This window comes from Triturus cristatus, chromosome 2_2 (assembly GCF_964204655.1).
Source record: "Triturus cristatus chromosome 2_2, aTriCri1.1, whole genome shotgun sequence".
NCBI classification, from domain to species: Eukaryota; Metazoa; Chordata; class Amphibia; order Caudata; family Salamandridae; genus Triturus; species Triturus cristatus.
In genome coordinates, this window is record NC_140582.1 from 316,363,393 (window position 1) to 317,516,825 (window position 1,153,433).

Sequence of the window (1,153,433 nt, forward strand, 5' to 3'; positions counted from 1 at the left end):
TTGTCTTTATGTTGTTTAAAGTATTGGTTTTATTAGTATTAGAATTGTCGATATATTTTAAAAAAACGATATTATTGATGTCTATATTTTGGTTATCGATATTTGTGACATGTGTCATATTTATTTACTCATGTCGATATTTAGTATTGCGATATTTATGTGTGCGATTTTTGTGTGATCGATATAATTGTATTACGATATTGTAGTGTCGATATTAGTGTCGTTTTTTAAATAAGTATACAATGTCGATATTTTTGATGTCGATATATTTGATGCGATATTTGTGTAGTTCGATAATGTGTCTGTCGATAATATGTCAGAGATCCCTTTGCTTGGTTATGGACTGCGGCTGCGGCCGGCTGAGTTGATTAGCACTCCAGTAGCTCTCTTATTGCTTCATCGATGTGATTGTTAAGCTGTGTCTAGGTTTACACTGTGCATTAGCGGCCGGCCTGTTGGTTGTAGGCCCATACTTGTATGTCTCTGAAACTGTAATAAAGGTTTTTAAAAAAAAAAATAAATAAATAAAAAAAAAAAACCTGAGTGGTGGCTAAAGACCGCGTAAGAGACCAAACAAACACCAGCCACTGATTTTGTCTGTGCCTGACAGGTTAGAGTACAGACACCCAGATTTTTTATGATTTCCTTAGATGCTGGGGGGACTCCCAGTGCTGCGGGCCACCAGCAATCACTCCATAAATGTGTGTCTCTTCCCTGGAGAAGAATCTCAAATTTGTTGGCATTCAGCTGCAAGCAGTTGGCTTCCATCCAGTCCGCGATAGCCGTCATATCATTCTGGAACTTGACCATGTTTTGGTCTGAGTTGTTAGACAGAGAGATCACAAGCTGAGTATCATCAGCATAGGAGACCAGGGAGAGGCCCCTGCTGCTTGCAACTCCCGCTAGGGACAGTTGTTTATTAAGCACCAGCTGATATATGAACTGCCGTGGCTGTATTCCATTTGGTGTTTATTTCAAATATGATGCATGGGACAGCTGTCATGAGCAAATAAATTTTGCCTGATTTATAAGAAATGTTCGTTACACCAGCATTTATTGTGATGTCCCTGATGCATTCTGGAACTTATATGCACTACGGTCATGTGATCAGAAATACACCTATAAAATGCCTGCACGTATGCACTTTTTGTTTTCAGCTTCCTAATCCGTGATCAAGGCAGTCGCCGAAACTAGTTGGATATTTGGGAGCAAATGTGCTGCATTGTCCTGAAATAAAGCGTCTTGTCTTCAGAGATGGGCCTCTGTTTGTTCTCTCATGTGGCATGAAGTTACGGGCCTCTCCGTGCCTGCCAGAGGCCGCCCTGAAGGGTTGGAGGTTCCTTTTTCGGAGGTTTCTTTGTGGATTTAAATTAAGGAACATGACCCACTCGCTGTATTTCGCAACCTAACAAGGTAAAAGCCATTTATGCAAAAAGATTACAGCACTGCAAGGGATTTGGTGCAGATGATTTCTGACACCAATCGCTCTGGGGACGGAAGCTTTTGACCGGGACAGTTGTTTATTAAGCACCAGCTGATATATGAACTGCCGTGACTGTATTCCATTTGGTGTTTATTTCAAATATGATGCATGGGACAGCTGTCATGAGCAAATAACTTTTGTCTGATTTATAAGAAATGTTCGTTACACCAGCATTTATTGTGATGTCCCTGATGCATTCTGGAACTTATATACACTACGGTCATGTGATCAGAAATACACCTATAAAATGCCTGCACGTATGCACTTTGTTTTCAGCTTCCTAATCCGTGATCAAGGCAGTCGCCGAAACTAGTTGGATATTTGGGAGCAAATGTGCTGCATTGTCCTGAAATAAAGCGTCTTGTCTTCAGAGATGGGCCTCTGTTTGTTCTCTCATGTGGCATGAAGTTACGGGCCTCTCCGTGCCTGCCAGAGGCCGCCCTGAAGGGTTGGAGGTTCCTTTTTCGGAGGTTTCTTTGTGGATATTTATATATATATATATATATATATATATATATATATATATATATATATATATATATATATATATATATGTATATATATATATAGATATATTCACTTAAAAAACCATAGGTTTCACACATGTTATAGTTAGCTGGACATTTCACTCGTAAAAAACCAATGAAATTCCCCCGTTATAGTTAGTGCAGGCAACTATAACTCACGCGACCGCAATCCTCTGCTGATGACGTCAGATATTACATCACTGTATTTAGACACTTATTTACCCATGTCTTCTTCCATTAATCTTTAGCTATACATATATTACAAATATTTATTTTTCATAAAGACACATATGTCATCAGTGATGTAATATCTGACGTCATCAGCAGAGGATTGCGGTCGCGTGAGTTATAGTTGCCTGCACTAACTATAACGGGGGAATTTCATTGGTTTTTTACGAGTGAAATGTCCAGCTAACTATAACATGTGTGAAACCTATGGTTTTTTAAGTGAATTTGCAAGGTTTTTTAAATGTTAATTCGTAACTATAACGAGTGTGAAACCTATGGTTTTTTCAGTGAATTTGTACGGTTTTTTAAATGCTAAGTTATGTATTTATTATTTTATTTTTTTTCCAGGTTTTTCACCGTGCGCGCACCGTGCGATCGCTGTAGGCGCTCGGTGCGCTTAGCGCACCGAGCTCCCACGGTTCGCCGTGCGCGCACTGTGCGCGCACCGCGCGATTTTAAAAAAAAATTAATAAAAAATTCGCCCTTGGGGGTTCTTCTGTGACCCCCTGACCAAGGCTAGGGGGTCAGGAACTGTCCACTCTGCCCCCTTTTCACGTTCTCCACCTTTTTTTTTCACCCCCTCAGACTGCGAGAGACAAAATGGCGGCCGACACTTCCTGGTTTCGACCGATTCGAATGTTTACCGACATCTAACAACCAATCAGAATTGCGCTCACGCACGGCAGGGTGCGCGCACAGTGCACGCACGGTGCGCGCGTATAGATATTGATATGCTTTTAAATGCTATTTTCTCAGGAAATACTGAACAGATTTACACCAGACCTGCAAAAGGCATTTCCTTGACCTTATGGCTACCTCTCTGCCAAATTTCACGTAATTCTGTTCAGCCGTTCGGGCTGTAGCTGCGACTAAAGGTCCTATAGAAAAATGCATGGGGAAAACGCGTTTTGGGACCCCCCATTTTTCTCGGCCCCCGCTTGACGAATCACCCCGAGACTTTCAGGGTAGGAGCTGAACGGAGCGCATCATTAGTTTTGAAAATTTCGCGAGGATTCGTCAACCGGCACCAAAGTTATTGAAAATAGAATTTTGACATTTCCTATGGAAACTAGGTTGTAACTATAACTATCTACTGGCGACCGCCAGTAGATAATATATATATATATATATATATATATATACACACACATATATTTATATTCACTGAAAAAACCATAGGTTTCACACATGTTATAGTTAGCTGTACATTTTACTGATAAAAAGCCAATGAAATTCCCCCGTTATAGTTACTGTAGGCAACTATAACTCACGCGACCGCAATCCTCTGCTGATGCTAATACTGTATTTAGACACTTATTTGCCCATGTCTTCTTCCATTAAATTTTAGCTATACATATATTACAAATATTTTTTTTTCATAAAGACACATATGTCATCAGCAGAGGATTACGGTCGCGTGAGTTATAGTTGCCTACAGTAACTATAACGGGGGAATTTCATTGTTTTTTTATCAGTAAAATGTACAGCTAACTATAACATGTGTGAAACCTATGGTTTTTTCAGTGAATTTGTACGGTTTTTTAAATGCTAACTTACTTTACGCCATTCGTGGCGTGCGCGCCCAGTTAACGCAGTTCGTTCCGTGCGCGCACGGTGCGCTTCGCGCACCGTGCGCGCACAGTGAGCACGCGGTGCGCGAAGCGACCGCAATCCTCTGCTGATGACGTCAGATATTACATCACTGTATTTAGACACTTATTTACCCATGTCTTCTTCCATTAATCTTTAGCTATACATATATTACAAATATTTATTTTTCATAAAGACACATATGTCATCAGTGATGTAATATCTGACGTCATCAGCAGAGGATTGCGGTCGCGTGAGTTATAGTTGCCTGCACTAACTATAACGGGGGAATTTCATTGGTTTTTTACGAGTGAAATGTCCAGCTAACTATAACATGTGTGAAACCTATGGTTTTTTAAGTGAATTTGCAAGGTTTTTTAAATGTTAATTCGTAACTATAACGAGTGTGAAACCTATGGTTTTTTCAGTGAATTTGTACGGTTTTTTAAATGCTAAGTTATGTATTTATTATTTTATTTTTTTTCCAGGTTTTTCACCGTGCGCGCACCGTGCGATCGCTGTAGGCGCTCGGTGCGCTTAGCGCACCGAGCTCCCACGGTTCGCCGTGCGCGCACTGTGCGCGCACCGCGCGATTTTAAAAAAAAATAAAAAAAATTTCGCCCTTGGGGGTTCTTCTGTGACCCCCTGACCAAGGCTAGGGGGTCAGGAACTGTCCACTCTGCCCCCTTTTCACGTTCTCCACCTTTTTTTTTCACCCCCTCAGACTGCGAGAGACAAAATGGCGGCCGACACTTCCTGGTTTCGACCGATTCGAATGTTTACCGACATCTAACAACCAATCAGAATTGCGCTCACGCACGGCAGGGTGCGCGCACAGTGCACGCACGGTGCGCGCGTATAGATATTGATATGCTTTTAAATGCCATTTTCTCAGGAAATACTGAACAGATTTACACCAGACTTGCAAAAGGCATTTCCTTGACCTTATGGCTACCTCTCTGCCAAATTTCACGTAATTCTGTTCAGCCGTTCGGGCTGTAGCTGCGACTAAAGGTCCTATAGAAAAATGCATGGGGAAAACGCGTTTTGGGACCCCCCATTTTTCTCGGCCCCCGCTTGACGAATCACCCCGAGACTTTCAGGGTAGGAGCTGAACGGAGCGCATCATTAGTTTTGAAAATTTCGCGAGGATTCGTCAACCGGCACCAAAGTTATTGAAAATAGAATTTTGACATTTCCTATGGAAACTAGGTTGTAACTATAACTATCTACTGGCGACCGCCAGTAGATAATATATATATATATATATATATATATATATATATATATATATATATACACACACATATATATATATTCACTGAAAAAACCATAGGTTTCACACATGTTATAGTTAGCTGTACATTTTACTGATAAAAAACCAATGAAATTCCCCCGTTATAGTGACTGTAGGCAACTATAACTCACGCGACCGCAATCCTCTGCTGATGCTAATACTGTATTTAGACACTTATTTGCCCATGTCTTCTTCCATTAAATTTTAGCTATACATATATTACAAATATTTTTTTTTCATAAAGACACATATGTCATCAGCAGAGGATTACGGTCGCGTGAGTTATAGTTGCCTACAGTAACTATAACGGGGGAATTTCATTGGTTTTTTATCAGTAAAATGTACAGCTAACTATAACATGTGTGAAACCTATGGTTTTTTCAGTGAATTTGCAAGGTTTTTTAAATGCTAATTCCTAACTATAACGTGTGTGAAACCTATGGTTTTTTCAGTGAATTTGTACGTTTTTTTAAATGCTAACTTACTTTACGCCATTCGTGGCGTGCGCGCCCAGTTAACGCAGTTCGTTCCGTGCGCGCACGGTGCGCTTCGCGCACCGTGCGCGCACAGTGAGCACGCGGTGCGCTTCGCGCACCGCGCGCCCACTTTACGCAGTTACTGGCCCACATTATGCGAGATGGGCCATGTACGCACGATGCGCTTCGCGCACCGTGCGCACATGGGGGACATATTATGCGCATCGTTGTGAAATGTTTTGTTTATTGTTTTCATTTATTTCATAAGCCATGCACAAATGGCATACGGTAAGCGTAATCGGCGATTTTTCGAAAAAAAAAAAAATTTTTTTTTGGCCTTCTGGGTTGTTTGGGGGCCCGTATATCATTGCTGGGTGAATATTATCTCAATATACTGGCCCTTTACACATTTTTGGGCTCCATTTATGCAGCCCCACTCAGAGTGCGAGAGAGAAAATGGCGGCCGCCGCTTCCTGGTTTCGGCCGATTCGAATGTTTACTAAGATCTAAGAGCCAATCAGAATCGCGCTCGCGCACGTCACCGTACGCGTACGGTAAGCACACCGTAAGCGCACCGTAAGCTGGCTCAGATATATATATTGATTTAAAGGCTATTTTCTCAGAATCTACTGAACAGATTTACACCAAACCTACAAAAGGCACTTCCTTGACCTGAGGACTACCTCTCTGCCAAATTTCAAGTAATTCTGTTCAGCCGTTCGGGCTGTAGCTGTGTCTAAAGGTCCTATGGAAAAATGCATGGGAAAAACGCGTTTTGGGACCCCCCTTTTATCTCAGCCCCCGCTTGACGAATCCCCCCCGAGACTTTCAGGGTAGGAGCGGAGCGTAGCACCCCACCTATTTTGAAAAATTCGCGAGGATTCGTCGACCGGCGCAAAAGTTATTCAAAATAGAATGTTGCGGATTTCCTATGGAAACGTGGTCCTAACTATAACTACCTACTGGCGACCGCCAGTAGGTAATATATATATATATATATTAAATAGTGTAGGGCTCAAAGCTGAACCCTGTGGGACCCCGTGACATACAGTGTGTACTTAAGAGCCATAGGGAGGAGAAATCCCTTGAAAGGATCTAGCTGATAGAAATGATGCAAACCAATTTAGTGTAAAAACAACAATTGATGGACAGAATGCAGAACAATGTCATACATTCACCCCAGTACAGAGATCTGGGCCTAAATCCATCGTTTTTTTGCTCACCATGCCATTCCAGTTTGAACCCAGCCATATGCAAATCAGTCTTGACCCTGTGCCTCATGGGAACAGTCCAGCCCGAACTGCCAAGCCAGGTCCTCCCTGGACTGGAAACAAGCATCCTAGGACCGGTTTCGGGGTTTCACCCCTCTTCAGCCAGGATAGCTTGATTCCAGTGGCATGGAGAGCACGGGACTCACGTCTGAGCATACCCGTCCCACTCGGGGTAACAAATGCAAAAACAACAATTGTTGGACAGAATGCAGAACAATGTCATACATTCACCCCAGTACAGAGATCTGGGCCTAAATCCATCGTTTTTTTGCTCACCATGCCATTCCAGTTTGAACCCAGCCCTATGCAAATCAGTCTTGACCCTCTGCCTCATGGGAACAGTCCAGCCCGAACTGCCAAGCCAGGTCCTCCCTGGACTGGAAACAAGCATCCTAGGACCGGTTTCGGGGTTTCACCCCTCTTCAGCCAGGATAGCTTGATTCCAGTGGCATGGAGAGCACGGGACTCACGTCTGAGCATACCCGTCCCACTCGGGGTGACAAATGCAAAAACAACAATTGATGGACAGAATGCAGAACAATGTCATAAATTCACCCCAGTACAGAGATCTGGGCCTAAATCCATCGTTTTTTTGCTCACCATGCCATTCCAGTTTGAACCCAGCCATATGCAAATCAGTCTTGACCCTGTGCCTCATTGGAACAGTCCAGCCCGAACTGCCAAGCCAGGTCCTCCCTGGACTGGAAACAAGCATCCTAGGACCGGTTTCCGGGTTTCACCCCTCTTCAGCCAGGATAGCTTGATTCCAGTTTTCGCCCTAAGTGGGATGGGTGTTCCCAGACGTGGGACCCGTGCTCACTACGCCACTGGAGTCAAGCTATCCTGGCTGATGACGGCTGATAGCCAGAAACCGGTCCTAGGATGCTTGATTCCGGTCCAGGGAAGACATGGCTTGGCAGTTCGGGCTGGACTGTTCCCATGAGGCACAGGGTCAAGACTGATTTGCATATGGCCATGTCTAAACTGGGGTGGTGTAGTGGGCAAAATAACGATGGATTTAACCCAGATCTCTTGACTGGGGGAGAATGTCTGCATTGTCAGCATTCCGTCCATCATTTGTTTGTTGTAACGCTTTTCGCCCTAAGTGGGATGGGTATTCCCAGACGTGGGACCCGTGCTCACTACGCCACTGGAGTCAAGCTATCCTGGCTGATGACGGCTGATAGCCAGAAACCGGTCCTAGGATGCTTGATTCCGGTCCAGGGAAGACATGGCTTGGCAGTTCGGGCTGGACTGTTCCCATGAGGCACAGGGTCAAGACTGATTTGCATATGGCCATGTCTAAACTGGGGTGGTGTAGTGGGCAAAAGAACGATGGATTTAACCCAGATCTCTTGACTGGGGGAGAATGTCTGCATTGTCAGCATTCCGTCCATCATTTGTTTGTTGTAACGCTTTTCGCCCTAAGTGGGATGGGTATTCCCAGACGTGGGACCCGTGCTCACTACGCCACTGGAGTCAAGCTATCCTGGCTGATGACGGCTGATAGCCAGAAACCGGTCCTAGGATGCTTGATTCCGGTCCAGGGAAGACATGGCTTGGCAGTTCGGGCTGGACTGTTCCCATGAGGCACAGGGTCAAGACTGATTTGCATATGGCCATGTCTAAACTGGGGTGGTGTAGTGGGCAAAAGAACGATGGATTTAACCCAGATCTCTTGACTGGGGGAGAATGTCTGCATTGTCAGCATTCCGTCCATCATTTGTTTGTTGTAAAACCAATTTAGTGTGGCATCTCCAAATGCCTATCTCTTGTAGACGTTGCAGCAAATCTTATGCGATACAGTGTCGAATGTGGCACTGAGGTCAAGAAGGATCAGGTATAGCAATATCATCCAAGGGGAGGCGTGTTTTACCAAACAAGGGCCGGCGTCATGATGAGGGCATCCGGGACTTGTGGTAAACGAATCCAAAGGGAAGTAACTAGAAAAAAGAAAAATAATTAACTAGAAGGAGAGGGGAGAGGGAAGGAGAAGCGCGTGGAGGTGTAGGGCTTGAATAGGGTTATGCTCACCCCTGTAATACAGCTTCTGAGAGTTTGGAGGCTATCCAATGAATGGGAGTGTACTCTTGGTTGAAACGTCAATGTGCATTTGTGTCGCACAGAGATTGAGGCAGTTACGGCGGGGATAAAATTGAAAGAGCCAGGTGAAAACACTAGAGCAAACAGTTGAGTAAGGAGGGGGCATACCAAAAAGTACCATGGGGAACAGCCCAAGATCAAGAGGATATTACACAGATATTTGTTTACATGTTGTAAACCAAAGTGGTGCCCATGAGATGTATTGTAGCATGATCAGCACATATTCAATTACATGACAATATAAAAATGATGAAATGAATGAATACATATAAGCATTTGGGGAAGACAAAAATTGTTGCAAAAATAAATAATTAATTAACAAATTTTGATTGTCCAAGCCGCAGAAAGTAATGACATGCTGGGTAGTGGTGTAATCCTCATATGTATGAACTGAAAAAACAGACAAATAGATATACACATGAAGTACAATACTTGATCAATTGTCAAATGTCGTTTGGTAAAATGTCTTAACAAACTGTAAGGTGGAATAGTCCAACTAAGTATGGAAAACATATACAAACAGACAGATATACATATACAAAAGATTGAAGAAGCACTCTCTGGTGACAGTGTGGGTAGGGGACATCCACAGTGCAACATTCAATGTATAGACCACAAGAATGAAAATAAATAAACAGAAGATCGCCTCAAACGGGTATCAAAGCGGAGTCAGTCTGAGGCCAAACGGGGTAGGAGCCTTTAGATATGGATGGTGTTAATCCATTCAACTAAGGTGTTTAATCTGTGATTGACTGAGTCACAGCATGTTCTCCACCTACATTCACATCTATTAAGGAGTGGTTGTAGATCTCCTCCGCATTGAGGCAATGTAGGCTGATCAAATACTTGCCACACAATGTCTGTTTAGGAGTGATTTTTTCTTAATGTACTTTGAGACAAGGGGAGCATTTTCTACTCTGCATCGGATGCGACTCTTGTGTTGAATGATGTGTTGTTTCACCATCTGTGTGGTCTGAGCTATATATAATAGGTCACATGGACAATGTATAGCGTAAATCACATTCATGGTGCAGCAATTAGTAAAATGCTTCAATTAGTAAGAGTGATCCCTCACTTTAAATTCCTTTGTATTAAATGTGAGTGGGCACACGACACAGCTCTGGCATCTGAAGTGTCCAAATATTGGGGGGAAGACCCCATGCTGAGGTGATGGAATCAGTGTTGTCAGACTTATTGGGCCATGTGATTGCATGTACCAAATGGTCTGCCAAATTGATACCCCTTTTGAAAGAAAACAGGAGGTTGTTGGAAAGAGGTATGTGTATACAATATGTACCAATTTTTCCTGATGATTTTGTTAACTTTATTGCTTGATGGGCTAAAAATCGATACAAATGGAATACGTCTATTTTCTCGTTTCTGTCTGGGTGTCAAAAGAATATCTCTGTGGTTATATCACGCCCTTTTGCATGCCTGAGACATCAGGCAGCGTGGGTAGGCATGTTGATTGAGTTTTTCAGAAAGAATTGATGTTTCCCAGAAATAATAGTTTTTTCACTTGCAGTTCCTCCGAATTCGGAGGAACTGACCATAGGGGAGACTGTCACGGACACCACGAGGATGGCAACTGGAGTATAGTAAAATTGTGTTCCGTTCTGTGGGTTTTCGGAATAGTGAGGTACCGATCTTTCCATTCTCTAAGTGAAGAGTAAGGTCCAAGAAAGGTAGATAATTATTTTTGGAATCTGAAGTGAATTTCAAATGGGGTCGACAGTTATTGAGCCCTTCCATAAAGGTAATCAAGATGTCATTGCTTCCCTGCCAAAGGAGGAGAATGTCATCAATATACCTCCGCCAGAATGTTATTAGATTAAAAAAAGAGTTAAGTGGTGTAAGAATACAAGTCATTTCTAGATTGTGTAGACACAGGATGGCAAAGTTGGGTGCAAAACATGCGCCCATGGAAACATCTTTGATCTGCAGGTAAAAGGTGTCTTTGTAGAGGAAGTAGTTATTGGTGAGAGCAATCTTAAGTAAGTCAATTACAAATTCAGTCGGGATACAAGTGGGTTTAGTTTGGGCATTTAACAGATTTTGAATAATCAGTAGGGCATCATCATGTGGAATTTTTGTGTATAGGGACTCAATTTTCAAGCCTACCATGAAGTCCGTATTGGTGTTGAACATTCTGCCCTCTATGAGATTAATGAGATTGATGCCATCTCGTCGTATCCGTAGATGGAACAAATTTCTTGATGATGTTATCCATGTATTTGCCTAGTGGCTCAAGAATGGAGCCACAACCTGAGACTATAGGTCGGCCTGGGGGTTGGTGTCATCCTAATGTATTTTGGGTAATACATAGATAACTGGGGTCTGAGGACCGGGGTTATTGAGGAAAGCATGTTCTTTTTCTGTTATTACATTCTGAAGTCTGGCCTGGTTTGTTACTATTTGTTTTTTGGAGTGAATGTCGGGTAAAGAATCAGAGGATAGAGTGCGGTAGTGAGCATTGATTGGTAGTTGTCTCATTATTGCCATGTCATATTTGTCCATATCCATGATTATAATCCTGACACCTTATCAGCTGGTTTAATCACAATACTCGAATTCTCCTTAAGATTGTGTAATGCCTGTTTTTCTGCAGGAGTAAGATTGTAAGGCACAAACTCAAATTGGTTTTTAATTTCAATGATTTCATGGAGAACTAGTCTTTCAAATGTCAACACTTCCGGGGCCATGGTTGCGGCTGGTGGGATGAACGTTGAAGGAGGATGAAAAGGGAATTGGAGCAATTGGTCCCTAGGTGCTCCATCAGAAAATAATTGCTTTAATCTAATGCGTCAGAAGAACTGAAGTAAGTTTTCCTGAAGGTCAAAACAATTACATCAATCCATAGGGAGGAATGATAAACCCTAACTTAAAAGAGAAATTTCTTGAGAGGACAAATTATGTCTGGAAAGATTGAAAATGGGGATCATTTTAGTGTTAGGTTCTGGTGTAGTTTTAGGTGTAGTTATTGGGGTGGTTCCCATTGGTGAAACTTGTGTTGGGTCCGGTGTTCCCCTGAGTATTGGTACTGATATTTGGGTCTGGCACTGCCTCTGCCACGTCTGCGGTTCCCGCCTAAAAAACGAGTGGATAGCAGTGGTGGTGTTCTACTCTGATTTCTGTCTGTGCTCGATCCCTCGCCTGGCTCGGAGTCCTCAACCGATGTGTTGGAGGAATCTCAGAATGGTATTGCTTGATTATTCCTATATCCACCACAATTTCGTGTTCTTAGTGGTTGATATGGTAAAGAATTTGTCTCATAGATAAGGATAAGTCTTTTCTTTGTTGTAGTTCTTAATATCCTTTTGTATTTTAGTAGTAGTAGGCGTTCCCGAGCAAAAAGCCACGACAACACCACACCTCAACATTCTCAACGACCAGCCAGATCGGCAATGAGAAGACAAAACATGCGATAAGGCGCGTTAGCAGCAGGAAATTAACACCTGCTCTGACCTGGTGTAAAGTCGGACGACAACCTGACCATCAAAGGTAGCCCAGTCCTGAAGCCACACATGAAGAACAACATATGCCATGGAGCCACTGACCATGCATCCCGGAGCCCAAGAGGGCAACAACACCCACCGCCACCACCCCCAGGACCACACCACCCCCCTCCGCCCCCGGGGCCACACTCCGGGCCCCCCCACCCACTCCCGGACAAAGATATGACACATCAACGTTACGAAATCATGAACAAAACAATGTGCCTGATGACACACAATTACAACACCTAACATACATGTGTGGTCAGAAAAATGAGAATCATACATTCATCTCAGAAGTTCCAAATAATTTGTTTCATACAGAATAAACACAAAACAACTATTTAGAAGAGTCATGGCAGGTCCTCACAGGACAATCTGTAAGTCACAGCCTGCAAAACAAAAGTCCAGATAAGAAGGTGTGTCATGCGCTCATCAAAGGACAGAGAGCGCGAGCGAAAGAGAGAGGGAGAGAGAGATAGAGATAGAGAGAGTGAGAGAAAGAGAGGGAGAGGGAGAGGGAGAGAGAGAGAAAGAGAGAGATTGTACAAGGAGTGCAAGGCCAATCAGGCTCTTGGCTCATACATGCCAACTGTTGTGTGTGTATCGCTATTGGTGCACACTAAGTCAAAGACCTGGCATCAATTACAACGCAAAGGCCACATCACATTTAAAAAATGCAAGTAGTAGCCTGACTAACATTAGGTATAAAAGCTCCTTTGTCTCAATACACAAGGCGGAAGGACATCTGAACCCCCGACCTTGGTCTTGAATGTGGCTGGCACTCCCTGCGAGAGATACCATACCAGATCTTGATGACTCCCACACCACGAACTGCGCAAATGAAAGATCAACATGTCCACACCCCACACACACTTGTTCCTGCTTGAGGTACACCTGCATGGCATGCCCCTGACACATAATTAAAAAACAACCCATTCATCCAAACGTTGCACACAAATACGACTCATTGCACCGAGCAGTGGCATATCATCAAAATAACTGCCGCCTGTCAGAAGAGTGCCAATGCTGCGAGGCCAACAAAGGCAATGGCTGGCAATCCCAGGCACATGCACAACCCCTGTCACTTGGAACTGTACCCTGCACGAATGCTGCATCTGTTGGGATCACTGCCACTGGCAGTGTTGCGCACCAGTTGCCGTCTGAGTTTCCGACTTGCGTATGTCACCTGCGTCCAGCCCTGGTTCCACTGTCGATCATGCACATTCGAGTGGCCCATGGATGTCTGCCTATAAAACACAACGGTAGCTGAACTGGATTATGATTTGTGTGTGCGCCCCTTGTTGGCCCACGAACAGGAGTGTAACGGGGATACCCGTGCATGGGATGCCTTGATATTTGGCGTATGTGCAGGCAGTTGGGCATGGGAGATTGCACAACTTCTCGTGTGCAGTGACCACATCGAGGCGGTCCCCTATTGGGCTGTGTTGTGGATTGGTGAAACGGTGTGGATGGAGCACAGCTGCCCGGACCAGTTAATGGATTGGCTCGTTCTCGTGTTCCTTGAACTCGACAACGATGTACTCTTGGAACAGATTGCCCATGAAGCTGCGCTCGCATTCATGGACGAGTAACTACGTTCCTGCAGCCACAACTGCTTGTCACCCACTGCACAGATCCCCACACCTTGTAGCATCTTGGAGGAATGGTCACATATCCGACCACAACAGTGGACATGTCTGCCATTGCCTGGACTCAGAATGCATGTGCGTGGACCGATGCATGTGTACACACACCTGTGCAAGGTGATGCAGTCCAAAGGGCGGAGCTGCACAGCGTCGTTTGGCAACGTTCCAAAATCGGAGAAACTGCTGGGGGGAGAGTAAACACATGGCAATGTAGTACGATATGTGACCCTATAGGACCCTTTCACCAGCACACTGTCAGCAGAGCACACAGTTGGCGCAGTCCGGTGGTACAGCACTATACAAATCTTTTGGGCTGTGAGTCGTGTCCCCTGACACGGGGCAATGAGCAGACGCCAAACATCACATGACTCGTCCAGCAAGGCAAGGTGGGCTGAGACTGTTGACATCCGGAATGATTTGTGTTCATTTTTCGCAGCCCATTTCTTGCAACTCAATATGTTCCTAAGCTGCCTGTAAGTGTCTTAAACATTGGTCTGTATGTTGTGGCCCGTGCCTTGCCCGTACTGACACGCACATGCTAATAAAGTCTACGCAACTTCACTAGTGTACAACTGTGATGTGTGTTGATTAAAATGACAAATCGTGTGCCTCCATGAGCATTGTCCGTACACAGGGAGGGATTGACTGACGCTTGTAAATTGGGGGTGAGTCCCTAATGACAGCTCCACCTCTGTGAGCCAGACATTGTGGTTGGGATACTTGCTGGCAGACTTGTGCTCTTACGTATCTCCAGCAATGTGAGTATGGTGTCCAACTTATTTGCATGTAGATCAAGGTTATCCATCGAAACAGACTGTGTCCACACAGATGTGTGTGAGTGGGTATGCGAAGAGACATTCTGTTGTCACATGTGATGGGTGACACCACTTCAGGACTGCTACCGAATTTGACATTTCTACACACAGCCCTATTTAATACATGGATGTGGGGCTACATTGGGGGGAACAAGACTGTTGGTCATGTGCAATGAGGCCACAGCTACTTCACACCTTCACAGTCATCTAATTGGCCATGTAGGTCAGGGTCAAACATGCGCATAGTTGACATTCACCAGGGTGTACCTTTTAGTGCAATCAATGTCCCTATATTCATCCATACTTTTATACATGAGTGAGCATAGACATGACACATCTGTGTGATTTGGAATGTTTTATTCACATTCTGGGGAGTGTCGGCGCTGGAGCACTACATGGCCATTTCAAGCCCACATGACATGGTTGCCCAGTGGTGGGCCAGCCAGAGTCCTTGGGGGAATGCAAAGTTAATCTGTAGAGGAAGAGTTCAGTCTGCAGCCGGATTGCTGTGTCATTGGTACCAGAGCAGATATGGCAGTCCATGTCGGGGTCCCGGGTGAATGTCACAGAGTGTTTTGGGGGACATTGGGAGGTGTTGTTTCAGGCATGATGCATAGGGCTGAACCAGGCCGGGACAGGCCATATGTCGGGGACGGATGCTACTACCTCCTTCCTCACACAGTCATTACCCTCCACATCTTGCTCCTCTGAGACGTCTTCTGTGTCCGGTGTGTCAGGTGTGTGTGGTGGTGTTATGGCTGCATCACTGTGTGCCACTGACACATCATGGTGCGAAGGTGATAGGACTGCATCACTGTGTGCCAAAGACACATCAGGGGCGGAAATGTGTGTGTCGAAGTTCCTTCAACAGTTATCTGTGACAGGCTCAGTGGCAGCAATGGCAAGATGAGGAACTGCAAGGCATGGAAGATCCCAGCTACATTTCGCTGGTGTTCAGCTGTGGCAGCCATACTTCCAGCCTGCCTCGACTCCATGGTCTCCATGTCCTCCACATCTGTGCCAACTCTGTGCTGTCATTGCTGGAGCCTGTCTGACTAGACAGTTCTTGTATCCGAGTAATGGTCCCAGCGATGTCAGCCAAGGATTGTTAGAGAGCATGGTGCGGACAGTGGGTGTCCGTTAGGGACTCTAAGTGGTCCCTGATGGGACTCAGATACTCACGTGTGGCATCAAGTTTGGCTGCCACGAGGTCGAACCCCACCCGCAGCTGATCAGCCATCTTCTCCTGGCACCCTAACACACGGCATTGGAATTCCATGTGTTGTTCGTGGGGATCCTGTGAGCCAGCCGTGGTGGTGTGTGCTTCCTGCTGTGTGGTCTGTGCAGGTGGTGGGGTCACCGCAATGCAGCTGGGCTGCCCTGCTCCTTGGGGTGGGGTGTGGAGGCTGTCCATTACTCGTTGGAGGGTGTCTGAGCAAATGGGCATGGTGTCCTCTTCATCATCACTGAATAGATGTGTGATCTGCTCAGCATGAGGTGTTGATTGTCCCTCTGCAATATAAAGGGGAGATGCAGGTTAACAGTGTGGCCCATGTATGTTGATGCATTGTAGATGTTTACATACAGACTGCATGACAATATACATTGTGAATGTTTTGGTGAAGCTGGCTATTTGATGGGAGACAGTGGACATTTCAACTACATGACGGATGTGTGATTGTACTCGCACATTATCATCTCACAGTATCATGCAATGTGATCCCCCCCCCGACCACCCCGGATCAACGGAGGACACAAACAACCCATAGGAAAGACAACATACCCAGCAGCGAAGGCATGTGCAGACCCGGTCCCCCGGCTGGGCGTTAAATGGCAATCCGACCACCCGCCCCCTCCCTTCCCCCCTGGGGAGCCTTCAAGCACACCACACACACCTACCACCAACCCGTACATACTGTGTCATAGGAGCACCTCGCCCGCCGGCCTCACATCCCCCCTCCCCCCCTTCCACACTTCACGCACCTCCTCCCTTCCTCCCATAACATACCCAGTTTCGGGGGCCCCCCCCCTACCCCAGGGCCCTTTCCAAACAGCCTCACAGGCGTAGATGATCCCAGTTGGCGGTTTACATTCTGTTGTTCTAGTTACACGACATGCTAGGGAATGTGAGACAAGAGGAGACGCTAGATAGACCGAGATAGGAAGATAAATTCACCCCTGATCGAGACGGCAGATATAGACACGACCAGGGCATTAGACAGGGAGACCAGATGACACCAGCACAGGGGAGGACAGATCTCTCGAACCATCGGGGAAGACCCGATGGCTAATGGACTACAGCTTCCACACACTATGTCTTTCCCAATGACCCAGAATGTTACAATACAGCGATTCAGACTCATATCTGTGAATGTTTCATATGATGTAATATATGCAAAACCCTAATAAAAACATGTCAAAAAAAAAAAAAAATCATGCAATGTGATTGGCCAGTTTCTACGCACAAGCGACACCAGTTGTGTCCTCTGTCCTGTGGTGTGAGTGTTGCACTTTGTACCACATTGTCGTCAATGTTGATGTGCTGTGATTGCTATGTGTGTGTGCTGCATTGTGGGAGAGTCGCCCCTGCAGCTCTGACTTATCGGCCCCTTATCCCTTTGAGGCGGTGTGCCTTTGACTTGTGTGCTTTTCGGGTGCTGGGATGTTTGCGACTTGGGTAATTTGTGCTCTTGGACTGATGTTGTACTCTTGTGCATTGTTTGTCTGCAGATGTATCTTTGACGTCATGGATTGTAGGTGCACGTGGATGTGTCAGAGTGTGACCTGCTCCTTTTCAGATGTGGTCCACACTCAGCCACCTCAATGTCGTCTCGCGCACCATGTCATGTATTTTGACTGCAGCCGTGCTATCGGTCATGCAGTGTCACTTGCATTGTCAGTGTGGCTCACAGGGCATCTGCTTTACTGGATAGAACACATGTGCATGGGTAGGTTGTGTGATTGGTGATTTGGAGGGGGGCCATTTGTGCACACGGTGGACGGGGGCCTACTTGGTGTTTCTATGTGTGCTGCAGTGTGCCAAGGGTATCAGGAACATGTTCCACACTCATTGTGCGTGTGCAGTGTGCTACACATGATTGTACATGTGTGCCATTGTGCCCATCTCCCTCCGTCCCCCCAGTCCCTGGTCGTTACTCACCCTGTTGCTGTTGTGTCAGATCATATCGAGCTGTGTCCAGACCCCCACTCCTGCCACCGTCTCCACACTGATGACTGTGGCCACCATTTCCTCCAGCTCATCCAGCTCCTCCTGTGGCGCAGGACTCCCACCTCCAGTCGCATTTGCTGCCTTCCTGTTGGCAGCGAGTTTATGTTTGGTTTGGCTTTGCACATCATGCCAGCGCCTCTTGACCTCCTCTATTGACCTCCTCGACACTTCAACTGCATTCACGTTGTTGACGATGGACTGCCATATTTCAGTTTGTGTTGCCAATGACGCAGTGGAGGTGACGAACAGTTGTTGGTGGTGTTCTATCACCTCTGTGACGATGATCCTGTCTTCCTGCGGACTGAACCCCGTCTTCCTCTTCCTTGTCTTCTTGCCCTTCCCCGAGCACGGTGTTCCTGGCTGGTCCTCCGTTGGGCTTGTGGTGTTCGGGTTGTCCTCTGCACTCGGTCCAGGTTTTGCTTTTATAGTGCATTTTCCCGCATTATGCGTGGGAATTGCAGGCCTGGAGCTGGTTGTCGCTGACTTTTGTATCGCAACTTTTTTCGCGATCGTGTTTCGCATTTTTGCAGCGTCGCATTGGTTTTAACGCGGTCATTTGATGCGTTATCGTGGGACTATCGCTTGGTGCCGACGGCTTGAGAATACCACGTTAACACAGAGTTATTTTCCCGCGATAGACTGCGATGTGTAGAGTTGAGTTAACCTAATTTTGCAATGGTTATCACACGTTCTTGAGAATATGCCCCTCAGTGTATAGACCAAAAAAATAAAAATAAATAAACTGAAGATCACCTCAAACGGATATCAGAGCTGTGTCAGTCAGAGGCCAAATGGGGTAAGAGCCTTTAGATATGGATGATGTTCATCCATTCAACTAAGGTGTTTTATCTGTGATTGACTGAGTCACAGCGTGTAGTCCACCCACATTCACATCTATTAAGGAGATGTTGTAGATCTCCTCCACTTTGAGGCAATGTAGGCTGATAAATTACTTGCCACACAATGTCTGTTTCGGAGTGATTTTTCTCATTTTAGTGTGAGACAAGGGGAACATTTTCTACTTTGCCTTAGATGCGACTCTTGTGTTGAATGATGCGTTGTTACACCATCTGTGTGGTCTGACTTATATATAATAGGTCACATAGAATATATAGCGTAATTCAAATATATGGTGCAGCAATTAGTAAAATGCTTTAATTGCTATGACCCACACGCCCTCACTCTTCCCCCTTTTTTATCTTTCAGAATTTTCTCATTATGCACTGCTAACGTCCATCCACTTGGATTTCTCTGCACACCACACCTTGGTTGTAGTCCCTGATGTACCGTACCTTGGACCTTCTCCTTGCTCCATAATAGGTACAGTGTACATTTACATCCCATTCCCACATCATTTTCATTGATTTGTCTGGTGATTTACATTATTCTTTTTTATCCCCTTTTTCACTCTTCCCATGTACAGCACTGACCGACTCTTTTGCAAGCCTGTCCTGAAGATGACCTGAACTAATCACAGGTTTAAACGCCGTTGACCACTAAGTGTAACTCTTGGCATTTATTGGTTCTCTAACTTGCTGACAATTCTGTGTTCTCACAATAACTTTGAAGTTTTGCAACCATTTAAGTAATTGTATTTCTTTTGTGCCGCTCTTTTGCTGTTTCCTTTCTCTCACGTGTCACTTGTGCCGTTCACCATTCTGCACGAGCACTGATGTGCACATGATTGTATGGGTTACACCCACATATAATGTAAATAGTACTGATACTCTATCTGTATTCATTTTTTCATAAATAGAGACCGCTCTATAAATGTTGTCTCTAACCATTGACGTCTCCTTGTTTCCTTTTTTCTGCAATTGCTGTGCTTGCTATACACAATTGCCTATTATAATTACCTGTTGAGATGTTGATGAACATTTTAGAAGAGTCTTTAGAAATTTCAAAGGTTTCAATATCTTCCCAACCAAATTCACACATATATTTCTCTAAATATGAATGATTCAAAACATTTACACATCTTCTGATCAAGCAGAACACTCTTTTGACGTCTATGATGTTGGTGGAAGGTCACTTAGGGGGACTGATCTCTTGAACTCACTGTACCGAAGATAGTCAAATGTGTGACTGTCAGAACTTGTTTTCCACACGCCCACAAGGAATGTTTTTACGTCTTTAAAGTCACATTCTTCTTCTGTCTCAGCAAATCCATTTTAGAAACTTTACAGGTTCAGCAGTTAAAGCTCCAAGCTTTGTTCCAGTTTTGCCCATAGTGTCATCACCCATAAGAATATGTGCCTTGATAAGTTTGTTCTACAGAATATGAAGCAGGATTAAGTGTCTTTTCTTGCCTGTTCCATAAAGTATCCAGTATAAAGTAACAAATCTAAGTAGCAAAATAATGACATCTGTGTCATTGGACAGTACAATGACTTGATTGGAACCATTTCAAACAGGCAGCTTTGTCTAAAATGCTGTTAAGTTCTTGAACAATATGGCCTGTACCTTTTGATTAGATATTTGCAGGCACCAACTCCTCACTGACAATCATTCCACTTGCAATAATTGGAAATTCAGTATCAGCAATGGTTTGGCAAGTTAACAGCCCAGTTTCATCTTGTTCGATGTTGATGATCAGAATGTATCAAGTTGCACAAGTATAGGTGTTGAATGTTTGTTGCAGGCAAGGGCAATTGTCCCACTTGTAGATATTCATCTGATTCTCTCACATTCTTTGACAGATGGTTCAAGATAACAGTCAAAGACAATGTGCAGTTCTTGCATGGTGCATGCTGACTTTCATATCTGTAGAACAGTCTGAACGGCCTCTCTGAGGTTTTCATGGATGAAATCTTCACAGCAGTTTTCAATGAAGACACATTTCCAAATTGAAATTCATCAGGTGAAAGTTTTTAGGGGAGTTCTTGTATGAGTTTATGCTTCACTGGTTTGGTTGCAGCATCTCCATCAAATAACGCTTGATAAATTCACCCCTTTCTTTTGCTACAAATTCTCCATGTGCTTGCGAAAGTTATTTTTTTGTAACTAGCTTTGTAGTGGCTGGTTAGACAAAACTCTTACTATGGCACTTAAAGCATGGAAGTTTAGCTTTAGTCATTATGTCAAACAGCTTTTTCTCTTTCAATTCAAATCTCTCCTGCTTTAGTTCTGCGTATAGTTTTGAACCATGTTCCAGGACATCTAGTAGACATGTCTTTATATCATTATCCACATAATGTTTGGTCACAAAGTTGTGTAGTTGCACAGGCTCAGTAATTTCAAAGGGGTTTCCTTGCTGCTACATTAAATGAAGAAAGCTATCAAAGTGTTTATTAAAACGTTACCCTCTCTTTCCCACAAGTTCGTGATGAGGAACAGTTTCACGATGGTCCATTAATTTTAAATTTGTCATCCCTCTGAAAACAATGCAAATAGAAAGGACTTCATGGTAAACTAGTTGCTATTAAGCAACATATTCACTTTTACATGTCTGACTAACAATTCCTCTGGAGCTTTTCTGTGATCTCTGGATCGTCTGTTCCAGTTTCATATCTGGAGCCACAGCATTGAACCTTCCCTCTCTGTCTTCCACCACAAAATGTCTTTGGATACATTTTCTGCAGAGGTGAGGTGTTTCCACCTTTAGCTTCTTCCCTCTTTCCAAATACCAGGACCCATATCTTAGGTAGTTTATGCAATCAATTTGGGAAACGCAGTAGTCAGTGACTCCACAGTCTTCACATACAGCTCCCAATCACCTTCCTAATCAACATGTACCAAGTTTTTCACTAGAGCTATCATGTGTACAACATTTCCATAGTACTTGCAAAGTTCAGGTTTTTCTTCACATTCTTTGACAAACTCTATGAACTTGGTTTTTTGGTTTTGAATTGCCTGGCTTTGCATTATGGTGCCGATCACGATCCGGCAAAAACCGGGTACGAACCGTCGGACGGAGCACAATCTCCGCCCAACGCGTACCCGGTCGTCAATTTTTACAAACAAGGAATTACGATTCGCACGTGTACACCATTACCGTACGAATCGTAAAAAAGCCCGACCGAACAAAAAAACACCTACCAATGCGATCCGGGAAAGCGCCGACCTGACGTCGGGACGCTCGCAGCCAGCCATTCACGACCCAGGAATCACGATTCGCACCGACGTCACCCCGCACGGTGAATATTTTGCGGCAGCCAAAAACTGCCGGGAAATCAGGACGACGCGAACAAGGACCACCAGTACGCGACGGACAGACGACGACGCGAACAAGGAGGACCAGTACGTGACGGACACACAGGACCACGCCACCAAGGAGGACCCGTACGCGACAGGACGACGCGATCAAGGAGGACCCGTACGCGACAGGACGACGCGATCAAGGAGTACCAGTACGCGACGGACAGACATGGACCCGAACCTACGAGTCATCCCTGCCCTCATAGCAGTACACCTCCTCTACAGGTTACGACGCAGACGCCGCAGAAGGTCAGAATAACTAAGGGAGGGGGGAAAGTGGGGTGGGGTGGGGTGGGGGTGGCACGACCAGGGCAGGCCACAAAACAACCACATAAGTCACACACCACACATGGCCTGGACATACCTGACTCCCATGCCCTGGTCACCACGAGGGGGTGGGGGCGTGTCCTGATAAGCCAGCGACCGCCACAACGGAAGTCCGTCACCACGCGAACCGGCAACACAACTAGACAGGTACGTCCCGTACCCACGCCTGAAGAGCGTGGGTACGATTCGTACCACGCCCACACACACGTCACCCCAACAATGGCGGGACGGATCGTACCCACGTGGCAAAGGCCTGGGTACGGGCCGCACAAGCATCACATAGCGTGGGGACGGATATGTACGGACCCTACCCCCACCCCGTATGCAAGGAGCGTACCCCCCACCCCCACCCGCGTATGCATGGAGCGTACCCCCACCCCAACAGTGTAAGTACGACCCGTACCCCCACCCGCGTATGCATGGAGCGTACCCCCCATGCCAACAGTGTAAGTACGACTCGAACCCTCACCCGCGGACGTACGGACCGTACCCCCACCCCCACCAGTGTAAGTACGACTCCTACCCCCACCCGCGGACTCACGGACCGTACCCCCACCACACCAGTGTAAGTACGACTCGAACCCTCACCCGCGTATGCAAGGAGCGTACCCCCCACCCCAACAGTGTAAGTACGACCCGTACCCCCACCCGCGTATGCAAGGAGCGTACCCCCCACCCCAACAGTGTAAGTACGACCCGTACCCCCAACCGCGTATGCAAGGAGCGTACCCCCCACCCCAACAGTGTAAGTACGACCCGTACCCTCACCCGCGTATGCAAGGAGCGTACCCTCCACCCCAACAGTGTAAGTACGACCCGTACCCTCACCCGCGTATGCAAGGAGCGTACCCCCCACCCCAACAGTGTAAGTACGACCCGTACCCCCACCCGCGTATGCAAGGAGCGTACCCCCCACCCCAACAGTGTAAGTACGACCCGTACCCTCACCCGCGTATGCAAGGAGCGTACCCCCCACCCCAACAGTGTAAGTACGACCCGTACCCCCACCCGCGTATGCAAGGAGCGTACCCCCCACCCCAACAGTGTAAGTACGACCCGTACCCCCACCCGCGTATGCAAGGAGCGTACCCCCCACCCCAACAGTGTAAGTACGACCCGTACCCTCAACCGCGGACTCACGCACCGTACCCCCACCACACCAGTGTAACTAGACCCGTACCCTCACCTCGAATGCATGGAGCGCACCCACACCGTGTATGTTCCAAGCGTACATATCCAGAAATAGGAGGTGTGTGTGCAGAGTCCACCCAGCAGTGCCCAGAGACAGGAGGGGTGGGGCCCAATCACTCACAGCAGTGCCCTGAGACAGGAGGGGTGGGGGCCCATCACTAACAGCAGTGCCCTGAGACAGGAGGGGTGGGTGTGGAGTCCACCCAGCAGTGCCCAGAGACAGGAGGGGTGTGTGCAGAGTCCTCCCAGCAGTGCCCTGAGACAGGAGGGGTGGGTGTGGAGTCCTCCCAGCAGTGCCCTGAGACAGGAGGGGTGGGGCCCTATCACTCACAGCAGTGCCCTGAGACAGGAGGGGTGGGGGCCCATCACCAACAGCAGTGCCCAGAGACAGGAGGGGTGGGGCCCTATCACTCACAGCAGTGCCCTGAGACAGGAGGGGTGGGGGCCCATCACCAACAGCAGTGCCCTGAGACAGGAGGGGTGGGTGTGGAGTCCTCCCAGCAGTGCCCTGAGACAGGAGGGGTGGGGCCCTATCACTCACAGCAGTGCCCTGAGACAGGAGGGGTGGGGGCCCATCACTAACAGCAGTGCCCTGAGACAGGAGGGGTGGGGGCCCATCACCAACAGCAGTGCCCTGAGACAGGAGGGGTGGGTGTGGAGTCCTCCCAGCAGTGCCCTGAGACAGGAGGGGTGGGGCCCTATCACTCACAGCAGTGCCCTGAGACAGGAGGGGTGGGGGCCCATCACTAACAGCAGTGCCCTGAGACAGGAGGGGTGGGTGCGGAGTCCTCCCAGCAGTGCCCTGAGACAGGAGGGGTGGGTGCGGAGTCCTCCCAGCAGTGCCCAGAGACAGGAGGGGTGGGGGCCCATCACCAACAGCAGTGCCCAGAGACAGGAGGGGTGTAACACATGTGTGTGAGGCCGGAATTACCCACATCCATACTGCCTACAAGGGAACATGTCCCCATGAACTCATGTCAACAGACTCCACACACAAGTACAGTGATCACCAAGGATGCCACGATTGTTGCAGGTGGAGACATGGCCATGCATGCATGGCCAAAGTAGAAGGGCTCCGTCTCACACACACAGCTCATGTAGACACAGCTCTGCGCTAAACATTGTGAACACCCTGCAGGGAAGAAATCTGGGTACACAGAGGAAGGAATACACCCTGGGACAATTGAACCATGCAGTAACTGCTGACATGACCTAAGGAAGTTAGCCAACACCTTGTGATGGCACACAGATCCCAGGGTCGCCCCAATGGGCAGAACACTACTACAAATCCCACACACCCAAAGCCTTAAACACCACCAAAAACAATGTAGCAGCCCCACCAACACCAATACCACCATAGCAGGAGTGTGATAATGAAAACAAAATTAAGCTTTATTCAGCATGAGCACAATGTCCGTGGATCGCAGGCAGTTCAATTTTAACAAAGGCCATAGGGCAGTCAATGATTCCCAGCTGGATGGGGGACACAGTGGGATGTGTGTCCCCTACCTTGCCTGCACAGTCAAATGGCATCGTCTTCCATACTGGTGAGGGCATCAGGGGGGGGGAAGCAACAGGCACCGCAGGGACATCAGGGCAAAGGGGCGGCATTGTGGGTGCAGGGATGGAGGACTCAACCACAGGGGGTGTGTCATGGCCAAAGGCGGAGGCCAGGATGGAACTACACACCTTAGCAAGGTCCTCCAGGGAGTCCCCTGCACCCGAAGTGACCTCAGGCCCCAAGGAGGGGGGGGGTCAGAGGGATGGGTTGCAGCGCCACCGGGGGAGGGTGGAGACAGGGGGGGAGACTCAACCACCCTGACCGAGGACTTCCTTGACCGCTTGCGTGGTGGTGGAACTGTGGGGCTCAGGGACAGAGCGGCCATGAAGGAGTCCTTGGGGGAGATGTGGCCAGGAGAGCTGAGGGGAGGGGATTTGGAGGGAGTGGATTGTGTGGAATGCGGACTCCCACTCTGGCTGCGTGTCACACGTTTGCCCCCCCGACCCAGTGGGTGTGCCTATCTCACCCTGTGTGTGCGTGTCAGGAGGAGTGCGGTGGACCTTCCCTGCTGGTGTGGTGCCTGTGTCTGTTGTGGTGGGTGCATGCCGACGTCTGGGTGTACGTGGGACAGGCATGGAAGTGGGAAGTGTGGATGGGGCAGGGGTAGGTGGGGGGAGGTCGCGCTGCAGGAGACCCACTGCTGCAGTCAGTGTGGAGTCTATGGACCTCAGCAAGTTGCGTTGGTCAGCCTGCGAAGAATGAATGCCCTCCAAGAATGCCTCGATGTTGGTGAGGGTTTCCCGTGGGCATGGAGGACATTAAGGATTGCAGCCTGACCAACCTGCAGTTGCCGCTGGATGTCCACAGACTCAGCATTGGCGGCAGCAGTGGAGACAGGGGCAGGGGGTGCGGTGCCTGGCCGGAAGGAGACATGCGGTGACCGGGCACGCTGGGAAGGGACACGAGCAAGTGGGAGGCGGCTGATGGGAACTGAGGGGGCGGTGCAAGGTGTTGTTCCGCTGTCAGCTGCTGGTGCAGCCACCGCCCACTCGGAGAACTCCTCCTCGGACCTGTCAGCTTCGTATTCTGACGTGCCAGTCGACAGGTCCTCGGCAGCACTATCCTCCACCTCTGTCCCACTCGATGTACCAGCCCCGATGTCACGGCTGGCACTGGTGCTCGGTCCCTCCGCCTTGCCTGTGTCCATGTCTCCCTCTGTGTCCCCCGACGATGCTGTGGGCAGGGTGGAGAGACATTAATCAGACAGCTGTACACATCAGTCACATGAGTCCAATCGACATAGGTAACATTGCATAGCCTGAAAAGGAAGATCCCTAACATCTTCAAAACAAGGTACCGATGTAGGGCATGAAACACACAGTTGGTTGAGCCACCATGCCACTGAAATACCATGGAGAGCATGAGACAATAGCTAAAGACAGGAAACGGAGTCTGACATAGCACCCAAGCCCTGGGGACAATCCAGCACTGCATCTGCACCACACAGCATTGGCGAAAATACCGATGACCAGGGACCATATCCATGAACTTGAGACACATGCTGCATAGGTAATGCTGCAAACATGCCCAACATGACTCGGTCACTGCACCTTGCGTGTGTGTCCAGTAACATCACACACTGGCCAGACCCAGCAAGTAGAAATCCGGATTTGACACATAGGCATTGCCCGCCCCAACAAACCCCCACACGAGGCAAATTGTTGAGACACAGGTGGCACCAACATCTCATAGTCTGGGTGATAAACACAGGGGCAGGCAAAAAGCAAGATTGGACGCCAAACAGCCAAGGTGCGCCTGTACAAATAATGAGGTACCAGTGCCCATCCTCAGATGAGTATAACAAGACACACAGGCACTGCCAACTGTGAGTATGAAGAAGGACAATCAGGTCAGGCTGCACAGTGGACACCTGTACATAATAGCACGTCTATATACATGGTGACAGGGGACAATGGCACAGAGCACAACCTACGCTGTAGACAGTGAGAGTGTCCACGTTGATGATGACACATACAACACTGAGGATAAGGTGCCCCAGGGGACAGTAGTGGGCACGCAACTACATGCTACTGAATGGTAATGACTGCAACACACGTCACCATCCCTGCACTATGCGTATCGCACACTCATGCACATCATGTCACAGGCCACTACATAGGACATGCGCGCTGTGAGGCATGACACATGAGAGACCAACTCCCATGTCTGGAGTCAGCATCAGTGCCAACTGACATGGAACCCACATGCAGTGAACTTGACAGTGCACAGCCAAGGTCCCACAACCTGTTACACACCACCCCCAGACATGATGCTACAGTCATTGTTCTCGTGGACAAAGCGCCAGCCTACATTACCTTGTGAAGGAGTGACTACACACAGACCAGGGAACACAATGCAAGGAGGGGAAGGGTGGCAGGGGCGCAGCGCTATACTGGGGCAAACTGGATCTGCACAGCACCTTTAAACCCTGCCAGTGAATTCATGCCACTGTGCCCTTACAAATGCCGGTGACACACAACAAACGCACATGTACCTACCCCCTTCCGGCTGCTGCATCGCCTGTAAGCGCCTCTCCAGGTCTGGAAAGACCACCGGCAGCACACGCCTGTGGAGGTGGCTCAGACGGCGGCGGCCGCGGTTCTTGTGGCTCTCAGGTGAGTCCCCCAGCAGGAGCCGTGCAATCCTCCGCGTCCAGCACCGGATATCCTGCCAGCGTTTCCTCACCTGGGACAGGCTCCGCCTCCGACCATCCACACCCCTCACGGCACTGACGGCGGTCAGCCAGATCTGCTCCTTGGCAGTGGCGCCTACCTGTGAGGAAGAACAAGTGACACCACATCAATACACCAGCCACATGTCACAGAAAGACATATGAGAACAAATTAGCTGGTTACAACAAGGCATGTCATGCAGCCAACGCATTGCACCTTGTCATAGGGACATCATCCTCTGGTGAGGGAAAAGGCAGTACGTGCAATAGTGGGTACACAGGTGGAATGATGGCAATGTCACAATCAATGATCAAGGCTCACACTGTGCATCACACCCACCCCTCCTGTCTTAGGGCACTGCTGTTAGTGATAGGCACACACCCCTCCTGTCTCAGGGCACTGCTGGTAGTGATAGGCACACACCCCTCCTGTCTCAGGGCACTGCTGGGAGGACTCCACACCCACCCCTCCTGTCTCAGGGCACTGCTGGTAGTGATAGGCACACACCCCTCCTGTCTCAGGGCACTGCTGGTAGTGATAGGCACACACCCCTCCTGTCTCAGGGCACTGCTGTGAGGACTCCACACCCACCCCTCCTGTCTCAGGGCACTGCTGGGAGGACTCCACACCCACCCCTCCTGTCTCAGGGCACTGCTGGGAGGACTCCACACCCACCCCTCCTGTCTCAGGGCACTGCTGTGAGGACTCCACACCCACCCCTCCTGTCTCAGGGCACTGCTGGGAGGACTCCACACCCACCCCTCCTGTCTCAGGGCACTGCTGGGAGGACTCCACACCCACCCCTCCTGTCTCAGGGCACTGCTGGGAGGACTCCACACCCACCCCTCCTGTCTCAGGGCACTGCTGGTAGTGATAGGCACACACCCCTCCTGTCTCAGGGCACTGCTGGTAGTGATAGGCACACACCCCTCCTGTATCAGGGCACTGCTGGGAGACATCAGGCATCCCCCCCCTGGGACCCCCCTACAGTACATGGCATGTGTGTCACACCAGGACACAATGCCTGAAGTCACAGTCACAACATAGGGACAGTCTGTGGCAGTGGCCTATGCACTCACCTGATACCCTGGTCGCCCATACAGCATGGAGTACTGTGGGAGGATCACATCCAGCAGAGCCATGTTCTCCTCCAGGGTGAATGGCTGTGTCCTCTCCACAGCCCTTGACATGGTTCCAGGGAATCAGTAGCAGCAGCTTGGTCGACAAATGCAAAGATGTGCAGGCAAGCACTCCCCCATGGGACCTGGCTGCCTTATATGTGCCCTTCTGCCCAGTCTCATGCACAGGAGTACAGAGTGATTGGTCACTCACATTTGCATCCTATGTTTCCACCAATCCCTTCAAACCTAGCAGTCTGTGGGTTCTCTATCGGTTTCATTCTCCTGCATGATGTCAGCCCCACAAACACATTGCAACAAAGTAGAAGAATTCCAACTGACTTCTGCTGTGCACCTTCCAGAACAATTTCGAAATTTGAACTTGGTCTCCATGACAACCAGCATGCATGTAGGCCTTAATACTTGTCCCCTATGTAATTTGGAGAATCACACACAGGTACGGTGCGTTTCGGGGCCCTAGGGCACCCCAAATGCATGGCAACGGCCCGTACCTGCATGCCTACGTTCACTATCACTATGGGTCTGCACGCGTATGCGTACCCGTAGTGGTACGGACCGTACACACGCATGTACGCTCACTATCACTATGGGTCTGCACGCGTATGCGTACCCGTAGTGGTACGGACCGTACACACGCATGTACGCTCACTATCACTATGGGTCTGCAGGCGTATGCGTACCCGTAGTGGTACGGACCGTACACTCGCATGTACGCTCACTATCACTACGAGTACGCATACGCGTGCAGACCCATAGTGATAGTGAGCGTACATGCGTGTGTACGGTCCGTACCACTACGGGTACGCATACGCGTGCAGACCCATAGTGATAGTGAGCGTACATGCGTGTGTACGGCCCTATCACTATGGGTCTGCACGCGTATGCGTACTCGTAGTGGTACGGACCGTACAAATGCCTGTACGCTCGCCATCACGATGGGTACACATACGGCAGCACTCCCACAGTGATTTGGGAACATACACAGCCCCTCTTAGCAGCAGTACGGCGGTTTTTACACATCACTGTGGTGATAGGCGACACACAAGTAGGAATAGGGCAGACATACTTGTCCATGGATGGACATACTTGTCCAGGAATGGACATCAAGGCATCGTCTGTGCATTACTACATGTGTCAGGCACAGGTGTGACAGGCTGTGATGTGGAACATGCCTCCTGAGTGGAGAAGGCACCAGATGTATGATGAGATGTGTACAGGTGTACTGTGTGAGGGTGCAATGTGTGCCAGGCATGCCCTTGACTCCTTTGACATGTGTGCATGTCGGACTGCGCACTTGGGGTGAGCGTCACTGGCATGGCACGGACACCAACACACGGAAGTGTCCCATGATGCCCGGTACAGGGGTCATGACACATGACTTGTCACTACCCACAGTGCACAATGTGACTATGTCATTTATGTGTCCGGGATTTACATCAGGTTGATGTTGTAGCACCCTCAAAAGCTGCAGCCGTTGCAGCAACCAACATGTGTCTGTGTGTAGATTGTCATTGCACACTGTTCCGCACACCATGCCACATGTGTTATCGGATGTGAGGTGCACATGTATGCATGGGACACGGAGTACCGTGACAAGGCCATGTCAGCATCCTCACAAGGAATGTGTGGTGAGTCATGACATGTGCACCTTCATGGCAAGGTGTGTGGGCTGGACTAGTGTAATGTCATGTGACCTGTGGCTCCAGTGTTCCGCTACCAGTCTCTGCAATCGGCATCCCACTTCTGCTGATGTGTGGGTGTATGTCACTCCTGTCTTGCGTCGGGCTGTTCACTTGCACTGGGACACAGCTATTCCCATGGCGTGGCATGGGGAGGTTCTAGATCACCGTGTGTAGCTGGGTCTTGGAAGGAGTGTCACCTTGCATCCATACGTGTCCTGGGCATGTAGCACATACCTGACTCCATATGTAGCATATGTGTATTGACAGATTAACATGTGCTCAGTACATATGAATTGTTGTCGTAGTGCACTCACTCTTCCTTGTCACTTCCTCATTACTGCAGAGCACCGCCTCTTGCCCGGATAATTCCAGACTTGGCTGCCATGCAGGAGAATGACAGCATCAGGCTCTACCGCTTCACCCAACCGTTGATTCTGGAGTTGACGGCGAGACTGACACCACACCTGCAACCGCTGCACAGGTATCCCACGGCACTGACACCCCAGCTGAAGGTAATGGCTGCCCTACATTTCCTTGCCACGGGTACCTTTCAATATACCATAGCTCATGTTGGTGGCATGTCCCAGAGCATGTTCAGCGGTGTGCTGCATGATTTCTTAGAGGCCATGTTGATTCACCTGGATGACTTCATCAAGTTCCCAACCCCTGAACAGATGACAGAGGTCAAGCGTGGATTCTATGCCCTGGGAGGGATGCCCCATGTCATTGGGTCCATAGATGGGACACATGTAGCTTTGGTACCACCACACGCACGGGAGGTGGCGTACCGAAATCGGAAGCACTACCACTCCATCAATGCCCTTGTGGTGTGTCTGTCCAACATGGTGATTTCACATGTCTGTGCTCGTTTCCCAGGATCAGCACACGATGCCTACATCATGAGGCGTAGCGGGATGCCTGATATGATGATGCAGCTGCGCAACGAACGGGCATGTGTTGTTGGTGGGTACAGTCTGTCTGTCCTGTATTCTGTTTGGCCGAGCAGCACGACCGCTTCGCCAGTTCTAACGATATCCATGTGCTTTCCATGTAGGGGACGCTGGCTATCCCAACATGCCTTGGCTGCTGACACCTCTCCGCAACCCCATCACGCCGGCCCAGCTCCGCTACAACACCGCCCATGGCCGGACAAGGCGAGTGATAGAGAGGACGTTTGGCATGCTGAAGAGCCGATTCCGGTGCCTCCACAAGACCGGCGGCGCACTCCCATATGCCCCGGCGAAGGTTTGCAAGATCTTCATGGTCTGCTGCATGCTGCACAACATGGCAGTTGAAAGAGCTGTGCCACTCATCCTGAATCAACATGACGAGGACCATCCACCCGTGGAGGACGAAGGGCTTGGCAATGGGGCTAGTGATGTGGAGGATGTGGAGCCGCAAGAGGACATCCGGACTCGGCTCATACGCGACTTCTTTGCTTAGTGGTGAGTACCAGTGTCTGAGTGTGCACGCCTCGGTCCCCGTGTGGCATGTGTTGTGATGTGTGTCTCCACCTGCATGTATGGCACGTGAGTCAGAGGTGTGTGTGGGTGTGTCACTGGAGTGATGGTGTCAGTGATGGTAGTATTTCCCCACTCATAATTGTGTCCTAGCATGTTGTCATCCATACATGTGTCGAGTCAATGCACATGCAAGTGGCTGTGCTTTTTGTGGCTGACTTCTTGTGTGTCTCTCTTCCCCAGGTACCTGCGCATGCCATCTTCTGGTTGCATTGTTGTGGCACTGCTATTCCTCATGGACATGGCATCGTGGGCTGACTCAGCGTTACAGGCACGGACACGTTTGGAAGTCTCCATGGGGTAAGGGATGCATCTGGGGTGTATTGGGTGTGGCAGTTGTTCACGATGTGTGCACACTGCCCCGGTCGGGGTTTGGTTCCTCTGCAGACATGTGGCATCCCCATGGGACACGACATGCAGCTGGGTACACCTGGATAGATGGGCTGCCTGGTTGTCAGTCATCAGTGATGGGATAGTGGATTGTGATGATGGCATCAATGTGTGTGACACTGCCCTCGGACACATACGGTTAACATTGGCTTGACATGGCGTGGGACTTCCACATCAGCGGATCTATGGTGTATGGCAGGCTCTCCGTGTGCAGCTGTGGGTATTTAGCTGTTAGCCGACGCTTGTGTGCCAGTACCATGGCTATCACGCATTTGTGCTGCAGAAGGGGGGTGCCAGTGTTGGACCCACATGTTACTCCACATGATGTGTTCATGTGTACTTCAAGTTGCCTCTGCAATCCCAAAAACATGACTAATAAAGGTGTCCCTATGCCTCCAAGGTGCCTCTTCTCAGTCAATGCTGGTGTGTTGGCACGGTGCATCCTGCATGTCTGGCATGGTATTCCCTGATTGTGGCTATGTGTCAATGTGTCGAGTGGCAAGATGCAAGCTGTGTGTGTGTGCTGAGACTGTGTATTGGGCATGATGTCCATGACTGTGTGGGTATTGTGACATGTGCCATCCCCATGCATCCAACGTTGTCCATGACCCCATTCTCTGCATCCACCGGACTCAAGCTTGCAGGACATGGTTCTGCCACCTGTCTACACATACCTGGGTGCCCCCCAGGACACTGGCCAGGATCCCTGACCTCTGCGCATGACTGTTGCTGTACTCAATGTGTCTGTCAGCACGGTTGTTCGGCCACCCCCTCAGCTGGTTGTGCCCATCACGGGTGTGTATGGTGCTCCATGTCTGTCTTGCCTAATAAACTGTGACCCATGTGTCCTGTGCCAGACTCAGGCCCCAGGGTGTGGATGGTTGAAGAGAACAGATGACTCAGGCACTGTACAAGACACATGTTAGGTAATAATGCTACCAGCAGGCATCTACTCTTAATAGTGTGATTTATTATTGGGGGGGAAGGGGGACAAAGTGAGGGGCTTTCCGGGATTAGGGAATCCAAAGTTCAGTAGGGGAGTTGGTGTCCTTGCCATTGGAAATCCTCAGAGTCCATGCCACAGTCTTTGTCAACATTGGTCAGCCAGTGACCAGCAGGGCCATGTGGCAGAGAATGTCTCTTGATGCTGTGATGCTGTTGCTCCAGTGGGCCAGGTGCCAGGCCAGGTGTCCTGGGAGATGGTGATGTAGCAGCCACCCTCACGGTCCTTTCCGTGGACGACCCGGCTTCCTGCGGGGAACCTCAGCAGCAGGCCGTGACGACGTCTGGGATGCTCCGTCGGATGTTTCCTCCTCCTCCTCCTGATCCCTCCCTGTGGGTGGTGATGTTCTCCGCCTTCTGGCACAGGGAGGGTCGGCCATGGTGTCGGCCATCCGACGGAGTGTAGCGTGAATCCCCTGGAACGCCGTCACTTGCTCAGCATGTTGCTGGGCCTGCTGGACCTTGATCCCCTCGAGGACGGACACAACCTGGGCCATGCCCGTGGTGTCCTGCCGGTATGAGTCCAGGATGTTACGGACATGGGAAAATACCGGATCCCCAGCCAACTGGTCAGGCTCGCGCCTCCGCCGTCCTCCACTCCCACCACCCCTGCCCACTTGCGCCTGGCCTGCACTTGTGGGCACATCGGGTCTCCGGGACCCCTGAGGGGTGGCATTGGCGTTGTCGCCTGCCTCCTCCTGGGTGCCCGGGACACCGTGTCCCTCCTGGCGAGCCTGGCTGCATTGTGGTGTTGGGGCAGGGATCCTGGGTGTCTCCTGGGATGTGGCAGGAGTGGGGGTGGTGGTTGGCACGGTTGTACCTGACGCAGGTGCTGCAGGTGGTTGGACACCAGAGGGGCCAGGTCGGTCGGGGTCGTCCGCAGAGTGGTGAGAGTGGTCGCTGCCGGTGGGATCGGTCTCCTGCAGATCCGGGTCCTGTGAGTGTTCCCCCCCAGTGTTGGGGGGTGCAGCACGACGTTGACCTGTGTGTGAGAGAGACAATGTTAATTTTGGTCCATGCAACATCCATGTTTCATCCGTTTCAAAGTTGGCACATTTCCTCTTGGAATTAGGATCTGTCTTGCATTCCACTCACAGTGCACTTGTGCATGGGTGTGTCCCTTGGGCACCAATTTTGCCCCTTTAACTATGTGTGGCACAGTCTTACTTGCTGCGTCAAGTGTGACTGCAGTCAGCAGTGGAGTGTGCAGGTGTGGCGAGCCATGCATTTGCGCCTTCCTTGTAGCACTGTACATGTGCACATGGAGTGGATCCACACACTTATATGATGCAGGTAGCTGTCCTTGTGCTCGTGTACAGGTTGTGACATGGCCCTGCGTTTTGCCATGATGAAGAGGGGGGGTTCTGGCACTGGCCACCCTTGTCTATATGCACGCAGTCCACCTGCTGACGAGCAGACATTCCCACACACCAAAGGACTGATTTGCTCTCCCTGTGTCTCCCTCCTTCTCTGTCCCCCTCTCCCTCCCTCTCTGTCCCCCTCTCCCTCCCTCTCTGTCCCCCTCTCCCTCCCTCTGTGTGTCAGCCTCCTCCCTCTGTCCGTCTTCCTGTGTCTCCCTCCCTCTCTGTCCCCCTCTCCCTCCCTCTCTGTCCCCCTCTCCCTCCCTCTGTGTGTCAGCCTCCTCCCTCTGTCCGTCTTCCTGTGTCTCCCTCCCTCTCTGTCCCCCTCTCCCTCCCTCTCTGTCCCCCTCTCCCTCCCTCTGTGTGTCAGCCTCCTCCCTCTGTCCGTCTTCCTGAGTCTCCCTCCCTCTCTGTCCCCCTCTCCCTCCCTCTCTGTCTCCCTCTCCCTCCCTCTGTGTCCCCCTCTCCCTCCCTCCGTGTGTCAGCCTCCTCCCTCTGTCCGTCTCCCTCCCTCTCAGTCCCCCTCTCCCTCCCTCTGTGTCCCCCTCTCCCTCCCTCCGTGTGTCAGCCTCCTCCCTCTGTCCGTCTCCCTCCCTCTCAGTCCCCCTCTCCCTCCCTCTGTGTCCCCCTCTCCCTCCCTCCGTGTGTCACCCTCTGTCACCTTGGCCCAGCTTCCTGGGCACACACTGTTAGCAGATCTTTGAGTGGCCCTTGGCCTGTTGATGTGAGTTTGTTTCTGATCTCCAGGCACCCATTTGGTGTGATGTGTGTCTGTGCGCTGCTGCTGTGGTGGTGTGTGCTGCCACTCTTTCACAATGTTGGCTGTTCATTAGCTGCTGTCATGTGCAAAACAGTGCCTTCACCCCATGTGTTGATGCAAGGCGTCCGCCATTTGCTGGCAAGTCATTCCTGTGTTGGGACACACTGTTTGTCTGGCTGTGACCTAGGCCATATGGGCAGAGGGCATTGTTGTCTGCTTTGGAGTCGCACTATGTGATTTTTGGTGCCCAGCCTCCCGCCATCCGGGTTACCGTGGCATGTGTTGTTGTCTTCTGTGGCCTGTGACTTGACATTGTCCAGCTGGGTGCATGGGGCATGGTGGCAGCAGTGGCATGTGCCTGCTCATGGAGTGTGGTTGAGTCATGCGATGGCTTGTGGTGGTTGCGTGCCTGTTAGTTATTTTGGTTGTGGTTGCAGTTCCCCCCATGTGAGGTGCGTTGTTTGTGGACTCACCCGGGTCTCGGAGTCCTTCTAATCCTTCAACTGTCTCCACCGGCAGTATGGCCATCACCCTCTCCTCCCAGGGATGGTACTGTACGGCTCTGCGGGAGGGCCCTCCTCCGGTGGCGTTGGCCTGGTCGTGTTCCTCCTGCCTCTTGGCTCTGACCCTCCTCCGCAGATCGTACCACCTGTTCTGGCAATCCTGCTTGGTCCTCCTGGTGTCCGCAACGGCATTCACAGCATCGACGATGGTCTGCCACATGGCTGTTTTGGCTGCCTGGCTGGTGCTTCTGACCAATGTTCCAAAGATCTGTGGCTCGACTCTGAGGATTTGATCAACAAGGACCTCCAACTCTCGGTGACTGAACTTTGGATTCTTGGCAGTGGGCATGGTGAGGGGTGTGGGTGGGGATGGTGTGGGTGTGGGGGGTGTGTGGATGTTGGGGGGGGGTGTGGATGGTTGTGTGTGTGTGTGAATGTGATGAGAGGGTGTTTGTGAGGGTGGTCGTGTGAAGGTGTGCAGGTGTAAGGTGTGGTGTAGCTTGTAGTCTGGTTCTGTGGTGTCTGGCAGCAGTGAGTCTGTTGCAAAGGCTCATGGTTTGTGTGTGTGGGCCCTTTTTATTGGTCCATGGGTGGGTGTGGCAGTGTTTGAAGTTTGGGTGGGTGTGTTATAAGGAGTGGTGGTGTATTGGGCCTCTGTTTGTTTTTGGCAGTTGCAGGTCAGTGATTGTGTTATTTTAGTGGTTGTTGGCCATGTTTAGTGGCTTTCTGCCTTTCGAATGGTGTATTCTTGTGTTGTTTTGTCCTGGTTGTGTACGTGCGTTTTGAGCGTGTGTACGGTGTGTACATGGGCCATTTGGTTGTACGATGATGTCCTTGTGTGTGGCTTTGTACGACTCGTACATGCGGTTGTGATGTTGGGGCATGGGGTGCGCTCCGTACTTAGGAGGTTGTGTTGGGGGTGCGCCAGGAACTACTGGGGTGTACATAGACGGTGGTACGACACGTACTGGGGTGTGGGTACGACTGGAACGTACTGGGGTGTAGGTAGACGGGGCTATGACACGTACTGGGGTGGGGGTACGACTGGAACGTACTGGGGTGTAGGTAGACGGGGCTATGACACGTACTGGGGTGGGGGTACGACTGCAACGTACTGGGGTGTAGGTACACGGGGCTATGACACGTACTGGGGTGGGGGTGGGGCTCGAACGTACTCGGGTGTACATAGACGGTGGTACGACACGTACAGGGGTGGGGGGGTGTACATTGACGGTGGTACGACACGTACTGTGGTGGGGGGGTGTACATTGACGGTGGTACGACACGTACTGGGGTGGGGGTACGACTGGAACGTACTGGGGTGTAGGTACACGGGGCTATGACACGTACTGGGGTGGGGGTGGGGCTCGAACGTACTGGGGTGTACATAGACGGTGGTACGACACGTACAGGGGTGGGTGGGTGTACATTGACGGTGGTACGACACGTACTGGGGTGGGGGTACGACTGCAACGTACTGGGGTGTAGGTACACGGGGCTATGACACGTACTGGGGTGGGGGTGGGGCTCGAACGTACTGGGGTGTACATAGACGGTGGTACGACACGTACTGGGGTGGGGGTACGACTGGAAGGTACTGGGGTGTAGGTACACGGGGGTACGACACGTACTGGGGTGGGGGTACGACTGGAAGGTACTGGGGTGTAGGTACACGGGGGGTACGACACGTACTGGGGTGGGGGTACGACTGGAACGTACTGGGGTGTAGGTACACGGGGGGTACGACACGTACTGGGGTGGGGGTACGACTGGAACGTACTGGGGTGTAGGTACACGGGGGGTATGACACGTACTGGGGTGGGGGTGGGGCTCGAACGTACTGGGGTGTACATTGACGGTGGTACGACACGTACTGGGGTGGGGGTACGACTTGAACGTACTGGGGTGTACCTAGACGGGTGGGGGTATACATACACGGGGGTGCGTGTCGGACGTACGGGGGCTGGGGGGAGTGTTGGGCGCGTATGCGGGCACATGTCTCCATGGTTGCTATAGGAGTTCGGTGCGGACGGTGTTTTTTCCATACGGTTGTACGCTCGGACGCACGGGTTGGATCGTGATTCCTCGGTCGGACTTGGCTTTTCACGTTTGTAAGGTAAATCGTCCGAGGACGTGTCGGACACATTTTCCGACCCGAGGACGTGTGGGGAATGATTCCCAGTGCGGTTCGTATGGACTTTTTACCATGCGAATCGTGATTGCCAGTTCGTACGGCACTTGTACGATTCGTACGGTAAAAAGACCCGATACGAGTCGTACGGGGACATTTTTTACCGGATCGTGATCGGCACCTATGTCTTTTGAATAAAGTGCACCCTGTGCCTTGTTCACTTCTGAGATAAGATATGCAAAACCTAATTTGTCATTCTTGTTCCAGAAAGCATTACAACACAATGTTTCTATAGCCTCAGATATGATGAGCATACCTTTTAATGAAAAAAACATAATGAGTTCCGCTGAATACTGACTGGAGATTTTTGCTTCCAAAGATTTCAGCCACAATAAGTGCATCGTACGCCGCCGGACGAAGCCCGGACAAAGGGCGGACAGTCTGTGACAGTCCGGGACTGTCCGTGGCTGGGCTGGGCCCTACCCTGTATGTCGACCTTAGCAGCTACAGAACACTGAAGACTTCCAAGCTGGTAATTTCGTCAAAGGGTTGACTGTACAGTCGAACTATTAACTGGTGTCAATTGCTCTGGCTATTGTCTTTTGTCTTTTTGTTTGCCTTGACCATGCCTAAAAGCTTAAGGGATCCAGGGCTAACGGGGACCGGCCCTCTTGATAACTATTTAGTTAAAAAGGTCAATAAAATTAACAGTGACCGACGGGCTTCCCTGGGGAAGGATTGCCTCCAGGTGAGCCCCCAAAACCCTTTAACTAATGAGAGTTCGCTTTTGGACAAAGTTATTTGTGTTTCCCCTCCCCTTATTCAAGCAAGCGCTACGATTACGGCCACTGCCCAGGTTCACAAGGGCCCTTTAGATCAGGATTTGGATGTGAACTCTGCAAGTGATGAGACAGTTGAGGATACATATGTTCCCAGACCAGTTAGGACCTGCAGAAGGAAACAAAGGAATAAGGGGGGGGCTTCTACCAGAGGGAAAAAAAGGGAGAAAATTGGAGAAAAATCTCATGTCGAGCCAGACGAGCCTTTAAACAGCAGTCCTGGTGCAACAACTACTTTACTCCCTGACCATTTTTCAAAATTGTTCAGCTCCTTTGAGGTTTTACTCGATACAAAGCTAGATCTACTTTTTCAACCTCTGGTAAGGAAACTCGATATGGTCGCTGACGAGGTAAAAAGGTTGGGAGGATTATTAACAAAACATCTTGATTGGGTTGACTGTAACAAAAAGAAGGGGCAGTGTGTAGCTGGGCACGACAATCTGGGTAGAGTAGAAAACCCACAAACTTCTTCTCAGCCCGTTAGCTTTAATGCTAGTGTCACGCCATCATCACCTATGATTACTATAGCCTCAAACACAGCTTGCCCAATAGAAAAGGAGCGGGTTTCAGTGTCTAAAGGTGAGGCGGTAACGAAAGCTAGACCTATTAACCTACCCCCGGCTTGCTCTCCTTACGTTGTGATCTTAGCCAATGTTCCTCCCCAGGATAGGTCGGCAGTTCCCCTGCAAGAGGAATCGCACGACTCACTTAAGCAAAAGACAGTGTCGTGGTTACATAGGAAGTGTGGGTTCCCTTTTAATATGGCGAACGATATCTTAAGTACTCGCAGGGTAAACTGGATTGGGCCTTCCAAAAAAACATCAAATGGAGATTGTGTTATAGTAAATTTTAAACACACACAACATGTGGCTACTGTTTTACTGAGAGCAGCTTCACTGCCATTAGATATTAATAGTATTCAAGTACGCCCCCTTGGATTCTTCTACTCTCAATTTCCACGGAGAGATAGTTTCCATCTGATTAGACAGAGAAACTTCATCCCAGCATCAAATTCGTTGCCTCTTTTTCACCAGGGGGCAGGTGCTCCCCACCAGGTTATGGGTGGGCTAAATATACCCACATCTAATCGCTTTGAGGCACTCTCCCTGTTAGATACGTGCGACTGACAGGAGGTTGGTATACAGGGGGGGGACGAGTCATCCTCGGTTAAGGCCCTTCACGTAGAGGATCAGCCCCCCGCATTACCTACAGAGATTGTTGTTAGTCATCTGCCTGCCGATGACCGCAAGGGGGGTTCACCCAAAAACTTGATCAAACTGTTAACATGGAACATTGCCGGTTTACGTGCTAAGAGTGATAATTTATTTTGGTTAAGCTTCTTGAAGGACTTCGATATCTTGGCATTTCAAGAGACCTGGGAAACAGAAAGTAATTTTTGGCTAGATGGTTTTACTTCTCATTTTGTTCCAGCTTCTAAATCAGTTTCCGGAAGGGCCTCAGGAGGCTTAGTGGTTTTGCTCTCGGTGAAATGAAAAGGAACCGTTAGCAGGATAACTTGTACATGTAACAACTTTCTTATTCTGGAATTTAAACTCCCCAATGATAGGAAGTTGTTACTGATAAATTGTTATAATTCTCAACAAGAGGTCGTGCCGAATGAACACTTGCTATGGTTGGCGAATTTTTTAAAAATGTATTCTTTGAAGCAAACCACTTTTTGTTATTATATTTTGCTTGGTGATTTTAACGTACATTTATGTAGTCATAACTGTTGTTTAACTGATATTGATGGACCTGATCTGACTTCACCCCAACATTTTGAGCACTCAAGTAAGGGCGAAGCTCTGGAAAATCTTCTTATTGAAAACCAGCTGTATCAACCAGGCTTCCACGAACAAACCGTACGGGTGCCCACCTTTATTGGAAGGGACAGTAACACCATTATTGACTACATATTTCTTTCATCTGGACTTTTACAATTTGTATGTTTTTATAACGCGATTCCATCTATTTTTAGTGACCACAATCCGGTGGTAATCGAAATGTTAGATGGCCTCTCTCTCTTAAATTCCCTTGCCTCACCCATGTTGGACAATAATCTTAGGGCAAAGGATCAGGGTAGAAGGTTAAACTGGTCTAAGGTAGTTCCAGAGGATTTTTTTAACTCAATAAAGCTAGAGGCGGCCCTAGACTTGGAAATCTGTGGGGACCAACTTTCTACAGGGAAGGAAGTAATCTCCTCGTTTGAAGCCGTATGTTCCCTAGTGTCAAAGGACCTAACTAGTAAAAGTAGACCAGTACAAACTAAAGTAGTCTCCGGCTGGTTTGACCATAACTGCACTAAAGCTCATAATAATCTCAAAATTGCACTTCAGGCCAGCCCGAGGAATAAAATTTTAGTGTCGCAGTTAAGGTGCGACTATAAAGAAGCACTGTTGGTCCGGAAAAAAGAAATTAAACTTAACGCCTGGGCCGATCTTATGGATAAGGCAACTCTAAAAGACAGTGCGAAATTTTGGTCTATTATCAACACTCCTTTATTCTCTGATGTTAAAAATGGAGTGTTGGATACTAATATAACAGAGAAGGACTGGTTAAGCCACTTTAAAATTATATATGGTAGCGACTTAGATTTAGAACCCATAAACAGGCAAGATTCGGCTTCTACTTTAATTCCAGTTAATTTTCATTTAACTGAAGTTTTAAAAGCAATTGAAGACTCTGCGGGTAAGAAGGCTCCCGGACCGGATGGGGTCCCCACCGACCTGTATAAGGCAAATCCGGTTTTTTGGGCCAATATATTAACCAATGTATTTAACTCCTCGGTTATCGCAGGTTTTCCTAAATCCTGGTCCCATTCTACCATAATACCGGTGTTCAAGAAAGGCCAAAGGGCAGACCCTAAGTGCTATAGGCCCATATCCTTGATAGACTCCTCTATAAAAATCCTGGGGAAAGTCATACTTGCTAGGATAACCAATTGGGCCTCGGACAATAACATCTTGTCCGATGCTCAATATGGCTTCAGAGCTGGCCGGAGCACGGAGGATCAATGTCTGAACCTCCTATTAGTAATAGATAAATATACTAGGGTGGCCGGGGGCTCTTTTTACTTGGGCTTTATGGATCTGTCCACGGCCTTTGATCTTGTTAATAGGTCAAAGCTGTGGACAATGCTTTTGGATTTGGGACTCGACCCCCCACTTGTGTATTTTCTTTCAGAGCTCCACCAAGATTTGAATGCATCGATAAGGATGACGACGGATGGGAAGTGTACGGCCAGCTTTAAGTCTAGCAGAGGGGTACGACAGGGATGCATTCTTGCGCCCATGTTGTTCACCCTATACATAAACTCCCTGGAACAAAATCTGCTGGCCGCAACGCAGGACATCCCGCGCATGGGAGGTATCCCGATACCGGTCCTCCTATACGCGGACGATGCTGTCCTGCTGGCTAGGACTCCCCTGGCGCTGCAAAGATTGCTGGACTCGTTCGGGGACTTTATGCATAGCCTGGATTTGGTGGTTAATAACGGCAAATCTCACGCTATGTCGTTAGGCCTTGCGAAAAATAAGGTAAAGCCTTTTTATTGTAGGGGAGCCGTAATCTCAAGAGTAAAGACTTTCACTTACTTGGGAGTAGTCTTTGACGACAAGGGCTCATGGTCCCCCCAGCTCTCTATAAAGATAAACTCAATAAAAACCTCAACTGCGGCTGTACTTGGCTTTGCAAAAAGGCTGGGGGGTAAACCGACAGAGGCAATACTGACAATCTACAAAGCCAAAACAGTTTCCATTGTAAGGTACGGGGCGCCAATCTGGGGTTACATTAAACACGATGCGATCCAAACGGAAGAAAATAAATTTCTTCGCACCCTCCTCGGCCTCCCACAATCTACTGCTTCTTTCTCAGTCCATTTGGAACTCGGGTTAGGATACATAGCAGACATGATTAAATTAGCCCCTTTATTGCTATGGATTAAAATTTGGCTAAACCCGAAACTTACTCTAAACCATAAAATACTAAAGGACTGTACTCGACTTGACAACATGAATAAAATTCCATGGCTGTCAAATATCGAGAGGTTATCTGCCTACATTGGGAGACCGGAAATTTTTTCTAGCCCTGAAACTCTCTGTAAGGCAGACCTTGACTGGGTAAAATCCAATTTCACGAAGTTAAGGGAGGCCGAGCGGGAAGAAGTTGAACTACGTAAACCTTCCGTCAGGGGACACGTCCTGGTATCTCAATCCTCAGGGTTGTCTTTATATCTTACAGTGGTAACCCATCCCTTTCACAAATGGTTGTTGACCAAATTCCGGTTCAACCAATTACATCTTGTACTTTGGGATGTGGCTGGTTGGCATAAGCCTGAAGATGCTGCACCTTGCAAGTGCGATGATATTTCTCCACAAGACACCACGCACTTTATGTTATTCTGCCCCTTTTTCAAACATGCCAGGAAGAGGTTTATTATTCCCTTGCTAAAGAGTAGGAATTTTACTCAGTATAAACCAGCTTTATTGTTCCTAAGCATGCTTGATTGTCCATTAATTATGTTCTGTGTCGCTAGTTTTCTGGTGGCAGCTGTTAGAGAAAGGAGGGTCAGACTAAAACCTATACAGGATGTGGAGCCTATCTGATATATGGAATTTGATTCTGTATTATTGATTGCACGTTGTTTATGGTCTTTTATGAATTTTTATTAGGACCTACTTTTAACTGTAGATTTGTGAATCGCATGATTTTATGTATTTATTTGTGTAGTATACTTTTATGATTTTAAGTAATCGAATAAAGTGGTTTTGACTTGACTTGACTTGAAGTGCATCGTATGTGCCACATCCACTGAGATAACTTCCTGCACACTGCAACACAACTTTTGTAATGTAGAAAATGCCCATCATTGGATAAAGATCATCAAATGCTACTGGATTGCTCATTAAAATGTCAGCTACAATACGGACCTTCATTGCAGAAAATTGTCAGGATAGGCTGGTCTTCAAGGTGAGCTGCGTATACTGTTGTGTACTTTGTGACTTGAGATGGTATTAGTGGTAAAACCCTAACCTTCTTCAGTAGGACAGTATTCTGGGAGTTCAGATAATAAATTCCAGCCCGTGGAGGAACTGGCTTTTCTTCGTCCTTCAGTCTGCACCGAATAAGCAATATGGTAAATTCAGTTAAATCAGCTTTGCGGACCGCAGAATCAGGTAGAAGAAGATCCATGTCCTCAGCCACTTTCAAATTTTCAGGTAGACTGGGACGTGTTAATGGCTTGTAGTGATATTGCACACGTTGGCGAGTCAGTTGTGTTAGAAGTTTGCAGCTTCGTTTGTTTATACCTAGAGCTGACACAGCTTGTTGGTATAGTCTTGAAAAAGTATCACTGCGGTATTATGTGTGCTGGATGTTCCAGACAAAGAAGAGCTGTCTTCAAAATAAAAATTATCAAGAGCAGCAATTGTAAATCCTTTCCTGGTAAAGTGACTTGGAAGTGGTGTGCTGTCGGATTCACAAGATATTAGTGCATGAGCTGCTAACAAGTTCCTGCTCCTTACTATGTCATTATAACTTGTTGATACACCAATCCTATTCATTGAAGTGACTAGCTCTCTACTTTTGTACTTGTCATAGATTGCATGAACAGTCATCATGTGTATAGGAGTTTTCTTTTGGCCGTGATGTAATTAATAAAACATGATTTGGAAAAGACAGTACATTTGCACAGTATAAGCCTGTCAGTTTATGGGACTGTCTTCCACTTCTTCCCTTACGTCTTCAAAGTCATATTCAATGTTGTCGGCTTCTGTTCCGAACTCAAGAACTTTAGTTCGTAACAGTTTTGCTTTGCTGATATAAAAAATTATGTAATAAATGTTAAGACAACATCAGGCATTCTTGTTGACCCCCATGATTTGTGGAGCTCTGGGGCATCACAAAATTTGTCATTAAATCCAAAATCTAAATCTTTAAGGATGTTTCTTAAAATGATTCCTGCTGATTTTATTGCATTCTGTGATCTAATTTTGGCAGCAAGAACTTCAGGAGTCAAATCACTGAGAACATCATAAGTGGCTAATTCTTTTTGTCAGACTGCCAAAAACGAATTCAGTTGTTGTACAATCTCACCAGAAAAATCTTAACTTCATTATTATGGATCAATATAGTTTCATCAATTTTGACCATTATTTTTCTGATCTCACAGTGTGAAACTGTAGCCAACACTCAAGAGAAGCTTTAAAACTTAATTTGCTATTTCAAAGAGCACAAACTTAACTGAAGGCTGGTGGTTACGCTGCTGCTGGGAGCTCTTCATTCATATTTTCGAATGTTTGCACACATGCAGTTCAGGTGGGCATACAAATCTGCTGAAACTACATTAACCTCGCTGTTTAGATCGGCTACTCAGCTGAAAACTGCATCTTGGAAGAAACTAGCTGCAGATAAAAACATGTTTGCCCTTTGAGATTTCCATACTCTGGACTTTGTTTTTTCGTCAATCCATTTGGTCATTGTTCTGGCTAAACCACAGATAACACATTAAAGATCCTCTGCTTTCTGATCAGTTAGAAGTGAAAAAGGGGTAGCCATCGATTTTCTAAGTGGATGGGCATTGGGTTTGGTTGTCAGAAGACTAGGATTCTTGTTGTGATTCACTGGTTTCTGATATTTTTTGATGATTTTCCTCTAGGCTTTTTTCCATTATATACGACTTGTAACACTTGTTGTTACAATGATCAAATATTTGATCCTCCTCACCCATCAGTTTCAATCTTTTGTATTTCTACAGCATCTCGAACTCTATTCGGTCTAGCCGCAGTTGTTGTAAGCCTTAGAGGGCTCATGCGCAGTTCAGTGTGCCCACCACCTGAGAGCAGAGCAGCCCGACCCACCGATCGCAAAGCAGCTGGAAAAAATAAAATGATAATAACATTTAGTTATTATCATTTTATTTTTCCTTTAGTCACACTGCTTAGAAGCAGTAGGGCAATGCTTCTCCACCTTAGCTGAGGAGCTGCAACTGGTGCTGGACCAAACAACAAATTTGTCCTAACGACAGGCGTATAAAGTTTTCAGCGAGGGATGACTGGCTGCCAAGATGATATCAACCACCTTCTGTGGAAAGTTGAAGGTGTTCAATTGTCGCTGGTAAATCTCCAAACATGGAGGAGAAGAATGCGATGGCTCTGGTGCAGCACCCTGCCCTATTGCTGTTATAGCAGGTTCTCCCAGAGGGACAGCCTGTTAGGAGGACAGATGCTCAAACCCAGTGCCTGGATGCCAAACTCTCCAAGCTCAATCCGGATCTACTGGGATGAGCTGGTCCCGGTTGTCTCTGATCTTCTTAAGAACTCAGGGCAGGAACAGTATCAGTGGAAAGGCATGGAGAAGTCTTGAGTTCCACTGAAAGCAGAATGTGCCTCCAAGAAAGATGTCACACTCCGTGATCGCCGGCACCGCCACGAAGATCCCGGAAGAACTACATGTCCCAGAGGCGCCGCGGCCGCCCGATCACGTGACCTCCCATCAGCGATTAAAAGACCACAGCCACCCCGGGGGCGTTGCTTATGATTCTTGCAATCTTCCTAACGGCTCCCCGACTGCCAGCTTCGCGGTTTCCAGCCCGCCAACCTCTGCAGCATCTCGGAACTTCCAGCGGCCCTCCGAGCCATCGAGACTCCGCCCTCCTGTTCCGGTGTGGTAACAGACGCCGTCACAGCGAGGTGAGTGACTCTGGGCTTGCCGCTCTCCTAGCTTCGCCGCCCTCACCCTTCTGCGAGAAGAACCTCAGCTTCGTAGAGTCTGGTGTACCAGGTACCAGGGTCTTTTCCACTCGACGAAAGTTATAGGGAGGGGTACAGGTGTCCTCGCTCCTCTTCTCACCCTGTGCTTCTTTTCTTCCAGGTCTCTCTCTTCCGGCAGTTCCCATCCCGTTTTCCCTCGCTCACCCGTCTCCCTAGTCCGCGTGTATACTGCATTCTCCGGGCTGGGGACGGATGGGAGGGGGATCCACACACAGCATCAGTGCCATCCCGAGGAGAAGATCGTAGATCGCCGTGACAGAATCATAGGCCCACGACATACCTCTCCTCTTGATCGCACTGATCGCTCGCCATGGCCACGTTGGACGACGTTTTAGCAGCGTTGGCCCAAGTCCAGCTGGAGTTAGCAACATCACGAGCAGAAACAGCAGCCCTACACACACGCCTGGACCGCCTCCAGCGAAACCCGTTTGATGACGGGCTCGTGCTCCCGTCCTCGACCCCGCAAGTAGTGGTGGAAATGCCTTCTCATGTTCCGTTGGCCCCTCCGGAACGATTTCACGGGGATATCCAGAAAGTCCAAGTCTTCATGACCCAGGTGCTCTTGCACTTCCACTGCAAACCGAAACTTTTCCTTACGAACCAGGCCAGGGTGGCATTTCTGATTTCCTATTTGACGGGGGAAGCGGCGCAATGGGCTGTCCCCATCGTTCGCAGAGACGACGCACTCCTGTACGATTGGGACACCTTCCGACAGGAGTTCGAGAAGACCTTCGATCGGAGGGCGGACACCTTCTCTGCGGATCGAGACCTCCTTGAACTACGCCAAAACAGTTCGGATTTCTTAGGGTACATCAATAGCTTTCGGCGACTAGTGGCTGAAACGGATTGGCCCGAAACGAAACAGACCGCTATCTTCTACCGGGGACTCACCGAGGACCTGAAGGACGTGATCGCGCAGATAGACCCACAACCCAGCACCTGCGCGGCCATGATAGAACTGGCCTCCCGATTAGAATATCGGCTGAGAGAGAGAAAAGGGGAACATAAGCGCAAGGATAAGACTCCCGTGTCCTTTGAACACCCTCGTCTGCAGGAACCAGCATCGCAGAGACCAGTTCCCATGGAAATCGGAGCGGTGAGAGCCTCCCTCACCCTCAGCGAAAGGGACCACCGGCGCACACAGGGGCTCTGTTTGTATTGTGGCAAGAAAGGCCACTTCCTGAGGGAATGCCCCGTCCGCCCAAAGAACAGCCGACCCCGGGTGGGGCAAGCCGCCACCGTAGCCAGCGATGGACCGGTGGGAAACCTGAACGCTTGAATGAGCAAGGAGGGGCTCCTTCAAGCTGTCATCACATCCCTTCTCTAGAAGCAGACACCTCCCATGAGCCCGACCACTTCTACCTGACCGTGCAACTTGCCATCGGCCCCGAAATCCACCTAGTACGGGCTATGATTGACTCGGGAGCAACGGGCTGCTTCATGGATATCCGCGAAGCCCACCGGTTGGGAATTCCGCTAGTGGCGAAAGACACCCCTGAACTCGTCTACGCCGTGGACGGCAAGGAGCTGGAATCAGGTCCCATAAGGTATACCACCCCTACCCTGAAGGTGTCCATAGGAGAGGAGCACAGCACTGTGAGGTCACTCCGGACCCAGACAAACCAACCGCACACCACGTAGCCAAAGCTGCGCAGAAGGACGTGACGCTTCCTACCTGTTACTCCCACTACAAAGGAGTGTTTGATCAGCAGAAGGCCGAGGTCCTCCCTCCACACCGCGACTACGACTGCAGGATCGACCTAACCCCCGGAGCCACCGTCCCATGTAGCCGGGTGTACGCTCTCACAGATCCGGAAACCCGTCATCTCCGTGAATATCTGGATACCTACCTGCGGTTAGGATTCATTCGCCCTTCCAGATCACCTGCAGCATCTCCCCTCTTCTTCGTCCCGAAGGCCAACGGGGAGCTACGCTGCTGCATAGACTATCGCGCTCTCAACGCCATGACCATCAAGAACCAATACCCACTGCCACTGATCCCCGTGTTGTTGGAACAGGTGCGAGGAGCTCGATTATACACCAAATTGGACCTCCGGGGGGCGTACCACCTGGTGCGAATACGAGAGGGGGACGAGTGGAAGATGGCGTTCAAAACAAGATTCGGCCTGTTCGAATATTTGGTGATGCCGTTCGGGCTCTGCAATGCCCCGGCCGCCTTTCAGTTCTTTTTGAACGAAGTATTAAGGGACTTTCTGGACATCTATGTAGTGGTATACATAGATGACATTTTAATCTTTTCATCCTCGGAAGAAGAACACGTGGGACATGTGACATCGGTGTTGCAGGCCTTAGAGAAACACCACCTGTTTTGTAAACTCACCAAATGTGAATTCCATGTCACCACGGTGGAGTTCCTGGGTGTCCTGCTTACCCCCGATGGACAAGTCATGTCTGATCGCAAGGTCCAGGCGGTGACCCAATGGCCCCAGCCGAAATCAGTGAAGGAGGTCCAAAGCTTTCTTGGCTTCTCAAACTTTTATCGGCGATTCATCCACCACTTCTCACAAATGGTGACACCTCTCACCAAATTAACACGAAAAGGAATACCCTTCCTCTGGTCGCCTAAGGCCCAAACAGCATTTGAACAGCTCAAGAATGCCTTCACCACCGCTCCCATCTTGCGCCACGCGCAACCTGATCTTCCGTTTATAGTGGAAGCCGACGCCTCAGATGAAGCAGTGGGAGCCATTCTTTCCCAACGCCACCCTGACACGGGCCAACTCCAACCGGTGGCCTTTATGTCCAGGAAGTTGAATCCAGCGGAACGTAACTATACCGTCTCCGAGAAGGAGCTACTTGCCATCAAAGAAGCGTTCATGGAATGGCGTCATTTGCTAATGGGGGCCCGCCATCGGGTGACGGTGTTCACGGACCACCGCAACCTCCAGTTCCTGCGGTCAGCCCGACACCTCTCTCCCCGGCAGAAGCGATGGGTGCTCTTTTTTGCGGAATACCACTTCTTGGTCACCTACCGGCCAGGAACGCAAAACAAGAAAGCCGATGCCCTCTCAAGACAAACCCTCCCACACCTCCCGTGTGAGACACCTGACCAGCCCATCCTCTCACCTGAACAAGTTATCGGTAGCATGCACACCGAATCCTTCCTGCAAGGGGTGAAGCGAGGAATACGAACAGGGGCTTGGTCCTCATGGTTAAAAAGGCACAGGGAATGGCGCGTACAACAAGGCCTCCCGTTACACGGATCCCGGATACTGGTTCCTACTCTCAAACTCCGTAAACTCGTCTTTACCTGGTGTCACGACCTCCCTTGTGCAGGGCATACGGGAGGCGCCAAGACCCTGGAGAAAGTGATGTGGCAGTTCTGGTGGCCCTCCGTTCGACCCGACGTATTGCGGTGGGTGAAAGAATGTGCCATCTGCGCCCAAATGAAAAGCGACCATCAAAAGACCCAGGGCCTCCTAATGCCACTACCCACGCCTCAGAACCCCTGGGAACGCATTTCCATTGACTTTGTGGTGGGGCTACCGAAAGATCAAGGGTGCACAGCGATAGTTGTGGTCATCGACTATCTCACCAAGATGGGACATTTTATTGCCTGCAAACAGGTGCCCACAGCGGGCGCATTGGCAAAACTCCTCTTGCAACATGTGGTGAGGCTTCACGGACTACCGACGGGAATTGTGTCCGACAGAGGGGCACAGTTCACTGCTAGGTTTTGGAAGGTGTGGTGTGAAGCGCTGGGCATACACTCCTCCCTCTCTACAAGCTTCCACCCGCAGACAGACGGGCAAACGGAGAGGCTAAATCAGACACTCAAACAGTACCTGCGGTGCTACGCAGACCAAGCTGCGGGCACCTGGGTGGACTTGCTATGGGTGGCTGAGGTGGCATACAACAACTCTCAACACTCCTCCACCCGGCAGTCTCCGTTCTTTCTCGCCACGGGGTTCCATCCCCGCTTCGTCCCCTTCCTTCTCCCTTGCCGAAACATCGGCCTTCCCGATCTCAAAAGCCGGCTTCAAACCATCCACTCATCCCTGAAACAGGCCCGTGCTCACCTTCGGGTTGCTAAAGCCAGATACAAAGCGCAGGCTGACAAACATCGCAGGCCCCCGTCGGTTTATCGCAAGGGTGACAGAGTGTGGCTGTCCACGAGGAACCTCCGTTTTCGGAAGCCCAGTGTTTTCAACCCCAAGTTCATAGGGCCCTACCCAGTGGTCAAACACATAAACCCCGTAGCAGTGCAATTGCGTCTTCCGCCACACATGCACATCCATCCTGTTTTCCACGTCTCTCTCCTCAAACCCTCGCACTGTCCAGTACGGAGGGCTCCTGCTCCGGTGTGGATCAACCAAGACCGGGAGTATGTGGTTCGCCGCGTGCTGGATTCCAAACTGGTGAGGGGGAAATTGTGGTACCTCTTGTCCTGGAAGGGGTACGGCCCGGAGGAAGACTCCTGGGAACCCGCATCTGCGGTGCACGCCCGCCGCCTGGTGGTGGACTTTCACCGTCGCTGTCCGGCCAAGCCCGGGGGCACCTGTGGCGGCGGTGGCGGGTGAAGGGGGATGTGCTGTCACACTCCGTGATCGCCGGCACCGCCACGAAGATCCCGGAAGAACTACATGTCCCAGAGGCGCCGCGGCCGCCCGATCACGTGACCTCCCATCAGCGATTAAAAGACCACAGCCACCCCGGGGGCGTTGCCTATGATTCTTGCAATCTTCCTAACGGCTCCCCGACTGCCAGCTTTGCGGTTTCCAGCCCGCCAACCTCTGCAGCATCTCGGAACTTCCAGCGGCCCTCCGAGCCATCGAGACTCCGCCCTCCTGTTCCGGTGTGGTAACAGACGCCGTCACAGCGAGGTGAGTGACTCTGGGCTTGCCGCTCTCCTAGCTTCGCCGCAAGTCGAGACCCCCGGCCCGTCGACAACTCAACGGGCATCTCCACTCCAGACCCCCGACACTCCCACAGCCCTTGGATTTCCGGGCGCGCAACACCGCGGAGTGCGCTCCTCTGCTCACGGAGGAGCCGTGAGCATCGAGTAGAAGCGCGGACATCTCCGACGGGTTTCCCGCAACCCCTCTACAGCTTGCTGCTCGTTTCTCCCCAGACAATGGCTAAGCTTGTCCATCCAGACCGTCAAAGATCCTGCCAGGTGATTCATCAGCAGGAAATTTCCTTGGTAGTTCAGCCACTTCCAGAGGTGTATGGCCTCCTGGCACAGGGTCTGTGGCCCCACCCTGCCCTGATTTTTGCTGTAGCATATGTTAGTGGTGTTGTCTGTGAGCACCTGCACTGCCTCCCCTTGATGGATGGAAGGAATGCTTGAAGCGTCAAGCGTATGGCCTTGAGCTCCAGAAGGTTGATATGGAGTAGGGACTATGCCGGAGAGCAGAGGTCCCTGATCGCCATCACTCGCAGGTGGCTACCCCAACCCAGAAGAGATGCATCAGTTACCACTGTCAGATTTGAGTGAGGAAAGGATTGGGGTCTGCCTCAGGCCCATTCGACATCCAGCAGCCACCACTACAGATGCTTTGCAGTCTGCTCTTAAATTTGAACGTGATCAGAAAGGTCCTCTCAATGTTGAACACACTGAGACTTCAGATCCCACTGCAGAGCCCGCATGTGGCAGCTGGCGAGCTCGACCAGCAGGATGCAGGAGGCCATCTGACTCAGCAGCCACAGAATCCACCTCTCTGAAACCCAGGACTGAGTCTGAAAGATCAGGATTCTAGCCTGAATGTCCTGGAATCTCTTTCCCTGGAGAAAAGCACAAAACTGAACGATGTCCAGAATGGCTCTGATTAAGGAGAATGTCTGAGAAGGAGTCAGGTATGACTTTGGCATGTAGATACGGAACACCATAGATGAGAGTAGGGTCGGCGTAGTCTGGAGGTGGCTGATGGCTGCCTGAGGTAAGCTCGCCTTCAACAGCCAGTCGTTGATGTAGGAGCACCCCTGGCCCCCAAAGATGTGCTGCCACCACTGCCATCACTTTCGTGAACCCCCGAGGGGCATTTGTGAGACCAGAAGTAAGCACAGCAAACAAAAAATGCTCCTGTCTCACCATGAACTGCAGGTAAAGCCGGTGGGTAGGCAGGATGCGGATATGGAAATAGGCATTCTGTAGGTCCAATGCTACCATTAAGTCTCCAGGCTGGAGGGAAAACAAGACCTGGGCCAATGTGAGCATTTAAAATGTTTCCTTCCGGATGAAGGCCTTAGGAAGGCACAGGTCTAAAATAGGCAACAGGTCTGCATCTTTCTTGGACACTAGGAAGTAGTGTAAATAGCAATCGTGACCTAATTCTGGCACAGGCATGCTCTTGATAGCCCCTTTGCCAAAAGGGCTTGCACTTCCTGCAGAAAATTGGAGGAATGGTCCCCTGTCAGACACTGGGGGGACAGTAGGAGGGGCATCAGGAAAGAAAGGAAGGTTGATGCATCACCCCTTCGTCTTATCTAAAAACCTCAACAGTTTGAAGTTATACCTGTCAGCCTGGATAGACGGATAGAATGGATGAATTCTGCTTCCATTGGGTGACCGTGCTCCTATAATCAAATAGTGTCATGCTAAAAAGGCTTGGTAGGTGGGGCTACAGGGGTGCGAGGCATCGGACTGGAGCTGCTCATTGACCTTGTTCATGGGGCAATGCACCATGCCCTTAACTGCAAAACTGCTGGGTTCCCTGTAGAGCCGGGTCAGGCTGGAGGTAGGGGACACTGCGGGAAAACCAAGAAAGGAGCGGTGGAAATGTTGTGGGTGGAGATGTTGCGGGTTGAGATGTGGAGCAGAAAGGGCCTAAAGATCATGTAGCAGCCCACCACTCCTTAAAATGCTCTAAAGAGAAATCAGCCTTGTCCCTGAACAGGTGAATCCCATCGAAGTGCATCTCCATCAGGGAGGACTGGACATTGCTTGAGAACCCAGTCGATCCCAGCCATGAATGGTACCTATAGATCACCCAGTTACATAAGTGGTGTCCAGGTCACACAAATCACGAACTTCCAGCCATCTTGAATTGCCTGAGTGAAAACAGGCCGAAAGTCTTTGGGTATGTCAGGGAGGATTTGCATCACCGAATCCCAAAGGGCATGGGACTAACAGCCCAACAAGCAGCCGACTTTAACGGATATGAGGGCCAGGCTGGCAGAAAAAAAACACACATTTGGCAAATGTTTCTACCACTTTAAATTCCCTGTCAGGGGCAGTGGTAGGAAAGGTGTTAGGAATTGAATGACTCGTGGAAATTTGTGCCACCAGGTTGTCTGGCGAAGGGTGCTGGGAAAAAATAGCAGGGTAGCTTGAAGCAAGGCGATGGCGCCTGGCAATTTGTGGATTGACTAGGAGCGGGAACAAAGTTTCGGCCCACGATCCCAATAAGGTATCTGTCAGTGCCTTGGTAAACAGAGAGAAGGGCTCAGAAGATTTGTGTCCCAGTTGGAGGACTGCTGTCAAGACATTAGTCTTAACCTCCATGGTGGAGAGTTGGAGATCAAGGACTCCAGCTGCCCTACGCATCACCATTTTATTTTTGCAGTTTTATATAGCACGAAGGCAACCCAAAGATATTGGAGCGCTTTAAATGAGCACTAGTTATATTACACAAGGACACATTAATTTTGGGTGGGCACGAGGAGATTAAGTGATTTGCCCAGAATTGCAGGATGTTGATGACGAGACTCAAACCTGGTTCAGCAGCTCTGGCCGTAGGAAGCAGATTCCTCTGTGGCAGGTTCAGGGGGCAAGAGGAGACCCTTATCAGAGGAAGGATTGAGAACACTAGTCTTCTGTAGATCCTAGTACCAATTGATATCCTGGTAAGGTTAAGTGATCTCATCACCTGGGTCATAGTCATTGTCCAAGTCAGTCCCTAAAAGGGAATGTCAAGTGTGTTATTTCCCTTGTGGGGGTGGCAAATCAAGTGGGGGAAGAGGAGTCTTTAGTGAAATCGGGTGTTAAACCAGATTGGTCGCACACTGCTACACCTACCAGGCGTGTTCCCCCAATGAAAATGGTCCCTGAAGGTCAGCGTCGGCGGATACACCTATGCTAGAGTGTGAATGCAAGTATGCGTGGCGTGTGCCATCCCTGGACACGTGTTTCGAGGTAGTTGCCTCTCGTCAGCAGGGAGTAGGAAAATGTGTGGGGTTGCTGTGTAAGCTGCTAAAATCGTTATCAGGTCTAGTACCTCTCGTAGCGCGCAGGTGCGTAACCATGAGTCCGTCGACTCCACCGGCTCAAGGGAGCCTGAATATAAAGTTAAACCAGATTGGTCGCACACTGCTACACCTACCAGGCGTGTTCCCCCAATGAAAATGGTCCCTGAAGGTCAGCGTCGGCGGATACACCTATGCTAGAGTGTGAATGCAAGTATGCGTGGCGTGTGCCATCCCTGGACACGTGTTTCGAGGTAGTTGCCTCTCGTCAGCAGGGAGTAGGAAAATGTGTGGGGTTGCTGTGTAAGCTGCTAAAATCGTTATCAGGTCTAGTACCTCTCGTAGCGCGCAGGTGCGTAACCATGAGTCCGTCGACTCCACCGGCTCAAGGGAGCCTGAATATAAAGTTAAACCAGATTGGTCGCACACTGCTACACCTACCAGGCGTGTTCCCCCAATGAAAATGGTCCCTGAAGGTCAGCGTCGGCGGATACACCTATGCTAGAGTGTGAATGCAAGTATGCGTGGCGTGTGCCATCCCTGGACACGTGTTTCGAGGTAGTTGCCTCTCGTCAGCAGGGAGTAGGAAAATGTGTGGGGTTGCTGTGTAAGCTGCTAAAATCGTTATCAGGTCTAGTACCTCTCGTAGCGCGCAGGTGCGTAACCATGAGTCCGTCGACTCCACCGGCTCAAGGGAGCCTGAATATAAAGTTAAACCAGATTGGTCGCACACTGCTACACCTACCAGGCGTGTTCCCCCAATGAAAATGGTCCCTGAAGGTCAGCGTCGGCGGATACACCTATGCTAGAGTGTGAATGCAAGTATGCGTGGCGTGTGCCATCCCTGGACACGTGTTTCGAGGTAGTTGCCTCTCGTCAGCAGGGAGTAGGAAAATGTGTGGGGTTGCTGTGTAAGCTGCTAAAATCGTTATCAGGTCTAGTACCTCTCGTAGCGCGCAGGTGCGTAACCATGAGTCCGTCGACTCCACCGGCTCAAGGGAGCCTGAATATAAAGTTAAACCAGATTGGTCGCACACTGCTACACCTACCAGGCGTGTTCCCCCAATGAAAATGGTCCCTGAAGGTCAGCGTCGGCGGATACACCTATGCTAGAGTGTGAATGCAAGTATGCGTGGCGTGTGCCATCCCTGGACACGTGTTTCGAGGTAGTTGCCTCTCGTCAGCAGGGAGTAGGAAAATGTGTGGGGTTGCTGTGTAAGCTGCTAAAATCGTTATCAGGTCTAGTACCTCTCGTAGCGCGCAGGTGCGTAACCATGAGTCCGTCGACTCCACCGGCTCAAGGGAGCCTGAATATAAAGTTAAACCAGATTGGTCGCACACTGCTACACCTACCAGGCGTGTTCCCCCAATGAAAATGGTCCCTGAAGGTCAGCGTCGGCGGATACACCTATGCTAGAGTGTGAATGCAAGTATGCGTGGCGTGTGCCATCCCTGGACACGTGTTTCGAGGTAGTTGCCTCTCGTCAGCAGGGAGTAGGAAAATGTGTGGGGTTGCTGTGTAAGCTGCTAAAATCGTTATCAGGTCTAGTACCTCTCGTAGCGCGCAGGTGCGTAACCATGAGTCCGTCGACTCCACCGGCTCAAGGGAGCCTGAATATAAAGTTAAACCAGATTGGTCGCACACTGCTACACCTACCAGGCGTGTTCCCCCAATGAAAATGGTCCCTGAAGGTCAGCGTCGGCGGATACACCTATGCTAGAGTGTGAATGCAAGTATGCGTGGCGTGTGCCATCCCTGGACACGTGTTTCGAGGTAGTTGCCTCTCGTCAGCAGGGAGTAGGAAAATGTGTGGGGTTGCTGTGTAAGCTGCTAAAATCGTTATCAGGTCTAGTACCTCTCGTAGCGCGCAGGTGCGTAACCATGAGTCCGTCGACTCCACCGGCTCAAGGGAGCCTGAATATAAAGTTAAACCAGATTGGTCGCACACTGCTACACCTACCAGGCGTGTTCCCCCAATGAAAATGGTCCCTGAAGGTCAGCGTCGGCGGATACACCTATGCTAGAGTGTGAATGCAAGTATGCGTGGCGTGTGCCATCCCTGGACACGTGTTTCGAGGTAGTTGCCTCTCGTCAGCAGGGAGTAGGAAAATGTGTGGGGTTGCTGTGTAAGCTGCTAAAATCGTTATCAGGTCTAGTACCTCTCGTAGCGCGCAGGTGCGTAACCATGAGTCCGTCGACTCCACCGGCTCAAGGGAGCCTGAATATAAAGTTAAACCAGATTGGTCGCACACTGCTACACCTACCAGGCGTGTTCCCCCAATGAAAATGGTCCCTGAAGGTCAGCGTCGGCGGATACACCTATGCTAGAGTGTGAATGCAAGTATGCGTGGCGTGTGCCATCCCTGGACACGTGTTTCGAGGTAGTTGCCTCTCGTCAGCAGGGAGTAGGAAAATGTGTGGGGTTGCTGTGTAAGCTGCTAAAATCGTTATCAGGTCTAGTACCTCTCGTAGCGCGCAGGTGCGTAACCATGAGTCCGTCGACTCCACCGGCTCAAGGGAGCCTGAATATAAAGTTAAACCAGATTGGTCGCACACTGCTACACCTACCAGGCGTGTTCCCCCAATGAAAATGGTCCCTGAAGGTCAGCGTCGGCGGATACACCTATGCTAGAGTGTGAATGCAAGTATGCGTGGCGTGTGCCATCCCTGGACACGTGTTTCGAGGTAGTTGCCTCTCGTCAGCAGGGAGTAGGAAAATGTGTGGGGTTGCTGTGTAAGCTGCTAAAATCGTTATCAGGTCTAGTACCTCTCGTAGCGCGCAGGTGCGTAACCATGAGTCCGTCGACTCCACCGGCTCAAGGGAGCCTGAATATAAAGTTAAACCAGATTGGTCGCACACTGCTACACCTACCAGGCGTGTTCCCCCAATGAAAATGGTCCCTGAAGGTCAGCGTCGGCGGATACACCTATGCTAGAGTGTGAATGCAAGTATGCGTGGCGTGTGCCATCCCTGGACACGTGTTTCGAGGTAGTTGCCTCTCGTCAGCAGGGAGTAGGAAAATGTGTGGGGTTGCTGTGTAAGCTGCTAAAATCGTTATCAGGTCTAGTACCTCTCGTAGCGCGCAGGTGCGTAACCATGAGTCCGTCGACTCCACCGGCTCAAGGGAGCCTGAATATAAAGTTAAACCAGATTGGTCGCACACTGCTACACCTACCAGGCGTGTTCCCCCAATGAAAATGGTCCCTGAAGGTCAGCGTCGGCGGATACACCTATGCTAGAGTGTGAATGCAAGTATGCGTGGCGTGTGCCATCCCTGGACACGTGTTTCGAGGTAGTTGCCTCTCGTCAGCAGGGAGTAGGAAAATGTGTGGGGTTGCTGTGTAAGCTGCTAAAATCGTTATCAGGTCTAGTACCTCTCGTAGCGCGCAGGTGCGTAACCATGAGTCCGTCGACTCCACCGGCTCAAGGGAGCCTGAATATAAAGTTAAACCAGATTGGTCGCACACTGCTACACCTACCAGGCGTGTTCCCCCAATGAAAATGGTCCCTGAAGGTCAGCGTCGGCGGATACACCTATGCTAGAGTGTGAATGCAAGTATGCGTGGCGTGTGCCATCCCTGGACACGTGTTTCGAGGTAGTTGCCTCTCGTCAGCAGGGAGTAGGAAAATGTGTGGGGTTGCTGTGTAAGCTGCTAAAATCGTTATCAGGTCTAGTACCTCTCGTAGCGCGCAGGTGCGTAACCATGAGTCCGTCGACTCCACCGGCTCAAGGGAGCCTGAATATAAAGTTAAACCAGATTGGTCGCACACTGCTACACCTACCAGGCGTGTTCCCCCAATGAAAATGGTCCCTGAAGGTCAGCGTCGGCGGATACACCTATGCTAGAGTGTGAATGCAAGTATGCGTGGCGTGTGCCATCCCTGGACACGTGTTTCGAGGTAGTTGCCTCTCGTCAGCAGGGAGTAGGAAAATGTGTGGGGTTGCTGTGTAAGCTGCTAAAATCGTTATCAGGTCTAGTACCTCTCGTAGCGCGCAGGTGCGTAACCATGAGTCCGTCGACTCCACCGGCTCAAGGGAGCCTGAATATAAAGTTAAACCAGATTGGTCGCACACTGCTACACCTACCAGGCGTGTTCCCCCAATGAAAATGGTCCCTGAAGGTCAGCGTCGGCGGATACACCTATGCTAGAGTGTGAATGCAAGTATGCGTGGCGTGTGCCATCCCTGGACACGTGTTTCGAGGTAGTTGCCTCTCGTCAGCAGGGAGTAGGAAAATGTGTGGGGTTGCTGTGTAAGCTGCTAAAATCGTTATCAGGTCTAGTACCTCTCGTAGCGCGCAGGTGCGTAACCATGAGTCCGTCGACTCCACCGGCTCAAGGGAGCCTGAATATAAAGTTAAACCAGATTGGTCGCACACTGCTACACCTACCAGGCGTGTTCCCCCAATGAAAATGGTCCCTGAAGGTCAGCGTCGGCGGATACACCTATGCTAGAGTGTGAATGCAAGTATGCGTGGCGTGTGCCATCTCTGGCCGTAGGAAGCAGATTCCTCTGTGGCAGGTTCAGGGGGCAAGAGGAGACCCTTATCAGAGGAAGGATTGAGAACACTAGTCTTCTGTAGATCCTAGTACCAATTGATATCCTGGTAAGGTTAAGTGATCTCATCACCTGGGTCATAGTCATTGTCCAAGTCAGTCCCTAAAAGGGAATGTCAAGTGTGTTATTTCCCTTGTGGGGGTGGCAAATCAAGTGGGGGAAGAGGAGTCTTTAGTGAAATCGGGTGTTACTTCGATTGGGGTCAGACAAGTGTTGACTTGGCATCGCAAAGAACAATCTGCATCCCCTCTTCTGGCACCAATGGAGTTGGCATCAGCATCGAAGAGCCCATGGCTGGCGTAGGTTGTGTTGCCGAAAGCAGGGTTGGAATTGGAGCCGAAGGCAAAGGGGACTCCGAGGGTCCAACTGACGTCAGAAGTGAGCCCGGTGGGGGTATTCTAGGTGGAAGGCCTCTCGACTCCTTGGAACCCCAGGATGTGCCAGAGGAAGTCAGTAAGGATCCGGAGAGCATGGCAGCATGGAACTATGCAATCTGTTGCGATGTGGATGAAAGTCCCAGAAACTCTGGTTGTGCTGGATTCAATCGTGGGTTCGGCTCTGGAGTAAGCTGATTTTGGGAGCGAGATGTGTGGTGCCACTATCGTGCATGCTCTGGTGAATGCGAGAGGCTCGAGGGAGCGGAATCCTGATTCAATTTCTTGTGCTTCTTCTAGACTTACCTAATGATTTTGACAACGAGGAAGATCAACCTCTCGAGCAACTTTGAGAACTCTGGGAGTCGGAATGGGTCAGAGACCAAACTTTGGACGGAGACCACGACTTGGAGCGGTTCCGTCGAGGAGCGTTTTTGTGCTTGGCGATGTTGAGCTTTGCTTCAGCGGTTCCTTAAGGCATTCAAGTTCATTGACGTACAGCTGATACACGCCTTGGAGTTCTGGCCCGATCTCAGATACCACAGGCATACCTGGTGGGGATCTGTCACACACATTTGTTTGTGACAGTGATTGCGACTCGTGTTGTGCTCATGCCACTGCTCGTGCCACTGTGTCGTATTATTATTTGTAATGCGTTCTGGTTCTAGGGTGTTATGTGGGGAGGCAGGGACGGCAGTTGAATACTGGACAGGTTGCTGTACGGACCGCGTCCTCTTTGCTCTGTACTTTGGCAATAAGGTACTTATACCTTAAACTGAGTCAAGCACTTACTACAATTTGGCGACGAGCGCCAAGGTACAGCAACAGACCCATGGCATGAGGAGGTTGTTGTCCTAGATATTGGGAGCGGCATCATTGAGGTGGCCGGAGGCGTGTTGTTGCTTGTGGGGACGCGTTGTTCAGTGCGGAGGTCAAGTACTTACTACTAAATATGTCCTTTTGGGGGTGACATTCTTTGCACACTGGAGAACTATTTCGAGGGAATGTCTCACAGAGAAACAAAGGGAGTTCCAGATGCGCATCTGATGGTGCAGAAAGAAAGGAACTGACATTAGTGTGCAGTCGTGGTGCCTATATGGGCCCTGCACGTCATTTCTGGATCGAATTTGCATTAGTGCAGATGTGCACAGCGCAACTTAACGCCGCTCTGAGGTACTACTGGAAAGGTTCCAGATCAGTCTGATGCCTGGGGAATATACAAAAGGTGAGGAATCTGCAGCTAAAAGCCTCTTTCAGATAGTCCAATTTGCGAATACGGGGTAATATCCCTAATCCTGATCCCCCACCACCCTGTGGGTGCTACAATCGCCCCCTCTCCTTTCCTTCCTCTCTATGCTCTATTCGCCAGCACAAGGTGTAGGTTTGAAATGACGATAATGATTTAAATCCTAACTTGCACATGTTGTGTGATCTGTGGCAAATCGCTTAGGTCTGCTATGCTCAATTGCATTCATTGCTTGTTTAAAATGTTAGTCCACAGAGGCCAGTCAGTGTGTAATGTGTGTTAAGCAGGTACATTCATTCATTTGGATAACAGCCAATCCGCTACATGCCAGGATGGTCATCTTCAGCTTCCCTTATATTTTTAACAGCCTCCCGCATGAAGCAAAACTACAAGTCCATGAATCCATTTTTTTGGCTGAAGACAGGGAGACGAACACTTATCTGCTGGGAGATCTAGGTATCTTTTTCCTTTCCTTATCCCGCCCACTTCCTAACAAATTCTCAGCCATAATATGACTGCAAATATACTTGGAAAGTACAGAATGTGAAAATAATAGGACATTAAAGATAGAAAAGATGTTTCATATTGTGTGGAAAATGATAGACCTTGTCAAGATGCAATCTTTCTTGTGGAGTCTTTCGAATGCTTCGTAAAGGGCGATTTTCTGCATTTATCGGTATGATTCCCCAGATGTCATTTTACAAGAATTGGCTGCAGGTGGTATGGTGAAATTGTTTAGAATGGAACTGTGTGCCTAACTTGGGGTTTGAGAGACTGGCATCTAAGTGTCTGCCACAATAGGCCATTCTGATGCTGGCATTTGGAAACTGAAAGGTTGGCACTTTAATCTGTCTGTGATGCTGATATTGTTTCACATCCAAAGTGTTGTCATCTGGAACTTTTAAGAAGGACCATTTTCTTCTGTGGGTGAAAGAAAGACTACCCTAAGTGGGTCCAGCCTATAGCAGGCGCAGGCATAAAGGGTTGCACTGGTACTGCCAGGTCTGTGTCAGCTTTATGTGATGAGGGGCGTTTGAACGGCTGCTACCTTTCCTGGATATTCTATGAATATGATTGAAGCCTGCACTGCTGCAGCAGTTGATGCAATTCCTGATCTCTGTACACCTTCCACAGTTGTGTCTTTTCATATTGGGCAGTAATTGCACCATGGGTAGCACAGCGTCGACATCTGGCAAACGATGGTTAACTTAGGGTGTGGGCTGGTTTCATCTCTGACATGATAGCAACCCTGTTGGTATATATTTATTTATAGGCTTGTAACTCCTCTCCTCTAGCAACTTTTTGTTATTTTATTAATCCTGAACACATTGTTTAATTTTGCACTTATTGTACTTTTTTATTATTTTTGTGATGTCACTTCCTTTTATGGCATGGCGTCAAATGTCACATTATATCACTTCCTTTTATGCCACCAGGATTGAGGTTCTGTGATATCATTTCCTGGAAAAAGGGTGTGTGGCGTCACTTCTGGTCCCCTGACATTTTGGTGAATCGTTCATGCCAGGGAGATTACCACTTACCTATTCAATTCAAATAACATTATTTCGGCTTAAGCCATAATAGTGAGCAGAGTAAATAATCAATTATCATGTGATCAAAAAATTATTTTGGAGAGACTTGGGATAGACTCTGAAGCCTACATAGTGCACTTTAGAAAAGAATAATTGGTTGCAAGAGAGACTTCAAGAGTTTTATACCATTGACATGTGCAAGTCAACTTGCTGCAGAGGGCCGAACCCGAGTTATAGGCCCGAGCTGCAGGCCAGGGCCTATAACGAGGGAGAGGGCCTTTTACAACTGATATAGTCTGAGGCAGAAGGGCTATACGCCTATTAGAATATTCCACTCAATAAGGGTAGAATGTCTTCATGTTTCTCCCTTTATAATTTTGAACAAACATTGGGATGTTAGAGCTCCCGGCTTATATCAGGCATTAACAGCCCAGAACTGTCTTTAATGGAGCTCTCAACATTCCAAAGTTCTCTTTTATATTCTTATCTTTTGGTGGTTTTTCCCCTCTGTATACCAGCTTGCATTGGCATATGATTACGTAGATCACATGTTTTAATTGCAATTCGTAAACTCCTTATAACGCATTTGAACGCCATTGCATGAAAAACAAGTCCCTTCAGTTGTTTGTCGCCACACATTTGTGCTGCTCCTCTGGTGCTGAATTACTTCAAGGGTGTTGATCTGTTTCTAGCAGGATTTCAGGTCTCTTATCACAAGTAGGATTTTTAGGTTTTATTTTGTGCATAAAACAAACATTGCTTTTTTTATTTGTGGTCCACATTGTCAAGAATGCATAATTTTTTCTCCATTAATTTCTGAAACGTGCTGGCATAATCACAGAAGGTAGTGGCAAAAACTATTCAGTCAGGTTTGTCTTTTTATCTTCACTAAAGAGAATATTCATGGGGAGTATACCAGGCTTTTTGGTACTTGTGAGTAGAACCTGTGATGAAGCATGATTTTTGCGAAATAATCCTCCTTGATCAAATCTGCTCATATTTATGTTATGAAAACAAATGACTAATGCTGTGAAATTAGCATGGGTGACTTTTCACAAATTTACATGAAAATGTGCAAGACAAAGCACAACATATCTAGTAATAAATGTAGTATTAGACATGTAGAAAGCATGAATGATATAAAGTCGTTTTTTTTATGGACTAAAACATTATGAGAGAGTCTTGAATAAAATGTTACATTATAAAGTTTTCACGTAGAAATATGAAATAATAATAACAAGAACGTTTTATGGAAAATGTTTTGTGAAGTGCTTATTTCCTTTCTTTATAACACGAGAGAGACATAATTATTATTAATGAGCTTAATTAGACTGCGCTTATGAATTTAATCAGAATAATTAATCTTTTGCCATAACAATTTCCTTATGTATTTTCTTTATATATGTCTTTTATAATGAAAATGTGCTTTATTCCTTAGAAAAACCGTTGGATTTGCAGTTCTGATTTTCCTATGAAGGCCTAAAACTCTGCTGGAGAGATTTTCTTTCTTAAAATGTAGGCCGAAAAAGAAATGTATTTTGTCCTTCACTAGTTCTGAAATGCGGTTTAGTTTGTTTAGTTGTGCACAAAGTAATCTCTGGGAATTTCCTCTCCGTGCTAATTATTTATTCTTTTATAAATGATTTGGTCGACAAATGTTGCAAGCTGAGGTGGAGCGTGCACGAGGACGTGGATAAAGTTGCAAGATTCTTTTCCTGCTTCGGCGGAAGGATGACAGCTTTCGAATTAACAATGGACTGTCTAAGGAACCTGGATGAACTGAATGGGATGTTGATCACCTCATTTTTGAAAGCCAATGAAATCGTGAAGAATTTGTGAATTTAACTTTAGGGAGTTGGGGGGGGGCAGACCTAGCCTTGCCCGAAGGTGGCCACGCTCTAGGCGAGCTCCTTCAGCCGCTACCAAATAAACAGCATTATCCTGCGCCCAGAGTAATATTGAGGAATTAAAAGACACTGACCTGAACTCCGTAGGAGGTCGAGCACACAAAACCGGCTCCAGGCGCCGATGACTCCCCGGATCGCCTCTGTAAGTGTGCAGCGGGCGGGGTCCTGTGGTCTGGATGGGGAGCACGCGGCCTGCGGACCTGTGGAGGCGAGAGTCACTCTGCAGATGCTGTTGTAGACCGCTGGCTGTGAGCTGCTCCTGTGCTGGCGGGCGCTCTGTGGTGTGGTTTGGCGTCCACAGGGCTGATGACTGCGGCCGAGGGGCCGACGGAGCCGGGGGGCTGCTGCCATCCTGCGAGGACGACTGGCGGGGTCTGTGTGTCTGCGGCGGCGGCCCGATAGGTGTACATGACTTGCGGTGGACTGCCTGGTGGTCTTGCTGTGGGCTGCGGTTGCAGGGCCGAGGGTGCAGCCGCAGTGCTGCAGACTGGATGCTGGGCTACGCCGGCCTCGGAATACACTGCGGGGGGCATCCGCTGCGGGATCAATACAGGCTGCGCCATTCCCCAGCCATGAAAAGTACGAGCAGCCTGCCTGAGCTCCAGAGAGCCTCGTGATGTGTGGGGCAAAGCGGAGCAGATAAAGGAACTCTATCTGTGTGCCTGATGGCATGGGGCAAAGGACACTTGTGTCACAGTGAGCCAGTTATACCGCAGAGCTAAGCACTGGAGCGTACCAAGGCACTGTATCCCTGCTCTAAAACTCCCAAATAAAATACTGTACATAACATGTAAGCCTGGGTACCTAGAGGACTACAGGAAGAGTCTGATCCTGCGGAGTGAGGCCCCACTGTGCTAAAGCATTATTTGCTACTGCCAGCCACCACGCTTGCGTGACAGCGGCACGGCTGAGCGAAAAGTCGGCGCTGGGTGTGGGAGAGGTGCTGCCCACGCCTCACTGTACTGCGTCGGTCCATTACCACCATAGGAAAGGTGGATAAGATGCAGTTGAAGCTTAAGTTTGATTGCCAAGGGGCCAGGGGTAGCTGTACAGCAGAGCACGAGGGCCCAGAGAGGCCGGCCTTGGCTCCAGAGACACAGAAGACACTCAGAGCAGCATGATGGAGGCCCAGCACAAGCTGGAAATGGCCTTGGCGGGGCAGCAGACTAAGGCAGAGGACCTTGAGGTGCGATCGAGGTGCAACAACATTCGGGTACTTGGCGTTGCAGAGACCACGAATACCGGAAATATGGAGCGCTTTGTCAAAAAGCTGCTAGTTGAACTGATGGGTGCTGAGAGCTTCTCTAATATATTTTTAGTAGAAAGAGCACACAGATCAGTAGCGCCACAGCCACCGCCAGGAGCAAGACCTTGACCCATCATTGCAAGCCTCCTGACCTATAGAGATAGAGTCGCCACGCATTGTCGGGCCAGATAGCTGCGAAATCTCCGATACGAAGGTATGACAGTCTCTATCCATCCAGACTTCATGTCGCAGGTCCAGGAAGCACTAAAGAAGTTCTTACCAATAAAAAAAAAACGACATGATATGAAAGTGGAATACGGAATGCTATACCCCGCCAGGCTCACACCCACCCTTGAAGGCACTCTCAAGATCTTCAGGGATCCCAAGGATGCGCAGCAGTTCCTGCTGCACAGGACCAAGGCAAGCAGCCAGCGGAAAACACCCAGGTGCATCGAGGATGAATCAGGCCACACCTCGGGTCTGGATGATCCAGGCTAAGACAGTGAGCCGTGGTGTGGCCTACCTAATTGCCCGCTTCTCCTAGCGAGGAACTGTAACAACAAGTTTATATGTACTTTATAAAGAGGAGGGCGTGTGTCTGTATTCAACGCATGGGGACATGTGCAGTGGGTGCATTAAAGATGTTAATTAAGCGGCCCCCCACAGAGTAACAACGCGGGAGTGAACAGCAGGCCGCTATCGCCACTAGGTATGCGTCACAACCTATAATTAAAAGTGTGGGGTGGGTGGGGGGAGTTCTGGGTATTGAGTTAAGGGAGGGCTATGTCTCTGATGCATTTGGGGTTGGAAATGGGTATGGTTTGTGTTTGCACCAATCATTATGTCGCAGTTGAGGAGCCGTTCACCTATAATATGCAAGCCTTCACATGCCAAAAGAGCAGCACAGTAGGACTCTATTATGGCACAAGTTAGTAGGCCCCTAACCTTGCTCACCTGTAACGTCAGAGGTCTGAATAATACGCAGAAAATTTGAAAGGTAATGGCTTACTTGGACAGGCATGGTGTGTAGGTAGCCTGCTTGCAGGAGACCCACCTGGCGACGCATACGGAATTGAAGGTGGGGGCTCGCTGGGCATCCACACGTATTGCATCATCATACTCGTCATATGCCAGGGGGGTGTTGTTGATGGTCAGAAAAAACATCCCATTCGCACTGCTCCACTCCATTACTGACACATGTGGTCGTTATATTATTGTGCAGGGCATTTTCAGCGGAACGACACTGACACTTGTCAATGTTTACGGTCCCAATTCCGACAATCCAACCTTTTTTGCACAAATATGGGCGCGATTGCACAAATTACCCCCAGCGGCAGTAGTATAGGGGGACTTTAACACTTGTATAGATCCAGCGCTTGACAGGTCAACTAATATAGATAGATATGGTAAACAAGCAGCAAGGGTTCTTAAAACAGGAATGGAGGAGCAAACTTTAATTGACATCTGGAGGCTACTGCATCCGGGGAGACGGGAAGGCATGTGCACCTCTGCCACCCACAACACATGGCCCAGAATAGACTTCTGGTTGACGTCACAGGAGGTCAGCACATGGACGCGCAATGTCGAACACCTGCGTAGAACCCTCTCAGTTCACGCCCCTGTCCCCTTGGTTCTGTACCTCCCCACACACACGCACCTAAACAAGTCACATGGCGCTTCCCAGCGCCGGCATTGCTAGAACAGGTTTTTAAAGTTGAGCCACGGCTAGCCGATACAGAATATTTTGAACATAATATGGGATCAGTCACTAGCGAGTCCACATTATGGGAAGCTTTCAAGGTGACGGTGTGGGGAGTATGTGTTGGAAAACAAAATGGTGTATTACAAGACATTCACCAGCAACTTACTAAATTAGAAGTGCCGCCCAGGGCACACGCATGCAGCACGGTTACAAAATATTTGCACTCCAACACACTTAGTCAAACTAGTGGACGCCCAGGGCGGTGAGCACTATGACACATCAATGATAGCGGGGGTGCTCACAGACTACTACACACAGCTTTAGGACTCAAGCCAGCCTGCCCCGGATGTTGAAACTATAGAATATCTGGAGGAGGTGGCTCTGACGTGGCTGTCGAATGCGCAAAGGGAATACTTTATGAGGTCAAGGAAGTGATAAGGTCCCTGCCTAATGGGAAATCCCCGGGCACTGATGGCCTGACAGGCAAATTCTATAAAGAATACAGCGATATCCTGGTACCCTATCTTCTCATGATGTGCACGGAGGCCTACGAGCAAGGAGTGCTCCCGCCGACCCTCAGGGAGGCCTTATTAATAACGCACCTTAAACCAGACAAAAAACCTTACCAGTGTGACTCATATAGGCCTTGCTCTCTCATCAACACTGACGATAAAATCTTAGCTAAGATCTTGGCCACCAGAATGCAGCCATTAATGCAGCATTTAATCCTACCAGATCAATCAGGATTCATTCCCTCGCGCTCCACTACTCATAGTTTGCTCTTCTCCACCAACTGGATCCCGAGTTGCCTGCTGCGGCGGCGTTACTTGATGCTGCCAAAGCATTCAACTCTGTTGAATGGGCATACATGTTTATGGCTCTTAGACAAATGCGGTTCCCGCAGAGCTATCTCCGATTAATTAAATTATTATATAGTAGGCCGGTTGTGAGAAAACGGGTGAATGGCATTACAACGGATACCCTGGCCATCCGTAGAGGTACTCGGCAGGGTTGTCCATTGTCACAGCTGCTATTTACGCTGGCTTTAGACTAGAGCCTCTGCCGTGCAAGATACGGCAGTGTCACATGGCTGTGGCACCTCAGTTCAGGACACAACTTATAGGAATATCGCTATATGCCGACGAAATGGTTTTATACGTTTGCAATCCGAAGGAAAATCTGATTCCCTTACTAAGGGAATACATTCAGTTTGAACGATACTCCAGATTATGTATAAATTGGTCCAAGTCGACGGTCATCCCGCTAACGCCCTGTACCATACAATTCCCATTGGACTTTCCTTTGCTTTGGCAGTCGAATCTGGTTAAATACTTAGGAATCTGGGTGCATAAGGATCTTGAGCTGGTGATCTGGGAAAATTATGGAAGAGCCCTTACCAAGCTAGAGCACCAGGTGACCCGCTGGATCCGGCTGCCATTGTCACTGGTGGACCGCACTGCGATCCAGAAAATGATAATTCAACCGCTTTTTTTGTATCCATTCCTCAATATCCCCATCCCACTAACGCAGCAATTTTTTCGGGAAGTACAATCTCAGCTCAACACACTCACATGGGCAGGCCGCCAAGCGCATGTTAACTGGAAAGAAGTGACACGCCCATGTGCCCAGGGGGTGTTCGGAGCTCCGGATCTACAATTATATTACCTATGCGATTAGGCACACTATGCACATTATTGGATGCATCCACATAACTACCTTACACAGTGCGGTGGGAAATTATATTGCTCACCCTGTACCACCGGCCACCCTTATTCCACAGGTAGCTACTGGGTGGGGCACCGCATGCAGGGATCAATCCAGTCCTGAGCACTATAGTGGCTTGGTGGGCGCTGGGGAGGGGAGCCCCAAAGCTCCCACTCTATGCTCCAGCCCTCCCATTAACACAAACCTCAAACATATCCGTTACGCACAAGCAGGGGGCGAGGACAATTTTGTCTGAAAATGGCTGGCGTACTATGGGTGACTTGTTTCATGAAGAACTCTTCATTACTTCTCCAGTTACTGCCCAGGACACTAGGACCTCACATCTGACTGTCTTCACTTACCTAAGACTGCGTTTGGCAATAAAACAGATATATTCATCATTCCCCCGGGAACCACCAACTCTCCATACCCTGCAGTTACTGCTGCAAGCACCCACACGTGTTCGCCTTGTCACAAAACTCTATGCTGCAGCACAGCAAGAGCAACACAGGCAGGCTGAAAAGGCTTTGGATAAGTGGAGTGCTATGTTGGGCATACCACTATCAACTGCAGAGTGGACATTCTGCTGCTCCTTAACTGAAATGCTCACACCTAACTGTAATTTGCGCATTATCCATATAAAATTTCTGCAGCAAACACACTACACCCCAATGCAACTGAACAGATATGGCCTCCGTTACCATGATACATGCAAGCGATGTGCAGCTGCGCAGGCAGATTTTTTACACATAGCATGGGCATGCCCTATCATAAAGGAATATTGGGATAAGGTGCTAAGGGTCCTACTCAATATGGTATCGGAACCATTAACCAACACCCCACAACCCTGCTTACTAGGGCTGTTAAGGGTTAAGTCAGTGTTAAATTGCAGATTGGTATCCGTCGCTCTTTTGCTGTCCAAACGATGGGTTGCGATGAAGTGGGGTGGCAGGAAAGCTCCCAGTATTTAAGACTGGATAACAGGCTTAGTCTATTGCAAAAAACTAACAACGTATGCAGAAGAACTGCCATCAGCCTCAAGAGCAAAAGACATTTGGGGACCACTGGGTCAATATCTGCAGGCACAAGTTGTGGATTAGGGTGGACGGGGCCTGATTGCATGCTGCTTGCTGGTGGGATATGTATTGCATATGTGTATAGGCTCAATATGGAAATTGCTGTCAACGGCTCTTGAATTATACCAAACTGTACTGTACATGTGGTGGTGGTGCAAAGATATACATAATTGAACAGTGTTTATTATCTGTAAAATCATTAAATAAAATATAAAAATTAAAATTAAAAAAAACTTTAGGGGTTTGGACATTTGACATTTAGGGTATGATTATTACTGGGAAAAAGATTTAGGTAGTAGCTGTTTCTATGAGAGGAGAGCCTTGCTGCTATTTCCCTGCGCTACTCTGGCTGGCCGCTGTCTTAGCAATGTCTGACTGAGGCTGTCCTGATTACTTTGCACTTCATCGGCTGATGATGTTGCCTTAAGCTATACCTGTTCGGCCGAAGGATTAGCTCTTCCTAACTATTGCATGTTGTGCATTAGTTCTCATTGATCTAGGTTTGTATGAAAATCAAAATTGCATATTGATATTTGCAATGAACTGTTTCCTTTTGTCTCTCTTTCTCTCCACTCACACCTGTTATTGATATTGAAATGAATTCATTATAAGCTGTATTTCTCTTATTTGTGATTTTACCTGAAACATTGAACTAATAAAGGGGCATATTATCAAGGGCAGGCAATAACATTATCGCAGCTTTAGCGTCCGTTTTCGGGCGAAAAGCGGCGATAATGTTATCGCCTTATTAACAAGGACACGCTAGCGCGTGTTTCCTTGTCTTAGCACCCGGTTTCCTATCGCCTCGCCTCGCCTCGCTAATGAGATGCAAGGTTGACGTGCCCCTTACAACTACATTATGAAATATGGCTAACGGTGCTTCGCTGTATTTACAGCAAAGCCCCGTCCGGTTTAGCGCTGATTTTTTTCGCGCTAACTGGGCCTTAATGCTGGAATTTACTGTCTGTTTCCTTTTATATTTGTGTATTGACAATCCATATTCAGAAATATTAGATAAAAGTGATTTGATAAGTAATCAGAGTTTGTCATTATTGACAGAATTGGATTATTGTGACAATGTTTGTTAGTTAGGCATTTCCTTCATTTAGGTCCTCATGAAGGGAATTTTATTTGTCTTTTCATTATCGAATCCCTATTAGCTCTACAAAAAGGTTCATCGGAGGAACTGGTTTTGTAAGAGATTATTGAGTTCTTATGGGCCCGAACTCCTAGTTATTAAAGATCCAGTATAATGAAAATAGGGTTATTATAAATGGTTATAAAAATTTTACACTGCTTCCGCTGCATCAGTTTCTGGTAGTTGCATCGGATGGTTAGTTTAGGCTAATCATACTGGATAATAAAGAATACGGGATTTGTAGGGACAGACGTTTATTGACTACGTACCTTTATGTTATATGTTGTGGTCCGTTGTTGACCTTAAGGGAAGTAAACATCCGTTGTTGGCCTAAGATCCCAGGATTAGCCTAAGGGCAGTCTTAGTGTGGCATACACTAAATGAAGTGCGTTGTCTGCTGTTGATGCAGTACTGAGCAATGGTCGTATTGCACAGGGAATCTTGAAGTAAGAATAGTGGAGATTTATTTGGGTACCTTCGGAAAGCACATCTGGAGTAGTCCCAAGAGGTTTCACTTGAGTGAGGGTAAAACCGCACTGGCCGAGATTTTGCTGAAAGCAAAAGGAAATCTCAGAGTATATGTTTCTATCAATGTATTTCTTTTAGTAAGCAGACAAGCTAGTTTTCATGTAGTCTGTTTTATTAAAAAGACTTTGAAAAGACGCTGATGCTGATTTTGTAAAGGGAGGGTCTGTCGCAGGAGTTATACTGATGTCACAAAGTGGTGTGCTGGTATTGGTCAGCTGATGTGAAATCATCACAGAAAGTGCCACGCTGGTATTGGTTGGTTGGTGTGAACAGTGCTGGGGTTGGACAGAGAAATTGATTCTGATTGGTAGTAGAGAATCATAATATGGAAGAAGAATAGTTGAAGAATTACTTATATAGTTTAGTGTTAGTGTCTAATAATCATGAAGTTACTAAAAATGTTGAAGACTTTATTTAGTACAGATGAGTCTATACCCATTAGAGAAGGAACACCAGCTTCTTTTATGTCATTAGAAAGGGGAAAACCATACGTGTACTTGGTTAGATAATTGGATAAAATATGCTGAGAAAGATGGTATTTTAGCATTTCCAGAGAATGGTACTTTTAATACTAGAATTTTAGTGTATTTAAGGAGACAAATGAATGATTTGAGACCTAATCCTAGACCTATGCTGTATGATGCTCTTGAAGAATGGGAAAATGAAGCATACAAAAGAGAAAGATATAGGTACCAAAATAAATACAAGAATACTTTGGGTAGATATTCAGAAGCAAAATGGGATGCTCAAATGAAAATGTGGAGAGATGTAGCAGAAGGGGCAGGAATGTTTCCGGTTATGGTAGTGGAGACTAAAGAAGGAGAAAAATGTAAGGAGGAAAAGAAAAATGTTGAGGAACAAAAATCTAAAAATACTGATTCTTTTGAAGGTAATGATGATATAGATGATGAATTTTTAAATGAATTATTAATTAATAGATCACCCCCATATCAAGAAGAACAGGACAGGATAGAGATACATTCTTTACCAAGTGGTCCATTGATTCAGATAGAAGTCCCCCCAAGAGAAAAATTCTGTAAATGTGAGTCAGAAGGAAAATTCAGTTAGAGAAGATTTGGTAAGAAAAATAACACAAATTAATCTGAATCCTGATGTTTTGTCAGTTCCAGTAACTATTGCTCCGATAGTTCCATGGTACAATGATGGACAAGGTATTTCTCAAGTGCATGCTTTAACAGTACCCGATAGAAGCATGAATGGAGTTCCTACAGTTTACAGAAAAATTAATGAGACTTATTAAGGGTTAAATAATATTAGTGGAACAAATGTTAGTGTAATTACGGGAGAATCAGAATCATTAATAATAATTTCAGAAAGATCAGTGGAAACTCCAAAACGAGCTATACATCTAGATCCAAAAAGATTATTGCTAAGTGGGAAAAAATGACACGACATGAGGGTTAAGAAGTGAATCGACTGAAAATACTCAGAAATCATTAGGTCCTATGCCAGAAGAATTAGATGAATGGATAAGAGAAATAGCATCTGGCGGTAGTGTACAGAATAATAATAATTCAGGTGTAGCTGTGAGTACATTCAAAAAAATATATATTTTATTAGATTTTTTCATACCCAAAAAAACATAAGACTCAGTTATAGCATGTGGACACATTCTATCATATGACAACTTGTTGGCTGTTCCCGCCACCCTCCTCCCCCAGTGCCAGCCCACCATTTATGGACCTATTACCAGTTATGTAATGAGAGTACGCAACAGGGGAACCATCCGTAACTACCGACAATGGCACCCTGGGCCTTGTACCAGCACCAGACTTGTTTAAGAGAACTATACATCCAATCCAGTCTCACTTGGTGCCTGTGGTATAACAACAGTGGAATTATCGTCACCATTTCTAGTTATGCGGTATGCGGCATTTAAACCCCAGAAAGTTTTAGGTCTACTGCGCGGGGGCAGTACGTCACTATAATTCTCCGTTTGGGTGCAGCAATATAGCATATCTTTCTCCCATTGGGCTATCGTAGGGGTGGGTCCTCTAGACCAACAAATCGCAACCCTGCGTTTGGCCAGAAACAGTCCCATATCTATCAACCTGCGCACACCTATAGGTACTGGCTTGGAGTATCCCAGCAGCGCTAGCGCCAGATCCGGCGCGAGCACCACCTCAGTTATATCTCCCAACTTCTGAAAAACCAGTTCCCAAAACTTAGATACCCCCGGGAAAGTCCAGGCCAGATGTAAGAAATCAGCTAGCTGCGCGCCACATCTTTCACAGCTCGCTTCGTCTCTAAGGCCGCAATGGTGCAGTCTTTCCGGTGTGTAGTAGACTCTGTTTAAATACTTAAAGTGAATCAGGCGATGTCTACCGTTTAGTGAAATGCGTTTTATACTGGTGCATCAATACGTCCACATGACGTCATCAATGTCTCTATCTAAATCTCTCTGCCAAGCATAACTCGCGTTAGTGTAGTGGTGCTCCCTATAGGACATGGACAATTTATATATTTTGGACACAATCCGCACCGGTGACTCAGTTTTTATGACATGGGTCAAGGCAGGGAGCTCCGGTGGTTCCATCAAGTCTCGTCCCAGGATATTCAGCAATGCCTGTCTGGTTCTGTGAAATTGAAATCTAGTAAGTGGCGATACTGTAGTTTTGTTTGTCTCCATGTCCTCCCAGTGTCGTGCCGTGCCCCCTTCAAATAGTTCCCTATGACCCATACTACTATCGAGTTAAGGGCTCGTGTGACCCCTCCTTCTATACACGGGGGTAACCAGTGACACCAATTCAGCAGAGTGAGCGGCGAATACAGGATGGCTCCCGCCTGTAGCTTCAGAAGGTAGTGCCAAGCATGTGGTGTGGCGTTCACTGAGTCTAATATCCCCATCCTGCGGTCCGCAGGAAGGAACATCAAAGCTGGTAATGAAAGTGGAGCAGCCACAATGCTCTCTATACGTAAGTGGGGGGATCCGGGGCACCATGCATCTAGTGATAAGCATGTGCACTTTGTGCTCCCCTGTAGTATAAATCCCCCCATGTGATACGGAAGGGTAAGTATTTGCCATCGGACCCATGACTGCTTGCCCGCCCAAGCTAACTTAACCATCAATGTCGTGAGTCGCCTAAAAAAAGAGCATGGGAGCACCAATGGAATGTTAGTGAAAAGAAACAAAAATCGGGGTAGTACTACCATCTTCATGATGGAAACCCTGCCCATCAATGACAACGTCAGCCGGATCCAGCGCTCAACTTCGTCTTGTAATTTGCTAATAGCCACTCCGTAGCTTTCTCTGAAAACAACCTCAGAATCAGTGTGTACTTTGATCCCTAGGTATCTGATCGTGTAAGTCGACCATTGCAACGGGTACTCAGGTTCAAACGGGACTGTAGCTGGAGTAAGAGGAAATATGATAGACTTAGGACAGTTAACACAGAGTCCTGAAACCGCACCAAAATGCACCACTTCACGGAGCACAGAGGAAAGGTTCCGCTCAGGCTCTTGGACATACAGGAGCGTGTCATCTGCATAGGTGGAGTCAATCAATTCATAACCCGGGAACCATATACCCTTGTACCTGTGGTGTTCTCAGAGTGCGCAGGCCAACGGTTCTGCCACCAGCGCATACAAGTTCGAGAATAGCGGACAGCCCTGTCGTGTGCCCCTAGAAATAAATATAGGATCTGTCACTAGATTACCAATTTTGATCCTGGCAGTGGGTGTATTGTACAAAACTCCCATCAACTGTAAGAAAACTTCCCCTAAACCCATTCTCGTTAAAACCTGTCGCATAAAAGGCCATTCAACATAGTCAAAGGCTTTCTCCTTGTTGAGAAAGACTGCGACCACCTGGATCTCTGGACTAGTGTGTTGTACCGCGCCAAACACCGTGCGCAAATTATAGGTTAGGTTCCGGTCTAAGACGAACCCCGCTTGTTCCGGTCGACCAGGAGTGGGATCAGTGGGGTCAACCTGTTTGCCAGGATCTTTGCTTAAATGTTCGTGTCTACATTAAGCAAGGAAAGCAGGCGATAGGATGCGCACTCATCTGGAGGTTTGCCTGGTTTCAAAATGGTGACAATAATAGCCTCTCTCATTGAGGGCGGCATAGTACCTGATACACAAATTTCGTCAAATAGCGTGGCCAAATGCGTGACCAACAGGTCCATGAACGCCTTATAAAAGGTAACTGTTAGGCCATCCACTCCCGGGGCGCTACCCACTTTCATGCCTGCTAAAGCCATGGTTATTTTGTCTTTCTCTATGGGTCGCATTAGGAATTCGCGATGCGTGTTTGGAGACGTGGAGACGCTCCTCCAAACCAGCCAAAGTTTTCTCCAAGTCCGCGAGCTGTCCCCGTATTGCTCAAAGAATACAAGAGTGCTTAGACATAGTGATACCTCGGATTTGAACCTTGAACGCCTCCAACACCACCTGAAAGCTATCCACCGACCCCACATTCGTTGCGAAGAACGTTTCAACCGCATCCGCTAATTTCTCTTTAAAAACCGCATCTAATAGAGAGTAAGGTGGGAACCTCCATGTAAAGGGAGGAATATTTTTCCGGGGAGTGTCGAGCACTATTAATACCGGGGAGTGGTCCGAGAAAGTGCGGGCAGAACCTCGCAAACCCGGATTCTCTCCTGTAACGGCCTGGCCGCCAGCCAATAATCTATTCGTGTATGCAGATCGTGATACGATGAATAATGTGTGTATCTCCCTTTCTTCGGGTACCTCTGTTTCCACACATTGCACAAATCATATTGTAACATTACGTCCATCACCGATCGGGCTGCAACCGAGGTATTTTTAACCGGTCCTCTGGATCTGTCCTTCTGTGGGTTCAGAACCAAATTAAGGTCTCCACCCCAGAGTTGGTGCCCTTCCCAAAGTGTGCAGACCCTTGCCGACAAAGCAGTGTAAAATGAGGGATTGTCAAAATTCGGACCGTATGTATTAACAATGAGCAATTCCATACCCATACCCTTGTACCTAGTGACTGCAAATCGTCCGTCTGCATCTGTATCTAACGGTTCAAGCTTGAGAGCCGCCCTAGGATTCGCCCAGGTAATCACGCCCCCCACATGTGTGGTTAAACCAGCCGCGTGTATATTACCTAACAGTCCCTTTCTTTGTAACATAGGACTATTTAGGGGGAGGTGTGTCTCTTGCAGTAGGGCAAGGTCAATGTCGTGTCGCGTCAGGTAGGCTAGAACTTTACGAAGCTTCCTAAAGTCATTTAGGCCTCTAACGTTCCAAGTAAGTGCTTGAAGTTTACAACAGGTTGTCACATTAGAGGGTGTGCTAAGGACTGCCATGGAAATGTGTATCGTCTGTCGCCCGCGCCTGTAACTAAAGCACATAGATTGTGCAGAAGTCTTACTTGGAAATGTACTGCTTAGTAAAAATGACATGCTACTGAGTCTCCAACTTTTCCCTCCCCCCACCCACGCCAGGCGAGCCCCAACTGTGCCTGAGCGATATACCTGCAGATCTACCCCTTCTCCCATCTGAAACATCAGCAAATCAACTCAGCATAACCTTGAATTAAGATACCCCTCCCTCTTCCCCCTTGAAGAACTTTCCCCAAGGTGTGTTTCACTCGTGGGTGGATGTTGCTCCCCTAGCAGGGTAAAAGAGACCCTAACTAGATGTCCACCCCTGTTGCCATCTAACAAATATTGTGCATCTGCTATAAAAAGAAAAAGTAACATCCCTGTCTCACATTTATACATAATAGCTAGGTTCCCAATCATCGCAATCAAATCTCTCACCCAGAACAAAGCCCCCCGCAGCTAACGCCATGACCCCATCAGTGTCTGAACAATCCCCAACTTCTCGCTTCACATACAGTAAAAGAAAAAAACATCCTCACAATCCCACAAGACATCAAGCGTGGCCTCCCCGGCCCACCCCACCAATATCTTTCTTATCCGTGTTACATGTAGAGCAGTGGTCAGTCCTGGTCGTCTAAACGTCCGCCTTCCGCTCCCACCGAGGGCTCTCGATCCGGGCTGCCGCGTCGCTCTTTAGACCAGTCCTTCAGTGCTTTCTGTAGAGCTTGTGGATCAGTGAAGATTCACGAGTGTCCCTGTAGATTGACACAAAGTCTAGCCGGGAACAGCATGGCATAGTCTATATTCTGGTCTCTAAGTTGCCGCGTCAGCAGGGCGAACTGTCTGCGCGCTTCCTGAACACGCATCGTAAAATCCGGGTATAGAGATATATTAGAACCCTCATACTGCAATGTTTGTTTCTCCCTGGCAACTTTGAGTGCGGAATCACGATAATTCAACAACTTCGCAATTATAACCTCGGGGGAGCACCAGGGGAAGGGTGAGGGCCCAGGGAGCGGTGTGTCCTTTCCACCACAAAAATAGGGGAGAAGGTTTCACTTTCGAGTAATGTTATCAGTAATTTCTCCACAAACTTTTCCATTTTGCCAGTCTGTGTTGACTCCGGAAGGCCTGTAATCCGTAAGTTGTTGCTATGGTAGCGCGCCTAAAGGTCTTCGGTCTTGTCTTGTAGCACCTGCAGCACCCTACCCATTTGCTTGTGCTCAGTGTCCATCGTGGCCTGTGCCTCTTCCACCTCTGTAACCCGTCGTTCTGTCATGTCCAACCTTGCTGCTTGTCTAACCTTTCAGACATTCTATCCATCTGTGTCCATCTTGGTGCCTAGCACGGAGAGACTACTCTGCAACCCTTTTTCCATGGCTGTCAGCATAGTGCGGTTATCATCATCTGCTTCCTTCTGAGGGGGATCTTGCGTGTTATCCCCTTCATCTACAGTATTGTCTCGCATCCTGGCTTTCCTTTGGTCGAATGTTATTTTGGGCTGTGATTTGAGTACTTTGCCCATCTTGACAAGACCGCTATGGCCACCAAGCTCTGCACACTTCGACCACCAAGATAGTCGGCCACAGTCACACAAATTTGTCCCGGGTGTAGTCAGTGCTTCTCAACCTAGTCCACAATGCTGTGCACTTACAGGGTGATCCTGGAGTGTGGAGAGCTCGCAGACGTACCTCTTCATCAAGTAGCAATAACAATGCACCAGATCCCATACGACAATCAAGCGCCTCGTCTACTGCTGCTGTTCTGGAAAGTAAGCCAGCCTCAGTATACTATGTGTTGAGGAGATGTTGAGGTGAGCACCTGTAGCAGCCAGGGGGACCCCACTGCCACCCAGCCCAGGTTTTATGCTTTTTATGTGCCACCCTGCGCAGCAGAACGCTTCAGGAAGTGTTGAATAACACTCAGTGTGAGACCAACTAGCTCCAATGTCATGGGGCCGTCTGTGTCTCTAGGGCTCTAGGCTATGTGCCCGTCACCTCCGGCCCACAGCGTGAAGTGCAAAATGGTGTTGTTACCGTCGAAGCGTCCCCGCAAGCTCCGTCCAGGCAGCAGGGCACTTCCAGCCACACACTCTCGGCAATCAGCCTCCGGTGACCTCAGGATCAGTAGATCCACGGTGCAGTCTCCACCGTTAAAGACCGCACACATCCAGTGGTCATCTCTACCAGGGCCCGCAGAGGTTATACAGCATTTCACTCAGTGGGTCTCCGAGTTTCAAAATGGCCGGCCCCCCCGGCCTCGCTCTTCCCTGGGGTCATATACACCTCACCGTGTTTGTGGCTCTCAGGGAGCTCTAGCCGCTTTCCCTTTGCATTTGTGCGCCCATGGCGCCTCTACGACCAGTCAGCACACCTCGTCGTGCCCCCAGGGAACCTCCTCCAGCACCCGCTCCCGGCAATGGAATCTCACCTGCGCCGCGGCGCCGAGCACTAGGGCAATGTCCGTTTCTTCGACGTCGTACGACCCAGAGTCCCCCAGGCACACGACACGCCAGGTCTCAGGGCACTTCGCCACCCCCGCATTCAGCAGGCGAGCGCTGTTCTTCCTCTACGGCTCCGGGTTCACAAACCACATGGCAGCCGTCGGATATCGGGCCGCACCGCCTCCATTACGTTCGCTCGGGAATCACAGCCCCGTGCTGGGGCGCCACTAGCAGGGTCCGTACACTCACTCGTTTGGGGGATTTGAGGGATCGGAGCTGGTTCCCCACACTCAGCTCTTCCAAGAAGGGGATCAGCCAAAATCGTGCCGCATTCAACACTCAGATGCCGGATATTTTAAGGATTGTGCAATGACGACGCGGAGCTCTTTGCTCAGGCGGCCAGAATCGTTGTGAGCAAGCTCCGCCCCCCCAGATGTGAGTAAATTAAAAGCAGATTTGGAAGAAATGATTCTTGGTACGATCAGCCCAGATAAATTAAGTAAATATCTGGATGAAGAATTACTGTTTACGTGTAAAAACATTACAAAGAAAGTGAGGAATCTTCATGAAACGTTTGCTGAAACATATGGAGTTGACATAGAGAAATCTAAAGCTCTACAAAAGACATGTAGATTAGATTTCAGTGATAAAGATTTGGAGAGTTTGAATGCTTCAGGGAAACGTTTACAAATTAAGGAGTTAATTAGTACACTAAAACAATAGGGAGAGTTAGATCGTTGGAAAGGAAGATGGGCTAAAAGGAAGGAAGATACAACAGTGACTACAGTAGCTTTGCTATTGTATCTGGTGAGGGAGACAGGAGCAAAAACAGTTGATGTAAAGATATATCCTATGAGAGAAGTACCAGGAGGTGGGTATGTTCATGTCCTATGGTCAAGGCAGGATATATTATTATTTGCAAATGATTTCCCATGGTTGATTGAAAAACCAGTGGAATGGTCCAAACAAGTGGAAAGGTTTGTGAAAGTTTCTAAAGTTTTGTGGAAGGATTTGGATGGCCTGTTTGATATTGTAGTTCCAGCTGATTTGTGGGTTGGGTGTACAATTTTCAGTGGATTGGCCAAAAGAAGAATATCCAAGAGATTCAAAAACAGGAGCACCACCTGAAGAGGTTCTGAAACAATATAATTAGGTTACTACCTATTTGAAGGAAAAGATTTCACCAAAAGAAACGGATTGGGTGAGAAAATATAGAACTACCTAAGAATTGGAAGAGTCAGTGCATGCTTATTATGAAAGGCTTCTACAGGTGTTTAAACAGTACAGTGGTATTGAAAACGTTACTGAAAAAGATATGGGACATTTTGTATATAGGTTTGTGTGTGGATTGAGAGCAGAAATTAGTGTTATGATTCAGCAGCATTTTTATTTGTTGGCAGAGTAAGACAATTGATTAAATTCTTCGTTATGCGAAATATTGTAGTGATGATATGATACAAGACACAAAAAATTAAAAGAAAAACTAATGTTAGCTCAAATGAAAGCGGCGAAGAAAGGAGGATATGTGAATACAGATTATGAAGAAGGTGACCAAGGAATTGGTCAGAGTACTACAAGTATGAGAGGTGTAGTATCGAATGGAAATACTGTGACACAAATGATACCGATTCCACAAGGGAGAGGTAGAGGTAATAGAGATGAATAGAAGAAGAAATTTCCTTGTCATGCGTGCGGCAAGTTGGGGCACTTGAAGCGCAAGTGTAGAAGTCTATTGATAAACAATGTTGTTATAGGAGTAAATTAAATGAATCCGATGCAGATGAATCAAAGGAATCAGAATCTGCAAATGTCATTTGGAAGAGGACAGGGTCAGCAGATACCTCAAGCTCCTATGCAAAATCAAAATGTGAATGGTCAAGTACAGAAATACAGTGCAAATATGGGTTTCCAGACAGATGATCAAGTAAATGTGCAGGTGGTTTCACAGTATTTGATGCAGTGGCCACAAAATGATTCAGATACATCTCAGTGAAGGTGCCTGAGGGGGGAGGAGGAGTGCGTGCTTGGCGCATCCTTAGAGGTTGATCAGAACTGCTGGCATGGCAACTTGGCCCTCGAAGGATAAGCACAGCCAATAAATATAATTACCTGAGCACACAATTCTCAGACACAGGCAAACCAACCCTGCAGGCCAAGGCATTGCTAGTCAAGGCGGCTAAGAGCACATACGCACTATGTAAATTACATTACAAGCTTCAAAGTCACTCTGCAGAGGGAATCCGACGAGTCCTAAAGGCAAATTAATACCAACAATAAGTTATGGACATCTTGCCCTCCCTGGCCTTCTCTCGGAAACCATGGAGCATCATCACACAGCTGCATTCAGAAAGATATTTAAACTCAGCGCACATTAATCCGGCTTGACTTCAACGATGGACATCGAATGTAAAAAGACTTGGTCTTTGGTGTTTGTTTTTTGTTCAGAGACGTAAAATTACGATGGAATGTAAACAGATATTCAGACAGGTTTATGCAATAAATAGATATGGAAATAATTAATTCAGATTAGCTGTACATTCCAGTGGAAATTAATCATTTCATTGAGGTTCAATGGTGTTGTATGGATTTGTCCCTACGGTACAACAATTTATTTTTAGTTTTGAATATGTCACTGCCCAGGTGATGTGGGGTGAAATGGGCAAACCCCCTTTTGTCCTTTTCACACAGTTCTAAACTCAGCAGGGGGAAAGCAATAACTTGCCAAAATAGCAGGCACTAAAGCATTGACAACTGACCACTGCCAACACAGCAGAGATCGGTGCTGCAACAACAGTTTCCACAATCAGAACCTGCCAGGTGCCACGATAGACAGCGCCTCAGCAGCAAAATCTGCTGGAGAAACAACAGCTGCAAGCACAACCAGACCACAGCAGACAAAATAGGATGCCATAATAGCCACCACCTCAGCAACAACAGCTGCCAGAAAACAACAGCTGCAAGAACAGCAGGGAGCACATCAGCGACCGCAGTTGTAATTCTATCAGGGCCCACAGCATACCACAGTATGGATTACAGTAGTGAGCACAGCTGCAACAGCAAGGACAGCAGTAGTGATTTCAGCAACTGCAGAGCCATTAGAAGCAAAAATAGCTATAACCACAACAGTTGTGACAGCTGCCATTACAACAGTGACCACATCTTACGACTAACAAGAGCATCAACCACAGCTGCCACCACAGCAGCAACAACAGTATTGACAAGGTTTCTACTAGAGCAGGGATCACAGCATAAACAACAGTAGCCACAAAAAAGCGACAACAGTAGCCAACACCGATAGAAGAGCAACAAGAACTGCAGCAATAGTTGCAAACACAGTATGGACTCCAGCAAAGATGACAGCTTTAATGACAGCTGTAACAACAGCAGGGACTTCTGTAGAGCTAGCCTTCACAACATAGACAACGGCACAAAAGCTTCCAGCAAGGCAGGGCCAAAAGCACTAAGAAAAGAAACAAGCATTTGTATTGCAATAGGTCTCGCATTTACGCGGGTTTGAGCTATTGGCATTGTAAGTGACAATGCCTTTTATTTATGTTTTGGTTTTTAAAACATTAAAAAAGGCATTGTCATTTACGATGCTAATAGCTTAAACTCAAACACGAGAAGGCCTGGCTTCCATTGTTCTGCCGCTGCCTCAGCGCCCGGGAGCAGTCCCTGCCTGGCAGCTCCTTCTTTCAGCCCGTTCTGCTGCTGCTAATGCCCGCTGCTGCCCTCTGAGATTTCATCCAAAGCAAACAGTCGGCAGCATCGCTCCCATCTTAAAACAAGCATTTGCAATGCAATAGGTCGCGCATTCACACGATTTTGAGCTTTTGGTATCATAAATGGCAATGCCTTTTATTTACGAGTTGGTTTTTAAAACATAAAATTCATTGTCATTTACAATGCCAATAGGTTAAACTGTTGCAAATGCAACTTAAAGAATGCCCGCTTCATTTCCTTCTTCTGTGAATCTTGTATCGTAATGGTACTACTGGGCGTGAAGCCCATTGCCAAGCGGGGGCTACACCAGGTAGCCCCCATGCCAGTGGTGTAAAATAAAACGGTGCCTCCCTCTGCAAAAATTTGATGAGCCCCCCCCTTCCCCCCGAGTCTCCCATATCTTACGGATATTCCTTGGGCTTAATAGGGGCACCCTTTAAGGGTTGAGGGGCTCCTGCCTCAAGCTTCGCCAGTGGGTAGTGAAAGAATGAATGGTTTAACCAGAGAGAGAGGAGTACTCTGGTTGCTCACCTTTAGAGATCAGAGTAGTAATTAGTCTCTAGGATGCGTAAGATGCCCTCTAGCCTCCACTTGAAAACAGGGGTGTATAGTTTGCGGGGGGTGGGGAGGCATGCAATACTTTAACACGGGTAACTGTTGTATGTTCTTCCTTGGATGAAGTGGGATGACGGTTACTGGGTTTTAGCCAGACTCTTCAACACTTCGTCACAGCTCCTTTCCTGATGGACCACTTTGCAGCAGCACTGCTCTATGAGAAGGTATGTGCTAAGACGGTTTGCGGTCTACAAAAGCAGGTCTATTAACCTTCCACTTCTCAAGGCTCCTACCTTGGGGTCTTTCTCATAGTAGTACTGCTGGGCGCGGATCCACCTCCCTACCAGGTGATCGCGCACAGTGTGGGCTAGGGCGAAGTAGTAGTCGCGGGGGTGGCTACATTGCAGTCCTTCACCAAGGTGAAATGTAGGTGCTGATTGAAGTTCTTCTTCAGGTCTGTCACGTTCTCCACACCTGCCAGGCCGCGCACGCTGATTTGCTTGTGCTTCTCTTGGTCAGTCAGAGGCTATGACATGGTGCTGGAGGGTGGAGGACACGGAGGCAGAGGAAAACCGACTGCGGCGGTGGAGCTAAAAGCTGACAACCGAGAGAGGGAGCGAAGGGGGTCTAAAGAATACCCCCGGCCCAGCAAGCCTTGTCCAATTACAGCACAGGCTGCTGCAGGGCAGGAAACACTAGCCAACCAGTACTAAGCCCCGCCTATAACCACCCAGGTCAGACACAGCCCTGCGAGCAGCAAGTCCAGACAAATAACAGCCGTTCCCTGCACATTGCCCCACCAATCATGGTCTAGCTTTAACGTAGGACTCCCTGACCAATGACAGCCCTGTGTGAGTCCTACTAAAGACCAATGGAGGCTTCGCACGGAAAAAAGTCAGGATATCCACAACGGAATACACATACAATACTGATCAGCACGACATTACAACTGGCCATATCTGGCTGCTCACATATCTGCTGCATCCAGAGGGGGAAGCAATAATCAATAACAGTCATGGTTATTAAGTGATATCAGCAAATACTCGCCGTAAAGCGCTCCGACTTCTCGCCAGGGGTAGTAAGCGCTGTATAAATCCAATTACAATTCAGTAGAGGTCGCCCCTGCACTAAAACACACATGCACTCTTGTCCGATAGAAATAATTTCTTCAGTCCATGCACACTTATAGCCAGTTTTCACTTTTTCCAACGCTTCACTATCAAAACCATGCCGTTTCCGAACATTTTTGCTGCTGTCGATATTAAATAAAGCTGCTTGGGCAAAAGGGAAGCTTTTTCAATTTAACCACGTATTGCTCTTTTTCTACAAAGAAAGACATTAATCTCACTAAAACGTATTAGGCATAGCTATGACCAGCCCAGGGTGACAGTCAGAAAATTAAATATGCCAGTTAACAACCTCTGCGGATATTTGACAGGTTAGCTAAACAGAACAAGCTGTCGCCACGCAATGGAATTATAAAGTGAAAGCGCGCCATGCACGTTGTGCCTGCCTGCAGCCCTGCCTCCTTTTGGGACGGCCCATCCGGACTGGATCACGGCTTGTTTATATAACACTCCTCGTGAAGATAAGAAAGTGCTTCACGACTGCCGTAAACCAACCATCCAGTCTGGAGGGGACGTACCAAAAGGCGGCAACCAAAAAAGCTCATTTCCAATGGCAGGCCACCGTTTAGCATAAAAGGTGACGCCAGCCAATGGAAATGAGGGACAGGGCTTAAAGTCCCCTTCTGAAAGTCCTCATCCACAATATATCTCGCTGGCGAGCAACACATGCGCGCTGCAACGCTAGGCGAGACCTAAAAACATCACATGGTTATTTTACGATGTTGCTGGGAGCGATGCTGCAGACACTTTGGTTTGGTTGAAATCATGGATGGGAGAAAGGTATGCGACTGCCCTGATTTTATGTTAAAAAACAGAAACAACGAGTTGGGCGAGTTGCGCACTACAAAACGTGCAGGCGCTATTATTAGTGTAAAAATATATAAAAATCAACAAGTTAAGTGAGCTGCGTGCCCGTCCTTCGAGTGGTGGGCATGTCCCCATTGAGTAAGTGAAAGCGCGAGTGCGTTGCAAATACAAACAACAAAAAACGGTCCCCATTGCTAAAGCGCGTGTCCCACCAGTGGTGTTTCCATTAATTAAGCAAAGAGTTCTTGCTGAGGGCTAATCCAAGCTATACAGTAAGGACACCAAGATCCAAGACAAGGCGAAACTAAGGAGAGACTAACAAGCCTATTAACGAATCAGAAGCCCACGTTTAAGAAGGACAATGACATAAGCCAATGAAAAACATGGGCTGAAAAACATGGACGGAGAGTAGGCGGGGTTTAAAATCCATACTCCAATACAGCATGCCTCGCAGAGAAGCGCATGCGCTGTCCAGGCTCGCAGTAGAGGCTCACATAGGGCATGCTGCAGGGTGGTGGGGTGTGGTGGGGTAGCAAACACAGACATACGACAGACCGGAGGAACGTAATAATTACTTTCCTCTGTTCCGTCGTATGTCCTTGTTTGCTACCCCCCCCCACCCTGCCCCTCCCGCACCCTGCTCCTCTGCCCCGCAGCACGCCGTATGTGAGACGCTACTGCAGGCTCGACCTAAAGAACTGATGAGTTGAATTAGTCGCAGCGAAAGGGGATTACTCGGGCCGAATTTCTGTCATTTTTAGGTCTCGCCTGAGCCAGCGCTTTAGCGTTGCTCTGGCGAGAGTTTTAGTAAGCGGGTTTTGGAAGTGCAAACTAGTGGCTTTTCAGGCCGCCACCTACAGTGCATGTACGCTGGGCGCGCACACCATTTGGCAGCCTGCGTGATCACTTTCGCGGCCGCTTTAATGTTCCCAGTGAGCCGCGCGGCTACTGAGAACATCAAAGCGGCAGCGAAAGTGCACACCATTTGCTTAGGGTAGCAAGACAGACCTGATGGCGTGCTAGATCTAGGGACTTCCTGTTAGGATTAGGTGAAACACTGCCTGCCAGAACAAACCTTTCTGTAAGGAAACCTCACGACCTCCGTGTGGTTTACTTTTCCTCTACCTTATATTAAAATTTAATGCACCTTCTATCGAAACATAAATATTACACTTCAATATGTGACATCATTTTCTGCCGACTACCATGCACTCTTTCAGACTCTAATTTGTGAATCCTACACACTACTGGGGCTCCTTTATAGTTCTCTCAGATCTCAAGCCAAAACACTTCCTTTCTTTCGTCAGCCGACCGTCTTCGGTAGAGGCCAGACTAGTCCTACATGGTGGTCTGTGACATGGCGCCCCTAGAAGCGTTATTGATGTATTGACCAGCTATATGCCTGCTACTTAATAAAGACATGTCCAAAAATACCTACTGGTTGACACACTGGATGGTGCAGCAAGGTCAGGAACCAGCACGAGGAGACAGGAAACAGTAAGAGTCCGAAAAAAATGCATGTGCAGAGGGAACTATTCATTGGTCGAAAATGACACTGAAATGTCCCAGCAGCTGACAACTGACTCCAGGAACTCCAGTCATTTTGTAGACTTGATTTTCTGAAGGACCAACAATTTCGAGCACGTGGCAGAATGTACTACACATGACATGGCGCTTGTTTACAGATGGGCATTCCCAGCAGACTTCGATTATTGCCGGTGTTGACAATTAGGTGCCGGTGCCGAGCACCGAAAACCACTGGCTCAAATTAAGCGCCCTCCCTCTGACCCTCAAATTAACAAGACATGACAAGTTCTTACGAGCGCGGATCAACTTTTCAATAGAATACCAGCTAGTTTGGAAAAAGTCCCAAATATATAACACTTCATTATTATAAAAATAATGTAAGAAAACGTGTAAAGCAAACAGAGAAGCTGAATCCATCTGTATCTGACCCAAAACTGATCTTTATAATTTATCTGATTGGCCAGCTCACTTGCCATTGGACTTGAACTGACAAAGAAGCTCGTGCATTAGTATTACCTTGAACGTCTAAAGAGAGAAGTTTTTAAAGAATTAAACATCTCAACATTATATGCGTTGGGCCGGCTTGGCAGTCGCATCGTGAAAACATCAGACGTTACCTAGCTCGTTTCAGCACCCGGTTTTTCGGAGGACGACGAACACTTTTTCAGTTTCGTTTGCTTTTTATAACAAGCATTGGCATAGCCAATAGGTCTCGCCTTTGAGACCTTATAAGTGTTTAGCCATGCAACAGTTGCATAACTAAATACTTATAAGGTCCCAAAAGCGAGACCTATTGGCTATGCTAATGCTTGTGTTACTGTCTGTGCATGTACACACAGAGGCTACCCAAGTTGCCTTGGACCTACTCCAATAGGAACAGTCCCTGAAACTGCTTAGCACGTCCCCTTCCACTTCCCCTTCAAGCAACCCCAGATTGGTTTCAGCTATGCTGAACCTCTTCACTGATATCTATAGCTTTAATCCTATAGCAAAGTGAGCATCGGACCCATATTTAGGCATATCATTTTCACGTAGGGCACTTCACTGAGAAAAACAAATCAGAAATGGCAAATCAAATCAATCCAGCTTTATTGTACTAACTCATATAAACACAGGCACAGACGAATATGCACATTATTTGCGCCATGTCTCTTTTCAACCGACCTCTTTCTCTGGTGCTATGCCCGATTTTCATTCTCCAAGTATGCAGGTTGCACAGTGATTCAGCACAAACAGACTGTGCTCATTTGAGAGTGCCTGGTTTTGCTTCATGTTAGAACATAACAGCCAGCCAGGCCTATTGGTGAAAATCTGCTATGAAGAGGCTTTCAAATAATCAAGTTGAGGTGATTTTTTTTTCTTTTTTACCTTCACATGAAGTGAAAGGGAAATAAAGTTGATTTGTTCCCTGCATACGGAGAAGCTCGTTTTATGGAATAAATGGTCTTAATGACCAAGACATGCAGATGTGAACATCTCAGAGAGATTTTTTAAGAAAAACCTTTAATCACTAAAACCCTCTTTGGCAATGTATGCATGATCTGCTCAGTCATCGGGTCTGGCAGGCAGGTTAAAGGACGTTGCTGATTGCAGTCAGACACCGTCACACCAAAAGTCATGTGAAAGCAGGGCGGCTGCACCCACAAAACTGACGGCCAGCCCCAGAGCAAATGCAATTGCAAACTGGACAAAACTCTGCAAATACAGAAAAAGAAAAGTTGGCGTTTCTCAGTTGTTACTTAGATACTCGTGCCTGATTTTTTTTTAAGCAAATACCTGTATTGAACTTTTAGCCAGACTATGGTGGAATTACAAAGGAACACAGATACTGAAAACATAAAACATTAAAATAAGCAAGACAATGTATTGCAGAAAACAAGATCGTGATCTTTTAAAATGACCATTCTCAGAGGTCCTAAAAGTACCAATGGGGGGTACACAGACCTTTTATAACATCCAAAGCCACTTAAAGAAATACTTCAGAGATTTTCTTTTTCTTAAGAATGATGACAAAAAGGATGGACATTTTTCATTTGTAAAATAATTTCTTATCGACATTTTGTATTTTTATTTAATAACTTCTGAATTTTTCTATTTATTTTCTCTTTTCTTTTTTTGGAAACCTGCAAACAAAAGACGGTGGTGTAGGTCTTCCTAATGTAAAAACCCTCCCAGCTGGAATAAGATACAAAGGGTAGGGCATTGTTGCTTATCCCAAAATTCAAGATCAGAGATGGCACAGCCTTTGTGATCCTACATAAGGGGCTGTCCTGCACCTGAGTGATAGATGGTAACAAGAGAACTACAAATGCACAAATCAGAAAGTTCCGCCTTGCTCCTTACATAAAAATCAAAAAAGCTTTAAGGACAAAAGTCTGTGAATTAATGTACTACGGTCTCACCTCTATCTTTCAGACTTCCTTGCATTTTTCACTTTTTGGCTCGTCTTCACGGGGCCATTAATAACAAAACATGCTATCCAGGCACCTCGTTCATTCACTCTTAGATGGAGAGGCCCAAGCTCAGTCTCCTTATGCAGTAGCCTTGAGGCTCCTTCATTGAGGTCCTGCCTTGAGCCTGCATTACTCTAGTTTCAGGTGCTGTAGCTGCACCTAGGTTGGATCTCTACAGCCTTTACCATGTAAATTAGGTCCACTGAACTCAGGTCGTCAAGGCCGTTTTGCTTTTTATTTGTTTGAAATGAATCTGAATGTTTACACACATTATCTAAATTACACTAACCAGTGTAGAAGGCTGACTGATCTCGATCACCTTTGGTACACCTCTGTTATGTTATGTGAATATGTAGAGTGCAGGGTATCCAGGTGCTGTAGGGCAGGCGTGAGGGAGAAAGGAGGAGGGGAGATCATGCCAGTTTCATCTGGAAGAGCCATATTTTGAGTTCCCCCCGGAAGTCCATGAGGGAGGGGGAGGTTCTGAGGTGTTTCAGGAGGCTGTTGCAGGTCATAGCTGTGATGTATGAGAAAGAGCATCCTCCGCATCTGGTCTTCTTGATCCAAGGGAGGTGTGCTCTTGCCAGGGCCTGTGTCTGCTGGGTTGGTAGACGTTGAGGTAGTGGTTGAGGTAAGCTGGACTGGTGTTGTGGAGAGCTTTGTAGGCGTGGGTGCGTAGCTTGAACTTATATCTTTCCTGGACTGGGAGCTAGTGGAGAATTTTTAAGGTGTGGGGAGATGTGGTTATTATGGGGGATGTTCAGGAGCCTGGCGGTGGCGTTCTGGGTGGTTTGGAGGTGGCCTAGGAAATGGGCTGACATTCCGATGTAGACGGTTTTTCCATAATCAAGTCTACTTGTGATAAGGGCCATGGGAACCGTTTGTCTGATGTTCAGTAGGATCCACTTGAACATCTTGCTTATCATTTGCAGGATGTGGAAGCATGAAGAGGGGACAGTGTTGATCTGTCTGCTCATTGAGAGGTTGGTGTTAGACCTGTCATCTTTAGGGTGGCCTTCCCTCAAACCTTTTGCCTGCTTATCTCCTCTTATTGCTGATTCTTTCTGTTGGCCTTAGGACTCTGAGCACTTTATCACTGCTCACCCATGTTAAAGTGCATGTGCTTCTCCCCTAAACATGGTAACATTGGTATACACAACTGGTATATTTAAAATTTACTGGGAAATCCCTTGTAAAGTGGTATATCATATAGACAGGGCCTGTAAAATAAATTATACTAGTGGGGTTGCAGCACTAATTGTGCCACACCCTCAAGTAGCCCTTTAAACATGTCTTAGGACTGCCACTGCAGAGCCTATGTGTACAGTTTTCCTGCCACTTCGACTTGGCATTTGAAACCCTTTGCCAAGCCTTAAACTCCCCCTTTATTACACATACGTCACCCCTAAGGTAGGACCTAGGTAGCCAATAGGTCAGGGTGTTGTGTAAGTGAAAGGTGAGACATGTACTTTTAAGTTCTGCATGTCCTGATAGTGAAAAAAACTCAAATTCGTTTTTCACTACTGTGAGGCTTACTCCTCTCATATTGTAACTTTGGGAATTCCTTATTCAACTTTTAAGCTGCAATTCCTGATTGGAAAGAAGTAGCTGTGTCATGTTTTATATCTTTGGAATGGTAATGATAAATCCTCTTTACTGGTAAAGTTGAATTTAATGTTTATATTTTAGAAATGCCACCTTTAGAAGGTAGACATTTCTCTGCTCTTACAGCTCTTTGTGCCTGCAGCCTGTCTTCAATACATTTCTGGGGAGGCTTCACTTTGTGCATCCCTCTAGACAGCCGGCTCAAACACAGGAAGGTTAGGTGTGTCTGAGTGCCCATCCAAATTCTGATGACTCTTCCTGGGTGGGAAGAGCTGACACTTACATTTGAATAGGCAATGTCCTGTCCCCACATAAAAGGCTGATTACCCCCTACTGATAGTCTGGAGCTAGGACTGGGAAGAAAAGGACATCTGTGCACTTCAAAGATCCTTTTTTGAAGTCACCCCCACTTCAAAGAGACACAGAATACAGGAATACCCCGTTACCCCAGTTGAGACCGGGTAGACTGTATAACAACAATAACAATATCTCAACCAGTATTTCATTCGCGAAGGACTGTTTGAACAAAGGTGTCGTAATCACACAGGAAGGGGAAGAAAGGGGGAGGGAGACCAAGGTAGAGTGGAAAGGTTGTTATTTGCATATAGTTATAACAGCACTATGATACAATTAGATTTCAGTAACCATAACAACCAAATGTGTACTGAAAGTGTTGGTGTAAGTGAACGGCGCAGTGACACAAGTGATTAGAAAACAAAGTGAGGCGGCGAAAGACAATAAAAACAATCAATTATGAGGGTCACACATATGACTTAAACAAATGCAGGTACAGTTTCATATTATGCAAATGATCCTCTGGTAGCCGCGAATAGCGTTGTAGAGTCAACGCTGTTTCGACCTATTCAATTAAAGGTCATCATCAGGACGATGGGTACTAATTTGGGGTAGTGCTGCATAGGATAAGAAAGGAAATGGAGCAAAAATCAGATTAAGTTGGCCCTAAATAAACATGTCAAAGGTAAGAAAGGCGCCAGGTAGGTGAATAGAGGATACCTGGTGGCACAATGATAAAGGAAGAATCCAGGAAAGTAGAAATTCGGTAGAAAAGACCGCTGTGGAAACAAAAAGGAAAGGGGCATGCAGTCAGGGTTAAAGATTCACGGGTTGCCGGCATATGTGGATGACAAGTGTCGGCATAGAAAATTCCAGGGGAACGTCAATTGAATGGAGGCCAGGAGAAGTTAGAGGTCTGTAAGAAAGGAAAGGAACAAGGAATGTAATTGTTATAATTGGTGGGCGACCGGAGAGTAGAGAGGGTTAGAACAGAAGTAGATCAAATCAGACCTACCTTGGTGTGTAGAAATAGCTGCCAGGAAAGAATCGAATTCAAGGGGCTGAGTAATCAGGTCCACATAGTAGGGCATGTTGGGAGTCGGAAGAGTGCGAGCCAGCGCGACATGTCAGGCTTCAGTTCAATGGGCTGAGGAATCAGGTCCGGATAGTAGGACAGGGAGTGTGCGGTGTAAGAGCCAGCGCGACCCATCAGGCTCGTTGTAAATTCAGGGGCAAGTGAATCGGGCAAGACAAATAAAGCGTCTGACATGCTGGTATATGTGTCCGGGGAACCGATCACATGGGACTGGAAATGATTTGGGAGCTAATATGGGTAGAAAGCCGTAATGCGTGCCCCGGGGGACCAGGAAAAGAAAGATGGCAGGAGGAAGATGGCCTTCGAAATACAGGCACCGAAGCAGTGTGACATTCAGATTTACAAATTTTACATGGCGATGATGAGGACAATATACCATAAATGGTCCACATCTAATTGGATTAGGATACAACTGTAATTGTATTAATTAAGAAAAGGAGCACAGGGGGATGTTTAAAGCTTTCAGATCTATTTCACAATTACGACATACTAACGTTTGACAGCTGCAAAAGAGAATTTGGGATCCCCCACAGCGAACATTACCATTATCTCCAGCTTAAACATTGGGCCATTCTCCCACACGTAAGAGAGGCTGCCACCAGAGAGTTAACGGCTATGGAGAGGTTGGCACTTCACAAGGCAGGCATCATGAGGGGGGCCATTTCCTCACTCTACACCATGCTATTGACTACACTGCATACACCCCAGGCACGCTATATGTCTTTCTGGGAACAGGTTGTGGGGCGGGACATCACCGAAAAGGGATGGAAACACGTGTGGGGCGATATCTCCAGACACACCAAATCGGTGGCCCTGAGGGAAGCCCATTACAAGACGCTGCTAGATTGGTATCTCTACCCTACTAAACTTTGATGGATCTTCCCTGACACCTCCGATCTTTGCTGGCGGGGATGTGTTCTTCAGGGGGACTTTCGCCACATCTGGTGGGACTGCACAGGCATTCGACCCTTCTGGGAAGAAATCCTCTCACACCTCAAGGACATGCTGGGTTACCCAATTCCGGTCACCATCGAGGGGGCTTTACTGGGCACCAGGGACCTGATGTTGGAACACCAAACGAACGCGGACAAGGCGATCATGTGGCATGTCAGGGGGCGGCGAAACTCACAATAGCGGCTGCATGGAAAAAGAAAGACACACCGGCAACATCGCTATGGCATGCCCGCTTGTGGAGAATCCTTTCCATGCAACGCCTGACAGACATCTTTAGAGACGATTGCACGGCTTTTTTTTTTTTTTTTTTGCGAAAACCTTTATTGTACATAAAAATCAATACAAACATGGACCTACAACCACCAGGGCCGGCCGCTAATATGTACATGATCAACAACATCAGGGCAGCAACAGGCCCTCTGGGGCCCAGCCGAATTAAGGATTACTGAGTACACCTCAGAAATTATCAGATTTTAGAAATACAAACAAAGAAAAAGAAAATAACACCAAAAAGCAAGGCGGAAACCATCGAAAAAGGGGGCGTCTAACCACATCCGGGGAACTACACAATACATACTCCACCCTCAGGTGGACAATGAGGATGAGCAAGAGGGAGGTGGGGGCGACGGGAGAGCCACAACCGTCTACAGGTAAAATGTAATAGTCCGGCAACCTCAGGATCAGGGGGACAAGGCAGCATCAGATGTGTCCACGAGGGGGGGCGTGCAGATGTTCCCTCGGTACGCGTTCCACTGACCCCAGATTCTACCCCACGCCCCCGGCTTACCCCGAGACACATACACAGTCTTCTCTCTGTACATGCACCAATCCATGTTCTCCTTCCATACTGACACGGTGGGAGGCCGTCGGGAACCCCAACGCTGTGCGATGTCCCTCTTAGCAATCATGTTCCCAAGGGCCGCCCACCGAGCCTGAGCCGCATTATAGTCATTAGGCTCCCACACGTTCAACAAACATCGGCGAGCCTCGGGCAACAAAGCGACCCCAGTGACGCATTCCATGACAGCATGCACCCGGCGCCAATACTCCGCTACCTCACAGCACTCCCAGAGAACATGGAGAAAAGTGGCGCTGAGCCCACAGCCGCGCCTACAGAGCCCGTCTTCAGAGAAACCCATCAAAACTAAACGAGGGCCCGTCACGTAGACACGGTGGAGAATTTTAAGCTGGACAAGACGGAGACGCGCGGGTATGGCCACTTCCTTAGGGGAGGACAGCGCAGACTGCCAGTCCTCATCGTCCAGTTCCACACCATCCCCGGTCCACGCCTCCCGAAGGTGCATGAGGAGATCCGCCCGCACGTTTATTAGTTTTTTATAGATAAGGGAAATAGTACTGTCGGGCAAGTGACCGTCAAGTATGCGGTCCTCGAGTGGCGAAGACACAGGGACTGCAGTCCCAGCCCCGAAGGCCGAGAGCAAGGCGTGCCGAACCTGGACGTACCGAAAGAACTCCCGTTCACTCAATTCGTACTCACTCTGCAACGCAGCAAAGGATTTAACCGCACCCTTCACCCAAAGGTCACCTACTCTACTGATGCCAATCGTGTCCCAACGCTCGAAGCCCTTCGTCGTCCAGAGGCTTCCCAATCTTTCAGACGCAAACAAAGGGGTCGCACCCGTCAAACGCTCATTCCAGCCCATGGCCACATTCGCAGCCCTCCACACGCGCACAGCAATCTTAGTGGGACCGGTTAAGTTCCTCCCAGCCGATCGAGAGTAAAGCGCTCTGTTAAAGTTGCCGCCAGGCAACAAAAATCTATCCATTTCGAAAGCCGGATTCGGACCAGGTGCGTACGTTGCATGGTTAATAGCAGATAGCTGGGAGGCCCAATAGTACCTCCTGATGTCCGGGAGCGCAATGCCCCCGTCATACCAGGGGAGAGTCAGTTTTGCAAGAGCAATACGTGCACGACCATCCCAAACAAGCCTCCTCTGTAAGCTCTCCACCTTCCGGAAGTAGGCCGCCGGAATAATATCAAAGGAGTTCTGAAGTTCGTAAAGGAATCGGGGAAGAGACATCATTTTAAAAAGCGCCGCACGACCGAGGGGAGACAAGGGAAGCTTACACCAACGGGCCACATCTAACCTCAATCTCCGAAGTGGAGAGAGGAGATTATGCTCGTAGCGGACCGCCGGGTCCAATGAGACGTACACCCCCAGGTACGTAAAGCCGGAGTGGGACGCCTTAATAGGAAAAAGAGAAGGCAAGAGAGGAAAGTCACCGGATATAGCATAGACACAAGATTTGGACCAGTTAATAATCAAACCAGAGTTCTTACCGAAGGAAGTAAGGATGTCAAAGAACACATTGAGTGACTGACGTGGTGAGGTACAAAAGAATGTCATCCGCGTACAACGAAACTCGATCCTCGAAGCCAGGGGCCCACTGGATCCCTCTTATCGACGGTTCCCAACGAAGCCAAGCAGCGAGCGGCTCTAAAGCCAGAGCGAAGAGCAGGGGAGAAAACGGACACCCCTGCCTAGTGCCTCTCCCAAGAACGAAGGGCCGGGAAACCCTCCCATTAACGACAACCTGAGCCAACGGAGCAGCGTATAAGAGTTTAACCCAACTAATAAATCCCGCCCCAAGTCCAAACTTTGCCAGGGCGGCCCAAAGATACGGCCATGCTGTCGTATCAAAGGCCATCGTGGCGTCTAAGGAAACCAAGATGGCCGGCTCTGAGAGATATTCCGCCCTTGCAAGTACGCCATGTAGGCGCCGCAAGTTAAGGGCCGTATTCCGGTGCGGGATAAAACCGGATTGATCCGGATGCACCAGGTCACAGATAACAGTAAGCAGGCGATTAGCAAGAACCTTGGCAAGGATTTTCGGCTCAGCGTTCAACAGAGAAATAGGCCTGTACGAGGTGCAACGGTCCCGAGGCTTACCGTCCTTGGGAATCACGACTATAGTGGCCAAACGCTGGTCAGCAGGGAGTGAACCAAGTTCAAGTGACTCCGAAAACATACGACGGAGAAATGGCGCAATTTTATCCGGTTGCAGTTTGTAAAGTTCAATAGGGAGTCAGTTGGGGCCCATAGCCTTGCCTGAGCGAAGGGAACGAATCGCGGTAGCAATCTCGTCGACCAACAACGGGGCATCTAACTGCTCACGCTCATCCACCGACAGGCAGGGCAAAGCAATATCCTTCAACAAGTGACGGGAGTCAGCCTCATCCCTATCAGACACCGGGGAGTACACAGCACGGAAGTAATCAGCGAAACACTCCACAATCTCACCAGGGTCAGTCACACTCACTCCCTCCGACGTCTGAAGCACGGGGACCACTCGATTCACTCTCTCCTTCTTATCAAGCCAAGCAATCAATTTACCCGCCTTATCCCCAGCATCATACAGTCTGCCCTGCTGTTCCCTATACATTGTTCGAGCAGCCTCCGTAACAAGGGATTTATATTCGAATTGCTTCAGGCTGAGAGCGTGGAGCCTGTCCTGAGTGACAGCCGTCTCCAAGGCAGCCTCCAACCCCGATATCTCGGCCTCCAACGCAACCACCTCCCCGTTCTTAGCTTTCTTGGCCTCCACGATCAGGGATAGGGCGTGTCCTCGGAGAACCGTTTTGAAAGCCTCCCACAAGGACACAGAGGACAAGACGGACCCCTCATTCTCAAGAAAATACTGGTCAAGCGACTTAATGAGACCCTTGCGGATCTTGGGGTCACGCAGGTACCAGGGGTTAATGGGGTCGACCCGCCCAGCGGATCGCATCCCGGTATCGAAGAGGAGCCACAATGGGGAATGATCGGAAATGCCCGGGCCAGGTGCTTAACCTCCCGGACCCGGGTGGTCTGGGCCGCTGGCATAAGAAAGTAATCTAGTCTGGAGAGACTCCCATGAGCCCCGGAGTGAAATGTGTACTGACTCTGTGTCGGATGTATCAACCTCCAGCAGTCCACTAGGCCAAAAGTGTCCAAGAACCCGCCGAGCCACGCCTGGGCGGCAGAGAGGGCTCTGGGAGGGTAACGATCTAACTCGCCAGAAATCACAGAATTAAAAATTAAAATCCCCACCCACAAGCAAGAGACTATCAGGAAGTTCAAGTAACATACGACCCACATCAGAGAAAGTGGAGGTCTGGAGGCCCGGGGGAACATAGACCGAGACCAATGAGAGAGTCTGACCCTCCCACCGTCCAGTCAAGGACGCATAGCGCCCTCTATCATCAAGAGTAACTTTGTCAATCTCAAGCGGGAGGGAAGATCGCAGTAAGATGCCCACCCCTCTGGATCCAGTGGTGAAGCCAGAATGCGCGACCAATCGGTAGCCCCCCCTGTTCATGGCATGACATACATTACCCACCAAGTGCGTCTCTTGAAGAAATACCACATCAGGGGCCAATTGGCGCAAAAATTGCAACACCACCCCACGTTTGATACGATCCCCCAATCCGTTGACGTTCCAAGACATGAGTTTCAACCCGCCCCCCCCCATCCCAACACAAGAAGCTGGAGTCCCCGGGCACGCAGCCAGACACCTAAAACTGAATGGAAACAAACACACCGCCTTGAAAAGAAAAAACACACAGCCCAACAACCACTGTCCCCCTCCCACCCCCACGACATTACAACTCCCCCACCCTGCACCCCTGCGGACTATACAGCCCCCCCAACTTGCAGTGTGCCTGTCGCCCTAACAATCCCATGCTACAAAAAGACCCTAGAGGAGGGAAGGGACCCGTCCCCGCCCGCATCCAAACAGCACATTAATAGACAAAATATACAATTGAAGTAGAACCTGGCTGGGCGCAGAAGGAAATGTCAAAGTAGAGGACCAAGAATCATTCCTGCGGAGGCCCTCCGCCCTCAGCACCGCCAGTACGCCCAGATCGTTCGCCCCGGTCCGGCAGGGAGTCTAACCAGTCACTCACAATATCAGGGCGTTCAAAAAAGATAGTCCGATCTTCATATTCCACACGAAGCCTGGCAGGGAAAAGCATAGAGTATTTAAGTTCCAAATCTCGAAGACGGCGCTTCACCCCCTGAAAGCCCATTCTCTGTTTCTGAACGAGTTGGGTGAAGTCCGGAAAGAAGTTAACGGAGGCATTCTCATAGTTAACTGGGCCGTGTACCCTCGAGGCCTGCAGGATCGCATCCCGGTCTCTGTAGTGAAAAAGTTTAGCAATAATAGGCCTCGGTGGAGCTCCTGGTCGAGGCCTACCGCCCGGGACACGATGAGCACGCTCCACGGCAAAGAACTTGCTCAGGCCTGAAGGAGCAAGATGATTGAGGACTAGATCTTCGACCATGAGGTCCACTGGACGATTGTCGAGAGTCTCCGGCACACCTATGACGCGGATATTATTGCGTCGTGCCCGACCCTCGAAATCCTCCAGCCAGCGGGACATCGTGTCGTTCGCCGACTTTAGATCGCCAAGAGTTGCCTGGAGGTCTGATACATCCGTGACAAGAGTGGATGTCCTCAAGTCCAGCGATTGAACCCTCTCGTTAGTCTTAGAGAGATCCGCCCGAATTAGCGTGACATCAATGGCAACCGTGTCAATTTTACGGGCCAGAGCCTCGTACTGCAGGGCGATGGTCTCCCTTATGCCGTTGATGGCACCCATAACGTCTTGCAGCGACAATTCCGTGGGCACGGACGGGCCACCACCAGAGTCCTCCACGGCGGCACTTGCTGGCCCGGGGGATCCTTTACCCTGGGTATAACGATCCATGATGTTACTCTGGACTGGTCCCCCATGGTGGGATGTCTTGGTCCTCCGTTTCTCGGGATCCCCCTTGCCCGCCATGTTAAGCGATGCTCACCGGAGGGGTCCGCCAGGACCGATAGCAAAGGGGTGCCAGCAGATCAGACTCAGACTGTCCGAGAGCCCGCTCGGAAAAGTGGAGAAAAAGGCACAAATCAGTCCAGTACAAAGGCCGGAGGACGCCCCAGTCGCGCGAAGCAGCTCCTCAATCAGGCCATGCAGAAGTGCAAAAGTGAAACCGAAAGTGGGGGCGCGGTCATTGGCAAGGCTCCGATGCCGTTGTTGTTCAACTACTCCCCGGCCCCACAGTTCACCAAAGCACCGGGCACAGCTTCCAGGTGGGCCTCCAAAATGCAAGACGCTATATTTCAGGTCTCCCAGGTCCGATTGTCGTTCTGAAAAGAGTTATGGATTCAGCCAAGGCTCATCTTCCAGAATCCGTTCACAAATCCAGGATAATGTCAGGATAAGTTGCGAGGAGCGGCAAGGGTCCGGGGAGCCCTGTGCCTACGCGTCCATCTTGGTTGCGCGCTAGGCTCCTCTCGATTGCACGGCTTTTGAACATAAATGGGGCCCTCTAGTTAGCTACTTATCCCTAGGCTTACCTTCCGCAGTGTGTGCATCCTCCGTGAGGGCCATGTACCTTTGCCAGATCTAACCTATCCGGGGTGGGTGGATGACCGGGGTGTCCCCGGCCCCCTGATAGGAGGGGGACCCGCCACTGTTAGTCTGTACATCATCGCTCCTGCATAAGATTATTTTATTACACACCATCACCACCACCAGGGACGAGGAGGGAGGGGGGGGGGTGTTGGGGAGGGTAGTTTGTTTTTGTTCTCTTTGAATTTATGCTCCGATCTGAGGACTTAGCTCATGGGTTATTTCAAATTTGGCATCTTCAACTTTAATTGTGGGGGGGGGGTTATATGGACCTATAGATGATTGCAACTGTGCTCCAACTAGATGAATGTTTTGCGACCCTGGACCCTGCACGCCCTACTCTATCTCTGCTGATACTTTGGCTTTTGATGCTCAATAAAAATAATTTTGAAAAAAAAAGAAAAAGAGCACAATATACAATTTCAAATGATGTCAATAAAAGTAACATAAATTTAAAAACAAATTTAACCGACATGCAAATAGCGGCCTGGGCAAGTGTGACCAGTGAGTTTAAAGCCATACGTGCATTAATGTCGGGGCTCTAATGGGGGCCGAAATAATACATACGGTATGGACAAACTCAAGGGGGTCTTAAATTGTGATACAGGAAAGTTCAAGTTACGTACATGAAAGTTCATGTTAAGTATACAGTGCATAAAAACAACAAGAAATTGGCATTTAAAGATGAGATTAGTAGATTTAAGACAATGGGTACAATTACAATGGGTATAATTACATCAAGGTTCTGAATAATAAAACCAGAATAATTACTTCTAAGATGTTGTGATAACTGTGTTCCACTCATCGAGAGAGTTGAGCCCATGGGTAACAGAGTCGCAGCGTGAGATCCATCTACATTCACATTTATTCAGTAGCAGTTGGAGATTGCCTCCGCGGACTGGTAGTACAGGGCGATCTATGACCTGCCATGTCAGATCTGTGTCAGAGTGGTTATGTTCTTTGAAGTGAGTAACTAATGGTGCTGTGGTGACATTGCATCTGATGTTGGGCAATGCGTTGCTTCACCATTTGGGTGGTTTGACCAATATAAAGTAAATTACAAGGGCAACGGATCGCATAGATAACATTGGTCGAGCGACAGAGAATTGTTTGAGCTGATAGGTATGCGCAGTAGTGACAAATACTTTGGTGTCACTGGTGAGGTCACATACGCTGCATGTCTGGCATTTGAAATGGCCTAAAATGAGGGGATGCCCCCATAGTGATGTCACTGATAGACTGTTGTTTTCTTTTTTTTGGCCTTGTGATGGCATAGACAAGTTTGTCTGAGAGGTTGTTGCCTCTTTTGTATGAGAGCAAGGGAGGTTCCTTAAAGCATGGAAAAGTACGGAGCAAGGTCCAGTTTTTAAAAATTATCTTACGACCTTGTTGCTGGACGGACTGTAGGTAGAGACAAAAGGGATGCATAGGTTGTTGCGTTTTACTAATGGTGTTAGGAGTATTTCCCTATGGCTGTACCATGCACGTTTGAGGGCCCTTCTGACAAGATGTTTTGGGTGCCCCCTGCTGGTCAATTTTTCAGACAACATTGCTGCCTCACGGAAATAATCTTTACGCCATTTACAATTCTTGCTGATACGGAGGAATTGTTCATATGGCAAGCCCTCACGTAAATCCCGGGGATGATAACTAGAGTACAGTAACAAAGTTTTGCGCTCTGTGGGTTTGCAGTAAAATGTGGTGCCAATAGTACCGTCTTCTACGTGGAGTGTCAAATCAAGGAAGGGTAAGTCATTTTTCCTATTGTCAGAGGTAAAGGTTAGGTGGGGTTGGTTGTCATTGAGCCAGGAGACAAAGGAAGATAGGTCTTCCTGTTGGCCGTGCCACAAGAGAAGAATGTCGTCAATATAATGACGTCATAGTGCAATGTTATTTAAAAAGGGGTTTTGGATAGACAAAACGAGTGTGGTTTCTAAATGATGGACATAGAGAACAGCAAAATTTGGGGTGAAACAGGCGCCCATCGAGACTTCTTTTATCTGGAGATAAAAAGGTGTCTTTATACAGGAAAGTAGTTGTTAGTCAAAGCAATGTGAAGGAGGTCGATTATAAAGTCAGTGGGAATATGCATGGGACTGGGTCGGGTATCCAAAAGGTGTTTAATTACTGCAAGGCCTTCAATCTGGGGAATGTTGGTATACAACAATTCTATGTCAAGACCAGCCATGAGATCAGTATCAATATTGAATGGAAAATCTTCGATGATGTTAATCAAGTGGGTACTATCCTTGACAAAAGTGTTGGTGAGTGGGACAAAATCCTTCAGGATCGCTTCGATGTACTTGCCAACTGGTTCCAGGATTGAACCACACCCGGATACTATCGGGCGGCCCGGTGGTTCGGAAGGATTTTTGTGGACTTTGGGTAGTATATAGATAACAGGTGTTCTGGGATGTAGGTTGTTGAGGAAAGCATGTTCCTTTTTTGAGATGATGGCAGAGTGGAGTGCTTGGGTAGTGACTGTAGATATTGTGTCCTGAATATTTGTAAGAGGATCTGATGTCAAAACACGGTAGTGTGTAGTGTTATTTAATTGACATAGAATTTCGCCGTCATATTTTTCTTGATCCATGACAACTATGCCACCGCCTTTGTCGGCGGGTTTTATGACTATATTTTTATTCTCGCTTAAGCTGTTTATAGCCTGTTTCTCTGTGAGTGGCAGATTGTAGGGAACAAATTCGGACTGATGTTGTAATTCTTTTATCTCGTGTAAAACAAGTTTCTCAAAAGTCAGGATTTCAGGTGGCATCATGGAAGTAGGTGGTAAGAAGGTAAAGGCTGGTTGAAATTGTTTCTCATAGGGCCTGTTAGTGTCAGGTTTATCGGAGAAAATTTGTTTGAGACGAATATGTCTAAAAAACAAAAGTAGATCTTGTAATTTGAAAAAGTTACTGCGTTCAGTTATGACAAAGGAAAGTCCTTTACTGAGCAGAGAAATTTCATCAGAAGATAGAAAATGAGTAGTAGATAAATTGAAAATGGGTATGTTGGTACTGGGGCATGATATCGTATTTTGTACTAACAAGTTGTTCATTCCGGGTCGTGAAGGCCCTGTGGTAGTTGCTATGTTTTGAGTATTCTCAATGGTGGGCGTGGTAATCATGGCGGTGTCTATAGGTGCGGCTTGTAAGGGTACAACTAGACGAGTGTCAGTTCTCTTTTTTTTTTTATTAGACTTTTATCTTTTCAAGCACAGCAGCATAATGAAATAAATATACATAAATCATCTGAGATATATACATAATATCATGATAACTGGAGGAAAACACAGAAATTATACCGAAACATCAAAAGAAAAAGCAACAGAATTTCCACCTATAAATTCATCAACCATATTGATCATACAAAAATAGGAATAAATCCCCAGTGTGTACAGATATTAATCATTACTTCTTCTTCTTCCAGTTGTAAATAGGTTCTCATATGCGCTTCCCAAGTGCTCTCCCCCTTTTGCCCTTCCTCGCATAAATTCCTTTCTCAAGATTATAGGCTGAGAGCAACCTGGGGAGCCATTGTTGAAATGTTGGTGACAGTTTATCCAACCATGCCGATGCAATACAAATACAAAGTACCGACATAGCCACGAATACAAAGTAATGTGACGGACATTGATTATCTTCGCCATTTATCCCTAGTATTATTATAGCTGGTGTGAGAGAGATCTTAATCCCTAGCATTCTATCAAAAAAGGATTCTATAGTGCTCCTCAAACCCTGAAGGTGAGGGCAGGGTGCAAACATATGCACTATTTCAGCATCCAAGCTATCACACCGTGGACATGTAATACCCGTGGCGACCCCCCATTGTGCTATCCTTGCAGGCGTGTAATACAAGGAGTAGATTGTTTTATACTGCTGGGCTTGAAGCCCTGCGGAGCATAAAATGGTCTGACCTAAATCCAATGAATCTTGAAAACAGTCTTGATCTATCCCAAGTTTATCTGCCCACTTATTTCCATATTTTCCAAGATCGTCATTTTTCAAAGCAGATAGCTCGGCATAGAACCTTCGTATGGTGCAATCTACACCAGCCTTAATACCATCCATTATTTTGTTTTTACCAAAACCAGAGGGCTCAGTTCTCATTGTTGGGGCCCCCATTGGTAAAATTTGCGACAAGTTTGTCTCTCGCCTGCGTATTGGTATTGGTAGTTTTGTCTTTGACGACCACGACCGCGTCCGCAGTCTACTCCTAAAAAACCAGTAGGTAGTAGTGGTGGTAGATGAGGACGGTTATGTGAGCCTGAGCTCGGGCCTTCACCTCCATCCGAGTCCTCGATGGATGTGTTTGAGGAGTCTGAGAAAGTAATGAGCTGATTGTTACGGTATCTGCCCCAATTCTTATTTCTAGGTGGCTAATAAGGGGTATTGTAGAATGTGTCGGCTAAGTATGGGTAGGTCGATCCTTGTTGAAATTTTTAATACCTCTTTGGATTTTTATTTATTTTCTTGTTTTCTTCAAATGTATGAAAAGTTGCGATAGTGGCGTTGACCTTATCTAGGAGAGTTCTCACATCCGCGATGGTTGTGTCAGCTAGGATGAGTTTATCTAGTTCTGCTATCTCCTCCAGTTCTTTTTTACTGTGTTCTATCGCTGTGTCAATGCCAAGTACCATCCAGTGCCTGGAGCAGGTTGTGGCTAGATGACTAAAGCCATTACGAAATTATGGATCCTAAGGGAAAATTGCAGGAACGTTACGTATTTGTAGCCCTAAAGGTATAGTATTGGATTTAAGATATTCTGTTAGCATGTGAGCATGCGAGCATGCAGATCAGTTAGAATCTGTTTTTTCTTGAGATTTTCTAGTCTCTCTAGTAACACCCTGGAGGTACTCGGTGCTGAGGGAAGAGGGGTAGAGGAATAAGAAAGTATAGAGGGGCCACTAAGAATGCGTTGGATGTAATCATCCGAGTAAGAGGGGGTCTCCCTGGAGGACATGTTATGCAGATTAGTTGCACATCATATGACACGGTAAAGTGTACAGTATATATAAAAAATATATACTCGCGCAATCCAGCGATTGCTCAATAACAAGACACAAAATATGGGAGTACACCCTTTACCCCAGTTGAGACCGGGTAGACTGTATAACAACAATAACAATGTCCCAACCAGTATTTTATTCGCAAAGGACTGTTTGAAAAAAGGTGTCATAATCACTCAGGAAGGGGAAGAAAGGGCGGAGGGAGACCAAGGTAGAGTGGACCAATGCCTATGCAGCACTACCCCAAATTAGTAACCATCGTCCTGATGACCTTTAATTAAATATGTCGAAATGCCGTCGACTCTACAACGCTATTCGCGGCTACCAGAGGATCATTTGCATAATATGAAACTGTACCTGCATTTGTTTAAGTCATATGTGTGACCCTCATAATTGATTGTTTTTATTGTCTTCCGTCACCTCACGTTGTTTTCTAATCACTTGTGTCACTGCACCGTTCACTTACACCAACACCTTCAGTACACATTTGGTTGTTATGGTGTTGGACTTGGCCCTTTTTTCAGGGTCATCCCTGAAATTGTTACCTTCCTCCTGTATTTTTTCTGACCTGTTGTTGGCTATTCTATGACTCTGGGCACTTTACCACTGCTGCTCAGTGCTAAAGTGCATATGCTCTCCCTATGTAAAATGTATATGTTGGTTGGATTCCATGATTGGCTTATTTGGTTTACTGTCAGACCCCAGTAAAGTGCACCAGGAGTGCCCAGGGCTTGTAAATACAAATGCTGCTGGTGGGCTTGCAGCACTGGTTGTGCCAACCACAAAAGCGGCCTGGTAAAATGTATCTAAGGTCTGCCATTGCAGAACCTGCGTGCAGTCTGGTACTGTCATGCTGACTGGGCAAGTGCACCCACTTCCCAGTCCCTAAACCTTCCCTTAACTTCATATTAGTCACCCCTATGGGCAGTTAGAATTGTTACATCCTATGATCCTAACAGACCCAGGGAACATGGTAGAAAAGCGAGTTTAGTATGCCTGAACTCAGAATAATAAAATACATCTTTTAGTAAAGTTTATTTTAATATTCTGTGTTTGCAAATCCCACTTTTAGAAAGTTGGTATTTGCTTGCCTAACCATTTCAGCCCGCCTCTGCTATGATGTGTATCTGCCTGTCTGGTTTGTGTGAGTGACAGGGCTGGGGAAACTCAGAGGGGCAGGGCTAGGTAGCCTGGTGGTGAATAGAGAGATTGACATCCAGATGGGTGGGAGGAGTGCACCTGGACTCTGAATAGGTCTGTGCTCTGCCACCACAATGCTGGCTCCACCTCCTGTGGAGCGGCTGATGTCTCTGCCCTGCACCCTGAATAGAAAGGCAGAGTCATGTCAACAAAGTGCTCAAGAACTGGTTTGGACTACCCCAGAGGAACAAAGGAATTAGGGGTATAAGTATTGGGACCTTGCTCCCAAGAAATTAGATCCTGCTTAACAAGAAGAACCTCTGCCTGAGGAGAAGGAACTGGGAAAGCTGTAAGGAGGAGTACTGTCCCTGACCTGGGGGATTGGCCTGCAGTGGTTGCCTTGCTGCTGAAAGGAGAGGAGAAAAGACTACAAAGACTTTATTTCAATTTGTGCTTAAAAGATCTCCAAGGGCTTGAGCTGAGCTTGCCCCCTGAACGAAGTCCCAGGACCAGTGGACTTCACCCTCCAACTCCCCAGAGTCTTTTGGAAGTGCCTACTGCTGTTGTTGGGCCTTCTGAGGGACTGCGTGTCGCAAGGAGCTGGAAGCGCGACTTGAGAAGGAGAAGCGTGCCGCCGTCGGAGCTGTTGTCGTCGCATCTCGCAAAGGGTGTCGCCGCTGCAGCATCGCATCGAGCGGAAGCGTCTCGCATCATTCCGGAAGTGTCTCGCAACGCCGAAGAAGCGTGTCGCCATCGCAGCCATCGTAGCTGACGCATTGCACCGCATCAAGAGAAGAGTCTCGCATCGGCGGAGAGGCGTGCCGCCGTCGGAGCTGCTGTCGTCGCATCGCGTAAAGGGGTGACGCCGCTGCAGCATCGCATCGAGCGGAAGCGTCTCGCAAACGTCGGAGAAGAGTGCCGCTGCCAAGGCCGCTGTCGTCGCATCGCGTAAAGGGGTGACGCCGCTGTAGCTGACGCATCGAGTCGAGTCTTCTTGCAACATCGGAGAAGCGTAACACATCTGGAAGATCTTCACGTCTTTATTTCTTTGCACCAAAAACTTCATCGCATCAGCGTCGTTGCAACACTTTCGTTGCCCTGCGTGTCGCATCTAAGGTACATTGACGTAAAGTGTCGCATTTAAGAACTGAAGAGAACTAAGCAAACTTCTACCATCTAAAGTAACAGTATTGTGTATTTTTGTCGTTTAATGGTCTTGTGGTAACTCTATATAAAGAATCCTTATTTTTAATATAAAAACCTGTGTGTGGTGTCCATCTGTAATGTTGTCACTTGGTTACTGTATGTGTTCACAAATGCTTAACCTATAACGCTCTGAGATAAGCCTTGTCTGCTCGTGCCAAGCTACCTAGAGGGTGAGCAGGGGTTATTTTAGGAGTGTAACCCCTTACCCTGAGTGGAGGAAAGGTTCCCTGCTTGTCACAAGTACCTACCTGTGCCAACCAGAGAACCCGGATTCTAACATATGGTTACTGCAATCTAATTGTATCATAGTGCTGTTATAACTATATGCAAATAACAACCTTTTTTCAAACAGTCCTTTGCGAATGAAATACTGGTTGAGACATTGTTATTGTTGTTACCCACACTTCAAAAGCACAATTGGATATAAGTACTGGGTCTCTGACCCTTCCAAATCAGATGGACCTGTAACCACACTCTGTCAAAAGGACTGCTGTGCTGCTTCAAGGACTGTCACTCTACTGGACTGCTGATCTGGAAGACCTGCTTTTCTGCTGAGTTGCCCTGCTGCTCTCTGACCCTGCTGAGGGAGAGCTGGGCACAGCCTTGCAACCAAAGGATCTCTAAGGGCTTGTTGGATTGCCTCCTGTTGCTTGAGACTCAGGGAAGTCAAAGTCTCTCCCCCTGGTCCTGTGCCTGGTTCACTGGAAGTGGAAACAGATGCTTGCACCAGAGAAATCAACCCATCTCCAGTCTGCTTGGAACAGAACTGGCACATCAACCCTATTGCGGGACTAGAATTGGTGCATCGCACTCAGAACCATGCATTGCTTTCGGAAGCTGATGCATCAGACCTGAGAATTCCTGCCACAGCAGGGTGGAGGGATCGATGCATCCCCTCGACTGTGTGGAGAAACCCAGTGTATCGCATCGGAACCAAAGCCTCTCTGCTACAGTGGCTCGTCTTCGGAACTGCTGCCTCACCACCATTGTGGGATCGACATTGACGCATCGCTCGACTGTACCCTACATCTCGCTGTTGCGACCAGGATCGAGGTACTCTGTTCCATGGGCCTGCATGGCTCTTGTATCCAGCCCGTACACCATCATGGTTGACCTGAACTGTTGCCAAGATAACCCCTGTTGGCGCTTATTGATTCTAAGTGCTAGAACTCTTTTTATTCTTTAAAAATTCACACTCGACTTATACTTATTGGATTTTTGTTGTTTTGGTCTTGATTTATTTATAAAGTTATTGGCTATTTTTCTAAACCAGTGTGGAGTCTTTTTGTTGTGTTTTCATTGTGCTACTGTGTGTTGTGTTACACAAATACTTTACACATTGCCTCTTTAGATAAGCCTGACTGCTCTTCACCAAGCTACCAGAGGGGGGCACAGGTTATCTTTTAGTGTGTATCTGACTTACCCTAACTAGGAGTGTGTTTCCTGTTTGGACAGGGTTCATATTTCTGCCAACCAAAAACCCAATTTTTAAAAGTTGGTGTCCAGGATGATCCCGAGGTTCATGGCATGGTCCACATGGGTGGGTAGGAGGCCAAGTTTGGAGGGCCACCATCAGGCATCCCAGGGGGAGTGGTTGTTGCCAAAGATTAGGACTATGGTTTAGCCTGTGTTGAGCTGGAGGCAGTTATTTTTCATCCAAGCAGAGACATTGCTCATGCAGTTGACGAATTTTGTTTGCCAGTGCTGGTTGTGTCGGTAACAAAGAGAATGAGCTGTGTGTCAGCGGCGTAGGAATAATTGTTTTTTTGTTATATCAGTATATTGCCCTTTCAGATCTTAGCAAGTCAATTATACAAGACATATAACATTCGCACAATTGTCGCATCTCCGCAGAAACGGATAGCAAATGATTACAACAAATTGTGTTAAAAAGCACAGAGCATTACTCATTAGACAGGTCTTCACACCCATACTTAGCCACTGGTCAAGCTGCAAGCAATGACACAAGAGATGAGAATTGATTCTTACAGTCATATCAACTGGGGTGTACAATATCATACGAAGCGAGAAATAAACATATGATTCTGATTTTTTTTTAAACAAGTGAGGAAACCCAGACCCACTCTCCCTCAACATAATAACATGTTGTGTGAGTTAGCAGGAGAGCACATGAGTACGCAAGGCAAAATACCGTATCAATGTCATGGAATATGCGATAAGGGGGGGTGGCAGCATGCCTCGTTAACCCATGCAGCTAAAGGGTCCCCTATTTGTTTGTTACCCATACCCCGGCCTCCAATCAATGTACCTGAGGGTTATTCACTTGCTGTATGGCAGCCTGAAAATCAGTCAGGATAGTGTCCCAATTGGCCGCAATGGGGTATTTGTGCAGCCCCAGTCTGTCTTTCCTATCCAGGGCGACACTCTCTGCTTGGGCCCATGTGGTAACAGATTGTGTCAAGGCTGCAAGTGCTGGAGAATCATGTGACTTCTATTTCCGAGTGATTAAGGGTTTGGCCAACAATTAACCCAAGTCAAGGAAGCGGGATATGGCCCCATGTCTATTATTCCTGTGGTGTAGGTCTAAGAGACATGTTTTTCACCTATGCAACGAGGGGCGCCATGTGCAGGTGGATAGGTGTAGTTTAACCCCCTGCCATTTCTGATGAAGAGACAGGCAGGCCCACAACATATGAAGCAAATTCACATCGACCTGATGGCATTGGGGGCAGGCAATATCAGTGTGGCGGAAATAGCAGTTAATCTTAGCAGGGGTGAGGTAGGCTCTGTGTATAATGTAAAATAGGATGAGTCTGAAATGAGTGTTGCATGGAATCTGGATGGGGCTTTCCAGGTAGGCAGACCATTCAGAGTGCCAGTGAGCCAGGTGTCTGCCCATTCTGATCACAAGAAGATGCTGTATAGTAAGATGCGTCTGGTGTTCTTGTGCAATGTCACCCCACACCTTCCCCCATGCCCCAATCAGGGAGAGCCCCTTTTTGGTGTAGATCCCCTAGGGTGTGAAGATCTACCTCCAAGCAGCCAGCTAGTTGTCTCAAAGCTTCATGGTAGTTGTTGTTTCTATGTTCTCTTGACTTCTGGTATTTAAATAAATGCAAGATTAGAGAAGCATAATACTCGCCTCTGTGTCTTTAATAAAATTAAGACTTTCCTACATAAATGATTAGGAAAATCTACATTTTACTGCAAGGCCAGAGGCTCCCTCCTATTATGCTTGTTCAAAGCATGTTATTTACAACAGAAGAGGCAGTAGATACAGCTGTACAATAAAATGTGCAAAAAACATAAGCACTAGACCAATCAGTTGATTTTAAAATGCCCTCGAGACGGCTTTAGATTCCAAAGCTCCTCTAGAAGAGTTAGCACCAAAAATGGAGGTATCAATCTCAGCAGGAAACATCACCCACTTAACCCAGAGGGCGAGAGTAGGGGAGGATACAGCCTTGTGAGTTTTTCTGAAGAAAATGAGAAGTTGGGTATCTGAGGACGTTCTGAGATGCTTCGTGTTTTGTGCATAAACCTTAAGACATTTCCCAACACAAAGTTTTGGCTGATATGGAAAAAAAGGACAGAACACAGCAGTTAGGTTTGTTTTCGTGCACTTGCTTATAGAAAAAATAACACTTGTGGGATTAAATTGGCGAGTTGAAACTTCCAACGCTTTAACATCATACAGATGTTTTATTGATATCAAACACAATAACATTGTAAGTTTTGCAAAATAACATTTTGAGTGAAATATGATTATTAACTGACCAGGAAATGAACAATTTGAAAACAACATATACATCCCCCAGTTGACTGTGTTTTCAGAATAGGAGGGTTACAAAATGGCGGCAAACAAGCGGATGTTCACCCACAGGTTTTCCATTGATGTAGGGATGGTTCACAGAAAGGCTGTCCTGTAAAGTTTTATAGTTTGATAAGTTATTCCTCTGCTAGCTTCGCCTGCCAAGAAGTTGACAATGAAAGTTATGTCTGCTCAAACGGGACTAATAGATTTTCCCAAACACCAGCTTGACCATAAAGACCAGGCTGATTTGTAAACCTTGGTGGTACACAGAGCCGCAGATTTATTGATGTCCTCAGTTCCCGCTATCTTCCAGGTAGAGAGAGTGAGGGAGTTGTCTAGAACTAGGTTGTGAGGAGGCCCTGCGAGTCCAGCAGGAGATTGGGGAAGGAAGTTAGAAAGATCAGAAAATCGATTGCCAGTTTGCAGAGAGGAGGGAACCATACCTGTGATTACCAAAACGGAACTACCATGACTAAGGTTGCTTGTTGTCAACTGACTTGGGCCAAACCTCTGTTGATCATAAGAAAAGGAAGGAAGGCATGGTCGATTGCTGAGGACGAGTTTTTTAAAAAGGCATCTGAAGCTAACACTAAAGCATCTGGGTGCCAGCTGAAGAATTGTGGAAGATGAGAATTAAGTCTGGACGCGAACAGATATATTTGGAAAGGATAGGATAGAATAAAATGTATAAGGAGAGGATAAAATGAATGAATCGCACTAATACCCGAAGGTGTCAAGGCGCTAGTGCGGAACAAAGGAGTCAGCAGAAGCGAGATGGCCAAGAGAAGGGGCACTAAGATGTGAAGAGCCAAGTTTTCAATGTTTTTTTAAAGACCAAAGAGAGTCCGCATCTGAAATATACGTAGGTAGGTCTTTCCATAGTCTGGTGGCTGCTACCGAGAAAGAGCGACCATCCCGTCTATTCTTACAGAATCTAGGGATCCTAAGCTTTTTGCAAGAAAAGGATCTCATGTCCTCCCCAGAACGTAACATTAAAAGAGCGTATTCAAATGTGAGGAGCCTTTGTGTTGCAGAGCCTTAAAAACCAGACATAATGCCTTAAAACCAATGCGTTTTTGGACAGGAAGCCTGTGAAGGGAACAAATCCCCTCCCTAGAGGAGTGTCACCTGGGAGTGTTCAGAATGAGACGAGCTTCCGCATTCTGAACAACCTAAAGTTTATTCAGGGAAGAACTATTAATGTACAGATACAACACGTTGCAGAAGTTCAGCCGTGAGGTAACCAAGGCAATGATGACTGCCTGGTGCAGTTCCGGGTGGATCTAAGGGATGACATTTTTCAGGGTCCTATAATGTAGAAGCAAGTGCTGACAGTGCGACTGACCTAAGCATCAAAACTTAGAGAATCATCAATGATGACCCCCATGTTTTTAGCTGACCTGACAGGGGAGGGGAGAGGTCTGCACGTAGCTGGCCACCAAGTGTTTGACCAGATGGAGTTTGGAGAACTGAACACAAGCACTTCAGTCTTGCCTGCATTAATCTTCCGGTAGTTCACCTTCGTCCAGCAAATGATGCTGGACATACTCTGATTGAAATTCCCCGTCACCTCCTGCAGGTCATTAGAGACGGAGATGATGATTTGCATGTCATCAGCCAATGACATCACTTGAAAACTGAAAGAACAAATCAGGTCAGCCAAAGGAGCCACATAAAAGATTGAAAAGGGTAGGACTCAGAGATGAACCCCATGGAACCCTACAGGGAAGACAACTGATGATTAAGAGCTCTGTTGGACAGAAATGAGTGGAGTTGCTGCAAGGCTCTGCCACTGACCTCTGCTTGCTGCCGACACTGAACCATCCATGCCAGTGAGATGGTATCCACTGCTGCCGAATGATCAAGCATTATCAAGATAGCTGCTCCCACCCTGATCAACCTGGGTGTGGATGCTATCAGTGGCCACAATGAGGTCAGTTTCCGTGCTGTGACCAGCACAAAACCCATAGTGAGAGAGATCAAAAATCCCCTGTGTATCAATAAATTTCATCAGCTCCTGATTGATACATTTTTCACGATTTTAGCAGGAGCTGGCGGTAGGGAAATGGGGCAGAGATTTTACATGTTGGCGGGACTGGCGTTAGCTCTCTTAAGGAGCGCCGTGATAATCGCTTCCTTCCACATGCCAGGATAAGTCTCAGATTGGTGCAGACAGTTAAACACCTTCCACAGAAATTTGGCAATTGGATCCGGCGCAAGTTGAAGTATGGAATGCATACATGGGTCTGAGGGGGCTCTTGATTTTAAACTCAGCAATAAGTTCTCAGTTTGCCAGTTAGAAATCTGGTGGAAAACACAAAGGAGATTCTCAGTAGGACAGTGAGCAGGCCCATCAAAGGAGATTTCCTCAACCATAGGGAGGTCGAGATCTCGAATGATGTTGAGAAAGTTTTGGGGAAATTCACTGCACCATTGTCGCAAATGTTTGGGAGGTGTTAAGCGCCTTTTGCGTCGGAGGCTCTGATAACTTTTTATTGCTTAAACAGCTGATTAGAGGAGTTATTAGTCGATCTACTCTTCTCTGTAAAGAAACAAGCTTTGGTCTGTATTATGGCCTGTTTACAATTCCGGAGAAGTTATTTTTGTTTCTCTTTTTCGCTGGAGAATGGGTTACCCCTCCACTTCTGTTCTTGTCTGTGGCATTCCTGCCTAAGGGACTTGAGTTCAGTAAAAGACCAAGGGACAAAGGGTTTACTTCTTATGGCAGCCTTGTTTTTATAAGGAGCAGCGATGTCCAGGGCAGCATAGACCCTGTCACGAAAGCGTTCCGCAGAAGGGGAATGTGAACTGTCCCTTGCAGCTAATGAAGATTCCAGGGCTGCCTCCCATCCTTCTGCTGTAATCTTCCTACAGCGTAGTAGCCTAGGGAGGGATGAGCTCGAAACCAATAGTGGGAAGAGGACACACTAGCTTGAACAGAATCAGCCAGTGATCAACCCAGCTAAGGGGTTGGACCTCCTCAATGACCAGATTGTTGTGATTTGTAAAAATCCCATCTAAGGTATGCGTGGGGGATCGCACCAGTTGATCAAATCCAAAGTTGGACATAAGTTCCAAGAGGAGGGCTGAATTCTTGCTTAGGTAGTCATCAAAATGAAAGTTAAAGTCCCCTAAAATAGTACATTGGGCGGCAGTCAAGTATGGTTCCAGGGTCTGGCACCAAACCTCAGTGAAATTGCCTCATGAGCCTGAAGGGCGATATACCAGGAGACCCGCAAACGTATAATTAGCTGAAACCTTCATACCTTCATTTTTTTTCATGGTCATTTCTTATTTACTATGTTTTGCACACATGTATGCCACATTCAAGCATTTTTAAGATTTGTACATTTGAACCCCTTTTTATTGTTTTATTTTTAATGTCTATTGCATGTTTACAAGAAAAGAAACGACTAAAACATGGCTGGCTTGCCAAGGCCAGAACTTTTGGCTTTCTTTTGAGATTAGCATTGAAGATGTTTCTTAGTATATTAGTTATTGAACACAAAGAAGTTACTCCTAGAATTTACGCTTGCAACAGTGCAGATTAGTTCAGTACTATCAGGTTATAGTCACATTTCTTAGGGAAAGGTTGCCCACTGGATGAGTCCAACCTAACTCCCATAATTATTCATTATATGAATATTGTGAGAGAGTATGAGCATGATTCACAAAGGTAACTTGCACATTTGAGGAAGTTTACACTTTTGAGTAACAGTACTACGTTTCAGTATTCACGAACTCCGGTCCTGATTTACAAAGGTAATTTGCACGTTTGAGTAAATTTAAATTTTTGATTAAGTTTACTACTTTTCAGCATTCACAAACTACGAGTGTAAGTTACTACTAAAAAAAACCCAGTAGTAAACCTAGCACTTCACACGGCCAACGATTGGTACATCAACACCTTTCTATGGAAAATAATGGAGGTGGGACTTAAAATAAAACCAATAGGAAATGATGTTAAATTAAATTACTTAAATAATTCCCAATATAAATAAATATAAATCAATGTTAAAAACAAAACTAGTACATACTTATTACTTAAGTACAAAATAATGTAATAACCTATTTTGAATTAAAAGAAATTATTTAACAATATATTTTATTAAAAATACCTAAATTAATTTTAATTCTATACATCACTTTTAATTATTAATGCACATTAAAAAGAAAATTTCCATTATTTAAAGTTTCAATTCAAAATTAATGTAATATTGCTGTAGTATTTGTATGTAATTCTACATTTAAAGTAAATAAACAAAATGAATTCATATCAATATTTAACATTAAAATATTTATATTAATGATATTTTGAGTTAAATAAACATATTTATTTTCCCATGAACTTTACCATGCGGAGATCTCTGCTCCAACTGTGGAGTCTACCTATGGGAAGGTATAGAGAACATTTTAAAAAGAAAATGAAGAACCTAAAAATGTAAAACTGAGTTAGATTTAAAAGATTGGGGACCTAATAAGTTAAATGCCACAAATTTGATAAAGCGATCAAAGGTTATGGCAAAAACGAATTTGGGATAAGGGGTGCTGGAGAGCTAAATGGCTGCCCATTAGTGTGTCTCCTTAGGTCAGGCTCCCAATGTGTAAACATGAAACGTGAAATCCTGTCAGTGAGCCTCCTGCATTGCAAAATGGTAAATACAAGATGACCCTGCCTCATGTAGAGTAATTCTTCTAGCGTACTGATGCAGGCAAAATGGAGAATTTGAGTTTGAATTAGTACACCTTCCCCGTGGTGACCTGCTTCATGGATGTCTGACAGCAAACAGAGCTCCTGATGAGCCTGTGTGTGGGTACCATCCCAGTCCCTGAGTGATGCGTAAAAGAAAGGAGTCCACCACTGCCACCTAGCAGTGCTATACCAGCAAACAGAGAGCTGGCCGTATGAGGCAAATGGTCAGCGTGTGGCAATGAGGGCCTGATGGATTGTGAAGAATTATGTGGAGACATCACAAGAGTGGAGGACCAGCTCGGATGAGTTAACCATAGATGCTGCTGAGCAGCCTTGCACCACAGCCTTTGGCAGGGAGTTTAATACAGACACTGGGGAAGCAATGTACTGAGGCCTATAATTTCTCCAGAATGCAGATAGCCTTACAGTGGACTGGTGATGAAGAAATCATTGGAGGTCATGGGCGTGAGGAGTGAGGAGCAGAGAGTAAGCCTTGGTGATGGGTTATTGTTGGTTGAACATCCCAATTGATTATGTGCAGACTATGAGGTGGTGGACACATGGGTGTAGAGCCGACTCATCTGGGACAAAAATCATATAAATATTTCTGGCACTTCCTATCTCTTGGAAGATTGTTGGTGTTGTGCTATATCTGGGTGCGTCTTCCAGATCAAGGCCTGGGGTGGGCTTCAGGACTAATTGCCCTTTGAGATTTGGTATATTATGCAGAGATGACTTTAAGGCCACCGGGATTGAGTTGAATGACCCTCTTTTGGCGTGAGTTATGATGGGAGTATTGCAGATGGGTCAGTCCTGGTGCCTTGGCCCCTAGGCAGGCAGCTACAGAAGTGTTTAAGGAAAACATGAGCTGCTGGGTATACACTGCTGAGCGATCTGCCCTAATCACACTAGAGGCATCTTGTCCTGCTTCAGAGCTTGGCATTTTCTCCCTCAGAAGCTCTACTTAATGCAGTTTTTAGTCCAGTGTTTCAGTATGAGATTGAGGACTATTTCTGGTTGAATGGTGTGGAAGCCTTTAAAGCCTACATTGGCGAAGTATGACAGCCAAACAAATGGTCATCTTAAAATCAATAACAGACATACTAAACATGCTGGAATCCCGTCTTCATGCCCTGGAGAGGCGTCATGCACATACCAAGGACAAAACCATGCTCTCGGGGAATCACACAGAGTTGAACAAGTTACTTCCCTCTACTAATGCCTTACCTGGTAGAGACTCTATCTAGCCACAAATTCCTTACCTCAGAATATTACCCAGACGTCAGACTGGATTCGGAAGCTTTTCGAACAGTACCTCTGTGCACCGGTAGGTAGTGTCATTCTGCTCTACGTCAGCCGTGCCAAAAAGATACATACGCAGTGCATATATAGGAGCCACCCCTGCACGCTGAATTCCATTTCTTTTCTCAACCTTTCAGCGCCAGAAGTGCAGAGCCATGAAGTATGCTGATATGCTGGTTTGCAGGCACTAAGGGCCTCAGAAGGGTTTACCCTATGCAGAAAAATCATTTGCAAAGTGGCGTGGGTGGGAGGGTCAATAAATAATCTGCAGCTAGATAGAGTCTCTGCCAGATGAGGCGTTACCGAAGGTGAGTAATTTGTTCATCTGATAGAGACTTCAAGCTGCAGATTATTTACCTTAGAATAGATATCCAAGCAATCTCTCCCGGGAGGTGGGTGGACCAACAGACTAGACTAAGAAGTTGTGCAGAACCGTGCAGGAAAAGTACCCATCATGATGGACCCGAATGTCCAGCCTTTTGGATTCTCTATCTGGTGGAGTAGTAGGGAACAGGCCAGTTTTGACTCTGGAGGTGGAGGTTTGGACCACTAATCTCTCAGTGTGGAGTGCTAGGTGAGGACACTGGGGTTACCATGAGTGGGCGATTGCGGCAGACAATTGTCCTATGCACAGGAGCCCCTGTGCAGGGCTTGGACCAGACCCCAATAGGATATCCGTAAGGGCTTCATTAAATGGGAGGAGAGGTTCAGAAGGGGGCAACTCCTGGCTTCAGCACCTCTGTCAAGTTGTGCGCTTGACTGCCACCAACAGCAGCTGAAGGTCCAGGACCTCAGCCACCCTCCGCTCCACCATGGCAAAGGAAGCCCCTTCCTTCATAGCCACATTAGGAGGAGAGACCAAGCCAGTGTCTGGTGAGGTATCCAATCCACTGACATCCACCAGCTCCTCGTTTCAGTTGTCCTCAGGTTCATCAAGGGGGTGAGAGTAACCATAGGGGTCCTGAGACCCCTGCAAACCATCTCCCTCTCAAGGTTTGTCAAAAGAAAAAGGCACTTGCTCCGACTCGGAGGGCAGGGTGCCAAAATCAGGCCACACCCATCCGGTTCCGTATCGGAGTCGGGAATGACGATGGGGCCGGTGCCGCCATGGGTCATCGATGGTGCGGAGAATTATGTCACTGGAACAGACTCTGATGAAGGCCACGGTCTCGCAGGCAGAGTTGCTCCGGACCCAGCACTTGATCAATGGGGCTCAACTGGCTCTGAGGGCGAACTCGCTATTGGGAATCCAGTGGGGACCCCCTCCAAATCCATGGGGCCTGAAGGTGCTCTAGAGGGCCTGGGCCACCCAAATATGAGGTGCAGGCCTCATAAAACTCTTTGAGTTGAGCGGGGGTCACTCTAAGAAACTCTGAGAGGTACAGTGCGGACCCCTGCACAGGTTCCACAGTGAACCTGTGTGAGCGAGGCCCCGATTTGTGTCATTCTCCCCACACCTCGTCCAAAGACTTGGACTGGCACTGTGCAGTCGAAGAATGCTTTGACGTCTTGCACTTTTGCTTTTTGTGGGACTTACCCGATGACTTTAACTGAAATGAGGAATGTCCAGAGCGGCTTTGCGAGTGATCCTGGGACCTTCCACATGACTGGGATTTGGATCGTCATGGGGTCAACGGACATCGGGCTGCAAGGAGCTCCAAAGAGTGCTCCTGTAATGTCATCGGGTGTATGGCACAACAGTCCTCACAGGTCTTGGAGTCTTAGTTCTGCTACAAGCAGCAAAGTCAAAGCAGGTGTGGAGATCTGTTACAGACATCTGCCTGTGACAGGCACCACAGGATTTAAAACCCGCTGGCTTTTTAGGAAACATCTCTATCACACCAGGGGCCAAAATCTAAAAAAAAGCTTGACAAAGGATGAAAAGTCAGCCAAAAATTGACTAGAGGTAGCTCTCCCAGGGTCTGTGCTGGTTGGCGTGGAAAGAAAAGAACTGTCAGCATGCTGGGGTGGCGCCTATAGAGGCACTGCACATGTCTCTTACGGCACCGACGTCAGATACATTCATTTTGTGATACCAATATTAGTGAACTCATACATTTGGGAAAATATGCCAAAGCCAGATCTTATGGAGAAGTTAATGTTACATTAATTTATAAATTAAAAAAAGGTTGTTAAAATATTTTATAATTAAATATTACTTTTTAAAAATATTTTGTTAATTTAAATAATTGAATTTAACATTATTTTCTAAGGGGTTTTATTGTAATTCCCTACTGCTAGTATTTTCTATGGGAGGCTGTTGCAGTATCATTGATTGGCAATGTGTGGTGCTGGACTTACTCCAGCAAGACCTGAAGTCATTTACTACTGTTTTGGGTCCCTTTTTGGCTGTAGTAACTAGTTGTGCCACTCCCAGACCTACGCTTAAAACTTAGTTGTGAATGACAACAGACCGGCTGGAATGTGATTTTTTTTAGTTAAACACTGTAGATGTGCTTCTATAGAGTACATTCCATATTTCCAAATGAATAAAGCACTACAGTTAAAAGACAAAGTAATACGATGATCTTCATTCAGGAATACTTCCACACTGTGATACCCTGTAGGTAGCAGTGGGAAACGTTTATCCTTCGCTTCAGCACCCCATATCTACACGGTGTACAAACCCTCTACGCATATAAAGTCGAATTGTTACAGAAGCAGGTATAGCAACTTTAGCCTAAAAATGGTTGTCTATTTACACAGAGCACGTGCAGCCGTGGCATTAACAGCATACGTCAGCCTCTGCATAGTTTAAAAATGTGTGAAGAAAATAGAGGACCACATGGCAAAAAGATTAACTTCTTTAAGCATCTTTTTTTATACCAAACAACAAGGAAACTTCCTATATTCCTGAAATAAAGTTTCTGGTCTTCCTGTGGTTAGAAGCAGTAACCCTCCACAGATGCATCAGACAAATCTGGTCTCTGCACCTCAGTATGGAGGAGAAGAAATATATATAGAGTTAATGTCTACCCATTAGGCAGTTTTCCTCCAGTGATCCTTGCTTCATCTTTTCTATGGAGAATGGTTAATAGGTACCATGGGCCAGAAGTACAAAGCATTTCACAGAAACGGGTCATTTCCAATGGCAAAAATGCTTTTTCAGATGTACAAAAGGCAAAATGTAATTCTGTAACTTGTTACTGAATCGCAATTTGCATTTGATATTCGGCATTTAGAAGAGGCATGTTTAGGGCATCCCTTCCAAATACCAAATCGGCATGGTATGTTTCCTGATTTGCAGCCCAATTCCATCGCAAAACAGGAATACTTTATCACCAGTTTAAAACTGGTGCTAACCCATTCACAAAAGGGTCTTTGATAATGTAAAAAAAAGCATATTTTTTAAGGACAAGCAGTGGTGGCACAGACCACTGCCTACTTTTAAAAATTAAACTGAAAAGTTTCATTTTTTATTTTTCATCGCAGCCTGCTTTCCTTTAAGGCAAATGGGCTGCATTTAAAAAAAAATATAGTTTTATTAAAAAGCAACCGTGGACATGGTGATCTGCTGACCTCAGCAGCCCACCATCCCTGTGATGGCTGCAATTTCTAGTGGGTCACAAATGGCAACCTACCTCATTAATATTCATGTGGTAGGTCGATTTTCAACCCACTAGGAATCGTTATTTAACAGATGTAGGTTTTCTTACATCAGGAATTGCAATTTCCTAAATGTGATTCAGTAAGAATCTCTTTTACAAATTCAGAATTCTAGATTTTTGTACATCTGGACCCATGTCTTGGTTGTTGAGAGCACAGAAACAGAGCAGAAGACCCCTCAAGACTCCTCAAAGATACAGATGTATGTATGGCAGCAGATAGAAGCCCTGAAAACAAAGCAAGCGAGCTGCAGGCAGAAAGAAGACAAGCATAGTCTGGAAAGAATGAAACTAAGCAGATGCTGTGTTTGCTTGCTGCCCAGCTGTGAGGAAATAGAAGGATGTTACAGAGCAGGAAAACATGCAAATGTGAGCCGAAGAAGGATACAGGTCATTCAATAAAAAGGATGGTAAAGAAGCTATGCTCCAGGGAAGACAAACATTAGAAAATAAAGGAAAGCCATAGAATAAGACACAAGCAAATCCATTGAGAAGAACACCAACCAATGACAAGCACTGTGCTGGCCCAAAGCCCACTCTAAGTATTGATACTGTTCCCAATAGGTCTGCGACAACAAAAGATGTCTGTAGGCGAGACCTAAAAAGCGCCTGCACTGTGTAGTAATCCTAAGTGAAAATTCAATTTCCGCTGCTTTTTGAGGATTGAACCTTACCACTCATCTCTAAATCAAACCCTAAGTACTAATTTGCAGAGGATTCCATTCCACACTATGCAATCTTGCTCTGTAATTATGGAAGCCATAATAAAGTTAATATAATTTCATTTTGTTCATTTGGAATTACAATGCTCCTCAAATGAACTGTGTGGAAATGCGTGCATTGTCAAATGCTGCCTTACCGCAGGACATGATCTCCATCCACTGTGCATGTTAATTTAAAAGATGATGGGGGCATATTATCAAGCACTGCGTTAAAATTATCGCCGCTTTAGCGGCAGAAAACTGCAGCTCAAGCGACGATAATGGGCTTGATAATATGCTGCAGAGAATTCCCATAGAAGCCCATGTTCACACCAGAACATGGGCTTCTATGGGAATTCTCATAATTTTTACGCCGTTTCTTGATAATATGCCCCGATATCTTCTGCAATTCCGGTGTTCTGCTTCTCAGCTCACTGGATTGAGTGAGGCAGTGGGTGAACATGAATCACCTGCGGCTGAAGAGTGCTGGGTTTACTTGGATGCTTTGCATCCCAGACTGCTAATCTAGGGGCATATTATCAAGAAACGGCGTTAAAATTATCGCCGCTTTAGCGGCAGAAAACTGCCGCCAAAGCGGCGATAATGGGATTGATAATATGCCCTTGAGAATTCCCATAGAAGCCCATGTTCTGGTGTCAACATGGGCTTCTATTGGAATTCTCAAGGGCATATTATCAAGCCCAATATCGCCGCTTTAGCGGCAGTTTTCTTCCGCTAAAGCGGCGATAATTTTAACGCGGTGCTTGATAATATGCCCCACAATGTTCTTAGCAGCGATGTGTCTGCTTTCTCTGGTGGAGATTTCATGCAGGGTAAAACCTATTTGTGGTTTATTTCCAAGAAAGCGATTCTTACAATCGTGGGGATAGTAACGTTTCATTATGCCTTCCATGACCAATGAACCACATAACGCAGCAGGTCTTAACCATTTGAGTTCTGTGGGCTCCCAGTAAATCATTACTGGAGCTGGGGCTCTTGGCTTCAAACATTTCTACGATTTGAACTTCAAATAAATACACAAAACTACAGAAACAAATATAGATCAAACAAATACAAAACCTTTTCTTATATTTATAAAACATAAAGGGATATGCTAGACTTTAGCATATCACTTTGTCTTTTTTGCTCATAATGCATCTTCTCTTAGTCAGTGCACACAAGTGCTTCAATTGAGGCCACCAATCATCCATATTACTGAGTTGCTGTACGTGCTTTTTACCCACGAATCAAGCTAAGGATAGCAACTTCATTTTTATCCCCAAATTTTTAATTACAACACATTTACTGAGTGTTTCCAAATGTTCAGTTTTATATTTTGCTTTTTTTTATGTGTTCTGCTGTCACAATCACTCTCGTCTGTCTTGCATGGTTGACTGGCTGCACCTGCACCCCGTCTGTGTTTTTTACATTTTATTTACAGAACTCGAGTCCTGTAATGAAGGCCGCACCATTTCTCCTTATGTTGCAGCCAACCAATCACATTGTTCAGTCCCATGGGACTAGACAATCTGAACGCTTTATTTCCCAGTGGGAGTCCAGTAGCACTAGATATTGCTATTTTTTACCCTTCATTTCTCTAAAAGAGGTGACCATATTTACAACAAATTACAAAAAGCATGCTTTCTGACAAGTATGGTGTATTTCTGTTCAGCTGTTTTCTCAGCCCCCACTTAATGGATCACACCAAAACTTTCCAGGAAGGGGCTGAGGTGGATAAACTTAAATTTTTTGGAAAGTTTCGTCAAAATCCATCACATGGCACCAACGTTATTAGCAAAACAAAACAAGCATTAAAAATGCAATAGGTCTCGCCTTTCATTAAGTTAAAGCCATTTGCTATACTATACAATACCATTAGCAAAGCAAATGGCTTTAACTTAATCAAAGGCGAGACCTATTTCATTTTCAATTCGTGTAACTCTCCCATGTCCTCTCCCCCTACAATCCTTGCCAAACATCCCTTCTACCTGCACCTGCGACTATCCTTAGTGAGGGCCGAGCAGCCTTAATCTGCTTTGTAAAGCCTCGTCCACCCGGTAGCACCCCTTGTCGTCCATCTGCACTACGGAGCTAGTTGTTTCTTTACATCAGAGCTCTTGCCTCCCCTACGCCACTTCTTTTAGTTGCACCCACCTTCTTATCGCCTGCCCACGTAACTCTGCTTTGGGATCAAATGGATTTCGTCCTGGTCTTTCATGCACCTGTCTAATGTTCCTCCTATCGTAGCTGTGCTGGCAGCTTTTTGCACCCTCCTCCTTGTCCTGACTCCTTCAGATGACGTGGGTCTGTCCTGTGCATGCCTACCTCTTCCAAATTAGGCTGCATTGAATTCTGCCTTCCTCACTGGGCCGCACAGCTGCGGAGTGTGAGCAGTGGAGTGTGAGCAGTGGAGTGTGAGCAGTGGAGTGTCAGCAGTGGAGTGTCAGCAGCAGTGGAGTGTCAGCAGCAGTGGAGTGTCAGCAGCAGTGGTGCGTCAGCAGCAGTGGCGTGTCAGCGGCGGCGTGTCAGCGGCGGCGTGTCAGCAGTGGTGTGTCAGCAGCGGCGTGTCAGCAATGTGTCAGTAGCGGCGTGTCAGTAGCGGCATGTCAGCAGCGGTGTGTCAGCAGCGGTGTTTCAGCAATGGTGTGTCAGCGGTGGTGTGTCAGCAGTGGTGTGTCAGCAGCGGTCTGTCAGCAGCGGTCTGTCTGCAGCGGTCTGTCTGCAGCGGTCTGTCAGCAGACAAGGATGCAGGAAGGACACAGCCTGAGGAACATGCAGCAAAGATATTAGGAACAACAGGGTGCTTCCGATGGGTTCTGTGGTAATTGGAGCAGCAGCAGTGACCAGAGGAAGAACAGGACTGGGCACGTGGGTCTCACAGTAATAAGCTTCTAAAGTCCATACGTCTTGTTCATGTCATGTTAGGTAGGGGGTGGCCTCCCCCAACCAAGCGAGCTGGGTTAGTCCTCGAGCTGGAATAAACGCCACACATCCTACTGTTGCCAAAAGATGGCGTTTCTCTATCTCGTATCTTTCTCAATTACAATTTCACCGTCTCTCTCAAAAAAAGAAAAAAGTACTGATCAGTGTCGTCAGGGCCGCTGAAAAAAAAAAATTCTACCATAAACACTGAGAATAACCTCCTTTTCAACTCTTGGGTGAAGTTTTCTCTCAAATGAATATTCCATTAGATTTCGACAAACTTGTCATTAATACTGCAGCCGATGAAACCTGAAATGCACTAAACGGTATGCTAGCACCTTCAGAGCTGAAGCTAAACTACTATGTTGTATTCGAGATAGTTTGGCAAGACTTCAAGTGAAGAGTGGCCTTCAAAAATGTGTTTTCTCGGCAACCAAGGGTAAGAGACGTGCTAAACCACATGCATGACGTGTTGCGACAACCTAACTGGTCACATGTTGTTACACTAATTGTATCCCAATTACTTACATTTTGCCATTGGATGGAAATCACGTGCTGGACTTCTGCAATCGGTGCCGTCAATTCAACCATCACCCTGGGAACCTGGTCGCATTCTGCACTATAAGGATGCTTTACTTCTAAAGTTATGAAATCAGATAACATATTTCACGATTTGTGTATCTGTTTGATGTATACCCATTTCAGCATTTTGGTGCATTGATTTCAGGTTCAAAGAGAAATGCTTAGGCTGAGTCCCCAGGCTTACAGTAGTGATTCGGGAAGGGGGGGGGGGACAACATAAGTCAAAAGATTAAGAACCGCGGGTGTTCTGTATTACTCGGGCTGTGCATCAAACAGCACTCACAGTCTAAACTTCCTCTTTAGCACATACCAACAGCTTACCAGAGGCGCCTCGTTACTCTGTTCCACAATGCTCATATTAATTAAGAGAACATAGGCACTGCAGCAACTGAGCGGACCCAAATCAACTTTAGGGAAAGGAGCAACCAAGTGACCTGGCTGTGAAACTAAAAACCTACAAGGGGCAGGAAGGATTACAAGTAGAAAGTACAGAAAACAAGCATCAACCTCTTGTCTTTAAAGGGCCATGTGTTTCTAATTAGAAAACACATGGCCCATAAAGATAAGAAACTGCTTTGACGCAAAGCAGGCCACTGAGTCCGGCTCGGAGGCCAAAGGGCGTCCACCAAAAACCCTAATTTCGAATGGCAGGCCACTGTTTACCATAAACGGTGATGCCAGACAATGGAAATAAGGGGCAGGGCTTAAAGCCCTTTTCTAAAACTACTCATTAACAGAAAATCTCGCCGAGCGTGCTACGCATGTGCACAGCAACGCTAGGCGAGACCTAAAAACGCTCTTCCAATGGAAACTTTGACTAATATGTAACTGCACTGTGGCAAACGTCAATGTGTTTTTGTGTGTGTATAAGTGGGATGTGTATAATTATATATATATATATATATATATATATATATATATATATACATATATATATATATATTTTCCAGAAAAAACCATAGGTTTCAGGGGCGTTATAGTTAGCGGGACTTTTCACTCATACAAAACCATTGAAATTCCCCCGCTATAGTTAGTTCAGCTAACTATAACTCGCGCGCCCGCAATGCACTGCTAATGACGTCACATATTACATCACTCTTGACATGGTCAGTGACATCACTGATGACATCTCAAATGACATCACTGATGACATCATCCAGTGAATGTGTGTTTTTCTGAAAATTACATAAGGTCGATGGAAGAATAAATGGGTATATAAGTGTCTAAATGGATGATTTGTTTTTAAAAAATTCTTTGTATAACTGACTGATTAAGTGTATCTTAGTGAATACATGGCTTAGTGAGTAATGTTTAAATATCTGTATCAGTCTCTCACTTTGTGTATAAGTGGCTGCATGGGTTGGTGAGTAGCTACATGAGTGTCTATATAGGTTATTAGTTGTTTTTTTTAGTATCAGTATGAGTGTCTGAGTGTATGTATGGTTCGGCGGGGGGTATTACGTAGTGCATAGGTGCATGAATGAGTGACTCACTGTTTGTATGTGTTGAAGACAGCATGTGTGCAGGACTGTATGGGTGGATGAGTGTGTGCATGGGTGTGTTAGTGAGTGAATGACTGTCTCAATAGTGTCTTTATGAGTAACTACATATGTTTTAAACTAGTATATGTGACTATTGGTGTATATAAGTGAGTATATGTGAGAGTGAGAGATTGGAAAAGTTCCTGTATGAATAAGTATGTGTTTCTATAAGTGATTGTTTAAAAGACTAAGTATGTGTAAGTTTCTATAGAAGTAAGTGTGGTGGTGTGTGTATAACTGTATATGCAAGTAAATGGATGTTTGATTCTTTATTAGCATGAGTGACTTTGTGTGTGAGTAACTCTATGGATGAGTAGCGTTGTGTAACAGGATGTATAGGTGTATGAGTACATATGATGAGTGAGTACATGTATGAGTGACTGTATAGGACTGTTGGTGAATGAGTGGATGTGTATGTGGATCTTAGAATTACTGAATAGGATGTTGTAACTGGTATTGGTATGTACATTGTTTTGAAAATTTTAGTTTCTATTTTTGAATGTGTGTATTAAAGGTTATATTAGGGGGAGAGGAGGTCTGCCACTCTATCACAAGGATGATGTCATCAGCGATGTCATGAGTGATGTCATTTGAGATGTCATCAGTGATATCATGAGTGATGTCACTGACCATGTCATGAGTGATGTAATATGTGACGTCATCAGCAGTACATTGCGGGCGCGCGAGTTATAGTTAGCTGAACTAACTATAACGGGGGAATTTCAATGGTTTTGTATGAGTGAAAAGTCCAGCTAACTATAACGCCCCTGAAACCTATGGTTTTTTCAGTAAATTTTTAAGGTTTTTTAAATGCTAATTCCTAACTATAACATGCCTGAAACCTATGATTTTTTCAGTGAATTTCAAAGGTTTTTTAAATGCTAATTTCTAACTATGCCTACAGAGATAGGACATGTGAAGAAAGAAGAAAAAACGCACAGAAAGAAAAAAAAGAAATGCAGAAAGAAGCAACAGAAGTCCTCAAAGACGAAGAAAAGTGCAGGAAGAAGGATAACGTGCAGAAAGAACAAACAGAAGAGCAGAAAGAAGCCTTGTTGCAAAATCATCCTGTACCCTCAACTTTTTCAGACGGATACTGGCGGTAACTGAGTCTGACTAACCAGTCCTAGAGCCAGTGCTATGTTAAAAGACACTCAGAATACAGTGAAAACACCTACATACACTAGGGAACACTATGCGTTGGGGTCCCCCTGTGATCAGCATGACCTCCTCTGTAAGCCCCTAGTATATAATAGGGCAGGGGATTAAAACTACCTCTTAAAACGCGCCACAGGGCGTGTTTGCACACGTCACCTCAGGCCCCGTCCCCTCCCTTCCCCACTGTGTAAACACGCCCTGTGGCCGTTTTAAATTGGGAGATTAAGTCCCCTTGAATCCTGAGGGTGCCTAGGGTCCAACTAGACCACTAGGTACCTCCAGTAAGCGCCACAGAGCTGCATTGCAGAGAGGTGTAAAAAGTGGTACGGCCTGGACCACCTCTCTGCAACGCAGCTCAGTGGCGCTTACTGGAAGCACCTGGTGGGCTAGTTAGCCCCCTGGGGCCCTCAGGATTGAAAGGGGAATTATTTCCCCAACTTAAAACACGCCATAGGGCGTGTTTGCACACGTCACCTCAGGCCCCGTCCCCTCCCTTTCCCACTGTGTAAACACGCCCTGTGGCCGTTTTAAGTTGGGAGATTAAGTCCCCTTGAATCCTGAGGGTCCCTAGGGGCAAAATAGCCCACTAGGTACGTCCAGTAAGCGCCATTGCAGAGAGGTGTAAAAAAGGGAAACGGCCTGCACCACCTCTCTGCAACGCAGAGCAGTGGCGCTTACTGGAAGCACCTGGTGGGCTAGTTGGCCCCCAGGGTCCCTCAGGATTGAAAGTGAATTATTTCCCCAACTTAAAACGTGCCACAGGGCGTGTTTGCACACGTCACCTCAGGCCCCGTCCCCTCCCTTCACCACTGTGTAAACGCACCCTGTGGCCGTTCTAAGTTTAGAGATTAAGTCCCCTTGAATCCTAAGGGTCCCTAGGGTCAAGCTAGCCCACTAGGTACCTCCAGTAAGCACCACAGAGCTGCGTTGCATAGAGGTGTAAAAAGGGGCGTGGCCTCAGAACACCTCTTTGCAACGCAGCTCCCTGGCGCATACTGGAGATACCTGTTGGGCTAGTTGGCCCTCAGGGACCCTCAGTATTGAAGGGGAATTAATTCCCCAACTCTGGCCAGGGGCGTGTTTGTAGAGTGCTGCAAGGAGGGGGCGTGGCCTCCAGCGCAATGCCTGTCTTTTATTTATTTTAATTTTTAAGAAGGAGGGCTGCGTGGCCCCCCTTCTTTTTCTAATTTATTGGCCCTGGGTACCTCATCCCCCAGGGCCTGCACCCAAATTTTTTTTGTCGAAAAAAATTAATTTGGAATGGGGCCGCGTGGCCCCCCTCCCAAGGCTTTAATCGGCCCTGGGGACCCCAACCCTCGGGTCATGGCCTTTTGTTTTTTTAATTCTTTAAGAGGGGGGCTGCGTTGCCCCCCTCCTCAGGCCACTTATGGCCCCAGGGACCCCATCCCCTGGGGCCGGCCTTTGTTTTTTATTATTTTTCAAAAATATATATTTATAGAAACACCTAGGACATGCTGGACAAACCGTATGTACCTATCACCGTGATGATTTGCGTGATATTCATTAAAAGGCGACTATGCATACAATGAATCCACGTGGAATGTATTTACACCGCTAGTGAAGCTCTGACGTGTCTGATGCCCTACCGTGCCTAATCCCGGCGCCCCCGCCGGTGGGTACTCTCCAAGTAGACACCCTTGTTGTTTATTTATACAAACATGGGTAGCTATTGACGGGCACATTTAATACACACGCACACCAAGCCATTCAAAGGGGATTCGACAAAAATTTTGCCAAACTATGCAAGAAACCCTCCTCACGGTTAATAAAGCACACATCCACCGCCGAATGTGTAATACTTTTTATTTTACACTCTGGAAAGGAGAAAAACCTCACTTGAGAGTCACAGCGTGCTCCTGGCTGAGCCCAATGCTGTGTTACACCCACCAGTGCCCGCTGAGTGCCACACACCTCTGTGTTGTATTCCACCAGCTAGTGCGTATGCTATGACAGTCTCTAGCCCATGTGCACTGTAACACCACCCCGTGAATATGTCATGCCACACTTGCCTCCGCACGGGTTATATTGCCCCATCTAACGTGCCTTCCTCGATGCCTATGTTATAACGCACAGCGCTATGCCATACATATTACAATGTGGGATCCATATCTTTGTCACAGTGCATATGCAACGTTACACTCCCCAGCACATATTTTATATTACAACTTTAGAGACTAGTTAGGTTACACAACACTGCCCTGTGCATATTACACTTCAAGGTGCATATCGCATAGCACGCGCTAGTGCCTGTGCTATCTCGCGCTCTCCAATGAATCTGTTATTGCGCACAATGTATTGCATATTATATTTCATGCCCCGGTTCATCTTATATCACACTTTTTGGTGCATAGTTTATACCATATACTATATCTGGTTTTCATTTTCAATCGTGCTCTCAGGACTATGTTCTATATAACACTGCGTCCACCTACCCTTTTCACAAGCATTACATTTTACGATGGGGGGTGGAGGGTCAGGGGGTGTTTCTGCCAAGTGAGCCCGGAGTCACAGTCACAAACGTCCTCTTCTTCCTGAATAAAAGTGAGATTATGCTGCATGCTTGTTCATATTTTAAGTAGTTCGCACAGACACACATTTTAAAAACAATAAAGTTCCTAATACCCACCTTCTCTGAACAGTTAGCTTGCTACCCCATCCACCTCCTCCCTATCCTCGGTTGTCTGAATCCATGGACTAGCCTCCTCCCTCCTGCCATGCATGGTCTGATGTGCTGCCACTGCCCTCCATTTAGCATGATGTACCAGTCCACTCCTCCTGCCCTCCATTGCCCAATTCTATGGCCCATCATTGACCTCCTGCTTAGCCTCTGTGCTTAGCTTGCTGCCCCTATTCTCCTTCCCCCTGCCCTCCGATGTCTTTGTGCATGCCCCTGCTCCATCCTTTTTGCCCACCATGTTCCATGGACCTGCCACTCCTATCTACTCTGAGTGTTCTGTTGAGCTGCCACTCCCCTCCCACCTGCCTAGCATTGTCAGATGACTGTAACCTGTCCCTGCCACCTCCACCCTGCCTGTCCACATGCCATGCCCCTATCCCCTTCCTCCTGTCCTCCATGGTCCATTTTACTGCCACACCATTCTGCCCTCCCTGGTCTGTTGTGCTGCAACTGCTCCTCCTGCCTGCCCCGTGCGGTCTGTTGTGAGGCCCCTTCCCCTGAACTCTCTTGTCTGTGCCCAGGTCCTGACCCTCCCTTCTATCCTCCATGGTCCTTTGTGCATGCCCCTGCACCCTCCTTCTTGCCCATCATAGCCATTGTGCTGCCACTAACCCTCCCGCTTGCCATGCATGGTCTTCTGTGCTGCCATGGCCCCTCCCACCTTCCCTGTGTGGTCAGCTAGCTGTCCCTGACCCCCTCCCACCTTCCCTCCATGGTCTGTGTGTATGCCATCATAGTCTCACTGTTGCTCTCCATGGTGTGTCTTGTTTCTAGTGCCCATCCTGCCTGACCTCCATGGTCATCTTGCTGCTCCTGCCCTGCCCCCTTGCCCCCAGCCCTCTGTTTCCATGTGCAGACCCCTATTCCCTCTCTCCTGGCTTGTCTGTTCCATTGTAATGCCCCTGATCCGTTCCTCCTGCCCTTTATGGTCTGTTATGCTGCAGCATTCTCTCCTGTCTGTCCATTATGGTCAGCTAGCTACCATTGCCTCTTTCCCCTCTGTTCTCTGTTGTCCATGTGCATGGTACTGTCCCCTCCCTATTGCTTTCTATGGATTGTTGTGCTGCACTCCCGTCCCGCATGCTCTGTGTGGTGTATTGTGCTGCTGCAAACCCTGATGTCTGCCCTGTAGGGTCAGTTTAGTGCACCTCTCCATGTCCCTCCTGTCCTCTGTTATCAAAGTCCATGTCCCTACCCCAATTCCTCCTGCCTACCACGATCCAATGTACCATACTTGCGAACATTTTGAACTTGGTAAGAGGGAGATGTTGAAAAGTAAACTGGGGTATTGATTTCCCCCTTTGAGTTACATTGAAAAAGAGGAGATTGTAGACAGGAGACAGATCAAATAAAGCCCATTTGAGCTCAAAAACATTGGACGTTTCCTGGCTGAAACGGGTCTGTTGGCATGTATCGTTGTACTACCACTGCCTCTTCCTTCTGCCCACAATGGTCTATTATATTGCCACAGCCTCTCTTGCCAGTCCTGTATTGTTTTTTTTTTTTTTTTATTTTTTTTTTTTAAAACCTTTATTTGTGCATATGAAAAGAACAAATACGGGCCTACAACCGTCAGGCCGGCCACGGTACGGTTAAGCACTGGTACAAACATTACATCCCCTGCGCATCCACGGTCAAGATTAGCAACGAGTCATGAGGTATACACTGGAGAGATCCTTGACACCAGGGGAAGGAGAAGTGAAGGTTAATTTTAAGGTTTTCAAAATAATTTTATCAGGGAAAAAATCAGTAAAGAATAAGAACCAAGGAGATTCGAGTCCGCAAGATAGCTTCACCACACGGGAGAGCAGCAGCATCATTAAAACGGTCATGGAAGGAAAATCTCAGGCAGTGAGGCGATGCAGTTATATAACAGGATAGTCACATGAGTAAATATGCACCCCTCCAGAGCCGCCCCCACTCAATCCACCCCACACCCGGACCCCGAATCGAAACAAGTATAGCGCAGAAACATAAAAGAAAAAGGCCCATAGAACTAAGTAGAAACAGTGAATTACCCCCCCACCCTACACCAATGCGGAGGCTACGGCCTGCCCCCCCCCCAGCATAGTGCCTGTCGCCCAATGAACCCGAAATATAGACAAGAGAGAAAGTAGGAATAGAGTAAAGAAAAATAAGAGAACAGAGAGGTAAGTGGGGAGGAGCCTACGTTACCCCAGAGCGCCCGAAACCATCGGCCAGCTATGGCCTCCACACACTGAGAACCCACTACGCCAAAAGCGGTCGTGTGAAGATAACGTGTCACAACAATTTAAATGAAGGCGGACAAACCGCGACGAGTGCGCACAACATATGCAAACAGTTCCAGTCCCAGTCCAGCCCAACCGTGAAACCATGGCGATATAAATCAGTTCAGCCCTGGCCCGATCGCGGGCTTAAGATTACACCAGCCCCTACATGAAGGCCCCGCACCCCGTGCAGACAAAGACAATATGGCTGCTTGGGAGAAGATGGTGAAGTAGAGTCACAAAATGGCCGCCGACCATCTATTGAGGTCCCCTTGTGCACCACATAAAGTCCAGACCTGGCATGTAAAGTACAGGAGTTCCACAGAAAAGAAGCAGTAGGCCACCATGAACGGTTCCTCGAGGACGTCAGGTGTCGCTCTGCTGGATACTCCTGCGGGCACGGTGAGGCAGGCAACAACGAAGCAGGCAGCAATGAACGGGGAGACAAAGTATCCGCAATTGAGCTGGAGAGCGATTGATCCTGGGTGCCGGTAAAGCCAGATGCAGGCACCAGTGTAGCACGATCATAAACAGCCATTGCGTCCCCGCAAGAGGACAAAAGCACTGGCAGACCCACGCCTCGTTGATGACAAACGGGGTGCTCACGACCCGCAGCCGACAGTATGGAGTCAAACCGCTCACTCAGCGCTTGCAAGCCAAGAAACATTTGTAGACGAAAGTCCCGCAGGGCAGCCAGAACGGAGCCGCATGTCAGCGGAGGCTGCGCCCCCACATCGGTAGCAATCCGGGACGGCACTGTGGAGCTGGTGTCTGGTAGAGGGAGGGCGAAGCGGGCAGCGGGCGAGACCGGAGTAGCATCCCCCAGTCGCGAGCAGGCAATCAACGCCATGTTTTACCGCAGAACGGTACAGTGGCCAGGGGGGGGGTCGTAGCAAGGAGGCAATTCCCCTCAGGTCTGCGCCGCAACAGGGAAAAGCCAACAGTCGCTGCCCTTCCCTCGGGTTCTCTTTGCAGCCGACTAGGCAATAGAAGAAGGGGGTCTGCAGCCTCCCACAGCGCGGTCCACAGAACGGGGCAGGAGACCCGCCGCACCGGGGCTTACCCTATAGCTCCAGCCCATCAGGTGCGGGGTGCAGGAGGTGTCCGGGCGTCCCTCCCCCGGCTCATCCGGCGACAGTCCGTGGTGTGAGGTGGGACCGGGACCTCGGGGCTCAGGTTTACGCTAGCGGGTCCGGTAACTGCGGAGCTTCCAGGGGGCCGGCCAAGGCCACAATAGAGCAGGGGTCCAGTGCGGAGAACAAAAGCACCAAGAACTCCGGCGTCCGGGCGGGCTAAGACTCCGGGAAAGCGGCGGCGCGGTCAGCGCGTCGTCGCACACGTTGCACCTCGAAAATCGGCGAGGATAGGAGTCAGGATGATAGTCCGAGGCCAAGGGCCGACGGAGCCGGGCGCTCAAGCGTCTGCTCCGGTCGCCATCTTGGCTCCACCCAGTCCTGTATTGTTGGTTTGTTGCCTCTGCCCCCCTTTTTCACTGTCCTCCATAGTCTGTTGTGCTGCCACTGCCCTTCCTGCCTGCCCAGTGTGGTCAAATTGTTGCCTCTGCACTCTCCTACCTGCCTTCAATTTTCAGAGTCCGTGCCCCTGGCCTCTGCCTCTCAACAGTATCCCAATGAACAACTAGATTGCTAACATTCTATATTTATTACAAAAGTGTGGAACGCCTGACGCCATCTTGATGTAATCAAAACTGTAATACCTAGAGCATTTCCTTTAGAAATTACATATATGAGAGGGTCTTATTTGCATCAAAATTATGGTTAGTGCTCTAAAAAACTAAAATGAGGACATATTTTCTGAGTTTTCAAATAGCGACAAAGAACTTTTTAAATTATTGGTAATCTTTATGGTTTTTTTATCCAGTTGACCACTTGATTAAATGTTGAACTTAGGGGAGAGGATGTGGTGTTACTTCCTGAGCTGCAGACCTTGCAACTGGGGAACCAGGTTGGAGTTTCTGCTTCAGCTCAACATTCTGTGATTCTGGTCAAATCACTTAATCTCCCCATGTCTACAACCAAAATGAATTTGATCTTGTGTGATGTAACCAATGCTCATGTAAATCACTCCAATACCTGACAAGTCTGCACTATATAAAACTTCAAATACATAAAAAATAAGTGTTTTGCACACTTCTGTCATTGGGCTACATGTGGGCTACATCTGGGTGATATTTGTGCTGCATTTGGGCTCTTTTGTCTCTGGTGGCCATCTTGGGAGATTTATTTGTTATGAAGTTTCCTAATTTCCTCATTTACTGCAGTCTCCTCAGTAGGAAATGCTTTCAGTTTCTTACTTTGATTCCATCAAGAAGGTATTCAGATATGTCACACATTTGCCATAAATTCTGAATGTTAGCACTCTAGTTGCTCATTAGATCACTGTAGTAAAGCTACTGCTCACCACGGAAGTCTGCTGCTGGTATTAAAAGTGCATGTTTCAGTCTGCATATCAGAATTTTTTAAAGAAATAGAAGAGGATTTGAGAAATCACTCAAAATGTGCCCTAATTTTTCTTTCTTCAGCACTAATCATAATTTCTGTGCCAAAATGAACCCCCTCCTTGTGTTCCTTTTTAAATTAAATGTTTTAAGTGTTACCAGTTTATTCCAATCAAGATGGCTTCAAGTGTGCCCTCTCGTTTGTCATAAGTAAGACAGTAAGCGCTCTAGTTGTTCTTAAGAACACTCTGGGACATTCTGTCATTGGGCTATACTTGGGCTACATCTGGGTGATATTTGGGCTACATTTGGGCTCTTTTGTCTCTGGTGGCCATCTTGGGAGATTTATTTGTTATGAAGTTTCCTAATTTCCTCATTTACTGCAGTCTCCTCAGTAGGAAATACTTTCAGTTTTTAACTTTGGTTCCATCAAGAAGGCATTCAGATGTGTCACACACTTGCCATAAATTCTGAAAGTTATCACTCTAGTTGCTCATTAGATCACTGTAGTAAAGCTACTGCTCACCAGGGAAGTCTGCTGGTGTTATTCAAAGTGCATGTTTCAGTCTGCATGTCAGAATTTTTTTTATGAAACAGAAGAGGATTTGAGAAGTCAAAATGTGCCCTAATTTTTCTTCCTGCAGCACTAATCATAATTTCTATGGCAAAATGAACCCCCTCATTTTGTTCCTTTGTAAATTAAATGTTTTAAGTGTTACCACTTTATTCCAATGAAGATGGCTTCAGGTGTGCCATACTTTTGTCATAAGTAGGACTGTTAGCGCTCTAGTTGTTCTTTAGAACACTCTGGGAAGCTGCAGTAGAACACAAAGGAATCAACTGACAGTCTCTGCCCTTGTTGGATGTACATGTTTTACTGAGAATGTCAGACTTCATTCTCACATGACTGAGAAAGGTAATGTGAATTTACAGAAAATATGCTCTCAGTTTAGCTTATAGATCAACTTCCAATCCTCAGTGGGAAAGGCATGAGAAAATAGTTTTCTCTCAAACATGATTCATGATATCACAGCAGAAGGCTTTTTCACATGGTAAAATCACCTTAGAACACACCACAATTCCTAAAATGAGTATGGCACCATCAACAAATGATTTATAATGTAACTAAAGTCTTAAAACCTTCTATTAACTGCAATACTTTTTAATGAGGTGCTATCATGTATATTGGTCCCAAGATGGCTGCCAACACTTCTTGGATGAAATACTGACAGCCAATCAGATCTCACGATGAGATGTGTGGTTAGGCTCCGCCCAGATATATCTATCTTTTTAACTATAATTTTCTCAGGAACTACTGAACGGATTTACACCATTTAAGCAAAAGGCATGAGTCTGAACTGAGGACTACCTCTTTGCCAAATTTGGTGTAATTCCGTTCAGCAGTTCGGGTTGTAGCTGCGTCAACAGGTCCTATGGGAAAATGCATAGGGAAAACGTGTTTTGGGACCCCTCTTTTTTCTCGGCGACCGCTTGACAAATCACCGTGAAATTTTCAGGATAGGAGCGGACCGGAGCTGGCCAAAAGTTTGGAAAATTTCACGAAGATTCGTCAATCGGCGCCAACGTTTTTCCAAATAGAATGTTGCGGATTTCCTATCGAAAATAGGTCCTAACTAGAACTACCTACTGGCGACTGCCAGTAGGTAATATATATTACCTACTGGAGTCCTAACGCGTTGGGTGCACGATTTCTCTCAAGGTAGGGTGCGCGGTTCCTAACGCGTTGGGTGCGCGACTCCAAGGGAAAAAAACTGCAATTTTTAGGAGATAAACATCACGCATATGACGTATCGTGGAAGAGCGCAAGCGTCACGTAACGTGCTTTGTACGTGTCGCGTATAGGCTTGGAGTCACGTACAGGTCACATAGCAATCGCGCACGAAAATAGGTACACAAAGCACACCGTACGCGGATGCTTTCGCGCAGGGATCGAGAACGGTGCGCATAGGGTGCGCGAATCCAAAAAAATATATAAAATAAAGTTTTGAAAATATAGTTTAAAAAATTTGAGAAAATATTTAAAAATATTTTAATTTGTTTTTACCATTAGCCGAGGCGCTAGGCAGGGATGTCCACTGTCGCCTCTTCTTTTCACCCTGGTTCTCGAGCCATTGGCGGTTTGGAAACGGGGAGATCCGGGGATCAGAGGCATGAGATGGACGGAAGAACATGAAGATCGAATATCATTATATGCCGATGATATTTTACTATACCTTGCCTCCCCAGCGCAATCATTACGCCGGGTACTCCATATCTTTCATATCTTTGGGGCGCACTCTGGGTATCAAATCAACTGGTCTAAATCCCAGATGTATTCCCTCTGGGGAGAACCTCCTCGAAGTCCTCGAGGATACACTATCCCGGTGGCTAGCCAGGGTTTCCTCTACCTGGGGATATTTATCACCACCAATACCACATTGTTTTTTGAAAGGAATCTACAGGGGTTGTTGCGGCGGTTTCGTACAGATGTCGTACATTGGAAAACTCTTCCATTAACATTACTGGGCCGTGCGTCCTTATACAAGATGCTAGCTCTGCCACGTTTCCTTTATGCATTACATAATACGCCCAATCCGGTCCCCAATTCCTATTTTTCACAGATTGAGGCCGTATTGCGAGATTTACTGTGGGACAATAAACCGCCCGCAGAGCTATGACTAAGTTAACAATGGGATGGTATGATGGGGGCATAGGATTGCCGGACCTGCGCCTTTACTACCAAGTCTCACAACTGACGGCCATTAACAATTGGGTGTTCGGGAGACATGATGATCCGAGCTTCCGCGCGGACCGTTGGTTGTTGGGGAAAGGGGTCTATAATAGAGCTCTGTACACAAATCATAAGAAATTGGGACTGACCGGCCTGACGGCGCGCACGGTGGAGGTGTGGCATGGGGCGCAGAGACGGATGGGATGGTGGGGACGACTAACAAAGGCTACCCCACTATGGGAGCCGGATATTCTTGGGAGGCTAAGCGCATATGCGGGGTTCGATAAGTGGGAGATGATCGGAATCTCCAAGGTGGGCGATCTATGGGTCAAGGGCAAAACGGCATCATTCCCGGAACTTCAGGCCAAATATCAATTCGCTCCATCGGAGAGGTTTCGATACCTGCAGATAAGCCATGCCATAGAATCGGCCCGACCTAAAAACACACCCCTTCCGGACTCCTCTCCCCTGGAGGATAGGCTCTTGTTGGACCCCATGCATCGTAAGGCCATATCATTCACATACAAGAAACTGATCAATAACAGGGTGGATCCGATGTCAAAGCTCAGGGTGGCCTGGGAAAAAGAACTAGGGGACTTGGCCGATGAGGACTGGCGGGAGGCATTGTCCTCACCCAGAGAGGTGGCTATCCCGATGCGTCTTCGCCTGGTGCAGCTTAAAATCCTGCATCATGTGTAGTTTGATGCCATTCTGCTGCACATGCTTAATAGGCGACCAGACACACTCTGCCTCTGGCATTGCGCTCAGACGGGAACATTCTTGCATATTTTATGGTGCTGCCCCCACATACAGAGATACTGGGCTAATGTTACCAGGCAATTGGCTAGGACATGTGGTAAGACAATTTGCCCGACACCCACGCTATGTCTCCTTCATATCTGGGATGCGACGGACCTCACGCAGACTGAGCAAGAGTGGGCCACAGTGGGGTGGTGTGTAGCTAAGCGGAACATTGCCCGACGGTGGGGAGTGGACACCATACCATTGATGACAGATTGGGCAAACGACATGGATCACGCCATGCTCGCCGAAAAAACAGTATTTAAAGGGAGGGGGTGTCCGCGCAAATGGGACCACAAGTGGGGGAAATGGAATAAGTATAGAGGAGAAATATGTATCTCTTCGACGATAGAACTCAGAAGGGAGAGGCCGCTGGAAAATGAGGGGTGAGCGAAGGATTGGCTGGCACATAGGGTGAAGGGTCATGAATAGACGGAGTGATAAGCAGTCTCCTGACCCATGGGCATGCAATGGGCTTATTAAGGGGCGCGACTGGCGACGTCTGAATTTAGATAACCTGGACTCCAGCGAGGTAGAGGGTCGCTGAGGTTGATTTGTAATGGTATGGACTGGCTCATCTACATTGTCAAGGTAATTGTCACTGCTGCTGTCTTGGTTTCTAATAAAAATTGTTTATACTTTTTTTTTTTTACAATTGTTTTAATAAAAACAAAAAATATTTTTAAATTTTTAAATGCATTAATTGAAAAAATAAGTTAAAAAAATGGTGAAAAAAAAGTATTTTAAAAAAACATAATTAAAGGAACTGACAGACTGAAATAGAAAAATTTAGAAATCCAATGAAAATCATTAAACATCATAGCTTTAGAGATAAATTATAGATAGGAATTAGCATTTAAAAAAAAGTTTGAAATTCACAGAAAAAACCATAGGTTTCATGCACGTTATAGTTAGAAATTGGCATTTAAAAAACCTTAGAAATTCACTGAAAAAAACATAGGTTTCAGGGGCGTTATAGTTAGCTGGACATTTCCCTCGTACAAAACCCTAGAAATTCCCCAGTTATAGTTAGTTCAGCTAACTATAACTCGCGCCCCCGTAATGCACTGCTGATGACATCACATATTACATCTCTCTTGTAAAGCGCTCTGATGCCTATGGGACATGCCCGTGCTACATCAAATCCGCAAGAATTTTTTTTAAAAATAATTGTCCCTGTCCCTGTCCAGGAGAAAGAGACGGAAGGAAGACCAAGGCCTTTGGACAATGCCTAACTCAGGGGAACTGCCCCTTCTCTCGGGCCTATTATCAGATTGTGACCTACTTTCTCCATCTCACAGTAAGGCTCCCAGACCTGGCACCTCTGCACAGAGCAACCATGCCCCAGCCACACCAAATCAAAATATTTGAGAAAGTGCCTTCTAAAAGTTTTGTACACTGAATATTATTGTTGTATACTTTCCACCATGCTATATCCTAACTTGCTATGGCGGCAAAGGTTGGAAGTGTACAGTCTCAGCATGTTTTGCCCACCTTGCTTCTAGCAATGGGTAGGCAGAACACTGCTAGGCGATGCTGGCTGTGCTGGAAACAGCAGGTGCTGTGTGTCCGCACTGCTAGAGATCCATTCCAAGCACTGAATACAAGATGCCCTCCAGTCCATCTCTTGTAGCTCTACCTTTCGGAGACTTTGTAAGAAGTGTGTGGCAAGAATTACAAAGGAGGTAAAGCCAATAGGTCTCGCCTATGAGATGTATTGGCTTTGTCAATGTTAGTTTGGACATGTTGTGCAGCAGTGCGGCTGCTGTACAACGGGGCTGAAAGTTACATTAAAAAAATTATTTTAAAAAGCAGAGGGCTGCGGTGTCATAGAGCTTTTTGTTACATTTTGAGTCACGTTGCACAGTGGTGGCAGTGTCTGTACAAAATGAGCAAAAAACATTCACAAAGCCAATAACTCTTGTAGACGAGACCTATTGGCTTTGCCAATGCTTGTTAGACATTGGGGCCAGGTTTGTCAATAGTTTGATGGCCCGAACCTGCGGGACAATAAAACCTATAAATGACCCTTCCCAGCTATATGGCCGTGGCCCGCGGGTAGGGCCCATAACTGCAGAGATAGGGAATTAAACTCACTGAGCCCTTCTACCAGCCTGAGGGACAGACAGTCACCCGGCAACGCATAAGTAAATCTTACTTTCAGACATAGCAAAAAGCAGCTGTACTGTCTGTATAGACGAGGCCCACAAGATCAGAGAGCAAGGATGCCTGAACCAGGTGGGCCATTTTTTCTTTAGCAGAACTTTGATGCTTTTACGGAAGGATGCATACAACAAGGAGATTCACAAAGCATAGTGACCAGATGGACTAGGGTTAACATTTTTTTTTTCTTTTTAAATTTATTTTTATTTTCCAGTTGAACAAATAGCACAATACAATTCTTGCAGTGAGCATCGCCAGTGAACAATCCCGTGTAGATGAAATACATGGTCATCATGAAGAGGGCCACTTCCTCCCCCATTAGATTGACTCAAGTTTGTATTCTCCAATCGTGACAACTCATTGTGTTTGTATGGATTCAATCGGAATCAGGGAACAACCATAGATGAGCACCAGGGACGCTGCCTAGGGTAGAATTCTGTTGGGTCCCCTTGTGGAAGTCTCCTGTGTCGTTTGCGTTGTGGACTATTGTGTGTCACCTCTCATGTCCAGCCCAAAATGTCTTCTCCATGGGTCCCATATCTTGTGAAATTTCTTAGGGCACCCCCTGCTACGATATGTGGTTTGCTCCGCCGCCATATATATGGCCATTCCTCTCGTCCAGTCCTGTATAGTGGGCTTATCAGCCACCTCCCATCGCCTAGCAATATCCTTCTTTTTTTTTTTTTATTCTTTTTATTAAACCAATTCAACAGTCATTCCACAAATGTTGAGTTACATGCGAGAGCAAGGTACAAATGGCCACATAATACACATAGCAAGACATTTGAACAGCAATTTTCCCTAGCGGTCAGGGGGATGCACGAGCCTCGTCTACCGTCTGTCTGCTCGGTGGGGAACATATATCGCCTCTATAGTGGTTCCAAGCCCCCCATACCTTGACCCACTTTCTGGGGCAGCCCCTGGCAACAAACACCGACTTCTCCCTCCACATGCACCAATCGAGATCCTCTCTCCACTTCCCAAGCCCGGGTGACTGTGCCGCGCCCCACAACTGCGCGATGTTCCTCTTCGCTACCATAAACGCCAGCGTAGCCCACTGCTGAGTGTACGCGTTGAGGTTAGTTGGTTCCCAGACATTTAGCAGGCACATTCGCGCCTCTGGGTGGATGTCTACGCCCAGCACGGTCCGCATAACCCGGTGCACATCTCTCCAATATGCTTCTATCCGCCGACAACTCCAAAGGGTATGAAAGAAAGTCCCAGTTTCACCACACCCCCTCCTACACAACTCGCTATCCGCCCGCCCCATGCGGACCAGCCCAGGACCCGTTACATACAAAGTCTGGCCTGAGTCGCCACCACCCTGAGGGAGGAGACCGCCTCCTGCCAGTCCTCATCATCGAGCTCTAGACCTTCACTGTTCCAGTTGCCCCCAAGGCGCACCAACGGATCCTCCATGTTATTGATCAATTTCTTATAGATGAGAGAGATAGTTTTCTCGGGAATATAGCCATCTAATATTCTGGCTTCCAGCGGCGAGGCCTCCGGCAGCGATATCCCCCCCAGGGACCCGCGCCCGCAACGCATGTCGGACCTAGCAATATCCTTCTTGACGACCACCAGCCCCAGAGATGCAAAAATTAATTGTGTTCTAGTGACGTCTACCTCGTTTGGAATCCCTTATAGCACAAAGCGTGGTTCCATCAGCAGCGTCTCTCAGAGGACGGGTACCCAGCAGCTCAATCACCTGTGCCCAGTATGTCTGAAGCTCAGGACAGGCCCAAACAGTGTGAAAGAAGTCACTACGTGCCGTAGTACAAGTGAGGCAAAATGGTGAATCTGACCTCCCCATTTTATGTAGCCTATCCCTGTCGTAATAAGTACAGTGTAATATCTTGAACTGAATGAGCTGAAGCCTTGCTTTTATGGCAACCTCTCTGGGGTGCATCAATGCAGCTTCCCAATCAATGTCCTCCATGGAACCCACCTCCCCCTTCCACCGTGCCTGGAGCCCAACCAGTCCATCCAGGATGTTGTTATTGATCGTTTTATAGGTAAAGGAGACCGCTTTGTGGATCAGTTCCTCTTGCAGAAGCCGCCCTTCTAAGGGTGCGCACTCCGGGAGGTGCTCACTGGGGATATTCTCTTTCTGCCATGCATGACGTAGTTGCGCGTATTTAAGAAATTGGGAGTTGTTCATATCGTATTACCGTTTAATTGTCGCCCATGTTTTTAGTTCCCCTTTTATGATTAAGTCCCCTATTGTGGAGATCCCCAGGAGATCCCATGTCCTACTAAGGTCAACATTGTGCATTTGAGGAAGTGACATAGGTTGTAGAGTTCCAGCGTGGGTTGGGAGACATCTTGAGAGTAAAATCCCTTTCCTTACCACTTCTCAGGGAGAAATGGTATAGCGCCCCGATGTCCTTGAATCCCTTAGCAAGTACGAGGAGTCCTTTAGAGATGGTCACAGGTATGTAAAGGGGAAGCGGGCAGAGGGACGGAGCCGTCCATCTCGATGATGCCCAGGACTACTAAATCCTGGGGGTAGGTATTCATTGATGGAATTGTCATGTCCTGTCCTCAAGGCTAGTCCTGTCTTGTATACACCTTTTTACATACATCTGTCCCATCCACACGACAATAACGATTCTAAACAGGTGACCTTTACCTAGTAGCTTGCTCCTGCGCCCCAGAAGCCTATGCTCCCTCCATTGTCAGCAATCACCGAGACACTGCCATGAACGAGACATCAGGTAATTGCTTGGGGAAAAGAAAGGCTTAGAGCTGTTTACAGAATGGCATCTTTTATGGGTTTGAATCTAGTTGCCTCCTGACCTTTTGGCTTCAACCTACAAGGATGCTATTAGGGATTCGTAAGAGGACCTAAAGACTTAACAGTCACCTTCACGATGGTAACAGACCGCCCTCCTTGAACAGGGGCTGAGAGCACAACCTAAATAAGTAGCATTATCGCCAATTTACCCCATTAGCCACGTCAGCAGCCAAGCTAGAATGCGCCACAAGGTCACAGGATACCCTGGAGTCGCACTGAGACTGGAAATCCACAGCCGACGCTCGCCTGCTGAAAATGTAGGCACCCAGGCATTTGAAAAGATATACGGCACGTCCGCAAGAAAAAAAGATGTCCCCTGGGGTAGGCAAGTCATTTCGGGGAGAAAACGTACTGTAAAAATGCTTGAGCAATGCCTCTCAGTTTGCAGCTCTTTTAAGTTGGTTACAAGTTAAAGTGGAAATGTGCTAAGCACATGTGCTGCGTGATGCAAGTATTTTGATGACTACTGCATGCTTTTCTTTTCCTGAAAACAAATTCCAATAAATGCATTTAAAAAAAGTAAAAACCTTCACCTTACATAGTTTAAGTACCTTAGTGTTTATAAGAATATTGTGTAGCCATTAAATAAAAATACATTGATTATATATTTAGAAGGCGCGTGGCAACTAAGAACCATGGGACCAAGACTGTCTCAGAGTCACTGCACTGGGTTCACTGTGTGTGAGGCCCTGGGCACTATTGAACACTTCTGTGCATTCTGAGAAAACATTTCTCTTCTATGAGTGATTAGGGGGAAAGTTTTTCTGTTTCCACCTCATCCTACACCGAAAGATGGTAGCGGTCACCAACTGCTGCTATCATTTTGGTAAAATATCGGGTTTTGTGCCGCATAGGCTTTGGATTCCTCCTCTGACAAGGCGACGTGGCGATGCTAGGTCTTTGTCCAACACAATCACACCTAATATGAAAAAAGGTTTCTCCCTGGCTTTCTGCATTTCAGATAAACAAGTTATTTACCTTCGATAATGCATATTCTGGTGGGTACTCTAATCCTAGATCCCCCACCTTAGAATAACCCAAAGTGCCAGTCTAGATCTGGACATTTTTTTCGTGGCAGTGCTCACGCGTGCCAAAAAGTGGAGTCGAGGAGCTCCACACTGCCACAGATGTGATAGAGCGAAGCATCATAAGCACCACCCCTGCAAGCCTTTTCCCTTTCTGTGCCCCCACACAAGGCACAAACTATTGTTGGTAACAGTTTGCTGAATACTAACTTGGGACCCTTTTACATGTTAAAAGGAGGCCACTGCACAGAACGGAAAGGAGGGAGGCTAGTTGGGAATCTGCAGTTAGACAGAGTATCCACCATCTTCTGATGCATACTTCCAACTGCAGATGCCTCACCGTAGAATAGATACTAAAGCAGATTTCTTCCATAGGTGGAGGGTCTGTGGAGTGGGCTTAGACCAAAATGTCTGGAATGACCAAGTAGGCAAAATGCCCTTTCCACCAAACATCGCTGTCAAGGCAGTAGTGCTTTGTGAAGGTAGGCATTGACACACGGCACAGCCTGGCAGATATCAAGGTCATACAACCCTTGTGCCAATACAGTTGTAATGGCCTTGGCCCTCGTGGAATGGGCTCTCAGACTCACTTGGGGCTGTTTCTTGACCTGTGCATAGCGGATCTTAGTGCAGATAGTCTATTCATCTCAACATGGTTCTCTTCTGCAGTTTTCCATTTTGACGCTTTCAGAGAATCCCACAAAATGTTGATTGTCAACACATCGATCCTTGGTACGATATATATTAAAGCCTTTTTAGATCCAAGCAATGGTGCCTCTCCTCTTCTTTTGAGGGGTGATGGGAGCCAAAACCACTGGCAGAGTGATGGATTGCCCAACATGGAAGAAATATATGCCTTCTAGCACCAATTTGTCTAGGTAAAACATGGTGGAGACAGTTGAGCTGATGATGCCTGCAGTTCACACACACTCACAATGAGCTGACATGATCGCACTGAAAGCAGCCTTCAAGTTTCGGCCGCGATGGAGCATGTTTTAGATACAAAGACCAGGTAGGTCCCAGTCAAAGAGCTACCTTCAAACTTGGAAAATTTCAGAGAAGTTACAGTCCTCAGTGGGGCAAGGCTGCAGGTTTGTTGAAGATGGATTGACGAAGGGCAAAGTCTGTGTGAAGCCATCGACGAAGGCTGGAAATACATACAGCAGGAAATGCCCGAAGTTCACACTCAGGAATTCATCGACATTGATCGATTTTGGTCAGTGTTGGGCCCAGAGAAGATTTCTACCTCTAGACTTGGGGCCCAATTTAGATTTGGGGGATCAGGCAATCCTCTGACAGGGCGACGGAGCATTTTACTGGCAGAGGTCTCAATTGTTACATTTAGACATGTGTCGGGCCGATGAACAATTCTAGCATTCTCAAGAAATGTTTTTGAAAATAAAAATAAAATACCAATGCCCCCCCTCGCTATGATTGATATCTCCCATGGTGAGGGGGGCATTAGACAGTTTTCACAGCCCCTTACTGCCAGGGTTTTCCTGGTGGTGGGCGAACACAGGTTTCAACCTCTGGCAGCCCTTACTTCTTCATCTGTTGGGCCATCAGTTGGTGCAACGATGGCAGAGACAGAGTAGTCTCTGCTGTGGTTACATCAAAGATTTGCCGCATTTAAATCTCAACAAAAACAAATAAAGCTGCCCCTTAGCCTCTTCTAGAAGTCGGATTTCCTCAGTGAGCAAGGCTGCAGGTTGTAGCCAGAGAGAGTTTGACATTGTCAAATGCTGGTCAGAGTCAGGCCTGTTCAATCGTATTTGCTGCTGTTGACAAGAATGTAACGGGTGCAACAGCAAAGTCAGGCCCAACAGCGAAGCACCCTCAGCGGATCGGTTTGACAGGTTGATCCTGGTCTTCTTGAGGTTCACCAGGCATAAAGTATTGAGAAAGTTTCTAAGTTCCAGGTTTTTAGTGTGGGTAGGAGGAGTACACTCTGACAAGCCAAGGTTTCCAGAACCTCAGAAACAGCAATTAGGGGTGAGGTATCCTTCCTACCAGCAGGAAATAGGGAAGGTCCAGTTGAAACTGGTCAGCTAAGCGCCTCCAGAAAAGTGGGTTTCTTGCAGCTTTTGTATCCCTGTAGCTTAGCTTAACAGGAGATCAGCCAACTGACTCTTGGAGTCAACTTCTTTGTCATTGGTACAAGTGGGAGAAGGTCCAGCTCTTGCGGTTTGCCTCAAAAGAACAAGTTACTTACCTTCGGTAACGCTTTTTCTGGTGGATACAGTATCTGCCTGTGGATTCCTCACCTTATGAATATCCCCTGCGCCAGCATCCACGGAAACTTTTTCTTAGCTCTACACGCCAAGGTTGTCACAATGCTATGGCTCCGCATGACATCACTGGAGCCATAAGAGGGCCACGTCGGCGTGATCACGTCAGTTCCACCCATTTTTTCCGTGCCACCGAGGTGAAACGGGCGGACCGACCATATAGACAATGCATACATAGTACTCACACAAATACACATAGTGTAAAGTGAAAAAGGAAAGCAAAATAAATCAAGCATTTACTATAAGCCTACACAAAGGCAAATAGAGGCAGTACATAATGACAATATGAAATAACATATTAACAAATACCTCTTTTAAGGTATAAAAGAATGGACAACGGGGAGGCGGGTGGGTCAGTGAGGAATCCACAGGCAGATACTGTAAGTAACTTGTTCTTCTGATGGATACATCTGCCTGTGGATTCCTCACCTTATGAATAGAATCCCACAGCAGTCCCACTCCCGGAGAAGAGCGTCCACCCTTCTATACCAAAAAGTCCTGCAAAACAGAGCGCGCAAAATGGCCGTTTCTCCTCACTTCAGAATTTAAGCAGTAATGCTTTGCGAAAGTGTGGAGGGAGGCCCAAGTTGCGGCCTTACAGATGTCTAGCCCAGGAACACCTCTGGACAAGGCAGAAGTAGACGATTTAGCCCTGGTGGAATGAGCTCTAATGCCATCAGGAGGCTCCTTACCAGCCAGAGCGTAGCAGATCTTGATGCACAAGATGATCCACCTGGATAGTGCGCTTGTGCACCGCCTTGCCCTTCAAGCGCCCAACGAAGCCCACAAAGAGCTGAACGTCCTGTCGCAAGTCCTTCGTTCTATCCAGATGGAAACTAACCGCCCTCTTAGGATCCAGGCAGTGAAGCCGCTCCTCCTCCTTGGAAGGGTGAGGGGGAAGATAGAAAGTAGGGAAGCTAATGGACTGCCCCAGATGGAAGGGAGTTACCACCATAGGTAGAAAAGCAGCCCTGGTCCTGAGAACCATCCTTTCAGCATGAATGGTCAGAAACGGAGGCTTAGAACTCAAAGCCTGAAGCTCACTCACCCTCCTAGCTGAGGTGATAGCAACAAGGAAGACCGTTTTATATGACAGCAGCCTCAAAGGACAACTATGCATAGGTTCGAATGGGGAACCCATTAAGAAAGTTAAAACTAGATTTAAATCCCACTGGGGCATAATGAAGGGAGTAGGCGGAAACATATTAGTAAGGCCCTTAATAAACCTTAAAACAACCGGAGATTTGAAAAGAGACAGCTGATCAGGCAAACAAAGAAATGCAGATAAAGCCGACAAATAACCTTTAACAGTAGCCAAAGCACAACCCTGCTGGGCCAAATGCAGCGAAAAACAGAGAACATCAGAAAGATGAGCCTTTAAGGGATCAATATACCTATCTCCACACCATTTAACACATTTTCACCACCTGTAGGAGTAAATGGACTTATTGGAGTGTCGCCTGGCTGATAAGATAACATCCACCACGTCAGGAGGGAAAGAGAAGGAACTCAGGTTGCCCCGTTCAATCTCCAGGCATGAAGGTGCAGGCTCTGGAGGTGGGGGTGAAGAACCTGCCCCTGCGACTGCAAGAGGAGGTCTACCCTGAGAGGGAGACGGAGCGGAGGGTGCGATGAGAGGTGAAGTAGATCTGTGTACCACACCCTTCTTGGCCAATCCGGGGCGATCAATATGACTTGTGCCCGGTCTTGGCGAATCTTCCTCAGAACCCGAGGAATCAAGCGTATGGGAGGAAACGCGTAAAGGAGTTGACAGCTCCAACTAAACTGAAACGCGTCCCCCAACGCCCCCTGCATCGGCAACTGGAGACTGCAGAATGACGTGCAATGCGCGTTCTCGAGAGTGGCAAACAGGTCCACCGGAGGAGCCCCCCACGTCCGGAAGATGTGCCGAACTACCTCCAGATGAAGCCTCCACTCATGGTCGACGGAGAACTGCCGACTGAGACTGTCCGCACGCATGTTCAACATCCCGGCCAGATAATTTGCCAACCAGCAAATCTGATTGTCCTGAGCCCAGGACCAAAGTCGCAAAGCCTCCCTGCAGAGACGGTACGACCCTACTCCTCCCTGCTTGTTCACATACCACATCGCGGCAGTGTTGTCCGTCAGGACTTGAACCGACTGACCGCGAAAGGAAGGGTGAAAGGCCTTGAGCGCCAAACGTATCGCCCGCAATTCCAGAAGACTGATATGAGACAATCTTTCCTCTGGAGACCAAAGACCCTTGATCTCCAGATCCCCCAGTTGAGCATCCCACCCTAGGGTAGAGGCATCCGTTATCACTGTGGCCACCGATGGAGGAAGATGAAAGGGCTTTCCTTGAGACAGATTGCCCTCCACACTCCACCAAGACAGATCCGCTGCAGCATTTCTGGAGATCCTGACAGACTCCCTGAGATCTCCGTTGTGCTGATACCACTGCCTGCGGAGGCACCACTGGAGCACCCTCATGTGCCAGCGTGCATGGTTGACCAACAGAATGCAGGAGGCGAGCAGGCGTAGGACCTTCAGAACTGGAACAACCGCTCCATTGTGGCACAAAGGGATCATTTCCTGAATGGCGAGAATCCTTTGCAGTGGAGGAAAAGCTTGACACACAGTGGTATCCAGTACTGCACCTATGAACAGGTTGCGCTGAGAGGGCACCAGGTGAGACTTGGGCACATTTATCAAAAAACCCACTCTGAACAACAACTGAGTTGTTACCTGCAGATGACGACGTACCATCTCTGGCGACTCTGCCTTCAGAAGCCAGTCGTCCAGGTAGGGGAATACCGGGATCCCCGGCTTCCTGAGATGGGCAGCCACCACCGCCATCACCTTGGTGAAGACTCGAGGAGCAGTAGTAAGACCAAACGGAAGGACCACAAACTGGTAATGTTGCGAACCAACCGTAAACCGGAGATACTTCCTGTGCGACTCCAGGATTGGGATGTGAAAATACGCATCCTGCAAGTCGATGGACACCATCCAGTTCTCTTGTTGCAGCGCCTGAAGAACCTGCACTAGGGTGAGCATCTTGAACCTCTCCTGCTTGAGAAACAGATTCAAAATTCTGAGATCCAGGATAGGACGTAACCTGCCATCCTTTTTGGGAACCAGGAAATACCGGGAGTAGCATACCTGACCCCTTTCCTGCTCCAGAACCAACTCTATCGCACCTTTTTGTAACAAGGCAAGAACCTCCTTTTGAAGGAGAAGTAAATGAGCCTCCGTACAAAACCCTTGGCAAGGAGGGTAAGGAGGAGGGAATTCCCTGAAGGGAAGGGCATACCCATTTTCTACCAGATTTAGAACCCAAAGGTCCAAAGTGATCAATTTCCAATCTTGTAGGAAATGAGTAAGCCGACCTCCCACAGGACCTACATGAGCCAGGATGGCGGATCTAGGGCTGCTTTCCTGCGTTACCAGGAGGGGCTGGGGAGGTAGAGGAGGAGGAGGAAGAAGGCTGACGCCCGGCTCCACGAAGGCGACCTCTGCCCTTACCCCTATAGGACTTGCACAAGGGGTTTTGTTGCTGTTGCTACTGTTGTGGCCATCTGTAACCACAAAAGGAAGACTTTCCAAAGCCACGGTATTGTCTATAGCCATAACTTTTCATCTGAGACTGCAGGCCCAAAGATTTCGCCGTGGCCTTACTGTCCTCAAATCTTTGTAGAGCAGAATCAGCTTTCTCTCCAAAAAGTCTACAGCCATCAAAAGGCAGATCAAGAATGGCAATGCATGTCTTCTTGTTGCAATGGATGAACCCATTACCCTGGCAACCCGAATCCTGAGTGTTCAGGCCAGACTGGATGACCTGGCGAGCCGCAGCCTGAGAGTCGGCCAGCACCTCACTCAGATTACCCCTATCCTCCTCAGACAATTTAGGAAGAAGTTGTTTGGCAGAGTCCATAAGAGCATGAATGTATCTACCCAAAAGACAAGTGGCATTGGTAGACTTCAGAGCCATGCTAGCCAATGAAAAGACCTTCTTTGCAGACTGTTCCAACTTCTTGGAGTCCCTGTCAGCAGGAGCCTGCGGATAAGCACCTGTGGACTGCTTGGAACAAGAAGCCTGCACCACTGAACTCTCAGGAGAGGGGTGGGATGAAAGGAACACCGGATCCCCTGGAGCAGGTCTATATCTTCTGGTCAAAGTCCTTGAAACTGCAGGAGCAGAACGTGGGTTGCGCCATACATCCAGGATTGGCTCAGTCAATGCTTCGTTGAAAGGCAAAAGTGGTTCAACCACAGAGGAAGGCGAATTAAGCACCTATGTAAGTAAATTAGGCTTATACTCAGCCATAGGAAGCTGCAAATCCAAAAGTTCAGCAGCCTTCCTTATCACAATATGGTAAGGTGCAACTTCTTTCGTGGGGGAAGCCTTCTGAGAAGCAAAGTCCCACTCTGGGGAAGTATCAAGTCCACTTGCCTCACACAACCCCTCAAACAAATCCTCCGTATTATAAACTTCCCTTTCCTCCTTCTCCTCACCCTGTTACTGTTCCTCATCTAACAACCTCTGCGCTTCTCTCCTCGAGCGTATCTTCGGTTGCGGCGTGGGCGGCGCCACACGCGACATCGATGGCTCCGGGAGCGGCGTCGAAGGAGGATCCGCTGTAGCAACCGGATCGAATCTGAGAAGGTTCACAGGATGGTGCCGGGGAATGCCCATACTGCGTTGACATCCTCGGAGCCGAAAACTGCCAGAACGGCGTCGTCGGCATAAATGGCACAAAGGGGGCCTGAGGATACTGGTGAGGCACACCCAAACTAAAAGCCATAGGACCCATGGGACCCGAAGGTGCTCCAGAGGGGTACGAGGCCCTGGCGAACACGCCCTACATCGCATAAAAAAATGCGATGGATCCGAACCCGGCACCGGAAATTGTGGGTACTGCGCCGGTTCAGGATCCAAACGAGGCACCTCTGGAGTCGGTGCCGCCGGAGCCACAGGCGTAGCCGCAGGAGCCGAAGGAACCTCATCACCAGCCGGATTCGACCCATCCTCTGGAGTCAGAGAAAATCTCGGCATCGGTGACTGCTCCGGAATCCCTTTGTAAGATGGAGAATGAACCGGAGTCACCTGAGGACACACTGAAGGAGGAGAGACAAAGTCCTTTACTCAACGTCGCTGGGCTGGAGAAGGCGACCTCGAAGCCACAGCCTTCGACGATCGGCGCCGAGATGCATGTCTCTTTTTCTTATTATGCTTTCTCTTGGAGCCACGCGACGTCGCAGATCTTGAGTTCGACCCCTTTTTTCTTTTCTTGCCTTAGCCATATACAGCTTTGCCTCCCGCTCCTTCGGAGCCTTCGGATTCATATTCCTGCAAGAAGAACAGCCCTCGACGTCGTGGTCAGACGACAAGCACCAAAGACAGTCTTCATGCGGGTCAGTAATCGACATATGTCCCCCGCATTCTTTACAGGGCTTAAAGCTTGACTTCCTCGGGGCCGACATGCCAAAACAGAGAAAGATACAATGCAAAACACAATGTATCCAGAAAAAAGTATGGAGAGTCCCAGAAAAAAACGTTAGCGTCGACAGCGTGGAAAAAGGGAACTGACGTCATCACGCTGATGTGGTCCTCTTATGGCTCCAGTGACATCACGCGGAGCCGCGTGCGGAGCCATAGCATTGTGACGACCTCGTCGGCGTGGAGAGCTGGGAAAAGGTTTCCGTGGAATGCTGGCGCAGGGGATATTCATAAGGTGAGGAATCCACAGGCAGATGTATCCATCAGAAGTCTCAACTGCAGGTGCTGTCCTTCTGTCTTCCACAGGTTCAGTAGTGTCCAGTAGTGTTCTAATGAAGGGAACTAGGAGGCCACACTTATGCCAGGCACAAGCTTATAGGTGTGGGTGACACCCCTAGTCCCACCCTAACCAATAGGGAGAAAAGTTCCTACGGATAACCCTGCACACTTTCAGCAGTTCCTATGTGCTCTACTGCAAACAATCCCAAAGTGCCCCTCTTTATCTAAATCCAACCTGCAGAGCTCCCGTGTCCACCCTAGAGGTGTGGCCAGGCAAGTGAGGAAGTCCTCCCCTGCGGTCAATGAAAACTGGTCCTGGAGCAGCTCTTCTGCTACTTTAATTTATGCCTGGCTGACTAGAAGAGCAGTAGAGGGGGCAGGCCCAGGTGTGAGCTACATTTGCTTGTAACAGAGCAGGCTCCTTTGAAGATAATTAAGCTCCTGGGCACTGTCCAGATGGAAATCTCGCCAGAGGAACACCTTACCACACCCAAGCCCTTTGTCTCAGCTCTGGGAGCCAACTCAAAATTCCTCAATGAGCTATTTTGCTCCTAGGTGATTTATGCAAAGCTAGCAACTACTTCTTGCAATCGGTGACATACAACTTTACCTCTTGGACCCGGATCACCTTCAGGTGCATAATGGCGCAAATATCACATAACTGAAGGGTTGTCCCCAAAGTCCATGCACCAAAGACTCCCCTTGTGTGTTTCTGTGACCGACATATGCTTCCTATAGTCGTGGCATGGCTTGAAACCTCTTGTTTTCCATGTGAAAATCATTCCCTAGCACACTGTGGAAAAGTTTGGAAGTAATAAAACTGATCTATTCAGGAGCGGAACTCCAGATCTGCACCAGAAGGCACCAAAACCAATAAACTCATGTCAGCAAATAGTTGTAGATTTTATATGTAGTTCCACTCCAACACTTTGGGGGCGGTATGGAGCTGCAAGAAACCACAAGGACCAATGTTCTAACCAGGTCCTCTAGTAGTTTCAGAATTCTGTTAAATAAAACTGGGCATACCTTGAGGAATTGTTAATGAAGAGGGATTGTGCACTAAGTGTCCTATCTTTATTATTTTCCATCTGTCTTCTAGAAATGATATGAACGGTTGTGTCCATTACCACAGCCACCCAAGTTAAGCTGAACACTAATTTGTCATTCTATAAAACTCAATGGAATGACAAATCGAGTAAGTTCCAGACAGAACTGTCTCTTACCTTCAGAGTAACGTGTTGTCTAATGTTCAGGCTGGTGGTTTACATGACCCTTTTTGGCGTCAATCTTGATAGAGACTAATTTTGCAGGTTTGGCATCTGATAGGTACTGGAGGCTTCTTCACTACTTGCCTTACAAGGCAAGGCAGCTTCCAAGGAAAATAACCAACATATTCCCAGGGTCATTCACGAGAACCGTTCCCTTCTTGGATGCAGAAGATGGTGTGGCTCCAGAGGGAACATTTAACCCTGCTAGGCACTGCATGATAAAAGAAGTGATGATCTTAGAAAATTGTAGATTGAAATAATTTCCTGCTTTTCTTTAGAAAACAAAGATTTTAAAAAAATCGTTCATTTTCTGGCCAGCAATTGTTCAGTTGTAACTTCTGTCTATTGGCAATTACTTTTACTGTGAAAGAGCTGTCCGGTTCATAACTTTTATTTTACACATTTGCACCTTGTCAATCATTTTAGGATTTTCTCGAATGCACTCCTCATGCTCAACACTTTTCTTTCTTTGGCTTACTTGCCTCTAGGCTTACAGTAAGGAGTTAGATAGGTGGATGGAAGAAACAGAGCCACCCCTGAATCGAACCGCAACCCAGAATCAACACCCTGTTAAAGGGGCATTTGAAACAAGGACCACCAAGGCTGGGGAAAGGGAACCCATAAATGCGAACATTTCAAGGTGGAACGAGCATACATACCCTTCACATACAGGTTTGGGAAACCCTTACAGGGGTGGTGTCGAGAAGCCTGCTTTACTGTAAAATAATGGTTGGTAGATTTGGGAAAACAGATAGCGTGTGCACTGTAGAACGCTGAGAATGCCGTTGCCGGGCCACAGAAGTAGGGGACAGGGCATACAGTTTTGTCAGAGGTGTGGCTACAGATGTGAAGGACCAATAGTGAAGGGAGATTCAAGAATGTTATGGGACGAGAAGGCAAAGGAAAGAGGGGAGTGCCGGTATAAACAAGCATTTGCAATGCAATCGGTCGCGCGTTTGGGACCTTATATGTATTTAGCTATGCAGCACATTATCCTGGGTGCTGAAACATCTACTGTTCTTTAGCATAAAGAGAAAGTAAGCACCAAACTGCGCGACACGCCAGGTATGGAAACACATGGAGAGAAATATTGCCTTTCAGCGGGAAATGGTATAGTCCAAAGCTCTGTTTTTAATATAAAATCAGGGCCTTCAGTGGTCATATCACTGAAAATACAAGATTTGAAAAAAAATATTGTTGTCTACGGGTGCTCGTGGTAGACAATTTCTATGGACTGGAATCTAGAGATTCTGGTATTTTACTGACCTCGGCTGGTCGTTTTCTATCAAGTAAATTAAATGGAGGCAGTTGCCAGAAAAATTAAAAAAAGAAAGTCCCTCAGCAGAAAGCAATTCTGGTATTTTACTGACCTCTACTGGTCGTTTTCAATCAAGACAGTTAAATAGAGACAGTTGAATAGAAAAAAAGTCCCTAAGCGGAAGCTGACAAGTCCTAGGGCTGATCTCCAGAGCCCACAAAGTAAATACACATAAGTATTTACAAGAGGTCTCAAATGCTCGACCTAAAAATCAGGATTTCACGTGGGAAGATGCACATCTACACAGCTTTCTTTAATTAGCACACATTAAGGATGTCACGTGAGGGAGGTGCACAGCAAGGTTATCTGACCTTGTTCGTCGTAGGGGTTCGATCCTCTAGAGCAGAAAGAGGATAAAGAATATAATTTAGAAAAGGACGTGCCTACTTTGAATAAAATTAACACGTGTCTTACTTTATGTAACGTTCTTTCTAATGGATTATTCCGCTCCTACAGAGTTCTTAAATGAACCTTCTTCTGAGGCACAGACAGGAGCCAACATTTTTTCTAGATATAGAAAATTAACGGCGCCACATGGCACTGTGTTGTCTGTGGAACTAGGAGGCCACTGGAAGTGACGTCTGCAGAGTACATAAGCCACCATATGAAAACTGATCTCAGTTTCATCTCTTGATTCCATGACCCTATGGGGGCCGAGACTCTAAGGACGAAGCTAATTTGTAATAGCAACTTAAAAAAAAAAATGTTTGTTATCCTCAAAGGGGCTGGCGAGAGGTGGTAGGTATCTGTGGAAACAATTATAAATCAGAAAGAATAGTATCAGACTGTACAGAAGGAGATTCCTTATATATACCGCCACTAAACCACTCCGAAAGGAAGGAGGATGGGTACATTCCTAACTAAATTCAAACCAGAGAGCACCGTCCTATGAAACAGAGCATGGGCCCTCCCAGCACTTTTCAAACAGTAATGCTTGGCAAGAGTGCACAGAAACCCAAATAGCGGTCTCACACATTTTATGAAGTTGAACACCGTTAAGTAAATTCGATATTGCTGCCCCAGCCATTGTTTAGTGGGAATGCAATCCTTCTGGTGGGGTTTGCTTATCAAATGATAAGAATGTATTACTGTGAGTTTTACATCTAGAAATATTTTGTTTCTGACATTTTTGCTTAGTGCATGCTTCAAAGGTCCACAAACACGCTATTACCAATCCTGCATTTTAAAGTCAATAGAAATGCCACCTTCCAAGTGAGAAACCTGAAAGGGCAAGAATGTATCCCATGAGTGGAATATCTATCAAGGACGTTAGAAGTAGGTTTTGTATTTACCTTTTTGCATTTTTTTTTGCTTGCAGACTTTAATCTTCACTCTTCTGTTGAGACTTTTATGCTTCCTCTTTACATTCTCACAGAACCTTGAAATCTCACTTTCTTGCCTTCATCTCCCACTTATCTCTCAGGTACTACACTACATATTAATTATTTCCATCTTCATTTAAGTCTACCTCTTCGTCCTCTCTCTGACCATGTTCTTGTCTAGTCAAATTTTACGGTTTAACTTTGTTCTATTCCTGTGCTCGCCACATCTCCTTATGACTTTTCTTCGCAAGCTATGTTATATCACACCAGGTCAGGTTGCCTCTGATGCTCCTACTCTACTTCATCCAACAGAACGTTTTCAACATTTTCTCTTCACTCTGCTGCTTCATGTCTCCCTAACTCCTTGGCTTCACATCTGGAGTCAGTCACTTCTCTCAAGGCTTTTAAATCCACTTTCAAACCACAGCAGCCCTGGCTTCCATCAGAACTATAAGCTTATGTACTGCAGTCTGCCACTTTAAACATCTTTGGAGCAGGCAAATGTCCTCTACTCACCTGCCTACATTCTTGTCGGGCTCATGGAAAATACACATTACAAATTAAAGATGCTAAAAGGAGTCATGATTCACGTCACCTATTTGCTACACTTAATCTGCTATCTACTCAGGATCCTGCTCAGCTGAAGACGGTCTACTTTATATCCACCAAAATATGAGACACTGATGCCCCTTTCGTCTTCTTCAACCTCTCAACTTTACACTATTATAATGAGGAATTTCCTGGGTCCTTATCAGACCATGGTCCAATCCTCAATTGCTTTCAGACTTTTTTTCCAATAACGGAAGCTGAAGTCTTGGCTACTCTTTAAGATGCTAAGACCAAAGCATCCCCTGCTTACCCTTTACTGTGAGGGCTGAATAAACCGGTATTTTCACTCTTCTGTCTGTCTCTCTCTTCAGGGGTCTTCTGCCTTCATCAAAACCACTACAATACTTTTTGTTACAAAAAAAAAAAAATCTTCTTTGAACTGTAATGAGCTTTCGAGCTATGTCACTTTGCTCCATTTCTGGCTAAAATCACAGAATATCGTCTCAGCTCTCACTCTTCCTTTACCCCTTTAATCTCTTTTCATCAGTCCAATCTGGCTTCTCTACTGAAACTGCTCTTCTCTCCATTTCTAATTCTCTTTTTCACAATTAGCATAATTTACAATCTATCTTAATTGTACTTGAGCTTTCTGCTGCTTTTGGCATGGTTGATCATGCTAATCGTCTTTTTTTGTTTGGTGTTGGGGGTTTTCTGTTCCCTCTTCGTTCTCTTCTTAACGAACAAGTTACTTACCTTCGGTAACGATATATCTGTAAGAAACATTAGTTAGTTAGATTCCTCACCGTAGAATATCCCCAGGCGTCAGGCTGGATCCGGAAAGATTTTTCGTCAGCAATACCCTTTGCGCGTCGCTAGGCGTCGTCTGCGGTTCCCCGTCCGTCGTCGGGTGCCGGAATGACGTCGGAGTACTTAGACGCCGCCCTCGCGCGCTGACGTCAGTTCTTGTACATAGCTTTCCGCGCCAGGAACGCAGAGCCATGCAAGAGACCGACACTGGTGCCAAAAAAGTCTAGGGCCCTGAAAAGGATAACCTTAACCCTAGATGTCGGTTCACAGAACGGGGAGGATGGGTGGGTCGGTGAGGAATCTAACTAACTAATGTTTCTTACAGATATATCGTTACCGAAGGTAAGTAACTTGTTCATCTGAAAGAAACATGTTAGTTAGATTCCTCACCTTAGAATAGATACCCCAGCAATACCAACCCCGGTGGTGGGTCTGCGAACCAAGTTCACACCAGAAAGTCCTGGAGAACAGAACGGCCAAAGAACCCGTCTCTCTGGACTTGGATGTCCAGGCAATAATGCTTGGCAAACATGTGCAGCGAGGCCCACGTTGCTGCCTGACAGATGTCCTGCAAGCGGACTCCCCGACCCAGGGCAGTTGTCGCCGCCGTGGCCCGAGTGGAATGGGCCCTCAGTTGTACACGAGGTTCCTTTTTAGCCAAGGAATAACAAGCTTTGATACACAATACGACCCACCGAGAGATAGTTCGCTTGTGTACCGCCCTCCCCTTCTTAGCGCCCACGTAGCCCACAAAGAGCTGGTCATCCACCCGGAACTGCTTGGTGCGTTCCAAATAAAAGGACAGCGCCCGTTTTGGGTCCAGACAGTGGAGCCTCTCTTCCTCTTTCAAAGGAGGCGGAAAGAAGGTGGGCAACGTGACAGACTGCCCAATGTGGAAGGCAGTCACCACCTTAGGAAGAAAGGAAGGACGAGTCCGGAGCTCAACTTTGTACGGATGGACAAAAAGAAAAGGAGGCTTAGAAGATAGAGCCTGGAGCTGACTCACCCTTCTAGCAGAGGTGATGGCAACCAGGAAAGCAGTCTTAAGAGTGAGAAGACGAAGGGGGCAATTATGAAGTGGCTCAAAGGGAGCACACATCAGATATGGCACTACCAGGTTCAAATCCCACTGAGGCATTACGAAAGGGACAGGAGGAAACATGTGAGTAATGCCCTTGAAGAAGCGAGAAACAACAGGGGATTTGAAAAGAGAAGGCTGATCAGGAAGGCGTAAGAAAGCAGAGATAGCTGAAAGATAACCTTTAAGAGTGCCCAGAGCAGAGCCCTGCTGGGCCACGGAAAGGAGAAAGAGGAGAACCTCAGAAAGAGGGGCGGAAAGGGGATCCACAGCCTTTGCTGTGCACCATTGCACAAATTTGTTCCACCTGCAGGCGTATACCGATTTTGTGGAGGGACGCCTGGCTGCCAGAATCACATCTCAGACTTCAGGAGGCAAGTCAAATGGCATCAACTGTCGCCGATCAATCTCCACGCGTGGAGACTGGACAGGTTCGGGTGGAGGACCGTCCCCCGCTGCTGCGACAGAAGGTCCTCCCGAAGAGGCAGTCGTATCGGGGATCGATCGACAGACTGAGTAGCTCGGGATACCAGTACCTTCGTGCCCAATCCGGAGCCACCAAGATGACTTGGGCCCGGTCGCGCCTGATCTTCTTCAGCACTCTGGGCAGAAGTGGTATAGGCGGAAAGGCGTACAACAGAGCGAGTGCCGCCTTGGAAACTCCAATGAGCAGAACTGCTGACATTGCGCGTTCTCTTCGGTGGCGAATAGATCTAACCAAACCTCTCCCCACTGCCGAAAGAGGCCTTGCGCCACATCCGAGTTGAGACGCCATTCGTGATCCATCATGCACCGGCGGCTGAGTTCGTCTGCTCTGGCGTTCAGAGAGCCCGCCAGATGTTGAACCACCAGGGTGATGCCCTGATGTTCCAGCCATGTTCAGAGACGCAGACAAAGGGTCCACGACCCCACCCCGCCCTGTTTGTTGCAATACCACATGGCGGTGGTGTTGTCCGTGAACACCTGCACTACACTTCCCCGGACAACGGGAAGGAACGCCTTCAGTGCAAGTCGGATCGCTCTCAGCTCCAAAAGGTTGATATGGAGCCGAGACTCCGCCAGAGACCAGAGTCCTCTGATCTCCGCCTCCCCCATGTGGCCCCCCATCCCAGGAGGGACGCATCCGTCACTACTACGTGCTCCGGTTGGGGTAGGGAGAGGGATCTGCCACTGACCCAATCGCGGTCCGTGAGCCACCACTGCAACTGTCTTGCAGTGCCCTCCAAGACCAAGACATGGTCGGACAGGTTTCCCCGATGCTGGGCCCACTGAAACTTCAGGTCCCACTGCAGAGCCCGCATTCGCCACCTGGCGTGATGCACTAACAGGATGCATGAGGCCATCAGCCCCAGAAGCCGCAGCACCAACCTGACCGAAACCCGGGATAGAGGCCGAAAGATGGGAAGCAGAGCCTGAATATCCCGAACTCGCTGTTCTGGAGGATAAGCCCGGAACTGCGCCGAGTCCAGAACTGCCCCGATAAAGAGGAGCGTTTGGGAGGGACTCAGATGCGACTTCGGCACATTGATGGAGAACCCCAGCAAATGCAGGAGGTCGGCCGTAGTCTGGAGGTGGGAGACGACTTGCTTGGGCGAGCCCGCCTTCAACAACCAGTTGTCGAGATAAGGGAAGACTGGAACCCCTGATCTGCGCAGATGAGCTACGACCACCGCCATCACTTTCGTGAACACCCGAGGGGCACGGGTGAGGCCGAAGGGGAGCACGGTAAACTGAAAATGCTCCTGACCCACCGTGAACCGCAGGTAACGCCGGTGGGTCGGCAGGACGGGGATGTGGAAATAAGCGTCCTGCAAGTCCAACGCTACCATCCAGTCTCCAGGGTCTAGGGCAGCCAGAACCTGAGCTAAGGTGAGCATCTTGAATCTCTCCTTCCGTAGGAAGGCGTTGACGCTCCTGAGGTCCAAGATAGGGCGTAGGCCCCCTTTGTCCTTCTTGGGAACCAGAAAGTAGTGGGAATAACAACCACGGCCTACTTCTGGACCAGGAACGTGCTCGACGGCCCCTTTGGCCAAGAGGGCCGCACCTTCCTCCTGTAGAAGATTCAAGTGATCCCCCGACATGTGGTGGCACTGCGGTGGCATGGCTGGAGGGGTCGTCTCGAAGGGGAGGGAGTAGCCCCTTCGGACGATTTGCCGCACCCACCTGTCCGAAGTGATGGAACGCCAGTGGAGCAGGTGATGTCGAACTCTGCCTCCAACTGGCGTGGAATGGGCCTGAAAGCGCGGACTAGGAGGGCTTTGAGGCGGATGCTGCTGGGGTGGATGTGGATGGACCGGCACGTTGTCCCCCTGTACCGCCTCGGCGGAATCCATGTCCGCGACCGCGTGGAGATTGGTTCTGCGGCCTGTGGCTAGGTGGATGTGAGGGGGCGCCCCTTCCTTGGCCACGAAAGGGGGGAAAAGCTGAAGTTTGTGGATGCGGGCCGAGAAACCCAAGGACTTGGCCGATAGCCCTGGAGTCCTTAAAGTGATGCAGTGCACTGTCCGCTTTGTGGCCAAAGAGGCGACTGCCATCAAAGGGCATGTCCATGAGGGTGCTCTGGACATCCCCGGAAAAAGTCGTGGACCGCAGCCAGGCGTGACGACGAAGCGCCACTGTGGACGACATTGCCCTGCCTAGCGAGTCCGTCGTGTCCAAACCACATCGGATAGCATACCGCGCTGCATCCCGCCCCTCGGCAAGAGCCTGGGCGAGCCGCGTCCGGGCCTCCTCCGGACACAGGGGCAGCACGTCCTCCACCGTATCCCACAGAGAGTGGGAGTAACGTTCCAAGAGACAAGCGGTGTTAATAGACTGCAGCCCTAAACTAAGGGAGGAGAACAGCTTTTTACCAAACTGCTCCAGTCTCTTGGATTCCCGATCCGGGGGAGCAGACGGGAAGGAGGTCTGGGAAGTAGAGGCCTGGATAACCAGGCTCTCAGGCGTGGGGTGTTGAGACAGGAAACTGGGGTCGTCCGGTGCAGGGCGGTGGCGCCGGGCCACGTTCCGGTCCACAGGAGGTACTGTGGAGGGCTTGGACCAGGTGCCCTTCAGAACGTCCATCAGTGCTTCGCTAAATGGCAGCAGAGGCTCCGAGGAGCTTGCTGACGGTTGGAGCACTTCAGTGAGGAGGTTAGTCCTCACGGCCACAGTAGGGAGCTCTAGCCCAAGGGCTTCGGCCGCCTTACGCAACGCCACAGAAAAGGTAGCACCTTCCTCCGAAGCCACAGTCGGAGGAGAGATGAAGCCAGTGTCAGGGGAGGTGTCAAGGCCACTGGCATCCCCCAGCTCATCTGCCCAGTCCTGTGATAACTGACCCTGGCGGGTCAGAGGGTCATCAGACCCCTCCCAGTCGCCACCGTCATCCGATTCCTGGTAAACAGGTGGAATGATCGGAGCCGGACGGCGCCGCACCGGCCCCGGACCGGGACTGAACCGGGGAACGGCGTCATCCGGAGACGGTGCGAGGGTGGCACCGGTGTCGGCGGAGGAGGGGTCGCGAGGTCGACCGGCACTGAACGAGATCCAGGCCTGGATTCCGCGGGGACCTGCGGTGTCGGGATCGAAGTCGACGGCGCCGGAGCGCTAGGCCTCCCAGTCGAGCCCGAGGGGCCTGAAGGCGTGCCGGCAGGCGTCGACGGCAGAGCCAGGCCCCTCATGGCCGAGAGGAAGGCACTGATCTCCGCCGGAGTCTCGTAAGTCCCAGGGACCGGCGGGTATGGGGACGGACGCGGCTCCTGCGGCTCTAACGGAACCGCGGGGTGGTACCACCCGGACCCTCGACCGAGTCGCACGACCGGCGAGGGGAGTCCGAAGAGCGATGTCGTCTCTTGGACTTCTTACTATGCTTCGACTCACCCGAAGACTTGGAACCCGACGAGCGGTGATGATGGCTGCGGCTCCGCGACCGGTCCCTCGACCTCCTCCTCGACTGGGACCGTGAACGGCGTGGAGCAGAGTGCCGGAGCTCGAGAAGCTTGCGGGACCGCTCCCGCCTAGCCTTCGAGGTCAAGGTCCGGCAGTTGAGGCACGACTCCACATCGTGGTCGCCCCAAGGCAGTAAAGGCACCGGTGGTGGTCCGTTACCAACATCAGTCGGTGGCAGGAGTCATAGGCTTTGAAACCAGGTATCCTACCGGCACTAGTATCGAGTCGACAAGAGTAGACAAAAGAGTCCAAAAAGTTTAGTCTAAAAGTGACTAAAAGGGTAAGCTCTTCCCGGATCGGCGCAGTCTGGCGCGGAAAAAAGGACGGACGTCAGCGCGCGAGGGCGGCGTCTAAGTACTCCGACGACGTCATTCCGGCTCACGACGCAGACGACGGACGCGGAGCCGCAGACGACGCCTAGCGACGCGCAAAGGGTATTGCTGACGAAAAATCTTTCCGAATCCAGCCTGACGCCTGGGGATATTCTAAGGTGAGAAATCTAACTAACGTGTTTCTTTCAGATGTGCCATGCACACATTTCCTGTGTCCTTGAAAGGTCAGGTCTTGGCCAAGTCATTTGGTGCAATACAGCGTTCATCAAGGCACAGTTCTCTGTCCCGTGTTATTTTAATAATACACCGTTTTGATATATTTATTGTCTCAGCCTATAGACTTCTTTCTCATTTCAATATCAATTATATTCACATTTTCTTTTCCTCTTTTTGTACCACTCTCCAGGATCAGATGTCAGCTTGTTTAGTGGCCGTCGAATACTGGATGTCTGTTCACGATGTAAATCTTAACCCCAGTAAAACGGATATCCTCTGTTTTTCTGCCTTTTCATCTTGTCCTGCTCCTCCTCTGGTTCATTTTACCCCCAATACCTTGCCCTACTCTAAAACTGCGGAAACTTGGATTTCATATCTAATTCGGCTCTGGACGTCTCACTCCAACTTGCTTCACTTGTCAAATCGTGCCGGATCTTGCTCATTAACATGTGCAAAATCATACTTTTTATTGCTTTAATCACCTATTCGAAAAACTTTGATTCTCTTGCGTCTTAATTATTGGTCCCCCTTGATGTTGGATTGCTAAACTATCTACTAATTCTGCTTCACGTAATCAGACATTCTTGTGTACATCTACTTTTTTCTCTTGAACTTCATTCTCCCATTTCTCCTTATCTGTAACTCCTTTGATGTCTTAACTCCTTAGCTATGCTGCACCTATGTACTTTAATGTTGATTTATGTTCCTAATGCACAAGTTGTGAGAAGTTGGCCTGATGTATGATGTCACTAGTTCTAGTGTACACCTTATATCAGTCCAAACAACCCTTATGGTGATTGGTTGTAAAGTCAACCTTATAGACCAGCTATCCTAGTGGTAGCATGGACAAGAGCAGTCTTAGGCTAAACTCTGAATGGCATGTGAAGCCAGCTGTGATACCATATATAATCCCTTGAATACCAAATGAAAGGACACCACAACAGATATATATATATATATATATATATAAAATAAAGTGTATTTATTCTAGTCAAACCCTCAGCACTCTTTATGAGATTCGAGGTAAGTACAACACAGTCTTAATTAAGCATACATTAAGTCACACAGGTAAGTAATACAGTTAGGCCCTAGGGGCCACGCAAACCATATACTAAAGAAGTGGTATAAGGACCACTGTTACAGAAATAGGATAGGCCTAGGCCTAGGGAATCGCTGGGGCTACACTACACTACCAACAGTTAGGAAGTGGGAGGCCCACGGGATTCAGGTGCAGAGTGGAAACACTCACGCGTAATGCGTATAATCGATAGAAATAGTACAGTTCTGAAATAAGCAGTTTTAGGACCCTTCTGGAGTAGCTAGAAAGTCGACACTCGGAAACTAGACCCTAGGATAGTCACTACCCTTGTGAGCACCGAAGTACCCAAGTTACCTAGCCCACAGGCTGCGGGTGCATAGGTGTGAACTTGCGTCGGGTTTCGTCGTGGACTTCTATGGATGCCTGAAGGAAAGTTGCTGACAGGCAGTCAGTGCAGAGTGTCCGGTGGATCCCAAGGCCGGGATCAAGAAGGAAGGGTACCTGCAAGCAGAAGGGACAGAGTCAAGGTCACTAGCCAGTGACCACGTGGAACCAGGAAGGAACCAGGTGATGTCGTGAAGATTGCAGGCGAAGAGGTGACGCTTGTCGCGGCAGCCACGGGTACCAGGAGACGTCGAGGACGACCAGGACCAGGAGGCGAGCTGTCCCACGAAGGGGACAAAAGGGTAAACTCTTCCCGGATCTGCGCAGTCTAGCGCGGAAAAAAGGACGGACGTCAGCGCGCGAGGGCGGCGTCTAAGTACTCCGACGACGTCATTCCGGCTCACGACGCAGACGACGGACGCGGAGCCGCAGACGACGCCTAGCGACGCGCAAAGGGTATTGCTGACGAAAAATCTTTCCGAATCCAGCCTGACGCCTGGGGATATTCTAAGGTGAGAAATCTAACTAACGTGTTTCTTTCAGATGTGCCATACACACATTTCCTGTGTCCTTGAAAGGTCAGGTCTTGGCCAAGTCATTTGGTGCAATACAGCGTTCATCAAGGCACAGTTCTCTGTCCCGTGTTATTTTAATAATACACCGTTTTGATATATTTATTGTCTCAGCCTATGGACTTCTTTCTCATTTCAATATCAATTATATTCACATTTTCTTTTCCTCTTTTTGTACCACTCTCCAGGATCAGATGTCAGCTTGTTTAGTGGCCGTCGAATTCTGGATGTCTGTTCACGATGTAAATCTTAACCCCAGTAAAACTGATATCATCTGTTTTTCTGCCTTTTCATCTTGTCCTGCTCCTCCTCCGGTTCATTTTACCCCCAATACCTTGCCCTACTCTAAAACTGCGGAAACTTGGATTTCATATCTAATTCGGCTCTGGACGTCTCACTCCAACTTGCTTCACTTGTCAAATCGTGCCGGATCTTGCTCATTAACATGTGCAAAATCATACTTTTTATTCCTTTAATCACCTATTCGAAAAACTTTGATTCTCTTGCGTCTTAATTATTGGTCCCCCTTGATGTTGGATTGCTAAACTATCTACTAATTCTGCTTCACGTAATCAGACATTCTTGTGTACATCTACTTTTTTCTCTTGAACTTCATTCTCCCATTTCTCCTTATCTGTAACTCCTTCGATGTCTTAACTCCTTAGCTATGCTGCACCTATGTACTTTAATGTTGATTTATGTTCCTAATGCACAAGTTGTGAGAAGTTGGCCTGATGTATGATGTCACTAGTTCTAGTGTACACCTTATATCAGTCCAAGCAACCCTTATGGTGATTGGTTGTAAAGTCAACCTTATAGACCAGCTATCCTAGTGGTAGCATGGACAAGAGCAGTCTTAGGCTAAACTCTGAATGGCATGTGAAGCCAGCTGTGATACCATATATAATCCCTTGAATACCAAATGAAAGGACACCACAACAGATATATATATAAAATAAAGTGTATTTATTCTAGTCAAACCCTCAGCACTCTTTATGAGATTTGAGGTAAGTACAACACAGTCTTAATTAAGCATACATTAAGTCACACAGGTAAGTAATACAGTTAGGCCCTAGGGGCCACGCAAACCATATACTAAAGAAGTGGTATAAGGACCACTGTTACAGAAATAGGATAGGCCTAGGCCTAGGGAATCGCTGGGGCTACACTACACTACCAACAGTTAGGAAATGGGAGGCCCACGGGATTCAGGTGCAGAGTGGAAACACTCACGCGTAATGCGTATAATCGATAGAAATAGTACAGTTCTGAAATGAGCAGTTTTAGGACCCTTCTGGAGTAGCTAGAAAGTCGAGACTCGGAAACTAGACCCTAGGATAGTCACTACCCTTGTGAGCACCGAAGTACCCAAGTTACCTAGCCCACAGGCTGCGGGTGCATAGGTGTGAACTTGCGTCGGGTTTCGTCGTGGACTTCTATGGATGCCTGAAGAAAAGTTGCTGACAGGCAGTCAGTGCAGAGTGTCCGGTGGATCCCAAGGCCGGGATCAAGAAGGAAGGGTACCTGCAAGCAGAAGGGACAGAGTCAAGGTCACTAGCCAGTGACCACGTGGAACCAGGAAGGAACCAGGTGATGTCGTGAAGATTGCAGGCGAAGAGGTGAAGCTTGTCGCGGCAGCCACGGGTACCAGGAGACGTCGAGGACGACCAGGACCAGGAGGCGAGCTGTCCCACGAAGGCTCTTGCTGTCGGCGGCGTCGAAGTCGAACTAGGACTCACCAAGCCTTGGCAAGCAGAACCCACGAAGAATGGAGGACTTGCTTCTGGTGCAGACCAGGAAGGTCTGGGGTGCTTCTCTTTTGCAAAGAAGCGGGAACCAGTCTGGAGGAGCCAAACCAGCAGTGAAGATTTAAAGGTGTGTCGTCACAGAGGCCGCTAGCCAACGGGCAAGCAACCGGACAGACGCGGCAAGCAGGAAAATGCAGAAGGGCCCCACGCAGGACTCGTGGAGTGTGAGGGGCTGATCTTCGGTGCAGATGGTGCTTGGGGTTGGGGCTTCTCAATCCCCGGTGCACAACTTCGAGGGTGCCTCAGAAGCTGCGCTGGAAGATACTCGCCACTTTTCCCAGGTAGCCGGTCCCACGTCTCTCGTCGCCTCCACGGATCTCAGCTCGGCTGAGGATGTGGATCAGGGTCGGAGAAGTCTGGAAGTCAAGGCTCTGGTCGGGCTCTGCAGTCGGTCCCTCGTAGAACTTCAGCAAAGCAAAGGGTAAGTCTCTTGATGGTGCCTGTTTGCGCAGGGTAGCCACTCCTTGGCTACAAGGGAGATTCTTCAGTCTTTTTCTTTCGTTGAATGTCGAAGGTCCAGAGTTTCTGTTCAAGATGCAGGTTCAGGATAATCTAATCTCCTGGGGCCCAGCTACCACTCTTATACTAATCTGGGGGGCTGGGTTGCCTGCTAGGTCACGCCTTATGGGTGGGACCTGGGAGGGGGGTGGTTACACCCCCTTCCCTTTGTCCAGTTTCGCGCCAGGACTGGGGCTGGTGTGCCCCAGCACCGGTTTGAACTGGACTATGCATGGGACACCTTGTGTGCCCCAGGCAGTGTCTCGTTTCATTCATCCCTCCCTGCCCCAATACACTAAGGCCTGTCTGGAGTGGTGCTCGCACCTCCCAAGGCAGGAAACCTATTGTCCAAGCCTCCCGTGCCGGGATCACTCCCAGCAGCAGGAGGTCAGACTTGTGTCGTGGCAGCAGCATCCATCTTGTGACGCTGGGGCTCTGGTTAACTTTAACCGGGTAAGTAGGTTTCCACATGTCTTCTCCCTCTAGAAGGGAGGGATAATATCCTCATCCCCAGAAATGGGATGGGGGTATTATTCCAAAGTGTTAGATACCTTACACGACATGTTTTGATAAAGCCAAACCATAGTTAACATAACCGTTTAAGATTATAAGGCACTTTAAGAGTATATGGTAGGCTATATCATAGACCAGCTATAAGGACATGGTTCCGAAAGTTGCAGACAGGCTCAGCTCATGCTAGAGCACCATCTCACATGTTACCAAGCACTCTGCCTCCAGGATTGTTAAGGCCTGCCATAGGAGTGGCTGATAGGTACACATGTGTCTATATATAAGGTAGGTATCGGAATACTACACCTAAGCAAGGGGTGATTACACGACCTTGCCCCAGCTGAGGGATCAGCCAGTTGCGTCATAATGGAAGGCCAGGCCAGGGGTGGCATAATACATGCGGCAGCCCCTGGTAGGCCTAGGGTACACCTATGCCCTGGGTACCTAAGGTACACTGTACAGGGGCCAATAAGGTGACCCTATCCAAATGGGTTATGCACCTAAAGTACATAGTATTAATTTAGAGAGAGAACAGCAGGGCTGTGGGTCTGATTAGCAGGCCCACAGCCACATCTAAGTCGAAAACCAGTAAAGCAAAAGCAAAAAGTGGGGGTGAACATAGAAAGCAGACCCTACTCTCCTACACAACCCCCCCCCCCCCCCAACTTAGGGACATTAAACTAACCTTGACCAGTTGAGTCTTCATGTTCTAAGTGGAAATATCTGGAGAGTCCATCTGCATTGGCATGGTCAGTCCCAGGTCTATGTTCCACTGTGAAGTCCATCCCCTGTAGGGAAATGGACCACCTAAGAAGTTTGGGATTTTCACCCTTCATCTGATTTAGCCACAAGAGGGGCTTATGGTCTGTCTGAATCTTGAAGTGAGTGCCAAACAAGTATGGCCTCAGCTTCTTCAGGGCCCAAACCACAGCAAAGGCCTCCCTCTCAATAGCTGACCAACGTTTCTCTCTGGGGGCCAGCCTTCTACTTATAAAAGCAATGGGCTGGTCTTGACCATCTACATTAAGTTGTGAAAGAACAGCTCCCACACCCAACTCAGAAGCATCTGTCTGGACAATGAATTCTTTGGAGTAGTCTGGACTTTTCAGAATAGGTGCACTGCACATGGCCTGCTTCAGGTCATCAAATGCTTTTTGACAGCTTACTGTCCACTGAACTTTCTTTGGCATTTTCTTGGAGGTCAAGTCATTAAGTGGTGTCACAATGGACCCATAGTTCTTAACAAACTTTCTGTAGTACCCAGTCAGGCCCAAGAAAGCTCTGACCTGAGTCTGGGTAGTTGGAGGAGTCCAGTCCTTTATGGTCTGGATCTTGCTCTCCAGTGGTTGAACCTGACCCCCACCAACTAGGTGGCCCAGGTATACAACCTTGCTCTGCCCTATCGGGCACTTAGTGGCCTTGATAGTGAGGCCTGCCTTTTGCAGGGCCTCTAAAACATTCCTCAGGTGGACCAGGTGATCCTCCCAGGTGGAGCTAAAGACAGCAATATCATCAAGATAAGCTGCACAGTAATCATCCAACCCAGTAAGGACTTGATTCACCAACCTTTGGAAAGTGGCAGGTGCATTCTTCAAACCAAAGGGCATTACCACAAATTGATAATGTCCTCCTGGGGTCGAGAAAGCAGTTTTGGCCTTTGCATTCTCAGCTAGTCTGATTTGCCAGTAGCCTGCGGTCAGGTCAAATGTGCTCAAAAACTTAGCAGCTGCCAGTCTGTCAATGAGCTCATCTGCCCTAGGTATTGGGTGGGCATCTGTCCTAGTGACAGCATTGAGACCTCTGTAGTCCACGCAAAACCTCATCTCTCTCTTACCATCTTGGGTGTGAGGTTTTAGCACAAGAACTACAGGACTAGCCCAAGGGCTCTCTGAAGGTTCAATGACTCCCAGCTCCAACATCTTTTGTACCTCAACTTTTATGCAGTCCCTGACATGGTCAGGTTGCCTGTAGATTTTACTCTTCACAGGCAGACTGTCACCAGTGTCCACCTCATGGGTGCACCAGTTTGTCTGACTTGGGGTCAGAGAGAACATATGTCTGTAGGATTGCAGAACCTGTCTGCAGTCCTGTTGCTGATGGACAGTGAGGCTGTCAGAAAAGACCACATCATCAAATGAACCATCATCAGGGTTCTGAGTCAACAGGTCTGGGAGAGGGTCACTCTCTTCCTCCTGCCCCTCATCTGTAGCCATGAGTAAGCCCATGTCTGCCCTGTCAACATATGCCTTCAATCTGTTGACATGAAGCACCCTGTGGGGGCTTCTGGGAGTCCCAAGGTCCACCAAGTAGGTGACTTCTCCCTTTTTCTCAACAATAGTGTGGGGTCCAGACCATTTGTCTTGGAGTGCTGCTGGGGCCACTGGCTCCAACACCCACACTTTCTGCCCTGGCTGGTAAACAGTCAGCACAGCCTTTTGGTCATGCCAAGCTTTTTGGAGTTCTTGGCTTGCCTCAAGGTTTTTAGAAGCCTTCTTCATATACTCTGCGATCCTGGAGCGGAGACCAAGTACACAATCCACTATGTCAAGTTTGGGTTGTCTGAGAGGTCTCTCCCATCCTTCCCTTACCAAACACAGGGGTCCTCTTACAGGATGCCCAAACAAAAGCTCAAAAGGGCTGTAGCCAACCCCCTTTTGTGGGACCTCTCTGTAAGCAAACAGAAGGCAGGGTAAAAGGATGTCCCATCTTCGCCTAAGCTTATCTGGTAAACCTTTTATCATCCCTTTTAGGGTCTTGTTGAATCTCTCCACAAGCCCATTGCACTGTGGGTGATAGGGTGTGGTGAACTTGTAGTTCACACCACACTCCTTCCACATTGCAGTCAAGTATCCTGACATGAAGTTGGCACCTCTGTCAGAAATGACCTCCTTTGGAAAGCCCACTCTGGAGAACACTCCAAGTAGGGCCCTTGCCACAACAGGAGCTGTTGTGGTCCTCGGGGAAATAGCTTCTGGATACCTGGTGGCATGGTACTCTATCACCAGTATGAATCTGTGCCCAGATGCAGTTTGTGGGTCCATTGGTCCTGCAATATCTATGCCAACTCTCTCAAAGGGAACCCCCACCACAGGTAGTGGTATGAGGGGGGCCTTTGTGGTGCCACCTGATTTGCCACTGGCTTGGCAGGTGACACAGGGGCGACAAAACTCCTTGGTATCTTCTGACATGTGAGGCCAGTGAAAGTGAGGGACAAGCCTGTCCCAAGTCTTGGTCTGGCCTAAGTGTCCTGCAAGGGGAATATCATGGGCCAAGGTAAGAAGGAAGCCTCTGAACTTCAGTGGTATGACCAACCTCCTGGATGCACCAGGCTTGGGGTCTCTAGCCTCTGAATACAGCAGCCCTTCATCCCAATACACTCTATGGGTACCTTGAGCATTCCCTGCAGCCTCAGCAGCAGCCTGCTGTCTGAGGGGTTCAAGAGAGGGGCAGTCTAGTTGTGCCTGCCTCAGATCTGCCCTTGAAGGTCCCCCGTCCCAAGAAACTCAACCTGATCAGGTTCAAGTTCTTCTAGGACAGTTCCTTCAGGGCTCTCAGAATCATCCTCCTGTGAGGGCTGATCCAGGGCCTGAGGCAGGGGGGAAGGCACAGCCTTTACCCTACTGCGCCTTCTTTTATTTTGTGACTGTTCCATTGTCCCAGGATCCAGCACTTGTTCAGTGGTGCACTTTTTGGCCTGTGACCTGGTCACAGCAAGGACATGTGCATCTATCCCCAGCATCTCTGCATGGGTCCTATACTCCACTTCAGACCAAACTGAAGTTTCAAGATCATTGTCCAGTAAACACTCTACCGGAAGGTCTGAACTAACAACAACTTTCTTGAGGCCAGTTACCCCTCCCCAGGAGAAGTTAACAATAGCCACACTATGGGAGGTAGTGGCATTGCTAGCGTTGGTCACTAGGTAATTCTCACCTAGTATGATCTGTCCAGGGTCCACAAAGGCAGGTGTCACCATTGTGACACTAGCCCCAGTGTCCCTGTAGGCCTGAGCCATTCTTTGGTTAATAAAAGGAGTCTGTCTGTACTTGCCCAGGTTACTGGGGCCTACAGTAGAGGACAAAGCTATGTCCCCATCACAGATCAGAACAGCCTAGTAGGTATCCTGACTAGGCCAGAATCCTCCTCAGTTCCCAGGGTTAACCCTACTACACCCTTTTGCTGGGGACCACCACTTACAGCTGTACTAGGGGGTACAGTTGCCTTAGGGGCAATGGTGGCTGGGGGCTTATCCTTTTTGGTGCACTCACTAAACCAATGTGAGTTGGACTTACAATAGTTGCACCATGGTTTCTTTTGGCCATCTTTCTTCTTATCCTTTTTGGGACCACCCTCCCCCTGAACCTTTTGGGGGCCTGGTGAAGACTTCTGGTCTTTTTGTTTCTGATCATTACCCTTCTGGTCTGCCTTTTTCTGATCACCGCCCTGGTTCTGGTTTTTCTGCTTAACTCTAGTCCTGACCCATCTATCTGCCTTCTTTCCCAATTCTTGGGGAGAAGTCAGATCAGAATCAATCAGGTGTTGATGCAGTAGCTGGTTTTGACAGTTGTTAAGGATTTGTTCTCTCATGATCAAATTATACAATCCTGTATAGTCCTTAACCTTACTTCCCACTAGCCAGCCTTCCAGAGCCTTAGTGGCACAATCTACAAAGTCAGTCCAGTCCTGCGCCTGTGTCTTCTGGGTATCGCTGAACAACAATCTGTATTGTTCAGTGGTTAGGCCAAACCCATCAATTAGAGCACTCTTCAGGACAGTGTAATTGTCTGCATCCTCATCACTAACTGTGAGGAGCTTGTCTCTACCTTTCTCAGAGAAGGAGAGCCACAAGATAGCTGCCCACTGACTCTGGGGTACCTGCTGTACTTTGCAAGCCCTCTCCAAAGCAGTTATCCATTTGTGGATGTCATCCCCACACTTGTAGGGAGGGACAATCTTGCTCAGGTTTCTATTATCATAGTGCCTGTCTCTATCCTTAGGGATATTGCTGCCACCAGTGGGTTCTAACCCTCTTAACTTTTGCTCTCTAGCCAGAGCAAGCGTCTCCTTGGCAAGGGCAAGTTCTTCCCTCTCAATCCTCAGATTAGCTTCCCTCATTCTGGCTTCATGTTCTTTTCTCTGGGGGGGGGGGGAGTCATTCCCCTGTGAGAAGAGGCATTAGAGATGCTAGAGACATGGGAGTGGATGGATTCCCTTGAAGGGGATCTGTCTCTACTGTTTCTCTGGTTAAGCCCACTTGGGGGTCTGTATGGGGGGACCCCATGCAAACTCCCATGTAAGCTTAGGTTAGCCTGGCTAAGTCTTCCTACTTGGCCCAGGCTATCTACCTCTTCATCTGAAGTCCCATCTGACTCATCTGTAGCGGGTAGACCCTCCCCTGTACTTAGGGTACCAGCCTCTGAGGCCCTAAGAGCATCATATTCCTCTAGGATCTGCACTAGCTGAAGGAGGGTAGGGTTTGAACCCTGTTTTAACTTTCTGGAGGTACACAATTGTCTCATCTCCTGAAAAGTTAGGGTATCATATCTAGAGGCGATCTTTCTCAGACCTACCCCTCCTGAGAGAGAATCTACTTGATCTCCTCCCAGAGACATGATCTAGTGAGGGTGTGGTGTGTGCACCTACCTACACTAGTTGTTTCTACTAAACCTCTCTAGTAGTTGTAGTCAGGGTGTGTTACTCTCTTCAACCTACAACCACTAAGTCCAGTAGGACTTAACCCCTTCCATGCTCATGACGGAACGGTTCCGTCATGAGCGTCGGTTGAGCTGTGCTCATGACGGAACCGTTCCGTCATGAGCCCGCCCGCGCAAGAAACGGTCAGCACCGCGGCGGAATTTGCGCCGCATGGAAGGGGTTAAGTATTATAATCTATGTTATATGTACCTAAACAATATCTGTGTGATCTTTCAATTTAGTATCTCAAGATTACAATGGTATTACAACAGCAAGCTCAGATCCCAACTGCTGCTCACCAATGTGAGAAGTTGGCCTGATGTATGATGTCACTAGTTCTAGTGTACACCTTATATCAGTCCAAACAACCCTTATGGTGATTGGTTGTAAAGTCAACCTTATAGCCCAGCTATCCTAGTGGTAGCATGGACAAGAGCAGTCTTAGGCTAAACTCTGAATGGCATGTGAAGCCAGCTGTGATACCATATATAATCCCTTGAATACCAAATGAAAGGACACCACAACAGATATATATATAAAATAAAGTGTATTTATTTTAGTCAAACCCTCAGCACTCTTTGAGATTCGAGGTAAGTACAACACAGTCTTAATTAAGCATACATTAAGTCACACAGGTAAGTAATACAGTTAGGCCCTAGGGGCCACGCAAACCATATACTAAAGAAGTGGTATAAGGACCACTGTTACGGAAATAGGATAGGCCTAGGGAATCGCTGGGGCTACACTACACTACCAACAGTTAGGAAGTGGGAGGCCCATGGGATTCAGGTGCAGAGTGGAAACACTCACGCGTAATGTGTATAATCGATAGAAATAGTACAGTTCTGAAATAAGCAGTTTTAGGACACTTCTGGAGTAGCTAGAAAGTCGAGACTCGGAAACTAGACCCTAGGATAGTCACTACCCTTGTGAGGACCGAAGTACCCAAGTTACCTAGCCCACAGGCTGCGGGTGCATAGGTGTGAACTTGCATCGGGTTTCGTCGTGGACTTCTATGGATGCCTGAAGGAAAGTTGCTGACAGGCAGTCAGTGCAGAGTGTCCGGTGGATCCCAAGGCCGGGATCAAGAAGGAAGGGTACCTGCAAGCAGAAGGGACAGAGTCAAGGTCACTAGCCAGTGACCACGTGGAACCAGGAAGGTACCAGGTGATGTCGTGAAGATTGCAGGCGAAGAGGTGAAGCTTGTCGCGGCAGCCACGGGTACCAGGAGACGTCGAGGACCGCTCAGCCCTCCACAGGGCTTGGTCGCCCCACTCACTGCTGCCGCTCCTGCCTGCCTTTGCCGCCTCCTGCCTGCAGATTCCTTCGCTCGCTGCCCGCTGCTTCTTGGAATTTCCCGCCGCTGCCTCCCTGCGGCCCCGCCCCCCTGTGATTCCATTCGCCGCCCGCTCCCGCCACCCAGCTGCTCCTCCCTCCCGGCTCCTTACTTATGACGCCCCCAGAGCGACCGCGCAGCGGACGCGCGTAGCGGGAGCGCTGATTGAGCGCCGAAGGTGCGCCAAAGGTAAGCCCGTCTGCGCCCGTCCGCGCCTGGACCGCGCCCAGCGCCAGACCCCCTGGTCCTCACCAGCACACCCTGCACATCTACGACGCCAAAACCATCCACGCACTCAACGCCGGCCGAAACACCGCCTGCTTCCGAGCCACCCCGAGACACACCCACGGACCCTTCACCTGCCTGACCTGCAGCTTCACCGGCCTCCGACCCAACACCGCACCTGCTAAACCGAGCCCCAGCAACAAACACCTGATGTGCATCCTGCTCAACACCCGCTCCGTTCACAGGCATGCCGTCGAACTCTGGAAACTCCTCGACTCGACAGCACCAGACATCGCCTTCCTGACGGAAACCTGGATGAACGCCTCCTCAGCGCCCGCCGTCGCCGTCCCAGAAGGCTACAAAATCACCAGGAAGGACCGCGTCAACCAGACAGGAGGAGGCATCGCCATCATCCACAAGAACACCATCCGCATCACGACCAACTCCGATGACACCTTCACCTCCGCCGAACACCTCCATTTCCAGATACACACCGACCCCAAGACCACGCTCAGAGGCACCCTCGTCTACAGACCACCGGGACCACGCACACAGTTCAGCGAAGACATCACAGACTTCGTCAGCCCGCACGCCATCAATTCCACCGACTACATCCTCCTGGGGGACCTCAACGTCCACCTGGAGGACAACAAGGACCGCAACACCACTGCTCTGCTGGCCAACCTGGCCAACCTCGGACTCAAGCAACTGGTTACCACCCCCACCCACTACGCCGGCCACACGCTTGACCCAGTCTTCTCATCCAGCAAATACGTCACCTTCAGCCACTCCACCAATCTCCAGTGGACTGACCACAGCAGCGTCCACTTCAGCTTCAGTAAAACGACGACCCACCACCACCCTCAACAAGCCCCCCGCAGGAGCTGGAACAAGATCACCGGCGACCAGCTCACCACCATCCTCAGCCAGAACCCCCCCACCAGCTCAACGGACCCCAACGAAGCCGCCAACAACCTCACACAGTGGATCACCAACTGCGCAGATGCCCTCGCACCACTGAAGAAGAACCCCCCCAGCAGACGCGGCAGCAAGAAAGCCTCCTGGTTCACCGACGAGCTCATCACCTCCAAGAAGAACTGCCGCTCCCTGGAGAACACCTGGCGCACCAACCAGACCACAGACAACATGACGGCCCTCAAACACGCCACCCGCAAACACCACCAACTGATCCGCGCCACAAAGAAGACAGCCTTCAAGGAACGACTGGACAACAACACCCACAACAGCAAGGAACTCTTCAGCATCGTCAAAGAGCTCTCCAACCCAGACGCCGGAAACAATGACACCACTCCCTCGCAAGACCTCTGCGACTCCCTCGCAGCCTTCTTCCATGACAAGATCGCCAACATTCACAACAGCTTCGGCCCACCAACCACGAACCCCTCCACCGAACCGATGCCCCCCACCGCCACCCTCCGCACCTGGACCCCAGTCAGCACCGAAGACACAACACGCACAATGAACACCATCCACTCCGGATCCCCTACGGACCCCTGCCCACACCACATCTTCAACACGGCCGACCACATCATCGCACCCCACCTCCGCGACATCATCAACGCCTCCTTCAACACCGCAACCTTCCCGGAGTGCTGGAAACACGCCGAGATCAGTGCCCTGCTGAAGAAACCAACTGCAGACCCCTCCGACCTCAAGAACTACTGCCCCATCTCGCTCCTCCTGTTTCCTGCCAAAGTCATCGAGAAGACCGTCAACAGACAGCTAGCCGCCTTCCTCGAGACCAACGGATCCCTCGACCACTCGCAATCCGGCTTCCGAGCCAACCACAGCACGGAGACTGCCCTCATCGCAGCCACAGACGACATCAGATCCCTAATGGACAACGGGGAAACAGCGGCCCTCATCCTCCTGGACCTCTCCGCAGCGTTCGACACGGTCTGCCACCGCACCCTGGTACAGCGCCTGAACAACACCGGCATCCAGGAGAAGGCCCTGGAGTGGATCACCTCATTCCTCGCCGGAAGAACCCAGAGAGTCTGCCTCCCCCCGTTCCGGTCAGCGGCCACCGAAGTTATCTGCGGCGTTCCACAAGGGTAATCGCTCAGCCCCACCCTCTTCAACGTCTACATGAGCCCCCTCGCATCCATCGCACGTCAACACAACCTCAAGATCATCACCTACGCCGACGACACCCAGCTGATCCTCTCCCTCACCAGCGACCCGGACGCCGCCAGAGCCAGCCTACACGAAGGGATGAAAGACGTCGCCGAATGGATGAAGAACAGCCGCCTGAAACTGAACTCAGACAAGACGGAGGTCCTCATCCTGGGATCATCACCCTCCGCCTGGGACGACTCCTGGTGGCCCCCCGCCTTGGGAGCCACCCCCAAGCCAACGGACCACGCACGCAACCTAGGCTTCATCCTGGACTCCTCCCTCTCGATGACCAGACAAGTCAACGCCGTCTCGTCTTCATGCTTCAACACCCTGCGCATGCTTCGAAAGATCTTCCGGTGGATCCCCACCGAGACCAGGAAGACGGTCACCCAGGCCCTCGTCACCAGTCGGCTGGACCACGGGAACGCCCTCTACGCCGGCACCGCCGCCAAACTCCAGAAGAAACTCCAACGGATCCAGAACGCCTCAGCACGACTCATCCTGGACATCCCCCGACACAGCCACATCTCCGGACACCCGAGAGACCTGCACTGGCTCCCCGTCAACAAAAGAATCACGTTCCGACTCCTCACCCACGCACACAAGGCCCTCCACGACCTGGGCCCCAAGTTCCTCAACAGCCCCCTGACCTTCCACAAGCCCACCCGCCAGCTCCGCTCCGCCAGCCTCGCTCTCGCCACCGTCCCCCGCATCCGCAGAGCCACCGCCGGAGGAAGATCCTTCTCCTACCTGGCAGCCAAGACATGGAACTCCCACCCCATCCACCTCCGGACAACGCAAGACCATCCCGCCTTCAGGAAGCAACTCAAGACCTGGCTGTTCGAGCAGTAGCGTGGATCAGGGTCGGAGAAGTCTGGAAGTCAAGGCTCTGGTCGGGCTCTGCAGTCGGTCCCTCGTAGAACTTCAGCAAAGCAAAGGGTAAGTCTCTTGATGGTGCCTGTTTGCACAGGGTAGCCACTCCTTGGCTACAAGGGAGATTCTTCAGTCTTCTTCTTTCGTTGAATGTCGAAGGTCCAGAGTTTCTGTTCAAGATGCAGGTTCAGGATAATCTAATCTCCTGGGGCCCAGCTACCACTCTTATACTAATCTGGGGGGCTGAGTTGCCTGCTAGGTCACGCCTTATGGGTGGGACCTGGGAGGGGGGTGGTTACACCCCCTTCCCTTTGTCCAGTTTCGCGCCAGGACTGGGGCTGGTGTGCCCCAGCACCGGTTTGAACTGGACTATGCATGGGACACCTTGTGTGCCCCAGGCAGTGTCTCGTTTCATTCATCCCTCCCTGCCCCAATACACTAAGGCCTGTCTGGGGTGGTGCTCGCACCTCCCAAGGCAGGAAACCTATTGTCCAAGCCTCCCGTGCCGGGATCACTCCCAGCAGCAGGAGGTCAGACTTGTGTCGTGGCAGCAGCATCCATCTTGTGACGCTGGGGCTCTGGTTAACTTTAACCGGGTAAGTAGGTTTCCACATGTCTTCTCCCTCTAGAAGGGAGGGATAATATCCTCATCCCCAGAAGTGGGATGGGGGTATTATTCCAAAGTGTTAGATACCTTACGCGACATGTTTTGATAAAGCCAAACCATAGTTACCATAACCGTTTAAGATTATAAGGCACTTTAAGAGTATATGGTAGGCTATATCATAGATCAGCTATAAGGACATGGTTCCGAAAGCTGCAGACAGGCTCAGCTCATGCTAGAGCACCATCTCACATGTTACCAAGCACTCTGCCTCCAGGATTGTTAAGGCCTGCCATAGGAGTGGCTGATAGGTACACATGTGTCTATATATAAGGTAGGTATAGCAATACTACACCTAAGCAAGGGGTGATTACACGACCTTGCCCCAGCTGAGGGATCAGCCAGTTGCGTCATAATGGAAGGCCAGGCCAGGGGTGGCATAATACATGCTGCAGCCCCTGGTAGGCCTAGGGTACACCTATGCCCTGGGCACCTAAGGTACACTGTACAGGGGCCAATAAGGTGACCCTATCCAAATGGGCTATGCACCTAAAGTACATAGTATTAATTTAGAGAGAGAACAGCAGGGCTGTGGGTCTGATTAGCAGGCCCACAGCCACATCTAAGTCGAAAACCAGTAAAGCAAAAGCAAAAAGTGGGGGTGAACATAGAAAGCAGACCCTACTCTCCTACACAAGTTACTACTTGTGTAATGATACATCTGTAAGAGACATTAGTTAGTGATAGATTCCTTACCTTAGAATATCCCCAGGCGTCAGACTGGATCAGTAAAGTCGGCAGTACCCCTGCGCGTCGGAAGGTGGCGTCGTGCGGTTCCGCGTCCATTGCTGGCGTCGTAAGCGCCGAGATGACGTCACGGAGACTACTTAAGCTCCACCCATGCGTGCTGACATCAGTTCTGTACACGACTTTCCGCGCCAGGAGCACAGAGCCATGCAAGAAACTGACCACTGGTGCCATGAAACTAGGGCCCTGAAAAGGATGACCTTTACCCTAGAAAGCAGTTCCCAGAGCGGGGAGTATGGGTGGGGCGGTAAGGAATCTATCACTAACTCATGTCTCTTACAGATATATCATTACACAAGTAGTAACTTGTGCATCTGAAAGAGACACGTTAGTGATAGATTCCTTACCTTAGAATAGATACCCTAGTAATACCTACCCCGGAGGTGGGTCTGCGAACCAAAATCACACCAGAAAGTCGCGGAGAATCGAACGGCCAAAGAAGCCGTCTCTCCGGACTTGGCTGTCCAGGCAGTAGTGCTTCGCAAAAGTGTGCAGCGAGGCCCACTTAGCTGCCTGACAGATGTCCTGCAAGGGAACGCTGCGTCCCAAAAGCAGTAGTGGCTGTCGTTGCCCTGGTAGAATGGGCACGTAGCCCCACAGGAGGCTCCTTCTCAGCCAACGACTAACAGGCTTTGATGCAGAGAACGACCCACCGAGAGATTGTCCGTTTGTGCACGGCCATAGCCAACAAAAAGTTGGTCATCCACCCGTAACTGTTGTGTACGCTCCAGATAGAATGAGAGCACACGTTTTGGGTCCAGACGATGGAGCCTCTCTTCTTCTTTTGAAGGATGCGGAGGCGGAAAGAAGGTGGGCAAAGTGATGGTCTGCCCGATGTGGAAGGGCGGGACAACCTTTGGCAAGAAACAAGGACGAGTCCTTAAAACCACTTTGTCCGGATGAACAGAAAGAAAAGGAGGTTTAGAAGAAAGAGCCTGGAGCTAACTTACTCTTCTGGCAGAGGTGATAGCTACCAGGAAAGCCCCCTTTAGAGTGAGAAGACGTAAAGGACAGTTATGAAGTGGCTCAAAGGGCACACACATAAGATAAGTCAAGACAAGATTTAAGTCCCATTGAGGCATTATGAAGGGCATGGGAGGAAACGTGTGTGTAATGCCTTTCAGGAAGCGATTAAAAATTGGGGACTTAAAAAGAGAAGGCTGATCTGGAAGCCGTAGAAAGCCGGTAATGGCCAAGAGATAACCTTTGATAGTGCCCGAGCAGAGCCCTGCTGGGCCAAAGAGAGAAGGAACAGAAGGACCTCAGAAAGAGGGGCAGCAAGGGGATCCACAGCCTTTGCTGTGCACCATGCCACAAATTTGTTCCACCTGCAGATGTATACGGTCTTAGTGGAGGGACGCCTGGCTGCCAGAATAATGTCACAGACTTCGGAAGGAAGGTCGAAAGCTGTCAACTGCCGCCGTTCAATCTCCACGCATGGAGGTGGAGGCTGGGCAGGTTCGGGTGGAGGACCGTCCCCTGTTGCTGCGACAGAAGATCCTCCCGAAGAGGAAGTCAGATCGGGGGAGCGATCGTCGTGCTGAGTAGCTCGGGATACCAGGATCTTTGTGCCCAATCCGGAGCCACAAGGATGACTTGGGCCCGGTCGCGCGGAATCTTCTTCAGCCCTCTGGGCAGAAGTGGTATAGGCGGAAAGGCGTACAACAGACCGCAGCTCCACTCGTGACGAAAAGCGAGAGTGCCGCCTTGGAAATTCCAACACGCAGAATTTATGACATTGCGCGTTCTCTTTGGTGGTGAATAGATCTAACCAAGGATCTCCCCACTGCAGAAAGAGACCTTGCGCCACCTCCGAGTGAAGACGCCATTCGTAATCCATCATGCACCGATGACTGAGTTAGTCTGCTCTGGCGTTCAGAGAACCTGCAAGGGTTGAACCACCAAGGTAATGCCTTGATGTTTCAGCCATGTCCAGAGGCGGAGAGCCTCCTGACATAGGGTCCATGACCCCACCCCACCCTGTTTGTTGCAATACCACATGGCGGTGGTGGTGTCCGTGAATACCTGCACTACACTTCCCCGGACAGAGGGAAGGAATGCTTTCAGTGCAAGTTGGATCACCCGAAGCTCCAAAAGGTTGATATGGAGCCGGGACTCCGCCAGAGACCAGAGACCCCTGATCTCCGCCTCACCCATGTGGCTGCCCCATCCCAGAAGGGACGGATCTGTCTCCACTGTGTGCTCCGGTTGGGGAAGGGAGAGGGATCTGCCCTTGACCCAATCGCAATTCGTGAGCCACCACTGCAAGTTGTGTGCAGTGCCCTCCGAGATCTGGACGTGATCGGACAGGTAGCCCTGATGCTGCTCCCACTGGAACTTCAGGTCCCACTGCAGAGCCTGCATATGCCATCTGGCATGTTGCACTAGCAGGATGCAGGAGGCCCACGAGCCGGAGGGTCATCCTGACTGAAACCCGGGATCGGAATCATAGCCTGAATATCCCGGACTCGCTGCTCCGGAGGCAAGGGAGGGCCCTCAACTGGGACCCCGGGGAGCGATGACGATGGCACCACGAGCGATTCCTCGAGTGACCCCAGGACCTCGAATGGCGCTGAGACGACTGCCGGGCCTCCAATAGCTTACGGGACCGCTCCCACAAGGCCTTCGGAGCCATGGCCAGACAGTCGGAACATGACCGGGAGTCATGGTCGCGCTCCAGACAGTAGAGACAGACGCCATGCGGGTCGGCCACCGTACGGCGACAGGCCCTGCAGGATTTAAATCCAGGCATCCCTACATGGTACCAGGAGTTAAAGCCTCAAAAATGGAAGACAAAAAGTCTCAAAAGTTTAGTTCAAAAGTGACTAGGGTACGTGCTCTAACCAGATCTGCGCTTGCTGGCGTGGAAAAAGAAAGAACTGATGTCAGCGCGCATGGGTGGGGCCTAAGTAGTCTCCATGACGACATCTCGGCGCTTACGACGCCAGCGACGGAAGCGGAGCCGCACAACGCCACCTTCCGACGCGCAGTGGTACTGCTGACGAAAATTTTGCGGATCCAGTCTGACGCCTGGGGATATTCTAAGGTAAGGAATCTATCACTAAAGTGTCTCTTTCAGATGGAACCTTCTGTTACGCCTTTGAGTTTAGTAACGGTTCCTTATCCTCTCTGCTTCTTCTTGCTTCCGTTCTTTTCAGCAGGTAGTCTCCTGACTACAGAAAAACTCCCTGCCCTCATTAGATTGCCTAAAATCTTTCGAACTTTAAGAAACTATTGAAAGAGAGCATGTTATTTCCTCATAATTTACCTTGTCAGTTGTCACGTTCTTGATTTACTTTTGATTGTAGAGACTAATGTTGGTATGTAACGCTTTGGATAAAGCCGAAACTAAAACAGGAGAGAATTGGCCGTGAAAACAACAAGCAGCTTAAACAACAAGCTTTGGTCAGGCAAACAGATGCCAGCAGATATAGCTGCCATTTTCAGGCATTGATGCTACATGTTTGCAAGGCTTGAAGTTCGAGTGCTTGGGAGAAAACATTGTTAGCAAAATTGGTAAAAAAAAAAAAAGGGTCAATTCCTTCGAGAAAAAGACTCAGAACCCTCAGTGGCTATGAACCCACATCCAATAGCGCCTTATGTACTCCACATTGAAGTGGGTTTGCGGCTCTACATAGACTAAACGCTGTGCCACCTTATGCCTGGGATTTACTATAGCTGGAAAATTTTCAGATGCTGTCTGGCACTTTGGGAGCAACTTCACTTAAACAATCTGCAGTAACAAGCATGCATTAGAATCTGCTGGTTTTAAAATACATTAACGAATTCAATTTGCACAGCTCTGCGCTGTGACTTGACGCTGATTTAGGAACTGTGTGAACTGTTGTCGACGCAAATACTGATTCAGTCGCATCTCAGTTTATGTACATCTGTCTGCAACAGTGAACATGATGAAATAAAAGACAAGTATAGAATTTGATATTTGCAAATAGTTAAATGGACCCTCGTTGAACAAATCGGCGTTGATAGGAAGTGATACACAGAGTCACTTGGAATTTTGATATGATGTTATTTACTCTTGGTAGCCAGTAAAATAAAAAAAACTTAATTACATATCTTATATATTCAACAGTGGATCTGGGTTTCAGCACTATAGACTAGGTTATTAAAATCCATTACTTGCATAAATAAGAAAACACATGATCGAAAAAAGTATTTTTTAATTAGTAAGCCAGTCATAAATAAATTCATCTAAAGGATAGAACTGAGTTACTAAGTGAAATTGGATTGTGTTTCTAAGGAGGACTCCCAACTTTAGTAAACACATTCTAGAACAGGGACAGAATGATTCATCATTCAGTTTCCAACACTGTGTCAGGCTCAATGCAATTCTTCTTCTGTAGTTACATTTTTACATATTGTTACAAATGTAATACTGCTATGTACAATATATATTATATTTCTACAATTCATCTTTTGATATTGTACTCAAGTTAAACGTCAAAATTAATTACTGATGAATCAGTGCTTTAAAAAGTTATTTTTATAAACACAGATACATTAAAATTGCTGCCCTTTGGCATCTCTGTTTCTAGAGTAATTATCAAACGTAAGAAATACAAGCTGTATTTAAATTTACATCTTATTAACACATATCGCATACAGCGATATAATCATCTATGTTGATACAAACAATGCTTTAGTGCATAAAAAAGGTTTAAACTAGTTTAGGTTCTAGCTTATGAGACAGCATTGAACTTTGACAACAGTACTGCAGGCCAGTCTGCAACGATAAATTTTTCCATGTAAAAGAGCAGTGTTAATGGTGAGACCTTAGACATCACTTGCATCAGGCGGAAAAGCAGGTTTTTAGAAACGAGTCACGTATTTAGGTTCCAGTTGTGTGGGGAGCAGCCGCGGGTTATTTTTCTTCATTTACTAATCTGCTGCTGAATGTGGAGTAAAAAATCATGGTAAGAGAATGACGTGCCCGTCTTGTCTTCGATTAAATTCTGTAAAAAATCAGTTGTGGCAGCACACTCCTCCCTGAAAAGTGAAGGGAAAACAATGTATAAGAAGCAACCTACACAATCAGTAAAGGTGAGCATGCTGGGGAAGACACAATAGGCGTGTTTGCACTGGTCACCTAATGCATGAAATACGTAAAAATAGTATACTCGACATCTGCTTATTACATGTAGGGGTGGGCGGAATTTGCGTAATCGCGTTACGCAAATCTCCGCGAAACGGTAAAAAATCTCCGCGAACATGCAGAAATTCCGCGAACACGCGGGATTGCTTGTTCGCGATGCTTTTTTCCTGTTTACAGTTGCTGTTTGCGTGCTCGGGGAGAAATATCTCGCGAACACGCATTTTGAGAACGCGAACAAGAAAAAATTTCGCAAAGTCGCGGAAAGCAGAATTTTTGGCAATTTCGCGTTCTCCGCGGAACGCGAAATTACCGAAATTCCGCAAATTCCGCGAGCGGAACGGAATTTACCACCCTGGCCTAATTACATGTCACAGAGGTTAAAAGCATACAAATCGTTATAAACGGTAACCACCATCTTAAGTACTATGAAAAGAGCAACATCCCGAATTCTTTCAGTGAAAATTAAGGACTCCCAAAAAAACAGTTATTTCCTTTTGGCACGTGTTTCTGTCACTCCCTGTAAACTGCTCCTTTAAATGTTACTACAACAAGGGGAATTGGTACCCTAGAAACTCTTGTACTAGTATTTACGACCCCCTCCAAATTCATGAGACTGTTGGACAAGTTACTTACCTTCGGTAACGCCTTATCTGGTAGACACAATCTAGCCGCATATTTCTTACCATAGAATATCCTAGGTGTCACGCTGGATCCGGAAGACGTCATTGACATCGTCCGCGCCGGAAGTAACACAAGCAACACCAATATAAGCGCCACCTCGGCACACTGAGGTCAATTACTTTTCAAAACTTTCCACGCCAGGAGCACGGAGCCATGAAGTGCATTGACAGTGATGTGTTAAGAATAACTAGGGCCCTAAAAGGGATCAGTCCTGACCCTAAAACATCTCTGCAGTGGGGGTAAGGAATCTGAGGCTCGATTATGTCTCTACCAGATAAGGCGTTACTGAAGGTAAGTAACCTGTCCATCTGCTAGAGACATCTAGCCGCAGAATCCTTACCTTGGAATAGATACTTAAGTAATACCAACCCAGGGGAGGGACTGAGGACAAGTTTAGACCAGGAAGTCCTGCAGGACACAGTGGCCAAAAAGGCCTTCCATGTGGACTTGAATATTCAGGAAGTAGTGCTTAGTGTGCATGCAGTGATGCCCACGTTGCTGCCTGACAAATGTCAAGGACTGGAACACGAGGTTGCAGCACTGTGGTCACAGCCTTAGCTCCAGTGGAACGAGCTCTTAAGCCTTCAGGAGGCTGTTTCTTGGCCAGAGTGTAGCAAATTTTGATTCACAGGACGACCCATCATGAGATAGTCCCCTTCTGTACTGCACAATCTTTCTTTGAGCCAACGTACCCCACGAACAGTTGGTCGTCCACCCGGAACTCTTTAGTGCTGTCAAGGTGGGACGGCAAAGCTCTTTTTGGGTGAAGTTGCTCCTCTTTAGAGGGGTGCAGAGGAGCATAGAATGTTGGCAAGGTGACTGATTGCCCCACATGGAATGGTGTTACCACTTTCGGCAAGAAAGAGGTCCTAGTACAAAGCACCAACTTATAAGGAAAGATGGTCAGGTAAGGAGGCTTGAATCACAGAGTCTGCAATTTGTTCACCCTTCTGGCAGAAGTCATTGCCACTAAAAAGGCAGTTTTAAAGGAAAGCAGCTGGAGGGGGCAGTTGTGCAGAGGCTAGAAACAGAGCACACATCAGAAAGGTGAGAACCAAATGAAGGTCCCACTGAAGCATGATGAATGAGGCAGGTAGAAACATATGTACAAGCCCCTTAAGAAATCACTTTACAGTAGGGGATTTAAAGAAAGAGGGTTGATCTGGCTGCCTCAAGAAGGCAGACAAGGCCAAAAGGTACCCGTTAATAGTGCCCAAAGCAGAGCCCTGCTGGGCAAGAGTCAAAATAAAGAGAAGGACTTGAGAGAGGGAAGCAGAAAGATGATCAATAGACCTTTCTTTACAATGGTTTAGAGTGGCAGACATACATGGTCTTGATTGAGGGACGGGTGGCTGCCAAAATCACATTACAGACTTCAGGAGGAAGGCTGAATGCTGCCAACTGCCGCCGCTCAATCTCCATGCAAGAAGGCTTAGTGTTGACAGGTGTGGGTGGAGGACCCTCCCCTGCTGCTGTGACAGAAGATCCTCCTGAAGGGGCAGCCTGATCGGAGTATCGATGTTCATGTGGAGAAGCTTGGGATAACAAACTCTCTGTGCCTAGTCCTGAGGCACAAGAATGATTTGGGTCAGGTCGCTCCTGTTCTTCTTAAGCACTTGGACAGGAGTGATATTGGTGGAAAGGCGTTCAGGAGGTCAGAGATCCACTCGAGACAAAAAGCGTCACTGAGCATGTACTGTCTTGGAAACTTCAGTACACAAAACTGCTGACATTGCTCGTTCTCGGCAGAGACGTATACATCTCCCCACTTCTGAAAGAGACCTTGCGCCACCTCCGGATGGAGACGCCATTCGCAGCCCGCCCTGGCATTCAGGAAACCTGCCAGGTGTTGAACCACCAGGGAAAGGATCTGCTATTCTAGCCATGTCCAGAGACACAGGGCCTCTTGGGAAAGAATCCAGGCACCACACGCCCTGTTTGTTGCAGTACCGCATGGTGGTACTGTCCGTGAACACCTGAACCAGCTTTCCCTTGAAGGAAGAGAGAAAAGCTTTCAATGCCAAGCAAATCGCTCGGAGTTCCAGCCTGTTGATTTGGAGTCTGGATTCTGCAGTAGACTAGTCCTCTGATCTCCACCTCTTGCAGATGGCTGCCTCATCCCAGGAGTGACAAATCTGTCACTACTGTGGGATCTTGTTGGGGAAGGGAGAGGCTCTTCCTCTGACTCAATTGCGGTTTGTCATCCACCACTGCAGATCCTGTGCAGTTCCCTCCGAGATCCGGACAATGCCGGAAAGATTCCCCTGATGCTGTGCCTACTGGAACTTCAGAGCCCGCATATGCAATCTGGCATGAGTCACTAGCAGGATGCAGGAGGCCATGAGGCCCAGCAGCCTCGGAGTCCGCATCACTGAGACCCAGTATAGAAGCTGAAACATCAGTATCATAGCCTGAATATCCTGGACTCGCCAATCGTGAAGATAGGCACGAAACTGCACTGTATCCAGAACAGTTCCGATGAAAGGAAGTGTCAGAGGGAGTCAGGTGTGACTGTCGAGTTGATAGTGAACCTCAGCAAAAGAAGGAGATTTGTTGTAGTTTGGAGGTGAGAGAGGACAGTCTGGGGGAGCTTGCCTTCAACAGCCAATCGTCGAGATAGGGGAAGACTGGCACCCCTGATCTGCACTGATGAGCTCCAACCACCGTCATCACCGTGGAGAACACCCGGGGGGCACCGGTAAGCCCAAAAGGGAGCACTGTGAACTGAAAGTGGTTATGGCTTACCTTGAACTGGTCCCGCCAATAGGCAGGCAGGGCAGGAATGTGAAAATAGGCGTCCTGCAAGTCCAGCGCTTTTTTCCAGTCTCTGGGGTCTAGGGTAGACCAGACCTGAGCCAGAGTGAGCTCAGATCTTGTGTTTTTCCTTTTTGAGGAATTAGTGCGGCTGGTCCCGGACGCAGCAGTAGGGTGGGGAGGGGAGGAACAGGGTGGGGGACAACAAGGGGAGGAGGGGCTATAAAAAAACCACTTACCTGCTGGCCAGCCGGCTGGCTGGCCACCGCCTCTTCTCCGTCCTCTTCCTGGTTTCTTCTCTTTAAACAGGAAGCACCTGTGCTCTCCATAGTCAATCACAACGCTGCAATGCAGCGTTGAGATTGATCTGAGCGCTGTGGTACGGCGCTCAGCCAGGGAATGGGAGCCTGGGCATGTTCTCCACCCAGGCTGTAATGCAGCCTGGGTGAAGAACACGCAAAGTGCGCATGAATGTTTGGCCGGCCCAAGAGGGACGGCCAAACATTCATGCGCACATACACAGCGCCCACCACTTCTTCCCCTGCTCTGAGAGTAGAGCAGATTAGCCCCGCCAAGATGTTGCAGCAGGAACAAATAAAATAATAACGTTGAGTTATTAATATTTTAGTTTTCCTTTTTTTTTTCACTGCGAAGAGCAGTGGGGAGACGCTTCTCTGCCTTAGCGGAGGAGTCGCCACTGGGGCTTGCAGATCTAGAATACAACAAAGGCCTTTATCCTTTTTCAGGACCAGAAAGTAGCGGAAATAGTAACCACATCTTACTTCAGGCCCCGGAACCCTCTCTATGGCTCTCTTGGCCAAGAGAGTCCTGACTTCCTCCTCAAACAAGTTCAGGTGGTCCTCTGGCAGCAGGTCGTAAGTCAGAGGCATGGAGGAAGAGGTAGTCTGGAAGGGGAGGGAAAAGCCCCTTCGGACTATCTGAAGAACCCACTTGACCGATGTCATGTTTTACCAGTGGTGGAGGTGATGGCTGATCCTGCCACCAACCGGCTACTCCTGATATTGAATGCCTGGACTAAGAAGGTTTAGAGGCTGCAGGTGGAAGAGGGGACTGAGGACCTCTGGCCGCGTGACCACGGAGTCAAAAGGAGCCGAGCCCACGGCCGTGCAGAGGTTGCAGTACTTGCACAGTCTTGTGGTTCAGTGGCCATGAAAGGGGCGAAAAGCAGACATGGGACGGGTGGTCACCGAAAGGCCCAAGGACTTAGCCATAGCCAGAGAGTCCTTAAAGCACTCCAGGGTCATGTGCGCTTGGTCTCTGAAGAGACGGGTGCCATCAAAGGGCATGCCCATAAAGGAAGTCTGGACATCCCCAGAAAAGCCAGAAGTTCTCAGACTGGCATGGCGTCCATTAGCCACTGTCGAGGACATAGCTCTGCCAAGCAAATCGGTTGCGTCAAGCCCACAACGGATGGTGAACCTTGCTGCATCTCTCCCGGCTGATACCGCTTGGGAGAAAATGGCCCAGGCCTCCTTCGGAACCTGTGGCAGCACTTGAGCAGCAGTTTCCCACATGGAGTGGGCATAACAGCTCAATAAGCATACAGTGCTCACTGACCACAAAGCAAGGCAGGTGGAAGAAAAAATCTTCTTGACCCAACTATCCAGCCTCTTGGATTCCCTGTCTGGGGGTGCGAAGGGAATGCGCCTTGTGAGTTAGAGGCCTGGACCACCAAACTCTCGTGGGTAGAGTGGTTGGTGAGGAATTTTGGGTCGCCTGCGGCAGGGCGATGGCGGCGGGTGACTGTCCTAGTCACAGGAGCCACTGTGCTGGGTTTGGACCAGGTTCCCAGAAGGACATCAGTCAAGGCCTTGTTGAAAGGCAGAAGCGGTTCCAAGGAGGAGACATCTGACTGCAGGACCACTGTCAACATGTTCCCCTTGACTTCCACCGAAGTGAGCTGAAGGTCCAGGACCTCAGCGGCCCTTCTCACCACCATAGCATTTGAAACTTTCTCCTCTGTAGCCAGGGTAGTGGGAGAAAGCAGGCGACAATCTGGAGAGGTATCCAGTCCAGTGGCCTCACCCAATTCCTCATAGCAGTCCATTTCGAGCTCAGGCTGGTCTTGTAAAGGGACCAGCGACCCCCACTCAATCGATCTCCATTCCTAGCCCCTCAAAATAAGGCTGAGGAACTGACCTAGGATGGCCAATCCGTGTAGTCCTTGATAAGAATGGAGCGGTCGTCGGTGGCCTAGGGAGTTGCAGCATGGGGGCCGGTGCCAGAGAAGGTTGCAGGGGTATGAACGTGCTGATCTGGATCCACCACCGGATCCATTGGCGTCAGCGCCACAGGTGATGAACCTGATTGAGCCCCCTCTGAGCCTCTTTGGCCTGAAGATGCACCGGGGGGGTCAGGTTGCCCCAATATGAAGCATGTGGCGTCATAGAATTCTTTAACTGGGCAGGGTTCGCTCCGGCTCCTGGAAAGGCAGGTAAACGCTGAGCTGGCCCAAGCGCAGGTTCAGCAGAACAAGGCCTAGAGTGTTGAGACTCCTCCTTCACGTACAGACTGATTTATTTTATTTATTTATTTACTTCATTTGTAAAGCGCTCTGTCACCTAACAGGAATCCTGGCACTAGCAATCTCAGAGTACAGTGTAAAAATGTACCAGAAAAAAACATACAACTTACTAGACTTTGGGGAACAACCAGGTTTTTAGTCTCCTTCTAAAAAGAAGGAGATCGCTGATTTGTCTCAATTCCAATGGGAGTCCATTCCAAAGTCTAGCACCTGCTACACCAAAGGTTCTACCACCCGATTTAACTTTCTTGAACCTTGAAGTCTTAACCAGTCTCGCCGATGAAGAGCGAAGGCTTCTAACTGGAACATACCACTCAAACTTCCTCTGCATAGAGATAGGTTGCAGCCCATGCAGGGCCTTAAACACTAAACAGAGGGACTTAAACTGAATTCTCTGTCCTAACGGGAACCAATGGAATTCTGCCAGGGCCAAAGCGGAAGAGGACCTTCTGGGCCAGCCAAAGACTAGCTTGGCTGCCGTTGACTGAACCCTCAAAAGTCTGTCCAGAAGAGATTTCGGAGACTCTAACAAAAGGGCATTGCAGTAATCTAATCTGCTTAGGATGGTGCTTCGTGCCACTAGCACACGCACATGGGGAGGCAGCAGTGGAAAGATTTTCCGCAAAGATCTAATAGCCAAACAGCTACCCACTGTTCTAGTAACCTGAGCCTCCATTGTAAGTTTATTGTTGAACATAACGCCCAGGTTACGGACCGTTTCAACTGGTCTAACTACGGTCAAAGTTTCGCTGGGCCAAACGTTGCTGGGCAACACAGAGGGAACCCTGTCAGCCGAACAGTAAAGCACCTCGGTCTTACCCGCATTAAACTGCAACAAGTTTCCCTTCAGCCACAGAGCCGTGTCACACAGGCAGCAGTGAAACACTTCCAATGAGGTCGACTGATCTCCCTCCAAGGAGAGAATCAGCTGTGTTTCATCTGCATAATTTACAATGTTAATATTATGCTCTTTGATGACCGCAATCAGGGGTTTCATATAGATATTAAATAAAATAGGGCTGATTGCCAAGCCCTGTGGCACGCCATGCGAGATGTTAATAAAGGCAGATTGGTAAGGGGGAGGGACACTGCTTGCTTTCTGTCCGAAAGAAAAGACTGAAACCACTTAAGAGCACAGCAGATCACCCCCACCTCGCTCAACCTACTCAGCAGAGTCCCATGGTTGACCGTGTCGAAGGCGGCAGACAGGTCAAGCAAAATAAGAATAGCTGCCTGACCCCTGTCTTGCACGGAAGGGGAGAAGTTGAAGCACACTTTGACTTCTTGTGTTTCCTATGCGTCTTACCAGAGGGACTCAAAGACTTGAAGTGGGAGGATGAGGACGTAGGAATCCTGGAGCGGTGCCCGGAACTTCAGCTCGACAGGAACCGGGAACAAGATCTCCAGGGAGAACGGCGTGGAGGCGAATGCCGAGCTGCAAGCAGCTTTAGGGACCGCTCCCTCACAGCCTTCGGAGCCATGGCCAAGCAGTCTGAGCATGACCTTGAGTTGTGGTCACAATCCAGGCACCAGAGACAAATTAAATGTGGGTCCGTCATCGACACGGCAGGAAGGCAGGTGCCGCACGGTTTGAATCCAGAATTCTTCTTTGACATTGAGGAAAAAACCTACACACCAAAAACGGGCAACAAAACGTCGACAAAAAGCCTGTCAAAAAGTAAAAGAGGGTATCTCTCTTCACGGATCTGCGCCAGCAGGCACGGAAAGAAAAGAACTAACAGCAACCCAGCCACGAGCACAAGTAGTAAGGAGTGTTGTTCGTTCTGAGTTGTCTGGACTATGGCAATGCGTTGCTGCTGCAGTCCCCAAGGTATCTGATTGGGAGACTCCAAAGAATCCAGACTGTGGCGGCAAAGTTTGCCCTATCGAGACCACGACGATCATCCACATATCTGGCACTGGCGGAGCTGAATTGGCTCTCTGTATTCCAGAGGATACAATTTAAATCACTCTCTATCATCTTTAAGGCGCTGCACGGGACTGGGCATAAACCACTGAAGAAAAAGTTTAGTTGACATGTCCTCACCTGCAGTCTTCGCTGATCCTCGGCTAACCTGGTAAAAGTACCCAGGATTAAAAGAGTAAAATCGGGGTGGAAGAGCTTTCAGTTTTGCAGCAGCGCGGCTCTGGAATGGTCTCCTAACTGATCTGAGACAGATGCAGGATTTGTTGAAGTTTAAAAGGAAATAAAAACCTGGTGATTGCCCAGAGCATAATCTTTTTTATCGTAACATGTTCCTTGTAGCACCATGGTGGCAGTGCACATGTATCTCTGCGCCAGGATGCCCGTAGGGTGACAAAGCGCTTTACAAATCTGGATAACAATAACAGTGCACCAAGGTGGCTCCTATATAGGTGATGCGACATCACTTCAAGCGCAGATGACGTCACCCGAGACTGACTGACGACGCCTACTGGTACGCAAGGGTATTGCTCGGGCAAAAGTCTTCCGAATCCAGCCTGACGCTTGGGATATTCTAAGGTAAGGAATCTGGGGCAAGATGTCTCTATTAGATAAAGCAGACAGTCTACAGTACATTTAAGCCCAGCACAAAATAGTTTTTAAAAAACTCATCTAGTCTGAACACATGCCTCACTCGTATGATTTTCTGCCTTCTGGTCTCTCATGGTTACTGGACAGTACCCACAGTGGATACTGCCGTTTAACACTAGCATCTCAGGGTACTACTAGGCTCCCATTAGATAACCACGTAACTCCCTTTGTACACTTGACCCTCCCAAGCATAAGTTGTCGAGCTATCTCGGCTTACTTTTAGGAGAAGGAGGAATGGCTGCAATGGAGATACGGTATGACACAAAGACAGACACTCACCGTTTAGTTACATCTAGCGGTTTGAAATTGCCTTGTCTGCATATAGAAAAAGTAAAAGCAGTTGAAAAAATAATGACAAAATCTCCAAGCACCTTCCAGGTCAGGAACTGCCTATTCCCCTACAAATAGCTAGATGTGTCCTTCTATCCCCTGTGACGCTATTAGAAGTGATACTAAAATGACACGGTGTTAGTCAATGGGGAAGCATTGGGTATTCTGTAAAGTTTAGTTTACTATAGTTTTTGTTTACAAACAGAATGGTAGTGATGCCGCACAGATTGTATGAGTCATTGTAGGAAAGTAGGATCTGCTTTATGGTTACACCCACATTTTGCTTGGTGCTATGCTGTTTCTGACTCGTCTGACTGGGATCCTGCTAATCAGGACCCCAGTGTCTGTGCTTCCGACCCTTAATTTGTATGGTAAATACTTAGGTACATCCCAGATTGGACACTGATGTACCTTTATCAGTCCCTAGTATATGGTACCCAAGACATAGGTACACTAGAGGTCCCCATGGGCTGAAGCATGCATTATGCCATCCATGGTAGCATGCATTATGCCATCCATGGTAGACCACTCAAACTGTAACTTCAGGCCTGCTATTGCAGCCAGTGTAAGCTAGCTTGCTTGAATCCAGTGGCAAAGTGAGCAAGGGACTCACGTCTGAGCATACCCTGCCAACTTATGGCGAACAAAGAACGGTGATGGATTAAACCCAGATCAGTTGACTGGGGGTGAGTGCTTGCAATGTTCAAAACTCCGTCCATCATTTCCTTTGGTTTTTGCTTTGTTCGCCATAAGTTGGCAGGGTATGCTCAGACGTGAGTCCCTTGCTCACTTTGCCACTGGATTCAAGCAAGCCTGGCTGAAGACGGCTGAAATGCCAGAAACTGGTCCTAGGAAGCTTGTTTCCGGTCCAGGGAAGACATGGCTTGGCAGTTCGGGCTGGACTGTTCCCATGAGGCACAGGGTCAGACTGATTTGCATATGGCCATGTCTGAACTGGGGTGGCAGAGTGGGCTAAAGAACGGTGATGGATTAAACCCAGATCAGTTGACTAGGGGTGAGTGCTTGCAATGTTCAACACTCCGACCATCATTTCCTTTGGTTTTTGCTTTGTTCGCCATAAGTTGGCAGGGTATGCTCAGACGTGAGTCCCTTGCTCACTTTGCCACTGGATTAAAGCAAGCCTGGCTGAAGACGGCTGAAATGCCAGAAACCGGTCCTAGGAAGCTTGTTTCCGGTCCAGGGAAGACATGGCTTGGCAGTTCGGGCTGGACTGTTCCCATGAGGCACAGGGTCAGACTGATTTGCATATGGCCATGTCTGAACTGGGGTGGCAGAGTGGGCTAAAGAACGGTGATGGATTAAACCCAGATCAGATGACTGGGGTGAGTGCTTGCAATATTCAACACTCCGTCCTTCATTTCCTTTGGTTTTTGCTTTGTTCGCCATAAGTTGGCAGGGTATGCTCAGACGTGAGTCCCTTGCTTACTTTGCCACTGGATTCAAGCAAGCCTGGCTGAAGACGGCTGAAATGCCAGAAACCGGTCCTAGGAAGCTTGTTTCCGGTCCAGGGAACACATGGCTTGGCAGTTCGGGCTGGACTGTTCCCATGAGGCACAGGGTCAGACTGATTTGCATATGGCCATGTCTGAACTGGGGTGGCAGAGTGGGCTAAAGAACGGTGATGGATTAAACCCAGATCAGTTGACTGGGGGTGAGTGCTTGCAATGTTCAACACTCCGTCCATCATTTCCTTTGGTTTTTAATTCTGAAACAACCAGAACCTTTAATTGTGGAGAACATTGTAGGAAAGTAGGATCTACTTTTATGGTTACCCCCACTTTTTGCTTGATGTAATGAGGTTTCCGACTAGTCTGACTGCTAACCAGAACCTCAGTCACTGTGCTTTCTCCCCTAAATTGGTTTGGTGAGTACTTAGGTTCATCCCACATTAGACACTGGTGTAACCTGATCAGTCCCTAGTATATGGGAATGAGGGCCTGTACCATGAGCTTTCTTGCCAGGAAAGGGAGAAGTGGAAGCACTTTGCAAAACATTCTTAGGAAGCCATAACAGGAAGCCGCAACCCTCCGGGCCTGGGCCGTGAAGCTGAGCTCTTGATCAAGCCAAATACCCAGACTCATTATCTGGGTCTAAAGGACAGGGGCAGGTACTAGCCTTCTAGTCCCGGGCAGCCCAAAATGGCTGCTGCCGACCAGAGAAATATTTCTGCCCTCCTGCTGCTGAGCCAAGCTCGAGGTGGGGAGGCAGAACAATAGTCATCCTGTTGCACACCTCCCAGACAGGATTTAGTGCATTAGGGCTGGGTGGGTGCGCTTGCCAGTGACCGAAAATCTGCATGAGGGGCACATTTGGTGTCCCTGTGCATAGTCAAGTTCAAACCAGTCCTGGGAGCCGTTGGCTCCTACTCTGGCATAAAACTAGACAAAGGACATGGGAGTAACCTCCCGACTGTCCAGACCCTCCCCTGGAGGATCTCCTGAATCTGTCCAAACCTCTCCTGTGGGTACAAAATTTCTAACCTGGCTATAGGACCCTAGATTCGACGTGGACAAGATTCTGAACTAGAAACCACTAAGCTTCGACCGTCAGGAGTTTGCTTGGGCCGACTTCATCTCCCTCTCAGTATGAAGCATCCCCTGTGCCTGTGAACCATACAGACTACGTGCAGGACCTGTGGAGCATCAAGGACATCCGGAGATCTCTCCCTTGGAGTGAAGGAGTCACTCCCTTGCATTCGCAACAGTGCTGTCTGGCCTGCTGACCCTGAGCTCCTACGGACTTCGAAGGCTTCAAGAAACACAGGAGGTGGGTTTCTACGTCCCTCGAGGTCCGACCTGCTCTCTCACCAAGTTTGAGGTCAGAATCCCATGTGCGGGGCTGCAATACCCGAACCTCTGTGCACCGCGTACATTTGCAAGTGCATATGGTTGTTGGAGTTTCCCGAACAAGTGTATGTGGCTCTGAGTAGCCCCGACCTATGGCACCATTTCCTACTAAGAACTTTGGCCTCTTGGCACCGAGTGCTCCGTGGGCTGCTGTTTGGTGAAATCGCTCTAGGTCATCTTGCGAATCCTGTGCCTCCGGCCTGTGGGTCTATTTGAGGGTCAACTTTGCTTTTCTTGGGCTTCCCTGGTTGCTCCAGGCTTGCCCTGACTCCCCTTGCTGTGGTGAGTCTTCTGGACCTTGCTGGTCTGAACCGTACCTGCAGAATCAACGCACCTGAAGCACCCGACATCGGTGGGCAGTCGTCTACAGAGCCCCTGGTCACTCCTAAGTGACCCAGACTCTGTCCCCTCTGCTTTCAGGTACTCTTGAACAAGAATCCACCTTTGGATTCCAATGGACTCTTTTTTTCCTTCCAGCAATGGCTCTTCTTCAAAGTCCTCCATTGGGTTCGACTGTGGTTTCCGATGCCACTTCAGACCTATGCACCCGGCCTCCCTGGGATAGGTAACTTGGGTACCTCAGTAGCCACAGGTGGGGTGGCTCTCCAACCTCCTTACTTCCACTGGGTTTCTTCGAAGTCCACTGGGAAGGGTCCTTAAACTCTAAAACTTCAACTGCGACTTTCCTATAGAATTGTACTGAGCATCCAGTCGTGTTCCCACACTGCACCCGCCCTCCGTGGGGTCCCTACTTACTCACCTTGGGCGGTTCCTTGGGGTCCCAGCGATTCTATGTCCTCTAGACACTGTCTTGACTTGAGTCACAGGTGTTTTTTATTTTATTTTTATTTGTTTATTGAGCTTTTTTTAGAAGGTAGACAGTACATTACAGCAATAACAAGGGTCACATAGCTAGAACACAGGAGAATTACATACACACCATATCATGGTTCAATACATTAAGGCCATCAAACAGGAATTGAGGACAATTACATGGACAATTCCTCATTTACGGAGAATCAACCGGGTGACAATGTAAAGCGAGACGATTGTTACAGCAACACATTCCCAATGCATAATCACACACTGCAGCAGTTTTTGTGGACGTCAGGGGGGATTTTCTATTGCAAGACTGTCTATTGCAGAAGTCAGCCTCATAACAAGTATGTTCTCCATGTGGCAGAGTCATAGCATGCACATAAAAATATCGAAAACTGGAAACCCCGAAAATCAGAAACACAGGAGAATTACCCACGCTCCATAGCATGATACGGTACAGTGAGGCCATCAAACAGGAATCTAGCGCAGTTACATGGACAATTACACAATTATGGAGAAGTAACCATGAGTCAATGTAAAGCAAGAAGAATTTTTCCGTTGTCACATTCCCAGTGCATAATCACAACCTGCAACATTTTTTCTTGGTTTGAGGGTGGATATCAGGGGGGACATTCTATTGCGGGACATTCTATTGCGGAAGTCAGCCGCAGCCCAGTATGTTCTCCATGTGGCAGAGTTACAGCATGCCCAGCGAAATACCGAACATGGGAAGCCAGTAGAATTCCTACAGTGAGTGTGCATCACTAATGGAATGTTCTAATAAGTATGCCTGCAGCGGGCCCCAGATGTCGCGTGGGCGGGAAGAGCGTGGGAGCAGTTCAGCATAAGTGCAAAGTTGATCCTGCTAAAATATCATATCTGACAGCCAGTCCTTAAATTTGGGCGCTCTACCCCTTCTCCACCTACAGGGTATTCGCCGCTTAGCAATAGCCAGGCTGAAGGAGACAATTTTACGGCTTTGAGCTGGCATGTGCTCAGTATACCCCAGCAGGGCCACAAGGGGGGGATCTGGGGATGGGTAGTGGGATCATGGCATCTAGAGCCGTGGAAACATGGCTCCAATTAGTGTGGACATCTGAGCATTCCCAAGCCAGGTGCAGGAAGTCAGCATTTTCCATCCCACACCTATCACACCTAGTTGTGTCCCGCAACCCAAATTTATAGAGCTTAACCGGGGTGTGGTAGCTACGGTGCAAGAACCTATAATGAATCAGTCGAAGCCTGCTATTAGAGGAGATGGGCTCTGTCTGTTTGCAGCAAAACAGCCATTGATCGTCAGTGATGTCTTATTCCAGTTGCAGTGCCCATTTTGCTCGCGCTGCACTTGGAGGATACTCAACATCACTATACAGTGTATGGTAAAGAGTGGACACAAGGTGCGACGCAGAGGGTGCCCGTAGAATATGATGTAAAGGGGCCAGTGTTGCAGGCTCAGAAGGGTAGGAAGTGGTACTAGCCTGAATACCATGACGAAGGCGAGCATACAAAAATGTTTCCATGGTGGACGGCGGTGGATCAGGGCATATCTGTGGGAGTGTGCGAAATTTACCATTGATGTACAGGTCTCCCCAGCAATGGAGCTTCCTTGCGCGTGCTACCTTTCTAAAGATGCCCTCCTGTAGCAGGGATATATCCGGATGATACATGAGCGGAAGGAGAGGGGAGTATAAGCAAGGGGCATGCATATGGTCACGGATACGGGACCAGGTCATAATCATGCAGTTCACTGAGGAGGGGCATTGTGCCCGAGGGGAAATGTTGGTGAGGAGAACACCATCAAGCGGGGTGGGATCAGCCAGCCAATGTTCTGTGGCTACATGGGGGGTATATAGAGGCTGATGGAACCAAAAATGAGAAAAGTGGGCCTGAGCGCAAACATAGTACAATTCGAAGTAGGGTATGTCAAAGCCCCCTTGGGAATAGGGCCTCATGAGTGTATTCCATTGTATACGTGGTTGCTTGCCACCCCAGACCAAGTGTATCAGTTCCGAACGCAACAAGGCGAAAAAATTACGTCCAGGATCGTAAGGAATGTTAATGAAAAGGTATAAAAATTTAGGGAGATCACCATTTTTAGAAGGGACACCCATCCGGCCATAGACAATTTGAGGGCAATCCACCGAGTAATGCAGCTCGTGATGTGCTCCATTGCGCACCCATAGTTTGTTCTCATTAACTCATCCCGATCTGCCAACACACGGATACCTAAATATTTGACATCAGTATCACACCATTTGAGTGGATAGTCCGTATCAAAGGGGAGAACAGCGTTAGTCAAGGGGAATATCTGTGACCTGGTCTAGTTTATATGAATCCCTGAGTAACCACTGAATTTGATAAATTCCCGCAGTAAGGAGTTAAGATTGTGTTGCGGGTCTTTCACATACAAAGTAACATCATCCGCGTATAACGAAATAAGGATCGGGCGTAATAAGCACCTAAGGCCTTCATGATTATAATGCTGTCTAATCTTCGCTGCAAGGGGTTCCATGATTAAGGCGAACAGGAGGGGAGACAGCGGACATCCCTGGCGTGTGCTACGGGATAAAGAAAAGGAAGAGGAGCTTTGGCCATTAATTAAAACCCTCGCTTTGGGGGCGGTGTATAGTAACCGAATCCACAAAATAAAGCCCACAGGTAGGCCCATATTCTGCAAAATGGTGAAAAGATAGTCCCATTCCACAGAATCAAAGGCCTTGGAGGCATCCAGGAACACTGCTGCCAAGTGCAATCTAGGGTCAACCGCCTGTAAAATGGAAAACAGCATTCTAAGATTATGGGATGTGGCCCTACCTGGGATAAACCCAGACTGGTCTGGAAGCACCAGCTTATCCATAAGTAGACAAAGACAGTTTGCCACTAGTTTGGTCAGAATTTTTGTATCCGTATTGATAAGGTATAGTGGCCATTAAGATTCGCATTGATCTGCAGGCTTGCTGGGTTACAGCAATGACGTGATCAGCGCTTCTCTCATCGTTGTGGGTAGGGTCTGGCCCTCCTGGGCCTCTAGGAAAACCTCCTTAAGCACGGGGAGTAACTGATCTATATATGCTTTGTAAAAATGAATGGGCAGGCCGTCTGGAGCCTTTCCTTTTTTTTTTTTTTTTTTTTTGAAACCGTTTATTACATTTTAAAAAAGGGGTTACAAGTATGGGCCTACAACCATCCGGCCGGCCGCTAGAGTGGCAGAAGTATATGACATACATACAGTAAGAATCTTGTGGCGGTGCAGATCGGTAAATCAGGAGATATCAATAGCGCAGGCCACATAACTCCAAGCCCACAATACGGTTTCCTTTCTTCAAAACATAACAACACAAAAAACCACACCCGCAAGGCAACCCGCCATCCAAAGTGACAGCACGTGCTCCTTAAGTGGGGGATCCCAACCAGCAGCCAAACTCTGAAGAGGGGAATGGGAATAGATCAGGGACTGGGGAACCACATGCCCGTGGCTGAGGGAGGGGGTCGGCTAGGGGGACGGAGCTGGTGAGGCGGCCGGCAGCAGTGGCGGCTCACAAATACCCCCGCGATAGGCGTTCCAGGGGCCCCAGATTTTCACCCACGCCCCAGGCTTACCCCTCGCCACATACACTACCTTTTCACGAAACATACACCAATCCATATGTTCTTTCCAGGCCAACACCGCTGGGGGCCTCTGGGATCCCCACAATTGAGCAATGTCACGCTTAGCTATCATATATCCCAGAGTCACCCACCGCGTCTGCGGGACCGAATAGTCATTTGGTTCCCACACATTCAGCAAGCATCTCCTCGCTTCAGGCAACAGCGCAACACGCGTCACCACACGCAGGACCTCATGCACACCACGCCAGAATCGCTCCACCTGTGGGCATTCCCACAGAATATGCATGAAAGTTGCCAAGGCACCACAGCCACGCTTACACAATCCGTCACCAACAAAGCCCATACGTAGAAGCCTTGGCCCCGTCACGTAAACCCGGTGGAGGATCTTAAGCTGGACGAAGCGAAGGCGAGCCGGGATGGCCACCTCCTTCGGAGAGGCCACCGCGGAAATCCAGTCCTCGTCGTCCAGTTCCAGCCCGTCGGCCACCCAGGCCTCGCGGAGACTAGTCAGCAGGCACGATCTGTCGTTGATCAGTTTTTTATATATAAGGGAGATCGTGCTGTCTGGGACATGGCCATCCAGCACTCTGTCCTCCAGGGGGGAAGACTCCGGAATGGACGCGACATCAGGGAAGACGGAGCCCAGCGCATGGCGGACTTGTAAGTACCGAAAGTACTCACTGCCTTGCAGCTGAAATTCCGTCTGCAGCGTCTCAAAAGTTTTGAATCCACCCCTCGTCCAGAGGTCTCCCACTGTGCTGATTCCGATCGTGTCCCACTTCTCGAAGCCCTTCGATGTCCACAGGGAGCCCAACCTCTCAGACGCATATAGCGGCGTCGCCCGGGTCAAACGGTCCTTCCACCCCATAGCTGCATTAGCCGCGTGCCAGACACGCACCATGACACGCGTCGGTCCCGTCAGACGGGAGTCGGGCGCGCCAGAGTAGAGCGCTCGATTGTAGTCGCCACCGGGCAGGAGCATCTTGTCCATTTCAAATGCCGGGTTCAGGGCGGGCCCGTAAAGGCCATGATTAATCGCAGCTAGCTGGGAGGCCCAGTAATACCGTTTAATGTCCGGGAGGGCAACTCCCCCATCGTACCACGGGAGCGTCAATTTAGCCAGAGCAATACGCGGCCTCCCGTCCCAGAACAGGCGCCGCTGCAGGCTCTCCACCTCACGGAAGTAGCGCGCCGGAACCAAGTCCATAGTGTTCTGAAGCGCATACAGAAAGCGCGGCAAGGACATCATCTTAAACAAGGCCGCTCGGCCAAGCGGCGAAAGCGGAAGACGCCGCCAACGCGCAACGTCCTCCCGCAAGCGCTGGAGGGGGGGTAGCAAGTTCCGCTCGTAGCGGGCCTCCGGGTCTAGAGTAATATATATACCCAGGTACCGGAACCCCTGGGAGGCAATCTGGATCGGGCAGTCCCGTGGTAGGGCCGGAGCCTCCCCGGAAAGCACATACACGCAGGATTTCGCCCAGTTGATGACAAGGCCTGAGTTACGACCGAAGGAGCGCAGAACATCAACCAGGACAATCAGCGAGTTACGCGGGGAGGCGAGATACAAAAGGATATCATCGGCGTAGAGGGACACGCGGTCCTCATGCTCGGGGGTCCAGCGGAGACCACGGATAGAGGGGTGCCACCGCAGCCACCCCGCCAAGGGCTCCAAGGCCAATGCAAACAAGAGCGGTGACAAGGGGCAAACCTGACGCGTGCCCCGCCCCAGCGCGAAGGGGGCCGAGACTCGCCCATTCACCACCACCTGCGCCAATGGGCCCGAATACAACAATTTGACCCAGCTAATGAATCCCGGTCCAAATCCAAATTTCGCCAGCATCGCCCAGATGTATGGCCATTCAAGCGTGTCAAACGCCATAGTGGCGTCTAAGGACGCCAAGATGGCCGGCTCCCGCACAAACGGGACACGCGCGAGCACCCCGTGCAAGCGTCGCAGATTAAGAGCCGTGTTACGATGGGGTATAAAGCCAGATTGGTCTTGGTGGACCAAATCGCCCACCACGCCAACCAGTCGGTTGGCCAGCACCTTGGCGAGGATTTTGGGCTCCGCGTTCAAGAGCGAGATAGGCCTATAGGATGTAACCCGCTCACGGGGTCTCCCCTCCTTGTGGATCACCACGATTGTGGCCAGACGCTGGTCCGGCGGGAGGGAACCCTGCGAGTGGGCCGCCAGGAACATCGCGCGCAGGTGGGGCGCCAGTACATCCGGTCGCAGCTTGTAAAGCTCGATGGGGATACCATTGGGGCCCATGGCCTTGCCGGATGCGACCGAGCGAATAGCCAGGGCAATTTCGTCCGAGGTGGGAGGAGCGTCCAGCAAATCCCTGTCCTCCACCGTAAGGGAGGGCAGCGCGATATCCCGAAGCAGGGCATGAGAATCTTCCTCCGAGCAGGGAGAGACCGGGGAGTACACCTCGCGGAAGTAATCCGCGAAGCAGGAGACAATGGCTTCCGGCTCGGTGACAGGCACACCATCCATCCCCTCAAGCAAAGGAACCACACGACTCGCTCTCTCCCTCTTGTCCAACCACGCAATCAATTTACCAGCCTTATCACCCACATCATACAGTCGCCCCTGTTGCTCTCTACTGAGGCCCCTGGCCGCCTCCGTGACGAGGGCCCTATAGGCCGCCTGCTTGAGGTGCAGAACATGCAACTTGGCGTCTGTGACCCCGCTCCCCAGGTCCCCCTCTAGTTCCACAATTTCGGCCTCCACCCGGGTTACCTCCTCCCGCTCGCGCCTCCGGGCATGGGAGATAAAGGAGAGGGCCTCCCCTCTGAGAACTACCTTAAAAGCCTCCCACAGGGAGATGGCCGAAGGGACAGACCCCACATTCTCATCAAAGTATCGCTGTAAGGATTTGATCAAGTCGGCACGAATAGTGGGGTCACGCAAGTACCAAGCATTGATTGGAGCCACCCTGCCCTCCCCCCTAGGGAAGACATCGAAATGGAACAGCAATGGGGAGTGATCTGAAATGTGCCCCGCGCCAGATGGCACACCTCTCCCACCCTCCCAGCATAGGCCGCCGGGACAAGGATGTAATCAAGCCGCGAGAGGCTACCATGGGCACCCGAGTGGAAGGTGTATTGCCGCTGTGCGGGATGCTTTAGTCGCCAGCAATCCACCAGGCCCAGTGTATCTAAAAGGCCGGACAGCCAAGCCTGTGCCCGGGGGAGGTCCCTAGGGGATGGCGGTCCATAGACCCAGAAACTACCGCATTAAAGTCCCCCCCAACCACCAGCAGGCCACCCGGGAGGTCCAGGAGGAGGCGCCCCAAGTCCGCAAATGTAGTAGATTGTAACCCAGGCGGGACGTACACTGATATAAAAACAAACACTCTACCCTCCATTCTACCCACCAGAACAGTGTAGCGTCCCCTCTCATCATGGCGCACCTCATCAATCTCCAACGGGAGCGAGTTCTTAATCATGATACCCACCCCCCGCGAGCCCGAGGTGAAGCCCGAGTGGGCCACCAATCGATAGCCTCGCCGATTCATGGCATGAAAGGAGTTACCTATAAGGTGTGTCTCCTGCAGGAAGATAACATCTGGTGAGATACGTTTCAGGTACTGCAGGACCACACCACGCTTAATCCTGTCCCCCAGGCCGTTAACATTCCATGACAACACAGTCAAATCCCTACCCCCCATCATACGTAGAAGCAATCAGTCGTCCCCCACAGAGCATCCCGAGAGCAACAATACAATAAAGGGCTTGCCTTGCGGTGCAAACAAACAACACATCCCCCCCACCCCCCCATCCCAACAGAACTCCCCCCTCCCTGCACCCCTGCATGAGCCCAGACAGCCCCCCCAAAGTGCAGTGTGCCTGTCGCCCCATAGATGAAAAACTAACTAGTCCCCCAGAGGAGGAGGGAAGCCCCCAACAGACCCCACACGACCTCCATAGGAGGGGAACATAAACGATCCGTAAATGGTAAAGGAATGTTGTCCAGAGCCAGGCCTATTCGTAACCCCTCAGTTCTGATCCGGCGGGCCCTCCCCGCCAACCGCACCCCCCCCACCCCCTCGGCCCCGATCTCCAGGCAGAGCGTCCAACCAGTCCCCAGCCGCCTCGGGTCGGTCAAAAAAGTGCGTGCGCCCATCCACCTCCACCCTTAGCTTAGCTGGAAAAAGCATTGAGTACTTAAGGTTCAGGTCCCGTAGGCGACGTTTAACTCCGAGAAAACTCAATCTCTGTTTTTGGACCGCCGGAGTAAAGTCTGGGTAGAAATGCACATCCATGTTATCAAGCTTGACCGGTCCCTGTTGCCTGGAGGTCTGCAGGATAGCGTCTCTGTCCCGAAAATTAAAAATCCGGGCAATGAGAGGCCGCGGAGGGGCACCGGCCTTAGGTCTGCCCCCAGGGACCCGGTGAGCACGTTCCACCGCAAAAAGCTTGCTCAGCCCCCGGGGCTGGAGATGGGTAAGGATCAATTCTTCCACAAAAAGATCTGCCGCCTCCGCCTCTCGTCCCTCCGGCACCCCCACAATGCGAACGTTATTCCTCCGGGCCCGACCCTCGGAATCCTCCAGTCGCCGGTCCATCAGGGCGCTCGCCTGGCCAAGCCGGCGCACCTCCTTTTGGAGGGCCACCACGTCCGTCGTGAGGCTCGTTGTGGTGTGGGCCAGGGAATCGACCCGGTCGTTGGTTTTGGACAAGTCAGCCCTCACGAGGCTAACATCCACCAGGACCGAGTCTATCTTTTGCGCTAGGGTGTCGAAGCGCTGGTCCACCGAGGCCTTCATCTCTGCGATGGCGCCCATGACGTCCCGGAGGGTCAGATCCACCGGTTGAGCAGATGCCTCCGTCGGGCCCGCCGGGGATGTGCGCAATGTCTCCGGAGATCCCTTCTGGAGGGTGTAGCGGTCCATACTGTTGGATTGAGGCGCCGGGCCGCGGCGGGTCGTCTTCACCTTCGCCCGGTCGCCATCTTGTTTGGTGGACATGCCTGCTCTCCCACCGTCGTGCCAATCTCCTCGAAAGGGCCGATAAACCAGTTCACGGGTTCCGGGGGGGGGAGGGCGACCACTGGGCCGCAGGACGACTCACGGCCGGCGGGTCAGCCGGGCACCTGGACAAGGCCACACCACCGCACCCCGCTCCGCAACCCTACCTCGCTTGAGGGCAAGGAGAGCGCAAAAGCGAAAGTGAAAGCACGGGGTACGCGAGTCGCCCAGCCCTGCCCGCCGCTGTTGTTGTTCGCTTTGTCCCCGGATCGCCCCACTACTCCAATCCGGGGGGCCAGCGCGGAGAAGGCCGCAACCTTCAATCGGTGCTCCCACCGGTGTCCGGGGTCTGATTCGAAAAAGAAAAACGGATGGCGCCTCAGCTCGGGTTCACCGATGCAGTCCCCTCAACAAGGACAGGATCTAGGCAGGATTAATTCAGGAGGTCGTGGTGGTCCTCGGGAGCCTCGCACCTACGCGGCCATCTTGTTTGCGCGCTAGGCTCCTCCCCCCCTGGAGCCTTTCCTGACGCCATTTGCATTATGGCTTTGCATAGTTCGTCGTCCTCAAAGGGTGCCGCTAGGAATTCACGCTGGGAGTCTCCCAGCCAACCAAGAGCTATGTCCTGCAAGTAGGGAGTGAAATCCGGAGGGGAGGAGTGTTGCGAGCTGTACAAGTCCTTATAATATTTAACAAAGACATTAAGTATGTTGAGACCGTCTCTGTGCCTATTTCCGTCACCGTCCACCACGTCCAACACATAATTAGAGAACCTAGGCTTCCTGATGGTATTCGCCAAGGCCCGTCCAGGCCTCGAACCCTCCCCATATCTACGGGCAGAAAAGTATTTACCTCAAAACTTCACCTCTCTAGACGCAATGTCAATGTAGTCAGTGAGTTTTCCGCGGAGGGTAGCACGCGGAGTGTTAGAGTTAGCCTCCCACATATTGGTTTCCAGTTGCTTTATCTCTAGTTCAAGGCTGCGCAGTCTATTCCTAATGTCACGGAGCACTCCAAAACTCTTTGATATGCAAACGCCCCTGACCGTGACCTTGAAGGCCTCCCAGAATATACCCATGTCGTCGACAGTACCCTTATTTCTAGCAAAGAAATCCTCGGTCTCCTCCCCCAGCTCAGCATGAAACACCGTATCCAGTAATGCCTCGGGTATGAGTCTCCAGCAGGGGTCGAGGGACAATAGAGGTAGGGGGTAGCAGTTCAAGGTATACCGGTGCATGGTCAGAGTGTGTACGAGCTAAGTGCGCTACACTGCGAATCCAGGGTGTCACTCCTCGGGAACAAACCCAGTAGTCCAGCCGGGCCCAAGTAGAGTGGCCCGCCGTATAAAAGGTGCCTTCCTTATTAGCGGGATGTACATACCGACACGCATCAACAAGTCCATGTTCGTCGAATAAACCTGATAGGGTCTCTCTAGTATTGGTATAGTGATGTGGGAGGGGATTAGAGCGATCCATGGAGGGGCAAAGAGCAGTGTTGAAATCCCCACCCCATATGACATGCATGGAGCCTATTTTTAGTATTTGACCCCAGAGGGCGGTGAAGTAACCTGGATCGTCCATGTTAGGACCATAACTGCAAGCAAGTGTGACAGACTGCGTAGCCAGCGTACCCCAGAGTATACAGCTGCGGCCAGAGGAGTCAATATATGTTTCCCCCCACAATGAACGGCGTGTTTTTCTTTATTAGGATAAGTGTGCCATGGGAGTAGGTGGAATATGACGCATAGACACATGTTGAGGCCCATTTGGTACCGAAAAAGGGAGGGTGCCTAGGGTCCATGTGCGTTTCCAGAAGGATGGCTATTTGGATGCGATGCCTGTCTAGATATGCTAATACCTGTCTGCGTTTGTGAGGGTCTCGGAGTCCCCTGACATTCCACGTGAGCAATTTGAGGCATGGGGAATCAGTGTGCGTCATCTATGCGGGTGTGTCGGTGATGTATATTGAAGCTGCCAGTGTCGCAGAAACATGTGTCCAATTACGTATAAAGACCCTGTCTAGCTGTATATGTCCAATATGCACAGGAGCAATTAAGAAAAGTCCCAACCCATACCCCCCCTCCCTACCACGAAACATTGAAACAAACAGTCCCCGCAGAAACTCAGTACAACCCTTCCCACCCCCTCCCACAACAGCACCCCAAACGTGCCGTCATAGCGTAGCCCAATGTTCTGCTCGATTTTCCCGGCCTTCTTGTGAGGAAAGGTGATTGAATGTGACTTCAGTCTCTTACCATTCAAGTCTAAGAGTTAGAGTAGTGAATGGAGCCTATTTACTAGGCACTTCGACATGATCCTGTGCTCTTCCCCATAGATCAGGGCTTGCACACATAGCCTAGGGGATAGATTTGTTAGTATTAGGGATAACCTGTCCTATAGTGAGGGTATTTCATGGAGCCGTGCTGAATTCAGGCCTGGTAGGCCTCAAACGGGAGAGACTCCATCTTTCTTTCTGCTCCGGCAGCTTGGGATGCTTCTAGGTCAAATGTAATGTTTTAGTTATGAGGTGTTATTCGCTTGGAGAGAACCGGTTCAGGCCGGCCCTTATCGAAGGATTGTATTTTTCTTCATGCCGAAGACACTACATCAGGCCGGCCGGCTGGGAACGTGTCCTTGGTATGGGGAGGTACAAGAATTTGGTGGGCGGCAGGTTACGGGCCGGAATTTTCCATGAGGAAACGTACCTCTATATTAGTGAAAGTCTGAGGCAGTGACAGGTTCAGTCCGTAGGCGGCATCTAGCCGTTAGCAGTAAAGCTACTACTTATTCCAGGGAAGACAGACGCCATCTTGAGGGCGGAGAAAAACCGAGAGACAGATACTCTCCTAGCAGAATAGCCAGAGAGGAGAGAGTAGCCGATAAGGAAGAGGTCCCAGTGACTCGGAGAAGGGTGAAGGGAACAGCGCCATGACTGCGGAGGTGTGACTTCCAGGCGAGCCGAGGCACAGACGAGAAGGGAACCTAGATGACCACTGAGTGCAGGCTACACACTACTAAGGTGATGTCGACCCTTTCTTATTAGAGTGTACAACTTAATCTTTCACTTTTCTTTGCAGGTTATGCGTTATATTGTAATGTTATGTGATTGCGTATGTAATGAGTAATAAAGTACCCAGTTTGTAGTGAACCAACATGTGCTGCGTGTTCTTGTATGGGAGGGTAGCCTATTCTTCTAGTCAGCTGCGGCTACATGCAGGTAAGTGGTAACTGAATAAGGGAGAGAGGAGCCCCTCGAACCGGAGAACAGGCTATGCTCGAACTAGCAGTTCTTGTGTGATCTGATGAATAGTGAGACTGATTTCCTTCTTGTATGTTATGGTGATCATAGGATGAACTGCCGTCTGGGTAGAGAGTTCTGGATCCGTATGGGATCGCGAGGCCGCCACTTGTGCTGAGACTGCCGTCTGGGTAGAGAGTTCTGGATCCGTATGGGATCGCGAGGCCGCCACTTGTGCTGAGACTGCCGTCTGGGTAGAGAGTTCTGGATCCGTATGGGATCGCGAGGCCGCCACTTGTGCTGAGACTGCCGTCTGGGTAGAGAGTTCTGGATCCGTATGGGATCGCGAGGCCGCCACTTGTGCTGAGACTGCCGTCTGGGTAGAGAGTTCTGGATCCGTATGGGATCGCGAGGCCGCCACTTGTGCTGAGACTGCCGTCTGGGTAGAGAGTTCTGGATCCGTATGGGATCGCGAGGCCGCCACTTGTGCTGAGACTGCCGTCTGGGTAGAGAGTTCTGGATCCGTATGGGATCGCGAGGCCGCCACTTGTGCTGAGACTGCCGTCTGGGTAGAGAGTTCTGGATCCGTATGGGATCGCGAGGCCGCCACTTGTGCTGAGACTGCCGTCTGGGTAGAGAGTTCTGGATCCGTATGGGATCGCGAGGCCGCCACTTGTGCTGAGACTGCCGTCTGGGTAGAGAGTTCTGGATCCGTATGGGATCGCGAGGCCGCCACTTGTGCTGAGACTGCCGTCTGGGTAGAGAGTTCTGGATCCGTATGGGATCGCGAGGCCGCCACTTGTGCTGAGACTGCCGTCTGGGTAGAGAGTTCTGGATCCGTATGGGATCGCGAGGCCGCCACTTGTGCTGAGACTGCCGTCTGGGTAGAGAGGTCTGGATCCGTATGGGATCGCGAGGCCGCCGATTATAAGAGGTCTTGGTATGTATAGTAGGAATTCCCTGTCCTTAGGTGGTAGATATATGTGGTTACCTATTGTAAATAGGCCCTAGGGAGAGGGAGGGGGTAACGTTCTGGCTGGGTTAGTGAGGCCCTGATGAGCGGGTTCTATCTGATCCGAAAACCCAAGCAGAACACCCGCCAAAAAAGGTAAACAAAGACAGTCGATCTTGTACAACCAACTGCGGCCAGCATGAGGATGGCTTTACGTAGGAAAAATAAATACTAAGAAAGCACCAGCAATATAGGGGAACTCCCATAGGGGGGCGCCAGGGGACAGTACTCCCTTCCAGGGCCTAACTCTAACTGCAGTGCAGTCCCTGGGTGTCAACCCATGGTGGGAAAGAGTGAGGCATTTGGGAAGGGTGCTTGGCAAAGTGGCTTTTGGTTCATCTACATAGCATGCGGCAGGCAATATAAACATGCAAACTGGGTATCAATCAATAGAAGAGCGTCTTAGGGCACTTATCTGTTCAAGTGACTGTTCAGAGGCAGCGAGCCGCCAGAAGGCACAGTGGTGGGCAGACAAACGTTACCAAAGTGATAATATAGCTATTGATATTATTCCACCCCACATTGAACACTAAGTGTATAGTGCGGAGCAGTGCATGTTAGGAGGCAATCCAGCGCAGAATTAGCCAAGTGGATGGGAAGAAGATCTGGAAGCACTGCCCTGACGTGGAGAGAGTCTCAAGATGGTTTTCAGCAAGTCCTCTACCTGCTGTGGGTTGGTACAGAAGACATGTTTCCCATCGTGTGTAATTCGGAGCCGTGCAGGGTATAAGAGAGCATATTCGATCTGAGCCTTCCCAAGTTTCTGCTTGACAGCGAGGAATTTCCGACGTGGCTCCTGCACTGCCAGGGTAAAGTCTGGATAAATTGTGAATGCATTACCTTTAAACTGCAACGGTTTCAAGTCACGTGCCTTCTGTAATGCCACATCGCGATTTCGGTAGTTGAGAAGATGAGCAATGATGGGCCGCGGGGCTTCCCTGGGGTGGGGGTGGGGTCGCGGGCCCAAGGAACGATGCGCACGTTCAACCACCAGGTGCTGCAAGAAGGATTCCTCACCAAAGGAGCTTTTCAGAAGACGGTCAATGTATACCTCCATACGTCCTGTATTTGTGCTCTCAGGAATGCCTAGGATGCGAATGTTGTTGCAGCGGCTCCTAGCTTCAATGTCCTCATTCTTAGCCGCAATAACTTTGAGAAGTTTATCCATCTGAGCGACCTGAGACTGCATCCGAGTAGTGACGTCTTCATTCTCCGATACGCGTCGTTTCGCCTCTTTTAAGTGCCCATCATGCTTGGCGACCTTGTGCACCAAGAAGTCAAGCCGAGTGTTGATAGTATCCATCTTTCTCAATAGGTCCGACAGGCTATGTTGAACCGCTAGGAGCAATGTTTTAACATCATCCTCAGAGGATTGCGGAGTATATTGTGTGCGGTCCATAGTTTCAGAGTCTGCACCAGCAGAGGTGGACCGCGTCGCAGTTTTTTTTTATTCGGAAAATAAGCGAGACTGACGTCCATCAGGCTTCCCCATCCCAGCCGTCCGCTGCGCTGGCAACTCCACAGCGCGAAGGTAGCTGCAGGGAGGCACAGGTTAAAGGGGCTATAGGGCTGCACATTGGGGCGACAGCTGGGGCCGGCTGCGGAGTGTAGAAGGGTATCTAGCGTGACAGGGTCAGGATTGAGGTGTCCGCAATGTGCCGCTGCGCACAGTCGCCCGTCAATACAGGCCACCACCCTAGCGAGTCATGATGGAGGCTCACCAATGGTATGCAAACAGGCCCTGGGCTCTGTAAAGGGCGGAGGGCCCCTCCGAGTGCAGCGTAATGATGAGAAGGTGCAATCAAGAAGTTTCTGTCCCTGTGCGTCAGGATATAAACGCCGATCAGTGTCCCAGAGTGATGCGCGTCAGGGGGGCGTCGGCAGTGCAGCCGGCAGGAGCTTAGCGACATAGGACCGCGAAGGCCCTAGCACAATGCGCAGCAGTCGCCGCAGGGGCCCCCGCGGAGGACGCAGGAGCCGCGCCGGTAGAGTCCAGGGAACCAGCGCAGTGCGTAAAGCGCCACTGATAAAGCGGGCCACAGGAGTTGTAGTGCGTAGCGTGCTGCGGGTAGTGTCCTATGCCCACGGTTATAGCGCTATCTGTATAAGGAAGCACACCCAAGTCTGCGCCCACGCGGCCGCCACTGCCCCGGACCGCGTGCAAGGGTCACACCACGCAGAGCAGCCAGTGCCTCGAGAACTTCATGCGCCGCTCCCCCGAAGCGGGGAAGGCATCGGCCGATTCAGCAGGGAGCCAGCAGGGTCGAGTCAAGGTGTAGTGCCAGAGCCGCAAGTAGGTGTGCAGCGGCAGCCTCAGGAGCAGCAGCGACCGGCAGGGATCCGGTGCAAGGTCGCAGGGCTGCGGCACAGGCCGGCCGATGGTGATGAGGCCCACCTCCAGCGCCAGATCCGCAAGCAGGTATGGAGCATAGCGGGGAAAGAGGGTGCGCTGCTATTTATCGCCCTCCCGCCGCTCCGATGTCCGGGACAGATACAGGTCTCCGCAGGTGGGTGGAGCAGCGGCAGCCTCAAGAGCAGTAGTGACCGGTAGGGATCTGAAGCAAGACCACGGCACAGGACCGCTGATGGTGGTGAGGCCTACCTCCTCGTGGCAAGCCGCGGTCCTCGCGTAGACATTACAGCAGAATCAGGGCTCCAGCAGGCAGATCTGAGGTAACCCCCGCTGTCCACACCACCGCATAACCGGAGCAAGACCGCCCCGGAATCCGCAATTTCTGGCTCAGTGGTAGCGGAGCAGTCAAGGAACAGCCATTACGCCGCAGCAGTATAGATTAGGATAAATTGCGGATGCATTCACCAAGCTTCCCGAGCCTCACAGGTGTGCGGCCATCTTGGATGCGCGCCACCTAGCGCCGACTTGAGTCATGGTTCTTATACCACTATTTTAGTATATGGTTTGGTCCCTCCCCGGGCCCACTGTGTATTAGTGCTATTTACTGTCATTTCTGTGATTAAGTATTGTGTGCTTTGTGATTATCTCCATGTAGGAGATACGGTGTCGTACTAGATAGTGTTATATTACTAAATACATATTTTTATAACTATTGTGTGGTTCTCCTTTCATTTAACCAATACTGTACGGTTGCATTCTGGTAAAACAAGCTGCTTAACATTCCTTCAAGCCTAAGCCTGAAGGCTGCTCTCCACAGCTACCACGTGGATAGCTTCTAAGGTTATCTTAAATCACCATATGGGTTGTTTGGACTGGTGTAGGGTGCCCACTTGAATTAGAAGACAGAAAACACCATCTCTTCTGATCGGTGCAACGAAATTGCAGACTACTTTCAAGGAAAAATTCAAACTATCTATAACACTTTCCCCACCTCACCATTGCCTAGTGACATCTCTGCTCAAACTCCTCTTACTGACTCGGATGAGATTAATAGAGTCCCAAACAATAAAGGGCACACCTTGGAGAATTTCCCTCTCTTAGATCTGGCAACGCTTACAAAAATCTTTTGTCGGATAAAATCGGGCTCACCTTGTGACCTGGCAACCCCCCCATCAGATGGATAAGGTCAAAGAGGTGGCGTTATCACCAATAATGGGAGTGCTAAATCTCTCCTTTACTAATGCCCAGGTTCCAGGTTCCACTCGCAATGGTAAGAGCGCTTCTTAAGAAACCAACCCTAAATCCAGATGTTCTGAGTAACTACAGACCCATATCTCTATTACCCATGGTCAGCAAGATTGTGGAAAAACATGTCAACGCCAGTCTTTCAACTTTACTAGAACCCCATAATCTCTTACACTAGTCTCAGACCGAGTTCCGACCCCAGTTGGGCACGGAGCCAGCTCTGATTCCGGTGGTGGAGGAAGCTGAGAAGATCATGGATCAGGAAGGTGCAGTTGCCATTATCCTCCTCGATCTAAGTGCTGAGTACAACACTGTCAATTTTGACATCCTTCTGAACCAGCTGGGGAACGTAGGAGTAGCAGGGGATGCCATAGCATGGATCCAATCATATCTCAGTGGTAGAACCTTTCAAGTCTTTTCAGGAGAAGCTACCTCAAGATGTTGATCTCTTGGGTATGGAGTGCCTCCGGGATCATCCCTGAGTCCTACCCTATTTAACGTTGACATTAGGCCATTAGCGGACATTGTCCTTCCTTTTGGGATAAAAATCATCACCTACGCCGATGACACCCACTTAGTGGTTTCATTAAAGCACCCGCATAATGCCCCCTCCGACCTAGAATCATGCTTGGAGAAGGTGGCTTTATGGATGCAAAACTCATGCCTTAGGCTCAACGGCGAAAAATTGGAAATCATGTATCTGGGCAATCTACCCAACACTGACTTTAAACTACAATGGCGTACATGCCTAGGACAAGCGCCCATCCCAAAACCTAAGATCAAATGTTTGGGAGTGTGGCTTGACAAATCACTTAAATTTGAACAGCAAGCGGTTGAAGTGGCAGGTATGTGTTATGGCATTATAAGAATGCTGAGGAAAATTCTCCCCCTTCTTCCCAGTGGGGCAAGGAGAACGGTGGTCCAGGCCCTGGTCCTATCGCGCCTGGGCTATAGTAACTCCTTGTACCTGGGAGCACCCAAAGCCAACATTAGGAAATTCCAAGTTGCCCAGAACTGTGTGGCAAGGATGCTGCTAGGAGTGCCAAGAACGCAACCTGAGAAGCCATGCCTGAAAGACCTTCACTGGCTACCGATTCTGGAAAGAGTCAAATTTAACGTACTTTGAATAGCCCACAAAGCCTTGATGGGAAAAGGCCCCACCATCTTTAACTCTCTATCACATTTTACCAACCCAGGAGATCGCTCCGCTCTGCCAGTATGAGCTTGGCCGTGGTGCTGAAAATCCAGAGAACTCGTAGCGGGGGCAGCTCCTTCTCTTATAGCATAGCCAGGTTGTGGAACGCCCTACCCTTGAAGCTACGCTCGGAGATTAATCTTCTCACCTTCCAGAAACATCTGAAAACGTGGCTATTTCAAAACATTAGTCTGTGGACCCTCCCTCCATTTTACTTCTATTCCGCCAGCGCTGGGATGCCTCTGGGTAGCTACGCGCTCTAGAAATTTTAAGTAGTAATAATAATAATAATATACCAGGTCAACTTCTCACACCATCTCTAAAGTGGCTGTAACGAACCCTTTGGGAGGTATTGGTACACCACAGGGAAGGGTGAAAGATGTAGATCTGTGACCGTTACATTCCACGTACTGCGTTCTGTCAGTGAGAAATGAGCTGAGGAGCTTAAGAGCAGTACCTCTAACTCCTATCTCGAATACCTGATTGATAAGGAGTTGATGGCTAACAGTATCTAATGCTGCCGAGATCTAACAAAATTAGGGCAGCGTTGCCTCCTTTGTCTAAAGTTGTTCTGACATATTCTGCGTCTGAGATCAATGCTGTCTCAGTGCTCTGTTGGCTTCTAAAGCCAAACTAAGAAGAATCAAGTATGGAAAATGCTACTTACCAGTATGCATCTGTTCTTGGCATGTAGAGCTGTAGATTTGTATACTTGTGCATAGATCACCATCTGGTGATGGGCTCGGATGTTTGCACTTTGTTTTTGTCTTGGAAGAAGTCATTTGTAGTCACAAGGTAGGTGACTCCTCTTTAGGACGATAGTGCGCATGGGCATCACTACATCTCCAGATTGTTTTGCCATGGAGGGTCACGATGGAGTTAGTAAGAAATAGAAAAGGATGTCCATGTGTAATGTATCTAAGTAAGATAGTACTGGAACAGATAGAGGTATCCGGGGAGGCGGGTGGGCGTATACGAATCTACAGCTCTACATGCCAAGAACAGATGTATACTGGTAAGTAGCAATTTCTGTTCGAGGCATACGAGGTGTAGATCATATACTTGTGCATAGACTATATAGCAGTTACCTCCTTAGCGGTGGCTACCTGTATCTGTTGCAGTGGTTTGAAAAAGTGTTCGTAATACAGCCTGGCCCACACTAGCTTGTTGTTTTGCTTATACGTCTACACAATAGTGTTTTTTGGACGTGTGTGGTGTAGACCAAGTTGCTGCTTTGCAGATGTCATCTAGGGGAATGTTCCCTAAGAATGCCATAGATGCCCCTAGTTTACGTGTGGCGTGAGCCCTAGGGGGAATGGTTAAGGTGCGTTTGACTTTAGCAAAACATATTTGGATGCATTTAACAATCGACCTTGCAATCCATGTTTTAGAGATAGGATTGCTTTTATGAGATGGGGAGAAAGCCACAAAAAGTTGTTTAGTCTTTCTAAAGGATTTTGTTCTTTCAATGTAGTAAAGTATCGCTCTTTTTACGTCTAGCGTGTGAAGAGCACCATTCTGCTACTGAGTCTGGTAGAGGAAAAAACACTGGGAGTTCTACAGACTGGTTAAGGTGGAAACCAGAGACGACTTTAGGTAGAAATTTTGGGTTAGTCCTAAGAACCACTTTGTTATGATGGATTTGGAGAAATGGTTCTTGTTTGGTTAATGCCTAGAGTTCACTGACTCTTCTGAGAGATGTGATTGCAACCAGAAAAGCTACTTTCCAGGTGAGAAATTGTAATTCGCATTTATGCATAGGTTCAAATGGGGGACCCATGAGCCTGGTAAGTACCACATTTAGGTTCCATACTGGAGAGGGTGGAACTCTAGGTGGAATTATTCTTTTAAGTCCTTCCATAAATGCCTTGATAGCCGGTACCGTAAACAAAGACAAGTGTTGTCTGTTTTGGAGATAGGCTATTATCGCGAGATGTAGTCTAATGGATGTATAGGCTAGGTTACATTGTTGTAGATGCAAAAGGTAACAGATAATGTCTTGAATAGAAGCATCTAGTGGGTTGATTTTGTAATTTGTACAGTAAATTACAAATCTTTTCAGATTTGTGGCATAGCAAGCTCTAGTGGTAGGACGTCTAGCCTCTTTAATGATGTTCATGCAGTCTGGCGGGAGATTAAGGTAGCCAAACTCTAAGACTTCAGGTGCCAGATAGCAAGGTTGAGTTGAGTGGGATCTGGATGCCTTATCTCTCCATGGTTCTCAGTGAGAAGCTTGGGTGAGAGGTGTAACTTTTGATGAAGAACTACTGATAGTTCCAAGAGGGTTGTGAACCATGGCTTTCGGGCCCATGTTGGAGCAACCAGGATCATTGTGAGGGAATGCTGTTTGAGTTTCCGAACCACTAGGACAATGAGTGGGAGAGGCAGAAAAGAGTAAGCAAATTTGCCTGACCAGTTCATCCATAGAGCATTGCCTTTGGACAATGGGTGTGGATACCTGGAGGCGAAGCTTGGGCATTTTGCGTTTTGGTGTGTGGCGAACATGTCTATTTCTGAGTGGCTCCACATTTGAAAGAATGGAAGCAGAACTTGAGGTCCCATTCGTGGATCTGCTGTGTTTGGCGACTGAGCAGATCCGCAATTTGATTGTGTACTCCTGGGAGGTGTTCTGCAAGGAGATATATATTTTGGGGAAGGCCCCATCTCCATATGCTTTGAGCTAGGTGCGAAAGCTGCAGAGTGTGCCCCCCCTGTTTTTGTATGTAATACATTGCTGTCATGTTGTCTGTACGGACCAGGACAGCTTTGTTTTCGAGGTGGAGTTGAAAAGATTTCAACGCTAGGAAGATCGCCAACAATTCCAGGTAATTTATGTGGAATTGTTTTTGTTGAGGGGTCCATATGCCCTGAAAGGTATGGGTTTGAAGATGAGCTCCCCAGCTGGTGAGCGATGCGTCCGCTGTTAGCACTACCTGTGGAACCGGGTCGAGGAACGGCCGCCCTTTGTAAAGGTTTTGTGTTTCCACCACTGCAGAGAGCGATGGGTGCGGTCGTCTACCAACACCAGATCTATTAGCAGACCTTGAGCCTGGTTCCACTGACGTGCAAACACTCCTGTAAGGGACGCATTTGGAGTCGTGCATACGGGATGTTGAGGATGCAAGAGGCCATCATCCATATTAGCTGCATGAACACTTGCGCTGGTAGTGAGTGAGGAGGGTGAAAGTTTGCTATTAGAGCTTGTATGGTGCTTATCCTGTTTGGGTTGGGGTATGCTAGAGCTTTTTAAGTGTCTATTGTAGCCCCCAGATATTGTTGTTTGTTGGATGGTTGGAGATGAAATTTGGTGAGGTTTACCGTGTATCCCATGTCGTGAAGCAGTTGAATTGTTTTGTGTGTGTGTTACACACAGTGGCTTTGTGAGTTGGCTTTAACCATATTGGATAATTTGTCTTACCCACCTGTCTGTTGTGATTGAATTCCAGACAGGTAGAAACTGTGAGAAACGTCCCCAGACATGAGTGGGATTATCGGGGGGGAAGTGCAGGGAAGTCACTGTTTGGTGGTAGGGGAGGTGCGGTTATTGTTGCAGCGATCTCTTCCCTTACCATTGTTGCCTCTGCAGCCTCCGGGAAAGTATCCTTTGGAGGACGTTTGAGTGGGGCTCTTTTAGGACAAAGAGGGGTGTTCTGAGCCAATGGTTTTGGAGCCAGCTCTGTAAAAGGAGCAGCGAAAGGAGCCTCTAGGGGAAGGGAATTGTAAGGCCCCCATGGATTTAGCAGTTTCCGTATCTTTTTTCATCTTTTCTAAAGATGCGTCCACTGAGGGGCCGAAAAGAAGCTCTTGATCAAAAGGCTGATTTAGAATAGCAGATTGTACCTCCTGTTTGAATCCGGAGACCCGGAGCCAAGCATGTCTGCGAAACAAAACTCTAGTGTTAATAGCGCGAGATGCGGTATCCGCCGCTTCAAGCACACATTTAATTGAGGTGTTTGTGATCAATTTCCCCTTTTGTATAAGGTTGTTGGCTTTTTGTTTGTACTGGTCAGGAAGGTGTTCCATGAGCTTCTCCAGCTCGTCATAGTGAGCCCTGTCGTACCTGGCCAATAAAGCTTGGGCATTGGCAATCCGCCAATGATTTGCAGCCTGTGACGCAATACGTTTACCAGATGCGTCTATTAGCTTGGACTCCTTATCAGGAGGGAGGGGGGGTGTCGCCTGTACTCTGCGAGTTTGCCCTCTTGCGTGCATTAGACACCACAAGAGAATCCAAAGTGACCTCACCTTTAATGTAAATTGGGTCATTGGGAGCTGCCTTATACTTTTTATCTATCCTGATGTTTAGAATCCTGGCTCTGACAGGGTCCTTAAAACTTCGGGGGCATGTTTGAGCATGCCTTTTAACATTGGCAAGGTGTGAGTGGAATTTTGCGAGGGTGCAAAGGTTTCGAGTAAAAAATCATCCTCTAAGGGATCAGAATGTAACTGTACCCCGTGGTATTGGGCAGCCCTATTGATAAGTTGAGCAAACCCAATACTGTCAACCGGTGGTGATGGCCTAGATGGATAGAGGTCCGGGTCATTATGTGGGTCGGGATCTGTGTTGTAGTCATCCCAAGAGTCTACATCGTGTGGGATGGTATATGCATCATCATCCCCATGTGGATCTATATTCCCACCCCCATCGGTATGATCATCCTCAGTATCGGACGTTTGAGGTGAAACAATATGTGGGGAGAGTGGTGGAGAATTGAGAAGATTTTAATCAGGAGGTGGTGGGGAGGTGTTAGTACTCTTCTCCTTTCTTTTTAAGGGTATTGCAGGTTCCTCTGAAGTGTCCATTTTCCTCTTTTTTGGAGGCTTGGCGACGACTTTGCCAGTCTCTGGATCAGTAGAAAGAGTTTTTTGTTTGGGATCCATAAAATCAGGTTAAGGTTGTATGGGTAAAATGTCTTTTTTCGGTGCCGAAGATTTTGGGTCAAAATGTTCTTTGGACTGAGTCTCTGTGGTTTTTTGTGGGGTCTTGGCCTCCTTAGGTTTGTTCTAGGTGTTTGTGACTCCACACTTTTTTCGGTTGCGACGATTTTTTCAGCTCCGAAGATTTTTTCGGTTCCAAATGTTTGTCTTTGGTATGTTTCGACGCCAAGGCTGTCTTCGGTGTCGACGAAGAAGGGTGTGGCACATCTGTGGTTTTGTACTTCGGTGCCGAAGGTGACTTTTCAGCACCGGAATGGGGTTGGCTCGAGCCCAAGCCGGAAGGCTTATGTTTAGGTCTCATAGCCGGGTCCGAGGGAGGGGCGTCTGAGACATGTTGTCGGTGTCGACCTGCGGGCGAGGGTGTTACCGGAGCCTTAGGTGTGGTTTTGGCTGGGAGAGGGGTTTCGGTACTCACGGACCGCTGAGCCGGGGTGACTGTTTCGTCGTCAACGCCGGAATCGGAGATGGAGATGTCTTCTTCATCACCGTGTTGCTCCGGCTGGACATTGGGATCTGCTCTGAAGATGTCTGGAATTGAGCTGCTTCCGCGAGACATTTCGAGACGTCGAGCCCGATGATCACTGATGGTTTTCTTTTACCTGAAAGATGAACAGGCCTCGCAGTTCTTGTCTTCGTGATCCGGGGAGAGGCAGAGGTTACAGACCTCGTGCAAGTTCGTGTGTGGGAACTTAGCACCACACCCGGGGCATGTTTTGAACGGAGTCCTTTCCATTGACTGCAGGCGTGGTCGGCGCGGACAGGCCCAACGGTTTTTAAAGATGCGTGTTGAAAAGGAAACGCGATCGAGACAATACTGTCCAGTGGAGAGGGATTGCGCGTCGAAGGGAGATTCAGAACTGATATTGACCCGGAGCACAGCAAGTCACATCCGAACCTGATGGCGGAAACAAACAATCTGGAGATGGAGTTGATGCCCATGCGCACTATCATCCAAAGGAGGAGTCACCTACCTCTTGACTACAAAAGACTTCTTCCAAGACAAAAACAAAGTGCAAACATGCAAGCCCAATACCAGATGGCGATCTATGCACAAGTATACGATCTACAGCTCATATGCCTCGAACATCGTGTTCCTGGATATAAAGAGAGAACTCGGTGTTTATAGCTTTCTCTATCAGTTTGGCCAGAAAGGGAAGTCGAGATATTGGCCTGTAGAATTTCAGCCCCCAGATTAGGTTTTTTTAAAAGAGGAAGAACTGATGCGACTTTCCAACTTTTTGGGAAGTAACCAGACAGGAGCATTTGATTAAAAATCCCCAGAAGATGTCCAGGCACTATGACTGATCCCAGCTGCAGAACTCTAGGAGGGCATGGGTCGAGAGGTGAACCTGACTTAATTTGCCTGAACAAGTTGGTTACTTGGTCTATTGTAAGGGTGGAGAAAGCCAAAAGAGTGGGATTCCAGATCCGGACAGCAAGCCGGGGCTGCTGCCGGCCAGAGACACGTTTCGGCCCTCCTGCTGCTGAGCCAAGCTCGGGCAGGGGAAAGCAGAACTATAGGTATCCTGTCACAGGAGGGTTTAGTGTATTGGGACAGGATGGAGGCGCTTGCCAGCGCCACATAGTCTGCGTGCAGGGCTCACTTGGTGACCTCCATGCATAGTCCAGTTCAAACCAGTTAAGGGAGCCATTGGCTCCCGCTGTGGTGCGCAACTGGACAAAGGACAGAGAAGTATCCTCCCCCTTGTACAGCCCCTCCTTAGGGAGGGACCCCTGAATCGTCCGAACCCTTTCCTTAGGGTATTTAAGGGCTTACCTGAGGGTGGGTCCCTAGATTAGTCATGGGACAAGATTAATTTCAGTCACCACTTCTGCTTCAACCATCTGTGCACTCTGGACTGTGGGTCCTCTGGAGGGTCCTCTTTGAATCCTTTGGACTCCCCTGATTGCTCGGGTGTGCCCCGACTCCCATGCTTGTGGTGAATCACCTGGACCTTGCTGGTCCCGACACTGCACCTTCTTCGATTTCTACGTTGTTTGCAGTTGCCAAGGCTTGTTGGTGTTCCCGCCGCACACAGACCCCATAACTCTCGACATCCGACGTGGAACTGCTCATGATCGGCTCCTGGTCTTCCACAGCGTTGCTTGCACCTCACAGCTGCAGCTCCAAGGTCACTGTCAACTCTCCTTCAACACCTAACCGGTGGGCATTCGTCTTCCACACCCAAGTGGCATAGACTCTGTCCCCTCTGCTTGCAGGTACTTTTCGACTTGAATCCACCTTACGGTTCCACCGGACACTTTCACCTTCCACAGCAGCGGCATTTTCCTGAAGTCCTCCAATGGGCTAGACAGCGGTTTCTGATGTCACTTCACACTTATGCACCTGGCTTCCCTGGTGCAGGTATCCTGGTTCCAATGGTATACATGGGTGGGGTGGCTCTCCAACATTCTGTCTTCCACAGAGTTTCTTCAGGGTCCACTGGAAATTGTGACCGCGACTTACCTATCGACTTGCATTGCTCCCGCAAGTGCTCCCACTCGGCACACAGCCTCTGTGCTTCTCATGGTTACTTACCTTGGGTGGTTCTGTGGGTCCCCGACACTTCTACATCTTCTGGGTATAGTCTTGACTCGAGTCGTGGTCCGCATACTGCTATTTTAGTATATAGTTTGGTCTTCCCCTTGGGACCACTGTTTTACGTTCCACTTACATGTTTCTATTGAAAAGTATTGTGTGCATTGTGTACATCTCTGGCTAGGAGATATCTGTATGTGTTAGTGAGTGTCTTATAATAAATAAAAAAAAAATTAATAACCGCATTATAAGATTATGTTCCGGTAAAACAAGCCGTTTTACACTCCTTCTGGACTAAGCCTGAAGGCTGCTCTTCACAGATATCACTTAGAGAGCTTTCTAAGGTTGTCTAAGACCACTAAAATCACCATAAGGATTGTCTGGATTGGTGTAAGGTGCCCACTTACATAAGTGTGCACCATATACCAAGCCAGTTTCTCACAACGATTATCCCCATTTGGATAATTTAGTCCAGGAGATGTGGAAAGACCGTACCAACTAGTGGTCCTCTACACCTTTTGCTCAGGACTATCATCACGAATGCCCCCCACCCTTAAAGCCTAGGAAAATCATATGACAGAATAGAGAAGAACACCCCGACCCGTGTGTCTTACGTATGCTGATGGATAGATATGGGACACAGATAGAAACTTCAGGTCGGCCCAACACGAAGACCCCACCTTCAAAGAAGAATGGAATAATGCTACCGATCAAGTCAACCATTTAAAAGGAGGTCCCCAATTTTTCGTAAAAGGAAGGGTTTCTATATCATAAGGGAAGGAGAGGAGAACCATCCCAGCTGTTGGTACCGGACCCTTTCAAAAGAAGATGTTATTTCTAGCAAACATTCACCTGCTTGAAGGTCACTCTAGGACAGAGAAAACAGAAAAATCTATATTAGGTAAGGTTTTATTGGGCAGGCATTTACCGGTAGGCAAAGCAATACTGTATGGAATGCCTTATCTGTCAAAAAATAAATAAACGTAGACACAGACCAGCTAAAGACCCCTTAATGCCCTTGCCAATAATAGAAGAACCTTTCACTAGGGTAGGTATGGTTATCATGGGCCCTCTTCCCTCCGGTTGTGGGTGTCATAATGTATTAGTCCTTGTTGATATGCCACGAGATTCCCTGAGGGCGTAGCCCTGCGACACCCTAACAAGACCAATGTAGCCAAAGCAACGATTAACATATTTTTCAGGGTAGGATTCCCTAAAGAAATCCTGACAGACCAAGGGACAACTTTTGTGTCCAAATTGATGAGAGAAGTGTGTCAACAGCTATGGATTACGCAAATCTGGATAGCAGCCTACTACCCTCAAACGAATGCTATGGGAGAATGTTAGAACTCCACTCTAAAAACTACCCTAAAGAAACTACTTGACGTAGAGACATGGAAGTGGAACGACATGTTACCCCTTGCGTTATTTGCTATCCGATGTAAAGTACAAAGCAGCACAGGTTATTCCCCCTGAAATGACTTTTTGGAAGACAACCCCGGTCCCTCTTAGATATGGCCAGGAAAGGTTGGGAAGAGGAAAAGGATGGACCCCAAACCCCTACTAGAATATGTGACAAGACACACTTAGGACAAATCAGGGAAATAGTAAAAAAAAAAAAAAAACCTTGAATAGGCACAGATGGCCCAAAAAGTACAATACGGTAAAAAAGCGAAAGAAAGGTCCTTCCAAACAGGAGACTACACATTACTTATGTTAGCTCCATCCAACCCTAAGCTCCTGAGCCAGTAGCAAGGCCCCTATCATGTATTGGAGAAGGTCACACCAGTTACTTACCATATTGAGTTGGACTCAAACAAAAAGACAAATTAGATTTACCATATCAGTCTTTAAAAAACAATGGGAGGCTCCAGAGCAAGTACTTGTGGGAATCCCTAATGACATAAAACCATGTTCCTGCAAAGCATCGATCCTGATCTTCCATGGACCCTTAATCAGGAATTACTGCTACAACTCCATACCTGTCAGGAGGTGTAATGGATTCGAACCGGTAAAACTACTATAACAGAACACCCATCAATACCCTACCTGGAAGAAATGTGTAGACTACGACCTTACCGTATACCAGAAGCAAGGGGAACTGCGGCACTGGTGTTACTTGACCTTAGTGCCGCGTTTGACACGGTCTCACACGCGATACTATTGCAGCGACTGGGTGAAGCAGGTGTTTCTGGCGTGGCACTGAAATGGTTTCGGTCATTTTTAGCAGGTCGTTCATTCCGGGTCGCTACACCTCCATTTGATTCTAAACCCTATTTCATCGAGCAGGGAGTGCCCCAGGGGTCGGCTCTTAGCCCCACGTTGTTCAATCTTTACGTGCAGCCGCTGGCTGCGGTCGCCAAGCAATGGGGCCTGACTATGGTTTCCTATGCGGACGACACGAAGCTGGCGGTTGCACTTAATGGGGTTTCCGACTCTGAGGCACTAAGGTTTAGGGAGGGTTTGTCAGCAGTGGCTGGCTGGTTGACGGCCAATTGTTTACAACTTAATGCCAAGAAAACGGAGGTCCTTATTGTCGGTAAGCTGAGCAACCTCTGGGGTACTCAGTGGTGGCCCCCAGAGTTGGGTTCAGCCCCTATCCCGGTTCCCGAGGTTAAAAATTTGGGTATCTGGCTAGACCCCGCCCTCCGCTTCTGTGGACACACTAAAAAAGTGGCGGCTACTTGCTTTGGTATCCTGCGTGGGCCAGCCCTTAAATTTTTGACGCCCCCACTAGACAGCTGATAAATCAGGCCACTATACTCTCCCGGCTCGATTATGCGAGTTCGCTTCTGCTGGGGGCCAATCAGGCGGAAGTTACCCGGATGCAGCGCATACAGAACGCGGCGGCCAGAGCATTGGTGGGTTTACCTAGGTTTTGCTCTGCTAAGGAAACCATCCGGAAACTTCATTGGCTGCCCATGGCTCAAAGGATTGAGTTTGAATATGCTACTTACCAGTATGCATCTGTTCTTGGCATGTAGGGCTGCTGACATTCATATCTGTGCATAGATCGCCGCCTAGTGTTGGGTCCGGATGTTTGCACGTTGTTGTCCTGGAAGAGTCTTCGAAGTATCCTTGGATAGGTGACTCCTCCCCTGGACTACAGTGCGCATGGGCATCCTCAGATTGTTTTTCGCCATTGTGGCAGTGATGGAGTAGATACAGAAAGTGATGACCATGCTTGCAGTAATTCTGAGAGCTGCAGCTGCGACAGGCGCCGGGGAGGAGGGAGGGCGATATGAATGTCAGCAGCCCTACATGCCAAGAACAGATGCATACTGGTAAGTAGCATATTCAGTTCGAGGCATGTGGGCTGCTGAATTCATATCTGTGCATAGAATACATAGCAGTGCCCTCTATTGGCGGCGGCTACCCGTGCCAGCTGCAGCGGTCTGAAAAAGTGTTTTGAGAACAGCCTGTCCTACAGCTGCCTGCTGTTTTGACTGCACATCTACGCAATAGTGTTTTGTAAATGTGTGTGTAGTGGACCATGTGGCTGCTCTGCATATATCATGCAGGGGAATATTTCCTAGGAAGGCCATGGAAGCCCCTAACTTACGTGTTGAGTGGGCTCGTGGTGGAATAGTTAATGTGCGTTTTGCTTTTTGATAACAGATTTGAATACACTTAACTATCTATCTGGCTATCCCTGCTTTGGAGATGGCGTTACCTTTGTGGTGTGGGGCAAAGGCAACGAACAGTTGTTTTGTCTTCCTGAAGGGTTTAGTCCTATTGATGTAGTACATGAGGGCCCTCCGCACATCTAGTGTATGTAGTGCCCTTTCTGCAACAGTTTGTGGGTTTTGGAAGAAAACTGGCAGTTCAATAGTCTGATTCATGTGGAACTGCGATATTACTTTGGGCATGAATTTGGGGTTGGTACGTAGTAAGACCCTGTTGGTGTGAACCTGTATAAATGGCTCTTGAACGGTTAGTGCCTGGAGTTCACTAACTCTTCTCAGGGAAGTGATCGCTACAAGGAAGGCCACTTTCCAGGTAAGGAATTGAATCTTGCATGAGTGTAGAGGTTCAAAGGGTGGACCCATCAGGCGTGTGAGGACCAAGTTGAGGTTCCACATTGGAGCCGGTGGGTGGCTTGGTGGAATGACTCGTTTGAGTCCTTCCAAGAATGCTTTGATGGCAGGCACTCTGAATAGAGAGAGGTGCTGCCTGGTTTGCAGATAGGCTGAGATTGCGGTCAAATGGACACGTATAGAGGTGTACGCCAGATTGCATCGATATAGGTGTAAGAGATAACAGATGATGTTTTGGATGGATGCGTCCAGCGGGTTGATGTCATTATTACCGCAATAAATGACGAACCTTTTCCATTTGGCTGCATAGCAAGCTCTGGTAGTGGGTCTCCTGGCCTCCTTGATGATGTCCATACAGTCAGGTGGCAGGTTGAGATAGCCAAACTCTAGGACTTCAGGAGCCAGATCGCCAGATTCAGCTGTTGCGGATCTGGGTGCTGAACCTCTCCATGGTTCTGCGTCAAATGCGCGGGTTTGATCCGCAGCCTTTGATGCGGCACCACGGAAAGTTCGAGGAAGGTGGTGTACCACGGCTGGCGTGCCCACGTGGGAGCAACTAGGACGAGTGTCAGGGAGTGTTGTCGGAGTTTGCGGGCCACTAGCGGTATCAATGGCGCTGGGGGAAAAGCGTACGCAAATCTGCCGGACCAGTTCATCCATATCGCATTGCCCTGCGACTGCGGATGTGGGAATCTGGCGGCGAAGCTTTGGCATTTTGCGTTTTCACTTGTCGCGAATAGGTCTATCTCCGGATGACCCCACTGCTGGAAGTACGGTTGGAGTACTGATGGGTGTAACTCCCACTCGTGCATCTGGTGGCTGTGTCTGCTGAGCAGATCCGCCATCTGGTTGTCCTTGCCAGGGAGGTGTTCCGCCATGAGGAACATGTTCCTTTGAATGGCCCACTTCCACATGCTCTGAGCCAGATGAGACAACTGTGGAGAGTGTGTTCCTCCCTGTTTCTGTATGTAGTACATTGCGGTCATGTTGTCCGTCCGGATCAACACGACCTTGTTGCATAGATGTACTTTGAATGCCTTCATGGCTAGGAAGATTGCCATCAATTCCAGAAGGTTGATGTGCAACTTCTTTTGTTGTGTTGTCCATAGTCCTTGCACTGTGTAGTGGAGTACATGAGCTCCCCATCCCTGGAGAGACGCGTCCGCTGTCAGTACTATCTGTGGGACAGGCTCTTGGAATGGTCGGCCCTTGCAAAGGTTTTGTGGATTCCACCAATGCAGAGAGTTGTATGCCCGACCGCTCACCAACACTAGGTCCTTTAACTGTCCTTGAGCCTGATTCCACTGACGTGCTAGGCACTCCTGAAGTGGGCGCATATGTAATCTCGCGTGCGGGACTATGAAGATGCAGGAGGCCATCATGCCTATCAACTGCATAAACACTCGTGCTGGAAGTGAGTGATTGGGTTTGAACTTGGAGATCAGCAGTTGTATGCTGTTGATCCTCACTAAATTTGGCTGAGCTGTGGCCGCCAGAGTGTCTATAATCGCACCTAGGTACTGTTGTACGTGTGCGGGCTGGAGATGGGACTTTGGATAATTTAGTGAGAACCCCAGACTGTGAAGAAGGTGAATGGTGCGGGACATGTGGCTTGCACATTGCTGGGCTGACTTCGCTTGAACGAGCCAGTCGTCTAGGTAGGGGTAGACGTGTATATGCTGCCTCCGTAGATGTGCTGCCACCGTAGCTAGGCACTTCGTGAAAACCCTGGGCGCTGTTGTCACGCCGAAGGGAAGGACTTTGAACTGATAGTGCTGCCCCTGAACAGTGAACCTGAGGTATTTTTTGTGTGAGGGGTGGATGGGTATGTGAAAGTACGCATCCTTGAGGTCCAGTGTGGCTAGGAAGTCTCCCTGCTTGAGAAGCGGAAGGACTTGCTGTAGAGTGAGCATGTGAAAGTGCTCTGAAAGAATTTACTGGTTCAGGGGTCTCAGGTCTAATATAGGTCTGAGCGACCCGTCCTTTTTTGGAATTAAGAAGTAGAGGGAGTACACTCCCGCACCCTGCTCGTGGATGGGTACGACCTCTATAGCGCCTTTTAGAAGCATACTTTGCACTTCTTGCTGTAAGAGCGTTAAGTGCTCTGAGGACATAGGACGGCTTCTTGGTGGTATTGTGGGTGGAGTGGAGGTTAACTCCAGACAGTAACCGTATTTTACAATATCTTTGACCCACCTGTCCGTGGTGATGGAATTCCACGTGGACAGGAACCTTTGTAGCCTTCCCCCGACAGGTGTTATGTGGTCGGGAGGAAGGGAGAGGGCGTCACTGCTTGTTCTTGGGGGAGGACCTGGTGTTGCCGTAGCCGCGTCCTCTGCCCTTTGTGCTGGAGCCACGATATCCACCTCGGGTGTTTTTATCATAGGTGGTCTGTGTATTGCCTTTGTTATATGTTTGTTGTGACCCCTGTCCTCTACCTGCTCCCTTGTTTCCGGGGCGACGAAAGGAGCCGCTCCGAAAGGACTGAGTTTGTAGGGCGCCCATGGACTTTGCAGTGTCCGTGTCCTTTTTTATCTTTTCGAGGGTGGTGTCAACCTCTGGCCCGAATAAATAGTCGGGGTTGACGGGCTGGTTCAGTATATTGTTTTGTACCTCAGGCTTGAATCCTGAGATCCGCAGCCAGGCATGTCGGCGCAGCATGACGCTTGTGTTTATGGCTCTGGCAGCCGTGTCTGCAGCATCTAGTGCGCATTTGATGGAAGCGTTCGTTAGTAGCTGTCCTTCTCTGATGAGCATTTCTGCGCCTTCCTTGAACTGGTCAGGGAGATGTTGGAATATTTGCTCCAGTGTGTCATAGTGCGCTCTATCATAGCGAGCAAGGAGCGCTTGAGTGTTGGCTATGCGCCATATGTTGGCAGCTTGGGCGGCAACTCGCTTGCCAGAGGTTTCTAACACCTTGGACTCTTTGTCCGGGGGAGGAGCGTCACCTGTCGTTTGCGAGTGTGCCCTCTTGCGTGCATTCGCTACGACGATGGAGTCGAGTGGTAATTGTCCTCTGATGTAAGTAGGATCCCCAGGTGCTGATCTGTATTTTTTATCAATCCTGGGGTTTATCACTCGTGCCCTGGTGGGTTCTTTGAAAATGTCCTTGGCTGGTTTGAGGACCCCCTTCAACATTGGCAGAGTCTTTACATGTCTTTCTGAGGATGCAAAGGTGTCCATTAGAAAGTCATCTTCGATGGTATCAGAGTGAAGCTGTACCCCATGGTTATTTGCAGCACGTTCAATAAGAGCGTTGAACGCCGCAGTATCCTCCGTAGGAGATGTTTTTGCCCCATAGAGTTGTTGGTCCTGTGCATCGAGAGGTGCACTGGGGTCTGCAGGGTCGCCCCAAGTTTGATCAGGGTCCTGCTGGTCATCAGGGTCCGTGTCTACATGGTAGGGGACTTGGTCATCCATGTAGTCCTCCAATGCATCCGTATCGGAGCGTGTGGGGGAGAACCGGTGTGGATCCTGGTAGGGTGAATGGAAGGGTTCATAAAGGAGAGGTTCCGATTCTGCAGGCAACTTCCTTTTTAGTGGGATCCTGAAAGGGTCCAAAGGCGGCTCCGAAGTTATCCTTCGGTCGTGGAGAATCATCCTGCCAGTGTCGGCGTCGATGATACGTGCCGGAGACGTCTCAGCAGGTGTGACCGTAGGTTGGGTGACACGTGTCCTGAGTTGGAACATTTTTGGGATTGTCGACGGAGGCAAGCTGAAGGTAATGTTGGCCGGCACCGAAGGGGCTGCTGGAGCTCCGATCGAACCGGAACCCGACGTGTCCTGGAGGACAGCTGTGGTTTTGCTGCCTTGCGTCGCACCAGGTCGTACTTGGGGCGCCTTCGAGGCTTTGGCACCGGCCAGGCTCGTAGAGGCGGCCGTGGATTTTTTCGGCGCCGGCGGTTCATCGAGTCGAGGTGCAGAGAGCACCGTCGAAGTCTTCGATACCTGAGGCTTAGGTGTCGTCGAGGGAGCGATGCGAGACACAGCAGGCGGTACGGCCCTTGGTGTCGTTGGTGCCGGTAGCCGAACAGGTTTGTCGGTGCCGATGGCTTTTTTCCGTTTGTCGACTCCAACGTCGCCCGCTTCAAGTTCGGCACCGAAGTCCCTCTTGGTGCGGTCGGTGCCGACGCGGTGCGCTGGCGTCGAAGGCCTCGATCCGACCAGCGCCACTTTCAGTTTCGGTTTCGGTGGAACCGGAGCAGCTTTCGGTTTCGGTTTTGTGGTAGGGAAACCAGCCTGTTTATGTAGTAATGGCTGCCGCTGAACGTCCGAGGCCGGGCCCGAGGGCGGGGCCGAAGAACTGCGGGATGGGTCTCGGGTAAGGCCCGAAGGCGATCCCTCGACCGGAGCCATAGGCTGTGGCACTGGTGTTTCAACGGTTTGAACAGGTAGGCCTTGTTCATCATTGGAGCTACTCTCTTCGGCCCCTAAGGCCTCCTCGTCGTCTCCTACCTCTGTGTCGTCTTCACCTCTGTGGAAGAGTGACTCGTCTACCTCGTCCGATCCGGGTTCGTGTTCGGAAACGGGACTGGAGGGCAAGACTTCTAATTCCTCGACGTCTTCGGCCTCGTCGAAGATGTCTGTTGGGGCCGGTGCCGCGTGCTGCGCCTCGAGTCTCGCCGCTCGTCGATTCCGCAGAGTCTTCTTGGAACGGAACCGGGCACAGGCCATGCATGTCGATTCGTCGTGGTCCGGCGAAAGGCATTTGTTGCACACCGGATGGACGTCGATGTGTGGGTACTTCGCATTGCATACCGGACACCTTTTGAATGGCGTCCTCGATTCCATCGTCGAAGTAGTCGATGGACAGGTAAATGCGAAAAAAGTCGGTGCTGAAAGTTAGTAAACTAACAGGATTGTATCGAAACCCGATCGATAAACAGTACCGACGCAAACTAAAGGCCTTTTGGCCTCGAAAAAATATTTTCCTAACTTGAGCTAAGATAGCACATCCGAACCCAATGGCGGAAAAAAACAATCTGAGGATGGAGAGGATGCCCATGCGCACTGTAGTCCAGGGGAGGAGTCACCTATCCAAGGATACTTCGAAGACTCTTCCAGGACAACAACGTGCAAACATCCGGACCCAACACTAGGCGGCGATCTATGCACAGATATGAATTCAGCAGCCCACATGCCTCGAACTAAGACATTATGTCTTTCCTTCAAGATTCTTAAGTTGTCCTTTCCCCCGATTTTAGAGCATCTTCTTACCCCCTATGTCCCCTCCTGGCCTCTGAGGTCATTGGGTCAAAATCTAGCAGTAGTTCCACGGTTCAAACGCTGCAGAGCGGGAGGGCGCTCCTTCCGCTACTTGGCGGCTAGGCTCTGGAACTCATTACCTGCACACATTCGTGCCTTGGATGATCTGCTTACGTTCAGGAGGGCTATTAAAACCCATCTTTTCCCCTCTGGATCGTAATTTCTGTTTTGGACTGCTTATCCTGCCCGTTGCTTCCTCTTTCTTTCTGATTTTCTTCTTCTTTTTCTGTCCTATGTATCCTTTTCTGCTAGTCAAAGCGCCGGGACGCCCCTTTGCTGGGGCAGCTGTGCGCTCTAGAAGCATGATTAACATAACATAACTGTTACAGCACAAGAGGTGAATCAAATGCTGCAAATGGGTGTTACTGAGCCGCACTATAGTGAATGGAACTCCCCAATTGTATTGGTACCTAAACTGGACGGATTCATCTGGTTCTGTATTGATTTCCGTGAGGTCAATAACATTTCCCAGTTTGATGCTTATTTACTCCGAGTGGATGAGATGGTGGAGCGATTAGTCGAACCCCAATATATTAGTACCCTAGATTTATGCAAATGGTACTGGCAGGGTCCCCTAAGAAAATGTGACAAAGAAATACGGTATTCTCAACCCCTGGTGGACTATACCAGTTCAAAATCCTACCTTTCGGACCTTAATGGGGCTCCAGTGACATTTCCGCGCATGATGAATTCTATACTACAGTCTGATGAACAATACACAGTGGCCTATTAAGATGATGATATCTTCTATAGCTCCTCCTAGGAACAGCATTTACAACACCTACAAGTAGTCACAGAAGACTTAGGCGAGTGCGACTTTAAAATCAATCCTACAAAAAGCCATTTACTCGCAAGCAAAGTTAAATACTTGGGACTCCTCTTGGGTGAGGGGTATATTAAACCCCAGGTTGTAAAAGAGGCCACCATTTCTAGAGTTCCTTTTCCTTAAACAAGAAAAGAGCTCAGGGTCTTCTTAGGACTCCTTGGGTATTATAAACGGTTTATACCACGGTTTTCTCTGATAGTGAACCCCTTGACTGATTTGTTACAGAAAAATGTAGAGACAGAACTTGTGCGAAAAGCTCCTACCTCAGAAATATTAGATGACTTGCATACGCTAAAGCAGGCCCTGGAACTCAGAACCTGTGCTAATCGGTCCTGATTACTAAAAACCCTTCATAGTCCAGACTGCTGCCTCAGACATAGGTCTTGGGGGCCATCCTCTCCCAGAATGGTAACAAAGGGACGGAAAGACCCTTTGTGTTCATTAGTCAAAAACTCTTCCCTAGAGAAAAACATTATGCTGTTATCGAAAAGGAGGCCCTTGGCATTAAATGACTCACTCCTTTATTATCAGGAAGGAAGGAAGGAAATTCACACTTTACAGATCATGCTCCCTTAGAGTGGATGGCCCGGAACAAGAGTAACGCATTTTTCACTATCTAAAGTACCACCTCCGTGCGTCAAGCGATTCATTAGCAACGCCGTCCACTGGATGTGCCATCAACAGACATCAGTTTCTTCCTTTCCATGCTTCCAAGTGTATCCAGAGAGCGGTACCTCTGGCCCTTTTTGGCCTATCTCGATGTTAGTCGACAACACAGTGTGCCTTCTTCTCGATTTTTATTGCTGTAGAGAAATTCTCTGGATCCAGTCTGGCACATGGGGATAATTGAAAGGTAAGGAATCTGCGGCTAGCTGTCTCTATCAGATTTATGGGTGTAATCTTTCTAATAAAATGTCTTAAATTAATATACAAGCCAATTAAGGTGTTATGTTTTTTTTTTTTACGACCTGTATACCTAGCTCACTATTAATGTAGTTTACTAGTTATTTAAGGTAGCAATTCAAAAACAATGCTTTAAAAGAAGAAGTTACTTACCTAGGGTAACGCATTATCTGGTAGAAACTTTGATCTAGCTGCAGATTCCTTACCTTTGAATTTCCCAGGCATCAGGCTGGATTCGGAAACTTTTGCTGGGCAATATCCCTTGAGCACGCCATATGGCGTACCCATTTGGCTCCGCTTGACGATGTCGGCATCGGTTATGATGTTGCGGTTCCTATATAGGCGCCACCCAAGCATGTGGATGACGGTTTTTACATGCCAGAAGTGCAGAGCCATGAAGATGCTGACAGACGTGTGCAAATCTAGGGCCCTGAAAACGGGTGAGTAATCCTAGCCCTACAACATCAGTCCGCGAGGCGGGGAGGCATGGGTGGGGCTGTAAGGAATCTGCAGCTAGATAGAGTCTCTACCAGATAATGCGTTACCAAAGGTAAGTAACTTATTCATCTGATAGAGACTTCTAGCTGCAGATTCCTTACCTTTGAATCGGATACCCAAGTCATACTATGCCGGCGGTGGGTTGCGCCCAATACTTAAAACTAGGAAGTCCTGCAGGACCAAACGGGTAAAACGACCTGCCGAACAAGTTACTTACCTTCGGTAACGCATTATCTGGTAGAGACTCTATCTAGTTGCAGATTCCTTACCTTTGAATAAGATACCCGAGCCATTCCTTCCCGGCGGTGGGTTGGGGACTCGCATCCTATACTAAAAAGTCTTGCAGGACCGAACGGGCAAAATGCCCGTCCCTGCACACCTGACCATCCAGGCAGCAATGTTTTGCAACCGTGTGCAAAGATGCCCACGTTGCTGCCTGACAGATTTCCTGGACTTGGACACCCCGAGCCAAGGCAGTAGTCACAGCCTTTTCCCTGGTGGAAGGGCCCTTAATCCCTCTGGGGGCTGCTTCTTTGCCAGGGCATAACCTATCTTGTCGCAGAGAACAACCCAGCGAAAGATGGCCCTTTTCTGCACTGCCCTTCCCTTCTTTTTCCCACGTACCCCACAAAGAGATGGTCAACCACCCGGAACACTTTTGTGCGGTAAAGGTAGAACGACAAAGCTCTTTTGGGTCCAGCCAGTGGAGACGCTCCTCTTCCTTAGAGGGATGTGGGGGAGCAAAGAAGGTGGGCAAAGTGATGGACTGACCCAGATGGAATGGGGTTACAAACTTTGGCAAAAAAGATGACCTGGTGCAAAGCACCACATTGTACGGAAAGGACAAAAGATAAGGAGGCAAGCAAGATAACGCCTGCAACTCACTCATCCTCCAGGCAGATGTAATCGCCACTAAGAAGGCTGTTTTGATAGTCAACAGCCGGAGGGGACACTTGTGCCGAGGCTGAAAAGGAGCATGCATCAGATGGGTAAGGACCAAATTAAGGTCCCACTGTGGCATCACAAGGGCGTAGGTAAAAATAGGTGAGCCAGCCCTTTATTGAAATCTATGCATAATGGGAGATTTGAAGAGGGAAGGTTGGTCTGGCAGGTACATAAAAGCAGACAGAGCAGAAAGGTAACTCTTAAGAGAATGTCCAAGGCAGAGCCCTGCTGGGCAAGGGTCAGGCTGAACAAGAGGACAGTAGAAAGGGAAGCAGATAGAGGGTCAATAGACCTCTAAGTGCAGTACAATACATATTTCTGCCAACAGCAGGTGAATACTGTCTTGGTGGAGGGACCCTGGCTGCCAGAATAATGTTACAGGCTTCAGGAGGAAAGTCAAAAGCTAGCAAATGTTGCCACTCAAGAACCCTCCTCTGCTGCTGCAACAGAAGATCCTCCCAAAGGGGCAGCCAGATCAGAGGATCGATACTCATTATCCAAAGCTCTGGATACTAGACTCTCCTTACCCAGTCCGGAGCCAGAAGAATGACTTGGGCCCAGTCGCTCCTTATCTTCTACAGAACCCTGGGCAGGAGTGGTATAGGCAGAAAGGTGTACAACACGCCTGAGCAAGGCGCCGCTTTGGAAACTCCAGCACGCAATACTGCTGACACTGCACGTTGTCTTCAGAGGCGAACAAATCTAACCAAGGTTTTCCCCACTGCTGAGACCATGCGCCACCTCTACCATGCGCCACCTCCGACTGGAGATGCCATTCGTGATCCTCTAGGCATAAACAGCTGAGTTAGTCCGCACTGACGTTCAGAGAACCTGCCAGGTACTGAAACATCAGACCTACGCTCTGCTGTTCCAGCCATGTCCAGAGACGCAGAGCCTTTCTATGAAGCGTCCATGACCTCCACCCTGCCCTGTTTGTTGCAGTTCCACAAGGCGGTGGTGTTGTCTGTGAACACCTGCACTAACTTCCCCTTGACAAAGGGAAGAAATGCTTTCAATGCCAACCAAATAGATCGGAGTGCCAATAAATGTATGTGGAGCCCCGTCTTTGCCAGAGACCAATGTTCCCTAATCTCCACCTCTCCCAGGTGGCCTGCCACATCCCAGAAGTGACGCATCTGTTATGACTGTGAGATCTGGTTTGGGAAGGGAGAGAGGTCTGCTGTTGATCCAATAGCGGTTCATTAGCTACCACTGCAGATCATTTGCAGTTCCTTCCCAGATCTAAACCACATCAGTGACATTTCTCCGATGCTGTGCCCATTGGAACTTCAAGTCTCACTGCAGAGCCCGCATACGCCACCTGGCGTGTCTTACCAACAGGAGGCCCAACAGCCTCAAAGTCAGTCTCACCGAAATTCAGGACAGAGGTTAAAATATTGGAATCATAGCCTGAATATCTTAGACTCGCTGCTCGGGAGGATAGGCCAGAAACTGCACTATGTCCAGAACTGCTCCAATGAAAGGAAGCGTTTGAGAAGAATTCAGGTGTGACTTTGGCATGTTTATAGAGAACCCCAGCGAATGCAGGAAGTTCGCTGTAGTCTGAAGGTGGACGACGACTGCCTGGGGTGAGGATAGCCAGTCGTTGAGGTAGGGGACAACCCTAACCTGTGCACATGAGCTGCGACCACCACAATCACCTTGGTGAACACCCGGAGGGCACTGGTAAGGCCGAGGAGGAGCATGGTAAACTGAAAGTGCTCATGGCCTACTTTGACCCGCAGTTAACGCCTGCGGCCCTGCAGGATGTGAATATTCGCATCTTGCAGGTCCAACGCTACCATGCAATCTTTTTTTTTTTAACAACAAATTTTATTTGGTCATTTTGCAATATATCGGGCAAAAGCCCCACAATGGCATACAAAATCAGTTGGAATGCATATGCGATGACCCCTATTTCCACCAAAATATACAGCCCCTGCCAAACATGCAGGTAAACCAAAAATACAAGCAACATAAGCAATATACAGACAGTGGTCAGATCCCAAAATATAGTACGTAATACACCAGAGTCCCAATATTCAGTCCGATAAGGCGGTGATATAGGCAAACAACATAGTTGGGGGTATTGGAGGGCGGTGGGTTAGGGGTAGCTTTTACGAATCTTCCTCTGGGAGAGGGGGCAAGTCAATTCCCCGAAACGTCACCCATCGTGCCCAAATCTTGCGGTGTTTCCGGGGGCAGCCCCGAGCCACAAAGACAGCAATCTCAGCACCCATACACCGATCCAGTGCAGCCTTCCATTTACCCATGGTCGGAGGAGAGGATGCCCTCCAACACTGCGCTATGTCCCTCTTGGCAATAGTAGGGGCAAGAAACAGTAGATGCTTTTTATAGCGATTCCCCCCAATGTCGTCTGTGGAATGTTGTAGAAACAACCGGGGATCTAATGGGAGCACCCACCCCAACACCTCGCTGAGACATGACCGGACTCTATTCCAAAAGGGCTGCAGGGCTGTGCAAGTCCACACGGTATGGAAGAAGGACCCCTCCTCACAGACGCACCGCAAGCATACAGGGGGCTGAATGACCCCCATCCGCCACAGACGAACCAGAGTATAATACACTCTATGCAGATATTTGAACTGGATGAGCCTATGGCGTGTGGAGACAGCTGCGCCCCTGGGGCTGGCTATCGCCTCAGCCCAGTCGTCAGGCCTGTCAGGTCTTGTCTAAAGTAGTGGGGGTGTGTGTCGTCAGTGTCTGATAAATCTGTCTAATTTTATGCAATCCGAGGTCCCCCATTAATAAACGGCCCTCCAAAGGCTGGAACTCAGGGAGGGTTTCCAAATGGTGGATCTGTGGGGAGAGCGCATGTCGGAGCTGCAGATAATTGTAAAATTGGGACTTGTGGAGGCTGAAATCTGATTGTAATAGTTGAAAAGATTTTAGTGTGACACCTTTCGTTACATCCCCTAGATTCGAGATCTCCACCAGGTCCCATCCTCGAAATCCCTTCAATGCAGTAGCAGACTTGAGGCTTGTACCCCGCCACAGGGGGGTCTGTCGAGTCAGTCGCCCCTTCCATCCCATCTGCCTGGTCTTAGCCTGCCACAGCAGTATAGCTGTAGATGATCTAGTTTTGTATAACTGTATAATAAATGGAGAAGGGGAACCTGCTCCATGCAGGCATGTTCAATAGCATACGCCGGGTCTGTGGGGGAATTGTACCATAGCTCATTAATCGCAAGGATGTGAGATGCAACATAGTAGGAGTAGATGTCAGCTGCCGCGATCCCTCCACAGTACGATGACTGTGAGCAGGTACGAAGCGCCACCCGAACAGCCCCGCCTCCCCATAGGAAGTTATTTTGAATTGTGTTCACCTGCGCGAGGGATACGGTATGGGAAATTTTGGAGGCGATTCAATATCCGAGGCAAAGACACCATCTTAAAAATGGCTGATCGCCCATAGAGGGACCGCGGGAGAGCAGACCACACCGCCGTTTCGTTTTTGAGGCTAACCATTAACGGGGAAATATTATGTGCCCACGAGATTTTGGGGCATGGGGAAATGTAGATCCCCAGATATTTGAATCCATCCGTGGCCCTGGACAGCTGCGCAGCCCACGATTCACGGCCCTGGTGCCCACACACCGGGAAGAGAATGGACTTAGCGGGATTCGTGTGGAGGCCGGTGGTGCTGCCAAACACTCGGAGGATCTCCAGGATACGGGGCCCTGAGTACCAAGGGTCAGTCATAAAAAATAGGGCATCGTCAGCGTATAACGCTATACGATCTGACCGCGAGCGGGACCAATCGAACCCCCGGAACACCGGATCGCCCCTCACCCAGGCCGCCAGGGGCTCAACCGCCAGAGCGAACAACAATGGAGAGAGCGGGCAGCCCTGGCGGGTACCTCTCCAGATCGGAAATGGGCGGGAGCGGTGTCCGGCAATACGAACGGACGCTGTCAAATTCGTATACAGCAAGCGAACATAGGTCAGGAATCGAGGACCGAGATTTACAGCTTCAAGTAGTTGGAAAAGATAGACCCCAGCTTAAGGAGTCGAATGCCTTGTCAATATCGGCCAATAATAGGGCGGCGGGGCAGCCCAACGTAGGGGCCGCAGCAACAGCATTATGAACGCGCCTGATGTTATGTCTTATAGCCCTCTGTGGCATAAAGCCCGACTGGTCGGGGTGGATCAGGTCGGTGATGCACCCGCGAAGGCGATCGGCCAAGACCTTCCCCAACAATTTGGGTTCGAAATTAATAAGAGAGATGGGGCGATAGGAAGACGGGTCTTCAGGGGGGTCTGCCAGGTTTAGGAAATAGCACTATGTCCGTGTGCCGCCAGTCCTCCGGCAGACTCCACCGGTCGGTTGCATCCCCGATAGTTGCCAACAAGTGAGGCCCCCAGAAGGGTCATCTGGGACCGAAGGAATTCCATGGGGAACCCATTGGGACCCGGGGCGCGACACGGCTGGATCGCACCAAGGGCAGTAGGCAACTCCATTGTAATGGGTGCCTCCAGGTTCTCTCGCACTGAATCGGGGAGCCGACGAGGCGAAATGTCTCGGAGAAACTCCGCAATGAGCTCGGCAGATATCTGCTCTTTGCGGGCATACAAGGTGGTGAAGTGCCGCGCAAATTCGTCCGCCACCTCTGCCGGCGACGTGTATATCGACCCGTCTAAGCCCTGAATCGCAGGCGTGACGGCCGGGGCACCATCTGCCTGGCACAGTCTATGCAGCATTTTGCTTGACTTGTCCCCCCCACTGATATATTCGATGTTGAGATGTCTCCCAAATCTCCTTGGCTTCATCCAGGAGGTGTTGACGTAGTTCTTGCTGCGCTAGAAGCAAGTTCGGCGAAGGATGGGGCAGGGATTAGCATTGAGTTGGGCAGATAAGGACATCTGGCGCTCTTCTAGGGTGGCGAGTTGCTCACGCCGCTTCCGTTTCTCCTGTGTGCAGTAGCTAATGTCGGAACCCCTCACGGTCGGTTTAGGAGCCTCCCAAAGGGTAGTGTTCGAGGGGGCGGATGGGCCATTATCGGTGAGATATGTAGTGATCGCTGTGTTGAGCATGTCCTGATAAGCCGGACAACGGAGGTGCCATGGAGACATGCACCAGCGGAATGGGGGTCTGCGTGAGCACGTGTGGAAGCGCAATGTGACTGGGGAGTGGTACAAAAAAATTGTTGAGTCGAGACTGTGATCCGTGGGCCGCAGACATATGTGTAATCATGTTCCGTAGGGTGGAGTTCGTGCCATATGACTGCCCAGTCTAGCGTCGATGCTAAGGTATGCAGCTTAGTTGGACCCTGAGGTATAGGGGTATCTAAGGTGCGCTGTCTATCGGAGGGTCCCATCGTGTCATTCCAATCGCCCCCCATCAGGGTCAAGCCAGTCGGAAGGGATCCCCAGACCCCCAATAAATTGTCTATGAAGGTGGCGCCTAGAGGCGGAGGGGCATAGATACTCCCTATGGTGACCTGCTCGCCATGTACCTTGCCAGTGACGAAAAGGAACCGGCCCCCAGGGACTGCTCTATGTGCTATATATTGAAACTGGACTCTGCGGTGTATAACGACAGCCACCCCTCTGGAACCCGCATGGTAGATGTAATAGAAGCCAAACCGAGCAAGGCACGGAACTTTCGTGCCCAGCATGTGGGTCTCTTGCAGAAGAGGATATCTGCCCCATATCTCTTTGCCTGTCACAAGACAGCCCCCCGTTTCACCTTATTTAGTAATCCTCGAACATTCCAGGAGACCACCGTTAAGTCCCCAAGGAGATATGCCTCACCGGACGCCATTGGGTTTTGGAAAGATGTTGAATAAAGCAAGGGATCTGTATAAGAGACCATATGTAACATAACGCACTGCCTGTATGCATGAGCCGAACATAAACAAAATAAATCAAACTTTCAAAAAAGAGAAAACCAGACCCCCCACCCGACACTACCAGAAACAAGGAGCATCTGTCGCGGTGTAGAGGACGAAGGACCCCAACTGGGGACCCTCCGGTACCACACCAAAGGTACCCAACCCACCCACTCAACCTAAGAAACCGGGAGGTGCAGAACAGTCATGGCCTAGCAGCCCGCGAAGCAGGCCCCACGCCCCCTCGAAAGATGACATCTCTTATGCAAATTTTCAGAAAACACATTGCCTTATGAAGCACCGTTGGGGAAGTGGAGTAGACGGAAGCCATCAGGGAGGTCGCCCGGGGCTCGGCGAAGCCCTCTCTTACGCCGGGCCCCGCCGCTTCTGGGACTTGTTGCGTCGCGGCCGCTGAGATCTAGAGCTGCGAGAGGAGTCCGAATCCAAGGCCGATGGGGAACCCACACGGATCCGTGGGCGCTCATCGGCCCATGCAAAGACCGCCTCCGGGGTGTCGAAGAAATAGGACTTGGAATTATAGATTACATGCATGCGAGCCGGATACAGCAGCATATATTGTACATTCAGTTCTCGTAGTCTACGCTTCGCGGCCTTAAAGGATTGGCATTGTTGCTGGACTAAGCGCGTGTAGTCCGGGAAGACCAAGATAGACCTAGATTCATATACGAAGCTGTCTTTATGTGTCCTCGTGAATCGCAGGATAGCATCCCTGTCGGCGTAGTTCATGATTTTGGCGATAACTGTCCTCGGGGCCTCACCCGGCGGTGGCCTCTGTGTCAGGGCCCTGTGCGCCCGTTCCACGATGAAGGCAGAGGACAGGAGATCAGGGGGCAGGATATCCTTAAGCCATTTAGTTATAGAGTCCGTCATAGATGCCCCTTCGCAACCTTCGGCCAGGCCCACAAAGTTCAGGTTGTTCATCCGGGCCCACCCCTCCGCATCCTCCACCCTAGAAGCCAATTCCTGTGTGACGACAGTCAGCTTATTGACTTTCTTTTGGAGTGAGGTTACAGAATCCTCCACCGTTGAGACCCTCATTTCCGCCTCTGTGATCCGCTCTACTGCTTTGCTGAGATCGGAGAAAGGAAACCTCTGACCCCACTGCGCCAATTTTTGCATCCAGCACATCTCGGGCATTGTTGATGGCAGCCAGCAGGGCAGCGTTATCCGGAGCAGAGCTGCTCCCACCCCCACCCGTAGCGCCCCCGGTAGCCGTAGTAAATTGGTCCATGGTGCCCTGCTTTGGACCGGCACCGCCGCCCCCCCCCATGCCCATCTGGATATACAGCCGTAGGCTGTGCAAAGGACTGGGGAACGAGGAGCACGCCCCGCTGGGCAGGAGGCTGCCACGCCAGATGGGACCAGAATGCCAAAGGCCAGGGGGATAAAGTCACGGAGTGTGCAGCATAACCAACCAAGGTAGCAAATCAGGGGGGAAAAGGAGACCACGAGCAGGGAGGCGCCCACCTCCAACCAGCGCACAAAACAAGCACCCCGGCAAGTTGACGTTCACAGGGCTCTTTGGGCTGATGGCGGAGGACCGCACCCCTTTGCCCCACGCACAGTCAAAGTCCACTCAAGGCCCTCGTGTTCCAGTCCAGGTCCGTCTTCGCCTGAGGAATCTGCCAGTGAAATGGCATAGGTACGGCCCTAAATCACTGCGATGGTAGCATAGGCGCCCCACAGCATGCAGGAAAAGGCCCCCGAGCACAGAGGCCGCCAGCGCCGGGAGGTAGTGAAAGGACGGCAGGCCACTCACCGTCGGGAGACTCCTGTCAGTGCCCCATCTATTTACAGTTCCCCCAGGGCACCCACACGTCCGCTCCAGGCGCCTCAGCAGAAAATCCGGGCAATCTTCTTAGGAGCGTCGCCCACAGCAGGAGAAACAGGCAGTAAAGTTGCAGGCACCCCACAGTAGCGCGACTCCGCCGGCCTCACCAGAACACCCAGGAGCGCCGCGATGAGCCAGGCCGCGCCGATCCGCCGGTGTGGACGTGCCCCAGACCCCGCCGGCAAGATGGCGGCCGCGAGGTCGATGGGGGCGCGTCAGGATCCGCGCGCGTCCGCACAGCTCCGCACCTCGGGCCGCACACCAAAAGCGCTGGGCTCCTCCGCTCCAGGCCCTAGGACGTCAGGATGACCCCGGCCGCGAGGACCACAGCCGCCGTCCCTTCCATCCGGCCCGAGCGGGCCGCGGTGCAGGAGCAGCGGTCGACACTAGCCAGAGGAGCGGGCGAGGGAGAGCTCCGCAACCCCCACGCCGGGAGCCCAGCCGATGACACCGTCACGCTCCCGGTCTTCTCCGGGAGGCAACGAGGCAAGGTAAGTCGTCTACGAGCCAGGATACTGTAGGATATGCGGCGGATAATGGCGTGGGGACCGGAGCTCTAATAAGCTGCGTCCGCCACGATGGCCGATCAAGCCACCCCATGCAGTCTTTTTGATCTAGGGCAGACAAGACCTAAGCCAGAGTAAGCATTTTGAATTTCTGCTTCTTGAGGAACAGATTGATGGTCCGAAGATCCAAAATGGGCCGTTGCGGGAATAACAGCCAATGTCTACTTCTGAAACTGGGACCCTTTCTGTAGCTCCCTTAGCCAAGAGAGCTGTAACTTCCTCTTGGAGCAACTTCAAATGATCCTCCATCAGCCATTCCTGATTTGGCTGCATAGCAGGAGGAAAACGTAGAGAATAGCCCTCCTGGACGATCTGCAAGACCCACTTGTCCGATGTTATGGATCTCCAGTGAGGAAGATGAACTGGAGTTGTGTGGCCCTGCATAATCAGCCTAGGAGTGCTTGGAGGCTACAGCTGCTGGGGTCAGTGTGGTTGATGACTTCTGGCCTCCATTGGGGGATCAGAATGCACTGCGACCACGTCCTTGCATGACTTGGGCAGTCTGTGTAGGATGGTGGCTGTGATAGGGCTGACAAGGCTGGAAACCCATTCCGTTTGTCAAAAAAGAGGGGCGAAAAGAAGACTGGCTCCGGGAGGGGGTGTCGAAGAGGCCCAAGGATCTGCCCGTGGCTCGAGAGTCCTTGCACCTGACCAGGGTCGAGTCTTCCTTTTCCCCAAAAAGATGGGTTCTATCGCCCGAGAAGTCAGTTGTTCAAAGCCAGGCATGGCGCCACATGGCCACTGCCGCTGAAATCGATCTGCTCAGTGAATCGGTTGTATCTAGGCCACACCATATGGTGAATTTTGCTGCATTTCTCCCATCCTTGACAGCTTGGGGAAGCACAGCCCGGTCCTCCCCTGGGACTTGTAGCAGCACTTGCGCATCTGTCTCCCAAAGGGAATATGAGAAATGACCCAATTAGCATGCGGTATTCACCGACCACAATGCCAGGCTGGAGGAAGAAATTATCTTCCTCCCAAATGTATCCAGCCTCTTGGATTCCCTATCCGGAGGAGTAGAAGGGAACGTGCCCTGTGACGTAGAGGCCTGCACCACCAAACTTTCTGGGGTGGGGTGTTGGATGATGAACTTTGGGTTGCCTGGAGCTTGGCGATGGCGGAGCGCAACTGTCCTATTCACAGGAGCCCCTGTGCTCGGCTTGGACCATTTGCCTAGAAGGATATCAGTGAGTGCTTCATTAAAGGGCAAAAGGGGTTCTGAGGTGAAAGCCATAGGCTGAAGCACTTCAGTCAGGAGAGGAGTCCACTGGACTGAAGCTGACCCCCACTGAGCGCAGCTCCAGTCAAGGACCTTGGACGCCCTCTAAACTACCATGGCATAAGATGCCCCCCTCCTCCCTAGCCACAATTAGCGGAGAGAGCATGCCAGTATCTGGAGAAGTATCCTGTCCACTGGCTTCCACAAGTTCCCCATACCCGTCAAACTGCTCTTCAGAGTCACCCTGATGTTCCAGAGGGCCCACAGACCCCTCCCATCCTTCTCCCTAGCTTAACACATCCACAAAGTATTCAAGCGACAACACAGAACCCCTGGGTTCAATCGATGTCGGAATCAGCATCGAGCGACTTCGTTCTGAGTCTGTGTCATCGGGGATAAGGATGGGGATGGAACAGACAATGGGCTCCGGCTGCCCCCGAAGGCACCGACTTTGGGTCCGACGCCAGGTGAGGTTGCGGTGGCATGACTAGCATCGACCCAGATCAGATGTCTGAGGGGGCCGTGGCTGGAGCTCGTGGCGTCTAATCCGACGGGCCCCTTACCACCCCAAGGCTCACCAGAGGGGTCAGCCCGCTCAAATATGCGGTGCATATCTGAGCTGTGGGTCGCTCGGCTCCTGGAAAAGCAGGGAGGCGCGAAGTCGACCCCGGCTCTGGCTCCGTAGGACAGTGCCTAGAGCAGCGGCGCTCCTTACCTACTTAGTCGACGGATGACAGTTGAGGTGAAGATAAGGTCCACTTGGACTTCTTCTTCTTGTGCCTCATCCCACAGTGTCCCGACGACCTCAAGTGGGACGAGGAGGACTTTGGGCTCCGAGAGCAGTCCCGCAACCTCCTCTTCTTCGACCGGGACCTCCACGAATTCTCGCTGGACGATGTCTGCTGTCGGGCCGCAAGGAGCTTCAAAGCCTGCTCCCTTAAATTCTTAGGAGCCATGGCCCGACAGTCCGAGCAGGACTTCGGATCGTGGTCCTGCTCGAGACACCAGAGGCAGACAAGGTGGGGATTGGTGACAGATATTGTTGGGGGCTTAAACCCCGTCATCCTCATAGACATCGTCGCACATGATGGAAAAAAAAAAAATCAGGAAGTCGACAAAAAGTTGAGAAAAAGCCTGTCAAAATGCTGCAGAGCGGTAGCTCTTCCTGGATCGACGCTTTTACTGGTGTGGCAAGTAAAGAACTGACATCCGTGATCGTGGGTGGTGTCTATATAGGTACAGCCAGACAGCAACACAAATAGCTTGGAAGAGCAAAAGATAACGGAATGCAAGACATCCCAAAAGTGCCAGAATGGTGCTACACCATATCAGTATAAGCATGAAAGATAGAAACGGTACCAGCCATATACCATAACAAAAGAAAGAGCGAGAGGACAGAGGACGGAGGACCCTTCTCAGTGTAATGGCGCACTATGTGAATACTGACCAAATGAAGAGAGGCAACCAGAGCCTACAAGGCTAGCCCACGGAAGGAAGGCCGGAGAGGCTACGGCCAAAGGCTAATAGGTAGAAACCAGCAACGTTTCTAGAATTGCAGGCAGGGACAAGAACCCTGTTAATTGCACACCCAGCCCAAAATGGGGGAAAAACAGGGTGAACAGTGACAATGTGTAGCACGCAGATGCAGACCACCATAGAAACAGGCACAGAGCAAAAATAAGCACAAGGCTGCTCGACCAGGCAGCTGGAGGGCCAAAATGATAGCCAGCACATGAAATACCGATACGCATGGCGTAGACCTAGAGACGACTGACAGTAGAAGTGTTGTTCTGTATGCCCAGCTGATATCAAATCGATATCAAATAGGGTGAACTGCAAGAAAGAGGCACCTCCGAAGGAAGGAGCAGGAGAGCCACCAAAGTACGAAGGCGTAGAGATGCAGAATTGCAGACCACACCCTTCGAAGGGAAGGAAAGCAACCTCTATCCAGAAAAAGATTGTCTAGGAACTGGAAACAACTCCAGTAAGAGGAACACAAAAGAGTGCTTTGCAAAAATGCCGTATGCATGACCGAATAGCTCCCTGAAACATGGAGACTTTTGATCATACGTCGCCACCTCGAAGAGAGGGGAAGAGGTAGGAACAAGAGTACTTATGGAACTTGCATGTATACAGAAGTAAACCATGCACAACCATGGAACATAGTTGTAGAGGAACACATCCAGTACATGAATGGCAGACAGAAGCTGCCATCAAGCGTGAAAATCCTCCTAAAAGCTCCCAAGGAGGAGAAGGAAGCAGTAAGTAAAAGGATCTATGATGTACATATGATGACGCCAAGGCCCAACAGTGAGTGCCGTACAATTGGCAGACAAGAGTACCAGAGGAAGCATAGAGGCCAAGGATTCTCCTAGGCCCAGTTGACCCAAACGGAGCTATATAATAGCAAACAAGTACCCCACAGCGAGTATGCACACCCCAACAACGGGGAACACCCATCAGGACAAGACACAGACCGAGGAACAATCTGTGGAACACTGCCACGGCTGGAAAATTGTCAGTTTAAAACGCATAATGCACCCAAAGGATGCCAAGGAAGGGGTAATCACCCCTGACCATACAAAAGAAAGACCTGAGGCTTACCACCAGCTAAAAACACATAACACATCAATTGGATGCTGAACGAAAGGGTACAACTCCAAGAAAAATGCCTGAGAAACACAGGTCTAAGGTGGGGGGCGAAATCCCGCAAGAAGACGCCAAACATCTGAGTCGGCGTGTGCGTCAAACAATAAAACCCCATCAAAGGGCAAATCGACAAGTCTTTCCCGGATATTTTCCGGAAAGACGCTATCCCACAACCAAGCATGGCGCCGCAAGGCGACTGAAGCAGCCATAGCCCGGCCCAAGGAATCTACAGTATCCAAGGCGGAGCGAATGGTGAACTCTGCAAGGTCCCGGCCGTCCCGGTGAAGGAGGTCAACACGGGAGCATTCAGTGCTGGCGGAGAGCAAAGACTCTGCAGAGTCCCAAAGTGCAGAAGTAGCCCGAGCCAAGACACACACCGTATTTAGTGACCGTAGTGGGACACTAGTGGAGGCAAAGATGTTCCGACTCCATCATGAATCAAGCCATCTGGCCTCCCGGGAGGGAGGAAGGATCAGCAGTGGCAGGGAAGGCAGTTTGCACAACAAACCCTTGCACGTCCGGCTGCACAAATAAGCAGACCAGATCATGTGGAGCAGGACGGTGGCGGTGCAAGACCGAACGAGCCACCGGGTCACCAGGAGCTGGCCGAACACAGGTACCCAAAAAGGTCATCATAAAGAGAGGCTTCAAAGGGCAGAAACGGCTCCACATTCCCTGACCCACGGTGAAAGACACCAAGTAAAGGGTCCACAGAGAGGGGTACCGAAGGGGGTTGCATGTTCAGAATCAGAGTGGCCAAAGAGACCACTCGCAGAAAGGCTGCACCAGCCTTGTTAGTTCTCCGAGGAGGAGACAATAGCTCATCATTAGGTGAGGGCTGTAGGCTAACCCTCCCAAGACAGTGAGGGTGCGACCAGTGCTCCACTGAGGGGTGCCCCATTGAGGAATGGAGGTCCTGAGGAGGCTCCTGAAGAGGCGAGGAGTCAGTCAGTTGTGGATCCTCTTGAGGAGCCGGGGATCCTGTTGGCTCCACATATTCTAAAGGAGGCACAGGCAAGAATACCACCGGCGTTGACGGGGGTGAGTCTGTCGCCACGCTTTCTACAGCTTACGTCGATGCGGCGCCAAAACAACCGCAGCCGGCGTGAACTGCACTGCGTCCAGCGCCGACCCGACTCCATCCGTCGCTGAATCTGCTCCGTCCGCGCCGAGGAGGCTCAGTCCGTCGCCGAGGAGGCTCAGTCTGGCGCCTAATCTACGACCAGCCCCCCTTCCGAAGAAGAGGAAGGAGCTGGATCCGGGGAGGCAAGCCTTCGGCACCGGCGCCAACTCGGTCTCGACCAAAGAAGGCCCTGACTCCGGAGAAAGAAGCGGAGGCAGAGCCGGGGAGACGAGTCTACGGCGCTGGGCCAGGGCTGGCCCCGGCGTCCGCCTGTCCGGAAGGCTGAGGCGTGCACAAAGCGAGGCTTTGGGCACTAGCAACCGCCTGTGATGTCACAGGGAGCCTTGTGGGACTATGTGGTGCGGCAGGGGTGCAGGGGGTCGCAGAGGGGGACCGGGCCGCACTGTGACGACGCCCTAGGGATCGTACAGGGGGACCCAGCCGCGCCGCGCCCTGACGATACCACATCTTCGACGTCCCTGGAGGGCAAGAGCTCGTGCGACGCCAGGGGCGAACCACCCCGCCAGTCCATCGGGGACCCCACGGATAGCGGAGGCCCCGAGGACGCCCCAGGAACGGGAGAGGATCCATGTGAGGCCTGCAAGGCTGTGGCATAGGCCTCCATTTGGGCCCGAGTCGCCCTCGCACCCGAATAGGGCGGGTAGGGCGAGGGTGACTTGTTGGGGCACGGGACCGGAATGTCCCAGGAACCAGCGCCCCTGAAGGATGTGGAGGTAGAGGACCTCTGCGACATACGTCGCAACTTACCAAGAAGTGGTGAACGACGGCCTTGGGTCCCAGAGTGCGAAAGACGGCGGAACCGCGTTGAAGAGGTCAGAAGAAGAGACAACTCCGACCGGGACAGCCGTGCCGAAAGAAGCTTCATCCGGTGCTCCCACCGGGACTTCGGTTTGAGTTGTTGGCAGACGTCGCAGTCCGTGGAGTTGTGGTGCTCGCCGAGACACCACATACCAATAAGATGCGGGTCCATCGCGGACATTTGCCGCGAACAGGAAGTACAGGATTTAAAGACCGAGGGCATCGCACACTGTTCCAGATGCAAAGTGTCGATGAAGGGCCTGAAAACAGGAAAAGGAACCGCTCACTCCGGATCCGCGTTGCACGCGGAAAAGAAGGAAACTGATGTCAGCGTGCAGAGGTGCTGCTGCAAAACAATTTCAGGATCCAGTCTGACCCCTGGGGATATTCTAAGTTAAGGAATCTGCGGCTAGATGTCTCTATCAGATTCTATAACTAATATATGTCTCTTACAGATACATCATTACCGAAGGCAAGTAACTTGTTAATCTGAAAGAGACTATTAGTTATAGATTCCTTACCTTAGAATAGATACCCCAGCAATACCAACCAAGGAGGTCGATCTGTGAACCAAGTTTACACCAGGAAATTCTGGAGAACTCAACGGCCAAAGAAGCCTTCTCTTCGGACTTGAGTATCTAGGCAATAACGTCTAGTGAGCGTGTGCAGCGATGCCCACGTGGCTGCCGGGCAGATGTCAGTGAGAGAGACTCCGCGTCCCAAAGCAATAGTGGCTGCAGTCGCCCTGGTCGAATGTGAGCGGAACCCTTTTTCGACCAGGAATTACAGACATTAATGCAACGACCCATTGAGCGATGGTTCGCTTTTGCACGGCCCGACTTTTCTTGGCACCCACATAGCCAAAGAGTTGATTGTCCAACCAGAATTGCTTTGTATGATCCAAATAAAATGATAGCGCACGCTTTGGATCCAGACGGTGGAGCGTTTCTTCCTCTTTAGAAGGATGCGGGGGCGGGAAGAGGGTGGGCAATGTGATAGTCTGTCCCATGTGGAAAGAGGTAACCACTTTGGGGAGAAAAGAAGGCCGAGTTCTGAGGACATCTTTGTCCGGATGAACAGCAAGGAAAGGAGGCTTAGAAGAAAGAGCCTAAAGCTCACTTACCCTGCGAGCAGAGGTGATGGCAATCAGAAAGGCAGTCTTCAGAGTTAAAAGTGTGAGAGGGCAATTATGTAATGGCTCAAAGGGAGCACACAGCAGATAAGTCAGAACCAAATTCAAGTCCCACTGGAGCATTAAGAAAGGAATAGGAGGGGAGGAGCCTAGCGCGCAACCAAGATGGCCGCGTAGGTGCGAGGCTCCCGAGGACCTCCGCGACCTCCTGAATTAATCATGGCTATATCCTGTCCTTGTTGAGGGGACTGTGTCGGTGAACCCGAGCTGAGGCGCCACCCGTTTTTCGTTTTCGAATTGGACCCCGGACACCGGTGGGAGCACCGATCAAAGGTTGCGGCCTTCTCCGCGCCGGCCCCCCGGATTGGAGTAGTGGGGCGATCCGGGGACAAAGCGAACAACAGCGGCGGGCAGGGCTGGACGACTCGCGTACCCCGCGCTTTCACTTTCGCTTTTGCGCCCTCCTTGCCCTCAAGCGAGGTAGGGTCGCGGAGCGGGGTGCGGTGGTGTGGCCTTGTCCAGGTGCCCGGCTGACCCGCCGGCTGTGAGTCGTCCTGCGGTCCAGTGGTCGCCCTCCCCCCCCGGAACCCGTGAACTGGTTTATCGGCCCTTTTGAGGAGATTGGCACGACGGTGGGAGAGCAGGCATGTCCACCAAACAAGATGGCGACCGGGCGAAGGTGAAGACGACCCGCCGTGGCCCGGCGCATCAATCCAACAGTATGGACCGCTACACTCTCCAGAAGGGATCTCCGGAGACATCGCGCACATCCCCGGCGGGCCCGACGGAGGCGTCTGCTCAGCCGGTGGATTTGACCCTCCGGGACGTCATGGGCGCCATCGCAGAGATGAAGGCCTCGGTGGACCAGCGCTTCGACACACTAGCGCAAAAGATAGACTCGGTCCTTGTGGATGTGAGCCTTGTGAGGGCTGACTTGTCCAAAACCAACGACCGGGTCGATTCCCTGGCCCACACTACAACGAGCCTCACGACGGACGTGGTGGCCCTCCAAAAGGAGGTGCGCCGGCTTGGCCAGGCGAGCGCCCTGATGGACCGGCGACTGGAGGATTCCGAGGGTCGGGCCCGGAGGAATAACGTTCGCATCGTGGGGGTGCCGGAGGGACGAGAGGCGGAGGCGGCAGATCTTTTTGTGGAAGAATTGATCCTTACCCATCTCCAGCCCCGGGGGCTGAGTAAGCTTTTTGCGGTGGAACGTGCTCACCGGGTCCCTGGGGGCAGACCTAAGGCCGGTGCCCCGCCGCGGCCTCTCATTGCCCGGATTTTTAACTTTCGGGACAGAGACGCTATCCTGCAGACCTCCAGGCAACAGGGACCGGTCAAGCTTGATAACATGAATGTGCATTTCTACCCAGACTTTACTCCGGCGGTCCAAAAGCAGAGACTGAGTTTTCTCGGAGTTAAACGTCGCCTACGGGACCTGAACCTTAAGTACTCAATGCTTTTTCCAGCTAAGCTAAGGGTGGAGGTGGATGGTCGCACGCACTTTTTTGACCGACCCGAGGCGGCTGGGGACTGGTTGGACACTCTGCCTGGAGATCGGGACCGAGGGGGTGGGGGGGGTGCGGTTGGCGGGGAGGGCCCGCCGGATCAGAACTGAGGGGTGAATAATAAGCCTTGCTCTGGACAACATTCCTTTACCATTTACTGATCGTGTATGTTCCCCTCCTATGGAGATCGTACGGGGTCTGTTGGGGGCTTCCCTCCTCCTCTGGGGGACTAGTAAGTTTTTCATCTATGGGGCGACAGGCACACTGCACTTTGGGGGGGCTGTCTGGGCTCATGCAGGGGTGCAGGGAGGGGGGAGTTCTGTTGGGTTGGGGGGGTGGGGGGGGGGTGTGTTGTTTGTTTGCACCGCAAGGCAAGCCCTTTACTGTATTGTTGCTCTCGAGATGCTCTGTGGGGGACGACTGATTGCTTCTACGTATGACGGGGGGTAGGGATTTGACTGTGTTGTCATGGAATGTTAACGGCCTGGGGGACAGGATTAAGCGTGGTGTGGTCCTGCAGTACCTGAAACGTATTTCACCAGATGTTATCTTCCTGCAGGAGACACACCTTATAGGTAACTCCTTTCATGCCATGAATCGGCGGGGCTATCGTTTGGTGGCCCACTCGGGCTTCACCTCGGGCTCGCGGGGGGTGGGTATTATGATCAAGAACTCGCTCCCGTTGGAGATTGATGAGGTGCGCCATGATGAGAGGGGACGCTACACTGTTCTGGTGGGTAGAATGGAGGGTAGAGTGTTTGTTTTTATATCAGTGTACGTCCCGCCTGGGCTACAATCTACTACATTTGCGGATTTGGGGCGCCTCCTCCTAGACCTTCCGGGTGGCCTGCTGGTGGTTGGGGGGGACTTCAATGCGGTAGCTTCTGGGTCTATGGATCGTCATCCCCCTAGGGACCTTCCCCGGGCACAGGCGTGGCTGTCCGGCCTTTTAGATACATTGGGCCTGGTGGATTGCTGGCGATTAAAGCATCCCGCGCAGCGGCAATACACCTTCCACTCGGGTGCCCATGGTAGCCTCTCGCGGCTTGATTACATCCTTGTCCCGGCGGCCTATGCTGGGAGAGTGGGAGAGGTGTGCCATCTGGCGCGGGGTATCTCAGATCACTCCCCATTACTGTTACATTTCGATGTCTTCCCGAGGGGGGAGGGCAGGGTGGCTCCAATCAATGCTTGGTACTTGCGCGACCCCACTATTCGTGCCGACTTGATCAAATCCTTGCAGCGATATTTTGATGAGAATGTGGGGTCTGTCCCTTCGGCCATCTCCCTGTGGGAGGCTTTTAAGGTAGTTCTCAGAGGGGAGGCCCTCTCCTTTATCTCCCATGCCCGGAGGCGCGAGCGGGAGGAAGTCACCCGGGTGGAGGCCGAAATTGCGGAACTAGAGGGTGACCTGGGGAGCGGGGTAACGGATGCCAAGTTGCATGTTCTGCACCTCAAGCAGGCGGCCTATAGGGCCCTCGTCACGGAGGCGGCCAGGGGCCTCAGTAGAGAGCAACAGGGGCGATTGTATGATGTTGGTGATAAGGCTGGTAAATTGATTGCGTGGTTGGACAAGAGGGAGAGAGCGAGTCGTGTGGTTCCTTTGATTGAGGGGATGGATGGTGTGCGTGTCACCGAGCCGGAAGCCATTGTCTCCTGCTTCGCGGATTACTTCCGCGAGGTGTACTCCCCGGTTTCTCCCTGCTCGGAGGAAGATTCCCATGCACTGCTTCGGGACATCGCGCTGCCCTCCCTTACGGTGGAGGACAGGGACTTGCGGGACGCTCCTCCCACCTCGGACGAAATTGCCTTGGCTATTCGCTCGGTCGCATCCGGCAAGGCCATGGGCCCCAATGGTATCCCCATCGAGCTCTACAAGCTGCGACCGGATGTACTGGCGCCCCACCTGCGTGCGATGTTCCTGGCGGCCCACTCGCAGGGTTCCCTCCCGCCGGACCAGCGTTTGGCCACAATCGTGGTGATCCACAAGGAGGGGAGACCCCGTGAGCGGGTTACATCCTATAGGCCTATCTCGCTCTTGAACGCGGAGCCCAAAATCCTCGCCAAGGTGCTGGCCAACCGGCTGGTCGGCGTGGTGGGCGATTTGGTCCACCAGGACCAATCTGGCTTTATACCCCATCGCAACACGGCTCTTAATCTGCGACGCTTGCACGGGGTGCTCGCGCGTGTCCCGTTTGTGCGGGAGCCGGCCATCTTGGCGTCCTTAGACGCCACCATGGCGTTTGATACGCTTGAATGGCCATACATCTGGGCGATGCTGGCGAAATTTGGATTTGGACCGGGATTCATTAGCTGGGTCAAATTGTTGTATTCGGGCCCACTGGCGCAGGTGGTGGTGAATGGGCGGGTCTCGGCCCCATTCGCGCTGGGGCGGGGCACGCGTCAGGGTTGCCCCTTGTCGCCGCTCCTGTTTGCACTGGCCTTGGAGCCCTTGGCGGAGTGGCTGCGGTGGCACCCCTCTATCCGTGGTCTCCGCTGGACCCCCGAGCATGAGGACCGCGTGTCCCTCTACGCCGATGATATCCTATTGTATCTCGCCTCCCCGCGTAACTCGCTGATTGTCCTGGTTGATGTTTTGCGCTCCTTCGGTCGTAACTCAGGCCTTGTCATCAACTGGGCGAAATCCTGCGTATATGTGCTTTCCGGGGAGGCCCCGGCCCTACCACGGGACTGCCCGATCCAGATTGCCTCCCAGGGGTTCCGGTACCTGGGTATATATATTACTCTAGACCCGGAGGCCCGCTACGAGCGGAACTTGCTACCCCCCCTCCAGCGCTTGAAGGAGGATGTTGCGCGTTGGCGGCGTCTTCCGCTTTCGCCGCTTGGCCGAGCGGCCTTGTTTAAGATGATGTCCTTGCCGCGCTTTCTGTACGCGCTCCAGAATACTATGGACTTGGTTCCGGCGCGCTACTTCCGTGAGGTGGAGAGCCTGCAGCGGCGCCTGTTCTGGGACGGGAGGCCGCGTATTGCTCTGGCTAAATTGACGCTTCCGTGGTACGATGGGGGGGTTGCCCTCCCGGACATTAAACGGTATTACTGGGCCTCCCAGCTAGCTGCAATTAATCATGGCCTTTACGGGCCCGCCTTGAACCCGGCATTTGAAATGGACAAGATGCTCCTGCCCGGTGGCGATTACAATCGAGCGCTCTACTCTGGCGCGCCCGACTCCCGTTTGACGGGACCGACGCGTGTCATGGTGCGTGTATGGCACGCGGCTAATGCAGCTATGGGGTGGAAGGACCGTTTGACCCGGGCGACACCGCTATATGCGTCTGAGAGGTTGGGCTCCCTGTGGACATTAAGGGCTTCGAGAAGTGGGACACGATCGGAATCAGCACAGTGGGAGATCTCTGGACGAGGGGGGGATTCAAAACTTTTGAGACGCTGCAGACGGAGTTTCAGCTGCAAGGCAGTGAGTACTTTCGGTACTTACAAGTCCGCCACGCGCTGGGCTCCGTCTTCCCGGATGTCGCGTCCATTCCGGAGTCTTCCCCCCTGGAGGACAGAGTGCTGGATGGCCATGTCCCAGACAGCACGATCTCCCTTATATATAAAAAACTGATCAACGACAGATCGTGCCTGCTGACTAGTCTCCGCGAGGCCTGGGTTGCCGACGGGCTGGAACTGGACGACGAGGACTGGATTTCCGCGGTGGCCTCTCCGAAGGAGGTGGCCATCCCGGCTCGCCTTCGCTTCGTCCAGCTTAAGATCCTCCACCGGGTTTACGTGACGGGGCCAAGGCTTCTACGTATGGGCTTTGCTGGTGACGGATTGTGTAAGCGTGGCTGTGGTGCCTTGGCAACTTTCATGCATATTCTGTGGGAGTGCCCAAAGGTGGAGCGATTCTGGCGTGGTGTGCATGAGGTCCTGCGTGTGGTGACGCGTGTCGCGCTGCTGCCTGAAGCGAGGAGATGCTTGCTGAATGTGTGGGAACCAAATGACTATTCGGTCCCGCAGACGCGGTGGGTGACTCTGGGATACATGATAGCTAAGCGCGACATTGCTCAATTGTGGGGATCCCAGAGGCCCCCGGCGGTGTTGGCCTGGAAAGAACATATGGATTGGTGTATGTTTCGTGAAAAGGTAGTGTATGTGGCGAGGGGTAAGCCTGGGGCGTGGGTGAAAATCTGGGGCCCCTGGAACGCCTATCGCGGGGGTATTTGTGAGCCGCCACTGCTGCCGGCTGCCTCACCAGCTCCGTCCCCCTAGCCGACCCCCTCCCTCAGCCGTGGGCATGTGGTTCCCCAGTCCCTGATCTATTCCCATTCCCCTCTTCAGAGTTTGGCTGCTGGTTGGGATCCCCCACTTAAGAAGCACGTGCTGTCACTTTGGATGGCGGGTTGCCTTGCGGGTGTGGTTTTTTGTGTTGTTCTGTTTTGAAAAAAGGAAACCGTATTGTGGGCTTAGAGTTATGTGGCCTGCGCTATTGATATCTCCTGATTTACCAATCTGCACCGCCAAGAGTCTCTTACTGTAGGTATGTCATATGCTTCTGCCACTCTAGCGGCCGGCCGGATGGTTGTAGGCCCATACTTGTAACTTTTTTAAAATGTAATAAACGGTTTCAAAAAAAAAAAAAAAAAAGAAAGGAATAGGAGGATAGAGATGAGTAATGCCCTTGAGAAACCTATTTACAATAGGGAACTTGAGAAGAGAAAGTTAATCTGGAAGGCAAAGGAAGGCCGAAACAGCCGAAAGATAGCCTTTAAGGGTGCCCAGAGCAGATCCCTGCTGGGCCAAAGAAAGAAGGAAGAGGAGACCTCTGAAAGAGGGGCAGAAAGGGGATCCACAGCCTTTGCTGTGCACCATGTCACAAATGTGATCCATCTGCAGGCGTATACTGATTTATTGGAGGGACGCCCGTCTGCCAAGATGACATTACAGACTTCGGGAGGAAGGTTGAAAGCAGTCAACTGTCACCGCTCAATCTCCACGCAAGAAGGTGGAGGCTGGACAGGTTCGGGTGGCGGACCGTTCCCTGCTGCTGCGACAGAAGATCCTCCCAAAGAGGCAGTCTGATCGAAGGACCGATGGCCATGTGCAAGAGCTCGGGATACCAGACTCTTCGTGCCCAATCCGGAGCCACAAGAATGACTTGGGCCCGATCTCGCTTGATGAGCTTTAGCACTTTGGGCAGAAGTGGTATAGGCGGAAGGGCGTATAGAAGACCGCAACTGTACTCGCGAAGAAAAGCGTGGCTGAGCGAGTGCTGCCTTGGAAATTCCAACACGCAGAACTGCTGACATTGCGCGTTCTCTTCGGTGGCGAATAGATCAAACCAAGGCTCTCCCCATTGCACCACCTCCAAATGCAGAAGCCATTCGTGATCCATCATGAACAGGCGGCTAAGTTCGGCCGCCCAGGCGTTCAGAGAACCCGCCAGGTGTTGAACCACCAGGGACATGCCTTGATGTTCCAGCGACGAAGGGCCTCCTGACAGAGGGTTCAAGACTCCACCCCGCCTTGTCTGTGGTAATACCACATGGCGGTGGTGTTGCCTGAGAACACCTGCACTACTCTCCCTTTGACAGAAGGAAGGGATGCTTTCAGTGCAAAACAAATTGCCCGGAGCTCCAGAAGGTTGATGTGGAGCCCAGACTCTGCTGGAGACCAAAGGCCTCTGATCTCTGCCTCCCCCATGTGGCTGCCCCACCCCAGAAGTGAGGCATCTGTCACCACTGTGAACTCTGGGTGGGGAATGAGAGGGACCTGCTGTTGACCCAATCTTGGTCCGTTAGACACCCCTGCAGCTGGTGTGCAGTGCCCTCCGAGATGTTGACGCAATCGGAAAGATTCCACTGATGCTGTGCCCACTGAAACTTCAAGTCCCACTGCAGAGCCCGCATGTGCCACCTGGCATGCTCCACCAGCAGGATGCAGGAGGACATGAGGCCCAGCAGCCTCAGAGTCCTTCTGACTGAAACCCAGGATAGAGGCTGAAAGATAGCAATCATAGTCGGAATATCCCGGTCTCGTTGCTCGGGAGGATAGGCCTGAAACTGCGCTGTGTCCAGAACCGCAGGATGAAAAGGAGCTTCTGAGAGGGACTCAGGTGTGACTTTGGCACGTTGACAGTGAACCCCAGCAATGGCAGGAGGTCTGCCATACTCTTGAGGAGCGAGACAACAGAATGGGGCGAGCTCGCCTTCAAAAAGCCAGTCGTCGAGATAGGGAAAGACTGGAACCCCTGATCTGCACAGATGAGCTGCTACCACTGCCATCACTTTCTGAACACCCGAAGGGCGCTGGTAAGGCCAAAGGGGAGCACGGTAAACTGAAAATGCTCATGGCCTACTGTGAACACTAGGTAACGCCGGTGGGCAGGCAGGACGGGGATGTGAAAATAGGCGTCCTGCAACTCCAACGCTACCATCCAGGGTTGAGGGCAGACAGAACCTGAGCCAAAGTCAACATTTTGAACTTCTTCCGGAGGAAGCGGTTGACGTTCCTGAGATCCAAGATAGGATGCAGGTCTTTGTCCTTCTTGGGCACCAGAAAGTAGTGAGAATAACAACCACGACCTACTTCTGGGGTAGGAACTCGCTCAATGGCTCCCTTGGCTGAGAGAGCCATAACTTCCTGGAGGAGAAGGGCCAAGTGATCCTCCGACATGCGATGGAATTGCGGTGGTATGGATGGAGGGGTAGTTGCGGTGGCATGGATGGAGGGGTAGCCCCTTCGGATTATCTGCAAAACCCACCTGACCGACGTCATGGTTTGCCAGGGGGAGGTGATGGTGGATCCTGCCGCACACTGGCAATTGGTGGCCCAGAAAAGTCGGACTAGGAGGGTTTGGAGGCTGCTGCAGAGGGGGCACTGGTGGACTGGCCCGCCCGCTGGCCCCCAGACCCACGAAGCTGGGTCCCTCGTCCCCGACCGCGCAGTCTGAGCAGCCTGTGGCTCTGGGAGGAACGTGGCAGGGCACCCCTTCCATAGCAACGAAAAGGGCGAAAGGCAGGTTGCATGGGGTGATATGCAGTCGCGAGGCCCAAGGACCTGGCCGTAGCCCTACAATCCTTGAAGCGCTCAAGCGAGTGGTCTGCCTTGTCGCCAAACAAGCAACGGCCATCGAAGGGCATGTCCAAAAGTGTAGACTGCACATCAGCCAAGAAGCCAGCGGATCTCAGCTAGGCATAGCGTCTCAGGGCTACCGACGTTGAACTAGTCCTGCCTAGCGAGTCGGGGTTGTCCAGTCCGCAGTGAATGGCGTACTTTGCTGCATCCGTCCCTCTGGCAACCGCATGGGAGAGTGCGGACCGGGCCTCCTCCGGGCACTGTGGCAGCACCTGCTCAGCTGTATCCCACACAGAGTGGGTGTAACAGCACAATAGACATGCGGTGTTCACCGATCGCAGTCCCAAGCTGGCGGAAGAAAAGATCTTCCCAAGGTGTTCCAGCTGATTCCCTATCTGGGGGAATAGTAGGGAACGCGCCTTTGGGGGTAGAGGCTTGGACAACCAATCTCTCAGGGGTAGGGTGTTGGGAGAGGAAAATAGGGTTGCCCGGAGCAGGCGGTGGTGTTGGGCAATCATCCTATCCACAGGAGCCTCTGTGCTGGGCTTGGACCAAGTACCCAGAAGGATGTCCATGCGAGCCTCATCAAACGGCAGCAGGGGCTCCGAAGAGACCGCTGCTGATTGAAGCACCTCAGTCAGGAGACAGTTGGTCCGGACTGACACCATAGGAATCTCAAGGCCCAGGGCCTCAGCCGCCCTATGCAACACCACAGCGTAGGAGACTCCCTCCTCCGTAGCCACGGTAGGGGGAGAAAGCATACCAAGGCTGGGGAGGTATCCAGACCACTGGCATCACCCAACTTCTCTCTCCAGTCTGGATCTTCAAGTTGGTCTGCAAGAGGGTCAACAGAGCCCTCCCAGTCCTCCTCCCCCATCGCCCTGAGTGGCAGGCAGTAAAGGGTAACACCAGGATAGAAAATTGGCTCAAAAGTGCCGGTCGGCGCCAGTACCGGCATCAGTCGACGCAGGTCTGGCTCCGTATCTAGGTCGAGGTGGAGGCCGAGGTCGACGCCCGCTGGGGATTCAACCAGTGTAGGAGGAGGCGGTGTCGTCACTGGATTTGACACCGGAGTAGGTGTCGTGAGGTCGACTGGCACCGATCCGGATCCAGGCTTGGATCCTTGGGGGCCCTGCGGTGCCAGAGAAGCCGGCAGCAAAGGCCTGGAACCCCCAACCGAATCCACGGGGCCTGAAGGCGCGCCGGCAGAGTCGGGCTGCCCAAAGATGGGGTGGAGAGCTTTGTAAAATGTACAAAGTTGGGCAGGGGTCGCAGAAAGGGCTCCCGGAAAGGAGGGGGGGGGGGAGGGGGGGAGGGGAACTCAGAGCCGAGCCAGCAGGCTCCGTGGGCAGAGCCGAAGGACGACAACCGTCCACATCCCGCGTCTCGCCGGCCGACAGACGGGGAGAAAGCGAAGAGCGGCGGTGCATCTTCGCCTTCTTGTGCTTCGACTTACCCGAAGATGAAGACTTCAACGAGGTGTGATGGTGGTGGCTCCGCGACCGGTCCCGCTACCTCTCGACCGGGATCTCGAGCGGCGCGGAGCCAACTGCCGGGCCTCCAGAAGCTTTTGAGACTGTTCCTGCAAAGACTACAGGGACTTCAGGTCCTGGTCGCGCTCCAGACATCAGAGGCACACGAGATGTGGGTCCATCACCGACATCAGGTTGTGGCAGGAGCCACAAGGCTTGAAGCTGGTCCGCGGATGTGACATCCCTATGCACAAGGGGTCAAACGACTCGAAAAGAAGTCGACAAAAAGTCGAAAAACTGTTAGCCAAAAATGGACTAGGGTACCGCTCTCTTCGGATCTGTGCTGGCTGGCGTGGGGAAAAAAAAAAAGAGCTTAAGTCAGTGCGCAGGGGCGGCGATTAAGTAGATACTGCGACGTCATTCGGGCGACCACGACGCCAACGGCGAACGCGGAGTCAACCGATGCCATCTACCGACGTGCAAGGGTACTACTACGAAAAAAGTTCTCCGGATCCAGTCTGAGGCCTGGGGGTAATTATAAGGTAAGGAATCTATCTTTCAGATATAACTGACACTAATGACGCCAAAGACGTCACGTGTAGCCGAATGGAGCCACCTGACGACACGCGCAAGGTGCATTGCTTAGGAAAATTTTCTGGATCCAGCCGCGTCTCATGATGTGCATCAGAACATTTCCTCATTCATAAATATAGATCATCCCAATGCATTTTGGGTTGGAGTTGCCCTTCGTCAGGGATAACAAATCTACAAAGAAACAGGAGTGTTGTGAAAACAAGTGTTATCCAAGGGTGTAGGTAAGAGAAGGTAAACTAAATTTGTACAGTCACAACTGGTGGTAACTTTGAGTTGGTTTGCCAAGGTAAGGAATCTGCAGCTAGAAGTCTCCATCAGATTCCTTTTTTTGATCTAGCATTAGCTGATGTCTCATGTATTTAGAAATGTAAATTATGTATTTCATAACTTTACAGTCCACTTCAATTGTTTATTTTCAAACAATCAAAGCCACGCAATCCATTCACAAATGAATCACCAAATAGTTACCTAAAAGAAAACTTACTTAACAACATGAAGGACTGGACTTGAAGGTCTGCTGTCTCGAAGCCATGCTAAAAAAGATCTTGTTCTCTCAGATAAGAGGTTGTCCAACTCTGGAATCTGCATCTGTTTTTAGGAAAAATAATTACTTGACAATTTACTTAATACATTTGAATACTAGCATGTTTCCTTTTGATTACACATGCAAATCTTGAGAAACTATAAAAAAATTAGTAATACAAAAACAATAGCAGAATTCACAAAGAATTGACAGCAAATAAAGTACACTATACAATAAGCTTAGAATCAGGTTTGAGAGTCCAAAACACATGATTGCACCTTGATGCATTCAAGATTTAAAAAGGAAATTACACATTGATAGAAAGAGGCTTCCAACTATGGTATTGCACCTATACAATGCATCCACTACGATGATTCACCATTACAATGGATTTATACAAACAGATTTACCACAACTAAGAAATCAGTAGCAACACATCTCATTTACAGCGCATTGGGTTTGAAGTACTTAGGGATGGGTGGTTTATAGGGGTTGGGGTTTTTACAGTTCATGCATGACTACTGATAAGGGGTTGTAAGGGTCTTTTAGGGTTCTTGGATTGGTAGCTGCAATGGGTACTAAGGGGTTTTTAGGGTTGAAGGAAGTATAGCGTTAAGGTGTACCAATGAGTTTTTAGGGATTGGTAGTTTCAAGAGGTACTAGGGGATTTAGGTTTCAGATAAGGGTAGATTTCAGTGATAGTGAATAGGGGTATAAGAGGCTTTTATAGTTCAGGGAAAGTTAGCGTTAATGGATATTAAGGAGCTTCTACAGTTCAACGGATGCTAGGGTTAAGGTTTAGTAAGGAATGTTTAGGGTTCAGGGATGGGTAGTGCTGGTGGGTTGTAAGAAAGGGTAGTTGAAAGAAAATGGACTATTTGCAGTGGGGGGGGGGGGCTACTCACCTCAAGGAATTATCATAACCCTTGACAGGGTGGACCTTCAAAGTAACAATTAATCCGAGCTCAACCCCCTGGTTGCTAAGGCACAGAGCAGTCAGGGGTATTTAGGACAACTTGTCAATACTTTATGCAGTATCAAAAACAGTAATAAAGTCATAATGTCAAACAATGAAAACCCCAAATCGATTTAGAAAAAATATTGTAAAATTTTCAACAAAATAACAAAAATTAACAAGGGGAATAGGAGATATAAGTTCCTAAATATTTAAGGGAAAATATCACCCGAAAGCACAAAGCGGCAATGATAGTCTATGGTCGTGGTAGACCGGGACCTAGGCGCAATTTCAGGCTGACCGCAACGGAGCTTGGGCCATATAAACCAACCAGGTTTGTAATATCAAAGAATCTACCTTCTTACTTAGTCTTTCAAGTCCCAATCTACCACAGAAGTACACTTCTAAGGCCCTAGGAACTCAGGAGAGCTCTTCAGAGACTCACAGATTATCAGGCAGAGACCAACAACAGGGTCTGGACCAGGTGCAGGTGCCAAAGGTCAGATGAGCTGGATGCTTCTAGGAAAAGTTCTCCTACAGCTTGTTCTCTCCCTGTAATCACACAGGAGATCAGCTAACTGATCTTTGGAGTCCACTGCTTTGTTCTGGGTACAAGAAGAGGGCACAGGTTCAATACTTCAGGGCTCTTCTCTGGGGCACAGGCAGCAGGCCCAATCACCTTCTGTATGCCCAGAAAGTGTCCTGAAGTTGGTGCCTGGAGGTGCACATATTTGCCTGCCACAAGCTAGTGGGAGGTGGGGCGGGGGGGGGTACGGGACTAATGACCCCTCCCCAACAAACAGGCTAAAAGCTCCCAGGCACTGACCTACCCACTTTTACAGCAGTTCTGGTTTGTCTTACTGCAAACACGCCTAACATTCCATGTGTCAGGATATTTTCAGATGGCAAAAAGCCTTCGGCCACACTAAGCTTGGGTTTTGAGAGTTGGGGGTGTGTGGGAGGAGTGTACTATGGGAATCATAGTGTCCTTCCACATCGAACATAAAAATTTGATTTGAACCACGCACTGTGCCCACAACAAACCCAGAGAAAGAATTCTGGTAGGACACAATCATGATCCTTCAGCAAACAGACAATGGAAATACAAGAATTGTCTTGGCACCCTCTTCTCTCTCTTTCAAGTATGGTTCAAATGTTACATGTGGCTCAACAGACTTATCAAGCAGGATTTGACACTATGCTATCATCCCTACCCTAAATATTCAGTGGCGATCGGAAGTCTCCTCGCTGCCCCTTCATGTCAGACTATTGTTTGCTCCTGGGAGGTATTTCACACCCGTTTCACATCTATTTAAGGCTGACAGCTCATTCGCTATGATGAGTCCGTTTTTATCATGGCGTGCTATTTTAAGGGCCTATTTGCCCGTTCTGGTGAGAAAGCTCAAGCTGGCAAAATACAGGTGTTCTGTTCATTCCAAAAGTGAATGAGGAATAAAGATATCTTTAAATTATGTTTCTATCTTGCCACATTTGCTACACATTCAGAGACAGAGGTCAAGTGTCAGCTCATGTCTTCTTACAAACTGCAGCTCATTTTATCTCCGAGATCCTCCGACTGCAAAGTTTACCAATTCTGTCATGTGAACTGTCTGTCAATCGTGCTCGGGTACAGGTAGAGGGAAATGAAAGGCAGTAGGTTGTCAGTTTCTTTTTCTACAACACAACATTTAAATATCTTGTAAATGAACTGTACAAATATTACATAATATGTTAGCAATTAGGCAAGCACATTTTTTAAAATTCTGAAATGTAATGGACACAAAGATTTTATTAGGATTAAAACATATCAGAACACTCTACTTTGTGATGTGCAAATGATAAATATTTGCTGAAACCGATGTATACTCACTATCGTTTGTAGGCTATCAGTAAAACTGCATCTCAGTGGACTAGTTTGAAGCCATTTCAATGGAGAATGTGCTGCCTGTAAATGACAGTGTGCTACAACATCATGCTTTAATACTATATGTATTAAAAGTGAGAATTTTTAAACATGAACTTAGGAACGTTCCTTCCACTGCTCTGATGAGCGCTTTTAGTGAACAAAGAGTTAAGTCATGGGTCATGTGTACCCTATATGTGGGCTAGTTTCGTTATATACAATAAGCAGAAGTTTACTCTATTAAATCAAACAAAATAGTTTTACTACAGCAGATATGCCAAACTCACATATTTAAGTGCTCTCATATGTGATAATGAAGAAAAATGCGGCTCAGTTAAAAAATATTTCTCTAGGATCACATAATTTGAGACCAGTTTATTAATCAAGTGCATTACAGTTAGGTTGAGTAGATTACTCCAGTCACTAGACCTGCAGGTCTGGAACATTTTTATGATTTTTCGAGACCTGAGAGGTGTATGCTAATTAGCCTTCTGACAGGTCAGACATAAAAAGTACATTTTTAAAAGTTACTTTTCCTTAATAGTTATTACATGGTAATATGGTCATGTTAGATAACAGGCTGCTTGTCTCAACAAACTAATGTACAAGATGACTGTTGGAAAGTGCTCTTCACCACCTCCGATGTAGCTGCCGTTTTTGGTCCGCCAGACACTATCTGCTGAGCTCGTCTGTTCCTGCATTCAACGACCTTGCCAGGTGGTTCATAATAAGAGCCTCTTGGTATAGGGCCCAACACATATTACACTCTGCTTGCTGCAATACCACATGGTGCTTGTGTTGTCTGTGAGAACCTGAACCAGCCTCCTTTTGATGTACGATAGGAGCTCCAACAAACTGATATGGAGTTGGGCTTCCAGAGTGCCCTGATCTCCACCTCTCTCAAATGACTTCATCAACCTAGCAGTGACATGCCTGTCACCACAATCAGCTCTGGGTGAGGAAGGGAGAAAGGCCTGCTGCTGGTACAACTGTGGTCCAGTAGTCACCACTGCTGACCATGTGCATTCTCCACTGAGATATGAAGGACCTCAAATAGGTTTCCTTGATGCTGGTCCCACTGAAACTTTAAATAACATTGCAGAGTCTGCATATGCCAGAGGATACAGGAAGCTAAAGGGCCAAGAAGCCACAGAGTTACTCTCATGGAAACTCAGAACTAATGCTGATATATCCTGATCATAGCCCCAATGTCTTGAAATTGGATCAATGGAGGGTAGGGCCTGAACGTTACAGTATCCAAGATAGCCCAAATGTAACAAAGCCTCTGCAAAGGGGTCAGGCATAACTTTGTTTCCTTGATCGTGATCCCCATCGATGTTAGGGGGTTCACCGTCATCGAGAAGTGGTCTTTGACTGACTGCCGTAAGCTTGCCTAACAACAGCAACTCATCGAGGTTAGGGAAAACTGGTACCCCTACCTCCGAAGATGGGCAGCCACTACCACCATCATTTTTATTAACGAGTAAGGGACACTAGCAAGGCGAAAGGAGAGCATGGAAACTTTAAATGCTCCTCGCCTTCCTTGAAACACAGGTAACATCAGACTGCAGGATGGGAATATGAAAATACACGTCCAGCAAGTCCAAGGAAGTCATCAATTTACTCAGGCCCAGGACCGATAGATCTGGGCCAGCGTGAGTCTTTTGAATTTGTCCGTTCACAGGAAGGCATTCAAAGGAAGAAGGTCCTTCTCCAGCACAAGAAAAAAGCTAGAGTAGCAACCCTCCTGTATTTCAGAGCTAGGAACACTCTAGAAATATCCTTTGAAAAAAAACCCTCTACCAACAGATTGGATAGGTGTTTCCCCAGCGATTCGTCCTGATGTAAGGGGAAGTGTTGGCAGAGCAGACATAAAAGGTAGGGCATATCAATGCTCAACGATTTGAAGAACCTATTGTCAGATGTGATGAATCGCACCTTAGGAGAAAATTCTGGATCCTGCCTTTGACAGGGTGGCGGATTGCGACAAATGGCAAGCAAAAGCGACTTGGTGACTCTTGCCGCAGGAAGGAGGCAGGGAGGACTGATCCTTATGGTGCGCCAGTGGGGTAGGTGATGGCAGATCCTAAACCCCCCACTGGCGTTTGGTGGCCCTGAAAGATCAGACTAGGAGGGTTTGGAGGCTGCTGCAGAGGGGCTGTGGTGGACTGGCCCGCCCGCTGGCCCCCAGAACCACGCCGGTGGTTCCCACGATTCCAGCCGCGCTGGGGCTCAACAGGTTGCACTGGCCTGTTGCTCTGGGCAGGACGTAGTGGGGCACCCCTTCGGCGAAATGCAGGCTGCGCAGGGCAGGTGGTGGAGAGGCCCAAGGACCTGGCTGTAGCCCTAGAGTCCATAAAGCGCTCTAGCGCGTAGTCTGCCTTGTCGCCGAAAAAGCGACGGCCATCAAAGGCCATGTCTACAAGGGTGGATTGGACATCCCCGGAAATACCAGTTGAACGCAACCAGGCGTAGCGTCGAAGGGCTACTGACGTGGAAATCATCCTGCCAAGTCCGTCGGCGGAATCCGGCCCACAGTGGATGGTAAACTTTGCTGTGTCTAACCCCTCGGCAACTGCACAGGAGAGTATGGCCCAGGTCTCCTCCGGGCACCTAGGCTGCACCTGCGCCACCATATCCCACACAGAGTGGGTGTAACGGCCCAACAGACATGGGGTGTTTACCAACCGCAGTCCAAAGCTGGCGGTGCAAAACATTCTTTTCCCCAAGGTGGTCCAGCTTTTTGGATTCTCTATCCGGTGGTGCAGTACGGAAGGGGAGGCTTGGACCATCAAGCTCTCAGGGGTGGGGGTTTGGGAGAGGAAAGTGGGGTCGCCCAGGCCGGGCGGAGACGTCAGCCAATCTTTCTGTCCACAAGAGCCCCTGTGTTGGGCCAGGACCACGTGCCCAAAAGGATGTCCGTGAGGGCTTCATTAAACGGCAGCAGGGGCTCCAAAGAGCTTGCTGCCGGTTGAAGGACCTCGGTCAGGAGGGTAGTCCTGACTGCCACCGTAGGTAACTCGAGGTGGAGCGCCTCGGCCGCCCTACGCAACACCAGTGTGTATGGCGCTCCCTCTTCCATAGCCACGGTAGGAGGAGACAATATGCCAAGGTCTGGTGAGGTATCCAGACCACTGGCTTCCCCCAGTTTGTCTCGCTAGTCCTGCTCGTACACCAACTGTTCAGTTAAAGTGTCCCCAGACCCCTCCCAGTCCTCCTCACCCTCCTCTGGCTGCCAATCTGGTCTCAAAGAGCCAGGGTAGAACAGGGGCACAAATGTACCCGCCGGTATCGGATCCGGCGCCGGTCGACGTCGGTCCAGCTCCGTGTCTACCTTGAGGTGGAGGCTGGGGTCGACGTCAGCTGGGGATTGCCGACGCCGGTGGCAGACGTAGTGCTGATGGAATCGGTGCCGGGGGAGGCATAACGAGGTCGACGAACGCCGATCCGGATCCAGGCCTGGATCCAAGGGGACCCTGCAGTGCAGAGGCCGAAGCCGCTGACGCCGAATGCCCAGGGCCCCCAACCAAGTCTGCTGGGCCTGAAGGAGCGGAGTTGGCTGCCCAAAGATGGCGTGTATCGCTTCGTAGAACTGATAAAGCTGGGCAGAGGTCACTTCTGGTCCCGGGAAAGGGGGGGGGGGGGGGAAGGGAACCTGGCGCCGACCCTACAGGCTCCGCATGCGAAGCCGCGGGAGGTGCACCACCCGCATCCCTTGGCACGTCGGCTGATGGACAGGGAGAAGTCGAAGAGCAACGATGCTTCTTCGACTTCTTTTTGTGCTTTGACTTACCTGACCCGAGTGCGAAGACTTGGAGGAAGAATGGTGTTGGATCCGCGACCGGTCCCTCGACCTCCTCCGCGACCGGAACCTCGAACGACACGGAGCTGACTGCCTCGAGTAGCTTTCGGGACGCTCCCGCAAAGACTTTGTGCCCATGGTCCAGCAGTCGGAGCACGACTTGGGGTCATGGCCGTGCTCTAGATAGTAGAGGCACACGCTGTGCAGATCTGTTACCGACATCAGTCAGTTACAGGGACCGCAAGCCTTAAAGCCAGGCACCCCTTGTGCACAAGAAGTCGTATGGACTCAAAAAACGACAAAGTCGACAAAAGTCGAGAAAAAAGCTACGTCAAAAAAATGACTGCGGGTACCTCTCTCTACGGATCTGCGCTTGCTGGTGCGGAAAAGGAAATAACTGGCGTAGGCGTGTGAGGGCGACGTCTATGTAGCTACCGACGCCAAACGCGGAGTCGCCCGAAGCCACCTTCTGACGCGCAGGGGTACTGCTGACGAAACACTTTCCGGATCCAGTCTGACGCCTGGGGGTAATTCTAAGGTAAGGAATCTATAACTAACTGTTTCTTTCAGATTGTCCACCCGGCGTTCTCTGGCGCAATCAACGTAGAAGCCTGCATTAGATCCAGCTGATGGATTCTCTCCTCCTGCTTAGAAGGATAAGGCAGAGTAAAGAACATCGGCAGGGTGATGTTTTGCCAGACGTAAAAAGAATTCACTACCTTCGGAGAAAAATAGGCTTGAGTTCCTAGAACCATTTTATCTTTATAGAAAGTGGTGTATGGTGGGTTCACGGAAAAGAATTTCAGCTTGCTCACCTGCCACGCCAATGTTAATGTAACAAGAAAGTCTGTTTTGATGGTAAGGAGCTGTAGAGGACAGCAGAGCAGAGATTCAAAAAGAAATTTAAGGGTGTAGAACAGCCGAATGAGCGGCAGGACCCAATTGTTTGAAGGTATAGCCTGCAACCCTAGCACAACGTGACGGATCTTCCCTCCGAAAGGCTAGCTATATGTAAGCGGGATGTGCTGCATGCTGCAGCTGTTGCCCACAGAGACTGTGGGTACCGTGGCCAAGAAAGGACAGAGGGCATTGCTATAGTGGCTGCAGCTTCTGATCGTACTGATAGCCACTGCCAGAACCACAGAGGCAGCAAAACTGTTGGTGAGTAGGAGAATTAAGGACCACTGAGTGGACCTTGACCATACTATCCTTAAAGCGCTAGAGGGCAGAATCTGCCTTATCTCCAAAACGTCTGGCAAAGTCAAACACATGTCCATCAGGTTGGCTTGGACGTCAACAGAAAGCCAGTGGGCCTCATCCAGAAATGCCTGCGGAGGGCCACATTGGTACCAATAGCTCTACCAAGTTAGTTGGTGGTTTTCAGCCGACTGAAAGGAAAATTTGGCCGCATTACAACCGTACTGTATTGCCTGGGAAAGTATACCATGGAGTTCCTGAGGGACAACAGGCATTCATGTGCCACTGAGTCCCACACTCCATGGCTGCAGGAGCCTAAAAGACGGCGTTCACTAAACACAGGGCAAAGCTGATGGACAAAAACACTTGTTTGATAAATGTTGCAATTCTTTGAACACTCTAATAGGCAGGATGATGGGGCATTAGTAAGGGTTAACTTTACTAGTTGAAGCCTGCACCATCAGGTTTTCAGGGGTGAGATGTTGGGTGAGTGTAGGAAAGTAGGATCTGCTTTTATGGTTACCCCCACTTTTTGCTTGATGTAATGCTGTTTCTGACTAGTCTGACCGGGATCCTGCTAATCAGGACCCCAGTCTCTGTGCTGTCTCTCTTAATTGGTATGGTAAGTACTTAGGTACATCCCAGATTGGACACTGGTGTAATCCTGTCAGTCCATAGTATATATAACATATAGAGGGGCGCGATGACCATCTCTAAACGGGCTGTAACAAATCCTGTCATGTTTGGTATCAAATATGTTTTAATTATACCCACACATCAAAAAATGGTGTAGGAGGTATGATTCCATGCACCGTAAAGCTACTTTGGGAGACCCTTGATGCTCCCGGTACAAGTCTTCCAGATCCGGACAGCAAAATAGGGCTGCTGCCGGCCAGAGACACGTTTCTGCCCTCCTGCTGAGCCAAGCTTGGGCAGGGAAAGGCAGAACAATAGGTATCCTGTCACAGGGAGGTGTGGCCACCTCCCAGACAGGGTTCAGTGTATTGGGGCACGGTAGAGGCTCTTGCCAGAGCCACACAGTCTGCGTGCAGGGCACACTTGGTGTCCCCCATGCATAGTCCAGTTCAAACCAGTTCAGAGAGCCGTTAGCTCCCGCTTTGGCGCAAAACTGGACAAAGGACAGGGGAGTATCCCCCCCTGTCTAGCTCCTCCATAGCGAGGGACCCATTAATCGCTCCAACCCTTTCCTTAGGGTACTTAAGGGCTTACCTGTGGGTGGGTCCCTAGATTCCTCATGGGACAAGATTCATTTCAGACACCACATCTTCAACCGTCTGGGCACTCTGGACTTCGCTCCGGGCATCAAGGCTGCAACCGGGAAGACTCCTGCTGCTCCTGATCTCATTGCCCTGTTTGTCTGCTGCAACCTCCGTGCCTGTGCACCATAGAACCTTCCAAGGCCTGTGGGCATCCAAGATACCTGAAGGAATCTCCCTTGAAGTGAAGAAGTCACTTCATTGCATCTGCAGGCACCGCAACTAAGCCGACCAGTCTGCTGATCGTGGGCTACCACAGACTCCGAAAAGCACAGCAACACAGATGGTGGTTCTTCACATCCCTCGAGACCTGCCCTGTCCTCTCACAAAGTTTGAGGCCAGTATCCCTCGTCAGAGCTGCAAAAACCGAACTCCTATGCACCGCGTCGACTTGCAGTTGCAAAGGCTTGTTGGCTTCCTTCCATCAAGATCTTCGGGCTAAAAGTAGCTCCCACCTCGAGTATCTCTGGTGACCAAGATCTTCGTCTCCACCGTATCACTTGCATCATGTACTTGCATCTTTGGTGAGCTGCTTGAGGTCCTCTTGCGACTCCAATGCCACCGGCCTGTGGGTCCTCTTGAGGGTCATCTTTGAATTCTTTGGGCTCCCGTGATTGCTCGGGCCTGCCCTGATTCCCCTGTTTATGGTGAGTCTCCTGGACCTTGCTGGTCCTGAAATTGCATCTTCTTTAAATTCCACGTTGGTTGCAGTTGCCAAGGCTTGTTGGTGCTCGCGCCGGACACCGACCCCTCAACTCGACACATCCAACGTGGGACAGCTCGTGTACGGCTCCTGGTCTTCCACAACGTCGCCTGGTCCACACAGCTGCAGTTTCAAGGTCACCGTCAGCTCTCCTGCAACACTCTACATCAGTGGACATTTGTCTTCCGTGCCTCCTGGTCACTCCTGATGGCATAGACCCGGTCCCCTCTGATTGCAGGTTCTTCACATCTTGAATCCAACCTCGAGCTCCATCGGACACTTTCACCTTCTCCAGCAGCGGCATTTTCCTGAAGTCCTCCATTGAGTTCCACGGCGATTTCCCACGCCACTTCACACCTATGCACCTGGCTTCCCTGGGGCAGGTATCCTGGTCCTTAAGGTATTCACAGGTGGGGTGGCTCTCCAACCTTTTGTCTTCCACTGGGTTTCTTCAGGGTCCAGTGGGAAGGGCCTTCTTTAAAATTGCAACTGCGACTTCCCAATTGACTTGCATTGATCCCGCGGTCGTGTTCCCATTCTGCACATGGCCTTCGTGGTCCTGGTTACTTACCTCGGGTGGTTCCTTGGGTCCCCGGCACTTCTACGTCTTCTGGGTATAGTCTGGGCTTGAGTTGTGGTTCGCATACCACTATTTTAGTATATGGTTTGGTCTCCCCCGGTGACCACTGTGTATTGTGTGCTACTTACCTGTTTCTATTGAAAAGTATTGTGTGCATTGTGTATATCTCCGGCTAGGAGATACCTTAATGTGTTAGTGAGTATATTGTAATAAATACACATTTTTATAAATATACTGTGTGGTTCATTTTAACTTAATCTATACCTATACGATTACATTCTGGTAGAACAAGCTGCTCTACACTCCTTCTGGACTAAGCCTGAAGGTTGCTCTCGCCAGCTACCACTTAGAAAGCTTCCTAAGGTTGGTGCAAGGTGCCCACTTACATAAGTGTACAACATATACCAAGCCAGCTTCTCACAGTGAGGAAGGCAGGGTCACATGAGGCTGGACGATGACATACGATGACCTGTATGTTGTCTGGGGCCCCAGCAAGGTTTAGCGCAAATACACAGAAGAGTGTTGGTTAAGGCCTCGTTAAAAGGGAGAAAGGGCTTCATATAAGTCTAGTCAAGCTGGAGCACTTCAGTCAATACATTATTCTTGGTCTTTTGTGTGGGAAGATGCAGACCAAATTCTTCAGCTGCTCTTCTCTGGCACTGGTGGCGGCGTTACCACCACCAACGAGGGAGAGACTGCTGCAGATTGTCGAGCCGGGGTGGATGCCTCTACTGGAGTTGCTAGGGAGCCTGTAATTGGTCCAAGGGTTCAGATGGTGTTGAAGATGAATCCGCCAGTGCTAACCGGAATGAGGGCCCGGGTGGATCCTTGGGGCCTGAAAACATGCAAGAGAGAGCCAGAACCCCAAATATTTGCCGCATGGTCTCCTTAAAGATGTCAATTTGCTGTAAGGTTGCAGATGGCCTGGGGAATTCGGGGTGGACCAGGACCAGGACCAACTGTGGAATAGGCTCCATAACCAGAGATCTGGAAGGAGGCCAACAAACATTGTGATGTCCTTGCACTATCTCTTTGGATAGAGAGTGGTGGGACGGGGTCGACCCCCGCTTTGGTTTCTTGTGATTTAGTTTGACTTACTGGAGGACTCAACTACAAAGCTTACTTCTTGCAGGAGCAACCTCAGGAGCAAATCATCTTACTCAACTTGGAGTGGGACTTCTGTGAGGCCTGCAACTTCTTCTGTTTTGCATTGTACAGCTTTATTTTTCGGTCCTGGATCATCTTTGGGTGCATGAGGGCACACTTGTCATATGACTGAGTCATGTTCTGAGCCCGAACACCAGAGACAAACCTCCTGCTGGTCCGTGAGCAACATCTGGTTTCTACAGTTGCAGAACATCCCTGTTATCTTCAGGCGGAGACATCATTCCTTAGCCACTGGATTCCATTCTGGTTTAGGACTCATCAGAATGTTGAAAAATTGGGAGAAGAGCTCTGGATTCGTGTCAAAAGGCGTGGAAACAAAATAATTGATGTTAGTGCGCAAGACACCTATATGCGCTCCGCTTGGTCACTTCCAGGGTTATATCAGGCCTCATCTATTCGCTCACTTGCTATTGCGAGTAAAATTTAATCAGGTCGAGCAGTAAACTCAGGCTGGAAGGAGACAGGTTTTCTCTTCATTCAGAAAGTGAATGAGCAATAAAGATGTCATTCAATCTTGTTTTTATCTCGACACATTTGCTGTCTGTTCAACGAAAGAGGTCAAATGTCAGTTTTACTTAACTAATTGCTGCTTGAAAAATGAGGTTAGTTTTCTCTTTTACTAGAGTTAAAGGTTTTTGTCAAGTGCGCTGTCTTAAGATGTTAGTTATTTGTCACCAACAAATAACATTTAAATAAACAGCCTTTTTTGTCATTAAGTGTGATGCAAACAAAGAGTTAAATAGGAGAAAAGCTAATCAGAACACTTTACTTGGTGATGTGCAAGTGACATATTTGCAGAAAATCTATTTCCAAACATTATTGTTTGTACACTATATAGCTTTACAGTAAAGCTGCATGTCAGCGGAAAAGTTTGTGGTCATTTTAATGTAAAATCTGCTGACTACAAATGACAGTGTGCTACCACTTTATTCTTGAGTTATGTATTTATGAATAATGATAGTTTTTTTTATGAGAAACATTCCTGTCCCTGCCATGATGAAAATGCTGTGAATGAACTAAGAGGCAAGTCAGGGGTCATGTGTATCCTATATGTGGACATATTTGAATTATATGTGGACATATTTGTATTCTATATGGAAATTTTAGTCTATTAATTCAAACAATAGTGTATTTTGTACAGCAGACATGCTGAACTCGCACATTTGAAGGTGCTCTCATATGCGATAATGAAGACAATAGCGGCTCAATGAGTTAAATTATTTGCCCAGGATCACATCATTTCAAACCAGTTTATGGGTCAAGAGCATTACAAATAGGTCGAGTAGATTATTTAAGTCACTAGATCTGCAGGTCTAGTAACATTTTTATTAATTCTCAAGGCCTGTGTATGAAGTCCATATGAGGTGGCACTACACACCAACTAGGGGTGCATGGGGGCATTGCTGTTGAAATCTTTCTGGATCCTGTCTAGTGCCTAGGGAATATTCGAAGGTAAGGAATTTGTGGTTAAAAAGTTTCCATCAGAAAGTGGAAATGTTTAAATAGTGGCATTTGAGTACAAGAGCTATGTTTCCATTTAGCAGGTAAAAAAATAAAATAAAAAATAAAAATTTAAAATACACTTTTGTGTTGGAGCAATACCCACTTTTGTCTGTGCTCTTTAATACATTACTCCTATGATTAGTGCAGCAACTGGCAACAAGCCTCATCAAAGTAGAATATATTGTACCCAACAAGCATTCGCAAAGCAAATCGATCAGTCTCATAACTGAACAGAACGTGCCTACATATTGACATCCATCCATCAGTCTGTACAGGCATTCTTTCTGTCGTCCATTGGTGTGCATTCAGTAACTAATCATACAACGCACGATCACTTACTGCATTTACTAACTAACACATTTCTTAATATCACACGCCGATGATATATATATATATATATATATATATATATCCACTATTTGTCATCTTATGCTGTTCTGGCCCTGCTGCTGGCATACATATTATGAAGCGCTTTTGTTGTTTGGTGGTGACTGGCACTGCAGCTGTTGGAGCAGGCTATACCACAGCAAGGGAAGATGGACAGTAGAACGGGTACATTTCTTCTCAGACAGGGAGCAATAACAATACACCGCCAGAGCAAATCATGTAGAAATATGGTAACTTATTTAGAGGGTGTGGGTCTGAAGGAAGTCAGAAGATACTAGGCTCCTGTTGTGACAAATTGAGTTTTTCACCTTTCGTATCCTGGGACCATCTTAATAATGGACCAAAAGGGAGCATTAAAATACACCCCTTATCAATTGACGACTTAAACCCACGTGACCAAAGGTTGATTCACTGGAAGAATCTACTGACAGGAACTCTGGCATGAAGTGTGGCAGTGGCCACCGCTCCCTTTGCAGAATGAGCTGACACCGCAGCAGGTAGGGGACAACCAGCCTTAAAGAGACAGATTACATTAGCATGTTGCTATTCCTTGTTTTGAGAGCTGACACTATTTATGGGTTGTCAAAAGCCATGAAGAAGAGGTCCGACTGAGAAAAGGACTTGGTTGGTCAATGTAGAATTTAAAGCATGCAAGCAAGGAATGCAAAGGTGAGTCTGCACTTGTGGGGGGCTCTGGATTAATACTTTGAGCCTAAGTGGTTCATTTAAATGAAAGTAAATAGCCACTTTTGGAAGGAATTCTTGAATGGTGCACAGGACAGTATTGTCTTCATGGTAGTGCACAGCAGTAGGTTTGACTGTGAAAGTGCAAAATTCACTTAATCGTCTAAAAGACTAGACCTAAAACGACAACTGCTGAGCGGTTTTCCATGGCACACATGAATGGCTTTGAATGGTGTTTTCATCAGTTGATCAAGAACAGTATTATGTTCCTAGGGAGGAGCTGGGGGTGCAAAGATAAGAATACCCGAACAGTCCTCTAAAGAACTCCTAATTCATCCATGCTGGCAGTAGAGATGAGGATTCAGAAGACTGTTGCAATCTAGAGATAGCTGGCAAGTGGAAACTAAATGGAGAGATACTTGAGACCACATCTGCCAGTTATAGCAGACAGAATAATATTTGATGCCACTTCACTGCCTGCCGGCAAAGTACCAGCACTCCATGGTGTTGTACACAGGCCTAATGCAGGACAACTCAACTGCCGGAAGATCATGGCAGCCAGATCCTGGTGTAGTTCCTATTCATGGGATTTTTTCATTGTCTAGCTGAGAGCATCTGCCAATTTGGTCATGACTCCTGGGAGCTGTTCCACCCTTAGTGAGATTCGGTATTCTACTGCCCAATTACAAAGGAACTATGCTTCCTCCAACAGTCAGGGAGACTTTGTGCCCCACTCATAGTGGATGTAAAACATGGCAGGGATGCAGTGGCTGGTGTTGAAGTGGTAAGTCACAGGTGTAAAAAGAACTCAAAATTGGTAATCTCCAGAAAATACCCCAAACTGATACAGACTGTCTTAGCAGAGGGCTTTCATCAGGCTGCAACTCCAGTTTCTCCATGAACATGGATCACAACTTTTCAAGATGCACATGCCAAGAAAGGAAATCACAGTTAGCTATCTAATCTCATCTGCCACACAAGCCTGAATTGAAGAATCTTTAGGAGTTTGCAAGGATCGCGTAGCACACTTCAGCTGTTATCTTGCGCCGAGAAGTGTCTTTGTGGTGCGCTTGCTCTTTCTTGTAGAAATCCAAAGCCATCCCTCAGTTTAAATCTAGGGAACTTCTGTTTTGGTGTGCACACGATGGGGAATTCCCTATTAATTATACTTCACATTCAAATTTGATCTGTCTTAATCTGTCTGGTAGAAAATAAAATCAGTCAAGAAATTCTATCTGGATATGGGACATAATCTATATTCCTGGAGTTTGAAGAGATTTTTTTAAAGAACAGACAACAACTACAAAGGAAAAATCATCAGATGAATTGAAATGATCTTTAACATCTTACCAAAAATTGTTGGTGTAAACAGACTAGCTAAGGCCTCACAGTCTATAGGTAAAAAAATAATATTCTGAGAATTACAGATGCATATTATTTTTAATGTATTTATATGTATTATAGAATAAGAACAGAAAGAATTATAGAGATTGACAGATATTGGTTATGCTTTTATATTTTAGTCAGTGGGTGCAGAACTAGTTTCCATAATCAAGTACTCAGATTCCATTGATGATCCAATGAAGGGTAATGAGAGCAAAACACAGAACTTACAAGGGCTATATACCACAGACATCAGAGGCAGTCTTTTCACTTACCACTCGCCTTTTCCTCTGCTTCTGCATCGCTGCTAATGTGGGCATTGGGAGTTACTTTTCTGCTCCTGTGGAATCCCTTGGCACTAAGGTTAGTTCGGTCAGTGCTAATATGGATATCAATGCATTTACAGATGAAAATGAACTATTGTCCTAATGAACGAGTTACTTACCTTCGGTAACGATGTATCTGGTAAAGACACAGTCTAACCACAGATTCCTTAACTTAGAAGATCCCCAGGCAACAGACTGGATTCGGTAAAATCTTCAGCAGTACCTCAGCGCAGGGGGGGGGGGGGGGGGGGGGGGGCGTCGGCGTCGCAAGGCTCCTTCCTTACGTCGTCCATGGATATGACGTCAATGGATGGAGCCATATATGTCCCTCCCGGTGCGCTGACGTCAGTTCTCTACTGTGAAACTTTTCCGGGCGACACCGCGGAGCCACTTTTAAAACTGTGAGAGTGCGGGAACAGTGTGCCAAAAAAGATCAAAGATCATTGAAACAATGCCAACAAACAACAGAAATGGTGAAAAACAACACCATGCATGACAGTTAAAGAGCACCTCATAGTGTAAGGGATTGAAGGGAGAGAGCAGAGCATCCGCTCTTCGAAACAGTCTCGCAGAAGCAGGGAACCATGCCCTCCCATGAGGCAAAACGGCATTGGAATAAAATGCCATGGTAAATGATAGGCAGTCTGCAACCACAGGATGTATCTGTAAGGGGCAACAAGACTGGAACAATATGACCACATTTCTGCAACAACAGAGAATGTGCAACCATACACCTTATAAAGGACCTATTGACCTTAACATAGGCAAATAGACCCCCATCAATTGACTGCAGCACAGTCAAAGAGAGACCAAGTAACGGATACAAAAAAAAGATGAGGGTGGAAGGGAGGGAAAAAGAACATGATTAATCCCCACACTGGAAGAACCAGGGTGTAGGAGCATGAAAGGATATAGGAACCCACAACCCAATACCAGAATGGGTGGAGAAGCAACGGATAAATACAGAATGAGCCATTCTGACTAGGCGGGTGGTGAAGCAGACAACCCTACAGGAAGACAAAGGCCACCCATAAGGAGGCAAGTGGGTAGAACCCAACCTGAAAAGGTCCTCGCAGAATGGGGGGGATGGGTGGGTGTTAAGGAATCTGCGGCTAGACTGTGTCTCTACCAGATACATAGTTACTGAAGGTAAGTAACTTATTCACATGATAGAGACATCTAGCTGCAGATTCCTTAACTTAGAATAAATACCATACCATACCCCATTGGAGGAGGGTCTGCCACTTAAAACCCACCAAGTTCCAAAGAGAACTAAGCTGTCAATAACATTGACTAAAACACGATGGGGACAGCAAATGCCAGCGTGGCTGACACCATACCAATAAAGCTCTGTAAGGGAGCTATAAGAAGGGGAGGCAAAGGCACCACAGCCCATCAGAGGAAGGCCGAGACCTCCCTCGTCCAGGCAGGAACGAAAGGAAGACGCAAAACCAACAAGGTCAGTGCATAATGGGAGAAAGTATAATAACTTCTGCATAAAGAAGCTCAACTGAGAACCAGGTCCCATGGATCCGCAATAGACACAGTCCCAGAGAAGGGACAAGAAATTATGACAGCATCAGAGCATACAAACTAAGCATACATTACAGTGGATACCAAAAAGGAAAGGTGAGGGGACAGACATCACCATGCCGAGATATAAAGAACCATGACTACCAGGAGATACATGTATGTGGATGACAGGATACACACACTGAGACAGTGTGTACCACGAGAACTACACCACACCTATGGAAAAGGCCAAAGAATTGTAGCATCAGCAGCACACATGAGGCGGCAAAGAAAGATGGGCGTAGCATCAGGTAGTCAAACAGCCAACCGTACCCAGAGGTACAAAAGGCAAAGAAAAACCAGCAAAACCAGGGAGACACAGAGGGCTCGCTCCCATAAGAGAGGGGGAGAGAGAGAGAGAGATCTAGAGTTAAAAAAACCCGATACTAGGGCAAGAGAAACTAGTATGCCTGCACTCGCGCTGTGGGTATAGCTCAAGACAAATATCTATATTTATGTATGTATATATATATATATTTATATTTTACCTACTGGCAGTCGCCAGTAGGTAGTTATAGTTAGGACCTATTTTCCATAGGAAGTCCGCAACATTCTATTTGGAATAACGTTGGCGCCGATTGACGAATCTTCGTGAAATTTTCCAAACTTTTGGCCAGCTCCGGTCCGCTCCTATCCTGAAAATTTCACGGTGATTCGTCAAGCGGGGGCTGAGAAAAAAGGGGGGTCCCAAAATACGTTTTCCCCATAGGACCTGTTGACGCAGCTACAGCCCGAACTGCTGAACGGAATTTCACCAAATTTGGCAAAGAGGTAGTCCTCAGTTCAGACTCGTGCCTTTTGCTTAAATGGTGTAAATCCCTTCAGTAGTTCCTAAGAAAATTAGAGTTAAAAAGATAGATATATCTGGGCGGAGCCTTACCACACATCTCATCGTGAGATCTGATTGGCTGTCAGTACTTCATCCAAGAAGTGTTGGCAGCCATCTTGGGACCAATATACATGATAGCACCTCATTAAAAAGCATTGCAGTTAATAGAAGGTTTTAAGACTTTAGTTACATTATAAATCATTTGTTGATGGTACCATATTCATTTTAGGAATTGTGGTGTGTTCTAAGGTGATTTTACCACGTGAAAAAGCCTTCTGCTGTGATATCATGAATCATGTTTGAGAGAAAACTTTTTTCTCATGCTTTTCTCACAGAAGTTTGGAAAGTGATCTATAAGCTAAACTGAGAGCATATTTTATGTAAATTCACATTATCTTTCTCAGTCATGTGAGAATGAAGTCTGACATTCTCAGTAAAACATGTACATCCAACAAGGGCACAGACTGTCAGTTGATTCCTTTGTGTTCTACTGCAGCTTCCCAGAGTGTTCTAAAGAACAACTAGAGCGCTAACAGTCCTACTTATGACAAACATATTGCACACCTGAAGACATCTTGATTGGAATAGAGTGGTAACTCTTAAAACATTTAATTTAAAAAGGAACAACATGAGGGGGTTCATTTTGCCATAGAAAGTATGATTAGTGCTGCAGAAAGAAAAATTAGGGCACATTTTGAGTGACTTCTCAAATCCTCTTCTATTTCATTAAAAAATTCTGACATGCAGACTGAAACATGCACTTTCAATACCAGCAGCAGACTTCCCTGGTGAGCAGTAGCTTTACTACAGTGATCTAATGAGCAACTAGAGTGCTAACATTCTGAATTTATGGCAAATGTGTGACACATCTGAATGCCTTCTTGATGGAATCAAAGTAAAAAACCTGAAAGTATTTCCTACTGAGGAGACTGTAGTAAATGAAGAAATTAGGAAACTTCATAACAAATAAGTCTCCCAAAATGGCCACCAGAGACAAAAGAGCCCTAAATGTAGCACAAATATCACCCAGATGTAGCCCAAGTATAGCCCGATGACCGAATGTCCCAGAGTGTTCTAACGAACAACTAGAGCGCTAACAGTCTTACTTATGACAAAAGTATGGAACACCTGAAGCCATCTTGATTGGAATAAAGTGGTAACACTTAAAACATTTAATTTAAAAAGGAACACAATGAGGGGGTTCATTTTGCCACAGAAATTATGATTAGTGCTGAAGAAAGAAAAATTAGGGCACATTTTGAGTGACTTCTCAAATCCGCTTCTATTTTATTAAAAAATTCTGATATGCAGACTGAAACATGCACTTTTAATAGCAGCAGCAGATTTCTGTGGTGAGCAGTAGCTTTACTACAGTGATCTAATGAGCAACTAGAGTGCTAACATTCAGAATTTATGGCAAATGAGTGACATATCTGAATACCTTCTTGATGGAATCAAAGTATACAACTGAAAGCATTTCCTACTGAGGAGACTGCAGTAAATGAGGAAACTTCATAACAAATAAATCTCCCAAGATGGCCACCAGAGACAAAGGAGCCCAAATCCAGCACACATATCACCCAGATGTAGCCCACATGTAGCCCAATGACAGAAGTGTGCAAAACACTTATTTTTTGTGTATTTGCAGTTTTATATAGTGCAGACTTGTCAGGTATTGGAGTGCTTTACATGAGCATTGGTTACATCACAAAAGATCAAATTTATTTTGGTTGTAGACATGGGGAGATTAAGTGATTCGACCAGAATCACAGAATGTTGAGCTGAAGCAGAAACTCCAACCTGGTTCCTCAGTTGCAAAGTCTTCAGCTCTGGAAGTAACCCCACATCATCTCCCCTAAGTGCAACATTTAATCAAGTGGTTAACTGGATAATAACACATATAGATTACAAATAATTTAAAAGTTCTTTGCCGCTATTTGAAAACTCAGAAAATATGTCCTCATTTTAGTTTTTTAGAGCACTAACCATAATTTTGATGCAAATAAGACCCTCTCATATATGTAATTTCTAAAGGAAATGCTCTAGGTATTACAGTTTTGATTACATCAAGATGACGTCAGGCGTTCCACACTTTTGTAATAAATATAGAATTTTAGCAATCTAGTTGTTCATTGGGATACTGTTTGAGAGGCAGAGGCCAGGGGAACGGACTCTGAAAATTGAAGGCAGGTAGGAGAGTGCAGAGGCAACAATTTGACCACACTGGGCAGGCAGGAAGGGCAGTGGCAGCACAACAGACTATGGAGGGCAGTGGAAAGGGGGCAGGGGCAACAAACCAACAATACAGGACTGGCAAGAGAGGCTGTGGCAATATAATCGACCATTGTGGGCAGAAGGAAGAGGCAGCGGCAGTACAACCATACATGTCAACAGACCCGTTTCAGCCAGGAAACGTCCAATGTTTTTAAGCTCAAATGGGCTTTATTTGATCTGTCACCTGTCTACAATCTCCTCTTTTTCAATGTAACTCAAAGGGGAAAATCAATACCCCAGTTTTTTTTCAAAATCTCCCTCTTACCAAGTTCAAAATGTTCGCAAGTATAGTACATTGGATCATGGTAGGCAGGAGGAATTGGGGTAGGGACATGGACTCGGATAACAGAGGACAGGAGGGACATGGAGAGGTGCACCAAACTGACCCTACAGGGTAGGCATCAGGGTTTGCAGCAGCACAATACACCACACAGGGCATGCGGGACGGGAGTGTAGCACAACAATCCATAGAAAGCAATAGGGAGGGGACAGGACCATGCACATGAACAACAGAGAACAGGGGGGAAAGAGGCAATGGTAGCTAGCTGACCATAATGGACAGACAGGAAAGAAAGCTGCAGCATAACAGACCATAAAGGGCAGAAGGTACGGATCAGGGGCATTACAATGGAACAGACAAGTCAGGAGGGAGGGAATAAGGGTCTGCACATGGAAACAGAGGGCTGGGGGCAACGGGGCAGGGCAGGAGCAGCAAGATGACCATGGAGGTCTGGCAGGATGGGCACTAGAAACAAGACACACCATGGAGAGCAACAGTGAGACTATAATGTCATACACACAGACCATGGAGGGAAGGTGGGAGGGGGTCAGGGGCAGCTAGCTGACCACACAGGGAAGGTGGGAGGGGCCATGGCAGCACAGAAGACCATGCATGGCAAGCGGGAGGGTTAGTGGCAGTACAATCGCTATGATGGGCAAGAAGGAGGGTGCAGGGGCATGCACAAAGGACCAAGGAGGATAGAAGGGAGGGTCAGGACCTGGGCACAGACAAGTGAGTTCAGGGGAAGGGGCCTCACAAAAGACCACGCGAGGCAGGCAGGAGGAGCAGTTGCAGCACAACAGACCAGGGAGGGCAGAAGGGTGTGGCAGTAAAATGGACCATGGAGGACAGGAGGAAGGGGATAGGGGCATGGCATGTGGACAGGCAGGGTGGAGGTGGCAGGGACAGGTTACAGTCATCTGACAATGCTAGGCAGGTGGGAGGGGAGTGGCAGCTCAACAGAACACTCAGAGTAGATAGGAGTGGCAGGTCCATGGAACATGGTGGGCACAGAGGATGGAGCAGGGGCATGCACATAGGCATCGGAGGGCAGGGGGAAGGAGAATAGGGGCAGCAAGCTAAACACAGAGTCTAAGCAGGAGGTCAATGATGGGCCATAGAATTGGGCAATGGAGGGCAGGAGGAGTGGACTGGTACATCATGCTAAATGGAGGGCAGTGGCAGCACATCAGACCATGCATGGCAGGAGGGAGGAGGCTAGTCCATGGATTCAGACAACAGAGGATAGGGAGGAGGTGGATGGGGCAGCAAGCTAACTGTTCAGAGAAGGTGGGTATTAGGAACTTTATTGTTTTTAAAATGTGTGTCTGTGCGAACTACTTAAAATATGAAGTATGCAGCATAATCTCACTTTTATTCAGGAAGATGAGGACGTTTGTGACTGTGACTCCGGGCTGATTTGGCAGAAACACCCCCTGACCCTCCACCCCCATCGCAAAATGTAATGCCCGTGAAAAGAGTAGGTGGACGCAGTGTTATATAGAACCTAGTCCTGAGAGCACGATTGAAAATGAAAACTAGATATAGTATATGGTATAAACTATGCACCAAAAAGTGTGATATAAGATGAACCGGGGCATGAAATATAATATGCAATACATTGTGCGCAATAACAGATTCATTGGAGAGCGCGAGATAGCACAGAAACTAGCGCGTGCTATGCGATATGCACCTTGGAGTGTAATATGCACAGGGCAGTGTTGTGTAACCTAACTAGTCTCTAAAGTTGTAATATAAAATATGTGCTGGGGAGTGTAACGATGCATATGCACTGTGACAAAGATATGGATCCCAGATTGTAATATGTATGGCATAGCGCTGTGCGTTATAACATAGGAATCGAGGAAGGCACGTTAGATGGGGCAATATAACCCGTGCGAAGGCAAGTGTGGCATGACATATTCACGGGGTGGTGTTACAGTGCTCATGGGCTAGAGAGTGTCATAGCATATGCACTAGCTGGTGGAATACAACACAGAGGTGTGTGGCACTCAGCGGGCACTGGTGGGTGTAACACAGCATTGGGCTCAGTCAGGAGCACGCTGTGAATCTCAAGTGAGGTTTGTCTCCTTTCCAGAGAGTAAAATAAAAAGTATTACACATCCGGCGGTGGATGTATGTCTTATTAACCGTGAGGGGGGTTTCTTGCATAGTTTGGTCGAATTCTTGTTGAATCCCCTTTGAATGGCTTGGTGTGCATGTGTATTAAATGTGCCCGTCAACAGCTACCCATGTTTGTATAAATAAACGACAAGGGTGTCTACTTGGAGAGTACCCACCAGCGGGGGCGCCGGGATTAGGCACGGTAGGGCGTCAGACACGTCAGAGCTTCACTAGCTGTGTAAATACATTCCACGTGGATTCTTTGTATGCATAGTCGCCTTTTAATGAATATCACGCAAATCGTCATGGGGATAGGTACATACGGTTTGTCCAGCATGTCCTAGGTGTTTCTATAAATATATATATTTTAAAAATAATAAAAAACAAAGGCCTGCCCCAGGGGATGGGGTTCCCGGGGCCATAAGTGGCCTGAGAATGGGGGCAACGCAGCCCCACTCCTAAAGAATAATAATAAAAAAAAAAAAAGGCCATGAACCGGGGGTTGGGGTCCCCGAGGCCGATTAAGGCCTTGGGAATGGGGGCCACGTGGCCCCCTCCCAAATAACATTTTTCAACAAAAAAAATTAGGGTGCAGGCCGTGGGGGATGGGGTCCCCAGGGTCAAAATAAATTAGAAAAAGAAGGGGGGGCCACACAGCCCTCCTTCTTAAAAAAATAAAATGAATATAAGACCGGCATCGCGCCGGAGGCCACGCCCCCCTCCTTGCAGGCCGTGCCCCTTTTTACACCTCTCTGCAATGGCGCTTACTGGACGTACCTAGTGGGCTATTTTGCCCCTAGGGACCCTCAGGATTCAAGGGGACTTAATCTCCCAACTTAAAACGGCCACAGGGCGTGTTTATACAGTGGGGAAGGGAGGGGACGCGTGCAAACACGCCCTGTGGCGCGTTTTAAGAGGCAGTTTTAATCCCCTGCCCTATTATATACTAGGGGCTTACAGAGGAGGTCATGCTAATCACAGGGGGACCCCAACGCATAGTGTTCCCTAGTGTATGTAGGGGTTTTCACTGTATTCTGAGTGTCTTTTAACATAGCACTGGCTCTGGGACTGGTTAGTCAGACTCAGTTACCACCAGTATCCGTCTGAAAAAGTTGAGGGTACATGATTTTGCAACAAGGCTTCTTTCTGCTCTTCTGTTTGTTCTTTCTGCACGTTATCCTTCTTCCTGCACTTTTCTTCGTCTTTGAGGACTTCTGTTGCTTCTTTCTGCATTTCTTTTTTTTCTTTGTGTGTTTTTTCTTCTTTCTTTCTTAGAAATTAGCATTTAAAAAACCTTTGAAATTCACTGAAAAAACCAAAGGTTTCATCAGCAGTGCATTGCAGGCACACAAGTTATAGTTAGCTGAACTAACTATAACGGGGGAATTTCAATGGTTTTGTACGAGTGAAAAGTCCAGCTAACTATAACGCCCCTGAAACCTATGGTTTCTTCAGTGAATTTCTAAGGTTTTTTAAATGCTAATTCCTAACTATAACGTGCCTGAAATATATCTCTTGAAAAAATGAAAAGCAAGGGGAAAAACTCGAAGAGCATGCCCCAGGTAAAAAGAGACTTCACAAGAGGTACCAACAACACCGGTGTGAAGCAGCGCATGACACAACGTCAAGACACCTAAAAAGCGACAGCATTCCCTCAATGGGGAAGGAACCCTAGCCTCCCGTGAGACAGGCGGGGACACTGACGACTACACCCTTAAGCAATGTATGAGAAATACACAGACATAGGTCTGACAGAAAAGGAAAGCAATATCGCCTTTAGTGTTGACTGAGAACCTACAACCAGTGAAACACCTGGAACGGAACACATAACCTTTAGCATAAGAGTCAGAGACCTCAACCACTAGGCCACATTGGGTCAGAAAACAGCAGCAGAGACCAGGAGCAGAAGCACCTAAACCTCTGCGCAATTAGCAAAGGGACCGGAGTCCCTGCAAGGGCAGTGCAGATGGAAATAGAAAACAAGGCAACGCACATCAGTGAAGTAGCTGGCGAACACTCCACTGCCTATAGGCAAACATCCCACAGGGCATGAGTCATGAGAGAAGACGTAAGCACTTCCTCACACCAGGAATGGACCCGAATAGAACGCAGCGAAGACAGGGGTGCAAAGAACACCGCTGGCACCCTGTGACAGCAAACATATCCTGTGGGTATACACATGTCGAATCCACACAGAATACGGAAGAAACTGTTACCCAATGGAACAGAACAACATGCCCCCAAGGGACACATGCCGACAGGCAGAAAGAGCACAGTGAAGCTGAAAGAACACGCATGTGGAGAGCCAGCATGGCAGAAACCCAACCAACAATTCGGGGAAGTGTGCCTCCACAGAGGGAGGAGAGAGCTACGGACCAACCGTAGACAATAACCCAGAAGTCCCAGGAGGGAGTCCCACCAAACCCATGGGTCTCACCAGAGGGGACGACCTAACACAGTAGGAAGAGCAGGACGAATTAGGAGACCCACAGTATAGACAGAAAATAAATATTCCGAATAAGGCTCCGCGGGAGACTCCGAAACATCCCGTGCAAGGAAGAGCAGCTATACAATAGCCAACGAGTACCCCACATAGGGTATGACACATCCCTATAAAAGCAAGGGACACCTCTTGAGATGAGCTCGTAGGCAGAGGACTCAAAAAGAAATGCAGAAACAGCTGGCGAACTGTAGCAAAAGAAGGACAAAGACGGCAAAAAAGCCACAAAATCCGTCTGGGCAATATTGTCTGGAACCCAGAGACTGAGCACCAGAAAAAGCAGTGACAATTCTGCAACTAAAAGCCAAAGTCCACAACAAGGACTAGAAACCTTGGACCTCATGGAAACTCAGACATGAGACGTTGAACTGCTGAGTCAGCACGTCTGTCGAACAAGGTGACCCTATCAAAGGGCAAATCCCGAAGATGTTCCTGGACTTTGGCAGGAAAACAGCCATCGCCTAGCCAGGTATAGCGACGCAGAGCAACTGACCGGGACATAGCTTGACCCACTGAATCAGTGGTGTCCATGGCCGACCGAATGGAAAATTGCGCCATTTCCCAGCCATCATGAATAAACCGATCCAGGTCAGTCTGAGGACCCTCTGGAAGAGAGGGAAGGAGGCGCTCTACCAAGTCCCAAAGGGCAGAAGAACCCTGTGCAAACACGCAAGACGTGTTCAGGGATCTAAGGCCTGCACTGGTGGACGCAAATACATTGCGGCCACACGACTCCAACCAGCGAGACTTCCAAGTGGGAGGAAGTAATGGAGGAAGGGCAGAAGGCAGCAAGACTGAGGCCGCTTGAATTACCAACCCTTGAGCCCTAGGATGGAGGGACAAACAGACAGGGTCATCTGGAGCAGGGCGATGCCGATGTGCAATGTACAATGCCCCTCCCGTCCGTGTCCCGACGTTGCAGAGACTCCTGAACCGGAGTCAGGGTCCTCGACCGGCGCAGAGAGTAAACTCACCAGCATAATCCCAATTTGAGACCCTACCCCCTCTGTGGCTGGATGGCTAGTAAGGCCAGAGAATAGGCCTCCATCTGGGCCCTAGCTACCACAGCCCCAAGAAATGGCGGGTAAGTGGGTGTCAACTCTTGAGGGCCCGTGTCTGGTCAAGACCAGGAACAGCGGGCCCCGCCGTCGGGTGAGGTCGGCGACCTCCGTGACGTCTTTTCCTTCTGCTTATCTGCGATAGGAGAGCGACATCTACAGGAACGACTCTGCGCCCTGTCCTGAACCGTTCCCCCCCCCCAGCACGAGGAGGATACCAGTGGTGTGAGGAATCGGAACGGGACATCCGGGCAGACAGCAGCTTCATGCGACATTCCTGCAGGGACTTCCGCTTCAGCTGTCGGTAGGCGTCTCACTGCTCAGATCGCGTGTGGATCAGTCGCCGACATTTGCCGCCTACAAGATTCACATGCCTTAAAGCCCGAAGGCATCACACACTGTTCCCGCACGCCAAGGCATCGAGAAGGCCTGAAAAACAAAAACAGGCCAGAGGTAACGGCTTCTCCGGATCTGTGTTGGGACGCAGAAAAGAAGGACACTGACGACAGCGCGCCAGGAGGGACTTATATGGCTCCATTGATGTCCTATCCGTGGATAACGTCAAAAACGGAGCAATACGATGCCATTTCCCGGCGCGCAGAGGTACTGCTGAAGATTTTTTCCAGATCCAGTCTGATGCCTGGGGATATTCTAAGTTAAGGAATCTGTGGCTAGATGTCTCTATCAGATTATTAAAACTAGCCATCCCGAACTCCACTTCTACCTCGACATGCATGTATGTATTCAGGCAGGCTTTGCTACCCAGGTTTGGGATCACTGCTTGATGGGTCACAGGTGGGAGGGTGCATAGCTGGCAGGCAAACACGTGGTCAGGAAACACTTGATCAATCCCACAGATAGGCGTCGGGGGAGATTGCCCTCATTAAAGCACACATGGCTAGAGGGGGTACATGCGCTTCGAAAAACACCATAATGTCAGATCCCACATGAGTTAGGGACACATAGCCGGTCAGGACCTAGCATATACAGTGATCACGTTCCCCATGCCAGACATCTGGACACATTCACCACTGGCTATACTGTGTTTACGCAAGGCCAAGACCCACCTGTAGTAACCATTTGACCATTAATTTATGACTCTATGGCAGCAATCAATATTTCTCACCGTATATGGTACACTGGAAAGCTTTTATTGATTTTGTAATATTGTATAAAAGCTGCCCACAAACCCAATGTAAATTGAGTCAGTCAGGACCTAGCATATACAGTGATCACGTTCCCCATGCCAGACATCTGGACACATTCACCACTGGCTATACTGTGTTTAAGCAAGGCCAAGACCCACCTGTAGTAACCATTTGACCATTAATTTATGACTCTATGGCAGCAATCAATATTTCTCACCGTATATGGTACACTGGAAAGCTTTTATTGATTTTGTAATATTGTATAAAAGCTGCCCACAAACCCAATGTAAATTGAGTCAGTCCTCAGACCTCGTGTCTGTAACTGTTCTCCTGGCAGCACTGTTTAATAAAAAAAAAAAACTGTTCCTGTTCGCCAAATTTACAGTCTCCTGTTTCTTACTAAGGAATTCAAATCCAAGCAACATTTTGGCGAGCTGGCCAGGAGGGATTAGGACCTCATACACGAATGCAGCCGAAGGAAGGGGACCCAGCCTGGACGATTCACGTTGCACAATGACAAAGGTGGGAAGACACCGCAACAGAATGAAAGGTCTGCTGAGTTCGTAAGGCAGAGGTCAGCTCGGAAACAACCGTCACAGAGGGCAAGAGACTACATCCAAATGTGAAATACTGTCTTTTAAAGTATTTGGCTCATTGCAAACTAGGGAGAAGCGTAAAAAGATAATCTGAGTGTCCTGCTACTGACATGGTCTGACATATTACCTATTTTATATGTCCCAACTGTATCAGTCATAAGGCGGCCTCAGAGGCGATCCAGGAGAAGTCACCTTTTTTTTCAATAGCCAGCACGCTAGGATAGGAGATTATTTATTGCCCTTTAGGTCTTCCAGGATGCTATTTTTGTGATAAAGCGATCCTGTATGGGTGGAGTTGGCACCTCATTCTCATAGGTTTTGTTTTTTTAGCTAAAAAGAATTGTTCAGTGCTAAACAGGTTTCTTAACACAGTATCTGAAAGGAGTGCAAGGAGTTTTTTGTTTGGACCCCTGGTCAGGACACAGATTGTACGATTCACCCCTAGATGTGACACAGGGTCTAATTCAGACTTTAGGGAAAACCTGGACCCAGGAAAATGGGTGTAACTTGTGTGTGGCTAAGGAGGGCCAGTGATTCCGAAATAACTACCTTTTGCTGTCTGTGACTACCACCTTTGTCTAGGAGCAGATTGTGGTAGATCATCCAACTCACTTAGGAACGAGTGTCACCCTAGTCTTCTCTTGCTAGAGGATTTATTACAACAAACAACTAAGTTTTATATTTTGGACAAAGTAATCTTTTTTCCCCTCTGTTGCTCATTGATGAAATGTACTGTTGCATGTGATGTTATTGTATTGACTGTCGTTGAAAACTGTGTTGTGTGAAAATTGAGCTTTTGAGGTTTGGTGCTAACCCATTGCACATTCGCCCTGTGTTCCAATACTACGCATGCCGTCTTATCTTGTTTCATGTAAATGCTCGTTTGAACTGTTTTATGTAAGAAATTGCAAGTGCTGAGCTCATAATATGTAAAACTGTATGTGTGCACCATGTACAAATAGCCCCTACGATTCGAAAAAACCTAAAAAAACGTCATTTGAATTGTATTAGCCAAATTACTAAACTTTCATGGATTCCCCTCTAAAGCACATGGAAACTAGGTTTCTCAAGCAGATAAAAAGATTAAATAAATTTTGCCATGAGTGGCATTCACACACAAAGGCACACACATTTCCCTGGCCTAAATAGGAAACATGACTATAATTAAGCACACCAAAACACATTTTAAAACCAAACATACATGAGAGACAAAAGAGAGGCATTATTAGAATTATGGGCCATCTTTAAAGAGGCCAAGAGCAACCGCCCTACAATGCCCGTAGCAAATAAACAGTCAGCACCTCCCCCACCATATGCTAGGATAAACGCTCGCACCTGCTCCCACTGCATTAGGTTACTCAAATCCTGCAATGATAGAAGCCGATGAGCCCCCCACCGAAAAAAGGTCAGATCTAAACATCTCCAGAGAGAACCAAAGCCAAGGGGGCCCAGACACCTCCAGCACACCCCAAAAGCTTGACTCCCCGTCCATCACACTTGACAACTCAAAGGCAGGTAGAATACGCATTCCCACTGAGGAAGGGGAGCTTAAGTGGGTGTCATGGAAGTTTGTGGCGGTTCTCGACAGTGATTCAGCGGGATTAGGAGAAAAAGGGAGCTCCAGTCGTCCTGAAACTGATGACGAGGTTGAGGCTACAGGACTCACCCAGCTGCTCATGGAGGAAACGGAGGGTGGACTTGAAAGCAAAGCCAGGTCAACGAAAGCAGTGTTTAGTTAAGAGCAAAAGAGACAGGCCAGACGGTGTGAGAGGGAGACAGAGAGAGAGAGAGAGACAGAGAGAGAGAGAGAGAGAGAGAGAGAGAGAGAGAGAGGGAGAGGGAGAGGGAGAGGGAGAGGGAGAGGGAGAGGGAGAGGGAGAGGGAGAGGGAGAGGGAGAGGGAGAGGGAGAGGGAGAGGGAGAGGGAGAGGGAGAGGGAGAGGGAGAGGGAGAGGGAGAGAGAGAGAGAGAGGGAGAGGGAGAGAGAGAGAGGGAGAGAGATTGATTTTAGAGCAAGAGTACAGGGCAGTGCGCTCCCCACACGAGGGAAGCTGAGATAGTTACAGGGAGCAGTACTGGGATGAAACGGAGGAGGACACAAGACTACTAGCTGGGCTCAGAGTCACACCGTCTGGTCATCAAAGGAGAAGAGCTGACCAAGAAATCAGGGATCAAAGCAGCTTGGTGCTCACTCACCCGTGATGCAGGAAGAGCAAGGTGGCACCTTTACGTGCATATGAGGGGAGTAGTGACGAGAATAAGCATTGCTCCACGTCGGTGCACGGTAAAGACAGACCTACCCCCAGGGAGATAATAGCAAGCTAGGAAGGGAGGAGTTTTGCATACCCGTTTTGAGACCTGTTAACAGACTAGACTGAGGAGAGGAACCAATATAATTGGTCTTTGCCTTGGGAAGGATCGTTTGAGACCAAGGACATGGCAGTAGTAGAAGACTGCATCAGACATGAAGAAGGAAATCCCAACTGTAACTTCCCCTACATGCAGCAATGATTTGCAAGGTGGGAACGCTATGTTGAGGATAAACCTGCAGGGCCATCCAGGTCGAGAATGTGCCCACAACTACAGAAGCTGCGGCGGGCTCATATACGTGCCATGGGCCCAGGTAGACAAAGAAATACCAAGAACGAAGGTACTGTTGTAGCTGGATGGGGCAGGGAAATGGATTACGTGCTTTGAGAAGAACAACGCAGGTATTAACCCAGTTATAGGCGACATTAGGAGTCTGTTAAGTAGCCTAATTGGGAGACAGACTGACACAGCGTTTGCCCATGCCTGCATTCCACCAATAATGCTAACATATGATTCATACCGGTACTGGATATGGACAGCCCTGAGAGAAATATTCTGACTGCCCAGATGTAGGGGGGCTAATGGCAGAGACCATGAAGCCAGACGCAAGCATAAGCAAGTTCCTGAATAGAATGAGGGAACAATGGGAACAAGAGACAAGATAAGCACCCAAAAGTCACATCTTTCCACGATATTCTTAAAAAGGGGTTATTCACCAAGATACAGAATGGGCTGGACAGCGTAGCTGGGTTAGATACCAAAACCTAGCTGGAGATACAAGCTCATATACTCCACTGCCACAAAAAGAAGTAAGAAGATAGATAGGATCAGGCCCAAAGAGACACCGCAAAACTGGTTCAACAAAAGTTGAAAATGACTGCCCTCGAGGGGGCAGCGATGGTCGCAACAGTGCAGATGGCACCAGTCTCAATGGGGCTCTACCTCAAATCCCTAGAGGGTTCCAAACAGGCTACGTGGAAGGAGCCAGGGAGGTTGGCATTAACCACACCCTAGGGAGTGCAACTATTGCCATAGGCCGGGTCACCTGGCAAAGAGATGCCCGTTCAAAGCATACCATGAGCAGCAAAAGTAGCAAAGATCAGTAAGCCAGGGTCAGATGCCACAAAACCCCACAAATGTCCCTCCTTAGGACCAAGCACAAGGGAGTTGGAATGTACCCTACATCCAGTGACAGGGAGGTCTGCCACTTGCCACACAACCGCAGCATGGATCCAGCAATTTAGCTAGCATGTATCAGCAGCAGCCACAGACAGGGAACCCAATGCAAAGGGGGCAGAGGCCACAACACTCACAGGGAGGGGGACAGTGCAGGGTGGTAGCGCCTTCGCGCAAGCACAGAGCCAAAATACACGGTAAAATAAACCCCCAGCACAAGTAGTAATGGCCAAAACAACTAAATACTTAAACAAAAACAACTTACATATAAAATAAGTTTGATGAAGGAATATTTATTGCAATATTCTATTCTTTCCTTTGCCAACAGCAGCTTGTGTATCATTAATGCGTGCTAGTCCTTTGAACCGCTTATGACTCTCAATGAAAATCATATGATGCAGAAGAATAGATTACTTACTGTTAGTCCTGCTTTGTAGGAATCTCTATTGAAGTCATAAACGACACTCCCCAACCCCAGCTCTTTAGAGTTCGACATTCTTAACTTTTATATAAAAAAAGAACTGAGTGGTTTAGGCAAACTGCCAGCATCAGGGGTAGAGGGCCTTCTGGATGTCGCAAAAGGACAGGACCCTTTTCACAATGATTTACTGTAAAAGTCTATGAAGTCACATTTTGTCTTAACCTTTTCATATTATTAACCGGCCTTTGCACTTAAGATATTGAAATGTAGCCTAAAAATGTTGTCAGGTTTCACCTTTTGGTTTTTCATGAAAACAATCCACTTTTTATAGACTGCCTCCAGGTGCCATTTCCATCCTATGGACAACTGGATCATTCACATCCTGGGTCACAATATGTGAACAACATATCTATGGTAAAGTGCTCAGGGTCAACACAGACAGCAGGAGATCATTCAAGTGTTTAGGACCATCAATGAAGATCTTTTGACGCAGAATTTCAATGTCTCGGACCATTCCTTCAAAATGGCCCAGCCAGGTAAACCTAGTTTCCATCTCATGAAGAATAAGCTTTGGAACTTTGTGGTTTGAGCAGTGGTGAAAAAGGTCTTGAAAAATTCCAGACCAAGTTGACAAATAGTGGTGTCTTTATCATCAAACCCTGGTGATGTAGCAAAAAAAATGTAACTACTGTATGGTCCATATAATAAGTTGGATGCGTGACAACTGCTTGAAATTGAACACCGATAAAACCGAGGTGCTACTTTTTGGAAAAAACACTGCCCTCTGGAACACAGCTTGGTGGCTTGAAGGGGCAGGATCCTGCCCATCCCCCGTAAGGAAGAGAAAAAGTCTGACGATCAATTATCCTTATCGAACCAGGTCAATTCTATTACATCTTTCTGTTATTACACACCGAAGACTATAAGAAAAATCCTACAGTTTATACCAATGGATCTAAGGAAAACAGTAATCGTGACCCTAGTGCTAGCATAGATTGACTACTGTAATGCCCTTTACTTAGGGGCAAATAAAGGTACCATACGTAAGTTTCAATCACTTCAAAACGCGGCAGCAAGACTGCTACAAATTTAGCCCAGTGTCCAACGGGATCAGAGAGTTGCACTGGTTGCCTGTCAAGGCAAGGGTACAATTTAAGTCCTCAAGATCCTTTACGGGATAGGACCTGCGAACTTCAACAATCAAATCAGATGGCACATCCCCCAATCCAGTCTCAGATCATCGGCTGCCTCTTTGATGGTCATTCCCAGGGTGAAGGCCGTAAAGTGGGGTGGAAGAAGTTTCTTCCATCTAGCCGCTAAACTTTGGAATACTCTGCCATTCAACCTGATATGCCAAACAAACAGACTGTTTAGAAAGGCGCTGAAAACTTGGTTGTTTGCGCCCAGTTCCTAACCTCAGTCTACCCCCTCTGCTTAGGTAATGACAGCTCCAGCGCTAAGATGCCTCGGCATACATGCCCTTTACAAAACCTCTATTTCTTTTCATTTCAAGAACACTCCGACATCTAAGACTCAATCGCGATTTTCTTCAAAATATCTGCTGAGAACATCTGCTTACTGATATTGTTGCCCTGGAAGAAGAACTGTCTTTATCAACAAGTTCTTAGCAAACAGCCAAACCAGATCTCTGACCTTCCTGCAAAAGGAGTATATCCCTTGTGCCAAATTGCTTGTTCCATTACTTTATTGTAGTGGTGGTGTCCTTCTGCACTAGAATTAAGTCTGATGTCAGGGACGGTTGCCATGCCTTCAGAACTGGGTTTAGTTCCCAGAGTTCCAAGATGTTGATGTTTTGAAGTCCAGAAACCTTGAACATGTGTCTTAGGTGAGCACCCAGTCCTAGTTGGAAGGCATCTCTTAGAGTGGTTTGATTAGGAATATCTTTTTTGACTGTTGATCCTTACAATAAGTTTGCCTGGCATCTCCAGGATAAAGGCTGGTTCACTGCCTGTGACAGACAGAGCCTGTCATTCCAGTTGTTGCCTTTGTGATGAGCAGTTGGGTTTGGAGACTTCATGACAGGATGACACTTTCATCAGATGGATGATGCCCTGTGCCTTGAAGGAAACACTTTCCTTGCTCTGTGTCTAAAGTCACTCCTAAGTAAACTGGGGTCTGAACTGGAGTTAAGGATGACTTTTGGTAATTGATTTCAGATGCAGTAGATGAAGCACAGAGAGTGTGGGGTGAAGATCTTCCTTTAGTCTGATTAGTTTGCAGGCTTTGAGAAGCCAATCATCCAAGTACGTGGAGATGTAGATCTTTCGGTGACATAAGTAGGCTGCTACCCCAGCAATGCATTTGAAGAAGGTCCCAGGAATGGCTGAAAAGGACTAGCACTAAAAGTGTGTTACTCACCACAGAGTGGAGACCCTTCCTGCCTTTCATTATGACTGGAATATTAAAGTAACTAAAGTAAGACCAACTGTATATTAACCTCTTAACCGCGGCGCAAATTCTCCCGGAGCGGGTGGGGCTGCGTCGGCCAACGGATGTGCGCAGCACCAGAGAGGTAGTGCTTGCGTCGGCCATTGGCCGACGCAAGCACCGAACAGGTAAACAAGCAGTACCCTTTCCTGAGATGAGGAAAATGTTCCTGATCAGGAAGACAGATCTGCCTCTTCTTTTGGAGACAGGTACAGACTTTGTTTTCTTCTTTAGTAAGATTGTTGTCCACTGTCGAAGGTCGGCCATTTGGTGCGTCGTGTGATAGCCTGTGGAATGGGTTGTGGTGATCCTTTGAAAGTCCAGGGGGTCTCCAACAATTTCTGTAATGAGAGCCACTTCTGATCAGTGAAAATCATTGTGAGCTACTGAAGGCCAAGCCACTTGTGCAGTGTTATTAGACAGCCCAATGCCCAGCTTTCTTGACTAAGTCTTATGTCTATAGAGCCAGATACTATGGTTTGAACAAAATAATTTAACTAGGGCGCTATGACAGGACTGTCGTGTGTCAGTGTGTGTGTGGTATTTGGGGCTGTATGAAAATATGTGTGTATTTTTCAGTTACACATATGGCACAGTGTCAACTGGCCACTGGGAGCAAGAGGACTGATGTTTGTAAATGCAACACTTTGATATGGGAGAAAAGTGAAAAGTTAACTTAACTTAATCATTAAGTTAACTCTTCATTTTAATTTTCTCCCATTTAATAGCATTCAGAAATATCATTTTGTCCTCACTCTCCAATATGGAGTTCACAAAGTATTTTATTTAAGATTTAAATACCTCACTTCTTCCTTTCTTCATCTCTGTTCCCTGGGTCATAAATTTGACTCCAGCATTGAGAAAGAAAGGAGTGAAAAGGAGGAGATGAGAAAGGAGAGAAAGAGGAAACATTTGATAAAGGGTTGTGAAAGTGAAATAAGAGAGCAAAGAAAGACAAAAAGGAAGCATGAAAAAATAAAAAGAAAGGAGGAGAGAGAGAAATGGAGAGAAAAAAACAAAGAAATGTAATTTAGTGCAACTGTGAAAAGTACTATGTGAAATCAGAAGTTCATGGAAGCAATATGTTTTTCATGGTAAACGTTTTTAAATGATGTTGTCTAAGCCGATGCATTTATTAGTTTTTCAGGCTTCTTACAATGGCTGACATTTTTTTTAAAAAAGGGTGCACTGCTTGCTGCTCCAGCACTGTGAGATTACAGGCCTCACAGAACCTGGCGCATTATATTTTAATGTGCAACCTTGGAAGGCAGGGAATTTGCAAACCCTGGAATCGTACTACCAGGAAGGGAGCTCATCAGAGAAAGCCTGCGATCTATTTGTAGAAACCAATCTGTTGGAGATGCCTGATGTAGTTGATGGGCAAAAATGTTAGATCAAGGTGGATTGTGTTTCAATGATCATGTGATAACTCACTCTGCTCAGGCAACCAAGAGAGAAAACTGTCATTAAAATAATTAACAAAAAGACAAAGAACAGCAAAACATATTTGAGGGCGGCATTCTGTTAGGGTTAGCAAGGACCTACTTAATCATCTAAATGTGGATTTTTGTGGTTGAGGCTAATCATTTGTTTCTCATTTATAACTGAAGGCTGTGTTTAACCGGGCCATGGAATAACAATGTTTACAAATACAGGCCTAATTACAAGCTGTTTATCAGGCAGCACAACGATCTGAAGGGGAACCAATTTGTTTTAGTTCAGATTCCTCATCTCTCTCTCTTCACAGCAGCCATGCCACATCGTCATCGGACAAAAGCAACAAAATGATGTAATAAAGCCCGCTTTAAATGCATGCAGTCGTCGGAAAAAGTGCGCCCCAAAAGCAAAAAGCTACTTACCGAGTATGCACCTGTCCTTGACATGTAGATCTGTAGATTCACATGTTTGGCATAGCCCGCTATCTAGTGTTGGGTCCGGATGTTTGTACTTTGTTTTTGTTAGAAGAAGTCTTTTCTAGTCACGAGGTAGGGGACTTCTCCGTTCGGTGATAGTGCGCATGGGCATCAGCTCCATTGTTAGATTTTTTTGCCGCAGAGGGCGAAAATGGAGTTTGTAAGAGTAGTAAGAGATGTCCATGTATATATGTATCTAAGTAAGATATTACTGAAACAGGTATAGGTACCTGGGGAGGCGTGTGGGCGCATGTGAATCTACAGCTCTACATGCTAAGAACAGATGCATACTGGGTAAGTAGCATTTTGGGTTTGAGGTATGTGAGCTGTAGATCACATGCTTTGCATAGAGTATATAGCAGTTATCTCCCAATGCGATGGCTAACCTGTAGCTGTTGCAGTCATCTGAAATAGTGTGCGTAAAACTGCTTTGCACACACTGGCTTGCGGTCTTCAATAACACATCAACACAATAGTGTTTTGTGAATGTGTGAGGTGTAGACCATGTTGCAGCTTTGCAGATGTCATCTATGGGTATATTCCCTAAGAATGCCATAGAAGCCCCTAGTTTGCGTGTTGGGTGCTCCCTAGGGGGAATGGTCTGTGTTCGTTTTGCCTTTGCATAGCATGTCTGAATACATTTGACTATCCACCTTGCAATGGCTGATTTTGATATGGGAGTGCTTTTATGTGGTGGCGCAGAAGCGACAAACAGTTGTTTTGTCTTTCGGAAAGGTTTTGTCCTTTCTATAGAGTAAAGTAGTGCTCTTTTGGCATCTAAAGTGTGCAGAGCACGTTCTGCCACAGAATCTGGTTGAGGGAAGAACACAGGCAACTCAACAGATTGGTTGATATGAAAGGCAGAAATGACCTTTGGTAGGAATTTAGGGATGGTCCTAAGAACCACTTTGTTTTGGTGTACTTGTAAAAATGTCTCTTCTATGGTTAGTACCTGAAGCTCACATACTCTCCTAATTACTGAGAGCTCCACCAGTGTTGTGAACCATGGTTTCCAGGCCCATGTGGGAGCAACTAGGATTAGTGTCAGGGACGCCTGTCTGAGCTTCCAAACCACTCATGAAATGAGTGGGAGATGGGGAAAAGCATAGGCAAATATCCCTGACCAATTCATCCATAGTGCATTGCCTTTGGACAATGGGTGTGGATGCTTGGATGCAAAGTTTGGGCATTTTACGTTTAGGTTTGCGGCGAACAGATATATGTACGGAAAGCCCCACATTTGGAAGAATAGGAGGAGAACTTGAGGGTGGAGCTCCCATTTGTGAATCTGTTGGCTTTGACGACTGAGCAGATCTGCAATCTGATGGTTTACTCCTGGGGGGTGTTCTGCAAGGAGATACATTTTGTGACGTATGGTTCCTCTCCAGATGGTCTGTGCTAGTTGTGACAGCTGGAGAGAGTGGCCCCCCAGTTTTTGTATGTAGTACATTGCTGTCATGTTGTCTGTGCGGATCACGACAGCTTTGCCTACTAGATGCATTTGAAACGCTTTGAGCGCTAGAAAAATCGCTAGCAGCTCTAGATGATTTATGTGAAGCTGCTTTTGCTACATGCCCCGAATTGTATGCGTCTGGAGATGAGCTACCCAACCAGTGAGCAATGCGTCTGCTGTTAGCACTATCTGTGGAACTGGGTCGATGAAGGGCTGCCCTTTTGAAAGGTTTTTTATTTTCCACCACTGCAGAGAGCGATGTGTGCGGCCGTCCACCAACACTAGATCTAATAAGAGATCCTGAGCCTGGTTTCATTGACGTGCTAAGCACTCCTGAAGGGGACACATGTGGAGTCTTGCGAAAGGGACTATTAGAATGCAATACACCATCATCCCTAGTAACTGCATGAACACTCAAGCTGGTAATGAGTGTTGAGGCTGAAACTGACAGAGTAACGTTTGCATGGTGCAGATTCTGGCCGGATTAGGGTAAGCCAAAGCCTTTTGTGTATCTATTGGGGCTCCCAGATACACCTGTTTGTTGAATGGTTGTAGATGGGATTTGGACAGATGTACTGTGAAACCAAGATTGTGGAGCAACAGCACTGTTTTGTGAGTGTGACGTAGACAGCTCTTTTGCGAGTTGAATTTTATGAGCCAGTCGTCCAAATATGGGAAGATGTGAATGTGTTGTTTTCGTAGATGAGCTGCGACTATTGCCAGGCACTTGGTGAAAACCCTGGGAGCGGTAGTTACTCCAAATGGGAGCACCTTGAACTGATAGTGCTGGCGTGCTTCTACAAACCTGAGGTACTTGCGGTGAGCAGGGTGTATTGGGATATGGAAATAAGCGTCCTTCAAGTCCGGAGTGGACAGAAAATTGCCTTGTTGAAGGAGCGGGAGCACTTGCTGGAGTGTGACCATGTGAAAGTGATCCAACTTAATGTATAGATTCAGTTGTCTGAGGTCTAGTATAGGCCTGAAAGAGCAGTTGTTCTTGGGAATTAGGTAGTACAGGGAGTAAACCCTGCCCCTTGATATTTTAATGGATCAGGTTTTATTGCTCCTTTTTGTAACAGAGAGAGAACTTCTTGCTTTAGAAGGGTAAGATTTTTTTGTGACATTGCGTGTGATCTTGGAAGAATGTTTGGGGGGGTGTCTGTAAGTTCCAGGAAGTAACCACATTGAATAATTTGCAAATCCCATTTGTCTGAGGTGATTGCATTCCAGAGAGGAAGAAATTGTGAGATAAGTCCCCCGACAGGAGTGGAATGATTGGTGGGTAGCGGAAGGAAGTCACTGCTTGTTATTTGTGGGGGAAGTGCGTGTGGAGTTGCCTCTGCCTCTTCCCTTACCATCGTTTCCTCTAAAACTTCCTCTGAAATAGCCTCTTGATGGGGGCGATTGGTTGTTGCCCTTGTAAGAGGAGGAGGGATGTTCTGTAAAAATATTTTTGGAGCCACCCCGTAAAAGGAGCGACGAAAGGAACCCCTATTTGCAGTTAACTGCAAAGCCCCCATGGACTTTGCCACTTCGGTATCTTTTTTTATTTTTTCCAGCGAGGTTTCAACTGCTGCACCAAAGATGTGCTCTTTATCAAATGGCTGGTTGAGAATAGAGGATTGCACCTCAGGTTTGAAACCTGAAATTCTCAACCATGCATGTCTGCGTAGCAGCACGCTGGTGTTTACTGCCCGCGCTGCTGTGTCTGCTGCGTCTAGGGCGCACTTGATGGCGGCATTGGTGATAAGTTTGCCTTCCTGAAAAGATCATTTGCCTTAGATTTATGTTCATCAGGCAGGAATTGCATGATCTAACTCATTAATGAGCCCTCTCATATCTGGATAACAAAGCCTGAGCATTAGCAATGTGCCAGTGATTAGCCACTTGTGAGGCTACCCTTTTGCCAGAGGCATCAATTAACTTAGACTTTTTTTTTTTTTTTTAAAACCTTTATTGACATTTCAACCAATAACAAGTATGGGCCTACAACCCCCCGGGGCCGGCCGCTAAGCAGTCAGAGTAACAGAGATCAAATGTTAACACAGGCAGCACCTCGGGTAGCAGAATCTCCATGCTAATATATTCTCGGCCATTGAGCAGCGCAAGTAGGACACCAGGATAAAAAAGGTTTTCATTTTATAATGGGGAAAGACGGAAGGATCAGGTGCCAAACAATTTCCCAGCAGCGAAAAATGGCAGGCAGAATAATAAACGTAAGCAATAAACAGCAATCTATCGGATCAATGGCGCTGAAACAGGAAGTTCAGGATGTGGAGGAATATCATGACCAGTTGCGCCTGCAGTCCCCTGCCCTAAAACCCAGAAAACACCCCGGAAATTGTGGCACACATGAAAAGGCAGTGATTCACAACAAAGGAGTTGTACCACGCTGATCCCAGAAAAGAAAAACAAAGAAGAATCAGAGAAGAAAAAGGAGGCCATGGAAAAAAAGGGGTTAAAGACTAAAGAATCCCCTCCCCCAACCCCCCACCCTGCACCTCTGCAGATGAGTACGGCCCTCCCCCCCAGCAGTGTGCCTGTCGCCCTGGAACCAGACCCGAAATATAGAAGAAACAGAGAAAAAGGAGTAAGAAAAGAACCCCACCAGACGGGGGGGTAGAGAAAGTATTAATAAACTGGAGGAGGGCCTTCAAAACATGCCCCCGGCCTCTCCCTCCCGCACAGTATGTTTTCCCCAAAGCAAACAGTAAGCAACACAAAATCGACCATGTCAAAGAAAGATGGGGAGCATTATGCACCTATTATACTAACAATTATGCCATGAGAGCACGCAACCCCTGAGCCCACCCGCCTATTAGATGACCACCTCTGAAGGATCAGCCTTATCCTTGGCCACTCTTTGCAAATCTGCCCATTCATACCCCTCGACCCGGCGCCATGTCCAATGTTACAAGGTAAAGGAGCGTCCAAAAACGACCAGGAAGTACCAACACAGTCAGCATTATGGAGGGACGTCTTTCCCAGTGCTGCCCCAGGATCTGCATTGCACACAAGGTCCAGGAAGGCGGAATCAGCCAGAGTAGACAACCGTTGCTTGAATTTTCCCTGGGTCGCCGGAGGCCGCGCACGGGACAAGGCCACCACCCCCCACTCAGGTCCAATACCTCCGGAACAGATCAGACCCACAGCCAGCCGATCACACGGTAGTACACTGTCCGGAGTTTCCAGCTGTTCACTAGTCACAGGGGTGGCCACGACATTGTCCTCCTGAGTGCAGTGTAGGAAGTCCCTGTGTACCTGGGGACAGGCAGGCCGCAACTGTCCCGACGCTGATGCCACACCATCAAGCTTACTCCCCAATACCCAGACGCCATGAACCAAGGTGGAATGAAGGGCACCAAGAGCCTCGAGAAGGTCACAGTACCCCAGCACAGCTCTATGCGATCGCTCCGCCACGCTCCCCAGAGTCGCACACTCCCAATCCTGCTGTGGCCCGGTGGACAGGATGGTAGACTTCATCATGACAAGATGGCCGCCGGGTAGGTCCGACCCGTATTGGGACTGGGACCCAGGGACAAGCGCCGCAAGGTCCATGTCGCTGGAAAACAGGGTTCCGGAGGCAGGCAAAAAATATATCCGTTGTGTGGTCACGGGCAACAGTCGTCCCCACCACGGACCAGCGCCCGCGAAAATCCGGGAGCAGCCTGCAGGAATCAGGGCGAGTTACGGGCAGCGTCCGGGCAGCTCACCGTCGAAGGCAGAGGCAATCACCGGAGAGTCTTGGAATTGCCACCCCGGGCATGCACTCGTTCCGCTACGCTTAGTGGTAGGAACGACCACAGCGAAATGTAGGCCGATATTCGCATCGCTCCGGTAGTCCGACTCCACCCAGTCACCAAAGGCCGCTGTTGTTGAACTGCCACCCGGCCAAGGTGTCCACTCGAGGTCCCGGCTCCAGGGCTGCACAGGCCGCAAATTTCAAATGCACATTTCTCCAGCGGTACCGCCGCCAGAAACTTCGGAGTCACACGATCGGTTGCCGCTCTCCTTCACAAACACGGGCGTATAGCGCAGGCTAAGGATCTCATGCAGGATATCCGTGCGGGATGCGGAGGTTCACGGAGCCGGGAGTCTACGCTGCCGTCCCGGTCGCCATCTTGGCTCCTCACGCCCAATAACTTAGACTCCTTATTAGGAGGAGGTGCCTCACCTATGGTCTGTGAGTTAGCTCTCTTAGGAGCATTGGAAACCACAAGACAGTCTAGGGGCAGCTGACCTTTAATGTAAGCAGGGTCAGTAGGTGCCGGGTTAGATTTCTTCTCAACTCTAGGCGTGATGATTCTTGCCTTTACGGAATCTTTGAAAACCTCATCTGCGTGTTTAAGCATCCCCTCAAGCATTAGCAGTGTATGGGTAGTTTTTTTAGAGGAACTTAGGGTTTCAAACAAGAAGTCCTCCTCTAAAGCCTCCTTATGCAGTTCCACCCCATGATAATGAGTAGCCCTGTTAAGAAGCTCAATATACCCTATATTGTCGTCAGAGGGTGATGGTCTGGACTGATATAAGTCAGGGTTATTGTCCGTGTTTGGGTCATTGTCATAATCCTCCCATGGGTCAACATCCTGTGGCCTATCCTCATACCCATTCCCATCCCCTTGATCCTGTGGGTCAGGTGAAAGCGGTGGTGGTGAATCACTGGGTGTGATGAGTAATTTGAGGATTAGTGGGTGAAAGAGGTGGAATATATGGTGGTGAAGGGTTAGTAACCACATTTTTTCTCTTCAGGGGAATGTGGTACTCTTCCTGTTGGCCCAATTTCCTTTTTTCAGGCAGTTTGACATGGATAGGACGGTGTCTGGATTTATAACCAGTTTCTTCTATTTTGGATCCGAAGGTGGAAGATCAGACCGAGGCTCTTTTGGTGGAGTCTTTTTATCTTTGCTTGCCGCTTTCGGCGTGAAAAGATTTGGCTCCGAACTCTTTGCTACCGAAGCTTTAGTCTTCGATGAATATGGAACGTGGACCATGACATGCTTTGATTTTGGCGCTGAAGATTTAGTTTCGTCGCTGGCATGGGGCCAACTCGAGCACGAGCCGGAAGGCTTCTCCTTATGTTTCGGCGCCGGGCCCAGGGGCGAGGCGCTCGAAACTTTCTTGGTGCCGCACTTGGCCCGCAGGCTTAGGAAGGACCGGAGCCTTTTTGGTCTTGTCTTGTTGGGGCAAGGAGGCTGTACTCATGGTACGCACATCGGAGTCGGCCTCGGACACGGAGATCTGTTCTTCCTTGGCTCCTTGAGCTTGCGTTTCTTCTCGGTCTGAATCGTCGCCGAAGATGTCCAGTACGGAGCCACCTTGGTGTTGCATCTCGTGACGTCGAGTCTGACGATCACGGAGCGCCTTCTTTGATCGAAAAGATCGGCACGCGTCGCAATCTTTCTCCTCGTGTTCCGGGGATAAACAGAGGTTACACACTTCGTGCAGGTCGGTGCGTGGAAATGTGGTGCGATACCCAGGACAGAGCTTGAATGGATCCATTCCATCGACTGCTAGCGAGCCCCGCAGGTAGGTCCAATGGCCCGCCACGAGTTTTTCGATTGAAGATCTTTGAGTCGAAACAATATGCGGAGAATGGGAAATGCGATCGAGAAACAATACCGTCGAGGGTAGTGTATTGTGCGTCGAAGGAAACCTGAGAAACGGTGTCGAACTGGAGCGCAGAAATTCACAGCCAAACCAGATGGCGTAAAAAAACCAATCTAACAATGGAGCCGATGCCCATGCGCACTATCACCGAAAGGAGGAATCACTTACCTCGTGACTAGAAAAGACTTCTTTGAACAAAAAAAAGTGCAAACATCCGGACCCAACACTAGATGGCGGGCTATGCAAAGCATGTGATCTATAGCTCACATGCCTCTAACATGAATAAATCATAGAGCTCTCAAAAACATTCAAAAAGCGTGCTGAGATGATAAGATCAGATAGAAGAAAGTGTTGCTCAAACAAAAGCATTCTTTAAATGCATGTAGCTGTGTTAACGGTATTTACAAGGACTCCTTTCAATGTTTGCCTGCTTTCTTTTGAAGCAGTCTGCTCAAAGAAAAAAATTAATTATTACAAAAAAAGACTTCTGAGAAAGCAAATAAACAACTGTGTGAAAGCACGCTTTAAATGTGTGCAATTGTCGTCAGACAAAGGCAACAAAAAGCTGTGATAAAGCATGGTTTAAATGTGTGCAGTTGTCAGAAAAAGTAAAAAAAATGCTGTAAGAAACCACGCTTTACATGCATGCAGTCATCCAAAAATGCTGTGTGAAAGCATGCTTTAAATATGTTCAGGCAAGGGGAGATAATGAAAGCTAAACAACAAACGCTGTGCAGCAAGCAAATTAAAGAGATTCCCCCCATCAAAGTGACAAGCGGCGGTTGAGAATGAGTACTTGGGCCACGGGAGACTGATAAGAGAAACACACATGCAACAGGAAAAGAATGCTTCCAACCAATAGAAAGGAGGAAAAGTAAATTTATAGGTGTACGGATCAATATGAAGGGAAGTGGGATATAAGCCCTTTTAAGATATATTAAATACAACAGATTTCACAGGCACAGCACAAACGCTGTGCAGGCGAAACCTAAAAATGAACTCAAGGATGTGAGCTACTCCGAAGGTGTCTGCGAGCTACTGATAGCTCTCAATCAAGCAGTTGGAGACACATGATTGAAACAGAGGCTGTGAACAATAACTAAGACTACCATGCTGAATTTAATGTTTTTCCACTCATTTAAGTATTGCGAAATACAACTCCCCATCAGAGTGGTGCATAGTGGGCATGTAAGAGAACTGAGAAGTTATTGTCTGAAATTGGATGGGGCCATCGAGCAAACTGGGCGATTGAATAATGTTGGATGACTTATGCGGAACCTTGTCTGGGTTGGAAGGAATACATCTGCTGTGACTGCTGCTGCTGTTACTGACTTTGTTGGTGGAACGATCATAGAGATTTAACTCATTGCTGCTGGCAGCAGTCTTAGTGGGGATGCTGAGATCTGAAATAAGATCCTTTAACTCACACTGCTTTCAAAGTGTGTTTTGAATTTCATGTGGACTATCTGCTTTTCTGTATGCTGTCCGAAAAATGAAAGAAAGGTTGCAAATATTTCTTTAAGCATCTGGATTGAGTGATGACAAGAGCAACATGGATGACCTCCATAAGGTAATGCCACGATAGTAGCTTGACACTGGCAAATTGGCTGAATCAACCAATGTGCTTATAACCTGATTTGATATAAGGCCTTCTGCACCCCTCACTTTCTTTCTGTAGCTCCCATGCGAAGTTCTGTAATATCTACCTATGTACCTGGTCATACCAAAGAGTACTGTAGCACTAGCAGCAGTACTGAACATCTTTTTCCCCACATGTATTGCAGGGGAAAGATGTTTCCAAAGCAGAGGCAATACATTTCTTGACGGCTGTGACTATTTCAGAGTCAGGTTTTGGGTCGATTTGAAGGATGGCGGGGTCTTATTCTGGATGCCTGTATTTCTTCACAAGAGTAGGAGCTCTGGTTGTACCAGGTGATAGATTTTCCTATTATAGTTCTAACCGACCAGGAACTAGAGGCAATAAGGTTTTGGGTGGAGATCAAGGCTGCATGGTCTTCATAATAACTGAAACAGATGCAAGATGTGCTTCAAGCGGAATACTGAGCTTCACCACGCCCTCTTTCCACAACATAGAGGGAGGAGGTGATGTCTTCCACAGGGAAAAGTTTAGCTGGAGACCCAGCAAAAGACGTAGGCATCTGGGGGTCCAAGTCATGTGTCCAAAATGCACGAAAATGATCTCGAAGGCAAATGTGATAATGACCTCTCACCTCTTTGCTTCCACTGTGGTGGTTACATCTGCATATGTCTATCTTGTAGGACTGGAAGTGATTATGGTGTCTCCACTGGGAAATATCCTTTGGGCAACTTGTTAAGAGGAGTTGGCCTCTTCCTGAGTGCTGATATCAAAGATGGCATACAAATCACCAGTTTTGGTGTTGCTGTTATTGGAAATTGCAAAGGCCTTAATGGTGTTTGCACTGGATCCACTGTTGGCATCCTAAAGAATGAAAGACCAAGAGGAGCTGGTGCAGAATCTGGAGTAGGAGTCAATCTAAAGTGTTTTCTTGGCAGAGGACATCTCCCACTGATGAGGCACATGACGCTGGAAACTTAGACCTGCATGAAGAAGGATGGTGTTCAGACTTGGAATGCCTCAACATCGAACACATTGGTAATGTAGAAAATTGAGAGTGCTTTGACATTGAAGATCTTCCCATTGCTGAAAGGTGGTGCTAAGTCAACATTGAAAGAGATCCACTTTCAAATGGTGAATGTGTAGATGCTGTACCTTTAGCCAACATCAATTTTGTTGTTGGTAGTGATGGAAATGTAAAGGTTTCACTCTTCTTGATTTTCTATCTTCAGGAGTCTTTTCAATATTGCAGAAGAGGATCTGGGGGCCTTTTTGATGTATTTTTGTCCTTGGTATTCAGGTCCTCTAGCTTGTCCCGCACTCTGATATCTTCCCACCCTCTGGCTATTTTAACATAAATTAACATTCAGTAGTAGAATGTGAGAATGCTAGAAACCACAGAGCCTTGATGGATTCCCAAGTATACTTTTCCCCAAACAAGTAGGGCATTTCACAAACACTGAAATTAAAAAAACACACATATATGTATATAATTTATTTATTTTAAAGGGATGATATAGTTAGATGAAAATCTTAGTTAAAACTTAACATTTTAAACTCTGAAAACCATGAAATTCACTAGTTATAGTTAATTGATGAAGATGATGTCTATTTAGGAATCTCAGTTTACACAATTTATAAGGAAAATGCTACTTACCAGTATGCATCTGTTTTTGGCATGTAGAGCTATAGATTCGTATACTTGTGCATAGATCGTCATCTGGCGTTGGGCTCGGATGTTCGCACTTTGTTTTTGTCTTGGAAGAAGTCTTTTGTAGTCACGAGGTAGGTGACCCCTCCTTAGGACGATAGTGCGCATGGGCATCGACTCCATCTCCAGATTGTTTTGCCTTGGAGGGTTATGATGGAGTTAGTAAGAAATAGAAAAGGATGTCCATGTGTAATGTATCCAAGTAAGATAGTACTGGAACAGATAGAGGGAGGCGGGTGGGCGTATACGAATCTACAGCTCTACATGCCAAGAATAGATGCATACTGGTAAGTAGCATTTTCCTTTCGAGGCATATGAGATGTAGATCGTATACTTGTGCATAGACTATACAGCAGTTACCCCATTAGCGGTGGCTACCTGTATCTGTTGCAGTGGTTTGAAAAAGTGTTCTTAATACAGCCTGGCCCACGCTAGCTTGTTGTTTTGCTTGCACGTCTACACAATAGTTTTTTGTGAACGTGTCAGGTGTAGACCAAGTTGCTGCTTTACAAATGTCATCTAGGGGAATGTTCCCTAAGAATGCCATAGATGCCCCTAGTTTACGTGTGGAGTGAGCCCTAGGGGGAATGGTTAAGGTGCGTTTGTCTTTCCCATAGCATTTTTGGATGCATTTAACAATCCACCTTGCAATCCCTGTTTTTAAGATAGGATTGCCTAATGAGGTGGGGAGAAAGCCACAATAAGTTGTTTAGTCTTTCGAAAGGATTTTGTTCTTTCAATGTAGTAAAGTATAGCACTTTTTACGTCTAGAGTGTGAAGAGCCCATTCTGCTACTGAGTCTGGTAGATGGAAAAACACTGGGAGTTCTACAGACTGGTTATGGTGGAAAGCAGAGACGACTTTAGGTAGAAATTTCTGATGGATTTGTAAAAATGTTTCTTGTATGGTTAATGCCTGGAGTTCACAGACTCTTCTGAGAGGTGATCGCAACCAGGAAAGCTACTTTCCTTGTAAGAAATTGTAATTTGCATTTATGCATAGGTTCAAATGGGTGACCCATGAGTCTGCTAAGTACCACATTTAGATTCCATGCTGGAGAGTGTGGAACTCTAGGTGGAATTATTATTTTAAATCCTTCCATAAATGCCTTGATAGCTGGTACCCTAAACAAAGACAAGTGTTGTCTGTTTTGCGGATAGGCTGCTATTGCCGCAAGATGTAGTCTAATGGATGTATACGCTAGGTTACATTGTTGTAGATCCAAAAGGTAACAGATGATGTCTTGAATGGAAGCATCTAATGGGTTGATTTCGTTATTCGTACAGTATATTACAAATCTTTTCCACTTTGCGGCATAGCAAGCTCTAGTGGTAGGAAGTCTTTAATGATGTTCATGCAGTCAGGCTGGAGATTAAAGTAGCCAAACTCTAAGACTTCAGGTACCAGATAGCAAGGTTGAGTTGACTGGGATCTAAAGTGGTTGGCTCTGAGTGAGAAGCTAGTGTGAGAGGTGTAACTTTTGATGAGGAACTACTGATAGTTCCAAGAGGGTTGTGAACCATGGCTGTCGGGCCCATGTTGGAGCAACCAGGATCATTGTGAGGGAATACTGTTTGAGTTTCCGAACCACTAAAGGAATGAGTGGGAGAGGCGGAAAAGCGTAAGCAAATTTGCCTGACCAGTTCATCCATAGCGCATTGCCTTTGGACAATGGGTTTGGATACCTGGATGCGAAGCTTGAGCATTTTGTGTTTTGATGTGTGGTGAACAGGTCTATTTCTGGGTGGCCCCCCATTTGAAAGATGGAAGAAGAACTTGAGGATGAAGTTCCCATTCGTGGATCTGCTGTGTTTGGCGACTGAGTAGATCCGAAATTTGATTGTGTACTCCTGGGAGGTGTTGTGCAAGGAGATATATATTTTGAGGAATGGCCCATCTCCATATGCTAGGTGTGAAAGCTGCAGAGAGTGTCTCCCCCCCCTGTTTTTGTATGTAATACAGTGCTGTCATGTTGTCTGTACGGACCAGGACAGCTTTGTTTACGAGGTGGAGTTGAAGAGATTTAAACGCTAGGAAGATCGACAACAATTCCAGGTAATTTTTGTGGAATTGTTTATGTTGAGGGGTCCATATGCCCTGAATGGTATGAGTTTGAAGATGAGCTCCCCAGCCGGTGAGCGATGCGTCTGCTGTTAGCACTATCTGTGGAACCGGGTCGATGAACGGCTGCCCTTTGGTAAGGTTTTGTGTGTTCCACCACTGCAGAGAGCGATGGGTGCGGTCGTCTACCAACACCAGATCTGTTAGCTGACCATGAGCCTGGTTCCACTGACGTGCCAAACATTCCTGTAAGAGACGCATTTGGAGTCTTGCATAAGGGACGATGAGAATGCAAGAGGCCATCATCCGGATTATTTGCATGAACACTCGTGCTGGTAGTGAGTTTTGAGGCTGAAATTTTAGTATTAGAGCTTGTATGGCACTTATCCTGACTGGGTTGGGGTATGCTAGAGCTCTTAAAGTGTCTATTGTAGCCCCTAGATATTGCTGTATGTTGGACGGTTGGAGGTGAGATTTAGTGAGGTTTACCGTGTATCCCAAGTGGTGAAGCAGTTGGATTGTTTTGTGTGTGTGTTGCACAGCTGCTGTGTGGCTTGGCTTTTATGAGCCAGTCGTCTAGATAAAGGAAAACATGAATATGCTGTTTTCTTAGGTGGGCTGCAACTACTGCGAGAAACTTGGTAAAGACTCTGGGTGCTGTAGTCACCCCGAATGGGAGGACCTTGAACTGGTAGTGTTGACCATCTACCATGAACATGAGATATTTCCTGTGAGCGGGGTGAATGGGAATATGAAAGTAGGCGTCCTTTAAATCCAGAGTGGAGAGAAAGTCGCCCTGTTGAAGTAGTGGGAGCACCTGTTGAAGAGTGACCATGTGGAAGTGGTCGGACTGAATGTAGAGGTTTAGCGGTCTGAGGACCAATATGGGCCTAAGAGAGCCATCCTTTTTTAAGATTAGAAAATAGAGGCAGAAAACCCCTGTGCCTTGGTGAGGCAAGTGGACTGGTTCTATTGCATGTTTTTGTAATAGAGAGAACCTCTCGTTTGAGAAGTGTTAGATGTTCCGTGGACATTGGACGTTGTCTAGGAGGAAAGTTTGGGGGGGGGGGGGGTAGAGGTGAGTTCTAGGCAGTAACCATACTGGATAATTTGTCTTACCCACTTGTCTGTTGTGATTAAATTCCAGACAGGTAGGAACTGTGATAGACGTCCCCCGACAGGAGTGGAATGATCGGGGGTAGTGGTGGGATGTGCGGGTGGAGTTTCCCCTGCCTCTTCCTCTACTGTTATTTTCTCTGTATCCTCCCCGAAAATATCCTTTGGATGAGGAGGATTGATTGGGGTTTTTATAAGAGGAGGAGTTGTTTTCTGATGCAGCCGTCTTTGAGCCACCCCAATAACAGGAGGGATGAAAAGAACCTCTATTAGAGGGTAGTTGTAATGCCCCCATGGCTTTAGCAGTTTTGGTATCTTTCTTCATTTTTTCCAATGAAGAATCGACTGTGGGGTCAAAAAGGTGTTCTTGATCAAATGACTGATTAAGAAGTGCTGACTGTACCTCTTGTTTGAATCCTGAGATTCGAAGCCAAGCGTGTCGGCGTAGCAAAACGCTGGTGTTCATGGCACGCGAGGCTGTATCAGCTGCATCAAGGGCACATTTGATGGAAGTGTTTGTGATAAGTTTACCCTAATGAATGAGGTTGTGAGCTTTATCCTTGTATTGGTCTGTTAAGTGTTGCATCAGTTTTTCTAGCTTGTCATAGTGAGCTCTATCATACCGTGCCAGGAGATCTTGTGCATTGGCAATGCGCCAATGATTGGAAGCTTGAGATGTGATTCTCTTGCCTGATGCATCTATAAGTTTCATTCTTTGTCAGGTGGAGGGGCATCACCTGTTGTATGAGAAATTGAACTTTTCCGTGCATTTGAAACAACAAGCGAATCTAAAGGTACCTGACCCCTGATCTAAATTGGGTCTGTAGGAGCGGCTTTATATTTTTTGTCTACCCTTGGCGTAAGTCTTCTAGCTCTAACAGGGTCTTTGAATACCTCATTGGCGTGATTTATCATACCCTTGAGCATGGGCGTTTGTGGTTCTTTGTGAGGGAGCGGAAGTTTCCGCTAAGAAATCCACTTCCAAGGGATCAGTATGTAATTCCACCCCATGGTATTGAGCAGCTCTATTAATGAGCTGTGCAAAACTAATATTGCTATCGGGTAGTGATGTTCTGGAGGGATTTAGATCGGGGTCATTAGTATGATCTGGGTCTTTATCATAATCATCCAAGGGGTCTGGGTCCTGTGGAATGTTGTCCTGATTATCAACCCCTTCCCCATCCCAGTCTCCATCTTAATCTCCATCCCCATCATCATCATCATCATCATCATCATCATCATCCCGTGGCCTAAGTGAAAAAAGTTTTGGTGGTGAATTTGCTGGTGAAATTAGCAGATGTGAGTTAAAAAGTGGAGGAGAGAGAGGTATATAAGGAGGAGAGGGGTTAGTACCCATGTCTTTTTTCTTAAGAGGTATGTGGTAGTCTTCAGGGAGGTCCATGTTCCGTTTTTTGGGAAGTGTTGCTCGAAGTTTCCCAGTGTCTGGGTCAATATGCAACTGTTTTGGCTTCGGATCCAAAGACTCTTGTGGAGGGTTTTCTTTGGATGGAGTCTGTTTAGGAGCGCTTCTGTGTTTTTTAGGGTCGGTGCCCTTCGGTGCGGGCTGTTTCGGCTCTGAAGGCTTGGTTTTTCCCTGTTTCGGATCCAAAGGCTTTTCTTTTGGTTTCGGTTCTGAAATGTTTTCTTTGACTGGTTTCGGCTCTGATGTTTCGTTCTCTGTGGTATCGGCTCTGAAGACTTTGGTTTATGTGAATCTTTCGGTGCCGAAGATGTCTTTGGTTGCCGACAGCGGAGCGTCAGACTTAGCCTTGTGTTTCGGTGCCTAAGATGTGAGTTCGACACCTGGACAGGGTTGGCTCAATTCAGAGCCGGAAGGCTTGTCTTTATGCTTCATAGCCGGGCTCTAAGGCGGGGTGTCTGAAATAGTATCACAGTGTCGACCTGAGCCCGAAGACAAAGGTGTAACTGGAGTCTTTGGTGTTTTTGTGGGCAGTTGGGGCTCGTTCCTCATGGTTTGTTGAGCCGGAGTGATGTAGGAGTCCGTTTCCATGTCGGAGTCGTCTGCTTCAGACACGGAAATGTGTCCTTCTTCTGCGCCGCGTTGGAATTCCGATTCTTCTCCGAAGATATCTGGCACTGGACTAGTGCCGCGTCTCATTTCGTGACGTGGAGCCCGACAGTCATGAATCGTTTTCTTCAATCAGAATGATCGACAGGCCTCCCAGCTGGTTTCTTCGTGCTACGGGGAGAGGCAGAGGTTACAGTCCTTGTGCAAGTCTATGTGTGGGAACTTAGCACCACATCCGGGGCATTTCTTAAATGGAGTCCGTTCCACAGACAACTGGCGTGGTCGGCGCAGGTAGGCCTCACGGCCAGCGTCGATCGAAGTATTTGGATATTTACGATGTGCGTTGAAAGAGAAACCGCGATCGAAAACAATACCGTCGAGAGGTAGGGATTGCACGTCAAAAATGTTCGCAGACAATTCCGGAGCGTCACAATACACATCCGAACCCGATGGCGGAAAAAAACTATCTGGAGATGTCGTCCCAAGGAGGAGTCACCTACCTTGTGACTACAAAAGACTTCTTCCAAGACAAAAACAAGCATTGGCATAGCCAATAGGTCTCGCCTTTGGGACCTTATAAGTGTTTAGCCATGCAATAGTTGCATAACTAAATACTTATAAGGTCCCAAAAGCGAGACCTATTGGCAATGCCAAGCGGCCGTGAAAGTGATCGCGATCAAACATCAAAGCGGCCGTGAAAGTGAAGGTAATCGCGGTAAAGCGCGGCACGCGTGCCCGCGCACACGTACTGTAGCTCTAGGCTGGCCTGGTAGCACTTTTTGGAGCCCTCTCAATAAGTCTTGCCAGACCAGCGCATGCGCTGGGTCAGGCGAGACCTAACAAAGTGCAAACATCCAAGCCCAACACCAGATGGCGATCTATGCACAAGTATACGATCTACAGCTCATATGCCTCGAACATATACCTACTGCTATTATTGAAATATATCTGGTCGGTCCAATACTTGCATGAATATATACAGTGGAAGCACCCCTATCAATGAAGATCCCACAATGCAGAATGCACTATACAACATAAGCACTTCAATAATTAATTCCCGGAATCTCAAATGTGTTCAGGGGCAGTCTACCTGACTGGCTAGGTCTTCTTAAAGTCAGGGCTTCAAATAGTGAAGGTTTGGGACAAACGCTGCTGAACAATAACTGTACAAGAAATGCTTACCAATTTCTGTGGTACTGATGCATAGTTAGGGAAGCCAAGCACATCTTTTATAAAATTATCATCGCATCTTTTTCCAACCCAAAGGTAAAGAATCTGAAAAAATGAATAAGAAAATTGTCAGAATACGTAGATTTCCTGTCACACAGAAACATTATACTTCTAGTAATGGAAAGCAACATGGAATTTAATTTATGGCATTCGTGAGTTAGTTTGCTATTAACGAACAAGTTACTTACCTTCGGTAACAATATATCTATAAGAAACATTAGTTAGTTATGGATTCCTTACCTTAGAATAACCCCCAGGCATCAGATTGGATCCGGAAAGTTTTTTTCATCAGCAGTACCTCTGCGAGTCAGAAGGTGGCGTCGGTCGACTCCGTGTCCGTTGTTGGCGTCGTGGTCACCGGGATGACGTTGCGGTAGTTACTTAGACGCTGCCCTCTCACGCTGACGTCAGTTCTGTACACGACTTTGCGTGCCAGAAAAGCAGAGCCATGCAAGACATTGACCACCGGTGTACAACACTAGGGCCCTGAAAGGATGTCCTTAACCCTAGAAATCAGTTCGCAGAACGGGGAGGATCGGTCGGGCGGTAAGGAATCTATAACTAACTAATGTTTCTTACAGATATATCATTACTGAAGGTAAGTAACTTGTTAATTTGAAAGAAACACGTTAGTTATAGATTCCTTACCTCACAATAGATACCCCAGCAATACCAACCCCGGTGGTGGGTCTGCGAACCAAGATCGCACCAGAAAGTCCTGGAGAACAGAATGACCAAAGAAGCTGTCTCTCAGGACTGGACTGTCCAGGCAGTAGTGTTTGATAAACATGTGCAGCGATGCCCACATAGCTGCCTGACAGATGTCATTCAGATGAACTCCTCTTTCCAAGGCAGTAGTGGCTGCCATCGCCCTGGTGGAATGGGCGCGTAGCCCCACTGGAGGCTCCTTTTTAGCCAGAGAATAGCATGCTTTTATATACAAAACGCCCCATCGAGAAATGGTTTGCTTGTGTACGGTCCGACCTTTCTTGGCACCCATGTAGCCAACAAAGAGTTGGTCATCCACCCGGAACTGTTTTGTGCGATCTAGATAGAAAGAAAGCGCATGTTTTGGGTCCAGACGGTGGAGCCGCTCTTCCTCTTTTGAAGGATGCGGAGGCGGAAAGAAGGTGGGGAAAGTGATTGTCTGCCCGATGTGGAAGGCAGTGACAACCTTGGGCAGGAAGGATGGATGAGTCCCAAGGACAACTTTGTCCGGATGTAAAGAGAGAAAAGGAGGCTTAGAGAAAGTGCCTGGAGCTCGTTCACTCACTCGTCTGGCAGATGTGATGGCCACCAGGAAAGCAGTTTTGAGAGTCAAGAGCCCTAAAGGGCAGTAGTGAAGCGGCTCAAAGGGAGCACACATTAAGGTAAAACCAGGTTCAAGTCCCACTGAGGCATAACGAAGGGAATAGGAGGAAAGAGATGAGTTATGCCTTTCAAGAAGTGACTTACAACCGGGGATTTAAAAAGGGAGGGCTGATTTGGAAGCCGAAGGCAGAGATGGCCAAAAGATAGCCCCTGATAGTGCCCAGAGCAGAGCCCTGCTGGGCGAGAGAAAGAAGAAACAAGAGAACCTCAGAAAGAGGGGCAGAAAGGGGATTCGCATCCTTTGCTGTGCACCATGCCACAAATTTGTTCCACCGGCATGCGTATACCGTCGTAGTGGAAGGATGCCTGGCTGCCAAGATTACATCACAGACTTCAGGAGGCAGGTCGAAAGACATCAACTGCCGCCGCTCAATATCCACGCAAGAAGGTGGAGACTGGACAGGTTCGGGTGGAGGACCCTCCCCAGCTGCTGCGACAGAAGATGCTCCCGAAGAGGCAGTCTGATCAAGGGATCGATGGCCATGTTCAGCAGCTCGGGATACCAGACTCTTCGTGCCCAATCCGGAGCCACAAGAATGACTTGGGTCCGGTCGCGCCTTATATTCTTCAGCACTCTGGGCAGAAGTGGTATAGGCGGAAAGGCTTAGAACCGACCGCAACTCCACTCGTGACGAAAAGCGTTGCCTAGCGAGTGCCGACTTGGAAATTCAAATGCGCAGAATTGATGACATTGTGCGTTCTCTTCTGTGACGAATAGATCTAACCAAGGCTCTCCCCACTGTTGAAAGAGAGCTTGCACCACCTCCGAGTGAAGACGCCATTCGTGATCCATCATGCACCTGCGGCTGAGTTCGTCCGCACTGGCGTTCAGAGAACCTGATAGGCGTTGAACCACCATGGATATGACCTGATGTTCCAGCCATGTCCAGAGGCGGAGGGCTTCTTGACATAAGGTCCACGACTCCACCCCACCCTGTTTGTTGCAGTACCACATGGCGGCGGTGTTGTCCGTGAACACCTGCACTACTCTTTCCCGGACAGAGGGAAGGAGTGCTTTCAGTGCAAGACGAATTGCCCGGAGCTCCAGAAGGTTGATGTGGAGCCCGGACTCCGCCGGAGACCAGAGGCCTCTGATCTCCGGCACTCCCATGTGGCCGCCCCATCCCAGAAGGGATGCGTCCGTCACCACAGTGTTGTCTGGTTGGGGAATGGAGAGGGATCTGCCACTGACACAATCCTGGTTCATGAGCCACCACTGCAGTTGTCGAGCAGTGCCCTCCGAGATCTGGACGCAATCGGACAGATCCCCCTGATGCTGCACCCACTGGAAATTCAGGTCCCACTGCAGAGCCCGCATATACCACCTGGCATGATCGACTAGCAGGATGCAGGAGGCCATGAGGCCCAGCAGCCTCAGAGTAATTCTGACCGAAACCCGGGAGAGAGGCAGAAAGATCGGAATCATAGCCTGAATATCCTGGACTCGCTGTTTGGGAGGATAGACCCGAAACCTCGCCGTGTCCAGAACTGCTCCGATGAAGAGGAGCTTCTGAGAGGGAATCAGGTGTGACTTTGGCACATTGATGGAGAACCCCAGCGAATGCAGGAGGTAGGCCGTAGTCTGGAGGTGAGACACGACTGCCTGGGACGAGCCCGCCTTCAACAGACAGTCGTCAAGATAGGAGAAGATTGAAACCCCTGATCTGCGCAGATGAGCTGCGACCACCGCCATCACTTTCGTGAACACCCGGGGGGAGCTGGTAAGGCCAAAAGGGGGCACGGTAAATTGAAAATGCTCGTGGCCTACCGTGAACCGTAGGCAACGCCGGTGGGCCGGCAGGACGGGAATGTGAAAAGAAGTGTCCTGCAAGCCCAATGCTACCATCCAGTCTCCAGGGTCAAGGGCAGACAAGACCCGGGCAAGCATCAACATTTTGAACTTCTCCTTCCGGAGGAAGTGGTTGACGTCCCTGAGATCCAAGATAGGACGCAGGCCCTTGTCCTTCTTGGGGACCAGAAAGTAGTGGGAGTAACAACCACGACCTACTTCTGGGACAGGAACGCGCTCGATGGCTCCCTTGGCCAAGAGAGCCGTATCTTCCTGCTATAGATGGGCCAAATGATCCTCCGACATGCTGTGGTATCTTGGTGGCATGGCTGGAGGGATAGTATCGAAGGGGTGGGAGTAGCCCATTCGGACTATTTGCCAAACCCACCTGTCCAACATGATGGTGCGCCAGTGGGGGAGGTGATGGTGGATCCTGCCGCCCACTGACGTTTGATGGGCCTGAAAGGTCAGACTGAGGGTTTGGAGGCTGCTGCAGACTGGTGGACTGGCCCTTCCGCTCGCCCCCGGAACCACGACGGTTGTTCCCACGTCCCAGGCCGCGCAAAGGTTGGGTAACTTGCTGGGGCCTGCGGCTCTGGGCGGGACATAGCGGGGCACCCCTACTGTAGCCACGAAAGGGGCGAAAAGCAGACTGCGTAGGGCGGGTGGAGAGGCCCAAGGACTTGGCCGTAGCCTGTGAGTCCTTGAAACGCTCTAGAGCGTTGTCTGCTTTGTAGCCAAGAAGGCAACGGCCATCAAAGGGCATGTCCATCAAGGTGTTCTGGACATCCCCTGAAAAACCAGTCGACCTCATCCAGGCTTAGCGACAGAGCGCTACTGACGTTGAAATGGTTCTGCCCAGAGAGTCGGCGATGTCCAGCCCACAACGTATTGCAAACTTCGCTGCATCCCTCCTGGCGGCAACAGCCTGGGAGAGCACTATCCGGGCCTCCTCCAGACACTGAGGCAGCACCTGCGACACTGTATCCCACACCAAGTAGGAATAGCGGCACAAGACACATGTGGTGTTTACGGAATGCAGTCCTTAGCTGGCGGAAGAGAAAACTTTCTTTCCAAGGTGATCCAGCTTATTGTATTCCCTTTACGGTGCGCGGTAAGGAAGGCCCTTTTGGAAGTGGAGGTTTGGACCACCAAGTTCTCCGGGGTGGGGTGTTGGGAAAGGAAAGTGGGGTCGCCAGGAGCCAGGCGGTGGCGTCGGGCAATCATCCTGTCCACGGGAGCCCCCGTGTTGGGCCTGGACCATGTGCCCAAAAGGATGTCAGTGAGGGCCTCATTAAATGGTAGCAAGGGCTCCGAAGAGCTCGCAGCCGGTTGAAGCACCTCTGTCAGGTGGTTAGTTCTGACCGCCACTCAGGGCTGGATTCTGGGTCCACGTTGGGATGGAGACTGGGGTCGACACCAGCCGTGGGGCCAGCCGGCATCGAACGTGGTACTGGCGCCGGAGGAAGCGGCGCCGATGGAGGTGTAATAAGGTCAACGGGCGCCGATCCGGATCCAGGCCTGGATCCAAGGGGGCCTTGCAGCACCGGAGGTGCCGGTAGAGAAGGCCTAGGCCCGCGCCGGGCCCGAAGGCGCGCTGGCAGGTTATGGGCCGCCCAAAGATGGTGTGCATCGCCTCGTAGAATGTACGAAGCTGGGCGGGAGTCGCTCCAGGTCCCGGGGAAGAGAGGGAAACGGGAGTCGACTCTTCGGGCTCCGCGTGCGGAGCCGCGGAAGGGCACCACCCGCATCCCTCGTTGGGTCAGCCGACCGAAGAGGAAAAGTCGAAGAGCGGCGATGCTTCTTCGACTTCTTCTTATGCTTCGACTTACCCGACATCGAGTGCGAAGCCTTTGAAGACTTGGACGAATGGTGGTGGCTCCGCGACCGATCCCTCGAGACCGGGACCTCGAACGGCACGGAGCCAACTGCTGGCACTCAAGCAGCTTTCAGGACCACTCCTGCAAAGCCTTCGACGCCATCGACTGGCAGTCGGAGCACGACTTGGAGTTGTGGTTGCGCTCCAGGCAAAAAAGACACACGCGGTGCGGATCCATCACAGACATCATCCGATGACAGGAACTGCATGGCTTGAAGTCAGGCATCCCTCATGCACCTTAAGAGTTGAAGACTCGAAAAAGAAGTCGACAAATGTCGAGAAAAAAATCAGTCAAAAAGTGACTGGAGGTACCGCTCTTCCCGGATATGCGCTGGCTGGCGTAGAAAAAGAAAGAATAGAACTGATGTCAGCGCCCGAGTGTGGCGTCTAAGTAGCTACCGCGACGTCATCCCCGCAAAGACGACGCCAACGACGGACTCGGAGCTGACCGACGCCACCTTCCGACGTGCAGAGGTACTGCTGACTAAAAAACTTTCCGGATCCAGTCTGACGCCTGGGGGTAATTCTTTTATTTATTAGTTTTATTAATTTCCATGTATTACAGCATTTACAAACAACTTGAATTACATACTAGCATCTTATCCGGTCACTACCTGTCACCAGAGATAAACTTCTTTGATGCAAGTTCCAGATCTGGTACCAAAACAGTTTTGTACAGCATTCGCTATAACAACATAATATGCTGTCTACAAATATTCGACAAGAATGTATACAATACTTCTTGCAATAACATGCTAACTCATCTGGAGTGAACAGTGGGATAAGGGGTTTAGGGGTAGGGGAATCGGTTCTCACAGAAATATTGTATTGTGCGCAGATGGAGTTGCCACTACATTACATCACATAAGGCTCACTGCCCTTCCTTTGCCAAAATCTCTCGCACTTATGTCCCAGTTTTGGTGTGTATTATCTTGGATACATGTCAGGGGTGGCCACGTGCATACTGCCCATGCCCCACTTCTGGGATGGTGCCTATTGGGTAGGGGAACTCTAGCTACTATGTGGTACCCTCAGTGTGCTCTTGTGCCCTGCCTTGGATAGTCCATGTGTCTCCAGATGTTCTTGCCATGCGCCTCAGAGGTCTATTAGTATTGTATCCCATGCTACAGCCATGGGTGACTTACGTATGCTTGTGGCATCTGTGAGAAAATGGCTCTGTATATACTGTTCCCAAATAGGTACAGTGTGTACAGAGTCCACAGTCCCCAGAGGTTTGGCAGAGGTTAAAGTTAGACATGACCTTACTCTCTAAAGTGGTAGCTTGGTCGAGCAGTAAGGCAGTATCAGAGGACAGTGTAAAGCATTTGTTGTACACACTCAGCAAATTGTCTCACACACTCAAGAACTGAACTCTAGGGCAATGGTTTATATAAAAAATATATGGTTGTTTTATTTTAGAACCAACAATAGGTATTAAAATATACTTTCTCAGAATGAGATGCTTTAGTTAAATACTTTTGTAATATGCAATTGACTTTTTTAGGTAATAGTTACAGGTTGTTGCAATAGGCAACACAATTTCAAACACAATAATACATTGAGCTCAATGGGAGTTTTAAGTTATTTGCAATAGATTACTTTCAGGATTACTTTTCTAGCTCCAGGACTGGATCCTAGATTCAGTCCTGGGACAGTTCTTGGAAACAAGTGAGTAAATTCAGTTAAGTTACTGCTGTGTTTTTTAAACAATATTTTGCTATTTTAAAAGTTGACACTTAAAAGAAATTTCATAGAAAAGCAGACAATGGTTTCCTATGGGAGAAAATTCAAGTTACGGGTAGAGTATGTTCTCGTTACTTTTGTAATCCAGTGCTGGGCTCCTAGGCTCAGCACTGAGGCATCTATCTAAAACAGGTAAGTAATTACGTTTTCACAGTTGGTACGATTTTTAAAGAATATTTGTTGTTTGCAAAATTCGACACTTAGAAGAAATTTCACAGACAAACAGTCAATGATTTCCTATGGAAGAAAATTGGGTTAATGGTAAGTATGGTTGTGAGTACTTTTCAGGGTCAGTGCTGGGATCTCTCCTAATAGCAGGTGAGTATTTCCGTTTTCGTTACTCGGTTGATTTTAGGTGACTATTTCAAGTTTTAGAAACTCCACACTTAGAAGAAATTTCAGAAGAAACCAGTCAATGTTAACCCAATTTTCGTCCATAGGGTATCGGCTTTTGGGTAAGTACTCGACTGGCATAGTTAAGGTTCTGGGCACAGACTCGGGGGTCTCCCAGGGTCAGGTAGGTACAGTTGTTACACCCTCAGCGGCACAGGGGCAGCCAGGTGCAGAGTGAGTTAGGCCCAATGTTATCCTATGGGAGGCAGGGGGGCCTTAGTTGGTGGCTGCTGACTAGCAGGCCACGCGGCTGTGGAAGCTGGGCTCCTGGTCACTTGCTCAGGGCAAATGGGGAAGTAAGTAGGAGTAGAAGTTACACTGCCAGGGCCACTTGGGCGGCTGGGTGCAGGGTGCTTTTGAGCCTTCCGGCGCTCAACGGATTTCAATGGGAAAGCTCCTGGATGAACAAAGGCTGCAAGCTCGGGGACGAAGATTCTTCAGGTGCCACCACCACTTCGAGAGGTAAGTTGGGTAGTTGGAGGATAGGTAGGTACCCAGGAGTTGAGCACAGGGGGGCGCAGGGTGCAGGGGTGCCTTTTGATGTCGGGAAATCTTACCCTCTGTTGATCGCGATTGGTGGGGGGGGGTAACCTGGTTCTGAGGCTGCAGGGGTCATCAGGAGCGTCGAGGTGAGTCCTTGGGTGCCGGATTCGGGGTCACAGTTGCCGGGGGGCGTCCTCGGGGTCTTTCTTCACTCCGGCACAGGCCAGGCTTGGCGGGTGCAGGGTTCGCGGTTCCGGGCTGATGCCAGGGGTTAGAAACTTGCTTTGAGCTGAGCCACTGCTCATGGGAGTCCCAGATGCTCAGAGTCACAAGGTAGACAGGTCCTCTGGGGTTTGTGAGGTTGCTGGCCACAAGAGGTGCCGGGATTTAGCAGGAGCAGGTTCGAGGGTCAACAGGCCGGTAGGGCTGGGGCCAAAGCAGTTGTTGTCTTCCTCTTCTTAGCAGCTGCACGGCAGGTCTTCTTTCTTCTTGCTCTTCTTTGCCTTTTCGGAATCTGGAATCTGAGGAAGGAAGGTTCAGGGTGCCCCTAAATACTAGATTTAGGGGCGTTACAGGTAGGTAAAGGGAAGGGACCAATGGGTCCCTGCCCTGGGGTGGGTACACCCCCTATCCAGTCACTCTCCTGTGGGAGGGGGGCAGTAGCCTAGTCCTGATTGGGCAGGGCTTCCCATCTTCAAGACGGCGAGAGCCCGGAGATGTGCTTCACCTCGCCTCCCCCACCTGGGCACATCCCCTGTCCTTATTTGGGGTTTCCGGCCAGTCTTCCCGCCAGAGTGGGGGTCAGAACCGGTGGGGGCCAGTTGCGGAGTACAGCAAGTGGCCTGGAGAAGCTCACAAAGGCGGCATGCCTTTGAAGCTTCCCCCTGTCCATCTTGGGGAAGGAGACCTAGCACCTCGCCCAGGATGTGCATTGTTGCAGGCCCAGGAGAGCGGGGCTCTCCACCCAGGGGTCCAGCAACATGTCTGCTGTGTGGCAGCCTAGGCAGCCTTTCAGACCAGACGTGGATTGTAGGTTAGGTTTCAGGGGGTATCTCTAAGATGCCCTCTGTAGTGCTGTGTACATTAAATCTCACACTGGCATCAGTGAGGGTTTAATGTGCTGAGAAGTTTGATACCAAACTTCTCAGTCTTCAATGTTGCCATTATGGTGCCGTGGAGTTCGTGTTTGACCAGTTCTCAGCACCATATACTCCTAACTGGCAGCACTGCACTTACAGTGCCCAGGAATGGACCTGGGTACTGTAGGGGCACAGGGCTCATGCTCCTGTGCCCACACCACTGGCATAGGGCACCCAGCTAGATGGGTGGCTGATGTATGCCAGGGCACTGTAGGTTGTGGGCATGGCACACAGGGATGTGTGCCATGTCGACTCTTTGTTTTGTCTTGTACCCAGACACTCAGCCTGCAAGGGCAGTGTGTTTGTGTTAGGGTACAGGGCCTCTAAGGATGGCAAAACAAGTGCTGCAGCCCTTAGAGGCCTTCCCTGGTCACAAGGCCCTGGGTACCTAGGGTACCATTTACCAGGGGCTGACATGTGGCCAGGGTTTGCCAATTTGGGGTTTTAGGGAAGGAACATAGGCCCTGGGCACCTGATTGGCAGGAGTCCAGGGCACACTCAGTCAAAGTACATTCAGCAAAAAGTGGGGCATACCATGCAAGAAAGTTGAAACTTTCTCACAGCATCTTCTCGCCGGAGCGCCACACTTTCTGCTTGGGCCCAGCATATCATGGAGTGATACCAGGCCTTCACTGCCGGGGGGTCAGGGGACTTCCAACGTTTAGTAATGAGGCGCCTTGCCACTATGAGTCCCAGGTCTATAAAGCGGGTTGTCACTTTATGTTTCTTAGTCCTCTGGTAGAGGCCCGGCAAGCACACCTCCCAGTTCCATTCCATTTTGTGGTCCGTGCAGCTCTCTAATTGTGTTGTGATAGTCTCCCAGTAAGCAGTCAGCTTACTGCATGCCCACAACATGTGTATGAGGTCTCCTCCCACCAGTCCGCAGCGGGGGCACCGTGCATCCTCCTGGTTGAAAATTCGATTAATTGAGGCCGGTGTCATGTAAGCTCTTTGTGTTCTATAAAATTGTATTAGCCAGAACCTGGCATTCCTTGGTATGTAGGTAGGGCTTTCTAATATTTTTGCCCATTCCTGGTCTGTGCTTTGTCTCTGCAGATCTGCATCCCAGTGTTTTTAGTTTCACTAGTGGGGCTGCTGCATGTGTCCGTAAGGACTCCGCCAACCATCTGATGAGATGTCGGCCTGCACCCATTATGTGCAGGTACTGGAGTGTTTAGTGTGCTTTTTTTTTTTATATATTTCTTTTTTATTAAACATCGACAGAATTCACCATCGATATTTACGAGCAAGAGACCATACAAAATGCCAGATTACAATATGAAACACACTTGAATCAAATCACAGTGTATAATGTAGAGTAAGTCAAGGGGTTTCAGGAGTCCCAGTGTCCTGCATAGGAATTGGTGGAGTACAGATGTCCCCTCTGTAGTGGTTCCATAGTCCCCACACTTTATTCCATTTTGCCGGGCACCCCCTTGCAACATAGACCGATTTCAACCTGAACATACACCAGTCTAGTCCCTCCTTCCATGTTCCCAGTGCAGGTGGCCGACGTGCCCCCCAGTACTGCGCAATATTTCTTTTTGCGATCATTAATGCCAGGGTAGCCCACTGTGTAGAATAAGAGGTAAGGTCTGTAGGTTCCTAAATATTCAGGAGGCATCTGCGGGCCTCCGGCTGTAGATCAATATTCAGAACCTCTCGCAAAGTGCGATGTATTGCTTGCCAATAAGACTGTACGTGTACACAGTCCCATATGATGTGTATAAACGTGCCAATCTCCCCGCACTCACGTCTGCACTTCCCTGTTTCTGCCCTACCCATACGTACCAAGCCCGGCCCTGTGTAATAAATCCTGTGCAGGATTTTGAGCTGTACCAGTTGTAGTCTTGCCTGGACTGCCACTTTTCTCGGGGAGGAGACCGCCTCTTACCAATCTTCCTCATCCAGTTCCAAGCAGTCTCTGACCCATTTCTCCTTTAGTGATTGCAAAGGATCTTCCATATTGTTAATCATTTTTTGTAAATCAGGGACATGGTTTTCTCAGGGATGTGGCCATCTAATATGGACCGAATGTGCAGTAGGTCCTGTGAGAGGATACCTGCGGGGCTTGGCATAGAGCGCTCTAGTTTATTCACCCCCAGGGAGCAGCCATTAGTCCATGGCATACCTGGGGTCGTCTGATCGACCGTAGATCCCCTGGTTGATAGCTGCCAGGTGGGACGCCCTATAGTACTTTTTAACATCTGGAAGGCTGATGCCCCCATTGTACCAGTTAAGGGTCAATTTGGTGAGGGCTATGCGTGGCTTACCCCTCCCATAGGAGATCTCTTTGAAGGATCTCTAGGTCTTTGAAGTAAGAAGGGGGAACCGGGTCCATTGAATTCTGGAGGGCATATAGGAAGCGCGGCAGGGCCATCATTTTAAAGAGGACCGCCCTACCTAACAACGAAAGGGGCAGTGACTTCCAGCGCTTGATGTCCCTTTTTAGCCTCTGGAGGGGTGGCACCAGGTTGCGGGCACAGCGGAGCTCCGCATTTAGTGTGATAAAAATGCAGAGAAAGCGAAAGCCAGCCGATGCTATCGGCATCGGGCAGCCCCTTGGAATGTTGGGTGGTGCTCCCTGTAGGACATACATCACTGATTTCAACCAGTTTATGGTGAATCCAGAGTATCTCCCAAACACCGCGAGAATGTCCAGGAGGCCGATCAAGGAGGCTCTTGGAGAGGTCAGGTACAGCAGAATATCGTCTGCGTACAGCGATATCTTGTCTTCCCAGCCCGGTGACCACCGCATCACGCGAATCACTTGATCTCTATGAAACCATGCCGCCAGGGGCTCCAAAGCTAACTCAAAAAGGAGCGGAGATAAAGGTCAACCCTGGCGCGTGCCACGGCTCAGTTGGAAAGCTGGTGACTTACGGTTGTTCACAACAACCTGTGCCATGGGATTAGAATAGAACAGGCGGACCCAGCTCTTCAAGGTGGGTCCAAAACCCAGTTTGTCTAGCAATGCAAAGAGGTAAGGTCATTCAACCATATCAAATGCCATGGTAGCATCCAGGGATACCAGCATGGCGGGTTCTAGAATAGTTGGTACCCTGCCCAGCACACAGTGTAAGCGGCGTAGATTGAGAGCAGTATTACGATGTGGCATAAAGCCTGACTGATCAGGGTGTACTAATGTGTCAATTACCTTAATCAAGCGCGTAGCTAATAGCTTAGCAAGAATCTTGGGATCTGCATTCAGCAGTGATATGGGTCTATAGGAAGCCAAGCTGGTTTTGGGTTTGCCCTCCTTGTGAATGACTGCAATATTTGCAACCCGTTGGTCAGAGGGAAGCATCCCCTTGTCTCTGCTCTCCAAGAACATCGATCGGAGGAACGGGGCTATCTTATCCGGTCTCAATTTATACAATTCAATTGGGATGCCATTGGGGCCAGGTGCCTTTCCCGAAAGCACCCCCCTTATCGCCTGAGCCACCTCATCGTCTGTGAGAGCTGACTCAAGATACTTATTATTTTCATCTGAGAGGATGGGGAGCCTGATATTCCTAAGCAATTCAATATTATCTTCGTCCATATAGTTGCCAGTAGCGTGGTATACCCTTCGATAATAGTCAGCAAAGTGGTTAGCTATTGCCTGGGGGTCGGTTATGGGGACTGTGTCTTCGCCGTGTAGCTCGGGCACTAAGCAGGCCGCCCACTCCCTCCGATCCAACCATGCAATTAGCTTCCCCGCCTTATCACCATGTTCATAGATTCTGCTCTGCGTATCTCTGCACTGTGCCCTGGCTCTATCCTCGGCTATGCTTCTGTACTCGTCTTGTTTCAAGTTAAGGAAATGCAACTTTTCGGTGGTCACGGTCTGAGCTAATTCTTCCTACACTCTCAATATTTCCTCTTCTGCTCGCACTAACTCCGCCTGTTTATTCTTCTTCTTTCCCGCTATGAGGGATAGCGTTTCCCCACGAATGACTGTTTTGTAAGCTTCCCATAACGTCTGTGCTGAGTAAACCGTCCCCTCATTGTCTTGAAAATAATTGTCTGTGGCCTGAGCTATTTTCTTCTGGGTTCCTCAGGTACCATGAATTGATTGGGGCTATCTTCCCAGCGCTCATTTGACCCAGGTCTATCTACATCCAGACCGGAGAGTGGTCCGAGGTACCTCTACCCAGGTGACGAACCTCCCTGATATTGAATGCCTGTGCCGCCAGGACTAGGATATAGTCAATACGGAAGAGACTATTATGGGCTCCCGACAAGAACGTGTATTGATTTCTATCGGGGTTGTGGGTCCTTCAACCATTCACAGGACCCATTGACTCAAGCAAGTCCGGCAGCCACCTCTGTGAGGGTCTGAGTTCCCGTGGGGGATGCCGGTCGAGCGTTCCAGACTGCACTGCGTTAAAGTCTCCTCCTATCACAAGCAGGCCGACAGGGAATGCCAGGAGGATACAACCCAGATCTTGGAATGTATCATTTTGAAGGCTAGGGGGAAGATACACTGAAAGAAATGTGGCTGTCTTGCCCTCCCACAACCCCGAGACCCCGATATACCTACCCCGAGCGTCAGACCATGCAGTTTGAATCGTGAAAGGGAACGTGTTTTTGGTTAATATTCCCACCCCTCGTGACCCCGTCACGAAGCCCTCGTGTGCCACCAACCTATATCCTCCCCTGTTTAGAGCCTGACATGCATTCCCAATAAGGTGTGTTTCCTGTAGGAGGATGACATCGGGGGCGTGTCTCCTGATGTACTGGTTGACCATCCCACGTTTAATCTTTTCACCCAGGCCGTTTACATTCCAGCTGAGGACTCTATCCCCTATATCTCTGTGTGTACCCATTGAAATGCAGACACTGTAGCTGCTCCTGCTTGGTGACCGATGTTTGCGTTGTCGAAAAAAACATACTCCAGACTCATTTCAAACTCTAAAAACAGGAACTTCTCCTACCAAGCCCTCCCCCTCCCTGCATCCCATTCTCAGAATTGTTGATTGAACTGAACCTGCGAAAAAATCGTTATAATCAAACAACAACTTCTCCCAACCACCCCCCACCCTGCTCCCCTGCACTCTGGGCTTCAAACTGCCCATGACTAAACTTGCAGAGTGCCTGTCGCCCCACCAACGTTACTAAAAGTAGAAAATTGGGATACGTGGTGCCACCCTCCCGTCCCCTCCCCTCAATAATACCAACACTCAATCGTCTACAACTCACTCAAGGATATACCCTATGACCGGGTCCAGGATAAAGAAGGTCTCTGATGGGCGAACCCAACCTTTAGGTCAATATTCCAATCTGACCCGTTTGACATAGAGTCCCAGATCAGTGCATCCCCCAACCCCTAGCGCAACCCTCCCCCCCAGTCAACTTTACCACATCGTCCGAGGGAAGCTCCGTCAGCGATTCTCCAGCCACTCCGCCGCAGACTCCGGATGCTCAAAGAACCAGGCTCGACCGTCTGCCTCCACTCGGAGTCTAGCGGGGAAGAGCATGGCGTACTTGAAGCTTTTATCCCTCAGTGTTTTTTTTTATTCCAAGGAACGAACGTCTCTGTTTCTGAACCATCTGTGTGAAGTCTGGGAAGAACGATATCTCAGCATTCTCGTACTTCACGGGTGGGCCCGTCCTAGCATGCTGAAGAATAACATCACGTTCGTGGAAGTTATAGACTCTGGCTAGGATCGGACGAGGGGGGGCCCTGGGCCGAACTCTAGGGACCCTATGTGCTCGCTCTATGATGAAGAATTTCCCTAACCCCTTGGGTTTTAGATGGTTGAGGATAAGGTCCTCCACGAATAGATCTGTAGTCTGCCCTTCTGATTTTGTCCGGAACACCCAGAATACGAACGTTGTTGCGACGCAGGCGTCCTTCATAATAGTCCAACTTGGATTCAGCGAATTTCCGAAATGTTTGTAAGTCCTTGACTTCCAGTAGCAATTGAGAAGTGTCTTCCACTAGGCTCGTAGTGGTTAATTCCACTTGCTTCACCCGCTCATTATTTGTATTCATGTCCACCCGGAGCAGGTTGACCTCTACTGTTATGGTGTCCATCTTATGCTCAAGGGAGGTCTTGATACCCGCAATCGCCTCCAGGACGTCATTAAGCGTTGGTTCCGGTGTGGCTTCTCCCTGTGTTGCGCCACCCTTGCCTACAGGGGAAAAATCAGGCAGTGATGTCTTGGGGAGAGCGTACCGGTCCAACCGATTCTGTTGCACGGACTTGGAGCCCCGAGACGTCGACATTGTTGCTGCGGCGCTGTTTCAGATGTTCGGTCTATGGCGCACCACCTCTCAGGGCACCCGGCCCCACGATCACCGCTTCCGTCTCTGCTCACTACAACCCCCGGACAGGCCTCAGGTCTGGCGATTGGGTAGCTGGTCGCCCACAATGTCCAACCACCGCACACTATGTCAGTTGACACCCAGCCAATAGTACCCACTTTGTGCCCTAAAGGTGTAAGGCTGATGGAAATGCGAGCAGGCCACCGCACCCCAGTACAGCCAAACATCCCAGGTATCAATGTGCCCTTGACAGGCCCGCCAGGGGAAAGACAGGCCCAGCGCTGTGCCAGCAGCGGACGGGAAAGCTATCCACCACCCACGCGCTCACCACAGGAGTTCGCAGCTTGGTCCACAGCAAAGACTGCGCAGGGCGGGCGCCCGCAGGAACAGCGTCTACATTGAGTGCGGCGCTCCGTCAGCAAGTATGGAGAGTGGTCATCAGAGGCGTCCCCACACCTCCGCGACGGCAGATCTGTGACTCTTCCCCAGGTTACCTTGAGCCAGCGCGTCAGCAGCAGGGCAAACCACTGCGTGTGAAGCCTGCAAATCTTGGTCTCCTGAGGGGCTCGGGCGAGGCAGGAGGTCTGCACCCCTTCTATTCGGGTCTGCTGCGGACGTTCAGGCAGGCCGAACCTCCAGAGCGGCGCCCTGATGCGCCACCTCTCGGGCCTGGGAGCCGCCGCCGCTGCTCAAGGGACACCTCTAGCGGTGGGTGCGGAGTTGGCCAGGGATGTGTCTCGGCTGCTGTGCTACCAGTCGCCGTGGAGCCCTCCGGCGTGTAGTTCAGTTCACTCGGGGTCCACAGCCAACCGTCTCCGTAATCAAGGCCCCGGAGCCCACGTTGTGACCGGGCTCCGGGGATTCCCGGCCGCTCCCGGGTTCCCTGGCCGATGTCGTGCTACGTGTGCTGCTGGGGACTCTGCGGATCTACTCCGGTTCGGATACCCAGGCGACAGGTCCGCCGAGATGGTGTCTGCGTGCAGGTCCCGCCGACACTTGAGGTCCCGGCTTCTAGGACACGACCAGGCCTCGCCTCAACACTGGCTCGCTCTCAGCCCCCGATCGCCGCTCGGAGGGTCCGGATGTTATGCCGGGTGACTTCCCCTTAGACAATCATGCGATCGAGGTACGGATACTTGAGCCAGATAAACAGGGGATGAGAGGGTTCGGCAGAGCTCCGCTAAGCTGCGGCCATCGCGCTTCGCGGCTTGGCCACGCCCCCGTCGTTAACTGTGTTTTTGGTTCTTCTGCTATGTCCCACCAAAGGGACCTCAACGTTTCGGTGAGCGCTGCGTGTAGTAATAACTGGCCCTGCGGTAGATCATATGCGCTCACAAGCGCGTCGAACGGGAGCAACTGTCCGTCTTGATATAAATCTCTTATTGTCTGGAGTCCTGTGTCGTCCCATGTGCGAAGGTCCGCTGCCTCAGCGTGCACAGTATCGGCAGAGCAGGTGCATATGTGGTAACCTCTTTGGTGAGTCGCAGGACTCTCCGGTAGCAGGTGTATACCACTTTCACCATTTGCTGGGTGGGACCCATCACCTTCCTACCTGGTTGAAACAGGGTCACTATCTGCGCTTGGATAAAACCCGGTTGTTGTGTAGCAGTGCCAGCGAGCTGCCGCTCACTAAGCCAGCGGGCCACCCACTGCAGCTATGCTGCAAGATAATAGTGCTCTATGTTGGGGAATGCCACTCCACCACCATCCACAGGCGGGTACAGTTTGGCTAAAGCCACTCTGTTTCGGCTGCCGTGCCAAATGAATTACCTCATATCCACTTCGAACGAACAGAACACATTCGGTTTAATATATACCGGCAGGTTTGCAAAGTGGTACAAGAGCCGTGGGAGTGCCACCATTTTCAATAGCGCCACTCTGCCCATTGTGGCAATAGGCAGCGTGTGCAAAAACGCCATTTGCGACCTGATCACCGTTACTGCCCTGGTGTAATTACCCTCTAAAAGATAGAATGGCTCTCGGTATATTCGAATCCCCAGGTACCAAAATGCTGTCAGTCGCCAGTGTACCGGCGTGCCATTTACTATTAGCACAGGGTCTGGAGTGGTTTCATTAAAGGGGCAGAGGCATGACTTGCCCCAGTTCACGCGCAATCCGAACATAACGGCGAAATCTGAGAGTGCCTTTGCTATTGCATCGCATGGCTGCCGGAGATCACACAAATATATCAGAAGATCATCTGCGTATAAGGATACCGCATGTACCCCGTCTGCCATTGTGCTACGCAGGGCTACTGCCAGCGTTTCGATTGCCAGCGTGAACAATAGCGGGGAAAGAGGGCAACCTTGTTATGTCCCCCGGCTAATTGGAATAGATTGGGAGACATACGGGCCTGTCTTGACTTGTGCTGTGGGACGTGTGTAGAGCAGCTTAACTAGGCCTACGTAGTTATCGCCTAGACCGTATGTGGCTAAGGTGGCAAATAAAAAGTCCCACTCGAGCGTGTCAAACCCAATACCAAGCCCCGCGAGTTTGGCCAGCGCTCTCTAGAGTAACGGGTGACTAAAAAAACTCTCAGGTTAAGTGACATGCTGGTATGAACCCGTTTTGATCTCCATGTACCAGCCGTGGGACCACTGGAGCCAGTCTGCTTACCAGCAGTTTGGTGAGTATTTTATAATCCAAATTTAGCAGTGCCAATGGGGGGTATAAGCCCAGGAGCTCTGTGTTCCTGTCCAGGTTGGGCAGCGAAAAAAGCAGGGATTCGCGTAACGACCGAGGTAAAATGGCTGTCTCTTGTGCAGTGACGTATAATGCAAACAATTTCGGGGCAAGTATGTCTTGGTACGCCTTGTAAAACTCCGCCGGTAGCCCATCCGGAACTGGTGCCTTGCCTGTGGCCAATGATCGAATCGCTAACTGCACCTCTAGTAGCGTTATTGGCTCATTTAACTCAGCCTGCTGAGAGTCATCTACCACCGGCATGGGCAGCTGGGACAGATATGTCTCCAGCTCCTCCGGAGTGACCTGTATTACTGGTTTATAAATGTCTGTATAATGGGCGGCAAATTCACGATGTATGTCGCATTGGCACGTTAGCAATTGCCCTGCTCAGGTTCTCAAGCACAATGTCTGTTTCTGCGCACGGTCTTGCTGAATTAGTCTTGCCAAGATCCTCCCCGCCTTATCAGCCAGAGCATGAGTACGGGCCGAATACGCCGCATAATTCAGACAGCGCAGTCCCTCCATTACCTCAAGATGCTTTTGTCGCTGATTATCGAGCGCCTGTTGTGCGCCAGACCCACTACGAAGTCAGTTTTAAGTTGGAGAAGGGTGCCCTCTATTTGTTTAGCCTCACAGTCCAGCTGCCAGCGTAGGCTCCAAGTCAGGCTCAGGCATTGTCCTCGTACCACCGCCATGTAAGCATCCCATGATCTGTCACTGATCCCTCGTTTGAGTCAAAGTACGTTGCCATGGCCAATCCCACCAAGTCTCTAAGGGGGGGGGGGGGGGGGGGGGAAGGGGGGGATCTTCCAGTGCTGCTGTCTGCAGTCTCCACTACTTGGAGACTCCACCTAGTTGTAACGTATGCCGATTATGATCAGAATGTGTGCGCCCAAGGTAATCCGCATTGATTCAATCTGCTACCAATGCTGTGTGTCCTTCAAACCCTGTCTAGGCGCACAGGTAGGCTATGGGGGTCGGAGTAGTCTGAGTAGAGGCATGTATTTGGATTCAACGTCCTCCATAAGTCTACCAGTCCCCAACTGCAGAGCCACTCAGTCAAACCTTTAACGTAGCAGTCGCCTGCTGTAGTGGCGGGAAGGATCTACTAAGCCTGTATCCAGTACTGCATTATAGTCCCCGCCCAAAAGCCAAGGAATATCACACCACTGGGATAGCTTTGCTGACAGTGTATGCCAGAATGTGGCTTGGTCAGTGTTCGGGGCATATATTGATCCCTGTACTATCTGCCTGCCATTGAGCCTGTCTTGTCAATGCAAATCAGCCATGAACATCTATTTCCGTTTCTTCCGATACATAGTGTGAGCCTGGTCTGACCCATATTAACGCTTCCCACGCATACGATGAGTAGCCTGTGGCAAACATCTGTCCTCTCCACTTTCGCTGCAATCTGTGTATCTCCGGCTGCGATATATGCGTTTCCTGTAAAAGTGCGACATGCGCCGCATGTCATAAGTATGCATATGTGTTATATCTGCGCACAGGCGTGTGCATACCCCTGACATTCCAAGTGATTATCGTTGTCGGCGGCATCCTTTATTTACACAATATTCGTGCATGGTCAGTTGGCTGGTTACTCTGTACAGGGGGCGAGCGGCATGTACGTGTAGCCTAGGCCTATTCTGCCATCTCACTGCACTAAAACCCCAATGGTGGGAATTAAAAATTGTGTTGTGGAACTGGGACAGGACAGATGGACAATGTGTATCTGCCCAAACCTTGAACTGCGCCTTACGGTAACTATCGGCCTTATGCGCCGTGGTACTGTGTGTGCAGAGGAGGGGGGGGGGTAGCCTCAACTAAGTGTGTAGTGAGCCGATTGTAGGTCAGGCCCTATAGCAGCAATTTGCTACACACAATGCGTCTCATCCTGCCTATACTGCAGCACCTCCGGACCCATGGCGGGAGAAAAAGGCAGCAAGTAGGGAGACAGAAGGCCCTCCGCTGCATAAGTTCAAAGGTTGTCATAGCAGATCCCCTTCCCACAGTGCTACACATTTTCTCTAAGACAACTATTCACTCGAGGCACATTATAATGATTACTATGACACCCTTTGCCTACATTACATAATGTCGTCAGCAGTTTGGGGCCTGCGAATCTTCTCCCATCCCGCCGACGCGCTGTCTGCGCTCCTGGAGCGCTACGATGAGGCATCCGTGTCCCTGGTTACTGGGCTCCGTCTCAGTCACTGCTGTCTCCAAAACAGCACGGCGTTCCTGCAGGCGCTGTTCTAAGTAGGGGGCAGCCTTAAGCTGCGTCAGGTGCTTACCTGGTTCGCCTACGAGGTCTCTGCCAGCTCCTTCGACCGCTGGGTTGGGAGTATGTGACTGCAGTCTGTTTAACCGGAAACACGCTGTGCCCCTCCGCTTCGAGCCAGTCCCATGCCTCTTCTGCTGTACTGAAGAAGTGTGTAACGCCGTCCTTTACCACTCGCAGTTGGACCGGGAAGAGGAGCGAGTATTTAATTTCTAACTCCCGCATCTTCTGTTTAACTGACATAAACGTGCCCCCTTCATTACTGCACACCAAGAGAATAGTCCGGAAAGAAAATCACTTTCGAGTTTTCAACTCGAACCTCTTCTAGTTTACGCAGCTCCTGCAGTATCGCGTCCCTGTCTTTGTAGTTCAGGAGTCGGATTAGGTACGGACGAGGCCTAGCTCTAGGCTGTCGCCGACCCGACGGGACTTTATGCGCCCTTTCTATTGCGAAAAAGGGGGAGAGGGAATTTAGAGGCATCAAAGTTTTCAGCTAGGCCTCTGTGTACGACACTGCATCCGGCCCTTCCGTTCCCTCTGGCAGGCCTACGATCCGGACATTATTGCGGCAGGAACTCCCTTCCGCATCATCTATCCTGTTCTCCAGGATGCGCACTTTCTCCGCTAGAGTCCGCACTTCAGCCGCCGAGGCTTTGGTGGTGGGGAGGATCTCTTCCATTTCAGCCTCCATCTCGTCAACCATCTCCCGCAAGCTTGCGATGATCTGCGTGCAGTATTGTAAAGTCCGATGTAATTTTATCGATTCGTCCCTCTAGAGATGTGCGCGTTTGCGCCAGAGACACACTGAGCTATGTCACCGCCTGCAGCACATTGTCTGTCTTAGAGCCCAACGTGGGACTCTGTACTTTCTTCATTCTCCTTTTCATTGTCTGGGTGCTTGGGTGGTGTTGATGGCGCCGTGGACTGTATGCTTGTTCCCGCCCGCTGTCTGCCCATTGTCGCTACCTATCATGCATGGGCTAGGGCAACGTTTTATATGCACGCTGGAGCAGGTACTATTCCCACTTCTCTGGAGTGCTGAACGTGTTTTGGCTATATTGTGAGGTCTGTGGTTGTGCCTGTCCCAGCTGCGCACCTCACACCAGGGTCCATGGGACTCCACACACTTTCTGGCTTCGGATACTGCTGGCCTCCGGTAGCGTCTGATGTGGGTAGCGCTATTTGCCAGCTGCCCGTACCACCACTTGTCTCCTTCGCTCAGGCCTGCTTTACAGCATGTTGGCGCACACCTTGGTAACTGCTGCTCTTACACGAGGTTGATGTCCATGGAGCCCTCATTGGCAATACGGCTCTCCAGTGAAGGCAGCTCTTGTGGTTAGGGGCAAGATGGCCACCCTCAGCGCTTTGCACCATGGCAGAGTGGCTCACTGTTGATGTGCCCACTTTCTCAATGTCCAGCACTGACATAGGCTACCCTCACGCCCGTACTCCTGTGCAATTGCGGGGGTCTCAGACTCCGCGCGCCACTTCCCTCCTCAATCTCGAGCACGGCCCGGTGTCGCTTCTGGGCCTCTCTCTTGCTGCTCACGCCCCGATCCACGTCTCCCAGGTGCTACACGTCTCCGGGCCTCCACCTGTCTGGGAATTGGCGTGACGCTCATGTGCTCCCACTGCTTGCTCTCTGTTGCTGGGACTAGGCTCGACACAGCTCCCGGACCCCAGTCACGCCATGCACATCACCAGCTCACCCTTAACAGCTGCTCCAAGGGGTCAAGTACACACGCCAGCAGCTCCGGGTTCCACTCTTCCGGGCTCTCTCAGTTCGTCTCGCCTCCGTCCGCGGCACACTGCGAAGTCTTCATCCGCCATCTCCCGGTGCCAGCACGTCTCCATGGCCCACCGGTGGCATACCACAGGGGCCGCCAAAGTTCAGCGTTGGTTGTCCGTGGCACCGCTCAGTAGATCCCAGGCCGTTGGTCTTGTCAGCTGTGTACAGACCTCACCCAAGCCGACAAGGTGGCCGCTAGATGCAACTCACTCAGGGCCAGCGCTGGTCCGCTCACAGTTCTATACCGCACTTCAGCCCCTGATTTCGCACCCACAGTGTGCAACGCAGTGTTCTTTGTCTGTGGTGCCTGCAGCAGGAACTGGATGGCGCCTGAGGTCAGCTATTCTTGCCAGATAATAGGGCCATAGCGCGGAGCTGCCCTAGACCGCGTCAGAAATCATGGCCTGCTAGACACGCCCCGACGCCTGGGGATAATTCTAAGGTAAGGAATCTATAACGAACCTGTTTCTTTCAGATATCAACAATTTCTTTTATCCTTTTTGAGTTTTAAAAAAAAAATTCTATACATTAACAAAATACAGTTCTACATTACATGCCTTCCATATGCATGAAGCTGTTCATCGCTTTGCAGTAAGGGCAGTGAAAAAACAAGACTATTGTTTCACTTGTCCAGTATCACTTCATATGCCTTCCCTAAAAACTGTGTGAAACAGTGGAAAGGCGGGTACAAATCTACCACCACGCTGGGTGTAAAGAAAATCCCAGGATGTGTTAAAATGGCTAACGAGGACTACCGGCTTTTCCACCTTCTCTTGACCAAGTATTCTTCCCTCTACCACATCCTCTAACATATGCTTGTTTCCCCCACCCGTATAGAATCTTTCAGGATGAGCCAGCAGCTATGCAGTCTGATGCCGATGACACCAACGCATGTGTTAATTATTCTCAAACTCCTCGAATGGGACAGCTGTACTGGGAAGTCTAGCGGACATCAGAGCCTGAATGAGTCACAGCAGCTTTCAGCTAAGTCTAAGAGAAACTTGATTGTCCCTGGGACTAGAAGGAGAATAGCCTTCAGAGGGATAACCCATGACAACCTTTTGGACCACACATTGGGTATTTCAGTATCAAACCCGAACAGATTAGTGCTGTAGTGAGCAGCTCCTTCCACTAACTGAGTAAAGGTAGATGAATTCTCATATTAGTAATATTTTTTTGGTACTTATAGAGCACGGGGCTACTCTACAGAGTGTCCTGGCGCTAAAAGACCTCGAGACAGACAGCACTATAACAGAAAGGTGCAGAAGACAAAACTATTGCTGGAAAAGCCAAGTTCTTAGCTGCTTCCTGAAGGTAAGCAGATCCTGCACCTGCCTGAGAGACAATGGCAGACAGTTCCATAAATGGGAGGCCAGCACTTGAAAGGAGCGACCGCCCAGACGGGAGCGGGAATACTTAGGGATGGTCATCAGAAGCTGCAATAAAGACCTCTGGGCTCTTCGCGACACATAGTGCTGAATCCTTTTCCTAATATAGAAGGCACCAGTATCATGAAGAGCCCTACAAACCAGGACCAGAGCTTTAAACTGAATCCTCTTCCAGACCGGCAGCCAGTGCAGGGACTTCAGATGGATAGACATTCGTGCTCTGGGTCCTACCATGATAATTGCTCTGGCCGACGCATTCTGGACCACCTGCAGGCGGTTTAATAAATAATCCGGTAAGCCCAGGTACAAGACGTTGACGTAGTCCAGCCTTGATACAATCAGGGCTTGGACTACAGTCTTCCTATACTTAACCGGCAGCAGGGGAAGAAAATTCTTTAAATTTTTAAGAGGCCAAAACAGGTACCGGCAACTGTTTGGATCTGAGCCTTCATAGATAAATTATCATCTAGCTTGACCCCTAAGTTCTTCACAGTGCTTAGTGAGGCTGCAGGGGGGACATATCCTGAGGCCACCACTGGCGCCACACTTCGTATGGCGAGGGACCGAAGAAAAGTATCTCCGATTTCTCTGGGTTGCGCTTTAATTGGTTCCGCCTTAGCCAGGACAACACTTCCGTCAAGCAGATGTTAATCTAGAGGCCTCTAAAATCGGTGCCCTTGTCACAGGTGAACAGCAATTGCGTATCATCTGCATATGATACTATTTTAGCGCTGTGTGCCAAAGCTAGAAGCGCAAGGGGAGCCATATATACATTAAAAAGTGTCGGGCTCAGGATCGATCCCTGCGGGACCCCTACCTTAATGGGGGGGGGGGGGATGGGGGCCGCAAAGGGAGGGGAACAAATTGTTTGCTGTCGGTCTCTTAGAAAGGAAGAAAACCACTTGAGTACCACCAACGCCGCACTCCTGGAGTCTCTGCAAGAGCCGGTCGTGGGGCATGGTATCAAAGGCCGTGGAGAGATCCAACAGTATCAGCACCACTTTTCCCCCTTTATCTAGTCTCTTTAATAGCTTCGGAGACTTCCAATAGGGCTGTTTCTGTACTAAAATTCGCTCTGAAACCCGACTGACTATGATGGAGTACATGGTTGGCTTCCACATATTTCGTGGTGACTAAATTCATATATTTTTCCAAAACTTTGGAAAAGAAGGGAAGTAATGATATCGGCCTATAATTAGAGGCCACCAAAGGGTCAGCCGAATGCTTCTTTAGTAGAGGGAGAATTTTTGCATTTTTCCAGCTATCTGGCACCTGCCCATTTTGCAGCGAGGTATTCAAAATCAGGTTGACGGCTGGATTAATAACCCCAGCTATAGATGACAGTACTTTGGCTGGACATGGATCAGAGGGTGAGCCTGACTTAAGGGTTTTCATTATTTCCAGAGATTTTTCCAGGGGAATTTGAGGAAACTGGTTGAGAAAGGGACCTGTCACAGGGTTTGCGGGGAGAGGGGGGGGGGTGGCTGACGTCCTTGTAATTACTTCCTTCACCAGGAGCGGAGCCTCAAATGAATCTTGAATCATTTTGATTTTATCGTGAAAACAAACGCGAGATGGTTGATCCACTCACTGGTGGGGGTAAACAGACTGTCCACTGCACTAGGGGATGAGAAATCTTTTACAATTTTAAAGATTTCTTTGCTTTTGTTCATGGCTAACTCGATTTTGGAAAAGAAAAAAATGTTTCTTTTCCTTGCGAATTTTATTATAGTGGACTTTGAGGGCCTGTTTGTAGCTAGTTTTGTCATTGGGATTGAAATTATTCCGCCACACTCTCTCCAAGCGTCTACATGCACTTTTGCTCTTTCTAAAGGCTTCTGTAAACCAAGGGGCAGGGGCTCGGCCAGTTGTAGCCGCACGAGTGGTGGGGGGGGGGGGGGGGGGGGGCAGGCTCCAATGCCCGGAGATGTAGCCAGTTCTCCAGACAAAGCACGTCACCCTCAAGATTGCCACTGAAAGGAATCAGGGGTTGCCTAAGTGCACCACTCATGGCATCAGAGGTGATATGGTGAAAAGATCTAAAACTGCTGGGGCAGGGGATGCAGTATGATTGAGGGCAACAGTGATCCTTGCAGACTCTAAAGCCTAAGAGAAAGTGATCAGACCACACTGATGGGAGGGGTGGGTCTATTTCTATCCTAGCATTAGAGAAAATCTGATCCAAGATGTGTCCCTTCTCGTGGGTGGGAAGGTAGACATAGGGGACCAAATTGAAAATATCTAGAGATTCCCGCAGCCTAATAGACTCCTGTTCAGCTGATTTGTCCATATAGATTTTAAAATCTCCTAGCACCAGGCAATGCTTGTATTTGGCAGGAATGGGAGAAATGACGTGACTAATAGACTCGAACTTTCCGGCAGGACCAGGAGGGCTAGAGATTAGTACGCCCGCAAAAGATTGATGTGCAGACGCGCCAAAAAGAAAGCCAAGACCTTTGGCCCCATATACCTCCTCTGTGGGTAATATGGAGCAGGAAAAAGTATTTTTTTAAATTATGGCGACGCCTCCCCCTCTACCCACTGACCGACTCTTTCTTATGATCGGGTAGCCGGGGGGAATGGCACTCGTAATGGTGGGATTGGCGCCTTCATTGAACCAGGTTTCAGTTAGCAACATTAAGTCAGGGTTTGTGTCAAGCAGCAGATCATAAAGTAGTAGCTCATGTTTTTTTATGGAGCGCTTATTCAGGAGCAAAGCCTTTAGCTGGCCACTCTCCCGATGTAGCTGATCTAAATGGGTGCCCGGGGTATGCTTTGCCTCGCTCCCCGCATTAATCTCACTGTAGGGAGGGAAAGCCACCCAGTTACAGTGCATGCAGGAAAGGGTGTTCACATCGTGGTTAAGAGCAAAGTGGGAGCAGCAGCTCACACACTTACCGATGTCTAGTAGCCTTGCTCTACTGTAGCGCAGGAGATTCCTATGTTTGAGAGGTCAACTGGAACTTTCGATCTACAACAGTACGCTGGTGTTGGGAGCAGTTGCTAAGACATGATTAGACAGTTTTTCTGCTGTTCAGATCCCCTGCTTACAGAGAGAGAGTGCAAAATGTGCAGAGTGCGAATTAACAATGACTTAATAGAGTGCATCACAGCAGCCAGGTGTCTCCTGCTCGGACACTCGATGAGGAAAAGGTTCAGTCCAAGTTATTCAGCTTATTTTTTAAATGTGTTCACAATCGTTCTCCTTCCTACCGGATTCCCACAATAGATTCCAGAAGCATCCACTTTTGATCTAGTAGATAGGGTTTCAGGCAAAACTGTTCTTCAAAGAAGGCATTGTTTTTATAGGCTGAGGAAGCATGGAAAGTAAAATGTTACTTACCAGTAGACATCTGTTCTTGGCATGTAGAGCTGTAGATTCACATGCTTGGCATGCTCCTGCTATCGAGTGTTCAGTCCGGATGTTTGCAATTTGTTTTTGTTCGAAGAAGTCTTTTCCAGTCACAAGGCGTGCTGACTCCTCCTTTCGGTGATAGTGTGCATTGGCATCGACTCCATTGTTAGACTGATTACCGATGTAATGGCAATGAGGAAAGCACCTTTTCCAGTGAGAAATTGTAACTCACATTTGTATAAAGGTTCGAAGGGTGGACCCATTAACCTGGTAAGGACAATATTTAGATTCCACGCTAGACAGGTGGAAGTCTCGGAGGAAATACTCTTTTTAGTCCTTCCATAAATGCTTTGATGACAGGGACCCTGTAAAGTGACGAATGCTGTCTGTTTTGCAGATATGCAGCAATATGTAGTCGTATGGATGTATAAGCTAGATGTGAGCGTTGTAAGTGCAACAAATAGCAAATTATATTTTGTACTGAGGTATCTAGCGGGTTTTTATGGTTGTTATTGCAGTAAATAACAAACCGCTTACATTTGGCTGCATAGCAAGCCCTAGTAGTAGGTCTTGCCTCTTTAATGATATGCATACAGTCTGGTGGAAGGTTTAGATAACCAAACTATGACTTCAGGAGCCAAATCGCAAGGTTCAGCTCCTTTGGATTTGGATGCATTATGTTTCCATGGCTCTGAGAGAGGAGACTTGGGGTGAGGTGTAGTTTTTGATGTGGAACTAACTGAAAGCTCTAAAAGGGTTCTGAACCATGGTTGCCGTGCCCATGTGGGAGCAACCAGGATCAGTGTTAGGGATGTTTGCCTTAGTTTCCGAACCACTAATGGAAGGAGTGGGAGAGGCCGAAAAGTGTACGCAAACATTCCTGACCTATTTATCCATAGGGCATTGCCTTTGTAAAATGGGTGAGGATACCTGGCGGTGAAGCTTGGGCATTTTGCGTTCTGGTGAGTCGCAGACAGATCTATTTCCGGATAACCCGACATTTTGAAGAATGGGAGGAGAACCTGAGGATGTAGTTCCCACTCGAGGATCTGTTTGTGTCTACTGAGCAGGTCTGCTACCTGATTGCTTTCTCCTGGTAGATGTTCTGCTAGGAGATAGATGTTTTGATGAATGGCCCATCTCCAAATGGTCTGTGCGAGGCGTGACAGTTGGAGAGTATGTTTCCCCCGTGTTTTTGTATATAGTACATTGCTGTCATGTTGTCTGTACGGACAAAGACCGCTTTGAGTATCAGGTGTGTCTGAAATGCTTTGAGTACCAGGAATATTGCTAGCAGTTCCAGCTGATTGATATGAAGCTGGTTCTGGTTCGGACTCCACAGCCCTTGAACAGTCAGAGTTTAGAGATGTGCTCTCCAACCTGTTAGTGATGTTATCACCTTCTGTGGAATCTGGTCGATGAATGGCCGCCCTTTGGACAAGTTTTGTGGGTTCCACCACTGCAGAGAGCAAGAGGTGCGGCCGTCCACCAACACTAGATCTTTTAGCTGACCCTGCGATTCCACTGACGGGCTAAGCATTCCTGACAGGGACACATCTGGAGTCTTGCATGTGGAACGATTGCGATGCAAGATGCCATCATTCCGAGCAACTGCATGAATACTCTTGCTGGAAGGGAGTGGTTGGTCTGAAACTGGGAGACAGAGCCTGAATATTGTTTATTCTGGCTGTACTTGGAAAGGTTAGGGCTTTTTGAGTATCCTAACTGGCCCATAATTATGTCTGAGACATGGAGGGTTGCAGATGTGACTTCAACAGATTCACTGTAAAGCCCAGACTGTGTAAGAGGCGTAGAGTGCTTTGTGTGTGTTGGAGACAGTTTTGGTACGAGCTGGCTTCGATGAGCCAGTCGTCCAAGTATGGGAAAACATGTATATTTTGTCTTTGCAGGTGAGCTGCGACTACTGGCCAGCATTTTGTAAAGACTCTGGGAGCAATGGTGACTCCAAACTGAAGCACTTTGAATTGGTACTGTTGTCCCGCTACCACAAATCTTAGGTACTTGCGATAAGGGGGGTGGATTGGAATGTGGCAGTATGCGTCCTTCAAGTCCAGAGTGGACATAAAGTCGCCTCGTTGTAGCAGAGGAAGCATCTGTTGGAGAGTGACAATATGGAAGTGTTCTGAATGAATGTATAGGTTTAATTCTCTGAGGTCTAATATAGGCCTGAGAGAACAGTCCTTTTTGGGAATTAGATAGTACAGAGAGTATACGCCTGTCCCTTGATATTGTAGTGGGACAGGCTCTATAGCTCCTTTTTCCAGAAGAGACTGAACCTCTTGTTTGAGAAGTGTATATGTTCTGGAGATGGTTTGTGTTTTCATGGTGGAAAGTTTGGAGGGTTGTTGGTAAGCTCCAGGCAATAACCAGATTAGATAATTTGTAAAACCCATTTGTCTGATGTGATGGTATTCCAGACTGGAAGAAATTGAGTAAGACGTCCCCGACAGGTGTTGAATGATCGGGGGAAGGGGAGACAAGTCACTGTTTATTTGTGTTACCTTTCCCTCATCCTTTGCCATTGTTTCCCCGAAATCCACCTCGACAATAACTTCTTGTAGAGCGTGATTGTTGCCTCTATATGACGTGGAGGACCCGTCAGTAGGCATGGTCTTTGAGCCTCCTCTATAAAAAGAGCGACGAAACAAACTACTATTGGATGGTGTTTGCAGAGCTCCCATGGATTTGGCTATATCAGTGTCTTTCTTCATTTTTCCTAATTAAGTGTCTACTTTAGGACCAAATAAATGTTCCTTATTAAAAGGTAAATTTAAAATGGAAGCTTGAATTTCCGGTTTAAATCCTGATACCCTGAGCCATGCGTGACGTCTGAGTAGGACGCTTGTGTTAAGAGCGCGTGAAGCAGTGTCTGCTGTGTCTAGAGCACACCTGATTGAAGTGTTGGAAATAAGCTTCCCTTCCTGGATGAGATAATGAGCTTTAGCTTTATGCTCATCAGGCAGATATTGGAGCAGTTGCTCTAACTCATCATAATGAGCTGTCATCCCTCGCTAACAGTGCTTGTGTATTAGCTATGTGCCACTGATTAGCTGATTACGCTGCTACTCTTATGCCTGAGGCATCTATTAATTTAGATTCCTTATCAGGAGAAGGTTTGTCTCCTGTTGTTTGAGAATTAGATTGTTTACAAGCATTTGATACCACTTAATTATCTAATGGAACCTTACCCTTCATGTAAATTGGGTCTGTAGGTGCAGCCTTATATTTTTAGTCAACTCTAAGTGTGAGAACCCTAGCTCGAACTGGGTCTTTGAATACATCTGCAGGTTTTAAGATACCCTTAAACATAGGTAATGTATGTGTAGTCTGGTGTGATGCACTTAGTGTCTCAAATAAGAAGTCTTCTTCAAAAGCCTCCTTATGGAGCTGTACTCCATGGTATTGTGCAGCTCTATTAACTAACTCAATAAACCCCACATTATCATCTGAAGGAGAAGGCTTAGATGGATATAGGTCTGGATCGTTATTATTAGGATCAGTGTTATAATCAATCCATGGGTCTGGACTACTGTTCTGTGGTACATCCCCATCTCTGTCTCCATCCCCATCATCTTGATGATCTGGGGATTGAGGGCGAGGTGAATTTGTGGGTGTTATGAGTAAGTTGGGATCAAGATGAAAGAGGAACTGGGAAAGTGTTAGTACCCATACTCTTTCTCTTCAGAGGGATATGATAAGAGTCCTCAAATTCTGGCTTTTTTTTTGCTGGCAGCTTTGCATAAAGGTGTCCAGATTTAGGGTTAATCACAAGTTCCTTTTGAATGGGGTCCGTGTTGGCAGGCGCAACATCCAAACAAGGCTCCTTGGATGGTGGAGGAGCGGTTTTGTCTTTTCGATGTCAAAGATTTTGGTGTCGATGATTTCGGAGCCGAGGATTTTGGTGAAGATTTTGGATCCGAAGGTTTCAGTGCCGAAGGGTGTGAAGAATCACTTGGTTTGGACTTTGGTGCGGAAGTTTTCGGTTCGGTACCCGACGGAGGGCGACTCGGTCCCGTGCCGGAAGGCTTTATTACGTGCTTCGGTGCCGGGCTCGAAGGCGGGACGTTTGAAACTTCATCTCGGTGCCGACCTTGATCCGAAGGCAGTGGAGGGACCGGAGCCTTTTTAGAGGGCATCTTAGGGGCAGGGGAGTATCTTTACTCACGATACGGTGACCCTGCGTGATGTCCTCCTTGATTTCGGAGTCTTCCTCGGACACATAGATGGCTCCCTGCTGTTTGAAGATTTCTTGGTCGTAATCTTCTCCGAAGAGATCTGAAGCTGAGTTGTTGGTACATTTTGTGACATTGAGCCCGTCATGGAGCGTCTTCTTTGATCGAAACGATCGGCAGTCTTTGCAGTCTTCTTCGTTGTGCTCAGGTGACAAACACAAATTGCACAACTCGTGCAAATCGGTACGGGGGTACTAAGAGTGGCACCCGGGGCAGAATTGGAATGGAGTCCGTTCTTTCTACTGCGAGCTGGCCTGATACGCCTAGGCCCAAGGGCCTTCCACAAGACTTTCCATCTCAGTTTTAGAAACGATACTCAAAGGTGGGAATACACGATCGATAAATACCGTTGAGGGTAGTGAATTGCGCACCGATGGGGAACCCGAGAACGGTGTCGAACTGGAGCGCAGCAATTCACGTCCGAACCTGATGGCGGAAAAAAACAATCTAACAATGGAGTCGATGCACATGCGCACTATCACTGAAAGGAGGAGTCACATGCCTTGTGACTGGAAAAGACTACTTCGAACAAAAACAACTTGCAAACATCCGGACCCAACACTAGATGGCAGGAGTATGGAAGGCATATGATCTACAGCTCACATGCCTCAAACACATTTTTATTCGTTTAGACAGACTTTCAACAGTACATTCGGTATCAAGGGAGGGTAACACCAGGGAACCATCCTTTACTTGGGGTATAGCATGATAGGTTAAGAAGCACAAGGACTTTGCTGCTCAATTATATGCTGAGCTGAGGGTGTGTGTGTGTATGTTTATTTTGCGTTGGCTCCTGTTGTACCTATTATGTTGGTGTGGAAAGCTTGCTTGTGTTAGTGAAACATCCGAATTCAACCATGAAACTATTACCTTTATTATAAAATGCAATACAATTCAGAAAAACGTAAATGTTACTTACTGAGCCACAATCCATGAGAAAAGCTCCATCTCTGGTCAAAATTTCTGCAGATAATTGGCGAAGAACTGGCTGAGGAACTGTTTTTTCATTTACATGTATAGTACCCTACAAAAAAAATAACCAAAAAGTGAACAGGAAAAAGGGCACTGATAAAAAGAACATGATGTTCATATGCAATATTACATTTTCTCACAGATAAGCCACTAAAATATGATACAATCAATAGCCTAGAACAGATTATAGCTTGAATTTGAATATAGGAATGAAAGTGAATCTTTAATTCTTCTGATAATAAATGATCGTAAACTGTATTGGTAACGCAAGTTTTCTAAGACGCAAAAAAATAAAAAAAACAGCTTCAGTGCTACGGGAAGCACAGCACCCACAGAGAACAAGCATTGGCAAAGCAAATAGGTCTAGTCTATGCAAAAGCGACTGGCCTTGCTAACGTCTTTTAGCCATATTGTACAGCAGCATGACTGGTGTTGATGTATGGATTCTGTTTGGGAACCGAACTATGCCAGGGATCATAGAACGTCAGTATGTAGGGACTGAGTTACCATACCACATCAGTATCTATAGGCCAGAATCATGACTATCTCATAGCGCCTTACATGCCCTCCTAACCTTCCCAGCGTAACAGGTAAGTTGGCACCCCAGAACACAACACTCTAGTCCCCTTAGGGAACCGTGGTAACAAGTCATCACCTTTAGATTTCTCTCACTCATGCATGTGCATAATAAACAAAAATGAGACACAAGAACAGTTTCCAATATTTATTGAAACTATTGTGCTCTATTATGAAGCAAATGTGCTGCAACTAGGAAACAAACAAAACCTAGTAATGTAATTAGAATTACTAATAAACCATACAAAATTAAAAGCTCTATCATGGTTAATGGTGTACATGCCTAAGCCACGCCTCACAATGACATATCGGTGAAATCAGGGAGTAGTACCGGACCTCATACCTGACATTTGCCGTTAGCTGGTAAGCATTTCAGATTGCGCAGACCTGGTGTGCTCGTCCCGGGACCTTTCCTCTACTAGAAATTCTCCTATTTATTTTAAAAACGGCAAGTCTCAAATTATATCTTAAGAAATGCTAAGCTCGAGAACAGCAGATGGGTCTCTCGATTATGTCTGGGTGTTAATGTGGTGCCACACCATCGCAATGATATCAGTTTCTTTTTGCAAATTTCCACACCAGAAGTGGGAAGCCATGAAGAACACTGTCCACTAGTGTGTGAAACTAGGGTCCTGGAAAAGGAACAACCCTTTACCTAAAAAACCATTCGCAGAGCGGGGAGGATGGGTGGGTCAGTAGGGAATCTGCAGCTAAAGTCTCTACCAGAAAAGGCGTTATCGAATGTAAGTAACTTGTTCATCTAATAGAGAATTCGAGCCTCAGACTCGCCATCTTAGAATAGATACCCAAGCAATACCTGCCAGAGGTAGATCTGCGAATGCGATTTAGACTAGAAAATCCTACAGGTCTCGAAAGGGCAGAGTGGCCAACCAGACAGATGTGACTGTCCAGGCAGTAGTGTTTGAAGAAAATGTGTAACAAAGCCCACGTTGCAGCCTGACAGAGGTTCAGGACCGGAACTCCACGTGCTAATGCAGTGTTCGCAGCCTTTGCTCTGGTGGAATGAGTGTGCAAGCCCTCCGGGGGTTGCTTCTTGGCCACTGTGTAGCAGATCCCAATGCAAAGTACAATCCATTAGGAGGTGGTTAATTTCTGCACGGCCTTCCATTTTTTGGGTCTGACATGTTGCACAAAGAGTTGATCCTCCACCCGGAACGGTCATGTGCGGTCAAGGTAGAATGACAACGCTCTTTTTGGGACCGGCCGGTTGAGTCTCTTCTCTCCCTTAGAGGGATGAGGTGGAGTGTAAAAGGTAGGCAAGGTGATGGACTGGCATACATGGAATATGGCGACTATCTTGAAAAAGAAGGATGCTCCCGTCCGAAGGACCCGTTGAACAAGTTACTTACCTTCGGTAACGATGTATCTGTAAGAAACATTAGTTAGTTAGATTCCTCACCTTAGAATATCCCCAGGCATCAGACTGGATCCGGAAGATTTTGTGTCAGCAATACCCCTTGCGCGTCGCTAGGCGTCGTCTGCGTTGTGCGCCAGAATGACGTCGTCGGAGTACTTAGACGCCGCCCTCGCGCGCTGACGTCAGTTCTTGTACATAGCTTTCCGCGCCAGGAACGCAGAGCCATGCAAAGACCGACACTGGTGCCAAAAATAAAATCTAGGGGCCTGAAAAGGATAACCTTAACCCTAGATGTCAGTTCGCAGAACGGGGAGGATGGGTGGGTCGGTGAGGAATCTAACTAACTAATGTTTCTTACAGATACATCGTTACCGAAGGTAAGTAACTTGTTCATCTGAAAGAAACACGTTAGTTAGATTCCTCACCTTAGAATAGATACCCAAGCAATACCATCCCCGGTGGTGGGTCTGCGAACCAAGATCACACCAGAAAGTCCTGGAGGACAGAACGGCCAAAGAAGCCATCCCTCCGGACTTGGCTGTCAAGGCAATACTGCCTGGCAAACGTGTGTAGCGAAGCCCACGTTGCCGCCTGACAGATGTCCTGCAAAGGGACACCCCGTCCCAAAGCAGTGGTAGCCGCCGTGGCCCGAGTAGAATGGGCGCGCAGCCCAACAGGAGGGTCCTTTTTCGCCAAGGAGTAACAAATTTTGATGCACAAAACGACCCACCGAGAGATGGTCCGTTTGTGCACAGCTTTCCCCTTCTTAGCACCCACGTATCCAACGAAAAGTTGGTCGTCCACCCGGAACTGCTTTGTGCGGTCCAGATAAAAGGAGAGCGCACGTTTTGGGTCCAGACGGTGGAGCCTCTCTTCCTCTTTGGAAGGATGCGGAGGAGGAAAGAAGGTGGGCAAGGTGACAGACTGCCCAAGATGAAATGGAGTCACCACTTTCGGAAGAAAGGAGGGACGAGGCCGAAGGACAACCTTGTCCGGATGAACAGAGAGAAAAGGAGGCTTTGAAGATAAAGCCTGGAGCTCACTCACCCGTCTAGCCGAGGTGATGGCTACCAGAAAAGCAGTCTTAAGCGTCAGCAGACGAAGAGGACAATTATGAAGAGGCTCAAAGGGAGCGCACATTAGAAATGTGAGAACAAGATTCAAGTCCCACTGAGGCATTACAAAAGGGACAGGAGGGAACGTGTGAGAAAGCGTGTAACTACAGGGGACTTGAAAAGAGAAGGCTGATCAGGAAGCCGCAAAAAGGCAGAGATGGCAGCAAGATGACCTTTCAGGGTGCCCAGGGCAGAGCCCTGCCGGGCCAAAGAAAGAAGTAACAGTAGAACCGCAGAAAGAGGGGCGGAAAGGGGATCCACAGCCTTTGCTGTGCACCATGCCACAAATTTGTTCCACCGGCAGGCGTATACCGTCTTTGTGGAGGGACGCCTGGCTGCCAGAATGATATCACAGACTTCAGGAGGCAAGTCAAATGGCATCAACTGCCGCCGCTCAATCTCCACGCATGGAGGTGAAGGCTGGACAGGTTCGGGTGGAGGACCGTCCCCTGCTGCTGCGACAGAAGATCCTACCGAAGGGGCAGACGTATCGGAGGATCGGTCAACATACTGAGTAGCTCGGGATACCAGTACCTTCGTGCCCAATCCGGAGCCACCAAGATGACTTGGGCCCGGTCGTGCCTGATCTTCTTCAGCACTCTGGACAGACCGCAACTCCACTCGTGACGAAAAGCGTCGCTGAGCGAGTGCCGCCTTGGAAATTCCAACGCGCAGAACTGCTGACATTGCGCGTTCTCTTCGGTGGCGAATAGATCTAACCAAGGCTCTCCCCACTGCTGAAAGAGACCTTGCGCCACTTCGGAGTTCAGACGCCATTCGTGATCCATCATGCACCGGCGGCTGAGTTCGTCTGCTCTGGCGTTCAGAGAGCCCGCCAGATGTTGAACCACCAGGGTGACGCCCTGGTGTTCCAGCCATGTCCAGAGGCGCAGGGTCTCCTGACAAAGGGTCCACGACCCCACCCCGCCCTGTTTGTTGCAATACCACATGGCGGTGGTGTTGTCCGTGAACACCTGCACGACACTTCCCCTGACAGAGGGAAGGAAGGCTTTCAGTGCAAGTCAGATCGCTCTCAATGTGGAGACGAGACTCCGCCGGAGACCAGAGGCCTCTGATCTCCGCCTCTCCCATATGGCCACCCCATCCCAGGAGGGACGCATCCGTCACTACGACATGCTCCGGTTGGGGAAGGGAGAGGCTTCTGCCCATGACCCAATCGCGGTCCGTGAGACACCACTGCAACTGCTGTGCAGTGCCCTCCGAGATCAAGACATGGTCGGACAGGTTGCCGTGATGCTGGGCCCACTGAAACTTCAGGTCCCACTGCAGAGCCCGCATGCGCCGCCTGGCGTGGTGCACCAGTAGGATGCAGGAGGCCATCAGCCCCAGAAGCCGCAACACTAGCCTGACCGAAACCCAGGATAGAGGCCGAAAGATGGGAATCAGGGCCTGTATATCCCGGACCCGCTGTTCCGATGGATAGACCCGGAACTGCGCCGAATCGAGAACTGCTCCGATGAAGAGGAGCTTCTGAGAGGGGCTCAGGTGTGACTTCGGCACGTTGATGGAAAACCCTAGCAAATGCAGGAGATCCGCCGTAGTCTTGAGGTGGGAGACGACTGACTGGGGCGAGCCCGCCTTCAACAACCAGTCGTCGAGATAGGGGAAGACTGGAACCCCTGATCTGCGCAGATGAGCTGCGACCACCGCCATCACTTTCGTGAACACCCGAGGGGCACTGGTGAGGCCGAAGGGGAGCACGGTAAACTGAAAGTGCTCTGGGGCCACCGTGAACCGCAGGTAACGCCGGTGGGCCGGCAGGACGGGGATGTGGAAATATGCGTCCTGCAAGTCCAACGCTACCATCCAGTCTCCAGGGTCTAGGGCAGCTAGAACCTGAGCCAAAGTCAACATCTTGAACCTTTCCTTCCGGAGGAAGGCATTGACGTTCCGGAGGTCCAAGATAGGGCGTAGACCCCCTTTTCCCTTCTTGGGAACCAGAAAGTAGTGGGAATAACAACCACAACCTACTTCTGGGCTCGGAACGCGCTCGACGGCCCCCTTGGCCAAGAGGGCCGAAACTTCCTCGTGGAGAAGATTCAAATGATCCCCCGAAATACGGTGGTGCTGCGGTGGCATGGCTGGAGGGGTCGTCTCGAAGGGGAGGGAGTAGCCCCTTCGGACGATTTGCAGCACCCACCTGTCCGATGTGATGGACCGCCAGTGGAGCAGGTGATGGCGAACTCTGCCGCCCACTGGCGTGGAATGGGCCTGAAAGCTCGGACTAGGAAGGCTTTGAGGCGGATGCTGCCGGGGTGGATGTGGGCTGACCTCGTCGTCCTCCAGAACCGCCTCGGCGGAAACCACGTCCGCGACCGCGCGCAGGTTGGTTCTGCGGATGGTGGCTAGGCGTACGTGAGGAGGCACCCCTTCCTTGGCCACGAAAGGGGCGAAAAGCGAAAGTTTGCGACCGCGGGCCGAGAGGCCCAAGGACTTGGCCGTAGCCCGGGAGTCCTTAAAGCGATTCAGCGCACTGTCCGCTTTCTCACCAAACAGGCGAGTGCCATCAAAGGGCATGTCCATGAGAGTGCTCTGGACATCCCCCGAAAAGGACGTGGACCGCAGCCAGGCGTGACGTCTAAGCGCCACCGTGGTAGAAATCGCCCTACCCAGCGAGTCCGTTGTGTCAAGCCCACAGCGGATAGCATGCCGTGCTGCATCCCTCCCATCGGCCAGAGCCTGGGTAAGTCGTGTCTGGACCTCCTCAGGACACAGGGGCAGCACGTCCTCCACTGTATCCCACAGAGAGTGGGAATAACGGTCCAAGAGACAGGCGGTGTTCAAAGACCGCAGGCCCAAACTAAGGGAGGAGAACAGCTTTTTGCCAAACTGTTCCAGTCTCTTGGAATCCCGGTCCGGCGGGGCGGTCAGGAAGGAGGATTGGGAGGTAGAGGCCTGGATAACTAGCTCTCGGGGGTAGGGTGTTGGGACAGAAAACTGGGGTCGCCCGGAGCAGGGGAGTGGCACCTGGCGACGTTCCTGTCCACAGGAGGAACTGTGGAGGGCTTGGACCAGGTGCCCTGCAGAACGTCAATGAGGGCCTCATTGAATTGCAGCAGAGGCTCAGTGGAGCTTGCTGCAGACTGAAGCACTTCAGTGAGGACGTTAGTCCTCACAGCCACGGCAGGTAGCTCGAGCCCAAGGGCTGCGGCCGCCTTGCGCAGCACCACAGAGAAAGCAGCACCCTCCTCCGAAGCCACAGTCGGAGGAGAGATGAATCCAGTGTCTGGAGAGGTATCCAGACCACTGGCCTCCCCCAGTTCATCTGCCCAGTCCTGGGACAGCTGAGCCTGAACGGCCATAGGATCCTCGGATCCCTCCCATTCACCCCCATCATCCGATTCCTGGTATGCAGGAGGAAGGATCGGAGCCGGGCGATAGACAAAATGTGTCTCCAGCGGCGCCGAACGCGGCGTCCATAGACGCCGTATCGGCGCTGGGCCCGGAGTGGGGCTGAACCGGGGCTCCACGCCGAGCGGAGTCGGCGTCGGAGGTGGTACCGGTGTCGACGCCGGCGGAGGAGGCATGACGAGGTCGACCGGCGTCAGCGGGGACTCGGGAACGGGTCCCTCGGGCGCTTGCGGCGTCGAGGCCGGAGCCGTCAACGGCGCCGGGGCCGGAGCCGCCGGCAGGCAAGGTTGCCCAGTCGGGTCCGCGGGGCCCGAAGGCTCGCCAGCGGGCGTCGACGGCGGAGCCAGGTTCCTCATGGCCGAGAGGAAGGCACTGACTTCCGCCGGCGTCGCGTCAGTCCCAGGGACCGGTGGGTATGGGGACTTGCGCGGCGCCTGCGGCTCCGCCAGAGCCGCGGGGGTGGAACCATCCTGACCCTCGGCCGAGTCGCGCGACCGGCGAGGGGAGTCCGAAGAGCGGTGTCGCCTCTTGGACTTCTTGGAGTGCTTCGACTTACCCGAAGACTTGGATCCCGACGACCGATGATGACGTCGGCTGCGGCTCCGCGACCGATCCTTGGACCTCCTCCTGGACCGGGATCGAGAGGGGCGCGGAGCCGAGTGGCGTATCTCGAGAAGCTTACGGGACCGCTCCCGTCTAGCCTTCGAGGTCAGGGCCTTGCAGTCCGAACACGACTCCGCGTCGTGGTCGAGGCCCAAGCAGTAAAGGCACCGGCGGTGATGGTCCGTAACCGTCATCAAGCGGCTACAGTCAGCACAGGCTTTAAAACCAGGCATCCTACCGGCACCGGAGTCGAGACAAGATCAAAAAGGATCGAAAAAGTTAGTCAAAAAGTGACTAAAGGGGTAGCTCTCCCGGATCTGCGCTTACTGGCGCGGAAAAAAGAAGAACTGACGTCAGCGCGCGAGGGCGGCGTCTAAGTACTCCGACGACGTCATTCTGGCGCACGACGCCGACGACGGACGCGGAGCCGCAGACGACGCCTAGCGACGCGCAAGGGGTATTGCTGACGAAAAATCTCCCGGATCCAGTCTGACGCCTGGGGATATTCTAAGGTGAGGAATCTAACGTGTTTCTTTCAGATTGTCTGGGTAAAAAGAAATATACAGAGGCTGAGATGACAGCATCTGCAGTTCACTGACCCTTTGGAGAGATGTAGAACAAGTTACTTACCTTCGGTAACGCTTTTTCTGGTGGATACAGTATCTGCCTGTGGATTCCTCACCTTGTGAATATCCCCTGCGCCAGCAACATTCGGAAACTTTTGTAGCAGTCCACGCCGATGAGGTCGAAGACGACGTCACAGAGACACGGCTCCGCTCGCGACTCCGCTGACGTCACCGGCTCCATAAGAAGACCTTGTTGGCGTGATGACGTCAGTTCCGCCCTTTTTTTCCGTGCCTTCGAGGCACATGGACGGACTGACAGCAATATATATACAGTATACACAGTACATAATATACAATCAACACACACAGTGTGGAGAATAAACAGAAAGGCAAAAGAAATAACACACTGCCTTTGACAATAACAAATACATTTTGAAACACGATCATATATTAAAGGTATACAAGGGTGGACAACGGTGAGGCGGGTGGGTCAGTGAGGAATCCACAGGCAGATACTGTATCCACCAGAAAAAGCATTACCGAAGGTAAGTAACTTGTTCTTCTGATGGATACATCTGCCAGTGGATTCCTCACCTTGTGAATAGATTCCCACAGCAGTCCCACTCCCGGAGGAGGGTGTCCACCCTTCTATACCAGAAAGTCCTGAAGGACGGAACAAGCAAAATGTCCGTCCCTCCTCACCTCGGTGTCTAAACAATGTTTTGAGAAAGTGTGGAGGGAGGCCCAAGTTGCCGCCCTACAAATGTCCTCCACAGGAACACCCCTAGACAAAGCAGAAGTGGAAGACTTAGCTCTAGTGGAATGGGCCCTTAAACCCTCTGGAGGTTCCTTACCAGCCAAACAGTAGCATATCTTGATGCACAAGACAATCCATCTGGAAAGGGTGCGCTTGTGCACCGCTCTGCCTTTCCTGCAGCCAACAAAGCCCACGAAGAGCTGGTCATCAACTCTGAAGTCTTTTGTCCTGTCCAGGTAGAAGCTCACCGCCCTCTTAGGGTCCAAACGGTGAAGTCTCTCCTCCTCCTTGAAAGGGTGAGGGGGGAGGATAGAAGGTAGGAAGGGCAATGGACTGCCCCAGATGGAAGGGAGTTACCACCTTAGGCAGAAATGCAGCCCTGGTCCTGAGTACCATTCTTTCAGCATCAATGGTCAAAAACGGGGGTTTTGAAATTAGAGCTTGAAGCTCACTTACCCTCCTTGCCGAGGTGATCGCAATGAGAAAAACCGTCTTGAAAGACAACAGTCTCAAGGGACACTTGTGTAAGGGCTCGAAGGGAGAATCCATAAGATAAGTCAAGACAAGGTTTGAGGCACAATAAAGGGAGTAGGAGGAAACCTGTTTGTAAGGCCCTTTAGAAATCGTAGAACAATAGGTGATTTGAACAATGACTGCTGATCTGGCAAGCAAAGGAAAGCCGACAAAGCCGATAAATATCCCTTAACATCCCTTAACAGTAGCCACAGCAAATCCTTGCTGAACAAGAGGAAGGGCAAACTGCAGAATGTCAGATAAACAAGCCCTCAAAGGATCAACTGACTTCTCTCCACACCAGATTACAAATTTAGACCACCTATAGGAATAGATAGATTTGGTGGAATGACGTCTGGCAGACAAAATTACATCTACCACATCTGGCGGGAGAGAAAAAGAATTCAGGTTGCCCCGTTCAATCTCCAGGCATGAAGGTGTAAGCTCTGGAGGTGGGGGTGTAGAACCTGCCCCTTCGATTGCGAGAGGAGGTCTGCCCTCAGAGGGAGACGGAACGGAGGGCACGAGGAGAGGTGGAGAAGATCTGTGTACCACACCCTTCTTGGCCAATCCGGGGCGATCAATATAACTTGGGCCCGGTCTTGGCGAATCTTCCTCAGAACCCGAGGAATCAAGGGTATGGGAGGAAACGCGAAAAGGAGTCGTGAGCCCCAACTCAACTGAAACGCGTCCCCCAACGCCCCCTGCATCGGAAACTGGAGACTTCAGAATGACGGGCAGTGCGCGTTCTTGCGGTTGGCCAATAGATCTATCCGAGGAGTCCCCCACCTCCGAAAAACGTGACGAACCACCTCCGGATGGAGCCTCCACTCGTGGTCGGCGGAGAATGCCGACTGAGACTGTCCGCACGTACGTTCAGCACCCCGACCAGATGATTTGCCATCAGACAAATCTGATGGTCCTGAGCCCAGTCTGCAGAGACAAAGAGACCCCACTCCTCCCTGCTTGTTGACATACCACATCGCGGTAGTGTTGTCCGTCAGGACTTGAACAGACTGACCGCGAAGGGAAGGGAGGAAGGCCTTGAGTGCCAAACGAATCGCCCGCAATTCCAGAAGGTTGATGTGAAGCAACCTTTCCTCTGGAGACCAAAGTCCTTTGATCTCCAGATCCCCCAGATGCGCACCCCACCCTAAAGTGGATGCATCCGTTATCACTGTGGCCACCGATGGAGGTAGATGGAAGGGCTTTCCTTGGGACAGATTGCCCTCCACGCTCCACCAAGACAGATCCGCCGCAGCTTCTCCGGAGATCCTCACAGACTCCCTGAGATCTCCCATGTGCTGATACCACTGCCTGCGGAGGCACCACTGGAGCGCCCTCATGTGCCAGCGTGCATGGGTGACCAACAGAATGCAGGAAGCAAACAGACCGAGCAGACGAAGGACCTTCTGGACTGGAACGATCGCTCCATTGCAAAATAAAGGAATCATTTCCTTTATGTCGAGAATCCTTTGAGAAGGAGGGAATGCTCGACACACAGTAGTGTCCAGTACCGCACCTATGAACAGGTTGCGCTGAGAGGGCACCAGGTGAGATTTGGGCACGTTTATTGAGAAACCCAATTTGAACAACAGCTGAGTTGTATCCTGCAGATGATGTAGCACCTTCTCTGGCGACTCCGCTTTGATCAGCCAGTCGTCCAGATAGGGGAAAACGGAAATCCCCGACCTTCTGAAATGGGCTGCCACCACTGCCATCACCTTCGTGAAGACTCGGGGTGCAGTAGTAAGACCAAACGGAAGGACCGCAAACTGATAATGTTGCGATCCTACCGTAAACTGGAGATACTTCCTGTGCGACTTCAGGATGGGGATGTGGAAATACGCATCCTGCAAGTCGATCGACACCATCCAGTCCTCCTGATTCAGCGCTTGAAGAACTTGCGCAAGGGTGAGCATCTTGAACTTCTCTTGCCTCAGATAAAAATTCAAGATCCTGAGGTCCAATATCGGACGCAATCTGCCGTCCTTTTTCGGAATCAGGAAATACCGCGAGTAGCATCCCTGACCCCTCTCCTGCTCTGGAACCACCTCTATCGCACCTTTCTGTAGTAACTTCAGGACTTCCGCCTGTAGGAGAAGACGGTGGTCCTCTGAGCAAGCCCCTTGACATGGAGGGTAATTCGGAGGGAATTCCCGAAAGGGAAGGGCGTACCCATTTTCTACAAGATATAGAACCCAAAGATCTGTAGTAACAGATTCCCAATCATGTAGAAAATGGGTAAGCGGGCCCCCCACAGGACCAGCATGATCCAGAATGGCGGATCTAGGGCTGCTTTGCGGTGGCGGGAGGGGCTGAGGAAGAGGAAGAAGAGGAGGAGGAGAGCTGACGGCCACGTGTGCGACCCCTGATTCTGCCTCTGTATCCCTTATACAGAGAGCCCTGCTGTTGTTGCTGCTGTGTCTGCCTGTAGGAACGAAAGGTTGCCCTTCCGAAGCCCCTATGTCTTTTAAACGACCCTCTAGACTGGGATTGAAGGCCCAAAGACTTAGCCGTAGCCTTGCTTTCTTTAAACCGTTCAAGAGCAGCATCAGCCTTTTTACCAAAAAGTCCAGAGCCATCAAACAGCAAGTCCAGCAACGTTGACTGCACATCAGTGGAAAACTCTGAAGACTTGAGCCACGCAGCCCTCCTAGAGGCAACAGAAGACCCCATGACTCTTGCCACCGAATCCTCCGTGTCCAGACCACTCTGTATCACCTGGCGTGCTGCAGCCTGGGCATCCGTCAAAACCTCATTAAAGCCAACTCTATCCTCCTCAGATAGCTTTGGAGCCAGTTTCTTTGCAGAATCCATGAGCGCATGAATATAGCGTCCCAAAAGGCAAGTGGCATTTGTAGATTTAAGTGCCATACTGGCCGATGAAAGGACCTTCTTGGCCGACTGATCTAGCTTTTTAGCCTCCCTGTCACTCGGAACCTGAGGAAACGCACCCTTAGATTTCCCTGAACAAGCAGCCTGAATCACCAGGCTCTCAGGCGAGGGATGTGATGTTAAAAACTCTGGGTCCCCTGGAGCCGCCCTATACCTTCTGGCAACTGTCTTGGAAACTGCGGGAGCAGAAAAAGGCTTATGCCACACCTCCATCACAGGATCTATAATAGCCTCATTAAAAGGCAACAATGGCTCTGAAACCGTAGTAGGAGAATGCAGTACCTCTGTTAGGATGTTAGATTTAAATTCAGTTGTAGGCAACTGCAGATCCAACAGCTCAGCTGCCTTCCTTATGACTGCATGATATGGAGCCACATCCTTTGACGGTTCATCCGAAGGTGGAGTAATTTCCCACTCAGGAGATAAATCCAAGCCACTGGCCTCCTTAAGTTCTTCAAAAACTTCATCCGACTCTACAAGCTCTCCTTCTTCCGCCTCTTCCAAAAGGTACCTTCGTTCATCAAGCACCCTCTCAGCCCAGTACAGAGCCACAAGGATGACTTGGGCTGCTCGTTCCTGATATTCTTGAGAACTCTGAGCAGGAGTGGTATTTGTGAAAAGGCAAACCGGCGGCCGGAGCTCCACTTGAGACAATAAGAGTCTACGAATGAGAGCTGCCTTGCAAACTCCAGCGCACAGAACTGCTGACATTGTGCGTTTTCAGTTGCAGGGAACAGAACTAATCAAGTCCGTCCCCACTGCTGAAAGAGACCAGGCACCACCTCCGGCTGGAGATGCTACTCGTGATCCGCTAGGCATATCTGGCTGAGTTTGCTCACACACACTGGAATTCAGAGAGCCCGTCAAGTGTTGAACAACCAGGGACATACCCTGATGTTCTGACTATGTCCAGAGGTGCAAGGCCTCTTGGCAGAGTGCACGACCCCACCCCTCCCTGTTTGTTGCAGTACTACATGGCCGTAGTGTTGTCCATCAACACTTGCACTAGCTTTTCCTTGATGGAAAGTAGATAGCTTTCAATGCCAACCTGATTGCTTGGAGCTCCACCAAGTTGAAGTGGAGTCTAGATCTCCCAAATGGCTGCCCCAGCCCTCGAGTGACACGGTCACTCTTGTCAGATCTGGTTGGGGAAGGGAGAGGGGTCTGTTGTGACCCAATCACAGTTCGTCAGCCACCACTGCAGATTTTTTGCAGGTTTGCAGTGCCCTCTGATATATGGACCATGTCAGAGAGATTACCCTGATGCTGCGCCCACAGGAACTTCAGGTCCCACAGCAGAGCCCGCATATGCCGTCCTTTATGAGCACAGGTAAGCAGCAGGAATAACAACTACAACCTATTTCTGATTACGACACCCTCTATATGGTTCACTTGGCCTAGAGAACTCGTACTTCCTGGTAGAGTAATGAGAGATGTGGTCCTTCGTCAGCCTGTTAGGCTACCTGACCCATGAGACCTGTGGATACCACTTCTTTGACCACACAAAGACTAGAAGTCAGCTTGGTATGGTGGATGGGCAGTTGGAGATGTGTCTGGAAGCCCCTTCCGTGGCCACAAAAGGAGCGGACAGTGGTAGGGAACGTGTAATGGAAAGGCCCAAGGACCTGGCTGTAACCCTGCTGTCGTTGAAGCTCTCCAGTACTGAGATACCTTTTCTCCGAAGAGACTGTTGCCATCAAAGGGAATGTCCATGAGTGAGGCCTGGACATCCCCAGAAAAAACAGTCTTCCTGAGCCAGGTGTGGCATCATAAGGCCAATGATGATGAAACTTCTCTGCCTGGAGAGTTGGTTGTATCCAGCCAACAACGTATGGTGAACTTACCTTCTTCTCTCTTGTCAGCAGTAGATTGACAGAGTATGGCTCAGGCCTCCACAGAGACCATAGGCGATAGCCGCGCAAAGGTGTCCCACAGCGAGTGGGAGTATTGGCCCAAAAGGAATGTGGTGCTCACCGACTGCAGTGCCAGGCTGGTGGAATAGAACATCTTCTTCCACAAGAAATTCAGTCTCTTGGATTCCTTTCCACAGGATGGGAGGGAATGTACCAGGATTTAATTTGGAAATGGAGGCTTGGATCACCAAGCTCTGTGGGGTGTGTAGTGAGAAAACTGAAGTTTCCTGAGGCAGGGTGATGGCGGTGGACAATTGACCAATTCACAGGAATTTGTGTGCACGGCTTGGACCAGGCCCTAAGTAGGCCATCCGTGAGGGTTTTGATAAACGGGAGAAGCAGTTCGGATGTGGTGACTCCCGGTTGAAGCACCTCAGTCAAGACACTGTTCTTAACAGCCACAGTGGGTAGCTGAAGGTCTAGAACTTCAGCAGTCCTCCTCACCACCATAACGAATGAGGTTCCTTCCTCTGAGGCCATGGTAGGAGGAGCAATCAGTCCTGTATCTGTATCTTCTAATTGATGGGATACTCTTTTGAGTATTTAATTATAGGAAACTTGAAAGATCTGGTGATTCCCTGTAGGCTATAATTGCTGCCAAATGCACTTTTATAGATGAGAATTGTAGTTTGAATTGGGCTAAATGAAGAACGTAAGGTACTTCAACAACCTATTGACAAGCAGTGTGGTCATATGCATTTTTCTTACACCACAAACTGTCATGTAGTTCCTAAAAATACATAGGTTCTGCACGTTTGGTGGTTAACATAAACTGAGAGATTGGTGTAAAGACTGATCCCGGACACCCCCACAGGATATGTCAGCCTATAGACCAGCTCGATCACAGTGCCACTATAAGCCCCCGAACCTTACCAAGGAGCGAATAGTTTCTAGCAACTATTGAACACGACAACCCTTGACCCTTCAGGGATCGTGGAAACAGTACAGTACTTTTTGCTCAGTCAATCATGCTCACTTAGTCTCAGAGAGATAGACAGAATAAACGCTAGGGATGTTTTCAATAAGCATTTATTGAACCAGTGCCATTGTAGTATAAAACTTATGTATTGCGACAATCAATAGAAAGAAGCAAATGTAAATGAATACAAGCACCAAAATTGCAAATAGAAGGTAGAATTCTATCATGGTGCTAAAACAGTGAATATATGCAGGCATATAAACCTGACAGTAATTAAGCGTACTCCTACAATACGGACCCTACCTAAGTGTACCTAGCATGTATGTAGGTATAAAGCCAAGAATCCCCTAGGGCAGAGCCAACCCCATTACCTGATGGGAGAGAATGAAGGACACTGTCTTGGCCACAAGTTGGACACCCTGCAAGGGATGTCAGACCGCTTCAGCATGTGGGGACCTCCGTGTCAGCGTAGAAGCGTCTCCTCTATCTACCTAGTAAAGGTGCGGTTATTTTATAATAAATAGGTAACCTCGGGGATTCTACCACAATCGATATGTTGTGAGTACAATTATGTAGATGAGCCTAAATCAATAATTGCAATTATGCAAAGTAGCCCTGTCACCCGAGGATGAAGCTAGCGATGACTTTTGTACAGAGTATGTTAATCCTGTTACGTAAGTCATGTGCAGGAGATTTAAGATATGTTGCGAAGACTTTTTTTGCATAATAAATGAGGCTAGTTACAAGGAAACCAATCAGCATTTTTCCAGCACATAACTGGATAAAAGTTAATTGCTTAAACCGTTATGCAGAGCAAGATAGGACAAATGTAGGTAAAAGGTTGCTTTGCTACCTAGGCCTAGGTTAGGAAACATAAAACACAATCGCTTTCACTTCGTTAAATAAGCTCTTATGGAAGAAAATGTTGCCTCTTTTAAAATATCAGTGGAAGTATGTGGTGGAGGGAGGTAGATCTGGATTTTAAATGTCCATATTTTCTGACGTTAAACAGGACGATGCCCCACTCTTCAAAGATGTTTTCCAGGACCCACTTGTGGTTTTCCTTATAACAATAACTGAGGGTGTGGATCACTGCTAGTGACAGATCCCTAGCAAACCACAATGCAAAATTAACCGAACTTCCACTGATAGTGGTCTTGATGCGGTGTTTCCCATTTTGCTGAAGTAATGCTTGAAAATTGTGTTGTATGCCTAAAATATGCTTGTTCTCCTTTTCTGCAAGGACAGGAGGAATGCTTTGAGGATCAGATGAACTGTGTTTAGCACCAAAATTAAGTGATATGTTGCTGTCTTTCTGTCCACTGTCCCTGAACCAATACGCTTTTCAAGAGAGCACCTCAACCTGTCAGATGTGCGTCTGTGACTACTGTATATAACAGAGTATTTCCCTGGAAGTGGACTACTTGTAAAAATTCTGAATGTTGTAATAGCTGGTTAGAAATTTTTCTGAGGCAGTGGTCAATATTAACTAGTCAGGGCTCGAAAAATAAATGTTTTATTGGACCTGCAGGTCTAGTAACCTAACAAATGTACTCGACCTAACTGAAAAGCACTTAACCTCAGTTTCTGGAAGCGGAATAAATGTGACAAGTTAACAAGATTTAAAGGCATTTTTATTGCTCGTTCACTTTGTGAGCAATGAACAAGTTACTTACCTTCGGTAACGCTTTTTCTGGTGGATACAGTATCTGCCTGTGGATTCCTCACCTTGTGAATATCCCCTGCGCCAGCAACATTCGGAAACTTTTGTAGCAGTCCACGCCGATGAGGTCGAAGACGACGTCACAGAGACACGGCTCCGCACGCGACTCCGCTGACGTCACCGGCTCCATAAGAAGACCTCGTCGGCGTGATGACGTCAGTTTCGCCCCTTTTTTCCGTGCCTTCGAGGCACACAGACGGACTGACAGCAATATATATACACAGTATACACAGTACACAATATGCAGATCAACACACACACAGTGTGGAGAATAAGCAGAAAGGCAAAAGAAATAACACAATGCCCTTGAGAGATATAAATACATTTTGAAACACCAACAACAGAACTATAGGTATAGAAGGATGGACAACGGGGAGGCGGGTGGGTCAGTGAGGAATCCACAGGCAGATACTGTATCCACCAGAAAAAGCGTTACCAAAGGTAAGTAACTTGTTCTTCTGATGGATACATCTGCCAGTGGATTCCTCACCTTGTGAATAGATTCCCACAGCAGTCCCGCTCCCGGAGGAGGGTGTCCACCCTTCTACAGCAGAAAGTCCTGAAGGACGGAAAGAGCAAAGTGTCCGTCCTTCCTCACTTCGGTGTCTAAGCAATAATGTTTTGCCAAAGTGTGGAGTGAGGCCCAAGTTGCCGCCCTACAAATGTCCTCCACAGGAACACCCCTAGACAAAGCAGATGTGGAAGACTTTGCGCTAGTGGAATGAGCTCTCAAACCCTCTGGAGGTTCCTTACCAGCCGGGGAGTAGCAGATCTTAATGCACAAGACAATCCACCTGGAAAGGGTGCGCTTGTGCACCGCTCGACCTTTCCTGCAGCCAACAAAGCCCACGAAGAGCTGGTCATCAACTCTGAAGTCCTTTGTCCTGTCCAGGTAGAAGCTCACCGCCCTCTTAGGGTCCAAGCGGTGAAGTCTCTCCTCCTCCTTGGAAGGGTGAGGGGGAGGATAGAAGGAAGGAAGGGTAATGGATTGCCCCAGATGGAAGGGAGTTACCACCTTAGGCAAAAACGCAGCCCTGGTCCTGAGTACCATTCTTTCAGCATGAATGGTCAAGAATGGGGGTTTTTAACTTAGAGCTTGAAGCTCACTTACCCTCCTTGCCGAGGTGATTGCAATGAGGAAAATAGTCTTAAAGGACAACAGTCTCAAGGGACACTTGTGTAAGGGTTCGAAGGGAGAACCCATAAGATAAGTTAATATAAGGTTTTTTTTTTTTGCAAAAACATTTTTATTGCATATTTTCAATTACAAACATCTTGCAGTAATTACCCTTGTGCTGATGAACATATCCGATTGCCAGAAATCAATGCGGTACACAATCCTATTCGCTGTCATCCAGAGAATCTGTACCCATCAGCGCTCTTATATGCATAAACGCCCTCCCCCCCCCCCCCCATGTCAGTGTGCCATAATACAAGGTATAAGAATGATTCTCTCTTTTAAACTGCCGTGTCATTGGTTGCGGGCTACTCCCCCCTACAATAGCCAGGCTCAGTTCCGTAATTAAATGTAGTGTATTCCCTCCATCGCTGGTGTTCTACCCGGTATATCTCTATTACTGCATTTCCGCTGGCTGCCCCGTTATAGCATCGTCCTCCACTTCTTCCGGTACACACCCTTGGAGCTCAACCACCAGTGCCTCCCATGCATGTGCCATGTCCAGCGCCTTTTAAGTTAATACAAGGTTTAAGTCCCATTGAGGCACGATAAAGGGAGTAGGAGAAAACCTGTTTGTGAGACCCTTGAGAAAACGAAGAACAATAGGTGATTTAAACAACGACGGCTAATCCGGCAAACAAAGGAAAGCCGACAAAGCCGATAAATAACACCTAACAGTAGCCACAGCAAAGCCTTGCTGAGCAAGAGAAAGGGCAAACTGAAGGATGTTAGATAGACGAGCCTTCAAAGGGTCAATGGACTTCTCTCCGCACCAAAGTACACATTTAGACCACCTATAGGAATATATGGATTTGGTGGAATGACATCTGGCAGACAAAATTACATCTACCACATCCAGTGGGAGAGAAAAAGAACTCAGGTTGCCCCGTTCAATCTCCAGGCATGAAGGTGTAAGCTCTGGAGGTGGGGGTTAAGAACCTGCCCCTCCGACTGCGAGAGGAGGTCTGCCCTCAGAGGGAGACGGAGCGGAGGGCACGAGGAGAGGTGGAGAAGATCTGTGTACCACACCCTTCTTGGCCAATCCGGGGCGATCAATATAACTTGGGTCCAGTCTTGGCGAATCTTCCTCAGAACCCGAGGAATCAAGGGTATGGGAGGAAACGCGTAAAGGTGTTGTGAGCCCCAACTTAACTGAAACGCGTCCCCCAACGCTCCCTGCATCGGATACTGGAGACTGCAGAATGACGGGCAGTGAGCATTCTCGTGAGTGGCGAACAGGTCCACCCGAGGAGTTCCCCACATCCGAAAGACGTGATGAACTACCTCTGGATGAAGCCTCCACTCGTGGTCGGCGGAGAACTGCCGACAGACTGTCTGCACGTACGTTCAGAACCCCGGCCAGATGATTTGGCATCAGACAAATCTGATGGTCCTGAGCCCAGGACCATAGACGCAAGGCCTCTCTGCAGAGACAAAGAGACCCCACTCCTCCCTGTTTGTTTATATACCACATCGCGGTAGTGTTGTCCGTCAGGACTTGAGCAGACTGACCGCGAAGGGAGGAAGGCCTTGAGCGCCAAACGTATCGCCCGTAACTCCAGAAGGTTGATGTGAAGCAACCTTTCCTCTGGAGACTAAAGACCCTTGATCTCCAGATCCCCCAGATGAGCACCCCACCCTAAGGTGGATGCATCCGTTATCACCGTGGCCACCGATGGAGGTAGATGGAAGGGCTTTCCTTGGGACAGATTGCACTCCATGCTCCACCAAGAAATCTCCGCTGCAGCTTCTCTGGAGATCCTCACAGACTCCCTGAGATCTCCTTTGTGCTGATACCACTGCTTGCGGAGGCACAACTGGAGCGCCCTCATGTGCCAGCGTGCATGGTTGACCAACAGGATGCAGGAAGCAAACAGGCCGAGCAGGCGAAAGACCTTCAGGACTGGAACGACCGCTCCATTGCAAAATAAAAGAATCATTTCCTGTATGTCGAGAATCCTTTGAGGAGGAGGGAATGCTCGACACACAGTAGCGTCCAGTACCGCACCTATGAACAGGTTGCGCTGAGAGGGCACCAGGTGAGATTTGGGCACGTTTATCGAGAAACCCAATTTGAACAACAGCTGAGTTGTATCCTGCAGATGATGAAGCACCTTCTCCGGCGACTCCGCTTTGATCAGCCAGTCGTCCAGATAGGGGAAAACGGCAATCCCCGACCTCCTGAGATGGGCTGCCACCACTGCCATCACCTTCGTGAAGACTCGGGGTGCAGTAGTAAGACCAAACGGAAGGACCGCAAACTGATAATGTTGCGATCCTACCGTAAACCGGAGATACTTCCTGTGCGACTTCAGGATGGGGATGTGGAAATACGCATCCTGCAAGTCGATCGACACCATCCAGTCCTCCTGATTCAGCGCTTGAAGAACCTGCGCAAGGGTGAGCATCTTGAACTTCTCTTGCCTCAGATAAAAATTCAAGATCCTGAGGTCCAATATTGGACGCAATCTGCCGCCCTTTTTCGGAATCAGGAAATACCGGGAGTAGCATCCCTGACCCCTCTCCTGCTCTGGAACCACCTCTATTGCACCCTTCTGAAACAACTTCAGGACTTCCTCCTGCAGGAGAAGACGGCGGTCCTCCGAGCAAGCACCTTGACAAGGAGGGTAATTTGGAGGGACTTCCCGAAAAGGAAGGGCGTACCCATTTTCTACAAGATCCAGAACCCAGATATCTGTAGTTACAGATTCCCAATCTTGTAGAAAATGGGTAAGCCAGCCCCCCACAGGACCAGTATGATCCAGAATGTCGGATCTAGGGCTGTTTTGCGGTGGTGGGAGGGTCTGAAGAGGAAGAGGAGGAGAGTAGACGGCCACGTGAGCGACCCCTGATTCTTCCTCTGTAACCCTTGGACAAAGCCTTGCTGTTGTTGTTGCTGGGTCTGTCTGTAAGAGCGAAAAGTCGCCCTTCCGAAGCCTCTATACTTCTTGAAAGATCCCCTTGGCTGGGATTGAAGACCCAACGACCTTGCCGTAGCCTTGCTCTCCTCGAAGCGTTCGAGAGCGGCATCCGCCTTCTTGCCGAACAACCCAGACCCATCAAATGGTAGGTCCAACAAAGCCGACTGCACATCTTGGGAGAATTCAGAGGACTTTAGCCACGCACCCCTCCTGGTGGCAACAGAAGACCCCATAACTCTGGCAACTGAGTCTGCTGTGTCCAGTCCACTTTGAATTACTTGTCGTGCAGCCGCCTGAGCATCAGTCAAAACTTCATTGAAGCCGGCCCTATCCTCCTCCGACAACTTTGGTGCCAATTTTTTCGCTGAGTCCATAAGCGCATGGATATAGCGCCCCAACAGACAAGTCGCGTTTGTTGACTTTAGGGCCATGCTGGCTGAAGAAAAGAACTTTTTGGCCGACTGGTCCATCTTTTTGGCCTCTCTGTCCCCTGGAACCTGAGGGAAGGCACCCTTGGATCTTCCCGAACAAGCAGCCTGAACCACCAGGCTCTCAGGCGATGGGTGCGATGTTAAAAACTCAGGATCCCCTGGAGCCGCCCTATACCTCCTTGCGACTGTCCTAGAGACCGCGGGAGCTGAAAAAGGTTTACGCCATACCTCTAATACGGGGTCGATAATGGCCTCATTAAAGGGCAACAAAGGCTCTGAGTCTGCAGTAGGCGAATGCAGCACCTCAGTAAGAATATTAGACCTGAACTCCGTGGTTAGTAACTGGAGGTCTAACAACTCAGCAGCCTTCCTGATGACCGCATGATACGGGGCTGCATCTGATGGTGGAGTGATTTCCCACTCAGGAGACAAATCCAGCCCACTTGCCACCTTTAGCTCCTCAAACACTTCATCAGAGTCAACCAACTCTCCCTCTTCAGCTTCAGCTTCTTGCAAAAGATTCCTCCTTTCATCCACCACTCTCTGCGCCTCCCTTCTGGATCGAATCCGCACCAGCGGCGTCGGTGGTGCCGTGTTCGAATCCGCCGGCGCCGGCCGCGTTGTCGAACGTGGATCCGCTGGAGCAGCCGGCGTCGAACGAGGTCGAGCCGGCGCCGGTGAAGAGGGAAGAGGCGTCGACGTCCTCGGCGCCGGTAGATGCCAAGACGGCGCCGCTTGAAAGAACGGCATGAATGAAGCTTGAGGATAGACCTGCGGCACTCCCAAGTTAAAAGCCATCGGACCAATCGGACCCGCAGGTGCACCAGTGGTGTACATGGCCCTCGAAAACACCCCATACATCGCATTTAGATAATGCGAGGGGTCCTGACCCTGTCCAGGGAATGCAGGGTACTGGTCAGGCATCACCGGACTCGGGCTTGCCGGTTCCGACGGTGGAATTAGCGGCGTCACAGGCTCACCCGGGACTGGAAGATCCTCAACCGGGGCCGGAGACGGAGCCGGAGATGAATCCGGAGCCGGAGATGGAGCCGGCGTCGGGGATATCACCGGAACCGGAGATGAAGCCGGAGCCAGCGAAGCCACTGGAGAAGAAGGAACTGGAGGTGAGGTCGGGACTGGGGAAGGAGACACAGATTCCCTCCGACGCTGAGCCGGCGACTTCGACGCCGAACTCTTATCGGAGTGATGACGAGAAGAATGCCTCCTCTTCTGCTTATGCTTCTTGCCTCTCGAAGCATGCCCCGAAGTCGATTTAGACGCCGACCTCGACCTGGACTTCCTCCTTCCTCTTCTCTTTCTTCATCCTGGCGATGAAAAGCTTTGCCTCCCTTTCTTTTAGAGCTTTGGAGCTCATCTTGTGGCAGCAAGAACAACCATCCACATCGTGGTCGGATGAGAGACACCAAACACAGTCTTCATGTGGGTCTGTAATGGACATGTGCTTGCCACATTCCCGACAGGGCTTAAAACCAGACTTCCTTGTCGACATCTTCTCGAAGAGAAACAGAAGAAAACCAGAAGAATACACAAAGTATCAGAAAAGCTACATTCCCGAAATCCGTTGGCGTTGACGGCGCGGAAAAAAGGGAACTGAAGTGACGTCATCACGCCGACGAGGTCTTCTTATGGAGCCGGTGACGTCAGCAGAGTCGCGTGCGGCGCCGTGTCTCTGTGACGTCGTCTTCGACCTCATCGGCGTGGACTGCTACAAAAGTTTCCGAATGTTGCTGGCGCAGGGGATATTCACAAGGTGAGGAATCCACTGGCAGATGTATCCATCAGAAAAAGATGCCTTTAAATCTTACCATCTTGTCACATTTCCTCTGCTTTCAGAGACAGAGGTCAAAAGTCAGTTTGTCTTCCTACTCGCCAGAAAGGGCGAGTAGAACTTAAAAATAGCTCGTCCTAATTGAATCTCGTCCTAATTGAATCTGGCTTCCAAATGCGAGTGGATTTTTCGAGCCCTAGTCTACCCAACTGTTCATTCCTTGGCCCCATTGGTACTGTAGGCACTGTTCTAGGGGTCTCATTTGCAGATCAGCATTTGAGACAATGTGAATATAAGATGCCATACAACCAACAGTTGATGGCATTTGTTTTTCTCGTATAGGTGACAGTCTGGAAACACTTTTCCTTTTGTGCTGGTCCCTGGTAGGTCAGTGTCGGGACGGAATAGTCCCTTGCATGGTGATGGACGTGCACCCCTGCCTTGAGTGCCCCAACTGTAGTGATGTCTGGAACCCTGATGCAGATTTTTGTTGCCATGGGCAAACATGGATCATGAGTGTGCCCCATGAAATAGACCTGTACCATGGATGGCGGTCTTTTTTAGGACCAGGAGGGGTACCCAAAGCACTACCGTCATAGTGGTAAAAGGCTATGGCCTTTGTCAGGAGTTAAGCAGCACAAGCGTGGTGATGGCAGCATACCCTAGTTTTCAGTAGGAGTGAACAAGCCTTTTTATCTGGGTTACTGGAGTGAGGCCTACAGGCTGTCTCATTTCATGTTCCGCTGCTGTGTGCTAAACTTACCCTTGGCCTACATTAGTTTGGTGAGTAGTGCAGAGTAGTTTGAATGAGTTATACATGTGCTGGGTGCTGGGTGTATGTCTGCTGGTAAATTGCAAATTGATAATGCCACGCTGTGCAGTGTGTGCGTGCCTTACATACGTGTGCTGGGTGTATGTGTACCTGTGAGTGGTACAATACATGGTAAATGTAGTGCTGTACTGTGTGTGTATGTTATATGCAAATATGTCGGTGTATGTGTCTGTGAATGGTACAATGCATGGGAGAAGTAGTGCTGAACAGTGCGTTTATGCTAAAAGCATGTGCAGGGAGTATGTGTGCCTGCGGATGGTACAATGCATGGAAGACTCAGGGTTCCACTTTGGAAGACCCAGGGTTAACGGAAAGAACATGAGGAGGTGAGGAATCCCCTCAGACAGATTTGTGGATTGATGCATTCCAGTGAGCTGCATGGGACACACTGGAGGAAGGGAAAACCAGACTCAACAGTACACTTCAAAGGGTGCTCTTAGATTCAGAGAGAGGTCACTGGAAAGGGGCCTGAACACATTTCAGGAAAGAGATGGGGTTGATAGGAAAATCATAAAGAGTAGGGCTGAGGACTGATTTAACCTTTTAATACACATATCACTGTGGCTGACATCCAGGTGTGAACCTCTAGTCACTCCCATGGCCGCATTGTCGGGCTGTCAGATTTGGAGTTGCTCCTGCTGTGACAAAATGCTTTCTGAAGGAAGGGCAGAGAAGAGGGCACTTCAAAATGTAGCAGAACCCAACATAAACATCAAACACTCAGACTCTAAATCACATTTGTTATCTGGATATGGACTACAAGAAGGCGAGCTCGAGGCCCCCAAAATTGACAACTGTCAAGCAGCCAGCTGGGCAGTGCAAGGAGGAGAAACTCTGCAAGACTTTTGTCTGTGTCTAGGGTTTGGGGCCACAGCCTGCCAGTCTCCCAGCTGGGTGAGGGGCATCACCCAGGAAATCCAACAACACCTGCCACTAGAGCCTTGAGCAACAGTGCCCTCCAACCTACCAAGACCAGTGAGCCCTGTGGGGAAGAGAAGAGTGTTGGAGGGAGAGAGGTCCAGTCGAGGATCCTAGCAATTGGATCCCTTTAGCGAGGTGTAAGGAGACAGCTGCTGCACAGATTGGGGCTTTGCACAAGTGCAGGATAAAGTCGGCAACCCTCACGTGCCAGAGGAGGGACGCCGTGAAGGGAGCTTTGAACTTTACTGCTCCAAACAAGCCCATGACAGTGTGCAGGATGGAATTCGGCTACCCCGTATGCCAGGTGAAGCACCCACAGATATTGTCGCTGTGCCGATTGGGCCGTATACCGTGTGCAAAGTGAAGCTGGCGACACCAGATGCCGGGAGGGTGGGTGGGGGGGCGGGGCCCATCATGAAGATTTCTGTCATGCTGATCAGATTGTAGCCAATATGTGGAGTGACGTCAGCGACCTCGTATGCCAGGTAGGGTCACTGCAGATTGCTATTGTGCCGATTGGGCCTCAACCTGTGTTCTCAGTGAGGATGATGACTCAGTATTCTGGAGGCACGGGTACATCGGGAGAAAGCAAAGAGTGTGGTCTGCTCAAGACTGTCGTAGCGATGAGGACGCTGCCATTGTGACATGTGAGGCCCAAGCCCCGGCTGAAGACTAGCACCAGGAGCGTCGCAACCCACCCAACCTGTGGGGAAGTTCCCAGGAAACTTATTAGCACTAGAGGAGAATCCAGGACCCCCGCGCGTGAGGAACTTAAGGACATCCGACCACTGCTCCATCAGGGTCATGCGTGAAGAACTTACATAAGACAGCTGCTGCAGCTTCAGTGCCTGCAAAGGGGGTGCGCTCAGATACTCCATTTTCAGATCCTGCTGGTGATCTATGGGCCAGCACCCCAGAGAAATCTGCCTGCAACACAGTGCTTCGCTGCTGTAATACTTTTGACTTCAATAGGAATCGGAGTGGGCCTCCTGAGACTCTTACTTCTAGTGGGCTTCCACAGAATGTCAGGAGTAAAACGCCTCCACCACCACGATGGGCACAGTAGCTCCTGCTTGTCCCGTGGCCCTCTGACCAGGGTCCTGACAGTGAACCTTCATACTGAGCCTTTATACAGACAACTGATTTCTGGAGATTGACTTGAAGCCCCAATATGCACAGCAGGATGGATGTTACAAGGTTTTCTTTCATGTTTTGCTGACTGTTCAACTTCAACAGCCAGTGGTCTAGGTAGGGATAGATGTAGATTCCCGTTTTCCTAAGACGGTCTTCAATCATTAACATAAATTTGAGACCAAATGGCAGGACAGCATACTGGTAGCGCTTGTCTCCTGCCTCAAAGATAAGTACCAGTTGAGCAGTTATAAGTATGTGAAAATAAGCATCTTAAAGATTTACAGCGCACATCAAACTGTTTCTCCTTAGATGTGGAAGACCTTTCTTTTGCACTGTTGTGTTCCAGGTCTACTGCTCTTTTTTTAAAGTAGGACAGACATTTCTTTCCTTAGAATTGAAAGCTGGTGCTTTGATTACAGTTTTGGAGGAAATGCCGCTGGAATGGCCGTTAAATGTAGAAAGTAGCCATGTCAGTTAGCACCCATTTGTCTCTTGTGATTGCAGTCTATTCTTCCAAATGTAAAGATACTGCCCCCTCCCCCCACTAGCATGGCAAATGGAGAGGAGGTAGAGGATAAAAGGTTGTTATTGTCTAATCTAATGTTTGTCTGTTTTTATTTCTTTTTATTGAATAGAGCTGCGGATACATTTCAACAGTAGATCGTTTGCATACAATAGGATATTATTTGAAATGACTTGAATTAGATCAACAATAGGCATATAAGCTACCAATTTAGATACGCTTTTACCTCTTATCCAAGTAGTCTACACTGGTGTCACAGTTGCGTTGCCATACCTGCAGCCCCAAACAATGAGAATGGGGGACCAAGAAGGAAAAAAAAGGGATTTCAAGAAGGGGGGAGGGGATGAAAGCCTCCTCAAGGCATTTACCTGTATGCCTTCTTTCTCAATCACTGCACTGCGGGCATGTGTATTTTAGCCGCTACGTGTCTATCTCTCGATCTGAGGGGAAGGCTCATCTTGATCTTGTGGGTTGGCACTACTGCAATGGTTCCCAGGTATCCCTAGGGCGAGCTTGTGGCTGCATAAGTTCCCAGGAAGCAGACAGCTGTCCATGACAGAACGCCACATCCTTAAGCCAATCTGTGGCCCTTGGATTCTGGCGGCAGCCCCAGCACATCGCTAGCTGACGTTTAGCCAGTAGCAAAAGCATGGCCACTAGTTTTCTAGGTGCATTTCTCACATAACCGAGCAACGCTATCTAGGGAAATCGTTCCATCTGATACCTCAGCATCTTATCAAATGCATCAAAAAATGGCATCACCACTCAAACCAACTTTATAAAACCATTCAGGGGTTGTGTATAATATATGCAGAAATCTAAAGTGAATCAACTGTAGCCTATAGTTAGGGGACAGATCCTGAGCCTGTGCACAGCATTATGTCCACTGGTCCTATGCTATGGGGAATCCCAGCAACGCCTCCCACCCCTGCCGCACCCCATAAGACGCATATCGGCACTGTGGGCTACATGCTTGTGTATAGTCAGGTAATCAGTTCGCGAGGTGATGGGTTAGTTAAGAAGTCTTCCAATACCTGGAATGTGGGGGGCGCTGTTGGGAAAGAAGCAAAGCCAGAGCGCAGTACCGCGCAGAGCTGGTAGTACGTCATTCTGTCAAGCAACCTCATTCTCTCCCCTGCCAACGCTCGGTCTGGCTCTATGAATGCTCCCTCTGGGAATGCATCTTCCATAGTGAGAAGATGAAGCTTCCCAGGTCTACTACAGGCGCCCATATCCCCTGAGAATGGACGGCAATTCTGGGTGGTGAGGCAGTGACACCAAGGGAGCATATTTCACCTCCAGTTGCGCCCAACGTCTCAATCACTGCCAGGCCCATACTGTACACCCCACCTTTTCTACCCTAGATCGCTGTCTAGTCTGTGGCCTGCAAAGGACCATGTTCAGCGCCGTCGGAGCCCCTTGGTCGTGTTCTGGGGCTGCATGCGCCATGAATTGCATTGGGAATATCCAATGAAATACGAACTGAGCTTGGGCGCAATTGTAGTGAAGCTCCATGTCTGGGGTGCCCAAACCTTACTGTTCAAAGGTTAGGGCTAGGGTTTCCCAAGAAATCCTGGTTTGTTTTCTGGCCCAGGCATGGGATATCAAGTTTGATCACAGTCTGAGAACGACCATTTTTGCTATTGCCAGTCGTTCCGCAAGGGACACTGGCAGTCCAGCCCATCGTCCCATTCGCCTGTCCATCCAGTCTGTGAGTCGCCCGTAGTTATATTGCCAAAGTTCCTCAATATTACGGCTTAGCCAAATTCCTAGTCATTTCACTGGGCCCTCCGCCCAGCAGAGTGGATACTCCAGTTGAAACCGTTCTGTGACTGCCGTCAGCAGAAAGATAACCAATTAATTGGAAGCCTCGCCGTAGGGGAAGAGTATAGGAGAGCGATCAATTTGATGCTAATGCCCAGTCGGCAAAGGAGTGCGAACAAATATAGCCATTCCAAGGAATCAAATGCCTTAGTTGCATCCAGAAATATCGCTGTTGCGTGTAGTGTGGGGTCAATTTCTTGCATTGTTGCAGAAATGGTGCGTAGATCGTGAGATGTAGCCCTTTTGGTAACAAAGTCGCACTGGTCAGGGCGTATCACAAGGGGCAGCAACGAAAGTAGTCTCGCAGCAATGAGTTTGACGAGGATTTTATTGTCCAAATTGATCACTGACATTCGCCTATAAGAATCACACGGCAAAGGTTTTAGAATCATAATAATAAGCGCTTCAAGGAGCAAAGGGGGGAGTTCCTCGATGCTCCAGTGGTTCCTCATACATGTTTATGAGATGTGGCGCAAGCAATAGTGCAAATTCTCTGTAGAAAGTGGTAGTCAGGCCGTCCTGTCCTGGAGCTCTATCACCAGGCAAGACGCGGATTACCTTGATCACCTCTTCCTTGGAGATTGGCTCGTCCAGATAGCTGCAGTGGCCATTCTCGAGCCACAGCATCTGGCTAGAGTAAAAAAAAGTAGACCAAATCCAGGTGGGTAGCAGTTTGCCTCACCTCAAAGTGAGGAGTAAAAGGATATCATTTCTGCCTGGAAAGTGGTCTGACCAATCGCAGTCTCGTTGTCAGAAGGGTGTAATTCGCTGATGTAGTCACAAGCCCACGTTTATTTTAATAGGCCAGCTAGTGTCTTGCCAACTCGGTTCCCCTATCCGTATCTTATAGCACATACCTCCTTTCTGAGGTAGTGTGTCTCCCATATGGCCGCTTCTTCAAACTCCCCTATCTACCCCTAATATCCACCAGGTTTCGGACCTGTTGGTAGCAAAGAATTCGCTTTCCAGACCCTGTATCTCCCTTATAGGCGCTTAAGGTCTCCCCGCAGCGAGCATGGCACACCCCCTGCTTTGCGATGCATTCCTCCCAAATCACAGCCTTAAATACCTCCAAAAGCATAGAAGCAGAATCTACTCTACCCTTGTTTATTGCAAAATACTCTACTATCGCTGATTTGATGGTGTTTCGGAACACCTGATCCTCTAGTGCACCCGATGGGAGTCGCCAGCTAAACACTCTGCTGGAATAGTCTGACTGAGTCAGTTCAACAAGTACCGGGGAGTGGTCAGATAAGGTTCTAGCTAGATGAGTGACTGTAGAAACCCAGGCCAGTACGTCTCTCGAAGTCAGCCAGAAGTCGAATCTGGACCAAGAGGGGCCGGCTGAGAATACACTTGTACCCTCCTCCATGTTTGCATTTCGACTGCACCATATATCTACCAGTCCATGGTCTGCTATAATAGTCTGCAGTTGTGCCACTGACCTTGGGTGGGGGCGTTGGGCACAGCTCGATGTGTCTCTGCGGGGATCTAGGTCTATATTGAAGAAACCCCCCACACCCCCCAGAATCGCTCTTGGGACTAGGGTATCTGCTAACCTCCAGGCCTCTCCAAAGAAGTCTGGGTCGTCTACATTGGGGCCATATATTGAGATCAGCCTGATTGGGTGTCCCCCCCACCCCCACCCCATCCCACAGCGTGCCAGCTAGCATCACGGTTTGCCCCTGTGGGTCACATAAGGCATTACGCTTGTTCCATAACAGACCTTTTCTGAAGAGAATGGTCATCCCCCTAGCATAATTAGAGTAGCATGCAACATGCTTCTCCCCAAGTCAGCCTGCTCTCAGGCGCGCGCAAGTGTTTCCTGTCATGTGTAGTTCCTGCAAAAAACAGATGTCCGCTTCATGGCGGTGCAAGAAAGCAGCTACCAGCCTCGCTTTCCATCTGTCATTCGGGCCACGGACATTTCAGGTTATTAATTTTAGTCGGGTCATTTTCTCCTCATGTACCCCCATGCGTCCAGCAGCAGTCTCTCTCTCACGCTTAAAGGCTCATCGCCAGACGCCTTGCGATAGGAGGCTGCCAGTGGGAAAGGGGTAGGGAAAGGAGGGAAGGAGGGGGTAGCAAAGCAACATATTACCTAACTAGCTAGTGCCAGAGTACCCCCACACCCATTACAGCCACCCAATCTCGCTGAATTGAACCCCCCCCCCAACCACAATAAGGCCACCTGTAGCCAACTGAAACACACAAGGGAGGAATCATCCCTAAGGGGAAGCCACTAGAGGCCCGGCACTTCCCAGCTGGTGGAAGCTGGGTGGCTGGACAAAGTTAACACTGTGGCGAGAAACTCCCAGCTGCCAGTAAGGCAAATATCAATGCACAGTACATGTCATATAAGAAGAGAAAAAAGAGAATGGTAGGTGGGTAGGTGGGTCCCCATGGATGTAGAATAAATGCTCAGCTGGCCCGACCCAGATTCCGGGTTGTCTTGGGCCAGCGTGTCTTGGTCTTTTAGTCACTGTGGCGAATGTGGCTATCTTCTCCAGTGTACTTCTCTGGTCATAGGGACAGTCTGGCCGTGCGAAGGTCTCATACAAATTTCGGTGAAGTACAAGGTCTTGCCTGTGTAACAAAAGGAATATGCTACTTACCAGTATGCATCTGTTCTTGGCATGTAGAGCTGCAGAGTTGTACACTTTGCATAGATCGCCATCTGGTGTTGGGCCCGGATGTTTGCAGTTTGTTTTTGTTCTTTGGACAGTCTTTGGAAGTCACGAGTTCGGTGACTCCTCCTTCGGTCCGTACTGCGCATGGGCTTCGGCTCCATCCTCGGATTGTTTTTCGCCAGCAGGGAAATGATGGAGCGTAGTAATAACAGTGAGAAACCCATGTGTGTTGTATCTAAATAAGATAGACTGGAACGGATACAGGTAGCCGGGGAGGCGGGTGGGCGTGTACAACTCTGCAGCTATACATGCCAAGAACAGATGCATACTGGTAAGTAGCATATTCTGTTCGAGGCATATGAGCTGCAGATTGTACACTTTGCATAGATTATATAGCAGTACCCAACCTTAGCGGCGACCACCGGTATCCGTTGCAGCGGTTTGAAATAGTGTCTTTAGTACAGCCTGGCCCACACTAGCTTGTTGCTTGGAGTGCACGTCTACACAGTAATGTTTTGTGAAGGTGTGCGGTGTTGACCATGTGGCTGCTTTGCAGATGTCATCTAAGGGTATGTTCCCTAGAAAAGCCATAGAAGCCCCTAACTTTCTTGTAGAGTGGGCTTTAGGTGGAACAGATAATGTTCTTTTTGCCTTTTGATAGCAAATTTGTATGCACTTTACAATCCACCTAGCTATCCCTGATTTAGAGATGGGGTTGCCTTTATGCGGTGGAGAGAAGGAGACGAACAATTGTTTAGTCTTCCTGAAAGGTTGCGTTCTTTGGATGTAGTACAGTAAAGCCCTCTTAACATCAAGTGTATGTAGAGCCCTTTCCGCAACAGATTGAGGTTGCGAGAAAAAAACAGGTAATTCCACCGATTGATTGAGATGGAAGAGGGAAATGACCTTGGGCAGAAATTTTGGATTCGTGCGAAGTATCACTTTGCTGTGATGTATTTGTAAGAAGGGTTACTGTATGGTGAACGCTTGTATTTCACTAACCCTTCTAAGGGAAGTGATAGCTACTAGAAAAGCTGTTTTCCAGGTGAGGAACTGTAGCTCACATTTATGCAGTGGTTCGAAGGGCGGACCCATTAGCCTTGTAAGAACTACATTTAGATTCCATACAGGAGAAGGTGGTGCTCTGGGTGGAATTATGCGTTTAAGGCCTTCCATAAAGGCTTTGATAGCGGGCACCCTGAACAGTGATAAATGCTGTCTGTTTTGCAGGTAAGCAGCAATCGCTGCTAGGTGTAGGCGTATGGAAGAATATGCCAGGTTACACCTTTGAAGATGGAGCAGATAGCATATAATGTGTTGTATGGATGCATCTAAAGGGTTGATTGTATTGTTACGGCAGTAAACAACAAATCTCTTCCACTTTGCGGCATAGCATGCTCGAGTGGTAGGACGTCTGGCTTCCTTGATAATATTCATGCAGTCAGGGGGAAGGTTAAGGTACCCAAATTCTAAGATTTCAGGAGCCAGATCGCAAGGTTGAGCTGCGCTGGGTCCGGGTGTCTGATTTCTCCATGGTTCTGAGTTAGGAGGCATGGGGGACAGGTGCAGTTTTTGATGTGGTACCACTGATAGTTGTAGTAGTGTGGTGTACCACGGCTGTCTGGCCCATGTTGGAGCTACCAGAATGAGCGTGAGGGAGTGCTGTTGCAGTTTCCTGACCACTAATGGAATTAGTGGGAGAGGTGGAAAGGCGTATGCAAATCTGCCTGACCAGTTCATCCATATTGCATTGCCTTTGGAATATGGGTGTGGGTATCTGGTGGCGAAGCTTGGGCATTTTTTGTTTTCGTGGGTGGCGAAGAGGTCTATCTGAGGATGCCCCCATTTGTGGAAGAATGGGCGAAGAACTTGTGGATGCAGTTCCCATTCGTGTATTTGTTGCGTTTGTCTGCTGAGCAGATCTGCCATGGTGTTTTGTATGCCTGGGACGTGCTGTGCCAGGAGAAAGATTTTTTGTGGGATTGCCCATCTCCATATGCTCTGTTCTAAGCGGGAGAGCTGGGGAGAGTGTGTCCCCCCCTGTTTTTGAATATAATACATTGCAGTCATATAGTCTGTGCGAATGAGGACTGCTTTGGCTGAAATCTGTTTTTGAAAGGATTTTAGGGCTAGAAAGATCGCCAGGAGCTCCAGATGGTTGATGTGGAGCGATTTTTGCTGTAGCGTCCATAGACCTTGCATTGTGAGGTGTAGGAGGTGCGCTCCCCAGCCGGAGAGCGATGCGTCCGCTGTGAGAATCACCTGAGGAACCGGGTCCAGGAACGGCCGCCCTTTGGAAAGGTTTGTGGTGTTTCACCACTGCAGAGAGTGATGGGTGCGGCCGTCCACCAACACCAGATCCGTCAGCTGTCCCTGGGCTTGGTTCCACTGTCGTGCTAGGCACTCTTGGAGTGGACGCATGTGGAGTCTTGCATGGGGCACTATGAAAATGCAAGATGCCATCATCCCTATGAGCTTCATGAACACTCTTGCTGGGAGAGAGTGGTGAGCAATGAATGTTTGGCGCAAAGCTTGTATGCTTGCGATCCTGGCTGAATTGGGATAGGCTATACCTTTGGAGGTGTCTATAGTGGCCCCGAGATATTGCTTTGTGTGAGATGGTATGAAGTGGGACTTTTGGTAGTTCACCGTGAAGCCTAGCTGGTGGAGCAGTTGGATGGTGCTGTTTGTATGTTGCACACATTGGTCGGAGGACGCGGCTTTTATCAGCCAGTCGTCTAAGTAAGGGAAGACGTGAATATGTTGACGTCTGAGGTGTGCTGCTACTACAGCTAGGCATTTGGTAAACACCCGTGGTGCGGTGGTGACCCCGAAGGGGAGAACGTGAATTGGTAATGCTGACCGTCCACCACAAACCTGAGGTACTTTCTGTGAGAAGGGTGTATTGGAATATGAAAGTATGCGTCTTTCAGATCCAAGGTAGTGAGAAAGTCTCCCTGACAGAGGAGTGGGAGGACTTGTTGTAGGGTGACCATGTGGAAATGGTCTGAGTGGATGTATGCATTTAGGGGCCGGAGGTCCAAAATGGGCCGCAGGGTCCCGTCTTTCTTCGGTATTAGAAAATACAGAGAGTAGACCCCTAAATTTTGTTGATTGACGGGGACCTGCTCTATAGCGTGTTTTTGGAGGAGGGAGATCACCTCCTGTTTGAGCAGTGTGGAATGTTCCTGTGACATTGGACGGTGCCTTGGTGGGACATTGAGTGGGGTAGATGTTAGCTCGAGACAGTACCCTGACCGAATAATTTGGGTCACCCATTTGTCCGATGTTATGGACTCCCAGGCGTGGATAAAGTGTTGCAGTCTGCCCCCGACCGGAGTGGGATGGTCTGGGGGAGCGAAGGCAAGTCATTGTGCGGGCGGGGTGGCAGAACGGGTGGTGTTGGTTTTGCCCCTGCCCTTATTGTTGTTGCCCCTGTATCCACCCCTTTGGTAGCCCTTTGAGAAGGTATTTTGAGGAGGGGACTTGTAGGAGGTAGAGGTGCTATCGGTGGAGTAGCCTCTGCCTGTGCTACGAAAGGACGAACGGCGAAAGGAGCGTCTAGGGGTCTGGGATTGTAATGCCCCCATAGACTTTGCCGTGTCCGTGTCCTTTTTCATTTTTTCTAATGCTTCGTCCACCTTTGGCCCAAAGAGGTGTTGTTGGTCAAAGGGGTGATTTAGTATGGATGCCTGGACTTCTGGCTTGAACCCTGAGATCCTGAGCCAGGCATGACGGCGAAGCAGGACACTAGTATTTATGGTTGTAGAAGCAGTGTCCGCTGCATCGAGGGCACATTTAATGGAGGTGTTAGTAATGAGCTTTCCCTCCTGTATTAGGTCATGAGCTTTACGTTTGTGTTTCTCCGGGAGGTGCTGCATAAGAGCCTCAAGCTCATCGTAGTGTGCTCTGTCATAACGCGCAAGCAGCGCCTGTGTATTCGCAATGCGCCAGATGTTTGCGGCTTGCGAGGCAGTGCGTTTACCAGACGCATCTAAGAGTTTTGATTCCTTATCTGGCGGCGGAGCCTCACCTGAGGACTGGGAGTTGGACCGCTTTCTAGCCGTGGACAAAACCAAGGAATCTAAAGGAGCAGGGCCTTTAATGTATGTAGGATCTGTGGGTGCTGCTTTGTACTTTTTTTCTATTCTGGGGTTTAAGACCCTGGCCCTGACAGGGTCTTTGAACACCTCTGCAGCATGTTTGGTAACACCCTTAAGCATGGGCAAGATGGCTGTGGACTTATCCTGAATATCAAATGTATCCAGTAAGAAGTCGTCTTCCACTGGTTCGCTATGTAGTTCCACCCCATGATAGTGTGCTGCTCTCTGCACTAAGTGGTGAAACCCTAGTGAGTCCTCTGGGGGAGATGGCCTGGATGGATAGAGATCATCTTGAGGCACATCTGGTATATCAGGGTTTTGGTAATCCTCCCATGGGTCTGGGGTCCATTGGGGCGTCCGCTGGATCATAATCTGGATCCCCGTAATCCGGTTTTGGGGACGGGTTTGGGGAGTGATGAGGCAAGGGTGGCGGAGACCTGGGAGGGAGAGGAGGTGGAAGAGGTGGTGGAGGAGGAGGAGGTGGGGGAGGTGGTGGGGAGGGCACTCTGAGAGGAGATGTGGCAGAGTCCTTCCGTTTGGGCGGTGGAGGAGGAGCTGGCGTGTCAAGACGTCTTTTCTTGACAGTCAAAGTCAATAGCCCAGTCTTTGGATCCTTTGATAAGGTTTTTTGAGAAGGATCAGGTGTAAAAAGGTCCGTTGGCGCCGAATCGTCCGCTGGCGCCGATGTTTTCGGAGCCTAGGATTTGGGTGGTTTCTCTGCGCCATGCTTTTTTGGAACCTCCGGTTTTTTCGGCGTCGAGGTAGGCTTCGACGGCGGAGCGTCGGTGCCGAGGGATTTATGTTTGTGTTTCGTCGGCACCGAGAGTCCAGGCTTCGGCACCGGTGGCTTCGGAGTCGAGCTGGGCGTCACTTTCTTCGGTGCCGAACGGTGTTTATCGGCACCAGGAGTAGGCTGGCTCGAGCCCGAGCTGCCGTGAGACTTGTGAGGCTTCGACACCGGGCCCGAAGGTGGGGTGATAGAAGCTGCGTGTTTGGTTTTCCCTAGGCCCGAAGGCGAAGGAAGAACCTGAGTCTCTTTGGATATGGGCGCGGGGGTGGGAGGGGGTAGAGTACTCACGACCCTCTGCGCCGGTGTGATGTCCTCCAGGTCGGAGTCGTCGGCCTCAGAAGCGCTGACGATGTCTTCCTCCTGCTCGGTGTGTTGTTGCCCCGAAGCCCCGGTGTCGTCGCCGAAGATGTCCGGTGGAGCCGCGGTCGATGAGTGCGCCATGGTGCGTCGAGCTCTTCGATCCCGGATGGTCTTTTTTGATCGAAAAGACTTACAGGCGGGGCAGTCTCTGGCCTCGTGTTCTGGAGAGAGGCAAAGGTTACACACCTGATGGAGGTCGGTGTGGGGAAATTTAGACCCACATTTTGGGCACTTTTTGAACGGAGTCCTTTCCATCGGCCGGGACCGGAGTCGAGGAGGGCCCGAAGGCCGGTGCCGATGTGTGGAATCGAGAAAAGTGCCTCTACGAGAGATGAAGAAGATGAAGAAACTCGATGAACGAGGATTTTCCGTCGAGGCTGGAACCGTAAAAGTTCGAAGCCAGAGCACGAAGTATCACATCCGAGCCCGATGGCGGAAAAAAACAATCTGAGGATGGAGCCGAAGCCCATGCGCAGTACGGACCGAAGGAGGAGTCACCGAACTCGTGACTTCCAAAGACTGTCCAAAGAACAAAAACAAACTGCAAACATCCGGGCCCAACACCAGATGGCGATCTATGCAAAGTGTACAATCTGCAGCTCATATGCCTCGAACTGCACAGTTTCGCTGGGTAGAGCAAAGAGTACTTAATATTCAGTTTCTAAAGTAGCCGTTTCACCGTCACAAACTCTCTTCTTGCCGCTTGCACAGCAATGGTGAAGTCCGGGTAAAACGGAATGGTGTTTTCTTGGTATACTTCCTCTTGCTGATCTCTGGCTCTGCAGAGTAGTGTCACTGTCCCTGTAGTTTAGCAGACGGGCGATTATCGGCCTTGCGGGGGTGCCCAGAGGGGGTCTTGGACCCAATGCCTTGTGTGCCTTCTCTACAATACAGACAACCGACAAGGAGGCCACAGCATTTCTTCCACATAGTCCTCTACTCGTGTTGTGGCAGTGGATTCCGGAATTCCCACAATGTGCAAGTTATTCGGTTTGATCTAGCTTCTAAATCCCCATTCTTGTTCCTGATCACTTCCAGTACTTTTTCCATGCTGCTCCTCGCAGGTCTCTCCTGCGGTTTTCCCCAACTACCATCACCTTATCTCGCCTGCCGTGGACACTTCTACGGTGCTTCCAGAAGTCCCAGTCGGCCCTATTCTTGCCCCCACTCACTTGAGTCGCATCAGGACCTCCAGTCTATCCCGTGCGGCTACGGCAAAGGGCGCCCTAAGACTGGCCCTCTCGCGGCGTCATTCCGGCGATCACGACGCCACCGATGAACGCAGAGTCGACTGATCCCACTTACCGAAGCGCAGGGGTACTGCGGATGAAAAATTCTCCAGAACCAGTCTGATGCCTGGGGGTAATTCTAAGGTAAGAAATCCATAAGTAATGGTCTCTTTCCGATGTACAAGTTACTTACCTTCGGTAACGATGTTTCCGGTAGAGACGATTCTAGCTGCAGATTCCTTAACGCAGAATTATCCCCAGGCGTGAGACTGGACCCATAAAACTTTCTTGCCCAGCATCTCTGCGCGCCGGGGGGTGGTACCTCGTGACTCCGCCCCGAGGTCCTCCGCGGGCGTGATGTCAGCGAGGTCATAAAAGCCTCACCCCGGCGTGCTGATATCAGTTTGCTTCGGAGAACTTTTCCGCGCCACAATGCGGAGCCATCACAACAAAACTGAGGAGAGCATGGGAACATTGTGCGAAAAAGCCAGAGAAACAAGAAGAGAGACAAAAGGTGAGGAACAGCACCAGTTGGCACCGAGGTGCCAGGAGGCTACAACAGTAATGGCAATGCAGGGAAAGAGCAGAGCATCTCTGAGGAACAACTGTGCAAGCCAAGGTGATAGCGTTAGGCAGCACCAAAGTACCAGAAGGCCACAGCAGTAAAGCCACAGCAGGGAAAGCGTAAAGCACCACTCCGTGGAACCACCTTGCAAGCCAAGGCGATAGCCAGTCTGGAGGCACAAGCATTGGAAAGGAGCAACAGCAATCCACCCCCAGACTACACAGTCAAGGAGGGCCATAGCCCCTGAAAGGAGCAGGAGACCAAGGGAAGGCAAAAGAACCCCCAACGTAGAAGACCACAAGGGGATCAGAAATTGTAACAACAAAGGGAAAAAGAGCAAAAGCAGGCCCCTACACTGGAGAGAAACCAGCTGGAGGGAAGCCCGACGGGAAGAAAACGAAAAGGACCCCCACAGAAGACAAGCCACCCAGAGGGAGGTGAGCGCAGCAAACCAAGCTGAGGGTCCTCGCAGAACGGGGAGGAAGGGCGGGTCGTGAAGGAATCTGCGGCTAGAATCAGCTCTACCAGATACATCGTTACCGAAGGTAAGTAACTTGTACATCTGATAGAGACTACTAGCCGCAGATTCCTTAACGAAGAATAGATACCCTAGCCATACCCAGAAGGGAGGAGGGCCTGCAGGAGAGATCCAGGGCCTCAGTAGGGGACATGTCACAAGGACAAGAAGGAAAAGGCCAGGATATCCTTTTTTTTTTTTTTATTGATTCCCACAATAATTTCGGTGACAATACAAGTTATATTACATCATTACATATTATATATAGACCTTATGATCAGACTCTGAAGATTTTAGATTTTGAAACACAAGCATTGGACATTATATGGCATCGTTACAAATTATACATAGACCTTATAATCAGCCACTAACAATTTTAAATTTTGAAGCACAAACAAAATATAAAAAATGATTAGATACCGTGGAATACTTCATATCGTAAGATAATCTGAAAGAACACCCCAAGTTGATGATCCAATACGTTTTTTTCTAGCTCCCTTCAGTGCATACAAACTCCATTCTAGCTCATAAATACTATATAGTTTATTTCTCCAAAATTCAAATTTCGGGGCATCGGGGGATAACCAATCTGTTGCAATACATAAACGTGCCACAGTCATAGCTAGAAAAACAAAATTCTTATGCTCCTTTAGAACAGTTAAATTTGGTTCAACTCCCATTAACATCAATACTGAAGATATCCTGAACGGATGATGTAATACTGCTGTCATAAATTCCTCAATAGCAGTCAAAAAGGCGACAACTTATTACATTGAAAAAATATATGTAACATATCAGCATCAAAGTCCCCGCACCTAAAACATTTCCCATCATATTTACTACCCCACTTTGCCATCCGTTTAGGGGTATAATATAAGCAAAAAACTGTTTTGTATACTTGAGCTTTCAGATTTGCGGCTAAACATATCTCTTTAGTGATGGATAAAGTATCCTGAACCTCCAGTTCCGGTATTCCTAGCTGACCTTGCCAGTAAATGTTGTATTTTTTCATATCATCCTCTCTAAATTCCAACAATATCGAATAAAGTGAACCAATCCTTGAATTAGATCGAATCTCCTCCACTAATTTATTAGATAAGGGTATAATTTGTTTTTTTGAACAAAAACTTCTAACTTGGAGATATTTAAAAAAGGAATATTGAGGCAATTGATATTTAGCTGATAATGCTATAAATGTGGCAAATATTCCATTTCCGTTATATAAGTCTCCAATTCTTGAAAGACCCTTTCTTGACCAACTCTTAGCAACATTATCCCAAAAAACGGAGGGGAGAATTTTGTCAGCACTGAAAGGAGTATAAAAAGTAATTCTACCAAAATGCATTAATTTCCTAACACTTCTCCAGACTTGAAAGCTGAAATCAATACCTTAAAACGGGTATGCTTGTAATAATTACCCTCAAGTTCTTTTAATAGACACCCTTTAGCTTGTTCTCCTAATAACAAAAAAAATATCGAGGGTGATTCCGCTTCATCCTCCATAGGTTCGCCTGTCAACATATATCTCATTCTTTGTAAAAAACACACATAGTAATAAAGTAAAAAATCCGGTAACCCGCGTCCACCCCTTTCTTCAGGTAGCGTTAGCCATTTCATGGCTCGACGTACTTTTCCTGGAGCCCAAAAAAATTCCCCACAAACAATCTGAAGTTTCGATATATATTTAAGTGGAAATTGCAATGGTATACTCCGAAATAGATATAATATTTTAGCAAGAAACTTCATTTTAATGATGTTTCCTTTACCAATTATAGATATTTGCAGTCGTCTCCATCTATCCAGTGATTGCTTAATTTGTAAAGTTGTCTCTTGCCAGTTAATATCTACTATCTCTTGCATATGGGATGTAATTTTTATACCTAGATATGTAACTACATTGGTAGCCTTGGAAGGGAAGGTGGGAGGGGTGGGCCAAAAGGGAAAAAACCATGGTAATTTTCGGTGGCAATAATGTAATGGAAATGTATAAATATAAATATATCAGCTTATATCGAATAATGAGATTAATATCTATTATGAGTTATTTTGATTTGAGAATTTTGAAATCAACACTGTATGGTGCGAAACACTAAAATATGTTCATTTAATGTATCCGGGCTTAACCACTTTAATAAAAGAAGGAGAATTGCAGCTGAAATCCGCTTTATTCAACCCGACATTCTTTGCTTACAAGAAACCCATCTAGCATGGCATAATAGGAAACTTATAGCAGACTTGGGGTATGCTCTAATTTCTGCCACTCAACAAACCAATAACACCAGAGGGGTAATGATTTTGTCAAAACCTGGTTATTGTGAGGTAGTTCATAGTGTAGCAGATAAGTGGGGTAGATGGGCGATCTCTGAATTAAAAGTGGGAAAAGGTTTTTTTACTTTATGCTCTGTTTATGGATCTAATACTGATGAAGCAGAGGTTTTAGAACACTTGAATACAGAACTCGCTAAATGGAGATCCCCTTTAATTATATGTGGCGATCTTAATATTAATTTAAATAATGTGGAACTTGCTGCTGGTTTAGAAAATTATAGGGGTCGTAAACCACGAGTTTTTAAAGCCTTATACGATTTAGTGGCTGATCATGGCCTGGTGGATATTTGGAGTAAAAACTATCCGACGTCCCCAGGGTATACTTATTACTCTGCTCCACACAAGAAATTTGTCCGTCTGGACTATTTTTTCATGTCTACATCTATCCATATCGGGACTAAGATTCAGTTATTCCCCAGAGTTTCATCTGATCACTCCCCTTTGCTAATTGAGATCTCAACTTCAGAAGAGATATATAGATTAAGAAATTTTTCTTATGACCGGAAATTGTGTCTTGATGAACAATATAGAATCCATATGAGCAAGTGGATATTAGATTTTCTCAATATTAATATTGGGTCGGCTAGTATTCTAAACGTATGGGACACTTTTAAGGCCTGTTTTAGAGGAGAGACTATAAGTTATGGCTTGTATCATCAAAACAAACTTCGATCTCAAATGAGAGAACTATACAACAATTTAAGGGCTGCGGAGGCAGAGCTGATTAAGGTAATAGTGAAGGAGAATAACTTAGTTATTTTACACGCGGCTGAAGCCAAAATCGCACAATGTCGCGCGAGTATAACCGGAATTTGGACCCAAGAGATTGCACAGAAATACTTAGTACATAAACGCCAGATTTATGAATATGGGGAAGCTATAGGCCGGTCTTTGGCTTTACGCTTAAAAATGAAATCTACCTCCCGCTCAATTGTTAAATTACAGGATCAGGATGGGGTGATTCACGAGGATCAAGGGGAAATATTAAATATATTTCAACAATTTTATACGGACTTATATACTCACCAACCCAACTCTGCTGAAGATCAAGAGTGGGAAGAGGGGATGTTCAACAAGCTAAATAATATTGACTCGGAATTCTTGGATACCCCCTTTTCCATGGAAGAATTAGAGGTAGCCGTTAAGAGTATACCTTTCGGAAAAGCGGCAGGTCCTGATCTAATTCCAGGGGAAGTGTATAAATGTTTTTTTGAATCACTAAAAAAGGTTATGTTAGAGATTTTTAGAATGGCGCAAAAAGGGACCGCTCCAAATACATGGAATGAAGCCTCAATCGTGGTATTCAGTAAAAAAGGGAAGTCACCGGAGCTACCTGGGTCGTATCGGCCAATATCATTGATAGTAAGATCTACTCAAAGATGATTGCAAATCGGTTATCTAAGGTTATAACCCCGCTTGTATCGACAAATCAACATGGTTTTATTCCTAAAAGAGGCACGGTTACTCATATAAATAGAGTTATCACTTTATTTGATATTGCAGAGGGGGAACATAGGGATTTAGCATTAATATTACTCGACGCTGAGAAAGCTTTTGATCGGGTGGAGTGGTCATATTTATGGGAAATAATGGAAAGGATGGGGTTTGGGAAGGCTTTCTTAACTTCAATTCAAGCTTTATACAAAACACCTAATGCTAGAATAACCACTATGGGTTTAAATTCGGAAAAGATTATTATAACAAGAGGGACACGGCAAGGATGTCCCTGTTCTCCTCTACTTTTTGCTTTATTTATTAATCCGTTTATCAATAGTCTTCAGTAATCGCCCCATATTAAACCATTTATAGTAAAGGATATAGCTTATTCAGTCTTTGCATATGCGGATGATATCGCAATAGTAACGACTGATCCAGGAGAGGCAATCACTGAGATTGAACGTTTAGCTAGAGACTTTGGTGGCAGGTCTGGATACAAATTAAACTCCGCAAAAACCCAAATATTGTGTAAGGCCAGGATATCCTAAGCCCAACCAAGGGAGAGCGCCCAACAGCACGCACGGGCAGACAGCGCCCTAAAAGCCTCAAGAAACACAAGGGCCACCTCGAACCCAGTGAGAAGAGGCAGAACCAGAGGCAGGGCCCACCGTAAGAAAAACATGCACAGAGATAGAAAAGAGCTGAATACACCTTGGCCGCAAGCAGCGGGCAAGGCCGGAACGGCTCCACCGCCAACTGAACAGGCGGAAGAAGAAAAGCACCGTTGCGCAAAGCCCCAGCGGCGCAAGGGAACACACCAAAGATCACAACGGTGGAGTAGAACAGGCAGGCCGGCACGGACATGCGCCGCCAGCAGCAGGCAACACCACGGAACAGCACACCCAGAACAAGTCAGACGCCAGCCGAAGGCAGAGGCCAGGGAGGGCCAGGACACACCCCAAGGGAGGGGCCGGGCCAGAAACACACTGACCTAAGAAGAAGGGGAGGAAACCGGCAGAAAAGAAAGAAAGAGAGAGAGACGGAGGACGGGCCCAAGCCGGCCACCAGAACACAGAAGCCAAGGAAAGCCAAACCCTCTGGAGCACCAGACAGAGGACCAAGCCAAAACACAGGACAGAAGTGCGGAACCGCCACAACACGATGCCGCAGACAGCAGGCCAGACCGGCCTAGCGACAAAGAGAAGGACGGACCCAGCGCAAGCTCCTCCAAGACAATCGGCAAGAAGATCGCACCTGCGACATACCGTGACGCCACGGAGAGCAAGGAGCCTGAAAAGGGTGACCACACCTTCCCAGCACATGACAGAGCTATGTAATAGCTACAAGTACCCCACAGGGTAGATTGCGTCCCAAGAACCATGGGAACACCTCTTAGGAAAAAAGTTCTGTAGCAGAGGAGAAAACAGAAACAATAAAGAAGACACAGAAGGCCTAATCTCAGGGCTTACCAACAGCCAAAACCACAAGTCAAAATGGGGCTGGACCAGCAGCAAACAGCACCAAAGGGTCAACGAAAGGACCCTAAAGGCACACCAACCACACAGAACACATAACCAGGGCTACTCGTTATTAGGCCCCAGGAAACAACGGGAGAACACCTCCCAGAACACAGACCGATATCCAGGTCACTGAGGGGGAAGAGGAGGAGGACGAAGCCCCACAAGAAACCTCAGAATGGCAGAATCCGCAGGGGCGTGGAACAAAAGAGTGCCATCAAAGGGAAGGTCAACCAGCCTTTCTCTAACGTTCTCAGGGAAAACACTATCCCTCAGCCAGGCATGGCAACAAAGGGCCACTGAAGAGGCCATGGTGCGACCAAGCACCTCCGAAATGTCCAGAGCCGAGCGAAGAATAAACGCCGCCAACTCCCGGCCATCCAACACATGGTGCCGCAGATCATCGCAGGCACCCTCCTGAGAAGCGGAAGACAGAAGGGACTCCGCCAAATCCCATAAGCAAGAAGTGGCTCTGGCCAATACACAAAGCGTGTTAAGCGCCCGCAAGGCAGCACTGGAGGAGGCAAAGATGTTGCGCTCCCAGGAAGCTAACCACCGGGCCTCCCGTGACGGGGGAGACAACACCGATGGCAAGGCGGTCTGCAAAAGAGGGCCCCTGGTAGAAGGGTGGAAGGAAAGACAGACACGATCATGCACAGCAAAAGTGGCTGGGGCACTGGGTCCCCCGTGGCAGGGCGCCCCCAGTCCCCCAAGAGAGAATTATGGAGCGAAGCCTCGAAGGGAAGAAGCAGCTCCTGTCCACCAGAGCCCTCATGGAGAACCTCCAGCAAATGATCCGTGGGGAAATGGGCAGCCGGATCGCCCATGCGCAAGATTCCTGCAGCCGTGGAGACAGCCCGGGCGAAGGCAGAACTCGCCTCCGTAGGGCAACGCGGTGGGGAAAGCAATTCCTCTGTCGGCGACGGCTGTAAGCTAAGGTGGCCGTCTCCCAGCCCAACCGGAGGAAGGAAAGGCCAAGATCGGAATGGGGGAGGGTTGACCGACGAGTAGGGAACCTGAGGCGCCTCCGGTGAATACTGCGGGCACGGTGATGGCGAAGAGCCGTCCTTGGAAGACGCCGGGGAAGAAGCCAGGACGCTGCGTCCCGTCTCCGGAGAAGATGAAACAAACAGCTGCCGAACCTCTGGAGAAGAGGGGGTGTCTGAAGACGTATTTACGACCCGACGTCGACACGGCGCCGTAGAGTCCGCCACTGGCGTCAGTTCAACGTCGACCGGCACTGAAGGGGAAGCCGAAACGACCTCTGCCACGCCGCGCGCCACGGGAGAACGGGGTGGGGTCGGAGCGGCCAAGGAACGGCGCCGAAAAGGTATCGACTCGACCTCCGACGAGGCAGCCACCTGCGTGGAGGAACGAGGGGGGCCCGGGGACACGCCCCAGCCCCTGCGGCACCGCCAGCAGCCTCCGGTGCTTGAGCGGCGTCAGCTCGGCCTCGGACAAGGCGCCACCTGCCCAGAGGACCGAGGGGGACTCGAGGACAAGCCTCGAGCCCCGGCAACCTCCCGCGACACCAGAGGCACCCCCGCGGGGGTTTGCGGCGAGGCAGAGGCGCCGTGGTCCGAAGGAGGGAACCCCGGAGGGCCGCACCCAGACGGCACCACATCTCCAGAACATGGAGCCGAACCGGTCGGCGCCGGAGCCGCTGGCGACGCCGCAGAAGTCCCCGCACATGGCAACGGATCCGCAGACGTCCCAGGAAGAAGAGGAGAAGAAGGAAGAGCCACATAGGCATAGGCATAGGCCTCCATCTAGGCTCTGGTCGACCCTGCGCCGGGGTAGGGTGGCGATGCGCAGGCCACACAACCCGCGCTCCCAACAGGCCGGGGACCGGGCCTCGGGGCCAAACTGCGACACTTACCAACAGGTGAGCGACGCCCTTGCGGCCTTGGAGAGGGACGGAGACTGAAGCGGCGCTTCTTGAAGCCTTCCGTGGGGGACGGGCACGGCGATGACGCCGACCTGGACATGCGGGCCGAGAGGAGTTTCATCCGGCGCTCCCGCCGGGACTTCGGTTTCATCTGCTGACAAGCCTCGCAGTCCATGGAGTTGTGGGGCTCCCCCAAACACCACATGCAGATGGGGTGAGGGTCCCTCACCGACATCTGGCTCGCGCAAGACAAGCACGTCCTGAAGCCCGAAGGCATTCGCACACAAACTCAAAGCGTAAAAAGAAGGCCTGAAAACAGGCCAGGAACACGATCCGGATCTGCGTTGCACGCGGAAAAGAAGAAAACTGACGTCAGCGCGCTGGGTTGGGGCTTTTGTGACCTCACTGACGTCACGCCCGCGGAGGACGTCAGGGCGGAGTCGCGAGGTACCGCACCCCGGTGCGCAGAGATGCTGGGCAAGAAAGTTTTCCGGGTCCAGTCTCACGCCTGGGGATAATTCTACGTTAGGGAATCTGCGGCTAGTAGTCTCTATCAGATCATATCTTACGTACCTTTAGCTTCTTATCTTCTAAAAGAAGGTCCAAATATGGTGAGATATCGGACCACATCTGGCGGTCGTATCTTCCCAATATTGCTAGAGCATTGGCTGCATGCGCAGTAGAGCTTGAAGTGGTAGTAGACTTTTTGCCTGTATTATCCAGGTGCCTACCCTCTTTATCCGGTGGTGCGATGATAGGTGGCGAATAATTTTTTGATCATCGCTGCGTGGCTTGAGTGACCGCTGAGTCTGGCTTTGGATGTCCTACCATACAAGTCGGTGCTTTATCAGTGGCCTTTTATTTTTTGTTTGCACTAGCCAGGACTGCAATTACAGTTGCTGGTGTTCTCATTACCTTAACTCCTTCCTCCCAAATATGATCAATTAAAGGGATTGCCCTAAGTGTCTTTCGTGACTGATCTTTAAAATCATAAAGAAAGAAGTTAGACTGCTTCACTGTTGAAAGCAGTCGAAACAGAGTAGCAGCTCTTTCAATAAAAAGCATGAAAACCGCCTATGTCATCAGGCAGAGAGTCAACTGATTGAGAAGTTGGCGAAGCAGGTGTGGAAATTATATATTCTTCCCAGTCACTGACAGCCAGCCTTTTGCTCTGAATTTCTCCTTCCTCCACGTCTTCATCAGAGGATACATCCTGTTTAGGATGCACAACAATGATCAGAGGAGATGTAAGTGGAGGTGGCAGTGGTGGTGCACCAGCAAGTAAAGGAAAACGAGTGTGATAATCTTGTAACATGGCTTGTAATTCCTACACCAAAGCTACAGGAAGGTGGACCATGGACTTATGAGCAGGTTCCATATATTGTACGATTTTGGCAGAACCATGCAGGTGAGGAGTCTTCTGGATAATACTCATCATCCTCTTCTTGATATTTTATGTTTTGTTGTGATGGACTATGTGCAGGGCCAAACAGACCTTCATCATCAGATTCCTTTAAGAAAGGAGTAGGAGGCAAAGGTGAAACTATTGAAGGATTCTGAAGAAAATCCCTCGACTGTCATCGACGAGAATATCGGTGACGAATGAAGAGGAGTAAATTGCAGGGTTGAAGGTCTTTTTAGGCTGGTTGAAGTTGGTGTCGTTGTCAGTTTCGCTGACGGTGGTTGCACCGCTGACGATGAAATGATGGGAACAGACGGGGAGGTTGTCTCGATGCTGTTGCTGCACTTACAGTGGTAACCGTTGTAGTAGTCGTCGACCAGGAAGTGGTCGTCGACAGCATAGGTGTTGTCGACGAGAAAGTTGTCGCCGATGGTGTAGGTGGTCATCGACGAGGAGCTCCTTGGCGGTGAAGGTACTTCTTCAACAGTAAAGGTCGGTGGAGCTGCCGTCTATGGTGCAGCCTTTGTGAAATCTGCAACCTTCCTCGACTATGTTACTGCCGACGAAAGCATCGACGACGATGAAGTGGAAATACACCCCGATGGTGACTTTAGCGTTGACGGTGATCTCGAAGACCGTGCCGTCGACGATGAGGATTTGTTTGAGATCTGAATCTTCACTATAGTGTGTTCTGAAGAGGATTTTCCATGTGTTGAGGCCAATGGAGTTGAAGGATTGGCTTTTTCCTCATTAGGAAATAAACGCTTTCCTTTTTGTGAGGAGCTAGCAGATTCATGATGAGACTTCTTGGAAGCTTTTTTATGGTCTTAAGAAGATTCCTGTGACCTCTCCCTCTTTTTATGTTTTTCCAGAGAGGTGTGAGAAGTAATACTATCCTCATCCTCAGAGACCACATCAGATTTGTTTTTAACCTCTCTATCCAAATCAGCAACCTACCCTCTCTGTCTTTTAGGGTTTTGGTTGAAAAGGTTTTTGCAGTCTTTAGCTTTATGCTGTGGATACAAACAGTATATACAATCTTTATGGGGGATCTTCTGTATGAAGTCTCTTTCTAGACATGATCTGAAAATCTGAGGAACTCAGCCTCTCTTGGGAGTGCTCTATAGGGTGCTGTCGCCTGATTGGTTAGTGCTTAAGTTTGGTTATTCTTTTACCAAATGAATGTAAATAGGCTATTGCAGTGACTATGCTTTGCATTGTAGCCTATGGTTATGGTATTTACTGCTTTCATAATGATACTGTGGGACTCCCACTCTGACAACGGGGATGATTCAAGCATGTGAATCTATGAAAGATCCAATACTGGAGAAGATTCAGGTATGTGAGCACAGTACAAAAAAGTGCAAACAATAGCTCACATATGTTTATGTGGAAAGAACATTGATAATCTGCTAAATGATTGCAGTGTGTTAGGGGGCTGGAATATGTCCATTCAAAATTAGTCTCTGTAGCCAGGTTGGTTACTGAAATTGGTCTTTATGCTGCATACATTGACAGTGCTTTAACTAAAAAAATGTTCACATGGCATACTGATTGCCATTTTGCTAATTGTGGTCATATTTAAAACAATTATTGTTCACAATCTAAATGAATGATACCCTATCGGAACATTGCTGTGTTCTGAAATAGCTTTGATCCCTGATTCTCTTTGATGTGTATGGGTGTACCACTGTACCCCATTACTATTACTTCTATAGGGTGCACGAGAGGAAGCTTCTTTAAACTTTTTTCATTTTGTTCTCTTCTTCTCTACCCTCATGTCCTGGAGCATCTTTTTGAGTCTAATTCACGCTTAGTCTTCTAATATCCGTTTAGACATTTTTTGGGCAAATGTCACATTCTTTAACAGAATATGAAGCCAGGAGTCATGCCACAATGACCATGAACGGGTCCGAAACCACATTTTTTATTTCACACTTCTCAAAGAGGAGGGACACTTCTCAAAGAGGAAGGCATTCTGACTGAAACATAATTCCATAAACGGGGGGAAATTGTAGCGATGACACACAATTCTATCAAGAAACAGAGGTATGAAAAACTCACATGTGGTCTGAGATCCTATTAACAGGAGCTGTGAAAAATAACCGGCTCTGGCAACAGTATAATGCATGCCTATATAGGCATATACACCGTTAAGTTTCAATAGGGTGTCCCTGCATTCCTCAGAACCTGGGTATCATTTAGTACAAAAACAAATGGTTCTGTGGGAGCAAAGCAACTAATATGTATACATTTACTAAATGCCTGAATAAAAATAGATAAAACACCAAAACAGAACAAACAAAATAAAACACAGGTCTGTGTGAGCTTGTAACCTTTCATATATTCAAAGGATGATTAAGTAAATTAGTACACATTAATGTACAAGATGGATGCTGCATAGGTGGAAGGTGAGAATGCTTGCGCACTGCATTCAGTAAAAAGTGACTATGTGAACAAAAGGAAAACAAGCTCAAATTCAAAATAAAATCAATCACAAACGATAATCAGCCTGTCTGGGTCATTATAATTTCAAGCCACATACGCGAGGGCAAGTGTTATTCCTCTTCTGACACCCACCAGACAAGAAATCCAGTACAGGTGATTAAAATAAATCGCTGTTTTGACTTTTCAATATTGTGTCTTCCGTACATAAATAGATATTTGCCCCAATTTTAAGTGCCAGTCAAGGTACTACACGACTTTAGGTGAGTTGTGTCTGAGAGTATATATAATAATATATATTAATGTTATATTTATGCTAACAAAAGACAATGCTTGAAAACATATTTTTAACACACAGGTTACTCCACACACAGTCCTGATGAAGACCCATAGAGATGTTGTTTATTGACTACGATATTGGAGGGTCAAAACGTCAACTATTTATTTGCATTGCCTGTACTGAATTTGTATGGTGGGCATCAGGAGAGAAATAACCCTTGCCCTCGCATATGTGACTTGCTTTTTTACCGCATATTAAAATGGATTTTCCTACATTGATAATTCAGGATGTAAGGGATAAATTTACAAAAAAATATAACTCTACCTCATCAGTAAGTCGGTCTATCCTGTAAAGGCTAGGATAAATCATTTTCATCAGGTGAGATAATGGTTGAGACTTCATCTGGCACATTGCATAGACACGATCATCCAGGCGTGTACTAGTACCAGTTCTAAACGCCTTCTGCAAGAGAAATATAACTGTTAGCATAATTAAATAAACCAGAATGTGGAAGAATATGCTTCTTTCAGAGTTCTCAACCCTAACAAACAGTAGATGAGCTTCTATGTTGTCATTTGTTGAAAGAAAATTAATTGTCTGCAATAACGGTATTTGTATATTAAAATTGGAGGAAAAGATATAAAGATTTTAACACTGTTTATGAATCAAAAACTGGTATTGCTCAGACAAAGAGTGGAATAAAATGCCCAAATATTAGAAGGTTGGACTGATTGACGTTTATGGTATATCAAGCTACTAATAGTGTGGAAAACATTGACTTAAAATGCTCCTACCAGCACTGAGGATCCTGATGTATATATAACCAGGCTTAATTGATATGACAGTCTTTGATTACCACTTCATGTGTATAAATCCAATAAAGAGCAATTAAAATACAAAAAGAGCATCATAAAAAAATCTAGAGATTAATATAATGTATCAAATATAGTGTAATGGGCATCTTACATTACCTTGAACAATTGAATTAAACAAGTTCCAAATCTGTTTCTGTGAGACCAAATGACTACTACTTTGCAAAGAGAGACAATGGGTTTAATTATGTCACAGAAATAATCAATCGAGTGAGCAATGCCACTTTTAGCAGTCATTCTCAGACAGGTCTGACACACTCTTTGCTTGCAGGTGTGATGGTGGTCAGCAGGGAGTAATGTCAGGAGTTTCCACTGGCAACTTGAGAACATTATGGGCAACGAAGCCCTCGCAACTCATAACTATCAATTGTTTGGGTGCAGCACCTCCAAAGCAACAATAGGGAGGGCACGTCAAAAAGCTAACCTTGTTCTCCTAAGTAGATCGCTGTCTACAGACTCCTCACACCCTCCACCAATCAAAAGGGGATGGCACACATAGTACGCGGTGCTGTGGGTTTAATTTTCATACCTACAGTGGTGCTCCACGCACATGCGTGAGGATTGTCTGGTCTAAGGTTAAAAAAAAAAAGGTGAAATACAGGCCATAGATTCACTCTTGGATAAATCACAGCACAGTGTGCACATTTGCATCACAACTCAAGGGCCTTTCTCATTCTAACACTCACAATTAAGCTTCAACTTACAAATGCATCAATGACATGCAATGTAATAGTATTAACAGTATTATTGCTTTTTAAAGACATTTTTGCTAGAAGTGTAGTTTTGCATGGAGATCTCTAAAAATATTGAAAAAGTCCTTTCATCCTTATTGCAATGCCCGATGAACTTACAACTGGAACATCATATGCACTAAGGCTACGGAAAGGGTGATGACAAACATCATTATGGTAACGTTTTTATACTGTGCCCAGGACTGGGAAACAAATGCCTGACGTCTGTGGACCCCCTCTGGATTACAACTGGAAACCAGGGACACAGGCATGAGCAATTTCTGCAAGCTGAACCTCAAAACAATGCCCAAAAATACATTAAAAGTTCTAGATCAAGCAAACATACATAATATACAATATTCCATTGAATTCACGAACAAAAAAGTATACAAAATGGGAATGTTGAACCTTTGCAAAATTTGAAATGAAGATGAAGTGAAATGCTAGATTCTAGCATGTGACTGCCTTTTTGCACCCAATGCATGCTCTATTTTTGTCAGTGCATACCAATGCTTGAATTGAGGTCAGCTGCCATCTAAACAAGATTCTATTTGCTGAACTTGTGCTGCCTGCTCCCATCAAATCAACTAGGCTTACCAACCTAAGTTTCTAAACAGTTGCAGAATCCTAGTATAGGTGTTGGCGCCGGTTGACAAATCCTCGCGAAATTTTCCAAACTTTTGGCCAGCTCCGCTCCGCTCCTACCCTGAGTTTTGTGGTGATTCGTCAAGCGGGGGCCGAGAAAAAAGGGGGGTCCCAAAACGCGTTTTCCCCATGCAATTTTCCATAGGATCTGTTGTCACAGCTACAGCCCGAACCGCTGAACGGAATGACACCAAATTTGGCAAAGAGGTAGTCCTCAGTCCTTATGCCTTTTGCATAAATGGTGAGAATCCGTTCAGTAGTTCCTGAGAAAATTAGAGTTAAAAGTACATAAATATCTATGGCCGCGGAGAATCAGCGGACCGTACACGCACCGTACGCGCACCCTCCCCGAACCGAGCGCGTACCCTCCCGGTCGCGCGCTGAATGCTAATTGGCTGTCGAGTGTCTCTCTACTTTCGTAACCAGGAACTGTTGGCGACCATTTTCTGCCTCGGTAGAAGCGAGGCTGAAGAAGCAAGGGGAATAAGTGTGTAAAACATATAAAGGGGGCAGACTGGAAATACTCTCACCCTCTAGAGGTGCTTAGGGGGTCCCAGAAGGACCCCCTGGGGCCCCCCTTTTTACAAAAAAAAAAAACGACGAAATGCGCGCACGGTGTGCGCATTCTATCGCGTTGGGTACGCGGATCCACAGAATTTTTTTTTAAAAAAGACAAGAAATCATTGGTTGTATGACTACTTTGTACACTGAAAGGTAGGGTGTATATTTCTGTTTTTTAAAGGTATGATTCTTATTGGTTAACAAAAACAGATTGTAAGGAACATTATATATGATTAGCTGATATGTTGAAAAGTGAAGCACACTGGTTAGAGGCGGCAGACCCGTAAGCAGAGAATCGGCCAGGGACCAGGGTTCAATTCCCGACGCGGCAGGGTCGTGGACCAGGGTCAAAAAACGGACTCGATAATTCTCGCCTCGGTACCTACTCTAACCAGGAACACACTCGGCAACTCTGGGCATTAAGCTTGCCTCATCTCTACAACGGCCCCCCACAGACGCCGGGGATGCCTGGTTTCACCTTGGAGATACCCAGAAAGGGACCATCTCACAGGGATAGCCAGGACGGGTTCCCCAGCGGTCTACAGCGCCGGGACGCCCCGTTGCTGGGGCAGCTGTGCGCTTTACAAGTCTACAACATTTACATTTACATTCTCTTGTGTAGGAACATTGTGTGCTGAACTTCTGACCTGTGTGCTTAGTGCAGTGTTCCATGACCTGTTTCTATGGTAACAGGCAGATTGGGGGAAGGGTTGAAATGTATTTCAGTTGGAAAGGGTTGAAATGTTTAACCAATAGAAATGTGTGTTTGCTTTTGAGTTTATGTGTGAAGGATTGTGATTTGAGGTTTACATGTATATGTGTGGAAAATGAAAGGGAAACTTTTCCATTCTTTGTTTTTGCTGAGAGGTGCACAGTGCAGAGATTCTGTAAAAGAAAATATGGTGAGTGACTGATATACTTCTTAATCTACAAAAGAACTTGAAAGAGGAGTTATTTAATTGTGAGGGGATGTATGTAGACTATTTTGATTTTAATCAGACTAATGTATTTCTCCTGCTAAAGTGTAGGGAGTACTTTTTTTCTCTACATTCTTATTGACAGTGTGTGTGCATGTAGAAACCATTCTGTGATAAGCATTTGTGTTTTTCATGTGTTTGCAGACTGTGCTGTTTTTATATTTTGGTAGAATTAGAAACCAGTCATTGTTTATGAATTTGTGAAATGAGTTATGTTATGTTTCTATACTAAAATGTAGTACTACTTCTAGATGAAGAAATGTGTTTTGGTATAGTGAAAGGGATAGTGTTGTTTGTCTAGAATCACACAGTGAGTCTGTGTGCATTTGGGAACCACTGTGAGAGAAGCATTTGGTAACATCGTGTATTTGCTGACAGATAACTGTTTTAACCTGTCATGTTGTGAAGTTTTAGTAGCATTAGAAAACAGTTATGGCTTATGATTTGATTAAATGAGTCAGGCTTTGACAGAAAAGTGCAGTCTTGAAATATGTAGATTGTGTGCAGTTCCCTTACCACTTGCACTGTAGTGAATGAGTTTTGGTAAACTCCTAGGGATAGTGGTGCTTGTCTAGAATCACAGTGTGAGTTAGTGTGTATTTGGGATCACTGTGAGAGAAGCATTTGGTGACATCATGTATTTGCTGACAGATAACTTTTTTTAAACCTTTCATGTTGTGAAGTTTTAGTAGCATTAGAATCCAGTCTTTGCTTATGTGTTGATTAAATGAGTCATGCTTTGACACTGATGTGCTGTACTTAAATATGTTGATTGTGTGCAGTACCATTAACTCTTCTAGACTAGTGAATGAGTTTTGGTAAACTCCTAGGATAATTTTGATGGTCTAAAATCACACTGAGTCTGTGTGCATTTGGGTAAGGATTGTGAGAGAAGCATTTGTTAACATCGTGTATTTGCTGACAGATAACTGTTTTAAAAACCGATCATGTTGTCAAGTTTTAGTAGCATTAGAAGCCAGTCTTTGCTTATGCTTTGAATAAATGAGTCAGGCTTTGACACAAAAGTGCAGTCCTGAAATATGAAGATTGTGTGCAGTTCCCTTACCACTTCCACAGTAGTGAATGATTTTTGGCAAACTCCTAGGTATAGTGGTTGTTGTCTAGAATCACACTGTGAGTCTGTGTGCATTTGGGAACCACTGTGAGGGAATCATTTGGTAACATCGTGTATTTTTTAGCAGATAACTCTTTTAAAACCTGTCATATTGTCAAGTTTTAGTAGCATTAGAAGCTAGTCTTTGCTTATGCATTGATAAAATGAGTCAGGGGTTTACACTAAGGTGCAGTACCATGTACTATTCTCTTCACTGTGGCAGAACTGAAAATGTAAAAGTTTTACCTAAGCACTGTCCTAGAAGTAGTCTGATTATTTAGTCAGTTTCTAAGTACCAAATAGATTGCTTCAAATGTCTATGCATGTAGTGTTCTAACATACTATACACTTGTCTTTTACACCTTCAATTCCCTAGTCAGTATCCATACACTTCCAGGAAACACCCTGCCACTCCCTTTGCAGTCCTCTAGTGACCCATTCAACACCATGTACTAATCCATTCACTGTGCCAAAACCCAAACACTTATAAATTCACCAAGACACTCTCTTTCCAGTACTCTAATCATTCAGTCAGTGCCTAAGTATTCATGCACTGAGCCAGGCCTTAGCACATGGACTTCTTCAAACCCCTATCCACTATACATGCAGTCCTCTAACCACCTACACACTTGTCTTTCACACCTTCAATTTCCCAGTCAGTATCCATACACTTCCAGCAAACACCCTGGCACTCCCCTTGCACTCCTCTAGTGACCTTATTAAGCATCATGTACTAATCCATTCACTGCGCCAAACCCTAATAAATTCACCCAGGCACTCTCCTTGCAGTACTCTAATCATTCAGTCAGGACCGAAGTACTCATCTAGTGACCCAGGCCTTAGTATATGGACTGCTTCAAACCCCTATCCACTATGCATGCAGTCCTCTAACACCTACACAATTGTCTTTCACACCTTCAATTCCCTAGTCAGTATCCATACACTTCCAGGAAACACCCCGTCACTCCCTTTGCAGTCTTCTAGTGACCCATTCAGCATCATGTACTAATCCATTCACTGTGCGAAAACTCAAACACTTATAAATTCACCAAGATACTATCTTTGCAGTACTCTAATCATTCAGTCAGTGCCTAATTATTCATGCACTGAGCCAGGCCTTAGCACATTGACTGCTTCAAACCCCTATCCACTATGCATGCAGTCTTCTAACCACCTAGACACTTGTCTTTCACACTTTCAATTTCCTAGTCAGTATTCATACAGTCAAGCAAACATCTTGTCACTGCCTTTGCACTCCTCTAGTGACCCATTCAGTACCAAGTACTAATCCATTTCCTGTGCGAAAAGCCTAGCACTTATAAATTCACCTAGGCACTCTCCTTGCTGTACTGTAATCATTCAGTTAGTACCCAAGTAGTCATGCAGTAAGCCAGGCCTTCGCACATGGACTGCTTTAAATGTCTATGCAGTATGGATGCAGTCCTCTAATCACCTACACAGTTGTGTTTCACACCTTCAATTCCCTAGTTAGTATTCATACTCTTCTAGCAAACACCCTGTCACTCACCTAGTGTGTCTCCTTATAGTACTGTAATCATTTAGTCAGTTAGCATGTAGAGGTTTAGTGAGGTAGGCTTTAGGGCATGAACTGCTTCAAAGTAGTATGCACTATGCATGTAGTGTTTTAACGATCGTCACACTTGTGGTTCAGGGCTATAGTTTCTTAGTCAGTTTTTATATAAAATGTGTTTGTACAGTAATGGAATAGTATAAATTTGAAAGTTATTAATATACATTTATTTGTGATTCTTTTTTACAGATACAGAACAGGAGTGTTTCTCATCTGTTTGCACTCTTCTCACGCAAGATTGTTTGGATGAAGGGCCCTTAGGTGTTTCATTATACTTGCTGTGCCGCATGAGTATTTTTTGTTAGGATCCCCTCGTAACAGAACTCTTTTGAAAATCTTGTGCATGAGAAAGGTGGTATTGGTCTTTGTTTGCCCCTCGAGAAAAGTAGAACATTTCCACATCACTGAAGGAAAACGTTGTGGGCGTGGTGCATCCTCCAAAAATTCAACTTTAGATTTGGTGAATATTTTATAGCGACATCATTTACAGTTTTTGTAAGTTAAAGTTAACAAATTTTGTTAGCTGTGTGCATTTTATATTTCTGTGATTTGTATTTTGAGAATGGCATGTTGGTTTTTTTTAACAATCTTTGAGATTGTGTTTTTTTGCCCGCTGTTAAGTGATGAGGACGATTGAAATCACTATTTTTAGTGAAATTTAATATATTCTGAGAACAGCAAAAAAGGCAAAAAAACTTACTTTGTGGAAACTATGCTGTGTTGTAAAAAATGTATTGCTACATGTTATAATTTTTTTTTCCTTTTCTTTCACAGATCCAAATTTTAAAATAAGCAATTTATATGAATTTATATTTGAATGAAAAACAGAAAAAAATGTATACCATTTTTTATTCCTATTACTGTGAAGGTAAGTTTAACTAAGTCTCAATATGCAGAATGAAGAGGCCTGCAAGAAGCTACAAAGTTGAAACACGTTTCTAAAAACACTCTGTTTATGTAGTTTTGAAATCTGACCATAATCAGATATCATGTGACCTGCAAAAAAAGAGATTTGAGGGGTTCATAATATTTCACCTTTTTAGCTGTTGAAGGACCGCAATCATTTCAATCATTCTTCTTTGAACCTCTTTGCAGACAAAACTCTGTGCTTACCTTCTATCATTCGCAAGGAAATTTAAATATGTCACTTTTTGTAACATAGTTATTGTGCAAGATACTCTTTTATATTTACAAAGAGAGGAAAAGGCACTCTATGCACTTTTTATACTCCATGTAAATATAACCTCATCATGCACACCACTTTGTGTTGAAAGGGTGTTCTATAAGTGTTGTTGTGCATGATTGCACTTAATACTCATAGAGCAAGACACATGTCTAGATTTATCAGAAATCATAAATCTCGATATGTATGTGAATGGTGCACCATTCTAAAATTGGTGTAGGAAAGCACAACTAGGAGAATTGTTTTCATTTCTCCACATTTTTATATCTTCAATGCATGCTGAAATGTTCAGCATACATTGAAGGAGAAAAATGCATTTTCTCATTGTTTTTGTGCAGGAAGGTGTGTCTTCCTGCAGAAAAACAAACAGCACATGACACAGATATCCTTGCACTACGGTGCAAGGGTGCCTGTGTCACCACATGGCTGCAGTTTAAGCAGCCATGCAGACAGAAGCATAGATTTGCAACATATTTATGTACATATGTTGCATCCCTGTGCTTCAAAAGTACTACAGCACACTGCAGTTAAAGAGGTTACTGTGTGATGCTGCATCACTTCCTCATACTTCTGCACTTATACATTCACCATACGCTACTAATGCATTCATTCAGTCAATTACGTACTACACATACATTCATCTAAACTAACACTAACAAATAAATTTAGCTCTTTTTTTAAACCAGGAAAGTTAGTTCTTACAAGAACTTTTTTTTTCTTCTTTCTTCTTTTATAATTTTTTTTGGGTTTTCTGAACAATTTTTAATTTTGGGGGTTTTTTCCTGAAAAAAACCCCCAAAAAAAACAAAACAGGAGAAACCAAACCATGAACTTCAGGGAACAATAAAAAAAAAATTAAAAAAAAATAGCAAATGGGACTTTCTTGGCGGCGGCAGATCAGATCGATCGACTGCTCACCTAAGCACAAAGACGCATTGCACTTAGTGCAGAGCACTTTTAAAAATTTAAATTGAGGACGGATGTCCAAGGTTTGGGCTGATGGATGCACTCTTGATGTGCTCGGCTGCGATGAGGTGGATGGCACAGGAGCAGGAGTGTTTCTCATCCGTCGGCACTCTTCTCGTGCAAGATTGTTTGGATGAAGGGTCCTCATGTGCTTCATCATACTTGCCGTGCCGCAAGAGTATTTCTTGTTAGGATTCCCTCGCGACAGGACTCTTTTGCAAATCTGGCACATGACCAAGGTGGCAATGGTCTTATTCTGCCCCTCGGGAAAAGTAAAAAATGTCCCACACCACTGAAGAAAAACATTCTTTGGGTGGTGCCTCCGGCAAAAATTCATCCTCAGAAGTATGAGGTGATGCAGGTGATGCCTGCTGACCTGAAGCCATTTTTGGTTGAAAAAAGTTAGAGCCAAGTGTAAACTTAGTCTAAAAAATCTTCTTCTCTCCAAAGAGATGGTGCTCCAAAGAAGGTCAAAGAAGAATGATTGAAATGGGTGGGGTCTTTCAATAGTTAGAAGAGGAAGTGTAATGAACCAATCAAATCTCTTTTTTTGCAGGTCACATGGGATCCGGCACCCTGCGCGTACGCAGCACGCACCCTGCGCGAAATTGAATAAAAAAAGATTATAGGATTAGATGTAAAAATATATTAGTTTTAAGACTAGTTTAGAGTTTGTCTTCAATTAATATTCACATGAAATACATACATGTTTTTTTAAATGTTAAATACTTCGCGGGATCCGCGCACCCATCGTGTCATAGACGCAGATGACGCATCGCGGAAGCGCATAAACGTCGCGTTACGTACATCGAACGTGTCACGTATAGGCTGGGAGTCGCGTACCGGTCGCATTGGAATCGCGCACTAACCACGTACCCGACGCATACCATGCGCGGATGCTATCGCGTAGGGATCGAGAACGGTGCGCATAGGGTCTGCGGATCCACAAACATTGAAAAAAATATATAAAATACAGTTTTGAACATATAGTTAAAATAATATTTTGAAAAATATAAAAAATTATGTTTGAAAAACCCATTAAGTTCAAATAATATTTTTTAATTTTTAAAAGAATTAATTGAAAAAATAAAGTTTAAAAAATGGTGATAAAAAAGTATTTAAAAAAAAAGATAATTAATGAAATTGACACACTGAATTTGAAAAATATAGAAATCCAATCAAAATCATTAAACATGATATCTCCAGAGATAAGTTATAGATAGGAATTAGCATTTAAAAAAACCTTTGAAATTCACTGAAAAAACCATAGGTTTCATGCACGTTATAGTTCGGAATTGGCATTTAAAAAATCTTTGAACTTCACTGAAAAAACCAAAGGTTTCAGGGGCGTTATAGTTAGGAATCGGCATTTAAAAAACCTTAGAAATTCACTGAAAAAAACCATAGGTTTCAGGGGCGTTCTAGTTAGCTGGACTTTTCACTCGTACAAAACCATTGAAATTCCCCCGTTATAGTTAGTTCAGCTAACTATGACTCGCGCGCCCGCATTGCACTGCTGATGACGTCACATATTACATCACTCATGACATGGTCAGTGATATCACTGATGACATCACTGATGACGTCATCCATGTGATAAATCAGTGCATCTTCTCACACCCCAATATAACCTTTGATACACCGACTCAAAATTTCAGAGGGCCATTCCCAAAACCATAGATACTCCAATACCAATAACTACATACCTACTCATTGACTCAAGTCTACATACACCTCCACTCACTCACCTGTACAGTCACTCATACTTACAGTCACTCTGTACAGGACTATCATATGCATTTATACACCTATATAGACACTCACACACCGCCAATCATCCATTGAGGTACTGACACACCTAGTCAGTTGTGCAAACAATTAAACACAGTCCAATTTACTCACCTATACAGTTAAACACACTCAAGTTCACTTACTCATAAAAATACTAACACATTCTGACACTTTTATACAATTACTAAAACAAGCACACACTCATCCATACAGGCAGTCTCACAATCACACACTCTCACATATACCCACTTATACACTCTTACACACATATATACTGCCTTTCACATATGTAGTTACTGACACATGTACAACTGAGATATACATTCAATCGCTAACACACTCATACATACACTCACCCAACCATACAGTCCATCACAGTTGCACTCTTAAAACCATGCACCATAGAATCACCCACTCACACTTCTATGCACAGAGTCACACACACCCTACCCACACAAACACTCAGGCACCCGTACAGCTACTCAGACAACCAATCAATAACCCATATAGACACTCATAGCTATTCACAAAACCATGCAGCCACTTAAACACCAACACACAGACACATACAGACATTCACACAGTTTAGTCACTAGTCTGCAGTAAGATACATTTAATGACTCACTTAGAGTCAGTTACGCACCTAGAAAATCACCCACACACTTAATACACCCACTCATTCTTCCATAGGCCTTTCACTATAAATATACAAAACATATTTAAACTTTTAAGAAAAACACACATTCACTGGATGATGTCATCAGTGATGTCATGAGATGTCATCAGTGATGTCATGAGTGATGTCACTGACCATGTCATGAGTGATGTAATATGTGACGTCATCAGCAGTGCATTGCGGGGGCGCGAGTTATAGTTAGCTGAACTAACTATAACAGGGGAATTTCTAGGGTTTTGTACAAGTGAAAAGTCCAGCTAACTATAACGCCCCTGAAATCTATGGTTTTTTCAGTGAATATATATATATCTGAAACTAAAAGTTAAACTGAAAGTGGCAGTTTCATAATAAAGTTAACAAATTAGAATAACAAGGTTTGTGTGCAACGAAAATGCTTCAATTGAAACTTTTTTTGAAAAAAAGCTGTAGTTACAGGATTGGAACAGGTGGGGACTCGGGAGGCAAGAACTGGGAATGTATTTAGTGATTGTTTATATTTTTTGTGGTGATTCACTAGATTTGTTTCTCCCAGAAGGGGCTTCTTGCCCTGAAACACCTGGAAATAACATGCTGTGATAATCTATGATACAGCTGGCTCTGCTTTATTATTGCCAAAGGATAGTTGCTTTTAGAATTTATTTAGATGACATTTCTTACCTGTAACTGCAATTCTTCACCAGGGGTGTCTTCATACATTCATAGTTCTTAGGACATTTCTGCATGATCCCAAGAAACTTTAAAGGTGCGATTTACCATATTATTGTTTTTAAAAATTGACATCTAAAAACAATTGACTTTAAAAAAAAAAACTTATAACCACTTATGTAGAGGCAGGGAGTATGGTAGAGTTCACAATGAGTGCCCTGAACCTGCTGGATGTCTTTGGTTGGAGGGGTTAGTTTTTATTGTACTGAAGACACAAACGATTGAGAACTATAATTACAAGCAAGAAACAATTCCATATCCATCACAGGATAATATTTAGCATTCCAATTAGTTAGGATGAACTAGAAATGAGTACCTCTAAGGAGGAGTAGGGCAAGGAAGAAATTACTGCATGCCCTCACAAAAGATTCTTGAGGGTAAACTACTCTGCCCTAGAATCTGCCTTAATATTAGAGTCACTGCAGTAGTTCAATTCTTCAGGATGCCATAATAACTATTACTGCAATAGCAGGTTAGTGATGACATGGACATGTTTTAGAAAGCTCACTAAAATACTGCTGTTCACGATGTGGGTTCTAGATGAACTTGAAGTGCTAACTCCCACCATGAGTGAAGACACCAGGAATGAAGAAAGAATATGTTATTGAATGCAGTGATGTATCTGCCTGTCGACAAACATCCTTGAGCCACAATGCTCACGGTGATTATGTGACTAACTGACTATTGTGTGATGATGAGTTGATTTAGGTGAGAGAACACCTCAGAGACAGAAGATGGACGAGGAATACTGTAGACAGAACTTGAGCAGACTGAACATAAAACAGGCTACAAGGTTCTGTGGCAGAACTAAAGTATAAACTATCCCTAATTTTGTAAAGATCTGGTAAAGCGATAGTGTTACCTAAAGACTACTTCAGAATGCCAGGAGGTCATCCAGCAACTGCAACATGGTGTAGAACAAGTTACTTACCTTCGGTAACGCATTTTCTGGTGGATACAGTATCTGCCTGTGGATTCCTCACCTTGTGAATATCCCCTGCGCCAGCAACATTCGAAAACTTTTGTAGCAATCCACGCCGATGAGGTCGAAGATGACGTCACAGAGACAAGGCTCCGCTCGCGACTCCGCTGACGTCACCGGCTCAATAAGAAGACTCGTCGGCGTAATGACATCAGTTCCGCCCTTTTTTCCGTGCCTTCGAGGCACACGGACGGACTGACAGCAATATATACTCAGTATACACAGTACATAATATACAAGCAACACACACAGTGTGGAGAATAAATAGAAAGGCAAAAGAAATAACACACTGCCTTTGATAATAACAAATACATTTTGAAAAACCATCATATACATAAGTTATACAAGGGTGGACAAAGGGGAGGCGGGTGGGTCAGTGAGGAATCCACAGGCAGATACTGTATCCACCAGAAAAAGCGTTACCGAAGGTAAGTAACTTGTTCTTCTGATGGATACATCTGCCAGTGGATTCCTCACCTTGTGAATAGATTCCCACAGCAGTCCCACTCCAGGAGGAGGGTGTCCACCCTTCTATACCGGAAAGTCCTGAAGGACGGAACGAGCAAAGTGTCCTTCCCTCCTCACCTCAGTGTCTAAGCAATAATGTTTTGCGAAAGTGTGGAGGGAGGCCCAAGTTGCCGCCCTACAAATGTCCTCCACAGGAACACCCCTAGACAAAGCAGAAGTGGAAGACTTCGCTCTAGTAGAATGGGCCCTTAAACCCTCTGGAGGTTCCTTACCAGCCAAAGAGTAGCATATCTTGATGCACAAGACAATCCATCTGGAAAGGGTGCGCTTGTGCACCGCTCTGCCTTTCCTGCAGCCAACAAAGCCCACGAAGAGCTGGTCATCAACTCTGAAGACTTTTGTCCTGTCCAGGTAGAAGCTCACCGCCCTCTTAGGGTCCAAGCGGTGAAGTCTCTCCTCCTCCTTGGAAGGGTGAGGGGGGGGGGGAGGATAGAAGGTAGGAAGCGTAATGGACTGCCCCAGATGGAAGGGAGTTACCACCTTAGGCAGAAATGCAGCCCTGGTCCTGAGTACCATTCTTTCAGCATGAATGGTCAAGAAAAGAGGTTTTGAACTTAGAGCCTGAAGCTCACTTAGCCTCCTTGCCGAGGTGATTGCAATGAGAAAAACCATCTTAAAAGACCACAGTCTCAAAGGACACTTGTGTAAGGGCTCGAAGGGAGAACCCATAAGATAAGTCAAGACAAGGTTTAAGTCCCATTGAGGCACAATAAAGGGAGTAGGAGGAAACCTGTTTGTACGGCCCTTTAGAAATCGTAGAACAATAGGTGATTTGAACAATGACGGCTGATCTGGCAAGCAAAGGAAAGCCGACAAAGCCGATAAATATCCCTTAACAGTAGCCACAGCAAATCCTTGCTGAGCAAGAGAACGGGCAAACTGCAGAATGTCAGATAAACGAGCCCTCAAAGGATCAACTGACTTCTCTCCACACCAGATTACAAATTTAGACCACCTATAGGAATAGATCGATTTGGTGGAATGACGTCTGGCAGACAAAATTACATCTACCACATCAGGTGGGAGAGAAAATGAATTCAGGTTGCCCCATTCAATCTCCAGGCATGAAGATGTAAGCTCTGGAGGTGGGGGTGTAGAACCTGCCCCTCCGATTAAGAGAGGAGGTCTGCCCTCAGAGGGAGACGGAGCAGAGGGCACGAGGAGAGGTGGAGAAAAGCTGTGTACCACACCCTTCTTGGCCAATCCGGGGCGATCGATATAACTTGGGCCCGGTCTTGGCGAATCTACCTCAGAACCCGAGGAATCAAGGGTATGGGAGGAAACGCGTAAAGGAGTTGTGAGCCCCAACTCAACTGAAACGCGTCCCCCAACGCTCCCTGCATCAGAAACTGCACAACAGAATGACCGGCAGTGAGCGTTCTCGTGAGTGGCAAACAGGTCCACCCGAGGGGTTCCCCACATCCGAAAGACGTAACGAACCACCTCCAGATGGAGCCTCCACTCGTGGTCGGCGGAGAACTGCCGACTGAGACTGTCTGCACGTACGTTCAACACCCCGGCCAGATGATTTGCCATCAGACAAATCTGATGGTCCTGAGCCCAGGACCATAAACGCAGAGCCTCTCTGCAGAGACAAAGAGACCCCACTCCTCCCTGCTTGTTGACATACCACATCGCGGTAGTGTTGTCCGTCAGGACTTGAACAGACTGACCGCGAAGGGAAGGGAGGAAGGCCTTGAGTGCCAAACGAATCACCCGCAATTCCAGAAGGTTGATGTGAAGCAACCTTTCCTCTGGAGACCAAAGACCTTTGATCTCCAGATCCCCCAGATGCGCACCCCACCCTAAAGTGGATGCATCCGTTATCACCGTGGCCACCGATGGAGGTAGATGGAAGGGCTTTCCTTGGGACAGATTGCCCTCCACACTCCACCAAGACAGATCCGCCGCAGCTTCTCTGGAGATCCTCACAGACTCCCTGAGATCTCCTTTGTGCTGATACCACTGCCTGCGGAGGCACCACTGGAGCGCCCTCATGTGCCAGCGTGCATGGTTGACCAACAGAATGCAAGAAGCAAACAGACCGAGCAGGCGAAGGACCTTCGACCGCTCCATTGCAAAATAAAGGAATCATTTCCTGCATGTCGAGAATCCTTTGAGAAGGAGGGAATGCTCCACACAGTAGTGTCCAGTACCGCACCTATGAACAGGTTGCGCTGAGAGGGCACCAGGTGAGATTTGGGCACGTTTATCGAGAAACCCAATTTGAACAACAGCTGAGTTGTATCCTGCAGATGATGTAGCACCTTCTCTGGCGACTCCGCTTTGATCAGCCAGTCGTCCAGATAGGGGAAAACGGAAATCCCCGACCTTCTGAGATGGGCTGCAACCACTGCCATCACCTTCATGAAGACTCGGGGTGCAGTAGTAAGACCAAACGGAAGGACCGAAAAACTGATAATGTTGTGATCCTACCGTAAACCGGAGATACTTCCTGTGCGACTTCTGGATGGAGATGTGGAAATACGCATTCTGCAAGTCGATCGACACCATCCAGTCCTCCCGATTCAGCGCTTGAAGAACATGCGCAAGGGTGAGCATCTTGAACTTCTCTTGCTTCAGATAAAGATTCAAGATCCTGAGGTCCAATATTGGACGCAATCTGCCGTCCTTTTTCGGAATCAGGAAATACCGGGAGTAGCATCCCTGACCCCTCTCCTGCTCTGGAACCACCTCTATCGCACCTTTCTGTAGTAACTTCAGGACTTCCTCCTGTAGGAGAAGACGGTGGTTCTCTGAGCAAGCCCCTTGACAAGGAGGGTAATTTGGAGGGAATTCCCGAAAGGGAAGGGCGTACCCATTTTCTACAAGATCTAGAACCCAAAGATCTGTAGTAACAGATTCCCAATCTTGTAGAAAATGGGTAAGCCGGCCCCCCCACAGGACCAGCATGATCCAGAATGGCGGATCTAGGGCTGCTTTGCAGTGGTGGGAGGGGCTGAGGAGGAGGAGGAGGAGGAGAGCTGATGGCCACGTGTGCGACCCCTGATTCTGCCTCTGTATCCCTTATACAGAGAGCTCTGCTGTTGTTGCTGCTGTTGCTGCTGGGTCTGCCTGTAGGAACGAAAGGTTGCCCTTCCGAAACCCCAGTATCTTTTAAACGATCCCCTTGACTGGGATTGAAGGCCCAAAGACTTAGCCGTAGCCTGGCTTTCTTTAAAACGTTCAAGAGCAGCATCTGCCTTTTTACCAAATAGTCCCGAGCCATCAAATGGCAAGTCCAACAACGTTGATTGCACATCAGGGGAAAACTCTGAAGACTTAAGCCACGCACCCCTCCTAGTGGCAACAGAAGACCCCATGACTCTTGCCACTGAATCCGCCGTGTCCAGACCACTCTGTATCACCTGGCGTGCTGCTGCCTGGGCATCCGACAAAACCTCATTAAAGCCAACTCTATCCTCCTCAGATAGCTTTGGAGCCAGTTTCTTTGCAGTATCCATGAGCGCATGAATATAGCGTCCCAAAAGGCAAGTGGCATTTGTAGATTTAAGGGCCATACTGGCCGATGAAAAGACCTTCTTGGCCGACTGATCTAGTTTTTTAGCCTCCCTGTCACTCGGGACCTAAGGAAACGCACCCTTAGATTTCCCTGAACAAGCAGCCTGAATAACCAGGCTCTCAGGCGAAGGATGTGAAGTTAAAAACTCTGGGTCCCCTATACCTTCTGGCAACAGTCTTGGAAACTGCGGGAGCAGAAAAAGGCTTACGCCACACCTTCCTCACAGGATCTATAATAGCCTCATTAAAAGGCAACAATGGTTCTGAAACCGTAGTAGGAGAATGCAGTACCTCTGTTAGAATGTTTGATTTAAATTCAGTTGTAGGCAACTGCAGATCCAACAGCTCAGCTGCCTTCCTTATGACTGCATGATATGGATCCACATCCTTTGACGGATCATCAGAAGGTGGAGTAATTTCCCACTCAGGAGATAAATCCAAGCCACTGGCCTCCTTAAGTTCTTCAAAAACTTCATCCGACTCCACAAGCTCTCCTTCTGCCTCTTCCAAAAGGTACCTTTGCTCATCAAGCACCCTTTGAGCCTCCCTCCTAGACCGGATTCGTACAACCGGCGTCGGCGGCACCGTGATCGAATCCGCCGGCGCCGGCGTCCAACGTGGATCCACAGGAGCAGCCGGCGTCGAACGAGGTCGAGTCGGCGCCGGTGAAGAAGGACGGGGCGTCGATGTTCTTGGCGCCGGTAGATGAGAAGACGGCGCCGCCGGGAAAAATGGCATGAAAGGGGCCTGCGGATATGCCTGAGGCACCCCCGGACTGTACGCCATGGGACCCATGGGACCCGAAGGTGCACCAGTGGAGTACATGGCTCTTGAAAATACCCCGTACATTGCATTTAAATAATGCGTGGGGTCCTGACCTCACCAAGTTGGTGGTAATTTGCGATTTCTTAAGGAGAAATCGCACAACTTGGGTGCGTGTTACATAGCATTTAAGAAATCGCAATTTGCGCTTTCTTAAATGCTTACGCAAACTTATGAAATCGCAAAATTAGCGATTCCTTAAGAATGCGAGGCTGAAATGCCTCATACATCTCATTTTGCGATTTTGTATTCGCAAACGCTGTTTTTTTGCGATTCGCGTTTGCGAATACAAAATCGTTTGATACATATGCCCCCATGTGATCATTATTAAAAGGAACATTAAACAAAAAAATATTAATAATTGCACAAAAATCTTTTTTTCTTTTTTATGATCTTTATAATGTCTAATAATCCTACTGTAACAAATATATAAGTTCCTAGCATCAAAGTTGAATTTGAGCAGCACTTTACCACAATGTGGGGAGTGAAATGTGAAATTTCACTTTACCCAGGCATATAAAAACTTATTTTATAAGGATGTACCTTATACATCTCTGACCCCCCACACCTGGGATATCTAGGGGAGACCCTGGGGGTCCCTAATATGCCAAAACATTGTAGGTTATTCATTTTTAAGTGCCCATACCACCAAAGTCGAGTTTGGGCACAATTTACTTTTTAAAAGCAGTCCTGGCACCCAGGGCTGTTTTCAAACTGATCTCAGGTTTCAGCAGTGCACACATGCAACTGCAGAACAAGCAGCCGGCCTCTAAACTTCTAGAAAGCACACCACACACGAATAAAAAAAGGTATTAAAAAAACCAGCAGAAGTTAGATCCTACCTTTCAAATTATTAGCACACAGGTACGGAACAGGATTACTTTTCAACTGTGCTTTCCCAGAGTTACTTTGAATTGGAAAACCGCATGGAAATAGCCTTGCACAGACGTGGGACAGCTGGTTTAAGGGGCAGAGGTCGATTTCTGTATTTAGAAGACCAGCAAAATGCCACATAGGAGGGGTTTTTGTAATAGGTTTGTTTTGGCACTTCGACCTCGGAAAAGATTCTGAAGGAAGGGATGACAGCGCAAAGAGAAAGAGAAGCTTTGCTTATTATTTTTGGCAAAGGACCAGGTAGGTTTTGCGCAGTCATAAGAAGCAAAGGAAAGACAGTAACGTGTGTGGGCCCTGTGTAGAGCACAGCTCTGCCATGTATGTAGAAATAATGCTTTTAGTTTAAAGATTACTGTGCAAGGGCTACAATAAGGAGGCAATTAAATTCAGTTAGCATTCATGCACCCTCATGTTACACTAGTACAATTGCTAAAGGAACTGGTAGTTGGTTATTAATGTTTTCTAGCTAGCTCAATGTGCAATCTACCTCCTCCAAGTTTGTTTGTGCCCAGCTGCCAAAAATGGGAGTAAATATTAACGACAGAAGGTCACCTGTTTCAGGTTACCTACTGTCGAATGAGGGGGGGAGGGGGGGGGGAAGACTAGCTCCTGGGCAAATTAAAGATAACTAAAATTAAGTAACACTGTCATTTTTCTTGATTTATGTGCTCTCTCCCTCTTTTTCTCACTCTCTCTTGAGCCTGTCTAAGCTGTCTAGGAACGGCAATGAGAGTTTTAATTGGCTATTCAGTAATACTGTTTTAAAATTATTGTTAACATTAACACAATGAATAAAAAAAATACGCCATGTTGCTGCCCATCCTGTCTGATGAAATTATGAAAGGATGAGTAGTCTAGATTGATGCTACTAGTCTCTTATTAGTCTGTGTAATTGAGCTGACAGGATCCCTGTTAAATTAGCAGTTTTAGATTTTCCCGCTGTGCCTATAACATGAGAGCATGGTCCTAAGTGTAAAATGTAGGTGTTTTTACGTAAGAAAAATCATTTTAGAAGTGTCTGCAGTCCTGTACAAGTAGTGCGAGGTTATGACTTATGAAACACAAGCTTGTTAAGACAAGAAGCACAAAAGAATGCTTGTTCTAAAAAATTCCGTTTCTTGAGGTTCTTCAGATGAATAATATAGGAATAAACAAATGTAAGGATTTAGAGGTTGTCCGTATTGTTTTTCTCTTTCCCTCAGAATTGAGTAAATAAACATAGACTTCCTTGGCTGTTTCAAATAGTGTAACGTTTTACTCTTGTCAGTTCACCAGAAAGTTCCTTTCATACTCACCAATAGGTCCAGGGTGTTTTTTTACTCTCAGATAGATTAAGTGGTTCTTGGGTGCCTTGCTAATGTATGGGGTATGGGGCGCCCCAAGCAAAAAAAAAAAATTTGTTTTGGAAATAGAGTATCCTCTCTGTTGATAGATTATTTGTATGCCTTGTCTAAAGATTCTTTGTTCTGTCCACCAATAGATATCTGATGCCCTACAACCATTGCCAGAGGGGCCCGGACATCAGATCCAGCTTGGGGAGTCAGCGCCATTCCAGCTTGAAGCCAGGGTAAAGGGAACCAGCACAGGCATTGCTGGCAACTAGGACCTCAGTGAAGGTAGAAGGCCGGAAGCACTGGGACGTGAAGTGTGTACCCCTGCCACTGTCTTGGGCGAAAGACGGGGTCACAAATCAGAATGGAGAAGTTGTGGATCCAGTTTTTGATGCCCAGCTGAGAGAGTCACAGACCGACAAGGACGGCAAGGAAGCTTTTGCTTGAGGTGACCCCCTTTGAAACAAGGGTTGCTTCAGATATCCCAGCATCAGGCCTCTGAGTCCTGGTCCCTAAGTGAATGGAAGTCTGCACCTCTGTTTGTTGATCAAGGAGATGCCTGAGCACACTGGGTACAATCTGTGGCCCCGACAAAAGAGCAGTGCACCAGCGGAGCAACACAGGAGTTAGAGAAGGACTTGAGTTCAGGGTACAGGTGCTGTGCCTTTGGTGCCTGTTAGATTAAAGTGAAGAAAACTGGTGCACTGCCTAAGACACTGGACAGGATCGCTGAGGGCATTTGCCCCGGAGGATGATTGCCCTATCCTGAAAGAAGAAACGTTTCCCTTAAAACTGGGCCGTGATTGTTTTCTTGAGTTGTAAGTTGTGCAGCTCCACTGTTGGAAAATAACTTTTGATGAACGATAGGAGCCTGCCTGTGAGGCTCAGACGGACACAGGGAGAAGACTCCCCTCTGGCTGGTTGTACAGCGGCTTCTATTCTTTAAGTACTTTTTAGCAATGTACCCCTTTGGTCGTCCTATTTTTGAGGAAGAGCAGCCCTTTGCGGCTCCTCGTCCTAATTCCCATGGCCCCGTTTGGTCCTACTGGTCCTCTGAAGCGAAAATTGTTTTTGTAATGATCCTTGTATTTTCTTTAACCTCTTCCATGCTCATGACGTCTCTCGGCCGTCATGAGTCACGATGGGCGTGTGCAGACGACGGCCGGGAGACGTCATGACCACGCCCGCGATCGTAATGTCAGCTCTGCGGTAGCGCTGCGGCGGAATTTGCGCCGCAGCGAAGAGGTGAACAAGTTACTTACCTTCGGTAACGCTTTTTCTGGTGGATACAGTATCTGCCTGTGGATTCCTCACCTTGTGAATTTCCCCTGCGCCAGCATTCCACGGAACTTTTCTTCCCCAGCACTCCACGTCGACATGGGCGACGTCATAATGCATCGGCTCCGCTCGCGACTCCGTATGACGTCACCGGAGCCAGCATCGGCATCATGGTAATTAACAGAAGGTAATTGTAACTGAAAAACGCAATAAAAATTGTTTTTGCAAAAAAAAAAAAAAAAAAGACGTCACCGGAGCCATAAGAAGCCCACGTCGGCATGATGACGTCAGTTCCACCCATTTTTTCCGTGCCTTCGAGGCGAACAGGTGGACCAACGACAAACTCAAAGTATACACAGTATACAATATACCAACACATATGCATAGTATACAAAGGAAAGGAATGCTAAATAAACAAACATTTCCTACAAATGTACAAGAAAGTGTAAAAAACATATCAACAAGACCTATTTCATGGTATACAAAGGTGGACAATGGGGAGGCGGGTGGGCCAGTGAGGAATCCACAGGCAGATACTGTATCCACCAGAAAAAGCGTTACCGAAGGTAAGTAACTTGTTCTTCTGATGGATACATCTGCCAGTGGATTCCTCACCTTGTGAATAGATTCCCACAGCAGTCCCCACTCCCGGAGGAGGGTGTCCACCTTCCTACACCAGAAAGTCTTGCAACACAGAGCTTGCGAAGTGGCCATCCCTCCTCATCTCAGAGTCCAAGCAATAATGCTTTGCGAAAGTATGGAGGGAGGCCCAAGTCGCAGCTTTACAAATATCTGCCACAGGAACACCCCGGGCCAAAGCAGATGTAGACTATTTTGCTCTAGTCGAATGAGCTCTAATACCCTCAGGAGGGGTCTTACCAGCCAGGGTGTAGCAGATCTTGATGGCAAGAATAATCCATCTCGACAAAGTGCGCTTGTGCACTGCTCTTCCTTTTGAATGACCAACATAGCCAATGAAGAGTTGATCATCTAGACAAAAGTCTTTAGTCCTGTCCAGATAAAAACTCACAGCCCTCTTTGGATCCAGGCGATGGAGTCTTTCCTCCTCCTTGGAGGGATGAGGAGGGGGATAAAAAACAGGGAGAGTAATAGACTGCCCCAAATGAAACGCAGTAACAACTTTTGGCAGGAAACCAGCCCTGGTCCTGAGAACCATCCTTTCAGCATGTAATGTAAGAAAAGGGGGTTTAGAACTAAGAGCTTGAAGCTCACTCACCCTCCTTGCCGAGGTTATGGCTACAAGAAAGACCACCTTAAAGGACAACAGCCTCAAAGGATAGCTATGCAGAGGCTCAAATGGGGACCCCATCAGAAAGGTTAAAACAAGATTAAGGTCCCACTGTGGTATTACAAAAGGAGTGGGAGGAAACATGTTTGTAAGGCCCTTGATAAATCTCAGAACAACCGGAGATTTAAATAGTGACGGTTGATCAGGAAGGCATAGAAAAGTCGATAAGGCAGATAAATAGCCCTTAACCGTGGCTACAGCACAACCCTGCTGGGCCAAGGAAAGAGCAAACTGGAGCACATTAGAAAGATGCGCTTTTAAAGGGTCAATGGATCTCTCTCCACACCATTTTACAAATTTAGACCACCTGTAGGAGTAAATGGACTTGGTGGAGTGTCGCCTGGCCGATAAAATAACATCCACCACATCAGGCGGGAGAGAGAAGGAACTCAGGTTGCCCCGTTCAATCTCCAGGCATGAAGGTGTAAGCTCTGGAGGTGGGGGTGTAGAACCTGCCCCTCCGATTGCGAGAGGAGGTCTGCCCTCAGAGGGAGACGGAGCGGAGGGCACGAGGAGAGGTGGAGAAGACCTGCGTACCACACCCTTCTTGGCCAATACGGGGCGATCAAAATAACTTGGGCCCGGTCTTGGCGAATCTTCCTCAGAACCCGAGGAATCATTGGTATGGGAGGAAACGCGTAAAGGAGTCGTGAGCCCCAACTCAACTGAAACGCGTCCCCCAACGCTCCCTGCATCTGATACTGGAGACTGCAGAAAGACGGGCAGTGAGCATTCTCGTGAGTGGCGAACAGGTCCACCCGAGGAGTTCCCCACATCCGAAAGACGTGACGAACCACCTCTGGATGAAGCCTCCACTCGTGGTCGGCGGAGAACTGCCGACTGAGACTGTCTGCACGTACGTTCAACACCCCGGCCAGATGATTTGCCATCAGACAAATCTGATGGTCCTGAGCCCAGGACCATAGGCGTAAGGCCTCTCTGCATAGACAAAGAGACCCCACTCCTCCCTGCTTGTTGACATACCACATCGCAGTAGTGTTGTCTGTCAGGACTTGAATAGACTGACAGCGAAGGGAAGGGAGGAAGGCCTTGAGTGCCAAACGAATCGCCCGCAATTCCAGAAGGTTGATGTGCAGCAACCTTTCCTCTGGAGACCAAAGACCCTTGATCTCCAGATCCCCCAGATGAGCACCCCACCCTAAGGTGGAGGCATCCGTTATCACCGTGGCCACCGATGGAGTCAGATGGAAGGGCTTTCCTTGAGACAGATTGCCCTCCACGCTCCACCAAGATAGATCCGCTGCAGCTTCTCCGGAGATCCTCACTGACTCCCTGAGATCTCCGTTGTGCTGATACCACTGCTTGCGGAGGCACCACTGGAGCGCCCTCATGTGCCAGCGTGCATGGCTGACCAACAGAATGCAGGAAGCAAACAGACCGAGCAGGCGAAGGACCTTCAGAACTGGAACAACCGCTCCATTGTGGAAGAAAGGGACCATCTCCTGAATGTCGAGAATTCTTTGTGGAGGAGGAAATGCTCGACACACAGTAGTGTCCAGTACCGCCCCTATAAACAGGTTGCGTTGAGAGGGCACCAGGTGAGATTTGGGCACATTGATTAAAAAACCCAAGTCGAATAACAGCTGAGATGTTACCTGCAGATGACGCTGCACCATCTCTGGGGACTCTGCCTTCAGAAGCCAGTCGTCCAGGTAGGGGAAAACTGGAATCCCCGACCTCCTGAGATGAGCAGCCACCACTGCCATCACCTTTGTGAAGACTCGAGGTGCGGTAGTAAGACCAAATGGGAGGACCGCAAACTGGTAGTGTTGCGACCCAACCGTAAAACGGAGATACTTCCTGTGCGACTTCAGGATTGGGACATGAAAGTATGCATCCTGCAAGTCGAGCGACACCATCCAGTCTCCTTGCTGCAACGCTTAAAAACCTGCGCAAGGGTCAGCATCTTGAATTTCTCCTGTTTCAGGTAAAAGTTCAAGATTCTGAGGTCCAGTATTGGACGCAATCTGCCATCCTTTTTGGGAATCAGGAAATACCGGGAGTAGCATCCCTGACCCCTTTCCTGCTCCGGAACCACCTCTATTGCACCCTTTTGAAGCAAAGCTAGAACCTCTTTCTGCAGGAGAAGCAGATGGTCCTCCGAGCAGTAACCTTGGCAAGGAGGGTAAGGGGGAGGAAACTCCGAAAGGGAAGGGCGTACCCAGTCTCTACGAGGTTCAAAACCCAAAGGTCTGTCGTAACAGATTTCCAACCCCGTAGAAAGTAGGACACCCGACCCCCCACAGGTCTTACATGATCCGGGATGGGGGATCTAGGGCTGCTTCCCTGAAGCCTCATTGGGAGCAGAGGAGGAGGAAGAAGAAGAGGGGTTGCGTCCAGAACCTCTCCGACCCCTTTGTCTCCCTCTATAGGATCTATAGAGGGGATTCTGCTGTTGCTGCTGAGGCTGTCGGAAGGAGCGAAAGGATGATCTTCCAAATCCTCTAAACTTCTTAAAACCAGAACCCTTAGCAGGAGCTTGCAGACCCAAAGACTTAGCCGTTAACCTGCTGTCTTTAAATCTTTGTAGGGCAGAGTCTGCCTTCTCTCCAAACAACTTCTGCCCATCAAACGGCAAATCCACTAAAGTGGCCTGAACATCCGCGGAGAAACCCGACGAACGAAGCCATGCCTGCCTTCTTGCGGCTATGGATGAGCCCATTATCCTCGCCACCGAATCCGCCGTATCCAGCCCTGATTGGATTACCTGTCTGGCAGCGGCCTGAGTGTCTGCAACTACCTCCAAGAAGGACGTCTCATCGCCCTCAGACAGCTTAGGGGCTAAAGACTTTATTGAGTCCATCAAGGCATGCAGGTAACGACCCAGCAAGCACGTGGCATTGGAAGACTTTAGTGCCATACTTCCTGAAGAGAAAGTCTTTTTAGCCGCCTGGTCCACCTTTTTGGACTCCCTATCTGCAGGAGACTGAGGGAAAGCCCCCGAAGCGTGCTTTGAGCAGGAAGCCTGCACAACTAGGCTCTCTGGAGACGGGTGCGTAGATAGAAAATCCGGATCCCCAGGCACCACCCTATATCTTCTCGCCACCTGTCTGGAAACCGCCGGAAAAGAAAGTGGTTTCCGCCATACCTCCAAAACAGGTTACAAGATGGCCTCATTAAAAGGCAGTAAAGGCTCTGACGTGGAAGTTGGAGAGTGTAGCACCTCCGTCAGCAAGTTCGACTTGTACTCTACTGAGGGTAACTGTAAATCTAACAGTTCTGCAGCCTTTTTAATAACAGTATGGTAGGGTGCCAGCTCTGGTGGTGGAGAGGATCTTGATGAGGTGTGCTCCCACTCCGGGGTCGTATCCAGGCCACTAGCCTCTTGTATTCCCTCAAATTCTTCAGAAGATGTGTCAACCTCACCTTCCTCTACCTCTGCCCTATACCTTCCTTCCTCCAAAACCCTTTGGGCCTCCCTTCTTGATCGAATCCGGGGAGCTGGCGTCGTCGACGTCGTACGCGGCGTCGGTGGAGCCAGAGTTATAGGAGTCGGCGGCGCCGGACGCGGCGCCAATGGAGTCGGCAACGGCGTCGAGGAAGGCTCTGAAGCAGGACGATCCAGCCGAAGCAGTGACGGATCCCCAGACGGCGCCGGAAACTGCCACGAAGGCGCCATCGGCAGAAAGGGCATAAGGGGGCCTGAGCGTAATGCTGCGGCACCCCTAACGAATACGCCATGGGACCCACGGGACCAGTTGGTGCTCCGGATGGGAAGGCCGCCCTATTAAAAATACCATACATGGCATTCAAGAACTGAGTAGAGTCAGTACCTGGAGCAGGAAACTGAGGATAAGGTACAGAACCTGTATCCCTCTGCGGAGTACTTGGCAGCGGCGCCATAGTGTCCTCTACTGGAGCCGTAGAATCTTCAGGCACTGGAGTAGGCTCTTCCCCTTGTTCTTGATCACCATCCGAAACAGGCGACTCCACTGGAACCGGGGACGACGCCGGTGACGGCGCCGGGGACTGCGCCGGTGAACGCGCTGGAGCCCGCTTCGGTGAAGTAGATCCACCCGGAGACTTAGAAGGTGACAAGTCCTTACTTAGACGACGCCGGGGCGAAGCCGACCTCGACTTCCTGCTCTTCGAAGACCGGCTTCGTGAAGAATGTTTCCTTTTCTTGTGATGTTTCCTTGACTTAGACGACCTCGAAGTCGACGACTCCGGCCTCGACTTCTCCTTTTTTCTCCCTCTCTTCTCCTTACCGATCTTTGCCATAAACAGCTTCGCCTTCCTTTCTTTCAATGCCTTAGGATTCATCCTCCTGCAGCATGCACAATCTTCAACATCGTGGTCCGACGAAAGGCACCACAAGCAGTCCTCATGCGGGTCCGTCATCGACATGTGGCCGCCACATTCCCTACAGGGCTTAAAGCCCGACTTCCTCGTCGAAGACATTACAGATTTGACAACAGTAACACCTTACAACTACTAAGTATCAGGAGAGTACTGGAAAAAACCGTTGCGCGTCGACGGTGCGGAAAAAAGGGAACTGACGTCATCACGCCGACGTGGGCTTCTCATGGCTCCGGTGACGTCATACGGAGTTGCGAGCGGAGCCGATGCATTATGACGTCGCCCACGTCGACGTGGAGTGCTGGGGAAGAAAAGTTCTGTGGAATGCTGGCGCAGGGGATATTCACAAGGTGAGGAATCCACTGGCAGATGTATCCATCAGAATAATATTTGCATCAGGATTGTTTATTCTGCAAGAGAAACGTTTTTTTGAACAGTTGACAAATATTACTTTGCCCTCTTCCTGAGCATATTAATTGGTACTCTAGCCCTCATAAAAAGAACACTGGAAAGGTCTATTAAAAAATGTTTTTTTATTAAGATATTATATTAGATATGTGCTGGTGGCTATTCCGACATTAAAATAGATGGTCACTGAAATACATAGGAGCCCTTAAAACATAGAATTGGAATGGATGGTTTTGGGATTTGCTTTCTGCTTGGGATTTGAAAATATTGATAGTTCTGTTTGTAATAATAGCCATTATTTTCTACTGCTATCTGTGTGTTCATTATGACCCAATGCTCTGTTCCCTTTGTGCTCCTGTCTATACCTTATATATATCCGCTTAACAATGTTTAGAATATAAATGCCCACCTAGCAATGGATCAGGATATTAATTGATTATGAGGATAGATGTGCAGGATAACTTCCATGCTTCTATTAATTCATAGCAGAGGTCTTCAGCTAATGCTAAAACAGCCATCTGTGGAAATTAGCTGAAATGGCTTTTAGCATCAGCCGAAGCCATTTTGTTTTTGGCAGCCATTTTAGGTAGCCATGTGCTCGCCATGTGCTTTCTCCCTCTTCACTATTGCCTGCCCTTGTATTCTGCTTGTGTCATCTGTTACAGTTAACTCCTTCAGCACTGAGCTAGAGCCTTGCATATGCTCAGAAAGACCTGTAGCTGCCAGAATGCACCTGCTCTTAGAGAACTGTCAGGCTATTTTAGCTAATGTCAGCAATATTGTAACCCCTCCCACTCTGTTGACTAAGCGATTCTCATGTATCCTTATATGTAACTAGCTATTCATGTGCACACTTGTACTGCCTCTTTTTGAGTCTCCCTGCATGCTCAGCGGTAAATACAGTATAAAAGACCCATGATCTTGTACTCCTTGGACTGCCTCATTACAGTGGCCTGAGGGTACCGTATTGACGCAGTCGCACACATGTGAGGTTAATCAAATTGTTATTTTGATATTCCAGATTCCATGCCAATCTCTTCTTTGTTGGTTTAAGGACCGGTGCATCAGTGAACCCCTAAAAAGGTTTTTTTTCTACACTACAGCCTTTCTTTTCACGCTCACTGTACTGGGCAAGATTTTGGTACAGTTCACTTTACAAAATCCTTTAACTTTGCAGTAAGAGAAAGAAAAGTAAACACAAACCTCCCTATTGACAGAATATGCAGCAATTTGCTATAAGACATTGCCTGACATTTGACTTCTGTATCGTAACGCACAGCAAATGTAAAAATAAAAAAATACATTTTTAAAGCATCCTTATCACTCATTCTCCTTCTGAACTTCAGCATGGTTATTTTTGCTGCAGCACCCTTGGTACTCTAACTTCCAGCGCCTATGTTCCCCTTCCTCCCCAAAAAAAGAATACTTAGTGCCTCACTATGACACCAGGCCGCAGCAGTGGCATCTTGACCACCGCATTACAATCTTACCGAAGGGCTGGCGGTTTTACGGCTGCGGTGCCAGGGTGGCGGAATGCCTCCACTCATAGAAAGAGCCTTGAGCAAATACCGCTGCAGTGCCTCTTTCACGTCAGGCATACTGTTGCCATTCATCATGTCGTGCATGGCACACAGTGCGCGCACAGCAGTGCAAACATGGGGCAGCACAACATGTGCCCCCAGACACAGTCCCCAGAGGCTAAATTGCCCAGGGGCCCTGTTTGTGGCCCCTTACCTGTCTTAAGCAGGACCCAAGAGCCTGTTGTGGCGGCGGCCTCACAATTCGCATCATAAGCCAGCAGTCTGACCCTCAGATATGCAGGTGGTTGGACCGCCAGATTGCAAGGGCGGAACCAGGACCACGAAAGTTGTAATGAGGCACTTAGTATCCTGGCACCCTTCCACATCACCTTCAGTGTTACCTTGCCCCCTTCTCCCTATTATTTTAAAAATATATATTAGGTGACCTGTCACCCACTCCCACCAACCTCTGTATTTACCCTTCCCCATTTAAAACAATGGTGTTTTAGCAGACACACACACCACCATCTCTTCCCCTACACAGATAAAAGAAAAAAAAAAAAAAAGAAGATTACCTGGTCCTACGCCTTCCTCTCCCACACAATCTCTTCAGTTTCCCACCCTTTCCCCACTTGAAGCTGTGCTTTCAGTTCTGCATCGGACCAGACAGCCGACATCACACAGACAGGCTCTATGAAAGCCCTTTCCGCGTGCCCTGGGATTCCTTTATGGTGTAGCAACGAGAAACAACTTTTTAGGTCTCGGCTGGCGTTGGAGCGCATGCTCTCCTCGCGACTTATAGTAATCAAGTTACTTTTGAGAAGGGGACTCAAGCCCCGCCCCTCTTTTCCATTGGCTGGGATCACCGTTTATGCTAAACGGTGGCCAGCCTTTGGAAAAGAGCTTTGTTTGTTACCTCCCTTTGGCTTTTTCAGACGGCCCACTTGGACGGGCTTGCCTGCTTTCCGTGCGTCGTAAACGTTTTCTTATCTTTATGGGGCCATGTGTTTAAACACATGGCCCCATAAAGACAAGCTCCGGCGTGTCACCAAACAAAAGCCAAGAATTAAATATCTCGGCTGTCACATTTCACTCCCTCCAACCCCCACCGGTGAGAGTGGTTTCCCTGCACACTGCCCAGTCCCTCTGCTCGTTCTTCAGAGGTTCTCTTGTATCCCTTTTCTCCTGCCCTCTGACTTGCCCCTCACTGCTCTCACCCCCCCCTCTCTCAGGGCCTGGGGCGGGAGGGGGGCCTGGTCTGAACTTTGCTCTTCACATCCCGGGAGAGCTGCGCACAGGGTTGTTTACCCTCTCCTCGCCTCCCGCCCTCTCGTGGGTGTCCCGTATCACTCCCCAGGGCTGGCCTGCCTCCCCTCGCGCAGATGGCGCTAGGTAGGGCTGCTTGGAGGGGCCCTGCAAAGCAACAGGCAAAGGACAACGCAATTCAAACCCAGAACCTGGGAGAATTCCGGACACAAACATTGGAAAAATGCCTATCAAACCCAAGGAGATGTGAGCCCTGACATTACAAGTAAGTCCACACGTAGGATCCGCAGCACCCACATCCTACAGTGTAATGGGGCGGCATCGAAAACCAGACGGACGAGTCCCCAGAAATCTAACCTCTAAAAGGACTGCCGTTCATGCAGACATACACCGTGCGCATCAGCGGGGCGACGGCAGGGCGCGCAAGTAATCGGATGATGGGTTCACTCTACAGCAGGAGGTGTGCGAAGGCCCCTTTTATTTATACCTAGCCTAGAGAAGTGCATTTTTACTACGCTGCTTACACGAGGGAGTTAAACCTCGACCGGTGAAAACATACATTTGTGCAGATATCGGCACAAATGTCAGTGCACAGTTTCTGCAGTCTGGTCCATGTCCCTACCGTGAAACCTTGCAATAGCCACAGGTCTGATACTTGGCTCCTTAAGACTGGATATGGGGATTGGCTGCAATCCATGCCTGCCATGACCTATGACAGTAAATAATGTTGTCTTGGTCTCAGATATGCCCCTCTACCTTATCCTGGCCTGCTGCACGCATTATTGCCTGATTTGGAGCGCAGACTGTAAGAGCCTCTCTATTGTAAGGAGATTTAAAGGAGTTAAAAGTTAGTGAGGAGGAGGCGGGGTAGAGAGCCATGCAGTCGAGTATCAAGAGACAGAAGCACAAAACCGTACTAATTCAAGCTCACAGAAGACGGATTCATTTTTAAGTATTTTGAATCCTGGTGCTGCCAGTTTCCAGGAGATTGCAGTGCCTCCGGCTGGTTAGAGTCCGATTTTTGTTTTGTTCAGCTGACCATTCCTCCGCATGGGCCTCACTCGAGCACAAAAGAGTGGACGCTTTTTTTGTTTATGTGCATCCATGCATCCCGTTTTGACCTCCGATGTGTTGGAACAGAGGCCCGAGCTACAGTTAAGCTGCTTCTGTAAATGGCGCAATACAACAGGGCGCGTCAGTAATGTGTTGCTTGTGTGCAAGTGAAGGATGTCATTTTAGATGAAACCCCCACAGAGAAGCACGTGCATATCTTTTAAACATGCTGCCAGTGTTTTCCAGACATTTCTACAATGATACTGTTGCTTTTTAACATTTGATGCCTTAATAATTTAATTTGCTTCTATTGTAGATGGTGTATACATAGTGCTTACTAGCCCTAACGAGGCGCTGCAGAGCTCCACAGCGAGTAGCACATTACTCTAGATTCCCGGGTACCTTTTCCTACTAGGATCAGTGGCCTTAGGGTGGTCAGGTTTGTGCTCTCGAATACCTTGTACATTTACCCTACTCTTTTGAACATGGTTTCGATAATTGAAGCTGTTTAATAAAAGGGAAGATGTGGGGTGGTGTTGGAAGTTGTGGACGTGTGTGGCTTTTTGAGGGATAAATACTTCGTAAAAGATGTATGTCACGAAAGCATGGTTGGGAGTCCTACAGTGAAGGGAGAGGTTGTTTTTTTATTATTTCAGTTAATGTTATGTATGTATAATATATACATTTATGTAGACATATACACACACATTTAAATATGTTCCTAAACGTTAGCTTTGGTGTAGCACTGCCTTGCTGGCTGCTAGAGCCACAGTGACCCCCCTTATGTTCATTGGACGGTAAATATTGACTTAACAAGAAACGCTGAGTTCAAGCTTGCATAAATTATGAAGCTCCAGCATGCTCTCTTCAGGGTGGTATGAACCCATCCAAGCTGATAAATATGGAGTGAGGAACATTTCAGTCCAGAACCCCATACCTCTAAGTGCACAATAGTGCCTTGCATTTCTTTGTTTGGAAAGGCCAGGATTAAATAAACACTTTGAAATGGTCTTTGGCGACTTTCACGGCCTTTTGTGCTTGAAGCCTGAAACTTCATTTTATTTCAGGTGACGTGTGTGCCAGATATGTACTTTGTGTTTGTATTCAGTTGGTTGGAGGTGCATCTCTACAAGATATGCATTGTGTGTGGAAGACACTCAGTACTTAAATACCAGGCATTGAATGTGTATACTCAAGTGCTTTAATTGGGCCGGTACGGAGTATCTGCATTTTTTTAATTTGGAAGGGAAAGTACCAGCACTTAGCACTGCTGCAATACATTAAGTGGGAGAGTACCAACACTTACCAGAAGTAATTAGGTACTTGAACAGAAGAGTACCAGCCCTTCGTTTTCCATTTAAATCATTGAATGTGCTGGGGTGGGAGGGGAGGGGAGGGTCATGCAACTGAGCAGTATGGTACAACATACAGTCCTTTAATATTGAGCCGCCTCTGCACTGCATGAAAGCAGAACTCCAGTTGATTCTTTAAGTGTGGGTGTGGATGTTGTGGGGCAAGGTGCACCTCCAGTTGATTGTGAGACCCCTTGACTGGGGCAGAAATGCATGTGTCCATATATCCAGGGGGATGGTGTATGAAATCAAAGGTACAGATGACAGGGTTTCTAGACCTAGACTGCACTCTGTGGCTAAGGGTAACTAACCCAGCAGTGTTTTCATTGTGAACATTGTTGAGGTTTGCAATATAGTGCAATATGACATTGGTGAGTTAGGGTAACGATATTCACAGAACTGAAAAGGATGAGGTTCAGAAACTTATGGAGTGCTAGATTTTGCAGATAGTTACCGCTAGGCTAATGAGGGAACGGAAGGGGTAGGTGTAAAACAAGAGCGTTTGAACTTTGTGTGATGGCATAGCTTTGTTGTTGTTTGGGGGGTGGGGGGGGTGGAAGAAGTATTGCAGTTGTTGCTAAAGACACGGTTACAAAGTTTATGCTTGCACTGGTCTAGCATCTTAATGCGGCTTTATCTGAGTGGAAAGCAAGGTAGAAGTAAGAGGGGCATCTATAGTACCGGAAGGGGTTGGCATAGGATTCTTTTAAGGTGCTCCCAAAAGTTCCTCATGCATGGCTAACGTAGGAACTTGAGCAAAGACAAGCACGTGTCTTAAGTTTCTCAGTGCCATGGAGTATTGGAAGCAAATACGCTTAGTTTGGCGTGAGTTTCATCGGTGTCTTCCAGAGTACTTTCTGAAAGTAAGTACATTTGGATAGTGTGTCATGGGCAGCTATTTCAAGTTGGGCTGCGCAGAAAGAAGGAATGCTCTGAGGTGCAGATAAATCCCCATGTGCCTTCGAGTGATGTAGCACCATTGTTAGTCGAGGTTTCAGACCTGCCGACACTTCAAATGAAGGTGGAAAAACAGTACAGCAGTGCACACCAACTTAATGATGTGGATTATGGGAATTCATTTATGGGGTATAGTGTGTGACACTTGTGATGTCATCAATTATGTTGTATGATATCAAATATAGCACAAAGGAGCGGCACAAGGTATTCTTTCCCCCGCAAACCATACTTGATGAATTTGTGATGTGTCTTGTTTGAGACCGAACGATAACTCTTTTTGTGGTGTTTATTTTTTCAAGCTGTCACAATTCGGTCTGAATAGCAACTAATAACTTTGGCGATGTTCGAATCTGCACAAAACTCTGGAAGAAAAGTTATCTTTTCGTTTTCCCATTTTATTTCCAATAGGAAGCTTTGATATACAAAAAAATGGCTGACCAGAATTATACCAGATTTGACAGAATGTTAGAACTTTACTCAGAAAGCGTGCTTTTTATTATTATTTGGTGCAGGTTCAGTAATTGTTGAGAATTTGTTTTCATAAGGGGATTCATCTAGTAAAGTTAGCGCTTTGAGGACTTCTATGACTTTAATCCCATTGGCTGAGAGCCTTTTCTCCCATCAACCAATTGGGACACACAGAGTAAAAATAAAAAAAATTGGGCTGTGGGTACTGTGGTTCTCTTGTGGGACCTTACCCCACCTCCCCTTGCTTACTTCGTCTAAGGTACTCTTGGGACCCACTGTGCATGCCATCTTGAGGAAGTGTGCATGGTACCTCAGCACCATTGGTTGGATGATTACATGGTGTGTTACACAAGGTGGGGGGGGGGTGGAGGAGAAGGGGGGATGGTCACAGCCGAAGGCAGGTTAAATTGACGTTATAGTTAGGTCATTCACTAAGGCCTTAATTTACGTTAAATAAAAATAAAAAATAAAAATAAATAAAATCGCTTACAAAAAAGACAAAGGTTAAAGTGACATAGTTCAGTGCTGGTATGAAACGCGAGGTAACCATTAAGAACACAAAAATGCGCCTGTTGTAGTTTAGTCAACTAAATTTGCGCCCCCATCGTGTACTGCTTATGACATCACATATTACCTTACCAACTGACATGTTAAAGAGAAGAATGTGAGTTGGATGTTTGTAGAGTAAAGGTATCAGGGTGCGGCCAAATGCAGGCCATGTGGGTAACCCATGCAGCACATGTCTGCAAGCATATGTGGGGGGCACAGTTCCTGCTCGAAGGCAATATTTAGGGATGTCAGCAATTATGTTATTTAAGGTCATAAGCACTGCACAATCGGAGCTCAAGTTTAATTAGTTGACTAAAATATAACAGTATTTCAGTTCTTTTTAACACTACTGGCTCGGGTCTCATACAAACACTTAACTATGATGTCACTTTAATATTTGTTGTGGTTTTCTGTTCATATACAGGTGGGCTTTTGATTGCCCTCTTTAATCGTTGATCCGTTCTAGTGCCATTTGCCTTTCGATTGTGCCTCTGCAGTCTATGGGCAGTGGGTTGGCCCATTTCAGCTATTGGCTCTTTTCAGGTCTCGCCTGGCGAGAGCAGCGCATGTGCTGCCTCGCCATGCGAGTGCCTTTTGCGATCGATTCTCGGAAGGCTTTGCATGCACGCGTAGGGATGGACAAAGATGGCTTATCTCGCCATTTGTCCAAACCTTACAGCATGCGCGTGCGGACAGTTGACAGTCCGACGCCATCTTTATTCCAAGCTTTCCATTGTCATGGCAACTAAGCTTCTTATCAGAAGCTTCGTCACGCTGCCTTGTTTTTATAGCGCGAACTTCACCCGAAGGTTTCGCTTTGCTATAGAATATCATTAGCAAAGCAAATGGCTTTAACTTAATCAAAGGCGAGACCTATTGCATTTTCAATGCTTGTTCTCACTGTTGATGCATCATAGCAGTGAATAACAGGGTTTGGAATCCAGAATTCACAGTAATGGATATCTGTGAGAGCCATACATAACATAACACTGGCCTTTAGGCACAAGAGGAAACGAAAAAGTTAAGTATCTATTTCTTCACTGCTTTTTAGGTCTCGCTGAGCCAAAGGCTCGAAGAGACATTTTATATGTGGGATTTTCAAAGTGCTACCCACAGTCTTTTGGCTGGCCTAAACCTTGAGTGCACGATCACATGCACGTGCACAGCTGCTCCTCTGCTCATTGCATTCCCCCCTCCCTTCTCACCCAGCCCTTTGATGCTCTGCTCGATTACTTTCACTTTCGCCGCTTTGACCCTTGCATTCCCCCCTCCCTTCTCACCTAGCCCTTTGATGCTCTGCTCGCACCTCCCTCCTCCCTGGGCGTGAAGGGAGACAGAGCCATCCTGCTTGATTAATGGCTTTGCATTCCCATGTGTTCCCGTAGTAAACATGCCCGAGGCGCCAGCCGAGCACAAGGCTCACTGAGACATTCTCTTTACCCTCGTTAGTCCCTGTAGCTCTATTTTTTTTTTTAAAGTTGTCTCCACGCGCTGAGAAATCCTGGGGCATCAACCGGGTCTCAATGCTCAGTGCTAGGAAACTGGCACTACAGGGCAGAAGGGTCGCCTGGGGGAACATGCTTCAGGAGTGTCGCTTTCACTTTCGCGACCGCAGGGTGAAAATGTGACTTTCTTTCACAAATGGTGTCTCCCTCATTGAGAAAGGGGTGAGTGGGGCGCAGCTAAAGTCAACATCCGGGTTGTGGGCTTTTCTCGCATCCTCTATTCCGTCTGACTCGTTTCTGGCGGCATTTCTTATAACAAGACATTTGTAGCCGGCGGGGGTGGTTTTTAAAGAGAACGGAAGTCATTCTTCCGAGTAGATCAGACGGCGATTCTCTGGGTAACCCAAGGATCACAAACTCGAACACGGCACCGGCAATCACTAGACGGCACGCAGGACCATACTTCCGCTGACTGCATCAGTTCTCAACAGTATTTGGCAATGCAAGCATTGGGGGAAAGGGGTGGGCGACGGTTGCTCAATCCATCTGCATTCAGTTTAATTTCTCGCTGTCCGCACTAGAAGTAGAAAGTTAGGCTCTGCAGGTGACTGCCCGGGTTTAAACTTTGTACAAAGCGAGGTGCCCCCCTCCCTCCATTCACCCACTCACTAGTTACTTACTTTCTGCCTGCAATCCATTTCCACAGACAGCAGCAGCCGCACCTAGCGCTTCCTAAAGCACAGGAGACCCCTCAACCGCTAACATTGGGCAGTCAGATTTTGTGGAGTTTAATTCTGGGGTTATCTGGTGAGTGTAGCGCCTTGAATCGAGCACTTTTGTTCATGATCGGTTAAGTGGAATGTTAAATATATACGTGGTGTTCATTTTAATATTATTTACGATACAGCAGATTGTTTCCCTGAGCTGCACGCATGAATAGTGCGGCTGCACAATCGCATAATCCCAGTGGACCTGGTTATAATAGAACAATCCAACATAGAATTGTACCAACTCTCCCTGCTGAAGAAAGTTACACAAACATCAGGATAACTGTCTGGGTCCGAGTGCCCTGGCATGTGGACGAAGGCGCCCCCTCTTCTCCCAGGTAGGCGCCTCAGCTCCCTAACAGGCACAGCTGCTGCACTCCAGAAAAGAGGTACCCCCACACCTCTTGCACGGCATCTCTACACGGACTCTGCTCACACTTGCACACTTTGACCCTCAGGAGGACCAGGGAGCTCCTCTCTCGCAGCAGCAGTTGATGCCCCTCCAGGGGCGCCTTGCTTGGGATCGGGGCACCCGCATTTGTGTGCTTATTTGCACTTGTGGTGTTGCATTTCAGAGGCCTCTACCGGGACCCACAATCTCCGGCCCTATTAGAGTGTCTTTAATGTGCCTGCCTCGAAGGGGCTTTAATAAGATATAGCGTTTGACGGGGACGCATTATGTGATGATATCAGTGTGGCGTACACTACGAAATCAGCTGTCAATGTTGCACTATTGGGCAGTATTAGGGGCTCGGGGGTCATCTCTCTGATTTGTGCGACTGTGAGAGCATGACGATACGTGCAAATGTCCTTATATATGAAAAAGCATATATAAACAACTCCCGAATCTCAGAATTCCAGTGTTTGAGGCTGGTGTGAAGCTAATATGCGCTCGGGTTTGAAGTGTGTTGTTTTTTTCTTTTTTATAGACACAGGCGTCATTTTAAATGGAACTCATTTTACTTCCACGCTGACTCACACTACCCACCACACTAACTCTCCAGAATCACCTCCAAACACGGAACATACTCCCAAATAAAATCCTACAACCACGCGCCAATAAACAGTCACGGTAAAAGGTTGGCTCTGGCTGATAAGCACAAAAGAACTCCCAGATGAAGACAGCGCACTGATGCTATAATAAGGACTGAAAGTGCTATGCAAAGCCATAACATCATACTCAGTGAAGTACCGAGTGATGGAAGCTGTGTCTAAAGGGGCGAACTATTCACCCCCTGTTGGTGTGATGAAATCGACTCGCCCGTCAGTTATTGGTTGCACGAGTCTGTGAGGCGTCCTTCGGCTTCCCATGCTTCCAGGTTTATACAGCGCCAACTCGGCATCGGAGCGCTGTGACCATGTTAAGGTTTAACTTTGGTAAGAAGTTATGTTTGCAGTAATGGGCGCTGTTTTGATGAACACCCTGCCCACGGCCACACATGCTGCCCGCCTTGCCATCTTCCAGTGGCCTCAGTTTGATAACAATCCCTGAGACCTTTTGCTAGGAGCATTCATTTGGAGCCAAGCTGCTGCCGACTCTTCCATGTGGAGTTATATTTAGATCTTAGTAAATTATTTGCTGAAAGTGAAAGAAATAAGTACAGGAAAAGTCAGCGTAGCAAAGAGCCTAATTAGTTGTCTGTACCAAATTCTGATCCTCAAAATTTGCACCTCTGAATTGTCATCTCTAAGGGGAGCACAGTGGCATGCCTCCAGGGCAAAGGACTCTCATACCCGGAAGTTTGGGCCAAGATTATAGCTCATGTTTTTTTAATGCAGCCTGTTCCTGTGGCTTCCCTTTCTTATGGGCAATGTTGGTTATCATCCCCATTTTTAACAAGCATTGGCATAGGCAATAGGTCTCGACTTTGGAACCTTATAAGTGCTTAGCCATGCAACAGTTGATGTTGGTGCACCAAGGATATTGTGCTGGATAACTAAACACTTATAAGGTCGCAAAGGCGAGACCTATTTGCTATGCCAATGCTTGTTCTTATATGTTATAAAGTCTTTAGATATCAAGTATTATTTTGCTATATTTGTTTCTTTCATTATATTAAACGTAGGGCATAAACCATCATATCTGTTCTGTTCAGCAACATGCTACCAAGAGATCCTGTGCTTTCTGCCCACTCAATTTTACATACTAGAGCATTTATTTAGTCTCAATAAAGTGTTTTGATTCTTATCAGCATGGTTCAAATTGGTCCTCCGAGACTCACGTTTATGCCTAATCAGGTTCATGCTTTTAATCTCACACAGTGTAATGTGGATTAAATAGTCTGTTTAAATAATCTGTTTAGAACATTTTCAATCAGGTACAGAAATAATTGTTCGCAACATGAAGTCACATATCTGTATCTTATTCAGTCCTTACAATCATACATATAGCATGTATGCCATTCTGTGCATTTCTTTTTCTGGACTGGTGGCTGCATCAAGTTACACAGATTTGATTTTGCTATCCAATTAACTATACAGCAATTCAGAGCATAAAAGTTACTGGTGTCTGATCTCGTATGGTGGTGTAGTGAGGGCAATGAGTAGGCTCTCACCCCTCCAAAACTCAGAAATGATCTCACATTCCTATATCATGTACATGAAATCGGATTCCCCATGATTGTACTTTGGCAGTTGTAAACAGAGCCCTAGGTCATAAAGGTGAGCCTTTAGGGTGTGAGGTTTGACGCAAAGGATATATTTAAATTGTATGTACTTAAGCCTTGCAGTATGGGTGAAATTCCGATAGCTCCTTCTTAGCAAGTTCACTTTGAGCACGTGCATTAGTGATTTATAATACCACCCCATGTAGGGTGACCACCTGGCATGGAGGCAAATTCAGGACAATGGATCAAAATTCAGGACTAAAGGTCAATTTTATGGACATATCCAAGGAGAGGCCATACCCCACTACTTTATCAGTGGATTTATTTACTATTTTCTACATAGCATTATTTACTCACTATGGTCATGTAGCACATTACGTCCTTGATCAATAGTAAATTAATGCCCTCAAGCATGGTTTTAAGGAAATCACAACTACCCACATTTACCCAATCCTTCTTGGAGAGAAAGCAAGAACAACATTTTTATTGCTTCTAATCGTTTTAAAACCCAACTGCAAACAGTTTGGGAAACATTAAGGTAAGTGACCTTCCGCTAGTTTAAACAAGTCGAACAAAAAACATCTGTTTTACCTCAGCCTCCAGTGGGCTTTAAACCTAAAAACAAAATTATGAGGCAGAGCAGATAGATGGTGTGTGCGACAATCTCACAACTAATGTCAGGATGTGAAGTACCTACAACATTTCTGTAGTCTCACAGCCCTAGAGTGTGAGTCCGGGACTCTACATTTACATCAGAACTGTTAGCCCGAGCTACCAACCAAAGAGAATTAAAGAGGAAGATGAATTCAAGATCAGATGGGAGATCCACAGCAACTGGTGCAAAGGACTGTTGCTAAAAACTGGATAAACAAAGGAATAGAAGAAGGTAGGACAATTCCTAAAATCAAAGAAGATGGGTCTGCCATGAGGATTGGAAAGCATTGCTTACCTGGGTAATTGTCTCAGCAGAGTAAGCAGAGTGGAGAGGAATAGAAGAGGCACTGTCAAGTAAATGAACAAGCAGTGCACACCGATGCTGGTGAACTCTTCTGGTCCACTGGTCGTGCTTGCAAAGCATGAGCAGGAGCCATACCCCTTGGAAGGTTGTGCAGGGCAATTGCCCACACTGTCCATGTCTTAAAATAGTTTTGTAGTCCGGACAAGGCAAAATCAGTGATCTAGCTCATCCCTAAGTGCCAAAGCGCACATAGAATCTTCAAAATATTTGGTATGTAAATTACACAAACAAAATGTATGAAAACATGAATCAGATTTTAAAACTGTAAGAGGGTTTTCTTTAACATATGGTAGTGTTTTCCCCTTTAAATAAAATCAGACCCATTATTGAATCAGTTTCCTATCAACACCTAGGGATTAAGATCTACCATATCCCCACTGATTTGCAGGATGGAAATCTGGGAAGAGCGACAGTCCCTCTGAGCCCAGTTTGCTTTCTGTTCTTCTCTTCTAGTATTGGGCAAAGTGGCACAACTGAAGATGGTGGTGCTACGGATATTGTATTATTTTGCAAACCTCCCTGCTCATCCCTCGTTCCTTCTTCAGACACATTTGATTGATTGGGTTCTTGGGGTCTTTCAATGGGTTGGGGAGGAAACCCCGATGCCCCTCATTCAAATGAAATGCTTTGGCTACTGGAATGGTGTCTCTGGGGTATGAAAATGACTCGGGGGGGGGGGGGGGAGGGTGAGGGGGGGTGGGGGGAGTCATCTGCCCCTTCTCAAAATAAGAAAATCAGCCCCGGGGGATGGGGTCCCAGGCCCTCAAATGGGTTGGGGGGGGGGAGGGGGGATTGGCGGAATGTAAAGCCCCTCCCCAAAATATAGAATTTGTACCATGAGGATGGGATCTCTTGAGCCTAAAAATGACTCGCGGAGGGGAGCTGCTCGCTACACTCCCCATTGAAAGTAAAGCGACCCTAGGGAATGGAGTCCACGCCTCCTGGAAAAGGCTTGGAGAGGGGTCATACAATAACTAATATTGTAATGACCCCGTGCCCTAGCTCATCCCAAGGGGGTTAAAATAGAAAAAGGAGGGAACCAGCCATTTATCTTTTTAGTTTTACCACAGATTCACTGATCATCTAGGTAGCAAGGTATCCCTACCCTGCCTCCCTACGTTCCTTTTCTCAACCTTTCTTCAAGACAAATGACTGGGTCCCAGAGTCTTAACATGGCTGCTGCTGCATCTTTGAAGATGCAGTGGCAGCCCATCAGATCATATCTTTTGATGTATTTGATTTGCGGTTCTTCGCCCATGAAATGATACATACAGAAATTTTGAACATTCATTTCTCAAAAACTACTGAAAGGATTTACACCAAATCACAAAACGCACGCTTTCTGGACCAAAAGCCAGGTTCCTGCCAAATTTGGTGTAATTCCATTCAGCTGTTTTGGCTGTAGATGTGTCTAATTTTCTCATGGAAGATTGCAAGGAGACAACACGTTTTGGGACCCCTCCTTTTTCTCCAATGCTGCTTGATGAATCACCCCAAAACGTGGAAGGAAAGAGCTGAGGTGGAGAAACATTTTTTTCTTTTAGGAATGTTTGATGAAGATTTGTCAAACTGTGCCAAAGTTACGAGAAAAACGAAAATTGCTTTTCTTATGAAAACGTGGCACTAACTATAACCAGCCTGTGGCCACTGGGAGATATATATATATATATATATATATATATATAAACACAGTGGTGGTATGTTGGTAGCCACTGTATAGTTATGGTTTAGATGCATTTTGCATTAGAAAGGCATTTTTGGAATTTGCCTGCAACTTCTGACCCCTGTGGGATTTGCACTAAATATGGCAACTCACCAGTTTAGTCAGTTAAAGTCCAACATGCTAAAGGGGCAGGTAGAAAAATATAAAAATTTAAGTGATTTCCCATTTTAGCTCCCATAGGAAATTTGCTGCAGCCTACAGTCCAAACTGCTGTACAGATTTCATCCCAAACTTGGGATGTCTTTGATGTTTTGATTGTAAATCTATTAATTAGATTTTGAGATATCAGCGTCTAAATAAAGTTAGTGAGCAGTCTTTAATAGGTTTATACTTTCATTTATATCTCTGCAGTTTTAATACCCCCAAGTCATACTCGCAAATCAAAAACGATTTGTTTTTTAAATGCGATTGTCTGGACTAGGGCTTTTCCCCCCTACCATCTCGAAATTCTCGAGTCAGCCCCATACTCATGAGTTTCACACTATTTACAACAACAAAAAAACTGTCCACAGCCATGGGGTGCACCATCAGAAATTACAGACTGCAGGGGAGTGGTTCAGGCACACCCATCCGCATGGAAAACTCGAGGCCCAAAACAAATGAAAAGCTAGGTGGTGTCATGCGACTCAACTTTGGCTTCATACCACCCAAGTACTGAAAGAGAAAACCCACAAATAATCACCACACCTGCATGTTGATATCAATTTCTTTCTTTCTACACCTTCTGCTGTGGATCCTGAGCCCTGCTCCTGAGTTGGTCAGTCTTTCAACAACTACCTTTTCTCACAGTGTGTTTTGAAATGGTGTCCCCACCCAAAACAGCATGATTAAAGATGAGCTGTGACTGCTAGAAGCAGATGTCAGTCATAGACCCACCTGCAGTGAGCTTTTGGTGCCTGAGCTGCAGATATGACTCAAAGTTTTGTTGCAAGTGTGTCCTAATGCGCTTGAAAACGATTTGAGTCCAATGGTTGAAGTTGTATGTTGCTGAAAACAAGAAGATGTTGCACCCTTCGTGCAGACCTTGCACAAAGTCGAGGGCCAGATTTCAATCTCAATCACAGTAATTTGAAGACTAAGCACAAGCACAAAAAAGTGAAGCAGGTCTCGAAGCCACTCTGACTCCGAAGAGTAAAGTCAAGGATGTCAAGATGTCATTCGAGCTACATCGAGGTCACCGGTCATGGAGCCTATCCTTCAGTTGGTCCCGACATGCCCTGACTTTCCTGGCCGCGGTTCACCCTGCAGCAGTTAGAGGCCATCATACAAATTATCCGTGCAGTTCTAACTCACTCTGGAGTTCCTCCATTCAGCTTACTGTTGGCAAGTTCTTCCAGGCACCGCCTATCTCAATAGGGCATATTACTAGGCATGTACCACCTCCAGTACAGACTTTCATTCTGGCCCGAGATCCACGCCCGTTCCAACCACACAGACGGCAGGAGCTGATCCAGTGCCGATGTCCTTGTTGGAACCCGAACCAATGTCATCTCGAGCTCAACTGATGTTACACGATGAGATTACAAAAGTACAACCAGTTTTCATGTGTGTCAATTCTAACCCGGTGCATCAACCGTGTTGCTGCTTTCAGTAGAGGCTCAATTGACTTTTTGGCTCTTATCAAATGTTCTAATGGAAATTCTACGGCCTGGGCTGGCAACTTTTGTGTCCTTGCTCCCACCTCCTACAGAAGGACAAACTCAAAATGCTCATATTGTCCCAGATCCTATCCGCTCTGGACCCTAGGGACTGGATGATGTCCTGGATGCATATTTTCACATACCCCAACTTTAGTTGCACAGGTGTTACCTGTGGTTCAAGGTAGGCCAGGCTAATTCTTTACTATGGCAGGTGCCCTTCAGCCTCATCAGCACTCTCAGGGTATGCACGAAAGTGATGGAGGAGGTCGCTGCCCATCTATGGAAGTCATAAGTTCCCATATTCCTGTACCTCAACGACTGGCCACTGACAGTCCACAATGCCGTCCATCGTGGACAATCTAAGGACTGGTATTCTTGAAAGTGATAGAGCTGGTCGCTGCCCATCGTTGATAGAGCTGGTCGCTACCCATCGCTGAAGGTCACAAGTTCCCATATTCCTGTACCATGACGACTGGCTGCTGAAGGTGGACTCGCCGAAGTCAGTTGTGGACCATCTAAGGATGAATCTTTGAAACTGTTCAGTTTCATCATAAGCAAGCAAAAATCCTCCTGATTCCCTTGCAGAGGTTCCATGAATTGGGGCGATTCAGGATACGGTGGAGTTTAAGACTTTTCCACTGCAGCAATGAGTCCAGCATGTTCTGGCTATACACTCAATGTTTGAGGCTCAATCTTAGATCAAGGCGAGGCTTCTTTAGCTCCAACAAACCAAGAATGGTTGACACCAACCAGGACTGAGGAGACGGCTCAAGATCTGTAGTGGTGGCTGATCGAGCACAATTTGTCCTTCAGCAGGCCACTCTAGCAGGGAGGACAGTCGGGACAGTATGGAGATCTCGTTCTGCTACAGATTCTGGTCGAGGGAAAAAACAGATAGCTCAACTGATTGGTTACGAAGAACCACTATCTTTATGAAGTTGGAAGAATGGTTCTTCTAGTGTAAATGTCTGAATCTCACTTATGCGTCTTAGTTAGGTGGTAGCATTCAAAAACACAACGTTCCAAGAAGGAAATTGGAGGAAACAGTTATGTAAAGTTTCAAAAGGTGGACCCATAAGTCTTGTTAGGACAACATTAAGGTTCCATGCAGGTGCAACTTTTGGTGGTATTACTCTTTTGAGGCCCTCCATGAAAGCTTTATTTATTGGTAACTTTGAATAAAATTAAGTGTTGTCTGTTTTGAAGTTAGGCAGCCACAGCTAACAGGTGTAGGCGTATAGAGGTGTAGGCAAGGCCTGAACATTGTAAATGCAATAGATAACAAATAATTAGTTGCATAGATGTGTCTAATGGGTCAATTGTTTGGTTATTACATTATATAACAAACCTTTTCCACTTAGCACGCTCTATTGGTAGATTTTCTTGACTCCTTAAGAACGGCAAAGCTATCTGGTGGCAGATTTAGATATTCAAATTCAATGACGTCAGGAGCCAAATCGCCTGGTGGAGCTCCTTGGGGTTTGGATGTCTGATATCACCATGGTTCTGAGTGAAAAGGTTTGAGGTGAGGAGATGTTTCTTGGAACTACTGAAAGTGTTAGTAGTGTGGTGAACCATGGTTGACGAGCCCACGTGGGAATATATCAAACAAGGCTAGGCACCAAAGAGGGGTATAAATTTTGGCTAAGGACCCAAAAACTGCTTAGAGAGAAAACAATTTTTCTTCTGCTACTGGTATTCTTATCCAGAAATTGTTTAAGTCCAGCCACCCTCAATTTGTCAAACTTCAAACAACAAACAGCCCTTCACTATCCATCACCTTCACAGAGACAAATCAGAAAGTGAAACACGAGTGGGCCCCTCACGTACGCACCACCAGGGAGGCTACCAGCCGGTTCTCGCTAGTATGCCCACGTTTTCTCATCATCGGGTGCCCACTCATGGGAGAAAGAGATTAGAGTCCAGTGAAGAGAAAGAAGGGAACAGGGCGCAAGAAAAAGCAGTGTTCCTGTTCCCAACAGAAAGAGAAAAGACACAAAACCCGTGAATTGCAAGGAACGACTGTTCAAAGCAATCTTAAAATTGAGTTGTAGACTCACGTCACAATCACCCTCTTTATTCAAGACAGTGAGCCCACTCAAAAATAAAAACACATAATGTTGTTACCCGTTTCAAAGAAGGCCAACATGTTTCATTGCCACTTAACTTTGTTCTGGCAAATTCATCAGGGCAAGGGTTTCAAGGGTTTCAATCACCTCACTGGAAATGTAATTTTGGGGTTGCAGAAGGGCTGTTTAAGGAATAAAAACAAAACCGAAACAGAATTGGACGTTCCTGTTTCATCATCAATTGGCACACACCAACCTAGCGTGGTTCTAATCAAAGGTTTAGGATAGTATATTATATTTACCATGTAGAGGCGGAGGGCATTCGTACCTGCCTCCACTATGCCACAGGGGGTTATATTGAATACTGTCCCCCGAGTAATTGGCAACACTATTATTTGCTCATAAACCACCTGTGGAAAAAAGGAAAGATACAGCAGTCATGCTGCACTTAACCCAATCTTGCGTTATGTATCTCAACCCATGTTTGTCATGCTGCAATTATACCTCGGTAATTGCTCTTTCAACCAAGCCAATAAAAACTACGTTTAAAACAATAGGTACTGCTTTAAGAATGGTATGTTATAAGCACCACCCATACATAGAAGACCACGTACTCCCAGGCTGTGTCTGCTAGTACTGGGGTCACCACAGCGCCCTTCCCGAAATTCTTCGCAATCAGAATACACCTAACCTGAGCCCAGGCTTATGCACACAAACACACTTGTCCCCGCAACCATTGGCTGCCACAACTTGCTCTCTCGAGCAAAACATTCATGACTTCATTAGAGGCGAGTAGCACTGAATTAGAGTTAACTGCTGTGTGCAACCAGCCCAACAGAGTGTGCCCCGTATCACCCTGTCTCGGGTCGCTATGTCTGCCATTCACCGTGTCATAAATTATCCCTTCTCGGAGTAAATATCAGTGCCCCCAACGAGAGCCCAGGCATATGCACTCATCCGCCCTTCTCACCGCAACCGTAGGCTGACAGAGCCGTGTCTCGTCCCTGCTTCACTATCCGCGTGTGGAACGGGAGCTCATATTGACCGAGCCGGTGACACGCCCCTTTTTTTTTTCAATTGGAGAAAGTCACGCGGCTCAATACAGGATGTGTTGGAACCACGGCGGCCATCTTAGAGTGTGTAAATACATGTTTTGTGTATATCTAACCACCAGCAGCATTAAAAACTACACAGTGTCGCCCAAAGATCGCTTTTATATGTGTCTGAATTTCAAAGAGATTACAGAGGGGGGATAGTAAAAGGAAAAATATGACAGTTCAAACTAACAACTTTTTGGATGCCTGTACTGTACGGGTAATCGTGAACAGCGCCTATTCTACAGGGACCTGTCAGAATACTACCAACATGTGTTTCCACACAAGTATAGTCAACCCCGATAAGGAAATGACCACGGGTTGACCCATTCACATGGCTATCTCACAGTGTATATACCTGCCATGCAAGTTCAGTGACAAGGGAGGTAAACGCCCTGACTTTCCTATACTGTACTTCAACGTGCTTTGTTGCCGGATCTTTCAAGGGATAGTGTATTAATACCTGATTTTATTCCACTCTATACGATCATTTAACCCCTTCTGGTCCACTTTTTCTGAGAAAATCCAGCGTGCCTCCTTAGTGGCTAGGACTCGATCAATACAGTCACTGCTAGCCACCACCTTCTCTAGGACCACCCATTTCAAGGATTTTAAGTCATGTCCAGTTTCACAGAAGTGTTGTACTAAGCGTGTGGACAGTTTACCAGCTTTAATCGTGCTCAGGTGTTCCTGGACCCGGATTTTTATTTTCCTTGTCGTGAGACCGACGTATTGTAGTCCACATAGACACGTGAGTCTATAGATAACGTTTGTGGTGTTACAATTCGAGAATTTGTTCAAGTGCCAAATTTTACCGCTATTCAATGTTACGGATTTAGTTTTGTCAGTCAAATAACAGACCGAGCAACTGCCACATGGGTAGTGTCCTGCCGGGATCGAAGAAATCCCTTGTGTCACTTGTAGGCGCGTGTGAACCAACTTGTCTTTCAAGTTGGTAGCACGTTTGAATGCAAATCTGGGTTGGGGCATTTTAAAATCAGCGGTAGACAACAATGGCCAGTGCCTCCTGATTAGTTGTCGTATTTTAGTTGCCAAGGGATCGTACGTCATCACTACTGTTAGACACTCATCTGTCTTTTTTTGGCTTCTGTGAAACTGGACATGACTTAAAATTAGGCCTGGGCGAAGCACTACGCTACGCTCGCGTAGTTTGCGAAGTTCGCGCTACTTCGCACTACGCGAACTGCACGTAGCACAGTGCGAACACGCGTAGCATAGTGTTGCGTAGTGCTGCGGTCATTTTTTGCTTGCTCGCGGTCCTCAACGTCAAGTTGGCGACCGCGAGCAAGCAAAATGACATCCTGGCGAGACTTTTTCCTTGTTCGCGATCGCGAGCATGGAAAATAAACCTCCCGGCGAGATTCCCAACGCGAGAAGGTCAGGTTTCTCATTGCGAGGGGTCGCGTATGCTCGCGACCGCTCGCGATGAGAAACTACCAGTTCGCGTTGAGAAAGCTGCAGCTCGAGGAAAAATCTACTCGAGCAGCAGAAAACTACAGCTCGCACTGTGCAAGATGCCATTTTCAATGATTGCACAGTGCCGGTTGCTTGTCCGCACTGTGCAATCATTGAAAACAACATCTTGCACAGTGCGAACATGTTACTTCGCAGTTCGCGAAGTGCTACGCGTAGCTCGCGTAGTGCGAACTTCACTTTGCGTAGCTTCGCGAAGTGCTACTTCGCGAACTACGCCCACCCTTACTTAAAATCCTTGAAATGGGTGGTCCTAGAGAAGGTGGTGGCTAGCAGTGACTGTATTGATCGAGTCCTAGCCACTAAGGAGGCACGCTGGATTTTCTCAGAAAAAGTGGACCAGAAGGGGTTAAATGATCGTATAGAGTGGAATAAAATCAGGTATTAATAAACTATCCCTTGAAAGATCCGGCAACAAAGCACGTTGAAGTACAGTATAGGAAAGTCAGGGCGTTTACCTCCCTTGTCACTGAACTTGCATGGCAGGTATATACACTGTGAGATAGCCATGTGAATGGGTCAACCCGTGGTCATTTCCTTATCGGGGTTGACTATACTTGTGTGGAAACACATGTTGGTAGTATTCTGACAGGTCCCTGTAGAATAGGCGCTGTTCACGATTACCCGTACAGTACAGGCATCCAAAAAGTTGTTAGTTTGAACTGTCATATTTTTCCTTTTACTATCCCCCCTCTGTAATCTCTTTGAAATTCAGACACATATAAAAGCGATCTTTGGGTGACACTGTGTAGTTTTTAATGCTGCTGGTGGTTAGATATACACAAAACATGTATTTACACACTCTAAGATGGCCGCCGTGGTTCCAACACATCCTGTATTGAGCCGCGTGACTTTCTCCAATTGAAAAAAAGAGGGGCGTGTCACCGGCTCGGTCAATATGAGCTCCCGTTCCACACGCGGATAGTGAAGCAGGGACGAGACACGGCTCTGTCAGCCTACGGTTGCGGTGAGAAGGGCGGATGAGTGCATATGCCTGGGCTCTCGTTGGGGGCACTGATATTTACTCCGAGAAGGGATAATTTATGACACGGTGAATGGCAGACATAGCGACCCGAGACAGGGTGATACGGGGCACACTCTGTTGGGCTGGTTGCACACAGCAGTTAACTCTAATTCAGCGCTACTCGCCTCTAATGAAGTCATGAATGTTTTGCTCGAGAGAGCAAGTTGTGGCAGCCAATGGTTGCGGGGACAAGTGCGTTTGTGTGCATAAGCCTGGGCTCAGGTTAGGTGTATTCTGATTGCGAAGAATTTCGGGAAGGGCGCTGTGGTGACCCCAGTACTAGCAGACACAGCCTGGGAGTACGTGGTCTTCTATGTATGGGTGGTGCTTATAACATACCATTCTTAAAGCAGTACCTATTGTTTTAAACGTAGTTTTTATTGGCTTGGTTGAAAGAGCAATTACCGAGGTATAATTGCAGCATGACAAACATGGGTTGAGATACATAACGCAAGATTGGGTTAAGTGCAGCATGACTGCTGTATCTTTCCTTTTTTCCACAGGTGGTTTATGAGCAAATAATAGTGTTGCCATTTACTCGGGGGACAGTATTCAATATAACCCCCTGTTGCATAGTGGAGGCAGGTACGAATGCCCTCCGCCTCTACATGGTAAATATAATATACTATCCTAAACCTTTGATTAGAACCACGCTAGGTTGGTGTGTGCCAATTGATGATGAAACAGGAACGTCCAATTCTGTTTCGGTTTTGTTCTTATTCCTTAAACAGCCCTTCTGCAACCCCAAAATTACATTTCCAGTGAGGTGATTGAAACCCTTGAAACCCTTGCCCTGATGAATTTGCCAGAACAAAGTTAAGTGGCAATGAAACATGTTGGCCTTCTTTGAAACGGGTAACAACATTATGTGTTTTTATTTTTGAGTGGGCTCACTGTCTTGAATAAAGAGGGTGATTGTGACGTGAGTCTACAACTCAATTTTAAGATTGCTTTGAACAGTCGTTCCTTGCAATTCACGGGTTTTGTGTCTTTTCTCTTTCTGCTGGGAACAGGAACACTGCTTTTTCTTGCGCCCTGTTCCCTTCTTTCTCTTCACTGGACTCTAATCTCTTTCTCCCATGAGTGGGCACCCGATGATGAGAAAACGTGGGCATACTAGCGAGAACCGGCTGGTAGCCTCCCTGGTGGTGCGTACGTGAGGGGCCCACTCGTGTTTCACTTTCTGATTTGTCTCTGTGAAGGTGATGGATAGTGAAGGGCTGTTTGTTGTTTGAAGTTTGACAAATTGAGGGTGGCTGGACTTAAACAATTTCTGGATAAGAATACCAGTAGCAGAAGAAAAATTGTTTTCTCTCTAAGCAGTTTTTGGGTCCTTAGCCAAAATTTATACCCCTCTTTGGTGCCTAGCCTTGTTTGATATATTGACATTGAGTGGAGGGCGGCTTGGCACTTACCCTCTGTAGCTCCCATTTGTAATTAGCCCACGTGGGAGCCACTAGAATAAGGGTGAGAGACGTCTGCCTGAGTTTCTGAACCAGAAATGGAAGAAGAGGGAGAGGCGGAAAAGCGCAGGCAACGATTTCTGACCAATTCATTCATAGGGCATTGCCTTTGGATAGAGGGTGTGGGAACCTGGAGGCGAAGTTTTGGCATTTTGTTTTCTCTAATGTCGCATAGAGATCTATTTTTTGGAAAGCCCCACCTGTGGAAGTATGGGAGGAGGACTTGAGGGTGGAGTTCCCCACTCGTGGACTTGTTGCCGCATCCTGCTGAGGAGGTCGGCAAAGTCGTTGCCTGTCCCTGGAAGGTATTCTGCTAGAAGTTGTATTTTGTGATCTATTGCCCAACGCTAAATGGTCTGAGAGAGGCGTGATAACTATAAAGAGTGCCCCCCCCCCCTCATTTTTTAACATAGTACATGGCTGTCATATTGTCCGCTCTGGACTAGGATACCTTGCCTATAAGATGAGGTAGAAATACTTTCAGTGCTAGGCGAACAACTAAGATTCTGGTGTTTGCTGTCCCAAAGTCCCTGAACTGTTAAATGTTGTAAGCGCTTCACCCTATAAGGGATGCGTCCACTGTTAGCTCAATCTGTAGGACAGGGCTGACAAAGGGCTGCCCGTCTGATAAGTTTTGTGTGTTCCACCACTGCAGAGAGTGGTGGGTGCGGCTAACTACCAACACTGCATCTTGTAGTTGGCCCCGAGATTGATTCCACTGACGTGCTGAGCACTCCTGTAGGAGACGCATAATTAATCTTGCATGAGGTACTATGGCAATGCATGATGTCATCATCCCCAGTGGCTGCATGAAAGTTCTGACTGTTAGATACGGATTGGTATGGAACTGTGGTAGCAGTGTTTGGAAATTTTGAATCCTGACTGTATTGGGATAGGCTAGACCTATTTGAGTGTTGAGCACCGTTCCTAGATAAGGTTGCAGCTGTGAAGGTTGAAGATGGGATTTTTGTGCATTGACTGTAAATTCCAGCTGATGTGGAAATTTATGGAAGTTTGAGTGCGTTGTAGACACTTATGGTGTGCGTTTGCCTTGATAAGCCAATCTACGAAATATGGGAAGACATCAATCTATTTTCTCCTTAGAGGAGCTGCTACTACTGGTAAGCATTTGGTGAATACTCTGAGCGCAGCGGTGACTCCGAATGGAAGCCCTTTGAATTGATAATGCTTTCCTGCTATGACAAATCTGAGATATTTGCGATGCACAGGGTAAATAGGGATGTGAAAATATGCATCTTTTAAGGTTAGTGTTGGCAAAGTCGTCTTGTTGAAGTAGTGGAAGCACGTGTTGAAGTGTGACCATATGGAAGTGTTCTGATAGTATGTAAAGGTTTAAAGGCCTGAGACCTAAAATTGGCAATAGAGAAACCTCCATTTTGGGTATTAGGAAGCAAAGTGAATAAACCATTGACCCTTGATGTAGCATTGGGACTGGTTCTATAGCTCCTTTTCTTAAAAGAGCTTGAACTTCTTGTTTGAGCAATTGTTGGTGCTCCAGAGACAGACTGTTATGCAAGGTGGGACATTGGAAGGATTGCTGGTGAGCTCCAGGCAATAACATTGTTGGGTAATGTCCAACACCCACTTGTCTGATGTTATTGATTGCGAAGTGGGAAGAAACTGTTGCAAAGGTCGCCCAACAGGTGTAGATGGTTGGGGGAATTGTTATGGAGTCACTGCTTGTTGAGAAATGGGGAGGTACGGGTTGGTGTGCCATTACCTCTACCTTTAAAGTTATTGCCTCTATATCCACCTCAGTAAAATCATCTAAAGGGGTAGGATTGAATTTGGGGCCTGTATGAAAATGTGGAGGCATCTGTGAATGTGGTTCTTGAACTCCCCCTAAAGAATGAGCGACAAAAGGAACTTCTATTAGAGGGTGTCTGAAGAACCCCCATTGAGTTAGCCACTTCAGTATCCTTTTTCATCTTTTCCAGTGTTTCATCCACTTGTGGTCCGAAAAGGTGTTCTTTATCAAAAGGAGTATTTAAAATTGTTTGTTGGACTTCTGGTTTGAAACCAGAGATACAAAGCCATGTGTCTCTTCTGAGGCGAATGCTGGTGTTGACTCCTCTGGCTTCAGTGTCTGCATCTAGTGCACACCTGATAGAGGAGTTGGAGATTAATTTTCCCTCTTACACTAATTCTTGTCCCTTTTTCTTGCATTCCTCTGGGAGGTATTGGATAAATTCTTCCATTTTGTCCCAGTGGGCTCTATAATACCTGGCAAGCAAACCCTGTGTGTTATGAGCCAGTGATTGGCTGAAGGAGCAGCCACTCTTTTGCTTGAGGCCTCTATTAATTTAGAGTCTTTGTCTGGAGGTGATGCATCAGCTGTTGTTTGTGAATTTGATCTTTTACCAGCATTAGACACTACTAAAGAATCTTGTGCAAGCTGACCTCTAATAAAAACTGGGTGAGATAGTGGGGTTTTTTTTTTTTTTGTCAACAATAGGTGTTATAATGCGTGTTCGTGTGGGGTCCTTAAAAATATCCTCTGCATGACGCATCATGCCTTTTAACATTGGGAGAGACTGTGATTTATGTGTAGCCCCTAATATTTCTAATGGACTGTCTTCTTATAAGGCTTCTTTATGTAAAGTGACCCATGGTATGTAGCTGCTCTGGCTATTAACTCCTGATATGATGTGTTGTCATTGGGAGGTGAAGGTTTAGCAGGATAGAGATCAGGATCTGTGTCTCCTTGAGGGTCTCCATTTCTAATCATGCCAAGGGTCTGGTGGTGCTATATAGGTGTCATCCCCCGCCCCATCTGCATCAGTGTGAGTAGAACCCCGAGGTGAAATGTTTAAATGGCTTCTTAGTGAATAAGGTATTAAAGTACAGTGAAGATGGTAGTGGTGGGGAAGGAGGTATAGGGTGGAAGGGACTGGTAGTAATGTCCTTTTTCTTTTTTAAAGGAATTTGATATCCAGTGTACTCTAGAAAAGGAATCTTCTTTTGGACGGTGGTGTTAGCGCAGGTTTTGTTATGTGCTCAGTCTCTGGATGAATATGAAGCTTTTTCTGTTTTGGATCCAGTATCTTGCGCATTGTTTCCAGAACTGGTTCTGAAAGCATTGGATGAGCAGGTTTATTTTTCGGTACCAAAATTTTCAGAGCCGAACCAGTCTTCTCTTTTTTGTCCATCGGAACTGAAGTTTTTGGAGCAGTAGTGAAGTCTCGGCTCGAATCAGAGCCGGAAGGCTTTAGTTGTGCTTTCGGTACTAAGCCGGAGGGTGAGGCATTTGAAGTAGCATTTCAGTGCTTAGCATGGATAGATGGCAGTGGTGGCCGGGAAACCTTTTGATTGGTGGAAGCAGGTTTTTGTGTCGGCAAAGGGGTTTGGGTACTCAGCTTAAACATCATGGGACTCCAGTTCGATTTCAAGCTCTGAATGGGAATCTTAGAGAGAAAACGTTTCTTCCTCTTCAGCTGCCAATGCTTCCACATCTTCCTGTTCGATATCTTGTGCTCCGAAGAGGTCGGGAGTGTCTTCAATGCTCTGCCTCTGCCAGACAGTCTCCAAGGTCTTTTTGGATCGAAAGGACAGACAGGTGTCACAATCTTCTTCTCTGTGCTCTGGGGAAGAACCCATGATTACATACTTTGTGAAGGTCTGTACGCGGGTACATCGATGGCAGAATTGAAATGGAGTCTGTTCCATCAGCAGTTTTTGGAAAAACAGTTCAGAGAAACCCAAGTTGCCTGAAAACTGATAGAGGGGTACTCATAGAGTCACTGATGTTTTAAGACATCGCAATACAAACAGAAAAGTTCCCCCAAAAGAATAAACAAAAGTGAATAGAGAAAATATATATATTTTTTATTATTTCTAAGATTTTATCAAAATTCATAAAAGTAACAAGTGACAGCAAAATATTTTAATGTACATAAATATACAGAGTCCCACAAACACACACTCAATACATACTAACAACCACACATACAGCCGTACTCCTACACTCTCCATACTCAAGAGAAATTCACGATTTGTGATATGGTCAGAGCTCAAATTCGTTAACATTCATGATGCAAGATACAAGATGGGCATCAAGTAGCCAATAGTCGTTCATGTGTCTTCTTGTTATAGAAGGTGGAAATAAATGGAGGCACGAGGTTCTCCAGCGCCAACGCGCGTTTCGGTGTCTAACCCAATATGGGTCACCCCTTCATCAGGGCGGTCAAATCAGTTGTGGGACACAAGAATAGATGCGCCTGAATAAAGGGCATCTAAATTAGTCAACAACGGTAAAAGGATCGGTAGATAAAGGGCTCAAACATACAGAGTCAAGGAGCTTCAATAGATACAGCTGAAGGATGAACAACACGGTAATCCGACTCCACTAGAGTGGAAGTTCAAAATATAAAAGGATAATTTTGGCATTTGTGTCCAATCTACAAAGGGAATGGCGCTCACAGGCACGTATTCAGAGGAATATACAATACATCCTCACTTCAATCTCAATCACGGCGGCCATGGTCCTCCTGCGGCGTGCTGGGAGCAAGGTTCCCGTAGTGGATCAAATCAGCTGTTTTGATTGTCTTGCATTAGCCAAGATGTTATATAGATCATTTTAGGTTTTGCTAAAATGATCTTTATAATATTTTAACAATATAAGGCCTTTCTGCCAGCCCTTTTTATCCATGGATTTGTTGTTGTGTATTTCCCATACACAAAATACTTCCCTCCAATGCCAGGGATCACAATGGCAATGTTTATGGTTTGAGATTAATAAATATGTTTGGTTTTAGCCAATTTGTTTTATACTAGTGAAGGCCTGGCAACTCCACAATTAAAAAAGATTTACAAATGCCATGACAAAAACTGGTGACTCTGCCTATTCTTTTTTTCAATATTTTTTTTTAATCCCACTTTGTTGAGATACTGGCACACACCGCATCGTACGGAGAAGATCTATTCTAATATACCCACAGCGTCTCGTTAGAAAAAAAAGAAAACTTGAGCACCACAATTAATATATCTGATATATGAAAGTTTAGGTCTGGAACTTCAAACTGTATATAAGTCAAAGAGATTCTACTGAAACCCTGCCTTGAAGAAATCCTTCTTTACCAATGTGCACATGAAATAAAGAAAAAATTAATGGCCTTACACAAAACACATTTTTAAGGTGTCGCATCAGCCCAAAAAACAATTTCACACACACACATAATGACAAAGGAACTACCCAGATGATGTAAAGAAATGGTCTGAGACTTCAGTACCTTTAATAAAGGAAGTACATTAAATATCATCCCAGTGATGCTAAGAAAAACAAATAAGATATCCCCTCATACTATACAAGCTGTCATAAGATAAAACATAATATATATTCTCCACAGCGTACCTGCTTTAGAAGAGCCAGGATGAAAAGAGGAAACAGTTTTAGCGAGATGGGCGCTAGAAGGGTAGATTGCTGCCTGTGTGAAAGTGTTGAGCTGTATGCTGATAAGGAGTCCACAACAGCATTTAGCAGGGCATCTCTAGCATCAGATAAACTTGATGAAACTGAACGATCAACAGCTTTGAATCAAAAAAGAAAAAAAGCATTACTATGTCACATGCAAATCACGTTTGTGGTGCCAAAAATAAAAGAGCACTTCACAGATACACCTTGATGGATTATTACTTACTGACTGAAGGTAATTCTAATTTGTTGAAATCTACTGCCAATCATAAAATAACACTCCATTCTAATTTTTTGCTCTAACTGTAGAAAAAATTATTTTCTTTTAAAAAGGTTTTGCACTATAATCAACCTCTCCAGAAACTTGGTGTATAAACCAAAATCTCTTATGACAGCTTAAATAATATGTTAATGAAAAATATTACATATTGGGTTGGTTTGCCATGCTACATGATTAGAAAAGAAGAGAAAGGTAGTGACAAGAATAGGCTTTGCGGAACAGTTATAACACATCACTGGTAAATTCAGCCGTCACTAACATGACTGTGCTCTAATCCAGCAGCTGCAATCAAATATCGGCATGCAAAAAAATATGGAGACACCTGGTCCTAATACTAGAGAAAGGGATCCTGGCAAGGAATGTATTGAAATAGAACACTTAATATGTATGCGTGGGGAGAGAACTCTATAGCGAAAATAGCATACAAAAAGAAGACAATATAGAGAACCCAAAGTACTCGATCAATAAAATGAGTGGAAGTGAATATTGTTAATATTTTACCCATGTGTAGTGGTGTGGCTTATGTTAAACCATTACAAATGTCTTCATTAGTATTTGAGCATTACATGCTAAATAAAAAATGCAGATACATTTTAAGAGAATATCCTTCATCTTGGGAACCTTATGTAGCTTCTGATGGATAATGACATACACTAGAAGCTCACAACTACTACTAGATTTGCTCTCCCCACATACTTGCCTTTCCCACGAACAGTATCTCAGAACGTTTTATAGCAACACTTTAATAACAACAAATAAATTCAGAAAGCAGTGCCCTGCTCTTTGCATATGGACAACAGCTGCTATTAAACACCTGTGGATAGTACTTTTTCAGCCTTTAGAAGAAAAGGTTGGGGATCTCTGACAACGGCATACCTTTAAAAACTCAAGATTTAAATAGATCAGTTGTGAGCTTTACAGAACAAGTGTTAGCCCCTAAGAAGAAATCTAATAGCAGGGGGTTACGTTTTGAGTTCTTAGTGCATGTGCCACTAGTGCTTGTACTAGTTCTAAGTTGCTGTAGCAGGCGTCTGTGTGTCTTCTGCAACACTTCTTGATAGTTCAAACGTCCCTGTTGGATAGTAAATGTCTGGTGATACAGAATAAACAAGAATTTGCAATGCAATAGGTCTCGCATTTATGCAAGTTTAAGCTATTGGCATTGTAAATGACAATGACTATTTTTGTTGTTTTTTAAAACGTAAATAAAAGGCATTGTCATTTACAATGCCAATACCTTAAACTTACGTAAATGCGAGACCTATTGCATTGCAAATACCTGTTTAAGTGTAAAACTGAGTGCAGCGTCGCTTCAAGGACACTGCGCTCGTTTTTTTTTTCTTTCTTTCAAACCTTAACACTGAGCGCAGTGTCCATGAAGCGGGTGCCGTACTCCGTCTTGAAGAAAAAAAAAAAATAATCCAGTGCGGTGTCCTTGAAGCGGTGCCACACTCAGTTTTACAGTTAAAAAAACAAAACAAACAGAGCGTGGTGTCCCTGAAGCAGGCACCACGCTTACTATAAAAGTAAAAAAAAACATTAAACAGAGCGCGTGTCCCAGAAGTGGACCACGCACCCAGTATTAAATTAAAATAAATAAACTAAGCGTGGTATCCCTCTGGATACAAATACAAAAAAAAATAGCAGCCGTCATAGTCCCCATAAGTGGCCATAATCAAAATAGAGCTCACCCACTAGATAAAGCAGACCGTGTATGGAGCCAGGTAAAAGATTCAGTCGTCTTGGGCAGTTACAAGTGGAGATAGGGCGGTTACAAGGAGGGACTAACAAGCCTTATAATAAATTGGAAGCAAGCATTTACCAAGGACAATGACATCAGCCTATCAAAAATATGGGCGGAGGGACGGCGAGGCTTACACAGCATACTCGATTACTGCATGCCTCGCAGAGCGAGCAGTGCATGGGCGCTGCTGCAAGGCTCGACCTAAAAAAGAACTGATGATCAAGCCCAAGTGAGTTAGCTTATCAAGATGTCTCATTAAGTCTAAAGAACCCAGGTCTGGAATGGCAGCCCTGGAGTCACCCCGGACTCTGCTTTTAAAGTGTTTCAGAAGCCTCTTGTCTGGTGCTTGAAATATTCAAAAACACGGTCATGTTGTCCTCACAGACCACTCAGTTGAAAACATGAACTGACTGCAAGTTATGCCAAATAATAGTATTTGATTGGATACCTAATTCCTACATTATATACTTGCCTAAACGTGTATTTGTTTTATCCAAGAGCTGTCCTTACAAAATTGGAAACAGCAGTGGAAAGTGTTTAAAAAACAAAGAAAATAAATAACAACTACAACGAACAGCAAACTCCCAAAAGACAATGTTACATTCCCTCAGTAAGAATATTTTTAGTGGATACCTAATCTTTATGTAGATTCCACATCTTATGACTTACCCTTCCAGGTTTCTGACGAGACCAGAAAAGATTTTCCGAAGCAATATCTCTCCCACGCCACTAGGTGGTGCCATGCGGCTTCAGTTTCAGCTCTGACGACAATGGAGTCTAAGTGCCAACCAGTGCGCTGGTGGCCTCAGATCCCTACAACAAATTGGCTTGAATAGAGACAAATACAGCACATAACATGTCTGCAAACCTTGGGAACTTTCAGCACTAACTCAAATGTGAGGAGTGAGGAATCTTCAGGAGGCTTATGTATCCACCAGAAATATTGTTGAGGAAGGCAAGTAACTTTTTCTGTTGGATACATCAAACTACATATTCCACACCTCATAAATGAGTTCCAAAGTAATGCTTCCCAATGATGTGGGACTGAGAAGTGTTGGTTATTATTATTATTATTAATTTCTATAGCGCTGAATCACCCCAAAGTATCTCTGTGCTTAGGACGGTGTCCTGCAGCCAGACCAGAGGGACTCCTAAAATAAAGGTCTTTGATAGCTTCCTGAATTGAGAGAGGCTCTGGCAATCGCGAAGCTGGAGGGGCAATTAATTTCAGAGAGTAGGGGCAAGATGTGTAAATGCTTTGCCTCCCTTACGAGCCTTTTTAATTCTAGGGGTGCAAAGGAGTAGCTTGGAGCCCGATTGAAGGGGCCGTGGGGGGTGTACTTGATAAGCTTATCAGACAAGTAAGAAGGCCCCTGTCCATTAAGGGCTTTATAAACAGTGCAGCCTTATCTTAAATTTCACCCGCTTTCTCACAGGGAGCCAGTGAAGTTTAGGAAGTGGGATAGAAGCCGTTCTGGGCGGGGCATTTGCTACTAGACGGACAGCCGTGTTCTGTACAACTTGTATCTTGTTTAAGGAGGCTTTGTTGGCCGAGGCTAACAGTGCGTTACAATAGTCCAGACGGCTTAATACCAGGGCTTGCATCAATGTTTTTTTAGTGGAGGAAGGTAACAGGGGGAAGACTCTTCTGAGTAAGCTGAGTGTGTGGAAGCAGGTGCCAGCAGTAGTAGTGGCGTTGGCATAGAGTGTGACGTTCTGGTCGATCCTGATTCCTATATTCTTGACCCCTTCCTCATGAGAAGGGGCCTTGCCCAGCTCCTCCGGCCACTATCTGGGAGTCCAGCTTATAGCTGCTCCTCCAAACAGCATGATCTCTGATTTCTCGGCGTTCAGTTGGAGGAAGTTGGTCCTCATCCAGACAGCAATGGTCTTCATGCCCTCAGAAAGAATGAGTTGTATATCAGATCTGTTTTTATCAAAGGTGAGGAGGAGCTGGGTGTCGTCCGCGTACGAGATGGGACTGAACCCTAAGTTCCTCATTAGTTTGGCCAAGGGGGTAACATAAATGTTAAAGAGAGTAGGGCTAAAGCAGGTGCCCTGCGGTACCCCCTTGGTAACTTTGGTGGTTTTAGATCTAAAGGTCCCCAATGTAACCGTCTGGGTTCTATCTGTAAGAAAGTCTGTCAACCATTTTAATGCAGCCCCCTGAACTCCAATGCCCTGAAGTCTCTCCAGTAGGATCTGGTGCGAGATGGTGTCAAACACCGCCAACAGGTCAAGCAGCACCAGTAGTGGCGCCTGACCATTGTCCAGGGCCATTCTGATGTTATCAGGTACCTCAATCAGAGCGGATTCGGTGCTGTGTTTGGCCCGGAAACCTGACTGGGAGACATCAAGGCAGTGAGAGGTTTCAACAAAATCAGAGAGATGTCTGTTTATGTGCTTTTCGAAAAGCTTGCTCTGAAGGAGGAGCAAAGATATGGGACGGTAATTGGACAGCTCAGATGTGGAGATCTTAAGATTTTTACAAATGGGTTCAACTTGAGCTGCTTTCCATTCTAGGGGGAGTCTGCCTGTCCTCAAGGAACTATTAAGAATGGTACAGAAGGGGGAGGAGCCAAGATGGCGACCGGGACGGCAGCGTAGGCTCCCGGCTCCGTGAACCTCCGCACCCCGCACAGATATCCTGCACGAGATCCTTAGCCTGCGCTATCTACCCGTGTTGGTGAACGCGAGCGGCAACCGGCCGTGTGACCCCGAAGTTTCTGGCAGCGGTACCGCCGGAGAAATGTCCGTCTGAAGTTTGCGGCCTGCGTAGCCCCGGAGCCGGGACCTCGAGTGAACGCCGTGGCCGGGCGGCAGTGCAACAACAACGGCCTTTGGTGACTGGGTGGGGTCGGACTACCGGAGTGGTGCGAATGTCGGACTGCGCTTCGCCGTGGTCGCTCCTACCACTAAGCATAGCTGAACGAGTGCGTGCCCGAGGTGGCAACTCCAAGACTCTCCGGTGATTGCTTCAGCCTTCGCCGGTGAGCTGCCCGGACGCCGCCCGTAACCTGTCCCGATTCTTGCGGGCTGCTCCCGGATTTTCGCGGGCGCTGGTCCGTGGTGGGGACGACTGTGGCCCGTGACCACACTCCGGACACATTGTTTGCCTGCCCTCGGAACCCAGTTACCGGTGCCATGGAACCCGAGGCGCTTGTGTCTGAGCCCCGGTCCCGCTCTGGGATGGATCTACCCGGCGGCCATTCTGGTACGCCAGAGTCCACCATCCTGTACACCGGGTTGCAGCAGGATTGGGAGGGTGCGACTCTGAGGAGCGTAGCGGAGCGAGCGCCGGGAGCTGTACTGGGGTACAGTGACCTTCTCAGGGCTCTCGGTGCCCTTCACTCCACCCTGATTCACGGAGCCTGGGTGTTGGGGAGCAAGCTTGATGGAGTGACATCAGCGTTGGAACAGTTGCCGCCTGCCTATCCCCAGGTACACTGGGACTTCTCACGCTGCGCACGGGGGGACATTGTCGTGGCCGCCCCTGTAAATAGTGCACGCCTGGACCCTCCGGACAGTATATTAACGTGCGATCAGCTGGCTGTGGATTTGGTCTGTTCCGGAGATTTCGGACCTGAGTGGGGGGTGGTGGCCTTGTCCCGTGCGCGGTCCCCGACGACCCAGGCAACGTCCAAGCAACGGTCGCCTGCCCTGGCTGATTCCGCCTTCCTGGGCCTGGTGTGCAGTGTAAATCCTGGCTCGGCATCGGGAAAGACGATCCTCCCTAGAGCTGACTGTGTCGATCTTCAGAGCCCTCTACCCTACCTGTGTGTGTCGCTTCCTGAGTTTTGTTGGACACTTCTCTTCGTGGTAACATTGGACATGGCACTGGGACGGGGGGTATGCATGGGTGGGTTTGCAAAGAGTGGCCAAGGATGATGCTGACCCTTCCGAGGTGGTCACCTATTAGGCGGGCGGGCTCGGGAGTTGTGTGCTCTTACGGCATAACTGATAGTGAACCAAGCGTGTAATGCTCCTTACTCCTCTTTGACAGGGTCGATTTTGTGTTCATTATTGTATGCTTTATGGGAAACCGTGTGGTGCGGGAGGGAGAAACCGGGGGCGTGTTTTGTAGGCCCTCCTCCAGTTTATTAATACTCTTTCTGCCCCCCCGTCTGGTGGGGGCTCTTTTCCCACTTCTTTTCTCTGTTTCTTCTATATTTCGGGTCTGGTTCCGGGGCGACAGGCACACTGCTGGGGGGGGGGGCCGTACTCATCTGCAGAGGTGCAGGGTGGGGGGTTGGGGGGGGGGATCCTTTAGTCTTTCACCTCCTTTTTCTATGGCCTCTTTTTCCTCTCTTATTTTCTTTGTCTTTTCTGGGATCAGCATGGTAGTACTCCTTTGTTGTTAATCACTGCTGTTTCCGGAGTGCCATAATTTCCGTGGAGTTTCCTGGGTCTTGGGGCAGGGGGTTGCAGGCGCAAATGGCCGTGTCATTCCTCCACATCCTGAACTTCCTGTTTCAGCGCCATAGCTTACATAGACTGCTGTGTATTGTTTACGTTTATCGTTCTGCCTGCCATTTTTCGCTGCTGGGAAACTGTTTGGCACCTGATCCTTCCATCCTTTTCTATTATAAAATGTAAACCTTTATTATCCTGGTTTCCTACTTGGGCTGTTCAGAGACTGAGAGTATGTTAGCGTCGAGATTTTGCTCCCCGAGGTACTGACTGTGATATACCTGCTTTTATTATTCTGATTGTTTAGCGGCCGGCCCCGGGGGTTGTAGGCCCGTATGTGTAATTGAGTGAAATGTCAATAAAGGTTTTCAAAAAAAAAAAAAAAAAAAAAGAATGGTACAGAAGAATGTGGCTAACAGTGCGGAATTTTGCGCGAATAATATCTAGGGGGGAACCAGATTTAATTTTGGTAAGGAGAGAATCAACCTCTAATGGAGTGAGTAAGGGAAAGTAGCCAAGCTGCGAGGTATTGTTAGTGGAGACAGGATATACTGTTGAAGGGTGCAATGAAATTTCATTGGATGAGATCATTTTCTGGTAGATGTCTTCGATATTCTGAGTTAGAAAGGAAGCTATATTGCCGCACAGCAGCTGTGAGGGGGATTCCGCAATTTCGCAAGCCCTGGGATTGGTGTAAGACTTCAGGATCTGATAGAGGGTTCTAGAATTGTTGCCAGCTTGCTCCAGCTGATGAGATGTGCAGCTTGCGAGCGGATTTTATATTTTTATGATAGGAGGACAGTGCGGCTTTGTATCTCTCTTTGTCTTGTCCATTGTGCGAGTGTCGCCATATCTGTTCCAGTTTTTAGGTCTCGCCTGAGCCAGCGCATGCGCTGCTCGGGCGAGACATTTAGTGAGCGGGCTTTAAAAAGTCTACCACAGCTTTTTGTGTGGCATACTGCGTGCGGTTACGTGCACAGGCACGAGTAGAGACACCATCTGGCTTTCCTCTCGTTCTCCCTAGCACGTGCGCCTCGCACACTCTTTTCATTTTCCGCCCGTCTCTCCGCCCCTTCACCGCTCCCTAGCGTCTTCTTCGCCACGTACTCATCTGGCTTTCCTCTCACAGACCGCGAGCGATCACTTTCACGGCCGCATCACTTTCACTGCCGCGCAGCCAATGCTTGTTAATATATACTTTTGGCTTTTGCGGGAGTAATTTCCCCCACCCCTGCCTCCCTCCCCCACGGTCCCTGCCGCCGAACGGGCTCTCAGCACCTTAATAGCAAATACATTACACCTATCAAAGGTGGCCGTACGCACCAAACATTAAATCTAACTGTTGTTTGGGTCACCTATGGTGCAACATAGGTATGCTGTCTTCATACCGGCTTCGACTGACCTTCGGCAATTTGGTAAAAATGCTTTTTCTTCCAGGAGAACTGAAAGAGCAGTGTGGTGTGCGCAAAGACACGACATAAAAGACTAAGTGCTGGCCTGGCGAGATCGAAAGAAGGTCGTAGTCGGTCTTTTTGAGGAAACAGTAAAGTAAACGCATTTGGCAGACCTGAGAGCACACGTCACCATGTCCTTGCACTGGTGGCTGCCAGGCACGTCAGCCTCTAATGGCGGCACCTCTGTTGCAGAGCTGTGCACGTCACATTTGTCTTAAGTGTCAATTCCAATTGCATTACTACACGGCAAAGGCCACAAAGAGCACAGGAGAGCAATCTAACTTTCCTGGGGTCAAAGGTCAGTTCACATGCCCTTCCACCTATCAACAAGTCAATATCAACAGATTTGTCAATTGATTTCTCAGGCACAGTTGTCATCCATATTTTCTTAACACATTCTCTTTCCTAGGCTTTGTTTCTTTCCTTCACCCTACCCGTCACCTTGGACTGCTTTCTACCTCCCCTTCTTTTACCCCTCTTTTTCCATTCTCTATCTTTATCACGCTCTCTCTCTTCATCTTTCTCTTCTTCATTTATCCTTTTCTTCTCCCTTCATGTTACACTTTTTTCATTCTCCCCTTCCTTGCACAATCTTTATTTCATAGAAATACAGCTAATCTTTATCTCTGACTCCTTTCTTCTTCCATTTTTTTGCCTTGCCTTAAAACTCTCTTGCATCTTCTGATTCCTTCATTCCCTACCTTTCCAACTCCATGTTACCTTTCAGGTCTCCTCTATTTCCTTCCATGTGTCTCCTAATTCAGTCTTTTCCTCCTTTTTATGTTGTCAATCCTCCCTCCAATTTAAAGCTGCATCCCTTCCCTCTTGCCTCCTTCCTTCTCTGCTCTTCCTCCCTTTATTCCAGCCCTTCCCCTCACTTCTTCCCCTTTGCATTCTTTACTTTCCCTTTGAACTTTCTTTCACTTTACCCCACATTCTCTTCTACACTCACTTGTATCTTGCCTCCATCCTTTATCTCATCCTTCTTACTGTACCTATATGTTTTTCTTCTTCTACACTCTTCGTTCTTTCCTTTCCCCCCCTTCCACATCCCCGCTCTGCTGCTGTAAACCATAAACTCCGAGGCTGTGAGAAGCTCCTTGTGCATTTTTGATTTCTACAAAATGGCTCTGAGGCCCTTTCTATGCCAGAGATCCTTTAGGATAGGTAAGGTAGGCCTGGGCAAAATGTTAAGTACGCCCGAGTAACAGGAGTCATTTCAGTAACTGTGCGGTGCTCTAGTGATGCGAAATTACTGAAATACTCTTGCTTGAGTAACTAAGAGTACAATGGGGCAAAAATCCCACCGCAGGAGCACAGGAACAACGATCTCAGAGAGGGCAAGCGACGGCCGGCTACTGCTGCTCGTGTCCTGTAGCATTTAGTTCTATTTTCTTCGCGCAAAATGCACCCTCTGGTACATTTCTGGAGCAAGGGTGCATTTTGCCCTAAAGAAAACACCACTAAATTTAGCATTTTGCTTCCCAAACAATTGCACATAATCACAAGTAATTTAGGTATTTAAGCTAGAGAGGATTACGCCAGTTATTCTCACCCCTAAAGCATGGGTGGAAGTACCATCCTGCCAGGTGAGGTGCCGACTGCATTTTAGCCACTTTTACCCTTTAGAAACATCCTGCATACTTACAAGTGCCCCATAAGATGCTCCAGGTATCTGCATGCAGGGGCTGCACAAAGAAAATGCCCCTATTCTCAGGACAGAACCCGTCTCAGGCTCGCTGAGTGGAGGTTCGCTCGTTTGTGACATTACTATTTTTGGAGTACAGCCTGATCCCCTCAGGGCTGACATATAATACCCAAACTCTAAAATCCAACAACATTATTTGCTGACAGAGCCTGTTCCAGCACAAAGAACACGAGCTAGATGTCTGCACACTTAAATTCCTTCAGGGGTGACATTTGTGTGAGAGTGCCACTTGTCCTGAGGGGTGCATGAGTTTGGAAGAGATCAGAGAATCTACGGCACAATAATACTCTGCTCTAGAGTCTCCCTTTGCTTCTAGGAATCCAAAGAGGTAGGGGTGCCATCAATGAGGTAGGGATGCCAACAACCTGGTACCATCAATGCAGCATGGCCTCTTACCAGCAGGTGCACCTGCCCGCCCAGTCCTAGGAACCAGCCACTGGTGCCTGTCATTACGACATGTCCTCTTACCAGCAAGTGCACCTGCCCACCTCTAGGAACCAGCCAGTAGTGACAGTCATTGTGAAATGGCCTCTTCCCAGCAGGTCCACCTCTAGGAACCAGCCAGTGGTAATCATCATTGTGAAATGGACTCTTACCAGCAGGTGCATCTGTGCACCACTAGGAACCAGCCAATGGTGACCATCATTGTGACATCAGTGCTTAATTTGAGCCGGTGGTTTCCGGTGTTCGGCAGTCTGCCACAAGGTGGTGCTGTCTGGTTAATTTAGAGATGACCACAACAGTTACTTATTAATTCAATATACATAACAAGCATTTGCAATGCAATAGGTTAGCATTTGCGAGAGTTGGAGCTATTGGCATTGTAAATGACAATGCCTTTTATTAATTTGTTTTGAAAACCTGCAAGCGGTGCATAAATGCGCACTTTGTACATATAGTCCTTGCTTACGAGAAGCAAGGCTGGCAGTAAAAGAGACTGCCAGCCTTGCTTCTCATATGCATGGGCTATAAGTACAAAGTGCTTGTTTACGCACAGCTTGCAGGTTTTCAAATGCATAAATAAAAGGCATGTCATTTACAATGCCAATAGCTCAAACTTTAGCAAATGCGAGACCTATTGCATTGCAAATGTTTGTTTACATTGGCTCTTTTCAGTTTGTAAAGCAGGGGAGTACCAGCTAGTGGGTGTGAGTTTTGGAGAGGGGGTCTGTGGCTTCATAGGGGCTACATTATCTAAGGCGGCTTGTATAATAGAATTAAAATAAGCTAGCTGTTCCTCTACACTATAAGTGCCAGTTTTGGTGTTCCAGGAGCAAAAAGGGGACAGGAATTGGTCGGCTTCAGTTTATGCCAAGGTCTGAACCAGCATGTGGCATGAGATGTAGGGGTGGAGAAGCTTCTGGGACTCATAAGTTGGAAATTCACCAGAGAGTGGTCAGACCAAGTCAAAAGACACGTTTCCCCGCAGATGATATTCGTGGAGTTGGATAGAATAAAATCTAAGGTGTGCCCTGCCGAATGGGCAGGGGCATTGTTGATCTTCAAGAGACCAGTGGAGGCCAGGTCTTTTAGGCAAGCTGAGGCGTCAAGATTAAGGGCGTTCTCACTGTGGATGTTAAAATCCCCCAGGAGTAGGAAGTTTCGGGTGGTGATAACATGTGGGGAGATAAATTCCATCAGTTGGCTAGTAAAGTCTAGTAGCGGACCAGGGGCACAACTGATCTAAAATAGAGATGGATATGGATTCCTTATATTTTAAGGCTATTCCACCCCCTGCTCCTCCTGTCCGGTCTAGTTTTTGGATTCGGTAGCCATCCGGGAGTGCCATTGCAATAGAGGGGCTAGAAGAGGGCTTGATCCAAGTTTCAGTGAGGAATCCAATGTGAGGATCATTTTCTGTCAGGAGATCCCATATATTTATAGCATGTTTAGGGAGGGATCTGACGTTAGCTAAGAAGCAGTTCCAGCCTATGTTAGTGGGTTGGGTCTGGACACAACTATAAGGAATTCTCCCGAGAGACCCAGGTCCTTTAATCTGTTCAGGGAGTAATCTGTGATGCAGAGAATGAGGAGGAGCAATGCTCTGAAATCTGCATTCCCTGCATGAAAAAGGGCCTTCAGGTAGGATGTGTGAATGTGTTAGGAGCTCACAGGAGTTATAGCTATCATGAGCAGCTCGTCTTGTGTGAAGGAGCACCGTGGACTCGCTATATTGCAGATATCTGGGGGAAACTAGCAGGAGTCCTGGCGACGTCCAGGTGCAAACGGGCTTGCCTTAGGCACGCCTTCTGCGTGCGTCCGCTGCGTGTCTCACCAGCCATCAACTAGAATAGGGATTCTGGACACTAGACCGTTACCCTTGTTTGTGGTCTCTGCCGGAAATGCCCCTGGTCACGTCCGTCAGCACAGCCTCCCTCCACTCATTTGGCAAGCCTGTGTTGGACGAGGGAGGAGTACTTGGATGGCGACAGGGAGTTAAGAATTAAAAGGATGTGCAATTTAAAATCACTTTCCTAAGATGCAGCGTATTACAAGTGCAGAAGTGCTTAAAATAAAATGCTGCTTAATTGTAGTACCGGGAATTCAATGTGGCACATGGAGAGAGGCTGGTAAAGGTCTGGCTTTAAGCGCGTCCACTGCGCGTCTCACCAGCCATCAGCTAAAATAGGGATTCTGGCCACTAGACCGTTATTCTCATTTCCGGTCTCTGCCGGAAATGCCCCTGGTCACGTCCGTCAGCTCAGCCTCCCTTCACTCATCGGGCAAGCCCGTGTTGGACCAGGGAGGAGTACTTGGATGGCGACAGGGAGGTAAGAATTAAAAGGATGTGCGATTTAAAATCACTTTCCTAAAATGCAGCGTATTACAAGTGCAGAAGTGCTTAAAATAAAATGTGACGTAATTGTAGTACCGGGAATTCACTGTGGCACGTGGAGCGAGGCTTGTAAAGGTCTGGCTTTAAGCGCATCCGCTACGCGTCTCACCAGCCATCAGCTAAAGTAGGGATTGTGGTCACTGGACCGTTACCCTCGTTTACGGTCTCCGCCGGAAATGCTTCTGGTCACGTCAATCAGCACAGCCTCCCTCCCTCCACTCATCGGGCAAGCCCGTGTTGGACCAGGGAGGAGTACTTGGATGGCGACAGGGAGGTAAGAATTAAAAGGATGTGCAATTTAAAATCACTTTCCTAAGATGCAGCGTATTACACAAGTGCAGAAGTGCTTAAAATAAAAAGCGGCGTAATTGTAGTACCGGGAATTCACTGTGGCACGTGGAGCGAGGCTTGTAAAGGTCTGGCATAAAGCGCGGTTAATCAAAGTTATCATGCAACACAGCTTGGGCAAAGTACCTCTCACTGAGTGCCTGAGATGAGAACAGCTGCGCAATAATGAACGTGTAGCGACCCCTGAATAGAGCTGTAGAGACAACCATAGTTAAATTGGGCACAACTGTCTTGATATTGATAAGGAGGATGTCTGTCAAATGGGCACAGGGGAGATACCACTGCCATTGATGAGCCTACAATGATCACAGCAGTTGAAGCCCCTGTCCCGGCTTACAATGATGACTGCAGTTTTGATTCCCACCAGGAATCAGGGTTAGATATGATGGGGACAGGGCCTTGACACATGGGATCCTCCTAGATTGCTCTTGGGCAGTCAGCTGTCTTTGGATGTCCCTCAGTCCCTGAAGCAAACTGGGCCATTCTCCTCCTGGGAAGTCTGATCCTGTAGGGCCAGGCAGACGCCTTTCCTCTGGCAGCTGGCCTGTTCTAGGTGCTTCAGGCATACCCACAACTCCACTAGCAGAAAGTGTAGACTTCAAGTGATGTCACCTCACCTCTGAAAGACTGCCTGTCATGAAGTCTTAGTTGCACAGCAGCTCTTTGAAAACTTAGTGGAGCACTCCCTTGCACTTGTCATAAAGGACTTTGAACTGATTTAGGTAAAACATTTATACACAACTTCTAGTCGGGGATAAGAATCCACTGTCTCAAACTGCAGAAACACATACAAATCTAAGGCCGTTGTGGAAAAACAATCGCTGAACATCCAACAACAGCATTAATGGATGAAGTGGTGCTACTACGATGGCAAAATACTACTTCAGGATGTCATACACGCTGACGGCTGAAAGAGTCTATCACGAGAGAAAAAAGTTATAGCATTGGAGCACTCTAATGTTAGACATTAATAAAGAACAAGTTACTTACCTTCGGTAACGCTTTTTCTGGTGGATACAGTATCTGCCTGTGGATTCCTCACCTTGTGAATATCCCCTGCGCCAGCAACATTCGGAAACTTTTGTAGCAGTCCACGCCGGTGAGGTCTAAGACGACGTCACAGAGACACGGCTCCGCTCGCGACTCCGCTGACGTCACCGGCTCCATAAGAAGACCTCTTCGGCGTGATGACGTCAGTTCTGCCCTTTTTTCCGTGCCTTCGAGGCATACGGACGGACTGACAGCAATATATACACAGGATACAGAGTACATAATATACAAAGCAACACACACAGCGTGGAGAATAAATAGGAAGGCAAAAGAGATAACACTGCATTTGACAGTAACAAATACATTTTGAAACACCATCATCAGAATTGTAGGTATACAAGGGTGGACAACGGGGAGGCGGATGGGTCAGTGAGGAATCCACAGGCAGATACTGTATCCACCAGAAAAAGCGTTACCGAAGGTAAGTAACTTGTTCTTCTGATGGATACATCTGCCAGTGGATTCCTCACCTTGTGAAAAGATTCCCACAGCAGTCCCACTCCCGGAGGAGGGTGTCCACCCTTCTATACCAGAAAGTCCTGAAGGACGGAACGAGTAAAATGTCCGTCCCTCCTCACCTCGGAATCCAAGCAGTAATACTTTGCGAAAGTGTGAAGGGAGGCCCAAGTTGCCGCCCTACAAATATCCTCCACAGGAACACCTCTAGACAAAGCAGAAGTGGAAGACTTAGCTCTAGTGGAATGAGCCCTTAAACCCTCTGGAGGTTCCTTACCGGCCAATAAGTAGCATATCTTGATGCACAAGACAATCCATCTGGAAAGGGTGCGCTTGTGCACCGCTCTGGCTTTCCTGCATCCAACAAAGCCCACGAAGAGCTGGTCATCAACTCGAAAGTCCTTTGTCCTGTCAAGGTAGAAGCTCACCGCCCTCTTAGGGTCCAAGCGGTGAAGCCGCTCTTCCTCCTTGGAAGGGGGAGGGTAGAAGGTAGGGAGGGTAATGGATTGCCCCAGATGGAAAGGAGTTACCACCTTAGGCAGAAAAGCAGCCCTGGTCCGGTGTACCATTCTTTCAGCATGAATGGTCAAGAACGGGGGTTTTGAACTCAGAGCTTGAAGCTCACTTACCCTCCTTGCCGAGGTTATCGCAATGCGAAAAACCGTCTTGAAAGGTAACAGTCTCAAGGGACACTTGTGTAAGGGCTCGAAGGAGAACCCATCAGATAAGTTAAGACCAGATTTAAGTCCCATTGAGGCACAATAAAAGGAGTAGGAGGAAACTTGTTTGTAAGGTCCTTTAGAAATCGTAAAACAATAGGCGATTTAAACAAGGATTTCTGATCTGGCAAACAAAGGAATGTCGACAAAGCCGATAAGTAACCCTTTACAGTGGCTACAGCAAAACCTTGCTGAGCAAGAGAAAGGGCAAACTGTAGAATGTCAGAAAAACGAGCCCTCAAAGGATCAATTGACTTCTCCCCACACCAGAGCACAAACTTAGACCACCTATAGGAATAGATAGATTTGGTGGAATGACGTCTGGCAGACAAAATTACATCTACAAGATCTGGTGGGAGAGAAAAAAAATTCAGGTTGCCTTGTTCAATCTCCAGGCATGAAGGTGTAAGCTCTGGAGGTGGGGGTGTAGAACCTGCCCCTCCGAATGTGAGAGGAGGTCTGCCCTCAGAGGGAGACGGAGCGGAGGGCACGAGGAGAGGTGGAGAAGATCTGTATGCCACACCCTTCTTGGCCAATCCAGGGCGACCAATATGACTTGGGCCAGGTCTTGGCGAATCTTCCTCAGAACCCGAGGAATCAAGGGTATGGGAGGGAACGCGTAAAGGAGATGTGAGTCCCATCTCAACTGAAACGCGTCCCCCAATGCTCCCTGCATCGGATACTTGAGACTGCAGAAAGACGGGCAGTGAGCGTTCTCGTGAGTGGCAAACAGGTCCACCCGAGGGGATCCCCACATCTGGAAAATGTGATGAACCACCTCTGGATGAAGCCTCCACTCGTGGTCGGCGGAGAACTGCCGACTGAGACGGTCTGCACGCACGTTTAGAACTCCGGCCAGTTGATTTGCCAACAGACAAATCTGCTGATCCTGAGCCCAGGACCAAAGACGCAGAGCCTCTCTGCAGAGACAAAGAGACCCCACTCCTCCCTGCTTGTTGACATATCACATCGCGGTAGTGTTGTCCGTCAGGACTTGGACTGACTGACCGCGAAGGGAAGGGAGGAAGGCCTTGAGTGCCAAACATATCGCCCGCAATTCCAGGAGGTTGATGTGAAGCAACCTTTCCTCCGGAGACCAAAGACCCTTGATCTCCTGATCCCCCAGATGCGCTCCCCACCCTAAAGTGGATGCATCCGTAATCACCGTGGCCACAGATGGGGGTAGATGGAAGGGCTTTCCTTGAGACAGATTGCCCTCTACACTCCACCAAGATAGATCCGCCGCAGCTTCTCTGAAGATCCTCACAGACTCCCTGAGACATCCTTTGTGTTGATACCACTGCCTGCGGAGATACCACTGGTGCGCCCTCATGTGCCAGCGTGCATGGTTGACCAACAGAATGCAGGAAGCAAACAGACCGAGCAGACGAAGGACCTTCAGGACTGGAACGACCGCTCCATTGTAAAACAAGGGAATCATTTCCTGTATGTCGAGAATCCTTTGTGGAGGTGGGAATGCTCGACACACAGTAGTGTCCAGTAAGGCCCCTATGAACAGGTTGCGCTGAGAGGGCACCAGGTGAGATTTGGGCACGTTTATCGAAAAACCCAATTTGTACAACAGCTGAGTCGTAACCTGCTGTTGATGAAGCACCTTCTCTGGCGACTCTGCTTTGATCAGCCAGTCGTCCAGATAGGGGAAAACCGAAATCCCCGACCTTCTGAGATGGGCTGCCACCACTGCCATTACCTTCGTGAAGACTCGAGGTGCAGTAGTAAGACCAAACGGAAGGACCGCAAACTGATAATGTTGCGGCCCTACCGTAAACCGGAGATACTTCCTGTGCGACCTCAGGATGGGGATGTGGAAATACGCATCCTGCAAGTCGATCAACACCATCCAGACCTCCTGATTCAGCGCTTGAAGAACCTGCGCAAGGGTGAGCATCTTGAACTTCTCTTGCTTCAGATAAAGATTCAAGATCCTGAGGTCCAATATTGGACGCAATCTGCCGTCCTTTTTCAGAATCAGGAAATACTGGGAGTAGCATCCCTGACCCCTCTCCTGCTCAGGAACCACCTCTATCGCACCTTTTTTAGTAATGTCAGGACTTCCTCCTGTAGGAGGAGACGGTGGTCCTCTGAGCAAGCCCCTTGACAAGGAGGGTAATTTGGAGGGAATTCCCGAAAGGGAAGGACGTACCCATTTTCTACAAAATCTAGAACCCAAAGGTCTGTAGTAACCGATTACCAATCTTGTAGAAAATGGGTAAGCCAGCCCCCCACAGGACCAACATGATCCAGAATGGTGGATCTAGGGCTGCTTTGCAGTGGTGGGAGGGGCTGGAGGAGGAGGAAGAGGAGGAGGAGGAGGAGGGCTGTCGGCCACGAGTGCGACCCCTGATTCTACCTCTGTAACCCTTATACAGAGTGCTTTGCTGCTGCTGCTGCTGGTGCTGAGGCTGTCTGTATGTACGAAAGGTAGACCTTCCGAAGCCCCTGTACCTCTTGAATGAGCCTCTTGGTTGAGTCTGAAGGCCCAAAGATTTAGCCGTGGCCTTACTCTCCTTAAATCTTTCCAGCGCAGCATCCGCTTTCTTGCCAAAAAGACCAGAGCCATCAAAAGGCAAGTCCACGAGCGTTGACTGGACATCAGGGGAAAACTCAGATGATTTAAGCCATGCACTCCTCCTGGTGGCAACAGAAGATCCCATGACTCTTGCCACCGAGTCGGCTGTGTCCAATCCACTCTGGATCACCTGACGTGCCGCCGCCTGGGCATCCGAAAGGATCTCATTATAACCAACCCTATCCTCCTCAGATAGTTTTGGGGCTAGCTGTTTAGCTGAGTCCATGAGAGCATGTATATAACGTCCCAAGAGACAGGTGGCATTAGTTGATTTGAGAGCCATGCTGGCCGAAGAAAAGACCTTCTTGGCCGACTGATCCAGCTTTTTTGCTTCTCTGTCGCTCGGGACCTGAGGAAATTAGCCCGAGGATTTTCTTGCACATGCACCCTGCACAACCAGACTCTCAGGGGACGGATGAGATGTTAAAAATTCCGGGTCTCCCGGAGCCGCCCTATACCTCCTGGCTATGACTTTGGAAACTGCCAGAGCAGAAAAGAGTTTACGCCACACCTCCATCATGAACTCGGCAGAAGGTAGCTGCAGATCTAAAAGTTCAGCTGCCTTTCTTATAACGGCATGGTATGGCGCCACATCCTTCGAAGGGGCATCAGAAGGAGGAGTAATCTCCCATTCGGGTGACATGTCCAAGCCACTAGCCTCCTTCAACTCCTCAAAAGCATCGTCCGACTCCATGAGTTCCCCTTCTTCTACCTCCTCCATAAGGTATCTTTGCTCATCCAGCACCCTCTGAGCCTCCCTCCTAGACCTGATTCTGACAACCGGCGTCGGCGGCGCCGTGATCGAATCAGACGGCGTCGAACGTGGATCCACAGGGGCAGCCGGCGTCGAACGGGGTTGAGTCGGCGCCGGTGAAGAAGGGAGCGGCGTTGATGCGCCGGTAGATGCCAAGACGGCATCGCCGGAAAAAATGGAATCAAGGGAGCCTGAGGATAGGCTTGAGGAACTCCCAAACTGAAGGCCATAGGACCCATAGGACCCGAAGGTGCACCAGAGGGGTACATGGCTCTGGAGAATACTCCATACATCGCATTAAGATAATGCGTGGGGTCCTGACCTGGTCTAGGGAACGCAGGATATTGCCCAGGCATCACCGGACTCGGGCCTACCGGCGCCGACGGTGGAGTCAGTGGAGCCGAAGGATCACCCGGGGCTGGAGACTCCTCACACGGAACCGGGGACAAAGCCGGAGAAGGAGCCGGAGAATGTTCCGGTGAAGCCACAGGTGACGACATGCCAACAGGTGAATCCGGAACGGGCGAGGGAGACAAAGTCCTTACGGCTTCGGGAGGGCGATGTCGATCACGGAATCGCATCCTTATCCGAATGACGCCGAGACGAATGCCTTCTCTTCTTCTTGTGCTTCCTGGATTTGGAAGCATGCCCCAAAGTCGACTTAGACGCCGACCTAGATCTCGACCTCGATCTTGACCTCGATTTTCTACGGCCTCTCCTTTCTTTCTTCATCCTCGCGATGAAAAGCTTTGCTTCCCTCTCCTTGAGAGCCTTGGAACTCATCTTGCGGCAGCAAGAACATCCCTCGACATCATGGTCCGATGACAGGCACCACACGCAGTCGTCATGCGGCTCAGTTATGGACATGTTTTTCCCACATTCACGACATGGCTTAAATCCAGAAAACAAAGTAACCAGTATAGCTACAGAGAGAGTCCCGAAATCCGTTGGCGTCGACGGCGCGGAAAAAAGGGAACTGACGTCATCACGCCGACAAGGTCTTCTTATGGAGCCGGTGACGTCAGCAGAGTCGTGAGCGGAGCCGTGTCTCTGTGACGTCGTCTTCAACCTCATCGGTGTGGACTGCTACAAAAGTTTCCGAATGTTGCTGGCGCAGGGGATATTCACAAGGCGAGGAATCCACTGGCAGATGTATCCATCAGAAGACCAAGGTTCTCAAATTATTCTTGTTTAAACTGTGATTGTATTTGTTCAGAGAACAATCAGGGGGCAAGCTATCTATACAGCCAACAAGTGATTCCTCCCAATCAGATTTCCTCAAAGAGAAAAAGATCAGTGGTGGCTCCAGTTGTAGTGTGAAATGACAAGGTCTGTGCGGTTCATCTGGTCGCAACAGTGCTCTTTACAAAGTTAAAAGAATGTAGTCAGACCTTTGGGTTCCGCCTTAATTGGGAGCTATTCATATAGAAAAGTTCTTTTTTTTTGTTTTTGTTTATTTATTAAGCATTTTTGTAACAGTCAAACATACATAATACAAAGTTACAGTTTGACAGATTCAAGGCATCAACACAAAGACGGACATACTTAGCAGTGGTACAGTGATCTTAAATGGCTGTAGTAGCGTAGTCCCGGGCAGTCTCTGATGAACAAGAGCAGGAAACAGGGCAGTTGCCCACATGGGTAAACAGAGAAAGGGTCACGCGCCAGCTGTAATCTAGATATTAGTCATTAGTAAGGGAGAGCAAGTATGAGGTAAGCGGCCCCCAGATATCTCTTGGTCTGGAGGTTGCCGGTAGTTCCTCCGCATAGCATGTAAGCTGATCACGGCAGTATGCTAGGTCCTGCAACCACAAGGTGGCCGTGGGAGCCAATCGGCTCTCCCAACAAAGAGAAACACGTCGCTTAGCCATGAGCAGGGCAATGGAGACTAGTTTTTGGTGAGCAGGGCGCACCACCGCTCCAACTCCCAGCAGGCATAACCGCGGATGGCAAACAGCGGCTCCTCAATCATCAGTCCAAGCACTCTAATCACCTCACCCCAATACGCAAACACCTTTGGACAGTCCCATGCCAGATGATAAAAGTCTGCCCCCGATGCACCACATCGCTTATAGGCATCAGTCTGGCGGAGCCCGAATTTATTCAATTGTGCTGGTGTGTAGTACATCTGATGTAGATACCTGAAATGCACCAATCGCAGGTTACCATTCGGCGTCAAGCGGCCCGTCAAGTTGCAGCTATCCAACCAGTCCCCCTCCGTGAGAGGTTCCGGAAGTACCTTGTTCCAATTGTCCAGAGCCCTTGACCCCACTGAGTTCCCATCTCTCTGGGACTCCTTGTAGAGCCGAGTCACCAGCCGCACTCTAGAGGTAGTCGTGTAAATCAACTGCAGTGCCCCAAGAGTCGGTGGTTCAGATGGGAAGTACGGATTAAATACCCGCATGGCAGACCGCAACCTCGCTTAAAAAAAGCGCTGCATGGTCGATATCTCGCCATGGGCCGCTAGGCCCGCTGTGGTTATACATTGCCCTCCCGGATAAGCATCCGACATGACGCTGAGTCCCATCTCCGCCAGCGTTCGTAATGTACCTGTTTCCTGAGTCACCGAAAGATCGGAATGATGGAGCAGCAGCATTTTTGGAGCATAGAGTGGCAATCTGTTGGCACGTCGCCCCAATGCCCGCCATGCACCGGCGGTGGCCTGCACCGTATCAAACTCTCCCCCTCTCGTATACCGTGTATGTGTTGACAAGCATCGCTTTAAGGGGCAGAGGATGGACTGCCCCCGCCTCCACCGCCACATGCGGGATTTAGGCCGGGTCATGTTGCCAATAATAGGCATACTGCGCCTGGGCGCAGATTTATATACAAAAGTTCCATGCATTATCAGTCAATGTTTTCCACAATGTCAACTTTTCAGAAATTGTTCCTTTAAAAACAAGCCTTAGAGTTGTTTGCCTGATTCTCAAGAGTGTTCAGTCTGGTCCAGAGATCAGTAACTTGTTTTCTGCAGCTCTTTCACCATTGGTCGTGTTCGCATTTGGGCGTATTCTATCTCTGCAATTTATGCTGATCCATTCTGAGCAAATCAAACTGATGGATGGCAATCATGTCTAGGGCCTCACGTGTTGCAGTAACGGATCCTTTGAAGCTGTTCCTTCCAAGTTTTTCTCAAATCATTCAGCCTCGGTGCCTGGTGCCTTACCCGGATCCAGGGAATGTCACCTGCTCTTGCTCCTGCCCATGGTTTTGCTCTGCACCCTCTTATTCTTTAGTTCGCGTTTCTATGCCTCTTAGGTGATTAGTTTGTCTCATAGCTGTAGTCAATATTTCACAGCCAGTCAACAAGTCTATGCACAAAAAGCAACCACGGCAGCCACCACCCAATGCAAAGGGACAGAAGTACATAGTTCATCTCGCACAAGTAGTTTTTGTCATCAATTTGGTGATTAAAGAGAGGCAAGGGAGGACTGGAGCTTCATTCTGGTGGTAGGTGTTTCAGCCATGAGTGCTGTAGTCCAGTTTAATGCAGAAGAAGGCAGTCTCAGTTCCTGAGCCCTACCATGTAAATGTCGGCGCCCCATGCACAATACCTGTGAGACGAAAGCCCGACCAATAAGCAACCAGCACCCTCTAGAACCTTCCCAAGAGAGGCAGAATCCCTCAGATTTCCAGCACAAGTGTAGTTAGTAGTACTGTAATGCCAAAGGAGCCTCTCCGGGGAGGAGGGTGGGTTGCATGTGAATCTATGAAAGATATCAATACTTGATAACTGCAGTTACAGGTAAGTAACTTATTTCTTATCCAGAATAGGGGGGTATCTTTCATAGGTTCACATGCCTGAATCAGAATAATAAGCAGATATATATATATCCTACTGGCGGTCGCCAGTAGGTAGTTATAGTTAGGACCTATTATCCATAGGAAATCCGCAACATTCTATTTGGAATAACTTTGGCGCCGGTTGACGAATCTTTGCGAAATTGTCAAAACTGGTGGGGCGCACCCGGTCCGCTCCTATCCTGAACGTCTCGGGGGGATTCGTCAAGCGGGGGCCGAGAAAAAAGGGGGGTCCCAAAACATGTTTCCCCCATGCAATTTTCCATAGGAACCTTTAAACGCCCGAACTGCTGAACGGTATTACACCAAATTTGGCAAAGAGGTAGCCCTTGGTTCACACTTGTGCCTTTTGGTTAAATAGTGTAAATCCGTTCAGTAGTTCCTGAGAAAATCAAAAGTAAAATCACATATATATCTGGGGGGAGCCTAACCACACATCTCATCGTGAGATCTGATTGGCTGTCAGCACTTCATCCAAGAAGTGTTGCCAGCCATCTTGGGACCAATATACACGATAGCACCTCATTAAAAAGCATTGCAATTAATAGAAGGTTTTACGACTTTAGTTACATTATATAAATCGTTTGTTGATGGTACCATACTCATTTTAGGAATTGTGGTGTGTTCTAAGGTGATTTTACCATGTGAAAAAGCCTTCTGCTGGGATATCATGAATCATGTTTGAGAGAAAACTATTTTCTCATACTTTTCCCACAGAGGTTTGGAAGGTGATCTATAAGCTAAACTGAGAGCATATTTTCTGTAAATTCACATTATCTTTCTCAGTCATGTGAGAATGAAGTCGGACATTCTCAGTAAAACATGTACATCCAACAAGGGTAGAGACTGTCAGTTGATTCCTTTGTGTTCTACTGCAGCTTCCCAGAGTGTTCTAAAGAACAACTAGAGCGCTAACAGTCCTACTTATGACAAACGTATTGCACACCTGAAGCCATCTTGATTGGAATAAAGTGGTAACTCTTAAAACATCTCATTTAAAAAGGAACAAAATGAGGGGGTTCATTTTGCCATAGAAAGTAGGATTAATGCTGCAGAAAGAAAAATTAGGGCACATTTTGACTTCTCAAATCCTCTTCTATTTCATTAAAAAATTCTGACATGCAGACTGAAACATGCACTTTGAATACCAGCAGCAGACTTCCCTGGTGAGCAGTAGCTTTACTACAGTGATCTAATGAGCAGCTAGAGTGCTAACATTCTGAATTTATGGCAAATGTGTGACACATCTGAATGCCTTCTTGATGGAACCAAAGTAAAAAACTGAAAGTATTTCCTACTGAGGAGACTGTAGTAAATGAGGAAATTAGGAAACTTCATAACCCAAGATGGCCACCAGAGACAAAAGAGCCCAAATGTAGCACAAATATCACCCAGATGTAGCCCAATGACATAAGTGTGCAAAACGGTCCCCAACGTTGTATATAGGCCGCAATCCACTGCTGATGTCACATATTAAATCATTCATGACATGGTCAGTGACATCACTGATAACATCACTGATGACATCTCAAATGACATCACTGATGACATCACTGATGACACCACTGATGACATCATCTAGTAGATGTAATATGTGACATCATCAGCAGTGGATTGCGGGCGCGCAAGTTATAGTTAGTAGAACTAACTAGAACGGAGGAATTTTAATGGTTTTGTACGAGTGAAATGTCCAGCTAACTATAACACCCCTGAAACCTATGGTTTTTTCAGTGAATTTCTAAGGTTTTTTAAATGCTAATTCCTAACTATAACATGTCTGAAACATATGTTTTTTTCAGTGAAAATATTGGCACCATACGCAAATGTTGCTGCAAATGATTACCATCTGTCTAGAAAGCAATTTTTTTCTATTCAATGGAGAATTGTATCAGCAAATTTGCGGAACGGCGATGGGCACCTGCTTCGCCCCCAGCTATGCTAATTTGCATATGGGCTGGTGGGAGGAACAGGTGGTCCAGACGCGCTGGCATACCGAATGGCATAACAATGTTATGCACTGGAGTCGTTACATCGACAACCTTTTCATTATTTGGAAAGGCACTATGACAAGTGCGCAAGATTTTGTTAGAGAGTTACAATGCAATAACCTGAACCTAAAACTCACTAGTACGATCAGTGATTCTGAAATTAATTTTTTGGATTTAACACTATATGTGAAAGAGGGTAAACTGCATACTAAATTGTTCCGCAAGCCTACGGATGGTAATACTCTTTTGCATGCATCTAGTTTCCATCCAGCTAAACTAGTTAACAGCATTCCCTATGGGGAATGCCTTAGAGCCAGGCGTAACTGTAGTAGTCAACATGATTTCAATATAGAACTTGCATGTTGGAAATCTCGCTTTCAAGCTAGAGGCTATTCGGACAATTGTCTTAACCAAGCTGTCACCAAAATTGAAAAAATTAAGAGAGAACAAATTCTTTTCAATAAAGACAATAAGTCAACAAAAAACTCAGCAAGAGACACTAATCAGTGTAGGTTTATCACGACTTACAACAAACAACAGGACAAATTGAGAACAATTTTTAACAAGCATTGGCACATTATCAGAAGTGATCCAGTGTTGGGTAAAATTGTTCAAAGAAGACCTCAATTTACATTCAGAAAGGCCAGATCTCTGCACCAAGCACTAGTCAGCAATGTGCTACCCAGTAAACAAACTAAATTAGTAGGTTCTTGGCTCAAAAGAAAGGATGGTTTTATCAAATGCCATAAATGTAAGGCCTGTACGTATGGAAAAAATACAACTTGTTTCCCAGCAGGTTTTTCCCATAAACCCATCCAATACATCAAGGGGCAGTACACATGCAAGACTGACTATGCGGTCTACATATTACAGTGCCCTTGTGGCCTCAAATATGTGGGCTCTACGATTTTACCTGTGCACAAGAGGGTGTTGCAGCATCTACGGGCCATTAAAAATGGGGACAAAAGTTATCCCGTGGCCCGACACTTTGACAGATGCCACAACAAAGACCCTGAAGGTCTTCTTTATTTTGTAATTGATGCAGTTCCAGCTGGTAGCCGAGGTGGAAACCGGGAAAAGAAGCTCCGCAAACTTGAGTCTTGCTACATTATCAGACTCAATACTAAAACTCCACATGGTCTTAATATGGAAGAAGACTTACACACACATCTGTAGAATCCTCTCGTCCTTTTTTATCGGGTTTTATCTGTATTTTGTTTATTGTATGATCACGTTACTGTTTTGGACTTAAAACAGCTATTATTAACTATAATTGACTTTCTGTATGTGGCATCAGCCCACTTGGGCAGTAACTTTATAGATACCATGCATTTATTGTCATTTTCAATTTGATGCTAAATCATGTTTTGACACAATGACTGAAATTATATTCAGTGCGACTGATCACTTGATCCAAACTCCTTTGCAATGTATTAACTTTGCGGGCTAAAACAATATTCGTTTTTAATGTTTTCACAACTTGACCACTTGGGTAATAATTGTGTCACAATTGATGAATGTTATCAAATACTCTAAAATAATGAGTACATATTATGCGTGTTCGACCATAATGAATTGGTCTTACATTTTATGGCACATGCCAGGATTGTGTATCTATTGCAGTTGAAGTGAACTACGAGTCTTCTGTTTATTTCTATGCTTGTAGTCCATCACGTGCGTTGATCGTCACTCACTGTTTTAAATTGCCTTTGAAAACTTTACCAAACTGCTAGTGAACAAGCCTGCAGGACAGGCGAAACGCGTCTAGCTTTTTCGGCTGGCAATAAATAATTTTCAGCACAGACACGGCGTCGATTGCTTTTCTTGAACTTGGAGAAGTTTTGGATAATATTTGTGACCGCGTTTGGGAGGTCTCTTCATCGACGCGCCCTTCGTTCTGGAGGCAACGGGTGTTCCCATTCACCTGTGGACTATATATATATATATATATATATATATATATATATATATATATATATATATATATATATACACACATATACACACACATCATTCTAGTAAGCACTTAAGTGGACGGTGGGTAGTGCTAAAATATCCTTCAATGTAATGCAAATACCCAAAGTAATGGTGTGCATTCTAAATATATATCACATAAATCAATGATATGACTTAAGGAAAACCACAAACAGATATATACATAAATACTTAATTTGTAACATTTTCCTTTTTTTTCATTTTTTTAAAAGTAATTTCTCTATTTAAAGAGGCTTACCTTACTGAAATAGGTTTCGTAGCACTGCCTGTCCCACAGCTGCGTCAGCCCGCTGTGATGACTCCAGGCAGTAATATAGCCTTATAGCCTGCCGTAGCGGGCTATACCGGCTATTAAAGGCACTCTCCAGTGTTAAACAAGGGAGCGGGACTTTAATAGCCGGTATAGCCCAGCTACGAAGGGCTATAAGGCTATTAAAACATTCTGCCACTAGAGGCCAGAATGTTCTAGCAAATAAAACAAAGACCTCTCGAAGCCCGAGGGGATTTAAATCCCCTCGAGCTCCGAGAGGCCTTTGTGAAAACATTGGAATGTTGCTCTGCGGGCCTTTACCAGCCCGTAGAAGCATGGAGCACTCCATTGTCTTCAATGGAGTACTCCACATTCAAATGTTCTAATGCTGCGTCAACATGTGCGTTGTTTTCCACGTTGCAGCGCTGCAGATCTTTTCCAGTGGTACTCTGGCAAACATAGCAGTTTGTGTGCTTTTACAGTCCTTGATAATGGCTTGCCAGCCTTGTTGTGACAACATTTAATTGTGCTCGCTGTTCATCTGGCGATAGTAGCCTTAGAAACTACAACGCCCTGGGGGTCTGGTCCATAGGCTATGAATAGCTGATCTGACTTGCGTATGGCCTAAGTCCTTTGTAAGTAGAATTTAAGACATCTTTTGATTTCTAAAGTGTGAAGCGTTCTTTCTGCAGGAGTAGAAGGATTAGGGAAGAAAGTTTTAGGATGACCGGTTCATTCAAATGGAACTGAGAGGGAACCTTAGGGATGAATTTAGGATTTGTTCTAAGAATGACCATTTCATCAGTGAAACGCAGGAAAGGATGTGCTATGGTTAAAGCTTGTATTTCACTAACCCTTCTTGTTGATGTGAGTGTGCCATTCCAGATTTTGCTAAGGATAGGAAATAAGGTAAAACGTCTTCTGAAGCAGAGAGCAAAGGATGTACTTCTTTACGCCTGCACCATAGACAAAAACCCTTCCATTTCAGTCCGTATGTCTTATTGGTGATGTCAGCACGGAATATAGCAATTATGTATTTGCATTCCTGTGAAGGGGTCAGATCCTTGAATTCGAAGAATTCAGGAGCCATATATGTAACTGCAGAGTAGCTGGTTCCGGATGACATATTTGGCCTTGGCTCCTGGTCAACAGTGTTGGTGTTGGCTACAGGCGGATGGGCTGAGCTTCCGACAACAAGAGAAGTTCTGTGTACCAATGCTGTCTGGGCCACCTGGGGGCTATTACGAGAAGGCAACAGTGTTCCCATTTCATTTTCGTGAGGACCCTGTGTATCAGAGGAATGGAGAGAAAAGTGTATGCATAGATCCCTGACCAGCGCATTGAAAGAGTATTCCCCCAAGAGTTTGGGAGAGGGAATCTGCTTGCAAAGAATCGGCATTTGGAGTTGACTAGGGTCGCAAACAGGTCCAAAGCTGGCTTTCCCCAGACTGCAAATATTCTGTCCAGTTTGTTCTGTTATAGTTCCTACTCGTGGTAACTGTCTTTGGTTCTGCTAAAAGTATCCGCCAAGGCATTCTAGAGGCCTGGAACATGCTCCGCTGTTAGGGATATTTTGTGGAGAGCCAACCAATTCCATAACTTCTGGGCATCCAGTGAAAGACATAGGTCCTGCATCTGTTGTTACTATGTAGTCTGGAGCCTGGTCTAGAGAAACCAGCCGTTGTTGGTTGTCGGTAGGATTGTTGTTGGTATCATTGGCTATATTGTGGTTGGTAGGACTGGTAAGTCTGGGCAAGTTGGTAGTTTCCTCTGTATCCAGAAAAACCACGGCCTCGAGCTCCCCGAAAGGGCACTTTGCAGAACTGGAAGGTACGTAGTGCTTTGGCAGTATCCGTATCTTTCTTAATTGCGGTAAGAGCCTCAGCTACGTGATTGCCGAATTTTGCTTTCGCCATTGTATGCCATGTCAAGAATTTTTGACTGTACACTGTACTTCTGGGCGGAAGGTTGTTGCTCTTAGCCACCCCTGGCGCCTTAGAACGGCCGCACCCGCTGGCTGACGGAAGCTTGTAGTGGCTATATCCATTGCGCAGTCTATGATTTCTGACGCTGTTCTTTCACCTTCTGTAAGGATCTTATTAAACGCCTTATTTTCTTCTGGGATAAGGTCTCTCATTGTGCCCATATCAGACCACATTTGCCGATCACAGCGGCCCAAGATGGCTAAAGCATTAGAAGCTCTGACAGAAATTGCCGCCATTGAGGAAAATCTTTTTCCAATGGAGTCAAGACAGCGACTCTCTTTATCCGGTGGAGATGTGATGGGAGTAGATGTTTTTTTAATCTCCTTTGGACTGCCTGCGAGATCACAGAGTCAGGCTAGGGATGACCCGTGAGGCATGCAGGTGCCCTGTATTTTTTTTATCAAGTCTCTAACGCACCAGAACACAGAAGCTGGCATCTTTATTACCATGATACCCTCTTGTCAAATGTAATCAATGAAAGGTATTGACCGGACTGTCTTTCTTGATTGTTCTCTAAAATCGTACAGAAAGCAGTCAGATTGTTTTACAATTGTGGGCAAATGGAATCTGGTAGTAGCTCTGTCCATTGTATTGTGGAAACCTCCAATATCCTCTGGAGGAGAGTCTGAAGGACGATGAGGTGGAGGGGACGGTGTTGGTACTATATAATCATCCCATTCATCCGTGGGCGGAGGAGGATCATGGATTTCTCCCTCCTCAACCTCTTCTTCAGAAGTGGTAAGATCCTCTCTGTGAGGTAGAGGAATTATGGGATGTGGGGTCATTCTGGGTGTGGCAGGAGGTGGTGGTGTCAGAGGGGCTACAGGTGGAGGTGGGGGCACTGTGCCGCTGTCCTCTTGAGGAGGAAACCTCCTTTTATAATCTGCCAACATATTTTGAAGGTCCAAAATTAGGGTCAGAGGCAGTTGAGCAGGTTGTTCAAAGTATCTGAATTGATGATACGGAGTATGAGGGACTGGATACTGTTGGTAGTATTGCTCCTCATCGTCATAGTCTTGGTCTTCTTCCTGAGACTTCATGTTGAGTTCAGAAAGGCTATGCGCAGTTCCAAACGGGCCCTCATCCTCATCAGTGTCTTCCACATCTAACAGAATACAAGGAGCCGCCCTCGACTGGATCCAATCCTTCCTCTCTGGCAGAACCCATAGGATTCAACTCCCGCCCTTCCTCTCCGAACCCAAGGAAATCAACTGCGGAGTACCCCCAGGGATCATCACCCAGCCCCACGCTCTTCAACATCTACATGGCCCCCCTCGCTGTCATCGTTAGACAGCATGGGCTCAGCATCGTATCATACGCCGGTGACACCCAGCTCATCCTCTCACTCACGAAGAACCCCAAAAACACCAGGCTCTGCTTCCAGGAAGGAATGAAGAATGTGGCAGCCTGGATGAAAGACAGCTGATTGAAGATTAACTCGGAGAAGACCGAGGTCCTCATCCTCGGACCCTGCACCTCCACCTGGGACAACACCTGGTGGCCTCCCACCCTCGGGAACCCACCCACCCCTACAGACCACGCTCGGAACCTCGGCATCATCCTTGACTCCTCCCTCTCCATGAACCGCCAGATCAACGCAGCCGCATCCACCAGTTTCAACTGCCTGCACATCCTCCGTAAGACCTTCACATGGATCCCCCCCGACTGCAGAAGGACTGTCACCCACGCACTCATAAGCAGCAGACTGGACTACGGCAACGCCCTCTACGCCTGAATCAACAAGACCCTTCTACACAAACTCCAAACCATCCAGAACGCCGCAGCCAGACTCGTTCTCGGGACAACGCGTCACAAGCACATGACCCAACACCTACGTGACCTCCACTGGCTCCCCGTCGAGAAGAGGGTCACCTTCAAACTCCTCACCCACGCCTACAAATCCCTCAACAACATCAGACCCAAATAACTCAACTAAAGAGTATCCTTCCACGTACCCAATAGGAACCTCCGCTCCGCCGACCTCGCCCTGGTAGAAGTCCCCCGCATCCGCAGAAACAGAACAGGTAGGAGAGCTTTCTCCTACATCGCAGCCAAGATCTGGAACTAGCTCCCTGTGAACAACAGACACTCACCGACTCTGCACACGTTCAGGAAGGACTTCAAGACATGGCTCTTCGACTGATCCGGAGCTGCTCCCCGCCCCCCGTGCCATGAGACCCTCACGGGTGAGTAGCATGCTATACAAACCCCTGATTGATTGATTGCCAGATGACTTGGAGGTAGTGGAGAAATTGTTGGTGTTCTAAATTCCATTTGTGTAGCTTGTAGGAATGGAGTTGATGGACCTGCAGACGAAATCGGAATTCTCGTCGATGATGTCGTCGTCGAGGTTGTCGACGGTAAAATTATCGTTGACGGTGGTATTGCCATTGAGGTTGCAGCTGTCGTCGACGATGGAGTCGTCGTTAGGGTCTTTGCCGACTGTGAGGTCTTCGTCAACGGTCTTGTCGACGATGAGATCTTCGTCAATGGTGGTGCTTTTGTAGACTGAGTTATCGTCGACGATAGAGGTAACGTCGATGGTATGGAACCCTTAATACTCGTAGTCGATGTAGTTAGCGCTGTAGACGGTCTCAGCGAAAATAGAGTCCTTGTCGTCGTCATTGATGAAGTAATAGGCGTCGACGGTAAGCTTGAAGCCGATAAAGATTTGTGGCTGATTTTTCGTCAGGAATGGCTTGAAGATTCCGGTTTTTCTTTGGATGTTCCCAAAGAATGAGGGGAACCTATTTCTGAGGAGACCTTAGGCTGTTTCTCCTGTTTTAGAAATTCTCTGGTCAGATGAGAGACTTTAAAATGTTTCTCTCTTCAGGCTGACCCTCAGGCGACCTGGGCCTCTTATGAGTCTTGGAGGACATTTCGCTCTCAACATCTGATGAAGCACTCTGCTTCCTGTTCAGCCACAATAAAAGTCTTCGCTCTCTATCTTTAAGAGTCTTAGTTGAAAAAGTGCGGCATATTTTACACTGCTTTGCCTCATGATGAGGATGGAGGCAATAGATGCAATCTTTGTGGGCATCATTAATATCCACTCTTTTCTTTCTATAAAACTATAGAACAAGACTTATCTGAAAAAGATGAAGAACTGAGCAGAGCTCAGGGGGACACCCTTACACATGGCGTGTGGTAACAATCTGAGGGATTCAGCGTCTCTTGGAAAGGTTCTAAAGGGGGCTGGTTGCTGACTGGTCGAGTTTGGTCCTTTTAATAAAAGGAGGTTGATAGGCTATTGAATACACGCTTACCTCTACGATAGCCTATGGAATTTACTATTCATTGCTTTAGTATATGTACCGTGGGACTCCCACTTTGACGACGGGGAATGATTCAGGCATGTGAATCTATGAAAGATACCCCAATACTGGATAACCACATTTCTTCACTGACCTCCAGGAAACATATAACTACACAAGCATCTGTTATTTTAGACTTGCCAGATCACAGCCCATTAAAACCAAAACTATTGATGGGGGCGCTTTGGCTAGGAAGAAAGCATGTAACTACTATAAATAGTTGCCGATAAATTAACTTGGCACCATAAAAAAATTAAAATCATGGCAGGAGGTGGTGTGGTCTCTAATGTCTATGTTAATGAGATCGCATGATTTTACAGGGCTAAGTTATGTTTTTGTATGTTTCTTTATTGCCAATAATAATATTGGGAGGGAGACTAGGGGAAATTACCAACGATGAATGTCAAAAAGCCAAAATGGCACATAGAGTGACAATGTAATCACTCCAGGGTTTTGGGAGGATGGATGTAGTACCAGGGGAATGAACAGGAATTAGGCCGCAATGAGGAACAGGTGGTTTAAATACATGGGACACCGTACAATGAGGATGACCTAAATAACACTTGGAAATTTTGGGAAGGTGGTTAATGCATGTACATGATCGTGGTACTCACCTGTGTTACCTGTGAAATATAAAAATGTAATTGTGCAATTGCTGAGATGATGCCATGATGTGTTTGGATGTATAATACTTGAGAAAATTATTTTGTTAAAAAAAAATTAAAGAAACAAAAGTGCGCTCTGCCAAAAGGAGTATTTGCTTTTAGTTTGCCTTACCTTTGTCTCTTGCTACACAACTAATTTTATCTGACGTCAACAGTTCAAATGTGGTGTCATAGTTGGCTCCGTCTGCGTCACCGCCAAAGGAAATTTTGCCTAAAAGGGGCATTGGTGTTTGGTAGACTTCAAAGATTTTTTGGGCCGCAGAGCCTGTGGAGTCAAGGCAACTCAAATGGTGGGTGGCACACAGGGTACAGGAGCTGGCCTGAACAGATCAAGCACTGCTGCCAGAATGGCTCAACCTGTACGGGGATCTGATGATGGACCTAGATGCTTCATTCTCATCTTTTTTAGTATTGAGATCTCATCAGACGATGAGGAAAGAGTACGGTGTTAGGAAGCAGCTCTGAAACTCAGTAAGATCATGGGAATGGGATGGTTTCCTTCAGCAAAAGACAAATTCTCCTTTATATGGCATTTTTGTGTTTTTCAATGGACGACCTCTTGGGAGTTCAGCCCCTGAAAAAACAATGTTGCCTCATGCTGCCTGAATGCATTTTGATAAATTGTGGCAAACAAATTTAAGACCGCTACATGCTGTTCTGATCCCAGGCAAGAGACAACGATCTCATATGGGTATGAGAGGAACATCTAGCAGTATCTGCGACAAGGCGCCAACCCAGAAACTTTCAGGAGATATTTTACCTCACTCCTGTATAATTTCTGAGGAATTTCACTGGTGAGACACTGACAGAGTTTTGGATCAACACTGATGAGGTAGCGAAAAACAACAACAGACACCAGCATGTTGGTTGGAACGAACATCCTCTAATGTTGATCTGTGTTGAGGCAGAGTTTAGGCTAAAGCCCTATGGCGGTGGTGAAGAGCAATTGCTGAGGAGGAAAATTCATGAGGTGAGAAATATGCGAGAGATCTATCCATCAGAAAAGTGGTAGCATAAGTTGTAATAACTTCAAATATCAAGAATAGACTGGTGTAAATAAAAGGAAGGTTCAAACACCAAAACATGTCCCCTTGTGATAAAGTCCATGCATTCTGGTGTCAGTATAAAAAACAAGCATTTACAATGCAATGGTCTCGGCATTGTTAAAGTTAGAGCTATTGGCATTGCTCATGACATTATTTTTGTTTATGTTTTTGTTTTTAAAACATTTAAAGAAACTGCATTGTTATTTACAATGTCAATAGCTTAATCACTCTCAAATTTATTTATTTATTTATTTTAGTGTTTTATAGAGCGCGAACATGACCCATGAGGGTATCAGAGCGCTTTACATGGTTAACAGGAAAGAAAAAACATCATAGAGAAACAGTGCAAACAGTAAAGTATCAAAAGCAAAGAAATATAGCATAAAGGGGGGGGATGAGGTAGCATGGGGGCAAAGGGAGCACACATGAGAACTAAAATTCAAGCTAGGGTTGGCAGAGACCGTGGCCCCCTTGGGTCTCGATGGAGTCCGGTTATAGGGTTGCGGAAGGCGCAATAGTCATGGAATCAGGCAGCAAGTCATATCTGCTTAGAGGAGGACTTAGTACAGGAATTTACCCATGAGGAAGGTTTTGGCTTCCTTCTTGAAGCGAGCAAGAGTGGGGATTCTTCTGATAGCGGGCGGGAAGGAGTTCCAAATTCTTGGTGCTGCCCCGGTGAATGCCCTATTGTAGGTTCTTTTTTTACGAAAGTGGGCGGGTCGGAGCAGGAGACTGTTAGTGGATCGAGATTTCCTGTTTCCTCCCGATAGCACCAGCTTCTGTGAAAGGTATGCAGGGGAGTTTGCGTATAAGGCCTTGTGTGTAATGCACGCCAGTTTCAGCTGTATTCTGGCCTCTAGAGGGAGCCAGTTTAGGGCTTTCAGATGTGGAGAGATGTGGTCGAATTTCCTGGTGCCGGTGAGTAGTCTGGCAGCCGCGTTGAGACAGGCTTTTAGCGGTGCCAAGGAGCGCTTGGGTAGGCCTGTGAGGGTGGAGCATCCAAATTCCAGTCTGGATATGACTAGAGCTTGGACTGCCATTTTCAAATCTGGAGCATCGATGAAGGGTTTTAATTTCCAGAGGTAGCTCAGGTGGAATCTGGCTGCCTTGGCCATTGAATTAATGTGGTCACGCATGTTCAGGTTGCAGTCAAGAAATATGCCCAGTGATTTGGCGGAGTCCACGATGGTCGGGGGACAATTTAGGGCTGTGATGGCCTTGAACCACACCTGTAGCTCCGGGTTGGCTTTGGATGGGGAGATCAGGAGAAATTCAGTTTTCTTGGCGTTGAGTTTTAGTTGGTTAGTAGCAAGCCACTGAACGGTTAGTTTCAGGGTTTCGTTCAGGGCGAGGACCTCCTTGAGTGAGGAGATATTGATGTAAATTTGGGTGTCATCCGCGTACATGTGGTAGGAGATATTGGCGGAGCGTAGAATTTCAGTGAGAGGCTCCAAGTAAAGATTAAAGAGGGTAGGAGACAGGGTTGAGCCTTGAGGGACTCCAACCGTGACCGGGGTGGGAGCGGATAGTTTGCCGTCAATGAGGAATCTTTGAGATCGGTTATGGAGGAAGGACCTGAACCATTCAAGGACAACGCCATCCAGACCCATCCTGTGTTTAAGGCGTTCAAGTAGTTTTTCATGATTGACCGTGTCGAAGGCGGAAGATAGATCTAAAAGGATTAGGAGGCATGTTTTGCCTTGGTCCAGGGCTTGGAGGGCGTCGTCCACAATGTGGAGCATGGTTGTTTCAGTGCTGTGCCTTGGTCTGAATCCCGATTGGAAGTCGTCCAGCAGGTGGAAGTTGTCGATGTGTTGACTAAGCTGGTATTGTACGCATTTCTCTAACACTTTGGCTAGTAGGGGTATATTAGAGATGGGTCTGAAATTGTCTGGTGCGGCGGGGTCAAGCGTTGGTTTTTTTAGAATAGGAAGGACTTGGCCGGCTTTCAGGGGGTCCGGAATCGATCCCTGCTGGAGGGAGGCGTTGATCATCGCGGTCCAGCAAGGAACAATGGCACGGGAGGCCGCAGCGAGGCAGTTGGATGGTAGCGGGTCATTGAAGTGGTTGTTTGGTTTTAATGTAGAGAGGATTTTAGCAATGGAGTCTTCGTCGTAGATTTTGAAGTCAGTCCAGCAAGCTTCGTTTTTGGGTAAGGTCGAGGATGAGGGTGCATGGGGAGGCAGTTGGTCATGAGGGGGTTGAGCGCAAGAGGCGGTACTAAGTTCGATTCCTAGGGAGGCAGTTTTTTCGGCGAAGAAGGAGGAGAATTCATCCGACGATATAAGAGATTTCGGTGATTCTTTAGGGGTTTTGGCCAGCTTGTTTGATTGAAGTTTAACCAGTTCAAAGAGCTTGCGGGGCCTATTCGTGGCATTCCCCAGTTCGGATCTGAAGTAATCTTTTTTTGAGTTGAGGATGTGTCTGTTGTAGGAGTTTCTTGCCTGCCGGAGAAGTTTGAGGTGCTCGGTAGATGGGTGCTGCCTCCATATTCTTTCGGCTTGACGTAGGGATCTTCTCTCTGAGTTGAGGGAGGCGGAGAACCAGGGTCTGTGAGACCTATTGCATCTGCACCCACACACAGAGCCACACACACAAAGCCACCCACACACATAGAGCCACCCACACACATAGAGCCACTCACATAGAGCAACCCACACACAAATAGCGCCACCTACACACATACACACACCAAACCTTGCCTGTTCCTCACTCATTATACATCATGTTCTCGTTTAGCCCACTCACATGTTTAAGTCCACTTTCTGTTGTTGTCACCACCATTGTGCTCATACCTGTAAATTGGTTCTTCTCTGTGTAATACAAGGTAGCTGCCCTCCTTCTCTCCTCTGTTAACATTCACTTTGTTTCTCCAGATCCTATCTCTCTCCCTCCTTTCTCTCTCTCTCTCTCTCCCTCTCTCTCTCTCTCTCTCTCTCTTTCCCCTCTCTCTCTCTCTTTCCCCTCTCTCTCTCTCTTTCCCCCCTCTCTCTCTCTCTCTTCCTCTCTCTTCCTCTCTCTCTCTGTTCTTCTTTCTCTTATCCTCTTTCTCTCTCCAGCTTGTTCTTTTTCTCTCTTACTCTCTCCGATATATATAATTGCTAGCACTTCATTGTTTTACATATATTCAATCGCAGAGAAAAGAATGGTGTAAAACATCACAATGTAATGACATAAATAACTGAAAAACAGAACTCTTCTCTAAGGATGTATCACAAACGCTGTTTATGTGGAGTAAATAAAGGCCTTCCTTGTATGCTATAAAATAAATAATTTCTACATTGGCGGCGCTACATAAAACAAAACAAAACACTTCTATTAAACAAACACAATGGGGGGGGGCAACATTAATAAGTTTGAAAACCACTGCTGTAGAGCCATGTGTAATTCTGTGTTTGAACTGTCCAGTGATGCTCATAATACACGTTTTTCAATTCATGCACAGTGGAGCCAGCGCTTCTGGACCTCCTGTAATGCCTTAATGACCTTTGACACTATATACAAGTAGCGCCCAAGTGGTTAAAATTGGTTACGAATCGAGCACAGCTTCAGATATGAAGGTTCAGCCATGGAGATCACCACGCCCTCATTGGGCTCATGGGAGCTAGCGCTGCAATGAGGGTCTTCAGTGCGCTTCGAGGCGTTACCGGCTGGCACGTGCTGTTTCTCTTGTATGTTGGTGAGTAGTTTGGTTTCTTTACGTGTGATCCAGGGTCACGTTTGGTGGTGTTTGGGTCTGTACTCTGAGTTTACCTGGCACTGCTTGTCGTGTTGTGTGTTGATTGGTGATTTGGCACTCTTGGGTATTTACCTGCCTGTGTGTGTACTTGTGGTATCTGCGCGGATGTCTGATGGTGTCTGGGCCTGTGCTCCGTGTTTACCTGGCAGTGCTCGTGTTTGTTCAGCGGTTTTGGTGTGTGTTTTGGGACTGCACAGTGTGTTTACCACTGCGATCTGCCCTCGTGTTTACTTGGGGAGGCCACGGGGTATCGTTTTCAGATTGTGCTCGCTGGTGAGTGTAAACACTGCTTGGAAGAGGGTGGGAGGGCTGGGACCTGGGTGGAGAGGGCCACGGGGTATCGTGTTCTGATAGTGCCCACTGGTGTGTGTAAACAGGGCCTGGGAGATGGTGAGACGGGCTGGGCAGGGTCACGGAGTATCGTGTCCTGATAGTGCCCGCTGGTGTGTGTGTACACAAGACCCGGAGGAGGGTGAGAGTGAGACGGACTAGGGCCTGACTGGGGAGGGTTACGGAGTATCGTGTCCTCATAGTGCCCGCTGGTGTGTAAACATGGCCTGGGAGTGGGTGAGACGGGCTGGGGCCTGGGTGGAGTGGGCCACAGGGTATCGTGTCCTGATAGTGCCCGCTGGTGAGTGTAAACACGGCCTGGAAGAGGGTGAGACGGGCTGGAGATGGCCGCGGGGTATCGTGTCCTGATAGTGCCCGCTGGTGAGTGTAAACACGGCCTGGGAGAGGGTGAGACGGGCTGGGCAGGGTCACGGAGTATCGTGTCCTGATAGTGCCCGCTGGTGTGTGTGTGTACACAAGACCCGGAGGAGGGTGAAAGTGAGACAGACTAGGGCCTGACTGGGGATGGTTACGGAGTATCGTGTCCTGATAGTGCCCGCTGGTACATCGCTAAGCCGGTCTGATTCAGTAACCGGTTTAAGCTCTAATCTGCCACTTATTCGGTGCCATATGGCAGCTGTCGAGGGTTTATGGGCTCAGGCTTCGTGTGCCGCCGTCCCACTGCCTCCTGTGTGCCCTGGTATCACACGCATTATCTAGGAGACCCGGCCCCCGGCGCCGCTGCGGGCAGGGAGTGGTTATAGGCGCGTAGGCACTTCAGCAGCGCCTAGACGCGAGCAGTCATCGTGTTGATTGAAGGGAAAGCATTAAAGACGAAACCCAACCACCTTCCGTGTACACTAATGGACTACGGTACAGATTCGAATGCTGTGCTGGAACAAACTTACCATTACAAGACGCACATCCTTCAAAATTCCAGGGAGGAGGTGTGTACGATGATATCTAGCGCCAAGGTTGGACACAGGAGCACCGAGGGAGCCGAGAGCAGGGGGAGAGGACGAGCACCAGCCGGGCCGTGTGGACGGGGATGACGCCATGAACACCACCGCCTTTCTCCGAGGTCAAGCAGAAATGCCTCGGAGAAACGCAGCGGCGTTTTCGGATTGGGGGGCGTGTTTTTCTTTCTCTCCTCTTCCCATTGGCTGGAATGTTTACATTCCAGAGGAGAGAAAGAAAGTAAAAAACACGCCCCCGAATCCGAAAAAGACGGGGCTTAAACGGACAGATGCCCCTCTCCTCCAATGGCTGGCCTCCGTTTAGGAAGCCAGCCAATGGAGAAGAGGCGCGGTTTCAAGCCCCGTACTAAAAATCATTAAATCTCGCGAGCGAGACTGCGCAAGCGCAGCCTTCGCTAGCCGAGACTGCGCAAGCGCAGCCTTCGCTAGCCGAGACCTAACAATGGAGGAAAGGTGGCTATTTGTAGATCTGTCCAAGTGTGTTAAAAAAAAAACACAAGTGCGCTATTGAAAACGCACCCAAAATCCATTTGACATGAAGGGAAAGATGTAAAAATAAAAGACAAAACCAGCCCCAGGTGGTATAGTATAAAAGACATGTTAGTTAACACTGCTAATAATGACTGCATTTAACACATTTGTACTTTAACTTTTATATTGAAAATCATATGTTATGCCAATAAAGAAAAGCTCTCATTCATGTTCTGTACTCACCCATGTTTGCTAAAAGGCAGACAATTGCTTGAACATCACACCCTGCGTAGACATCTGACAGAGAGGTCACAACAGGCAAACAAAGCGTGTGCACACGAATTCTACGTTCACCTTGACAAGACCAAAAAAAAATGGAAAAAGTGTTTCAGTTTCAAATAACAGGATGTTGAAATTAAATTCAATGTTTTTAAACAAAATATACTTGTTTGCCTATGACCATGTTTTTCTGTGCTGTAACTTACCTGGCTTAAATCAGAACAAGTGCATTACATGGCAAAAAGACTAAGAATTGGTACACTGGTCCTTGCAAAAAACCTAAATTAACGCTAAAGACTTGAGATTAAATCCCAAATTAAGAAAAAAAAAAAAAGATTTATGCCTAAAGCTAAGCGTACTTTTGCTTTTTTCTCTTCATGAATATTCCCAAAAAGAAGTATGTCTGGAAAGCTGCGCTAAGTGCAGGAATGTCATGTGACATTCTGTAAAGGTTGCTATTTCCTCTGTGTGTAATTTTCTTTAGCAGGTAGACAAAGTATCCACTTGATTTCCTTGGCATTGGAATCTGCCCCTGTATTGGTGCGACATCTGGTTGGCATTTTCGACCAGCTGAAAGGGCTGGTGCTGCGAAACCCCCAACATTTACAGAATTGTCTCTAGTCCCAGATCAGGCTTAGAGGCAGAGAGACCAGGAAGTAGTTCTACTAACTCTGAATCGCTGTCAAGTGCAGCATCAACCTTGTCACCAAGCATGCAAGACCCATCAAATGGCATACTCATGAGGCTCGCCTGCACATTGCCAGAGAGCCTGGTGGAATGAAATCAAGTGTGCCTGCTCTGAGCAATGTATGATCCCATTGCCCTGGCTACGGAGACACCATGTCCAGGTTATCTGGCCGGAGGCATCATGGCTATCTCTCAACTTCTCAGCACAATTGGCCCAATGGAGGTGTGGGTGACTTGTAACTTCTGTGTTAGCTATCTCCCATAAGGCATAGTTGTATCAAGTGAGCACCCAGGCTTTCCACGGACCTCAAAGCCATGCTTCCAGCTGAAAAGGCCTTTTCACAAACCTCCTACAGTTATTTTGATCATCTGTCCACAGGGGCTGATGAAGCAGGATTTTGTCTGGTGCAGGGTGAAGTTTGCACTACCAGGCTTTATAGTGATGGGTGAGTTGAAGAGAAAGCTGGCCACCTGGGCTAAGTCTGTACCTACTTGCAATAAGGCGGCTAACAGCCAGAGCTGAGGTGAGCCTAACCCAAGCAGCTTTTAGGTGTTCCAGAAGGGCATCCTTATAGGGCAAGAGAATTCCAGATGCTGCTGCAGAAGGTTACAAAACCCAGCCAAAATGTTAGGCTAACCATCTACAGTGGGAAAAGGAATCTATAAGTCCTCTGCTGCCTTCGTTAGAACTTAGAACCAAATATGTCACTTCTGGAGAAGCAGCGCCTACAGCAAGTGCTTAGTTTGAAAAAAAAAAAGTGCCAGTGCCCTTGTTATGAGGCTACCACCGCTTGCACCACCCATTGCCACTGCCGTCGCTGTTAATCAGTACACACACAATTACTCGCCATCACACTGCTACAAGTGAAATTGTTTTATTGTTTATTTAATTAAAACCAAAACAATGTTTCAAAATACCGGATACATTGTACCATTAAAAGCCCACGGACATATAAACAAGTTAAAACTTATCGTTACATCTATTTCTTTAAACTTTCAATTTGAAAGTTCAAAAATTGCTATGAATGTGTGATACATCACCTTTTTTATACAATATGTTAAAATTAATTGATATTTCTCTTTTCAGTTCAGTTGTTTTTTAAAAAGACAGACGATAACCACTAGACGACTCTGTGACCAATTTCATTGTGTCAATACTTTCTTATAACGGATTAAAACTTGGTTGAGTGGCAAATAAGTTGCCTGTCGTTCGAGTCACGGCATTTTAATATGGCAGTTCTGCAGGAGCGGATGCCTCTTTCATTAAATTGTGTTTTCAACAGTTGATGGCATTTTAAACCTAAGGCGGGACAAATGCATATTAGATTAATGAAATCCTGTGTGGGAGACCCACAGAGTGCATGCTTTTGAGCCCTGGTACTTCCAACAAGGTAGGTCTTCATTGGAGGGCAACTTCCCCTCCGAGAAGGTTGCTTATCATTTCATGAGTATTCCCCTGGAGGAGAGCTAGGATTACAGAGAAGTACCTTTTCTAATCCGTCAAAGGACCCTCTGTAATAGCCATAAACACTGAACAGAATAGCAAGCCCATAACACATAAAAGTGAAGTAATGAACAAGGATTATGCGGTTTAGACAAAGGTTCCTCAAGGAAGCCTTGCTTACCTGGGCATTCACCCAACTGGGGATAGTTTTACCCTGTAAATGTAAGGCCAGACCGCCAAAGTGGCATTTTTTTAGGTGAACCACTGCAGCTGCTTTGTTCCTAGGGAATTGTGCTTTAGCTCTGCCACACAGAGTTTTGCTAGCCAGTTTATAACAAAGTAAAATGCCAGACACTATCTATTGGTAGTAAAAAGCCCATAATTGAATAGTAACTGTTTTATGTATTTAAAATGTAAACCTTCTCATATCATCAAAAGGTGACGAGATCTTTCCACTGGAGAAGATGATCTTTATACAAATGTTGGCAGTAAAGTGGTTTGACTGATCTGAAAATATGACATAAGTTTAAGGAGGAAGCTTCAATAAGTCCTCATAAGCAACGTGTTCTTAGAGATGCTGTAAGGATACTTTATGCATAGGTTCAAAAGGCAGATCCATTTGTTTAGACAGGACTATGCTAGGTTCTCAAGTTGGAGAAGTTTTTTTGACAGGTGGGAACACCTTCTGAATAACCTGTATGTTAGACCTGGCACATTGGCGTGGGTCTCCCTTCCATTTTTTGCTGTTGCCTCAGGTGTTTTTGCTGGTGTTAGTTGCTCAGGGCACTGTGCCACTGATGTCCAGTGCCACAGTACAAGTGCTCCCTATAGTAAATTAATGTATGAATTTGTGATTCCATGATTGGTTGGTTTGGTTTAGCTGTCAGACGCTAGTACAGTGCACCAGGAGTGCCCAGGGCTTGTAAATCCAAATGCTGCTGGTGGGCTTGCAGCACTGGTTGTGCCACCCACAGAAGCAGCCTGTAAAAGTGTGTCTATGGTCTGCCATTGCAGAGCCTGCGTGCAGTCTGGTACTGTCATGCTGACTGGGCAAGTGCACTCACTTGCCAGTCCCTAAACCTTCCCTTTTCTTCATATCAGACACCCCTAAGGTAGGCCCAAGGGCAGGGTGCATTGTAAGGACCAGGTAGGACATGCCCTGGTGTGTGTGGCATGTTCTAATAGTGAATTACAGCCATTTTCGTTTTTCACTATTGCAAGGCTACCTGTTCTCCATAGGCCAGAATGTGCAGTTTGGTTATTACATCTTATAATCCTAACTGACTCAGGCAACATGGTAGAAATTCGAATTTAGTATGCCTGAACTCAGAATGATAAAATACATCTTTTAGTGAAGTTGGTTTTAACATTCTGTGTTTGAAAATACCACTTTTAGAAAGTAGGTATTTTCTTGTCTAACCAAGCTACCAAGGGGGTGATCAGGGGTTATTTTAGGAGTGTACCCCTTTACCCTGACTAGAGGAGGAGGTCCCTATTTGTCACAAGTGCATACCTGTGCCAACTAGAGACCCCCAAGTCTAACACTGTAGAAAACATTTAACCACTGGGCCTCTGAAGAAATAGGCTTCTGAATTATATTTTTTTATAGGCAGGAATAGCTTTAGGCTGTACCTTAACTAAGAAGAGCAGCAGGCAGGGAAACACACATTTTTCCTGATATCAGATAGGGTTAAAGAGATTTTCAATACACTAGATGCAGAACCTCTTCCATTTAAAAGTGTAATAAGTATGCTGTATTATGGATGCTTAGCCTATTTCAGAATATCTATAGAATCTTGCAGCAGAATCAGAAGCCCGTATTGAATGTGTTCAGACTCCAAAAGTACAAGTTACTTACCTTCAATAATGCTTTTCCTGGTGAATAGTCTATCCACCATGTAAATTCCCCCCCCCCCCAGCTGCAAGACTGGATGCGCACAACTCAAAAGTAATGCGCCTGAACACCGGTAGGTTGTTTCATGCAACTCTGAATTGGCGACATTCCCCTCCAGAAGCAATAAATGGAGCCACATGCAAGTGCCACCAATACGTGCCGAAATCAGTTTCTTCCACAAACTCTTCTGCTCCCTCAAACGTGGAGTCCATGAGCAAAGTCAACAAACCAGTGTGCACATTCCTAGATGGAGATCTTTCTTAGGTAGAAGAATCCACACCGCAGAATAGGGAGCTCTGAAGGTGGTGAGTAATCTGCTATTAGATAGAGTATCCACCAGAAAGAGTATTACTGAAAGTAATTAACTTGTTCTTCTGATGGATATTTTTAACTGCAGATTCCTCACGCTAGAATAGATACCAAAGCAGTACCTCCCCAAGAAGGCAGAACTGTGGAATGGCTCACACTAAAAGGTCCTGCAGGACTGAGCCTTAACAGACCAGACTTTCAATGCAGTAGTGCTTTGAGAATGTGTGCACTGATATCCACATTGTTGCCTAACAAATATCCAGGACAGGCACTGTGCATGCCATTGGCCTTGGTGGAGTAGACCCTTATGTACTATGTAGACAGCTTCTTAGCGAGTGCGTAATAGATCTTAATGCAGCCGACTAGCCATCTAGAGATGGACCCTTTCCATACTGTCCTGCCATTCTTTGCCCCAGAACACCCTAAAAAGAGTTTATATTCCACCTGATGTTCTCTGGTACAACTGATGTTAAAGCTGAGGGCCCTTTTGGGGTCTGTTGGACCTGGCCCTCTCTGCAGAGGTTGTCCTTTAGAATCTGCACAAACTGTCTCTTTATGGCGGGTGGTGGAGCCCTTCAGCACAAAGCGAATCGCCCTCAACTCCAGCAAATGATGTGGAGGTAAGTCTTCGCCAGAGATCAGACTCCTCTGATCGCCACTGCTGCCAGCTGACCTCACCTACCCAGTAGAAACGCATCCCTCACCACCATCACCTCTAGGTGGAAAAGAGGGAGGTATTTCCAATAGTCCAGTGTGGTTGAGCAACCAACCCTGCAAGTCTTCTGCAGTCTTCTCCCACAACTGTATGGGATGACAGCTTCTGTTGGTGCTGGGCCCACTGAGACTTTACGTCCCACCACAAAGCTTGTATGTGCCACCTGGCAGGGTCAGCGAGTAGGATGCAAGAGACTTGTAGGACCAAAAGCATCAGTCATCCTCATTGATGTCTAGGACCGATGCAGAATCATCTGGATATAGGCCAAATGTGCTTGTCTCAGTGGCCCTAAGGAACAGCTTGAAAGAGCACCATATCCAGAATGGCTCTAATGAAGGGGAGCCTCTGTGAGTCCAGTGTGACATTGGTAGGTCGATTGAGAACCCCGACTATGTCAAAAGGTTTGTTATAGTCTGGAGGTGGTCCATAACTAACTATGGTGAGCTCACCTTTAGCGGCTAGTCGTTGAGGTAGGAGACTAGTACCTTCCACCACCAATGATGGGCAGCGACAGTCACCATCACTTTGGTAAACACCCGAGGGGCACGCGTGAGGCCGAAAGAGAGCGCAGAAAACTGAAAGTGCTCATGGCCCACCTTGAACTGCGGTTGTGGTTAAGGGCCTTCAGAACAGGAAGCAAATAGAAGCTTTCTGCAGGTCCAATGTCATCATCCAGTATCCGGGACCCAGGGCAGAGAAAAGCTGGGCCAGAAAAGCATTTTGAATTTGTTCTCATGCAGAAAGGCATTGAGATGGTGAAGATCCAGGATTGGACAGAGGCATTCGCCCTTCTTCAGGACAAGGAGGTAGCAGAAATAACACCTTGTTCGTAGTTCCAAGGCCATTAGTCTTTCTATGGCTTCTTTGGCCAAAAGAGCAAGCACTTCCTTGCATAAAACAGCCATATGGTACTCTGAGAAGTAGTGTGAAGTAGGTGGCAGGTACAATGGGTCAGAAAGGAATGGCAGGGCAAAGCCCCTTTGGACCATCTGCAGGACCCATTTGTTGGAAGTGATTTGTTGTCACCCCTGTAGGAAAGGAGTTGAGGTTGACTCTACTGGTGAGGAGCTGGAACACCAAACTTTCAGGTGTGGGGTGCTGTGTGAGAAAGTCTGGATCTGCTGCTGCAGACTGATGGCTGAGGGGAATCTTTCGGTTGGCTGGGTGGCCAGAGCATGATTTAGCCCAAGTGCCCATCAGTGTGTTCAGTAAGGGATTCACTGAAGGGCAACAGAGGTTTGGTCCGTGCTTGCACAGACTGTAGGACCTCTGTTAACACGTTAGTGTCTTTTACCCCCATAGTAGGGAGAAGATGAAGGTCAAGGACCTCAGTGGCCCTCGTTATTACTGTAGCAAATGAAGTGCTTTATTTTGTTGGTGGCCCGTGGGGAGTACAGGGGGACATTAGGGAGCTGGGTGTTAACAGCCCAGTGTTGTGTAAGGTGTCCAGCCAACTGGCATTTTCTAGCTCCATATACCAGTTATCATAGGATAGGGGAAATCCTTCCTCATCACCACCATTATCATCTTTATAAGGCTGGCTCTAGTCAGAAACCAAGCTAAGCCACTGGTGCAATGTCTATGCACGACTGGATGGCTGGGGAATTGTGCCAAAGTCAGATGGGTTCAGCAGAGGCTGTGGCACATCAAGATCTTGACTTGCCCGCTGTTGCGACGATGACAGCTTGGAGTTGGACACCACAATAGGTAGGGGTCATCCTCTGGCCCTGGTGGCATCTGTGCTGGTGTGGAGGAACTGGTGCAGATTTGGTGCTAGTACCGATGCTGGCATGGAACCCAAAACAAGTTCAAGGGGTCCACACGGCACTGAAGGTGAATCGGACAGCAGTAACCTTACTGGCAGTCCCAGTGGGTACTTGGGGCCCAATGGTGCGTCAAAGGGAGCCAACAAACGAGTCAAAGGTGCGCAGCATGGCCTCATCAAACACCTTTACCTGCTGCAATATCATTGATGCTCCCAGGAACTCTGGGTGCAACTGGACCAGAGATGGAATTGGCTCCTCTGTGGAACCGGAGCAAGACCTGGAGGCACAGTAACATCCTCTCACATTCTCTGGAGATCAACAGTGGCAGGAAGGGGCAGAGACTCTCTTGGACATCTTGAGTTTCTTCTTCGACTTACTTGAAGACTTGGATCACGTGAAAGCTCTGCCCCATAAACGAATTCAAGAACAAAAACTGGAGCAGGTCCTCACCTTCGACATTGACCTGGAGCGAAACTGGCATGGAGCCTTCCAATGAGTCACTGCATAGAGCTTTGCCTCAAACTCATTTTGGGCTTAAGGCTCACCTGGATGCTGTTGCCACAGGCCTTGGAGTCATGTGATGACCCTAAACTCTAGAGGTACACTGCAAGGCCGCACAGACATCTGTTTGCAACAGTCTCTACACGGTTTGAATTCAGCGATTTTGGGGGGTGAATCCCTTGCACAATGGAACATTTTTGAAGAAACATCTCATCGAAGTGTGAAGAAAGAAGGAGTGGAAAACCGGATCCGTGTCTGAAGTTGTGGAAAGAGGAGCTTATGTTAGCGCACATGGGTGGCGTTTATAAGCACCACCATTAGTCATTTCTAGAGTGGGAGGGCATTGACAGGAAGTCAGTCAGCAATACCTACTGAAGCGCTGAAGCACAGCTTTTGAGTTTTCCCGCTCCAGCCTGGCATCTGTGGGGACATTCACAATGTGAGTAATCTGTAGCCAGAAGTATCCATCAGAACGCCAATTTCAACAACAGAAGGTCAGAATCTAGGATATTGCTCCACAAATTGTGAAGGAGAGGGTTTGTCATGAAAGAATGCTGTGTGGTAGCTTCAACAGATTTAGATGGTCAGTGAACCACTATCAAAGAGGCCATCAATTCTGAAGCAATGAGGATCCTCCTGGCTTTGCTGTAGTATAGCTTGGTTAGTACCAACAGGATCAGGTATATTACACAAAAAGCTTAAAGAAATATCCCAAACAATCTAGCTCCACAAACAATCTATCAAAAGTGCATTCCCTTCATGCTGGCCGATGGAACCTGGAGGCAGTGTCCAGGCATTTCTTGTTTCATGGCTCTGTAAAGAGGTCTAAAATGAGGAAACCCCAAATTGTGAAAGACATCTTGCATAACTTTGTCAATAAATCCCCACTCATGATTTTCCTGGAAAGTTATGCCAAATGAGACTGCCTCTGCATTCTGTACACCTTGGAGATGTATAGTCATTATTTGTAAATTTCTTGTTCTGAACTGTTTCCAAATGTAATAGGCTTCCAGAGTAACAGCCCTGGAACGCATCTCATCTTGCCACATACAGTTGAAGATGATCCATGTAAGGCACTCCATCCCAAGAGAGAGGCATCTGTCAGAGCTTTCTATGTTAGAATATTGTAATGGAATGGTACATCCTTCAACAGATTCTGTGACCGGCATTACCAGGAGAATTACTGAATTGCAGAATAAGGCAAATCTGTATTTAAAGATGCTGAAATATTAGCCCCATTAGACCTATTGGCTTAAGAGGCCTCATGTGCAGTCTTGAATTAGGTTACAGGAATATGTAGGGAGCCATTATTCTAACAGAGAAGACTCCTGGAGTGCAGTTTGATTTATTGCTTTTATAAGACTTACTCGCTTTAGGTGGATAGATGAAAGTCTCTTCTCTTAAAGGTAGACTTTTTATATGAGCGCCCAACATCACACTCTGAAAGTGAGTAGATTGAACTGGGAATGCTGCTGATTTTGTGTGGCTGACTAGCAAGCCCCGACAGCAAAGGATGGTTAGTGTCATCTGATAGTGGTGCAATGCTTAATGTGGTGTTGGAACTCTGTTCTGCCAGCCATGCAGACAGGGATAAACAAAAATCATTTTGTTTAATTAAGTATGTGGCTACCACACATATGGAGAATGTCATTGGGGCTGACTTTAGTCCAAATGGAACGACTTTGTCCTGAAGTGATCATTAGTCAGCAGGAATCTTGGACACTTCAGAGGTTTCTCAATAATTGAAATGTGGAAATAAGGATCACATGTAAAGAGTTCCTCCATATATCCCACTGGGAAGTTGAGTTCAGTCACATCAGTAGAAATGACAAACAGAGTCTTTGTCAGAACTTGAATATGGATCTTCTAAAACCCCGCCTGAAGTAGGATTCAGAGCTAATAAAGAATGCAGTTCATGCTTGATGAAACAAAAAATAAATGATGGCCAGCTCAAACCTTTGTACAGAGAAGTGCACAGAATCCCATCATCAGCCAGAGAAGGGCATTCAAAAATGTATGTACAATAAACAGATAGAAGAACAGAAATTAAAGTTACCAAATGGTAAACTGTCCGTATCCCACAAGCTAACAGTATGAAATAGCGGGTAGACGAAAATTGTGACCAGTTACGACTAGATTTTGGAACTTACTACCTTAACATATAAAGGAGAGGGAACATACTTGTAGTTTCAGAAAACATCTGAAAACATTTCTGTGTCCAGGAAGACTCAGGCAGTGTGTTGGTGAGCAACAACCGCTTACTATCACAGTCCGCATTTCTTAAATTCTAGTGTTATTCGAGAAAAGTCGGCTACTACAGTTAAAATGACAAAGCATGAAAAATACTTAAAGTTAAAAGTATATTAAGAGACATAGGTTTAACTATGTGGTCAAAAAACAATTACAGAAAGGGTCCAATAATACTCTTTAAGCAGTACAATACAAAAAGCACTGGTAAAGCCAACAAGTATCACCTATCAATAGTTTTACATTACCCTTTTGACTTTGCCAGTACTTTTCCGCATCCGAAAAAAATGAGCTGTCTTTTATGCACGTATGCATCACCATGCATGTGAGCAATTAAGTCAATGCACTGCAGCAATTAAATTTTTTTTGTTTAAGTTCACAGTTTCAAGATAGCACACACCCAATGAACAAGTTACTTACCTTCGGTAACGATTTTTCTGGTGGATACAGTATCTGCCTGTGGATTCCTTACCTTGTGAATATCCCCTGCGCCAGCATTCCACGGAACTTTTCTTCCCCAGCACTCCACGTCGACGTGGGCAACGTCATAATGCATCGGCTCCGCTCGAGACTCCGTTCGACGTCACCGGAGCCATAAGAAGCCCACGTCGGCGTGATGACGTCAGTTCCACCCATTTTTTCCCCGTGCCTTCGAGGCGAACAGGTGGACTAACGACAGACTCAAAGTATACACAGTATACAATAAACCATAACATATATATATAATATGCAAAAGAAAGGAATGCAAAGAAAAACAAGCATTTCCTACAACTGTACCATACAGCAAAAACACATATCTACAAGACCTTTTTCATGGTATATGAAGGTGGACAACGGGGAGGCGGGTGGGCCAGTGAGGAATCCACAGGCAGATACTGTATCCACCAGAAAAAGCGTTACCGAAGGTAAGTAACTTGTTCTTCTGATGGATACATCTGCCAGTGGATTCCTCACCTTGTGAATAGATTCCCACAGCAGTCCCCACTCCCGGAGGAGGGTGTCCACCTTCCTACACCAGAAAGTCTTGCAAGACAGAGCGCGCAAAGTGGCCCTCCCTCCTCATCTCAGAGTCCAAGCAATAATGCTTTGCGAAAGTATGGAGGGAGGCCCAAGTCGCGGCTTTACAAATATCTGCCACAGGAACACCCCGGGCCAAAGCAGACGTAGATGACTTAGCTCTAGTTGAATGAGCCCTAATGCCCTCAGGAGGGGTCTTACCAGCCAGGGCGTAGCAGATCTTTATAGCTAGTATTATCCATCTCGACAGCGTGCGCTTGTGCACCGCTTTACCCTTAGAACGACCAACGTATCCAATAAAGAGCTGGTCATCAAGGCAAAAGTCCTTGGTTCTGTCCAAATAAAAACTCACAGCCCTCTTTGGATCCAGGCGATGGAGTCTTTCCTCCTCTTTGGAAGGATGAGGAGGTGGGTAAAAAACAGGGAGAGTAATGGACTGCCCCAAATGAAACGGAGTGACAACTTTAGGCAGGAAAGCAGCCCTGGTCCTGAGAACCATCCTTTCAGCATGTAAGGTAAGAAAAGGAGGTTTGGAACTAAGAGCTTGAAGCTCACTTACCCTCCTTGCCGAGGTTATGGCCACAAGAAAAACCACCTTAAAGGACAACAGCCTCAAAGGACAACTATGTAGAGGCTCAAATGGGGACCCCATTAGAAAGGTTAAAACAAGATTAAGGTCCCACTGAGGCATTACAAATGGAGTAGGAGGAAACATGTTTGTAAGGCCCTTGATGAACCTCAGAACAACCGCAGATTTAAATAGTGAAGGTTGATCTGGGAGACACAGAAATGCCGATAAGGCCGAAAGGTAGCCCTTGACCGTAGCCACAGCAAAGCCCTGCTGAGCCAAGGAAAGAGCAAACTGGAGCACATTGGAAAGATGAGCCTTTAAAGGGTCAATGGACCTCTCTCCACACCATTTTACAAATTTTGACCACCTGTAGGAGTAAATGGACTTGGTGGAGAGTCGCCTGGCCGATAAAATAACGTCCACCACATCAGGTGGGAGAGAGAAGGAACTCAGGTTGCCCCGTTCAATCTCCAGGCATGAAGGTGTAAGCTCTGGAGGTGAGGGTGTAGAACCTGCCCCTCCGACTGCGAGAGGAGGTCTGCCCTCAGAGGGAGACGGAGCGGAGGGCACGAGGAGAGGTGGAGAAGATCTGTGTACCACACCCTTCTTGGCCAGTCCGGGGCGACCAATATGACTTGGGCCCGGTCTTGGCGAATCTTCCTCAGAACTAGAGGAATCAAGGGTATGGGAGGAAACGCGTAAAGGAGTTGCGAGCCCCAACTCAACTGAAACGCGTCCCCCAACGCCCCCTGGAGACTGCAGAATGACGGGCAGTGCGTGCTCTCGAAAGTGGCAAACAGATCCACCCGAGGAGTTCCCCACGTCCGAAAGACGTGACGAACTACCTCCGGATGGAGCCTCCACTCGTGGTCGGCGGAGAACTGCCGACTGAGACTGTCCGCACGCACGTTCAGCACCCCGGCCAGATGATTTGCCATCAGACAAATCTGATGGTCCTGAGCCCAGGACCATAGACGTAAAGCCTCTCGGCAAAGACAAAGAGACCCCACTCCTCCCTGCTTGTTGACATACCACATCGCGGTCGTGTTCTCTGTCAGGACTTGAATCGACTGACCGTGAAGGGAAGGGAGGAAGGCCTTGAGCGCCAAACGGATCGCCCGCAACTCCAGAAGGTTGATGTGAAGCAACCTTTCCTCTGGAGACCAAAGTCCTTTGATCTCCAGGTCCCCCAGATGCGCACCCCACCCTAAGGTGGATGTATCCGTTATCACTGTGGCCACCGAAGGAGGAAGATGGAAGGGCTTTCCTTGAGACAGATTGCCCTCCACGCTCCACCAAGACAGATCCGCTGCAGCTTCTCTGGAGATCCTGATCGACTCCCCGAGATCCCCGTTGTGCTGATACCACTGCTTGCGGAGGCACCACTGGAGCGCCCTCATGTGCCAGCGTGCATGGTTGACCAACAGAATGCAGGAAGCGAACAGACCGAGCAGGCGAAGGACCTTCAGAACTGGAACAACCGCTCCATTGTGGAATAAAGGGACCATCTCCTGAATGTCGAGAATCCTTTGAGGTGGAGGGAATGCTCGACACACAGTAGTGTCCAGTACCGCCCCTATGAACAGGTTGCGTTGAGAGGGCACCAGGTGAGATTTGGGCACATTGATCGAAAAACCCAAGTCGAATAACAGCTGAGATGTTACCTGCAGATGACGCTGCACCATCTCTGGGGACTCTGCCTTCAGAAGCCAGTCGTCCAGGTAGGGGAAAACTGGAATCCCCGACCTCCTGAGATGAGCAGCCACCACTGCCATCACCTTTGTGAAGACCCGAGGTGCGGAAGTAAGACCAAACGGGAGGACCACAAACTGGTAGTGTTGCGACCCAAACCGTAAAACGGAGATACTTCCTGTGCGACTTCAGGATTGGGACATGAAAGTACGCGTCCTGCAAGTCGAGCGACACCATCCAGTCTCCTTGCTGCAACGCTTGAAGAACCTGCGCAAGGGTCAGCATCTTGAATTTCTCCTGCTTCAGGTAAAAGTTCAAGATTCTGAGGTCCAGGATTGGACGCAATCTGCCGTCCTTTTTGGGAATCAGGAAATACCGGGAGTAGCCTCCCTGACTCCTTTCCTGCTCCGGAACCACCTCTATTGCACCCTTCTGAAGCAAGGCCAGAACTTCTTTCTGCAGGAGAAGCAGATGGTCTTCCGAGCAATAACCTTGGCAAGGAGGGCAAGGGGGAGGAAATTCCCGAAAGGGAAGGGCGTACCCAGTCTCTACGAGGTTCAAAACCCAAAGGTCTGTTGTAACAGATTTCCAACCCTGTAGAAAGTAGGACACCCGACCCCCCACAGGTCTTACATGATCCGGGATGGGGGATCTAGGGCTGCTTCCCTGAAGCTTCATTGGGAGCAGAAGAGGAGGAGGAAGAAGAAGGGTTGCGCCCAGAACCTCTCCGACCCCTTTGTCTCCCCCTATAGGACTTATAGAGGGGATTCTGCTGTTGCTGCTGCTGCTGTTGGGGCTGCCGGTAAGAGCGAAAAGACGATCTTCCAAAACCCCATAATTTTCGAAAAGACGAACCCTTAGATGGAGCTTGCAGTCCCAAGGATTTCGCAGTCAACCTGCTGTCCTTAAATCGCTGCAGGGCAGAGTCCGCCTTTTCCCCAAACAGCTTCTGTCCGTCGAATGGCAGATCAACCAGCGTAGCTTGCACATCAGCTGAGAACCCAGAGGTACGGAGCCAAGCCTGCCTCCTTGCGGCAACAGACGACCCCATGATCCTTGCCACAGAGTTCGCAGTATCCAACCCTGATTGGATAACTTGTCTGGCAGCCGCCTGAGTGTCTGCCACAACCTCCAAAAAGGACGACTTATCCCCCTCAGGCAACTTAGGGGCCAAAGACTTAATGGAGTCCATTAGCGCATGCACATAACGCCCCAACAGGCATGTAGCATTAGTTGATTTTAACGCCATACTTCCAGTGGAAAAGGTCTTTTTGGCTGCCTGATCAACCTTTTTAGATTCCCTGTCAGCCGGAGACTGAGGGAAGGCACCCGAAGCATGCTTGGAACATGAAGCCTGCACAACCAAGCTGTCCGGAGATGGATGAGTTGACAAGAAGTCAGGATCCCCTGGTGCAACCTTGTACCTTCTTGCCACCTGCCTACACACCGCCGGAGATGAAAGGGGTTTCTTCCACACCTCCAAGACCGGCTCCAAGATGGCCTCATTGAAAGGCAACAAAGGCTCTGATGTTGATGATGGTGAATGCAACACTTCTGTAAGCAAGTTGGATTTGTACTCCACAGAAGGCAGCTGCAAATCCAAAAGTTCTGCCGCCTTTTTGATCACAACATGATAGGGAGCCAATTCCTGAGGTGGAGAAGACCTGGCAGATGCATGCTCCCACTCTGTGGTTGTATCCAAACCACTAGCTTCATCAATGCCTTCAAATTCATCTGAACAAGAGTCAACCTCACCTTCTTCCACATCCGTCCGATATCTCCTTTCCTCCAACACCCTCTGGGCCTCCCTCCTCGACCGGATCCGGGTAGCCGGCGTCGACGACGTCGTACGTGGCGTCGGAGGAGCCAAAGGTACCGGAGTCGGCGGCGGCACCGGACGCGGCGCCGATGGAGTCGCCCTCGGCGTCGAGGAAGGCTCCGAAGTCCGCTGGTCCTTCCGAGGTCGAATCGGATCCCCAGACGGCGCCGGAAACTGCCAAGATGGCGCCATCGGCATAAAGGGCATAAAGGGGGCCTGAGCATACTGCTGCGGCACCCCTAGTGTAAATGCCATTGGACCCACGGGACCAGTTGGTGCTCCGGATGGGTAGGCCGCCCTATTAAAAATGCCATACATAGCATTTAAGAAATTGGTAGAATCTGTACCTGGAGCCGGGAACTGAGGAAAAGTAACAGGCCCTGTATCCCCTTGTGGAGTCACCGGCATCGGCTCCGCAGTATCTTCAATCAGAGCCTCAGACTCTTCAGGCACCGGAACAGACTCTTCCTGCTCCTGTTCATGCATGGAAGCATCCGACTCCACTCGAACCGGAGTCGATTCCTCAGACGGATCCGATGACCGGGTCGGGGACTGAGCCGGAGTCTGCTTCTTCGAAGGAGAACACCTCAGTGACTTCAAAGGTGAAGGAGAAGGAGACAAGCATTTTCTCCGGCGTCGAAGGGGCGAAGCCGACCTCGACCTCCTGGACCTCGAGGACCGACGTCGAGAAGAATGTTTCCTCTTCTTGTGGTGCTTCTTTGACCTCGAAGACTTCGAAGACGATGACCCCCTCTTCGACTTCTCCTTTTTCCTCCCCCTCTTCTCCTCACCGATCCTCTTCATGAAGAGCTTAGTCTTCCTCTCCTTGAGTGCTTTCGGGTTCATGCTTCTACAGCATCCGCACTCCTCCATATCATGTTCCGAAGAGAGGCACCATAAACAGTTCTGGTGTGGATCCGTCATCGACATCCGACCTCCACATTCCCTACAGGGCTTAAATCCCGACTTTCTAGTCGAAGACATACTCGAATTAACAGATTAACACGGCTAAACTACAAAGTAGCCAACTAGCACTGGGAAAAAACCGTTGCGCGTCGAAGGCGCGGAAAAAAGGGAACTGACGTCATCACGCCGACGTGGGCTTCTTATGGCTCCGGTGACGTCGAACGGAGTCGCGAGCGGAGCCGATGCATTATGACGTTGCCCACGTCGACGTGGAGTGCTGGGGAAGAAAAGTTCCGTGGAATGCTGGCGCAGGGGATATTCAAAAGGTGAGGAATCCACTGGCAGATGTATCCATCAGAATTGGCCCTCTAAAAAGAGGAAAACATGATTTTAAAAAAGGTGATGAGGAGGGGGTACAACAGTGGAGTGGAGAGTAAACGCTGTAGAACAGCAGGGGCTGTGGAGGGGAGCAACGTAGAAGCTGGATGGGGGTTATTAAATAGAAATAAATATAAAAAGTTGTAAAATAGAGAGGGACGGTAAAGGTGGGGGAGTAACAGTGAGCTGATGGGAGCAACACGAAGAACGCAGAAGGAGATGTGAGAAGTAAAGTAGCACATGGGAGTGAGGGAGAGAGCACAAAAACACAGATACAATCCCATCAAGTGTTGGAAGCAATAGAAAAAGAACAGTTGTCTGATGTGGAGCTGTGAATAGATACAAACCATCCAATCAAAAGGATGATAAAGAAGCTATGCTACAGTGGAGGGACCAACACAAGAAGAGGAAGAAAAGCCATGGAATAAGATCAAGGAAATGGGATTGACAAGAAAGTTAAATAATTGTAACAGGCTGACAAAAAGACCACTTTAAGCATTGGTATTGTTCACAATATGCTTTCAACAGCAGCCAGCTAAAAGGTGTCTGTGGACAAGACCTAAAAGGGTTTATAGTGTGGAACGAAACATATCATGACATCAAACTTTTTGCAATGACTCACATTTGCTTTTTTTTTTTTTAAATGAAAATTGGGAAATAACGAAAACATTCTGCAACCTATTGAATTTACAGGGTGCTTCTTGACAAAAAGAGTGAAACTGGAATGTTGCAACAGAGAAATATCAGTTTGCATAAATGACTGTTTAGTTATGTATAACAACTAAAAAGTGCAATATGTTCACTACATTAGAATGGGGAGGACACCATGGTGTTTATATTGGTAATATTCTTAAGGAAACTAATAATCAGGTGCATAATATTACCTTTGCTGGAAGTATACAAAACTGCTGTCTGAAAACACACCAGAGATGTGTCTGTTAGGCTTTCCTCAATGGACATCTGGACAGCAAAGCCGGCATCAGGATTGATATTGGCAAGAGAGAGCAAATCAGTAGATCTTACAAAGAAGTTCCCATGAAAGGTGTGAATTGATAAACCTAAAAAACAGAAAGTATATTTGATTTAAAAAAAAAAAAAAAAACAGCTTTGGTAAGTGTACAGTGCAAGGATTAACTGTTGGTTTTCCAGTGGCATCGTGTATAGTGTACATTTCACAAGCATCACTCGACTGTTACAATGAAATAACATTTAGATGAAAATAAAATTAATAGTTCGCCCTCATGATATGAAGCACACCTACTTTAAAGTTCCACAGAGGGCCAATATGTGAGCGCAATGGCATATGGGTGCCGCTTTGGCTCAGCTGACCTCCAGGTGATGCTTTTGCCCTACTCATTCAAGCAGTGGCTTGTGCTTCTGCCTCTGCTAAGGGTGGCCATATTTCTATTATCGCTTTGCAGCGCTCCTTCTGGACCATTCTTGTGGGACTATGAGTTGCTTAGTGTACATTTGGGGTTTTCTGTCATAACAACCTCCTGCAAACCTGTCCCTTAGGCGCCTTAACCAATAGAGATCTGGAATGCTACCCAGAATGGTGGCATGCCAGGACTGCCAGCTTTCTGCTCTCCTGCCCAACAACCAATGGGCAATGATAAGCTGCAAAACCCCAATGCCTAAAATGGTGTGCAGATCTAGGAGAGGAGATGAGCCAGGGATGCGCAACGGAGTCCTACTGGAGTCTGAATCATACCTAACTTTAGATTTAAGGCTGCCGAGGCTTGGCTTGAAGTGGGACACTGGTCACTTCCGATATCTAGGTATACAAGTGGCACACGGGACACACAAATTTTACACATGAATGTGAAGAGAGTGCTTGAATCCCTGAAGCGTTCAGTGGCCTTTTCGAACATCTTGCCACTATCCCTCATGGGCAGAATTGCTGGGGTCAAAATGGTTGTCCAGTCCCATTGCCTATACGTACTTCAAAACTCGTTATGGAACAGCCATGGTGGCATTCAGACAGATGACCTTATACTGGGCGGGCAAGTGCAGTAGTGTAGCAATGCAGGTATTAACAAGGAAATATGAGGAGGGGGGCTTGGAAGCACACAGCCTAGACATATACTACTTCGCTGTGCAGCTCCAACTTGTAGCCTGGTGGCTGGACGAGGACGATAATTGGGAGAAGCTTCTGCTCAGAGGGCGAATACAGCCGGATAACTTACAGGCAATTTTGATGGAGGAGGCGGGTACCCCCACAAACTTGCAGTACGTGGTTAAACAGACAGCATATCTCTGGCAAAAGCTTGTGGAGCGAATACTCAAGCATGCACCATTCCACCAGGATTTACATATCTGGATCCTAGCCCCAGTGCGTAAAATGGTGAAAAATATGACATTTCAGGCTTGGAAAGAGGGTGGCTGCCAGGTGTTGGTGGATCTGTACCCCAATGACACCATTATCAAATATGAGCAGGCTTGTGAGGGGTTTGGTTTGGGGCAGTATCTGCAGTATAAGGGCCTCACTGACTTGGCCCACATATCCAAATGCCCCTCAAACAACTGGAAAGCTGGATATATTGCTCACCTGTGGGAGTGAATTGGTCTCATTGTTGTATAACGTCATGAGGGTGGATTAAAAGGCTCCTTCTCCTAGGGCATGTGCCGCCTGGGATGGAGATCTGCAGACGCACATGGGAGATAAGACTTGGAAAATAGCACGCACTCTAACACGCACAGTAATGCTCGCCTAAAGCTAATACACTTTAACTTCCTGCATAGGGTTTATTTGACCGCTGTGAGATTGAATTGTATTGACCCCAATCGCTCACATGAGTGTCCTAGAGGTAACAGGCAAGGAGCGGATTTTCTACATTTAGCATGGGGATGCGTGGAGGTACAGCGATACTGGCTACGAGTGATTGAGCAAGTGAGGGTGGGAACTGGCCTTCGAGCGGAGGTTACCCCCATGCTTTGCCTGTTGGGACAAGTACTGAGACCAAAGAAACGTAAGGTGGCTTATAAATTGTTGCAATTAACCCTGGTATTAGCAAGATGAAGGATAGCTAGTATGGATGAGAAAACGCTCCCCCTCAGTAGACAATTGGTCGAAGGATGTGCGCGAGTGGTCGCTTGCGGAGGAAAATTCACATGAAAGCATACAGGAAAGATGCGAAATTGGAAGAGGACATTAGCATGTGGAGAGACTTATGTAGGGAGCTTCTAACTGCACATTTGAATGCAAATGATCAAAGGGACTCAAATGCTAGCGAGAGATGGGTCAATCAGTGAGGGAAGTGATTATTCATAATACTGCTATGTATAAGCCTCACTGACAGCCATATGTACTTGTAAATGTATGCCATGATTATTGTTTTTTCAGATGTTTGAATCTCATGTGTCACTGGTAACTACGGTATATTGAACATATGCTCATATGAGGTTGCTGTCCACACATGTCCACCCACTGTGTTGTTACTACAAAATGAAAAATAAAGTTTAAAAAAAAAAATGGTTTTCAAAAAACCTTGGATTTAAGGAAGCTAACGAAACTAATCTTGTATGAGAAGGGATAGCAAAGGGGGCGTGGCTACGCAAGCCACGATGGCAGACATGCATTGCTGAGGCTCCACGCTCGGGCGCCTTTCACAGCCAATATTGAGCGTCACCACGGGTGCTCAGCGGACCCGGGAAAGGCGGAATGTGCCTGCGCGGCGGCGCGGTGCCTGCGGAAGCCTGAGGACACCTACCGCTTCAGAACGGAGCTTCCTCGGACGGAGCCGCTCGCGCCGCGCTCCAGGGCTCAAGAAGGCGCCGGCAGTCTTCTGAGCGATACAAGCGGCGGGGCCAGGAGAAACCCCAGGGATGTCGGCACACCGCACTCAGCCCGCTTAGACATCCGGACGAGGAGGATCGGGGGCGGACCAGAGGAGGACAGCGCAGAGCGCCACGGTACAGACGATTGTCGGCGCCCCTAAGCCATCCGCCATCTTGGGCGCTGGGCGCCTGACGCACGCCGGGAGCGAGCCTCGGCGCTACTACCGGACGCTCCAGGTACCTGTTGCAGCCTACTCACAGGGGAACTGTGGGGGGGCACCGAATCTCAGCGAGGGCAGCGTGGTTCGGAGGTCCTCCGACTCTTATTCTCAGGCTCATTAGCAGATCCTGCCTGACCTTGGCATGGCCACCCGGGTGGCGTCGGACCTCTTCATACGCCTCCGGCGAGGCCTCCGACTCTGCAGCCACCACGACAGCCTCCCCAGGGGCACCCGGGACAGCAGATACGCCCCCATCTGGTCCATCCACCATCTGGCCACGGCGGACCACCTGGAATTCCCCCGGTGCGCTGAGGGACCCCGGGGATCAGTGAGAGCCAGCACGACGGACCACAACAACGGAGTATGCCGGTGCTCGGCATGAGATAGTGGCGGGCCCTACACCCTGCCCGGGGCGCTCCGGGTACCGGGCGTAACGGGCGCTCAGTGAGGCCGGGAGAGGACCACGGCTCTCAGCAAGGGCGACGCGAGCCCGGGTCCGTCCAACACCTACAAATGGACCTCGCCAACCTCTATTATAGCTGTCTGCAGGTTCCTTGACTCCCCCGCAGACTCCCAGGGGGGGCCCTGTCCACACAGCGACTGAGGAGATAGCCCTCCAATCTCTACTGGGCGCGCCCCTAATTCATTGGGACGAAGCAAATGACCCTCCCCCCGCACCACTGAATGCACATGTGGTCTCAGCGTGGGTGGTCTAACATTAGGAGCAACTCGTCCGCGGCCTCCCGCGCCAGACGTGGGCGACCCCTGTGCCCAGACCGCAGTGTGGGAGCCAGAATACCAGCACAGATTGTTCTACCCCAGAGACGCGCTCCCACCATCCACCAGCACCGTGGGGGCCCACACCTTTCCTCTTATTCGCTGCCCCTGGCGCCACTGAAGGCTTGTGGGACCCTTCCGGCAGCGCCGGGCCCCCCTCCGCACAGGGTGAAGATGGGGAAACCAAAGCCTACACAACACCGCGCGGTCCCGGAAACCGCCCCGGAGAATATGCCGAAGGCCTCGACCTGGTCCCCCAGTACAGCACCTTCATCGGACCCATCAATCTCGGATAAACTGGATAAAGTCCTCGCCGCCATCGAACTGTCCCGATTGTCTGTGGAGGAACGCCTCGGTACTTTGGCGACAGATGTTAACCTTATCTGAGACGATCACCGTAAACTGGCTGACCAGGTGAGAACAGAGGAACGGACACTGGAGGAAATACAGCCATCACTAAAGGAGCACCAGACGACACTCCAGGGAATCCTCACTCGTTTAACTGCGGCCTCGGCCGCTACTCGCTAAATTCCTGCACTTCCGGGACCGCGATGCAGTACTTCGGGCGGCGTGACTGGCGGCGCCACTACGGATGGAGAACAACCAGATAATGATCTTCCCGGACAATGCCCGAGCAGTGCAACAGCAAAGATCATCCTTCTTGGACGTAAAACAGAGAGTGCGAGACAATAACATTCAATATGCTCTGCTCTTCCCGGCTCGCCTCAAGATCCTCCATAAAGGTTCTTCCCTTTTCTTCACGACCGCAGAGGCCGCACAGGACTGGGCAGATCAACATTGTACGCGGACATCCAACACTCACCCTCAACGGGGCTCACCTCTCAAAACTTTCCGTGCTCGGAAACGCCCCATGAAACTCTGCAACACCGAGTTGAAAACGGCGAATGGCACCCACGACTCACCTGATCTCGAACAGATCATGCGGGAGAGGCGCGAAGCTTTGCAAGCAGCAATTGACCTGCGTTCCATGCAACACTCGGAACCCATGGACCGACCCCCGCATCTCTTCTCATCGGAAGGCGAAAATGACAGCGATGACACCGCCTCGGGGCTGACTCGGTGGCGCCCCCCCACGCCACTCCACAAATGGCAGACAGACTACTAGATGGACAAACTTCTCCTCTTTCATCTTGAAGCAACCCAGGAATACAGACTGCCAAATTGTATCCTTATGAGTAATGTCCGTTCTATACTCATTGCCTAAAGAGCGGGGATTGATACCCTGCACATGACGCGCAATGCTCCTTCTAGATGCCCATTCAGCGCGCGGCTTCGCACTTGCATGTCGTCACCCCTATCATATAGAGCAGTTATCCCCCCCAGTGTTACGGGAGGAAGTTTGGACACACCGTTTCTTGAACGATGAGTCCTTTGTATTGGGACTGTTTCCCGCACCCCCACACACTGTTCACACCCCAGTTCATACAAGTCCCATCCCGCCATGGAACTCCACACCACAGAACATATGAACGGCCAGGCTCTCCCTCCACCTGCTCCCCCCAGGCGCAGCGCATCCCTAGGAGACTACTAAATGACCTACCTAACGGGCGCCTCACCCAACCCACACGCAGTACTGATCGCCCATGGCAAAGCTGACGAAAAACGCAGACATCAACATACTCACGCTAAATACACTCGGTCTACACACCCCACGTAAGCGCTACACGATCTACGCCTACGCGAAGCGACAACGCGTCTATCCTCTTTCTGCAGGAAACCCACCTCGACTTAACTGAAGTAGGCAAGCTACGCGCAAAGTGGCGCGGTCTCATCTGTGCCACGACCTACTCATCATTTGCCCGCGGGGCGCTGATCTGGGTCCGCCCAGGGACCCCATTCTGGGAGCTCAGGCGGGTGGTGGACGGAGAGGGCAGATTTGCCCTCTTGGAGGGACTCTTAGATGGTCAGGCTGTCCTTTTGGGAAGTGTGCACGCCCCGAATGTCGACCAGGACAAATTTTGGGACCGACTCACAAACACTCTCGCCCAATTCACACATGTACCCTGGATACTGGGGGGGGGACTACAATTGTATCCTGGATCCGGGACTGGACCGTTCTCACCCCCACAGACAAATTGAACGGTTCAAAGCATGGGTCGCACACTGGTCGCTCACAGACGCATGGAGACTGCACCACCCCCTAAGCACGCGTCTACTCTTTCCACTCCATCCCTCACAACCTACGAGTCCGGCTCGACCGCTTTCTTTGTACGGCAACACTTCTCCCGCAAATATGTCACTCGGATTATTTAGGCAGGATCCGGAAGCCGCTTATTCGCTGTGCCGCCGTATAGATCTGTGCCTCGAGCCCGCTTGGTCGTCTCTCAGCTGTGTGAAATTGGGTGCATCTTTCCCCATCACCTATCTACTTAAATCTCGAACTGGTTTACCTGACCGAGGGACGTTTGGTACGCCCATACTGTACCCCGTAAAAGGAAAACTTTCCCTCTTTACCCTTGGACGACTAACTCTGATAAACTACGGATTCCATATCGCTCGAGGCCCCCATCTGCCATTAGATACTCGCTATCTTTTTGAAGAATTATTGTTAACCGTTGGTCGCTGTCCAAAACTCTTGACTGCTAGTGCGTGGCTGAGTCCCCGACACGGAGAACCACTGACCACTAGGTGTGCCTGTCCCACCATCTCTGCCCTCCTTCGCCCTGATGAAGGTGCAGCCCCGGTTGGGGCTTGTTCACCGAAACGCGCGTTGGCATTCTGTTACCGCATCCCCGGCTACTGTAAACGTGCTTATTGTTGCCTTTTAGCCGCATGGACTGTTCTGAGTCCATCCCTTTAAATTTCAGTTGTTAAATGACCATTCCAACCTGTTACATGTTTTTATGAATATGCATTAATGTTATATGTTGTTTGATGTTGTTGTCGGATATGTGAAGGTATGAATGCATGTTTGTTTGAAGGAGTGCTTGTGGGACTGCTAGCAACTCGCTATATTGAAATTGTATTATCTTGATATCCTGCTTTATTACTTTTTCTTATTTACTCTGTCTAACTCTTCATAATTTAAAAAAACGACTTTTACATCTACATAAATAACAATGAAGAAATAAAATAAAAAGATTTTTTTCCAAAATATTTATTTAGACTCTGTCTGTTGGTCTCTATTCTATTCTATTTTGTTCTGGTTTGCCCATTGGTTGTTGTTTCTAATTATCTGGACCTTGCTTTAGGGCCTTATTTTGATCATTCCGTGGCAGGTACTCTCTCTTTCTTTTGTATTTAGGCAGGATCGTCTCAGACCATGATGCACATCTCCTAAGCCTTCAGTGGAGACCCCAACACCCCCCCTGTCCCCACGTGGCTTTTATTGCGGGACTGCCTAACGGATCGAGTTTTCACACACGAGCACCAACGTAGCATTCAAGAATACTTTACTCACAACACGGGGACCGCGTCATCAACCCTAATCGAGTGGGACAGCTTTAAGGTGGAGGCCTGTGGGGAATGTATTCAACAGAGAGTCGGGGCAAAGCGTACCTTGGAGCAGGCCCTTGAGAAAGCGGAGAAGCGACTGGCCACTGCCACTAAGGCCGCGGATCAGTCAGTGGCGACACAAGTCGCCCCTGCCAAATCAAACTATCAGGCGGCATGTGCGGACCTACTGCGTCACAACTTTCGGACCTATGCGACCCGGATGCATAAAGACCGTGACAAAACGGGCACACTGTTAGCGTGGCTCGCTAAACAAGACACAGAAGTGTGGCCCATTACCGCAATCATAAATCCTCATGGCACCCTCATACAATCTCAGGATGAGATCCTCCAGGCATTCTATCAACATTACTCGGTAGTCTACAATATTCCCCCATCACTAGATCCGAAGGCTGTTAACCACTTTCTAGACCCTCTCCCCCTCCCCCAGATATCTGCCGCGGACAAGACGGATTTAGATGCGAAGATACAAACCACTGAGATTACACACGATATACGAGCCTTAGCCCGTGGCAAAGCCCCAGGTCTAGATGGGTTTCCACTTGAATACTACGCTAAATTTGCCTCCCAGCTGACTTCTCGCTTATCTACAGTGTTGGACACAGCAATCTGGTGAACTACCTAGCTCCATGAGAGCATCGGTGATCGTAACGTTCCCGAAACTCGACCGTGACCCCCAACTCCTAGCCTCCTATCGCCCCATCATACTTCTTACAGCCGATTGTAAAATTCTAGGGAAAATCTTAGCGGATAGATACTCCCAAATTATACGCCCACTAGTGCATCCAGACCAGTGCGGTTTCGTCCCAGGCAGGAACACTTCTCAAAACATTCAACGCCTTTTTCACATCCAGGATCAGATTGGCGATCGCTTCCCTCGGGCATCGTGCCTGATCCGGGACCTCGAGAAGGCTTTCAACACCCTAACATGGCAGTTCCTCTTTACAATCCTTGGGCGGGTTGGACTTGGCCCCACTCTCATAGCCTACACTCGCTTTATCTATACCAACCTTACCTCCCAGGTCCGCCTCGGTCGCTACATCTCCCCGGAATTCGCGATACACAGGGGCACACGACAAGGGTGCCCCCTCTCACCTTTATTATTCGCACTTGCTGTTGAACCCTTAGCTATCCTGCTCCGCCGGGAAGGACAGGGTTGGGGCATCCCACTCGCAGACACCACGCATTGCATATCTATGTACGCAGACGACCTCCTTATATATGTACGGGATCTCACCCCACTCGAGACCGCCCTGACGGAATTTGCTGATGCTTCGGGCCTGAAAGTAAACTGGGACAAATCTATGGTGTACCCCCTCCACCCAGACGCCTCTCCCAAGGAAATTTGGATTGGTGACCGGAAACTACGTTGGGCTGCAGAGGCCCCTCGATACCTCGGGATTCGTTTATACCATTCCCCTGCCAACATTTGAGGGCAATCATCGTAAGGTACTCGCCAGTATACGATCCACAATTGGGTTCTGGCGGAGTCTCCCACTGGCCCCGATTGGTCGGGTAGCTCTCGCAAAAATGATACTGGTCCCACGGCTGCTATATTACTTTGCCAACCTCCTAGTAATCCCACCCCGCTCCTGCTTTAAAGACTTAGACACACTCCTTAGCTCTCTAATATGGGGTAAGGGGCACCACAGGATTGCGTTAGCAAAACTAAAACTACCCACGACACAGGGGGGCCTCGGCACTCCATCATTTGAAGCCTATTTCCTGGCAGCGCAGCTTCAGTGGCTTTCTTATTGGGCAGAAAGGTACACATCTGAAACATGCACTGCCGCGGGTCGGGTATGAATACCAGAGTTGCGTCGCCTACTCCTACCGGGATCCCGTCCCACACGGACCTACCCCCTTCAAGTGGAAATCGCCCGGAAAAGCATCCAGCGCATACACCGCATGACATCAAACTGTCCCCCATACACACCATTACTACCATTAGTAGGCTGGCCAAGCCACAGGGTTTGTTTTTGCTCTTGCCATGCTCCAGGAATGGACATGCAGAGACATCGCCGAAGCAGAAATACTGTTCGAAGAGGGACAGCTTAGACCGTACCAACAACTTATGGATGACTATGACCTTCCCCCAGGTCAGTTCCTGCTCCACCGCCAACTCCTCAGCCACTACCGACCGTACTATGACCTCACACTAGGGGAGCCTCCCACACACCCAGTACTTCACACAATATTACGAATGGGAACAGGTCGCCACCTTACCACGTGGCTGTACAAATCGATCAGGGAACTGACACCTCCACTACTAGAACCCCTGCGGACTCTCTGGGAGGAGGAAGCGGGACGCTCATTTCACGATAACGAGTGGGAGAGGGCGATGGAATTCCCCAAAAAAGTGTCTAGGAACGCCCGTTTTAAGAATATACTATTTCACATTTTACATAGGGCCTACCTGACACCAGCACGTCTTCCGCGCTTCTACCCCGATACGACCTTTCTCTGCCCTCGCTGTCCGGCGCGAGACGCAGACTTTTTCCATATGTTTTGGACCTGCCCGGGTATTCAAGCCTATTGGTCGTCTATCCACATGACACTTCGAGACCTCACTGGACTTAACCACTTGGGAGGGTTGTGCATTAGGCATAATCGGACGAAGGAAACGTCACAAAATACCCATGCGCTTTGTTTCCCTAGCCCACTTGCTGGCCAAACGCTGTATAGCTATGCACTGGCGCTCCCTTTCGGGCCCTCCGATCACGGCGTGGGTGGGGCGGTGCTTAAATGGGCTACAGCTGAGGAGGACACAGTGCCTGAAGAAGAAGCTAAAGGTATACGCAAAGTCCCAATCTCCTTGGAATGGGCACTCCTAGTACACCAATTCAAACAGTCTCAGACCCAAGAAGACCCGATCACCGGCACAACTACCCCTGACACCACACAGCTACCTACTGTACATGCCCACAAGACAGGGGACCCCTCCCGCTTGCCCACACCACCCTAGGACTCGCTAGGCTCTCGCCCCACACGCCAGCCATACTGATCTATTCCCTGCACCCGCCCGCACATCCATTTCCTCCTACGCGAGATGCAGCTGTGCCGAAGAGTAGATATCCGAGGAATCACGACATTTGCCTGGCCCAACCACTTAGAATTCCATGGCGACTCCTAGTTCGGTTCCTCCCCCCAGTTTCTCTTTCTGGCGAACACCTGCTACAGCACACGCCGCATCTACACGGAATGAGACGCAAATGTAACTCTCTATAATGATGGTATTTATTTATTTATTTATGCGATTTTTAAAGCGCTACAATTACCCATGGGTGTCTCGGCGCTAGGAGCTATGACTGATACCAATGAAGTAGAACTCTGGGGCAGTTTTAGAGTGATTTAAGAACAGTCGTGTCTTTGAGAAAACAGCCATGTTTTTAGCTGCCTTCTAAAGATAATCAACGTCGGACTGGATTTTATGTTGAGAGGAAGGGAATTCCATAATTTTGCAGCTGCGATGGTAAAGCATCTGTCTCCCCAGTTAACTTTCCTTGTTCTGGGTATGTGAAGCAGATGAGCAGTGTTGGAGCGAAGCGTTCTGGAGGTTGATAAAGGTTTAAGTGAAGTCCTAAGAAATTTTGGTCCCATGTTGTTTACTGCCTTGTAGACAATACAAAGGGCCTTGAATTTCGTCCGACTTCTGACCGGAAGCCAATGCAGGTGGTCCAAATGTCTTGAGACAGAGCTAAATTTTGGAATGCCTATTTATTTTTTTTTTTTTAAATATATTTTTATTGCAGGAATCAGTAAATCGTTACATTATCGACCAGCATTATATAACAAGCAAGATCAATGAGATACAACCGTCCGTCCCCCCGCCGTAAGTTTCTTACACAGCCATTCAGCCCACAACCCTGGGGTCGGGCGGCGAAATTCAATGGGGGCTCAGAAGGATGTCGAGGCTGGTCCGGATGATCCACTGTCCGTCATCTGCTTTTCCAAACAAGCCTATAAACCCAGAAAGGAAAACCCCACCCTCAAAACGCTACGAACCAAAGGGAACCCACCCAACCCCCGCCATCAGCGCACGGCAACAACCTAAATTTTGGAATGCCTAATAGAACTCTGGCTGAAGCATTTTGTATCATTTGAAGTTTGGAAATGATTTTTTTTTGAGCATTGAGGAAGAGAGCATTACAATAGTCAGTACGTGAAAACACCAATGTAGAGATTAGTGTTTTTCCTGTAGTTGTAGGAAGATATGGGAGAAGTTTCTTTATTTTCCTTAAGATGTTGAATGATGATGAAACTACAGCGTTCACATGATGATGAAAAGAAAGTTTGTCATCAAATATTACTCCCAAGTTTCTTACTTTACTGACTGGTTGGGGTGGGGTCCCCATTTCCTCCGGCCACCATAGAGGAGACCACAGAGGCTCAATCTTACCAAAGAGCATGACCTCCGTCTTTGATGAATTAAGTTTTAGACAGTTGGAGGCCATCCAACTGCTAATAGCCCTCATACCATCTTTGAAGTTTGCTGCTATCGTAGAACCGTTTTTATGTATGGATAGTACCAACTGGGTATCGTCGGCATATGTTGTTAAGTTGATGTTATAAGCTTTTATTACCCTCGCTAAGTCCGAGACATAGATATTAAAAAGGGTCGGACTTAGCGAGGAACCCTGTGGAACTCCACAAGGATGGCTAAAAGTGGGGGAGGTAAAAGTGCCTAACTTAACTGCCTGCTTGCGATCCGCCAGGAAAGAAGTAATGAGGTCTCTGGCTTTATGTTTAATACCGATGGCCTCGACACGGCCGATCAAAGTAGAGTGATCGACCGTGTCGAAAGCCGCCGATAGATCTAGCAAAATCAAGACAGCCTGTCCTCCACTGTCCATGGTGGTTCTTATTTCATCTGCAGCCTTAATCAAGGCAGTTTCTGTTCCATGTCCTTGTCGGAAACTGAACTGAGTATCATCCAAAAGGTTGTTACTTTGGATATAGTCAGACAGTTGTTGGTTCATGACCGATTCAAAGACTTTGGCTGGAAACGGCAGGGATGCAATAGGGCGATAGCTAGATGGTAGTGCAGGATCAAGTGATGGTTTTTTTAGAAGTGGTTTGATTATAGTGTTTTTCCAGATTGTTGGATATAGACATGTTGAAAACATAATGTTACAGATGTGTGTCAGTGGAATTGTAATAGTGTCTGGAATAGTGTTGAATATAGAGGGATGACAAGGGTCCAGAGGGGAGCCAGATTTAATTGACAAAATTAGTTTATGAATATGGTGCAGCTGTGTCTTAGTGAATTCCGTTAATACTGTAGGATTCACGTTTAAGTGTGTTTTGCATGATTCAGTAATGTTCGGATTTGGGGAAAAGTCCTTAAATATAGAAGTGACCTTTCCAGAGAAGAAATCAGCCAAAGTGTTGCAAAGAGTTTGAGATGTTTCAGTGGGTGGATTGGGTGGTTCAGCAAGATAATTGACGACTTCGAACAGTTTCTTCATGCTGCATTTGGCTTGATTTATTTGGGTGGTATAGTAAGTATTTTTCTCTGTGGCTATACTCTGCTTGTAATTATGGAGTGCAGCTGTATATGTTGTTTTATCTGATGAATTGTAATGTTTGCGCCAATGGCGCTCTAGATTACGGCAATATTGTCGTTGTAATCTGAGTTGTTCGGTGAACCACGGAGCCGAGGGGGTCTTCCTGGTGTGCTTGACTGTTCTGGATGGAACTAGTGTAGAGAATGCCTCTTCGAGAGTAGAAGTATATCTTGTGGCTGCAATGTTAGGATCAGTTTCAATATCTATACCCAAAAAGGCCTCAGTAAGAGTCTGTGCAAGCTGAATGTAATCCAAATTTTTCCAGTCTCTAGTAGTTAGGTGGGAGTTCTGAGCTGTTCTTTTAAGAGCTGTTGTTGTAGTTTTGATATCGAATAAAATAGCAGAGTGATCAGACCATATTAAAGGTAGTGTTTGATTAATGGTAATGTGTGGATTATTGGTAAAAATACCATCAAGGGTATGTCCTGCCTTATGTGTTGGAACCGTTATCAGTTGTTTCAGTTCCACAGAAAGAAGATCATTAATGAGCTGGTCAGTGTCTTTATCGGTAAGGGATTCAAGATGAAAATTAAAATCACCCAATATGGTGAAATATTTGTGTTCCACAGCTAGTTCACTGAGTTGATGAAGTTGTGAAAGAAATGTCGTACGGGAGCCTGGGGGTCGGTACAAAAGGGTACCCGTGAGTGTTTGATTGGTAGTGAGCGTCACAGTGAAGGCAAGTGCCTCACAGCTCGTGTGTTTTAAATCAATAGCTTTAATGCGAAGGCTGTTGCGATATAGTATTGCTATCCCTCCACCTTTATGCGCTGAGATACGATCCTGCCTATAGACACAATAGTCTTCTGGCATGGCAGCTTTAAAATCTGGTCCTGATGCATCGTCTCCCCAAGTTTCAGTGAGAAACAAGAGATCGATAGCATAGGTACTAAGCAGTTCTAGTATGTCGATTTTATGGCATGGAAGCGAGCGAGCGTTAACAAGTGCCGCTTGTATTGGTTTCTGAGGTATCGGTGTTTCCAATTTGTGTTTTTTACAGAGAGTACAACGAAACGGCCCTCCAATAGGATCAGTGAATAAACATATCGGAGGATCGTGCTTCTTGCATAGGGTATCATTTAAATTAATATGGTAGCCGATTTAGTTACACATGTACCACAGTTATATGTACGGAATGTAAATGCTCCATGATTGTAACAACAAATGCCAATAAAAAGAATATACAAAAAAAAAAAAAATGAGAAGGGATAGCAAATTGCGTTTAAATTTGGTTGTTCTCAAAGCGTTTCTAAATTGACTGTAAGCAAATTTGTGTAAGTTGTGTGAAAGTTGTCAATCGACACACGTATAAGGCCTTCTGGAAGCAAGTCTATTCATGGTTACCACGCATTTTTATCCTTCTAGCAATTCACTAGAAGATAATGTACACTGAGCATATATCATAGTGGTTGTATAAGCTTTGCCAATTGCTAGCATTTGAGAAAATAGCTCATGACATAAAGCAGACCTCTAATTGCAGACTTCATGTGCACCGAAAACTTGTGCTATTTGCCGGTCCGGCTGAGCGCATTACAAGTATTTGATTGTCATAAAGGATGAACTAACGAAGCAGAATGCCAGTTGAATACTCCAAAAAGGGATTTTTCTTTTTGTTTGTAGTCGATTTTCGTTTTATATTGGCCAAATCATCAACTGAATGGCTTGTGGACTCCATTTCGAGTAAATAAACAATGTTGGTTGATGTGAAGTGAGGAGTAATAAAAGGGTTAATTTTGTTTCATTTACATTGTCATGTGCTAAAATTCGAATAAAGAGAATTTGGGTAATTGTGTAAGGTTGCATTACAAGCATGTAAAAAGATAACTCATGACCTATATTTCACATAATGTCCTATCCACAAATATTTTGTGAAAAAGAAATTGTTACTGTGAAATATGGAGTTAGTTCAAGTACTACCTATTTTCATTCGGATTTCATTTTCGAGGTCCAATTATTCTTTAGGTTGGAAAATGCATATACATAATGAAAGCACAGAAAACCACTGCACAGAGTAAACCCTACTTTGTTTAATCAGACAAAGAAAATATATTCTAACACTGCAATCAGGGCCCAGTGGTAATGAAAAACGTCTAGTGAAGCTTCTTTCAAAGCTTCTTTTCACAAAAACATGTGCTTCTTGATAAAGGACATATTTGCTATTTATCAGTGTGGCACGTTGCACACTGAGTGCTTAGAGACAGAGCCTCAAGATGGTTATATGGTAATTTCCCTCTCTCAAATATGATCATAAACAGCATAATACTCAGAGAATCTGCATACATGGTCTATGCCATATTGCTTCATTGTGTAGACGTTATGAACACATAAAGACATTAACAGAGACACAGAAGGGTAAGTTCTTACAGTGAGTTGCAATATAATTTAATAGGACTGGTGGGAATTGAACCAATGCTTTACCCCTGGAAAGTGAAGGAATCTTTGGGGAAGCAAGCAGTTAGTTAGGCTGTAGTAGAGTGATAACATTTGATTTGACCTTTGCACAGCAATAATGTGTGACTGAAATTCATTGCACAATATGCAATGGTTTCAAAATACAAAGGTAGAAATGGCTTGCTTACTTTTCTCGATTTAACAAGCAGGTCCATGCTATTTACAGAAACACTATTTAACTACGCTGTACATGGATGACTTGGAAGGCAAATTACAGTGAAACAAACCTGAATTACAGAAACCTTTTTGTTCGTAACAGCTCAAGGGGACATTACTGTCTGCCGCAGGTCAGACAATTGTATTGTAATTATTTAAGTGAACATTTAACTGCCAGTACCGTTTTGAAACATTGTAGTTAAATTCTATTATGACTGACATGCAAACTAGGTTTTACCACAATCAGTACCAGTTGCTCTTTATTTTCCAGAAAGTTTTCTGTAAAAGAGCAAGGTTTGAATTAGTGGGGAAAATCCCAGCTACTGTACTTAGTCCACCATACCACTGAGCTAACGCTTCCCACCAGACTATCAACTCCAAGGTGGCACAAGCCTTGACCGTAAACTAATCTTCTGCTACCTAGACTCTTTAGATTCTTGTTCAGAGTACCACGGTAGTAATCAGAATACTTTATAGAGCAGATCCTATGGTACTGCATTAATGAATATGTCATTGCCAAAGAACGTGATGAATCGCCAAACTTCTGAAGACACTATTAATTCCAGTGCCAAGGGTAATAATGCTAGGAAAAGGTAAACAAAGAAGCCCATGTAACTACAACTAAGCCTTCAGATTTTGCGGATGATGTCATAGGAAATACAGATTGAGGCTCAAAATCGAGCTGAGAATGCTTCAGTGGTTCTCTAAGACTTACATAGGCATTAAATAAGGAAAATTCCTAATCCACATTTCTTGACCCTGACAGCATAAGCAAGTCAGTAATGATGAGAAGCCAGGACAAGGATACAATTGGCTTACAATGTTGCTCTTTGATGCTCCTATGAACGTTTGTCTCCCATTTTTTTTAAGACATGCAGGCTGTCAAACAGTCTAGTCCATCATGGCAAAGGACAACCACCCAAGGCACTAGGCACCTTAGAAGGAGAGAAGGCTTGAAATGAAGAGAAAATTATCCCCTGCCTCCTGGATATTATATCCTTCAGAAAGACAGGGAGAATAAAAAAGGTTGGAGGGCTTGCTACTATGTTGAAGACAGAATATAGATACTTCTTTGAACATGCATATATTTCTGATTGTGAAAGTGTCTCTTTTGCAATCTCATTTTCGCCCATCACTTTTTCTGGGATCCTCCTATATAGAGCTCCTGGATCCATGGACTATTTCTCCCATTTGCTCTTGGAAGTCACAGCTAATTTAGCGACTACCAGAGCAAATTTCTCAATATTAGGGAATTTTAATGCTCATGTTCAAGTGGCAGGCCTCCTTCAGTATTTGATAGCAAAATATCATTTGCAACAAGTGATATGCCCCACTCATGGAAAGGGGCACTTACTTGACCCCATGTTCTCCTCTGATAACCATATAAAGGTATCTGCACCAATTCCTGTCACGTGGTCAGACCATTATTTGATCCCAATCATGCTGAATACTAGCCTACCACAGTCATATCCCCAACAGATCACCCGAAAGGATTGGGCCTGATCCAAACTACCTCTGTATACTTGGAAAAAGTACTTAGGAATTCAAATCCATTTCTGGGTCCTGACCCAACCCTAGCAAGTGAATGTATTTCATCATGGCTGGAATAGTCATTGGAGTGAATGAGCCCTAAAAAAAAAAAAAAAACATGGGAGACTCGTAAAAATCTAATCGGCTTCTTGGTATTCTCCCCAGTTAAGGAAACTCAAACAAGTCTGCAAAAAAGCAGAAATAATCTGGAGAAGAGAGTATGGAGAGGACTCAATATTGAGATACAGGGAAACAACTAGAGTGTATCATGCAGCAATTAAAAAGGCCCAAGCGACCTTTTATGAGGAGAAAATAAAAGCTGCAGCCTATTCTCCACGCGAAATGTTTTGCGTGATGAAAACTCTTTTAGAACTGGCAACATCTAGCCCCACTCTAGAGGTCACTACCTGAGCGGTGCAATGGTCTGGCTTACTTTTTTCATAAGAAAATCTAGGCTATCTATGACTCGTTTCAACCCACTCTTCAAGCAGGCATTGTGGTTCTAATGAATATCTACTATGAGCAACTCAATAAAATGGCTTGCTTTCCCTCTTTTGACTCTAGATAATCTCTCAGACTTACTGAGCAGAATTAAGTCAGGCTCTCTTGAGGATCTTGTGTCCCCGTCCACCCCCCCACCCCCCCCACCCCCAACGTATCCAAGCCTTGGGGGCTGAGGCAATTGGTCCCACTTTACTTGAAATGTTTAAACTTTCTTTCACCTCTGGCATTGTTCCAACAGTATAGAAACACGCGATGCTCAAAGCACTTAAAAAAACAAAAAAAAAAAACAATCTTGATCCAAGTGCCTTTGGCTAACTATCGGCCCATATCCTGGTTAACTGATTTTAGTAAAATACTCGATATACATGTTCCGTGCTCTCAGAATTCTTAGAGAAGCATGACATCCTACATGCCACCCAGACTGGATTTAGGCCTTTTCATGGCACTGAGACAGCCCTACTGGCAGTGGTGGAACAGTTAAAGGGGCTTCTTGATCTGGGAGGTTCAACAGTGATCATCCTATTAGACCTTAGCACGGTGTTCTATACCGTAAATCATAACATACTAGCAGTGAGAAGACAGGAGTTGCTGGACCTGTCATGGATTGGCTCAAGTCGTTTCTGAAGGACAGAATCTTTCAAATCTTAGTGGGATGGTACCTCTGATAGCCTCAGGCTTAAATGTAGAGTTTCACAGGGCTCCTCGCTGAGCCCAACTCTATTTACTCTTTACCTGAGACCCCTTGCTAGTATCGTCCTCCAGTTCCAGTTTCATAATCTTTGGGCCCTTGCCTGGTAAGCGTTGCTGGGTGGATGAAGAGATTTTGTCTCAAATTGAACAGAGACAAAACAAAGGTCATGTATCTGGGTAACAGCCCAGTGTCTTCTCTGACCCTGGATTGGCCCTGCAGCCTAGGCTCACCTCCGACCCCAGAATCATCAATAAAAAGCCTTGGAATGTGGCTGGACGAGTGCCTCAGCCTTGAATACCAAGCTGTTAAACTTGCAGCCAAGTGCCATGTCATGTTAATGGATGTTGCAGAATATTCTTCCTCTTCTCCCGACGACTGCAAAGAGATTGGTTATCGAAGGGCTTATCCTTTCTCATTTGGACTCAAAAACAACTCAGCATTCAACTCGCTGATGACCTTAGGGTAAATGGTGGTACAAGAGTCGCAGGCCACATCATGCTTTGATCATGTGGGCTCGAAAGGAACATCTTGTTGAGGCATTAGCAAGAAGGCTTGAACCCTGAAACATTCAAACGAAATACATGACCTATTCATTGTCGAAATGCTGAGGAATTTTTAAAGATACACAGAAGGATAACTCTGGACCTGTGTCAATGAAGCTTGGGAAACCAGATGTGGCGCCTAATAAACTCTGGTGTCATGTTCAAAGGTGGAGTCATATCTGAAGTCACATCCCACCACCTGGTGGCACTGGGGAGATATTGCAGGGGGAAAACTTTTCTAGATCAGTCTGAAGCTTGGGAGGATAATTCTAGGCAAGGAATCTGCAGGAAGATGTATTAATCAGAAATCATTTGTGTGAGAGCTTTTCAAAAGGTTTGGTTTACCATTGGGATTGTGGGAACTGGAGTAAATGCATATGGAAAAAGTTCCTTATCTGTAACTCAGATTCGCCAACATTGGCATCTTTCATAAATTCACATACTTGATTTATTCCTCGCCATCAGGCTGGGAACCCTCTGTAAACGATGTTAACACACCAATATGTTATACACACAAATAAATTGAATAGAATTACAGCATAGCTCTTTTACCTCCTATTCACATCATTGTGAATGAACTGTCCTCCAGTCAAACAGCCAACACCCTCAGCTGTTCCCCTGACAGACTTTCTAGCTTGTTAAGAACTACCCTTAGTAGCAGAAGCCTCAAGAAAAAAAAGAAGGGGGGGGGGGGGGGAGGGGGTGTGGCTGGTTGATGGGAAATCTGTCAAAAATGGAAATAGTCGAGAATCAGTGTTAAAGTAAAAAATAAATGTATTCTCCAGCATTGGATCTTTGTTAGATTCACTTGCTTTAATTAAGATTTTCAAAGCAAAGTAGATCGCAAAATAACATCGCTAGCCGGGCTCAAATGAAAAGGCTGCTGAGCACTGTTCTCCCAACAGCTACTTCCTTGTCCGTGTTAATGTTGACACAGTAGTGTTTTGTGAAAACATGCATTGGCTTATATGTTGCTGCTTTACAAATGTGCTTAATAGATATTCCTGAGAAAAGGGCAGTTGTACAAGCCGTAGCAATAGTTAAGTGAGCTCGAATGGCTGTCGAAAGTGGTCTATTCATAAAAAGTATGAGCCAAGAAAATTCACGGGAGCTAGAGCAGGGGTAAGATGTCCGCTAGTTGCGCGCCACCCTTTTAATCGAGCATCGAGGTGCTCTTTTGGCAGACTCGTCAGCACCGGACCTCATTACCAGGGGTCTCAACTATCCAGGCCTTCAGCCCTGAAACACCAAGAGCAACGCTGGTGAAAAGACGGTACGCAGCACCGGCTTTGCGGTAGTTTTAGAGTTAGGATAACTATACTCCTTTTTTTTTTTTTTAAACACCGGTCCTGAAGAATTGCTGATTGACCCGTTAGGGGCAGAAGGCGAGAAACATGTTGACCACTTACACTATCTAGACCCTGCAGGATCATTGGCTCCAGACAGGGCTCACGCATTTTAGTTAGGTTAGTACACCCCCAGAAAAAATTTGTTCCATACAGGGCAGTACTAAACCTATTTTAACTCACTTTGCACTCTCAATTCACTACCTTGATCACATACCCCATGCACCCAACGGCTGTCTCTTAAAAGATCTCCGGCAAAAAGCCCCTTCACGGGTGCCCGTCGGGCATTGCAGTGCCGGCCCGACGAGGAGCACAGCCCAATGATGAAGCATGACATCCTTCGGGGTGAGTGAGGGCAATCCATAAGAGACCTGTGCCTTCCTTCCCCCCTCAGGAACTGCACGCCAACTTCACTTACCAAGAAAATTCAAGCCACAAAATCTCTTCAAAGTTTTTTTTTTGTATGGACATGCCTTAGCACGAAGACCTAAAGGTACAAGTAGGTGACCTGTTAGACAAAAATCTTACGTGTTATGAAGAAAGAAGTTTAGATATTGTTTGATGTCCAGGAAGTGCAATGCCCTTTCAGCTGATACAGCAAAAAAGTTGGAAATGAAATATTCAGATTTAAATGAAACCTTGTAGGCACTGTTGGGATAAATTTAGGGTTTATACTCATTATCATCTTGTGTCTTGGCAAGAGTGGATAAGATTACTTGCAGGAAACTGCCTGTATTTCACTCACTCTCCTAGCTGAAGTAGCAATTTCTAGTAAAAACACAAGCTTCCAAGAGCAGTGTTTTGTGAATTGCCTCTAAAAGTGCACAGATTATTGCTGCTAGGAATGAATTGAGCTCTCATTCTGGTGGCATTCTAACTTTAGAAAAGAATGCTTTAAATAGATTCCTTTTGAATTCCTCAATTATCCTTTCAGAATATAATGAAGTTGTATTTGGGGATGTCGAATAACTTGAAATTGCAGCGATATTAATTTTCATGGATGCAAAAGATAGACCAGACTTGGTTAAAGTCAGTAGGTATGGTAGAACAGATATGGGGACCATTCAAGAAGAATTAACTTTTTTTCTTCTTCTTTCAATGTAAAAAACCACTTCCACTTCATATTATAAGTTTTGATGTTTGAAGGGGCTCTAGCAAATATCCTATCTTTTTACACTCCTCTGGTACTGGTAAATTATCAAACTCTAGGTATTGAGTTGAGGAGCCAGGCTGTTCACTGAAGGGACTGAGGGTTGTGGTGAACAACTAATCCGGTACTCTTTGAAAATAGTCCGGAATCTGGCTTGATTCGAACTGGCGTTTGAACGGACATGCCTCTTAATTCTGAGAACCAATGCTGCCAATCCTACGCTACGGTGACTAGGATCATCTTGCACCACTGCATCTTGCACCATGCCCTCTTGGCCTTGCACAATACTTTGGATATTGGCGGAGTTGAGGGAAACTTGTAGAGGAATTTTCATAAACTGACTGAGAACACATTTCCATCTGATTCAAAGCAATCCTATCTGCTCACAAACCAGAGGCACTTCTTATTTTGGTCTGTTGTGAACATGTCCTATAATGGAATACCCCACATTTGGAATACTAGAGGCAGTTGCCAGTTATCTAATTCCAACTTGTGAAAGCTTTAGAACTGCCTGCTTAGGCGATTCTCCACATCATTGTGCAATCCAGTGATACGCACTGCTGACAACTAGACACTGTTGTTGATTGCCTGCAGCCTGCCATTGTGTGCCTCTTTTTACAACAGTACAGAGCTTGTTCACCTTTGTTTGTGTACATAATACATAGTGGTGGTATTTTCAGTTTTGTTCTAAACATAGATGTCTGCACCATAGGGGGAAAGGCTTTGAGGGCCAACTGTTGCTGAATAATTTACGTTCGTAGCCACCACTGATGAATCTGCAGCATACACATCATAGTCTACAATATTGCTTTAATCAACCTTACGGTCATCTTATTTTTTTAGGTCAAAAGGGATGCTTGCGAATTAACTTGCTCCTTCTCCGTCTTCAGATGGAAAGACCCTTGTGTAATTACTGGAACCAAGAAAACCATATCTGTGCTTGGGGTGAGACTAGATTTGTTTACGTAGATATGTAAACCCAAGCTTGTTAATGTGTTCTATGCTCTTTTTGTCATATCCTGGCAATCTTGATGCATTTTCACACTTACGAGCCAGTTTTCTAAACGTTATACTACTCAATCTTCTCTTCTTAAAAAGGCTGCCATTGGAGTCATGCATTTTGTAAAGACACAAGGAGCCAATTTTACTATAAATAGTAATGCCTTGAACTGGTAAAGATGACCTACGTTCATAAAACGAAGAAGCCTTCTGTGTTTTGCATGAATTGGTATATGGAAAGTCACATTTTCCAGATCCAAAGAGGTTAGAAACTCCACTTTTTGGTAAATAGCAATATTTCCTGGTTTGTGATCATGCAAAAGCTTTGCTTCTTGATGTGTTTCTTACGGTTAATCAAATCTAACAGGTTGCCATTCTCACTTTTTAGATAGAATCTCAAGTAGAATCCTAGAATCTTCTCTGATAAAGGCACATCTTCCACAGCTGTGTTCACTACTTTGGTCAACTCCTAGATGCAGCTCTTTTGAGTGTCTGTCTCCCTATTTTCATGTAGGGCGAGACGAATGTTCCTCAGACAATTCCATAGTATGGCCAAATTTTACAATGTTCCACTCCCACCTGTATGAGGTTACTTTCTGCCAGCTTTAATGATATAAGCTCATCCTCCATCCCACTGGCAGGGTGAAGGGGTGGATGTTACACTGAGGAAATCAGGTTCCACATGCCTTGTTGCCATATTTCGACAACAGACCCACTCTTCAGCACTGGCTTTGTTGTGTTTGCCCAATGTTGTTTTTGTGGCCTAGGCTGTTGTACACATTCACCATATTTTTGTTTGCATGTTAAAAGTTAGCTTGTTGGAAAGTATTCTGATTCTGCCACCTCTTTCCTCTATAGAGTCGTCTGACCTGAAAGACACAAATCAAACTAGCGGTCTCTGTGTTAGTGCTGATAGACTGACCAGCCTCATTCACCTTTTTACTGAAGACATTATGTTATGTCCATCACACGGCATGTTCATGATTTAGGATTGGGCCTCAGGCATGAACCACATGCTCATCAACCAACGATATCGGTACAAAAGTTACATTCTAAAACTGTCAAAAGACACAAAGAGACATCCATAGATGCATCTATTAATGTGTCAGAAGCATGACTGACGACTATGCAACAGGCAGTCTGATTGGAGTACTTGTTGACGAGTGGATTATCTTCATCGATTAGGACAGTGGTGTTACTGAATTGCTCGTTGACAGACTTGTAAACAGGGGTACAGGAGCCAGACATTTACTTGGTATTGATGAAATCTGCTGTACTCTCTCTATGATGACTGCATTTTTGAAGGTGCTGAAAGCTTCCTGTATGCTTTGTTCCTGATGGGATTGAAATCTTAGTCTTTTACCTTGGCTGAAAGGGCTATGACGAAGTGTTGGGATGGAAACTTCCTCTGCATGGTAATGGCCGTGCATCGCTGCCCTTAGTGCCCAATTGTATTGATGTCTGGATCCCTAATTCTAAATATGGTTGTCATAGGCAAACACGGATCATACGTGTGCACATGACATAGACCTGTCTCACAGACTGCAGTCTTGTTGGACCAGACCGGGTGCTTAAAACGCTACCCTAATAGTGGTGAAATGCTACTGCCTTCACCAGTAGTTAAGCAGTACAAGTGCGGTGGTGGCAGCATACCGTGTAGTGATCAGAAGGAGCAAATAGGTTCTTTTTAACCTATGTCACTGGAGTGATGCCAACAGGTTCACTCATTCCAACGTTCCGCTGCTGTGTGATTAACTCATCCGTGGCCTACATCAGGTTGGTGTGAAATGCTGTGCAGCGCATGAGTGGTGTATCTGTGCTTGGTCTATGTGTGCCTGAGAAGGGTACAATATAAGGATCATGCAGTACTGTGAAGTGTGTGCATGTTGAATGCATGTGCTGGGTGCATGTGTGACCATGAGAGGCACAATGCTCGAAAGATCTAGTGTTGTGCAGTGCGTGCACGTTAAATTTATGTGTGTCTATGAGTGGTACAATACAAAGAGGATTCAGTGCTTTGCAGTGCGTGTATGATGTTTACATGCACTAGGTGTATGTGTGCCTGCGAGTGGTACAATGCATGGAGGACACTGGGTTCACTTTTAGGAGACCCAGGCCTGCATAGTGAAACAAGAGGAGAGGAGGTAGAGGTATCTCCTGGACAGATTTGTGTTTTGCTGCATTCTTGTAAGCGGGGGGGGGTGGGGCGGGACACACAGTGGAAAGGGAGAGTCAGGTTTCCCCTGTACACATAAAAAGGGTGTTATTTGATTCAGTGAGAGGTCACCAGCAAGGGGTCCGGGCACATCGCAGAAGGAGATGGGGCTGATAAGAGACTCATCCAGGTATGAAATCTAGTCACTCCCATGGCCTGTGTTGTGGGGCTATCAGCTTTGGAGTCACTACTGCTGTGACAGTCTGTTTTCAAGACAGCAGAGGAGTGGGCACTTCAAAAGAAGCAGACCTACAACAAACTTCAAAGATTCAGATCCTAAATCACATTTGGTATCTAGAAATTGACTATAACAAGGGAAAAGTGAGACCCCAAATGCTGTCATCTGCCAAGCAGCCAGATGGGCTGTGTGAAGAACGGAAGCTCTGCAAGACTTCTGCTTGTGACCAAGACTGAAGGCCAAGGCCTTCTAGTCTCTCTGCTGGGTGAGGAGACATCACCCAGAGAATTAAAGACCACCTGCTTTAGATCTTGGAGCACCACTGCCTACCAAGACCAGTGTGCCCTGTGAGGAAGAGGGAGCGAGGACCAGTGGGAAATCCTGTCAAGCGAACTCTCATTGCAAGGTCTGTCGAAGCGGCTGCTGCATCGATCAGGTCGGTGCCCATGTCCAGGCCAAAGTCGATGACCCCTGTATACCAGATGAGGGCCGTCAAAAAGGGAGTCATGGCGAAAGTTGTGTCAGTCGAGTCACACCCGAGTGTAGCTAAGCATCAGCAATTCCATATGACAGGAGGGGCTGCCGTGCAGAGACCTGCTGTGCCTAGTGGGTCGGAGCTCATATATAGTAGGGACATGGTGACCCCATATGCCAGAGGGGGTCACTGGAACTAGTCAGAAGTGTGTATTGACACAGAGCATTGTCGTATGATTGAGGCCGCCATGGGAATCCCCACTCATCTACCCGTGGACGAAAGATCAGCACTGGGAACTGCTCATCGTCTTCCCTTATAGTGGGAGAGATCAAAAGACTTACTTGCAATGAGGAGTCGCAAGTAACCTCCAGTTACCACCGGAGCGCAACCGTGTGAGAGGAGAACGGGAACCAATGAGTGGAGTCTGCTTGGGCTGTGTGCAGTGAACGCACCTAGACCAGCCTCTCCTGCTTCAATGCCTGCAGAGGGGGCGTGCTCAGAGACTCTAGACCATACGAGCCTGCAGGTACGGTTAAGACTGAATTTTGGCCAGTTAGCCCTAGGGGAACTTGCTGGCTACATAGGGAGTCCGCACTGGACCACTTTCGACTTTAGAACAGTCAAAGGGGACTCTAGGATCTCAGACTACTAATGGTATATTTCCTGGATGTTGCCAATAGTGAATGGGGGATAACCACTATTGCTAGAGCGAGGAGAAAGTGGGGCAGGGAACTTCTAAGGAAACAGTAGAGATCCGACCTCAGGGGTATTGTGTAGTTGTTTCTGAATGTCATATTTTATCTTTGTGTTGGTAATGGTAGAAATAAAATACTTATCTTTTTTCATAAAAGTAAGTATTTGGCTAGATAATGAAGTATTGCTTTCCCTGCGTGCACTGTGATTTGTGAGCCAGTGTTCACTACCCTGTAACCTCTCCTCTTCCTAGGGGAGCCGTGAACAGCTCGTCCACTTTACTACTGAGAGTCAAGTGCAAACAAGATACTTGGCCCAGTTGTTCAGGATCCAGAATAGGTCAGGTTTTCGACACCAGGAATAAAAGGCCTTGAACCCCACGGTTGGGCCCAGAAACCTCTGCATGCCCCGTGGCCCTCTGAAAGGGGTTCTAACAAGAAGTTAAGATTTATTCATTTGTGGTTCTGGTGTAAATGTCCTCTTTGCCTTTCCTAAATTTCTATTTGCAGCCTCTCTGACTTTATGATTTGTAGCAGAGGGCAGTGGCTGACCAGATGTCTGATCATTAGAGGTAGCGTCAGAGGGTCTTACAGTCTGCTTGAGAGTCTTAGATTTAGACTTCTCTGTGGAGCTTGTCACCGGCTTTACTCTTACTCCTGAGGTAGGAGCTTACACATTCTTCTCCAAAATATGCAGTGCCAGTCTTCGATGCTTATCTTCAACTCTATGCAGAAATAGTCCTAAAAATGCTACATTCTGCTGGACTGAGACCTGGATGTAGGCACTAGAGACATTTGAATGTGTATCAATCACACACATCTTGCTTTTTCCACTGGTCTTGCAGGCTTTGAGGAGTGATTTCTTCTCCACAATTTCTGATATAGTTGTTCTTCAATATCCTAATCCAGTATTTTCTTCTAAATACCTTTACACATGAGAAAAACATCCGAAAAAATAGAGAGCAAACTCTTGAGGGTTCTCACACTGAACGCGCAGTCGAAAATCTGACAGATGGTAACATCTGAGAGGGGAGCAGCTGAGGGTGCTGGTTTCTGACTGGCTAGGGTCTGGGTTATTTACAATGATGTGAAAAGGATGTAAATGGTCCGTGTAAAGTTCAATTTTATTGAGTGTTAATGTACAATACTGTTAACCTTGTTTATAGTCGCAGCCTGACAATTTAAGAATGTGATTCTCTGAAAGTTTTAGTGCTGGTGAAAGCAAGTTCAACAACTAGGGATCTCTGCCTTGAAAACCTGGATGTTAAGTCAGGCAATTGTTTCTTTTTGCTATCTCAAATACATCAATCTCTGATAATCCCTGTGCTTTTTGGATGGCACTGGTGACATCTACTTACTAATGCAACCACATGAGCTTCTTCCAAACTACTATCATTAGTGTGTCTGCAATGTGGGCGTGCTTCATAAATTAAGATTCATATTGGATATTCAAGTAACTTGAAATCCAGGTAATTCAAAATACCTTCAGGACACATGGGAGCCATGAAAAACGTATATTTTTCAAACAAACAATGGCAAGCCAATTGGTTTGACTTTAATGTGCTAACGCATGTAAAGACAGATGTGCAGAAATCTGCATTTGTGTATGCAATCATGTTACTTGATTGGAAGCAGTGGGTTGCTGATCAAAGGCAAACTTTATGGATTTTAGAAACAATAGGTCTGTTTATGATGCAGCCTGAATGCCCATCAAGAGATGGGAATACTATTAACAGGCAAAACTACATCAAAGTCCCCGCGTAGACCATATTTTAGAGCTCTGGCGGGAGGAACACCCGGGGATACGCCTTTCTACTTTGCGGCTAACACAATGTGCTCAATGTAGAGGTTGGGCTTTCTACTGGTACGAAACACCACTTGGTTTGTTTCTAAATACACTACATTTCTACCACAGGGAATTTCAGACCACTCAGCCATAGTTACACACCCGCAGACATGTTCCCAGAGGCTAAGTGGGGAATGGAATCTGGGAAATGACTGACTGGAATACCAGAAAGTTGGTCACAGAGACGAAGACCAACTCCTGTAAGGAGAACTGGGGTACCATGGACTCCTAGGTGGTTCTCTGGGAAGTGGATAAGATGGTTGTAAGGGGGAAACCTATTGTGCAGATATCAGGGAAGAAAAGGGAGAGAGTTGGGGAGAAGGCTATTCACCCTGACACAATGGGAGAGGGACTATGTCGTGGCTCCCTAATAGGTACTGGCATGCACAATAGAGGGACTCAGGGAGGACCTGAAAACCCACGTCCAACAAGAAGCAAGGGCCAAATTCGGGGGCAGCAGGGGCGACTATATGGTATGGATAACAAAGCAGGAAAACTCCTGGCCATCGAAAAGACAGGAGAGACAGCATTGGGTAAGGTCATCAGGGCGTGATCGGGTAAGGTCATCAGGGCGTGATCAACAGACTTAATTGAAACCCCCAGATGAGGTCATACAGGCCTTTTCCTACAAACTGGAGGACCTATACAGACCCTGACCAACGAGAGAGGCCATAGACCTAGAAAGATTTATTGCGGATCACCAGCACCCCGACTGGATACAGAGATAACTGAAGCAATAATATCTGAAACACAATCTCAAATGAAAGGGAGAAAAACCCTTTGTCCTAACAGCTTATCCACTGACGTTTTTACATGGGTCAGATCTCACATTGCAGGTCCACTGTGTGAAATGCTTTATAGGGCACGGCAGAATGGCACCTCCCATTGGATATGAGGTGGGAAATGATTGTACTGCTTCACAAGACAGGGAAGCCTCATGAGGAATGTGCCTCCTTTAGGACGATACCTCTGCTGAATGTAGAGACTAAGATTCTCACAAAGGTCTTGGCTAATTGCTTACTACAGGTGGTTGACTCCTTGGTGGAGCCGGACCAGCCGGTCTTTATGCCCTGTAGGGCAATGCTGCACAAAGTGGGACAACTGGCTGTGTGCTTAGCGCATAAAGCTAGTATAGTTGAAACAGCTATTCTGCTGGCCCTAGATGCGAAAAGGCGTTGCCGGAATGGCCATACATGAGGGCGACGCTGCAAAAGATGGGGTTTGGCTTGAGGTAACGGTCCTGGGTGATGCTGCTATACACTGACTGACACAGAGTTTGGACTAGGTAAAGGCACCCTACTGTGATGCCTATTCTCTCCCCTGCTCTTCGCTGTGGCGAGCAGGCCACTGGCCGCATGGAAAAAAAAAGATGCACCCCTGGCTGTTAGACTCATATTAATGTATCAGGTGGCTGTGTGTGGTATCAGTCTTTTAGCTTTAAACGCCGGGATGCTTCGGTCGAAGCAGCTGTGTGCTTTACAAACGCGTGTAGATTGATTGATTAATCATGCATGGGCTGCAGTGTGATCCGTAATGGGAGGATGTAATCTTGTACATGGCAGACATCCTGCTCTATCTGTCAGACCCAGAGTTCTCTGTGCCGACAGTCCCGCAAACTTTAGAAATCTATGGGTCCCATTTGGGGATTCGTATCAACTGGCATAAGTTGGTGGCGTACCTTCTGATCCAGATCGACCCAAGACTGCAGTGGGAAGGTCCTCTGGGATGGGAGTCTTCTGGATTTAGGAATCTGCCATATCTGTAGCCACAGACGAGGAGACTCTCCATAGTGAAAATCTCACTAGAATCTTCGCGAACTAAAAAACAGATGTGGCCTGCTGGCAGAAACTCTCACTGTCACTATTGGGAAGCCCTCTATAAAATGATGTATTTACCAAACTTTTTGTATAGGTTAAAGAATGCCTTGTTTGAAGTTCCACATGGGTTCTTCAGGTCGGTAGACAATGCAGCCAGGACCTTGCTATGGGATGGGTGGTTGGAGGAGCGCAGGTGGGGGTGGTTTGTGGGACACGCGAACTGCCCTGGGCACTTTAACCAAAAAGTCTCTAGACAGTGCAAATGCCATGCCAAACCTACGTTTGTACTATTGGGTGGCACAGTTGAACAAGTTACTTACCTACGGTAACGCTTTTTCTGGTGGATACAGTATCTGCCTGTGGATTCCTCATCTTGTGAATATCCCCTGCGCCAGCAACATTCAGAAACTTTTGGAGCAGTCCACGCCGATGAGGTCGAAGTTGACATCACAGAGACACGGCTCCGCTCGCGACTCCGCTGGTGTCACCGGCTCCATAAGAAGACCTCGTCGGCGTGATGACGTCCGTTCCGCCCTTTTTTTCCGTGCCTTCGAGGCACACGGACACACTGACAATACACAGTATACACAGTACATAATATACAATCAACACACACAGTGTGGAGAATAAACAGAAAGGCAAAAGAAATAACACACTGCCTTTGACAATAACAAATACATTTTGAAACACCATCATATATTAAAGGTATACAAGGGTGGACAATGGGGAGGCGGGTGGGTCAGGGAGGAATCCACAGGCAGATACTGTAAACACCAGAAAAAGCGTTACCGAAGGTAAGTAACTTGTTCTTCTGATGGATACATCTGCCAGTGGATTCCTCACCTTGTGAATAGATTCCCACAGCAGTCCCACTCCCGGAGGAGGGTGTCCACCCTTCTATACCAGAAAGTCCTGAAGGACGGAACGAGCAAAATGTCCGTCCCTCCTCACCTCGGTGTCTAAACAATAATGTTTTGCGAAAGTGTGGAGGGAGGCCCAAGTTGCCGCCCTACAAATGTCCTCGACAGGAACACCCCTAGACAAGGCAGAAGTGAAAGACTTAGCTCTAGTGGAATGGGCCCTTAAACCCTCTGGAGGTTCCTTACCAGCCAAAGAGTAGCATATCTTGATGCACAAGACAATCCATCTGGAAAGGGTGCGCTTGTGCACCGCTCTGCCTTTCCTGCAGCCAACAAAGCCCACGAAGAGCTGGTCATCAACTCTGAAGTCCTTTGTCCTGTCCAGGTAGAAGCTCACCGCCCTCTTAGGGTCCAAACGGTGAAGTCTCTCCTCCTCCTTGGAAGGGTGAGGGGGAGGATAGAAGGTAGGAAGGGTAATGGACTGCCCCAGATGGAAGGGAGTTACCACCTTAGGCAGAAATGCAGCCCTGGTCCTGAGTACCATTCTTTCAGCATGAATGGTCAAAAACGGGGGTTTTGAACTTAGAGCTTGAAGCTCACTTACCCTCCTTGCCGAGGTGATCGCAATGAGAACAACCGTCTTGAAAGACAACAGTCTCAAGGGACACTTGTGTAAGGGCTCGAAGGGAGAACCCATAAGATAAGTCAAGACAAGGTTTAAGTCCCTTTGAGGCACAATAAAGGGAGTAGGAGGAAACCGGTTTGTAAGGCCCTTTAGAAATCGTAGAACAATAGGTGATTTGAACAATGAAGGCTGATCTGGCAAGCAAAGGAAAGCCGACAAAGCCGATAAATATCTCTTAACAGTAGCCACAGCAAATCCTTGCTGAGCAAGAGAAAGGGAAAACTGCAGAATGTCAGATAAACGAGCCCTCAAAGGATCAATTGACTTCTCCCCACACCAGAGCACAAACTTAGACCACCTATAGGAATAGATAGATTTGGTGGAATGACGTCTGGCAGACAAAATTACATCTACCACATCTGGCGGGAGATAAAAATAATTCAGGTTGCCCCGTTCAATCTCCAGGCAAGAAGGTGTAAGCTCTGGAGGTGGGGGTGTAGAACCAGCCACTCCGATTGTGAGAGGAGGTCTGCCCTCAGAGGGAGACGGAGCGGAGCGCACGAGGAGAGGTGGAGAAGATCTGTGTACCACACCCTTCTTGGCCAACCCGGGGCGATCAATATAACTTGGGCCCGGTCTTCCTCAGAACCCGAGGAATCAAGGGTATGTGAGGAAACGCGTAAAGGCGTCGTGAGCCCCCAACTCAACTGAAACGCGTCCCCCAACGCCCCCTGCATCGGAAACTGGAGACTGCAGAATGACGGGCAGTGCGCGTTCTCGCGGGTGGCCAATAGATCTATCCGAGGAGTCCCCCACGTCCGAAAAACGTGACGAACCACCTCCGGATGGAGCCTCCACTCGTGGTCGGCGGAGAACTGCCGACTGAGACTGTTCGCACGTACGTTCAGCACCCCGGCCAGATGATTTGCCATCAGACAAATCAGATGATCCTGAGCCCAGGACCATAGACGCAGAGCCTCTCTGCAGAGACAAAGAGACCCCACTCCTCCCTGCTTGTTGACATACCACATCGCGGTAGTGTTGTCCGTCAGGACTTAAACAGACTGACCGCAAAGGGAAGGGAGGAAGGCCTTGAGTGCCAAACAAATCGCCTGCAATTCCAGAAGGTTGATGTGAAGCAACCTTTCCTCTGGAGACCAAAGTCCTTTGATCGCCAGATCCCCCAGATGCGCACCCCACCCTAAAGTGGATGCATCTGTTATCACTGTGGCCACCGATGGGAGTAGATGGAAGGGCTTTCCTTGGGACAGATTGCCCTCCACGCTCCACCAAGACAGATCCGCCGCAGCTTCTCCGGAGATCCTCACAGACTCCCTGAGATCTCCCTTGTGCTGATACCACTGCCTGCGGAGGCACCACTGGAGCGCCCTCATGTGCCAGCGTGCATGGTTGACCAACAGAATGCAGGAACCAAACAGACCGAGCAGACGAAGGACCTTCAAGACTGGAACGACCGCTCCATTGCAAAATAAAGGAATCATTTCCTGTATGTCGAGAATCCTTTGAGGAGGAGGGAATGCTCGACACACAGTAGTTTCCAGTACCGCACCTATGAACAGGTTGCGCTGAGAGGGCACCAGGTGAGATTTGGGCACGTTTATCGAGAAGCCAAATTTGAACAACATCTGAGTTGTATCCTGCAGATGATGTAGCACCTTCTCTGGCGACTCCGCTTTGATCAGCCAGTCGTCCAGATAGGGGAAAACGGAAATCTCCGACCTTCTGAGATGGGCTGCCACCACTGCCATCACCTTCGTGAAGACTCGGGGTGCAATTGTCGACATTCTCACAAAAAAGGACAGAGAAATTCAGAAGAAACACAAAGTAACAGTGAAGCTACAGATAGAGATTCCCGAAATCCGTTGGCGTCGATGGCGCGGAAAAAAGGGAACTTACGTCATCCCGCCGACGAGGTCTTTTTATGGAGCCTGTGACGTCAGTGGAGTAGCGAGCGGAGCCGTGTCTCTGCGACGTCGTCTTCGACCTCATCGGCGTGGACTGCTACAAAAGTTTCCGAATGTTGCTGGCGCAGGGGATATTCACAAGGTGAGGAATCCACTGGCAGATGTATCCATCAGAAACAAGTGATTAACAACTGGGCATCCCAGTCACAGCAGGAACCATTGTTGATGGCAGACTGATGAGCGACAGAACTGGAGGATTATGTCTAACATCTCTATGGGGGAATGGAGCTTCCACTGCTTTCCCTCCTGACGGAAGTGGTGATCGAAATATGGTAGAGGGAGACAGTCATCCTGGGTTGGAAGGACAAAGCGATGATGGAAACTCCACTTTGGAACTCCGACATACTGATAGGCCAGTGTGAAATTGAAGGGCATAAAAAGTGGGATCTGCCGGGCATATCAAAGGCAGGGGATGTTTGACGCCACGATAAAGTACTGCTGTTTTTCACACTGCAAGAGCGGTATGAACTGGAGGAAAGTCAATACCTCCGATATCGGTAGCTATCATATATCACAGCGAGCTACTGCGCGAGGTAACAGACTGGGTCCCTGGAGAGCGGCCGAAGACATTGATCTGTAATGACATGTGTGGGACAATGGTCTCTGGGTGGGGATAGAGTCAGGGGAACACTGGCAGAAATGTGGAGATGTGGATTCTACATTACTGAATAAGCGCGGGTGAATGCCTTCCAAAATGTAGGTCTATACTATGGCAAGAATGTGCTGTATCAATGAAGAGACTGGTGTGCCACAAGTTGCTGTTTATGGTTACCCATCATCTTGGTGCTTGTATTGTATTGAAAATTACAATAAAAACATTTTAAAGAAAGAAAAAAATACACCAAAGTCAAATGAATAATAGTAGTCAAGCACTGAAATGTTAGGAAATGCAACATGGGAACAGCACAGCAAATCAGGATCCACTTAAATCTCTTAACAGCTATCATGATTCAAAGGAAATGTATTTTAATCAATCTAGTCATTCTTCCTTGCTCTTTGACATAAAAATGTATCTTCACATTGGTGGCTTTTAATATTTCTACACAAAACTTGTTTCCTGTTATACACTTACCTTTTGTACATCGTATTCTCATGACCGCTTCAAATCCAATCTTTCTAGTAAGGTACCGTTTCAGGTCTTTCTGTAATTTGTCTGTTTGTTCAGGATTGTGAGTGGATTGGAATGATGGATAATAATAGATACATCCAGCAGAATACTTAGATACACATGCTACAAGAGAGAATAAAAGATCTTTGTATTTTTCTCTTAAGAAAATACCTAACTAATGCCCAAATTATTACTATAAAGCATAAAATAAATCTAGTGGTGGATGCATGTGTGCAGAAAATATGTGGAATCTGTAGTGCATAAACGTGGCATAGGTATGACCCGATACAAAGGTAAACTATGGCCACTTTGGTCATGGGCATAACCTAAATGCTTGTACAGCCACTTATAAGGTTAGTAACCCTCATAAACAGGCATAATTTTTACAACAGAAAAATGTGTATACCGATGTAAGAATGAACCATCAACACTATTCAATCACACACTAACACATGCATGCGCGCAGTACACACAGACACAAGCAAAAACCATAACAGTTAAATATTTACAAAGTTACAACCTAAGTATTTACATAAAACTAACATAGCTCAAGAATTAGTGCAATTTCTGATGTTTTCATACAGTAATGAATCAGAGATGATCCTTTATCTCTTAGTGTGGCAAAGTGTGGCAAAATGTAGAAATTCCTCACCACAGAACTATACTCATTTGGCCACACTCTGCATACCTGTGATTGATCCCTGCACATCATCATTTAGGGCCTGCACAACTGACCCAACTACACCCTGCGTCGTCCTTTACAGTCCCTTAGGCCCACTCCGAATACTACAGCTGCTGCATTTAGATTTTAATGAAGCTACTCGTCACCATATACCTAGTTTAGAGCACACATTAGTACACAAGAACCTGGTGTTTCCATAAGGGACAACAAGGCAGTAACCTTATCCAGCCACCCAGTTGTAGTGCTGAATTACTGTAGAAATACCTGAAACAACAGAACATTCTCAGTGTATTGTTAGTGCTATAGGAAGCACCATTCTGTCAGGATCTTTGTTGGAAGGTGATCAAGGACAGTTAGATTTAATCCTCATCTGCTGCCCTGTGAAGTGTTGACGCTCAATCAAATATCACTCAAAACATTTTCAGAGGCCTCCTGAAAAGCAAGAAGTTCAGAACCGCTCCAAATTGTTCAGTGCATTCTAGAGTCTGTGGGCCTTCAACTCTGAGAGATCAGACCTGTGTTTGATCCTCGTAGGCTCAGGGGCAGATCAGAAAGAAAGACAGATAAACAAGGATTCCTAGCTGACATAAAATGAAGTGCCATTGCCTTAGACAATATATGCATGAAGTTGTGCCAGATTATGGCACATTCTGGCAGACTGAATCTTGCAACTAGCAGTGAGTGTTTGAGTCCAGAGGACATTAGATTTCCGTAGCTAGATGAGCCATCATCAATGCTCCAGCCAGCTTCACATGACACTAGCAAGGGAGAATTTTACTGAGCATCAGACTTTAAACAAATTGTTGATTTAGTTGGCTAACTAGTAAAAAGAAGGATTTCAAATTGTTAGATTTATCATGGTGGCCAAGGTGCTCCAAGGGGGCTCAGCACACTAAAAGGGAGTGTTTTAGGGTCTACCCATCAGGACTAGGGTCTCAGTTTTCGCTCTATTCAGAGTGAAAAAGTGATGTTTCATCCCAAGGGTTACGTGGTCTAGGCAGCTGGTGGTTTTGGCCAAGCTTTGCCACTCATGTGGACTAAACACATACTTGTTTTGCTCTAATTCAGTATGAAAGTGCATATCCACTCAAATGCTGGCCCATACATACCCATCCATTATTTTAGTCTCTGCAGTACTATGTTCATATCCAGAGTTTCATAAGCAGCTTAAAGATTGAGTTAAGGAGGGTTAGAGGTTCACTTGCTGACCTTCATCGAGTGACAGAAGGAGATTCTCATATTTGCATGTCATGGCAGAGTTTCAAAAATATGATGAGTGGGAATAGGTTATGGGTTAGCAAGCTGAATGGTCTATGGGTCCTGTCCGATTAGGGGAAAAGGCCATGAATGTGGGTCCACCTGGAGAGGGCATCAGGAAGGATGACTTACTTTCTAGCTGTATTTCAGGTAGGGTGTAAGTGCTCATATTCCCATTCCCAAAACAATGAACGCCCTGTTACTGGTTTTCAGCATTTGGCACACAGATGGGAATAGGGTTTGGGAGACTGGGTGTAGCAACAGAGGTTATGGAAGTAAGAGGCCTAAGTCAAATCAATGGCAGTTCAGGTTGGGACGAGGAAGAGAGGAGGGTGAGGCCTTGGACTGAAAGTGGTGTAAGTTTGGGAAAGAAGAGAGCAGTTCCAAGAAGCGTAGTGGATGTAGAGTGCAGGATTAGTATGCGGAATGAATTGCTCAGGATAGCAATCTGGATGAGAGGAAGCTGGTTAACGTACAACGTCAGAGAGTGGCCCTGTTGTTTATCCCCTTTCTCAGACTAGCAGACACTGAAGGTGAGCTGTATTTTTCTTCTCTGACTTAGTGCATGGGATTGATGAGATTGTTTGTGAATGTCACCCGATACTTATATATATAGGGACTAATTCGCAGAATTAAAGTTGCAACTGCAAGTTTTCCCTACCGACCAGAATACAGGATTCTGATCCTCTGATGGAATGCTGGACTCCTAAAGCCTCTTCAACTCTTTACTATTGTCATGGGTGGTGGTGTAAAGGTTGAAAATAAATAAGGTGTAACATCATCATTACAACCACTTTCAACAGCCCACCCAGCTAGGGTTAATACTTTAAAAAAAGAATATGACACTAATAACATCTCGAAGAGGGCACAAATATTTAGAACACAAACTGCCAATAAGGTGAACCTTCAAAACCTACTCTTGCTTGCTGTACTGTTCACAATCAATGCGCTGTTGAAAAATTACTGTTCCTAAAATACACTGATTGCAATCCTTCACAGGAATCAAAAATAAAATTTGATTCTATAGAATTTCAGGACCATGGACACCTCTGCAGCAGTTCAGACTGATATAATATTCAACATGGGAATCAACAGAGGTGCTTTTGGGATAATCTAGATACTGACTTTGAGAGTGCTCCACAGTGGATGCCTACTGATCATTCTGCCAAAAGATGTAACTCTTTGAAGTGATGTCTGAAACAAGCTAACACAATGCAGTAATTTCACAATGAAATGCAAAAGGAATGGGAAAGAGAAATATTTACATTCTAGAAAGAGTTACAAGAAAAATTATCAGCCATCCAGGATTCAATGAGAGAATGACAACCAAGCCTAAAGAGAATCAGTAATAGCAGGAAATGAAAATTACATTCATTATCATCTACATAAATGTGCATGAAAACCAAATGAATGGATAGCAGAAGACAATGGTATGGTGTAGAGGGTGAATAGTGAGGATTAAGAAAAGAGTCTAGAGGAGCAGAGAAGGAAGACTTTTCCAGGACATTTGAAAACGAAGATTCAGAGAGATAAGAGATTTAAGAAAGAACAAAACAGAAATAATCAGAGCACAAAAAGGGAAGAAGAAAATAGTATACAACAGCACTGAAAGCAGAAAGACCGAAATGTTACTTATATCTCATCAGTGACTGTATGGTCTATCCGCATTTAATGGATAATTGGGCAGATTGTATGTTGAAATCAATATCTTCTAACTTTTGCTTTCTTTCACACTGCTCCCGTGGAAAGGGTGGCAGGGTGCAAATGACCCACGGGACGTCATTAATCAATCATTATCCCTGACTAGAGTAGTAAGAAAGATGGGAGCAAGAAGAAGGGAACCTGTACTCTAAGCAGAGTTTTATATAGCGCGAACTTGACCCAAATCCAATTAGGTATCCGAGCGCTTTACATAGCACCAGTTTCATTCTATTTATTTATTTTTTGTTGGGCACGGGAAGATTAAGTGATTTGCCCAGAATCACAGGAGGTTTAGCATCGTTACCGAGACTCAAACCCAGTTCCCCCAGGTCCGAGGTCGAGCGCCCAAACCGTTAGGCCAAACCCTCTCCCCTCATCTACTCTAGCTAAAAAACACGAATTACCTACATTCCGTATAACTTTTTCTGGTGAATACTTCATCTACTGGCACCAGACTGGATCCGGAAACTTGCTAAAGCAGTGCTCCCACACACTGTAAGGCTGCACGTTGGCTCCATACCTACCACCCCAGAAGAGACAGTTCAGAGCCTCATCTAGATGGCACTCCTACATGCTCTTGTCAGTTTATTATTTTCTCTTTCTGCGCTCTCAGAAATGGAGCGTTAACAATTCTTGGTAGCAGTTTGATGATCTCGAACTTGGGACCTTTTAGATGTTAAAAACAGGCCAATCCACAGAATTGAGAAGTGGGGGCAATGTTTGCGGTTAGTTAGGAGTATGAACCAGAAAGAGTATTAACTAGAGGTAAGTAAACTGCTCTTCTGATGGATAATTCTAACCACAAATTCCTCACCTTAGAATAGATACCAAAGAAGTACCACTCCAGGGGGATGGACTATTGAGTGGACTTAGGCGAAAAAGTCCTGAAGGATCGAGCGGGCAAAGTGTCCTTCCCGCTGGACATGGCCATCAAGGCAAAATTGCTTTGTGAATGTATGTACTAACACCCATGTCGCAGCCTGGCAGATGTCACTGATAGGCACTCTGTGAGCCAACACAGTGGCAGCAGCCTTGACTCTGGTGGAAGGGGCTCAGACATTCCGGAGCAGCTACTTCGGCAGTGCATACCAGATCTTAATGCATAAGACTATCCGCCTTGACAGGGTCCTCTTCTGCCCAGCCATCCCAGGCTTCGCCCTGGAGAACCCCACAAAAAGCTGATCATCCACACACTGTTCCTTGGTATCATAAATGAACAAGCATAAAGCCCCTTTAGGGTCCAGCCGCTGGAGCCTGTCCTGCTCTTTCAAAGGGTGAGAGGGATCAAAGACTGCAGATAGGGTTATGGATTGCCCTACATAAAAGGGAGTTTGTGGTGTCTCAGGGACAGCTGTAGAAGCTCTGTGTACAACACCATTGTCCCGGCCAGCCATTGCTATCAGTATCATCTTCAGGTTCGAATCACTAGTGGTATTAATGGTATCGGTGGAAAAGCGTAGACAAATGGAGTTGACCAATTGATCTAAATAACACTGCCCACTAACTGTAGCTCTGGATGCAAAGTTGCAGCTTTTTTTATTTTGTGCTGTGACGAACAAATCTAAAGTTGGGTTACCCCTTTCTACAAAAATTTCTTGTATTATTTTGTCGCTGAGAACATATTTGCAGTTCTTTGTGATCACGACTGAGAAAATCTGCCTCCACATTTGGAATTCCTGGGAAATAAAAATCTGTGTCAATCCCCTCACTAATGCCCAATACCACATTGTAAGGCGCTTCCACTGATAATTGTCTTGATTTTGTTCTGCTTTGTTTGTTGATGTAATACATCATTGTGGCATTGTTTGTTTGAATCAAAATGTCTGTGGAGGAGAGCAATGGTAGGAAGGCTTTGAGTGCTAGATGTATTGTTTTCAGTTCTAAAAGATTTATATGATGGGACTTCTCATTGTATGATCATAGGCCTTGAATTGTTAAGTGGTACATATGTGCTTCCTATCGTGACATGGAAGCATCTGTAACTACAGTCTGTGTCAGAAGACCTTTCAGAAACGGAACACCAAAGTGCAACTTTTGAGGTTTGGACCAACAAGCCACAGATTGTCGAGAGGAGCCTGTCAAATAAATGTAGTCTCTCAAGTCTCCTCCTTTTTGCTACCACTGATCTATAAGACCCTCCTTTTTCCTTCTCAGATGAGCTGTGACAACTGCCATTCATTTTGAGAAGATTCGAGGAGCTGATTTCAGACCGAAGGGAATTACAGCATACTGACAGATGTTGTCCTTTACTAGAAATCTGAGATTAGTTCTGTGAGGATGGGAAACTGGAATGTGAAAATATGCGTCCTACAAATCTATTGGACATATCCAATTGTGTCTCCTTATGTTTGGGTAGATTCGATGACGAGCCAATATCCTGAATCTTTCCTTGGTGATAAACTTGTTGACAAACCAAAGATCTGTCGAAATTGATTGGGTGACATTTTCTCATAATCAGAAAATAACTTGAGTCCTATATTAAGTTGTTTTGCTTGTTTTAGTAGTAAAAGGAGTGTTTTGTCTTGTAGAATGGACAGATGACAGTTCGACAGAGGTTTTGGTGGAACAGGAAAAAGAAAATGTTTTAATCAAATTGAGTAGCCATTTTGTATGAGGTTAGGAGCCATTTGTCTGTAGTTCTGTTTTTACACTCTTCTGGAAATTGTATTACTGCTCCCTCAACAGGAGTGGGGATCTGTAAAGGTGGAGGGGGCGGGGGTTTGAGGGTCAAATCTTCATTGCTCGCTGTTACTTGAGGCATTTTTTCCTTTGAAGAGCGAGGATTTTGGTGGAGTGGTTTTCCTTTTCTGATACTTCCTTTGGTAGTGCCTCTGTTGCTTTTGAAGCTGGACTGTCTATCTTGGGGTGTGAACTCTACGATAGTAATGCCACCTATCCCTTGATTTGTATTGCTGTTTGAAAAATATTCTCTGTTCCTCAAATCCAACACCTTTAGTGTTTCTACCTAATTTATCATCCTGAAAATGCCTCTTCAGTAGGTTGTCCGAAAAATGATGCAGTTGAGAAAGGTAAATCGGCAATCTTTCTTTAAGCCTCAGATTTTAAAGAGGACATATGTAGCCATGAGGACTGCCTCAAATTCCATGAAAATATGCTGTTGCCGGGAGCTCTATAGAATCTACTACAACACTGATTACAAATTAAGGAGGATTCCTTAACCATCTTTCAAAATCTTGCGTTCTATGACATGGCAAATGAGAAACAAAAGATTTCATACTGTCACCTATCTCCCTGTTGTATCTTCCAAGGAGGGCTGCTGCATTGGCATTCTTTAGATGAGTGGAAGCTGTGCTGCGTATCTTTTTTTCTATGGTGTCCATTCCTTTGCTCTCTGTCAGGATAAGCTGTGGATTCTGGAGCCGAGGCATGCCTCCGCCTGACCGTAACTATGATAGAACCAGGCTTTGGGTCAATTTTCAAAAAATCAGGGTATGGTTGAGGGGTCTTGTACTTATTTAGAAATCGTGGGGTAGCAGCCTTAAAAAGGTGCCACATTAAAAAACTTTTCTTCCACAATGTCCAACAGACCCAGTACAAGAGGCAAAAGAGGTCTCAGAGTTGCCCCTGGTTGAAGAGTTTCAAGAATAACAGACACTGCTGGTTGAGAAGAGTCTAGAGTAATGTTTAATTTTGTTCTTATTCAAGCTTCTTGAAATGGAAAAATATCGTCCTCAGCTGATACTCTAGATGGTGACTGTGCTATCAAAGTTAGGAGTATAGGTGGCATGGGAAGAGTCAGTGTACTGTGGCCTTGACTAGATCAAGAATAACATTTTTCTTTTATTTGAGGGAGTTCTAGGTGATGTTGGTTGAATTGGTGAGGGAGATTTCAATTTTCTAATTGAAGACATGGATGTTTTCTTCAATACCCTCCAAACTGGTGTAAGAACCAAGGGTTCCAAGTGTGCTCAAAGGATGAAGTGGTATTGTGTCATCAATCTGTAAAACTTGTTCACAAGACTCCTGAGATGCGTAGGAGTAAGCGATAGGTGATATAGATCACACTGGGGAAGAAGATAGCACTAATTGAGATATTCACAAAGTCAAGGGAGAAGGATATGACGTAGTACAGAACTTATCTGCCTAAAGGCTGTGCCGGTTACCTTTGTCTTTTCGACGTCTTATGTGCCAACGTTGACGCCGATCGAGTGTTAAGCAGTGGTGAACTGGAAGGCGCCGCAGTGGTGAACTGGAAGGCGCCGCTGTGATCTTCGGTGCTCACGTTGAGATACACGGCTGATCGTCTCGAAGTGGTGATGGACTGTTTGGACAGTGATGTTTTGATGCGGATCCCTCCTTGGATGGAGAACATTGCCGCTGAACACCTCTATGGTGACACTGCATTTATTGCCGGCGGCCATGTGAATGACACAATGCATTGAAGACTATCTTTTATCTGAAGGTCTCCCTCTGTAGGAGCCTTTTTTAGATCGAAGAACACTAAGAAAGGAAGGACGAGAGGCAGATCTTTCCAGTCTTCCCCTTTCTTCTTGTGCCTTCATATCCCGTATCGGACGAACAAGTTACTTACCTTCGGTAACGATGTATCTGTAAGAAACATTAGTTAGTTAGATTCCTCACCTTAGAATATCCCCAGGCGTCAGACTGGATCCGGAAGATTTTTCGTCAGCAATACCCCTTGCGCGTCGCTAGGCGTCGTCTGCGGCTCCGCGTCCGTCGTCTGCGGCTCCGCGTCCGTCGTCGGCGTCGTGCGCCGGAATGACGTCGTCGGAGTACTTAGACGCCGCCCTCGCGCGCTGACGTCAGTTCTTGTACATAGCTTTCCGCGCCAGGAACGCAGAGCCATGCAAAGACCGACACTGGTGCCAAAAATAAAATCTAGGGGCCTGAAAAGGATAACCTTAACCCTAGATGTCAGTTCGCAGAACGGGGAGGATGGGTGGGTCGGTGAGGAATCTAACTAACTAATGTTTCTTACAGATACATCGTTACCGAAGGTAAGTAACTTGTTCATCTGAAAGAAACACGTTAGTTAGATTCCTCACCTTAGAATAGATACCCAAGCAATACCATCCCCGGTGGTGGGTCTGCGAACCAAGATCACACCGGAAAGTCCTGGAGGACAGAACGGCCAAAGAAGCCATCCCTCCGGACTTGGCTGTCAAGGCAATAATGCCTGGCAAACGTGTGTAGCGAAGCCCACGTCGCCGCCTGACAGATGTCCTGCAAAGGGACACCCCGTCCCAAAGCAGTAGTAGCCGCTGTGGCCCGAGTGGAATGGGCGCGCAGCCCAACAGGAGGGTCCTTTTTTGCCAAGGAATAACAAATTTTGATGCACAAAACGACCCACCGAGAGATGGTCCGTTTGTGCACCGCTTTCCCCTTCTTAGCACCCACGTATCCAACGAAAAGTTGGTCGTCCACCCGGAACTGCTTTGTGCGGTCCAAATAAAAGGAGAGCGCACGTTTTGGGTCCAGACGGTGGAGCCTCTCTTCCTCTTTGGAAGGATGCGGAGGCGGAAAGAAGGTGGGCAAGGTGACAGACTGCCCAAGATGAAATGAAGTCACCACTTTCGGAAGAAAGGGGGGACGAGGCCGAAGGACAACCTTGTCTGGATGAACAGAGAGAAAAGGAGGCTGTGAAGATAAAGCCTGGAGCTCACTCACCCGTCTAGCCGAGGTGATGGCTACCAGAAAAGCAGTCTTAAGCGTCAGCAGACGAAGAGGACAATTATGAAGAGGCTCAAAGGGAGCGCACATTAGAAATGTGAGAACAAGATTCAAGTCCCACTGAGGCATTACAAAAGGGACAGGAGGGAACGTGTGAGTAATGCCCTTTAGAAAGCGTGTAACAACAGGGGACTTGAAAAGAGAAGGCTGATCAGGAAGCCGCAAGAAGGCAGAGATGGCAGCAAGATAACCTTTCAGGGTGCCCAGGGCAGAGCCCTGCCGGGCCAGAGAAAGAAGAAACAGTAGAACCTCAGAAAGAGGTGCGGAAAGGGGATCCACAGCCTTTGCTGTGCACCATGCCACAAATTTGTTCCACCGGCAGGCGTATACCGTCTTTGTGGAGGGACGCCTGGCTGCCAGAATGATATCACAGACTTCAGGAGGCAAGTCAAATGGTATCAACTGCCGCCGCTCAATCTCCATGCATGGAGGTGGAGGCTGGACAGGTTCGGGTGGAGGACCGTCCCCTGCTGCTGCGACAGAAGATCCTCCCGAAGGGGCAGACGTATCGGAGGATCGGTCAACATATTGAGTAGCTCGGGATACCAGTACCTTCGTGCCCAATCCGGAGCCACCAAGATGACTTGGGCCCGGTCGTGCCTGATCTTCTTCAGCACTCTGGGCAGAAGTGGTATAGGCGGAAAGGCGTACAACAGACCGCAACTCCACTCGTGACGAAAAGCGTCGCCGAGCGAGTGCCGCCTTGGAAATTCCAACGCGCAGAACTGCTGACATTGCGCGTTCTCTTCGGTGGCAAATAGATCTAACCAAGGCTCTCCCCACTGCTGAAAGAGACCTTGCGCCACTTCGGAGTTCAGACGCCATTCGTGATCCATCATGCACCGGCGGCTGAGTTCGTCTGCTCTGGCGTTCAGAGAGCCCCCCAGATGTTGAACCACTAGGGTGACGCCCTGGTGTTCCAGCCACGTCCAGAGGCGCAGAGCCTCCTGACAAAGGGTCCACGACCACACCCCGCCCTGTTTGTTGCAATACCACATGGCGGTGGTGTTGTCCGTGAACACCTGCACGACACTTCCCCTGACAGAGGGAAGGAAGGCTTTCAGTGCAAGCCGGATCGCTCTCAACTCCAACGAGACTCCGCCGGAGACCAGAGGCCTCTGATCTCCGCCTCTCCCATATGGCCACCCCATCCCAGGAGGGACGCATCCGTCACTACGACATGCTCCGGTTGGGGAAGGGAGAGGCTTCTGCCCATGACCCAATCGCGGTCCGTGAGACACCACTGCAACTGCTGTGCAGTGCCCTCCGAGATCAAGACATGGTCGGACAGGTTGCCGTGATGCTGGGCCCACTGAAACTTCAGGTCCCACTGCAGAGCCCGCATGCGCCGCCTGGCGTGATGCACTAGTAGGATGCAGGAAGCCATCAGCCCCAGAAGCCGCAACACTAGCCTGACCGAAACCCAGGATAGAGGCCGAAAGATGGGAATCAGGGCCTGAATATCCCGGACCCGCTGTTCCGGTGGATAGACCCGGAACTGCGCCGAATCGAGAACTGCTCCGATGAAGAGGAGCTTCTGAGAGGGACTCAAGTGTGACTTCGGCACGTTGATGGAAAATCCCAGCAAATGCAGGAGATCCGCCGTAGTCTGGAGGTGGGAGACGACTGTCTGGGGCGAGCCCACCTTCAACAACCAGTCGTCGAGATAGGGGAAGACTGGAACCCCTGATCTGCGCAGATGAGCTGCGACCACCGCCATCACTTTCGTGAACACCCGAGGGGCACTGGTGAGGCCGAAGGGGAGCGCGGTAAACTGAAAGTGCTCTTGGCCCACCGTGAACCGCAGGTAACGCCGGTGGGCCGGCAGGACGGGGATGTGGAAATATGCGTCCTGCAAGTTCAACGCTACCATCCAGTCTCCAGGGTCTAGGGCAGCTAAAACCTGAGGCAAGGTTAACATCTTGAACCTTTCCTTCCCGTGGAAGGCATTGACGCTCCGGAGGTCCAAGATAGGGCGGAGGCCCCCTTTGCCCTTCTTGGGAACCAGAAAGTAGTGGGAATAACAACCACGACCTACTTCTGGGCTCGGAACGCGCTCGACGGCCCCCTTGGCCAAGAGGGCCGAAACTTCCTCGTGGAGAAGATTCAAATGATCCCCCGAGATACGGTGGTGCTGCGGTGGCATGGCTGGAGGGGTCGTCTCGAAGGGGAGGGAGTAGCCCCTTCGGACGATTTGCAGCACCCACCTGTCCGATGTGATGGACCGCCAGTGGAGCAGGTGATGGCGAACTCTGCCGCCCACGGGCGTGGAATGGGCCTGAAAGCTCGGACTAGGAAGGCTTTGAGGCGGATGCTGCAGGGGTGGATGTGGGCTGACCGCGTCGTCCTCCAGAACCGCCTCGGCGGAAACCACGTCCGCGCGCAGGTTGGTTCTGCGGCTGGTGGCTAGGCGCACGTGAGGAGGCACCCCTTCCTTGGCCACGAAAGGGGCGAAAGGCAGAAGTTTGCGACCGCGGGGCCGAGAGGCCCAAGGACTTGGCCGTAGCCCGGGAGTCCTTAAAGCGATTCAGCGCACTGTCCGCTTTCTCGCCAAAAAGGCGATCGCCATCAAAGGGCATGTCCATGAGAGTGCTCTGGACATCGCCCGAAAAGGACGTGGACCGCAGCCAGGCGTGACGTCTAAGCGCCACTGTGGTAGAAATCGCCCTACCCAGCGAGTCCGTAGTGTCAAGCTCACATCGGATAGCATGTCGTGCTGCATCCCTCCCATCGGCCAGAGCCTGGGTAAGTCGTGTCCGGACCTCCTCCGGACACAGGGGCAGCACGTCCTCCACCGCATCCCACAGAGAGTGGGAATAACGGTCCAAGAGACAGGCGGTGTTCAAAGACCGCAGGCCCAAACTAAGGGAGGAGAACAGCTTCTTGCCAAACTGTTCCAGTCTCTTGGAATCCCGGTCCGGCGGAGCGGTCGGGAAGGAGGATTGTGAGGTAGAGGCCTGGATAACCAGGCTCTCGGGGGTAGGGTGTTGGGACAGAAAACTGGGGTCGCCCGGAGCAGGGCGGTGGCGCCTGGCGACGTTCCTGTCCACAGGAGGGACTGTAGAGGGCTTGGACCAGGTGCCCTGCAGAACGTCAATGAGGGCCTCATTGAATTGCAGCAGAGGCTCAGTGGAGCTTGCTGCAGACTGAAGCACCTCAGTGAGGACGTTAGTCCTCACAGCCACGGCAGGTAGCTCGAGCCCAAGGGCTGCGGCCGCCTTGCGCAGCACCACAGAGAAAGCAGCGCCCTCCTCCGAAGCCACAGTCGGAGGAGAGACGAATCCAGTGTCCGGAGAGGTATCCAGGCCACTGGCCTCCCCCAGTTCATCTGCCCAGTCATGTGACATTTGAGCCTGAGCGGCCATAGGATCCTCGGATCCCTCCCAGTTGTCCCCATCATCCGACGGGACTGAACTGGGGCTCGACGTCGAGCGGAGTCGGCGTCGGGGGTGGTACCGGTGTCGACGCCGGCAGAGGAGGCGTGACGAGGTCGACCGGCGTCGGCGGGGACTCGGGAACGGGTCCCTCGGGCGCTTGCGGCGTCGAGGCCGGAGCCGTCAACAGCGCCGGGGCCTCTGGCAGGCAAGGTTGCCCAGTCGGGTCCGCGGGGCCCGAAGGCGCGCCAGCGGGCGTCGACGGCGGAGCCAGGCTCCTCATGGCCGAGAGGAAGGCGCTGACTTCCGCCGGCGTCGCGTCAGTCCCAGGGACCGGTGGGTATGGGGACTTCCGCGGCGCCTGCGGCTCCACCGGAGCCGCGGGGGTGGAACCACCCTGACCCTCGGCCGTGTCGCGCGACCGGCGACGGGAGTCCGAAGAGCGGTGTCGCCTCTTGGACTTCTTGGAGTGCTTCGACTTACCCGAAGACTTGGATCCCGACGACCGATGATGACGTCGGCTGCGGCTCCGCGACCGATCCTTGGACCTCCTCCTGGACCGGGATCGAGAGGGGCGCGGAGCCGAGTGGCGAATCTCGAGAAGCTTACGGGACCGCTCCCGTCTAGCCTTCGAGGTCAGGGCCTTGCAGTCCGAACACGACTCCGCGTCGTGGTCGAGGCCCAAGCAGTAAAGGCACCGGCGGTGATTGTCCGTAACCGACATCAAGCGGCTACAGGCAGCACAGGCTTTAAAACCAGGCATCCTACCGGCACCGGAGTCGAGACAAGATCAAAAAGGATCGAAAAAGTTAGTCAAAAAATGACGAAAGGGACAGCAGCCAGAGCGCGCACCCAAGATGGCCGCGTAGGTGCGAGGCTCCCGAGGACCTCCGCGACCTCCTGCATAAATCCTGACCGAATCCTGTCCTAGATGAGGGGACTGTGTTTGTGAACCCGAACTGAGGTGACGCCCGTTTTCCGTTTTCAATTCGGACTTCGGACACCGGCGGGAGCACCGATTAAGGTTTGCGGCCTTCTCCACACCGGCCCCCCGTACTGGAGTTGTGGGGCGATCCGGCGACAAAGTGAATAACAGCGGCGGGCAAGGCTGGGCGACTCGCGCACCCCGCACTTTCACTTTCGCTTTTGCGCCCTCCTTGCTGCCAGGCGAGGTAGGGTCGCGAAGCGGTGTGCGGTGGTGTGGCCTCGTTGGGGTGCCCTGCCGGCCCGCCGGCTGCGGTCCGTCCTGCGGAGCGGTGGTCGCCCCCCCCCAGAGCCCTTGAACGGGACTCTCTACCCCCTTTTTGAGGAGATTGGCTCGATTTGGGGACCGCGACCATGGCCACAAAACAAGATGGCGACCGGGCTAAGGTGAAGTCGACCCGTCGTGGCGCGGCCCATCAATCCAACAACATGGACCGCTACACCCTCCAGAAGGGGTCTCCAGAGGCGCTGCGTAGGTCCCCTACGGGCCCGACTGATGCTCCTGCTCTGCCCACGGACCTGACCCTCCGAGACGTCATGGGCGCCATCGCCGAGATGAAGGCCTCGGTGGACCAGCGCTTTGACACTCTGGCGCAGAAGATCGACTCGGTCCTCGTGGACGTGGGCCTCGTGAGAGCCGATCTGTCAAAAACAAATGACCGGGTCGATTCTTTGGCCCACTCTACCTCGGGCCTCACATCTGACGTGGCGGCCCTCCAACAGGAGGTGCGCAGGCTTGGCCAGGCGAGCGCCCTGATGCATTGTCGACTGGAGGATTCCGAGGGTCGGGCCCGGAGAAACAACGTCCGCATTATCGGGGTGCCGGAAGGACGCGAGGCAGAGGCAGCGGATCTGTTTGTGGAGGACTTGGTCCTCACCCATCTCCAGCCTCGGGGGCTGAGTAAATTCTTTGCAGTGGAACGTGCCCACAGGGTCCCCGGGGGTAGGCCTAAGGCCGGAGCCCCTCCGAGGCCTCTCATCGCCCGGATTTTCAATTTTCGGGACAGGGACGCTATCCTGCAGACTTCCAGGCTACAAGGGCCGGTCAGGCTTGACAATATGGATATAAATTTCTATCCTGACTTTACTCCGGCGGTCCAAAAGCAGAGACTGAGCTTTCTCGGTGTCAAACGTCGCCTACGGGACCTGAATCTCAAATATGCGATGCTTTTTCCGGCTAAGCTGAGGGTGGAGGTGGATGGCCGCACGCACTTTTTTGATCGTCCCGAAGCGGCCGGGGACTGGCTGGACACTTTGCCCGGATATCAGGGCCGGGGGGGTGGGGGGGGAGCGGTTGGTGGGGAGGGCCCGCCGGATCAGGACTGAGGGACTAATGGTAGGCCTTGCTCTGGACTGTGTTATTGTCACCATTGACTGTTAGGGTAAGTTCCCCTCCAGTGGAGGTCGTGTGGGGTCTCTTGGGGGACCTCCCTCCTCCTCTGGGGGACTAGTTAGTTTTCTTTCTATGGGGCGACAGGCACACTGCACTTTGGGGGGGCTGTTTGGGCTCATGCAGGGGTGCAGGGTGGGGGGAGTTCTGTTGGGATGGGTGGGTTGGGGTGGGGTGTGGTTCGTTTCTACCGCAAGGCAAACCCTTCATTGTATTGGTGTTTTTGAGATGCTCTCGGGGGGACAAATGATGGCTTCTGTATGTGATGGGGGGTAGGGACCTGACTTTGTTGTCCTGGAACGTTAACGGACTGGGTGATAGGATTAAGCGGGGTGTGGTCCTGCAATATCTGAAACGGATTTCGCCTGATGTGGTCTTTTTGCAGGAGACGCACCTCATTGGTAACTCCTTTTGTGCCATGAATCGACGTGGCTATCGTTTGGTGGCCCACTCGGGCTTCACATCAGGCTCACGAGGGGTGGGCATTATGGTCAAGACCTCGCTCCCGCTAGAAATAGACGAGGTGCGCCATGATGAGAGGGGACGCTACACTGTCTTGGTGGGGAGAATGGAGGGCAAAGTAGTCGTCTTTGTCTCAGTGTACGTCCCACCGGGGTTACAGTCCACCACCTTTGCGGACCTGGGACGCCTCCTGCTTGACCTTCCGGGGGGGCTTCTGGTGGTTGGGGGGGGGACTTCAATGCGGTGGCCTCTGGGACTATGGATCGCTATCCCCCTAGGGACCTCCCCCGGGCACAAGCGTGGCTGTCTGGCCTTTTGGACACACTGGGATTGGTGGACTGTTGGCGTCTAAAGCATCCCACTCAGCTGCAATACACCTTCCATTCGGGGGCCCATGGTAGCCTTTCGCGGCTTGATCATGTCCTTGTCCCTGCGGCCTATGCCGGGAGAGTGGGGGAGGTGCGCCATCTGGCGCGGGGTATTTCAGATCATTCCCCACTCCTGTTGCACTTTGATGTCTTCCCGAGGGGGGAGGGCAGGGTAGCTCCAATCAATGCCTGGTACCTGCGCGACCCCACTATTCGTGCTGACTTGATTAAATCCTTGCAACGGTATTTTGAGGAGAATGTGGGGTCTGTCCCGTCGGCCATCTCCCTGTGGGAGGCTTTCAAGACAGTGCTTAGAGGGGAGGCCCTCTCCTTTATTTCCCATGCCCGGAGGCGCGCACAGGAGGAGGTGACCCGGGTGGAGGCCGAAATTACTGAACTGGAGGGTGATCTGGGGAGTGGGGTGACTGACGCTGCGCTGCACGTTCTACACCTTAAGCAGGCGGCCTATAGGTCCCTCGTCACGGAGGCGGCCAGGGGCCTCAGCAGAGAGCAACAGGGGCGATTGTATGATGTGGGTGATAAGGCTGGCAAGTTGATTGCGTGGTTGGATAAGAAGGAGAGAGCTAGTCGTGTGGTCCCGCTGATTGAGAGAATGGATGGTGTACGTGTTACTGAGCCGGAAGGCATTGTCTCTTGCTTCGCGGATTATTTCCGCGAGGTATATTCCCCGGTTTCTCCCTGCCCGGAGGAGGATTCCCATGCCCTGCTGCGTGACATCGCGCTGCCCTCCCTCTCAATGGAGGACAGGGAGTTGATGGATGCCGCCCCCACCTCGGACGAAATTGCCCTCGCCATCCGCTCGGTCGCTTCTGGCAAGGCCATGGGCCCGAACGGCATTCCTATCGAGTTGTATAAACTGCGACCGGATGTACTGGCACCCCACCTCCGCGCAATGTTCCTTGCGGCCCACTCGCGGGGCTCCCTCCCGCCGGACCAGCGTCTGGCTACCATCGTGGTTATCCACAAGGAGGGGAGACCGCGAGACCGGGTCACATCCTACCGGCCTATCTCGCTCTTGAACGCGGAGCCTAAAATCCTCGCCAAGGTGCTCGCCAACCGGCTGGTCGGCGTGGTGGGCAATTTGGTCCACCAGGACCAGTCCGGCTTTACTCCCCATCGCAATACGGCCCTTAATCTGCGGCGCTTGCACGGGGTGCTCGCGCGTGTTCCGTTCGTGCGGGAGCCGGCCATCTTGGCGTCCTTGGACGCCACCATGGCGTTCGACACGCTCGAATGGCCCTACATCTGGGCGATGCTGGCGAAATTTGGATTTGGCCCGGGATTCATCAGTTGGGTCAAATTGTTGTACTCGGACCCATTGGCACAGGTGGTGGTGAATGGTCGAGTCTCGGCCCCATTCGTGCTGGGACGGGGCACGCGACAGGGTTGTTCCCTGTCGCCGCTCCTTTTTGCACTGGCCTTGGAACCCCTGGCGGAGTGGCTGCGGTGGCACCCTTCTATCCGTGGTCTCCGTTGGACCCCCGAGTATGAGGACCGCGTGTCCCTCTACGCTGACGATATCCTTTTGTACTTAGCCTCCCCGCGCAAATCACTGATTGTCCTGGTCGATGTTCTGCGCTCCTTTGGCCGTAATTCAGGCCTTGTCATCAACTGGGCTAAATCCTGTGTCTATGTGCTTTCCGGGGAGGCTCCTGTCCTCCCTCGGGGCTGTCCGATCCAGATTGCCTCGCAGGGATTTCGATACCTGGGGGTCTATATTACGCTGGACCCGGTGGCCCGCTACGAGCGAAATTTGCTTCCCCCCCTCCAGCGCTTGAAGGAGGACGTCGCGCGCTGGCGGCGCTTGCCGCTTTCGCCGCTCGGCCGGGCGGCATTGTTCAAGATGATGTCATTGCCGCGCTTTCTGTACGCTCTCCAGAACACTATGGACTTGGTCCCGGCGCGCTACTTCCGTGAGGTGGAAAGCTTACAGCGCCGTCTGTTTTGGGACGGGAGGCCGCGTATAGCCCTGGCAAAATTGACGCTCCCGTGGTACGACGGAGGGATTGCCCTCCCGTATATTAAGCGGTATTACTGGGCCTCCCAGTTAGCTGCAATTAATCACGGCTTCTATGGGCCCGCCCTAAACCCGGCATTTGAAATGGACAAAATGCTCCTGCCCGGTGGCGACTACAATCGAGCGCTCTACACTAGCGTGCCCGATTCCCGCTTGACGGGACCCACGCGTGTCATGGTGCGAGTATGGCACGCGGCTAATGCAGCTATGGGATGGAAGGACCGTTTGACCCGGGCGTCACCGTTGTATGCGTCGGAGAGGCTGGGCTCTTTGTGGACCTCGAAGGGCTTCGAGAGGTGGGACATGATAGGCATCAGTACAGTGGGAGATCTCTGGACGAGGGGAGGATTCAAAACATTCGAGACGCTGCAGGCGGAGTTTCAGCTGCAGGGCAGTGAATACTTTCGCTACCTGCAGGTCCGTCACGCACTGGGTTCCGTCTTCCCAGACGTGGCCTCCATCCCGGAGTCCTCCCCCCTGGAGGATAGAGTGCTAGATGGCCACGTTCCGGACAGCACGATCTCCCTCATTTACAAGAAATTGATAAATGACCGCTCGGGCTTACTGACTGGCCTCCGCGAGGCTTGGGTTGCCGATGGGCTGGAGTTGGACGACGAGGACTGGATTTCCGCGGTGGCCTCTCCGAAGGAGGTGGCCATCCCGGCTCGCCTTCGCTTCGTCCAGCTTAAGATACTCCACCGGGTGTATATGACGGGGCCAAGGCTTCTGCGTATGGGCTATGCCGAGGATGGATTGTGTAAGCGTGGGTGTGGTGCTTTGGCGACTTTTTTGCACGTTCTGTGGGAATGTCCGAGGGTGGAGCGATTCTGGCGTGGTGTGCATGAGGTCCTGCGAGCGGTTACGCATGTCGCGCTGTTGCCTGAAGCGAGGAGATGCTTGCTGAATGTGTGGGAACCGACCGATTACTCGGTTCCGCAGACGCGATGGGTGACTCTGGGATATATGATAGCTAAACGTGACATTGCTCAACTGTGGGGATCCCAGAGGCCCCCGGCGGTGTCGGCCTGGAAAGAACACATGGATTGGTGCATGTTCCGAGAAAAGGTGGTGTATGTGGCGCGGGGTAAGCCTGGGGCATGGGTGAAGATATGGGGCCCCTGGAACGCCTACCGCGGGGGTATTTGCGAGCCGCCGTTGTTGCCTGCCGCTTCACCAGCTCCATCCCCCTAGTTGACCCCCTCCCTCAGCCCCGGGCACATTGTTCTCCCAGTCCCGGATCTGTTTCCCTTCCCCTCTCTGGATTTCTTTGGATGGTTGGGGTCCCCCACTTGAGGAGCACGTGTCATCATTTTCGATCGCGGGTTGCCTTGCGGGTGTGGTTTTATGTTGTTGTGTTGTATAAAACGAAACCGTATTGTGGGCTCAGAGTCATGTGGCCCACGTTGTTGATACCTCCTGCTTTATCGTCTCTGCAAAGTCAAGTGCCTTATTGTATGTATGTCATTTGCTTCTGTCACTTTAGCGGCCGGCCGGAAGGTTGTAGGCCCATACCTGTATATATTTGAGATTGCAATAAACGGTTTCAACAAAAAAAAAAAAAAAAAAAAAAATGACGAAAGGGGTAGCTCTCCCGGATCTGTGCTTACTGGCGCGGAAAAAAGAAGAACTGACGTCAGCGCGCGAGGGCGGCGTCTAAGTACTCTGACGACGTCATTCCGGCGCACGATGCCGACGACGGACGCGGAGCCGCAGCCGACGCCTAGCGACGCGCAAGGGGTATTGCTGACGAAAAATCTTCCGGATCCAGTCTGACGCCTGGGGATATTCTAAGGTGAGGAATCTAACTAACGTGTTTCTTTCAGATCTCTTAATCTGATCTCCTCTCTGTCCTCAAGTGTTCTTTTTAACACTTTCTTACAAATGTCACATACTTTTACCTTATGAGATGGAGATAGGCATACCACACAGACTTTGTGTGTGTCAGATGCAATCTTCTTTCTTCAACATGAAGGGAAATTGGTAAATAAGGAAGGCATTTCGACTGAAATTAAATGAGTCCGGAAAATATACTTTTACTCAACAGTAGAGGAGTTAAGATGTCGAGTAAAAGTGTTCCGACAACCTTCCTGACTTGATAAAAGTTTTTCTGAGGTATGAAAAACCGGGAACCCGAGAGGTTTTCAGAGATCCTGCCAGAGGGAGCCAGAAACAACTGCCTCCCACAGGCAACTGCCAGTACATGACATTGCGAGTAGGAGTTCCTCGCATGTCTCTAAATTAACATGCTCTATTTCACCTTTTCTAAGTGTAACCCTATCAGGCTGCATTTACTCTTCAAGGTTTTCATGTTGAAAGACATTTTTTTCAAGACAGATGACAATCTCAAAAAGTTGTTTATTTATTTTTCAACATTTCCAGCATTCAGAAAGAAAATGGCATATGTGACAGTCTAAAACTGAAGTTCTACAAGAAGTTAATATGGATTTAGGACATTCTACTATGTTAATTTCATTACGCCCATTATGGTAAAAGGTGTTTTCCGGGGGTCCACGTTGGCAGCAGGGAATTTTTCAGCATTTACGAGAACCAATGAAGATCCTACGATGCAGAAGTAAGAGTTTCTATGATAATTCACATGGACAGATGTTCAATGTTGAAAAATAGTTATTGCTAAATATCCAGTGATGGAAAGAATGTTGTTCTTCAAAGGGCAATAGCAGACAAGCAGAAGGAACAGTACCTTTGGCAAGGTGTACTTCAACAGCACAAATCTGGATGAGAAGGCAGGTATATAGGCATGTTACCGATTACAACATTTCATAAACCTGATCCTTCACTTTAGCTTAATGATTGAATGCTAGTAACTGTCACTGCACACTAGTGGGAGAAATGAAGGGCTGAAAAGTGAACTTTGATTTGTATGTTGTCACATCTTCACAACAATCTGGCCTGAATGGAAGGCACTGCAGTAAACTGCCTGCACGAATGGCCTCTTTGTCCTTCACACAACACTGGATAAGTGGTCAACATGCCTCGACTGTGAGCAACAGTATGACTGATGAGGGGAGCTGATGCCCTTGATATGATCATTCTTAAGCTCTTAGATATATGGCAAATGGTACTGGAATATGTCATAATATATTGTTTCATCAATCGTATTTTGTATTCCTATCCCATTAGACCGCATGTTCGTAACTGTATACCCATTGTGACTTTACTGAAAAACAATAAAGGTTATTAAAAAATACTGTACAAAAGGATCAATATACATGGAAATTAGCCATAAAAACAACACACGTCTGCCAATTTTACCAGGTTACTCATCTCACTCTCAGTTTCAATAATTTGGACTTTGTATCAAGAGATGAAGTATTCTTAATCGGCTGTCTGCCCTCTTTCCCCCCAATGATTTAGAAACAGATAATGGAAGCTACTCATGTAACATATGCAAAAGGAAATACCAAGCAGTAGAGCTTACTTACCCAACGATGCTAAATCAGAATACTGTGAACTTAACAAGAACAGATCCACTGCAGTTTGTTGACCCGAACAATCTAGTGCCAGCTTTTTATAAAAATCTGTTGCTGGACCCAGATGCTGGACATACTAGGAAAAGCAAAAAGGAAAACACTCTAAATATTCTAAAGCTGCATAGATTCAGCAAAATACAACACAGTATGAAACAAAAAAGATATTGCTGGTGATTTGGATACTTGTATAAGAATGAATCACTGTTCAAAATAACCCTACAAATAAACACTCGAACTCTAACTCCTTTAATTTTGCACCTCAGTCTTCAAAACTTTGCCGATTTGCCTCCTCCTAAGCCAGGAACAAAACAGGCCAGATCGAAAAAAACAGGATGTCCCTTTAAATGGTCATGTGGCCCGATGGATGTTGTGAAGGAGGACAAGGAATAATTATTTTGTCCCTTTCCCAACAACTCAGTATCCTGGTCCCCAACCTAAACAAGCATTTGCAATGCAATAGGTCTCGCAATTGCGAGATTTTGAGCTATTGGCATTGTAAATGACAATGCCTTTTATTTATGTGTTTAAAAAACCTACAATAATAATAGGCATTGACATTAACAATATCGATAGGTCAAAGTTTATAAAATGCGAGACCTGTTTTATTGCAAATGCTTGTTTTCAAGCGCCCCATAAAACATTTTCACGCTAATAGAGGCCACCCCCCTTTGTTTGGGTGAGGAGCGTCTAAAGAAAGGTCCGCTGCCGCTGTTAAAGGAAGGGTCGCTGTGATATGTACTGGGAATATTTTCCGAGCTATGGAGTTGCAGAAATGTTTTGGAAATACGAAAAAAAAATCTGATTGAACTGCATGCAATTTTTCTGGTTAATTATTTTAGATTGTAAAATGTGATTCTGGTTACAAAAACATTACATGGATTGGGGGGTGGTTGAAGGTGATCTAATGTGTCATGTAAGTGTCAGTAAAAACATGGGACACCGCATAGTGTCAACTATATTTAAAGATTTACTCCCTGAAAAAACATTAAAACAATTCATTACCAAATCCCTTATTCAAAAATTTCACCAAAATTAGTCAAAAAAAGAGAGCTGTTGAACCAAGATTGTTCCTCTTCAGTGTCCTGGTCTAATGGCAGTGTCATTTGTTATGTTTCCAAGGAGACAGTGACACAGACATCTCTCACCGATGTTATAAACACCACATACTCCCCGTGTCCTGTCTGAATTATACCCAACTATCCAGGCCCTCTACACAAATTATTTGATTTGATTACTTTCGTCTTAGTTGTTGTTAATTAACCTACTCACAGAAAGAAAGCTTAGTGAATCACTAATCTTTTTACGCAAATAAGTGGTCTTTCTCCTGAGAACAAGTAACAAAGCAGAAGGACAACATTTACCTAGAGAAAATGTGCCCTGAATGATGCCCAGAACTTCAAGTTTAATTCACAGATAAGGCACGGATACGGCACAACTGTCTATCAAAAAAGCTTGCCATTTGAGCCATGACATAATTACCATCTGGCACAAAGTTAGCCAACTCACCCCCACACACACACAAAGCTTCTTTGCAAGGCCCATGAGCAATGGTAGTGCTATGCTACTCAGCCACTAAAAGTGTAACGCCTCTACTGAGAGGTACAAGAACTCTCCACTAAAGTAAGGCAGTCTAGCGCAAAGTGTTGGTATTTTGTGGATGAACATTCAGCAGGCACGCTGAAAAGTGATGGTACTGTCCCATTAAACGTAGATTGGGCCTATTGTACTAAAAATAATGTTCTTCTAAAGGTTGAGCAAACTTGCTTTGAAGTACTCCTAAAACCACATCACATGTGTATGTGGCACTCCTCGCACCTGGTCTATGCTGTTGCATGCATGTGCATGTTGCACTCCCTGCGCTAGGTCTGTGGTGTTACATGCATGTTGCACTCCTCGCAGCTGGTCTGTGGTTTTACATGCATGTGCATGTCGCACTCCTCGCGCCTGGTCTTTTGTGTTGCATGATACACGTGAAGGGCGCGTGCAGCAGCTGAGGGGCTTTGGAGCCCGTGCTGGCGGCCGCTCTTCCCGCCTTTTACCTCTTGTGTCTGCGAAGGCACAGTGCCCCGAGCCTGGAGCAGGAGGAGACAAGGCAGGATTCAGACGCACGCGATTGGTTGGCTGGGAGGGCAGGGGAGGCCTGTGATTGGATCCTTCAAACAGGGAGAGCGGAGTTCAGTCAGAGTCCCGGAGAGGAAGAGACATGGGAGAGAGAGACTGCAATACCAATGAGGCACAGAGGAAGGAGAAGGACAGTGAGGGGTAGAGGAAGGAGAAGAAGGACAGTGAGGGGTAGAGGAGAGAGAAAAAGGACAGTGAGGGACAGAGGATAGAGAAGGAGGGTGTGAGACAGAGAACAAGGACAGTGAGGAATAGAGGAGGGAGAAGGACAGTGAGGGACAGAGGAGAGAGAGAAGGAGGACAGTGAGGGACAGAGAACCAGACAGTGAGGCACAGAGGAGGGAGAAGAATGACAGTGAGGGACAGAGGAGAGAGGAGAATGTTTATATTATTGACACTGCTGCAAGGAATCGGGATATAAAAAATGTGTTGATCTCGCACCATATTCCTGTGACACATTGCAGGACAGGCGTTTTGCATCTGGAATACTTAATATAAAGGGAGCTTGGTTTAAGCATAAAATACATAGATTTAAGTGCATGGGTGTCACTTTTCTGAACTTCGCTTGAACCCCACTAGTGCGTGACTGGAACCCGGGAAAGACCCTGTATTTAGCTGGTGGAATAGAAACATGAGTCAGTATGCCTCACAGTGTGCTGACACCACTTCTATCCCACCTGCCAACCCCCCTTATATACTCTTTAAATCAATTGAATCCAGTTAAAATCATTTAGAAAGAAAGAGAAAGAAAGAGAGAGAAAGAAAGAAAGAAAGAAAGAAAAAGAAAGGCAGGAAAAGAAAGGAAGGAAGGAAATGGAAGGAAGGAAGAAAGAAAAAGGAAGGAAGGAAGAAAGACATTGGTGTGGTAGCTAGTATGTGCTGAGTGACTGAGAACTGAGCTGATGTCTGGTAAGACAGACACCCACGTGGGCTGCTGGGCCGACCTGCTGTGTGCACACAGAGCTCAGAGGGACAGCCTCAGCAGACACTATGGGCATTTCGAAGTGCCAGACCGCATTTTAACTCGGGCTGACGTTGTTTCAATTGAAAGGCAGGCATTCAGGGAGGAGCTCGTCTCCTTGCTCTACAAATTACTAAATGACTACCAACAAGTCAAAAAAACATTATCGAAGTAAGCGCCGGAAAAGAACAAAATTTAAGTAGACCTGCTGATGAATTAAAACTCCAAAAGCTTTGCGCAAGGCTTAGTTAAAACCGACAATATTCTCAGGCATTCCTTTGAAGTTTGCACAAACGCGGGATTGTGAAAGATTTCCATAATTTAGGCAGTGCTGTTAGCTACTGGAATTATTTCCAGACGTCACTGCAGAGAATAAAAAGGAGAAAGAAAGAAAGAGAGTGAGAAAGAGAAAGACAAAGAAAGGGAGAAAGAAGGCGAGAGAAAGAGGAAGAAAGAAAGAGAAAGAAAGAGAGAGAGAGAGAGAGAGAGAAAGAAAGAAAGGAGAAAAACAGAAAGGGAAAGAGAGAAAGAGACAGAAAGAGAGAGAAAGAGAGAGAGAAAGAAAGAGGGGAGAAAGAGAAAAAGAGGAAAAAGGAGAAAGAGAGAAAGAAAGACAGAAAGAGAAAAAAAACAGAAACGGAAATAGAGAAAGAGAGAAAGAGAAAGAAGGAGAAAGAGAAAGAAAGAAGGAGAAAGAGTGAGAAAGAAAGAGTGAGAAAGAAAGAAGGAGAGAGAAAACGGAAGAAAGAAAGAGAAAGAAAAAGAGAAAGAATGAGAAAAAGAAAGAGGGAGAAAGAGAGACAAAGAAACAGAAAGGGAAAGAAAGAAAGAGAGAGAGAGAAAAGAAAGAGAAAGAGAGAAAGAAAGAGAAAGAAAGAGAAAGGAGAAAGAAAGAAAGAGAAAGAAAGAAAAAGGAAGGAAGAAAAAGGAAGGAAGGAAGGAAGGAAAAGAAAGGAAGGAAGAAAATGGAAGGAAGGAAGAAAGAAAGAAAAAGGAAGGAAGGAAGAAAGACATTGGTGTGGTAGCTAGTATGTGCTGAGTGATTGAGAACTGAGCTGATGTCTGGTAAGACAGACACCCACGTGGGCTGCTGGGCGACCTGCTGTGTGCACACAGAGCTCAGAGGGACAGCCTCAGCAGACACTGTGGGCATTTCGAAGTGCCAGACCGCATTTTAACTCGGGTTGACGTTGTTTCAATTGAAAGGCAGACATTCAGGGAGGTGCTTGTCTCCTCGCTCTACAAATTACGAAATGACTACCAACAAGTCGAAAAATCATTATCGAAGTAAGCGCCGGAAAAGAACAAAATTGAAGTAGACCTGCCCCGGAATTTTGGAGCCCTGTTGATGAATTAAAACTCCAACAGCTTCGCGCGAGGCTTAGTAAAAACCGACAATATTCTCAGGCATTCCTTTGAAGTTTGCACAAATGCTGGATTGGGAAAGATTTCCATAATTTAGGCAGTGCTGTTAGCTACTGGAATTATTTGCAGACTTCATTGTAGAGAATAAAAAGAAAACGAGCAGGTTCAAGTTTTTTTTCTCCACTTTAGGGTGCAGCACTGAGACACAGTAAACAAGCATTGATCTCTTGTCTTTATGGGGGCATGTGTTTGGCCCCATAAAGATAAGAAAGTGCTTAGAGCCGACTGGCGCATGCTCCAAGCGTGAAGGCAGCGTGGTTGCAGGAAGCCCGGAGCACTGGCTCGTGTGCTACACAGCTGTCATGAAGACTTTTCTTATCTGTTTGTTAAATAAATAAACAAGCAGATAAGAAAAGTCTTCACGACAGCCGTGAAGCAGGTGAGCCAGTCCGGGTGGACCGGAACAAAAAGGCTAAATGGAGGCAACCCAGAAAGCTCATTTCCAATGGCAGGCCACCTTTTAGCTTAAACGGTGACGCCAGCCAATGGAAATGAGGGGCGGGGCTTCAAGCCCTCTTCTCAAAGTCCTCTCTCTCAAAATCTCTTGCGGAGACGGAGCAGCGCTTTGCGCTGCAACGTCATGCAAGACCTAAAAAGCAGTGAGAAAGAAGTGATTATGCCCAACCAAGGAGAACCCAAAGACAGAGTATAGAATCTACTGGCCAAAGCAAGGCATTAAAGAGAAAATTCTTGTAGAACATTATGAGAGGTAGTACAGGATATTTCAGAAATATGCAAAAAGCCACTGGTACTGAAATGTCTCTGGTGAAAGGAGCATGAAGCTAATGAGAATGTTCAACTCCTCTAACAGAGGATTTGGCGAAAAAAACAGTTTATTATCAATGCAAACAGGTCATGAATAAACACTACTTATTTGGACCTACAAGTTGAAGAGGAAGGACCAGTCCACATGACCATGCTCTAGCTCCTTTTCCAATACAGCCCAAAAGCTAAGAATGCTGTTTAGAACACAGAATCCTGAAACAAATGAAAAGACAAAACAAAACACTAAGTCTGATCAGCTTTTTGTGGCCTACGGACGGATGCGAAAGGGACATCCAGTCTCCAAACAGACTATTGCACGCTGGATATCTACTACAGCTGCCTTTTGCCATCAGCAAGCTGGGAAGTCTCTTACTGCAAATGTTCGAGCGCATTCTACCAGACAAGTTTCCTCTTCTACTGCGCTATTTGCTGGTGTGCCTCTTCAACACATCTGCAGGACTGCAACATGGTCCAGCAGGCACACCTTTACCAAACATTACTGTCTGGAAGGCGCTGACGACGCTGATTCAGCCGTGGGGCAAGCAGTCCTACGTAATCTCTTTAAGTAAGGTGAGCCTCTGTTGCTTCCCTCCTCCTGTATACAAGGTACCATTTTTTGTCTTTATGCTTCAATATCTCTTTGTACTATGTAATATGATGATGTTATATATACCTTGCATTATCTTGGCATCACTGCTTACTATTCTTTTTCAAGCATGTGAATCTATGAAAGACACCCCAATACTGGAGAAGAACAAAAGTTACTTACCTGTAAACTGTGGTTCTCCAGTAGTGGTGTCTTTCATAGATTCACATGCGACCCACCCTCCTCCCCTCAGAGGCTCGCCTCTTCTCCTTGACTCTTTGTTACTCTTATGCTATGAAAATCTGAGGGCCTGAGCCTCTGAGGAGAACATTCTGGAGGGTGCCAACGCCTGATTGGCTGGAGTTTGGACTATTCACAATAACTGTAATATGTTATAAAAGTGACAAGTTTTTTCTATCTAAAAGCTCTATGATTCAATGCTACTCTATGGTTTTTTCTTACCCATCTATGGTTGTGTTATTGCTACATTGCTATGTTATGTACCGTGGGACTCCCACTTCGACGACGGGGAATATTCAAGCATGTGAATTTATGAAAGACACCAATACTGGAGAACTGATGTTGACCTACAGTAGTAGTGGCTAGGCTGGGCTGGCTGGGGCTGGGCTGGGCTGGCTGGGGCAGAATGGACCTGATGCAGAGCTGCACGATGCCACCTTTCCATGAGCAAGTGAATTGCTGAGAAAAATCTCCTGGGGGTATTCACAAGGTGAGGAATATGCAGTTAGAAGGATCCATCAGATAGGGTGATATTCCACAATAGCAGACTTAGCTCACAAAGTTATGTAGGTTCATAACTTTGGTTAGGTAGGATCATAAGGCATGTGCATTAAAGAAGCAAACACTAGGCTAATGAAAAAATACCTGTCAGAATGTCACATTCTGCATCAAAAATTAATCTCCGGGCCTAAAGGGATATGCTATAATGACCAAAAAGTAAGCATTTATAAAAAAGTATATGCAGGAATCACCTAATGATGCTCTTCAATGTCATTCCTTCCAAGCGGACATTTTTTAATAAAAGCAGCTCATGTCAAGGGATACAGGCAGCTTTTAAAATAAAAAATGTTCTCTTGGAAGAAAAGGGAATCCATGCTCTGTTTTCTGTTGCAGGCGTTTATATGCATTAGCAAGAGGCAACACAAAGTGCAATAATAACATAAAAGGCTTAGTACATCATGTCGGTCATCCTGGAGGGCCAAAAACGTTGCTAGATAGCTAGCTGATAAAGTATGATCAGATGCCTCCCTTCTCGTTTGTACGTAAAATAGCAACTGTGTTTCTCAATCAAATAATCTTCTCCTGAAGAAAAAGGGGACAGATGTGACGCAGAAGACTGACTTTTTTTTTTGTAACATATTTTTTTTTACATTTTCAGATTTAATATACCGTACATCATTCACAACTTTCCAGCAATTATGGCATAAAGTACAGTATGCGGTACCACACACCATTTGTATATCCTGACGTAGACTCATCAGAAAAATTATATGATCAAGTACGAGCCCGTGTGTGTATCCCAAGGATACGAATGAATAATATGTCATGTGAACAGAGGAGTAACACAGGTTTAAACTAGGAGAAGGGCATAGAAATTCACTTCCGGACCGCGTAACCGAGTGTACAAGCTGTCGTGTGGGTGTAACGCCTCGAAGAATTGCGCTTAGACCTCCTCTTAGGGTCGACCACGCAGAAGACTGACTTAACCGCACATTGTTTTATATGGACTTTTAATCACAAGTAGCCAATGACGTGTAAATCTGGACATCTTGACAAAAAAGCACCACGCATGTACTTAGAGTTATTATTGTGATCTACAATGCAGAGATGTGAAAGACCTTCAGAAGGGTTACCTCAATGAATCTACAAGAGCGACTCAAGATCCTTCATGGATAAAATTATTTTTGTTTTTGTTACTCCCCTGTTGAGTTCCAGTGAACAGCCAGAGGTCATGAAGCACATTTTCATGTCGACCAGCCAATGAGTTACTGGAACACACAATGGTATTGCATCATTATAAGTAGAATCTAAAAACACAGACTGCAGAAAGTGGCCTTCTTTGGAGTGGTGGAATGCTTGTGTTCATGCATCAATATTTTCTGTGGCACAAATTTTTTTTTACAGAATGGTGTCTGGAAGAGCTCCTATATATTCGCTATTTCTAGACATGTTAAGACTATAGGGAAAATAAGTTTTTCTGGGAAACTGCCTCTCCACTCAAATGCCAAGTGTTTGGCTTTTTAGCCAAAGATGGCGAAAGGGATAGGGCCTTTTCCTATGCTAAGTAGAGTTTGGAGATTTCACATCTTCAGGGGTGCTATGCTTGAAGACCCGGTCTTGGAAAGGGACATCTTTGAATGCAGCCCTTTCATGGTAACATGGATGACTCCAATTCAAAGTTTGCTTTGGCTTGATGCAGTTTAGTAGATTCCGTGCAATACAGTCTTAAGAGCCTGAAGCTGCAAAACTCAAATCGAGGTAATATATGCAACGTGTCTATTGTTTTCTTCATCACTAGTCATACTGTTTTATAGGATGCAAGCTACTGGACAGTGTGTGTATCCAGAAGCGTTTTTTCCAGTATCCACTTTTGTCTTTTAAGGGGTGACAATGCCTCATTCAACTTAAGGACAAACTGTTAATGGCTCTTCTATCACCCAAGATTCAACTAAAGTTTTTGAGGCAATGATTGGCTGCAACAGCACTTTTAATAATTTGATTTGAAAGAACTCATGAAAAAGGTGTAAAATAATACACCAAAAGGTCAAAATGGGGCTAATGTTCCTGAGGAAAAGGAGGCAGGTGTCTCAAGTGGTGGAGAGTGCCTGGACCAGAGTTATGGATACAAGGAACACAGAGAGTGGTAGGTGCAGACGCTCTGTCCGCACGACGAAGTTATGAGTACGCTTTAAAACTGCACCTTCACGCCACTCTATGTTGCCATAGTCCTTCAAATCTTAAGTCGGACCCGGAACGACACACACACAGTAGGTAGCACCTAGGGGGACCAACTCAGTGTGGGGTAGTTTGTCCACTATATGCTTTTTTGCCCTGATGAAGCACCATGGATCCCTATGACCAGAATAGGCGTGAAACATGTCGACACACTTGTGAAGGAGTGACCGGAGTCAAGTCCCTCCCTCGAGACGATAGGAGACTTTCCTACTCAGTCTCATCATTCAGACTATCAGGATTCCTTTCAAACCCTGAGGTAGCACTCACCTACTATAGGTCATTATCCCTTGAAGGGCAATCCCCTCAGTAAATATAGTGCAGCATCTCCCTTATCAGTTTTATCCTTTATTCACACCCCACCACTTCAATTCACGAATCACATCACCCGCGCTCATCGCACGTCAGCCTCTAAAAAGATCTCCGCCAAAGTGACACTTCGGGGGACCCGTAGGGCATTGCAGCGCTGGCCCTACGAGGAGCACTGCTCTATTATGAAGCATGAGAGGGGTATTCCTTGGACAGAGTGAATTAAGTACAAACAATAGTTCTTCCACCACAGACCTCAATCAGTCCTTATTATCACATTCATTCGTCCATACCGAGGAAGATTGAAATACATATAGTCAGAAAATAAACAAAACAAAATTATGAAAATCTGTCTACTCCTTGCCGACCGAACCCGGGGACACACATCGATCAAAACCCTAATTATAAGAGGGAAACTACGCTGGTGGAATTTCTGCAAAGAATCTAAATAAACACTATGGCAAGATTGCCAAGAAAGATGTAGGAAGTGCAGACTTGAAATTGAAAGTGTTCCATTTTAAGAGTGTTCTACACACCATATATGGTTTTTTTTTATAACTTAACCGGACTAGAATAGTGACATTCTACAAATTAGAAAAGAAAAAAGCCCAAATAAATGAATGATTAACCATAGGGCCACCCTGATTTTTTATAGGAGTCTTCCTTCTAACAAATTGAAATTTACTGGCCTAATATATGGATGATAGCTTGCCTCACTAAGAAGAGGTGCCTACCTGGTCATTTTGCAAGCCTTTTTTTTTTTTTAATAATAAGAGAGTCAAGAGTTTGGTCTTGAAAAAGATGGAGATATAATTTACCCATCGAAACGCGTCGACGCTTATCTAACTACACAATCCGCAAACACGGGCGACAGTCAATGAGTACAAAACACTAAAGTACCGGGTTCTATGTCCTATGTACTGTTACTGCGGATGTGTAATTTTCCTAATGACATATTGTATCTGTCTGTATTAGTGACTCATTTTTTAATGGTTTTTATTGATTGAAAACTTGTTTTATTATTGATTTTGGTTTTTATTTAAGATTATGGTCTATTAATGTTAAAAAATTATGTTTATTAAATCTTTTTTCTTACTGTATTTTGTATAATTAATAAATTAATCTGTGAAGACAGATTTTCATAATTTTGTTTTGTTTATTTTCGGACTATATGTATTTCAATCTTCCTCGGTGTGGATGAATGAATGTGACAATAAGGACTGATTGAGGTCTGTGGGGAAGAACTACTGTTTGTACTTAATTCACTCTGTCCAAAGGATACCCCTCTCATTCACTTTACAGTGCCCTACTCCTTTGGCTTAAAAGGGGCCCCTCTTTTCTTTGATAAATGATAACGATTATGAAGCATGACATCCTCTAGGGGATGTGTGAGGGCAACATAAACAGCCCAGCTGACTGTCCCCATCCATAACTCTGGTCCAGGCACTCTCCACCACTTGAGAGACCCTGCCTCCCTTTCCTCAGGAACATTAGCCCCTTTTTGACCTTTTGATTCATCATAGTAACACAGGCTTACGGACCTCTTAATCAAGCTTCCTGACCCCCTGTACCTCTTTATCTCTTAAAAAGAGGTGTCTTCTCGAGACGTAAATTATTATACTTCATAACTGCCTCTCATGTTTTCTGCTATGTTGTAGGGAAACGTTGAAAGTTTCTCCCCAAGGCAAGAGAGAAATTGCGGTATTTCTTGTAGGAAAAATCGCAATGTCCTGTTGCAGGAAATAAGTACCATTCTGTGTTCATAGTGTTTTAGAAAATATGGAGTTTACCTGTTGCCATTATTTCAGGGACCTTACCATAAGTGAGCAGAAATGAGGATACTCTAGAGACAACAGTGGTAGACAGACATTTAGATGCATGTGTGAGAAATAAGTCTTCAGAGAAAAACTGATCAGTCATATTTCTCAAATTAAGAGCTCAACGGTGTCAGAATGATTTAGTAGCAGAGGCTGAAACTGAGCCTTCTGTACCACAAAGCACATCCCAGAAATTGGAAAGGTAGGTTCCAAAGAAATTTGGTTGAGCCAGTGCAAGAATCTCAACCTTTCTCCATCTTCAAATGCTACTTGTGTCAATGCTCAGAAGATTCAACTGAGGTGATTTAATCTGTAAATGTGTACAGCTGGCTGATAAGCCTTTCCAACAGCTGCTGAATTATGTTCCTTTTACTTACTAGCAGAGGGACAATACTTTCCAGATTCTGGGTGACAGAGTGGATTTTACTGCTGCCTGAAAAGTCAATGATGTGCCAGCATCCGATGGCGTAATCTAGAACCATCTGCATGAATGCTGCCACCACGGTAAGAAGCAGATTGAAGCTAAAGTCTACTGAGTTAGCGTATGTGGCATTGTAAAACTAAAGCATGCAAAAGGCTTCTTGGAGGTCGCACATAAAGGCTCCCTATTACGGAACTAAGCTATGTGACTGTACTTCTTGTGATGTTTCAGTTTCAAAATCGATCTGTATTTAAGTAATGAACATACTCACCTATTACGAAACAGCTCGAATAACCATTTTTTTCCTATAGGCAGTATTTTCTCACCACATTGCTGAATAGTAACACTTAGGCCTCTTACTACAGGAGATAATCTTTCAGAACACACCTAAGCTGGAGTGACATTTGACTGCGTCCCAGACTCTAATTTTGAGCAAGCAAGCAAGCATTGGTGGCAATCTCGTCACATCTGGAAAGGTTAATATGCAACCTGGTGGCAGGTGACGAGGCAGCAGAAGGTTGTCTTGGGCCAGGTATTTTTGTGATTAACAGTTCGGATTTGGAAGGAAGAAATTATTGACCGCTTATTTCATGTGAAATTATCAGGAATATTATCTTCAGTAGACTTCTGAAAAAGCACTTAAGACAAGTAGCCTAACTTGTTCTACGCCTTTTAGCCTAAGCATGCGGGGTGCTGTTTCACTATTGTCAGTACCATGCAAGAGGTAAATTATTAAGGCAGATTTGTGCCTCACTTGCTCAGGACTGACTCTATAAGACAGCTTTATGATTAACTTGTGTTATACGAAGATCTGCAATAACCACTCCAGCCTGATAAGTTGTTTGACAATCATTCGTACTGCCACTGAAACAGACTCTGCTTCCACATTAACATCGTCAGAGAGCAACTGTAGCAATGCTTCAATCCTATCCCATTTCTCATATTAAAAGCAAGCAGTATTGGCAAGTCTTGGTGTGATTGCACATAAGCTGCAAACTTTCTGTAATAACCCATCTAAGACTGACGATCTGCATTGGCCATTGTACTTTGCTTGAAAGCAAATGTTTTTATCAGCACAAGTGAATGAGTAGGAACCGCCTCTAAGAAACAGGATTAGCTTCTTGTACTGGATTTTCTTTTTGCAAAGGGAGCACACATAAGGTAGGTCGGAACCAAGTTCAAGTACCAATGAGGCATTACGAAGGGAACAGGAGGAAAAAGATGAGTAATGCCCTTAAAGGAAGCGTTTACAACAGGGGCCTCGAAAAGAGAAGGCTGATCAGGAAGCCTAAGAAAGGCTGAAATGGCTGAGAGGTAGCCCTTAAGAGTGCCCAGAGCAGAGCCCTGCTGGGCCAAAAAAAGGAGGAACAAGAGAACCTCAGAAAGAGGGGCAGGAAGGGGATCCACAGCCTTTGTTGTGCACCAAGCCACACATTTGTTCCATCTGCAGGCGTATACCGTCTTAGTGGAGGGATGCCTGGCTGCCAAGATAACATCACAGACTTCGGGTGGAAGGTTAAAGGCTGTCAACTGTCGCCGCTCAATCTCCACACAAGGAGGTGGAGGCTGGACAGGTTCCGGTGGAGGGCCGTCCCCTGCTGCTGAGACAGAAGATCCTCCTGAAGAGGCAGTCGGATCGGAGGATCAATTGCCATGTGTAACAGCTCTGGATACCAGACTCTCCGTGCCCAATCCGGAGCCACAAGGATGACTTAGGCCCCATCACACTTGATCTTCTTCAGCACTCTGGTCAGAAGTGGTATATGCGGAAAGGAATATAGAAGACGCAACTCCACTCGCGAAGAAAAGCGTCGCCTAGGGAGTGCCGCCAAGCAGAATTGCTGACATTGCGCTTTCTCTTCCGTGGCGAATAGATCTAACCAAGGCTCAACCCACTGCTGAAAGAGACCTTGCACCACCTCCCAGTAAAGACGCCATTCGTGATCCATCATGCACCTGTGGCTGAGTTCGTCCGCCTTGGCGTTCAGGGAACCTGCCAGGTGTTGAACCACCAGGAATATGCCCTGATGTTCCAGCCATGTCCAGAGACGGAGAGCCTCTTGAAATAGGGTCCATGACCCCACCCTGCCCAATTTGCTGTAGTACCACATGCCGGTGGTGTTGTCCGTGAACACCTGCACAACTCTTCCACGGACAGAAGGAAGGTATGCTTTAGTGCAAGACTGATCGCCCCAAGCTCCAGAAGGTCGATGTGGAGCCCGAACTCCGCCGGAGACCAGAGGCCTATGATCTCCGCCTTCCCCATGTGACCGCCCTATCCCAGAAGTGATGCATCAGTCACCACTGTGAAGTCTGGTTGGGGAAGGAAGAGGGATCTGCTGTCGACCCAATCCTGGTTTGTTAGCCACCACTGCAATTGGTGTGAAGTGCCCTCTAAAATCTGAACGCAATCGGACAGGTTCCCCTGTGGTGAGCCCACTGGAACTTCAGGTCTCACTACAGAGCCCACATATGTCATCAGACATGGACCACCAGCAGGATGCAGGAGGCCATGAGGCCCAGTAGCCTGAGGGTAATCCTGACCGAAACCCGGGATAGAGGCTGAAAGATCAGAACCATAGCCCAAATATCCTGGAGGGGGATAGACCCGAAACTCCTTAGTGTCCAGAACCGCTCTGATGAAGAGGAGCTTCTGAGAGGGAGTCAGGTGCGACTTCAGCACGTTGATGGAGAACCCCAGTGAATGCAGGAGGTCGGCCATAGTCTGGAGGTGGGAGACGACAGCCTGGGGCGATCCCGCCTGCAATAGCCAGTCGTCGAGATAGGGGAAGACTGGAACCTATGATCTGCGCAGTAGAGCTGCGACCACCGCCATCACTTTCATGAACACCCGAGGGGTGCTGGTAAGGTCGAAGGGGAGCACAGAAGACTGAAAATGCTCATGGCCTACTGTGAACCGTAGGTAACGCCTGTGGGCTGACAGGACGGGAATGTGAAAATAGGCGTCCTGCAAGTCCAATGCTACCATCCAGTTTCCAGGGTTGATGGCAGACAGGACCTGAGCTAGCATCAACATTTTGAACTTCTCATTCCAGGGAAGCGGTCTACGTTCCTGAGGTCCAAGATAGGACGCAGGCCTTTGTCCTTTTTGGGCACCAGAAAGTAGTGGGATTAGCAACCACAACCTACTTCTGGGGCAGGAACTTGTTTGATGGCTCCCTTGGCCATGAGAGCCATAACTTCCTGTTGGAGAAGGGCCAGATGATCCTCGGACATGGGATGGTGCTGAGGTGGCATGGATGGAGGGGTAGTGTTGAAGGGGAGGGAGTAGCCCCTTCGGACTATTTGCAAAACCCACCTGTCCGACATGATGGTGCACCAATGGGGGAGGTGATGGCGAATCCTGCCACCCACTGGTGATTGGTGGCCCTGAAAAGTCGGACTAGGAGGGTTTGGTGGCTGCTGCAGAGGGGGCTGTGTTGGAGTGGCCCGCCCGCTTGCCCCAGAACACCGGCAGTGGTTCTCACGTCCCCAGCCGTGCAGGAGCTGGACAGCTGGTGCCAGCCTGTGGCTTTGGGCGGGACGTGGCGGGGCACCCCTTCCGTTGCCACAAAAGGGGCGAAAAGCAGACTGTGCAGGTTATTGTCATTGTTAATTGTTTTTTATAGAGCGCTTAATACCGGCAGGTTTCTAAGCACTATGAGAGGAAAGCTACAGTGCGCCCAGGTGGGTATGGCCCCTAGCTGAATGGAATTAGGCCCAGGCTTCCAAGAAGAGGAGGGTCTTCAAATCCTTCCTAAATGATAGGAGGGCCCTCTCAGATCGAAGATGAAATGGGAGCCTGTTCCATAGTTGTGCAATGCAGACGGAGAAGGCCCGCCTTCCTTTTTTCGTGAGGTTGAACCGCGGGCAGGATAGTTGGTTCCCCGTGGAGGATCTTAAAGAGCGGCTTGGAACATACTTCACAAGGCGCTCTTTGATGTAACTTGGGGCTTGTCCATGTTGAGTCTTATGGGTGATACAAAGTCCTTTAAATTTGGTCCTTTGCTTGATAGGGAGCAAATGACGTTTTTGCAGTAGGGGGGCAGCCCTTGTAGATCTGAGGAGTTTAAATCTATCTGGCTGCGTCATTCATTACTACCTGAAGTTTTTTTAGCAGATTATCCGGTAGCCCAATGTAAAGCGCATTGCCGTAGTCTAGCCGAGACAACATCATAGCGGTCACCACCGTTCGCATGGTAGAAAAAGAGAGAATAGGCAAAAGTTTCCTCAGTTTCCTTAATAGGCCCACACATGTGCCAAAACGGTGGAAACTTGGTTAGACAGGGAGAAATTAGCGTCAATTTTTATACCCAGGCTTTTTACCACTGGTGCTGGAGACGGAGTGTCTCGCAGCTCCAGTGGCCACAATTGATAAGACCATGGGTTATTATATGTAGTAATGGCCAACACCTCAGTTTTATCCGGGTTGACCTTTAGTGAATTGAGAGTCATCCAACTAACTACGAATCTCAAACTGTCTTGTACTCTTGCATGGGCTTGGGGAGTATTTTCTATTTGTAGGATGATTTGGGTGTCGTCAGCGTAGTTAAACATTTGACACTCCATTCGGGCCAGGTCCATCACCAGAGGGCGCAAATAAATGTTAAACAACAATGGTGACAGAGCAGTCCCTTGGGGAACTCCACAGGTTATGGGCCCTCTGTTGGACACACAGTCACCCATCTGGATTACTTGGGTGCGGTCCGTCAGGAAGGAGGCAATCCATTGATGGATCGTCCCATCAATGCCTATGTCCCGGATTGTGGTCGGAAGTTGATCATGATTGACCGTGTCGAACGCGACCGACAGGTCTAAAAGGACCAGGGCACACAGGGTTTTTTTTTTTTTTTGGTCTACCGTAAGCCTGATTTCATCCAGTACGGACAACATCACTAGCTCCGTGCTATGGTGAGCTCGGAAGCCAGCCTGCCTGCCCCCAAGTAAGTGATGGTCTTCCATAACCCCTGATAGGGTTTTAAGAACACATTGTTCCAGGATTTTGGCTATAAAGGGAAGTTGGGAGATGAGTCTATAATTTTTCATAATAGCAGCATCGGCTCACACTTTTTTGAGTAATGGAATTACTCGAGCTTCCTTAAGTTTTCTGGGGACTATCCCTGTTTCCAGAGAGAGATTAAGCAGGGAGAGGACTTCTACCTCAATCGCTGGCAAGGCTAGTTTAAAAATCTTTGGGGGGCAGGGATCCGCAGGTGAGCCCGACTTAATCTTCGATGCAATGCAGAGCAAGATGTCTTGGTCCAATTTAGGAAAGGTGGAGATAGGTTCCATTATATACTTGTGAGACTTTGCCCTTACCAGGACCTGTGAATTGGTAGGGGTTTTATGAATATCAATGAAGATATCTTTATCTGAGAAAAATGTCAGGAACTTATTGCATAGTTCCCGACTGGTAGGGGTTTCTTGCATTTGTTTTTGGCTGAGCTCTTTTAAGATTTTAAAAGTTCTTTTTGTTTATTGTCAGCAGCCAGGATCCTGGATTCATAAAATTCAGCATCCCATTTAAGGATGGCTATTTTGTAGCTGATAAGTTTGAGCCAATATTCCAGAAGTGACTGTGGCTCGTAGGTTTTACGCCACTGTCTTTCATAGTGGCGGAGGGTACGCTTAAGCCCCCTTAGCTCTTCAGTGAACCAGGGGGCACCCTTCCCCTTATTTCCGCTTTTATTCTGCGAGCTGGTGCCAATTTATTAATAGCCATAGTCAGTTGATTGCAAATAGCTTCGCACCTAACTTCAGGATCCTTAGACCAAGTTTCCCTGGGAGCCATAACTCGTAGAGTTTCTCCCAAACTATTGGCCTCAATTTTATTCCAATTCCGCACCAATTTCCATCTGGGCGGCAGACGGGGAGACCAGCTAGTTAGGGTCATTTGGAAACAGATAAGGTAATGATCGGACTATCCGCAACGGGATGTCTCTACTAGGTTAACCAGTGACTGCGTGGACCAAACCAGGTCTAGTGTGTGATCTTTCCCGTGGGTGGGAGGGCCTACCAATTGGTGCAATCCCAATATGGCCATTATTTCCTCCAACTGTTGGGCTTGTGCTTCTCTGGGTAGCTGGTCCCAATGATAGTTGAAATCCCCTACCACCAGAAGCCATTTGAACCGCGAGCGTAAGTTGGTGACAATTTCAGTGAGATGGTCAATGAACTTGGGGGGAGCTCTTGGGGGTCGGTATACAACAACCACTGCCATACTCATGGTATCGGTGTAAGCTTTAGCTATTAGTATATCAGCTCTTTCAATGTTTTCTCCTGTTAATTTCCCCATTGTCAACTGTTTTTTTATATAGAATTGCCACTCCGCCTCCTTTTTTCCCCATCAGGCCTATTGTGCCATAAGGCATCATAGCCTGCCGGCAATGCTGCCACTATGTTTGGACCAGAGTAATCGTTAAACCAAGTTTCAGTAATTGCCAAGATATCAGGCGAATCATCTTGCAGTAAAGTAAATATTTCGAGGCAGTGCTTCTGGAGTGACCGCATATACGAGTATCATGACTTTCAAGAGCTTATTCCGGTTGGAATTATTGCCTTTACAGGTATGGGGGGCTGTGATCCTTCTGTCGTCACTCAAATGTGTAGTGAGAATACCTTCTGTTGAGAGCCGGCTCTTAATTTGCGGCTCTAGGTAAGGTGTAATATGGGTCAGCGCGCGCAATTCCGCACTAGAGTATGCTAAAATTTGTCCAGGGGTCCTGACCCCTGGGCCCGTTCGGGTGCGGACGGGCACAGATGGGCTTGCATTAGGCACGCCTTTGGCGCCCCGCTGCGCACGTCTACTGCGCGACCGCTCCAGCGTGCAGTTTTGTGCGCCTTGCGTGTCTCGCCCCACCCTGACAATCAGGCCAGCTGACTTCCATCACAACCACTAGACCGCAACTGGAAAGCGGAAGTGGTGGAGAGGAGTCTCGTGCCTCACGTATATCCCCAAACCAAATTCAAATGCAGTTATAGTTTTAAAAAGTAGCAGCGTGAAACATTTCCCAAATTAAAAAAAACAAAACAATTAAAAAGGTTAGTACACACAATATGAGGGTAGAGGCTATAGATACCGCACTTTACAAATGAAAAGTGTTTTTTTTATATGTGATTCTTACAGTGCAGAAAACCAAGGAACACTCCCCTGTATGTTCCTCACCAGGAACAAGTCCTGTCACAAAATTGCATACAAAGGGGTTCAGCACTGTTCAAAGAAATGATTAAAAATATTAAAATGTCCAAGGCGTCAATATGTTTTTCTTGAAAAAATATTTTTCTTTATTGCATGATCACATAAGCATGAAGAGTCATGGTCACATAGACATGAAGAATCTTGGCCGACGCGTTTCGTCTCTTAAAAAGAGACTTCTTCAGGGCTAATAAAAGAAACATACATGAAATATAATTAACTCACTGTTAATGTTAGTGACCGCACAGCACCGGAGTACTGTAGCAAGACCTCTCAAGTCGGGTGGCGGAGAGGCCTTAGGACTTGGCCATAGCCCGCGAGTCCTTAAAGCGATCTAGTGCGTTGTCTGCCTTTTTGCCGAACAGGCGATGGTCATCAAAAGGCATGTCCATAAGAGTGAATTGGATATTCCCCAAAAAACAGTCAACCTCAGCCAGGTGTAGCGTCGAAGGGCTACCAACGTGGAAATCGTCCTGCCTAGCGAGCCGACGGTATCCAGTCCACAGCGAATTGTAAACTTTGCTGCGTCTCTCCCCTGTGCAACTGCAGGGGAGAGTACGGTCCGGGCCTCCTCGGGGCACTGGGGCCAGCAGCGCAGTATTGTCCTTCAAGAACGCCATTTACTGTATGGTCTGTGAAGGACTAGGGAAATCGGGGTGCATCAGGACTAGCTGCACAACCAGATAAAGGTAAAAAGATGCTAGCGGGGTATGATATTTAGATTAACACCCTTGTACCTTCTCTCTTTATTTCAAATGGCGGGATGGGTTGTCTCAAAAAAAGTCTGCAAGCAATCAGTAAGTTCAAGGGGGAGCAGGATCTATGTTTTGACTGTAACCACTTCTTATGTTCGGCAATGTTTCATCTCCTGCTCGTGGATCACCTACAGGCGCATGAGGGCACATTTATCACACAAATTCGAGTGCAAGCACCAAAGAGACCCTGGCACACTGTTGGAAGCACATTTTGAAATAATTATACAAACTAAAAGGCCATACAACCTATCGGCATGCAGGAATATTGTTGAACAATTCTTCAGATCGAGTTTGGTAACTGGGGATATTCTTAAGGGGAGGAATCAGTAGTTAGAAGCTGACATCAGAAAATAATTGTATACATCATAAAAGTTGTTATGATTTTCAAAATCCAAACAACACTATGTAAATATGCAATCAAGAGAGGATTTATGTTTTAAGGTTCAATTATATCACAATAAATATTGTACTGTGAAAAGAAATCAATGTACCTTGGTACTTGATCTTTGATTAGGATCTTCTCTAGACTGCAAAGCTCCTGCCCCAATAGATGGCAGCTGTGTCTGAAATACTGATATGCGACCGCCTGTCGGAGACATCAGTTTATAGGCTGCCTGCAGAGCAGGGCCTAGAGCACTGTGGGTCTCCCTTGTGTTGGTGAAGAGATTTGGTAAGGCATTCAATAAATCCACAATAAGCTGTAAAAAACCGAAACTTGTTTATTGACATTCACCATTTTCATTTTTAACACATACTTGGAAATGACTAGCATCAATTAGCACTTCATATCGTTTAACAGAACTTACATTAAGAGATGGGTAACAAAGCCTTTAAAATGATTAAAGAAAGAGGACGTAATTTTATCATAAATGATATAGCTTACACAACAAAACAGACCAAAATTGAAAGTTGTATTACTGGAAATTAATAAGACTCAAAACAAATGACAATTATTCTATTATATATCTCACATAATTGTGAGTGAAACTATAAGTTCCAAAAATTGTAAAATATAGCAAAAAAGGTGCAAATTAAGATTTTAAAAAGTATACATTTATATGCTGAACTAAGAATTGTACTATGTAATTAATCATACCTCTTTGCTCTCATGCAGATTAACAAGTAAACTATCTGGAGTAGGTAAGAAAATATCTATAGGGGAAAAATACATATTTAATTAATGGAACAAAACAAAGGAAGAATAAAAATCACATGTAAGATTTCAAATCATGTCTATGACTATACATATTTCATGCAGGATTCCTGTTGGAGAGCATGCAGAAACTGACACCAACTTAAATACACACAAAAACCCTCCCAAAAAAACACAATATCAGTTGCGTGAAGACTTTGAAAACTACTGCAAAATATGTAACTCATAAAATTACTTCAGAAGTTCACTCACTTTCTATATTCATTTCATACCTTAAAATTTCAAAACAAATGTATCAACATTAATAGCATTTCAATTAATAACCATTTAAGAGCCCAAAGTTTGAAACTTCTTTGAAAATGGTGTGTTGTTTGATTTACCAATACATTTATAATGGAATTATCTTAATAGTGACTAGTACCCTCTCGAGAACGCTGAGTCGGAAGGCTTAAAATGTGACCATTAATTACTACCTGCATGCATTCTAAGCCTTCCTAAACTAGGGGACAGTGCAGAGCAAGGGCCTGAATCAGACAATTTGTGAGAGTCTGGGTACGGATGCTAAAAAGAAAAAATCCCACAGCTGGGGACTAGCTGCTATGCACTCTCCTTACTCACTCTTTTTGTGTCCTTGCCTCCAGCGAGGGCACATCATTTTAATTAGATCATATAATAATTGTTAACTTCATGAACAACAAGGAACAGTGCTTAAGAATCAGACTTAAATTAATAAAGTCTTCAAAACGAAAGTAATCTTTCTTTTGCAGTAAAATATAAAACAAAATCTGAAGTATTGGTGAAAGAAAATGTTAGTCTAAAATTACTAAACAGCAAGTAGCATGAATATATGCTATCATATTTGAACATTAGCATATTCACTGGAATGTTGATAGTCTATTAGATTTTGAAGAAAGCAGTATTGGTTGCTACAAAGATTTTCTATGTCCCTCTCAAAAATCAAGCTAATTCGAAGCTCTGGTATACCGGCAAACAGAGAACAGTTCAACAGAAGGAGAGATAAAGTAGAAGGCGGGAGCAGGAAAGAGACAGAAACTGAGGGTATACAAGAATGACATACAGCACAGCCACAACATTATAACAGCCTTAATGACATTGGAACTGTGCAATATTTCTAGATACTAGAAACTGTCCGTTTTAAGTGCTACCAAATGGGCTCTGATAAAAAAAGAGGATATTGGCAATGGGTAGCGTCATTTGCTGCCTCACTGGTCAATAAAATAAGATTAGCGTGCTGTGTTAATGAATAAGTGTAGAGAGTGTCAGGTGATTAATCTGGTTCATAGCTAGGTTTTATTCACAATGACCCTCTATTGGACACTTACTCATTTATTTCTAGGATAGCTTGCATCCAACCATGTTGCTCCTATCCCACCCTGGAAAGCAATTTGACCACTAAGTCCCCCGCAGTCAACCCATTCATTTTTAGTGTCTTTTTATTTTTAAGGTTCAAGTGTCCTGTTCTTATGTTGATCTGTCGTGTAGTTCCTAAAAATACATAGGTTTTGCGTATTTGCTGGACAACATAAACGAAGGGCTTGGTGCCAAGACTGGTTTCGGGCTCCCCTGCAGAATATGTCAGCCTATAGACCAGCTAGCTCACAGAATTACCATAAGCTCCCTAACCTTACCAAGGAGCAAATAGTTTCTGGCAACCATCGACCATGACAACCCTTGACCCTTCAGGGATTGTGGAAACAGTACAGTACTTTTCGCTCAGTCACTCGTGCTCACCTAGCCTCAGAGAGATGCACAGAATAAACATTGGGGACGTTTTCAATAACCAGTGTCATTCTAGTATACAACATGTTTGCTGCAACAATCATAAGACATAAGCAAATGTAAAAGATTACAAGCACCAACAAAGTAAATAGAAGGTAGAATTCTACCATGGTGCTAAAACAGTGAATATATGCAGGCATATAAACATTACAGAAATCAAGCGTACACCTAAGATGCGGACCCTACCTAAGTGTACCTTGCATTTGTGTGGGTGTAAAGCCAAGAATCCCCTAGGAAAGAGCCAACCCCATTACCTGAAAGGAGAGAATGAAGGGCTCAGTCTTGGTCTCAAGTTGGACACTCCGCAAGAGATGTCAGACCACTGCGTGTTGGAGCTTCAGCGTGCAGGGACCTCAGTGTCTTGTGTCAGTGTGGAAGCGTCTCCTCTGGTTACATGGTGAAGTTACAGTTCTTTTATACCACAAAGATAGCCTTGGGGTTCCTACCACAATCGATATGTTGCGAGTATGACAATGTAAATGAGCCTAAATCAATAATTGTAACTATGCCAAGTAGTTATGTCGCCCTAGGATGAAGATGACCATGACTTTTATACAGAGTATGTTAATTCTATTATGTAAGTCATGTGTAGGATTTTACTAAGAATCCTCATGCATAATAAACAAGGCTCATTTCAAGGAAACCAATGAACATTTATTCAGCACATAACTGGGTAAAAGGTCAGTGCTAGAACCGTTATGTAGAGCAAGATAGGGCAAATGTAGGTGAAAGGTCGCTGGTCGCTATGCTACGTAGCCCAGGTCAGTGAACATAACAGCTCTGTGCTATGGACGTCCCTAACATTATTTATGGCTAAAGAAACATTTTTTGTCAGTTTTAGGTTGCTTGTTGTTCCAGCTCCAACCTTGCCTATCTTTTCTCAGTGTCCTTTAGAGCACAATCCTTTTAATGAGAATCAAGACAGAAAGAGCGAGACACTATGATGAAGGCCTTTCAACTCAAAACATTCCCATTAGGAAGGTCACTACGTAGTAATGATTATGTTACTTATCCGGTTAGCATCTGTTCGTGGCATGTAGTGCTATAGATTCACTTGCTCTGCATACCCCTGCCATCTAGTGTTGTGCTCAGACATGTGCAACTTGTTTTTCTTCACAGAGGTCTTACGAGTCAACAGGTATCAAGACTCTTCCTATGACTGGTAATGAGCATGGGCGTCGGCTCCATTGTTAGATTGTTTTTGAACAGTGGGTTAGGATGAAAATGGAGCATAGGAAAGGAAAGAAGAGATGACAATGCAAAAGAGAAAAGACGACTGCAACAACCAGAGGCTTATGGAGAGGAGGGTGGGTGCATGTCAATCTACAGCACTATATGCCATGAACAGATGTTTACACAGTAAGTAACTTATTCCGTTCGTGGCATGTCTACCTCTAGATACAATGGTCTGCATAGACAGTAAAGCAGTGCTCATTTAGGCGATAGCTAGCCGGGATGTCGATGACTGAAAAAGAATTTGTAGCTTGCCCCACATGTGCTTACTGTCATGCTAACACGTCCACACTGTTTAGTGAACATGTGTGTTGTGGATTTGGTAGCTGCTTTACATAGGTCAACTATGGGGATGTAGACCTACGGAATTTTCTATTAGGTCCTAGGAAGCCACGTCACAAACGTTTATATTATGCTGTCTACAAGATGATTTGGAAAATATCACAACAAGAGGCAGCAGAAAGATTACGAGAAATAGATCGTATAAACCTAGAGAAAGCTCTATCAGTGGTCGTCAATGGGTTAACGACACTAACCTACAGAATATATTAACTGCGCAACATTGCATCATCTGCTATCGATGTACTAGAACAAGATTTGTCCATATTACAACACAGGCACTCACAATTGTGTTCTATTATGTTGTTAAGCTGGATGCTGCAATCTTTGCCGTTTCATAAACAGCACGTCTCTGTTTTCCTCGTACAATCTGACGGAAAAGCAGATAGAAATGGCACAAAGGGGAGCGAAGTATACAATGCTGCGCATTGAAAAACTGGACAGATTCTCCTTTACAGTGGTAGAGTCACCGTCCACAGAATGGTTAATCCATGGCCACATAACTCTTCCGGTCACTACTTTTCAATTTCAATATTGCCTTGAACAAATGCAGGCAGGCAGATATGAAGAAATGGGTAGGGAATTCATCAAGGTATCTTGGGAATTACCGTACAGATTTCGATGCCGGAGTGGGGAAAAAGAAGTGTTTCTAAGCGGTACAAACTGCAAGAATACTTTAAGTGGATCACTTATATGCCAGGATATAATGCTTCATGGGGCCTGTAATGGTTCAGTAGCAAACTTATCCTGTTACATAAAGTGTGCCCCAGCTGCCGTGATCACTTCAGTGATCAGGCTACTTTCAAAAGGTTATTTGATGCTGAACAATCAAGGTTGCTGTGGGATGCTTCCGGGCATCACATTTCTGGTAACTGTGAGTTCCAGGGTTACTTTCTGTATGCAAGTATTGTTTCCACCAACATATACAGTCAGGGAGGCGCTGTTATGGGCTTCACTAAATGTTTCAATACGGGTTGATACTTTGAGCAGAATGAAAGCCATGCTTGTACAGAAACCCGTGCTCTTAACCTCTGCTTGAGAAACTTTTGATCTTCAAGTAGCAAGGTCTTTGGCAGAGATACAGACACTTATACAACTTGCCCTTTCCATTTTGCAGAAATGGTAAATCGTATCTTTAACATGTCTGATACGACAGGCATTGTTCACCTACTTAGGACCATAGGTTCTGGACTATTAAGCACCTTTCAGACGGTCCTCGGAGTTATACCAAACTTTATACACTCAGTATTTGGAAGCATATTTGGAGGGCTGCCGCTGATCCTGTTTCTAATAGCAGGTGTCATGATTGTCGATTTTCTGCTACGCAATGGACGTCCTAGTCACCAAGAAGATGGAAACAGTACTCCTGGAGAGAAAATACCGTGATTGCATGGTACAACTTCTAGGCACACCTTGCCTAAGAGAACTAAGTGCTTCTTGGTTCTTGTCATTTAGACCAGTCTGGATGGACTGCATCTTACCTGTCCTCCGATGCCTGTTTTGCAGAGAAGAATGCTTGTTGGATCTCTGCCTGACACTCCCATCATGTGCGCAACCGGACGTTGATGCTTCACTGGACCGGATAACGGCCCATGTTCTGCAGTGTCCCCTGCGTATTCCCATGTTTATGGCGGCATTCCTAGAGCCACCACAGATAGTATCTGCTCCTATTGGTATGGACACCGGCTCCTCCTCCGACACCCAGGTCTTGGATGGCTCACAGCCTGCCCCAGCACAGGCTGTGGACAGTACAGAAGATCATCTGTGCTAAATTTACATAATATGCGAGGTGTTATAGGGACCGCCAACTGCAGAGGCAAGCAACGAAAATGTAGCGTCTACCAGCCAGGACACATAACATCTCACTCATTTGGCCCGTCATGTGCTGGGGAAAAATTTGACTTTTGGAAAACAAACGGAAAATTGGAACTCCGTATCAAAATTAAATTTTTTGTGCATGCATGGCTTTCAAAATCCTTGTAGTAGTTCGAACTATACCTACGGACATATTAGAGCTATAGCTTGAGTGTCAATTAAAAAATGTTACCTATTTTTAGAATTTTTTTGGGAACCTTTTTTTTTAAACGTTTTAAACATTGTTTTTAAGCATAAAAAGAAACTAATGTTTTTTTACTATTGGCGTATCAGTATCTAGTCAGCCTAGTAGCATGTTAAGAATTGAACTATGTTGTCCATTCGGAAGAGGAGTGGGTGTTATATTCCATATAGGTATTATAATATAGGCCCCGGTAATCTCATTACCCTTCACCTATATTCTCTCCCAACACACTTGTCACGGTTTACGGGGACTGACCTTTTACCTAGATATTGCGCTGCATTCAGAACGCCGGTTTTTCCCTATTTCGAAATATTATGCATGAGGATTCTTGGAAGCACAGAAGGACTACCATCTGTATAAAATCCATGTACAAAGTTCATGCCCAATGCCATCCTTAGGCCCACACAGTAATGCAGCAAGGTAGGACCCCTGGGGAGACCTATGGATATATATGCATCATATCTTGCTAAGATGAGCAGAGGAGACCGATACTTCCCGGCCGACACACTGACCAGAGACGCTGAGGTTCCTGCATGCAGACACTCCAGCTCGCAGTGGTCTAACATCCCGCGCAGGGTGTCCAATGTGAGACCAGGACGGGGACCCACAGTCTCTCACTTCAGGTAATGGGGTTGACTAAATCCTAGAGGGATTCTTGGCTGAACACCTACATACATGATAGGTACACTTAGGTACATCTAGTTAGAGAGACATTGTAGGCGTACGCATCTTTTTTCATGTGTTTTATATATACATATGTATTCATGACTATAGTAAGATGGTAGAGCTATACGATCCATTTACCTTTATCGTACTGCTAATCATTTATATCTTATACTGTCCAACGGTTGTTGCAGCTCATCTATTCTACACCAGAATAACAACTGTTCAATAAATTCTTATTGATAACACCCAGCCTGTTTATTCTGTGTATTTCTCTGAGACAGACTAAGTAAGCACGAGTAACTGAGCGAAAGGTAGTATATTGTTACCATGGTCCTGAGGGATCAGGGATGGCATGTTCGATGGTTGCCAAGAACTATTCTATCCTTGGTAAGAGGAGATTCTAGTGGCACTGTGAGCTAGTTGGCACAAGAAGGCCAACATACTCAGTGGGGGTGATCAGAGTCCGTCTAACAACAATCCTACAGTGTATGTTGTCTAAACGCGCAGATCCTGTATACTTTTTATAGGAACTTGTCCTTTCGGCAAGGAGGTCAGGACTCCTCTTAATAATCTTTGGATTCAAGGCCTTCAGCATGTCTGCTCTCTCCGGTCAAAGTACTTTTCACTGCAGATGAGCCTCTCAAGGTAAACCTCCAAAAAGGTGAAAGCTCCACCACTGCTAGGACCTCCGGATCTAGCAGACCAGGGGCAGTCTTAATACTAGCCATCTGAAGTGAACTAGGATTTGCAAATATTGAAGCAATTACAATCTCTAGACTGAGAATACTCCAACATCAACACTCTTGATACAGTGGCATCCAAGTTTCTGACACAGTGGCTCACGTGCAAAAGGAATATGCTACTTACCAGTATGCATCTGTTCTTGGCATGTAGAGCTGCAGATCACCATCTGGTTCAAATGGAGGGCCCATTAGTCTTGTGAGAACGATGTTAAAATCCCAACAGGTGAGGGTGGCACTCTGGGGGGAATTATTCTCTTAAGGCCTTCCATGAAGGCTTTTATGGCAGGTACTCTGAAGAGTGATAGATGCTGCCTATTTTGTAGATATGCTGCTATGGCAGCAAGGTGTAGTCTAATAGACGTGTAGGCTAGGTTGCAGCTTTGTAGGTGTAGTAAGTAGCCAATGATGTGCTGGATAGACACATCTAAGGGATTGATGTTTTTGTTGTGACAATTGGTCACGAAACGTTTCCACTTGGCTGCGTAGAAAGCTCTAGTGGTAGGTCGTCTAGCTTCTTTAATGACGTTCATACAGTCAGGGGGAAGATTAAGGTAACCAAATTCTAGGATTTCAGGTGCCAGATCGCAAGGTTGAGCTGAGCTGGGTCCGGGTGTCTGATCTCTCCACGGTTCTGGGTTAAGAGGCGTGGAGAGAGGTGTAACTTTTGGTGCGGAACTACGGAGAGTTCCAGCAATCTGGTGTACCACGGTTGTCTGGCCCAAATCGGAGCAAGTAGGATGAGAGTTAGGGAATGTTGCTGTAGTTTGCGCACCACTAATGGAATGAGTGGGAGAGGCGGAAAAGCGTACGCAAATCTGCCTGACCAGTTCATCCATATCGCATTGCCTTTGGACAATGGGTGTGGATATCTGGCGGCGAAGCTTGGGCATTTGGCATTTTCGTGAGTGGCGAAGAGGTCTATCTGTGGTTGCCCCCACATTTGAAAGAATGGTTGAAGAACTTGTGGATGAAGTTCCCACTCGTGGATCTGTTGTGTTTGACGGCTCAACAGATCTGCAATGGTGTTTTGGACACCTGGGACATGTTGGGCTAGGAGAAAAATGTTTTGAGGTATGGCCCACCTCCATATACCCTGTGCTAGCTGAGAGAGCTGCAGAGTGTGTGTGCCGCCCTGTTTTTGGATGTAGTACATGGCTGTCATGTTGTCCGTGCAGACTAAGACAGCCAGCCTTGCCTGAGAGGTGTGTTTGAAAGGCTTTTAGGGCTATGAATATGGCCAGTAACTCCAGATGGTTGATGTGGAGTAACTTTTGTTGAGGTGTCCACCTGCCCTGCATGGTGTGATGTAGTAGGTGAGCTCCTCAACCGGAGAGAGATGCGTCCGCAGTTAGAACTATATGAGGAACCGGCTCTAGGAACGGTCGCCCTTTGGAAAGGTTTTTGGTGGTCCACCACTGCAGAGAGCGATGGGCGCAACCGTCTACCAACACCAGATCTGATAATTGGCCTTGAGCCTGGTTCCATTGGTGTGCTAAGCACTCTTGGAGAGGAAGCATCTGGAGTCTTGCATGAGGTACTATGAATATGCAAGAGGCCATCATCCCTATAAGTTGCATGAACACTCGGGCTGGAAGAGAGTGTTGTGGTTGAAATTTGGCGCGAAGAGCTTGTATGCTTGCTATCCTGGCAGGACTGGGGTAGGCTAGCACTCTTGAGGTGGTTTACTGTGAAGCCCAGGTCGTGAAGTAGTTGGATAGTGGCGGGAGTGTGTTGTACACACTGGTTGAATGAGCTAGCTTTTATGAGCCAGTCGTCCAGGTATGGGAAGACGTGGATGTGTTGTCTTCTGAGGTGTGCTGCCACTACTGCTAGGCACTTGGTAAGCACCCGTGGTGCTGTGGTGACTCCGAATGGGAGTACTTTGAACTGGTAGTGCGGACCGTCCGCTACGAATCTGAGAAACTTCCTGTGAGCGTTGTGAACGGGAATGTGGAAATAGGCGTCCTTGAGGTCTAGGGTGGCAAGGAAGTCGTTCTGGGAGAGCAGAGGAAATACCTGCTGGAGTGTGACCATGTGAAAGTGGTCTGAGTGTATGTATTGGTTTAGGGGTCTGAGGTCCAGAATGGGTCTGAGAGATCTGTCCTTTTTTGGTATGAGAAAATATAGGGAGTAAACTCCCGTGTTTTGTTGGTGGGTCGGAACTGGTTCTATTGCACTTTTTGGAAGGAGGGAGATCACCTCCTGCTTTAAAAGTGACAAATGTTCCTGTGACATTGGGCGCTGTTTGGGTGGGTAGATGTTAGTTCTAGACAGTAGCCTGACTGAATTATCTGTTGCACCCATTTGTCTGAGGTGATGGTAGCCCAGACAGGAAGGAAATTGTGGAGTCTGCCCCCGACTGGTGTGGAATAGTCTGGGGGAATGGAGGGAAGTCACTGGGTGGGGGTGGAGGCAGAGTGGGAGGTGTTAGTTTTGCCTCTGCCTTTGTTGTTGTTACCCCTGTAACTGCCGCTTTGGTAATCCCTAGTGAAGGTGGATTGGGTAGGGGCCTTGTAGGAAGTGGAGGCGCTGTCGGAGGAGTAGCCTCTGGTGGTGCTTCTAAAGGAGGAACGGCGAAAGGAGAGCCTGGGAGCTGGCGACTACAAGACTCCTTATCTGGCGGTGGAGCCTCACCTGATGCCTGGGAATTTGCACGTTTCCTCGCATTGGAGACTACCAGGGAGTCTAGTGGTGCGGGGCCTCTTATGTAGGTTGGATCTGTTGGGGCGGCCTTATATTTCTTCTCAATGTGAGGGTTGATGACCCTAGCCCTAACTGGGTCTTTAAAGACTTCTGGTGCGTGCTTAATAACACCCTTAAGAATGGGCAGAATTGAGGTGGACCTCTGTGCAGTGTCAAATGTGTCTAAAAGGAAATCCTCCTCCACTGGGTCTGTGTGGAGATCAACCCCGTGGTAGTGGGCAGCCCTATAGAGTAGCTGGTTAAAGCCCATTGTGTCCTCTGGGGGCGAGGGTCTGGAAGGGTAAAGATCGTCCTGCGGGACGTTAGGGACGTTGTAGTCGTCCCATGGGACTGGGGAGCCCGTAGGAGTAGGGTCCCCTGTTGGTTGGTCGTCCGCTTCCGTCCCCTGTGTCGTAGCAAATGTCATCATCATCCTCATCTGGAGATGGAGTGGGAGAATGATGGGGTGGCGGTTGAGGAGGAGGAGTGAAGGAATCCTCAAAGGGGAGGTGGCAAAGTCTCTCCTTTTTGGTGGTGGAGCTCGTGCAGGCTTGTCCAGTTGTCTTTTTCTGGTGCTAAGCGTAAAATGCCCAGTCTTTGGATCCTTTACGAGGGTTTTTTGGTAAGGATCGGGTCGAAACAGTTTATCGGTAGGGGCAGATCCTTCGGTGCCGATGGAGTCGGAGCCGTGGGTTTTTTAGGCGTTGATTCGGCACTAGTTCTTTGTTTGGAACCGTGGGGTTTAGAAATGTCTTTTGTCTTCCTCGGTGGGTTTCGGCTTCGAGGCTTGGGAGTCGAGGCTCTTCGGTTTCTTGCTAGGCTCCGAGGATGTTATCGGTACCGAGAAACCGGTGCCCGTCTTCGGCGCCGAGTGCTTCGGTGTCGAGCTCGGTGCGGACGAGGAAAGGGCCGCCTTCTTTTTCGGTGCCGGTGTCGATGAGCGTTTTTCGGCGCCGAGGGTAGGCTGGCTCAAGCCCGAGCTGCCTGAAGGCTTGGTGGGCATCTTAACCGGGACCGGAGGCGAGGTATGGGAAGCAGTCTTTTGGTGCATACCTAGGCCTGAAGGCATGACCGAAGCCTTTTTCAATGGCGTGGAGGGGGGTTTGGGGTCGGGGTCGACGTCTGTACTCATGCCCCTCTGTGCCAGAGTGATGTCCTCGATGTCGAAGTCATCAGATTCGGAGGCGCTGACGAGGCCTTCTTCGGTGTGCTGTTGGTCCAGAACATCTACGCCTTCTTCGAAGATGTCGTCGGGGATAGAAGTCGACGAGTGAGCCATTGTTCTCCTTGCTCATCGGTCCCGGAACGTCTTCTTCGATCGGAAGGAGGCGCAAGCTGGACAGTCCCTTGCCTAGTGTTCTGGAGAGAGGCAGAGGTTGCACACCTCATGTAGATCGGTGTGGGGAAACTTCGACCCACATTGAGGACACTTTTTAAATGGCATCCTTTCCATCAGCTAGGACAGGAGCCCAGGTAGGCCCGAAGGCCTTCGTCGACGACCGGAATCGAAGACTTGGATTGTTGAGAGTCGCGTCGAGTGTTGGAGAACGCGATCGAGACAATACCGTTGAAGGGGGAAGGATTGCGTGCCGAACAGGAAAACTGGATCGGTACCAAACTGGAACGGGAAAAACACATCCGAGCCCGATGGTGGAAAAAAACAATTTGAGGATGGAGCCGAAGCCCATGCGCAATATGATCCAAAGGAGGAGTCACATACCTCGTGACTTCAAAAGACTTTCCAAGAGAAAAACAACTGCAAACATCCGGGCCCAACACCAGATGGCGATCTATGCACAGGGTGTAATCTGCAGCTCATATGCCTCGAACATAAGGTTGCCAAACGCCATCCCTGCACAGGGGATCTGAAATAGCAAGAATCCTTCTAAGAGGTAAACATCTTCAGGGTTATCCTAATCATTTGCTTGGTACGGTGCACATCAATTAACCAAACAAGAACTAAGGGTGGACGCACAGAAGGAATTATGTGAAGAGTCAAGAACTCTGAGTCTAGAGGAACAACAACTGGAACAAAAATGGTGACCTTGAAAACCTCCAAAAAGCAGAGTATCCTTCAGAGGCCAAAGGTTTGAAATGGAGTCCTGCTCAGAAAAATGCCAAACGGATTACAACGTGCTTGACCAAGAAGGGGAGATGAAGGGATTAGATGAGAACATCTAGAGAGCCTATCAATCTGCTTCAATTGAAAAGTACGGCACAGATGTCAAGGATATTGGCTAACTGTCATAGCCACAGGCAAGACATCAGCTCAGCCTGCTCTCAAGATGCAGGATCTAAAGAAAATCTCAAAGTGCCCTCTCAGTATTGTTATAGTATTAGATAGGTGCGCAAGTCACGTGCTTCTCGGTCGACTGAGGGTGCAAACCCCAAATTCCCAGACATAGAACTACGTACCTTTATTCAAGAGGAACCCTACAAGAGGAACTAGAATTGCCAAACAGTGCCCCACACAGAGTACAAAGATCCTTGGACAACTAGGTGGAAAACTGTCCCCAAAGAGTAGAATGAGCGCACAAGCTCAAGTGGTTAACAGGGATCTAAAAAAACAGAAGCGATCAAGGAATAAGGTGGGCAGCCTACAAGGTGAGGTGAGGTGAATGGCATAAGATGCCTCTGAAGAAAGAAAAAAAAATAGAGCACTAGAAAGGTCAGAAGGATGGATTTGGACACTTCTCCTGGATGCAGCGCAGATCAAAATGTTTGGCATAACAACAGAACATGAGGTTAAGGTAGACTCACTTTAGGATGTAAGTGGCCATGGAATACCACCTAGTCCTTACCCAAGAAGCGCACAGCCAAGATTCCCCAGAGACTCAAACTGAAGGTGAAAAGGCATGTTCAAGTGGCAAAGATTCAAACAGCACAGTGACGATGACAAAAAGTGCTTTGAACTGTAACCATAAGATGTCCTCCAGGGGGAGGCTACAGACAAGCCCAACACAGGGCAGAAGTCTCTCCAAGGGCTTTCATAAATCTCTATAGATAGACCCTAGGGTTGTCACATGGGTTGCACCATTGAGAATTTTTTTCAGCAAATCAGAAGGGGGCAAGTAGGAGTTGCAAGGGTAAGACACTCAACCTATCAGGCAGCTCAAGTGGCTGCTGTCTGGAAGAGCAATGTGCTTTGTACCAGAATGCAAGACATGCCAGTACCACAAGCCACCGTAAATGTAGAGGCAAAGATGTGTGAAAAACCTCTTGGTAGACAACCCAGCCGAAAAGAGGACAAGATATATGTATCAAAGAAAACCAGTTGGAGGCCGTACAATGACCAGAGTAAGTTCTCAATGAATGTCACTCAATTAGCCAGATCCTCAGAACTTTGTAAAGGGCAAAGAAATCACTCTATTACGCACCGCAAATTTGAGCACAGTTTAATGAAACATATTTAAAAGCTCTATTACCCTCAAATTATTTTGAGTTCTTGAGTACGTAGCATTTATATTCTTTTCATACTTACCATCGATGTCTGACACAATAAACATTTGGGGCTGTGATAAACCTTCTTGCAAGTTATAGAAATGAACAGTGCTGTCAAAGGTTATAAACCCTATTCTTGTTCTTGAATCACCAGGCAACCTTGAAACAAAGATAACTAGAGTTAAAAATGTCACTTTCGTTTACATTCATTGAACAAAGCAATTAAAATAAGGAAATATAAAATGTAATGGCAGCCCTTGACCCCAAATGAGGTAGGACATCAAACATACACAGCTGGGGGGCGCTTTGAGTCCCTACAATGTAAAAGGTTTCATTATGGCAGCTGGTCACTCAGTTTGTTTTTTAACTGTGCTGTTGCTACGCAGTGACCCATTAAGGCGCAACCGTGACTTATTAGCAGTGCTTCTAGAGTTCAAGATCAATACAACAAGGGAATTATGCTAAAACTGGTTTCTAAAATGGATGGGTCTACAATTTACAAATACTTGGAAGAATAGCATGCAGCAGATTCACATACCAACTCAAATGCCAGAATCCAAGCACATTCAGATGCTACACAGATACCAATCTACATACATAAAGCACGTCACCCACTCCCACAATGCTAATTCAGGCACAATCAAATTACACATGTATGCTTACAGGTAGATAAAGGAATGCTTTCGCATCTGAATGAATGGATAAATATGGGATGCTAGGGATTTAAGGATAAGCAGATGCGTGGGTGGATGAATGTATGATGTGTCTGTAAATGAACAGATGAATACATTAGATGGAGGCAAGAGGAGGGTCAGCAAAAAACCTATAGAATCAGCTATAGGATCACAATGCACCCTGTGCATTATATCCTAGGACACTTCTGTCAAAGACAAGATCCCTTTGGGCTCTTTTTTAAGCATACAGATACACAATACTATCATGCATACACATTATTATCACACAAGCACTATTCAGATCACCAACACCCCATAGAAACCAAAAACATAATATAAAGAACATACTATATATTGTGATATATGTGATCCTCATAGGATTCAAAATGTACAAAGATTTTTTTTAAAAGAGAATTTAAAAACATATATATCATCAATATACTTCAAATAATCACATAGGTTAAAAACATATTTGAAAAACAATCTGGGAGAATATGACAAATCTAAGAGACATCAGAAACTTGATATATCAAATGAACACACCAAGTCTATATACTTGAAAGCCAATAGCCCTGGTTCATCACTTTATCGTGTTTTTCCTTCCCTAATGGAACCCGGTAGTGCTTGGGTGCTCAATCGACACAAAGCGACGCGTTTCGGTGGTATATTGTGATCCACCTCCTTCAGGCTTAATATACACAATTCAGTGTCTCCCAACACAATCCGATGGATAATACGTCAATATACAGCAGGAGATCTGTCTCTTCCTCTGGTATGGCTGCTTTTCTCTCTAAGCCACACAGTATATAGAAAGTAGGGGTATATGCGTACTCCCTTTGATTGTTTCTTCTTTTAGTTGTTGAGTATAGATGCAAAAATCAAGTGAATAAAAACGGACTAAACTTCACTAGTACCCTTTATTAAAATTCAGCAAAGAATGACCACTGGAGCTATGGCGTTACATTTCTTATATTAATATATGCTCCTTAAGAACTTTGACACCGCTCATCCAAGCGTGTGATGTTCCTGATCGAGATGCCAGGACATAGAGTCTCCTGGCGTGCTCCAAATTCCCCAAGTATTTTTCAGATTCAGATTTACAAATGTAAAAAAACATTAACAACTGTTAACCGCACCTCCATAAACTCAGGCCCCTAAATGCTACTTACTTCATAAAAGAGGGGCCACCAGCTGAGATACCCAACTACTCACCCTAACCCTACCTTCATTAATTTATTCTCACTTTTCCTCTGAAGCCCTTTCTGAGCTATCTTGCCACATCCATACACAATCCTCTATGAGCACTCCTGGTACCTATTCCTCTCAGACTGGTCCAAACCCAGTGAGATTTCTCCTCAGTAAACTCGAGCAATGCAACTAATCCAACAGTAGACTTTGCTCACCACCTCTGCTGTCACACTAGGCAGAGCTGCAAACTAAGCAAAACCAGACCCAAAACCTGGACTACCAAGTGTTTCACAAACAGCAACTAAATATCTCATCCACATTCCAAGACAGTAGGCCAATAGCCTAACAAAGGACATACAAAAGATAAATCTTCACTCACTCTCAGATGTGTTACCCTACAATATCAGACAGACAAGGGAGAAGAATTTACATCTGAAACCACATTCAAAAACCAGCACATAGTTGTCCTTCTTTGAGTAAGACTTGGACCTTAGCTGGTGACAAGCTCATAGCTTCCAACCACCAATTATTCCGTCCTGGTAGATAAGTTTTTGCTGCACCAGAAGATGTACTGGGGACAACCCCATAAAATGAGGTGGGCTAGTTGCATATGGTCTATAAATGACTGTTTTCAATCTTATTGAGTGTAAAAGTACACTGCTATGCTAACATTGACTACTACGGGTTCCCAGCAGGCAGGGAATAATTAATGCTTTGGTTTTATGTAACATCCTATGTTGGAGAACTGGGACATATGATAATTAAAGATTGTCCACCTTCTCATTCAGAATAAGAATCGATAAACCAAGCAGCTACTTCAACTTGACCATAGTACCCACCTGACAGAATACTATTCAAGAACAAAAATTTCAAAAATAAGAATTTTCATCTGAAACCACATACAAAAACCAGCACATAGTTGTCATATGTCATGGGAGTAAGATTATCCTCAAGAAACACAACCATTGAGATCTAGTAACTCTTAAGAGTCAACAATAAGCAACTACTAAGCATGCAGTAATCACATGTATCTGATACCGAATGTCCATTTCACCAAAGAAACTTTGTTATGATACAATGTTATGAGAACATACACCAATCCCTGAGCATCATCCAACTCTCTCTTTAGAAATCAACCAAACAGGAACAACAGTTGTGGGCTGGTGGTGAACATACTTCACTAAATCTCTTTCCAACCCAGAAGGTGATCACTGTTCTCAAGCTGTGACATTCTGATCTCCTTATCTTCACAAATGGCCGTGTTTACCCAGGCACAACCCTGTTTTAGCAGAGGCACTTGTGAATTCTATAGAGAATACGTCAATAGAACATAAAACCCCTGCATTGTCAGGGACGAAGACATTTGGTCTGTTAACCAGGACTATGCTGGACATCTGGCCTCTTCACGAACATTGAAACATTTGCTTTCATTCAAGTGCTCAATGGACAAAAGCTTGATGGCAATCACAGAAATACCGCCAATTGATATGGTGCAATCACCACATCATCAAATTTAAACTTGACCTTCTTTTAGCATTCCAAGCTCTCTCTGAAACCAACACAAAAATAGCAGTTAGACCATTGATAAAATTAAACCAAACTGATTACTAGAAAAAAATCTGCCCCTTTTCACTGGAAAACATAATTGTGAGTGAAACAGTTCAACAGTGGCTAACGGTAGCCTTCACTATGGCGATTCCTCTCAAGGCTTAGCCACACACCACAAAAGGAACAGCCTATGGTTCAACAGTTGTGTAAAACTACAAAAGACAGAAATCCGATGGCTCAAAATATAAGTAAAATTGTACAACCTCAATGACAAAAAAACGACTCCAAAGGACATAACAATTCTACTGACCCTCTGTACAAAAGAGGAAAAGACCCTACTACAATCAAAAGAACAGTCACACTGGTTGCCCAACCAAAGAGCTCTCTGAGACAGTCAATGAATCCTGCAACCTTAACAGAGCCAGAGCAAGTTTTAAACACTCTTGGGGACTCTGTGATGCTTTGGTAGCACACACCACTGAAAAAGTAGCCAATCTTAAATCTTCTACCAAAATATAAGCAACAAATTCCAATCTGCACTCTTGCAAACAAGACTGGGTACCTCAAATGCTCAACCTGAACTGTGCTCCTATAGCATACTGACTGAAAAGGAATGCACTGAACCAATCAGAGAAAATCCCTGCCATCCAAGCTACTTGAAAACTATTCTCTGAGAAGCCCCTGATGACATTCTGGCAAGAGAGATCATCACCATTCATCCCTCCCAATAGGCATATTCCTATATGAATTTGAAAATGTTTTCATTTAACTTTTTTTTTAATTATTTTTTTTTTATTCCTCATTTACTGCCATGGTTCCAGACTACTGAGAGCCTACCACATGGGTAACAGAACTGCGCTGGCACAGACTGTTCATTTAACTTGTACTGAATAAACATGGGCTTCCCCAGGCTGTCCCAACAGCTACAAACTATTAGCAAATGGATGCTTCTTAAGTAAACTCATTAGGAAAGAAGCCTTTTCCTATATGTCATCCTTTGTAGAATAGCACAAAATAAATGAAAATATCAAAAAGTAATGGGAATAACTAAAAACTTACTTTTCTAGATTTTCCAGCAAAGACTGGCAGACAACAGCTAAATATCCAGCTTCTATTGCATTATGAGAGACGTCCATAACAAAAAGATACACAGCAGGCTGAGGGGGGCGAAGCTGGAAAGAAAAAAGTAAATGAAAAAGTAAAACATGTCACTAGTAATAACGATTCTCTTGTGCTCATTACAAGGTTTTAATCATAGTGGCTCATGAATTTCTAATCTCACACGTTCCTCTACTTGTGGACTCGTGGAACCACTTTAAAGGTGCTGGAGTGAACCAGAATACAACCCAGATTAAATAGGCAGCCCAATCTCCAAAAATGTCTGCTCTTTTCCACAGACCGCAGTTACGTTTCCTCAAATCATACTAAAGATTGAGAATTATAGAAATGGGTCACGGGTTTGGTCAGGAAGAAGGGCTGTAGGACTGAGTGTCAGAGACACTACAGTGAATGCATCTCATCTCTCTTCACCCCAAAATTCTCACTTACCAGAGCATTTCAAACCATGCAGTAATACAAACTAAAAAGAGACCTATCCTTAAGACATTAATTAATTTGAGGCAAAGGTCTTAACATAGCATAACCAAACTGAGTGTTAGATCTACAGAAATCATCTAGCGTGCATAGGTGTTTGGGAGGCACTTAAATTGAAGCTCTGAGGTTTATGTCCAGCAGAACTGGCCGAAGAAAAGCCAGACAGGCTTCCTTGGCCCTGATCACAATAGTGTAAATCACATTCTTGGAAGATCTGAATGATTTTTAACAATCTATTTAAAATCTGAGAGCTCTTCTGTCCTCTAACCATATGAAAAGAACACCCGTAAGTACAGCATTTGGTCTGTATGGCAATCTGAGAGGACCTTCACTTAAAACGAAGTATGGATCCAAAAGGTGGGGTTAAATGTGAACTCCTGACATCCAATGGAAGTCCTTATCACCATAACCTTGTGGAAGACACATGTGATTATCTCTGGACAAAAATAAGTAATTTCTTTAGGTACAGTACTATTCCCCATGAGTTGTAAAATGGTACAGTGACAGATGGTCCACTTTTGCCATAAGTGTCTCAGCCTTCAGAAGAGGATTTAGGAGAAGTGATTTATGTATTGTGCTACTGAAGTACGAAATAATATTGTATATTCATACCAGGGCTGTGTTTTCAGTTCCAAATAACAATGCAAGGATGTCAGGTGAGAATGTGACACCTCCTAGCCCCAATTGTAACTTCACTGTTGCCACAGTTCTACAGTCTTGACATGATAGATAATGAACATGCTGGAGTCATTCCCAGTCATTGAGGTGTCAGTCACACAATAGTTTTTAAACAGCAGTAATTGATAACAAAAACCTGAAAGAGTCATACGCATTTCCGCTTTGGCAACCAAATAACATCTCAGGGAAGAGAAGAAGAAGAGAGCACCATACCAAGAGATAATCATACCTCAGATTATTTCGCACAAGTGTTACAGGAGACATAGAAAGTGTATGTCTTGAATGGAGAGTACGGTACATGTGAATCTATGAAGGAAACCAATGCTGGAGAATTGTTACAGGGAAATCACAAGTTTCTTCTCCAGCAGAAGATCTTTCAAATATTCATGATTGAATCAGAACAGAAAGCAGCAAGCTGTTAAGTTAAAAAGAAGAGCGATTAGGCAAAATGCACCGTATAAAACCGTATTAAACAGCAGAAAGAGGCTCTGATATTTTAACTGCTGCTGCAGAACTGCTTGTCCAACTGATGATTCTCTGGACATTTCTGTATCAAAGCAGTAGAATTTTATTAAAGTATGGCAGCTCTTCCATATTACTCTCCTGAAAAAAAAGTAAAGACACCACAACATAGTGTGCTTCTGTCAGGGTCAACCATACAGTCATACATGCTGTCACTGTATTATCAAGATGATGACCTTTCTGTCGATGGCCAAAAGACACAAACATTTGAAGTGGTATTCTAAACTTAAAGTCCTGTCAATGTAGAACATGAGGCATCTATGGATATCCAAGGAATGATGTGCCCTCTAAAGCATATGTTGGGTTTTGAAAGAATGGTTTCAAAATTATGCTTGTTTGGATAAACGTTGAATGGCACGTTCGGTATGAATTTAGAAATGCTGCACAACGCCACCATGTCTCAATGAAATCTCAGGAATGGGTCCTTAGTCAAATGCTTGCCCCCTGTTCACCATGCAGGCAGATGTTAGAGCATTTAGAACGGCCATTTTTTGTGAGAGACGTTTGTCTGCTTTGTGTACAGGTTCAAACTGACTTTTCATTAGTTGACTCAGCACAGTCTTGAGCTTCCATCTGGCTGCTACAGTCGTCATGTGTGGGTAAGCAGTAAACACTACTTTTAGGAACTCTTTGATGATTCTTGCAGAAAATTGTGATAAACTGCCTGCTGTTCTGCCAAACAATGAAATGGCAGATACATGATCTGCAAGAAAAAGGCCCTGTTATGGTAGTTTTCCAGTATTGCCTTTTTTACACATTCACATGCTTGAATCATCTCCGTCACAACCTCAGATGCCCACCATACCATTTTAATAGCAATCTAATGTTAAAAACAGCCCATTGGCTGTTAACATTGTTACTTAAGTAGCCAAAACAGAACCAAACATCAGCCAATCTGGTTCAAGAAGACTAATTATACAACCTACAAGGATCATCATTTCTTAGCAATAGTGTGAAGGATTGCAAATTTAGTTGAGCCTCTTGAAGGGAAGAGCGTGGGTCACAACGGAATCAAAACATTACAAAGAACTACCAGAACAGGTAAGTAACTTTTTTAGGTCTCGCGCCTAGCGTTGCAGTGCTCAGCACTGCTCGTGCAGCGCGAGACCTCTTGAAGGGGGTTTGGAAACTGACCTAGGAATCGCACACGCACGAGCGTTTGCTTTTCCTTTTGGCCCATGCTATTGGCCTTTGCGTGCATCTTTTTTTTTTTACAAAGACAGCACGCAATTGGCCAAAGGCAGGCGCATTGCTCCGCCCAGGGCCTATTGGTGTTGGTTACCCGCACCGCCGGCCATGTGGTTTCAATTATTGTGTCCAGACACGGGCGCGATAATTGAAACTACATGTCTCGCTGTGGCACGTGCGCACCACTCACGGGCTTGTTTACATTATTGCTGGTTTCTCTGTCGAAGCTTCCCCGCCCCCCAGAACTCCCTCCCTTTCCTAGCCCCCCTCTTCCCACATTTTCAAATAAAAAAAAAAATCGAATCCGTTTGAACCTCATTGGAAGGTAAAGTTTTTCCAAAGTTTTTTTACCAAACCCGTAATACAAAAAAAAAAAAAGAATCAGAATGCCACTGTATGCATTTGCAGCGTTTGATATCCACGTACATTTAGGAGAAGCTGTTGTGCGTGCTGTAAGTACACCCTTTCCCTCACACCCCCCGGGCCCCACAGGCTTCCTCTGGCCCTCCCACGCCCGCAGCTCCCGGCGCTTCAGCAGAGGGAGACAGACAGACAGAGAGGGACCGCAGCGGGAAGCGCAGGTGCAGCTGCATCCGGACTTCTGGATCATCCTGGCAGCCCACCCTCATCCTGCGGGGTGTGGGGCGGAGGAGGGAGGGGGATCAGATGAGCCACGGAAAGTGCAGAATATCAGGGCTCGCCCCCACTAAGCACTGCAGGCATCGCTCTGTCCGCCACTGCCGGACACACAGTCAAGTACAACTACCCAGGGCTCCGGAGATGGGCCAGTGAGGTAAGAGAGCGCCTCACATTTCTGCCCGGGATGACTCTTCCCCACCCCCCAATTCTTTTCTAGTCAGAGGGGCTGCCAGCCCAGCTCTGGGGTGCAGCCCTACGTGAAGAATGACCAGGTTAATCAGAGGCGCCGCTGCTGTAGCTGAGTTCACAGGTAGTTCTTGGCTTGGAGTCCATCATTTTACATCTCCGGCTGAGTTTGGGGGTTCATGCTCTAGTTTACTGACTCTTTCGAAGAATAGAAGTGGATTTCGTAGAATTGTGTGTGAAATAATGCCTTAGCTCTCGCCAGGCACAAGCTACCCGGATACAGGAAGACATGTCACCGGGCACGGGCAAATGTCTGAATACAGGGAGCTGATAGCTGAGCTCTTCCAAACGTGTGAGAGAACAGTTTCCCTTCATCAGCTCCACGACCAGTGACATGTCTAGGTGCCAAAGGCAGGGCTTGACTCGAATCGCTATATTCTACAAAATGTCCAAGTGGTCCCCATACGCAGAAGGAGGAGCCTTCCACTCCCCCCCCCCCCCTCCAAAAAATGAATCCACTCCCTGGAATTCAGTGGTATTATCCTCCAGGATCTTTCGCTTTCACCCTCTTTGGTAGCCTCAATATGCCACGGAAAATGCGTAAAGACCCAATATTCCAGTCCATATTTTCATTGTACAAAGCATTGATGTATACAGCTGCTGCCGATTTGTTTCATTTTAGATTTTGCAGGACTACAACTCCCAGAATGCACCCCTGGTTATATGAGAACTCGATACTTGCGGTCCCCAATGACATGTAATGAACTGTCAATCATAGTTAGGTGTGCAGTGTGAGATACTGTACTCAGTCCCTGGGAGCAGCCCCATCATCTCTATGGATGAATGAATGCTACCCCTATCTACTTCCACGCGCCAAATATTACAAAATAGCTGTGCCCGCGCAGGACTCGCAGCAGGACCTGGTGAAGGCTGGTGCTGCTGGCTCCACTTTCATAACTTTCTAGGACTGTCACCTGATGCCATGTTGATAGGACGCCAGTCATGGGTTTTATTTTATTATGTTATTTACAGGGCGTGGTAAATATCGCGGAACTCGTAATCATGCCCCAAGTGGACCTGTGTTCAAACTTTTAATTTTGTGCGCTTGGCTGTAACGCCAGGTTGACTGAGAGTGGCACACAGGATCGGGGGCACTTAACAGCCAGTTGGTTTCATGTAAAGAAATAAACAAATACTCCATATCGAAGAATGTAATAATCCGGTAGTCAAATGAAAGCTCGAGAATGGAATGAGGTTGTCCTGCAATATATGGGGGTGGGGATGTAACGATGTGCGTTGTGTTTTTTGCCTCAACCATTTTATTGTGTTCCAGCACATTCTGTAGCCTAGCGCTGTTTTCTGCGGGTGTTGGAATGCCACTGAACTTGACAAACCATTGATTGAAACTGTATGTCTTTTGCTGGTGTTTAAGTAATAGGAGTGCTGCCTTGGACATTTTGTGTGGTGTTTTATGTTAATGGGTGGATGTGCTTAATGACTTCTCTGCAGTGGTTCCAAGGCATTAGAAAAAAAAGCATTTGCAATACAATAGGTCTCGCATTTGCGAGAGTTTAGGCTATTGCCATTGTAAATTGCAATGCCTTTTATTTATGTTTTAAAAACCAACACGTAAATAAAAGGCATTATCGTTTACAATGCCAACAGCTCAAACTCTCGCAAATGCGAGACCTATTGCATTGCAAATGCTTGTTCTTCTCCAGTACTGGATCGTTCATAAATCTACATGCTTGGATCATAATACCAAGAAACACAATATAAACAACACAGTAGCCAACAGCTTGCCCCCAGTGTCCCATTTCTCTGCACTCTTGATTCTAGACAGTACAATATCTGTTATTCCATGTTGTATCTTCTGTATATGTCCATCAATCTAGCTCCAGAGAAAAAGGGTGCTGTTATGCCACTTCTAGTGGAAAGGGCCTTAAAAGTAGCTTAGAGGCCTGTTGACTTTTGCATGACAAAAGGTTACATCCACTGCTACATCATGAGCTACTCCCTATGTAGAGGTATTTGGTAAGAATGTTTTCTGTTTTACATGTAGGGACTTTGAGGTGAAAAAACAAGAATTACCCTTTAGGGTAACTGTTCACGCAGAACCGGAGTAAGGGTTCCTTAATTGTAAAGGCTTGGATCTCTCTGACCCTTTTTGCCAATGCAAGGATCAGAACAGCCCTCCATGTCAAATATTTGATTCCCGCACATGAATTGGCTTTGCATCAGTTGCAAAAGACTGTGCCAACTGCCATGGTACTGTAGACTGTCTCACAGGAGAACATTTACTAAATAGTACTTTCACAAATTCTATAGTCAATCCTGTGCCTGGGTCAAACTGGTGGGTGAGAATGACTCTTGGGCACACCCTAAATCAATGTGGTAAACGTTTCCAGGGCCAGCCCTACCCATTTTGGGTATTTTCAAGATGGCAAAGTCTTCGTCCACACTCAACTTGAGTTTGGAGGGCTGTGTGTGTGGGGAGTGTACAATGGTAATCATAGTGTCCTCCCACATCTAACATTAAAATCCAGTTTGAGGCAGTCACAGTACCCACAATAAACAAGACGTCTGAAGGAACAAAAGCACGCTTTGGGGATGAACTAGAATTTTTCTGGTATCCTGTTTCTTTTACTTTCAAGTGTGTCCGCAGTGTTTTATGTAAAACCCAGAAACAGATGTGAGGGGGGACAAAGCATGTCCTTCGGTAACCAGACAGTGGATACACAAGAATTATCTTTACAGCCTGTTTTCTGCCTTTCAAGTGCACCCCAAAGTGTTATATGTAAGCCAAGCAGATTTGTCAGGCAAGCTTTGATGCTCAAGAAAGAAGTTTGGTCACAGCTCCCCATCCAGCATAATCTGGGAGGTTCAGCAGAATCTCCTCTGCCCATTCAGGTCAGCCTACGGTTTGCTCCTGCTAGGCATTTAACACCTTTTTCACATTTATTTAGGTGCTAATCAGTGGCTAGCAGAACTTTGCGAGCCAATACAAATTAGCCCCTAGGAGCTACAGACGATGAAAAGCGAACTTTATAAAAGTGACTTGTCCTTTTATATTTATTATAAATCATACTTTATCATTGAATTTGATTTGAATAACTATCAGAGATAGTTGTTTAATTATTTTTATAAATAGTCCTATCTCGGAGACACAGTATTAGGACTTTTTATGTGTATTTCGGTTTTCTACATAGGACAGACAGGCCTGCCAAAGTGAAAAATGTTGGGTGTAGTCACTGTAAGGACGTTAACATTAAATTGATACATCTTACTTTTAAATACCATGCTCCTGCCGAGTAGCAAAAAAGGCATACATAAGGGTGACGTATTACTAATTAAAATTGAGATTTTGACCCATCAGAAGAGTTTAGTTCGACAGGTCTAATTGTAGTTTTTACACTGCTACAGTCAGGCTACACTGGTAGGCCTGAAGTCATGTTTGCACTGTCAGTGTAGTCGATGACATAAATGGTGCTGCAGTCTACTTGTGGCATTTAACTTCTAGGCTCTGGGTAAATCTTGTACCGTATACTTGGAGCAACCTATCAGTAAAAAGTATACCAATTAGTATTATGTTAATTTGACCATGTTCAAAGGGGAAGACCAGCCTTTTCACCACCAGTTAGACGGGATAAGGTATAAAGAGTTTTTAAGTCAGAAAAAGTACAGGGAACAGCAGAAGGTGAAAAATACAGGGGGTCCACTCATAAAAGGAGGATTTCCTACACAGGCCACCCGCAGCCAAGAACTAGGGTAGAATATTGAATCAGTTGAAGGGCTTCCCTGTTTGGGCGATAGAACGTAGACAATTTGCAGTGGTACTTGTCTGCTCTATGCCCCTCTGAACCTACCTATACGCCTCTGTTTTAGCCACCAACCTTGTCTGTTCTTCTGACCTGCAGACCCTATCTGTGACACAACTAACCCTTGCTTGCCCACAGGTGCATCCCTTAAGTGGACATTATCAACATGGCCAACAAAGTTATGTGGCAAACTCTGCCCACTATGTCAGACATCTGCCCCAAACCAGGGTGGGATCTGCTCAAACGGCTAACAACCAACAGAGGCTACTGACAGTTGTCAGGGACAAGAACCAGGGCTCTGGTCATCCACTGTCTAGTGAAGGCTACAATCTGGGGCCTTGGGTAGGCCTCAATTCCATCCGTGGGGCTGACAGGGAATACCCAAATTGCTCCGGAGGCCGGCCTGGCCTTGAGGGTTTCTCAGAGTGGGGGCGGCACCCTCAGTTGCTAGGTATCCTCCTTCCACTCTTTCTTCCAACATCTCCTGGGTGAGGTCCTGCAGATGGCCTTTCAGTTCCTACAGGTTTCTTTATCTTAGGTTTGTCAAATTTGACACCTCACTATCCTTCCGTCAAAAAGTGCTCTCAGTGGCCGGCATCTGTTTCCATCCCATAAAGTCTCTAAAAATGTTTTTTGACTTGCTACCCTGTGTGGCGAGAACGTTAGTAGTGGTGGCCCTCATTACATCCAGATTGGACTACTGTAAAAGCCTTTATGGAGGGACCAACAAGTCGGTCCTGAAAAAACTGCAGATAGTCCAAAATGCTGCAGCTCGCCAAGTTCTAAAACGGTTGCGAGGCTTTTCAGCCTCAGCCGCCTTAAAATCTTTACACTGGCTGCCTATTCACAAAAGAATCATTTTTAAGATTCTAATCAATCACCCACAGAGCTTCTAGATAAGCTGGACCCAAGTATCTGAGGGCCAGAGTTAAACCTTATGTGACGCAGCGCCCCCTAAGATCTTCATCAGTCAACTTTCTCTCACCCCCTGCTTTAGCTACATTTCTAAATGTGGTAGATCTGTAGTAGTACTAGGAACTAAAGCTTGGAATTCTCTACCCACCCATCTTCGGTTCTCCCAAACTGAACCAACTTTTTTGAAATCCTTAAAAACCTGGATTTTCAGAACCCCCGACGATCTAGTGTTCTCACTCATCTGATCCTGTAGATCTCCTGCTGTTTGTCTATGTACGGCCCGATATAGCGCCAAGATGTTCCTCGGAGTGACAGTTGCGGTCTACAAAAACTATCATACATGCATTATACAGTTGTAAAGCATACATCACAAATGGGACCCTTCGATGTCTTATTAGGTAAGCCAGTGTGTTTTCAAGGCACACTACTTTTGTTTTTAGCTAATCGTGGTACCGCCGGTTACATTTCTTATAGGCTCTATTTCCAAATATAGTCAATAATAGCGATGGCCTGACAGATGTTTAGGAGTGTCTTTAAAGTCGTAAAGAAAACAATCAATGTCTCTTGTAAGTACAGGCAAATCAAAGTGTTCAGACACTTTTTCATCTAAAGGTTGGAAACTCGCTGTATCATCTTGCGGAGAATTGGCATGGGTTGGGATGGGAGGATCCACTTGTAGTGCTATATAGTCATTCCATTCAGAGCACAGCTTTTTGAATGGCATACATTTATTGTGATTTCCTCATCTTATCGGTGGTCATCAGTTATTTACCATGTCTGGGTTGGTGAGAAAGATGCTGTATGAATCGGTGGAAACATCCATTGCATACACGCATCCTCAGGTGTTTGTTGTGTTGGAGCTTTTGTTGTTTCTCGTGGAACTTTTTATAAAAGTCAACTATTATATTTGTACAATATCTAACAAAAGCAATTGTAATAAATATCATAGATGGGTCAGAATATTTCTGTTCTTCAAAATATTGCCAATTAGTGTCTTCATGATGCCCCTGATGAGGATTTGATTTTTTTTTATAGAATGGCTCTCTGGACCTTCTGTGTTCCTTTTCTATTAATGACTCTTCAACTGGTGTTATGGGATAGTCATGTTTCTCATTAAAGTCTGATATTTTACCTGGAGTTGTGCTGGGTTATAAACAGGGACAAATGGTCCTTCATCCTCTTACCAATCTGTATTAAACAACTTTGCTGGAGGCTGTGATAGCATCTTGGTAGGTGATGTATCCAACAACCTTGTTGGAGGCTGAGGTTATATTTAGCTCGGCGATGTATGTTGAAGGAGAAAGGTGGATAGAAGTCCCATTTCTGAAATCAGAGTTATGGGTGTTGATTATGGTATTTCTGTTATTGACTGTAACCTCATCGACGGAGACGTCCTTGATGATGACATGGTTGCGAATGCAGTTTTGGTATCACTGACTGTGCATTGATAACCGTTGAAGATCTGATACACTGACTTACTTGTGGAATTCACCCCTGAGTTGTTGGGGGGTTCTTGGTTATAAACAGAGCTCCTGCAGACTTAATCGTCACCTGTTGACTGACTGACTTTATCCTTGTCTTTTATATAAAGTTCACTACAGGTGAAAAAGGCTGATGGTGAGACCTGATGTTTCTGCGCCTCAGGATGTGGAGAATGAGTGAGCGATTTAAAGTCTGACTTTTTTCTTTTTTTTTAGAGGGAGGGTCTATCTGTTTTCTTTCTCCAAGTGAGATGCCTCAGGGGATTGATTGTCCTGTCTGACAGGACACTTCACCTTCTTTGAATATTTTCATGTGAGTGTGACCGTTTTGAGCCCTTTTCAACAAGATTCTGCGGAGGAAGTATGGTTCTTGGTTTTCGATTTCGGTAACCACTGAGAAATCCTGCCTTCCCTCCTCATTTTATGTTTCTGAGAAAGTTTTCTACAAATGTTGGACCTGGATCTGGATACAAGTAGTAAAGCCATCACTGTGCGGGTCATCAGAACATAGTCTCTCTTTTTCCACAGGAATTAAAAGGCCTGAAAATATCTATTGTTGTACACTTTAACATTTTAGAATGTTAATCTGATGCAGATCGTTCCTAGGAAAGACTATTAATGAACAGAAAATAATGAAAGAAATGAAAATATCAATATCAGGACAGTAACAAACTTATCTGGTGTAGGCTAAGCAGAGCTCAAGGAGACTTCACACACGACGTGGGCTAAAAATCTGAGGAATGGTAGCCTCTGCAGCAGAGGTCTTCAATCTGTGGGGCGCGACCACCAAGTGGCCAAGAGTCATGCAAAGGGGGTCGCGCATTGCCTAGCCTTACTTCCACCTGCAATTGAAAACATGTCCTCTTTGCTTTGGTGTAAAAAAGTATGCTTCTCAGGGGCCTCTCTAATTGGAGGACATCGTAAAAGAAGCCAATCATAGTGTAGCAACATCATGAACGACTGGCCTTCAATCAGAGAGAACACAGAATGGATATCAGAAAATGCCCGCAAACTGTGTCCATAACGAAGCATCTCTGGAATACTGGTTGTACTTCGTGGGAGTTCTTCCTCTTCGTGCTGCTGACATCCATTCAGTGCTCTGCTGCCTTTCATTCCGCCGTGCCGTTAATTTAATTGGTCAGCATCGCTGCTTCATCCTCGTGGCTGCCTCTGCACTGGGAGCTCCTCACTGTTTCCCACTTGGTTTCCAAGGTAACAGAAGCTTTCGAGAACTAGATGGTAAGCTTTCTCTACGCCTCTTCCCCCGCCTCATCCACCATGACCTGGCTTTTCACCTTGCAGGCGCACACACACAGACAGACTATCAAGGACGCACGAGCGCTGGCACAAACACATACATGCCAACGATTCAGGTGGGAGGCTACCAATTTCGAGCCAGGGTCATGGTGCTCCAAAGAAACAACTTTGCCATTCTAGTTACAGAGGTTAGGAAAACCTAGAGAGAGAGAAAAAGAGTAAGAGTGCAGAAAACGTGCACCTTTGAAAATGTACCACCTTTGTCTCTCGGCTCTAAAGCTGCTTAATTGACTAGTCTTTCGAAAACTGATTTATTTCAGACTTTGTTTCATCCCAAGCATTACCATTATGAAGCTCTCCTTATAAGTGAGATTAATGCTTCGTAGCAACAAAGTGGTTTGCAGGACTGCATTCATTCTTGGTGTACTGCAATCAATTTCAGATACAGCGTATTCCACAATGGGCCAGCTTACATCCCACTCTGAGTTATTACATAGAATTAATGTGCTGTGATTGACAGCCATCCGCCCCATCCTGAGAAATCAGCTGCTCTGAGCTCTGTGATGAACCAGTCTGCCAGGTGTTGCTCTACAAAGGCTCTGATAACGCTCTATTATCTGCAGGCATGAAAGGCAGAGGGTGCTGCAATCATGGGCTGTCTGCTTTCTGCACAGTTCGCAGTAGGGCTGTTTTCTTTCATCTTCCCATGTATTTGCTTGCAGATGGTAATCAAAATCATCTCTTCCAGTTGCCACATCACCATGTTTTTTCTCACTATTCATGCCACTGAATACAACTATGCAAAAATTCTGTATTTATTTTTAATATAGCATTTATGCCCTTGTTTACTTTAAATAACTGCCAGGATCATTAAAGCTGCTTTGGAACACATTTGAAATGCTTTCTCAAAGGTGTAGCTTCTGTTGGTTCAGCGGGTGCAGTGGCGCAAGGTCCCATAGGTCTGAGGGACCCACTGAACACGGATTAATGCTGTATTTCTCAGGCTGAACAGCGGCTAGGTGGCCCATTTGCTTCCTTACACTATGGTCCCTGAGGGTCTTTTTCAACTAGCTTCCTGGTGTATTTTCTCCTCCATGGTTTCCCTCCTTTATATCAAAGTGGTTAGGGTTGGCTTTACTAATAAGAATTTATTTTCACCCAAATGCACCCTTTTTAGCATAGTTGCATGAAGCTCTTTGTTGTCAGTTTGCGTCTCGCTGTGCTACATTAGGATTTTAACTTATGAATTGCAAGTAATGTAATGTAATGTAATTTTATTTTTGTAAAGCACGACTTACACTCCACGGAGCATCTTGGCGCTGACCACTTATGTCTAGGAGGTGTTTGGCCAGGGAGCTAGTGAGGCACCGGTAAGACAGTATCTGGTGTCTCTGAGGATTGGGTTTAGACTAGGGCTAAACAGGCTGTGTCTGTGAGTTTAAAAATCCATGGCTTTAGAGCCTTTCGGAAAAGGTTCTCTGACGGGATCTGGCGTAGTTGGAGTGGTAGTTTATTCCAGGCCCTAGCACCCAGTACTCCAAGGGATTTTCCTCCTTTCGTGGCTAGTCTAAATTTGGGAGTCACCAGCAGGTTCAGGTTGGAAGATCTGAGTGAGCGAGAAGGCACATATCTTCCAACCCTTTTTGACAGTTAGGTGGGACCCAGCTGGTGGTAGGACCTAAAGGTGATTACTAAGATTTTGAATAGTACTCTCTTGTGGATGGGCAACCAGTGCAGGATCATGAGTGCTGCTGATGCAGACGACTTCCTGGGCCATCTCAGCACGAGGCGGGCGGTGGCATTCTGGACCATCTGCAGTCTATGCAGTACTGCTTTACTGGAGCCTGCATATAGACTGTTGCAGTAGTCCAGGCGAGATGTAATAAGGGCCACCGCCACCGTCTTTCTGGCTGTTAGTGGGAGAAGGTCGAAGAATCTTCTGAGGCCTTTGATTATGCTAAAGCAGGACCCTGCCACAGCACCTGCTTGTTGCCTAAATGACAGGGCCTCGTCAAACCTAATCCCAAGGTTGCGGGCCGTAGTAATGGTGTTAGGGGGGACTTCTGCATCTTGTGGCCACCATGATTTGGGGGAGAAAAGGTATTGTTGTCCAAATGGTAAAATTTCGGTCTTGCCCGAATTACATTTGAGATGATGTTTTCTCATCCAGTCGAATGTGGCGGTAAGACAATCTCTCAGATTTTCCTCTGCCTTTGTTGTATTGCTGTCTAATACGAGGATGAGCTCAGTATCATCAGCATAAGATATAGTGCTGATGTTAAAAGAAGTAATAAGCTCTATCAGGGGGGTCATGTACAGGTTAAATTGTACTGGGCTTAAACTAGAGCCCTGTGGTACCCCTGTTTTTAATGCTTTCTCCTCTGAGCAGTATTTCCCTAGTACCGTGACTTGCTTCCTGTGGCTGAGGAGGTTTTTTAGCCATTCGAGAGCAACTCCTGCTATTCCTGATTCAGCTAGGCGACCAATTAATACGGAGTGTGAGACCGTATCAAAGGCCGCCGATAGATCGAGCAGCACCAGAACAGCCTTTTTTCCTTGGTCCATGGCCGTCTTCAGGGTCTCCACCGTGTGTAGTAGTGCTGACTCTGGAGTGTTTAGCCCTGAACCCCGCTTGGTTGGGATGCAAGATGTCGTTTTCCTCCAGGTACCTAGTTAGTTGCTTATTCACTGCTGCTTCCGTAAGTTTGAAGAGAATTGGGAGCAGCGAAATAGGACGGAGGTTTGATAGTATAGTGGGGTCTACTAGGGGTTTCTTTTGCAGAGGTTTGACAGCGGCTAATTTCCATTCGGGTGGAATGGCGGCAGTAGCCAGGGATGAATTAATGATGGCATTTATGCTCGGGTTTACTGTGTCCACAAGGGCATGTAGCAGCAAGGGAGGGCAGGGATCAAATGGGGAACCGGATTTGCTGGATAGAATAGCCTGACGGGTTTCTTCCAGACTAACATGGGTGAATTTGTTAAGCTGGATCTTCTCAATGTTAAGTCTTATGACTTCTACGAGGGGGGGGTGCTGGTGGATCTGGGAAGTCTTTGGTGAGATCGGATATTTTCTGTTCGAAGTAATTAGCGATTGAGTTACATAATGGAAGCGAAGGGGGAATCTCTTGTCTAAGAATCCTAGGGTTCATGAAGTCATCGACTATTTTAAAGATTTCTTTTTGTTTGCTGTTGGAGGAGTTTATGGCTTCTAAAAAGTAGTTTTTTGGGCACTTTTAATCATTGCATGATACTGTCTTCTGGATGTTTTATAGATTGTGAGTTCTTCCTTTTCATATGCACGACGCCATTTCCTTCCTAGGGTTCTGACCTCTTTTTGTTTTTCCTTTAAGGGGAGGGAGAACCAGGGGGCGGACCTTTTATTCCGCTTTTTGCTCACTTTACCGGAATCCTCAGGCCCGCAAAATCCTGTGACCCATTTACAGAAGCTGTTATAATCGGTCTCCGTGTTTCCAGTCAGAGGGGGTTTACTGTCCTCGGCAATTAGGTACAGGTTGGGAGTGTCCCTAATCTTTTCCCAGTCTTTCTTTGTGTGGACTTCGATTTTTATATGGTCCGTTTTGATCCCTTTCCTTTCTACAGTCAGTTTAAAGGGGACCAGCAAATGGTCAGTCCAGGTCTGGATACGGGGGGAGTCAGCTTTCATGGATTTGGTATTGGTGCAGATGCAGTCTAAAATGTGCCCCGCTTTGTGTGTGGGTTCTTTAGTCAGTATTGTGAGTCCCAGGACACTAGTTAGATCTCTCAGCCATACTGCGATGGGGTCCTCAGCCTCATCAAGATGGAAATTTAAGTCACCTAGTAAGGTAAAATTAGCAAATTTGAGAGTGAGGTTACTGAGTGCTTCTCCAAGACTTTCCAAGAAGTCATTCTGGGATCCCGGTGGACGATAAATTAGAGCTCCTGAAAAGGTAGTCTCCTCGTTTATCTGGATGCAGAAGCCCATGCTTTCTGCCCCCTTAATATCCGAGAGTTCGAACATGGTGCATTTAATGGAATCGCGGTAAATGATGGCAAGACCACCCCCTCTCTGTTCCTGTCTGTCCACACTTTGAATAAGATATCCTTGAGGAACTGTTAGGGCTATTACCGGGTTACACCAAGCTTTGAGCCAGGTTTCTGTCACGAAAAGCATGTCGAGATCAGTATCCGTAATTAAATCATGAATATGCGCTCCATTTTTGCACTTCGATCTGGCATTGATCAGTCCTCCTTGAAGGAGGATTTTTTGTCCCGTGTTGGGTGGCCATGGTTCTGGGGTAAGATAAGTTCTACACTTGCAACAGCAGATTGGTCCTAGCCAGTTTTCAACGTTTATGGATTTGTGGCAGTATTCAGACTGGAAGTTTAAGGAGAGAATCTCTTCCCTGGTAAGAGTCGAAAAGTTCGCTATGGTGGACGAGGGTTGAACAACGTGGCTAGCCCTAGTCCCGGCCGCGGCACGGACGGGCACAGACGGGCTTGCCTTAGGCGCGCCATTGGCGTGCCCGCTGCGCTCGCCCGCTGCGCGTCCGGAAAAGGCACATATTTATGGGGGTAGGATGACCCCTAGGGAGGGCGTGGCCTCAGAAAAGGGGCGTGGCCGTGGTTCGCGCCGGTAATGGCGGGAATGAGTTTTGTTGTTTTCGTTTCCGCGGCAGCGCTAAGATTCGCTGCGCGGGTGATGAGAGGAGCGTGAAATGCGGGTAAGGGAAGTCTTTGGTTTTAAAATTACACACAATAATAGTGACACTCAAATCTTAAAATGCGGCAAACGAGCTCCCGGCTTCCGCCTAAGGAGACACAATATCTTAACAAAAGGATCTCTGTGACAAAACCCATAACTCACTGAGGTGTCTACATGATATACAATTCTGTGCTCTGCATAGTATATATGTTTTGCAGTAGGTGCATTAACTCTGTTACTTTGTGGTGTGTCAAAACTATGACGAGACAAAATGCCCTTACCAGAGTTATCCTGAAGTTTTTAATATTGCCTAAATATTACTGGGCACCCAAAAAAACTCGGCAGCAGGTGCTTTTAATCCTGTAAAAAATTTAAAAATACAGCGCCCCTCAAGGTTGGCGCTAGGTGGAGTGGCACATCACACAGCCCTAAAGAAGGCAGATTGAGAGAGACACCTTGTTTAAAGCACTTTTCTTGTTTCCACAGGCTAAAAAAAAGCATGTTCACTACCCAATGGGTATCTGAATCTGCTTGATAAACTGGATTGTTGCATGTTTCTGTGCCCAATATGACAGTATGCAACTTTATGTTCAGGCAAAGCCATCCTATGTGAAGGAAAATGCTACTTAACAGTATGCATCTGTTCTTGGCATGTAGAGCTGTAGATCCATACACTTCTGCATAGATCGCCATCTGGTGTTGGGCCCGGATGTTTGCACTTTGTTGTTGTCCTGGAAAGTCTTTGGAAGTCACAGGATAGGTGGCTCCTCCTTTAGACAATAGTGCGCATGGGCATCGACTCCATCGTCAGATTATTTTTTTCCGCCATCGGGCTCGGATGTGTTCATCGTGCTCCAGTTCGGTGCCGTTACCGATTATCTTTTCAACACGAAATCCTCACCCATACTTCGGTATTGTTTCGATCGCATTCCCCTTCGACGCGCATCTCTACCAGATCTTCAAATCTTAGGTTCTAGTCGTCGACGCAGGCCTTCGGGCCTGCCTGCGCTATTGGGCCTTCGGCTCATGGAAAGGACTCCTTTTATAAAGTGTCCTAAATGTGGATCCAAGTTTCCACACGCAGATCTTCAGGTGTGTAACCTCTGCCTTTCATCTGAGCACAAGGCCAGAGATTGACAAGCTTGTGCCTCCTTCCGCTCCAAGAAGACGATCCGGGACCGTCGAGCTCGAAGAACAATGGCTCGATCATCGACATCCATCCCCACATCTTCCAGGAAGGTATCAATTTACCGGAGCAGATCCAACACAGCACCGTCAGCTCCTCCGAAGACTCCGACGAAGACATCACTCCGGGGCAGCGGGTCGTAAGTACTGACGTCACATATTGGATAATAGACATGTGTCTGAGTCATGACTAGACTAACTCTAGCACAGGGGTCTCCAACCTTTGCTGTAATATGAGCTAATTATTTTCAACGAAACTCATCGAGAGCTACTAATGTTATTAGTGATGTAATATATATATTTTTTAATTATTTTTTTTATTAATTCCAATTGTAGTTATGCATACATTATAATCAATTTAGTGATGTAATACTGACCACATCAGAGAAGATTGCATTAGTGCCCACCAAATATGCGAGATCATGGTCAGTGATCACTTCAGTGCATCAGGCATGGTTGCCAGCAGTGATATAAAAAAGAGCCTTTGGCAATATATTATGCCTACACATGGAAAACACATAACCATAGCTGCGGTACCTCAGCACCAAGGTGGTAACATCTGTAAAAAGTCTCCCCAATGTCATGTGATTTACCACTCAAATATCATCTTTAAATATGTTCAGGAAATTCAACCATTTCCTCCAGATATCAGCTTATGAGTTCAGAAAATAAACACAATTTTGTCTTGAATATGTACACTCAATTTTGATATATACGAATATAAATTCAACCAAGCAAAAGCTTCTAACTTAGTCGGTTGGCAGCACACAGGAGAGCTACTTGCAGGTAGCTGGAGAGCTACCAGTAGCTCACGAGCAACTCGTTGGAGAAGCCTGCTCTAGCAACATGGAAGGATTTAGTGCTGCTTATAATATGCGAGATGTAGAACTCTTATGTCACCTACTAGGTTTAATCCATTGATGCTGCTATTGCTTGGGTTAGGATGTTGCAGTATTTAAGGAGACTCTCTAAATTGGAGAATGCCATCTTTTCCAGAGTCATGTCAATAAACAGAATGCCACGAAATAACCTTGGCTGCGAATCTTTTTTTCACCTGGTCAAAAGATTCCAGTCTATGCTCAGTGAAATACATGGTTCTTTGGATAGATGGAAAATGTCCTTGAACAGTTTCCTGGCAAGACCAAGCCAGAGCTATCAGACTCTGGAGGCAGTGTTCTCTCTTGAGTTTGCGTATAAGAACAGTAAGTCATGTTAAGAAGCAGTGAAAGGCCCTGAAACACGATATTGAAAATGCCTCCCCCTATGCCCCTAAACCCAGTCTTCCATCAAACTGTTTACCGTTTCTGCTGGTTAAGTACCTGGATTTCTTCTATTTTTGCCATTGCAAATAAATCGTGACTTATATGACAAACGATGGAAGGCTCTGCCCTCTATGACCTGGATGAACTTTTTATTTTTGTTAATTTTGTTTTATTGACATTTCAAAACATTCAAGGTACAATACAGTACAACTAGCCAGCATGGTATTGATCAATGTAGGAGCTTAAAAATTACAGGCTTAATGGTACACAGTTATTATTAGTGACATACACTCCATTAGCCCATCTCTAACAAAATGATTAACGCACAGCAGTTGCTTGGACAGTGATGAAGAGCAACAACATGTAATGGCAACATAAAAGAACATTATGCAATACCTCAGCAAGGGCCAAGTATACACCCATTCTTTACTCTCCCATCTTCATTTCGAGGAAGCTGCGCCACTTAGGCAGATCATGGGGGCACCAGAGGGGCAAGGTCACGTCCCGGCGGTACCACATCCTGGGTGTTTTCTATGGCTAACGCATCAGTCGACCCCTGCTGTTTTTGAAGCCATGCTAGGAATGGTTCCCATATGTCGTGGGGTCTGGAAGAGGGTGGCATCAATTCCCAAAATACACTTAATTGCGTGTGCCCATATGTGACATTCCTGACCCAGTTTTTAATTGAGGGTACCCGTCTCCTGCCCCAATGAGCCGCGACCTGTCTCTTTGCAAATAGTAGTAGTAGTAGTGCATGGAGCTTGCGCAGCTTAGGTGGTGTGTCTTTGACATATCCCAAGAGCCCAAGGACAGGGGAAGGGGCCCGTGATACATCCAGGATGGAATTTATTCAATCAAAGACTAGTGACCAGTACACTGCCAATCTGGGACAATCCCACGCGATATGTAAGAATGCAGCCGAGGCGGATCCACAACGCCAGCAGCCATCATTTTCACGTATACCCATGCGATAGAGGCTCACTGGTGTTCTGTAAAATCTACGTAAATATTTCAAATGAATCAGCCTTAGGTGGTAATTCGGTGAGAGTTCGGTTAGTTGCCCACAGCAGAACTCCCACAGTGCCTCAGTCAAAGGTGTCTCAAGGTCTTCATTCCAGTGTCTGAAGGATTTAGGTATCACCAATGGGGCAGTGTTTTGCATGCAGCTATATAGGCGACCATCCGTCAGCGGAAAAATCACCGATTTGGCCCAGTTTATAAAGACCCCAGTTAACCCACTAAAACAAATTAATTCTCTCAGAAGGGGGCCTAGGTTCTCCTCTGGGTTAATAATGTAGAGTGTGACATCATCTGCATATTGTGAGATGAGTAGGCTTCTGGAGCTGAACCCAATTCCCCGCGCAGTATAGCATTGCCGGATGCGAGCAGCCTGGGGTTCCATTGCGATCGCAAATAGCAAAGGAGACAGTGGACACCCCTGTCTTGTACCTAGCAAAATTGGGTATGGTTCCGAGAGCAGGCCATTCACCTGTATGCGTGCGCTAGGTGATGTATATGACAGCCGGATTTTGTTGATAAAAAGCGGGCTAAATCCCATACACCCTAGAATCGAGAAGAGATATGGCCATTCAAGCATGTCAAACGCCATAGTGGCGTCCAAGAACACGACCGCTGCCTTCACATCTGGGTGTAGATAGTGTAACACCGAGAATATCGTTCTTAGATTGTGGGAAGTGGATCTCCCCATGGGATGAATCCCGATTGATCGGGAAGCGCTATCATCGGCAGCATGGGCTGCAGCCGATTTGCTATTAATTTGGCAAGGATTTTAACATCCACATTTACCATGGACAGCGGCCGATAGGAATCCAGCTCTTCCTCCACCTTCCCAGGCTTGAGAAGAGTGATCGCTTTCCTCATGGATTGAGGTAATATCCCCTCCTCTAACGCCTCCTAATATACTGCTAATAATCTGGATGCCAGTTTCTCGACATAGGTTTTGTAAAAGGACGTGGTTAGGCCATCTGGTCCAGGAGCTTTACCGAGGGGCAGGCTTTTAATAACCTGAGCCACATCATCCACTGTGAATGGAAGATTCATGTACGGTCTGTGATTATTTTTGAACTAGACCAGTGCCAGTGATTCAAGGAAGTTTGATAGCTCCTCAGTGTGCGGCCCTTGCTTTGTTGTATATAAACTGGAGTAATATGCAGCGAACTCAGTTAGGACCTTTTCTTGTCCTCTAACGATCTCTCCCTGCGGGGTTCGTATTGTATGACTAAATGTGGCCGACCTAGATGGTTTTATCATACCAGCCAACGTGCGTCCTGGTCTGTCCCCCTCGCCATATCTACGCGCCTCTGCATATTTCCCCAAAAACTTTACCTCTCTTTGAGCCTCCTCAGCAAAATCTAACAAATTATCCTTTAGAGTTTTCGTAAGAAGGGGGTCATCTGTGGAATAAAATTGTTCCTCAAGTTTTTTAATTTGGAACTCCAGAGACGATAGCGTGCCCCGGATAGCCTTCAACACACCCGCCTGCCTAGCAATACATTGGCCTCTGATTACCACTTTAAATGCTTCCCAGGGGGTGGCTTCAGTGGTGACTGAACCTGCATTGTTAGTGAAGTAGTCAACAATGTCTGTTCTGACCTCTTCCTTGAAAGCTTCATCCATTAGGGCATGCGGCGGAAGACGCGCCATGTAAATGCCCGAGGTATCGATCCCGGGAGTGACAGCCGTAGCAAACAAGGGGTATGGCCAGACAAGGATCGCAGTAGGTGGGATAGTCCAAGCAGCTACATCCCTAAAGACCAACCAGTAGTCCAATCGGGACCAAGCGCTGTGATGGTCGGATATACAAGTACCTTCTTTCACCAGGGGATGTCTGTTACGCCAAATGTCTACCAAATTTCCGTCTGTAGTAATAGCCTTCAGAGCAGCATTGGCAGCCGGGTGTAGGGAACGGGCCACCCCCTTCCTATCAATGTTATCATCCAGGATTGCATTGAAATCCCCACCCCACAATATTGTATCACAGCCAGTCATTTAGATTCTAGACCAAATATCCTGGAAGAAATCAGGGGAGTCTACGTTCGGACCATAAATGGCTACCAGTACCAAGGAGATCCCTCCCAGCATCCCATGAAGTAGGACAAATCTCCCTTCCGAATCTCTGTGTATTTAATTCTCACGCCAATCCACCCCTCTCTTGAGGACCTGGATGAACTTTAATGAGTGGCTGTCACGGAACAAAGAGTATGCCAACACACTTTATTTCCAGTACATGTTCTGTCATCTTGGAGATGCCATATTTGACAGCCAACTTCCAGAGACTTTGACCCTCCTCTGAAAGTATGTAAGACTTTGTTCTCATTGTTTGTGTTGTATGTTCCTATTTAAACCACCAAATTTGCTAATTGTGGAAGAATAAATGCCTCTCTTGATCGCTTCGATTTCTAGCATGTTGACATGGAGTGAGCTCTCCTTTTGGGACAAGGGCATCCATGCCTATAGCTCCTGCACATGGGAGCCCCGGCCTTACATAAATGTATCTGCCTTCAGGATTAACTGTAAAGCCACCTGTTGAAAAGGCAGGCCCACTGAAGAGTTGGTATTCGCCAGCCATCATGTGAGCACCATCTTGATGCTTTTGACAAATGATCTGGTGATTTGCAGCCCATATGTATCCAATAGCTCTTGGACAGGTTACATCTGAAGGACGCAGTATGGAATGAATGGAATGCATGAGGAATTTATGACAAGGAAAGAAGACTAGAGTCTAACAGTAACTTTATCTATGCTCCCTATGTGTCTTATCAATGTTTAATCCTATGAATTTTTTCTTCTTCTTGGGAATTTTTTACCTAATCTTGTAACTAAGATTGATTCCAGACACTGAATATGGAGATGGGGGTAGGGGAGGTTGGGGGAATTAAACTGGAAGAAAAATTTCTCTTGGGCCCAAATTGAGTAAGAGCACAAAGCAGGCATGTCTGGCTCTTTCAGCCATAATGTGGCATATTCCCTTGAACAAGAGCTGTCCATCTTGAACTTGCCCAAGACTCTCAAAGCTGAGTTTAAAGACTTTGAACTCAAAATAGCATCCGAAGCGACTGCAGAACATTTTGCAACGTGAATACTCAAAAATGAGGCACCACTCTACAGACTTCTTCTTATAAGTAAATCTCAGGTGTAAAATCCTTTGTTTGGATCGGGTTTCGGGATAAACTCCAGAGCCTCTGCCTTCAACATGGGGAAGATTTCAGGCATCAGCAGCTGTACTAGATGTTGTACTATTTGTTTGGAAGATATTATAGTGGTCTCTGAATGAATTCTAGAGTGCGGCTGAACTGAATCGCATCTAGCACCCATCTGTCATATGTGATGGCCTCCCAGTAAGAAATTTCTTGACTGGAGTACTTCCCCTTTTTCTTGGCAGATGCTAATATTGCGAGAAACTTGAAGAAGTTTTGCACAGTAGTACACAGACGATGGAAGTGAGATGGTGCTACTTCTCTGGTTGGAAACAATGAGGATACAAAAAATACAAAAAACTTCAAGTAAAGAACATATCCTTTTTTCCATAGCACCACAAAAAGGTGTAATATCCAGATATTGTAGCACACCAAAAGACCTAGCTGTAACCATATCTGCCTTTTTGGGTTCTAAGACCGTTATCACATGGCATCTGAAAAGGCTTCACCATCAAACAGCACATCCATTATATGGTGTCACGCACTGGTTGAAAGGCCGTGCATCATAGTTAGCCTTGCCAACTGAGGAACATTGCCCCTGCCATCTGATGGAAGTCTGTCATCAGCACATCGACAGAGACATCAATTAGAGCTGCAGAAGATCTCGCCCCTCTCCCAAGATTGCATTCACCTCTTCCTTCATGTCATCCACACAAAGAGCAATAACGGACCACATCCACCTATCACAATGACCTCGATGATAAAGGCATCTGCCACTATGATAGACATTACTGCTAATGTGGAGACCAATCTTTCCGAAATTATCTATCGTCATTCTTTAACGATCAGGAGGATCACAGTAAGGCGAGGACGGCTCACTAGATCTTAATTACTATGGAGTTTGATTTCGAGAGTCTGTGAGACAAGCTGGGGTGCTGCCAGGTGCTCAATACTTTTTACCAAATTGAAACACCGTAGTTGGTACTGATGCTGGATCCTGCACATTTTTAACTGTTTATGCCACATATGGTCAACAACTGACATCAATTCTACTCTTCTCCTAGGCAGCTACTTACAAACATTAAGAAGGAATGGTTTCTTACCTGTAATCCTTGTTCTCTCTCAGGTGAATCTCTACTGAAATCAGAAGCACTGAACGGTCGCACCCACACGTGGAGACCCGGAGCAGTACTTTCAAAGTCACATCTACTTTGCCTTACTTGAGAAAGGCCTGGAAACATATGTGACAGAAATCTTACATTTTGCATTCTTAATAAATAGGCTATAGTGTCAATCTTTATTGAACTACTTTAAAATTTAGAAAGAAAAAATTGTCCTACTCTTAAAAGTCACTTGAGAAAAATGAAAATTGATGTTTTAAAAATATTCCTTCACAAACGCGTTTGGTAAGGAGTAATACATAGCAATGTAGCCTGTATAGGCTGCCGCATTGAAACAATGTAAATAGGACACAGAGCATTTGACCTCCAGAGTCCCATCTTCCCTGGAGGTGGTAGTTTAGTTATTTTTTCCCGCTCCTGCTGACAAAATCGTAGAGCATAGTTCTGCCTTTTTTAAGGTTACGCATTTTAAAGCTAATTCACTCTACTTCCTTTAGGGTGTAGAGCCCTTTTAGATACATTTAAGACGGGAAATATATCTTGTTTTTCGCAAAATGCCATTTCTTTTTGTGAACTGCCCAGTGTGTGTCAGGAAAATGTTAAAAACAGACCCACACAGGATCTGTATTTTATGTTTGCCAGACTCTCAAGAGTCCTCGGCGCTGCAAGATCCTCTCCAGGTGCACTATGAGGGAGAGAGAAAAAATTCTCCTTCATGACCAAGTGGAGCACCGCAGACAGCAAGAATGCCTGACTGGTGAGATTTCTGAAGGGCAAGGATAGACTGTACACTGTACCAGTTCCCCTAAGTCACACTCTAAGAACTCTTGCAGCGAGATTTCCAAAACAAAAAAACCTGGAGAAAGACATCGCTCCTGTTCGACGTCGACTAGAGGTCCAAATGTATGGAGGTTGTAGCAGTCCACCTGAGAAAAATAAGAATCTTCGCTATATCTGGACGATTGACTCAAGGCATCTTCCCATCAGCAAGCTAGCCAACATTATCATCCAACAGCCATAACTCAATCGACTCAATCACAACAAATTCATCCCAACGCCTGTTCAATCCCTGCATTACCTGGGTGAAATTCTAGACACAGTACACATAAAAGTGTTACCTTCGGAGAAGAAACGATTATCTATCCTTCAGAAATGTCACAATCTGAAAAACATTCCATCCAACAGTGAGACAATTCTCTTCCCTCATGGGTTCAATGGCATCATGCATCTTCCTGGTCCTGCATGCGCGTTCCTCATGAGAACTCTCTAACAATGTCTGGAAGATCACTTGGATCAGATCTCAGAAAGATGGGAAGACAGAGTGATACGGACCATTCATGCAAAACAGTCATTCAAATGGTGGTGCCGCTCAGAGAATCTCCTTAAAGGGATGAGTTTCCCCCCCAATACATTCCAACCCTTGATTTTAAGGTTTAAAGTAATTCAATATAGATTGGTAATATAGCCTGTTTTTTAAGGCAGCAAAACTCAAAATGTCTGTCACATATGTTTACTGGCCTTTCCAAAGTAAGGTGAAGTTGATTTGACTTTGAAAGAACTGCTCTAGGGACCTCAAACATAGGTGTGACTATTCAATTATCATCATCACTGAAGACCCCCTGAGGAAAAAATATTTTTTTTCTCCAACTGTAATTAGGAGCTAGAAGCAATTAACCACTCTTTCCACCAGTGAGTGGAATTGTGCAATGTCATCAGGAGTAGATTTTAGACAGGTGACGAAGGATCCTCTGTAGTGACAGCTATATAACTGCCCAAATCACCATGTCACCCAGAGTGGTCATTAGTATCTCTTACCTTTTTCTCTTTTATTATTTCAGTTTCAACCTGAAGGGCATGAATGGGTTGTAAGCATGGTTGTTTTAGGCTGTGCTGGTGGCAGAGATGGGTTTGAACACTGGGGCATTGGCAGAGGCTGCTGTTGATGTTATTGTATAAACAATGGTTCTTATGGATTTAGTCAGAACATGTTCAGTATATGTTTTATGAGAGTCCAAGTTCAATTCTGTCCAGTTTTCAATAGGTTAGACAGGTAAACAGCACTGACAAAGCCAATAGACACAAGGTTACGCCACTGTGAGGTATAATGGCTTTTTCTCAATTTTCTTTTTTTTTTTTACATATTGCACAGCAACACAAGCTGCTGTGCAATATGGCTAAAAGGTTAAAAGAACGAAAAAAAGCGCTATGATGAGGCCACCGTTGAACGCGTCATAGCACTTCTTTCCCCCTTTAATCCAGGTTGCACAGCAGCCAGCGCTGCTGTGCAATATGTGACAAAACAGTGCAAGGGAGTTGGGCAACTTAAAATGGTGAATGGGGCAGGAGTCACATGATCTTGTACCACATTTATAGAGACAGAGGTGAGGAGGGATTGCAAAATTAAGGTAGGATATACTCTATACAGAGGCAGGCAAGATGCAAGGGAGGGGTCCTTGTAAGAGGAGATGACCATTAGGGCATGAGCTCGGGCTGTACAGCTGGAGGTGGTGTGAAGTAGGGGGTCATATGGTGCACAGAGCTCATTGGCGGAGGTCAGGTGACAGTGAGCCGAGGCATGGGGGGCTTGCGGATATTGACATGAGTGCCGACCTCCAATGATACAGCACAAGGTAGACTTTACCTGCAGCAGCTACTGTGCATTGGCCGTGGCTTTACGCAATTTGAATTCATGATGAGGCCTGGGTCCACCTTCTGTGAGCCCCTTGACCCTGCTGGGTACAAGTGTGACTAAAAGCCGTCTATTTCTGCCAGCACCAGGATGAAAAAGTCACAGCATACAATGGAACACTACCCTAAGAACCAGAAGAGCATGGAGGGCTTTTCAGGTGATTGGCATGCTGGAAGTTGTAGTCACAATCAGGATGGTTTGTAGCAAACGGTGAGGAATACGAAAAGGTGGAAATAGAAATGGGACAAATAAATGTGGTGCGTTTCGGAAATTGAACTTAAATTGTATTGTGCCAATTCATTGACACTGATGATATGCATCATTTTTTCTAACAAAGCATGCTAAAATGGCAGAAAGGAGGGCGGAAAGAGGGTAACAAATAACGCTGATTCTAGGCCAGCAATGAACGTGCTAAAGTGCTCTTTTTCCTTAAGCTATGTTGAACAGCGGCCCGCGCTGCGGTGCAACAAGTAAAAAAAAAAAAAAAAAAAAAAAAAAAAAAAAAAAGCAGCGCATTTGGCACTTAACGCGAGAGAGGCAGGTGCTAGAGAGTGGGGAGGTTCAAGCTGAGGCACAACAGATTGCTCCAGCAACTAAAGCAGTAGAAGAACACACCAAAAGGAAGATGTACTTTGTCCAAGCTACAGAAATAAACATTAGAAGGAATAATAAGGAAGACAGGAAATCACATGCAGTAACCAATGCGCTGTGCAGGAGAAACAAAAAAGTATAAAGACAATCTTTATTACATAAAGTAGATATAACAAAGTATATCAATAACAGTAACAATTGCATGGAGGAATTCTCAAACAGACAACTCACAAGAAGCTTAAGTCACCCCAGCATATGAAAGTTGTCATGTATTTAACCACCTGCTTTTACGAGCACTATCTTATGATTAATAGGCAAACCCCCAATGGTAAGATCTGAACTGAATTTGATAGAGGGTGCAATCAATCATACGGTCATGATGAAGGTCCATCTAATTAATTACCAGGGATTTAAACATCGACTAATTGGTACATTTGGATTGCAGAGAAAGATTTTGCCTCAAGAAGGATGAATAACGAACTTTGCCAACATCATTTTATATGAAGTATGCAATGGGCAGCCTTTTGTTTGTTATTGTTTTCTTCAGTTGTTTGGTTCACACACGCTCACTTTATCCATAACTCACATGCATTGAGTTGACACAATTTATGTCTTTTTGTGAGTGCACCTTCATTTAATACAATTATTACTGTCATTGGTAAACTTAGTTATATCTATCACATGTGATACAGTTTGCTATCACACTTTGTTTTGGGCTCAGTACTTACATGTCAAATGAACTGAATACGTGAAAAGGATCAAACTCGGACCCTCCTAAAACCTATACTGAACATGTCCTGTGTAACTCTTTAGGAACCATTGTTGTTTATACTGTTAACTTAATCCAGTTTCTGAGGAATACAGGATTGCCCCATTGCCTTTTAATGTTGACGTTTTTTCTCATTGGCTCCAGTTTGGGTGGTTGCTTTGTTTCTAAAGCGACAGCAAGTATGACCTTGTCGGGCCTTTGTCATTAAATACCACTGTTTGTTTGATGCTTAGCATGGAACTTCCAGATTGTTAACTGTGAATAATTCAGAATGAGAATATATGAAAGATCCAATGGTGGAGAACAAGACACATGTGGGTCTTTCAAGTGGGGAAAGGATGTTCTAGGGAGGTGCTGAGTTCAGGTGGAGTAGGTAGTTTATCTTGCTTTGCACCTTAATACTTATGTTCACTCCATGTGCTAATTTTAATGTTTTTCCTATTATTTGTATTTTAGATTATACATCACCAGTTCGGATGCATTTTTATTTTAAGCAATACAAAATGCTCAAGAAGCTTGCGAGGTATCTGCATTTTAAACTGTTATTTGTTTTCAATATGCTTTTTACACCTAAAATGCCTAGTTTAAGTATTCCAACCATAGGGGTGTTGTATATACTATCTTTGATTTGATGATGGCAGAAGCAGCCAATTCTGGTCCTTTATTATGATCTTTAGGCGCCACAGCTGCACAGAATTATGCAACCCACAAATAAAAGATTCCCTAGAGAATGCATCTGGATTCCGAAGCAAATGCCTTTCCTCTTTAGTAGTTCATACATCTAATAATTCCACCCACAACTTCAAAATGTTATATAATTAGAGAGCTATTACTAGTGGGTAAGCCTCATACATCTCTTCAACTTGAGCTGATTAATTTTACTCAGTAGAACTTAACTGCAAAGTTTCAGAAGGAAATGTGTCGAAAGTCAGTCATAGTACTTAAGATATGATACCTTATTAGGTTATCCCACAAATAACTTTCTCATACCCATATGAGCTTACAGCCTGAATAGTAAATACATCTCTTGTCCAGCCAACTGAATATCTTCCACGTCAGAACACACTTCTGGGATGGGACCGATAATCAGATTTATCAAAGGCAGAGTAAAACACTGGTTACTAATTGTACACCCCATGAAGAGGTCTTTGGAAAAGAAATACTTTGAGGATTGATATTGTTAACCAATATCTTAATACCTTAGATTTAGCCCCTTCTAAAGTATTTTATTATTGAGGGAAATTGGGTATTCTGCTTCAAATACATTTTGCCTATTGCTCATGTGTAACAGAGGCTGAAGCTGTTACATGTTTCAGGAACTATAATGCTCATTTTCAGTTGGACATCCACAGAAAAAGTAAACAATTGGACGAATAGATACATTAATATAAATTATAGGTACCTCAAGTCAGCGTCTACCTATTCCCGAGGTGGTGAAAAAACAAAAGCCTTTAACATGCAGCTTAATGGCCTCTGGACATTTTATAATGACTCTACTAAAACAAAGTTTTTCAAAGAAATCTTTTATTGCCTCTCAGCTGACCCAAGAATGTAGCTTCCTTAAGTGTGTATATGCCTATCCTTCAGTACCCTTCAGGCTTTGAATGCAGATCAAGGCACTTGCATTGTAAAACTGATAACTGAGAGATGATGTGTCAGACAAGACCTATCCTAACACTCAAACTTCGATATTTTATGCATATCATCATGCTATTATTGGGAATTATTCATAGATGCTGGGATAACAGCAACAGCCTCTATCTAGTTCATGTTGCGATCTCTATGTATCTAAAAGCAGGGTTGCATGTGGGGACCTATCATACTGCATGTCCAATACACAAACAAACCCTCCACTCATAATAGTTAATAATGTATGTGAATCCTGAAGTAAAATCATGGATAGGAGACAAAAACTGAATCCTTAAAACTCAGTTCAAAGTTACTAAATATGAACAACCCCATTTGGAACAGTCTACCTCTGGCCTATGTACAAGCCTTTTTAGTGTGCAAATGTTTGCATTAGCTGAACATTTAACAAACAATCAAACCACAAACTTCCCCTGAGAGGAAAAAGAGAATTGCAAATAATACAAATGTAATTCCATTTGCTACCTTGCGAAGGGCGTTCTTATTGACCCCTATTAAAATAAGACCCAAATATTTGCCCTTTGACCACCTCATTCATACTGTTGACGTTCCTTTTTTTGTATTTTTTTTGTATTTTTTTTATTTTAATCATCATCAAGGATACATCACTGATTCGTACAAGTTTTAAAAAGGAACAACAAACAATAAAAAATACAGAAGAAAATATAGCCACATAAGCCGTAAAAGATTGATACAGAGATACATAAAAAATATAAAACGGAGAATACATCATATGAGTTCGGCTGATACATCAATCTAACTTCCCAAATCTTTTTATCCCTCAATTCTAAGCTTCCATTCGGTTATTGGTGCCCAGATTATTTTTCCGAATTGCTTTGACTTTCCTCCCTTTTTATCATAGAGTACCCTCTCCAGGGTATATGTGGCAAGTAACCGCGATAGCTATTGTTGAAACACGGGCGGATGCGGATCTTTCCATAAAGACGCTATACACAGCCGACTTAAAGTTATCGCCAAAAATATAAACTCTGGCGAGGCAATCTCAGTGCCTTCTCTTACCACCCCTAAAACCATAACCTCATTTGTTAAGTTAATGGAGATCCCGAGATCTCTGTCCATAAACTGTTCTATAGATTATTTAAAAAGATCTAATTTGGGACAAGCGGCAAACATGTGTATTGTATCTGCCTGCGTGCTCTGGCATCTCGGGCAGGTTGTCCCGCTTCTTCCACCCCACTGAGCTATCCTGTGGGGGTAATGATACAGTTCATAAAAGGTCTTATAATGTTGAGTTTGAAGATTTGCTACTCTTAATACTGTATTCGCTAATTTTAGCGATCTTTCTGGTTCCTTCTTTGTTAGATTTAACTTTGTACTCCATTTATCGAATACTTTTGTTCGATCATCATGTTTATACTGACATATTACTTCGTATACCTGTGTTATTGTACAACCCTCTTCATTTCTCAGCAGCTCCATTATTTCCTCTCTCTTTAAGTGCATATTTCCCGCTTGTTTTTTGGATAGCACTGATCTGACCTGTAAGTATTTGAAGAAATCTTTACTCTCTATATTATATATTTGTTGTATTTTGTCAAAGGCCATTATGCCTGTACTGTCAATTAAATCTCCAATAGTTTTGACCCCTAGACTGTCCCAGCGTTTCATTACTGAATCATGAAACACTTCTGATAGAGTCGGGTTCTTATACAGGGGAGTGTAGAGATTAATTCTTCCCATATTAATCTTTTTCCGAACCATAGACCACACTAGCCCTGCTCCGCCCAGTGTTTTAAATCTTGTTTTTTTAAAATAATTTGGGTCGTAGCATACTGTTGACGTTCCACATTATTGTCACATTTAATAATTGCGCACAGTAGGGCCACCCTTATATTTCACATAGGCAGAGCAATTTTGCAGTTTCTCATGTGAAGAGGTGTTATGCCTTGAAAGGCTACAACCCTCATCAGTTCCCATCTATTCAAACAATATGAAAAACCTCTAATGAAAATTGGGTTTCTGGGTGCTGGTCAAGTATACAGCTTGACCCCAGATCCCCAGAAGTTTACATGAGAGTAGCACTACACCTGAAGGAGGAAACATGATATAGTGAAGGGACCAGTTCAGAGGCATTTAGCAGACTCAAATGCACATTAAGCTAAGCCTTGACTATGTGACCAACCTACTTGGACATTCAAGGAGGCATAAGATGTCATCTTTCCTAGTTAGTGTAGAACAACTACAATCTCACCTTTGATATTATTAGGCTGGCCCGGTTAAGGAAGATTGGGCCTGACACAGTAGGACAGGAAAAGCACAAAGCCTGTCCATTTGCAGATGAAGTCCTAACACTAGATGACCCAAAAGTCTCCATCCTGAGACTCTTGGAGAAGATCACGGATTTCTGTCTCAGCTGCCTCTGGTTTCAGAGTAAACACTACTGACTCTGAAATTCTTAGCCTAACCATACCAAGAAATGTTTGGGAGGACAGCAACAGCATCTCAGACTTGAGTTAGGTAAAAGGTAAAGCTTTGTACCTGAGCATCAACTTGGCCAATGATGAAGGCACACTATACACACCTTAAATATGACATTCTTTAAGAAGCTTAACTCAACTTTTTCCTTTGGGGCTTATGAAGGAGACAGAAGGCATAATAAAAATTGTATTTCTGCTGAAATTGCTGTTACTATTTCAAAGGATGCAAATGCTAATTCCAGCAGACCTCAAAAAGGTGCTCACAGCTCCAGGAAAAATGTAGGGATTTGTCTGCCAAGGTGTGGTGGAATATCACAAAGTAGACCAACTCTGAGATGTTAAGGACTGTAAAGGAATAGAGTCTGAACAACAACAAGTCTAAAACTGTGGCAAGAAAACATCTTTTAGATTTACCACAATGAAAAATTCTTGTACATTAAACATTATACACCAATCATGCAGTGCACCTGGGCAGGTCATACTCTGTAAAAAAAGAAAAAAAAAAAAAAAAAAGAGTGCCAGTGCCCAAAGCTCTTCTCAGAAGCATGCGGTCAGTGCAATTAAACATGGGCACACCGAAATCCAAGGCTATAAGTCTTAAATCCACCTCATGCATTTTTAATCCACTATCAGACACTCCCTGTTCCTTTATCTCACTCTTGCAGGTTTCCGCTTTTTCCCTTTGTGACTTTTTCCAATCTTTCTCTTCCTCTGTCTTTCTGATGTGTGTGTGCTTTTCCTTCTCTTGCGCCAGTACATGTCTGATGCAGGAAAAGAAGTGCTGGTCCCACCCAAAAAAGTGGTGGTGGTCCACACAGGCAACCACCAGCTCAAATTAAGCACTGCACCTGGGATGAGCTGACAAAACCAAATGCTTTGACAAACTTTCCAATTCAATTGACTCTTTATACATTCAAGCATGAAAATCACTACAGCAGCACAGATACTAGGCTTTAAGGCATAGATCGAAAAGATGGATGCAGAATGATAAAACATATTTGATAAAAGGAGAAATAAATTATTTCCAGGACTGTATTCTTGACTTTGATATAGGAGAAATGGAGGGGCTACCTCCAGGGGCTTAAATTGGCACTTTGTTGAAGGACTCCGGTTGTTTAACTGACAGTAACAATCTGCGGAAAAGCGGACCTCCACTGAAGCAGTGAAATTGAAAGCCATTTTCTATATTAACTGCTGCACACTGCAGTGCTCAGCTAGTCCACAATGGTCTATACGTAAGCAGGGTAGTGGGCGGATGTCGATTTAAATCTTAGTATGGCACAGAGCCTATTACCCAGTGTTAGAAGAGGAGGAAAACAGTGACCTCATATGCTTTGGGTGAGAAACCTCTGTCACCGCATTGCCACTGAGTCCTCTCAGCAATATACAAAGGACTAAAACATTGCCCAGTCACCAACAATTAACTACAGATGTGGAAGAACTACAGCGACAAATAGAAATCAATTATCCTTCTAATGCACAGGGAAGCAACACTACAGAATAAATGGCACATTACTTGATGAGAATGAAGAAAATAACTTATAATCATAGTGATAAATTCTGGAGAGAGTAAATCTGTTGGACCTGTCCTACATTCCAAAACAGTTTGGGTGGGGTGACGGACACAACCAGAACCACTACATCTTTTTCAGAAGAGGTAGAATGTCACCAATTCTACAGCTCATAACAATGTACTAATCTAACTGCTATCTAGATACAGTGGCAAAAATCCTTACTGCTATTCCTACAGGTAAATGCATTTCTCTAATGTCTCGATTTGGCTAGTCGGGTAACGGAATATGCTCTGCCGGTGACATATAACCTACTTATTGAGCAATGCTATGAGAAAATTGCACCTAATATGGGACCCTCTCATTCAGTATGCACCTAATATGGCTCATCTCATTCAGTATAGTAGGACAACAGGGTCCTAAAGTGACACTTTGCCTAAGGACTCTGTAAGTCTTCAACTAACAGTCCACAACAAAAGCTGACCTTCGTGGAAGTAGAAAACTGGCAAGTCATTTTATGGATTAACTGCCTCTTGCAATGTTCACCTATTCCACAATGCCTATATGAAAGCGGGCTGGCGGACGGATGTTGGTTTGAATCTTATCAAAAACGCACAAATTCAAGGTCTGTGAAATGTTGATATGATGAAAATTAAAATGCTAATTAAGCGTTGATAAGGTAAACAAAACAAATTTTAAAGTGTTGTACAAGGACACCTACGACCGCACAAGTAAAAAAAAAAAAGGAATACCAATGGAAATGTATTTATAAATAGAAACTATAAAACTGAAAGGGTTATTAATAATATTAATACATGTATTACTACTTGCAAAGCTTTGAATGACAAAAATAATATACATTACCATATAATCTGAAGATGCAATGAATTCCACTGTTGAATTCTGAACTTCAGGCCGTTTGTGAGGTTCACCGTAGGACCGTGTCAAGGGATTATACATAAATTCTTCAGGAACTAAATTTAGAACAAACAACATATTCTACAGTCATCTTATTTGTTTAGTGCTATGCAAACAAAACAGTATTATTCTATCACTAATTTGACATTTCCATATTTCTAGCTCAAATGAAAGATTTATGAGCCAGGCATTTCATTAAAAACAAAATGTACTTTATTTCTATTTTTATTTTAAATTCCGACTGCTTTTTCCAACACAAAATTCTCTCATACCTATTTTAATTTGTTTATTTTTAAGCACTGTGTCTTCCTATGCTAATCTACAGTTTGCAAGAACTAATTTTAACTCAAGCACTTAAGACATTAATGGACAGCAGTAAAGGTGGAAAGTGATCAGAGGTGGAGGGTAATGGCTCCAGGAAGAGTAACTGCTACGAAGGTGGAAACATAGGGAAAGTTAGTGTGTTAAGAGGTTTCTGGTATATCCACAAACATGGAAATGGATGCATGAAGTGTAAAACCCAGAAACGGGAGTGGTAAGAACACTGGACTATAATATAAGTGAACACTGTGATGTTGCTGATTATGGTTTACGGCTGTTTGTTTTCAGCCATCTTTAAGAGTGGAAATGGTTTGGCTAGGGAGAAGACTCGGGCCCGACTGTTGCGTACACAACATAAGATATATGAGATGGGCGACAGGGCAGGGAAAATGCTTGCATGGCTAGAGAAGCGGGAGCAGAGGGCACGATGGGTGCCCAGTCTGACTCCACCAGACGCAGAACAGGTTTTGGATCCACAGGGCATCGCCAAGGCATTTGCGGACCATTTGGAGAAGGTGTACACCTCCTCAACCACGTACATGGCAGAAGACTCCTGCCAACTGTTGGCAGATATGCACCTACCTACCCTTTCCGTTGATGAGTGGAACGCACTGGATGAAGATCTTCCAGATGACGAAGTCCATAGGGCACTAAATAGTGTCCAATCGGGGAAGGCAATGGGACCACAATGGAATCCCTATTGAGTTCCTTAAGTCGATGGCCATGCAAGTTGCCCCCCACCTTAAAAATATGTACAACGAGAGCTCTGAAAAAGGAATCCTGCCAGAAGATGAGCATCTGGCTTCTATTGTTGTCATTCGAAAGCCTGGGAAACCGGCTGACAGGTGTGGCTCTTATCGAGCAATCTCTTTAATCAATATTGAAGCCAAAGTCCTAGCCAAGCTCCTGGCAAACCGTCTCCTCCCTCTACCCCCGTCACTGGTCCATGCTGATCAATCTGGTTTTATGCCTGGTAGGAATACGGCATTAAATATCCGCTGTCTTCACAATGTTTTGGGAAGACAACAATATGTGGAGGAAAATGCCGTGGTGTTCTCACTAGATGCCTCCATGGCGTTTGACTCTATAGAGTGGCCGTATCTTTTCCAGGTACTGGTTCGCTTGGGTTTCAGCGAGAAATTTTTGGGCTGGATTAAGTTGCTGTATATGGGATTGCGGGGTCAAGTCAGGGTTAACAATCGCACGTCTCGGACGTTAACCTTGGACAGAGGCACCAGACAAGGTTGCCCCCTATACCCTTGATTTTCTCTCTGATTGTGGAACCGTTGGCGTCCTGGGTGCGACGAGATGTGGCACTTCGTGGGGTGAAATGGGCCGAGGGACACAAGGCAGAATATCTCTGTATGCGGATGACATACTGGTATATCTTGCATCCCCCCGTGCGCCTCTGAACAGGCTCTTAAATATTTTCACCAATTTTGGTAGGTACTCCGGTTATGCCGTTAACTGGTCTAAATCGGTGCGGTTTGTCCTTAAGGGCCCAGTTCCTCGACTCCTTCCGGGATGCGAAGTCGAAGCGGCCTTGGACGGTTTTCGTTACCTGGGGATTTTTATTACCCCTGACCCCCAACTCTTCCATGAAAAAAATCTAGCCGTCCCACTGGACAGACTTAAACATGACGTCGCCCACTGGAGGTCCCTACCGCTTTCTTTGCGAGGGCGAGCGGCATGGTTTAAGATGTTGGCTCTGCCGCGGTGTTTGTATGTCCTTCACAATTGCCCATATAAAATTTCCGAATCATATTTTAAAAGCATGGATAGTGAGATTAGAACACTATTATGGAATGGGAAGGCCCCTCGCATAGCCCTGAATAAATTTACTAAAGGCTGGTACGACGGTGGTATTGCCCTTCCAGACATACAACTGTACTATTGGGCTTCACAGCTGGTAGTTGATAATCATTGGATGTACTGCTCTCTGATAAACCCTGCCTATATGCTTGACAGATACCAGATGGGTAAAGAGGGGTGCCTCGGCGCTCTATATACGAGGGTCCAGAGAGTGAGATATTTAGGTCTCATAGCTCGAACGGTGGAAATATGGCACCAGGCGACAAAACAACTAGGTTGGGCGGATGTATTGACTCTGGCCACGCCGTTGTGGTCTACCCAGAAATTGGGACTCCTGTGTTATCAACCTGGGTTTGATAGGTGGGATATGATCGGACTCTCCAATATTGTCCATCTCATCAAGAAAGGCAAACTCCTCTTGTTCCAGGAGTTACAGGAGAAATATGAACTAGCCAAAGGGGAGACATTTTGTTACTTGCAGATTCGCCACGCCCTGACAACAGCGCTCCCTGATACAGGTAACCTTCTGGAATCGTCCCCGTTAGAGGACAGATTGCTCTCTGAACCACTCCTAGATAAAGCCATATCATTGACCTACTGTAAATTATGCAATAACCAACCTGACCCCTTTCAAGCTCTCCGACGTAGGTGGCAGGCCGACTTGGGAGACACTGATGACCAGGACTGGCAAATAGCACTGATGTCACCAAGGGAGGCAGCTATTGCACTTTGCTTCTGTCTGATTCAATTAAAAATCCTACATAGAACATACCTCACCGGGATCACGTTAGCAAAAATAGATACTAGGCAAGAAGCTTTCTGTCTGAGGGGCTGTCAATAAGAAGCAATGTTCTATCACACTATTTGGGACTGTACGTTCCTACGGCCCATCTGGGAGGGGGCTACAACTTATATGCAAGACGCGCTAGGTAAACAGATCAACCTCACTCCACCACTGGGGCTTCTTAACATCTGGGAAGCGACTGACCTCACAGAAGTGAACCACAACTAGTCACTCTGGGGTACACACTGGTGAAGAGAGCAATAGCAATGGGGGGGGGGGGGGGGGGGGGGGAGGGGTGTGGCCGAGAGGCCTACGACGGGAGCCTGGGCGACCGAACTGGATAAGTGCATGGTTGCAGAAAAAGAAGTGTTTAGATCCCGAGGGTGCCCTAAGAAGTGGGATAGAAAATAGAATGGGTGGAATGCATTTGGAGGGAAGTTATGTATCTCCCCAACTTTAGAAATGGAACTGTCTAGGTATAATGTTTGTTCATCTGCCATGCCTGATTGAGTACATGTCTCCGATTACACAATTACACCAAATGTCTCAATGTCATACTGTATGCATACCATTGTCCTGTGAAGATTGGAAATTATATTCAATAAAGAAAGTATTTAAAAAAAAATTAAAAAGAGTGAAAATGGTAAACACATTTTGTTTTTAAAGGTGCAAAATGCTCTAAATCAAGTCCTTTGGCCCACCAATCCAGTATACATACTTTGTGATAGTACTCCCATTCTTCATAGGCAGACAGACCCAATGATACTCTGGTGAAAAGATCACTGACAGACCAGAGGTGGAAGAATGGACAGTGGCTAAACCGGAATTATATAAGTATCTTCAACACTCTAAATGCATGTTAGGTTCAAGATTAATGAGTGAATTAATCAGCGGTACTTGGAAAGACACTGGAATGAAAAATGTAAAACTAGAAATCAAGTAGCCTAAAACAACTCAGTTAAGAGTTAAAGAACCTAAAGTCCAGCTGTACAATAGTAGTTCAATAACGATTACCACTTACCAGTCACAAAGCCTCAAAGTAGCCAAATTAGGATTATAAATATTCTTTAAGTATTCTGCTTAATAATTACAAAAGGTAACAAGCATTGGCATAGCCAATAGGTCTCGCCTTTGGGACCTTATAAGTGTTTAGCCATGCAACAGTTGATGATGTTGCACTAAGGATATTGTGATGCATAACTAAATACTTATAAGGGACCAAAAGCGAGACTTATTGGCTATGCCAATGCTTGTTTTATTTTGCACCTGAATGTTTGTGCTATAATTACTGAGTTCTTGCCTAATAATTTCATCTTATTCTCGAGGCCACATAACAAGGACCCCCTCTTTGTGTCAATCTAAGTATGCCTCCTTTTTCTCTCCTGTGAGTTGCGGTCAGCGAAAAATGCATTTTTATGTTTTTCCAACAAAACACTACTCGGGAGAACCATTTGCTATAGAAAGTAGGGCAAATATTTCACTTTAATCTGCAAGACAACATCAAAACATGACTGGGTGGATTTCTTGCATAGCGTGGGCTCTGCACCTTCTCAAACGTACAAGTGATATAATATATCAATATATATTTAACACAAATTTATTTCAAACTGCCATTTTCCTAACGTTTTTCTCGTCACCCTGTCCCCTACGTCAAAGCTTGATTAGCGCCTTCTGCTTTTTAAATGCCATAGCTGCCAAGTTTAAACGTCCATGTGTCGAGAGCTCACGTCTCTACATCAAGACTACATATCCCAGAATGCAACGCAAACCGTGGACTAAGAGGTTAGTTATGCACTGATCGGAGAAAACTGTCAGGGCTGGTATGACACTGTAATGCTTTATGCCACTTATAAATCCACTCCTGACTCTTTAAAAGACTAGATCTTGCATTGTGGAACCTGTGTGATCCTACACGTTACACCATGCAATGTGCTGCAGTTGGTCACAAAGGGCCGGACTGCTAAATGTAGAACATATCAATTGATATTCCTTGACCTCTGGGCCAAGGTAGCACTCTCCCCAGCAGCTCTGCACTTCAGCGGGATCGCCAGAGTCTGTGCCCCATCTCACCAGGGTTCAAGGCTGCTCCGTTACCTTCTTGGAATTTTGCTTGGTATTTTCCCCTGCTGACCCTTATGGTACCTGACTGTTTGCCAATTGTTTGTTTTTTCTTACTGTTACTGTCTCTGTATTTTGCAGTTCTCACCCGCGTCCCTTGTGTTTACTTTTCCCGCCGCTGCTGCCCCTGCTGCCCCACCCCCCGATTCAGCCCGGCTCCCATCTCCCATTCTCTGCTCCCTCCCCTACTAAATGGCAACCGCGCCGCTGGCGCGCCTTAGGCGCGCCTAAGGCAAGCCCGTTGTGGTGTGTAGATTTAGATTCCGTATATAGTTTTCCCGATTTATGCCCTTATATAGGTACAATTCATATTGCCCTTATTTAGGCATAGAAAATCCAGCCCTTATTTAGGCATTGTCCATGCTAACCAAATACAGGCATGGTCTCCTACATCCGTCAATCCACGTCACAACGCATTCTTGTAAAACCAGACTCTTAAGTGTTTAGGAATTTCCCTTGCTTGGATATTGATTTCTCCAAGAACTCATTTAGTATCCATGAACATCTGTTCCTTAGGGGTTCATTCATGATGTTCCGATGCCCGACTTTTACGTCAATACAGGCATTCCTAAACACCTTCAAGGTATAAATATACCTGCACTTGCCCTGTCAAACCACGGTTCCGGTACGGTCCAGCTCGACTGACTACTTGCGGTTCATCACGGCAAGTTCGGATGGAGATCGAGTTCCAGCCTGATGCACTGACCAGACGCTGTCATCCTCCTCGCAGAGAATCCAGCTCCAGTGTTTCTGACTCCCCTTGCAGGGTGTTAGATATCGAGTCCCGGAAAGAGATTCCAACCTAGACTAGAACTTAGAGAAACTTTTGGCAACTCTTGGCAAAACTATAGCTAGCTATACTTTAGACAACAGCAACTACCACTTACCTCGTACTACACTTAGGTTAGGTACACTGGGGTATAACAATTTAGAAGCATCAGATGAGTATCACATTTTGGCTTTTGTTATTTTTGTATGTATTTTAATTAATATATGTAATAGCTACAAACCATGCTATTGCAGTATTATTTTATCTTACTGCTAACTCTGTACATATTGTACTTTGCAGCCTGTCTTACGATTGTAGCAGTTCATATCTCTTGCACGAGAAATAAGACTGTTCAATAAACCCTTTTTATTGAAACGCCCGTCTCTATTTCTATGCAACTCTGTAGAAACGAAGCATGCACGATTGACTGAGTGAAACTGTTATCTATTGTTTCCACGGTTCTGAGATTGTTCCGGCTCTAAGGGAAACAAAGTTGTCATGTTTATGCGGCTTTCAGAAACGAATCCCTTCTTGTATATTCGAGAAGTTTCTAGTGACCTCTAAGGTAGCTGGCGCACACACAAGTAATTAAGTTTAATGTACTCGATAGAGACATACTGACCTCAGTCCTATGTCAAATCTATAGTGTATATTATTTCAATGTGCAGAGCCTATCAGGGATATAGGAACTACACTACACCGTCTGTGCCCGTCCGCGACCCGACCGCGACCAGCGCCAGGAACCCTGGTTCTCCTGGTCGCCGCCGCTACGACTCAGCCACCCTCCATGCTCTCAACCCCGGAGGCCACGCCGACTGTGTAAGATCCTCGCCCAACACGACCCATGGGCAGTTCCCGTGCAGACACTGCCGAAGATCCTTCACCGTCGACAAGGCGCCCGCAGCCACTGAAGGACCGCCTACTGAATGACCCACCGAAACCCTGACGTGCATCCTTCTCAATGTGCGCTCCCTGCACCGACACACCATAGAGATCTGGGACCTGGTCGACACCCTCTCACTCGACGTTGCATTCTTCAAGGAAACTTGAACCAACGCCACCTACGGCCCTGACATCGCCACAGCAATCCCTGACGGCTACAAGATACTGAGAAAGGACCGCCCACACCGCCCGGGAGGTGGACTCGCCATCGCGCACAAGATACAACTCTGACTCTCCACATCCAGCACGAGCGACCCCCACTCCAACACAGACCACCTCCATTTCCAGATCCAGACCAGCCCCAGGACTCATTTACAGACCGCCAGGACCCCCCACCCAGCCGGCAACCACCATCGCCGAGCTCGCTGCATCCGAAGCCATCACCTCCACGGACTACATTCTGCTCGGGGACATGAACTTCCACCTCAAAAACAGCCAGGACCCCCACTCCACCACACTCCGAGAACCTTGCCAATCTAGGACTGAAACAGCTCGTCAGCACTCCCACCCACAGAGCGGGTCACACCCTCGACCCCATCTTCACGGGAGGATCAAACATCCGCTTCAGCCACACCACCCAGCCCCTGTGGACGGACCACCACTGCGTCCATTTCACATTCAACACCACCACCGTACCTAAGCCCGCTCCGCGCCCGCCGCGACAGAACTGGGGTAAGGTCACCGAGGAACATCTGAGCTCCGCCCTCCTGCAAGAGACCCCCCCCCCCCCCCCAATGCCACAACCGACACAAACTCCGCAGCCAGGGAATTTCAGCGCTGGGTCTTCTGCTGCGCCAACAAGCTGGCACCTCTCCGCCACTCCACCAAACAACGCCCGCTGAAGGCTGCCTGGTTCACCACTGAACTCCAAGAAGCCAGGCGCTCCTGCAGACGCTTGGAGACAACCTGGCGGAACCAGAAGACCACGGAAGCACGGAACCACCACAAGAGCGCCCTGAGAGACTACCACCAGCGTATAAGGGACACCAAACGGACCTTCATCAGAGAAAGTCAAGACCAACGCATCCAACTTCAAGGAACTGTTCAACGTCATCTAGCAGTTCGTAAAACCAACCTGAAAAGCCTCGGACATCACTCCCTCCCAGGAACTCTGCGACAAACTCCGCTCCTACTTCCACCTGAAGATCAAGGCCCTCTACAACAACTTCAGCGAGCCAGCAGAAGACAGCACCACACCACCCATCACCACCGAGAAGTCAACCATCACCTCCTGGGCCCCCACGTCAGTCGAGCTCATAACCTCAAGCATGAAGACGACGCACTCAGGAGCCCCAACAGACCTCCACCCCCCTCACATTTTCCACAGGGCCGCCGCTGTCATCGCACTCTAACTAGGACGGACAATCAACTGCTCCCTCAGATCCGGCATCTGCCCAGATGACTGGAAGCGTACAGAGGGGTAAAACCCCTCCTCAAGAAACCAACGGCTGACTCAACTGATCTGAAGAATTACCGGCCCATCTCTTTCCTCCCCTTCGCAGCCAAAGTCACCGAAAGACTCGTGAACGCCCAGTTGACACCTTCATCAAAGATAACTCCATCCTAGATGCATCCCAGTCTGGCTTCCGCAGCAACCACAGCATCAAGACCGCCCTCCTCACTGCCGACGACATCCGCATGCTGCTAGACATGGGACACACCACAGCCCTCATCCTTCTAGACCTCTTCGCAGTCTTCGACACCGTCTCACAACGCCCGCTAGCTGCCAGACTCCACAACTCAGGAATACAGGGATCCGCCCTCAACTGGATCCAATCTTTCTTCTCCGGCAGAACCCAGAGGATCAGACTCCCCAACCCCCCCCCCCCCCCCCCCCCCCTCTCCGATCCTACTGACATCAACTGCGGAGTACCCCAAGGATCATCACTGAGCCCAACGCTCTTCAACATCTACATGGCCCCCATTGCCGCTATCTCCAGACAGCACGGGCTCAGAATTGTATCCTACACCGACAATCAGAATTGTATCCTACACCGACAACACCCAGCTTATCCTCTCCCTCACCAAGAACCCAGAAGACACCAGACTCTGCTTCCAGGAAAGAATGAGAAACGTAGCAGCCTGGATGAAGGACAGCTGCATAAAACTCAACTCTGAGAAGACCGAGGTTCTCATCCTCGGACCCTGCGCCTCCGCCTGGGACAGCACGTGGTTGCCCTCCGCCCTCGGGAGCCCACTCACCCCGACAGACCACGCTCGGGAACCTAGGCATAATCCTCGACTCGTCCCTCTCCATGAACCGCCAGATCAACGCCGTCGCGTCCACAAGCTTCAACTGCCTCCGCATCCTCCGTAAGACTTTCAAGTGGAACCCCCGACTGCAGAAAGACCGTCACCCACGCACTCATAACCAGCAGACTAGACTACAGCAATGCCCTCTACGCCGGAATCAACGAAACTCTTCTACACAAACTCCAAACCATCCAGAACGCCGCAGCCAGGCTCGTCCTAGGGACACCGCGCCACAAGCACATGACCCAACACCTACGAAGCCTCCGCTGGCACCCCGTCAAGAAAAGGGTCACCTTCAAACTCCTCACCCATGCCTACAAATCCCTCAACAACATCAGCCTCAAATACCTCAATGACCGAGTATGTTTCCACGTACCCAAGAGGAACTTCCACTCTGCCGACCGCGCCCTGGTAGAGGTCCCCTGGCATCCGCAGAAACAGAACAGGCGGGAGAGCCTTCTCCTACATCGCAGCCAAGACATGGAACGAGCTCCCTACACACGTTAGGGAAGGACTTTAAGACCTGGCTTTTCGACTGACCTGGATCTTCTCCCCCCCCAGCGCCTTGATACCCTCACGGGTGAGTAGCGCGCTCTATAAACCCCTGATTGAGTTCGGGACATTTGGCAACTACGTGTGGCTGTTGAGCAGACTCGGGTCCGTGTGGTAACTTTGAAGCAGGACTGATATTTCCACAGCCAAAAGCGTGCAGCACACTGGAACCTGTCACCCTACACGTGTAAAAGGGGTGAGTGAAACAGCACTACACGTCCACGGATGCTTAGTGCCTTTGGGGCTGATATCCGGCACAGGCTGAAGGTCCCCTCCATGACACAGCTCTTGTTGATGCCTGTAGATCAGTTGAATAACCGCCTGTACCTTCTTTCCGCTTCTGTTAGCCCGTGTCCTTGTGTGAGGTGCGTGCCTTGTACTTTACCTCAGAATATAAGTCTCTCTGGCCAGGGGATCCTTCGGAAATATCTGCACGCCTTTTCAAGGAAGTAACGGAAAGCAATTACGGCGCAAGAGCATCTGCATGGTTTGAATGACTCCTATCAGCAAGTGTTTCCTTCCACCGTAGACATGTTACTGGATAGTTAATACTGCAGTTCCTACTTCAAAGCCGCATTTTTGTGACATACTTGATGCAGCGGGGCACGAAATGTGGTTTCAATCAAAATACGGAACACACGCTACGGTTTCGTGAAGGAATCATTTCCCTACTTACATTTGAAAAATATCGTCTTCTCCAGTTTTAATGTCAGGGTCTTTAGATAGAATTCTCTGTTTTCCTTTAAAAAAAAGTTTGTGTAGAATGTTCAATTAAGTTTGTTGCTGGCTGCAGTAATAATGAATCGTTTTTTTATTCAAGTAGGATTACGATTACATTTTTGGCACTCGATTTACAAGCCTCAGAAATATGAAAGGCCGAGTCTTCATGGCTCGGATTCGAATATGTGACCTTCACAATATATAGCACATGTCGGCAGGGAGCTTCTAACTCACTGAGCAGTCCTTCCGGCTCCATCTTCGTGATAACAGACTGGTTCTGAAAATGGAAGGTGCAAACACTGGAGCACTTAGAAACAAGCTTAATTTAAGTAGTGAACGCTATGAAAACAAACACTGCCAAAACCAAACGGTCTGGCTTGTTTGAGATCTGAAAGTGCTGCTTCATTGGTCGGTGAGTTTGTACGTGTGCATGGGTTATAATGCCAGAATGTGTCAGTGGCACACGCGACCGCTTTCCTATTCATCCATCCATGCAGTCCAAACCAATCGGTTTGCCAAAGCTTGTTTAATCTGAAATGCTATGATGTGTCTGTAATTATCCACAAGCGCTCGAGAACAGCTTCAAGGGTAAACTCTTTTCATTTTATACGAACGCATTTAATTACAAATGATGGGCAGAAATATGCAATCACACCATACGCGACCATACTGACAAAAGAATCACGTATGGGTTTCGAATTAAGAGCATGACGTGCACAATCACTGACCGCGGGCAATACGCCCCAGAGGAGGGATCACAGTGGTTAATGACTAAAGTAGTTAGTGGCGTCACAAAATAAACACTAAAGAGGAATAAAATGGCTTTAGCGCTAGATAGGTGTTCCGTTTACTTGGGAATCAATTATTATGGAGGAATACAATATTTTAATATAGAATTATTTAAAACAGACACAAAATTATAGTTCGTAAAAGTTGAGGCTGAAATACATTTCCAAGCTCCACAGAACAGGTAAACAGTGATTTTAAAATTCTGTGAATGAAAAATGTTAACAAATAGTAAAGATTTGGTAAATAAGCTACACATGTGCAAGCATTACACCTCTAGATCGTTTGCACATCATGCAACTGAACTCCTTTTAAATGAAGTGTGCTGTGCGGTGCTTTTCATAAAAAATACAGCTCAGCTCGTCAGTTTGTCATCATAGCACCAGAATTGTGTGGATCAAATAGCTACAGTTTCAGAATTTTGACTCTTTAAAGTGGAATTTGGTAAATTATGTGAGACGTCTGACAATGACCCAAATTGCAAGCTCTGTGAGGCAACCGGGCACGCTTCCTACACGACCTAAAAAAATGTTCCAGTGCCTTGAATAGCAGCCGGCAAGAAAGTGAAAGCGACTACAAGCAGGCAAACAAGCGCGCGCGGCCTCACTAATTGGAAACAGATGGCCCCTGCGGGCCGCTGCTCGCTCCCGCAAGGTGGATGCCGCCACAAGCATAAGTGTTTGAAAAGTGCAGACCGATTCCAAAAGGTCATCTCCTAGAGCGGAGCTTGCGCGCTGCGCTAGGCTTGACCTAAAGACACAAGAAGTCTCTGAAAAGTCTAGCAGTCCACCACAGAGATCGGTCAATAAGAGTTGATGCAACAGCTATAAAGAAGGTACTTTGTGATGCACCTATGATGAAGGTCTCGCTCCTTTAGGTTTTACAATGTCTCCAACATGTGTATCCTTTTCCAGTTTCATATGGTATACAATTCTTACTTGTAGGCAGTGAGGATGCCAGAACATGTTTTTAACTTCATTTTTACAGCATTTGAGTGAAAAACATTATTTAATAGAAGCACATTAATAAGTGCCTAAATTCTACGCACCATGACATTGACAAATGTTTATTTTGGTCTAGTAAGGAGATTCTCAGCCATGTATTGGCATATATTCCCGAGGTCCTTCGCCAGTCACAGGATCGAACTAAAGTACAAGACAAAAAACACCTCAGACGAGGAGAAGTAGTGGCCATCAGTTATCCATCAGTCAAAAGGAAAACAGAGCAAATGTGCTCCCACCTCCTGCTCCACCCACCAAGTAGGGTTATGACACCCCATTCCTTGGCCATATTAAAAGGCCACCATCGCCTGAAAAGACAAAGGAGAGTGTCCAAGGCCACAGGTTGGCTCATGCTCCTGTACACTAGTGGATAAGGCCGGACCCTGGTACCAAAAGTATCTAAGACTTGAGTGCTGGAGTGTCAACAAAGAGGAAAAGACTTCACCACTGCAGCTGCTTTAACCGTTGTAGGTTCCACAGTTCACAAATGTTTACTTCACTGAGACTTCTTTGCTCCCTTCTCCCCTTGTCCATTACCTTTTTGAACAAAGCCTGAAAATTCATGTCACCCCTTCCACCCTACCCTCTTGCCCTCCCATGAGGTGCAACATCACACATCAAATTCTAGCTCCTTCTCTGGAAATTCGGAGAGCTTGTGCCATCCTACATTTAATTTCTAAAAATACACATTTCCCCACTTCTGCGACATTCACCTTCGACTCTAAATAGGCCCAGTTAGCCAATCGGATGCCGAAGACAATGTGAACCAGTGACTGCTAGTCACTCTCATTTGTCAATTATTTTTCATGCTCAGAAATACTAGTGAAGCATGGCTGTACGCTATTTTGGCTAACTTAGAATCTATGCACCTTCTAACCCTCACTTTCCTTCTCATTCAGTGCAGATTAGTATATACCTGAAGATCAATATGGACCCCTTCCCATAAAATGAAACCCACAACACTCTAGGGAATCCCAGAATGCAGTTTTTAAACACTATACACATCTACATAAGGGAGGCTGGGCACAATGCATATGAACATCTCAATAACGTCTATACTCAAGAATTGGTGTCACAGTTAACTTTTCCTTGTCCAACATCATATACTCCTCAGAATAACAGCCTCCAAGATGGAGTACTGCATTTGTCTAAGAGAAGAAGTCGAATCAATGAATAAACATTCAAACAGCAAAAAGGCTGCACCTTAAAGAATGCGTTCATCTTTTGTGCAGGTAGCAGTCGTTCTGCACCACGAAAGGAAGGCAATTGGAAAAAAGGTGTTCAAAAGGCAACTCGCAACCAACCATCCATACATCCTTTATGTAGTGCCATAACACTGACTAAAACTACGTTGTAATGTCATAAGAAAAGCTCAAACAAAATTAAAGTGTGTGAGAAGCAAATTGGAGGCAGAGGTTTAGAAAATGTGGATATTTTGGCATACTATCTCCTCACTTACACAAATAAGTGACAGTTGCATACTGGGCCCGCTGAAGCATGCGATTGTACCAAAGGACACTGCTTGTTAAATAAAAAATCCTTTGCAATAAAATTACAATGATTTAAATAGCATGTACCAACAAAGACGTATGGTGGCCCTAAAATTAACAGCACGTATGAAGAATGTATTAAGTCTGTAGGAATGTAAGCTTGGCATGGAGAAAAAACAAACAGAGACAAAAGGTACATAATTTGATCGAAGTGACTTATCAAAAGGAGCATGACACAGTCTAAGGACAAAGACTACCTTATAATAACCTTTGAATTCCACCAAGCCAGCCCATTACATTATCATTACCTTGAGGGCATGGTGCATATACCAACGGATAGAAAGTCAAGCTTCACTCCTCAATGCTGGGATAATGGGCCGCTTGCATCGAAGTACAGAAGGGCATCCTCTGGAATAAAATAAGTCATATTTCGCCCTACTCACTCAGAACACTTCACGTCGTCTGCTCAGAAACACCAAACGCGCCTTTCTGTCCTCTCATTTGCATAGTATGGTTTTTGCATTTATATAGCTCTTACTACCCCTGACGGTACACCTGTGTACCACAAGCACATGCTAAACATGCAGTTTATAGAGTGCAGTACACTGCTGCATCATGCAGAAGAGATAACATATGGCGAACCTGCAGTTTGCTAAACAGAGGGCAAGTATATTTAGCTATTTAAAAAAACATGAGTTAGTGTAGTTTAGACAAAGGGAACATCTTATTGCCATCAATGGACTGGAAGTTGGGGTGGCATGATTTAAAGGGGCAGCCACCACACTAATGTATCTAGACTGGGACAGTGTTTCTCAAACAAAGTACTCATTTGCGAAAACATTACAAAACGATAACGAAACTGACAAGTTGCCAAGTTTTATCCCAGCTGTCCTCCACACACATGAATTCTAGTCTATGCGTTGGTGCTGTATGCCCCCATTTCACCCCCTCCCCCCAAAGAGGCTTCTGGGAGTATAACCTACTTACTACATAGAGAATAACAAGCCAATAAATAAAGATGCTGCAACTTCTCCATGTAGCTGCCCTGCATTTGTCTATTATGTGAACTCCTGCATTAAACATTCCTGTTGCTGCAACATCTCTGGTGAGCAGGTTTACACTCTACATAGCAAGTTAAGCCAGCTTTTAGGTGACAGACAACAATAGCTGCAGAATGTATCTGCTATCCCTTGTTTTGAGAATGGGTGACGCTTTTGCAGGTGGCACATCAGATGGTCTGATATTTTAGTTTGATCGATGTAGAACTTATAGCACCTTCAAATGCCCAAGGAGTGCACTGCCATCTTGCTACGTTCCAATATAAGACTGTCTGCTGGTGAAGTAGAAGCACTTTTTGTTCCATGGTGTCACAAACCGGTATAGCGCCGGGTGACCCCATATGATCAAGATCCAGGCTGTCCAGTCCTTATTAAATTCCCATTCATGGAAGATGCTTTCTGCTCATCTTGAGTGTCAGCCCATGTGTTCATGGCCCCCTGGGCAGTATGCTGCACCTTATGAGATTTCTTGTGTTTTTGCCCAGTGCAAAATAAGTTGTGCTACTTTGAAATGTGCATGAGATCTTGTGATGCTCTGCTTGTTGATACAGAACATCATAGTGGTGGTCTTATCCAGATTAGAAAAGTTTTCAACCTTTTGAAGAATGGACTGCTATCGCTATCGAACTGCTCAGAGCTCCAGGGAGTTCATGTGAAGGCCCTTCTCCTGCATCATCCAATGACTCCTTTCTTCTAGCTCCAGTAGGTAGGCACTCCACCCCTCTAGTGAGGAGTATGAGGTCATGACCAAGGGAGTAATCTGTGTCTGGAAGTGCAAATACTCCAATCACCACGTTAAGGCATCTGTGATTGTGGTTGAAACTTCAATTGGATCACAAAAACATCCTGTCGCTTGGAGCCACCGGGCATCCAACTCCTCCTGTAGAGTACATAGCTTGCAGAAAGGCAGTGAATATAAGCAATATAATGCCCAGTCAGGCAGAATCCAACTTTTGGATCTGCCAGGCAAGTAACTGAAGATGCACCATCCCTTCCTGTGATGGAAAGGCTTTGCCAACCCTGTTGTTGAGGAGGGCCCAAAATAACTGCATTAATGTTGAGAGCCATGGTTGAGATTTTGATAGCTACACCGAGACTGACAAAGAGTTTCAAATTTTTTTGTGGGTGTGTCTGTTCTTGGAAGAAATTTCCCTTGATAAGGTAATAATAGGAAAAACTGAAAGTTTGATGTTCTTGATGACATAGGAACACTACCACGGTGACATGCACTTTGTGAATATCTGTGGCTTTGACTTCAGACTAAAGGGCTGGACTTTAAACTGATAGTGGCACCCGGCTACCTTGACTCTCAGGATGGATAAGTATGTGAAAGTAGACATCCTACAAATCCAGGGAAGCCGTTAGCATTCTCCTTCTTGCATTAATTGCAACACTTTACACAGGGCGACCACTCCGATTAACAGATTCTTTAGGTATTTGTTGAACTGTAGAAGATTGAGAAGGGGGCACTACACTCCTGATTTTGCCTTAGCAGGAAAAACCTAGAGTAAAACTACTGCTGTGATTTCTAGCCATATTGAAGGGTGTAATCATTCTTTACTCCATCTGTCTGTCATTTCTTGAAATTGCACATGGAAGGCATAAATCCCACCATCCCACAGGGCCTGGAGGAACATAAGATGGAGATAAGGTATTCAAGGCCGGCACAGATTCACAGAAGATGTGTAGAGTATGGTTGTTTATTTTAAGCAGATGATTCTTTTGGATGTCAAGAATATGTTGAGTAATGTGGTCCACTGGAGGGGTGTGGCGATTAAGGCTATCTGTAGTACGACAGCTTGGGAGGCTGGTTTTGCCGGAGGTGGTATGGCTGGTTACCCCCCCTATAAGAGGGAAAAAAACTACTTTGACCTCTTGCTCGATTAAAGGTTTGCTATCAATTCTGAAGTACCATCAGGGAGGACGGAGTAAATGTGTATGATTTCATAGCATGAAGGGCTTCATCTCCAAGCTTCCCAAAGAGGTGGTCACTGCCAAAAGGCATGCCTAACATTTTGTGGTTAATCTCTGGTCTGAAGTAAATCATAGTCACTCTTGTTGGATAAGAATAACTGCACCTGCCCTCTGTCAAAAGCCAGTTCTAGCCATATTTATGGCCCCATCAACCATGGCAGTGGAAGCTCTTTCAACTTATCATAGAATGGAGAATACTTTGTCTTTTTTCCTTTGCACAACAGTGCAAGGTACAGAGCCATATCTGCTTGATTAGGTAATATCTGCCAACAACTGTCAAAGAATTTGAGGTCTTAATGGAGGTCACTTTTTCACTGCTTTTTTCCGAAACTGTCCACCTTTTGATCATTTCTGGAGATGATGTGCAAGGTGAAAAAGGGTTGCTAGAACAACATTGTGCAGCCTGCATCACTACCGAATCAGTTTTGGGGTGTTCAATGAGGCATGCAGCAAATTTTCTGTTGCTCTATAATTCTTTGACAAATCTTTGGACTATGGCTCATACAGGGGCAGGTGTCTACTTAATTTTAAATCCCACCATCAAAATGTGGCTGATATCCAAAATCACCATTATAGATTTTAAATGATAATGCACACAAAAGTTTCTTTCATGGATATTTGTAAGTCAAATCATTTTGATGCCCACTCCACTTATGAGAAAAAGTGAGCAATTTCATCTGAAGGTCAGCTGATGCGAGGAAGCGTAGGTGTACTCCTAGTTGAAGCAAGTTAGTCATCCCAATCATCCGTAGCTGTGCCTGAATATTGAAGGAATTGTCCTTCCTCTACAACGTGCTCATCGAAAGCGGTTTTAGTATCCCCCCCATTGAACTTGTCTTGTTGGACGCAGTCGTGGTGGAGGCAGCATTGGCAGCAGCAACGATACTGGAGGAGAACAAGAAGGTTGCAATGGATCTGTTTAAAATGGGAGCCGTGGAGCTTCTCCTTGAGTATGATGTGTAAACCTAGTGTAATACTATTACATCATATGATGTAAATCCTTAAGAAGATCCATATGGACCCCCATCAGTGGTTCTTGATAGAATGGTTCCTTATAGTATCTATCATAGTTCCTATCTTAATGAGGGTGGCAGTAACCTTAGCAGTCAGTAGTCAAGGTACAGCAATAAAGCGATTCCCGACCTCCGAAAATAGGCAGCGACCACTGCCATCATTGTGAACAACTGAGGTGTTCTGTTGAAGCTGAAAAAGGGTACGGTAAACTGAAAATGTTCCTGGCCTGCTTTGAACCACAGGTAAGCTCTGCGATACTGCAAAATACATGTCCTGCAAGTTCAAAGTCATCATTCGGTTGTTCAGGTTAAGGGCAGATAGGGCTTGGGCCAACGTAAGCATCTTGCATCTATCCTTCTGCAGGAAGGCATTGAGGAGAAGGAGGATCAAGACAGGGCTGAGGTCCCCCTCCTTTTCTCAGAGCACAGCCCCAAATGAACTGGGTTTTCGGTTGCATCATTGGTTGGGAAGACTGTGTCTACCTATATAGAAGACCTCTAGGTAAGCTGGGTCTTTAAAGTGTTCCAAAAATAGAGTCTCCCTTTTCACTGAAGAGGTGGGACCCATCAAAGGGCTTGTAAATCAGCAAACCTGCACATCACCAGAGAACCCAATGGACCGAGTCCAGGCATATCAACCGCCCTGCCAAGACAAAACATGGTATTTAAATCTGCACAGCTATCATACGTGCCCACTGCGTATTATCTGGGCAAGAGAGGACCGCCCAACAGACGGACCGTGTGAACAGATAGCAATTCCAAAGTGGCTGAAGAAAACTTACGTTTGCCAAAGGCTTCAGTCTTTTTAGAATCTCTATCCGGAGGAGTGGAGGGAAATGAATTACTATTCATTTTATTGGTCGTAGCCTGCACAGACAGACTCCTTGGAGTGGGATTATTTGTTAAAAAATTAGCGCCACCAGGCGCCGGTCTATGATGCCTGGACACCTGCCTGTGCGGGAAGGACCATGGTTTCAACCACGTAGCTATCAGAGTGTATGTGGGAGCAACATTAGGTGGAAGTACCTTTCTTTCCATGCCCTTTGGCGTAGATCAGACTTCTGCTCCAAACTTTGCTGGTCTACTGACAACTCCGAAAACCTTTCACAGTTTGCTAGGGAAATGACAGGATTTAAGCTGTGTGGAGACTGCAGGAAGCATATGTCTATCACAGACCAGTACAAGGTGGGCCTATGGTACGACACGTGTGTCCTTATGCACCCTGAAGCAATTCTGAAACAGGAGACTGAACTCATACGTCACTGAACATAAAAGGAGGTCATGGTAGAAGCACAGGTTCTGCTCCCAATTCCTGGTTGCAGGCCCGACTGGGGTCTCTATCACAAAGCAGCTCCTATAAAAAGTCTGTAGTAATAACTTCGGAGCCAGAGGTCCTTGAAGTCGTTTATTCTCAAGAGTCTACACAGCAGAGGCAACAGGTTGTACAGATATCATCCGCCCACATAGCAACGTCTTCACTAATTTTGAAAATACATAGAATCTCCCAACCCATAACCCAGCAACGCTACGAACATTCTACATAAGCCCTCTCCACGCAGGCTGACATTCTAAAACTTTTCACAAGGCATAACATATCCCCCTTTCTCATTTTTGTTTAAAAAAAAAAAACATAAACACAACAAACAAAAAAACAACAAAACGAAAACAACAAACTTTTAATACTAACCCAGTAATACCATCACATAATCAATTAATTAAAATACAGTAATTTAGTCACGAAACCGTATAGGAATTCTGCTCGCCCTACTACTCCTCCTTCTCACAGTAGCACAAACATCACTGGTTCTGCAACCAGACTCCACAGTTTCACAGGAAGAGTGCTCACCGTAACTACCACCCTTTCCTGTCCCAACAGTTTCCCTAACCTTAACAACCTTACCTACATTCCACCAACTTCCACCTTCAACCTTAACTGCATTCCTACCTATCTCCGTGACACGGATGGGAAGTCCAAACCTACTTTCCCCTTTTTTGACATGTATGGAAGACTTGATCCTAACAAGATCCCCCACATGCACCTCAACCAATTTAGCTGAATTTTTGTTATCATACCATTCCTTTTGTTTAGTTTGAGCATTTTGAACATTCCTTTTCACCATATCCATAAGACCAATCATGTCATGTAACGATCTGATCCATTTATTCATCCAACCTGGTCTGAAACATGTATTGGCCTTGCGTCCCCTTAATAACTCAAAAGGAGAGACCTTAGTAGTGGAATGAGGAGTTGTCCTATAAAACCACAGCATACGGTTGATGGAACCTTGTATATTAACTCTTGACCCTTTAGCCCATCTAACACAGTCACCCACCACCCTGTTCATGCGCTCCACCTGGCCATTAGACTGTGGGTGATACAATGAACTTTTTGTATGCTTGATATTGCAAGAACTCAAGAACGACTCGAATTCTCCACTGACAAATTGGGTACCATTGTCTGTTACCAAAGTCTCAGGAAACCCCTCTCGAATAAACACTTCTCTCAAAAACGTTATCACTGTAGAAGAAGAGATATCCTTGACAAGCCTCACCTCAGGCCATTTTGAAACATAATCAATCAATACTAGAACAAACCGGCCACCATTCTGCAGACCTTCTATAGGGCCCATGATGTCCAAACCCAATTTACTCCAAGGAACTGCCGGGCACTCTACTGGCAACAACGGTGGGGTTTTGACCTTCAACCCTTTATCGGCTCTACTACATATGGAGCACACGTTCACGATCTCCATGACATCAACATCCATAGATGGCCACCAGAAACCATCACGAACCCTTCGCTTAGTAAGAGTCGAACCAAGATGACCCTCATGAGCACTTCGAATAATATTTTTTCTCACACCAAGAGGAGGAATAAGCCTCTCTCCACGAACCAACACACCACCCTCAATAGAAATTTCCGACTGTACTTTCCAGTAAGGTCGTAGATAATGTGCCAAAGTACTCTCTCTCGGCCAACCATTCATCACATACTGACTCACTTGTTGGAGAACCTCATCCTGACCAATAGCTTCCAACCAACTTCCCTCGTCTCCGACGCTAAACTCAGAAATATCAACCGCAGCAATAAAGCAATCATCTGAATCATTTTCATCTTCATGATCGTCATCTTCACAAACCCTTTGATCTGACTCCACCGGAAATCTAGATAAAAAGTCTGCTCTCGTATTCTTCCCACCGGAAATATGGACTACATCACACTGATATTCCATAAGTCTTGAAACCATCCTTACAATCCTCGGTGAACAACATTTGCTAGTCCCTGCACTTAAAATGTTCACCAATGGTTTATGGTCAGTCCTTAAAATAAAGCGTCTCCCCCAGACATATGAGCGAAACTTAGTTACAGCCCAAAGGCAAGATAACAACTCCTTCTCAATCACTGAGTATTGTGTCTCTGTATCCCTCAATACCCTGGATGCAAACGCAATGGTATTTTCACCACGTCCAGTACCTTGCGTCACCACACACCCCAAACCCACCTGGCTTGCATCCACTGTGATGCAAGTAGTAAGGGTAGGATCAAACGGCTTGAGCGCCTCACTTCTTTTAAGTAGACCTTTCACAGCTTCCAGAGCCGCGTTGCATTGACACGACCAATCGAAAGAAACACCCTTCCTCAATAGAAAACTGATCGGCCTAACTACTGAGGCATAATTCGGAATAAATTTAGAATAATATTCCAACAAACCTAACAGTGATTTAACTCCTGTCTTATCCTTTGGAATAGAAGCTTTGATAATGGCATCTAACAAACCTTGTCTGGGTCGAATTCCTTCTCCTGAAATGTGATGCCCTAAATACTCAACTTCATCACAAAGGAATTTACATTTCTCCGGCTTTACGACCACACCATACTCTCTGAATGTTTCTAATACCCTTTTCAGCAAAACATTGTGTGAACTAATGTCTTTGGAATGGACAAGGACATCGTCTTGGAATACAAGTACACCTTTGATCTCACCCAACATACTCTGCATCACTCGTTGAAAAACTGACGCAGCCGAAGCCAACCCAAACGGCATAGGCTTATAACGGAAAGTGCCCAGAGGTGAGATAAAAGATGTAAAATGCCGGGACTCCTCTTCCAATTCAATCTGGTGGTACGCACTTGCCAAATCCAACTTTGAAAAATACCTCGAACCTCTTACGCACGCAAATAAGTCATCAATCTTCGGCAAAGGATGTGAGTCCACCCAGATCTCCTTATTCAACGACCTGAGGTCCACACACACGCGCAACTTACCGCACCTTTTTCGTGCTACCACTAGAGGAGAAAGCCACAGAGAAGACTCTGTTTCCTCAATAATTCCCTCTTGGCACAAACGTTTTATCTCCATTTCTAGGTCTTCCCTAACGCTGAAAGGGACACCCCTCAATTTGTGCTTCACCGGTAATGACCCTTCTTTCACAATTATTCGGTGTTTGAACCCTCGAATAGTTCCTAATTCCTTTGAAAAAACTGTGGGAAAAAGTTGCTCCCATTTGACAATACTATCAAAACCAGCATCTGAAACAGTTAAAACTTGTATACGACAACCTGGTTTGAGAATAATCCCGAATAGTCCTTGGTGATACCAACCCAATATATTCAATCCTTTAACAGCCACATAAATCTTGCCCTTGATCACCCTACCATCGAATTCGAGATCATCCTCAAAATAACCCAACAGTTCTATCTTACGACCCTCGTAGGATACTGGTGAACGATCAGGGGGTAACAAACACCTATTTCCCCAAGTTTCTTGAAAGAGCTCCTTGGTTATCATCGTTATTCTAGCTCCAGAATCTACTAGCAATTTTAATACTTTGTCCCCCACCAGAATTTCAACAATAGGGTCTACGCAGTCTGTCTCATCAGAAATCTTTAGAATGTGATCCGGGCTGTCTAGGATCACACCAACAGTTTCAGAGTCTGATTCAGAGTCTGACTCTAGTACACATGCAACAGACCTTTTTTGCTCATTAAATTTTCTTTTAAAGCAAACTTTGGCAAAGTGTCCTGTTCTTTTGCAATAGCTACACACAACATTTGCTCCCGGGCATCTAGTTCCCTTCTGGTGTTGTTTGTTCCCACATCTGTTGCACATGTGTTTGGGATCGTGCGGAAAAAAAATGTTTTTCTTTGCACTCATTTTCTTGGTCTCATTATCTCTGACATCATTCTTAGCATCGTTGCATTTAAATTTTGGACCTGACGAGATAGCATTCACAGGGTCTGGAAGTTTGTCTTCCAATTCCTTTAAAGAAATTTGAGACGTTTCGATACTTTTGGCGATTTTCATAGTTTCATCCAAATCTGGATTTGAAAGAGAGAGAAGTTTTTGCCGTATTTGCTTGTCACTGCAGTGGCAGACAAATTGATCCCTGATAAGTTGTTCTAAAAATGTCTCAAACTGACATTCTGAGGCAAGTTTCCTTAAAGCAGAAACGTACGTGTCAACATCTTCTCCATCCTTTTGCTGCCTCTTGAAGAACTTATGCCGAAGAACCATCAAACTTGGTTGTTTGTGAAATCTTGTCCTAAGTTTAGTCACAGCATCTTGAAAAACATCTATATCTTCTCCAGGAACATGAGTGACTTCAGGAAGATGTTTGAATATAGACCTACCTTCAAAACCAAGGGAATGAAGAAGTAAACATTTTTTACGTTCATCACTGAATCTGGATGCTCCAATGGCACCTAAATAAGTTTGAAAGGCATCAAACCATAGTTCCCACCTAACTGGTGGATCACCAGCTGATTCCAAAAAGGCAGGAGGTGGAGTAACGGATTGCATCTTAGTAGCAAAGCACAACGAAAAGGCACACTTGTGACAAAAATCAATGAATGGAAATATTATAATCAGTTTTAGTCAGATGAGAAATGTGGAGATTCAGGAACAAAAAAAAAGAAAGAGAACAAAAAAAAAAAAAAAATAGCTTAGAGTGTAAATATCTCCTTTTTTCCCAAATATGGACTTGTGTGCAGATCACAGGAGAAATCTGCTTTGACGAGAAAAATAAACAATTGTAAAAAATAAATGTCTGTGTGCAGATCACAGGAAGAATCTGCTGATTTGGAATTACTTTTCAGTGAAGAAAATCGTGTGTGTGTGTGTGTGGATCACAGTAGCACTCCACTGGAAGAAGACAGGTACTCGTTTTGTACTTAACCGCTCAAATCGATCGTGAGTGAAGCGTGTATCCGGCAAATCGCTTAGGAAAACACTGTTGCCTAGCAATGTAGTAAACAGACGGAGCCAGGCGTCGCTGCAATGGTGTTGCGTTGCCGGTTTGCACATGCGCAGAGGAAAATCGGCCTGACACCAACCTCGCGCATGCGCACAACAACACAACAGCAGACACGAAATATCTCCCAAAATGATGTCGGACCTCGGGACACACAGCGCGGAAGGTAAGAGGAACAGTTCACAGTCCCGTGTCTCGTGCCATGAATTGGGGTAATGTTACTTCCTCGAAAGGCAATCGGCTTAGGGATAAAACACCCTTACCTTGAGGCCGTAATTTGAGTAGAGATGAACCTTCCGGTCGGCTGAAAACGCTGGTCCGTTGCTTCTGAAACGAGCTGAAATAGGTGAGCCGAGCGATCGCGGCTTGACGAGGAACTCCCGCGTGGGATTCGTTAAGCTGTGTAGACCAGAAATCGTCGCCAACAAATTGTAGTAATAACTTCGGAGCCACAGGTCCTTGAAGTCGTTTATTCTCAAGAGTCTACACAGCAGAGGCAACAGGTTGTACAGATATCATCCGCCCACATAGCAACGTCTTCACTAATTTTGAAAATACATAGAATCTCCCAACCCATAACCCAGCAACGCTACGAACATTCTACATAAGCCCTCTCCACGCAGGCTGACATTCTAAAACTTTTCACAAGGCATAACAAAGTCAATTTCCCATTCTAAGTCTTCTGGTAAGTCGCAGTCAAAGTCTAGGCACCAGAATAAGAATAAGTCTAGAGAGAAAAGGATACTAGCCTGTGCCAAATGAATCCACTGGGCCTGCTGTGAACAGTGACTCAGAGGACTTTGAGGGACCCCAACTCCTGAGGGCAAACTCGCCCCACCTCAATCGTGGACCAAGGAACAACCCCAGGAACCCCCCCCCCCCCCCCTACCGCACAACACACAGAGCATCCTTCAGCATCATGTATCCTCAGCATCAGGACCACTTCAATTTAAATCTATGGCGGTCCTTGCATTAAGAGTGGAACTGGACTCGAGACTACTGTGATGACCAGGTAACTGTGGAAATACTCCTTAATGCACCACTGACCAACTCCCTTTTCAGAATTGCTCACCCACCCAATCCGGGCTAGAGTAGCAAAACTCAACTCTTCTACATTTTTCAAAAGTTGTGAAAAATTACAGTCACCAATGCTTGTTTGCCCTTTGATCCATAAAGCTGAAATTTACACTTTACTTAAAAATCTATATGACCAGAACCCTCCAATTGATGTTGCTCATTTTGGTATCTTAATTCATAAAAATGTAATATATTTTTACAAATTGGTGTTTCAATTTCTTTCGTGTTATGTGACCTTCATATTCTGTTGTTTGATGTGTCACTCTAAATGCTTTACACTAGTTCCTTTATTTAAGCCTTGCTGCTCAAAGCCACAGCTCTCCAGGGTTGATCTAGAGGTTTTACAATTGAACCGGACTGGACCCAAGACTCTTTTTTGAGTGTGTTACACTGTGAGGTTAAACAACCACACCATATAATACACCACAATCCTCACATCAATTATATATTGTACAAGGCAGCATTCAAAGCCTTTCCTCTGCCTGAGCGAGTCCAGCATATTCAGGATATGATCCTGTTGTTTTGTGATCAGTCCTGAGTTTCAGGGAGGATGAATCAGAGTCCTCTAGTCTCCTGCCCTACTGCATCCAGCTCATCCCCAAATCACAGGTGGCACATTCAGGCATTCAAGTGGACCCTCCGATCCCAGTGGGATCTGCACCAGTGATGCCTCTCCAAATCCATTTAGATCCTAAACAAAACAGCATAGGATTTGTAATGGTGGCTTGAGGATACCAACGTGACCAGCAGCTGATGTTTCTCTTCCTAACTGGGAGTTCACAGTGGTGACAGGCGCGTCAAAGGCTTTCAGAGGATCAGAGGAATATAGTCTCAGGTAGACAGCCAAGCCCCATATCACTCTTCTGGAACCTCAGCTGATCTGTCTGGCCGTAAAAGCCTGAGGTGGTGCAAGGCATCTTCGATCAGTGAAGCACGCCATGGCTAGATCTAGTTAGCATCATCAAGAACACTCAGTTCTTGATGGGGGTGACTAGTAGTGGGACTCACAAATCTATGATGGGGAATGATTCAAGCATGGGAGTCTTTTTTGTTGTTGTCCTCGTGTAATTTATTTGTAGTATTTACATTTAGGAGGTCTTGTGAAGTTCAGTACCTCCCTTTTTTTGGCTTTCGGGCCAAGTAGCTTTGTTTATTTTAGTACTTCTCTGTTTAGTGAGATTTCAGTGACGGTAGGGGAGTCAGAGAAGGCTTATTTCCTTGTCTCTTCTTTGTGATATTCAGTCTATGAAGGCAGCAATACATATTATAAAATTGCAACATTTATAATAGTCGGCGATAAGTCTGCAATTTGAAGAAGTATCATTTGAATTCAACTAAACGGTACAGCGAATTTGTTTTTTGATAAACATTTTTATTGACATTTAAAATAAAGCAATAACATTCAACACACAGATATTACGGTGCATATAAGAAGGCATAGCAGGTTCTTTAAACTTTCAATGTTGCATAGATACATTGGAAACTGATTGGTATAAGTTACAGTACCTAATAAACAACTGTACCACCTCTGGCAAATTGTACCAGTTATATCGTGATCATTCACTAATATCTGAGATAGAATCTTTATGCGGGGGTTCACAGATAGTCCCACGGTAAGTTTTCCATTTTCCCCATACCCTTGACCATTTTTTGGGGCACCCGCGATGAGTGTAGACTGACTTTTCCGCCACCTTTGCCACATCCATGTCATTACACCACTGGTGAGGGGCAGGGGTTTGCCTAGATCCCCAGTGTTGTGCTATATTTCGCTTCAGGTACAGCGTATTTAACAAACTAAGGAGAAGATCAAGATCAACTGAAATCGGCTACATGATATTTAATACTCTCTGAATCTGGGTGATTTGCACTCATTGTTAACAAAGTGAAATATTTTATTTCTATAAACTACAAATACATTACCATTATTGTCTTTCTTTCAAAACGTACCATCATTCACTCGATAGCAAAGGCTGCACTTCCACCTCCTTTGGTCGATGAAAGACACAAATGGGTTAATGTATGTCCGACAAGATCTGCATCTCACTATTGTACTTGATGTGATCACTGGTAATTGCTGTATGCAAAGTAAATTCAAACATTATTAGTACAGCATAATATAAACATTCAAATTAGAAATGTTAGTGAAAAACATTTTAAAAAACTAAATTTTTTTCTCCCTACCTGAATGCTCAAGTGTACTTTACAAACTAAGATTATACCAAGGAAATAAGTATAGTCTTCATGCAACCTATTGCATTATTTTTAAATTATTATTTTTAAAGATACAACTATCAAAACACTGAGCATAAGATACACTGAACATATACATGTATATGTATATCTCGTGAACTATAGGAGTCAGTACAAATGGAATGGGAGGCAATATAATAACTGCAGTCGTCTTCGAAACACATGAAACTTTGTTGAGTTGGGAACATAGAAGTATTCACTGTATAAAATAACACCACCTGTAATTAAAACTAGTTTCTCTTTTTTTCTTTATAAATTCCCAATTCTTTTGAGGAAGATCAGAAAAGGCAAATTCTTTTGAGGTGGATCGACTTATCTATCAAGTAGCTGGGGATTTACTACACCTCGACTGTGGTATGGGGCTAATTCTACACTTCTGCTGCGGGAACTGCATTCACATCTACAGAGAATTGGCACAAATGGTTAGAAAAAATTGTAAAGGTTAGAATTATGGTCTTTTGAAAATATTAATCCAACAACTTGCTTCAGCCTCATCCCAACAACTGTGTTCTAACTTCATTGGAGGAGGTAAGATACTCAGAATCGTGGAAAAACAAACCCAACAGTGCCCAAGAGTGGGTAAAAGGGGAATCCCAGACTGCTCTACCACACAACTCAATTTGGATTTCTGCTGGAATGGTCCACAGAGGATATGCAGTATCATCAGTGCTTTAAGAAGTATACACTGGCACAGGGTCAACTGAGGGGTTCTGTATTAACACGAGAGATGTTTTTCCTGAATGAAATCGAATCTGGGAAGTGGAGCAATTAAGCAGTAAACTACAGAGGACCGCACTACTTTTTAAAAACAAATACAGAAAGCAGACCACAGTCAACTCATATTGTCACACATCTATAAGATCTTTTTGGAAGCAAAGATGAAAAAAAGAGGAGAAACGGGGGCTCAAGTATAATGGGAAGCAATGTAGGAACATTATGAAAAATGTACACAGAAAACCCTATTCATATTCAGGGGATGAAAGCTAATCAGAATCTCCTTATTTGGTACCACAAGCCGATTTGCTTCCATGTAATTTATGATGTGAGACTGGAGGTGTAGTGCAAATAATGCAGATGTAGAGGTATCATCTCTCAAATCCTCTAGGACTGCAAGCATTTGCAGGAGGTACTGGCTGCTATAGAATAGGATGCATGATTTAGGGTTCCAACTTCCCCAAGTAGTATGCTAGAATTGATGACAAATTTAAAGTGAGAACGGAAAGAAATGCTGTATCATTGGTGCCTAGGATCTTATTATGGGCCAAGCAGGCCTTTTCAAGCAAATAGGCTAAATAAATAAAGAAATAAATCCGCATTTGTATAGTGCAAACTGCTCACCCTTACGGGTTTCAAGGCGCTGGGGGCCGTCGTGGAAATGAAGTGAGCTGTTGCCCAGAGTCACATGGTGCTGAGCTGCCTCTGGAGCCGGGGATCGAACCATGAACCCTGTGCTCCGAAGTCAGCTGCTCTGGCCGCTGCACCACACCTCTCCACCCCTGTCCCCCTATAAGCTGGACGACATCAAAAGATTTGGTACTTTATAGGGCTGGAGAAAACAAACATCATTTTGAAGGTTTGGGAGTTCTCACTTATGATTCTTACATGCCCAAAGCAGGTGGGAGGCCTACAAACCCTTCCTTTGGAATGGGCTTAAGAGATGAGGCGGACTCGTATTGAACACAATATCTATCTGCCTCACCTGGAAATGGCCGAAGACAATTTTCTATTTGGAATAAGACTCCCAGTATTAGGACCAGACAGCCACCTGGGCCATGGGTCTTCAGCATGGACAGAGGCTAGACTTTGTGTCAAGAGTTTCAATTAATCAGCAAAAAAACAATGTTCACAAGGAACTCATTTATCAAGGTAATGTAATCTTTACAAGAAAGTATACCTTGTTTTAATAAATCAGAAAGACAAGGACAATTATGTAATGTGACCTTAACTCCATTAAGTAAAACAGGTTTATATAGAATCGATTTAAAAAGGCCAACATGACAATGTCTCAAAGCTGTACCCACTTCAGCTGAAGTGAGTATAGTTTATTTTGCAGCTGCATAAATATAAATGACAATTTTACAAAAAGATGTAAGCTGGTTATTCCTATAAACAGTTTATACCTGACTCAGTGAACCCCAGTGAAGTGATCATAACCTAACAGTGCTGTACAAATTGCGTAAAAGAAGGGAGAATTGGTTATTGGTAGTAAAAGAAGGGGAGCTCTTCACACATGTAGTGATGGTATATACATTTCTTCGGCTCTCCCTTTATACTAGTCGACGACGTTTCGACCCTCTCGAGATATGGGGTCTCTTCAGGACAGGAATTCTGGGGACTGAATGGAGGGCAGGTGTCAGTAGTGGATAAGGTGGGCAGTGTGAGAGCAAAGGAGTGGGCAAGGCGCGGTCAGTGGCTTACCAAGAATAGCACAGGTAATCTCCTGGATCGATATCTGGTAGTTTCAGTGTCCGGAGGACAGGTCCTATTAAAATACATATGTAGGGTATTAACGAAGGTCTAATCAACAATGTGACTGGGATTGTAGGGCATTAGGATAAGCGGGGCTTACCAAGATGTAAGGTAAACAGGGTAGGAATGGCCGGCAGCAGGCGTGTCTATATAAAAAACTGGATGAAGTGGTCTTGTGAATAATTCAAGGATCTAAAATGGAATTTCAGTCAAGCTCATAGGGTGGAGATTGTATCACTAGCGAACCCTCACTGGATTAGGGCACTGTGGTAAGCAATTAAGGTACTGTATTCAAAGGGTCACAGTGTATGGATGAGGCACGGTGCTCCCTGGTCATTTCTGGGGATCTAAGGTAAATAGGTAATGGATTGTCAAGACACGCTGTGTCTCTATGCGCTCGCCTTGCAGCACGTGGTAATAATGCGGTCAACTCACCCGGTAATGATCGGTGGCGAGTAATTAATTAAAAGGATCAACCTGTCTCAAATTAGTGTTAAGGAGGGTTTGATCAAGGATACCAGGAGGTTAATAACGGCGGCAGCAATACTAAATGGAGCAAGTGGTAGCTATAATTACTAGTCGAGGTGGTGGCACGATATAATAGCAAGGGATCTAAGGTAATCAGGACCCGCTGTGTCTCTATGCGCTCAATTGCAGCAAGCAGTATTGTTGCGGTCACTCACCCGGTATTACTCTGCGGTGAGTAATTAATTGGTTCGAGCCGTTCCCAAATCTAAAGATTAAGTGGGGGATCTAGGTTACCATCAGGTTAGTTACGGCGGCAAGAATACTATCGGGAGCAGGTGAAAGCTGTACTCACTAATCGAGGCGGCGGTGCGGCGTTCCCAGGCACGTCTGTTGACTGGCTTGCTCCCATCGGACTACCCTTAAGAGTGCGAGGGTTAGAACTGGAGGGAAACGGCGCGGGTGCACTGGCGCTGCTGTGGCAGCTATGACGGCGGCCATTGCAGAGTGGAGTAGGGCTGCAAGCCGGAATAGGCTACGCATGACAACCCACTAATAAGGTGCAGAAATGGGGCAGAGATGGTGACTGATCACGGCACATACATACATACATACATATATATATATATATAGCCAGTGTTGTTGTTGGCTGTGCTGATGAACTTTGTTTTGGATTAAAACGAACTGCAAACTAAACCTTTGGATTCCGTTTGAGTGCGTGTACTCCTGACCTCTGGGCTCAGAGGTCCCTTGCTTTTGATTTATACCGGTTGTCCTACCGGCTGTACTACGCACCTCCCTGACCAAAGAGCGCCGTCCCCCAACCGAGGACATCACATGTTTCATATATATATATATATATATATATAGATATAGTAGTGTGTGTGATGCTGGAAGGAATGATGGAATAATAAGGTTATCATGTGTACAGGGTTGTATCTCCTGGGCATAAAATTCTCACGATAGTTCATATAATCTATTAAGGACACGCTCACTAGTATCGTTTATATTCACACTAGGAATGGCAATGCGAGGGTTTTATAATTTAAGACATCTTGACACGTGTGATGGGTAGGGAGTTTTACAAAACTCGTCGGATGGACATTTAAAATCACATATTTGTAGAGAGTCTCATGAATGAGACCGCTTAACATACATACATTAGGTAGAGAGTTTAACAAATACTCATTCATGGACATAAATATCACTTGGTATTAGAAACAGATATGCATAATAATAGTATGTAGACCGCTAGTCCGATCTAGGATAAAGGCTATAGTATAGCACACAGATTGAAAAGAGACCCATAGTAGGACAACCTCTACTACTCAGAGATGAGGAGGTTAATGTGGTGTAATGGCTAGTGCATAGGACCTATAGGTCTTTATGCAGGCTGATGAACCTACACCATTCTTCTAGGCTGTTCAGTCCCTCTCTGATGGAATTACATTTTTTGATCCAGTTACATTCTAATGCCTGTAGAAAAAGTGAAATACCACCCCCTCTCAGTGGTATTTTGGCTCTGTCAATGATTTGCCATTTGAGGTCCTCAACAGTGTGAGATTTGTCCTTATAGTGCTGTACTAAGGGGGCATTCTCCACTTGGCAACGTATTCTGCTATGGTGTTGGCCAATGCGGGTTTTCACTGGCTTGGTTGTCTGACCAATGTACATCAGGTCACAGGGACACCAAATGCAATAGATGACATTCGGGGTTGCACAATTTGTCAAGTCACGTAGTGATATTTTTATGCTGCCGTGGATAAAGTCTTTAGTATCAAAGGTGTAGTCACATGCTACACAGCCACCACATTTGTAATGACCAGTAATGGGTGGAAGAGCCCATAGTTTGTTGATGGTGTTTCTAGGGGTCCTTATGCTGGTGTCTGAGTGTACCAGACGGCCCTTGATATTCTTACCCTTTTTGTACGAAAACATAGGTAATTCTTGGCAGGTGCTCAGTGTGTTAAGCATGGCCCAGTGTCTTTTGCTGGTCTTAGTGACTTTGGTGCTCAAAGGGCAGAAGGTGGTCACACACACACTCTTGTTGGTTTGACGTTTAGTTTTGCTAGTAAGTAGAACTTCTCGGGGGCTAAACCATGCCCTTTTCATCGAGGTTTTCATAAGTCTTTTAGGGTATCCTCTTTCACGTATTCTGGCGCTCAGGTTGTTTGCCTCCCTGAAGAAGTCCTCTTTAACTGTACAGTTGCACCTTAGCCTAAGAAACTGCCCGTATGGTATGCCATCCTTCAGGGCCCTGGGAGGGAAGCTCTTGTACTGTAAGAGTGTGTTTCTATCTGTTGGTTTCTGATAGAGGGTCACATTCAGTTGATTGTTACAGCATCTTATTTGTAGGTCAAGGAATGGGACCTTCTCATTATCAGCGCTGTAAGTAAAAGTTAGTGCTGACTGGCAATCGTGCAGATAGGTTATGAACATTTCTAGACTGTCTTCAGTGTCTGTCCATATAAGGAAAATATCGTCTATATTTCACGCAATTTGTACAGTACTGTTCGGTTATGGTCACTTCACTGGGATTCACTGATTCAAGAATAAACTTTTTGATAGGAATAACCAGCTTACATCTTTTTGTAAAATTGTCATTTATATTTATGCAACTGCAAAATAAACAATACTCACTTCGGCTGAAGTGGGTACAGCTTTGAGACATTGTCGTGTGGGCCTTTTAAAATCGAATCTATATAAACCTGTTTTACTTAATTGAGTTAAGGTCACATTATATAATCGTCCTGGTCTTTCTGATTTATTCAAACAAGTTATACTTTCTTGTAAAGATTACATTACCTTGATAAATGAGTTCCTTGTGAACATTGTTTGTTTGCTGATTAGCAACACCCAGTTCGCAAGGATTTATGGGTTGCTCTTGTCTTTTGTAAATAAGAGTCTCAATTAGTCATCTAGTTTTTTCAGAGTCTATGGTTACTGCTGGGTAACCTTATACCAACATCTATGTGATGACTTCACGTTGTTCTTCCATACCAAAAGCGCACGTTTCAGATCACACACTGCTGCAAAGAGAATCATACAACCAATGTACAAAACACTGGATTGGCACCCCACAATGCCACAATCTGTCTTCAATGCATTTAAAGAGACTGAGATAGGGAATATCAGTGAGTTAAAACCTATGGTCTTCCCTATACCTGAAACATGCAATGTGAAGTGCATACTATTTTACCAACCAACCTTTTTACGCATCATCCCACAAGTTGTCAATGCTTTCATAGAGGACATTCCCCGCAGCTCAAACATTGAAAGATAACAGAGGTTGAATAAGTCAAACACAAATCTCTGCTAAACTCAAGACCTATCTCTGGTCTTTCATTCCTTGCTAAGGTCCTCGAGAAGTAATAAACACACTGAACTTGCATACAGTCATCGAAACAACCTTGTTAGCTACTTTCAGTTAGGACTCAGCCTACAACTTCAGATGGAAATCGTTTTGATGAACACAAGCAGGAACTACACACAATACTGAATCAGGGTCAGCCTTGTACTTTGATCCTTCTTGTACTCTCTGGGGGATGTCATACAGTTCACCATAGAGAGATTTTTTAGATTGTATCCAATCATAACATTCTGTTGGTAGAACAACTCTTCAACAGTTCACCTTCTTTCTGGCTGTTAGGTGCTTCCATGGAAAACTGACTTCCTTTTATTCCTCATCAACAAATACCACTCAGAGTCCCAAAGGTTTGGTCCAGTCCCAATCTTCTTCACTTACTTACATGATACCTATGACAAACACTGTTTCACTTGGGTTCTCAGTGGTCCTGCGCTAGGGTGTTTCACACGGAACTGAATGTCTGCTCATATACTCAGTCAACGGGTCATGCCGGAGGAGGTGGGGGGAGAGGATGGGGGTGGGAGGGGGGGGGGAAAGGGGTTGTACTTCGGGTTCGTTGCTCAGTTTAGGAGTAGTCGGACTGATTATGCGCTGACCCTGTGGAACGGAAGCTCCATTGTTTATATGACTGTAAATGTGGCCTTGCAAACTGATCCGCTGGTGGATTTGCCAGAGACTTTATTGTAAAGTTGGAAGGGGGAGCGTTTATTTAGAGAGCCGGTCAACGGGGTACAGTGAGCATGGTTATACTAGGGCAATTGTCCAGTTGGATGTTTTCAGCAAGGGTCGATTACTGCTTGTCATGTATTCGTATGATCTTGATTGCTAATAAACATATTTACAAAAAAAAAAAAAAAATGATACCTATGACAAACATTTTTTAGATCAACATTCCTGGGAATCGCAAACCTATTTTAGACGGCCATACATATGTCCAAAGAAAAGGCAAACAAAGTAGCTGTGTCTAAATGTTTCCAAAACAGAGTTACTGCTTCTTTGTATTAATGACCCAGCTTTACTTCCATCTGTGTGTCCATCATCATAGTCACCACACCCTCCCAAAACGCCCCCTCAAAAAAAGCAGAGCCTTTTTATGATCTTTGACTCAAACCTGTCATTAACTACTACAAGCAAACACAAATCGTCAAAAATGCCTTGTATCTTCTACCAGACTCACAGAATTGTCCAGCATCCCCAATTTGACAACTCCCTACACACTGATCAAATCACTCTCCTCCCATATAGGGAACAAAAAATTATGTTGACGCAGAATTTTATGTCCATAAGAATCTTCCAGATGGTCATAAGGGCAGATAGCAGCTGCTCACTCATCCCAAAGCCCAGCCTTAACAGTACATCTAACTACTGAAAAGTGGTCAGGCAAGGTTCTTTTGGTGCTTACAGAGAGCAGACATTCCTATCCAGGAAGATTAGAATAATTTCATGTTGGAGCAGGTATGACACCCCTGTCACGGGTTGGATACACTCTTTGGTCAAATTAGATGAATTCCTTTCCCACAAAGATCTGGTTCTGTGATCAGAGATTTCTCAACCTCCCCACTAAGTAAAAGGATGGTGTCTGTGTCTCAGAATAATGCACAGAATTATTCACTTCATGCCATACACAGCTCCCCAGTAAAAGGCACATTCATTCCTACTTTTGTATTTTTATTTACAGGTGTCAAAATCACAGCTTAGGAACAGGAGTGAAGGAAATGGCACATTCGTAAATGTTTCAATCTTAAGTCAAGTCAGTAGCCCGGGGTGCCTGGAAATAGGGGGTACTAGTACTCTGTTGTTAAGCAGCATGCACGCTTATGTAGAGGACATATCTGGAGATACATCACTCAGTTTTCCTGAAAGGGAAAGCAAAGCTTATGTGCCGGAACATTTAGTGAAGAGCAGGATGTCAAGTGGCCACAACCCTAAGAGGGTTCCAATCGTACAGCAAAACTTTGTTGATTACTAGGCAGAAAGTGAAGTATGCCTTTCATGTCAGATCACGGTTATGACAAAATCAGTCATATATCTACCTTCTTGGTCTCTATTTAAATAAAGATGGCTGGAAGATGTAAAGACGTTCTTCACTGTTCAAAAGGGTGTAGATTGGTTCTTATTCCCAAAAATGGACACATGTAGCACTCCACAAGTGACTAATGGAACATGTATGAGCTCACGCTACATTAATGTAGATCGGGTGAACAGGAACATTTATGTCAAAATGGAGGCTGACAAAGAAACATGTCAGAATGGAAGCAGATATGAAGGAATTAATTAGGAGTATATGCTATGAAAAATGGTTGTGGTGTACCGAATGCAGGAGCAACCTGAACAGCTGCATATACAACTAAGGATGGTTTAAAACTGGGAAATTAATAACTGCAAGAAGGCCATATTGAGTATTCAGACAGGAACAAGAGTTATGGTGGTGGAAACATGGTACACAGACCATTAGATAACATTTTAAAGACAGGAATGAGAGAAAAAATTGAGATTCTTCAAATAGGATTTAAAGGCAGAAGAACACACTTGGGGCATACATGATCTGGCAAGATTAAGATCATGAGGTATTAACCATGGTCTTGGCAAGAGTATCAACTCCATTTGGAAGACAACAGAGGAAAAATGTATGTATATTATAAAATAAAATTGCCATACATAGCAGTTTCACTTTTTTTTTTTTTAAAACATATTTTATTAAGTTTGTACAGTACCACTGGGCTAACTGCCCAATATATTCCAATTCGAGGCAAGATATTGACAAGTTACCAAACATGGTAATAACATCTGGTACGGACTGTATACATAACAAAAAAGAAAAACAGAACTTTTCGAAGACTTCCCCACCCACATTGGCAAGGAAAGTTGGATATAGATCAAAAGTAGAACACAATATATCACACATTATGGCCCATGACAGCCCAAGGAAATGGTCCCTCATGGGATTTGTGTGGGGAGAGGAGGAAGGTCTATGCCCCTGTATGTAGCCCAGCGGGACCATATTTTCTTGTGTTTTGGGGGACAACCCCAGGCCAGAAATATTGCTATCTCCGCACCCATACACGTGTCTAGTTCCTTTTGCCATTTCCCTATAGTCAGAGGGGAGGTACCCTTCCATAGTTGGGCAATATCCTGTTTGTCAATAGTAAGAGGAAGAAAGAGTAAGTGTTGCTTGTATCGATTCCCTCCTATGCCATCCGTGCTGTGAAGGAGAAACAGTCTAGGGTCATGGGGGAGGTCCCAGGACAACACCTCCTTAAGGCAGGTTGATACTTTACGCCAAAAGCCGTGCAGCTCCAAATCGGTTGGAGAAATGTCCCTTCCTCCCTGTCACAGCGAAGGGGATGCAAATTACTCCCATCCTCCAAAGACGCAAACGTGTGTAGTAAACCCGATGAACATATTTGAATTGTATAAGTTGATATCACAAGGGCACCGCGGCACCCCGGGGACTAGCTATTGTCTCCGCCCAGTCATCATCTGTCAGTTCTAGGACGCCATCCTGCCACGCCGTCCTAGTTTTGTGTAGGGTGTGTCTGAGTGTGTTGTCAGTGTTTGGTATATCTGCCGGATTTTGTGTGCGTCCAGATCACCCATAAGGAGGCGACCCTCTAGGGGATGGAATTCAGGGAGGTCCGTTAGGTTTGTGAGTGAGGGGGTTAGAGCATGGGCAATTGGAGGTACTTATAAACCTGGGTTCTATGGAGATGAAACTCCTCCTGCAACTGCTGGAAGGAACTGAGGGTAGTGCCTCGCATCACTTCGCCCAGAGTGGAGATGCCAATGAGGTCCCACTGGCGGAACTCCTTCAAGGCGGCCACCTTGGTATTGCTCTATGCCAGCACAAGTCACTTTAAGCATCTTAGACACTGTTAGGTGTTTTTTTGGACACTTACCAAGCATCAGGGCACATCTTTTAAAAACATCCAACAAAGCACAAAAATGATGAATAGGAATAAACTAACAATTTTGTCTTTTAATGCTAATGGTATTAACAACAAGCGTAAAGCCTATGCAATTGAGAGCTGGCTTAGAGGGCACAATCCCGATATTTTTTTTCAAGAGACGTATTTCCGAAGTTTATCCCGATGCTCGAAAAATTTTAAGAGCTGGGCGGGTTTCTATTGCCTGTTTCAGGCATTTTTTTAGGTAAGCATGTTCAATTTCATGTTAATGCATCACACTCAGACCCGGGTGGAAGATGGACGTTCGTTCATGGAAAATTAAATCAGTTAAACCTCATATTGGATACAATTAATGCACCTGTTATGGATGATCAACTCCCTATTTTACAACTAAAACAAGCTTTATCGTGCATCCTTGGACAGAATATATGGGGAGGCGATTTTAACTTTTTGCAGGACCCTTCAGTTGACAAAGATAGAACTAAAATAAACCCCAAGTCTCCATCGCCCTGTTTAGTTGTAAATCCGATTTAGATATTGTAGACAATTGGCGCCTTAATAATCCAGATAAACGTGGGTACTCTTGTTATTCGGCAAAATATGATTCATCATCGAGAATAGATTTTTTTTTTTGACCTCACAATCTTGTAGTTAATAAATACGATCATATTCTAAATGCTTTTTCGGATCATGCCTTAATGAAAATCGCTGTAGGGAGCATGGACGAAAATGCATCAAGAAGATGGTATTTTAATAAACTCAATTTAGCAAATGAACTGTGGTGCACAGAAATAGATAACGAGATTAGTGCCTTTTTTTATATAAATAAAAATTCTGCCCCAATCAACGTAATCTGGGACGCATTTAAGGCTACATTAAGAGGCATAATCATTTTGAAAGATAACCCGCGACAAAGGGCCAAAAAAGAGGAAAGAATGACGATCGAAACAAGACTTGCCCAAGTGAATCAGGAATACATCATGAACAGGGGTCCAAACACTAAGCAAGAGTTACTAGAAGCAAAAATACAAATGAGAGAATTTTACTACGGGTTAGGAGATATGGCAAGCAGGACTTGCCTCTAGACAGTCTATTAAGATAGCGAATATACAGGGAAACTTTTAACATGGCAGGCAAAAGAGAAACAGGTGCATAACAGGACTGTGAGTATCTGGGATGAATCGACTAAAACACGTTCAACCAGAACGTTGGACATAGCTGGGGCCTTCCTTAAGCACTATAAGGGAATTTATCAATCAGACTATCAAGCATCCTGCGAAACCATTCGTGTTTTTTTGCACGATTTGCCAGGTCCTACTTTAAATAGGAACTTTCTAGAGGAATTGCTAGTCGACTTTACGAAGGAAGAACTCGACTTAGTCATAAGCTCTTTGCCTAACTGTAAAGCATCTGGGGAAGATGACCTTCCCGCAGAATTTTTTTAAAAGATTTGCTTCAACTCTCAATATTGAATTTTTAAATCTTGCAAACCATCTTCTACAAGGGGGCGACCCTCCGTTATCTTTCCGCACAGCAGTAGTGGTCAGCATTTTAACGAAGGACAAAGATAGCGAGAATGTTAACTCTTATAGGCCCATAAGCCTTCTAAATGAGAACTACAAAATCTTTACAAAACTTCTCACTAATAGGCTAAATAGAATGGTAGGCTCACTTATTGATACGGACCAGTGTGGTTTTGTAGCTGGGAGACAGCTCCGTACCTATACACATTTTTTATTAGAAGCACTGGATTTTTTCTTATATAAACAAGACTGAGGCTCAGGTTTGTTTTTTAGACGCCGAAAAGCGTTCAGCCTAGTTTCATGGGAGGGTCTGTTTTTGATTTTAGAAAAGTTTGGCTTCCCAGAGGAGTTTATACATTTAATAAGACGGCTATATACAAACTCACAGGCGCAAATTCTAATTAACTATGAATATAGGCACATGTCAAATACACCGAAACAAGGGTGTCCTCTCTCTCCGATTGTATTTGCGCTATTTATAGAGCCAATAGCAATCAGACAGAAAAAGGCGTACACTGTCCCTGTTCAAGGGATGACAAATATAAAATTGTATGCCGATGACATTGTTCTTTTTTTAATTCGAAAATAGACACCCAGGAGGAAATTATGAGGATTTTCTCAGATTTCCAAGCAATAGGAGGCTATAAAATAAACAAGTCTAAAACAGACACCCAGGAGGAAATTATGAGGATTTTCTCAGATTTCCAAGCAATAGGAGGCTATAAAATAAACAAGTCTAAAACAGAGATCATATTGTGCAATTGTTCTATCGACTCTTTTGCCAGACTTTAGGCCTGTCTATAACACTCGCCCAAAGAGATACTTAGGGATCTACGGGATGGAGAAAGTAGAAGAGTTATTCCATTTGAACTACAACCCGTCGCTTAAAAAAGTGAAACGCCTGTTAGCACGATGAAGCCAGCTCCCACTATTATTATTAGGTCGAGTGGCACTAATTCGTATGTCTATTCTTCCACTCTTTAACTTCCTTTTTAGCGCCGCTCCGTGCGCACTACAAGCAGCTTTTTTTTCGAAGAGATAGATAGCATGTTTTCTTCTTTTTTATGGTCTAATAAGATATTGAGACTGGCACTAAGCACTTTAAGCTACACTGTTGCAGAAGGAGGGCTGTCCCTTCCAAATATTAGGAATTACTATCATGCGACCATTGCACACTATAGCTCTAGATTTTTCTTTTTAGAACCCACCCCCCCCCGCGAGGCAGACCACTTCTTTATGAAAAAGATCTTAAAGAAGTATAATATTGTTGACCCCACAAGAATAACTAAGTACCCTAAGAAAGTGCGATATAAGACTCTCCAATGGGTACTCAAGCAAAAATCTCAATTTTTAACATTTTAAAGTATTCCAAGAATTAACTGTTCGACTAGGCTGTCCCATTTTTATACGGGGGAGAGATGTTTTTTAGAGACCCGTATTTTTTAAAAATGGGAAGAAAATGGGTATGTACAGATTCTGGATTTTTTTAAAGGCAACTGTTGGAAGTCATGCTCACAGATCGAAATGGGGCTCTTACATTCTAAAACAATCCTGAAATGGTCATCTATTAGAATAAATCCCTTGTAGGAAAAATTTGATATAAGAAATGTATCCGCTAGAGCAAGTATCAGTGAATCCTTTGATTCCCTGACACAACGGAGGGTTAGTGCTTGGGTAAAAAAACTTTACGAAAACAAGGCTCTCTTGCTATTTGAAAAAATCCATGATAGATGGTGGAAAAGGGAAGGGATGCAGGTCTCAAAATCAACCTGGAGCAGAATTAACAGACTTAATGAATCAACAGTGAGAGGCGCAAATCTTAAGCGTATGCAATTTTACTCAAAATGGTTAATCTATAGGACCCCTTCTTTTCTACAGAATATATATTCACAAATCGAGGACAGGTGTTTCAGCTGCACAAAAGAGAATGGTGGCACCTTATCACACATTGTTTGGGGATGTCCGAAAATCAGCATTTTGCGGGAAGGAATTGAAAATTCTCTCAGATCCACCTTAGACCCATCTCCATTGAAGTATCTATTGCAGTTCTGGGTTGCTCTCCCAATAAAATGCTAAGCACTACACAAGAAGAGTGCCTATACATTGCAGCGTTAGTAGCAAGATCCCTAATTCTACAGTGCTGGCGAACTGGAGAGCGAAATTAAGTAAAATCAAAGAATTGGGAAAAAAATATGCAATAAGATCAGGTTCAATAAAGAAGTATGAGAAACGTTGGAGTTCTCTAGGGATATAGCTCAGAGATAAGGAATACTTATAATCGTTGAGGAGATGGTGGGGTTGTGATTCGAATAGCTAAGCCTGGTCCGTAAGGTAAACTTCCTAACCTACTGTTACCTTATCTTATGCACTCAGGCACTTTATACTATCTTCATCGTATACTAAATGACTGCCCCGTTTCTTTTCTGCAACAGGGTTATTTGAAATATAGTTGGGATATGTTCATTCCTAATGTTTAGCACTTTGCACTCTGTACTTTATCCAATTGTGATCTGTAATGCTGTACATGATTGGCCCACTTCTTTTCTGCAACAGGGCGATGTGAAAGATTGTTGGGATATGTTTATTTCTAAATGTTTAGCACTTTGCATTTCGTACGGTATCTATTTCTCATATGTAATGTTATGTTATGTTATGTTATACAGGTTTTTTGTATAGCGTGCGGCTACTCGAAAGAGTGTCCCGACGCTTTGAATTGCACACTAATCTCAAAACACAACAGGAAAAATGAACAAAAGCAGAAAAAGAAGAAACCGGATAGGACCTGAAACTAAGAAGTGAAAAGCCAAGTTTTAAGCCCCTTCCTAAAGGCCAACAAGTTAGGGGTGCTGCGCAGGGACACAGGCAATTTGTTCCACAGCTGAGGCGCTAATAATTTAAAGGAGCGGCCACCGATGCGAGCTCTCTTCACGCGGGGCACTGCAGCAAGAAATAAGGCTTCAGACCTAAGCGATCTAGCAGGACGGTAAAAGGACAGCCTTTTCTGAAGATATTTTGCTCCAGATGTGTGCAAGGCTTTGTGTGCCAGGGTGAGAGTTTTAAAAACTATCCGCTTCCGGACAGGAAGCCAGTGCAGAGCCTCCAAAAGGCCCGAGGCTCTGGCACGGCGAGATAGTCCAAAAATAGCCCGTGCTGCCGAATTCTGAACAACCTGTAATCGTTGAAGCAGGTATTCTGGCAGGCCGAGATAGAGGACGTTGGAATAGTCTATTCTCGAGCCTATCATCGCCTGCACCGTTATCTTCCTATGTTCCTCCGATAACAAGGGAAGGAACTTGCGAAGCATCCGGAGTAAGCCAAAGCAGGTGCCTGTGAGACCGATTACCTGCGAGCGTAGTGTGAGGCCATTGTCGATCTTAATCCCAAGGTTTTTAGCTACCTGGGACGAACTTGCTGGTGGAAACATGTTCTCAGGCCACCACACTTTCCAGTCCGGGTCCGAGCTGCACCCTAAAAAGAGGACCTCGGATTTATCCGAGTTGCACTTGAGGCTGTTAAGATGGAACCACTGAAACACAGCCTCAAGGCAACCCTGGATCCTACCTCCATCGAAGTCCGCACCCCTCTCACAGGTGAAGAGGAGCTGGGTGTCATCGGCGTAAGAAACGATCTGGGCCCCGAAAGACTCCGCCAGGGCCGCCAGAGGGGTCATGAAGATATTAAATAGAGTTGGGCTCAGGACAGAGCCCTGAGGAACTCCGACACCCAATGGCGACATCTCGGCGGAGCAGGCAGAAGCCCAGACCGATTGTCGACGGCCTGCCAGGAAAGATCGAAACCACTGGAGCACCGTCCCTCGAAGACCAATCTCTGAGAGTCTAGCAAGCAGACCCTCATGAGGGACGGTGTCAAAGGCCGCCGACAGGTCTAACATCACCAGCATCGCTCTCCCACCCGAATCCAGCACCTCCTTTATCGCCTCCGAGACTTCCAGGAGGGCTGTTTCGGTGCTAAGATTGGCGCGGAAACCAGACTGTGTAGGCTGCAGTAGGTCGTGGGCCTCCAAGTAATCGGCAAGCACCTTCTGCACGTGCTTTTCAATGACCTTCGCCAAAGCCGGCAGGAGCGAGATAGGTCTATAATTCGCTAACACCTCCGCATCCAGACCAGGCTTTTTAAGCAGGAGAATAATCATTGCCTGCTTCCAGGACTGGGGAACCACACCCTGTGCAAGAGAACAGTTCAACAGGGGGTTCACGAGTGGATTAATGACAGCTGCCATTTTAGCCAGAAATTTTGCGGGGCAGGCATCCCGAGGGGAACCTGACTTTAGTCCCACCATCAGGTCAAATGAAGCTGTCAGCGAGAGAGGAGGGAAAGCTGCCAAGGCCACACCGGCGTTCGGTCGGGTAACAGCGGCAATCTCCGCCCGACCTGGTACCTCAGGATCCAACACAAGGAAGGAGTCCTGGATCCGCTGGATCTTAGAGGTGAAAAAATCCGCAATCGCCCTGACCCAAGGCGCAGGAGGGGGGGTCTGGGCAGGCGCTGCGCGAGAGGCTGTAAACTCCCGCACAATGGCGAAAAGCTCCTTACAGGAGTTGGAAGCGGCTTCAATTTTTCTAGCAAAATAAGCCTTCTTCTCCGCGAGGATGTTCCGATGGTACGCTTTCGCCAGAGACCTGTAGGTGAGTTTCGCCGTCGCGTCGTATTTCACGCGCCATGCTCTTTCCGCTACCTTGCAGTGCCGACGAGAGGCCGCCAATGCTTCCGTAAACCAAGGGGCAGAAGCACCTTTTTCGGGTTTGGGGAGGGGTCTCAGAGGAGCAAGATCATTGAGCCTCTCTGAGAGCCAGACCTGCAAACGCTCCACATCCTCCTCTAAGTTCCCGGTTAAGGCACAGGGGTGATCGGCGCAGGACTGTGCCAACAGTTCCGGAGTAATCCGGTGAAGTGGCCTGAATCCCACGGCAGTCTGCCGGGGGACACAGGCAGGCTTCCCAGCATCTGAGAGATAAAATCTCACCAGCCTGTGGTCAGACCAAAGCACCTGGGTGGGGGCCAACATCTCTATAGGGGTCGTAGAGAAGGTCAAATCCAGGGTATGTCCCTTCTCATGGGTCGGCCCAACATGATAGGGAACCAGGCCCATAGGGGCTGTGACCTCCAACATTTTCATCGCATCGGGATCCGTTTCCACGTCCGTATGGACGTTGAAGTCCCCGGCGACAATGCAATGTTCTGATGTAAGTAACAAAGAAGAGGTCACCGACTGGAACTCTTCAAAAAAAGAGCCCATGGGCCCTGGCGGCCGATAGACTAGAAGACCCTTCATCGATTGGTGTGGTGAAAGGACAATGGCGAAGGCAAGGGATTCGCAATCCTTGATCGCGTCCGATGGAATGATGGTGCAGGTGACCATTTTGTTGACTATTAATGCCACCCCACCTCCACGCCCCTTCGGCCTATCCTGCCTGAAGATGTTATACTCGGGCGGGATAGCAATGGCAATATCTGGGTTGGACGCCTCGCCGAGCCACGTCTCGGTGAGCATTAGGAACAGGGGTTTTTCTGACTCTAGCAAATCAAAAACATCCAGAGCGTGCTGGCCCAGAGATCGAGTGTTGAGCAGTAGGCCCAGATGTTTAGCGCAAACCGCCGCCTTCTGTGGCGCATCGCTAAGATGTTTCTGCGGGCGCCAGCCACACTCAGGGCAGCAATGCTTGCCCTTGTGGCGAGCAGGAAAAACCGTCCGGCAGAAACCATTTGTGTACTGCCAAGACCGAAGTTCCGGACCCGAGTAGTGTAGCATAGTGCTCAAAAAAAGCAAGCTAACTCGAGCCGAGTGGCCGCGTCCTGCCCGTCGCCTCAAACGCCTCCGGGACGCTGACGGGCGCAGACGGGCAGGACTCTGGCACGACTCCGGCTAAGCGAACGGCGTCCCACTGCGCGATACCGCTGCGCGGACGAGTCCGCCTTAAATAGGCGTCTCCCACATCCACTCGAGCGTCGGGACGCTCCAAGATGGCGCCCGCGCCCACACACACTCAGCCCAACCAAAGATGGCGCCGGCAAAATAAATCCGCCCCGGAACCCGGACCCACCAAATGGCGGTGTGTTTTCCTGATTTAAATGCAGGTAAGAGGACAGCAAGCCCAATATAGCGGCAGTAAAAACAGGGGTTAAAAAACCAAAATGAACAAAGATGGGCAAAAGGGAGATAAAAAGACCAGTTGTCCGAGCTAGATGATAGCGCGACCAGCGCTCGTGTAGCAATCAGCAGAGAGCCTGAAAAACGAGTCCGCCTTAAATAGGCGTCTCCCACATCCACTCGAGCGTCGGGACGCTCCAAGATGGCGCCCGCGCCCACACACACTCAGCCCAACCAAAGATGGCGCCCGCAAAATAAATGTTGTATTCTTTCACTGTACAATGTCTACTTGTAAAGCAACTCGAGTATTCTGATTATTTCGCATTATGCACTTTACTTGACAGTTCTGTATTTTTGTAATTTGCATGAACTCTCAATAAAAAAATATATAAAAAAAAACCTGGCACAGATAGTTACCATGCTAAAAGGGCGTTGTCCGAGTCAGCTGCCCGTGCCACCCCATTAGCCGAACTGTGTACCGCCAGAGCTTTATCGTCGTTCTGCTGGCGAGGGAGAGAAAGCAAAGCTTCTGTGCATTATACAGTAATCGCAGGAGGGGGGGGTCCCCTCCATTGCTGTGTGTTCTAAGGCAAACGCCGGGTCGGCCGGTGAAGCGTACACCCAGTCGTTGATGACCAGAAGGTGGGTGGCCACATAATACGAGTACACGTCAGCTGCGGAGATGACACTGCAGTAGGTAGATTGTGCACAGGTCTGCAGTGCCACTCTAAATGCTCCTCCGCCACATAAGAACTTGTTATGTATAGCATTTATGTGAAGTGGATTAATGTTGTGTGCCCATGAGGTCGCAAGGAGACATAAATATACTCAAGTATTTAAAGCCTTCTGTGACGTGTTTTAACTGCGATGCCCAGGTTCCTACCCTGCTCACCACAAACTGGAAACAGTACAGATTTGGACGGATTCGTGTGGGGCCCAGAGATCTGGCCAAAAACTCGAAGGATCTGAAGAATACGCAGCCCAAGATCCATGGGTCAGTCATGAAGAACAGGAAGTCGTCTGCATGCAGTGCAATGCGGTCTGGTTGTGATCGTGGCTAATCAAAGCCTCTGAGCACCGGGTCCCGACAGACCCATATCACCAAAGGTTCCACCGCCAGGGCAAAAAGAAGCGGGGACAAGGGACAGCCCTGCAGCGTGCCATGACTAATTGGAAAGAAGGGAGAGGGATGACCCGCAATACGCACTGAGGCCGCAGGTTCTGTATAGAGTAAGCGCACATAAGCTAGAAAACGGGGACTAAAGTTGGATGCTTCCAGGAGTTGAAATAGATACTCCCCGCTCGGGAGTCAAAGGCCTTGTCTATGTCTGCGAGAAGTATGGCCGCGGGGCGACCCAGCTCCAGGGCTAGTGCCATAGCATTATGGACCCGGCGAATATTATGGCAAGTGGCCCGGTGTAGCATGAAGCCAGATTGATCCAAATGCATCAGGTCATGGATGCAGGTTTGAAGGCGATCTGCGAGGACTTTCCCCAGCAATTTGGATTCAAAGTTAATTAAGGAGAAAGGACGGTATGAGGATGGGTCTTCTGGTGGGTGGCCAGGCTTTAAAAAGAGGACGATGTCGGCTTGGAGCCAGTGTCCGGGCAATAAATTTTTTTTCGAGGGCCTCATTTATTGTTGCCAATAGGTGTGGGCCTCGCCTGGACGCATGAGAACGGAGGAATTCCATGGGGAATCCATTGGGACCAGGAGCTCGACCGGAGCGCATCGCGGCCAGTGCAGCAGTTAACTCATCCACCATAATGGGGGCATCTAACTGGTCTCTCATCTGGTCATATAACCCCAGGGGGGGAATATCACGAAGGAACTCTGCTGTGAATTCCCTGAAGATCTGTTCTCTACGGGTGTATAAGTTGGAGAAATGATGGGCAAATTCTCCCACCACATCTGTGGGGGATGTGTGCAAGGCACCGTCGCTACCCCTAATGGTCGGAACTGTGGCTGGGGCCTGCCCAGCTTGGCAAAGTCTGTGCAACATTTTATTTGATTTGTCCCCCCACTGGTATATTCGATGTTGGGATGCTAGCCAGATTTCTTTCGCTTCCTTTGTGAGTTGATGGTGCAATTGTTGTTGCACCATGGACAGGTTTCTCTGAATAGTTGGGTGTGGGTCCTGTGTGTATTGAGCCTCTAATGTTGCGCACTGGGTCTCCAATTCTGCTCACTGAGCTGAGCGTTTATGTTTATTGTGCTGTAACTGATGTTCCCCCCTCTGATTGTGGGTTTCAAGGCCTCCCATAAGGTCTCGTTAGACGGTGCAGAGTCAGTATTTAAGGTGAAATAATCTTGGATTGCTGTGTTTATGCGCTCCTGATATTCAGGATCTCGAAGATGCCATGGGGATATCCGCCATCTAAAGGGGGCTATTGAACATGCATGAGGATTGTAACTGTGACCGGGGAATGATTGGACAGCCCTCTTGGGTGATGGGAGGCACGGGCAAATCTATGAATATATAATTCTGTGGTGTGAAGATAATCTAAACAGGACATTGCGCCATGAACCATGGACAGATAATTGAAGCCTGTCTCGGGGGGGGGGGCTATGATATTCTCGCCAAACATCAGCCCAACCTAATGTACCGGCAAGCATGGATAGTTTAGAGGCAGGGACGGGAAGTCCTGCCCTCGATCCCCAGGTCCTGTCCAGTGTGCCATAGCGTCATTCCAGTCAACTCCCAGGAAAGACAGACCCTCCGGGAGTTCTTCCCACAAATGGGTGATGCTTTCTACAAACGTGGTCCCCAAAGCTGGGGGTGCGTACACACTGTCTATATTAATCAGTTCACCATAGAGCGTGCCTGACAGGAAAACAAACCTACCTCCCGGTACTAACCAGTGTTTAGTGAGTGTAGAGTGAGTGTAGAGTGAGGGGGAAGCGTCGATGTATAATGATGAATGTTCTGCGAGAGCCCCTAGTGAAACCCGTGTGGTATACCTGTTGCTACCCTAACCTGGCCAATCACAGAGCCTCACTGTCCAGGAGATGAGTCTCCTGTTGGAGAAGGATGTCTGCGCTATATCGTTTAGCTTGCCTAAGGACAGCAATCTTGATTTTGTTGAGCAGCCCACGGACGTTCCACGTTACGACTATCAGGGCACCTGTATGGGAGACTGTCGCCTGAGTGCCAATATGTCTATCCTGGCTCCAATTGCAATGGCCTGCCTAATGGAGAATGGGATGTGTGTCTGCGCATGTGCAAACAGAAAATAACATAACATTGAACATAGAAACATCCTAGACTGTGAAATGATCAAGGTACTTGCTCTGGACTGGAGGAGCGCCGGTAGGAGCGGGAGCGATGCTGCCATTTTGATTTCGTCCTGCGTGGTCTATTTCGTTGTGAGCCTCTGGAGGAGTCGGATTCCAATGGTGGAGGGGAGTGAGGCTTCAAATGGGCTCTCTCATCAGACCAGGCAAACACTGCTTCAGGTGCATCGAAAAAGAAGGTCTTAGAGTTGTATGTTACCTGAAGCCTGTCAGGATACAGCAGCATGTATAAGATGTTTAAATCCCGATGTCGCAGTTTCGCTGCAGTGAAAGACTGTTGTTTTTGCTGCACAAGACGCGTATAGTCCGGAAAGATCATTATAGGCCTGGAGTCAAAGACCAATTTGTCTTTATTCGATCTAGCGAAATGTAATACTGCGTCCGCATAATTGAGTAGCTTGGCAATGACCGGTTGTGGATTTTCCCGGCGGGGAGGGGGTTGGGGGGGGGGGGGGGGGCGTCATTGGCATCTTCGTGAATGGCCAATAGGCCCATTTTAATCACAAAGCATGTGGAGATTATTTCTGCAGGCAGCAGATTCAGGAGCCATGAGGTAAGGAAACGATTCATGGAGTTGCCCTCGCAGCCCTCTGGAAAGCCAACGAAACGGAGGTTATTGCACCTTGCGTGACCCTCAGTGCCCTCTGATCGGGAAGCGAGCTCCCGGGAAATCACCGTTAATTTGTTGACACGCTGCTGCAGGGTCGTCGCATTATCCTCCACAGTGAACACCCTCGTCTCTGCTTCTGTAATCCAGTCGACCACTTTCCTCAAATCTTGCCGCAAGAATGAAGCCTCAGTGCCCGTCGTTGCGTATTGATCTAAGGTGCTTTGTTTCGGGCCCGTGGCCCCGGGTTTCTTTCCCCATCGTGGCACCACCTCTTACTCACTCCAATAGCTAAAGGGGGCCCAGACACAGGTCCGCCGCAATGCCCGGGATCACTACAGCTCCAAACCACTACTCCAGGGGCTGATCAGGGAGCGCGCCACAACTGGTCCTCATGGAATCCACCCACTGCCAGGCCACAAGCCGCACCGAGCCTAGCCCAGCCGCCTCCGCAGCAGACAGCCAGCAGGTCCCACTACCAGGACCTAGCTCGCCGGACCACCAGCACACAGCACCCCCCGATCTGCACTTCGCTGCTGGATTGTCTCAGTATATCTGCACCAGGAACTGTGGTATAGGCAAGTCCCAAGATCTCAGGAGCACAGCAGGAGATAACCACAGTCACTAGTCTTGTGACACAGAGGAAGCCACTTCTGGGCTCTTGCAGTGTGGCCTGGAACGGCCGCGACATTAGTGTGGGGAGTCGGGATGGGCTAAGCTTCAGTTGTCCAGAGGGGGGCCCCTAATGGCATCACACACAGGCAGGAGCGCCGAGGCCCCTGAAGAGATAGCGGCCCAGGACCCCCCGGGCCGATCAGCAGCATGTTGCTCCTCAATCCAACCGGAGATGCAGCGCGCCGCCACCACTGGCCGGGACAACCGTGTCCTTGCGCCGGGTCTCGGGCAACCCCACCCAAGGGAGAGCTCCACACTAGAGGCGGCAGCGAGGCCCCGCTCCCCACCAGCGCCACCCCCGCCAGCGCCCCAAAAGGCCCTCGAGCGGCTAACCCCCCCCCCATCGGACGGAACCCAGACAAGCCGCACAGCCACAGCAGGAACTAGGCTGGGCCAGCGAGACTCCCCGCAACCAGAGTTGCGGCCAGGGGTAAGGGCCGCTACCCAATACGGTCGCAGGGAGGGCAATGAGATGGGGAACCGGCCGCAGCTGCTTGGGCCCCCTCACGTCCCAGTGCCTCTCACCTCAGAGTCGGGTCACCCACTGCGGCGTGGGTCCCAGCCGTACTCGGCCAAGATCGGGTGGCAGACGAACACCACTGTGCCCAGTCCAAATGTGCGCAACACAGTTATAGCAACTTCAAACAGTCCCACGACGTCCACCGGTCTCCGGCTCCGAACCAGGCACAGCCAGCAGTTTATTCATCTTACTGGCTTCGGATGAACTACACCGAAAGTGATTTTGGTAGGATTAACTACGGATTACTAAAGTGGGCGTACGGAGCTTGTCAAGCTACGTCTGCCATGTTGGCAGACCAAGCCACGCCCCAGCAGTTTCACTTTTAAGATTCAAGTGCCAGCACTGATGGGGACACGCTGTTGTAACTACAATTGGTGTAAAGACCATTGTTCCTCTTAGAATCCCCCCCCAAAAAAGAAAATATAAATCTATCTATAGGTCTCTTCCTGGTGATCACAGCTCTTAATGTCCTAGACGACATGAATCTCAACACCGAACTGGAAAATCTTTATTTTACTTGTTGAGCTCTTTTTTGAAACCTCTCTCTGGGAGACAGACAAAGGGGCAAGTAGTAGAGGAGGCTCCCTCCCATGCTCCTCCCGGAAGTCAACTGTAGGTGCCTGTGCAGGCCTTCAGGCAAGCCATGGAGGCACTTATTTTTCTTGACCCTTAAAGCTCATCTGGACATCTTACTGTAGTGATGACTATCTTTATGGAGGTCAGAATCTGGCAGATAAACGAAGTAGACCTCAAGAGGGTTTGTCAGAGTCTTCTTGCTACCACAGGAAGGGCATTACACAATAAGGGATGACATTTCGCTGTCAGAGAAATAACAATACAACTCATAATCTTAAAAGATGTCAAGTGAAGAGGGGAAAAATAGGATTTAGAAAGATTTTCCCAAGGTAGCACCCTGAGCTCAGTGCTTGAATGTCCTGTTAGCAGGACCGTGAAAAACAGAACGGAGCTAACTGCCACTGACCGGTCATGATGGGATTCTGACAAAGTGCCACTCCTTAAAGAAGCAGTCTGAGTTTCTGTAGTTTTCAACATAGCTGGCTACTTACAGCTCTCTTTTCTGCTTTGAAAAGCTTTCACAAAATGCTTTTCTTTTCACTCTTCTAAGATCTGTGATATTTTTAAAGCATGAATGGCTTATATAAAGACTATTAAAAAAAAAAATGGTCAGGGTAGCTTACAGATAGGCCATCATGTATACATTTTCTTCTAATTGTTTTTTCTAAAGACGTTTATTTCACTTTTATATTTAAATAGGTTTGCAAATTGTTCTATGATCTATCACATAGGCTTGTGACTTTAATGTACATCTCCCTGGTGGAGAACTACTTTTCCTTTCTTGTGTAGAACATGAGGAACATACATGACAAACTAATTGTGAATTTCAAATTGAACAAATGCCATCTATTTAAGCCATAAAAAATGCAGATACACGAATAATGAGACATTTCCCTGGTGTGTGAGGATTCACGGACTTTCTACTGAAAAAACAATTGTTATTTAACATATTTGTTTTTAGGTCTCGCCTGACCCAGCGCATGCGCTGGTCTGGCGAGACATTTTGTGAGGACTCCAAAAAGTGCTACCAGGCCAGCCTAGAGCTACAGTGCATGTGCGCAGGCACGCGCGCCGCGCTTGAACGAGCTTACTTTTACTTTCGCGGCCGCACTGCCGCTTGGCATAGCCAATAGGTCTCGCTTTTGGGACCTTATAAGTATTTAGTTATGCAACTGTTGCATGGCTAAACACTTATAAGGTCCCAAAGGCGAGACCTATTGGCTATGCCAATGCGGGTTTGATTTGGAAGACAGTCCACTACTCCACACTGACAAGGAGTAGGAAATAATATTGTGGAATGGTCCAGCAAAGGTTTTGTTTTTAGAAAAAAAGAAGCAGACTATTAAACTGAAAATCTGTTCACCTAAGATGCAGTTCTTTGGCAATTTAACTCTGTCTCAGTCTAATGTTAATGAATTAAGAAAATAATTAAAAACACACTTTTTGTTTGAAAATTTGTAAACACATGCCTTACCGTCAAATCTCTAAAAGGATGTAGCAGTAAACCCAAAGGAAGTTTAGCTTTATTCAATAATGCTTGAGTCTGTGGAATATTTGTTAAAGTGCTTCGAAATGAACTGCAAAGGAACACAGAAAACAATCTGATCATTTGGGTAAATGATAAGGCAATATCATTTTGGGGATTACACAGTATTTTCTCTTTCATCTATTTGCAAAATAATAAGCATATCAACATTAAAGGGGCAACCTAATGAAAAGAAAGGCACAGATGTCTCTCTCCAATCCTGTACCTTTAACAATCACCAAAAACAGGCCTTCTAGAATGTTCCTTTGTTTGCTGAGGTTTTGGATTTTTTTTATTAATTCACCTGTTGACCGCTTAAAAGAAACTTAGGACCTAAAACCAATTTAAAATTGAAAATGCATAGGACTGATTTTTTGGAATTACAGTAAAAGTGATACTCCTATGTCAAATTTTATGTAGTAGATAATCAAGATAAAAGGCAACTTCTATAATTCAAATACAAACTTCACTGATCAGAAAATACATTTTCTATTTATTGTTCTTAATATTCCTGTACTGCTTTAGCTTGAAAGGTATTCTCCTGCATGTCACTTCAGGGGCAGGAACCCTTCACCTAAGCCTTACAACACCAACATCTAAAATTAAGTGACAAATCTTAAACATTGCTGGCCTGCTACCTTTTGCCATTTCAGAAAGTTATTTATCTCTGTCTCTCTTACCCCCCCCACCTTCGACTCCCTCTCTTCTAGTCTGCAAATGATATTGCGATCAGTGTACACTCACCTATAGCCTCACATTGACTTGGAATTTTTGGGTCAAATGTCAGCAGTACTTATTTTGGACTGGTGATTTCCTGTGCTCAGCACCGACACTTAATTGTTAGCACTGCCATATGGTGGCGCGGTTTGTCTGAATTGGAAATGAGTACAACAGAAGTTGTTTAAAAATGTCATATATATTACAAATGACATATAGCTTTGTGGGCCTGCAACAGTCTGAGCTATGACTATCGTAGGAGTGTGATGGTTAATACTTGTGTTGGTACAGTCATTAGAAGCGATGGCCAGTGCAATGGGTTGTGCAAGCTTCCGTGGACTCTTGTTGAGGGCCCTGACATGCACTTGTTTACAAACTTAGCCTGAATGCCAGTTATTTGATCCAGCATAGCAAATAGTCTTGGTGTGTCTACGGTCATGTGTCTGATCTAAGGTGCGGTCCACTACAAAAAGTTCCAATGTCCAATTATTAAATAAAAAAATTATTGATGGGCAAATATTATTGTTGAAATTCTGAAATACCTTCCTTTTAAATATACCATGCCCCAAAGATGAAATATCTCTCTCTCCCTTGACTTCCTCACACCAATTCTGTAAATGATATATGTGTGTACAGCTCCATCTCTCTCTCCTACCCTTGACTGAGTCCCTCTCATTCTATAAATCATATAGCTATCAGTGTACACTCACCAATGGTTCCACATTTACTTGTTTTTTGGGGTTGAATGTCATAGTTCTGTTTTGATCAAACAAACAAGAGTCACTTTCCACCTAGTGTTTAAGGTCTTACTTTTTTCATTCAAAGGTTACGAATTTGAGACTTTGATGATGGTCAAGTGTTGGGTGAATGCTATATTTGGCAATCTGTCTGAAAATATCATTTAAAAGTATGCCATGCCCTATACGATGAAATTAATATTCAATCATATATTCATTCATATATTCATTCTCTCTCCCTCACCCTCTCTTGTAAGATATTAGGGAAGATCTAATATTGGGAAAGAAATCGTACATAACAAATCTGTAATAGTATTTTCCATCTGGTAGAGTAAGCTTCAGGGTTTCCCAGAAAAAGATGGTTAGCATTTTGATAAGATCTACTTAAACAATAAATAATCCATCTGGCTAAGCTCTGTTCAACACAAAAGCCCCTGAGAATAACCAGGCCATAAATAATTATTTACGTTTCACAGATTATTAACTGAGAGCTTGCCTCAAAGTAACTTATTCAAGTATTGCTCTAAATTTTGAAAAAGTACAGCTAACTTACTGTCAGGTGTAAATTATTGTCTGAATTAACTTTAAGTAAAAAAAAGACAAGAACGATTGTAAACCTGGTTTGCTAGGAAAATTCAATAGAATCAGCCTAAATTTCACTAGTGAGGTTATAGCTATCAAGAAGTGTCAAAAACATGTGTGCTGACTCACACTTCTGCATAGGTTTGAAAGATACCACATGAATTAAGTGTGCATAGAACTACTTACTACTATGCTATACTACTACTATAGATTACTTAGTGGAGCCGGTCGGTCTCTTGATGGCAGGAAGAAAAAGTTACTTACTTTTACATAATGATGTTTTTAGTGTATTCCATATCTTTCGGCCATATGCTCACCACCCTCCCTCCTCCCTTGATGAATTAGTGCTGTAATTATGAAGATCCCTTTATATACAAACGTTTCATATCTGTATTAATTGCCGTCATTGATGCTCTCTGCATTACTCTTTGCATGACTGGATGGGAGGAGGCTAGAGAAGCACCAGAAACTTATGCCAGGACGTTGATGGGTGATTTAAATGTCCCAGTGTTATTACATACTGGATGGGCGCCTGAAGTTGCATGGTACCAGCAGATGGCGGTGAGACCTATCACTGGGAAAAGAGTTTTCAAAGCCGGTGTAGTGCCTGCAGGATATTCATAAGGGGAGGAATCTGCAGAAAGAAGTATCCAGCAGAAAAAAACTCTATAAAAGTATTCTAAACATTTAGAATGACAGATATAGTAGGAAAATGAAGGTTTAAAGGTTCTTCCTATAGACAGCAGTAAATAACAAATGTATCTCACAAAGAAAATTGCTAGTGACCTGACTATTACATGCAGCTTATAATTGCTTCTTCCAGACATCGGTAAAGGTGCTGGATTCTTTGTGTACCACCAGATGTAAAACCTCTTCCACTTGGGTGCATTTTACTTTCTGGTGACAAATTTCTTCTCCTGCTTCAGAATCTACCTGAAATCTGGAAGACCTACCTGCACATATTAAAGGGCTTCAGATGTCAGGCTGCCAATCTTAAAGGAGTCAGGTTGGGAGGAACTATCTCCCAGTATACTGGAAGAGAGCAAAGCGAGCTCCAATATGAGTGGTACTATAGTTGTAGAAGGTCTGGATAATATTACTGCAATTGTCAAATGGATATGGTCAGAATCAACCTGCTTTGAGAATTAGTTTTTGAATTTCTATATGACGCTGGACAACAGAAGAATGAAAAGAAAGCTGTCAAGACATTTTTTTTACCAGGAACCTGTCACTGTATTTCATAGAAACCTAGATGTAAGTTCTGGGCATTTTGCAGAGTTTCCTGTAGCAAAGAAGTGGAATTCTGGAAATCTAAACATCTCAAAGATTGTGACAATAACATTTTAACTGAGAACCACTTCATGTTCTATCCTAGAGCGCACTGATTAGGGTGTCAGATGTGGTGCTTTTTTCTCCTGGAGGATGTGCCACAGAGTCAAAATTTCAGAGCCAGTTCCAGACAGTCAGGATTCCCTAGATAGGGCACACAATCTTGCTCCTCCATGTTGCCTGATATTCAATTTGTTGCGCTATCTTTCGGACGTGGTACAAATGAATCAAGAAGTAAGAAGATTTCAAGAGAAAGATTAACTACTCAAGAGATAATGTTTTCTCGACTGGCAAAAAAGAGGATTGCACTGCACTTTTCATTAAGGTGGCCTCTCTCCACTGCCTGCAGTCAATAACCATCCGGTATGATAGCTATTGCCAACTCATATTTATTAGAAGCTGACCCTTCATGATTTTGGTTCTGATATAGCAGTGAAACCAGTTGTCACTGAAGCATTCCAGTAGCTCTCTCATGTGAAACAAGAGGTGTCAGAAAGAAGCCATGCTGCCCCACAGTGATTGCGTTGCTCTCACTCTAAGAATGAGGTAAATTGGGAAATGTATTCTACTATGAAGAAGGAATATACATTTTTGCAGGTTCTGCACCCAGAATAGACATAGAAGAGATAACTTTTCACGATTCTGTGGATGGGGATGCAACAACCGTGAGTTAGTCAGATTATTTGTACTCCTCATAGGAGGATACAACATGGAGATGAACCTCACAGCACCGGTCAGGACCTTGTATAACTTTTGAATGGATCTTGCATTGAAATCTTGAATGTTTCCCTTAAATTGGAATAACTGCAAGCATCTGTAAGTCCATAGTGGAAAGAAAATCTCCAAGAGTGTTGGGTGTTATTTATTGCTGGTGCAACACACTTCAACTATTAGAGTATTACTTTGAAATCTGTATACTAGTTATCTATATGGAAAAGAATGGTGGTCACGTATGAATGTATACAATTGGCAAATTTTGGAGACCTACACTTGCAGGTAACGTCTCTTTCTTTAATCCTTTAATTTTTCTACCAAGTCCTTGGCAAAATGAACTTTCGGTTCTAAATCTATAGCTCTTTACTTTGGGCTAGAGTAAGAATAAATTGAGTTCTGTTCTGGCCCTTCTCAATAGAAAGGGGGACAAGACAGTGCTGTACACTCTCCCCACTCTCTGCACAGTATAAAATGATAAAAGTCTTCAGTCTCCTTTTTCCTCTTATCTTTGGGTGGGTAGGGCTGGCACATGTGGCTGCTAATAAACGTGTACAACCACCGTAAGGCAGGGGTTTAGGGATACCGGATATACAACCTTACTATTCTGCAGCAGAGATGCTGCCTGCGAATGACTGGGAGCTTGGGCATAGAGACGACCCTGCTATTCGACTTTAATTTAGTTGTCTTGAGGGTCAGTGAGTACTGGCACACGTATGTGGCCAAAATCCAGACACCACCGTGGCCCGGTACATGGATCCTCACCGTATCTACCTAGGGGACTTTCCTCTTTTCATAAGATTGAGATTTCCACATTGGGAGGTGAATGGGTGTCCAAACATATCAAGCCTTATGCAGATATGAGCTTAGAATTTGATTTGCATAAAGATGCCACAAACCATCTTCCCGATATTAATCCTATAGAGGCCAAATGGATCCTGACACGTATGGAAAAGAAGGATTTATCAAGTTTATACAGGGTCTTGGTGGTGAACTCCCGGGATCCACTCTAGTCCTTAATAGATAGAATGGGTAGCTGACTTGGGTGAATTGGCTGATGATGACTGGATTCCAGCAAAGATGGGCGCTATGGAAATGGCAATTTCGGAGATATTATGCTTGATACAATTTAAATATTTTCTTAGGATCTATTACACCCCAAACAGTATGTACAAAATGGGTATATCTCCTACTGTGTTGTGTGTAGTACGAAAAAGAGGATGGGACCTTCTTCCACATGGTTTGGACATGTTCTAAGATCCAGGCTTATTGGGCACTGGTCCACACCACAATACAGGATGGCATGGGCTTCTGTGTTTGGATGCCAAATGTGCTTTGCTGGTTCACATTGTTATTACATGTGGGTTTCATCGCCAAACACAATATTGCGAAACACTGGAGAGCCACTAACACCCCTTTGATGTCCAAATGGCTTTGTGGTATGAACTACTGTGCTCTGGAAGAAAAGACTATATATTCAAGCAAAGGATGCCCAAGGAAGTACAAGAGAATATGGGGCAAATGGGTGACTTACTTCTAGGGATTCTTTCCTTTATGAAATATTTGGTCCTTTCATCACTTAGGTTTCTTGTTATCATGTCCAACTTGAAGTTTGTAACACCTTGTGCATTTATGGTATAATGCCCTGTGTTGTGTGCATACCTTTTGTGTTTCAAAAACAAAAAAAAGAAGATAACAAAAATTTGGATCTTTTACAGATCCCCAAACCATATATTAAACAGAAGACACAGGTGAAGAGAAGGATAATGTTACTTAGCCAGTAAGCATCTGTTCTTGGCATGTAGAGCTATAGATTCACATGCTTTGCATACCCCTGCCATCTAGAGTTGGGTCTGGATGTTTGCAAGTTGTTGTTCTTCAAAGAAGTCTTTCCAGTCACAAGGTAGGCGGTGACTCCTATTGGGGATAGCACACATGGGCATTGACTTCTTTGTTAGATTGTTTCCCCGCAGAGGGTGAGAATGGAGTTAGTAAGTAAAGAATAGTAATGTCCATGCATATGTTTATAGAGTAAGAGAGAGAACTGCAACAGGTAAAGGTACCCGGGGAGGCAGGTGGGCCCATGTGAATCTACAGCTCTACATGCCAAGAACAGATGCTTACTGGGTAAGGAACATTATCCGTTCGAGGCATGAGAGCTGTAGATCACATGCTTTGCATAGACTATACAGCAGTATCCTCCCAAAGTGGTGGCTAACCTTTAGCCGTTTCAACTGTCTGAAAGTGTGTTCTAAGTACTGCATGGCCCACATTAGCTTGTTGTATTGCTAACACATCTACACAATAGTGCTTGGTGAACGTGTGTGGTCTAGACCCTGTTGCAGCCTTTCAAATGTCAACTATGGGTATGTTTCCTAAGAATGCCATAGTAGCCCTTATTGTGCGAGTGGAATTTGCTCTAGGGGGTATTGTGTAAGTTCTCTTTGCTTTTGCAATACCTGGCTTGGATATGGGATTGCCCTTGTGAGGTGGAGCAAAATCAACAAAAAGTTGTTTAGTTTTACGAAATGACTTTGTTCTTTCTATGTACTATAAAAGGGCTCTTCGAACATCAAAGGTGTGTAGAGCTCGTTCTGTTACTGAATCAGGTTGAGGAAAGAATATAGGTAACTCAACCGATTTATTGATGTGAAAAGCAGAAACTACCTTAGGTAGAAACCTGGGGTTAGTACGAATAACAACTTTGTCTCTGTGAAGTTGGAAAAAAGGTTCTTCTATGGTTAGTGCCTGTAGTTCACCCACTTTTGTAGATATGCAGCTATTGCAGCGAGATTTAGGCGGATAGAAGTGTAAGCTAACTCTGACCGCTGCAAGTGTAACAGATAAATTATATTTTGTATTGAAGCATCAAGAGGATTGATGTGATCACTGCAATAGATAACAAAACATTTCCATTTAGCTGCATAACAGGCTCTTTTTGTAGGCTTTCTAGCCTCACTGAAGAAGTTCATACTGATATGGAGGGAGATTTGGATTAACCAAACTCTATGACTTCAGGAGGCAGATTGCGAGGTTCAGTTGTTTGGGATCTGGGTGTCTGATTTCTCCATGGCTCTGTGTGAGAAGACTGGATGTGAGGTGCAGTTTTTGATGTGTAACTAGTGACCGCTCCAACAGGGTTGTGAACCAAGGTTGACGGGCCCATGTGGGAGCTACTAGGATCAGTGTGACTGATGTTTGCCTGAGTTTCCGAAACTCTCATGGAATGAGTGGGAGAGGTGGAAAAGCGTAGGCAAATATTCCTGACCAGTTCATCCATAAAGCATTGCCTTTGGAGAGCGGGTGTGGATACCTGGAGGTGAAGTTTGGGCATTTTGTGTTTTGGTGTGTGGCAAAAAGATCTATTTGAGGGAATCCCCAACTTTGAAAATATGGGAGGAGAATTTGAGGGTGAAGTTCCCATTTGTGGAGTTGCTGTCTCTGCCTGCTGAGAAGATCGGCAATCTGATTGTTTACTTCTGGGAGGTGTTCTGCTAGGAGATAGATCTTGTGGTGAATGGCCCACTTCCAAATGCTTTGAGACAGGAGTGACAGTTGGGGAGAGTGTCCCCCCGCCCCCTCTGTTTTTGTATATAATACATAGCTGTCATGTTGTCGTTACAAACTAGGACAGCTTTGCCGACCAGGTGAATCTGAAATGCTTTGAGCGCTAGAAACACTGCAAGCAGCTCTAGATGATTTATGTGGAGAGTTTTCTGCTGTTGACTCCACAGGCCTTGCACTGTGTGATGTTGGAGATGAGCCCCCCAACCAGTGAGGGACGCATCCGCTGTTAGAATTGTCTGTATGACTGGGTCTATGAAGGGCCGTTCTTTTGATAAATTTTGTGGGTTCCACCACAGCAGAGAGTGATGAGTACGGCCGTTTACCAACACTAGATCAGTTAAAAGACCCTGTGATTGGTTCCACTGACTTGCTAAGCATTCCTGAAGGGGGCGCATGTGAAGCCTGGCATGGGGAACAATCATGATGCAAGAGGCCATCATTCCCAGCAGCTGCATATACACTTGAGCTGTTAGTGAGTGGGCTGGAACTGGGGAATTAGAGCCTGAATATCGCGAATTCTGGCTGCATTGGGGAAGGCTAGAGCTCTTTGAGTATCTAAAGTGGCTCCAAGATAGTTTTGAGTGTTGGAAGGTTGAAGATGCGGTTTCAACACATAGACTGTGAAGCCCAGTTGGTGTTGTAACGAACAAGTTACTTACCTTCGGTAACGCTTTTTCTGGTGGATACAGTATCTGCCTGTGGATTCCTCACCTTGTGAATATCCCTTGCGCCAGCAACATTCGGAAACTTTTGTAGCAGTCCACGCCGATGAGGTCGAAGACGACGTCACAGAGACACGGCTCCGCTCGCGACTCCACTGACGTCACCGGCTCCATAAGAAGACCTCGTCGGCGTGATGACGTCAGTTCCGCCCCTTTTTTCCGTGCCTTCGAGGCGCACGGACTGACAGCAATATATATATATATATATATACAGTATACACAGTACATGATATGCAAATCCACACACACAGTGTGGAAAATAAATAACAAGGCACAAGAAAAACATAATGCCCATGACAGTAACCAAACACATTTTGAAATACCATCAACAGAATTGCAGGTATAGAAGGATGGACAACGGGGAGGCGGGTGGGTCAGTGAGGAATCCACAGGCAGATACTGTATCCACCAGAAAAAGCGCTACCGAAGGTAAGTAACTTGTTCTTCTGATGGATACATCTGCCAGTGGATTCCTCACCTTGTGAATAGATTCCACAGCAGTCCCCACTCCCGGAGGAGGGTGTCCACACTTCTATACCAGAAAGTCCGGAAGGACGGATCGAGCAAAGTGTCCGTCCCTCCTCACCTCGGTGTCCAAGCAATAATGTTTTGCAAAGCCCACAAAGAGCTGGTCATCAATCCTGTAGTCTTTCGTCCTGTCCAGGTAAAAGCTCACCGCCCTCTTAGGGTCCAAGCGGTGAAGTCTCTCCTTCTCCTTGGAAGGGTGAGGGGGAGGATAGAAAGAAGGAAGGGTAATGGACTGCCCCAAATGGAAGGGAGTTACCACCTTAGGCAAAAACGCAGCCCTGGTCCCGAGTACCATTCGTTCAGCATGAATGGTCAAGAATGGGGGTTTCGAACTTATAGCTTGAAGCTCACTTACCCTCCTTGCCGAGGTGATTGCGACAAGGAATACGGTCTTAAAAGCCAAGAGCCTCAGGGGACACTTGTGTAAGGGCTCGAAGGGAGAACCCATAAGATAGGTTAATACAAGGTTCAAGTCCCATTGAGGCATAATAAAGGGAGCTGGAGGAAACTCGTTTGTAAGTCCCTTTATAAAACGAAGAACAATAGGAGACTTGAACAGCGACGGCTGATCCGGCAAACAAAGGAAAGCCGATAGAGCCGACAAATATCCTTTCACAGTAGCCACAGCAAAGCCTTGCTGGGCAAGAGAAAGGGCAAACTGTAAAATATTAGAAAGACGAGCCTTCAAAGGATCAATGGACATCTCTACACACCAGAGAACAAATTTAGACCACCTATATGAATAAATAGATTTGGTGGAGTGTCGCCTGGCCGATAAAATAACATCCACCACATCTGGCGGAAGAGAGAGAAAGAACTCAGGTTGCCCCGTTCAATCTCCAGGCATGAAGGTGTAAGCTCTGGAGGTGGGGGTGTAGAACCTGCCCCTCCGACTGCGAGAGGAGGTCTGCCCTCAGAGGGAGACGGAGCGGAGGGCACAAGGAGAGGTGGAGAAGATCTGTGTACCACACCCTTCTTGGCCAATCCGGGGCGATCAATATAACTTGGACCCGGTCTTGGCGAATCTTCCTCAGAACCCGAGGAATCAAGGGTATGGGAGGAAACGCGAAAAAGAGTTGTGAGCCCCAACTAAACTGAAACGCGTCTCCCAACGCCCCCTGCATCGGAAACTGGAGACTTCAGAATGACGGGCAGTGCGCGTGCTTGCAGGTGGCCAATAGATCTATCCCGGGAGTCCCCCACCTCCGAAAAACGTGACGAACCACCTCCGGATGGAGCCTCCACTCGTGGTCGGCGGAGAATGCCGACTGAGACTGTCCGCACGTACGTTCAGCACCCCGACCAGATGATTTGCCATCAGACAAATCAGATGGTCCTGTGCCCAGGACCATAGACGCAGAGCCTCTCTGCAGAGACAAAGAGACCCCACTCCTCCCTGCTTGTTGACATACCACATCGCGGTAGTGTTGTCCGTCAGGACTTAAACAGACTGACCACAAAGGGAAGGGAGGAAGGCCTTGAGTGCCAAACGAATCACCTGCAATTCCAGAAGGTTCATGTGAAGCAACCTTTCCTCTGGAGACCAAAGTCCTTTGATCGCCAGATCCCCCAGATGCGCACCCCACCCTAAAGTGGATGCATCTGTTATCACTGTGGCCACCGATGGGGGTAGATGGAAGGGCTTTCCTTGGGACAGATTGCCCTCCACGCTCCACCAAGACAGATCCGCCGCAGCTTTTCACAGACTCCCTGAGATCTCCTTTGTGCTGATACCACTGCCTGCGGAGGCACCACTGGAGCGCCCTCATGTGCCAGCGTGCATGGTTGACCAACAGAATGCAAGAAACAAACAGACCGAGCAGGCGAAGGACCTTCGACCGCTCCATTGCAAAATAAAGGAATCATTTCCTGCATGTCGAGAATCCTTTGAGGAGGAGGGAATGCTCGACACAGTAGTGTCCAGTACCGCACCTATGAACAGGTTGCGCTGAGAGGGCACCAGGTGAGATTTGGGCACGTTTATCGAGAAACCCAATTTGAACAACAGCTGAGTTGTATCCTGCAGATGATGTAGCACCTTCTCTGGCGACTCCGCTTTGATCAGCCAGTCGTTCAGATAGGGGAAAACGGAAATCCCCGACCTTCTGAGATGGGCTGCCACCACTGCCATCACCTTCATGAAGACTCGGGGTGCAGTAGTAAGACCAAACGGAAGGACCGCAAACTGATAATGTTGTGATCCTACCGTGAAACGGAGATAATTTCTGTGCGACTTCAGGATTGGGATGTGAAAATACGCATCCTGCAAGTCGATGGACACCATCCAGTCCTCCTGATTCAGCGCTTGAAGAACCTGAGCAAGGGTGAGCATCTTGAACTTCTCTTGCTTTAGATAAAGATTCAAGATTCTGAGGTCCAATATCGGCCGTAACCTGCCGTCCTTTTTCGGAATCAGAAAATACCGGGAGTAGCATCCCTGACCCCTCTCCTGCTCTGGAACCACCTCTATCGCACCTTTCTGAAACAACTTCAGGACTTCCTCCTGCAGGAGAAGACGGTGGTCCTCCGAGCAAGCCCCTTGACAAGGAGGGTAATTTGGAGGGAATTCCCGAAAGGGAAGGGCGTACCCATTTTCTACAAGATCTAGAACCCAGCGATCTGTAGTTACAGATTCCCAATCTTGTAGAAAATGGGTAAGCCGGCCCCCCACAGGACCAGCATGATCCGGAATGTCGGATCTAGGGCTGTTTTGCGGTGGTGGGAGGGGCTGAGGAAGAGGAGGAGGAGAGCTGACGTGAGCCACGTGTGCGACCCCTGATTCTTCCTCTGTAACCTCTCGACGAGGAACTTTGCTGCTGCTGCTGTTGCTGCTGCTGAGTCTGCCTATAGGTACGAAAAGATGCTCTTCCAAAACCTCTGTACCTCTTAAAAGACCCTCTCGACTGAGACTGGAGTCCCAAAGATTTAGCAGTTGCCTTGCTCTCCTTGAATCTTTCCAGAGCAGCATCTGCCTTTTTCCCCAAAAAGGCCAGACCCATCAAACGGTAGATCCAATAGGGTTGACTGTACATCTTGAGAGAACTCTGACGTTCTCAACCAAGCACTTCTCCTAGCTGCAACAGACGACCCCATGATCCTTGCAACAGAATCCGCAGTGTCCAGCCCACTTTGGATCACTTGCCGCGCAGCCGCCTGAGCATCAGCCAAGATGTCGTTAAATCCAGATCTATCGTCCTCAGGCAATTTCGGCGCCAGTTTCTTAGCCGAGTCCATCAGCGCGTGAACATAGCGTCCCAAGAGACATGTGGTGTTAGTCGACTTCAAGGCCATGCTGGCAGATGAAAACACCTTCTTTGCCGACTGGTCCAGCCTTTTTGCCTCTCTATCCCCAGGGACCTGTGGAAAAGCCCCCTTAGACTTTCCAGAACAAGCCGCTTGAATTACCAGGCTCTAAGTTGACGGATGAGACGACAAAAATTCAGGATCTCCTGGGGCCGCCCTGTATCTCCTAGCGATCGTCTTTGAGACCGCAGGAGCAGAAAAAGGTTTGCGCCACACCTCCAATACAGGCTCCACAATGGCCTCATTAAAGGAAAGCAGAGGCTCTGATACCGCCGTTGGAGAATGCAGCACTTCAGTCAAAATGTTTGACTTAAACTCTGTTGTAGGAAGCTGGAGATCAAGCAACTCCGCAGCTCTCCTTATGACTGCATGGTAGGGTGCGACATCCTTGGATGGCTCATCAGATGGCGGAGGAATCTCCCACTCAGGAGAAAGGTCCAAGCCACTAGCTTCCTTAAGCTAGTCAAAAACCTCATCCGACTCCACCAATTCTCCATCCTCCGCCTCCTCCTGAAGGTATCTCTGCTCCTCAATAATCCTCTGAGTCTCCCTCCTGGAGCGAATTCGAATCCTCGGCGGCGCCGTAATCGACTCCGACGGCGCCGGTGGATCCATCGGCGTCGAACGTGGATCCAGCGGAGCCATCGGCGTCGAACGAGGTCGAGCCGGAGCCGGCGAGGATGGAAGCGGCGTCGACGTTCACGGAGCCGGAGGATTCCAAGACGGCGTCGCTGGATAAAATGGATAGAAAGGGGCCTGAGGATACACCTGCGGCACCCCTAAGTTAAAGGCCAAAGGACCCATCGGACCCGTAGGTGCACCAGGGGCATACATGGCACGAGCAAATACCCCATACATCGCATTTAAGTAATGCGAGGAGTCCTGACCTGGCCCAGGAAAGGCAGGATACTGGTCAGGCCCCACCGGACTTGGGCCAACCGGCGCCGACGGTGGATTCAACGGCGTCGCAGGCTCACCCTGGGCTTGAAGTTCTTCCGGGGCCGGAGATGGAGCCGGAGACAGAGCCGGAGCCGGGGATGGAACCGGCGTCGGAGTCCGGACTGGAACTGGCGAAGCCGGAGACAAAGAGACCACTGGAGATGAAGGACCAGCAGGCGAACCCGGCACAGGAGAAGGAGAGACGGAGTCCCTTCGACGCCGAGCAGGTGACTTCGGCTTCGGCGCCGTGCTCTTGTCAGAATGGTGCCGAGAGGAGTGCCTTCTCTTCTTCTTGTGCTTCTTAGCTCTCGAAGCATGCCCTGAAGTCGACTTCGACGCCGACCTCGACTTCGATAGAGACCTCGATCTCGATCTCGATCTCCTCCTCCCTCTCTTCTCTTTCTTCATCTTGGCAATAAAGAGTTTTGCCTCCCGTTCTTTCAGAGCCTTTGAGCTCATTTTACGGCAGCTGGTACAGCCATCCACATCGTGGTCCGAGGATAAACACCACACACAGTCCTCATGTGGGTCAGTGATGGACATATGCTTGCCACACTCCCGGCAAGGCTTAAATCCAGACTTCTTCGTTGACATCTTCAAAGAAGACAGGAAACAACAATGAAAATACACAAAGTATCCACGACGCTAACAACAGTGATTCCCGAAATCCGTTGGCTTCGACGGCGCGGAAAAAAGGGAACTGACGTCATCACGCCGACGAGGTCTTCTTATGGAGCCGGTGACGTCAGTGGAGTCGCGAGCGGAGCCGTGTCTCTGTGACGTCGTCTTCGACCTCATCGGCGTGGACTGCTACAAAAGTTTCCGAATGTTGCTGGCGCAAGGGATATTCAAAAGGTGAGGAATCCACTGGCAGATGTATCCATCAGAATGCAGTGTTCTGTAAGTGTGTTGGAGACACTTTGGATACGTACTGGCTTTGATGAGCCAGTCGTCCAAGTAGGGGAAGACATGAATGTGTTGTCTTCTTAGGTGAGCAGCGACTACTGCCAGACACTTTGTAAAAACTCTGGGAGCAGTGGTGACTCCGAACGGGAGTACTTTGAAATGGTAATGATGACCCGCTACCACAAATATAAGAAATTTGCGATGAGCGGGATGTATTGGAATGTGGAATGTGGTCCTTTAAGTCTAGACTAGACAGAAAGTCGCCCAGTTGTAGGAGTGGGAACACTTGTTGAAACGTTACCATGTGAAAATGGTCTGATTGTATGTAACGATTCAATTCTCTGAGGTCCAAGACAGGTCTGACACAACTGTGCTTTTTGGGTATGAGAAAGTAGAGGGAGCATACGCCCGACTCGTGGTATTGTAGTGGTACGGGCTCTATAGCTCCTTTTAAAAGGAGAGACTGAACCTCTTGGTTGAGGAGGCGTAAATGGTCTGGTGACAGTTTGTGCGAACATGGAGGAATGTTTGGAGTATTGTTGGTAAACTCCAGGCAAAAACCTGAACGGATAATTTCCAGTACCCATTTGTCTGTAGTTCTTGATTGCCAGACGGGTAGGAATTGGATCTGATGGTGCAGATTTATATTTGTCTACCCTGGGGGTGAAGAAATGTGCCCGAACAGGATCATTAAAAATTTCATCCACATGTCTTAGCATACCCTTGAGCATAGGGAGTGTGTGAGTGGATCTTTGGGAACTGCTAAGTGTTTCGAAAAGGAAATCTTCTAGGGATTCCTTATGTAATTCGACCCCATGGTAATTAGCAGCTCTGCTTAATAATACTATATAGCCTACAATGTCGTCTGGTGGAGAGGGCTTAGTAGGGTAAAGATCAGGATCGTTACCTGTGGGAGAATTAGTGTTGTAATCCCTCAAGGGGTCTGTAGGTGTTGGGTCATTGTCGCCAGCCCCATCCCCATCATCAGGTGTTTATGGTGGTGGTGAGTCAGCAGGTGAAATTAACAATGGTTGTGACTCAGGGGAAGGAGGTGATGGAGGAGGAGAAGGGTTACTACCCACATGCTTCCTTTTTAAATGAGTGTGGTAAGCTTCTTCAAGTTCAGTTTGCGTTTGAGTGGCAATTTTGTCGCAATATGTCCTGTATTTGAATGAATGTACAGCTCCTGTTTCGGGTCCAGTTTTGAGGGCGGAACATCGGAACAGTGGTCTTTTGTTGTAATCGGCCTATCTGTTTGTGTTAGAAATGGGGGTCTCTAGTTGGCAATGGCTGGCCACTGTCCAAGTAGGGACCCTTCTTCCTAAGTCAGAGTAAGCAGCCTACACCCTTGGACAACCCCTGCTCAACCCTGTGGTAACGTAGCACGAGCAGTTAGGCTTATCTCAGAGGCAGTGTGTGAAGCATTTATGACCATACACAGTAATATAATGAGGAACACTACAAATGGACACCACTCGAGTAGTTATGAAAAATAGGTATTTTTATATAGACTTAATCACAAGACCAATAACAGTAAAAATCTACAATACTATAAAAATATAATTACTTTAGAAATGCTGCAAGGAAAAATAGTTCAGGATGCACAAAAGGTGGTTTAGTTCAAGGCAGTGGTCTCTGCGACCCTTTTACTCACAAAGTATCTGGTTCCTGGGGCAAAGCAACAAAAATGTCGCTAAGGCGTTGTAGCGTTAAACTTCCTCACGCTAACCAGCGATGCGTTGAATCCTTACCGCAAGGGAGGATGATGCGCTGGGTTGCGGGCAGGACAAAGCGACAACTTCCTCACGCTAAGCCGGTGATGCGATTAAATCTTTGCCGCGAAGGGAGGATGATGCACCGAGCCTGTTGCGTGTGCGATCTTGCTGCGTTGACAAAGATGGCGCTCCGCGAGGAAGCGACGATCCGGATTCGATGCGGGGAAAATGGCGAACGCTCGGCGTCCACGCTGCGATGATCCTGTTGCGATGATTCTCAGATAGCGGGCGTTTTCAGGCCCGCTGACAGGAGCTGCGATGATTTCCAGATAGCGGGCGTTTTCAGACCCGCTGACAAATGATGCGATCTTCTTTGGGGATAGCGAGCGCTCGGCGACAGCGGAGCGGCGATTTTTCTCACGCTCACCAGCTGCAGCGGCTCGCTAACGGAGGTTAGCGACGATTTTCAGCGCTCTCTTCTCAGCAGTATAACTAGAGGCCCTGGAACACACAGGAGCCTCACCTGCAGATAGTAGTCCTCGCTGGGAGGAAACAGGAGGCTGATGATGGAGTCTGATGTGCCTGAGACCCCAGCAGGAGGCTAGCTCTCTTCTAGCCCTTGGGTGATTGCTGAAGCACAAAAATAAAAGTCCAATCAAAGTTCTTTTCCTCTTCTTGAAGTCCAGTAGTAACAGCTGCAGGCCAGTCCCAGAAACAGCACACAAGCACTAGGACAGTCCTTCTCCTGCAGATTCTTGTAGCCACACGGACAGAGGTTCTTCTTGTTATCCAGGAGCAATACCAATTGTAGGGGTTTGTGCACAAATATTTATACCCCCAAAGTCTTTGTTCTTAGGGGTCCCAAGTCTCTGAACCCAGCCAGAACCAGTTCTGCCCAGCCCTGGAGCACTTTGTTGATCAGGCTGCATCCTTCCTTTCGGAAAGAGGGGGTCTGCCTCAGACGCACAGTGGGAGGTGGAGCCAGCATTTACCTTGCCAGGCACGGTCCTATTCAAGTGCAGGAGCTACCCCTCCCCTCACACCAAGGCAGGTCGCTCTATTCAACCCAGGTCTTACTCAGCCTGCCCTGTCCCTCCAAAACCAGACAGCCAATACACATCATAGCAGAGCAAACTGGAAGGCTTAGGCCAGAAAGTACCTATACTCTAAAAGTGGTAGTTTCAAACACAGAATATAAAAATAACCTTCACTAAAAGATGTATTTTAATATTCTGAGCTCAGGCATACTATATTCGTTTTTCTACCATGTTCTGTGGGTCAGTTAGGACTATAGAATGTAATAGCCCAGACCTCCCATTCTGGCCTATGGAGAACAGGTAGCCTTACAGTAGTGAAAAACGAAATGGGGTGTAATTCACTACTAGGACATGCTACATACATCAGGGCATGTCCTACCTTACACATACAATGCACCCTATCATAAGGGGGGCTTACAGGATGCCAAGGGAAGGTTTGGGAAGTGGGTGCACTTCACAGCCAAGATGGCAGTTCTGGACTGCACGCAGACACTGCAGTGGCAGGTCTGAGACACACTTTATAAGCTGCTTCTGTGGGTGGCACAATCCCGTGCTGCAGGCCCACCAGCAGCATTCGGTTTACCAGCCCTGGGCACACACAGGCCACGCTACTAGGGACTAACAGGTAAACCAAATAAGCCAATCATGGATGTATCAATTCATATGTCATCTTTACAAAGGGAGCATTCGCGCTGTGGCACTGAATGGCAGTGGCACAGCGCCCAGAGCATCTATAACCAGCAAAAACAGAGGAGACACAGCGGAAAAATGGAAGGGAGACTCACGCCAATGGTGCCAGGTCTAACAGTTTGTTTCGGCACTGAAATTTTTTGGATGGCGAGGATTCGGATCCGAAGACATTTTCGGCGTTGAAGGAGGCAGGGCTGAGCCGGATTTCGACTTTGACCCCAAAGGTTTCGGCTCGGTGCCTGAGCGTGGACTACTCAATTCAGAGCCAGAAAGGATTTGGGGTGTGTTTCGGTGCCGAGCTGGAAGGCAGGGCATCGGAAACATCATCTTGGTGCTGATCATGGCCCAAAGGCAGGGGTGGGACCGGAGCCTTTTTCTTGGGCTGAGTTGGACTTTGGGGCAAGGGAGGATCAGTACTCACAATGCGCTGCCCTTGCGGGATGTCTTCGTCCACATCAGAGACGGAGATAGGCTCATGTTCTTCCTCGGTTCCCATGGCATCGCTGGTCTCTTGTTCAGAATCTTCTCCAAAGAAGTCTGGAATGGAACCGGCGTGTTGGCTTTGCATGTCGCGACGTCGAGCCTGGCAGTAGCGAAGCATCTCCTTTGACGGAAAGACTTTCACGAGTTGCAGTCCTTTTCGTTGTGCTCCAGAGATAAGCACAAGTTGCACACTTCGTGTGAGTCTAAGCACGGAAACTTCGCGTGGCACCGAGAACAGAATTTGAATGGAGTCCGTTCCACCGACTGCGAGGCGGACCGACGCGGGTAGGCTCAACTGCCTTCCACAAGCTACCCTATCGAAAGAGGGATTTTGTAGTAAATATGATACGCGGAGAATGGAAATACGCGATCGAAAACAATACCGTTGAGGGTAAGTGGATTGCGCACCGAGGGGAACCCGAGAAACGATATGGAACCGGAGCGCAGCAATTCACGTACGAACCTGATGGCGGAAAAAACACAATCTAACAATGGAGTCGATGTCCATGCGCACTATCACCGAAAGGAGGAGTCACCTACCTCGTGACTGGAAAGACTTCGTCGAAGAAAAACAACTTGCAAATATCCAGACCCAACACTAGATGGCAGGAGTATGCAAAGCATGTGATCTACAGCTCCCATGCCTCGAACATACATTTTTCAAGACTGGTTTATCCCACTTGCACATCTGACAATGTCAACATCCAGACAAGACTGCTTGAAGACACTCTAGGATCTCAATATAGCTGCTTTGGAAGAACACAGTCAGAATGGAAGAACACAGTCAGAAGCATGTGTGTTAAAAATGCCTGTGCCACAATTTTGCCTTGCTCTGAAAGAACTGCAACCTTTATTTAGTTTTATGCTGACTTTGTGGTACACATGCTTTTTGCAATCCGCCACCCATCTCACTTTGCCACTGGCTAGCCGCCACTTGCTTGTAAGTGACCGCAAGAATAAGGTTAGTTGATGAGAATGTCCGAGTTATGTCAATGTAGTCACAAAGTGCATTTTGAAATCTAGCACAACCTATCAGTCGCATTTGAGGCCTGCTTAAAAAGAGACCAGAAGAGGGACCACCTGGTAAGAATGAAAATCCAACATCACCTTAAGAGTGACCTAAGTGATTTTCATACATTTTTATCGAGAACTGTAGGTAATGGCAGACATCCTGAAGCTTGAGGAGCATTTTGGCAGAAGTAATGACTACTAGTAAAGGTGCCTTACAGATTACAAATGTCTAGTCTGCGCAATACACACACTCAAAAGAGGAGGCCACCAACCTTGACAAGACAACATTTATCTATGAAGCCCCAAAACGCAAAATCACCATGCATTTTCCTATGATTTTTTGGGAACGTAATAGATCGAAAACGGCTGAACTGGGTTACGGCAAATTTGTCAATAAGCAATATCTTGGTCCTGAAAGTGTGTCTTTTGTGATTTGGTGTACATCTGTACAGAAGTTTTTGAGAAATTAAGGTAAAAAAATATTTGCATATGTGGTCAGTTAGGTTCACAAGAGTACAGCAGGCGCGCAAATTAAAAAATTGAGCTATCTGATTGAAGAAAGGGACTTTCCTTCCCGTCAGCTGTCGCGCTCCAGAGGGAGGGAGAGGCTCCTGCAGGACTTCGCACTCTGACTGGCGAGCTGCAACATGAAGCAAAATGTTGCAGTCGACATTCCAGGGCGCGGGGACTCAGTCCCCATGTCCTGTAAAAAAAATGTATTAATACAAGAAAAGATAATGGGGCAGGGTAGAGGGTACCCAGTCCTGCTGGATCATGTGGAGGGGGGGGTGAGGGGGGGGAGAGGAGTGCCATAGAGATCGCAGGATCGCAAACCTCAACATTTTATTTTTACATTTTCGAGAAGGGGGGTCCCTCTGGGACTCCTCCACCCCCGCCCGAACCCCTCCCTCCGAAATGTAAAACAAAACATTTTTCCTGTTTGCGATCCTGCAGGGCTCCTGCGGGAGCCAGCGAGCCCCCCTGGACTCTGTGGGGTCCCGGATGTGCTTCTCTCAGGGGACTTAGAGTAAAACAATATATGTTTATATAATGTTTTAAAAAGGTAGTGCCCATGGGGGGTAGGCCAGGCCCTGCGGCTAACCCCATGCCACACACTGTCGAAGGCCATATGCGGAGGACGGGGAGTTGGTTGCCTGAGGGGGTTTGCTGCCCATGCTGTTTGGATGCAGGGCATGGCGCCAGCGTGGGGTTAGCTTTATGTATCATTATAAAATATTTATTTGAATAAAAATAAAAAACTAGAAATTCACTTAAAAGACCAAAGGATAAAGTAATATATTTTGTAATTGTAATTATATCGTACTTTATATTAAAAGATACATAATGAATTCACTGAAAAAAACAAAAATTTAAGTGACACTATAGTTAGGTGATAATATAAGTTAAAAACATACAGTTGTAAACTAAAATAAAAGTACTAAAAAACACCAGTTCTAGCTATCTCAAGTAACAATAATTTGTGTAGTAAAGTACATTGTGCTCTAGCCATGCACTGTTAATTACTTTCCATATTACATCACTCAAGACATGTTCTATGACATCATTGGTAACATCAGATCAACATTTGAAATGACCATTAATGACAACTCTTGGAGAGGTGCAAGTTATACTTACTTTACTGCATGCATTATTGTTACTTGAGATAATTTCAGTGGTTTTTTCCTCGTTTAAACCTGCATGTTTTAACTGACATTTTCACCTAAATAACATCCCTTGAATAGATAGATAGATAGATAGATAGACAGACAGACATTTCAGCTCCATGGGTTGGATGCAGAGCTTCCCGCTTGCAATCTTGGGCTTGTAACAGGCAATACAGAGGCCCCTATAAAGATAATAAAAGCATTCCATGTCACAAATGAGTCACGCCAGAAGTGGCTTCCCAGTTCATTTTACTGCCGAAAAGCCAGAGGACACAAAACATTTCAACTCCTCATGGGTCTTATTCACAGTAGGGGTGGTTGTTTCCTCTACATTTTCTGTACTAAAAAAAAGTGTGCACTAAAATAAACTGTTAAACCACTACTACCATGGCTCATTTGTTTCACGGAACACTGACACTTTCTTCTAATATGTGAATATATAAGTTATGAAAAGAGGAGATTAACTACTTGTGTCTTAATGGTCCCTCTCCAGGAACTGAGCAAGAGTTACTCCCATCGACTAACATCGGCAAGCTTCTGCTGTATCCCAATCTGAGGGCCTTGTAGTCATTAACAAACTTAAAAATCGGGCTCTCTTGATAATCCTGGCCTCCCTGTCAGCTTAAAACCACTGGCCGCACTTTCCAACACCAGCTCTCGACCAGGCCATGATAGTGCTCTTGATTTAAAGCAGGTGCTGGATTTTTATTGTTTTAATAAAAAGGTGGACGCCAAGGTCCAAAGGACAGAAAAAACGAAAGGCCCATCACGCTTCTTCTTCTGGCCTTTAGCAAACTCATAGGTCTCTTTCCTGCTAAGTGTACAGAAAGATTTTGAAAGCATGGGTTTTCTGGACTGGACTCTAGCTTTGGGTAGTGAAACAACTTTGGTAGTAGCTCTCGACTTCCTTCAATACTTTGATGATCTCTGCCTCCTCTGCCAGTCTCTTGCTACTTGCCCTGTGTGCAGTTCTTTGATGCTTTTGCCCATTCCATTCTTCTCGACCATAGAGCGGTTGGTGGAGCCCGGCTGACTGAGACAGCTCAGTTCTAGCTCATCTCTTTCCTGTCAGGCTGCTCGGAACTGAAGCCTTGTTCCCTTTTCGTTCTAAAGACTAGCCACTGGGACACAGGGTCACTCTCTCTCATCATCTTTAAAATCCATGTACAGCCTCTAAGGGAGTTGATTATGAGCTTTGCATCCCAGGTACTGTCCTACTCTGAGGCCACTCAACTCCTCATAGCATTCAATAATGAATCATCCAATAAAGAAATACTCAGCAAAGAGCACCTGTTGGCTGATAGGATGGCAGCCAACTTCCTCAAGTGATCTGAAAACCTACACTTTGATAACTGAAGAGAGTCCGGACGCAGTAACTTTTTCCTTCCACCATGGGACCCTCTCTCGTTTGTTACCAAAGTGAAGAATCCTACCTCTAGATTGACCAAGTCGTCTCGCTCAAGGCTCAGGTTTAAAATAAAAACAAAACAAAAAAAATCACTTAGATCGTTTGCTTTCCTCTGCTGAAAACCCTGAGGAAACATCTCACTCCTCTACCTTGCAACAACTGGGCTATGGTAATTAGTTCCACTATACTCTCACTTATACTCCATAGGAAAGCTCTAAATGTAGGTCTCCCAAATTACCAGATTGCTAATGTACAAAGAACCCAAACATTTCAGTGTATATGTTACTCAGTCTTTGGGTGTATGATCACTTTTCCGACACTAGGCAGTCCCCTGAAATGGCTTCCGGTTAAGAAGTGGTACAAACCTCTTTGTTTGATTCCATGGGCCTTCGACAACAAAAGCCCTAAACTGCTTTACTCTAATTGTTTATAATGCCAACGACTGGATCAGCTTCGTAGTACAGATTTCTTGTTAAACGCAGAAATGATGTGCAAGAAGATCCTTTCGATTTCTGGGCTCTACACCTGACCTCCAATAGACTATCCAGCACTCTTTTTCACAAGAAGCTGAAAAGTTTTCTTTTATGGTAATTTTTGCTGTCTACTGCCATTTTCCTTCTGGTTTTCTCTTCTTGTGTCCATGTTATAGCGTCATGATGCCTGGGGATGACAGATGCGCTTTACAAGTACATATATAAAAGGGGGAAAAGTTGTTAGATTGATCAGGTTTATTTTATTTTTGCTCCATTTTATTTTGAAAACAAAATGTTTCCTAACCTACACTGCTCCTTCATTTTAAAACCCTGAAAAACTCAGTTGCTTCTTTCAACACCCTCTCGCAAGCGCACATTTTCTCTTTTCTGGACACCCTGGGATTCAATGGTTTCGCTCTTTCACTTTCATCCATGGTAAAAATCAATTGGGGTCGGCATTCTTCACCCTAGTTCTCTCTAGACTTGCTTTTGTGAATGCCATACTTTCAGACACCTTTCAGTCATCCACTGCACAACTTGTACTAGTACATTTTAGTGGCCAGTGCTTGCTGCCACATCAGGCAAATGTGTTTACACCCCCATACTGCACTACCTCCACTGGCCTCTCATCATGGTAGGAACCACTTAAAACTCTTCTGCTTGGTTTACAAAGATATATCGCCCACAGCAACCCTCCTTACCGGATAGAAATGCTCCTAATTACTGGTGGTCTGAGAAGTCTCTGAATCAGAAATTCTTCTCAACGTAAAATATCCAAATTCAAAACAACATTGCCCTAACACAATCCTTCACCGGTGCTACTATTACCAACTCGAGTTCGCTAACCCTTCCCTTTGTTATCAGATAGTACAATCTGAAAGTATCTTAAAACTCCTCCTTTTGCACCAGTTTCTAAATTACTTTCTTCTGAACTCAAACCAAGATCTAAGCTCAGATCTGCACTTCTGTTCTGTCCTCTAACATTTTAGTTGGCTAAACGTTTCATATGGCTAATCTATGTAATGCTCTTTTGTTATGATCTGTTGTATATAAAAACTAGTTTTATATGACACACTCAAATACCATGCATCATGGTGCACAGTTTAATACATTTTTAAATAAAAACAAATTTGGCAAAGTTTGTGGAACGTCAGCAAGGGAAACCGAGAAATAGAATTCAATCAAGGTAAATGAGAGAAACACATAAAAGAGCACCTTAGTATTTAAAGACACATTTTGTGGACAAAGCCCTTGTAAACCAGTGCTGTACAGTAACAAACATTTTGATCACAAATTGCCTTTTCGCTAAACATTTAGAAGATAGTGTCATTAACAAAGAAGTTATTTTGAAATAAAAATTCCACATGTATTGTAGATTGTACATTTACTTGCCTAACCAAAAGTTGTGATACATGCAACTAGAATGGTAGCTTACTACCAGCTAGACAATAACACAGAAAGACAGTCTAAATCGGCTTATGATAAACACTAATTTGCAGTGAGATATGCCATCCACGCCTTCCAAATGGGGAGACTTTGGTAAAAAAAAAAAAGTATTTTTTCTTACAGCATTACAATGAAAGTTACACTTTAAACATATATAGAATAGCATTCTACAGTCCTCTTACCAACAGTAGCAGAGAAAAGGTTACAAACTAAGTTTTCCTTCAACATATGGAATCTCTACTATCATTTGACTTGATAGATTAATTCAAGCAATGCACCTCTCTGTCCAATATATGCTGTCCACTTTACTATCACAAAATAGGATACCTACTGAGAGCTGCAATTTAATTTCTTAAGATCAGGATTCAAGTTGGGGACAGGTGCTTCAAGAGGAGAAATAGGCAGAATGTTTCTCTCTTGAGTAAGGTTGACTGGTCTCAAGCATTCTGGCTGTTGAGAACTTTGAAGACTCAATCCTCCTAAAGATGACGACAACTGATTAGTTGCAGGATACTGCTGAAAAGCATAAAAAAAGTACAAAATGTCAGAAAATAGGATACATCAACCTCTATGTAACAGCTTCATAAAAACATGTTTTTAGGCCACTGAATAGAACCTTCTGAGAGGTCTTGCAAAGCAATAATAGAGGTAAAGTGATTGTGTAATAGATGCCAATAATTAAATCGGGGAACATCTAACTGTTTAGTTATTCCTGCCACTTCAACACGATGCTGGAACATTTTAAAGTTTAGAATTAGAATTTTTAAAAAATCAATTTGCACACATTATTTATTTTTTTACAAAAAAATAACAGAGGCAGACGCTGCATATGGAATTGTGATATGGCCCTTTTCAAAGCTGCCAGCCTTTTAGCGACTACAGTTCTCTAAACTACAACTTCCAAGTTGTAGTGGCAATCTATATAAGAAATGGTTATTGAATCACGTGAAAATAACTGTCTAATGTTAAATATTGATTATGGAAAGTGTAGCTTTTATGATGAAGAGAAGCATGGGTTTCCATCACCTACTGTGCTCTGTAAAATTTAGCAAGCATCAGTTAACATTGGCACAGAGTGTAATGCTCCAAATATATACACAAGGCGTCTGTGTAAGTTGAGTTTTTAATCTTTCCAGCCCTGAGGAAGTAGAGGGGCAAATTGCCCACTGATGAAACACATGTTGGATGGCTGAGGACTCGGAACTAATAAAAAAAAGAAAGAACTGGAGAACATATGGACGTCTGGATGACTCACGTTACTGTTTTTGTACACAATTGCGTGTGCTTAGAGGCTTGAGCCATTTGTTTAATTGCCTTTGTTTAAGGGATTCTGGGATGACATCCCTCCATTTTTGAGCAACGCAAAAACCGACATTTACGTATTTATATTTGTACACTGTCTTGAGCGTTGAATTCCCTTATTCTCCCCTCAACTTGTAACTAAAGATTTCCAAATACAGCTGGGTGTCATCTATGTATAGATGCTTCTTTGAGAATGATCGTGAAGGACTCCATATAGATATTGAACAGTGTAGGCAAGAGAACAGAGCCTTGGTGGACACCTCAGGTAATTGCTGTTGGTTCAGATGTCCTCTTGATTACTTTTATTTGTTGAGAGCAGTTCTGTAAACCAACATAGGAGCACCCCATCCGCGCAGATCCTTTTTTGGAGGGAATCCAGGAGAAGCTTGTGGGCGACCATGTCGAAGGCCAACAATATATCTAGGAGTATCAGCAGGCAGCATCAGGGATTTGTGAAGGTCATCTACTATGTCCAGAATAGCCGTTTCCCTTCTGCATCCTTTTCTAAAGCCTGACTGATGAGGGTTAAGGAAATTGTTGTTGTCTATGTGCTGGTTTAGTTGGGAGAGAACACATATCTCTAGAGTTTTGGCTAGGAAGGGGAGATTGGGTTAAGGTTGTTCTGATCTGTTCCCAGTTTTTTATTAGTATTGGCGTGACTTGACCGAGCTTGAGGCAGTCTGGCATTACACCAGTCAGCAAGAAGCTGTTTATAATCTTAGTCCAGATGTGGGTTAGAGCATGGTTGAGGTTTTTTTTTGCCAGAGAGGCAGGGACGAGTCCGTCAGGTGAGAGGATGGTTTGGACGTAGACAGCAGAGCAGAAATGTCCACCTCCAAGAGTGGGTTGAATATGTTCTATCATCTACGAACTGTGAGGGGCCCTTGGAACTGATTACACCCGTTGTAGTCCAGAGGAGAAATAGATGATAGGGAGGCCATGGGGAGATTGTTATCTTCCTTTCTGGGAGGAAGGTTCTCCTTGGTTGACAGATGTGATCTTCAAGGGAGAGCTCAATTTTCGCAACTTTTTCATTGACAAAGTTGTCACGCCGTTCTTTGGAGGTCTGGTTTTTTTAAGGGTGGTTTGGAGGGTTGTTGTTTGATGACACTGAAAAGCTCTTTGGGGAGGTTTTTGGCCTAATCTAGAGCGTTGTGGAAGAAGGTGGCTTTTTCTTTCGTGATGTGCTTTGTGTAGTTTCTGCGTTCTCTCCCGAGTTGATCAAGGTGGACTGTCAATGCATTTGTTTGCCAAAGTCTTTCTGCCGCTCTGAGCTGCCTTTGTTCAGTGTTTAGGTCTTAATTGAACCATTCTCTCGATGGTGTGTTTCTCACCCTTTTCAGTTCCAGGGGGTTACTTTGTCCAGTATAGAGGACATTGTTGAGTTGTAGTGGGGGGCGAGTTCAGTTGTTGAGAGGTTATCAGAAGAAGGGGGAAGAAGTGATCCCATTCTTCCTTCGAGGTCCGCTAGGGGAATTTGTCTTATGTTTTTCGCCCATTGGAGGGTATTTTGCATGCGAGTCAGGTTGTGGAATGCTTTGTAGATATGGAATAGAATAACATAATAACCTGACCAGTCTACGGGGAGGATGTGGTCAATAGTTAGTGTTTCTTCCCGAGTTATTATAGCATCCAGGGTTGAGCCTTTGTTGTGGGTTTGACCTCTACAGTGCTGTGAGAGGTTCTTACTGCATACGAGGTAATTTAGGGATTGAATTAAAAAATCGCGTTTGGCATTCCAGTGAAGGTTGAGGTCCCCTAAGATGATGTTATTGGTACATGAGAGTGAGCAGTGTGTTATCAGATTTGCAAGGTGTTCACCTTAGTAGAGAGTGTTGCCAGGTGGGTCGTAAAGTAGGTGACAGATCATATTTGTGTTATGTTTCATCCATATGGTGGTGCTGAGATATTCAAGTGAGTTGTAGTTGAAGGTGTCTGTTACACCTATGTTGATGCTGTTCTGCCGTGGCGGTCTCACCTGTCTTTTTTGATGATTGAAAATCCCGGTGGGACTAGTGTGTCCATGATGGGCTGTGAGGATTCATTTAGTCATGTTTCTGTGATAAATGCAATGCCAATGTCATGGTTCAGGTTGGCTTCTGCTAGTTCTTTTGCATGCTTAGTTGCAGACCTGCAGTTCTTGAGTATGCATTTGGTTTGACTGCCGTTCTTAGGAACTTGATTGGCGAAGGTCATAGGGGATATTGAGGAGGTGTGCTGGTGGCGTGGTCAAGCTCATTGGTGCGTGATAACCTGTATCTTAGATGAGGGGTTGATTTTGGAAAATTCCAGGTTGTAAGATTTGCCTTGCTCCTCCCTCCTCACTCTGAGACATCGTTGCACTGGCTCTTTTAGGCCTCTGAGATTTGTTCTTGAGAGGTGTTGTGATCCAGCTGGCTGGCTGAGGCTTAGCTCTTCCAAGGTGTAGTTTGTTGTTGCCAGTAGGGGGAGAATGAGGGTGAAGGGCAGGATTCGGAATATGGGTTTAGGTTCCTTGTGATATTGTTGATATCCTACATTACTATCTCTAGTTGGTTTTCCAGGCGAATTAATCATTAGTTTAATTTGGACATGGGTAAGTGATTTAAAGAGGGGAGAGTATGGGTGTTTCGCTTCAGATTGTATGAGGTATGGCGCTCGTGAGTCTGAGTTTTTTTTTAAGTGGTCGGCGTGAGATAAGGGGCATCCCAGACACAAGAACCTTAGATTTGACATGTTAAGAAGAGACCCGTCTCCACGACAAGTCAGGACTCCATGAAGAGAGGCGCTAAGCTCTGCACATGTGGCAGCCACCCTGCACCCACTGGATTTCGACTTGTCCAAGGCAAGAGGCCGGTTCTAAAAGGAAGGTAAAACCCCTCTGCAAACCCCAGACTTCACTAGAACTCCCTTGGGCCAAAGGAACAAGTCCCCTGCAGTTCACAGGCACAAACCGTCAAGTCCACAACCTTGAAATCCTGTTCCCCAAGCCATCCGGCATGGCCGCACAAAGTCCTTGGGCAGGTGGCTACTGGGAACTATAGGCCTGACCCTTACCAAGGCTCAGCTTTCTAAAACATTCCCCTGGTTCTCTAGATAAAGATGTCCTCAACCGGAGTGCTTGAATGTACCAAGGCTTGTAGGTGGTCAGTCCGACTACAACCTGCTTTACTCGAAGCTTCAAGAGAAGATTCACCAGCAAGAACGAGCATCCGCCCCGTGTCTCCATCGTAAAGATCTTGCATTTGTTTTCACCCTCTCTTGGCACGCCTGCCAGCTCCTCTGGCCGCAGATAAAGTTCAGCACCACGGATAGCCAAGAGCACCTCTGCACCAGAGTCGCCCAAGCCAGGTAGATCGGATCAGCCTGGAGACTTTTGGTCCAGGGCCAGCTCCTTGCTTAAGTTCTAAAGGGTTTTGCTTAACCCGTCCCGCAAGTACCTTTTTGCTAAGGTAGCCATTTCAAGACCTGGAGTATGACTGACAGCTCCATTTGACAGCTAAAGTGCGCCTCTGTACCCCGCTCCCCTGAGCCATGTAAAATTGTGCTAGCTGTTGTGAATTAGTCTAGGGACTCACAAGACTTTAACCCAGAGTGGGTAACTTTGAACTCACTAGCTAAGTAAGCGATTGCATATATTGCATATATGTTTTCCCCATTGACCACACAGTTAAATGTGTTTACACTGCAAAGTACTGATTTATACAATGATTTAAAATTGATAACTCAGGTTATCCTGTATGTATATGTGCGGTCTAAAAATATAAAAAAAATCAGAGCTATTTGTATAAATTGGTTTGGATTGCTCTTAAGTCGTGTCAATTACTTATTATCCATTTTGGTGATCTGAAATGCTTAACACCCGTTTCTCTAAGTAACCTGTCTGCTCTTTGCCACTCTATCAGGACTGAGAGAAGGTGTACAAGAGTACAGAGGGTCCATCTTTGTGTATTGTGCCAGTATTACATGACAAGACACCTCTGCCATACCACATACTACTTTCACCTTGCAACATCATGGAACTGTACTCTTCCATGTTTCACTTCAATTTACATTCAATGTATTTTATAAGAGACATTCAAGCCAAAAAGCATTTTATCAAGAGAAAGTTCATGGCCTTCTACTGTGAACATAGCCTGGCCCAGGATGTAAGCAGCCATGAGGAGCAGTGTATCAATATAAAGTGGCTGCCACCAATATTTGGAAGGTCTGAAACATATGCTGCCAGTCCTATGGGCTGGAGATCTGCACATGCCTGTGGCAATTCGTGCTCTATGGGCATATCTTTATCTGCGAAGGTATCGAGATGAATCAATGATGATAGCCTGCTGAAGGAGATTGACACAACTATTGGCTATTTGTAGACTGCTCCAGTGCACTATTTTAAATACAATGGGGTTTGTTGTACAAGAAGAGACCATCCTCTACATTTACAAATGCGGATTGGAGTTACCCTGGACCTCTTCTCATACCATTAAACATTTTATCTTATGATAGTGCGCTTTATTCAGTTTGATATAAAGACCACAGTAGGCAACATAAGTTCAAACCCCATTTATTGCTAGAAGAAAGAAAATAATCTGTTGTAGGTACTGAAGAAGGTAGTTATAAATCAATAATTTCACAGCTATGCGAGTTGACCATTTGTGAATCCCCCTAACTATGATGTCATTATTATAGAAGAAAAAAAAAAGTCTCCATGCTGGGTCAAAAGGAGCTCTCTTGTGGTGGTGTTGGGTGATGTATGGCTAAGAATGTATGAGAAGGATGTAACTATGTGGAGTTTGTGATTGGTATACATACATACATACACATATATATATATATATATATATATATTTATATATTTTATGAAATCCTTAAATTCTTATGACAAATAATGTTATTGATATATTTATTAAGGCAATGGACCAATTGGATGATACAAAAATGGAGAAACTAAATGAAGATAATGGATGTTTTTTTGATTTTGAGAGATGATAATTTCCCCCTGTCCTGAACCTAAAAATCATTGTTGGAGGTGCAATTTCATAGGATTCCTCAGAGAAAACTCCCAATCCTAATTTCAGGTAATGTTTCCTGAAATCCATGTCAGTGAAAGTCAATAAATATCGCTGAGTTCTTTCGTGCCAGTCCATCAATAGATATTATGAAGATAGACTTTTCTTTATTAATCCGGATCTCTTTTTATAGCCTTTATAAAAGAAGCTGGGGGAAAAGACAGCATATATCGTCAGAGTTTTGCTCTGCATGGTCTAGCTCCAAAAGGAAAATGTTACTTATCCTATAAGCATCTATTCGTAGCATGCATTGCTGTGGATTCACATGCTGTGCATACTGCTGACACCTAGTGTTGGGCCCAGATGTGTGCAAGTTGTTTTTCTTTGAAGAACTCTTTTCGAGTCACGAGGTACTGACTTATTCTCTTGCTTGCAATGCATATGGTCATCTGCTCCACTGTTAGATTGTTTTCAGCATAGAGGGAAAGGATGGAGATGGAGCAAAGCGACACAGGAAAGAGACAGAAAGATGACTATGCAAAATAGGTAAGAAGGAATAGCAACTATAACAGCAAAAGGCGTACGGAGGAGGGTTCATGCATGTGAATCTACAGCATACATGCCAGGGACAGATGCTTACAGGGCATGTGTGACTGAAGATACACATGCTGTGTATGGACTGTAATGCAGTCCTCCTCTGAGCAGTGGCTAGCCTGTGGATTTTGCAGAAGACTGAAAAAGGATAAACAGAACAGCCTGTCCAACAATGGTTTGCTGGCGGGCTAATGCATTAACACAGTAGTGTTTAGTGAAAGTATGTGGTGTAGACTAGGTAGCTGCTTTACAAATGTCTGCTACGGGGATGTTCCAGACGAAGGCCATGGAGGCCCATTTTTCCTGGTACAGTGGACTCTAGGAGGAATAGGCAAAACTCTTTTAGCATGTTAATATCTTTGGATACATTTAACTATTCATCTGGCTATGCCTGGTTTTCATAAGACCTTCCTCTTATGCAGTTCAGAAGAGGCAACAAACAATTGCTGAGTTTTCCGAAAGAAATTCAACCTATCCATGTTGTACATTTTTTACGTCGAAGGTATGAAGAGCCCTTTCTGCAACCGAGTCCAGTTGTTGAAGGAAAACGGGCAGTTCTGTAGACTGGTTAAGGTGGAAAGGAGAGGCCACCTTAGGAAGAAATTTGAGTTAGTGTGACGGACAACCATATCTCTATGAACCTGACCGAAAGGTTCTTTAAAGGTTAAGGATTGGAGCTCACAAACAAGTCTCAATGATGTGATAGCCACCAGGAAGGCTACTTTCCAAGAGAGAAATTGTAAGGGACGTGACTGAAGGGGCTCAAATGGAGAACCCATAAGTCTTGTGAGTGACTTGTGTGCCTTCAAAACTGCCTTAATGAGTGAAATCTTGAAGAGAGAGACATGTCTGTTTTGGAGAGAAGCAGCCACAGCGAGCAAGTGCAGCTGAGAAGGCCTAGGCCACATATTTGGAGGCGTAGTAGATAAATGATGTTTTGAACGCTGCTGGTCAAGGGGTCATTGTGGTTTGAAAGGCAGTAGCAGACAAGCTTTTTCTATTTGGCAGCATAATAGGCAAGAGTAGTGGGCCTACGTACTTCTTTAAGAATGTTTATGCATTCAGGAGGCAAATTTAGGTACCCAGACTCTAAGACCGAAGAAGCCAGATCGCAAGGTTAAGACTTCTGGGTTTGGGGTGCATGATTTCTCCATGGTTTTCTCAAAGAAGGTCCGGCCTGTTTGGGAGCCTCTTGTGCAGAACCTCAGAAAGCTCGATGTGTGGTAAACCAGGGATGTCTGGCCCAAGTGGGAGCCACCAGGATGAGGGTGAGAGAGGTTTTCCGCAGCCTTTGAACCACAAACAGAATGAGGGATAGAGGTGGAAAAGTGTAGGCAAATATCCCTAACCAATTCATCCATAGTGCATTGCTCATGGACTGCTGGTGTGGGAATCTGGAGGCAAAGTTTGGGTATTTTGCATTTTCTGCTGTGGAGAACAGGTCCATGTCCGGGGACCCTCAGCGCTGGAAGTGCAAAGAGAACTCCTGGGTAGAGTTCCCACTCATGGACTTGTTGCTGTATCCTGCTGAGAATATCTGCAAAGTGATTCTTCACTCCTAGGAGATATTTCACCAGCAGTTAGAGAGCCCAGCACTAGATGAACGGAGCTAAAATGTAAACCTTGAGTCTCAAAGCAGTACTTCTTAGGGTGGTGGGACTGAATGGTGCTGGTTAACCAAATAATTCATGCAACACAGTTCAAACAAAGTAACTGTCAATCATATCCGAGACTTGAGGCAGTAGTTCTTTACAAAATTATGCAAGACTGTAAGCACGACGGTGTAGCTGATGTCAGCAAGTGGGAAAACTATGGCAAGAGCAGTGGAAATATCTTTAGCCCTCCTGGAAAAAGCACAAATGCCACCAGGTGGATCTTTGCTAGCCAGGGCATAGCAGATATTGATACAGAAGATGAGCCAATGTGAAATGGCTCAATAGGTCACCACTTTGACTATTTTAACTCTGACGAAGCCCACAAAGAGCTGATTATCCACTCTGTCCTGTTGCGTGTGTTTAATGTAAAATGACTGCAGATCTAGAATCAAGCTGATGCAGTTCCTCCTCCTCTTTGGTGGGATGAAGAGAAAACAAGAAAGATTGTAAGGTAACTTGACTGGCCCATATGAAGTGCAGGTATTACCTTAGGTAGTACCTTTTTATAGTACTCCGGACAGGAGAGGGATCTATGCCAAAACGCAAAGCAGGTCTTGAGATCATTGGAACCTGAAGGCATCAGATTATTGCACAAAACCAATGGCTATGGAGAAGATATCCACAGGTGGAAAACCACAAACAAGAGAAGATCACTTTAGTCACTTTGGGGTGTAACTCCAATTTGTGGTCCTACAAGGAGAGGTAACTTTACTCATACATTGAGGGAACCTGTGGGAATGGTCACTACCAGCAAGTCTTCCTGTCACTGTGCCCAGGGCCACAGGAGAATCATCTCTCACTATTGAGTACACAACTCCACACCACTCTGGTTCTTGATATAGGTGATGGTAGTGGTGCTGTCTGACAGAATCTGGATGTACCAACTGAAGAGTGGTCTTTAGGGCAAGACTGACCTTCGGCAGATAAGCAAATTTACAAGCAGGTTACTGTTATGACACAGACAAAGGCCGCACACAGATTTGCTGCCCAGACAAGCACCCAGCCCAGCGAGAAGGCACTTGTGACCATGGTAGCCTGAGCCTGTGGACGGCTGAAAGGGAGACTCCTCAGAGGGCTGGATCGGTCGACCTATGAGTGAAGATCATGATGCATCAAATGAAAGATCCATATCCAAACGGAGAAACTTCTAGGGTGCTGCAACTAATGCCACCTCAGGCATGGATAAGAGTTTGAGTAAGACAAATTGAAATCATTGCTAGAATATATGTGATTATGTGAGGGGGGAAGAAAGGCCTTCATAAGAACTGGTCCAATAAAGGTAAGCTTCTGTGAAGGACTAAGGCAAGACTGCTGTATGTTGATAGTAAAGACCAGATCATGGAGGGGAGCCATCGTCCACTGGATATATTCATGTCAATGACTTTGTCTTCACTAACTAGATGTCCAAATACCCGAATACATGGTCTCCCAAAGCACAAAACAAAGCAACTGCCAAAACTTCCATTTAAACACCTGGGGCTGTTGTCAGTCTGAATGAGAGAACAACAAGCTGAACGTATTGGGACACCAACTGTGAACCCGCAGCAGTGCCGGAGCTTGAGAAGCAATAGAAGATCAAAGTATGTGTTCTGGAGTGCTGGGGACCTTAATCTCCAGAGTTGAAGGCTAAAAAGCCTTGACACAGGTAACCTACCAGATCAATAGATTCAGAAAGCACTGGTTCAGAACAAGCCTCAGGCACCCATACTTTTTGTGGACCAAGAAGTAAAAGGACTAAAATATCAGGCCTCTCTCTTCCAGATGCACCACTTCTATGGCTCCTTTGTACAGCAAGAAAGGACTTCCGCTCACAGGACTGAAATAGGAGCAGGCAAGCATGCTCAGAAGGAAAGAGAGAGGTCTTGGGGAGAGGATAGGAATTGAAGGGCATAGCCTCTTCTTCTAGGAGTGAGTTGCTGCGAACCCATGCTGCATTCCTCTTCAGGTCATCATGCCGCCTTCTTTGCTTGTCAGTCCATCAATCCCTACCAAATCTACCAGAAGCTCAAACCCACCAAGACAGATTTCCAGTATTTTGCAAAGAACAACAAGAAACAAATAGTACAAACCTGACTCAATAACACGTACCTTGACAACTTTGCACCCCAACTTTCACTAAAGTCCAAGTCACTTGGATTCACCTTGGACATCAATTTTGCCCTTAAGGAATACAATGGAAAAAACAAATGTGGCTTGGTACCGGCTCGGTTTACTGAAGAAAAGGAAACTCTTCCACAAAGCAAATTCAGAACTGCTCTTCATGACCTAGTGCTTTTGCATCTGGATGATTTTAACAGCCTGCTCCATGGACCCACTTATTTCACAGTGCCAACTTCTTCCTCCAACTGTCCTTTTAAAAGCATCCCATAGCACATCTCACTCCACAGCTTGAGGAAATAAGATCACATCACCCTCATCTTAATGGAAGTTCACTGACTCTACTGCCGGCCTGTGCCATTTTTCAAAACAAGCTGCATTATTTACAAACCAGTCACGACCAACACTCCGGCTTACTGGAGAAGATACCATATCTGGTGGCTCTATGCACAGCCACAGCAGCACACCATCAGAGAGGAGACAAAGAAGTGTAAAAAAGAAACACGGAAGCATGCCTTCTCTGCCTATGCACCCAGAATCTTGAACAAAATTCTTGTATTCATCGGGACCGCCTCAACGCTGTTTCAATTTAGGTAGAGGTAAAGACCCACCAGCTTAAAAGAAAAAACTGTAGAAATGCATTAAAAGTACACTTCTGCTCCCATAGGAATTGTTCACTGTATGCTTGCCTTAGGCATTGTAAAGCACACCACTACCTTCTGGCTAGGTTGAAGCTACAAAAATACAAGACAGATACATAAATACATACATGCGTGCAGAAAGCCAATTCAGGATCTTGCATCATCTTGAAATGGTGTTAAAACTATTCAGAAATAGCTGCTTGACGCTGTATTATCAGCATGTGGTGGTTAGAAAAAGCGTGGCAAGAGGGAGCTTGGCGGGGCTAATTTTAAAAGAGAAACAGCAAAAAGGGGAGCATTCACAGTAAGGAGAGGGACGAGAGTGAAAAAAATACATTACAATAGATCATGCCGTCAGCAGTGGAAGGATACAACTCACTATAACACAAAGACTGAAATGATGCTTGGGATGACAAAAACAAGATAAGGATCAAAGTCATAGAACTGGGAACTGGGAACTAGACAAGAAAGTCACCTAATTATGAGTGAGTGGCAAACACAAAGCACACTCTATACCCGTATAACAAACTCAATAGGTCTGTTGCCAACAAATCGCTAAAGCCGTTTGTATGCGAGACCTAAAAAGTGATAGATGTAAATGGTTCAAGCTAGAGATCCTTCTAAGTTTTGTAGCACTCCATGCTATTATTTAAAGTTACTGTATACCATCACGAAAAGGACCAGCCATATGCAAATTAGATGAGCCTCATTTAAAAATGAGCAGTCCAGTCCCAACCTCTTGGCTTCGCCTACTTTATGAAGCAACCTTAGCTCCTTCAGAAATAGAGTGAGGTCCAATGACACAGCAATTGAATTATATGAAGGATTTGGCTTCTGAAAGGTATTCTTTACCTGTGATATTTTTCTTTACAACAGTATTTGAAAAATCATTGTCCTTTCATATGTGCATCCAACAAAGTGGGAGTAGTAGTGGAAAAAGTAGATGTGATTAACTTGTTTATTATAAGTGAACACTTTTTACCGCAAAGAATGAAACTTTGTATTTTATACAAATGTGGCCCTCCTCTTTCAATGAGAAACAGTTTATGACAGAAAATGCATTTCACACATAAAATACTTATATGGCTAACAAATAAAACGTAATCTGCACTATTACAGTCGTTTACCATAACCTTATCTGAAGGGCTGCAAATACGTTTCTAAACTAAATTCTCTTACCTGTGCATACGGCTGAAACTCAGACCGATAGGGTGCCATATTGGAAGGCGCAGAGGAGGGAGGAGGCACTGCATTCCGATATCCAGGTTGAAGTGATGGGTAACCATAACCAAAAGGCTTAGCTGGTTTTGACGTTTGAGAAACTGAATGAGCTGGTGAATCACCACTTACAAATGAAGAATTAAACTCTATGGATCAAAACATACATTAAGAAAATAAATTACTTTAGTTGAATTACACAAGAGCAAATAAAAATTAATCAACGTTTTGGTCATTTGGTTAATTAAATTACAGTTCTTCATTCTAGATTTAGCCACAAATGTCAAACAAAGACAAGCTTAAAGGTTTACTTTTTTACATAATAAGGGTGTTTCAGGGATTAGTATAAAGGTTAGAAATGATGGTGAAGATTCCTGAATCGAGAACATTGTATGCGTAAGCAAACAGTGACCTTATCCTGTAGTCCGGAAATATGGTAGGTCCAAAGACACTCTGGAAGTGTAATACTTTTTGACTATTACCCGGTATTTGTAAAGCTCAAACAAATCACCCCTAAGGGTCTCAAGGTGTTGGGGGCCGTCGGGGAGCTTAAGTGAGTTACTGCCCAGAGTCACATGATGACAGGAGGGCCACTTTCCATGTCAAAAATTTGAAATCCGCTGAATGGATTGGCTCAAAGGGCGCCTTCATGAGTTGAGCTAATACGATGTTAAGACGCCACGTGGGTGGAGGCTGCCGAATGGGCGGGAACATCCGGAAAAGACCTTTAAAGAATTGCTGTATTACTCTAGATGCATAGAGAGAGGACGAACTGTCCTGACGAAAGCGAGATATTGCCGCTAGAAAGACTTTTAAGGTGTAGTGAGACAATCCTGACTGTGCCAACTGCAGGAAGAAAGGCAAAATCTGTGCCGTGGAGGCATGAACTGGATGGATGTGAACCGACGCACACCAGTGACAAAAGCGCTTCCATTTTAGCTTGTAGGTCTTCACTGTGGAAGGCGCCAGCGCCCTAGCCAAAACTTCTCTGCAGGCCGGTGGAATGTTCAAGTGAGCAAATTCGAGGTGCTCAGGTTCCAAGCAGACAATTTGAGTGAACTGGGATTCGGATGGCAAATCCGACCATCGTTCAAAGGTCCGGCCTCGGGTGAAGAAGGATGGGTTCGCATTGGGAGAGGAGGAGCAACTCCGAGAAACATGCCTACCGAGGCCACCGTGGAGCAATCAGAAGAATGTGGCACTGTTGTCTCCGCATCTTCCACAACACTCGAGGAATCAGAGGGATCGGCGGAAAAGCGTAGGCAAACATCCTGCACCAATTCATCGAAAGGGCATTTCCGCACGACCCTCTGTGGGGAAGCCAGCTTGCGTAGGACTGGCATTTGCTGTTCTGTGGGGTTGCAAAGAGATCGAGACTCGGGCGACCCCAAAGGCCGAAGACAAAGTCTAGAGTCGGCTGATGCAATTCCCACTCGTGGGTCGATGACGTTGACCGACTGAGTGCATCTGTGAGAATATTGGAAATGCCGGGCAGGTGGACTGCAAGAAGCGTAATCCGATGGAGTATGGCCCAATACCAGATCTTCTGAGCCAGCTGAGACAGCAGCGGAGATCTTGTCCCGCCCTGCTTGTTGAGGTAGTGCATGCTGGTGGTGTTGTCCGTCTGAATGAGGACTGACTCCCCTTGAAGCTGTAGCCGGAAGGATTTGAGCGCAAGGAACATTGCCATCAGCTTCAGCCTGTTGATGTGCCAGGAACGTTGAGCCAGTGTCCACTTGCCTTTGACGGACAGATCTTGAAGATGTTCGCCCCACCCTTCCAGGGATGAATCTGTGATAAGAATGAGATCCGGGGCTGTCGCCAGAAAAGACGTTCCAGCTGCGATGTTGCGAGGACGAGTCCACCAATGCATAGCCTGAGCCATGCGAGCGGTTACAACAATCTGGTCGTTGAAAGAACCGGAGACCTGACGCCATTGCTTGTCCAATTCCTCCTGAATAGGACGACTCTTCAATCTGCAATGTGGGATCGAACAAATGCATGAGGACGCCATCCCCAGAAAAGACTTCAATATGCGGACTGAAATGGACTGCTTTGATCTGATAGAAGTTGGAAGCTGCAGAATCAGTGTTTTCCGATCTGCAGAGGCGAACGCCATGGCCGTATTGATGGTAGCGCAGAGGAAAGTTTTGCACAGAGCTGGCGTGAGGTGAGACTTCTGTATGTTGACCGACAGGCCCAAAGAATGAAACCGATTCTGACAGTACTGAGTGTCGAGGAATGCTTGGTGGGAATACTGAGACTTGATGAGACAATCGTCTAAATATGGGAATATTTGGATGCCTCTCAACCACAAATGGGCTACCACTGGGGCAAGGACTTTTGTGAAGACTCGAGGAGCTGAGCGAAGCCCGAAGGGCAGAACCTTGAATTGAAAATCCCTGTGGCCTACACGAAAACGTAGGTATTTCCTGTGGCGTGGTAAGATCGGCACATGGAAGTAGGCGTCCTGAAGATCGATTGTTGTCATGAAATCGCCCTGAGAGAGGAACTGAAGAATGTCCTTCAGCGTGAGCATGCGGAATGACTGGTCCTTTATAAACTTGTTGAGAAACCTCAGATCGAGGATGGGGCGCCACTCCCCCGATTTCTTTAGTATGAGGAAAAAACGGGAATAGAACCCTAGACCCTTCTGTGATTTCGGAACCACTTCGATGGACCCTTTCTTGAGCATAATGTGGATCTGATGGAAAAGTTCCTTTAGATGAGCGGGAGGAGGTCCGGATGGAGGGGTGTTTCGAGGGATCTTTACAAATTCTAAGACATGGCCCTTTGAAACAATGTCCAACACCCAACGGTCCGAGGTGATTAAGGACCAATTTGAAAAGAATTGGGAGATCCGTCCTCCAACTGGGGAAGGGGAAGAACTGTGAAGTGGGGAACTTAAGCGTAGACAGTCATTGTTTCTTGGAGGAGTTTCCTCTATAATTTGACTCGCCTCTATAGGATTTACCAGTCTGTTGTCTGTAAGACTGTTGAGTCTGGGATGAAAAACGTTGGTGCCCTTGGTTGTAGGAGCGGTACTGATTGGAATTCCCACGAAAGGAAGATGTAGTGCCGCGTCCGCGAGCACCCCGAAAAGGCTGCTTTCGAAACTGGAGCGTGCCGAGAAAACGAGCCGACTCCGTGTCCTTTTTGATTGTTTGTAGGGCGTGCTCCACATGCTGTCCAAACAAGGGCATATCCAGGATCTTGGCCTGGGCCTCTTGGCGGAAAGAAGTGGAACGAAGCCAGCCCTGCCTTCTTAAAACAGCTGCTCCAGCAAGCTGTCAAAATCCAGTGGAGGCGATGTCTACAGAACAATCAATGATTTCCGAGGAAGCTCTCTCACCCTCTTGCAAGATCTTTAGAGCGTCCGCTCTAGAGGGTTCTGGAATAAGTTTAACAAAAGCCTCCATGTCCGACCACGTTTGTCGATCGTAACGGCCCAGGATGGCCAATGAATTAGCCGCTCTTACTGTTGTGGAGGCCATGGTAGAGAACTTCTTGCCGATGGCATCTAGGCGTTGACCATCACGGTCAGGCGGAGACGAAAGAGGAGACGAGGGATTCTTCGAACGACGTTGAGCCGCCTGGGTGATAACGGAGTCCGGCTTAGGTTGGGACACCAAGCAAGCTGGAGAAGAATCCGGGGCCTGGTACTTCTTCTCTAATCGCGGAAGAACCGCAGGGATTGAATTAGGGGGTCTTCATCAGCTTAATTCCCTCGTTCCAAACGAAGTCAATGATGGGCACCGCCCGAACCTGTTTTTGTGGTTGCGATTTGAAGTCGTACAGAAAGCAATCCTCTTCCCTGACGACCATGGGAAGATGAAACCGTTGAGCCGCTCTTTCCATTAGCTGATGGAAACCTGAGATATCGACAGGCGGAGAATTTGCTGGTGACTTTGGAGGTGATGAAGGCGAATTTATTTGATAGTCATCCCATTCAGCCATGGTATCGTCATAGTCTTGGAGCTCTCCGTCCTCTCTATCCTGGAGACCCTCACCAACACTCTCTGTAGAGGGATTCAATGGAGGTGCGGATGGTGTCGGCTCCGCTGGCGCCGCAGGAGGAGCCGGAAAGGTTGATGATGCATTACGTGGAGAACCATGAGATGAGGATGGAAAGCGACGATTATAATCTTCCAACATAAATTGGAGGTTGGACATGAGCGACAAAGGAAGTTGCGCCATAGGAACCTGTGCAGGAGGACCTTGTTCCAGTTCCTGATTGTAATGATCATGCGAATCATCATCATCCTCGAAATCTTGGCATTTAATGAAGAGTTCAGATGGACTGCGAGCAGCCCGGAATGTAGGCTTTACATCAGATTCAGAATCATTCTCGTCACCAGAGGGAAATAACTGATGAGGTGGCTAGGTGGCCGGTGGTATCAGAATGGAGCCCAGCACAGCATGACGACGCTGTAACAAGGATTCGTCAACCAGATCAGATGTTGACGTACACATTGGTACCAGAGGCAGAGATGCAAAATTTGACACCACCGTCGACGATGCCACCGTCGACGATGCCACCGTCGACGAAGCCGCCGTCGACAAGGCCGCTGCCGACGAGGCCGCCGACGACGAGTCCGCCGACGACGATGTCAGCGTCGACGAGACCCACGTCGACGAAGCTGCCGTCGACGACGAGGCTGCCGTCGACGAGGCTGTCGTCGACGAAGTTTTAATCGTTGGCGACGCAGACTTCTTTTTCATCATCGTCGATTTGGACGTCGACGGGACAACAGCCTTCTGAGTCATCGACGAGGATACCGGGATCGTCGACGAGACAGCCTTCAAGGATACACATACCACAGTCGACGGAGAGTACGTCGACGAAGTTGTCGTCGACGACGACATAGCAAATCTGCTTGAAACCGTCGTCAACAAGGTTGAAGAGGTAGCAGATCTCGTAGACGGAGGGACCGTCGACGGGCCAGTCGATGGTTTTGCACGTTTTTGACCAGAAACATGCACTGAAGGAGTCACAGACGCCTGAGAGTGAGATCTCGGGTGCATTGGCGTAGTAGCAGAAGGCACTTGAACTGCAGAAACTCCCACAAGTTGAAGTTTTTTCTTTTTCAAAAAGGGAGAAGGCAAGTCCTGAACACTACTACGCTTGGAGGAGACTCCGGTGCGAGCAGAAGCCACACTTTCCACCTCAGAAAGGGGGTTATCTGTATCCTTCAGTTTTTGAAGCCACAACAAGAGGTGACCTTCCCTGTCCTTTAGTGTCTTCTGTGAGAAACTTCTACAAATCTTACAGTTGGCCACCTTATGATCAGGATAAAGGCAGTAGATACATTTTTCATGAGGATCCTCAGAAAAAAGTCTTAACTTGCCACAAGAAGCACAGGGACGGGGAGGAGCCTAGCGCGCACCCAAGATGGCCGCGTAGGTGCGAGGCTCCCGAGGACCTCCGCGACCTCCTGAATTAATCCTGGCGATATCCTGTCCTTGTTGAGGGGACTGTGTCGGTGAACCCGAGCTGAGGCGCCACCCGTTTTTCGGGTTCGAATCGGACCCCGGACACCGGTGGGAGCACCGATCGAAGGTTGCGGCCTTCTTCGCGCCGGCCCCCCGGATTGGAGTAGTGGGGCGATCCGGGGACAAAGTGAACAACAGCGGCGGGCAAGGCTGGGCGACTCGCGTACCCCGCACTTTCACTTTCGCTTTTGCGCCCTCCTTGCCCTCAAGCGAGGTAGGGTTGCGGAGCGGGGTGCGGTGGTGTGGCCTTGTCAAGGTGCCCGGCTGACCCGCCGGCTGTGGGTCGTCCTGCGATCCAGTGGTCGCCCTCCCCCCCCCCGGAACCCGTGAACTGGTTTATCGGCCCGTTTAAGGAGATTGGCACGACGGTGGGAGAGCAAGCATGTCCACCAAACAAGATGGCGACCGGGCGAAGGTGAAGACGACCCGCCGTGGCCCGGCGCACCAATCCAACAGTATGGACCGCTACACTCTCCAGAAGGGATCTCCGGAGACATCGCGCACATCCCCGGCGGGCCCGACGGAGGCATTTGCTCAGCCGGTGGATCTGACCCTCCGGGACGTCATGGGCGCCATCGCAGAGATGAAGGCCTCGGTGGACCAGCGCTTCGACACCCTAGCGCAAAAAATAGACTCGGTCCTTGTGGATGTGAGCCTCGTGAGGGCTGACTTGTCCAAAACGAACGACCGGGACGATTCCCTGGCCCACACCACAACGAGCCTCACGACGGATGTGGTGGCCCTCCAGAAGGAGGTGTGCCGGCTTGGCCAGGCGAGCGCCCTGATGGACCGGCGACTGGAGGATTCCGAGGGTCGGGCCCGGAGGAATAATGTTCGTATTGTGGGGGTGCCGGAGGGACGAGAGGCGGAGGCGGCAGATCTTTTTGTGGAAGAATTGATCCTTACCCATCTCCAGCCCCGGGGGCTGAGTAAGCTTTTTGCGGTGGAACGTGCTCATCGGGTCCCTGGGGGCAGACCTAAGGCCGGTGCCCCGCCACGGCCTCTCATTGCCCGGATTTTTAACTTTCGGGACAGAGACGCTATCCTGCAGACCTCCAGGCAACAGGGACCGGTCAAGCTTGATAACATGGATGTGCATTTCTACCCAGACTTTACTCCGGCGGTCCAAAAGCAGAGACTGAGCTTTCTCGGTGTTAAACGTCGCTTACGGGACCTGAACCTTAAGTACTCAATGCTTTTTCCAGCTAAGCTGAGGGTGGAGGTGGAGGTGGATGGTCGCACGCACTTCTTTGACCGGCCCGAGGCGGCTGGGGACTGGTTGGACACTCTGCCTGGAGATCGGGGCAGAGGGGGTGGGGGGGGTGCGGTCAGCGGGGAGGGCCCGCCTGTTCAGAATTGAGGGGTGAATAATAGGCCTTGCTCTGGACAACATTCCTTTACCATTTATTGATCGTATATGTTCCCCTCCTATGGAGGTCGTTCGGGGTCTGTTGGGGGCTTCCCTCCTCCTCTGGGGGACTAGTTAGTTTCATCTAAGGGGCGACAGGCACACTGCACTTTGGGGGGGCTGTCTGGGCTCATGCAGGGGTGCAGGGAGGGGGGAGTTCTGTTGGGATGGGGGGGTGGGGGGGGTGTGTTGTTTGTTTGCACCGCAAGGCGAACCCGCTACTGTATTGTTGCTCTCAAGATGCTCTGTGGGGGACGACTGATTGTTTCCAAGTACGATGGGGGGTAGGGATTTGACTTTGTTGTCATGGAATGTCAACGGCCTGGGGGATAGGATTAAGCGTGGTGTGGTCCTGCAGTACTTGAAACGTATTTCACCAGATGTTGTCTTCCTGCAGGAGACACACCTTATAGGTAACTCCTTTCATGCTATGAATCGGCGGGGCTATCGTTTGGTGGCCCATTCGGGCTTCACTTCGGGCTCGCGGGGGGTGGGTATCATGATCAAGAACTCGCTCCCGTTGGAGATTGATGAGGTGCGCCATGATGAGAGAGGACGCTACACTGTCCTGGTGGGTAGAATGGAGGGTAGAGTGTTTATTTTTATATCAGTATACGTCCCGCCTGGGTTACAAGCTACTACATTTGCGGACCTGGGGCGCCTCCTTCTGGACCTTCCGGGTGGCCTGCTGGTGGTTGGGGGGGACTTTAATGCGGTAGTTTCTGGGTCTATGGATCGTCATCCCCCTAGGGACCTCCCCCGGGCACAGGCGTGGCTGTCCGGCCTTTTAGACACACTGGGCCTGGTGGATTGCTGGCGCCTAAAGCATCCCGCACAGCTGCAATACACCTTCCACTCGGGTGCCCATGGTAGCCTCTCGCGGCTTGATTACATCCTTGTCCCGGCGGCCTATGCTGGGAGGGTGGGGGAGGTGTGCCATCTGGCGCGGGGTATTTCAGATCACTCCCCATTGCTGTTACATTTTGATGTCGTCCCGAGGGGGGAGGGCAGGGTGGCTCCAATCAATGCATGGTATTTGCGCGACCCCACCATTCGTGCCGACTTAATCAAATCCTTACAGCGATATTTTGACGAGAATGTGGGGTCTGTCCCTTCGGCCATCTCCCTGTGGGAGGCTTTTAAGGTAGTTCTCAGAGGGGAGGCCCTCTCCTTTATCTCCCATGCCCGGAGGCGCGAGCGGGAGGAAGTGACCCGGGTGGAGGCCGAGATTGTGGAACTGGAGGGTGACCTGGGGAGCGGGGTAACGGATGCCAAGCTGCATGTTCTACACCTCAAGCAGGCGGCCTATAGGGCCCTCGTCACGGAGGCGGCCAGGGGCCTCAGTAGAGAGCAGCAGGGGCGATTGTATGATGTGGGTGATAAGGCTGGCAAATTGATTGCGTGGTTGGATAAGAGGGAGAGAGCGAGTCGTGTGGTTCCTTTGATTGAGAGGATGGATGGTGCGCGTGTCACCGAGCCGGAAGCCATTGTCTCCTGCTTCGCGGATTACTTCCGCGAGGTGTACTCCCCGGTTTCCCCCTGCTCGGAGGAAGATTCCCATGCCCTGCTTCGGGACATCGCGCTGCCCTCCCTTACGGTGGAGGACAGGGATTTGCTGGACGCTCCGCCCACCTCGGACGAAATTGCCCTGGCTATTCGCTCGGTTGCATCCGGCAAGGCCATGGGCCCCAATGGTATCCCCATCGAGCTTTACAAGCTACGCCCGGATGTACTAGCGCCCCACCTGCGCGCGATGTTCCTGGCGGCCCACTCGCGGGGTTCCCTCCCGCCGGACCAGCGTCTGGCCACAATCGTGGTGATCCACAAGGAGGGGAGACCCCGTGAGCGGGTCACATCCTATAGGCCGATCTCGCTCTTGAACGCGGAGCCCAAAATCCTCGCCAAGGTGTTGGCCAACCGGTTGGTCGGCGTGGTGGGCGATTTGGTCCACCAAGACCAATCTGGCTTTATACCCCACCGCAACACGGCTCTTAATCTGCGACGCTTGCACGGGGTGCTCGCGCGTGTCCCGTTTGTGCGGGAGCCGGCCATCTTGGCGTCCTTGGACGCCACCATGGCGTTTGACACGCTTGAATGGCCATACATCTGGGCGATGCTGGCGAAATTTGGATTTGGACCGGGATTCATTAGCTGGGTCAAATTGTTGTATTCGGGCCCATTGGCGCAGGTGGTGGTGAATGGGCGAGTCTCGGCCCCATTCGCGCTGGGGCGGGGCACGCGTCAGGGTTGCCCCTTGTCGCCGCTCCTGTATGCACTGGCCTTGGAGCCCTTGGCGGAGTGGCTACGGTGGCACCCTTCTATCCGTGGTCTCCGCTGGACCCCCGAGCATGAGGACCGCGTATCCCTCTACGCCGATGATATCCTTTTGTATCTCGCCTCCCCGCGTAAATCGCTGATTGTCCTGGTTGATGTTTTGCGCTCCTTCGGTCGTAACTCAGGCCTCGTCATCAACTGGGCGAAATCCTGCGTATATGTGCTTTCCGGGGAGGCTCCGGCCCTACCACGGGACTGCCCGATCCAGATTGCCTCCCAGGGGTTCCGGTACCTGGGTATATATATTACTCTAGACCCGGAGGCCCGCTATGAGCGGAATTTGCTACCCCCCCTCCAGCGCTTGAAGGAGGACGGTGCGCGTTGGCGGCGTCTCCCGCTTTCGCCGCTTGGCCGAGCGGCCTTGTTTAAGATGATGTCCTTGCCGCGCTTTCTGTACGCCCTCCAGAATACTATGGACTTGGTTCCGGCGCGCTACTTCCGTGAGGTAGAGAGCCTCCAGCGGCGCCTGTTCTGGGACGGGAGGCCGCGCATTGCTCTGGCTAAATTGACGCTCCCGTGGTACGATGGGGGGGTCGCCCTCCCGGACATTAAACGGTATTACTGGGCCTCCCAACTAGCTGCAATTAATCATGGCCTTTACGGGCCCGCCTTGAACCCGGCATTTGAAATGGACAAGATGCTCCTGCCCGGTGGCGATTACAATCGAGCGCTCTACTCTGGCGCGCCCGACTCCCGTCTGACGGGACCGACGCGTGTCATGGTGCGTGTCTGGCACGCGGCTAATGCAGCTATGGGGTGGAAGGACCGTTGGACCCGGGCGTCACCGCTATATGCGTCTGAGAGGTTGGGCTCCCTGTGGACATCGAAGGGCTTCGAGAAGTGGGACACGATCGGAATCAGCACGGTGGGAGATCTCTGGACGAAGGGGGGATTCAAAACTTTTGAGACGCTGCAGACGGAGTTTCAGCTGCAAGGCAGTGAGTACTTTCGGTACCTACAAGTCCGCCACGCGCTGGGCTCCGTCTTTCCGGATGTCGCGTCCATTCCGGAGTCTTCCCCCCTGGAGGACAGAGTGCTGGATGGCCATGTCCCAGACAGCACAATCTCCCTTATATATAAAAAACTGATCAACGACAGATCGTGCCTGCTGACTAGTCTCCGCGAGGCCTGGGTTGCCGACGGGCTGGAACTGGACGACGAGGATTGGATTTCCGCGGTGGCCTCTCCGAAGGAGGTGGCCATCCCGGCTCGCCTTCGCTTCGTCCAGCTTAAGATCCTTCACCGGGTTTACGTGACGGGGCCAAGGCTTCTACGTATGGGCTTTGCTGGTGACGGATTGTGTAAGCGTGGCTGTGGTGCTTTGGCAACTTTCATGCATATACTGTGGGAGTGCCCAAAGGTGGAGCGATTCTGGCGTGGTGTGCATGAGGTTCTGCGTGTGGTTACGCGTGTCGCGCTGTTGCCTGAAGCGAGGAGATGCTTGCTGAATGTGTGGGAACCAAATGACTATTCGGTCCCGCAGACGCGGTGGGTGACTCTGGGATACATGATAGCTAAGCGTGACATTGCTCAATTGTGGGGATCCCAGAGGCCCCCGGCGGTGTTGGCCTGGAAAGAACATATGGATTGGTGTATGTTTCGTGAAAAGGTGGTGTATGTGGCGAGGGGTAAGCCTGGGGCGTGGGTGAAAACCTGGGGCCCCTGGAACGCCTACCGCGGGGGTATTTGTGAGCCGCCACTGCTACCGGCTGCCTCGCCAGCTCCGTCCCCCTAGCCGACCCCCCTCCCTCAGCCGTGGGCACGTGGTTCCCCAGTCCCTGATCTACTCCCATTCCCCTCTTCAGAGTTTTGCTGCTGGTTGGGATCCCCCACTTACGGAGCACGTGCCGTCACTTTGGATTGCGGGTTGCCTTGCGGGTGTGGTTTTTTTTTTTGTGTTGTTCTGTTTTGATAAAAGGAAACCGTATTGTGGGCTTGGAGTTATGCGGCCTGCGCTATTGATATCTCCTGCTTTACCAATCTGCACCGCCAAGAGACTCTTACTGTATGTATGTCATATGCTTTTGTCACTCTAGCGGCCGGCCGGGTGGTTGTAGGCCCATACCTGTAACTTTTTCAGAATGCAATAAACGGTTTCAAAAAAAAAAAAAAAAAAAAAAGAAGCACAGGGACGAAAAAGAGACTTCTTACTTGAAGACATGATGAGCAAATTCAAACCAGAGAAATAAACTGAGCAGAGCTCAGGGAGACTCCCTTCACATGACGTGCGGTAGAAAATCTGAGGGCCTGAGCCTCTGAGGAGAAGGTTCTAGAGGGTGCTTGCGCAAGATTGGCTGCAGTTTAGACTATAAAAACGACATGGATAGGTCAGTAAAGTGATTCCTTTTTTCAATGCTTTCTTATGTGTCAATATTATCCTATGGTACTTTGACTTGATATGTTATTCTGAACTATATTATACTGTTTATTTATATATGTTTTTTATTCTCATATAGTTATGTATGTATATATATATATACATGAGACTTATTGCTTTTTATGTACCGTGGGACTCCCACTTCGACGACGGGGAATATTCAAGCATGTGAATCTATGAAAGACACCCCAATACTGAAGAACTTCCATTTCCTCAAGGGGAAAATAGCCTGGGACTTAGGGGTGATGGCTCCATAAGTAATGTGGGGCAAAATAAAGCTTAGCACCCTCCACCCGCAAACAGTAAATCATGCTGTATAAGAAATGTTCCAATCACTTTGCTAAAAACTGGGGAATCCCATGTAACTGGGTGAAAGAGGAATAGCTGTAGAAATACTTACATAAGTTAGTACATGTTACAGACTAACCATTTTACATCACTTTATAGGACAATCGTTCCATAATACAAAAATAACTTTCTTTATATATGCATAAGAACATTAGAAAATAAAACTGCATAAAGCAATGGCTCACCTGCATAGCCTCCACCTTCCAGTGCATCATAATTGTTGGACACAGGAGTAGCACTACTGGTTGTGGAAGAAGTTTCAACACCTAAAGTAGACGCATTGAAAGACAAAAAAATTAAACAGCACAAAAATCACTTCCTAAATGCAAAATCGACTTGCATATATAATTTCAACATACACGACGCATACACCAGCATTAAAAACACTTGCAATTACGTTTTTAACACTACATCTTGGATTACCACGTCATTAAATGTTTTTTTGTTGATAAGTCATCGGTTGCAGAGTACGATAAAATGGTTCATGCCTCAGTCTTGCGCAGGCCCAATTTACTTAACTGACATTTTTCTCATCTTCGACCTCAATGAAAGCTGTCGGAACAATGCTTGCACGAATAAAGATCGGCAGCTAAGGTGTACAATAGCGGAGCTTCAGGCAAAACAGAAACTGGAGAAGCATCATTAGATGAAGTTTCTCTCTGAATGGGTACTTTCCAATGGATGTATGTCTTTAGTGGCAGGACCTAAGATGCCTATGTAGCAAACACAAAAGCATATGCATGCTTTCCTCCATGTAAGCAAGCAAAGTTCCAAGTAGCAGAGGACACTGGTTTCATCTAAAGAGCCACCTCAAACATAGTCAGCTTCCTTATGCAGTTCCTTATTTTTAGTAGACATTGCTTTCAGCATCCTTTTGCTTGTACTGTAGAGCGAATAGTTTCTTACCTCAAAACCTAGTTCTCCTCCAAGGAAACTTCACTGTAGTCATAAACACTGAACAGTTCCAACCATGCACGGGATCCGAGAGCACTTTTTTATTGAAAATATACACTTTCATTTAAAAAAATAAAAATAAAAAAAAATAAACTATTTCAATGTGAAAAATATAGGTTTTTAAACTGTCTGTAATAGACTATATTTCCCACTTTTCGAATATTTAGCTCACAAAAATGCAAACTATTTTTAAAGTACACACAAAGCCACTAAAAGAAACCTAGTGAACTGATAATCACTTGCACAACCTTTGTTTAAGGGAAGTGTGAGAAAAATAGGAACAAATTAGGCATCTATGCTGAAGCCTGAAGAGCTCAGAGAAAACAGCACTGCACCTTTAAGGCACAGGCAACTTGAGTATTCTATCATGCCCTATAGGTGGCAGTTGAGCCAGTTCTTTTTTTCTACAGAGTAGATGAATCATAAGAGTACACAGGACCTTTGTCTCTTCTCTGGGTAGGAGGGAGGATGCTTGTAATTATAATTAAGACTCCCCTGAAGGAGAACTAGGATTTCAGGTAAGAAACTCTTCGTTCTTCTCCAGGGGATCATCATTATAGGTCACAAGCAGTTAACAGAATAGCAAGCCCATCCCTACTAAGAGGCAGAAAAACATCTACAGCGCATTATCCACACAGATGACAAATGGATTCTTTTCCCTACCAAAACATCTCCTCTGAAATCTGGGTCAGGGAAATACTGCCTCTTTCGAAGTAGCCAAATCAGTTCGTATGAGGCCATAATTAACCATCAGATGGTCAGGTTGCATAACGTCTTTAGTTTTACCAAGATAAATCTTTGGAACGCTTTTTAAATCAAGGCAATGCAAAGTCCTTTCAGTGAAAGTGGAAGGATTCTGAAAGAAGGTCATAAGGGAGACTTTTTAATTTACATGAAAATCAAGAGGATTCGTTCCTCACAACAACATTTTACCAAACCTATGGGTCACAAGAAAAGCTATCTTCCAGGATATATGCCGGAAACACCTTATTAATAGGCTCAAGAGTGGAGCAAATTAATTTGGATAAGACCACATTCAACTCCCAGGGAGGAGAAGGTCTCTTTAAGGGAGAATAAACTTTCATAATCCCTCACACAATATATTTGAGAACCTGTTTTTGTCTTTAAAAAAAAGAAAAGAAAAAGAGGTCTGTAAAGGGGTTTTCCTGCAAGGTGATATGGACGCAAGGTGTACTTCTATAATCGAAAGCTGCATTCCTGACGTCCCTCATCTTTTTGATGAAGAGTTTGCAGCCTCTTCTTGGCATTTGGTAGGACCAATAGTCAGGAGCCAGGCAGCCAAGCTCAGTGATGAAAAACTGAGATGGAGGATCTGGCCCAAAACTAGAATAGGAGATCCGATCTGCAATGCACTCGTGTGGATGTTCTGACGGGTGTAGAAGGTTGATGTACCTCCATTGGCATGCTCACTCCGGAGCTATGCAAATTATTCTCATTGTGTCCTTCACTAGTTTGATGATCACAGACTGGATCAAAAGGTTTTGGAGGAGATGCCTAAACAAATTTCTCTGACCACCTGATCAAAAGAGCATTCCGCACTGTTTCTGATTGGTAATCTTGGATGCCTGATTTTGGCACTTCCTGTAGTTTACGTTTGCAAATAAGTTTATGTCTGTAAAACCTCATTTCCAGGACTTTGTTTAATACTAAACTGTGATTTGCTTAGACTAGCCTAATTGGAGAATCCACTTGTACTTTGTGGACTCATGGTTGGTAGACTGCTGTAATGTTTAGGTTCCTTAAAATTAACCTTCATCAAATCGCATGGGCTTCTAGAGACTGCGCTCTGGATCTCATGCTTCCTTGTTTTTTGACATAATAACTTGTTGGGCTGTTGTCTGTCTGAACAAGCAGGAAAGACACACTGAAGTTGGGAGGAACTACTTAAGGGCCAGATGAACTGTCTTCAACTCCAGAAGGTTGAGAAGGTAGGATTTTTATTTTGACGACCACAGTTCTTGAACTTGAGGGCAATTCATATGGGCTCCCGAGCCCAGGAGAGAAGCATCTGTCATGGTAGTCTGAGACAACGGGTCTGGCTGAAAAGGGGCACCCTTAAACATGAGATCTGACCACCATGAAAGGGAGTGAATTGCAGTCTGTGACAGTCAATTGAGCCTCCCAAATGCCAGCGAGTTTTCACAAGTGAACTACTGGTCTTTCAGGCAATGCTGCAAAGGCCTCATCTGCAAACCAGCGTTTGGAACAAGAAATATGCATGAAGCGATTGAGCTCCGCAGTGACAAGATCGGACGGGCGGTCAGGAATTTTGTTTTTAAAAGACTGACAGAACCCAGTCTCTGCTCCAAAGGATACATTCTTGATGTTAGTTTGTCGATTCGTGCTCCCAAGTAATGGATGGACTGTACTGTATTCACAATACACCTTGAGTGATTTACTCTGAGACCCAACTGGCAAAATAGACATGTTAAATTGACAAAGTTTTTTTTTTTGGAGGTGTTATTGTTTTTATGAAACAGTAGTCTAGGTAGGGGAAGACATACATTCCTGTTCTTTTGTGGGGTACTGCCACTACTGAAAATGCACTTTGAAGAAGTCTGTGGGGCAGATTTTAGGCCATCAGGCAGGACCTTGTATTGGTAATGGACACTGTCTATTTGAAATATAAAGAATCTGCAACGGTTTTAAATGATGGGAATATGAAAGTTTGCATCTTGACGATCTATGGCCCACCTCTAATCCCCTGAAAAAAGGCAGGGGAGTATTTGGTGAAGTGCCAATAAGGGAAACTTTCTTTAGGAACTTTTCCGTAGTCCTGCGGTCAAAAAATTAATGATAGTCCTGCTTTTGCTCTTTCTTCGGAATCAGAAAGTAGAAGGATTAATCTCCCTTCCCTTTCTTGTGCATTGGGACTGGTTCTGCAGCATCTTTAATGAAGAGGGTGCTGACTTCCAAACAAAGCCGGTCCAACTGATAAGAGAAGATTTCTTAGGATGAATGGAAGGAGATGGTAGTTTGAACTTCAGAGAATAGCCGTTCTCTACAACAATCAACACCCATCTGTCAGTCGTAATCTTTTCCAGATGATTGCTGATATTTCCGACAACTGGAGCGGAGAATGGAAGGGGTGGTGAGAAAGAGTTGAGTATCTCTGTAGGGCTTTCCTGTGGCTGCAAGTGTTTTATGGTTTTCATGTTCTTGTTGATGGTAGGGCCACTGAGGGCCTTGAACTCTTTAATATCAGACCTACGAGTCATAAGGGTTAAAAAATGTGTTTTGTAAACGGTATGCTTCTCTAAACCAACTGCTTTTAGTGTTTCTACGTCAGCATCCACACACTACATTTCTTTGTCTGAATAAGCTCCAAATAATGTTGACCCATAGAAAGGAAGATTTAAAATCCTTTGTAGAGCCACTGGCTTTAGACCAGTGACAGGGCGCCATGATTTTTGGCATAGAACCAGACCATGACATTCGCCTAGGGCAACTATGTTGGCAGCAGCCCTAATCGCTTGTTTAGAAACAATTACACATTCTTGGAGTACTTCAGAAAAGTACTGTTTGTCCTCTTGAGGTAACTTGACTTAAATCTCGAAAGAGTCTCCCAAAGAGCCCTTTCTTATCATGCAAGAAGAGCAGTGATGATGACTGATTCAAAAGCAGGAGCCGCTGTACTGCAGAAATTCCTGTCTACCATATCCATGTTCTCCTTCTAAGGAGTCACTGTGGAAGCTGGCAGCTTGGGGTCGCGTATTCCTGCTGTCGTCACTATAACAATCACAATAACGTCAGAAGAAAGAATCCTGATTAGGAGCCTTGCACTTCTTCTGCAAACTGTAAGGGGCAGACTGAGATGAAGCCGGAGTTAGAAGCCACTCCATACTAGTTCAAGTAGTTCAGCAACCAATGGCGGGGAGCAGAAGCTCAAGGGTGCAAAATCAAAAAGTTGATTTAAGACTTGGGCTGGACCTTCAATATTGGCATATTCCGTTTGCTGCCTCCTCTTGCAAAAAGCTCTTTGAAGGTGTAGATATCATCAATTGGGGGAAACCCTTTCGTAAGAGACACAGAAGAATGGAAGTGTGGGGAATAGAAGATGTAGCGGAGTAAGCATAATGAGAGGGTCACAAGTGTCATTAAGATCTGGACAGACACATTGACCTTAACCAATGAGTGGATCTTGTGGGTCTGCTACCCTATTTATAAACATTTATTATTTGCATTTTTGCGACACACTTCTGTAATACGCAGCCTTCAGAAGTGTGGCATCCAGGGGTGACTGTACACTTGGTTCTAAGATTTCACACTGACTATAATAATTGTAGAAGTGAGCTGTTTGAGTCCGGTGTGACCAATTGTGGATCTGTCATTATACAGACAGATATTAGTAAACCTCAGGGTTAGAGGGGCTTAGTCCCAGGTCATGTGTAGAGAATGTGAATGGAATCATACAATGTGTATAAACATTCCTGAATGAAAATGTTTTCTTCATCACTACTACATTCAGCACCTTTTACAGTGTGATCAGACAAAGGGCACAAAATAACTGTAGGGAGGATACTACAAGAGGTCCTATTTCTAATATTCAGACAACCAAAGTAATGAACAGCCAGTACAATTAACAGGGGGAGCAGCATTCTTTGCTCTTAAAGCCTTGATTGACTGAACTACTAATATCCATGTATGTTAAAGAATTATTGCTCCCGGAGATGATGGACAGAGGTTTCGATGTTTAAATCCTTTTAGTAAGTGAGGTTTTGCCACAGCCCAGTAAGACCTCATGATAAGGAAAGCGGTTTTCTCTGATGCTCAATATCATGTGGTCTAAAAGACACGGCCAAAATAGTGATAATTTGCGGAGGTGTCTTATAGTTCGTTTTACAATCTTGGTCAGGTCATATGTTCCTTCCAGTTTCCCCTACAGTGAAGAGAGGTTTCTCAGGCAAGAGACACAAAATAATGTACAATCACATTGGTAATACTCATATCTGACTAGCGGCTTTCTTGAAAAATTGGTTAAGGCAATTTAAAGATTTAGAATTAATAAAAACTTTTAAAGTGAAATTTCAACTCCATATCGTTGTTTTATCAGCTGTTGCTGCTTTTCATGGTGCTTACTACTCAAAAAATCTACTTGAACGTTGTCAATAGCTAAAAGGTGCCCTGCTTTGATCTACTGTGTCTTGGGAATAATGCATGAAACAATACCATGATTTACCAAAATGGACACAACTTAAACCTATATCGCAAATGTGCAGGATTGGCAATTAAGGCAGTAGAAGCAATCTCCACTCCAGCTACTGATGTACTCTTGTAAGAGACTAGATTAGGGCCTCTCCTTGTAGATAACATTTCTAGGAATTGGTCCTCATTTATATTATACAATACTATTTAATAGGCTTTAAAAGATTGCAAAAGGTGCATTTCTGTTTCAAGATGTCCTAACTGGTTATCGTTGTAGGTGAGGGACAAGATGCTTAATATACTGCTTTCACACCTAGTTTATCCTTTTGTAACACATCTAGAGATTCAGTTACCATGCACAAGAGGTTATTGAAAGCATGTTTGCAACAAACGCAATGCAGAATCTTACAAGGCCTTGCTAAGAATCAGGAAATTCCAGTTGTTTGTGTGTTCCAACTCTATAGAGATGACAGATGGTTATTTACTTGTTGTCTGGTTATGTGTTGGGTATGGCAGGGTGGGAGCGGGATTTGCTCTTCCTGGTCTACTTGAATTGTGTTTTTTAAAATGCTAATAAAGACGAATTTGGAAACAATAATGAAGAAACTCCAACAATTCTTTACAGTAAACAGAAAGGAAAACGTAGGAAAAGATGTTTTAATAAGTACTCCGATAATTGGAGTTGAATCCTAAGTCCATCACTAAATAATACAACAGGTAAGTATTTTCCCTGGGTTGAATAAAGCATGTTTTTATTTCTATCAGCCATGTACGATTGAAGCATCAAGATCCAGAGACCCTACTATGCCAAGGCACGAGAATTATAATTCACATTTGGTAGTGAAAGTGTTTCAAGCGCCTTTTTAGCTCATGTACAATCTCCCTCGTATATAGGCTAATCCTGGCAATTAAGAATGAAGAAGGTAAGGAGCTTTATTAATACAGTGTTTAGCGAATCCATTTTCAGAGGCTCATGCTTGCCATGACATTGAGAGGATAGATTGCCTCACACACGCCTACAAAGCCCTCCACAACGCCGGACCAGCATACCTGAAGCACCATCTCTATTCCACGTACCCACCAGACATCTCCGCTCCGCCCAACTAGCCCTTTCCACCATCTCTCGGATCCACAAGACCGGGACCGGTGGAAGATCCTTCACCGTCAAAACCTAGAACACCCTGCCTCTCCATCTCAGGCTTTCCCCGTTGCCAACTCAGTTCAAGCAGGATCTCAAGACCAGGCTTTTCAACTGAACCTCAGCGCCCAGTCGGACCTGCAGCTCACCCCCACCCTCCCCCAGCGCCTTGAGACCCTCACGAGTAAGTAGTCGCACTTAACAAGTACTGATTGATAGATTGATTGATTGCCATGCTGATTTCCTTCACCTAAAAACATAAGGGACCAGTAATGGCATCTAATGTCCAAAGGTTTTTATAGCCAGCTGAACGGCAGTATCCCACGGAGACATCCAGTTCTGAAATAAGGGCAAAACCATCTCCAGAACACTCATCAACCAATACCACCTTAACCTTGATACATCTTCTGCGGCAAAAAGATGGCGGCCGGTCTCTTGGCCGGTTGAGCTGGTGTGAGGCCCCCGCTCCGTCCGACCCAAAGTACAAATGGTGCTAATGCTAACAAGCTCCTAGAAAAGCCCAAGATACGCGGGGTGTATTAAATGGTTTAAACGGACCTACCAGGACTTTTCCAGCGCTCATTTTCGGAACGTTTGAGATGCTGTGGCGGCATGTTTTGCAGCTGAATTCTGCGCCGCTGTTGGTTAACAGGATTTTGTCCTACCGCTCCGGTCGGGCGGCTCGCAAATCCTGGCTCAGCTGCACTTCTCATCTGTGTACCGGTTCTTTCCTGCTCCCGACTGAGATGCCGGTGAGGAGTGCAGGAGGTCGGCCCCAGGCGAAGAGTGCTTCAACCTCGAGAGCAGCAGCGGGTCGAGGCTCAACCCGCTCTGGTGGTCCTTCCAGGGCGGCTAGCGAGCCTGACTCCAGTATGTTAGGTTCCACATCGCTGATTGCTGTCCCGGATGCTGCTGCTAGTGGGGATCAGCCGAATAGAGGTAAAGGCAAGACTTTGCAGACGGTGCCATCAATGTTTCGCAGGCCATTGGAGAAGGCTGGTTCCCCGCAACCGGTTAAAGGTAAAAATGAACGCGCAGAGGCTGTTGTTGCGACGGCGCTTATCACTAACCCAGTCACTAAGGCTGGTGTTAACTCATTGAAAGAATCTAGCGCCAGCCCTGCAGTTTCTGAAACTAATACGCAACTGGATCAACTGCTTCAACAATGCAATATCCAGCAGCACTGTGGCATTCTGGGAGATGTAGTTTTGGGGGATATGTCTAAAGCTATGCGGAATGACGCCGAGGGAGGCGATAAATTCTTTTCTTTGTCGGACCATACAGTGTCCTCGGAGGAAGAATTGGAGGGTGCGAAGGAGTGGTCAGATGACAGCGAGACTGGGGAGCGGGGGAGCACTGAGAGGCCAGATATTGGAACAGTTCGAAAACCTTTACATAACTCTGACTTTGCACATCCTGATGTAGGATCTCTGGCTTGGGATTACTCTTTCTCAGGGCAGCCTGCTCCTAAGGTCCCCCCTAGAGATCCTGGGGCAAATCAATCTGCTATTGACTCCGCATCCCTGGGCCCTCCTACAGGTGAAAGGACGTTGGCAGTGATTTACCAAACAATTATGGCTCTTCGCGAAGAGACTCGGCAGGAGAGCGCTCGCACCCAAGGGGCTAGTCGGCGAATGCACAACTCCATACGGAGGGTCGCTAAGACCTGCTCGGACATCGCCTCTAGAATGGGAGTGGTCGAGGAGCGAATTTCCACGTTGGAGGACGATATGGTCGTACAAAAGGATATCACTGAGAGTCTCAAGGCACAAAGGGAGGACATTGTCTGGAAACTGACAGATCTTAAAAATAAATCGCGCCGGAACAACCTTCGAGTTCTGGGTGTTCCAGAAGGGATGGGAGGGCCAGACGTCAGGTTGTTTATATAGAGCTGTTTACGGAAGCTTTTCCGGAGGTTAAACAGTGGGACTGGCAGAGCGAGGTTCAGCGCGCTCACCGCTTTCCATTCAAGCAGAAGTCCGGTCTAACCGAAGGCAAGCCTCGTGCCATTCTCATATGTTTGAATAATTTTTTTGCCAGAGAAAAGATTTATGATTTGGCTAGACTGGATAGGAAGCGATCGGCAAAAAGGTTGTCAATTCTTTGTACGGCCTGATTTATGTCCTGCCACTGTTGAACAGATGTGGCAGCTTCGCCAACTAATCGCACCATTTCAGTCAAAGGGGGCTCAGGCTTTCTTGCTCTACCCTTCCAAACTTAAGATAATTCATCAGGGGCAAGTGAAGTTTTTTACGTCGGAAATCAAAGCAAAGGACTACCTGAACTCACTCCATGATATTGATATAGATCCAGTCAGTTGGCCAGCAATTCGCTCTCTCATGATTGATTATTTCTCGTAAGGAATGTACAAAGTGTGTAAAGGGTTTGCAAAGGGACGCTGGAATATGGTGTTTTCTCGTGAGGTGGTGGGCTTGCCTGGGTGAGTGGGCGTGGGGCATCAACTTTGTGTGTTTGCATTTAATCTAAAAAAAAAATAAAAAAAGTTAGTCCCCTTTGTACATCCCGGGAGGCCCCCAAACTTGGCTATCTATGCAGGGGTCGTGTCAGAGGAAGGGGGCCTAGACCAGCTCTGCTATCACAAGGACCATGGTCCTGTTGCCTTTAGTGGGGGGTGGTTGGGCTGGGGGTAGTTCAGGGGATGGGTTCTGGGGGGGGGTTTTGTTGGGGGAGGGGGGGTGGGAGGGACCTGGGGTGGGGGGCGTTACAAAAGGGTATAAAAAAAAAAAAGCTTGTGGTCAGTTTGCCATGGTGGCATTTTTGTTAAGTTTGGTCTCAATCTAGACAATTGGTACTTTACATTTTTTTCCAAACAAGGAATCCAAATTATACAGCCGAATCTTAGGAATTTACCAGCAAGCTAGTGGTGCAATTTAAGGTTCGAATAGTATCCTGGAATATTTGTGGGTTGAATGACGGGAAAAAGAGGGCGTTATTTTTTAAGATAGTTCAGGTTTTGCACATAGATATGATCTGCTTACAAGAAACGCATGTTGCATGGAACGACCGAGGTTTTTGCGTATTCCAGGATTTGATCTAGTGGGTTGTTCTCATCAATCATTTAAGACTAGGGGGGTAGCTATTCTGTTGTGGCATGGGGTTGGCTTATGTAGGAGGACTAGCCAGGATAATGTGGGAAGGTGGGCTATTTCAGAGATAGTAATAAATGGCAAGTCTTTCACAATTTGTACGGTTTACGGCCCTAATTCAGACGACCCCGAAGTATTGCATTATTTGAATGTAGAGCCGGCATTATATCCTCACCCTTTACTGCTGTGTGGGGATTTGAATATTAATTTGTCTGCTAGCTTTGATCTGACTGCGGCTCAATCGTATGTGGGTAAGAAGCCTAGAGTTCTCAGGGCATTGAGGGCTCTGGTCCAGGAACATTTTTTGATTGATTCTTGGTTTCATCATAACCGTTTGCAGGATGGCTTTACATATTATTCGGCACCTCATAATAAAATGGCTCGCCTTGATTATTTTTTTTTGTCTGAGCAGTTGATAGGACTATCTTCCATCTTAGTCTACCCCAGGATACTTTCTGATCACAACCCTTTGGTTACAGAATGTTTTATCCGAAATTCGTCCCCGAGCTCAAGGGCATGGACATTTGAGCGGAAACTTTTGTTAGAACAACCCTATGTTGATCATATCAGGATATGGTTGGAGGAATTTTTTAATTTCAATGTTGGGTCAGCCTCAGATTTGGTGGTTTGGGACACTTTTAAGGCTGCTCTGAGAGGCGAAACAAATAGCTTTTCGTCTCATCGGCGTAAATCTGCTCACCAGCAAGTAATCTGACGCTTGGCTGAACTCAGTGAAGCCGAGTTCTCATTAATAGATGCGATTTAGGAGGGATGGGACACTAACTACAGTCAGGCAATGATTGCCAAAATTAGGTCATTCCTGCTGGAGTTTTTTAGTCAAGATCTAGCGGCTACATTTTTGCAATATCGCTCTGAGATGTTTGAGTTGGGGGAACAATCGGGCAGGGTTTTGGCCAAGCGGCTTTAACAGAAGAGTCTGGCTAACCGTGTCTTGAGGGTGTGCAACGCCCAGGGACAGGTTATGGAAACACCTGAAGGAGTTTTAGGGGTGTTTCATCAATTTTATAGAGACCTCTATAATGGTGATGTTATAGGCGAACCAGGCTTGCCCCACCAGGTGGCTCTATATCTGTCAGGAATCCCATCGACCCAACTTTCGGTTCGGCAGAATGAAATCCTTGCTGCCCCTATAGAATGGGAGGAGGTTGACCTTGCAATTAAGTCCTTAGCCAATGGCAAAGCAGCTGGCTTGGATGCCATCCCGCTGGAATTCGTTAAAAAATTCTCGCATGAGATTCGTCGTTTTTTTTTTATCTGTTCTTAGAGCAGCACCAGAGGGCTCAATACCTGAATCACGGTGCTATACCAATATTATTTTCTTTAAAAAAAAGGGTAAATCAGAGCTGGACCCGTCTTCATTCCGGCCAATCTCACTTATTAATTCAAATAACAAAATATTTTCAAAAATACTAGCCTCCAGACTGTCAGCTGTAATTGCCCCTTTGGTATCACTACGCCAGCATGGATTTATACCCGGGAGGGACACGGCTAAACATATTTCTCGCGTAGTGGCACTTTTGGACGGGGCCCAGGCCACTGAGTCATCTGTTGGGGCGATCCTGTTGGACGCCGAGAAGGCGTTTGACAGGGTCTCCAGGGCCTTTTTGTGGATGGTAATGAAGTGGAAGGGATTTAGTCCGGAATATATTTTAGCAGTGCAATCTTTATATATTTCTCCCAAAGCAGTAGTGTCAGTGGCTGGGCTGTCTTCAAAGGCATTCGGTATAAGCAGGGGTACACGCCAAGGCTGTCCATGCTCCCCCTTGCCCTTCGCTTTGTATATTGAACCTTTTATAAGCTTAATAGAGAGAGCCCAAGACATATTGCCAGTTACGGTCAACCTTATTGATTATAAGGTGTTGGCCTATGCTGACGACATTGTTGTTTTGACTGCGGAGGTGGCGTCAGCATTCCCTGCAATAATAGCCCTAGCAGATCAATTCAGGAAGCTCTCTGGCTATAAACTTAACACATCCAAAACCCAGGTAATTCAATCCGCAACCATGCCTATCTCAGCCGCCCCAATAGTACAATCTGCTACTTATTTAGGGATTAAAATCACCCCACAGGTAGATCTTATTCCGGAATTGAATATCTTACCCATGATTAGTTCAGTTAATTTATTGTTAACTCGTTTGGATAATTTACATCTGTCATTATAAGGCAGGTGCAATGTTCTTAAAATGCTAATCCTTCCCAAATTTCTATATCTGTTCCGTACTATCCCTTTGGAATTCTCTCAACAAAGCTTAGTCAAAGCAGATTCAATATGCAATAGGTTTTTGTGGGGCTATCGTCGTCCACGCATGGCAGCAAAGTGGATGTGCTTACCCAGGCAAAGGGGAGGCTGGGCGGTCCCCAATCTTTTATATTATTTTGTTCCTCCATAATCCAGCATTTTGGACTACCACTGTTTGGGGATGTTGCCGGGCCACCATTATCGTGTAGGCCCTCAATCTTCGAAATAGGATTAGGTGAAAATGCAAGGGGGATTTTATTGCGAGTGCTGGAACATAGCTACTACAAGAAAACTAAGTTCAAGGTGGCATGATCTATGTTTTCAGTATGGCGTAAGGTTCGCCGAAAGTGGGCGGTTTCTAACTTGAATTATTATACCCCTTTTTCAGCTTGGTCTTTACCCCCAGTATTTCGTGATCAGGTTACTTTTAAATGGACTGGCTTGGCAAAGCTGGGTGATTTAGGACAGGATGGCCGTTTGGCATCTTTTTCCTGGCTTAAGGATAGGTATCAGCTTAGCACCCAAGATTTCTTTAAATATTTGCAACTCCGGAGTTTCATAGATAGATTGAAGGTCATTCCAAAGGTGCTGTTCGACAAGATTACATTGCTGGAGCTAATCTCTAGACGTTCGAAAATAGGGGTAATTTATCAACACTTACTTTTTGGCCTACCAGATGATATTGCAGCGCACACGTGTAAATTAGAGGCCAAGTTGGGGGTAACAGGTTTGGATTTACCAGAAGCTCTTGCACTGGCCGGGAGTGTCAATCTCCAGGAGTTTGCGGTCTCAGTGTTATATGGCCATGTATGACTTATATTACACTCCGGCTAAGATTTCTAAGTGGGGGGGTAATGGCCTAAACGGTTGCCCCAGATGTGGGCATTTGGCTGCAAATGATGTCCACATGTTTTTTGAATGCATAAAACTCCGGCCTTTTTTGGGTGAGGTTGAGCAATTTATCAACCTAAGGCTTCAGATACCTGTTACTCTCTCCCCTGAATTGGTGATTTGTGGGCTTGAAAGCAGTATGCTGTACAAAAGATCTCAACATACCTCAGCTTTAGTGTTAATCGCAATGGCTATGGTTCGCCTTTGTATAACTTCGGACTGGATTAGTCCTGAGGCTCCCACATTCTTTAATTGGAGGGCAAGGATGCTGTCCTTGCATAACATAGAGACTGCCGTGTGGGAAAGATGGGGTAGACGTAGACTTGACTATGGTAAAAAGATTTGGACCCCTTTCGAAGATTGGTTAGCCCAATAGGGACTTAGCACTGTTATTGATTTAATGTCAAATAATTGCAATTGTCTGACTTATATTTTATCGTTTGATTTACAAAGCCACCATGTTAATTGTAAATTCTTATGTTACATATATGCGAGCAAGCTTTATTAATAAAATAAAAAAATAAAAACCTTGATACATCAATTGACCATGCTTTCAAATGTAGCTTACTATGATTAGTATTGATGCTGGCTAGTTTTTGTCACCATTTTTGTGGGGTATTCACTTTCTATAGATGAGAGATACAAGATTTATGTCAAAAGGAGATATTGCCCCCACCAGTTGATTCTGCTCCTAACAGATCTCATTCATTGTGTCATTGAATCTCAGAAAGAAATCCCTAAAATGGAAAAGGCTACAAGATCCCTCATTCTTAAACCCATCTATGAGTTTTCACTGTGCTCTAAGCATATATCACCCCCACTTTAGATGCAAAAACTGTAACGAACATCTTGGCTAACTGGAAGGAATTACTTATGCTTGTCAAAAGGCAGAATATGGACGATAGCACTAAGACGGTTCTTAATAACATAGATAAAGCAAAATGGTAGGGCAAAGATGCAGCTCTGCTGTCACTGGATGCTGATAAGGTGTTCGACCAGATGAACTGGCCTTGCAGGCATGCTTAGAAGGTACAAACCTGGGACATGTTTCTTGAGCAGGCGTATTGTTATCATTAGCACTCAAGAGCATGGATAGTGGTATATGGGTGTTCTTCAGAGACGGTGCATATCCAACAAGAGACCGACCAGGGCTGCCCCCTTTCAGTATACCTCTTTGAACTGCTGACACCTGTCAATTAGTGGACATATTTAAGCTCACAGCATTTGCAAATGACATCCAGGTAACATTAATAGGCCCAACAGACTCACTGATGGCTTTGATGCCCAAGGTACAACTTTTTCAAGCAGTTGAATGTTTCGAGGTTAGTAATATAAATTTGAATGGGCTGGTTTTCCCTGAAGGCTTTTTGACTGTTGAAAGAAATGGCAGCAAGCACACCATTACAATATACAACTGAGGTAGTCAGATATATGGGGGACACATGTAGATACACAGAATATCACTGTTCTCATGTGCTCTGATAAGGCAGAGCTGGCTAGTTAGGGCAACCATATGGTATTCAAGGTACAGAGTATTTCAGCAATACAAATTATGATTCTTCCTAAAATGCTTTATACTTTCCAGAACCAGCTCCCGTCTGCGAGTATTATGGTTATCAATTGGCTGCAGATCCTCCAAGACTGCTTTATTTGGAAGTTTGGGTGTGAGAAGAGCGAAGCACAGTCTAGCTAGATATAATGAACATGCAGCCTAGAAAGGAAGAGAAGGTATTTGGAAGTTCCACATCCATTATGATGATATTATCACCTAGCCCACCTCTGCTATTTGGTGGAGTGGTCGAAGAAGGTCACAGCTAAACTGTAGTGGTTCGATGTTCATATGCTATCAATACAACCGCTGTGATAGGTGCCCCATGGGTCCCCCAGAACAGTGTGAAAGGGCAAAATGTATGTATTCTCAGTCATCAGGGCTACGTTGAAAGCATGGGTCACTTCAGATGGACAGTGCTTGAACAGCCAACGTTCTCTGTTCTCTCCACTTTCGAACAAAGATTTTTTCCAGGTCTCCACTGGAACAACTTTAAGGCCAGAAATCAGCAGGATGCCTTAGGACCAATGCAAGAAAAATATCAAATCTTGTACCCATGCAAGATTGGACTTTGACCTGGCAGAGAGGTTTCGCTAAATGCAAATGCACTACAGAATTTTGCATCCAGAAGTAAAAAAGAGATCTATAGGTGGCCTTAAAGCCTTTCAGAAGCTTTGCCAAATGCTATTGAGTACAGCACATTCAGTACCAAGGATCTATAAAGTGTTCTACACAGAGAATATTTGTGTGGAAGCTTGGCCTTCCAAACTAGGAGAAATACTGGAAAAGAAAGTTAAGAGAAGAAATAACGAAGGCATGAGAGGGAATTGTGTTCAGGCAGTCACATCTTTTACTAGATAGCTGTGTCCATATTGTCCACCTTAATGTTGTATGTTAGTTTTCCTATTACAAAATGCAAATACATTTTTGCTTGGAACTTAAAATATGCTGCTTGACTCACTCCTGTGAGAGATCCTGGCTGGAGCTTAAGAACTGGAATATTTCAGAGTTGTCTCCGGCTACATCTTGAACTTCTGCTGCACTCTTTCAAAGCAAAAGAAGCACTGTTGTTCTGCTTTGGAGTTTACAGAGAAGGAGTTATTTCCCAAAAAAAGGCTGTCTACTGAAGGAACCTGCTCTAAAAAGGTGCTAGGAAGCTAAAAAGCACATGCATACTGGGAGGTGCTGCCATACCTGGTTGCACCTTGCCTGAGAAACCAGAGTGCCAATGTGCTACAAATAGAGGAATCTATGACCATGCTCCTTAAGAAGAGTCTGAGTTCAATAAATCTAACCCAGATCAAATCAACAAATGTACTAAGAATTCCTGCATATTTTCCCTGTTTTGAATCAAGCCCCTAAGTCTCAAAGCATTTGAGACAGCATATCCACTGATTCCGATCTATCAAGTCCGGCATCATGCTGTAGCCACAAGAAATACCTGCTTGCTGTCAGAACGTCTGCACAGTACTGCCTGGAACCCAGACACTTCGAGCTAACTGCATCCACAATGCCTCAACCAGCCTGTCCCTTCATTGTTCAGCTTGCGTTTAACATCACCTTCACAGAGCCAGGGAGTAGACTGGTGCATACAACTTTGCTTTTTATGTTTCCAACTAGATACCTTTGACCTAACCATTCAACTTCTTTGAACTGTAGCACTAGTGCTGCAACCTGTGTTTTTCAAGGCTGGCGCAGTGTGAACCTGACACACTTAACTGGAAGTCCCTGGTGATTTGAATTCACACTCTAGATTAATTTGGACTTTTTGATCCACTTTTACTCTGAATTATTTTATATAGTTCTACACCATCTAAGATTTTAAGCTATTTCCCTAGTGTGTGCTTTTGATTTATTAAATGTTTACCTCTTTACCTAACTTGGGGGCTAATGTACCTACTGGCAGGTTACCAACAGGGGGTGCAAATTGTGCACCAACTTTTGTGAACAACGTGTCATTTTGCAGTGTTTTCTATGTACTTAAAAGTGACCTCATAAAATGATTCACAGATAGTCTCAAAAAGACCTGCCTAAAGAACACCATGCAGGCAGGTCCATATTTGCGACCCACTGTGTTTGACTGGTAATGCAGGGGTTGTAGCCTTCAAAGGACAGCAGACCAACATGAATTCATTCACATTTTATCAAGGAAAACGTTTTTTTAAAGCAGCTTGAGTTTTTTAAAGTTGTAGGGGTTCACTTTGCCCATGGTTTCAAGATAGCCTGGCTGATGAGGGCTATGAACCCGAAACCGGTCCCAGGATGCTTGTTTCCGGTCCAGGGAAGACATGGCTTGGCAGTTCGGGCTGGACTGTTCCCATGAGGCACAGGGTCAGACTGATTTGCATATGGCCATGTCTGAACCGAGGTGGCAGAGTGAGCTAAAGAATGATGATGGATTAAACCCAGATCAGTTGACTGGGGGTGAGTGCTTTCAATGTTCAACACTCCGTCCATCATCCCCTTTGGTTTTGCGCCGATTTATTTTAAACCAAAAAAAAAAGTCTTTCTGTTTAGGACACTTGGGTGAGCATGCAGTGGGCCCTAGGGTCATCCTACACAATTCACAAAGAGGAAGAAGCTTTCCCAAAGACACAGTGTTCCCTTTGAGAAACCAATACCACCCAAAACTGGGGTGCCAGTATCTGATCAAGATTTTGCATCCACAATAATCACAAACCATTGATACAGTGGACTGTGAAGTTTAATTAGGAGGCCCGTCAATTTCACATCCCTTCTTAATTGTGATTCTGGATAGGTTGCCTAACTAGTTTTGTTCATCAGAAAGACTACTGCATCTTGAAAAACGTGTTTTGTACATCAAATAAACACTCTTCTGTGGTGTCTCCCTGTGATTTTGCAAATTGCAGGTTTTAAAAGCTTAAATGGCGTTTGTACAGCAGGCCTTTATCTGAACCCTTAAATTGTTTATTTCTTAACTGCACAGTATGATCAGTTGCTGCACAGACAACCTTGCTGGTGGAAAAGCTACCAAATGTGATCCGATGATTCCTTGCTGAAACAAGGCTCATTGAGATTTTGTCTGGCCCTCATGGAAGCTCAGTCACAGCTCCCATAAAAACTGTGGTCACGCTACACTTTAGCCTACTATTCTGATTACCGACACAGTGAATGCCCTTACATGACAGGAAAGTTCACTAAAACACTTGTGAATTTCAAAATGACTTTGTGATGAAGTAAAGGGGGTAATGAACCGCCACCAGCGCAATTATTTCAAAGAATACAGCATATCAAAATCTACAACTGGATTAAATATACAGTTTAACGGCCGGACTGCATTGAAAGAAACCTAGAATTTACATGGTTTCACAATTTTTCACTTGATGCTAGGATTAAAACTAAGGTTCAGCTAAACATAGATGGCACCGTGCACAAACATTAGTATAAAGCTAAAGCAGACCTGCTTCATCCTCCTCCTCCGCATCCTCATCATCATCATCCTCATCATCATCATCATCTGTACTTGATGATAAGGGAGTTAGTGCAGAGCTAGCGTGATTATTAACATATTCACCATACAGCATGCCTGTGAAATGTAAAGCACAAACACAAGTAATCAGACAGAAAGATAAGCAGCACAATCACAAACCATATATCAAAATAATTGGAGAAATTACACACTCCACAGACCATCCATTACATCTCATACCTAGTGCAGACAGAAATAGCAAGCTTGATATTGTAATTTTGTTAGGCATCAGCAATATCAAGGTCGATGCGGCATGCATACTTTACATAGATTTATGGACAGAGGAATTTTTCAATGCTATTATAATCAAAATTTAAGATAACATTTGCAAATTTAAACAATGCTGTAAGCTACCTCTTATTTGATTCTGAACAGCCTCCAAAGAATAAACTTAACTGTAATTTAGATACAAATTAATTTTACAAGCACCTCAACAGAGGTATTGCGTTTTTACCAACGTAGGTCAGAATATTTTGTACATCCACCAAGTCATAACAAAATGAGCCAGTTTACCAAAGCTGACTAATTTCTGGTTTTGAGAAAGAGGATCACTTTCAGATATTAGGATGTTTCCCTCACCAAAGCAGATGTGTTACCCATTGAGACAGATCCAAACTGGATCCTGACATAACGTCATCAATCAAAAGAGAAACAAGAGGACAGTGGTAGTAACAGGCTGCCAGCACCTCTGTTAAACTGGTAAGTACAAATAGGAATAGGTATGGTGTGACACTATGCCATCATAGTAGTGTACATTGATATATGGAAAAATAGAGTAATTCTGATCCGTCACTACTGCAGATCCAATTTTAATTTGTAAAACTGCTCCAAAACAGCACAAATTCATACACAAGTCCATAAATAAACTGTATTAATAGCCAGAAAACTGCTGACACGCACGTCGAAAGAGGACAGACAGAGCCGACACACGTTTCGTCGTGTTCACAACTTTTTCAAGGCTTGAAAGTAGTACGAACCCCGTTTGATTTTCTCAAATCAAGGACTTCAATGTCAGCATCGCCCTTGCGTTTGAGAAGAGTGTGCGATAAGTCCAACCACTAACATCTTGAGACCTGAATGGACCGAATATGTAATCTAACTGCCACCTCCGGTAAGATATCTGGTGCTCGCCTGCCTCTGTATTGCACCTCTTAGCTTAAAGCGGAAAAGTTTCTAAAAAACAACGTGGGCTTAAGTCGGCCCATTATGCAGTAAAGAAAGGCCCGTAGCGGCTTTGTATATAGTATCAGGCGTCAGTAAAGTCATCCATGTCCATATGAGCCAGACACCTCTTTAATCCAGCCAAGGAACCTAAATGAATGCAAAACATCTTTCCAACAACTTCACACATAATTTGGTGCGTTTCAGACAATAAAATGGTCAAAATTTGAAAGATAGAATTGAGTCCCTCATTCTTGTGTAAACACCACAAATATAGTTGGAATTGTCCTTATCACTTCAGTCTGGGTGGATTCCAATTTTTTTTTCGAGGATCTACTTCAAATGAGACTTTCTTTATAGGAAAGTCAACCAAATAGTTGAGCGCTTGTGTGCCAAATCTTTGGTGAGCAGCAAACTCTGTCATCTCTGTTAACCTTAGTGTTGACCATAGCTTAAGAGAGAGAAAACGCCTCATCCCGTAGTGTTATTTGCCATTCGCTTAATTCCATGTATAGTGCTTTCAGTGTTCTGAAGACAATTTTGTAAATACACTTCTACAGCACAAACTGTTCTAGAAGTATGTGCTTTCAACTGGAGTTGGCGAGGATTGTGCAAATGCTCAGTAGAGAAATATGTATAGATTATTAGCCTAACAAAAGCAAAAAATGTAAATGGACAAAACTTGTTATTTATATAGCACTTCAAGCAGCCATTTCTATGTGGCGTAACCACACGTGTTACTATAACCTAATTTAATGGTACGCTACAGGCACAACGTTAGTGTACAAGTAAAAGGTTCTATGAGCTTTTAAACTTTCAGTAACTTATTTCCTAGATGTGCATTTTTGAAAAGTGTTAATAATCATATACACTGCATTTTCGTAGTATATCACTTTGCACGTTTTCTTCTGCCTTTATTTCCTATGTCTTTGACAGGAGCTTCTGCTTGTGTTTCCCAAGAAATCATGGTAAGAGGTCTCTTCATTTACAGTGGCTGTGGTATTGAAATAACTACAAAACAACATGTACAAGCACCATTCAGCAAGAAACCATGGTTTTCCCAATGCGTTGACAGTAAAAAACGAGTTACTTACCTGTACACTATGGTTCTCCAGTATTATCTTTCATAGATTCACATGCTTGTATCTTCCCCGTCGTCATGGTGGGAGTCTCACGGTAAAAATAACCATAGCAGTAAAAGAAAAAAACTGCCTGGAAACCATAGAGAGTATATCCTTGTGTAACCACTCATCCTCATTATGTGGTCCAAACAACTGCTAATCAGCAGCCAGCCCTGAGATACACCATCCCCAGCAGAGCCACCATACCTCAGATTTCCAACAGCCCAAGAGTGAGCTACGGATGAAACCAGAGATAAAGGCGGTCTACCCAAGAAGAAACGGGGAGGTGGGCGGGCCGCATGTGAATCTATGAAAGATAATACAGGAGAACCATAGTGTACAGGTAAGTAACTCGTTTTTTCTCCAGTACTGAATCCTTCATAGATTCACATGCTGGTATCAGAATAGATAGCCGTCCTTATCATATATAGCGTTTCTAGGATAGACCCCTTTGTCTCCAGGGCTCTACATTGTTTTTTTTTCTTTTAAAACGCTATACTGCATAGATAGAAAATTGCTGTAAGATAAAGATTCATTAAGAAACTACAAAAACTGACCTTAACAGCTTTGAAAATATATATATATGACATGACATGTGACCCACTTGGGTAATGAGAAGGCACCACAAGTACCATGATGCCACGCCCGGTGGCCGCGCCTACTGAGGTGGGAACTTGGACATTTACAGGGGTGTTGAAATAACTGTTGTGTCATCTCACAGTATGATTGCCGGAAGCCCATGAAGAAGTGCTGATGGAAGTACGAAACGCGTCGGGCGAGGCAAATGATTCCTGCAAGACAACGTGCTGTTTTTCTCCGCTGCATCCTTTAATAAAGAAAGGCATACTCACCTCCTTGTGTGGGCTCTCCTACAGCAGGCAACTGGTGTGTTTTGATGTTAAGCGGCCTCGCCTGAGCCGCAGGAGATGCTCCGCTGCATTTCATGTAGTCCGGCTGCCCCGTTAAACAACGAGGCGGCTTTACGACGAGGAAGCCAATGAAGGAGTAAACGGATGCGGGAAGCCAGCTCTGTTGTGCCTCGCAACCCACTGGGGTAAAATGTAACTTTAATAATTGTGGAGATGACATGCGACCCACTTGGGTAATGAGAAGGCACCACAAGTACCATGATGCCACGCGCTGTGGCCGCGCCCACTGAGGCGGGGACTTGGACATTTAGAGGGGTGTTGAAATAACTGTTGTGTCATCTCACAGTATGATTGCCGGAAGCCCATGAAGAAGTGCTGATGGAAGTATAAAACGCGCCGGGCGAGACAAATGATTCCTGCAAGACAACGTGCTGTTTTTCTCCGCTGCATCATTTAATAATGAAAGGCATACTCACCTCCTTGTGTGGGCTCTCCTACAGCAGGCAACTTGTGTGTTTTGAGATATATACATACATACATACACACACACACACACACACACACATACACATATACACATAATTATATATTAAACAAACCATAAAGAGAAGCCAAGTACCTTAGTGAAACCGGTGCCGCAGAACTGCTTGACCCACTGCTGAATCTGCTTTCCACTGCGTGTCCAGACAATGTCTGGTAAACGTGTGCACATTTGTCCAAGTTGCCGCTCTGCAAATGTCCAGGAGCGAGACACCAGCCAGCAACGCTGTTGAAGTTGCCATCTTTCTAGTGGAATGAGGGCGCACTCTCGTGTGCAAAGGTTTTACTGCTCTTTCATGACATAAAACAATGGCAGATGCAATCCATCTAGAAATGGAAGTTCTTGAGATGGCCAAACCTTTCCTGGGCCCAGAATAAGCTATAAGCAGTTGATTAGTTTTACGAAAAGATTTTGTTTTCTCTATGTAAAACTTGAGGTATCTCTTAATGTCCAACGTGTGCAGAGATTTTTCTGCTGCAGTTGAAGGGTTCTTGAAATATGTGGGCAACACAATTGGCTCATTGAGATGAAACGTCGTAGGAATTTTAGGAATAAACTTTGGATTTGTCCTAAGAATTACTTTATCTTGACTGAATTGTAAGAATGGCTCAGAAAGCGAAAATGCTTGGATCTCGCTGACCCTCCTGGCAAAGCTACTTTCCATGAGATGAACTGTAATTCAGCTTTGTGAATTTGTTCGAACGGAGTCCTCATAAGTTGAGACAAAACCGTGTTGAGCTGCCAAGGAGGCGGTGGATGTTTAATTGGTGGAAACTGTCTGAAAAAACCTTTTAGGAATTCTTTAATCAGTCTTTGAGACCAAAGCGATGGACAATCCGGTGATCTGCGGTATCTGGAGATAGCCGCCAGATGTACCTTTATGGAAGCATGAGAAAGTCCGGCCTTGGCTAGGTGAAGTAGATATGTAAGTATTTGCTCGGCAGAAGAATTAAAAGGATGCACATTTTTTGTTAAACACCAATTGGAAAATCTCTTCCATTTTGCTGTATAGGTTTTGTTAGTAGAAATTGCTCTAGAACTTGACAATTTTAGAGAGGTCAATTGCGGTTGAAGAATCTGTCCTTGTTTAATGGAGATTAGATCCTGAATTATTGGAAACTGCACCCTGGGCTCTACTGACAATTGGAGAAGTTCCGTGTACCAGAACTGTCTCGGCCAAGCCGGGGCTATCAAAATTATGTGGCATGGTTCCGACCTTATTTTTCTTAGAATCCTCGGAATTAGAGGGAATGGGGGAAAACGCATATGCAAACATCCCTGTCCAGCAAAGGTGTAGAGCATTTCCTCGATCCTTTTTGCGGAAATCTGCTTGCGTAATGTTTGCATTTTTTGTTATTTTGATTCGTAAACAAGTCTAATTTCGGTTTGTCCCATAGACTGAAAATTCGTAGGAGTTGATCATGATTCAGTTCCCATTCGTGGCAAAGGGAAGGTGATCTGATTAGGTAGTCTGCTCTTGTGTTGTGTACTCCAGGAACGTGCTCTATCTGCAGAGCGATGTTGTGTAGTACGAGCCAATTCCAAATTTCCTGGGCCTGGGCTGACAGGGATTTTGACTTTGTGCCACCTTGCTTCAGAAGATAAAACATTGTTGTCGTACTGTCGGTTCTGACAAGGACCGGCGAGCCACGAATTCTGGGAAGAAAAGCTTGAAGAGTTGCCTCTTGAGCTGACCAATGACCTTGAATCTCTAGGTCTTGTAAATGTGCTCCCCAACCTTGTATCTGATGTCATGACGTAACTGGGAGACTGAGGTTCGAAGAGGAGACCCTTTGTTAAGTTGTTCCTGATGCCCCACCATGACAAATCGCGTTTGATATGGGTGTTGATTTTGAGTTTGTCCTCGAATGAACCCAGGGCTTGAACCCATTGCTTGTCTAGAGATTCTTGCAGTGGTCTCATAGGCAGACGGCAGTTGGGAACCAATGGGATGCAGGATGACATCATTCCAAGCAAAGATTTGAAAATCCTGATTGAAGTGGACTTTTTTGATTTTATTGATGCTGTTAAACGCAAAATCTTTTGTATTCGTTCTTCCGAAGGGTATGCTTTTGCTTTCAGAGTATTTAACATTGCTCCGAGGAATTGAAGCGATTGTGCCGGAATAAGGGAAGACTTCTCTTTGTTTATTCGAAGCCCTAGTTCTTGGAATAGATCCATGCAACTTACTAGGAACCGTTGCGTTTCCTGGTACAAAGCGCCTTTTATCAGCCAGTCGTCCAAATATGGAGAAATCTGGAGACCTTGCTGCCTCAAGTGTGCTGCGATGGGCGCCATACACTTTGTGAAAACCCTTGGTGCAGATCTGAGGCCGAAGGGCAATACTTTGAATTGGTAATGACGCCCCGCCACCACGAACCGCAGATACTGTCTGTGCTTTCTGTGAATTGGGATATGGAAGTACGCATCTAAAGATGTCATGTAATCTCCTATGCGTAGTAAAAGAAGGATTTCTTGCAAAGACAGCATGCGGAACGAATTTTTTTTATGTATTTGTTCAGATCCCGGAGGTCCATTACCTGCCTCCATTTGGTAGTCTGCTTTTTCTTTATAAGGAAAAAGTGCAAATAGAATCCTTTCCCTTGTTGTTCTATTGCTCCTTTCACAATAAGAGCTAAGACTTCTGCCTTGAGGGCTGAAAGATGGTTCTGCTTTCTGTGAATAGGAGGTTGAAATGGAGGTTTTTGCAAGAATTCTAGGGTGTGGCCCTGTTCTATAATATCCAACACCCATTTGTCCGATGTTATTGACTTCCAATGAGTGAGATAACGAGAAAGGTAATGGATCTGCTTGATGTGATACGGGGCTGGAGACGCCTGAAGAACGTCACTGCCTCCTACCGGAATCCTGTGTCTTTCCTCTCGTAGCAGGTTTTCTCCTAGCCTGCTGCTGATAGTTGGTGTTAGAGGACAGATACTGCTGAATGTTGGAGAATTGGCGGTACCCCTACTGTTGATAAGGTTGGTACCTGTTTGAATGAAAGGAAGAACACTGATGGTATTTTCCTATCGATCCTCTGCCACAAAAAGATTGAAAACGGCCCTGTTGTAAGAGCTCTAGCCGTGTCCGTGTCTGCCTTTATCCCCTGAAGCGCTTCATCAATGTGTTTACCGAAAAGACTCTCCCCATCAAAAGGCATGTCCACGATTTTTGCCTGGACTTCAGGTCTGAAAGATGTTGACTTCAGCCATCCTTGCCTGCGAAGTGCGACCGCTCCAGCCATCTGCCTGAAGCTCACTGACACAATGTCCATCGCTATATCAATGGACTCCGAGGCTGCTCTGGCTCCTGGAGAATTGTAGATTCTTCCTCTTTCTTGTTGTCCGGAAGGTGGGACAGAATTGGTGCTATATCCAACCACATTTGTCTATTGTACCTGCTGATGAGAGCTAGAGCGTTTGCTGCCCTGATGGAAGCTGCTGCCATTCCCGCAAAGCGCTTTCCTACACTATCCAACCTCTTACCCTCCTTGTCAGGGGGGACCGAACAGGAAGAGACTGGATTTTTGGAACGTCTCTGAGCTGCCTGCGTAACAACGGACTCAGGACGTGGATGTCCAATCGGGCACGCTGGAGAAGTCTCAGGAGCACGGTATTTCTTTTCAATTTTTGGAATTGAGGCTGGAACGGAGGCCGGATTCTTCATTAATTTCAGACCTTCATTCCATATATGCTGGATAATCTGGATAGCTCTTATAGATTTTAGGGATTTTCCTTAAAATCATAAAGAAAACATTCATTCTCCTTTACAGGTAATGAAAGTTCAAACCTCTTCAAGGCTTTTTCCATCAGATCATGGAAACAGACAACGTCTTCTGGCGGGGAGCTCGCCTGACGCAACGGTGATGAAGGTAATGTTGGTACAATATATTGAGCCCATTCAACTCCTTCTATGTCATCTTGGGGTATGTCTCCTTCCTCTGTTTGGTCTTCATGATCACTCTCTACGAGATCATCCCGAATAGTTATTATTTTCGGGGTTTCTACTCTTTGCACTGGAGGCGGAGATTTAACCACTGGAGTCTGAACTACTGTCTGAGAAATATTTGCTGAGGTGGAAGCCGGAGCATTATCTTCTGGAAAACGCAGATAATAACTGTTTATCATGTGCCTTAAATCTGATATTAAGGATATAGGCACTGACAGAGTCCTCTTGGACATTGGGATTCACTTCCTCCTCTTCCTCATAATTATAAGCCTGATGGAAAGATTCGTAACGTTTAGTACGTTGAACCGGACGATCTTTAAAAGAGAATTGTTCCTGAACTTCCTGGAACTCTTCTTCATCTGACTCTTGACTTTTAATGTGTACTTGAGAGGGACTATAGGCTACACCTTAAGGCCCTTCGTCTTCACACTCCTGACAATGAAGAATAGTGGATGGGAGAAGCAGTGAAATTTTTGGCGTAGAAAACTCTGCTTTCCTGCCCGTCGACGAGCGCGTCGATGGAGCAAAACGTTTAATTGAGATGAATGTGGAGGACTTCGTAGACGGAGATTTAAACACAGTCACCGTCGACGGCATGCTCGACGACAGCTTAATTGTCGACGGGGTCGTCGACGGCATAGATGTTGACGTCGACGATGGCTTCACACTCACCGTCGACGGAGTAGTCGTCGTAACCGCTGTCGCCGATGCAGTTGTCGTCGAGATGGTCGTCGTCGACGAGGAAATCATCGGAGTCGTCGACGCCTTCGTCGACGAGCTGACCGGAATTTGTTTAGACTTCGTCAACGGCAATGACGACGGAGCCTTCGTCTCCAAGGAAGTTCTGTGAGGCTTTTGAGGCAAAGAAGAAGAGGATGACTCTCTTTCTTTGGATCTTCCAGATTTTTGCCTTTTTTGATCTCCTTTTTCCTCAGAAGATTCCCTCTTGTGCTTTTTAGAGGAATGTCCTTTAGAATCTCCATCAGACTCAGAGTCTGTGGTTTTCTTCTTTTGGAGCCATAATAACAGACGTGCTTCTCTGTCCTTAAGTGTCTTAGCAGAGAAGGTACGACAATGCTTGCATTCCTTTGGAACGTGCTTGGGGTACAGACAGTACAAGCACTCCTTGTGTGGATCCTCAGAAAACAATCTGGGTTTTCCACAGGATTTGCAAGATCTGAAGAGTCTCTTTTTAGAGCTTTCAGACATCTTGAATAAAATAGAGATGAAAAAATCAGTACCTCACTTCTAAGTGTTGAAGGTCAAAAGTTCAGCAAAGAAACAAACTGAGCTAGGCTTAGGGAGACTCCTTCTCACACGATGGCGGTTGGAAATCTGAGGTATGGTGGCTCTGCTGGGGATGGTGTGTCTCAGGGCTGGCTGCTGATTGGCTGTTGTTTGGACCACATAAAGAGGATGAGTGGTTACACAAGAATATACTCTCTATGGTTTCCAGGCAGTTTTTTCTTCTATGGTTATTTTTTTACCGTGAGACTCCCACCATGACGACGGGGAAGATACAAGCATGTGAATCTATGAAAGATTAAATACTGGAGAAGGTATGTAAGAACAAAACACTGATGGCCGGAGAACATAAAGATAGAAGCAATAACAGAAGAAGGGATATCAAAGGGAGAAGCAAAAATGATGTATTGCATATTTTATTCCGCTGATGAAGAGGTGGTATGAGGTATTTGAGACAATTTCCTTTCTCTCCCAGTAGACATTACCCTTCTGAGGTATCCATTTCTAAAGAGATAAATATAAATCAAATTTGCCTAGTAATGTCCACAAAGGTGGTGGGCAAGGTATTTTGCTTAATAATGCATTATTAAAATCATTTTTCTTTGTATAGGGTAAGTGGCAATCATTTTCCACCATTGAGAGATCCTTCTGCACAAACGATGCTAGGAACACCTGACAATATCAATTAACTTGTGGTTAATTCATATCTATATTGAGCTTTATTTTGACACACAGCCTGAACCATGTATCAAGCAACGGCTCTCAAAACAAATGATTACATCAATGCACTCCATTGAAGGACTTTGCTAACCCTATCACTGGTATGTGTGTTCAAGTTCAGCCTTATCAAAAAGTTGTATTACTAAAGGGAACTGTTCTGATAGAGCCCTACCTGGTGAAAAGTTTGCTGGTTAACAATTGGAATTTAATTGAATAGGTTTGTGTCAATATTGATTTAAGTGTTTAAAAAACAAATACAGGACTGTAGTAGCCACATTTCACAGATTCATAACATGGTTTATGAATGATGAAGTTATGGTACAATTCAGCTGTTTGGAGTACCCATCACATTCTGTAGCCTTGACATTCTAGTACCTTTAACACACTAGTAATGAACATTATTATTCACTTTTTCCATTTATAAATCTGAATATTTGCATGATATAAAGATGCCCTATTTTCAATCAATCATGGTTTTTCAAGCTGTTATTTTCCTTATTATATTTTTCAATTTCATTTTTAATTTAAAATATTATTTCTCCTCTACAGCTTTCTAGATGGCTGTTTCGCTATTAATTTACACATCAACTTTGTTTCCAGCATCTCAACTTAAGTTTTAGGTGCAATTCCTTTACTTAGCCACATTATCTACTAATGTTCAATTTTGTTTTTATTGTGCTACCACATAATCCTCAATAAATCCTGCCTTACTTGCATCCCATTTGACCTTCTTTTCCTGGGAGGTGGCCTTTCCTAGTTCAAAGGCCTCTGTCTCCCGTAAATCACCATTTAAAAGAATTGAGACCGGCAAATTTGCTATGGCTTTATCGGCCGGTAGGCCGCTTCTCCCTCAGGATTTGGATGGAAGCCTCTTAGCTTTCTCTGATTGGATTCAGGATACCATGACTACTATTGCTATCCCCACTTTGACGAGGTACTCCAGGGAGTCTCCCTCTAAAGCGTGGTTCACAGCAGAGTTCAAACTTTTGAAGCACGATTGTAAAAAATTGGAACGTCTTTGGCGCCTCAGTAAGTACTGCTTGGTGGCAAAGGGTATGCTTAGGCAGAGCCAGAAAATCTATTATAAGGCTATCTCACAAGCTAAAAAGGATTACTATGCTGTTCGTATCGATCAGGCGCATAATAACTTAAAGGAGATCTTTGCTATTGTACAGAGCTTTATGTCACCTACAGCTTAGATAAGCTCCCAGCCAGCGACAGATGCCTGGTGTGATATGTTATCTAATTTTGTTTTGGATAAAATTCGAGGGATTCAAGATAGTTTCATACTGCCTCCATCCAATTCCCCGCCATCCATTTCCGATTCTATCTCCCCTAGTCACTCTCTGGCTAATTTTCCCCCGGTCGACTTGTCTTGTACTTTGAGGATTTTGAAAGGACTGAAATCTGGTTCACCTGTTGACCACTGCCCTGCAAGACTATTGGAGTCAGTAGCGGAGGTTGTCAACTTTGAGGTGAACAGTATTATTAATCGTTCCTTGCTGGATGGCTTGTGTCCCTAGTGCTTGGAAGCAGGCAAAAATTCTTCCCCTATTGAAAAAACCTGCCCTCAATCCCTTGATTCCTGGGAATTATAGGCCCATTTCTCTTCTTCCTAGCCTTGCTAAGGTTTGTGAGAAGATAGTGAACAGACAACTGACTGAGTTTGTGGAGAGAGAGGAGATCTTGCATCCAGCTCAGTCGGGTTTTCGTTCCTCTTACAGTACTGAAGGGGCATTGGTAGAAGTGACTGAGGCGATTCGAGAATGCCTTGATGCCGGCGGGAGAGCAGCCTTAGTGCTGCTCGACCTGTCGGCTGCATTTGATACGGTTCCCGATTCTTTATTGCTTGACCGACTTGCGGAGATTGGCGTCTCTGGATCAGCCTGGGGTTGGATTAAGTCCTTTTTGGAGGACCGGGTTCAGCAAGTCTGGCTTCCTCCAGCTGCATCTTCAACTCGGATGGTCTCCACGGGGGTGCCACAGGGATCATCCCTTAGCCCCCTTTTGTTTAACATCTATCTTACTCCTCTAGTCACATTGGCGGAGGATTTGGGGGCTAAGGTGATCGCATATGCCGATGACACCCAGCTACTTTTTACCTGGAATAAAAGTGAGGAAGTCGTGGCCTCTGTTCAGTTCTGCCTGTTTTCTGTATTCAAGTGGCTTGTGAATGCCCAATTAAAATGCAATGAAGATAAGTTAGAGATACTTTTGTACGGTAATTTCTCCCCTGGTTTTAGAGATACGATTTGGCCATTTGAGTCCTTGCCCCCATCGTCCAGCAGCTGCGTGGCTAAGAACCTCGGAGTGTGGTTTGAAGATAATCTCTCTTTTGCAACTCAAGTAAAGAGACTCGCGGGATGCTGTTTTGACCTCCTTAGAGTCCTGAGAAGATTTCTACCACTCCTTCCTCAGGTGGCGAAAGAGTCAGTGGTCCGTGAGCTCATTCTCTCCCGCCTGGACTATGCCAATGCGCTGTATGTGGGGATTCCGGCATATTCCCTTAATAAACTTCAAGTGGGGCAGAATGCGGCTGCTCGCCTTCTGGGAGAGATTCCCTTAAGGAATAGCATGCAAGGTTATCTACGCTCTCTCCACTGGCTTCCTAGGAGGGCTCGGGTGAAGTTTAAATCTCTCACTATTGCCCACCGTGCTCTTCACGGTCTGGGGCCACTCTATTGGCAGAAACGGTTCTCCTTTTATGTCCCAGGGAGGCTACTGCGCTCCTCCGCTCTTAGGTTGGCAAAGGTTCCTCGCTTCTACCGGCACCGACTAGGTGGTGGTTCCCTCGCTGTTCTGGAGGCCCGGGCTTGGAATGCCCTACCGCTGGCGTTTCGCAGTGTGGACGATCCGGTGGCTTTTACTAAATTGTTAAAAACGTATCTTTTTGTCAGAGTTCTGGTTATGCTTTCAGTTTCTCTATGCTCGTGCCCGGACACTCCTTGGAGTAGCTGTGCGCGTTAGAAGACTAATTAAGATAACATAACAAATTATTGCTTAATTTGACAAATTTTGATTTTTTGCTCTTAGATCCTCGTGAAAATTTCACACAATTTTCAATCCATCACAGATATTTAATTACCCATCTCGGATTACAAAAATGTGTATGGCTGCTGAATGATTTGCTGTATTTGTAGCATTTATGATCAGGGCCACTGCAATTATGTGGCCCTGGAGTTTTTCTAATAATTATAGATTTAATCATCTGCAGATTTTAACAAGAAAAACATTTTCTCTAGCTCAAACGGTTCAAAATTACTAAAAATACAGTGACACATGTTGCTATGCAGTGGAAGGGCCTTTGCAAAGATTGACTGGTCACCTTTCTGTTGTTTATTGCTATATTTGAGTGTTATACTGGTACCAATAAGATGCAGCAATCAATGCCCAGACAGTGTTAACAAGTGTAAAAATAATGAAGTAATACAATCACAAAATGTGCTGCATTAGGCTGCATAATTTGCCTTTACTTGCTGCATAATTTACTCAGGCCTGCCACATAACTTGACTCTCCCTGCTGCATAACGCCAGTGGCCGTGTTTATGATACATGTATTACATAGCTCTTTTACTTAAATCATTAGGGCTTTCCAACTACTGCCACACTTCTTAAAGCTTAAAGTTCTATAACAAATTATAGAAGGCAAGTAACAATTTCTGCATCATCTTCCTATATACCTTTGCACATACATTAAACCTATGTTTACTTGCCAAACAGAAGTAGTTTCCTATGGATTAAAGGGCATGATAATTAATAAATGAAGTATAGGGCGATGACATTTCAGTTTGGTGTGTGGATAATTACTCACCATAAATCCAATTATCACTGAATATTAAGGAAGCCTTGGCCTGAGGACAGTAACTCATCCTTCTGCTGTTTACATAAGACACGGATGTCTGCGGTGGACATTAAAAGAGCAATGTGTAAGAATCTCTACACAAATTAAATAGGTCATTAGGTATATAGAATTGTGTTCAAGGACAAGGGCTGCAAATATAGACTCCTGAGCCACGGGTGAGCCAAGATGGTGGTTGCTAGGCACACGTGACACCTGTAGTGGCGCCCACAGGCCTAGTGGAATACAGGAGGCAGCAACTGCTAGAGCACTGGCCCATGAGCATTGGAAGACTCAAAAATGCTGAGACTAACTCCACTGTGTCCCAGCCCTGGAGGTGTGTGGTGAAAGACTGAGGTCCTAGGACAATACTGGAGGTAAGGATGCGCTCTCAGACGCCCGTTACATAGGGGGCTGCGGAAACTTCCATCACGCCTCCCCACAGGGCTCGCGACACACCCTCCCTCTCTCCAACTGAGCGCCTCCCTCACTGACACCACCTCGAGATCCCGGCTCGGAGAGAACGATGGGAGGAGACCTTGCAGCTCCCAGAACCCGGCTTTGTACAACTAAGCCTCTGGGCCTGGCTAGCGAGAATCCGTGGCCTGAACTTGCAACTGGGGACAACATGTCCACTGTCTGGCCTTCGAGCGGGCCACCCTTGCCTGGGAGTGGAGGACCACACGCCACTTACCCTGCGAGCCTCCCACCTCATCAGAAATACCACCCCCACTACTACTGCTGGGGCCTGCTCTGTCCTGCTTTCCCCAAAGGAGAGGTACATTCGCATGAGGCTGTCCAAGGCCCAACAATAAAGGGGCAGTCCTCCCCTGTACTCCCCACCCCACTGTACAGTAGCACAGTAGAACTCCCCTATTTCTCAGGCCCACTGATGGGCTTGGCTGCCCGCTAATGCTGTTTGTAAACACCTGGGGATCTGCTTTGCAAGCGGGTCACTTGTCTGCACTACTATAGACCCTGTAACCGAGGGGGGGGGGGGGGTGGCACCCCGGGGGAGAGACATCGGGTGAGATTGTCCATCCTCCTCACAGATGCATACCAAGATGGAATGGTTTACACACATCTTTTGAGCCCAAAAACCCACAGGCCACCAGCCATCTACTCCCTCCGCTACTGACACCTTAGGCACATGCTCCATCCGGGTGTCCCGCACAAACCTGGAGACTAAAATTGGAGATGTCTGAGTCGACATCTCCCTCCCGCGCCAGAATTTACAAAATGCTGCTGACTGAGTTACTGAGATCGAGGGTCGAATCTCTACCATGGAGGAAAAATCTGGGGAGCTTTGGGCAGTGGTATCCCACCTCTCCACCTCCATCAAACCTCTGTGAAGATGTCGAAAACAGAGCACAACGGAAAAACCTGTGACTTGAAGGGTTTCCAGAGGGTGCAGAAAACTCATCCCTGGAGAAACTTCTTGAGTCCTGAATTCCAGTTGAGAAACTATCCGCCTGCTTCATCCCACAGAGAAAGCTCATCGAGCCATGGCACAGATGCCAGATCCCAGAACCCCACCTAGGGTCCTTATTGGCAATTAGTTAAATATAGATAAGCTGAGATGCTATCCTTAGAGGAGCCAGGAAATGAGGCCCCATCCCTTTCTAATAATCACGTATCCATGTCTTCCCAGACTACACCAGACTGGCCCAGAAGCAGAGAAAATCACACAAAGCCGTCAAACAGAAAGTGATTGGCCTCAACTACATGATTCTCTTCCTGGCACGTCTTAAGGTACTTCACAACTCCTGCTCCTTCTTTTTGAACACTCCCGAAATGGCTTGGGAGTGGGCAAAGGAAGAGATGACCCTCCGACGTCCCCCTGAGAGCAGTGCCTTATTATAGGACACCACCCCATCCCTGGAAACACCACTCCTGGAAACACAGAGGCCAGCACATCGCACCCCAGGATACTTGGCAGGCTGAAGATGAAGGGACCCAGAGAAGCAGAAATGTGAGTGATAACCCTACCCAAAGACAGACTAGGCCCTAGGTCCTTGCTTCAGACTTGACCTCTGGTCTAGATCTAACGTGAGAAGTCTGAGAACTCCTGTTCATTGTCCTTACTTGTACCTGATCGGAATCGTTGTGAGCCTCTCAATCCAGTTTCTTGCCAGGAGCACTACATCCTACTATGAGTGGAGAGGTTGGGCATAGACTGCCCCTGTACTGTTGATTCCATAACCATGTTGATAGAGTTTGTTAGGGCGACGATTACTTCTACGGCAGAAGTTTGGGGTGGGGCAGTTCAGGAGTAGCGGGGATTGTTCTGGTTTTAAGAGTAATATGTTTTGGTCTGCGAAGCTACTTTCTACATGTCTCACACACACTGTATAGCTGCAAAATCATGCATACAAATCTTATAACATCTGGACAGGTCGTATAGAAGATACTACAGGCAGATTGTGGGAGCTATTCCCGCTACGACATTTGCGCACACACACCTAACCCATATGGCCAAGTTCATCATAATGACCAGGAACATAAATGGTATGAATAAACGAATCAAAAGCGGTGCAGTCTTCTGATTTATGAAACTCCACTCGCCGATGGTCTTGCTCCTCCAGGACACACACCTCCTTGGCACACGCTGCCCAGTCTTGGCCCATGCTGCCCATACCAATGTCTCATGAGGGATCGTGATTCTCCTTTATGGATGCTCCCCCCCTTCATTAATCACTCTTCTACAGACACATCCGGTAGTGGTCTCTTGGAGGGCATCCACTACAACATCATCTTGGTCTATGTCCCCCTACAAATGATGAGCGCTTCCCTTGTAGACCTTCAAGCAGTGGTTCTCGACCTTCCCCCAGGTCACACTATCTTAGAAGGGGAATTGAATGTGGTGTTGGACCCCCAGATCGAACACATGGGAGCCACAGCTGCAGTTCCTAGCAGGCCCTCCCCACTAGCAGAGTGGGCCAGCTACTTTGGCCACTGCAGTACCGGGAGAATGTGACATCTTCGAGAACTCTGCTATATACATTTCTCAACAGCACATGGATGCTTGTCTAGGCTGGACTAATTGTATATGCCAGCCATGGACATGGCGACTATGGCTGAGACAGCCATCCTCCCAAGAGGAATCTCTGACCATGCCCCAATCATAAGTTTGGGGCTGACATAAGGGGGCCCGAGACTCACATGGTGGCTAAATGCCGGATACCGGACAGACCTTCAATTCTCCTAATACCTACCATATGAATTGAAAGCATACTTTGAGCTTAACCAAGGCACAGTAGATGCCCATGGGACCCTATGGGCAGCCGGGAAGGCGATCCTATGGGGTAAAGCAAAGGCCTACATACGTGGGCAAACTAAAGCCAGGCTTCAGAAGATAATGGAATTCGAAACTTTGAGTGTCAATATTAAAGGCTGAAGGATGAACGCATGAAATGTCATCTTGTGGCACATAAGACATTCTCTACACCAACTCTGTTAAGAGGAAGCCAAGAAATGCTGAATTTCCTCACAAGCACTGGTAAAGGAATGGGTGATAAGACTGGAAAGCTATTCAGTGACTTTCAATACGAGATGCAGTAACCAGATTGATCCTGAGGATCAGATTCCCAGGGTGAGGAAGTCTGTTGAGATTGCGGACACATCCGCCTTCTACTATACGCATGATACCACCCAATTCGAATCATACACCATCTCATCAATGACCTTCCCCTTGCTACTCAGCCAGCAGAAGACAGAGCATCACTTCATCAACCCCCATTACCTTAGAAGAAATCAACGCAGCTATCGCAGATACGCAAATGGGCAAAACACCAGGGAAGAGAAGAATCGCCTCCGGTTGAATACTACTAATAAAGTTTAAAAGAATGTTCGTCCCTCACCACCTCAATCTGTACCACGAGGCTTTTAAGATGAGCTAATTCCCTCTCAAACTAGATCTAGCCACCATTGTTGTCATCCATGAGGCAGTGAAACCTCTAGAACTGCTCCTCCAACCACCCAATCTCACTGCTCAATACTGAACTGAAAATCTACGCTAAATTAATGGCCAAAAGGCTAGAACCAGTGATAACTGTGCTCTTCCACCCCGATCTATGCGGTGTCATACTGCACCACTAAACTTGCCACAGTGTTTACAAAGTAGATGCAGCACTCGCTCTCCACCTCACACGACTTAACCCTGCCGCACTTCTCCTTCTTGATTATGAAAAGGCCCTTGACTCCTTGGACTGGTCGTTCCACTCCAGGTCCTCACCCAGGTGTGATTTGGGCCAATCTCTCTCTCTTTTGTTAAAAAAATACTCTATACCCAACCTTGTGCTCAGATGAGAGTCAATGGCATTCACTCTTACACATTCCCAATTGGTTGTGGTAACCGGCTGGTATGCCCCTTTTCACTGCTACTATTCGCCGTAACGGTTGACTGGTGACGTAAATTTGGTGCAATGCGCAATTCTGGGGTTCCGCTGGCATGACTGCTATGAAGATCAAATAGCACTATATGCGGACGATGTGCTACTATTTAGGTGCAGCACAGATGTTTTGAGTCCCCACCTGCTCCAGATACTGCACCTATATGAGGAGGCCTCCAGGCTTCAGATTAACTAGCCAAATTCGCTTCTGGTTCCCCTGAAGGGCGACGATTCAACAATAGCCTACCAGTCCCGCCTCCCGATACGCTGCCTCAGATTCCAATATCTGGGCATCCACGCAGACCTGAAGGCAGAGCTGACCTGGGTAGTCAAACTCCATCCCTTAATGACTTGTGCTACGCAAAATATGACTAAATGGGGAGACCTACCTATTAATGTCCTCAGGCGAGTGGTCAGTTTTAAAATTATGATCCTACCCAGGCCTCTCTACATATTGCAAAAGGTCCCCCCACCCCAAATACCGGGTTTAAACAAGTTGCAGCGAAGATACAAGCATTTTATGGAAGAACAAACCCACAAGATCGCCTTTCATAAACTCATACACTCCACAAATGATGAAGGGATGAGAATGGCTGACTCATGCCTCTATTACTAGGAATCCCAGATGCAAGCAACCAACAAATTGATTTTTGGAGATCACGAAGACCCAGCCTTCTGGCTAGAAGTCTCTCTACTTTGAAGTCAGCACATAGATGGGCTGAATTAAGGGAACCTCCTTTTAGGATCCATCTCAGAGGTGACACAGGTGACTCTTGTGTTGGAGAGCAGCCCTCCCCTGGATACAATGGGGCCATAAACCCATGCAAGACACCCATGTGGCACATCACCTGTTTTATGCACACAGCCCACCTGGAAGGCTTCAACTGCTGGAACCTGTAGGAAGCTGGCTCTGTATATACTATACCAAAGTAAGGTATAGTGTGCACAGAGTCGAGGGAGCCCCCAGAGGTATAACAGAGAATAAATGAGGTATGTACTAACCACTCTCTGTGGTAGTGTGGGCGAGCAGTGAGGCTTATCCAGAGGGCGTGTTAAGCATTTATTGTATTCACTCAACCAAGACTGATGGCACACAGTCAGACACTGAATCCAGTATAACAAAAGATATACCTATGTTTTATTTTTAGAATCAAGCAGGACTTGGCTCAGGTAAGTAAAATACACTCTCAAATGCAAGACTTCACAAATTTAACCACAACTGCATTCCCTTGTAATTATAACAGGTTGGTATTGGTTCAAAAAAACTGTTTAAATTACACAGCAATTACTTTTGGATTACTTTTAAATTACGTCATCCACTACTCGGGTGGTATACCTAGATACCACGCCGGGGATCTCACAGTGCATGGTAAGTTAGACTTTAAGGTTTGCAGTGTAGTTACTTTTTCTCCATACAAAAAATCAGTTCAACACTTTTGGAACACAAATTCGTAACATTAGATCTTATGGAAGTAAAATGGTTATCTGTTTCACGGTTAAGTAATCGACTTATGAGTGAGAGTTTTTGGGGTTAGGATCAGCATTCCCCAAGGACTAGGTTGGCACTTACATTGCACCACCAGTGGCACTGGGGCTGTCAGGTGCAGAGTGCAGGGGCCCAGTGTTGGCCAATGGGGCTAAGGAGGCCTGCTGTAGGAGGCCACTTACGAGCAGCCACTTGGCTGTGGCAGCAAAGCTCCTGGGGTTAAGATCAGCACTGCAGGGGCCAACAATCAGCACAAGAACAGCACCACCAGCGGCACAGGGGCGGCCGGATGCAGAGTACCAAGGTGTGTCGGGGAACCTGTGGATGTCAATGGAGATCTTCGGTTCAGTAAAGATGCTGCAGGCTCGGGCAGGGAGACTTTCTGGAGGCGACCACTGGCTGGAGAGATATGTTGGGATCTTGGTGGATGCCTGAACACTGTTGGTTGGGCCACCCAAGGCCATGGGGTATAGGGTGCAGGGGTGTCTTTTAGCGTTGGGTTCTTCTTACCAGCACCAGTCGCAGTTGGGGAAGCCCTTCAGGTTGAGGCTGGAAGTGCCGTCTTCAAGCTTAAGCAAGGTCAGGATCACCACATCCCATGTAAGGATCTCTGGGGAGACGACCTTGTGGTGCTGGGCAGCTCGGGCAATTGGAGTCGGGTGCAGAATTGCATAGACGCCTGGATCCGGAATCTGTGGGTGAGTCTTGGCTTGAGCAAATCCTGTGCTCACGGGAGACAGCATCTGTTAGATGAATGCAGGACAGGTCTTCGGAGCTCTGGGGTTGCTGGCTGCTGGACTCACCGGGGTTCTTGCTTTAGGCAGGTTAAAGTCGGGACAGAATTGTAGGGCTAGGGCCAAAGAAGTAGGTGTCCTCTTCTTCTGGAGTCCTCAAATTTGTGGCGGCAAGGTTCAGGATCGCACCTAAATACTAAATTTAGCAGCGTTACAGGGGTATGCAGGTCGGGACCAATGGGACCTTTCCTTGGGGCAAGTACACCCCCTATTATGCCACCCTCGAGGGGGGCATGAGCCTCTTCCTAATTGGTTGGGTCCCCTCATCTCCAAGATGGAGGGGACTGAGATGTGTGCTCCACCTCGCCTACCCCACCTGAAGGATGGGGTTGGCAAAGGTGGGCACATGTCTCCTCCTAAGCTCAGTTTTTCTGCCAATTCTCCTGCCCAAAGTGGGGGTCAGAACCGGTGGGATTCAGTTGCTGGAGGCAGAAAAAGGCAGGGACAGCTTACAGGCCTTTGAATTTTCAACTCTCGTGAACTCAACACATCCTGGGGGAGGAGGCATGATACGTCTACCCAGGATGGGCTTTGTTTCTGGACCCAGAAAGTGGAGGCTCTCTACCCAGGGGTCCAGAAACCTGTTTGGTGGTGGCAAATGGTAGGCAGCCATTCAGGAACCACACCAGGGCTGGTCGTTTTTCAGGGGGCATCTCTAAGATGCCCTCTGTGTGCATTTAACATTAAATCCCACACTGGCATCAGTGTGGGTTTAATGTGCTAAGAAGTTTGCTACCAAACTTCCCAGGTTTTTGTAAAGCCATTATGGAATTGTGGAGTTCATAATGACCAACTCCCAGACCATATACTCTTAATGGCTTTACTACACTTACCAAACTCGAAGAATGGACTTGGACACTGTAGGGGTACAGGGCTCATGCCACTGTATCCTCACCTGGGGGCTAGTGCACCTAGCTAGAGGGGTGACTTACCTAGGCCCCAGGCAGTGGGTTGCAGGCTTGGCATGCAGGGATGTGTGCCATGCCGACTCTTCACTTTTTCTCTCAACCAAAACACGCAGTCTGCAATGGCAGTGTGTGGGTGTTAAGGTACAGGTGCTCTAAGGGTTGAACAATAGGTACTGCAGGCCTTAGTGGCCTTCCTTGGTCACAGTGCCTTTGTTACTCATGGTACCATTTACAAGGGGCTTACCTGTGGCCAGAGATGTGCCAATGATGGTAAGGTAAAGCTTAGAGAAAGAACACAGGCCCTGGGAACTTGATTGGCAGGGTCCCATGCCACACTAAGTCAAAGTGCATCATGCATCAGGCAAAAAGGGTGTGTGGGTGTAACCATCCAAAAAGGGGCACTTTCCTAAAGAACCTATTTGAGATGTCTAAACTGGGCCATGTATGGGCTGGCTTACAGATTAAATCCTTCACAGAATTGCAGACAGACAAGTCCCAATTTTATAAATACCTACAATTACACCATGTGCTAACCGTATACTGACCCGTATTGACTAACCCCCCAGAATATAAGCCCCTAGAACCCAAAGTCACCATCAGCCGCGGAATAATTTCAACTCTATAGGTCTCTGATAGGCATCGCACCAGACCACTTTGGGCCCCTCCGGGAGTGGTGGGACGGTTGGGTAGGTCCCATGGATAAGAGTGACTGGCAGAATGCAAAAATGGCAGAGAGAGAACTGGTTATTCCCTCCAGCCTCTGTCTTATGGCACTGAAATACCTCTGCATGGCCTACACTACCCCCCCCCAGACGGATTCTCACAGGCACAGATACAGAATGCAGTTTCTTGCACATGGTCTGAGAATGTCCCATCACTGCACACTACTGGATGAAATCTTTGACATTGTCAGAGAACACAGAACGCCTGATTGACTGCACCCACACATAGCAGTATTAGATATCCAGGACAATGTGGGTGGCATCAGAGAAAACGCATACTTGTGGGCACTGGTGTCATCATGGCTAAGAGAGATATTGCAAAACATTGGAAATCCACACAGGCTAAATAGAGGAAGGCGATGGACTGGTGTGATGAACTGGAGGAGCCGGTTGTCCGCATAAATATGGGTAAATCTGGGGGAGGTGATGGTTTTACTATAATGTACTTGTGCCTTAACAGTGGAATATCACTCTTTTTCCTTTATTTTTACCTATTCTGCTGCCACTGCCCGGCAGAACTTTCAGTGTGTGTCATATCTTTTTCTTGATGTGTTGGCTTTTACAATAAAATCTGGTTATATATAAAAAAGTGATCCTGGATTGAACAGGGAGCAAACAAAGCTTCCTACGGATTAGAGATGCCGTACAATAGAGAGGAGGCTTTCAGCTTTACTGCTTGGCTATGAAGACATTGGTAAAAGGTATTTGTTCATTTCCTAATGTTGTACATTGTAGTAGTTTAGGCAAACTCCAACAAGGGCAGGCACAGCCAAGCAACAACTCGAATGTCATAAAGGGGATTATCCATGGCAATGTCTCCAATCAATAGGTATTTAACAACAGTGGATACATGGTCATACATCTGATCTATCCACCTACTAAGGTCAATTCTAACATGAAGACTCCTAATGGAGGCCAAATAGTGTGGCAAGGACATAGCACGGAAGGCCAAAGTGTGGGCTACCAAAGGTTTGTGCTACCATTCGTCACAAACACTTCAGATCTGTTTATGTTAAGCTTTAACCAAATGTACCTCATCCAGTCTCTGACATCCAACACATATTGCCACAAAGTGGACATGTGGAATAAATGTGACTAGATGGACAATCGATTGTGTATCCCTGGCATACGTTTAAAAAACACAAAAACAGTAAGCCCTGGGACCAGATAAGGTAATCAAGAGACCTGACAAAATGGAAGAGATAGTTCATAGCATTATGCATTGGTGAACTTTGCAAGAAATAGGAAACAAATAAGGTACTAGAGCTACCTGTTGGGTATGAGCAGAAAGAAAAGGTTAGAACTAATCAAGCACCTTGCCTCCCAGGCCAGTCTCGCACAAACAGCCAAACAAGGAATTGTAGCATTCCCTTGGAGTGTTAAGTACATCCATAGCCACTGAGGAAATAGTCTGCACAGTTGATGCATTCTAGTCACCGCAGTTTCTAATCAGCTGAAATTTTCACCTATGGAGCTATAAGCTCACTCGCTGTCACACAACTTGAAAACAAATCCAGTGACTCTGCAGTGCTCGCTTCTCCAAGGATCTCTTTTCTGCCCAGAGACCACTAGGTCACTGCAGACTTACTGCAAGCACAATTCAGCTTAGGAGCAGTTGCCCCACGCAGGTATTCTCTGACATGCATGCTTAATCACAGTTACACAAGTAGCAGTGTGGATCTTGTGTCTGTGAGGTCTAGAAAAATAAAATGTGATTTGTGTTAAAGGCGCCTACACGAACCTTCTATTACATGTGTTGGACTCCTCCTGGATTTGCAAGTGCAGCTGCATCTGGCACTTTGCCGTGAACACGCTTTTTTGTTTTTTAGAAGCATTGAACACACCTTTTATTTTAATAACCCTTTGTACTTTTCTTGTTATTGTACTCCCAGAAGACAGACCTTCGCAAACCAAGGTACCTTTGAAGAATCTAAAGAGAAGCATATAACATTTAGAATATGAGTATATTTACCTTCTTGCAGAGCTGGCATATCTGGCTGCATAGAAGAACCCACAGAACCAGAATTTACTGATGGAGCAACTGTCACTGCAGGTTTCGTTGAAGAGGCAACAACGTTTGTTTCTGTACTGTGTGAGGAAACACCTGCAAGATATAACACAGAAGCTGAAAAAAACATGTTCAGGAAGTTGGATTTTCAAATATTTCAATATGAAATAAAGAAGATCAGATTTTTAAGAGATGAGAAAATTGCTAAATGTCAGGTAAATAAACCATTAACAATAGAGAGCTAGGTCAATGCTCTACAATCACAGATATGCGTATACATAAAAAGCAACCAGAATCAAATGCTTGATTTTATGTTTATTTAGATATTTATGTTTTGACTTTTTTCTCTTTAAAAAATGTTTGAAGTAGAATTTGCTTTGAAAGCACCATACCTTGTGGAGTTTGGTTGCCATCTGAATGTGAGGGCCAGCACTATTTTATCTGTCTGACTCATTCCTAGTACTGCCAGGGGTCACTATGTGCTGCCATGGAATGAGGGGCACCACGAGTGTAAAAATTTGGAATTTGTGAATATGGCGCCAATATTTTTTAAGAGCAGGCAATGGTCCCATGGACTCTTAAAAAATGAAAAGGAAACTTTTAATTTTTCTTTTTTAAATGCATCCCGTTTTTCTTTAAGGAAAATATGCTGCATTTAAAAAAAAAAAATTTATTTAAAAAGCAATCACAGACATGATTGTCTGCGGACCCCAGCAGATGACCATTGCTGTGATTACAGGCCATTTCCAATGGGTCACAAATTTGCTACAAGCATTATGAACGTTGATGAGGCAGGTCAATTGTGACCCCATTATGAATCGCTAAATGTGACTGCGACACATTGGTACTTCACTTTTTGCGGCTTCCTAATTGTTAGTCGCAAAAATTCACAATTAGGAACTGGCAAAATCTTTCCCTCGTACATGTGGTCTTAGATCCCTAAAGCCAGGCACATGGAGAAGCTGCAGAAATGCAAACTTCAAACGAGCAATGCTCATGTGGTATCCTTGGAGGTTCTAAGCAAAAGGCTTTAGTAAGTTAGATGCAATGCCACTTTGAAAGGACTTTTGTTAGCAAAATACAGGCAAATCTTAAAGGCATATGCATAGTTGTCAATTGGATCCATGGCTTTGCTTCAAAATATTCATGAGACATAAGTGAGGTATGAGTGCTGCGTCTAGTAGAAAAGTATTTACAGTGGTGTAAGAAGGACTCAGAAGGTGCAATAGCAGTGATACTCCTGTGACTCGATTACTGAATAATACACAATAAAAGGGCCATTAACACTCTCCTGTGTGTGAGTTATGTTTTGGGAGCCATCATATTCCTTAATTAAGTAGAGCTATCTTCAGAACAGGTTCCCGGACTTGAGCATCAATCATTTATTCAGTCCTCCTTTTGCAGTGGCTACGGTATCAGTGAAACTCGGGGAAGGAGGCGTCTGTACTTAAGATCCAATTGTATGGGATCATTTTCCTTTCACCGCTGCCAATCACCTGAATTGTGTGAGCTTAATTACAATATAAGGCCAGGAAAATTTTATTTTCTTTTAATTTTGCCCGTAAGAAATATTCCATAGCCACTTTTTAAGTATTGGAGTTTTCACAGCAGGTAGCACGGAAATGGGACTGCAGACACCCGGCCACAAAATAGTTAAAAATGAATTTTCAGTTGTGGTATGCAAGACTTTACCTGCAATTAATGCCTCATAAATAGCACAACAGTGCCAGGTGGAGACAGACAGAGCCTATTGGGGAGTTCAGACAACACTTTGAGTTGTTTACAATTGCCTCTAGGCATTCAGTGATATTATATAAACAATCTTTTCGCAAACAGCTAAGTAGTGTACACATGTTAAAGATATACCAGATAGGTGGGGCAATACTTACATTTGTACTCCCTCTCTTTTCTTTAAAAATAAATAATAAACTCTGCTGTTTCAGGGACCTACTTTGAAAAAGTAGGCCTAGTCTCTTTTGGTGTCAACAGATGTCAGAAAATTGACCCTTTCCTTTCTCTGGGAGTGAAATGAATGCACTTTCAATTAAAATTCCTTTCTCTATCACAAATGTACCGACCTCTGAACAATTTTCAAAAGGTTTGTCCAACAAACTCACATTTCATGCAGAAAATGTGGAATTCGCAGCCACACTTCCAAGTTTAGCATCCAAAAAGGGTGAGAAAAAAAAAGATTTTTCTGTCCAGCAATTTTTTTTCCGGGAAAATCTGACCTGGCAATTGTACAGCAATGTATGCTCTGTAGAAAATGACATTTAACATTGTGTAACATTGAAATGGGTTTTGCTTCCAGTTCTAGCCAATCGGCAGCTATCAGCATTTTAAGACTTTGCTTGGAAATGCTATCACTCACTCATAGAATCGGGAAATCAGCACAATAAACACAAGTGGCATCATCTTCAGCCCTAGACACCAGAATCATTCTCAAGCGGTTTGAACGTCTTAGCTCCTGGAAATGACCACTACTATTTCTGGGTCTTTGTTATGTGACCTTGTGCCCAGGTTGCCGGGTCGGATTGAAGCCTTGCTTGTGTTGAATAGCAGGACAGAGCAAATGTCTTATTTGGCTTATCTGTTTTGAACTCCATAGTTCCAAAATTTGCCACCTAAAAGTTGGAATGATTATTATGAAAATCAGCATAAAAGGATTCGGAAAAAACTGCAGTCTCATTATTCCCAACTTGGTGTGGTGCAATATGGGTGCGCTGTGAATGCAGGCGATAATTAATTTATCAGTCTTTGATAGCGTATCCAAGCAAGATGACTGAATCAAAGGTATAAATGTGCATGCAAGTTAACCATAATTTAGCAGCGGATGTGACTCCAGGCGGGCATGTGTTCGGCTTAGCTGTGTGCAGTGCAATTACTGCTTAGAGCTCTCAAACATCCGAGGGTCAGGTGCAACGTGAAGAGCTTCGACTTGCTAATGCTGTCATGAAATATTTTTTTTGCAAGCGACTTTCCAATTCACTGCACACTTGCAAATGGACGTGACTGGGTTTCATTTAAGACTGCAGATTAAGAGGGTACCAGCCACCTGGCAAAGCTGATTATCTTTCTCAGATAAAAATATGCCGACCATTTGCATTCGTGTCTTTACCGGAAGATCCAAGCACTGGCAGGTGAAAACAAAATTGTGTAAAATTGTCACATCCTCATTTATACGGTTTAAAAATGCCGATAACGTGTAAAACATTGGGGAAAGTTTGTTAAGCCTGGAGTCACTAGATGTCAGGGAAAGGTATTTTAAATTCAAAATACATGAAAGCGGGCGCCCTGCTCAAACAAAGCCCCGCGTCCGTCCACATTAAAGTGATAACAAAAAAAAACACATGAAAGCAGACGCCGTGCTCAGAGCGAGGCGCCCATCCTCATAAAAGTGATTTTAAAAAACACATACAGGAACAAAATGAAAACATGAAAGCACAAAATTAAAGAAATAGGGCCAGATGTATCAAGCGTTTTTGCGTTCGCAAACGGGCAGATTTGCAGAATCTGCCCATTTGCGAACGCAAAGATTGCTTTTCCGATGTAGCAAACCTAATTTTGCGATTCGGTAACCTGTTACCGAAACGTAAAATGGTTTGCGATTCGGTATTAGGAAGGGGCGTGTTTAGGGCGTCCCTTCCTAATACCGAATCGCATCGGTATGTATGAATATTTTGTGACCGCAATTGCGGTCGCAAAACATTCGCATTTTACCACCTGCTTCAAGTAGGAGGTAACCCATTCGCAAATGGGAAGGCCTTTGTAAATGTTTGTAAAACCATTTTTAAGAGCAGGCAGGGGTCCCACAGCGGGTGGGAGTTGTCAAAGTGCTCCCCACTCATTGGAAGCTGAGGTTTCATCTCTTTCTCCAGACATGAAAGAGATGAAAGCATTGCTCATGCACATAGGGAACTGCATTTTCAGCAGCTCCCTGCATGCAGCAGCTATGCTGGCTCCCGCAGGAGGCGGGGAGCAGGATGGGACCGCAGGAGCCCCCCTCCGCAATCCTGGGGAAAGTCAGAAGGGAGCAGAAAGAGGCAGGATTAATGTCAGAAACGAGCAGAAAGATGCACGATAAAGTGAGAGGAGAGCAGAAAGAAGCCGAATAAAGGTAAGCAAAGAGACAAGATAAGAGACAAGTTAAAGGTGAGAAATTAGCAGAAAGAGGCAGAATAAAGGACAGTCACGAGCAGAACGAGGCACAATAAAGGTCAGAAACTAGCAGAAAGAGGCAAAGTAAAGGCAAAAAATGAACAGAAAGAGGCAAAATAAAGGTCAGAAGGGAGCAGAAAGAGGCAGAATAAAGGTCAGAAACGAGCAGAAAGAGGCAAGATACAGGTGAGAGGGGAGCAGAAAGAGGCAGAATAAAGGTCAGAAAACAGATGGAAAAGGCAGGATAACGGGCAGAACGCGTCAAGAGTGAATAAGGAGAGGTGAGAAACGAGCAGCAAGAGAGAAAATAGAGATCACAAACGAGCAGTAAGAGGCAGAATAAAGGTCAGGAGCGAGCAGAAAGAGGCAAAATAACAGACAGAATGAGCAACAAGAGGCATTATAGAGGGCAGGAGAGAGCAGAGAAGAGTCAGAAAAACGAAGAGAAAATGAGCAGAGGAGGCCCAAAACTGCAGGCAGCAGAGAGTAGCGGATTGCAGGCAAGCTGCACAGAAGGAACGTCACAGGAGGAACTGGCACGAGGACCTGCTCCCATGTACCCCCCTACTTTTTTTTATTTTACTGCGCACCACTGACAGACCAGCAGGTATTCGGTCCAACTTTCCTGCAATACAACCAATTTCTTGATATTTGCATCTCAAGAGCTTGAAAAGAAGGATGCAGTGAAACAGGAACTGGGAAAGATGGACATATATTAGCTGGACATATACCTTTCTCGGTGCTCTTTGCACTCTCCCTTACTCCCTTTTCCTTTTTCAGCAAGTAAAATGTAAAGAGGAATGTTTTGCACTTTTACCCTCCTTTCCTCTTCCATTTAGCACAATACTTCTAGCGAAAAGAGAGCATACCAATGTTTACATTATACCTTAAAAGTAGTGAAGTCAAAGTATTTTACTATAATAGCTGTTCATAGGTACTACTCTAGGGCCATTCTTCCCTTTTTATACTGTTTTATTGTTCTTATTCTTTTATTACGTACATTTGTGTACTGTTGCTTACCTCATGGTGGCATGCTTCACCCTGTATGATGCTGTTTATTTCATGGTGGTATGTTCCACCCTTTTAGGATTTTAACGAATCAAATAAAAGTACCTTTATCCACTGACAGACCCACTCACCCACCCACTCACAGACCCACTGAGGTGCCCAATGACAGACACAGACACTCATGCACCCACTCACAAATCCATTCAAGGACTCATTCACCCACTCACAGACACACAAAGACACACACTCACAAACCTACTCAGAAACGCACTCCTGCTTCCCTCACAGACCCATGCATTAACTCACATACCCACACACTCACTTACAGACCCACTCACAGACCACTCAGACACACACACACCCACCTATGCACAGACACCCACGCACAGACACTTTGAGACTCTTGCACGCTCTCAAAGACCCACTCGGACACTCATCCACCCACTCACAGACCCACTCACTCATGTTCCCACTCAAAGATCCACTCAGAGACTCACACACTCCCACTCAGACACTTTAGGACCCACTCAGAGACAAACACTGTTACTCACAAAACTACTCACAGTCCTACTCAGAGATTTACAGGTTACAGTTAAGAAATAGAATTTAAAAAAACGTAGAAATTCATTGAAAAACGCAAAGGTTACCAGAAGTTACAGTTAGGCTCGGATTTCACTCATATAAAACTTAAAATTCAGCAGTTATAGTTAGCTGAGCTAACTATAGGTTATGTCCCCGCAATGCACTGCTTATGACCTCACATATTACATCACTCATGACATGGTCAGTTACATCACTCATGACATACAGTCAGTCATGCACCCCCTGAATCAATCATATAGGCAATCATACACCCACTGACTCACCAATACACCTTGCTATATATATTTAACTCTCAAACTTCTAAAAAACAGTCATCGCATGATGTAATCAGTGATATAATCGCTACCTTTGGTTTTTTTTTATCCAGTGGATTGCTTGATTATATGTTACACTTGAGGGAAAGGATGTGGCATTACAGATAGAGCTGCAGACTTTGCAACTGGGGAACCAAGTTCGAGTTTCGAGGTCAGCTCGACATCCTGTGATTCTGGGCACATCACTTAATCTCCCCATACCTACAACCAAAATGAATGTGTCCTTGTGTAATGTTACCTGATGCCCATATAAAGCACTCCTACACCTTTGGGTAAAGTCTCAGCTAAATAAAATGGCAAAAAACTAAATAATCTAGCATTTAGCACACCTCTGTCATTGGGCTACATTTGGGTGATATGTGTGCTGTATTTGGCCTCTTTTTCCCCAGTGGCCATCTTGGGAGAATTATTTGTGATGAAACTCCCTAATTTAATAATTTAGTGCAATATCCTCAGTAGACTACTTTGATTACACCAAGTTGGAGTTCATATGTGCCACACCTTTGGCATAAATTCAGAATTCTCGCAGTCTAGTTGCTCATTAGAACACTGTAGTAAAACTATTGATCACCAGAGAGTTAACTGGCAGTATGCTGCTGCTGTTGAAAGTGCATGTTTCAGTCTGCATGTGTTCAAAGTGCATGTTTCAGTCTGCATGTCAGAATGTTATAATAAAATATAAGAGGAAGATTTTGAGAACTCACTTAAAATGTGTCCTCATTTTTCTCTCTACAGCAATAACTATAATTTCTATGACAAACTGAACTCTCTTATTTTGCTCCTTTCCGAATTAAATGTTTTAAGTTTTACCAGTTTGATTCATTCAACATGGCTTCAGGTTTGCCATACTTTTGTCATAAGTAACACTGTTAACACTCTAGTTGTTCTTTAGATCACTTTGGGAGGCTGCAGTACAACACAAGAGAATCAAATGCCTGACTTCATTTTCACATGGCTGAGAAAGATAGTGTGAATTTACAGAAAATATGCTCTCATTTTAGCTTCTGGAGCACTTTCCATAGCCTCGAAGGGGAAATCATGAAAAACCAGTTCTCTCTCAAACATAATTCTTGAAATCCCAGCAGAAAGCTTTTCCACAGGGTGAAATCACCTTAGAACATACCACAATTGCTAAAATTAGTACGGTAGCATCAACAATTGATTTATATTGTAACTAAACTATGTTATCACCCTTTATGCGTTCTCCTTTTTGTGACCCTCAAAACGTGGCATTCACTGCAATGCAATTCAATAGGGTGGTATCATGTATATTGGTCCCAAGATGGCTGCCAACAATTCCTGGTTGAAGTGTTGGAAGCCACTCAAATTTCAGTAGGATTTTGGGCTCCCAGATACCCATCTTTTTTTAAACCTAATTCTGTTCAGCTGCCCAGGTTGTAGCAGTGTTCAAAAAATGAAAAATTTCCAGACATGAAATAGGGAAAACGCATTTTGGGACCCCCCTTTTTTCCTCGGGCCCCACTTGACATATCACCTCGAAAAGTTCTACCCAGCAGCTGAACCAAAAAAAGGAAAGTTTTGGGAAAATGCTGTGAAGATTTGTCAACCAGAGCCAGTCATTGGCAAAACAAAAAACGCTTTTCCTATGGAAACTTTAGTCTTAACTATAACAACATATCACCAGTAGGATATCTATCTATCTATATTCATATATTCACTGAAAAACCCAAAGGTTACAGGGACATTATAGTTTGGCTCAGATTTCACTCATACAAAACCAGTGAAATTCAGCAGTTACATTTACCTGAGCCAACTATAAATTACGCCCCCACAATGCACTGCTTATGACCTAACATTTTACATCACTCATGACATGGTCAGTGACATCACTGATGACATCTCAAATGACATCCCTGATGATATCACTCAGTGATTGTGAGTGTTTTCTAAACATTTATGAGAGCTAAACATATATACTAAGATACTACAAAAGTTAAATTACTATACTTTGTGTACTACTGAGTGTTACTATTTCTAATATATATATATATATATATATATATATATATTACCTACTGGCGGTCGCCAGTAGGTAGTTATAGTTAGGACCACGTTTCCATAGGAAATCCGCAACATTCTATTTTGAATAACTTTTGCGCCGGTCGACGAATCCTCGCGAATTTTTCAAAATAGGTGGGGCGCTGCGCTCCGCTCCTACCCTGAAAGTCTCGGGGGGATTCGTCAAGCGGGGGCTGAGATAAAAAGGGGGTCCCAAAACGCGTTTTTCCCATGCATTTTTCCATAGGACCTTTAGACACAGCTACAGCCCGAACGGCTGAACAGAATTACTTGAAATTTGGCAGAGAGGTAGTCCTCAGGTCAAGGAAGTGCCTTTTGTAGGTTTGGTGTAAATCTGTTCAGTAGATTCTGAGAAAATAGCCTTTAAATCAATATATATATCTGAGCCAGCTTACGGTGCGCTTACGGTGCGCTTACCGCACGCGTACGGTGACGTGCGCGAGCGCGATTCTGATTGGCTCTTAGATCTTAGTAAACATTCGAATCGGCCGAAACCAGGAAGCGGCGGCCGCCATTTTCTCTCTCGCACTCTGAGTGGGGCAGCATAAATGAAGCCCAAAAATGTGTAAAGGGGCAGTATATTGAGATAATAATCACCCAGCAATGATATACGGGTCCCCAAACAACCCGCAAGGCCAAAAAATCGCCGATTACGCTTATCGTACGCATACGGTAAAAAAAATTTTTTTAAAAGAAAGTATCCACACTCTCCCCACCCCATGTGCAAATGGTGCCCGAAGGGCACCATTTGTGCATGGCTTATCAATCAAATGAAAACAATAAACAAAACATTTCACAACGATGCGCATAATATGTCCTCCATGTGCGCACAGTGCGCGAAGTGCATCGTGCGTACATGGCCCATCTCGCATAATGTGGGCACGCGGTGCACGCAGCGCACCGCGTGACCACCGTGCGTGCATGGCACTAACTGCGTAAAGTGGGCGCGCGGTGCGCGAAGCGCACCGCGTGCTCAGTGTGCGCGCACGGTGCGCGAAGCGCACCGTGCGCGCACGGAACGAACTGCGTTAACTGGGCGCGCACGCCACGAATGGCGTAAAGTAAGTTAGCATTTAAAAAAACGTACAAATTCACTGAAAAAACCATAGGTTTCACACACGTTATAGTTAGGAATTAGCATTTAAAAAACCTTGCAAATTCACTGAAAAAACCATAGGTTTCACACATGTTATAGTTAGCTGTAGATTTTACTGATAAAAAACCAATGAAATTCCCCCGTTATAGTTACTGTAGGCAACTATAACTCACGCGACCGTAATCCTCTGCTGATGACATATGTGTCTTTATGAAAAAAAAATATTTGTAATATATGTATAGCTAAAATTTAATGGAAGAAGACATGGGCAAATAAGTGTTTAAATACAGTATTAGCATCAGCAGAGGATTGCGGTCGCGTGAGTTATAGTTGATTGGTAATTTTGATGTCTCCACAATATGTTTTTTTTCCCTGTTGCAGACACCAGGCCTAACCACGCAAGTGAGGTACTATTTTAATCGGGACACTTAGGGTAAAATTTGGAAGTGTGTAAGTTTGTAGCTCCTCGCAGATTCCAGAATTTTCCATTACAGAAATGCAAATAGAATGTCTTTTTTTCTTTTCTTTTTTTCAAAGTTTGAGGTTTGCAAGGGATTCTGGGTAACAGAACCTGGAGAGAGCCACACGTCACCCCATCCAGGATTTCCCAGGAAGTCTAATTTCCAAAACTTTATAGGTCTACTAGGTTTCCTTAGGTGCCGGCAGAGCTAAGGTCCAAAATCTACAGCTAGGCACATTGCGAAAAAAGGGTCAGTTTTCACTGGAAAAATGTGATGCGTCCATGTTGCGTTTTGGGCCGTTTCCTGTTGTGGAAGTTTGAGGTTTGCAAGGGATTGTGGGTAACATAAGCTGGTGAGAGCCACACAAGTCCTCCATCCCATCCTGGATTCCCCTGGATGTCTAGTTTTACATTTTTTTATAGGTTTGCTAAGTTTCCCTAGGTGCAGGCTGAGCTAGGGTCCAAAATCCACAGCTAGGCACATTGCAAAAATGGGTCCGTTTTCACTGGAAAAAAATGTGATGTGTTCACTTTGCGTTGTGGGCCGTTTCATGTCGCAGGCATAAGGCATACCCACACAAGTGAGGTACTATTTTTATCGGGAAACTTGGATGAATTCAGAATAGTAGAACAAGTGTTATTCTAATTGACTTTCTTTGCATTTCTGCATGCCAAACTTAAGACAACTTGTAAAAAGGAAGTCATTTTGAAAAATGACCTTGCCCTCCAGGACAAGGCTAGCACACTCCCCAGCAGCTCAGCAGCTCAGTCCACTGCGCCAGCACAGAGTCCTCCCGCCGTACAGGGTTCGAGCCTGCTGCTCGTCAGGTCTCGCTTTGTGTCTGCCCTGTGTCCGTTTTTCTCTGCTTCCCTGCTGCCCCTGCATTGCCCGCACTGTTTTGTTCCTCTGGGCTATTTAATTTAAGTAGTTTTCTTGGTTCAGTACTTTCCCCTTGGCCCCTCGCCACTGTTCTCTTGTGTTTGTAGGGGTTGACTCCCCTCGCCTCTGTTCACTTTCCCGCCGCTGCTGCCCCTGCGGCCCGCCCCCTACTCAGCCCTGCTTCCGCCTCCCGACCTCTGCTCCCGCCCCCCCTTCCCTATATATGGCGACCGCTATACGATCGCCCCGCTGGCGCGCCGAAGGCAAGCCAGTCTGCGCCCGTCCGCACCCGGTCCGCACCCAGCGCCAGACCCCCCCGGACCCAGCGCGTGCCACAACACCCGTCACTGCTACGACGCCAACACCCTCTACGCACTCAACACTGGCCGATCCTCCACCTGCTTCCAGGCCACCCCGAAGTTCACCCAAGGACCCTTCACCTGCCGAAAGTGCAGCTACCCCAGCCAGCGCACACCGGCACGTCCTGCCCTTCCCACCAAAGCAGGCCACAACAGTCTCAGATGCATTCTACTCAACACCTGCTCAGTCCACAAGCACGCCGTCGAACTCTGGGACCTTCTCGATTCAACGTCCCCGGACGTCGCCTTCCTGACGGAGACCTGGACGAACGCCTCCTCGGCGTCCGACATAGACATAGCCATCCCGGACGGCTACAAGATCACCTGCAGGGACCAAAACAACAAGCCAGGCGGCGGAATCTCCATCGTCCACAGGAACACCATCAGAATTTCAACCAACATCAAAGACTTGCCCAGCATGGCCAAACACCTACACTTCCTGATCCACGTGGATCACACCACCACCCTCAGAGGAACCCTTGTCTACAGACCCCCGGGACCCTGACCACAGTTCAGCGACTCCATTGCTGACCTCATCAGCATGCACACCCTCGCCTCCACAGATTACATCCTCCTCAGAGACCTGAACTTCCACCTCGAGAACCCCAACGCCAGCAACTCCACAACCCTGATCGACAACATAGCCAACCTCGGACTCACAGCTTGTCACGACGCCCACCCACTCCGCCTGACACACACTCGACCCCATCTTCTCCGCCAGCAACCACATCACTTTCAGCCACACCACCGAACTCCACTGGACCGACCACCACTGCATCCACTTCTCCTTCGAGAAACACGCCACGCACATCCAACTGCAACGAACCCCACACCGCAGCTGGAACAAAGTCACCGACACCAGCTCCTCACCACCCTCACCAGAGACCCTCCATCCGAGCCCTCTGACACCAGCGCAGCGGCCTGCAGCTTCAGACAATGGATCGACGACTGCCCCAATGAGGAAACCCTCCAACAGGTGCACCGACACAAGAGCCATCTGGTTCAGCGCCGACCTCCAGTCTTCCAAACAAACCTGCCGTAGAATCGAGAAGCAGTGGCGCCAAGACAGGACACCAGACAACCACGCAGCCCTCAAGAACGCCAGACGCAACCATCACCAACTCATCCGATCCGCCAAAAGGACCTCCTTCAAGGAACGCATTGACAACAAAGCACAAAACAGCAAAGAGCTCTTCAGCATAGTGAAAGAACTCGCCTCCCCCAGCTCCAGCACAAATGACATCCAGCCGTCGCAAGAACTCTGCGACTCCCTGGCCACCTTCTTCCATAGCAAGAATGCAGACATCCACGACAGCTTCGACACCCAGACACCGATGAGAGACGCCGACACCCAGGACCCAACACCCACCAAACACACCGACCTCCTGCTCTCCTGGAACCACGTCAATGACGAAGACACCATCAAAATCATGAACACCATCCACTACAGCTCTCGTTCCGACCCCTGCCCCCACCACATCTTCAACAAAGCAAGCTCCATCATCACACCCCAACTCCGAAAGATCATCAACAGCTCCTTCAAGACCGCCACCTTTCCGGAGAGTTGGAAACACGCAGAGATCAAAGCCCTGCTCAAGAAACCTAAGTCGGACCCAAAGGACCTCAAGAACTTTCGACCCATCTCCATGCTCCCGTTCCCACCGAAAGACATTGAGAAGACCGCCAACAGACAACTAACCCGCTTCCTGGAGAACAACATCTTGGACTGCAACCAAATCCGGCTTCCGCAGCACCCACAGCACCGAAACCGCCCCCATCGCTGCCACCGACGAAATCAGGACCCTACTGGACAACGGCGAAACCGCGACCCTCATCCTCCTGGACCTCTCGGCCACCTTCAACACCGTCTGCCACCACACCCTACGCACACATCTCCACGACGCAGGTATCCGTGACAAAATCCTGAACTGGATCACCTCCTTCCTCACCGGCAGAAGCCAGAGAGTCCATCTCCCCTATTCAGATCCGAAGCCACCACGATCATCTGCGGCATACCCCAAGGATCATCCCTCAGCCCGAACCTTTTCAATATCTACATGGCACCGCCCGCCAACATCGTCCGAGCACACCACCTCAACATCATCTCATACGCAGACGACACCCAGCTAATCCTCTCCCTTACCAAGGAGCCGGCCACCGCCAAATCCAACCTCCACGAGGGAATGAAGGCCGTCGCAGAGTGGATGAAGACCAGCCGTCTGAAATTGAACTCTGACAAGACAGAAGTCCTCATCCTCGGCTCCAACCCCTCCGCACAGGACAACTCCTGGTGGCCGGCCACGTTGGGAGCTGCCCCGACACCCACCAACCACGCACGCTACCTGGGTTTCATCCTGGACTCAACGCTCTCCATGACCCAGCAAGTCGACGCTGTCTCCTCCTCCTGCTTCAACACCCTCCGCATGCTCCTCAAGATCTACGGATGATCCCCACCAACACCAAAAGGACGGTCACCCAAGCCCTTGTCAGCAGCAGGCTGGACTACGGCAACTCCCTCTACGCGGGAACCACGGCCAAATTCCAGAAAAGACTCCAACGCATACAAAACGCCTCCGCACGCCTCATCCTTGGAATCCCCCGCCACAGCCACATCACCGTCCACCTGGGAGACCTGCACTGGCTCCCGATCAACAAGAGGATCACCTTCAAGCTCCTCACTGTGAGAAGTTGGCCTGGCATATGCTGGTCACTAGTTATAGTGGCCACCTTGCACCAGTCCAATTCGACTCTTGGTAGATAGGTTTAAAGACAACCTTTTAAAGAAAGCTATCCTAGTGATAGCTGTGGAGAGCAGCCTTCAGGCTAAGTCTCTGAGAAATGTAAAGCAGCTTGTTTTACCTTATAATCTCTTGAATTACCAAATGAAGACACCACACGGGTATATATATCAAATATATATGTATTTATTTCTAAATAGACTGCTAAAGGATTGGGTCCCGTCCAGGATTTTGAATATGCGGAATCGGGCATTGTAAAGACTTTGACTCCTATCCTTATCATTGGATAAACCTCTGACCCGGTGCTATATTATTGATAAAAGAGACGGGACCAACGATTGCCATTTGTCTGATTTAGACCTGTATCTTATTCGACACATTCTCTATCTTATGAATTGACGTTGAATGACGCTTTAGAAATTTCAAGAAAACATACATATACAGATGTATTGTCTCTTACGCCCTGAAGAAGTCCCAAGTTGGACGAAACGCGTCGGCTGCTTTGGCTGTTCTTAAATGTCATTTTAACAAATGAATAATAAAGAAGATCTTTTGAAAAGAAAATATTCCATGTACATGGACTAATTTGACATTATTTACATTTGTGGAAGTGGTGCGCCTTTTGCTGTTTATGTCTTATTTCTAAATATACTCTACTAATCTCTTTATGAGATTAGAGCCAGGTAAAAATTCAAAAGATCAACAGTTCTCAATAAATTAAGCACAAATATGGCTGTAGCCCTAGGGGCGTACCAGACCATATACTAAAATAGTGGTTTAACAAACTCGACTTGCAAAAGTAAGAGGCCTAGGGCCTTGGGAATCGCTGGGGCTTTACTTCTGCAGTGTTAGCAGGTAAGTAGCCAGCCCACAGGAGACGCGTGCAGTGTCTAAACACACACGCGGGTTTTCAATGCGTTTCAATGGCAAATGTCGCGGTTTGTATTTTACAGTTCTAGGGCACTTCGCAAAAGTCAACAAGCAAGAAACTTTCAGGGTAAGTATTTCGAGAGCCAACACACACTTGGGCACCGGAGTGCACAAGTTACCTCACCCAGGGAAGCCGGGTGCATAGGTGTCCTTTGGGGTCGGGTCGCGATGCTGTTTTCAATGGAGATTCTTGAAGACTTGCTGCTTGTGACGACTGGAGAGGTGTCCGTTCGAATCAGACGATGGGTTGGAGTTGCAGGAGACCTAGAAATTGAGGGGACAGAGTTCAGAGTCACTTGCCAGTGACCGGTGGCCAGCAAGATGGATGACCACAGCTGTCGCGTCTCTTCAGGTCGATGATGGTGTTTTGTCTTCGCTCACGAGGACCAGGAGGGATCGAAGATGACCAGCAACTGGCTTCGGAGGTTACCACGACGTCTGCAGCTGATGACGGTGTTGGCACCCGGATTGGAGCCAACAAGCCTTGGCAACTGCAAGTCTCGTGTAGAGTGAAGATTGGCAATGGTGCAGACCAGCAAGGTCTGATGGACTTACCCAGCGAGGGTAAGTGAGGGCAGGCCCAGAGCAACCAGGCGAGCCCTTGAAGTCGATGTGGAAGTCTTCAGGTGAGTTACTAGCCAACGGGCAAGCAACCGCGAAGACGCCTTTGCAGGAAAAGTTTACCAACAGCCCACGGTCACTCGGGACGGGGTAGGCCGCTGATCTTCGGTACTAGACCTGCTCGGGACTTGGACAACAAGTGGTCCAAAGCACAACTTCGTTGGACGTAGATTAGGGCTTGCACTCGAAATCAGTGCATGGTTCCCTGGTATTTCTGTTCCTCGTCACTCGTGGGGTCCAGATGCCACAGCTTCGCTGGGGACACAAAATGGCCGTCGAGAGGTCAGGAAATCTGCTTCAGGGGACGCAGGGACTTCGGGCGCCGGCGGGAGCGGTAAAGTTTGAAACCGTAGTAGAGAGTTTTGGTGCCTGCCAAGCAGGGGAGTTGGACTCCAAGGGAGATTCTTCAGTCTTCCAGAGATAGTGGAACGTCGAAGGGCCAGGATTCTTCTCAGTAGAGCGTCGTCCAGGTGTAATCTAAATTGCATTGGCAATGTGTGGTATCTTATAGTGAAAAGATGGGAGGGACTAGCTCTATGACCACTCCTCTAGGAGGGCCAGGGTAGTGGGTGGTTACACCCACTTCCCTTTGTCCAGTTTCACGCCAGAGCAGGGGCAGGTAGCCCCTGAACCGGTTTGAGCTGGCATATGCACAGAGGAGCCTACTGCTCCCCCAGTGCAGGACCTCAAAGCACTCTAAGAGTGCACCCACCCAGCTCCAATACACTAAATCCTGTCTGGGAGGTGGCGACACCTCCCTGTGACAGGAAACCCTTTGTTGGGCTCCCTCCACTGCGAGTCTCGGTCAGCAGCAGGAGGGCAGCCCGGTGTCTGTGCTGGTGGCATCCATTTTGTGATGCCAGGGCTCTGAAAGATTTCTACCGTGTAGTACAGTGGGTACATGTCGTCCCCTCTAGAAGGGTGGGATCTTACTCCCACACCAGTTACTGGTGTGGGGGTAGGATTCCAAGTTGTTTGACACCAAACACGACATGTTTTGATGCAGTCATTCCAAAGTTAGCATTTACCGTGAGGTTATAATGCACTTAAGAGTATATGGTTTAACCGCATCCACAAACAGCAGCAGAGAATAGACTCTGCCAGCTGCAGAGGGGTCCTGCTCAGGCAGAAGCACCCCCTCACATAGTAAACCAAGCACCCTGCCCTTGGGATTGATAGGGCCTACCATAGGGGTGACTGATAGGTTCATATGTGTGTGTATGGTGAGATATAGGAACCTATACCTCAGTGAGGAGTGCTAACACTACCTCACACAGGCTGCCGTAGCAGGCCTGTGGTGTCAGATTGTGAATGCTTCCCAGGGGAGGTAAAATACATGCTGCAGCCCCTGGTAGGCCTGTGAAGTACCAATGCCCTAGGTACCTAAGGTACCATATACTAGGGGCTCATAAGGTACCACAGTATCCAATCACTAGTGCATCTAATATGCACACAAAGTTGTTTAGAGAGATCAGTTAGACTGGGGCCCTGATTAGCAGGGGCCCAGCCAGACTATAGCCAGAAACCAGTGTATACATTAGAAAAAAAGTGGGGGCAACACAAGTGCAGATCCTACTCTCCTACACTCACCCATGCCCACAAAGCACTCCACAACCCCGGACCAGCATACCTCAACAAACGATTCACCTTCTACACCCCGAACCGCCAGCTTCGCTCTGCAGACCTCGCCACCATCCCACTGCTGAATGACTACCGGCAGCAGATCATTCTCCCACCTCGCCGCCAAGACCTGGAACACCCTCCCCATCCACCTACGACAAACCGAGGACCTGCTGACCTTCAGGAGACTTCTCAAGACCTGGCTATTTGATCAGTAGCTGCTTTATCTTCCCCCCCCCCCCCCCCCCAGCGGCTTGAGACCCTCACGGGTGAGTAGCGCACTCTATAAATGTTTGATTGATCGAATGACCTCTAATTCACATGCCTGCATAGGTACCCACAATTTTGTAAAAGTGCAAATAACCACGGCTTCTAAACTCTATATTTTGGTCCTATTTCAAAAAAATATAATTTCCTTGGTACCCATTTATCATTCTTTATATTTTACCAAATGAATTGCTATATACCCGGTACAGAATGAAAAACCGCTGCAAGACGCAGCTCAGTTATTGGCTCTGGGTTCCTCGGATTCTTGGTGAACCTACAAGTCCTATATATCCCCACAACCAGAAGGGTCCAGCAGACGTAACAGTATATTGCTTTCAAAAATATGCTATACTTAGAAGTTACATGTGAAAACATTGGCAGAAATAGCTGTTTTTTTCAACTCAATTTCAATATTTATTTTCAACTGTTAGTTTCTATTATAAACAAGCATTTACAATGCAATGGTCTCGGCATTGTTAAAGTTAGAGCTATTGGCATTGCTCATGACATTATTTTTGTTTATGTTTTTAAAACATTTAAAGAAACGGCATTGTTATTTACAATGTCAATAGCTTAATCTCTCTCAAATGCGAGACCTATTTTTGTGCAGGTTTCCTTCCTGCACAAAAATATTCATCCCCTCAACGCAGGCACCCTTGCACCATGGTACAAAGGTACCTGTGTTGGCACACGGCAGCCCATCATGCGCCAGTGCAGGGGAAAAGGACAGGAATGCGTCGTATCTGATATAGTGCATTCCTGCCCTTTTCGTTTGCCATAGGGCAGAGCAGCAAAAGCAGATAACAGCAAAGCACATTGGTAAGACCTCACTTTGCTGAGTCTGGCCATCAGGGAAGTAAGCACGCGTTGTGTGGTCATTCTCCGCTTGCGATATTGTCCATCAACATCTATGCGATACTGACGGCATAGAAAGAGATGTCAGACTAATTGAGAGAATGTTACAATTCAAAAAAATGGGCTCAAGTACGGGCTTAACCATAAAATTGCTCCAATCCAAGATGGCCGCTATCAGTATTCTAATGTGGAAGTATTCCGGTCGAATTAGCAGAAATGTTTATTTTGGGCAAAATTTGACCTGCTATAAACAACTGGATGCGACTCAATTCAAATTACGCACTAGGCAAGAGCAATATGCTGTCTAAAAGAAAAAGAAACAACATCCTGGAAAAAGCAAACACTCATAGGGAATGAAAGATTAAATAAAGCATGTAAAATGTAAGCAGAAACAACATGGTGAACTTAACGCCTTTACAGTCATAATGCAGAAATCAACGAGTATTTTTCCCTGAAAACTACAGGGCCCAGAAAGGACCCATTTCAATGTCCACTGCTTATATGCTTACAAAACGTAAGCAGCCTGGTTTAAAAAGACCACATTCGTGAACACAAAGCCGCCGTATACATTTTGTTTTCCAATCCACCCATCAACCAGGTATTGCAATACCTCCAGGTTTGGCGCACTTCCCCACCAGGGAAAAAACAGAACTTCACTGCAAACTCAGTAAAGTGACGCTAATGTTTTTGGGGTTTGAATAAAACCAATATGGCCACTTTAAGAACACTCCGTCTTGTTTTTTTTATTGATTTTTCATATTATGAACCTTTTATTTCTGAGGCTGCACTTTGCAATAGAAAAATGTACAAACGGCATTTCCAGAAAAAGTTTTTTTTTGCATCCATTTCACAGAGGAACAAATGAACGACAGGAAGAAAGAGAGGATGAGAACCATTTCTTGAGTCATGGTTTTCGGTAAGTGAGGAGGAGTTAGAGAGGGAATAAGAGTAAGAAAGGGTGGGGGGGCAGCTGCCAGCGGCAGAGCAGAAGCTGATATTACAATTTCTAGTGGTGTTGACTCATTCCGCCGAGTGGACGACATCTCACACATCTGCCATTGCTTGGTAGTGAATACATAGGGTTTTGGTACAGTTCCTACGAGGGAAACTCGATATAAGGCTCCACTGTGAAGAGGACACCACATAATGTATGGCTTTTTTCACTTCTACTAGCGGGTTATTATTCACGCTTTGTAGGTCGGATTATGAGCATCTGTTTCCAAAGTATGTACCCAAAAGTATGATGGCAAGCATTCTAAACTCTCCACAAGACAGCATGTTTATGTAAAGACAAGTTTAACTGAACTAGACCTGTATTATCTTTTCAAACTCTCACGCTTTTCACCCAACAGTCCACATCCGCGTCAAACTACAACCAACACCAATTTCGACCACACACACACACACACACAAAGGAAACCCAGGAACCAGATGACCATCGGATCGCAGCGGAACCTAGTCCTGCCGATAAACGTTCATTTAACGATACAAGTGAAGTAAACTTACATGGCAACCCAAAAAGCCCTTACAACGCAATATACCCCCGCTCCCAAGCAGTCAGTAGTATGTTTACACACAATGGTGTTTTAACAAAATACACGCAGGATCTGTGATGGTTATAGTATGTAGTTTCCGTATAAGAAATACTGTATTTAGGATCGTACAGTCTGCAGACTTCTTTAGCATCCGCAAAACATACAAGGTGGTTCCATCCGAGCACACCGCGTCCTGGCACGAGATGGACCTCCCCACAGCCCGACCAGAGTCAAACATACGGCACTTCCTGCAGAGTCACTAATCAGACCGGAAGACCTTCGCTGCATGTCCCTTCCCACTACTTCTTTTTGCATATTTATAAAGCGTGAACTAAACCCGAAGGTATTGGAGCGATTTACATAGCACCGCATTTACATTACACATTCAGGCACGGGGAGATTAAGTGATTTGCCCAGAATCACAGCATGTGGACGCGACCTCGAGGCTCGAACTCTAGTTTCCAGCACCAAAGTCGGCAGTTTAAGCCGACGGACCACATCCTCGCCACTACCCGATGAAGCGATGCCTGTACCTCCGATGACCGCCTCTCCCTCAACGAGAGCGTGATGCCCACCCCGAGTGTACCCTGCAGCCCTTGAATGTTTGGCCCTCGGTCCCGCAGAGTAACGAAAGCATCACGACCATGTCGGTGGACCCTGAAAGCCCTGGACGCGGGCCCCGTGGGCTCACCCCGCAGTCCCTCGTCCCGCGACACAATGATGCTGCTCTACACCCCGCCTACTGTCCTCACCGCCAGATCCGGTACTCGCCTACTACACCCAGTCGCCCCTAGGACCCTCCGACATGGCACAACAGTTTTTTTTTTTTTGTTTTTTTTTCAAATGTAGAACAGAACTTTAACCAAAACCCATTTTCATTCATATCTTTGCGATGGTTCAGGACACTCAACTTTTACCATTCTATCATTTTTATTGGAATACAATTCTAACATTTATTAGCATTTTTCTTTTTCATGTAGCAGCCCTGTTTAGAGATGACCATTTACTGTGTGTGATCACTCAGTTACAACACATGTGGCTTAAGCTTCACACCACAGACCTCGAGTTGGGCCTTCGCTGCTCAGACAAATTACTCAGGAAGTGCAAATGTGAAAGGTATGGCAACACCTGTGTGCAGATTCCATTTAATCGCTTAACGATTTCAGCCTGCTTGTGCATTTCAATGTTTAGCCCGTATGACATCTCATAGTACATAACATAGTGACGCTGCATTTCGGACTTCTCGCTGGCCAGTTTATCCCACTCCAACTTCAAGCTGTGATATTGTGCTTGGAGAAGTTGGAACTCATCTTTAATCCGGTCACAGGAGTCGGAGGTGGTGAACTTCAGCTGCTGTGGCAGGTGAGACGAGCCCGAGTGCCGGCTTTGTGAAAACATCATGTCCGTCGGGCAGTGTCCGGGAGGGGGGTCGGCGTCTCCCCGCGGCTCCCCTGGCGCTCTCCCTGGCTGGCCTCGTTCGCCGTCCCCCGCCTCCGCTCTCCGCCTCTCACTGCGGCGCAGGTTCCCGTAATGGCGGCTCAGGAAGGGCACAACAGTTTTAAATAACGAATTTCGAACTCTGACTTAAGAAGAAGATCCTGTATTGTTTGTCAGACAGAATGTGGAAAGGGCTGGGGGGCGCAACAACGGCCGGATGCTGTGGAATAGCAACGAGACCTCTCTCCACCACCGCTCCCACCCCCTGCACGATCTCAGCTTCCCCTCCACCAGCCATTTAATAATAAAAAAAGAACAAAACTAACCTTTAAACATCTACGACGAGGGCACCGGAAGACACGACCGCCTTTCTCCGAGGCACAGCAGAAAATGCCTCGGAGAAACGCCACGTCCTTTTCGGATTTGGGGGCGTGTTTTGCTGTTGTCTCCTCCCTGAGACTTCTCGCAAAAAACACGCCCCCCGATCCGAAAAGGACGGGGCTTCAACGGAGTGACTGGACCTCTTCTCCAGTGGCTGGCCAGCATTTAAGAGGCCAGCCAATGGAGAACAGGAGAGAAGAGGGGCGGGTGCAAGCCCCTCTTCTCAAAGTCACTCAAACTCATTAAATCTCGGAGCGAGACTGCGCAAGCGCAGCCTTTCGCAGCCGAGACCTAAAAACAACCTTGATGGATCTACAAAAATGACCCCTTTCTGAATTCAGAATGAGGGATCTACACAAATGACCCCTTTCTGAATTCAGAATGAGGGATCTACGCAAATGACCCCTCATTCTGAATTCAGAAAGGGATCTACACAAATGACTTCTTTCTGAATTCCAAACTTTATCTACTTTCCAGAAATGTATAGCGTCCCATGATACATTATTGCTTTCCCACCCATTTCTACGCCTATCTGGAAGGAGGCTGAAAGCACAAAAAAATAGCAAAAATAGGCTATGTGCCAGTCAAATGCCAAACCTCTGAAAAAATGTTTGTTTTCTGAACCTTTCCCTGAAAGCTGAGATTATGGTGATTTCAACACCACAAACCCTTTGTTGATAGCATTTGCAGGGGGAAAACCGATGCTTTATTCTGCAGCGCTTTTTTCCCCATTTAAAAAAAAAAACTAAATGTAGCTGTATTTTGGCTGATTTCTGGGTCCCCGCTGGGGGAACTTACAAACCCTGGGAACATTTAGAACCCTCAAGGTGTTAAATAAGGATACAAATTTGATGTGGATACCTTATGTGGACAAAAAGTTAGAGGCCTAAGGGTGAACTACCCCAAATTGCCCAAAAAAAGGATTAGCACGGGGGTGGGGAGGAGGCCTAGCAGCGAAGGGGTTGAATAATTTGTTTTTTGTATCCAATTGATCACTTGATTATATCTTACACTTAAGGGGGAGAATGTGGAATTACGGCAAGAGTTGTAGACTTTGCAACTCGGAAACCAGATTGGAGCTTCGGCGTCAGCTCGACATCCTGGTAAATCACTTTATGTCCCCATCCCTAAAATCAAAATGAATGTGGCCTTGTGTAATGTAACCTGATGCTCATGTAAAGCAGTTCAACATCTTCGGGTCAAGTCTGTCCTATATGAAACTTCTGTCATTGAGCAATAGTTGGGCTTCATCTGGATGATATCTGTGCTATGTTTGGGCTCTGTTTTATCTGGTGGCCATATTAGGAGACCTATTTGTTATGAAGCTCCCCAATTTCCTAGTTTACTGCAGTATCCTCAGTAAAAAATGCTTTCAGATGTGCCACACTTTTAGCATAAACTCAGAATGTTAGCACTCTAGTTGCTCATTAGACCACTGTAGTAAAGTTGCTGATCACCAGGGAGTTAACTGGCAGTCTGCCGCTGGTGTTGACAGTGCATGTTTCAGTCTGCATGAACTCACTCAAAATGTGCCTGAATATTTCTTTCGACAGTACGAACCATAATTTCTACAACAAACTGAACCACCTCATTTTGTTCCTTTCTAAATTAAATGTTTTAAGTTGTACTAGTTTGATTCAGTTAACATGGCCTCAGGTGTGTCATACTTTTGTCATAAGCAACAATGTTAGAGCTCTAGTTGTCCTTTAGAACACTCTGGGAGGCTGCAGTAGAACACAAGGTTTTCGACTAACAGGCTGCTCCTGTTGGAAGTACATGATTCACTGAGAATGTCAGACTTTATTTTCATATGGCTGAGAAAAATAGCGTGAATTTACAGAAAATATGCTCTGCATTTTATCTTCCTGAGCACCTTCCATTACCTCTAATGCGAAATTCATGAGAAAACAGTTTTCTCTCCAGTATGATTCATGGTACTTAGGCGTGCCGAAGGCGCACCTAAGGCAAGCCCGTCTGCACCCATCCGCGCCTGGACCGCGCCCAGCGCCAGAACCCCTTGTCACCGCACCCGCCACAAGGAACGCCGCCACTACGATGCCAGCACTCTGCATGCTCTCAACCCCGGACGGACACACACCTGCTTCAAGGCCGCCCCGAAACGCACACACAGTCCCTTCACCTGCCGGAACTGCAGCTACACCAGCCTCAGAACCGACAAACCACCCGCCAAAAAAGACCTCAACCACCTCAGATGCATACTTCTGAACACCCGCTCCGCACGCAAACACGCCGTCAAGCTCTGGGACCTGCTCGACACAACATCCCCGGACGTCACCTTCCTGACAGAGACGTGGATGAACGACTCCTCCGCACCCGACAACGCCATAGTCATGCCAGACGACTACAAGATCACCCGCAGAGACCGCACCAACGGAGTCGGAGGAGGAATCGCCATTGTCCACAAGAACAGCATCAGGGTCTCGACTAGCACCGACGACACCCTCAGCACTGCCGAACACATGCATTTCCAGATCCACACAGACCCTAACTCCACCCTCGTCTACCGACCTCCCGGACCCCGCCCCCAGTTCAGCGACTCCATCGCTGACTTCATCAGCACGCACGCCCTGAGCTCCACCGACTACATCCTCCTCTGAGACCTGAACTTTCACCTTGAGAACAACGACTGCAACACCACAACCCTGATTGATAACCTCGCCAACCTCGGATTGAGGCAACTCGTCACCACGCCCACCCACTCCGCCGGCAACACGCTCGACCCAGTCTTCTCCTCAAGCCTGCACATCTCCTTCAACCACACCACTTAACTCCTCTGGACCGACCACCGCTGCATCCACTTCACCTTCCATAAACCCACCACACACCACCACACCCAACAGATCCCCCGCCGCTGCTGGAGCAAAATCACCGAAGATCAACTTCAAGTAAACCTCGCTCTCAGCCCACCCACCGTACCCTCCAACACCGACGACGCTGCCCACAGCCTCAGACGCTGGATCGAGGACTGCGACAACACCCTCGCCCCGCTAAAGAAATCCCCTACAGATACACCAGCAAGAGGGCCAGCTGGTTCACCCCAGAACTCCTAGCCTCCAATCAAAGCCTGTCGAAAACTAGAGAAGAAACGTCTCGATGAACAGACCCCGGACAGCCTCGCAGCACACAAGGACGCCATCCGCAACCACCACCACCTCATCAAGGCTGCCAAGAGGACCTCCTTCAAAGACCGCCTCGACAACAACGACAGCAAGGAGCTCTTCAACATCGTGAAGGTACTCTCCAACCCCAGCTATAACACTAACGACATCCCGCCGTCACAAGCCCTGTGAGAATCCTTCTTCCACCGCAAGATAGCAGACATCCACGACAGCTTCAACACCCAGACAGCCCCAACAGATAGCAACACAACAGACTCTCCTCACATCATCGACTACGACCCTCTGCTAGCCTGGGCCAGCATCGGTGACACCATCAAGACCATGAGCACAATCCACTCTGGCTCTCCGTCAGACCCATTCCCGCACCACATCTTCAACAAAGCAAGCAGCTCCATCGCACCCCACCTGCGCAACATCATCAACCTCTCCCTCGAGACCGCGACCTTCCCAGAGAACTCGAAACACGCCGAGATCAACGCTCTACTCAAAAAACCCAAGGCAGACCCAAGAGACCTCAAGAACTTCCGGCCCATCTCTCTGCTCCCCTTCCCGGCCAAAGTCATCGAGAAGATCGTCAATAAACAACTAACCCGATACCTCGAAGAAAACAGAATCCTTGACCCTTCCCAGTCAGGGTTCCACAGCAACCACAGCACCGAGACCGCCCTCATCACCGCCACCGACGACATCAGGACCCTGCTGGACAACAGTGAGACCGCAGCACTCATCCTCCTAGACCTCTCCGCCGCCTTCGACACCGTCTGCCACCGCACACTACGCGCACGCCTCCACGCCGCAGGGATCCGAGACAAGGCTCTGGAATGGACCACATCCTTCCTCTCAGGCAGAACCCAGAGCGTCCGCCTCCCCCATTCAGATCCGAAGCCTCCGAGATCATCTGCGGCGTACCCCAGGGGTCCTCCCTCAGCCCGACACTGTTCAACATCTACTTGACCCCGCTTGCACACGTCGCCCGACAGCACGACCTCAACATAATCTCCTACGCCGACGACACTCAACTGATCCTCTCCCTCACCAAGGACCCCATCACCGCCAAAGCCAACCTCCACGAAGGAATGAAGGCCGTCGCCGACTGGATGAGGGCCAGCCGCCTGAAGCTGAACTCGGACAAGACAGAGGTCCTCATCCTCGGCTCCAACCCTTCCGCCTGGGATGACTCCTGGTGGCCGACGGCACTGGGGACAGCCCCGACACCCACAGACCACGCACGCAACCTGGGAATCATCCTAGACTCAACGCTCTCAATGACCAAGCAAGTCAACGCCATCTCCTCCTCCTGCTTCAACACCCTCCGCATGATCTGCATATGGTTCCCAACAGATACAAGAAAGACAGTTACCCAGGCCCTCATCAGCAGCAGACTCGACCACAGAAACACCCTCTACGCTGGAGCCCCGACCAAGCTCATCAAACAACTGCAACGCATCCAAAACGCCTCGGCACGACTGATCCTCGGCGTACCACGCCACAGCCACATCCCCCCCCACCTGAGAAACCTGCACTGGCTCCCCGTCAACAAGAGGATATCCTTCAAGCTCCTCATTCACGCACACAAGGCACTCCACAAGACCGGCCCTGCCTACCTCAACAGTCGTCTCTCCTTCTACATCCCCAAACGCCAGCTACACTCTGCCGACCTCTCACTAGCCACCGTTCCGCACATCCGAAGAACTACCACCGGAAGGAGATCCTTCTCCCACCTCGCCGCAAAAACATGGAAAAACCTCCCACTGAGCCTACGACAGACCCAAGACCTGCTGAACTTCAGGAGAACACTCAAGACCTGGCTGTTCGATCAGTAGCAGCCCCCCTGCCCCCCCCAGATCCTTGAGACCCTCGCGGGTATGTAGTGCGCTTTACAAATGATTGATTTATTAAACGCGTTTCTTTAGGGCTGAAACAAGCGTCACAAGACATCACATAAATATACATACCTACATATATATGAAACATGGATAAAACAACACACAAGACATAAGTACATACAAATTACACCATACACATATTAAAAAGTACATATACGAGCAATCAATACACAGCTCATAATTCTATCGAATCCTATAGCACTTTAAAATCAGAAACCAAAAATCATGAGAACCCAAGTTACCACCATAACCTGGTGAGGAGCACATATTTCACTAAACAAACAATAGAAGTCCACAACATGTGTCAACCCAAATTCACATCAAGGTTCAAACTGAAATAGACAATACTTTATATAAACATGTTTATTCACAAACTATTTCTTTTTTCTGTTTTAATCAACTTTTTGTTTAAAAGAGTGCTAGATATTGAAAGAAAAAAAAAAAAATCAGAAAGTAAGAAGGTTAGGGGGGGTAAAATTGTAGAGTCACTTAATGGGAAAGAACATGGGAAAGAAGAGCATCACAGAGATACCAGAACAGGAATACACAGCCTAATTATTTAGCCATATTGTACTAGGATACCGTAATACCTCTCATGACAGCAAAGGATTTATATGTATCTATATATAATTGTACAAAGGGCAACGGGCAGGGGAGATTTTGAACAAATAATAAAAAATTTGAAAAACACAAATGTTCAACACTCGCCAAAAAAGTCAATTGTAGTGATCACCCTGGAGTCAGGAAGCGGAGGGATATAGGTAAAATCCCTAAAGGCCTCCCCTTAAGGGGATTGCGGTGAATGATTAGCAGTACAATCAAGAGCATCAATAATCAAGTTTTAATATAATAAATCTAAGAAAGAAGGCACAATCACAGTTCAAGTGTCCTAGGATTACTGATCGGGGGCCAGTTGTAAATAAAAATAAAAATAAAATTTAAGATTCTCACCAATCTAATGCGTGTAGGCGTGAAATATTTAAGCTTCGTACCCAACAATTGTATAATAGTGCACAGCAATCTAGAATGAAGAGTACCAAATGTCAGGTTATAGTAGACCATATATATATATATACTTACGCAGTCATAGTCCAATGTCCCCATATGGGGTACCCAAGGGAACACAAATTCTAGGCCAAAAATGAACATTCAAAGTATATAGAGGGTTCTCACCTATATCATGGGTGTGAGCCAGAAATTAAAAGGTTCATCTCAGCAAATGTATCTCAGTAACAGGGAATCCCATCTGGAGGCTCCCAGAAACGACAAATCCAGCCCCAATAATCTAGGAGTAACAAAACCAAGGGACACTTTTGAAAAAGGCAAGATAAAATATGATAATATATAAATATTAATAGCCACCTTCAAAAGTGTGAAGGACAGAACAAAAAAACGGCGCATACATTAATGTGTCATGTGTGTGCCGTATGAAAACCCCCTCAGCCGTAGTATAGTATTGACATCCTAATTGCCAAGACAAATGTGTTAAGAGGGGCTAGTGTGAATATCGGTAGGCACAAAAAGACCGGTGCCATGGATAATAAACTAGCTGCGTATTGTTGTTAAACTAAAAGAGAAAAGTCAGGTAGGCATGGTAGGGCGTCTATGTATAAAAATATATAAAATTATGCTCATCATTTAAGGTGCTGGCCGCACGTATATCTATAATAAAAGTAGGCAGAGTGGCGCACAATAATGTCAGGGTAAATGCGCGGTCAAGTGGTGTAACTCGCCCAAGACAGTGCACATTCAAGGGCTTATCTGGGAGGTCCTGAGGATATAACCAGCAAATCCGCCTGGCGAGAGAGTAGCTAGTAGGGAAGGTTTGAATTGGAGTCCCGTTGCGCTGTTTGCTGGGTCCCTGCTGGCGCACTCAATCACCTGCCCTGCTGTTGCCGCTTCTGGGCTTTCTGCACATCGGGTCTCCCGCGCTGCCGCTACTCTACTCTGCGGCCGGAGAGCGGGTAGACTACACCTCCCAGGCGCCCTAGCGCCCGTCTGACGCCACTCACGCGCCCGGAGGCGCACTAAAAACCCGCGGCTCCCTCGGGGGAGCGGGAAGGTTTGAATTGGAGTCCCGTTGCGCTGTTTGCTGGGTCCCTGCTGGCGCACTCAATCACCTGCCCTGCTGTTGCCGCTTCTGGGCTTTCTGCACATCGGGTCTCCCGCGCTGCCGCTACTCTACTCTGCGGCCGGAGAGCGGGTAGACTACACCTCCCAGGCGCCCTAGCGCCCGTCTGACGCCACTCACGCGCCCGGAGGCGCACTAAAAACCCGCGGCTCCCTCGGGGGAGCGGGAAGGTTTGAATTGGAGTCCCGTTGCGCTGTTTGCTGGGTCCCTGCTGGCGCACTCAATCACCTGCCCTGCTGTTGCCGCTTCTGGGCTTTCTGCACATCGGGTCTCCCGCGCTGCCGCTACTCTACTCTGCGGCCGGAGAGCGGGTAGACTACACCTCCCAGGCGCCCTAGCGCCCTGTCTGACGCCACTCACGCGCCCGGAGGCGCACTAAAAACCCGCGGCTCCCTCGGGGGAGCGGGAAGGTTTGAATTGGAGTCCCGTTGCGCTGTTTGCTGGGTCCCTGCTGGCGCACTCAATCACCTGCCCTGCTGTTGCCGCTTCTGGGCTTTCTGCACATCGGATCTCCCGCGCTGCCGCTACTCTACTCTGCGGCCGGAGAGCGGGTAGACTACACCTCCTAGGCGCCCTAGCGCCCGTCTGACGCCACTCACGCGCCCGGAGGCGCACTAAAAACCCGCGGCTCCCTCGGGGGAGCGGGAAGGTTTGAATTGGAGTCCCGTTGCGCTGTTTGCTGGGTCCCTGCTGGCGCACTCAATCACCTGCCCTGCTGTTGCCGCTTCTGGGCTTTCTGCACATCGGATCTCCCGCGCTGCCGCTACTCTACTCTGCGGCCGGAGAGCGGGTAGACTACACCTCCTAGGCGCCCTAGCGCCCGTCTGACGCCACTCACGCGCCCGGAGGCGCACTAAAAACCCGCGGCTCCCTCGGGGGAGCGGGAAGGTTTGAATTGGAGTCCCGTTGCGCTGTTTGCTGGGTCCCTGCTGGCGCACTCAATCACCTGCCCTGCTGTTGCCGCTTCTGGGCTTTCTGCACATCGGGTCTCCCGCGCTGCCGCTACTCTACTCTGCGGCCGGAGAGCGGGTAGACTACACCTCCCAGGCGCCCTAGCGCCCGTCTGACGCCACTCACGCGCCCGGAGGCGCACTAAAAACCCGCGGCTCCCTCCGCGTCGCGGGACGCGAGCGGGCGGCGCCGGGCTAAGCCCGGGCAAAGGGCGGGCCCTCTGAGGCCCTCAGAGGACAGAAGAGACAGGACTGGGCCACGGACTTTGCACGTATGTAATGCTGAACAAGTGCAGTTATTATACGGTGTTGTGTAACGTGGTTATCCGTAGGTGCTACTTGAAGTTAGCTGTTTGGTATAGCCCCCGGTAAACGTGCCCGGACCTAAGGCTCACTGTTAGGGTTGTTAATATGTATAAAGGCCAAGAAGAATAAACCCACTATGGGGGCTGGTTCTATGGATAACTATCTTGTGCAAAAGGTGACCCAAATGAATAATACCCGTAGAGCTTCCCTAGGGCGAGGCAATGATTCTGACGTATGTGCAGAACTATTGTCTCCTTTGGTATTCACAGTTCCTACAGATGGACAGGATGGGGGAAGTGGGGCTGCTGTAACTACTGCAGCACTAATACACGTAGATCAGATTGTAGATGACCTAGAATTAGCATCTGAACTAATAGAGGAAGAGCCAACACTCTCATCGCCCCTCCATAGACCAGTGAGACTGTGCAGGAAGGTACAAGCTAAGCGCGGGGGCAAGCATTGTAAGAGTAAAACAGGGAGGGGTAATAAAGTCTCTAATAGCGGGGCATTGCAAAAGAATCTAGAAGAGGGTAGTGGTATGGGCGGAACCAGCTCTAACATCGCCCCAGAACCATTAACGCTTCTATTTCACTCACTGGAGGGAAAAATAGAGGCTAAAATTGCTGAGTTGATGCAACCTTTGCTAGCCAAACTAGATACAATGGCCTTAGAAGTAGAAAGATTAGGTGGCCTGCTAAAATCGCACCTGGCTGGAGCATCAGGTAAATCAGATGCAGCAAATAATAAATTAACTGTGGAGGACCCGGGAACATATAAAGGAAATGTACCTAATATTCTATCAAACAGGCAGATTAATAGGCAGAATACAGTGGTTGTTGCTGATCCTGTCCTATCGGATCCCATGACATTAACAATGCAGAATACCACTGATACTGGAACTTTTGAGGGAAATTTGCCCTATAGCCATGTAAAGAAAAGTCGTCATGTAAATCTTCCACCTGAATGTGCACCTTATGTGGCTGTACAAATGTCCCACCCATTCAGCCTCAAGCATATCAGGTGCCTGAAGAAAATCATGATTCTTTAAAGAATAGGACGGTCTTTTGGCTTAATAAGAATTGTGGGTTTCCTGTTAAATTTGCCGATCAAATATTAACAACAAGAAGGGTGAGCTGGATCGGATCATCTAGTAAGGCAACAAATGGTGACTGCATTATCATCAATTTTAGGCATCCTCAACATGCTGCCACAGTTTTACTTAGAGCTGCTGCATTGGCCAATATGCCTAATAGTATTTGCATACGTCCACTGGGTTTTTTTTACTCCCATTTGATTAGAAATCCACCAACCCCAGGCCCCTTTAGATCACGTATACTCTCACAGTCACTGCCTCCCAATGGGGAATATGTACACAATGTGGGATTACAGAGAGGTAATGGTTTTAACATTGTAACTCACAACAGATTTGATGCCCTCTCGGGATTAGAGTTATGTGACTGACATGAGGTATCCGTTGGGCAGGCAACTCGGGGCTCAGTGGATCTGGAATGTACGGAATGTATCTCGGCTATCAAAAACTCTAATAATATAATTTCTTGGAATATTGCGGGTCTAGGTACCAAAATGGAGGATTGCAACTGGATTGAGTACATTAAAAAGTACCAAGTTATCTGTCTACAGGAAACTTGGTCAATCGATTGTAATTACTTCCTGGAAGGGTATAAGGCCTATTATGTCCCGGCAGTAGCAACTACTAGGGGCAGACCTAAAGGGGGCTTGGTTGTGTTTATCTCTATAGTATTATGTTGTAAGGTACGGAGAATTATAACAAACCACACTGGCATTATTGGGTTGGTTTTAATTGGAGATAACTGTATGGCCGGTCTGGTAAATTTTTATAATGCCACTAATTGTAGTACTAACTCTAGTCAGATAGTTACACTGAATACTTTTATTAGCAACTCTATGAAGGATTGTATTTATAACCTCATGGTGGTCGGGGATTTTAATGTTCATCCCTGTGGAGACCCTCTTTTTAAAATGATTACGGAACTTAATTGCCCGTACTGTGAGAATTTCCATTTTTAGCACTCAACTGAGGGGGAACACCTCAATGATATGCTTAATGAGTTAGAATTAACTCCTATGATGGCATTGATGGCCCAGATTAAGTGCTTTGATACCCCAACATTTAAGGGGAACGGTAGGGCAACTTTCATAGATTTTATTTTGTTAACACCTGTAATGCAGTCCTTTGTGGGATTCTTCTCTATTGAAGTCAGTGAATTTAGTGACCACAATCCCCTCACTGCTCTTATGAGGGGTCCACTGATAGTTAAAGAAAGAGTGGAACCCCTTATCGGTAGGGTGAATACCACAGATGGCAGACGTAGACTGAGATGGTCCATGGTAACCCCTGATCAGCTGTACAACGAAATTAAAACCACTTGTGCTGACGAAATTACGTTATGCACAGAAGAGGGTGCACTCCCAAACACTGTCCTAAATGCCTTCAACTGTCTAGCGGTGAAGGTATCTCAGTTACTATCAGTACCTATAAAAAAATCGGATTCCATAAAAGGTCCTAGGTGGTTTAATCAGGATTGTTCAAAAGCCGCCAGAAATTTAAGAGTAGCATTGGCATCTAAGCCTAGGATAAAAGCTGATGTTCAGCAGTGTAGAAAGATCTACAAAAAAACTATTACAAGACATAAGGAATCTCTCAGGGAAGAGGCGTGGTTAGAGATCTTAGATCCTGCCACCCTCGGAAGTAGCACAGCTTTCTGGGCCTTGATGAGGAAACCATTTTTGATACAGGACCCGGGAAATGGTACTGAAAGCTATATATCTAAGGAGGAGTGGGAAGTGCACTTTAAGAAGTTGTACTCCTGCACAGGGGACATGGATACAACTTCTGTCTGTAGCAATACTGGTGCACCGATTGTTTTTAATAGAGGTGAAGTTTTGGAGGGCATACAGGGTATCACAGGCGGAAAAGCTCCCGGCCCGGATGGGATTCCCCCTGATTTATTTAAATCTGATCCTAGTTTTTGGGCACCCATTTTAGAGTCAGTTTTTAATGCAGCTGTAAAAGAAGGATGCCCACGATCATGGGGTGTTTCTACAATTGTCCCGGTTTTTAAAAAGGGTGATAAGGGTAGCCCACACTGCTATCGACCGATTTCCTTAATAGACTTTATGGTCAAGATTGTAGGAAGAATTGTACTGCAAAGATTGTTAGAATGGGTGGAGGAAAAGAATATTATGTCTCCCTCGCAGTACGGATTTTGTAAAGGCCGATCGACAATTACTCAATGCCTTAACCTCTTCCTGATCCTAAGCAAATATACTATAATACAGAAAGGTACCATTCATCTTGCCTTTATGGACTTGTCTTCCGCGTTTGACTGCGTCAACCGGGGTAAGCTGTGGCAGTCCATGAGGTTGAAAGGGGTAGATAGCGGTTTGGTTGATTTTTTGGTTGCCCTACACTGTAATACCAGTGCCAATGTGAGATATTCCCTGGATTTGAGTGTATCAAACAATTTTAGTATTGGAAAGGGTGTCCGGCAGGGTTGTATCCTGGCCCCCTTTCTTTTTAACTTCTATATTAATGACCTAGATGGTGTGTTACAGGATGTTCGTGCTGACTGCCCAAGAGTTGGCAGGCGTGGAATTCCAATACTTCTTTATGCAGATGATGCAGTACTTATATCTAGAACAGAGAGGGGACTTCAATCATTGTTAACAGCGTTTAATACATGAGTGATAGAGACCTCTTGGTAAATAACACTAAATCTTTTGTATTACAAATTGGTCAGCAACCAAAAAAACCCTTCCCTTTTAGGATTGGTGAAGAAATAATCCCTCTAACTAAAACATTTTCTTACTTAGGAGTCCTTTGATACAAAATTAAATTGGGAACCTCATCTTGCAAAGAAAAAAGGTGAAATGGTGAGGGTTAACGCATCAATATTTAATTTTGCCACTAAATTGGGAAAAAAGCCAATTTGTGCTATGTTGAAATTGTACAATGCTAAGTCTGTGGCAACTGTATCCTATGGCAGTGAAATTTGGGGGTATGTCAATGGAGAGCAATTACAGATTGCTGAAAATCGATTTTTGAAGCGTCTTTTGTGTGTCCCCCCTGGTACGGCTAACCTCGCTGTACACGAGGAGTTGGGGTCTCAATATTTATGTGATCTGCTTTCCTCACGCCCTTTGATGTTTTGGCTTAAAATTTGGCTAAATGAGAACATACCCCTAACACATTTAATAATCAAGGATTTCTTGTCGCTGGACAAAGCACTGAGCTCTCCTTGGCTAAGCTACCTAAAATCAAATTTTGATAAACTTGGTCGCCCTGAACTTTTTGCCAACCCACAATTAATTACAAGGGGAGATCTGGAGCTCATCAAACAAACATTTCTGTTGGACAAGAGGATTATGAGAGAAGAAGTGGAGCTTCAGAAACCAAGTGTGAGAAAGTTTGTTATGCTTAAGACTACTGCGGCCATCGAACCATATTTGGAAGGGTCTTTATCTTCACATGAGAAATTTTTACTGACCAGATTTAGGTTCAACCAGTTCCATCACCTGCTTATTCGACCTAAGTGTGACATTTTTAATAAATTGGCAGCGCCCTGCGGCTGCGACGGAAAGTCTCCGCAGGATATGCTGCATTTTATCTTTTTATGTAAATTTTATGAATTTCCACGCAAACAATATTTAGTGACTCTTTTAAAAAAACTTGGTTTTAAACAAATCAGACCGGCACTTCTGTACTTGCAGCTTTTGCACAGTGACAGTATTCTCCAAATTAAGGAGTTTTTAAAATTATGTATCAGACTGAGAAACTGCCTGGACCAGTGAAACCATGTCCCACGTTTGTGTCCATACTTTCTAAGTACTCTCTTCCTGCACTTGCTTATGATGAAATGGTTGGTGTTTTTGTGATTGTGTATTGTATATTTTATGTGTCTTTTATGGTTAGCAAATAACCGAAATAAAGCTTTTTGAATTGAATTGAGTAGCTCGACAGTACTTGAGAAACAATATTTAAAACCTCACGGTAGCCAAACTGTTAGGGGGGACATACGTCACCATGTTGCATGTCTCGTAAGATAAAGTGCCAAAACGGGCGCCATGTTGGAACAGGGTGTTAGAGGTGAAACCCAAGTATAACTCCTCTGTAAACCGGGTGATAAGTCGTGATTAAAGTCTCCCCAAAGACAAAACTGCACACGGTTGATCACATCAAGCATGAGGTAATTGCAAGAGAATGAGAGCACGATCTGAATTCAAAATACTAAAGATGGGATTCCCTGTTACTGAGATACATTTGCTGAGATGAACCTTTTAATATCTGGCTCACACCCATGATGTAGGTGAGAACCCTCTATTTACTCTGAATGTTCACTTTTGGCCTAGACTTTGTGTTCCCTTGGGTACCTCATATGGGGACATTGGACTATGACTGCGTTTGTATATATGGTCTATTATAACCTGACATTTGGTGCTCTTAATTCTAGATTGCTGTGCACTATTATGCAATTGTTGGGTACGAAGCTTGAATATTACATGCCTACACGCATTAGATAGGTGAGAATCTTAAATTTTATTTTTATTTTCATTTATAACTAGCCCCCGATCAGTAATCCTAGGTACTTACCTATGGGGACACTTGAACTGTGATTGCACCATCTTTCCTAGATTTATTATATTAAAACTTGATTATTGATGCTCTTGATTCTAGATCGCTGTGTACTGCTATAAATTCACTGGAATCCCCTTAAGGGGAGGCCTTTAGGGATTTTACCTATACCCCTCCGCTTTCTGACTCCAGGCTGATCACTACAGTTGATTTATTTTGGCGAGTGTTGAACATTTGTGTTTTTCGAAATTTTTATTATTTGTCCAAAATCTCCCCTGCCTGTTGCCCTTTGTACCATTATATATAGATACATATAAATCCTTTGCTGTCATGAGAGGTATTACGGTATCCTAGTACAATATGGCTCAAACATTAGGCTGTGTATTCCTGTTCTGGTATCTCTGTGATGCTCTTCTTTCCCATTTTCTTTCCTATTAAGTGACTCTACAATTTTACCCCCCCCCCCCCCCAAAAACCTTCTTACTTTCTGATTTTTTTGTGAATAAACATGTGTATATAAAGTATTGCCTATTTCAGTTTGAACCTTGATGTGAATTTGGGTTGACACATGTTGTGGACTTCTATGGCTTGTTTAGTGAAATTTGTGCTCCTCACCAGGTTATGTGGTAACTTGGGTGCTCATGATTTTTGGTTTGTGATTTTAAAAGTGCTATAGGATTCAACAGAATTATGAGCTGTGTATTGACTGCAGATACATGTACTTTTTAATGTGTATGGTGTCATTTGTATGTACTTATGTCTTGTTTTATCCATGTTTCATATATATGAAGGTATGTATATTTATGTGATGTCTTGTGTCACAGCCCTGAAGAAGTACTTTTGTAAAGAACGAAACGTGTTGGCTGATGACTGACTGCATGTTGTACTATAAGAATAAAAGAAACAAAGGACATCCATATTTGAAATTGCACTTTTTTCTGGTGTACCTTCCATTATTTTAGAAATTTCTTATCTGGATACCAGTGGAGCCCTACTGCGGCGGACTCCGGAAGAGCTGTGCACAGGACTCTTATATGTATCGAACAGGGTCAGTCGTAGGTGGGTGTGTGGGGGGGTGGTGTGTGTGTGTGTGTGGGGGGGGGTGGTGTGTGTGTGTGTGTGGGGGGTGTGTGTGTGTGGGGGGTGTGTGTGTGGGGGGGTGGGGTTGGGTGTGTGTGTGTGGGTGTGTGTGTGTGTGGTGTGTGTGTGTGGTGTGTGTGTGTGTGGGTGTGTGTGTGTGTGTGTGTGTGGGGGTGTGGGTGTGGGTGGGGGGTGGTGTGTGCGTGGGGGTGTGTGCGTGGGGGTGTGTGTGGTGTGTGTGGTGTGTGTGTGTGGTGTGTGTGGGGTGTGTGGGGTGTGGGGGGGGTGTGGGGGGTGTGGGGGGTGTGGGGGGTGTGTGTGGGGTGTGTGTGTGTGGGTGTGTGTGTGGGGGTGGGTGTGTGTGTGGGTGTGGGGTGGGGGGGGTGGGGGTGGGGGTGTGGGGGTGGTGTGTCTGTGTGAGTGTGAGGGTGTGTGTGTGTGTGTAATATATATATATATATATATATATATATATATATATATATATATATATATATATATATATATATATATATATATATATTCACAGAAAAAACCATAGGTTTCAGGGGTGTTCTAGTTAGCTGGACTTTTCACTTGTACAAAACCATTGAAATTCCCCCGTTATAGTTAGTTCAGCTAACTATAACTCGCGCGCCCGCAATGCACTGCTGATGATATTACATCACTCATGACATGGTCAGTGACATCACTCATGACATCACTGATGACATCTCAAATGACATCACTGATGAAATCACTGATGAGTGACTCACTGTTTGTATGTGTTGAAGTGTGCAGGACTGTATGGGTGGATGAGTGTGTGTATGGGTGTGTTAGTGAGTGAATGACTCAATAGTGTCTTTATGAGTAACTACATATGTTTTAAACTAGTATATGTGACTATTGGTGTATATAAGTGAGTATATGTGAGAGTGAGAGATTGAAAGAGTTCCTGTATGAATAAGTATGTGTTTCTATAAGTGATTGTTTAAAAGACTAAGTATGTGTAAGTTTCCGTAGAAGTAAGTGTGGTGGTGTGTGTATAACTGTATATGCAAGTAAATGTATGTTTGATTCTTTATTAGCATGAGTGACTATGTGTGTGAGTAACTCTATGGAGGAGTGGCATTGTGTAACAGGATGTATAGGTGTATGAGTACATATGATGAGTGAGTACATGTATGAGTGACTGTATAGGACTGTTGGTGAATGAGTGGATGTGTATGTGGATCTTAGAATTACTGAAGAGGTTGTTGTAACTGGTATTGGTATGTCCATTGTTTTGAAAATTTTAGTCTCTATTTTTGAATGTGTGTATCAAAGGTTATATTAGGGTGAGAGGAGGTCTGCCACTCTATCACAAGGATGATGTCATCAGTGATGTCATCAGTGATGTCATGAGTGATGTCACTGACCACGTCATGAGTGATGTAATATGTGACGTCATCAGCAGTGCATTGCGGGCGCGCGAGTTATAGTTAGCTGAACTAACTATAACGGGGGAATTTCAATGGTTTTGTACAAGTGAAAAGTCCAGCTAACTATAACACCCCTGAAACCTATGGTTTTTTCAGTGAATTTCTGAGGTTTTTTAAATGCTAATTCCTAACTATAACGTGCCTGAAACCTATGGTTTTTTCTGTGAATTTCAAAGGTTTTTTAAATGCTAATTTCTAACTATGCCTACAGAGATAGGACATGCACAGAAAGAAGAAAAAATGCACAGAAAGAAAAAAAAGAAGTGCAGAAAGAAGCAACAGAAGTCCTTAAAGACGAAGAAAAGTGCAGGAAGCAGGATAACGTGCAGAAAGAACAAAAAGAAAAGCAGAAAGAAGCCTTGTTGCAAAATCATCCTGTACCCTCAACTTTTTCAGACGGATACTGGTGGTAACTGAGTCTGACTAACCAGTCCTAGAGCCAGTGCTATGTTAAAAGACACTTAGAATACAGTGAAAACACCTACATACACTAGGGAACATTATGCGTTGGGGTCCCCCTGTGATTAGCATGACCTCCTCTGTAAGCCCCTAGTATATAATAGGGCAGGGGGAATAAAACTACCTCTTAAAACAGGCCACAGGGCGTTTTTGCACACGTTAACTCAGGCCCCGTCCACTCCCTTCACCACTGTGTAAACACGCCCTGTGTCCGTTTTTAGTTGGGAGATTAAGTTCATTTGAATCCTGAGGGTCCCTAGGGTCCAACTAGCCCACTAGGTACCTCCAGTAAGTGCCACAGAGCTGCGTTGCAGAGAGGTGTAAAAAGTGGCACGGCCTGGACCACCTCTCTGCAATGCAGCTCAGTGGCGCTTACTGGAAGCACTTGGTGGGCTAGTTAGCCCCCAGGGGCCCTCAGTATTGAAGGGAAATTATATCCCCAATTTAAAACGTGCCATAGTGCGTGTTTGCACACGTCACCTCAGGCCCCGTCCCCTCCCTTCACCACTGTGTAAACGCGCCCTGTGGGTGTTCTAAGTTGAGAGATTAAGTCCCCTTGAATCCTAAGGGTCCCTAGGGTCAAACTAGACCACTAGGTACCTCCAGTAAGCGCCACAGAGCTGCGTTGCCTCAGAACACCTGTCTGCAGCGCAGCTCCCTGGCGCATACTGGAGATGCCTGTTGGGCTAGTTGGCCCTCAGGGACCCTCAGTATTGAAGAGGAATTAATTCCCCAACTTACAATTCGCCAGGGGGCGCGTTTGCAGAGTGCTGCAAGGAGGGGGCGTGGCCTCCGGCACGATGCCAGTCTTTTATTTATTTTAATTTTTTTAAGAAGGGGGGCTGTGTGGTTCCCCTTCTTATTCTAATTTATTGGCCCTGATGACCCCATCCCCCAGGGCCTGTCTCCTAATTATATTTTTTTGACCCCAATCCCCAGGGTCGGCCACTGTTTTTTATTATTTTTTAAAAATATATATTTATAGACACACCTAGGACATGCTGGACAAACCGTACGTACCTATCACCATGACGATTTGCGTGATATTCATTAAAAGGAGACTATGCATACAATGAATCCACGTGGAATGTATTTACACCACTAGTGAAGCTCTGACATGTCTGAAGCCCTACCGTGCCTAATCCCGGTAGACACCCTTGTCGTTTATTTATACAAACATGGGTAGCTATTGACGGGCACATTTAATACACATGCACACCAAGCCATTCAAAGGGGATTCGACAAAAATTCGACCAAAACTATGCAAGAAACCCCCCTCACGGTTAATAAAACACACATCCACTGCCAGATGTGTAATACTTTTTATTTTACTCTCTGGAAAGGGGACGAACATCACTTGAGAGTCACAGCGCGCTCCTGGCAGAGCCCAATGCTGTGTTACACCCACCATTGCCTGCTGAGTGCCACACACCTCTGTGTTGTATTCCACTAGCTAGTGCATATGCTATGACACTCTCTAGCCCATGTGCACTGTAACACCACCCCGTGAATATGTCATGCCACACTTGTCTTCGCACGGGTTATATTGCCCCATCTAACGTGCCTTCCTCGATGCCTATGTTATAACGCACAGTGCTATGCCATACATATTACAATCTGGGATCCATATCTTTGTCACAGTGCATATGCAACGTTACACTCCCCAGCACATATTTTATATTACAACTTTAGAGACTAGTTAGGTTACACAACACTGCCCTGTGCATATTACACTCCAAGGCGCATATTGCATAGCACGCGCTAGTGCCTGTGCTATAGCGCGCTCTCCAATGAATCTGTAATTGCGCACAATGTATTGCATATTATATTTCACGCCCGGTTCATCTTATATCACACTTTTTGGTGCATAGTTTATACCATACACTATATCTAGTTTTCATTTTCAATCGTGCTCTCAGGACTATGTTCTATATAACACTGTGTTCACCTACCCTTTTCACGGGCATTACATTTTGCGATAGGGGATGTTTCTGCCAAGTGAGCCCGGAGTCACAGTCACAAACGTCCTCTTCTTCCTGAATAAAAGTGAGATTATGCTGCATACTTGTTCATATTTTAAGTAGTTCGCACAGACACACGTTTTAAAAACAATAAAGTTCCTAATACCCGCCTTCTCTGAACAGTTAGCTTGCTGCCCCATCCCCCTCCTCCCTATCCTCTGTTGTGTGAATCCATGGACTAGCCTCCCCCCTCCTGCCATGCATGGTCTGATGTGCTGCCACTGCCCTCAATTTAGTATGATGTACTAGTCCACTCCTCCTGCCCTCCATTGCCCAATTCTATGCCCCATCATTGACCTCCTGCTTAAACTCTGTGCTTAGCTTGCTGCCCCTATTCTCCTTCCCCCTGCCCTCCGATGTCTTTGTGCATGCCCCTGCTCCATCCTTTTTGCCCACCATGTTCCATGGACCTGCACTCCTATCTACTCTGAGTGTTCTGTTGAGCTGCCACTCCCCTCCCACCTGCCTAGCATTGTCAGACGACTGTAACCTGTCCCTGCCACCTCCACCCTGCCTGTCCACATGCCATGCCCCTATCCTCTTCCTCCTGTCCTACATGGTCCATTGTACTGCCACACCCTTCTGCCCTCCCTGGTCTGTTTTGCTGCAACTGCTCCTCCTGCCTGCCCCGTGCGGTCTGTTGTGAGGCTCCTTCCCCTGAACTTTGTCTGTGCACAGGTCCTGACCCTCCCTTCTATCCTCCATCGTCCTTTATGCATGCCCCTGCACACTCCTTCTTGCCCATCATAGCCATTGTGCTGCCACTAACCCTCCCACTTGCCATGCATAGTCTTCTGTGCTGCCATGGCCTCTCCCACCTTCCCTGTGTGGTCAGTTAGCTGCCCCTGACCCCCTCCCACCTTCCCTCCATGGTCTGTGTGTATGCCATCACAGTCTCAGTGTTGCTCTTCATGGTGTGTCTTGCTTCTAGTGCCCCATCCTGCCTGACCTCCATGGCTATCTTGCTGCTCCTGCCCTGCCCCCTTGCCCCCAGCCCTCTGTTTACATGTGCAGACCCCTACTCCCTCCCTCCTGGCTTGTCTGTTCCATTGTAATGCCCCTGATCCGTCCCTCCTGCCCTTTATGGTCTGTTATGCTGCAATTTTCTCTCCTGTCTGTCCATTATGGTCAGCTAGCTACCATTGCCTCTTGCCCCTCTGTTCTCTGTTGTGCATGTGCATGGTCCTGTCCCCTCCCTCTTGCTTTCTATGGATTGTTGTGCTGCACTCCCACCCCGCATGCCCTGTGTGGTGTATTGTGCTGCTGCAAACCCTGATGCCTGCCCTGCAGGGTCAGTTTGGTGCACCTCTCCATGTCCCTCCTGTCCTCTGTTATCCAAGTCCATGTCTCTACCCCATTTCCTTCCATGATCCAATGTACCATACTTGCGAACATTTTGAACTTGGTAAGAGGGAGATTTTGAAAAAAATCTGGGGTATTGATTTTCCCCTTTGAGTTACATTGAAAAAGAGGAGATTGTAGACAGGAGACAGATCAAATAAAGCCCATTTGAGCTTAAAAACATTGGACGTTTCCTGGCTGAAACGGGTCTGTTGGCATGTATGGTTGTACTACCATTGCCTCTTCCTTCTGCCCACAATGGTCTATTACATTACCACAGCCTCTATTGCAAGTCCTGTATTGTTGGTTTGTTGCCCCTGCCCCCCTTTCCACTGCCCTCCATAGTCTGTTGTGCTGCCACGGCCCTTCCTGCCTGCTCAGTGTGGTTAAATTGTTGCCTTTGCACCCTCCTACCTGCCTTCAATTTTCAGAGTCCGTGCCCCTGGCCTCTGCCTCTCAACAGTATCCTAATGAACAACTAGATTGCTAACATTCTATATTTATTACAAAAGTGTGAAACGCCTTACGTCATCTTGATGTAATCAAAACTGTAATACCTAGAGCATTTCCTTTAGAAATTACATATATGAGAGGGTCTTATTGGCATCAAAATTATGGTTAGTGCTCTAAAAGACTAAAATAAGGATATATTTTCTGAGTTTTCAAATAGCGACAAAGCACTTTTAAATTATTTGTTATCTTTATGTTTTTTTATCCAGTTGACCACTTGATTAAATGTTGCACTTAGGGGAGAGGATGTGGTGTTACTTCCAGAACTGCAGACTTTGCAACTGGGGAACCAGGTTGGAGTTTCTGCTTCAGCTCGACATTCTGTGATTCTGGTCAAATCACTTAGTCTCCCTATGTCTACAACCAAAATGAATTTGTTCTTGTGTGATTTAACCAATTCTCATGTAAAGCACTCCAATACCTGACAAGTCTGCACTATATAACACTGCAAAAACACAAAATAATAAGTGTTTTGCACACTTCTGTCATTGGGCTATATTTGGGCTACATCTGGGTGATTTTGGGCTACATTTGGGCTCTTTTGTCTCCGGTGGCCATCTTGGGAGATTTATTTGTTATGAAGTTTCCTAATTTCATCATGTACTGCAGTCTCCTCAGTAGGAAATGCTTTCAGTTTTTTACTTTGATTCCATCATGAAGATATTCAGATATGTCACACATTTGCCATAAATTCTGAATGTTAGCACTCTAGTTGCTCATTAGATCACTGTAGTAAAACTACTGTTCACCATGGAAGTCTGCTCCTGGTATTAAAAGTGCATGTTTCAGTCTGCATGTCAGAATTTTTTAATGAAATAGAAGAGGATTTGAGAAGTCACTCAAAATGTGCCCTCATTTTCTTTCTTCAGCATTAATCATAATTTCTATGGCAAAATGAACCCCCTCATTGTGTTCCTTTTTAAATTAAATGTTTTAAGTGTTACCAGTTTATTCCAATCAAGATGGCTTCAGGTGTGCCATACTTTTGTCATAATTAAGACAGTAAGCGCTCTAGTTGTTTTTAAGAACACTCTGGGACATTCTGTCATTGGGCTATACTTGGGCTACATCTGGGTGATATTTGGGCTACATTTGGGCTCTTTTGTCTCTGGTGGCCATCTTGGGAGACTTATTTGTTATGAAGTTTCCTAATTTCCTCATTTACTGCAGTCTCCTCAGTAGGAAATACTTTCAGTTTTTTACTTTGATTCCATCAAGAAAGCATTCAGATGTGTCACACATTTGCCATAAATTCAGAATGTTAGCACTCTTTTTGCTCATTAGATCACTGTAGTAAAGCTACTGCTCACCAGGGAAAACTGCTGCTGGTATTGAAAGTGCATGTTTCAGTCTGCATGTCAGAATTTTTTAATGAAATAGAAGAGAATTTGAGAAGTCACTCAAAATGTGCCCTAATTTTTCTTTCTGCAGCACTAATCATACTTTTTATGGAAAAATGAACCCCCTCATTTTGTTCCTTTTTAAATTAAATGTTTTAAGAGTTACCACTTTAATCCAAGCGAGATGGCTTCAGGTGTGCCATATGTTTATCCTAAGTAGGACTGTTAGCGCTCTAGTTGTTCTTTGGAACACTCTGGGAAGCTGCAGTAGAACACAAAGGAATCAACTGACAGTCTCTGCCCTTGTTGGATGTACATGTTTTACTGAGAATGTCAGACTTCATTCTCACATGACTGAGAAAGATAATGTGAATTTACAGAAAATAAGCTCTCAGTTTAGCTTATAGATCACCTTCCAAACCTCTGTGGGAAAAGCATGAGAAAATTATTTTTCTCTCAATCATGATATCCCAGCAGAAGGCTTTTTCACATGGTGAAATCATCTTAGAACATACCACAATTCCTAAAATGAGTATGGTACCATCAACAAATGATTTATAATGTAACTAAAGTCTTAAAACCTTCTATTAACTGCAATGCTTTTTAATGAGGTGCTATCATGTATATTGGTCCCAAGATGGCTGCCAACACTTCTTGGATGAAGTGCTGACAGCCAATCAGATCTCAGGATGAGATGTGTGGTTAGGCTCCGCCCACATATGTATATGATTTTACTTTTGATTTTCTCAGGAACTACTTAACAGATTGACACCAGACCTGCAAAAGGCACTTCCCTGACCCGAGGACTACCTCTCTGCCAAATTTCAAGTAATTCTGTTCAGCCGTTCGGGCTGTACCTTGGACTAAAGGTCCCTATGGAAAATTGCATGGGGAAAACGTGTTTTGGGACCCCCCTTTTTTCTCAGCCCCCGCTTGACGAATCCCCCCGAGACTTTCAGGGTAGGAGCTGAGCGGAGCGCCCCATTAGTTTTGAAAATTTCGCGAGGATTCGTCAACCGGCGCCAAAGTTATTCCAAATAGAATGTTGCGGATTTCCTATGGAAACACGGTCCTAACTATAACTATCTACTGGCGGTCGCCAGTAGATAGTTATAGTTACAACCTAGTTTCCGTAGGAAATCTCAATATTCTATTTTGAATAACTTTGGCGCCGGTTGACGAATCCTCGCGAAATTTTCAAAACTAATGGGGCGCTCCGCTCAGCTCCTACCCTGAAAGTCTCGGGGTGATTCGTCAAGCGGGGGCCGAGAAAATGGGGGGGGTCCCAAAACGCGTTTTCCCCATGCATTTTTCCATAGGGACCTTTAGTCCAAGGTACAGCCCGAACGGCTGAACAGAATTACTTGAAATTTGACAGAGAGGTAGCCATAAGGTCAAGGAAGTGCCTTTTGCAGGTCTGGTGTAAATCTGTTCAGTATTTCCTGAGAAAATAGCATTTAAAAGCATATCAATATCTATAAGCGCGCACCGTGCGCGCACGGTGCGCGCACCCTGCCGTGCGCGAGCGCAATTCTGATTGGTTGTTAGATGTCGGTAAACATTCGAATCGGTCGAAACCAGGAAGTGTCGGCCACCATTTTGTCTCTCGCAGTCTGAGGGGGTGAAAAAAAAAAAAAGGTGGTGAACGTGAAAAGGGGGCAGAGTGGACAGTTCCTGACCCCCTAGCCTTGGTCAGGGGGTCACAGAAGGACCCCCAAGGGAGAAAAAAACAATTTTATTTATTTTTTTTAAATCGCGAGATGCGCGCACCGAGCGCCCACAGCGCGCGCGCGAAGCGCACCGTGCGCGCAGGATGCGCGCACCTCTCGATTTTCAAAAAAATAAATAATTCACGGTGCGCGCACGGTGAAAAACCTGAAAAAAAATAAAAATAAATACATAGCTTAGCATTTAAAAAACCGTACAAATTCACTGAAAAAACCATAGGTTTCACACACGTTATAGTTACGAATTAGCATTTTAAAAACCTTGCAAATTCACTTAAAAAACCATAGGTTTCACATATGTTATAGTTAGCTGGACATTTCACTCGTAAAAAACCAATGAAATTCCCCCATTATAGTCACTGCAGGCAACTATAACTCACGCAACCGCAATCCTCTGCTGATGACGTCAGATATTACATCACTGGTGACATATGTGTCTTTATGAAAAATAAATATTTGTAATATATGTATAGCTAAAGATTAATGGAAGAAGACATGGGTAAATAAGTGTCTAAATACAGTGATGTAATATCTGACGTCATCAGCAGAGGATTGCGGTCGCGTGAGTTATAGTTGCCTGCAGTAACCAGTGGGCTTATAGTTCCTTACATCTGTTAGTATTCCACATAGAATACAATGAGGAGTTGCAATGGCTTGTTCACTTCATGATTTTCCTTTCACATTACCACCGAGGTTCATTTAGACACAAAGTCCAGATGGCTTCCATGTGTACACTTTAATTCCAGTAAAGCTATTTATATCAAGAAAGATAAAGCCTATTTTTTGTAGCCATTAATTCATGTAATAAAACCAATTAAAAGAACGCCAAGGCATTGAGAATACGTTTGGTGCTATACCTCCAATTAGAAAGTTAGTGCTGTTAAAATACTGTCTGCCTATATACAAACCACTGTAATTAGCAACAAAACAACAGCAATAGCCACAGTATGGAGATGAAAAAAAAAACTTTGACAATGCCTCTGAACCACAGGATTCCATTGCTGCAGGTCAGTCCTTTGTATGCTTCACTTCTGCAAGTCTTTCACTGTACTGCCACATACAAAAAATAACATACTAAAAGCCAGCACATTTGCACTGGGAGTAAGATGCAGTGAAGGCATTCGAACACCCACTAAAGTATTCAAAATGCCTCAACTGAAAGGCAGAGCAAAAAGCCAGGAAGGATAGTGTGGACAAAGCCCAGAATGTGGCTCCAGCATCTGAAAAAGCCATCTGCAAATACGGACAAGCATACTAGTGAAAACGGTTATTCTGCAAACGTACTGGACCTCTTGTTACGAGGCAGTACTCCAGCCGCTTCCGCGTTAATCTTGATGTGATAAGATATATTTAGCCGAAACCTCCCTACCCCTCTTTAATGATAAAGGGCAACATCCGGTGTGCTCCTAAGTGTTATCAATGATGGGCAAATATACGGCAGTGTTGTAAGGAAATGAAGACGATGCTTCTACTGTGGTCCTGAAGGAGTGACCAGTTTGGAATTACACAGAATCGTATTTAGTGCTAACAAAGTTAAACAGTGAAGGTATCACATGGTAACGTCGGGGATGTTCAGCCCCAATCTTTTGTCCTTCATAAATACTGGAAAAAAACTAACATGAACATAAATAAATTAGAGTAACACTGTGGACCACGATTCTTTTTTGAAAATACAGTGAATCTTAATTTCCTTGTGCCAGTGACTTGGGAATGGCCTCTGAGACGAGATGCTAATTCCAGTGGCTTGTGCTCATAAAAAATACCCAAATACCAAACTGTTTACTGTCCTCGCGTGGGGATTGTTCAGCAGATGCTTAAACAAAGTGAATACACTTTCAATGAGGGCAGCGTCTGCTACCGTGTCTTTCTTCACTTATGATAAATTATTACACTACGATGCAGCAAGTGCACCACCTAGTGGTTGCCAGGCACTGCGCACCCGGCCTGCATTCCAGAGGCTGGTGTAATTCAGAATAGATTATGATCAGCATCTGTGACCGCGGCGCCTTTGTCTGGTTTTGGTTTGGGAACCACTGCCTTAGAACACACCACTATTCTTTTTAAAAACCTTTATTCGTGCATCTTAATAGAACAAATACGGGCCTACAACCGTCAGGCCGGCCACGATACGGTTAAGCACTAATACCAACATTACATCCCCTGTGCTTCAACGGTCAAGATTAACAACGAGTTATGTGTTATATACTGGAGAGATCCTTGACACCAGGGGAAGGAGAAGTGAAGGTTAATTTTAAGTTTTACGGTAATTTTATCAGGGAAAAAAAAGTCAGTGAAGGATAAGAACAAAAGAGATTCGAGTCCGCCAGATAGCTTCACCACACAGGAGAGCAGCAGCATCATTAAAACAACAATGGAAGTAAAATCTCAAGCAGTGAGGCGGTGCAGTGATATAACAGGATAGTCACATGAGCAATTACGCACCCCTCCAGAGCCGCCCCCACTCAATCCACCCCACACCCAGACCCCGAATCGAAGCAAGTATAGCGCAGAGACATAAAAGAAAAAGGCCCATAGAACTAATTAAGAACAGAGTATTACCCCCCCACCCTACACCAATGCGGAGGCTACGGCCTGCCCCCCCCCCCAGCATAGTGCCTGTCGCCCAATGAACCCGAAATATAGACAAAAGAGAAAGTAGGAATAGAGTAAAGAAAATAAGAAAACAGGAAAGAAGGTGGGGAGGAGCCCACGGAACACCAGAGCGCCCCAAACCATCAGCCAGCTATGGCCTCCACACACTGAGAACCCACTACGCCAAAAACTGCGTGCGAAAATGACGTGTCACAACAATTTAAGCGAAGGAAGACAAATCGCGGCGAGTGAGCACAACACATACATACAGTTCCAGTCCCAGTCCAGCCCGTCCATGAACCATGGCGATATAAGTCATTCTAGCCCTGGCCCGATCGCAGGCTTGGGATTAAACCAGCCCCTACATGAAGGCCCCGCAGCCCGAGCAGACAAAGACAAGATGGCCGCTTGTGAGAAGATGGTGAAGTAGGATCACGAAATGGCCGCCGACCATCTATTAAGGTCCCTCTTTGCACCACATAAGATCCAGACCTGGCAAGTAGAGTACAGGAGTTCCACAGAAAAGAAGCAGTAGGCCACCGCGGACGATTCCTCGAGGCTGTTAGGCATCGCTCAGCAGGATACTCTTGCGGACGCGGTGAGGCAGGCAACAATGAAGCAGGCAGCCATGACCAGGGGAACAAAGTATCCGCAGTTGAGCTGGAGAGCGGTTGATCCTGGGTGCCGGGAACGCCGGATGCAGGCACCAGTGTAGCACCATCGTACACCGCCGTTGCGTCCCCGCAAGAGGACAAAAGCACTGGTAGACCCACGCCTTGTTGATGACAAACAGAGCGCTCCCGACCCGCAGCCGACAGTATGGAGTCAAACCGCTCACTCAGCGCCTGCAGGCCAGCACACATTTGTAGTCGAAAGTCCCGCAGGACAGCCAGAACGGAGCCGCATGTCAGCGGAAGCTGGGCCCCCACATCGGCAGCAATCCGGGACGGCACTGTGAAGCTGGTGTCCGGAAGAGGGAGGGCGAAATGGGCAGCGGGCGAGACCGGAGCATCACCCCCCAGCCGCGAGCAGTCAATCAACGCCATGTTTTACCGCTATACGGTGTAATGGCCGGGGGGGGGGTCGTGGCAAGGAGTCAACTCCCCTCAGGCCTGCGCCGCAACAGGGAAGGCCGAGAGTCGCTTCTCTTCCCGCGGGTTCTCTTTGCCGCCGGCTAGGCAATAGAAGAAGGGGGTCAGCAGCCTCCCACAGCGCGGTCCTCAGAGCGGGGCAGGAGACCCGCCGCACCGGGGCCCACCCCACAGCTCCAGCCCGTCAGGCGCAGGGTGCAGAAGGTGTCCGGCCGTCCCTCCCCGGGCTCATCCGGCGACGATCCGTGGTGCGAGGTGAGATCGGGACCGCGGGGCTCAGGTTTGCGCTGGCGGGTCCGGTAACTGCGGAGCTTCCAGGGGGCCGGCAAAGGCCACAATGGCACAGGGGTACAGTGCAGAGAACAAAAGCACCCAGAACTCCGGCATCTGGGCGGGCTGAGACTCCGGGAAAGCGGCGGCGCGGTCAGCGCGTCTTCGCACACGTTGCACCTCGAGAATCGGCGAGGATGGGCATCAGGATAATAGTCCGAGGCCAAGGGCCGACGGAGCCGGGCGCTCCCACACCACTATTCTTAAAAGTATTATGGTACCATCAACAAATGATGTATTTTGTAACAAAAATTTGTTATCACTGGTTGAAATGTTGGCAGCCAATCAAATTTTAGTAGCATTTCAGTTGGTATTTGGGCTACCAGATTTCTATATTTTTAAACTTGAATATCTTTTCCATGACCAATAAAAAAAGTGTACCGCGCACCCACATGTCTTATCAATGCAGTACATTCTTTCCTGAATACATAGCAACGACCTCTTTTCCAAAGTAGGAGCAATTTTGGATCTGTTTGTTTTCCTACAGTACTGAGGAAATTGCCCATCAACTGAGAAGCCTAGTAGAATAATAACTGTGGCATATAGAACCCATCTGCTTCCAAACAAAGAAAACTTTCTACCTGCTTTCCTTTACTCTGATCCATAACTGTTTTCACAGTGACATTGTGTTTGTCCCTTCAGGCAAGACTTTGTCCACCTTTTTTTACAACTTGCCCAACTCTACCTTCTTGCCTTTACTCATTCTGGTTTACATATCTTTTCGCCAAAAGCACCATTTACTAAAAATTCTTTATTTCAGGACAGCTTCAAAAGACTTGGACAAGCGTCCCCTTCTCACCACAACCTCTCCACTACATATAATAACATCTGTAAATCATCTTACACATGTTTTTTTACAGAGACACCCATGTTCCAATAATGGTCAATGAATTTTGTTAACAAACGTTTTCAGACAGTCAAAAGCATTTTGAAATTATTGCGATGATCTTAATCCTACTCTCTTGAACTGATCTCTCCGTATGGGCATGAGAACAGCTTTTGCCAGATAGCAATACAGCATTCTCTACACACTGTGTCAATGGTTTCCATATGGTCCTCGTTCATCTACTCAGTGGAGTACTCTCAATCTCCTTGGACAGTTGATATTGTTACAATTTCAAGCCAGAAAGAAAAGGACCAAACCCCATATTTTCTGGTATTGTTTATACTTCCCTGCTGTGTCATACGCTAATTTTTCCACATGGAATAGTACCCAGAACTATGCAGTCACGTACACAGGGACCACCAATTTCTCCCACGGCATAAGGACAGCATGGTTAGCTGCCATTAGTAGAAATAAAGTATTCCTGTTAGTGCCATCCAATGAGGAAGTGCTTTCTGAGGGGCCCTATAACAGCGCACTTGATGGGCATCTAGAAAGGTCATTCTCAGTTATAAGGCATATTACCTCCAACACTGGATTCATTAGGACTCTGCCTTGATCATGATCATAGGATATGTGTCAAGGTGCCCTCGTTCCCGCAGCCTCTGCAGTAATTGCTAGATTTCACTTTATTCCGGTTTGCTTACAAAACTTTGATTGAGTAGCATTTCCCTTACAGCGCGTGTTGAGGAAAATTATTTTGTATCTGAAGTATACGTTTCCACTGGTCCTTCTCCGGGGTAACCTATTGCTCCTCCTCCCACTGCCTCTTGAACAGAAGTCCCTCCAGGGAATAAGGTTGGGTCAGAATCTTATAAATGCAGGATCACAGACACATCTGGCCTGTTTATTTTCATCAATTTCTCAAATGGCTTTGTTAGCTAGTCACCACCCTCCCTTTCCTGAGGCTGCATCACCCAGTGTTGCACCTGTAGGTTCTGGAACGAGTCTTCCTTTCCGGAGAAAATGTCTTGATGACCCCCTTCTCAAAACGGGTCTCCAGCCTTAACCCTCTAACACCCCACACCAAGCCCAGGCCTCTAAAATTCTACTCGCCCATTTGCCATGGCAAGGCAGATTTTATCACGTCGAGCTATATGCTCTGGCGAGTTAACAAAGAACAGTTCTGTTCAGTCAGGAAGTGAAGGAGCAATAAAGATGCCTTTAAATCTTTTTTTTATCTGGTCACATTTGCTCTGTGTTCAGAAACAGAGGTCAGAAGTAAATTTACAATTATTTTTTCTTCTCGGACTGCAGAGTTCTAGGATTTTGTAAAGTGAACTGTCTGTCCTGCTGTACAAATTGAGAAATGAAAGGTTGTAGGGTATCAGGTTTTTCCTAACACACATTTAAATATCTAATAAGTCAACTGTACAAACATTTCAAAATATAATTCGGTAGTTGTGAAAGCCCATTCTTTGTACTTCTGTGTGATGAAAAAAATATTTTAATTTGATGAAAAACAAATCAGAACACTTTACTTGGTGATGTGCAAATGATAAATATGTTTTCTGAAGCTCAATTGTCATAGATTATTGTTAATACACTATATAGTTTTATCAGTAAAGCTGCAAGGTCGTGGGAAGGTTTTTGGCCAATTTCTTGAAAATGTTCTGTCTGCAAATGACAGTGCGCTACCATATCATGCTTTAGTAATATACTTATTAAAATCGAGTGTTTAAACATGAACTGAGAAACACTCCTGCCCCTGCCCTGATGGCAATGCTAAAACCTGAGACACATCGGGAATCATGTGTACCTTATATGTGAGCTAGATTCTTATAACACACGGAGCAAACATTAAATCTATTTAAACAAACAAAAGAGTTTGGTTTTATCCAGCAGAAATGCTGAACTCACATATTTGAAGGTGCACATATATGGGTGAATGAAGAAAAAGCCGACTGTAAAACAAAATATTTGCCTATGATCACACAACTTGAAACCAGTTTACGGGTCAAGTACATTACATTTAGGTCGAGTAGATTATTCAAGTTACTCGACTTGCAGGACTAGTAAGTAACATTTTTATGATTTTATGATTTTTTGAGGCCTGTAGCCTATCACCATTTTTTAAAATGTTTGTTCATCTAACTACAGGAAGGACTCAGCACTTCCCAACAGTGCAGTAAAGGCTATTAAGCCCCACAATGATAATAATTTTGTCCCAAGCGCTTACAGTTGCCCACGTTACAGGGGAAAAAATACAAACACAATACCCTTTGATCCTTAGGCAGTCATGCTACCTACCACAGTGACTAACCGAAAGAGTTTGATCAAAGTAAGACTATTCTTGCTGAGTCTCTATATGTGTGACCATTCCTATAAGAAACAACTAACATGTTTGATAGTACTGGAGAAGGTGCGGAATGCCCAGCCACCCCCCTCCCCCTTCGAGGTTTTCAGGTCCCTTGTTTCCAGCTAATTCGTGCCCTATCCCTTGCAAAATGCATTCTGAGCAAAGGTACTGCAATGTCTGAATGTCTGTCTTAAGAAAGTGGGCAGGAGTGAGCAGAACAAATAAAGAATTCTAGGTACAATTGACATGATCCTACCATGATGTGCCACCAAGTTGATGTTATAATTACACCCGTTAAAGACTTGGTAACCTGAGCCACATTTTTATGCAAAGTCTCAGAAATTACGCCCACCAGGACTATTTTAAAGTTCCGTCAATGTAAGCCTTTCGGAAGGGAGTGGAGAGCTACAGGTGCTGGATTCTTTGATCCAAATGATTACTGATGAGTTCTTCACACTAGCACAAGCAGATTATGAAACCAGAATCCACATGAAATTGTTGGGAGTACCAACTACAGAGCCTGCACAGATGTTTGTGGGTCATTCAGGTAATTATTATCAGCAGCAAAGGCTGGACCTTGAAAATGGTGCATCATCTCCTTGTGTTTGCTTTGTGTGCCCTAAGTGGCCAGGGCATGCAAAGACGTGGGTCCCTTACTCACTTTGCCACTGGATTCAAACTAGCCTGGCTGATGAAGGGTGTTACGCCGAAACCGGTCCCAGGATGCTTGTTTCCGGTCCAGGGAAGACCCGACTTGGCAGTTCGAACTGGACTATTCCCAAGAGGAATAGGGTCAAGACTGATTTGCAAATGGCTGGGTCTGAACTGGGGTAGCGAAGTGGGCTAAAGTACGATGATGGATTCAACCCAGATCTGTGACTAGGGGTGAGTGTCTGGAAAGTTTCAGCACTTCTTCCATCATCTCCTTATGTTTGCAACTTAACTTCACACCTTAGATGTCCTAGTTGGATCTGATTTTCTGCAGAATGGGCTCGAGAATGAAGGGAGAAAGCAATTACGACAAGAATCAAGGAAAAAAGCCAATAGTGTCACCTGGTATCCCGGTTTCATGCCTCTCTCTGCAGGTACCCACTCAGTGAGGCTTCCACTCAACCTAACTGTTCCTTTCAGCTTTTGGTACTTCACGAGGAACCCTAAAAAAAAAACAATCTCTTAACGCCACCTCTTGTATAGCATCTACCATGAAGGCCAAGTCAATCCTGTTGCACCTTTCTGGTATCCAATGACAAATAAACAGCCCGTAGTCTCTTTGCTTGGCTATCTATAAATTGTGCAAGATCTATTTCTACTCTCTCCTATCACCTCTACCTTAAATGAAATCGACCTGATTCAGGTGAATCAGGTTAGCCAATAGACTATCCAGCCTCACTGAAGTATTTGAAGAAGAGCTTACCATCCAAATTGAGGAGTGATATAGGTTGATATGACCGACAAAGAGCAGGCACTTTCCCTGGTTAGCGCATAAGTGTTATATTGACTTTGTACATAGATGGAGTTAGACTGCCCCAGAGAATCTCATACGCAAGTTACAGAAAAGTTCCGAATGGTAAGGGGCCAAATGTCTTCCAGAACCCGCTGAGAGTCATTTGGGTCCAGAACATTCGAAGGTCTGAGGCACAAAACCACCGTTAAAACTTTGTAAAGGAATAATAACGTGCCTAACACTTCGGAGTCTGGGACTTTTGGCAAATGTGTACAGGACATGTAATGTCTTCAATCAGTTCTGTAACTGTTTTTGAGGATGCACAATCTAACACAGAAGATACTCAGCTTCTCTTCTCGCATTCTCTACAGGCACAGACCGAGGTTTTATCACAAATCTTTTCAACAAGCATTGACCCGTTTGGCTGTCAATAACCAGCAGGTTTTGTTCCCTTGAAAGTGATACCATGGGCCTAGACACATTAGGAAGTAGGTGGTTATATCCAGCTGAGCTTGCTTTACAGTGGTATAAGCATAAAATAAAGCCTGCACTTTACATTTCCCCCAAAGTGGTCCACAACCTGCCCGGCGGTTTCAGCGCTCTTTGATGCAGGTGGTACGTCTCTAACAGCCTTTGTTTGCTTGGATAATGTTTTTTTACAACTGTGGATATGTAGAATTCTTTCAGTATGTTCCCTGAACTACATGATAATACATGCAGAAGCCAAAAAGTAAGGTTGTGATTGTTTGCTTTCAAAATAAAATGTACACAAAAAAAAGTTTGCAACTTGAAAAAAACGATTGCTAAACTAGTGTGAAGGTTTGGATATCAAACATGTTTGACACATGCCTATATTCAAAAATAAATATATAAATAAATAATGGAGAATTTGTGTATAACCATTATGGACACAATGAAAATAAATCAGTGTCCAAAGTCTTCCAAAAACACATCACCGAACCACACCCACAGTTATATGCCTTTACATTGTTGCAGATTTACGATTTCAAGAGTTCACAAAGATTTACAGAAGGAGGTCTGGAAACTGTACTACTATCAACGTTTTATGAATTCCATTATTATATTGATATGAAATACATTTTTATAAAATAACTACTCATCAAGATGTTGGTTTCCTTACGGATTTTGCTTCCTGTGCAAAAACTGGCATAAAAAGAGCCAATTTTCAGCTCTGTGCACTCTTTGCCCATTTTTTGGGGGGGGGGGGGGGGGAGGGAGTGGGGGGGAGAATATATATATATATGTCCTTGGTAGTCTAGATAGCAGACTCATTCTTTCACCTCCAATCAGTCGGAACAGTCAAGTAATTTTCCGTGCAAGATGCACCTGAGAAACCACTTCAGGCAGACGAAAGGGTTTTTGTATAATATTATTAAAATAATGGACATTGCAAGGATTTCTTTTTTAAAGCTGACAACGAAAAACTCTACAACCCTCTTAGCCCAACTAATGGCAATAGGAAAGGCTGTTTTGATTGTCATCTTGAACCTTTCCCAAGGTGACCTTCTCCTGCAGTGACATATTAAACGCCGCCATCAATGGAATCCACACTGGAAGCACAGAGTGTGACTGAACCGTGGCACAGGAGTTCACCGCAAACAACTCCATCCCACCGTGTTCCCCAGGATGGTACCCAGGTGAGATCTCAAAGGAGGTCTTTAGGGTTGAGCTGGAACTGACACTCAGAGAGGTGCACGGTACCTCGGACAAAATAGACAACCCCAGTGCCTCAAAGTTAAATGGTGAGAGAGACCAACCCCAGGTGTGTTCAAGGACTTTGGCCCTATCCAAAATCAGGTACCTGGCAAGCAACAGCCAAAAGGTGGCGGGGAGGCGCATGCAGGTATTAGCCTTTATCGATACTGGTTGTATTAATGTCGGACACAAACATCTACTGAAGCTTGGAGGGGTCACAGAGAAGTGGGTTGAATTAGTGCTCACTGGTGGATGGGAGAGGGGCTATTGGTAGGGCCCTGAAACACTGAGCCCCACGTGAAAATGCATTCAAGAAAAGGATGCTCTAAACAGCCTATAGTGCAGTTCAGTGGGGGGGAATGATACCTGGGGTTCTGGGAGGTAGCGGGGGTTCTGACTTGCCCAGGTCTTGGATGCAGAGACTGGCCTTTACCCATAGGGAGGTTTGAGTTGTAATCCAAGAGTCCAGGCCAAATAAATAACCCAATGCCAGCCTACCAAAGGGAACAGCTCACAGGAGCAGAAGATGGGACTGTTAGGGCTTGGCCAACCAACAATAGAAATGTGCAATCTTCTTCATGACGGAATATGGATATCCCACCAAATGATAATTCAGGGACATGCTGCCTCCTGAAGGAGTCATCCGAGAGGCTCACAGATTTGTTCTTTCTAGGAAGAGAACGGCTGATTGAGAAGGCGCTGTAGCAACTGGAGCAGATTGCTGCAACCTACACGTTTGCTAAGGTGCTACCCTCCCCGGAACTGGAAAAAGATACAGATAATGGCACATACATTGCATGTGCCTCTATATGCATTCCAAGCACCGGAAAGTCCGGGAAGGTGAAAAAGTTGGGATTTCTCAACAAATCTCTACAACCCCAAGTCACAAGTAAACAGGGTTGGACAACTAGGAACGGAGAGCTTGGAATGCACTCTGCAGGTGAATGCCCCTGTCAAAGAGGTGATGGTGGGAGACACAGTGGCACAGCTCATCCTTTACCAATGCAGACCTGTTGCAGAGGCATGACCACTTACGGACAAAGTGAAAAATAACATCAAGCATGAGACATATGAGATGACCTAGTGGCCAAAATGTATTCAAGAGACTGTAAACAAAGACATATACGAATGAAGAAACAATCAACAATATCACAACACTCTCCTCCATCAAATCAAGGGTAAAAGTGCTGTAAGCCCAAACATATTCAACACTGAAAAATGTGAGGATCTTGAAAACAGATTGAAAATGGACAACATTAAGGATCAGGGGAGGGTTCCGATATCAAACAAGTTGTAAAGTACTCGGTGCAAGAAAAGGAGGATCGGGCCTTGAACAGATGATCAGCAGCTTGACCCTGGTATCCTTTCAACAACAGCTACCCTAGGGACAAATTTGTCATGCTTGAATCTTTCAGGTGAAGAAAAAGGTCTTGTGAGTGGCAAAGCTATTGGACTTGATCAGGTTTAGAACTCATTCTTGATTTGCTGCAGTTGACACTGATAAAAATCAAGCTGTGAAACTAGCCACTTCCTAGCTACAGCATGAAGAGGTTAGATAATCATGGACACTTTCATTAGGTCTGGTGTTTCAGTGAAGCAGAGCTTCATGCACCATATCGACTCAGAGATGTCAGAGAACAAGAGCGACAGAGCGCCACTGCGCAGCTCCCATGCCCAACCCAGCCCCTAAGACATGAAAGACATTGAGGTATGCTACAAAGTGAAACATAAAGGAGGACTTACCATGCCTAAGCCCAGGAGATGTGGGGGGGGGGGGGGTTGGAGGTGGGATGGGGATATGGTAAAGTACAACCACAGTCTGTTGGGGATAAGTGGTATGGAATAATGTAGTAGATGGCAAGTTTTGGAATAGAACGCATATGGGTGGGTAGTAAAGGACATATTCTACAGCCACACTATGCAAAGGTCTGTCACCCATGTCTTCCCTGATACTATTACTGGCTTGTGGGAGGAACACGATCAGGGGTTACACTGGAAGAAGCTTTGCTTTCCTTTTCTATGGGCCCAGCTGAGAGGGTGGAGGGGTGGGGTTTTTCACATGGAGATGTCCTCAGAACAAGTTGACTGATTATGCCAACAAGACTAATATTGTGCAGAGTATGGTTGCTGCCAGTTTCCATTCCAGAGTGCTCTGGAGTTGAGGTCCACAAGTATCTTCTTCATTATGGTCCTGTTCGAGTGCCCCCCTGCAGAATGAGTTATGCTAACTTGTGAGTATTATTGTACTTCATACCACTACTGGTGAAACTATATTTTTGACATGTAGAGAACAAGATTACTGCAGCTTGCGACTATACCTTCCTTTAATACATTCACAAATCATATTCCTGAATTGCTCTCTATACATCAATATCAACACATGGATTCAATGCCTGCTTATTAACACTAAGATCGGGAACTTTACGCAAACTAATAAAAAACTACAGGTGGGAAGCTACCTTCTGAAAAACCTGATTCAGAGATTAAAATTGTTAGGTTTGAGGGGAGGCAGTGATAATACAGTAGATGGGGGACACATGACAAGAGGCAGAAGACTTGAAAAATAAGGGAGACTAAGGAACTTGTTGACCTCAAAACTGACAAAATTAGAGTCAACTTTTACAATGACATGTTTGCAGGGAAGCAAATGAAAATGCTATTTACTGGTTGGAATATGTTTTCCTCAAAATTAAAACAAAAGTACCATCAGGGGGTTAATAGAATTGGGAAAAAGTGGGAAATAGTCATCAGGGACTCCGATAAACTGACCAATATTATCATCCATCAAGTAAAGTTCAGGTATACAAACCCTTAAAACAGTATGGTAAAAAGATCCAAAAGAAATATGGTTAAAACAATGCATAAACACTCATGGTACAATATAATTGGTTAAAAACACCGAAAAGAACCATGAGAGACAGTTATCCATAAAAAATGAAAATAGCATGCCCCTCCGACAGCAAAAATAAAACTACATTAATGGAAAATAACCATCACACATTTCTTTGCTTAAGATTAAGGTCTAGAAAGATTGGGAGCCTTATCAAATCTCATACTGATAACATCAGTTGGCTGTACTGTGCCCTGGGACCCGAACAAATTACTACAGAAATGGTGGTAGATTTACTTAACTGCAGTGCCATGCAGCATCTCGGTCTCTGGTAGTTCATTAAAACAGGTTTTAGCTGCTTCCTTCTTACACTAATATGTAAGGGGACAATCAATCAGGAAATAGTATGCAAAATATGAAGAGCAACAGTTCAGCAATCCTCTAGGGAGTAAAGGTCAAGGAAACTTAGCATGTGAGAGCAATCAAAGCCTATATTTTAGTTGCCTGGGTATTGTCTGAAATGACTCCATCATATACAAATATAGCTCCTTGCATGGGACTGACAGTAGGAAGAGGTTATGAGACGAACTGCAATCCTCATCAATTAAAATGTATCTGAAAGGTCACTTGTGCTCTGACCTGGTTGTTAAACATAATACCTTAGCTTTTACGTCAGTTCAGACATACCTATAGCAAGATACCTTCCCTCATGCCAGTTCAGGAATATCATATCTTGCCAAACCCAGTTTAGTCCCCTGCACATCTCTAGTAGTGTTGAAATAAACAGCCTAGTGAACCCGAGCCAATAGGCAGGCTGCCTCCCCTCAGCCATGCACTGGATGTAATTTAGTTACAAGGACAGGGGGAGAGAGTAAATCCTTTAAGGTACAGCAAGTAAAGCCTTCAAGAACAAGATTTACTTTCTCTCCAGCTCCAACATGTCAGTGGCCAACTCCTCTACCCCAAAGCTTAACAACAAACAGCGCTGGTGCCCTAAAGCATTCCAGCATCAGACGCACTGAATTCATCACCATGCACTAAGGTCCTAAAGCAGCCTCGGTGTATTGTGCAGGAACAAGTGCGGATTTCTGCAGATGAGCTATTCTGTCACGGTATTCCTGGAAACAAATACCAATATATTCAAACACAACAACTCCATCAACTGACATTCCACTGCTTGCGATTTGTCGATTAACCTTTTCTGCAGGTGGCAACCTATTTTGCAGTTTGATGATCCTACAATTAGCCTTTGGCAGATTAATTTCTTGTCATTTAAAGGCAGAATACAAAGCAGAGGCATCTGATAAAGATTGTAAACTCTCAGGGGAAGGCATTATTTATCATAGCATAATGAGCAGAAGGCAATATTGATACAGGTAAGCTATTGTTCTTTTGGGCAATGTGCTGCGGTTTTCTTAGCGAGCTTCAACATTTATTAAACAAGCATTTACAATGCAATGGTCTCGGCATTGGTAAAGTTAGAGCTATTGGCATTGCTCATGACATTATTTTTGTTTATGTTTTCGTTTTTAAAACATTTAAAGAAACAGCATTGTCATGAGCAATGCCAATAGCTTGGAAATCCATGGCTATCCGCCCCTCTTCTCCCCTGTTCTCCATTGGCTGGCCTCTTGAATGCTGGCCAGCCATTGGAGAAGAGGTGCCGTCACTCCGATCAGACCCCGTCCTGGACGCTGCGTTTCTCCGAGGCATTTCTGCTCTGCCTCGGAGAAAGGCAGTGGTGTGCCTTTTGCTCTGCCTTATCTAACCCCTCAGCGGTTGTCTCAGCCATTTGTTATACGTGTTCTACACTCATTTAGAAAATGTTCGAAATTAACACCGGAACACGCGCCCCCTCCAGGGAAAAGAGTGAAAGGGCGATGTTTTCCCGTTTGTCCGTTGCTCCACCATGGACTTTGGTTTTCTTGCTATATCAACTCTTCTTTCTATCAGTTTTAATCTTCTACAGTGATTTTTTGCGGACACAAACGGAAATATACAGCCCGACGCCAAAGCACCAAAACTCCCAATTGGTGATGCGCGCCCGATCACAGGTAAATGCGGGAGAGAACGGGGTTGTTGAGCAGGGCCAGGCTGGCTTGCCCGGGCATCGGGCGTTTCCTGAAGCAAAAGTGCTTCCCAGTTAACCTCCCCCATGACCCTCCAGCTGTTCCGACATAATTGCCAGGCCTACTTTGGGGTTCCAGTTCGGTCCTGTTGTTGAGTATCCGACCCACGGCTTTAAGTGGGATAAAAAAAAATGGGTGGGGATGGGGGGCGGTGTTGCGCGGGGTCTATACGACTTGTATTTTGCTGTCTCTTTTGTCATTGCATCCAGGCATAATGATACAGCAAGTAACATGATACCTACAACAAGTAACGACTATTGGCTTTGTCAATCGTTGTTAGTTGCATAAGATAAATTAGCAGTAACTGTGGCTTGTATAGAATATTGAAAAAGCATCCACTTGAAGCCCTAGTGACACCACGACAATGTTACTGCTCCTGAGTTTCAAAAAGAGACAACAATATAATCATGCAGTGGCTGAACTGAAAGATTAAGAAATATATCCCAAATTATATATAACAGTCGGTAGACGCATGCCTCTACAGTGTTCTCTTATATTTTGAAACCAGAATTGTTCAAGTTCGTATCCTTTCAAAGTTCCCTTTTCAAACAATCATTATCAACGCCAAGTCTGGCCCTGGCACGGTAGTGCGTTTTTTGTTTAGTATTAATAAAATTTGACACTTCAGAGAGCAGTTTCAGCAGAGAGGACAAAGAAGGAATGGGCATGGAATCCAAATACAGAAACTGAAACTTCTCTATCAAGGGGAAACATCACTGCCAAAGTTCAGAGTTTGTGAAAAAGCGACCAGCGAAATCACTTGCTAGTTAATGTTGGGGGGGGGGGGGGCTAAGCATTTCGGGGGGGGGGCTGAATCTTTAAACAGTAGGCAGAGTGGCGCTGATTTCGGGGGTGGGGGGGCTGAATCTAGGCAGAGTGGAGCTGCGGGGGTTCTTACAAGGGGTGAACCAACAGCGAGGCCTCATTAACATGCAAATGGTCTTTTTAAAGACCTGTGAAGTGCTCAGGCGCGGTTTATTGTGTAGTAGAGTATTGAATAACTCACTGAGCCATATGGCTTGATTTAAGCAGTTTTAAAGCATCCGAGGGGAAGGGGTGCTGGAAACGAGCTTCTTGAGCACAAAGGTCAGTCTGTGCTGCATTTGTTGGTAATTGTGTTCTGTTTCCATTGTTAAGTAGAGGGTTGCACAGGCATTTCCAGTTGTAGGGTGACCCTTACAGACAGCGAGCAGGAGATGTGGGGGAGGGGAATTCCATCAGGTCCGAGACTCTGCACTCCTGTTTCAGCGCCTAGTAGACCCGCTGGCACTGCGTGTGTTTATTTTCAAGCCACTACAATATAACTGTCCTTGGAGCTAATGTCTGCCTCCTAACAAGAGCATTAGCCTTTCAGTGCACGCGTCCAACCACTGTCCAGACTCCGGCCCATGCTCACCTCACCGACCACCACCCACAGTGACTCATCTCTAAACAGCCTGAGACGTAAACAAACATATATCAGCAGACCTCTTCCTGTCACCCACTAGCCAGGGACAGTAGGGGTCCGGGCGCCTAGATTCCGAAAGCGCCACGGAACTTCCAAGCTGTAGTAAGCGCTATTCACATGCACATAACTTAGGAATGTAGGGAGGGGGGGGGGGCGGGGCAGACAAGGTAGAGCCAGACGAGAAGTGATAAGTGGAATATGTTGTGAGGTTTAATGCAATGCGTCAATTTACTCCATGTCAGGCTGTATATGGCAACAAAATGCTGCTTAAGTGGCTTCATACTGTATTGCAGGGTGTTGTGTTTGAATCCCAGAAACCTCTGGCGACCAGCGGCAACATGTGATCCTCGACGTTTATTTGTTTAATTCTAAATTTAGCTCCGGGTGACTATAGGGCTGATGCAGCGTTGAGGCTGTTTGTTGCTGGTGATAGCACGGGCATCCTTCTCAAGGCATCGAGATGTGATCAGACGTCATGGGAGAGAGGCGAGGAGGAGGGAGGGAGGCAGGCAGAGAGGCGGAGGGACTGGGGGAGAGAGGGCGCTGTGCATACCAATGCTGAGGGAGATCGGGTCCAGCTGAGACTGCAGAGGAAGAGGCTGAGGAGGGGGCGGCGGGGGAGACAGTGAAAGGGCGAGAGAAGGGGCAGAGCTGAAGCCTGCAGGTAAAAAAAACGCAAGAAAACACAAAATTCTGAACGGAAATTCATATCTTTACCGGACTTGTGAAAACTGTGCTGTACTATATCCTGAATCACACAGACGCCCTTTTTGAGCTAAGCTTGAACTGTTAGTCAATAGTTGCCATGAGAGTCTAGGAAACTGGATACATTCACTTTCTGTTGCAGCTGGGAGTCAAGTACCCACGTTAGCAGGGAGCATGCGCAGCTTACAGACTCAGCCGATTGTCCTTGCATCTTGGAATGTTAGAGTAGAGCAATTAAGTTCATATTTTAAAACTTTCTACCGAAAGAATGCCTGAAGTAGTAGCAATGCTCGAAAGCCGTGAATGCTGGGCCAATGAATCAGCAATGCAAGGTTCGACAAATAAAAATAAAAGATTTCCGGTCTATGCATCGGATGCCCTTGTTAAGGGCCGACGCCCAGCATATAGGAGAAAGCGCCCCTGACACAGACCCTGTTAAGAACCACAGTGGGGCCCACGCAGCAACCCTTCCTGGTCTTGTCATCCCTTCTATCCCCCAGAGACCTTCTGCGGTCAATCTCAGCTGACCCCGGGCGTGACGAAGCCTCTCCTACTAAATGGACTGTGTAAAGTTAAAGCATATCAAACGGCCACATGCCAGAGTTTAAGAGACGAGCGTATATCAAGCAGAGCTCGGAGCTGCCAGGAGGCAAATCAAAAACAAACACGGCAATATGTTATAGCAAAAGAAAACAAGGCAGAGCAAAAGGCACACCACCGCCTTTCTCCGAGGCACAGCGAAAATGCCTCGGAGAAAGGGAGCCTCATTTTCGGATCTGGGGGCGTGTTTTGCTGTTGTCTCCTCCCTGAGACTTCTCGCAAAAAACACGCCCCCCGATCCGAAAAAGACGGGGCTTCAACGGAGTGACTGGACCTCTTCTCCAGTGGCTGGCCAGCATTTAAGAGGCCAGCCAATGGAGAACAGGAGCGAAGAGGGGCGGGTGCAAGCCCCTCTTCTCAATGACATTAAATCTCCGGACTTCCAGTCTGCCGACCGGATGGTCCCGAGACCTAAAAAGAGACCAGACTGTATCCCAGTCTGAGTCAATGGTTAATATGGAAACATCCTGTGTGATGTCCATTCTTTCCATTTCTCACAAAGCAATAGAAGCTCTGCTGCACAGAAATCTAAATGTAAACCAGGATGGAACCACTACCTTGTGCCACTACATTTGCCTATAATAGATTTCCATTTCTCTTATTTATCTGATATTTATCAACTGCCTCCAACAGGTTGGCGAAGGGCCTGGCCACAGGCTAAGCTATACAGCCATGCGCAGTATAGGTTGGCGGACTCCAGGTTTTTGGTGCACCTGGATGCCAATGCAGTTTGAAATATGGATGTAGAAGACGATAAAGAATGTATTCACTGAAAAAGTTAAAGTTGAGTTATGGCTAGCTTTGGTGATATAACCTTGTTGCATATTTTAAAAACCTCTGAAATTCATTTTTTTTAAAAGAGAAAAATTAAGTGAACTTTCACACCAAATGAATGGCTTGTGACATTGCAAATAGTCATACCAATAAGAAACAACTGAAAGCAAAAACTCCAATGAATTTTACTACATTCATAGTTGTTTAACTGACAATGTTAATGGTAATGTGATACACAATCTAACCTGCAAGATAATGTATGACATTTGCAATTGCATCCGTCACATCAACAATGTGGTAGTGAGCGTTACATTTGATGTCCAAGTTATGGTATGTATGAACTGTTGTGCAAATTATTGTGAACTGTGACTTTTAGTAGTTTTTCGGTTTTAAGTTTTAACCAATACTTTAACTGGGTTTAAGTATATACAGACACAAGTATGTATACATACAGGGTCAGGCGGGGACCTGCAGGAGAACAGACAGATAAAATATCAATTCTGGGAGGTGTGCGCCAAGAGTGGGTACTGGCCCCCACGCTCTTCCACTTATACATCAGTGAGTGCTTACCATACCTTTTTAACTGTGAGAATGATTCCCCTAAGGTCAAAGACACCATGTTTATTATTTGCTGACCACACCCTGTTATTGTCTAAAAGTCCCTGGGGCTTATCCATACTGCTTGAGAGGTTTTCCCTATACCGTAGGGACTACAGGTTCGAAATCAATAACAAAAAAACAAGTATATGGTGCTTGGAGATCGCAAAGGCAAAATAGGAAGAACCATTTTATTAGATGGGAAAGCCCTTGAGAGGGTCTCCGAGTTTGATTATCTGGGTGTTCGTTGAAAGACTCACATAGGTGGCCAGCTCAGTTGAGGAAGAGCACCCTGCCCCTAAAACAGTACGCAGGGTCTATTATAAGGTTTGAGAATAGCTCTCATTCTTTTCCCATTTTTCCTCCATTGGATATCTATAGAAGCCAAGCTTGTGGGGCAGTCCTTTACGGAGCAGACATCTGAGGCCACTGAAACTTGGAGATGCAGGAAATTGTAGAGAATAGTTTCCTCAAATCACAGCTAAAAGCGTTTCCACACTCCCCATTTGTATGGATCCACATCTGAGACTCAATACGGATTTTGCAGCTTTGAGACCAATCCAGTATTGGTTAAGGGTGTGGGTCACAGAAGAACTATAGCCCTACAGGGAATGGCTATAAGGCTTATTAGAGGGTTTGTGTGCCGATAGGATCCCTTGGTGTGCTTACATAAGAACTGGTTACATAAGCTTGGACTAGGGTTTTTATTTGGTTTAACCCCCAAGATTTACCACGCAACGCCATTGAGAAGTTCAAAGTGGCCTATTGGGACTATGAGCTGGGAGAAAAAATGTCCAAGACTGTTTCGGGTAGCCGGACTGACTTATTTAAATGTGGCTTTGAGTTTGACATGTATTTAATCTATATTGTTGTTATATGTGCGTATATGTATTTGGTTTTAGTCTGTTTTATTCATATATGATTGTATATTGTTGCCTTTTATGGTTTTTTACGATCCGAAATAAAGGAAATTAATGAATGAGTATACATATTGTATTTAGTACATATGCAGATTAAGCAAAGATACAGCTTCTGCCTGATGAACGGGGTTGGGGTGCCCCGGACTTCTAAGGGTACTATCTAGTAGCCCAAAACAAAATAGCCGGCTAAATGGTTGGCAGGAACTCGCCTACAAGAATCTGCTTGCCTGGCAGAACAGGCCCGAACGGGGCACTAAGCAAACTGCTCTTTCCAGGGGAGAGATGCACGGAAGGGTTCCTCCGGTTACTGACCTATGCAATAACCCTGTGTAAAGAGGGCTTTCCATAACCAAGCACCAAGGTGACATTTGGATCTACACACCCCTTGAGTGGGTTCCCCCTGGAGTAAGGCCCTCTTTCGGACAGGAAGTTGGAGGCGAAGGGCCTCAACACACTGGGTGATCTGTATCAGGAGGACAAAGGCATGGATTTTCCCAAGCTACACACACAATACTATCTCCCGCAGAGCCAGTTTCTCAGATATGGAAGGATCAGAGGGTCCACTAGAGAGTGGTGGGGAGAGACCCTCACCTATCCTCCATACATCCCCTATTACAAGCGCTATACCCAATGGAAAATGGCTGTAGATTGATCACCTGGTTCTATAAAGAGTTCAGAGAACACACCAACATTTCTCTACAGACCCTTAGGGAGAGGTGGGAAGAGTTGTCAAGGACAGTGTTCCACAACAAGAAATGGGAAAGGTCCTTGGAATACCACCGAAAGGTTTCATGAAATGCAAGAGTTTGCTTCATTCAGTTAAACGTGCTCCATAGGGCATATGACACCACAGAAAATCGACCATTTGTTACTAAGCGCAAGTAATGAATGCATCCGTTGCCATCACACTCTCGCAGACTTATGGCATGTCCTATGGGACTGCCCATCCCTAAAAGGCTACTGGGAGTCAATCCGGATCATAATAGCAGACATTACGAACAGAGCAAAGTTGTCAATAGAGGCCTGCCTGATTTGGCACATCCCTGAGATCCTCTTGGCACAAAGTCACAACGATGTTTGCAGATCTCCAACTCCTATTGGCCAAACGATGCATCACAATCCAATGGAAGTCCACTCGCCCTCCAAGTAGGGTGTCCTGGCAGGCCGACACCGTATTCTGGGCCGTGGCAAAATCCAGGTCACTCCACAGGAAAGAAAATAGAGGCCTGCGGCTGCACTAGATTGCAGACCAGTGGGACGCTCTGGTGCAAGCCCTCAAACACTATGGGGAATAAGACGAGTGCCATCCGTAGGGGGAGGGGGGAACCACCCCCTCCCCTTTGAGTTAAGGCTAAACATGCAGGGGGAATCCCAACAGATATCCACTGCCCTCATAGTGAAGGGCTTCTACCCCTTATGAAAACCCACCCCTCTGAGGGAGTGGTCTCAGGCTAAAGGTTCAAGGCACTCGCAGGACCGGGCGATCCACGAAATAGGGTGAAATTAGGCCGCAGATGACCCACAGGCAGTACATATACCCCCCCCCCCCCCCAGAGTAGAGACGGCGAAGTGGTGGACCCCAGGGCATATTTTAACTGCACAAACTACCAGGAGGGAGTTAAAGTTAGTTGAATTGTTAGCGATTAGCTCAATGGGTAACAGACATCAATCCTCAGACTTCATGTTGTTCAAGAGGGTGCAGTAAAGCCTGTCTTTACCTTCTATTTGAAATATTTGTAACCCCTTCACTGTCAATACTGAAATGGTTGAGTTCAACTGCCTTGAATTATGTCGCCGTCACTGGCGATGTGAAGTGTTGTATGGAAAAGACAAAAATAAATAAAGCTTGTAAAAAAAACCTGTATATATGCAAATTCAAACTGGATTACCAAGTACTCCTCCCTTTAGCATTCTAGAACTACACAGAGAGGCACAGCAGCTGACGGTTTACTGAAACAGGAGGAGTGGACTATAACACTGAACACAGTAAATCACAATACCCCTTAAGGACTGTTCAAGCTTCGAATGTCCAGGCAGGGGATTCGCTTATAGAAATAAAAAAGCATTTATACACTACATGTAAAATGAGGATCAGTAAAGAAAATCAGAGCTCACTGGCTCATTTCCAGCTACTGATATGAGACCAAACATTACTGCACAGCCTACATGCTAAGCACAAGATTTTACAATAATGTTCAAAACTATGTTAATGTTATTCACTGGTGCCTGGGGATAAAGATCTTGTGGGACTGGAATACAGTTAACGATTTCGTGGCAGAGTCCAGTGCATGGTACTACTAACTGTACAGTACACTGGAGTATGAGGGACTAAAAGTTGCTACAGTATTGGTACACAATGATCCATGCACTTTTATTACATTTTCGTAACAGTGCTATTAGAGCGGAAACCACTAGTCACAGTTCGATTATATAGAACCATGGCTGGCCACAGATCCATGGAGATTGTTCCAAGCTGTGGGAAATAAGTGGGAACAGACAACTGGACTTTAAATCCTGATATACACTTATTTTTATGTGCCTTCAGATTTTGAACCAAGGGAGGCTTCGGACTGCTACTGGTCGCTCTCCAACTTCTCCAAGCCAGCGGATGGAAAAGAGGGGGTTCTCAAGGTGGATAGTCAACTTGGGACAGAAACTGCACAATTAATGACAGAGTGCAAGGAAGCTCCCTCGTCAGAGACTCTAAGAGGAATATCTATTGTAACACTGTGCCACACCACCTGGTAAGAGTACTGGCCTTGTGTAGTAATGTCTATCTTCTCCATGGCAGTCTTCAACTGGTGTAAGGTGCAATAAGTACTGTACCTTACATCATCACCATGCGTACCATGCTGCCCAGTGATCATGCCATTTCAGAGATGCACTCTGCAAGAGCAACCTGGGTCACTTACCAGGAGGTGTTTATAGTCTAAGTGCTCCATACAGGCCTATTACCTTACAGAACTGTGTGTAATGTATGTGTCTAACATTGCTTCTTCCTAGTAAGTCTAGTAATAAACAGCTTATCTCCCTCTAATAGGTTAGTTTTATTCAATATAAACTGATATTGTTTATGTTGGCCTGGAGAGTTATTTGTGTTGTTTAATTCTGTGCATGTTATACTGGGTCAGATGTCATCTCTCTTAATGGGTTCCTTTCAGAGTGCAGCCTGATACCAATGGGTGAATTTCACTCATTCACTGAGTAGCATCGGATGGTTAGGATACTTATATCTACACTTTGTGGGAAGCACAATGGTTTAATTGCCTTATTCTGACTCATAAACATGCGTTACCTAATCATTTGTGAGCCATCCTCCCCAGAAAGGACTGTCAGGGGCCTTAAGTCATTTTCTAGGTACTCTTATAGGATCCAGAAAGCCACTCCCACTAGAAACATCAAAAATGTCTAACTTAGACTGGAACATTAATTTTGTATAAGAATTAGGAAATCTCCAATTCTTCTGCTCACAATCTCAATAAGTAAAGAGTGGAGCACCCTATGCAGAAGACAAAGAAATTCTGGGATATTGCATGACAAAGGCATCCCGACAACACCATCAGCTACACATTTATTCAGCATTAATATTACTACTGTGACCAGTGTTCCTGGGAGTTTACGCTATGCTCACGCTTAGCGCTCTACGCAGTGCACTGTCCCCAGACCCAGAGCTGCTGCTCACTAGCTCTGCTGCCCTACTTTTCCGACAGTTCGTCCTCGGAGCCCAGCATACGGTGTTGCTTCTTGACCATTGGGGTACAGCATTTGCCCTTACTGGGGCCGCGATTGTTGCTGCTCTGGTTTGGTCCTGGTGTTAGTGCTGACCGAGCGCCCTCAGTGCTTGTCAGGGCCCACTGCCTGTCGGATATGGACCTCAGAGGGCTAGCTTGGTGCTATCGCCAAGTCTGGGCCAAGGGAAAGGTGCCGCAGACCACGGATGAATTGCAAGGCAGCTTGAGGGGTGGTGGTGGCGGCGGCTAATGTCTGGCAACCAAAGTGGGAGGTAAGTCACGAGTTGTTTCCAGTGCATTCCCATTTTTCTGGGCTAAGGCAACAAAGAGAAGTTGGAGTGGTCAGGCAGTGACCAGTTGAACAGATATTACATAATACAGTCTGACCCAGCTTGCTTGGAGCATTGTAGGAACCTCGACTGACTGATGATTTTGTGACAATTTAGCAAAATTCATCTAATTATCCAAATATTTTTTCATTAAGCAATCTAACCACATGTCAAGTCCTTAACTTGTAACTATTTAGTTATTTTTATTTTCCCCAATCGCTCAGCTCCTCCCCCTCACGTTTCCATATGGTACTGTCTCGAGCCGATGCCACGCAGTTTATGCTCATGCCTGTCCGTGCAAGCCGTTTCCTGTGGCTCCCAATCACCAGCTGTCTGCTGCTCTATTTCTTTTGGCCCGTCTGTGGCTACCAGCTCTGAACTTTAGCCACGCACATCTCTGGTGCTGAATTCAGTTGCTGTAGGATCTTTCTATTAGCAAGCAGCTGGCATCAACCTGTTTTGGGATGCCTTGGGTTGTTTCGGATCGCGGCTGGTATCTGTTGTGATCAGAAGCTTGTTTGAGCATGTTGATGCACATTGGTTGCCTCATACTGGATGCATCTCCACACTTTTTAATGAGTTCTTTGGTGGGGTGACTGTCCCAGTTTAGAGTCGACTTTTAAGTTTTAAAGCTGGTGGTACACATAGGAGAGCAGGTCTACTGGTCACTGTGTTCATTCCCCAGGGAGCTGGGGGGGTTTGAAAGTATGACAGGACATGGGTCGCCTTTGCTCTTGGAGGTGCCTTCAGTCCCTTATATTGCTGCGTTTTTTTTTCTTTTTGTTATGCGTTTCACTATGGATCTCCCTATTTTGTTCTCTCCCCCAAACCTTCACTCCAAGAGGACCTTTCGGGCCATGACAATGGTAATGGGAAGGAGAAGTCATCTAAAAGGAGGAAACATTTGGTTAATGAAGGCAAATCCACAGACTTGGTTAGGTCTGAGGGAAGATATTGCGACTTTCTCACCTGTAACATCCTCAATAAGGAATTTTGTTGCTAAGCACTTCAATGTCAGTTCTAACTCCTTGCCCGAACAAAACTCAAGAAAACAAAGCTCAACTGAGGCTGGTTCAGGAGGCCCTCCCCATGAGATTCAATTGGAGAATTTGCTGATTATTCATTTAAAGAAGGGCCCCAGATGTTCAGGTTATACCAACGTGGTATCTCGGCGCAGCAGGAGAACACAACAGAAGGACCAAACGGCAAAGTTAAAATAGGAAAGTTTAAAAAAAAAATCTTACATTTGGTGTAATCAGAGCATGTGCAAATACAAAAAGGAATACGATTCCAGTGGGTAAGGGCCAAGAAAGACCTGGCTCCACACCTTAAACGTTGAATGCGGGGAACAGTGAGTAGCTCGTTATACTTAGATCGCAGATTCCTGACAGGGAGATCGCATTTAAGCTTTTGGTGTACGTATCTTGGTGCTTTCCCCACTAGAGCTCTATGGGTAAGGCAGCAGATCTTGAATACAATTTTTTTTCTGGCTGGTAGCCAGTGTAATGCTCTTAAGAGTGGAATTGATGCAGATTTGGAAGGAAGATTACAAATAGCGGTAGTCTGCACGACCTGTCGCTTAGGGAGAAGTGTCTCATTGGCAGAAGCCAAAAGAGGATTACCAGAATCAAGCCTGCTGACAACAAGAGATATACCAAGGTTTTCCAAGTCACATGCAGAAGAAAAGGCAAGGCTTTCCACAGAAGGAGCAACATATGAAAGCAGGTGCCAGTTATTGATAGGGACTGCTCTTTCATTGTTAGAGCTTGATCTAATTCAATGCCAAGGTTTTTTATGACCTGTCAAGGGTGTAGAGGCACTTCCTAATTCAGGTGGCCAACAGACGGAGTCCACATTTTTGGAGCTTTTCTAAAAAAGCATAATCTGTCTTTTCAGCATTAAACTGAAAGTACTTCTCGGCATCCGCTCCGCCACCGCTTTCATCCCATTTGAGTAACGTTCCTTCACTTTGTCCACATTGTTATCAAAAGATATAACCAGCTGAGTCTCATCAGCGTAGGACAGGATTTCAAAGCCAAATGATTATGGCTACCAGGGCCACGTATATATGGAACAAGGTAAGATCCCTGGGGTACACCTTTGTCAATCATCATAGTGTGCAACTTAAAGTCACCTAACGTGATGATTTGAGATCTATTCGCCAAGAAGTCCTGGAACCATTTCAGAGCAGTCCCATAGGTCTCTATCTCATTTAGCCTAAGCAATCTTCCTGTTCCCAGTTTCCCAGCATCTTCAGAGAAAACAGAGGTTTCAGGAGGTATGGGGCTCAGTTTGACTTCTCTGGGAATGGGCAGCCCCTCCTCAGCACAAGAGCTGCTGAGTCGATTGACAGTTTCTGATCAGGCTGCAGTGTCTTCATCATTCAATTTACAACCCTCTGCATCCTCTTCCCTACTGGATGTTATTTTATTAAAGCAAACACCTTGCACGTAATCCTGGAGACTCCTGCAGTTTTTAGCACTAACCAAGCCCTGCAATCCAATTACCTGAGGGAAATCCATTCGGAACTCTGCAAAGTTAATAATTGCCTGCCAACTGTAGCGAGCCCTGTGAAATATAATTTGCAAGTCGGGAGTGCTCAGGGCTTCGGCCTACCCTCCCTGAGCTCTCCTTGCCAAGGCGACTCCCCAAATTCTATTTATATCTCTAAATACCCTATGCTTGTTTGGAAACATCCTTTTGTCTATGGAGGCTTTAAATGTACTTCTAATTATTATCTGTCGCAGGCGCAGAGAGGTCGTAAGAGAGGAACACAGCTTAGAGGGAGGATATGTGATAGGGGTACTTTGTTGGTCGAAGCTGTTCAATCGCAGATAAATTCAGGGAGGTCTGAGTGTATGCTCACAACTACCCTTTGTAGGACCACTACAATGTCAGGTATAACAGAACCCCCAAAGCAGAGCAACAAACAGGAAGTTGGTAAGTGTGATCTCCTAAGAGATCAGAAATCTACACAAAAAAGATCATCTCCGCTAGGGGCTGAAGCCGGTACAAAAATTGGGGAATCAATTTAAAAAAGGCCATTTAGATCAACACCACACTCTGGTGCTGTAGACACGTACATTGCTATTGGATATTGTACGCAGGGGCAAGAAAGCTAGAAAATTGAGACCTCTGAATCAGTCTAATGTTTTAGCAGTGTTTCAACACATCCCTTCAGGGATCTCAACCTGTGACTTAGTTTATGTAGGCTTTCTGCCCGGTGAGGTGGAGGGAACTAACTAAGACAGAGTATATCTCTCGCTTGATTGCTAGCATGGTGGTGGAGGCAGAACAAGAATTAAATCGGGCTGGGCTAGGAATAAGGATCCTGTTAAAAGGTGGTTGTACTACAAGAGATTCCAGCCCTACTGTAGAGGATTAGCCTCAAATCAGTGGGACTTTATCTCGCCCCATGATATGTATGTCCAGGGGTTTTTAGCCATGATGTTTGTGGGGGGGGGGCTCACTATTTGGATAATCTGAGAGTTGTAATTGGGAATGAAAGCACTTTAAAGGATTCAGGCCCTTCCCATCAAAGTATGTTACATAATCGGTTCACCCCTTTGCTGCATTTTCAGGGCTCTCAAGATGGGGAATCCTGGGCAAATTATGTATAGAATGGAGAGTCCTCGCAGTCTGAGAAGCCCAAGCAGGAACATTCACAGGATTGACCGACTCATGAAAGATGGTGACTGAAAAGAAAAACTGAGTCTGTATCATATAGTGTTCCTGTAGGAGTCTTGGCTGCAAGAGGACAAAACCATTGAGGGCATTGTAACTGCAGGGATGTGGAATTCCTATACCCAGACGCGCAGGACATATTGTTTGGGGTCAAGGGTAACACGTTTTCATGTATATTTTGTGAATATGTCTTCTTATCCCGCATTCTTTTTTTCCCGCAGGGAATCACAACGCGGTCGTTACAACGACCGCATTGTGATCCCACATACCATTACTCCGCAAGTCGGAACAACGACTTGCGGAGGGGGAGCGCTGGATGTTGGAATAGTATCATTTACTATTTCAACTCCAGGTTGTGCGGACACTAGGGAGGGTGTTGGATTTGTCGTTGTTCCGACTTGCGGAGTAATGGTATTCGGAATCACAACACGGTCGTTGTAACGACCGCGTTGTGATGCCCTGCGTAAAAAAAAGTTTCGTTGTAAACGTTGTTTACCATATTTTGTCCTTGGGACAATTGGGCCCAACCCCCTGCAGCACAAACATTTTGACTGTCGGTTTGCAGCACCACATTATGGATCAGGGAAGGGCACTGTCTGCAGTTAAGGTAATATTTTTGCCCAAACATTAATGCTGTTGAAACTTGTATTTATGGTTCATACATTGAAAGACTTTATTATTAGGGTGAGCGCTTTAAGTTTTGAGGTTTAGCAACATGAGGCTATGTATAATGCTCCCAGAATGCTCTCGGATTTGATGCAAATATTTGCAGAAGATTGAAAGCAAGATTGATTCTTTGCTTTCAAAATAAAATGTTCATACATAAATGAAAGCAGGAAAAAAATATTTAGCTAAACTACTGTAAGATTTCAAGTACCATTTCTTTGCAGCATCATTTAATAACATGTGTTGATGCATGCTAGTATTTTCCCAAAATATTCATAATGGAAAATCATTGTAATCTGTTTCAATAAGATTATGGGAAACAAAAATAAAAAAGCATTAGCTAAGCCAGTAGGCCTGAAATTGGTGGTCAACTTTTCAGTTTTGTCAATGTGTGACTTATTTTGGCATGGTTTTCGTAAAACCTTATTGGTGTGGGAGCTGCCGGACCCTCACCATTATAACAAACATTGGCAAAAGCAAAAATAGTTTTTGGGTCTCAAAAAGCACAAACTGCCACAGTAGTTACTAGCATTGAACAAAACTACTTTGTGTGCCGACATGCTCCTTGTGAAAGAGCAGCGTGCTGTCACTCACAGTAAAGCCAGCCGATACAGAGAGACAGTATTTTAATAAACACAAAAGGTCACGGTCAAACACAGACCACATTAGGGGCCTGATTATTAAAGAAAGTCTCAAAAGTGCACTCATGGTATATTTCCTTGCATTAAGTGCAGCTATAAGGCTTTCGCGAACTACCACGAATTTACAAAAGTACTCCTAGAAAATATTTGTGAACTGCATTTTAGCATGAGCAAATTTGCATGTGTAGATTTGCTCATGTGAAAATATGAGTGTTTGCAAGTTCACTTTCCCTCCAACCACTTTTTTCACAACTCTGGAAGAAGGCTTACGTCTGCCATTGTCAGAAGTAAATTTCCAACATTTCTCAGTATGGGAAAAGATTCGAGAAGAGTTGTTGAAAACCCTTAAAACATGAAAGTTAGTAGGTTTGCACAGACTCAAAAGGGGCATTCTAACCCTGGAACTATTGCTTACCACTACCTTCAGCCCCAGTATGTAGATCTGCGGAAACATGGCAACATAAGGGGATTGCAAGCATTAAAACACTACTATGGTATGAGCCCTGGCATAATCAGAGACCCTATATCAGAGCTCTTATATAATGAGTTTGCTGCCATAACAGAGCTCGAAAGCTCCACTCGACCACTTGCATTTGCCAGCTGTATTTAATGAGGAGGAGCTGTTTTTAGGTCCTACTCGCCCTTTTTGCTGAGTAGGAAGACAAACTAACTTTTTTCCTCTGTCTCTGAAAACAGAGCAAATGTGACAAGATTTAAAGGCATTTTTATTGCTCACACAGCGAATGAGCAATAAATATGCCTTAAAATCTTGTTATCTTGTCACATTTGCTCCGCTTTCAGAGACGGATGTCAAGTACATTGTAGTTAGGTCGAGGAGATTTTTCAAGATACTAGACCTGCCAGAGGCTTTTTTTAATTGGGACTTGGTCGAAGGTTCAGTCTATTCAGGCTTAATAAGTTTGCCCAGGGCATGACGGCTCAGAGTATAGGGAGAAAATTGATTTTGGTCCCTTTGTGCATACTGGCTAATTGAAGCACACTGAAGTTTTTAAATAAGCTAGGACAGGATAAAGGCATTCTAAAAGACTCTAAATTAAGATAGGAAGAAATCCTTGCCAGTGAAGGGGAGCGGGCCCATGACATCTGCCATGGGGTAAGGGATCTCAAAACTCTCCATACCGCATGGGGTGCATTTAAAAGATGGTCTCCTTTCCCCAGTAAACAATCTTGGAGAAAATATGCCCAGAAAATGGGCTATATACAGGACATGACCTACCTACTGCAGAAACCCTCAATACATGTTAACATTGCCAACGTTAGGCCAGAATGATGAATTTCCCTGCTCTTCCTTCTAAGCTGCCTGAGTTTCTCTAGTTCGGTTTGGCCTTAAGAGGTACGTAATGAAATTGGTGTGTGTGTTTATGTCCTCTTCAAGCAAAGTGTTCTGTATGCCATATTTTGTTTGACTGTAATTTTTATAAGGCCGCTCATATAAAGATTTTAAGGCCACTATTTTTTAAATATCTGATACGTTCTAGGTGGGATAGGATGTTTTTATTGTCTGAAATGCGGTTTTATGATGTAGCAGTGGGAGGTGCACTTTTTATTCTGTCTATCAAGCAGGGTTTATAAATAAGTTTGAATTGGGTACTGGTTTTAGCTATGTATTGTGGTTTTATGATGTATGATTCTGGAAGTTTTATGGACAGGTGTCCCAATAAACCTTTTTTAGCACGGCTATTACTACTCATCCTTAACTCTCTCACCAGATTCTTGCGTCCATTACAAAGCATATGTCTAAATCTAAACCAGCTTGACCTCAAAACAGAGAGCTGTAGTTCACAATCTCACTGAAAAATACAAATGTTAAAAGGTATACAAAATACCTTATGTGTACAATACCTCACCTATGTTTTTTGATGATTTGCTCACCCCTGTAATGAAATCATCAAAAAAAGGCTGAGACCTTGTACTAATATGGACGGGCTCATCTATACACAATTAATATCTTAGAGTGGTTGTTTGAGGTGAGGACTATGTATAAGTTAAGTTATTGTCATTGTCCAGAATAGGGCCTAGAGTAGCAGGTAGTAACCTCCCTGCCAGACAAACGTATGCCGTGTGTACTGCAACTATACACTGAAACTGGTACAGACTTATTTAAACAGCAGCATACTACTTACTGAATAATTGGTTATCAAACCTTCAACATCTGGATCTCAACAACAAACATAAGTATTTCCACTGTGCAGACACTCTGATGTTTCATACAAAAGGTCAGTGCTTTCATAAAGTCTCCTGAAGGGATGAAACACCAGTTGGCTGTATGCTAAAAAAGTCTTAACAACTTTACAAACATCTGTCTACAAAATTACTGGTATCTACTGAGTGTGTTTAAGACAACTAACAAATGGCATCTTAATATACTAATCTCCAATAGTCGATTTCTATATCAACATAGTAATGTGCTCCCACTGATCATTGCACTCCCTAATACTTGGTTACTCCTACAGCCCTTTACTGTTGCTACACAATATCTGGTTATACAACTTGAGAATGCAAACCCACACCTGTTCTGGATTTTGCTTGATTGCTTTGCAACTAACCGAATCTGTCCCACCCATTCAGATAGAAAGTACCAAGTATTCCTAACTGTTTTCAGATCTATTAGATCATTATCCCGTTTACCTTCAACTGCCCATTAAGTTGTTTTCTGCATAAAAAAGTAGTAAAGTAATATACCAGAAGGAATAGGAAGCAACAGAAGAATACAAGTAATCACTCCTCTGTAGCTCTTCCACAAAACGATGGAGAAACTCTACCTGTCATGGGAAAAAGCTTCTTTTCTTCACGTTCCAAAATATAGAAAGATTTCTCTTGTAGGAAATTCATAAACCAACCTAAAACTATTTTTGTTTGGCATCAAAACAAGTTATTAGACTGCAGAGCTCCTTTCATCCAAGAACTTTTTAGTTAGTATCCCCATCTCAAAAAAATCAGGACTAGGGCTAAACCATAGTGGTCACAAATAATCTTTTTTATGCAAGGCTCCCTGTTGTGTGCATCAGTTTTCCTAGAGCTGTACGTTGTTAACTTTGCACCCATTACACACAATCCACCCCAACTGCCACAACTTGTCTGCCAACTGCCTCCCGCTGCCTATTACATGTGCCTATTCATTAATGAGGGCCATGCACACTCCTTCCCACAAGATAAAACATGAAACTACTTCATAAACCTCAGAGACAAAATTATCATGTCTCTGTAAACCTTCCCCTTGGCACAATTGTATAGAGTGGCTGGGTAAGGCAACAAACTAGGTGTCACACTGCCTATTCATCACACATGTGTAAATTACAAATATTCAATTGTTCAAGTCCCGGTCTAAGGTCAATATGTGTGGAGCACGTTATCAGACAGCATCACTGCAGTGCTCCAGGGCCATGCCAAATACAAATAGTACAGTGCAATAATGGCACTTAGCCAATCGAATAAGCCACATGGGGTGGTGAGAGCATCCCCTTCATGGCAGGTAGCACTAGAAAGCGAGAGGATAGGTTGAAGAGAGAGATTGAAAGAAAATTAGTAAACAACACCAGACCACTAACAATTCCCAAAGACAGAGGAACATAAGGTATCACTAACAATCACAGGATTGCAAATTTGGATGACAAATTAGAACTGGCCCAGATACTCTGTCAATCTCTTCATGCTGCAGCACCACATGCTCTATCAATCAAATGTTCTAGGACCTGAAATGTTTATAGGTCAAAAACTAATGTTTTGGCTTTTGTTGGATGACCAGTGCTAAAACATTGATTGAACTCTTAAGGAAAGACAGTTTAGCATAATACCTGTTCTGATGTGGTTATTAGGTTGCTCCTGAGACAATGGGTGCTTCCGGTGGATGTTATCTGAATTCTGCTGTTCCAAAGCTGGCCTTGTAGTACTGCATTCAGTTGGAGTCTGTGAAGGAGGGCATCCAGCACTTTGCTGTCCATATAATGCTGTACCTGTAAACTGTCCAACAGGTGGAAGGCTGTGGGAAGTAAACACTTGTCCATACTGATTAGTAACAGGCATCGAAGGATAGGAAACACTGGAGTACATGTCACTAGCAGCATCAGGAGTGGCGTAAGGGACAGAAAGAAGTGGGAATTCCTGAGATCCAGCAGGAGGATGGGCAGGATGCCTTGCTGAGTTGTTACTGTGTCCCGCAAGTGTAGGGTATGGATGTGGAACTGAAGCATTCACATAGGCTGAAGACGAGGTGACAATGCCTTGGCTGCTCCCATGTGTGTACACCATAGTAGGAGGTTGTGGAAACGGCCTGTTGTGCATTGAAGAGGGCAATTGGTGAGTGTTTAATACATCTGATCGCATAGTGGATGTCACAAACTTTTGGGATGGCCCAGAATAGTTAGAGTAGTAATCTGCTCCATAAGGATTATTTACATGAAGAGGAGCTGTTTTATTCTGCGATGCAGGATAATTTCCTGGTGGAGCACTATAGTTTGGAGGATAGAAACCATATCCAGAAGACGACTGCATTGGATTCAGTCCTGGACCTGATAATAGGAAAATGAAAGTTAGATACATTTTATGTTCAATAAAAGCTATGACAACATTATATGATCTACCAATGCATGCATGCTATAACTTCCAATCATTTAAAAACATGTGTTCCCATCTAAAATTCCACTTGGCGTAGAGGCAGTTACATGGAATTGTTTTAAATGTTTACATGTTTGTAGTTCATAAAGATTATTACGGATTAAAGGATCATGTAAAACAAATTCATTTTGGGCCTCAGTTGTCTGTACTGAACTATTTATGCAATGTAAGCGGGTGTGGGCATTGCAATTGTAGAGGCTCAATCCCCTTTGTCGATCTAATCAGAGTGTTCTTCACCACAAATCTGAAAATGTATGAGTATATTGTGTTGTCCTCTCACATAAAGAGAAATCACATTTACAATTATAAGTACATACTGCATATTTGATAAATGTGCTTAGAAATGCATCATTTGCCACACATTTTCTAAAAATGTTTCTTGAGGAAGAAAAGACTATCCCACTATAAAGCTGAACTTAATTTCTATCCAGTTTTGACCAATGTTCCTTACCCATATTTGATTTGGATAAATACAGCTACCTGTACATGAAGAAAACTGCAGAGGCCTGTAATAATATGTTTTAATAAAGTTCTGCAGCGACCTTTGACTGTGAGCACTCTACAAAAATAAGCTATTATAATTTATAACATATGGAAATGTGAAAGGATGGGATCTTTTAACATCCAACAACCCCTACCATGCATGCATATCTGTCAAATGGCCCGATGCATATGACCTTCAACTACTCCTCTTTTTCTGCCAATAGTAGTAAGCACACCAATACTAAGCTAAATCAAGACACTGGAAACAAGGCAAATTATCTCCTAGTGAATATGAAGTACAGCAAGAAAGGTAATAAATAAACAGGCCAATAAATTGAGAGTATAACAAAAACAAGGCTTTGCGACTAAAATCAGGAGCAGGGCTGTGAACATGACAACACTGGGACAGGGACTACATTATTACTGTGAGACACATAAAATATGCATTTCTTTTGTTAATACAGGAAAAAATGACAAGCATAACCATTCAGAAACACAAGACCCACTGATCACACTTGTATACATTTAGTTGATATGCTCAACATTTCCTTCCAAACCCAACAGATCCCTCTCTATTAGAAGAATCCACAACTAGTATACAGCAGTCTACATATTGGGCAATAAATAGCTGTGCTTTACCAAAATACACACATCACAAGGACTACAAAGGCTCACCATCTTTAGTGGCTCTCAGCACACCCACAGCCAGAACACCATCAGCAAGGAGACCAAGAAGAGTAAAATGGAGAAATAAAACAAGGCAGCAGGCCTTTTCCATCTATGCACCCAAGATCTTGAACCTCTTTGAATCTATCAGAACCTCAGAACCACCCCAGGCTGCTCCAGCTAAGGAAAGAGTTGAAGAAGCACCACTTTAAAGAACACTCCATCACAATGTGGTTAACAGTACACTTCTGTTACCTTAACATAGCTATAACCATCACTGCTTGATTGAAAGATTGCCTTTGACCTTCTACAGCGCTCGGCTGCCTTTTGGTTAAGTTCCTGCTATACAAATACCACATACATATTTCTCTTCACTACACGTCGGCTATATCCTCTCACACTGTATACTCTGCCTCCGGTCTCATCACTACAGGGTTCCCTCACAATATTTAATCTACGCTCTGTCTCCTCACTACTGGTCATCTGCATTCCCTCCCGCTTTACACATCCCCAACTCATCACTATAGGTTGGCCACAATCTACTGCTTTCTTTTCTCACTTCAAAGCAGCTAGTTGCATCAAACTGCCCCTGCTCTAGCACTTCTTTACTCACTAGAAGGTAGCTAGTTCCTCTAACAGAATATGCTGTCTGGTGTGTCATTACTAGGCATCTGTTTTCCTCCCACGTTAAGCTTTGCCTTGTTCTCTGCTTAGGACATGGCAGCTAGATCCACTCACACTGTGCCTCCTCTCTCCTCAGGTCAGCTGGATCCTCACATACAGTACATCGAGCTCTGAACTTATCACCAGCCATGATTTGATGCATGTAAGAGCATATACACTTCAGAAGAGAGTTGAAAACATGTCTACTTCCAAGATACCTATACCATCTGCCAACCCTAGGATGGATATCAGCATAATAATTGCACCTTCAAGTGCAATCTACTGTCTACAAATATGGAATAGCTCAACCAGCACAGGGTCTATGTTCAGGTACATTATGAAGGACTGAGCTACGTCTAGCCTGGGTAATCTATAATAATTTAAATTTAAATATAATCCTCCTGGTGCACACTAATAAACATAGCGGTCAGGCAGTTGACTGTAGTTCACATATGCTGCTTAATAATTCCTTTAGACTGCCTGACCCTGTTTTACTCACATAAGACAGAAATGATACAGGGCATGTCCATCATCCAGTTCTGTACAAGTCCACAGTCATAAACCACCATTCACCAACTGGACATAAACCGAATAACTGAAAAAATCTGTCACATGCCACTGGTCAATAGAGGACTTTAACTTAGTGACTAGTCCATCACTGCCAGTTCTTAGTTTCAGACAGTGGTTTAAGGTGCTCAGCAACAGCACTTGTCAACATCCAGCACTTATGAAAGTCTGCCACATGGTGGTGCTGCACGTCTAATTTAGAAAGACAACAGATTTATGATAATTCAATATTCATTAACAATGGCTAAAACCTGCTGTCTAAGCCATTCTTATAGCTTTGGGTGCCTACAACATCGGATTTGTCACAGTTGTGTTGTTACTGTCATTGGCAACACTGGCTGGGACAATGTAATCTGTAGCGGCTCCCTGACAACGGCCTAGCACTTATATATTTTTTGCTTTACAAACTAAGCACCAATATAGGTTTCAAGTAAAACTAAAATATGACTGCTTCTTGACATCACACAATGACAATCAGATATTGGATGATATTAAAGTCCAATCCAGCAGATCTCGCCGCCATTTCTCCATACACAAGACTAAAAATAGTCTGGGAGTTATTGATTTTCTTATCTTTTGTTTCTTCTTTAAAGTTTTATTGGTGAATTGAAAGCTTTACTATTTCTAAATGGCATAAAATGTATGGGCTCCTCTTACAGTCTTCCTCCCTTTTCTTAGATATCCCTCTGAGGTCCCGATACATGGTGCAACTGGCTAACACTATTTCTTACATATCGGTTTATCAAGATGTGTTTGTTACACCACTATATAAATATGTACATCCTTGATCCTGGCAACATATGTGAAGCCTTTTGATTAAAAATACCAATTATGGGATTAAAAGAAATAATAAACGACCCTGCAAAGCAGCTCACATTAGCCAGTTTACTCATATTTCATCATCCCTCACACCGCTAAGTTCCGCGCCCTATAATACTATAACCACACCTCAGTGGGCCACATGCGCGATATAGAAACACTTCCCACAAAGGATCAAAAAACAGATACAAAACCATTCATTTTTAACTACACACCCTACACGGTGTATCACGCTGGCCATGAAGGCAAGGGTTTCCAGCACCCCACATAGGAATAGTACGTGCTAAATACATTTTGCAATACCTGTGTGAATACTGATGAATTGCCATCTAGACCTTTCTGCCAGTTACACACTTATGTTTACAGCTATGTCCTCGTGTGCCCATCTTTGCTAGTAGTCTCATACACACGCCAACTTATTGCGAAAACTATTAGTCCATTTATTTAGCATGGAGTAATTAGATTGTTCAGGAGAAAAAAAAGGTAGACTAAAAGTTCTGAAACTCAGTCAAATTGTAAAAATAATTATGCGACACCTCAGCTTCAATCCCAAAAACACATTTAGCTACATAGAGAAGATTTAATCTCGTTCTTTACTGTCGAAACTAGGGTACATGTGCAACTGTCAACATCTCTCCGAATCAGTCTTTCAGTTCCGGGGATAGCTGGCTTTTACTGCGCCTGCCTCTGTCGGTGAGCAGTGAGCTACGGTGCATTGTGTGTAATTTTCCTAGCCAGTGCATCTGTCAGTGCCTTTGTGTCCACCTGTCAGTATCAGAAGTCCCAATGTGTCTTTCAGTGCCTTGGCGTCCCCTCTCTCACCGTTGCTCCGGTTTTCGGGGTTCTGAGCTGCACCCGATTGTCCGTGCAGTGGGACTCGCTGCGGACCGGACATTGCTGCTGCTCGGTCCCGTGTCACCAACGGAACCGAACTCCGCAGAGCACTCTCTGCGCCGGCTGAGCAAGCACGAGATCCATAGATCCCGCGAGAGCAACGACGAAAGGCTCAAGCAGGTGACATAGAAGGACGTCTAGATGCTCAGCGCGAGCTGCGCACAGCGCCCTCTGTGGCTGCAGGTCAGCGGCGCAGCTCGCAAAGAATAGATGGGCTCATAGTGACCACAGCTAGTGCACAGGTAGGCCACCGAGCGAGCCGACAAATTAACAGGAAATTTGCTGTCAATCGGGTCTGTTGGCATGTGCGCATAACATATGATAAAGGCTCTTCAAAATTTAGAAGAAATTACATTCAACCGCTTTGACATTAGTTTCAACCGCTTTGACATTAGTACCTAACCCCACATTATAAGTTCAAAGAGAGGCAATGAAGAACAAGCACTAGCAAATCCAATAGGTCTTGTCTACAATATTGGCTTTCCCAATGTTTTTTAGCCATGTTGTACATGGCTAAATGTTTTTTTTTTAAGTACTATGACTCGGCCAGCCCTGTACACACCATATCGCTTTTTTATGCCTCATAGAAACATAATTACTTCACAGAATAAACATTTATGTACCCACACAAAACCACAAGTCAAAATACACAGCTGAAACCAAAACAAGGACACTCAAAAAGATCAGAGACAAAGTGCACCTCAAAGAAATCATCACATATAAAAAAATGCACTGTGAAACCCAAACACTGACACTCAACAAGATCAAAGAAATAACCACATATTAAAACAAGTATTGGAATAGACACCTACCATGGCAAAAACAGGCAAGCACATCAAAGTCACATGAACTCTGTTTGTCATACACACGCATGCATGAACACATACACAAACACATTCCTCATGGATCCAAGCATGCGTCACAGAAAAAAAGAAACAGGCATAAATCTCTCTCGCGCACAAAATGCCACCGCCAAACAGATCACCAGGCAGATGAAAAACCACAAACATAGCTATAAGAAAGAAACACGTGATGCAAACACAAATATACTCGAAAGAGCCAAACAGACACGCACTACCACACCATAATCAGGAAATACGCTAGAAAACTGTCACGCCAGTAGGATTGCAAATCACAAAAAATACATATACTGACTTACAAATGCAAGTCACAGAAACATAAACACACACATCCTAAAGACCAACTGAATGAAGGCACGAGGAAACCCCAATTTTCAAACACAGACTTCAGTCATACAGATGCACACATAGTACAGCACAGGAACACTACACACAGATACAAGAGCAGCACATCAATCAGACACAAACATAGATATAATACACACATTTAAAAGCACAACATACTTGGACCTGAAAAAACAAACAAAAAGTATTAGCACAAGTTCTTTGCAAGAGCATGCGCACACTAGCACAGCAAACCATACCCAGATACAAACATAATCATACACACATCAAACACAGAAACACACAATAAACAATAGTAAGCACAGATACACAATATATTGCAGACCTGCAAAATAACCCACTTCAATAAAGCACATTGTTAATGTAACATCGTACAAAGCCAGACCACATCAACAAGTATGTGCTTCTTCTGCATCCCATCATGTTATCTTTGCCTGACACCCCTGCACTCCTCCGAGTACCACTGCACCCTGTCCTACTCCAGTGCCTCGTCTGGGTCCTGCTGGAATCAATGCACCTTGAATGCCATGAAGCCGGGTGCTGCGGGTTTTTGGATCACAAGCACTCACAGTGTCTGAATACTTTGGTGCATGATTGGCACTGTAGCAGAGGGATTTCTTTTCTGTTGTTGCAGTTTTATGTATTAAGAATTCGGCCCATCGGCATTGGAACCTTTTTACACGAGCAGTAATAATATTTCATAAAGTCAGATTCATTTTTTTAGGCTTGGGGAAATTAAATGATTTGCCCAGAATAACAGGAAGTTGAGCCAAGGCTGGGGCTCGAACTTGGCTCCCAGTTCTCATGGCATCTGGACAGATCCCTGCTGGTATCCTAGCTTAGCTTGCAACAGTATACTCAGGACACAAGTCGGGGGTACACAATCGTAGAGGTAGTGTCCTGCAGGACACATTCTAGTGTTTGGCAGGCTTTGGTATTCCCAGCCACTCCCTTGAGCGCTGGACACACTTGCACCCCCACCCATCCATCAAGGGTGTCACGAGTGACGTGGCCCTGCCAATAAAAGGACCCAGGTGCATGTGCTTGTGGCCAGTTACTGTACCATACAACATGGTGTCTGTGTCTGTCATTATCGTCATGTGGGCCTAGGGCCCAACAATACATTGGCGACGAGGCGGGTAGGTAACCCCACATACCTGCTGCTCGGCGCTTCGTCGTCCCCCGGGGGGAGAAAATGAGCCTGGTAGGCGGCACGCCCCACTGAGCTGTCTACGAACCCCCATGACTGCAGAAGAGATCGGGCACGATGTTGCTCTCCGCACTCAAGGAGCAACGACTGGAGACTGGCCGTGCCTCATCTCTGCTGCTGTCAGAAGTTGGAAGGGAGAACATGCAATCTCGGCGACAGCGAGACCCCTGCGACGCCAGCAATGTACCCGCTGCCACGCTCACTGGTATGTCTGCAGGGCCCAGTGACCCACGAGTAAAACCCCTACCTCACTTCCTCTCGCCAGTACAGCCGGCATCCACCCAGCAACCACCCGAATCCGGGGAGAACGCCTACCCCCCTGCAATGCCTGCGATGTGCCGCAGCTGCGCCCAGGCGACCGCCTCCTTAATTAAAAGGTCCTGTGACCCACAACGGGCGGCGATAGGGAGATTCTTAAGTCCCCCGCCTCACTCCCTCTTGCCGTGCAGCCTGAGGCACGGGACGGTTCTTGCACACCGACGACTACCCATCGCGGAGGTGCCACGGAGGGAAAAGGCATCAACGTCGAGGGAGGCCCTGCGTCGGTTGCTCGCAGCGCACTTCAAAGCCCACGGAATAAGTTGCAGCCTAGGCGTAAGACGCTTTGATTTGTAAAAGTGATGCCTGCTGCCCCCACGGTGAGTGCCGAAACCCCCAGCGAGCGCCTGACGTCCCGGCAGAGCTCCTGCACACCGTGCCTCACCTGCTTTGGAGGAAATGCAGCAATCTAGCCAGCAGCCGTCTGCAGCGGGCCTCCAGCAGGGCAAGCAGTCAAAGACACACTACAAAGGTGCTAGCCCCTCGCACCGGACATCTGCAGGTCCCGGGGAGCCCGCAACTCACGGGAAGACAGACCATGCCTCTTTGAGCGGCTGCAGCACCACCTAGCAGTGGTCTGAAGCACCGTGCACAGCCCGGTGAGCAGCTCCGGGTGACCTGCAAGCTGCGGCCCAACAGGTTGAATTTCGAGAGACCTCCTTGCCAGCTTGAAGCCCGCAGGGCCACATACTGTCTATCAGGCGCACCGGGACTAAGTAGCAGCCCCAATCAGCACACACGCTCCTGCAATGCCGCCCCCCTGTATTCTGCAGACCCGTTCCTGGAGCTCAGCGACGCCCTATGCAGCCTACCAAGAGCCTGCAGCGCCACCAAACAGTCGCATGTGTGCCCCCAATCAGCCCAGAGGGTCCAAAGAGAGACCTCATGTGCCGGCTGAGCCTCACTGAAGTGACACTTGTGGACAATGGACTAGGGAGCCCTGCAGTCCGGCCAGGTGAACGCTCCACCTACCTCCACAGGATACCTACAGCACACAGGGTAGCCTCCCCACGTCACAGGCAAGAGCTGCACAGCCCGCAGTTCAAAGAACGAATGCCAGGACTGGTACAACAGAAGCGCTGCACTGCCACGCAGCGGCCACCAGTGGTACTGCAGCCACACCAACCAAACACAATACAAAGAAGCGCCCACAGTGACAGAATGGGAACTTTGTCATGCAAGGAAGGTCTCGGCCCATGCCTTCACCGAAATGCTGATACCAGTGGGCCTCATGCCCACTGGTGAGGCTAAGTTGGCACAAATGTCTAAGGCCCATACGCAAGTATTGGGTGCAGCCAACTTTACCACAACACAAAGGAAAGCACTACCCAGACTCAATCAGCAGTGCAACGACTGACAGTCACGCATGGCAAGCGTGACCCACTCACAAACGCAAACGCCTGCAGTGCCCAGCATAACAAGGTATACATGAAGGAGTGGCCTGAACCTTTCTACGTCCCAGAACTCTGTAAAGGGGAAGAGAAGAGCACTGCCTGCCACTTCTGCAAAGTCACCGAAAGCACAAGAAAGAGTGGTGCAGAGCGCGCACCAAAAGTGACTGCCCAACGCCACCGCCAGAGAGAAGATCGCACTACTCGCTCCTACTGGTGAACAGACACAACCGCAAACTACACCACGGGCACACCAAGTGCCAGAAGAGAGCGCCCAAGAAGACAACGGAGCGCACTAGGTCAGAGGTGCGCAAAAGGCCACGCCAGTGAACCTGACAGCACAGGCAGGCGCCCAGGAGATAGAGACATCTCCATAGAGAAGCACTGCTAAACGCAGGACAGAGAGCAACTACATCTCTACTGCACCAGTGAAGCCCCGCAGTGGACCGAAGACAACACACAGTGTCCTCCCTCGCACTGCATCAAGACAGAGTCATCGTTGACCCAAGACAGGCAAGAGAGGAGTCGCACACTCCACGTGGCAGGCCGCCACAGCAACATGTGCTCCAACAACAGGCGACACGTGGCCGGACGTCACGTCGCACAGAAAGCAAGGAGCACGTCACACGAAGTGACCAATCCTGCCAAGCATGCCAGAACGAAGGCAGAAGCAGGTGCCACGGCGGCGGCGCCTCGAGGTCCGAGCGCAACACCCATGAGTGAAAAAAAGTGACAGCCCTGTCACCCCAAAGACCTGGGTGAACACAGGTGCGCTGAAAAGACCAACAAGAGAAGAAGGCCGAGGACTCGCACAGCAAACCAAGAGCGCATCCAGACACACCAGACAGCCATCAAGGCGGACCAACGTCCCTGGACACAGCCTCACGGGAGAACCAAACATAAGCCACAGCAAGTGCACACCGCGTCGCTCCCCAACTCTTTCCAGTGCGACCGTCCATCCCCGAGTGTCGGCAGTCTAAGTCAAACGGCATCCCTGCTCCTGACCGCAGATGCCACAGGGGAAGATCAGCACCGAGTGTCCTTCCTCACACCGCCTCAAGATGGAGTTGCTTGTGGCCCTAAGACTGGCAAGAGGAGTGTCGCACACTCCACATGGCTGCTAAGTCCCTCTAGACATCCAACTCTCCCAGCAAGTCACCACCACCTGTTATTCCGACTCACCATATGGCTGGCAACTGCCATCACGCCAGCCGTCATCACATGCGTCAAACAACACCACTTCCAGAGTACCGATGGACTGGAGTCCCACACCTTTGCCAAACCAGCCGACAAGAACCAGAGGCTACCTGCGAACCTGGCCTACAGCTGAACCGCGGCAGCAAGAGCTTGTCTTGACCAAGACTCATCCACCCCTGAGGGTTGCGTGTGTGACTCGGTACTGGCTCCTCGGTGGTCGTGCAGCTGCTCCAAGTCGGCACACAAGCAGCCCCTGCACAGCCCTCCAGCAGTCCCGTGGTGACCCCGACAATGGGCCTCCCCAGGTGAGAGAGTTGGACTTGATATTGCCCCACAGGCGGGTTACAGGTTACAGCCAAGCAGTTCAACAGAGACAGTCGATCAGGCGACACCTCCATGAACTCTCACCATGGACTCCATCCATTCTCATGACGCATCCCATTGTATGAACTGTTAGAACTCACCACAGACCATCCTCGACGTCAGCAGAGTGGAGCCACGCAGGACTGTAAGACATGTTCTCATCAGTAAGCTGACAGGATGCAGCAGACGTCTCTAGGGCAGCGGTCGTGTCCTGAATCACTCAGGTATAACTATGAGTGCCCGCAGAGCTGGTCCTGCTCCAGGCAGAGTCACCAGCCCATGTCTGATGTCTTCCCGCCACCTGACTCGTAAGGCTGATGGACCCTGTGGTGTTCAGTTGTCTGTTATTTATCCCCACAGGTTGGACTAATGTTTTGTTTTGTTTCTTCAATAAAGTTTGGGAGGAATGTAGTGTCCTGCAGGACACGTTTTAGTGTTTGGCAGGCTTTGGTATTCCCAGCCACTCCCTTGAGGGCTGGACACACTTGCACCCCCCTCATCCATCATGGATGTCACAAGTGAGGTGGCCCTGCCAATAAAAGGGCCCGGGTGCACATGCTCGTGGCCAGTTACTGAATCATACAACATGGTGTCTGTGTCAGTCATTATTGTCATGTGGTCCTAGGGCCCGACACCACAGTAGACAGCATCTACCAACTCTTTTCAAAGTTTGACTCCGTCTACTGTGCCAAGAATTTGGCCCCACTGAAATATGCTGACATAGTCCCTGTGTAATTTTCCAACACTTAGACGCATTCAGCAGCGCCTGCACCATGGCTGGTTTTCGTTCCAAGCAGCAAAGTGCAGGGGAGGTGGACCTTATCAGATTCCAGCTGGGCCTGTAATAAAGGCAGAATTTAAGGGGGCTCCTTTTGTTTGAGTATACTGGCTCAGAGTTATCTGGAGCCTCAAAGCTAGATGGAAATAGAACGGAGGGGAACCAAAGGCACAGAGTTTGTTTTTGTTACTTCACAAGTATTAATGACAGACATACTTTGACTTTGTTCAGTCCCTGTAAATAAGAGATATGCATGCACTGTAAGAATGTCAGATGTGTTGGTCTGTTCCAGTACTTGCACAAATTTACACAAATAACAATTTAAATACCACTATTTTGTTTTATTTATTTTATAGTGCTACCAGTGCTTAATTTGAGCCTGTAGTTTCTTGCGCTCGGAGCCCGCACTTACTTGTCAACACCAGGGCTTATAACAGTCTCCCACATGGTGATGCTTTTTGTGTAAAACAGACAAGAGCATAACAACAGTTAGTTATTAATTCAACATACTTTAAAATGGCTATTACCTGACTTCAAAGCCATTCCTACACCTTTAGCAGCCTGGAATAGTCCAAATTGTCACACTTGTAGGGTTTCTTGGTTAGTAGTTGTGTTGAGAACACTCGGGATAATAACATGTGCAAAATACCAGCAGTACGTGATTACATGCAATTAAAAAGCCATTTGTTTTCTCCTGCTAGGTACACACAGGAACAGACAGAACAACAAAGTGCAGGAAAGTTCAAAGATTACAGATAAAACAGATCCTCTGCACATCTTCCGATGTCACAGGCTCTGATTAGTGAGGCTTAAAATGATTTTTTTAATATGCCCTATAGTAATTGCAAAAGAAGGTAAAATGAAGCAGGCTTTGGGGAGAGGACTCATCACAGGAACAAATTAGCAAGTTTGTACAATTAAATCTGCCCAGTGGGTAGCTTAAGTGGCACCTTACTATACTCTACGTAAATCTGGTTTCCCGGGTGGTATCCACCCAAGACAGATACGGTTCATGAGGGGGGAGGATTGCAGATTAACATACTCCCTAATGGAAATGTCTGCTATTTCGGTTTCCTCTCTATGCAATCTGTTCCTAGTTAGGAATGCTTTCTTAACCCAAGTTGAGTCAGCCCTAGATATACTGGTAGAGGAGGAGAAAAGCTTGGGTCAACCCAAATCTGACATTTCCTGTGGAATATATGACAACCAGGCAATGGCTAGACCTCTATTGGAGGTTAGGCGGCCCAGGATCACATTCTTGTTCAAACCTACAAAATCACATTCTTGTTTGGTTTGCCCAGATGGCACACCAAAGTACCAATGGGGCCAATTTAATATCGTCGACAAACCCAACGCCAAGCTCCTGATGGAAAATATGAGAGGTGCGTGCTAGTGGTACAACTAAGGGGTGGTGCAGACTCTGTTCTCTTCTGTCTGAAGGGCAGAAATGTTAGAATAGCACCAGAAGCCAGCCCCATGAGTAAGAATGGGGAGACATTTGCTCCTGAAAACTTACAACAAGGGGGCCATGGGCTTATTTACTGATGCAGGAGGCTAGGCTGTGGAGCAAACCTCAGCATTAAGAAGCCTTTGTGATGTTTGATTCTTACAAGGGCTCCAATTTCCCTTAGGATCAAGGACCACCCCCGATAAGAAATGTCCTGGGTAGAGGCAACCTGGTGAGCTTGGAGACAGACACTTCTTTGCTTCAAAGATTTGGCAAAACATGGTGTAGGTTTTCGAACAATTGGTGGTTAGGCCCAAAGACCCCAGGAAGCCAACAAATTTCTGGAAGATGATATTTAAAATCATGTGTGTTCTTCCCATTAGGACAGCGACGTCCGTGTAAAGTAACACAGAGATTGTTTTCCTGCCCACCAGTGGTACATCTGCCATACAAGCGGACAAAGACTCCTCAAGGTCGTTGTTGTACAACAGGAAGAGAATAGGGGCCAAAACTCACCCCTGGTGAACGCTCTTCCCTAGTGGGAAGCTGGAGGTACGTTTGCCTGCTGCACCATAACTGACAGATGCTGATAGATCGAAATGTAATGCACACAGGAATTGGACTAACAATAAGTCATATTAGTGTGAAAATCTATGTACATGATGTGTTACATATGATAGTGAGGGCTACAAGGTATAGGAGTCACATGTCCTTTATAGCGCACTGTGCTATATTAGAAGGATTATAATTTATGAACTGCAAGTAACAAAAGGATTAATGGGTTAAAAGCAGTAACCCACTTACCTATCTACATAAGATGAAAATCTGTCCTCTGCATGTTATATGATGTGCTTTGCAGGAGACTTGTTAATCCATTATGCCACGTTGATTCAAAACTGGGATTAGGCAAGACACAGATTTCTCCAGCAAATGCATTACCCTCTAGATTCATTTTACTATTATTATTAATCCCTGAGGTTTATTGGGCTCACAAAGACCTCTGCAGCAGGTGCTTAACCCCATAAGATATTTTAAAATGCAGACTTTGAAACCAATATAGCAGAACAAATTTATTGCCACATTTCCTCTTGTTGCCACTTTCTTTGTGGCAAAGTTTACAAAAATAAATGTGTAAATTGAGGCCCAGATTTTCCGTCGGGGTTGCATCACTTTTTTAGCACAACCAGACACAAAATCGTATATTTGTTAAATATTGTGACGCCCTCAACTATACTCCTAATAGAACTGCTAAACATAACAGTGTAGTCTCATGATCTGATGTAACTTCTTGTGATGTCATTTCCTGTGAGGTCATGGGTTGTGATGCCACTTCCTGCGATGCCACATGTGATGCCACGTGCCATGATGTCACTACTCATGATGTCACTTGCATACTGCATAACTTGACTAGTCCCCCCACTTTTTTTTAGAGCTTGTGTCCTGAGTATTCTGCTGGTAATCATTGTGTCTGGTCAGAACCAAACAAGAATATGTGCTCCACTCTGCCACTATTCACTGTGTTTTAAGACATATACAGTGCTGCTGACACAAACTATTGGAGCAGTATGCATCTACTTTTACTCACTACGCCAGGGCGTGTCTTTCACAATGTATGGGGAGTTATATCAGAAGACCACTGTCCCTGTGCAGGGTGACACGCGGAGCCCCTGAGAGGTCGCTGCTGGTACTCACTGTGTGTTGAGCAGTATGGTGCTGGAAACTCACTGTGCATGAGAAGATCAGGAATCCATGTTTTCTGACAATTTGTTGCAGGAAGTCACCTAGGCAACATGATGCTGAGAGTCAGGGTATTGCAGGTACTCACCATGTAATGACCAGTATTCTGCTGGTACCTAACTGTACTTGTGAAGGACAGAACTCATTGAGTCCAGAAGGGCTGGCTTGCGGTATTCGTGCATGTGGAAAATTGTGCCTCGCAACTGGTCATCACTGTGTCTGGGGCAGCACATGCTGCTTTTGGACACTTCTCAACAACACAGAGCAGAATGGATCAAGCAACAACATTAACAGCGGGTGGGAGCAAGCAAGAACATGGACAAGGGGGACAAAAGCACACAGGTGTGGGGGTGGTGAGAGAAGCACCTGATGGGAGACGGCCTGCAAACACATGCACCATTATGGAGTGCTTAAAAAAAATAAAAAAGTGGATTACAAAGTGCAAGCAGTGGAAGGACACAAGTACTTGGACCATGCTCGAGAGGAGAGGCAAACACATGAACAGGAAGTGCAGATGGCACATCCTAACCAAAGAGAAGCAAGCAAATGAGAGTGACAATGAAGCAAACCAATGGTATGCAATGGACGGGCTCTAAGCCCCTTGTAAGTAAACAAAATGTCTCATAAGCAACTGAGCATGCACTTTCTCAGGCGAGACCTAAAGAGGGGGATGGGTAAACTAAAATACTTGCCTAAGATCACTCAGTTTGGTTAAGTGGGAAAACCAGGATTAAGCCCAGGTTTTCTAGATGCACTTTGTTCAAATCAGTCAATAAACGGTATAAATTTGTCTATGTCAATGCTTTCTTTGGTAAACTTAGTGCACCACAGTAGAGCAATGGTAGCAGGCAGAAGACACAGGAAAGCTCAGCTTATTTTGGACCCAAGGTTCGAAGATGACCTCGAGCTGACCCAGAGCGCCTCATCTGGCTCAAGCCTGGTCCCAGCTACAAGTGGTCCGCCGACCTCTACACATAGCACTAAAAATAGTATGTTATCTGGTATGTGCATGGCTTCAGGGGCACGCGTCCTGCCACCGGATAATTAAAAAGTTTAGAAACTCGTCCCCATTGGGCTCTACATTCTTGTGCTTAAGTTTACATAGAGGCAAGAATACGTGATTTCTCAACAATAACTACAAACATCCTAACGGTACTACACAGCAATGCAGTTCCTGTTATTCTCATCTTTTATTCCATAAGATTATTAGCTTTTTCCAGGCCTTGCGCTTCTGTAGATTTTTTTAAAGCTACATAGAGAGGGTCATACTCACATACCTGCCAGCAGACCCTATTCAGGCGGAAGACTCACAATTTTTAAGCCAAAAATGGCTTTATTTTAGGTGTCTCCAGTCGAAAATTGCCTCTGCGTTAATATATGTCTGTGGGGGAAATACATTGCCCTAATTATTTTTTCAAAATCTCCCACTTTCTATTTTTTAAGCGTTGGCATTTATGGGACTGGCCTATGGGGCAATCTGTCTGAGCTCAAAGAACTGGCCTGACAAGTCAGCGAATGGGCCAGTTTTTTTGGATTTCTGTGGGCCTGTTTTATGGTCTCGTGGGCTGGTCCTTACTGTTGTTTTCCCTGGTATTACCACAGGCATTGCCTGCAGTAAACACAAATGCTGCAGTCTCCTGTGCCTTGCACAGCAGCTATACACCCTGTCCTAAGTGCCTTTTGATATTTTAAACAGGCTATCAAACTGCTACAAGCTATGCAGTGTCACAGTGTGAAACTTTCATGTACTTTCTACTTATTTGTCCAAGCATTTCAATAGTAGCCACATCATTAGTCAAATCCATAAATAGTGTTATTGCTGGTAGTGGCAGACTACGCTGGTGAGTTCTTGTGCTGATGTTGCTGATGGATTCTCTTCAATGGTCAGGAGACTGGATAAGATGGCCGCTCAGGTGGCAAATGGTATTTAGGCCAAATGTGGGGTTGCAGGATGATGGCATTATACCATCGCTTTTATGTACCGTCACTTTTATGTAAGAAAAATAAGTTGAAGCTCCAAATACTCAGCCAATCTGAATGTTTCAGTGGACTGTTCAAATGAATATAATTGTGTACTCAATTTTCATATCTTCTAATTACATGCCAGCTTGAAATTGAAATGTAAAAGGGTGCATAATGTCTTTCCCTGAGTACCTGCGTGCTATTGAGAAGTAGTGGTACTCCGTAATTACAAGCATTTCCCCCATGCTGAAAAGTGTTACTCTCCATTTCAATTTGAAGAAGTACAGGTTGTTAGTAACTGAGAGTATCTATCTGCCTATTTAAAGCACTAGATAAGAAGGTGAGCTCAAATTAAAATGTTAGTATTTAATAACCCCATTAAATTACATTGGAGGAAAGACATTTCAAACTGGAGGATGCCATCGTCACTTAAAAAATCAAGTGTCTCTCCTAATTTAGGCGTTAGCATGTATGCAGCTTATCAGTTAGCTCATTGTGCTATTCCCATCCTTACATGCATATCAACATGAGGGTTTTAGGTGGAGGACTCTGGATTTCTAAAAATGAACATGCGTTGCAAGATGAAAGTATTATGCAGTATGGCAGGGGTGCCTTATGGATTACTAGCACAATAAACAAAGATGGACCCTGAATACTCTCTCAGTCCTGGTAGAGTGGCAAAGTGTAGACAGGTTACTTAGAGAAACGTGTTAAGAATTTCACATCACCAACATGGGCGTTAAGTAATTGACTCAATTTGACAGAAACCTAAACCAATATATAAAAATAGCTCTGAATTTTATATATTTTTAGACACCAACATGAAATCGATAAATATAGGATAAACCGGAGTTATCAATTCTCAAGAATTAAATAAATCAGTACTTTGCAGTGTAAAAAATTAACATTGCGTTGAAAGGGAAAAACATATATGTGCAATTAGGTACTTAGAGAGTGAGTTCAACTGAACCCACTCAGCGTTAAGGTCTTGTGATGCCCTAGACCAGTTCACAGCAGCTAGCACAAATTTACCTGGCTCAGGGGGGTGGAGTGCTGAGATGCACTTTTGCTGTCAAACGGAGCTGTCAATCAGACTCATGGTCTTTAAATGGCTACCTTAGCAAAAAGGTACTTGCTGGTCAAGTTGGGCAAAAACCTCTGGACCTTAAGCAAGGAGCTGGCCCTGGGCCAGGAGTCTCCTGGCAGATCGGCTCTACATGGCTAGAGAGGCTCAAGAGCAGAGGTGCTCTTGGCTATCCATGGTGCTGAATGGATCTGCAGCCAGTGGTGCTGGCAGGTGTGCCAATAGAGGATGAAAACAAATGCAGAATCTTTACGATGTAGCCCCTGGGGTGGTTGGTCATTCTTGCAGATGGATCTCTCCTCTTGGAGCATCGAGTAAAGCAGGTAATAGTTGGACTAACCAAAAACAAGCTTTGGTACCTGCAAGCACTGCGGTTGAGGAAATCTTCTTCGAGAGGACCAGGGGAGCGGTGTAGAAAGCCGATCCTCTCTGGAGGTTGGGACTATAGTTCCCAGATGCCATCTGCCCAGTAAATTTGAGCGGCCATGCCAGGTGGCTCTGTGGACAGAACTTCAAGGTCGTAGATTTAGGGGTTTGTGCCTGCCGACTGCAGGGGACTAGTTCATCTAGCCAAGGGAGTTATTGTGAAATCTGGAGTTTGCAGAGGGGTTCACCTTCCTTTTGGAACCAGCCTCTTGCCTTGGTGGAGTCGAAATCCAGTGGGTGCAGGGTGGCTGGCACAGGTGCATAGCTTAGCGCCTCCTTAACGGAGTTCTGCCTTGTCGTGGAAATTGGTATATTCTTGATATCACGTTGAAATCTAAGGTTCTGGTGCCTGAGGTGCCCCTTAAATCTTGGATTTAGGGGTTGTTAGTGGGTGTGAGGGCTAGTAGCCAATGGGTATTTAGTCCTTTGGCTAATCTGCCCAAATAGTGACCATATCTGGTGAGGTATGTCACTAAAACTAGTCAGCACCTGCTTTTTAGCCTAAATTCATGATGGCAAAATCCATCCTCGACTGTACACCTCAGCTGTAATACTCTAGGTGTGGTCAGCCTTGTGGAGGTGTATGCCTCCTGCATAGCTAATTTTCTGGGCTGCCCACCAAAAACAGTGCCTGGGGCAGCGGGAGGCTTTGTCCTTAAGTGGGGGACAAGATCCTTTGCCCAACAGCGCCAGTGAAGCCTTTGACACTCACTGCTGTGATGGTCCATTCACTAGCCATCCTGTGTGGGCAGAGGTTTTACTTCTGGCACACACAGGCCTTTGTCTCTGGCATCTGGGAGCAGCATACACTTCCCAGCATGAGGTCAGACTTCTGTCTTGGCGGCAAACCCTCAGAAAAACCCACCATGGCACCAGAACACTGGGTTAACTTGGTGGGCACGGTCTAAAGTGACACCTAGATATATGCTGGTTAAACCTCGACACCACCATTTTGTCAGGGGTTAAAAAGCACAGTGTTTGATATCAAACACAATGAAAATAAATGACTGTTCCATAATAGAGCTAGACATCTGCGCTCGTCCAGTCCATTTTATCCCATGAAGGGCCTGTTACTTGCAGTAAAATTACGTTTAAAATGCTACCATAGGGAAATATATGCTTGCGCAAATATTTCTACACATGTAATATAATGCACCCTGCCTCCTGGGCTATATGAGGCCTACCTTAGGGGTGACTCGCATGTATTAAATGCAGTGAGGTGACCCTGTCACACGTGGAGTGTGCAGGATCTCACTTGAGCAAGCAAGCTGCTCGTGCAGGGCTGACACCGCAGACCTGCAGCCTTTGATTTCACTCAAGTCACTCAGGGTGGCAAATAAGTGCTGCAGCCCTGGTGCCCCTTTTACATATCTGCCCTAGGTACCACTAGTACCATGTGCTAGGGCTTTACAGGGGTGAAAAAGTACTTGCAAATTGGGTGTACCAATTCACATATATAGTTTAAGGGAAAAAGCACTTGTGCTGGGGCCTTATTAGCAGGACCCATCACACTTTCAGATCAATTAACACAGCATCTAGCAACAAAAAGTGGGGGTGACCATCGACAAAGGGCACTTTACAACAACATGGCTTTATGTTTAGCCCAGACCACCTTAAACCTCTACTTCAAAGGAAGTTATTGGGGACAGCAAACTCCCCCAATTTCTCATTCTGAATCTCCCTAGTTTTTGTTTCAGAATCTGGGCATGTATGTCTTTCAGTTGCGTTTGTGTGTGGCATTGGCACTTGACCAGTTGATGGGTATTTTACCAGCCTGTTCAGAATTTTCATACCTAGACAGGAAAAAATGTGTAAAATCATCAAATCATTTTTTTTTACTCAACTTAAAGCAACAAATAGAAAATGAGGGGGGCACTAGTGAGCCTGGATGCAAGGTGGCCCACTTTGTGAGGCAACCAGGAGCAGCATGGGGACATTAGATTGCTGAGAACCCCCCTGTGTGCAGTAGGTTACTGAAGCTCAGATGGCCCACTCCTGGCTGACTGTAGGGTTGGGCCCTGGAATGGAGGGGTGAGAGTGCTGGGCCCTCTTTCCTGTTGTGCCACGTGGAGGCGATGTGGGAGGCACCAGACCGCAGGAAGAGGTAGGCCATTGTTGGCTGGCTGCTCTGTTTGACGACACATCCTTGCGGGCGCCTGTCTTTAGTCCCGCAGAGGAGGCTGGAGTTGGGAAGCTGCCTGCTTCACAGCACTGGTGGATACTCCCGCGTGGGGCCCCCCGGACTTAAACTGCCTGCCCTAAAGGGCTATGTTGCTGTGAATGCCTGATTGTGGTTCGATCTGGTGAAGGGCAGGATAGTCACAAGGGAGACCCCTGCGGATTCAGCTGTAATGGGGTAAATGGATACGTGACATCCAAACTGCCCTTCGAGAAGCACAGGCTGCTGTGGGGTTCAGACACTACCTTGGAGGAAATGCCTGCAGACCCTTTGGGTGGTGGCAAAGCCTCCCAGGAGCCTGATATTTGTGCCATGTTTAAAGACCTTAAACAGTCTCTCACGGCCATATATAACAAAATTGACTCACTGACTGACAGATTTGACCGCCGAACGGAAAAGGTATCTAGTCATAATGAAAAAATTGGCCAGGTTTAACAATGCATATCTACGGCGGAAGACGAGGAATCGTGGCTAAAGAGAAACTACAAGATAAGAGGAGAGGGGGAGAAATGAAAACTCCTGAAATAAGGTTGTGCCTAATACAACCGTGGTCGTGGGGTAGATAAGTATTTCTTTAGGTTACCCTCACACACCCTAGTGGTGTCATGCTTCATCATCGGGTCACCCAGACCCCTAGAAGTCCGGGTGGGCTCGACCACAGTGTTGGGAGTGCTTTTAATATGTTTACGGCAGAGGGAGTTAACTAGATAAAATACCACAGGCAGATCCCCAGTTTCCCTTTATTCTTGGGTCTGTCTGGGTAATTAAAATAGATAAAATGGGTCTTATAGGAATATTATGGTCCTAGGACCCTAGTGCCGACATGTTTCAGTCCAAAAAAGGGGCCAAAAAATGGTCCAGGACTTTCTTCAGGGCAAGAATGTAACTCCCCTATGTGAGTGAAATTACTGGTGATGGGGTGTCCCTATCCTGTCAGTATGGTGAGGGCAGAGTAGCTGCTCCACGTGATATAATTAAGAGTGGATGTATGTCAACTGCCAGGCTCCATCCAATTCGGGGAGGTTGACTGAATCTCACAGGACCAGATTGCCAGAATGGGCGGTCTTATTTAAGATCGGTCGCCCTGCCTGCTACCTGTTTGGTTCTGGTCCTCGGCTTTCGCGAAAGCCGAGGACCCAAAGCATGACACCACTAGGGTGTGTGAGGGTAACCTAAAGAAATACTTATCTTCCCCACGACCACGGTTGTATTAGGCACAACCTTATTTCAGGAGTTTTCATTTCTCCCCCTCTCCTCTTATCTTGTTGGATCTCTTTTTAGGTCCGTTAGAGTATTTTTTGGTGCATATAGTTTATATGGGAGGATATACTCTACACAATCCTGCCTCTCTTACCCTTTTAGTCATTGGGATTTCCCAGTGCCTTGTTGTGTTATAGATAAAGAGAAACTACTTCACATGGATAAAGGTACTTGACCTAATCTGTCCCAAGAAGAAGGATTTAAAGTCCAGATCCTGGAGAAATAACATCTGGATAATGGGAGTCCCGGAGTCCACTGCCAGGAAGCAAATTGAAGACTATGGGCCCGATTCCGATGCCGTTCGGAAGGCCTTCAAATCGGATTTGACTTTCCAAGATCCGATTCGTAGCACTTGTTTACGACCGAATCTTACACAGGTCTGAACGACCAAGTACGATGCGAAGATAACTTATGCGCCGACCAAATCGTTTCTGGGACCCAAACTTGTCCATATGGCTCGTTCGTAGCCAAATCGTGCCACGCAATGGATCCATATTCAGACCGAGCGAGTACGATGCACGCTTCACCTCTGTGTCCTCTAAATCTGTCAGAGGGCTGTGTCCATGGGTCACCCCAATCCAGGCATGCACCGCGTGGCGGACACCATGGGGTGCCCACCACAGGGTGTACGCTTTCCCCACCCACCCCTTTTCTGCTATGGGAACCTGTGTACACGTCTTTACACAAGCTCCCATAGAGTTAAATGGGAGTCTGAGAGAACCGAGTCCATAAGCATACGGCAGCATTGTACTCGCTCGTTCAGACTCCCGAAGCACGTCTCACTTGGAAAGCCCTCTGGTTCCGAGTCGTATGGAGGGCTTTCACTATCTAAAGTATGCATAGTGGAGCGGCTATACTACAGGGACAGGAACACCATGCTCAGACTGGCTTGGGAGCAACAGACAAGACAGTCTCTTATGTGGCAAAGACAGTGTCCTTTTACCAGGACATCACAATTGCTGTTCTGGCCACAGCAACACAACTTTCTCCTGGTGAAGCACTTCCTCCAAAAAACTGATGCAAAATACTCCTTGCTTTATCCGGTTAAACTACGCATCTTCCATACTGGTAAGACTGTTTATTTTACTGACCCAAAAGTGGCTGAGAAATATGTCAAAGGGCTCCCGCTGTCAAAGATGACCTCAAAACTTGTCCAGGGTAAGGATGGAGCCGGTCAGATGAGTGACAATGATTGATGTTATTGCCTCATTCACGCCTTGCACTGTAAAGTTACTGTTTGTCCCACTTTGCAGCCCGTTTCGTAGTGTTTAGATGGCATATCTGCTGGGCTTCTCTAACAGATGATATCTGCCTATTTATAATGTGGTTCTGTCCCTGCTCCAGTTGGCAGCCGCTTTTGACTGACCCCCTTTTTGTTCGGCCACCCAGCCCCTTGAGGCTGGGATTGCCGGGTTCCTGGGGATTTCCCCCATTGGTATGATTTCCCTGTTGTTCTACTTTGTTAGCCCTTGTTGGCTGTGACTAGGGTGGAGGGTTTGTATTCATCCCGATTGGGGGGCTGTAGTGGGTGCAGGGTGGTGGTCACTGAGGATGTTCGACTTGCTGTGTCTATTTTTCCTTCCCTTCTTTTCTACACTTAACCCCCTTCTCTCCTTGGCTGCCCAACACTATACCACATGGTTCATCATCACTCACTGCTTAGGAGCAGTTTCCTCAGTTCAGAGGGGACATCTTTGACATATCCCAGCAGTGCTGTTAGGGGGGTGCACTCCAGCCGCAGACCCGACATCTCATCAATCCCATTCAGAATGAATTCCCCAATATTGTCTTATGCCGGGGCAATCCCATATCAAAAAGAGGAAATTCACGCAGGGGGTCAACGCACATTTTCTCTAAACTCCATCCCAAACAACAGCCACTCCGGGGCTTGGTATAATCTACGAAGATTTTTTTTTGTGTTCAAGTAGTTTTCATTAGTTGGACATTTTAAATGTATTATTCGCAGCTGTAGTTGGGTGACAATGCTATTGCCTGCAACCAGCAGTAGTTCCACCGCTCCTCCAGAATGGACACCCCACAATTGCCTCCCAGCCCAGGCATGCAGGCGCTACACACACAGGAGCAGGGCACTGCATTTCAGAGTATAGCCTAGTTATCAGCTTGTGCGGGTAGGGATTTCCTATAAAGCTCTCAAGAGCCTGCAGCGCGGGAGGTGCCGCCGGGAAAGAGGCACAGTTGGCACTCATGGCCGCGCGGAGCTAATAATAAGTGAACCCCTCAAGTATAGTCCCTTCTCCCTCTCCCAGAGCCTGTTGTGGCACAATAAACAAGCCATCCGGGAGTGCCACCCCATAGCAGTGAGTTGAAGCCGCCTTAATCTCTCACATGCAGGGCACAAGTCCTAAAAAAAGAAGTGGGGGACGCTGACGTCACGACCGGATTGACGTCACGAAAGGTGGCTTGCACCATCAGACTCATTATTTGATGGTAATGTGCGAAAACTTTGAAAAATGCACAAAAGTGCAGTTTTCACAGTTCTATGTTGCACACAAACATGCCCTTGGGGCATGTGTGTGTGCAACATGTTTTTTATGGCACTTTCAGGGCTTCATCAGGGTGTCCTTTTGGCACCCTTAAAATTGCATGTTCAAATAGCGAGTATTCTCGCAATATTCTCGCAAATTGCGCATGTAATTCCCATTCATTCCTAGGGGCCTCTAGGCCCATAGGATTGAATGAGAAGCCATTCCTTATTTGCGATTTTCAATTTGCGAGTCGCAAAAAAGGAATGTGTAAGAATCAAAATTTCTTTTTAGATTCCTACATGCATAAGGAATTGCGATTCATAAATTGCGATTTCCTAAAAATCACAATTTAGAAATCACAATTCCTAAGTTTGATGCATGTGGCCCTTAATACTGGAGTGATAATATTGCTGGGAAGGAAGATCCCAGTGGGACTCAATGCGGATGCAGAGCATCATGTTCATTTTAGCCAGGACATTTTTTAACTGGAGGATATGAATAGATCTCATTTTGCTCTTACCTCAGAGAATAGCACTTGCACTTTCTTTGAACCACAAAGCACTATATAATACCTGTTGAGACTTTTTTGCACATTGCTTTTTGCAAATTGCCCAGTAGACATTGACAATGAATAGAACATATCATATACTTTATGTGAATAGCACTCAATTAATTTTCTTAAGTATATACTGTTCGCTCATAAATGGAATTGTAGTAGAGTTGGTGTGGATATGTGCAATACATCGTTTAATTGCATCAAACATGAATATGCTGAGTATATCTTGCATTATGATTAGTGCTTTGTTTTATTTATCCTCTCTTTGTGCATCATATGAAACTGGTTGAATATATTTCCACAATCAGGTACACTTTTACATTTGCACTTTATACACAAGTTGCCTCGTGAAAAGTGGTATAAAAAGTGATTAGAGATTGGACAAATTAAATTTACCAGGGACATTTTGCACTTTCATATTAAATATATCTCACACCACCGCCATGCACAGTGTTGTCATCAATGATGTAATTTTCGATATTGCATTGATGTCATCAAAGATGACATAGCAGTTCATGGTAATTTTTGTTTAAAGTTCGCTGGTACTGCAGTACCTTCTAGATACTAACATGATAATACCACAGTACTTAGCAGTTGTAAAAAATAATTTGATTGGTTTCACAAACAGAGCAATGGCCACATATGTACTGTATCGCTCTCCCAGCCTGGGAGCATGCAAATGAATACGCCACACATGGAGCTCTGTAACAGATGTCTTTATTCCTCATCATGCGATCATACACTGCACTCTCATTACGTCATAACCATTAATAACCACATCTTCCAGCAAGTTGCGTAATTCCTCAGTGAAGTCCGCCAGAACCATAAGGGTCCCAGTGCACGTAGTCTCAAGATACTACATTGCTCCCTTTGTTAAATAAAAAGTATAAACAACAGTCACATCATATTTCCTCAATAAGTCGTCAAGGCACTCACACTAGTCAGCCAGAGTGAGTGGTATGAGGTGGCTGAGATGCACTTCGATTGTGCACCTATGGTACAGGTTCTGATGCTTCATCTGGACTGTTAGGCGGGTTGCCTCATTCATGATTATAGGAGCTGACAAAAGTCTAGGTAGGTGCTTAAAGTGTAGTGAGTCCTGTGTGATGAACTTTCCAGGACGATGTACAGTCACCATGTGTCCTTTGCATGTCACAACCCTCAGAGGTTTGACAGCAAAGGGAATGTCTGTTTTTTGCTTTCACTGATGCTTGATCAGGACTTAGTCACCTTCATCGAGCTCGTCGGCTCTGATCACTATAGGTCTTCTTTTTACACTTTCGAGCAGTATCCGTGACACAAACCTCATCAGCATTGCGGGATCGGTCTGCTGTCCACTGTGATATCTTGGTTCCGATAGCACTCCCAAATAGCCAGGTGCAGGACTCTCACCAGTTGAGGAGTGAGAAGTTGAATGATAAGCCTGGAGGGCTTGACACAAGGCCTGATTGACCTCGATTCCCTCCATCGGTGCTCAATGAATTACCCTTATGAGGGTACCCATGAATCGTTCCACAACACCATTGGCTTGGGGCCGCAGAGGTGAACTCTTTTGATGCTTGATATTGAATCTGACCAGAAACTTCTTGAATTCGTTGCTATTAAATGGCGGACCACTGTCAGATTTGAGGATGGCGCGGATAACCCATGATGCAAAGATGTCATCCAGCTGCTCAATGACCTTGCCATGAGTTATTGATGATAACTCCTCCACTAAAGGAAAGCATGACTACTCATCAATGACTATCATGAGATGATGTCCATTTCCTAAGAGCCTAAAGAAATCAACTGCAACTCTTTCCCAGGTATGTGCAGGAAGGTCAGACATTGTCAATGAATGCTGCATTACTTCGGGGGAAAGGCAGTTGCAAAGATGGTACTCTTTTAGTTCCCTCTCAACTCGCTCATCTAGGTGCAGGAACCACATTCGGTCTCTCAGCGCTCTTTTGGTTGCTATAATGCCACGATGTCCTTCATACCCTAGCTCAATAACTTGCTGCCTTAGACTCTCAGGTAGTATGATTCTCAAGCCTCTCAGTATGACACCTTCCCTGGTAACGGACAGTTCATCCTGTACATTTTTGAATTTTTTTTGAAATTCAACATTGTCAGCAAAAAGGCAAGTACTCATCTTTCACTACTGAGTCGAAATGATGTCCTTAAGGATAGCTATGTTCTCATAGGCATTAGTAGTAGCAATAATCTGTTGAATGGATAGGGTTGTTGGTGTGCTGGACCTCACAATGAAGTTGATGTACTCCTCAGTTGGATATCGAACTGCGACGATTTAGCGATTCTCACAAGTAGTCAGCATGGTTCTGATCTTTACCCGGCTTGTGTACAATTGCATACTCATACTCTTGCAGTCGTAACCTCTAACCCTCAATGCGGGAGTGCATCTTGGCTTTTGGGATTCCAAAAATAGGGAGCAGTCCTTGGTGGGCCATAATGATGTTGAAACGTTTCCCATATAGAAACACATGAAAATGTTCGCAGGCTCTCACTACAGCCAGGCTCTACTTCTCCAGCTGAGAATAGGCACGTTCTGTGTCACACAGGCTTCGACTGGCATAGGTCACAATTTGTCTCTGAGCATTTGGATGGCCTTTATGTTGAGTAAGGATTGCCCCAGCCCCACCGGGCTTACATCTACTATGATCTCAGTATGTAACTTGGGGTCAAAATTGGCCATTTCAGTTGCATTCTCAATTGCATGTTTTATTCTTTTGAAACTTTGGTCACATTCTGAAGAACAGTGGAAAGGGACATTTTATTTTGTTTAAGTCTCTCAATGGTGCACTCACTGTGGCAAAGTCACAAATGTACCTTGAGCAATAACTGGCCATGTCTGAAAAGGATCTCAGCATGGTGACATCTTGTGAGGGCAAGTAGATGACAGCGCTTGCACTTTATCAGGAGTCATTCCCCCATCAGAGAATATGTGCCCAAAGAACTTAAGTTTGGTCTTGTGAGACTCACACTTCGCTGCACTCAAGGTGTTACCGGCATCCACAAGTAGCTGGCAGACATGTATAAGAACCTTGTTATGGTCCATTTGTGTAGTCCCAAATACCAGTATGTCATCACTGCAGATATAAGCATGCTTAACAGATAGAATTGCTTGACATATAACATACTGAAATATTTCTGCAGCCGACACTCCAAAACTCAACCTTTTGTATCTTAACATACCAGCATGAATTGAAAAAGTAACAATATACCTACAGTTCTCTTCCAGCTCGAATTGATGGTATCCTTTGTGCAGGTCCAGACGAGAGAAAACTTTGGCTCTTTTCAACTGCATGATCATGTCTGCTATGTGTGGACCATGACATCTATCTCCCTGGATTGCTTTGTTGGCCTGATGGATATTAACACAGATGTGTACCGCACCTCCAATGTGCTTTCTTGGCACCACCATCACAGGTGAGACCCATGGCGTAGGACCGGCAAAGCGCTCAATGATGTCATGCTTCAACAGCATTTCTAGTTCTTTGTCAATGGCTTCTTGCAAGTGAGAAGCAACTCTGCCATGCCGCTGGGTAATGGGTGAATGTCCTCATTGATATGAAGTTTCACTGTAATTTTGTTAAGCCTTGCTAGTCTATGAAACAATGACAGAAACTGACTCACAATTTCAGATTTAGTACAGAGATCATAATGGAGAGCTATCAACCCCATGTCAGCTGCAGTGGCAAAACATAGTAGGCATGCACTGGACAAAGTTCCTTGAAGAGCATGAATTGGCACTTTTACTGAAGTTGCTTGATGCCGCATGGTTGCTGTGAACGACCCCTGACTCCGCAACACTTTGGAAGCAGCCCACCTTTGTGTCCAACAGGGTGAGGGGTGGCACAGGCGACAAGCTGCTAAACCTTCCAACCAACATGATGTTAATTGATGCACCACTGTCTATGATAAAGGTTATGGTGCAGCCGTTGACCTTTAGTGTACCTTGGCGCAACATTCAAATGAGTTCTGTTGTTTTGTTTGCTGGTTTGTCTTCGTCTTTAGTTTTTCTTTGCAAGAAACCAAACCTATGTGTGCATTGCGTTCTTTGGTCTCTACCATCATTGCACTTCCATCTTCTTCACTGGTGCTTGATAATGACGTTAAAGAGTCCTTGTAAGATGAATTTGATGACAATCGACTTTGTCTGGTTTCTACTTGTCGTAACTGATGTTGCGTTTTAGCCTTGTGGGTGTGATGAGAAGCAGGGTCTGGTGGCTTAGTGGACCAATGCATCCACTGCAAGGATCTGTGTTCCACCTCATGGTCACAGGTTCAAATCCCGGCGGGTCCACTCAGCCTCTCATCCTTTCTGAGGTCGATAAAATGAGTGCCATTGAGTTGGGTAACAAAAAACATCTGTTATTCAGCGCCAAGATACCCTGTTGGGGGTGTACATGTGCTTTACAAATACACGTGTTGTGTTATATGAGAATGCTTCTGGAACATTCTGGCGTCCATTTTCTCTTCTCGCTATAATGCAGTTGGTTTCTCTTTTGTCTTGCAAACTGTTATGAAGCTTTTTCTTTTCTGCAACATTTGCACATCTGTCCTATGGCTGGACATTTACCTGCATGAGGAAACAAATCTCACTTTGGAAACACAACTTTTTACTTTTTGGAGACGTCGACTTGTGTGCATCTAACATGTGCTTGCTTTTCATGACCAATGCTGATTCATATTTTACTGTTCCCACTTCCATATCATTAGCCTTTCGGTCTGCTCTCTCATCAGCCCTTGCAGCCATTATTACTTTCTCTAAACTGAGCGTCTCGCTCAAAGAGTCTGAAAGACAACCATCGATTACTCTGAGGCATGTGTCTTCTTTGCCATTAAACTCACTAAACTTAGTGTTTGATAAGCACGTCAAGGTACTCAACAAACGTATCCATCATTTCACCAGCTTGCTGTCTCACTTGATTTAAAATGCATCTTTCATAGTCGATGTTCAGCATGGGACTGAACTTTGTTCCATGTGCTTCTTTGATCAGATGGTATGATATTGCATCAGTCTGCAAGATTTTCTTCACACTTCTTTTACTCCATCGCTTGCAAGATTCTGTAAGTATTTCATGATTTTCTTATCATCTACTTCTTCTAGGGCATCTATGAAGTCATTGAACTTCTCGATCCATGCAGTTCATCTGGCGCCAATATTCTGCTTCTTGGTGGTGTTGAATGGTGGTGGTGGTTTCAGGAGCACAGCTGCATGTATTTCATGCTTCCTTCTGCTGCTTCTCAGAGCATGTGCTTTTCCGACAGCTTCTGCTGTGCACCTGGATCTGCACCTTCTGTAAGCACCAGCTTTATGCTTCAGCTTGGGCCATCATGCCCGCTTGGAGATTGAATAGCGCTTCCCTCACCCTTAACGGTGAGTGAGTTTTCTGTTTCTCACACCTGGTCATCTTTACTGTCGTCTTTTTGTTTCTTTTGAGTCATTTCTCCATGGTATGGCACAATTCACTATCTCTTCTCTCGGACTTGCCAGTGGGTTCTTGTGGGCTTTCCGACTGTGCTCCTCTGCAGAGCCTTCAACTTCTTCGAGGCCCTAATATGGGCAGGAGTGAGGCTTTGACTCCACATACGCCAACTTCAAGCTGCTTTGAATCCATTTGGATGCACATGGCATGCACAAGCAGTTTGCTGTACCATTGCAAACTCTCAGGGACAGCAATTTCGTTTCTTCGGGGCACATATCCCCTACTGGTTGCTAACTGTAGTGTCCTTCCAACCCGGGAGCATGCAAATGAATACGCCGCACACAGAGCTCTATAACAGGCATCTTTATTGCTCAGGATGCAATCACACATTCCACTCTCATTACATCATAACCGCTATTAACCACACCTTAACAAATCAACAAAACAAGTTAGATAATTCCTTTGTGCAATCCGCCCAGAATCGCAAGGGTCCTTGTGCACATAGTCTCAAGACACTGCATGTACCAATTGTAATTATAATTCTATAAGAATGAATATGAAGAAGTATATAGCTGTATAAAACATGGGCGCCTGCAATGCCTGTATAAGAGCCAGTCTCTAATTTCAATATTAGAGGCACATAGTGATGTCTCTAGTTGCCTGTAATAATGAAATGACGTAGTTACTCTGACGTCATAATGACTGTGACCAAGTTGAAAAACTAGTCATGGCGCAAAATTACAGCTGCTGTTTAAACAAGGAAACAGAACTGGCTTTTCCTTCTTCTAATATGTTTTTCTAAAACAAAAGTGTTGATCAGGAAGAAGATGTGTATGGCAATATGTTTATTTTTTGCACACTAAAGATCATTACCGGAAAAATAGAAAATCTCAGCACTTTTCTATACATTCTGAGTCTATTTTTTTAAAGAATCTTTTTATTAAACTTGCTCATCACACATCGATAAGATAGACAGTCGGTAGCAGCTGCAGAAATAATCATATAATGTCCACATTCTTTGATCAATTGTCCATGGTACAGTACAATCAGGCAATTCGGTTGGAGGTTCAAATTATAGTGACAAGTTACCAATGTATTTTTTGTGTACACTTCACTGTAACAGGCAGCGTATTCAACACCTTTTAAACAGACGTACTCACTCTAAGTCCAGTGCCCTGAATGTTCGTCATGGGCTCCATATTTTTCCCATTTTCTGATGCATCCCCAACTCTAGTATATTACTTCCTCCGCCCTCTGACACCAGTCCAGGTCCCTTTTCCAATCAGCTACCGATGGTATGAGCCTACATCCCCATTTCTGCGCGATATTCCGTTTGGTTACCCCCGCTGCTAATGTCAATCAGATTTGAGCATGTCTGGGCCAATCTTCCTCCCCTTTGCCTCCAGTGGCGTCTCTACCGAAAGAACCTGTGACAAAATGTCAGTTACTGCCTTCCAGTATCTATGGATCCGTGGACATTCCCAGAGGTTGTAAAAAACAGGAGCCCTCCTGACCACACTCCCTCAGGCATAGGGATTCCCCTGCCTTTCCTATTTTGTGTATCAATCTGAAAGAATAATATACTCTGTGAAGGAACTTAAGTTGGACTAATCTAAATCTCACCCGTATTGCTATTTCTCTGGTGCCTTTGGAGGGCCTCAGTCCATTCCTCATCTGTAATGTCGCCTAGAACATCTGTCCACTTCGCCCTCAGGGGCCCCAGGGGGTCTGGGAAATTATTTAGCAACGTTTTATAGATCACTGAGACTCCCTGTTTTGAAATCTGTTCTAATAGTACACGGTCTTCCGGGGGAGGAGTCAGGGATCATGGTCCCTTCCTGGATATGCACTCTAAGCGCATGACCCAGTCTATAGTACTGAGGTGTCTGAGATGTTGCTAGGTTGAATTCTTGTTTTAGGAACTCGGAGGATAGGAAAACTCCATTTCTCCATACATCCCCTAAGTGCTCAATGCCTATTTGTGCCCATTTAGAAAAAACAGTCAAGTTTGAAACTTCTGGCAATCTGGCGCTGTGCCAGAGGATGGTCATGGCTGTCAATAGGTACCGACTTCCTACATGTGTCTCGGCCTCTAAGCAGGTCTGACCACAGTAGCTGTATGAGTGGGGAGGGTTCTCTTCTGTTTTTCGGTTGTATAGTATAGTTTCATAGTTATTACCTGGCATTGCTTCCCTATCAACCCTGGAGGCAGGTTCATCCCATTCAGAGTATACCCATCGATTAATCACCAGCTATTGTGAGGCCCAATAATACAGGTTAATATTTGGAACCGCTAGCCCTCCGTCAAAGACTCCCCTTTGCAATTTCCTTAAAGCAATCCGTGGGGCACCCCCGTTCCATAACAGTGTACGAAGCTCTCGATCTATTTGGCTAAAGAAGGTGGGGGGGACAGTGTAGGGCGTATTTTGCATCACATTCAGGAGTCTGAGAAGGGACATCATTTTGTATAGGGCCGCTCTGCCCATTAAGATCAGAGGCAGAGTCTGCTAGTGCACTACATCTGACCTAAGGCCTTCTACTTGAGGAGTGAGATTTTGTTTGAAAAACAACGGTGGGTCTCTAGTCACAAAGATGCCTAGGTATTTAAAGTCCATCGTTTCGATCGGAGCTACACATTGTGGCAGCAATTTGGGGTGGGGGGGAGCCCAATAAGGGGAAAACCACCGATTTGGGCTAATTGATTCCATAGCCAGAGTAACTACCAAACAACTCAGAAATGTGTAGAATACAAGCTATGGAATGGTATGGCCATGATATGTATAGTATGACGTCGTCAGTGTATAGCGAGATACGCTCTTCCCAACCATTGCGTAAGGTGATACCCCCATATCATCGGATCTGCCCTGACCAAAGCTGCCAATGGCTATAGTGCAAGAGCAAAGGTTAGAGGGGACAGTGGGCACCCCTGCCGGGTGCCTCGTCCAAGCTGGAAGGGTGCCGATAGTGCTCCATTTACCCTTACCATTGCCAATGGATCCTTATACAGGAGCTTTACCCAAGTGCAAAACTTCAAGCCAAAACCCATTCTGGTCAGGACCACAAATAAGAATGGCCATTTGATGCTGTCAAACACCAAAGCAACAGTGGCATTTGTTCCCTCAGTGGTGGAGCAGTTGCATGTAGGACCCCATTTAGCCTCCTCAAGTTGTGGCGATTACTTCTACCTGGCATGAACCCTGATTGGTCTATATGAATAAGCAGGGGCAAGGCCGGAGTAATCCTTTTTACTAGTACTTTTGCAAGAACTTTTGCCTCAACATTAAGCAGGGAGATAGGCCTATACGATTTGCATTCTTCTGGAGGTTTTCCTAATTTATGGATTACTACGATGGTGGCTATGCGTTGGTCATCTAGTAGTTGCCCTGACTCTCTTGCTGTCTCAAATATTTCTAGCATCAGCTGAGTCACTGACTCGGTCATGCTTTTGAAGAGTTCAACCAGCAGACCATTCGGTCCCCCTGCTTTTCCTGAACGCAATGCATGAAGAGCTCCGGCTATCTCTTCTGCTGTTGAGTCTGCCTCCAGAGCCTCCACCGTCTCGGCAGGAAGTGTTTGTAGGGTGAAATCTTTTAAGAAATCATAACAGTCTGTTATTGTTCTCGTGCTGGTCTGAGTATATGGGGTAGAGTAATAAGATGCGAATGTAACGGCTATGTCAGCATTTGTAGTCTGCAGGGTTCTTGATGCATTTTTGACCCGACCATCCATGACCTATCTCTATCCTGCCTTTCCAGCCAGTCCCCGGAGTTTAGATGCCTTATCTTCCACATCATAGAGGCGGCGTTGGGTGGCAAGGGTGTGGGATCTCGCCTCATTCTCTGCTTGGGACCTCAATTCCTGTTGGCACAGTCTTAGCCTATGTATTGTTTCGGAACCTCCACCCATCGCTACTTCAGTCTCTAGGGCCAGAATGCCCCTTTCCATACGTTGGCACTCCTCTCTCTTTTTCCCGCCTATTAAAGCCTGGGCCTGACCCCTTATTACGGTCTTAAAAGCTTCCCACAATTGGACTGGGGGTGATATCGAGCCTTGATTCTCCTCAAAATACTGCTTTGGAGATGTACATACTTTTTCTCTTAAATCCTCATCTTGAAGATGCCTGGGATCTATTCTGGGGAAAACTGGTTAATATATGGGCCATAAGAGTAACTCCTATTGGTGAGTGATCTGAGATCATTCTTGCGTAGTGCTTAGCATCTATGAAGGAGCTCATTTGACTATGAGGGGCAAACAGGTAGTCAAGACGAGACATGGAGCCGTGAGGAGCAGAGAAGAATGTATATTGGGTTTGGTTGGGATTGTGAAGTCTAAAAGGTCCACCATTCCCATGGCTGACGCAAAGGTCCGCAGGGCCCCTCCATCTGGGTGGTGTTGTGCTGTCCCCAATTGATACTGTGTTGGGAGCATCACCGCATTCATATCTTCCCCCATTAGCAGTGTGTCAGTCAGGAATTTCAGCAGAACAGATCCTATCCTTGGAAGGACCCCCGCATGTAATCTGGGTGGAACGTACACAGAGCAGAGATTCAGAGTGGATCCCTCCCAAGTGCCTGACGTGGCTGCATAGCAGCCCTGTGTGTCACTGTATGTCTTGGAGACTACGTACGGTATTGAGGCTTTTACCAGGATTCCTACACCCGTGCATCCGTGGAGTAACCTGCGTGTGTTAGGAGTTTGTGGCCAAAGCGGTCTATAACTTTATAGTAATTTCCCCTCAGGTGTGTCTCTTGAATCATAACAAAGTCATGGGAATGGCGTATGATATGTTGCAGGACCAGGGTTTGCTTGATCTTACGCCCCAACCCATTCACATTCCATGACCAGATACGAATTTGGTTAGGTTTACCTATCTTTGGCATGGCTTTACTGTTTCTGGACAATGCATGGACACCACATTAGGAACGATCTTTCAGCAGTTGCTATTCTTAACCTCTGTTTTGGATGAGCATAACTTGGCAATCGCACAACGGGTGCGAACTTCCTCAAAACTCCCCCTCCCTGCCTCCCTGCGTAGTGAGCTGTCTAACTCCCACCTCCCCAACTTGCAGAGTGCCTGTCGCCGAAACTTGTACATAAAACTGTAAAGGGGTGCGTTACCTTTGCCACCATTACATGCTAATGTAACTTCATGCAATCAATGTACACCTCTTTCCATCAAGTCCTCGCCGCTGCACTTACTTCTACACAAGCTGATTGCTCCCATATATCTCTAGACAATTTTTCCCGATTACAAGTATCTTTCAGCCATGCCTCCTCAGAAACACGTTGTCCGCCCAAACATTAAATCTCTTCCCCATCCGAGGCCAACCCCCGGCTTAAGGTCTGTAGCTAGCATAGTTACTGTCAAGTTGGGCCATCTCCACGAACCACTGGGATGGATGAGTCCTACATATTCTGTGCTTCTGCACGTTCTCCTACCATGGCGTCCTAATTTTTGTGTCGCTTAAGGTCCACTTTACTCCAGTCCTCCAGCCAGTCCCATGCATCTCCTGGAGACATGAAGAGATGAGATTTTCCTTCCATGGTTACCCTTAACTTTGCTGTGTACATCCTCATATAGTTATTGTTTTTCCCATGGAGGGCCTTCTTCAGAGAGTGAAATGTTTAACGTTGGTGTTGCACCTGGAGAGTGAAGTCAGGAAAAAATCGGCCCATTGCGTTTTCATATTGTATATCACCATGCACTCTGGCTGCCTGTAAAATAGCGTAGCGGTCTCTGTAGTTCAAGCTATGATCGTACTTGGGTGGGGGAGGGGGGGGGGGAGCAGGGCGCGTTGCAGGTCCTAATGGTCGGTGCACTCTCTCCACTGAGAAGAAACTAGATAATCTTTTGGGGAGCAGCGTGTTTAGTATCAGGTCCTCAATTAAAAGATCCATCGATTGTCCCTCTGCCCCTTTGAAAACCCCCACCACTCAGATATTACTCCCATGTGCCCTACCTTCTTGATCTTTGAGCATCACCAGTACTTCTCCTGTGGCTTGGTGAGTTTAGTGACTTGGTCCTCTAACCTTTTTGTTTTGGATTGTAGACTGCCTATATTTATTTCAGTCGTGGCCACTTTTTCTCCCATTCCCGGGAAATCCTCATGCAGGAGGTTCACTTCTTCAGTGACAGCATCCAGTTTGGGTTCAAGCATGCGTTTTAAGTCTCTGATAGCTTTCATTATACATTCTGAGTCTTAGCATTTTTTTTATTTGACTTTCATTAACTGATATTTTTTGCAAGAGATCAGTAACTATGCTTTGATGTGTTGGTTTTATTTTGCAGCAGAATCTGCTTTTATTCTTCCTGTCTGCAATTATACTATCCCTTTAATTTTAAGAGTAAGCCCAAGCTTCTAATAACAGATTCCTAGTTACATTATACTAGGACGCATTGCTGGTAGTATTAGATACCCCACCCCCAAAATGTGGCTCTACATTGCTGGAAGTATTAGTACCCCCCCCCCCCCACACTGAAATTTGGCTCTAGTTGCGCTGTATTACCCCCTCGGGAGGGGGGAATACAGTAGGAGAACAAGTCACTGAAATCGGAGATGAATAGTAACCTTAGTGCTTGAGAATGTGCTAGAGACCTTTATGTCTACAGTAAAGCTTCTTCTGTGGATTATGGGGTGCCTTCCAGACTTAGTTGATTCGGCCGGCCAGCAAGCCCGGTTCTAGGAATTTTCATAAGGGTTCGATTGGGTGGACCAATGCGGACCCAATTTTTGTCAATTCTGTAGGTGGCCTACAAACCCAAGATTTTCATTATATGTTCTTCCAAACAGGCATACAGTGCATCTAGAGAGTTATTTGAGAGTAAGAGCTGATGTCTATACTCAACAGCCCAACTCTTATGATTTCCAGCAGGCTAAGATTTAGCACCAGCACCAGGATTCCAAGCAGAGTGTAATAGTAGGCAGGGGCGCGACTAGACCCAAACTTCAGTGGGGGGCTAACACTCCCAGCCAGGGCTGGCCCTAGCACTGGTCACACACGGTGCAAGAGTCTGTTTTTGGAGCCTCCTCCCCCATTTCCTCCTTCTCCATGAATTCCCTCACTACCGCTCACCAACAATGCACCTCGGCTCTCTATAGCACCTTTCTGACAAACATTAAAATTTTTATAGCGCTACTCATAGTTTACTCACACTCAGTTCTGTGATCTGCTTGTCACACGTTCTTTGTAGCAGGCACAGTAGCCCTCTGCGCTGTGTGGGTGACAGGAGTGCTCATGTGAGTGTACGGTGAGCGATGCAACAGTGTGAGAGTAGGGTAAGAGAAGTGACTGCAGGGTGAGTGAGGTGACCATATGAATTTGGGTACGGATGCAAGTGCAGAGTGGGACGAATAAATGTATGGTTAGTGATGGGCTTGTTTGAGTGAGATTGCAGATTGAGCAGTGAGGGGGACAGGCGAGTGAAGTGTCACATGAGTGCAAGGTGAATAGTGTGCATGTGTGACTGCAGGCTGAGTTACAAGGTGAACAGCGTAAGTGCACTGTGAGTGCAGAGTGATCACTTTGAGTGCAGGGTGAGTGGATGAATGGTGTGAGTGCATGGTGATCAGTGTGAGTGCAGAGTGATCACTGTGAGTGCAGGGTGAGCGTGAAAGTGAAGGGCGAGAATGAGGAGTGAGTTGTCTGAATGCAGGGTGCATTCTCAGACACCTGAAGTAACTCAGCATGTTATTGGCAGCAGTGTAGGGTTTTAGATTTAAGTTAAACTATTGCTATTATGTCATTAATCAAGGATGGAGGGTGGAGGAAATAAATAATGTGCTGTACCTGCAACAAACTTCCAGTCTTATGATTAGGGTTCCCAGCTCATTATTTTGATGTCCCAGACGGTACAAAAATAAGCAGTCACCTAAAGCTGTATTTTCAGCACTTATCTTTGTATACTTCGAACAGCAAATATAACTAGAAAACACTTTCAATTGTGTTCTAGGGCTGCCTGAATTATCCATGACTGATAATTAAAGGGAACAAAGACAGAAAAGTTACATTACAAATTAATACATACTTTTTTATTTATAATCCTATTTAGTGTCAAGACAAGGTCTTTGCAGGCTCTTTAAACAACACATGGCTGGTATTTTTCTTTTGGCAACCTTACTTTATATTTCTTTTCATGAAATGACAAGGCTGTTAATTGAAATAATGTGTGACTGATTGTATCATGATAAATGTTGTTAAGCGCTCTGATACCTTCGGGTCTGGCCAGCGCTATATAAAACTATTAAATAAATAAACGCATTCTCACACTATAGCAGTAAATATAAAATTCAAACGTAAGGAATAGGCAGAGTGGGAGCCCAGGGGGTACTGAAACCAGAAAATAAACTAAGCCTCTGTAACCAGTTAACAAAGGTATGAAAATAAGCAAATGGTCTTTAAAGACCTGTGAAAAACTCGGGCGTGCCGGGGATAAGACTCCGGACACTGCCCAGCCAAGCCCACAGCAGCTCAAGCTGCAGCAACACGGGCTGAGACACGCGACGGGGGAGGAAGGGGGGCCGAAGCCCTTTCTGCCCTATGGGCGAAAGCGCCTGATAGTGGGTCAAGGTTAAGGAGGCCCATGTTACCACACCAAACCCTTGACACTTTGCACTGGGAAGACTGGCACTGAAAGCTTGATCCGGGCTGGAGCCTGAAGCCTGGCTCTGGCACATTTTTAGGTCCTGTTGGAAATTCAAGCCCAAAACGAGCCAAGCTTTCATGCACCTTCTGCCTGCCATACTCAGTCTACCCAGGATGTGGCATTACGCGAGAGCTTCCAACTTTGGAACTAAACAAGCTAGATTCGAGTCTCAGAGTTAGCTCCACATCCTGTGATTCTGGGCAAAATCTCCTATGCCTAAACTAAATGTATGTGACCTTGTATAATGTTTCACCACACAGAAGATGAGGGGTAGGAGGAAATGCCCTACCTCGACCTCCTGATACACAACTCTACACACACATAGAAGTGGAGCTTTACGAAGTATGTCGCTATTTGTAGAGGTAAGTTGACAAGACAGATATGTTATAAAAACTGCCCTCACCACAGAAATCTGTGGCATGCCACAGATTTCTGTGGGTGAGGGAAGTTTTTATAACATATGTGTCTTGTCAACTTACCTCCTCAAATAGTGACATACTTCGTATAGCCCCACTTCTATCATGTATAATGTAACTGGTGTTCATGTAAAGCGCTTCAATATCTCCAGGTCGAGTTCACACTGTATAAAAATAGCAGAAAACTGCACAAAGTAGTAAAAACAACGCATTAACATAAAAAGGAGAGACAAAAAGATAGCCATTTAGTGACTGATTTGTACAAAGTGAAATAATAAAACCTGGATAAATTGGAGCTTCCCCACTTAAATTGTGTGAGCTTGGGAAAATATTTTATTTCACCAAAACTCGTTTTTCTTCATATTTGTGTATGAAAGCACATTCAAATACTTGAATCAGAAAACCAACTATACAAAAACTTATTGTGTTTAATTTAATAGACTAATGTTGCTCTATGATAATCTTGGCCACATACAAGGTCCACATGACACCTGTCTTGTCTCTTGGTTCACTAATGACACTGTCACCAGTGTGAGGAGGGGACAGGAATGACTAAGCATATATTTAAAAAGTATCACTTTTAATAAGTACTTCTCAGTGCAGCTCTATATTGTGAGATTAATGTCAAAGTTTCCATGTGTTAAAGAAATACAAATTGTTGAAGAGACTATCACATTTGACATGATGTTTGTTGTATGTTTCACATAGCAAGCATTTTCAGGGCTCAGCTTGTGCATGGGCTCTAAGAGCCAAACCAGAGCCTTTGATCAGCTTGTTTTCTCACCACTCTTTACCCCCAAAACACATCGCTCAATTTCAGTTTTAAAGAGAGTGGAAAAAACATTTTGACGTACCGACGCTGAAATTGAAGAAGCTCTTAAGAGGTGGCTTCTCCATGGCCTCTTCTGCTGTGACTGGGTAGGCCAAAGGTCATGTTTGGGTGGGCCTGGGCCACTCGGCCCCCCTGCTAGAAACGGGTCTTCCGGCCAGGCATAGGAAAGTCAAGTGCCTGGGCAAGCCAGTGTTATACCACAGAAAGACAAACTGCCATGTATTTACCATTATGTCGTCGGCACTGATACTGTTCAGCCAATTTGAACTTCAGAAAAGCATTCTGCTGCCACCACGTGTCCACTGCTGGTAACACAGGCATGCAAGCCAGAAGAGTTGGTATTGTCAATGGTTGCTGTAATTGAGTCTGTTAGAAAATAGTTACATACCATAGGGGAGTTACATAAAACTCTTCATACAACTTTAACTGTATTTTCTGTGACCCTCTGATCCCTTCTTTAATCTTAATTTTTCATCCGTTTTTTCTTGGTAACCTTGTTGCTGGGGAGCCCTTCTTGAAGCCCTTCGAAGTTGTTAAACAGACAGAACGCAAAACATTTGGGAGCAGTTTTCTTCACTGGGACCTAGCACCCGTTCACCAATGGCAATACTGAAAATGGCTGGCCCTCTACCACTAGCATCGATGACAGCTCCCTTACAAACAATATTTTTGACTGAAATTAAGTCATTGGGTAACATGCTGTCTTCCAAGTTGGCCAGTGTGGCAGGTAAACTTGAATTGATGAAGATTAAACAGAACATAAACTAGACCAAAGATTAGGGTGACCAGATTCTCAAAACAAAAACCGGGACAGATCATAGATATAGAAGTAGGACTACAGTTTGCAGTAACGGTCGACATAAAAGTAGGACTATTTGACAGCTGTCATAGACATGGACAAGGGACTAAAATGACAGCCGCCTCCACAGACACAGATGAAGAATTACAGACAAATCATATGTGGGACACAGACTTAGCCGAGAGAGACGTCGAGGTTCAGTGACCGTCACCCAGGTGACCTGCTAATTGCACGGTGTGATAGCCTTACTTGGTGACACTCATGGCTCCCTGTGGATTGCAAAGTATGACTCACTGCACAGCCTGGACAACATGGCCTGGAGGAGCGGATTGAGCAGCAAACCCGAATTGCCGGGGCACGCAGTGGTTCACAGCCTGAATCTTTCAGTGCCTGCAGCCTGGCCAGCCTTGGCAGAGTGTGTTACAGCCCAAGTAAGTTTAAGTTTTAAGCCTGGGTGCCAATGACAGCAGGCGATCTGGCAGCTGCAGCGCCTGCGGTGTTACTCAAAATGGTGAAATGGGTTGCAACACTGGTGCCGCGTGAAGTGTGTTTTATGTTGTCGGGGCCTCTCTGACATAGGTTCCCAGTTGGGCCGGGTTACTCACATGAAGTCAGAGAGTGGCCCCGAGTCCTGATGTTCTCCTGACTTCAGTTTGCTGGGAAGGATGGGGGCACCGCAAAGGCTGGCAATCTTTATGTTGATTTTTCTGCTGGCCCATCCAACAACAGTAGCCACCAGAGTGCTGTTAAGGCCTCGCACATCTTTTTAGGGCTGGGCCCCACCTTGGAGAGAGGCACAGGGTCACTCATGTGACGTCAGAGGGTGGCCCCGAGTCCTGATGTTCTCCTGACTTTAGTTTGCTGTGAAGGAGGGGGGCCACCACAAAGGCTGGCAATCTTTATGTTGTTTCTCTGCAGGCCTATCCAATAACAGTAGCCACCAGAGTGTTGTTAGCAGGGCCTCACACATCCTGTTTGGGCTGGGTCCCACCTTGGAGAGAGGCCCTGGACTGAGTGATGCTCTCTGTGCAGCATCATTAATTACAAAGGAGGAACTAGAGGGTCTGGTATAAGTCCGCAAAGGCTGAAGGTACAACCCTCAAAAAACAAACAACCACAAAAAAAAAAAAAACAGCTCCTGGCTTAGTGTGCAGAGAGAGCCTTGATTTAATATGTTGCAAGGGAGTTTCCTGATATTTGTACGATTCTAAGTATATTTAATTAGACATGAGTATAAATGAAAGTTGTTTTACCATTATTTCTTATGCTTTGCATCAGCTAACGTAGAGTTTCTAGTTGCTCAAATGGGTGTCATATCTGATATTTATAAGTTTCCCTCGTTTTAATATTTTGATTTTGCTCGCAAGAAAGTGACGCTCATAGTCGTTAAAATGTCACTCATAATTACTCTGAAATAATGAAAATGTCACACATAGAAATCTGAAACCTTGGCAGCTATGCATGTAACATTACACCTACAACAAGGCAGGAAGATTCGCTTTGTCAGTTGTTCTTAGCTGCATAAGATAAATAAGCAACAAACTTGGGCTTCGTTGTACATAACATTGAAAATGCTTCAGTTCTGGGATGATGAGACTGTGAAAGAACTATAACGGGTCTCTTTGAAGGCAGTGAGGGTGGTATTGCTGCAGCAGTAAGATTGTTTTTTCATCCAGAGGGCAAAAATGGACATCCCAATAGAGACCCGTCTCAGCACCTGTGCTAAGTAAGCAGAGAAATGTCCCAGTTTTTAAATAGTGTTTCAGTGCGAGACACTATTTAAAAAACGGGACATTTCTCAGTTTAACCCGGGCACTGCACAAAACCAGGAAATTTCCGTAATTAAGAACAAAGTGTCGGGACACTGCTCCGAAAACAGGGACCGTCCAGGGAAAACCGGGAAGTCTGGTCACCCTACCGAAGATACGCTTTTATCGAACTACTAAGAATAGGGCACCATTTTGCGACATGCCAGGGAGGAGTATGGGAATATTCCGAATATTTATCAGATAAACTTTTTCTCAGACATTACAATTGCTGTTCAAAATGTTAGGAGGCAGTTTGCTTCTATTAATGTACCTCTGAGGCAGAGACAGGTGAAATATGGCATATTCCCCACAGCACTGTTCAAAACCATTCTTCGTGACAGGGCACATTTTTCATAGTCGCGAAAAACACCACGGCGTTTGCTGAGGTGACTTTAGGTTCCCCTCGGGGTTCTAGAGGTGCTTCTACATCTGACAAGTGCAGCTGTTTTCAAGGGCGAGGAGCTACTAGTGCTTAAAATGCGGATTATGTGGAAGTGAATCAGGTACTGCTACTGATCAGATTTTATACAAGCCCATCTGCCCTATGTTCAAGGGAGTAGCCAGAAAATGAAAGTACCCCCCTCACTTTTAAATGAAAGCTCTGATGGCAAAAAGGAAGCAAAGCAAGTGAGTCGACCCCTCCTTATTAGAGGGCCCCTGACTCTTCCATCCAGGCATCTAGCCAATCATTCTTTCACCCTTCCGTCCATCTGGTGATATGAATGAATGAATGAATGAATGAATGAATGAATGAAAGGTTTTGTATAGTGCATCGTTTACTCCAAGGAGCATCTTGGCGCTTTAGCGTAGAAAGGACATCTGAAATGTTTTGCAGAAGAGAGGACGAATAAGTAGCGGAGTTTAGATAAGAGAAAACACAGTATGATCAAGTATAGCGAAAAGCCAAGTTTTCAAAAGCTTTCTGAAAGTAGGTTCCGTGTGTGTGTGTCTCAGCTGAGTGGGCAGGGCGTTCCAGGCTTTGGTCCCTGGGACCGCCATAGTCTTGCCACCTCTGGATTTCAGTTTGAATTCGGGGACTGTTAGAAAATTCTCTGAGGATGACCGCAGAGTGGGTTGGGTGGTATATGGCTTGATTCTGGATCTTAGATATTCTGGTCCGGTTATTTTTATCGGTTTGTAGATGATGTTCAGAATTTTAAAAAGGATCCTCTTATGGAGAGGTAGCCAGTGAAAGATTTTAAGTGCTGCAGCTGGGTAGGTGCCTCTAGACAGTTTGAGTACCAACCTCGCTGCAGCATTCTGGACCACGTGCAATCTTTTCACAACCGTCTTTTTTGTTCCTGCATATAGACTATTGCAGTAGTCCAGGCGAGATAAAATTAGGGATGCTGCAACAGTCTTCCTAGCAGGCACGTGGAGTAGGTCGAAGGATTTTTCGGAGAGTTTTTATTGTTTGGAAACACATGCCTGCCATAGCAACTCCATGCTTGTAGAAACATAATGTGGGGTCAAATTTTATTTCCAAATTTCTCACTGTGTCTACTGTTGTGGGAGGTGAATCCGAATTTGAGGGCCACCACTGGTTAGGCCTAAATACGTTGGACTTTCCAAACAGCATAACTTCTGTTTTAGACCTGTTACATTTAAGATGATTCAGTTTCATCCAATCTATCACTGCTGTTTGACAGTGGTGAAACTTTTCTTCCGCCACTGTAGAGTTTTTATCGAGAGTGAGAATCAGCTGAGAGTCGTCTGCGTATGCAATGGATTCAACATCAAAATTGGCCATCAGAGAGAGAAGTGGTGTCATATAAAGATTGAAAAGGGTTGGGCTCAGGGATGAGCCCTAGGGAACCCCCGATGACAACCATTTTTCTCCCGATTTGAAACTTCCCAATGTTACAATTTAATGCCTGTTTTCTAAAAAAGATGTGATTCAGGCCAGTGCCTTGTTCGTTATTCTGCTGTGTGCCTGCCTGTCTCGCAAGATGTCATGAGAGACAGTATCGAACGCTGCCGATAAGTCCAACAAAACCAGTACTGCATCCTTACCCTGATCCAGGTCAAACTTTAAGGACTCAGTGGTGTGGAGCAGCACTGATTCTTATGAATGGCCAAGTCTGAAACCCGATTGCTTAGGGTGTAAGGTGTTGGTTTCTTGCAGGAAGTCATTCAGTTGGGTATTAACTAATGTTTCCGCAATTTTACTCAGACATGGCAGTAGTGAAATAGGTCTGAGATTGGAGAGAGTGGTAGGATCAGAAAGTTTCTTATTTTGGAGTGGCTTCACAGCGGCAATTTTCCAGATATCAGGGAGTTTTGCTAGCCTAAAGGTGGTACTGAGAATCTGATAAATAATGGGATTTATAGTATCCACCAATGCGTGTAAGATTTTGGGGGGGCATGGATCGAAGGGCGAACCTGACTTACAGGAGAGGATGGCTTTCCTGGATTGTTCTAAATTAATTTCCTTAAAACATGTGTGTTCCCTTTTTGTTCCTAAGGCTTGGGCTTTGTTTGGCTGCGGTGATGAATTCGTGAAATCTTTCTTTAGGTTTTTGATTTTATTATTGAAGAACTCAGCGATTTGATCACATAGGTCTTTTGATGGAGGAATTTCTTGGTCTAGGCTTTTTGGATTAGTGAACGATTTCATGATATTAAAAATAGTTTTCTGGTTATCTGCCCTATTTATTAATTTAGAATAGTGTGTCTTTTTTTCTCTTCTGCTGATGATATGATCTGAGTGCTAATTTAAAAAGCCCCAGGTCTTCTGCTTTATAATGTTTTTGCCATTGTTTTTCAGCTTGTCTACATTGTCTTTGTAAGGCTTTTAGATGGGGGGTAAACCACGGGACTGACTTTTTGTTGATAGTGTTTTTCTTTGGCGGAGCTAAAGTATTGGGCAGTGACAGCATCCAGTCATTAAAAAGATTATTGTCAGTTACAGGATTTCCTGTAAGAATAGCTTTTGCAGCTTCTGCCATGCTCCGTAGGTTGGGATCAGAGCGCATGCTATTCCACTTCCGTGTAAAACCCAACAGGTTGGCGGCATTGGTACATATCCCATCAAGGGTATGTCCTGCACAGTATGTGGACCCCTTTGTCTGTTGTTTTAGCAACAATGTGTTTAGGATTTCTGTGAAAGTTTTTGGATTGCGAGTATCGGCTGCTTCAAGGTGATAATTAAAGTCACCTAGGATTGTAAAATTTGAATATCTGACCACTAGGGAGCTTATACTTTCCCCCAAGGTATCTAAAAAGTTAAGAGCAGATCCCGGGGGATCCCATGCAAGTGTAGTACAGCTGTCTAATTTAAAACTAAAGCAGAAGCTTTCTGCGTCCTTTAGTTCTGTGATATTAGAAATGGAACATTTCAAGTGGTCCTTGTATATTACAGCTATCCCACCGCCTTTTTGCCCACTTCTGTCCAGTCTACAGATTAGAACATTCCGTTAGTCATGTTTCAGTGACAAAGAGGCAGTCAAAATTCCAGTCTGTAAGCAAGTCCTGAATATGTAAAGCATGTTTTGCTAGGGATCTGGCGTTTATGAGGCCACAGCACACCTGTTTGTGATGCATCTTGCCCTTGGAAGGAACGGTGTGTCCAACCGCAGTACTGAGCTCATGATTAAAAGTATGTTTACAAATAAGGCAGGTAAGAGGGCATTTGATGTTTTCTGTATTCGGGGGGGCTTGACAGTTATTAACTGGTGAGTTGAGTGCTAACAGCTCTTCCCTGGTGTATGAGCAATTCGGTCCAGAACCAGCAGCATTTCTGGCCCTGGCCACGTTCCGGACAAGGACGGGCGCAGACGGGCTTGCCTTTGGCGTGTCTGCTGCGCGTCCGGTGCAGCATTTAGCTTAAGTCCCCTCGGAGATCCTGCCACTGGCCCGGCGAGCTGCCGGAGTGGGCGTGGCCTTTGTGGGAGGGGCTGCGTTTCTCTGCTCAAACGGCACCAAGAAGCCGCGACAGACCGGAAACACAGCCTCGAACGCTGTTTAAGATGTGCAAAATATGCTAGTGCAAAAGAAGCATTAACCAGAGGTAAGAGCCCTGAAAACTAGTAGTTACTAATGCAGGATGCCGTCAGTCAGTCATATCCACTATGCCTCCTCTACATTCTTACATTCTTTCATTTTACATGCATCATTCAGTCTTTCCCCATTCCATCTTCCCATCCATCCTGCCATTCATCCATCCACTCTGCTATCCATCCACCCACCCCGCTATCCATCTATCATCCCTCCATCCACTCTGCCATCCATCCATCCATCCATCCATCCATCCCTCCATCCTTTCACCTTCTCTCCATTTACTAATTCTTTCACCCATTCATCAATCTACCCACACATTACTTTAGGACCATAAAGGGCCCCAACTCTGCTTTACCTGCCAAAGCGTGTGTGTGTGTGGGGGGGGGGGGTCACGACGCCCCTGCCTATGTTAGCACTGTTTCGGATACTTCACAGGAGACTGTTAAGTGGCAATTCTGTGGGGTTTCTTCTTGTGCAGTAATGCATGATCCCCACGTCAGCAAGCTCGAGCAACCCCACCTATTCTGTTCATAGCTGCATATCTATATCAATGGCCTGGACCCAGGGATAGTTGTGCGCTTCCTCCACATTTGCATAACGCCCCTCCGTTGTGTCTGAACAGCAATTCTAAAGGTAGGGTATGATGGCGCCTTTATCCTTCACTTTGGTTTGTTCATGCTCACCTTTGTTGTGGCCTTTATTCAGGCTGTGCTTCCTCACGTCTCTGGCGTGATATGTACCCATCAGAAGCTGTACAAGGCACAGGGAAGGCTGGAGGAACTGAGGGTCGTGGCTTGTGTAGATAGTTTAATTTCACCTCTTTCTCAACACTCCTCCTGTGCTAGACACTGATAACTTGATTGGCTCAGTTTGAGTGTCCTTGTTTTTTTTTTTTTTGTTTTTTAGTTTGTTTATTCAGGTCAGCAAATACCGAACATTACAGTTAAATATATGCAGAGCCATGGCAAGAGCAGGCAAATTACTGATACAATTTATCACTGTAACGTAGCATATAAATACCAATCAGTGTTTTTTTTTTTTTAACACCTAAAGTCGCCAACAAATAAACCTTAACAAAAACAAACAATGGTACAGATGGAAGGTATCAACACACTAGCAGTTCGCACTATCGATTGATGCACGACACCTGCAGAGGGGACAGCACGTTCGGAGAAGCTCACAGCTAGAGTAATCACGTTTGGACACACACCCCAACGAGACGGGACCTTGGTGGGCTTCCCTCCCGCCTACCCGGGGAGCTATCCACCCTGTCGCTCCACCCCGCAGTCCGCGAGGCCCAGCCGCACCACCCCGACATCTGACCACCCCTCACCGCTTATAGTGTCATCCAGAGCTCAGCGGCACATGCGACCCCTCACACACCTCCGATCAACCTTAACCCATATCATCAGATATTTCACCAGACAGTGAACCTGTGGCTCGTGGGGATTCCGTCCTCTCACGGGACCAGTGCAGAAAGGGCTCCCAGATGTCCCTAGGTCGGGAAGTGACCGGCATAGATTCCCAGTAGCATTCGAGTTGTGTGTTGCCATATGTAACGTCTGCCACCCAGTCCTCAAATTTAGGCAAGCACCTGCGTCCCCAACGTACCGCCACCTGTCGCTTAGCATAAAGGAGCAACATCGCATGCAGTTTCCTAGCTTTTGGTAGAGTATTTTTGACATAACCTAGTAGCCCCAGATGTGGAGACGGCGTGTCGGCTCTATGGAGGATTTGGTTAATAGCTACAAAAATGCTCGACCAGTATTCCTCCAGGCGGGGACAGCTCCACGCCACATGTAGAAAAGTGGCATTTTCAGCCCCACACTTCCAACAAGTGTCGTCTTCCCTGAGGCCCATACGGTGCAGCAGCCGAGGTGTACGGTAGTATCTGTGTAGGAACTTAAAATGTATTAGGCGCAACCTATAGTTAGGCGACAATTCCTTCAGTTGCCCACAACAGAAGGTCCACTGTTCGTCCGAAAGAGGGGACTCCAATTCCGCGTTCCACGCGTGCAGCGAGGACGGCACCATAATGGGAGCTTGCTCCTGCATACAGTTGTATAACCGGGACACAAGTTTTTTGGGGGAAGCCCTTGACAGTAAATTTTGCAACGCCTGAAAATGCGGGGGCTCCTCTGGGAACAGAGGCCAGAGCGCCTTGCAGGATTCTTTAAGCTTATGGAGCGCGAACGTGTCCGCAAAAGTCTCCGGTATCTCAGAGTCCTCCTCTACAGGAACCCCAAAGGTGCCGTCGGGGTAGATGTCCGCGAAAGTGCGCAGAACTTTTCCTCTAATCACGACCTCCCCCCCGCTGTCCTGCAGGCAGGGAATCAATGGGTTGCCCCTCAGGGGCACAGCAGGCGCATACAGGAGAGGGAGACGTGCCCTCCTCTGCAACTCCCGCCACGACCAGCGGAGCAAGGCCACCGTGTCAACGTCTCCAGACGGGCGGGGCGCCCTCACGTATAATGCCACGCTAAGGGGCAATGGAGCTGCCACCGCCCTCTCCACCGCCACATGCGGCTGGTAGGGGGTGGGGAAAACCCAGAAGTGTAGGAATTGTGCCTGCGCACATAGCGCGTACAGCGCCATGTCTGGAGCCCCCAGTCCACCCTGCCTCAACGGGAGGGTGAGCAGTGCCCAGGACGATCTCGCCTGGCCGCCGGCCCAGACCAGCGTCAACAGCAGTGAGCGCACCCGAGCATGGAAATGCGCAGTCAAGGGCAACGGCAGATTCACAAAGAGATATAGGAATTTCGGGAGGACTACCATCTTTGCCAGGGCTATCCTCGCCACTAAAGATAGGGGGAGCTTATTCCAGATCTCGATCTTCCCCTCCAGCCAGTCTACCGCTCTCCCATAGTTCATTGTCCACAAATCACTCAGGTTGCGACTTATCCAGACCCCCAGGTATTTGACCGAGTCCATTTCCCAGCGCAAGGGATAATCCGAAGTTACCTCCGGGGTGGCATCAGTCAGAGGGAACGCAACAGACTTGGACCAATTGATAGCTATACCGGCCAGACCCTCGAATCTGACAAACTCCCTCAGCAGTGGATCTAGGTTTTCAGCGGGGTCAGCGACATATAACGTTACATCATCCGCATACAAGGATATCAACAGGCTGCGAGAGCTAAAGCCAATACCCCGGGCAGTGTGGTGCTGACGGACCCGAGCCGCCAGAGGCTCCATGGCAATGGCAAATAGCAGCGGGGACAGGGGGCACCCCTGCCTAGTCCCGCGAGATATGCCAAATGGCTTTGATATCAGCCCGTTCACTCGCACTCTCGCCCGTGGGGCTGCGTATAAGGGCCGTATTAAGTTTATGAAGAGAGGGCTAAAACCCATTCTGCCTAGGATCCGAAACAGGTAGGGCCATTCAAGCGAGTCAAACGCCTTTGTGGCGTCGAGACATATAACCGCCGCCCGGATGGAGGGGTGTAGGTAGTGCAGCACCGAGAATATCGTTCTTAGATTGTGCGACGTGGCGCGGCCTGTGGTAAATATTTCATTACCGGTACTATTTTTTATGCGGTAAAGTCTAGTAAGAATAACTCAGTAAATATAAGAGGCAGAATCCGTGGTATTAGAGGTTCTAAAAGGCTTTATTCCTATACAAAGGAATACAATTCGAATTGCAGGCTTCTATTCCATCACCACGAAAGTTCAGGAAGGAAGGGCATACATTATTGACAGATAATCAGTTTTATAGAAAATACACTACAATGAAACAGATGCAAGAGGCGTAACAGCTGATAATACAGATAAAATGTGCATACGTAACTAAAGAGGCGGACATATGGGTGTAATTTAACAAACGTCATCATACATGATGTCACAAGTGGGTGGATCCATAAGAGAATCCTGTAAAGTCAGCAGAAATATTTGGCAGAGATGCGCGCGCAGCCGCATGACGTGTGATTGACGTGCAACTAGAGGGTGAAGGGGACTTGACATTTAGCTCTACATGTGGAGACAGAAGTCTGGGGGTCATGTCAACCTAATCCCAAATCATATCTAATATCCTATGTTTAAAGAACTGTGTTATCCAAAAGGAAAGGTCTCTAGGATAGAATCTATTCTATACTGACTGTTAATGCGTGTACAAGCGTCTAAGTGTCTACATGAGATGCGAGGGGGTGGGAATATTCCATGGTAACGGGGCTATGAATTACTTGCATGAAGACAGCGAGGCCTGGCCCTTTGCACGGTAGCTGGAGGAATGTTTACCCAAACTACTAGACAGGAATGCATCGGATGAGGAGCGAAGCAGATAATCTTGAAGGTGAAATACAGTTTTTGGCAGGCAACAGGCTGGATCAGGCACCGTTAGCCGCGCAGGAAGTAGGACAAAGTTCATGGATACAGATGCAGGCTCAGACTGGAGCTTTCAGAGGCGGAAGGCAGGAAAAGACTTGATGACAGAATTCTGGGCCTACTCGCCTGAATCTGTAAAATGTGGAAAGTGAACCACATAAAGTCGGTGGCCTTTCATACTTAGGAATGGAATATCTGACCCATTCATGGCGGATCTGAAAGAGGACATGTTGACGGTGGACGCACATATATTTGCGTCTTCAAAACTGGAACTGGAGGGAACATACATGTACTTATAGCATGCACATGGAGCCGTTGGGGTCTACGATAGGGGACATAACTGATCACAAAATTCATATTTCCTCAGGCCGGGGACAAACCCCGATTGATCAGGCAATGCCACCATGGGCAACAGGGGCTGAAGCCTGTCCGCAATCAGTTTAGCGTAGATTTTAACGTCTACGTTGATGAGGGATAGTGGACGGTACGAGTCGAGCAGCTGGCTATCTTTGTCCGGCTTCAGCAACGTGATTATCAGCGCCTCCCGCATCGAGTCTGGCAGGGAGCCCGTCTCCTGGGCCTCAGCGAAGACCGAGAGGAGCCTAGGGGCCAGTTCCTCAACATAGGTCTTATAAAAACTAGTGGTCAACCCATCGGGGCCGGGGGCTTTGTGCGCCGGCATGCTCTTAATCACCTGCGCGACATCCTGAACAGTGAACGGGACATCCATATAGCGACGGTGATGGTCATTGAACCAGACAATGGCAATGGAGTCTAGGAAGACGTCCAGTGATTCCGGGGCTGTAGTTTGCCTGGACGTATAGAGGGTCGAGTAGAACTGAGCGAAAGCAGTCAGAACTGCATCATGTCCTAACCGGAGTTCACCTGACCCATCTCTTATGGACGCTATGAAATCCGATCGCGCACGCGGGGAGATGAGCTTCGCCAGGGTTCTGCTAGGCCTATCACCTTCCCCATATCGACGGGCCTCCGCCTGCCGTCCCAGGAACTTCACTTCGCGCTGCGCCTCCTCGCCGAACTCCAACAGCTTAGCTTTCATCTGAACCGCCAGTGCGGGCGACGGGTCAGTACAGAAACTTGCATCTAAGTCCCGCAATTCTCCCTCCAACCTGCGCAGTGTGCCGCGGATTGCCCCGAGGACCCCCGCTCTCCTAGAGATGCACTGGCCCCGGATCACTGCCTTAAATGCGTCCCACAGGGCCGCCTCTGTTTCCACCGTACCCGTGTTGATATCGAAATAGCGCACAATATCCTCTCTAATTTCCTCCGTAAATACAGAGTCGGTAAACACGTACGGGGGCAGCCGCCAGGAGAACGCGCGAGCAGGGGCATCAGGCATCCTCACCACCAACAGGCATGGAGCGTGATCAGAAAGTGACCGGGCCTGAATATCCACTCCCCCCGCCCAGGTTGCCACATCCGGCGAGACCAGCCAGTAGTCCAGCCGGGACCAGGCCGCGTGTTGGCTCGTAATACATGTCCCTACAATATCATCCGGATGCCTGACTCTCCATATGTCCGACAGCAACCCCTCCTCCATGATGTCAAGGACTGCCTGTCTCGCTCTGGTGTGTGTGGGACCTCCCGCCCCCCTACGGTCCACCGCATCTACCAGTGGTACATTAAAATCCCCTCCAATGATAATCGTGGAGCAGTCCATTAACAGTATCCGTGCCCATAGATCCCGGAAGAAGTCAGGATCATCTACATTGGGGCCGTACACCGCCGCCAGCACCATCTCTTTCCCCTGCAACACTCCGTGAGTGATAACGTAGCGCCCCTCTGCGTCCAAATGAGTGCGGTGTTCCTTCCAATCCAGCCCTGCTCTTATGAGGATTGCCACCCCTCTAGCATAATTAGAATAAGCGGTGGAATGTACCCACGCCCAGCGTAAGCGCTTCAGTCTAGGGGAGGGGGTGGACCGCACATGCGTCTCCTGCAGGAAGCAGATATCTATTTTGTGTCGGGAGAGGTACCCTTGCATGAGCCGAGCTTTTTTATAGTCCCCGAGTCCCCTAATGTTCCACGTTAATATCCTAACGCCTGCTATAACTCCAGCCATGTTGCTTGTAAGTTTCCTCCACCCCCATCTACAAACTGCATCTCTCTCCTAGTGTTCAAACAGGGCCATGCATAAGGGAGCATCCTGGTGATCTGCGAACATACACTTCCATCGTACCAGAACCAACATAACTCAAACCAACCCGCTTTCCCCCCCCACCCCCCACCCTCACCAACCCCCCAATCAGGTTGTGACAAATCCCCCCGTGGATCACGCATCGCGTGATTGCAACTCAAACTTTCCAACATTGGGATGCACCCCATGGGGCGTGGTGCACCAAGCGTACTCCCCCGTCTGCACAGGGTGGCTGCACAATGTAACTCACCGCTTCACACCAGCTGAGCCCTCCCCACTCGGATCCAAGCTTATACCTAATCGGGAGACCTTGCCAAGAAGGAACAATACAGCAAGTGCAGCACCTTTAACATTTGCAGGCCTCTCACATCCCCTTAGCAACCAAAAACTGTGTACCAGGAGCAACCATAAGCGGAACGGGGCTGGCATCCCACCAGCCAGGTAGAGCACCCCACACGGATCTTACACAACTCCCCCTCCCTCCAGGGTCAATCATTGTCACTTAAGCGCCCTTCGTCCACCTCCGCCTGTGGCGGCTTGCGCCTAGACGCAGCCCCCCCAAGTTGCTTGGCGTACTTCAGCGCTGCCTTCGCCTCTGTGAAGTAGTGTGTGGTACCCTCGTGCGTCACCCTCAGTTTCGCTGGGTACAACAGTGCATAAGGGATGGCAGCCTGCAGCAGCAGCTTCTTAGCAGGTAAAAATTCCTTCCGGGCCGCCTGTACCAAGGGAGTGAAATCCGGATAGAAGGAGATGTTATTCCCTTTGTGTATAATTTTCCCCTTTTCGCGAGCAAGGCGTAAGATGAGGTCCCTGTCCTGGAAATTCAGGATCTTTGCCAGGATAGGACGCGGCGCCGCCCCCACCGGTGGCTTCTTACCGAGCGATCTGTGCGCCCTTTCCACTGTGAACACCGGGGAGAGCGCCGGATCAAAGAGCTTATGGAGTAGTTCTGTGACATACAGTTCCATCCTTCCAATGTTCGTCATCTCTGGTATGCCCGTGATTCGGATGTTGGATCTTCGGGACCTCGCCTCTAAATCATCTGTTTTGGCCCGGAGGAATTCTAGTTCTTTTTCCACTGCCGTGAGTTGTTTCTTGGTGTCATGTCTGAACTCGCAGCAGTCAGCGTGCCCACTTTCCAGGCTGTCCAATCTAGTTTCGTGCGAGTCAACCCGTTGTTTGACGGAGTCCAACTGGGTAGCCATGGCATCTAGCTTGGTATCGATGCTCTTGAGACTCGAGCGGACCTCCAGCATCAGCGCTCGGTAGTCTACCTCCGGCTCTGCCCCGTGCGCGGAGGACTCCGCCGCCTCCAGGTCCGCCGCCTGCTGCTTGGCCTGACGCTTATGCTCAAACGTGAGCCTGGACTGCTTCGCCTCGTTCTTCCCTCCCATGACTATGGGACAGTGCCAGTCGAGTACAGCAAGGCGGCCTCACGGCCAGAGGACGGCTCCAGCGGCCCCGGCCGCTATCCAGGCAGGCCAGTCACCCTCTCCCAGGGCTGTCGCTCCACCGATCTCGGTTCCACAGGGGCACAGGCGATGCCACAAGCGCTGTCGAAGCGGGACAGGAGGGAAGGATCTCTAGGCCGCGCCGCAGCTCATTCGTCACGGCCGCCAGTCGGGCCGCTCTAGACCACCCACCGCAGGGCGCCGCACGCACAATTCCGCATGCATCCGTCGATGAGTAGATCAGAGCCCCAAGTCCGCTAGTGTGGCCGTTCCTTCACAATGAGGCCAGGTGCGCGCCCCATATGTGCCCTCACAGCTTCGCCTCGGGATCCCGGCGCCAGCCGCCCCCTCAAGCTCACCTCATGCAGTCGCTGGGCTCCACAGCAGCGTGTGTGTGGCGGCTCGGGGTCACCAAGGATCGGATCCAGCCGCCCGCAGCCAGGGAGCGCCGTGTGTCCGCCTCCTGCAGGGGCCACAAAATGGCGGCTCCGCCTCTCGCGTCTTCTCTCACCGCGCCAGCGGCAGCCGGGATCAGCAACGGTGCGCCCAGAGCAGCACCCGTAGAACAGCGGTCAGGTCTCCGGGCGGATCCGCTCCACTCGGCACGTTTTGCGCTCCGACCGCGACCTGCAGTGTGGGGGCCACAGCTTCCCCGCTCGCCTCAGGCCCACGCAGCCTCGGTCTCCAGTAGCCGCTCCAGCCGTCCCCGGCAGCCGCAGCGGCGGCCTCGCGTCACAGGATCTTCTCGCGCGGGACGCCTATGGGCATATCTCGGTCCCCCGGTCTCGGCCAGGCATCAAATTGCAGTAGGCGCTTCACTGAGCTTTGCGGCGCCTCCCGGAGTGTAGATCGGGACTCCCAGTGCGGGCGGTGCAGGATTACTTGAAGGATTAATGAGTGTCCTTGTTTGTTAATTGTTCTGGGGCTTCCTTCCCTTGAAACACAAAGGCTCTCATTTATGGGGTTTTGGCGCAGGGCAGCATCTAAAGTCACCTTGCTGTGCTGCCCTATGTCAAAGTGAACGGGCAGGAATGCACTGTATTTATCCAATATGGTGCATTCTTGTCCTTTCCCCCTGCGCTGGCGCTGTTTCGGCAGCCTAGCACCAACACAGGTTGCCTTGCACCATGGTGCAAGGGTGCCTGTCTTGTCGGCAGGATTGTTTTTGTGTAGCATGGGGCACCTTCCTATGCAAAAACAACCCTGGGAGGCTTTTTCATCTTTACATGTGTGCTGCAGAATGCAGCACACATGGAAAGAGGAAAAAATGAGGCGAAATAAAATTATTTCTACTCGTTATGCCTCACCTCGGGAAGCGTAAGGTTTAGGTACATCCCCAGGTTTACTTGGTTTTGTAAATCTGGGGAAGCGTCAACATCCGTGGGTGTTGCATGGGAACACTCACCGCAACGACCATGGAAAACCTCCTGAGCGGTGAGAAAGGCAATGCAGTGGTTTGCAGTGCCTTGCCTCACTCCATAGCTATGAGGCAATTACGAAGCCACACAAAGTGGCTTTGCGTTCGCTCATAGATATGATTTAAAGCTCTGCACTTCCAGTGTCTCAAAAAAAGTGATTCTCCGACGGCGCACGGAGCTCATACATGTGCCTCAAAGTGCGCCTGGAGCCAGTGCTGGCCAAGATGCCAGTGCTAGTGAAGGTTGGTTTCAGCACTAGTAATGGCCACGTTGAGTTGGGAGGAATAGCGAAGTCTTGTCAGGTGGCTGGGCTCCCATTTTCGGTGGGTCTTAGTACTGGCTTTGAGTACATCCATGTGATGTGTCTAGTCCATGGAAGCCATTGTTTAAAATCAATATATCTTTTTGTCATTCTTGTGCTTACAACCGCACCAAACAATACATTGTAGAGCAACATGAGTACAGAAAAATCCCTGTTCCAAGCAGTGCCAGGTGTGTGAAGTCATTATCCCAGCTGGACAGGTCGCCGACTGTCATAGTGTGGGTGGGTAGGAGAAGCCGGGTGTGTAGGGACACTTTGAAACTCCCATGGGCAGCGAGGCAGGCTGGGGCTGCCAGGCCTGTTTCTTTATTATGCTGCAACACAATTGCAGCATGCAGTGAGCTGGCGTGATGAGGGCTCCAACTGGGGAAAATGCCTTTGGCCATATGCTCTCCTATGTTCTCCTAATGGGGGGGGGGAGTCCAGAGGGACTTCCCATACCTGATTCGGCCCTCTGCAGACCCCCCCCCTCTGTGGAGGCTCTGCCCCTTAGGGTGTTGAGGCCTTTCTATAATATGAGAAAATGTACCTCCTATGCAGCATGGTGTGCGGGGTATGTGTAACCATCGGGGACCTATATCCCAACAATCGCTTTATATCCTTCACCAAGGCCCCGGAGCTGTTTGGGGAGGGACTGGGACAGTTTTTAAATTTTGCCTGGATAGCATTCTCTGGCACACGTTTTCTGCCGTACCTCAGGAACATGACACGGTGCGACATTTGCTGGCATTGGCTGGCTGTACACAGTTGATTGCTAACCTATATTTGGCCTTAGTGGCAGACATGGGGGAGCACTGACTGTGCCTGGGAGTGCGGGGACGCAACTGTCCTGATGATTTGAAGACGGTGGACTGGAAAGAAGCCTGTGCACAAGTCAAAAAGATGTCAGCCAAGGCACGTTTTAGGCTCATACATTTCCACTGACTGCATAGGACTTCCATGACCCCACAGAAGGTCACCAAAGTGTATCCTGCGACGCCTATGGCGTACGGATGCGGAGGCCAGGTCGCAGTAAGCTTCCTCCACATGACATGGGGGTGCCCACAAATAGTGGAGCTTTGGAGGGGCGTACCACTGCTCCTGACCCAGATGACCTGACTGGCACTAGAGGGCTCTTTCAAACTGTGCCTCTTGGGCATTGTCCCAAGGCGACGGATATTAAAAATGGAGGCTAGGATGGTTGCACTGGGAGTGGTATTGGCGAGACGCCAGAAAGTCATACACTGGGTGGCACCATGAGCCTTGGTTGTGACGCACTGGAAAGGGGACCTAACAGAATGAGCAATGGCTAATCAATTACATATCAGGCTCACAAGGCAGGATGAGGCAGTAGAGGACGACCTGGTAACCTTGGGAGAAATGATTACTAGGTTGACAGCGCACCATGACGGCAGACCCTCGTGAAGTCAACTAGGGGGTGGAAGGACCGACGGGGTGGAGAGAGTAGGGAAGACATGGATCCCTAGAAAACCTGTGCTATGTACAATATGCCATGAGCGGTGTGAATTGTTCAAGATTGTCATGCCTGGACCGGCTTCACTTCTTGTACAGCATGTTGCTCCATTGTTTATGGTTATTTATGCACAATTTGCAAATAAAAATATATTTAAAAAAAGAGTGGTTCTTGTTCAGTCTTTGTCAAGAATGCCAGGTTTGAGAAACCAACCCCTAGCTGATGGGTGCACTTAGCGTTGAAACATTTCTGTTTCTCCTCCAATTCTATGTCGTTTTTAGAGACCCCTGACGAAGGGTCAATCTCGACCCGAAATGCATTGGGTGTTGATGAATGTTAGCATGTAAAAAACATGATACATGCAATGGAATATGCAATATACAGAAAGATGCATTCAATTTATGATCTAAAACACATGCAACGGGAGTAGAGTGTATTTTGTGAAAAAGGAAAGAATATACTTAGAATTGGAGGAGAAACAGAAACGTTTCAACGCTAAGTGCATCCATCAGCTAGGGATTGGTTTCCCAAACCTGGCATTCTTGACACTGTAATGTTCCTCAATGCTAACAGACCCAGCAACATCGATGGAGTAGCACAAAAATAAACTATTTTGAATAGCAAAGAAAAAAGAAGAAACGAGTGCACTGCGAAAACACATTCACCATTAATCTTGCTCTGTCATTCCCACATTTTTATTCTGACATTTTTAAAGATAATACTCTAGTATTAAAACATACTGAGGTACACAGCCACACACAAGAAACACACCCATTATGTCTAAACTACCTCTTTCCTATAGTTTACTTCACACATTATGCACAGTGAGAGTTGCTTGTCTTGTTTTTAAGGCTTTGCTCACAGTTTCTATTTGCAAAATCCAGGCCATCAATAGTCATTCCTCAATAGTTATATCATCCTTGAAATAACAAGATGTTCCAAAGTGGCCTCTTCCAAAATTCTATCACTCACCAAACTCGATAGAATTAATATATCTGTCCTAAAAATCACTTTCTCCTCAACCCATAACTTTCCCTTTCCAAGCTGTGTTTCCCTTCACTGACCTTCTTATTAGACACCCCTTTTTTATCCAATACTTTTCTTGACTCTACTCTCTGTCATCTTTCACTGCCTTTTACTACACTTCTTTTTAGTTTTCTATTTTAGTTTGGTTCACCATAAACATATTTTCATCTTCCCCAAGCAAATCTTCCGTTACCAATGTCGAATGAGGGGCTGATTACGACTCTGGCGATGCGGGAGCAGACCGCCACGCCAGCGCCCTGCACCACCAAAGTCGACCACGTACCACCCGCCAGATTACGAGTTTTCTCGTGGTCTGGAAGGCAGTCGTTTGGTATTCCCACGGTAGTGCCAATTAAAAAGGCACCACAATGGAAACGTCAAAGCAAGTTCCTGCACTGCATGGACTGTCAAGTACATGCCATGCAGGAACTGGACATGCATCCACACAGGGGGCACACCATGTGCCCCCTGTATGCATCCCAGAGTACACGAGCCCCCTTTGTTTCCCCACCGCCAGCCTTTTCATGGTGGACCCACCGCCATGAAAAGACTGGCGATGGGGAAACTCAGAATATGCTTGGCGGTGCCGCAGCAACATCGCCAAGAATATTGCTGCCCCAGACAGCCATGCCACAGCCAGGGAGTGCAATTTCTTAGCGGTTGCAGCGGTCTAATGGCGGTCAGACTGCCAAAGTTGTTACACGGTGGTCAGACTGCCGGTGAGGCAGTGCCTGGACTGCCACCGCTGCACCGCAGTCAGTTTGGGGGTCTACAGACCACCAAACTCATAATCAGCCCCAAAGTTGGCTACCTTGTTTTTATATCCCTTAATACAATTGATCAGGTTTTTGTGCTCCATTGACTGCAAAACATATTTGCATATTTGTAATTAATTCTTCTTCAACCCCTTCTCTTCCAAACCTTCCATTGATAGTTGGTAGTCTGTCTGAATAAAAAAAAAATTACACTATACTTGCTTTAAGGACCATTTAATAATCTAGATGTAAAGGTTAGGGTGTGGGCTTCCACTTCACCTTCAATCTTTGACATTAATATACCTCCCAAGCCATTGTAGCTTGCATTCATTGTTATTCAACACTAGTTACTGAAGTTAAAACTGTGCAATGTTGGAGCTTGGCTTAATTCTTCCCCCAATTATTAAAAGTCAGCTTGATATATCTTACTGCATAAGAACTTACCTCCCTTCCCCGTCAACATTCGGATACTTAAAGTGTTATCAGCATTTTCCTTATCGAATTTAAAGTAATAAGCTATGTAGGCTATACATTATTTCCACCAGTTTCTCTTTGGTCGTATGCCATCTCAAGTTATTTCATAACTAGGATGGTAAATGTTTTCCACCTGAATTAGCATTTTTCTAGTTTCAGTGTTATCTCCTTTTCAGACATAGTTTCCCAGACTCTCCTTAATCAACCATCATGCTCTACCATTCCCTTCCCACCAATCAGTGCCCATTCCTGATGGTTAGATAAACCTGGTAGACCAATGTACAGTTAATGCATTGTTCTTCAACAAACTGTCCTGGCTGGCATCTGATCAAACAACATCTGATAACATCTAAACAACCTAAGGAGTTAGAAATCTGATATCATCAAAGCAACTTCAGGAGTTATAAATCTAATCAATTCCATAGGCTTTGTATTCCGTTTAATAGGTGATTAGCTAATGACCAGTCTAAAGTGGTGAACAGTTGTGTGTCACCTAAGGTGGCAAATAATTCACTTATGTTCAGCTGGGGTTATGTATCTTCAATTATACATCTATTTAATCTTCTCAAATCAATGCACTGCCTAATATCACCTTATTGTCTGCATGTTAAAAACAACAAAGTCTATCTCACTCCTTTTAAACTCCCCTTAAAATCAAAGGGATGTTCCTTACCTTTCTTATCAAAGGTATACTCCCTTCTCTTAACTTGATTCTGTGTGCAAATTCTTTCAAACATCCTAAATCTTTCTTGACAGTGGATCTAAATTCTATTATTTCCCAGTTCTCCTCATTTCTAACATCATGACATTGTTGTACTTGTGGATCACCAATCATATCTAATTCAATGTGTAATAGTTTTTGATGATGTCACCCCAACATTTCATCTCCTTTCTTGGTCATGCAAATTCTTACTACTGTTGTTCTGTTCCTAAACTGAATCTCCATTTCACAAAATCCACAAATATCTTTTGTGTGTCCTCCATACCCCAGACCTCAATCCTGCTTTTTTTTTTAAATCAAGGTGATGTCTTTAAAACAATTTTTTGTCAACACCAATCTAGATCCTGAAACCTTCTGTACACTTTTAACCACTTCATTTATTCTCACAGTGTCCTTAGGAATGTCATCATCACAATTTCCAACTGCTAGACTAAAATACTCAAAGTCTTGCTCTTATTCACACACTGTCCTGACCTCTGGTTTCCACTTGCAATATTTTGTTATAAGGCCATAGACACTCTTCACACAATTCTTGCAGGACACTTGCAGGAACTGTTTATACTTAGGACACTATATTTCTGTCAGGCAATATTTTGATTACTATATTCTAGTATCTTATCTTTTCAGTTTTGAATCTGTTACAACACTTTGTTATATTTATTACTCCTGTCCTAGTTCCACCTTTATTTTTCCTGTACTCTGGCCTCCCCCATAACTATCAGTAACCCTCATACGATTTCCTACCTTTTCTCTTAGCTCTTCATCTCCCAAACACTTCACTGTGAATGTTTTAGTGCCTTTGCCACTTTGATAATCCTTTCCTTTCCTTTCCTTTCCTTTCCTTTCCTTTCCTTTCCTTTCCTTTCCTTTCCTTTCCTTTCCTTTCCTTTCCTTTCCTTTCCTTTCCTTTCCTTACCTTTCCCTTCCCCTCCCTTCCCTTCCTTTCCCTTCCCCACTCTTCTCTTCTTTTTGCCCCTTTCCTTACCTTGCCTCCTCTTACCTTCCCCTTTCTTCCAACCCCTTCTTTTTTCTTGCCTTTCTCTAGAATTAGCTCCCCAATACTTCCTTTCTTTTTCATTCCCTTTTCCTCCCTTCCCTTACAACCTTCCTTCCACATTCTTCCCTGGCCTTCTCTTGGCTGACAACCCTCTGTGTCCACACCTTTCCTCATTTCCCCAATCCCTTACCTTTACCAGTTTTCCTTACCTCCATCCTGTCCCTCCCTGCCATTTCCGTCTCTTTTTATTTCTTCCCTCTATTTCACTTCTCCCCCACTTTTGCCGTCCTTTCCCAACTTTTCCCTACTTCCCTCGACACTTCTGTTGTCATTAACTTCCATGTATTCCCTTTCCCTTCAGCCTACCTGCTTCACCATCACCTTCATTCACCTTCACCTTCGCCTCCTTCTCTAACCCTTTCTCTTTCTCTTCCTCTCCCCTTCCCTTGCCATTCATTGCCTTCCTCCACCCTTAGATGCCCATCATTTCTCTTCCTTCCTTTTAAAACACTATTGCTCTAGCCCCACACCCTTCTCCTTCCACACTTGCTCTCCCTTCACCTTTCATCCCTTCTCAACTTCTCCCTTCTCCCTTCTCTACCTTTAGATGACTTCATTCTCCTCCCCTTCCATCTCCAGGTATTCTTCTCCCATGCCATACTACCTGGCCATGCGGACAGGTCAGCTGTGATGTATGTGGTTGATGCGTGTCTTTGGGGGACCGTAGTTGCGTAGCGGTGGAACGGGGGATGGAGACCAGGGTGCTGCTCGAGAGGAGGTTTGGTTGGTGCCAGGGCACGGGTGAGACGTCCTCGTGGCGCCACAATGCGAACGGGAGAGGGAGGTGGGAGGGGGCCCTGTGAGAAGTCTGAAAGGGGGAAAAGGGGGAGAGGAAAATCTGTCATGTAAAAAGTTGTGTCCCTGGATACATAGGGATAAATCATTGGTCTGGGTGAGTGGGAGGAAGTGGTCGAGGAGGGCGTCCTATGTTGCGGAGATGGGGCACCTACGGATGTGCTGGATCTATTCAAAGTGCATGGCCTTGCCCTCTGACCACCTCCATTGCTGTACAGCGTTATGCCAGGCTTTCAACCTGGAGGGTTGAGGTGATCGCCAATGAAAGGTAATGGCGCTTTTGGCCAGAATCAGTGGAAGGCTTGTAAAATGTGCTCTAACCTTCACTCGCCTTCTGTATTTGAAGATGCCCAGGGCACAGGCCTCCCGGGTACGTATGCCTGGGAGTTCTCCATAATTTCATGGAGCGTCACATGGATTTCTTGCCAGTATGTGGAGAGGGTGGGGCAGGACCATAACCGTTACTCCCCCTTCTTATCTTTACCATCCCTTCCTTACTTTCCTCTCATTCTTTACCCTTTCACCTTCCTTCCTCACTTTCCCATCCCCTCACATGATTCAACTCCTCTGTTCCCTCTCTTCTATCATTTTCATTATCTTCCATTCTTTCCTATGCCTTTCCTTTCCCAACTTTTCTCATCTTTCTCCTTGTCTTTCCTTCCATTCACCATACCTTACATAAAACCCGCAATCCTTTCCATAGCTTACTCTCTCTTTACCTCCCATCCTTTCCCATAATCTCCCCTCTTCTACCTTGTCATCAATGTAACTCCCCTTCACTGTTGTCCCCTTCCCTTTACTTTGCTCCTGACTCTTACTCTTCCAAACTCTTTTCCATACATTATTCTTTCCATTGCTCCTCTACTGTGTGCTTCCCTGTCCTTCCCCTTCTTGCCACTCTTCTCTTCAATACCTTCACTTACCATTCTTCAACTCCTGTCGTACCCTTATCTTTAACCTTTCCTTTCCTCCAGTGTCCATTCACATCCATCCCTCACCTCTCCATTCCTTCAGTTTCCTCCTCTTCCCCTTTCCAACTCTTCTGTAACATAACCCCTCCTTTACCCTTCTCTCCTCTTCTTCCCAACCAATACCCTTTTCACCAATTTCTTACCTTTTAATCTCTTCCACTTTTTACCTTCTCTTCCTAGCTCTCTCCTTTACCGTTCATTAGAAACTCTCTGCTTCGCTACCTTCCATTCTCTCCCATCTTTGTCCTTCCCCTCACATGCCTTCCCTTGTTCTCTCTACCATTGTCTACAATTCCCACTATCTCCCCTTCCTTTCCATTTCCTTCCCTTGCCATTCCATATATTTCCTTCTTTTCCATTTCTCCCATCATTCATTTATTTTTCATTCTCCTCATCCCTTTGTCTCCCTTCTCATCCTCAATTTTATCCTTTCCCATTCTTAACATTTAATCTTTTCTCTAACCTTCCCCTTCCCCTCACACCACATTACAGTCTCTTTCTTTGTGTTCGCTTTTATTTCTACTCCTCCTTACCTCAAAATAGACGATATGAAAAAAGATAAGGAGAGAAGAGAAGTGGGAATGGGAGACGGAGTAAGCTAAAGGAAGAAGAGGAAAGCAGAAGGAAGAAAGACGAGGGAAGGAGGAGGATGTGTAAGAGTATAGAGAAGAGAAAAGGTGATAAAACAGAGAGAAGAGCAAATGGTAAGGAAGTAGGGTGGAAGCTTTAAACGAATGAAAGGGGAGCAGCAGCGGTGGCTCCTCCGCTAATGCGGAGGAGTGGAGCCCCACTGCTCACTGAGCAGTTTAAAAGGGGGAAATTTAATTATAATAAAGCAGCATTATTAGCATTTTATTAAACTGTACTGGGTCAGTTGGTTGAGGGGCGGGGTGGGTTTGGGCTGTTGAAAGCTGGGGGAGGAGTGGTAGGCACTTTCTAATTGTGCATGACAGTTTGGCCAGCCATCTTAGACCGGCCAAACAGTCATGCTCACTTAGCATGCTCTCCACCAGGCTGCATTGCACAGCCTGGGTGGAGAACATGCACAACCTCACAGTCCCTCCCTTAGTGCCGAACCAAGGTGCTCAGACCAATCACAACACTTCTGTAAGGCAGTGTCGTGATTGGCTAGGGAATTCTGGGAGGCTGTGTGCTTCCTGACCTGCTGCCAGAGAAGAGGACGGAGGAGAGGTGCCAGTCCTTTTATTTATTTTTATTACCCTCCCTCTGCTTCCCCACCCCCGCCCAACCACCCCGTTAACTAGAGAATGGGGTGAAACATTTGTAAAGGACATTAGAAAGAAACCATGAGAACAATGAAAATCTTGAAAAGTATAAAAAAAACTAATACAGGAAGATGTGCCAGTACCTTCTAGAGAAGGGATGCCAATACTGCCTGAAGGCAAGCCTGTTTTAATTATGACCCAAGAGAGAAGCTATCATATATGCACATGGCGGGAAAACTGGATGAAGTATTTTGAAAATGATGGACCTCTAGCTTTTCCACAATATGGAACATTCAACATATGAATTCTTGAAAATTTGAGGAGAGAGTTGAATGCTATTAAACCACCTCTGAGCCTCTATGCAGTTTGATGCCCTCAGAGAATTGGAAAGATATAAGAATACATTAAATAGGTATGTCAAGACTGGATGGGATTCCCGACAGAAGATCTGGAGTAAAGATATTGCAGAGGGAGCAGGGATGTATCCTGTATTAGTTGCAGAAAAGGGTAAAGGGGAAAAATGTGAAGAAACGAAAAAACATCTTGAGAGCTCTCAGACATTGGCATTGACATGAGAGTGCTAATGAAATAGATTATGAGATTTTTAATTATTATTGAATCGACCTCAACCATATAATGAAGAACAATCAGGGTCAAATCCTTTTGTGAGAATTCAACCAGATGCACCTTCACTGCCCAAAAGTTCAAATCCTAATAATCCTTCCCTAATTGGAGAATAGATACCTAGAGGGGCAGGGTTTAATAATCCTAGGACACCGAATGCTTCTGTTGCTCTTTCAGTTCCAGTAACCATAGGAACTGTGGTTCCTTTATATCAATCAGGTAAAGGGGGACAACAGGTACATTCCATGACTGTTCCTATCGGTTCGGGAGAAGCAAACATTATTCCGCAGGGATCAAGTAGGGAATAATAAATCCCAATTCGACAAAGTTGAATTGTGATGTTTCTCATGAAGAAAATGAATTAGTGTACAAACAATTTAAACTAATGTATCACACAATCAAGTGAGACCAACCACACTATCAGGTTCCATAGAGAGAAACATGGAGACTCCCAATGGAGGACAAAGAGCCATGGCATGAAAGACCTGCAAATAGGAACACAAGATTCTGAAACACGTTACCCCACGATTGGAGGTAGCTAGTGGAGGATTGCAAGAGGGTGTATTAGAGAGACAGATAGGCCCTACCCCACAGGAATGTGATGATTAGATTAAGGATATAGCTCCATCAACATTCGATAAGGGTGCAGAAGTTCAGGGAACATCAGTAGAGAAAAATCCAAATGAAAAATCATTTGATGTAGCAAAGCTTAAAGTGGAGTTAGAAGTAATGATTTTGGGTACAGTTAGTTCTGGTAGAATCATTCATTATCAGGATGATGAATTGTTATTTGTATGTAAAGATATTACCAGGAGACCTAGAACTACTCATAAAAAATTAGCTGAAGTTACACAGAAATATGGGGTGGAAATACAAAAATCAGAAACATTACAAAAGAGTTATCGATTAGACATCAGAGACAAGGATCTCGAGAGTCTCAAACCCTCAGGTAAAAGATTACAGATTAAGGAGTTATTGACAAGGAGCAAACGTTTGTGGGATATAATGTAGGGGCAGATTTACAAGCATCTTGTGACACTTTTACGCTGCCGTTGCGTCACTTTTGTGACTCAGCGGCGGCGTAAACGTAGCGCCACGTTGTGCCTCATTTACGTGACACATCTAGGGAGATGCGTCAGGTTGTAATGCCCTGCGCCACATGAAACCTGCGTCAGGCTTCATGTGGGCGTTCTGTCGCAGGGTGGGCGTTCCCTCGCATGAACGCCTCGTAAAAGAGTCACTTTTACAATGTCGCTGCGACAAAACCTTACGCCTTCTTGAAGCAGGCGTAAGGAGTGGCGCACCACGTTAGGTATGGGCGGCCCTTGTGCATTGCTGGAGTTGCATCGTGCTTCGGACACGACTCCAGCAATGCGCTGCCCTTATGCCACAAGATGCGACACGCATCTGCCTATCCATGCGCCACGGTGCGCCGCATTGTAAATGCGACGCATCTGTGGTGGCACAAGGAGAGACTTGCGTGTCGCATCTGTTCTGGCGCATCCCTGCTGATTTGCAGAGATGTGCCAGGCATTGTAAATATGCCTCGTAGTGTCCGGCAACACCCTTTCCGTGCCCACTGATTTTCATGACCTCCTTTACCATTTATCACACGGTCATAATGTTTCCTTTTGTAAAAATTGCTTTCTGGCCTATTGAGTACCATTCATCCAGCCCAAGCCAGAGAGTACGGCCTGAGACGGAGAGTATGGCCTGAGCCGTTGAGTACGGCCCAGGTGCGGCGAGTATGGCCCGTGTGTAGAGAGTACGGCCGGGGTGAGGAGATTCCGACTGCAGATGTAAAGATGCGACTCGTAAATGATCTCTGTGAATACCAAAAGTTGTAAAGTTCGACTTTTGTCTCAGAGTGCCTTTGTGAATCGGGCCCATGGTATTCAAAATGTCAAAACAAAAGACTGAAGCCACAGGATTATAACCCTTATTAACGAGTATTACTTACCTTTGGAATTAGGAGATACTGTGTTACCTGAGGTTTAGGATTTCACAGGAAAAGATGTTGGATTGATCAAAGGAGTGAGCGAACATAAGGTGTCACCAGCGAAGTTACAATTCTTCAGGAGAGAAGTCCTTTATGTAGGACATCACATTGAAAAGGGAGCTAGGAAGGTGTCACAGGATCGGATTGCTGCGATTCTGCAGATGAATTCTCCTAGCACACAGAAGGAAGTTTGTATGTTCTTCGGAATGGTTGGCTATTGCCAACAATGGATTCCAAATTTTTCATTGACAGGCAAACCACTTCAAAGACTTACACACACAGATGTGTCAGATCCAGTTCCATCGAATGATGAATGCATGCGCTCTTTTCATGAACTACAAGTGAGTTTGTGTCGATGTCCAGCATTGGGAATGTCCAACTTTATTAAGAGTTTCACTCTGTTCTGCAGTGAGCGCGAAGGCTGCGCATTGTCAGTTTTAACGCAGAGGCATGGAATTGCGTGCAGGCCTGTTGCATATTTTTCAGCTATGTTAGATCCTGTAGCTGCAGCATTGTCTGGATGTCTAAAAGCTGTTACTGCCACATGTGTGAGTCTGGAACAGTGTGAGAGCATTGTGATGGGTCATCCGCTGAAAGTATATGTGCCACATTCTGTTGAGATTTTGCTTATTCGTACTCGAATGCAACATCTCACTAGTGGGCGATTAACGAAGTATGAGCAAGTGATTTTGGGTGCTGAAAATGTTTCACTGGTATGATGCACGAGTCTGAATCCAGCTACATTGAAGCCCTTACCAGGAAATTAAGTTGTGATTGATGAAGCAGATCATGATTGCCTGGATGTGGCTGAATTGTGTACAAAGCCTCGACTGGACATTCTGGATGTTCCATTACCTGACTCAGATCATGTGTTGTTCATGGATGGATCATGCTTGAGTGATACAGGGTGAAATCTGAGAGCTGTGTATGCCATCTGTACTGTTGTGGGAGTGGTGGAAGCTTCCTGGTTGCAAGCAGTGTATTCTGCCCAGGTTGCTGAATTGATCGCTTTGTCAAGGGCCTGCTGCATTACTGAACAGTTGAGAGCTACCATTTTTACTGACAGCCAATATGGCTTTGGAGTTGTCCATGGTTTTGGGTAGTTGTGGTCTCATGTTGGAATCATGACCTCTTCGGATACACCCATCCAAAACAGGGAGAGCATGAAAAATCTACTGTTGTCATTACAACTGCCCTCCAAATTGCAGTGGTTAAGTGTCCAGCCCGTCCACAGGCAAATCATTATGTAACGATTGATAACCGCTATAGAGGTAAGATGGCGTGCTATTGCACTCTAAATTCGTACATTTTTAATGGAGACCTAGAATGTAGGCTGATGTTGTCAACTATGGAAACATGGGAAGAAATAAAAGCTTTGCAGGATGGAGTGCTTGAAACTGGGAGACAAGGGTGGATTAAAGAGGGTTACACACAAAGACAGGAAGATGAGGTGCAGGGATGGAAGACCGGTTCTACCTGATATTTTGTTGTCACCTATGGTAAGAAATAATCATGGCCCTCCTCATGTTGGGTGAGATGCTATGATGCATCTCTTTTGACAAACCTGATATCATCCCTGATTTAGAGCAGTTTCAGAAGGGCTTTGTCAAAGATGTGTAGTGTGTCAACAGCAAAATGTGGGAAAGAAAACACTTGTCACAATGAGTCATGTGGGGAGAGCTGGAGGACCCTTTACTAGAAGGCAACTTGATTTCATTGAAATGCCCCTTTGCAATGGTTTAAAATATGTTCTAATGATTGTGTGCTTGTTCTCTCGTTGAGTAGAGGCCTACCCAATCAGGCGTAATGACAGCTTAACTGTAGCTAAACTACTCCTTAGAGAGTTCATACCGTGTTTTGTATTTCCGACTTCTTTGGAATCGGATAGAGGAACTCATTTTAATAATGAAGTTTTGAAAATGCTTTGTGCAGCATTGCAAATTGAGCAGAAGTTACATTGTGCATATCGACCAGTAGCATCTGGAGTAGTCAAGCAGGTTAATGGAACATTGCAATCCAGATTGGCAAAAGTGTGTGCGTCCATGCCTCTGAAATGGCCTGATGCTTTGCCCTTGGTTGCTAATGAGTTTGAGAAGTACCCCAGACAAAAGAACTGGACTGTACCCCATAAGATCATTCTGTGGAGGGCTTTGAAGCAGCCTGCAATACAGGCAAACCATTTAGTGAACATTACTGATGATTTTGTACTCAATTACTGTAAAGGATTATCTGATGTGGTAAGTTCTGTATCCCAGCAGGTTGGGGAAGCTGCCACTTCACCTCAACAGGAGCAGTGCCATGATCTTAGACTCGGTGACTGGGTACTGGTGAAGAAACATGTACGTAAATCATGTTTGGAGCCTCATTGTCGTGGGCCAAACCAGGTGATCCTTCTTACCACAACTGCTGTCAAATGTGGTGGTCTGCCAAATAGGGTACGCGCTGCACATACTCGCCGAGTCCCATGTCCCATTGAAAGTGCAGTAACTATAGTTGATGTACCATTGGTCACAGTGAGACATCCAACTCAGGTCAGTCAAATAGTAGAGGGGGTGCCAGCTTCTGGGCCTTGAAGCACTGGTTCAAGTAAGGGTCTGAGAGAGTCAGTCCCTGTTAGTACCGAGGGTGATGGGGACAGGGACCTGACTAGGTGAGACCCAGTTAATGCAAACTGTGCTACCAAAATGCAAGTGATAAGTGGAGACCATTGGCCCAAAAGAACCGATGAGTTAAGGTAAATCCTGACAGAAGGCAGAGTACCCCGTCTGTTATTGAAGTCTCAAGTTAATCTGAACAGAGCGACACTGATGATGATGGACCAACAGTAAGAAGGTCCAAAATCGAAAATATGCTGCAATGGAGTGGACTTTCTGGCAGCAGCCAACGACTGGGACAAAGCCTATCAAGCTTTTTGCTTCAAAGATTCAAGCTCACAAAAACCACCATGAGAAATTGTTATAACAAAGGGATAATATCAATGCAGAATAAAAATGGAAAGGTCTGCAAAAATTTGTAGAGACGGAAATACACTGATATGCCTGAAAAGATGCGAATTGTAACAGTGAGATAAAATGAAAAAAACACACTGAAGAGCTCAATAGTAAGCATTTGCTGCAAATGTAATGCTATATTAAGTATTTTCTACAAAAATTTAACAAGAGTCACAAAGTCTGTTTCTGGAGTAGTGGGAGATTCAAAACCGGCTTTGTTAAAACGCAAAACGTGTATGTGCATGCTTGTTAGCTCCCTTTTCCATAGTTATTGTCGTATTTCTTATCTTAAATCTTCCTCATCACATCTATATAAAGGATGTTACTAAACCTGCTTCCGTTACTAAACCATAAGAAGAGAAGAACGATGGAGTTGTAAATGACAGAACTTTACATCAAGATCAGTCTCTTAATTATTTCTCTCTAAATGTTGATGGAGCGGGTAGTACAAAATTTTGTATACCCCCCTATTCTGCATGCCTATACTAATTAGAATAATCTATTAATTATAATACTATTAATGTGTTTGCATGATATTTAATCAACCTTATTAATATACGAAATATACGTGGGATTTGCATTTTGCATGGCTGAATAATTGTTATTACTAAAATACGTACGCATACTAACAGTAGTATATGTAGTAAATAGAATACTGCATGATAAATGTGGCTTTTGTGATGTTTTCGTAATATTGCACCAGATGACATCAAATGGGTGAATATGAACGCTTTATATGTCATTATATGCTAGATAATTGCAAGCACATAGCGGGATTAGTAAGGGGTTAACATTTTATTCGTTATTTCTATGTATTAATTACTCTTTTGTGTTTGTTTCGCTTAAGTTGTCCTTTGGGCCTAAAAACAAGATGGCCGCCAACGTAACTCGACGTGATGGCCACCATTCCACGAGGTTTCGGGCGAAGTGTGACTGCGCAGCGATTTGTTCCTGTGGCCTCGTCCTGACCCTTGTCGTACTGTGCCCAAGCAAGGTCACGGTGGGAAGCCCGCCAAGTACTCTAACAAAGGACAGATACAAGGAACCGGAAAGATCATGAACAGTGACATAACCTCTTGAACTGTGTGAAACCTAACCGGACGATTCCAACCGACCAATGGGAGAAGCCCAAATATTGCAAAATGTAAGATCTTGACTTAACTTTTATTATAAAAATGACGGTAGAATAGAGAGGATATATACGTGCTTTCCATTTTGCTGACGGAGACGACGGTGACGCTACACGATTTCTACGTTCCTGAATCTTTGACAAACTGAATGCTGCCCATTTCTTTGACGAACTGAGAACTTTATAAAATCTATGGGCACTGATAGATGCTTGCACGTCTCCGGTCCTTGTCCATTATTGGGACTGTAGCGTGCTGCATGAAGAACTTTCGAATTCCGACTGATTGATGACTAAATTTGATGACTTAGAGGACGACCGATAGCCAGATTAGGTAAATATGGTGTTCTGTGATTTACAAAAGGTTTAAAACTCACTAGCTGGAACAAAAATTCTTGCAATAATTAGATAAACAACTATTGATTAACGAACAAATGTGTTTTGTCATTTATTGAGGGAGGATAGATCAAACCCTAAATGTGGTTTTAGCTGGTCTAAATCACCATACTGATCCAACTAAATGAGCCATTGATCATGTGGGAGGAGTATCTTGATGTTTAGGATTAAGATCTGTAGGGTAAGGATATTAGTGTATAGAAATGTAATATAACTTTTCTTCCTATAGGTTATAAGATATTCCTTTCATGTCAGCGCTTGGAACATTCATCTCTCCTGTAAGTGCAGACCAGTGAGAAGTGAAGCGTGAATGTTGGTGATATGGGCCCCACCAATGATTGTATGAGTGGATGTGTTAATGTGATATTTGGTCTGTGACGAAGGGAGGATATTTGTACGGGGTTGGTCCTGATCTCCGTTACCTAGGTTTGCGCGCTGCAACAGTTTTTCTGGTAGCAGAGTTATGGTTTTTATTGTTTTGGTTTGGTGATTATTGCTTGTAAATTGCTTATTGATTATTGATTGTGGAAAAGTATTGGTTTATGTATTAACACTCTATGTTGAGTCGCGTTGAGTTCTATGTTTGTTTGCACGGCTTCTGGGATGTAGGAAGTCGGAAGTTTGTAACGGTTCCGTAGTAGAGCAGAGGTAAGCGCTGCTCTTGGGAAAGATGGAATTGTTGTTGCCCTGTAGGTACACAGGGGAAACGTGTAACGATTGAAGTTGCACAACGCATTGTCTGGGTTCGATTCGGTGACATCGTCGTGTGTTGCCATTAGAAATATCTCCTGTATGAAAGAAGTGTATGGTAGCGAAGGTCACCTGTGAAATTTTGGTATTAGGTACCAGGAGTCCAGAAGGAGCTCTGATAACGCTTATCACAAGAAAGGTAATAGGTGTTCCCTAAGCTTGTTAGAAGGATAAAGTAGAGGGAAGTGCTACTTTATTAACGAATGTCATAATTCTGTAGTAGGACAGACTGTTCGCTGTTCTCGGGAAAGACAGAATTCTGTGTGAATGAACTACATTTTTCCGTGTGAAAGTGCGTGAATGAAAAGGCATTTCGGTTAATTGTGAAACTCTACTTTTATTTCTCAGGAGTATTGGGTCTCCAACTAGGTGTCTTAATTCTGGAGAAACAGTTAGCTAATGCTTGTTAGAAGGGTAAGGTAGAGGGATTTGCTACTTTATTAACGGAAGTAACGATTCCGTAGTAGGGCAGAGGTAAGCGCTGCTCTCTGGAAAGACGGAATTCTTGTGAGAAAGGTTATTAACTATTCTTTGGTTAGCGAAGCGGACAATGGTGGCATTTTTATGCCGTTACTAACAGATTTGTAAATAAAAAGAACGTAAGAAAAGTACCGATAACATTTTGTAAAGGAAGGGTCAGCAGGAGCTGCGACAGTGAGAAGAGCTGACGTCAGAAAAGCCGCGCTGGGATTGGCTAGTCAGTTAGAAACGTAGACGCCCCTGATTGATGTGCTAGTGTATGCCGCGCTAGGAGTGGAGAATTACAGGGTGACGTAGACGCTGCTGATTGGTGCGTAAGTGTGAAACACGCTTGGATTGGAGAATTGAAGAGGTGACATAGACACTCCGGATTTGTGCGTTGGTGTGAGTCGCGCTACGATTGGTTAAAATAACAGAACAGTTTAAGGAAAAGACTGGCGATACACGAAAAACAAAATGATGTATTACAATTCACCTGAAAAGGAGAAAAAGTCCTGGTTTGGGAAAATCAAGAAATTATTTAAAAAGGACAAACCGATTGTGACTAGGGAGGGACAGTTGCTTCCCCCACCAAACCCCCCGCATCCTTTATGGTTGCGAAATACGGATATCATACTTGTATTTGGTTAGATAATTGGGTGTAATACACAAAAGATGATGGAGTTTTGGCATTTCCAGAGCACGGTTCGTTTAATTTAGCAGTTTCGAGAAATTTGAGAGAGAAAATGATGAATCTAGAACCAAGACCTAGACCAACACAGTTTGAATGGGAAGATGAGATGCATGACAGAGAAAGACAGATGAGTGGCGGAAGATACAGATACATGTTTGGTAGATATGGGCATGAAAATCATGATGACAGAATGAGGAGGTGGGGAAATGCAAGTATGACTGATGGGTTGTTTCCTGTAAGAAACGTTGAAGAAATTGGAGGTAAAAAATGTACGGAACAGAGACATAATATAGAATCAAGAGGGTATGGAGTGAATGAATCGGAGGATGATGTTCTCGATTACATGTTTTATAAAAATCCACCTCCGTATCAACCAGAATCTGAAATGTGGACACCAAGTGCCCCAATGAGAGAAACTTTTCGAATCATAAAGACTGAACCAGTTCCCCAAGAATTAGGGAAAAATAATTCTTTCAGAGAAATAGAGAGAAAATCAGATGATAAAGTGAGTCGTGAAAATTCGGCAGAATTAGCAAAAACAACTTTGGAGTTAACTGAAAAGATAAGAGAATTGACTAAAAACCTAGAAGCTGTGACTGTTCCCGTGACTATAGGCCCTGTAATGCCTATTTTTGATAAACAGAAAGACAGAGAACATTGTTTAACGGTTCCTTATAACAGTAATAAACAGAATGAGAAGCCAAAGCAGAGCCTAAATGAAAATCCATGGAGACAGACAATGAGTACGATCGAGCCAAATGTTTCGAATAACCCATTTCTAGGTCCAAATATAGCAAGCAGAAAGACATACAATGACAATGGAATCAGTATTAGAGACTCAAAAAGACTCAGAACGAAGTAATGTAGAGAAACCAGTTGGCCCAACTTCAGAGGAATTGAGCGAATGGTTGAGAAGTTTGCAGAGAAAAGACAAAGAATCCCAATCTATAGATGTGACCAAACTACGAATGGTACTGGAAGAGTTAATAGTAGGAACTATCCCCACAGAGAAGTTAAAAACTTATCAGGATGAGGAGTTACTGTTTCTGTGCAAAAGTATAACATGGAGAGCAAAAAATCTGCATGAAAGATTAGAAGAAGTAGCAAATGAAATGGGTATAGATATTGAAAAGGTAAAGGCTTTACAAAAACCATATCGAATAGATTTTACTGAAAAAGATATTGAAAATTTGAATACCACAGGACGAATAGGTCAGATTAAGGAAATAATTATCCTGTTGAGAAAATGGGGAGATGTGGATAAATGGAGAAGCAGATGGTATCGAAAACGAGATGATGCCTCAGATAAAACTTTTGCAGCTTTCCCTGTAAGAGAAAAAGAAAAGGTAGTAACAGAATGCCCCATGAGAGAAGTTCCAGGAGGAGGATATGTACGTGTTCCATGGACTAGGCAAGATATTTTGTCATTTACCAATGATTTCCCTCGACTACGCGAAAAGCCTGTTGAGTGGTATAGGTAGGTGGACAGATTTGTGAAATTATCCAAAGTATTATGGATTGACCTAAACAGCCTGTTTGACATAATAGTACCAGCAGATTTATGGACAGAGTGCAAGCTGATGATAAATTGGCCCACACAAGAATACCCTAGGGATCCAAAGACAGGAGCCCCTGACCCAGAGGTTATGAAGAAATATGAACAGGTTATTACCTCCCAAAAAAACTGATTGGGTAAAAATTGACAGGACTCATCAGGAAAGTAAGGAGTCAGTACATGCATATTAAGAGAGATTGATCCTGGCCTTCAAACAGTTCAGTGGTGAAGAGAACCTGAGTGAAAAGGATTTGAGCCATTGTATACAGATTTGTATATGGTTTACGTCCAGAAATGAGTGAAATGATCAAGCAACATACTGTATATTGGCAAAACAAGAAAATAGATGAAGTATTGTGACATGCAAAATATTTTAGTGATGAGATTGAAGCCAAACAGCGTAAATTAAAAGAGAAAGCTATGTGGGCACAGGTAAAGGTGGCAGAAAGACAGGAAGCTCAGTTAGCGGAACAAGCAACTAATACAGGACCCAGACCAAAATTCATTCCTGGGAAGGGTAAGGGAAATTTTAATATCGAAGAAGCTAAAAAGAAATTCCCATGTCATAATTGCGGAAGAGTAGGGCATTGGAAATCCGAGTGTAAATTTCCCTCAAGTACTAATAATGAAAATGCATCATTGAATCCACAGGTGCAGAATGAGGTGAGTGGTCAACCGCAGCGACAGCAGCAGGTTGTTATCCAACAGAATCCGGTGCCTAAACCGCCTTTTCCACAAAGCAAAAACTCACAGAAATACAGTAATGAGACAGGATTCTACAACGAAGAACAGGTAACTAAGCTGCCACGCGCTAGCGCTGTTTCGCAGTATTGGCTACAACGCAATGAGAGTGAGTCAGAAGAAGGTTATTGACGGTGCCGAGGGGAGGAAGAAGAGTGCGTACTTGGCGCAACTCTAGAAGTAGACCAGACAGGCTCATTTGTGGATGGGAAGAGAAATAATTAAAATATTACTTTCCTAGTAGATACTGGTGCTACTCGATCAACTGTTAGGTCAGCTGATGTTAAGAATCTTCCTCTCTCAGATGAAACAATCCAAGTAGTTGGTGTATCCAACAGACAGATTAAAACGTATCTGACAGAACCAGTGAAAGTTAGCATAGCGAAATTTTCTGAAATGCACCGCTTTGTTGTGTGCGACACAAGTCCTGTGAATTTGTTAGGTAAGGATTTGCTGTGCAAAATGAATTGCACTATTTTCTGTACCCCTGATGGTATAGCATTTGAGACATCTGATGAAGATGTACTGTATAAGATGACTATGGCAAACAGGGAAACTGAGGTTACTGAAGCTTATGCTGTATTTAACCCTGATGAATTACCTAAAGAATTGAAACAGACTGAAAAGGCAGAAGTCTGGGATTTCACGGGAGAAGATGTGGGACTAATGAGAAATGTGGACCCAGTAAAAATAACAGTGAAGGAAGGAATAAGCTATCCAAATGTCCCTCAATATAAACTGACACCTGAGATAGTTGAAGGAGTTACCCCTATAATTGAGAAAATGATAAAACAAGGTATTTTGAGAGAAATAATGAGTAGTCCATGTAATTCCCCAATTATGAAAAAAAGCCTAATGGAAAGTTCAGGATAGGGCAAGATTTGAGAAAGATAAACAAAATCGTTGTGTCATGTTGTCCCATTGTACCAAATCCATCTGTGATTTTGTATCAGATTCCCCATGATGCAGAATGGTATACTGTAATTGACCTATGCCATGCTTTCTTTTTCATCCCATTGCACCATGACAGCCAGCAGATTTTTGCGTTTCGTTTTGGCAAATGTATTTTGGCTTGGTGCCAAATTCCACAAGGGTATACAGAAAGCCCCTCAATCTTTAATCAGATATTGAAAAAGTCCTTAGAAAGCCTAGAAATGCCTGAAAATTCAGTGTTAGTGCAATACATCGACGACCTTCTAGTGGCGTCAAAGACTTGTGAAGCTTGTGTAATGGACACTATAGCCTTGCTGAATCACCTGGCCGATGGAGGACTTAAAGTGTCACCATCAAAGTTACAATGTTGCAAAAAAGAAGTACATTATTTAGGCCAGAATATCGAAAAGGGACTGAGAAAAATAACAATAGACAGAATCAGGATCATAAAAGGAATGAGAGCCCCTATGACGCAAAGAGAAGTGAGAATGTTTCTTGGAATGGTTGGATATTGTCGCCAGTGGACAATCAATTTCTCCCTGATTGCAAAGCCTTTGGTACGTTTGACAAGAAGTGATGTGAGAGATCCCATTGATTTGAACAAAGAGGAATTGGCAGCTTTTAAACGATTGAGAGATGGTTTGTGTGAAGCGCCAGCATTGGGAATGCCCGATTACGAGAAGGAGTTTGAGTTGTATTGCAGTGAGAGGAATGGATGTGCACTTTCTGTATTAATACAGAAGCATGGAAAACTGAGGAGACCAATTGCATACTTTTCAGCAATGCTAGACCCAGTAGCTGTAGCCTTACTTGGGTGCTTGAAAGCAGTGGCTGCTACCTGTAGGAGTTTGGAACAGAGCGAAGGAATTGTGATGGGATATCCTGTGAAAGTGTTTGTACCTCATGATGTGGCAATCTTTTTAACAAGGAGTCGCACTCAGTACATGACACATAGTCGACTGACTAAGTATGAGAAAGTCATATTAGGTGCAACGAATGTGAGCCTTGAGAGATGCTTGAATGTGAATCCTCCAACGTTATTGCCTGATGCTGAGAATGTGGAAGTCAGAGATGAAGCGGATCATGATTGTCTGGATGTACTCGACTTCTGTACCAAACCACGTCCGGATATAAAAGATGTACCATTGCCAGAAAGTGATTTTGTGATGTTTGTAGATGGTTCTTGCCTGAGAACAAATGATGTAATGTTGAGTGCAGCATATGCAGTATGTACAGTTGCAGCAGTAATGGAAGCATCCTACCTGAAAGATGTAAGATCAGCCCAAGTAGCTGAACTTGTTCCTTTGACTAGAGCATGCAAGATTGAAAAGAACGCGAGAGTGACTGTGATAACTGATAGTCAGTACGGTTTTGGTGTGGTGCATGACTTTGGCCAAATATGGCTACAGAGAGGATTTTTGACATCGAGTGGAACTCACATCAAGAATGCTGAAGGGCTTGGGAAATTGCTTGAGGCGATACAGCTGCCTAAGCAATTGGCTGTTGTGAAGTGTGCTGCACATAGTCAATCTGGCGATTATACCGCCATCGGCAACAAATACGCCAACGATATAGCCCAATACTGTGCACGTAATCAGAATTCTGTGAATCGGGCAAAAGAGAGAGATTTGAATTCTTGCACCTTAATGTTTACTAACATTGTGGGTACCTGGGAGGAAGTAAGGCAATTGCAGGAAGAAGCAGGAGATGAGGAAATGAAGCAGTGGGTAAAAGCAGGATGTGCACCAAGGGAGAAGGATCATGTGTGGGTCTATCGGGATGGAAGACCAGTTATGCCTGATAGCATGGTGTCTGCCATGACACGGATGTATCATGGACAGGGACACAAAGGGAAAGATGCCATGATAAGGTCGTTTAAACAGACCTGGTACAATGCAAAATTTAGACTTGTAGCAGAAAGTCTTTGTCAAAGATGCCTTATATGTCAGCAGTACAACCCTGGAAGAAAAACAGTGGTGAGTCTAGGAACAATAGGTCGAGAAGGAGGGCCTTTCACCAGAATGAAGTAGATTTCATTGAGATGCCTCCCTGCAACAGGTTGAGGTATGTTCTGGTCATGGTCTATTTGTTTTCTAGATGGGTAGAAGCATATCCAACAAGAAGAAGTGATGGAATCACAGTGGCAAAATTGCTTTTGAGGGAATGCATTCCTAGATTCGGGTTTCCAGTAACCATTGAGTCAGACAGAGGAAAACATTTTCATAATGAGATCATAAAATTGATTTGTGAAGCATTGAATGTACGACAAAAACTACATTGTGCCTATCGCCCAGAGGTTTCTGGTGTGGTGGAACAAATGAATGGTACTATCAAAAACAGGATAGGAAAAATGTGTTTAGCCACGGGTATGAAATGGCCTGATGTCTTGCCTCTAGTACTCATGACTATTAGATCAATTCCAGACAGAACTACAGGGTTGAGCCCCAATGAAATTATCATGAGTAGAGCAATGCGTCATGTGTTTATACCAGTCAACAAGCTGTTGCCGATAACTGATGATACGGTGTTGGATTACTGTAAAAACCTGGCTGACGCAGTTCATTCTGTGTTTCATTAGGTTGGAGCGGATGCCACCACCCTTGAAAAGAAGCAAGCTCATGATCTGAGCCCAGGGGACTGGGTGAGAATCAAGGTACACAGAAGAAGGAACTGTTTGGTCCCAAGGTGGGGAAAACCACGACAGATGATTTTGACTACAACAGCTGTGAAGTGTGCCGGAATCAAGAACTGGATTTATGCGAGTCACACATTGAGGATTCCAAATCCAGTGGATAACCAAGAAAAAGAATATTTCGATGAATCAGAATCAAGTTCTGAATCAGATGATGAAGATTCAAGAACAAGAGAAAACTCTGAAAGGGGGGAAACAGAGATAGATCTAACTTTTGTCCCAAGAAGTATTTCCTTGAGAAGAAGGTTACAGATTTCTGATACCAGCTCAGACTCAGAGACTGAACAAGTAACTTTACGCTCGAGAAAAGAAAAAGACAGTGAAAGGACAATTAAAGAAATTGCTGGGAAAGAAGTTCCAGATGAAAAATTGAGAGAAATTCCACATGAAACAACAAAATTAGATGGACAGGTGCCAGATACAGAGAGAGAGGGAAAGATTCTTGCGGAAGACCCCCGAGGAGGTGTAGGGAACTCCAACATCCAGTTAGAGGAAGGGACAAGTAGTCCGCAGGAAGATTGCGTGCAGGAGACTTGAGGAGGGACAGAAGTAGGGAAAACTAAAGAAGTGGTGGAAAGAAAAGCTGTTGAAAGTAAAAAGCAAGTTGAAACAGAGTCGGAGGAAAGCGAAGACGAACTACCAGAAGGTAGAGTCTTAAGAAAAAGAGCATGGAGAACTGAAAGGAATGATAAAGGAAGTAAACTGAAAAGATCAGCAAAAGATGAAGTTTGGCCAAACAAAAAAAAAAGGCTAAGATATCGACTGACACGAGTAAATTCACCAAGAGCTGAACAGGTGAATGAAGTAACTAGTCAAGAGAAATCAAAAGACAAAGAAATAATTGTAATAGAGGAAAGCAAAAGAACGAGAAAACCTAACCAGAAGTATAAGTCGCCGGAATGGACGTATGTGGCCCTACCTGAAATAAAAGAAGAGGCGGATAGCCTAAGGAAACCCAGAGGTAACTGTACCGGAAGTGGTTGAGGAAGACGAGGAATTGGAAATCCTGAGAGTTATCTTGTCTGATATTGGAGAAGAAGCGGATGTTCAGGAAATTCTGTATTCAGATCACGAAGGAAAGGTGAAGGACGATGAGATGCCAAACTGAATGAGACAAGAAAGCTGCTAATGGAAAGACAATAAAATACGGGAAAAAGACAAAAACTGGTAGAACCAAGTAGGTGCTTAGAGCCTTGGGTTAGATAAACTAGTTGTGAAGTAGAAGAGGTTAAGTCAAAAGACACTTTTCATTTTTACAAAAATGGCAAACACGGATAGTAGAAAAGACAGCTGTATATTCTTAAAGCGATGGTGTAAAATGTGTTGTTCTTGTACAGGAATACTAATGCTTCTGTGGAGTATACTAGCTCTGATGATCTCATTTAAAGTTACCATTGGCACAATAGAAGGACATAGTGAGTACAAAACTAATGTAGAAAAGATTCAGAAGGTAGTTCCGACTAAAATAGATAGAAATTATTTGCATAAAGACAGGTCTATAACTGATTTTTCTAACAATGTATTTTCAAAATTACTGTATGAATATGTAAAGACAATGGACGTATGGAACTGCTACGTTTGTATACAATTACCTGCATCTGTTTCGGAGGGAGTGACCCCTCACCACCTTCCAGTAACTTATGGAATAACATGTAGTGTAATAGCTAGTTTATTTTATCAAACAGGGAAGTTAGAATATTATTTCTCAGATGTAGATAACATATTTTCACAAGTACCATAAATTAACAAGCTAAACAAGGTAAAACCTGCAAAGATATCAGGTGAATTTTTGTTAGAGACTAAAGAACTAACATTAGAGTATATATTTAGAAATAATTTGACTTGCAGTTTAAAGAAAGAAGAAAAGACGTTTTTGGATATGGTTGAAGAAAGGAGATTGAAAATGCAAAGGAAGGCATCTGAGGGAAAAGTGGAAAAGACAGTTTGGGATGTAGAAATGGAAAAACACTTGAAGGGAGAAGCTAGTCCAACTATGGCTTTAGATTGGTCTCAGAAAGGAAAATTGTGTATTAGAAGGAATCAGACTGCGTATGATAATTACTTTGTAGGTAACAGTGAGTGCCATGATACATACCGAATCATGGGTGGATGGGAATTTAAAGGAGGAAATGATCCAGTTTTTCCTGGGTTATATTTTATCTGTGGGAGCAAAGCATATTATCGTTTGCCAGACCATTGGTATGGCACATGTTATGTAGGCCTAGTATTCCCAAAGATTTTTCACATGGGAAGAGGAGAAGATGGTGTACATAAGTTAGGTAGTTACTTAGCACGTAGAAAGAGAGAATCTTGGTCAGAAATTGTAGGTGACATCTTTGGAGCATTGATACCAGCAGTGGGAATATCTCTGAATGCAAACAAAATTAGAAGGCTATCAACAGTAGTGGATCGCTTGTCAACAAGCACCGTTGGAGGATTTTTATTGGTAAACACTGAAATGGTTGCCATGCGTGCCATGGTAATGCAAAATCGACTTGCCCTTGATTTATTATTGGCAAAAGAGGGTGGAGTCTGTGGAATGCTGAAAGTTCAACATTGTTGTACTTCCATTCCAGGCGAAAGTAAAGATTTGAAAATTTATATTAAAAATAGAACTGAGCTGCATGATGAAATTGCACCACTGGAGGTTGAAAGTGTTTGGGAATAGATTGGTAAGAAAATATCTTCTATTAAAAAATTTCTAAGTAAATCTAGATAGTACCTTTTTAGGTAAAATATTATTTCCTTTAACATGTGTGATTCTTAGTATTAATATTAAGATTAGGATGCCTCTGTCATAAAAAGAAGAAAATTCAGAAAAAGCTAAAAAGAGAAGATTTAAGGAAACAGGATAAGAGACAAGAGAGGGAATTTGAAGAAATAGAATTAGAAGAAGTAAAGGAAAACATGTATAAGACAGCCAGAAGATAAGAAATTGGGGAGACTGAGATGTAAACAAAAGCAAGAACTCATTTCAACTCCATGAAAAGTAATACAAAATTTTAATGGTGTGGTGATAAAATCACCAAAGGGGAGATTGATGGAGTGGATAGTACAAAAATGTTGTATGCACCCCCTATTCTGCATGCCTATACTAATTAGAATAATCTATTAATTATAATAATATTAATGTGTTTGCATGATATTTAATCAACCTTATTAATATACGAAATATACGTGGGATTTACATTTTGCATGGCTGAATAATTGTTATTACTAAAATACGTACGCATACTAACAGTAGTATATGTAGTTAAAAGAATACTGCATGATAAATGTGGCTTTTGTGATGTTTTCGTAATGTTGCACTAGATGACATCAAATGGGTGAATATGAACTCTTTAAATGTCGTTATATGCTAGATAATTGCAAGCACATAGAGGGATTAGTAAGGGGTTAACATTTTATTCGTTATTTCTATGTATTAATTACTCTTTTGTGTTTGTTTCGCTTAAGTTGTCCTTTGGGCCTAAAAACTAGATGGCCGCCAACGTAACTCGACGTGATGGCCACCATTCCACGAGGTTTCGGGCGAAGTGCGACTGCGCAGCGACTTGTTCCTGTGGCCTCGTCCTGACCCTTGTCGTACTGTGCCCAAGCAAGGTCACGGTGGGAAGCCCGCCAAGTACTCTAACAAAGGACAGATACAAGGAACCGGAAAGATCATTAACAGTGACATAACCTCTTGAACTGTGTGAAACCTAACCGGACGATTCCAACCGACCAATGGGAGAAGCCCAAATTTTGCAAAATGTAACATCTTGACTTAACTTTTATTATAAAAATGACGGTAGAATAGAGAGGATATATACATGCTTTCCATTTTGCTGACGGAGACGACGGTGACGCTACATGATTGCTACATTCCTGAATCTTTGACAAACTGAATGCTGCCCATTTCTTTGATGAACTGAGAACTTTATAAAAATCTATGGGCACTGACAGATGCTTTTACATCTCTGGTCCTTGTCCATTATTGGGACTGTAGCGTGCTGCATGAAGAACTTTCGAATTCCGACTGATTGACGACTATATTTGATGACTTAGAGGACGACCGATTAGGTAAATATGGTGTTCTGTGATTTACAAAAGGTTTAAAACTTACTAGATGGAACAAAATTCTTACAATAATTAGATAAACAACTATTGATTAACGAACAAATGTGTTTTGTCATTTATTGAGGGAGGATAGATCAAATCCTAAATGTGGTTTTAGCTGGTCTAAATCACCATACTGATCCAACTAAATGATCCATTGATCACGTGAGAGGAGTATCTTGATGTTTAGGATTAAGATCTGTAGGGTAAGGGTATTAGTGTATAGAAATGTAATATAACTTTTCTTCCTATAGGTTATAAGATATTCCTTTCATGTCAGCGCTTGGAACATTCATCTCTCCTGTAAGTGCACACCAGTGAGAAGTGAAGCGTGAATGTTGGTGATATGGGCCCCACCAATGATTGTATGAGTGGATGTGTTAATGTGATATTTGGTCTGTGACGAAGGGAGGATATTTGGTACGGGGTTTGTCCTGATCTCCGTTACCCAGGTTTCCGCGCTGCAACAATGTCTTTACCAAGTTATTGTATGAGCATGTGGATACTATGGATGCTTGAGATTGTTATGTATGCATGCAATTACCTACTTCTGTTTCAGAGGGGTTGACCTACCATCACCTACCTGTTACTTATGGAAATTCCGGTAGTGTAATAACCAGTTTGTTCTATTACAAAGTGCAATTTCAATATCACTATTCAAACTACGACTTGACTTTTTCAGAAGTACTGATTAAGAAAAATATGAACATTGTACCAGATACGCAGACTGCCGAAACAATGGGTGAATTTTTCCAACCTACACAAACTATGGATACCGTTTATGCACACAGACATACCTTAACCTGTCTCATACATAATGTAGAAAATTATGTTATCAATTCAGTTGGAAATAGGAGAGGGGAAATAAAGAAAAAGGCTTAAAGTCAGTCAAAGACTCTAACTTGGGCACATTGGGAGGCTGAAATGAAGAAGGGTGATGCACAATCTGCAATGGCTCTGGATTGGCCACATAAGGGAAAGTTGTGCATATTACGACACAGAAATGAATTTGAACAATACATTTGTTGGTTTCAGGGAATGTGTTCACACCTTCCAAATTGTGGGAAGGTTGGGTTGTACCTTGGAGGAGTAGATCCTGTATTTCCTGAAATATATTACATCTGTGAGAAAAATTTACCATGTGGGACAAACAGAAGGAACCAACTGATTTAAGCATACACGCTCAAGAAGGGAGGTAAATGCTGCTGAGGTAATTGGGTTTCTTTGGTGCAATAATGTCATTGTCGGTAAGCCTGGGCGGTGAACTCTGCTCCTCTCGTGGAGTTTGCGGAGTTTTCTGCACTCGGCGTTACTCGAGGCTCGCGGAGTTCCGAAAAATTCCGCTTGTTGCTTTCGTCAACGTCAAGTTGGCGAGAGCGAGCCAGAGTGAGGAAAATCCACCTCCCGGTGAGATTTTTCCTTCTTTGTGATCGTCAACGTCAGGTTGGTGAGTGCGAGCATGAAAAATCAACCTCCCAGCGAGGTTTCTCAACGCGGGTTGTCAGATTGCTAATTTCTCGCGTTGAGAAACCGTCCGTTCGTGCTGAGAAAGCTGCTGCTCGAGTGAAAAATCTACTCGAGTGGCAGAAAGGAAGCAGCGCCCCCTTGGTGCCAATCGCGATGATTGCACAGTACGGACAAACACCCGGCACTGAAAATCACTGCAAACGACATTTATCTAATGCACTCCGCCGCTTGCGTAGCTCTGCGTAGCTCTGCGGCAGAGCTTTTTTGCACTTCGCGGAGTTAGCGGAACTCCGTGAACTTCACTCAGGCCTAATCATTGGGATGATTCTAAACTCTCACAAAATTCAAAAACTTTCTACTGTAGTTGATCATTTATCAACAGATATAACTGGAGGGTTCCTTGCCATAGATACTGAAATGGTTGCTATCAGATCTAGGGTTTGCTAAACCACCTTGCATTAGACGTCCTTCTTGCAAAAGACTGGAAGGGCATGATAAAGGGTATGTGAGAATAGAGAAAGAAAGGAAGTGAAAGAAACAGAGAAGGGAAAGGAGGTCAAGGGCTAGAACAAGATTGGATGAAAAGGATGGGTTTGGAAGGGGCAGTTTTAGGTTGGGGAAAGTAAAAGAAATGAAGGGAAGGAAAAGGAAGGAGAGTGAAGGAAAGGGAAAGGAAATGAAGGGAAGAAAGGAATGGGTGGAGAAAAGGGGAGAAATGAGAAATGAGGTGAGATGAAGAAAACGGAGAAGGATGAAAAGAAAGGGACAGAAAGGGGAAAATTAAGGATAGAGGAAAGCATGGTATGAAAGGGTAGGATCAATTGATGAACAGGAAGAGAAAGTAAATTGGAAGAGGAAGGGAGGTCACAGGAGTACAGCTAAGGGTAGAGTGTAGAGAAGCAGAAATGAGAAACATAGATTTGAGGAGAGAGTAGAAGAGATGAGAGGCAAGAAGAGGAAAGGAAGCAGAGTGGGGAGGAGAGGGGAAGTGAGTGGAAGGGAGAAGACAGGTTAGTAGAGTTAAAGGAATGCTAGATGAGAAGAAGATGGTTTAGGGGAGAGGAAGAGAGGGGAAGGTTGGGAGGGGAGACAAAGTGAATGGAAAGAATAGAGAAGCAGAGGTGGGGATGGGAATGGTTAGGAAAAAGTACAAATAAGAATGGGAGTGGGAAGGGTATAAGGAGGGACATGGAAGGGAAAGAGGAAAGTAGGTAAGAATAGTGTCAAGAAAGGAAGGGGATGTTAGAGGAAGAGGTAAATAGACGGGAGGGAAGGAAGGAACAAGGAAAGGGAAAGGAAAGGCTATGAAAGGAAGGCGAGAAGATGCCAGGTGAGGGGAAAGTAAGGAAAGGAAAGAAAGAGAAGGAATGCAATGGAAAGGCAAGTGGAGGGTGGTTAAGTAAAGGAAAGACAGAGAAAGTGAAGGGAGGCATGGGGATGGGAACAAAAGGGAAGAGAAGTCACACAAATGGAAAAATATGGAAAAAGCAGGGAAATGGTAAAGACGGGGGATAGGAATGTGTACAGAAAAGGAATGTGAGGAAAGGAAAGAGGAGGGGGAGATAAAGTAAAATGCAAGGTAAGGGAAAGGGATGGAAGAAAAATGCTGGGAAGGGGCAAAAAGAAAGGCGGATAAGGATAAGTGGAGGGTAGGGAAGCAGATGGAGAAAGAAAGGGATATAGAAAAGGAAGGGATGGAAAAGGAAATGCAACAGGAAGAAAAAAGGTAATGGAAGTGAAAAATAAAGGGTATGTGATGATAGAGGAAGAAAGATAAGAGAACAAATGGAAATAGGTGGCAGGGTTTAAAATGGAGTGGAGAGAAGGGATGGGTTTGAAAGTGTAATGGTAGGTTGGGCATGGGAATGAAAATGAATGAAAGCAAAGAGAAGGGAAGGGAAGAGAAAGGATAAATGGGAAGGGAAGAAACAAATAGATACAGAATGAAAGGAGAGAAAAGTGAATGGGTGGAAGGGGTCTGCACTTGGAAGAGAAAGAACAGGAGGTTATAAAAGGGGAGGATCAATGACAGAAAAGGAAAGAAAAGTAGGTTGTAGGTGAACACAAATGAATCAGTAGAGGATAGGGAATGATATAGGATAGGCAGAGCTGTGGAAAAGAAAGGAAGGGAAGCAGGCTAATATTAAAAGTTCAAATTGATGTCAGGAGAGAAGAGCGGAGAAGAGAGGAGAGGGAGCTGCGGGAGGATAAGAAGGAAGTAAGTGGTTGGAAGAAGAGAGGAGAAGTGTTGAGGGGAGGGTAGATGAGGGAACGAGTTGTTGGGAGTGGAGGGGAGGGGAAAGCAAGAATGGGTAAACAGGCAAGTGAAGGATTGATAACCAGAGAGGAGGAAAAGAATGATGTGAAAGAAGAAAGAGAAGGGGATCGGAAAGCAGAAGGAGAGAAGAAAGGGTAGGTGAGAATAGTAGAATTAAATGCATGGTGTGATAAGAGTAGGGAAAGGAAAAGAAAGAAAAAGAAAGGAATTGAATGGAATGGAGGGAAGAGGAACTGTTGATATGAAGGGAGAGAGGGTGAAGGGAGATTGGAGTGTGGTGTGGAGAGTGTTGGTGAAGAAAAGTGAAGAAATCAGAGTAATAGAAAGGAGGAAAAGAATAGGTAAGAAAAGGAAATTAGTTTAAATCGGAGGGGAATTGAAGGGAAGGAGAAGGGTGTGTGAGGCAACAGAAAGTGGAAAAGGAGTAGGAAATGGAAAGAAAATGGAATGGAGTTAGAGCAAACAAATGGATATGAACAGGAAAGAAAAGCAGGATGGGAAGGGGTGGGAGAAGGGAAAGCATTGGGACAGCAGGAGAGGAGAGGTGAAAGGTAGCAATATGAGGTGAAGTGAAAGAAAGGAAAGAAAAAAGGAAGGAAAGGAAGACAAGGGAAGGGAAAATAAGAGAAGAGAGGTGGAAAAGAGGGAGGAAAGGAATTGGTAGGGAAAATAAATAAGGGGAAAGGTAAGTGGGGAATGCAAGACAAGGGAGCTGTAGGGAAAGTTAGATAAAGGGAAAGATCAGAAAACAAATTATTGATTGGCGAAAGAGGGTAGGGAAGCTGAGGGAAGGACAGAAAAGTAGAATAAGTGGAAGGAAAGGGGAAGGAAGTTAGAGGGTCAGGTGGGCAGATGAAGGAAGGGAAGCAGAGAAATGGCTAGAGAACATACATGAACAGAAAGTGAAGGGGAACATGAAGAGGACAGGGAATAGAAAGGAAGGATAGGTGAGGGTAGAAGAAGAAAGGGTAGATGAAGAAAAAGATGAGAAGGAAGGAAAAAGGAGATGTGAAAATGGGAAGGAAAAGGGAAGAGAAAGCAAGTAGAAGGAACGTTTTGAAAGTGATGCGTAAGTAAGGGAAGAAACGGGGATAGTGGGATGTGAAAGGGAAAAGAAGGATGGGGAAGAGAAGTGTGAGGGGAGAAAGGACATGGGAGGGTTGAGTTGTGGGTGAAAGCAATAGGATCAGAGAGAATGGAAATGGATGGGTTGGAGGTAGAGAAACTAACGGGATGAAAGTAAAGGAGAACTACAGAAAGTTAAGGGTCAAGGAGTGGAGGGAGGTCAATGAAAGTGAGGGGAAGCGTAGGAACTGAGGGGAGCAAAGGAAGGTAATGAATCAGAGGGATGTTATGGAGTTTAGGACAGGGAACGGAAAATGAATTAAACAGAAGGACGTGAGGGAGGGAAGGAAACAGATGGAAGTTAGGGTGTCAAATTGGAGGGGGAGCGCAGGGGAGAGTGGAGTGGGATAGAAGGCTGAGATGGCTAGAAAAGTGGAGTAAATGAATGGGTAGGGAAAGCAAAGGAAAGGGAATGGAAGAGAGGGAACACATTGGAAAATGAAAGGATATGTGAGGATAGAGGAAAATATAGAGGAGGGAAAGAAGGAGGAATGAAAAATAAATTAAAGTGGAAGGGAAGGTCAAATGGAAGACTGAGGAAGTAGACAGGATATTGGATATTATAAAAGGGTAGAATACGTAAGAAAAGATAATGGGGAAGTGGGTTGGGAAGGAAAGAAAAGAAAAGGAATGGACGGGAAGGGAAGGGAGATGTGAGGGGCTAGGGAAGGAAGTAGAGTGGGGTAATGTATGGGATGGTGAACAGGAGATTCTTGAAGGGCTAGGGAAGGAAGAATAGGGGACGGACAGGGGAGTAGACGGGAGAAAAGAAAGGGGAGGTGAGGGAAGGAAAGCTAATAAAAGTTAGAGAGTTGATGAGAGAAGGAAAGAGAAGGCATTAGATGGAAAGGAAGAGAAGTAAAGCAGAGGGAAGGTAGTAGATCCAAGAGGGAAGGCAAGGGCATGGAAGAGAAAGGAAAGGGAAGGAAAGGAAAGGAATGGAATGGAAAGTGTCAGAGAAGAAGACAAGGACAGGTGAAGGAATAGGCAGCTCCTCCTCTAAGGGGGAGGACCGTCGCCCTACTGCTCACTGAGTGAGCAATTAAAAATGGAAAAATAGAATGATAATAACAAAGTTATTTTCATTTTATGTAAATGTACTGGCTCAGTTGTTTGGGTGAGTGGCAGGGCTGGGCTGTTCAGAGGCAGGGGGAGGAGTGGTAGACACTTCTTAGTGTGCATGACATTTTGGCCACCCATCTCAGGCCGGCCAAAATGTCACACGCACTTTGCATGCTCTCCACCCAGGCTGCATTACAGCTTGGGTGGAGAACATAACATGCCCAGGGTCTCATTCCCTGTCTGAGCACTGAACCACGGTGCTCAGACCAAACACAATGTTGCATTGCAGCATTATGATTGGCTTACGGAGCCTGGCAGCTTCCTGCTTCCAGAGAAGCCAGGAAGAAGACAGCGAGGATGGAGGAAAGGCGACGGCCAGCCGCATCCAGGAAAGTGTTTTCTTTTACATTTATTTTTTAATTCCATCCCACCTCAGCTTCCCCTCCCTCTCCCCCCACAACCCTTCGGTAGGAACTGCTACTGCGTGGTGAGTAGGGAAGCAGGTAGGAGTAAAAGAAAGGGATTAAGGTTATGAAAGGAGAGGCATATTTCGGTTCAAAGAAGGGAGACAAAGTGTGTGGGAGGGGACAAATGAGACTGGAAGGGAAAGAGATTAGGGAAGGAAAGGAAGTTATGGAAAATGGTGAAGCTGTGGTGTCAAAGAGGGAAGGCAATTTACGTAGAAGAAAAGGGAACTGAATTGAACAGCAAAGGGAATGGGCTAAGGAAAGGTAGGGAAGGAAGGAAAGCAGAGGGAATTTAGGCAGACAAGAATGGAGTGGAAGGGATGGGAAGGGTATGGGAAGGAATGAGAGATGTTGGGGAGGCGAGAGAAAGGAGGGGTAGAAAAGCAGAAGGGAAGGAAAGAAATGGAAAGGAAGGGAGCATAAGAGAAGAAATGGGATTGGAAGGAAAGGAAGCAAATAGAGAAAAGGAAAGGAAGGAAGGAAAGCGGAGGTAAAGTAAGAGAAGGAGAGGGGGAGACAAAGTGATTAGGGAAAATAAATGAGCAGAAAAAGAAGAGGGACAGTAAGGAGAAGGGGATTGGAAGGTAAGGGGAAAGTGGAGAAATGGAGAAGGGAAATTAGAGGAAGGGCTAGAAGCAAAGTGGAAGAAATAGATGGGTTTGGAAGGGGCAAAGGTAGGTTGGGGAATGAGAATGAATGAAAGGGAAAGGAAAGGAAGAGGTGAGAAGGGAAGCAAGGAATGGGTGGGGAAGGGAAGAGAAAGGAGAGAAAAGGGACTTGGAATACCTCCAGTCTCCAACAATTTGTTTTGCAGTTTCGAATTTTATCATTCAGGTGGTGAATTTAAGGAAAAAATATACTGCATGATTTATCTATGGTGCTTGTATGATCAGTGAAGCATATGTTATCAACAGAAGTTTTATGATACTGATCTGTTATGACTTTTATATGTGTTTTAAATATTTGCTTTTATGGTCATATGTCTGACCGAATAAAGATGTATTTGACTTTGATTTGGAATGAGGGTGATAAAGACTACAGGAAACATGGGAACAGGAAAAAAAGAGGAAGGGAAGAAAGGGATGTAGGGGAGGGAGAGGGAGAAGATCATAGAAAGAAGAAAGAAGGTTTTGAAAGAGTAGGATCAAATGCAGGAAGAGGAAAATAAAGTATGTTGGCAGTAGAAGGGGGGGGGGGGTCCAAGGATAGTGAAGGGTGGAGTATAGGGAAGCAGAAATGAGAAAAAAAGGAAGGGAAGAAATGGAGAGGAAAGTTAGGGTTTTGAAGATGTAGGGAGATGAGAGTAGTAACGTGAGAGCAAAGTGGTGAGGCGAAAGGAGAGTGGAGCTGAGAAAAGAGGGAAAGGATAGATGAGGGGAGGAGATATTAGGGGAGCGTCAATATGATGAGCTTCTGATGAACATACTATAATACCCCTCAATTGTGCACAGCTGCATTAAAAAGGGCTTTTCTAAGAGCTAATAATTCACATACAAAAATACCAACTACTCCTCCCATAAAATCATAATAGACTTTGAACAAGCAATGATATTAAAAATACTTCAGATATATCCACACACAGCCATACAAGGCTGCTGTTATCACTTTAGTCCAAGCATTTGAAGGCTTCTCCACAATTCTGCACTAAGTGAACAATATGCAACAGACAGCCAATTAGCCAATTAAATACAAAATATGTTTGCACTGGCATATGTCCCTGTAACAAAGGAAGCTAACGACTACAACACGCTTATAGAAACCTCATTTTACTAACACAATGAACACAAATTAAGTCCCCTAAGGGACTATTTTGAAGAGACTTAGGTTGTCAGGTTTCATCGCTCTGGACACAGACGCCAACCGAAATTCCATATACAATGGCGGAATGTCCAGAGCAGCGCCATGGCTCAACAAGCCAACACTAACAATGCAGAAGAAGGATGGGATAATGCATTCCAATATGTTTAAAAAATGCGATAACTGTTCCTGATAAGACACAATAGTGTGCCAGGAGAAGCGAGATAGAACTGCTAGGTGCAAAACCAGATAATAGTCAACAAGATTATTTTTTGTTGCCCTCACACATCCCTGGGGATGTCATGCTTCAACATCGGGCAGGTGCTCCGTGTCGGGCCGGCGCTGCAATGCCCTACGGGTCCCCCGAAGGGTCACTTTATCAGAGATCTTTGGATTTTTCTTGCCTCTTGATGAATATGAGAGTGTCATAGTGAGGTGGTGAAGGCTGAGTTTAAACCTAAATAAAACTGGCTAGGGGATATCACATTGAGTTTAATAGAAGGACTCCCATGTGAGATAAAAAAAAACAGAAGGTTGGTGTTACTATGGGGGTAATGATGTCCCCTAGTAGCAAAGAGGAGAGGTCAACATGTTTCGCACCTTAAATGGTCAAGTTGATCCTTGGTGCTTCGTCAGGACCACAAAACTGTGGGAAGGTGGTAAGCCAGCCCCACATATGGTTTCAAGGTGAGGGGCCCCCTTCTACTAGGTTGGTGCCCACTTGTGATTAATATCACTGTTGGTTTGACCTAGAAAATAAGAAGAGAGAAAAGAAGACACAGACAAACATGTAATACAATTATGTTAGATAGTTTTTAGCATACAGGGTCCGAATTGGTCAATGGATACCTTAATGTGAAGTACTGCATACGTCTGGAGCTGGCATAGTCACCAGATAGATTCCAAAGGTACACACAAACACAAGTATTATTGCAGTCAATTAGGCGCCTTCATCTATGTAAGGTCATTGCGCCAATCACGTTTATGATTATGCATCGTGATCTCAGTCACATAGTTACATTCACTACATGCCCCCTATACGATCTTTTTATTTGGTGCTTTCTCTATTGTTTTTAAAAAATATATAATTGTATTGAATTTTCATCCATAAACCATCACAATATGTAGCAAGTATGATTAGAATTCGTATGCAAGCAGGCTATCCCCATGACAGAAAGAAAAAGGAGGAGACGCAACTGTACAATTCTTGTTGTTAAGGGTCATAGTTGATCGTTCGTCCAGTGCTTTACAGCTCCTGCTACATTGGGATATCGAAGAGCAATATCCGAAAACTTATCGATTGAACTGTAAACTAACCCCCCCCCCCTTGGGTCACCTGGGTATGCCCCACCCGTTGGCTATGTACCTCAAAGTTATTTTTAGCACAAGTTGCTGTATCTTACCCGTGGGCCCACCCACTATACGATCGCTAGTATCGTTTGTGCACTGTGGTGTTAGTAATAATGAAAGTGATTCTGGTAACAAACAGCAATTACTCGTCTAAGCGGTCTTACCTAGGGCCATATTATCAAGAACGGTGATAACATTATCACCACTTTAGCGGCAGGAAACTGACGCTAAAGCGTCGATAAGGGGCTTGATAATATCATATGCCCTAGAGAATTCCAATAGAAACCCAGGTTCTGGTGTGAAGGACCACAAACCTGGGCTTCTGTTGGAATTCTCTAGGGCATATTATCAAGCCCCAGTTTACTGCCGCTAAAGCAGCAATAATGTTATCACCGTTCTTGATAATATGGCCCCTAGTCCACACGTAGGTCATACTTCATGGGTTCACGCATGGTTGAAAACATGTGAGGGAGAAGGCAGACCATGCATGGTTGCAAAAATTATTTCTAGCATAGGCAGCTTTTGATCACCGGTTAAGCCCCAGGTTTCGAGCAGCCAAATTTACTCAGGTATGTTTCCGAGTGCGCTCCTTGCAGCACCTACCCTTGACCTTGCATGTCTGAATTGTAGCCACGTGGGTGAGAAGGTCTCTTGATGTAGGCTTCTGCGCATGCCTCGCCGCCATCTTGGAGCGGTTAGCTATGATGTGACTATATGACGTGACAAATGTCGCAGAGTATGTAAAGGTGTGTACTAACATCTTATGGCTAAATGTTGTCATCAGAATCGTATTACGTCCCGTAGACCAAGTGTTCAAATGATTCCCTCTCTTGTAAATGTTTAAAGGTATGAATGTAAAAAATGTGAAAGAGGAGGGTAAGACATCTTTGGAAATGGGATCCAGAGAAGCACTCTGCACTGTTGTGCATGTATCACCGCCAGCACAAAGTAATGGAAGTCACAAAGTGCATAATGATGTGTAGTTGCTTCCTGTAGCTACATGTTGTGTAGTCATCTGAAGGGTTTAAATACCAGGGAGCTGGCAAAAGTGGTGTCTGTATAAGGACAGGGATGTCCGAAATGACAAATATAGGGCATGTGACAGTAAATGTGTCTTGCAGATGTGCCGTGATGATTTTAATATTGGTCACAGGAGCACACAGATAGATACATCATTGGTAATATACTCTTGTGCTCTGAGGTTCTAATTGGAAAGCATAAGTGGGTTTTGTGTATTACCCTTTTGGGGTATTGAGGCTATAGTTCAGTCGAAGGAATGTCATCATTTAATCCCTTCTTATATGATTGAAGGTGGAACACCCAACGTTGTTCCCTCCTGAAGAGTGTGGTGGTACTCCATGAGGGGTTTGCCTCCAGGACTGTCCACCTGATTTCCTCTGCAGAACGTTTAGAGTCCGTGAAGTGGTTGCACATCCTGGTGGCTATGCGTCTGCATCGGATGGTGCTTTTGTGTTCCTCTATCTGGATCTTGACAGGTCTAGTTGTCATGACTATGTAGAGGAGTTTTCAAGGGCTCATGATTCGGTAGACACAGTTTTTTGTATTGCAGTTTCTATGCTGTCTCTGTGTCCATGTGAAGGTGCCCAGGTCTAATGTCTTTGTTTGTTTTGTGGATGAGCAAGCATTGCATGTGCCACATGGTTATGTTCGGTGACTGGAGGGAGATTCCACAGGGTATTCTCCCTAGGGCTTTTCATGGGTCATGGTCTGGAATACACCAAACGTTACCTCAAAGTTATTGGTTCCCTTGAACGCAAACTTTGGTCATGCCATGTTCAGACGATCTATATTCTGGATTTTCCATTGTTTCGGTTGCTTGTGCGTTGTTCTTCAAAGGGCTTCCCGGTTTTTGTTACATGCTCTCTTCTTGGCTTGTTTGATCACTCTTGTTGGGTAGTTTTTTATTGCGAAGTTTCTACTTAGAGTGTCTGCTTCTGTTTCATAATCCTTTAAGGAAGTGCAGTTCCAACAGAGTCTCGAAAATTGGCTGTATGGGAGATTCTCACGGAGGGCCTTTGGGCGGTGACTATCAAACAGCAGTAGGCTGTTGCAGTCTGTGTTTTTCTTGTAGGCCCTCGTATGGAGGTGTCCTTGGTCAATAGAGACTAGCAGATCCAAGAACGAAATGAACACACATTAAGCCCCCTAATGGACTATTTTGAAGACACTTAGGTTGGCAGGCTGCATCGCTCTGGACACAGACGCCAACCCAAATTCCATATGCCATGGTGGAATGTCCACAATAGCACCATGGCTCAACAAGCCAAAACTGCCAACACGGAAGAAGGATGGCACAATGCTTTCGAAGGCACACTAGGAAGAAAGTATCCAACACTCTACAAATTCATAGAACCCCCCACAAAGATCAAAGCTACCAACGACTACGAATAGAGCAATCAGCAAACCAAATCAAGCCTAAAATAAGTAAACAAACCAGTAAAATATACAAACTGCTACACTGTAAAGTAAGGATCTTTATTAATAACAAATAAGGAGACTACTTAGAAGTAATGGCTAAGTCCCTAAGATAACTCAGCCACCAAGATACTGATTAATCAGTAAAGATGAACAATAACATAGAAAAGAAAAATGACAAATAAAAATACTTTCTTTTGCTAATTAATTAAAAATCTAAACATCAACAACCATAAAGCACAATATTAGAAATAAACACATGAAACCAATGAAATCTCACTCTTAGAAAATAAAACATTTACATTGCAATTACAGCAAAATATTTACACACAATCAAATATAACATTTCCCACCCAAAAATAAATAGAAATATCACACTTACAGTTGGGTAGCTGTAGGTCTTCGTCCACATTCATCTCCTAAAAATCCAATCCACAAAAACAAATTCTAAAAAACGAAACAAAATGCTAAAACCCCATAAACTGTAAAATAAGAATTGCTCCACAAGACCAGAACAAGTAAAGGAAATTATCAAATAATGTTGGTTTATAATAAACCAAAATAATTTCCTTTAAGAAAAATGCATAAGAAAAATGTGTTAAAGAAAGGTTTTCTCAATGTCCTCCAATCTGTAAACCTGTTAAAAACCTAAACATACCCACCCTCACAAAACACAACTCCAAATCCAACATAAGCATAATATCCCTAGAAGCATACACACACACAAAGTAATATCATAATATTTAGAACACCACAATAGTAGTATAAAACTATGGCCAGACTTAACCATAACACTAGAGAGCATCCTAACACAAACTACCACAAAGCAACCTTCAAAAACAAAACTATAACCCACACTAACTACATCTACACACATTTCCCCACCCGTAAAACCCTAAAGAAATAAGTCTTACCTTTCCTGTCGAACAGCAGCTGGTAACCACTACTCGCTCCAACGAAATCCACCTGAAAATGACAGCAATGGGGTACAAAATACAGGTAGCAGTAAAAAATGGCTGCTAAATGGAAATGAAAAAATACTATACCTCCATAGGAAATAATTGAAATGTAACTCAAAATTATTCAAACGTGTTTAAAAAAATATAACATGTTATAAAAGTGGATAAAAAATTTGTAAAAATGTATTATCAAAATATAAATTAATATGTAAAGTATAACCTGAAGAGTACTCTAAAACATAACTTTATGCTATAGTACTGTTTATTATATAGTAGAAAAAGTGTATTGGAGCTGTAAAAATGCACATCTGCATGTATAACAAATGCATATGTTAACATAATTATGGGCATTTTGTAAAAATGTTTACAAATGCAAACATGTTAAAACTGTTAAAACATCTTACATTTATTAATTTACAAAAATGGGTAATAAATGTTATACCACTATAATAATGGAAAATATTCTTTTGGATTGAAAAAGGTATATATGCCAAAATAAATAAAATATGAAAAACAAAATAAACTGAATTGTAAAAACTGTGACATGTGGTGTTTACTTAAAAAAAATATATAGTACACAAAAGAATGAACTTTGTGAAATGTTGGATAGTAACAGTGTCACATTTACTATTCCCGCTCTAGTTTAATTAAGTTGGGGAAGGTGTTGGACACTTAAAGGGTTAAATTTACGTTTCCCTCCCCAATGTAAACCATTTTGGGGATGGTGGTAGAGACTAAAAGGTTTAGATTTATTTTTCTCACTCCAATTTAAAAAGTCTTGGGGAAGGTGTTGGCCACTAAAGGTGTTACATTTACTATTCTGACTCCAAAATAATTAATTGTGGTGAAAGTATTGGACACTAAAGGAGTTAAATGTACTATTCCTATTCCAAGTTAAACCATTTTCGTGAAGGTGTTGGGCACTAAAGGAGTTTGATTTACTATTTCCAGATCTCTTTCATTTTCCAGACAAAATAAGAAAAGAGGATCTGGTGTGGGAAAAAACACATTTTTTTTATTTATTGTCGGTTGAGAGAGAGGCGACTGAGATATCGAAACCCTCAGTAAAAGCCTATCTTTAGCTAAAAACCTCTCCCAAGTTCGAACCTTATATGACCATTGTCACTAAGCCCTTCCATCGCCTGGTTTTAACTAGGTCTTGTTTTAACTTGATTCATTTTTTACTAGCCGATTCACAAGGTTGGAGTAGGGTGTGCGATTTAGGCCCTTGCACATGTGACAACTTTCCAGCCCAGGACACTATGCACTTTATAATGTTTTGTGATCATTATAGTGTTATCCATAGCAGGTTTTTACTTCCAATTTTGAGGGGAAAAGGCTTTATACCAGTCAGCCTTACTTTATCTTCAGATGTTGAATGATCCTTGTGAGATATTTAACATTGAGAGTTACCTAGTCGCAGCCGTTAGACTCAGGAGAAAATGGTATCCCCTGACAAGTGTTTCGAGAGTACCCATATGACTAAATGATTACCGTTTTAATGCTGGCATTTTAATTTTGAATTATTTTTTAATATTTATCTTAGTTATCTGTTACCATATATGTATTAATGACAACTCTGTTTTTTATGTGTCAATTAAATCTGACTCTGTAATGATTTTAGGTCGCCCATATTTATTGATGATTTGTATTTTAGATGTTTTTATTGTGTAGTGCATTATGTCGTATGTGTTGTACTTTTATGTTTTATAATTAACCGAATAAAATCGTTTGACTGACTGACTATTCCCACTGCAATGTATACCATTTTGAGGAAGGTGTAGGACACCAAGGCCTTTAGATTTACTATTCCCATTCCAATCTAAAATATTTTGTGAAAGGAGGTGAACACTAAAGGTGTACATTTACAAGTCCCACTCCAATCTAATTAATTTAGGGGAAGTTGTTCGACAATATAGAGGTTAGATCTACTATTTATTCCTAATCCAAAGCAATCCATTCTGGAGAAGGTATTGGAACATTAAGGGTTTGGATTTGCTTTTCCTACTCCAACCTATACCATTTGGGGTAGGTTGTTTGACACTACAGGGGTTATATTTACTACTCTCACTCCAATCTAAACCAATTTGGGAAGGTGTTGGATACTAAAGTAAATAGCGAGTGTCCGCTGATCACCTTAGCTATGTACTGATCTGTGTAAAGAGGAACTTCTCTCAATTGTCATGGTAAGACAAAAGAAAAGGGTATAACCCGAGCTCAGCTAATGCAATATTATTAATCACTCTTGCGGCTGTAAACCAAGCTATACTATATATATATATATATATATATATATATATATATATATATATATATTCACTGAAAAAAACATAGGTTTCACACATGTTATAGTTAGCTGGACATTTCACTCGTAAAAAACCAATGAAATTCCCCCGTTATAGTTAGTGCAGGCAACTATAACTCACGCGACCGCAATCCTCTGCTGATGATGTCAGATATTACATCACTGTATTTAGACACCTATTTACCCATGTCTTCTTCCATTAATCTTTAGCTATACATATATTACAAATATTTATTTTTCATAAAGACACATATGTCATCAGTGATGTAATATCTGACATCATCAGCAGAGGATTGCGGTCGCGTGAGTTATAGTTGCCTGCACTAACTATAACGGGGGAATTTCATTGGGTTTTTACGAGTGAAATGTCCAGCTAACTATAACATGTGTGAAACCTATGGTTTTTTCAGTGAATTTGCAAGGTTTTTTAAATGCTAATTCCTAACTATAACGTGTGGGAAACCTATGGTTTTTTCAGTGAATTTGTACGGTTTTTTAAATGCAAATTTGTTTTTGAGATTTTTGGTAAACCTATGTATAAAATAATATATGTACTATATCCTGCATTATGGAATGGTTAATTTTTTTTTTATGCATTTTTTTCCGTGCGCGTACGGTAAGCTGACGCTACGCGCTCCGTACGTCATAAGTACAGTGCGCTTACGTGATACGCACGTGACGTACGCGTACACGCGTAAGCAACGTCGCGGTTACGCAGGGGCGTGTAATGTGCATCCGCGAGTGCGTCTTCCGTACGCGCTCCGTAAGCGCTCCGTAAGCGTCACGTTCGCGCATGCGTACTTGTTTCCGAGCGCGTACCGTAAGCTTACGGAGCGCGCAAGGTAGGTCATGTGATCCTCAAAGAACACTTTTCATTGGTTGAAACTACTTTCAGTTCCAGAAACTTCCCACACCACACCCATTCCCCTCATTACTGCTTGAGATCCCCTAGGAGAAGGAGCTGAATTGACATTGAGATACAATGGCAGAACAGCAGACCTCTTCTGAGAGTGAGGCTAGCAACACCACCATCATCCAGAGAAGGAGGAAACAAAAGAATTCTTTTGTATGGGAGTATTTTACTTTTCCAGAGGGGGAGAAAAAGGTCAGTGCTCCATTGCTCACTTGCACACTTTGTGACCGTGTTTTATCTAGAGGAAATCCAAGGAAGAAGTATTCCTTTGGAAATCACTCTATGATGAGACACCTTAGGGATAGACATCCCAGGACCTTTGCTCGACATACTGGAGAAAACTCTTCAGTAAGTCACCAGAGCCCAACCTCAGAAGCTCAGCCGAGTACATCATCAGCCGCTCAGCTGAGCCCTTCCTCTGAGGTGGGAGCATCACCTTCTTCTGCTCCTCTGGACGTTAACCCTCGATTTGGGAGGGTTGCAATGAGGTGTACAACGTGTTGTGGTCTTATTGTTTTTGGAGAGACCAGTGTTTCCCTTATTAACAATAAGATAGACCAGCACGTTTGTAGACGCTCATAATATTCCCATTCTTTCTTTCCTCCATCCCTGTATGAACCCAACAGCTCTTTTAAGAGCCAACCTTACCTCCCAATTTTTTTTATTTTTTTTTAAGCTTTCCTTTTTGTAAAAAAATTTTTGCCGTGCGCTCACGGTACGCGTAATTACGCGAAGTTCGCGGAATTTCTCCGTTTACGCCGTGCGCGTACGCTACGCGCATTCGGCGATTTTTCAAAAAAAAATTACAATAAATTTTTGCCCTTGGGGGTCCTTCTGGGACCCCCTGACAAAGGCTAGGAGGTCAGGAACTGTCCAGACTGCCCCCTTTTCACGTTATCCACCTTTGTTTTTCACCCCCTCAGACTGCGAGAGACAAAATGGCGGCCGACACTTCCTGGTTTCGACCGATTCGAATGTTTACTGAGATCTAACAACCAATCAGAATCGCGCTCGCGCACGGCAGCGTGCGCGTACGGTAAGCTTACGGTACGCGCTCGGAGCGCGCCCATAGATATATATATTGATTCAAATGATATTTTCTCAGGAAATACTGAACAGATTTACACGAGACCTTCAAAAGGCACATCCCTGACCTGAGGGCTACCTCTCTGCCAAATTTCAACTAATTCTGTTCAGCCGTTCGGGCTGTAGCTCGGACTAAAGGTCCTATGGAAAAATGCATGGGGAAAACGCGTTTTGGGACCCCCCCTTTTTCTCAGCCCCCGCTTGACGAATCCCCCCGAGACTTTCAGGGTAGGAGCGGAGCGGAGCGCCCCACCTATTTTGAGAATTTCGCGAGGATTCGTCAATCGGCGCCAAAGTTATTCCAAATAGAATGTTGTGGATTTCCTATGGAAACACGGTCCTAACTATAACTATCTACTGGCGACCGCCAGTAGATAATATATATATATATATATATATATATTGACGAATCCTCGCAAATTTTTCAAAATAGGTGGGGCGCTCCGCTCCTACCCTGAAAGTCTTGGGGTGATTAGTCAAGCGGGGGCCGAGAAAAAAGGGGGGTCCCAAAACGCGTTTTCCCCATGCATTTTTCCATAGGGACCTTTAGTCCAAGGTACAGCCCGAACGGCTGAACAGAATTATTTGAAATTTGGCAAAGAGAAAGTCCTCAGGTCAGGGATGTGCCTCTTGAATATCTGGAGTCAATCTGTTCAGTAGTTCCTGAGAGAATTTCAGTTAAAAGTACATATATATCTATAAGCGCGCACCGTGCGCATACGGTAAGCATACCGTACGTGCACGCTGACGTGCGCGAGCGTAATTCTGATTGGTGGTTACATGACAGTAAACATTCCAGTCGGTCGAAATCAGGAAGCGTTGGCCGCCATTTTGTCTCTCGCAGTCTGAGGCAGTGAAAAACAAAGGTGGAGAATGTGAAAAGGGGGCAGGGTGGACAGTTCCTGACCCCCTAGCCTTTGTCAGGGGGTCATTGAAGGACCCCCAAGGATGAAAAAAACATTTTTTTCGAAAAAACGCGGGGTGCGTGCACTGTGCGTGCACGGCACGCACAACGCCTCGTGGGTGCTCGGTGCGCGAAGCGCACCGAGCGCCCACAGAGCGTGCCCGGTGCGCGCACGGTGCGCGCACGGTGAAGAACCTGAAAAAAAAAATAATAATAAATACATAACTTAGCATTTAAAAAACCGTACAAATTCACTTACAATACCATAGGTTTCACACACGTTATAGTTAGGAATTAGCATTTAAAAAACCTTGCAAATTCACTTAAAAAACCATAGGTTTCACACATGTTATAGTTAGCTGGACATTTCCCTCGTAAAAACCAATGAAATTCCCCCGTTATAGTTAGTGCAGGCAACTATAATTCACACGACCGCAATCCTCTGCTGATGACGTCAGATATTACATCACTGTATTTAGACACCTATTTACCCATGTCTTCTTCCATTAATCTTTAGCTATACATATATTACAAATATTTATTTTTCAGAAAGACACATATTTAATCAGTGATGTAATATCTGACGTCATCAGCAGAGGATTGCGGTCGCGTGAGTTATAGTTGCCTGCACTAACTATAACGGGGGAATTTCATTGGTTTTTTACGAGGGAAATGTCCAGCTAACTATAACATGTGTGAAACCTATGGTTTTTTAAGTGAATATATATATATGTGTGTGTGTGTATATGTGTGTGTGTGTATATATGTGTGTACATATATATATATATGTGTGTGTGTGTATATATATATATGCGTGTATATATATATATATGCAAGTATATATATAAATGCGCGTATATATATATATATATATATGCGTGTGTGTGTATATATATATATATATATATATATACACTTCGTAGAATGGGTCATTCCGGGATTAAGCCCGAAGTCAGGTGGTGCGTTTGCCGGTATGCCCTCGCCGGTGAATAATTATAATCCTTAATCAAAAATTACACGCACTCTCGAAGTCCAATGCTCATAAGAAAGCTAATTTATTATTTGCTACGCGTTTCGACAACTTAATGTCTTGTTCACACAAAGTAAAAGCAAACAAAGACGTGTTTAAATAAATATGCAAAACTAAGAAAGGACTACATTGAATTCATACTGTGTCCTGTCATTGACAAATGTCGCCTTTTTTAAAAATAATCAGGATGTACTTTATAAGTTAAAATTGTTTTTTGAGAGAAATACTGTACTATCGTGATATATATCGAATTACAAATGCCACATAAGTATGTGTTTACCACTGTAAGATGGCCGACATTTGTCAATGACAGGACACAGTATGAATTCAATGTAGTCCTTTCTTAGTTTTGCATATTTATTTAAACACGTCTTTGTTTGCTTTTACTTTGTGTGAACAAGACATTAAGCTGTCGAAACGCGTAGCAAATAATAAATTAGCTTTCTTATGAGCATTGGACTTCGAGAGTGCGTGTAATTTTTGATTAAGGATTTTATATATATATATATATATATATATATATATATATATTCACTGAAAAAACCATAGGTTTCACACATGTTATAGTTAGCTGGACATTTTACTGATAAAAAACCAATGAAATTCCCCCGTTATAGTTACTGTAGGCAACTATAACTCACGCGACCGTAATCCTCTGCTGATGCTAATACTGTATTTAGACACTTATTTGCCCATGTCTTCTTCCATTAAATTTTAGCTATACATATATTACAAATATTTTTTTTTCATCAAGACACATATGTCATCAGCAGAGAATTACGGTCGCGTGAGTTATAGTTGCCTACAGTAACTATAACGGGGGAATTTCATTGGTTTTTTTATCAGTAAAATGTCCAGCTAACTATAACATGTGTGAAACCTATGGTTTTATCAGTGAATTTGCAAGGTTTTTTAAATGCTAATTCCCAACTATAACGTGTGTGAAACCTATGGTTTTTTCAGTGAATTTGTACGTTTTTTTAAATGCTAAGTTACTTTACGCCATTTGTGGCGTGCGCGCCCACTTAACGCAGTTCGTTCCGTGCGCACACGGTGCGCTTCGCGCACCGTGCGCGCACAGTGAGCACGCGGTGCGCTTCGCGCACCGCGTGCCCACGTTACGCTACATGGCCCATGAACGCACGATGCGCTTCGCGCACCGTGCGCACATGGAGGACATATGATGAGCATCACTGTGATAGGTAAAATATATGTTAGGTTTAGATCTAATAAGCCGTGCTCAAAAGGTGCCCTTCGGGCACCTTTTGCGCACGGGGTAGGGAAAATGTGGATATTTTTTTTTTTTTTTTTATTTCTTACCGTACGCGTACGGTAAGCGTAATCGGCGAAATTTTCAAAAAAATTATAATTGCGTTTTGTCACTTGGGGGATTGTTGGGGACTCCCTCGACATGGCTAGGTGCTTGGGAGCTGTTTATACAGCCCCTTTACATGTTTTTGGACTGTGTTTTTCAACCCCCTGTCAGAGTGCGAGAGAGAAAATGGCGGCCGCTGCTTCCTGGTTTCGACCGATTCGAATGTTTACTAAGATCTAAGGGCCAATCAGAATCGCACTCGCGCACGTCACCGTACGCGTACGGTAAGCTTACGGTAAGCGCACCGTAAGCGCACCGTAAGCTGCCACAGATATATATATTGATTTAAAGGCTATTTTCTCAGAATCTACTGAACAGATTTACACCAAACCTACAAAAGGCACTTCCTTGACCTGAGGACTACCTCTCTGCCACATTTCAAGTAATTCTGTTCAGCCGTTCGGGCTGTAGCTGTGTCTAAAGGTCCTATGGAAAAATGCATGGGAAAAACGCGTTTTGGGACTCCCCTTTTATCTCAGCCCCCGCTTGACGAATCCCCCCGAGACTTTCAGGGTAGGAGCGGAGCGTAGCGCCCCACCTATTTTGAAAAATTTGCGAGGATTCGTCAACCGGCGCCAAAGTTATTCAAAATAGAATGTTGCGGATTTCCTATGGAAACGTGGTCCTAACTATAACTATCTACTGGCGACCGCCAGTAGATAATATATATTCACTTAAAAAAAACATAGGTTTCACACAGGTTATAGTTAGGTGGATATTTCACTCGTAAAAAAACAATGAAATTCCCCCGTTATAGTTAGTTCAGATAACTATAACTCGCGCGCCCGCAATCCACTGCTCATGACGTCACATATTACATCACTCATGACATGGTCAGTGGCATCACTCATGACATCACTGATGACATCATCCTTGTGATAGAGTGGCGGTCGCGCAAGTTATAGTTATCTGAACTAACTATAACGGGGGAATTTCATTGGTTTTTTACGAGTGAAATATTCACCTAACTATAACCTGTGTGAAACCTATGGTTTTTTAAGTGAATTTGCAAGGTTTTTTAAATGCTAATTCCTAACTTTAACGTGTGTGAAACCTATGGGTTTTTAAGTGAATATATATATATCTCTCTCTCTCTATATATATATATATATATATATATCACCAAAGAAGCAAAAGCGTTCCTCCGTTTCCGGAGCCCAGGGCCCTACAGGGTGGTCTCACTGCATGAGCACGGAGCAGCTCACAACACCACGCTTGGCAAACAAACAAAGGTGAGGCCCAATACCGTGAAATCACTTTATTCACAGAGTCTTTCAAAAGCGCCTGCTTTCATTCGCCCAACGTTTCGGCTTGCTTGCCTTGTTCACGGACTGAAATGCAAGCGCCCAGGTGCGCTTGGATGTCTTTTAAGAGGTACATCACGTGACTGGAATTACAGGTACTTCTGTTCCCATAGTGCATTGTGAATTTTAATTTAAATAAAGACTGGATGTTCCAAATTAATAAATGTTTTCTTCAATGGTAAATGTACATTACACAAGCACTGCTGTTAAAGTGGAAATATGAGCACAGTCAGGTGAATCGAACCATCTTGCAAATGTTCTTGCCAAAAAATAGGACTCTGGAAGGGCAGCTGTTCACGGCACGATCAGAACAGAATGTCTTTCTGTTTGAATCCCTTCCCTGCGCAGTTCCCTTTTGCTCAAGTGGCAAATCCTTCGTAGGTTGGGGGCGCAGGTGGGCCAGGCTCCTCAATTAATATCACCAAAGAAGCAAAAGCGTTCCTCCGTTTCCGGAGCCCAGGGCCCTACAGGGTGGTCTCACTGCATGAGCACGGAGCAGCTCACAACACCACGCTTGGCAAACAAACAAAGGTGAGGCCCAATACCGTGAAATCACTTTATTCACAGAGTCTTTCAAAAGCACCTGCTTTCATTCGCCCAACGTTTCGGCTTGCTTGCCTTGTTCACGGACTAAAATGCAAGCGCCCAGGTGCGCTTGGATGTCTTTTAAGAGATACATCACGTGACTGGAATTACAGGTACTTCTGTTCCCATAGTGCATTGAGAATTTTAATTTAAATAAAGACTGGATGTTCCAAATTAATAAATGTTTTCCTCAATGGTAAATGTACATTACACAAGCACTGCTGTTAAAGTGGAAATATGAGCACAGTCAGGTGAATCGAACCATCTTGCAAATGTTCTTGCCAAAAAATAGGCCTCTGGAAGGGCAGCTGTTCACCGCACGATCAGAACAGAATGATCAGAGCATATATATATATATATTCTTCAGTATAAACTTTTACAATCCACGCGCCCTCAGGAATCACAGACCCAACGAAGTATTAGGTAAACTGCTGTTTATTCACACAACGCGTTTCGCAAAGGGGCTTGATCACGTGTAAAAAAAATCACCATGGTCGCCAACATAAATACTGTGGAAAGCAGTAAACATAGAAAGAGGACAGCGTTTTCAAAACGGGCAGCAATAATCAATGAATAAAACAATATATTGAATACAGTGCTGTTCTGAATCATGTTGCTCGCACTATTATCGTTAAACATATAGTAAGTAAATAGTCTCGCACCCTCATTAAAATAAATGAAAATACGATCTAAAATCAACAGATATAAATGCGTACATCGTGTCCTCTCCTTTTCTAATGCCATCATCAACACGGGCATAATACTCCCGTAACCACTTCTGGGATTTCATGAATGGAAACACCATTTTGCCATCCTGTCCCACCTAGTGTGTTTTGTTTGGGACAATAAAGTTATTCTGCTAAAAACAAACAGCAGCGCCCTATGCGCATGCCTCGTAAGTATCCTAGCATTCAATGTCAACACCGCTAGAAATCCTTATGTTTTGGTGAGAACATATCATTAAAATAAAGTTATATACTACACCAGAAACCTATATGCAAATGTATTAGTGTTGGCATGCAAACAATGCACCCCACACGCACAGCCGCAACCACAATGCGCGGTTGCTCCGATTTACAGATAAGCATGTCGTACTGTATATAGCGTGTCACACTAATGGTATAATACCTCAAGTACTTAATACTTTGACAGACCACCCCAGTCCTATTGGCAAGTGTCCTGTGGCAGAGGGATGGACTGTACTCATTGGTGAGAGATGTTTAACACACCCAAGATTGGGTGATGTGACATATAGATAATGGTGCTGATCCAGCGCGAAACTGGGGGGGCAAAATTTAAGGATCTCCTCCCTGCGTCGCAGACCCGTCATCACACTAACTCATTCATACACGCATTCATTGGTGGGGCCCATAACACCAACACTCATACGTTTCTCTCACGAGTCTGCACATGGTGCTGCTGCGCTGGACATGTGGGGGGTACCTTATTACTATAGTGAAGAAAAGTTATACTACAGAATATACATATTTGCATCACCACCTTTAGGATCCTAACCTTAATATCAAGGCACTCCACCACTTGGTCGACGGACCAATTAGTTGGACTGGTTGATAGTGATTTAGAACCAGCTAAAACACATTTAGGCTTCAGAATCCTCTAATCTCCTATTGGCTATTGGAAAAATCACAAACTCATAATTTCTGTTAATCAAATTATTGTTCATCTAAATCTTGTTTGCAATTAATTTAGCATTTCGGTCAATCAATACAAATCGCATGACATTTCATATTTACCAATTCTTGCTATCGGGGTCTTTTCTAATTCAATTGGCTCTGCATAAACCAAATTTATCTGCTCAATTGTCCCAATAAAGCAGGCCAAGACTCAAAGTCCGGGAAAGTTCTTTGCTCAGCACGTCACAGTCCCAAAGATCTCCTAAGGACCAGGAATCGTGCAGGCATCTAGCTCATCTGTCATCGCCGTGGGGTCAGTAGGGGTGTGCGGTACAAATCTTTAATCTCCAATACTCCCCCTCCCTATTCTACTACCCATTTTATAATAAATTTCTGGGTAACATGAAACATTTCTTTGGCAATACTATTTTCTGATCGGTCCGTTTAACAGCGTCCAACTTTCCCAGACTTTTGGTTATCAAAGAAGTGCTAAGTCACTTCCTCGGTTCATGACATGTTCATGCAACATTGTAATTTTTCCTGGTTGTGGAAGTTTATAGTTCCATGCATTGGTTTTCATTGACTGAAGTTTGGCAGTCCTCCATGTTCCTATCCTTGACTAGGAACACTGTGCTCTGACTTGAGGATGCCTGGAGATCTACGGAGCCATCTGATTCTGCGCAGTAGACATCGCGCTCACGAGACGGTGGCCCCTTCTGAACTCCATTTTGAATGTCATGGCTTGGTAGGCACGAATGCCAACTTAAGCGAAACAAACACAAAAGAGTAATTAATATATGGAATTGAAGATTCTAATGTTAATCCCACACTAATCCCTTTATGTATTAGTATTTTTCTAGCTTATAGCGACATTTAAAGCGATAATAACTCACCATTTGGTCTTAACAGGAACGCAAACGTCACCAAAGCAACATATATTATGCAATATTCTATTACCACACGTACTACTGTTAATAGGCATACCACAATTAGTTATTAGAGTTATTCTGCCATGCAAATAGCAATGAGCCCCGCGTGTAATTGGTGTTTACCAAAAATGCAAATGGTTGGTTAGTATAACACTGCAAACAGTTAATTCAAATTAAAATATAAGTCGATTACGTAATTAGTATTTTCATGCAAAATAGAGAAGGTATACAACATTTTGCTTTACCTGCTTCATCAATCCCCTCTTTGGTGATTTTTAATATCACCATAAAATCCCTTAAATTTCGATAAAATTTATAATGAAATGAATTCAGTTCTCTTAAGTTTCTTTAGGTCACATGATTGTTTCTCCTGTTTCCTCCTCTTTTGCCCTTTTATACACATTCTCTTTCCATTCTTCTAATTCCATATCTTCCATTTCTCTTTCTTTTCTTTCTTTCTCTCTTTTCTTTGCAGCTTCTCTTTTTATATTATTTAGTCATTTTCTTCTTTTGCTACATAAACATCCTAGTCTCAAAATTAATACTAAAAATATCACACATGTTACTGGAATTAAAATCTTACGAATAAAGGTACTACCTAATCTTAGTAAAAAGTTTTTAATATTAGAAAAACATTTTCCAATCCTTTCCCAAACACCTTCAACCTCCAATGGAACAATCTCCTCGTGCAAATCAGTTATATTCTTAATGTATCTTTGGCCAAAATAATATCAAGTTCAAGCCGATTTTGCATAACCATGGCTCGCATGGCAACCATTTCTGTATTTACCAATAAAAATCCTCCAGCAGTGCTTGTTGATAAGCGATCCACTACTGTAGACAATTTTCTAATTTTGTGTGCATTCAGAGATATTCCAACTGCTGGTATCAGTGCTCCAAAACCATCCCCTACAATTTCTGACCAACTTTCCCTCCTTCTATGTGTTAGTTGTCTTCCTATCTCATGTGCACCATCTTTTCCCCTTCCCACATGAAATATCTTCGGGAAAACCAGGCCTAGATAACATGTGCCATACCAATGATCCAGTAATCGATAGTAAGCTTTGTTACCGCAGATAAAATATAATCCAGGGAATACCGGATCATTTCCTCCTTTAAATCCCCATCCACCCATGATTCTATACATATCAAGGCAATCACTCGCACCTATGGAATAGCTATCATATACAGTTTGATTCCTTCTAATACACAATCTCCCTTTCTGAGGCCAATCTAAAGCCATAGCTGGACTAGTTTCTCCTTTCAAATGTTTTTCTTTTTCAACATCCCAAACTGTCTTTTCTTCTTTTCCCTCAGGTACCTTCTTCTGCATTTTTATTCTCCTCTCTTCTACCATATCTAGAAAAGTCTTTTCTCCTCTCTTCAGACTACAAGTGAGATTATTTCTAAATACTGATTCTAACGTTAATTCTCTAGTTTCTAAGAAAAATTCACCTAAAACTTTACCAGGTTTTACCTTATTCAATTTAGGGACTACGGGTACTTGTGAAAATATGTTATCTACATCTGAAAAATAATATTCTATTTTCCCTGTTTTGTAAAACAAACTTGCTAATACACTACATGTTATTTCATATGTCACTGGAAGGTGATGGACGTCACTCCCTCAGACACTGATGCAGGCAACTGCATGCATACATAGCAGTGTCTCACATCCATCGTTTTTACGTATTCATACAACAATTTTGAGACAACATTGTTAGAAAAATCAGTTATGGACCTATATGTAAGCAATTTCTATCTATTTCTTTAGTCGGATGAATCTCATGAATCTTTTCTACATCAGTCTTATTCTCACTATGACCTTCTATCGTTTCTAATGCTACTTTAAATGAAACTATTAAAGCTAATGCACTCCACAGAAGCATTAGTAATCCTGTACAACAGCAACACACCTTGCACCATCTTCGAAGGAACACACATGTAGATTTTCTACTTTCTGTGTTTGCCATCTCGGAAAATGATAAGTGTCTTTTGACGTAGTCTCGTCTACTTCACAACTAGTTTTGTCTAAACCCAAGGCTCTAAGCACCTACCTGGTTCATTTCAGTTATGTCTTTTATACGGTAATTTTCAATTTTCTCTTTTAGGAACGCCTTTGTTTCCCTCAATTTGGCATTTGAACGTCTTTCACTTTACTTTCACAGTCTTGATTCAGAATTTCCTGAACATGCGTCTCTTCTCCGATGTCGGACAAGATAACTCTCAGGATTTCCGATTCTTATCAGAGATGCCGATAGACATACTGACTATCGGTACTCACAGTCACTCTCAGATTCTTTCCCAACTTGCATGCTCTTGTCAATGCAAATAGTTCAGCAACCTGAGCCGATTTCACTCCGTTCAAACAAAATGCTTCCAATACAGCTGCTACAGTATATACTGCGTATGCTGCACTCAAAATTCCCTCGTCTGTTCTCAAGCATGATCCATCCACAAACATCATATAGTCACTTTCTGTTAAAGGTACATCTTTTATATCAGGGCATGGCTTAGTACAAAAATCAAGTGCTTCCAAACAGTCATGATCCACATCATCCCTGACTTCCACATTCTCAGCATCAGGTAACAGTGTTGATGGGTTCACATTCATGCATCTCACAAGGCTCACATTCGTTGCACCTAATATGACTTTCTCGTACTTAGATGACTATGCGTCATAAATTGAGTGCGGCTCCTAGTTAAAAGGAAAGCTACGTCATGCGGCACGAACACTCTCACAGGATATCCCATCACAATTCCTTCACTCTGTTCCAGACTCTTACAAGTAGCTGCTACAGCTTTCAAACAACCAGGTAATGCCACAGCTACAGGATCTAGTATAGCTGAAAAATATGCAATTGGTCTTCTTAATTTTCCATGTTTCTGTACTAGTACGGAAAGTGCACATCCATTTCTTTCGCTGCAATATAGCTCAAACTCTTTCTCATAGTCAGGTATGCCAAGAGCTGGTGCTTCACACAAACCATTCCTCAATTGTTTAAAAGCCTTCAACTTTTCTTTGTTTAAGTCAATGGGATATTTTACATCACTCTTTGTCAATCGTACCAGAGGTTTTGCAATCAATGAGAAATTACTAATCCACTGACGGCAATATCCAACCATTCCAAAAAACGTTCTCACCTCTCTTTGAGTAATTGGGGCTCTCATTCCTTTGATTATCCTGATTCTATCTATAGTCACCTTTTTTAGCCCTTTTTCTATTTTATGGCCTAAATACTGTACTTCTTTTTGACAAAATTTCAACTTTGATGGGGATACTTTAAGTCCTCCATCTGCTTAATGGTTCAGCAATGCAACAGTATCCACTACACAGGCTTCTTGAGTCCTAGATGCCACCAACAGGTCATCGATATACTGGACTAGTACCGAACTTTCGGGCATTTTTAAATCTTCTAGGGACTTCTTCAGAATCTGATTAAATATCGAGGGACTTTCTGTATACCCCTGTGGGATTCGGCACCATGCCAAAGTACGTTCGCCAAACCGGAACGCAAAAATCTGTTGGCTAACAGGGTGCAATGGAAGAGAAAAGAAAGCATGCCACAAATCAATGACTGTGTACCATTCTACATCATGAGGAATCTGATATAAAATCACAGAAGGATTTGGTACAATGGGACAACATGATACAACAATTTTATTCACTTTTCTTAGGTCTTGTACTATCCTGAAAGTTACATTAGGCTTTTTCAAACCCATAATTGGCGAATTACATGGACTACTCATTATTTATCGTGAAATACCTTGTTTAATCATTCAGTCTATTATAGGAGTAACTCCTACAATTATCTCGGGTGTCAATTTATACTGTGGAATATTCAGGTGACTTACTCCTTCCTTTACAGTAATTTTTACGGGATCTAAATTTTTCATTAATCCCACATCTTCTCCCGTGAAATCCTATACCTCCGTTTTCACTGTTTTCTTCAATTCCTGAGGCAATTCCTCAGGGTCAAATACAGCAAATGCCTCAGTTACTTCAGGTTCCATATTAGCTATAGTTATTTTGTACAATACATCCTCATCAGGAGTCTCAAAAGTTATGCCATCAGGAGTACAGAAAATTGTGTTGTTCATTTTGCACAGCAAGTCCCGTCCTAACAAATTTACAGGGCTGGTATCGCACACAACAAAACGGTGCATCTCAGAAAAGATCCCTATTTTGACCTTAACTGGTTCAGTAAGATACGTTTTTATCTGTCTGTTGGATACTCCAACTACTTGGATTTTCTCATCCGAGAGAGGAAGGTTTTTAACATCAGCTGATCTAACAGTTGAATGAGTAGCACCAGTATCTACCAGGAAAGTAATGTTTTCGTCATTTATCTTTCCATCCACAAAAGGGCCTGTCTAGTCTGCTTCCAGAGTTGCGCCAAGTACGCACTCTTCTTCCTCTCCTCGGCACCGTCAATAACTCTCTCATCGCGTTGCAGCCAATACTGAGAAACAGCACTAGCGCGCGGCAGCTTAGTTACCTGTTCTTCGTTGTAGAATCCTGTCTCATTACTGTATCTCTGAAGATTTACGCTCTGTGGAAAAGGCGGTTTTGGCACCTGACACTGTTGGGCAACAACCTGCTACTGTCGCTGCGGTTGACAACTCACCCTATTCTGCACCTGTGGATTCAATGGTGCATTATCGCCATTAGCACTTGGGGGTAATTTACACTCGGTTTTCCAATGCCCTATCTTTCCGCAGTTATGAAATGGCCATTTCTTTTTGGCTTCTTCTATACTAATCTGTCCTTTTCCTTTCCCAATATTGGGTTTTTGTTTCATATGGCTCATGCCATTTGCCTGTTCAATCAGTTGGGCTTCCTGTCTTTCTCCCACTTTTACTTGAGCCCACATGGCTTTTTCTTTTAACTTACGTTGTTTGGCTTCAATCTCGTCGCTAAAATATTTTGCATGCCTAAATACTTCATCTATCTTTTTATTTTGCCAATCCACAGTATGCTGTTTAATCATTTCACTTACTTCAGGACGCAACCCATACACAAATCGATATACAAAATGACTCAAATCTTTCTCACTCAAATTTTCATCACCACTGTATTGTTTAAAAGCCAATAATAATCTCTCATAATAGGCATGTACAGACTCTTTTACTTCTTGATGAGTTCTATCAATTTTTACCCAATCAGTTTCTTTTGGAGGTACTTCATTTTTCAGGAAGGTAACTACCTGTTCATATTTTCTCATTACTTCTGGATCAGGGGCACCTGTTTTTGGATCCCTAGGGTATTCTTGAGTAGGCCAACCTATTGTAATTTTACATTCTGTCCATAGATCTGCTGGTTTAATTATGTCAAATAGACTGTTCAAATCAATCCACTGTACTTTTGATAATTTGACAAACCTGTCTACCTGCCTATACCATTCCACTGGCTTCTCGCGCAAGCGAGAAAAGTCATTTGTAAATGACAAAATGTCCTGTCTAGTCCAGGGGACATGCACATAGCCTCCTCCTGGAATTTCCCTCATGGGACACTCAGTTACCACCATTTCTTTTTCCCTTACTGGGAATGCTGAGAACGTTTTGTCTGTTGCATCGTCCCGTTTTCGAAACCATCTACTTTTCCATTTATCTATATCGCCCCATTTACTGAGTAAAACAGTTAGCTCTTTAATTTGAGTTATTCTTCCTGCAGTATTCAAATTCTCAATGTCTTTTTCAGCAAAGTCTACTCTGTATGGCTTTTGCAATGATTTTATTTTTTCAAAATCGATACCCATTTCACTCGCTACTTCTTCCAATCTTTCATGTAAATTTCTCGCGCTCCATGTTATACTTTTACATTGAAACATTAGTTCTTCATCCTGATATGCTTTTAACTTTTCTGTGGGAATAGTTGCTACTATTAATTCTTCTAATACTATTTTTAATTTTACCACATCGAATGGTCAAGGTTCAGCACCTTTTTGCTGTAAACTCCTTAACCATTCGCTTAATTCATCAGAAGTGGGACCTACAGGAATTGTTTCACTCTTTGGTGATCCTGGTACTGACTGTCGTTATAAGTGTTTTATTGGTTAGGCTCTGATTCACTGTCAAATTTTTAAGAGTACTTAACCCAGAAGTTCCTACCATTTGACTCCATGGATTCTCTCCTGAATCTCTTTTTTCTGATTCAGCTTGCTTATTACTGTTGTAAGGGATCGTTAGACAATGTTCACTATCCTTTTGCTTATCAAAAATAGGCATCTCTGGTCCTATTGTTACAGGAACAGTTACAGCTTCCATGTTTTTGGTCAATTCCCTAATTTGTTCAGTTAGCTCTAAAGTAGTTCTGGCTAATTCAGCTGAATTTGCATTTGTCATTTTACCAGGTTGTACATTTTCTGATTCTCTAAAGGGATTATTTTTCCCTACCTCAGGTGGCATTGACTCAAATGACTTTGTGGTGATTCTTTTACTGGCGCACTAGGTGTCAATAATGTAGAATTTGGTTGGTACGGGGGAGGATTTTCATAAAACAAGTCCTCGAGTACATCATCCTCCGAATCATTCACACCATACTTGTAGCCTTCAGACCCTGCATTGTTTCTTTTTTCTGTAAACTTTCTACCACTAGTCTCTTCAGCATTTCTCATAGGGAACATCCCATCAGCCATATTCGCACTTCGCCATCTCCTCATTCTGTCATCATGATTCTCTTGTCCACACGGTCTACCAAACATATATTTATACCTTCCGCCACTTCGCTGTCGTTCTCTGTCATACATCTCATCTTCCCATTCTGTCAATGCTTCAAACTGAGTAGGTCTAGGTCTAGGTCTCGGTTCTAGTCTCATCATTCTTTCTTAAGTTCCTTAGTACCGCTAAATTAAAATAACCATGTTCTGGAAACGCTAAAACCATCATCTTTTGTATACTTTGCCCAATTATCTAGCCAAATACATGTATGATACCCATATTTTGCAACCATGAAGGATGCGGGCGATTTCAGCGGAGGAAGCAACTGTCCCTCTCTAGTCACAATCGGTTTATTCTTTTTGAATAAGTTCTTCATCTTTCCAAACCAGGACTTTTTCTCTTTTTTTGGTGGATCGTAATACATCATTTTCCTTATAAGTATCGCTAGATTTCCTCTACGGCTATTCTGTGGTCTTATCCAATCGTATCGCGACTCACACTAACGCACCAATCCGGGGCGTCTATGTCACTTTTGCAATTCTCCAATCCCAGCGCGACTTACACTAACGCACCAATCCGGAGCGTCGACGTCGCCCTGTAATTTTCCAATCCTAATGCAGCTCACACTAACACACCAATCCTGTGAGTATACGTCACTCTACAGCTGGCCAATCCCAGCGCGGTCTTTCTGACGTCAGCTTTTCTCGCTAATCCTGCTTCCGCTGACCCCTCCTTTACTAAACTTATCGGCAAAATTTCTCTTACGTTCTTTTTCACAAAAAATCTGTTAGTAACGACATAAAATCACCACCATTGTCCACTTCGATAAGCAAAGGAGATAGTTTTGACCTTTCTCACAAGAATTCCGTATTTCTCGAGAACAGCGCTTACCTCTGCCCTACCACGGAATTATTCCATTCGCCGATTAAGTAGCACTTCCCTCTACCTTACCCTTCTAGCAAGCATTAGCTAACCGTTTCTCTGGAGATAAAATACCTGTTGGAGACTACACTGCTCCTGAGAATTAAGACCAGAGTTTCACAATTAAGCCGAATGCTATTTCACTTATACACATTCACACGGAATTACACAGGAATCCTGTATTTCTCGAGAGCAGCGCTTACCTCTGCCCTTCCACAGAATTATTTCATTAGTTGATAAAGTAGCACTTCCCTCTACTTTACCCTTCTTACAAGCTTATGGAACACCTATTACCTTTCCAGTGATAAGTGTAATCAGAGCTCACAATTGACTCCTGTTACTTAAGACCAAAATTTCACAGGTGGCCTTCGTTACCCATACACCTCTTTCATACAGAAATGTCCCAAACGATAACACATGATGATGTTACCAATTCGAAGCCAGACAGTGCGTCATGCGACTCCAATCGTCATACGTTTTCCCCCGTGTGACAGGGCAACAAACAATTCACCATGTGACTTCACTTGCCACAGGCCTTCCGACTTCCTACATCCCAGAAGTCTTCAAAAACAACATAGAACGCGACTCGACTCAACATAGAATGTTCGAACATAAATCAATAATCATCCAAACATCCGCAATCAATAATAAAAAATACAAAATCGAAAATCAATACGCAATAATCACCAAACTAGCCAAAAATAACCATCATTCTGCTACCAGAAAAACTGATCCAGCGTGAAACTGGGGACGCAAAATTTACAAATATCCTTCCTGCGTCGCAGACCCGTCGTCACACTAACTCATTCATTCACACATTCATTGGTGGGGCCCATTACACTAACACTCATACGTTTCTCTCACGTGTCTGCACACAGGAGGGATGGTGCTGCTGCACTGGACATGTGGGGGGTACCTTATTACCTATAGGGAAGAAAAGTTATATTACAGAATATACATATTTGCATCTCCACCTATAGGATCCTAACCTTAACATCAAGGCACTCCACTACTTGGTCGACGGACCAATTAGTTGGACTGGTTGATGGTGATTTAGAACCAGCTAAAACACATTTCAGCTTCAGAATCCTCTAATCTCCTATTGGAAAAATCACAAACTCATAATTTCTTTTATCAAATTATTGTTTATCTAAATCTTGTTTGCAATTAATTTAGCATTTCGGTCAATCAATACAAATCGCATGACATTTCATATTTACCTATTCTTGCTATCGGGGTCTTTTCTAATTCAATTGGCTCTGCATAAACCAAATTTATCTGCTCAATTGTCCCAATAAAGCAGGCCAAGACTCAAAGTCCGGAAAAGTTCTTTGCTCAGCACGTCACAGTCCCAAAGATCTCCAAAGGACCAGGAATCGTGCAGACATCTAGCTCATCTGTCATCGCCATGGGGTCGGTAGGGGTGTGCGGTACGAATCTTTAATCTCCAATACTCCCCCTCCCTATTCTACTACCCTTTTTATAATAAATGTCTAGGTAACATGAAACATTTCTTTGGCAATACTATTTTCTGATTGGTCCGTTTGAAGAAAATTTTAACAACGTCCAACTTTCCCAGACTTTTGGTTCTCAAAGAAGTGCTAAGTTACTTCCTCGGTTCATGAAATGTCCATGCAACATTGTAATTTTTCCTGGTTGTGGAAGTTTATTGTTCCATGCATTGGTTTTCATTGACTGAAGTCTGGCAGTCCTTCATGTTCCTATCCTTGACCAGGAACACTTTGCTCTGACTTGAGGATGCCTGGAGATCTACGGAGCCATCCGATTCTGTGCAGTAGACATCGCACTCATGAGAAGGTGGCCTCTTCTGAACTCCATTTTGAATGTCATGGCTTGGTAGGCCCGAATGCCAACTTAAGCAACTTATGTATTAGTATTTTCGTGGCTTATAGCGACATTTAAAGCAATAATAACTCACCATTTGGTCCTAACAGGAACGCAAACATCACCAAAGCAACATATATCATGCAATATTCTATTACCACACGTACTACTGTTAATAGGCGTACCACAATTAGTTATTAGAGTTATTCTGCCATGCAAATAGCAATGAGGCCCGTGTGTAATTGGTGTTTACCAAAAATGCAAATGGTTGGTTAGTATAACACTGCAAACAGTTAATTCAAATTAAAATTTAAGTCGATTACGTAATTAGTATTTGCATGCAAAATAGAGAAGGTATACAAAATTTTGCTTTACCTGCTCCATCAGTGCTGTTATATATAGCGGCCATACCGGCCCTATTGGCAAGTGCCTGAGAGCAAAAGAACAAAAAGCTTGGCGTTATCTAAACATAATAGAACCCAGAAGGAAAAATTGCCTATACTATACTTCAGATTGTCGTGATACCCACAGAGTCCCGTGCTCGTGAAAAAAGGGAGAAGAGAGAAAGGGTCGGCAGCCCGTGCAGGTGAAATCTGGTGATTGGGCCCCTTCCTTCCTTCTTAGAAATAAACAAATGAAAACAATAGTTAAAACCAATGATTAAAAGCAGTGGTTACAAAACCTACTGACAGTGCATAATGTACAATTACATTTTATAAGCACAATAACTACACAGTCATGAACGGAAAGATGCTACAGTTACAATGAGGGAACTGTCTATCACAACACTATCATTCTTTAAGATGTACGGACAATTCTTCCTCCTGATTCAACCCTCCCGGGGTCTTCTTCTGAAAATCAATGATCATTTTGGATTCCCAAATTGGATTACGCGGATTGTAAAAGTTTATACTGAAGAGTTGAGATTGCCGGTTATCTCCGCCGGTGTGTGCGCCACTCTCCACTTGTAAATACTCTGGGTTTGGACAAATGGAAATGGACTCCTTTTATCTTGTGCTGGTAATTCTTTTTTTTCCACGATCCACCAGGACGATTTTCGGGCAAAGCTGGCCTTGATCACATGACGTGGCTGTGGTGGGATACACATTATTTAAAGTGACAAGTGCGTAAAACGTGCAATAGACAGTGTAAACAGACTACAAATCTACAGTGACCTTTCAATATAGCATAGCTTCACTTAAGCTTCTGATGTTAGGTATCGAATCCCAATTTGGCAAGATGATATTAACTTGTAAATTTGTTTTGATCATATTAGAAAACACGGTAAAAGCCAATTAGAGTTACTGTTTGATCTTTGCAGTCAGAACACTATACATAAAGCAGATGCATGGACATGAATATAGACATAAATGCGTATATATAATAAGCATTGTCAATAATATAAATACAATATAATTGTCTGTCTAATGACTATAAATTGTATCCAACCTGAATAGTTGTACCAATACATCGCATAATAATGTGCAAATCGCATTATAAGTTAGGGACTGCTGTTCAGTACTGTCACTGCCAGTTCCTAAGGACTAACCTAAAAACTGAAGACCATTAGAGGTCTTGTTATCAAGGTTGAGGATATATCTAGTTTCTAAGGGCCCGATTCACAGAACAAACTTAAGACAAAATCCTAAACTTAGTACCATTTTGGTATTCACAGAATGCACTTACTACTTCTGGTATTCACAGAATGAACTTACTACTTTTGCGATTCACAGAATAAACTTACTACTTTTGCTATTCACAGAATGGATTTACGACTACTAACTTTACGTCCGCACTCGGGCCGGAAATTCCAGCCCGGAGGCGGAGCTTCCGGGCCAGAGGCGGAGCTTCCGGGCCAGAGGCGGAGCTTCCGGGCCAGAGGCGGGGCTTCCGGGCCGGAGGCGGCGCTTCCGGCCCAGAGGTGGAGATTTTGGCCATGGCTAAATCTCCGCCACTGGCCGGAATCCCCACCTCCGGGCCGGAAGCCCCGCCTCCGGCCCAGAAGCCCCGCCTCCGGGCCGGAAGCTCCGCCTCCGGGCCGGGATTTCCGGCCCGAGTGCGGACGTAAAGTTAGTAGTCGTAAATCCATTCTGTGAATAGCAAAAGTAGTAAGTTTATTCTGTGAATCGCAAAAGTAGTAAGTTCATTCTGTGAATACCAGAAGAAGTAAGTGCATTCTGTGAATACCAAAATGGTACTAAGTTTAGGATTTTGTCTTAAGTTTGTTCTGTGAATCGGGCCCTAAATTTCTTAGGGCAGCCTCACAGTTGATACTATATATATATAATTTACATACAAGAGCAACCCAAATGTTCATGGGATCTTGGGTAGTACATATACATACAGTCACAGTGGTTCACATAGAACTCATTTGCAACAAAAATACTCAATAAAGACAGCAAAAGTACTGTAATTGGTATAGTCAAGAGAATGCTGGTTTGCTCATTATTGCGGGCGACTCCTTGGCGACTCCTATACTGCCATACTTTTTCATTACTTTTTAATGATATTTTCCTCATACCTGTCCTAGCCCTGCATTAACCTCCTTCTTTTGAATGCAATAATGCTCCACTTTCCTCTCCCTCATTGTTTTCAGTTATCACTGGAACGTATTTTAGCTCCACGCCTCCTCCGCACCCACTATCATCAGGTTTGTAGCGGTATGTGTGCCAAGCCTCGATCCTGCAAGCCATCATATTTTTAACTGGTGTGGTTGCGAAGATTCTTCTCATACAATGACGGTGCATTGTTACCACCCGTCCTTTTTTTCTCTCTCATTGTAGAGTTGAAATGTGGGCTTGACTACTGCCCCTGACGGTCCCACGGTGGTCCTTGAGCCCTTGTGTTTCTTCCTCATGGGTAATACCCTTTCAGATCCCATATTGGGGTCCTTATTTTAATGAAACACATGCCATACCTAATATAATTGTTTTTACTTTCCTTACTACTGGTGGGTAGTAATTGGTTTTATTCTTACACACTGGCGATTATTTTACCACTCTGCATGCTGTATGACACAGCTTGCATAAGAGATTTATTGTGGTTGTGTGCATATGTACTATGCAGGTTCACATGGACATTTTTAGTTGCTCCTGTATCTTGTTTACCTGCTGTACTCTCTGTTCCCTGGAACTGCAAACGCCGCAACTTCTTCAGCCTGCACCCCTGGTGGGACGAGGGTCCCAGGGGCACTGCGGACACTTCAGCACCGCCTTCCTTGCTCAATACACTCTGGGGAGAACCACAACCCTCAGAGTGCAGCTCTGCTGCCACCGCTGCCACGAGGGAGGGGGAGGCGGGGCCAATGCGCTTATAGCGCAGCCTCTCCCCCCGCGGCGCGGGGGATCTTGCATCTTGTTTACCTGCCGTACTCTCTGCTCCCTGGACACCGCAAACGCAGCAACTTCTTCAGCCTGCACCCCTGGTGGGATGAGGGTCCCAGGGGCACTGCGGACACTTCAGCACCGACTACCTTGCTCCATACACTCTGGGGAGAACCACAACCCCCAGAGTGCAGCTCTCCTGCCACAGCTGCCGCGAGTGAGGGGGATGCGGGGCTAACGCGCTTATAGTGCAGCCTCTCCCACCGCGGCGCGGGACGCGCGTGGGACGTAGCCTGGACGAAGCCCGGACCAAGCCCGGACCAAGGGCGGGCCCGTCTGTGCCCGTCAGGGACCGGCAGAGACTGGACTGGGCCACCCCCCTATCTGGACACTGATAGCTTGTGTGGTAAGCTTAAATACTGGCATCAGAGGCTGTATTATTAGAGTGGGCCTTATGCGATATTGAGAAGGCCTGTTTCCACATTGCTTTAACGATCTGTTGGTAGTCTTCGCTAAAATCATGAGTGAACGTAAGGGCCCTGCTGCCACGCTGGATGCCTTTATCGTCAGGGCAGAGTGTTTACTAAACCACGAGATACAAATAGCAGAAAGGCGCTTATCCCTTGATCCCGCCAACCTTCCCACAAACAGGAAATTGTGTTCTCCAAAATTGATAGATTCCCCACAAGTACTACCGTTAATACCCATAATAATGGTCCTAAATGAGGTATCCCCACCCAATATTTCTATCACTTCTCTATCTGTGGCACAAGATGAAATAAATAACACAACTAGTCCGGACATGGTACCCAGACTCCGTAAACAAAGATTGTTAGTAGGGAATAAGGAGGAAGACCAACGGGCAAAAAAGAAAGCTAATCCCGTTATAAGGAAAACCAAGGTAAAGAAAGTAGGGGGGACTGCACAAGCGGCAAAATTAAACTTTAACTTAGATTCACAAATGGTAACTAAAAAATCGGTTTGCACACAGACCGAGGCCAACTACGATCTGAATCACCTGCAAGCAGAAGAGTTTACCAGGAATATGGAGCGAATTATAAAAACGTCCCTAGAATCTGCGAATGAGGCTATGCTAATTCAGTTCGAGGAGCGCATGAGTGAGAAATTAAGGTTATTGGAAGGGAAAATAGAACAGCTGAATACTGTTATAGGGCACTTAAACTACAGTAATGACCCTATTTGTCCCATTGTTCAGGAGGGAGGGTCACAGCTAATACGATACCATTTACCAACACAACTTTCACCCCAAGTGGAGGGTCGGGCTACATCAGATATAGGTAATTCATGTATCAGGTGCAATGTCTCTAGGGATGACCCTATTACAAACTTTCATAACATAGCAAATAACAAAGCGGGTATAACTGAGGGTGGGACACTGGCCACCGACGGAAATCGAAGGAGCCTTGTTGACAGACCACACGAACGAATAGCCCCTGATAGACCGGGCACCCATTCTGGAAGGGCAATGACATATAGCCCAAAATGTACAGACTTAATACCAAATAGCGATGTCTTACAACTACTCCCTGTCTCATGCCCCTATGTGCTAATTTTAGCTGGAGTTCCAGTTCTAAGAAGAGATCAGAAAGAGACATGGCACAACCTAAGGAACAAAACAGTTGATTGGTTATCAAAATTCAAATAATTTAACTCACTAAATACTGAAGAAATTCTTATGGTTCGCAGGGTAGGGTGGGTGGGAGTATCCAGAAAGAACATAAATGGTGACTGTGTGGTGATAAACTTTAGACGCCCTCAGATGGTTTGAAATATACTAGACACTAAAGAGGAGACCTCATTTAGGAATACCCGTGTGTGCGCACTTCCACTAGGTTATTTTTATAGACCGCCTCTCTGAAATAGCGCCAATGACGTAGACACTTTGGTTCCACTTTCAAACAGATTTGACGGATTGTCACATCTAGATGATCTAGATTGACAACAAAAGCCCCGCAATACAGAGTAAATGCTTTGGCAATCCCTGAGACGAATGACTCGATGGCTCACCCATCAGTTATAGATATACATAGAGCAAAAGCTTCCCAGCTTGTGATATCGATTGATGGGATTATTGAACCATCTAAACAGGAGGGAGTATGGAATACCCAAAGCCCATCAGCTCCTTGCTTTGAGGCGCACCCAGACAGTTTAACAGAAAGCTATGTGTCTACTTTGCCTAATAGAAACACGGGGAATGGGCTATTGTCGACTATAGAGTTGAGTAAGCATTTGGAAGTACGTCTTACCTCCTGGAATATAGCAGGGCTAAAAAGGAATTTAAGTGACATGGCATGGAACGAATATATAGAGAAGAGCGACATTTCTCTCCTACAGGAGACTTGGTCGCTGGAAACCCCCCATAGAGTGGGCTTCAAGACGTTTAGTGTGGACGCAAGTCCGTCAGTTAAAGGCAGGCCTTCGGGGGGCTTGGTAATATGGATAAGGATTACCTTGGAAATTGACATCGCTCCTTTAAATATCCCATCTAAAGATATGGTGAGTTTAAAATTGGTAACAAGTCCTGCCAATAAAGAATCACCATTGATAGAACAGCTTGATTCCTTTTTAGATACACTAGGGCCCAAACCTAGTGTAATAGTCGGTGGCGATCTTGACTGCAACTTTGAACCTGTAGTGGGCTTTGGTAATTTCCTTGAGGACGAAGACATGGCAAATAATATTCCAGTCATAGAAAGTGGTAGGGAGGTAAGGTGTACTGTAGCAGTTGCTCAAATGTTGAAACTTACAATGGGTCACAGTTTAAGAGCATGCAACGGCCGTCTGCCTTATGATAGACCAAATGCATACACATTTTGTATAGGCAGCTACCGGAGTAATATAGATTATATACTGGTGTCGATAGAATTCTGGCCACATGTTCTGGATTTAAAAATAGACTCCAGAACGGAGAGCGATCATCGTCCTCTACAGCTGACATTAACACCAAAGCCCTTTTTATCCACTCTAGCGGGCAAATAAGATGCTAGCACTATCGAGGACGATATTAAAATAACTAACAATCGATGAGCTGTAAAGTGGCCGTATATTCTAGGGAATCCACAATCTATGATAAGTATCTATACCATCTTTGCAGATGCTATTACACCTTTTCTAAACCTACCAGCAGATAACATTCCAATGTTAGACTTACACACCACTATGGTGGATGTTTTAATTCCGGTTGTAAGCAATTTACCCAAAGAGAGAAATGCAGGAGTCAACTATCGGAATGACCTTGGAAATCCCTGGTACAACAAAGACAGAGCTTATCCAGGCAATTAAAAGTAATAATTTAACCATAATAAGGGAAAAATGGTATAATCATAAGCGAGCACATGAAAAAGCAAAGAAAACATGGGATGACGATATCTGGACGGGTCTAATCAGTGCAGCAAAGTCCAAGGACCAGACAGGTTTCTGGAGTTTGATAGCGAAAGGGAATAAAACAGGAAGGACCCCATAAGATTTATTTCTTGATGAAAATACTTGGGTTGCCCACTTTTCTCGTCTTTATTCAGAAACCAACTGTGTGCAATTTGTGATAACTAAAGTTATGGAGACCACTGCAAAGGCTGCCAACTTGCATTTTAGTCTAAAAGAAACAATACAGGCAATTGAGGCAGTTAAAGCAGGGAAAGCTCCAGGACCTGACAAAATTCCTGGAGATTTATTATAACACGATATCGGTGTCTGGGGACCATATATAAACTATCTTTGCAACGCAATAGTTGCCTTTTCACAGATACCGGAAACATGGAAAGGGGCAGAAATGTTCACAATTTTTTAAAAGGGTAATCAATATGATCCAGCAAACTATCGCCCTATTAGTTTGATTGATATCATACAAACATTTTTTGCTAGGCATATTTTAAGTAGATTAACTGAGTGGATCGAAGAGGTTAAAATACTTTCGAGATACCAAGCTGGCTTCAGAACAAAAACCAGCACAATTGACCAAGTTTTTAGATTTACATGTATATGCTGGAAATAGATAAACATAAGGAAGGGCAGCTTGTACATCGCCTTCGTGGATTTAAAGGCAGCATTCAACCTGGTACCCCGGAACCAGCTGTGGGATTCACTGAAATTCTTAGGGGCGCCACTCGAACTGCTTGTACAAATAATAAGCCTCCATGATGGAAAATTTGCTAAAGTAAGATGGGGCCTAGGGGAGAACTTACTACGGCGATACCAGTGAGAAGGGGTGTATGCCAGGGCTGCGTATTGGCACCTACCCTCTTCTCACTTTATGTAAATGACATCCCCAAATACTTAGAAGGCTGTAATAACGACTCGCCTAAGTTGGGAGGCAAAGTGGTACCAGCATTACTATTTGCTGATGATACCATCTTAATCTCGCAAACCCCAAAGGGATTGCAGTGTTTAATGGATTCCTTTTATATGTATTGTACTAAGAAAGGCCTCGAAATCAATTCCAGCAAAACTAAATACATGTCAATAAATCCACATAGATCTTTTAAAAAGAATTTAGTGGTAACTAATCAGCAATTGGAGTATGTGCAAAGTTTCAATTACTTAGGTATCACATTAGACACCAAATTGACCTGGAAGCCACAACTGGAAAAAAACAGGATAATCATGCTCCAAAATTTAACCCCTATTCTGAAGAAACATGGGGTGAGTATCTCGAAAGCAGTTTCACCCGCTTTAGAGGTATTTAAATACAAAGCCCAATCAGCCGCCCTATATGGAGGAGAAATATGGAGGCCTTACTGCAAAAAGAATTTTGAATTGGGAGAAAATAACTTCTTTCGGAAATTATTAAGTCTCCCAAATAGGACACCCCTGATTCCAGCTGTTATGGATCTCAACATTAAACAAACCGATCACCATGCTCTATTACGACTTCTTTTATTCTGGGTGAGGATTTGGACAACCCCAGAGTTATTGCACTACAATGAAGGTCTAGAGGAGATCATGAAAATTGACCAAAGTAAGGATATCCCATGGCTTAAACATGTGACAACGTGGTTGAAGAAGCTAGGCCTATCGCACTTTTGGGAACAACCATCCCAGTTGACCATGGCGTGTAGGAAACTATTAAAGTCTTCCTTTTGGGCCTATATTAACAATAACGTGTTACATAGCTCTAGCTTGGGATCTTTAACATCAACATTTCTCCTCTACAAAGATGTAGCACACTTTGAACCCTTTCTAGATGAGGTACGTCCACATTTAGCAAAATCCTTGTTTTTGAAATTTAGATACGGGGTCCTCCAGACCAACGCTAATAAATCTAGATGGGGTAATAACTATGACGATAGTAGGCGTGATTGGTGCGTGTTATGTACAAAAGAGGTCAAGGAAAATGACTTACACATATTATTTTTCTGTCCCTCATACGATATCCCTAGGAAAAGATGGATTAAACCAGTTTGTAAAAACTTGAATGTTAGACATTGTAGAGAGGCAGAACGTATACTTAAGACAGACACGTCACAATTGGTTGTCTTTAGTGTAAGTACATTCTTATTTAATGTGAACCTTATAAGAGCTAAAATTGGATTGAAGCTATAATAGCCAAGATCATGCAATTACAACTTATACTCTTATAGACCTGTGCACTTTGCACTTTATTAATTAATGGCAGTTTTTTGGTGAACTGTGATCCTATAAAGTTCAACTCTTAGAGATGATACTAATCAAATTCTGATAAATGTAGTACATGATGTGCTCATGATTTGAAAACTTATGGATTTTAACATAATGTGGTTTTATTTTAAACACCTAGCTTTTATATGATTCTTAAATGTTTTTTATTGTATTTATTGAAGTAGCTAAGTTTTAATGACGTAGCTGGAATGGATCATGCAAATGTACCCAATTGCCCTAACATGTTGTAGTAAAACTAATTGATTGACAAATTCATATCTATGGAAAAAGTTTTAAAATGAATCTTTTATGGTTGAAATTGACCGAAATAAAGGTTTGAAATGATATGAAAATGAAATGTAAAGTATATACGTGGGAGATATGGAGCACATGGATATTTGGGGTGGAAGAGGAACACAGCAGAGTTGAGATCCAGCTCGGCTCTGGAAGACATTACACGGGAGTCAGTGAAGCCCCCTGGTGAGGGTAGTAAAGGAAAGGGAGAGGGCTGAAGGGGAATGCAGTGGGAAGGGCACAAAGTGTTGCAGTGATCCAAGAGAGTGCAAGGGCCTGTCATGGTAAAGTACACGAGAGGAACAAATGTGTAAGAGACATACTGCGCCAGTAACCCAACTCTTTCATTCACACCCTGTACAGCGTGCTGCGTAATCCTACCAGCAGTATACAAAGGTCACTCCATCCCTGGACCCTCAATGCAACATCCTTTCTCCTGCATATCCTTTCTCCTGCATATCCTTTCCCTCAGGAAAATCCCCTAACTGGCACTATAGGCCATAAGGTGCTGACACGTACAGGATTCTCAATTCTGCAATTATGGTTATCATCCTCCTGCTGTGTTTGACCATTTAGTAGCTAAACATGTATCAGTTTTGTGATTGTTGAGCAAGAGAGGGACACAATGCCATGCCTCATTAATCGAGCCTGCAAGCACAGTTTTCCATTTAAGACACACGTTATTTTCCTTCCATAGTTACCTACAGGTGATCACTCTGAAACGTTTAATGGCTAGATGGTAATGACAAGTGAAGCAGGCAATGTATCAACAAGCTCATCAAGGTGAGTTCAAGGATGCAATGAGCATCACCACCCCTGCCTCCCCCATAACCCACTTTAAATTATTTCTTTTCTGCAGCGTGGCTATAGAGAAAGTGAGCAGGATGCCCAGATCTCTCTGTCAATCTGTCTGACCATCTGGCTATTTATTGAGGGGGATTGGGGTGCACACATGGATGCCTTAAATAGGCAAGAGAGATCCTTAAAGGATCCTGTGTGGATTGCGGCGAGATCACAAGGACAGCAATGGTGCAAAAGGGGTCCATTATATGGAAAGGATGGTAGGAAAACATAAGGCAAAATAGCTACCTCTCTCCATCACTGCAATTCTTGCTGGTAAGCCACCATGCTGAAATATCCCACTACTGCTTAGAGACAGCCCTGTCCCCCGAGATCCCGTGATTCCCCCCACCTGCACAGCAGAAGTTGCACAGGCAGGTCAGTTTGTAGTCCATGGCAAGAGCCACAATACATGGATGGTCTCAGCCAGTGTCTGGACCAGCAACCACTAATATGCCAAGTTAATCAGATTCATGTTCCATATTGAAGGACAAGAGGATTTATTCTTTGCCAATAACATTTGCACCCTGTTATCAAGAACAATTCATCAACAGATATTTACCCCCAACTAGAATGGGATGGAGAACATCACGAAGACATTGAATCAATTTAGTCAATACATAACAAATGCATTTTTATTAATATATGATTCCTGTGCAGCATGCGGCTTTCCAGAAGAACATTGCATTTCAGAATAAAGACAGTTCTTGAATCTAATTGCATTACATAATTTCTCCCCATTAGCATCAAGATTAACACCCAGAAAGATCCACATGCATAACTGCACACCTCGACAGAACCTGAAATATCAATTTTTTCAGGGATAGTGAATTACTGGTTTACAAAGAGATGTATCTCACCATCAAAGTAAGAATATGCATTTCCCAGGACCTCCAGTGGTCATTCCACATCTCTCTACAGAATCCTGCACCTACAACTCCTCTACAACACTAGTCTCTGGATGATAGCATCAGATAAGAAATCCAGAACTGCACGTTATGGTGGTGGGAACTGTAATTAGTAACTGTGACAGTCTTGTACCATACACATGTACAGCTGCCAATGGGCAGTCCACATTTGCATGCAGTATCTTAGTGAGGGCCCAGTATTGCGGGCAGTTTTGCTCATAACCACATGATAGGTACACTGCTACTTTCACTCCAGCTGATTTAACTGCTTTGTAGACATTTTTTTATGAGCTTTCCATTTCCTGAGGCTGGTACCTTGAAACAGATGTATATGATTAAGGTTTTGACATGCTAGTCTGGTCAGAGACATTGTTATTAATGTGGTAGACAGTGAAGTGGCACTTAGAAATGAAATGGGGATAACCTTTTATAAGTCAAGTGCTTGACCAAACATATATGAAGTCTGTTATTTATCCTGCAGGATTACCAATATTACAATGGAAAGGGTCAGACGTCCATTTTAAAGCACAATAATTGGTCTTTTGAGTGTGTAATCAGAAACGACTAAAAGGTCCAGAATAGAAGAACATTTGAAAAGCCCCACCTTGGGCATCATGTGGCGTAACCTGGGACCCTGGCCCGGGTCTACAAGGCTTTGCTTCCATACCCATGAGTGCAGGGGCACTGTGGTCAGAGGAGTCCAGATTATTGCAGCCCCCCTAACAGCCTCCTGAGAGTACCTCCTGGTGTGGAGTCAGTGCTTTCTTGGTCAGTAACAATCCCTTTAAGGGTTCAGGGATGCAGTGGAAATCCAAATGTTCTTTCATTAATGAGCTACACACCCAAAGACCACCAGAAACATTATATGCATTTCAACATTTATTTTAAGAATATTTATTTTAAATTTCCTGAATCTAGTGGGCACGATATTGTTTTATAATATCCCGAAAATAAAAATTAAAAGCAGCTAAGTGTTTCATAAACAGTAAAAACAGAGTAAAATTACATCACAATGTGAAGCCCTTTACTCCCTCACTGTGCTATCTCTAGGCACAGGGCCGGACTGGGAATGGGAACCAGCCCTGGCAAACTGCTCGGGCAGCCGCCTGGGACGCAGCGGGGATGCTGATTGCTCGGGCCAGTGTCAGTTGTTACAGGGGGCCGATATTGCCGGCACCCAGCAACAAAAACGGCCCCACAGCGGCCCGAAACCGGCCCCCACCGTGGCAGCCCACCGGGGAAACACCCGGTGCCTGCTACGGCCAGTCCGGCCCTGTCTAGGCACTAACCTATGTCCTGAGTTTTAGAGATAGTGCACACACCTGAGCCAGCAAGGTTTGTTCTTTGTCTGGATTAGCTTGCCAGCTGTTTCAAGAACAAGGGCAGAGAGATTGTGTTTGCGCCAGAATAAAATCCTTGCAACAGTCAGTGAAATGAGAGGGGTCTCGGCATTGGAAGACCTGAGTTTTACAACTAGAATGAAAGTGCTCCCTTATGACCTATATTGCTTTACCAGTGATTAAATCTCGTATGGGTTTTAATACATGTGCAAAATTACATAATTACAACATACAAATATGCATATTCATATTCATTTTTTTTAAAAATTATTATATTCATAATCTTTTCCTTTTGTAACCAATGCATTTAATGACATATTTCTTTGTATTGCTAAAAAAAATAATATTTTTTTTAATATGCAAACATTATTCCAGATTATTATGCAAAAATTAATACCAACATGTTGACCCCCAATAAAATAATCAACCTTATATCAAAAACTCATTCATTCCTCACACTCGTTCGCAGTCGTACAAGACACATATACACATTTGGGGTGTAAAGAAAACACAGATGTAAAACGTTTCCAAGAACAAATTAGATGGACAAAACAATGAGGTGTGGACACAGGAGGTCAACGCGCGTATCGGTGGGGTAGCACTCAACGTGAACCACCTTCATCAGGAAACTTGCCCAAATAGAATAAAGTGTCGCACAAGCAAAAAAGGAAGGGGTACTAATTTTCTGTGGGATAAATCCCAACACTCCAGTGATGTGCAGATAAGGGTAAACCTTTAGGACAGCAGAGCATATTTTATGAGTGGCTGATATTCCACTTAATTATCTTATGGTTAAGTATATATATTGACTGCAGAGTTTCTTGTCCTGATATTCCCCTCTTTCTCCCTGACCTCATATGCCTCTTAGAGGGGCTCCCTTGTCTTACGATTAGACATGAGTTTTAGACATGGCAAAATATACTGATATTATTCAGTCAGATCCCATCAGAATGTATTTGGTTTTCATTTAAAATATTTCCATGTATTAAGTATTGCAATTAGGTATTTTAAGCTATGGATTGGAATAAACTCTATTTTCTCTAAGCAGTGATTGAGTAAACAAGAATATTGTGATGTAAATTGGACACTGATTAAGTGGGAGAACTCTCTGAGGTCTTCCTACTAACTGTGCTAGGTGCAATAAACATTAGAGAGGCAATGTTCTCATTTGGAGAACTGTTTGTGTCTGCCAGAAACCAGTTTTTCTTAATTATGGCCTCAGCCCTGAGCACTGCTGCTTCACTTCCGGCCTCTTGGGACCTGTGCAGCTGTACGCTGCTCCAAATGCATCTCGTTAAACAAGACACGGTTAATAAACATTTCAATTATAGTGGAAGAAGGCAATACCTCAAGAGTCATATCTGAAGAGCAGCTACCTTCCACTACTGCCATTTTGATTCAAAATGAAGATTATAGTCCAAACTCTACACAAAAGAGGAAAACACAGTTTATATTTGAAAGTATAAATTGTGACGGTGACATCCACCCTGTGCCTGATTTACCTTTGTGACCTGTCCTTCACAAATTGAATAAAAATCCCACTCAAGAGGGACTAGCAGCTTGACATGGATGAAATTCACCTCAGTTTATCAGAAGGTAGTTATAAGAGCTGCATAGTTAAATGGTGCAGACAATACCCAACAAGCTCACATTCAACAAGATGCTTTTTTGTGAGTATCTTCAATAAAAGAGACAATGAGAAGGACAAAGTGACAGAAGACAAAATTGAAGAGAAGGGAAGCACTATTCTGGAGTCAGGATTCTCTAGAGGAGAGGCTGAGGAAAGACAATGGGAGAGAGGACAAGGGAAGTAGGCGTAGGATAACACAAGCAAAATGAAGGAATGGTAAGGTGGTAAAGAAATAGGGGCATATTATCAAGAAACTGCGTTAAAATTATCGCCGCTTTAGCGGCAGAAAACTGCAGCTAAAGCGGCGATAATGGGCTTGATAATATGCCCTTGTGAATTCCCATAGAAGCCCATGTTCTGGTGTCAACATGGGCTTCTATGGGAATTCTCTGCGGCATATTATCAAGCCCGTTATCGCTGCTCTAGTGGCAGATTTCTACCGCTAAAGCGGCGATAATTTTAACGCCGTGCTTGATAATATGCCCCTAAGTTGGCAAAAGAAGAAATGCTTTACTGGGTAGTGCTGAAAGTGAAAAAGAAGAGGGGCAAAAACATAGTCAGGAAAAAAGAGAAAATAAATTTAGAGAGAAGATGTAAATGGAAAAAGGGAAAGGGGGAATTCAATATAGGATGGAAGAGGATAGACAAGATTAGGAAATGAGAAGGGTAGTGAGAAAGAAGGAAATGGATGATGAAGAAAGAAAGTAAAGAGAAAGGGGCTGATTGAAACCCAGGGCATGCTCACATTCACTAATGGATTAGGAATTCTCATATAACTACACTGATCACAATACTGCGCCTACATTGTGCACTGTTACAAGAATAAGAGAGTCCCCTCCTTCCTGGATTGGAAGCAATTTGGTTCCATTATTCAAGAAGGGAGATTGTAATGTGCCAGGGAAATATCGCCAGATAGCCCTTCTGGATGTGGTGGGTAAAGTTTATGCAGAGAGCCTTTTGTCTCAAATAAATGAGTGGGTGAAAGATAATAAAATCATACCACTTGAAAACACGGGATTCAGGAGAAACCATGGAACTATTGATAGTAGAGCTGCTCTACAGTTGATTAACGAGAACTATGTATCGGTTAGAGGTTGAGTGATTTATGCAGCTCTTGTAGACTTCTCTACAGCATTTGATAAAGTAGATCGATCATTGCTGTGGAGAAAGCTCTTAGGATTGGGTATGCCGGGCACCCTTTTTAGATCTAGTAATTGCCCTCCTCTCATCTACCGAGTGTAGAGTATTGCTAGGTGATGATTGGGGCCTCTCTAAGGAAATTGTAACCCAGAATAGTTTCAAACAAGGGTGCCTTTTGGCCTTGTTACTTTTTTACCTATATATCTATAAAATCCCTGCCCACTTGATATAGAGCAAGGGTATAGCCCCAACAATTGGTGTAAGAGCCATAGCCTGTTTAATATATGCGGATGACATAATAATCTTGGAACTTACCACCAAAGTCTAAATGATCGCCTGGAGGCTTTGCAACAATTTGCTGATGACCATTACATGAAGATCAACATTTCTAAAAGTAAAAAAATGTGTTTTCATAGTAAGAAGAAAACCAAATACACTAATCTCTCCTGGCTCCTGGGTTCCTAAAAGTTACAAATAGTAAAGTGTTATACCTTTCTGGGGAACATAATGTGCAGTAACCTCAGTGACAAGGCCCACATCAAGAAAAGTAAAGCACAGTCTCAGGCCAAAGGATTAGAGGTTCTTATAGGGTGACTGGCAGAAGACTCTTAGAGGTTTACTAAGCAAAAATTCCTGACTCACTGATTTATGCTTTGGAGCTGATAGATGTAGCCAAAAGGGGTTTCTTAAATACAATGGAAGGGTGAGAGTATTAAGAAATATTTCCTAAGCTAACTCCACGATTTTAGTGGCTTCTCTGAGGCTGAAAAGGGGCTTAAGAAGTGCTTAAATCCAGGGTTTAGCACGGGTAATCCGCTGGGCTACCTTCATAAAAAGGAGTGCAGAAGACACACTAAGGCAGGGGTCCCCATCCTTTTCTCTACTGAGAACTACTTATGTTCACTGAAATGCATTGAGAGCTACTAATATTATTAGTTCTGGATAATTTCAATTTCTTGTATATGTATAATAATTCAACCAAGCAAAAGCTTTCTAATTTAATAAGATGGGCTGCACACAGGTTACTCAGAGGTAGATGGAGTCACAGTATCTCACGAGCTACTGGTTGGAGACCCCTGCACTAACGTATCTCACAAGGAAAGAAGTTTTGGTAGACAAAAAAAAAAAATCTTAAGTCTACAGAAATGTCTCCTGTACTATTAATCAGCTCCAATTAGATCTCTATCTGGTACTCACATTACCTGTGTCACAATTAAAGGTTAACCTAAAACAGGCCACGTGGGCACTATGCCTTTGCCTGGATAGGGAGGCATGGCTCAAAAAAAGGGGATTTCAAAACATTGAAGGGTCCATTTCAGTAAAAAGAGCACAACCTCTTATAAACTGGAATTTATCTCATGGAGTGAGACGACTTTGGATTCTGTTGCAGTTGGGTATGCTCCCTTTAAATCGCCTCAAGGCCAGATGGTATGGAACTTCTGCTGTATGTGATCTATGCCAAAACAGGATTCAAGATTTGAACAATGCCCTCTTTGTCTGTTCGGCGCTCTTATTATATCACCGAAAATGGTTGCGACCCATATGGTTACAGCTATCTATACGATCTGCTTCGGAAACACTGCACTCACTTTATGATGCTCTTATTGAGATGTTTTGCTATAGAACTATTAACTTTTTAAAGAGCTTTTCAAATTTGTGTTGGTTTGACTGTACCTTTGGGACCCTTGCTTTAATGTTGTATTGTATTTTAATGAACTTTTTAGAGGAATTCACTTTTTTGGGTCAGTTATAAGATAGTGTGTGTTTTATGTGCATCTCTTTGGAGTTCTATATCATACATAAATAAACTTGAAACCACATAGTGCACTGAATACTAGCTCAATGCTTAGACATGCTTCAGACGTTTTTCACTTTCTGTTTTTATGGCTCAAGGGTGACCGCTCTTGCCAACTCTCTTGCTGTCATCCCGCGCGTTCTATCAAAAATACAGTATTTTAAGGAAGAATGGATTGCATTATCAATAATGATCCTACATTAAACATTTATACCACAGACCAATCACACTCCTTTGAGGCCCTGGCTATCTCCTGCTCTTGTGCCCAAACATGTAAATCGTCATGGTGGCAATTCATCCTTCTCTTGTTAATAATGCCATTTTTTCTGAGGATGTTGGCATTTTGAATGTCTTTGTCTCTTTATTAATTGGGTAATTCCAACATCTAGGCCAAAGTTGCATATAATGTCTTAACAGTGGCGATTCTGTCAGTACCCACAATTGGCATCAACATTAAGCATTTGTTCTGTGGCTTAGGTACACTCTGGACCTTATGTTTTTCCCTAAGTCTTGTAGTTTTGCCCTCATCATACCCTAAAGCCTTTTGACATTCAGTTAACTAAATGTAGTGCTCTAGTAGCTAACAGGGTTGCCATAACCAAGGGTCATTGGATTCATTTGGTTCATCTCAGGTCCACAACCTTCTTGTTCCACCATTACTTCTTCAAAAGACATTGACTAGATCTTATCTTACATTTACTCCTTCACTGCCGGGACTTTGACCTCTTCTGTTCTGTTAAGGGCTTGACACTTAGCATGAAAACATAACTCTAACATGTGGATTTCCCTGGAATTTTGATTAGGAAGAAAATTATTTGCAAGTGTGCAAGGATTTGGTGCTTGTAATTTTCATGCTTTACCCGGTTCTGGTGTTTTTCTCATAAAAGGAATTATGACAACACAATAATTACCATCTTGCAAGCACACTGTGCGTGCAGAATGTCAGATACCACAAACACTGGATTTATGTCAGAATAATGAGGACTGAAATGCTGTGGTTCAAAAATATTGTGTCCTGCATGTGGTATACCTAAATCTTATGAACTGAAATATATATAAAAAGTACACATTTGGTATTGCTAACACCACATCCCTGCACCTTGAAGAAATATATACATATAGATTTTCAAGGTAACTATATATGCTGATAGCATACCAATACTTACATGTATGTACTTCACATTCCAGAAAATCTAATTTGCAATATTTTGGCCATAATGTTTTGGTATCACAAATATTCATCCGCGATATTATGGTAGTACACTGCAAAAGCTATTATCTTTCAAAATCAAACAAGAAATGTTGAATCTTTCCTCTCTGACTACTCCTGTCATTCCACTTTTTCAGCTCAGGGACTCCATAGTAACTATCTTTTCAACAAAATCTAAAATATCATGGAATAAATTGAGGCATCTCCCAACATCCTTGGAAGGGATCAATACACACCCTCTTTGGGATCTTCTTACAATGGCTTCAAGGTCAATTGATGGTGCCATGTTTTTTTCAAATTTTTTGTTACAACCTCTGCCTTTGTCCTCTGAAATTAGCCAGACTTGTTACTGATTGGTTAGATCAGTGCTGAATCCACATATTCAGCTGGATAAACCTGGAAATCTGCATGACCAAACTGAGTTGTTTTTTAAATGTTGGGCTTTCATTACCTTAGACTCCTGTGAAATGTACTTCCTTTGTCCTCTGTGGTACAAGGCAATATGGTTGAAGGTCATTCTGTTGTCACTTTGTGAGCAGATTATTGTAATGGGTTGTATCTCGGTATGACCCAGGCTGATTCAGAGTTAGGTGGACGAAAGGTACTCCATTGGAATGGTGAAGGACATTATTTCCACCGACCGAAAGTCCTTTGCCCACCGGACTATTTTTGCCAGATGGCCCTGCCGACAAAATTGTATGTTGACAGGAACCACTGTCACAGCGGTTCCTGTGAATAATGAAAAGCTTGATGGATGGTAACATCAGCCATGAAAGCTGGCTGTCAAACTTTATAATAGTTTTTTATTTTTCAAGAACACACTTTCAAAGTGGCAGAAAAAAAATATTCACCCTGGGAGTTATCCTGTCCCTCACCATCAGGTTTTTCCTGGCAGTGATGGACAGAAGAAAAAAGCCTTTACACCATCAAACCTATGTAGGCTATGGCTATGTAGGGCGGGTTACACCATCCCCCCTAAGCAGGAAGGATGCGATAAAGTCCTTTCTTTGACAACCTCTACTCCGTCGGAGGAGTATTCCATGGGCAGAGCCAACACGGGGACATAGACGGAAAACATATGGTCTGCCTGACTCTAAAGGGGGTTGGCAGACTGCCATTTCCGCACACAGGGTACTCATTGCATTTGCAACAGAATACTCAACCTGTCAAACTCTAAATCAGGCCATATATGTTTGCAACAGATCTATAGTGTCAATGTAGTGCTAGTTGCTGGCAACACAACACTATGGTCTTTGAACAGTTGCATGAGTTACTGGTTCACTCATTGATTACATAATGCCTTGTACATGGGTCTCAAGCCTCTTCTCTCTGCTTGCACATTTTTCCAATTTATTAGATCCCAGCAGTATGTTTAAAGCATTAATTGAGCTCTGCTACTGGAAGCTTTTTTTTAGCAATTCGAAGGTTCAAAGTTACCCACAGCAAAGGGTATGCCTTTTCTGGACAGGATGCTGCAATTTGTAACCTTCTTCCTAGTCATGTGTGACTCCGGGAAAACTATATCCTTTTTCGTCTAAACAACTGAAGATAGCTGTTCCCTATGAAATAGTTTTCAGTAGTACTCAGTGCAAAGAACCGTTGGGTATGTGAAAAAATATTCTGCAAAAACATGTTTTACAAAAACATGAGGGGCCCGATTCACAGAATGAATATAAGACTAAATCCTAAACTTACTACCTTGTGGTATTCACAGAATGCACTTACTACTTTTGGTATTCACAGACTGCACTTACTACTTTTGGTATTCACAGAATGGATTTACGACTACTAACTTTACGTCCGCACTCGGGCCTGAAATTCCGGCCCGGAGGCGGGGCTTCCGGGCCGGAGGCGGAGCTTCCAGGCCGGAGGCGGAGCTTCCAGGCCGGAGGCGGAGCTTCTGGCCCGGAGGTGGAGATTTCGGGCATGGCTAAATCTCCGCCTCCGGGCCGGAAGCTCCGCCTCCGGGCTGGAATTTCCGGCCCGAGTGCAGACGTAAAGTTAGTAGTCTTAAATCCATTCTGTGAATACCAAAAGTAGTAAGTGCAGTCTGTGAATACCAAAAGTAGTAAGTGCATTCTGTGAATACCACAAAGTAGTAAGTTTAGGATTTAGTCTTAAATTCATTCTGTGAATCGGGCCCGAGGGCTATTTAGATACTGGCGGGTATTCCACCAGTCCAGCAGGTCAGTCCCACAGTGGTCACTGTGGTCCGATGGACTGCTGTAGTCATAAGGCCCTAAGACTCTGCCATTGGAAACCCAGCGGTTGGCCCACCTTTAAACATGAATGTTCACTTCCCGGTTTATGGTGTAGCTCCTGCTCCAACAAACTCTAAATGACCCCTAGACTACAGAATATGGACTCCCAACATCTTGACCTTATATAAATATCTACATACCAAAGTTTTGCCCCGCATCTTATTCTACTTTCAAGCACTTGCCCGCTAACATGCTTGGCTGGGATTAGAACAGTAAATTAACCTAGTCCTAATACATATGAGATGTGAGTTTGGCTGGATTTGGTAATTAGATACAGGTCTAAAATTTTGAAGGCAGATATTTGCATCTAATCTATTTGAATAGTGTTGTAAAAAATGCTAAGAAATGGCATAAAAATAAGTGGAGGGAGAATTATTTATATTTAATGAAGGAGAAGGTACATAAAGGGAAATATTATGAGCCAAACAATAAAAAACATCTAAATGCTTGTGGGATTATAATGGAAGGGGCTAGCAGGTAAATAAAGACAGACATCTTGGTGATTTCACTGGGGGAAGACTCCATAGAGAGGTGGGATCCAGGCGCCAGCTCCTAATGGCAGTTTGTTTGGGTGATTGTTCGCTAGTTTTCCTTTCCCTGGTGCCTTGAGGCATGTGCTTCTAGGCGTTCCTTGCGGTATTTAAGTATTCCCAGTAACTCACACTCAGGAACAGTCAAATAATGAGATGCATGCTTTTGACTTTGCTGAATTGAAGAGGAGATGTGTAACTTGGCGAGGTTTCAGATGGAGGAAATCTTTGTTTTTCTGTATCTAAGAGAACGTCCTTAGTGTTCAGCTCGGATCTATCCACCCATCCATTCATCCATCCATCAACCTGTCTTTATTTCTGTCCGTCTGTCTATCTATAGTTCTATAAAATGGTTCTACACAACTGTGAACACCTGGTAGCGGTTGTAACTGAACACGTCAATCAAGTGATTTCCTTTTAATCACTTAAATGCTGGTAAGTTTTATTAGTGTCATAATTACACGCTGCACAACAGAAAACATATGTCAGATAAGAATATAGAGGTATATGTAAATGAGATACCTGTAGTAGAGATACTGTGTATGAATATGCCCTTAATGTGATATGCCATTTATTGCCATTGTTTAGAAAGGGGAAAGAGCCGCTATCCAGAGATAGAGCTTCAAGTGTGTCACGATGAAATATTTAAAAAAAATTCAAATCTAGCACGTGGCTCTCGGCAGATCTCCATGTTTGGTTCTCTTTTTAAGTGCATTGATGGTATGAAAACTCACACACCCCCACACACAAACATAGGTATATAAGAAAAGATAAGTAAGCATTGATAATATACCCCTACCATTTCAAGCGACTGTCCATGTCGTGCAGTCATGTGGATATATTAGAATAGCAGTTAAAATGACCATTTCTTGAACACAATTTTCCTCTCGGGCTACATGTTGCACTTTAAAAATAACCCTAAAAAATTAAAATAAATACATATGTTTAGGTATCTTTGTCTTTGTATATAAAAGCTTTTGTGTAGTGCAAATCTTGCTAAAGACCAATTGACTACTGGTCAGGATTTTTTACAATAAGGCAGGTAATATAAAGAGTCTTTTTGAGTAGGATAGCACTGCTCTTTGAAAAGATGTATTATTACTTTATTTCAGAATTTCAGAATGTAGGAGCACCTCTGATGTCACTGGGGATATACAAGATCCTGGGTGCATCGGTGGAAACATCATGCCTCCTTTTTGTTCCTTCTTGAAGTTCTCTGTTTACCGTCTGGTGACATCCTGGCTCATTGTGTGGTGCTGTCCATCGGTGGTGGTTAGCTTCTTTGCCAGGTATGCTGGGGTATTGTTTTTGATGACCATGTAGGAGATGCAGCTGGTCTTGAAGATAATATGGCCTTTGAGGCAGAGTCAAAGTAGTTCCTTCATTGTTGGAATGCTGTTCTCTAACTTCTTCAGGCCTTTGATGAGGTGAGCCACAGCATGCAGGATGTCTTTTAGTGGTATCGGGGATTGCCTCCACCCCAGTGGGAGAGGACCAAGATGTTTACAGTTGTTAGGAAGTAGGTTCTAGGTAGGAGATGTTTCAGCTTTTTGTAAGGAAGGCTGGTACCACTCACTGGTGATTTTCTTGGTGATGTGCTGTTTGACGGAGAGGTCAGTGTTGAGGGTAAATCCAGGTCATTATGAGTTTGTTATTAGATGTGGATAGAACAAGTGTAGGTTAAATTTGTTGAGCCAGACTTGAATGTGTGGTTGCTTGGTGCTGTTGGTGAAAAGGAGGAATGCTGTCTTTTTCTACTTGAGTTTTTGAAAGATGAGAGACATGAGCTGAGAAGATACTGATGTAGAGTTTAGTATCCTTGGAGTATTATTGGATCTTGATGTGTTTGTGATTGAGTATAGAACTGAGGGGTTAAATGCAGAGGTTGAAGATGCTGGGTGATAAGATGGACCACTTGGGTAAGAGAAGAAATGTGGGGTTTCTGAGATTTTAAGGTTCCAAAATAAATGAATTGGAAGCAGAACACAAGCAAGTTGATGAACCAGTGCAGGACTGCATCAAAGAACCCCTTGCATGTTTCCTGGGTGTAGCTGTATTCTCAGTGATTAATTGTCTCAAAGGTAGAGAGGTCAAGGAGGAGGCAGGGGTCATTATTGTCTTTGATGATGAGGGCATAATCGATTTCTGGAAGGGTGGCTGCGCACATGCTGCTTTGTAGAGTGTATCCAGAATGATAATGCTGTACTTTGGTTTTACTTTTGATCTGACTCTGTATTTGAATGGAGACTGCTTTTTGAATGATCTGGTAGGGGATGGGGCAGTAGTTGGTGAGATCTTCTGTATTCAATGTAGGTTTTTTCAGCAGGGGAAGAATGTGTCCTACTATGAAGAGGCCTGGGAAGGTTTCTTGGCTGCAGGGGGCATTGATGATGTAAACAAGGAGTGTGAGGATATATCACAATGAAGAGATTCCACTAAGGAAGATAGAACAATATCATCTTTGTAGGAAGTAGTCTCGAGTAACTCAACTATGTTGGTGTGGTCAGCATCCAAGAGGAGGTCGGCGGTTGTTCAGTTGGGTTTGGGCAATTCAGTATTGGAGGCAGAGTGGCTGTCTGTTTCATGTTATTTAATGTGGGACCTGACTTGAATAGAACTTTGGGCATAATTTACAAAGGTAAACTTACACGTTTGTGTAGGTTTATGATTTTGCGATTCACAAAGGTATTTTACTAGTAGTATATTTACACCTGCCGAGCCTCTGCAGATAAAAAGATAGGATTGTCTTGACCATTCTTGTGTGTCTCAAGATGCTGGTGGTTTTGCCTTGGATGATCATGTTTTTAGTGGTGCATTGAAATCTAAAACATTTGTTAGGCTGATTTGTATGGTTTTCTAAAAGAATATTCTAAGCAGAAATTCATAATATGAAAATATTGAGTATACAAATATTGTAAAGGTGAATTTTCCATCAACATTAATTGATCAACAGATACATATATAATCGATACACCTAATTATATCCTTGTGAGCAACAGGGTGAGAGTTTGAGGCTCTACAGGAATGCTCAAAGTCTATCCTCTTAACCTGTATATGGCTCGAACTGTGAATTTCAAGGGTCCATTTCAAAGAGGTAAATGCGTGCGTGACTCTGACGTACAAGCACAAATATCTTCTTTTGCGAGTAGAAAATGGCTTTTACATTTCACAAAACATACATGTTTACAGGTATTTACAAACTCCTCTGTGAATGCTTCTCACCCCAGAACAGTTGGAGGTGGTACATTTTTGAGTAGGGGAAGAGTAAAATCCTCTGCGAATTGTGAAGTGAACGTTTATTGCCTTAGAATACTTCATATTGTAGGGAAGGGGTTATACAAAGGTAAAAAAAGATTCCCCATACAGGAACAATACAGAGTTGGCAAGTGGATTTGCTCTTTTTTTTGCTCAAGTGAAAAAATAAATCTGCATATTTTCCAGCGAAAATGGAATTCTAAACAATTTTTTAGGATTATGTCTGTAAAGATGTGACTAGAGAAGGTTTCCAGGTGTAACCCTGACTGTAGAAGAAATGGAGGCAAGAGCATTCCTTGACATAAGTGCCATGATGGTTATCAAGGAATCAAGGTCAAAAATGAAGAAGGGGGGGGGGACCAGGAGCATATTCAGGTCCAGTGTCCGTGCTCCACAAATCGACGTATAACAAGGGGGGGGGCACTGTTCCAAGAGTAGAGTGTGTATTATCACCCACTTATCAAAAAGCGAGAATAGGAAGGAGAGGGAGAGATTTAGGAAAAAAGAAGAAGAAGAGAGAGGCAGATGTGCATCCCCGGTCTCAAAGAACTAGTCCCGAAGGTGAGGGTAAGGTCTTGCCTCTTTTGTTAGCCCTCACACTTCCCGAAGGGAGTCATGTTTCATCACTGGGCTTATGCTCCTCTCCGGGCCGGCGCTGCAATGCCCGACGGGACACCTATTGAAAGGGTCACTTTCACGGAGATCTCTTAAGAGAAAAGCCGACAGGTGAGTGTGGGTATGCGGGCTAGAGCCTAGAGTGCAGGGAGGGAAGTACGTGCTGTGAAAATATATAAAAATATTAAAATACCTAAGGGTATCCACTGGGAGACTTTAATAGCGTGGTACCCTTGGTAGAGTAAAAAACCACACGGGTTAGTGGGTTACTGTGGGGCTTAATGTGCCCAAGTAACTGCTAGAAGGTCGACATGTTTCACGCCTTAAATGTCCACTGCTGGATCAGTGGCGTTTCTTCAGGACCTAGGGTGAGGTGTGATGGTGCACATGAGCGGTGGGGTTCCAAAGAAGAAGGTAACCCACTGGAAATACAGGTACTAGAGGATGAACCACATGGCTGCTACTTATGCTTTGGTGGTTGAAATCTCAATTCGTAGATTGTCCTACATACAAGAAGTACCTCAAGAGGGGATGACAAAAAAGAAAATAAAGAAAATAGAAGAGAGGGGAGATAGATACTCTCCACAAAACGTGTTGGCACAGGGGAACACGTTAAAAGATAGTTAATACACAGTGAACGTGTATACACCACATAAGTCAAACAATTAGACCAACAATGACCACAGTGAGTTTCCTAAAAGGCCCCAAGGTAATTATGTCTCCTGCTGGCAGCACTAAATCCCTGGGCAAAGCGAGGGGGGGCGCCCATGAACCAACAGTGTCATGTGCCACTGCCCCAACACAGTGTAAACCGGGATAAGTGCTGCCGCTGGAATACAATCACCACCTCGAGGTGATATGTCAAATTACACAGTGGTATCAGAAGCGGGGTGAAAGACGACCCGTGGTGTGCAAGAGGACACCTACGGGAGCGTGTGGCCCCAGTCTTAATAACACCTGCACGTGCCACACATGATACAGATACTCAGATACAGTAGAATGCTAACCACACACACACTGGTGCGATGGATGTCCTTACCCTAAGAAACGGGGGAGTATTGTCCCTCGGCTAGTCCTGGCTGATGTCCCGCACCCTAGTATCTAAACACGGTGGAAGGAAGGGTTGAGGGAGGGAGACAACATCGCGGGTAAAATTAGATGTGGAATACACCGGGGAAGTTCATAAAACCTCGACTGACACCACGTTTCTGTGCCCACCGAGGTAGGGCATCATACTTACGGTTGTGTTGAGTGCCGGTTCGGTAGCACCTACCCTGCATCAGCGGCTGCCTGTTTGTGTGGGCTCTGCTACTCGACTGCTATTTCTACGTTATGCGCAGTTCAGTAGAGGTGTTTCCTACTTCCTGTCTTGGTTACGTGCAGTGTATACTCACAAGTGGGGGTGCTGAGTGCGCATGCTCGCAGAGCAGTGTTATATCATGCGCGTGTGTATTGTAGTGATGTCGGGATTTGTGGTACGCGCATGCGCTGAGAACAATCTGTAGGTTTACAGCATTCTTCGTTGTTCCATGTGGTGTATATGCTGACTGTGTGTGACACCGTCCAGAGTAATCGATGAGACATGCAAGATTAAAAGCCTTCCACAAGTCAGTAGGATTTGTGTCATGTAGGGAGTAAGACTGAGGGCCTCACGTGCAGAGAGCAATCTGTTAATTGCTGCGTTCTTCGTTGTTCCTACTAGTACATATGCTGTTTGTATGTGATACCGTCCAGTATTGTCAATGAGACATGACAAATGAAAGACAGCCTTGCACACACCAGTCGGACTCATGTCAAATCGGGGGCAAAGCGAGAGACCTCCATGCTTAACAAAGGTGAACCTAATGGAAGCATTGGCGATTCTTGTATGTGTCCCCACCGGGAGAGTTATATGAGTCAAAAGATGTCCCAGTTCAGATAAAGAAGGGCGTCTAATGATGGAATTCCTAGAGTTCCACCCATGGTATCTTGTTATTAAGCCCTTTAGTATGAGTATGCAACCAGAACACCCAACGTTGTTCTTGGCGTAACAATGCCTGCAGAGTCCAGGATGGTCTGAATTCTAGCACTGTCCATGCTAGCTGGTCTTGATTATGTCCAGCCTCCAGAAAATGATTGGTCAATTTTGTGCCTGTTCTGCCGCATCTAATGGTACTTTTGTGTTCGCTTATACGTTTAATCGGACGTGATGTCAGGCCGATGTACCTAAGGTTGCATGGACAAGAGATAAGGTATACACAGTTTTTAGTGTTGCAGTTAGAATGCCCGCACTGTTCCCAGGTCATGTTATCCAGAGTTAATATTTTCGTATGGATAGTGGTGGAACAGGGCCCACAGTTCCCACATGGGTAGTGACCTGACACTGCTGGGAGGTTCCATAGTGTGGTCTCTTGTTGGTGCTTCACCTTGATCATGGGGCGTGTGTTTCTCAAGGTGTCTCGTAGGTTGTTTGTCCGCTTGAATGCAAAGCCTGGTCGTTCTATGTTTAAGGAGTCTGCATTCAGTGTTCCCCAATTACGTCTGATATTGTTTTTGAGTTTATTGGATAGGGGTGTGAAGGTGGTGACGCATGTTATTGCATTGTTTGTCTCCTTTTCCTTAGGTTCAAGGAGGGCCTGTCGGTTGGTATTTCTTGCTCGTTTCTTGGCCCTATCTATTACCCTCTTAGGGTACTGTCTGTGCCTGAGGTTGTCCTCAAGGCGTTTGGCCTCGATGTCGAAGTCCTGGATGGTTGTACAATTTCGTCGTATCCTTAGGAACTGCCCATACGGAAGGTTCTCGCGTAGGGCCTTGGGGTGGTGACTGGTGAAGTTCAGCAGGCTATTACGGTCGGTTTCCTTCCTGTATAGTGTGGTTTTGAGTTTGCCCTCTGTTAGCATGATCTGTAGGTCCAGGAAAGGGATCGTTGTTTCGCTCATCGTGCCAGTGAACCTGAGGTGTTGGTTGAGTCCATTTAACCAGTCCAGGAACGTGGTGCAAGTGGTCATGTCGCCTTTCCAAAGGATCAGGATATCATCTATGTACCTCTTCCACGTTATTAGGTTGTCTTTGTATGGGTTCTCATCTGAGTAGATGTATTTGGCCTCAAATGATGCCATATACAGGCCCTCCAGGCTCGGCGCAAATGTGCTGTCCATACTGGTCCCTTGTATTTGATAGAAGATAGAACTTTTGTACATAAAGAAGTTTTCTTTCAGGGCAATGGTGATCAAATCAATTATGAAAGCCGCCGGGGTATTGGATTGGAGGTCTGCTTCATCCAGAAGGTTCCCACTACCTCGATCGTTGCATCCTGGGGGATATTAGTATAAAGTGCCTCCACATCCAGGGTGAGAAGTAGGTCAATGGGTTCAGTGTTGTCCTCGTTAATGTCCTCAATGAGGTTAAGGACCTCCCGTTTGTCCCTCAGGTATGCAGGATTTGCCTGGACTTATAGGCGGAGGAAATAGTCACTGAATTGACTAAGGCGTTCCAGAAGTGAGTCGATCCCGGATACTATGGGTCGACCTGGAGGTGGAGTGACGCCTTTGTGGATTTTTGGGAGGTGGTAGAAGTATGGCATCCTCGGGTTGCCATTCACCAGGAAGGTGGCCTCCTGTTGCGAGATCCAGCCCTCTGTATTGGGTTTGTTCACCAAATGCGGATTTGCTTGGAGATGCGTTCGGTGGGGTCCTCTTTTAGTTTCAGGTAGTACTTGGTGTTGTTAAGTTGCTTATCGCATTCTGCCTCATAGTCATGGATGTCAAGGATGACAGTAGCACCCCCCTTGTCTGCCGGTTTGATAATGATGGTAGCATCCTCTTTCAGTGAGTCAAAGGTGCGGCGTGTCCTCTTGGGTAAGTTGTTGAAGGTTGTCCCTTTATCCAAGCTATTAGCCTCTTTCAAGACTGCTTTTTCAAATGTTATAATTTCGCTGGGGACCATTGAGGCGGTGGGTGTGAACTTGGAGGGTCGTCTTAATCCTGAGTCATGTTGTTCTTGTGCGGGTTTGCCCAGGAAGAACGTATGTAATCTTATCTTTCTGAAGAGTTGGTGGAGTTCCTGGTTCATTCTGAAATCATCCTCCTTAGGCGTAGGAACAAAGCCCAGTCCTAGCTCCAGTGCTGACGTCTCATCTTCATTCAATGTCTTTTTTGAAAGGTTTACAATTAGGGTCTTGGGTGTGTCATACTCCTGATTTGTCGTTGTTGCTGTTGTTGAGCCCCGTCCTGCCACTCTATTTGTTTCTGACCTCTTCTTTTTCCTCTGCCTCGCCCCCTCCCTCTGTACTGAAAAGGAGGAGGTGGGTTGTGGAAATGCGGTTGTTGGTAGCCAAGCTGTGGATAGCTTGGTTGTGGTAATTGGAACGCAGGGTACCACATCGGTCCCTGTGGTGGGTATGCTGGGTGATGAAAACCAAACATAGGAGGTTGAAGAGGTGGTGGGAGTAGACCCGGTTTGTCTTGGTTCTTTCCCCAGCTCCTATCGCTCGAGTTGCAGTAGGTCGAGCGTCCTGAGTTGTTTGAGGATGAGGATGCAGCATCGGATACGTCATCCGTATCTGTGACTTGGAAGTCGTCTTTGGAGTAAGGGTAAATTTGCTCCCTATCAAATCTCTTCACATCCTTCTGAAGTTTAGAAATCTTCTGTTGAAGGAGATATTCACGATGATCATTCATCTCGGTGTTGATATCAGCAAGGCGGGATTTAAACGCGGAGATGTTAATCCCTGCTTTGAGATCTTGATCTTGATGATCAATGCTTCCGACAGGCGTTTAGCTGTGCTGATGATTAGGATGAGCCAATCGTGAGTACATCTCCATGCGATTTGGCTCCAATCCTTTCTAAAAACCGGATCATCCAGAAAAATACGTGGTGCTGTACGTATAATGAGTCCATTGGGTGCAGCTTGGCTCGGAGGTATTCTGTCATTATCTGGCCATGTAATGCCACCTTGACCTGTGCTTTTTTCAGGGACGCCAGTGAATTCCAGTCTCCCTGAAGGCTTGTGCCTGCCATGTTACCATCCGTATCAAGTAGTGATGGAGTCTTTAAGATTTCGGTTACAATGTCTTCGCCGTAGGCTAAGCCTACATTATCCCCCATAGTTGAAGTGGTCATGTTTGGGTGTGTAGATGTAAAGGGAAAGCAAAAGATCTGCAGCCTAATTTTGTTTTAAAATAAAATACTGACATAGCGCACACCATACTCCAAACAGTACCAGGACACTGCCTTGTAGACTAACATACTACTATATACATTGTCCACTCATCCTACTCCTCTAGTCCCCGAGAAGTATGAAGAATGACTATTATGGTTTTTATCACAAAAGCCGAATAAAGCACTTTTGATTTTATTTGATTTGACTAATAACCAAATAAATAAAGTCATATTGCAAAAAATGTATGTATGTAGGTATCTATGTGGTAATTGTATTGCTCAAACCTAGCCTAAAGACAGCAGAGGTGTATACAGAGTTAAATGAAAAGATATATTCAAAAGTGATTGAAGAGGTAGCTGGTTCTGAAGAGCTAAAGTGGGCTTTTACAGTGTTCTGATGTAATGTTCTTAAAAGAGGTGCGTCTTCTTTGTTTTCTCAATTGAAACTGGAATTCCAGATCCCGGGTGCATGGATTGAGAAGTCTTGTTGTCTCGTATTTTTTCCTTTTTGCATAGCTTTGTTTCCAGTGTCCTGGGCGTTGTTGTAATGAGTGTCACCGGAGACGGCGAGTTTGTCAGGCAGATAGGCAGGAGACCTAAACCACGATGGCTTCTTTGACTTTGATTTCGAAGATGGAGTAGGATGTCAAAGGGAGCCTGTGGCGTTCCAGTAGTGTCTGATGAAGTGGTCCTATTTCTTCAGGCCCTTGATGGTGATTGCTGCGGGTTTGACCCCGGGCAATGTGGACTTTGGGAAGCTCTTGAGCAAGACGTCACCACCATCAGAGACACGATTGTGAAGGCTCGAACAGCAGTTGTGAAGTTGTTTTCTGTTAGGAATTGTTTCACGTTATTTAGTAAAAAAGGTGGTAACCAGAATATTTTGAGTTTCTTTGTGATGTTTTCCTTGGTGGTGATGTCCATATTCAGAGTGAATCCAGGTGTCTTGTCGATGGTTGAAAGTTGGGCTTTGAAACTGTCCATGTCGTGCAGTCAGGCAGATATATTAGAATAGCAGTTAAAATGCCTATTTCTTGAACACAATTTTTTTTCCCAATTCTTGGTCAGGATGGGTTTCCTTTTCTGCAATGAGCAGATAATCAGTACAGTCTTGTTAGAAACTTTTTACAGAGGGTCTCATGAATTGCTCAACCCTTTCAATATGAGAATCCATAATGATTTGTTTTGTCTGTCATTGCATAACTTTTTTTTTTAATCTCTTTTTTAATTTTCGTAAAACCAGATGGAAAGTGGCCACTGTACTGCAAACAAGCACCAACTAAAGTTTGAATAGCTTTAGTGTGTACAGTTTCCATATTTCACAAGTCAATAGTTTAACATGTGAAAGACGCTTTAGACACTTTAGTCAAACGTTAGTGACTAAAAGCGTCTTTCACATGACAAACTAGTGACTTGTGAAACATGCCACATTTTACACAGCAGATAAACTGGGTGTAATTCAGAGAATAGTGAGGTATAAGTTTCAAGAACGTTTGTGGACTTCAAAATTGTTGGAAGGAATAGTAATTTCCCCTCGAGAGTTTGGAGTACTTGCTTTATTGCACCTCCTGATTCTTCCAGCATGCAACAATAATATGTAGGGAACATTACTAACCTTAAAATACTGAGAAAAAATGTTAAGCTGTTCCGAGACGGAATAGCTTCCCTGCTCCCCAAAGAGTTCTTTGAAAAACACGAATTTAGGCCATTAAGTTTTCTATTGAAAAATAAATAAACATAGTAGGCCGATTGACAAAGGTAAATTTACACTTTTGTTTAAGTTTACTACTTTTTGGCATTCACAAAGGTAAACTTAGACCAAAAGTCTAACTTTACTACTTTTCAGTATTCACAAAGGTAAACTTCTTAGACCAAAAGTCTAACTTTACTACTTTTCGGTATTCACAAAGATAAACTTAGACCAAAGTCCAACGTTACCAGTAGTAACTTACCTTTGTAAATACCAATATGTTGTAAAGTTAAACTTTTTGCCCCAATTTACCTTTGTGAATACTGAAAAGTAGTAAAGTTACACAAAAGTGTAAGTTTATCTTTGTAAATTGGGCCCAATGTTTATAAAACTATGCCTTTTTGTTGAGTTACAGTCTCTTCTCCAAAGAGTTTCCATTATATTTGTGATTTTTTTTCTTTTTGGCATTCTGTCAGTATTTTAATAGTGTATTTGTGCCATTAGTATAGTTTTGTACTATGCTTTACAATTCATAGAATGCCTTTCTGCATGGTTTTGAGCTTCCACGGTGACCACCCAAAGTCCATTATTTTGCCTGATCTATACAAAAATAATATTATAAATTCTAGACCCTTCCCTCTTCTATCCCTCCATTGTTACCTTTAAATCCAAATAACAGACAAACCTATCTACCACTCAAAATTAATTTCATTATTCCCTATACTAAATCCCCTCTACCTCTACCTCCCCTTTATACCTCCCCTTTATTCATCCAAACACTCTCCTACGGCTATAAAAAAAAAACATTTCTAGACACTTCCCTCATTCATACCTCCACTATCCTTTTCAATCCAATAACAGACTAACATGTCCCCCACTCAAAATAATTGCATATTTCTCTATACTAATTACCCCTAATGCCGTTTGGTATCCGAAGTAGCGTGCTACTCACCGAAAAGTGCTTCAACACCTCATCAGGAGTAGCAATTGCTATATAAATGCAAACCCTTTCCCTCTTCCAGCCCTCCACTAGCCTTCTCAATCTAAATAAAAGACTCACATATCCACCGCTGAAATTACTTTCATATTTCACTATACGAATTCACCACTAATCCTTTATGGATTCCGGAGTAGCGTGCTACTCGCCGAAAAAGCGATTCAACACCTCGTCAGGGGTAGTAAGCACTATATAAATGCAATTACAATACAATAATCCTGTTACGTAAATAGAAAAACAAGGTACACTGTTGTTTCTTGTGAGATGGTGCATCATCTTCATCATTGGGTCCAGTTGTAGCAAATTTAGAGTGGTTATCTTCAATGCTTCTGTTGCTCTCGAAATAGGCCTCTTGCCAAAGTGGGGATACATCTCTAGCACTAACATTTAAAATGCCTGCACTGTGAGTTTACTGCATATACCCGATTGATAATTTCTGTGTTTTCTGTGGATTAACAACTATACGTTACATGGCAGTCTTACACACAAGTTATGTCAACAAATGTAGTTGCAACAATACAGCCAAAAATCAGACAGGCAACCTGACACCATTTATGGCATTTTCAAACCTGCTAGAAGAGTCTTTAAATGCAATAACAAGAAGGTGATGGATGGAATGCTTAAGTTAATCTCAGCAACTGGCAATCATAGAGGCCGTATCCCAATCCATCGTTTTTCAGCCACCATGCCACCTCATATGCAAATCAGCCTTGACTCTGCTCCTCATGGGAACAGTTCAGCCCAAACTTCCAAGCCAGGCTCTCCCTAAATCAGAATACAAGCAACCTAGGACCAGTTTCAAACCTACTTCTCTGTTTCTTTTCTTTCTCTATGTGCAAATCCTATCGCTGACGATGTATATAGTCTGCTTTCAGTAACTTATGACATTTCTGGTTACTTTCCATGTTGTTGTAGTTCCACTCGGAAGGAACAGAAATCAATTACTCATCTTATTTTCTCTTGGCAACACCCCTGAAGAAGGGTTTTTTAAACTCGAAATGCATTGGGAATTCTTTTACTGTGAAATGTAGATGAAATGTGGACTTGATTTGACGCTTGTTAAGAAGCAGATTAGCGAGCACGAAAGATTTGTATATGTTTATTTTAGAAACTCACAGATTGGAATGTGTTTGTTTTTGTTTAAACAATGGAACTATTTGTTGCAATACAACATGTTGAAATTTCTTTGTGAAAATTTTGTCGTAATTTTGTAAAGAATCACAAAAAAATAGAATAACCAAATTGAAACCATAGGGACAACAGCAGTGCATCTCACAGACCTGGGTGATTCCAGGCCTCGAAATAGCAGGGGTGACTGAAGTGCCACATAAGTTCAATCAATTCCACCTAGCACATGTAGGAAGCGGGAATGGAGGTAGAAATCCTTAGCTTCCTGCCAGTGTATGTGGCATACGTATGTAGAGATCCACACTAGTATTGAAGCAGCTAAGAACCCGACATAGGCATCAGGACTGACTTGCTTGAGAAATGCCCAAGATGTTTCTATACACCCTTTAGAAAGACCCAGTAGCTAAGAAATGGAGAAGTGCTAGGATCTTGACATATGCTGGAATGGTGTGGGAGTCAAAGGCGCATTATGAAGCCATCCTAAGAATGCACAAGAATCCAACTTGCGCAGCTGTGTTTTTTTGGGGTGTACTTATGAGGACCAAGTGGAATACAGCAAGGGCAATGAGGCCCACCTGCATGACTCGGTATGCCTCAAATGTGTGCCTATGGAGACATCCTATGTAATACTATGAGGAGATTGGGCAATTTGTAGAAGAAACTTGAAAATCAGAAACAGGAGCTCCTGGGATCTCCCCTACATCCTTTAGTCTCAAAGGACAACCCATTTCATGCTTGAAATGGAAATGTGAAAGGGAAGCTATTTGGTGTCCTTAAATACCCTGAAGCAATGAGACTCTCCCCTGGACAGCATTGCATTCCTGCTGAGAAGTGCTGGCATTCCCTCATTCATCTTTAAGAAGTTCATGTACTCTATACCTGACAGTACCTGCATCTTTAATAACTAAACCCATTGGTTCATTAAGAGTAAACTGCTTTTTCCTGATAATGACCTTAGTAATTTGCTTTTTACCGGGTGCATCCAACACAAACTGGGGGAGGAATGCCTTGTCCAAACGGTGGTATTCAGGCTTGTACGCTTGTCTAAGGCTGGTTACAAGCTGGAGCTTGCATGCTTGGCTTCAATATTTTGTGGGGGATAAAAGGCTTTTCGGATTTTGAGATGTTTGTGGCTCTGGGAGAGCAATACAGTAGTGTAGGAAATTGGGTTACTGGTTGAGGGGGGTGAAACCCTACTCAAGCAGCAACCACAATTCTTGTCAGAGTGAAACACAAGCAAAATCCTCTGGTAGCTTGGCTTAAAAACAGTCAGGACTAACTTAGAAGCAATCTGTAAAGTATTTATTCATCACTTCAAACAGAAATAAAGTGAAAACACAACTGTCACAACTTCCACCTGGCAAAATGGAAGAAAGAACTGCTCAGTATCCGAACATTGCTCAATTTGGTCCACCTCTTGATACCCTCAATTCAGATATGAAACACAGAATGTTAGGGTGATCAAGTGAGGGAAGCGATGGAAAGGGAACAGCTGGGAAGAAGGAAAGAGACTTGAAAGAAGAGAAGGAAATGGTTAACCACATGGAATAAGACTACTCCCCATAAGTCTCACTAATAAGAGTTAACCACATACCCCCAACGAGAATACTGCATTCTCGCACTTCTTCCATACAGTTACTGCCTGTTCCCCAAAGCTATGTTCTCTATCCTTCAAACCAGAAATCAGAAAAATCATTAGCCTCCTCACATGTAATAACCACAAATAATTGAGTTATTTTGCTCAGGCCTCTTATCATACACACCCTAAAATAAAATGTTGAATTGGAAACCAAAAATATGCAGCAGCCTTCAAGCTCAAAAATATTAATAAACAACAAAGAAAAGGCGTAGTCTTTAGATAGGAGTTGCAACGGTTGTGAATCGGACTTCTTGAACACAACCAACTCCAATGTCACTTCCCTTTCTGTATAAGCACAAACAAGCAATGAGAAAATTACTGAAATGTCAAGTTCGTTAGTGAGCAAAGACGAAAAGAAAAGTGTCTCCCCAATCCAAGTTATTCCCACATAACCTAGCTCGCAGATGAGGAAGCCACTTATGAATAGTCCTTTGCCTCCTAAATACTTAACACAGATAAAGAAAAACGGATGCGGTTACCTCACAGCATTCAACTTGGATAATCCAGCCTTTGGCTCAGTTCAAGTATGGCTGCACTCCTAAGCCGCCACTCGTAACTTCGAGCTCACCTCCGGTGTTGCGATGCGCTGAGATTCTCCCCGAGCCTACTCCAGAACACAAACTAGTCCCTGCATGAGAGAAAAGAAATGAACACCTCTACTCAGCCCTCCGCAACCTGCCAACAAAGCGGGGCTGACAGCGAAATCTCCTATGGGTAGGGAACCATGACCGGAGACCTTGAGGGAAACAAACTAGCAATCCAGAATTATGCATGCCCACCGGTGAGCTTTGTCCATCTTTGAGGGCCTTGATTAGGCCGCGTCAAAAACTACAGAAACTCCCATTGCCTCATGAGAGCTGTAGTATTTCCGGGGACAAAACAAAAGAGACCAGAACTGTGCGAGTGTGTATGGCCCTGTTGAGCGTCCTCGCTCAGTTAATGCTTCTGCTTCCTGACACAACACAAGAAAAATCCCATACTAATTTAGAAAAATATAATAAAATGTAATAAATTATTTGAGACAAAAACAACAAAAATCCAATAAGTAGAAACAGAAATGCAAAATGTTTATGATTTAAGTGAAAACAGACCGACACGATGGAACACGGACCAGATACAGACCAAGTTAGCCTGGCTGAACAAAGTACCTTAAATCTTTGTTATAAAGCCTTCCGAGATACCACAGCAAAGATGTTTTGCAGAGTGGTGATTGTGAGGTCCTGAGTTGAGGATGCATTGCACAGTTGTGGTTCCAAGGGGCTGCGGGGCTGCAATGTGAGGTCCTACATTGAGGATGCATTGCGCTGTGGTGGTTCCGCGGAGCTGCGGGGTTCTGCGTTAGGGATGCGTCTCGCTGCAGCAGTTCCAATGCAAGACTGCAAGGTTCTGTTCAGTAGACCACAGCTTCAGGCCAACTTCCGAGGATCCAGGACTGGGATGGCACCTTGGGGGGGTGTAAGACTCACAGCAGGTGGAGCCAGATGCTGGATTGGAGTTCAAGATGATTGGAGACTTTTTTGTCCCAGAGGCTCTGTTCAGGAAAACTGCTAACTAGCCCTGGAAGTGACTCTGGTGGACCCAGGTTCAAGGTTCAGGTCCAGTCCTTTTCACTCATGCATCATGCCAGCAGGGCAGTAGGGTAGCAGGGCAACAGCGTTAGAGTAGCAGACCTTCTTGCAGAGAAGCACCGAAGTCCTTCTGAGTCTCTCACAGATCCAGAGGTGTTCTGAAAAGTTGGGTCTGAGGGCCCAGTATTTATACTTTGTGCCCACTTTGAAGTAGGAGGAAGTTCTGGAAGTTTCCACCCCCAGAGGTTTCTGGAATTTCCTAACGCCTGCCCTGACCCCAACTTGTCTGGGGACACAAAAGACTAGTGTCAAATCCTTTGTGAGTGGGCTCAGGCAGAGCCTTTGTGATGTGCAAGTGTGGTAGGTGAAAGCTCCGCCCCTATCAAGTTTGAGATAGCCCATCCCGCTAATGCCTATTTCCCCTTTGTCTCACTGTCTGGGAGCAATATACAAAGACCAACTGCCAGCACACCTAGTCATGTAACCCAGGATACAGGCTTCAGGGACCAAATGGTCGCAACAAGAAAATGCAAACTTTGTAAAAGTGGTATTTTCAGAAGTGCGACTTCAAATCTAACTTTACCATTAAAAAGGGGTTTAAATTGCAATTCTTTAGACAGCAAACTCGGTATTCACATCTGCTTCCAATTGAAAGTTATCACTTATTAAATGTAATAAGGTAATCCAGGGTTATCTTATGAGAGAGGTAGGCCTTGCAGTAATGAAAAACAAAATGAGAGTTTTTCAGTACCAGGATATGTAAAACTTAAAAGTGTATGTCAAACTTTTTAAATACACTGCACCCTGCCTTATGGGTGCTTAATACCTACCCTATGCGGGACCTTTATGTACTAAAAAGTGAGGTTTAGACCGGGAAAAAGGTTTATTTTGCCAGATCGTGATGGCACTTTAAATTGTACACACGGGCAGCATTGGCAAGCCTGAGACATGTTTACAAGGCTATTTAGGTGGATGGCACAATAAGTGCTTCAAGCCCACTAGTGGCATTTAGTTTACAGTGCCTGAGTATATGTAGTACTACTGTATTAGGGACTTATAAGTACATTAAATGTGTCAATTGGGTGTAAGCCAATGTTGCCATGTTTAAAGGAGAGTGCACAGGACAGTGCGGCTGAGGTGGTTAATTCTGAAGTTACCAATATTATTAATATGTCGCTTCAGTCCGCCATAGTCCCACTTGAGTGGAAACAGGCCAAATTGCTCCCGCTGCTAAAAAAGCCCTCTCTAGATACGGCTACGCTAGCAAGCTACCGGCCCATCTCACTCCTCCCGGCTGTGGCGAAAGTGTGCGAGAAGGCAGTTTATAAACAACTTTCCAACTTTGATGAGCCATCTGGTGCCCTCCACCCAGCCCATTTGGGATTTAGTGCCACCTACAGCACAGAGACTGCCCTTGTTGAGATGTCGGAGGCTATTAGATAATGTTTGGATGCAGGCGGTAGAGCGGCATTGATTTTACTGGATCTCTCTGCCGCCTTTGAAACGGTGCCACATCGACAACTTTTGGCCCGACTCTCAAACATTGGAATCTCAGGTTTAGCTTGAAACTGGATTAGATAGTTTTTAGAGGACAGAACACAGCAGGTATGGCTCCCCCCGTTTTCCTCAGCTCCAAGAAGGGTGACCATGGGAGTCCCACAGTGCTCTGCTCTCAGCCCCCTTCTCTTCAATGTATACATCACGCCTTTAATCTATCTGGCGGAGGAGTTGGGAGCTAAGATCACAGCCTACGCGGATGACACGCAGCTCCTCTTTACGTGGAAGGAAAAAGATTTAGCCAAAAACTGTCTTTCAGCCGTCTTTAACTGGCTTGCAAGGGCTCAGCTCAAATGCAATGAGGACATGTCTGAGGTTCTCCTATATGGGTCTTTTCCCCCTCAATTCAGGGAAGATCTGTGGCCTGCAAATTATCCAAGGCCTAACTCAGCTGGCAATCAGGTTGAGAATCTGGGGGTCTGGTTTAGTGAGGACCTCAGGTTCTTTACCCAGATAAAAAAAATTGCCCGGAGTGTGCTTTGGCACACTGAAATCACTTAAGAATTTCCTGCCATTGCTGCCTGGATCGGTCAAGGAAATGGTTACCCGTGCCCTCATTTTATTGCGTATTGATTATGCCAACGCACTATATATTTGCCTTCCTGGATACCAGCTGAAAAAGCCGCAAATTATTCAAAACGTGGCAGCTAGAGTGCTGCTTGGTATCCCTGGCAGGTCAACTACAAAGCAACATCTCCGGGAGCTGTACTGGCTCCCCGTGGTGCAACGCGTCCAGTTTAAGGCCCTCACCCTTGGCCCACGATGCCCTATATAAATCCAGGCCACCTTATCTCAGGAGACGCTTTGATTTTTATGTTCCCCGAAGACAATTGCGATCAGCCGCACTATGTCTTGCAGTCATTCAATGATTTCGCCTGACACAAACTGTGGGCAGCTCTCTTTCTTTTAAGGCAGCCAAAGCCTGGAACGCCCTTCCTTATGAAATGCGGAACACTCAGGATCTCAGGCTGTTTAAAAAGCAGATAAAGACCTTGCTTTTTAACTGATTTCAGCTCCTCCTAGTGCCTCGCTTCTTGTCTACCGCAGTTGGCTTTCGCGCCGGGACACTCTCGAGTATCCGTGCGTGCTATATGTGCTTTATAACATAACATAACATAAAATAACAAGTACTTCAGCACTGATTAGTAGCAGTAAAGTGTGTAGAGTCCTAAAGGCAGCAAAAACAAAGCCAGCAAAATCAGGAGGATTAAAAGCAAAAATGTGGGATAAAACCGCACAAACGATGTCAGGTCTAGCAAGTACCTTGGCATAGATGCGTCAAAAAGAACTGAGAGATACATTTTTCAATTTAACATCTCAGAGAGTCAGGAGATAGCTGTAAATGAATTAGAGTATGTTAGATGGATGAATTTAGCCTGTAGACCAGGTAGTATGCTGGAATATGGATGGTAGATTTAAGTGTAGTTTTATACCATAAGAAGTTGTCAGATGGTACGCCTGTGGTAAATATGAGAGTGCTCACACATGCCATGCTGGTACCACCGAGCATCCTTACACACTTCCAGGGCTTTATAAAAATAACTGTGCTGCCTTTTTATCGATGCATATTTCAGAGCTTATTTTTTTTCACAACATTATTGGAGAGAGACTTTTTGATAGCGGCCACTCCTGATGGTGGGTGGGTTGCTTCTATGGTCAGCTGCCTGCCCATATCACTGTTCATTAGCCTTCTGCATGTGTTCTTGTCCCTGACCATCCTGCTCCTCCTCCTCCCGAGTATGTTTTTGCTTCCTCTGCTGAGACAGCCAGCATTTCTTTCTCTGCCCACCTGAACTGAAGGTGGGGAAAACCCAATGATCTTTGATTGATTTGTTGTTTATAGTTCATGTACCACTTTGCAATACTGAGTTTCACCATCATCATCATATCACAAGACCTTCAGAGAGAAATATATGGCTCCCCAGGAAAATAATTTGGGTCTTGGGTTTGCTGTGTGGAGAATTCACTCCTTCACATGCCGTCAGAAAAAGTATTCCACCAACTGAGACAATGAGCGAATGAAGGGGATAGAACTAAATTTCATTGGAATATGAATTAATATTCCCAGGAAATCAGAGAAAGACTTACAGTCATCAAAGATACAAATCAAAAGAAACTGGCAGAGATATTTAATTAATTTACTTCATTACAAATATTGTCGAAATAAGACACTGAATAAACAGAGACTTTTTGTTATCTCCATTCTTGTGAATTATGGATCATTAACTTCTCTGTTCCACTTTTTTCCTCATTTTCCAGGCAGGGGATGCGCATCCACTGTTGAGGTAGCAAAACAGATTTAGGGGGATTTTCTATTAAATGCAATTTTCGAGCAGTATCGTAGACATATCCTTTATTGCCAGATGATGGCTCTCACTGCAGTAACAATATTGCTGGCTCCATGAAGGAGTATCCAAAACAAAGATATAATGAAGTGTGAGATCTTGGCACCTGGCTATCATTAGCCTTCCTGAGCAGTCATCCTCCACAGACAAAATGGGAGGCCCCTGCTTCGCTGCTTCAAAACGTTGTTGCCTTAAACAAGAGAAACCCCTCATCAATTCCACACTTCTGAAATCTACCCTATGTCGTAACTCAGTAATAAACTAATCAGCAGCCCTTTGCTGACAAGGACCTCTGTAATCAAAACGTTCTGATATATTCATTAGAATTCAGCAGTTGAATATTTTATGTTGTGTTTTGTTCCAACTGCATAGATATTTTAAAAAAATGTACTGTAACCTCATGAAATCACAATCTGTATGTTAGAAAACCCCGGGCAACCGGGTTAGCAATCACCCGGTTTTTCCCAGCACAAGGGGTAGCTTGGCTCGAGCGGTCGGGGGTCAGGCACCGTGTTAAGCGTACGTCACACCCTCACAATAACCATGCGTGCATCCGTTCCAAAAACGACACTACACCGTAAAAATTTATGAAAATATATCTGTGTTTATCTTGTTTTCTCTTAGTTGCAGGTTAAATAAATAATAACACACTTACAGTACACAAAGCTTCTTCTGTAAAAAGGGGGGGGTCAAATAAATAAGCTCAGATCATAAATAATCAATGAATAAATAGATGTGCATAAAATACATAGGCAAATAAATACTGCGAGGGAATAAATACTGTGAGACAATAAATAGGATAAATACAAAGAATACAATACTCTCAATAAATATAAGCCATCAGTACACTTTTAAATCAGGTCACATTTGTGAGGTACTATGGGTTGATTTGGCCCAATCACAGCTGGTGGTTATGTGGATGGCCTGAGGGTGTCTCACTTAGCTTGGATAAGGCTGAGGCTAAACCTGAGGTAGATCAAGGGTAATCTAGGAATCTGGCTCTCCCAAACTACACAACCCCTCACACAGGTCACTGTATCAGTCTCAGTCCACCCCTGGCACTCCCAGGCTGGTCCTAACACCTCTCTAGCCCCTAGGATGGTCTCTTAGGGCTCCACAGGGCCTTAGGCGCCCTCTATTCCACTTACTGCCCTCTTTATGAACTTCCGACTCCGCCGGAGTCGTGTCGACGCCCTGAGGCGGTTCCGGTTCGATGTCGCTAGCCGGCCTCGGCTCGATATCAGTTCTTGTCGACGCCGTGAGGCGGTTCCGGATCGATGTCGGCGGACGGCCTCGGCTCGATGTCAGTTCCTGTCGACGCCGTGAGGTGGTTCCGGATCGATGTCGGCGGACGGCCTCGGCTCGATGTCAGTTCCCCGGCGTCACAGGGACACGATCTCCCTACTTCCGGGTGTCTCCGGAGTGCGACCTCCACTCCCGACCTCCGGTGCTCTTCCCTTCAGGTTCTGGCGACTCCGGAGTGCGATCTCCACTCCCGACCTCCGGTGCTCCTTTCCTCAGGTTCCGGCGACTCCGGAGTGCGATCTCCACTCCCGACCTCCGGTGCTCCTTTCCTCAGGTTCCGGCGACTCCGGAGTGCGATCTCCACTCCCGACCTCCGGAACGATTCACCTCGGTCTCCGGCGACTCCGGAGGGCGGACTTCACTCCCCCGTCGACGCCGCACACTCGACCTCAGGTGACTTCCTCCTCGACCTCTGGTGTCTCCACGACCTCCGTCGGCGCCCTCTCTCGACCTCTGGCGGCTCCGGGTACGACATCTGCTTTCCAGTCAGCGCCGCTTCTTCACCTCCGGCCCCAGGTCTCTAGGCTTCTCGGCGTCGGACTCCAGGAAGATACCAATAGACAGGTCAGGAACTTGCTGTTCTTTACTTCCAAGGCCTGTTCCGGCTGTTCAGGTCCTTGAGTTGGTTCTTCTTGACTTTATCCCACACAGGGCTCCAGGCTGGGCTCAGTCAGTAGGGTGGGTTTCTGGACCCCACTCCAGGCACAAGTTTCCACCCCTGCTGCCTCACTCCTTCCTCCTTCAGTGTTGTGCTGCTCTCCCTTCACCAGTCAGGTGCCAACTGCCTACTCCAACTGCCAACTCTGAGCTGGCTTCCCAACATTCTAAACCTGCCTTACACTGTCACAGGGTTCTAGAATGTTCTGGAAGGTACTAGTAGGTTCCAGCTATGTCTCAGGTGACAATGGGTGGCCACCATTTTGTGTTTCAGGCCCTCAGACAGAAGTTCCAGGGGTAGGGAAAATGGCTCCCTGACCCTGCATCAACACTAAAAAGTCTGGTGGTTCCCAAAAAGGAAAAATACTAACAGGGTTTGAGGCAAAAGTGGGACAAAATAAATAATGATGAGGCGGGACCACCCAAAGGGCTGACAGGTCTAACACGCGTCCCCCCCAGCTGAAAGTGGGGAGAGCTACCCAACCCCTTGGGAGTTCTCATCACTAAGGCGGAAATACCTTGAGAGACCGTCTGCATTGGCGTGGTCCACTCCAGGCCGATGTTCCACCTGAAAGTCCATTCCCTGTAGGGAGATAGACCACCTTAGCAACTTGGGATTCTCCCCCTTCATCTGCATCAGCCAACGAAGGGGTCTGTGGTCGGTCTGAACTAGGAAGTGCGTGCCAAACAGGTATGGCCGCAGCTTCTTCAGAGCCCATACCACTGCAAAGGCTTCACGCTCTATTGCACTCCACTTCTGTTCCCTGGGAAGTAGTCTCCGGGATAGGAAGACCACGGGTTGATCCAGACCCTCTTCATTGAGTTGCGATAACACTGCCCCAATGCCATGTTCCGATGCATCCGTCTGGACAATGAACTCCTTGGAAAAGTCTGGGGCCCGTAGGACCGGGGCCTCGCACATTGCTTGCTTCAGTTTTACAAAGGCCTGCTGACAAGCCTCCGTCCAGACTACCCGTCGAGGTTGTTTCTTGGACGTAAGCTCCGTGAGAGGGGGGCCACAATGGTACCGTATCCCTTCACGAAGCGGCGGTAATATCCGGTGAGGCCCAGAAAAGCTCGGACCTCAGTCTGAGTCTTGGGGGGTTCCCAGGCCAAGATGGCCTCGATCTTCGCCTGGAGGGGTTGCACCGCTCCCCTACCCACCAAGTGTCCAAGGTACACTACCGACCCCTGCCCGATCTGGCATTTGCTGGCCTTGATCGTCAATCCAGCTTGTCTCAGGGCCTGGAGAACAGCTTGCAGGTGACGCAAGTGATCCTCCCAGCTGTTACTGAAGACGGCTATGTCATCCAGATAAGCAGCAGAGAAACTCTCCATTCCAGTGAGGATCTGGTTCACCAGACGCTGAAACGTGGCAGGTGCGTTCTTGAGCCCAAAGGGCATCACACAGAACTGGTAGTGGCCATTGGGCGTGGAGAAGGCTGACCTTTCCCTTGCTCCATCAGTCAGAGAGATCTGCCAGTACCCCGAAGTAAGGTCAAAGGTACTTAGATATTGGGCAGCTCCCAGCCGGTCAATCAATTCATCCGCCCTTGGGATCGGATGAGCATCAGTCTTGGTTACTGAGTTCAGTCCCCGGTAGTCCACACAGAACCTCAGTTCCGGTTGGGCACCCGGTGGTGCGGCTTTTGGTACTAGCACCACCGGACTGGACCAGGGGCTGCTGGAAGGTTCGATCACTCCTAGCTCCAGCATCTTAGTGACTTCACTGTGAATGCTGGCCTTCACCTTGTCTGACATCCGGTAGATCTTGGACTTCACAGGTGGGCTGTCTCCTGTGTCCACATCATGGACGCACAGGTGAGTCCTACCCGGAACAAGGGAGAACAACGAAGAGTACTGTCCCAGGACCTGGCGGCAGTCCTCCTGCTGTTCAGGAGTTAGAGATGGGGAGAGAATCACTCCCTCCACCGACCCATCCTTCTCTTGAGACGCAAACAAATCGGGGAGAGGCTCGCTTTCCACGTCCTCTGCTCCGTCAGTCACCATCATCAAAATGACTTCTGGCCTCTCGTGGTGGGGTTTGAGGCGGTTGGCATGCAGCACCCGTAGGGGCTGACGAGGGGTCTTAAGATCCACCAAGTAGGTAGCCTTACCCTTCTTCTCCAATACCTCAAAGGGTCCTGACCAGCGATCCTGGAGGGCGCTAAGCTCTCCTGGTTCGATCACCCACACCTTCTGGCCAGGCTCCAATTCCACCGGGTGAGCGTTGTGGTCATACCACGCCTTCATTACTGCTTGGCTGGCCTCCAAGTTGTCAGAAGCTTGCTTCCACAACTTAGCCATTTGGCTTCGGAAGGCCAGCATGTAGCTCACCACGTCCTGGGGAAGCTTTCTGGGAGTTCTTTCCCATCCGTCTCTCACCAGGCTGAGAGGTCCACGCACAGGGTGCCCATACAAAAGCTCGAAGGGGCTGAAGCCCACTCCCTTCTGTGGCACTTCCCTGTAGGAAAACAATAGACAGGGTAGGAGGACGTCCCATTTCCTCCGCAGGCTTTCAGGCAGACTTCTAATCATGCCTTTCAAGGTTTTGTTAAACCTCTCCACCAGACCATTGGTCTGGGGGTGGTAAGGAGTTGTGAACCGGTAGGTCACTCCACACTCCTTCCACATGGCCCGCATGTATGCTGTCATGAAGTTGGTCCCCCTGTCGGACACAACTTCCTTGGGAAAACCCACTCGGGTAAAGATTCCCATCAGGGCCCTAGCCACAACAGGTGCTGTAATGGTCCTTAGAGGTATAGCCTCTGGGTACCGTGTGGCATGATCCACCAGAACCAGGATAAACCTGTGACCAGCTGTAGTAGGCGGATCTAAGGGACCCACAATGTCGATGCCCACCCTTTCAAAGGGGGTGCTAACGACAGGAAGTGGTTCCAGGGGAGCTTTCAGCTTCACCCCTGTTTTCCCACTGGCTTGGCAAGACACACATGTCCGGCAGTAGGTGTCGGACGACACTTTCATTTGAGGCCAATAAAAGTGTGGGACAAGACGGGCGAAGGTCTTGTCTTGCCCCAGGTGTCCTGCCAAGGGGATTTCATGAGCCAATTCCAGAAGGAAGGCTCGGTAACGTTGAGGGACTACTAAGGCTCGTGACGATCCATGTAGGGGTGCCTTGGGTTCACTGTAGAGGAGGCCATCCTCCCAGTAAAGGTTGTAGTTCCCCTAAACGTTCCCTGCTGCCTGGGCTTCGGCCTGTCGCCTCAGTCCCTCAAGGGTAGGGCACTCCCTCTGGCCCTTGCAGAATTCCTCCCTGGTCGGCCCTCCCTCCACGTGCCACTCGGCCGGGATGGGTAGGTCCTCCAGTTTGGTAACATCCCCCACCGCGGACTCCTGGTCCACCACCTCCGGTGGCCTATCCGTCACACGGGGCGCGGATGCCGAGGCAGGCTCCTCCTGTCCTCGGTTCTTCCCTTGGTCGCCAGCCGGCTGTGCCTTTGTTCCAGGCTCCAGTCGAAACAGACTCCCTCTCCGGGTAGTCGCGGACCCTGTGCTAACACAGGCCCAGTCAGGTGTACCCAGCATCTCAGCATGAGTCCGGTATTCCACCTCCTTCCAAGCATTGTGCTCCATGTCATTCCCCAGTAGACAATCGACCGGCACGGCAGGGCTTACGGCAACTCGAAGTAAACCTGCAACCCCCTCCCATTCAAAGGGAACCTCGGCCACCGGATAGTGGCCGGTTCTGCCGTCAGCCATCGCGGCTGGGTGGAGTACATCGGGAATTACCTGCTCTGGAGACACCAGTTGGCTACGTACCATAGTCATACTGGCTCCTGTGTCTCTCAGAGCCTCCCCTCTTTGGCCGTTGATGGTCACCCACTGCCCATACTTTGTGGTATTTGCGGGCACCTGGATCTTAGGAACCATCTCCCGTTCTCCCAGGGACACTAAAGTGACACCCGCCCACTCCCTTCCCTTAGTTAAGGGCATCTCCTCCCCGAGCACTACACTAGCTACTCCGGGGGCCTTTCCTCCAATGGGAGGGGGTGGTCTTTTCGGGCACTTCGCATCTCCCTTATAGTGTCCGACGCCACCGCACTCGAAGCAATGGACAACCCTTGGCTGCTGACTCTGGCCAGGATTAGGGTTTCTGGGTGGGTTAGCCCTAGGGGTGAATCCTGTTCCCTTTCCTTGGAAGTTATTTTGGGGGCCTTTAGAGAACTCCTTTTTCTTTTCCCCTCCCTCTTTCTTCTGGGGGGCGCCCTGTCCGGCCTTTTGAGTATCCCCTCCAGTCCCCCTTGTGGACACCCGGGTACTAGCCCAAATGTCCGCCTCCTCAGCAAGCTTCCGGGGATTGGTCAGCTTGCTATCCACCAGGTGTTGACGCAGTTCAGGGAAACATTTTTCGAGCAGGTGTTCCTTCAACATTAAATCAAACAACCCCTCGTAGTCCCTCACCTCACTGCCCTGAATCCAACCCTCTAATGCCTTCTTTGCATAGTCCAGGAAGTCCACCCAATTCTGTGTGCCCAGTTTGTGGCTACCCCGGAACTTCTGTCTGTATTTCTCGGGTGTTAGTCCAAACTTTCTTACGAGCGCCACTTTCATGGTGGGGTAGTGGGTCTGCTCATCCTGCTCTAGGGCCAATAATGCATCCCTACCAGCTGGAGGCATGTATTTGTACAATCCCCCTCCCCAGTACTTCTCTGGCACCCCATGGGCCCTTAAAGAGACCTCATAGGCCGCTAGCCACTTGGCAATATCATCCCCTGCACTATAGCTAGCTACTATGTCTTTTGGCAGATAGGGTTTGGGTTCCCTGGTGATTTCTTTGTCTTTGCTGTCACCACTAGGAACAGTGTGTGCCCCGACTTGTAGGATCTGGAGATCTATTTCCCTCAGCCTCAACTCGTGAGCCATCCTCTGTCCCTCCTTCTCTTTCTCCAGCTTTGCCAACTCCCATGTGAGCTGTCTTTTCTCCCTCCGGTCCGTTAACTCTGCTTCAGATAAGCCACCGCTAGAGACAGTGCTGCCCTTCCTGGAAAGTGTTCTGGGCCCCGCTAACAGGTTCCCCACCTCAGGTTGGTACAACCCAGCCCCCTCGCTAACAGGCTCTCCATCACTGTCCTCCTGCTCAGCCTTACTTTCCCGTCGTGCCTCCCCCCAAGCCCTCAAGCTGGTCTGGAGTTCAGCCTTCTTGGCACCTGGGGGACAATACACCCCCTCTCGCTGACAAAACTCTCTGAGTTGGGCCACAGTGTAAGTTTCCAAATCTTCCAACACAAACTCCATTTTGCCCACTCAGAATAGAAGACAGGTGTTTACAGAAGCTATGCAGGGGGGTACCTTTTGTAATACCTCCTCCCACCACCAGAGTAAATTTGGAAAAAACAAAACTCAGAATTAGGAAGTCCGCTTTGAGAAAACTCCCGGTGTAGGCCTATGGACTACCCACAGTTATTGTCGAGTGGACGCAAGCACAGCTCTATCCCACCGCTGAACACCAATTATGTTAGAAAACCCCGGGCAACCGGGTTAGCAGTCACCCGGTTTTTCCCAGCACAAGGGGTAGCTTGGCTCGAGCGGTCGGGGGTCAGGCACCGTGTTAAGCGTACGTCACACCCTCACAATAACCATGCGTGCATCCGTTCCAAAAACGACACTACACCGTAAAAATTTATGAAAATATATCTGTGTTTATCTTGTTTTCTCTTAGTTGGAGGTTAAATAAATAATAACACACTTACAGTACACAAAGCTTCTTCTGTAAAAAGGGGGGGTCAAAGAAATAAGCTCAGATCATAAATAATCAATGAATAAATAGATGTGCATAAAATACATAGGCAAATAAATACTGCGAGGGAATAAATACTGTGAGACAATAAATAGGATAAATACAAAGAATACAATACTCTCAATAAATATAAGCCATCAGTACACTTTCAAATCAGGTCACATTTGTGAGGTACTATGGGTTGATTTGGCCCAATCACAGCTGGTGGTTATGTGGATGGCATGAGGGTGTCTCACCAAGCTTGGATAAGGCTGAGGCTAAAACTGAGGTAGATCAAGGGTAATCTAGGAATCTGGCTCTCCCAAACTACACAACCCCTCACACAGGTCACTGTATCAGTCTCAGTCCACCCCTGGCACTCCCAGGCTGGTCCTAACACCTCTCTAGCCCCTAGGATGGTCTCTTAGGGCTCCACAGGGCCTTAGGCGCCCTCTATTCCACTTACTGCCCTCTTTATGAACTTCCGACTCCGCCGGAGTCGTGTCGACGCCGTGAGGCGGTTCCGGTTCGATGTCACTAGCCGGCCTCGGCTCGATGTCAGTTCTTGTCGACGCCGTGAGGCGTTTCCGGATCGATGTCGGCGGACGGCCTCGGCTCGATGTCAGTTCCTGTCGACGCCGTGAGGTGGTTCCGGATCGATGTCGGCGGACGGCCTCGGCTCGATGTCAGTTCCCCGGCGTCACAGGGACACGATCTCCCTACTTCCGGGTGTCTCCGGAGTGCGACCTCCACTCCCGACCTCCGGTGCTCTTCCCTTCAGGTTCCGGCGACTCCGGAGTGCGATCTCCACTCCCGACCTCCGGTGCTCCTTTCCTCAGGTTCCGGCGACTCCGGAGTGCGATCTCCACTCCCGACCTCCGGTGCTCCTTTCCTCAGGTTCCGGCGACTCCGGAGTGCGATCTCCACTCCCGACCTCCGGCACGATTCACCTCGGTCTCCGGCGACTCCGGAGGGCGGACTTCACTCCCCCGTCGACGCCGCACACTCGACCTCAGGTGACTTCCTCCTCGACCTCTGGTGTCTCCACGACCTCCGTCGGCGCCCTCTCTCGACCTCTGGCGGCTCCGGGTACGACGTCTGCTTTCCAGTCAGCGCCGCTTCTTCACCTCCGGCCCCAGGTCTCTAGGCTTCTCGGCGTCGGAATCCAGGAAGATACCAATAGACAGGTCAGGAACTTGCTGTTCTTTACTTCCAAGGCCTGTTCCGGCTGTTCAGGTCCTTGAGTTGGTTCTTCTTGACTTTATCCCACACAGGGCTCCAGGCTGGGCTCAGTCAGTAGGGACTAGTATCAAGGGTGGGTTTCTGGACCCCACTCCAGGCACAAGTTTCCACCCCTGCTGCCTCACTCCTTCCTCCTTCAGTGTTGTGCTGCTCTCCCTTCACCAGTCAGGTGCCAACTGCCTACTCCAACTGCCAACTCTGAGCTGGCTTCCCAACATTCTAAACCTGCCTCACACTGTCACAGGGTTCTAGAATGTTCTGGAAGGTACTAGTAGGTTCCAGCTATGTCTCAGGTGACAATGGGTGGCCACCATTTTGTGTTTCAGGCCCTCAGACAGAAGTTCCAGGGGTAGGGAAAATGGCTCCCTGACCCTGCATCAACACTAAAAAGTCTGGTGGTTCCCAAAAAGGAAAAATACAGGGTTTGAGGCAAAAGTGGGACAAAATAAATAATGATGAGGAGGGACCACCCAAAGGGCTGACAGGTCTAACACTGTAAATCCAACCATCTGCTCTCCTAATATTGGTCTAAATCTGAATAAACATATTCATCTAGATTGTGATGTGCATCACTCATTTTGTTCCAATTTTATAATCAGCTTGCCAAGTGGCCTCCTCGGAGAGTGAGATGAGCTTTAAAATTGTCCTTCAGTGACTGAGATCACAACACTGCTCTTCTCAAAGGCAAGACAAAGGATCAAGGAGAATTAGAAGGATCAGAATCAGGAGTGTACGTGCCTAGGAGTACCAGGAGGGCCATGACCTTAAGACCATGACCCAGACCAACATGTGGAGCAGAACAACAAAGAGCAGGGGGCAGCAGGACTAGAGGTCAAGGAGGATCAAGAACTGGAACACCAGGACAAGGAGTACTAAGACGAGGAGGAAAAGGTGGACCAGGACAAGGGAGCTAGGATGGCAGGACCCATTAAGACTCAGCTTGGTTGAAAAACAGGATGACCTGAATAGGGAGGATCTGGATCAAGGGCCTGATTTAGATCTTGGTAGGACTCCTGTCATCCCTCTGCAGTGGAGTATCCAAGCACTCTGCCAAGCTAACGGTATCCCACCTGCCGTATTTAGATGTGTGCTGGCTGTACCGCAGTCTGCATCAGCAAACTGCTTCCCTGTGCATAAGCGTGGCACCATTGTTGAGGCAGCGGACTCCTCTGTACTCCATCGCCGTCAGGTCAGTGGGCTTGCGCAAAGCCTATTTAGATGTCCCTGTTGTGGTGGCGTTGTCCTAGTAACGGTTTGCTGAGGGAGTGAGTCCCTGGTGGAGACTGGTTAATGTATCAATACACTTATAAGTTGTGTTAGCTCTTGAAAAATATATTTAGGTTATGTGTGATGTAGCGGAAGCGGGTGCGGAAAAATAACATCACTTACCTTACCATCCACACCATACACAATAATAACTATGAAAACATAACTATAATGTCGGGCCCATAAGACATTATTTCTCTGATATTCGTAACCAAGGTCCTCTGACGGATCTTTAGTAGAGTTAAAAGGGACTGTGTAATTGAAACCACGGAAATGCTATTTCCCATGAGGACCTAGAATGAAGGAAATAGCCTAAACAACATAAACCAATTATTAGGCAATATTTATCCATCTCATGAATAAAGACAGACGCCTTTCTTTCGATTATCTCTTTTGTTATTCAGATTAGTGAATGGTCAATCACAAAGGTCAAAATAGAACTACATCATTTAGTTTGCAAATGTTACAGAATATCACAATACTGCAGAAGAGATTAAAATCACAATAACAGATTCATCAAGAATATAGGAGTGAGAATAGGAGAAATTTCATAGCAGCAGTAAAAACACTTCACCTAAAAACGGAAATTCTAATGCTCAGCGAACATTAGTAGGAAAAACGATTCCCTCGGCCGTTAGGAATAGCAAAAGCAGCACCATCAGCCAATGATGTGCAAAGTCTCAGGAAAGTTCAATGGTTTAGCAGGATTGCCAGCCAGAATATCAGGAATCAGCATGGCATGCAGCACACCACGAACGCAGGAAAAGTCCCCAGAAGTCTTGAGAACAAGCCGAAGAGCACCTTCCCACGAAGGTCTTTATACATTGCTATTTCCTTTCCTTGGCTAATTTGTTGCACTCTCGTCTTTCTACAAACATTTTAATTGGCTAAACACAATGGTGAGGCGGTCTTCTGACAATGACCTAACCATCATTTCTGAACACTCTTTGTCTAATACATTATACAACTTCCTTGGAGGAAGAGGAAATAACCTAGTTACAAATGTATTTTATCAATGAAACTAATTTTCAAACACTCCCTTTACTCTCGCTCAGACAGGAAAGAACGTAATTATTTCAGACAGAATTAGGCTAATATCTACACTCTAAGAAACAACTCGTAACATGTGAAGGTCTGCAACTAAGGACAGCATTCTGTTACAAATCACGGGACAGGAGTACGTGAACACATCCCCTAATATTCTGAGGCCTACATTTATTTTACAAAAGAGAGAATTAATTCTAAAGAAAAAGTACTACACTATACTTTCACGAAGAATAATGCATTTCCCTTGTCGTTTTAATTTCTGCAGTACGGGAAACAGAATGACACACATTAGAAAATACATGTAAACTGTATTCATTTCACTTAGTCCTCACTATGGGCTAACTTTACGTCCGCACTCGGGCTGGAAATTCCGGCCCGGAGGCGGAGCTTCCGGCCCGGAGGCGGGGCTTCTGGGCCAGAGGCGGAGCTTCCGGCCCAGAGGTGGAGATTTTGGCCATGGCTAAATCTCCACCACTGGCCGGAATCCCCACCTCTGGCCCGGAAGCTCCGCCTCCGGGCCGGAAGCCCCGCCTCCGGGCCGGAAGCTGTTAATTCCGGCCCGAGTGCGGACGTAAAGTTAGTAGTCGTAAATCCATTCTGTGAATAGCAAAAGTAGTAAGTTTATTCTGTGAATCGCAAAAGTAGAAAGTTCATTCTGTGAATACCAGAAGTAGAAAGTGCATTCTGTGAATACCAAAATGGTACTAAGTTTAGGATTTTGTCTTAAGTTTGTTCTGTGAATCGGGCCCTAAGTTATTATTTGTCTAACTAAAGTAGAGCATGTTGTTGTGCCTTTCCATATTTCTCACGTTTTACACTAATTCTGTTAACATTAGTAGTGTTTATTTCTCCAAACATTAGTAATTATTTCACCCCAACAAGTGGACTTCATTGAGCAAATTTTATTACAAAAATTATGCTCCATCAATCCCCCATCTGATGGTTTCAGAAAACATCACAACCACCCATATCTGATTACTATCTGATATCAATTTCTACAATGCAGTTTCATTCATTGTCATTTGTTTTAACCTAACACCCTACAAGTCTCGCATGGCACTGTAATAAGCACCCTTTTGGTCTTCCATTTCTATTTCTTATCACTTTCTTTTTCTCGATTACACCTTAACCTCTTTAGTCATATTTTTGCAACATTTATAAAGCAGCAATATCATTATAATGCCAGCAGCCACAGCAACTATTGGAGTTAGTATCCTCCCTAATAAGCTGTTAGCAAATGTAGTAAACCAATTACCTATAGAAGAGAAACCCTTACCAAGTTTCTCCCAAGCACAGTCAACCTTCAGTTTTGCTAAATCTTCTTTCAAATGAGTAATGTTGCTGATATATCCTTCCAGATCTTTTCTTTTATCAGTAACATATCTGCAACATTGTTGAATTTTCAGCATACTACAGACTCCACCCTCTTGTGCAAATGTTACATCTAGGGCAAGTCTATTCTGTAAACCATGGTCCTCATAGCAGCCATTTCTGTATCAACCATCAGAAACCCACCAGCAGTATCTGTTGCTAAACGATCAACCACTGTGGACAATTTTCGAATCTTTTGCGAATTAAGAATCACCCCAACTGGGGGACAGAGCAGAGGGTACATTACTGCATACCACCTGGAGCTGTGAGGCCTTGAGACAGTTTTGGAGAGGGGTTCTCAGCTGTCTCTCTGAAGTACTAGGATGGGTGGTACCTCATTCCCCTAGGCTAATTCTATTGCATATTATGGATGAGATTGGGGCAATATTTTCAAAAGACATTTACTATTCTTAGGTCTCACCCTAGCTAAAAGGGATATTGCTCGGGCATGGAAGGATCCGGCCCCACCTAAGTTGTGCACTTGGAGGGCTGGTCTCAATTAGAGCATGGCCAGGAGCAGCCTATTTTTAAGGTGAGAGGGTGCCCTCAGAAGCACTATAAAATTTAGAAATGATGGGTGGATTTTGGGAGCATTGATTTGGAGCCTCCTCCTCCACACCCCACGGACACTGATATCATATAGTGGGATAGCACGGGTCATTATCCTTGTTGAATTGGTCCTGGGGTTTGTCATAGGGCGGATAGGGCATAACGGGAGAGTTGTTTTACAATCTGTGACACAGTGAGTTAAAAGGTTTGGGGCTGCCGTTAACGGTCCGGAATGGTTTATGTTTTTGTATTACAACTCTCATGTAAAAGTCACCTGCTTGATATTCAATATGTGGACGATTATATGTATCCATTGCTTTGAAATTTGTATCAATACAATATCAGCTGACTCAATAAACAGAGTTTTGAAAAAAAAAAGAATCACCCCAACTGAAGGTATCAATGCCCCCAAAAATGTCCCCTACTATTTCTGCAACACTCAAACCCCTTCTAATGCGTGTTAGACTTTTTAAATTGGTTCCAGTTTTATCATTTTCATGATAAATATTTGGGAAAACAATACCCATATAACAACACCCATAACAGTGTGGTGGCAACCTATATACCACACACAAAATAGACATCTGGGAACACAGGATCAGTTCCTCCTCTTAATCCCCAACGCCCTGTAATTAGAAAAATATGCTCACATTCACTCTAACCAACAAAATGATTATTATATTCAGTCTTCTGCCTAAGCAAGCAAAGTTTTCCTCTATGAGGCCAATCTAAGGTCATTGCAATGAAAGTCTCACCTTTTTTATAGTTACCTTCTTTATGCATCCATGGTGGTTCTCTACTCTTTTGTTCTGCAGCCCTCTGCTTAAAATCTCTACGCCTATCCTCCACTGTATTAATACATTCTATTTCTACACTGTGCAATTTACAAGTAAGGTTATTATGGTGTGCGTATAGTGTATCTATTGTTTTAGTAGTATGAAAAAAATCTCCCATATATTCTGCATATCTTGCACTATATACTATATTCATATTCTTTCTAAGAGAAATTTCTGAAAATATTAGATCATCATTTGAATAGAAGTATTGAAATGACTCATTTTCCTTAAAACAAACTGGTTAATACACTGCACAAAATACCATAAGTTAGTGGTAGGTGATGGTATGTCACCCCTTCAGACACAGACGAGGGTAACCGCATGCACACATAACAATTGTCTTGCATCCATAACATCACCATATTCATAAAGGAGTTTAGTAAATACATTTATTGAGAAATCATTAAGAGACTTGTCAACATGAAGTACATTTCCAGTTAGTTTACTAATTTAGTTTCTGGATATTCTCTCAGATCTCTTTTGGTATCTATAATTACATGCTCATTATTATTAGTTGATGTAGTATTGACTACATTAATAAACATAAAATGTGGTAATACAAATGTTAATACCATCCATACAAACATTGTCACAAGGACACATGAACAAAAAATGTTTAAACACCTTTGCCTAAATGATCTATGTTTCTGTTTGCCAGTCTCATTTCTAGTTCTATCCATTCTAATTCTAGTAAATTTGGAAAAATCAAGGATTAGTCAAGAAATCTTAGTCTTAATAAAAAATGTAATTTCACAAAAATTATTCTAAAAAATTATTCAACATTTTCCTAACTAAATAATCAAATAAAAGTAATTAATTTCTCTAGACTATCTTTAGTCTGTGTACCACACACTTCTTGAGCCCTGAGCAACACACTTTTTAAATTTTTTATTTCATTTCTTCTGAGCTTTTCTTCGTTTATTTTCATAAATCTCCTCTCTCTTTTTCTGCACCCTTTTCAGAAAAACAGTTTATTTAGGGTGGCTTGTACAAGCAACTGCTTTTTGAACAGAAATCAAGAAACTCTTTCTCCCATTAATTCAAATAAGCAGTCACCAAGTATGTCCATTCAGGTGCTGTATATTTTCTATTGAGTACTTTTATTCTCTTTGTTCTTCATACTTGATCTCATTCTTCTTTTGCTTCACTCTGTTCTGATTGGCTTGATATTTCAATCACTGTTTCTGGTACTTTTCCGATAAAAGTGTATTTTACTATTTTTACTCCTTTTGGCCATTTGTCATCATTCTTCGTCCTTTTTCCATTTTCACTCTCAATTTCACCGGAAACTATTTCTGCGTTTTTTTTAATGTCTCTCTTTTCCTTTTTTCTTTGTTGTTATCCGCAAGGATCACTTCATTCTCAGCATTGATAATGACTGCATCAATTTCATTTGTCCGAGTAGCTTGTACCCACTCTACTTCATTTTCAACTTGCCTTGGAACATCTCTTTGTTCCCGTTGATCTTTTTTCTTAAGTTCTTCTCTTTCAAAGGGATTTGGGACTCTTCGTGTGTGACTCACATTAATCCAGTTTGGGAAGCCTCCACACTTGACTGCAGTAGTTGTCACCAGTATTATCTGATAGGGCCCGTGCCAATGTGGCTCTACGCAGTTCTTCCTACCCTGTTTTTTCACTACAACCCAGTCTCCAGGACATTGGTCATGTCCTTGTTCTTGCTGTGTTGTTGTTGCAACTTCTCCAACCTGGTGAGACACAGAACGTACCAAATCAGCCAATCCTTTGCAATACTCCAGTACCAAATCATCAGTTATGGTCATTAGCTGATTTGCTGGGACTTTCAGCTGTCTCATAGCCCTGCCCATCACAATTTCATGAGGAAACAGACCTGTTCTTTTGTCTGGAATACTTCTCTAGCTCATTAACACTAATGGAAGTGCGTCAGGCCATTTCAGTGTTGTGGATGCACAAACTTTTGCCAATCTTGATTTAATTGTGCAGTTTACCTGTTCCACTACTCCTGATGCCTCAGGTCTATAGGCACAGTGCAGCTTTTGTTCAATTTGTAATGCTGCACAAATCATCCAAATTATATCATTATTAAAATGTGTTTCTCTATCTGATTCCAAAGAGACTGGAAAAGCAAATCTAGGTATTATTTCTCGGAGAAGCAATTTAGCAACTGTTAAACTGTCATTACTCCTTGTTGGATAAGCTTCAACCCAACGAGAAAACAGACAGACAATCACAAGAACATATTTTAGTTCCTGGTAAGAAGGCATTTAAATAAAATCAAGTTGCATGCATGTAAAAGCACCCGCAGCCTTTCCAATTCGGCCCATGCTTACCACTGTTTGTCTTCCTACATTTTGATGCTGACATATCGCACAACTCTGACAGAGACTTTATGGATTAACCCTAAATTTGAGGTTATAATATGTTTGGCGAAACAACCTAATCATTGCATTTCTGCCGATATGTGTTGGCCCATAGAAGACCCTTGCCATCTGTGACAATACTATCTGGCATTACTGGTCTGCCATCTGTGTAAATCCACACTTCATCATCTGCTCTACGGGTGCAACTTGACTTGACCCAACCATCTTTCTCTGAATCATTTGCTTCTTCCTGAAGCTCTCTCACTTCGTCCCATGTTTCAACAGATGAGAACATTAAACTGCATTCTGTCTGACCAATGTGTTCATTTTGTTGATCCGCGTTAATCGAATATGTATTCAAAGCACAAAATCGTGCAATCTCGTCAGTACATATGTTACCCAGTATGACGTATTCACAACCAGAACGATGTGCTGAACATTTCACCACCCCAATTTTGCCGGCAATTGTAGTGCCATTAGTAGATCTTTCACACACTCTCTGTTTCGTATCGGTAAACCCGAAGAGGTCAAATATCCACGTTGAGACCACAACTGCACAAAATCGTGGACAACCCCAAAGCCATATTGGCTGTCAGTATAGATTGTAACTCTCATTTGCTTTGTTAGGCAACACGCTCTAGTAAGAGCCACCAACTCAGCCACTTGTGCAGAACTCACTCTCTTCAACCATGATGCTTCAATCACATATGCCACTGTGCAGATTGCATATGCAGCTCGTAAGCATCCTTCTGAATCTCCCAAACATGATCCATCTACGAACAGAACAACATCTGACTCAACCAATGGAGTATCTTTGATATCAGTTCTTGGTTTTGTGCATAATTCACGTCCAAGCAATCATGATCTGATTCATCCAAAACCCCCTCACATCCTGGAGTTGGTAGTAATGTTGCCGGGTTTAAAGTTGTTCACCTTGCTACAGTAACATTCTCTGCTCCCAATATCACTTGTTCATATTTTGTTAACTAACTGCTCATAATGTACTGAGTGCAAGTTTGTGTTAACAAAATTTCAACTGAATTTAGCACATACACTTTCAAATCATGCCCCATCGCAATTGACTCACTCTGCTCAAGACTCACACAAGTAGCAGCAACTGCTTTTAATCAACCTGGAAGAGCTGCAGGAACTGGATCCAAAGTAGTTGAAAAATATGCCACTGGCCTTCGTGCTGTTCCGTGTGCCTGTGGTAGAACTGACAATGCACAATCATCACGTTCATTACAGAACAACTCAAAATCTTTATCAAAGTCTGGCATTGCCAATGCTGGTGCTCGACATAGACTGTCTCACAACACCATAAACACCTTCATACTTTCCGCATCGAGGTGTATTGGATCTGTCAAATCCTTGTGTGTCAACTTTTGTAATGGCTTGGCAATCAGTGAAAAATTCATAATCCACTGCCTGCAGTATCCGACCATTCCCCAAAACATCCGAACTTCTTTCTGTGTTTTTGGCGGATTCATTTGCATGATAGCATTGATCCGATCCTGAGAAACTCTTCAAACTCCCTTTTCAATCATATGGCCCAAATACAGTACTTTTTTTTTTTTAACAAAACTGTAATTTTGCTAGAGCCACTGTGCTCCTTCTTGCTTGCGATTGTGCCCTGGAGAACCAACTTGAATATGAACTCTTTTAGTGCTGTATAATGATTATCAACCAATTTTAGAATTTTTCCTAGTATCTCACATTGTCTGATATTCTTATGTGATGCCAATTCTGTCCTGTATCAGAAAATTGTGTTTAACACATTTTAATGTATTGTTACTGTGTTGGAATGTCTGAGTACGTATGAGTATGTGTTTGCCTGAATTAGTGTGTGTGTGCAGCTTATGATGTCGGTATTATTCTGTGAACTACGTTTGTTTGTTATGTCTTTTTTTACTGTGCTGATTAAATAAATTAAAGAAATATTATATCCCTAACACACAAGGTCTTTATGAGATTCATATGAAAGGTACCTCATACAGGGACTGTTCTGTATGCATTAGTGACTTATTGCACTAGACAAAGACATTTGTTGGCAGAGTGTCTGTTCATAGTGTTCTTTTATTGTTCTCCTGCCTTCTCTGCCTTCTATCTGACTCAGGGGCTCCCTCCTTGTAAGTGGTTGACACTTTATGCCCACCAACTGCCAAATGGTTCAGTAAAGCAATTGTATCTGTCGCACAATCGTCTTTCGTTTTCAATGCCACCAATAGGTCATTGATATATTGTACTAGGACTGAATCTTTAGGCATCACTAATGACTCCAAACATTTCTTTAATATTTGATTAAAGATAGAAGGTCTCTCTGTATACCCTTGAGGATCTGAGCACCATGCCAAAACACGGTTTTCGAACCAGAATGCAAATAAATATTGGCTACCCGGATGTAAGGGTATCGAGAAAAATGCTTGACACAGATCGATTACTGAAAAACACTCTGCATCACATGGAATCTGATATAAAATCACTGCAGGATTTGGTACAATCCGACAACAAGGTATAACCATTTGGTTAACCCTTCTCAGGTCCTGTACAATTCTATATTTCTCGATTGGTTTGCGAATTCCCATTATAGGCGAATTGCATGCTACTCCTTTCATCAAGCAGATATATTTCCCTGTAAAATCCCACACATCCGACAACACCATGTCTCTCAACTCAACAGGCAAATCGTTAAGTGTAAATAATGGCAACAATTCATTCACTTCTGTTCCTTGTCTTGACATTTTGAATATGACATCTTCATCTTTCGTGTGAAATGCTATTCTATCTGGGGTACAATAAATGGAACAGTTCATCTTGCAAAGTAAGTCCCTACCTAATAGGTTAACCGGACTTGTGTTGCAAACAAAACATTATGCAATTCTTAGAAATTACCAATTTGAACCTTCATAGTTCTAGTTATTGGCGTTTTGATCAATTTATTAGATACTCCTACAACTTGGATACTTTCTCCCGAGAGGGGTAGGTTTGGAATTCCCACAGTTCTCACAGTGGAATGGGTAGCACCAATATCTACAAGGCATATGATAGCATTACCATCAACCTTGCCATCCACATAGGGACCGGACTGATCTACCTCTAGAGATCCACCAAGAATGCACTCTTCCTCCCCCCTAAGGCACTGTCATTGTGATGTATCTGAGTCATTTTCATCCATCTGCATCAAATATTGTGAGGCCATCTGTACATTTCAATGTATTTGACAATCTGTTTGATAACCCACATTCGCATTGTACCTTTGCATTTGATCATTCACATTCTGATTTGGCAAAGGAGCCTGTGGTATTTGTAAAACCTGACCTCTATTTTTCACTCGCCCTGATGTATTCTGATTTTGTTCCTGACTCATTTGAGTTTGACTCATCTTATTCAGGTAACCTTGATTTTGTACTTGCATTTGATCATAATTTCCAGTCTGACCTGTATTATTTATCACACTTTTACACTTGCGTCTCCAAACTTACCACAATTGTGACAAGAACATTTCTTCTTCAAATCTTCTCTATCACCAAAATTACCTTTACCTCTTCCTTGACCCATTGGGATCATTTGCGTCACAGTATTGCCATTTGTAACTACACCTTTCATCCCAATGGTAGTCTGACCACTCTAATCCAAATCTGCATTTAGATAACCCCATTTATTTGCCATTTTCATTTGTGCTACCATCAACTTTTCTTTCAAATACATTTTTATGTCTCATTTATATGTCATCTCCATAATATTTCGCACAACAGAGTATTTTATCAATTGTTTTACTCTGCCAACATATTAAATGCTGCTGAATCATAACACTTATTTCAGGTCTCAATCCATACACAAACCTGTATACAAAATGTCCCATATCTTTTTGTGTGATATTTTCTATACCACTAAATTGCTTAAACACTTAAAGAAACCTCTCATAATATACATGCACCGATTCTTTCAACTTTTGAGTCATTCTATCAATCTTTAACCAATCAGTTTCCTTTGGAGAAATCTTTCCCTTCAAATATGTAATAACCTCATTCTATTTTTTCATAACTTCTTCCAAGGGTGCTCCTATTTTTGGATCTCTTGGATATTCTTTATTTGGCCAATCTACAGCAATTTTATACTCAATCCACAAATCTGCTGGAACAACAATATCAAAAAGACCATCCAAGTCTACCCACAAGACTTTTGAGACTTTCACAAACCTTTCTACTTGCCTATACCACTCAACAGGCTTTTCTCTCAATAGAGGAAACTCATTTGTAAATGACAATATGTCTTGTCTTGACCAAGGGATATGAACCATACCACCTCCTGGTACCTCTCTCATTGTACATGCTGAGGCAGCATCAACTGTTGCTGATTCTTTTTGGACTTCTCTCACAGGATACAATGGTAAAGCAACATTCGCTTTTTCATTTTCATCTTCCTTCTTTTTTGCCCATCTTCCCTTCCATCTATCTAATTCTCCCCAACGTCTCAATGTATTAATAAACTCTTTAACTTGCAATCGTTTCCATGAAGCATTCAGATTTTCTAAATCTTTGTCTGTAAAATTCAATCTGTTTGTTTTTTGTAATGCTTTCGACTTTTCAATATCAACTCCATACATCTGTGCAACTTCTGCAAAGGTCTCATGTGAGCTTCTTGCTTTTCTCTTAATATTCTTACATAAAAATAATAACTCATCATCCTGATATCTGCTCAATCTTTCAGGACTAATAATATCTGCAATAATTTCTTCTAAATCTCCTTTCAATTTGCTCACATCTATATATACATCTTTATTTTGCCCACTACAGTCAGATGCAATCTCTCTAATCCACACATCTAATTCTTCTGGCGATGGACCCACTGATCCCTGTACATCTTCACCTGTATCATTTCTTGACCAACTAGGCGTCTGTTGATTTATTCTCCTTTCAATTGGCATTAATATCTTCGGGTCTAATTGTATATTTTGTCTAGGAGTTACATTTGTCTTTTCTGAAATATCAAATGAATGTCTCACCTCCCATGAATCTTCACTCACATTCACAATATTATTTACATAAACTCCAGTTAATTCTCTGTAATCTGAATGAGGATGCTCATTACTCCTCACTGGAAGCATTAAAGCATGCACTTGACCAAGTTTACCCCTCATTGTACACTGGAACTATTGGGCCGATTGTTACTGGAACTGACAAAACATCTCGATTTATTGTCGATTTCATTCTTTCTGACTCTTCTCTGTTTAGATTTTGGATCTCTGAAGGCTAGAGGTAGGGTTTTTAGTGAAACCAGGAAGATTGGCGCTCAGACTATTTTGCATGGTGTACACTATGTTCAGACTAAGTACGGTGCTGCCAGGTCGGGGGATTCACCCAATAACTCCCGTAAGTGTATGAGTCAAAAGACCCACACTGGAGATATGAGCACAGTCCCGGGCACACGTGGTGGGGGTATGACAATGGTATGAAAGTCTCGTTTGGATCAAAATAGCAACGGTCGACACCAGTGTAACATTAAAGAGTTATTTAATGAAGTAACGTCTGAATAGAATCAAACAACCAGCCGACACGTGTTTCGTCACTAGGAATAGTCCTGTGACTCTTCAGCGCTGGGAAGGATACAAAACATGGGGTGAGGGAAAAATTAGGTACCATTTGGAAAATTAGAAGTTAAACCGTTGACATATTATATGGGAACATGGGGAGGGGATCACCCTAAGTGCGTGTGAAACCTGCGTGACAACAGAAGCGCATGATAAATAGTGACTTTTGTGCATGTGCCGCTCTCATGTTGTGATCAGCATGAAAAATTTGCGGAAAAAACATAGTGCAGAGGGTGGTGTGACAAAGTACAATGGTGTGGGCAAACGTGGGTACGAGTGTCATTGTGGGTGTCATGTTCTCATTCGGAAAAGGATCGTACATGACCAAAGAGACACACTGGAACATGACACATTAAATGATGCATGACATTACATATTAAATGATGCATGGCTTGTTAAACGTTGAGTGACGTGGGGACTGAAGAAAGCGGTTAGTCTGTAGCAGTTAGGCAAGGGACGGAAGAGACTGCAGAGACAACAAGGACTGAATCATGATTGATGGAGAAAACTGGGTTGGTAGGCTGTCCTGGCATTGATTAGTTACTCTATGTTAAAAGATGGGAAAGATGGAGTCATTACCTGTGTGGCGTTTGTGAGGAAAGGAAAAGAAGGTCCCTACGGGGAGGAAAAAACAAGAGTGAACGCGAGAGTCAGCCAAAAGTATAGGCAACAAGGTAGGAGCGTCCAAACTGTGCGGTAGCAAGAGACTGTATTAGGATGCTCACCACAGAGCCGGTGATAATTCAAACCCGGCCAGGGGTACGTGGTGGACTGGATGGCGGATGATGAAGTGCGGTGCAGAAGGCACCTTGGTGAGTAGTCAACACGACTGGGGTGCCACGTGTGGATGTACGTTGAGGGCACAGGGTGTAGGCCACTGCGGGCGGAAGAAAAACTAATGGGGATGATGGAAAACAAGGTGTGAACAGTATAGACGGGTGGGGACAAATCTTACCCGGGGGTAGAACTGTCAACGGAGTCCGAAAGTGCAGATTGGATGAGCCGGGGCGGGTGCGCCATACTGCGTGTGGACGTATGTAGGCTGGAAATGATTGGAATGAGAGATAAGGTGGACACAGAAAGTGAGGCAGATGGTGCCTGAAGATGACCCGTGGGAACTTACCCTGGGTATGGTGTTTAAGGACCATCCAGTGTCTAGTGGAGGGGCGAGGAGGCTGGAACAAATGGAGCGTGTGTGAAAGAAGTGGAGGGAAACTGCATCTGGAGAGAGTACGAAGAAAAGGGGGGAGGACCTTACCCTGAGTAGAACGTAATCATTGCCATCCAGGATGCTGGGCGAGCAAAAGGGCGGGTGCGCCTGCATGAGACAAAGGAAGTAGGAGGAAAGGGCCTGTTAGCGTGGACTGGGTGGGACGAGGGCTGAGGAAAAGTATAGAGGATGAAGGAGGGACCGCGTCTAAGCGTAGCTTACCTGCAATAAGCCACGAGGATGCCATGAGACACTGGTTCCGTGGGGACTGCCGGATGCGGAAGGTAGTGGCAGCCAGTGTGTGCTTATGTACCGGCGCGTCTTACATACACTAGACCGCGAACCAGCGCACCTGAGAGGCCCAAACGTGCATGAACACCGTGATGTCTGCTTTTCTGATGTCGTAGATGGTAATGCACATGTGTGGTGGCTGTGGTGGACCACGTGAGTCAGGGATGTACATAGTCAGAGGGCCTGAAAGGTGTGCGTTGCCGTAAGATAATACCAAAACCGGGTGCGGAGAGCGCACACCTTGGGCGTATGGTGGTAATGAATGACACTGACACACGGGGGTAGAAGGAGAATGTTAAAGGGTGTTGTGGCAGAACAATGAAGCTATGGGGTAAGGGGAAGGATTACAGGAAATAACAAGTAAATTGTAAGGAAGGTAAAGAGGAGAGGTAGGAAAAATGGAGGATTGAAACAATATGAAGAGGCAGACTCATGGTAAGTATCATGATACTTATTCCCAAGGGCCGTGTAATTGTAGTACAAAAAGCAAAAGTTTGAGCTGATGGTTAGGGAGGGGCCGGGGGGGGGGGGTGTCCTGTGGTGTGGGACAACCAAGGTGAATGCAAGATGATAGTCCCATGTATAGTGGGGAACTGAAGGCATGGGGGCAAGTAACCAAAATGTGTGGAATGTCATAGGCCATGTGCTGGGTAGATATCCTGAGGTGTGACAACTGGGGAACCATGTCAACCACAGTTGTGGGCCGATCACATACCCCCTAAGTGCTCTGAAAGGCCAAGGAAACATCTTGGATACACATGCAGTGACAAGAAGTATTACACTGTAAGTGTAAACATGCAGTTCTAAGTTAGGCGATCCAATACCAAATAAAACAAGCATTAAAAATGCAACAGGTCTCGTCTTTGTCCAAGTTAGAGCATTTTTTTTAGCAAATGGTATTTCTTTTTAGAAGTGTTTTTATTATTGCGTTAGCAGTTTTCAATGTACATAATATGCATATTTATGCATGCATTTAGAGGTTTCATTATTTAGATATGCAGATGTATTGTATGTGTATATATGTGCAAATACATGTTGGTCTATATATGTATATAGGTATATAATAGCATAGTGTGCATACATATACAGATCTATACATGTATAAAAGCATATTTTAGTGATATTGGGATGGATATATGTATATATAATGATATCTTTATTAAAATTGCTTCAACTTTCACAAATGCGAGACCTGTTGCATTTGTAATGTTTGTTATTTAGTGTATACATATATGTATATATGTTGAAATATATATGCAGATATATATTGACATATGTATACATATATATCTATATATATGCATATATATGTATGCCCATATATATGTGGAAAGATATATGCATATATATATTGACATATGTATACATATATATCTTTATATATATGCATATATATGTATGCATGTATATAGGTAAGTGTGTAGGCCTCCTTTTGTTCGAGTCTCTTGGTTGGGAGCAGTCAGGAGCCTCACACCTGATGCAAATGCAGCAGGGAAAACAAAGGCTCACACTTTGTTAGCACTTCACACATACTTAAGAAAGGCAGCTTGTGGACAATGACACAAGCCAATGAAAAATATGGTCAGAGAGTGGGCGGAGCTTCAAGTCCATACCTGAATACAGCATGCCTCACAGAGCAGCACATGTACTGCCCAGGCTCGACCTAAAAACAGTATTTGATGCCCAAATACCTCAGCTAAGAAGCTTATGGAGCAATTGGCTCTCCACCTGCTTACAATTGACAGTAACGATTATAAACTTTAAAGAGAGGTTTATCTTGCACAGAGGCACCACATAAGAAATGACCCATCACTAATCTCCCCAGCAAGCAACATTACTGGCATCCCACCAAAACCAACTTGAAAAGGAGAAGCCAACAAGAGGAGATCACTTCACTTCCCATCATTCATCTGCACAGGAAGTGACATCACTTCCTGCCTTCTCCTTACTTCAGTCAACTCCCCTGGGCACCCCAGCAAAGCGCGGACTCAGACAAAGGCACTGACTGTTTGTGCCAGAAACCCTTGTGCATCACCCAGCCCCGCAGACCATCAACCCCCACACCGAGATACAGAGAAGCCAGACACTTGCATAGCATTGGCGCTACACATACACAACCTTGTACACGCCCCACTAACTACTGCACACACCTCTTTAACTACAGAACACACATTCCAACTCATTAACGCTCACTCAGCATACTCCATGCACCAGAAGTCGCAGATCGCATCAGCTATGACAAGCTTGACACCCTCCTCATCACAAAAACATGGCGTACACCCACATCATCACACATCCTAGGAACCATCTCCACACAGGCTACGGCAGCCGTTGTGTGGATTGTGCACAAAAGAAGGGAGGATGCTACGCTATCATCCGTAAATCATCCTGGTCCTGCACCTTATGCAAGTAACACTCAACGCCAAAGCCTCCTTGGGCGTATAAGATCATAATTGATTAATTCTCGGGTGGTCTCACCACCTCATCTTTCAGACACACCCACACCACCCTCTTGGGTAACTTCACCTTCCCAGAAAACCAAAGCTCAAAAACACAAGAGACACCCTCACCTACCTCATCGACACAGTCAACACGATACAACACATTGCTCAACCAACACGCTTCAAACGCCACAACTATGACCTTGTCTTCTCAACAGCACCAGCAATCTAACGCAAACCACACTGCCCTCACACTTGCGCTGAGCCCCGGAGGTCTGACTCGCGCTGGAAGGGCTGCCCTCGCACTTGCGCTGAGCCCCGGAGGTCTGACTCGCGCTGGAAGGGCTGCCCTCGCACTTGCGCTGAGCCCCGGAGGTCTGACTCACGCTGGAAGGGCTGCCCTCACACTTCCATTTGTACTGAGCCCCGGAGAACCGAAGCGCGCTGGAAGGATTGTTACGCTGAAGAGGCCTGGATTGCTCCCATGGTTGTTGCGCGGCGCAGGGGAGCGGAGCTCCTGGTCTTGATGGACACACGGGTGAGTCTGAACCCTCTTGCCCTTGTTGCTTGTGCCTTTGAGACGAACCTGGATTTATTTTTGACCAAAGTCCCCTGCTGGGAAGGCGCCTCGCTGAGGTGCATAACTCCCGAGCTTGCTGACATGATGAGGTTTTTGGGCTGACTACTTCCCCTACTACCAGCACGTTGCTCTGAGCTGTTGATCTCTAACCTACTTGCTGGTTGTCTGGAGCCACAACCACTACTCAGGGAGGAGCTTACCCAAGCTCCCATAGGTCTTTTCACCGACCTCTGGTCAAGGGATATGTGATGGGTCACCACTCTTTTTCTTCTGTGTTGCTCAAGGACCCTTCGATTCAAGACCTATTCTAAATATACGATCAGTAAGGCAGGACACTTCACTAGCTAGTTTATGGGGAGGCCATCTTAGTTCAGTCAAGTTGCACTAAGGCACATTTAGTATACTCTCAGTCCGGACTGTGTTAGAAAGGTTGGTCTGTCCACCCAGGCACACTGGGACTTGGCTTGATTGCAATCTACCTGGATGTCCCCCTGGATTGGGCCAAATAATGATTACTGTAAAAACATGGTTGGTGGGGCCCTGACCTCTTGTGAGTTTAGGAGATACACTGCTATAAATGTTTTATACTGCAGTTAATATGGCACTTTAGAGTTTAGTGTATATACTGCATATAATTGTATGATAAGTACCACCCTGCCGTATGCTTGATTCCAGACTGTGCCTCGGCATTTCTTCTTCGGCTTGAGTCCTGATTGTATCTCGGAATTTCTACCGTTCAACCATGCGCCCACCTTACCCCACCCAGAACTCGAATCTTGTGCGCTACGGACCCAACTCCTGGTCCATTAACTACCCAGACAAAATGACCAGTAATGCAAAAAAGAACTTCAAGCATAGTACTCTAAAACAACACCCGGAAACACTCATTGTAGATAACTACCACACAGCGACCAATGGCAACACGAAAACTAACTTCATTTTCCACACAAATCACCCGGCTAAATGGAAAACCACCTTCTCTCTTCACCTTAAAGTCGCCAAGTCAGTAATCATTCCCTATGGTGAAAAAATCTCCACTACCATCTCCCCGACCTCCAAAGGGGAACTCACCATTTCCATCTACAGAACTGGAACCATTCTCATACAGGCCACCGACCCGCACCTCACCACTTTTGACCACCACTTCCCCACACTTCTATCCTTGTTAACTCAACTGAGCCGTCAAACCATATCTCCCCAACCCACCATCACCCTTACTGATAACGTGGAACTGATCCAATCTCCCTGCCCTGAAGATCCTCTCTTCAACTCATGGATATCCACCATCACTCACTACAATCACACTATCCCTATCATTACTCTCCACCGCCAAACACCCACAATTATTACATCTACTGGGCACACCAGGAACAACAAACTCACAATTAACAAACACCACAAGACCGATCTAGATCTTGACAGTTCGGACTCTAACCTCTGCCCTCCCACGACCGAAATCCCCACAGGCACTCTCCGCTCGACCCCTGATAATCTGAACCCTCCCTCACAAACTACCTCTTCCTCCAACACAGACCTTTTTCCCCCGACCCTTACTTCCCCCATGTCCAACATCATCTCCAATCCAGTGGTCACTCTCCCCCCTACTACCACTGCACACTCCCCTTCCGATGTCCCACATCCACAGACACAACCGGTCACTAATTCCGTCCAATACCCGACCCCTGTTCACTCTCCCTCCAAAGACCCAAGTCATTCTCAGCCCCTGCCTAAAACCTTACATTTTTTCAGCTCAATAGCACAGCAACTGAACAGAATGGAGCTGAAAATTAACTCCCTTGCTGCTGATTTCCTATCCTTACAACAAGATCTTCTCAACAGGACCAAGCCGCCGTGCTCCCTCTCCCCGGGTAGAATTCCTCCCACCCCACTCAATACCGCTCCCTTGACCCCACAGTGCACCCCTCGTCCCTCAGCGAGTCAGGCACTTCGACCCAACCGGTATCGCCAACCCTTTTCGATACCGAAACCTGATGAGATCAACGACTCTTACCTCGCTTTGAGCCAGAAGTCAGCCCCTTTCCCCAGCCCTGTTATTATCGGCACTAACAGAATCCCTAAAACTGTCCACTCGCCTAGACCTCCTGCTCAATACTCCTCTATCCACCTTACTCCCCCCATCATTGAGGCTCCCCGTCCTCTCTCTTGCATGCTCCTCAACTGCAGATCAGCAGTACAACACGCCACAGACATTGCTGAAGCTCTACTCGCTGAAGAAATTGACATCGCTTTCCTCACTGAATCCTGGCTCAATGTCTACTCCACCCCCATTCTTGACATTCTCACCCCTCCAGGGTACACCATCATCAGACAAGACAGACCGATCAAAACTGGGGGAGGACTAGCCATCATTCACAAAGCAGGAATACAGATTACCAAACTTATACCTATCGTTTAAATACCTGGGTGTCGAACTCACTTCCAAGGGCACCTCACCCATCAAATTCCACACGATCTACCATCCTCCTGGAGAGCGTACCCTTTTCCCCGAAGAACTAACAGACCTAATATCACGGTTCTCCATGACAGACTCTAAAGACGTGTTCCTGGGTGACCTCAATATCCACTGGAACGACCCAGAAGAATCCACTGTCCAGAACCTATCCAACCTACTTGAAATATATAACCTCAAACAACTCTGCAATAAACCAACTCACATCAAAGGTGCAACACTGGATGCGATCATTACCAACAATGATCTGGTCTCTCTGAGAGCGATTTCTCCCATTGACTGGTCCGACCACCACCTCATTCTGTTCAAGATTGATGCACTTGTCATCCACCAACCTATTCATGATGACAAACCTAAACACTGGACCAGAAATATCAAAGAAGTCCCATTATCCGAACTTGAATCCAGGATTCATGCCCATCTTCAACTCCAACCCTCATCATGGACGGCCGATGACCTCACTACACACTTTAACTCAAAAATGACAGATGTTCTAGACCAAGTAGCTCCTCTCAAACTCAAACAATTGAGGCAAACCAAATCTAAACCCTGGTTTAACGTGGATCTGAATGAGGAAAGGCGTCAACTCAGACAAACGGAAAGGTCTTGGAGACTAAACCCCTCAACCTTACACCTAGCGCAACTTAGATCTGCTCGGCAGGCATACAAAAAACACATTTTCAGTGAAAAGGCGTCTTTCTTCTGCAACCAACTAGATCTGGCGAAAAACAGACCGAGAGAACTCTTCAACATTGTCAAAAGCCAAACAAACTGCACTCCCTCTCAAGAAATCAAAGCCACCAATGAGCGATGTGAAGAAATTGCCACCTTCTTCACTAATAAAGTCTCAAAAATTGATCAATCCTTCATCCAAACCTCTAGCCCTCCTTCCCTCTTAACCTGCCCCACTCTAACCACCCTTGACCATTCAGAAAGAGTTCTTAACAAGGACGATCAGGCCTGCCTCCAGCTAAAAAGCAATGCACATTGGTCCGACTTTGAGCTAATGTCGAAAAATGAGGTCTTCAGTATAATTTCTAACCTAAAACCTTCCTCCCACACTATGGACCCCATCCCATCCACAATCATAAAAGAACTCAACCACACCATTTCCCCTTTCTGGACAAAAATCATCAATGCCTCTCTCACCTCAGGCTGTGTCCCAGACTCCCTTCAACTTGGACAAATCACACCCATTCCCAAAAAACCAGGGGCCGACCCTAATGATCTCAACAACCTCAGACCTATCTCCAACCTCCCATTCCTTGCAAAAACATTGGAGAAATGCATTCTCCATCAAATCAACAAACACATTGATGAGTTCAACCTCCTCAACACCTTTCAATCAGGATTCAGGAAAGGATGTAGCACGGAAACAGCTATGCTCAACGTCTCTGACGATATTCACAAGGCTTTAGATGAAGATGATGCCTGCCTACTCATCCTTATTGACCTATCTGCGGCATTCGACATAGTAATCCATCCAGCGCTTCTGGAGACCTTGTCGAAGCGCTCCGGCATCAATGGCACAGTACTAAAATGGTTCACCTCCTTCCTTCAACACTGCTCGCAACAAATTAAAATCAACTCCTGTCTCTCGAAGCCAAAAAAAGTCACACTTGGGGTCCCGCAAGGCTCGATCCTCTCCCCGTCCCTCTTCAATCTTTTCATGGAGCCCCTCACAATCATCTTGAAAAAAGCTGGAGTGAATTACCACCTTTACGCTGATGACACCCAAATCTATTTCAAAATCAAGTCTCCCAGCGACATCCAACACCTCAATGCCACTCAAATGAGATCCAAACTTGGTTCAACGCTAACCACTTAAAGCTCAACCCAGATAAAACAGAACTAATCCTATTCTCTACAAAAAGCAACCATCATCCAATTCAAGAGTGGCTCAAGAATCGCCCTAAACTGCCCCATCGTCCTATCCGACTCAGTTAAGTCACTAGACATCACCCTTGACAAGAACTTATCTATGGAGGCCCACATCAAAAACTCAGCAAAAAGTGCTCTTTTCTCTCTAAAACACCTCAAGAAATTGAAACCTTTTCTTCCCCATGATGACCTCAAGACAGTAGTCCAATCCCTAGTTCTCTCTAAAATCGACTACGGGAACACCATCCTAACAGGGACTCCAAAAGCTCACCTAGCCCCTCTAAGGGCAGTGTTGAACATGGCCGCTCGACTCGTATCTGGAGTAAAAAGATTTGAACACATCACTCCAGCTCTCAACTCCCTCAACTGGCTTCCCATGGAAGGGAGGTGTATTTACAAACTGGCCTGCATCATACACAAAACCCTTCACTCTCTGGCCCCTAACTACCTGAACAACAAACTGGTAAGAGCAGGTCAATCCAGAACGCTGAGAAGCTCCAACTTACTCCTTCTTATTCCTCCGAAACTGAAAAAGAAAACCACACAATACCGATCGTTCTCTGGCAACGCTCTCAGGATGTGGAACGCTCTCCCTAGAGTCCTCAGATGCAACCCCTCCTTCTCCTGTTTCAAAAGGGACCTGAAACTCCATCTCCTTAACAAATACTTTCCTGACCAACGTCAACTAACCCAGACTTCAATATCCAAGTTTACTCCTCTCTCTTGACATTCAAGGATAGTTGGTGAGCGTTTGTCCTGCCAGCCTCATAGACGTGCGCTCTGTCCAGTTTGTAACGTGTCCCAGCAGGAGGCGTTCTGCAGCCCTGACCTCTGCCCTCTATCACCAGGGACTGTCACCAGGGGGGTGGGGGGCACTCACTCCATTCTTCAAGGGTGGGCAGTGGCAGGGGCGCCGGACAGTGCTCTCATGCCCACAGCCCCTGTTCTTGCCCTCATCGCTTGGTTAACGCCTGGTCTGCAGTGGTTTCTATATCCTGGTGCAAGAGAGCGCCTCTTGGCAGCAGAGTTCAGCCACACAGGCACCTGGGGAGGATGTGGCCTAACACCCAGAGCGGACAACTTCGGAGCAGAGGATAGGGTAGGTTCGAGTCTCGGCAATGACTCTAAACATCCGGTGATTCTGGCCAAATCACCTATTCCCCCCCTGCCGAGCAAAGATGAATGTGTCCTCGTGTAACACAACTGGCGCTCATGTAAAGCGCTTCAATACCCTGGGGTCGAGGTCGCGCTATAGAAAACTGCAAATGTAGCGCCAAGAAACAGGAGCAGACAGCGCTTGTCCTGCCAGCCTCATAGACGTGCGCTCTGTCCAGTTTGTAACGTGTCCCAGCAGGAGGCGCTCTGCAGACCTGACATCTGCCCTCCATCACCAGGGACCGTCTCCAGGGGGGTGGGGGGCACTCACTCTATTCTTCAATGGTGGGCAGTGGCAGGGGCGCCGGACAGTGCTCTCATGCCCAGAGCCCCTGTTCTTGCCCTCACCGCTTGGTTAACGCCTGGTCTGCAGTGGTTTCTACATCCTGGTGAAAGAGAGCGCCTTGTGGCAGCAGAGTTCAGCTGCACATGCACCTGGGGCGGATGTGGTCTAACACCCAGAGCGGACGACTTCGGAGCGGAGGATTGGGTAGGTTCGAGTCTCGGCAATGACTCTAAACATCCTGTGATTCTGGCCAAATCACCTATTCCCCCCCTGCCGAGCAAAGATGAATGTGTCCTTGTGTAACACAACTGGTGCTCATGTAAAGCGCTCTGATACCCTCGGGTCGAGGTCGCGCTATAGAAAACTGCAAATGTAGCACCAAGAAGCAGGAGCAGACAGCGCTTGTCCTGCCAGCCTCATAGACATGCGCCCTGTCCAGTGTGAGGGAGGGGGGGTGGGCACACAGCTCATGTGCCCCTACAGCTCTCACTCAGTTGTGCTCCCTTAAAATCACAAACGTATCAAGCATTGATAAACCCAACAGGCGGGGCTTTCGTTGCTTCTCTTTGTGTAATGCAAGCAGATGTCACAAAATTAAATCCAATCAAACGCAGGTGTCTAAACTTGGCTGCCGCACGTTTGCAATAAACATGTTTACATTATAAAACATTCACTTAGGCGGCTGCTTTACTAGTGGGGTTTTCAAATAGCAAGCCCTTCGGTTGCACGGGATATTGTACGATTATTTGAGAAGGAGACGAGAATAAATCAACACCAAACCCTGTGTTTGGCCCCATAAAGATAAGAAACCTTTTACTTCAGAAGGAAAGCAGGCGAGGCCGCCCAAATGGGAGGGCTCAAAAAGCCGAAGGAAGACGGGGACGCCAGCCAATGGAAAAGATGGGCGGGGCTTAAAGCCCCTTACAGAATATACCTAAAAACATTAAATCTCGCCAGCGAGACTGCGCATGTGCGCAGCCCACACTAGCCGAGACCTAAAAAGTGGGGTAATGTCACAAGCAGTGAAAGGAAGTATTTTACTGTGAGTTTGTAATATGCAGGTCTTAATTGGGCGGTCATTCACCCAAAAAGTAATGTAGATCCCGGTACGTGTTGAGTCCGCGTTGCACAGTCCATAGATGCATAATCCATGTAGCTTCCAGACCTTAGCCTTATTTCTCTGTTGCCGCCCCTTGCGTTGACAGCTGCCACATCGAATCCGAAGAAGGAGAACCGTTTCTTGGCGCCTTGGTTGGGGCAGGTGGCTGCGTGTACTGCCATGGGATATCTGGTGTCCTGCTGTTGTACAGCTCGGATGTGCTCTCCAATGCTTTCTTTTAATGGTCTGATTGTGCTCCCAATGTACCAGCGTTTGCAGGCCCATTCGAGAATGTATATCACGAATTTGGTATTACAGTTGATGTTATGCTTGATTTAGTATAGTTGCCTGTTCACTGCTGTGAAGTTTTTGACACAGTTCTGGGCTAGCCTGCAGACCCCACAGCAACTGCATTTGAAAAACCCTAGAGTATGGGTAGTGAGCCACAAGTGGCTGGTGAGGGGACCTGGCACACTTGGGCTAAGTCTCGTTCTGAGTGTTCTGCCTCATCTGTAGGTGATTTGAGGTTTGGTGGTGATGACCCCTCTGAGTGTAGTGTCTGCCAGTAAGATGCCCCAGTGTTTGTTGAGGCTTTTTCTCATTGCTAGGCCCATGTCACTGTAGTCGGTAATCAGTCTGACCGGTTGGTCCTGTTCAGTGAGTCTCTTCTGGTTGTGTAGTGTCTCCTGCCTCTTTACGTTATTGATTCTCTTTCCAGCAGTGCAGATAGTGCGAGCATTGTAGCCTCTAGCTTTGAATCTGTGTTTCATGTTGGCCAAACATTTCTGGAACTCAAATTTCTCACTACAATTCCTTCTAGCTCTGACGAATTCCCCATAGGGGATTGCCTGAATTTGATGGGACGGATGGGAGCTTTCAGCGTGCAAGATGGCATTGCACGATATTTCCTTTCTATGCAACCGACTGTGTAAAGTGTCTGACTTTATGTAGATTTCTACATCCAGAAAGGTGATACTGGAGGTGCTGGAGTTACTCGTGAACCTCATGTTCATGTCGTTAGAATTAAGATGTCTGCAAAATCCATCAAGTTCGTGTTGTGACGCTGACCAAAGTAAGAGACAATCGTCTATGTAGCGTCCCCAGTATATTATGGAGTCTACCCATGGTGCCCCTTTGGTGCTCCAGATCCATTTAGATTCCAAGTCACCCATGTATAGGTTCGCAAAAGAGGGTGAAAACTTAGAGCCCATGGCCACACCCTTGTTCTGTTTGTACAAGATGTTGTCGTATATGAAAAAGTTATTATTCAAAATGATGTCCATCATGGCAACAAGCATGCTGGTGTGTTGCCATAAAGTGGCTGGTCTGTTGTGTAACAAGCCGGTGATGGCTTCCAGTTCTAACCCCGGTTCAATGGTGGTATAGAGGGAAACCACATCAAGGGTCGCCAGGATCATGCCTGGTTGCCACAGGACATCAGCCAAGATACTCAGGATGTGTTTGGTATCTTGTATGTACGAGGGCAGGTTTTTGACCATGGTGCTAAGGAAAAGGTCCACATATTGTGCGAGCCTTTCCGTGCCAATGCCCAATACTATTGGTCTTCCCGGTGGAAAAGGTGCTGACTTATGTATTTTGGGCAAGGTGTATAACCAGGGGAATGCAGGCCTGTGCACCTTCAGATAGAGAAGCTCTTGATCATCAGTTGACCCAACGTGTGCCAATCGGATAAACATTTGTTGATTTTAGTAACAAGTGTGGCTGTGGGGTTGTGGGTGAGCTGTTTGTAACAGGATGTGTCCTGTAATTGTGACAAGATTTCGGAGTGGTAGTCATTCCAATTCATGACCACCACATTCCCACCTTTGTCAGCTTCCTTGATTATGATGTCTGTGTTGGATGTGAGGTTCTTCAGCGCTACTCGTTCTTCCCTTCGTAGGTTGTCCTTCGTTCTATGTTTAGTATTTAATACTTTGTTTTCGTGTCTTTCTATGTCCGCCAAAACTAGGTTGTAAAATGTGTCTGAGTTACCCCCTGGTATTGTTGGCGTCCATTTGGATTTGGTCCTAAGGCCACTGCTAAGATTGAGGTCTGCTTCTATATCTAAGTCCTGGAGAAGATTCTCCATGTTGATGGGTGTTTCGTCTGAGTCGGTGAGAGATAGGAGTAGATGTGTGTCCTGGATGTCCCTTATACTTTGAACACCAGATAAGTTATCTGAGCAAATCTTTCTGATGTTCTTAGTGGTGGGTGGAGTGCCACTAAAGTGCTTCTTAATCTTTAAGCCCCTGACAAATTTGAAAAGGTCTATTTTGTGTCGGTGACGCTTTTGCATTGAGATTTGCTACAAGAATGCATTGGATGTAGCCACGGCTCAGTGAAACTTTGTGTCACGCTTTTCTGAAGTTTGGTGTGATTTTTGGTGTGACTAACGATCTTACTGGTAAGATACGGAGTAACCAGGCACTTATTCACTTGTGTAGTCAAAGATTGCCGGCATGCTCTGAGAGCCAGGTTGGATTGAGCACAGTTAAATGTGCTTATATTTATCACCTTATATTATTTGCTGACCAGCTTGCTGAGTCTTTATTTCCATTTTGCGGTATTTTCACTAGCTTCGTTTACGTCTAAGCACACATGGATGCTGATGTTGGTCTTTTCTTCTCGTAGTGTGGAAGGGACACATTTTGTGTTCTATTTGTGTTGCGACAGAGCTTCCAGGTATTGTCAGTTACCGACATGACACGTTTTACATACGTTGCATGAAATTTATGAGCAGATCCACACGGGGTGTCACTTGGCATTTCTGAGGACTTCCCTATTCAAAGCTGCACATCATTTTTTCTTTTCTTTTCATTAGCATAAGTGTATATTAAAAGATTTGTGTAGTTCATTTATCATCATTCACGTTTTGATGGATCAGGTGATGGACTCCATTCTTGTTTTCTCTTTCTTCATCACTTTATCTCAAGACCTGTGAGTTTATCTTTTACATCTGGTTACCATTGTCCACAATTTGTTTGTTATTGGACCAGTGCTCTCTCTATGCTTGTACTGTTGTATCATTTTCGTTAAAATCCAGACATTATGTTTATCTACTTGTAGATTCCCCCTGAAAAGGGCAGGTTTTGATGCCTGAAATGCATTGGGATTCTCTCATAATCTGCAAGAAGCTCGCAACTGTTACTCTGCATCATTGAATGAAGTTCTCTGCGGGAGACTCATCAAGTCTGCTCAATAAAAGAGGATATTTAATTACAATTTAACAGACGCCAAATATGAAAAGTCTACCTGTCTCCAATCAAAAGTTAGCAATGATTAATTGTAATAAATCAAACCGAGGATATCCTATGGGAAAGGTAGGACTCACAGTAGTGAAAAACAAATGTAGGAGTTTTTGCACTACTAGGACGGGTAAAACTTAAAAGTACATATGCAAACTTTTAATTACATTGCAGGCCTAGTTCTACCTGAGTGGTGACATATAGGCAATAAAAGGGGAGTTTAAAGTTTGACAAGGGGATTTTATTGGCTAGTAGAATTGGCAGTTTAAAGCTGCATTTAGGATACAATGGCAGGCCTGGGGAATTATTTCAGGGGCTACTTGAGTGGGTGGCACACTAAGTGCTGCACTAGTACTCGGGACTTATAAGTAAATGAAATATGCCGATCAGGTATCAGCCAATTTTAATATGTTTCAGAGAGAGGGCACAAGCACTTTAGCACTGGTTAGCAGTGGTGAAGTGCATAGAGTCCTAGAGCCAACAAACACAAATTCAGCAACATAGGAGGGGTGAAGGTAAAAGGTAGGAAAGGAAGGCCACCCTAAGGCTGACAGGTCTAACAATAATCCTTGGCTGTAGTTGTTTTACTAATAGTCCTACATACATACACATAACAGAATTAAGAAAGTGGTAGGCAGGTAGGGCCATATGTCCTAAACACAATTGCTCAGCCCTTTAGGCTGTGAAGGCTGAAACATGTTGATGTCGAGTGAGCAGGAAGACCGACAGTAAACACTCTTTAACTGATATCGAAACTAGAGTACTACAAAAAGGGTTATCATTGGTTCCTTTTACTCTACAAGATCCTGTAGATACTAAGACAGAGGTCCTGCAATTTTGGCGAAAAATTAGACTTAATGTCTTTTTTTCAGAGTATAATGAAACTGCAGACAATAATATCACTGGTTTGAAGAAAAAGCCTTCGTTTTGTCCTAAACGTGCTACCATGCCAAATGAAGTGATGGTTTTCGAGGACCAGACTTTGCGTTAAATTGATCAATTAAATACTAAACGTATTTCTTATAAGTCGAATTTCTCCAAAATTGAGCAGATGGCCCTCAAAAACTTAGCAGATAATCCCCTGACGGTAATTAAACCAGCCAATAAGGGGGGGAGGGATTGTTCTATGGGACAGTGAAAAATAAGCCGAATAAATTTTACAGCAACTTAATAACCAAGACCACTATAGATGTATTAGGGACAACCCTACTGCAAGGCTGAAAGCTCAAATTTTACATCTGACTACAGAAGCCCTTGAACAGGACGTTCTTTGTAAAAAAGAATATGAATACTTGAATTTTACTTCACAAAAAACACCCGAAATATGTGTACTCCCAAAGGTACACAAAAACACCTTGCATCCCCCAGGAAGACCAATCATTTCGGCTTGTGGGTCATTGTTGGAACCACTGGCTAAGTATATTAATTTTTTCGTAAAGCCCTTTGTACACCAAACAAGAGCATACATAAGGGACACTATGGACCTGTTCTAAAAAATTGAAAATTCTATGTTCGATAGGGACCAACAATTGTTGGTCTCCTTCGACATAGAAAGTTTCTACATGAATATCCCACAGGATGAGTTACTAGTGGTAATGACTGCGGTACTGGAGAATAGGCTGAGACCTCACCAGGTACCTACAGATTTTTTAGTAGCATTGGCCCAGTTATGTCTAAAAAACAACTTTTTTGCCTTTAAGGAAGACCTGTTTTTACAGGTCAAGGGCGTGGCCATGGGCTGTTGTTTTGCGCCCGAAATAGCGAATCTCGTAATGGACTACTTTGAGATGAAATATATTTTTCAAGAAACAACTCCCTTCAAAGCGCTCATTATTGAATGGGTGCGCTTTATCGACGATATCTTTATGACATGGAAGGGAAATCAAGATGAGTTGGAAGAGTTCCATATGTGGCTCAATTCACATACTCAAGATTTAAGATTCTCTAAAACATCTAGTAATGTTAAAATCAACTTTCTAGATGTATGGATAATGGCAAAAAAAGGTAAACTTGAGGTTAGCTTATACACTAAGCCAACGGACCGGAATACCTTACTAGAATATACATCAGGGCACCCTTGAAACCTCAAAAACAATTTACCATACGGCCAGTTCTTAAGAGTACGCCGTAATTTTTCCAACAAAATAGACTATTTTAACAACGCTGAAATGTTGCAAGATAAATTGTGTAAGAGAGGGTATCCAAGGAAGTTGGTGAGAGGGGCACTGAAAAGGGCTTGGTACACCCCACACGAACATCTTACACCAAAAATAAAATATGATTTTGAACAGTTAACCTGTGTTCTTACCCTTAACCCAAAAGCGAACAAGGTGAAACAAATCATTGCCCGTAATTGGCGGCTGATAGAACATTTGAACATTGCTAAACCGATGTTCGCATTCAGACGTGGCAAAAACGTAAGGCAATACCTTGTGAGAGCTTCACGTTGCCCACCAGCTAAAAAGGATTTGAGAAGCATATTGGGCCTCCCTTCACTAATAGGACATTTCAGATGTACCAACTGTTCTGTATGCCCACAGACCTGCGACTCAAAGTCGGTCATGATTAACAATAGAAAACACACACAATTTGGCTTCTCTAACTGTAACACCAAAAATGTGGTGTATTCAGTAATATGCCCCTGCGGAAGAGCATACATTGGTCAGACTACTCAAGCGATTAAAATCAGAATAATGCAGCATAAATCGCGGTTAAGGTGTAAAACACAGGGAGCCCCATTAGTCGAGCATTATGAACAACATCGACACAGTGAAAATGATTTACATTGTTCAGTGCTTGTGGTCGTGAAATCTCCTAACAAAACAATGCTTCAAATTAGCTTAAATCGTCTTGAAGCTCGGATGATCGAAAGGTACCACGCAGCGACAGAAGGTCTCAATGACCGGGATAAAATTTGGCCATTAATCTGATTTTATACACAGATAGAATGAGCTTTCTGCAGTAACAATGGTTTTCAATCAAGCAGAACTATGTGTAAGGTCTTTATGACCTTGATGAAATTTGGGCATTAATCTGATTTTATACACAGATGGAATGAGCGTTCTGCAGTGATAATGGCTTTCCATTGAGAATAACTATGTATATATTTATGTACTTTTTGACTCTGTTCTCAATTATCTTTTGCGATCAACCACAGTGTATTGTATTGTAATGTATATATGTAAATATTGAAGGCTTTTGTTTTAGAATGTAAGTCTTGTTTGTATGGAGCAAGCAAAGCATCTGGTTGTCAGACATTTCATAACTCATCTTTGAATGCACGATGTCCTTGCCTCAATGGACCTAGACTGACCTTTCATGTTAAACATTAGGATACCGAGGAATACAGTTGGGGTATCTGTTTGGCTACACTTTTAGAATATACACTGAGACGCTTTAATGCGGTTCGAGTCGGGCGCCCGTGAAAATTTGTTCTTACCTCAGAGGCAATGCTAGTCTAGAGAAATTATTGGGGGCAGGCGGACTGTTTTGCGTCTGACCTTTAGAATTTATTTTGATTCCCCTTAGCTTTTGTGTCTAGTCTTCCCCACAGAAGTAGCCGAGTTTCTCTCTTTCACAAATAATGGCATACAAACTACCCAGAGTCCCTTTTCAATTTGTTAACAGCAGACGATAGAGTCCGTCCTCGATATTCATTACCGGGACGTGGCATGCAGATTCACGCTAAGAGCCGTTTTTTAGGTCTCGCCTGAGCCAGCGCTTTAGCGCTGCTCTGGCAAGAGCTTTAGTAAATGGGGGATTTGGAAGTGCAAAATAGTGCTTTCAGGCCTCCAAATACAGTGCATTTGCGCCGGGCGCGCGCACCATTTGACAGCCTGCGTGATCATTTCGCGGCCGCTTTGATGTTTTCATTGAGAACATCAAAGCGGCCACGAAAGTGCTCACCATTTGCCACCCCCTCCCTTATCCCACTTCCTGCTTGTTGTTGTTTTGCCTGGGGTATGGCCTGACAGACAACTGCTCTGGTCACCAGATGCTGATGCAGGCCACGACACGTCAGCGTGGTCACCACTTGTGTAGCTGAGAAACAAGCGTCCCAATGCCCTATCCTTCATCTCGGCACCCAGCACAGCGTAGGTCTTGGCACAGCGCACTAATAGACGAGGCCTGTCGTTGACTGGCGCACTGTTTTTCCAAGCGGCCCTCTTTTAACTTCCGAATCTGAAGTCTTCTGTGAATACCGCCGGCCCACAGCCCCCCCACTGGAAGTTTCATACCTCTGCGCAGTATTTCCAAGCAGTGAATACGAGCTGCTGAGACAGATAGAACAGGCCCGGGACTTTTTGTAAACAGACCTGCCTATCGGGTCTACAGTTCACAGGATTCAAAGGGGCATCCATTCCCTAGCTTAGAATTGAACAGACTGCCGCCTTTTGCTTCTTTTGTGTGTGTATGTGGGGATACAGTGTTTACTTGATTCCCACCCATCTTAGATTGATGCCAGCCATACCACAGGGTAGTACCACTCAGAGTAGCAACATAAACTCGGCAGCAGGCCTCTTCCTCGCGGAAGTAGTGTCAGCTCCACGTAAAGGCAAGCAGTCGGTCTATTTTCTTGGTAAGTGTAACTTTCAGACTGCATGCCTCCACTTTACTACAGCTATACAGTTACTTTTATTATTCCACTCTAACTGTTCCAGGAAAGTCGAAATGTATTTAGTGCAGGCATGTCCAATCTATGACCATTTGACACCCCAGTTTTTAGTTTAGACTCGACCTCTTATGCTTCTAGTTTCTCAGTGAAATCAAGACTCTATATATTAAATAATATTTTCTATTTTTACCCCCAGTTCTGCCACGTACCATCACAAATTGTTAACCTTGGTACTAAGTGCAATTTTATCCCCAAGGATACTTGTGTTTTGTGGTGTACAGTTAATATAAATTTCTGTTTCTGAGTCTCCCCTTATAGCACCTCTGTTTTTAGATCTGGCATTAGTCATGACTTTTAAAACAAGCATTGGCATAGCCAATAGGTCTCGCCTTTGGGACCTTATAAGTGTTTAGCCATGCAACACTTGATGTTGTTGCACCAAGGATATTGTGCTGGAAAACTAAACACTTATAAGGTCCCAAAGGCGAGACCTATTGGCTATGCCAATGCTTGTGTTATTTGCTGACCGGTGAGCATTTATTTCTATACCTGTAGTACGTATGTCAGGATTTCTCTTATGGGTCGTCATTTAGGTTAGATTGCAGCTCAAGCCTCTATCGTTTTTCTCATAGGTAGGAGGTTGTTATAGTGGATGATTAGTTCAGCCGTGAGAGACTTTCCACTACGAGTGAAAGAGGTAAGTAGTACACAAACTTTTGTGTAGGGCAGGTTGACTTTTTGAATTAGAGAGACCACATTTACGAAGTCTGGTAAAAAATTGTCTTGACTTCTCGTTCTAGGGGAGTGTATTTTGAATTTCAGCACCCATCAGGCGCCATCGAGGCGTAGCTCGAGATTTTGAATTTTATGACCTCTAAAGAAACCTGGTGATGTGAGTTTTAAGGAATTGTTTGACTTCTTCTCAGTAGTTTGCTTTACTTGCACTATAATTATAATGCTGCACTTGCGTTATTGCCATATTGCAGTTGGTGGCTGGTCCTGGTGCTCAAACACGAAGGTTTATACTCTTGAAAAGCCAGTACGTTAGAGATCAGCGTCTTTTCCCTCTCACGCCCCCACTTGTTGACACCGGGTAGCACCCGGGTCCTGGACTCTGGGTGTCTCATGTGCATGCTTTATACAAATAAGAGAAGAGATATGTATATGAATGGAAATATTATTATATATATTTGTATGGTTTAATTTAGTATTGTGCCGTTGCTCTCGTCCTGAGGAGGCCGATAAGATTTAGAGGCTGAAACGCGTCGACAACACTACTGTGGAGGAGTCTGTATTGAATCGAAAATGAGTAGTCTATAAAATATGCTCTGTGACACAAGAGAGCTACAAGAAAAGGGTTGTTTTTCCTCTGTGCACATACCATTTGACTACCTCCAAGTGGACTGCCTCAAATAAATGGGCAGACACTAACGAAACATACTTTAGGGTATTGGTAACATTGCGTTGTCTATATTAGTGTTTATGTTGTGTAAATATTTTCTTCTATGTACATTCGTATGTCTTTATATAATTTAATGTTATCTTGATTTAAAGATTGGTCCCACCATGTATGTGTGCCCTATATCAATATAGGTAATACATATTCATAGGATTGAATGACTAAAGTGAGGGTAATTGATTGTTCCCTATACTGTAATAAAAGTAGCATATCTATTCCTCCGTATCATTGTTCTTTTATATATGCTAATGTAAACTAAGAGTTGTGACTTATTCCTGATTTCTGCAAGAGTTAAGAAATCCATCAAATACGTTTTACAATCTTCTTAAGGTACAAGAAGTTCTCATGCTGCAGCCGAAGAAACAGGTATTGCAAAGCAGTTCTCTCACTGCTTGGTGTGGTTTTTGTCATTCAAGCATGCAAAGTGCGCTACATAGTTTTATCTAAAGGTAGACAAAGGTTGACATCCACCATGGTAAATTGAAATATTCTACAACAGTCCATGGTTTGGTAAAGTTCATCAATAAGACGGCCGCCTTTGTTGGTCTTCCCTGCATTCCCTGTTTCTGATGAAGATCAACAATGTCCTCTCTGAACAAGACCATAATGTGTTTGTTCAGAGATCTGACTATTGTAAGAGTCTTTGTAAGCATTGTTCCCCTGTCTCACAATGACTGGAATCAACGCACTTTCTTCCAGTATATCAGATATTAGCTTTTCGACCAGTTACAGTCTCAGCGTGCTTTATACACCATTCTTATTTATCCTCCTACTTCTACTTCATGCCTCAAAATTGCCCCTACTTCTGTGGGCAGTTTCACTGTCTGCTATTGTTCCTTTTTAATGTCTGTCTATTCTAGTTTTCCCCATTAGAGAAATTATCTACTGCTACTGCCACTGATACACTGCCACATTTATCTAAGGTAGTAAAAAGCAATGTCGCACGTGTGTGACTGTTTGACATCTCAATCTTCAAAATATTTTTCCCTAAAAGGACACTCTTTTAGACCAATGGAGAAGAGGAACCACAGTGGTGTATCTGAATTCATCCTCCTTGGATTTTCAGAGCCTCCAGAACACAAGGTCATTCTGTTTGTGGCTTTTCTAACAATATACTTGATAACACACGTGGCAAATTGGACCATCATTTTCATCATTCGGGTGGATGCTCAGCTTCACACACCTATGTATTTCTTTCTCAGCATCTTGTCTTTTATGGACATCTGCCTGACAACCTGCACTGCTCCCAAATTGCTGGCCAACGTGTTTTCAAAAACAAAAAGCATCTCTTTTGCTGGATGCTTCCTGCAGGTCCACTTCTTCATTTCCTTTGGGAACATGTCTCTCTTTCTGTTGGCCATCATGGCCGTCGATCGGTACCTTGCCATCAGTAAACCACTGCATTATGTCTTGCTGATGAGTAAGAGAATCCAGGTACGACTGGTGGCTGGATCCTGGTTGATTGTCTCTCTTCATGCTGCAGCACGCAGTATCCTGTTAGCTCGACAATCCTACTGTGGATCCAATGAGATACAGCACTACTTCTGTGACCTCTCACCTCTCTCCAAGCTATCTTGCTCTTACACATTCTTCAACGAGCTACTGAGTTTGACTGAGGCATCACTGTTCCTGCTGATCCCCTTCTTCTGCATTGTTATCTCTTACATCCTCATCATCCTCATCATCTGGAGAATGCACTCAAAGGAAGGGAGATCCAAGGCCTTCTCCACCTGCTTCTCCCACCTCTCTGTTGTAGCTATGACCTACGCCCCACTCTTGTACACATACATTCGTCCAGCTTCAGCCTATTTACTCGATAAAGACATCATTGTCAGTGTGCTGCACAACATGGTATGTGCCCTGCTCAACCCCTTTGTCTATAGTATTCGAAACAAGGAGGTCAAGAGGGCTTTGTCTAGGGTCCTGAACAAAAGGGTATTTTCCTTTAAAAAGTAAAGGTTATGGCTATAGTGTCTTTGGGGTGGTGGTATCCAATTACAGAAACTGTATGGGAATGTTATATCACATATATTTCTCACGTACATTTTTTCAATGTATCTGACTGTTCATTCAGTATAGTAGTGAATGAAACAAGGTCTGTATGTGTTGTAATTTTTCTCCTGAATCTGAATCCAGTTTAAAATGCCCATAAACCCCCAATTAGAAAGGTGATAGAATGATAGCATTCTAATGTGGATGCTGTTGTCACATACTGAAAGCAGCCCTACCACTTTATTACCCTTTGTAATACAGCCTGACACCCCTTTGCCATGGCACTGTTTTCTCCACCCATCAGGCGTTTCAATTGTTTAGTTGCTCGTCTTCAAGGAGATAGGTAGATTTTCGCAGTAAGGCATGTATGCTGGAAATCTAGTTAGGCTTCACCTTGTGGTATATAAGAAGCTAAAAAGCCTCATTAGACCTGGAATTTTTAGCAAGTTTTCCCCCAGACTTTTTGCTTTTTGACCTCCTGTTTTTTACCCATTTTTCATTGGCTTTAGGACTTTGGGCACCTCTACTGCTAATTAGTGCTAAAGTGCATATGATCTCTGTGTAAATTGTGATTCTAGTTGGTTATTCAAGATTGGCATATTTGGTTTACTGGTAAGTCCCTAGTAAAATACACTGAATGTGCCAGGGCCAGTAAATTAAATGCTACTAGTGAGCATGCAGCACTGGTTGTGCCACCCACATGAATAGCCCTGTAAATGTGTCCCAGACCTACCACTGTAGTTTCTGCATATGCAGTTTTTAACTGCCATATTGCCCCTTTTCTTACATGTAAGGCACCCCTCAGGTAGGCCCAGGTCCCCCATGTGCTGGTTGCAGTGTATGTAAAAGGTAGGACATGTGCTGGTGTGTGTTACATGTCCTGTTAGTGAAATACTGTGGATCTCATTTACAAGAAAGTTGCGCAGCCCGGGACGGCAAGCCCTTTTGCTGCGCCACGCTGCAGAACTTTCAAAACCCAGGGATGCGTCATATCTACGAGGATATGACAGGTCCCTTTGCTCTGCCGTGTGCTGGTGCACAATTAGCTGCCGTGCACTGATGCAGGCACCCTTGAACCAGGGCACAAGGATGCCTGCATCACAGGGATGATTGTTTATGTGCAGGAAGGTGTCCCTTCCTGCATGTAAACATTCTGAAATTGTGTTTTGTTTTACTTCTATGTGTGCTGCATTAGCACACATAGTACTTGTAAAACGTCATTAATTTTAATGATTGATTATGTGCAGGATGGGACACCCTCCTACACATAAACAATCATAAGAGGTGATTTCCTCGTTCTATGTCTGCTTCAGAATTCAGCACACATAGAAAGAGGAAACAAACCGAGGAGAAATGAATACATTTCTCCTCCTTGTGCCCCCCTATGCCTACCCAGGGGAGGCGTAGCATTCAGATGCATTTCCAGGTTTACAGTTTTTCATAAATCTGGAAATGTGTCAAGTTCCATGGATGTTACGTGGGAACACCCACAGCAACACCCATAGAACGCCCCTTTCATGCAAAGTGATGTGTATAGAGGGGTTATATTCAGAAAAGGCCACTGTACTTTTCCTGCCCTTGTAAATATGGGGCAGCAAAATATGCAGCTGGTGCACCACAAAATGTAACGCACCGGCGGCACAAGGGGCTTGTAAATAAGCCCCTGTTTATTTAGTTTTTTTCTGTTGAAAGGCTAGCTATTTTATTTATTTATTTATTTTTTGCATTTGTACTGCGCAACGGCTACCCAAAAGGGTTTCCCGGCGCATTTAGCTGTTGCAGGTGGAGAGAAAAAGTTTAATTTTTATTTATCGAATAACCAGGTTTTTAACAACTTTCGAAAACTGAAATAGTTAGGCTCATTTCTCAATGAAATAGGGAGAGAGTTCCAGTGAGACGGCCGGGCCTAAGTAAGCAAAGGATTTGCCTCCTATGCGAGTGCGTTTAAATTTTGGAATTCTGAAACGACCATGGGTGGCTGATCTGAGGTTCCTGGATGGAATATATGTATTTACCAGTGAGCAAAGGTAACTCGGGGCTATGTTGGCTTTTATTTTATACATATAGGTTTTCAATGTTAAGCCAATGCAGTTTGCGCCGGAATGCAGAGATTGATTCCCTTTTAGGTACATTGCATAGTAATCTGACTGCCGCATTTTGAGCCATTTGTAGACGATGGAGATTAGCCTTATTTGATCCTAAATAAAGGACATTTCCATAATCTAAACGGGATGTTACTAAGGCGTTCACCACCGTTTTCCTGGTTGACTCAGGGAGCATCCAGCAGATTTTTCTCAGCCATCGTAGGATGGAAAAACAGGTGGCTGCCACTCTAACTGATTGAGCATGCATGCTCAGAGTATCATCCAGGAGTACACCCAGATTACGCACTTGTGAAACAGGGTTTGGGAGATTGCCCATTTTCTCTGGCCAATGTTGATGGCTCCATAGATGTTTCTGTTTCCCTAAAATGATCACCTCTGTTTTTTCACCGTTTAATTTTAGGAAATTTTCCTTCATCCAAGTTGCGATGTTGTTCAGTCCAGTTTTAAGCGTAGAGATGTAATTTACTTTTTGGGCCGTCAATGAAAAAATAATTTGTGAGTCATCTGCATATGAATAGATCGTGAGTCCCGACTCCTCAACTAGCTCAGCCAAAGGCTTAACATAAATGTTGAAGAGAAGTGGACTCAGGATGGATCCCTGAGGTACCCCATGACTGAAAGAATGGATCTTGGAACATGTGTTTTGAGAGAAGACTTGAAATGTCCTATTTGAGAGGAAGTCCTGAATCCATTTCAAAGCATCCCCACTGATTCCTACGTTACTCAGAGTGTTTAAGAGCACCTTGTGAGAAATGGTATCGAAAGCAGCGCTCAAGTCCAAAAGGATGAGCGCTACTGTTTCTTCATTATCCAATTTCTGGCGAATTGTCTCAGTGACACCCAGCAGCGTAGTTTTCGTTGAAAAACCTGCCCTAAATCCAGACTGTGACTGGTGAAGAAGTTGGTAAGTGTTCGCATATTGTGTCAACTGAAGGTGGATGTGTTTTTCTAAAATTTTAGATAGAATTGGGAGTAAGGAGATGGGACGGTAGTTTTTCGTATCCATTACATCAGCATTTGGTTTTTTCAGCAGAGGGTGGATCATAGCATGCTTCCAAAGGGGAGGAACTTTAGCCTCTTTAATTGACATCTTAAGTGCCTGCGTTATAATCGGTATCACAGATAGATTTAACTGCTTAAGGATGTTAGCTGGAATAGGATCCTTTGGAGACCCCGATTTGATAGAATTTAATATGTCTTGGACAGTATTAGTAGTTAATAGGGGCCAATCTTTTAGTTCATGCTCGATCTTTCTTCGATTGGTAAGCTGTATACCCTCTGATGCAGTAACCTTTGGCCCTGGAACTTCCGTATCCTGTAAGATGATATCTTGATAGATACCTTCCACTTTATTTATGAAGAAGTTCGCTAGTTCTTCACATTTGGATAGTGATAAAGTGGGTGGTTTGGCAGTAGTATCTGAGCCAGCCAATGTTTTCACTGTGTTAAAGAGTGTTTTAGCACAGTTTGAGGCCTTATTGATGGTTTGATTTACGAAGGTGGCACGTGCAAACTTACATTCCTTATGATATTCACTTAAGGCTGCTTTATAAGCTGCTTTATCTATGGGGTTATAGTTTTTCCTCCAGTGTCTTTCGAGAGTTTTACAGCTAGATTTTAATATTTTCAGAGAATCAGTATACCATGGTGCTGGGGGATGATGAGTGATTTTATTTTGTTTGCAATTAGGAAGGCATATGTCCACAGCTTTAGTAAGCCAGCATTGGATATCATTCGCTAGTGGGTCTATTTGTTGCTTCATCGATGGTATATGTGCCTCTAGACATCTGTTCATTTTCTCTACGTCTAACCTCTTCTAATTTCTTGACGACTTCTCTATGCGAGTTATGTCATTTCTTCTGTTAGTATTGTAAGGTGATATCAAGGAGAATTTTATTAGATAGTGGTCAGACCAGATTGTAGGTAATGCTGGGGAGCAAGTAATTGTATTTAAATTGGTGAAAACAGGATCTAAAAAATGTCCTGCTCTGTGAGTAGGCCCTTCATTAACCAATTTAAGATTTTGAGAGGCCATGTCCGCGATCAGTCTTATTCTATTTCTACAAGTAAGATCTTCTAAATGGAGATTTAAATCTCCTAGCACGGTAAAATTGGCCTTATTTGTTATCTGGAAAGAGATTTGTTCCATTAATGCAGAAATCCAGTTAGTCATCAAATCGGGTGGTCTGTATATAAGTATCCCAGAAAAAGTAAAGTAGGCAAACAGGGTAAGTTTAAAAAGGGCAGCTTCACCTGTTGTAATGGGAAGTTCTTCAAGAGTGCAACTAAAGTTTTTTTTGAAAATTACTGCAATTCCCCCCCCCAATCTTATTAGTACGATCTACTCTTACTATAGCATAGTTCGAGGGTAGGGCTATTGCTAGGTTTGGTCCTGAACTTTCCTGGAGCCACGTTTCAGTAATGAACACTGCATCCGGTTTTTCATTAACAAGGAGGTCAAACATATTAGCACTATGTTTGGAGAGAGACCGGCAGTTTATGCTTATCACGTTATATATTATGGGATCAATACATTTTTTCATCTGATAGGGATTTTCGGTACCCTTGTAATTGAATGAAAAGCCGCAACAGTTGCAGAGAAATGGTTCTGATATATTGTGGGCTCTAGCACACTTGATTATTCTGGGCTCTCTGATGGCTTTTAAGGTGTCAGTGTCATATGTATAAGTCCCTGTCTTACCTAGTTGTTTCTGTGGGGAAGGGTCGAATGGTAATTCTCCTGATTCTCTAGCAGGGGTTTTGGCCCTCGGCCCGGGCCAAGCGCGGACGGGCGCAGACGGGCTTGCCTATGGCGCGCCTTCGGCACGCCGCCGGCACGCCCGCTGCGCGCGTCCGCTGCGCGGACCTACAGAGGAGTCCATTTTATTTCAGCAGCGCCACAACAACTAGCCCGCTGCCAGGTCCGATTACCTCCCAAGATGGCGGCAGAAATCGGTCGGCAGATTCCGGGGGTGTTTTCGGCGTCCTCTGTCCAGAGCCTAATCGTCTGGATCAGGTAGGTTTAAACAAAGCAGCAAATCAGGCTTGACATCGCTAATAGGGTGTAATTATTTAATAAGTGGCTCGAGTGTCAGCTCGAGTTTTATTTCCAAATTCAATTCAGTTTTCAGGTAAAAGTTATAATAACCACGATTATTACAGAACACAACTAAAAGCTCCCGGCTTTCCGCCTCAGGAGTTGCACACACAAGCAAACAGCTAGGGAATTGCAAGCGCAGAAGGGCGTCTTTTATTTCAGCAGCGCCACAACAACTAGCCCGCTGCCAGGTCCGATTACCTCCCAAGATGGCGGCAGAAATCGATCAGCAGATTCCAGGGGTGTTTTCGGCGTCCTCTGTCCAGAGCCTAATCGTCTGGATCAGGTAGGTTTAAACAAAGCAGCAAATCAGGCTTGACATCGCTATTAGGGTGTAATTATTTAATAAGTGGCTCGAGTGTCAGCGCGAGTTTTATTTCCAAATTCAATTCAGTTTTCAGGTAAAAGTTATAATAACCATGATTATTACAGAACACAACTAAAAGCTCCCGGCTTTCCGCCTCAGGAGTTGCACACACAAGCAAACAGCTATCTGATAGGCTACCATTGGAGCTGCACTGTAACATTTAATATGTGTAAATTGCATTTGGAAACAGCTAGAGATTTGTAGTGAAGGCTCTCAGAACTCAGAATTTAATAACACATCTTTTGGTAATGGTGGTTTTTAAATTGTATGTTAGAAAATGCCACTTTTAGAAAGTGGGCATTTTCTTACTTGACAATTCTTTGTGCCTCTGCTTGTTTGTGTATTCAGAGTATAGTGTTGGAGTGACAGGATCTGGGGATGTGCATTCACTCTAGACAGGCACAAGGGGGGCTGAGGTGTATCCTGCCGTTTCTGGGTGACACATAGCTGGTCTGAAAAGACATGGTCTGCATTTAGAGTGGTGGGAGGAGTTTTCTCTAGCACCTGAATAGGCTGTGTCTGCTCTGAACAATGCTATCTCCACCTCCTGTAGAGAAGCTGGACCAGAGAAGACAGAACTGGTTTGGACTGATATCAGAGACCCGTGCCCCAAAATGGGGTATAAATATTAGACCTTAAACCCCAGAACTTTAGATTACTTATCGACTAAGAGGACCCTGCCAAAAGAAGAGCTGATGAGCTGTCAGGAGGAGTACGGCCCTTCTGCTGTGTGTTGCTTTGCTGGGTTGGCCTGCAGTTGCTGCCTCTGTGTATGGGCAGTGGAAAGGAATGTACTTTTGCGTTCCTGTTGTATCCTGCTTAATAAGATTCTCCAAGGGTTTGAAGTAGAGCTTGCCTTCTGTTCTGACATCTCAGGGACACAGAGACTTCACCTGCATCTTGCTAAAAAGTACCTGTACTCCTTTGCTGGACTCCTGATTGCCAAAGGGTTCCAATTCCAGTTCCTGGGCCCTAGGAATTGTGTGGTTGGTGCTGCAACCTAAGAAGAACAACACTGTCAGTGACACCGCCAGTGACGCTCCGACCTGCACTGAGGCCGTGGGCACTGCTCATGAAGCACACAACGCACCGCAGCTCTGAGGCCTGCAAGTTATCAATCTCTCCGACCCCAGTGTTTGCATCAACAATTCATCGACACCGCACTGCTGAAGGGAAACAATGCCTCACTGCAGACGCTGTCTCACTTTCCCTGCCAGACCGGATTCAACGCCTCGCCTCCTCTGTAGCAGTAAGGAGCCAGCCTTGCCTTGGCCATTGATGCCTCACTTCCACAACGCTGTTCACCGTCCGTTGACTTCGTTTTCGAAGGTACTGTTACTTGACGGTTCGTGTGACTCTGTGGCTGGCCCGTATAACTTTTGGTTGGCATTGTTCTTTGGCCTTGTGCTTATCACTACATTGTAATAGCCCGTGTTGGAGATACATATTTCTGTGAGTTGTATTTATGCAGCAATCCTTTAAAAGTCATATTTTGAATTGTGTATGTTGGATTTTTGTCGTTTTGGTTTTGTTTGGTTTAGATAAAGGTACTTTTTTTCTAAACAGGTGTGCTGTCCATTTGTAGTGTTTTCACTGTGTTGCTGTGTTTCTGGGTGCAAATATATAAAACATTGCCATCATCATCATATAGTCTTTATTCCAATTTAAAATAATTCATACAAGACACAAACATATACAAAAAACACATAATTATTACTGATCACAGGGAGAAGGCACCACACGGGACTCAGGTTCCCAGGAGTCCGTGCGGCGCAGCACCTGTGCTTCCCCCCGCCCACTCGTCGCAGAGACCTGAAAACGACTCGCGGAACCCGCTGGCGCGGGTCCCGCTTCGCTACTAAACTTACCAGGACCGTTGCTGTCACCTTCTGTGTTGTCGCCCTAGGAGGGGCTCTGCTTGCCGTCTGTTGCCGGGTGAGGTGATTTCAGCGAGGGGAGAAGGCACCACACGGGACTCAGGTTCCCAGGAGTCCGTGCGGCGCAGCACCTGTGCTTCCCCCCACCCACTCGCCGCAGAGACCTGAAAACGACTCGCGGAACCCGCTGGCGCGGGTCCCGCTTCGCTACTAAACTTACCAGGACCGTTGCTGTCACCTGCTGTGTTGTCGCCCTAGGAGGGGCTCTGCTTGCCGTCTGTTGCCAGGTGAGGTGATTTCAGCGAGGGGAGAAGGCACCACACGGGACTCAGGTTCCCAGGAGTCCGTGCGGCGCAGCACCTGTGCTTCCCCCCGCCCACTCGCCGCAGAGACCTGAAAACGACTCGCGGAACCCGCTGGCGCGAGTCCCGCTTCGCTACTAAACTTACCAGGACCGTTGCTGTCACCTGCTGTGTTGTCGCCCTAGGAGGGGCTCTGCTTGCCGTCTGTTGCCGGGTGAGGTGATTTCAGCGAGGGAACACGGCACCACACGGGACTCAGGTTCCCAGGAGTCCGTGTGGCGCAGCACCTGTGCTTCCCCCCACCCACTCGCTGCCGAGAGTTGACGCTTTATTTAAGTCTTGCCGGCGACCGCTACGCGGTACGCGAGCGGGACGCGCCGGACGAAGCCCGGACAAAGGGCGGGCCGTCTGTGGCCGTCCGGGGTTGGCTAAGGCTGGGCTGGGCAACCCCTCTTTCAGTGAGTGCCAGAAGTAAAGTGGCTGTGGACTTGTTACTTGCACTGTGTTGCTTGCATTACGCTGCTAGTTTTCCACACATTGGGACCCCACCAACATCGTCTCATATGGCTGGGAAGGGGAAGCGCGTTATGGCTCCTACAACTGTGTCTGGCACCATGGACCAATTTATCACTAGAGCTGTCTCGGTATTAGAACACGAAATTGCCATTACCGAAAGACGCCTCTCAATTGACCCCATGCACTCGAGACGCTCCTCACTGGGCCCATTAGCATTGTCTAAATCGCCAAACAAATCTAGAGTCCTCACACGGGGGGATGTACATTCGCTTGTCGAGTCTGAAATACTGCATAATGTGACAACATCCTCAGAGGGGTTGCCAGAAGGCTCTGATATGATTGATGGGGCACCTGTAGTGGAAGAAATGGCCCCACCTAAGTCCAAAGTCACTCGCCCCCAAACAAGGGCTGGGGCAAAACCTTCTAGATCCGTCAATCAGAAAAGGAAAAGGGGTGGGGCTGCAGATGGTGTTAGGCAGGCGAAAATATCAAAGGTATCTAAAAACATTGCAACTCCCGATACTTTAAGCCCCCCGGCTTGCCCAATTGTGGGCGATGCCAGTATGAGAACCTCTCCCCTGTTAATTAGTAACGACTTGATTTCCAAGCTAGAACAGGCTGTTCGTTCATTAATCTTACCAGTACTAGAAAGGGTTAAAATAGTCACCGAAAAAGTTGACAGGCTGGAACAAACCATTCTGGACAACTTTTGTTCATTAAAGAATGTTGTCAAATTGTCCACTAAGGACATTGGCAAAACCAACTGCCTGCACGCTGGAAATTCTCCGGCCTTTGTACAGCCCCCAACCGACAAACCCCTCATATTAACTAACACAGGTCCAGGTATTGACCTACCCATATTAATGACAAATACTCACCAGTCTTCAGGGAGGGATGGAAGGTCTAGCAACGAATCTAAGGGTAATAACACTAAGGAATCTGTGGACACGAGAGTAGTCACTGATCTAGTTACTCCCGGTAATGCACCTAGCTTACCCTTAGCTCAAATTCATTTACCACCTGAATCCCTCCCCTACGTTGCAGTTCTAACTGGAGTCCCCGAATTACCTGATAGCAAAACTGAATCCTTCCGGGAATTAAAAAACAAAGTGAGTCACTGGCTAAATACACACAGGCCAATTCCAAATTACCTGAATGGGAGGATTCTATTTGTTAGAAGAGTACAATGGGTAGGTTCAAGACCCAAAAACACCCAGGGCGATTGTATTATCGTCAATTTCGAAGACACACGAATTTCCAGGTTCATCACCGAATATATACCGTATGGGATTAGATCAGGAATAGAGGTGCACAACCTAAACTTTTTTTACGATCAAGGTTCCCGGTATTGACATTCGCATTGTAAGTTAATCATCACATCTACCAAGCTTGTGAGGATAATAGAAAGCGGTTTCACTAGTGGACGTGATGCAGCCTCCTTGGTCCCCACTGGGGTGACCGTTCCCCTCAGGGTCTCATTGTTGAGTCAGTGTAGGACGGGTGTGAGCGCAAATTTACCAAGTCAGACCGTTGCTCACCACGATACTCAGTCTGGCAATAGACTAGGCACTCTTTTGTCCTGGAACATAGCTGGTATTAAGACCAAATTAGATTCCCCTGAATGGGTCGGTTTTGTCAATAACTACGATATTTGCCTTTTTCAGGAAACGTGGATCTGTGAGGCCCAGTTCCTTTTGGGATATCTGAATTTCCATGTCCCAGCAACTCAAGGCCCGAAAGGCCGCCGTATGGGTGGATTAACCATCTGGGCCCGCCAGGGCTTATTCTCAAGTGCTGCCATGATTGACACGGGTTCCCCGGATATTCAATTAGTGAGACTAACCTTTGGTTACACGGGCACATTAGACATTTACAATTTATACCTTCGGGGGACAAAAGGGAAGAAGTCACGGGCTTTGGACATTCTGATCAACCTCATAGAAACCAAATCGAGCAATAGGGATCTGATTGTTGCAGGAGACTTCAATGTCACATTTGAACCCCTTTTAGATCCGGACTCTGAATGGAGCCTTGACCCTGAAGAGGATCGGTTGTGGGGAATACCAGTCCTCCCGCTCTCTCCTATTAAGAGGTGGTCTACGGTAGCAGTGCAGGTAAATGCACTTTGCTACGAGAAAGGTTTAAGGGCCCTGAATGGCAGGACCTCGGGGGACAAGAAGGGTGCCCCCACCTTCGATAATGGCCACTCAGCAAGTAGGATCGACTACGTCCTCTGCTGTATGAGGCTATGGCAGCACATTATTGACATGGTGGTTGAGACAAGAATTGAGAGTGACCACAACCCCATTTGTGTCACCCACTCCTGGTGGGGGGAAAGTAGCTCGGTGAGAGAGGACCCAAAACTGGCTACCCCTGGTTGTGTCCCTACAAATGACATGCGGAGACTTAAGTGGACACAGGTAAAGACCAATGCCACGGCTATTGCTAGCATTGAGATTGAGCTTTCCCAAACTATCGCGAGATTGGAAGACGTCGCGGGAATAAAAGAAAGTAATGACCAAGCAACTAGATTACACGAGTCCTTCTTTGAGGGGCTACGTGGTTTCTTTCTTAAGCCAATAAGCAAGGGCAATAAGCCTCTTTTTAAGCGATTGAGGTGGTATGATGGAGAGTGTAGACGAGCCAGAGGTAACTTAACACAAGCACTCTCTAGTGGGAGCAAAACAAGCATACAACTAGCCAGACACTCTTACAAGAAGTGCCTTGCCCAAGCGAAAAAAAGATGGGACGAATTGTACTGGTTAGACTTGAAGGAGGCTTGCTATGCCAGGGACACTAGAATGTTTTGGAATGTGATTAAGTGGAACAGAGGCGGATCCCATGAAAATCCATCCAACCATGTTTCCCAAGAAGAGTGGATAGGGTATTTCAAACCCCAATATGCACGTAATTCCCTATACAAATGCCCGGGGCCAATATCACATGTTTTTTACTTGCGTGGTCCTTTTAGCACCAAGGACGTTCTAGCTGCCTTGGCCTGTGTAGCTGCTGGGCGGGCACCGGGTTTGGATGGGGTCCCATCTGATCTCTTCCTTAATAACAAGCCTTGCTGGAGCAAGTATATTGCCTTAGTGGCTAATGCCGTGGCCGAAGGCGCCCCAGTGCCCAAATCTTGGGGGGGTGCTATTATAATCCCTATCTTTAAAAAGGGGGATAAAACCCTCCCAGGAAACTACAGGCCCATCAGCCTAATAGACACAATTCAAAAGGTCATTGGGAGGATGGTACTGAATGTGCTTTTGGCCTGGATTGAAGACAACAGGATACTCTCCAGTTTCCAAGCTGGTTTTCGTAAATTTACCAGCACTGTGGACCAGGTTTTCCGCTTTGTACAATTGCACTGGAAGGTAGTCACGTTAGGCAAAGGCAGCCTCTACGTCGCGTTTGTGGACTTAAGAGCTGCCTTTGACCTTGTTCCTCGCGAGCAACTCTGGAGGGTTCTTGAAAAGCTTGGGCTTTCCTTGGAACTCTTGACCTTAATCAGGCGGCTCCATGAGCCTAATTTCGCAAAAATCCAGTGGGGAGGCCCGGGGGATACAACCCCCGAGTTTCTGGTTGAGCGTGGTGTGCGCCAAGGCTGTGCCATGGCACCCACGCTCTTCTCCCTGTACATCAATGGAGTAGTAGATTATATGCTCCGAGTCAACACCGACGCTCCTAAGTTGGCCGGAGTGACTACTCCAATATTGATGTTTGCTGACGATACTCTTATAGTATCCAAAACCCCGAGCGGCATGCAAAGGGCCCTGAGGAGTTTTTGAAGATTTCTGTAATAATTATGGCCTAGAGGTCAATGTAACCAAGACTAAACCCATGGCTTTCAACCCGCATCCAAGTTATAGAGCAGGAAAACTCATAATGAACGGGCAAATACTTGAGGAGGTTAAAAACTTTGTCTATCTGGGCATGCACGTGACACAAGATAACAAGTGGAATAGACATTTGGAAATGTCTACAGTGAAATTCACGCAGATATCGGGAACCTTGATTAGCGAGCATAAAAAATCCTACACTAAGCCTGTCAAACCCGTGCTCCAAGTATATGAGGCAAAGGCCCTAAACTCAGTGTTGTACGGGGCCGAGCTCTGGGGTTTCGATGTATTGTCATCTTTAACAGTCGCTGAAAATAAATGTTATCGCAGTATAGTTGGTCTCCCGCAGAGTACGCCTATGGTACCACTACGTTACGATCTAGGTAGGAAGGCCATCAAGGATTTAGCCAAACTCCGCCCGGTCCTTCATTGGAGGAGACTCTGGACTACCCCGGAGCTCCAGCCTTATGCAATGGGCCTCATGGATGTAACACAGGCCGATACGTTCCACAAGATTGGTTGGCTTAGGAACCTCCGGGAAACTCTGAAAGATCTGGGTCTGGAGGGGCTATGGAGTGACCCGGTTGCTGCCAGGTTTCCCACAAAGAGGCTTTTGAAAGTGCTCTATTGGGAGCGGGTAAACCATCGGGTTTGGAGGGATTCTATCTCCCCCACGATGACTAGCCGATTTTTAGAGGCGAAGGTAACTCCAGTTTTCGAACCTTATTGGGATCTGATTACCCAACCCAGAGATAGGAAACTATATTTCCAATTTAGAGCAGGTTCTCTCCCACTCAGGGCCCTAACTAGCGGGTGGTTTGGTGCAAGTGTAGGACCATGTCCCGTTTGTGGTGGTCAAGAGGAATCAATTGCCAATTTCCTGTTTGTTTGCCCAACATATGCCAACCCTAGACGAACATGGTTGTCTCCATTGTGCAAAACATTGGCCACAAGGAGTTCCGCTGTTGCTTTGAGAGTTCTAAGCACAAGCACTTTTCCAGCCCATTCAATTGCCCTAGCTAAATTCCTGGGCTGGGCATGGGTCTTAAGGCACAAGGCTCTCAGGGAAACTGCGGGAGTTCTCCTGTAGGGCTTCACCCTTCGGGGACATTGGTTAATAATTTTCCAATCCCAAATGTAGTCTTATTTTATCACTATTTCATCAGTCTGCTGACATGTTTAATTCCTTTTTAAACCCAAGTTTTAGGTATTTAATGGACGATTTTATATATTCTATAGTGAATGTGATCAGTAATAATTATGTGTTTTTGTATATGTTTGTGTCTTGTATGAATTATTTTAAATTCGAATAAAGACCATATGATGATGGCATAAAACATTGCAGTTCTTTGGATTTGTGCTTTTCACTATGTTGTAATAGTCCCAGTTGGAGCTATATGTTTCTGTGAGCTGTATTTTTGCAGTAATCCTTTTAAAAGTCATATTTCGAATTGTGTATGTTGGAATTTTGTGATTTTGGTCTTTTTTGGTTTAGATAAAAGATAAAAGTACTTAATCTTCTTAAACTGGTGTGGTGTCTATTTGTAATGTTTTCACTGTGTTACTGTGTTTCTAGGTGCAAATACTTTACACATTGCCTTTGGGATAAGCCTGCCTGATCGTGCCAAGCTACCAAGGGGGTGAGCAGGGGTTATCTAAAGTATGCAACTCCCTTATCCTGACTAAAAGCAAGGGTCCCCACTTGAACAAAGTACATACCTCTGCCAACTAGAGACCTTCATTTCTAACAAGCCTTGATACCTTCCAGCTGCCCATACTCGAGGTACCATTAATAAAACACATTCAGAGCAACATATACATTTTTTTGTTTCACTTGTGATGTTTCCTTCTACGGTGTTTTGGTGCAACGGAACTATTGAGTCTTACTGTTCATTCTGGAGTAGCAGAAACGTGGCAGCGATTTGTGTCCTTAGTTTTGCTCTGTAGTGTTAATTGCCTTCTCTCAGTGCCCTCACCCTACTGAGTTGGTACAAAGAGATAATTGCAGGCGATTATAACATTGGGGATTTGAAGACTTGCTGGATAAAGTAAACTACTAACAGTGAAATACCAAGCGATATAAAGGAACTATGAAAGGGTTTAGTGAAATTTGTCACTGTAAAGACTATCCATGAGAAAGACCAATAACGACTCATGTCACAGAATCATAAAAAACACTGGCTACAGCTTGGGTGATGCAAAAAGTTAAAGGGAACCAGCTGGTGAAATATGAGAGATAGGAACCTGCACAGTTAGTTCTCTCAGAGAGTGCTAGCAACATGGCCTGAAGAGAATCTAAAAGAGATTGAGTTCAGGTGAATGTAGCCGCTGCCATTTGTATGTTGCTACAGGACCTCCACAATATCATCCGAGCTGTATATCGCCTCCATTATATTGACTGTCACTAAATCGTCGAGGTACATTTAACATTAGTTTTCCATTATATCATCCAGCATTATACCATTCCTATATTTTAATATTAGGTTATTATTACGTTTTTTAAATGTGCTGCTGTCATCATTTTTGTTTTAATGCTAATTTTTATTTCATTGATAATGTTAAAATACACACATATATATGTAGCCATCATCTCCGGTCACCTGCCCATTATCAGACGCCAGCATATCAAAGCAAGTTCAAATTGCAACATTTTTTATTAAGATGTTGCCATGATGTCTTTTGCCGGATCCCTGACCTTGCTCACATAAGGAGGGTCGCCATTTTGAATGTCGCGTTTCAAGTGCTCACATGCTCAAATAAATCAGACTACTTTTTTGCATTTCATGAGGTCCTTTACCTTTTTCATGAAAATAAACAAAAACATTCATATATTCATTCATTCCTTCTAATTTATGTATACTGGGTAATTTTTTAATAGCATTTACATTCTTCCTTTCTTTCACTCCTTTGCTAGCATGTGACTTTTAATTCATATGGTGAGGGTAATTCATAATTTCTGATTTGCTTCGGGTCCCTTCTCTTTTACTGTGCTGTTATTCATGCGCAAGTGGGCTTACACTTCTTTAATATCGCACACCAAATTAACATGTGTACTGTTGATAATCCTGCCCCAGTGGACTAATAAACGCATAGTTCATATGACACCCTACTCCTTCTTACCCGTCTCAATTTTCTATTAGCACAATATACATGCTGCGATTTGTGTGACTTAAACCCCATAGCAGTTAAAGAGAGAGAATCGATTCTCCAATTGACATTGCGTCTTGTGATAAAAACAAAATAGCATAAAAAATTCTAACATAAACATAATTGTCTAATAGGAACAATGTCAGCCTAAAAAATATCCCCTACAGTAATAAATTAATTGGCACATGTATTACAAATGTGTATATAACTCACTGTCTAATTTTACAATATAATTTGACTCCAGCCTTTTCAGTTGTTTTTCTCTATTGCTATCTCAGATATTTCCAGGTATGGAGTCAATCGAGAAGTATTTTAAAGTCTTATTATTATGCTCATGCTTCTCAGCAAAATGTCTAGCCACTGGGTATGACTTATCCTTATTTCTTATTGCTCTGACATGTTGTAACACTAGTTTATGTACCTGATTTATTGTCTTACCTACATATTGTAACCCAAATGAATACAATACTGCATAGACTGCATAATCTGTTCTACATGTATTCCTCTAATTTCTAGAAGGAGTTTATTAAATGGTGAATTGTATTGAGTTTTATTAACTCAATACTGACATGCCTTGCATTTACTGCATTTACGGAATCCTTGACAGCCCCATAACCAATTTTCATTAGAAGTGCTTTCTGGGCTGCTTCCTACTAGTTCATCACTCTTCGATCTTGCTCTTCTGAACATGAACTCTAGTTTACGTGGAAACAATGTGCTTATATAGGATCATTTGATCCCAAATGCCAGTGTTTACTCATTAATTTAATAATGGCTTCTTCCTCTCTGCTGTAAGTTGTAATGAATCTAAGCTGCAATTCACTTGACCCCTTCTTGTGTTTTCCCCCCTCCAAGCAGCACAACTTCCCTTTTGCTATTACTTATTTTTCAACTGTTTTTTCCATGTGTTCCTTGTATTCCCTTTCTTAAAAACGCAAAGACATTTCCAATTGTGCCTTTTCAAATTCTTTATAATTACTGTACTGTCTTTGCACTCTCAAAGCTTCATCAAGTGGTATATTAGTTATCAGGTTTCTTGGATGTAAACTACTTGCATGTAAAATTGTATTTCCTGTTGTTGATTTCCTCAATATTGTAGTCTCTAGTTTTTTGTTTCTGATGTACACTTTTAAATCTAGTAACATGAATTCCTTACTGAATATGGAGCTAGTAAAATGTCAATTTAAATCATTACAGAAACTCTTGAAAACTCCGTTCCAACCCCTTGCATATAACAAAGAGATCGGCCAAATACCTAGTCAAAAAAATCACCTGTTTATTCCAATCATCCTCATATTCAACCTGGAGCTCCTGCTCCTCCCACCACCCCATATGCAAATTCACATAGTTGGGGACAAAGCAAGTACACATTGCTATTCCTCATAATGGCTTATATACCACTTTATCATAAAAAACTATTACTTTTAAGGCACCACTTAGACATCCTAATCAGCCTTTGAGTATGTTTTAACAATGCTAGAGGTTTTGCACTCACAAATGTTCCATGTCTCGTAGTCCATCATTATTGTTTATGCTGGTGTATAATGAGCTCACGACTAATGACATTATTAGATACTCCTTCTCTCATGGTATGTCAAATACTCTATCAGAAAGCCCACCGTGTCCTGGACATAAAATGGTACGTTTCTTACATAATCCTTCAAAATATAATTAATATATTTTGAAGAGTTCTCATATAGATTATCAATTGCAGATATAATTTGTCCTCCTGGAAGTTTTAGCATATATTTATGGATTTCAGGAATTACATTGAATATTGGCTTCTTGGGGTAGTTCTACCGTAAAAACATGCATTCCTCTTGTGTTAATAAACCTTCCTTCCGCCATTCTATTAATTCACTGTGGTAGCTTTGTTATATTTGTCCTGTCCCACTTGTGTAGCATAAAACTGCTTCAGTATCACTTTCTTGGTAAATTTGAATATATTTCAGAGCAAAAGGGTAGACCTAATGATAAAATCTGTTCTTCCGCTTTGGTAAATTAATTTCTGACAAGTTGATGGCTATTTATCTTTGTATCCCTTCCTACATTTCGCTTCTCCATTTTGATTTAATCTCTAGTAAACAAACTCTTTTTGCTGTTTCTTCATGCTTTCCTTTGCCTCCTCCTTTTTGATTCAATTGTATCCTCTTTCGGGGTCTGGGATTTTGTTTCCTGTTTATCTGTGAAAAATGTAATTCATCTACAAATGATGGCGCATAAACTGTTGTTATTCTCTCACTCGTTGTGGCTTCTTCTGCATCTATCTCCACTTCTGAGCTCATTTCCGAACCTGTTTCCACTTGGTAATTCTCTTTCCTTAGCCTATTACTGTCCAATAGCCATTGACTCCTTATTGTGTTAATCTTCATGAAAATGTGAATATCTGCCCTTTAGCATAGTCATTCTTATCAAGTTTGAACTTCAGTGTTTTTCTGTTGATTATACTTCCCTCATATTTACCTAATCTCTCCTTCAAGTCTTTTAAAAATGTCTTCATATTTTCTTGATCAGTATCTTTTTCTAATTCCATATTTATTATTTCTATTTCCTTCATGAATGCCTTTCTATGCATATTTGATTAATATTTGCCCGAGGAGCATGGATCCTTCTGTATTGCTTTTTTTTTTTTTTTTTTTTATGTCCTCATACATACGCCAGATACTGATTGCTCTAGATGGGAACTATCCGGGCCCTCCACACCGACCATTTCGATTCCTGCCCTCGGGGCCTATGTGCAGCCGCCGGATTCCCCCAGAGAAGGGCTGTCTCCTTATCCATTTCCGTTTACCACTGGGAATCACGTTGGTACTAGGAAAGGATTGACCACAGACCCCTGGCTTAATCATTGGACCCATCAGACTTTCTTTAACCAGGCCAGAAGAGGAGACCAAAGTGTCTCCGAATTTCTTTGATCACACGCAATATCTGACTGGCTTATCCATATAATATTCCTCAAACAATCCACTAATTTAGGAGGAATCTCAGACTTCCATTGTCTACAAATTTCTCTCCTGGCAATGACGATCACATAAAACACAAGTTGTGCAGCAATATTTGTACTATATCCTTGTATAATACCAAAAAAGATCAATCTGGGACAACTAGTGATTGGTACACCTAAAAGCTCTTCTAAAAAACGGCATACAGACCCCCAGTAACCGGAAATCCTGTCACAATTCAAAAACATATGGGTGTCATCTGCTGCCGGAAATTTGCATCTTGGACAAAAGTAATTATCAGATGAAACCCGGGACAGTTTTGCCGGAGTCCAATAGACCCTATAAGCTGTAAACAGATGGTTTCTCCTCAAATTAGCGGGTTTAATGATTCTCTGAGACATGCGGAACGAGTCTCTCCAAATTTCTTGTATCTTCTCCGTATTCCCTATTAGGCCATTGCCCCAAAGTTTATCTATCTCAGATATTAAACTATCCCCATAACCGACCAGTGTTTGATACCAAAACGAGACTTCCCGTTTCCAACCTCCCACCCTACAAATAGAATCAAAGATTGGGAAATCCACTGTCAGTCCCCAAGATTGTCTAACCCACCACGCAGACAGTTGATAAAACTTAAACCTGGTTAGGGATCCATTCGTTAGGTTTGCTAGAGACTCCCAATCCATAAGCCTAAACTCACAACACAGGTCTCCCCATACTTTGATCCCTGCTACTTTAAGAAGCTGAGATAGTTGATCTAAGAGGCATTCAGGAGTGCCTGGGGAATCCCAAATTGGGGCATATTGATTGAAATAGGGGATCCCGAAAGTTTTCCGAATAAATCCCCAATTTTTAAGTGCTGTTAATAGAATCTTGAGGCGGACCTTTTTAAAAAATTTTTGGTCTCCAAATTTAAGCAGAAAACTCTCAAGACCTTGTGGTTGGTCATATAGTAAAGCCTGAAAAAGGCGCCCTTGTGAAGAAGAGTCCAATTTATTAACCAGTATTCTAAAATTCTTAAAATGAAAGGCATGGCAGTATATTAACAAGTCAGGTAGAGCCAATCCCCCTATATTCAAACCCCTCCTCAATATCTTCCACGCTATCCTAGTCGTTCCACGCTATCCTAGGCGCACCACGCTATCCTAGGCGTATCCTGCTGTATTGCTTTGTGCGAACTCTTTAATCAACACTGGATGTGGATTTTCAAAACTAGGTGTTCTCTAACCCTCAAACCTTGTGGGATCCTACCAACATATATATGTATAATTAATTAGTTGAAGAATGTTGTATTTATGTTTATATACAAACACACAAACATATATAATTATAGTTAGTACCAATGTTTCTGTGGGAAAAGAGGTTTTTGTTTTGCCAATAACTTTGGCGCTGCTGGATGAATCGATACAAAATATTAAAAAGGCTTCCCCTTTATGGTTCAGCTGCTGTGTTGAATGTTTTGGGATGATCTGTCAAGCTGGGACCGAGAAACAAGGGGGGCCCAAAATGCATTTAACATGACTACAGCCTGAACCGCTGAACAGAATTACACCAAATTTGGCAGAAAGATAGATGTTGGTCCAGAAAACCTTGAGTTTTGTGATTTAGTGTAAATTAGTTCAGTAGTTTTCAGAGATATTTAAGTTTAAAAATATAGACATTTAACCAGGAAGTGTTGGCAGCCTTCTTAGGACTTAGCTTAAAGCCAAGTCCTGCAAAAAAGAAAGAAAGAAAAGGGGACAAGGTAGGAATACCCCGACCTGCCAGATATGGTTGGGGCAAACAGGGACCCCTCCGGAGGTAAAAAGTATTTTTTTAATGTAATTTTGCCACGAATTTACGGCTGGACCCACGGCATAATTCAAGAAAGAAAGATGCTCGGGCTCTGGCACGTTGTTTTTATGAACCGGTTGGGCACTGCACAATACAAATGTCACCTACCCAGGGCTATGAATTATTGAAGTGCTGGGGGCTTGTGCATCCCCTGCAGCCTCGGGGACTGCCTCCTCCCTGGGGCAATGAATTATACAAGCATGGAGGCTCACGCAGCTGCCTGTGGCACTGAGGATCACCACCTCCCCGGAGCTCAAATAATATATTGCAGGGGGTATGTTGTGGATCCCTGGTCCTGGGGACCACCACCTTCCCGGGCTGTGTAGTCTAATGGAGGGGAGTCACAACATCCTGGAACCAATAATGGCCCTGAGGGCTGCCAATGTCCTAGGGTGCCACATTGCAGTTTGCTATGGCTTAGTGGGAGCATTACCGCTCCTGCCAAGCCATAGCAAACACGGCTCTGCTTTCAGCAAGTGAGAGCATTAGAAATGGGACCAGGGCACCCACAACATAGGCGGGGCCCTGGGGGGTGGGGTCCCAGGGGCCAAAATCAGCCCTGGGGGGGAGCCATGCAGCCACCTCCCATTCTTTAAAAAAGAAAAAAAAAGACTGAGCCCTGGGGGCTGAGGTTCTGGGGGGCAAAATCAGCCCTGGAGAGGGGGCACGTAGCCCCCCTCCCCCATTGACAATAGGTCTGACCCTGGGGAATGGGGTCCCCAGGGTTGAAAACGGCCCAGGGAAGGAGGGCCACACAGCCCCACCTACCTTTAAAAAGTTTTTTTTTAAGTAAAAAAAAACTCTGGAAAGTACCGGAGGCCATGGCACCTTCACCACCACTCTACAAACGGGTCTCCTGGGGCACTGCTGTTTGGGAGATAAAGTCCCCTTGCCTCCAAAGGGTCCTTGGGGGCCAACAAGCCCTCCTGTTACCTCCATTATGTCCCACACAGTGGGATTGCTGAGAGGCCTTCGGAAGCCATGTCCCCTTTCTCCACTACTCTGCAAACGTGCCTCCTGGTGAACTGCTCGTAGGGGGATGACGTCAGCTTGGATGCTAAGGGTCCTTGGGGACCAATAAGACCTCCGGTTACCTCAAGTAAGTTCTATACAACCTGATTCCAGAGAGGACTTTGAAGGTCACGCCTCCTTTCCCCACCACTTTGCCAATGTGCCTCCTGATGAACTGCTGGTTGGGGCATGAAGTTCCTTTAACTTGAGAAGGCCCTTGGGGGCCAGCAAGCCCTACTCTTACCTCCAGTAAGTCCCACACTGCCTGATCGAGAAACATAAGACTTTTTAGATTAATTATGACTTTTCTGGAAAGATTGCAAACTAGCACCAGCACGACAAGGGCATCCCACAAGGAGAGGAGGAAAAAGGAAAAGACACACATGACAAGGAGTTGGCACTAAAGGAAAAACCTGCTGAACAAGGACTAAAAGATATGGGTGCGAAGAATAAGACAGTTATTAATCTTTCTACACATGTGCTAACAACATCTGAGGAACAATTATTGCAGCTAGGAATGTCATTTTGTGAAAAACAAACACTTTGATAATACATCCACTTCCAATGATCCTTTTTTAACTTTTAGAAAACTGAAATTAGGTAAAGCACATTTAATGTCTAAGTTTAGGAGTTATGAATCATTACCAGATGCTACCAATACTGCTTATGTATTGCTGATATGGATTGTTCAATTATGTTTCTTGACATGGGATACACTGTTGAGGTGGGATTCAAGTACTTAAAAATGGAGAAAATGTATTAAAGGCGTTAGGTCTATACGTAACCAAGCAATAAATCTCACACCAAATGCAACAGTCATGACCTCAACCTTGATGTAACAGATGATTTCACAAAAGTCATAAATGTCATAAATGTTCTCAATAATTAGATAATAGTACCATATCATTAACATTATAAATCATACAACTTTAGTCACATTTAATCTCTTTGTGTATATGTTGAAATTTAAAGATGGAGTGAGAAGTCCTCCAAATTTCACTCCAACTGTGATTTGTTCAGTGGATTTTCTGGGGATGTATTACTTCTAACTTCTTGAAAAGTAAACCCCTCTGGTGTTAGTGGCTTGCTGGGGTCAGCTGACCACCGTGTCTGCGATTACTTTTTAATAAAGCAAACTTTTTTTTAAATTACAACCCGTTTTTCTTGAAGAAAATAGGACTGCATTTAAAAAGAAAAGTTTCATTTTTTTGCTTGTTTGTTTAAGAGGAGGCAGGGGTCCAGTGGACCAATGCTTCCTATAAACACACATTTTTTTCGCCATACTCAACGGAGAAGGGGTCCCACAGTTTCCTTTTGTGAACCTGTTAGCACCCTAACTTGGGGGTCTGTAAAAGTCAATGTTTTGCAATGGACTCGGGCCGCAAAACATTGATACATATGATACCGATTTGGTAGTTTGAAGTGATGCATACAAGACTGGTTTTCAGTCTTGTAACACCCTTTGCCTGGAAAACATTGTGTGGCATGCAGTGAGAAACATTCATTAGAAGTTCTGGTAACATTCATCAATTCATGTTTACTGTGTGGATAAAGCTAAATCGATTGCCTGCCCCAAGTGGTGAGGTACTTGGCTGGGCCAGTCTAAGCTGAATTTCTTTCTTTAATTTCCAAAAGTTGTGTTTGCATTTGCAATACAATAAACAAAAAGAGAACTTACAGGCACATGCATCAATGTAAAAACCGGTCGCAAACGGGCAGATTCTCAGAATCTGCCCCTTTGCGACCGGTATTTTTGCATTTGGGATGTATCATCCCAAATGCAAAAATCGCAATTTAAGGAATCTCTAAATTGCGATTCCTTGAATTGCGATTGCATTTAAGGAATCCCAAATTGAGATTCCTTAAATGCAATGCATGAAAGTGAAAAAATTAGCGATTTCGCTAATAGGCGGAGCAAATTACCATGAAGTTGAACTTCATGGTAATTTGCAAAAACTTTGAAAAATGCACTTTTGTGCATTTTTCAAAGTTTCATGTTGCGCACACACATGCCCTTAGAGCATGTATGTGTGCAACATATGTGCACAGATCAATTTCAGGGGTGCAATAGGGTGTCATTTTGACACCCTTGCACCCTTGAAATTGCATGAGCAATTTGCGAGTACCTACTGGTACTCGCAAATTGCTCATGCAATCTCCTTTTCATTCCTATGGGCCTGGAGGCCCATAGGAATGAATGGGACGGCTTTCCTTAATTGCGACTCGCAATTTACGAGTCGCAATTAAGGAATTTGGAGGAATCGCTATTTTTATAGCGATTCCTACATGCATAGGCTTTTGCAATTCCTTAATTGCGATTCCTTAAAAATCGCAATTAAGGAATCGCAAAAGTCTTTGTTGATGCATGTGCCAGATAGTGCATAATCTACTAATTGTGGAGACAATACAGACTTCTAGGACAAATGATCCAAAGAGAAGAGGCCGGCAATGATGAGTCTCTTGTATGATGAGGAGAAAACTGCTTACGGTTGACATACATTAGAATGTTGATCATTTCACGGCTGATGAGGATTGGAGCAGGGTTTCATCTGCAGAAAGACTGTAGAGATAACATACAGTCTGTGTCCCCATAAGACTGGCGTCTAGTATCTTTGTAACAGATAATGCACCAGAGCGGATAAAATATAACCACGGGAGGGTAACTCCCAGTCGTGGCTCGCAATTCTCGTGGGTAGATGGGGCTGGGGGGGTCAAGCGGGGGATACCGCGAAAGGGGGGTAAAATAAAAATGAAAATAAAACTTAACTGACCGGTCCCGCGCCGACTCTGCTCCTGGGCCGGGTTCGCATTTTCCTTCTCCTGAACAGGAACAGGCATGCTCCCTCCCCTCCTGTAAGCCAATCACAATGCTGCAATGGCAGCTTTGCGATTGGTGCGGTGTCCCGGACTGTGCCCAGCCGGGCACCTGTAGGGAGGCTATTTTCTCTATGTAGGCTGCATGCCGCCTACATTGAGGGAAAATTAAGGGTGCGCATGACTGCTTTAGTCAGCCCCAGGGAAGACCAAACAGTCAGGGTACTCAGAGTGGTGCAAGCCACTCCTCCCTGACCCGCCCACCCCCAATCAGACATACCCTCCCGCCCACCCGCAATCACTCATACCCCTGCCTTTTGCTTTCTATTTTAAATACCATTTTATTTTTTGCTTCTCGCACTGCGAGAAAGGAGTGGGGCGGCGCTCCTCCACCCTAATGGCAGAGCCGCCCCTGGTAAATCTGCTCTTACTCCACGCTCCATTGCAAACGCAGAGTTTAGGCAAAACTCTGATTCCGTGGTAGAGTGAAGTTAGCCTACCCTCCATCTTCCCTAATTAATTATATTTTTTTTTAAAAGGCACTTACCTGTCTACAATGTAGGGGTTTTCAATAGAAACTGATGGTGAGGACGAGGATGGAGAGTGGCCACGGCAAGGAGGAGGCAGCCACAGCAGGTAAGTGCCTTTTTCTAAAAATTATAATTAATTAGGGAGGGGGAGGGAGAGGAGCAGAGCAGAGTTCCAATGAGTTTTTCCCAACTCTGTGTAGAGGCACTACTCCAGCTCTGCCTGGGCTTAGTATAATAGATCGCGAAAGAGATGGGGGAGATGTGCACCTATTAGTAGATTTGGAGTGGTTGGTTACATGGAAGGAGATTGTGAATATAAGTGGTAAAGCGAGCTACCAAGGTTACCTAGTGAGGAAAGTAGGGACAAGGTCCTAAATAGAGTTACTTTGGTGGTTTATATGTTTGCAGGAAGACATCTAGAGTATCTCAAATCCATTTTTGGGGAGGAGGGAGTTTGTCTGCTGGTGCATGTCATTGCGGTGCTTCTAACAAAGCATAGCCAGGCCCACCAGGTATATTAGGAGATATTGCAGGCGCTCTTCTTTTCTGTCATGACCAGTTTATTGCTTATAATTAGCATAAGGTCAATTAATATGAGGTCTGGTGGGTTGAGGTGAGGTATATCCTTAGATGCAAATAATCAAAATTTAACAGTGAAGATATATATAGTGAAGTTAAAGGTAAACATCTTCTGAATTAAGCTGAATTTCTAATAAACTGGGTGTACAGTGGCAAACCGTTGGAACAACGCATGCAGAGCCACGCATGTTCCAACTTCGAAAGCGCTACCGGTCCTTCCTCAACCATGCATATGCTTTAACCATGCATATGCTTGGTTAAAGCAGTGTGCGGTCTAGTTGCTGGCTGGTGGAAGCACGAAGGATCTGGAGAGGACGCGACACAGTGAGGTATATGGGGCTGGGGCCGGATTTTGGTGGAGGTTAGTTTGTATGGTTTGGGGGAGGGGTTCAAGGTAGTTTTCAGGGCTGAGGGTTCGGGGTAGTTTTCAGGGCTGAGGAGGTTTGAGGTAGTTTTCTGGGCTGGGGGTTTGGGGTAGTTTTCACGGCTGGGGTGGTAGTTTTCAGGGCTAGGAGGAGGGGTTTGTTTTTTAGAAGCAAGGGTAGTTTTAGATGTCAGTGTGGGGGTGTGGGGGTTGTTTTAGGGTTCAGGGCGGGGGCAGGGATCATACTACTTTTTAGGGCTTAGGGGGGCAGGGTAGTTTTTAGGGCTCGGGGGGTTTGGGGTAGGTTTTAGGGCTTTGTGGAGGGAGGGTAGTTTTTTGGACTATGGGCAAGGATGTTTTTAGGACTCCGGGAGAGGGGTTGGTTTTCAGGGGGAGGGGGGAGTTTTAGAAGTCAGGGCAGGGGCAAGGTATGGGGGTTAAAACTTACCTGTCAATTCTTAACCACGGATATGTCTTTACCATGCAAGCCTTAACAATGCATAACTTGTTGGAAAGGCATGCGTGGTAAAGGAATATTCGTGGTTAAAACTTGCGTTGTTGAGACGGCGTGGAACCGGCATGCGCGACAAACGCATATGTGGTTCCATCACACAATCGTGTGCTGCTGTTCTGATGGAAGTCAGCTGCAGAAACATACTGACTGACAGCATTAGAAGAGTATTTATTAGGTCTAACGTTTATTTGAATAGGCCCGCACCAGGAATAAATGATGTGAACTGGAGCTCATATAACACTAATGCTACACAGCCTTCCACTGTATTATCAGGATGACACTTCCAAATGTGTCGTGCCACACATTTAAACACACTACATTAAACAAAACTGAAGACATTAGAAACAACAATTAAAATTCCACATATAGCCCTGCTATATTAACAAAGGAATGCTAATGCACCAACATTGCACCAACAACAACACAATCACAATCACATAATGCTAGCAAACCTTACCCTTCTCACAAAACACAGACCAGCAAAACCTGTGTGATGCATTGCAGTGCACGTTGAGCAGATTGACAAGCCACAATACCTGACTATAAAGAAACCCATAACAAGAAATCCACCAGACCAATAAGGAGCCAAGAAGACATTGTACACAGAGAACATTTTAATATAAAATAACAACCCACAGGTGTGCAGGAACAAGCTCTGAATGTATGACACATTAGTACCTAAAACATATTAAATAAGGTATCATTTAAAATCACCAAAGCCCAGAAAAAATGTACCTCTGGCATTTACAGTCATCACTGAATGCCTGTAGACAGGTAACTCGGGCACGTACACTCTTTCAGAAATTCATATAGTAACATATTCCATCAGGCATAATCTTAGAGCAGATGTCATCTGACAGTTACACTTTTATCCAAATCCCATTAATATAGTATCTCTGTAGTTCCTCTTTAAATTAGCTAAAGCAAGGCGCCACGGCTCACTTTTTAATATATACGTAAAACAAAGGGGCTTATTTACAAGCCTCTTGCGCCGCCGGTGCGTCACTTTTAACATGGGAAAAAATGACATACCGGCGGCGCAAGGGGCTTGTAAATAAGCCCCATAGTACTTCTCTCTACATTTCTGTAACTGCGTGAAGCAAGGCGCTACTGCCTGTAGCGGAGCCGGGAGATGTAAAAAACGTAACATCCGAAACGCCTCCTATGTTTGCCAATACATTTTTCATGTGCTACTCTTGTGTACTCTAGCAAAAATCTATGTCCACAAAAAAATCTCTTAACTACATTCTCATATTTTACTCCTGTTTGCACACATTGTACTACACAGCTGCAAAACTTCACTGTGAACACATGACAATTTCTTCCACGCCATTTCTTATAATCACCCACACAACCCCTATAATTTCTATTAAGACAGTTTTCATATAAAGCATAATGAAACACAGAGTGTGACTGCAACATATCAAACCACCTGCACCTGACTCGATGCGAAAAACATTGTGGAAACGTTTCCTTTTTGTAGTAATGAATACTTCTTTTTTCATTCATTGGAAATTTCACATATAAAACAGAACATATGCTGTGTATTTAAACAGTGACCTCCTTTTTGGGATATTAAGCAATAAAAGTTTTTTCGAAAAGCATTGCAATGTATTGATTAAATCACATATTGGGTGCTTGGTTAAAAAAACGCATTATTTTAGCAAATGATGATGTTAGATTAAAAAATGTCTGGAATCTGAACATAAACGGTAAATTTTATATAAAAATATTTAAAAACATTTTTTGCCTTCGCATTATTCATCCAGGAATGGAACCCGCTGCATATAAAACACAGAATTTCACTAAAAATAACGAAAGACTTCTGAGCATTAAAATGAAATGATCTGTAAGACACATCTCAATCCTGAGGAGACCGGGCACCTGACAAGTGCAGTTGGAACCCACCTCATGTGTATTCTACTGCCATCTACTGCCCTGTAGAAGGTAAGACATGCACCAGACAAAGGAAACAACATCATAAAGCACTACTTTACAAACCTTAGGCCTCATTACAAACTTCTGATGCACAGCAGCCCAGCAGGCCTTCCTGCTGCACTGCCGTGCGTCAAACGGAAAGAGCAGGAATGCGCCATATCTATACGATATTGTGCAATCCTGTCCTCCCCCCCACCTGCGCTGCTGAACACACAGAAGCTGTACGACAGCAGCTGTACGACACCCTTGTGTCCAGTGGCGGTTGCTGCCAATCAAAACCACTAGGGCGGCAGGGTGGAGGGGAGAAAAAGGAGGGGTTGGGAAATAAAAAATAAAAAAATTAAAATCACTTACCTGCCGCTCCGCTTCGCTCCCGCTGCAGGCCACCTTGTTGCTCCTGCTCCGCCTTTGGAAGTGGATGGGCCTGAAGGCACAGTCCCCCACCCAATCCAGATGCTGCTCTCATTGCATGAAAGCAGCATCTGGATTGGTCTGAGTGGCCTCGCTTGCTGCTCAGACGGTACCTGGGAGCCTGTGGGGTGTCTCCAACCCACAGCCGGGTTGGAGAAACACAAGTGAGCATGTATATTTGTCCGGCCGTAGATGGCCGAATAAACTGACATGCGCACTTATAAGTGTACTGTACTCCTCCTTGCCATGGCGCGGCCCCTCCTGTCGGACATAAGCAGCCCAGACAGAGATAAATAAAATGATAATAACAATGTGTTATTATTGTTATATTGCAATTGTGGAGGAGCCACCCCTGCTTGTGTCAAGTGGCAATGGTGCCTGCATTGCAGGGATGATTCTTTATGTGCAGGAAGGGGCATTGGTGGCATTTTTTTCTTTCGGCAGCACGCATAGAAAGAGGAAAAACCAAGGAGAAAGAAAAGTATTTCTTCTCGTTGCGCCAATCCTATGCCTCCGCTGTGGAGGGGGCTGTAGGAATCTAACGCATTCCCAGGTTTACGATTCCTTGTAAATCTGGGAATGCGTCAGATTCCATAGGTGTTGCGTGGGAACACCCACTGCAACACCCGTGGAACTCCCCTTTTATGCAGTGTTCTGCGTGAATGGAGCACATATTTACAAGGTCATGAAAAGCCACATAAAGTGGCTTTGCGTGACCTTGTAGTTATGCTGCGACACATTGCGCCGCTGGAGCGTCAAAAAGCAACGCTTCAGCAACACAAAAGTGTTTGCTAGGGCCTTGTTAATGAGCTCCTTTGTTTTATTTTAAGTTTGAAAATATGCAAATTTACAACGAAGACCAAATGATCATGCACAATCCATTTGTAACAGTCACCTTATAAAGAGGAACACAACAGTTTCCTGAAGTCGAACATGAGGAATTCATAGTGCATCCAGAATGCAGATCACTCCGGCCGCGAGGTTTTTAAAGTAGTCCAATCCTTTTTTAACCCCAAGGCGCTGGAGACTAAAGTAAACCCCACCCCAGCCTTGTGTGGCAAAATAGCCAATCATTTTGAAAACAAAATTTTAAAAGTCTATGACTCCTTTGCTCCACCAGAGCCTACTACGGCGTCGGACAAATCCATAATTGCACCAGGGGCCCCTGGGCTCCTCAATTTTACCCCAATACAATCTCTGGATGCTTTAACTGCTATCCCGAGTTGTCGCTCAGGCGCTCCCGACGATCCCTGCCCACCAAAACTTTGGAAAACAATAGCTAACCCTTTGGCGGATTCACTATTGCAGTTATGGAACTCCTCGCTGGATACGGGCATTTTCCCGGATTCATGGAAACATGCAACTCTATTGCCACTAAAAAACAAACCTAATGGCGACCCAGACGATCCCAGCAATCTCCGTCCCATTTCCCTACTCTCAGCCCCAGGCAAAATGTTGGAGAAACTGGTGCAGCACCAATTGACCTCTTTCATCGAGCTTAGAGGGGCCTTACATGACACACAATCAGGTTTCAGAGCCGGTTTCAGTACAGAAACCGCGCTCCTTGAGGTTGCTGAGTCTGTTAGGTGGGCAATGGACTCAGGTGATTCGGCAATGCTGGTGCTACTGGACCTGTCTGCGGCGTTTGATACCGTGGACCATTCTATACTGATCCAGAGGTTACATGCCGCGGGCATTGGGGGTAAGGCTCCAGCCTGGCTGACATCCTATATGAGCGGCCGCACGCAGAGGGTCACCCTTAAGCCATTTGAGTCTGACCCGAGACATCTCTGGTGTGGTGTTCCACAGGGTTCTGCCCTGAGCCCCCTACTCTTCAACCTATATCTCACGCCGCTCTTCTCTTTGATCGCCAATTGGGGTGTTAAAGCGATCTCCTATGCTGATGACACCCAGCTGTTTTTCTCTTTTAAAGAGCAGTCGGTGGAGGCCTTCATGAACTTTAAAGGCTGCCTACGGGATATTGCGGTCTGGATGAACTCAAACAAACTCAAACTGAATGCGGGGAAGACCGAGGTTTTGTTCTTCGGTCAGGGCGGCGCCCCTGATGCAGAGCTGTGGTGGGCAGTGGAAATGGGTCCTCTGCCCTCCCCCGCTAAATGCATCCGGAATTTAGGGGTGAGATGGGAGACAGATCTCTCCCTCTCAGCGCAAATCCAGCAAGTCTCTTCAACTTGTTTTAGTAAATTAAAAAACCTAAGGAAAATTCTGCATTGCTTACCTGAAGACTGCCGTAAAACGGTAGTTCATGCAACAGTCACTTCGAGGTTGGACTATGCAAATGCCCTGTACCTTGGCCTTCCTAAATATGCGATTCATCGACTCCAGATAGTACAGAATGCGGCTGCGAGACTGGTCTGCCGCCTGCCTTTTCGAGACCATGTCTCTCCGCATCTCCTGAGACTACACAGGCTGCCAGTTGAGAAGAGAATTATTTTTAAGGCTATGACCCTGTTCTACAGGGCTCTAAGAGGCAGGTGCCCGAGCTATCTGGAAGACAGACTACGCCCCTACAAACAGTCCCGCGCACTGCGTTCTAACGCCCAAAATCTGCTCCACTCTTTCCACTTTAGGAAAGCCCGTCTGGGGGGCAGAACCTTCTCGGTTAGAGCGGCCACACTGTGGAACTCCCTGCCAGGTCACCTTCGCCTGGCTAACACAGAACTTGTTTTCCGGAAAGCCCTAAAGACCTGGCTGTTCAAGTCAGACTAAGATAACAGGGGTGGTTGTTGACCCTTCTTTGCCTGTGCTATTGCCTGATGTTTTCAGCGCCGGGACGCCCCTGTTTGGGGTAGCTGTTGCGCTCTATAAGCTTCTGTATTATTATTATTTATTATTATAGCAAATCTCATTAAAAAAGACAACTTTTTAAAAAAAGTATCAACCTTACAAATCATCCTTAGTATGGGAAAAAAATTGTTCCCTCACAAATGTACATATTTTCGCCTCTTTTTCACAGAAAAAGGTGCTTGAAAACCAGAAAAAGAAATATGAGACATTTTGAGAAGACAGTGCAAAATATAAGTGCATTAAAATAGTGAGAAAGACACATGAAACAAGCCATAACATAACAAACTAAAGTATCTTTTGTAATTAAATGAGAAAAGATTTACCCAAAATTGTACCATGACACCTTATTAAATAATTTCACTAGTAAATATGTGATGGGGAAGGTTGAACCAGAGAAGGTGTATTGTAATCCTTAACTCGAGGAAATACCTGTTTTACAAACAAAAGCAAACAGAACTCAGGACTTGCTTTATTTTCAGTAGTAAATTGAAGAGAGAGAGTATGGTTTTTAGGGGGCTCAACTGAGAAAACAACAAAGCAACTTCAACTGTGGAGTGTGAGATATGTGAAACCTATGACAATCTGAAAGAAATGGCTATCAATTACAGTGTGTCCCTCCATGCAATCCTCAAAGACCAGAGCATGAAAACTCCCCAAAGTGTGCAGTGCACCATCATTCAGATTTTGAAGAGAATGATAAACAGGAAGAGACAATTCACTAAAGGATACCCACCCCTTTCTTGTCCTGAAATGATCCTATATAATATCAGAAACTAATATCAGATACTTATAAATCTTTTCATTCTATATGACAGCAAATGTAATTGAAACCCTTACTTATATTTTACACAACTGGAAACCTAATTGCACTCAAACAAAATGATATATGGATGATGGATTTAACATTTCAATCTTGTCCCTTCACCCAAATTCACACAGTTCATGTAAAGTTACAAGAAACTAACATTATATTGATGTATAGGGTTTTCTCCCAGGCCAGATGAAAATACTCAAACGTAACAGTGGCTTTTTAGCATGAGTAGTTCTAAAAACAAATAAAATTGTGCCAGCCAAAAATAATAATTCACTTTGATGTACATATGATTCAAAATATTAAAAAAGATATCCAACTACACAATTTCAAGAAAGCTTTTTTCATTTGTATTATTAGACTAATCTGAGCACTCCAAAGGAAAGAAGAGTCAGTATAACAGTCCATCAGTAGTTACTGTAAAGTCCACTTTAGTCCAATTCATCTGTACGAGCCAAAGGAGATGTTATCCATATGTCTTCACATGGAACTAGTTGAAGTTCACACAGCCAATGAAAATATTCCAACCAAAGTAGAATTACACAGCCAGCATAAAACAGTTAATCCAACAAGTGTTTCGTCGATAGGCAATTGATACCTCGACTTCTTCAGGGCTAGGAAGAGTCAGCTTTGTCACAATTGATTCCAAAGTAATATGCCCAGCGTTACCGGGGCCATAAACAGGAAATAATGCAAGTTACAGTAAAGTGAAAAATATCAGGGTCCGGATAGTACTCCTCGTGATCGTTGCAGCGTGGACCTTGAGGGGCATATTAGGGTTGTTTCTGGTAACCAACCCATTTCCTTTGAGCATCATTTAAAGATAATCTTGGTTTCTACTTTCCCCACACGTCAGTGCATGGCACCCATTTCGCGTTTCTTGACCTGGTTGCCAAAGTGTGTATAAGTATTTTTTCATTTGTCTCAAGCAATCTGATGAAGAATTTACAAAATGCACCAAGATGGAGGAGTTCATATCTGACAGCAAACTACATACAAATTAAAAATAAACTGACTGTGCTAACTTTTGTTCCACCTAAACAAATAGATGAACATCCTGCAGCACTTGCTCAAGATTAGTATCACAGTGAAAGCAAATAAGTCATGCCTAGAATTTTGAAACACTTGGATTTGCCATTTAAGCATGTAAATATGTTAAAGACCCAAGAGTTCACATACAGTGCCAGAGATGCTACTTAACCTACCTAGATGGATCAAAAACTAATAATTCCATAGATGGATGGCATAACATGTTTGCTTTTACTGTAGGTTATAGCAACCCAACAAAGTTCCTGTAAATTCTAAAAAAGGACAACATTTCTGGGACTGAGGAAGTAGGTCAGTTTTCACTTGAAATTTATAATAGAAATTCGTAAAGAGAACCAACAAGATAATGATTTTTTTTAAATGTGACAGCATTTCAGATTTCGAGTGCCATGAAATTAGTTTTTTCTTTACAATATTACTCATAGCATGTAAACTAACATTAAAAAAAATTTTATAATTAAAATGCAAATTCCTTATTCAGTTCTATCACCTATTCCTAAGAATAATTCACCCTCTCGTGACCCACAGGCCAGATCCTCTAAAAAAAAATCTCTATTCATCTTAACTAAAGAAAAGAAGTAAACTTACCCACAGTGCTATTGAATTCATATCTCCATCCCACATGTAGCATCAGCAAATTCCGCATTAACCTAAACTAGCAGTACGCTCTAAAGCCTGAAAATGCAACTAAAACAAAACAAATGCGGTCCCAGAAGAGTGAGAAAGGTCCTTTTTTAGTAAGGAAGGCAGATCAAAATCTAAGAATTGAAGGGACAAATTAAAATATACTGTGCTCCAAAGTAATACAAATGTGCATGACCAGACCCTCCAAAATCTGAAAATGTCAAAAAAGAAACACAATCCAGGAATACCAACCACGCAAGAGGAGAAAAAGATCTTCTTGGGGGGATATTCCTGAAACACATCTTCCTTACCAAAGCATTGCTACATCTCAAATGTTTAAATTAACGACCTTGTCTTTTATGAAAATTACAGCACCACCTATTGCCAAAAATGGCAACTAAAACATTAAAACTATTTTTCTCTTGCTGCCTCCGTAAAGGTATCTTATTCTGTTTTTACATATAAAGGACACTTAAAACCACATTGGATTCCTGGCACTGCACAAGGGAACCGTTAAAGGAAAACATAAAAACTGCAAGAAAGTTTAGTGGAATAAAAAGGCTTTCAATGTTTGTCTAAATGTTGAGGGATTACTTAGGAGCGTGGTCCTTGAAGAGGAGGCATTTCAAACTGTGGGCATCAGTTGGTGGAAAGAGCAGCCTCCGATATTTGCTTTCTTCCCACTAGGCACACTGAACAGAGTGTGAATAGGGGTATAACACACTAGAAACAAGTGAAAGCTTGACCACTCTGGCCATAGAAGATCTTTTGCGCAAGGAAGAACCCCTTGAATTAAACTCTTTGCTTGACTGTCAACCAGTGAAAGGCTCAATAGGCTATAGAAATCAGGCCAAATTTTCTTTATTTTTAAAGCCTTTTTATTAACAAGTGCTCAATCATTTCATTTCATTTTCATTTTCATTAGTCTTTATTCGATTAAAAATCATAAAAGACACAGCATCAACAAGATATACAATACTACATCATAGAATACAGCCCATCATCAATAAGTTACGTTAAAAAGATATTAAATATTCCAAGACTAATGTAATAACAATAAAAACAATACAAATCAATAATCCATAAAATCCTAATGTTAAATTTTTAAGTCTGGAGAAATTTTCTTCTTATAACCCAACACGAAGACCAAAACTTCGCCACTACAACTACAATAACTTCCTTTGTGTCGGACTTAAAAATGCGCAGAGCTGTTTGCGCAGAACTTATACCTATCTGTTTACACAAGGGCTTGGTCCACTTCATACGTGGAACTCTATATGCAGGACAAACAAAAAGAGCATGTGGAATAGTCTCTGGAATCCCTGGGCAACAGTGACAGGAAGCATCCATGTTTGAACCCGAATTCTGACCCCATTTTATAGTAAATGATTTTAAGGGTAGGGATCCGACTCTGAATTGATGATACAACTTCCTATCTCCAGTTCCAATGATAATGTCCCAATAGGGTTCCAGAGAGTAATCAAGCTCATGGACCATAAAGAGGTCAGTTAATGAACCCCCAGGGATCTGGGCGTAAGATTTAAATTGGAACATCTCAACATACAGTCTCTTAAGCTCTATCTTCGACGGGAAGGGATTCCCTACTGGGTCTAACCAAAGTTGTCCAAGGTTCATTGCCATAAGGACAGCTCTAATTTTATAGAGCCAAGGGATTTGGCGAGACTTGTCCACCCCTATAAGATGTTTAAGAGCCAAAGCATAAGATGCTAACTCTGGGGTGGTCCACAAGCGTCTCCAGTAAGCCAGTGGTCTAAAACCTGCTATCTCGTCAAATGATGCACTCCCTAGGTCCTGCAGCAGTGGTTTTAGGGGTGTAGATTGAGGTAGGCCAGTCAGGGATCGAAGGAACTTATTTTGGGCAAGTACCAGGGGTTGCAGGTTTTCAAAACCCCAAAGTTCCGCACCATAGAGTATTGACGCTCTAACCTTCCCATGATACATCTTCATTACTGGAGCTATAGGTTTAGTTAAAGAGGATCTGTGTTCTTTTAGGAGTACTCCCGCTAATTGGTTATGTTTAATTACCGAGAGATCCAACTGATGGTTCCAATTAAGTCTCCGTCCCAGGGTCACCCCTAAATATGCAAAAAAATCTGTTTGTTCAATAGGGGCATTATTCATTCTAAGAGATGTACTATTTTTTTTCCTCTTATGAAGGACCATAAATTTAGTCTTCCCAACATTAACCTCCAACTCATTATCACTACAGAAAAGTTGGAAGCGATCCAGGGCACGTTGGAGGCCATTTTTAGTTTTGGACAATAAAAGAGTATCGTCCGCAAACATTAATATCGGTATTCTAGATCCAGCAAGTGGGGGGGCATCCGTTGGATAATCAGTGAAATAGGGGACGACATTGTTAATAAAAAGGGAGAAAAGAGTGGGAGCAAGCACGCACCCCTGACGCACTCCTTTAACCACTTTAAAACTATTGGTAGTCTCCCCTTGCCCTCCCCATCTCACACAGGCAGAGTTATTTTCATGGAGCCTGACAATGAATGATAAGAATTCTAGTGGCATCCCAGCCCTTTCCAAAGATTCCCAAAGCTTATTCCGTGGAACCAAATCAAAGGCGGATTTAAGGTCCACGAATGCTGCATAAAGAACACCGCCAACCAGCACTACTGTGTTCCAATACAGGCTCATGAATCTGAATACATGGTCAGCGGTGCTGACATGGCTCCGGAAACCCGCCTGGTATTCTGATAATATATCATTATCATCTATCCACTCTAATACCCGATTTAGTACTATTTTAGCCACCAGCTTCTGGGTGGTGTCAATCAGGCTGATGGGCCTATAATTAGATGGCAGGGACCGATCACCCTTTTTATATATTGGGATGATTTCAGCCCCCCGCCATGAATCGGTATGGGGGCTCCTCCTGCAATACCATTAGCCAATAATTGGATATATTTTACCCAATTTGCACGATCGATTTTAAAGATATCAGATGGGATTCCATCTGGACCTGGTGCTTTCCCGGCCGGTAGACCTTCCAATACATGCTCCACCTCTGCATGGGAAAATGATAAAGCCCCCACTCTTGAGTAGGACAATGAGAAAAACCGGATCTCCGAATTAGTGCAGGCAAACTGGGTCTCAAAAAAGACAACCCAGTCTTCTGGGGATACATGATTTACTGGATTAGGGTTATCACTGCCACTTCCCCATTTAATTAAGTGCCAAAATTTACACCAATTCTTATCCCTACATGATGACAACAAATCCCTCCAACGTGCCTCATCAAACATCCTCTTTGCTAAATATTGGGTTTGCTTATATGCAGCTCGACATCTCCTAATTTCTGGAACTTGCCCCACCCTGATTGCACAAGACAAAGCCCTGAATGCCTTCTTGCAATCCCCATTGTACCACTTGGCCGACTTATATTTTGTTTTATTGGCACAATTGGGGTGTGGGCCTGATTTGAAAAGAATTGACCTCAGCTTCTTAACCATTAATATATGCTGGACTATTATCCCATCAACATTAACTCCAGCCTTGTCTAAATTTAACTGGGTAACAGCAGCAAGAGTATCTGCTAAAATTTGCCTCATCATAGAGCATCTTACCTCATCATTTACAATATGGTCCCACTTTACTCTTCGACAATTATTGGTGACCAAAATAGAGGACGGAACACCAACTTTCTGAGTTTCTACTCTCTCTTTAGCGAGCACTTCCAACTGTAATAAAAGGGGATCGTGATCACTCTCAGTCCTAACTCGTACCTCCATATCTGTCAATTTGGACCACAATTCAACATTTAAAATAAAATAGTCGATCATGCTATGTTTTGTACCCATATTATACGTAGGCATACCCTGGAGGTCTGACTTAGACCTACCATTGGCTGCCCGGAGCCCATATTCCATTGTAAGTGTCTTTAGCTGAAGTGCGGCTGCTGACCAGTTTTTAACGGGTTCTAATGACAAAGTCGGGATACCCCAAACTAAGTCCTCATCACACGTGAGGTTCCCATCTTCAAAACCAAGGGGTTCGTAGGTGCAGTTGAAGTCTCCAGCAATAATGATGTTCCTAGGGTATTTTAAAGACTGCAGGAAGATATCGAGAGCAACCACTGTCGAAGAAATTCTTCCGCCCACCTGGCCTCTGGCATAGACATTCACTAGGATACACTTGAAACCAGATCCTACAGATATGGATAGAGCCAGAATATCCAGATCTTCTATTTCCACCTCCTTTACTAAAATATCAGCCCGTTGTCGCACCCATATTAAGAGCCCTCCCATAGATCTGCCCTTGTTTCTAGGTGCTGGGATAGCTGGTTTCCCAAAGGACAAGAAGCCTGGTCTAAAGTACATTTCCCTAGCCCAGGTTTCTTGAAAGATTACTACATCGGCCTCTTCTATGAAGGATGACCAATCCTCTGAGGCAACTTTGGAACTTAGACCCGCTATATTCCACGAGAATATTTTAAGTGGGTTAGGCTCAGATAAACTAGTTAACCCAGGGCTACCAACTCTCTCAACAGCCAGAGAAACGCTGGAGTTGACATAATCAACAGCTGTGTTCACGGTAGGTTCACCCAGGATAATGGTCGACGGCTTTAGCTTCGCAGCTCCCAACCCCTCCTGGGAAAGTCAGTCACAGTCTTCGAGCCCTGATAGTGGTGCAAACCGATTTGTGGTTAGAACCCCGAAAAGTCCTGCCTGTGTCCCCCCTCTGGCTCTTGAATGAACACCCTGCCTTCTGTAGCCTGTCGTGGATTTACTATAGGGAGTATAAAAAAAACTTAGGGGACAAACAGTTATTTTTGACGGAAGGCAGCCCCCTGTGTTTTGGCTTAAGTAATCTAAAATCATACTAGCTACTCCGGGGTTATTAAAATTGGCCACAACACAGTCTCCACTCTCTATTTTCGCTGTCGGGCCCAGCCAAGAACACCGCCTCACCATTATAAGATACTCACTAATATCCCACTCCGGGCTTACTCTTTTTTTCATTTGAGTATTAAGCCAATGCATCACCTTCAGCATTAACTGATCAGTCGTTTCTGTTTGTCCCTCCTGCACTGGGGGCACTTGTCTAAGTATTACCACCAGCGGGGCTGCTACCGGGGGTAGGTCAAGGGCTCCCAGCACAGGACCGCGGCCAAACCTGGCTTGGCCCAAACTTTTAGACATGCTTGCTTGAGCGATATTCCCCCTTGGCCATGATTGCCTATCGACTTGATCTCTTATTGACCTTCTTGGACAGTCATCCGCAATTTTGGGAGGGGAACAAGGGATAAACAACGCTGATTCCCCTGACGAGTTTGCAGGTTCCATACCCTCACCTTGTACACAATTAACCAAAGGACTTAAATTTGGTCCCTCCAATAAGTTGCTCATTAGTGGGGAAGCAGTAAAAGGAGAAGGTACAAGGGGGCTAGGGGAAACGATTCCACTAGGAATGCTATTGATTGGAACAAGGGGAAACTCGGGAGTAGTTTGAAGACCTACTGATTTTGCAGCCCCAGGTGCTGTCTTAGCCTTAGCACATTGATCACAAAATAAGAGTTTCTGCTCAATCTTTACCAGTTTATCCAAAATAGGATTCAACGAAAGAGTTAGCATTTCCCTTAATTTTGTTAAGAGGTGCTCCTCATTGGCACTTGGCAGATTAGCACTCAACTTTAGAGGTTCGGGAACGTTGGTAGTCGCATAAGTGCTATCAACTTGCGGGGGAGAGAGGGGAAGCATAGTTGATCCATCTACAAATTTTGCAGACCTAGGAATTTTGGCTGCTTTTCCTGAATGTTGCATCCCCCGCGTTTCCTTTTAACAACAACAGGGTCCTTACGGGAACTTGGTGGCACTGGCTTTTTTTGGGACGTTGTCCTCGAAGACAATGTTTGAGCAGAGGATAGATCGGAATTCCTGGATGGTAATGTACATACATTTAAGCAGGGAACAACAACGACATCCACTGCTTCAGATCTAAGAGAGAGCAATAAGACAGTTAAACTGTCCCCCAATGATTGATGAGCAGCTCCTGAATTAAAATTAGATGGTCTTTCAGGAGTTCTGGCAGTCGTTAGAGGACCCAAGGAGGATCTTCTGTTACCTTGGGGATCCAGGGACATCCGCCGCTCAGTTAAAGTAATTTCCCGCTCTAATAAGGAAGCTGCCCTTACTATAAAGTTGTCCAAGGTCCCCGCAACGCTCCCTCCCACATGAAATTTGGTAGTTCTACCATCCCGCAAATTCATAATGAAGGAGGAAGCGATTACCCAAGGCTAGATTCACAATGCTGAATAAAGAGCGAATTTACAGTTATAGACGTCCCACTATTCTAGCAACCCTGGATCATCTGTTCAGGCTTGACTTACGTAAGAGACCCTCTGACTGTACACCACAATACAGGGGGTGGCCCAGCCCAGCCTCTACCAGTCTCGAACGGGCTCAAACGGGCCCGCCCTTGGCCCGGGCTTCGCCCGGCGCGCGCCCGCGCGCGTCCCGCGCAACGGGAGCGGCGATTACTCTTATAGCCCTTACTCCAGCTCAGGTGCAGCCAATTACCAGCCCCGCAGGGCTACGAAGTCCACAGCCACGGCAACAACAGGTAGGGCAGAACAGGAATACAACGAAGCGGCTCCCGCGCAGCGGGAGCGGCGAGGAGTCTTATAGCCCTTACTCCAGCTCAGGTGCAGCCAATTACCAGCCCCGCAGAGCCTCCTGGGCTACGAAGTCCACAGCCACGGCAACAACAGGTAGGGCAGAACAGGAATACAACGAAGCGGTTCCCGCGCAGCGGGAGAGGCGAGGAGTCTTATAGCCCTTACTCCAGCTCAGGTGCAGCCAATTACCAGCCCCGCAGAGCCTCCTGGGCTACGAAGTCCACAGCCACGGCAACAACAGGTAGGGCAGAACAGGAATACAACGAAGCGGCTCAATCAACACTACAGTACTGTAATAGCAATTCACTATATCATCAATCATTTGGTCGAAAGGTACAGTGTAAGAATCAGCAGACGAATAAAATAGTCCGTTGTGATCCAATAAGTGGGAACAATACCCCCTAAACCCAAGTGGCTCACTAGTAACTTCCATTCATGTTCGTCATCACACCCTTGCAGTCTATAAACCCCTATTACCTTGCCACCCCACCCAAGCTCTTTCCCACTTCTATGGGCATCCAGTGCTAAGATAGACCATTTACTCTGCTCGCCAACACCAATCAAGGTCAGCCTCTCAAAGAGCCACACACGGGGGTAGACAGCCCCACACCCTCATGCTATGTTTCTCATAGCCACCGCCGAAGCCAGTGCAAGCCATTTTATTTTAGATCGTGGCCAGACCTCCTAACCTGAGATAAGGTGCATGCCCCATTTCGCCTCTGGAGAATCCTCCTGCCCCACCACCTTGGCCATTATTCGTATTATTACTGCCCAAAACCTCTGGATCAATGGACAACCCCACAGCAAGTGAAAAAAGGTGCCCTCCTGCCCATATCCCCGTTGACAAAGAGAAGTGTCGGCCCACCTCATTTGATGCAGCAGTGGCCTAGAGTAATATGCCCTATGTAGGATCTTCAATTGGACTAGGCAAAAGCAAGATCTTATACCCACCTCCCTGGGACCCTGTACGGCCTCAACCCAGTCATTGTCCTCTAACAAGCCATGGTCTCTTTCCCATACTTTCAATGTCACCAGAGGATCTGGAGACTTATTCACCAGTTTTCTATAGATGGCTGAAATTGCCTTCTGTGTCAGGGGATCTGTTAACAGGCAGTCCTCAAGTGGGTCCACCTTTGCCAACTGCTTCCCCTCCTGAAAGTGGCCCCACAGCGCATGTCTAATCTGCAAGTAGTGGTACCATTCTGAGTCCCTCAATTTGTACTCATGCTTGAGAACTTCAAGTAAGACAAATGCCTGTCCCCTCCACATCCCGCCCAGTCACTCCAGGCCAATCAGCTCCCATTTTGTGAAGTTCTGCAGTCTCCCCACCCCTGAAAGTAACTCACTGACCCAAAGAAGAGTCAGCTCCGTCAGTTTACCCTCTTAAGCTAAGCACTTGGTAGCTCCTATCCACTCCCTGACTACCGTCGGTGTGTGTTCAAGCAGGATCTGCCCTCTCTTTCTTCAATACAGGAGAGGGGGTAGGCTCTGTCACCCTTGGCCATTCTGTCTACCTGGTTCTTCCCGGTCCCCAAAGCACCCAATCATTCACTGATACCAATTGGGCAGCCCAATAATATTTAATAATATCTAGTACTGCCAGTCCCCCCCTGATACACTCCTCTTTGTAGTTTATACAAGGTTATACAGGAAATGCCACAGTTCCATAACAGGTGTTGCAGTTCTGAATTTAACTTTTAGAACAAATCTGGTGGGAATTGAACAAGCGTATTTTGCAGGATAGACAGGAGGTGGAGGAGAGTCATCATCTTAAATATGGCTGTTCGACCCATCAGCGAGAGTGGGAGTGTTTGCCAGTGCTGGGCATCTCAGAGGAACCGATGCAGCGGCACGAGTAGATTCATTTTTTTGTTTTAAAGATGTTTTTATTATTTAAAGAACATATCAGTCATATACATTTCAGCATATATTACATTACATCACAAAGTATATAGTAGTACAAGGTCGACGCATATTTCTTTCCTATCAAGCCACCTACATTTGTTCATTCCATCGTCTTTTCTTTAGCTCCAAGTCACTTGTAGGGGAAGTACACAGCTCACCTCGGTATGTGTTCTAGTTTCCCCATTTCTTAGGACACCCTCTAGATTTGAATACTTCTTTTTCCGCAATCATGCATCTATATAATTCCTTTGCCCAACCCCGGGAGGATGGTACCTCAGCTGTTCCCCAGTGCATCACTATTGTGCGTTTTACCAGTGTGTTGCCCAAAGTAACCCATTGTTATTCCAACCCGTGAGGTCTGTTGCCTCCCATATGTTGAGGAGCCCCAGTTGTGTCATCCCCTTGATTTCTTTGCCAATGGCTCTGTGCATGTGTTGTGTGGCCCCTTCCCATAAGGCCAGTATGTGAGGGCATTCCCATATAATATGATAAAAGGTAGCCTCTTCAAGACACTGGCGGAGACAAAGTGCATCGGTTATGTGCCCTATCTTTGTAAGAGTGACCCCAGTGAGGAAAGTTCTATGCAGTATTTTTAGTTGGATAAGCCGCAGTTTAAGCGGGATGGCTGCCTCCCTTGGGGACATTAGTGTAGTTTGCCAATCGTCGTCCTTGATTGGTCCAATATCATCTTGCCATATACCTCCAAGTGTCTGGAGTGCGTCGGGTAAGTTATTACACAACTTCCGGTATGATAATGACACAGCTTTTTTCATGAGGGGTTCAGAGAGTAGCCTGTCCTCCAGGGGGACGACTTCGGTACATCCCCGGTAGCTGGGAGAGCAGCTTTAAGAGTTTGACGGATTTGTAGACCTTCCCCCGAGCCAGATCATACTCTACTTAGTTCTGCGAATTATATTATTTTCCCTCTTTTCAGTAAGTGGCCCATGGTAGAGAGACCTATGGTGTCCCATCTTTTAAACCCGGGTTGATTACATAGAGTACCTAGTTTTTTGAGCGGAACACAACAGAGTGGCCTGGGTCAGGACATCTATCTAGCCAAGTTTCCTATTGGCCTGACGCCAGATGTCAACCGTATGGGCTGTGGGGCCGATGTAGCGGCCTCTCCTAACTTTAGAATAAAGGGCCCCAGGTAACCCTCCCTTCCCATCTGATATCTATCTAGAAGATAGGCTGGGTCTGACGGGAATGGTATATGCAGTGGTTTACGACCATCAGCTGTGAAGCCCAGTGATAGAGGCGTATATCTGGGAGTGCAATACCCCCGTCATACCACCCTCTGGTTAATTTATGTAATGCGATGCGATGCGAGGTGCCTTCCCATCCCACAACAAAGACCTAACCTCACTTTTGGATGCTCTTAAAATATGATTGCGGAACCTTGTTCGGACAGTTTTGGAGCACATATATATGAATTGGGGGAGTGCCAGCATCTTGAAAAGGGTGGCTCGACCCAAAAGGGAGAGGGGCAGAGTACTCCAGTGTTTAATATCATTTCGCAACCTGCCCAGAGGTACAGCCATATGTTTGATATAAAAGATATCGGGGTCAGGGGTTATATAGATTCCGAGGTATCGGAATCCATCCTGCGACACCTCCACCTCGCATCCAGATGGAAGTTTTGGGATAGGGCCATAGATAGGAAAGATCACTGATTTAGACCAGTTAATCGAATATCACAAATATTTACGAAAGTTTGTGAAAATATTTAAAATTCTATGCACTGACTTTGTCGGCAACGCGAGATAAAACAAAATATCATCGGCAAAGAGAGAGATCCTGTCTCCCTGACCTAGCCAGCCTATTTCAACCCTCTCAGTAGTGGATCCCCCCTGATCCATGTTGCCAGTGGCTCGAGCATCAACGAAAAGATCAATGGAGACAGGGGACAGCCTTGTATAGTGCCCCTTTTTAATAGAAATATTCTGGACGTGCGATTATTGACCTTGACCTGGTCTTTGAGCTCTGTGTAAAGGAGCCTGAGCCATCACCTAAATTTCGGGCCAAACCCTAGGCACCGAAGCACCTCATATAGGTAGGACCACTCAATCACATCAAACGCCATTTTGGCGTCAAGGGATAGCACTACCTCATCTTCTTCTATAACTTGTTTACGGCCTAAGACGTTGTGGAGGCAGCGGATATTTAGGGTCGTGTTTCGGCCGGTCACAAAGCCTGATTGATCCACATGTATCAGCGAGTTAATAATAGGGGCTAGGCGAGAGGCCAATATTTTCGCAAGGATTTTAGCTTCAGCATTGATTAACTAGATCGTTCTATAGGATCCACATCTGTCAACAGGTTTCCTTGGTTTACGGATCATAACGATTGAAGCCAATCTTTGATCCTCCGATCCCTTTCTCATAACTTTCAGTGCACATTTCTCTCAAATGCGGCGAAATCTGAGAGACAGTTGATTTTAGAAATTCATTGGGAATTCCATTGGGCCCCATTGCCATCTCTGATTGTATATTACCTACTGCAGTGCAGATTTCATCATCAGTGATATCTTCCTCCATTGAGTCCCTGTCGCTTGGAGAGAAAGTAAGCAGGGGGGATGTCTGCCAGTAATTGGCGAGAGTCCTCTGCTGTAGTGGAGACTGAGGGAGTGTAGATTCGCTCAAAATAACAGCGAGGGCGTCTGTAATCTCTTGTGGGTCTGAAAGAGTCTACGAGTAGATTCTTAGTGTACAAGACCTGTGCCTCCCTAGTCACATACACGCCCAGATATCCAAAACCATGCAGCTCCACAGTAAACCTACATCTTGATGACAACTCCAGGGCCCCCTCCACCCGAAGGAATAAAAGGGACTTCTCCCAGTTGATCCAACACCCAGAGTACTCCCCAAATCTGCAAAAGGTTTGTAGAATCCTATCGATCTAAAACAGTGGCTTTGTGACATACAACAGGACATCGTCCTCATAAAGCGAGATTCTTTCGTCCCACTCCTGGTCAACTAGGATGCCCCTTATAAGGGGGTTCTGGTGAACCCAAGCCACAAGATGCTCAAGTGCCAAAGCAAAGAGCATTAAAGGACAGCCCTGCATCGTACCCTTCTGAAAGGCAAAGACTCGGGACACTGAGTTATTGACACAGATCTGCGCTAGAAGGCAAGCATGCAGGAACCTGACCCAACCAATAAATTTAGGCCCAAATCCCAGACATGCCAGCACAGCGAATAAATAGTTCCACTCTATGCGGTCAAACGCCATTTTTGCACCTAAAGACAGAAGTAAAGCAGGCCCCATTCACATGCATGATCCCTTAAAGTCATCAGGCCAAATTTTTGTGACTTGCTAAATTCTGTATGTGTTGTAGTTTGTCCAACACAAATGGTGCAGTTATCCAGTCCAGAGAGCATTTAAGAGAAGACACTATGACAAAGTGTTGTTGCTCTGGAAAGACCAGAAGAGTGTTGCTAATGGTCAGCAGGGCTAGAAATCTGCAAACAGTAACTGCACTGATAAAATGTAACAGGGAGGAGTCCTGATTGATCACCACTTCTTACAAACTGTAGTTTGGGGCAGCGGCAAAGAACGGACTTCACAAGGCTCTAATCCATTTTTAACTGGGCATGGATATGAGCAGGAGCTAAAACTACGTCTTGCTCGTTTCAAGTTTTAATTAAATATGTTCATTAACAGCTGAGTGGAAGGCTGGCAATCCTACAGTATGGACGCATTCAGATCTTAGTTATCAAGTCCAATGATGATCTGGAAATATTTTGCGTAAGCTATTGCTTTCAAATCAAAAGACCAAAGTAACTGAGAAAGAAGCCAAATATATAAATAAAAAGGTGACAGTGAAGAACCCACAGTGTGTGTACAACAACACATCTTGTCTGATGTGAATGGCAGCAGAGATAGTATTTGGGGTTGGTTAGAATGAAGCAATGCCAACCATCCAATCTTGGTCATATAGTTGATTGAAGTTACATCATCGAGTGTATCAAAGGAAGCTGAGAGGTCAAGTAAGATCAGGGCTGTAGTATTTTCTTCATCCTGAATTACCCTATTTTTTATTGCATTACCAAGAGATGTGTGGTTTTAGTCCCTTGACCTAGTTTAAAGCCCACCTGCTACTGGTCCAAGATGTTTGATGCTTCCAAAAACTTTGAAAGCAGGGACGCCACCATTTTCTTTAAAATGTTAGTGAGGGTCGACAGAAGTGTAATTGGGTAATCAGCCAGGTAATTGAGATTAAAGTTTGCTTTTTCAGGAGGGTGGATACTATCCCCGCTTTCCACTCTTCCAGGACAATGCTGTGTTGTGCATGCCTGGTGCTAGCTTACAAGGAGCCCCCACACAGCATGGTTCCAGAGGGATGAAGATTGTACTTTTGAGATGGAAGCCAGGATTTCAAACAATGGCATTGTCTGAAACTCCATCCAGACAGGGCTGGTCCTAACAGAGAGGTCAGATGTATTTTCTCGAGCATTCAGAATTTGATGCCTTGATACTGTCATAAATGAACCATTCTTTGTGGTAAAATATGAGGCTAAAGAATACAGGATTTTTGAGATTGTGGTGCCGAGACAATTTGGTTTCATAAAAGAAGAGATGACACCAATAGGTTGTTGGGGGCTGAGTTGGGAACCTCAGAATGTCTTTCACTTCTTATAAATGTTTACCACTATGAGACTATCTTATTTAGTTAAAAAATGTTCAGAGCTTTTTAATAATTGTACAGATGTGCTGAATTCACCTGAAGATAATGCTACAAAAATACACATGCTCCACCAGCACAACGAAAAACAATTAACATACACTCCTTTGCACCACTGAAGTCACTATGTAATTATAGTGGGGGCAAAAAGAACAAAACCAGAGGGAGGGAGGGAGTATGAGTAATTACAATATGACTGCCATTACTTCATTTGTATGCAAGATGGCTGCAACCAGGCAACTATGGCCATCCTTAGTCCTTGCTACACTACACAGACCCTATTTTAGGAAATAATGGTCATAGGCTCTTTTTTGTATGGGTATGTGGGGCCAGAACCCCAGAAGTAGTTCAAAATTACGGATTGGTGGAAGAGGTCAGGAATAAGGAAGTGAATGCAGCCTTTCATTGTATTAATCCAGTCCAACACGCTGAAAAGTAAAAAGTTCTCTACAGACTGATCTATCTATTTGTTCAGAGATGAGTATCTCCGAGGCAAGGTGTGATTACAGTGGGAGGTAGCCTAGCACACACCTTCCAGGAATCCAGGGGGTGATGCCAAGTGACATTTACCAGGTCATGATCCAGCTATAGACCACTTAAATCTGAACTATTCAACCAACGGTTTAAGTAAGTGATCCGTCAGATTTGTTTGTCACACATTCCACTCTTCTACAATGGCAGAAATGCGGGTTATTAAGGATGTATGTGCATTGAATGCTAGATAAAACAAGTTTCAGAAAGGAGGTAACACCCTCGAGATAAAGTGAATTGCATGTTTGTTTAGTAAACAAATTACATCCAATCTTAAAAATCTATACCTTCGTGTATTTCTCCTAGGGATTGCATCTTTTCCAAAATGAGCAAAACTACATCTTTAGCTTGCCACTAAAAATTAACCTTCAAATCTTTGATTGACAGCTAAGCTGGACACTCAGCTAAGTTCACAGATGTGGTCCAGCCTGTTACTGAGGATACCAGATGATGCTAACTCTGCTCCTGGGATTAGCAGAAGAGTGCTCTTGTCGTTGTACCAACGTCGCCATTCCAATGCCACTTTTCCCATGTAAGTGTCACAGTCTGTGACTGTGAACCATTGGCAGGGATTGATTTCCCAATGCCCGTGCTAGTGCATCTGTTTCAACATCCCTCTGTTATTGTCTCAGTCTATCCAGGACAGTGCTCTAGCATCAGTATCCCTCTTTATCAGTATCAAGCACAAGTGCTTGTACCCCTTTCCTCTGCCCTCTTGAGAGTTTCCCAGTGTAGGTGTTGGTGCTCCACTGTAAGTTACCCTGTGTGAGTACCTCCTTACTGATGCCCTTGTGTCCTGTCACCTCCAAGTGTTAGTGGCAGTATCCTTGTATTGCAGTATCTCTGTTTCAGAGTTCAATGTTGATGCAGCTATATCAGCGTCAGTGCATTGGTGTTAGTTGCTTTGTCAGTGTTCCTGTGTTAGTGTTCTCACGTCAGTGTTAGTATATATGTTCTGGGCCGACATTCTATTAAAGCAATCAGACACCCGAGAGTTCAGGGTGTGGATCGTTTTTTTAGTAGTTTCTCCGTCTCTTTTCTGGTTAAGTGGGCCAGTCTTCACTGTTGATGTACCTGATATTACCACAAACATTGCCCGCAGCAAACACAAATGCATGCAAGAAGAAGAAATGCTTTATTTGTTGATTAATAAAAATCATTACAAACAAGGATAAAAACAATTTGGGTTGTGACAGAAACTTGATTATACCAATTTGATCTGACTAGTATCACATCTTTAACCAACAAAACACATATACTACATTGTGTTGAGAAAAATATCAAGGTACATTGTGAATCAATTCCATATTTCACACCAGTCGCAGAAAACATTGCTTCAAATTAATGCTAAAATGTTCTCAATAAAACGCCTACACTACCCCCAATTTTTTAAAATTCATACTTTAAAATGCCATAATTATAGTCCAATAGGTAAAGTGCACTTGTGCAGTGTCTTACATCTAGCAGCAATAATGAAAGTGCACTTAATTATACCAATATGATCGGTCTAATATCGCATCTTTAAAAAGCAGACACACATATAATACATTTTGTTGCGAGTGATATCAAGGTACATTTTAAAATGGTTTCATATTTCGCACCTTTCACAAAAGACATTCCTCAAGGTGAATGGTAAGAATGTTCTCAAAGGAACCACCTGCCCTACCCCCAAATCTAAAATACATACCTAAGAGTACCAAAATTAAGGTTCAATAGATAAAGTGTACCTGTGCAAAGTCTTACAACTAGCAGCAATAGTTGAGGAGCACTTGTGCAAAGTCTTTCATTTAGCAGCAATAGTTAAAATGCAATTGTGCAGTGTCTTACATCTAACAGCATTCTAAAAAGTTAATTTGGATGAATAATTTCTCCTCGTCAGAACAGGCCCACACTAAGCAAATAATTGATTTGGTATTGGGATTTTACCCAGTTACTATGGGCAATTAAAATCTTTTAAAACTCCAGTTTCAAAGCCATACACAGAACTTCAAGAACAATTTATGTCATTGCAAATTTTCACTTAACATTTTTAAGACTAACAACATTATCCTGTAAAACCAGTCATTACTTATCTAGGCATGCATCTAAAGTCAGGTATCACAGTCTGAATGTAGCTTTTTTTCTGTGATAAAGACTAATTTTACAAACTGCGGGATCAGGCTGGGTGTGTTTCCAGAGAGACAAGTTATGATAGCTTGTCGACATGTTCTCACCCCTAATTCGTTTATTTTAACAGAGCTTTCTTCTCTTTTAACAGCTGAGGAGAAGTAGTTACAATATGCATAAAAGATTCATTTTAAAAACAACATAAACTACAGGTGTTTGTGGGTCAATTTAGTTCCCATGTAGGGATTCCATCCTTTGTGGGATAGCTCCCAAATCGTAACAAAATAAATCTGTCCCTTAAAAATTATTTTAAATAGGTTGTGAGATACAATTGTGGTTCTAATTTATTAAATGAGTTAATAACTGACCAGGAGTGACTCTTTTTAGCGAGCTCATCCTTGTCTAAAAGAATCGATAGAAAGTTAGCTGATCGATTTATTGTCTGTTTAAATACCACTTTGCTACTGACTACATCTTCAAAGGGCCGAGACTTAAAATTATTTAAACTCTCCATTAAATAGACTCTCCAGCCCTTGGCATGCTCATACGTCATAATCTCCTACCAATATTGGTTTGCAAGAGTACCCTGGTCCGAACATAAAAAAGAATATAACGAATTAAAAATTGCAGATTGTCTTATCAGAGTTTGTCTTTTCAGACCAAATTCCAATCTGACATTGTCATGCCCTATACACCTTGCAACCCTAAAAACAGATATAAAAACTTTTATTGGTAGGTTATCAAGGGTTTTTGCGTCTTTGCCTCGAAAAATCATTGAACTATAAGCCAAAGAGGGAACCACTTTTGCTTTCATGACCTTAAGTAAATGCTCATTATTTGGACATGCCAACGTATCTCTCAACTTTCTAAAAGCAAAGGACAAGGCTGTCATCAAATGTAATACCTAAATATTTATAGAATTTCACAGTTTCAGTATGTAACCCATTAATCTTCCATACTCTCTTGTCTGATTTTTTACCCCTAATTGTCAATATTTCTGTCTTCTTGGTATTCATTTGTAAACCATTGGCAGATATATAGTTATTGAATGAATCAACTAATTTTCTTAGACCTATAGCAGTGTGACTTAACAGTATGGTATCATCTGCATACTGACAATATTTGATATCTTGTCCTGAGAAGGTAGGTGAGTGAGCATTGACTTTTTTAATATATAACAGTAAGTCGGCCATAACAAGATTAAAAAGGCATGGTGCCAAGACGCAACCCTGTTTAAGATCAATTTTAGTTCAAATCAAATCAAAGTTTTATTCGATTTTCATAATCATAAAAGCATGCATAGTATTATGGATATAAATATAACATTTAAACACAATATTACATTAATTCATTAGTCGGTCAACATTACATAAAAACTCAAAACAAATAATGCTGCATTCTATCATTTTGTATTATCTCATTAAAATTGTTTTCCTACACTTAATTATACTTTTTAAAGATGAGGCTATGTCTCTTATAAAACATTCATTGTCTAAGACCTGCAGTGCAATAAAAGCTGGGCGGCATTGCTTCAGGCCCCATAGTTTTGAAATGGGTATAATCCATCCTCTTCTATTTACAATGTAAAATTTGCAGAATAGAACTACGTGCATAGTAGATTGCTGGGACACATCATCGCAGGGGCACAGGGACAATATTTAGGACCAATCGTTATTTGATGGAAAACTTACCAAACCATGGAAAGTGCGCAGTCTAAGGCGGGTCAAAACTAGTCTATCGTACCAGCTTGGTATGTTGGTTAAATAAGGCTGTATGCTATAGGTACTTATCAGCATTTGATGTGAGAGTACCGTTGAACGTGGAGCTTCCCCAGCAAATCTAATAGCCTCCAGATGGGCCATGCAGAACTTTAAACAAACTTTTCTAGAGATAGATCCCATAGAAAGGGGGTCTTCGAACTAGCCCGGTTCCCCATATCATTCATAAAATCTTTTATATATCTCAACCAGCGGATTTCAAGTGCCTGATCTAGTTTAAGGCAATTTCTTAGGACCTCATGATTAAAAGCAGTATTAGTAGAGGACCAGATGCGGTGCCAAAGGAGGACCGGTTGTACTTTTATTATATCTGCTATGTACATAACTCCCAGTTCTGAGTGACAGATATAAGTCGAGGTGCCGCATGGAACTGCCAACCAAAAATCTTAAAAAGGCGTTCTCTGTCTTTTGAATGGAGTTTACATCACAGTAACCCCATATCCCAGCGCCATATGTAGCCGTGCTAACACATTTCGCATTGTAAATGTGTAGCAATTCAGCTGGGGGTCTTTTCCCTAGTTTCTTGGAGAAGTTTACCAAGGCTGATGTTGCCCGCATAAAGTGCAGGTTCCTAGTTTTGATGGTTCGAATAGAATAAAATTCCTAGGTAGGGATATGTAGTGGATGTAGCTACCTTTTGTAATCACTATAGATAGCACTACTCTTCACATTGCCTTTCCTACAGCCCATTATAAAAGTTTTGGTGATATTCACTCTTAGGTCCAGATTTTTCATGTAGTCATTGTAGGTGTCAAGGGCCCATTGTAGGCCCAACGGGGTGCGCGCCATTATCACGGCATCATCCGCGTCGACGAGGGCAGGCAGGGGGCGGCTGGCTATCTGTGGTAAATCGCGACACTTCTCAAGCATCGTCTGCTCTAATCCATTAGTATATAATGTGAAAAGAAAAGGAGCCAGAACGCAACCCTGCCTAACCCCCCTCTCCATTCTGAAGGGCTCCGTACACTCCCCATTGAGCTCATACCGGACTCTGGCGGTTGCGTTACTATACAGCTGCCTCAGAAATTGAATTAATGATGCATCCACCCCCATGCTTAATAATGTGTTCTATAGTTTCTCATGGATAACACAGTCGAAGGCAGCTGTGAGGTCTACGAAAATCAGATATAATTGGCCCTTTCTTGATCTTGTGTATTTACCCATCAGGAGAGTGAGATTTAGGCCTTGCTCTAATGTGCCCAGTCCTTTCCTAAATCCATATTGCAGATCTGATAGAACATCATTGTCCTCCACCCATTCGTGCAGTCGTCAGTCGTTGACATCTCTGCCCCAAACAATGAAAACATCATCGTCCCAATCATTCTGTATCCTGTATAGGTCATTCATGAGTTGCTTCAAGGTATCCACCACTTTCTCTTTCGGAACGCTGTTATAAAAATTAATTAACACAAAACAATTCCGTGTAAATACTAAGACCCCCTTTCGGCCGTCCGTGGCTAGACGGAATGGCAGGCATGTGAAAAGTTTTACAGCTGTTTATGTGTAATGGATCCACAGACCAAGTTTCTTGGAGGCAGAGTATGTTAAATTTCTCAGCTAAGATTAGCCATAGGGGATTTACCAGTTTGGGTCGCAGACCGGCGACGTTCCAAAATAGACCAGTGAGACTGTGCACATTGTTATTATAGCTATTTGCCCTAACTTGTGATATATTATCGGGGGTAATGGACTCATTACTCTGATCATAAACAGATGTAGGTCCTTCGTCTCTCCCAGGAATGGCGGGATCCTTTCCGTTGAAGGGAATACTTGCACGAAACTCCCCACGTACCTTACTTAAATCCCGTGATTCTGGGGAGAGCTCCAAAAGGACGTGACCCTGTTTATCTGGGACTACTACTGTATATTCAACTATGGTAAGTCTGCTCAGTCAATCTATTTCGTCAAGGGAAGGGAGGAGTTCAAAACGGTTTCCCACTGCCAAGTTATACACATAATTAGATCGATCTTGCGTATCTCTTATTTTGTTGCCCCACCCCTGTCTGAGAGCTGGTTGGTAGAAAAAAACCAAGAGGGAGAATTTTGATACCAGTTGTTGTTATTTTATTATAGCCTGCCCTCCATAAAATAATTCTCCACTAATTGCGGCGTCTTAAATGTTAGTACCACGCAGTCTCTGGAAAGGGTTTTATAGCCTCTTCCGAGCCAGGGTACTCTACGGGCCATCTTGAATTCCATAAAAAGTTGTTCTGTGAGCCCTATCTTTGTGCTCAGCCAATGCAAGGATTTATTTTTTAATGTATCCCACGCTTCCGTATCCCATGCCCCCAAACTCTGTACATTTTCTAGAATGATTGTGTACGGTGTAACCGCTGGTGGTAAATCCAGCCGGGTTTGATCAGTTTTCCCTGAATTAATGGTTTGGGGTTTGGAACTATGATTGCTCAACATCTGCCTGGGTTTTTTAGCTCATAAATCTGAGGCCATGTTATCCCCAATAAATATGGCCTCTTGGTTAGCAATGCAAAGCCCTGCAGCTAGTTCAATTTGTGCAACGGTAAGGGGTTCATTGTGATTTGTTGGTCTCTGATTGTATCGTAAATCCTCTGGGCGCTCAAGGCTACTGCGGTAATCAGGACGGGTAGCTGCCCCCCTATTTAGCTGAGAGATCGGCAAGGCCTACTTCTATCTTGGCAACTCTTTCCTCCAGTGATGATAATGAGGTTCTTAGGAAGGAATCTAGTTTTTCCACTAGCGATGTTAAGTTGCCCAAATCATTGTCCTGGGGTTTAGACATAGTTCTATTTCCTGTATCTGACAGGAGACGTTTTTGTTTGGTTTTACACGTCTTTTCACGTGCATTCAGTGGTGTAGATCTACATGCCATACTACTTTTCCCAACTTTCTCTGCAGCCTTGCTAGTCTTGTTTACGACTGCTGGTGTTTCATTACGCTTATATGGGGGGCTGTGGGAAAGAATCTTGATCGCTCAGGGTGATATAATCTGACACATTTACGATACAGCAATTCTGTGGGGCAATAACTTGTGGGAGCGCAGTAGAGGAGACAGCCGTAATAGGTGTCTCATCAATTATCATGGCATTTGCACCTAGTGTACCTGAAATCAGTGACTCCTCGACCGTAGATATCTGTTTCTCAATAACCCCCATAGCCCCTGTAAGATAACTCATCAGTGTATGGTGCATTTTTGTAACTGCCTTTATTGCATGTTGAGACAAAACAGTAGTAGCCTTTCTCTTCCCCATTTTTCCTGCCAGAGACTTTAGCCTAAGTAGGACAAAAGGAATAAATAACTGAATAACTAAATTATAGGAACAGCCAGTTTAAAGTCTCTTATACGTGCACATGGGCAGGTACATTGAATAATAAATAAATCAAATACAGTTGGTCGCACTCTGCTCGTCACACCAGCAAGTTGCCCCAAGGAACTATGGTCAATGTAGTGGCGACGGCGAGTACGCCTGTGCCACAGTGTTTACAAAAAAGTATGTGTCGCATTAGCCATCCCTGGACACGTGTTTCGAGGTAGTTGCCTCTCGTCAGCAGGGAGCAGGTAAGTGTATAGGGGTGCCGCGTGGACTGCCAAAAAGTAATTAAAACAGGTAGAGTACCTCTCATGGCGCGCAGGTGCAGGTCCAAGGCTCGTCAGCCCGTTGGCTCAAGGGAGCCGTAATAAATAAATCAAATACAGTTGGTCGCACTCTGCTCGTCACACCAGCAAGTTGCCCCAAGGAACTATGGTCAATGTAGTGGCGACGGCGAGAACGCCTGTGCCACAGTGTTTACAAAAAAGTATGTGTCGCATTAGCCATCCCTGGACACGTGTTTCGAGGTAGTGCCTCTCGTCAGCAGGGAGCAGGTAAGTGTATAGGGGTGCCGCGTGGACTGCCAAAAAGTAATTAAAACAGGTAGAGTACCTCTCATGGCGCGCAGGTGCAGGTCCAAGGCTCGTCAGCCCGTTGGCTCAAGGGAGCCGTAATAAATAAATCAAATACAGTTGGTCGCACTCTGCTCGTCACACCAGCAAGTTGCCCCAAGGAACTATGGTCAATGTAGTGGCGACGGCGAGTACGCCTGTGCCACAGTGTTTACAAAAAAGTATGTGTCGCATTAGCCATCCCTGGACACGTGTTTCGAGGTAGTTGCCTCTCGTCAGCACAGTCAGCACAGTCCTTTGGGGCAACTTGCTGGTGTGACGAGCAGTGTGCGACCAACTTGTGTACAAATTATTACGGCTCCCTTGAGCTAACGGGCTGACGAGCCTTGGATCTGCACCTGCGCGCCATGAGAGGTACTTGACCTGTTTTTAATTACATTTTGGCAGTCCACACGGCACCCCTTTACACTGTCCTGCTCCCTGCTGACGAGAGGCAACTACCTCGAAACACGTGTCCAGGGATGGCTAAATGCAACACATACTGTTCTCCTTACACATCGTGGCATAGGCGTACCCGCCATCGCCACTACATTTACCACAGTCCTTTGGGGCAACTTGCTGGTGTGACGAGCAGTGTGCGACCAACTTGTGTACAAATTATTACGGCTCCCTTGAGCTAACGGGCTGACGAGCCTTGGATCTGCACCTGCGCGCCATGAGAGGTACTTGACCTGTTTTTAATTACATTTTGGCAGTCCACACGGCACCCCTTTACACTGTCCTGCTCCCTGCTGACGAGAGGCAACTACCTCGAAACACGTGTCCAGGGATGGCTAAATGCAACACATACTGTTCTCCTTACACATCGTGGCATAGGCGTACCCGCCGTCGCCACTACATTTACCACAGTCCTTTGGGGCAACTTGCTGGTGTGACGAGCAGTGTGCGACCAACTTGTGTACAAATTATTACGGCTCCCTTGAGCTAACGGGCTGACGAGCCTTGGATCTGCACCTGCGCGCCATGAGAGGTACTTGACCTGTTTTTAATTACATTTTGGCAGTCCACACGGCACCCCTTTACACTGTCCTGCTCCCTGCTGACGAGAAGCAACTACCTCGAAACACGTGTCCAGGGATGGCTAAATGCAACACATACTGTTCTCCTTACACATCGTGGCATAGGCGTACCCGCCGTCGCCACTACATTTACCACAGTCCTTTGGGGCAACTTGCTGGTGTGACGAGCAGTGTGCGACCAACTTGTGTACAAATTATTACGGCTCCCTTGAGCTAACGGGCTGACGAGCCTTGGATCTGCACCTGCGCGCCATGAGAGGTACTTGACCTGTTTTTAATTACATTTTGGCAGTCCACACGGCACCCCTTTACACTGTCCTGCTCCCTGCTGACGAGAGGCAACTACCTCGAAACACGTGTCCAGGGATGGCTAAATGCAACACATACTGTTCTCCTTACACATCGTGGCATAGGCGTACCCGCCGTCGCCACTACATTTACCACAGTCCTTTGGGGCAACTTGCTGGTGTGACGAGCAGTGTGCGACCAACTTGTGTACAAATTATTACGGCTCCCTTGAGCTAACGGGCTGACGAGCCTTGGATCTGCACCTGCGCGCCATGAGAGGTACTTGACCTGTTTTTAATTACATTTTGGCAGTCCACACGGCACCCCTTTACACTGTCCTGCTCCCTGCTGACGAGAGGCAACTACCTCGAAACACGTGTCCAGGGATGGCGAAATGCAACACATACTGTTCTCCTTACACATCGTGGCATAGGCGTACCCGCCGTCGCCACTACATTTACCACAGTCCTTTGGGGCAACTTGCTGGTGTGACGAGCAGTGTGCGACCAACTTGTGTACAAATTATTACGGCTCCCTTGAGCTAACGGGCTGACGAGCCTTGGATCTGCACCTGCGCGCCATGAGAGGTACTTGACCTGTTTTTAATTACATTTTGGCAGTCCACACGGCACCCCTTTACACTGTCCTGCTCCCTGCTGACGAGAGGCAACTACCTCGAAACACGTGTCCAGGGATGGCTAAATGCAACACATACTGTTCTCCTTACACATCGTGGCATAGGCGTACCCGCCGTCGTCACTACATTTACCACAGTCCTTTGGGGCAACTTGCTGGTGTGACGAGCAGTGTGCGACCAACTTGTGTACAATACATTGAATAATAAGTGCGATGTTTATACTCTATATTTATCACGTACATTCAGGTATTAGATATGCACTTTTGCAAGTTGACCGCTCGCTGGGCAGATCTGAATAAAAGTCCAAAACCTCCCTTACCTTGTAACCACAGATGGGGACGTCTCCTAAAACAAGATGTCCATGGATCAAGGGTATAGGCCCAGCCCGGCCTTAGTCAGGCGCGGACGGGCGCAGACGGGCCTGTCCTTGGCCCAGGCTTGGCCCGGGCACACCCTCTCACGTCCCGCGCTGCGGGAACCCACGCTAAGTTCCAAAGCGCCTCCGGGCGCTTGAGGGTGAAGAAGCAGAGCTGGCTACTGGGACAGGTAGTCAATGTCCCCCTCTCTGATGATACGGCAACTGATGGCACAAACAGCAGGGCAGTGAAGGTGGGCTTCACTTTTAGTTTCAAATCAGCGAGTTGTACATCCACCATTTCCGATTTTAACCTGAACCTACGCATTAGTATATAGCAGTTTGATCATGTCGAGTAGTTGATTTGGGATGCCCCACTCAGATAGCTTTGCCCATAGTAAATTATGGGGGACTGAATAAAAAGCGGCCTTAAGGTCGATGAAACAAATTTATAGCTTTTGCTTTCTATACTTTGCTATTTCGGACAATAAAGTCAGTAAGGTCAAGTTGGTAGACGTTGACTCGCCCCTTCAAAAGCCAGTTTGGAATGTTGGGATAAGATCTTCTTTGGCTGCCCATTCTTCCAGGTCATTCAGCAGACAGCTTGAGAAGATTTTTGCCTCCACGTCTGTTAGGGCCGTCAGCCTACAATTTGCTGGATTATCTTGTGGTATTGTAAAGAAACAAGGGAACCCAAGTAAGGTCTGCCAGGGACCTTGGGAATTAAGCAATTTTTAAGAACAGTGGTCCCTAGAGAAACAACAGTAAAAAGGAGGGGAATGAATATAGACGCAGTCAGTACTATATTAGTATAACTTGTCCAGCCGGACAGAGGTCGGATATTTAATATTTCCAATTCAAATAGGAACAATACAGACAAGATAATTTTGTAAGTGGGACACAAGCCTGCATCCAACTAACCAAGAGGGACAAACAATGAAGAACACAAAAGGCTCAGGCAAAGCTGTAGGTTTGTTAAACACACAATTTTCAATGTAACAAACAAATTGCAAGAAAACACTTTTACACATTAAATGACAATTTAGAGCAGTGCAAAAGGTGTATCGGGTGTCAACGGCGTTTCGATACATATATACAATAAATGGATCATCATCAGGACATTTAGAATAAGCATGCCTGTGTGCAATTGCCTGTAATAAGTGTTGGCGGAGGAAGATGGCGGCCGGTTAACGCTATCGGTCGGGAGCTCCTCGTCACCAGTCCGTGAAAAATGCGTTACTCAATGTCCCTTTTCTTTTTGTGATCTTTAATTAATGTTAAAAACCTCAAGCTGCCTATGCCTGAAAAATGAAAAGCGACCTACGTGTACAGATCATCGACACGGGGCTGAGAGCGTCAGGGGTTCCGCGGACGCTGAGTTCAGGTTCAGGCTGTGGCTCCTCGCTTGGCGTCTGGGCGGAGGCGCAGGAGGCAAGATCGGGTTTCTGGCGAGCGGTGGCTGGTTTTTCCTTCCGGGTCGGTCAAGGTAGAGCAGCGGTGCTTGAATCAACACTGCCAGCTTCTCTGAAACTGACACAGGAGCAGATTCCGGGACTTCAGAGATTACAGAGATTTCAGACCCGGATTGTCGGCGCTAGCTGTAATGAAACTGACATAGCTAGCGAAAATTCAGCGTACAAGGTAAGGGCAGGGGGCTGCATGAAGAGGGTAAAGAGATTTGAGGGAATTCCGCCTGTAAAGGCTTCTATCATCAAACCCCCTCCTGTAGCTGAAAAGGAAACGAGAGATAAAATCTCTAATGATAATACAGTTCTAGTTCTGTCCTCGTCTTCGCCAGTAATACCAGTAACATTAATAGCTGATAACTTGACCTTGGAGAATACAGAAGAGGCCAACAGTGACTCTGGAGAATTGAATAGAGGAATCAGCTACTGTTTAAGAAATAAGCAATTTCTGGCTGAATACCCTTCGACTAGCCCTAACTCAAAAAACTCACAGATTACCCCTACCAGCACCAATAAGTCTAAGGGTAGAAAGAGAGGCACTGCGACAAAATCATTATCGTCAACCTCTTATTTAAAAAATAAAAATAAGCAGGACAAGGCAAACGACTCCCTCTTAGAGACGAGCCTTAAACCTAAAATTACTCCTTCTCTTAGATCTTTCTTTAAAATTCAGACTCAAGAGGATAAACAGCTGAGTGGCCAAAAATCGAGCAGCCAAAACGTAGTAACTACCCTGCGAGCCAGTGTAGACCAGGACAACGTGTTGGTAGAAACTAACGTTACTGCCATGAGCTCGGTAGGGATCCGACCCAATGTCAGGAGCAGCTCGAGTGAGACAGAAACAGCGGCCATTATTGAACCTAGTTCCGACCCAAGATCGGCATCAAAGGCCAGGGGGGAGTTGAGTCCAATATGTATACCCACTGTAGTTAACGATTTCTCCCAGGCTGATTCACCCGAAGGTGCGCCACTCGATTCCAACATGGTTGACCATCAGATACCAACAGCCTCCTCGAGTAGCCTACTTGAAACTGTTTTGACAGAGATGAGGAACAATTTTGCAATCTCAGAGAAAAACCAACTAAAAATTCAAGAGACCTGCGAAGCTTTTGACACTAAGTTGAATGCTCTGGGAGAAAGAGTTAAAATAGTAGAAACCACAGTGGAATTTCTGAGTAAGGAGGTAGCATCTTCGCAAAATGAAATCAGTATTTTGAAATCCAATGAGACCGCCCTTCGCGATAAACTGGAGTCGCTTGAGAACCAATCCAGAAGGAATAACATAAAACTTCTTAATATTCCAGAAGGCCGTGAGGGTGGAGATATGAAAGGCTTTGTCACGGGCTTACTTAAAGAATACTTCCCTTGGGCAGATCTAGAAGTGTTAGCTGAAGATATACAAAGAGCACATCGAGACCCATTTGGGAAAGATAATCATAAGAAAAACCCGAGAAAAATTCTTGTCAATTTCAAATCCTACTCTCTTAAAGAAAGAATACTGGGTGAAGCTTTAAAAAAAGGGATTTACAATAAGGACGATTGGTCCTTTAGAATCAGATCTGATGTCGCCAAAGTCACGCAGGACAGACAATGGCAACTTGGGCAATTTATGTCAGAATTAAAATCTCTTGGGGAGACTGTGCAGATGAAATTCCCTGCATCTTTAAAAATCATGTGGAGAAACAAAATGCACAATATTAGAGATCCTAGAGAGGTCGAACAACTACTAATACAAATAAAGGAACAACAATAAGAAAATAAGTTATGGACTGGTAGACAAAGAGCTCAAAACGGCAAATTAATTTGCCAATGGAAATAAGGGAGGCTTCCTCAGGGTGGGTCTCTAGAGACATTGTAACTCAAACAAGTAAAAATAAAAATGCACAAAAAGGGTGGGGAGCAAATCAGGGAGAAAATAAAAAAAAATGTCCTCAAAATACAATCAAGAAGATGGAAGGGGATCTAAGTACAATAGAAATCTCATTTAACACAAAAGAAAGAAGTATCTCATGGATGATTCTTTGACTGTAAAAATCCTATCCTGGAATGTTAATGGCCTTAGGAGTAAAAATCGAAGAAGGGTGATACTAGAATATTTAAAATTGTCCGAGTGTAATATTTTGATCCTTCAAGAAACTCATCTGCTGAAGGAAGAATGGGCAGACACTATAAAAGACCTTAGATGGATAGATTCATACGTTTGCACGGACCAGAATTGTAATACAAAGGGAGTTATTATTTTATTTAAAACAGCTGCTAAAGTAGCTGTCACAGCGAGTATAGTTGACATACAAGGGAGATGGGCTGTAGCCAACATAAAACTACAAGGTAATCCATTTACAATAGTTGGATACTATGGTCCCAATTGTGATGACTCTGAACCACTGCAAAATCTCTATACCCAGCTATTATCATCAACAGCCCCCATAGTTTAGGGGGAGGACTTTAACATCATTTTAGATCCAAATCTCGACAGGCATCCTTCAAGGAAAGAACTAAACCTACCAAACATGAGACAATGGTTATCATTGAGCATAAAAGATCTTGGTCTAGTGGATATCTGGAGAGAAAAAAACCCCGGAAAAAAGGGATCTACTTTCCACAATAAAAGACTGGGCCACTCCTCCCGAATAGATTTCCTTCTTCTTGATTCCAGTCTAGGGCCAAATATCACTCGAGTAGAGCATATTCCGGCACACTTATCCGACCATTCAGCAATAGCCCTGGACCTACAGGTTAAAAAAAAAAACAGCGTCTCAGGGCGCTGGACAGTAGATCGTACAATCTTTTTGGATAACCAGAGCATAGATCATCTCATGACTGAAACAACAGAATTTTTTAAGATTAATAAAATGGAGATGTCGCCACAAATAGTCTGGGACACTTATAAAGCAGTCATGAGAGGAAAAATTTTAAGCATTGCAGCCTGGAAAACAAAAACGAGTAAATCCAAGATCAAACTTATGGAGGATGAATTACAAAGTATCGATACCAAATTGGCAGCAGAAACATCAGTCCCAAATAGAGCGCAATTGATAATGGAAAGGAACCAAAAAAAGATAAATCTAGCCGACCACATAGAGATTAAATTAAAAGAAAAATGGGAGATGAGTAAACTTTCACAACACGAGTATGGGGAAGGATGCGGGAAACTGCTAGCATGGAAACTAAAAACTGAACAAACTAGAAACAAGATACACAAGATATTTAAGGGCCAATCGGGAATATTAACAATAGAAGACGATGAAATCAGAGAAGAATTCCAAAATTTCTTCAGTAGTCTTTATAAAGAGGACTGTTATGCGACTGAGGCCCAAATCCAAGACTATCTAGACTCTATAGGCCTTCCCTCTATTAGCGAGCAAGAAAGGGTAGAAATAAACAAGAAAATAGATGAAGAAGAGGTCATAGAAGCTATTAGGAATCTTAAAAGGGGAAAAGCACCCGGGCCAGACGCCTTACCAAATGAATTCTATCAGTCACTAAGCAAAGCCCTAACTCCACATCTCACTGAATTAATGAATGACATTTTCATCAATAAAAAGAATCTCCCGACTTCATGGAATGAAGCTATTATTAGTATTATTTTGAAACCCGGAAAAAACTCAGATCAGTGTGAATCATATAGGCCCATATCCCTTCTAAACTGTGACTACAAAATTTACACCCAAATTTTAACAACAAGACTGACTAAAGTAGTCAATCCCCTAATTAACAACAACCAGAAGGGTTTTATGAAGGGCAGACAAATTCAAGAACTAACTCAGGAACTCATTGCAGCCATAGACATAGCAACTCATGAAAAACTTCCACTAGCTATCATCACCTTGGACGCAGCGAAGGCGTTTGATAGGGTCAACTGGGCATATTTGAACGCGGTCTTGAGTAGATATAAACTCGGAGACAATTTTCAAGATTCAATTAAATTAATATACAATAACCCCTCAGCTAGAGTCCTAGTCAACAATAGCCTCTCAAATAAGATACAAATTACGAGAGGAACTAGACAGGGCTGCCCTCTGTCGCCCCTTCTCTTCAATCTGTATATAGAACCCTTAGCAACAAAATTAATGAACAACTCTAATATATCCCCGTTCGCTTATAATGGATGGACGAAAAAAGTCGCCCTTTTTGCAGATGACTTGATGATCTTTACTGATAATTTCTTAACATCTATTCCCGACATTGAGGCTTCTATTAATCAGTTTGGAGTACTTTCTGAATACACGGTCAATCAAGCAAAATCTGAAATCATGGTGTGGAACTGCACCAATAACCACCCCTTGATAAAAACAAAAATAAGATATCTAGGGCTAGACATAATTACTGATATAAATAAAATTGCGGAAGTAAATTTTAAAAGACTCCTTGGTGAAACTAGAAAGCTTCTAAAAACCTGGAGTGGTTTGCCATTAACTTTTATGGGAAGATCAAATATCATCAAAATGATGATACTACCGAAATTTACTTATATCTTCAGCACGATCCCGTTAGAGTTTGATAGAACATCAATAAAGAAACTACAGGGAGAGCTAAACTCCTTTATATGGGCCAATAAATTCCCCCGAATTGCATGGAATAAGCTTAGAAAGAAGAAAGATCAAGGGGGTATAGCCAGTCCAGACTTATTGCAATACTGTCGGGCCTTCCAGTTTAAATACGCAAGAATCTTATTAAATGACTACGAACTTTATCCACATTACTTGCAAGCCATAACGAGACCTGTGGGAAATTTTTTATACAAATTTGGTCACCCAAAATTCTACAAAAAAATAAAACTAAAGGTCCTCCTATCCGCAGTCAAACTGTGGACACAAATAAGAAAATCAACTAAAATCCCCTACTACAGTGAATACGCCACGATATGGGAGTCCCCTGGCACACCAGAATGCCTCCAAGATAGTCTTTCAACTCCTCTCTTACTAAATGGGGTTACTAGATGGGGGCAACTGATAAAACAGGACCACATCATAAGCTGGCCCCTCCTAAATAACACTATGCGAGGTTCTTTATCTAAATTTAAGTTTTATCAACTATCCAGCTGGATCAAGACCTTGACGGAACCCTATGAAGAAGACAGAGAAATGGAGCTTAAAATGCTCAATATCGGAACTCATAAGAAAGAAGTCTCCTTATGGTATTGGATGCTTATAGAAACAGGAGAAGACAACCTCAAGACATTAGAGAAGATCTGGAGTAATGCACTGCCGACAAATGACATCGAAAACTTATGGCAAGTATCTATGGGGAAATGCTGGGGTGTTATAAAATCTGCTGCCCTAAGAAGAAATCATCTGTTCACTCTTCATAGAGCGTATTGGACGCCGAAAAAGCTTTCGAAATTCAAAAATTCAATTCCGAAAAAATGTCCGAAATGTGATGAAGTTGAAGCAGACGACTTGCATATGTTTCGGCAGTGCCCCCAGATCGATGTCTTCTGGAGAGAGGTGTCCAAAACCTTGGAGAAGGTATTTAAATATCCAGTTAATGTAAGTACCCATCTGGTTATATTTGGGATTAGAGAAGAAGGGGCAAAACTTGTTAAATTAACGAAAGAGCAAGAAAATCTGCTCTTTACCTTAATTCTTCTTGCCAGGAGGGAAATATGTGTGAATTGGTTAAGATCTGACACCCCCTCACACATGGGGTGGGTAAATACTGTACACAGGATTTCAAGACTAGATAGAAGTGGGAGGGCAAATAAAAGATTCAAATTCTGGGAAATTTGGGAACAGCAAAATGTCTCGACTAGTTAAACACGGGTCCAATGATTATGCAATAACAATACACTTGAAGTTTTGACGACTAGAGTAGCCAGAATGGCTAGCTCCACACACTTTCCGTAAAAGGGTCAAAGAGATACAGCATCCTTGACAGCTCTCAACAATGGGAGTCACGAAAGAGAGATATCCAAATGTCAAGAGATCCCTGAAAAATCTCAAAAACCCGGTATTGCACAATGAGGACTAAAAAAAAAAAAAAAAAAAAATAAGTGTTGGCGACTCCCGCATGGATAGTAACAAATATCGAGCTGAAGGCACGAATGGTGAATAGCCAGACCAAGAAAAATACAATCTGAGGTGTAGGGGAACCGGACCGCTTAGAGCATCAAAGGTAATGGCGTGGTATTAGTGAGGCCAATCCAGTGATGGGAAGGGGAAGGCACGATGGCTTGAGTACCCCAATGTGGGAGGGAGCCGCAGTCGCGTGCTCCTAATTCCAGATATAGGGTTGTGCTCGGTCTGTGTTCCTGGGTTGCAGACAGTGAATGCCGGCTTCTTAAAAATGGATTATCTTGTGGGCCACTTTTGTAAATCGTCTTCCCTGCCATGACTCGGGGACCATTTTAGTTTTAATAACGATATTAAACAAAGTTGTTAAAATCTCTGACCAAAGGTCAAGCTTTGCTTTAAAGATTGATTTCGGGATTCCATTGGGGCCTGGCGCACCATTCGATCTAATCCTGCTTATTGCCATTTTTACTTGTTCTGATTGCCATACCTCAAATGCATGCAGTCTCCCGTATCTTGGAAAATACCCATACAGCATGTCTTTACGAGTTCAAAACTGGCCTGATTTGCAAATGTGGGCCACTTTTTTAGCTATGTGTTTACTAATGGAGGCCACTTTCATTTGGTGCCCAGGCTAATATCTTGTACCAGTTTGACTCTCCATATGTTTCCGTATTCCTCTATTTGTTTAGCCCTGTCAGTGTTCCAGTTTAGATCTTAGCTCCACTATTTCCCCAGCTACCAATGCGCTACTGTCAGAGCCCCAATGTTATTGCCTGAGGGCCTGCTACACAAAGGTAAACTTAGACCTGAAGTAGAAGCATAGACGTGAAGTTTTACTTTAGACCTGAAGTCTAACTTTAGACCCAAAGTCTAAGATTAGACCTGAAGTCTAAATTTAGAATTCAGGTCTAAAGTTAAACTTCAGGTCTAAGCTTAGACTTGAGGTCTAAGTTTACCTTTGTAAATCAGGCCCTAAGTGCCAATCTCCCCATGTCAGGTCTTCGGTGTCATGCTAATGTCCCCATGTTTGTTTCAGTGTCTCTGTATCAGTGTCCTTGAGGCCCAGTGTCAGAGTATACACGCATTGTCACTCTGGCAGTAAACCTTGGCAGGTTTGCAATGCCCAAGGTACATGCCAGGGTCCCAGAGGCATTATCAATGTCGGTGTCCATATGTCAGATTCTCCATGTCACTGTCCTAGTGTCAGTGATTCAAGTCAGTAACTACAGCTCCGTACACCAGTGTTAGGTCCCCCATGACAGTGCCTTTTGTTGGTGACCCTGTGTCATTTCACAGGCCTGGTGTTAAAACATCAGTATTTTACTGTCACTATCTTAGCACCCCAGTGCCAGTCTCCTAGTGTCAATGCCCCAAGCCATTTCAGCAAGATTGGTGTTTGTGTCCTCCATCAACTTTCCAGTGTCACTGGTATCATGTCAGTGTTGATGCCACTGTGCCATTTTCCCAGTATCTGTGACCCAACGAGCAGCCCTTGTGCTGGTGTCGCTGGGTGATTGATAATGTTGCTGTGATAGTGTTCTACTGTCAAGTTTCCAGTGTTACTGACCCCATGTCAACATCCCCATGTCAGTATTGGTGTCCCTGTCTCAGTGTTCTAGTGTCTTCTGTCCCAGTGGCAAAGTCACAATAGACAGTAACCTATCAGTATCCACATGTCCGTACACTAGTGTCCCTATGTTGTGTCAGTTTTCTGGTATTTTGTCTGAGCATCATTCTGTTAGTGTCGGTTTCCTTTTGTCATGCCATCCTTTTGTCAGTGCCCCAGTACCACTGCCTTTTGCCAATGCTCTAGCATTGGTGTTTGTCCCCAAGACGAGCAATCCAGTGTGATTGTTCCCATGTCAGTATTGGTGCCCCTTTTCAATTACCCCATACCCAGTGCCCAAGAACTGATTTGCTCTTGTTAGTATCCTAGTGTCAGTGGCCAATTGCCAGTGCCCTCGTCAGTGTCACCTCATCAGCATATGATAGATCGCCTTAACCATCTTTCATATGCTGAGGACATTGTGCTATTTAGTTTAACCAAAGTCGGCTTACAAAGATCACTGAACATCATTGCACACTACACCAGAAATCACACACCTGGAAGTAAATGTGACCAAAACTAAAACTATGTTCAGCTTTAATCGACCAAGACACGCCGCCATGATGGTTGTAAACAACGAACATGTAGATACAGAATCAAGCCTTAAATATCTAGGGCTTAACCTCAACTCAAGAGGAACCTTTGTGCAGCCAAAACAATATATTGTGAAGAAGGGGATTGCATTAATCCACGTCTTTACCAACTTAGCAAATAAACTGGATAGGCTCTCACTCCAACCACTCTTAGTAGTCATCACTGCCAAGTTATCACCAACTATCACTTATGCCAGCTTGGCGATTAGAGGGCTGGACGCTGCAAAAGTGGATAAAATATGGTTCAATACCTTCAGGCGAACATTCACCTTGCCCCATCTTTAGCTCAAATCGGCCTTTAATTCGGTCTTACAAAGCAAGACTTAGCAAGAAGAGCAACAGCGATAAAAAACTGGTACAAGATCAGTCGAGCCCAAGACCCATTACAAAGTGCATTATAGTTTGCTCTCCAAATTGACCAGCACTCTGAACACTATAAATACCTGAATGTCTCTATCAAACAATTGTGTCTAACAGAACTACGGGCTGCAAGTATGCCATATGATGCCTTCAAAAAGGCAACTAATAGGGCAACAAAAATCTTGCCTTGAAGACAAAATCTAATTCAGCTCATGCTCGCATGCAAGGATGGTATTCAAACACTATGACATGCTCTCAGCAGCACCCTACCTGGAAATTCAGGGGCATATTATCAAGAACGGCGTTAAAATTATTGCCGCTTTAGCAGCAGGAAACTGCTGCTAAAGTGACATAATGGGCTTGATAATATGCCCTTGAGAATTACAATAGAAGCCCATGTTCTGGTGTGAACCTGGGCTTCTATTGGAATTCTCAAGGGCATATTATCAAGCCCATTATCGCCGCTTTAGTGGCAGTTTCCTGCCGCTAAGGCGGCGATAATTTTAACACCGTTCTTGATAATATGCCCCTGTGTTTCCAGCGTGCATCAAACATAGGCTCATGACTCTGCGCATGGGAAACATACCGCTCTAGCCAACAAATTTGTTTGGACTGCACTAGCCCAAGATCATTCATGTTGTGCAAAAAAAAAGAAGAGGGTCTCATTCACACGATCAGTATCTGCCCCAAGCTGCATACCCTTCGTTTGCAACTACCAAAGGGAAGCTTTAACAACAGAGGCATCCGTACATGCAGGGAATCTATACTAGCCTGCCTCAACCCTGGGACCTTTAGCTAAACTGCAAATTCGTCAAATTTTGGGCAATGGCCCTTACCCAGAAGCCTAGGGTCACTTAAAATCCACACACTTGGCCTGGGTTGTATTTAATGCGGAAAGAAGTTCATAGTGGTCCGGCATAAACTTTATTCCTGTTTTAAACAATCAAATTTGGTCCAGGACACTGTATCATTAATAGGTAAATATTTAGGAAAATAGACAGCTAAATTCTCTACAATGCTCAATGTCAAGATTGTCTACAGGAGGGTCTCTGTTAATCCATTTTAATCTTGCTGTGATCAGTTTTATTTATTAATATTTTTATTTGCACCAATTTGAGAATGGTACATATATCTCACCAGTCCTTAACCATCAGTTCATTTGAAGATACACGATAGGAGGAAGCACGTAAATCTTAGAATTGAGTTTCTTTTTCACCTTTCTCTGGATGTGCCATTTTAAGAATGTCTACTTGCACCAATATGGTATTAGTTTTGATGTATTAATTTTATCTAAAGCTAAATGGTAGCAGGAAATAAGTGGAATAACCTGTTGGACTTCCTCTCTGGATACGTATTATATGACATTATAAATTGTTATGTATTATAGTTTTAAGATTGAAAATTGTTATGGTTTTAACTAACTGAAACAGTAAACTTGACTTAAACAGCATTGGCTGCAATAAAAAAAAATCTTTGCCATCATCACAATCCATGCAGATAGTTTTGTTGCAATGCACATGATTTTGTAGTTACATTTTTGCTGATTTATCTGAATGGCTCTTGGGTGGATAATGACAGTACTGTTGGATTGACATTGCTTTGACTAATTTAGGGTTTGGTGGATGAGGGTTGTATGAGTTGTGTGCTGTTTCTGGATGATCATTTATGGCTGTACTTGAAACAATGATGTATGGTGACAATGAGATAAGATTGCGGTTAGGTATCGAATTAATGGAAGATTATGGGATATTGAAAGAATGTTTGTTGTCTTGTGAGAGGATTGCCTATAATGTGTAAGAAATTGGGTTATTAGTAGCGAAGGTTGTCGGTCCTGCATAAGTAATAGGTTTGCAATTGTCTTTTTCCTTGGAACCAAGTACCCCATTGTATCACATTGACTCTATCAGGGTATCCAAACACAGCAGTCCAAGAAGTGAGTACTTATGGAATGTGGTGTGGGCTAATAATCTCCATTCGCTGGCATGCAACAACAATGCTCAATAAATTATCGTCCAGTCAGTGCTTTTGTTTTAAACAAAGGAAAAGTACTTTTACTACACACTTGCTACTAAATACATATTAAATTCAAAACATGTACATCGGTGGAAGTGGCACCCTCATATCATATTATGCTCTTAGTGAGTCCTGAACCCCATAATCGCAATCGCCCCTCCTATACCAGATGAAATATCACAATACAAGGGGTTGTCATTAAACATAAGGCAGGCCTACTGGCTTTGTCAAGGGGTCACCACATTCATATATAAATATATAAGACAGTCCTACTGGATTTGTCAAGGTGTCGCCACAATATTGACCTTACTCAAATATAATCATTACAAGTATTTGCAGTATTCATTAACACAGTTGTCAGTAAAGTATCTATAATTCAAAACAAGCACAAACACATTTGTTAGAGTAGTTCTTTTACACTCTTACGGCCACTTAATACAGCCATGGAAACAACCACAAGGGGTCGCCACACTCCTGAGCCCAAGGCAAAAGCTCCAGCTCGAGAAGTACTTTCAATGTAAAACCTCTCCCAGTGAGATGAAGTGCTGAGGGCCAAGAGTTGACTTGGTGAGGGTGGGTCCATGCATGCCCCTTTCCCCAATTAAATAAATAAAAATGCACCGACTCACGGGGTTGGCAGAGATTGGGTAAGGTGCCACATGCTTGGTCTCTCATTTTTCTAGTTTAACAATGCAAATCTTTAAAGATAAATATCTCCGGCCCTGTTAGGCCAGTTTCGAGATCTTTGCCTTGTTTTGTTCCTGGTGGTGAGCTCTAGCCTCTAGGAGCATTTTAGCAGGCCTCTGGGGTTCTAAAAGGGCTTAATCTGTGAGGAGCTGGATTTTCTGTCTCTCTGTGCTAGCCTTCTCCTCTGCCTGGCTCTTCCCCACCACAGATAGGTCGGCAGGAAGGCACATTGTGATTGGCCCAGCAGACAAACTGGCTGTCCTCCCTCCGACAATCACTTTTGCCTATGGTGCCATCAACGTGGGTGAAAGAATCTGGCAGAGACAACAGCACTCCAACGGTCTTTCGTCCATTGACCACCTGCATCTAAATAGAGCAGGCGGGACACCTTCTAGGGGGACAAAGAATCCCATGTAAAAGTGATGGTGGGACCTAATCTGCCAAGATCTAACATCATACTTGATCACTTTTTCGTAACTTTATTGAGTGACATCGGGGCTCACACTGCATGCCACCAGCACTGTGCCTTTAAGGCTGGTTGATTATATAACTTCTGGGTGACGCTTTAGCGTTGAGATTCGCTACAAGATCGCATTTGATGTTGCCGTGTCTCAGTGAAACTTCGTGACTCGCTTTGCTGAAGTTTGGTGTGATTTACGGCGTGACTAACGATTTTACTGGTTAGATACGGCGCAACCAGGCACTTATTCACTTGTGTAGTCAAAGTTCGCCGGTGTACTCTGAGAGTTGGATTGAGCACAGTTAAATGTGTTTATATTTATCACCTTGCGCCTAGGTCTCATGTACCTGATTATTTGCTGACTAGCTTGCTTTCGACATTTTTGGATTGGGAGACACCGAGTCTCGTGGCTCGATTGATGGTGAGTCTTTATTTCCGTTTTGCGGTATTTTCACTAGCTTCATTTACGTTTAAGCACACATGGATGCTGACGTTGGTCTTTTCTTCTCGTAGTGTGGAAGGGACACAGTTCGTGTTCTATCTGTGTTGCGACAGAGCTGCCAGGTATTGTGACATGACACGTTTTATATACGTTGCATGAAATTTATGAGCAGATCCACACGGGGTGTCACTTGGAATTTCTGAACACTTCCCTATTCAAAGCTGCATATTATTTTTTCTTTTCTTTTCATTAGACACATAGCATAAGTGTATATTGAAAGATTTGTGTAGTTCATTTATCATCATTCATGTTTTGGTGAATCAGGTGGTGGATTCCCTTCTTGTTTTCTCTTTCTTCATCACTTTATCTCAAGACCTGTGAGTTTATCTTTTACATCTGGTTACCGTTGTCCACAATTTGTTTGTTTTTGGACCTGTGCTCTCTCTATGCTCGTACTGTTGTATCCAGACATTATGTTTATCTACTTGTAGATTCCCCCTAAAGAACGGCAGGTTTTGATGCCTGAAATGCATTGGGATTCTCTCATAATCTGCAAGAAGCTCGCAACTCTGCATCATTGAATGAAGTTCTCTACGGGAGACTCATCAAGTGTGCTCAATAAAAGAAGAATTTTTTTGAGCAGCTTACACTACTTTTCTTGTTATTCACTTTGGAAATTTGTGGTTTCTCTTAAAGTCTTATTGTATATGTACTGATTTGTTATATCTGATCACTTAGAGTAATATGTGAAATAATCTTTCGGAGTGCTTGAGTGTAGTGCACCTGGAGGCTATGACCTTAGGCCTTGTCAAAATTATTACTTAAAATCTGACTTTACCATTAAAGAGGATATTTAATTACAATTTAACAGACGCCAAATATGAAAAGTCTACCTGTCTCCAATCAAAAGTTAGCAATGATTAATTGTTATAAATCAAACAGAGGATATCCTATGGGAGAGGTAGGACTCACAGTAGTGAAAAACAAATGTAGGAGGTTTTGCACTACTAGGACGGGTAAAACTTAATATTACATATACAAACTTTTAATTACATTGCAGGCCTAGGGTCTACCTCAGTGGTGACATATATGCAATAAAAGGAGAGTTTAAAGTTTGACAAGGGGATTATATTGTCTAGTAGAATTGGCAGTTTAAAGCTGCATTTAGGATGCAATGGCAGGCCTTGGGAAGGTTTTCAGGGGCTACCTGAGTGGGTGGCACACTAAGTGCTGCACTAGTACTAGGGACTTATAAGTAAATGAAATATTCCGATCAGTTGTAAGCCAATTGTAATATGTTTCAGGGAGAGAGCACAAGCACTTTAGCACTGGTTAGCAGTGGTGAAGTGCATCGAGTCCTAGAGCCAACAAAAACAAATTCAGCAACATAGGAGGGGTGAAGGTAAAAGATTGGAAAGGAAGGCCACCCTAAGGCCGACAGGTCTAACAATAATCCTTGGCAGTAGTTGTTTTACTAATAGTCCTACATACATATACATACACATAACAGGATTAGGAAAGTGGTAGACAGGTAGGGCCATATGTCCTAAACAAAATTGCTCAGCCATTTAGGCAGTGAAGGCTGAAACATGTTGATGTCGAGTGAGCAGGAAGACCTACAGTAATGTCCTAATGTAAACTAAGAGTTGTGACTCATTCCTGATTTCTGCAAGAGTTATCAAATCCATCAAATATGTTTTACAATCTTCTCAAGGGACAAGAAGTTCTCATGCTGCAGCCGAAGAAACAGGTATTGCAAAGCAGTTCTCTCACTGCTTGTTGTGGTATTTGTCATTCAAGCATGTGAAGTGCGCTACATAGATATATCTAAAGGTAGACAAAGGTTGACATCCACCATGGTAAAGTTCAAAAACAAGACGGCCGCCTTTGTTGGTCTTCCCTGCATTCTCTGTTTCTGATGAAGATCAACAATGTCCTCTCTGAACAAGACCATAATATGTTTGTTCAGAGATCTGACTATTGTAAGAGTCTTTGTAAGCATTGTTCCCCTGCCTCACAATGACTGAAATCAACGCACTTGCTTCCAGTATATCAGATATTAGCTTTTCGACCAGTTACAGTCTCAGCGTGCTTTATACACCATTCTTATTTATCCTCCTACCTCTATACCATGTCTCAAAATTGTCCCTACTTCTGTGGGCAGTTTCACTGTCTGCTATTGTTCCTTTTTAATGTCAGCCTATTCTAGTTTTCTCCATTAGATAAATTATATACTGCTACTGCCACTGATATACTGCCACATTTATCTAAGGTAGTAAAAAGCAATGTCGCATGTGTGTGACTGTTTGACATCTCAATCTTCAAAACATTTTTCCCTAAAAGGACAATCTTTTAGACCAATGGAGAAGAGGAACCACAGTGATGTGTCTGAATTCATCCTCCTTGGATTTTCAGAGCCTCCAGAACACAGGGTCATTCTGTTTGTGACTTTTCTAACAATATACTTGATAACGCAAGTGGCAAATTGGACCATCATTTTCATCATTCGGGTGGAAGCTCAGCTTCACACACCTATGTATTTCTTTCTCAGCATCTTGTCTTTTATGGACATCTGCCTGACAACCTGCACTGCTCCCAAATTGCTGGCCAATGTGTTTTCAAAAACAAAAAGCATCTCTTTTGCTGGATGCTTCCTGCAGCTCCACTTCTTAATTTCCTTTGGGAACATGTCTCTCTTTCTGTTGGCCATCATGGCCGTTGATCGGTACCTTGCCATCAGTAAACCACTGCATTATGTCTTGCTGATGAGTAAGAGAATCCAGGTACGACTGGTGGCTGGATCCTGGTTCATTGTCTCTCTATACTCTGCAGCATGCAGTATCCTGTCAGCTCGACAATCCTATTGTGGATCCAATGAGATACAGCACTACTTCTGTGACATGTCACCTCTCTTCAAGCTATCTTGCTCTGACACATCCCACAATGAGCTACTGCGTTTGACTGGGGCATCACTGATCCTGCTGATCCCCTTCTTCTGCATCCTTATCTCTTACATCCTCATCATCCTCACCATCAGGAGAATGCACTCAAAGGAAGGGAGATCCAAGGCCTTCTCCACCTGCTTCTCCCACCTCTCTGTTGTAGCTATGACCTACGCCCCACTCTTGTACACATACACCCGTCCAGCCTCAGCCTATTTACCCGATAAAGACATCATTGTCAGTGTGCTGCCCACCATGGGCTGCTCCCTGCTCAACCCCTTTGTCTATAGTATTCGAAACAAGGAGGTCAAGAGGGCTTTGTCTAGGGTCCTGAACAAAGGGGTATTTTCCTTTAATAAGTAAAAGTTATGGCTATAGTGTCTTTGGGGTGGTGGTATCCAATTAGAGGAACTGGAAGGGAATGTTATATCACATATATTTCTCATGTACATTTTTTCAATGTATCTGACTGTTCATTCAGTTATAGTGTTCCAATAACCGTGAATGAAACAAGGTCTGTATGTGTTGTTATTTTTATCTCCTGAATCTGAAATCCAGGTTAAAATGCCTATAAACCCCTAATTAGAAAGGTAATAGAATGATAACATTCTAATGCTGATGCTGTTGTCACATACTGAAAGCAGGCCTACCACTTTATTACCCTTTGTAATACAGTCTGACACCCCTTTGCCATGGCACTGTTTTCTCCACCCATCAGGCGTTTAAATCGTTTAGTTGCTCGTCTTCATGGAGATAGGTAGATTTTCGCAGTGAGGCATGTATGCTGGAAATCTAGTTAGGCTTCACCTTGTGGTATATAAGAAGCTAAAAAGCCTCATTAGACCTGGAATTTTTTGCAAGATTTCCCCCAGACTTTTTGCTTTTTGACCTCCTGTTTTTTACCCATTTTTCGTTGGCTTTAGGACTTTGGTCACCTTTACTGCTAATCAGTGCTAAAGTGCATATTGTCTCTGTGTAAATTGTGATTCTAGTTGGTTATTCAAGATTGGCATATTTGGTTTACTGAGAAGTCCCTAGTAAAGTACACTGAATGTGCCAGGGCAGTAAATTAAATGCTACTAGTGAGCATGCAGCACTGGTCGTGCCACCCACATGAATAGCCCTGTAAATATGTCCCAGACCTACCACTGTAGTTTCTGCATATGCAGTTTTTCACTGCCATATTGCCCCTTTTCTTACATGTAAGGCACCCTCAGGTAGGACCAGGCCCCCCATGTGCTGGTTGCAGTGTATGTAAAAGGTAGGACACATGCTGGTGTGTGTTACATATTAGTGAAATACTGTGGATCTAATTTACAAGAAAGTTGCTCAGCCCGGAACGGCAAGCCCTTTGGCTGCGCCACGCTGCAGAACTTTCAAAGCCCAGGGATGCGTCATATCTGTGAGGATATGACAGGTCCCTTTGCTCTCCCCTGTGCTGGCGCACAATTAGCTGCCATGCACTGATGCAGGCACCCTTGCACCAGGGCGCAAGGATGCCTGCATCACAGGGATGATTGTTTATGTGCAGGAAGGGATACCTTCCTGCACATAAACATTCAGAAATTTTGTTTTTTTACTTCTATGTGTGCTGCATTAGCACACATAGTGCTTGTAAAATGTCATTAATTTTAATGATTGATTATGTGCAGGAAGGGACACCCTCCTGCACATAAACAATCATAAGAGGTGATTTCCTAGTTCTATGTGTGCTACAGAAGTCAACACGCATAGAAAGAGGAAACAAACCAAGGAGAAATTAATACATTTCTCCTTGTTGCGCCTCCCTATGCCTACCCTGGAGAGGCGAAGCATTCAGATGCATTTCCAGGTTCACAATTTTTCATAAATGCGGAAATGGGTCAGGTTCCATGGATGTTGCGTGGGAACACCCACAGCAACACCCACAGAACGCCCCTTTCATGCAAAGTGCTGTGTATAGAGGGGTTATATTCAGGAAAAGCCACTGTACTTTTCCTGCCCTTATAAATATGGGTCAGCAAAATATGCCGCTGGTGCACCACAAAATGTAACGCACCGGTGGCACAAGGGGCTGGTAAATAAGCCCCTGTGTATTTAGTTTTTTTCTGTTGAAAGGCTAGCTGTCCGATAGGCTACCATTGGAGCTGCACTGTAACATTTAATATGTGTAACTTTCATTTGGAAACAGCTAGAGATTTGTAGTTAAGGCTCTCAGAACTCAGAATTTAATAACACATATTTTGGTAAAGGTGGTTTTTAAATTGTGTGTTAGAAAATCCCACTTTTAGAAAGTGGGCATATTCTCACTTGACAATTCTTTGTGCCTCTGCTTGTTTGTGCATTCAGAGTATATTGTTGGAGTGACATGAGCTGGGGATGTGCATTCACTCTAGACAGTCACAAGGGGGATTGAGATGTGTCCTGCCTTTCCTGGGTGACACATAGCTGGGCTGAAGAGACATGGTCTGCATTTAGAGTGGTGGGAGGATTTTTCGCTAGCACCTGAATAGGCTGTGTCTGCTCTGAACAATGCTATCTCCACCTCCTGTAGTGAAGCTAGACCAGAGAAGACAGAACTGGTTTGGACTGGGATCAGAGACCCGTGCCACAAAGACTTCAAAGACAAAATGGGGTATAAATATTAGACCGTAAACCCCAGAACTTTAGATTACTCCTCGACTAAGAGGACCCTACCAAAAGAAGAGCTGAAGAGCTGTCAGGAGGAGTACGGCCCTTCTGCTGTGTGTTGCTTTGCTGGGTTGGCCTGCAGTTGCTGCCTCTGTGTATGGGCAGTGGAAAGGACTGTACTTTTGCGTTCCTGTTGTATCCTGCTTAATAAGATTCTCCAAGGGTTTGAAGTAGAGCTTGCCTTCTGTTCTGACATCTCAGGGACACGGAGACTTCACCTGCATCTTGCTAAAAAGCACCTGTACTCCTCTGCTGGACTCCTGATTGCCAAAGAGTGAAAATTCCAGTTCCTGGGCCCTTGGAATTGTGTGGTTGGTGCTGCAACCTAAGAAAAACAACACTGTCAGTGACACCGCCAGTGACGCTCCGACCTGCACTGAGGCCGTGGGCACTGCTCATGAAGAGCACGACGCACTGCAGCTCCGAGGCCTGCAAGTTATCAATCTCTCTGACCCCAGTGTTTGTATCAACAACTCATCGACACCGCACTGCTGAAGGGAAACAATGCCTCACTGCAGACGCTGTCTCACTTTCCCTGCCAGACCGGTTTCGCCTCCTCGTGGACTCAACTCCTCTCCTCCCCTGTGGCAGGTAGGAGCCAGCCTTGCCTTGGCCATTGACGCCTCACTTCCACAACGCTGTTCACCGTCCGTTGGCTTTGTTTTCGAAGGTACTGTTACTTGACGGTTCATGTGACTCTGTGGCCGACCCGTATAACTTTTCTTTGGCATTGTTCTTTGGCCTTGTGCTTGTCACTACATTGTAATATCCCGTGTTGGAGATATATGTTTCTGTGAGTTGTATTTATGCAGCAATCCTTTAAAAGTCATATTTTGAATTGTGTATGTTAGATTTTTGTCGTTTTGGTTTTGTTTGGTTTAGATAAAGGTCCTTTTTTTTCTAAACAGGTGTTGTGTCCATTTGTAGTGTTTTCACTGTGTTGCTATGTTTCTGGGTGCAAATACTTAACACATTGCCGTTCTTTGGATTTGTGCTTTTCACTTTGTTGTAATAGCCCCAGTTGGAGCAATAAGTTTCTGTGAGCTGTATTTTTGCAGTAATCCTTTTAAAAGTCATATTTTGAATTGTGTATGTTGGATTTTTGTGATTTTGGTCTTGTTTGGTTTAGATAAAAGATAAAAGTTCTTATTCTTCTTAAACTGGTGTGGTGTCTATTTGTAATGTTTTCACTGTGTTACTGTGTTTCTAGGTGCAAATACTTTACACATTGCCTTTGGGATAAGCCTGTCTGCTCATGCCAAGCTACCAAGGGGGTGAGCAGGGGTTATCTAAAGTTTGCAACTCCCTTATCCTGACTAAAAGCAAGGATCCCCACTTGGACAAAGTACATACCTCTGCCAACTAGAGACCTTCATTTCTAAGAAGACTTTATACCTTCCAACTGCCCATATTCAAGGTATCATTAATAAAATGTGTGTAGAGCAACACATACGTTTTTTTGTTTCACTTGTGATGTTTCCATCTACGGTGTATTGGTGCAGCAGAACTATTCAGTCTTCCTGTTCATTCTGGAGTAGCAGAAACGTGCCAGCGATCTGTGTCCTTAGTTTTGCTCTGTAATGTTAATTGCCTTCTCTCAGTGCCCTCACCCTACTGAGTTGGTACAAAGAGATAATTGCAGGCGATTATAACATTGGGGATTTGAAGACTTGCGGGATAAAGCAAACTACTAACAGTGAAATACCAAGCGATATAAAGGAACTATGAAAGGGTTTAGTGAAATTTGTGCTTGGGTCATGCAAAAAGTTAAAAGGAACCAGCTGGTGAAATATGAGAGATAGGAACCTGCACAGTTAGTTCTCTCAGAGAGTGCTAGCAACATGGTCTGAAGAGAATCTAAAAGAGATTGAGTTCAGGTGAATGTAGCCGCTGCCATTTGTATGTTGCTAACTGACCTCCACAATATCATCCGAGCTGTATATCGCCTCCATTATATTGACTGTCACTAAATCGTCGAGGTAAATTTAACATTAGTTTTCCATTATATCATCCACCATTATACCATTCCTATATTTTAATATTAGGTTATTATTACATTTTTTAAATGTGCTGCTGTCATCATTTTTGTTTTAATGCTAATTTTTATTTCATTGATAATGTTAAATTACACACATATATATGTAGCCACCATCTCCGGTCACCTGCCCATTATCAGACGTCAGCATATCAAAGCCAGTTCAAATTGCAACGTTTTTTATTAAGATGTTGCCATGATGTCTTTTGCCGGATCCCCGGCCTTGCTCACATAAGGAGGGTCGCCATTTTGAATGTCGCGTTTCAAGTGCTCACATGCTCAAATAAATCAGACTACTTTTTTGCATTTCATCAGGTCCTTTACCTTTTTCATGAAAATAAACAAAAACATTCATATATTCATTCATTCCTTCTAATTTATGTACACTGGGTAATTTTTTAATAGCATTTACATTCTTCCTTTCTTTCACTCCTTTGCTAGCATGTGACTTTTAATTCATATGGTGATGGTAATTCATAATTTCTGATTTGCTTCGGGTCCCTTCTCTTTTACTGTGCTGTTATTCATGCGCAAGTGGGCTTACACTTCTTTAATATCGCACACCAAATTAACATGTGTACTGTTGATAATCCTGCCCCAGTGGACTAATAAACGCATAGTTCATATGACACCCTACTCCTTCTTACCCTTCTCAATTTTCTATTAGCAACATATACATCCTGCGATTTGTGTGACTTAAACCCCATAGCAGTTAAAGAGAGAGAATCGATTCTCCAATTGACATTGCATCTTGTGATAAAAACAAAATAGCATCAAAAAGTCTAACATAAACGCAATTGTCTAATAGGAACAATGTCAGCCTACAAAATATCCCCTACAGCAATAAATTAATTGGCACATGTATTACAAATGTGTATATAACTCCTCCTTCATATTTAATCCAGATGGAGTCTCACTGTCTAATTTTACAATATAGGTTGACTCCAGCCTTCTCAGTTGTTTTTCTCTATTGCTATCTCAGATATTTCCAGGTATGGAGTCAAACAAGAAGTATTTTAAAGCCTTATTATTATGCTCATGCTTCTCAGCAAAATGTCTAGCCACTGGGTATGACTTATCCTTATTTATTATTGCTCTGATGTGTTGTAACACTAGTTTATGTACCTGATGTGTTGTGTTACCTACATATTGTAACACAAATGAATACAATACTGCATAGACTGCATAATCTGTTCTACAGGTACTCCTCTAATTTTTAGCAGGAGTTTATTAAATGGTGAATTGTATTGAGTTTTATTAACTCAATACTGACATGACTTGCATTTACTGCATTTACAGAATCCTTGACAGCCCCATAACCAATTTTCATTAGAAGTGTTTTCTGGGCTGCTTCCTACTAATTCATCACTCTTTGATCTTGCTCTTCTGAACATGAACTCTAGTTTACGTGAAAACAATGTGCTTAATATAGGATCATTTTATCCCAAATGCCAGTGTTTACTCATTAATTTAATAATGGCTTCTTCCTTTCTGCTGAAGTTGTAATGAATCTAAGCTGCAATTCACTTTCCCCCTTCTTGTGTTTTCCCCCTCCAAGCAGCACAACTTCCCTTTTGCTATTACTTACTTTTTCAAATGTTTTTTCCATGTATTCCTTGTATTCCCTTTCTTAAAAACGCAAAGCCATTTCCAATTGTGCCTTTTCAAATTCTTTATAATTACTCTAATGTCTTTGCACTCTAAAAGCTTCATCAAGCGGTATATTAGTTATCAGATTTCTTGGATGTAAACTACTTGCATGTAAAATTTTATTTCCTGTTGTTGATTTCCTGAATATTGTAGTCTCTAGTTTTTTGTTTCTGATGTACACTTTTAAATCTAGGAACATGAATTCCTTACTTAGTATGGAGCTAGTAAGATGTAAATTAAAATTTTTACAGTTGATTTTTGTCAGAAACTCTTGAACACTGTGTTCCAACCCCTTGCATATAACAAAGAGAACGGCCAAATACCTAGTCAAAAAAAAATCACCTGGTTATTCCAATCATCCTCATATTCAACCTGGTGCTCCTGCTACTCCCACCACCCCATATGCAAATTCACATAGTTGGGTACAAAGCAAGTACACATTGCTATTCCTCATAATGGCTTTTATACCACTTTATCACAAAAAACTATTATTTTTAAGGCACCACTTAGACATCCTAATCAGCCTTTGAGTATGTTTTAACAATGCTAGAGGTTTTGCACTCACAAATGTTCCATGTCTCGTAGTCCATCATAATTTTTTACGCTGGTGTATAATGAGCTCACGACTAATGACATTAATAGATACTCCTTCTCCCATGGTATATCAAATACTCTATCAGAAAGCCCACCGTGTCCTGGACATAAGATGGTACGTTTCTTACATAATCCTTCAAAATATAATTCATATATTTTGAACAGTTCTCAAATAGATTATCAATTGCAGATATAATTGGTCCTCCTGGAAGTTTTAGCATATATTTATTTATTTCAGGAATTACATTAAATATTGGCTTCTTGGGATAGTTCTACCGTAAAAACATGCATTCCTCTTGTGTTAATAAACCTTCATTCCGCCATTCTATTAATTCACTGTGGTAGTCTTTCTTTTTTTTTTTTTCGAGAATTCAGATCAGATTTATTGGTTAAATGGCACTAACACATTTGATGTTCATGCTGACAACCACACTGCACAAGATCCTGCCTTCCAACTTTCTGCCCCCAACGAGCTCTCCCGCCCCAAAGAAACCAGGAGTCCCTGTACCTGCAAACCTTTATAGCCAACTGGCATAGCATCTTGAGGGCCAACTGACAGAATTACTGCCTCATAGGCCTCATCCCTCCTAAAGGGTTCCTTCCTAAAAAGCACCTGTGTTTCTTTGAGTCGCAAATAAATATGAACCAAGCGACTTGGTCGTGTGGTTAAGTGGAAATGTTTTAGTTAACGGCACCGCGTGGAGCCCCTAAAAATAATGTGCAACACAGATAAACCTATAAGGCTGAATACGAATGTACTCTGGAGATCAAGTTGCTCTGCTTCAAGTGCAAGGCAAAGAGATGTCACTGCAGTCTAACAATGCGCCAGCTCCCCACGTTACCATGGCTACATCTTCAAGAGTCCAATGACAGTTGGTTTGGTTGGTGCTGGGAGGACCGCTGCTGTTCTACAATTTGTCCAGGAAGTTGTCCAGTGCTGGGATTCCCTCCTTAAGTCCCTTGCGTTTACGTGTCTCAGCCACAACCTGGGCTGGGCGGGCAGCAGCATCAAACGGGTCACCAGGCAGAATCTGCCAGTGATCGAACACGCACTGGGGGAAAGCTTGACCGCCTGTGTTAGACCTCAAGTCTGCTGTAAAACCAAAAGACTCGTTTACAGGCAGGTACGCCTTGACCACGAAGATTGGGGTGCCCATCACCTGGGATTCTTCAAACACATGGCCACGCTTCCTGTTCAAGACACCGTAGATTCCGCCAACCACTTGCTCGGGACACTGAATTTCCACCAGATAAATGGGTTCCATGAGCCTGGGCTGTGCAGTAAGGACACAGGCGTAGAGGCACCTCCTGGCTGTGGGAATGATCTGGCCGCCACCTCTGTGGATAGCATCAGTGTGCAGGGTCACATCGTGGACATCGAAGCGAACAGCACGCATGTTCTCCTCACACAGAGCACCCTCCTTGGTGGCCCACTGGAATCCGGCCACAACGCTGTCCTTGATTTCGTTCAGGTACTGCACTCCTTTGGTGACGTCGGCGAGGATGTTGGGCCCGGTGCCGTCGGGACCGAAGCACCAGATCTTTCGGGCTTCGGTGACGTCCCACTCATACTTCTCTGCCAAGTAGCGGGCACGGGTCTTCAGCTCCTGGCGGGCAGCCACGTCCCCCTTGTCGATGTCCTCGGCCAGCCCGTCTGGGAAGGGGCGCGCCTTCATGTACAGGCGGTTGTGCTTGTTGGGTGACTTGGAGAGGCAGAGCACGCTGGACTCTTCGGCCACCGTCTCGCGGTAGGACACCACGGGGTCGGATTTCTTGATGGGGATGCAGGCGTGATCCTCCTCCAGATCCTTCAGGCAGATCTCCAGATGCAGCTCCCCGGCGCCGGCAATGATGTGCTCCCCGGACTCCTCAATGATGCACTGCACCATAGGGTCAGACTTGGCCAGGCGCTTCAGCCCTTCCACCAACTTGGGCAGGTCCGCAGGGTTCTTGGCCTCCACAGCCACGCGCACGACAGGGCTGACGCTGAACTTCATCACCCTCAGGTTGTGGGCGTGCTCGAAGGTGGTGATGGTGCCAGTCTTCACCAGGTACTGGTCCACGCCGACAAGACCCACGATGTTTCCGCAAGGCACGTCCTCGATGGGCTCCACGTAGCGCCCCATCATAAGAATGGTCCTCTGGATGGGCTTCAGGTACAAGTCTTCCTTCTTGCCGGGGGTGTAGTTGGGCCCCATGATTCGGACCTTCAGGCCAGTGGACACCACACCAGAGAAGACTCGTCCGAAAGCATAGAAGCGACCCTTGTCCGTGGTGGGCACCATTTTGGAGATGTACATCATCAGGGGGCCTTTGGGGTCACAGGTCTTGATACCCATTGCAGCCTCGTCGTCGGGGGGGGCCCTCATACAGGAGCTCGCAGCGGTACTTCTGGGCAGTTACCGGGGAGGGCAGGTGGATGGTGATCATCTGGAGCAGGGCATCTCCGGCTGGCAGCCAGCGCCTCATGACCGCCTTCAGCAGCTGCTTGCCGTCCTTGTCCTTGTCTTCACTGTCCAGCTTGATCTCCAGTTTCTCGATGAGTTTGGCGGTCTCATCTTTCTTGAAGTTCATGATGGCATCAAACACCTTGAAGATGGGGTCCAGCACCAGCTGGCAGAAGGTCCTCGGCAGTTTCTTTCCATCTGCGTTGGTTGCAGTCTTGCTGAACTTGCCGTTTGCAGGGTCAAAATACCTGTCTCCCCAAAGTTTCTTCATCATATCTTCGACCTTCTTGGCACGCTCTGGGGCACCAAGCTGGGCATCACCCTTCGCGGCGAACTTTGTGACATACATCTCTGCAAACTGTTTCAAGGTGAAGGACCACCCGTGCAGGCCAGAACCGAAGCCGACAGTGCCAAGCACTGGATCAATCATGATGTTGCCCATAGGGCCAGCTTCCCCTTCGCCATAAGTGGAAATGATAACGTTGACGTTCTCCACAATGCGCTGGAAAGTCTGATACAGCTCCTCAGCTTCCAGTTGCAGCTCGAGCAGAGCACGGTCCATTTTGTTCATCATCAATACTGGTCTAATCCTCTCGGCGATGGCCTGACGCAGGACAGTTTCAGTCTGTACACACACCCCAGACACACAGTCCACGACTACCAAAGCTCCGTCTGTGACACGAAGGGCAGCTGTGACTTCAGAGGAGAAATCAACGTGTCCTGGGGAGTCGATCAGGTTGATGAGAAACCCAGTACCGTCTTTAGACTGCTTGATGAAAGCCAAGTCATTTTCTGACAGGGCATAAAACAGAGAAATGGCGGTTGACTTGATTGTGATGCATCTTTCTTGCTCGTCCTTTCTGGTGTCTGTAAAACGAGTCTCTCCTGCCCTTGCAGAAGCGATGATTCCAGCTTTGCTGACAAGGGAGTCAGTGAGTGTGGATTTCCCATGGTCCACGTGTGCAATCACCGACATGTTTCGGATGTTAGCCTTCTTGTCCATGATGGCCCGGATCTGGTCTACGGTGAAGTTCACCATTTTGGCGGATGACGGTGGATTCTCCACAGATCGGGAACGGAGAAGGAAGGCGGGTTGGACTGCCTGCCTCGCTCGCGGGACAGACAGGCGGAAGAGCGTGGTAGTCTTTCTTGACTCTATTTGCCACTTGATTTTTAGTCTTCATGTTGCACATGTTATCGTTTAATTGTTTGTATGCATCTTCCATATACAAATTGAGTAACCAGAGCACAATATTACCTCCTCTATCTGAGATGCTCAACATCCATTGTTTGATATCCTTTAATTTCCTTATAAGGTTATTGTAAGCAATTTTTTCTAATTCCCTGTGTCACTAATTCTGTGTATATATATAAACCATCCCTTGGCAAGGTGGGAACACATTTAGAACTTTCTGTAAATGGGATTGTTCTCCATACACTTCTAAATCATGGTTCTTATTATTTCTTGTTCTGTTGTGTCTTATTGTTCCCTTGCACCACATTCTCTAGTTCCTTCAATCCCATCATTAACTTGTCTGGAACTTTTAAATTGTCATACTTCCCAGCTATTTTAGCCTTCTTATATTTGTCCTGTCCCACTTGTGTAGCATAAAACTGCTTCAGTTTTACTTTCTTGGTAAATTTGAATATACCCACTCTTGTTTGAGTGTAATTAAAAATTCTTTCAGAGCAAAAGGGTAGACCTAATGGATAAAATCTGTTCATCCGCTTTGGTAAATTAATTTCTGACAAGTTGATGGTTATCTTTGTATCCCTTCCTACATTTCGCTCTCCATTTTGATTTAATCTCTGGTAAACAAACTCTTTTTGCTGTTTCTTCATGTTTTCCTTTGCCTCCTCCTTTTTGATTCAATTGTATCCTCTTTCGGGGTCTGGGTTTTGTTTCCTGTCTATCTGTGAAAAATGTAATTCATCTACAAATGATGGCGCATAAACTGTTGTTATTCTCTCACTCGTTGTGGCTTCTTCTGCATTTGTCTCCACTTCTGAGCTCATTTCCGAACCTGTTTCCACTTGGTAATTCTCTTGCCTTAGCCTATTACTGTCCGATAGCCTTTGACTCCTTATTGTGTTAATCTTCATGAAAATGTGAATATCTGCCCTTTAGCATAGTTATTCTTATCATGTTTGAACTTCAGTGTTTTTCTGTGGATTGTACTTTCCTTATATTTACCTAATCTCTCCTTCAAGTCTTTTAAAAATGTCTTCATATTTTCTTGATCAGTATCTTTTTCTAATTCCATATTTATTATTTCTATTTCCTTCATGAATGCCTTTCTATCTATGAATGCATATTTGATTAATATTTGCCAGAGGAGCATGGATCCTTCTGTATTGCTTTGTGCGAACTCTTTAATCAACACTGGATGTGGATTTTCAAAACTAGGTGCTACAATAATTCTCTAATCCTCAAACCTCGTGGGATCCTACCAACATATATATGTATATTTAATTAGTTTAAGAATGTTGTATTTATGTTTATACACACACAAACATATATATTATAATTAGCACCAATGTTTCTGTGGGAAAAGAGGTTTTTGTTTTGCCAATAACTTTGGTGCTGCTGGATGAATCGTTACGAAATGTTAGAAAGGCTTCCCCTTTATGGTTCAGCTGCTGTGTTGAAAGTTTTGGGATGATCTGTCAAGCGGGGACCGAGAAACAAGGGGGGGCCCAAAATGCATTTTTCATTTTTTTAACATGACTACAGCCTGAACCGCTGAACAGAATTACACCGAATTTGGCAGAAAGATAGATGTTGGTCCAGAAAGCCTTGCTTTTTGTGATTTGGTGTAAATTAGTTCAGTAGTTTTAGAGATATTTAAGTTAAAAAATATAGACATTTGGGAGCCCAAAATCATACTGAAATGCTACTGAAATTTGATTGGCTGCCAACGCTTTAGCCAGGAAGTGTTGGCAGCCATCTTAGGACTTAGCTTGAAGCCAAGTCCTGCAAAAAAGAAAGAAAGAAAGAAAAGGGGACAAGCTAGGAATACCCCGACCTGCCAGATATGGTTGGGGCAAACAGGGACCCCACCGGACATAAAAAATATTTTTTTAATGTAATTTTGCCACGAATTTACGGCTGGACCCACGGCATAATTCAAGAAAGAAAGATGCGCGGGCTCCGGCACGTTGTTTTTATGAACCGGGTGGGCACTAAACAATACAAATGTCACCTACCCAGGGCTATGAATTATTGAAGTGCGGGGGGCTTGTGCATCCCCCTGCATCCTCGGGGACTGCCTCCTCCCTGGGGCAATGAATTAAACAAGCATGGAGGCTCACGCAGCCCCCTGTGGCACTGGGGATCGACACCTTCCCAGAGCTCAAATTATATATTGCAGGTGTTCTGTTGTGGATCTCTGGCCCTGGGGACCACCACCTTCCCGGGCTGTGCAGTCTGATGGAGGGGAGTCACAACATCCTGGAACCAATAATGGCCCTGAGGGCCGCCAATGTCCTAGGGTGCCACATTGCAGTTTGCTATGGCTTAGTGGGAGCATTACCGCTCCTGCCAAGCCATAGCAAACACAGCTCTGCTTTCAGCAAGTGAGAGCATCAGAAATGGGACCAGGGCACCCACAACATAGGCCGGGCCCTGGGGGGTGGGGTCCCAGGGGCCAAAATCAGCCGAGGGGTGGAGCCACGCGGCCACCTCCCTGGGGAGGGGGCACGTAGCCCCCCTCCCCCATTGAAAAAAGGTCTGACCCTGGGGGATGGGGTCCCCAGGGCTGAAAACGGCCCAGGGAAGGAGGGCCACACAGCCCCACCTCCCTTAAAAATGTTTTTTTTAATGTAAAAAAAAACTCTGGAAAGTACCGGAGGCCATGGCCCCTTCACCACCACTCTACAAATGGGTCTCCTGGGGCACTGCTGTTTGGGAGATTAAGTCCCCTTGCATCCAGAGGGTCCTTGGTGGCCAACAAGCCCTCCTGTAACCGTCATTATGTCCCACACAGTGGGATTGCTGAGAGGCCTTCGGAGGCTATGACCCCTTTCTCCACTACTCTGCAAACGCGCCTCCTGGTGAACTGCTGGTTGGGGGGTGACGTGAGCTTGGATGCTAAGGGTCCTTGGGAACCAATAAGACCTCGGGTTACCTCAAGTAAGTTCTACACAACCTGATTCCAGAGAGGACTTTGAAGGTCACGCCTCCTTTCTCCACCACTTTGCCAATGTGCTTCCTGATGAACTGCTGGTTGGGGCATGAAGTTCCTTTAACTTGAGAAGGCCCTTGGGGGCCAGCAAGCCCTACTCTTACCTCCAGTAAGTCCCACACTGCCTGATCGATAAACATGAGACTTTTTAGATTAATTATGATTTCTCTGGAAAGATTGCAAACTAGCACCAGCACGACAAGGGCATCCCACAAGGAGAGGAGGAAAAAGGAAAAGACACACATGAGAAGGAGTTGGCACTAAAGGAAAAACCTACTGAACAAGGACTAAAATATATGGGTGCAAAGAATAAGACAGTTATTGATCTTTCTACACATGTGCTAACAACATCTGAGGAACAATTATTGCAGCTAGGAATGTCATTTTGTGAAAAACAAACACTTTGATAATACATCCACTTCCAATGATCCTTTTTTAACTTTCAGAAAACTGAAATTAGGTAACGCACATTTAATGTCTAAGTTTAGGAGTTATGAATCATTACCAGATGCTACCAATACTGCTTATGTATTGCTGATATGGATTGTTCAATTATGTTTCTTGACATGGGATACACTGTTGAGGTGGGATTCAAGTAGTTAAAAATTAAGAAAATGTATTAAAGGCGTTAGGTCTATACGTAACCAAGCAATAAATCTCACACCAAATGCAACAGTCATGACCTCACCCTTGATGTAACAGATGATTTCACAAAAGTCATAAATGTTCTCAATAATGAGATAATAGTACCATATCATTAACATTATAAATCATCCAACTTTAGTCACATTTAATCTCTTTGTGTATATGTTGAAATTTAAAGATGGAGTGAGAAGTCCTCCAAATTTCACTCCAACTGTGATTTGTTCAGTGATTTTGAAAGGTTTTTCTGGTGATATAGTACTTCTAACTTCTCGAAAAGTAAACCCCTCTGATGTTAGTGGCTTGCTGGGGTCAGCAGACCACCGTGTCTGCGATTACTTTTTATAAAGCAAACTTTTTTTTAAATTACAACCCGTTTTTCTTGAAGAAAATAGGACTGCATTTAAAAAGAAAAGTTTCATTGTTTTGCTTGTTTGTTTAAGAGGAGGCAGGGGTCCAGTGGACCAATGCTTCCTACAAACCCACGTTTTTTTTTTACATACTCAAAGGGGAAGGGGTCCCACAGTTTCCTTTTGTGAACCTGTTAGCACCCTAACTTGGGGGTCTGTAAAAGTCAATGGTTTGCAATGGACTCGGGCCGCAAAACACTGATACATATGATACCGATTTGGTAGTTAGAAGTGATGCATACAGGACTGGTTTTCAGTCTTGGAACACCCTTTGCCTGGAAAAACGTTGTGTGGGATGCAGTGAGAAACATTCATTAGAAGTTCTGGTAACATTTATCAATTCATGCTTACTGTGTGGATAAAGCTAAATCGATTGCCTGCCCCAAGTGGTGAGGTACTTGGCTGGGCCAGTCTAAGCTGAATTTCTTTCTTTAATTTCCAAAAGTTGTGTTTGCATTTGCAATACAATAAACAAAAATGAGAACACAGTGCATTATTTACTAATTGTGGAGACAATGCAGACTTCTAGGACAAATGATCCAAAGAGAAGAGGCCGGCAATGATGAGTCTCTTGTATGATGAGGAGAAAACTGCTTACGGTTGACATACATTGGAATGTTGAAGATTTCACGGCTGATGAGGATTGGAGCAGGGCTTCATCTGCAGAAAGACTGTAGAGATAACATACAGACTGTGTCCCCATAAGACTGGCGTCTAGTATCTTTGTAACAGATAATGCACCATAGCGGATAAAATATAACCACGGGAGGGTAACTCCCAGTCGGCTCGCAATTCTCGTGGGTAGAGGGGGCTGGGGGGTCACTCGGGGGTTACTGCGAAAGGCGGGGGTAAAATAAAAATGAAAATAAAACTTGCCTGACTGGTCCCGCGCCGCCTCTGCTCCTGGGCCGGGTTAGCATGTTCCTTCTCCTGAACAGGAACAGGCATGCTCCCTCCCCTCCTGTAAGCCAATCACAATGCTGCAATGGCAGCGTTGTGATTGGTGCGGAGTCCCGGACTGTGCCCAGCCGGGCACCTGTAGGGAGGCCATTTTCTCTATGTAGGCTGTATGCCGCCTACATTGAGGGAAAATTAAGGGTGCGCATGACTGCTTTAGTCAGCTCCAAGGACAACCAAACAGTCAGGGTACTCAGAGTGGTGCAAGCCACTCCTCCCCGCCTCGCCCACCCCCAACCAGACATATGCAATCAATCATACCCCTGCCTTTTGCCTTCTATTTTAAATACCATTTTATATTTTGCTTGTCGCACTGCGGGAAATTAGTGGGGCGGCGCTCCTCCACCCTAATGGCAGAGCCGCCCCTGATAACTCTACTCTTACTCCACGCTCCATTGCAAACGTAGAGTTTAGGCAAAACTCTGATTCCGTGGTAGAGTGAAGTTAGCCTGCCCCTCCACCTTCCCTAATTAATTATAATTTTTAAAAAAGGCACTTAACTGTCAACAATGTAGGGGTTTCCAATAGAAACAGATGGTGAGGACGAGGATGGAGAGTGGCTACGGCGAGGAGGAGTCAGCCACAGCAGGTAAGTGCCTTTTTCTAAAAATAATAATTAATTAGGGAGGGGGAGGGAGAGGAGCAGAGCAGAGTTCCAATGAGTTTTTCCCAACTCTATGTAGAGGCACTACTCCAGCTCTGCCTGGGCTTAGTATACTAGATCGCGAAAGAGATGGGGGAGATGTGCACCTATTAGTAGAGTTAGAGTGGTTGGTTACATAGAAGGAGATTGTGATTATAAGTGGTAAAGCGAGCTACCGAGGTTACCCAGTGAGGAAAGTAGGGACGAGGTCCTAAATAGAGTTACTATGGTGGTTTATATGTTTGCAGGAAGGCATCTAGAGTATCTCAAATCAGTCAGTCAGTCAGTCAACAATAGCTTTATTCGGTTAATAATTAAAACCATCAAAGCATACAGAAAATTTCATTTGCAAAAAGTTACATATAAAGATAATTAACAAAGAAAATTCAGACAATGCAAAATACACAAATATACATAAAAATATGTTTACACAAATAATTGGCGAAAGTGTTAAAAGGTATAAAACAGGCCAGAATTTAAAAGACTATTTCATGATTTCAAAAGAAAAAAGATAAAAAAAGGCCTGGTCTCGGACTCTCAAACATTATAAAAAGAATCAAGCTAAAATATATTAAACTACATTCGGTTTCTACTTCTAATCGCCCCTGAAAGATAACTGGCAACTCCAAAACAAACAAAGGGAGAGCCAAGCATTTGCAGAAATACCAAGGCGGGCCTTACTTGGTCAAAGTGACAGTTCTTAAAAATTGGGCAAATAAATTTCTTACGTAACAGAGTGTAAAATTTGCAGCAAAAAATCATATGCAGCGTATTTTGTACGGAGGCGTTATCACATGGACAGGGGCCCAAAGTGCCCTCTTTAAAAAAGCCCTTCGGGTGTGCTAGGAGCCAGGGTAACATGTCATGTTTAAACCTAATCAGTAAAAACAAATGAAAAGGGTTATTAATATAAGTCAGGTATGGCTGCATCTCACTGCCCATACTTAACATGACAAATCTCCTAACAGACGGTTTACACACTTCCTCGCCTTCTCTCTGCAACTTTGCCCTGCACATGAACTGAGACTTTAAGTCTTTTATTTTCGATTTGGACAGCTCACAAGGTCTCTCAAATAATTCTAGGCAGCCAAGAGTCTCCATCTTAGATTTAATATATCGTAGCCAGGGAATGCACATGGCTTTGTCAAGGACCAGACAATCTTGTATAATGAGCTGGTTTAGGGTTGGTGGGTGCTGCGCCCAAACCCTTAGCCAACCCATTAAAGGGGCAACGGCAATCTGGTCCACTAGGTATTCAGCCCCCAGATCTTCATGAATATTAAAAATTGAAGTAGAAACAGGCAATGACAAAAGTTTCCGGAAAAAGGCATTCTCAATTGGTTGAATCTCCACTGCGGATGCATAGCCCCAGACCTCACTACCGTACAGGGCCATAGGCACGCACTTAGCGTTGTATATTTTCAAAATCGCAGGCAAGGGCTTGCATCCCAACCGTTTTGCAAAACCCAACAACGCTCCAGTTGCCCTGGCGAGGATATTCTGTTTCAGCGCGCGTTGCGCGACCCATGAACCTCGGTCATCAAAAGTGACCCCCAAATATGGAAAGGTCTGGACTTTTGTTAGCACCTGCTTGTTGCAGAAGAATTTAACCTTTTTTGCAGCACCATCTCCTATAGTCATAGAATGAGATTTCTTAAAATTTATTACTAAGTCCAAAGAGACCATAAAATCATTAAAACCATTTAAAAGGGCTTGAAGGCCTTTAGCAGTTCTAGCCAATAAGACCGTGTCATCCGCATACAGCAACGCGGGAATCAACTTAGTACCTACTCTTGGGATGTCTTT

The 1,153,433-nt window shown here is 46.1% G+C and overlaps 3 protein-coding genes, 1 long non-coding RNA gene and 1 pseudogene across 8 annotated transcripts; 3 read left to right on the top strand and 2 right to left on the bottom strand.

Annotated features, from left to right (window-relative positions):
- Positions 1-184,595: 184,595 nt before the first annotated feature.
- Positions 184,596-862,907, bottom strand: SEC24B (SEC24 homolog B, COPII component). 5 transcript variants are annotated; one of them, XM_085641376.1, is made up of 24 exons: positions 862,740-862,907; positions 857,900-858,613; positions 779,374-779,505; positions 755,589-755,714; positions 737,288-737,368; positions 725,104-725,291; positions 712,988-713,169; positions 688,638-688,740; positions 663,351-663,477; positions 636,428-636,537; positions 602,289-602,401; positions 597,860-597,978; positions 584,800-584,855; positions 584,195-584,401; positions 564,328-564,451; positions 542,881-543,039; positions 508,815-508,988; positions 491,949-492,059; positions 452,736-452,911; positions 396,975-397,112; positions 347,222-347,326; positions 315,457-315,549; positions 262,147-262,250; positions 184,596-185,586 (listed from the first exon to the last, which is right to left on the bottom strand). In XM_085641376.1, exons 1-24 carry the CDS (start codon positions 862,810-862,812, stop codon positions 185,472-185,474), a joined length of 3,630 nt encoding a protein of 1,209 aa, XP_085497502.1. In that variant the 5' UTR covers positions 862,813-862,907; the 3' UTR covers positions 184,596-185,471. The 5 variants fall into 5 exon arrangements, with proteins under 5 accessions (XP_085497502.1, XP_085497501.1, XP_085497500.1 ...); XM_085641375.1 differs by having other exon boundaries at positions 712,988-713,172; XM_085641374.1 differs by having other exon boundaries at positions 862,683-862,901.
- Positions 841,992-889,068, top strand: LOC146862185 (uncharacterized). The gene is made up of 3 exons (XR_014978107.1): positions 841,992-842,101; positions 847,579-847,777; positions 885,676-889,068. It is a non-coding gene; the product is annotated as an uncharacterized LOC146862185 (long non-coding RNA).
- A 171,425-nt stretch (positions 889,069-1,060,493) lies between these two features.
- On the top strand, positions 1,060,494-1,061,438 carry LOC146862186 (olfactory receptor 1E16-like). Its single transcript, XM_085643233.1, has one exon. The coding sequence runs from the start codon at positions 1,060,494-1,060,496 to the stop codon at positions 1,061,436-1,061,438; it is 945 nt and encodes a 314-aa protein (XP_085499359.1).
- Positions 1,061,439-1,134,813: 73,375 nt separating this feature from the next.
- On the top strand, positions 1,134,814-1,135,758 carry LOC146862187 (olfactory receptor 1f45-like). The gene has a single exon (XM_085643234.1). The coding sequence runs from the start codon at positions 1,134,814-1,134,816 to the stop codon at positions 1,135,756-1,135,758; it is 945 nt and encodes a 314-aa protein (XP_085499360.1).
- A 7,167-nt stretch (positions 1,135,759-1,142,925) lies between these two features.
- LOC146862188 (elongation factor 2 pseudogene) lies at positions 1,142,926-1,145,922 on the bottom strand (annotated as a pseudogene).
- Positions 1,145,923-1,153,433: the final 7,511 nt, after the last annotated feature.

Excerpts from the sequence above, each read along its gene's own strand:
- LOC146862186 (XM_085643233.1), top strand. The coding sequence starts at position 1,060,494 with ATGGAGAAGAGGAACCACAGTGGTGTATCTGAATTCATCCTCCTTGGA.
- LOC146862187 (XM_085643234.1), top strand. The coding sequence starts at position 1,134,814 with ATGGAGAAGAGGAACCACAGTGATGTGTCTGAATTCATCCTCCTTGGA.
- SEC24B (XM_085641373.1), bottom strand. The coding sequence starts at position 862,812 with ATGTCCGGTCCGCAGCGAGTCCCACTGCACGGACAATCGGGTGCAGCT. Across the intron at positions 564,452-584,194 it reads ATCAAAGATCAAGTACCAAG|TATGTCCAGCATCTGGGTCC; the intron begins GTACATTGATTT and ends TGCTTTTCCTAG. Across the intron at positions 397,113-452,735 it reads TCCTGGCTCTTCTAAAGCAG|AAGGCGTTTAGAACTGGTAC; the intron begins GTACGCTGTGGA and ends TTTCTCTTGCAG.